The sequence below is a fragment of the Hyla sarda genome, chromosome 2 (assembly GCF_029499605.1).
Source record: "Hyla sarda isolate aHylSar1 chromosome 2, aHylSar1.hap1, whole genome shotgun sequence".
Taxonomy (NCBI): Eukaryota; Metazoa; Chordata; class Amphibia; order Anura; family Hylidae; genus Hyla; species Hyla sarda.
The window spans coordinates 379,154,264-380,307,696 of record NC_079190.1 but is presented as its reverse complement, the minus strand read 5'-3'; the positions used below and the strand labels follow the sequence as shown (position 1 = coordinate 380,307,696).

At 43.4% G+C, this 1,153,433-nt stretch overlaps 6 protein-coding genes across 15 annotated transcripts; 4 read left to right on the top strand and 2 right to left on the bottom strand.

Annotated features, from left to right (window-relative positions):
* Positions 1–87,414: 87,414 nt before the first annotated feature.
* Positions 87,415–257,043, top strand: MYL10 (myosin light chain 10). Of its 7 annotated transcripts, XM_056558494.1 has the most exons (9): positions 128,952–129,076; positions 156,042–156,130; positions 156,280–157,696; positions 196,988–197,077; positions 198,782–198,857; positions 224,765–224,869; positions 248,921–248,999; positions 251,072–251,120; positions 256,845–257,043. In XM_056558494.1, the coding sequence occupies exons 4-9, from the start codon at positions 197,042–197,044 to the stop codon at positions 256,947–256,949; spliced, it is 450 nt and encodes a 149-aa protein (XP_056414469.1). In that variant the 5' UTR covers positions 128,952–129,076; positions 156,042–156,130; positions 156,280–157,696; positions 196,988–197,041; the 3' UTR covers positions 256,950–257,043. The 7 variants fall into 7 exon arrangements, with proteins under 7 accessions (XP_056414471.1, XP_056414467.1, XP_056414469.1 ...); XM_056558496.1 differs by lacking the exons at positions 128,952–129,076; positions 156,280–157,696 and adding an exon at positions 87,415–87,426; XM_056558495.1 differs by lacking the exon at positions 156,280–157,696.
* Positions 116,093–121,232, top strand: LOC130356667 (uncharacterized). Of its 2 annotated transcripts, none has more exons than XM_056558490.1 (4): positions 116,093–119,314; positions 119,954–120,075; positions 120,354–120,443; positions 120,532–121,232. In XM_056558490.1, exon 1 carries the CDS (start codon positions 116,915–116,917, stop codon positions 118,430–118,432), a length of 1,518 nt encoding a protein of 505 aa, XP_056414465.1. In that variant the 5' UTR covers positions 116,093–116,914; the 3' UTR covers positions 118,433–119,314; positions 119,954–120,075; positions 120,354–120,443; positions 120,532–121,232. The 2 variants fall into 2 exon arrangements, with proteins under 2 accessions (XP_056414465.1, XP_056414466.1); XM_056558491.1 differs by having other exon boundaries at positions 120,332–120,443.
* A 151,807-nt stretch (positions 257,044–408,850) lies between the features above and the next one.
* Positions 408,851–441,088, top strand: ORAI2 (ORAI calcium release-activated calcium modulator 2). Of its 3 annotated transcripts, XM_056558488.1 has the most exons (4): positions 408,856–409,460; positions 413,631–413,725; positions 431,614–431,852; positions 436,756–441,088. In XM_056558488.1, exons 3-4 carry the CDS (start codon positions 431,628–431,630, stop codon positions 437,302–437,304), a joined length of 774 nt encoding a protein of 257 aa, XP_056414463.1. In that variant the 5' UTR covers positions 408,856–409,460; positions 413,631–413,725; positions 431,614–431,627; the 3' UTR covers positions 437,305–441,088. The 3 variants fall into 3 exon arrangements, with proteins under 3 accessions (XP_056414464.1, XP_056414463.1, XP_056414462.1); XM_056558487.1 differs by lacking the exon at positions 413,631–413,725 and having other exon boundaries at positions 408,860–409,460; XM_056558489.1 differs by lacking the exons at positions 413,631–413,725; positions 431,614–431,852 and having other exon boundaries at positions 408,851–409,460.
* Positions 441,089–451,260: 10,172 nt separating this feature from the next.
* Positions 451,261–489,411, bottom strand: LOC130356665 (3 beta-hydroxysteroid dehydrogenase type 7-like). The gene is made up of 6 exons (XM_056558486.1): positions 489,216–489,411; positions 483,287–483,442; positions 474,805–474,913; positions 470,232–470,331; positions 468,711–468,873; positions 451,261–452,975 (listed from the first exon to the last, which is right to left on the bottom strand). Exons 1-6 carry the CDS (start codon positions 489,361–489,363, stop codon positions 452,539–452,541), a joined length of 1,113 nt encoding a protein of 370 aa, XP_056414461.1. The 5' UTR covers positions 489,364–489,411; the 3' UTR covers positions 451,261–452,538.
* Positions 489,412–558,533: 69,122 nt separating this feature from the next.
* On the bottom strand, positions 558,534–1,068,475 carry COL26A1 (collagen type XXVI alpha 1 chain). Its single transcript, XM_056558485.1, has 15 exons — positions 1,068,191–1,068,475; positions 934,634–934,756; positions 917,017–917,120; positions 637,044–637,105; positions 596,075–596,225; positions 593,525–593,563; positions 591,056–591,163; positions 588,210–588,353; positions 587,588–587,680; positions 586,829–586,872; positions 581,875–581,937; positions 581,545–581,589; positions 567,048–567,092; positions 561,956–562,040; positions 558,534–559,222 (listed from the first exon to the last, which is right to left on the bottom strand). The coding sequence occupies exons 1-15, from the start codon at positions 1,068,349–1,068,351 to the stop codon at positions 559,068–559,070; spliced, it is 1,422 nt and encodes a 473-aa protein (XP_056414460.1). The 5' UTR covers positions 1,068,352–1,068,475; the 3' UTR covers positions 558,534–559,067.
* A 46,457-nt stretch (positions 1,068,476–1,114,932) lies between these two features.
* On the top strand, positions 1,114,933–1,152,872 carry IFT22 (intraflagellar transport 22). Its single transcript, XM_056558483.1, has 5 exons — positions 1,114,933–1,115,153; positions 1,121,851–1,121,933; positions 1,125,910–1,125,996; positions 1,140,814–1,141,016; positions 1,148,857–1,152,872. The coding sequence occupies exons 1-5, from the start codon at positions 1,115,115–1,115,117 to the stop codon at positions 1,149,003–1,149,005; spliced, it is 561 nt and encodes a 186-aa protein (XP_056414458.1). The 5' UTR covers positions 1,114,933–1,115,114; the 3' UTR covers positions 1,149,006–1,152,872.
* The last annotated feature ends 561 nt before the right edge of the window (positions 1,152,873–1,153,433 follow it).

The window sequence follows — 1,153,433 nt, the reverse complement described above, 5'->3', positions numbered from 1 at the left end:
TTTTTTCATTTACACATCCGACTTTAACGAAAAGTCATCAAACACCTGTGGGCAGCCTTGAGGGGTGTAGTTTCCACAATAGTATGCCATGTGGGGGTTTTCTGCTGTTTTGGCACCATAGGGGCTTCCTAAATGTGACATGCCCCCCAAAAACCATTTCCGAAAAACTCACTCTCCAAAATCCCATTGTTGCTTCTTTCCTTCTGAGCCATCTACTACGCCCACCGAACACTTGACATACACATATGAGGTATTTCCTTTCTCGAGAGAAATTGGGTTACAAATTTTGAGAGGATTTTTATACTTTTACCTTTTGTAAAAATTAAAAAACTGGGTCTACAAGAACATGTGAGTGTAAAAAAATGAAGATTTTGAATTTTCTCCTTTATTTTGCTGTTATTCCTGTGAAACACCTTAAGGCTTAACACACTTACTGAATGTCATTTTGAATACTTTGAGGGGTGCAGTTTTTTTTATAATTGGGTAATTTGTGGGGTATTTCTAATAGGAAGGCCCTTCATATCCACTTCAAACCTAAACTGGTCCATGAAAAATTCCGATTTTGAAAATTTTGTGAAAAACTGGAAAATTGCTGCTGTACTTTGAAGCCCTCTGATGTTGTTCCAAAACTAAAAACATGTCAACTTTATGATGCAAACATAAAGTAGACATATTGTATTTGTGAATCAAAATATAGTTTATTTGGAATGTCCATTTTCCTTACAAACAGAGAGCTTCAAAGTTAGAAAAATGCAAAATTTTAAATTTTTTCATAAAATTTTGGAATTTTTCACCTTGAAATTATGCAAGTATCGACAAAAAATTACCACTAACATAAAGTAGAATATGTCACGAAAAAACATTCTCGGAATCAGAATGAAAGGTAAAAGCATCCCAGAGTTATTAATGCTTAAAGGGAAAGTGGTCAGATGTGCAAAAAACGCTCTGGTCCTACAGTGAAAATTGGTCTGGTCCTTAAGGGGTTAAGGACTCTTTTTTTTTTTGCAATTGTAACCACTGTCTCTTTATGCATTAATAACTCTGGGATGCTTTTACCTTTTATTCTGATTTCGAGATAGTTTTTTCGTGACATATTCTACTTTGACATATTGGTAAATTTTCATTGTTACTTGTATCCTTTTTTTCATGAAAATTTAGCACTTTTCTAACTTTGAAACTCTCTGCAGGTAATAAGGGGTGCAGTGAGCATTTACACCCCACTGGCATTTGACAGATCTTTGCTGAGCAAATGAAAAATAAAATTTTTCATTTTCAGGAACCACTGTTCCAAAAATCTGTCAGACACCTGTGGGGTGTAAATGGTCACTGAACTCACTGAACCCCTTATTACATTCTGTGAGGGGTGCAGTTTCCAAAATGGGGTCACTGTTCTGGCACCATAGGGGCTTTGTAAATGCACATGGCCTTCAATTCCAGCCAAATCCTCTCTCCAAAAGCCCAATGGCGCTCCTTCTTTCCTGAGCATTGTAGTGCATCCGCAGAGCACTTTACATCCACATATGGGGTATTTCCATACTCAGAAGAAATGTGATTACAAACTTTAATGAAAATTCATCAAACACCTGTAGGGTGTTAAGGCTCACTATATCCCTTGTTACGTTCCGTGAGGGGTGTAGTTTCCAAAATGGGGTCACATGTGAGTATTTTTTATTTTTTTGCGTTTATGTCAGAACCGCTGTAACGATCAGCCACCCCTGTGCAAATCACCAATTTAGGCTTCAAATGTACATAGTGTACTCTCACTCCTGAGCCTTATTGTGCACCCGCAGAGCATTTTACGTCCACATATGGGGTATTTCTGTACTCAGGAGAAATTGCGTTACAAATTTTGGGGGCCTTTTTTCCTTTTACCTCTTGTGACAATGAAAGGTATGGGACAACATCAGCATTTTAGTGTAAAAAAAAAAATTGACACTAACATACTGGTGTAGACCCCAACTTTTCCATTTCATAAGGAGTAAAAGAATAAAAAGTCCCTCGAAATTTGTAACGCAATTTCTCCCGAGTATGGAAATACCCCATATGTGGCCCTTAACTGTTGCTTTGAAGTACGACAGGGCTCCAAAGTGAGAGAGCGCCATTCGCATTTGAGGGCTACATTAGGGATTTGCATAGGGGTGGACTCGGAAGCAAGCGTTACAATTGCCTCCTCCACCACAAATACCCTACAGCAGTGTTTGCAAAACAGGGGGCATCCAGCTGTTGCAAAACTCCCAGCATACCTGGACAGTCAATGGCTGTCCGGCAATGATTGCAGTTGTTGTTTTGCAACAGCTGGAGGCTCCTTTTTGGAATCACTGCCGTACGAGACGTTTTGAATGTAGGTAGTAGTACCCTGTACATTCACATGGGGCGGAGGTGCACAAACCTCTCCAGCTGTTGCAAAACTACAACTCTCAACATGGACTGACAGACCATGCATGCTGGGAGTTGTAGTTTTGCCACAGCTGGAGGCACACTGGTGAGGAAACACAGAGTTAGGTAACAGACAAACTCAGTGCTTCCCCACCAGTGTGTCTCCAGCTGTTACAAAACTACAACTCCCAGTATGCACGGTCTGGGAGTTGTAGTGCATGCTGGGAATTATAGTTTTGCAACAGCTGGAGGCCCACTGGTGGGGAAACACTGGTGAGGAAACACAGAGTTAGGTAACAGAACCTAACTCGGTGTTTCCCCACCAGTCTGCCTCCAGCTGTGGCAAAACTACAACTTCCAGCATACACTGATAGACAAAGGGCATGCTAAGAGTTGTAGTTATGCAACAGCTTGAGGCACGCAACTGCAACTCCCAGCATGCCGAGACAGCAGTTTGCTGTTTGGGCATGCTGGGATTTGTAGATTTGCAAGATCTGAAGAACCACAGTTTAGAGATTCAAAACTGTGGTCCTTCAGATCTCCAGGCCACTTACCTAGATCGATGCCGCTGCGCCGCCATTGCCATGACCACCACCGCCGCCGGATGACATCATTGCCGCCGCTGGATCTGGTGAGCAGCTCTGTTCCCCCGCTCTGCCCGGACACCCATGGGTAGGCAGAGCGGGGGGAACTGAACTTTAACCCCCCCCACCCCCTTCTGTGATTGGTCGGTCGCTTCTGACTGATCAATCGGAGGGATAGGAGGGGTGGCACCCCTTCCAGCTCTCTCCTATCTCTTCAGGGGGACAGCCCCGTTCCCCCTTATTTTCTGGGTCACCGGAGACCCTGCATGACCTGGAATCGCCGCAAATCACTGGTATGAATTCTCAGGACCCCCCGCCCGGCGAGCGGTGGCGACTGGAATTCCCACGGGCGTACAGGTACGCCCTGGATCCTTAAGGATCGGGGATTCAGGGTGTATGCATACGCCTTACGTCCCCAAGAGGTTAATGCACCCTGACAAATCCTAGAGATGAACAACACACATAAAGTGGCACAGTAATCAAAAGCAAATAAACAAATAAATAAGTAATGCTTTATGTTAGACTAATCCCTCAACTATAACACATACAATGGAGAAAGATTCACCAAAAATAGAGAAACAGCCACACATCCATGGCAGGAAGCTGCATAGGGCCCTATTCTTTCTGGCAGTCTCCTATTCTTTGACTGGGAGCACATGGTAAGTGAGCTTTGTGACCTGTCCATCCTGGTGCTGCGCTGTGTGGTGTCCATTGCTGCTGTGGCGCCGTGTCTGTGGGGAGGCATTGGGGCTGCTCTGCCAGTGGGCCGTTCCCCCTGTGAGCACTGGTGTTGCGGTGGTTGTGATCGCCGCTCAGTGGATCACCATTTTATGTTAGGGACCCGCTACTTACAGGTGGCCGTGAGTGACGTGGATAGCAGGCTTGCACTCCATATTCATAAAGTACACCGAGCTATTAGGTTAATAAATGTTGCTGAGAAGCATTAGATCATTGTGCTTGTTGTTGTGGATGTGCGAACATGTCTGTTTTTATTTCTCTAATTGAATTCACAATGGGGAAAGAGTTGACTAGTTTTTCTAATAATACTCTGGTCACTTTATCTGGTCACCTCATCCAGCCTTGGTGCTAGACGCATGTAAACTTAACTTTTTATAATATCCAGTGTTAAAATAGTGTGCATGGATTTCAGCTTCCGTATTTCATGTTCTAGATAAGAGCTGCCAAATTCTCCGCAAACCCCGTTGTATTCATCTCCCTGGTGCTTTGCGCTTTGCTGTAATGTGTCATTAAATATTTCAATTGTTGTTGCTTTCCAGACTTCTTGGCGGAAGTGGCCTCTGTCATCAATTACACTAATAAGGTCTGGGGTTACTCACTTCTGTTCCTGGCTGCTCATTTTCTGTCTGAGGCAATGAGCATGTTTATTGCAGATGTCAGAGTAAAAAAAAAATAGAAAATAAACTTTCCCATGCCTTCTGGAAAGAAAGCTAAAAAAGAAAAAAAAACAAAATGGAACCAGCAGATGTGCGGAATTTCATTCTTGCTGTCTAAATAAATATCTAACTTAATTGGATAAGAAATAGAAACAAAAATGTGCTTTTCCTTCATTACAGTTATTTCCACGGCTTCCAAAGGAATAGGTGTCTATAAAGGGAATGTGTCACTAGGTTTATGCTGATTACAATGATGTATCAATTATATCTTCTTCTGCAGCCATTCTCTATACACACGGGAGACTGAGCACCCTGCTGCGCCAATTCCCCTGCCCAGGGAATGTCATCTATTTGCCTATATTAATGGCTAGTGGACAGAGGGAACATGTCCTCTAGGGTGACCACATTTCCTAACTGCCATTCAGGGACACTTACTTTCACAAGTGCATTTCGTCAAACTTATACGCGAGACTGGCAAAAACGACGGCGTCGCGGAACATTTTTTCCTAAAACGCTATGTCGACAACTGGGTGTTGACGCTGAGAATGGCAACACCCGATGGTCAATCGTTTACAAAAAAAAAAAAAAAAGGAAAAAGCGGAGGAAATGCAAAATACAGAAAATATATTCCAGAATTATATGTGCTAAAAACAGCCGAAAGATAGGACAGGTCCCCTATGCTAAATACTGTTTCTCTAAATCAGTGCTTCCCAACCAGGGTGCCCCCAGCTTTTGCAAAACTACATCTCCCAGCATGCCCGGACAGCCTTCGGCTGTCCGGGCATGCTGGGAGATGTAGTTTTGCAACAGCTGGAGGCACCCTGGTTGGGAAACACTGCTCTAGATCATACATAAAACTGAATTCACAAGCCAATATCCATGGGCGGAGGAGAGACTTGTCCGTTTCCATCTCCCCATAGAGTCATAGTGACCTAGCCCCCTTACCTATGTGTAGTAAATAAACTTTTATAACAGAGTCCGGTTACCTTGTCATTTCTAACGCCACATTTACCGTGATGTTGGTGAGTGCTCGGTATTATTAAGGCACTGTCTGCAGTGTCACCTTTAGTACAGCCAGGAATGTCACAGTGACCACAGGACACAACCACCAGTGCAGCTTTGGGCTACAGGCGACTGCAGTGACTGGCCATCCCAGATGTTAAGTTGCAGTAAGCACCTGTTCACACAGACATGAGGGAGCAGTCCCATTAATATGCACTAATGACACATTACAAATGAATGCAGCTCTAGGATCACACAGGCCAGATGGGAGCTGCAGCCCCGCCACCCCGGCTCATCATACCCACCACACACTCTATATCACACGATCATGTCACTGTGTCTGTGCCAAGGCAGGGGATGAGTGCCATCTGACTGCCCCTCACACACTCACTGCGCAGGTTGCCGACCAGATCGGAGTGGCTGGCTGCCCCTGACTTCCAGGCCATGACTGCACAGAGATCCCAGTCCCAGGCACCAGTCTGTTGTACATGTTATTATGCCCATTTGCCTGATGAAGGGGATCCCATGCCTCGAAACGCGTTGCACCCTGGCTAAATAAATATATATTATTTACTTATCACCATCATATGACTGACTCTGTGGATCGCGCCGTGGGACCGGGTTTTCCTTCTACATATACATCCTGCACAGAGATCCCGACTCCGGCTGACGTCACCGTCGTCACGTGACTCGGCCGCACACACTGGACAGTACTATGCGATGCCGATCTGATTCGGCGATCGCATAGTATAAGGAAGTGTCACAGCACAACAGCGGTCGACTCGGCGGACGGTGGCTCACGGGCTCAGATCATTCCGGGACAGACTCTCCAAATGCGGGACTGTCCCGGGTGATCCGGGACGCGTGGTCACCCTAATGTCCTCATGAATATCATATAATATAAATGGAAGGACTACTTACCTGCGCTCATTTACTTGGTATCAATAAGGATATGAGAGTAAAGTCTGCATTACAAGATTTGTGGCACAACATGATAGGAGTTGTAGTTTTGCAACACTGGTTGGGAACCACTGACCTACAAGGTATATGGGTCATAGGCCTCCTAGGCTTTCAAACTGTGGACCTCCCACTGTTGCACTACTTTAACTTCTAGCATGCCTAGACAGCTGTTGGCTGTCTGGGCATGCTGGGAGTAATAGTTTTGCAACAGCGGGAGGTCCACAGTTTGAAGACATTGGGTATATATGCTCTTACTACAGCAGACAGGGAGAAGCACAGTCTGACGGCCAGAGTTCACTGCGCTTTCTCATTAGCAGTGTTACCCTGCAGAGGAGAGATAGCTAGCTGCAGACAGTGCATACCTATTTAGGCAGGTCACAAACGTGTCCAGTGTCCTCTCTCTCTACCTCCTCAGGGGAAGACCTCTGTCACGTGTTATCCAGTCCTCAACTCTGGTGTTAGCCCCGCCTTGACCACACCCCAATATTTGGAGTTCATGCTGCCCTAAGCCCTAATTTCATGCTCAGCATTTTTTCTGCATCCTCCTCCCCCCCAAAATGGGCAAAGGACGGGGTCCCATTCTTACACTGCAAGCCCCCCCCCCCCCCACACACACACACCTCAGAGACTGTGGGGGCCCCTGATAAGCCTTTGAGATGATTATGGCCCTGGTTATAAATATTGCAGGTCCCACCTATGAGATGTTCTCAAAACAGGAATTCTTAGACACTAGTCCACCTGGGGAGGGGATCAGCATCTGCCACATACTGGCATTTATAGAATGATATTTCCGAAAATAGCTGATGGAAGGAAGTCAGCAAAATCTGAATTAATCAATTAAGCAGCTGGTCCTGAAAAGTTGGTTCTGCCCTTCCCTGGAGACCATGCAGAGCATGTGTGGCCATCTTCTATTGAAGTGATACAGTAATATAAATGTAACACATTTAACACTCATTTTAGTGAAAAGTGACTACATATGTAATCTCACCTCATCATTAAAGGGGTATTCCAGGAAAAAAACTTTTATTTCTTATATCAACTGGCTCCAGAAAGTTAAACAGATTTGTAAATTATTTCTATTTAAAAATCTTAATCCTTTCAATAATTATCAGTTGTTCTTTTATGTCTGGCAACAGTGCTCTCTGCTGACATCTCTGCTTGTCTCGGGAGCTGCACAGAGTAGAAGAGGTTTGCTATGGGGATTTGCTTCTAAACTGGGCGATTCCTGAGACACGTGTAATCAGAGAACACTTAGATAGAAAAGAACAACTAAACTTCAGCAGCTCATAAGTACTGAAAGGATTAAGATTATTTAATAGAAGTAATTTACAAATCTGTTTAACTTTCTGGAGCCAGTTTTTAGTAGGCACATGTCTCATCCAGGGTAAGTTAGTGGGAGTGGGGCCTTGCATCTCTTTCCTTGGCCAGTCCAGATTTTCTCTGTTGACCAGATCAGCACAGGTGCTGAAAACAACTAGATACTAGGCTTTAAAACAAAGTGTAACCCAGTCTGAAAAATTAGTCCTGAGGTGTGCAGCCTTAAAAGGGAACATAGTTGGTGCTGGACAAGCAAGATTTTGTATTTCTTTGTAAATAGAGCTAAAGGCTCTATTTTGTTTTATGCTGGAACAACAGGCACATGGTACTTTTCATATATCTGTATGTGCTTCAACAATCTAGAAAGATGCTTTTATTCTCTGGTGCCGAGCGTCGGATAGGCATTCACAAGCCTCCGAAGTGCTGAGGGCTATAACGCCTCCTTACCACCTTTCTCATCCCTTGGCTTGTTTAACAGTCCGGGCTCAGCTTCAAGCTCAGAGCCACAAGAGAGACTTCCAGTTGAGTGGAAATCAAGCTTTGTGAAACTTACCTTAAAGGGGTACTCCCACCCTAGACATCTTATCCCCTAGCTAAAGGATAGGGGATAAGATGTCTGATCGCGGGGGTCCCGCCGCTGGGGACCCCCGTATTATTGCATGCGGCACCCACCCATAAGATGTCTAGGGTGGGAGTGCCCCTTTAAACAGCATCATTGTTATATCATTTATTTGCATCACAAATTATCTCAATGTAAACCCAGACTTATTCATACATTTCCATGTGGAGTAACATTACAATGCAGTGTTCTAAATAAAGATGCTTTAGAATTGTTATCTCATTGTTATTAAAATGATTTAATCTTGGATAGATGCCATAAGAGATTACAGATCCCCTATAAAAGGCCCCTTGCTTCTGCACCCATCTCCAGCCTCTATAGCAACACAAATAAATACAGACCACAGACTAAATCCCTAAATTAAAATCCCATGGTAGACGCCTTTATTAATGCAGATCTCAGAAAAAAAAAAAAATCATATTCTAGAACAGTGCTTGTATTGGGGAACAGTCTGCTAAAAGGACCCTAAGTCTCTGTGTAGCCCTAGAAAGCTGGGTTATACAATTTCTCTTGTTGAGAGGAGGTGTCCCTGCATAGAGGGATACTGTCATTGATGATGGGACCTTATCAAACTGTGTAGAGACACAAAAGATGAATGGTAACAGCCAATTGGCTAATTAGAGGAAACAAAATTGGAACAGCACAATACAGAGTTCTAAGAAGAGACTTGTCAGTCAGTTAATAGAAAGTACAATAAGTTGCTAAAACAAGATTTGTCATAAGAGATAATAGGACTGTATAATTACATTACACTCTTACATTACAGCTGACACTCAGACTGCACATGGCGGTGCTAGGAACACTCCAAAATGCGTCCTCTTCACAGACAACAATGCATTTCTGTGTGGAATCCGGAGAAAAAAGGAAACCTGTTCATTGTTTCTGCGAACACCAAAACGGTGATTTCCGCGGCAGTAACTTCTGCCATGTGCACAGTGCAGCAGAATCTCTTTAAATCCGTGGGACTCTGCTGCAATGGTATTTCTGAGTAGAATATTAACTTGGAAATCCAGTTGGAAATTCCACTATGCCTCACACAGTCCACACAAGCTAGATACTGTAACTACTGCCACCATGTGTTAAATACACACAATAAGTCTTAAACACACATATAGCAACAAACAAAAAGGCTACAAAATAAAGGGAAAAATAACAATACCCTAACAAATACAGTCCCTAAAGCGTTACTATCACTTTGCAAGGGCAACAGGATACATTTAAACTTTGTGGGCAATCTAGTAGCCTGAAACATGCCCCAAGACTCACATGATCAGACGGATTCCCAAAGCTCTCATGCCAGAGGCCTATACAAGTCTATGGAACCACCAGCATGAGAGTTCTGACGTGACATGAGAGGAAATGAGAGGAATACGGTGTCCATTTTAGGACAGCATCATCCGTAAGCCGTACCTCGATCATCCTTCAGATAAAACGGCGTCCCGCCTCCTCCCTCAGCCAAATCGTTGTCAGTTTTCAGCCGTACCTCCCTCATCCTTTAGCGAAAACTGAGTCCCGCCTCCTTCGAAACTGCGTCCCACCTCCTACGAAACTGCGTCCCGCCTCCTCCGTCAAGCATCAGGCCTCCTCCCTCCTCCGAAACTGCGTCCCGCCTCCTCCCTCCTCTGTCAGGCGTCAGGCAAAACCTTTGTCAACCTAAACTCTCTCATGCCTCAGATGAAAATGAAAGTGCTGAGTGAGCAGAGCAGAGCTTCGGAAGACCTGATTGGCTGCCAGCACAGATACTGTGATTGGTTGATGGGAGCATAGGTGTGTGCAGTCCCGCTCCGGTGTGTGCAGTCCCGCTCCATTGTCTAGACACACTTTTTTACAAACCCTAATCCTCTCATGTAACCAACTTTTCCTGATTCCTTAAAACAATCCTACACTCTCAGCTTTTCCCCTATTCCTGCAAAACCTACATTTATGTACTAAGCTTTTCCCGATTCCTACAAAATCTACAGTTATGTACTCAGCTTTTCCCGATTCCTGCAAAACCTCCAGTTATGTACTCAGCTGTAGGTTTTTCAGGAATCGGGAAAAGCTGAGTACATAACTGTAGGTTTAACAGGAATCGGTAAAAGCTGAGTACATAACTGTAGGTTTTGTAGGAATCGGGAAAAGCAGAGTACATAGCTGTAGGTTTTTCAGGAATCGGGAAAAGCTGAGTACATAGCTTTTCCCAATTCCTGAAAAGCCTACAGCTATGCACTCTGCTTTTCTGGATTCCTGAAAAACCTACAGTTCTGTACTCAGCTTTTCCCGATTCCTGCCAAACCTACAGTTATGTACTCAGCTTTTCCCGAATCCTGAAAAACCTACAGTTGTGTACTCAGCTTTTAACAATTCCTGATAAACCTACAACTGACTACATAACTGTAGGTTTTGCAGGAATAGGGGAAAAGCTGAGAGCATAGGTTTGTTTTGCAGGAATCGGGAAAAGCTGGGTACGTGAGAGGAGCGGGACTGCACACACCTACGCTCCCATCAACCAATCACAGTATCTTTGCTGGCAGCCAATCACACACTGTCTGTGCTAGCAGGTCTGCCGAAGCTCTGCTGTCTCAGCACTTTCATTTTCATCTGAGGTATGACAGACTTAAGGATGACAAAGGTTTTGCCTGATGCCTGACAGAGGAGGGAGGAGGTGGGACGCCGATTTGGCTGAAGGATGAGCGAGGTACAGCTTGACGGTTGATGCTGTCCTAAAATGGACACCGTACATGTCTGAGTTGTTTTATTCTTTTAAAGGGGTACTCCGGTGGAAACTTTTTTTTTTTTAAATCAACTGGTGCCAGAAAGTTAAACAGATTTGTAAATTACTTCTATTAAAAAATCTTAATCCTTCCAGAACTTATTAGCTGCTGAATACTACAGAGGAAATTCTTTCCTTTTGTAACACAGTGCTCTCTGCTGACATCACGAGCACAGTGCTCTCTGCTGACATCTCTGTCCATTTTAGGAACTGGCCAGAGCAGCATATGTTTGCTATGGGGATTTTCTCCTGCTCTGGACAGTTCTTAAAATGTCAGCAGAGAGCTCTGTGTTCCAAAAAGAAAATAATTCCCTCTGTAGTATTCAGCAGCTAATAAGTACTGGAAGGATTAAGATTTTTAATAGAAGTAATTTACAAATTTGTTTAACTTTCTGGCACCAGTTGATATATAAAAAAAATTAAGTTTTCATTTTTTGAAGCTATGCAAACTAGGCCTTGATGTCAAATGTCCAAGAGATAACCCATAAGCTTTTGGTCACATCTATAAACCATGTAATTTAAGATACTGGCCATGTCTAAAAGTTTTTGGTAATTGACCCCAACGCAAACCCAAAAATGGTTTCATTTCCCACTCAAAGTAAAAATTAAAAAGTAAAATTGCATCTGAAAAGTATTGTATTGTCTGCAGACTGTCTATATAAGCATTGCATATAGTCACTGTATGCTGGTCTTATCTGTACTTGTATATTAATAGAACATACTTGTCCCTGACTAAACAGTTACTGTACATCTGTCCGTAACCATTTAATTTCGGTATTTTTTTTGGTCCACTTTTATTTTAATTCTAATGATAGTGGATACTGCTATAATTCCTCTCTTAATAGATTTTGATCCTGGATCTACCCCTAAGTCTGATTTTTTAAGGGGATTGATTCTGTATAAGAAATTTTACAAAATCTGTATTTCACCCCTTAAAGGGGTACTCCAGCCCTAGACATCTTATCCCCTATCCAAAGGATAGGGGATAAGATGTCTGATCGCGGGGGTCCCACCTGTTACGGCTCCGGAACCGCAGGAGTGTCTGGGTCCCAACCACGGGAACGGAAGATTGTGACGTCCCGACTCCGCCCCCGTGTGACATCAAGCCCCGCCCTCTATGCAAGTGTATGGGAGGGGGCGTGACAGCCATTTTTGCATTGATTGGACTTTTTGATTGCTTTTTATTATTTTTTTATGATATAAAAAGTTACCAAAAATAAGCTATGTTGGACTTTGGAATTTTTTTGCGCGTACGCCATTGACCGTGCGGTTTAATTAATGATATATTTTTATAGTTCGGACATTTACGCAGCGGCGATACCCCATATGTTTATTTTAATTTTTAATTACACAGTTTTTGTTTTTTTTATATGAGAAAAGGGGGGGGGATTCAAACTTTTATTGGGGAAGGGGTTAAATGACCTTTGTTAACTTTTTTTTTTTTTTTGCAGTGCTATAGCTCCCATAGGGACCTATAACACTGCACACACTGATCTTTTACCCTGATCCCTGCAAAGCCATAGCATTGCATGGATCAGCAAGATAACTCGATTGCTCAAGCCTGTAGCTCAGGCTTGGAGCAATCAAACCCAGATCGGACGTGACGGAGGAAGGTAAGGGGGTCTCCGCTCGCGTCCTAGCTGATGGGGACATCGCAGTTTTATCGCGATGTCCCAATCAGCCCGACTGAGCTGCCGAGAAGCGTTTACTTTCACTTTCAGACTCGGCGGTAAACTTTGATCGCCGCGTCTGAAGGGTTAATAGCGCGCGGCACAACGATCGGTGGCGCACGCTATTAGCCCAGGGTCCCGGCTATGACTAGCAGCCAGGACCGACCCGGTGTGATGCGGGGTCACGGCGTGACCCCGTTTTAAACACCGGGACCAAGCTCAGGGCGTACAGGTACGCCCTGAGTCCTTAAGAGGTAAAAATGCCTCTAGCCAGGTCTTTCTTTGCATGGCTAAACTATAGAGGCAGTGAGTTAAAGGGGTACTCCAGTGGAAAGCAATTTTTTTTTTAAATCAACTGGTGCCAGAAAGTTAAAGAGTACCTGTCACCAAACTAAACTTTTAATATATTGTACTTTATGTAATTATAAGACACTTAGCTATTTACTTGCTGTTAAAATATGTTTATATATTTTTAATGTTTATATGTCTTTAATGTTTTTAATGTTCTTGTCCCTGCTGCAAGTCAAACAGTTAGTTTGGTCTCCTTCCAGCCTGGCAGGAGACCAAACTCAGAAAGTGCGTGCGGGGCATGGCGAGGCACAGCTCTCGCAGGCTTCAGTGACATTGCGGTGCCTGTTAGGGAACACCCACTTTCTGCTGCCAGGAGCTCACACAATGTGAGCAAGGGGAAAGATATGACACAGAGCTTTTTAAAGCTCGGAAATTTGTTTTTTCAAGGGCAGGAGGGGTGTAAGGAGTAGTAAGAGAATATAATCTGAGTTAGTTTAGAAAATATGGTTTGATGACAGGTACTCTTTAAACAGATTTGTAAATTTAAATCTTATTCCTTCCAGTACTTATCAGCTGCTGTATGCTGCACAGGAAGTTCTTTTCTTTTCCAATTTATTTTCTGTCTGACCACAGTGCTCTCTGATGACACCTCTGTCCATGTCAGGAACTGTCCAGAGCAGGATAGGTTTGCTATGGGGATTTGCTCCTAATCTGGACAGCTCTATGGTCAGACAGAAAATAAATTCAAAGATAAAATAACTTCCCCTGGAGCATACAGCAGCTGATAAGTACTGAAAGGATTAAGATTTTTAAATAGCAGTAATTAAAAAATCTGTTTAACTTTCTAGCACCAGTTGATTTAAAAAAAATATTTTCCACAGGAGTACCCCTTTAAACTAATTTGGGCTCAGTCTGGGAAACCCTTTAAGAGAGTCTCCTAGGACTGTATCCACCTTTTCCAGACATCCGGAGCACCTGAAATCTAAGCTAATTTATGCAGGGTAAAGTCAGCAACCGCCGAGCCGAGAAGTTCGTGACGAATCGAATCACTGTAACTTCGCTCATCTCTAGTGATAACAGTCGCCATAAAATAAGAACTCTGAACAAACTGCATAGTCATATACAGTAGCCTTCCATATATATATATATATATATATATATATATATATATGTTTAAAAACTGAAAATGTATACCGTATATACTCGAGTATAGGCCGAGTTTTTCAGCACGATTTTTCGTGCTGAAAACACCCCCCTCGGCTTATACTCGAGTGAACTCCCCCACCCGCAGTGGTCTTCAACCTGCGGACCTCCAGAGGTTTCAAAACTACAACTCACAGCAAGCCCGGGCAGCCATCGGCTGTCCGGGCTTGCTGGGAGTTGTAGTTTTGAAACCTCCGGAGGTCCGCAGGTTGGAGACCACTGCGGCCTTCAACAACATCCAGCCCCCTCTCACCCCCTTTAGTTCTGAGTACTCACCTCCGCTCGGCGCTGGTCCGGTCCTGCAGGACTGTCCGGTGAGGAGGTGGTCCGGTGGGATAGTAGTTCCGGGCTGCTATCTTCACCGGGGAGGCCTCTTCTAAGCGCTTCGGGCCCGGCCTCAGAATAGTCACGTTGCCGTGACAACGACGCAGAGGTGCGTTCATTGCGAACGTAATTCTGCGTCATTGCCAAGGCAACGGCTCTATTCCGGGCCGGAAGCGCGGAGAAGAGGCGCCCCCGGTGAAGATAGCAGCCCGGACCACCTCCCCACCGGACCACCTCCTCACCGGACCACCTCCTCACCGGACAGTCCTGCAGGACCGGACCAGCGCCGAGCGGAGGTGAGTACTCAGAACTAAAGGGGGTGAGAGGGGGGCTGGATGATGTTGAAGGCCACAGTGGTCTTCAACCTGCGGACCTCCGGAGGTTTCAAAACTACAACTCCCAGCAAGCCCGGACAGCCGATGGCTGCCCGGGCTTGCTGGGAGTTGTAGTTTTGAAACCTCTGGAGGTCCGCAGGTTGAAGACCACTGAGGGCGAATGATGAGAAGAGGATGATGAAGGGGGGGTGTGGGGATGATGAAGGGGGGGGGGGTGGGATGATAAGGGGATGATGAAGGGGGGATGTGTGGGATGATAAGGGGATGATGAAGGGGGGATGTGTGGGATGATAAGGGGATGATGAAGGGGGGATGTGTGGGATGATAAGGGGATGATGAAGGGGGGATGTGTGGGATGATAAGGGGATGATGAAGGGGGGATGTGTGGGATGATAAGGGGATGATGAAGGGGGGATGTGTGGGATGATAAGGGGATGATGAAGGGGGGATGTGTGGGATGATGACAAGGGGATGATGATGAGGATGTTAATGACGGGTCTGGATGATGACAGGGGGGGATGAGGTATTTCCCACCCTAGGCTTATACTCGAGTCAATAACTTTTCCTGGGATTTTGGGTTAAAATTAGGGGTCTCGGCTTATACTCGGGTCGGCTTATACTCGAGTATATACGGTATGTCTTATATATAGTGTAAAGCTATAGGTGCCCATATATTTTTCTAAATAGTATTGATTAACGTGATTTCTAAAACTTGGCAGGCATGGGTTAAAAAAAGCCGATGATGCAGATCAGAAATTGTTACTGGAGCTTCTACTTGGAATTGCTGTAATAGTTAAGCAAAATTAAGTAGGCCAGTAACCAAGTACACTGGGAAAAAGAGGCAGAAGGAAAACTCAACTCTGTATGTAAATAATTGATTTGTACAACAGGGGACTAAAAGTACTTTAGTTGTAGACAATAATTTGTTAGTTAAGTAAGCAAACTAAGCTAGAATTTCTTTTGATGCCCCTGCTATGACTTAAAGAGGAATCACTAATTATAGGTAACTATGACTTCTTACATATAGAATGTATACTGTACTCCTGTTAGTATTATAAGTTCTACTCCACAGTAGAGTAGTATATAGCATACTTGTTTTACATGGCTAAGACTCTAGCAGGAGTAGCTAAGATCTGCAAATGATCCCATTTTCAAGCACCTAGCTCCAATCTGTGGCATGTGGGAGGGGCTTTAATTGTATAGAAGTCAAATCAAAAGCATTTTTTCAGCCACATGAAACTTCAGAAATTGGATCAAGTCAGCAAAGTGCTGGTTATTGTCACTTGTCGCAAACTGTGAGGGACAAAATCCTTAAACTGAGACTGAGTGGTTTACCAAGGTGAGTAGGCTAAGGTGTCAGCACTTAATGTTCCCTGCCTCAATAGTTGCGAGACCAATGACAAGCTGGAATGATGACAAGAGGTACACAGAGGTAAACTTCCGATAGACAGATTAGAAGAATGGTGCATAGTGATCCACTCTGTACAGTGAGTTAAATTAGACAGTAATCCTAGGACATTGAGCAGTGTCTACTCAAACCATTAAAAGGTACTCCTACAACATTGGGCTTTAAGCCAGACATCCAGATGTAGGTGTTTCACTGACCTCATGCCACTGCTTGCAAATGCTATATTAATGTAGAGCAAGATTGCAGTAGAGGCTGGAATGGAGGTCGAAGCTCTTCAGTGAGTCCCACTTTTGTCTCAAATGAAATGATAGCTGGAGATAATCTGGTGACCACGTGGCCATAAAGAGGCCCACTGGACCCATTATGGTGGTGGCATATTTTACAGTAGCTAAAATCTTCTAGTCTCTAGTTATATAATAACAGCTCAGCATTACATTGATTTAGTTGTACAACCAGTGGTTTAGCCATTTTTACCTGGAGACATTTTTTAACACAACAATGACAAGCCACATTTTGCTCATGCTACTTTAAACAGCCTGTGTGGCCTAAAAGTTAGCATGGCCAACAGTTTCTCTGGACAGGGCTCCCATCGAGCCTATCTGGGACATCATTGGTTGGCAATTGCAAATGAAGTTTCTAGCAGTAGATCTTAATGATTTGCATGCCCAAGGGATTCAGCGTGGAAGAACATTCCTTCGACAATCATTAATAACCTCATCAATAGCATGCCAAGGCATATACAGTATCTCACTTAAGCGACTATACTCCTCACATTTTTGGAAATATTTTATTATATTTTTTCATGTGACAACACTGAAGAAATGACGTTCTGCTACAATGTATACAAAGAGTAGTGAGGGCACAGCCTGTATAACAGTATTTTATGTCGTGTCTCCTTAAAATAACAACACATAACCATTAATGTCTAAACCTTGGCAACAAAAGTGAATAAACATCTAAGTGAAAATGTCCAAACTGGGCCTAGTTAGCTATTTTTTCTTCCCCAGTGTCATGTGATTCATTAGTGTTACAAGATCTCAGGTGTGAATGGGGAGCAGGTGTCTTAAATTTGGCGTTCTCAGTCTGACACTCTTTAATGATGGTCAGTAGAAGTTCCACATGACATCTCATGGCAAATAACTCTCTGATGAGCTAAAAAAAAAAATTGTTGGTCTACAAAAAGATGGCCTAGGCTATAAAAAGATTGCCAAGACCTTAAAACTGAGCTGCAGCAAGGTAGACAAGACTGTAAAGCGGTTTACCAGGATTGGTTCCACTCAGAACAGGCATTGCCATGCCATGTTCAGTATAATATCCAGAGGCTGTCTTTGCTAAATGGACATACACTGCTCAAAAAAATAAAGGGTGCACTAAGATAACACATCCTAGATCTGAATGAATTAACTAATCGTATGAAATACTTTCGTCTTTACATAGTTGAATGTGCTGACAACAAAATCACACAAAAATTATCAATGGGAATCAAATTTATCAACCCATGAAGGTCTGGATATGGAGTCACACTCAAAATCAAAGTGGAAAACCACACTATAGGCTGATCCAACTTTGATGTAATGTCCTTAAAACAAGTCAAAATGAGGCTCAGTAGTGTGTGTGGCCTCCACGTGCCCGTATCACCTCCCTACAACGCCTGGGCATGCTCCTGATGATGTGGCGGATGGTCTCCTGAGGGATGTCCTCCCAGACCTGGACTAAAGCATCCGCCAACTCCTGGACAGTCTGTGGTGCAACGTGGTGTTGGTGGATGGAGCGAGACATGAGTTCCTAGATGTGCTCAATCAGATTCAGATCTGGGGAACGGGCGGGCCAGTCCATAGCATCAATGCCTTCCTCTGGCAGGAACTGCTGATACATTCCAGCCACATGAGGTCTAACATTGTCCTGCATTAGGAGGAACCCAGGGCCAACCACACCAGCATATGGTCTGACAATGGGTTGAGGATCTCATCTCAGTACCTAATGGCAGTCAGGCTACCTCTGGCAAGCACATTGAGGGCTTTGGGGCCCCCCAAAAGAAATGCCACCCCACACCATTACTGACCCACCACCAAACCGGTCATGCTGAAGGATGTTGAAGGCAGTAGAATGTTCTCCATGGTGTCTCCAGACTCAGTGACAAATTTGCCAATCTTTGTGTTCTCTGGCAAATGCCAAACGTCCTGCACGGTGTTGGGCTGTAAGAACGACCCCCCACCTGTTGATGTCAGACCCTCATACCACCCTCATGGAGTCTGTTTCTCACCGTTTGAGTGGACACATGCACATTTGTGGCCTGCTGGAGGTCATTTTGCAGGGCTCTGGCAGTGCTCCTCCTGCTCCTCCTTGCACAATGGTGGAGGTAATGGTCCTACTGCTGGGTTGTTGCCCTCCTACTGCCTCCTCCACCTCTCCTGATGTACTGGCCTGTTTCCTGGTAGCGCCTCCATGCTCTGGACACTACACTGACAGACACAGTAAACCTTCTTGCCACAGTTCGCATTGATGTGCTATCCTGGATGAGCTGCACTACCTGAGCCATTTGTGAGGGTTGTAGACTCCATCTTATGCTCCCACTAGAGTGAAAGCACCACCAGCATTCAAAAGGGACCAAAACATGAGCCAGGAAGCATAGGGACTGAGAAGTGGTCTGTGGTCACAACCTGCAGAACCACTCCTTTATTGGGGGTGTCTTGCTAATTGCCTATAATTTCCACCTGTTGTCTGTTCCATTTGCACAACAGCATGTGAAACTGATTATCAAACAGTGTTGCTTCCTGAGTGGACAGTGTGATTTCACAGAAGTGTGATTGACTTGGAGTTACAGTGTGTTGTTTAAGTGTTCCCTTAATTTTTTTGAGCAGTGTATAAGTGCTGTCAGCATTGTTACAGAGGTTGAAGGGGTGGGAGGTCAGCCTGCCAGTACTGAGACCATATGTCGCATACTGCATCAAATTGGTTTGCAGAAGGAAGCTTTTTCTAAATATGATACACAGAAAAGTCTACAAAGAGTTTATGGAAGACAAGCAGACTATGGATTACTGGAACTATGGTCTGATGAGACAAGGATGAACTTATTTGGTTAAGATGGTGTCAAGTGTGTGTGGTATCAACCAGGTGAGGAGTACAAAAACAAGTGTGTCTTGCCGACAGTCAAGCATAGTGGTGGGAGTGTCATGATCTGGGGCTGCATGAGTGCTGTGGGCACTGAGGAGCTACAGTTCATTGAGGGAACCATGAAGGCCATCATGTACTGTGACATACTGAAGCAGAGCATGATCCCCCCCTTCAGTTACTGGGCCATATTGAAGTATTTCAACACGATAATGACTCCAAAAACACAAAACACATCTCCAAGATGAACAGTATCTTACTAAATAAGCTGAGGGTAAATGTGATGGACTGGCCAAGCATGTCTCCAAACCAAAACCCTATTGAGCATCTGTGGGGCATCCACAAATGGAAGGTGGAGGAGTGCAAGGTCTCTAACATCCACCAGCTCTGTGATGTTGTCATGGAGGAATAGAAGAGGGCAACCTGATGAAAGCCATTGTGAACTCCACGCCCAAGAGACTTAAAGGAAAACTGTCAGATATTTTCTCCCGCACTATCCACAGGTACTGATGGATAGTGCGGGAGACGCTGATTCCTACGAGCCCTACCTTACCCGGATCCGCCCGGCTGTTCGCCCACAATTGTAGTTTTATTATATGTGTATGTCTTGCTGTAACTGGCACGAGCGGGGCTTCTGCAGGTTAACTGGCACTGACGTAAGCGCCGCTTATGAATTTTCATCCCCCCTCCCTCCAGTTCTCCCTCTCTTCGCCGCTCCTAACTGGAGGGAGGGGGGATGAATATTCATAAGCGGCGCTGACGTCAGTGCCAGTTAACCTGCAGAAGCCCCGCTCGTGCCAGTTACAGCAAGATATACACATAGAATAAAACTACAATTGCGGGCGAACGGTGGAAGCAGCAATCCTTTTTTAAGGGTTACCAATGACAATATAGAGAGACATTATTTTGTAACTGGAGCACTTTAGTGCTCCATTCACATAATAATGTCTCTCTATATTGTCATTGGTAACCCTTAAAAAAGGATTGCCAACATATACTGACATATGTACCTGATCATCATGACCTTTATTAGTTTGATGGTCCTTCATTGCATCTTTTCAAACTCCAGGGCATATTTTCTATGATCTGGTGCCTAGAACTAATCTGTATAATGAAGTAAGACCAAATATGACCCTGCCCCACAGGTCAATGCCTCCTTCAACCCCTTAAGGACCCAGCCCATTTTTACCTTAAAGGGGTACTCCGCTGCTCAGCTTGTTCCAAACACAGAGCAGAAGAGTACCCCTTTAACCCCTTAAGGACCCAGCCATTTTACACCTCAGGACCCGGCCATTTTTTGCACATCTGACCACTGTCACTTTAAACATTAATAACTCTGGAATGCTTTTAGTTATCATTCTGATTCCGAGATTGTTTTTTCGTGACATATTCTACTTTAACATAGTGGTAAAATTTTGTGGTATCTTGCATCCCTTCTTGGTGAAAAATCCCAAAATTTGATGAAAAATTTGAAAATTTTGCATTTTTCTAACTTTGAAGCTCTCTGCTTGTAAGGAAAATGGATATTCCAAATATTTTTTTTTAATTCACATATACAATATGTCTATTTTATGTTTGCATCATAAAATTTATGTGTTTTTACTTTTGGAAGACATCAGAGGGCTTCAAAGTTCAGCAGCAATTTTCCAATTTTTCACAAAATTTCCAAACTCACAATTTTTCATGGACCAGTTCAGGTTTGAAGTGGATTTGAAGGGTCTTCATATTAGAAATACCCCACAAATGACCCCATTATAAAAACTGCACCCCCCAAAGTATTCAAAATGACATTCAGTCCGCGTTTTAACCCTTTAGGTGTTTCACAGGAATAACAGCAAAGTGAAGGAGAAAATTCACAATCTCCATTTTTTACACTCGCATGTTCTTGTAGACCCAATTTTTTTATTTTTACAAGGGGAAAAAGGAGAAAATGTATACTTATATTTGTAGCCCAATTTCTCTCGAGTAAGCACATACCTCATATGTCTATGTAAAGTGTTCGGCGGGCGCAGTAGAGGGCTCAGAAGCGAAGAAGCGACAAGGGGATTTTGGAGCGTACGTTTTTTTGAAATGTTTTTTGGGGGGCATGTTGCATTTAGGAAGCCCTTATGGTGCCAGAACAGCAAAAATCCCCCACATGGCACACCATTTTGGAAACTAGACCCATTGAGGTACGTAACAAGGAATAAAGTGAGCCTTAATACCCCACAGGGGTTTCACGACTTTTGCATATGTAAAAAAAGAAAAATAAAATTTCACTAAAATGTGTGTTTCCCCCCAAATTTCACATTTTTGCAAGGGTTAATAGCAGAAAATACCCCCCAAACATTGTAACCCCATCTCTTCTGAGTATGAAGGTACCCCATAAATTGACCTGAGGTGTACTATGGGTGAACTACAATGCTCAGAAGAGAAGGAGTCATATTTGGCTTTTTGAGAGCAAATTTTGCTCGGGGGCATGTCGCATTTAGGAAGCCCCTATGGTGCCAGGACAGCAAAAAAACCCCACATGGCATACCATTTTGGAAACTAGACCCCTTGTGGAACGTAACAAGAAATAAAGTGAGCCTTAATACCCCACAGGGGTTTCACGACTTTTGCATACGTAAAAAAATAAATAAAAAAAATCACTAAAAGGTGTGTTTCCCTCCCAAATTTCACATTTTTGCAAGGGTTAATAGCAGAAAATACCCCCCAAAATTTGTAACCACATCTCTTCTGAGTATGGAGGTACCCCATAAGTTGACCTGAAGTGCACTACGGGTGAACTACAATGCTCAGAAGAGAAGGAGTCATATTTGGCTTTTTGAGAGCAAATTTTGCTCGGGGGGCATGTCGCATTTAGGAAGCCCATATGGTGCCAGGACAGCAAAATAACCCCCACATTTTGGAAACTAGACCCCTTGAGGAACGTAACAAGGCATAAAGTGAGCATTTACCCCCCACTGGTGTCTGTCATATCTTTGGAACAGTGGGCTGTACAACATTTTTAATTTGCACAGCCCACTCTTCCAAAGATCTGTCAGACACCTGTGGGGTGTAAATTCTCACTGCACCCCTCATTACATTCCGTGAGGGGTGTCGTTTCCGAAATGGGGTCACATGTGGGTTTTTTTTTTTGCGTTTGTCAAGACCGCTGTAACAATCAGTCACCCCTGTACAAATCACCTCAAATGTACATGGCGCACTCTCCCTTTTGGGCCTTGTTGTGCGCCCCCAGAGCACTTTACGCCCACATATGTGGTATCTCCGTACTCGGGAGAAATTGCGTTACAAATTTTGGGGGCTTTTTTGCCCTTTACCTCTTGTCAAAATGAAAAGTATAGGGCAACACCAGCATGTTAGTGTAAAAAGTTTATTTTTTTACACTAACATGCTGGTGTAGACCCCAACTTCACCTTTTCATAAGGGGCGAAAGGAGAAAAAGACCCCCAAGATTTGTTAGTCAATTTCTCCCGAGTACGGCGATACCCCATATGTGGCCCTAAACTGTTGCCTTGAAATACGACAGGGCTCCGAATTGAGAGCGCCATGTGCATTTGAGGCCTGAATTAGGGACTTGCATAGGGGTGGACATAGGGGTATTCTACGCCAGTGATTCCCAAACAGGGTGCCTCCAGCTGTTGCAAAACTCCCAGCATGCCTGGACAGTCAACGACTGTCCGGTAACACTGGGAGTTGTTGTTTTGCAACAGCTGGAGGCTCCATTTTGGAAAGAGTGGCATACCAGGCGTTTTTCATTTTTATTGGGGAGGGAGGGGGGCTGTGTAGGGGTATGTGTATATGTAGTGTTTTTTACTTTTTATTTTATTTTGTGTTAGTGTAGTGTAGTGTTTTTAGGGTACAGTCACACAGGCCGGGGATTACAGCGAGTTTCCCGCTGCGAGTTTGAGCTGCCGCGCAAAATTTGCTGCATTGCAAACTTGCAGCCCGATACTCACTGTAAGCCCCTGCCCATGTGAATGTACCCTGTACATTCACAGGGGGGGCCCTCCAGCTGTTGCAAAACTACTACTCCCAGCATGCCTGAGAATGTTTGGGAGTTGTGGTTTTGCAACAGCTGGAGGCACACGGGTTGGGAAACACTGAGTTAGGAAACAATGTTTCCCAACCAGTGTGCCTCCAGCTGTTGCAAAACCACAACTCCCAAACATTCTCAGGCATGCTGGGAGTAGTAGTTCGGCAACATCTTTAGAGCCAGATGTTGCCGAACTACAACTCCCAGCATGCTTGGCATTGTAGTTTTGCAACATCTGGAGGACTACAGTTTGCAGACCACTAATACAGTGGTTCCCAATCTGTGCCCTTCCAGATGTTGCAAAACTAGAACTCCCAGTATGCCAAAACTGTCCAGGCATGCTGGGAGTTGTAATTCTGCAACATCTGGAAGGGCACAGTGGTCCAAAAACTGTGAACCTCCAGATGTTGCAAAACTGCAACTCCCAGCATGCCCAGACGCCAAGGGCTGTCTGGGCATGCTGGAAGTTGTAGTTTACAGGGTCCTTTACGGCGACGTGCATTGCTGTAAAGGGCCCAACCGCGGCTGAAGATATACTCACCTGTCGCCGCCGCCGCCGTCTTCATCGTCTGGATCCGGGTCTTCAGGGACGAGGTAAGTACCAGGGCCGGTCCCCAGCACTCCCCCGTCCCCCGCCGCGTCCTCCGGTCTTCCTCCCGTCCTCTCCGGACTTCAAGGGGCCGGGCAGGACGGGAGGAAGTAATCGCCCCCCCCTCCTGCGACTGGTCGGTTAACTAACCGACGGATCGCAGGGAATAGGAGGAGGTAGCAGGCTTGCCACCTCGCTCCTATTCTTTAGCATGGTCCTGGCTGTCTGTGACAGCCGGGATCATGCGAAATTACCGGGCGGTCGGGTCCCAGAGACCCGATCAGCCCGGTATCGCCGCAGATCGCAAGGGCGATTTCCCTTGCGATTTGCGGCGATCGCCGACATGGTGGGCCTTCATGGCCCCCCTCGACGTTTGCCCTGGATGCCTGCTGAAGGATTTCAGCAGGCATCTGGTTCCGATCTCTTCCCGGCGAGCGGCAGAGACCGGAAAACGCCAGGACGTACGGGGACGTCCTGGGTCCTTAAAGCCCAGGGTGCGGGGACGTCCCCGTACGTCTTGGGTCCTTAAGAGGTTAAGGACCCGAGCATTTTTTGCACATCTGACCACTGTCACTTTAAGGCTAAGTTTCCACTTTTTTTTTTTCTGTCAGTTTTTGGAATACTGCCACTGCAGCTTTTGAGCCAAAGTCAAAAGTGGATCCATAATGGAGGAGAAGTATAAGTCCTTCCTTTATATGTCCTATTCCTTTTGAATACATTTCTGGCTTTGGCTCAAAAACTGCAGCGGCAGATCTCCAAAAACTGCCAGAGAAAAACCAAATGGAAGCTTAGCCTAAGCATTAATAACTCTGGGGTGCTTTTACTTTTCATTCTAATTCCGAGATTGCTTTTTCGTGATATATTCTACTTATGTTAGTGGTAAATTTTTTTCGATAATTGCATCATTTCTTCCAAATTCCAAAATCTGATGAAAAATTTGAAAATGTTGCATTTTTTAAACTTTGAAACTCTCTGCTTATAAGGAAAATGGATATCCCAAATAAATTATACATTGATTCACATATACAATATGCCTACTTTATGTTTGCATCATAAAGTTGACATGTTTTTACTTTTGGAAGACACCAGAGGGCTTCAAAGTTCAGCAGCAATTTTACAATTTTTCACAAAATGTTCAAACTCGAAATTTTTCAGGGACCAGTTCAGTTTTAAAGTGGATTTGAAGGGTCTTCATATTAGAAATGCCCCAGAAATGACCCCATTATAAAAACTGCACCCCTCAAAGTATTCAAAATGACATTCAGAAAGTGTGTTAACCCTTTAGGTGTTTTACAGGAATAGCAGCAAAGTGAAGGCGAAAATTCAAAATCTTCATTGAAGGGGTAAAATGAGAGAAATCTCCCTAAAATTTGTAAGCCAATTTCACTCGTGTAAGGAAATACCTCATATGTGTATGTGAAGTGTTCGGCGGGCGCAGTAGAGGGCTCAGAAGGGAAGGAGCGACAATGGGATTTAGGAGAGTGAGTTTTTCTGAAATGGTTTTTGGGGGCATGTCACATTTAGGAAGCCCCTATGGTGCCAGAACAGCAATAAAAATTAAAAAAAAAAAACACACGGCATACTATTTTGGAAACTACACTCCTCAATGAACATAACAAGGGGTACAGTGAGCCTTAACACCCCACAGGCGTTTAACGACTTTCCCTTAAAGTTGGATGTGTAAATGATAATTTTTTTCCCCCCAAATTTTACATTTTTACAAGGGGTAATAGGAGAAAATGCCGCCCAAAATTTGTAACCCCATCTCCTCCGAGTATGGAAATACCCCATTGCGCCATTGGGCTTTTGGAGAGAGAATTTGTGTGGAATGAAAGTCGGGGGCCAGAACAGTGGGGGGGGGGGGGGGGGGGGGGGGGCAAACCTCCAGCTGGTTGCAAAACACTGAGAGTTTGTTACTTAATGTAGTGTTTCGCAACCAGTGTGCCTCCCGCTGTTGCAAAACTACAACTCCCAGCATGTACGGTCTGTCAGTGCATGCTGGGAGTTGTAGTTTGCAGCAGCTGGGGGCACACTGGTTGCGAAACACTGAGTTAGGTAACAGACAATGTTTCCCAACCAGTATGCCTCCATTTGTTGCAAAACTACAACTCCCAGCATGCCCAGACAGCCAAAGGGCATGTTGGGAGTTGTAGTTATGCAAATACTGGAGAACAGTTTGGAGACCACTATATAGTGGTGTCCAAACTGTAGCCCTCCAGATGTTGCAAAACTTCAACTCCAAGCATGCCCAGACTGCCCAGGTATGCTGGGAGTTTTAGTTCGGCAACATCTTAAGGGCCAGATGTTGCTGAACTACAACTTCCAGCATGCCTGGACAGTCTCGGCATGCTTTTAATTGTAATTTTGCAACATCTGGAGGGCTACAGTTTGGACACCACTCTATAGTAGTCTCCAAACTGTAGTCCTCAAGATGTTGCAAAACTACAGCTCTTAGCATGCCAAAACTGTCCAGGCATGCTGGGAGTTGTAGTTCTACAGCATCTGAAAGGCCACATGTTACAGAACTACAACTACCAGCATGCATGGACTGTCTGGGCATGCTGAAAGTTGTAGTTTTGCAACATCTAGAAGGGCACAGTTTGGTGACCACTGCACAGTGGTCTCCAAACAGTGGCCCTCCAGATGTTGCATAGGCTGTCTGGGCATGCTTGGCGTTGTAGATTTGAAACACCTAGAATCAGCAGGGAATATCACTTTACGGCGATCTTCACTGCTGCATCTGACACTTGCCTGCGTCGGTCCCCTGCTGTCTGCGCCAGTCCCCGCTGCCTGCTGATGGTGATCAGGTAACTACCGCCGTTCCCTCCGCCACGTTGGCCCCCGCAGCCATCGCTGCCATCTTCCTCTGCCCGGACTTCCAGTGGAAATGAACTGTCACCCCCCGCACCTGTCCTGCGATTCGCCGGTCAGTCCTGGCCGGCCAATCGCAGGAGATAGGAGGAGGTCGCACCCCTGCCACCTCGCTCCTATCCTTCAGCTCTGACAGCTCTGATCATTCCTATTTTCCGGGCGATCGGGTACCAGAGACCCGTTCAGCCTGGAATCGCCACAAATCGCCGATCTACTGATCGGTGATTTGTGGCGATTGCCAACATGGGGGGGGGGGGCGGAGGGGGATAGGAATTAACGTAATGTAATGTAATTTTTAGTGAATTAAAACCCACAAAGAAAGATTTGGGCCACGACATGGGTTGCACAGCTAATAAAAGCTTTATCACTCTAAATGGATCGGGCTCCATCGAGGATACGGTAACTGAATGGGGTGACATTGCAAAATTTGAATCGGGTGCCACCAAATGTGGCAATTGTATACCAAAAAAACTAGAAAAAGTAGACACACTAAAGAACGGTGCACACCAAAAAATACCAAAAGTAGATATTGCTAAAAATCTTTATTAGAAATACCGTACATTGGCTAGACACACATTTAAAAACACTTAAAATGGTTCCACATGAACCTGAACCACAGACAGGGGGGCCCTTTAGAGCCCTCCCAGGGCCCCTGTCATTTTAATATATAAAAGAAAAACAGACTGAAATCGTAATATCTGCACAAAATTAATACATTTGCATATGAACAAAAAAGGGCTTTAGGGGGCGCCTGCCCGGTATTTGTATACATCTATGCTTTCTGATTTGGTCCTCCTTCTGTTAAAATGGGGGGGGGGGGGGGGGGGGGGATTGTACATACTGCTTCTTTGCTATGGATTAAATTTATTAAGTGACATCATGTATGGGATATTGTTATATTAAACTGATTCATTTGAAATTATGCACTTTTTTGTCCATATGCCTATTCTGTGTTTATATTATGATTTCAGTCAGTTTTTCTTTTTCATCTCAAGATGACAGGCACCCTGGGAAGGCTCTAATAGCCCCCTTGTCTGTGGTTCAGGTTCTTGTGGAACCATTTTAAGTGTTTTTAAATGTTTCTCTAAGGCTAAGTTTCTACTTGTTTTTTTTTTTTTTTAAACGCAAAGAAAAAACGCCAATTCTGCCGCATGGCGTTTTTTCAACCAAAAAATGCTGCAGACAGATGTTAGCTGTAAATCCATGAGAAATCACAAAATTATTTTTCCACTTTGCAATTTTCAGTTTTGCGTTTTTTTTTTTTTTTTTTATCCTTTTGGTGTTTTTTCACTCTTTTTTGGTGTTTTTCAGCTCCTTGGCGGTTTTGCTAAATCGCAGCATGTTGAGCCACTGGCATTTTTTTTCCTGAAATCATAGCGTTTTTCTCCCATAGAAGTCTATGGGAGTAAAAAAACGCCAAGAAAAACGCAATGTTGGTTTCAACTTTGGCGTTTTTTCAGGTGGTTTTTATTCTCTTTTGGACTTTAGCGATCCAAAAAAGTTTTTAATAAAATTTCGTAGGGAACCATTAAAAAATAAAAATTAAAAAGACACAGTAGTGATGGAAAAAATTGTATTTAACAAAATGTATCTTTTTTATAACAAAATTTTTATAAATTTTTAAACAGAGATCAATTTATGTGGGTGGGCAGGGAACTAAAAATATAGCTGACAATAAATAATAAAAATGTAGTGTGTGTGTGTTTTTGACTTTTTATTCTTTCTTTTTTAGCTGGTACTACTACTCCCAGCATGGAACACACACCTATTCATATTTACAACTCTCTGTGGGAAATAGGAATATATGTATATATACGTCAGTGTAAGGGATCATAGAAGAGCGGCCGCCTACATCTATACATTATACAGGAGGATCACAGCGGGTGTCAGAAGTGACATCCGCTGTGATTTTTCCTTAACTGCAGTTACTACAGCTCACAACATGGAGCAGAGTGTGCTCCATGTTAGGAGTAGTAGTTCCTGCAGTTAAGGAAAGATCACAGCGGGTATCACTCGTGACATCCGCTGTGATCCTCCTTTCTATTGCAGCGATGCGGAGCGACTCTATACAGCGCCCACATTTCTGCACTATACTCCGGCCAGTGATGTGAATAGAACATCACTCATTCATATTTCCCTCTGAGAGCTGTGATTGGCTGCAACCATCCGGCCAATACCCACTCTGGGCAGAAAATATGAATGAGTGATGTTCACATCACTGGCCGGAGTACAGAGCAGAGATGTGAGCGCTGTATAGAGTCGCTCCGCATCTCTGCTATATTATGGATAATCGCATCGGGCGATATGTCTATTAGTGCATGTCTATTTTTATTTAATTTTTTTTGGTACCCAACTAATTTTGGGTACCAATAAAAATGCCAAAGGGGCCAAAAATGCAATTTCCACACAAATGAAAAATGTCAGAAAAAAACGCCAGACGCACGAAATTGCACTGGTGTTTTTTCAGGCATTTTTTCTTGCGTTTTTTTTTCAAACCAAAAAACGTAGGACAAAAAAACAGAAACTTAGCCTCACCTATGTATTTCTAAGAAAAAAAAATTGTAATATCTACTTTTGGTATTTTTTGGTGTGCACCGTTCTTTAGTGAATCTACTTGATATTGGTGGCACCCAATTCAAATGATTTCAGCTGAGCACATTTCTTTTTCTGTGATTGCGACCACAAGACACAACAAATCCATTTCAGATCAATGGTTTGTAAAGGAGAAACACTGTTGCAGTCATTCTTTATTTTCATAATCTCTAATATCTGTTAGTCTGCTTATGATGAACTGTCTTTTTTTTGGCTGTATTGTGTAGTAAAAGGGATCTTAAAGGGGTATTCCAGGATTTTTTTTATTTGACTATGCCACAGGGGCTGTAAAGTTAGTATAATTCATAATATAGTGTCTGTACCTGTGTGTGACAGTTTTCTTCTGTGATTTTCACTCCAATATTTATTTTTAACAGCATACGAAATGACTGTTGTCTCAGATTTTTCCCAGCTTGCAATGTGGCCGAGACCTGACCTCACTAGTCAGCTGATGACAGGGAGCCTGTCTGCTTCAATGGGTGGAGGGATCGCTTGGTGGGAGAGAGATCAATATGCAACTAATGCAACAGCTGTAGGCACCCTGATTGAAAACCACAGGTCTTTGAATGGATGCAGCTCATTTATGTTTCAATGGATGGGGTGGCTGATGTGTGGGAGGGAGGAAAATGGAATTGTGGGATTTGTAGTAAAAAAAAAAAAGAAAGAAAAAAGAAAAGTCAAACAGGAAATACAAGTTCACAAAAAGCTAGCCACAGTGTTATGGTAATCTCACAACATAGCCATTAGAGATGAGCGAACTTACAGTAAATTCAATTTGTCACGAACTTCTCGGCTCGGCAGTTGATGACTTATCCTGCATAAATTAGTTCAGCTTTCAGGTGCTCCCGTGGGCTGGAAAAGGTGGATACAGTCCTAGGAGGCTCTTTCCTAGGACTGTATCCACCTTTTCCAGCCCACCGGAGCACCTGAAAGCTGAACTAATTTATGCAGGATAAGTCATCAACTACCGAGCCGAGAAGTTCATGACGAATCGAATTTACTGTAACTTCGCTCATCTCTAATAGCCATTTATGCTCAGATCCTTCCTAAGCATGTCCATTACTGTCTGCCAGGTATGTACTAAAATCACCTTATGGTGGATAACCCCTTTAAAGAGGCAAGAGTTTTGCAAATTAACTCAGAAATGGGTATGTGTGGGGATTTTGTGGATGTTCTTAGGCAAATTGGGGCAGGATAAAAATGCTAGGAAGTACAAATAGGACCTAAAGGGAGATTTGGAAAATGTGCCCAGCTGTCCAGACATGGGCTCTTTGACTTATTGTAGGCAGATATGGGGGTGTGGATACAGAAGGTCACATATTTCTTAGACTCTCCTAGTGCTCTACAGCTGAAGGTTGATGGGGGAGAAGTATCAAAACCTGTGCAGAGGAAAGAGGAGCAGTAGCCTATAGCAACCAATCAAATTGCTTAAATAAAATAAGAACTCTGATTTGTTGCTATGGGCAACTGGTCAACTTTTCTTCTGCATCGGTTCTCATAAATTTTCCCGATATTCTTCTGGACCACATACTGTTGGCCATCCTTAAAGTATGACTTGCCGTTCTACATTTTTATTATTTTTATTATTAATAAACCTTGTTCTCGTATTCTGTGTTTTTTAAGCAATACTTCTGATCTACCACTTCAAAAGTCTAACTTCATAGCAGAAAATTTCAATATATCCCATTGCTTTGTTTCTTTATTAGATGAAGGACTAGACAAATCCATTGTGTTTTACTGCATGAAACACAAACGCAGAGAACAAAGCTTGTAGATAATAATCTTGGCATGTGGTTCAAATGAGCCAAAAATGCAAGGATTCAGCTCTTTTTCCAAGCACAAAAGAAATCTATTGGAAAACACTTGTGTCATTCAAAACCTAAAAAAAAGAAGGAAAAGACCCAACTCAGTAAGGGAGGGCCTAGCAGTTCCATAGACCATTGCCAACTAGTGAGGTGCTGTTTGATTGCCCCTCTGTGCCAGCCTTCCCTGGTGGACACCTATCACAATCACAGTTAATTTAACTCATTTTTGGATTACACCTCTACTCGCTAAATCCCCAAATTTTTGACAGATGTGCGGCGCAACAATCAATAACAGCGTTCTGGAAGAGATTGGAACAGTGATCCATTCATGAAAGGAATATTGCACAGGAAAATAAAATTTTATTGGTTGAGTAACTAGACAACTTAAAAGGAAATAATAGCAATGGATTTTTACTGCCATGTGTGACTTTATTAAATTTATTTGAGTAAAAGCGTATAAGGAACAAGAATCTTGTGTGTACTTGGCTACATTTATTTGGCACAACGGAATATTATGAAATCAGCAGTCGCAATGAGCCATGAGCATGATAAAAGCTGCACTGTGATGTCTGGTCAAGATTAAAGGAACAGTACCCCAGGAATAATTTTAATAAGCTTTCAGCAAAAAGACGTCAACTAATTGAGAACATAATAAATGGCCTGGCTTTAGCTTATACTGCAGTGGAGTAAGGGAAATGTGCAGAGGTGTAACTTGAAGCTCCGGGGGCCCCTGATGCAAAATCTGTAACAGAGCCCCCAAATATGATGCACCATTTATAGTACTGGACTTGTGTGTGGCGGAGGGATCTTATGGGCCCCTTAGGCTTCAGGGCCAATTGCACATTTTTGGCAATCCTATTGCCATGTCATTTTCAGTCTCCATGTGAAATACTGAAAATAATGTCTTATGTGCAGGCAAGCTGGAACTCATGGAATACTCTACAAGACCCCTTCCCCAATCTAGTTCAGATTTTTCTGGTTGGATTTGCAATTCATTCAGTTCTCCAATATTCGGTGTATATTGGCCAATCCTAGATTGACCATTTTTAGGGAATATTTTAAGATGAAAGTAGCGATTTGCTGTGTTTTTCACAGCATTTTTTGGTGCTGCCGTCATACGTAACTTTAAAATCTATAGTGAAATATAAACCGTGCTACATTACAAAGCATTTTGACTTATGGCACTTAATAACTCTTTATTTATATAGCGCACACATATTCCACAGTGCTATACACTCAAATTGGTCCCTATCCCATTGGGGCTCACATAATTTTTTGTTTTGTTTTGATGTAACATTCAAGAGAGCAAAACTTTGTACAGGTGTTTTCCCCATAGGGAAGAGACAAATATTTTAATGTTCCAATATACAAAAACCCTTGTAAAGAGCACTATGAAGATCCCTTGAAACTCATGAAGTTTTAAACAAGATGTAAAAGCTTTATTGGACTTTCTTACAGAGCAATTTGAAGGGGTTGTCTGGGTAGGGAACATACCAAAGAACTGCCCACTCCTCTGTCACTGTCGGTTTCCCTAATGCTCGATCCTCTTCTATACTAGTTCCTCTAATGTTTTTTGCAGACAGAAAATCCCTACTCAGTGACTGAGAATTGACAGCAGAGAGATCAGCCACTGAACGGCATTTCCCATCCATGCAAAATGTCAGCGAAACTTGTATAGAGGAGGACCGTGGCAGAGACTGTGGGAGCAGGCCAGAAAAGTATACTGCTTTTTTATGTTCCTTGCAGTCCCAGCAACATAGAAACTTTCCTTGCCTAGTAAAACCCTTTAAACTGCTCTGCTAGAAAGTTCTATAAGGCTTTCTAAAGAGCAAGTTATAAATGTGAAAAGAGAGTTTTTTTTAAGGGGAAGGCATGGCAAGTCAGACATGGAACCCACTCACATACTATCCTTTCAGTTGTCATACAGAGCTGCTCTCTGTTCTGTTTCATAGCAGGGAGGATGTCTATATCCCCTAATAGGGCATATGGACACAGGTAGTTTTCATGAGACAACCCCATTACGGTATTTAAATGGGAGCAGAAAGGCAGAAACTCTAGATTTTAGAGTTTCTTAAAGGGGTACTTCGCCCTTAGACATCTTATCCCCTATCCAAAGTATAGGGGATAAGATGTCAGATCGCCTGCTGCTGGGGACCCCTGGGATCGCCGCTGCGGCATCGCGCTATCATTACTGCACAGAGCGAGTTCGCTCTGCGCGTAATGACGGGTGATACAGGGGACGGAGCAGCGCGACGTCATAGCTCCAGCCCTCATGACATCACGGTCCGCCCCCTTAATGCAAGTCTATGGCAGGGGGCGTGGCGACCACCACACCCCCTCCCATAGACTTGTATTGAGAGGGGCGGACCGTGACGTCACGAGGGGCAGAGCCGTGACATAACCATGCTCCGGCCCCTGTATTGCCCGTCATTACGCGCAGAGCAAACTCGCTCTGTGCAGTAATGATAGCGAGGTGCCACAGCGGCGATCCCAGGGGGTCCCCAGCAGCAGGACCACAGAGATAAGATGTCTAGGGGCGGAGTACCCCTTTAAAGAGAACCTGTCATCACTGTCAACCTGTTAAGACCACAATTTTTATTGATACTCCTAAAACAAGGCATAATAAACTGCAGTGAATGTCCGGGCAGTTTGCTCCACCAACTCCAGTAGGCAATCAGCTGTTGGACCCACCATTGGTGCAAATACTTTAAATGACTGACCGCTGTGACTTAACAACAAACGAGAATAACAAACCACATAAACATAGAAATATAATCCTATATTTCTAACAAAAGTAAGGGAGGGTGGGATAACTTTAGGGACAAAAAGGGATGAGTGGTGACAAGTGGATAGGGAAAAAGACAGCTACCATGGGCAAAGAGGGGAAAACCAGGGCTTAGCAGTCAGGATGCCTCCTGGAACACCCCGCTGTGGCCCTCCATGTTGTCTGAGCTATGAGCCATCAGGGCAGTCCCCGACAGCTTGTTTCTGCCTCACTCGCCTTGACTAAAGGATCTCCCTAAACCAAGACTGTTTGAGTGGAAAGAAGCTGCCCCACCGCTCCCTGCCTTAACTGGTTGACATACCGTGGGGGGAAGAAGGAGGCATGCAAGCTGTAACTTGATACCACCTCCTTGACACATGAGTGCTGAGCATGATCTAGAGCTGACAGGTTCCCGTTAAATGTTAATCCCCTTGCAACTTTCCCATTACTTCTCCTGCATTTCTTCCAAAGGATGCTCATAAAGTCAAATTAAAGGAAATGTTATCTGGCTCACAGAAATTAATTGATGTGCTTTAGAAGCAACCTCATTCATATATACACATATATATATATATATATATATATATGTATATATAAAGAGAATGTATTTTTTAGTCGCAGACATCAGGTATATCGAGTTCTCTGTCTGTTGCTGCAGATGACAGTAGTTGACAACTAATATGGCTATGGAGGCCAGAAGAAGCACCTTACCAGTGTGAAATGGCTGTCGCACGTCCATGCTTCCCCGCTCTGCTCCCTGCTTCATTTTTCTGTAATCCGTCATGTCAAGATGACCAATAAATGAATTTCCTTCAGATTTAGTGAGTGCTTTACTGTATTACTGTTCTCTTTCTTTTTTGGGTACTAATATGGCTGCCCCTGCAACCCTCAGGTAGATTGCCTCCAGTACAGTATGTCATAGATACGGTTGGAGTCACTGCATACATTTTTAACACAATTTTTTTTTTAGGAAGAGGAGAAAAATTAATATGTTAAGTAGGTCCCAATGATTAGCTATTAAGAGCTTAGTAGCAATTAGTATGTAGGTTAATATGTTATAATTCTTGGTTTTATTAGGAGAGAATGTGAAGAACACTACAGCTTGATTAGGTCTTGAAGGCAACGTTTTCCTGAGATTAAGCGGAAAACTCCGCTCCAGAAAGTAAAACTAATAAAGTTTTCTGATGTCTCCATATTGCTGCCAACAAGACTGGAAGTTCACATATAAATCTAATAAAATCATATGATGTGACCTAGCACCTGGAATTCGTTTTCCAGACTGTTCCGTATTTGTAACATAGTTAAAAGCTCTTGTTGGACAGTCTTTGACATTTCCCATTCATAATCAATAGACTTACACTGAGGTTTTTCTCCATTTAGTAGGATTCACTCTTATTGTTTTTAGTACACGTAGGTTAACACAGACGTATTTAAATTAGTTTTCCAGAAGTTTTTATTGATGGCCCACCCTCAGGATAAGCCATCTGCAATATGGAATATGAGATATAGTCGCTACTGAGTGAATGGAAGTGTTTCCCAACCAGTGTGCCTCCGGCTGTTGCAAAACTAGAATTCTGAGCATGCTGAGTGTTGTAGTTTTAAACTCCTTTAAATACCCTTTAGATTCCTGCTCTACAATTTAACAATTACATTGCATTATGATACAATTAATAAGTCTTAAAGGGGTTATCCAACATAAGGTGACTTTAGTAATTAAGTGTCATACAGTATTGGACATGCTTACCAAGGATCTGGGCTTGTGTTGGTGGTAAATGGTTGTGTCCTATGTCCCTATCACGCTGCTGGCTTGTTTTTGGGAACTAGCTGTTTCCTATTTCTGTGACCTCCCTCAGACTACAATCCTCAGAATCCTTTATTTAAGGTGGGAGATGACTTATTTCCCCTTCACACATGGGTCAACCCACCCATTGCAACACAGCACAAAATTACACATAAGCTGTGGATCTTTGCGATGATGAATGCACGCATACCTCCCAACCGTCCCAGATCCGGCAGGACATTCCCGCTTTTGGGGCGATGTCCTGCAGTCCTGTGACGGCCCCCACATATCCCGCATTTAACTGTAAATTCCTCTTATGAAGCATCTACAGTTAAACATTGGGGTGGGAAGTTTGACAGGGTGAAGAGCCATTGGCCCTAATATGGAGGACACTGCTGCTTAATATGGGGGACACTGCAGCCTACTATGGGGGACACTGCTGCCTAATATGAGGGACACTGCTGCCTAATTTTGGGGTACTGCTGCCTCCTATGGGGGACACTGCTGCCTTATATAGGGGCACTGCTTCCTTCTATGGGGGAACTGCCACCTACTATGGGGGTACGGACGCCTATTATGGGGGTACTCTTGCCTACTATGCGATAACTATGCAGTGGTGATAATGGTGGTTGTTTCAGTCACCTGGTATAACTGTATGTAATCACTTATAATGTCTGTAGTGTAATGATGGTGGTTGTTGTCAGTCACCTGATATAACTGTATGTAATCACTTATATGGTCTGTAGTGGTAATGATGGAAGTTGTTGTGAGTCTGTCAGTATAGGACACCCTCCTAAACTTTTCTGTGCAGAATACTGTACGTGTGAATAGATCCTAAAGAGGTATTCCAATTCTTCAGCTGCAGGCGTGGTTAGGGTGTAGTAAGGGGTGTGGCTGTGAGTGTGGTTAGGGGCGTGGCTTTTCCCTTATTGCTCTTAGCAACAGTTGGGAGGTATGTGCACGCACATGTGCGCCAGTAATGTCATTAGGGGGCTGACTTTACACATAACAGGCAAAGCAGCCAAGGCCCCTTTCAGCACCTGACTTGTGATGCTTTGTCTCGGGCTGTAGAATGCTAAAAAATTAACTTATGTGGAAAAGAAAGACAAATACATTTGATACCAGCCACCAAACACAGGTGAGGGAAGTATATTGGTAACTATACTTTTTTCTGCCCCTGCCTTACATTCAAAGATCCGAAAAATCACGGAATACCCCTTTAAGAGAGAAGTGGAATTTGTGTTGCATCAATTATTAGTGTAGAGAACAAGGTGAAGTTGGACTTATCTTTTTAAGATGGTGACAAACTGGAAAAGTACTTACTGGAGGTACTTAAGGAAGTTTTTGCCAATAGAATGCTAATTCACCTCCAGTATTCCTGCAGTATCATCTGTTTCATCCCAGCTCTCTGCATACATACATATTCCTGCAGCTGTGTTATGTGATCCCCAGTCTGACAACACAGAAGCTGAATCTATATCACATATGGTATTCTATAGTGAGAGTTAGTTGACAGTAATTTATATGCCACTGATCTATCACTTGCTGCACTACAGAGGACTCAGAGCAAGTGCAGTGATGAGATTTTGCCCCCACTTTTTCTGCACAACCATCATAGGAAACATAGGCTGCATTATGAAACAACATCAGATGGGAAATAGAAATCAAGATGGCAGACAACATATGCATGCCACATCAGCTAAAATCGGAACACACAGAATCATCCATATTGTTTTCTAAGAATAGACAATGCTGCACTATATATATATATATATATATATATATATATATATATATATATATATAAATAAACATTTCTCCACTTGGAAACATCACTCAACACGAGGTCCAGCTTTAAGTGCAAGCTACATGGTCTTTATTGAATCATGATATGCAATGAGACGTTTCGGCTAACAAGCCTTTTTCAAGCATGTTGAAGGCTTGTTAGCCGAAATGTTGCATTGTATATCATGATGCAATAAAGACCATGTAGCTTGCACTTAAAGCTGGACCTCGTGTTGGGTGCTGTTTCCAAGTGGAGAAATGTTTATGTGGATCCAGTTTGGCACACTGGGGGTTACATTGCACCACACCTGAGCCATCCTGTGCTGAAGTTTCCACAAGGACATATATATATATATATATATATATATATATGTATATAAAAATTTTGGGGAAACAAATGTCATTTCATGCCTCAAAACTGGAGAGCAGCAGACGTTATATTTAGGGCCAACCTAAGGAGTGATGATAACCTAGGTATGGGATTTTTTTGCCCCTCCCCAATCATAGTAAAAACAATTCCTTCATGTTCATAGACATTAAATTGAATTACAGGGTGACCACATTACTTCATTTAAACTCCTCCTCACTGGGGAGGTATGAGAGAGAGCACTGCAAGGGTATTGATGCCACTACCATGTGTCACATACAAGCGTCAGCAGTGGGGGACTAAAAAGAGGAGCTGGACCTGGAAGCAACATCCCACCCAGAGGAGCTAAACAAAGGATAGGGCATGTTGTAATCCAACATCATATCCTTCTTTCAGCTTCCACTTATTGTTGGGGGGAAGGTATAATGACCCCTCTACACAATATATACTTGGCTGATCTCACCGGAACTGTAGGTTCAGTTGACATTCAGCTAATGTGTATGGGTACCTTAAAATGTATATATTACTGAGCAATTATTTCAGGGTCTCCCCAATGAACAGCGTATGGAGCGAGTTTCCAATCTCCAACTAGAAAACCAAGTAAATTGGTCACATTTACACATATTTCATAGTGTCATACAAGGGGCCTTCAAGGGGACATGTAATGCAAGGGGACATGTCACTGACTTGCCAGTTATGACATCATTACCTCTATGATGTCACCACATGGTACTGGTGCCCTATTATTGATCCACTAGTTAATCTCCCTATATATGCACCCCAATGACATCATCCATGGTAATATCCCTATAGAGCTGACATCTCCCCTGACATCATTCCTATGGCATTTTGACCTGTTATGAAATTGTCACTAACATTACCCATTATGAAGTTACCATCCCTGTGACATCACCACATGCACTGGCACCCTATAAGAGATCTACCAGCCAATGCCCCTAATAAGCCCACCAATGAAATCATCAGTGATGATATTACCCAGACATTAAAAAGGAGTACTCTACTGCCCCAGTGTTCGGAACATTTTGTTCCGGAGGCTGGGTGCAGGCTGTGGGGGTCGTGACGTCACTGCCATGCCCCTCATGACATCATGCCAAGCCCCCTGAATATTCCGAACGCTGGGACAGTGGAGTACCCCTTTAAGCTCAATATGTGACTTTACCACACCAACCTATATCCCTGACAAACCCTGATTATGTTTTTAGCAGGGACATCACTAAGGCACGGTAACTCCTTTGATATCACACATGCGCCATCATCTGCTATGCATCCAGCATTGGCCATTCCTTAAGCCACCATAGCTGTTTTGAAGTGGTGAATGCAGGTGGTAAAACCTCTGTGGCTGTCTGTCAGCTCAAGCTATAAGGCTTACACACTTGTAATATGGTAACATTCTGGGAATCCCTTAGTGACTGCCAGTACATATTTTATGGCATTTACTGAGGGGCTTTATACAACTCAATGCAGTAAATATAGAAAAGGCTTTGGTGTTGGCACAAGTTCTGAGACCCCTCCAAGCAGCTGGTCAATGGGGATGCCTGCAGCTGGACTCCCCCCAATCTATCATTGATGATCGGGAGGGCAGGATCAGGACAATATTTTTATAGACGAGGACTCAAGTACAGTAATACCTCTAGCTACTGGTTAAATTTCTAGATATATATTACATTTTTTTATTCTTGTGATTATGTCCTTGGTGCTAGAACGTATGATAGTAAATGATTAATGTTGCTGTTGTTATAACTGAATTGAAGTACAGCACAAGTTTTACTTGACATGATGAAGGTCTTTGGTTTTAAGAGTTATTTTAGCAGCACTTGAGAATAAGTACACTAGAGAACAGATGTCTGAGATGGGAATCAAACTTAATTCTTCCACTTCATGTTGGAAGTGTCAGCAAAAGAGCTGGCAGGATTAGGTGTATCATTGTTATCTAACTGTTAATATTAATTGGGGCTGTGTCACAACTGTATAGCACGGCCTGAATCACTCACTATATTCATTTCCACATGCAGATTTAGGGTGTATTTATACGTAAAGTATCCTGCACATATTTAATATGCAGAATATGAAGTGGCATGTGTTCATGCTGTAGAGTTCAATGTAAACTAAATGACTGAACACAGCTTTAACCCCTTAAGGACGCAGGATTTTTCAGTTTTTGCCTTTTCGTTTTTACCTCCTTACCTTTTAAAAATCATAACCCTTTCAATTTTGCACCTAAAAATCCATATTATGGCTTATTGTTTGCGTCACCAATTCTACTTTGCAGTGACATTAGTCATTTTACCCAAAAATCCACGGCGAAACTGAAAATAAAAACATTGTACGACAAAATTGAAGAAAAAACGCCATTTTGTAACTTTTGGGGCTTTCGTTTCTACACAGTGTATATTTCGGTAAAAATGACACCTAATCATTATTCTGTAGGTCCATACGATTAAAATGATACCCTACTTATATAGGTTTGATTTTGTCGGACTTCTGGAAAAAATCATAACTACATGCAGGAAAATTTATACGTTTAAAAATGTCATCTTCTGACCCCTATAACTTTTTTTTCATTTTTTTTATCATTTTTGTTTTGATTGGACTTTTTGATCACTTTTTATTAATTTTTTAATGGTATAAAAAGTGACCAAAAATACGCATTTTTTTGCGCGTACGCCATTGACCGTGCGGTTTAATTAATGATATATTTTTATAGTTCAGACATTTACACATGCGGGGATACCACATATGTTTATTTTTATTCTTATTTACACTGTTTATTTTTTTTTTTTTATGGGAAAAGGGGGTGATTCAAACTTTTATTAGGGAAGGGGTTAAATGATCTTTATTAACACTTTATTTTTACTTTTTTTTTTGCAGTGTTATAGTCCCCATAGGGACCTATGACACTGCACACACTGATCTTTTACACAGACCACAGGCGTGTATTAACACGCCTGTGATCATTGTTATCGGCGCTTGACTGCTCCTGCCTGGATCTCAGGCACGGAGCAGTAATTCGCCGATCAGACACCGAGGAGGCAGGTAAGGGCCCTCCCGGTGTCCAGTAAGCTGTTCGGGACGCCGCGATTTCACCGCGGCTGTCCCGAACAGCCTGACTGAGCAGCCGGGATACTTTCACTTTAGACCCGGCGGTCAGCTTTGATCGCCGTGTCTGAAGGGTTAATACAGGGCATCACCGCGATCGGTGATGTCCTATATTAGCCGCAGGTCCCAGCCATTGATGGCCACCGGGACCGACCTGATATGATGTGGGGTCCTGCGTAACCCCGCGGCATATCGCGGGAGCCTGGTCAGGATGTAAATATACGTCCTTCATCGTTAAAGGGGTACTCCGGTGGAATTATTTTTTATTTTTTTTAAATCAACTGGCGCCAGAGAGTTAAACAGATTTGTAAATGACTTCTATTAAAAGATCTTTATCCTTCAAGTACTTTTTAGCAGCTGTATGCTACAAAGGAAATTATTTTCTTTTTGAATTTCTTTTTTGTCTTGTCCACAGTGCTCTCTGCTGACTCCTGATGCCCGTATCAGGAACAGTCCAGAGCAGGAGAATATCCTCATAGCAAACCTATGCTACTCTGGACAGTTCCTGACACGGACAGAGGTGTCAGCAGAGAGCACTTGGACAAGACAGAAAAACCTCAAAAAGCAAATAATTTCCTCTGTAGCATACAGCTGCTAATAAGTACTGGAAGGATAAAGATTTTTTAATAGAAGTAATTTACAAATCTGTTTAACTTTCTGGCACCAGTTAATAAAAAAAAAAAAAAAAAAAAAGTTTTCCACTGGAGTATTCCTTTAACCCCTTAAGGACAATGGACGTACTCCTACGCCCCCGTTTCCGAGTCCTTAAGGACCGAGGACGTAGGAGTACGTCCTGTCCTTTCCCGGCCCACCGCCACTAGCCGGAGGGGAGCCGGTGCCCGATGCCTGCTGAAATCGTCATTATGTCCCCCCATGTTGGCGATGGCCGCAGATCGCTGGACAATTCAGTCCAGCGATCTGCGGCGATTCCGGGTCAATCGGGTCTCCAGTGACCCGGTGACCCAGAATTACTGGCTGATCGGGGCCGTCTCTGACGGCCCCGAACAGCCAGAGCCTGCCGGGGTGAGGTGGAACTGGTGCCACCTCACGATCGCCCTGATTCGTCGGCCGGATTACCGGCCGACCAATCAGGGCGCCTGCTGCGGGTGTCACTCCCGCACCCGCTCCGCCCCTCTTCCGGAGGACGTGAGCGGGTGCAGGACGTGCACCCCTGGTGCTGGGGACCCCGATCCCCGGCGTTAATGTTGGGATCGGGGCCCCAGGAGCGACGACGGCGGCGGGACTGACCTGTGCGGCGATCAAGCAGCAGCAGGAGGTGAGTGACAGCCTCCTGCTGTTGCTTAGCAACAGCTCCCAGCATGCAAAAAGGGCATGCTGGGAGCTGTAGTTATGCAACAGGAGGAGGCAGACCACCACAACTCCCAGCATGCACTTATGGACATGCTGGGACTTATGGTTTTGCAACAGCTGGAGGCACATTCTTTCTATGGATAAGTGTACCTTCAGCTGTTGTGTAACTACAACTCCCAGCTTGCACAAACAGCTTAAGTGCATGCTGGGAGTTGTAGTGGTGCATCTGCTGGTTGCATAACTACAACTCCCAGCATGCCCGTTGGCTGTCGGTGACTGCTGAGAGTTGTAGTTTTGCAACAGCTGAAGGCACACTGAGTTAAGTAGCAAACCAGTGTGTCTCCAGCTGTTGCATAACTACAATCCCCCAGCATCCCCAGCCAAAGTAGTATGCCTCCCGCTGTTGCATAACTACAACACCCAGCATGCCCTTCCGCTGTCCGTACATGCTGGGGGTTGTAGCTTTTGCAATAGCTGAAGGCACACTGGTTGCAAAACACTGAGTTTGTTGCCAAACTCGGTGTTTCACAACCTGTGTGTCTCCAGCTGTTGCAAAACTACAACTCCCAGCATGCACTGATAGACCGTACATGCTGGGAGTTGTAGTTTTGCAACAGCTGGATGTTCCCCCCCCCCCCCAATGTGAATGTACAGGGTATACTCACATGGGCGGAGGATTACAGTAACTATCCGGCTGCAAGTTTGAGCTGCAGCAAATTTTCTGCTGCAGCTCAAGCTGCCAGCGAGAAACTACTGTGAACCCCCCGCCCATGTGACTGTACCCTAAAAACACTACACTACACTAACACAAAATAAAATAAAAAGTAAAAAAACACTACATATACACATACCCCTACAATAAAAATGAAAAACGTCTGGTACGCCACCGTTTCCAAAACGGAGCCTCCAGCTGTTGCAAAACTACAACTCCCAGCATGCACTTATAGACCCTACATGCTGGGAGTTGTAGTTTTGCAACAGCTGGATGTTCCCCCCCCAATGTGAACGTACAGGGTACACTCACATGGGCGGAGGATTACAGTAAGTATCCGGCTGCAAGTTTGAGCTGAGGCAAATTTTCTGCCGCTGCTCAAACTGCCAGCGAGAAACTACTGTGAACCCCCCGCCCGTGCGACTGTACCCTAAAAACACTACACTACACTAACACAAAATAAAATAAAAAGTAAAAAACACTACATATACACATACCCCTACACAGCCCCCCTCCCCTCCCCAATAAAAATGAAAAACGTCTGGTACGCCACTGTTTCCAAAACGAAGCCTCCAGCTGTTGCAAAACAACTACTCCCAGTATTACCAGACAGCCACTGACTGTCTAGGCATGCTGGGACTTTTACAACAGCTGGAGGCACCCTGTTTGAGGCACCCCTATGTCCACCCCTCTGCAAGTCCCTAATTCAGGCCTCAAATGCGCATGGCGCTCTCACTTTGGAGCCCTGGCGTATTTCAAGGCAACAGTTTAGGGTCACATATGGGGTATCGCCGTACTCGGGAGAAATTGTGTTACAAATTATGGGGGGTATTTTCTGCTATTACCCTTTTTAAAAATCTTAAATTTTTGGGTAACCAACATTTGAGGTAAAAATGTTTTTTTTGTTTTTTTTTACATATGCAAAAGTTGTGAATCACCTGTGGGGTATTAAGGTTCACATTACCCCTTGTTACGTTCCCCGAGGGGTCTAGTTTCCAAAATGGTATGCCATGTGTTTTTTTTTTTGCTGTCCTGGCACCATAGGGGCTTCCTAAATGCGGCATGCCCCCAGAGCAAAATTTGCTTTCAAAAAGCCAAATGTGACTCCTCCTCTTCTGACACCTGTAGTGCGCCAGCAGAGCACTTCTCACCCCCATATGGGGTGTTTTCTGAATCGGGAGAAATTGAGCTTCAAATTTTGGGGGGTATTTTCTGCTATTACCCTTTTAAAAAATGTAAAAATTTTGGGAAACCAAGCATTTTAGGTAAAAAAAAATGTTTTTTTTTTACATATGCAAAAGTCGTGAAACACCTGTGGGGTATTAAGGTTCACATTACCCCTTGTTACATTCCACGAGGGGTCTAGTTTCCAAAATGGTATGCCATGTGTTTTTTTTGCTGTTCTGGCACCATAGGGGCTTCCTAAATGCGGCATGCCCCCAGAGCAAAATTTGCTTTCAAAAAGCCAAATGTGACTCCTTCTCTTCTGAGACCTGTAGTGCGCCAGCAGAGCACTTCTCACCCCCATATGGGGTGTTTTCTGAATCGGGAGAAATTGGGCTTCAAATTTTGGGGGGTATTTTCTGCTATTACCCTTTTTAAAAATGTAAAAATTTTGGGAAACCAAGCATTTTAGGTAAAATTTTTTTTTTTTAACATATGCAAAAGTCGTGAAACACCTGTAGGGTATTAAGGTTCACTTTACCCCTTTTTACGTTCCCCGAGGGGTCTGGTTTCCAAAATGGTATGCCATGTGTTTTTTTTGCGGTTCTGGCACCATAGGGGCTTCCTAAAGGTGACATGCCTCCCAAAAACCATTTGACGCTCCTTCCCTTCTGAGCCCTCTACTGCGCCCGCCGAACAATTAACATAGACATATGAGGTATGTGCTTACTCGAGAGAAATTGGGTTTCAAATACAAGTAAAAATTTTCTCCTTTTTACCCCTTGCAAAAATTAAAAAATTGGGTCTACAAGAACATGCGAGTGTAAAAAATGAAGATTGTGAATTTTCTCCTTCACTTTTCTGCTATTCCTGTGAAACACCTAAAGGGTTAATACACTTATTGAATGTCATTTTGAATACTTTGGGGGGTGTAGTTTTTATAATGGGGTCATTTATGGGGTATTTTTAATATGAAGACCCTTCAAATCCACTTCAAACCTGAACTGGTCCATGAAAAATAGCGAGTTTGAAAATTTTGTGAAAAATTTCCAAATTGCTGCTGAACTTTGAAGCCCTCTGGTGTCTTCCAAAAGTAAAAACTCATAAATTTTATGATGCAAACATAAAGTAGACATATTGTATATGTGAACCCAAAAATGTTTTATTTTGAATATCCATTTTCCTTACAAGCAGAGAGCTTCAAAGTTAGAAAAATGCTAAATTTTCATTTTTTTCATCAAATTTGGGGATTTTTCACCAAGAAAGGATGCAAGTTACCATAAAATTTTACCACTAAGTTAAAGTAGAATATGTCATGAAAAAACAATCTCGGAATCAGAATGATAACTAAAAGCATTCCAGAGTTATTAATGTTTAAAGTGACAGTGTTTAGAATTGCAAAAAACGCTCTGGTCCTTAAAGGAGTACTCTAAACTAAATCTTTTTAACGCCATTAGCTCTGATTTACAAAGTTATATAATACTCCCAATTACCTCCATTGCCTTCTGTGTACGCATCGTTGTTTTACAGCGAATCCGGAAGTGCAGCCTCCCTCACAGCATTATGACTGTCGTTCATCAGTATGTGCGCGTCAGCGGCCATGTCTGCAACGAAACGTCATCGTTTCTCCGTTCCTCCCCTCTGTTAGCCCTCCCCAGACAGTGCGTCCATGTCACGCCCCAAGTTGAATATTCATAACGCTGTTCGCTTACTCAGCCGGCATTCGCTGGGCTGAGTAAACGCCTCTCTAACCTCCCTCCTATCATCCGGCGAGTCGCGCGCATGCGCATTCGCCAGCATACAAGGACCGGACATGTGATCTTATTCCACCAGTAATATAACAGATAGTTACGTCGCCGTAACTATCTGTTATATTCACAAAGCAACCTACGCCAATATGCAGTGCAATCTCAGCTTGATTGGAGGATGCGGGGGGGGGGGGAGGAGATGGCGTAGTGGCTCTGGGTGGTGGCTAGAGACAGGGGGAGGCAAATACGAGGCAGTGAAGAATAATATTAGGGGTGGGGAGAAAGACTGAGGGAGGGATTGTGACCGGAATCATATGCGCTAGGAATGATGGGTAACGTCAATTATGACGTCAGTTTCAGACGTACAGTACCCGGAAGTATGCAAAATTACCGGGGGCTGTAGCTGGAGAACCGCTGGACCGATCCTGGAGATCACCACCTCTATTTAAAGGTATTTACGAACCCTATTCTATGGTGATATTTATTTGCTCATCATAGTACTCCTTTAAGGTGTAAAATGGCCTGGTCCTTAAGGGGTTAACTCCTGCACATCAAATAACCTGCACAGGATACTGTAAGTGTGAATTCAAGCCTTAACCCCTTAAGGACCAGGTCAATTTTATTTTTGCATTTACATTTTTTTCCTTGCCTTCTAAAAATCATAACTCTTTTATATTTCCATCCACAGACCCATATGAGGGCTTGTTTTTTGCATCACCAATTTTACTTTGTAATGGCATCACTTATTTTACCATAAAATGTAAAGGCCTGGTCCTTAAGGTGAAAATGGGCTTGGTCTTTAAGGGGTTAAAATGATACCCATGTTATATGCTTTTCTATAACTGTACCGCTTTAAAAAAAATCTCAAACTATTTAAACAAAATTAGTATGTTTGAAATTGCCTTATTTCGACTACCTAAAACATTCTTATTTTTCCGTATACGGGGCGGTATGAGGGCAAATTTTTTGCGCCGTGATCTGTAGTTTTTATTGGTACAACTTTTGTTTAGGTTTTACTTTTTATAAATTTTTTATAAATTTTTTTGGGAATAAAATGTAATTTATAAATTTTTTTACGTATACGCCGTTCACCATACGGGATAATAAACAATATATTTTGATAGTTCAGACTTATACGCATGAGGCAAATATGTTTATTAATTATTTCTTTTTTTACTTTTTTGGTGGTAAAATGGGAAAAATGGATGATTTACATTTTTATTGGGGGAGGGGATTTTTCTAATTTTTTAACTTTTTTATAATTTTTTTTTACACTTTAATAGTCCACATTGGGGACTATTTATAGCAATCATTTCATTGCTTATACTGTTCAGTGCTATGCATAGGGCATAGCACTGATCAGTGTTATTGGCTATCTTCTCCTCTGGTCTGCTCGATCTCAGACCAGAGCAGAAGATCCCTGGAGACGGCCAGAGGAAGGTGAGGGGACCTCTGGCCACCATGCTGGCTAATTGGACCCTGCGACAGCGCTGCCGTGATCTGTATTGATAAGGGGTTGATGGCGGACATCCACGTGATCGTGGATGTCCGCCACTACTGATAGCAGCCAGGACCTGCCGCGCATAATGCGAGCACCGATCCGGTGCTCGTGGTCATGGCTCGTGGCGTTAACTACCACGGCACCATGACGTTAAGGGGTTAAAGGGGTTCTCTGGTGAAAAACATTTCTTTTTAAATCAACTGGTGCCAGAAAGTTAAACAAATTTATAAATTAATTTTATTCAAAAATCTTAATCTTTCCAGTACCTATCAGCTGCCGTATACTCCAGAGGAAGTTGGGTAGTTCTTTTCAGTCTGACCACAGTGCCCTCTGCTGACACCTCTTTCCATGTCAGGAACTGTCCAGAGTAGGAGCAAAACCCCATATCAAACCTCTCCTGCTCTGGACAGTTCCTGACATGGACAGAGGTGTCAGCAGAGAGCACTGTGGTCAGACTGAAAAGAACTACACAACTTCCTCTGGAGCATATAGCAGCTGATAAGTACTGGAAGGATTAAGATTTCTAAATGGAAGTCATTTACAAATCTGTTTAACTTTCTGGCACCTGTTGATTTAAAAAAAATTGTTTTCCATTCGAGTCACAGGATTGGTCTTGGACTCCCTGTTTTGGAGAAGTTGGAATAGATTAGTAGTCACAGATGCACACTGTCATAATCTATCGGGTTGACAAAGATAATTGTTATGCTGGAGATTTTAAAATTTACACTGCATGTCAGATTCCTCACAGCAAAAGATGGATGGGATTTGTAAAATTTCATATACGGTACTTCATTTTATAGTATTTAATCTACTGAGGATTTTATCTGCACAAATTCACAGTTAAAACCTGCATAAAGTTCTTTCTCTTCATACATACAATAACCCCTTAAGGAACCGTGTTTTTTCCGTTTTTGCCCTTTCGTTTTTTCCGCCTTACCTTTAAAAAAATCACAATTCTTTCAATTTTGGACCTAAAAATCCATATGATGGCTTATTGTTTGCACCACCAATTCTACTTTGTAATGACATCAGTCATTTTACCCAAAAATCTACGGCGAAATGGGAAAAAAATCATTGTGCGAAAAAATTGAAGAAAAAACGCCATTTTGTAAATTTGGGGGGCTTCCGTTTCTACACAGTAAATTTTTTGGTAAAAATGACACCTTCTCTATACTCTGTAGGTCCATATGATTAGAATGATACCCTGCTTATGTAGGTTTGATTTTGTCGTACTTCTGAAAAATAATCATAACTACATGCAGGAAAATGTATATGTTTAAAATTGTCATCTTCTGACCCCTATAACTTTTTTATTTTTCCACGTATGGGGCGGTATGAGGGCTCATTTTTTTTAAATGGAAAAAGGGGGTGATTCAAACTTTCATTAGGGAAGGGGTTAAATGATCTTTATTCACTTTTTTTCCGTTTTTTTGCAATGTTATAGCTCCTATAGGGACCAATAACACTGCACACACTGATCTTTTACATTGATCAATGGTTTCTCATAGGAAACCGTTGATAGATGATTCTGCCGCTTGACTGCTCATGCCTGGATCTCAGGCACTGAGCAGTCATTCGGCGATTGGACACCAGGAGGCAGGTAATAAGACCCTCCTCGTGTCCTGTAGCTGTTCGGGATGACGCAATTTCACCGCAGCGGTCTCGAACAGCCCCCTGAGCTAACCGGCATTAGTTCACTTTCAGTTTAGACGCGGCGATCAACTTTGAATGCCGCATCTAAAGGGTTAATAGCACTGATCGCGGTGCTGCGCGCTATTAGCCACGGGTCCCGGCCATTGTTAGGGACCAGGCCCGACCTGCTATGACATTGGGACAAGCGTGGCCCCGCGTTATAGAACGGGAGCAGACTCAGGGAGTACTGGTATGCCCTGGGTCCTTCAGAGTGGTGATTTTTGGTCTTTCACTGCTGTTATGAAGCTCCTAAGGAGCTCCCTCCATAGTTCACAGCTATTTCTCAGTTTAAGTGATAAGAGCCAAAAAGGGTCTGTTTGCTAGTAGTACAGACACAGTTACTTCCTCCCTTACTTGTCTGGCCAGTCACAGAAGAGCACAGAAATTACTCATTATTTCTATGCTATGACACATTTCTGGTTTAAGTGTAAACTAAACAGGCTATCTGTGCAATCTATTTTTCAAAGCAAAAGGGGAAGCCTGGGCTGAGTACCTGTAATCTATGAGTCTATTACTGTCCTCCAGAGGATTCACACTGTCCCTCAAAAGTAAATTAAGGCTTCTTTTTCACAGCAGAAGCACTTGAGTGCTTAGTTTAACCCCCTCATTGTTAAACAACTCGGGGCCAAGAGGTGTCATAGAAGTCATTTGTCGTAAATTAATTGATGCACAAATGTGTTAGGAATCACAACAGTGACTATCGTGAGAGAGTGACAGGAATGGTGGCCAGGGATTGGTATATTTCCCCAAGGTACCTGTCATATATAGCTACCAGGTTTTAGAAAACACATATCTCTACCAGGGAAAGCTGACCATAGCTGCGGAGGTTTTCAGGATTTTTAGGAAATGAAATGCAGCTTGATAGTGGGGCCCATCATTACCTTCTTGAGCAGTTCAGGTTTTCAGTGTTGCCATAGACAGCTGGGTGAAAGGTTTTAAATCAAGTTGTAACTCAGTCTGTAGGCTGAGGCTGTGAGAAACATGCACCTCTGATGGAAGAGTCCTAAGGCTTTAAGCCTCAAAGAGGACATTTTGACCAGTGTAAGGCTGGGTTCACATCACGTTTTGTCCCATACGGGACCGCATACGGCAGGGGAAGCTGAAAACTTGCGCTCCCTTATGCCTTCGTATGTGGTCCCGTATGTAATTCATTTCAATGAGCCGACCGGAGTGAAACACTGACTCCGGTTGGCAAATTTTTGCCCCGTATGCGGTTTTCCCACCGCACCTAAAATCATGGTCGAATACGATTTTAGGTCCGGTGGAAAACCGCATACGGGGCAAAAATGAGCCAACCAGAATCAGCGTTTCACTCCGGTCGACTCATTGAAATGAATTACACATGGGACCGCATACGAAGGCATACGGAAGTTTTCAGCTGCCCCTTGTATTTACTTTCATTAAAACAGAATATAATAAAAACGACACACTTCCTTTGTTTTATTTATTAATTTATAAATTTGTTATTTAGTTGCCTATATAAAGCTGAAATATTCCCTAGTGCTGTCATCACACACAACAGTCCCTAGGGCTCAGTCTTATTTCCTGATCTTATACATACACAATAGTTTCATAGAAAGCCAACAACCAGTATGTTTATGGAGTGTGGAAGAAAATCTCAATACCTGAAGGAAACCCACACAAGCACAGGACAACACACATACTCTGTGCAGTAGTACAACTTATCCCAATTCAAGTGAATGAGATTGAACAGAATGATAGGAGGTGCAAACTACAGTAGGGGCTAATATGGATCGGTTTAAAAATAAACACAGACCCTATTAACATATAAATGTGTTTTTGCAAACAACAGAAAATCCGGTATGTCTTGTTCAGGCTGTTTAGCTATAACTGACACCTCAATATAACCACAAACCCTGGGCTGGCTTTGTGTGTGGTGCACAGTTCAGAAATTCCTTGGAGTTCTTTTTAGGCCTTCTGGCCAAAAGCACAGCCTTTTTACTGAAAAGGACATCCCCACATATTGGTAGTGTTTTCTGGTTCACTGTTTATTCAGTCATTCACAATCTTGTCCCAACGTGTTTCCTCTTTTACATATCTGGTTCATCAGAGGAAATAATGCAGAATAGCAGGCTCACAGTAAGCAATGGCACCATCACTTACAGCTCCTGTTCATTATTCCTATTCCATGGATTACTGAAAAACTGATACTCTACTTTATGAATAATACAAAGTTTTTAGTAAAATATGTCAGGAGAGCTCAGGTGAAGATCCATGTAATGGTGCCGTTCTACCTGTCAATCAGCTTTTTCAATATCATACACTTGAGATTACATCTACTATCATATTGAGGAACTACTCAGCCTATATTAACATTATGTAAAGTATTGAAATATGGAATTGAATAATTATTGGGCATATATCTTTATTAGCAAAACTTAATAAATACAATAAAACATATATATATATATATATTTATAAAGTTCAGTTTCCCACTTCAATAAATCTGGGATAATTTTATATTTGAAAAGAACAAATTCCACTCCGGCCATCAACATTATTAGCGTCTGGATTGAAATAAAACTGGTATAACACCACAGGGTTTATACAACCACTAATAGTTGTAAATCAAATAATTTTAGAGTTCCCACATGCCAAGTATTTTAGAATGAAAAGAAAATGACTTGGCTGGGATTGAATTCCAGGTGCTTCTACATCTGAGAAAGCTGCACACTAAAACAGCAGGCAGCACGGCTCCAAACTTGATCCGTTCTAGAACCAGTGCCGTTTAATGTAAATAACCATTACTCTCTATTTAGTAGGCTTTACGCTGGATGTTGGGTAATTTAGTCTATGTTGCACAACACGGTTACACAATTGAATAGCTGCTAATCTTACAGTCTTTCCTGATTATATTTTACAGCAACGATCATGGGGAATTAGTGATTTCAGTAAGAACATTATTAGAAAATAACTAGAAAGGAAGAAACCAAAGAATTAAGTTTTAGTTGGAGAAGAGATTTATGACATGCTAAAGAAGAATACAAATAGTACAAGTGTTTGAGTACAACCAAAGGCTTTACGAAAGAACATTTTCTCAAGACTGGCATATTACATACAATAGTGGAGAGGATAATTGGCGGGATTTGCAGGGAGTTATTTAACCCCTTAAGGACTGAGCGTTTTTCAATTTTTTACACTTTCGTTTTTTCCTCTTAACCTTTTAAAAATCATATCCCTTTCAATTTTGCACCTACAAACCCATATGATGGTTTGTTTTTTTGTGTCACCAACTCTACTTTGTATTGACATCAGTCATTTTACCCAAAAAATCATAACTACATGCACGAAAATTGATATGTTTAAAAATGTCCTCTTCTGACCCCTATGACTTTTTTTTTATTTTTCCGCATACAGGGTTGCATGAGGGCTTATTTTTTGGGCCGTGAGTTTTTATGGGTACCATTTTTTTTTTTGATCGGACTTATTGATTGCTTTTTATTCATGCTATGAAAAATGACCAAAAATACGCTATTTTGGACTTTGGATTTATTTTTTTTATGTGCACACTATTGACCATGCAGTTTAATTACTGATATATTTTTATAGTTCGGACAATTACGCACGCGGCGATACCACATATGTTTATATTTATTTACATTTTTTTTAATGGGAAAAGGGGATGATTCAAACTTTCATTTGGGAAGGGGTTAAATCACATTTATTACCTTTTTTTACACTTTTTTTTTGCACTGTTATAGCCCCCATAGGGGACTATAACATGTAATAGTCTGATTGCAGACACTGATCAAATCTATGCCATAGCACAGCATTGATCAGTGTTATCGGCGCTCTACTGCTCCTGCCGGGATCTCAGGCATGGAGAAATTAATCTGTGATTGGAGAACGAGCAGGTGGTGCCGATCAGCCTGACTGAGCTGCTGGGAAGCTTTTACTTTCACTTTTGACACGGTGATCAACTTTGATCACCGCATCTAAAGAGTTAATGCCAGACATCTGCCTGAATGGCGATGTCCGGCATTAGCCATGGGTCCTGGCTGCTGATAGCTCCTGAGCTCGCTTCATAGCTGTGCCGCATCGCCAATTATAAACGATTCTGAGGCAAGGGGTTAACCCCTTAAGGACTCAGCGTTTTTCCGTTTTTGCATTTTCTTTTTTTCCTCATCACCTTCTAAAAATTATAACGCTTTCAATTTTGCACAGAAAATTCCATATGATGGCTTATTGTTTGCGCCACCAATTCTACTTTGCAGTGACATTAGTCATTTTATGAAAAAAATCTCTGACAAAACGGGAAAAAAAATTAATTGTGCAACAAAATTAAAGAAAAAAATGTAATTTTGTAACTTTTGGGTTCTTGGTTTCTACGCAGTGCATTTATCGTAAAAATGACACCTTATCTTTATTCTGTTGGTCCATACAGTTAAATGATACCCTACTTATATAGGTTTGATTTTGTCGTACTTCTGAAAAAAATCATCTACATGCAGGAAAATGTATACGTTTAAAATTGTCATCTTCTGACTCCTATAACTTTTTATTTTTCCACATATGGGCCGGTATGAGGGCTCATTTTTTGTGCCGTGTTCTGAAGTTTTTACCGGTACCATTTTTGCATTGATCGGACTTTTTGATCGCTTTTTATAAAAAAGTTTATGATAGAAAAAGTGAAGAAAAATACGCTATTTTTGATTTTGTAATTTTTTTGTACATACGCCATTGACCGTGCGGTTTAATTAACAATATATTTTTATAGTTCAGACATTTACGCAGGCGGTGATACCATATATGTTTATTTTTATTTACACAGTTATCTTTTTTATAGGAAAAGGGTGGTGATTCAAACTTTTATTAGGGAAGGGGTTAAATGACCTTTATAAAAAAAAAAATTCACTTTTTTTTGTGGTGTTATAGTTCCCATAGGGGGCTATAACACTGCACACACTGATCTTTAACCCTGATCCCTGCAAAGTAATAGCTTTGCATGGATCAGAAACATAGAAACATAGAATGTGTCGGCAGATAAGAACCATTAAGGACAAGCAGGGCTCTGTTTAGTGAGGTCAAGCAGGGCTCTGTGCAGTGAGGACAAGCAGGGCTCTGTACACTGAGGACAAACAGGGCTCTGTACACTGAGGACAAGCAGGGCTCTGTACAATGAGGACAAGCAGGGCTCTGTACACCGAAGACAAGCAGAGCTCTGTACACTGAGGACAAGCAGGGCTCTGTGCAGTGACGACAAGAAGGGCTCTGTACACTGAGGACAAGCAGGGCTCTGCACACTGAGGACAAGCAGGGCTCTGTACACTGAGGACAAGCAGGGCTCAGCACGCTGAGGACAAGCAGCGCTCTGTGCAGTGAGGACAGGCAAGGCTCTGTACGGAGAGAACAAGTAGGGCTCTGTACAGTGAGGACAAGCAGGGCTCTGTACAGTGAGGACAAGCAGGGCTCTGTACAGTGAGGACAAGCAGGGCTCTGTACAGTGAGGACAAGCAGGGCTCTATACAGTGAGGACAAGCAGGGCTCTGTACACTGAGGACAAGCAGGGCTCTGTACACTGAGGACAAGCAGGGCTCAGTACACTGAGGACAAGCATGGCTCTGTGCAGTGAGGACAAGCAGGTCTCTGTGCAGTGAGGACAAGCAGGGCTCTGTACGGAGAGAACAAGCAGGGCTCTGTACAGTGAGGACAAGCAGGGCTCTGTACAGTGAGGACAAGCAGGGCTCTATACACTGAGGACAAGCAGGGCTCTGTACACTGAGGACAAGCAGGGCTCTGTGCACTGAGGACAAGCAGGGCTCAGCACACTGAGGACAAGCAGGGCTCTGTACACAGAGGACAAGCAGGGCTCTGTACACTGAGGACAAGCAGGGCTTAGTTCACAGAGGACAAGCTGGACTCCGGAGGACAATTGCAGGACTCTGTGCATTGAGGCTCTGTGACATGCTCCCGGCTCACACAGCTTATAGAGACATCGTCCCGCTTATAGAGAGACATCGCTTATAGATCGTCCCATTGGTAACAGGGACTGATGCAATTTATGAAAATATTTATGAATATATAAAAATTTGACCAGTTGAAAATTTGACCATAGCAACCAATCGCTTCTTTTATTTTTCAGAGGCCTTTTTAAAAATAAAAGACTCAATCTGATTGGTTGCTATGGAGAACTGGGCAACTTTTCCTCTGCACACGTTTTGATAAATCTCCCCCCAAATATCTGTTCCGCAGATTGTTGGCAATTTATAAGCAACATAAAATAAATAATAAAAGTGGATTTTTATCCGTAAGTTCCATTGTTTGTCTCAGAGATAAACAGTGTATGAAATGTTGTGTAGCCTCTTGTCTTTCCATCATTGAATTAGCAAAAAAATATTTAAATAATATTGACAGGGATAATAGCCTCAGGCCAATATGTTTTCTAGTTGACATCTATTTGATGTCTATAGTCCAATGTTTTCCAAACAGCGTGTCACCAGCTGTTGCAAAACTACATTGATCAGTGTCTGCAATCAGACTATTGCATGTTATAGTCCCCTATGGGGGCTATAACAGTGGGGGGAAAAAAGTGTTTAAAAAAGTTAACCCCATAAGGCCCATTTTCACCAATTTTATTTTACATTTGTTTTTTCCTCCTCGCCTTCTAAAATTCATAACGCTTTTATATTTCCATTCTCAGACCCATATGAGGGCTTGTTTTTTGCGTGACCAGTTTTGCTTTGTATTGCTGACATTTATCATTGTCTTAAGACTGTTTTTTGTGTCTACAAGAGGCACAAAAAGGCGCAAGCAGGGTTTATTTGTGCCCTTTTTGCGCCTTTTTGTTTACACATTTCTGCTGATTTTGAGTTGCAATCCACTGATTTTGACTTGCGATCCACTGATTTTGGCAATACACATGATACAGAAGGGTTTTATGAACTGCGCCTTTTGTAAAAAGGCGCAAAAGAGGCGCAAAGCCACTGAAAAGTCTCTAAAACTACACCATCCCAGACCTGGCGTAGCTTTTTAGTGTATGTGAAGAGAGACATTTTAGAAAATATTTACCTGCACAAAATTTATCAAATGCTCTGGGAACATAAATTTGGTGATCCTATACATTATCAGCACACAAAAAAAGGTGGAAAAAAATGCTTCACTTACACCTACAATGATATATGTGGGCCTGGATGTTAAAAATTGCCCTATTTTGACCACCTCTAACTTTCTTATTTTACCATATTTGGGGATTTGTGAGGGCTAATTTTTTGCGCCATGATCTGTAGTTTGTTTTGGTACCAGATTTGCGTATATGTGTCTTTTTGATCGCTTTTTATTACATTTTTTTGCAGTTTGACGTGAAAAAAAAGCTGAAATTTTTGACTTTTTTTTACACTTACGCCATTCGCCGTAGGGATCATTAACATTGTATTTTTATAGTTCGGACATTTACGCACGCAACGATACCAAATATGTTAATATTTATGTTTTTTAACGCTTTTATGTATTAATATGGGGGAAAAGGGTCAGGGGATTTATTGGCGGAGGGGATTTTCCACATTTTCTTAACTTTTTATTTTTATTTTTTTTACATTTATTTTACAATTTTTTTAGTCCCCATAGGGGACTATTTATAGCAATCATTAGATTGCTAATACTGTTCAGTGCTATGCTTAGGGCATAGCAAAGATCAGTATTATCGGCGATCTTCTGCTCTGGTCTGCTGGAAGACAGATCAGTGCAGAAGACCGTAGGAGACGGACGGAGGCAGGTGAGGGGACCTCCGTCAGCCTTCTTGGCTGATCTGATCATCGCGGCAGTGCCGCGGATGATCAGATAAGCCATTATAAGCACAGCACTGCCGCAGATGCCGTGATCAGTATTGATCACGGCACCAGAGGGGCTAATGGCAGACATCAGCATGATCGCGGGTCCGCGGCTGCTGACAGCTGTCAAATCCCTCCGCGAATGAAGAGAGCGCATCTCCTGCGCTCGGATCACAGCCGTGCCGCAAATGTACGGCGCTGTGCGCTAAGAGGTGCTATGCAGCGCCGTACATTTACAGTGCATGTCCTTAAGGGGTTAATAAATGTGATTTAACCCCTTCCCAAATGAAAGTTTGAATCACCCCCCTTTTCCCATAAAAAGAAATGTAAATAAATATTAATATAAACATATGTGGTATCGCCGCGTGCGTAATTGTCCAAACTATAAAAATATATCAGTAATTAAACTGCATGGTCAATGGTGTACACATAAAAAAAATCCAAAGTCCAAAATAGCGTATTTTTGGTCATTTTTTATACCACGAATAAAAACCGATCAAAAAGTCCGATCAAAAAAAAAAATGGTACCCATAAAAACTTCAGATCACGGCCCCAAAAATTTGCCCTCATACATCCATGTATGCGGAAAAATAAAAAAGTTATAGGGGTCAGAAGATGACATTTTTAAACATATCAATTTTCGTGCATGTAGTTTTGATTTTTTCCACAAGTAAAACAAAATCAAACCTATATATGTAGGGTATCATTTTAATCGTATGGACCTACATTATAAACAAAATTTTTACAGAAAAGTGAACTGCATAGAAACGGAAGCCCCCAAAAGTTACAAAATGGCTTTTTTTTTTTAAGTTTGTCCCACAAATATTTCATTTTTGGTTTCGCTGTAGATTTTTTGGTAAAATGACTGATGTCAATACAAAGTAGAGTTGGTGGCGCAAAAAAACAAACCATCATATGGGTTTGTAGGTGCAGAGGAAGGAGAGGAAGAGTGCTCTATAAAAGGGGGTACAGGAGGAGAAAAGGGCTCTATATTAGGGGATACAGGAGGAGAGGAAGAGGGCTGTATATAAGGGAGTACAGGAGGAGAAGAGGGCTCTATATAAAGGGGTAAATAAGGAAAGGAAAAGGGCTCTATATATGGGGTACAGTAGGAAATTAAGAGGGTTCTATATAAGGGGGTACAAGAGAAGAGGGCTTCATATAAGTGGGTACAGGAGGAGAGGAGCGGTATGTAGGAGGGGACAGGAAGAGAAGATTGGTTTTTAGGGGGGAACAGGAGGAGTGGAGGGGTCTATAAGGGAGTACAGAAGGGGAGGAGGGTGTCTATAAGGAAGGCAGCAGAGCCTTAGGGAGCATCTCTGTCTGTCACTATTAAGTCCCTTTAGGTCCTGTTTCTGCTGGTTCCATTCTGCACCTTGCAGCAACCAGCTGGCTAGACACACAGTGGTGGGTACTCATGTGACACTTCCACCCATCAGGGTGTCATCTCATGTCATCTGTAATTAGTAAAGTAGATTTATGTAGATTTGATAGATTCTGAGGCTTTCCCTTTTTTTTTTTTTTTTTTTTTTTTTTTGCTGAAGGCGCAAAAGTCCACTAGAGGGTTTAAAAACAATGCAGAACTGTAAATCTGGATCTGCTGTAGTGACCCGCTCTATTACTTAGCACCAATGATACCTGTACCCAGGCAGCTGCCCAGTATTTTACATAATATTGTCCCATACACAAAATGTGCTGCCAACCAACACTACATTGTGATATCTCGTCAGTGAGGGCCTCATGTTCAAGTTCTGCCTAAGGCCTCACAAAGTCTAGAGCCGCTTCTGACTCCCAGCATGCCTGGACAGCCTTTTGGGAGTTGTAGTTGTGCAACAGATCGAGGCCTCCTGGTTGGGAAACATGTCAAAAGTTTTGATCAGTTTTGATAGCATAGCATTGATCAGTGTTATCGGTGCTCTGTTACTTCAGCCTGCTTGCATGAAGAAGCAGATCACAGTTCGTATAGCGAGGAGGCAGGTGAGCACCCTCCAGCTGTCTAGTTAGCTGATATGGACACCGCGTTTTTTCCATGATTGTCCCAATTAGCTCCGCTGAGCTGACGGCACATTTTACTTTCGTTTTTAGATGCCACAATTTGATTGCGGCGTTTAAAGGGTTAATGCTGGGCATTGGCCCAATCTGTGGTGCCCGGCATTAACCTTGGGTCCTGGCCATTTATAGCAGTCGGGACCCCCCGGGTATGACGCACGCTCAGCTCATGAGCACGCTTCAAACCCTGGTAACAGGACAAGGGTGTACAGGTACGCCCTCCGTCCTTAAGTACCGGGACAGGAGGGCGTACCGAACAGGTTAAAGGGGTACTCCGGTGAAAAAATTTTTTTTTTTAAAATCAACTAGTGCCAGAAAGTTAAACAGATTTGTAAATTACTTCTAGTAAAAACTCTTAATCTTTCCAGTACTTATCAGCTGCTGTATGCTCCACACTGCTACAGAGGAAGTTCCTTTCTTTTCGAATTTCTTTTCTGTCTGACAACAGTGCGCTCTGCTGACACCTCTGTCCATGTGAGGAACTGTCCAGAGCAGGAGAAAATCCCCATAGCAAACCTGTCCTGCTCTGGACAGTTCCTGACATGGACAGAGAAGTCAGCAGAGAGAACTGTGGTCAGACAGAAAAGAAATTCAAAAAGAAAGGAACTTCCTCTGTAGCATACAGCAGCTGATAAGTACTGGGATGATTAAGGTTTTTTAATAGAAGTAATTTACAAATCTGTTTAACTTTCTGGCACCAGTTGATTTAAAAAAAAAAATAGTTTTCCACCAGAGTACCCTTCAAACCTAGAGGGAGTATAAATAGAAAAAAAGAATAAGAATAAAAAAGTGAAATCCAAGTTTTACTGCCTATTTTCCCACAAATGTATCAGTCATCTCAGCAGATATGCACAGATATTACACTTTATTACATGGGGTAATTTAATCATCATGAAATTAAGATGTGGATTTTGATGCACATTTGCTACAAATGGCTTGCGCTATAAATGCCACATAATAAAAGTGATGTATTTGGTGAAAATTCTGGATCAAACCTATTTTTTAGGGACATTAGGTAATGAGGAGTGAGTGGAATGTATGGGATGACCACATACACATGTCTTGTATAGGACACAGTAATATAGGCAGCTTCAGTACAGAACTTTTACACCCTAGTAGTTCATTGGCTCTACGTTTCATCACATAACATGAGGATAGAAAAGAGAACAAGGGAGGCTAAAAAGTCTTCCTGATCTTCAATATGATAAACAATTCCTTCTCCTGATCCAGGAGAAGGAGAAATAACTAAGCTTTAACCCCTTAAGGACACATGACGTTCTCATACGTCTCCATTTCCGCGTCCTTAAGGACACATGACGTATGAGAACGTCATGTGTTTTACCGGCCCCCCGCAACCATCTGGAGCGGAGCCGGTCCCCGATGCCTGCTGAAATCGTTCAGCAGGCATCGGGGCATATCGCCCAGGGGAGTCATTATGACCCCCCATGTCGGCGATGGCCGCAGATCGCTGGACAATTCAGTCCAGCGATCTGCGGCGGATTCCGGGTCAATCGGGTCAGAGACGGCCCCGATCAGCCAGAGCCAGCAGGGGTGAGGTGGCACTGGTGCCACCTCACGATCGCCCTGATTCGTCGGCCGGATTACCGGCCGACCAATCAGGGCGCCTGCTGCGGGTGTCACTCCCGCAACCCGCTCCGCCCCTCTTCCGGAGGACGTGAGCGGGTGCGGGAAGACGACCCCCGGTGCTGGGGACCCCGATCCCCGGCGCCCCTGTTGGGATCGGGGCCCCAGGAGAAGCGGCGGCGGCGGAGACGACGAGGGACTGACCTGTACGGCGAGGATCGTTGGAGGTGAGTGACAGCCTCTTGCTGTTGCTTAGCAACAGCTCCCAGCATGCAAAAAGGGCATGCTGGGAGCTGTAGTTATGCAACAGCAGGAGGCAGACCACCACAACTCCCAGCATTCCCTTATGGGCATGCTGGGACTTATGGTTTTGCAACAGCTGGAGGCACATTCTTTCTATGGAAAAGTGTACCTTCAGCTGTTGTGTAACTACAACTCCCAGCTTGCACAATCAGCTAAAGTGCATGCTGGGAGTTGTAGTGGTGCATCTGGTGGTTGCATAACTACAACTCCCAGCATGCCCGTTGGCTGTCGGTGACTGCTGAGAGTTGTAGTTTTGCAACATATGAAGGCACACTGAGTTAAGTAGTAAACCAGTGTGTCTCCAGCTGTTGCATAACTACAATCCCCAGCATCCCCAGCCAAAGTAGTATGCCTCCAGCTGTTGCATAACTACAACACCCAGCATGCCCTTCCGCTGTCCGTACATGCTGGGGGTTGTAGCTTTTGCAACAGCTGAAGGCACACTGGTTGCAAAACACTGAGTTTGTTACCAAACTCGGTGTTTCACAACCAGTGTGCCTCCAGCTGTTGCAAAACTACAACTCCCAGCATGCACTGATAGACCGTACATGCTGGGAGTTGTAGTTTTGCAACAGCTGGATGTTCCCCCCCCCAATGTGAACGTACAGGGTACACTCACATGGGCGGAGGATTACAGTTAGTATCCGGCTGCAAGTTTGAGGTACGGCAAAATTTCTGCCGCAGCTCAAACTGCCAGCGAGAAACTACTGTGAACCCCCGCCCGTGTGACTGTACCCTAAAAACACTACACTACACTAACACACAATAAAGTAAAAAACACTACATATACACATACCCCTACACAGCCCCCCTCCCCTCCCCAATAAAAATGAAAAACGTCTGGTACGCCACTGTTTCCAAAACGGAGCCTCCAGCGGTTGCAAAACTACAACTCCCAGCATGCACTGATAGACCGTACATGCTGGGAGTTGTAGTTTTGCAACAGCTGGATGTCCCCCCCCCCCCCAATGTGAACGTACAGGGTACACTCACATGGGCGGAGGATTACAGTAAGTATCCGGCTGCAAGTTTGAGCTGCGTCAAATTTTCTGCCGTAGCTCAAACTGCCAGCGAGAAACTACTGTGAACCCCCCGCCCGTGCGACTGTACCCTAAAAACACTACACTACACTACACTAACACAAAATAAAATAAAAAGTAAAAAACACTACATATACACATACCCCTATACAACCCCCCTCCCCAATAAAAATGAAAAACGTCTGGTACGCCACTGTTTCCAAAACGGAGCCTCCAGCTGTTGCAAAACAACTACTCCCAGTATTGCCAGATAGCCGTTGACTGTCCAGGCATGCTGGGAGTTTTACAACAGCTGGAGGCACCCTGTTTGGGAATCACTGGCGTAGAATACCCCTATGTCCACCCCTATGCAAGTCCCTAATTTAGGCCTCAAATGCGCATGGCGCTCTCACTTTGGAGCCCTGTCGTATTTCAAGGCAACAGTTAAGGGCCACATATGGGGTATCGCCGTACTCGGGAGAAATTGGGCTTCAAATTTTGGGGGGTATTTTCTGCTATTACCCTTTTTAAAAAATGTAAAATTTTTGGGAAAACAAGCATTTTAGGTAAAAAAAATATATATTTTTTTACATATGCAAAAGTCGTGAAACACCTGTAGGGTATTAAGGTTCAAATTACCCCTTGTTACGTTCCCCGAGGGGTCTAGTTTCCAAAATGGTATGCCATGTGTTTTTTTTTTGCTGTCCTGGCACCATAGGGGCTTCCTAAATGCGGCATGCCCCCAGAGCAAAATTCGCTTTCAAAAAGCCAAATGTGACTCCTTCTCTTCTGAGACCTGTAGTGCGCCAGCAGAGCACTTTTCACACCCATATGGGGTGTTTTCTGAATCGGGAGAAATTGGGCTTCAAATTTTGGGGGGTATTTTCTGCTATTACCCTTTTTAAAATTGTAAAAATTTTGGGAAACCAAGCATTTTAGGTAAAAAAAATATATTTTTTTTTACATATGCAAAAGTCGTGAAACACCTGTAGGGTATTAAGGTTCACATTACCCCTTGTTACGTTCCCCGAGGGGTCTAGTTTCCAAAATGGTATGCCATGTGTTTTTTTTTTTGCTGTCCTGGCACCATAGGGGCTTCCTAAATGCGGCATGCCCCCAGAGCAAAATTCGCTTTCAAAAAGCCAAATGTGACTCCTTCTCTTCTGAGACCTGTAGTGCGCCAGCAGAGCACTTTTCACACCCATATGGGGTGTTTTCTGAATCGGGAGAAATTGGGCTTCAAATTTTGGGGGGTATTTTCTGCTATTACCCTTTTTAAAATTGTAAAAATTTTGGGAAACCAAGCATTTTAGGTAAAAAAAAAATTTTTTTTTTTACATATGCAAAAGTCGTGAAACACCTGTAGGGTATTAAGGTTCACATTACCCCTTGTTACGTTCCCCGAGGGGTCTAGTTTCCAAAATGGTATGCCATGTGGTTTTTTTTGCTGTTCTGGCACCATAGGGGCTTCCTAAATGCGGCATGCCCCCCAAAAACCATTTGTCGCTCCTTCCCTTCTGAGCCCTCTACTGCGCCCGCCGAACAATTAACATAGACATATGAGGTATGTGCTTACTCGAGAGAAATTGGGTTTCAAATACAAGTAAAACATTTTTCCTTTTTATCCCTTGCAAAAATTCAAAAATTGGGTCTACAAGAACATGCGAGTGTAAAAAATGAAGATTTTGAATTTTCTCCTTCACTTTGCTGCTATTCCTGTGAAACACCTAAAGGGTTAATACACTTACTGAATGTTTTTTTGAATACTTTAGGGGGTGTAGTTTTTATAATGGGGTCATTTATGGGGTATTTCTAATATGAAGACCCTTCAAATCCACTTCAAACCTGAAATGGTCCCTGAAAAATAGTGAGTTTGAAAATTTTGTGAAAAATTTCAAAATTGCTACTGAACTTTGAAGCCCTATGGTGTCTTCCAAAAGTAAAAACTCATAAATTTTATGATGCAAACATAAAGTAGACATATTGTATATGTGAACCCCAAAAAAATATATTTTGAATATCCATTTTCCTTACAAGCAGAGAGCTTCAAAGTTAGAAAAATGCAAAATTTTCATTTTTTTCATCAAATTTTGGGATTTTTCACCAAGAAAGGATGCAAGTTACCATAAAATTTTACCACTAAGTTAAAGTAGAATATGTCACGAAAAAACAATCTCGGAATCAGAATGATAACTAAAAGTATTCCAGAGTTATTAATGTTTAAAGTGACAGTGGTCAGAATTGCAAAAAACGCTCCGGTCCTTAAGGTATAAAATGGCCTGGTCCTTAAGGGGTTAAAAGACATCATGGATTTACTACACAAGAGGATACAAGAGCACTGGAAAGTTTCCTTGTCAGATGTTTGCTCTACAAATACTAGATCATACTTTTCAACATTTCCATTGCCAAAATCAGGACATTTAAGCCCCACCCAAGAATAGTGTTGAGCGGCATAGGCCATATTCGAATTCGAGAATATTTGCAAATATATGGACGAATATTCGTCATATATTCGCTAAATTCGCATATTCGTAATATTCTCGTTTTATTTTCGCATATGCTAAAATTCGCGTATGCGAAAATTAACATATGTGAAAATTAGCATATGCAAAAATGTGCATAAGCGAAAATTCGCATATGCAAAAATGTGCATAAGCGAAAATTCGCATATGCGAAAATTCGCACGCCTGTCTCACACAGTAGTATTAGAGCCTTCTTTACACCACACAAGCTGGAAGCAGAGAGGGATGATCACTGTGATGTGTACTGTGGAAAAAAAAAAAAAAAGACGAATATTCGTAATTATGAATATATAGTGCTATATTCGCGAATATTCGCGAATTCGTGAATATACGATATTCGCGAATAAAATTTGCATTGCGAATATTCGCGAGCAACACTACTCAAGAAACACTTATTTTTGGGCAGGGGCACACAATTTTTCAATCTGGTTCTCAGAATGGCTCTGCCAAAACTGGGTCTGTTGGGGTTTCCCATCTTGCAAAGGTATCTAGTACACATGGTATATGGGATGACTTTATAATAGTAAGGGTTGAACCACTATGGCTCTTTCAATCTTGAGAACTGGGACCCTAGTCTCCTGTAAGAATGGACTCCATCCATTCTTTTAAAGGAGTATTGTGGTGCCGTACAACTTATCCCCTATCCAAAGGATAGGGGATAAATGTTTGATCGTGAGGGGTCCGACCGATATATATATATATATATATATATACAGTGGTCCCTCAACATACGATGGTAATCCGTTCCAAATGAACCATCGTTTGTTGAAACCATCGTATGTTGAGGGATCCGTTCAATGTAAAGTATAGGACAGCGGTCTACAACCTGCGGACCTCCAGATGTTGCAAATCTACAACACCCAGCATGCCCGGACAGCCGTTGGCTGTCCGGGCATACTGGGAGTTGTAGTTTTGCAACATCTGGAGCTCCGCAGGTTGAAGACCACTAGTATTGGAGGTTATACTCACGTGTCCCCGCCGCTCCGGACCGTCACCGCTTGTCACCGCTGCTCTGGATGTCACCTTCCATCGCTGTCGCCGCGTCCCCGTGGTGTCCCCGACGCTCCGGCAAGGCCTCTGCTTCCCCGGCATCCTCGCTCTCACGTCGCCACCATCACGTCGCTACGCACGCCGCTCCTATTGGATGATGGCTCGGCGTGCACTGCGACGTGATGACGACGATGGAGAGCGCCGACGATGCAGGGGATCCCGAAGAGGACGCGCCGGAGCGCCGAGGACATGTAAGTGATCGTCGGCGTATCACATGGGGCACCGTAAACGGCTACCCGGTGGCAGCTGAAGCAGTCTGCGCTGCCGGATCGCCGTTTATGCGATGGCCCCGACATACAAAAGCATCGTATGTTGATGCTGCCTTCAAAATGCGATGGTCTCTGAGAGGCTATGGTATGTTGAAATGATCGTATGTCGAGGCCATCGTAGGTCGGGGGGGGGGGGGTCACTGTATGTGTGTATATATATATATATATATATATATATATATATATATATTCAACTACAGATATATAACTAGTGACTTCACTAGTTTTTGTGGTTAATTTACCAATTTCAGTTGATATTAACCATGTGTGAGTTGGAAGTTGGCCACAATTTTTGGATAAAAGATGAAACCTTGGCAATGGGTATATAGGACTTCATAGACACATGAACTGTTTATGTTCTTCTCACATGTTCCTTACATGGTTTTTATTGGCTTAAATCTGGCCTCTATCCTAAAATACACAATATCTTGTATAACTAAACAAGTAGTCAGATAATTGTTTGCTAGATATTAACTAATGTACAAATAGAAAGATGCTTACATCAATGTAAATAAGGCAAACAGCCAAAACATTTGTTGAGCATCGCTCATGTGAAAAATGATGAAGAACATCAAATTGCAGATTTTTTTTCATTAACCTGTTAAAATTAGAATAACATATTTTAACAAGCTTCGTTTTATTGCCCCAGTCATTGGCAAAAGATCAAACGTACAAGCAATGCAATAGTTTCCTGCCGAATGTTTGCGTCAGTAATCCTGATTTACAGCAACAACATTGCATCAGTGCGAATGACACAACCTCTTGTTAGATTGATCCCGGAAAACACAAGACCATTGTATGTATGTTGAAATTCATTAAAACGGTTGCATTTATTAAGTTCCTAACACATTCATGTCCAGTTTAGCTGTGAAGGTCATTGCACTGTTATGGGGTCGCCACCTAGTGTTCACAGTTTAAACTGTTGATATCCGTGGATCGACTTTTATATAAAATTTTCTGCCAAATCGAGCATCTCCAGATGTTGCAAAACTACAACTCCCATCATGCATGCTTAGACAGCCGATGGCTGTCCGGGCATGCTGGGAGTTGTAGTTTTTGCAAATAGGATATCAACAGGAACATGGGTCATCCAAAAGACTGTTAAAATTATTGCAAAGTACAGCTAGGGAATTGGTTTCATAATACATACATGCCATAAAAACAATAATCCTACTCTTTATAATACAGTCAAATTCATTGAATGGAACCTGAAAGATGCCAGAACATCTAATATTCTGGATTATTGGAAGGTTATAAATACATTTATAAGACTCATGTCTTATAAATGAGTGTAAAGATTTTTCTGGAAGATTGGACAAAATACACTTGCCTAGATAAAAAGATTTGCAGCTTTTTCTGTGTATTTTTTAACCCTTTTCTAGTTTTGCCTAAAAATAGTGATGAGATTTCTCAGAGAACTAAGTTCAGTTATTTCTGTGCCTATGTTCATAATATTATGTGATTCTATGGTGTCTGGTATTGTGCCAAGGGACTGGCACAAGGCGAATGTGGTACCAATCTTCAAAAAGGGCTCTAGGTCTTCTGCAGGTAATTATAGACCAGTAAGGTTAACGTGCATTGTGGGACTACAGGGGCTCATAAGTGACTATATACAGGAATACATAGGGGAATAGTATTATAAGTGATAGCCAGCATGGGTTTTATGAAGATGTGAGCAGAAGCCTTGATAGAGGGATGGCTGTGTATTTAGCGTTTTTTGCAAAAGCATCTGGCACTGTGTCTCATAGGTAAATTAAAGGGGTACTCCAGTGGAAAACATTTTTTTTTTTTAAATCAACTGCTACAGATTTGTAAATTACTTCTATTAAAAAATCTTTATCCTTGCAGTACTTTTTAGCAGCGGTATGCTACAAATAAATTCTTTTCTTTTTTAGTTTCTTTTTTGTCTTGTCCACGGTGCTCTCTGCTGACACCTGATGCCTATATCAGGAACTGTCCAGAGCAGGAGAAAATCCTCATGGCAAACCTATGCTGCTCTGAACAGTTCCTGACTAGTGATAAGCGGCATTGTCCATATTCGAATTTGCGATATTTCACGAATATATAGACGAATATTCGTCCTATATTCGCGAATTTTGTGTATTCGTTATATTCGCATATGAAAATATTCGCATATGCGAATATTGTCATATTCGTGTATTCGAGGAAGAAAACAGTGAGGGGGTGGGCAACTTTACTATTGGTTGCTAGGGATGTTGTTGATAACCTCTGACAAGTGTATTTGCATCATTCTAACTGGCCCACAAGTGAAAAGAAGGAATATGCGAATATTCACATACGCGAATATGCGCACATGCGAATATTCACATATGTGAATATGCAGAAAAAAGCTAATATATTCGCAATATTTGCGAATTTGCGAATTTGTGATATTCGTGATAAAAATTTGAAATGCGAATATTTGCGCTCAACACTATTCCTGACATGGACAGAGGTGTCAGCCAAGAGCACTGTGGACAAGACAAAAAAAAGAAATTCAAAAAGCAAAGAATTTCCTCTGTAGCATACAGCTGCTAATAAGTACTGGAAGGATAAAGATATTTTAATAGAAGTAATTTACAAATCTGTTTCTGGCACCAGTTCATTTAAAAAAAAAAAAGTTTTCCACTGGAGTACCCCTTTAAAGTTAGAAATTTTTATTTTAACTGGATTGAAAATTGGCTTAAGGGTCATACCCAGAGATTGGTGATCAATGATTTGTACTCTGATTGGTCCCCGGTTATTAGTGGTGTACCCCAAGGTTCAATACTGGGCCCGCTCTTGTTTAATTTATTTATTAATGATATAGAGGATGGTATTAACAGCTCTGTTTCTATCTTTGAAGACGACACCAAGCTTTGTAACACAATACGGTACAGAATATGGAAGATGTGCATAACTTACAAGCCGACTTGGACACCCTGAGTGACTGGGCATTCACTTAGCAAATGAGGTTCAATGTGGATAAATGTAAGGTTATACATCTGGGTACTAAAAACCTACATGCATTGTATGTTTTTGGTTCAAACCAGGAAAGTCACTGGTAGAGAAGGGTCTGGGTGTACTTGTAGATCATAGACTACAAAACAGCATCCAATGTCAGCAGAATATTGTCATGTATCAAAAGAGACATGGACTCGAGGGAAAGGGACATAATACTACCACTTTATAAAGCATTGGTACGGCCTCACCTGGAATATGTTGTTCTGTTTTGGGCACCAGTTCATAAAAGGGGCATTATGGAGCTGGAAAGGGTACATGCAACTAAACTAATAAGGGGCATGGAACATCTTAACTTAGGAAAGATTAAAAGAATTATATTTGTTTAGTATTCAGAAGAGACATTTAAGGGGGGATAAAATGGAGAAAAACAGTTCCCAGTAAAACCTCCTCCAAAGGCAAGGGGGCACTCTTGGTTTAGTCTCCAAGGGTGACAAGCCTTCTTTACCATAAGAACTGTGAATTTATGGAAAAGTCTGTCTCAGGAACTGGTCACAGCACGAACAGTTGAGGGCTTCAAAACAGGGTTAGATACATCATTAGAACAAAATAACATTAGCCCCTTAACGACCACAGACGTAAATGTACGTCCTGGTTTGGCGGGACTTCCCTCACCAGGACGTACATTTACGTCCTGTGTATGACCGCGATCATCAGAACGGTGCGTACATTTTAGCAGCCGGGGACCCGCCGGTAATGGTACCGTGCGGTACTTTGAATGCATGATCGGATCGCCCGCAGTGCTGCCGCGGCGATCCGATCATCCAGCATGGCGGCCGGAGGTCCCCTCACCTGGCTCTGGCCATCTCCCGGGGTCTTCTCTGGTCTGAGATCGAGCAGACCAGAGCAGAAGATCACCGATAATACTGATCAGTGCTGTGTCCTATACAAAGCACTGAACAGTATTAGCAATCAAAGGATTGCTATAGATAGTCCCCTATGGGAACATAAAAAGTGTAAGAAGTTGAAAATTAAAAAAAAAAAAGGAAAAAAAAAGTGAAAAATCCCCTCCCCCAATAAAATGAAAATTGTCTGTTTTTCCCATTTTACCCCCCAAAAGCGTAATTTTTTAAATAAACATATTTGGTATCGCCGCATGGGTAAATGTCCGTACTATATAAATATAACGTTAATTATCCGTATGGTGAATGGCGTAAATGTAAAAAATTTAAACATTCCAAAAATTCAGCTTTTTTTGTCACATTTTATAAAAAAAAAATTATAAAAAATTATCTCAAAGTTTTATATATGCAAATCGATAAAAAGTAAAGATGATGGCGCAAAAAATTAGCCCTCATACCGCCCTATATATGGAAAAATGAAAAAGTTATAGGTGGTCAAAATAGGGCGATTTTAGATTACTGATTTTGTACAAAAAGTTTTAGTTTTTTTTAAGCGGTACAAAAATATAAAAGTATCTAGCCATGGGTATCATTTTAATCATATTGACTCACAGAATAAAGAACATATGTCATTTTGTACCGTAAAGTGTATAGTGTGAAAACAAAACCCTTCCAAAATGCGCAAAATTGTGGTTTTCATTTAGATTTCCTCCCAAAAATTTTTTTGGGGGGTTTGCTGTACATTTTATGGTAAAATGAGAGGTTTCATTACTAAGTACAATTGGTCATGCAAAAAACAAGCCCTTATATGGGTCTGTAGATGGAAATATAAAGGAGTTATGGATTTTAGGCGAGGAGGAAAAAACGAAAACGCAAAAATAAAATTGTCCTGGTCCTTAAGGTGAAAATGGGCTTGGTCCTTAAGGGGTTAAGAATTCCAGGTTTTTTCATTTTTGCACTTCATCTACAGACCCATATGAGGGCTGTGTATTTGCACCACCAATTTTACTTTGTAATGAAATCAATAATTTTACAACAAAATTTAAGGCAGAACAAAACAAAAATTATTTGTAGGGCAAAATTGAAAAAACAAACAAATGCCATTTTTCTAAGTTTTGGGTGCTTCTGCTTCTACGCAGAGCACTTCTCAGTAAAAATGACACATTATCTTTATTCTGTAGGTCCATATGGTTACAACGATACCCAAATGATATAGGTTTTATTTTGTTTTACCTCTTTTAAAAAAGTATACCTTTTTATATGAATATTAGCATGTTTAAAATTATCCTTTACTGACCCTTATTATTTTTTATTTATTTGTATACAGGGATGAGGGCAAATTTTTTGCACCTTTATCTGTAGTATTTTATTGATACCATTTTTGTTTTGCTGGGACTTTTTGATAGCTTTTTATACATTTTTTTAAGTTTATAAAGTGACAAAAAATATGCAATTCTGGATTATAGTATTTTTTTTTACATATATGCAATTGTCCGTGCAGTTTAATTAATATTATTATGCCATAGCATAGCATTGATCAGTGTTTTCGGTGCTCCATTGCTGCAGCCTGCCATGGCTGACTTGAGCCTTGGAGCACTGATCATCAGTCAAGGAGGCAGGAAAGGTCCCCCCCTGCCCCGTCATCTCAGCTGATTGGGACACTGCAGTTTCACATTGGTGGTTCTGATCAGCACTGGTGAGCAGCTGGAATTGTTTTTTTTTTCTCAGACGCCGCAATCAACTTTGATTGTGGCGTCTAAAGGGTTAATGCCGGGCATCACCACCATCATGTCACATCACTAGCTCCTGAGCTCACATCACAGAAAGAGAGTCTCGTGCAGGGTGTAGATGTACGTCCTTAAGGGGTTAATGCATATGCAGAAATATAGAATCACGACCCTCCCCTTCATTCATCCATACCCCTACACTTCAACATGTTGGTTGAACTTGATGGACATATGTATGTCTTTTTTAAACCATACTAACTATGTAATTCTTCAAATTTTCATGCCAACTTGAAGTTGGCTTCAAAATCTACAGTATGCCTGAATTGTGGCAGATCTTGGTGAATTTTTTTTAGCATCTTAGCCACTACCTTTTCTGTGAAGTGTCTAAAACACATAATAAATGCGTGTTAGGTGGAAATGCACCAACGTTTGGCACATTTTAAGAGGAAAACAGATATGAGTAAATCTGCCCTAGTATTCACATAAATTCTGTTACTTTGTTTTAAAGAAGAGAAAGTTTTTTGGTAGGTTACTTCTTGTACTATCCTGGATAAATATAATATAATTATAAATATAATTTTACTTTCACTGAGATGTCTGGTGAAATTAATATTGTTCTAAAAGTGTTTAGTCTGTTTTCACATTAAAAAGCAATGGATACTCACTCATCCAATCCCCCAGTGTCTGCTTAGTGCTGGACACTCAGGATACACCCGCTCAGCCAATCAAAGGCTGCAGCAGTTAATCACCCCTAATTATTGTTTTTAATGCATCCTGACCTCTTTTTTTTTATTTTAAGGAAATCTGTCATCAGTGTCACCTGCACTAACCTGTCCGTACAGACAGGTAGTGCAGGTGACACTGTTGACAATGAACCTGGTTGACAATGAACTCTGGTTCTTCCACAATCTTCCGCCGTATCTTCTGTTCCAGGACCAACTTGGAGCATGGGCGGAGCTTATTGACTTCACCGCTGCTAGGAAACAACAGCGGTGATGTCACTAAGCTCCACCCATGCTCCAAGTCGGAACTTAAGATATGGCAGAAGATTGCAGGAGAACCAGAACAAGGAACAGGACCTGGTAAGTATCGTTGTCATCAGTGTCACTTGCATTATCTGTCTGTACTGACAGGTTAGTGCAGGTGACTCTGATGACAGATTTCCTTTAATCATTTTTAATTTGCTGGACAACCCCTTAAATCCCTTAAGGACCCTGTGAATATTGGCCTTGAGGACAAAGCCAATTTTAATTTGGCATTCACATTTTTTCTATTTGTACATTTTTTTTATAGAAAAAAAGGGGAATTTAAATAGATTTTGGGGGAGGGGCTTATTCATAATTTTTATTATACATTTTACATTTTTTAGGTCCCCAAAGGCAACTGTTAATAGCAATAACTCGATTGCTATTACTGTTCAGTGCCATGCATTGGCATAGCAATGATCAGTAATATCGGCAATCCACTTATACAGTCTGCCAGAAGGTAGACTATACATGTGGATGGCAGCAGAGCAGCATGGAGCAGGTAAGGGGACCTCCAGCCACTAATGTTGAGCGGCATAGGCCATATTCGAATTCGCAAATATTCGCGAATATATGGACAAATATTCGCCATATATTCGCTAAATTTGCATATTCGTAATATTTGCGTTTTTTCGCATATGCGTAAATTCGCATATGGGAAAATTCGTATATGCGAAAATTCGCATATGTGAAAATTTATGAACTTTATAGCAAGTATACCAGTGTAACTTGATAGAAGCAGCAGAAGGGAGGGAGCAACATCCGCGAATATTCGCATATGCGAATATTCGCCCGGTGGTCTCACACAGTGGTATTAGAGCCTTCTTTAGACCACACAAGCTGGAAGCAGAGAGGGATGATCACTGTGATGTGTACTGTGAAAAAAAAATGAATATTCGTAATTTCGAATATATAGTGCTATATTCGCGAATATTTGCGAATTCGCGAATATGCGATATTTGCGAATAAAATTCGAATTGCGAATATTCGCGAGCAACACTACCAGCCACCAATTATACTAATGAGAGCCTGCAATCACTTAGTATAGGAACTACATTAGATGCTGTGATCAATATTAACCTCCCTGGCGGTATGATTCTGTCTGGAAATGTGTACCAAAAGCGGTACAATTTTTTTTAACTGAATTTCACATCTCCCTCCGCCCATTTCACATCTCCCCCGTCACATTCCCCTCTCCCTTGTCACATCCCCCGTCACATTCTCCCCCATTCCCCCCCTTGTCACATTCTCCCCCTTCATGTTACATTCCCCTCCCCCTGTCACATCCCCCCCCTTGTCACATTCCCCCTTAATGTCACATTCCCCTCCCCCCCGTCACATCCCCCCTTCATGTCACATTCCCCTCCCCCCCTGTCACATCCCCCCCTGTCACATCCCCCCCCAGTCACATTCCCCCCCCCTTGTCACATTCCCCCTTGTCACATTCCCCCCTTGTCACATTCCCCCCTTTGTCACATTCTCCCCCCCCCCCCCTTGTCACCTTGTCCTGTAGCAAATACACTAGGTTTGCCGGCAGATTTCAAACCTAGTGTATTTGCTGCAGAACAAGCCCTTTCCCCTTCAGCCAATCACAGGCTTTACACCACTGCGGCCTGTGATTGGCTGAAAAGTGAAAGGTCCTAGAAGATGAATAGTGAAGAGAGGACACCCCGGACCGCACGGAGGGGAACGGCATCTGCAGGGACCGGGATTAGGTGAGCAAAAGGTTTTTTTATTTTACTACTTCTTCCTTTTACACTTAGCTCAGTATTTTTCTAGCAGGGGGCCTCTAGCTGTTGTGAAACTACTACTCCCAGCATGCCCGGACAGCCTTTGGCTGTTCGAGCATGCTGAGAGTTGTAGTTTTGCAACAGCTGGAGGCCCCCTGGTAGGGAAACACTGACTTTTAGTATTTTTCTTTACCTGCTCTGGCCGACCCCCGCAACGGGAGCCAACCAGAGCAGATAATCGCATGTTTTCCCGGGGGGCCGCATCGCTATATCGCATTGCTTTTGCGATATATCGTGCAGCCCGGCCGGGAACTCTGCAATTCTACCCCGAGCGTGACTCGGGGTTACCGATCCTGGCAGGGAAAATTAACCCCGAGTCACGCTCGGGATTACCGCGCAGGAGGTTAAGGGTTATCAGAGTGATGTCCTGACCTGCCTATTATAAAGCAAGCACAGCTCCTGTGCTAGCTTTTTAGATTGTACACGCCGCAGAGTGTAAATGCACCAGGCGGCGAGAGTGTCCTCAAGGGGTTAATGATAACAATAACAATTGTTAACAATTGTTAAATGAAAATAATAATAATTAGAGATGAGCGAATCGAATATGACGAATCTGAATTTGTTATTAATTTCATGAAAAATTCAATTTGCAACAAATGCAAATATCGCCGCGATTCTATCATGTAAATCGCTTCATTAAACTCCATTTGGTGAAGTCCAGGCTCCAGGGCATCTAAAACAGCAGATCCACATGTGAGAACATGGGGCAAGGAACCCTGGGAAGGCGGGAACAAGGGTAGGCGGGATGCAGCCTATTGGCAGCCAGTTACCCCTGTGATGTAATAGCTCTATATAATTGGCAGCCAAATCCCGGCTAGTTACTTCATCCTTTCACTGCAGAGAGATAGGACAGACAGCGCTGTGTGTTACACAGAAAAGCTTTATAAAGCAGCGTTTCACCTCCTAGTCACATCAGCGTTATGGTGGACAGAGAGCAGTGCATTTTTCACAGAAAATTATTTTTAATGCAGCAATTAACCTCCCAGTCACTTTCAACAGCATTGTATTACAGAGAGGGGCAGAGAGCTATGTGTTGCCTCATACATTTGAACAAGCTGGCTCAGCTGGAGAAACCTTAGCAGGAAGGAGGATAATGTTTTTAGTGCAACTCTTTCTTTGTTCTACAACAAATGGTCTGCTGGTTATGCTTGTCTAATGGCATACTGTAGCACATTTTTATGCCCTCATATGTACATACCACATACTTACAACTAAGTAGTGTACTATTTTGTACCTGTTAATCTGTCAAGGACCTAGATATGTGAAAGTCCATGCAAAAGTAATCACCGGCTTGTGTTTTACTCCAATACTTTTTTAAGCATACTGTAGTGCATTGTCCTCCCCTCATAAGTGCATACCACATGCCTACATCTAAGTAGTGTACTATTTTGTTCCTGTTAATCTGTCAAGGACCTAGATACTGTGCAAGGCCAGGCAAAAGCAATCACCGACTGGTGTTTTACTCAAATAATTTTTTAAGCGTACTGTAGTGCATTTTTCTGCGCTCATAAGTGCATACCACATGCCAACATCTAAGTGGTGTACTCTTTTGTACGTGTTAAACTCTCAAGGGCCTAGATACTGTGGAAGGACAGACAAAAGTACACGCCTGTTGCTGTTCTTGACAAATACTGTTTTAAGCGTAGTGAAGCGTATTGTACTCCCCTCATATATGCACTAAGTATGTCAGGCAGAGAAGTGCCAGGACGTGCACAGAGAAGTGGCAGAGGCCTAAATTAATCAGGCATAGACAGAGGTCGCAGCAGGCTAGGAGTCGCAGCGAGAGGCCTGATCTCCCGGTATCAGCTAGCTGTCGTGTCTCGACCAGCAACCCATCTGCCGTCATCGATTGGTTAACACGGTCATCCACTTCATCACAAGTGACATCTGATACCCCCAGTCAACAGTCAGTGGGTTCCTCAGACATAACTCTCAGTTGGCATGGCCCGGGAGCATTCCCTGTCCTCCCATTGCCTCTGTCCTATGCTGTTCCCTCCCCTAAAGAAGTATCTTATGCTGTGGGTTCAGCTCCACAATTCAGTGAGGACGATGTACTAGAGTAAGACAGTGAGCAGCTACTTCCCAGCCAAGAAGTGGAGGAGACATCCACCGCTTCCTCCGCTAAGTGGGCAAGTAGTGATAAGGAGGGAGACGTGGTAGGTGGTGTTGCCAGCATTCAGGGTCCTGAAGCCGTCACTGTTGAAGAACCTGAGGTGGAGACACTTGTTGATGATGATGAAGCCGATCGCAATTGGGAGCTGGGTGCAGAAGGGGTTTCATTATCATTAGGAGAAGAGGGTTGCAGGTTGCCTGTGAGGCAGCAGTTGAGCCAACAAGGTGGTAGCACGGTTGGCAGTCAGCATGGTGGCAGAAGTGGAAATTCTAGAGCCAAACGTTGCTGGGAGAGACCACCTGCTTCGGCCTAACTTTCAGGAGGTAGTGGAACAGGAGATGGCGGCAGTAGCAGGCAATTAGTGTGGACTGTTGGTGGGAAAATCAAGCATCTGGAGGAGGTTAACATAGCCACATGCAAGATGTGTCGGCAGAAGGTGAAGAGTGGCCAGGGTCCCAATGTTGGCACTACAGCCCTGCGTCAACATATGCTGCGCCACCATAAAGTGGCCTAGGGGAACTGTGGCTTCGATCTAGTGGTCCAGCCTGCTGCATCACCCAGTGGCACACCGCTCCCTCTTTCAGCCAGCCAAGGCTCCTCCACCTCAGCCGAAGGGAGCTGTGTGTCATACCCTCCTTCTATCGCTCCAGGTGCTCCGGCTCCTTCTACTTTTAGTCATTCATTCCGCCAGCAATCCATCGGTGAAGCCATGTCCAAGAGACAACAGTATGCGCCCACTCATCCAACGGCGTAGAAGCTGAATGTGATCCTGTCCAAGTTGCTGGTGCTGCAGTCCCTCCTTTTTCAAGTGGTGGACTCTGCACCTTTAAGAGTACCGATGGCTTGTGCCGAGCCGAGGTGGAGAGTCCAAAGCTGTCATTTCTTTGCGAAGAAGGCAGTACCAGCCCTGCACAATTTTGTGGAAGAGAAAGTGGGCCAGTCCTTGAGCCTGTCGATGTGTACAAAAGTGCATGGCAGCGCCGATGTCTGGAGCGGTAACTATCGTCAGGGACAATACATGTCCTTTACGGCCCACTGGGTGAATGTAGTTCCTGCACAGCCACAACACCAACTTGGACAGGTCATGCCGCTTCCTCCTCCACGCTCTAAGGCCGTTGGTCCTGTGACAGTGTGCGACTCCGCCTCCTCATCCTCCACCGTGTCCTCAGCCTCCACTGCACAGACAAGTCTCAGTGCCCCTTCAGCATACCATGTGTGCAGGGCACGGTGGTGTCAAGCTGTTCTTTACATGGGTTGCCTTGGCAGGGGAGGAACTGCTAAAAGTCATTCATAAAGAAATCAGAGCATGGTTTCCTCCACGAAAACTGGAAATGGGAACCATGGTTACTGACAACGGGAAGAATATCTTGTCTGCGCTGCGACAAGGAAGGCTGAACCATGCGCCCTGCATGGCACACGTGTTCAATCTGGTTGTCAAGCGGTTCATGAATTGTTCCCCTCATTTGCAAGACATCCAAACAATGAGAAGGGAACTTTGCATGCACTTCAGCCACTCGTACACCGCAAAGCACACCCTCCTTGATCTTCCACGTTAGAACGAATTCCCCAACATAGTCTGATATGCGACGTTGCTACACGTTGGAATTCCACCCTCCATATGTTGGACCGACTATACGAACAGAGAGAAGCCATCACCGCTTTCTTGATGATTCAAGCGGATAGGGGTACTCCCCTGAATAACTTCAGTGACACCTGCCGTTTGAGGAAGCCACATTAGTAGTTAGTCGCCAGGATTACAGGATGAACAATTTCATTCCACTGCTTCATTTCCTACAACACGTGTTGGAAACGATGGCAGGTCAGGGCACTGGAGACGTGGCGCCTACATACATGAGCCCTGTGGGGGCTGAACTGGAAGAGGAGGAGGAGGGGGACAGTCGAGCACAGTTTTGGTTTCGCGAAATGAGCGTTTTTTCTATTAATCTGACAGGAGAGGAGGAGCAGGAGCAGCCAGAGGAGCTAGGCAAGACAGAGGACCCAGACACACCGTGGCAGTATGCAGTGGAGATGGAGGCAGGGAGTCCCTCCGAGTCACTTGCACAAATGGCACAATGCATCCTCAGTTGCTTGCGTAGTGACCGCCAAATTGTAACCATTCGGCAGCAGGATGACTTCTGGCTCTCCACCTTATTGGACCCTTGCTACCGCCACAAAATGGGGGCCTTTTTTACACTCACTGAGAAGGAAGACAAACTGAAGTACTACAGAAACATCATATGTAGTCAGTTGGCCGATGCCTATCAGCGCCATTGTCCATACTCTCGCAGGTCTGACTTAGGGGGCCCTCTGCGCTCACCTTCCACTGCCATGGCTGCTGGGGAGGGGTGGGGTGGCAGGAGCAGTACTAACTCCATCAGCAGCAGCCTGAGTCTAGTCGCTGATGAGTACCTTTCTTGACCCGCATAGTTAAGCAATTCATCAGCAGCAGGTAGACCGGGAGCAGGACCTGAACCAGCAGGTGGTGGCATACCTTGACATGCCAACACACCTTGAAGATCCACTGGACTTCAGCCAAACTTGATTTGTGGCCCAACTAGCAGAGTTTGCCTTGGAAAAGCTATCCTGCCCAAACAGTAGTGTGCATTCAGAGCGGGTGTGTAGTGCGGCGGGGGCCATAGTCACCCCAAGGATAACTCATCTGTCCACGAAATATGTGAAGAGACTGACCTTGGTGAAAATGAATCAGGCATGGATCAGCCCGGATTTCCACCCATCAATGCCTGATGCATGAGAGTAGATTGACCATGGTGCCACACCAACACTTCACAAATATGTATAGTGCCAAACAGATTTAAGGCGCTGCTCCCCAGTTACAAACATTCCTCTGCATCAGACCTTTTTTCACCCACCTTCGTCACCAGGTACTGATAGTGCCACCCACCGCACCACTCTGTCACCGGGTCACTTTCAGGACTCCTGATACTGCTGCCACCTCCAGGCTGTGTCATTCTGCCACCATATGATCTCCTCATGCTTCCGCCACCTCCAGGCTGTGTCATTCAGCCCATATATGTTCTACTCATGCTGCCGCCAGCTCCAGGCTCTGCCATTCAGCCACTATGTGGTGTCCTCAGGCTTCTGCCACCTCCAAGCCATGTTATTCAGCCACTATGTGGTCTCCTCATGCTTCTGCCACCTCCAGCTTGTGTCATTCAGTCACTATGTGTTCTACTCATGCTGCCACCAACTCTAGGCTCTGCCATTCAGCCACTATATGGTCTCTTCATGCTTCTGCCACTTCTAGGCTGTGTCATTCAGCCACTACAATTGTCTCCTCATCTGCCACCAACTCCAGGCTGTGCCATTCAGATACTATATGTTCTACTCATGCTGCCGCCAACTCCAGGCTGTGTCATTCAGCCACTATGTGGTCTCCTCATCTGCCGCCATCTCCAGGCTGTGCCATTCAGCCACTATATGCTGCCGCCAACTCCAGGCTGAGCCATTCAGCCACTATATGTTCTCCTCATGCTGCCGCCACCTCCACGCTGTGTCATTCAGACACTATATGTTCTCCTCATGCTGCTGCCACCTCCACGCTGTGTCATCCAGCCACTATATGGTCTCCTCATGCTTCTGCCACCCCCAGGCTGTGCAATTCAGCAAGTATATGTTCTCCTCATGCTGCCGCAAACTCCAGGCTGTGTCATTAAGCCACTATATGGTCTCCCCATGCTTCTGCCACCTCCAGACTGTGTCATTCTGCCACTATATGTTCTCCTCATGCTGCAGCAAACTCCAGGCTGTGTCATTCAGCCACTATATGCTGCCGCCAACTTCAGGCTGTGCCATTCAGCCACTATATGTTCTCCTCATGCTGTCGCCACCTCCAAACTGTGTCATTCAACCACTATATGTTCTCCTCAAGCTGCCGCCACGTCCATGATGTCTTATTCAGCCATTATATGGTCTCCTCATTCTTCTGCCACCTCCAGGCAGTGTCATTCAGCCACTATATGTTATCCTTATGCTGCCGCAAACTCCAGGCTTTGTCATTAAGCCACTATGTGGTCTCCTCATGCTGAATCCACCTCCAGGCTCTGTCATTGTGCTGCCATCTGACATGTGACTCCTTGTTAGATTTGGTCTTTTGAAACCACATTATTTATTCAAAGTAAACACCGGGGCCTGGGACATTAAAACTTAGGAGTTTAATATTAAATTTCAATTTCAAAATCTTAAATTTCAATTTCACAATCTTAAATTTCAATTTCAAAAAATGTATGTAACCTTTTCAAGACTGAGGCCCTATGGTCGGCGACGTCATATATTAGCTGTGGAATTATCACAAGAATCCAATGAAACAATGTTGAAGCAATAACAATGAACCATAACTGATTAACCCCTTAAGGACCAGGCCCATTTTGGCCTTAGGGAAATTACCAATTTTATTTTTGCATTTCCGTTTTTTCCTCCTCGACTTCTAAAAATCATAACTCTTTTATATTTCCATCCACAGACCCATATGAGGGCTTGTTTTTTGCGACACCAATTGTACTTTGTATTTACATAACTTATTTTACCATAAAATGTATGGCGCAACCAAACAAATATTATTTATGTGGGAAAATTGAAAAGAAAACCGCAATTTAGCACATTTTGGAAGGTTTTGTTTTCACGCTGTCCACTTTACAGTAAAAATTTCATGTTTTCTTTATTCTGTAGGTCAATACGATTAAAATTATACCCATTTTATATGCTTATATAGAATTGTACCGCTTAAAAAAAATCACAAACCATTAAAAAAAAAAAAAAGTATGTTTGAAATTGCCCTATTTTGACCACCTACAACTTTCTAACTTTTCTATATATGGGGCGGTATGAGGGCTAATTTTTTGTGCCATGATCTGTAGTTTTTATCAGTACCACTTTTGCCTAGGTTTTACTTTTTATGAATTTTTACCAAATTTTTTTGGGAATAAAATTTTGGACTTAAAAAAAAAATTACGTTTACGCCGTTCATGATGTTTTACCTTTTTATTGGGGGAGGAGATTCTTCACATTTTTAACTTTTTTATTTTAAATTATTTTACTTATTTTTATTTTTTTTTACACTTTAATAGTCCCCATTGCTAATACTGTTCAGTGCTATACATAGGGTACCATATATTGTTCTGGGTGTGCATCCATTTTGGCATTTTAGCTTGGGCTTTTCTTTCTCACTATACATAGGGCACAGCACTGATCAGTGTTCTCGGCGATCTTCTGCTCTGGTCTGCTCGTTCTCAGACCAGAGCAGAAGACCCCGGGAGACAGCCGGAGACAGGTAAGGGGATCTCCAGCTGCCATGATGGATGATCGGATCTCCGCGGCAGCGCTGCGGGCCATCCGATCATCCATTTAAAGTACCGCACTGCCGCATATGCCGTGATCTGTATTGATCACGGCATCTGAGGGGTTAATGGTAGACATCCACGCGATCACGGATATCCGACATTACCGGCGGGTCCCTGGCTGCTGATAGCAGATGGGACCTGCCGTGCATGTCGTGAGCACCATTCTGTTGCTCACGGTCATGGCGCAGCGTAAATGTATGTCATGGTGCGTTCAGTACCACGGCACCATGACGTCCATTTACATCCATTGTTGTTAAGGGGTTAAATGAAACATTTGCAGTTCCAATGAGGTGGGGGGGGGGGTGGCTGGGGGCGCTGAGAGGCACAGGCCTTGTACCTGCTTTGGGGGTTGTCGATCCCTTTTCTGTTTTGTTGTTATGTAAAAATGTATAATTATAAATTAAAGTATTATTATTCTATTTATGTAGGACCTACAAATTGAAAAGGCTTCTCACGGTGTTATTTTTTTACTGGGGCAGGCATAATTTTGCCTGAATTTTCAATTGATTTCTGAGCATTTGTTGCTTTCTGGCCTTTTTTCACCATTTTTTGCAGCAGTTTTTGTGATACATTTATTGGGCTATAGAAAAAGCTATTATATAACCTAAAATGGCTGTATTTTCAGTCATTTACAACCAAACAAGCTTCAACTGTGTTATTTTTTTTTTTTTTTGCTGTAAATGGTTAAAACAGATGACACAATTTTATGGCTGTAAAATAAATGCATGTGTGAACAAATGGCTGGTTCACTGTTGAATTTAATAGAACTAAACAGTAAAGAAAAAACACACAAACATTTTTTTTTGCATATTTCGTCTTAAAGACCATAAGAATTTTGTCTTAAGGCCCAAGAAAACTAGGTGTAAACCTTTTGTACAAGTTTTGATAAAGACCACTCACTGTCAGTAGATGCATGTAGATGATGGGCTCACCTGGACCCACATAGACCATTTATTTGTATCTGTCCACAGATATGCATGTACATAGTTATTTATGCATGTATCATAGTTTTTAATCATGGTAATGGATGTAGAATAGGCCTATTCAATAGGTCTTAGCAGCATCCTGAACGTCAGACGCACCTTCGTGAGTACCGTAATAGGTTTAATATTCCAACACATTTGAACTGTGCACTGAAAAAATCTGAAACACATGAAATGGTAACACAATTCTGTGGGTCAGCAGGATTACAGTGATACCATTTACAATCCAAAAATATTATTACTTGTACATTCCCCAAAGAGATGTGCCAAAGTTGGTATCGGATAGTAATAACTTTTTATTGCTTTACTCCGATATCTATAAAAAAAAATTTATTTTTCTGTTGCTGAATCTGCCTGAGGGCTTTTATTTGCATGGCGAAGGGTATTACTCATTGTTCCTTTTTTTTTAGGGTGCATCAAATTTTATTGATCACTTTGTATTCCATTTTTGTTGGAAAGGTGAAGTGCCAAAACAAAAGCAGTTCTGGCATTGGTTGTATTTTTTCAATGTTTGCTCAGCAGTATAAATAAAATTATATTTCAATGTTTCAAACAGGCAATACCAATTATGTTCAGTTTTTTAAACATGATTTTATTTTAATTTTCTTTTTATTATACTTTTATTTATACATTTTTTATACCCAGCCCAGTCCTTTAGGTCCACCAACATTCAATTTTTTTAAGTTACTTCCTTGGAATTGAAATGGGAAAAATCCAAATACTGTTGGTGGACCTTAAGACTGGGTTAGAGACCTCTGCGCTAGAAGACTTAAAGGGGTACTCCGCTGCTCAGCATTTGGGACAGTTTGTTCCAAACGCTGAGCAGCGGAGTACCCCTTTAAATATGCTTCATTTATTGTATTATCTACAAAGAGATAGAAACTGAAGGGGCACTCACGCGTCTTCTTTCAAATTGACTTTATTTCGGAGGGCGTTACAGCAGCAGGACCGCCGGGCAGATCTTTAAGCCACGCAGGACCAGGTAAGGAGCATGTTGGTAATAGCTATTTCATGCTGCTCCCGGCGCTTCTTCCAGACCACACCTATTCAGTGACGTTGGTCAGGTAAAATACCTGCTGACCAGGTACGTCACTGAAGGGCGTTCACATCAAACGTATAAATATGATATACTATAAATGAATAATCCATTTTCCCTTCCCTTATCTGATGCTCGAAAACCAGGAAGGGACTTGGACAAAAGAGGCTGACCTACATGCTCTCCGTAAAATAGAGTCACTACTTGTATTGGAAATGTATGTTATATGTATATTGTTTGTAGTTTAATTCTGGCAGCAAAGGGTTAAAAACCCTATGTCTGATGTGAACGCCCTTCAGTGACGTACCTGGTCAGCAGGTATTTTACCAGACCAACGTCACTGAATAGGTGTGGTCTGGAAGAAGCGCCGGGAGCGGCGCAAAATAGCTATTACCAACATGCTCCTTACCTGGTCCTGTGTGGCTTAACGATCTGCCCAGCGGTCCAGCTACTGTAACGCCCTCCGAAATAAAGTCGATTTGAAAGAAGACGCGTGAGTACCCCTTCAGTTTCTATCTCTTTGTGGATACTGCTGCTATTTTGCCTCTGTTGAGGGAGAGCACCACAGGACACTTTCAAGACTAGCATTCCCAACCTACGCTGTTTATTTGCACACTGTGTATTGCCGAAGTACAATTCTTAGTTCACCTGTGCCGGCAGCTTTCTCTTTATGCAGTGATAGTTATTATATTATCTGCTTAAATACTTACTGATCTCATATTATATGCTGGCCCTGGTATCCCAATGATATCCTGTCTAATTGCTTAGTTACTGTAGTAAATATAATTAAGGGTATGGTCCCATGTAGCTCTTATACGGCATATTTCACGCTGCACAGTGGGAATATACGCTGCATAATCACTGATGAGCATACACATAGGGCTTCCCTGCCGCAGTCCTGTGTGTGCAGTGAGGTTTGGAGGTTGACCCCCATGTCACAGTCACGCCGGCGCACGGACCCGCCTCCAAGCCTCACTGAATTCACAGGACTCATCAGTGAATACGCAGCGTATTTCCCACTGTGCAGCTACCACAGTTTGCAAGTTTCCAATTTTTTCTGATTTGAGCTTCAATAACAATCCCATTTCAGTGAATTGAACAGGTTTTTTTTTAGTCCCCTAGATTTCTATAACATATCTGTGAATCTACCCCAAAGGAAGCCTTTCAGTGATAATCTTATAATATGGAATTGGTTTTTCAGCAGGTAGAGACTACTATTGAATACATACTGGAATCTTTCTGCCTGATCCTCATGATAAATACAGAACATAATACACAGGTTTATTAACAGTTGTGGGATGCTGGAAGATAGATTGAACCAAAAGAAAGAAAAAAAAATAAAGTTTATGTTCCTACTGTAGTCTGCAGACAGGGATCTACCGTGAAAGCTGTGCAAGGCTTGGATGTGCCTGTAGTCATGTGTGTTGTAATTGGCAGACTGGCATATGAGTCACTAACTAAATTAACTGAAGTTTCCTTTAGGGAAAAATGTAATCACTTAGCACATGGATACATTTCAGTAAATTAACCACTTCGGTGTTAAACAGACCTGTGAGTCCTAAGGGAGCTGTTATTTCAGAAGGCTCAAGACATGGCATATGGGACTTCTCATGTAAGGAGTTATGGTTTTACATACAATAAACTTTCTTATGACCACTCTCCTCATTCAGCACTGGTTAGTTAGTGATATTTGGCTTTCCTTTAAGACTAAAGGTCTATATACCCTATAGAGATAATCCAGAGATATGGTATGACTTTAGTAGACATTTACAGCTAACCATTCAAGTAACAGCTGAGCATCATTTTTTTCAAGAAAGATTTCTTCAATTTTTTTGATAGATTCCTTATCCTGGCATGAATAATTTGCTTGGCTTCTGCTGGTGCAAGTTAAAATAGGTTAATAAATACCCTGGAAAATTTACATTTTGCCAGTTTTTAGCATTCCAGTATTTTAGCAAGTGACATAGGGGTTTTAAAACAATCTTTCAAAGCTTGTAGTTGTTATATTTGGTAGTGCCTGATTAATCTCCTTAAAGGGGTACTCCACCCCTCGATATCTTATCCCCTATGCAAAGGATAGGGGATATGATATCTGATCACGGGGGTCCCACTGCTGGGGACCCCCGTGATCTCCGTGCTGCACCTGGCATTCATGTAAAGCATTGGGTGCAGTGCCTGATGCTCGTGATGTCACGGCCACGCCTGCTCGTGACATCACGGCCATGCCCCCTCAATGCAAGTCTAGACTTGCATTTAGGGAGCATGGTCATGACGTCACGAGTGGGGCGTGGCCGTGATGTCACTAGCCTCCGCCCTGCATCGCCAGTCATCCATTACGGAGTGAAGTTCGCTCTGTGCACCAGATGTCTGGAGATGTCTAGGGGGCGGAGTACCCCTTTAAGGGTATGTTCACACATACAGGATCCTGCACAGATTTGATGCGCAGTATTTGTAACTGCCGATTAGAAGCTGTGCTCAGTCATTTAGTTTACAGATTTCTGTGCATCCAATCCTGCGCATAATATCTGCGTACGTGTGAATGTACCCGTACGGTGAATTCACACGTGACAGTTATGTTGCCAAAATTTCTGTGTCATCTGAATGGGACTTACAGAAATCCATGTGTTTTCCACTTAAATAATTTCTGTCGCAGAAATTTCTGCAACAAATCCATTGCATGTGAATACCCCTTCGGTATGTTCACACAGTGTAAATAGAAGCCTGAAAAGAAACCCGGCTTCCAACTGATTTCAATGGGGAATGTTCAAAAACAGTGCTGAAAACTGCAGCACAAAACCAACTCCAAAGGAAGCTCTCTTCCCACCAACCAAATACTTCAATGGGGAATTGCAAAATCAGTGTTGAAAAAAGAAGCGATGGCAGGTGCCTGCTGACCAGGAAGAGGGAGGGGGCATCGCTCTCTTCTCTCCAATGAGTTTGTGCTCTGTCCCTCTGTCACTGCTACCACTCCAACAGGTAGCACCAGCAGACAATTCACTTTTTTATTCTTTACTTTATGCAAAATTACTTTGTATTATAGTATGGCAACATTTTTACATACTATAAAACCTCTGTACCTAATACCACTGATTAGATATGCCATTGCTGTTGTGGAATGGCTAGTACTACCACTACCCGTGCAGTCGACTTGCTACTAACAGTACCAGTCCACCACAAGTGCTGATACTACTACCGTGTTTCCCCGAAAATATACCCTACCCCGAAAATAGGCCCTAGCTGTATTATCGGGGTGGGCTGCAATATGAAAATAAGACCTAGGCCAGTGGTCTTCAACCTGCGGACCTCCAGATGTTGCAAAACTAAAACTCCCAGCATGCCCGGACAGCCAACGGCTGTGTGGGCATGCTGGGAGTTGTAGTTTTGCAACAGCTGCAGGTCCGCAGGTTGAAGACCACTGACCTAGACAATGCCCGGGCTGCAAATATTAAAAAACAAACTTAAACTTACCTTCGTCCTCCGTTCCCCCGTTGCTACGGAACCGGCCTCACTGTCCTTCGCTGTTATCGCTGCTTCCTGGTGTTGGGACGTCACAGATCCTTCAGCCTATCACCGGCCGCAGCGATGTCCCGCCTCTGCCGATGATAGGCTGAGCCCACTGTGATGTAAGAAGCCGGCCGGCTTCTTACATGACAGTCGGCTCAGCCTATCATCGGCCGAGGCGGGACATCACTGCGGCCGGTGATAGGCTGAAGGATCTGTGACGTCCCAACACCAGGAAGCAGCGATAACAGCGGAGGGACCATGAGGCCGGTTCCTTAGCAACGGGGGAATGGAGGACGAAGGTACGGTAAGTTAAAGTTTGTTTTGTAATACCCTATTTGCAGCCCGGGCACAGGAATAGATACAGCGCAGCGGCCGATCATTATTTGGGGGGTAGAGAAGCTGCGCTTGCGGGTGACAAATGATTATTACCCCGATGTGGGGTGCTGGGCTGATAAACCGGCGGGGGGGGGGGGGGGGGGGCAGGGACGTTGGTCTTCAAAGCGCCCCCCCCCCCCCCCCCCCCACAATGCATGTACAAAAAATAGTATGATTGAATTTGCGCAAAAAAAGTCACACAAGTTCCCTGTTTTCCTGGCTTTTTACCTAGAGTGTACCACAAACAAAAAAAACAAAAAAACTGGCCATCTAACAATGGCACAGATTTTGCCCTCACAGAACACACGAGGCACCGTTTTCTGTACACTGCTTTAGTTTAAAGTAGCAGAGTGGTCCTACTTCTATATGAAATGGCCACTGCAGTGGCCTTCATAGGATTTTTTGGTGCCTTTGACTACCCCCTATACATCCTGATTGTCTGAGTGCATTTGCAGAGCATTATTGGTTTCTCAGAGATTAGGTGACCCTTCCACCTTCTTGCAAGGCAACTGGCTAACCTGAGGTCTGTTACGTTGTGTGCTCCAGCTGCACACGCTGGCCGTGAGCGCATGGTGCCGTTACCTGCTGCTGCCGGCAGGGCTGGGACTAGCATCGCGGGATGCGCCCGCATGCGAGCCCCAGTCCATCACTCACCTGGTGCTTCTCCTGCCCCCGCCTCTCTTCTCCGGCGCGCGTGTCCCCGTCCCCTAGGAGCTTTAAGATTTAAAGGGCCAGTGTGCTCATTAATGTAATTCACCTGTGGCTCCACCCTCCTCACTTCCCTGCTGGATCTTTGTTGCCTTGAGCCTTAGAGAAAGCATTCCTGTTATTGCCTTGCTATGTATCTGATCCTTGGCTCCGTGACCTGACCTTGCTTCTTGCCGCCTGCCTACTGACCATTTGTTACGTTCCTGACTACGCTACTGTGCTGCCTGCCCTGATCTTCTCCTATCCTGACTACAAGCTGTCTTATCCCTCCTATGCCTCGCATCTCCTCAACCGCCTGGGTGGTCAAGCCGTGCTAGGGATAGCAACCTGGGTGCCGCCTGCCGCAGCAAGTCCATCCTGCCTTGTAGCGGGCTCTGGTGAAAACCAGTGGCACCTTAGCTCCCTGGTACGGTCTGAGTCATCTACCACACAGGTCCAGCAGATCTACTACCACCAGTGTTCCTGTCTATTGAACCGTCAATGTTACAGTAAGATCCGGCCATCTTCTCTCCGTTGTGGTACATCAGTCGCAGCAGTTGGCCCGACAGACGCAGCAACTTTTTCAACTTTCTGCTATGATGCAACAGCTTTTGCCCTTACAACAGCAGCAAATACCACAACCTGGCCCACACCCACCACCGGTTCCTGCAGTGTCTTCTGGCTCCCAGCTACATATGCCCTTACCTTCCAAGTATGATGGGGATTCCGAGTCATGCAGAGGCTTACACAGTGCTCCATGCACTTGGAGCTCATGTCTGAACAGTTTCCGACGGAACGTGCTAAGGTGGCCTTTGTCATTAGTCTACTGTCCGGAAAAGCCCTGGCCTGGGCTACACCACTTTGGGACCATGGTGATCCGGCATTCTCCAATTTGTCGGCCTTCTTGGCAGAGTTTCGCAGTGTCTTTGAGGAACCCGCACGTGCCTCTTCTGCTAAGATGGCTTTGCTGAATCTCTGTCAAGGGAATTCTTCCATTGGTGACAACGCGGTTCAATTCCATACTCTTGCCTCTGAACTTGCATGGAATGATGAGACCTTGTGTGCCACATTTAAAAAAGCACTGTCAAGCATGATTAAAGATGTCCTCGCAGCATGTGTTCCTCCATCTTCTTTGACTGAACTTATCCACTTGGCCACTCGCATTGATGAGCGTTTTGCTGAGAGACAGGAGGAACTGAGCTCAGAGAGGGAACCTGCCCCAACAAGGAGATATCCTCGTCTAGCACCCGTGTTTCAACATCCACCTCTTCTGTTTCTTGCGCCTCTTGCCGAAGAGGCTATGCAAGTGGATAATTCTCGTCTTAGGCAAGAGGAGAGGTCACGACGACGTAGTGAGAATTTGTGCTTGTATGGTGCTAGCCCAGAGCACCTCCTCAAGGACTGTACAGCTCACTCACAGCCTCCAGGAAACGCTCGCACCTAGGACACATGTGAGAGGTGTCTCTGGAATACTACTTCTCCACGCTTAACTATTTCTTTACAAGTCTTCGCTTCAGCCAAGTCTTCCTTCAGTGCTACAGCATTTTTGGATTCTGGATCAGCAGGTGACTTTATTGATGCTTCTTTGGTCCACAAGTATCATCTTCCCCTTAGTCGGCTTGCCAAGCCCTTGTTCATCTCCTTTATTAATGGACAAAATCTGGATTGTATGGTTCACTTCTGTACCGAATCTCATGTCATGAAAGTGGGAGTGTAGCAAAAAGAAAAGATTTAATTCTATGTTCTGCCACACTGTACTTCAGAGATTCTTCTTGGCCTTCCTTGGCTGCAACGCCATTCTCCACAACTGAATTGGAGAACTGGAGAGATTATTCGTAGGGGACAATCCTGCCAAAATCTTTGCCTCCAATCAGTTCAATCTAAAATTGTTTCTTGTCCTTCTCCTTTACCTGGCCTGCCACCACCTTACCAAGATTTCTTTGACTTTTCTGCAAGAAACAGGCTGAGTCTTTGCCTCCACATCGTCCTTATGACTGCCCTATTGATCTTCTGCCGGGTATCACTCCTCCTCGTGAAATGATATACCCTCTATCGGTTCCTGAGATCAAAGCCATGGCAGAGTATTTCCAGGAGAATCTCCAAAAGGGATTTATCCATAAGTCCTCTTTTCCTGCTGGAGCTGGTTTCTGTTGGAAAGAAGGATGGCTCACTCTGTCCATGCACTGACTACAGGAGACTTAACAAAATCACGGTCAAGAACCGTCACCCTCTACCTCTTATCTCTGAACTTTTTGACCGTCTACTTGGTGCCAAGGTCTTCTCCAAGTTGGACTTACGTGGAGCGTATAATCTCATTCTTATCCGCAAGGGAGATGAATGGAAAACGGCCTTCAATACTCGTAAGACATTTTGAGTATATCGTAATGCCTTTTGGTCTTTGCAATGCTCCAGCCGTTTCTCAAGAGTTTGTCAATGATATCTTCCATGATCTTCTCTACACCTGTGTTGTTGTATACCTAGATGACATCCTGATCTTCTCTTCCAACTTAGAGGAGCATCGTACTCATGTTCGTCTGGTTTTTCAGCAACTGCTGAAGAATCATCTCTACAGGAGGTCCTGTGCCGCCTGCCCTGACCTTCTGCTATCCTGACTACGAGCTGTCTTATCCCTCCTGTGCCCCGCATCTCCTCAGCTGCCTGTGTGGTCGAGCTGTGCCAGGTGTAGTGACCTGGGTGCCGCCTGCCACAGCAAGTCCATCCCGCTTTGCAGCGGGCTCTGGTGAAAACCAACAGCACCTTAGACTCTGCTCCCTGGTATGGTCCGAGTCATCTGCCACACAGGTCCAACGGATCCACATCCACCGGGGGTTCCTGTCTATTGAAACGTGAGTGTTACAAGGTCATGTGATACTTCCTTCTACTTGCAAGGTATTTTGGACTACCCTAATGCCATGTGATCCTCCTTCCTGCTCCTATTATGATATGGCACCGACACAACTTTACCAGGTTCAGCAGAAACAAACCGACCAATGTTCACCCTTGCGCCAAAGTGAAAATTTTTTATTTTTTTTAAAGTTTGGGCCTAAACAGGTTCACTGGTTTTGGATTGCTTAAAGGTGTATTTTTTTTAAATCAACTGGTGCCAGAAACTTATATAGATTTGTAAATTACTTCTAATAAAAAAATCTTAATCCTTCCAGTACTTATCAGCTGCTATATACTACTGAGGAAATTGAGTGGTTCTTTTCTGTCTGACCACAGTGCTCTCTGCTGACACCTCTGTCCATGTCAGGAACTGTCCAGATCAGGAGAGGTTTGCTATGGGGCTTTGCTCCTACTCTGGACAGTTCCTGATATGTACAGACATGGCAGCAGAGAGCACTGTGGTCAGACAGAAAAGTATACAAGTATAAGCAGCTGATAAGTACTGGAAGGCTTACAATTTAAAATATTAAACAGAACAAAAAAATGACCGTGACTAAGAACATTATTGTTCGAAGCGTGTCGGTGGACGTGGGTTTTAACTCACCAGAGCACATTATGTTTGTCTTTCTCCTTTTTGGATTTTACAGCATTATGGAATAAAAATTACAATTTTTTAACTATCATTTTCTGTGGAGCTGGAGCCCTTGAATTCCGTTTCTAAATTTACAAATCTGTTTAACTTATTCTGAAACCAGCTGATTTGAAAATAAATAAATAAATGTTTTCCACCAGAGTACTCCTTTAACTCAAAATTTGTCTTTCTCTAAAATCCTCCAGTTTTCATAGTTGAAATGGCATTGGGAAAGGTGTCTGTGATGTAGTTTCCTGAATCTTTCCCTGCCCAGCTTGGCTTAATTGACAAGTCTCTCCTGGGGACCTCACCTACCAGACACTTTACCCAGTGGCTCTTCTTGGTTTTAGAATATGTACCATAGTTGTTAGTAACAAGGGATTTCATAGTTTAATTTATAGTTTGAAAAATGATCAATAGAGATAAAATTCATACACGTGTGGGCAGGTTACCAAGTCACCACCTATATATGGTTTTTTTTATTATAATTTGTTTATGAAGGACCTGCAATCTGCTCAGCACATGGATTAGGAGCTCCTATTTGCTATGATTTAAGAACAAAGCTTCATGTCTATGAGAACCAGACTTAATCACAGTGACACTATGTACAACACACATTAAAAATACAGAGCTGAACTCAACAATGTCATTCTGAATCATTCAATTTCATTAAAATAACTCTTTAAAAGTTAGTGGCCTGAGGAGGAAAGATCATGTTACAGGAAGAAGGAATAGATTAGATTTCCTCAGAATGAGATTAAATGAAATAGAGAAAAAACAAAAAGGAACAAAAAATAATAATACGGGTAATGCTGTCAAAGTATATTGTGAAATACTGTATACATAGCACTCACAAGTGTCTGTTTATGAAATCTAAGTTGTACAGCTGGCTAAAAGACATTTAAGTAAATGTACATTGATATCATGATTGTCATCAGCAAAACATTTTGATCCTTACAAGAAAGATGAGAAATAAAAAAAAGATTTTTGGCTAGGACTCGCATGCCTAGAAGTAGTTTCTTCTTTGGACACATGTATGTATTAAAGATTTTTTTTTGTTGTTGTTGTTTACATGTAAGACTTGCTTTTCAAGGAACTTGATAACAGGGATCTCTGGAAAGAATTGCACCAAACAATTCAAAACAAGCTACAAAGTAATCTAAAGCTGCATAAAATTTTATTTCCCAGGCCGATTTGCCACGAAAATGCGGCCTTCAAATAAAATGCGCCCGAAGGCTGAAACGTTTGAGCTGTGTGAACACAGACTAAGGCACCGCTTAAAATTCCAACTCCACACTTCACTAAGGAGGATCAAGGAGCACTGCCCAAGATTTTATAAACTAGGATAGGTTTATTATAAAATATAAAAAAGTACAATGTGTTTCGAAGCCGGACAGGGTTTTTCCTCATGTACCTGGTACTCGAGAAAGAAGCCGGTCCGGCTTCGAAACGCATTGTACCTTTTTATATTTTATAATAAACCAAGCCTAGTTTATGAAGTCGTGGACAGCGCTCCTTTATCCTCCTTGGTGAAGTGTGGATGTAATGTCAGCACTCCGGCAAGACACACTGGCCGTGAGCGCTCTCCTGTCATGTCCCCGCTGCTGGCGGGGCTGGGATTCACATCGCGGGGTGTGCCCACATGCAAGTTCCAGCCCATCACTCACCTCCCTGGTCTTCTGTGTTCTCACCTATGGTTCGTGTGCTCTTGCCTCCTAGGGTGCGTGCGTAATGGAGATCTTACATTTAAAGGGCCAGTACATCCTTAATTAGTGAATTCACCTGCACCTTGTCTTATAAATATCTGCCCTCCCATCACTCTATGCCGGATCTTTGTTTGTCTTAGTGCCTGAGAGAAAGCTTATCTGTGTCTTGCCTTGCTGTGTTCCTGACCCCTTGTTCTGTGACCTGACCTAGCTCCTTTGCTGCCTGCCTATTGACCTCCTGCTACATTCCTGACTCTGCACCTGTGCTGCCTGCCCTGACCTACTGCTATCCAGACCACGAGTTGCTGTATCCCTCCTGTGCCTCGCATCACCTCAGCTACCTGTGTGGTTGAGTCAGGCCAGGGGTAGACTCCGCTCCCTGGCACGGCCCATGTCATCTGCCACACAGGTCCTGCCGTGCGTCCTTAAAGTGGAGTTGGAATTTTCATGTATCACTCCCCTGAAGCATGTTGGAGGAGGTAGCTGCAGCCTTTGTTTATGCCCCTGTATGTGTTGTGCCGGAATTAGCACAACCACTCCAGGTGAGTCGGTTCTTGGCTCACTGGTCATTTGCATCCCAGTTAGCCAAAGGAATTACACAAGGAAACGCCTCTTGGCTTTTTATTAAGGTACTACTTTGGTGTTTATCGGAGCCCATTGCAAGGTAGTTAGTAGAAAATCATTACAGAAAAACATGGAGCTAGGACATTTGGATACATTCACACATACAGGATCTACTGCAGTTATCAATTTAACTAAATGTTTCAATGCGGCATCAAAGATCCTGTACAAGTGAAAAGAGAATTGCAAGCACTTAACCTAAATAATTTCCCGATTTATACATGGAGCCTCAACCCTAGATTGAAGGCCAAGCCAGAGTCTTGATCATCTCAGCATCCTTAACTATTGATTGGTCATCTGGAGCGTAAGTAAGTAAGGAGAGGAGGTTTCTAGTAGCAATATTAACCCCTCAGCCTTTATTATCGACAGTCACATGTCTACTGTGCCTAATAGTAAACAAAGACTGAGATAGAAAATGAAGAAAATGCTCTCCTCCACGCAGCTATGAGTACATTGCCACTGTCATTTCAAGAAACATTGCATAAGTCAATAGCACAAGCTAATATAAGAAACCTTGTAATATAATTAATCTTCATTGCAGTTATCAGTCTTCTTTCCTGCTGCTTGCCTGTAAATTCATCATTCACTCTAAAAAAACCTTTGTGCTTCATGAGATAGTAGATGACTCAGCTTACTGAGGGATCAGTTTACATGCTGCCATACAAGTTGATGGAGAGGGAAGAGGAGAAGTGGGAGAGGAAGGGGGGAAGCCTGGAAAGAGATAGAGGCAGATAGAGAGCCTGCAGGAGATTATAGTGAGTATTAGATCTCACCCCAGTGCCGAATTCACAACTTACACTGCTCAGTACTGCAATATAATGTCCTCCATGCTGCTGCTTCTAAAGGTGTACTAAAGAAGAGAGCAGGATCCTCTTATATGTGGCTGCAGTGTAGTGGGGGCATCACAGCAACTAATCTCTACCCCAGTGTTTCCCAACCAGGGTACCTCCAGCTGTGGCAAAACTACAACTCCCAGCGTGCCCAGACAGCCTTTGGCTGTCTAGGCATTTTGGGAGTTGTAGTTTTGCAACAGTTGAAGGTTCCCAGGTTGGGAAACACTGCTTTACCCACTACCTCAGAGAAAAAAAAGGAGTTTGCAGATGGGAAAACTGGTGAAAATGTCATATATTATATACAAGTTACTACTTCTCATCTGCACATGACAGCTTATCCTGAAAAGTTATCCCATCAACACTGGGTGATGATTGGGGTGATGGAATGCAGTGGTTAAGTTGTAGTTCGTGAGTCCAGGGCACCGTTAACCTCCACTGTCCGAGGATGAGATAGCTTCTTCTAGACCAGACGAGGAGTAATGGATACACCGATGCAAGGTTACAGATAACTATCTTTACTGTTGCTGTAAGTAGTGGATCTTAAACAGTACAGTCTTTTGTGCAAAGGGATGGGCCGAGTGGAACCCGGGAAGCCTGTTGTCTTGCTGGGAGTTTTGTGCTGTCGAATGCAGCTTTAAGATCATTAGCAGCCCACGCTGACTTGAAAGATTTAACTTGATTGACTGACTGAAGAAGAGATTTTCCCCAAGAGCTTTGCTTACCACCAGACATTGACATTCACCTGTGCGTTAGGGTTTTCCTGAGATTTGTGTGGCTGTGGAATTTAGTAATTTTATTCTCCCTAGGCTTTTCCTCTGTACCTCAGCTTACTAGCTGGACCACACTCTCTCTCACTCAAGCACTGACTAGAACTGAATATCTCCTCCCCCCTATACTACATAAGGGCTAGGTTTAGGGGTCCCCCATTGGGGCATCAGGGTCACCTGGTCACTTTGCCACAATCCCTTAAAGATACAGTGCATAAACTAATACATAGCATAATAAAGAAACATATCAAAGTACAGCAGGTCAGACTATGGAGTAGTGGACCCAACACAAGGACAGAAGGGATGCCCAATGCAATCTTTAACCCACAGGATAGCCTTTGGTGCTGGGACACCACATAGGCTTTAAAGGGGTACTAATCGTTTTTGTTTTAAATATGCCAAGGCTGCCTGTTTAAACAATGACTACTCTGTAGTCTCCAGTATGGCGTCCTCTGGTTGAGTGTTAAAGCTCCACTTCCTAATACTGGGACCAGTACATCACATTGACACTCAGCCAATTACTGGCTACAGCAGTGTCCTTTCTCAGCTACTGATTTGCTGTGTGGCAGTGTGATGAATTGACCGTAGAACCAGTCTCGGCCATGCTCCATCTCCTGCTGCTGTAGCCAATACTTCACATTGCCGCTCAGGTAATCACTGGCTAATGGGGGACACTGCTGTGGCCAGCGATTGGCTGTGAGGCAATGCAATGTATTGACCCACAGCATTAGTGATTGAAGCGTGGCTGCCAAACCAGGGGTCGCCATACTGGAGAGGGAGGTAAGAAGACAGCCTTGTCATATATTAAAACAAAACCTTTTTGCTGGAGTACATCTTTAAGTTATACAATTCTGGCTGCCTGTAACCACTGCTAGGGGGAGCTAAAGAGATTAATGAATATGCTTTTCTACATTGAAGTCAATAATAAATTCATATGTAGTAAGTTCCTATGCATCCTGTGCAGGTAGCCAGAGCTTTATATTTAACTTCATAGCTTGGTGAAGAAAGGCAGGGCTAACCCTTATAAAAATATATTATGAAACCCTTGGCACAATATTTTGGCTTTAAAAATTGTCAAGTATTAAGAGTTAGATATTCAAAATGTACTGACTTGAAACAAAAAAAAAAGACTCCTGCTGAGCATTAAATGAGACTTTAATCTCTAGGCAGCACAGATCATCTTCCATCGACAGACATGAGAATGTCGGAGGTCAGCTAATAGTTATTAACACCTTCTTAGTCTATGTCTTTGGCGACATGACAATTAATAGAGCAACTGCGCTTGTTGAGCCAGGAACATAATATAAAACAAGGGCACTGAGATTGCTAAGGGATAACTTTTATATCCTCACCGTTCTAAATATATCTTTATATATTTATCAGGCTCCAGCAAAATGATCACATCCTATTTTAGCACTTACTTAAGGGGTACTCCGGCCCTAATATGTATGATCGCGGGGGTCCCGCCACTGGGGGTCATGCCCCCTCCCGTAGACTTGCATTGAGGGGGTGGAGCGTGATGTCACAAGGGGGGGGGGGCGAGTCGGTATGTCACGATACTCCGGCCCCGTGGTCATCCCACTACACACTCGGAGCCTCCAGTGCTGCGGAGAGCTCACAACGGTGGGTGGCAATGACAGATTGCGGGGGTCCCCAGCGACGAGACCCTCGTGATCATACATCTTATCAGATGTATTAGGGCCGAAGTACCCCTTTAATGTCTTTCTCTGACAGCTGCATGCTAACATTGTGAGAGCATAAAAGATGTCAGATACTGTATGTCTTGAATGGTGCATATTCTTGTTATAGATGTGTAAAAATTGGCTAATTGAGAATTATTGCGAATTAACAGGAATACATGTACTGTATTACATAGACACCAACAACACACTTAAAGGGGTACTCCAGTGGAAAACCTTTTTTTTTTTTTTTTTTTATCAGCTGGTGCCAGAAAGTTAAACAGATTTGTAAATTACTTCTACTAAAAAAATCTTAATCCTTCCAGTACTTATTAGCTGCTGAATACTACAGAAGAAATTATTTTCTTTTTGGAACACAGAGCTCTCTGCTGACATCATGACCACAGTGCTCTCTGCTGACATCTCTATCCATTTTAGGAACTGTCCAGAGTAGGAGAAAATCCCAATAGAAAACATATACTGCTCTGGACAGTTCCTAAAATGGACAGAGATGTCAGCAGAGAGCACTGTGGTCATGATGTCAGCAGAGAGCACTGTGTTCCAAAAAGAAAATCATTTCCTCTGTAGTATTCAGCAGCTAATAAGTACTGGAAGGATTAAGATTTTTTTTTATAGAAGTGATTTACAAATCTGTTTGAAAAAAAAGTACCCCTTTAAGGGTAAGTTCACACACTACGGTTTCATTCATTCTGACCTGATGTAGTGATAATCATGGAATCATGATCGTCAATAATCTGATATGACAAAAATAACATAATGGGGGAGATTTATCAAAACCTGTCCAGAGGAAAAGTTGCTGAGTTGCCCATAGCAACCTATAAGATTGTGGCTTTTATTTTTCAGAGGCCTTTTCATAAATGAAAGAAGCGATCTGATTGGTTGCTATGGGCAACTCAGCAACTTTTCCTCTGGACAGGTTTTGATAAATTACATGTATAAAGACGGGCACCACCGTATCGATAAAAGATGGGGTGCTATCAGTGGCTACAACAAGAACTGTATACCAAAGAAAAGAAAAGCTAGCCACTAATAATAGATGCACACCACAATAATAATGTAAAAAGTATATGTCTTTATTAAATCACACAACAAAAGCACAGACATTTAAAACCACTTAAAAACACAAAGAACATGGTGGAGGATTATAACCCAAATAAACACCTCCCCCCCTGGAGATACACAATAAGCATATGGTAAGGGGCCCTGGAGTAAACAGGAGTGGGAAAAGCCCACATGCATCAGTAAGAGTAATGCCATGACTCAAGTAAAAATCCCAAATATTACAGCTAATACTGTACCACCTATCAGATAGTATGCATGTATACCAGGGGCTACCTCACCAACCAAGGGGGGGGGGGGGGGGGGGGCGACACAGCAGCTCCAATCGTTCTGCTGTCCTGCAAGACAGCTTCCTCAGGACAGCAGAACGCGTGGAGCTGCTGTGTCTCCCCCCCCCCCCCCCCCCCCCCGCCTTGATTGGTGAGGTAGCCCCTGGTATACATGCATACTATTTGATAGGCGGTACAGTATTAGCTGGTGATGATAGCCATATTTGGGATTTTTTTTTATTGAGTGTTAACCCTTTAGGTGTTTCACAGGAATAGCAGCAAGGTGAAGGAGAAAATTCAAAATCACACTTGCATGTCCTTGTAGACCCAGTTTTTGAAATTTTACAAGGGGTAAAAGGAGAAAAAGCCCCCCAAAAGCCCCTCTCGAGTAAAGAAATACCTCATATGTGGCTATCAAGTGCTCTGCGTGTGCACTACAAGGCTCAGAAGGGAAGGAGCGAAAATGGGATTTTGGAGAGAGAGTTTTTCTGAAATGGTTTTTGGGGGCATGTCGCATTTAGAAAGCCCCAATGGTGCCAGAACAGCATAACCCCCCCCCCCCACATGGCATACTATTTTGGAAACTGCACCCCTCAAGGAACGTAACAATGTGTACAGTGAGCCTTAACACCCCAAAGGTGTTTCACGGCTTTTCGTTAAATTTGGATGTGTAAATGATTTTTTTTTTTACTAAAATGCTGGTTTTCCCCCAAATTTTACATTTTTACAAGGGGTAATAGGAGAAAATGCCCCCAAAATGTGTAACCCCATCTCTTCTGAGTATGGAAATACCCCATGTGTGGACGTCAAATGCACTGCGTGTGCACTACAATGCTCAGAAGAGGAGTCACATTTGGCTTTTGGAAAGCAAATCTTGCTGAAATGGTTTTTGAGGGGCATGTCACATTTAGGAAGCTCCTATTGTGCCAGAACAGCAAAAAAAAAAAATAAAAAAAAAAATGGCATACTATTTTGGAAATTACACCCCTCAAGGAATGTAACAAGGGGTACAGTGAGCCTAAACACCCCACAGGTGTTTGATAAATGTTCATTAAAATGGGATGTGAAAAGGAAAAATTTAATTTTTTACATTAAAATGCTGGGGTTACCCCAAATTTTTCATTTTCACAAGTAGTAATAGGAGAAAGTGTCCCCGTAAATTTGTAAATACATTTCTTTGGAGTAAGGACATACCTCATGTTAGGACGTAAACTGCTCTGTGGGTGCACACCAGGTCTCGGAAGAGCAGGAGCGCAGTCAGGGGCCTTGAGCATTTACATAGCTGCCTATGGAGCCAGAACAGCAGGACCCCCCCTCAAGGAGCATTACATGGGGTACACTAAGTTACTAAAGCGGGGTACGGTGGGCCATAAAATAATAAAATAGGTTATGTTCCCAGAATGATGACCCAGAGCATAGCCAAAACAAAAAAAAAAATATGCCTACCCCAAACCCTATGCTCTGAATCATCATTCTGGGAATGTGATGTGTGTGGCCGTCCCTAACCTGTTGCCTCAAATGCGCACCCCATTCAGGTGGAAATAGAGCGCTGCGCATTTTAGGCAACATAAAAAAGTCCCCAATGATAGTGACTCAGTGACCCATGACCCAGAGAAGAAAATACCCCCAGGTATTTTTTTTAATAAAAGTTTTTTGGCCAATTTAGTGGTTTATGGGGTTAAAATTTGGAATGTACTCTGGTCGCCAAAGATCAAGGTCTTTAGAACTGGAGGAATGTCCCTGTGTTGCCAGCGTACTGGGACAGTACAAAAGAGTTGTACATGACAACCTGTACCAAGTATAACAACCTTTTTGTACCATACCCGCGTTTTCCGCATGGCCATGTATGGCTTGAGGACTTGATCAGAAAGATCAACTCCCCCCATATACTGATTGTAGTCCAGAATACAATCAGGCTTGAGGACCGTTGTTGTGGTACCTCGCACAGGGACAGGTGAGCTGCCGTTACCATGAAATGTGGTCAGCATAAGGACATCCCTCTTATCCTTATACCTGACCAGCAACAGGTTTTCATGGGTAAGGGCACGGGACTCACCCTTGGGCATAGGTATCTGAACAAAATTTAGATTGAGGCCTCTCTGGTTCTTCTGCAGGGTCCCACAAGTGGACGTGGATCCGGCGGCAAGGGATGTGAACAGAGGGATGCTGGTATAAAAGTTGTCACGTGGTAACCCTTATCCAGCAATGAGTGCACAAGGTCCCAAACGAGTTTCCCAGAGTGGGAGGACATTCTGGGGGTTCAATATGGGAATCTTGTCCCTCATATACTCTAAAATTGCAAGTGTACCCAGAGGTACTCTCACAAAGTTTGTAGAGTTTCACACAATACCACGCCTACTTCGAGGGAATATACTGGCGGAAGATGAGTCTCCCCTTAATATTGATAAGAAACTCATCGACCGAGAGCTCTCTGAGGGGTACGTAGGCCTCCCTAAATTTGGCCCCAAAATGACCGATGACCGGCCTCACTTTGTAAAGCCGGTCATAGGCGGGGGGGGGGTTACATGCCGCATTATCAGCGTAATGCAAGCATTTCCGAATGACCTTGAACCATCCTCGTACCATGGCCATACTGTAGAGTGGGGTCTGGTAAGGGTGTCCCCGCTCCGGTACTGCCTGACATTTGTTTTTTTGACCAGGCCCATATGCGGCATGAGGCCCCAAAATGTCCTCATTTCGGCTGCATCAATAGCATACTATACATTGCGCCTAGCCAAAAATGAATCAGGCTGGTGGCCAATGAACTGTTGGGCATACAATTCGTTTGCTCCACCATTAGATTGACAAAGTTGTCACTGAAATAATAACTAAAATAGTCTATTTCAGTGTATCTGGCTGTGTCAATCCGGATTCCTGAGTCGCCAACAAACTCAGGAATCCGTGGCTGATAACCCTCTGGGGGTCTCCAGACAGGTTCACCGGAAGAGGACTCCGGTGCACTTGTCTGGGGGGTCGGACTCCTATTACGAGCGGTATGGACGCTCGTACTAGTGTCGGCCACTGGGTCACTATGTTGGGGGGGGGGGTGGCCTCGCCTGGCGGTGTATCCGCCACCGTACAGGGGGCTCATCTTCACTTCTAGATGATGAGGAGGACGAGGAAGAACACAGAAAAGTAGGATCTTCCTCGTCCTCACTGGCAGATTCGGTGTCGGAGGCAAGCAAAGTGTATGCCTCCTCTGCCGAATTGTTTCTATGGTGGTGGTGGTGGGGGGCTGTGTGGTGGGGGGGGGGGGGGAGGGTGTATGTGTGTGTGCGTGGGGGGGGGGGGGCGGGGAAGTGTGTAGTGTATGTGTTTGGTGTGACTTTGATATATAACGGAGTGTGGCGGACCCTTTTTTACTTTTTAACTCCTACCTGTCTCTTTACTATGAATCTCACCCTGCACTATACAGCAGCACTTCAGCCCTGTGGGGCACAGATCTCGGCAGAGGGGGGTGGGGGCCTGGCTCTTTCTCTCAGCTCTGCCTGCTGACTAAACGCGGTGGGTGAGCAGAGCTGTGAGAAGGTGACGTTAACCCCTTCTCTGCTGGCTGCAACTAATAGTCCGACCAATAGCAGCACCCCTGGGGAGGTGGCGGGATCGCCACCTCCCCCTGGCTACAGGAGGTGATTGACGGTGCATAGTACACACGTGACCCGTATGACCGGAATCGCCGCAGATCACCGGTGTGAATTCACCAGCGATATGCGGCAATCGCCAGCATGGGGGGGGGGGGGGGATCTCAGGACCCCCCTGGGCATTGTCAAGGGATGCCTGCGGAACAATTTCAGCAGGCATCCCGGTCCCCAGCTGGCGCGAGGCAGAGCCGAAATTCCCACAGGCGTACAGGTACGCCCTGTGTCCTTAAGGGGTTAAATGGTACCTATCATTAGTAATTAACTATTAGTTATAGATTAGCCTATTTGAATAACTTTTCTAATATTCTTCTTAATAAAATTTTGTAGCTTTATGTGTTACAAAGTTTTGTTAAAAACCAGGGGTCCTCCTTATGGTCCTGCCTGCAGATTTTCTCCTGCAGCAGCCTAGTAGAGACAAAAGTCAAGAAATGAAGGTGGTACCTCAGCACAGTATATAAAGTGTATAGAGTTCAGTCATGATGTCTTCAGTGCATAGTACTGAATATTGTGCAAAACATTTCTGCTATCTTTGCAAGTTTCTAGGCAGAGCTGACACAGAGTTCAGTGCACAGAGCTGAGGCTTGTGTATGCGGCCTTAGCCAATCACAGCCAATCTCACACTGAATTGCTCTCGGCTGTATGTAGCTGAGTGAGAGAGGAAGTTTTCCCCATCAGGGCTTCAGATATTGTCACGCCTGCTGGGTAGCACCCCTTTCCAGTCTGTGGAGCTGAATGAGAATGAGAAGAAGATACAGCACAATATCAAGATAGAAAACTGAATAATAATAAAAATAAAGGTAGGGGGTGGTTTATCATGATGGGACAGTGAACTGGGGGGATTAAAATGTATAAAGCTCATGGGGAGGGGGAGACTTTGATATTGAAGCCCAATCATTAGAGTAGGCTCTACATAATAGATCAGAATAGACTTCTGGCCCTCCCACCAATCAGTTGACTGTGCTTTAACTAAGTACAGTGCTATACAGTTGGTAGCAGCTGTGTCTAGTATTGTAGCTCAGTCGTATAGCTGCAGTATCAGACACACCCACTACATACAAGTATGATGCACTTTGCCTGGTAAACCATTAGGGCAGTGCTTCGCAACCAGGTTACCTCCAGCTGTTGCTAAACCACAAATCCAAGTATTCTTCGACAGCCAAAGGCATGCTGTGAGTTGAACTTTTGCAACAGCTGGAGGCACCCTGGTTAGGAAACAGTGCATTAGGAGTACTTAGGGTCTATTCACACGGCAGAATTCCACCCTGCGGAATTCCACCTCAAATTAAAGCTCATAGACTTCTATGGGATTCCGCACTCCCATTCACACTTCCGCAAGCGGAAATTCAGAAGTGTGAATGGGAGTGCGGAATCCCACTAGACTGAAGCTGATAAATAATGCTGATAAATAATGGCTGAACCTAACAAAAAGATTATTTGTTGAGTGAAATGTAACAGCAAACAACCATTTTAGCCGACCGATGACAGATGTTTTTGTCTGAAACAAAGTTAGTCCTTTGCCTAGATTTATAGGTAATGTATGGCGACTGGGGGGTGGGTCCAAAAGTAGGCCCGTTCTGTAGTATATAACAAAACATTTACTTACCTCCTGTGCTCCAGCAATGCCTCCGGTGTCCTGGTCCGGGCCCTGGAAGCAATCCTCTTCTTAATCAGTAGCCTGATGTGTCGGGCCCGGAAACACCCAGGTTCAGTAAATGACACTGCCGCTCAGCGAATCGATGGCCACAGAGATGTCTCGTCTCGCCAGTAATTTCCTGAGCGGCAGTGTGACACACTGGGCCCCGCTGCTTTTGGGGCACAACAGTCACACTACAGTTTAAAAAAAGGATCGCTGTGGGGAACCAAATCAGGACACTGTAGGCATTGCTGGAGCACAGAAGGTGAGTAAATATTTTTTTGTTATATACTACAGAACGGGCATACTTTTGAAAAAAATAAAAAACAGCCACTGGATAACATCTTTAACTTACTGGATGACATTAGCCACAGAAGGGCAGCAGAGTGAGCTCCCGGCTGTGGCTAGGTAACTCTGTGTGTCCCCTTGTAGCGGCGGATTTCTAAAGTGAGAAATCTGCCCCTACAAGCAGACACACAGAGCTACCTGGGCGCAGCTCTGTGACTGCTGTCGGCGCATCCGCAGTGTGAAAGACGCTGCAGATGCACCCCATGTGACTCTGCCCTAACACCGAGATCTGGTTCTTACCAGCAAAGAAGGAGAATTGAATGTGTCTAGTGTAGTGTTGAGCGGCATAGGCCATATTTGAATTTGCAATATTTCGCAAATATATGGATGAATATTCATCATATATTCGCTAAATTCGCATATTCGTAATATTCACGTTTTATTTTCGCATATGCGAAAATTAGCATATGCGAAAATAAGCATATACAAAAATTAGCATAAGCGTATAAGCATATGCGAAATTTAGCATGCCAGTCTCCCGTATATTTTTCGGTGTGAATTACTCTTCATTACTCCGTGTGAACGCACCCTCATGCTGACTACCTTCCTCCCTCATGCTGACTGCCCTCTTCCCTCATGCTGACTGCCCTCTTTCTTCATGCTGACTGCCCTCCTCTCTCATGCTGACTGCCCTTCTCTCATGCTGACTACCTTCCTCCCTCACGCTGACTGCCCTCTTCCCTCATGCTGACTGCCCTCCTCTCTCATTCTAACTGCCCTCCTCCCTCATGCTGACTGCCCTCCTCCCTCATGCTGACTGCCCTCCTCCCTCATGCTGACTGCCCTCCTCCCTCATGCTGACTGCCACTTCTCTCATGCTGACTGCCCTCCTCCCTCATGCTGACTGCCCTTTTCTCATGCTGACTACCTTCCTCCCTCATGCGGACTGCCCTTTTCCCTCATGCTGACTGCCCTCCTCCCTCATGCTGACTGCCTTCCCCTCTCATGCTGACTGCCCTCCACCCTCATGCTGACTGCCCTCCTCCCTCATGCTGACTGCCCTCCTCCCTCATGCTGACTGCCCTTCTCTCATGCTGACTGCCCTCCTCTCTCATGCTGACTGCCCTCCACCCTCATGCTGACTGCCCTCCTCCCTCATGCTGACTGCCCTTCTCTCATGCTGACTGCCCTCCTCCCTCATGCTGACTGCCCTCCTCCCTCATGCTGACTGCCCTTCTCTCATGCTGACTGCCCTCCTCCCTCATGCTGACTGCCCTTTTCTCATGCTGACTACCTTCCTCCCTCATGCGGACTGCCCTTTTCCCTCATGCTGACTGCCCTCCTCCCTCATGCTGACTGCCTTCCTCTCTCATGCTGACTGCCCTCCACCCTCATGCTGACTGCCCTCCTCCCTCATGCTGACTGCCCTCCTCCCTCATGCTGACTGCCCTTTTCTCATGCTGACTACCTTCCTCCCTCATGCGGACTGCCCTTTTCCCTCATGCTGACTGCCCTCCTCCCTCATGCTGACTGCCTTCCTCTCTCATGCTGACTGCCCTCCACCCTCATGCTGACTGCCCTCCTCCCTCATGCTGACTGCCCTCCTCCCTCATGCTGACTGCCCTTCTCTCATGCTGACTGCCCTCCTCTCTCATGCTGACTGCCCTCCACCCTCATGCTGACTGCCCTCCTCCCTCATGCTGACTGCCCTTCTCTCATGCTGACTACCTTCCTCCCTCATGCTGACTGCCCTCCTCCCTCATGCTGACTGCCCTTCTCTCATGCTGACTGCCCTCCTCCCTCATGCTGACTGCCCTCCTCCCTCATGCTGACTGCCCTTCTCTCATGCTGACTGCCCTTCTCTCATGCTGACTGCCCTCCTCCCTCATGCTGACTGCCCTCCTCCCTCATGCTGACTGCCCTCCTCCCTCATGCTGACTGCCCTTTTCCCTCATGCTGACTGCCCTCCTCCCTCATGCTGACTGCCCTCCTCTCTCATGCTGACTGCCCTCCACCCTCATGCTGACTGCCCCCCTCCCTCATGCTGACTGCCCTTCTCTCATGCTGACTACCTTCCTCCCTCATGCTGACTGCCCTCCTCCCTCATGCTGACTGCCCTTCTCTCATGCTGACTGCCCTCCTCCCTCATGCTGACTGCCCTTCTCTCATGCTGACTGCCCTCCTCCCTCATGCTGACTGCCCTCCTCCCTCATGCTGACTGCCCTCCTCCCTCATGCTGACTGCCCTTCTCTCATGCTGACTGCCCTCCTCCCTCATGCTGACTGCCCTTCTCTCATGCTGACTGCCCTCCTCCCTCATGCTGACTGCCCTCCTCCCTCATGCTGACTGCCCTTCTCTCATGCTGACTGCCCTCCTCCCTCATGCTGACTGCCTTTCTCTCATGCTGACTACCTTCCTCCCTCATGCTTACTGCCCTCCTCCCTCATGCTGACTGCCCTTCTCTCATGCTGACTGCCCTCCTCCCTCATGCTGACTGCCCTCCTCCCTCATGCTGACTGCCCTTCTCTCATGCTGACTGCCCTTCTCTCATGCTGACTGCCCTTCTCTCTCATGCTGACTGCCCTCCTCCCTCATGCTGACTGCCCTTCTGTCATGCTGACTGCCCTTCTCTCATGCTGACTGCCCTCCTCCCTCATGCTGACTTCCCTCCTCCCTCATGCTGACTGCCCTTCTCTCATGCTGACTGCCCTTCTCTCATACTGACTGCCCTCCTCCCTCATGCTGACTGCCCTTCTCTCATGCTGACTGCCCTCCTCCCTCATGCTGACTGCCCTTCTCTCATACTGACTGCCCTCCTCCCTCATGCTGACTGCCCTCCTCCCTTATGCTGACTGCCCTTCTCTCATGCTGACTGCCCTTCTCTCTCATGCTGACTACCTTCCTCCCTCATGCTGACTGCCCTCCTCCCTCATGCTGACTGCCCTTCTCTCATGCTGACTGCCCTCCTCCCTCATGCTGACTGCCCTCCTCCCTCATGCTGACTGCCCTTCTCTCATGCTGACTGCCCTTCTCTCATGCTGACTGCCCTCCTCCCTCATGCTGACTGCCCTCCTCCCTCATGCTGACTGCCCTCCTCCCTCATGCTGACTGCCCTTTTCCCTCATGCTGACTGCCCTCCTCCCTCATGCTGACTGCCCTCCTCTCTCATGCTGACTGCCCTCCACCCTCATGCTGACTGCCCCCCTCCCTCATGCTGACTGCCCTTCTCTCATGCTGACTACTTTCCTCCCTCATGCTGACTGCCCTCCTCCCTCATGCTGACTGCCCTTCTCTCATGCTGACTGCCCTCCTCCCTCATGCTGACTGCCCTTCTCTCATGCTGACTGCCCTCCTCCCTCATGCTGACTGCCCTCCTCCCTCATGCTGACTGCCCTCCTCCCTCATGCTGACTGCCCTTCTCTCATGCTGACTGCCCTCCTCCCTCATGCTGACTGCCCTTCTCTCATGCTGACTGCCCTCCTCCCTCATGCTGACTGCCCTCCTCCCTCATGCTGACTGCCCTTCTCTCATGCTGACTGCCCTCCTCCCTCATGCTGACTGCCTTTCTCTCATGCTGACTACCTTCCTCCCTCATGCTTACTGCCCTCCTCCCTCATGCTGACTGCCCTTCTCTCATGCTGACTGCCCTCCTCCCTCATGCTGACTGCCCTCCTCCCTCATGCTGACTGCCCTTCTCTCATGCTGACTGCCCTTCTCTCATGCTGACTGCCCTTCTCTCTCATGCTGACTGCCCTCCTCCCTCATGCTGACTGCCCTTCTGTCATGCTGACTGCCCTTCTCTCATGCTGACTGCCCTCCTCCCTCATGCTGACTTCCCTCCTCCCTCATGCTGACTGCCCTTCTCTCATGCTGACTGCCCTTCTCTCATACTGACTGCCCTCCTCCCTCATGCTGACTGCCCTTCTCTCATGCTGACTGCCCTCCTCCCTCATGCTGACTGCCCTTCTCTCATACTGACTGCCCTCCTCCCTCATGCTGACTGCCCTCCTCCCTTATGCTGACTGCCCTTCTCTCATGCTGACTGCCCTTCTCTCTCATGCTGACTGCCCTCCTCCCTCATGCCGACTGCCCTCCTCCCTCATGCTGACTGCCCTCCTCCCTCATGCTGACTGCCCTTCTCTCATGCTGACTGCCCTCCTCCCTCATGCTGACTGCCCTTCTCTCATACTGACTGCCCTCCTCCCTCATGCTGACTGCCCTCCTCCCTTATGCTGACTGCCCTTCTCTCATGCTGACTGCCCTTCTCTCTCATGCTGACTGCCCTCCTCCCTCATGCTGACTGCCCTCCTCCCTCATGCTGACTGCCCTTCTCTCATGCCGACTGCCCTTCTCTCATGCTGACTGCCCTCCTCCCTCATGCTGACTGCCCTCCTCTCTCATGCTGACTGCCCTTCTCTCTCATGCTGACTGCCCTTCTCTCATGCTGACTGCCCTTCTCTCATGCTGACTGCCCTTCTCCCTTATGCTGACTGCCCTTCTCTCATGCTGACTGCCCTTCTCCCTTATGCTGACTGCCCTTCTCTCATGCTGACTGCCCTCCTCCCTCATGCTGACTGCCCTTCTCTCATGCTGACTGCCCTTCTCTCATGCTGACTGCCCTCCTCCCTCATGCTGACTGCCCTTCTCTCATGCTGACTGCCCTCCTCTCTCATGCTGACTGCCCTTCTCTCATGCTGACTGCCCTCCTCCCTCATGCTGACTGCCCTTCTCTCATGCTGACTGCCCTTCTCTCATGCTGACTGCCTTCCTCCCTCATGCTGACTGCCCTCCTCCCTCATGCTGACTGCCCTTCTCTCTCATGCTGACTGCCCTCCTCCCTCATGCCGACTGCCCTTCTCTCATGCCGACTGCCCTTCTCTCATGCTGACTGCCCTCCTCCCTCATGCTGACTGCCCTTCTCTCTCATGCTGACTGCCCTCCTCTCTCATGCTGACTGCCCTCCTCTCTCATGCTGACTGCCCTCCTCTCTCATGCTGACTGCCCTTCTCTCATGCTGACTGCCCTCCTCTCTCATGCTGACTGCCCTTCTCTCTCATGCTGACTGCCCTCCTCTCTCATGCTGACTGCCCTCCTCCATCATGCTGACTGCCCTCCTCCCTCATGCTGACTGCCCTCCTCCCTCATGCTGACTGCCCTCCTCCCTCATGCTGACTGCCCTCCTCCCTCATGCTGACTGCCCTCCTCTCTCATGCTGACTGCCCTTCTCTCTCATGCTGACTGCCCTCCTCTCTCATGCTGACTGCCCTCCTCCCTCATGCTGACTGCCCTCCTCCCTCATGCTGACTGCCCTCCTCCCTCATGCTGACTGCCCTCCTCCCTCATGCTGACTGCCCTCCTCCCTCATGCTGACTGCCCTTCTCTCATGCTGACTGCCCTCCTCTCTCATGCTGACTGCCCTCCTCCCTCATGCTGACTGCCCTCCTCCCTCATGCTGACTGCCCTTCTCTCATGCTGACTGCCCTCCTCTCTCATGCTGACTGCCCTCCTCCATCATGCTGACTGCCCTCCTCCCTCATGCTGACTGCCCTCCTCCCTCATGCTGACTGCCCTCCTCTCTCATGCTGACTGCCCTTCTCTCATGCTGACTGCCCTCCTCCCTCATGCTGACTGCCCTCCTCCCTCATGCTGACTGCCCTCCTCTCTCATGCTGACTGCCCTCCTCTCATGCTGACTGCCCTTCTCTCATGCTGACTGCCCTCCTCCCTCATGCTGACTGCCCTTCTCTCATGCTGACTGCCCTCCTCTCTCATGCTGACTGCCCTCCTCTCTCATGCTGACTGCCCTTCTCTCTCATGCTGACTGCCCTCCTCTCTCATGCTGACTGCCCTCCTCCATCATGCTGACTGCCCTCCTCCCTCATGCTGACTGCCCTCCTCCCTCATGCTGACTGCCCTCCTCCCTCATGCTGACTGCCCTCCTCTCTCATGCTGACTGCCCTCCTCTCTCATGCTGACTGCCCTCCTCTCTCATGCTGACTGCCCTCCTCCCTCATGCTGACTGCCCTCCTCCCTCATGCTGACTGCCCTCCTCCCTCATGCTGACTGCCCTCCTCCCTCATGCTGACTGCCCTCCTCCCTCATGCTGACTGCCCTTCTCTCATGCTGACTGCCCTCCTCTCTCATGCTGACTGCCCTCCTCCCTCATGCTGACTGCCCTTCTCTCATGCTGACTGCCCTCCTCTCTCATGCTGACTGCCCTCCTCTCTCATGCTGACTGCCCTTCTCTCTCATGCTGACTGCCCTCCTCTCTCATGCTGACTGCCCTCCTCCCTCATGCTGACTGCCCTTCTCTCATGCTGACTGCCCTCCTCCCTCATGCTGACTGCCCTCCTCCCTCATGCTGACTGCCCTCCTCCCTCATGCTGACTGCCCTTCTCTCATGCTGACTACCTTCCTCCCTCATGCTGACTGCCCTTCTCTCATGCTGACTGCCCTCCTCCCTCATGCTGACTGCCCTCCTCCCTCATGCTGACTGCCCTCCTCCCTCATGCTGACTGCCCTCCTCCCTCATGCTGACTGCCCTTCTATCATGCTGACTGCCCTCCTCTCTCATGCTGACTGCCCTTCTCTCATGCTGACTGCCCTCCTCCCCAATGACTGGATCAGAGCAGTGATGTCGCCAGTATGCACCAGGGCTCCATCAACCACAGATGCCTAGTGGCAAATACAGCTCTGCACATGACACTAAGACAAAACATTACAAAAGTACAAGACATAAAACATGCAGAACATGTAGAAACACAAAGGATATAGTATAAATTTGTACAGTTGTACATTTGGCAGATGTCCCTTGGCTGCTCAGGCATATCTGAATCTGAGGAGCACTCAGTGAGCTGTTCTCTGTCCTGTACCTAGAGAAACACAAGATGGCTTCTATCAGCTACCAAATAACCAAAGAAACATGACAGCTACATTCTGCATCCAGTCACAGTAGGAAGATACAGTATGGCCAGGAGTATAAGTGACTGATAGAGATGAGCGAAGTTACAGTCATTCGATTTGTCACAAACTTCTCGGCAGTTGCTGACTTTATCCTGCATAAACGTGTTTAGCTTTCAGGTGCTCCGGTGGGCTGGAGACTCTAGGACTGTATCCACCTTTTCCAGCCCACCGGAGCACCTGAAAGCTGAACTCATTTATGCAGGCTAAAGTCAGCAACCGCCGAGCCGCAGGGTTTGTGATGAATCGAATGACTGTAGCTTCGCTCATCTCTAGTGACTGACATAGGAAAGCACAGAAAGCACACAATGATAGAAGAGGAGGAATTCGCAGTTGTAGTACGCCTCGGGGGGTGTAGGGTAGTTGGGGTGTTGCTGTAGTATATGAGGGGTTAATTTAACCCTTGTCACTCCTGATGCCAGGGTAAGGGTTAAAACTCTGAGGTAATGCTGGGCCTATCGCCACCCTTCCCAAGAGCGATAGGTGAGTGCAGAATAACGGATTGTCCACAATCAGTGCTTAGCTGAAAACTTGTAGAAACTTTGCTGAAGATTTTCTGTAACATGCAGCAGTAACAACAGCCCAGATAACATAGTCTATATACAGCTGAAGCAGCGATTGACAGGTGGTTGAGACCTTGTAAGTTCTCTTTAGTTCAGGAGGATTTTTGTAGCATAGATCCGCTGGATTTAGGGGTAGGTTTAGGTTCAGTGATCTTGCGGAGATAGCGGGGAATGAGAAGAACTCACAGTCTTTAGCGTAGGCCGAGGCCGCAAGGCTTAGGCCTAGTAATTGTCTTTGGAAGTTGCGGAGGTCCTACCTCATCCAGAGTCAGCAACCCAAGAGAGCGATTAATGGCTGCAGCTCCCTTATATCGGCAGGGGCTGAGCGGTTTGGATTGGTCCATACAGCTGTCACTCACCGTTACATTGCATTGTGGGTGAACACCTGACACAAGAACCACCAAAGGTCCTTTAGCAAACCATAGAGTTCTGTGAACCAAGTCACATGACCTGCAGGTCCTGCGACGCTAACAAGGTAGGCATTTAAATATACATATCTACATTCATATTTGGATGAATATTAGCTAACTGAGGAGTGACGAGGGGTTAACTAAAGAAGAGGACCCCCACTGTTCCTAGGGACTCTGACTTTGGGGACCCCACCACAAGGTACGGTACCGGGAGACCACACAGTACTACACCGTTCTGATTTCTGGCCATAGATTTACTGATATAAATATTTGCCACATTCCTATTAGGTGTCTGGAGAACTTTCCCTTCTTCATGAAGTTGCTCACAATTGGGCACTTTATGAGATTGCAAAGTATTTTTAGTAAAGTATTAACAAGTGTCGGGTCATTTCAAAGTCATTGTGGAGTTAATACAACATAAAGTGAACCACAGAGGAACATAACAAGTGTTTCTACTGGTCTGTAGGGCCAGTGCAAAGAATATGTGGGGTCCAGCTGCATCTTTACTGCCTCAATGGAAGTCAGTCATGTACCTAATGTCAATCAGCCATCATATATCCCAAATTCAGACAAACTATACATATGGAGAGTATTCTAGTATACTCAGATGAGAACCATTGTACAATAAAAATGATCACCTTTGTAAAAAACAAAAATAAAAAAACAAATATAATTTCGTATTTCCAGATCTACTGGAATTATTATTGACCGGTTGCATGGATTATTAAAGCGAAATCAGTCTGATGGATCATAGTGCACAATGTACAATATTTCTACATGCTATATGTGACTACAATGAAAGTGTATAAATGCTTTTAAAATGTCTGCAAAATGCGGCAACCTCATTGCTCACTACATTGATCAAATACAGGCGTAGGTTATTTTCTTATAGGAGTAATATGGACATATTTTCACTTCTGCATTATCATCGTACATCCCGGTCCAACTGCTTTTCGGATGATCCAAACAGACAGCTTATTAATCTGCCTGCCCTATCTATCTATCTATCTATCTATCTCTCTTATCTATCTATCTATCTATCTATCTCTCTTATCTATCTATCTATCTATCTATCTCTCTTATCTATCTATCTATCTTGTCTATCTATCTATCTCTCTCTTATCTTTCTCTTATCTATCTATCTATCTATCTATCTATCTCTCTTATCTATTTATCTATCTATCTTATCTATCTATCTCTCTTGTCTATCAATCTATCTATCTATCTTATCTATCTATCTATCTATCTATCTAGGGGCGCATAGACGTAACTTGTATAGACGTTACTTGTCTGGGGTAAGAGGAAATATGTTAATGTAACATCCTAAAAAATCAAGAACAACATATTTCATATGCAATATATTTATTGATTACAGTACAACACTGTAATCGTGTTGCAACTGGTGTGGGCCAGTATTTTTTAACAAGCACAAAAATTAGATAGTATACTTAGGATCGAGCAAGAGTAAGGCGTGACTAGTATGTCCCTATCTATTAGCCCTGCCTGGCGATACTGTAAGTCCCCTGTCCTAGTGACCTGGGCCTACACTGGAACCTCCTATTGGCCCTGGGCTATAGAGGGGATGCTGAAACAATACTGTGGTGTCGCCAAGATACAGTAGACCGAGGCTAATAGCCCGACAGATCCAATATACAGTATTTGATCTTAGATATCACGCTTAGGTGTTTAGAGGTGTAACATACATGTGGTAAAAATAATAATACAGTATCAGAACCCGAGGGGGGTAGCCAGGGGTATGTAGTAGTATTCACGTTTAAAACCCACAATTGTGTGTGTTGCATAGGTAGAGATATACCTATGCATTACATAGAGATTGCATTAATCCAACGCGTTTCGCTTATCCGTGTGAGTACAGATAGCTCCTCAGGGATTCTCGTGGAGAATACTTGCAGAAATAAGGTCATGGGAGACCGTACATATAGTAGCAATGCATCATCACATGTAGATTGAAGAAGCGTACATTAGATATACTTGTATGGTGATATGATGAGAGTGACACACTGATCTGGACAGCTGCGTATGAATATCAGTCTATAAAAGAAGATAGATTGGTGTTATAATGAACAGATAGGTAAATAGGGTAGGTGAAGGAGGAGGGCTAGCCGGAGGTGAGAAGTACCTTGGGTCCGGGTGCTTGGTGACTCCTCCTATTAGGATGTTGAAAAAGAATCTCCACTCTGATATAGATGAAATCGAGTAGGTGTAGATACTGGAGGGATATATAGAGAGATCTGTTGATTAATTATACAAATGTACTCTGTACTCACACGGATAAGCGAAACGCGTTGGATTAATGCAATCTCTATGTAATGCATAGGTATATCTCTACCTATGCAACACACACAATTGTGGGTTTTAAACGTGAATACTACTACATACCCCTGGCAACCCCCCTCGGGTTCTGATACTGTATTATTATTTTTACCACATGTATGTTACACCTCTAAACACCTAAGCGTGATATCTAAGATCAAATACTGTATATTGGATCTGTCGGGCTATTAGCCTCGGTCTACTGTATCTTGGCGACACCACAGTATTGTTTCAGCATCCCCTCTATAGCCCAGGGCCAATAGGAGGTTCCAGTGTAGGCCCAGGTCACTAGGACAGGGGACTTACAGTATCGCCAGGCAGGGCTAATAGATAGGGACATACTAGTCACGCCTTACTCTTGCTCGATCCTAAGTATACTATCTAATTTTTGTGCTTGTTAAAAAATACTGGCCCACACCAGTTGCAACACGATTACAGTGTTGTACTTTAATCAATAAATATATTGCATATGAAATATGTTGTTCTTGATTTTTTAGGATGTTACATTAACATATTTCCTCTTACCCCAGACAAGTAACGTCTATACAAGTTACGTCTATGCGCCCCTTTACAAACGTTTCTTCCCCATCCTGAAATGGCTGGATACCTTACCACATATCGGAATAAAGACTCCTGGATTAACGAAGCACGTGAGGTCTTCTCTGAAACCGAGGTGACGTTCTCCACACAACTGCCCTTATCACTGAAAAGCGCGTTCAGTGACCTCTATAAGCTACACAAAGAACAGGTTAAATCATGGTGGGAACTACAATCATTATCTAACTACACCAGAAACAGAATTGTACCAAAAGGATTACGTATTAACATACGTCCGGCCCTACGAATCAGAACAGGCTCCCTCCTAGAAAAGTGGGAAATTCTAGCAACCGAAAGCTCCCTACAGTTCATGCAATTACTTTTGGAAGAAGAAACCACTACACTCGCTGAAATTGAAAGGAAATTGGATGAACAAACAACGACAGTACTTAACTTTAAAGAACACCCGGACTTTACCAAGAAAGAACAGGAATTCCAACAAAACATCGAAAGATTCAAAACAATCATAAAAGAACGGAAACATAAACAATACCTAAGGGACCTTACTGAATTCAGAGAGAAAACCGCATATAGCCACTTGGACCAGAATACTAGGAACTCAGATACTGAACAATCTGCATCAGACATTGAGAGTTCAGACCGAGAAAATAGAGAAACAGGTCCACCCCAACGGGGCGGATGGAACCGAACAAGAGGACGGGGACGCGGCCAAAGAGGCAGGGGCAACTACAAACAAAGGGGGGCCCCCACGTCAACCGTACCCCGCTCTGGCAACATCAGAGTGGGCTTAGAAAACATGGGAAGAGGCCGAATGAGAGACGTACCCACGGCACAACCAACAAGGGAACTACATCCAATTACAATCCCAGGGACCTCCACCTCCACTACCCAGGCCGGCACCCCAGCACCTACCTCGTCTTTGCCAGCCTCTACTGCCTCCTCCAATTCACTTTTTTTAGATCCAGCATCTCAACCCCCATCATACGGACTGAGGGAGAGACTACAAGCACCTCGGAGGACGTGACCCCATCATTACTTACAGGTCAGTCACATACTATCATCAATCTCTCTAACTACATATTGAATCCAAATGAGTTGTCCATCATCAATAAGGGCCTCAATTTCGTTCCTACTACTCGTTTTGATAGATTTCTTTGGGTTAAGGATCTCAACCTCTTCTGTCGCAAATTGAAATGGCGGAAGTTCTTCCATGTAGCCGACATTAACACATGTCAGGCTCTAGGTATCGAACCCTCTGACTTAGAGAATGTTCGCACCCTAAACACCCTCTTGGGGGATCAAAACAGAGATAGATCTAGAGGTCCCTTCAGTGACCTTGGACTTCCCAGTACCAGATCTCCCCCCCTCAATGATGACACCAACATTGATATTTTCTATAAACTAGTTCTTAGAGACCTCGTGGATCTCGAAAGGACACATCAAACAAAATACCGTAACTACACTCACGGCGAAATGCAAGCTCTCCTTAACCTAGAGAAGAATCGCAACATAGTGATTAAACCCTCAGACAAAGGAGGTAACATTGTGATTTTACCCACTGAACAATACAAATCTATGTGTCTCTCGATCATTCAAGACGAGACAAACTATAGCAAACTAAGACGGGACCCCACAACCTTATTCCAAAGGGAACTACATAACTTGCTAACGGCAGCACTGCATGACCATGTCATAGATAAAAAGGAATTTGATTTCCTGTTTCCCAACACTCCTAAAATAGCGACGTTCTATGGACTTCCCAAAGTCCACAAAGGATTATCACCGCTAAAATGCAGACCCATAGTATCGGGAGTGGATAGTCTTTGCCAAAACATAGGCATCTATGTGGACAAAATGCTATGACATTTTGTCATGGCTCTACCCTCCTATACCAGGGATACCTCGGATCTGTTGGGGAAGATAGAAGGGATGCAGATAGAAGATTCGTGGTACTTAGCCTCCATTGATGTAGAGGCTCTCTATAGTTCCATCATTCACGAGATTGGACTTAAAGCGGTATCTTTCTACCTAGACACAAGGAGTAATCATCTGCTTACTCACAATAAGTTCATCCTGGATTTGCTACAGTTTATACTTACGCACAACTATTTTCTGTTTGACTCCGCCTACTATCACCAGCTCAGGGGTACGGCCATGGGGAGCCCCTGCGCCCCCAGTTATGCCAACCTTACCCTGGGCTGGTGGGAAGACACCATCGTATTCACAGATTCCACCACTCATTTTACCCAATACATCGTCTTTTGGACACGATACATTGACGATGTATTTATTATCTGGTCTGGGTCACAATCTCTATTTAAGGACTTCATCACTACACTCAACCACAATTCAATTGGCCTTTTCTTTACATCAGATATCCAGTTGACACAACTTCCATTTTTAGATGTTCTGATTTCTAAAAACGGCCAAGGGCAACTGGACACAACGCTTTACCGCAAACCGACGGCAGGAAACAATCTCCTAAGATGGCAGAGTTTCCACCCCTTTCCTCTGCGTAAAGGTATCCCAAAAGGTCAATTCTTGAGGGTACGCAGGAACTGCTCATCGGAAGACACCTTCCGAGAAGAAGCATCCAAACTTTATTCCAGGTTCCAGGAACGAGGCTACCCTAACAAACATCTGGACACAGCCCTTCGATCAGTTCAGTCGACTTCACGACAGGATTTACTTAACCCAAGAACAACATCAAAAAACGAAGATGGAGGATTTACACGAATAATAGCCACCTTTGATACAGCATCCCAGGAAATACGTAACATCATCCAGAAACACTGGGACATCCTGACAATGGATAGGGACCTCAAAGATGCGGTAAGCCCATACCCACTCATTTCTTTCAGGAGGGGCCGTAATGTGAGAGACAGACTTGTCTCCAGTCACTTCGCATCACAGAAACCACTCACTAACTGGCTCTCCCAACGAAAACCGGGCACTTTCAGATGCGGAAAGTGTAGAGCCTGTCAGTTTATAAAGGTGGACAACCAATATTTTGACAAAGAACTTCACCGGTCCTTTCGTAGCAGAACGTTTGCAAACTGCAAAACCACAGGGGTGGTGTATATTGCCACCTGTATATGTGGGCTTAGATACGTGGGTAAAACCACCCGGGAATTCAAATGCAGGATTTTGGAACACATTGGAGATGTGAACAACAATCGGGATAAACCTATTGCCAAACATGTCAACAACAAACACAATGGCAACCCAACAGTCCTCCAATTCCAAGCCTTGGAAATCATTTCACCCTCCCAAAGAAGAGGTAATCTTGACAAAATACTAACACAAAAAGAAACTCGCTGGATCTTCCTTTTGGATACAGTCCAACCACACGGTCTAAATGAAAATTTGAACTTCACCAGCTTCATATAATCTTATAATCATATTACTCCTAATCCTCGAAAGAATGTTCCTCTACCAGCCATTTCAATTAGCGACTATCCCTTTACTTCCTATTCTTCCTATCCCCCTTTCGGGTATTACTCCAATCTCTTTTGGTTTGGGCCTCCCATATTCGGACACACTCCCCCTTTTTCGTATAATACAACTGACAGTGCCAGGTCTACCATGCCCTTCTTATGAGAGACAACATCCCCTCCCCCTTCCCCCCCTCTCTACCTCTCCTAGTCTAACCGCTTCCCCTACAGCCTCACCCTACCCTCCGTTTTAATTAAAAAACTTATCTGCACCCACATACCTTAACAAGGTGCCTAGACACATACCTCTAAATACCCAATGTAAACCCCCATCGTGGGAATTGTGAGTGTGATTGTACAATTTCTAAATCTTCTACTATCAAATTGGCCACCCACCTATATCTCTATACTCTATCTCATACATCCATACGCTGATTAATCATTCATATCACTCCATTGACAATTTCCCCCGGCTTCTTATTCCACCATACTGACCATTATCTTAGCATTGTCTAATTATACACCAAACCCCCCCCCCCCACCCCCCAAGGCAGACATAGATACACATCCTCATACATGTTTATTTCAATCAAGCATCATACGGCCATCCCGCCTCCTTTCACACTTAAGCCACTGTACGCAGGCGCACAGACTATAATGACGTCACCCCTGTCCCGATCGGAGCGCTCGCTGTGCTATGCGCTCCACGCTGGAGCGCTGCACTTCCGGCGGGGCTGAATTTGCTTACTTCCGGTCCCGCGGCGTCTTAAACGGGCGCTGCCCGTGGATGCCGCACTGACGCACGGACAGCCTCACTACCCGAACGCTGAGGGACCAGGTAGGCACTCCAGAATATAGCCACACTTTATCATAGCCACAAACATATTGTGTGTATATGGGACTATGGAGCGGTGTCTCATGGATGGGCCAGCAACCCACCCTCGCCTGTACATTTATCTACACCTGTCTGCCTCTACCACCTACAACTACCGTATACCTCCACCCTTAGCCCCCCCCCCCCCCGTTCCCTTTCCCCCCTACCCCCCCCCCCCTCATTTGGTGACGCACCAAGGGACTACACAGTACACCAACAGTGTTGTTCCTGGCGTTAGGCTGTTTTTGGTTACCTGTAGGCACTCCAGAATATAGCCACACTTGATCATAGCCACAAACATATTGTGTGCATATGGGACTATGGAGCTGTATCTCATAGATGGGCCAGCAACCCACCCTCGCCTGTACATTTATCTACACCGGTCTGCCTCTACCACCTACAACTACCTTATACCTTCCACCCTTAGCCCCCCCCTCCCCCCTCCCCCCCCCCCGTTCCCGTTTCCCCCCCCCCCCCCACACACACTTGGTGACGCACTCAGGGACTACACAGTACACCAACAGTGTTGTTCCTGGCGTTAGGCTGTTTTTGGTTACCGGTCAGCACAACTGTTTTCTTCCTAACTCTCTGTTTTGCTACCAGAACCATCCTACTTCTCCTGGGCCTCCCCGCCAGCCCCGGAACCGTACCTTCTGGACTTCTCCCTACCTCTCCCCTTGGGACCCCCGCTACCGCAGTCTATCATGTGCCCTAGGGATCTCTAGGTAAGACCATTGTCACCTCTACTATACCAACACCCCAAAACCCCTCCCCCTCTCTCCCCCCCTGTCACCACCCCCCACCTCCCTCCCTCTCCTTCCCCTCCCTCCTTCTCCTCCCCCTTTCCCCCCTTTTTCCCCCCTTCCCCCCCCTCGCCTTTTCCCCCCCCTCCTCCCCCTTTCCTCCTCCCCCTTTCCCCCCCCCCCTTTTCCCCTTCCCCCCCCCCCTTCTCCACCCCCCATTTATATAATTAATCAACAGATCTCTCTATATATCCCTCCAGTATCTACACCTACTCGATTTCATCTATATCAGAGTGGAGATTCTTTTTCAACATCCTAATAGGAGGAGTCACCAAGCACCCGGACCCAAGGTACTTCTCACCTCCGGCTAGCCCTCCTCCTTCACCTACCCTATTTACCTATCTGTTCATTATAACACCAATCTATCTTCTTTTATAGACTGATATTCATACGCAGCTGTCCAGATCAGTGTGTCACTCTCATCATATCACCATACAAGTATATCTAATGTACGCTTCTTCAATCTACATGTGATGATGCATTGCTACTATATGTACGGTCTCCCATGACCTTATTTCTGCAAGTATTCTCCACGAGAATCCCTGAGGAGCTATCTGTACTCACACGGATAAGCGAAACGCGTTGGATTAATGCAATCTCTATGTAATGCATAGGTATATCTCTACCTATGCAACACACACAATTGTGGGTTTTAAACGTGAATACTACTACATACCCCTGGCTACCCCCCTCGGGTTCTGATACTGTATTATTATTTTTACCACATGTATGTTACACCTCTAAACACCTAAGCGTGATATCTAAGATCAAATACTGTATATTGGATCTGTCGGGCTATTAGCCTCGGTCTACTGTATCTTGGCGACACCACAGTATTGTTTCAGCATCCCCTCTATAGCCCAGGGCCAATAGGAGGTTCCAGTGTAGGCCCAGGTCACTAGGACAGGGGACTTACAGTATCGCCAGGCAGGGCTAATAGATAGGGACATACTAGTCACGCCTTACTCTTGCTCGATCCTAAGTATACTATCTAATTTTTGTGCTTGTTAAAAAATACTGGCCCACACCAGTTGCAACACGATTACAGTGTTGTACTTTAATCAATAAATATATTGCATATGAAATATGTTGTTCTTGATTTTTTATCTATCTATCTAAACAGAAAAGACCACAGCACACATAAAAATTCCATAAAGTGCAGGTGTTTATTGTGTCCTCACAACATAAAGTGCGACGTTTCTGAGGCCTCTCGCCTCCTTTCTCAAGGATTTCTTCATTTCTCTATCTATCTATGGTAGAAGCAGTGAACAGTGTCACTCACCCTTCCTCGGCGGCTTAAGGAAGTGCGCTAAGGCACAGGAAACGGTCGTTGCCGTTAGGTATAGCTCCCACAGTTCGGATGTGTGCTGTCCCAATATGAAGATTCCATTGATGGGTGATTGACACTTCTACATATTCACTTCTTTTATGTATTGACTTATGGATGCTCTCCATATATAGTAGTGAGCACCTCTGTAGAGTAACGTAGAGGTTCGGAGACAGGCCATATGTATATGGGCGTCAATGTGACAGACTTTAAAGGGGTACTCCGCTGCACAGTGTTTCGAGCAAACTGTTCCGAACGCTGGAGTCGGTGGCAGGAGCTTGTGACATCACACCCGCCCCGCCCCCTCAATGCAAGTCTAAGGTAGGGGGCGTGATGGCTGTCACGCCTCCTCCCATAGACTTGCATTGAGGGGACGGGGCGTGACATCATGTAGGGGCAAGGCTATGAAATCACGAGCTCCCAGCTCCAGCGTTCGGAACAGTTTGTTCCAAACGCTGAGCAGCAGAGTACCCCTTTAAGTAGCAATGCTAGACTCATATCTGGACTTTTAGACTCATTATCTGTCTGTATATCTGCCTGCCCATATGTTCGTCCATTCATCCATCTACCCACTGTATGCATGTATTCATCTATCTATTGCTATCTATTATACTATCTATCTATCTAATAGCAGAATTCAACAAAAAGGACCGCACTCCCAAGGGTGTCCACGGGTGCAAGCTGGTCGGGCCCAAGTCAAGAGCCCCCACAAACAGCCAGCAAAACAATACAGCAGCACTCCGGTTAAGATGAAAGCGTGTCAGGCTTTATTCATCAGATGCCATGACGTTTCAACCGTCTCTCACGGCTTGACAAAGACCGTGAGAGACGGTTGAAACGTTGTGACATCTGATGAATAAAGCCTGATACGCTTTCATCTTAACCGGAGTGCTGCTGTTTTGTTTTGCTATCTATCTATCTATCTATCTCTATCTATTATACTATCTATCTATCTATTATCCTTTATATCTATCGCTATCTATTATACTATCTATCTATCTATCTATCTATCACTATCTATTATCCTTTATATCTATCGCTATCTATTATACTATCTATCTATCACTATCTATTATACTTTATATCTAGCTAAAAGATAACTTTAGCAGCATTCTTTCAGGGGTGGAGCTTCTCCAAGGAGACTAAAAAGAATGGGTGCAGGCAAAAATATAAGGATAATGTTCACAAACAGTCCCCTTCAGATACAAAAAAAGATCTATCTGTACTTATTAAATGCAATATAATAAGATGAATGTATCTGACAACGGCTCATTGGAATCATGTGCTGTGTCCTACAGGAAGTAATATACGTTCATTGAAAAGATCACATGCTTCTCATTTTCTGACACATTTTAGTGTGCAAATGTTTTCGACACAAAAAAATCTTGCAAATCAGCAATACATGATCACAGCCGTTCTGCTCTGTTACTCTGCATTGCTGAGGGTCACCTAAGGTAAATGTGTTCTTGCACCAATATCAGTCACAGGAACCTATATTACTTTGGGTTGATCATTCACTCAAATGGGTTTGATGCATAAACATTCAAAGTACTAACATTTTGCATTACATGTTATACGTTGCTAGACTGGTAATTAAAAGTGTGCTATTTACCATCTCCCAGAAATCATCATTTGGGCTTGACATGTAACTCTTTATGTAGCTCGTATATGGTGTCCCAGTACAGGATGTTGTCCTATTGGCTAAATGTTGCCTCAAGCGCCTCTGGTGTCACTGTTCTGGACCCATTGCTCTAAGGTGTTCTTGTTCTGTTTTGATGTAATGTGTTTTTCTGCTATGTTATAATCAATTATGTTACTGTTCCCTTAAGGAAGTTATGTAGAGTGACCCAAATGACCCTGATGCCCCAATGTGAGCCCCCCAACTGTAACCTTTATATAGTGTAGGGAATAGGAGTTGTTTAGTCTAGCTTCAGTCTAGCACCAGCTAGTGATAGAAGGCCTTAGCACAAAAAGGAGTTCACAGCCTGCAGCCACGCTATTCTCAGGGAAAACCCCATCGCTCAGATGACGTTAAATCCTGGTGGTAAGTACAATGCTTTGGGGGGAAAAATCATCTTCACTCAGTCACTCAGTCAGTCAGTATAAAGTCTCTAATTCAGCATGGGCTGTCAGTTATTTCAAGTCTGCAGGCTCAGTAACTACAAGTCCCAGCAAGCGACAGGCTTCCCCGGCTCACTCTGCACTACCCCCTGTACAAATCTGTATTGCCTCAGAAAAGATAGTTTTCCATAACCTTGCATCAAGATCATTATTGTCCCCAGACTTGGCCCAGGAGAGCTATCTCAACCTCGGAATGTGAAGGTTAACTTTGCCCTACCATCACGAACTGTTTATTACATCATTCCCCCCGTGATCACCACATGTGGTCCACCTCCATCTGCGATGCATTATTCTCAGCATTGTGAAATAATTTCCATATTTAAACAATGTTATTACGTTTTTATAAGCTCATCAATTCCAATGACAATGGGCCAGGCTTACTAAGGCCAGTGTTTCCAAACCTGGGTGCCTCCAGCTGTTGCAAAACTATAACTCCTAGCATGCCGGGACAGCCGAAGGCTGCCCGAGCATGTTGGGGGTTGTAGTTTTGCAACAGCTGAAGGCATCTTGGTCGGGAAACACTGGCCACTACACTGTATAAAGGTTACAGTACTGTCTGAGGCTACTGGGATACTAACCAGTCCTGCAGCAGCATCAGGCTTGTCCATGAGTCCATGACCAATCACCTCTCATCACAAGGAAGGACACATCCCCATTAAAAATTGTACATGGTCAGGACTAGGTACTGAGTAACAATTTTTTTTGGTGGAATCTGACAGGTACTCTTTTATACTGTATGCCTCAATGTAAATCTGTTTAGACACTTTCTAAAACTTTCTAGAAAACAAGGCCTGGCTTTGCTAAGCCAGAAAACACAACGTGTGCCAGTGTTTTGGTGCGAAAAAAAAAAAACTGGTTTAAAGTATACCACCCAAAAGAATTTAGTTCTTCCAATTTTTGGTTCAATATGTGAAAGCTGTGTTATCCTAATGGAACTTTTAGTTCTCCCCCTTCTCTCTTTTCTATCTGTCTTCTGGGATATTTACAGTATCTAAAATGGAAGACTTAACTTTTAGACATGGCCTTGATAGTTATACAGTTTTTATAGGAATCTGTGTTTATGTATTTGTTTTTACTCTGTACTGTATCGCATATTATTTGCTTTAAGATATTGTATGTTATTTGCATGAATTTTTTTTTATAAAACTTCTTTTTAAAGGTGTTCAAAGGAGCCTGTCTGCTTCAATGGGTGGAGTAACCGCTTGGTGGGAAGGAGATCATTCTACAGTGGATTGTAGTTTTGCAACAGCTGGAGGCAGTCTGGTTGTCTATTGCATGGAAGGGAGCTCAGCTATGCTGCAATGGGTGGGTGATGTGTGGGAGGGAGAAAAGTGAACTCAAACTTACAAACAAGGAATCACGGGACTTGTAGTTGGAGGGAGGGAACTCCAACAGGAAATAGCCAGTTCACAAAAAGCCACAGCATTATGGTAATCTCACAACTTTGCCACTTAGCTCCAAGACAAGCATGGATCTGTTACACTTCGGGCTTCGGCCGCCATGCACCGGCCACAAGCGCATTGTTCCTCTCTCCCCGGCTATCGGTAAGACTGGGATTCGCATCGCAGGACGCGTCCGCATGCCAATCCCAGCCCGTCACTTACCACGCTCTTCTGTGTCTCAGCTATGGCGCGTGTGTCCCCATCCTCTAGAGCGTGCACATGCCAGAGCTCTAAAATATAAAGGCCCAGTGCGCCCATAATTATGTCCTACACCTGTCACCAGTCTATAAGTTCCTGCACCTCCCCTTCTTCCCTGACGGATCTTCAGTGCCCTTAGCCAGAGATTAAGCGTTCCCTACTGCCTGTTTGCCTTACCTGTGTATACAGACCTTCCCGCTACATTATTTGATTACGCACCTTTGCCACCTGCCTTGACCTTCTGCTAAGTTCGACTACGCTGCTGCTTCTTCCTTCGGTACCTGGCCTGCCCATCTACCTGTGTAGTCAAGCCGTGTCGGCGGTAGCGACCTTGGTGTCACCTGCCGCAGCAAGCCAATCTTATCTTGCAGTGGGCTCTGGTGAAGACTCCGCAAATAGGATCCTTTTTATGCAAAAACAGCACCACTCTTGTCTCTGATCAATGTTTGGTCTTGCAGCTCCACTCCCTTTTATTTAGGAAGATTTGGATTGTGGTTGCAATAATTAGTCATAGAATGGAAATTACAGTATTTATTGGGGTATACGATGCACTGGCCTATAACATGCACCATAATTTTTCAAAGGAAATTTGGGTAAAAAAAGTTTCTAATAAATCCTTCTTAAAATGACGGTGCGTGTAAGGGCAAGTATACCCCGATAAACTCTGACCCTGCAGAAGCCACTGTGGTTAAATGATTTAAAGCGGCTGCTTTAACCTCTTAAGGACGGCGGGCGTATCCATACACCCCCATTTTAAAGTCCTTAAGGACTGAGGGCATATCGATACGCCCATGGGAAATCATTCTGCAGGCATCCCGGCACATTGCCGAGTGGGGTCTTGAGACCCCCCATGTCGGCAATCGCAGGAAATGGCATGTCAATTCAGACATGCGATTTTCTGCTACTCCGGGCTGATCGGGTCTCTGGTGTCCCGATCCTCTGGAAAATAGGGATGATCGGAGCTGTCAGTGACAGCCCTGATCATCATAAGGGATAGGATCGAGGTTGCAGCAGTGCAACCTTCTCCTATCCCCTGCCATTAGTCAGCACTAAGTACTGACCAATGGCAGTTGCCATGGAAACCCCCCGCTCTGCCCACCCCTGGATGTCGGGCAGAACGGGGGGGAGAAGATGGCGGCCAGTACCTGTAAAGAAGAAGAAGGGAACGGCAATCATCGGTGGCATCAGCGGAGATCAGCGGCGCAGGTAGGGAGGCGACGGTGTGGAGCATCAAGGAAGGTGGCAGTAAAGCGATCTTTACTGCGGCCTCCCTAGTGTTTGCTAAACTGCAACTCCCAGCATGACCAGACAGCCAAAGGCTGTCTGGGCATGCTGGGAGTTGTAGTTTTGCAACATCTGGAGGGTCACACTTTGGAGACCACTATTACAGTGGTGCCCAAACGGTAGCCCTCCAGATGTTGCAAAACTACAACTCTCAGCATGCCTAGACTGCCCAGGCATGCTGGGAGTTGTAGTTCTGTAACATCTGTCCCTTCAGATTTTGCAATTTTCATGAAGATTTTGAAAATTTTTGCTATACTTTGAAGCCCTCTAATGTTTTAAAAAAGTAAAAATATGTCCATTTTATGATGCCAACATAAAGTGGACATATTGTTTTTGTGAATCAATATAAAATGTATTTTCAATATCCATTTTCCTTACAAGCAGAGAGCTTCAAAGTTAGAAAAATGCTAAATTTTCAAAATTTTCATGAAAGTTTGGGATGTTTCACCAAGAAAGGATGCAAGTAACGACGAAAATTTACCACTAAAATAAAGAAGAATGTGTCACGAAAAAACAATCTCAGAATCAGAATAATCGGTAAAAGCATCTTAGAGTTATTTATGCATAAAATGACAGTGGTCAGAATGGTAAAAAAAGGCTCAGTCCTTAAGGTGAAAAAGGGCTCAGTCCCTAAGGGGTTAAATCATGTAACTGCAGCAGCTTCAGTGGTACCAGAGTCCCACCGCTGCTGCCCAATTCCCTCCCCATCCCCGGCTTTCATATTTACCTGTCCTGGTGCACGCTCCTGCAGGTTCCCGCGGCGTCCAGTGCTATAGCTGTGCACTGCGCAATAACGAGTGACATCGCATTGAGGACGCACAAACATAATGGAAGAGGCAGAAGATCAATTACTGAAGCAAATAAACAAGGCAGCAAATCAGAATGAGGTGATAATAATGGGGGACTTTAAAGGGGTACTCCGGTGAAAACCTTTTTTCTTTTAAATCAACTGGTGGCAGAAAGTTAAACATATTTGTAAATTACTTCTATTAAAAAATCTTAATCCTTCCAGTACTTATTAGCTGCTGAATGCTACAGAGGAAATTCCTTTCTTTTTGGAACACTGATGACATCACGAGCACAGCGCTCACTGCTGACATCTCTGTCCATTTTAGCAACCATGCATAGCAGATGCATAGCAGATGTATGCTAAGGGCAGCATGGTGGCTCAGTGGTTAGGACAACTGCCTTGCAGTGCTGGGGACTTGGGTTCAAATCCCACTAAGGACAACAATAAATAAAGTGTTATTATTATAATAACGTCAGCAGAGAGAACTGTGCTCGTGATGCATTCCAAAAAGAAAAGAATTTCTTCTGTAGTATTCAGCAGCTAATAAGTACAGGAAGGATTAAGATTTTTTAATAGAAGTAATTTACAATTATGTTTAACTTTCTGCCACCAGTTGATTTAAAAGAAAAAAGGTTTTCACCGGAGTACCCCTTTAACTATCCTGATATAAACTGGGAGACAGACCTGTGAATCTCATAAAAACAAGTTTCTGACTATAGCTAAAGACAATTCTGTCCCAAATGGTGCAGGGCCCTACCAGAGGTGGTGCCCTACTAGAATTAATATTAACCAACAGACCTGATAGAGTAACTGATTAAAAAGCTACAGAGAAAAAGTTAAAATATGTAAAATACAGATAAAAGCCACAAACATAGAGACAGAAAGACTCATTGCCAAAGAGAGTAAAACTAACCCCAAAATGTTCTTTAACTATATAAATAGCAAAAAGATTAAAAAAGAAAGTGTAGGCCCTTTAAAAAATGATGAGGAAGAAATTATAGACGGGGATCAGGAAAAAGCAAATATACTAAGCAAATTCTTCTCCACTGTATTCACCGAGGAAAATTTTATGCCAGGTGAAATACAGCGAGATAAGGTAAACTCCCCAGTACAGGTCACCAGTCTAACCCAGGAAGAAGTGGGTTATATAGACTATAGGAGGGGCACAAGCTATACGAGGGAAATGGCTATATGAGGGGGAATATAGACTATAGGAGGGGCACCAGCTATGTGAGGGAAATGGCTATATGAAGGGAAACATGGGCTATATGAGGGGGATATAGAATATAAGAGGGGGACCAGCTATATGAGGGGAATTGCTATATGAAATTCATATAGCTCATGTCCCCCCCACATATAGCCCATGTCCCCCCTCATACAGCCCCCGTCCCCCTCATGCAGCCCATTCCCTTTATATAACTAATCCCTTCCATGTCATTATTAAGGATTTGAATATGAAATGGGGAGGAATAAACGTAATTCTCCCTCCTCATTTCATGTACCTGGCATGCACACTGTTACTTCCTCCCACGCGGCTCCCGCTGCACCATAGAGTGCTGGGAGGAAGAGACTTCCTGCCAGTGTTAAGCACTGCTGGGAGAAAGCTACAGCCAGGCGCACACTACGGAAGCTGGGCCAAGCCACCGCCGCAGGGCTGTTAAATGCTGTGCCGAGCCACCACCGCATGATGCCGGGCAGAGCCGCCACCGCGCGGTCATGGTCAGGCCGAGCCGCTGCATGAGCCGAGAGCCATCCAAGCAGGTAATCGCCAGATTTTGCTAAAGGCCAAATTGAAATATCACAATCCGCAATAATCGCACAAGGGCCTACAACTACATATGGGGGTACAGGGGGCCTACAGTTATATATGTGGGCACAGGGGGCCCACAAATACATATAGGGGCACAGGGCCTACAACTATAAATCGGGGCACAGAGGGCCTTCAACTATACATGGGGGCACAAGGGGCCTACAACTACATATGGGTTTACAGGGGGCCTCCAACTATATCTGGGGGCATAGGAGGCCTACAACTATATAGGGAGGCACAGGGGGCCTACAACTACATATGGAGGTACAGGGGGCCTACAACTATATATGGTAGCACAGAAGGGTCTACAGCTATATATACGGGGACAGAGGGGATCTATGGCTATTAATGGAGGCACAAAGGTTGCCTACAACTATATATGGGGACACAGACGGCCAACAACTAAAACTTGTGACACAGGGGCCTACAACTATATATGGGAGCACAGGGGGTTGTCTATAACTATATATGGGGGAACAAAGGGGGTTTACAGGAATATAAGGGGCTCAGAGGGGATTTACAGCAATACATCAGGGAAAAGAGGGCACCTACAACTATATTTGGGGGCACAGAGGGAGCCTACAACTATATGTGGGGGCACAGAGGGGTGTACAACTATATATGGGGGCACAGAATGGGCCTAAAACTATATATTGGGGCACAGAGGGGGACTACAACTATTTATAGGGACAAAAAGAGGGCATTATTCCTGTGTGAAGCAATACACATGTGAAGTTTGTAAAGAGGTGGGCAGAGTGCTGGAGAAAGGAGCATAAAATGTTTGTCTGGCTGCTCTGACATGTTATCAAAACCTGTGTAGAGGAAAGTGGTGCAGATGGCTTCTTTTACATTTTTAAAGGCATTCCTATAAAATAAAGAAGCTGGTTGGTTGCTATGGGCAACTGCTTCACTTTTCCTCGGCATCGGTTTTCATACATCTCCCCAATCAAGTTTTTATGCCAATTTTAGGGTGGTCTCACAGTAACCACTACAGACTATATAGGGGGAGATTTATCAAAGCCTGTGCAATGGAAAAGTTTCCCAGTTGCCCATAGCAACCAATCAGATTTCTTCTTTCATTTTTAACAAGGCCTCTGCAAAATGAAAGAAGCGATCTGATTGGTTGCTATGGGCAACTTTTCCTCTGCACAGGTTTTGATAAATCTCCCCCTATATTATCTTATATGAGAGTGCGACAACAGTCAAATACTTTGCAGCACAATTGGGGAGATTTATCAAAACCGGTGCATAGGAAGAGAGGTGCCGTTATCCATAGCAACCAGATTGCTTCTTTTATTTTTCAGAGGCCTGTTTAAAAATGAAAGATGCTATCTGAGTTGCTATGGGTAAGTGCGTCATCTTTTTCAGTGTTTTACTGCACTCTGCTATAATCTAATTAGAAATATATAATCAGAAAATAAAATTGAATTGAGGGGCGGGCCCCAGGAGTGGACTCGGGGGCAGGCCATCCGGAAGGCTTAGGCCTTGAGCTGTGTAAGGGGTTCTGAAATTTCTGATGGCATGCCTGACTATGGGATCCAGTAACCATTATGGTACCCTAAATTTTGGGGTATTTTTAAAGCTGTGGTTGGCACGTAATAACATACCAGTATGATATCTCATGTTATATCTAGCACAAGACAAAGCCAGCAACTAAGAATGCCCTAAAAATCCAGATTATAATAGTGTATCTAACAATATCTCTCACATTTTAGATTAGTCAATATACTGTATGAGGCAATAAAGGAAATCCATTTCACTGCAAAAAAATCTGAAACAGAAGGAACTGAGAAGGCTGGCAGCATTGCTGTGATCACAAGGGATACAGAAACTGGCGTAGGCATTTGTTTAATACAGAATGAAAATAAAATCCAGCTAAATTCACAAGTAAAACATTGAACAAGACCATAAACATGTATTTAAAGAGACACCTCTATGAGTCTGCAGGTTTATCCAGAAAAATGGGGGTCAATCTGCACAAGAAGAGCTGCAGTGTAAATCATGAGACTGACAGAAAAACAGCCATTTCAATACATCCTCACCATGCGCGCAAACTCTATGAAGGAAATGTATCAACTGGCCAGCACCTGCAAGATTGTGTGCAGTCTGTTTTTATTTTGCACTTTGACTTGCACTGAAATTATCATCCACTTTTGAGCTATAATTTTTTTGCTGTCTGTCCTGGCTGTGGCTTTTTTCTTGTTGAGCTCTTCTACAGGGGAGGTTAACAGATGCACTGGTTAGCGCTGTTTTTGAGGAATGTGTGTGAACTTTTTAGCCTTTCTTACACTATCCAGGTTCTTTCTATCAGTTGCGAAAATTGAAGAAGTGATGTGTATTAGGGATCGACCGATTATCGGTATGGCTGATATTATCGGCCGATAATCACGATATTGGGCATTATCGGTATCGGCAATTACCTTGCCGATAAGCCGATAATGCCCCGCCCCCACCGCGACCGCCCCCCGAGCCGCCGCACCGCGACCGCCCCCCCCCCCCCCCCCCGACCCGCCGCACCACGACCGCCCCCCCCCCCCCGACCCACTGCACCGCGACCGCCCCCCCCCCGACCCACCGCACCACGTCGCACCCCCCACCGTAGTCCTGGGCGGTATACCGGTATGGAATTTTGCCCATACCGCTATACTGGTCGGGCCCCTCCCCCACCCTCCGAGTCAACAAAAAAAATTAAACTTACCCACAATGGGGGTGGTCCGGGCCATCCATCCTTCCTGTAGTGTCCGGCGGCATTCCGGGTGGAGGGTGAACCAGTCCGGGCTGTCCTTCTTCTCCGGGTGTCATCTTCTCCACTCCGGGCAGGCCCCGGCCTAGTACGTTTCATAGACGCCGCTACGCCGTGACGTCAGGTGCGTCGCTGCGCACGGGCGTCACTGCGCAGCGACGTCTATGCTGCGTTTCTAGGCCAGAGCCTGCCCGGAGTGGGGAAAATGACCCCCGGAGAAGAAGGACTGCCCGGGTCGGTTCACCCTCCACCCGGAATGTCGCCGGACACTACAGGAGGGAGGATGGCCCGGACCACCCTGACAGGTAGGGGGAGAGAAGCGGGTGGTGGCGTCGGCAGCCTATGGCACCGCAAAAGCCACTGCAGTGCATTGATTTAAAGCGCCCGCTTTAAATCAATGATCTGCAGCGGTGTCGCGGGGGGATAAATAGCCGATAACTTATACCGGAATATCGGTATAAGTTATTGGCTATCGGCCCTAACCTCCACCGATTATCGGTATCGGCCCTAAAAAAACTATATCGGTCGATCCCTAATGTGTATTATCCATAAAACTGTACCTACTCCCCAAATTGTGCCTGCCATGTTTTCCGTGACCCCAAATATAGTACAACACAAACAAACATAACACAATTTACCCCCAAAATTGTAATGCTCCACAGATCATGACACACATAATAACAGTGCCATGTTTGCCTCAGAAAATCATTTCATAAGTATTACGACACATAGTGCCCCTAGAATAATTTGGGGCAGAAAATGTGCCCTATTAGACAACCTTATGCTCTATAGTAAACTTGTAAATCTTGTAAATCTGCACTCAATTACATTGCTTGTTCATTTGGCCGGGAGGACTATACAACCTATCACTGGATCATTCATTCTGCCCTCTGTTGCAATCTGTCATTTAAAAACACCTAACAAACAATAGAATCGAGTGAGTTATACAACAAAAGAACTGGAATACTAGAGGAATATGAGAGGAATATGGTCATGTCATTCTCATCGTTTAATGCAGGGGGTCCTAGTGCATTAGTTCGCAAGATCCATGCAGATTTTTTTGTGATAAGACCTGGTTGTGATCTATGGGAATTTGAACTGCCTCAAGACCCGCAGACAAAAGCACTGTCACGATGCCGGCTGGCAGGTAGTGGATCCTCTGTGTCAGAGAGGGATAGGCGAGGACCGCGCTAGTGGACCGGTTCTAAGTCACTACTGGTTTTCACCAGAGCCCGCCGCAAAGCGGGATGGTCTTGCTGCGGCGGTAGTGACCAGGTCGTATCCACTAGCAACGGCTCACCTCTCTGACTGCTGATGACAGGCGCGGTACAAGGGAGTAGACAGAAGCAAGGTCGGACGTAGCAGAAGGTCGGGGGCAGGCGGCAAGGTTCGTAGTCAGGGTGGATAGCAGAAGTACTGGTACACAGGCTTTAGACACACAAAACGCTTTCACTAGGCACAAGGGCAACAAGATCCGGCAAGGGAGTGCAAGGGAGGAGACCAGATATAGCCAGGGAACAGGTGGGAGCCAATTAAGCTAATTGGGCCAGGCACCAATCATTGGTGCACTGGCCCTTTAAGTCTCAGGGAGCTGGCGCGCGCGCGCCCTAGAGAGCGGAGCCGCGCGCGCCAGCACACGACAGCAGGGGACGGGAACGGGTAAGTGACCTGGGATGCGATTCGCGAGCGGGCGCGTCCCGCTGTGCGAATCGCATCCCCAACGGCCATGACAGAGCAGCGCTCCCGGTCAGCGGGACTGACCGGGGAGCTGCAGGGAGAAAGACGCCGTGAGCGCTCCGGGGAGGAGCGGGGACCCGGAGCGCTAGGCGTAACAGTACCCCCCCCCTTAGGTCTCCCCTTTTTTTTGTCCGGTGACTGCCTCCCCTGGGATGAGGACACCGGGAAGGAATGGATGGTTTCCTCAATGGCAGGCAGTACAGCAGGAGTAGGAATGGGGAGGGAGGGCAGAGGGTGAAGCTTGGCACGGGGCAGGGAGACACAAGGACGGGAGCCATGAAGGGACACAGAGGCTTGCCTGATGGGACTGGGAGGGGGGGAGAGGCATTTCCTGTGGCAGGCAGAGTCCTTAATGACCTTAGGGGGACCGGATACAGGAGGAACCACAGGGTCACGGCAGGGAGTACTGGGAACCGGTTTAAGGCAGTCCTTGGAACAAGAGGGACCCCAACTCTTGATCTCCCCAGTGGACCAGTCCAGGGTTGGGGAATGGTGTTGAAGCCAGGGTAGTCCAAGGAGAATTTCGGAAGTGCAATTGGGAAGGACCAAAAATACAATTTTCTCGTGATGAGGTCCGATGCACATTAGGAGGGGCTCCGTGCGGTAACGCACGGTGCAATCCAACCTGGCTCCGTTGACCGCGGAAATATGGAGTGGCTTGACAAGACGGGTCACCGGAATGCGGAACTTATTCACCAAGGACTCCCGAACAAAATTCCCAGAGGCACCAGAGTCCAGGCAGGCCACGGCTGAGAGGGAAGAGCTGGCTGAAGTAGAAATCCGGACAGGCACCGTGAGACGTGGAGAAGCCGACTTAGCATCAAGAGACGCCACACCCACGAGAGCTGGGTGCGAGCGTGCGTTTCCCAGACGTGGAGGACGGACAGGGCAATCCACCAAAAAGTGTTCGGTACTGGCACAGTACAGACAAAGATTCTCTTCCTTACGGCGATTCCTCTCTTCTAGGGTCAGGCGAGACCGATCCACTTGCATGGCTTCCTCGGCGGGAGGCCTAGGCGCAGATTGCAATGGAGACTGTGGGAGAGGAGTCCAGAGATCGAAGTCTTTTTCCTGGCGGAGCTCTTGATGCCTCTCAGAAAAACGCATGTCAATGCGAGTGGCTAGATGAATGAGTTCATGCAGGTTAGCAGGAGTTTCTCGTGCGGCCAGAACATCTTTAATGTTGCTGGATAGGCCTTTTTTAAAGGTCGCGCAGAGGGCCTCATTATTCCAGGATAGTTCAGAAGCAAGGGTACGGAATTGTATGGCGTACTCGCCAACGGAAGAATTACCCTGGACGAGGTTCAGCAGGGCAGTCTCAGCAGAAGAGGCTCGGGCAGGTTCCTCAAAGACACTTCGAATTTCCGAGAAGAAGGAGTGTACAGAGGCGGTGACGGGGTCATTGCGGTCCCAGAGCGGTGTGGCCCATGACAGGGCTTTTCCGGAGAGAAGGCTGACTACGAAAGCCACCTTAGACCTTTCAGTGGGAAACTGGTCCGACATCATCTCCAAGTGCAGGGAACATTGCGAAAGAAAGCCACGGCAAAACTTAGAGTCCCCATTAAATTTGTCCGGCAAGGACAGGCGGAGGCTAGGAGTGGCCACTCGCTGCGGAGGAGGTGCAGGAGCTGGCGGAGGAGATGATTGCTGATGAAGTTGCGACTGAAGTTGGTGCACAATGGTGGACACTTCCGACAGCTGGTGGGTTAGATGGGCGATCTGTCGGGCTTGCTGGGCGACCACCGTGGTGATATCAGAGGCAACTGGCAGGGGAACCTCAGCGGGATCCATGGCCGGATCTACAGTCACGATGCCGGCTGGCAGGTAGTGGATCCTCTGTGTCAGAGAGGGATAGGCGAGGACCACGCTAGTGGACCGGTTCTAAGTCACTACTGGTTTTCACCAGAGCCCGCCGCAAAGCGGGATGGTCTTGCTGCGGCGGTAGTGACCAGGTCGTATCCACTAGCAACGGCTCACCTCTCTGACTGCTGATGACAGGCGCGGTACAAGGGAGTAGACAGAAGCAAGGTCGGACGTAGCAGAAGGTCGGGGGCAGGCGGCAAGGTTCGTAGTCAGGGTGGATAGCAGAAGTACTGGTACACAGGCTTTAGACACACAAAACGCTTTCACTAGGCACAAGGGCAACAAGATCCGGCAAGGGAGTGCAAGGGAGGAGACCAGATATAGCCAGGGAACAGGTGGGAGCCAATTAAGCTAATTGGGCCAGGCACCAATCATTGGTGCACTGGCCCTTTAAGTCTCAGGGAGCTGGCGCGCGCGCGCCCTAGAGAGCGGAGCCGCGCGCGCCAGCACACGACAGCAGGGGACGGGAACGGGTAAGTGACCTGGGATGCGATTCGCGAGCGGGCGCGTCCCGCTGTGCGAATCGCATCCCCAACGGCCATGACAGAGCAGCGCTCCCGGTCAGCGGGACTGACCGGGGAGCTGCAGGGAGAAAGACGCCGTGAGCGCTCCGGGGAGGAGCGGGGACCCGGAGCGCTAGGCGTAACAAGCACCCTATTATTCCCTGCATGTTCTTTATTTACATGCTCTCAAAGACGAGGACAACCATGTCCCTCACCTATAGAGCACGTGTCCCTGGATCCTAACATATAGACAGCGGATTGTTTTTCCTATATAATACCGTCCGCAGGGACAGGTAAGCATTTATATAACATATTTGGTTTTACAAGTGATCATCTTACACATTCCATTTTGTGTCACCTATCCTACAAAATTTCATCACACTATTGTACCAGCACATGAAACAATGTCTACATTTGAAGTTACCTACAGGGAGCACTTTAGAATTATGAACTGGCGATATGTTAGTGTATTTTTGGATCAAAATGTACAAGCCCACTCGCCACGTTAAGGCCACCTGATAAGAGTGGGTCCCTAAACTAACACTGTCGCAGTGCTAGGCTGTGGCCATCATCACTGTGGAACAAAGCCCACAGGGGTAATGATCCAGTGGTCAGACAGCCACACTACTGCCTGACCAATTAACTGCCTGACCAATTAACCAGCTACATTATAAGACTTAATGTATTTGCACTTCCAATAGTGGACATGGACACACCCATGCCGAGCAACACACTCCCAATAGCCGAAAACCTGGCGGATCTGCTTATCTACAGGGCACCACCCTGCAGAAGCCCCAGCATAAAAACAGAAGACCGCTGTTTAAGCACTGACGAGTGCTGTCCTCCCACTCTGCGGCATAACGTTAGGGGCATCACTCATCAGCCCTGCTCCCTTTAGTGAGTAGTAGCGGCTGCAAGCATTCATGAGTGACGCCCCCGATGTCACGCTATAAGAGGGAGGACGTCACTCGTTAGTGCAGCACAGAGGACATCAAGCCAGCTGAGATGCTAAGCCCCTATACATGAGCCTGTTGGCCAGTTAAGAAGCACAACAGAGGGTCAGAGGGAGGAAGGAAGGAGAAAATTATGGCATAGGGGGCAATAAAGGGGGAGATGATTTGGCATAAAGGGAATAAAGTGGCACGGGGGTATCTGGGGGTGGTGAATGATGTGGCACAGGGGGGGATAAAGGGGGAATGAAATGAAACAGGAAGGGTCAAGGGGAAATCATGTGGCACAGGGGCTTCAAGGGGGGAGGAATGAAGTGACATTGAAGGGGTCAAGAGAGGGAATTAAATTACACAGGGGGATGAAATAGTACAACGGGGTTGATAAGGGATATTAAACAGCACTGGGAGATTCTACTGTAATATAGTTTTTTATCATGTTTTATAGGTACCGTATTTATCGGGGTATACCACGCACCGGCCTATAACACGCACCCTCATTTTACCAAGGATATTTGGGTAAAAAAAGTTTTTTACCCAAATATCCATGATAAAATGAGGGTGCGTGTGTGAGCGTGTATACCCCGATATACCCCCAGGAAAGGCAGGGGGAGAGAGGCCGTCGCTGCCCGCTTCTCTCCCCCTGCCTTTCCTGGGGTCTAGAGCGCTGCTGTCGGCCCTTTTCACCCCCTGGTTATCGGCGCCGCTGCCCGTTCTGTCCCCCTGACTATCGGTGCCGTCATGCGCCGCGCCGTTCAGCGCATAGCAATGACGCCGGGGACGCACGACGGAGGCCTGGAGCAGCGCGGACCGGACTCAGGTAATTATGCCACCGGGGATGGGGGGAGGCAACGGGGCAGCGGCGCCGGCAATGGGTGCCGCTGCCCCTTCTCTCCCCCTGGCTGTCGGCGCCGCTTCTCTCTCCCTGGCTATCGGCGCCGGCACCGATAGTCAGGGGGACAGAACGGGCAGCGGCACCGATAACCAGGGGGTGAAAAGGGCCGGTAGCAGCGCTCTAGACCCCAGGAAAGGCAGGGGGAGAGAAGCGGGCAGCGACGGCCTCTCTCCCCCTGCCTTTCCTGGGGGTGTATCGGCGTATAACACGCACACAGACTTTAGGCTAAAAATTTTAGCCTAAAAAGTGCGTGTTATACGCCGATAAATACGGTAATTACACTCTGGAGTGAGTACAGTACAGGATTTGGTCATTTAGAAAGATTTTTGAGCCTTTTTTCCCCAATAGCAGACACTTTTTTTCACTGTAAATGTCTGCTATTGGGAGATTCTAATGTACTCTAACAACCTGTTAGTTTTTGAAATTATGCTGAGAAGCAATTGGATCATAGTACAAGTTGCAAATGTGTGACCATGTCTGTTTCTCTGTTTTTGAGTTTCCAAAAATAATAAAGCCAATACCCACCTCCTACATCGGCAGTACTGGCTAGAGGCCTCTTCCAGCTTGTGGCCTAGTACAGACGGGGGTGTATGATGTCTTCACCTAGGCATCAATTACCTAAGCATGCATCAAAGACTCTCCTGTAGGCTACAGACCTAAAGTGCTCTATAAGGGTGAACTGTAGTGCAGGAGAATGGGTCTGGGTTTGGATACATTTTTGGAGAATAATAACATCGCTTGTTGTGTATACTAGATTTATAGGGACAGAAGGTTGATCCAGAGATTTATTCTGATGCCATATTTGGAGTCGGGAAGGAATTTTACCTCTAGTATGAGGGTTATTTGCCTTCCTCTGTAGAGACTCATTAGGGTTATAGGTTGAACTTGATGGACTCTGTTTTTTTTTCAACCTTATGATCTATGTTACTATATCCAGGGCACTGAGCAACAAGTCTGGGACATGGTAAACAGGGTGTTACTTGGCTAATTCTATGTTCATCTTTCCACTTCTGCAAGCAGGGAAGAGAAAACTAAAGTGCAAGCTTCTAAAAGGGAAGTAAAATAACCTCAATAGAAATCACAAATCACCCATACAATCTCTCATACTATGCAATTGAGGTAGATTAGGGCGCTTATATACAATCTATATATATATGCCTAAATACCTTGCTTGCCTCCCAGGCTGAATAGGGCTCAACAATGCTCCCCCTTTTAAATAAGACTGTCGGTAAGCACTTCAAAGTGATGCTTTTCAAGAGTAAATATTGTACTTCATGTCTACAAGTGAAATGTAAATTGACTAATAGCACCTAGTATTTTCCTCTGGGAGTGCGGTTTATTAAGGGAAAGCAGTGAAATGAGATCTCCGAGCCTGGGCAGTGCTCTAATGTGAGAATCAAATAATGATGTGGTATTTGGCCAGCTTTCAGTCTGCATTGTTATCAGAAGAATGAAAGACTATTTGCTTCTTAGTCCTTGACCCTGGCTGCTATGCCACCATTTGATCATGCCTAATCCAACTCCTAACATGGTCACATCACGCGTGATCACAGACTGGATGCTTGTAAAATCACTATCGTCTGATATCACTGTGGTTTATTTAACGCTTTCGCATTAGGGGAAATTCCAAACGGCTGGAGATAATCGTGTCCCAAATAGTTCACAAGATTTCACCCAAATAGCATCCAAAGAATTTTCAGGATTTATTAGTTCTTTGTGTGGAGTAAAATCCTGGCTGCTCATTGAACCCTCTGTATGGCTACTGTATAGCAGTGTTCTGTAATGCAGCAGAATTTCCAAATAACATCTGTCAGTATGAAGTAATAACAGGTTCCGCCGACTGATAAGTGCATCTATTTTTAGTTAGCGCTGGTTCCACTTAAATGATTGTTGTTGATGGCTATTATTGCAGAGCACTGACTTGTACAATGCACCAGTGGAATGCTGTGTACAGTAAAATACTGTATATGCTCCTCCACATAAATCAATCAACCACCATTAGATCACAAGCACAATATAAAATAACATACTTTCTGCCATGTATTTCTTATTTAAAAGTAAAATTAAAAAAATAAATTGAATATGAATCATGTGAACTTGTAAGATCACTCATAGGATTCTTATAGATCACCCATGTTGATTTGTGGATCAGACTTATCTTTCCAACTCATCCTACAGATACTCAATTGGATACTCAATTTAGATCTGAGGAATTTGAAGGCCAAGTCAACACCTTGAATTCTTTTGTTGTGTTCCTCAACCCATTCCTGATTTGTGCTTGGTGGCAGTGCACATTATCCTGCTGAAATAGTCCATTGCCTTCAGGGAACAAAGTGTAATAAAGTATAGGAGGGAACTTTGTCTGTAAAAATGTGAAGGTTTGTAGCGGTAATTTGTGTCAAAGTAACATCCACATGAATGCAAGTTTATTGAGTTCACCATGTGACCATTTGAATGCGTATTGAATGTATATATGTGTGCATAAAGTATGTATGTATGTTTTTCAGTATGTGTGTTTTGTGTCAGTCTGTGCAATGTATGTATATATATAGTAAATTTGAGTAGCCGTATTAGTCCAGTGATGCAGATGCAAATCAACAATGTTTGCAGTATCTTGTAATACCTTTGTAATACCTTGAGATGTAACCTGTGTCTTCTGCTTGTGAGCTTAGATTTGCTTTGGACTTGATAAAGGGAGGAATCCCGAAAGCTTGTCTCTACAAAATTCAGTTAGTCCAATAAAAAAAAGGTGTTAGAAGATACTGCAACATTTTTTGATATATATATATATATATATATATATATATATATATATATATATATATTTATACTCTCTCCAAAGGAAACAGCAACAATCGCCAGGTCCAGTATAATAGAAAACTGGTATTTATTGCATCAATATTGATGCAATAAATACCAGTTTGCTATTATACTGGACCTGGCGATTGTTGCTGTTTCCTTTGGAGAGAGTGTGAAGTGTACCCGTCCTTGGCGTTCGGGTGGATTACGGGCACATCCCCAGTGGTCATCCAGTGCTCGCTCCCTCTGTGTTTTTCCTTATATATATATATATATATATATATATATATATATATATATTGTAAGGATTCCTTGGGGATAGCTCCGGGATCGTCCTGGACACTGCCCCGGGACACTTTTCCACTCAATAAACCCGCAGCCAACGGTTATTCATGCAAGCCTGGCAGCCTTGCCAGCTTTATTTAGACAGGTTGCAGGTGAAAAACAAGCATAATGCAGGAACAAAATAAAATCCTAGACCATCTGGTCACTGACTACACATATCAGCATGCCCTGACTACAAACTGGTGAGCTACCCTCAGCCAGTTAAACATGTGTCTCCTGCAACCTGTTACTCACAGTTCACACCACTTCTTGGACCACTCGCAGCGCCTTCTGCGTGTTACCTAAACAGGGCCCGTGTGTCTCCCCCTCTAACAGCCAGCATACTGTTTCCACGGGAGAGCCCCAACTATTCTGTTTCCTCTCCTTTTAAACAGACTTCCCCTTCCTGATACCTCATTAATCAGGCCACAGGTGGATTCTCCAGAGTTAGCAAGGGAAATACACCCTTTACTTGCCAGACTGCCACATATCCCCCCCCCCCCCCCCTCTGCTCAGACCCCCGGGAAGGAGCACTTTTATTCAAAAGGCAGAGTCCAACTGCCTTTCCTTTTCCTTGGACAACTTTTGTCCCACAGTCTCTGAAGTTCTTGACTTTTTTCTTCCGGACTTTTACCAGCCACCACTTTTACCAAAGTCTCTCGGTCACACCTCTCCAGTACCAGGTTCTTCACCTTGGTGTGGGCAGGGTTCTTGAAATTAATGAGAGAGAGGACCGATGCTTCTAACCTTTGTCTTCTTCTGGCTTGCTGGACCTCTGCCTCTGCTTCAGAGAATCTTTCAGCCTCAGTGGCTTCATCAACCACTGTCTTGTTCTCTGTAGCTTCAGAGGACCTCTGACACGGGTCCATCTCAGTTTCAACTTTAGAGGACTTCCCACCTGGTTTCACCACTGTTTTGACTTCAGTGGATTTCTCACATGGTTTCACCTCATCCCTTCCAGCTTTCTCTTCAGGGGCACCAGCTTCCTCAGGTTTGGCTTCAGAGTCTTTGGCTCCTTCAGATTCTGTGTAGAATCAGCTTCTACTACTGTTTGGCTCTTCTCTGCAGCTTATTCAGGCTTACTCTTCTCTCACCTGTAGCTTCAGTTGTGCCATTCTCTTTACTCATAGCTTTTGAGCTTGACTCTGGTTTAGCTTCTGCTTCAGAGGATTTCTCTGCCTCAGCATTACCTTCAGAATTTTTGGTCTGCTCAGGTTCAGAGGATTTCCCACCTGACCCCTCCTTAGTCTCCACTTCAGAGGATTTCACACCAGGTTTCAGCTCAGTCCTAGCTTCAGAGGACTTCTTACAGGGCTTCACCTCAATCTTAGCATTAGAGGACTTTTTACCGGGCTTCAGAGAAAGCATCCCTGTATCCCGTAACTTCTGCCCCAGAAGCCTTTCTTGAGCCAATTCCACCATAGCTTGGTCTCTGCTCTCTTTTAGAACTTCCTGGTCCTCTTCCTTTTTCTCACATTTTCGCTGCTTACACTGGAGCTTAGCGGACTTCATCCTCTCAAGTCCCCTTCAAGTCCCTGACAGTATCTTCCGAAGACAGCAATTGTTTCCTCAACTGTTCATTGTCTGCCAGCACTGCCACCTGCTCGTAGAGTTGCGCTCCCAGCAAAACCAAGGCAGCTACGTGGGACCTTCTGCGTGTTTCGTTCTGCGCTTCCAGGCTCTCTTTTAAGATCTTCATGTCATCTTCCAGCTTTATATGTTTCAGCTGCTCACTCTTGAGCTTTGCAGAGATCATCATCTCACTGTCCAGCAACGGTTTCTTGGTCTTCTCTAACTCATTGATACATTTTTCACTTTCACCAATCTGTTCAGATAGATCTGAGATCTCCTGTTGCAAGTTCTTGTTTTCATGTTTCAGAGTCTCATCTTGTTCCAGGGCCTCCTCATACTGCTCACGGAGCAAGTCATTGTCATGACGAGCAGATTGAAGATCATGTGCAAGGGCATTCTTCGCCTTGACTACCTCCTCAAGTTATCTCTTAGCTTTAGAGACACTCTCCAGATTGCTGGCAAGAGCCTCAACTTCCATCTTCATTTCATTCTTCTCTTTTTCAATTTTTTCCATGGCTACCAGCCTAGCTTTGTGATCACTCCGCAGAGCCTGATATGCACCATGTAGAAGACTCACTTCTTCTTCCTGGAATGAAATCCGCCCTGCCAGACTCTCCACTTCACTCGCCTTGCTGGTCACAAGACCCTTGGAGCGGGACAGTTCATCCTGCAGAGCCACAAACTCACTTCTGTATTGCTCCATGACTTTTTCCAGCTGAAGCCTCGCTTCTTGCTCTTTCTTAAAGTCAGCAAGTGATTTGTCCTTCTCCTCTGTCAAGCGATATACCTCTTTTTCTTTCTGCATCAACTTCACAGAAACTATCTGCAGGGTTTCTTCTAGATTCTGCATCTGCTCCAGTTTTTTTCCAAGGCCAGCTCGTCTTTTCCGAGACCTTTTACTGACAGAGGTCTCCTCACTCTCGCTGTTAGACCTTGAGACATCCTGTGGTCCTCTGTCAGACACTCGACCCAGCTCTTCTCCATCTCTAGATGAAGTCTCCCCCTTTTTCAGGGTTGCGGCCACTTGTGTCTCATTATTATCATCAACAACAGGTGCCACTGACACCTGGCACTCTTCCTCTCCCACCACGTTGGCAACTCTGGAGACTCTTGCTAAACACTCCCGTCGGACCGGCAATCCCTTGACGGTAAGTTTGTTGCCCCTAGCAACAACTTCAATGGCTCTGGGCACCAGCGAATCCGGGTGATTCCCAAACAGTTCCTCTGAACTGTCTCTCGGCTCCTTGGCAGACTTTTCTTTTGTCTTGTCACAGTCTCTCCATGGCCTGGAAAAAACTACTAGGGCTCCTGGGTCTGAAACAATATGTGGTCCAGCGGTTCGACCTTCCTGGTTACAACCTCTTTCTAGTTCAGACACCACATGTTCTTCACTTAGGACTCTGTCTGTGACCGTAAGCGCAGCCCCCAGCTCCACCGATACTCTTTTCCGGAGTTTTGGTTTTTCCACAGCCATCTCTGTAGCTTATTTTCCAGTCACCTCTTTAACTTGACTCACGGAGTGTTCTTCAGCTACCCTAGTGGTCTGGCACACTCCCACGTGACATATACCTAGGGTCTGCTGACACTCCCCGTCCTCAGCCTCTGCGGAGTTACTGTCCCCTGCTATGTGGTGTAAATCAAGTGTTGTGAGCCCCAGCACTACTTCATACTCTAAGGTAGGCTCTATTGCAACCTTGTGACTTATGGTACCATAGGGAGTAGAAATACACACATTAACTGTTTTCTAACCCCAAATAGCTGCCTGTATAGACATTACAGCAGGGTCCGGCTTTCTGCAGCTGGTCTTTACCAGACTTATTACACATTTTGGATCTAACAAAACCATCATCTTTTTACCTTCTATTTCCAGCTCACACAGGTTTTCTTTTGTCCTGCGAGAGGTGGCAACAGTACTCTGTACATCAGAACACATTAACATAAGTGTTTCAAGAAAAACATTATCAGCCTGCATGGGTTCACAATATACAGCACCATTCACACAGTCCAGTAGAGACCCCCCCAGTCCTCACTGCTTCCGGAACCTTAGTGTGCGAATTCTCAGGTGCACTTTCAGCATCCCACAGCTGCCAGAAATATGGAAAGTCTCTGCCCAGTACAATTTCAACTGTAAGTTCCGCACATATCTCCATCATATGACTTACTGTCCCAAAACATGTATCAAAGGTAATTTGAAGAGTCTTACCGGGCTCCGGGCGGGACTTCACAAAGGGAATTATTTCTGGCATAATCCGAGATACAGTCTGGCAACAATCCAAGTCCACCCACAGTGGGATTCCGCCCACCAACAACTCACGGGACCTCGGCTTCATCCTGGCGACCACTGGTTGTGGCCCACGTTGGTTGCCCCCAGCAACGGCCTGCCGATGTCCTTTTTCCAGAAAAAAATCTTGATCCGTTGCCCCTAGCAACGCTCCTCCACAGACACCATCCTGTGCTTGAACTCCTCTGCTGGGCTCCTCCGACTTGCAATCTTGCAGGGGGTTGCTCCTAGCAACGGCTCCTCTCCAACTCGCCCGTTGGTTGCCCTTGGCAACAGGTTGCCCTTAGCAACGGCGTGCCCGCATCCTCCACCAAAATGTAAGGATTCCTCCTTGGGGATAGCTCTGGGATCGTCCTGGACACTGCCACGGGACACGTTTCCACTCAATAAACCCGCAGACAATGGTTATTCATGCAAGCCCGGCACCTTGCCAGCTTTATTTAGACAGGTTGCAGGTGAAAAACAAACATAATGCAGGAACAAAATAAAATCCTTGACCATCTGGTCACTGACTACACACATCAGCATGCCCTGGCTACGAACTGGTGAGCTACCCTCAGCTAGTTAAAAATGTGTCTCCTGCAACCTGTTACTCACAGTTCACACCACTTCTTGGACCACTCGCAGTGCCTTCTGCGTGTTACCGAAACAGGGCCCGTGTGTCTCCCCCTCTAACAGCCAGCATACTGTTTCCAAGGGAGAGCCCCAACTATTCTGTTTCCTCTCCTTTTTAACACACTTCCCCTTCCTGATACCTCATTAATCAGGCCACAGGTGGATTCTCCAGAGTTAGCAAGGGAAATACACCCTTTCCTTGCCACACTGCCACAATATAAATATATATATATATATATATATATATATATATATATATATATATATATATCTGTGTGTGTGTGTGTGTGTGTTTGTGTAAGCAATGTATGTGTTAGCAGCAACCTGCTAAGTATAGCCTGTCAGGCTCATATAATTTACTGTGAAGCGGACAGACCTGACACGGGTATAGGGGTTGTGCCCCTTGAGGGAGATGCATTGTGAAGAAGGGAGTCCATACATTACTTACAGCAATCTGAATACCCTTTTTTACTGGAACCCTTTAGGATGTCACAGCACAGGAATGAGCCTCTCTTGGAAAGACACAAATTGAGTGGGTGCCCAAGCTGCAGTGCCTTCCCGGGTCATCTGCTTCTGCTATCCTGAACAGCCTATCTTTCTTACCTACTAAGCACTACCAAATGTTGCCTATCCTGGTAACCCAGTTTGTAGCCTGATTTCATCCAGACATCTGCTGGCACCACAATTTCTGTGAAAATCCTTCTTTACTTAAAAAGCACTGCTATCCTGCACATGCTCAGCAATCTCACATGCTGTGATGCTAACTCCTCTACCAGTCATCCTACCACTTTCCTGACCATCGTGAACCAAAAACCCTTCCTGCCACTCTCAGAAGAGAAGGCTTACTAGCCAACACTGCATGCTGCCATCTCACCTGGTACCAACCTTACGTAGGTGTTTTGGGGAATCCCCCACCAACCTACAGTAGCACAAATACATTTAACATAAGAATATCGCAGCATTGAAAACATTACAGAACTTGTAACCCTTGAGAACTACTAAACCAGTAGGGCTCCTCCATACCTCAACAAACATGTGCGGTACTATATATGGTGTAGTATAGCAGTCAATTGGAACTGTAGACCTACATTTTTGGTGGTGGCGGAAGGGTATCTAGATCTTTGCCAATACCTGGTAAAAAGGATATTAATAAGGGTTTTTAATTTTTTTTTACTCACCAGTAAGGTTGAATATTATTCACACTGAAACATCATGTGCCCTGTTCATACTCATTGCAGACCTACAAATTATAAAGTATTTTGTGTATTTTAACTTGGTTAAAAAAGAAGAATAAGATGTATCATTATTTTTCAAGTATGTTCATTGTGTGTATTACAGTGTCTTAAAGTAAGTCATACTTACCATTTAAACAAACTTACTTTTCTGCAGAATAATATATTTAATGCGATTTTCGACACAATTTATGTAGAATTCCAGGTGCTGTTCACAGTATTCTAAGTAATCCATCTGCAGTGAATTACACACAATTGTATGTTATTTCCTATAAGAAAGTTTGTCAAATATATATGAATAACAAATGCCAGTTTAGTAAAACCACAGTGGTTAGCACTTTGAGTGAAGACTTAATAGGCGGAAATTGAAATAAGAAAATATTCTTAATGACAACAGTGCAGAACTGCCGCTGTTACATCAAAATGTGCATAATAGGACAACTGGGAAAGTGGCAGAGAATGGAAATTACAGTATTTTATATATCATTTAGTCTCATGAGGACTACAGGTACATAAACAGCAGAGTAGTGATTGTTAGAAAACTATGAGACTGAAATTGGAGAACTTCGGAGTTTGTGATAAAAAATACAATAGTTTAATGTTTTTTGTGTCGGGAAGAAATTTCAACGGGTAAATTACTAAGCATTTTCTTAACTCTTACTTTAGATTTTTTGAGGTAACATGATATCTCTGATATCTCAGAGTCAGCAATGTTAAGAACCAACAAAAACGTATGGAGTTGTGAACTGCCCTTTTACCTTCTGTTTTATTTGAGCGAATAAAAGTGTATGAGAAATGGCATGCTATGTTCAATGCACATAGTCCTTTCAGTCTAATATGCCAACTAGAGCCAGCATTACCTATGGCCACAGGAGGCCTGTACCCATAGGTGACCCTGGGGCAAGGATGTCTGTAAATTTGCTAGATATAGATTCATGTGTATAAATACTTTATTTAGGAAATGACAGTGCTGTGAGAATAAGAGGAGGACACCCAGAGAGGGGAGGAATGTCTTAGCTATTGCCCCTCAACTTCATGCACTTCATTGTTGATATGTTGCAATGCAAAAGACATCCCATGGAAAAAGAGGCACTGTTTGTTTGGAGAAGGGACATTTCTTTCCTAATCATGGACATTTATAATGTTACCTACTTGATGGGCAAAGTCTAAAGGTGCCCATGCACATTAGAATAAGGTTGACGGGGTGGGTCTTTCACTATACTGGTTCCTTCAGAGAGGATAACAGGAAATGTATATTTCTCTTCATTAAGATAGTGGATCCTTAAAGGGAACCGGTCATCAGATTTTACCATGTATAATACATGGCAATGAGGGCGGGGGACACTTTTAAACTATATATCCTTACCATCCCTGTGGGCAGAAACATCTCCCCGGGTGAGGAAGATTTTACCAAATATAAAGTGTTGCCACGCTTTATGTATGGTAAAATCTGATGACGGTTCTCTTTGAAAACGGACTTTGCCATCTCAAATAGCTATCCCCTATCCACAGGATTGTGGTCAGAGGACAAAAATATTATCTGCGGAACAAGACTGTGGTCTCAGAACAGAACATGGTCACACCTCAGGAGCTGGAACCAGGAACACAGAACCCAAAAACTGAAATGTTGGTTCTGCAGCAGGTTAGAGTCATAACCAGGATATACCAGGATCAACATCCAGTACAAGTCCAGTAAAACCCAGAGCAATGAAGATAGGGAAAGAGGCCTACAAGATTAGGTAGAAAGAGGCCAAGCAAGTTATAAGAACTTCTAAAGCTCAGGCAGAAGAAAAACTAGCTCAGTCTGTCAAAAAAGGGGATAAGACATTCTTCAGATATATAAATGAAAAAAAGAAAATTGAAACAAGAAATAACTAAATTAAAAACAAAGGAAGGAAGGTATGAAAAAGAGAATAAAAGGCTAGCACACTGCCTTAATGAATACTTCTGTTCAGTTTTTACAGAAGAAAAAGAAGGAAAAGGACCTCAATTAGGGAGGAAGACTAATGAATCATTTGATGCATGTGTCTTTACAGAGGAAGAGGTTCTATGTTTGCTGTCTTAAGTTAAGACAAATAAGTCACAGGGGCATGATGGAATACACCCAAAATTATTAAAAGAGCTTAAAGGTGTACTAGCAAAACCGTTAACAGATTTATTTAACCAATCACTGGTAACAGGAGTTGTCCCGGAAGATTGGAAATTAGCAAATGTCTTGCCCATTCACAAGAAAGGTAGTAGGGAGGAATCAAGCAACTGTAGGCCAGTTAGTCTGACATCAACAGTGGGGAAATTAATGGAAACCCTACTTAAGGATAGGATTGTGGAACATCTAAAATCCCATGAATTGCAAGATGAAAAACAACATGGGTTTACTTCAGGGAGATCATGTCAAACAAATCTTATTGATTTTTTTGATTGGGTGACTAAAATAATAGATGGCGGAGGAGACATTGCATATGTAGATTTTAGTAAGGCTTTTGACACTGTCCCACATAGAAGACATTATCAATAAACTGCAGTCATTGAGCTTGGACTCCCATATTGTTGAGTGGACTAGGCAGTGGCTGAGTGACAGACAACAGAGGGTTGTAGTCAATGGAGAATATTCAAAGCAAGCTCTTGTTACCAGTGGGGGACCTCAGGGATCTGTACTGGGAACAATTTTGTTTAATATCTTTATTAGTGATATTACAGAAGGTCTCATTGGTAAATTATTGGTCTTTTTGCTGATCACACAAAGATATGTAACAGGGTTGATGTTCCTGGAGGGATCCACCAAATGGAAAAGGATTTAGGCAAACTAGAAGAATGGTCAGAACTTTGGCAACTGAAATTTTACCCCTTAAGGATGGACCCATTTTTTACCTCAATGACCAGGCTCTTTTAAAAAAAATTTGACATGTGTCCCTTTAAATGGCAATAACTTTAGAGCGCTTTTTCTGAGTGGAGCAATTCTGATATCCTTTTTTCGTGAAATATTGTACTTTATATAAGTGGTGATTTTTTGTTGACACATGCAGAAATTTTTGTGAAAAGCTCCAAAATATTGTGAAAAACTGGCAAATTTCTGGCATTTAAATTTTTTTTTTATGGTGTATGCTGTGTATGCTGTTTATTCTGTGGGTCAGTACGATTATGGCGATACCCATTTTATATAGCTTTCTATTGCTACGCCGAGCGCTCCGGGTCCCTGCTCCTCCCCGGAGCGCTCGCGGCGTTCTCCTCTCTGCAGCGCCCCAGTCAGACCCGCTGACTGGGAGCGCTGCACTGACACTGCCGGCAGGGATGCGATCCGCATAGCGGGACGCGCCTGCTCGCGGTTCGCATCCAAATCTGCTCAACTGTCCCGTTCCCCGGCTGTCACGTCCTGGCGCGCGAGGCTCCGCACTCTAGGGCGCGCGCGCGCCAGCTCCCTAAGATTTAGGGGGCCAGTGCACCACTAATTGGTGCCTGGCCCAATCAGTGTAATTAGCTCCCACTTGCTCCACACCTATATAACCTCACTTCCCCTTCCCAGCATTGCCGGATCTTGTTGCCTTGTGCCAGTGAAAGCGTTTTGTGTATGTCCCAAGCCTGTGTTACAGACCTTCTGCTGTTGCCCCTGACTACGACCCTTGCTGCCTGCCCTGAACTTCTGCTTCGTCCGACCTTGCTCTTGCCTTGTCCTTCTGTACCACGCCAGTCTCAGCAGTCAGTGAGGTTGAGCCGCTACCGGTGGACACGACCTGGTTGCTACCGCCGCAGCAAGACCATCCCGCTTTGCGGCGGGCTCTGGTGAATACCAGTAGCAACTTAGAACCGGTCCACCGGTACGGTCCACGCCAATCCCTCACTGACACAGAGGATCCACCACCAGCCTGCCGAATCCTAACAGTAGATCCGGCCATGGATCCCGCTGAGGTGCCGCTGCCAAGTCTCGCTGACCTATCCACGGTGGTCGCCCAGCAATCCCAACAGATCGCCCAACACGGACAGCAGCTGTCGCAGTTGACCGCCATGCTACAGCAACTTCTGCCACAGCTACAGCAACCATCTCCTCCGCCAGCTCCTGCACCTCCTCCGCAGCGAGTGGCCGCTCCTAGCTTCCGCTTGTCCCTGCCAGACAAATTTGATGGGGACTCTAAACTCTGTCGTAGTTTCTTGTCTCAATGTTCCCTACACTTGGAGATGTTGTCGGACCAATTTCCTAGAGAACGGTCTAAGGTGGTCTAAGGTGGCTTTCGTAGTCAGTCTTCTGTCTGGAAAGGCCTTGTCATGGGCCACACCGGTCTGGGACCACAATGATCCTGCCACAGCCACTGTCCAGTCCTTCTTCGCTGAAGTCCGTAGTGTCTTCGAGGAGCCAGCCCGGGCCTCCTCTGCCGAGACCGCTTTGTTGAACCTAGTCCAAGGAAGTTCTTCCGTAGGCGAATACGCCATCCAGTTTCGTACCCTCGCCTCAGAGCTAGCCTGGAACAATGAGGCCCTCTGCGTGACCTTCAAAAAAGGTTAATCCAGCAACATCAAAGATGTACTGACCGCACGAGAAATTCCTGCTAACCTGTCTGAACTTATCCATTTGGCCACCCGCATCGACATGCGTTTTTCTGAAAGACACCAGGAGCTCCGCCAGGAAAAGGACCTTGATCTCTGGGCACCTCTCTCCCAGTATCCTTTGCAATCTACCCCTGTGCCTCCCACCAAGGAGGCTATGCAAGTGGATCGGTCTCGTCTGACCCATGAAAAGAGGTCTCGTCGCAGAGATAAAAACTTATGCCTGTACTGCGCTAGTACCGAACATTTCCTAGTGGACTGCCCTATTATCCTCCGCGTCTGGGAAACGCACGCACGCACACTGTTCACGTGGGAGTGGCGTCCCTTGGTGTGAATTCTGCTTCTCCACGTCTCACTGTGCCTGTGCGGATTTCTCCTTCTGCCAACTCCTCCTTCTCAGCTGTGGCCTTCTTGGACTCTGGTTCTGCAGGAAATTTTATTTTGGCCTCTTTTGTTAATAGGTTCAGCATCCTGGTAACCCGTCTCGTCAAGCCGCTCTACATTTCTTCTGTCAACGGAGAAAAATTGGACTGCACTGTGCATTACCGCACAGAACCCCTGCTTATGAGCATTGGACTGCATCATGAAAAAATAGAATTTTTTGTTCTGCACAACTGCACCTCTGAAGTCCTCCTCGGTCTGCCATGGCTCTGACGTCATTCTCCCACCCTTGACTGGACCACCGGGGAGATCAAAAATTGGGGTCCTTCTTGTCACAAACGATGCCTCACATCTGCTCCCATTTGTCTAACTCCTGAGGTTCCACCCTTACCAGTCCCTCCCAAGGATTACCAGGATTTTTCGGCAAAAAGCAAGCAGAGATCTTGCCTCCTCATAGCCCCCTTCCTGGTAATACTCTGCCCCGTGGCAAGCTTCACCCTCTGCCCCCCTCCCCATTCCCACTTCTTCTGGAGTTCCTACCCTAGATGAAGTAACCCAGGACTTCTCCGTTATCTGGAAGGAGACTCAAGAGTCACTCCCAATGGCCTCGTCTCGTATAAAGGGACAAGCAGATAAAAAGAGGGGGAGACCTAAGGGGGGGGGGGTACTGTTACGCCGAGCGCTCCGGGTCCCTGCTCCTCCCCGGAGCGCTCGCGGCGTTCTCCTCTCTGAAGCACCCCAGTCAGACCCGCTGACCGGAAGCGCTGCACTGACACTGCCGGCGGGAATGCGATCCGCATAGCGGGACGCGCCCGCTCGCGGTTCGCATCCCAATCTGCTCACCTGTCCCGTTCCCCGGCTGTCACGTCCTGGCGCATGCGGCTCCGCTCTCTAGGGCGCAGGCGCGCCAGCTCTCTAAGATTTAAGGGGCCGGTGCACCACTAATTGGTGCCTGGCCCAATCAGTGTAATTAGCTCCCACCTGCTCCACGCCTATATAACCTCACTTCCCCTTCCCAGCATTGCGGGATCTTGTTGCCTTGTGCCAGTGAAAGCGTTTTGTGTATGTCCCAAGCCTGTGTTACAGACCTTCTGCTGTTGCCCCTGACTACGACCCTTGCTGCCTGCCCTGACCTTCTGCTTCATTCGACCTTGCTCTTTCCTTGTCCTTCTGTACCACGCCAGTCTCAGCAGTCAGTGAGGATGAGCCGCTACCGGTGGACACGACCTGGTTGCTACCGCCGCAGCAAGACCATCCTGCTTTGTGGCGGGCTCTGGTGAATACCAGTAGCAACTTAGAACCGGTCCACCGGTACGGTACACGCCAATCCCTCACTGACACAGAGGATCCAACACCAGCCTGCCGAATCCTAACATCTATGTTCTTTTTCCTTTTCTGAACAAAATTATTTTTCTGCCATTCATTTTCCAACAGCCGTAACTTTTTTATTTTTCGTCCAACGCCATTAAGTAAGGGCTTATTTTTTGCGGGATGAGCTGTAATTTTCATTGGTATATTTTTTGCGATACGTGCTACCTTGTGATCTTTTTTATTGTGCTATTTGTACCAAAATTGGTTGAATTTTGCTTTTTTTATTTATAAATATATTTATTTATTTTTTACGGGGCTCAGCGTACGGGATAATTTACATTATAGTTTTGTAGTACATGTCATTACGGACGTGGCAATACCTATTATGTACATGATTTATGTTTTTGATCTTTTTTGGTGATAATACAGGGCTTTTATTGGGAAAGGGACATTTAAAAAAAAAATTTTACACTTCATACTTTTATTGAAGAACGGTTCTTATCTGCAGACACATTCTATGTTTCTATGGAGTTTGAACTAAGAACAGGAGCAGGCCAGCTCAGGACCAGGAGTAGAACTACAGGTACAAGACACAATATCAGAGGGTCTAGGCAGTAACATAGGATTAGCCTTCAGTCAGGACCAGGAGTAGTACCAGACATAGTATAGTATTCAAATGTTTAGGCAGGAACATAAACCAGGAGACATAACCAGGACATTACCGCAATTACAAAGTGCAGAATCTAATGGGCAAGATAGAAACAAAGAACCAGGATTAGTCAAAAGAATGGACCACTAGTAATACTGTACATCCCAGAAGGAGTACATAATGGGCAAGGCAGGAACCTGAAATAAGGAAAAAGTCCAGGAGACAAGAAACCAGGTGGCTTGAGGCAAGGGTCCACATGAACAAAAGCTGGATAGAACTGCTGGGTTTACATGGTTCGGCTTTAAGGAGCTCATACAAAACATAAGTAAACACTGTGTTGGATAGCAACTGACCTCATAACCAGAGAACAATAAAAGGGCTCCTCTTTTTTCTCCCGGACAGCTGGATCCAAGTGCACAACCCCATTACCTTCTTTCTCTGCCACTAAAGCCAGCGGTATACGAAGTTGCCTGAAGTCCCATAAACTTGAATTGCAATACACCTGCAAAGCAAATCTATAGAACTTCCAGCATTGTCATATACCACTCACTTTAGTGGTGGAGAAAAGAGTTTATGGAAGTTTGCCGTTGGAGGTGCCCTTTAACCTTTACTCACCTGTAGGTAAAGCAACAGGCAGAGAGCAACATATGACCATGGTCAAGCCCCTTGATGTTCTATGATGGTGCTTAAACATTTATCTTAGGAGGACCTTGTCTGCATAATTATGCTGCCGGGATCAAATGGCGTTGTCATTGGTACAAAGGAGTTATTCAGCAATGCAGTGCAGACACCAAGTGGATGCTGGAACGGGAGGTACAGTGCTTACATACCTGGCTCATTGCTGACTAGCTGCATCTCTGGATGACTCATGTGTGTGCACCCTGTTACACTGCATTGTTGAATAAAGTATCCGTGACACCGTTATCCTGGTGTGTGACGTCCTTCATTTCTTCTCAGTCTTCTACAGTGCTTACATTGCTGTTCATGAATCTAATAGTGTTATTCTGTAATGGTTGCCAAGGACTCATGGAACTTAGTCACAAGGTAATAGTAAAATTATTCTATTAATGGTATGTTCACACTAAGGAATTGAAGAGGAATTCCGCTCACTTATTCTGCTCCAGATCATCTAACAATGAAAGTAGTGTTGCTCGCGAATATTCGCAATTCGAATATTATTCGCGAATATCGCATATTCGCAAATTCGTGAATTTCGCGAATATAGCGCTATATATTCGTAATTACGAATATTCGTTTTTTTTCTTTTCTTCACAGTACACATCACAGTGATCATCCCTCTCTGCTTCCAGCTTGTGTGGTGTAAAGAAGGCTGTAATACTACTGTGTGAGACTGGCGCGCGAAAATTCGCACATGCGAAAATTAGCATATGCTACTTTTCGCATATGCGAACTTTCGCGTACGTAAAATTTTGTATATACTAATATTCACATGTTAATTTTCGCATACGCGAATTGTCGCATATGCGAAAATAAAACGAGAATATAACGAATATGCGAATATTCGCGAATATATGACGAATATTCGTCCATATATTCGCGAATATTCGCGAATTCGAATATGGCCTATGCCGCTCAACACTAAATGAAAGTTACATGACTTTACACTGCTCTGTTCACACTGAGGAATTTCTGGTAGCAGAATTCTGAAGCTGAATTCTGTTCCGCCTGAAGAAAGAACATGTTCATTTTTCAGCGGAATCCGCTTGTAAGGGCACGTTCGCATTGCTAAATTATGTGAGCAGAATTCTGCGAGTGTTATTCCGAGCAGTGAACATTACCATCAGTGTGAATGGGTCTTCCGCGAGACCCGTTCACACCGAGGAATTTCAGCGGCAGACAATTCCACAACTGAAATTGTTCCACACATAGAAGGAACATGTTCATTCTTTGGGCGGAAGTCCACGAGCACTGCATAGCCGTCAATGGTGATGGCGCAGTTCCGTGCGGTCCTACCGCCGAAGTATTTTCAGCTGCGCCCCCCAGAAGGAATCCCCGCTCACGGAATTCTGTGAGCAGAGATTCTGCTGTGTGAACGTACCCTAAAAGCATATTGACGTCAATGGGACTTTTTTTTTAATGAGGAAATCAGTTTCAAGCGGAATTCAAGCCAAATTCAAGTGGAAATGGCTGAACTTCCATCACAACATCATTTTCTGCTCCTGCTCCTCAATTCTGCTTGTAATTTCTGCTTCAATTCTGCTACAATTGCTCTTCAATATCGTGGCAAGCAGAAAATGATAGATTTCAACTTTTTACTGACTGAAAAGATTCCTCTTTAATTCCTCTATAATTCCTCAGTGTGAACATAACCTAATACTACTACTTATAAAAACAAATAGGCCAATAGCGTCTAAAATCTCACTGTTGTTATCTCAGGGAGGGAGTTGGATTATAAGTCTACACCAGCCTTCTTGAAAAGGACACCTCTGATGGGGACACTGGGAATTCATCAATAGGGCTTGTAAGCACAAGTGTTAACAATTTCCATTTCTTCTTATTTTTGGCAGGTAAATGAGGGTGAAATTTAACCTTGCAAAGAAGCCATTGAATTCTAGGGAGAGATGCTGATGCAACGTAAAAAAACCAAACAACCAAAGTAAGACATGACTTGATGGATTACATGGTCTAATTTCACTGTCGTTTCAATCATCTCATGTGAAAGGTTACGTCTGCACTGTATCAATGATCTCTCTGTGAGCCACAGTACACTCAATAAAGACAGTTTTTTTTTTTTTTTTACCTTAGGATTTATACTTATGTATAAAAGAAAAAAAGTTACCTACAGCCCATTCCATAACACCCCAGTGCTGATCTATAACCATACGCCAGTCATGCCAGGACAATTCTTGTAACAGCGATCAGCAAAAGGGCATAACTGCAATATCTTTCACGACTAGAGATGAATACATTTTTGAAAAATTTGATTCGGCCGATTCGTGGTGGTGGAGGTGGTGGCAGCATGAGGAGAACATATAGTGGCTGAATCACACAGACTTGAGTTGGCGGCAGCATGAGGAGATCATATAGAGGCTGAATGACACATCGTGGAGTTGGTGGCAGCATGAGGAGAACATATAGTGGCTAAATGACACAGCGTGAAGGTGGCGGCAGCATGAGAAGAACATAAAGCAGCTGAATGACACAGTCTGGAGTTGGTGGCAGCATGGGGAGAACATATCGTGGCTGAATGATACAGCATGGAGTTGTCAGCAGCATGAGGAGACCATATAGTGGCTTAATGACACAGCAAGGAGGTGGCGGCAGCATGAGGAGACCATATAGTGGTTGAAGCACACAGACTTGAGTTGGCGGCAGCATGAGGAGATCATATAGTGGCTGAATGACACATTGTGCAGGTGGCGGCAGCATGAGGAGAACATATAGTGGCTGAATGACACAGCGTGAAGGTGGCGGCAGCATGAGAAGAACATATAGCGGCTGAATGACACAGTCTGGAGTTGGCGGCAGCATGGGGAGAACATATCGTAGCTGAATGACACAGCCTGGAGTTGGCAGCAGCATGAGGAGACCATATAGTGGCTTAATGACACAGCAAGGAAGTGGCAGCAGCATAAGGAGACCATATAGTGGCTGAATGACATAGTAAGGAGGTGGCGACAGCATGAGGAGAACATATAGTGGCTGAATGACACAGTGTGGAGGAGGCGGCAGCATGAGGAGAACATATAGTGGCCGAATGAGACAGTGTGGAGTTGGCGGCAGATTGAGGAGACCATATAGTGGCCGAATGACACAGCATGGAGGTGGCAGCAGCATGAGGAGACCATATAGTGGCTGAATGACACAGCGGGGAGGTGGCGGCAGCATGAGATGACCATATAGTGGCTGAATGACACAGCGTGGAGGTGGAGGCAACATGAGGAGAACATATAGTGGTTGAATGACACAGCCTGGAGGTGGCAGCAGCATGAAGAGAACATATGGTGGCAGTATGAGACAGCTTGGAGCTGGCATCAGCATGAGGAGAAAATATGGTGGCAGAAAGAGACAGCCTGGAGGTCGCTGAAAGTGACCCGGTGACAGAGTGGTGCAGTGGGTGGCAATACCAATACCCAGTGATGAAGGTGGGTGAAAAAGGAGAACTTGGCATCAGATGTGTGGCATCAGGCGGGTGAGAGGATCAGAATAGTAGCTGAGGCAGGTAGGCAGAAGAAAACGGTCTCTTTTGTAAAAGTGTTAGTGTGCACAAGTAAGTGTTGATGATGTGTAACGTAAAACTTAACTTTTAATAATATTCTTAGGATAAAATATATGGCCCCAATTATTTTTTTTTTTAAATCAAACCAATACTTTGCCACCTACACCACCAAGTATTGATGTGATGCAAAGACCTCTAAAAGGTGGAATGGAACAACGTATGGTTCATTGTAACCGTTGGGGGTAAACACTTCCCCTGTAAGGCCCTACTCTAGCATTATTAATTCCCTTCTTGGCAAATGTTACTCTCCCTAAAAAGGGCGGCCCCACACAGGAACTTCTCCCTCTTTTCCCCTACAAACACTGCCATTTCCTAGGGTTTTTAGGTGGAAGTAGAGAAAGTTTACTGTGTGGGGCCACCCTTTTTAGGGTGAGTAACACTTGCGAAGAAGTGAATTAATAGGCCGAGAGTAGAATCTTACTGGGGAAGTTTTTACCCCCACCTGCTACATTGTTCCCTTCCACCTTTTCGAGGTAAGTGTTACTCGTCATAAAAAGGGCGGCCCCACACAGGAACAAATCCCTATTTCCACCTAAAAACCCTGGGAAATGGCAGTGTTTGTAGGTGGAAATAGAGAGAAGTTCCTGTGTGGGGCCGCACTTTTTAGGGCAAGTAACACTTGCAAAGAAGGGAATTAATAATGCAAGAGTAGGGCCTTACAGGGGAAGTTTTCACCCCCACCAGTTACAATTGACCATACGTTGTTCCCTTCCACCTTTTAGAGGTCTTTGCATCACATCAATTCTTGGTGGTGTAGGTGGCACATGTTTCATGTTTGCCCACCTTTCCTTTTGTTTGATTTCCAAAAATTTTTGAGTATGTATATTTTATCCTAAGAAGAGTTAAGTTTTAGCTAACGCATATCCTCAATACTTACTTGTGGTCTGATGGTGAGGGATGTCTGTAACTGGGGAGCAGCACCTTAAACATGTTTTGCCCTATCCATATTTGTGAAGTGTTGGTGTGGCACCATGGTAAATCTACTCTGATGCATCAGGAATTTGTGGGTGGAAATCCTGGCTGATCCATGCCTGATTCATCTTCACAAAGGTTAGTCTCTCCACATTTTTTGTAGACAGATGAGTTCTCATTGGGGTGACTATGGCCCCTGCCACACTAAACACCCGCTCTGATGGCAAACTACGGGCCGGGCAGGACAGCTTTTCCAGGGCAAACTCTGCTAGTTGTGGCCATAAATCAAGTTTTGCTGCCCAGAAGTCCAGCGGATCTTCAAGGTGTGTTGGCATGGTCATGTCAAGGTATGCCATCACCTGCTGGTTCAGGTCTTGCTCCAGGTCTACCTGCTGCTGAATAGTTGCTTTACTATGCGGGTGAAGAAAGCTACACATCAGCAACTGTAGACTCAGGCTTCTGCTGATGGAGCTGGTACTGCTCCTGCCTCCCCACCCCTCCCCAGCAGCCATGGCAGTGGAAGGGGAGCTCAGAGGGCCCTCCGAGTCAGACCTGTGAGAGGATGGACGATGGCGCAGATAGGCATCGGCCAACTGACTACATAGGATGTCTCTGTAGTATGTCAGTTTGTCCTCCCTCTCAGTGGGTGTAAAAAAGGCCCCCATTTTGTGATGGTAGCGAGGGTCCAATAAGGTGGAGTGGCAGAAGTCATCTCACTGACGAAAGGTGACAATTCAGCGGTCACTATGCAAGCAAGGGAGCATGCATTGTGCCATTTGTACAAGTGACTCGGAGGGACTACCTGCCTCTATCTCCACTGTATACTGCCATGGTGTGTCTGGATCCTCTGTCTCACCTTCCTCATAACCCTCTAGCTACTCTAGCTGCTCCTGCTCCTTCTCTCCTGTCAGCTGACTAGAAAAACCGCCCATCTCGCAAAACCTAAACCGTGCTCCACTGTTCCCTCCCTCCTCCTCCTCCAGTTCAGCCCCCACAGGGCTCATGTGGTTGTGAGAATTAGACGCCACGTCTCCAGTGCCCTGACCAGCAATTTCTTCCAACACATGTTGTAGTAGATGGAATGACGTTGTTCATCCAGTAATCCTGGCGACTGACTAATAATGTGGCTTCCTCAAAGGGCCTGAGCAAACGGCAGGTGTCACATGTGAGCTGCCACTGGTTGACATTGAAGTTACAATTCACTTGGATCATCAAGAAATCGGTGATGGCTTTTCTTTGTTCGTATAGTCGGTCCAACACATGGAGGGTGGAATTCCAACGTGTGGAAACGTCATAAACCAGACTTTGTTCGGGGATGCCGTTCTGACGCTACAGCTCAAAGAGATGGCTGAAGTGCATGCAAAGTGGCTGAAGTGCATGCAAAGTTTCCTTCCCATTGTTAGAATGTCTTGCAGATGGGGGGAACACTTCAGGAACCACTTGACAACCAGATTGAACACGTGTGCCATGCAGGGTGCATGTCTCAGGCTTCCCAGTCGCAGTTTTCGTGGCGTATGCCATGATTCGATTTCTTGATAAATTACTTTTAGCAGTTCCTCCCCTGTGTGGCTCCTTTCACCAAGGCAAACCATATGAAGAACAGTGTGACACCGCCGTGCCCTGCACACATGGTATTCTAGAGGGGCACGGAGACTTGTCCATGCAGTGGAGGCTGAGGACAGAGTGGAGGAGGAGGAGTTGCACACTGTCACAGAGACAACAGCCTGAGAACATGGAGGCAGAAGCGGTGTGACCTGTCCAAGCTGCTGTTGTTGTGGCTGTGCAGGAACCACATTCACCCAGTGGGCTGTAAAGGACATGTATTGTCCCTGACCGTAGTTACAGCGCCACACGTCGGCGCTACCATGCACTTTGGTACACACCGACAGGCTCAAGGACTGGCCCACCTTCTATTCCACAAAATTGTGCATGGCTGGTACTGCCTTCTTCGCAAAGAAATGACGGCTTGGCACTCTCCACCTCGGCTCGGCACAAGCCATCAGTTCTCTGAAAGGTGCAGAGTCCACCACTTGAAAAGGGAGGGACTGCAGCACCAGCAACTTGGACAGGAGCACATTCAGCTTCTGCGCTGTTGGATGAGTGGGCGCATACTGTTGTCTCTCGGACATGGCTTCGCTGATGGATTGCTGGCGGAATGACTGACTCGAAGTAGGAGGAGCAGGAGCAAATGGAGCGACAGAAGATGGGTATGACACAGAGCTCCCTTCGGCTGAGGTGGTGTAGCCTTGGGCTGGCTGAAAGAGGGAGCGGCGTGCCACTGAGTGATGCAGCAGGCTGGACCACCACATTGGAGCCACGGTTCTCCCAGGCCGCTTTATGGTGATGCTGCATATGTTGATGTAGGGCCGTGGTGCCAAAATTGGGACCCTGGCCACACTTCACCTTCTGCCGATACATCTTGCATGTGGCCAAGCTAACCTCCTCCAGATGCTTGATGAGAAACTGCCACACCACCGAGTAGCTGTTTTCCCACCAACAGCCCGGACTGATTGACTGCTACTGCCGCCGACTCCCCGAACCCCTGTTTCACTACCTCTCGGTAAGGTAGGCTGCAGCAAAGCAGGTGGTATACCCGGGGCAAGTTTAGCTCCAGACCTTCCACTTCTGCCACCATGCTGACTGCCAACCATGCTACCACCTTGCTGGCTCAGCTGCTGCCTCGCGGGCAACCTGCAACCCTCTTCTCCTGATGAAGCCCCTTCTGCACCCTGCTCCCAAATGTGATCGGCTTCATCATCATCATCGAGTTGTGTCTGCACGTCACTGATGCCCTCATCAGGTTACTCAACAATGTCTGCTTCAGTAGCCTGAATGCTCGCAACACCAACTCTCCTCATCCCTACTTGCCCGCCTAGTGTAGGAAGTGGTGGATGTCTCCTGAAATTCTTGGATGGGAAGTAGCTGCTGACTGTCCTCTAGATCATCCTCACTAAATAGTGGAGCTGAACCCACAGCATAAGATACTTCTGTGGGGGAGGGAACAGCATAGGACAGAGGCAATGGGAGGAAAGGGACTGCTCGCAGGCCATGCCAACTGAGGGTTGTGTCTGAGGAACAGACCAACTGTTTACTGGGGGTGTCAGATGTCACTTGTGATGAAGTGGATGACCATGTTAACCAACCGATGATGGCAGAAGAGTTGCTGGTCGAGACACGACCGCTAGCTGATACCGTATTACCGGGAGCTCAGGCCTTTTGCTGCGACTCCTTTTGCCACTCGCCCTTAGTCTGCTGTGACCACTGCCTGATGAATTAAGGCCTCTGCCACTCCTCGGTGCACGACCTGGCACTTATCTGCCTGACATACTTAGTGAGTATATGAGGGGAGCACAATATGCTCCACTACGCTTAAAAAAGTATTTGTGTACAACACCAGCCAGTGAGTACTTTTGCCTGGCCTTTTACAGTATCTAGGCTCTTGAGATTTTAACAGGAAAAAAATAGTACACCACTGAGATGTACGTATGTGGTATGCACTTATGAGGGAGTACAATGAGTTCCAGTACGCTTAAAGAATTATTTGTGTACAACACCAGCCAGTGAGTACTTTTGCCTGGCCTTTCACAGTATCTATGCCTTGAGACTTTAACAGGTACAAAATAGTACACCTCTTAGATGTATGTATGTGGTATGCACTTATGAGGGGAGAAAAATGTGCTCCAGTACACTTAAAAAAGTATTTGTGTACATGTACTACATCCAAAATTGCACTTTCTCTCTCAATCTCACTCCTTTCCCTATCAGTGCTTCTAGGCAGGATTTGCGCTTAAGTTGACTCTCTGCTGTTCTGTGCGACACACTGCTCTCTGTCCCTCTCTGTAATAGAACACTGTAGACAGTGACTGGGAGTTGAATCGCTGCAGTAAGAATGCTTTTCTGTGCAAAACATACTGCTCTCTGTCCCTCTCTCTGTGCAACAGAACGCTGACTTGACTAGGAGGTGAATCACTGCTGGAAAAAAGCTTTTCTGTGCAATACACAGCACTGTCTGTATCTATCTCTCTGCAGTGAAAGGCTGAAGTGACTGGCCGCAGTATGGCTGCCGATTATATAGGGCTGTGACATCACAGGGGGGGCTCGCGACTTCCCAAGATTCCTTGCCCCATGTCCTCACATGTGGACTCGCCATTTTAGATGCCTTGGAGCCTGGACCACACTAAATGGAGTTTAATGAATCAATTTGCAGGATAGAATCAAGGCGATATTCACATTTGTTGCAAGTCAAAATTTTCCTGAAATTCGTAGCGAATTCAGATTTGGCAGATTCAATTCACTCATCCCTACTTACGACCAAAGAACAAGAGATGCCTCTTTTCTTTTGGTTTGAAACAAATCATTTAGCTTATTTATATCATACATAGCACCATATTTTTTAGCTCAGTAATGAATGTATCAAGCAACTGACTGTTTATTCAATGCTAATAAAAATGATCAATATTGATTTATAGCCATATTGGGCTACATCTACAGCAGTTTTTCCCAACCAGGGAGGTTGGCTGTCCGGAAATGATGGGTGTTGTAGTTTTGCAACAGCGGGAGGCACCCTGGTCAAGAAACGTTGATGTACAGAGTCGTCTGCCACATGGATGGCAGTCACTGACTATGGATACTTTAGGTGCATATTAATTTATCATTTAAAGGGGTTATCAAGGATTACAGAATCATACCTGTCTTCTTTAAGAAACAGCACCACTTCTGTCCTCAGTTTGAGTGGGGTATTGCAGCTCAGTTCCATTAAAGTGATTGGAGCAGAAATGTAATACCACACACAACCTGAGGACAAAGGAGGGATTTGTAATTGCATTTAGAGCATTTTCTTTTGCTTACACCAGGTGTACAAAATTATGCACCTAAACATTTTTTGTGCAACTTTTGTGCAGGTCTGGTGCTAGGATTTTTGCTACCCTAGGCGAAAGTTAATTTTCCCGCCCATTGGCTAAAAAATGCATATTATTATAGTACGGGTGGGGTGGGGGTAGCGTGGTGGGATTTTTCTTGATGGGCAGATGCTTCGGATAGGTGGGTGCTTCGGACGCTGGCTAACTTTTTTGCAGCAGGCAGAGCGGCGCCCCCATCAAGAGGGCGCTCTAGGCGGCTGCCTATTTTGCCTAAAGGCAGAGACGGCCCTGCTTTTGTGAGTACGTAAAAAGTAGCAAACAGCCTTACCTAAGCCACTTTCAGTTTTCACTTTGCAGTGGTTGAGAATCTATAAAGTGCGAATGTCACATGTAGGCATAAAAAAGAAGCAAATCACTCCGAAATGTCGCAAGTCAAAGCCAGATCAGACAAAAATGGCTCACAAAAGGTCTCACAAAAAGTTACAACTGAGACTTTTTCATGCAGAGGAGAGGAGGAATCATCCAAAATGGTTTTCTGAAGTCATGTTTTTTTTTTGCTTATGTGCGCCAAATTTATCAACCCTCTTTGATAGTATGATAAATATGTTGCACATAAGCAAAACCGAAGCAAAAAAAAAAAAAAGACTTTAGAACTCCTAAGGCAACAATGATAAATGTCTCCCCTATGTGTTTCAAATCCTGGATAACTCCTTTAACACTAGCAAAATAACAATACGCAAGATATTATAATTCAACCAATGTGGAGCCAGCAACTAGCTCTTTTTCCATCAACGATAGTTCATTTTTAATGCAGTTGGATAAGCTACGGCCAGACACTGCATAATAGACATCTGCAAAAGGGGATCCATAAAACTGACTATAAACATAAGGGGGGAGATTTATCAAAACCTGCCCAGAGTAAAAGTTGCTGAGTTGCCCATAGCAACCAATCAGATCGCTTCTTTCATTTTTCAGAGGCCTTGTTAGAAATGAAAGAAGCGATCTGATTGGTTGCTATGGGCAACTAGGCAACTTTTACTCTGATAGGTTTTGATAAATCTCCCCCAAGGTATTTGTGACCAATACCATATAAAAATGGACACTTGAATAGCTCACGTATGCACGCCTATTTCAACAGACACCTTTGGCAATAGGTTATCTCCAACCAACACAGTCCTTAAGGCATTGTTTTTTTTTTTTGTTGTTGCCCCCATACACATTAAATATACATTTATCTCATGTGTATGGTCAGCTTTAGGCTTGCTGATTTGGGAGTGGTCCGCTTTCTCATTCAACACCAATGAAGCTAGTAGTAAACAGGGCACAGTAGAGAATATTGATCTCTGATTTGTGAGGTGTACGATGTCCACAAGGACAGCATTAAGATAACACAGCATATAATAAAATCATGTACAATAGAAGAATTGATCGACAGTCTGCATTATTTCCTCCCTGAATAAAAAAGAAAAATATAAAGATCAATGTCTGAAAAGACCCTAGCTGTCTGACTTCAGGCACACTTACATGACTTTATTCTGTTTTGACATGAACCTTAATTGTTATATTATCAATAAAAATGATAATTGTATTTAAAAATAATATTGTTCACAGTTCGGTATGAGTTACAGAGTACAGTGACATACAATTACTATGAGGTATAACATTACAATACAGTGGTACCTCGAGTTACAATGGCCTCAGGTTAGACAACTTTCAACATACACTGCTCTATCTTGGGTCATTGAACTTTGAAACCACATTCAACATACAATATCATAGACTTTCCTGATCTGTGACACTGTGAAAGATCCAGCCATACAGCAGGGGGATTTCAATGGGAAAACAGCTCTATTACTGAAGTGTAAGGATCCCTATACACTTTAATTAAAAGATGCCCAAGCCCTTTGACTGGTCATGGCGGATTTCTGCTGCTTAGCCCTTTTGTTTTAAGAGGGATAAGACAATGTCTGATCTCTCTGGCAGTGACTTACCCCTCCTCTCAAAGTAGAGAAAAATAGAAAAGAGGGCAGGGACTCACCCTATTCTCCTCCAATTTTTATTTCCAAACATCATAACATGGATAAAATTGTTCCAAAAGTAAGGTGCTTAGATGCAGATGCCCGGGGCTAACTAGCTCAGTGCTTTCTCAGACATGCTGCAATCAGATTACAGCTGTTTCACGTGATTATCATGCTTCTACAGATCTGAATACCTGCTGCACGTCAGCTCTGAAGTACCTGCCCTTCTCTGACATCGACAAACACGTAAGTATCCTATTTCTTACAATTCCCATATAATCAAGTTAAAGAGTACCTGTCATGATCTTGTTAAATTTTATAATCCTCACAGTTATTTTTATTATTTGTTAGTTTTCTACCTTGATATTGCTCTGTATTTTCTGCTCAGTCTTCAAAGATTGGGGAGGGGTGTTCCCCAACATCTGAAGACATACAGGGGAGAACTTCCTCCCTCACTCTGCTACACACAGCCCAGAGCAGTTCAGTGTGTGAGATGAGCTATGTGTGTGGGCACAGAACTCCAGACTGCATTTCCTGATATTGGACTTCTGCCAGGCCAGCAGGAGTCCAAAGTCTGTGCAAGAGATGGGAGGAACTATGCTCTGGACAAGTAGGGAGACACCTAGTGGCAGTTTTTTTTAAACACAAATAAAACATAGGAAACTTCATTTTTTTTTAAACAAAGCAAAAATCTTTATCTTTTTCTTTCCTATTGTGGATCTGATGCCTGCTGAAATCATTCAGCAGACATCCTATGACAATGCCTGGGGGGTCCTGAAACTAATCAGATCAGAAATTCAGGTCGTCGATTTGCGACGATTCTGGGCTGATCGGGTCTCTGGACAGCCATTTACTGTCCAGGCTTTTTGGGAGTTTTGCAACAGCTGGAGGCACCTTGTTTGGGGAAAACTGACTTACAGTATTTTTGGTGGAGGAGGCAAATGTAACGCTTGCATCCGGGTACACCCCTATTAAAATCCCTAATTTAGGACTCAAATGCGCATGGCGCTATCCCACTTCGGAGCCCTGTCGTATTTCAAGGCAACAGTTTAGGGCTACACATGGGGTATCTCCGTACTCAGGAGAAATTGCGCTACAAATTTTGGGTGGCTTTTTCTCCTTTTACCCCTTATGAAAAGGTAAAGTTGGAGTCAATACATGCTGGTGTTGCCCAATACTTTTCATTTTCATAAGAGGTAAAAGGAAAAAACTGCCCCAGACTTCTATTCCAACCAAATACTGTTTCCAAAATTCCATTGTCGCTCCTTCCCTTCTGAGCATTGTGGTGCACCCACAGAGCACTTTACATCCACATATTTCCTTACTCGAGAAAAATGGGGTTACAAATTTTGGGGGACATTTTCACCTATTACCCCTTGTAAAAATAAAAAATTTGGGGTAACATCAGCATTTTTGTAAAAAAAAAAATTTTCATTTTCACGTCCAACTTCAATGCAAAGTAGTCAAATACCTGTGGTGTGTTAAGGCTCACTGCACCCCTTGTTACGTTCCTTGAGGGGTGTAGTTTCCCAAATAGTGTGCCAGTGGGATGTTTTTTGCTGTTCTGGCACCATGGGGGCTTCCTAAATGAGATATGCCCCAAAAAACCATTTCAGTAAAATTTGTTTCCAAAAGCCCAATGATGCTCCTTCCCTTCTGAGCCCTCTAGTGCACCCGCAGAGCACTTTACATCCACATATGAGGTATTTCCTTACTCGGGAGAAATGGGGTTTTAAATTTTGGGGGACATTTTCACCTATTACCCCTTGTGAAAATGAAAAATTTGGGGTAACATCAGCAATCTAGTGAAAAAAATAAAAGTTTTATTTTCATGTCCAAATTTATTGAAAATTTGTCAAACACCTGTGGGGTATTAAGGCTCACTGTACCACTTGTTACGTTCCTTGAGGGGTGTAGTTTCCCAAAAAGTATGCTATGTCAGGTGTTTTTCACTGTTCTGGCAACATAGGGGCTTCCTAAATGCGACATGCCCTGCAAAAACCATTTCAGCAAAATTCGTTCTCCAAAATCCCATTGTCGCTCCTTCTCTTCTGAGCGCTCTAGTGCTCCCACAGAGCATTTTACATCCACATATGAAGTATTTCCTTACTCAAGAGGAATTGTTTTTTTTTCTCCTTTTTCCCCTTGTAAAAATAAATAAAAAATATGGGTCTAAAAGAACATGTTAGTGTAAAAAATGAAGATTTAGAATTTTTGCCTCCACTTTGCTGCTATTCCTGTGAAACACCTAAAGGGTTAACAGGTTAACATACTTTCTGAATGTCATTTTGAATACGTTGAGGGGTGCAGTTTTCATAATGGGGTCCATTATGGGTATTTCTTACATAAAGGCACTAAAATTCACTTAAAAACTGAACTGGTCCCTGAAAAATTCAGATTTTGAAAAACTTACTTGAAAAATTGGAAAATTGCTGCTGAACTTTGAAGCCCTCTGATCTCTTCAAAAAGTAAAAACATGTCAACATGTCAACATAAAGTAGACATATTGTAAATGTGAATCAATATATAATTTATTTTGTATGTCTATTTTCCTTACAAGTAGAGAGCTTTGAAGTTATAAAAATGCAAAATTTTCAAATTTTTCATGTAATTTTAGAATTTTTCCCCTTGCAGAACATTCATTTGTACAGGAAGATAGAGAGAGATAGCTGTAAATCTTTTGACAACTATTGAAGGTGTATGGGCACCTTCAGGGGGATGACCTCATAATTCTCTTTTGTAGAGCTATAACTAGAGATGAGCGAATCGAAGCTGACGAACCAGAATTTGTTACAAATTTCAGGAAATATTTGCTTCATTAAACTCCATTTACTGCGGTGCAGGCTCCAGGGCATCTAAAATGACAGATTCACATGTCAAGGGCCTACATACTGTGAAAGTCCAGGCAAAAGTTCTCACCGGCTGGGGTTGTACTCAGATACTTTTTTAAGTGTACTGTAGAGCATTTTCCTGCCCTCATCAGTGCATACCACATACCTATATCCAAGTAGTGTGCTATTTTGTACCTGTAAATCGGTCAAGGGCCTAGATACTGTGAAAGGCCAGCCAAAAGTGCACAGCCGCTGCTTTTCTAGACAAATACTGTTTTAAGCGTAGTGGAGCGTATTGTACTCCCCTCATATACGCACTAAGTATATTAGGCAGAAAAGTGCAAGGACGTGGCAGAGGCCTAAATCCTTCAGGCAGAGGTTGCACTTCATCACAAGTGACACCTGATACCCCCAGTCAACAGTTGGTGGGTTCCTCAGACACAACCCTCAGTTGGCATGGCCTAGGAGCAGACCCTGTCTTCCCATTGTCTTTGTCCTATGCTGTTCCCTCCCCTAAAGAAGTAGGTTCGATGAAGCATAAATGTCGATAACGCATAGGCATTCCTCACGAGCTCATGTATCATGAATCTGCTCAATCTATGATGGGAACAGTGATGGTGATCTGGATGATGGAAATAGATAGGACCGCTCCTGCATCCTGCTGTTTGCCCTGCGGGTTCATTATTAGGGTCACTATTATCTAGTTCAGTTCTTACAATGTCATTATATTATTATTATTATTATTATTAGTATATCGTATCTTATGTCATTATCTTATCTCAATGTCATTATATTATCATACTGTATCTTACAGTATCATTATATTATAATATATTACCAGCATGTTCATAATGTAGTTCCCTAATATTCTAATTAAAGTGAATTCAAATCCACTACTTTATTGTAATACATTTTACACCTTCCAATTAATAATAACCTGCAGTATATTCTGTAAATGTACTTTATAGAGAATGTATTATGTGAAATTGGCTCTATAAAACAAGTAATTGGTCAGTGGATTCATGTCCCGTTCAGATGTATTGCACTGTTTAAATAGATCTTATTTCATCTATGATGTGTGAGTGAGTTTTGGGCACTGGCCTGGCAATGTAAGTTAATACTGCACCCAGCAGATAGAATGATTGCGCTGTGTTCCCAGTTCATTTATATGTGGAAATGTGTCTCCTGCAACATGAACCATTAACAAATTGGTCCAAGGGCAACAGCTCTACAAACCTGATAAAAGGAACCTCTGCCCTAACCAGCCAGCAGGGACCCTTTTGCTTTCTCATTTCACCATAAAGGATGGAGTCATAGAACGCCATCCTGATCCAACATGTATATTTGCTGACCGATCAGGATAGGATATGTGAAAGAAAATGTTCTAGTTGGGTCAGAGAATGCTGACCTTAATAATCTGTGGACAAATGTGCAATCTTGTTGTTTGTTTAAAAATAAGCAGCAAATCCTAGAAGCACCAGGCTGCGTTCCATCTTCTTGTACAATGTTTGTATGCTTTATAAGTGGAAGACAGTATGTCTTGAAGAAATCTAATTTTTATCTATGCATTAAACGCACTGTTCAGCTATTTGTTACAAGAAACAATAAATATATTGATATGTTTGGGGCTATGACGTGTAGATAGTGAACAGAAAAATGGCAGAAAATAAAGCAAAAAATCACACATAAAAACACAGGGACTATTTACAGTGGCATGCTAGAAGATGCTTGCATGTTCACATTATATAACCATCTTCTAACGTGGCACATGGTAAGTATATGCCATTATGATTGGTGTAAGTCTGGCCATACCTAGAATGATGGACCGTGTTCCTTTGGCATGTCTCCAAAGCAGTTGTGCTCCTGGCTTAACTCAGTCGGCATGCAGTACAAGTAAACTACATGGCACACTTAATACCGGCATTACAGCAAAGCTCCTTTGTAGAATATTACTTCAAAAATGTAAGTGTACCTGTCGTCATCAAAAACTTTTTATATAATGTAGATAATACCATTATATGTATGTTTGTAATATACATTGGTTAAAAATTGTGTATATTTATGTCCCTACAGCTATTGTCTGTGTGTCTCTATGAGGAGTCCAAATACAGTGAGGGTGGACAAGCAGGGCTCTGTGCAGTAAGAAAAAGCAGGACAGTGTGCACTGAGGCTCCATAACATGCTCCTGGCTCATACATCAGGATGATTGACAAGCCAAAAGTCTGCACAGATCCCTGCTTGTCCTACCCTCACTTCCTGTTTTTGGACTCATCATAGAGACACACAGAAAATAGCTGTAGGGACAGCATTTTTTCACCCAAAAATACACACAATTTTTACAAATATTCATATAATGGCATTATCTACATTATGTAAAAAGTTTTTGTTGATGACAGTTTCATTTTAATAAAGAAAAGTAAAGAAAAGGTGAAAAGGCAGGGTTAGCACTAGATAGTGCTGAATTACTTGCTCCTATGGCCGGGTTGTATGTAACTTGTGGTGTTCCTGTGATGAGCGGTGCTGGTGTGGGTCTGCAGACCCACGCCAGCACCGCTCATCACAGGAACCCCACAAGTGCAATCTTGCATCTGATCCACCCTAGAACTGTATGTTTGGACCTGAAGAAGGCACTCTCTGTGTGCCGAAACGCGTAGTCCATTGTGTCAAATAAAATATTAATTGTCCTGTGCTGGCTCGAGTCTTTCCATCTGTGACCACGTTTTGCGCAGCGCCTCTAAGACCGTTTTTCTCCATTTTCCACATATTGTCAGTAGAACACTTTGGATAAATGTGTACTTATAGAGAACCTTCCTTGTCTCTTCCTCACCTCATCCTATGAATGGTTTGATCCTGGCCACTCCCAAAATCTCAAGCCATTGAACACTTGATAGTACTAGGACCTACTATAGAGGGCTCTACTGATACAACAGCGACAAGAATCATCCTTGTTCTGTATAAAGCAGATTTGCAAAAATTCCTTACAAAACTCCCATAAGTTCTCATATCATAAGCAGTATAAATCAATTCTTATTATGGACACAGATCTATTTGTCTTGTGTATATTAGGCATGTCCTAAACTGAAGGAAATATGAGAAGAGAAATCAGAACTACTTTCTGGAGCATTAAAAATTAAAAGCAAACATACAGGAACATTGAAGGATTAAGTGGGGATTATTCATGAAGTTGGCAGGCTCTGCCTTCACAACAATCTACTTTACTGTATCTCCTTATTGACAAAAGAAGACCACACAGATGGCTATTGTGAGTTCTTACATCTTGTAATTGATAGTTGAAGTAAAATAAAGTTGAAGATGTCAGGGTCAACGTATCTACCCCTCAATTATTTATTTAGCTTACATAGAAATAAAGATGATGAGAAAAATGTTTGACTCAAACTTATTAACTTAGACATTAAGACCATATTTTATGATCAAAGAAAGGAAAATACATTATAGCTGCACATACTGTATATGTAAGAAACAGTGGAAATTTAACCATTTAGTAATCATCTGATTTCTTCTCTAGCATCTATGTCACAATAATCTATGGCACTACAGATATTGTAAATTATCATCTATGTCAAACAGGGAAATTTTCAGGCTTTGCATGGTGGTATTAATTAGGCATTTGTTGGCAATAGTATTTGGGTTATGTATAGGGTTAAACCCTTTGGTAGGAGGTGAAGTGGTACTATTGTATTCATATTTTTAAATTGTGTTTTCATGCAGTTTTGTTCAAGGATAAATATGTCTTACATTAAATAGTAACTGGGCATATTGGTACCTATCTGTCACTGTTTTATTTTATAAGAGCCTATTATTTAAAGGGGTATTCTGGCCAAAGACATCTTATCCCTTATCATTTGGATAGGAGATAAGATGTCTGATCGCAAGGGGGCCGCCACTGGGACCCTCTGCGATTTTGGTGGAGCACCACATCATGCCACGCCCCCTCCATTCATGTCCATTGGAGGGAGCGTGATGATTGAGATTAAAAAGAGGAGTTTAAAAGATAATGATACTCATAATAAAAAATTATATTCTTGATTTGTACTTCTTATGGTGCAAAAACATTTTCTCCATTTAGTCACGCGTTTCCTTAGTTTTACATCTACAGTCTCTACAGTTTGCCTCTACAATTGCTGTGTGAGCTCTATTTTCTCTCTATAGTTAGTTAGTTAGTATGGTTGAAAAAAGACATACGTCCATCAAGTCCAACCAGGGAATAAACTTGTACACTGCCCACAGTATATGATTCTCCCCTGTAGATTGCATTTTGTGTGCTTGTGTCTCTGTCTCCTGCCAGTGTGAGCTGTCCTCCATGGTTTCGCTCCCCTTTGTCTACTCTTTGAGTTGGTGTGTAACACCCTCTCCTTGCTGCTGTCTCTAATACTTAGAAAGCAGACTGGCCATCTGATGGATTTATCTTGTCTTTATCTCAGTAGCAGTTTTGAATTCAGGAAACATTAACAATAAAAATTCAATGCATGATTACATACTATGGAGTGGTAACATTAGCCATTGACAATGAAAGTCACTTGTCTGGAACTTTCCTTCTCCACTTAATTTTAACACAGCAGTGCCCATTATAGTTGAATATAATTTACTAATATTTGGAAGTATGGGGTATATTTAGTGTTTTAACTGCTTGTGAAACAATAAAACAAAATTTTGGAAATAAGTGTAATAGTAACAGCTATCCTTGGACATATACCAACAATGAATAAACATTTTTCTTGCTGACAATACCAACATGATTGATTAGAACAAATTCTGCCCATGGCAAGTCATTATTCCTGTTATCACGGAGTGCAGACACGTAACATAAAACACCTGATATATTCACATTACTATACTGTAGATGTGCAAGGAAAACAGATGTTCATTTTCGACAATTTATTTGCCTTGACAATTTTCAGAGCCTATAGGCTTACTGTTGATCAATACTGAAAAATAAATCTGTAGTCTTACTGTAGTGTCAATTGTAAATGTGGATAGAAATTCGAAGAAGAATGTAATATTTATATTTAAACCAAGTTATTTTTTCATGAACAATTATATTCCATAGCAAAATATGCAAAAGTGCTTATTGGGATGATACCGGGACATGTACCATTATATGATGGCCATTTAAATGAACGGATTGACCATCTAATGTATGGATACGCCAAGTCCACTAGAAAGGGAGGCATTTTTACAGAAAACCTATCTGTTTTGGCACAGAAAGGAAGGACCCTAGCAGGGAACTGCCCTCTTATGTTAAAGGGGTATTCCAGGAATTATTTTTATTTGACTATTCTACAGGGGCTGTAAAGTTAGTGTAGTTCATAATATAGTGTCTGTATCTGTGTGTGATGGTTTTCTCACAATTTTTCTGTGAATTCCCCTCCAATATTTATTTTTACCAGCATACAAAATGATTGTTGTCTCAGATTTTTCCCAGCTTGCAATGCAGCCGAGACCTGACTCACTAGTCAGCTGATGACAGGGAGCCTGTCTGCTTAAATGGGTGGAGAGATCGCTTGGTGGGAGAGAGATCAATCTGCAACCAATGCAACAGCTAGAGTCACCCTGATTGAAAATCACAGGTCTTTTGAATGGATGCAGCTCATTTATGTTTCAATGGGTGGTGTGGCTGTTGTTTGGGAGGGAAATGGAATTATGGGATTTGAAAGCAAAAAAGAAAACTCAAACTGGAAATACCAGTTCACAAAAAGCTAGCCACAGTATTATGGTAATCTCACAACATAGCCATTTAGACCCAAGATAAGCACAGATCCTTCCTAAGCATGTCCATTACTTTCTGCCAGGTACGTACTAAAATCGCCTTATGGTGGATAACCCCTTTAACTCAATATGTCCTAATAGGCCCTCCAATTCTTGGAAATTTTGTGAAGAGTGTGACTATAATGGTGATCACAATTTTCTGTCTCACGTATGAAACCCTAAGCTAGTGACCAAATGTCAGGGTTTCCTGTGAGGAAATTTGGTCAGGGCTGTACGTCTTCATCTTGTCATTGCCTTCAAAGTTGCCACCCTAGTAACAGCTGACAATCTAGAAGAACATCTTAGAAAGCTTTGTACGGCTTAAACCTTAATGTGAAGATAAAGACTAAATTAAATTGAAGGTGACAATCTGTCCTATCAGGGATAGCTAGAGCATGGTAAGAGTCTCCTACCTACAAATCTACATGGATTAGCACTAAGGAAGTTCAGAGTATACCAAAAATAGAGTTTCAAATGAAATTGATCACGACACAGCATGAATAATAGAGATAAAGCCAAAAACCAATAGTTAGGACATGGAACAAGGATAACGTAGGAAAGGAATACGGGGCATAGTTCTAAAAATAAAAAATAAATTCTTGGAATATCCCTTTATTTATCCCTGTATTATTTTTTAATTATCAAAACTTTAATCAAGAACTAAAACAAATTGTCCTTCATAAATGGATTGGGACCATGAAAAATGCCCAATATTGTATACAATTTAGCAACAACAAACAACCCCAGTAATCATTACAAAGACTGAAGGTAACTTAATTTCAGTACTATTGTAATAGCAAACTGTAGGCATATGTTGTGCCTATATCACTGTTAGATGCAGCATACAATCTCATCACTCACTATATATTATCTAAGCACCATTTGTGTCTATGACATACTGTAAAAGCTTTAATCCACAGCTGCCATCCCCGAAAATGTTTACTGGTCCCGAAACATTCCAGAAGACAAGGGCTTCCCGCAACCAACTAATATTTCTCTGAAAAACAATGGCCCCTGGGACAGATGCCTTGGATGATTCTGAGATCCAGTTACTAAACTTTTCCATCCTTACATGTATTGTCTAAACTTGGAACAAACGTATTTAATCCAGAATGACACTATAAAAAGACAATCACTATGGATCTAGCTGGCTTGATAGTTGGCACTGAGGGGGGCAAAGGAGCAGCAGCAACATGGTAAGAACTACTAGTCACATCTTTACAGTATTTAACTCTCATATTATCTGCACAATGGCCGGCATTTATCATTGTAGGTGTAAGTGAAGCATTTTTCAACACTTTTTTTTGTGTGCTGGTAATGTGTAGGAGCACCACATTTATTTAATGGTCGCAGAGCATTTGATAAATTTTGTGCAGGTCACATTTTCTGAAATTTCTCTCTTCACATACACCAAAAAGCTAAGCTAAGTCTGGGCTGGTGTAGTTTTAGCGACTTTTTTGTGGCTTTATGCCTTTTTTGCGCCTTTTCACAAAAAGGCGCAGTTGACAAAACCCTTCCATATCATGTGTATTTCCAAAATCAGTGGATTGCAACTCAAAATCAGCAGAAATGTGTAAACCAAAAGGTGCAAAAAGGCACAAATAACCCCTGCTTGCGCCTTTTTTTGCACCTTTTCTAGACACAAAAAACTGTCTAAAGACAATGATAAATGTCAGCCATTGTGTTTGTTGCTGTTATATTTCTATTTGATGTGTAATATGTATGTTTGGTTCTATACTATGTTAATGAATGGTAAAATTATGTTTTAATATAGTATGTAATATAATAAAGTTAGCCTCTGCTCATATCTCTTACATGGTGGATATCCACTGTATATGCCAAGAAAATTGTCCATCCTATGCAGAATGACTTTTCAGTGGAAAAAAAGGTATATCAACCCCTTCTGCCCATATGTATGCCAAAAGGACACTATTTTGACCTATATCAGGTTCATATAAATTGAGGATACATACTGCAGGGTAATTTTTACCATAAATTACAGGTGTACACAGGCTAGTATTAAGGTTTCTGTCAAGCTTTTCAGTGTTTTTGGTGGCAAGAATAGTGCAGATTATGGCTCAAAATAACCAGACACCCAATGGCCCTATTAAAGTCATTCTGTATCCAACAGAAAATATTGGTGTGACTCTAGTACTGTATGAAGAGCCTAAGAGGTTAATTTCCCAGTGTATATGCTGAATATACATCATAGTATGAACAAATACTTAATTTGTTTGCAAGCCCAATCACATATTAAAAGTCTATAACGTTTTTAAAACCATAGATAGGGTTTCCTCTTCCTGCTGGTTGTGAGTGGGTAGTTGGATAAAGATGGAGGGGACACCTTGCTGGGTGGCTTCCCAGATCCCACCAATCCAAGGGTTTATTTGAATGTATAACTAATGTATGATACCTTATAAATATGTAAAAATGATGATGAAGATTTAATTGTTTGCTTTTTATTGTATTAAAGGGGTTCTCCGGTGCTTACACATCTTATCCCCTATCCAAAGGATAGGGGATAAGATGCCTGATCGCGGGAGTCCCGCGGCTATCACGCCCCCTCCCGTAGGCTTGCATTGAGGGGCGGAGCGTGACGTCACACGGGGGCGTGACGTCACACACCGCCGGCCCTGCGGTCGACCGTAATCAGTCTGATTATAAACGGGGTGCCGCGTGCATGATCACGGACGTCCCCAGCTGTGGGACTCCCGCGATCAGGCATCTTATCCCCTATCCTTTGGATAGGGGATAAGATGTGTAAGCACCGGAGTACCCCTTTTAAGGTTTCCATAATTTAGAATAAAAACAAAAAAAACACGGATAAGCCAATAAGCCAATAGCTGTCCAGACATGTTGAGAGTTGTAGTTTTGCACTATGCACAATTGAATGAAGATATATATTGATAACAATCACCAACCAGAGTTTAGCCCTAAGCCATTATTTTTAGATCTTTCGAGAGAATACTATTGTTTTGATAAATGAGCAACAACGTAATGTTAGTTAATTTTAACGTTTAATGTTTCTCTTAAAGCAGAATGTACATATTGTACAATCAAGGTACATATAGAGATTAATGATCATTGTAAAGCGGATACCTGGTTTAAAGAAATCCTTGTAATAGGTAATAGATAGTGGTCCTCCAGCAACCATTCATATCAATGTACACCCCTCCATACATTGCTCTATTCTTTGCAGTGGCACTGCAGAGAACTTAGGTTTTAGGAGATCTCACAATCAATTGCAGTTGATCCACTACAAGCCACATTCATCTCAATTTTGCTCTGGGGAACTCACAATTAACCCCTTAAGGACACATGACGTTCTCATACGTCTCCATTTCCGAGTCCTTAAGGACACATGACGTATGAGAACGTCATGTGTTTTACCGGCCCCCCGCAACCATCTGGAGCGGAGCCGGTCCCCGATGCCTGCTGAAATCGTTCAGCAGGCATCGGGGCATATCGCCCAGGGGGGTCATTATGACCCCCCATGTCGGCGATGGCCGCAGATCGCTGGACAATTCAGTCCAGCGATCTGCGGTGGATTCCGGGTCAATCGGGTCTCCAGTGACCCGGTGACCCGGAATTATTGGCTGATCGGGGCCGTCAGAGACGGCCCCGAACAGCCAGAGCCAGCAGGGGTGAGGTGGCACTGGTGCCACCTCACGATCGCCCTGATTCGTCGGCCGGATTACCGGCCGACCAATCAGGGCGCCTGCTGCGGGTGTCACTCCCGCAACCCGCTCCGCCCCTCTTCCGGAGGACGTGAGCGGGTGCGGGACGTGCACCCCGGGTGCTGGGGACCCCGATCCCCGGCGCCCCTGTTGGGATCGGGGCCCCAGGAGCAGCGGCGGCGGCGGAGATGACGAGGGACTGACCTGGTGCAGCGAGGATCGTTGGAGGTGAGTGACAGCCTCCTGCTGTTGCTTAGCAACAGCTCCCAGCATGCAAAAAGGGCATGCTGGGAGCTGTAGTTATGCAACAGCAGGAGGCAGACCACCACAACTCCCAGCATGCCCTTATGGGCATGCTGGGACTTGTAGTTTTGCAACAGCTGGAGGCACATTCTTTCTATGGAAAAGTGTACCTTCAGCTGTTGTGTTACTACAACTCCCAGCTTGCACAATCAGCTAAAGTGCATGCTGGGAGTTGTAGTGGTGCATCTGGTGGTTGCATAACTACAACTCCCAGCATGCCCGTTGGCTGTCGGTGACTGCTGAGAGTTGTAGTTTTGCAACAGCTGAAGGCACACTGAGTTAAGTAGCAAACCAGTGTGTCTCCAGCTGTTGCATAACTACAATCCCCAGCATCCCCAGCCAAAGTAGTATGCCTCCAGCTGTTGCATAACTACAACACCCAGCATGCCCTTCCGCTGTCCGTACATGCTGGGGGTTGTAGCTTTTGCAACAGCTGAAGGCACACTGGTTGCAAAACACTGAGTTTGTTACCAAACTCGGTGTTTCACAACCAGTGTGCCTCCAGCTGTTGCAAAACTACAACTCCCAGCATGCACTGATAGACCGTACATGCTGGGAGTTGTAGTTTTGCAACAGCTGGATGTTCCCCCCCCCAATGTGAACGTACAGGGTACACTCACATGGGCGGAGGATTACAGTAAGTATCCGGCTGCAAGTTTGAGCTGCGTCAAATTTTCTGCCGTAGCTCAAACTGCCAGCGAGAAACTACTGTGAACCCACGCCCGTGCGACTGTACCCTAAAAACACTACACTACACTAACACAAAATAAAATAAAAAGTAAAAAAACACTACATATACACATACCCCTACACAGCCCCCCTCCCCAATAAAAATGAAAAACGTCTGGTACGCCACTGTTTCCAAAACGGAGCCTCCAGCGGTTGCAAAACTACAACTCCCAGCATGCACTGATAGACCGTACATGCTGGGAGTTGTAGTTTTGCAACAGCTGGATTTACCCCCCCCCCCCCCCCCAATGTGAACGTACAGGGTACACTCACATGGGCGGAGGATTACAGTAAGTATCCGGCTGCAAGTTTGAGCTGCGTCAAATTTACACTTACTGAATGTTTTTTTGAATACTTTAGGGGGTGTAGTTTTTATAATGGGGTCTTTTATGGGGTATTTCTAATATGAAGACCCTTCAAATCCACTTCAAAACTGAACTGGTCCCTGAAAAATAGTGAGTTTGAAAATTTTGTGAAAAATTTCAAAATTGCTACTGAACTTTGAAGCCCTATGGTGTCTTCCAAAAGTAAAAACTCATAAATTTTATGATGCAAACATAAAGTAGACATATTGTATATGTGAACCCAAAAAAAATATATTTTGAATATCCATTTTCCTTACAGGCAGAGAGCTTCAAAGTTAGAAAAATGCTAAATTTTCATTTTTTTCATCAAATTTTGGGATTTTTCACCAAGAAAGGATGCAAGTTACCATAAAATTTTACCACTAAGTTAAAGTAGAATATGTCACGAAAAAACTATCTCGGAATCAGAGTGATAACTAAAAGCATTCCAGAGTTATTAATGTTTAAAGTGACAGTGGTCAGAATTGCAAAAAACGCTCCGGTCCTTAAGGTATAAAATGGCCTGGTCCTTAAGGGGTTAAAGGGGTTATCCAGGAATACAAAAACAAATCTACTTTCTTTCAAAAACAGCTCCACGTTTGTCTCCAGGTTAGGTGTGTTATTACAACTTAGCTCTATTCTCTTCAATGGAACTGAGCTGTAGAATCACACCCAACCTGGAGACAGACAGGGAGCTGTTTTTTGTTAGGAATTAGCTCTGTTTATCTATTCCTGGATAACCCCTTTAAAGTTTACTTGTCACTCACAAAAACTTTTTTATATGTGGTTAAAGGGATATTCCAGTAAAAAAAAAAATTATAATAATAATTCATATCAACTGGCTCCAGATAGTTAAACAGATTTGTAAATCACTTCTATTAAAAAAATCTTAACCCTTCCAGTACTTATCAGCTGCTGAAGTTGAGTTGTTCTTTTCTGTCTGACAACAGTGCTCTCTGCTGACACCTCTGTCTGTCTCAGGAACTGTCCAGAGCAGGAGAGGTTTTCTATGGGGATTTGCTCCTACTCTGGACAGTTCCTGAGACAGACAGAGGTGTCAGCAGAGAGCACTGTTGTCAGACAGAAAAGAAAAACTCAACTTCAGCAGCTGATAAGTACTGGAAGGATTAAGATTTTTTTTAATAGAAGAGATTTACAAATCTGTTTGATTTTCTGGAGCCAGTTGGTATGAATTTTTTTTTTTTAACTGGAATATCCCTTGTCAATCATCCTGCTGTGTAAGCCAGGGCCTCAGTGCACAGAGCCCTGCTTGTCCACAGCGCACAGAATGCTGCTTGTCCTCAATGTACAGAGCCCAGCTTGTCCTCAATACACAGAGCCATGCTTGTCCTCAGTGTACAGAGCCCTGCTTGTACTCAATGTACAGAGCCCTGCTTGTCCTCAGTGTACAGAGCCCTGCCTGTCCTCACTGCACAGACCCCTGCTTGTTCTCAGTGCACAGAGCCCTGCTTGTCCTCATTGTACAAAGCCCTGCTTGTCCTCAGTGTACAAAGCCCTGCTTGTTCCAGTGTACAGAGCCCTGCTTGTCCTCAGTGTACAGAACTCTGCTTGTCCTCAGTGTACAGAGCCCTGCTTGTCCTCAGTGTACAGAGCCCTGCTTGTCCTCAGTATACAGAGCTCTGCTTGTCCTCAGTATACAGAGCCCTTCTTGTCCTCAGTGTACAGAGCCCTGCTTGTCCTCAGTATACAGAGCCCAGCTTGTCCTCAGTGCACAGAGCCCTGCTTGTCCTCAGTGTACAGAGCCCTGCTTGTCCTCAGTGTACAGAGCCCTGCTTGTCCTCGCTGTACAGAGCCCTGCTTGTCATCAGTATACAGAGCCCTGCTTGTCCTCAGTGTACAGAGCCCTGCTTGTCCTCAGTGTACAGAGCCCAGCTTGTCCTCAGTGCACAGAGCCCTGCTTGTCCTCAGTGTACAGAGCCCTGCTTGTCCTCACTGTACAGAGCCCTGCTTGTTCCAGTGTACAGAGCCCTGCTTGTCCTCAGTGTACAGAACCCTGTTTGTCCTCAGTGTACAGAGCCCTGTTTTTCCTCAGTGTACAGAACCCTGCTTGTCCTCAGTGTACAGAGCCCTGCTTGTCCTCAGTATACAGAGCCCTACTTGTTCTCTCAGTGTACAGAACCCTGCTTGTCAGGCCACACTTCCTGTATTTTGTCTCTGCACAGACACACAGGCAAAAGCTTCAGAGAAAAGACTACATGTAATAGTATTATCTACATTACATAAGATGTTTTTAAAAATGACTCAAGAGCTGATTTAAGAAAGTTATATAAATTTGTTTATTCTGACAACAGTGAAGTATGTATAGGACTCAACAAAAAGGAATGGGCACAAGTGTGTGCATATATTTATAATTCAGAATAAGCTTAATAAAAAAAATAATATATATATATATATATATATATATATATATATATATATATATATCTCAACATAGTTGAGCAGATTCTTGAATTGATATGTGCAAATTCAAAAGTGGCACCAAAAGCTCATACAGTAGAGAACAACATATTTCCTTAGAAGTGCAGTATCTCAAAGTTTCAGCACCTGTTGAGGTCTAAAACAACAGTAAATTTCAGTATGAGGACTGCAAAATTATAACTGGTGACTAAAGCTAAGTCCAAAACTAACAAAACTCTCCACTGCAGTATACTGAACATTATATTCATAAATAATGCAATGATACATATATAAGTCCTAGTCACCCCTAACCTGATTGTATGTGTGTGTGGGATAACTAGCTGAATGTATTTATGTGTGTGTGTATGTGTGGGGGGGATGTGTCTCCCTTTATAATTGAATGTCGAGTAGCACGTATGTATGACTGCTTCGCTCCTTCTCTATGGGAGCTGTGAAGACAACCATATGCTGTATTCGACTTTCTCCGGCAGCTCCCATAGAGAATAAATGGAGTAGTTACCTGCCGCTCTATTATAACAGGAGACATGGGTCCCTGCTCTCAAGATTGAGAGTCATTCCCCCGCGATTAGATAGTTATCCCCCATCCTGTGTAATTTTGTAAGTTAGCAATTCCCACTGGATTGCATTGACATCCTCAAAAGGTTAATAATAATAATAGTAATAATGATAATAATAATTTCAGATAACATAATTTTTGTCCCTGCCAGTGTCATCTTTTTTATTTTATTTTTTACAATAATTCTGTTGAACCGCAATCCAATTTCAAAATTGTGTTACTGGCTTAGAACACATTCTCAGTCAGGCCTGGTTGCTGAGCTCTAGATAATGGCAGAGAGTCCAGCAAGCCCAACCTAATTTTTCTGTACCTAAAATTTACGGATATGGCCAAATGACATCGAAAAAGTTACCAGATCCTGCTTATATTCAGAACAGATGTCGCCCTTAGGGTATGTTCACACTACAGAGTGTGAACGTAATCTCCGCTTGCTGAAGTCAACAAGCGGAGATTCAGACAGGCAGCCGGCGGTGGTGGTAGGACCACGCAGCACTGCGCCGTCACCATTGACAGCTATGCAGTGCTCGCGGACTTCCGCGCAAAGAATGAACATGTTCTTTCTTTGCGCGGAACAATTTCAGCGGCGGAATTGTCCGCCACTGAAATTCTGCAGTGTGAAAGGGTCTCACGGAGACCCATTCACACTACTGTTAAGTTCAAGTGAACATACCCTTAGGCTGCATTCATATCACGTTTCTTACGGGGACCGGATCCGGCTGGGTGATGGGAAAACCGGGCGCTCCTGTATCCCAGCTGGAACCAGCTCATTTGAATGAGCTGACCGGAGTCAGATAGTGGTCGACTGATTTTTGCCGCGTATCTGGTTTTGTGACCAGACTAAAAACCGTGGTATACTATGGTTTTAAGTCAGGTCAAAATAACTGATAAGGGGCAAAAATAAGCCGACCAGTGTCACTATCTTACTCCGGTCAGCTCATTCAAATGAATGAGATAGGGTCCGAGTCCAACTGGGATACGGGAGCACCCAGTTTTCCCATCTCCCAGCCGAAGTAAGAAACATGATGTGAATGCAGCCTTAGTCAGGCAGTAGCATTCCATACAGGCAGCAGATCTGATAAATATTAGACTTGAGTTGCTTTTTCAGGTAATTGGGGGGGGGGGGGGGGAGGGGAGGTGGACACCTGGGCGGGAAGAGCCTGAATTTCCAATCCATTCATTTAGATATGTTACCTATAATTATGAGTAATGACTTAATCTTTCTCTGAGATGCCTCTATATGTTTAGCAGAATTATTTTTTATAGATCAGAAATGCTTCAAACTATATAAACTACACTGAATTTACTTATGTGTCAGCAGGTTTTATTGAACCCTCCAGCCTTAACCTAAGGTACATGGAGAAATGTCTGTGTAAATTCACACTATATAGCTTTTTGCTAATTATTACTATTATTTTATTTGTACTTAAAATGAATTACTGTCTAGTACAACCCTATTTCATAAGTTTATATACATGATGGACAATCACACACCATCACACTTGACCTAGTTCTTCTAACACAGGATGAAGATACTGTTTTATATTTCTCCAATTAGGTCCATAGAAATCTGGAAAAACAATGGATGGAAAAACATTAACGGCAGTTTTTGAAAAATATAATTCAAGTTAAGTACCCTATTAATGGGGAAACAACAAATTTGAAATTTGAAGATTATTAATATAACAAATCTGGCAGTAGAGTTTGCCATTTATGGCATGTTTAGTATTACCAATATAGAATAGGTCATCAATAGAAGATTAAGATTATTGGTTGCTGACACCTGGCACCCCATTGACAGAGCTGGAAGCAGATAGCATCAAACATTGTATGGTGGCTGTGCTGTGGTACAGATGCCTGCTACCTCTTGATAAAGCTACATAGTAGCGAAACATGTCAAGGGGAGCAAAGTGGGAAGTTTGTAATACAGTGCTTAGCCCAAGTTTACAAGGAGTGTTCAGGCAGTGAGCTGCAGGCACACACAGCATATTTACCATTACAGACCAGCAAATGAGGATTAAGTGTATCCTCCAGATAGAGATACAGTGGTGACTTATTGAGTTGTTCCACTGAAGCCTAGCAGTGAGTGCGGGTAACCGCTTTTCTTGTTGAGAATAACTTATTGTGACTTTGAGTTCTTTGGTTCCCAGCACCTCCGGACTCGCAGGCTTGGGACCCATATCTCCTGAGGTGACATATGAAAGAGCTGTTGCCCTGCAGCTATTGTTAGGATATCCACAATTGTGCCAATTTGTCTTTGATAGTTCGACAGTGGTGATTTGCAACAAAGGGCTAGAGCACCTTCTGCTTTTAAAGTGTGTAGTTACAATTACAATTAATAATGCTCATGGGAAGTTTTTAAAGGGTATATGGGAAAGAAAGGGTACTTTTGGATTGCCCAAAAGGGGGAACTATAGGATTTAGATTGGAGCAGGCCCTCCATATACTGGTTTTGACCGATAATTGAAGGGGTACTGTAGCTCAGCTCTCAATCACCACCCGCACTCACTCTGAGTGAGCATAACTTAATCAGTGCTGCGCCACCAGTGTCCTGTGCAAGTGAGTTCGGATGGTGGCTGGGATAAGTGGTGAATAGAAAAACTGTTGGACTGTCAAACAATGTTTTTCTACTCCTCCCAGTCATTGAGAGCAGCCTGGCATAGGAGTCGAGAGGAGGGGGAATATATTAATTTATTTTTGATAAAGGTACAACTCTCTGGAACAGCTCTACATACTGGAGGTAGCTCTTCATACTGGGGGCAATGCTCTACCTACTGGTTGGTAGCTCTACGCACTTTGGGGCAGCTTCACCTACTGGAAGACATATTTTTCTACTGTACACCTACTTGGGGGCAGTTCTACCTTTTGAGGGGAAGTTCTATCTACTGGGTAGCTCTACCTATTGAAGACAACTTTACCTACTCTGGGGCAGCTGTACTTACAAAGCAGGCAGCTCTAGTTACTCTATACTTACTGTAGGGCAACTCTATGTACTAGGGGGCAACTTGACTGTCACGATGCCGGCTGGCAGGTAGTGGATCCTCTGTGCCAGAGAGGGATTGGCGTGGACCGTGCTAGTGGATCGGTTCTAAGTCACTACTGGTTTTCACCAGAGCCCGCCGCAAAGCGGGATGGTCTTGCTGCGGCGGTAGTGACCAGGTCGTATCCACTAGCAACGGCTCAACCTCTCTGACTGCTGAAGATAGGCGCGGTACAAGGGAGTAGACAGAAGCAAGGTCGGACGTAGCAGAAGGTCGGGGCAGGCAGCAATGATCGTAGTCGGGGGCAACGGCAGGAGGTCTGGAACACAGGCTAGGAACACACAAGGAAACGCTTTCACTGGCACAATGGCAACAAGATCCGGCGAGGGAGTGAAGGGGAAGTGAGGTATAAATAGGGAGTGCACAGGTGAACACACTAATTGGAACCACTGCGCCAATCAGCGGCGCAGTGGCCCTTTAAATCGCAGAGACCCGGCGCGCGCGCGCCCTAGGGAGCGGGGCCGCGCGCGCCGGGACAGGACAGACGGAGAGCGAGTCAGGTACGGGAGCCGGAATGCGCATCGCGAGCGGGCGCTACCCGCATCGCGGATCGCATCCCGGCTGGAGACGGTATCGCAGCGCACCGGGTCAGTGGAGCTGCCCGGAGCGCTGCGGTAGCGAGAGAGAAGCGAGCGCTCCGGGGAGGAGCGGGGACCCGGAGCGCTCGGCGTAACATTGACCTACTGGGGTTGCTCTTTACTTCCAGAGGGGTAGTTGTATCTTCTGAAGGGCAACTCTATAGTTATTGTGGGGTAACATTTCTTAATAGGGGGCAACTCTGTAATTAATGTGGGGCAACTCTCTGCTCGCTGAAGGGCACCTATCTACCTACTGGGGGCACCTGGAAGAAAGGTTCATGGCGGTTTTGGCATCCACTGGATGTAACTGTAGTGTAATCACTATATCGCTCATGTATAGTGACATTTATTCAAGAGCAGTATTGAAGGTATTTTTCAGTCCCTAGGTAGTGGTAATATGTGGTCAGGATGTAGTGGTATTATTTTTCCTTTGCATGGTGCAATTATTTTGTTATATGGCCTCTGTATACAGGGTTATATTGAATTGCGGTATGGCGATTATATTTAGTCACTATGGCAGTAATATATAGTCAAGGTGGTAACAGAAAAGCATGAATTGGTCCTGAGCAGCACCTTAAGAGCAACACAATCCTGTTGTTAACTAGTTCACATTTTGACACATTTCTTTTAATCTACAGTCCACATACATCTAGTATCCAGCTTCTAAACTCTGTCCATCTGTTTGTGAGGTACACCCATTGAGAGCAAGAAGCAAAATGTTTACTGTTTGGATGAAAGCGCTGACCTAATCCGGCCTCCTTGATTGAAGTTAAATCTGATTTTGTTCCACAGGTCAGAATTAATTGGGTGATTTTGAGATTTTTCTTTATTTAAATAAATGTATTTTTTCTACCTCTCCGATGCTTGGAAATGGATAAAATGCTCAGAAATGAAATAAGTGTATTTGTCTTAGCATTAGAAGGATGTGGAAAAAGCTGATAATTGTTTTTATAATCCTCTAGAAATGTTCAAGTAGTAATTATGTCAAATGAACTCTGCTGGGAATTTGTTCTTTCTGATGTCTGAAGGGATTCTTCAATATTACAGAGATGTTGAAGGCATCGTAATATTTCAAATGGTTGGTAAATCTACTTTCAAAGGATTAGTCCACACAAAAGCGGCAGAGTGAAAATAATTACACGTTTAGCTCGAGCTGTTGGATACTGACAAACAGTAATGACGTGTGCAATGAGACCACACAAATTTACTGAGCGGAGGCTGTGTTGTTTTAAGTAGAACACTGGAATGTAACTGAGGGTGACATAAAAGTATTCTCTATTTTTATATTCCGTGAGCCCAGGGAGGGTTTATTGAGCTTGGCGACACTTTGGACTGAGCTGTGTATGCAGGAGGATTTTGGGGGCAGTGATTCATATGTCTGAAAATAGATGCTCTCCTGATAAACTGTCTGGAATGTACCACCTGAGCTGAGAAATCAACATGTCCTTGTAAAAATAATAGACATCACAGAAAAAAAGAAAGTTCAGGGCAGAATTTTCTAGGAAGTGTTCTTGAAGTCTCAGACAGTCTGCAGCCTAGGATGTGAGACATTTGTGAGCTGTGGGAGTCATTTGTCATTTTTTTTGTTCATTTTCATCACAAGGTTCACTTTCACCCTGGCAATTTCAGGAATATCTTGATAGTACAACATACTGTACGAGAGTTTTTATTAAACATTTCTTTATGTAAATTAGATTTATTCATATTTAGAAAAATAGGATAAATAACATAGGAAATTGTCAGGCTTCCTTTCTCCATTTGTCCCCCCCAAACCAGATTTAAACAAAATAGTCAATTTAGACAGACTGATTGCTAAGTACAGGATTTCTGACAACTACAGCCTTTTAACCCCTTAACGACCCCGGACCTAAATGCACGTCCTGGTTTGGCGGTACTCCACGCACCAGGACGTACATTTACGTCCTGTGTAAGACCGTGAGCATCAGAACGGTGCTCGCTTCATACACGGCAGGTTCCGGCTGCTAACAGCAGCCGGGACCCACTGGTATTGGCCGACATCCGCGATCGTACGGATGTCTGCCATTAACCCCTCAGATGCCGTGATCAATACAGCGGCAGTGCGGTACTTTGAATGGATGATCGGATCGCCCGCAGCGCTGCCGCGGCGATCCGATCATACAGCATGGCGGCCGGAGGTCCCCTCACCTGGCTCTGGCCGTCTTCCGCGGTCTTCTGCTCTGGTCTGAGATCGAGCACACGAGAGCAAATGATCACCTATAATACTGATCAGTGCTATGTCTTATACATAGCGCTGAACAGTATTAGCAATGAAAGGATTGCTATAGATAGTCCCCTATGGGGAAATAAAAAGTGTAAAAAAAAAGTTGAAAGATGTAAAAATAAAAAGTAAAAAAAAAGTTAAAAATCCCCTCCCCCAATAAAAATGAAAATTGTCCCCCCCAAAAAGCGTATTTTTTTTATCAACATATTTGGTATCGCCGCATGCGTAAATGTCCAAACTATCAAAATATAATGTTAATGATCCCATATGGTGAATGGCGTAAATGTAAAAAATAAAAAAATCCCAAAATGCTGCTTTTTTGTCACATTTTATTAAAAAAATGTATAAAAATTATCTAAAAGTTTTATAAATGCAAATGTGGTATCGAAAAAAAATACAGATGACGGCGCAAAAAATAAGTCCTCATACCACCCTATATATGGAAAAATCTAAAAGTTATAGGTGGTCAAAATAGGGTGATTTTATATTTCTGATTTTGTACAAAAAGTTTTAGATTTTTTTTAAGCAGTACAAAAATATAAAAGTATCTAGCCATGGGTTTCATTTTAATTGTATTGACCCACAGAATGAGGAACACATGTCATTTTTACCGTAAAGTGTATAGTATGAAAACAAAACCTTCCAAAATGTGCAAAATTGTGGCTTTCATTTAAATTTCCTCCCTAAAAAAAAAATTTGGGGGGTTTGTCGTACATTTTATGGTAAAATGAGAGGTTTCATTACAAAGTACAATTGGTCACACAAAAAAAAAGCCCTTATATGGGACTGTAGATGGAAATATAAAGGAGTTATGGATTTTAGAATGCGAGGAGGAAAAAACAAAAACACAAAAATAAAATTGGCCTGGTCCTTAAGGTTAAAATGGGCTTGGTCCTTAAGGGGTTAAATGTGGTTGTGAGGCAATTTATCCCTAGCAACAGGCACTTCAAATGACAGCTATTTAGTTTACATTTTAAGTGTACCCGTCGTTAACACAAACTTTTAATATAATGTAGATAATACCATTATATTTATACCGTATTTGTATTATACATGGGTTAAAAATGGGTACATTTTTGTCACTACAGCTATTGTCTGTGTGTCTCTGTGAAAAGTCCAAATACAGGAAGTGTGGGTGGACAAGCAGTGCTCTGTGAAGTGAGGACAAGCAGGGCTCTGTGCAGTGAGGACAAGCAGGGCTCTGTACACTGAGGACAAGCAGGACTCTGTGCATTGAGGACAAGTAGAGCTCTGTACACTGAGGACAAGCAGGGCTCTGTGCGCTGAGGACAAGCAGGGCTCTGTACACTGAGGACAAGCAGGGTTCTGTGCACTGAGGACAAGCAGGGCTCTGTACACTGAGGACAAGCAGGGCTCTGCACACTGAGGACAAGCATGGCTCTTTACACTAAGGACAAGCAGGGCTCTGTACACTGAGGACAAGCAGGGCTCACTGCACTGAGAACAAGCAGGGCCATGTACACTGAGGACAAGCAGGGCTCTGTGCACTGAGGACAAGTAGAGCTCTGTACACTGAGGACAAGCAGGGCTCTGTACACTGAGGACAAGCATGGCTCTGTACACTGAGGACAAGCATGGCTCTGTACACTAAGGACAAGCAGGGCTCACTGCACTGAGAAAAAGCAGGGCCGTGTACACTGAGGACAAGCAGGGCTCTGTACACTGAGGACAAGCAGGGCTCTGTAAACTGAGGACAAGATGATCTGTGACATGCTCTTGGCCAGGAGCCTGCACAGAGCCCTGTTTGTCCTGCCCTCACTTCCTGTATTTGTACTCCTTATAGAGACACACAGGCAATAGCTACAGGGACAGCATTTTCCCCACACAAAAATATATATATTTTTTTAAATCAATGTATATTACAAATATACATATAATAGCATTATCTACATTATATCAAATGTTTTTGCTAATGACAGGTACACTTTAAGTACTTTAGTTCAGGGCTAATTTTGCGATAAATGAGAAAAAATAAGAAGTAAAAGCTTGGCAGCATTAAACCATAGTTTTCGCTCTCTCTCTCTTACTGCCATATTAGTTAACGGTAAAATTGGTGCATGCATTTAGTTACTCTTATGATCTACCTGGGCATATGCCAAATGGATATCTTTTTGGCACATGTTTGGCTGGTTTTATGATGAGGAGCATTTTTATGGGAATCAGTGGTGGATGTATTACGTACGTCTATAATATATGTTTGGTAGACTTGTGCACTAGAAACATTTTAATTTAGTTTTTTCGTTTTGGAATTTTTTTTCGGTTTGGTAATATTTTCGGTTTTGATTTTTCGGATACATTCGGTATTCGGGTGTTCGGTTTGATTTTTCGGATACATTTGGTATTCGGGTACATTCGGTAAATCCTTTTATTTTTTTTGGGACTTTAGCGATCCTAAGAAAATTATGTAGATACCTTTTTTATTAAAATTTCATAGGGTACCATAACAAAATAATAATAAAAAAGATACAGTAGTGATGGAAAAAATTGTATCTAACGAAATGTATCTCTTTTATTATGAAATGTTTATTCATTTTTAAACAGGGATCAATTTATGTGAGCGGGTAAAGCACTAAAAATGTAGCTGACAATATTAAAAATCTAGTGTGTGCATGTTTTTCACTTTTTTTTTAAAACATTTTTTAGGTATGGAACACACTGTTGGAACACACTGTTCCATGATGGGAGTAGTAGTTACCTGTACTAATTGACAGATCGCCGGGGTCCCTTGCGATCCTCTTGTATAATGTATAGATGCGGTGGCAACTCTTCTATGGTCCCCTGCACTCACGTATATATACACATATTCATATTTCCCGCATATTCATTGGTTCCAGCCAATCACAGCTCTCTGTGAGAAATAGGAATATGTGTATATATACGGCCGTGCAGGGGACCATAGGAGGGCGGCTGCCACATCCATACATTATACAGGAGCATCACAGCGGGTGTCAGGAGTGATACCCGCAGTGATCTTTCCTTAACTACAAGTACCATTACTCCCAACATGGAGTACACTCTGCTCCATGCTGGGAGCTGTAGTACCTACATTAATAGACAGATCGCAGCGGGTGTCAGAAGTTACACTCGCTGCGATATGTCTATTAATGCAGGTACTACAGCTATCAGCATGGAGCAGAGTGTGCTCCATGTTGGGAGTATTAGTACCTGCAGTAAGGGACAGATCCCAGCGGATGTTACTCCTCCTGACACCCACTGCGATCCTCCTGATGTGAATGTTGGGATCAGCTGTTCTCAGGGCTACAGAGCCGGGAGAACAGCTGACGCTGAGCTGTAGGTATACATCGTATATCTACTGCCCAGCAAGAACTTACAGTGAGCCTGCAATGTGTATACAGTATACACATTGCTGGCTCCCTTAACCCCTTGCTGAGCTGGGCGCTATGCGCAAGCCCAGCAAGGAAAGAGTTAACTTACACTGCTGGACAGTGTAGGTTAACCCTTTGGGCGGTATACACTATATACAGCTATCTAAAGATAGCTGTATATAGTGTATGCAGAAGACGAAGTCCGCTTACTTCCCTCGAGTACCGGGCAGGTCTGTGTAGCTCCACCCCCTAGTGATGACGTCATTAGGGGGTGGAGCTGCAGAAGGGAACTAGGCTAGTTAATCTGAAGCTCTGTTCACATTGTCCGTTTTGTATAATGTGAACAGACCCTTCTGGCAGTGTCTATCCAGACAGGGAGACTCCAGCTGTTGCTAAACTACAACTCCAAGCATGCCCAGACAGTCAAAGCCCACGGGTTAGGGGGCGCAAATTACTTGCCTTGCCCCGGGTGCTGAGAACCCATGCTATGCCGCTGTATACAGCTATCTATAGATAGCTGTATATAGTGTATACCGCCCAAAGTGTTAACTTACACTGTCCAGCAGTGTAAGTTAACACTTTCTTTGCTGGGCTTGCGCATAGCGCCCAGCTCAGCAAGGGGTTAAGTGAGCCAGCAATGTGTATACTGTATACACATTGCAGGCTCACTGTAAGTTCTTGCTGGGCAGTAGATATACAATGTATACCTATGGCTCAGCATCAGCTGTTCTCCGGGCTCTGTAGCCCTGAGAACAGCTGATCCCGACATTCACATAAGGACGATCGCAGCGGGTGTCAGGAGGAGTGACATCCGCTGGGATCTGTCCCTTACTGCAGGTACTAATACTCCCAACATGGAGCACACTCTGCTCCATGCTGTGAGCTGTAGTACCTGCATTAATAGACATATCGCAGCGAGTGTAGCTTCTGACAACCGCTGCGATCTGTCTATTAATGCAGGTACTACAGCTCCCAGCATGGAGCAGAGTGTACTCCATGTTGGGAGTAGTAGTACTTGTAGTAAAGGAAAGATCACTGCGGGTATCACTACTGACACTCGCTGTGATGCTCCTGTATAATGTATGGATGCGGCAGCCGACCTCCTATGGTCCCCTGCTTGGCCGTATATATACACATATTCCTATTTCTCACAGAGAGCTGTGATTGGCTGGAACCATCTGGCCAATCACAGCTCTGCGGGAAATACGAATATGTGTATATATACGTGAGTGCAGGGGACCATAGAAGAGCTGTCGCTGCATCTATACTTTATGAAGAAAGTTGATCCAGCAATTCCACTAAAACATCGATTTATTGGTTATTCAGCAGCATAAAATATCCTGCATGGATAGACTTCTCCACACACCACCTGGCCAGTGATTCACAGCAAAATGGACGCTTTTTGAGCGCATGCGCGCTCTTGATTACCATGCGCGCTCTTGATCAAGAGCGCGCATGCGCTCAAAACGCGTCCATTTTGCTGTGAATCACTGGCCAGGTGGTGTGTGGTGAAGTCTATCCATGCGGGATTTTTTATGCTGCTGAATAACCAATAAATCGATGTTTTAGTGGAATTGCTGGATCAACTTTCTTCTTTTTGTGCTACGTGTATCAAGCCAGGCCAGGCTGAGGATCCGTGCAAGACCAGTGGGAGGTGAGCTGAAGATTACTATCTTTCCATCTATACATTATACAAGAGGATCGCAAGGGACCACGGCGATCTGTCAATTAGTACAGGTAACTACTACTCCCATCATGGAACAGTGTGTTCCATGCTGGGAGTAGTAGTACTACCTAAAAAATGTAAAAAAGAAAAGTGAAAAACACGCACACACTACATTTTTATTATTGTCGGCGACATTTTTAGTGCTTTACCCGCTCACATAAATTGATCTCTGTTTAAAAATTTATAAACATTTCATAATAAAAAAGATACATTTCCTTAGATACAATTTTTTCCATCACTACTGTATCTTTTTTATAATTTTTTTGTTATTAGAATGAATTCTTTACGTTCGTTTACGGATAACGAATGCATTCGTTATTTACCGCATGCATTCGGTAAATAACAAATGCATTAGTTATTTTGCTATTTGTATTATCGTGGCTATTCGGGAATGTTCAAAATATGTTTTCGTGCATTCGGATCGGTCCGAATGCCTGAAAACGGTAAAATTCGGTAAATTAGACATTCGTGCCGAACTGAATTGCACATGTCTAATGTTTGGCAGACTGTTTCAAACAGTCGTGTCATGTGGTGTGAACTGAACCTTCACATCATCTTATTTGGCTACCTTAACTTAAAAGGCTTATCTGGTGATAGAAATATTGGCTGGCATTTAACATTGTTGGTGTAAGTGAAGCATTTTTCTACACCTTTTTTTGTGTGCTGGTAATGTGTAGGGGCACCAAATTTATTAAATGTTCACAGAGCATTTGATAAATTTTGTGCAGGTCACATTTTCTGAAATTTCTCTCTTCACATACACCAAAAAGCTAAGCTAAGTCTGGGCTGGTGTAGTTTTAGAGACTTTTCAGTGGCTTTGCGCCTTTTTTACTTTTTGTGAAAAGGCGCAGTTCATAAAACCCTTCCATATCATGTGTATTGCCAAAATCAGTGGATTGCAACTCAAAATCAGCAGAAATGTGTAAACCAAAAGGTGCAAAAAAGGCGCAAATAAACCCTGCTTGAGCCTTTTTTTGCGCCTTTTGTAGACATAAAAACAGTCTAAAGACAATGATAAATGTCAGCCATTGTGTTTTAAGAGATCTGCAGGATCTTCTGACACAGAAATCTGACGGTGTCTAGGTCCCAGCTGATCAGCTCTTTCTGTGATTGGAAATGCCAATCACTGGAGAAGTGAGACCAGAATGTGCTGACCAGCGAGCACCTGGGCACTGTTGGTATGCAGTGATGGGAGATCATGCAGGTGAGTATCCCCTTATTTATTTTTTACGCCAGCCTGGCATCTTTAAAAAAAATATTTCACAGGACAGACCCTTTAAAATTTCTCTCTTAAGGGAATCTGTCAGTTTTTATCATGCTCAGAGCTGTAGACATGGGCAGATTATAATGTAGTAAAACAAATAATACCAGTCTTCTAGATGATAGTGTGTGCACAGTTATAAAATCATGTTTATCTTATAAGTTCAAGAAGTTGTAGAGCTGCATGTCTTCTCCCTCCCTGTGCTGTTTAGTTCATGTACAAGGCTCAGTGCTGGGAGCCAAACCCTGTGCATAAATTATGGAGAGCTGAGAGGGGTAGAGGAGGGAGGAGGCATGCATGCTGCAGCTTAGCATGGCCTTTGTGACTGATGTTGATAAATGTAACACATTTTACTAATATCCTGGATGCCTTGCAACTGGTTAAGTCTACCACAGAGAAGAATTTGAGGGTTATTTAGCAGAAAGGCAGAAAGTAAAATTTTGGCCTCATTTGACCAAACCACCTTCTTCCACATGTTTGCAGTTTCTCCCACATGGCTTGTGACAAACTTTAAACAAAATTTCTTGTGGCTTACTTTTTAACAATGGCTTTCTTCTTGCCATTCTTCCATAAATGCCAGATTTGTGAAGTACATGAAGAAAGTTGTCCTGTGTGCAGATTCTCCCACCTCAGCTGATGATATTTATAGGTCCTCCAGAGTTACCATAGGCCTCTTGATTGCTTCTCTGACTAATTTTCTCCTTGTTCAGCTTGTCAGTTTGGGTGTATGTGAGATGTTTAAAGCTTGAGATATTTTTTTAACCTAACCTGCTTTGTACCTCTCTACAACTTCATCCTTGAGCTCCTTGGTCTTCATGCTGCTGTTAGTTCAGTAATGCTCTCTAACAAACTCTAGCACCTTCAAAAAACAGGTGTGTTTGTACGGATATTAAATTGCAGATGGCAGACCTTATATACTAATTATGTGGGAAAGCTTGTGAAAGTAATTGGTTTCGCCAAACCTTTGTTAGTGGGTTTCACAGTTAAGGAGGTGAATACATATACACTCAAAACTTTTGGATTTTTTTTGCAAATACTTCTGAAATCCATGTAATATTCTCCCTGACTTTCAAACGATGGACTGTATTGTGTTGGCTATTACATAGAATCGCACTGAAATAAATTTGAATCTGTGGTTATACCATGACAAAATGTAGAAAAGTCCAGGTAAATGCTTAGGCAAGGCATTGTATCTTTATCTAAATATATAAATGGAGTCTAATAAAACCAATTTAACCCCCCCCCCCACACACACACACACACGCTCAGAATACAGGGTCTCCGCTTACCTTAAAGAATGTATAATAAACCTTTTAAACCGCCTCTCAATAAATAAGTCAAATAGAAATAAATTAATTTTCTATTTAACAGCAATATAAATAACAGTGGCTCCATATAACTCAAACCATATGTATGTCCCTTTAAGTATGTGATAAGAATTGATAATTTTAACATTGTATCCCTCACACTGAAGTTTCCATATATATTTTTTTACACATAAACATATGTCAAGCCAGAACTCCTCCCGTATACGCTGAGCAATTAAAAAGTAGAAGTCTCTAAGTCATTACATAGTTCAGCAGAACAATATCCTATAAAACTCAAACCACCCTCAATGATTTTCTCATTTAGAGATTAGGAGTACTATGGGGAGACTTTTAGGCTCTTGCTCGCATGAGAATGCGAGGTCACACCCAGATCTATCACTAGTTTATGTGTTATCTTAATTTATGTTGTTTAATAAGCATGTGTGATTTAGCAGTGTTAACCTGTGAATCAAATAATGTACAGCTCTCCTCCTGCAGTATTGGCTATGTAAGGCACCTCTACTTACACGTTACATACAATTCTAGAATCAGCCGCACTACCAAAATGAGTGGTGAACTTTGCACTGCCGCGTAATTGATTCATTATTAAGAAAAAAATGTTGTTGATACAAAGTATTAGTAGGGACAGCTGAAATCACAGATCGTGTGTGTTCTGCACAGGACTTGAAATACATGGAGGTGTCATTATCTGAGCGTTTAGCGGCAAAAGTACAAGGGTGTAATAGAGGTTGCCTTTGGAATTTTAATGGTTCATCTGTGAACTTGGAAAACTTGCCCTGAGTCTAGATTTGTGGGAATCTATCAAGTCCGTTTTTACTAGGAAAAAAGTTAAGGGATGGAACAGTCTAGAGTTATCCAGTTCAAAAGGCAAATTCTGTCCATGGAAGAAAATGCTGTTCTGGATCAAATTTCCAGCTTTCCTCGATTTTCTGGGCATTGCAGTAGAAAATGGGGTCGTAATGTCAACCAGGTAACTATTACTGGAGGGACCCATAATAACAGTTCAAGAACAGTTGCCTTCATGTGGTCTAGAAGAACATCTTTTCATGCTTTTCTCTAGATTATGATGTGTGAAAAAGGTGCGTAGTTACATTTCACATTGATGCCCTTGGTCTGTTACAAAAGGACACATAGAATAGAACAATTCGCCCAAAACATTGAAACTCAGATTTTGTAATGGAGCAATGTTGAAATGATGCCTGTACAGAATAGAGTATAGATAATTGTTTCATCACAGGATGCATAGCTTGTAATCCTCATGTATTTGTTTTTATTTTCAGTCTCCTAAGAAAGCAAAAAAGAAAGCTGAAGGAGGTGGTTCCAATGTCTTCTCCATGTTTGATCAAAGCCAGATCCAAGAATTTAAAGAGGTAACTATGAAGGCAATATTTTCTATACACTACTTATTTCTATCACTTGGAATATCACACTGGTTTAACATTGCATTATAACATGGAACATGGATCATTTTATATTGTAGCTATTGAATTATTATTATTATTATTATTGAGAGTATATATATTTCTGTAGATTGGACTAATGGGGAAAAGATACATCTACTTTGTTGACCATTGGCCAATATAGAAATCATAGGCTGTGGGAATATGTTCAAAAATCATTGCTTGGTGTTTTAAAATCCAACATGTGTCATCCTTATGGATTTCCATGAATTAACAGACACAGAAAGACACACACACACACACACACACACCATTTTCTTAGGAAGACAATCAATCTATCCAGTACAGTGGTCCAGTGGTCTCGAAATTTGGCCCCCAAATACCCTCTGGGCCACAGTTTGAGACTACTGATCTAGTATGTTTTTTTATTTTATGGAGAGTGGAAATAAGCGTTGGAAATAAATGTCTCTTTGACTAATGTGCTTTTCCAGGTGCATTCCCTGGAAAGAATGAGCATGTTCATTCCTTTTGGCGGAATCCGGATCAGCGTCAGATGTTCCACTACGGAACTTCCATAGTGGGCACTGAGCAGTACAGCCCCATAGAAATCAATGGGATTCTGCTGCAAGTGGATTCCACTCAGAATAAGCAGAATATGTCTAGTGGGCATGGGCCCTTACAAAGGGCAATATAGGCCTATTTGGCCAATAATTTCCCTGTGTAAGAGAGCCTTAAATACTAAATACTCAGTACGTAGATTATCAATAGATCTTCGTAGAGTCATTAGGATCTCCTGCCATTAAACTAGTATATATGGTCAGTTTAGTAGTTAAAACACTACAGTTACATCTTTTAAAAACATATTTGATGTGCCATTGGGCCCAGTCCAATAGAGAAACATTGGCATTGTATTATGCACTTAAAAGTATAAATTGAATACCAATCCCAAAAATGGTCATGTGAAAGAAGTCTAATGCTGAATTAAAAAATAAATAAATAAATAAATAAAAAATCCAAAACACAGATAAAACCCTATTTATTATGGGGTGTTTCACTACATTTTCTATGCGGTGGAATTTTGGCTCATTTTAGTACATGCTGGAAATACTCCAATATACAATTAGATACAGCCGGCATTAACTCTGGTGATGAAGGGGCCAGAATATTTAAAGCTGTAATGGCATGTTACACTAGAGAAAATTATTTCGTAGATTAAAGCAACAATTTTATAGTATGTAGCAAGATCAAATAAGGTTGTAATCTACAGATGCGGATGTGTTTCCGGATGGTGTGCATAAACCGTAGGGTTAATCAGAGAAATCATTTCTGATATGCATTTAGTGTTCTGTGTCATTACAGCTTGGGGTATTGTTGTCTATTCGACTCCAGTAGAGAGTTAATGCCGGCTGTACCTAATCGTATATTGGAACCCATCCAGCAGCATATTGTGCCTAGTATTAATTTAGTTCAAGGAACTTGGGGTAGGTTAATTGTATTTTAATTAAACCCCTTGTCAGGATTCATTAGCATACTAAACGTGCGTAATTCACACAGGCTTTGTTTGTTGCTTATTTTTAACTGAAAGTGAAATGTGTCACAGGCTGTAAGCGAGGATCAGAGAGGATGGGGGAAACTGCGGATCTTACTAATGCTGTGCTGTTTCCTTGTCACTAGGCCTTCACCATTATGGACCAGAACAGAGATGGCTTTATTGATAAAGAAGACCTGAGAGACACATTTGCTGCTCTGGGTAAAAGAAAAGTGATATCTAAATCAAATTCACATGCTCAAGTATGTAGGAAATGATTATACTTAAACTGAAGCTGCGTGAGTCAAAGGAGATATGTCAAAGTCAGTGAGCCAAAAGGGAAGTCTGCCAAACTGATTTAATGTGATCCTCTTGTTTGTGGGGTTAGAACCATTATGTGTTTAGTGAAGTGTAGTTTTACTTGTTACATTTTACTACAGTGTGATTGAATATTAGGTCTATTCTATCCATAATGGCAATATATATATATATATATATATATATATATATATATATATATATTTATCTTGTCTGGATCAACAACAGAATGAACATATAAGTATGTAGATAACAATGTTTCTCGCTGACCTATAAGCTTGACAAAAGCCTTGGTGAATTCCAAGTGGTTCTGTTTTTCCAAGCAAGATACAATTCCACTTCTAATTTAGAATGTTCATCTTAGAGGAGAGAATGGCAACTGCCTATTCTGTCTCAAATTGTGTGTATCTGCGATACAGGTCATTCCACAAAGGCATGCAGTGCTTAGAAATGCTAATAAACAGCAAAGTGATACATTTTATATTAAGCTTTGTTAAAGTAGTACCCTAGGGATCTTTTACATGCAGAAATTATTGACTGAACAGACTGTTTATTGCCCATTATAAAAGACCCTGGGATCAGACATGATTGAGTGATCTCTTATCTATTGGCTGCTCGCTGCGATCGTGGGGCCCTAAAATCTATCATTGGTTGGCTCATGTCTGCCTATACAAACAAGGGATGTGTGGTTGACAATGATTTAATAGACGGGCAAGCCATGTAAAAGGCTTTATAAACTAGTGCCAACTAGTGTTTCTTCAAGATCGATGTTGTATTGATGGTGGTAAACCCAAACCCTATTATACATTGGCATGAGTGCTGTAGATACCACTATCTATTAGCTCTTAAGGAGGTTAAGCAAAATTTACTCAAAGAGTTTAAGTTGCTGACTTTGCCGCCAATGTGCTCTTAATTTTTTTTAGTGGAGGAGTAGTGGCCCTCTCAACAAAGGGGCCAATATATTTGCAATGCTTAAAAGGTAAATGGGGTTTACCAGGTCTTAAAAATGTATGGACTGTTATAAGTATAATGGAATGCAGTATAATATACTATAAGTATAATGGACTGCAGGTCTGGATTTACTGTGTTATCGAACTCAATGGACCAGATGTTATTGGTGTGTGGCAGCAGGGGGTTAGGCAGAAAAGTGTAGACAGCAGGCTGGGTCATATACAGGAGAAAGATATAACACTATGTGAGAAAAAAATAGTGGTAAGGGAGGTGCTAAATAAAACTTAACATTTATTAATGTCCTGATAAAATATAAAATCACATGATAGTGATGAGTAGTTTGATCAGCTGGGTACAGTACCACCCATGCGACACTGTTTAATAGAAAGACACTGTTAATAACACAAGTTATCTCCTAGGTTTTCCCAGGAGAATAGAACCCCTATTGAATCCACTCTATTCCCAACGCGTTTCTGGCGCCCCTATTGGTGTAGCGCCTTCCTCAGGGGAATTTTAAAGGGGGTATTGCATGCCCATACACCATCTGCTTTGCAGCCAAACAGAATATTTAGTTGTATCTAGTTTGCTACATATGTGTTGGGCTAAAATATTTTACAAGATCCAGCCAGCGCCTTCAGAATTTCTGCTGTGTACTCAGCCCTGAAGTGCTGTACGATTAAGCTGATCTTCTCCTGGTTACATTCCGGGAGCGCAGCGTCCTGCAGTAGCAGAAATGCCGGCTTGTTTCATGTGATTTTATATTTTATCAGGACATTAATAAATGTTAAGTTTTATTTAGCACCTCCCTTACCACTATTTTTTTCTCACATAGTGTTATATCTTTGTTTATATTGCGGGGAGTACCACCTAGTGGGCCGGTACCAGGCATTATCACCAATTGGTACACAATATTTTTTTCATATACAGGAGAATCAGAATGGCATCCAGGGGTAGGCAATGATGTATTCCAATACTGACAAATGGTCAAGATAGGTGGCACAGGTTCATGTCAGCAATATGGGTTGGTAATAGGAAAGTTAGTACGGTACAGAAGGTCAGGCAGAATACAAATCTAAGTAACAGGCATGGGTCAGTAAACACAGGATATTAGTATCAGGTTATTACACCTTTGCAAATAGAGAGTAGGAACCAGCTAAACACAGGATGTTGGTCAGATTCCTCTTATATAGAAGATACCAAAATAGGAAAGGTGTGGAAAGACATGCATGCATTGGCCCTTTAAATAGCTTGTGCAGGAACATAGAGGTGAGTGATGGAGAACAGGGCACAGGACAGAGACTAATGGGGAAAGACAGCACATCAACGGGGACCAACCGCTGATGCCATAGTTAAAGCTGAAGGAAGAAAGCTGGTAGGCCATGGAATAGGACATGGATAGATAGTGATGAAACACATACTGGCCTTGCAATTATTAGATCCGCTGTATGAACTGGCTAATGCAGCCTCTTCAAAGTATACAAGTGCATTTACTAACAATTGCAATAATAATAATAGTGGTGTTGCAAAGTACAACAGCACTGACCTATCCATTTGGGGCCAGGAGTCGGACCCACGCTGATCTAATAGTGATGGTATATCCTCAGGATAGGCCACCAATTTCTGGAGCCTTTAATCCTCATGACAGATGTATATGGCTTCTTTTGGGAAAACAGGAATAGTTCCTGCAATACAGACCTGTAACTTTTATGTAAATATTCCCGATCACTATTTTCAGCCCTATCGGTTACTGAAAGGTAACTTCAGCTAAGCACATTTAACATTAACCTTTCAAGCTCTTTAAAAAGTAATGTACCATTAATGCTAAACAGACTATGAAAGAGTTATAGACAAAATTCCCTCCATCCCTAGCTTCACAATGTGTCAGTCTCTCTCCTATACATGAGCCTGTATAGTGACAACGGCTGTCATATATATTGAAAAGGAGCCGAGCTTAACTTCTAACTGTATTTCCATTCTTGGATAAATCCCATTAGATAGTTTAGTGTGAATTTCATGTAGATACGTGTACTGACTAAACAAAGGCCCTGGATTATACTTATTTTATGTCAGCATCTGACTGCAGACAGATTTACAAGCAGGCAAGTCTTAAATTCTAAGTAAATGATGAAATTTTAAGGCAGGCATCACACAATATCAAGAATAACACAGTAAGGACATTCAGTTGTATATGGTATTTACCCATCAATTGTTCTAAAATATGAAGCAAAAATAAATAAATTTTTTTTTTTTACTATTTTTCATTTCTGTTTTGCAGGTAGTTTTTATATTTCATTAAATATAACTTATGTAGTAAAAAAAAAACAGGAACTGTAAATCCTGGGGAACTGATGCCTGGGAAAAACTTGTCAGTCAACCGTAGGCTATGTTCACACAGGCAATGTCAGCATGGAAAACTTCTGTGCAGACATTGTCCCGAAAGGAGAGCACTGGTAGAACATGCTGGTGCTAGGATGGCTTGGAAAAGTGAGTGAAATGGCAATGTCTATTCCGACATATCTATTCTTTCTGCGGACTCCAGAAACATCTGCTGTGGAAATTCCGGCGTGTGCAAAGCGCAACAGAATACCATTGATATCTCCATGCGGAATTATAATGTGGAATTCCACACGAAAATTGTGTGAACATAACCTTATAGTCATGTTCAGTCTAAGATAGCTTTAAGAAACTTGCAAGCATTTTAACATTCTGTCAATTTATGTTCAAGTTTCGGGGCTCCTTAATTTACTTATATATATTATACGGAGGTCGATTATTTGATTTCCTAATCCAGAGCTCCAAATCCCTTGTATAGACATAGGTTTTTTAAAGGTTACATGCTGACAGCACCCACCATTAGGGGGAGTTTAGGCGCATACTGTGTTATTGTGAAGTTCACATAATAAGACTAAATATTTTCAGCATGTTGTCTTCTAAATATATGTCTATGCAAAGGATTTGGGGCTCTGCTTTAGGGACGCAAATCTCCAGAGCTTTTTTTTTTTTTTTTAAGCCATAAATTCAGAATCAAAATAATCAAAAAGCTGCAGTACATATAAAAAGATTCAACAGATAAGGCTGCCAGGACAAAACACCCATGGGGCCCAGGGCCAAATAAAGATACAGAAACATTTTTGTCGAAAAAAAATATTACAGTTGGCTACAGCTTCAATTTAAAAATAATTCTCAACTACCTAAAGCTTAAACTTTTAAAAGCTTAAGCTTGTAGCAAGTCATATAACTCCTCCTGATGCTTGATTTACAGTTTACACTGCTAAGTACTGCTTTCTAATGTCCTCCTTGCTTCTGCTGATTTTGACAGATGTTATAAAGATATAGAGGAGCAGAAAGACTGGTAAAAAAAAATCATATACCAATTATATAATGGCCAAAAATATTCCTACTTCTTCTCATGTATACACACACACACACAAGACATTCATCCCCTTTATTTTGCTAAAGGGGTATTCCAGGAATTTTTTTTTTATTTGACTATGCTACAGGGGCTGTAAAGTTAGTGTAGTTCATAATATAATGTCTGTACCTGTGTGTGACGTTTTTCTCACGATTCTGCTGTGATTTTCACCCCAATATTTATTTTTAACAGCATACAAAATGACTGTTGTCTCAGATTTTTCCCAGGTTGCAATTCAGCCAAGACCTGACTCACTAGTTAACTGATGACAGGGAGCCTGTCTGCTTCAATGGGTTGAGGGATCGCTTGGTGGGAGAGAGATCAATCTGAAACTAATGCAACAGCTGTAGGCACCCTGATTGAAAACCACAGGTCTTTTGAATGGATGCAGCTCATTTATGTTTCAATGGGTGGGGTGGCTGATATGTGGGAGGGAGGAAAATAGAATTATGGGATTTGTAGTCAAAAAAAGAAAAGTCAAACAGGCAATATCAAATACTGTTGTGCCTGTTTTACCTGTAGAAAAGTGTTTTAATATGTGTGTGTGTGTGTGTTTTTAGAACATTTTTTTTTTCTAAAATACTGGGAATACTAGTAATTTAATCTGATGGCATAACATTAGAGACATCAAAATATAAAACACCCAAATAAAGAAAGAATAAGAAGAGTAAAGGAAAGAACAAAGGAATGATGTAGTTGGGGATTATAGTTAGTATAGGTAGAATGACCTCACTACAAGGAATGTTACCACCAGAAAGTGTTATATATGAGTTGCATATTTATTTTGATAGATATCTATATTTCTTACATAAATATAACCTAGAAGGGGGAGATTACTATTTTCACATAACTGTGACAAAGTATACAGCTAAAAAATAAAGGGAACACTAAGATAACACATCCTAGATCTGAATGAATTAACTAATCGTATGAAATACTTTCGTCTTTACATAGTTGAATATGCTGACAACAAAATCACACAAAAATTATCAATGAAAATCAAATTTATCAACCCATGGAGGACTGGATATGGAGACACACTCAAAATCAAAGTGGAAAACCACACTACAGGCTCATCCAACTTTGATGTAATGTCCTTAAAACAAGTCAAAATGAGGCTCAGTAGTGTGTGCGGCCTCCACGTGCCCGTATGACCTCCCTACAATGCCTGGGCATGCTCCTGATGAGATGGTCTCCCGAGGGATGTCCTCCCAGACCTGGACCAAAGCATCCGCCAACTCCTGGACAGTCTGTGGTGCAACTTGGCATTGGTGGATGGAGCGAGACATGATGTCTCAGATGTGCTCAATCGGATTCAGGTCTGGGGAACGGGTGGGCCAGTCCATAGCATCAATGCCTTCCTCTTGCAGGAACTACTGACACACTCCAGCCACATGAGGTCTAGCATTGTCTTGCATTGGGAGAACCCAGGGCCAACTGCACCAGCATATGGTCTCACAAGGGGTCTGAGGATCTCATCTCGGTACCTAATGGCAGTCAGGCTACCTCTGGCAAGCACATGGAGGGCTGTGCGGCCCATGGAACCCCACACCATTACTGACCCACCGCCAAACCGGTCATGCTGGAGGACGTTGCAGGCAGCAGAACATTCTCCACGCTGTCTCCAGACTCTGTCACGTCTGTCACATGTGCTCAGTGTGAACCTGCTTTCATCTGTGAAGAGCACAGGGTGCCAGTGGCGAATTTGACAATCTTGGTGTTCTCTGGCAAATGCCAAACATCCTGCACGGTTTTGGGCAGTAAGCGCAACCCCCACCTGTGGACGTCGGGCCCTCATCCCACCCTCATGGAGTCTGTTTCTGACCGCTTGAATGGACACATGTGCATTTGAGGCCTATTCGAGGTAATTTTGTTGGGTTCTGGCAGTGCTCCTCCTTGCACAAAGGCGGAGGTAACGGTCCTGCTGCTGGGTTGTTGCCCTCCTATGGCCTCTGCTACGCCTCCTGATTTACTGGCCTGTCTCCTGGTAGCGCCTCCATGCTCTGGACACTACGCTGACAGACACAGCAAACCTTCTTGCAACAGTCCGCATTGATGTGCCATCCCGGATGAGCTGCACTACCTGAGCCACTTCTGTGGGTTGTAGACTCCATCTCATGCTACCACTAGAGTGAAAGCACTGCCAGCATTCAAAAGTGACCAAAACATCAGCCAGGCAGCATAGTAACTGAGAAGTGGTCTGTGGTCACCACCTGCAGAACCACTCCTTTATTGGAGGTGTCTTGCTAATTGCCTATAATTTCCACCTGTTGTCTGTTCCATTTGCAGAACAGCATGTGAAATTGATTGTCAATCAGTGTTGCTTCCTGAGTGGACAGTGTGATTTCACAGAAGAGTGATTGACTTGGAGTTACATTGTGTTGTTTGAGTGTTCCCTTTACTTTTTGAGCAGTGTAGTATATATGAATAGTTTTATTAATTTAGGAAGATATCTAAAATGTGCATCTATATAAGTTTTTTTTATATGGAGACAATTATTTCTTATAGAAATTAGAGACACTACTTCCGCATTGGAACTTTCAAAAGAGTATAGATGTACACAGACCAATAATAAGCCCAAAAAATGAAATAATAAACATACATATATATCATTGTGTATGAACTTTTAATAGCTTACACACATAAAATAAATATACGATAATTTAAACAATATTATATAAAACATCTTAGTCCATTGGGTGCATGTACGTAAGCAAACGTCTTATGGTAAAGATGCATCCATTTCTTTGTATAGATGTAACTGTTTATGGATCTGTTTTAGTGAGCCTCATATCTACAGCACAAGTCCCAGGGCAACAACTTTCAATAAATTCTAAATGTGCTCTCTCATTTTAGCTATTTTCAAAATCACAAAAATCCATAAAATCCCCATTGAAAGGTAAATTTTGAACGATGACATAGAATGCATCAATTTGGTGCAGACAATGCCAAATTTATCAAAACAGCTCATGATAAATTTGTTGGTTTTCTATTACTGTACTTTTTCCATAGCTGCACATTTACTCCAGTTATTATGCACTAAAACCATGCACCATAGCACATGTTGTTTGTAGATACTCCACTATTTTTTATTCTGAATCTCCATTCTCCTTTATGCGTTAAAATGTAAGAACAATTGTATCTCTTGATGATACAAATAGGGAAACGCCAAAAGATTTAATAATACAAACAATATGCAGGTAATATATTTGTCATTTCCGTTATTGTTCTTATGACTGCTCATATATAATGCATATATTTCCCAGGGACCCATATTCAGCTATAATCTGCATATCTAATTATACATTCATTAGTTTCCTTAATGTTAATATGCTTTATTATTTCCTTAAAAACATTGCATCCTTTGTAGACACAACATTATACTCAATCTTGTAACCGCACTCTTAAATCTGATCAGTTTATTAGTAGATTGAGATAAGCTTTATTTTTATTAATATTAATTGTTGTGTTCATGCACAGGACTGTATTTTGGACCCGTAACCCTCCATGGGCCTACACTGTACCTCTGAAGCACATGAAAGTTTTTTTTTTTACTGATTCTTTGACAATATGCAATAAAAAAAAAAAATCATGGTACGCTCCATAGCATGCTATATTATTCAGGTTTTCTGGCCTAGAAGCAATGTGTCTTGGTTAAGAATTTGAAGTATTACAAGTATAGTATGGCACTGCCTTCATGTCTATAATATGGATATGTGCTGAATCTGGGCAGCTGTACGGGGGCTATACACCGATCCCTTCAGAGAGTTTGACATTTCTAGGAGTTTTTGTTATTGTGTGACCAGAAGCAACATAATTCACTGCACTAACTGATATACCAGTCTACTATCTAATATTCACAGAAAATAAAACTAAAATATAACTTTTAATATGTTATCATTTACAATGAGGTAATAACCTCCAAAAATGTCACCAAGAAAAAACTATCGTATTTTTCGCCGTATAAGACGCACTTTTTCTTCCCCAAAACTGGGGGGGGGGGGGGAAAGTTGGTGCGTCTTATACGGCGAATACCTGCGGCCATCAATGGCCGGGACCCGCCGCTAATACAGGACATCACAGATCGCGGTGATGCCCTGTATTAGCCCTTCTGACGCGGCGATCAAAGCTGACCGCCGCTACTGAAGCGAAAATAACACTAACCCGGTAAAATCACGGCGTCCTGAACAGCTTACAGGCCACCGGGAGGGACCTTACCTGCCTCCTCGGTGTCTTCCCCTGCGCTCTCCTTTGACGTCATCACGTCGTCGCGCACGCCGTCATCCAATAGGAGCGGCGTGCGTAGCGGCGTGATGACGGCGATGGAGAGTGTGGATCCCGGGGAAGAAGAAGTCCGAGGCGTCGGGGACACCACAGGGACGGGGGCAGCGATGGAGCGACATCCAGGGCACCGGTGACGGGTCCGGAGCGGCGAGGACACGTGAGTATAACCTCCTATACCAGTGGTCTTCAACCTGCGGACCTCCAGATGTTGCAAAACTACAACTCCCAGCATGCTGGGAGTTGTAGTTTTTCAACATCTGGAGGTCCGCAGGTTGAAGACCACTGTTGGGTTCAGAATCTTTATTTTTTTAGATTTGGCACCTATAAATTGGGTGCGTCTTATACGCCGGTGCGTCCTATAGGGCGAAAAATACGGTAATAAAGATAATCCAAAATTACGATAGAATACCACAGATATGATATACCCGCAAACCATATAACACGGGTAGTGTACAATACGAAATCAAAGTAAAAAAGTATCAGTCCTGTTAACCCTATAAAGGTGACTCAGGAGGTGGTGCAGGAAGGGACAACTGGGAGGGTGTGAACAGAAAGTCTAATATACCCTATCCTATCCCTACTGTACGCCCTAGCAAGAAGCGGAAGTAACATCTTTAAAACTGGGCTGTGGATTTGAAGCCCAAGACTGTGCACCAGGTGCACAACTATAGAGGGTGCAAGGACAGAGCTGCACTTTGGCCTTGGTGCCTGAGGGGCCAATGCCCCTTTGCTACTTAAAAAATGATAAGTCTTATACTTTGAACTCTGTTTCAGATTTTGCACTGGGGCCCAAAAGCTACAATTTACGCCTCTGACATATTCTCTACATATACAGTGGCCCAGATTTCTCAATCTATCTCAAACAAAAACTGTCTGGTTTTGCACATAACAACTAATCACAGCTCAGTGTTCATTTTATCAGAAGTTAATTCTCTCTCTCTCTCTCTCTCTCTCTCGCTCTCTCTCTCTCTCTCTCTCTCTCTCTCTCTATATATATATATATATATATATATAAACTTATAGGGCACACATGTTACTTATATGTCAACAACAAACATAGAATAGGTAATTTAACCCTTACTCACCTCCATTTGCCAGGGTCAGGGTTTTTGTTTAAAGTCCCATACAAGTCTATGGGAAATATATGTTACTGCAGAACTTCCAAACGGCTGGAGATATTTCGATAATACTTGGTCACATGTTACTTATATGTCCACTTAAAATATAGGATAGTTAATTTAACCCTCAACAATCCCCATTTGTGAGGCTCGGGGGTTTTGTTTAAAGTCCCATGCAAATCAATGGGAAATGAATGTTCCCACATAACTTCCGTATGGCTGGAGATATTTCAATACCTGGTACACATATTACAGGGCAGGATATGAGGACGGGATGAGAGGTCGGGATAGGAGGTCGGAATAGGAGGTCAGGATAGGTGGTCGGGATAGGAGGACGGGATGGTCGGGATAGGAGGTCGGGATAGGCGGTCGAGATAGGAGGATGAGATAGGAGGACGGGATAGGAGGTTGGGATAGGAGGTCGAGATAGGAGGTCGAGATAGGAGGTCAGGATAGGAGGTCGTGATAGGAAGTCGAGATAGGAGATCGAAAAAGGAGGTCGAGATAGGAGGACAAGATAGGAGGACGGGATAGGAGGTCGGGATAGGAGGTCGAAATAGGAGGAGGGGATAGGAGGATGGGATAGGAGGACGGGATAGGACGACGGGATGGGAGGTCGGGATAGGAGGTTGAGATAGGAGATCGGGACAGGAGGTCAGGACAGGAGGTCAGGACAGGAAGTCGCGATAGGAGGTCAAGATAGGAGGTCAGGATAGGAGGTCGGGATAAGAGGTCAGGATAGGAGGTCGAGATAGAAGGACGGGATAGGAGGTCGGGATAGGAGGTCGAGATAGGAGGACGGGATAGGAGGTCGGGGTATGAGGATGGGATATGGGGTTGAGATATGACAACAATATATGAGGACAGGATATGAAGTCAAAAGCTTCTTCTGATGATTTTCCTAGACAACAAGGATTAGGAAAGAAAAAACGGGCAACAACAGGTACTCAGCTAGTCTATATATAGACAGGATAGGAGGCCGAGATAGGAGGTCAGGATAGAAGGTCGAGATAGATGGTCGAGATAGGAGGATGGGATAGGAGGTCGGGGTATGAGGACGGGATATGGGGTTGGGATATGACAACAATATATGAGGACGGGATATGAAGTCAAAAGCTTCCTCTGTTGATTTTAATCCACAGCAAGGATTAGGAAGGAAAAACCGGGCACCGCCGGGTACTCAGCTAGTAAGATATAAAAGCTGAGCTGTGATTGGTTGCTATGGGCAAAACAAGTCTGATTGATAAATCTAGGCTGGTGTGTCTTTGTTAACAGATTAAAGGCCTCACAAAATAATGGGCCTTGATGTCTATGACTACCAATCACCATTCAACTATCATTAGTCCTGATTGGTTCTTAAGAACACAGCCAGCACTATTACTAGGCCAAGTTCACACTTGTTTCATGGCCTACTTTTATTTTCCCTCTGCACAGGTTTTGATAAATCTCCCCCCATTTGATAATCTTCCCCACACCTTTTGATAAATGCCAGATAATGTGCGCACTTGTTAGCCAGCCCAGCATGGCTGCCTGCACCTGGTCCAGGCTGGAGTGGGCGTTGCGCAAAACTTTGGCACTTTTGCAACAGTCGCATAAAACAGTACATAAATATGTACCTCACACCAACAAAATACTCACTGGAATCACCTGTGAAGAAAAGTCATATATGCCGGCGAGAGTCGTATCAGAAATACGACGGACACTGTGTACTGTGACTTAGGAAAAATATAGGCCCCTCATCATGTCAGGCCACGCCCCCCTCAATGTAATTCTATTGGAGGGGGCGTGATGTCTGCCACACTCCCTACATAGACTTGCATTGAGGGAATGTGGTCTGAAGAGGGGGCGTGGCCAAACGCCATAGTGTGCACACTGCGTTGAGAACTAAATGTTCCTAGCGCTGGGCAGAAAAAAAACTGAATATGTTTAGACCAAACATAGTAACTATTAGACTATGTTCAGCCACTGTACTCAATGGATCCAGCATGGGTACACTCAGGTATTTGGTGTATACTGTGAATTTACAGTAATTTTATATTTGAACATATCTTTAGACAATTTTAATGAATTAAGCTCTATCAATGTTCACTTCTCCATAGGGACAGAACTGTGTCACACTTCAGGAGAGGGTATGATGTATATATTAGTCAACACTGATGGTATCTATGATAATAATTGTAGCAGCAATCAATACACCCCAGTGTTCTTTCAGTTATCATGTACTTCATTCACAGAGTACGGCTGCCAGCACTTAAAATGCCATTATGGTTGAAACTAGAGATGAGCAAATTTTTGAAAAATTTGTTTCGGACGATTCGCCGAATTTTCCGAAATAATTTGGTTCGGTCTGAATTTATTTGCGGTAAATTGATATAAAAAAAGGGCTATTTCTGGCCTATAGAGAGGCTCAATAGGGGTGTACAACACTTTGCTTTGTCTTAACATGCATAGGGAGTAAGCTGTGTTTGTGAAATAATACTGTTATTCAGTATGACATGCAGATTGCAGGCATCGTTATTAGAATCACTGCGGCAGCGCGTCTGGATGTGGCAGCAGGGAGACCATATGGCGTCAACATTGAAGAGAATAAATAGATTTTTTTAATGTAATTTTTATTTTATTTGAATTTATCAAAATTTTAGTACCCATTCTGGTGATTATCAAGCTGGCGGTTCGCCGAGAGGCGAGCTACCACCTGTTCCAGCTGGTGCCTCTCAGCGCCCCCGACCCCCCCCCCCCCCTCGCACTGTCTTACTCTTTGTGGAACTGCAAATGTTTCATTTAATCAGTTATGGTTCATTGTCATCGCTCCAACCTGTTTAACTGGATTCTTGTGGTAATTCCACAGCTACTAAATGACGTGGACGACCTTAGGGCCCCAGTCTTGAAAAGATTAAATAGATTTTTTTTTATTGAAATTTAAGATTTTGAAATTAAAATTAAAGATTTGGAACTCCCAAGTTTTAATGTCCCGAGCCCTGCGATTACTTTGCATAAATAGTTTGGTTACAAAGGACCAAATCTAACAAGGAGTCACTTGTCACATGGCGGCACAATGAAAGAGCCTGGAGGTGGCATCAGCATGGGAAACCATATAGTGGCTGAAGGGCACAGCCTGGAGGTGGCGGCAGCATGAGCAGAACATATAGTGGCTGAATGACACAGCCTGGAGTTGGCGGCAGCATGAGCAGAACATATAGTGGCTGAATGACACAGCGTGGAGGTGGCGGCAGCATGAGGAGACCATATAGTGGCCTAACGGCAAAGCCTGGAGTTGGCTGCAGCATGAGCAGAACATATAGTGGCTGAATGACACAGCCTGGAGTTGGCGGCAGCATGAAGAGACCATATAGTGGTTGAATGGCACAGCCTGGAGTTGGCAGCAGCATGAGTAGAATATATAGTGACTGAATGGCACGGCCTGAGTTAGAGGCAGATGAGGAGAACATATAGTGGCTGAATGGCACAGCCTGGAGTTGGCGACAGCATGAGTAGAACATGTAGTGACTGAATGACACAGCTTGGAGTTTGCGGCAGAATGAGGAGAACATATAGTGGCTGAATGACACAGCCTGTTGATGAAAGAAGCATGAGGAGAACATATAGTGGCTGAATGGCACAGCCTGGAGTTGGCGGCAGCATGAGTACAGCATATAATGGCCAAAAGACACAGCATGGAGTTGGCGGCAGCATTAGTAGAACATATAGTGGCTGAGTGACACAACCTGGAGTTGGCTGCAGCATAAGTAGAAAATATAGTGGCTGAATGACCGAGCGTGGAGGTGGCGGCAGCATGAGGAGACCATATAGTAGCTGAATGGCACAGCCTGGAGTTGGCGGCAGCATGAGGAGAACATATATTGGCTGAATAAAAGCCTGGAGGTGGCAGCAGCAGCATCAGGAGTCCTGAAAGTGACCCGGTGACAGAGTGGTGCGGTGAGTGGCAATACCAGTACCCAGTAACGAAGGTGGGTGAAAAAAGGTCTGATCCGGAGGAATGTTTGTAACTGGGGAGCAGAACCTTAAATCTGTTTGGCACTATCCATATTTGTGAAGTGTTGGTGTGGCACCATGGTCAATCTACTCTCATGCATCAGGCATTGGTGGGTGGAAATCCTGGCTGATCCATGCCTGATTAATCGTCACATAGGTCACATATTTTTTGTGGACAGACGAGTTCTCCTTGGGGTGACTATGGCCCCCGCTGCACTAAACACCCACTCTGATCGCACACTACTGGCCTGGCAGGACAGCTTTTCCAGGGCAAACTCTGCTAGTTGCGGCCACAAATCAAGTTTGGCTGCCTAGAAGTCCAGCGGATCTTCAAGGTGTGTTGACATGGGCATGTCAAGGCATGCCACCACCTGCTGGTTCAGGTCCTGCTCCAGATCTACCTGCTGCTGATGAGCTGCTTCACTATGCGGGTGAAGAAAGGTACTCATCAGCGACTGTAGACTCAGGCTGCTGCTGATGGAACTGGTACTGCTTCTGCCACCCCATCCCTCCCCAGCAGCCATGGCAGTGGAAGGTGAGCGCAAAGGGCCCCCCGAGTCAGACCTTCGAGAGGATGGACTATGGCGCCAATAGGCATCGGCCATGTGACTACGTAGGATGTCTCTGTAGTAGGTCAGCTTGTCCTCCACCTCAGTGGGTGTAAAAAAAGGCCCCCATTTTGTGGTGGTAGCGAGGGTCCAATAAGGTGGAGAGCCAGAAGTCCCAGTGCCGAATGGTGACAATTTGGTGGTCACTATGCAAGCAAGTGAATATGCATTGTGCCATTTGTGCAAGTGACTCGGAGGGACTCCCTGCCTCCATCTCCACTGTATACTGTATCTGGGTCCTCTGTCTCGCATTCCTCATAACCCTCTAGCTCCTCTGGCTGCTCCTGCTCCTCCTCTCCTGTAAGATGAATAGAAAAACCGCCCATTTCATGAAACCTAAACTGTGCTCCACTGTGCCCCTCCCCCTCCTCCTCCTGCTCTAGTTTAGCCCCCACAGGGCTCATGTGGCCGTGAGATGTAGGCGCCACGTCTCCATTGCCCTGACCAGCCACCGTTTCCAACACGTGTTGTAGGAAATGAAGCAGTGGAATTATGTTGTTCATCCCGTAATTCTGGCAACTGACTAATAATGTGGCTTCCTCAAAGGGCCTGAGCAAACGTCAGGTGTCATGTATGAGTTGCCACTGGTTGATGTTGAAGTTACACAGGAGAGTCCCCTTATCCGCTTGGATCATCAAGAAATCGGAAATGGCTTTTCTCTGTTCGTATAGTTGGTCCAACATATGGAGGGTGGAATTCCAACATTTGGCAACGTCGCAAACCAGACTATGTTGGAGGAAACCAATCTGATGCTGCAGCTCAAGGAGGGTGTGCTTTGCAGTGTACGAGTGGCTGAAGTGCATGCAAAGTTTCCTTCCCATTGTTAGGATGTCTTGCAAATGGGGGGAACACATCAGGAACTGCTTGACAACCAGAATGAACACGTGTGCCATGAACGGCGCATAGCTCAGCCTTCCTTGGTGCAGCACAGACAAGATGTTCTCCCGTTGTCAGTCACCATGGTTCCAATTTCCAGCTTTCGGGGAGTAAGCCATGCTCTGATTTCTTTATGAATGACTTTTAGCAGTTCATCCCCTGTGTGACTCTTTTTGCCAAGGCAAACCATGTGAAGAACAGTGTGACACTGCTGTGCCCTCCACACATGGTAGCTGTAGGGGACACTGAGACTTGTCCGTGCAGTGGAGGCTGAGGACACGGTGGAGGATGAGGAGGCGGAGTCGCACACTGTCACAGGACCAATGGCCTGAGAGCGTGGAGGAGGAAGCGTGACTTGTACAAGTTGGTGTTGTGGCTGTGCAGGAACGACATTCACCCAGTGGGCCGTAAAAGGACATGTTTAGTCCCTGACCATAGTTACAGCTCCAGACATCGGCACTGCCGTGCACTTTGGTACACACTGACAGGCTCAATGACTGGCCCACCTTCTCTTCCACAAAATAGTACAGATCTGGTGCTGCCTTCTCCACAAAGAAATGACAGCTTGGCACTTTCCATCTCGGATTGGCACAAGCCATCAGTTCTCTGAAAGGTGCAGAGTCCACCACTTGAAAGGGAGGGAATGCAGCACCAGCAACTTGGACAGGAGCACATTCAGCTGCTGCGCCATTGGATGAGTTGGGGCATACTGTTTTCTCTTGGACATGGCTTCGCCGATGGATTGCTGGTGGAATGACTGACTCAAAGTAGGAGGAGCAGGAGCATCTGGAGCGACAGAAGGAGGGTATGACACACAGCTCCTTTCGGCTGAGGTGTTGGAGCCTTGGCTGGCTGAAAGAGGAAGCTACCTCCTGGGAAGGTAGGCTGCCTCGAAGCAGGTGGTCTTCCCCGGGCACGTTTGGCTCTAGAATTTCCATTCCTGCCACCATGCTGACTGCCAACCATGCTGCCACCTTGCTGGCTCAGCTGCTGCCTCACGGGAAACCTGCAATTCTCTTCTCCTGATGATGATGAAGCCCCTTCTGCACCCGGCTCCCAATTGCGATCGGCTTCATCATCATCAACAGTGTCTGTACGTCACTGATGTCCTCCTCAGGTTCCTCAACAGTGTCTACTTCAGGATCCTGAACGCTGGCAACACCGCCTCCCACGTCACTCTCCTCATCACTACTTGCCCGCCTAGCGGAGGAAGCCGCAGATGTCTCCTCCACTTGTTGGCTAGGCAGTAGCTGCTGACTGTCCTTTATTAGATCTTCCTCACTGAATAGTGGAGCTGAACCCACAGCATAAGATACTTATTTAGGGGAGGTAACAGCATAGGACAGAGGCAATGGGAGGACAGGGACTGTTCCCCGGCCATGCCAACTGAGAAACCCACCAACTATTGACTGGGAGTATCAGATGTCACTTGTGATGAAGTGGATGACCGTGTTAACAAATTAATGATGGCAGATGGGTTGCTGGTCGAGATGCGACTGCTAGCTGATACCGGGAGATCAGGCCTCTCGCTGCGACTCCTGCTGTCACTTGCCCCTAGTCTGCTGCGACCTCTGCTTGCACCTGATGAATTTAGGCCTCTGCCACTCCTCTGTGCACATCCTGGCACTTCTTTGCCTGGCATACTTAGTGTGTATATGAGGGGAGTACAATACGCTTCACAATGCTTAAAACGGTATTTGTCTAGAACAGCAGCAGGTGTGTACTTTTGGCTGGCCTTTCACAGTATCTAGGCCCTTGACAGATTAAAATGTGCAAAATAGTACACCACTTATATGTAGGTATGTGGTATGCACTTATTAGGGCAGAAAAATGCGCTACAGTGCGCTTAAAAAAGTATTTGAGTACAACACCAGCCGGTGAGTACTTTTGCCTGGACTTTCATAGTATCTAGCACTTGACAGATTAACAGGTACAAAATAGTACACTACTTAGATGTAGGTATGTGGTATGCACATATGAGGGCAGAAAAATGCACTACAGTACGCATAAAGAAGTAGTGGAGTAAAACATCAGCCGGTGATTACTGTTACGTCATGTGCTCCGGCCGCACACGCCGGCCGTGAGCGCATGGTCCCATTACCTGCGGCTGCCTGTGGGGCTGGGACTCGCATCGCGGGACACGCCTGCATTCGAGCCCCAGTTTGTCACTCACCTGGTGCTTCTCCTGCCCCCACCTCTGCCTCTCTGCTCTGGTGTACGTTTCCCTGTCCCCTAGTGCTCGCGCGCCGGAGCTTTAAGATTTAATGGGCCAGTGCGCTCATTAGTGTAATTCACCTGTGGCTCATTGATAAAGTCTTCCACCCTCCTCACTTCCCTGCTGGATCTTTGTTGCCTTGTGCCTGAGAGAAAGCATTCCTGAGTATTGTCTTGCCGTGCATCTGATCTGTGACTCGACTTTGCTCCTCTGCAGCCTGCCTACTGACTTCCTGCTACGTCCTGACTATGCTACTCTGCCACCTGCCTTGACCTTCTGCTATCCTGACTATGAGCTGCCTTATCCCTCCTGTGCTTCCCATCTCCTGAGCTGCCTGTGTGGTCGAGCCGTGCTCGGGGTAGCGACCTGGGTGCCACCTGCCACATCAAGTCCATCCCGCTTTGCGGCGGGCTCTAGTGAAAACCAGTGGCACCTTTGACTCTGCTCCCTCGTACAGTCCGAGTCATCTGCCACACAGGTCCAGAAGATCCACATCCACCGGAGTTTCTGTCTTCTGAAACATGAGTGTTACAGTAAGTTCCGGCCATGGATCCCGCTAAGGTACCCCTGCCTGAAGTCGCAGATCTTCCCCCCCGTTGTGGTACGTCAGTCTCAGCAACTGGCACGACAGGCGCAGCAACTTACCCCATGGTCTGCTATGATACAACAGCTTTTGGCCTTGCAACAGCAGCAGCACCCGCAACCAGTCCCACTCCCTCCTCCAGCTCCTGCAGTGTCTTCTGGCTCCCAGCTACGTCTACCATTACCCTCTAAATAGGACGTTGATTCCAAGTTATGCAGAGGTTTCATTATACAGTTCTCCATGCATTTGGAGCTCATGTCTGAACTGTTTCTGACTGAACATGCTAAGGTGGCTTTTGTTATAAGCCTAATGTCCGGAAAAGGCCTGGCCTGAGCTACACCCTTTTTGGACCTCGGTGATCCAGTAGCTTCCAACTTGACGGCTTTTCTGGGAGAATTTCGCTGTGTCTTTGAGGAACCCGCACGTGCCTCTTCTGCTGAGACGGCTTTGCTGAACCTATGTCAAGGGAATTCTTCCGTTGGTGACTACGCGGTTCAGTTCCGCACTCTAGTCTCAGAACTAGCATGGAATGATGAGGCCTTGTGTGCCACATTAAAAAAAGGACTGTCTTACAGGATTAAAGATGCCCTGGCTGCAAGTGATCCTCCTTCTTCTCTGACTGAACTCATCCATCTGGCCACACGTATTGATGCGCGTTTTGCTGAGAAGCAGGAAGAACTGCGCTTAGAGACAGAATCTACTCGAACACAGAGATATCCTCGCCTGGCACCCGTGCTTCAACGTCCACCTCTACATTTTCCTATGCCTCCTGCCGAAGAGGCTATGCAAGTGGATCGTTACCGTCTTACGCAACAGGAGAGATCACGACAACGCAGTGAGCATTTGTGTTTGTATTGTGTGAATCCGAAAGAAGAAATTCACATCTGCACTCACCTGTGTACAACTTCACTTTATTTCGTCATCATAAAGAATATACAAGCCGGCCTGGTGAGATCGGGAAACAAGGAGCGCAACAGCCGAGGCTGTGCGGGTGGGCGGCGAACAGCTGGTTTCCCGGGTAAAACCGCTTCCTCCGGCCACGTGTTTGTATTGTGCTAGCCCAGAGCACTTCCTCCAAGACTGTTCTGTTCGTCCACAGTATCCGGGAAAACGATTGCACCTAGGGCATGTAGGAGAGGCGTCCCTGGGTGTGAATACTACTTCTCCTCGCTTGACCTTTTCTGTACAAGTCTTTGCTCCTGCCAAGTCTTCCTTTAGCGCTACAGCATTTTTGGATTCTGGATCTGCAGGTGACTTTATTGATGCTTCTTTTGTCCACAAATATCATCTTCCTGTTACTCTGCTTGCCAAGCCTTTATTCATCTCCTCCTGGACAAAATTTGGACTGTAATGTGCTATTCCGTACTGAGCCTCTCGTCATGCAAGTGGGTGTCTTGCATAAAGAAAAGATTGAATTCTATGTACTGCCTCACTGTACTTCTGAGCTTCTTCTTGGCCTTCCTTGGCTCCGATGTCACTCTCCGCAACTAGATTGGAGAAATAGAGAAATTATTCGCTGGGAACAGTTCTGTCAAAATCTTTGTCTCAGTCCAGTCCAGCCTAAAATTGTTTCTCGCCCCCCTCCTTTGCCTGGTCTGCCTCCACCTTACTAAGATTTCTCTGACATATTCTGCAAGAAACAGGCTGAGTCTCTGCTTCCACATCATCCTTATGACTGCCCTATAGATCATCTGCCTGGTACCACTCCTCCTCGTGGAAGGATATACCCTCTATCGGTTCCTGAGACCAAAGCTATGGCTGAGTATATTCAGGAGAATCTCCAAAATGGATTTATCCATAAGTCCTCTTCTCCTGCTGGAGCTGGTTTCTTGTTTGTAGGGAAGAAGGATGGCTCACTCCGTCCATGCACTGACTACAGGGGACCTAACAAAATCACGGTCAAGAACCGTTACCCACTACCTCTTATCTCAGAACCTTTTGACCTTCTATGTGGTACCAAGGTCTTCTCCAAGTTGGACTTACGTGGAGCGTATAACCTCATTCGTATCCGCAAGGGAGATGAATGGAAAACGGCCTTCAATACTTGTGACGGACATTTTGAGTATCTCGTAATGCCTTTTAGTCTCTGCAATGCTCCAGCCATTTTTCAACAGTTTGTCAATGATATCTTCTGTAATCTTCTCTACACCTGTGTTGTCTTATACCTAGATGACATCCTGATCTTTTCTTCCAACTTAGAGGAGCATCGTACTCATGTTTGTCTTGTTCTTCAGCGACTACGGAAGAATCATCTCTACACCAAAGTGGAGAAATGTCTGTTTGAGATGTCTAGTCTTCCGTTTCTTGGCTACATTGTCTCTAATCGGGGCCTGCAGATGGATCCAGATAAATTGTCTTCAGTGTTTGATTGGCCTCATCCTTCGGGCCTACGTGCTATTCAACGCTTTCTGGGATTCGCTAACTATTATCGTCAATTTATCCCACATTTGTCGTCCTTGGTTGCTCCAATTGTGTTTCTGACTGAACGAACCGTGCCAGGGGTGCCGCAGCAAGTCTATCTTAGTCTGCTTTGCGGTGGGCTCTGGTGCCAGCGGCACCTTAGACTCCGCCCCTGGTACGGTCCGAGTCATCTGCCACAGAGGTCCAGCAGATCCACATCCACCAGAGTTCCTGTCTTCTGAAACGTGAGTGTTACAATTACTTTTGCCTAGACTTTCACAGTCTCTAGGCCCTTGACAGATTAACAGGTACAAAATAGTACACTACTTAAATGTAGGTATGTGGTATGCACTTATGAGGGAAGCAAAATGCGCTACAGTACACTTAAGTATTTGTGCACAACACCAGCAGTACACAACAGTGCTGCAGCACACAGTCGCTGTCTACTAAACCCAAAATTGCACTCTCTCACAGACTATTAGGAATGGACTGCTGGGTATGTATAAAACCATCTACAGACCAGTATAACCAGCAGACTATTTTTTGTGGAACAAAGAGGGTAGCAAAATGCGCTACAGTATGCTTTAAAATGTCGCTGTGTACAACACCAGCAGTACACAACAGCAGTACACAACAGTACAGCAGCACACAGTGGCTGTGTACTAAAACCAAATTTGCACTCTCACAGACTTATGAGGGCAGAAAAATTCTCAACAGTACACTTAAAAAAGTATCTGAGTAAAAACACCCACCGGTGAGGGCAGAAAAATGCACTGTAGTATGCTTTAAAAACTTATTTTTGCACAACACCAGCAGTACACAACAGTACCGCAGAACACAGTGGCTGTGTACTAAACCCAAATTTGCACTCTCACAGACTATTAGGAATGGACTGCTAGGTGAGTATTATACCGTCTACAGACTAGTATAATCAGCAGACCATTTGTTGTGGAACAAAGAGGGCAGAAAAATGCACTACAGTGCGCTTAAAAAAGTATTGGAGTAAAACACCACCTGGTGATTATTTTTGCCTGGCCTTTCACCGTATCTAGGCCCTTGACAGATTAAAAGGTACAAAATAGTACACTACTTAGATGTAGGATGTGGTATGCACTTATGAGGGCCGAAAAATTAGCTACAGTACACTTAAAAAATGTATTGGAGTAAAACACCAGCCGGTGATTACTTTTGCCTGGCCTTTCACAGTATCAGATTAACAGGTACAAAATAATACACTACTTAGATGTAAGTATGTGGCATGCACTTATAAAGGCAGAAAAATGCACTACAATACGCTTAAAAAACATATTTTTGCACAACACCAGCAGTACACAACAGTGCTGCAGCACACAGTCGTTGTGTACTAAACCCAAAATTGCACTCTCTCAAAGACTATTAGGAATGGTTCAAAGGCAAGAAGTAGGAAAGGAATCGCACTAACCACATAGCGTGTCCCAGGGTAATCAGATGTTTATTCCATAAGAAATAATAGCAGCAAAATACAGGAACATTTCCATGGACTGCTGGGTATTATACCATCTACAGCCTGTCATACACTGCGCTCCGGCCACTAGTACCGGCCGCGAGCGCATGGTCCCTGAATCCCCTGCCGGCAGGGCTGGGATTCACATTGCGGGACGCGCCCACATGCGAGTCCCTGCCCGTCACTCACCATGCTCTGCTGCCGCATCTTCCTCTGTGTCTCAGCTCCGTCTCCTAGGGTGCGCCCCCGCTGGAGCTCTTAAATTTAAAGGGCCAGTACGCCCTTAATTAGTTGTTGCACCTGACACCACATTATAAGTACCTGCACCTCCCACACTTCCCTGTCGGATTCTCAGTGCCATTTGCCTGAGATTAAAGGGGTATTCCAGGTCAAAACTTTTTTTAATATATCAACTGGCTCCGGAAAGTTAAACAGATTTGTAAATTACTTCGATTAAAAAATATTAATGCTTCCAATAGTTATTAGCTTCTGAAGTTGAGTTGTTGTTTTCTGTCTAACTGCTCTCTGATGACTCACGTCCCGGGAGCTGTGCAGTTCCTATGGCGATATTCTCCCATCATGCACAGCTCCCGGGACGTGACATCATCATTCAGCAGTTAGACAGAAAACTTCAGAAGCTAATAACTATTGGAAGGATTAAGATTTTTTAATAGAAGTAATTTACAAATCTGTTTAACTTTCCGGAGCCAGTTGATATATATAAAAAAGGTTTTGCCTGGAATACCCCTTTAAGCGTTCCATACTGTCTGTTTGCCTTGCCCGTGTTCTGACCCTTCCGCTACGTTATTTGACTCCGCACCTTTGCTGCCTGCCTTGACCTTCTGCTAAGTCCAACTATGCCTCTGCCTCATCCTACTGTACTTTGCCTCGCCCAGCTACCTGTGCGGTCGAGTCGTATATGGGGTAGCGACCTGGGTGTCGCCTGCTGCAGCAAATCCATCCTGCCCTGCGGCAAGCTCTGAGACCAGCGGCACCTTAGACTCCGCTCCCCGATGCAGCCGTGTCATCAGCCACTTAGGTCAGTGGATCCACATCCAGCATCATTACACAGACCAGTATAACCAGCAGACCATTTGTTGTGGAACAAAGACACAGAGCTGCGCTGAGAAATTATTCCTCCAACCTCTGCTAAGGTTTCTCAATCTGAGCCAGCTTATTCAAATGTATGAGGCAACACACAGCTCTCTGTCCCTCTCTGTAATACAATGCTGTAAAAAGTGACTGGGAGGATAATGGCTGCAGTAAAAATACTTTTCAGTGAAAAACGCACTGCTCTCTGTCCACCAGAACGCTGATGTGACTAGGAGGTGAAACGCTGCTGGAAAAAAGCTTTTCTGTGTAACACACAAAGCATTGATAGTCCTATCTCTCTGCAGTAAAAGGAGGAAGTGACTAGCCGTAATATGGCTGCCGATTATATAGAGCTGTGACATCACAGGGGTAACTGGCTGCTGATAGTCTGCATCCTGCATATGATTCAGGGTCATCCCTCCTACCCTTGTTCCCGCCTTCCTGGAGCTCCTTTCCCCATGTCCTCACATGTGGATCCGCCATTTTAGATGCCCTGAAGCCTGGACCGCACTAAATGGAGTTTAATTAAGCGATTCGTGCGATAGAATTGCCACGATATTCACATTTGCAAATAAAAAATTTCAAGAAATTCGTAAAAGATTCGGAATCGTCAGATTTGATTTGCTCATCTCTAGTTGAAACTTCTCAAAGACATTTCAGAAGTTATAATCCATGGGTGTCCAGGTGCTGAAACCCCCACCGATCGCTTAAGGGCCTATTCACAAGTACAGTATCCTGTGCATATTTTATGTGCAGGATTTGAAGATGCAGATTTTATGCTGCAGACCTTAATGTAAATTAATTGGTTAAACACAATTCAGTGTTGGGTGGTTGGCGGTTGTGGGGTCGATGAGCACTTTACTGCCCTGCTCCTTGCTACACTCAACTTCCGGACTCACGGAGTGGAGTGCTCATCCCCCCTTGCAGGCTCTCACGTCGTGGAAGGGGGCAGGCTGGGAATTAAATATTGATGATGCAAGAGAGCTGGGCGAGAAGCGCACAGGAGCACAATGGCAACAATTTAAGTAATGGGTATAACTTAATAAATACTTTACCTAAATATGTAAGTAATCTCTCTATTTACATGCACTACAAACCAGTATATTGGGCTTAGTGTAGGTGAACTAGCTGTCAGATTAAATGTTACATTTTGTTAGAATTCTTTTTGTACTTTTAGACAGTCCACAAATATCTAAACATCTGCATACACCCTGTCAGAATGATTTGCAGGGGCAATCACAAGAGAAATTAAACTCCAAGACTGAGTGGGAGTTATAGACACCCCATTTGGGAAACACTGCTCCAGGGGCACTGTTTCAGGTTGGGAGTCATAGTTGTATTTACTGTATAAACTAATATTGTATTAATTGATTAGTATAGATTTACAATGTTCGACTATTGACCCTCCAAGTGTCCTAATTTTGATGGTAAGGTGGCATTTTTGATTACTTGACATATTACTTTAATTGATGTTGTATGGTACGCTATTGTTTTGCTCTTATCTAGTATATGTGTGATGTACATTTAGCAAATACACCAGAAGAGCTGTATGTATGTTGACTAAGTCATAGACAATAATCAGCCAAATTAATCCCAAAAGAGATATCTTTTGACATACATTTGGCATGTTTTCAACATTGTAGCAGTTTTTTTTTTTTTAAATAAGTTCAAGCACATACTTAATAGTGCTTTCCGATACAAGGAGATCTTACAAGAAAATTATTTTTTAAGTTGAGTGACAGATCATTGTATATGTTTAGGGCAGATATTTGGTGACAAACAGGCTTAAAGAAAATCGGACAGCTATTTCACCCACACTAAACCCAATATACTGGGGTATGGTGTGGGTGAATAGCTGTAAAAAGATGGGTACCTTATGTTTTTAGGTTAGGTATGTTCTAAATTCTGCCCATTACAATTGCATTGCCATTGCATTCCAGCACCCAATGGAGGCAGGGGAGCTGGGCAAGCCTTATCAATTTTTTGCCCCTGGTCCACCCCGGCCCGCCTGCAGGGAGTATGTACGAGTGATCTGCTCCTAGCTACACCCGGATCCCATGTCACAGAAAAGGGTGGGCCTTTGAATTAATATTGATGAGGCAGGGGAGCTGGGCAATCCGGCTCCCCGTGTCCATTGTGTGCTGGAGCACAATGGCAATGCAACTGTAACAGGAGGAATTTAGGACACACCTAACCTAAAAACATAAGTTACCCTTCTTTTTATAGCTATTAACCCAGTATATTGGGTTCAGTGCGGGTCAAATAGCTATCAGATTCTCTTTAAAGGGGTACTCCGGTGGAAAACTTTTTTTTTTTATCAACTGGTGCCAGAAAGTTAAACAGATTTGTAAATTACTTCTATTAAAAAATCTTAATCCTTCCAGTACTTATTAGCTGCTGAATACATCATGACCACAGTGTTCTCTGCTGACATCTCTGTCTATTTTAGGAACTGTCCAGAGCAGCACATGCTTTCTATGGGGATTTTCTCCTACTTTGGACAGTTCTTAAAATGGACAGATGTGTCAGCAAAGAGCAATGTGCTCATGATTCAGCAGAGAGCTCTGTGTTCAAAAAAGAAAATAATTTTCTCTGTAGTACTCAGCAGCTAATAAGTACTGGAAGGATTAAGATTTTTTTTAATAGACGTAATTTACAAATCTATTTAACTTTCTGACACCAGTTGATAAAAAATAAATTAAAAAGAAAGTTTTCCACCGGAGTACCCCTTTAAGTATGAATGTAGATATTATTAGCTGGATCTGTTTCTTACTTGTTATTTTTCTTTATATTCAGGTCGTATTAATGTAAAGGGTGAAGAACTTGAAGCCATGGTGAAGGAGGCACCAGGACCCATCAATTTTACCATCTTCCTTACAATGTTTGGTGAAAAACTTAAAGGTATGCTTATAAATGTACACAAGGCAATGCAAAGATTTAGGACATCTTATGGAAGTGCACCTACAGTAGGATTAATTCTATAAGTTACACTATTGATAAAATAACAGTAAATCTAAATCTTACCATTAGTTAGTAAGGGTTTGCCAAAATGAGTACAGAAACACATACATGATGCCCCTTATATAATAAACACAAGTAAAATGCTTGTATGAGCCAAACACATATGTAATATCGATATAAATGAAGCTAATAATAGAAGGTAATGTCCTTTACAGTGCACTACATTGTACATTGATTATTGATATACCTCAAATCAGATACCAAAGACTTCTGGGCATTAAACACAGCAATGTACATACAGCCTAACACTGCAGATAGTAGGTCATGGTCACAGCTCCCCTTCTCCCCTTCCCGTAGCAACTGCCCAGGTTATAAATGTCCAGAACATATTTCGAAATATGTGTGGTGCCAATAAGGAGGATGAGTTGAGTAGTCCAGGCCAGCTCAGGGTTGTGGTCTCTCTGGCAGAGTTTATGGTTGTGTCATATATGGCAGGGGGGTCATGCTAACCTGGTGGGTCCCCCTGTATGCCCAAGTTACTTTTGTTATGGTGTGTGTGGTGTTAGAATCTAGCACAATATAAGAAGTCCTTGACCTGTGTCTGGGGGGAGTAACTATGAAGGTGTGTGCAGCAGGAATACTGGAGACACAAATGTAACTTAAAAGAGGTTGAAGCTTTACTAAAGTCCTTCCTGTGCAGCCTCTTAATACATATACAGTATTCTATCTTGCAACCCTGTGTTTTAGACATTTATCACAGTTCCCCTTAAAGGGGTTATCCACCATAAAGGGATTTTAGTATGCACCTGCCAGACAGTAAAGGACATGCTTAGGAAGGATCTGCGCTTGTCTTGGGGCTAAATGGCTATGTTGTGAGATTACCATAATACTGTGGCTAGCTTTTTGTGAATTGGTATTTCCTGTTTGAGTTTGTTTCTTTGCCTACAAATCCCCTAATTCCATTTTCCTCCCTCTTACACATCAGCCACCCCACCCATTGAAACATAAATGAGCTGCATCCATTTAAAAGACCTGTGATTTTCAATCAGGGTGCCTACAGCTGTTGCATTAGTTGCAGATTGATCTCTCTCCCACCAAGCGATCCCTCCACCCATTGAAGCAGACAGGCTCCCTGTCATCAGCTGACTAGTGAGTCAGGCCGCATTGCAACCTGGGAAAAATCTGAGACAACAGTCATTTTGTATGCTGTTAAAAATAAATATTGGGGTGAAAATCACATAAGAATTGTGAGAAAACCATCACACACAGGTACAGACATTTTATTATGAACTACACTAACTTTACATCCCCTGTAGCATAGTCAAATAAAAGAAATTACTAGAATACCCTGTTAAGATGCTTTACAAATAGGTATAATGACTAAAAATCTCTAGATGTGCTTATAGCACTTTTGTGTTCATAGTGAATTAATAGCAGTCCAATAAGGTAATACTCCACTGTCGAGGGCCTATATAGGTTGGTACAACATACATATGTTGGTGCAAATACTTGAGAGTACTTAAGTGCGGCATGATTCCCAATGGCAGGGTATTTGCTAAAGTTAATTGTGACGTGATAGCTACACAGCACTAACTCTAACTGGAAGCCTACTGTGAGTTAAGTGTTTTCAGGAGAGTTCTTGCTCAGCTATTTCCCTCTTGTGACGAGATGATTCTCCTTCTTAGAGCCAAAAACAGGCTTTTAGAGATGAATGTCCTCCCAGTGTGGACTGGAGACAATCGTGGGTAAAAAACTTTGGAACACTGCAAGGTGCAAAGACACCGTGATCAGACTCAGATCTGACTCAGGTTAAATTCTAAAAATTAAAATTAAAGGACCAATGTTCCATGCATTCTTAAAAACATATTGCTCACCAGTAGTAACAGCAAAGAGTAAATTGTTAACCCTTACTCATCCATAATACCTCAGTAAATGCAGTGGTAGAAATATAATGCAGAAAATAGCAAGGCAGGCATATTTAATTTACAATACCGACACTTAGAGAGAATAATTCCTCAGCCAGAGGCATAACTTAAAGGGGTACTCCGCCCGTAGACATCTTATCCCCTATCCAAAGGATAGGGGATAAGATGTCAGATCACCGCGGTCCCGCTACTGGGGATCCCCGGGATCCCCGCTGCGACACCGCGCTATCATTACAGCGCAGAGCGAGTTTGCTCTGCACGTAATGATGAGCAAGTTATGGGCCGGAGCATCGTTACGTCTTGGCCCTGCCCCTCGTGATGTCACGGCCCGCCCCTTTCAATACAAGCCTATGGGAGGGGGCGTGGCGGTCGTCACGCCCCCTGCCATAGACTTGTATTAAGGGGACGGGCCGTGATGTCACAATGGGCGGAGCCATGATGTCACGCTGCTCCGTCCCCTGTATCGCCCGTCATTACGCACAGAACGAACTCGCTCTGTGCTGTAATGATAGTGCGCTGCCGCAGCGGGGATCCCGGGGCTCCCCAGCAGCGGGACCGCAGCGATCTGACATCTTATCCCCTATCCTTTGGATAGGGGATAAGATGTCTGGGGGCGGAGTACCCTTTTAAAGCTTCTAGGCCCAGGTGCAAAATCTGCAACAGGGCCCCATGTGCCAATTATAATACTGGTCTCTTAGGGGCAGATATGCATTGGGGCCCCGATGTGGCTGCTACCTCTGCAACCCGTATAGCTATGCCCCTGTCCTCAGCCATTCAATAATTTTGTACCTTAACAGCTGGGAGACTGGGAGGGTACATCACTAAATGCTGTTTAATGAACAGAAGAGTGGCTGGCTATAGATGGCTGCCTCATAATCATATACAAAAAAAATAGAAAATAAAAGGAAAAAAAATATGTAAATTTAAAACATAGCTTAATTGACTATACATCTGGCTGCACTGGACATCATGGGGTTTCCCAAAAGAAGACCTTGCTTGGGTCGTGGCTCAGTCAGTGTTGGTCAGTATGGCTGTGAAGTACAGACAGGTGTTTTGGTTCAATCCAGCTTTATTTGTCAATTCTGCATTAAATATAAGAAGCTTGTTATGTAATCTTCTTACACGATTTAACACAGATCATTAGCCGCCTCAGAATTGGCAGCAATTTCTTTAAAGCAGAAGGAAGCAATGTAATTTACAAAGGATAATACATCTAATTATAATATGCATATTGTTTAATGCTTCCTGAAGTCTATATGCTAATAAAACTGTTCATAGTAAACACTGCAAAAATAATAACGACAGCCATAATAGCGAATGCAGGGTCCTTGTACTATAAAGAACTATAAATGTCTGTCAACCATGGCTGCGGAATTATCACACGGTTATTGCTGGATATTTATGTCAGTGAGAGAGAAATATAATGAACAGCGCTCAGGAAGTTTTACTGATCGAAAGGGACACAAACTAGAAAATGTCCATTGGTGGACAATAGCATTTACCATAGTAGTGCACAAAATGAACACTGCACCAGAATCTCCCCTCTAGTGCCACATGCAACATATTTATTAACAGGTTGGGCCTGGTGTTGTCTTCTTAGGCTGGGTTCACATATGTGTGGCATCCGGCACAGTTTCCTTCCGGCATGCACCAGAGGGAAACTGATGCTGGAACTGATTCCATTCATTTGAATGGGAAAGTTCACAATCATCCAGCCTCTCAATTTTGACGCTGGATGGTTGGACGCACCGGAGGGCACCGGACAGGGGAATGCAGAAACAATGGACGCCTGATGCAATATAACTGATGACAAGTTGTCATCAGTTGTGGCATCAGTTGCGTTGAGAGTTCACCTATGCCGGATGCCAGACATATGTGAACCCAGCCATACTCCTTTAGAGAAATAAGAGAAATCTTTGACAAATATGTCATTCAGCACAACTCTTAGGTCCAGTCTATTTCCCCAACACATTTGTGTGTAGGACACTGTGCTAAGTTATAAATATGATATTTGGCCCAAGGGCCATATTTGCTACATTTATGGCAGAAAACTGCCATAATAGATTGATAGATTCTGTCTCAAAATATTTGCTTTCTTTTGCTATAAAACAGAGCCCCCACACTACTTCTGATCTTGAGTTATGTCTGATCAACATTTACTTTTTACCACTTGTCCACTGTCTTTTTACTATTTCATCTTTCCTGACAATGATCACAAAAACAATGTCTGAATAGTTGCCTCAAGCACAACAACCGCTTTCCTCCTTTACTAGGTTTGGAACACGACCATATCATCTCTGGCCAAGGTCATAATAGTGCCACAAAGATTACATTAAACAGGTTTAGGCCCCCCGGGGTACCATGCTAATGACCATCATTAGAACCGACCATTGCCCTTCACCCACCCTGTCATTTTTATCTTTATCTGTGAGTAGAACTGAGTAACTAATAACCAGATTAGAAGAACAAAGTAAATCTGTTAACAGGTCAGAAGGAGCAAAGCAAAGAGAAAACTTGATCAGCTAAAAAAAATATATAGTAAATAATATAGGGAAGGGATTCTGGGCCCTGGGATTTCTTAAAACATGTGAAGACATCACTGCAGCCTTTTCTAGTTCATTTGGTTAGACTTTAATAATGTTTCGGAGTTAGTTTGCAAGAGCAAAAGAGAAGAATTAGAAAGACTTAAAGGGGTAATCCAGATTTTAAAAAAAAGTAAATTCAGATGAAAGTTTTACAAATATATAAAGGCTTCAAATATTTATCGGCTGCTTTATGCCCCATGGAATTTCTGTAGTTCTTCAATCTGACCCAGTGATCTCTGGTGCAACCTCTGTCCATGTAATGAACTGTCTGGAGAAGGAAAAGTTTGCTATTCAGGTTTGTGCTTGTTCTGGGCAGTTCCTGACATGGAAAGAGGTATCAGCAGAGAGAAGTGTGGTCAGACTGGAGAGAACTACATGACTTCCTCTAGGGCATACAGCAGCTAATAAGTACTGGAAAGCTTTATTTATTTTTTATTTTTTTTAAGAACAGAAGTAAATTACAAATCTGTGTAAAATTTTGCCCCCATTTAATTTGAAAATATTTTTTCCTCTCTGAATATCCCTTGAAAACCAAATATCATATCAGATCCTCAGGTACTTCAATAGTTTATAACAGTACTATTTGTGTGGGGTTAACCCTATGCCTGACAGCCTGTACTTTTAGATCATGGTCATGTAAATAATATGGATAGCATCTGTTGTAATTCACAAAAGTTTCTCTCAGACCACAATGTAATTTGTAACAGGACCCAAAGGGTTTTTGCATTTTCCCATTCCTCTACTGCTTAGTAATATACTGTAAATGCCACACATAGTAAGTACGAGGCCACAATGCACTCCACATTCCTCATAGCTAGGGCCAAGCTGTGCTATAAACTGAGCCCTTTATGTCAATCATGCAGGGCAGGGAAGAAAGGAGGAGCCAGGAGGTGGGTGATGCTGCAGCAGCTTCAGGAAACATGTTTAAAACACTTAATTTTATAACTAATGGAAATGTTCCAGTGTCCTGGTACCACTTCTAAGTGTATAATTGTTGTGCAGCTGAGGAGTATCTGAAGTGCCTAAACCAGCTATTTTCTGTGTCACACTAGTGCCTCTGCATATGCATACAAGCTACTCAGTCCTGCCACATCAGATGAACTAGACTTGTAAAGATGCATGGGACATTGCTCACATGACTCTCCTCTGATCAGTTTCTATGTAGAAACTTCTAGAAGCTCTGAGGGAGGAGTTTCAAAAATCCAACCCTCTTTGCTCAGAGGGCTGGAACCAGTTAGTCTGTCAGAATAGAGCACTTACACAGCCAGTCTGTCTCCTGCTAGGTCTTGTGAGGTGAAGGAGGCTCAGGATGAGTGAATATTTCATTTCAGAAAAGGAATCAGATTCTTCGGCCAACAGTTAACTCTTTATAGGCTTTCAGCCAGAGTTAATTCTGCATGGCTTGTGCGTCATGTCTCAAAGAAAAACTGTCACCAAATCCCCCCCGCACTAACCAGAGGTACTGGCTGGTAGTGCGGGGGACGCTGATCAATATGATGCTTACCATGCCCGGTTTCGTCCAGCCGTTCGCCTGATATCTTCATTTTTCAAGATATGCAAATCGTCTTCTAACTGGCATGGGCGGGGTTACTGCCTTCATCTGGCACTGTGATGTCACCTCTGCTTGGCCCGCAGCACCACCCGGCTTATGCATATTCATGCCCTCCCTCCGTATCTGTCTCTCCTCCCCACTATGTATGTGACTCCACTGCACTGAGGCCGCTTCCGGGTGTACACAGGAAGCCGGCGCATGCGCAGTGGAGTCACGTACAGAGCAGGGAGGAGAGGGAGATACAGAGGGACGGCATGAATATGCATAAGCCGGGCAGTGCTGCGGGCCGAGCGGTGGTGATGTCACAATGCCAGATGAAGGCAGTAACCCCGCCCGTGCCAGTTAGAAGATGATTTGCATATCTTGAAAAATGAAGATATCAGGCGAACAGCTGGACGGATCCGGTCATGGTAGGCATCATATTGATCATCATCCCTAGCACTACCAGCCAGTACCTCTGGTTAGTGCAGGGGGGATTTGGTGACAGTTGTCCTTTAAGCATACGCTTTGCCATAGGGAATCATGGCGCACTTAACTGAAGTTTTTTTCCTGTAACTTCACCACAGTCATCAGTATATTTGCATTCAAAGCAACAAGGGATTTGTGACCAACTTCCAAGTATCCATCCTAAAACATTACATTTTATAACCCTGTGCCCTAAGGAATCTGGATTGTGGACAATGAATTTCAGAAAAGTTCACCTCTGTTTAGAAATTACCAATGTGTCTGGTTATTTTCTATTCTACCCATTATCACGCAGGTAAACCCCTCCTGACTCCTCACTCAAGTGTACCCCAGGGTCAGGGACTTTCTATCTTGTGCAGACAGCTATTTACAAAAATTTTTACAGAGGGACCAACAGGGCTAAGAGGGGATCAGGAGGACCAATTAAGATAAGGTGAGGAAAGCTTGAGCGACTGAAAACGAAAATGTTATGCAAGCAAACAGATGGACTTTATAAATTTGGTTCACAATTGTAGTATCATAGATATTAGGACTACTTCAAATGAGTGTGACAAAGGGGACTCCATGATCAACGCAAACAATGCAGGTAATAATGGGCATCCCAGCCTAGTGTCTTGTATGGTTTGGTGAGGGGTAGTAGAGCAAAGCGTGGGACAAAAAAGGAGCCAGTGATGTTAAATCAATGTTGAACACCAAAGAGATAAGTCCAGGAGACACTGTCAAATGCCTTCCTCAGCTCAAGGTCAAGAACCATCAAGGACCTTAGGGAGACATTCAACTAGTTCACAACTAGTATTTGGCTTGTTGCCCCGAGACAACTTGTTCAGTTTTGTGGGTTAATAGAAAATTAAGCTGAAAGCAGGCATCTTTAAGTGCCCTGTGCAAATAAAGAGAGGATGGCATGGATGGGCCAACGCCAACCTACAAATGGGCTTTAAGAACATGTTAAAAATGCAGTCAATCCTATTTACTACCCAAGGCAAGAGAAATAAGGTTCCCCTGTATGAAGGCCAATCATACCCACAAGGGATTAGAGGAGAGGGCAATGTTATATCTAAAGTAATAGATGAAATCATCAGTGATCTGCTGTTATACCCTTGAATTAGTAAGAAGCACCTCATTCATGCACCATCAAGCTGTTGTCCTAATCTGGCCCTCAAAACCATAAACAGCAACAACCATGTCGTGATCCGACCACCCATGGAGAATGTGACAGGCATACAGTAGGTTAGTTACTGTCAGGGAGTTTGTAAGTATCCAATCAATCCTAGTAAAATGCTGGTGGGAAGAAGAATAATAAGAGTACCCACATTGACATTTTTTTATGTAGTTAAAAATACATCTTACATATTGGCTTTGGTAGTAAGGTAAATTAAGGAGGAATCTTCAGGAGGAAACAGTAATTTCATAAATAGCCTAACTTCTCATTTTTATGTCTTTCTTACATTGAATGACAGTAGCTGCAGAGCTGTCTTAATATTAGAAGTTATCCCAAATGCTCCTATTTAAAAGTCTATTTACGTAATATTAACTGCTTGATGTTTTCTATTGAGTGCTAGAAAAATGCATTTGCAGCTTGTGGAGAAAATAACTTTGATACACTTGAAAAGGACCACTTTATTTACCAACTAATCAATAACGGATGAGTTATATGGGACATTGTTTCAGACAAAGCCTAGAGAAATAGTGAGAAACAAATGTAGAACACTGCACGAAATGGTGGGAACCCAGGCTTTGTGAAATGCCTCATGTTTGCCACCGGCAGTATGATTGACAATAGGGAACTGAGCGTAAAGAGATATTGATTGAAAAGGAAAGACGCTCAGTGATCCCTTGAAGGCAGATAGCACACAATCTTCAAACTACAATAATGCATCTTTCTGCCCTTAAGTATATTTCAGGAGATTTTTATTTCCTTTATCGACAGTCTGCTCAAGTGAAACTTAAGTGATGCACTTGGATATTGAACAAGTAAATCCCAAGGAAAATGCATTTGCTTTATTGACTCAGCATCATACAAAACAAAGAGCTGAATATATGTATAACAAATAATACGGCAGATAAAGTGATCTGTAGGGGAGTATCAATTTTTTTTTTACGGCAAAGTAGAGCAAAGAGGGCACATGGAGGATGAGAGATTTTGGACAATAAATTCAATACTTTAATATTAATTTTGCATGCCCTTCTTCCAATTTTCACACATTTCTTTCAGTTCTTATCTATGTCTAATCCTGCTAAAATTATTACTATAAAAAAAACTCATAGTCTGGCACCTGTCTGGTGGTTTTCTGATTGATTTACTGTACTTGACTAGGTTTAGGACCAGGTTAAATTAATATTTTGTGTGCAGGTCCTTATGAGGTGGCTATGGTGCATACTAGGGCTACACAATGACTTTCATAAGGAAACCTCCAAACCACTCAGGGACTCGTCCGGCGTAAATCAGGCGATGGCAATACCGCTAGTGAGGCAGTATAGGACCCAGGAACTTACGATCAATGTCAATTTATTTAAGAACAACGCGTTTCAATGCCAGAGCAGGCGTCTTCCTCAGATTCATATATGAACATGGATATGAACCTGAGGAAGATGCCTGCTCTGGCGTTGAAACGCATTGTTCTTAAATAAATTGACATTGACCGTAACTTACTGGGTCCTATACTGCCTCACTAGAGGTATTGCCATCTCCTGATTTGTGCCGGACGAGTCCCTGAGTGGTTTGGAGGTTTCCTTGTGTACTGTTGGACACCAGTTCCCTGGTGGATGGGATTGGCTGCATTTTGGATACATATTTTATACTCTCACCAGTGTTGTGCCTGCTTGACAGCACAACCATCTAGGTAAGCGCTTCCAATAATTACATTGCGGAACCTTACCATCTTTTCATTGCACTACGGAGCGCTCTTTTGTGTGTTTTTGTACAATGACTTTCATGGCTTGGCATCACAGATGTGATGTGGGAAAAAATTATATACAAAGCAGCTCTCACACCACTTTTTCTTAGTGGCTTTCCCTTAAAATCAGTGTTTTACTCTAACTAGGAGTCTTGGAAACCGACTGGGAATGGGTGCCAAGCCATATATCTCTCCAAAAGGAATGCATACCCATCTTCAGACAGCTGTTTCAGGGTTTTGCCCCTCATCAGTACAGAGCAGGGTGTTGGCTGGCTAGTGAGAGGCTTGTCGTCATGGTAACACATCTTTTCTCCCTAGTTTTTTTTAGAGCAAAGTGTTGGTTAAGTCATACAAAATTGCTTGCCTCTGCCATAAAAAGTCAAACATGCCTTCCACTGAAATAAAGGCAGCTGCAATGTTTGTATCAAAAGTTGCAGAAAAATAAACTTACACAAATTGTCTTAATCGCCCAGATTTAGCAATCTGATTTAAACCAAAACTCTCTATTTTGGCCCATAACAACCAATCACTGCTCAGCTTTCATTTTACCCGAGCTTGTTAAGATATGAAAGCTAAGCTGTGATTGGTTGTTATGGGCAACACCGGACAGGTTCGGTTTCAGACAGATTAATAAGCCTTGGCCAATATTTTTCGGTCACAAAGATAAAGTATAGGTTTGTTTTTAGGACTCAAAGAATACCAAAAAAGAAAAGTCGACACTGCTCCCTTAGGTCATGCACTGGGCAGAACATATTGCATCAGATGTGCCTGAAATGTTTCTGGCAAATCTAACAATGGAAGTAAATATTTGGTATTTGAGGATTATGGATTTAGCATAAGGTCATTGTTAATAGATACCATGTGGATTTATGGACTGTTAGACAGTGAAGTAAAGGTCACTTACTGCTCTTAGCATTGAACAGTAATTCTAAATATTCATGCATTAATTGATGGCAGATATTTGTCCAAAAGATTGCAGATGATCACAGCAAGAAACGTCAGAGGTCTGGTGTTCAAAAGCAGGTTTCAACTTTTATAAGCACCATTAGGTGCCTTTCTCAAGCACTTTGCCGAAACGTTGCATGTGTTTACCTAATGGTGCTAATAAAAGTTGAAGCCTGCTTTTGAACACCTGACCACTGACTATTGTCATCTGGAGTCTTTTGGATTGTTTTCCTGCTGTGGCATGCTGGTCGGTCACTTGCATAAACAAGGGGTGGTTGTGTCTTGACTCTTCTCTTAGACTTTGTATATTTGTCCATGTCATTTAAAAAAAAATTTGGACCAGTCACACAGGCATGTCAAAAGTTTTAATCAGTTGTGGGCTGGGTGTTTAGACCGCCACAGATTATTAGACTGAGCCATGAGAGTCGCATGGCTGAGTATTTCTCACACTGGTTCATTGGTCTTCTCATCACGCTATAGAAGTGCTCCATAGACTTACTATAGAAATTGTACAGATGGTGACACCAGCGAGCCAAGCCCCTGCCCTGGCTAGTTCTAGTTCTAGTGATCAATGGGGTCTGAACACCTAGATTAAAACTTTTGACATTTTTAAATAAAATAAAAAAATGTGTAAAAAGTTTTTTCAATTGACAATGAAACTTTGATGCTAGTTTCATGATTCAGTGATATAGACACAAGCAGTGTGTGGAGAGCTGCATAGTCAGAGCACTTTGCTACAAAACTGCAGTACCCCATGAAGTGTCTGTGGTTAAAAGGGCATCCACTGATAACAGTCCTTCTGTGCTTTTATTGCTGATTTCTGTTTGCTTTGTTGTAGCTGTATACAGATTTCAGAAATGTTTATCATCATTCCCTATTGGTATGCTAATTTTGGCACTGATCGTATATCTTATATTATATTTTTTATTTAGTTTTTTATCTACTGATTTCTCCCCATCACTATACTATAAATACGAAAAATACAAAACATGCAGTACTTATAAATCCACAGCCCGGCAATGGGTCCACCCTTTTCCTCTCTCTTGCAGCCAAACTTGAAGTGTCTATAGTTTATTTGAGTATTTCCAAAAGAACATAGTAGTAATGAAATAGTTGGTGTCAAAAAACAAAACAAAACAAACAGTGCCTATAATCTATCCAGATGAGGACCAGGGACAGTTCATGACAGATCATGCAAACCATACCAGACTGGATATCCTAGGGCCTACCAAAAGGAATAATCCTGAGGGTCCACCCTCCATTCATACAGAACCTCTATGTGTCTGTTCTTAATTGCAGTGTAATCTTTATTGTTTTTATGGCCCGCGGAGCACATATTATCAGTAGATCTCATAGGTTATTTGTAAATAGTTCCATAAGAAATAAGCCTTGAAAGAACCTGGGCCAACTCAAAGATCCTTTGGCACTCTGATGGATCTGTCCAAATCTGTATGCGAAACATTAAGTAGCTCTTTATATAGTAAATTATGCTGTAAAAAAACAGGGACAGGGATATGTTCAGTAGAAGTTTTTCCAATATTTTACTAGTTGCAATTTTCAATATATGAAGGACCCAGGAATGTCTGATGGTTGTGAAATGTTCCAGATGAAAGCTATATCAGATACTTTTACCTGTAGCCCTCAGCCAAACTGAGAGGTCGGTGATAAATCATTTAAAATCCTTTTGTCAATGTACAGCAGCCAAAAGAAATATCCTTGGGCTTAATTTTGAAACATAAAAGTCTTTTTAGGTAACATAACCTCCACCTCCTAAAAAAAAACAGCATCATAGCTTGAACTACAACCAACATATTTTATTAACTTTATGCAACGTTATATTAGTAAAAACAGGAATAAATTGGATCCAAATATGGGAACAGTATCTCTCATGTATGCTTTTAATTAAAGAGGACCTGTAACATCTTAACAAAAACTTACACCAACAAGATCCATGTGAATTCAGGTCCTTTTTTTTAATTTTTTTTATTATTATAAAAAAAATTCATTTCTATTCCCTAGCTATCTGTTTGACCCTTTTGTAATAATGAAGGCCTAGACAGTCAAGGGGGAGGTCATCCCTGCTCTCCCCGCAGAGAACTGAGCAGTGCTGACTGTCCCTAGGCCTTTGGTAGCATGCTAAGGCCAAAACTAATGGCATTCATATTTAGGGAATAAGCATCCATATCTATGAATTGCCTAATCCATAGAGCAGCAGCTCCAAATGGTCCATGATAACAGATGTTTTTTTAAACAGACAACAGGTCCTCTTTAAGCTTCTGAGTGCCATTGACACATGGCATGAAAACACCTTTTGAGGTGGCACACAGAGTTTAGATATGGCTGTAGGGACCATATTATGGACCTGTAATACAATACATAAAGGTGCACATACACCTACACACACCATACACATACACTTCGATAGGTTTGGCTGACTGTCAAAAAGTATATGGCGACCTCTTGACTCTGCAGACAGATGATGACAATGGTAAAAAGGGCTGTGCTAAAAATTCATGTGTATGGGTGGCCGGAGAGTCATAAGGTTTTTTTGGCCAACAATTATTGAAAGTGTACAGCCACCAGAACATTAGGTTGTCAGCTGATCACATACTGTCATGCAACCCTATAAATCATTACTTGTTGGCAGCCCATTTCCACATAATGTTTATGTGGCGTTCTGTTACGAAATTTGAGCCATGAAAAAGCTCATTTTATTGTGATGGGCACTCGTAAAGAGCCTAAGTATGCTATTGTACAGTTTTCCTTGGGTTAATAAGGAAATACAGTAAATAGTAGTAATCTGATCTTAATAAGGACCTCTTCGTTATAAAGACTTTTGCTGTATTTTGTATGCCATTATTTCTGTACACCTGGTGGGCAAAGGCATTTTTGATCTTTATGTATGTTCATGACTATAGCCTTATATTGTCCCCCCTCTGCTTTATTACTCTGAATTTTCAATTATCATTTTTATTTTATGAGCTTCAAATCAACAAGACCTGGCACCCACTGATAACACAATAGATGCATGCTGTGTTATGCGATATAACAAGTCATTTGAGAAAATTACTCTACCTGACTCGTCTACATGTTCTAAAATGGCAGAATAGCATGTCAACAATTCTACAAAAGAGAAGTCAAAATCTGACACCAATCAGAATAATTACTCCCAATGGTTATTGAAATTTCGTAACAACTCTACCCATAAATTACCAGGTAGCCAGTGCTAGAGAATAGGATTGCACGTTGCTCTGATAGACCCCTTCTATTCACCATTATTATTAAGAATTCATTTAAATTATGGGGCCGTGCCCTCTGTGACTAAGATGAAATGTTCTAAATCTGTATAATTTATAATGTTATTTGGATGTTTCAAAGATTTGCTAGGTTTCTAGAAATATATGAAATAAATGAAAAAGCCCACAAAAATGATAATAAAAAATAAAATAAAATAACATATATCTATAGCTAAGGCTGTAGCACTACTGATTGATTTTGACTATTGAATTAAAGACACAGTCCAAAGTAATACATAGAGCTGTCTGCAATCTTGTAAACTGCAGCAGTCACTGATTTGTTAGAATCAGTCAGTAGCGCCACAAAAAGATGCAGTGCAGCCCGAGCCTCAAGCCATGTTCACACACAGTAAACACAGTTAATAAATGGTTAACAATCAACAGGTTTTCTTACAATAAAGTGCTCCAATGTTGTCAAAGGGAAATCATCCATTAGCGTACAAATGAGGGAAAAAAATCTGATGTTATTTCAACAGCCATTAAATTCATTAGTATGTAAATGAAAATAAATGATTGTAAAACAGTAAAAAAGTTAGTCGAAAAATGTTACAGAAGTGGAAGATAATTGAAACACCACAATGTAACTCCAAGTCAATCACATTTCTGTGAAATCACACTGTCCACTCAGGAAGCAACACTTATTGACAATCAATTTCACATGCTGTTGTGCAAATGGAACAGACTACAGGTGGAAATTATAGGAAATTAGCAAGAAAACCCCAATAAAGGAGTGGTTCTGCAGGTGGTGACCAAAGACCACTTGTCAGTTCCTATGCTTTGGTCACTTTTGAATACTGCCGGTGCTTTCACTCTAGTGGTAGCATGAGATGGAGTCTGCAACTCACACAAGTGGCTCAGGTAGTGCAGCTCATCCAGGATGGCACATCAATGCAAGCTGTGGCAAGAAGGTTTGCTGTGTCCAGAGCATGGAGGCGCTATCAGGAGACAGGCCAGTGCATCCGGAGACATGGAGGAGGCTGTAGGAGGGCAACAACCCAGCAGCAGGACCGATAGCTCCACCTATGTGCATGGAAGAGCAGGAGGAGAACTGCCAGAGCCCTGCAAAATGACCTCCAGCAGGCCACAAATGTGCATGTGTCCACTCAAACGGTCAGAAACAGACTCCATGAGGGTGGTATGAGGGCCCGACGTCCACAGGTAGGGGTTATGCTTATAGCCCAACACTGTGCAGGACGTTTGGCATTTGCCAGAGAACACCAAGATTGGCAAATTTGCCACTGGCGCCCTGTGCTCTTCACAGATGAAAGCAGGTTCACACTGAGCAACAGAGTAACAGAGTCTGGAGATGCCATGGAGAATGTTCTGCTGCCTGCAACATCCTCCAGCATGACTGGTTTGGAGGTGGGTCAGTAATGGTGTGGGGTGGCATTTCTTTTGGGGGGGGCGCACATCCCTCCATGTGCTTGCCAGAGGCAGCCTGACTGCCATTAGGTACCGAGATGAGATCCTCAGACCCCTTGTGAGACCATATGCTGGTGCGGTTGGCGCTGGGTTCCTCCTAATGCAAGACAATGCTAGACCTCATGTGGCTGGAGTGTGACAGCAGTTCCTGCAAAAGGAAGACATTAATGCTATGGACTGGCCTTCCCATTCCCCAGACCTCAATCCGAGGTTAGTCAGCCAATTCCAACAGCCGGTGGTCAGTATCCACAGTTCCCTGTTTCTTCTAGTCCTTGGCAATATTCCATTTATTACTGGTATCAACTGTTACGCCGAGCGCTCCGGGTCCCTGCTCCTCCCCGGAGCGCTTGCGGCGTTCTTCAGCATGCAGCTCCCCGGTCAGACCCACTGACCGGGAGCGCTGTTCTGCTATCACCGGCGGGGATGCGATCCGTGTAGCGGGACGCGCCCGCCCGCAAGTCGCATCCCAATCTTCTCACCTGCCCCGTCCTCCTGCTGTCCTGTCCCGGCATGTGCGGCCCCGCTCTCTAGGGCGCGCGCGCCGGCTCTCTGAAATTTAAAGGGCCAGTGCACCATTAATTGGTGCCTGGCCCAATCAGTACCAATCACTTCCCACATTATAAAAACCCACTTCCCCTTCCTGTCCTTGCCGGATCTTGTTGCCTTGTGCCAGTGAAAGCGTTCCCGTGTGTCCATTGCCTGTGTATCCAGATCTTTGCCGTTGCCCTTGACTACGAACCGTTGCTGCCTGCCCGGACCTTCTGCTACGTCTGACCTTGCCTTTTGCCTAGTCCTTGTGTACTGCGCCTGACTCAGCAGTCAGTGAGGTTGAGTCGCTATTGGATGGAACGACCTGGGGGTTTCCTGCTTCAGCAAGTCCATCCCGCCTTGCGGCAGGCTCTGGTGAAAACCAGTAACCCCTTAGATTTCATTCCCCTGCTACGGCCCACGCCATCACCTCACTGACATAGAGGATCCACTACCTGTGTCATCCCTGCATATCACCCTGACATCAACATGGCAATAATGCTGGGAGAGTAACTCAAGGATACCCACATGTTTCCTACAATACACAGTCAACCAATCCTTATAATCAGTCATCTGCATTTGCAGTGCCAAATTCCTATAATACAAACCAGCCTTACTCTGAGTTCAATGGACAGATTCAAGCACAGATGTATTCAATTTCTTTGCCATACAATTATGCAGATCCATCCTCTTCTTCAAATCAGAATCCAGTGCCAAATCCATACTCTTATAGTTCTACTGGAAATACAGGCTGGCCATTGAGTTCTTGGCAATAAGGAAGAAAACACGATGAAAGATGAAACAGGATGAAAAGATGAAACAAGACAATGATCTCTGTATTCAATATCAGAATTTTTAATTGCAAAAAAATTGCGGTTGACTACTTGCAGTGGTACTATTTATGACAATGACATTTTTAGTTTGTTGGCAAATTTTTTAACTGTGCTAACTTTTTTGTATGTTTTTGCATTATATTATCTAAAGTTAACGTCTCGCCAGTATTTCATTTTTATAAGCAAAATACTTATTTTTATAAATAGCACTTGCTTAAAGTGTCTATAACCATTTTATATATTTATGAAAAAAGAAAAATATATAGAACCATCACCTCAAGACTAATACCAGATAAACTGATACATGATGAATAAAAATTAATAAACTGAAATAGAGAACCATGCTTCAAATTGATGATGATTTATTAAAATAAATACAATATAAAAATATATATATAAAAAGCCCTTGTGGGGAGGCAAGTAGTACATAAAATATAATGAACAATTATACCACTCTATAAGGATATCAGTAGACTCAGTAGACATATACATATGTCTACTGAGGAAAGAGTCATTTCATTTAGCACCCTGAAACGTGTCTAGAATTAAATACGCATCTATTTGGGACTTTATTCTACATTACCGCTAAAACCGACACCGACTTTTAATCCAGCCGCATGGTTCCATTTACCTTTATCGGCTCTTCCATCTCCACCAGCCCTATCACCTGGCTGATGTCAGACGCCGAGATTCCCCACGAGGCTGTATCATCCATGTCTCCTTCTGTTATGAGCGGCTTCCCACTTGGTCTGCGGCAGACAGACCAGCCACAGAAGTATATATCAGCATTTATCCTCCATCAGCTGTATTCTTCATATCTGTGAACGGCGGCTTTCCACTCGGTCTGTGGCAGGCAGACCAGCCACAGGAACACACACCAGCGCTCAATACAGCATACGGAGCCTCGGACATCAATGGAACTTGGACTACTCTGACACTTTGTATATCATCAGCTGGTAAATAGATATTTCTGATATGGTTACCCACATATGGAACATTGAATTTACATCCATTTACATGCATTATAATTGCGGACTGTGATAATGTCCGGACTAAAAGGTGCCGGATTAATGAATTTCCTGATATCCTTATAGAGCGGTATTATTGTTCATTATATTTTATTTACTACTTTCCTCCCCACAAGGGCCCTGTGTAACGAGGCTTTTTATATATATATATTTTTATATTGTGTTTATCTTAATAAATTTATTCTTTGTCATTATCATCAATTTGAAGCACGGTTCTCTATTTCAATTTATTAATTTTTATTCATCATGTATCAGTTTATCTGGTATTAGTCTTGAGGAGATGGTTCTATATCTTTTTCTTTTTTCATAAATTTATATTGTACTTATTTTGGTATAATAAGTGAGTGAGCTGCACATTGCTTTTTTCTTTTCTATTTTATATATTTGTTTGTTAGGAGTCACAATATATGATTGTGTTGTTTTGTAATTGTTATTTATATTTGAAAGATTTTGTGATTTAAATAATTATGTGTTTGCTGTCTTGTATTAGAAAACTGAATTGACACTTTTCAGCTCTTAAGTGAAAAATGAAGTCAGCACCCTTATCATCTGTTGAGCAGGGATTAAAAAATGAAATAGTTAGTTTAAAAAAACATGTCCTTTGAAAAAGTTTGGGGGGTTTGGTGTTCCACAACAAAGGGGAAAAAAATATACTTGTTTTCGCACAACACCAGCAGTACACAAAAGTGCTGCAGCACACAGTCGCTGTGTAATAAGCCCAAAACTGCACTCTCTCACAGACTATTAAAGTAGTACTCCGGTACACACTTTTTTCATTTTATCCCGTCCGGGCTGCAAAATAAAAGAAAACACACTTTATCTTACCTGCCAACGAGCCCCCGGAGCTCCGGTACAGGTGTTCGGTCCCCGGGCTGTATTCTTCTTACTTCCTGTTAGCCCGGCACGTCACACGGAGCTTCAGCTTATCACTGGCCGAGGCGGGACATCGCTGCGGCCAGTGATAGGCTGAAGCTCCGTGTAACGTGCCGGGCTAACAGGAAGTAAGAAGAATACAGACCGGGAACCGAACACCTGTACTGGAGTGCATCGGAGCTCCGGGGGCTCGTTGGCAGGTAAGATAAAGTGTGTTTTCTTTTATTTTGCAGCCCGGACGGGATACAATGAAAAAAGTGTGCACCGGACTACTCCTTTAAGAATGGACTGCTGGGTATGTATTATACCGTCTACAGTCTAGTATGACCAGCAGACCATTTGTTGTGGAACAAAGAAGGCAGAAAAAAGCACTACAATACGCTTAAAAAATTTATTGGAGTAAAACACCAGCCATTGATTACTTTTGCCTGGACTTTCACAGTATCTAGGCTCTTGACAGATTAACAGGTACAAATAGTACACTACTTAGATGTACGTATGTGGTATGCACTTATGAGGGCAGAAAAATTCGGTACAGTACGCTTACAAAAACGGATTTCAATAAAACACCAGCCAGTGATTACTCATGCCTGGAATTTCTCAGTATCTAGGCCCTTGACAGATTAACAGGTCCAATATATACAATATAGTACACTACTTAGATGTAGGTATGTGGTATGAACTTATGAGGGCAAAAAAATGCACTACAGTACACTTAATAAACGTATTGGAGTAAAACACCAGCCGGTGAGTACTTTTGCATGGAATTTTATAGTATCTAGGCCCTTGACAAATTAACAGGTACAAAGCAGTACACTACTTAGTTGTAGGTATGTGGTATGGACTTATGAGGGCAGAAAAATGCGCTACAGTACACTTAAAGTATCTGAGTAAAAACACCAGCCGGTGAGTACTTTTGCCTGGACTTTCACAGTATCTAGGCCCTTGACAGATTAACAGGTACAAAATAGTACACTACTTAGATGTAGGTATGTGGTATGCACTCATGAGGGCAGAAAAATGTGCCACAGTGCGCTTAACCTCTTCAGGACATAGGGCGTATGGATACGCCCTGCATCCCGAGTCCTTAAGGACCGAGGGCGTATCCATACGCCCGTGGGAATTCCGGCCCCCACCGCTAGCCGGTTGGGGACCGGAGCCGGATGCCTGCTGAAATCGTTCAGCAGGCATCCCGGCATATCGCCCAGGGGGGTCATTATGCCCCCCCATGTCGGCGATTGCCGCAGATCGCTGGACAATTCAGTCCAGCAATCTGCGGCGATTCCGGGTCAATCGGGTCTCCAGTGACCCGATGACCCGGAATTACTGGCTGATCGGGGCCGTCAGAGACGGCCCCGAACAGCCAGAGTCTGCAGGAGTGAGGTGGCACTGGTGCCACCTCACGATCGCCCTGATTCGTCGGCCGGATTACCGGCCGACCAATCAGGGCGCCTGCTGCGGGTGTCACTCCCGCAACCCGCTCCGCCCCTCTTCCGGAGGACGTGAGCGGGTGCGGGAAGACGACCCCCGGTGCTGGGGACCCCGATCCCCGGCGTCCCTGTTGGGATCGGAGCCCCAGGAGCGACGGCGGCGGCGAGGGACTGACCTGTGCGGCGGCATCGTGGAGCAGCAGTTGGAGGTGAGTGACAGCCTCCTGCTGTTGCTTAGCAACAGCTCCCAGCATGCAAAAAGGGCATGCTGGGAGCTGTAGTTATGCAACAGCAGGAGGCAGACCACCACAACTCCCAGCATTCCCTTATGGGCATGCTGGGACTTATGGTTTTGCAACAGCTGGAGGCACATTTTTTCTGTGGAAAAGTGTACCTTCAGCTGTTGTATAACTACAACTCCCAGCTTGCACAAACAGCTAAAGTGCATGCTGGGAGTTGTAGTGGTGCATCTGCTGGTTGCATAACTACAACTCCCAGCATGCCCGTTGGCTGTCGGTGACTGCTGAGAGTTGTAGTTTTGCAACAGCTGAAGGCACACTGGTTGTGAAACTCAGAGTTTTTTTTTACCTAACTCAGTGTTTCATGGCCGGTGTGCCTCCAGCTGTTGCAAACTACAACTCTCAGCAGTCACCGTCCACCATGCACCGTACATGCTGGGAGTTGTAGTTTTGCAACAGCTGGAGGCACACTGGTTGTGAAACACTGAGTTAGGTCACAAACTCAGTGATACATAACCAGTGTGCCTACAGTTGTTGCAAAACTACAACTCTCAGCAGTCACCGACAGCCAACGGGCATGCTGGGAGTTGTAGTTATGCAACAGCTGGATGTCCCCCCCCAATGTGAATGTACAGGGTACACTCACATGGGCGGAGGATTACAGTAAGTAGCTGGCTGCAAGTTTGAGCTGCCGCAAACTTTCTGCTGCAGCTCAAACTGCCAGCGAGAAACTACTGTGAACCCCCGCCCGTGCGACTGTACCCTAAAAACACTACACTACACTAACACAAAAAATTAAATAAAAAGTAAAAAACACTACATATACACATACCCCTACACAGCCCCCCTCCCCTCCCCAATAAAAATGAAAAACGTCTGGTACGCCACTGTTTCCAGAACGGAGCCTCCAGCTGTTGCAAAACAACTCCCAGTATTGTCGGACAGCCGTTGACTGTCCAGGCATGCTGGGAGTTTTGCAACAGCTGGAGGCACCCTGTTTGGGAATCACTGGCGTAGAATTCCCCTATGTCCACCCCTATGCAATCCCTAATTTAGGCCTCAAATGCGCATGGCGCTCTCACTTTGGAGCCCTGTCGTATTTCAAGGCAACAGTTTAGGGCCACATATGGGGTATCGCCGTACTCGGGAGAAATTGTGTTACAAATTTTGGGGGGTATTTTCTGCTTTTACCCTTTTTAAAAATGTAAAATTTTTGGGAAAACAAGCATTTTAGGTAAAAAAAAAAATTTTTTTTTTTACATATGAAAAAGTCATGAAACACCTGTGGGGTATAAAGGTTCACTTAACCCCTTGTTACGTTCCCCGAGGGGTCTAGTTTCCAAAATGATATGCCATGTGGTTTTTTTTTTTGCTGTCCTGGCACCATAGGGGCTTCCTAAATGCTGCATGCCCCCAGAGCAAAATTTGCTTTCAAAAAGCCAAATGTGACTCCTTCTCTTCCGAGACCTGTAGTGCGCCAGCAGAGCACTTCTCACCCCCATATGGGGCGTTTTCTGAATCAGAAGAAATTGGGCTTCAAACTTTTAGGGGTATTTTCTGCTATTACCCTTTTTAAAAATTAAAAATTTTTGGGAAAACAAGCATTTTAGGTAAAAAAAAATTTTTTTTTCACATTTGCAAAAGTTGTGAAACACCTGTGGGGTATAAAGGCTCACTTTATCCCATGTTACATTCCCCGAGGGGTCTAGTTTCCAAAATGGCATGCCATGTGGTTTTTTTTTGCTGTTCTGGCACCATAAGGGCTTCCTAAAGGTGACATGCCCCCCAAAAACCATTTCAGAAAAACGTACTCTCCAAAATCCCCTTGTCGCTCCTTCCCTTCTGAGCCCTCTACTGCGCCCGCCGAACACTTTACATAGACAAATGAGGTATGTGCTTACTAGAGAGAAATTGGGCTACAAATACAAGTAAAAATTTTGTCCTTTTACCCCTTGTAAAAATTCAAAAATTGGGTCTACAAGAACATGTAAGTGTAAAAAATGAAGATTGTGAATTTTCTCCTTCACTTTGCTGCTATTCGTGTGAAACACCTAAAGGGTTAAAACGCGGACTGAATGTCATTTTGAATACTTTGGGGGGTGTAGTTTTTATAATGGGGTCATTTATGGGGTATTTCTAATATGAAGACCCTTCAAATCCACTTCAAACCTGAACTGGTCCCTGAAAAATACTGAGTTTGAAAATTTTGTGAAAAATCGGAAAATTGCTGCTGAACTTTGAAGCCCTCTCGTGTCTTCCAAAAGTAAAAACTCATCAATTTTATGATGCAAACATAAAGTAGACATATTGTATATGTGAACCAAAAAAAAATGTATTCGTAATATCCATTTTCCTTACAAGCAGAGAGCTTCAAAGTTAGAAAATTGCAAAATTTTCAAATTTTTCATCAAATTTACGGATTTTTCACCAAGAAAGGAGGCAGGTATCGACAAAAATTTACCACTATGTTAAAGTAGAATATGTCATGAAAAAAAAAATCGAAATCAGAATGATAACTAAAAGCATTCCAGAGTTATTAATGTTTAAAGTGACAGTGGTCAGATGTGCAAAAAACGCTCCGGTCCTTAAGGCCAAAATGGGCTCCGTCCTGGAGGGGTTAATAAACATATTGGAGTAAAAAGCCAGCCGGTGATTACTTTTGGCTGTCCTTTCACAGTATGTAGTTCCTTGACAGATTAACAGGTACCAAATAGTACACTACTTAGATGTAGGAATGTGGTATGCACTTATGAGGGCAGAAAAATGCGCTACAGTATGCTTAATAAACATATTGGAGTAAAACACCAGCCAGTGATTACTTTTGGCTGTCCTTTCACAGTATGTAGACCCTTGACAGATTAACAGGTACAAATAGTACTCCACTTAGATGTAGGTATGTGGTTTGCACTTATGAGGGCAGAAAAATGCACTACAGTACGCTAAAAGAAAAAAAAAATTGCCACAGTACCAGCAGTACACAACAATGCTGGAGCACACAGTCACTGTGTACTAAACCCAAAATTGCAAAAACACTCTCTCTCAAATACTTTTAGGAATGGACTGGATATGGATTATATGTCTACAGACTAGTATAACCAGCAGACCAGTTATTGTGGAACAAAGACACAGATTTGTGAATCAGGTTTAGGCTAAGGGGGCATGAATCAGGCTTAAAGGATACGTCATTCACACTTCTTTTTGCAATAAAATTCCTTCCCATCTGACTATTAAGAGGAAAATCCCTACATCTCAGGAACAGGGGGGTGTAGCAAGAAAGTAAAAACATATTAATATAAAAAAAAATATTTTTTGGACTGATCACAGATTCTCTTTAGCAAACAACTATAAATGATGAAAACAGGCTTTTAAACTCAAAGTAATAGTTGTTTTTCACCTGACTGTGTTTGTGATTGTTAATATATATTTCAAATTTTCCTTTGATTTTAATGTATGACCAAGAGTAATATGAATATGACATATCTGCAATTAAGAATTATGGTCCGTTGTTACATTATACCTATATGGCTGAAGTTGACAGGTAACTGTCTCTATATTTGAGGGCCATTGGGTCTCTAACATTGGGCATCTTAAGAAAACATGACCCTTTACACATGAATCAAGGTCCAGCTAGGAAAATGTAATAATGATATTGCCCTCCAGTAACAAACAGAGCGGCTGGAAATATTGAGTGAGACATCAATGATGGCGCTGTCTAATAAGTTCATTTCACTCAGCGCCACTTGACAGCTTTTCCCCAGGCCTTGTCATTCTTTCAATAATTTAAAGTTTGCAAGGTGCTAAGTAGTTTGTGGTTTTGGACTCTTTAGGCTGGACCAAAACGGACAAGAGAGCATAATGGCAGAGATAACTCATTTCTCAAGACATCTGGGGAGAGTGATAGATATGAAACTGACTAGGTTCACATTAAAATGATGTGAACTGGAGACAGATGTTTTATGAATTATGTCTTTTTTAGGCACAGACCCAGAAGAAACCATCTTAAATGCTTTCAAGATTTTTGATCCTGATACTAAAGGTCATATAAAAGCAGATTAGTAAGTATGCAATGTTTACCACATGATTTGTGTTCAGTCATTGATTTTATTTTATACTAATTTTAAGTATTATATTATTATATTGTGTTTTTCCTTGATATCCTGAATTGAATAAATAGGGTGGAAATTACAGTGTTGACTATGCCAAAAAGATAACTATTAGGACTCAGATGGTTACAAGTCCGAGCCCAATGGGGGATCAAATGACCTGGACTAAGAGCAGCCTAAGGATCCATAATAGTGTTAGTTGCATCATTAAACCAGGGCTTGGCTGGGACTTGCAGGTGTAAGCAAGGCACTAAAATTTGGTTGCATTACGGACATCAGAATGAGCCCTGAAACTAAAATTGAATTCATATAATGTATATTACTGTGAAAAGTAACAATAATGAACTGGAAAGAATCAAACTATGACCGTGACATGAGCTAGGATCTACAACAACTAATGCAAATTTTCCCCCAAAGTAAAACATTAACCAGAAAGATATTGGTAAATCTATAAAGAGAAAAAAGGACCGTAGGACAGCGCCTCGTGTGTTATCTAGAGTATAGGGGTTTCCTAAAAAGGAGCTTTGCAGGTTCTATAAATCAGCTGCTCACATTGAGTGCACAGAATATAGGCCTATTACCCTTTTACTTTGGGAACATAATTAATGGAGCGGATTTGTTCTAGCCAGAAGGCTCAGGAACAGCTGCTGGTTGTCTTGTAGTAGAACTGTGGATAAGCGAAGAAACAGACCTTTTTGACCAAGCAATCGGAGTCCTCCCAAAATTTGCAGGAAACATGGAAGTAGGAAGACAACTAAACTTTTATTCTCACAATGCTCAACAGGGAAAACCCGGCACTGCTACTTTGCTATCCACTTATCCACTATGCTCTTATCTCTAAGACCTTCCCGGTGCTCACATGAGACAGTCCTATGCATATTCCATAATAGCCAATAAAAGAATGGAGCACTCACCAGGTCATTCGGTGTCAGCAAGCTTATTTATTTCATGTAAGCTTAACAGCATTCAGACATGTGTGGGAGAGCGGACGGAAACAGAGGGGTGGACGACGGTCCGTATCGCGCAATCAGCGCTTCGTTAGACCCCTCAAGGGGCCTGACGAAGCGCTGATTGCGCGATACGGACCGTCGCCCAATCCTCCCCCCCACCCGTCTGTTTCCGACCGCTCTCCCACACATACCTGAACGCCATTAAGCTTACATGAAATAAAGAAACTTGCTGACACCGAATGACCTGGTGAGTGCTGCATTCTTTTATTGCCTACTATGGAATATAAACTTTTATTCTATTCTCTAATGATGTGTTTCCAGGTCAGCAACCCTTCCTCAGATTAACATAGCTAGCCTAATCGGATGAAGAGTGCTGACCCCTAAACGCGGCATTGTTGTATAGAATAAATGTCTAGTTGTCTTCCTACTTCCATGCTTCCTGCTATTTTTTGGGGACTTTGAGTGCCTGGACAAGGAGGTCTTTTTCTTCATATCTATGATATTGGTAAGGAAACAGCTAAGTGGTCTCTGTAGACCATAGGAAACACTCAAAGAGTAAAATACATCATTATTTACCTTCAGCTGGTATGAACTTTCCTGGTTTGATTCACAGGTTGTAACCCTTGGAGTAGTCACACAAACTGGTATTTACTGAGATGGAGAACTGGAAAAAGAATTAGTAGCAAGTCTACAAACCTAGAGGTTAAGCCGGGAACATGAATGGGATATGACAGAACAAATCAAGTGTCGAATCATAGTAGGCCAGGAGTTGTATAACCTAGTAACACAGAGAAAACATAGTACAAAACAGAGTACCAAATACCCAAAACACTAGTTAACACTAGTGAAACAAGAGCAGAGGGGTGAACTAGTCCTTTCAATTTCTCAGCTGATAACTTTCTCATTACAATACTATTCTTTTCTCTTAGACAAAAAAAGGATTGGGCACCCACAGTATCAATGAAACACCTGTGATTTAAAGCCTATAAAGCTTCAATGTTTCGGGCTGTAGTGAAATGTCACAGCTTTTCAGATCTTCGGTAATATCTAATTTGTCTTCTTTTTATGTACTAGTATCAGAGAAATGCTCACAACTCAAGCGGATAGATTCAGCCAGGAAGAGGTAAGATCCTTCTCTTGATCTGCCATATTTTATTAATGGATTTATGGCTAGATATAGACTAGTTCTGCAGTCATGAAGCAAATATTGTGAAGCCATGCATATCGGATTCACATTCTGTATCAAACTTTTTATATGTAAAACACAACCTTAGAATATTAAGATGTCACCATACAAAACCACATGTTTTTTGGACTTTTACCTTACACAGAATTTATAAACTTTGACATGTAAGGGTCCAGTACTTCTTTTCACCAAGTAGAAAAATAACTGTTTCTAAGATCATTTACCATATTATTATTAAGCAACTGCTGTAAGGCCTTATTCACTGGAGTGTTAGCAGCTCTGTTAGGAGTTTCATTCACTGATTCCATTATAATGAATGATGGGACTTTAACTGAGAAAAAAATCCCGCCGGTCATGTCTTTTTCTCCACTAAAATCCTGCAATATAATAGACATTAAAGGGAGGGGTACTCTGGTGCTCAACATATTATCCCCTATCAAAAGGATAGGGGATAAGATGTTAGATTGCAGGAATCCAGAGGACAGAGTAACGATACTCTGTCCCCTGCACCGCCCGTCATCAGCCACAGAGCAATCATCGCTCTGTGCAGCTGAAAAACGGGGATGCTGCAGGAGAGATCGCGGGAGTACCCAGCGGCGGAATCCTCGCGATCTAACATCTTCTCTCCTATCCTTTTGATAGGGGATAAGATGTTTAGCTCCGGAGTAACCCCTCTAAACAGAAACCCTACAGACCCTGTTTTAAGTCAATGGGACCGTTGGTGTCCACTATGACACACTCCGTCTAGCTTCATTATCAGCATCTGTAATGGAACGCCTGAATGGAGCTCCGTTATCCTGATGTGAACATAGCCTGTGATATTAAAGGGATACTCCCGTGGATTTTTTTTTTTTTTTTTTAAATCAACTGGTGCCAGAAAGTTAAACAGATTTGTAAATTACTTCTATTAAAAAATCTTAATCCTTCCAGTACTTTTTAGGGCCTGAATACTACAGAGGAAATGGTTTTCTTTTTGGAACACAGAGCTCTCTGTTGACATCATGACCACAGTGTTCTCTGCTGACATCTCTGTCCATTTTAGGAACTGTCCAGAGCAGCATATGTTTTCTATGGGGATTTTCTCCTACTCTGGACAGTTCTTAAACTGGACAGAGATGTCAGCAAAGAGCACTGTGGTCATGATGTCAGCAGAAACTCTGTGTTCCAAAAAGAAAACCATTTCCTCTGTAGTGTTCAGCAGCTAATAAGTACTGGAAAGATTAAGATTGTTTAATAGAAGTTATTTACTAATCTGTTTAACTTTCTGGCACCAGTTGATTTAAAAAAATAAAAAAAAATACGTTTTCCACGGGAGTACCCCTTTAAAAGCAACAATGACATATTCAAAACATTCTAATAAAGTTTTTGTGTCTAAATCAGTGCCCACCATTAGAGGAGTTGTCTTTTTTTTAGAAAATAGCCTATGGAGGCATTCTGAGTTTATTAAAGGGGTTACGTCATTCATGCCTATTTGAATTTCTCCAGACAAAGAGCCACTAAAAAGAGCGTTACTCTCTTCTAACAAAACTTTGTTACATGGGAAACCCCCTTTAATGTATTCAAGAGGAGACAGAGTATTGGAATGAATGAATGCATTAATTGTGTATTTTGTTTTAACATTTGCATACTTCTTCTGATTGTTTTTGGCTTCTGAAGCTGACGGCTAAGTATACCGTAAATATTTACTTTGCACTACAGACACGATAGATTGCATGCCATATCTCATCCACAACGGAAGATCATGTTTTATTTTGACATTTTCCAAAATTGTATGTTTGTCTGGTAGTAGAATTTAATTGTCATTGGGTCTTGTATAGTGTTGCTTGCGAATATTCGCAATTCGAATTTTATTCGCAAATATCGCATATTCGCGAATTCGCGAATGTTGCGAATATAGCACTATATATTCATAATTACGAATATTCGTGCGCATATTCGCGAATATTGAGTCCTCCCTTATTTAATGGTATAGGGAACTGTGACTAGTGCATTAACTCTGTGATTTTTTGCCCGTTGAAAACATTAGGCCCATTGTGGTCTATGGGGATCTCACAGCACGTAAAACGGTAAGCTGAGCAGGACCATCTCATCAGCACAGTGGATGGGAGACCACCACGGGTTCGAGTCCCGGGGTGGGACAGAGTTTTACAGTGTTGTGGTTTAACTTTACTTTCCTGGAAAAGCTGCTGAGTTGCCCATAGCAACCAACCAGATTGCTTCCTCCATTTTTCAGAGGCCTTTTCAAACATGAAGGAAGCAATCTGATTGGTTGCTATGGCCAACTGCACAACTCTTCCTCTACACTGGTTTTGATGAATCTCCCCCATAGAGGGAGATTAATCAAAACCTGTCCAGAGGAAAAGTTTCTGAGTTGCCCATAGAAACCAATCAGATCGCTTCTTTCATTTTGCAGAGGCCTTGGGAAAAATGAAAGAAGCAATCTGATTGGTTGCTATAGGCAACTCAGCAGCGTTTCCAGGAAAGTAAAGTTAAACCACAACACTGTAAAACTCTGTCCCACCCCGGGACTCGAACCCGTGGTGGTCTCCCATCCACTGTGCTGCCAAGACGGTCCTGCTTATCTTACTGTTATACATGACAGGAGATCCCCATAGACCACAATGGGCTTATTGGTTTCAATGGGCGAAAAATCACAGAGTTAATGCACTAGTCACAGTTCCCTATACCATTAAAGAAGGGAGGGCTCAATATTCGCGAATATGCGAATATATTTTCGCATATGCGGAAAAAATGAATATAACGAATATGCAAATTTCGCGAATATATGACGAATATTCGTCCATATATTCGCGAAATATCGCAAATTTGAATATGGCCTATGCCGCTCATCACTAGTCTTGTATACATTTTTACCAATACCCTGAAATAAAGCTTAGTTTATGTATTCACAAGGACATTTAACCATCCAACAAGTTCCTCACATTTTGGTCAACAACCTCACAGAAGTATAGTATACAGTGGTCCCTCAACATACGATGGTAATCCGTTCCAAATGAACCATCGTTTGCTGAAACCATCGTATGTTGAGGGATCCGTGCAATGTAAAGTATAGGACAGTGGTCTACAACCTGCGGACCTCCAGATGTTGCAAAACTACAACACCCAGCATGCCCGGACAGCCAACGGCTGTCCGGGCATGCTGGGAGTTGTAGTTTTGCAACATCTGGAGGTCTGCAGGTTGAAGACCACTGGTATTGGAGGTTATACTCTCGTGTCCCCGCCGCTCTAGACCGTCACCGCTCGTCACGGCAGCCCTGGATGTTGCCTTCCATCGCTGTCGCTGCATCCCCAGGGTGTTCCCAACGCTCCGGCAAGGCCTCTGCTTCCCCAGCATCCTCGCTCTCACGTTGCCGCCATCACGTCACTACGCACGCCGCTCCTATTGGATGAGGGGATGGCGTGCACAGCGTCGTGATGATGACAATGGAGAGCGCAGACAATGCAGGGGATCTCGAAGAGGACGCGCCGGAGCCCCGAGGACAGGTAAGTGATCGTCAGCGAACCACACGGGGCACCGTAAACGGCTATCCAGTGGCAGCTGAAGCAGTCTGCGCTGCCGGAAAGCCGTTTATGCGATGGCCCGTCATACAAAAGCATTGTATGTTGATGCTGCCTTCAACATGCGATGGCCTCTGAGAGGTCATCGTATGTTGAAATGGTCGCATGTCGGGGCCATCGTAGGTCGGGGGGTCACTGTACATTGGATATAGAAAAACCTGTGTATCAAGAAGCTCTTGGGAACTAATCCGGTGATCTTTGGGTCCCTTTTTGGTCTGTATATTATTGTGTTATACTGTTCCAGACTGTGAGGAACTTAACACTGTCCATGTAGTAATCCATAAAGTCTACTATCATCTTAAGATCCTAGAGGCACAATGTGTGGGCATTATCAGTGTTAACATGACATATTGATCTATGAACATGGTTTGTGTGGCCTATATCCATTAACCATATAGAATAGTAATTGGTATGTAAAGAAAATGCTGGGCATTATTTTTTATCTTGCATAGAATATTAAAGAGTAAACTGCTGCCAAAATGATTTTGTCTCATGTTTTCTATAGTCCTCCTGTGAGACTTTACAATTGCCAGCAAGTTAAAGGGGTATTCCAGGCCAAAACTTTTTTTATCTATCAACTGGCTCCGGAAAGTTAAACAGATTTGTAAATTACTTCTATTAAAAAATCTTAATGCTTCCAATAGTTATTAGCTTCTGAAGTTGAGTTGCTGTTTTCTGTCTAACTGCTTTCTGATGACTCACATCCCGGGAGCTGTCCAGCTCCTATGGGGATATTCTCCCATCATGCACAGCTCCCGGGACGTGACATCATCATTGAGCAGTTAGACAGAAAACTTCAGAAGCTAATAACTATTGGAAGGATTAAGATTTTTTAATAGAAGTAATTTACAAATCTGTTTAACTTTCCGGAGCCAGTTGATATATATATATATAAAAAAGTTTTTGCCTGGAATACCCCTTTAAATGCCATTTGGTTGTCTGTAAAAACAGAAAAGGCAGACAAGCCAAAGCATATTGCTGTAATATTCCATAAATCCAGCATCTGATCGTCCAGAAAGTGTGTTCCAGCATGGCGGTGCAACTTTACAAGTTTAGAAGAAGAAATATATAATTAGGTTCTTACACTGCTTGCTTTATGTGGCTGAAGCCATGCCAACAAGCAGTGGATAGTGGGCAAGTTGGCCCTGGCCGCTCAGAGAGGATGGAGGTCGGCTATCTTGGAACCCCCCCCCATAACCAGTATGATGGTATCCAGGGCATTTGAGTGAGTGGTTCATTATTGGACCGATCTATCATTATTTTGGCAAACCATCTATGACTTATTACTTGCCATATCTTTTTACTGAGCCTGTGTTCTCCTGCTTTCTCTCCCCTGATGATCTCCTTTCATGTTTATATTATCTGTAAACAGGGGGGAAACGCGTCGGGACTGTTTTGGTATCTAGGTATTGATAATATACTAATACAAAGGACAACTTTTTTAAAATCCTTTACAGGCTGCATTGCAATTACATTTTTAAGGGGCAATATTTGGCTTGCTCTCTGTATAGCCCCTGGCTTTGGGGTTATTTTGTCCATGGCACCTTTTTGGGTGCTGCTTTTGTATATCTAGTTTGTGTATTTGTTTGAGGACACTTGTTTTATTATTACATACCAAATAAATGTTAAGTTTTAAATGAGCACATATTTCTAATTTCTGTGAACTTTGTCCCAATTTGGGGTCTGTTGGACTTACTACCCAAAGTACATGCTTTACCAATCCCTAGCTACGCCCAATACAAATATTTTATCAATATAAAAGTTTTTGGACTAGGTATATATATAAACAAATCTACTCCATATGTATTATCCATGATTTATTGCTTTGTATTCTTTGATAGAGATGCAGGACACTGATGATTAGAATTCTTCTAGCAGAGGAGACAGTAAACTTTGATTGTTTGGACAATAAAACTGGTGCCAAAGTGATACTTCTTTGAACAAGGGAACACAAACAATATTTGCGAACATCACACATGTGTCCCACATTGGATTATATTGCACAACAGTAATTGCAGAAATCACGAATACCAGATATTACTAAGATTTGACTAGTAACCTTACTTCACATTTATTTTCCAGATCAGCCAGATGTTTCACGCCTTTCCCCCAGATGTTGCTGGTAACCTGGATTACAAGAATCTATGTTATGTTATCACCCATGGTGAAGAGAAAGACCAGGAGTAACAAGGGAATCTATAACAGCGGGTCAACATTGCTGCTAGATTTATTGTGATGATCAAAGTGTCTCAATACATGTCTGAATAATAAAAAATATTCACTTCCAATGGTTGCTATGTCATTGTATGAATGCTCATGGTTTCTGCACATCTTACCATCTGCACGTCAGCTTCATATGAACAGTCAACGTAAAACACAATAGTTTTCTTACAAATAAAATGTATGTATTTTATGTAGAGCATACAAAAGAATTACATGGGTCCTTACTAGTGTTCTCCGCAGTCTACAGCTCTCCAGATGCCGAGTTATAGCTGTCTACATTTACTTTATTGCCACAGAAATACTGGATTAACAAGGTAAATAAAGGGTGTAGCCGAGTATATGCTGGGTCATTTTTGGCTCTCCCCCCATAAGGTAATTAGTTTTAACATTGACGCAGATTTAATCCACGCATTAAAATGACATCTATTGCTTACTGGTCAAGTACTCCTTAGGAATTCTGCTGCATTGTAAGGTGCTTAATAGAGGCTGCTTGTTGTTTTAACATCTATATTACTCCATAGGTACCATTGCCAGACATGGTTGGATTTTACATGATTTATTGCAATAAATATCATTAGTCAAGTAATTAAGAAATACAATTTATGATGCCTTTGCTGCCGTACACGCTATAAAACATAAAGGTTGCTGTGAGTAGCAGACTGGCCTAGACATGATATGGTAGATAGACCTTTTATACACGTCTGTGTGGGTTTTCTCTAGGTACCCCAATATTTCCTCAAATATGCTAGGTTATTGCATGTATATCTGACATACAGAAATTAGATAGTGAGCCCCATTGGGGACAGGGACACATGAATATAGACATGCATAGATTTGCTTTGGACTTGATAAAGGGAGGAATCCCGAAAGATTGTCTCTACAAAATGCTGTTAGTCCAATAAAAAAGGTGTTACAAGATACTGCAACATTTTATGATTTGCATCTGCATCACTGGACTAATATGGCTACTAAAATTTACGACATGCATAGACAATGTTAACCACACTTGTGTTCAACAGCAGAATGTAGAGCCGCTCCTCAGCATTAGGATATGTTCACACTGAGTAATTTGAGCGGAATTTCCTCTCGTGGAATTGCGCATTGGAAATTTGCGCTGTTAAAATTGGTGTAAATGTGTCTTCCAGGGATTCATTCAGACTGCGGAATTTCAGCAACAGAGAATTCCGCTGCTAAAAGAATTAACTGGTTCACTCTTTGTGTGGAATCCCACGAGCACTGCATTGCCATCAATGGTGATGGCGCAGGGCTGCACAGTATTACCACCAAAGGATTTCTGTGGCAGTCGCCAGGTGCAGTGTCCGCTCGCGGAATTCTGCAGGCAGATTCCGATCATATTACTCAATGTGAACATACCCTTAGGAGAAGAGAACTTTGACTGTAGGGTTTATAGGGGCTCTAGGTTATAAGTGAAAGGAAGGGCTGAATTGATCTATTCTCAGCACAATTACAAAAACTTATAGATAGTACTAGTTCGTATTCATGTTGATCAAACTGTACAAGCCAATTCACCATGTCACAGCCACCTGGTTTAAGTGGGTCCCTAACTTAAAATGGTGTGGTGCCAGGTGGCAACCACCACTGCGGTAACAATTCTGTAAGCAATACAGAAAATCTAAATTAGAAAGGGAAGTGCCTAAAACTGAATTTTATTGATATGCGTTAAAAAAAACATCCTATATAAACAAGTGTATTCCCAAGAGAAAAGGTGCTCTCAAAATAATATAAATAGTGCAAAAAAAAAATGGTTGCTTCTATAAACAATGGCCAATTGCTATAACGTATCAGTCATGCAAGAAGGTATTACTCAATCGTATGCCAGTATGGTATTCATGTAGTACCAAATACACTCAAGAAAAATCAGATACCAAGTACTCATGTAATGTCAAGTATACCCAAAAAATATAGATATCAAGTCCCAACGTACATTTCTGTCCCACAGTGCTGTTTAAAATATTCACAGTGGGCGTCCTCAGGGGATCAATATGACTATACCAAAAGGTATACATGGGTATATACATATACATAAGAATATCAAGATAAATGGAGTCCACAGCAAATGCTTTATAGAGTAAACTCAGGTATCCAAACAAATAGCCCATTATCTGCATATGAATTAATGCATGACTCAGACCAATGTTATGTCTGCCTATAGAACGCAAATGTAAAACATGTCCCCAGTTAACACTGTTGGGCGCAGTTCAGGAGCGTATCCACATACAGAGGGGGTGCTCACTAGCGCTCAGTGTGTGGGAGGATGGAATCATGTGTCGCCCGGATCGTATCGTTCCTAACAGACCTGCAGTGGAAGGTCAGCGAGTCTGTTCAGCGAGTGGCGCCACTAGCTGGGAACTACTATAAATTACTTGGTCGGCATATAACCCTATTCTATATGTAATCTTGTATAGCAATACAGAAAGCAACACTGCTCTGTCCTGTATTATATAGGCAGACCTCGCTGAGCTTCTTGTCTTATGTTTCCAGCTGGTACTTATTGCCAGGCCTTTTTTAGGAGGCCGTATTTCCAGGGCAACAGTTAGGCTATCATCCCCCTATCTACAATCAAAACACTCTTCACAGAATTCAGGCTGCTGCAGACAGTTTCTGTAAATTGCTGGTGGCATATTAGGCCCCTTTCATGCTGCCGTTGCGCCCTGTCAAGAACGGCCATTAACCCCTTAAGGACTCAGCCCATTTGTACCTTAAGGACTAAGACAATTTTATTTTTACGTTTTCGTTTTTTCTTCCTTGCCTTCAAAAAATCATAACTTTTTTATATTTTCATCCACAGACTAGTATGAGGGTTTGTTTTTTGTGCGACCAGTTTTCCGTTGTAATGCCATCACTCACTTTACCATAAAATGAATGGCGCAACAAAAAAAATACTATTTGTGTGGGGAAATTAAAAAGAAAACCGCAATTTTGCTAATTTTGGAAGGTTTTGTTTTCACGCTGTACAATTTACGGTAAAAATGACATGTTTTTTTTATTCTCTGGGTCAATACGATTAAAATGATACCCATGATTATACACTTTTCTATTACTGTTGCGCTTAAAAAAAATGGCAAACTTTTTAACCAAATTAGTTCGTTTAAAATCCCCCTATTTTGAAGACCTATAACTTTTTCTTTTTTCCGTATAAGTGGCGGTATTAGGGCTAATTTTTTGCGCCGTGATCTGTACTTTTTATTAATACCATATATGCTTATAGAAAACTTTTATTACATGTTTTATTAATTTTTTTTTGGAATAAAATGTTATAAAAAAGCAGCTAATTTGGCCTTTTTTTTTTTTTTTTTTACGTTCACGCCGTTCACCGTACAGGATAATTTACATTTTATTTTAATAGTTCGGATATTTACACACGCGGCGATACCAAATATGTATATAAAATAATTTTTTTACACTTTTTGGGGGTAAAATAGGGAAAATGGGACAATTTACGTTTTTATTGGGGGAGGGGGTTTTTCACATTTTTTTTACCCTCACTGCAATTTCTTTAAAACTTAACTTTTAATATTCACACTGAAAAATATAGAGCTGAAAGTGATTTAAAAACCCAGCATCACATGCACTCTACTATGATAACTATATAATCGTCCAGCCGGACTGATATTTAGACTGTACACAGCACACCTGCAGTATGCGCTGTTAGCAGTGCTGATGCCGTAAATTAAAATCAATCACATAGCCCCCCCGAACATGTTTCGTCACGGACTTCTTCAGAGGTTATGGCGCAATGGCTATGGGGCTATGTGATTGATTTTAATTTACGGCATCAGCACTGCTAACAGCGCATACTGCAGGTGTGCTGTGTACAGTCTAAATATCAGTCCGGCTGGACGATTATATAGTTATCATAGTAGAGTGCATGTGATGCTGGGTTTTAAATCACTTTCAGCTCTATATTTTTCAGTGTGAATATTAAAAGTTAAGTTTTAAAGAAATTGCAGTGAGAGCTAACAAGTGGACTTTATACCCAGTCCAAATGGGCTGAGTTGTGCTTAATTTAACTATTGTTATGTCCACCTCTCACTAGGGTCATTGATCCTTGGATCTATATATGTTATGATCAAAAACATATCCCCTATCCAAAGGATAGGGGATTAGTTTTAGATTGCTGGGGGTCCGAGTGCTGGGGCCCCCTGCGATCTCCTCTTTGGAGCCCCGGTGCGCTAGCACAGGAGCGCGTCGCGACCCCTGCCTGAAGCGGAGGTCGCCATGCCCCTTCCATATATCTCTATGGGAGAGCCGAAGATTGCCGAACGGCTCTCCCATAGAGCTATATGGAGGGGGCGTGGTGGCTTCCGCTTGGGGCGGGGGTCGTGATGCGCTCCTGTGCCTTTGGCTGTCCAGGCAAGCTGGGAGTTGTAGTTTTGCAACAGCTGGAGGCACACTGATTGGGAAACACTGAATTATATTAAAAGATTACTTATGATGCTATTTTCTCATTTAATGTGTTTAGTGGCCCCAAAAGTGATGTGGTGTCTGGCGTGTTGCAACGTTGTAGCAGGGTCTGGTGGTATTAACCCTGTGGGGTAAGGTGTTATTAACCCCTGATTTGTCGTGACGCCAGGATGTGGTTGTTTTCTGTTTAAGGCCCTGCCGACAACCAACCCAGAAACGGCAGGCAATAAAGGAATATCCACAGCAGGAGTTGTGCAAATAACTGGAACTTTTACTTAAACTTCTTACGGAACAGTCTTTACAGTTATGCAGTTACTTTAGAGGCAACCGGGATGCAGGATACCTCACAGGCTTGCTGGGTCTTGTAGTATTGAGATTTATGCAGGCCACTGTGCTACTAATTATATGCTTGAGTTGAATAGTAGTCACTAGAAATTGTAGATAGAGCTTGATAACTCACGTTTTTAGTGGCTGCAGGTTCCTTAGGCTTTGGCCTAGCTGAGATGAATTTAGTATATGCTGATTGTGCTTCTTTAGTGTCCAGGTCTCAAGAGAGAAGGGAGCAAATTTAGAGACTACAGACCCTTATATACTAGGGGGGCTGGACTAATCCCATTGGTGGCCAAGCCTGGAGGTCCTGTACCCAGGGAACTCTGGGTACATCACATGACAGTCTCACATGACCCAGGAAGGTCCTATACATTCTATACATTTGTACATCCTTTATATACACTGAACAATATACAGACATATTATGTGCATATTTATACAAAACAGTAACTGCTGAGCAAGGGGTGAAGCCCTGCAGGAAAGCCCTATGGACTGCAGGGCCTCTTCCTTAGGGGACTTAAGGCAGGAGCAGGAGAAGGTCCTGTACTGGGACACCACAGTGACATTTCAGAACTTACCATAACTTGAAGTGCAAATATTTTCTTTGTTTACATACACCCAGTTTTATATTTACATTGATATTTCTTTATTCCACAATGTTTAACAAAGATTCTATAAAATCTCAACAACATTTATGATCAAAAGTAAAAGATATGGGGGAGAGTTCTCAAAAATACATGTACTCCCATTGTCTGAAGTATTCTTGGCCTCTGTAAGTACTGTGCACTATACATATATTACTGTACATCTGTCGAGCAGTCTACAAATTATCTGTGCAAAAACCAAAACAGATATTGTACAGAAGGAAACCTATGCTTCTGGAGAGTTGAGATTTATTGTTTGTTATGGTCATTTCTCCAAAGGAAATAAATCTACCTAAAGCCCTGAAGAATTCTTCTGGAGGAGTAATATAATACAAATATGGGGATCTACAGATAGCAGGATGTAGCTTATGGCTCACCTATCAGTACATAAAACATCATACAAAACAAAAAAGCAGCCTGTCCCCCGGAAAAATCTCTTTAGTCGAGAACATCTTTCACAGGTATCTTCAAAGCAAAAAGTTTCCTCCACAGAGGGGGAGGCATGCTATTCATGCCCTTTTAACTGCGATTGTGCATATCTAGGAGAAGCTTTGGTTACAAAGGAATTAAAGCGTTCTCTAAAGTTGCCAGAAGAAGGTCCTTTACAGAATCTCGGTGTGAATAGCAAGTTTTATTTTCTTATTCGCTCTTTACTGTAGTGTTGAGCGGCATAGGCCATATTCGAATTCGCGAATATTCGCGAATATATGGACGAATATTCGTCATATATTCGCGAATATTCGCATATTCATTATATACTCGTTTTATTTTCGCACATGCGAAAATTAACATATGCGAAAATTTGCGTATACAAGATTAGCATATGCGAAAATGCGCATATGCGAATATTAGCATATGCTAATTTTCGCATATGCGAATTTTCGCACGCCAGTCTCACACAGTAGTATTACAGCCTTCTTTACACCACACAAGCTGGAAGCAGAGAGGGATGATCACTGTGATGTGTACTGTGAAAAAAAAAAAAAAGAAAAAAAACGAATATTCGGAATTACGAATATATAGCGCTATATTCGCGAAATTCGCGAATTCGCGAATATGCGATATTCGCGAATAATATTCGAATTGCGAATATTCGCGAGCAACACTACTTTACTGTTGTTGGCTAACATTAAAAAGGAAAAGGACATGTCCCAAAATGTTCTGTATTATGCTGAGGGGACAACACTGGGGTCTGTATTGTACTAAGGGAGTGATACTGGGTCTGTATTATACAGGGAGGGGTTATACTAGGGTGTGATTCTGGGGTCTGTATTATACAGGGAGGGGTTATACTGGGGTGTGATTCTGGGGTCTGTATTATACAGGGAGGGGTTATACTAGGGAGTGATAATGGGTCTGTATTATACAGGGAGGGGTTATACTGGGGTGTGAATCTGGGGTCTGTATTATACAGGGAGGGGTTATACTAGGGAGTGATAATGGGTCTGTATTATACAGGGAGGGGTTATACTGGGGTGTGAATCTGGGGTCTGTATTATACAGGGAGGGGTTATACTAGGGAGTGATAATGGGTCTGTATTATACAGGGAGGGGTTATACTGGGGTGTGAATCTGGGGTCTGTATTATACAGGGAGGGGTGATACTGGGGTGTGAATCTGGGGTCTGTATTATACAGGGAGGGTTTATATTAGGGTGTGATTCTGGGGTCTGTATTATACAGGGAAGGGTTATACTAGGGTGTGATTCTGGGGTCTGTATTATACAGGGAGGGGTTATACTTGGGTGTGATTCTGGGGGTCTGTATTATACAGGGAGGGGTTATACTGGGGTATGAATCTGGGGTCTGTATTATACAGGGAAGGGTTATACTAGGGTGTGATTCTGGGGTCTGTATTATACAGGGAGGGGTTATACTAGGGTGTGATTCTGGGGTCTGTATTATACAGGGAAGGGTTATACTAGGGTGTGATTCTGGGGTCTGTATTATACAGGGAGGGGTTATACTTGGGTGTGATTCTGGGGGTCTGTATTATACAGGGAGGGGTTATACTGGGGTATGAATCTGGGGTCTGTATTATACAGGGAAGGGTTATACTAGGGTATGATTCTGGGGTCTGTATTATACAGGGAGGGGTTATACTAGGGTGTGATTCTGGGGTCTGTATTATGCTGAGGGGACAACACTGGGGTCTGTATTGTACTAAGGGAGTGATACTGGGGTCTGCATTATACAGGGAGGGGTGATACTGGGGTGTGAATCTGGGGTCTGTATTATGCTGGTGGGTAATACTGTTATCTTTAGAAAAAAGTGCAATTGTGGTGGTTTAAAATTTGTGGCTTTTTAAAAAATTCATAGTTGATAAATTCATTACCACTGTATAAGAGTAACTTAACAGCTGGTCTATAGATACTTAAAAAAAAAAAGTGTAAACCCTGAAGTCACAAAAAATTGCCTGAGGTGCAGCACTGCGCCAAATGCATGACAAATATACACACAAAAACAGCTTGAAACGCAATGATATATGCCCCTAATGCCCTTAAGGGGTTATGCTACGTTTTGATACTGGGGTTGGTCTATTTTATGCAGAGGGTAATAGAGGGGTCTGGAGTCTGTATTATGCTGATGGGGGTGATACTGGGATCTGTATTATGCTGAGGGGTGATACTCGGATATGTGTTATGCTGAGGGGCGATACTGGGATCTGTATTATGCTGAGGGGTAATACTGGGATCTTTTATCTGTATTATGCTAATAGGTGTGATACTGGGGTATTGGGGCTTCACAGAAAAGCTAGGTGAGACATTCTCACCTAGCTTTTCTATGCACCTGAATGGCATGTGTGCTTATAGCTGTATCAATATGTGCACAAACACACTCCAGAACTCATAGGGGGAGATTTATTAAAGCCTGTATAGCGAAAGAGTGGTGCAACCAACATTTTTTTTTCAAAAGCCTTTTTAAAAATATAAGAAGTGATCTAATGAGGTCTGAGTTTTATATTATGCTGAGGTGGGGATACTGGGGTCTGTATTATGCTGAGGGGGAGATACTGTGGGTCTGTATTATGTTGAGGTGGTGATACTGGGGTCTGCAATAGGCTGAGTTGGTAATACTGGAGTCTGTATTATTCTGTGGGTGGTGATTCGGGGGTCTGTATTATTCTGAGGGTGATGATACTGAAGTGGAACTGTCCTTCAGGACCTAGTGAATATCTGTTCCCATCCAAATCAAGTATTATTTGATGCATGCATCGAAGTGAATAACACACTGACACGTTGTTCAGTAAAGAAATTCTTACTCGTGTTTATTACAGCATTTCACAGGTTTATATAGACTTCAGAATTAACATAAATTACCACCCACAATATTAATTAATTATTAGTGACTTGTATGTGTGTTAAAGATATGTGTACACAGTTTTGTCATGCACAAGTTTGACTTACTCCTAAGCAATTATTAACCTTGTTCTTCTCCCCAAATGTCCAAATGTCATTTTGACATTACTTTATCTCTTTATTATCTGCACACAGTTCAATCTTGATTGTCATGTTGCACTGGGTGGGAGAGGCTGATTTCTGTCTGGTCAGCTAATATTAAAGGAGCACTCTGGAGTAAAGTTATTTTATTGTATTGTAAAGACAGCAAGAAGTTATATAGGAAAATCAGTTACCTCCGTTGTCTCACTTGCATGCTATCTGGAAAGTCAATTACCTCAGTTGTCTCACTTGCACGCTATCGAATTTGCCGATATCCGGGAGTACAGCGCACATACCATCTGTAGGCCAATGATATCCCTGATAGTTACACTGGTGTAACTAACAGGGATATTCTACAAACTACTTAGTAACTTTTACAGCATAGCCTCAATTCAGAGCGCATGTGCTACTTTCATACAGTAAAACCATGCATTACAAACTAGTTATCTACCTGGGGATTTTTTTCTTATGTGATATATATATCTTTTCTAAACTCTCCAGTGGTTGCAAAACTTCAACTCCCAGCATGCACTGTATGGGCATGCTGGGAGTTTTAGTTATGATACAGTTGGAGGCAACATGGATGGGAAATGTATGTGTTTTTTTACATTATACCAGTGTTTCCCAACCAGGGTGCCTCCAGCTGTAGCAAAACTACAATTCCCAGCATGCCCGGACTGCCTTTGGCTGTCCAGGCATGCTGGAGGTTGTAGTTTTGCAACAGCTGGTGGCACCCTGATTGTGAAACAACTGCATTTTACACTTGAGGGGGGGGGTGGATTTTATTACCGAAGTGAAGCTGTGGAAGTATGTCCTGTGGTGAGGAGGAGGGAAGCATGGAGGGACAGGAAATCAGAGCAAGGCAGCATGGGGGATGACGATTTTAACGTCATCCTCCTCATCAACATAATCCGGAAGTGGCGAGAATTACGAGCTGTGGCTCCGGGAGAATGGCTGGACCGATTGAAGACAGAAGGACATGGACAGAGAGGTACAGCCGTGGGGAACATTTGAGGGGTATTAAATTCTGCATCAGAGTACTCCTTTAAGCAAAGAACTAAGCAGCTGTAAAAGAAGTCCTTTTATCAATTAAAATATATATGATTATATATATTAAATCCATTACAATACTGAGGTCTGTATTATGCTGGGGAGAATGATACTGGGGTTTGTATTGTGCTGAGGGGGTGATATTGACGGTTTGTATTATTCTGGTGGATTATTATGGGGTCTGTATTATGCAAGGGATAATACTGGAATCTGGGCAGTGGCAGCTTGCACCCATGTATACCTACCTCTCCCCTTCATGGCATTGTCAAAAAGGGGAAATGCTTGGATAACATTGAAATGATGCCCCCCCCCCCCCCTCCCCTTCTCTCTGTACCATGGTGTTTAAGACCCTGCAAAAAAGAAACATATTCACCTTTTTTAGGTTTCCTTGCAGTCACAGCATCTTCTCATTTGGGAAGCACACGTGCACAATGATGTCACTTAATTTGCGCCAAAGGGCCCTGAAGATAGAGATGCTCCTGACCTCCAGTATTATTCCTTATTCTTATCATTCATGTGCTGCTACACGGGTATTTACCAAATGTTTGTATCAGTGAGATATCTGCCTTTAAAACAGCAATCCTAACAACAGGTATATTTAAGGAAATACAAATGATCACTTCATTTGCACATTTAGGTTATGTTCTCACACAGTATCACAGGTTAATATTTAGTCGGTAATTTGATCAGAATTTTAAGACAAAAACAGAGAGGTGTCCTTTCCACTGGTTTTGGTAAACTCATCAAAATCAGGCCCAAAATGGTTCACTAAAGTGGGAACATAGCCTGATAATAGAAATAATTTAACCTAAACTATATCCCAGCAGACCCATGTAGTTGACCAGGAGAAAGTACAGAATTATTGAAGACTTCCAAGTGCAGAACACTCCTTTATAATAACCATATGCATGAATAGTAGAAAGACACCAACAGCTCACTCCTCCACAATTGTAGTCACCTGGGCTCGGGCTGGCCAGTAGTGTCTCTGGCCCAAACTGGATGCAAGTAGAAAAGAATGTCCAGTGCTGTGAATGTGATAAATCAGGAACTCTTTATTATAGGATCATATCAAAAGGACATACAAATAGGACAGAACGCTGACGCGTTTCAGATCATACAAGATCTTTAAACATGGCACATCAGACATTTTAAAATTACTTAAGTATATAGTATAAAAATCAGTCACATGCTAGTGACGTCATACCCCGTACCTTAAGAGACTGATTGACCATTGACTTTTAGGATGTCACTATTCCGTTGTGTAAGAGCGTAAGAGCAGTGAGACTATGGAACTATCTGCTAGAGGAAGCGGTCATGGTGAGCTCAATAAAAGAGTGGCCTGTTGCATTTCTGGAGAGTAATTACGTTACAGGTTATGGAGACTAGATCAAAACATTGATCCAGGGATTTATTCTGATTCCATTTTGGAGTTGGGAAGGAATTTTTCCCCCTGGTATGGAGCTATTGGCATCAGCCTCATGAGAGTTTGTTTGCCTTTCTCTGGATTAACACAGTAGGGACACAATAGGCATATAGGTTCAACTTGATGGACTTGATGGTCTTTTTGTAACCTTATGAACTATGTAACCAGAACCCACCAACCTAGCACCCTAAATGTCCACAGCAGTGATCTAATGACACTGTGGTCATCCCAGGGACCAGTGTCATTACAGATGACCTGGTATTTTCATGCGGCCCAAACCATGGGCATCATGCAACACCGATGAGCTCTCTTATTGATGATACAGTATATGATTTAATCTGAATGGCTTTTCATAGAAATCGTAGTTGTAACTTCTGCTGGGAATAGGGCTCTGAGTCATTGGGGCAGTTGGCTGGCCATAATTGATAGATCAAACTATATGCAAATGTGATGGCGCAGAACCCGTTCCCAGCTGAAGTTAAGTTACAACTATGATTTTTCTTAAATTGCACAGTCATTCAGATTGAATCATACATCATCGTGATAGGGGTGCGTGTCAGTGTTTTATACTCTTTATGGTTCAGGAAGCATAAAACTAGTGACAGGTTTCCTTTAATGACATGGTACCCTGTGATGGCCACTGGGCCTCTATCTGCTATAAAGCCTTAAAGGGGATGCATCATATTTGGCAGAGGCAATTCCTGCTTCTTGGTTCTGGCTGCCTGGTGGATTTTGGTACTAACACTTCACTTATAGTACTGACACCCCTTGTGACATCACCGCTTACAAAAGTAAACGGAAGGCAATGTGACTTATGGTACCCATTTGTTGCCAGAACTATGACAACACCACTCCTTTGACATAAACACATACTGTCGCAGAGCAGAACAATGACAGAGCCTGGAGGTGGCATCAGTATGAGGAGACCATATAGTGGCTGAATGACACAGAGAGTGGAGGTGGCGGCAGTGACGCCACTCTCCTCATCACTACTTGCCCGTCTAGCGGAGGAAGTGGCGGATGTCTCCTCCACTTCTTGGCTGGGCAGTAGCTGCTGACTGTCCTCTATTAGATTGTCCTCAGTGAATTGTGGAGCTGAACCCACAGCACAAGATACTTCTGTAGGAGAGGGAACAGCATAGGACAAAGGCAATAGGAGGACAGGGATTGCTCCCGGGCAATGCCAACTGAGGGTTGTGTCTGAGGAACCCACCAACTGTTGACTGGGGATGTCAGATGTCACTTGTGATTAAGTGGATGACCATGTTAACCAATCGATGATGGCAGATGGGTTGCAGGTCGAGACACGACTGTTAGCTGATACAGGGAGCTCAGGCCTCTCGCTGTGACTACTGCTGCCACTCTCCCCTAGTCTGCTGCGACCTCTACCTGCGCCTGATAAATTTAGGCCTCTGCCACTCCTCTGTGCACATCCTGGCACTTCTCTGCCTGACATACTTAGTGCGTATATGAGGGGAGTACAATACACTCCTGTAATGTCCGTTTATTTGTTTTTGTATTTTTCTGTTTGGGTGTGTATTCACACACTAGTTTGTTCAGAGCAGTTTGCTATTTTACCTGGATAGGGAATAGTTAATGCTCAGAGCGAATGAGAACTCAGGTGGAGTTATTTAGCCAGAGTTCTCCTGCATTTTGGGGTTGGTTAGAGTGCAATAGTACTATGTCTGTTTGTGCTATATTCTGATTATGTTTGAGCACTTACCTTGTATTTATCTTGTCTTTTTATCTGGGTTTTTAGCCATGGTTATTTTGCATGCTCCTTGTATTTTAGTCTGTGTTACATTAGTCGGTTTAAGGATTATGTTTGTTCGTTCTGTTCTGTCTGTGTTCACACTGTGTCTGAGTCTTGCTTGTTACCTGTGCCCTGTATGTTATATTCCTGTTCTGGAGTCTATTTAGACTCATCCGGTTCTAGTCTAGTGTTTCATGTATTATATATCTGTTTCCTACTGGGTCAGCATTTTGTCCACACGGTGGAGTGTGTCCACTGGCCAGTAGCCTATTTGGCTTTGTTATTAATGGATACTCCTATAGTGGAGTGGGGAGTCTAGTTTGTATGTTCTGTGTCCCAGTGTGAACAGTGTCCTATATTTATATCCTGTTTGGTTGATCTAATGTTTGTCCTTTGTACTTGTACCTGCTTGTGATAGTTCTTAGTAACTTACCTGTTCAGTTTAGTGTTTTGGCTCTCAGTTCTTCTGTTTATCCCCTTCATCTCCTGGATTCTGCTGTATACTCTTATTATGCCTAGTCTTGTTCATTTTATCATGTCTGCCATTTATCTGATATCCGATTTATGAACAGTTTGTTAATTCACTATATTCTGCCTTGTTGGTGTTTGTATTCTGTCTGGTCTATATGGTTGTCTAGTAGTTTTCTTATTCTGTTCTGGTCTATGATCGACTATGCATATTATGTGTTTTTACGCCACTGCACTTTAGCGCAGGAAGGGACCGGCGCCCAGTTCTTGATCCATCGTTTAGGATGGGTGGGCAAGTAAGCAGGGAGCGATGTTTTAGCGTCAGTTTAGGGCTCTCTCTTCCTGTCCCCCTGGTCGGTCCATGACATCTCCACTACCCTTAAAACAGTATTTGTGTACAACACCGGCCAGTGTGTACTTTTGGCTGGCCTTTCACAGTAACTAGGCCCTTAAGACTTTAACAGGAACAAAATGGTACACCACTTAGATGTACGTACGTGGTATGCACTCATAAGTGGAGTACAATGCGCTCCACTACGCTTAAAACAGTATTTGTCGACAACACCAGCAGGTGTGTACTTTTGGCTGGCCTTTCACAGTAACTAGGCCCTTAAAGGGGTACTCCGGTGGTTAATTTTTTTTGACTATATGGCATCTTTTTTGTAAGTTTTGTTTTTTTGCAATATACATGTGTTATATGTTTTGGCAGCATGTGTGTGTTTTGCTTACCTGTTTGTTGGGCAGGAAGTTATGTAGTTCAGAGGGTTTTCTTTTACTGTTGTCCACAGTTCTGAGTCTGTTGTGGACAAGATGTCACAGATTTTTTTTCTCTGTCTGCATGAGAAAAATAAGCCACGCCCCCTCATCTCATCCAGCTGAGTACACAGCTCCTCACCTCCCCTCCCCCTGCTCTGTATTTTAAGGACGCAGGTCTGCACAGGAGAAGGACCTCACAGAGAAGATAAGTGTTATCTGAAGGGGAGGATGACAAGGTGCATGGGCTGGGGATGTATGGACTGCAGGGGAATAAATCTCATACTGGGAATGATCTCTATATGTGAAGGGGGGGGGGGACTCCTGAATGCCACATGCTGGGAGTTGTAGTCCCTGTTGTCTGTGTATGCTAGTGTTTACAAAACAGTGTGCCCCCAGCTGTTGCAAAACTACAACTCCCAGCATGCCCTGACAGACTTTGGGCATGCTGGGAGTTGTAGATTTGCAACAGCTGGAGGCACACTGGTTGGGAAACACTGTTCTAGCCTATTTAGCATACACATCATGTTACACTAGTGTTTCCCAACTAGTGTACCTCCAGCTGTTGCAAAACTACAACTCCTAGCATGCCCAAAGGCTGTCAGGGCACGCTGGGAGTTGTAGTTTTGCAACACCTGGAGGCACCCTGGTTGGGAAACACTGGTGTAAGCCCTACAGAGGTGTGGTGAACTACAACCCCCAGGAGACTACAGAGGCAGCATGCTGGTGTTATACCACAGACTGAAGACTCCTGAATGACACATGCTGGGAGTTGTAGTCCCTTTTGTGTGTGTATGACAGTGTATCCCAAACAAGGCTGATTATATTAGTGTGCTGTGTATAAGGGGGCCGACCCGGGAAAATAGTAGGGTGGGTAAAGGGTGGAACAAACAAACAAAAAAAAGGAGCCGCCCCAAACCAGCAAGGCATGTGGCATGCTGGGATTTGTAGTTTTTAGCACAGCAAGAAACAGGAACTAGAAGCAAAGATAGGAAAACAAAGTGGGGGATAAAAAGACAACAAAGAACGGAAATAGAGTAGGCTAAACAACAAGAATAGAAATGAAACAAAACAAATAGGGTAAGTTAAAAACGGAAAAACACGTTGACCACCAGAGTACCCCTTTAAGACTTTCACAGGAACAAAATGGCACACCGCCTATGTACGCACAGGTTACACTTAATAGAGGTAAGAGGATACAGGGGAAGTGAATAAGCCTTAACTTTTAATTGTCTATTAAAATAAGTACACAATAAAGTGAATGTAATGTGGATACTGCCCAGTTCCGCCCTTCCACCAAAAAGATCAAAATAATGAATATGGACACACTGTTAAATCAGTAAGTTACCACACAACATAGTGTACTGTGGAGATACAAAGGCTATCCTAAACCGATATAGTCCCCAAATATTTCCCGACACGTTTCGGACACTAATAAACGTGACCTCCTCAGGGGCTTGGTGGGAGACAGTGTGAAAATGCTTCAGGACACAAAATTCTTCACTACACCGGCACCTGCGGCCGGGGCCGAAAACGTCACACTGCCGCTCAGCCTATCGCCGGCCGAGTCGGACTGCACTGCGGCTGGTGATTGGCTGATTCATCCGACCACCGGCAACCAGGAAGTGGATTGCGGCGGAGACTGGAGCCGGTTACCGGAGGCCCCGGGGGAGGTATGTACATCTTTATTTTTTTTACTGCGGGCACTATGGGGGACAATTTTTATGGTCTGGAGTTCTCCTTTAAGGACTGAGCCCTTTTCGCAATTCTGACCACCGTCGCTTTACAAATTAAAAACGCGAAAACGCTTTTACCGAATATTCTGATTCTGAGAATTTTTTTTCGTGACATATTCTACTTTATTTTGTTGGTAAATTTTCGGCGTTACTTGCATCCTTTTTTGGTAAAAAATCCCAAAATTTCATGAAAATTCTTAAAATTTTGCATTTTTCTAACTTTGAAGCTCTCTACTTGTAAGGAAAATGGATATTCACAATAAATTTTATTTTTATTCACAAATACAATTTGTCCACTTTATGTTGGGATCATAAAATGGACATATTTTTGCTTTTTGGAAAAATTAGAGGGCTTCAAAGTAGAGCAGCAATTTTCTAAAAATTAATGAAAATTGCTAAATCTGAAGGGACAGATGTTACAGAACTACAACTCACAGCATGCCTGGGCAATCCAGATGTTGCAAAATGTACATACCTTCCTCCGCTCCCCCGGGGCCTCCGGTAACCGGCTCCAATCTCCGCCGCAATCCACTTCCTGGTTGCCGGTGGTCGGATGAATCAGCCAATCACCAGCTGCAGAGCCTTTGGCTGTATGGGCATGCTGGGAGTTGCAATTTGGCCTTCCTAGTGGTTGCCACAGTGAAGATAGTTTTACTTTCACTTTCAATTACCAAACCCTCCTCCCACCCCACCGTTGCTTCACTACCTGATCCAGTATCCAGCAGTCTCCAGCAAAGATCCGGGGTCCCCAGGCATCTTCTCCTGCAGGTACCGGCCTCCATCTTCTTCCCACGATCCCCTCGACATCCAGGGGTGGGCAGAATGGGGGGTTGCCATGGCAACCCACTGTCCTGCTCTGCCATTGGTCAGAATCAGTTCTGACCAATGGCAGGGGTTAGGAGGAGATCGTAGCACTGCGACCTAACTCCTAGCCCTCAAGATGATCGGGGCTGTCCCTGACAGCTCCGATCATCGCTATTTTCCGGGTTTTTGGGTCACCAAAGACCCGATCAGCCCGGAATAGCAGAAAATCGCATATCTGAATTGACATGCGATTTTCTGCAATCGCCGACATGGGGGGGGTCTCAGGACCCCCCTGGGAGATGTGCCGGGGTGCCTGCTGAATGATTTCAGAAGGCATCCCGATCCAGTCCCCAACCGGCTAGCGGCGGGGACCGGAATTCCCACGAGCGTATCCATACGCCCTCAGTCCTTAAGGACTCGGGATGCAGGGCGTATGTATAGGCCCGGCGTCCTGAACAGGTTAATGGGGTACTCCTGTGCTCCAGCATTCTGAACATTTTGTTCAGAACGCTCAGAGCTGGAGGCCATGATCGTGACATCATGGCCACGCCCCCCTCCCATAGACATGAATGGAGGGGTGTTGCATGATGTCATGAGGGGTGTGGCCGTGATGTCATGACCACTTCTGCAGGAACTCAATGATTTTTTACAACACCGGGTGCTGCGGGAGATCGCGGGACCCCAGCAGTGGTACCCCCCGATGGGACATCTTATCCCCTATCCTTTGGATACCTGTATACCCTGAGCCCGCTTCCCTGCTGTGACACGGGCTATCAGCCACCAGGACCCATGCCTAATGCCGTACATCACCGATCGCAGTGATGCCCAGAATTAAGCCCTTAGACGTGCCGATCAAACTTCATCGCCGCATCTAACGTGAAAGTAAAACCGTTCCTGGCAGCTCAGTCGGGCTGTTCAAGACCGCCGCCGTGAAATTGGCTGGATCAGCAGAGAGCCGATAACACTGATCCATGCTATGGCCTAGCATTGAACAGCGTATGCAACCAGAATATTGCATGTAAACATCCACAATGGGGAATAAAAAACGGTGTAAAAAAAGCAAAAAAAAAAAAAAAAAAGTTAATAAATGTGATTTAAAAGGGTACTCCAGTGGAAAACTTTTTTTTCATGATTATCACTACATCAGGTCAGAATGAATGAAACTGTAGTTTGTGAACTTACCCTTAAAGGGGTACTTTTATTTTTTTTATTTTTTTTTTTAATCAACTGGTGCCAGAAAGTTAAACAGATTTGTAAATTACTTCTATTAAAAAAATGTTAATCCTTCCAGTACTTATTAGCTGCTGAATACTACAGAGGAAATTATTTTCTTTTTGGAACACAGAGCTCTCTGCTGACAATACGAGCACAGTGCTCTCTGCTGACATCTCTGTCCATTTTAAGAACTGTCAAGAGCAGCATATGTTTGCTATGGGGATTTTCTCCTACTCTGGACAGTTCTTAAAATGGACAGATATGTCAGCAGAGAGCACTGTGCTCGTGATGTCAGCAGAGAGCTTTGTGTTCCAAAAAGAAAAGAATTTCCTCTGTAGTATTCAGCAGCTAATAAATACTGGAAGGATTAAGATTTTTTAATAGAAGTAATTTACAAATCTGTTTAACTATCTGGCACCAGTTGAGTACCCTTTAACCCCTTCCCTAATAAAAGTTTGAATCACCCCCTTTTTCCCATAAAAAAAAAAATATGTAAACAAAAATAAACATAAACATATGTGGTATTGCCAAGTGCGTAATTGTCCGAACTATAAAAATATAATGTTAATTAAACCATACGATCAATGGCGTATACGTAAAAAAATTCCTAATTCCAAAAATAGAATCAATAAAGACTATAGACCACGGCGGAAAAAATGAGCCCTCATACATCCCCATATATGGAAAAATAAAAAGTTATAGAGGTCAGAGGAGGACATTTTTAAACATACAAATTTTGGTGCATGTAGTTGTATTTTTTTTATTAGTATAATAAAATAAAACCTATATAAATTAGGTATCCTTGTAACCATATGGACCTACAGAATAAAAATGTGTTACTTTTACTGAAAAGTGCACTGTGTAGAAACGGAAGCCGCTAAAAACTACAAAATGGCGGGTTTAAAAAAAAATTTTTTCCCATAAATATTTTCTTTTGGTTTCGTAATAGATTTTGTGGGGAAATTACTGATGTCATTACAAAGTCAAATTGGTAGCACATAAAACAAGCCCTCGTATGGGTTTGTAGGTGGAAAACTGAAAGCATTATTGTTTTTAGAGGGGGAGGGGGAAAAAACTAAAGTGCAAAAACAGAAAAACCCTGAGTCCTGAAAGGGTTAAAATATCAGGAGCACAAGCCACAAAGACACACAATATTTGCTAGACCCACACAATTCCACTATATTGTTCCTAAATAAAAACCACGATACATAGAGCAATATTCCCTCATACAGTAACATATAGTGGAAGATACCCGCTATACGCTGGCACCCTGCAGACCGAATGAGGCCGGGTTCACATATATCAGGCGTGCACTGGAGGGAAACTGATGCTTGAACTGATCCCGTTCATTTGAATGGGACAGTTCACAATCATTCAGCGTCTTCATTTTGACGCCGGATGGTTGGACACACCGGAGAGAGAGGTTTGGATTGCACCCCCTGAAATACACTACTGTGTGTGTGTGTATATCATAGGAAAGAAAAAAAATAATATATATATATATATATATATATATATATATATATATATATATATTTCCCAAACAGAGTGTATCCAGCTGTTGCAAAACTACAACTCTCAGCATGCTGGGATTTGTAGTATTCCAACAGCTGGAGGCACCCTGGTTGTGAAACATTGATATATACACACACATGCGTAAATCAGCGTTTCCCAATCAGGATGCCCCCAGCTGTTGCAAAACTACAAATCACTGCCAGCACTATGTGATTGAACTCTGCAGCGAGGCTCAATCCTGAATGCTGCTGACTGCAGGGCTACACTGCTTCCCCAGCTACAAACACTATAGCAGCCGCAGGGGCCCCTCTGGAGGACGGGGGCCCTGGGCAATTGGCCAGTTAGCCATGCTTTGATGCCGGCCCTGGTTCTTTTAGATTGTAAGCTCTTGCGAGCAGGGCCCTCCCTCCTCTTGTTTAAATTGATAATAAGTTTGTATTTCTATGTAAAGTGCCACAGAACATGTTGGAGTGCGCTGTATAAATAAAGATTAATATTATTAATATTTAGAGCTGCTGCCTGCAATGATTTCCACAATCAAGTTGGAGGACATAAGTTATTTAACAGTAAGTTAGAGGTTGTTTGGACAAAAGTAGAACACTTATAAGATAATGTTAATGAGTTTATGTGTTTCCTGGAGTTCTGCTTTAAGCTATAAATTATAATGATATATAAATAAGCTAAAATAAAAACAAGGAAGTGATAATATCAAGAAAAACACACAAGTTCTCTGAAGTAAACACTGTTAATGCCATCTTTTCTGGCACTTTTTATTCAGTCATATTATAACATCTTCGCTTCTTGAACAAACATCCCAGAATGGTTTTGATTTTTCAATTATACAAGGTCACCACATCAAGTAGAAATGTCTCCAGTTATATAGTTGCTGTGTAATAGCAATGATGCTTGAATGGAATGTCCATCTGAATCATTGAAGAAAAGAACAAAGACCAATAAAGTATAAACAGAAACCAAAACAATTGTCTTATAAGTGCTTCGATTTTTCCCTTGCATGATATGGATCTTTCCACGGCTGGTTTACAAAATCCAACCAGACTGTAAACTATACGGAATAGCAGAGGCTCCATTCTTCATCACTGTATACTTCCTTGTTATTCATCAATGTTCCCACATAGGAACTTCAAGTGTATTCTGCTTTTCACAATATTATACAATTTCAATTTATACAAAGAACTTTACAGATATGTTTATGTTTTTTAGACAATTTTGAGCCCCCCCCCCCTTCTCTCTCTGTCTCTCCCTCTCTCTCTCATGTAGTTTATTCATCCATGTAACATTTCCGCTGCCCACTTGCAGCCTTTCTCAAGCAGGTGCTTGGGATACACTATAAGTGGGTAACAGAAACGTTACATAATAAACATAAAGTGAATAAAGTATACTGTCTTTACTGAACTGGAGTTCTGTTGGACCTTTTATAAAATGAACTGCTTCTCCTTGATCCTGATATATATATATATATATATATATATATATATATATATATATATGTATATAAACTCACATACATACAGATAATGAACTAAATTAGTTTTCAAAATTCTGTTAGTTGCCCTTGAAAACAGACTGCCATGTAATAAATGGAAATAGAAGAGCCCTATGAGTGTTACAGATACCTTTGAAATGGAATAAAATCTATTTTTTTACGTACAGTAGTGGTTACCTTAAATAGGTACTGTTGTTTTAACAAACTTTGCATATATCAATAGCACAGGCAAATTTAAGAAACTAATATAATGATATTAGGCATCCTGCACAGATCTCTGCATATCAGCTGAGCAGGGCCGGATTAAAGTAGGGGCAGATGGAGCAGCAGCTCCAGGCCCCTGCGTTAAAATAGGCCCGGCGGCCTGCACAAACGGCCGCACAGACCGAGGGCTGCAACATGCTGGGACCGGTGCTGGCACGGTCCCTGCATGTGCATAACCGGACGCTTCACCTGCGGGCCCCATCGTTCCCCTTGCGACTGGGCCAGCAGGTGAAGGATCCATGACGCGAGCAGATCCGGGACACCTGTCCCGAATCTCCGAGAGACCGCAGCTTTTAACACTGAGTGCGCCTTTAAGACGCACACAGCGTTGAGCGTGCGCTCGGTGCGGCAGCTGACGTAACAGGAAGGAGCCGGCGGCTCCGTCCTGTCACTCCATCCCGGGCTTCCTGTGCGGCAGCGGCTCTGCGGAGGCTGTCAGCACAGGAGAGAAGAGGAGAGAACAGGAGCTGCGGGGAAACGAGACAGAGGTGAGTAGTTTTTTTTTGTTTTTTGCTGGGGGCATTATTATGTGAGGGGGCATTACTTATATGGGGGCAAAGTGACGGGGCATACTTATATGGGCACAAAGTAAGGGGGCATTACTTATATTAGGGCAAAGTAATAATAAGTAATGCCCCCCTAACTTTGCCCCCAATAAGTAATGCCCCCTCACATGCCTCCCATACATAATAATTCCCCTCACATGGCCCCCATATATAGTAATGCCCCCATATAAGTAATGCCCCCTCACATGACCTCCATATATGGGGGCATTACTATATGAGGGGGCATATGTGTGTGAGGGGGCATTAATGTGTGAGGGGGCATCAATGTGTGAGGGGGCATTAATATGTGAGGGGGCATTATTATGTGAGGGGGCATTATTGTATGTGGGAGCATTAATATGTGAGGGGGCGTTAATATGTGAGGGGGGCGTTAATATGTGAGGGGGGGCGTTAATATGTGAGGGGGGGGCGTTAATATGTGAGGGGGCATTAATATGTGAGGGGGTATTAATATACGAGGGGGCCATGTGAGGGGGCATTATTATGTGAGGGGGCCATGTAGGGGGGCATTAATATGTGAGGGGGCCATGTGAGTGGGGCATTAATATGTGAGGGGGCATTAATATGTGAGGGGGTATTAATATACGAGGGGGCCATGTGAGGGGGCATTATTATGTGAGGGGGCCATGTAGGGGGGCATTAATATGTGAGGGGGCCATGTGAGTGGGGCATTAATATGTGAGGGGGCATTATTATATGTGGGGGCCATGTGAGAGGGGCATTATTATATGTGGAGGACATGTGAGAGGGGCATTATTATATGTGGGGGACATGTGAGGGCGGCATTACTATGTGAGGGGGCCATGTGAGGGGGGCATTAATATGTGAGGGGGCATTATTATATGTGGGGGCCATGTGAGAGGGGCATTATTATATGTGGAGGACATGTGAGAGGGGCATTATTATATGTGGGGGACATGTGAGGGCGGCATTACTATGTGAGGGGGCCATGTGAGGGGGGCATTAATATGTGAGGGGGCATTATTATATGTGGGGGCCATGTGAGAGGGGCATTATTATATGTGGAGGACATGTGAGAGGGGCATTATTATATGTGGGGGACATGTGAGGGCGGCATTACTATGTGAGGGGGCCATGTGAGGGGGGCATTAATATGTGAGGGGGCATTATTATATGTGGGGGCCATGTGAGAGGGGCATTATTATATGTGGAGGACATGTGAGGGGGGCATTATTATATGTGGGGGACATGTGAGAGGGGCATTATTATATGTGGGGGACATGTGAGAGGGGCATTATTATATGTGGGGGACATGTGAGGAGGGCATTATTATATGTGGGGGAAATGTGAGGGGGGCATTACTATATGTGGGGGACTTGTGAGGGGGGCATTATTATATGTGGGGGACATGTGAGGGGGGCATTATTACATGTGGGGGACATGTGAGAGGGGCATTATTACATGTGGGGGACATGTGAGGGGGGCATTATTATATGTGGGGGACATGTGAGGGGGGCATTATTATATGTGGGGGACATGTGATGGGGCATTATTATATGTGGGGGACATGTGGGGGGGCATTATTATATGAGGGGGACATGTGAGGGGGGCATTATTATGTGTGGGGGGGCCTGTGAGGGGGGCATTATTATGTGTGGGAGCCATGTGAGGGGGGCATTACTATATATGGGGGGTCATGTTAGGGGGCATTACTATATATGGGGGCAATGTGAGGGGCATTACTATATGAGGGGGCATTACTATATATATATGGGGGGTCATGTGAGGGGGCATTACTATATGTGGGGGCAATGTGAGGGGCATTACTATATGAGGGGGCATTACTATATATATGGGGGGTCATGTGAGGGGGCATTACTATATATGGGGGCAATGTGAGGGGCATTACTATATGAGGGGGCATTACTATATATATGGGGGGTCACGTGAGGGGGCATTACTATATATGGGGGCAATGTGAGGGGCATTACTATATGAGGGGGCATTACTATATATATGGGGGGTCATGTGAGGGGGCATTACTATATATGGGGGCAATGTGAGGGGCATTACTATATGAGGTGGCATTACTATATATATGGGGGGTCATGTGAGGGGGCATTACTATATATGGGGGCAATGTGAGGGGCATTACTATATGAGGGGGCATTACTATATATATGGGGGGTCATGTGAGGGGGCATTACTATATATGGGGGCAATGTTAGGGGGCATTATAATCTATGGGGGTAATGTAAGGAGGCATTATTATATATGGGGCAATGTGAGGGGGCATTACTATATATGGGGGCATTACTATATATGGGGCAATGTGAGGGGGCAATATATTATATAGGGGCAATGAGAGGGGGCATTATAATGTATGAGGACAATTTTGGGGCCTAATACTATACAGGTCTAAGAAGGGACTACTATATGGGGCAGTGTAATACATATAGGAGGTTTGTATAGAGGTGAGGACTTTGCTGTAGCAAGAATCCTAAAATGTTTGTCTGGCAGATTCGGTGGAGACGAGTTGTGATTGGGAGAAATCTTCATGATTACCCAGGACAGATGGCGAAGAAAGATAAAAGTGAAGGACTCCGAACAGAGTAGACGCCCCTGTGAGTATAATAACTATAATAACCTATATGGTCTGCAGCCCCTGTGTACAGCTCAAATCTATTCCTGTGTAGGGTTATTGATCTTTTGTATACTGTACTGGTTTTTATTCAATAACAATATAACAGTGTTAGTCAGTGGTAATGGTAGTGGTCATGGTGCGGCAGATTTATATGTCCCTTGTATTGTGGTGTTATTAGTGATACTGGTCTGTGTATAGTGGCTGTTATTTCCATACAGTATGGTGGTATTGTTTAGTCAATGGTCATGGTGTGGTAGATTTATATGTCCCTTGTATTGTGGTGTTATTAGTGATACTGGTCTGTGTATAGGCCGCATCACATTTTCTATGTTCACGAGGCAGTGAGCGTCTGTATACAACCTGTCACGTTGCCATGATTACTTACCCATGTGGTGAGTGTTTTTTACCTAACCCCTTCTCCGCCATTGTTTTTAATTCTCTTGTAGATACGTATTTAATCATGATTATATTTTCACTATGATCGGTTTGGTGATATGTAAATGTAATAACACTAAACACATTGTATTTCATTGCACGCATATATCCATACAATGGTCCCTCAAGTTACAATATTAATAGGTTTCGGGACGACCATTGTATGTTGAGACCAGAACTCTATGGAAACCTGGTAATTGGTTCTGAAGCCCCAAAATGTCATCTGAAAATAGGAAAAAGTGAGGATTAAATAAAAATAAGTAGATAACTAATACAGATAAAGCAAATCCTTACACATAAATAAGGGTGGGTTCACACTACGTTTTCTCCCATACGGGAGCGCATACGGCAGGGGGGGAGCTAAAACCTTGCGCTCCCGTATGCCTTCGTCTGCGCTCCCGTGTGTCATTCATTTCAATGAGCCGGCCGGAGTGAAACGTTCGGTCCGGTCGGCTCATTTTTGGTCCGGGGGAAAAGCGCATACGGCGCAAAAATGAGCCGACCGGACCGAACGTTTCACTCCGGCCGGCTCATTGAAATGAATTACATACGGGAGCGCATACGAAGGCATACGGGAGCGCGAGGTTTTAGCTCCCCCCTGCCGTATGCGCTCCCGTATGGGAGAAAACGTAGTGTGAACCCAGCCTAAGAAAGATCTGCTGGGAGCTGTAATCACTGTCTATTTCAGTGTTTTCCAACCAGGGTGCCTCCAGCTGTTGCAAAACTACAACTCCCAGCATGCCTGGACAGCCAAAGGCTGTCCGGGCATGCTGGGAGTTGTAGTTTTGCAACAGCTGGAGACACCCTCGTTGGGAAACACTGGTCTATGTAGAGGACAGAAGCTTCTTCAGGGTCCTGTACAGTACACAGTGTCCTAAAAAAGTATCATGGGGCCGCCCTCACCTGATGTCCAAAGGAGCAGCTAACCCTGGTACAGGTAAAGGGTAGTAAAGAACATGTAATACCTCCCTGTACTGTAGGGGGCGCTACCAGACAGCCAGTCAGTGCATGCACTTCAGTAATACAGGGGTTTTACCAGTAAATGCCCATTTTGATTGGTCGGTTCTTCCGGCCATTGACATGTTTCACAGATCTAGACTGTCTGTACATTGTATGTTGAGTCTGGTTTCAAGTTACAATGGTCCAGAAAAGACCATTGTATGTTGAAACTATTGTATGTTGAGGCCATTGTAAGCTGAGGGATCACTGTATGTGTATTTTATTTTTTTACACTGGATCATTGTTTTTTTTTATTTATTTTTTAACCTTTTCACTTTGATTTGCTATAATTACCCTGTAATTAATTTTGTGTGTGTTCACACATAAATACCAGGACTCTGGTCACTTTTGTATGCTTGATAAAGACTGTGCAGACAGCCGAAACATTGCTTGCCACATATGAGGAAATAAACTACACTGCTTTTCACCTTATATTGGAGTGCTGTGGGATGCTTTCTATTTGTGTCGATTACTGCCGCCAGCGACCAGGGCTGTGATTGGGCCCGCTTGCACCCACATCACCTTGACGCTGTTCGAATGTGTTGCTCTACCTTGCTTCTACTTAGCTATCTGGCTATCTACCTAGTTAGCTAACAATCCAACTGGCAAGCTACTTACCTGGCTACCTACATATGTCATATGTTTGTCGTACGTGTCGCACATAATGTAAGTAAATGGAGTTGCACCGCAACCCACAAATGGCCGCAACCCAGCTGTTGGGTCACGGACACTTGTAGGCCCATCAAAATCCTCAGCACCAGGCCCATGATGCTCTTAATCTGGCCCTGCAGCTGAGTAGTCTGTAGGGGCACGTTGGCAGATGACAATAGTGCCCCTTTACTTAGGAGCCCTACTGATACTTTAAGACCTGTCCCCCCCCCCCTTTTACATCAGTGGAGTTGATGTCAGGGGCCTCTCTTCCCTTGGGTAGGCTCTCAGGGACCACCCATCCTGTCCTAATTTTGTTGCCCCTCCCTCTTCCAATATATGCTGGCCATCTGTGACGCGGCACCATATTCTCCCAGTGGGTCCCAGAAGTCATCCCACCCTTTTGTTATGTTTGTTGTTTAGAATGTTTTGTCTTTTGCAGTTCTTATGTTTACGGTTCATGTCACAGCAGGTAGTTATGGACCAAAGTTGCACAGGTGCCGGGTTCATGGTGCTCTTCCTTGCCGGAAAGGCAGTGCTTACCATGCAAACTTTGTCATCGGTTTAAGTGCCTGTTTATAAATAAAAGCTGTGGCCTACTCCACCAATTTACAGTTAAATGTGTCTGACTTTATTTGGGGTTCCTAGTTTGAGATTGGCTTACTAGGTCTCCTTAGTTTGGCTTGTAGCTGTGACATCCCATCACACTTTTTGAAAGCAGTCTGCCCCTGTACCTGCTCCCCCTCCCCTCCTGTTTACTCCGGACAGCACCATTGATGTGTAAAGGAGGAGCTTATGTTACAGCTGACTAGAATTTAAGATAACAGGAAACCTTACTGTTTTCTGACTAAAACTACTGTGACCAAGAAAGGCTTCTTTCTGCCTTAAAATCTATGCGTAATAATATGAGCTCCCCCCTTTATATACTAGTCTTTCCTCGAGAAGATAGGAAGGGAAGGGGGAGCTCTGATTGTAAAGCCAGACTATAAACTATGCACAATAGTAGAGGCTCCATTCATCATCATTGTATACACATAGGAACATCAAGTGTATTCTGATTTTTATAATATTATACAATTTAGATTCATACAGAAAGATGAAAAACTTTACAAATATTTTTATGTTTTTAATCCATTTTGAGCCCTTTTTTCTCTCTTTCTCTCTCTTTTCACTCTGTCTCTATATGTCAAAACAAGCACTCCAATTTTATTAAAACCATGTAGTTTATTCACCCATGTAACATTTCTGTTGCCCACTTGCAGCCTTTCTCAAGCAGGTGCTTCCATTATTTTGGGTTACGCTACTTCTCCTTGGTCTTGAGGTTAATATATTATTATAATGAATGATATAAGCCATCCTGCACAGATCTCTGCATATCAGCTGAGCTGTCTGGCTTGTAGCTGTGACATCCCATCACCTTTTATGAAAGCAGTCTGCCCCTGTCCCTGCTCCCCCCTCCCCTCCTGTTTGCTCAGGACAAGACCATTTAAGTGAAGAGGGGGAGGTAATATTACTGCTCATTAGAATTTAAGACAGCAGGAAACCTTTCTTAGATAAGACAGCAGTGAGCGTTTTCTTACAAAAACTACTGTGACCGAGATATATAGTTACATAGTTAGTATGGTTGAAAAAAGACATAAGTCGATCAAGTCCAACCAGGGAATTGAAGGGAAGGGTGTAAGGGGATAAGGGGAAGGGATGTAGTTTTATAATTCTGCATAAGCATTAATGTTATTTTGTTCCAGGAATGTATCAAACCCTGTTTTAAAGCTGTTAATTGTTCCTGCTGTGACCAGTTCCTCAGGTAGACCATTCCATAAATTCACAGTCCTTATGATAAAGAAGGCGTGTCGCCCCTTTAGACTAAACCTTTTCTTCTGCAGACGGAGGGAGCGCCCCCTCGTCCTTTGGGGGGGGGGGGGTTTAACCTGGAACAGTTTTTCTCCATATTTTTTGTATGGGCCATTAATATACTTATATACGTTTATCATATCCCCCCTTAAACGTCTCTTCTCAAGACTAAACAATTGTAACTCCTTTAATCGCTCTTCATAGCTAAGATGTTCCATGCCCCATATTAGTTTAGTAGTGCGTCTCTGCACCCTTTCCAGCTCCGTAGTGTCCCTTTTATGAACAGGCGACCAAAACTGAACAGCATATTCCAGGTAAGGCCGTACGAATGATTTATAAAGGGGGAGTATTATGTCCCTGTCCCTTGAGTCCATGCCTCTTTTTATACATGACAATATCCTGCCAGCTTTGGAAGCAGCAGCCTGACATTGCATGCTATTCTGTAGTCTGTGATCTACAAGTACACCCAGATCCTTCTCTACTAGTGACTCTGCCAGTTTAATCCCCCCTAAGACATACGACGCATGCATGTTCTTAGTACCCAGATGCATAACTTTACATTTATCCACATTGAACCTCATTTGCCAAGTGGATACCCAGACACTTAGTCTATCCAAGTCATCTTGTAACCTATACAAATCCTCTATGGACTGTACTGTGCTACAAAGCTTGGTGTCATCTGCAAAGATAGAAACAGAGCTGTTAATGCCATCCTCTATATCATTGATAAATAAATTAAACAACAGCGGGCCCAGTACTGAACCTTGGGGCACACCACTAATAACCGGGGACCAATCAGAGTACGAATCATTGACCACCACTCTCTGGGTACGATCCATGAGCCAGTGTTCAATCCAGTTACAAACTAAAGTTTCCAAACCCAAAGACCTTAACTTACCTGTCAGACGTCTATGAGGGACAGTATCAAACGCTTTGCAAAATCCAGAAACACTATATCCACAGCCATTCCTCTGTCAAGGCTTCTACTCACCTCTTCATAAAAGCAAATTCGATTGGTTTGACAACTTCTATCCTTAGTAAACCCATGCTGGTTATCACTTATAATACAATTATCCCCTATGTAGTCCTGTATGTAATCCCGTATAAGTCCTTCAAACAATTTACCCACAATGCACGTTAAACTTATTGGTCTATAATTGCCTAGTGAAGACCTAGAGCCCTTCTTGAAGATTGGCACCACATTCGCCTTGCGCCAGTCCCTTGGCACAATACCAGACACCAGAGAATCTCTAAATATCATGAACAAGGGTACAGATATTACTGAACTTACCTCTCTAAGAACTCTTGGGTGTAGTCCATCCGGTCCTGGAGATTTGCTTACATTTACTTTACTTAACTTACCTTGTACCATCTCTACATTAGGCCAGTTCAGTACATTACATGATGTGTTACAAGCACTGACCTGGCCAATGTCAGCTCCTCCTTCTTCCCTAGTATATACTGAACTAAAGAACCCATTCAGTAGCTCCGCCTTCTCTTGATCGCCCGTGACAACCTCCCCATTATCATTATTAAGGGGTCCTACATGCTCTGTCCTTGGTTTTTTTGTATTTATATATCTAAAAAAATATTTAGGATTAGCTTTGCTTTCTTTGGCCACCTGTCTCTCATTTTGAATTTTTGCTGTTTTTATTACATTTTTTACAGATTTTATTAAGCTCCTTGTACTGTTTAAATGTTATAGCTGACCCATCAGATTTGAATTTTTTGAAGGCAATTTTTTTGTTGTTTATTGCTCTTTTAACATCATTTGTCAGCCATGTAGGATTTAGTTTTAATCGTTTATATTTGTTGCCCTTTGGTATATATTTAGCTGTATAGTTATTTAGAGTTGATTTAAAGATGTCCCATTTACCTTCTGTATCAGTATTTGAGAACACCTCCCCCCAGTCTATGTCCTGTAGTGCAGCTCTCAGCCCAGGGAAATTTGCCTTTTTAAAGTTATATGTTTTTGCCTTCCCCGTCTGTCTTTGTTTTCTACATTTTAAGTCAAAAGTAACTATATTGTGGTCGCTATTACCAAGGTTTTCCCGCACAGTTACATTACCAACCAGCTCTGCGTTGTTGGAAATGATCAGATCCAACAAGGCATCACTTCTTGTTGGGTCCTCCACAAACTGGCCCATAAAATTATCCTGCAATAAATTTAGGAATTGTCGCCCCTTTGTAGTTTTAGCCAGCCCCCGGCCCCAATCTATATCTGGATAGTTAAAATCTCCCATTATTACCACTGTACCTGCCCGGGCGGCCCTCTCTATTTGTTTATGCAGCCAAACTTCTATCTTTTCAGTGATATTAGAGGGTCTGTAGATTACACCAAATACAATTTTTTTTGTAATTCTACCCACAGTGATTCCACCTCCTCAGAATCATCACACACTATGGCATCGTTCACACTGACTTTCATACCACTTCTAACATACAGAAAGACTCCACCACCTTTTCTGTTCGTTCTGTCCTTGCGAAACAATGTAAACCCCTGCAGATTAACAGCCCAGTCATGCGAGGAGTCCAGCCATGTCTCAGTGACCCCAACTATATCAATATGTTCCTCCAGTATCAAGGCCTCAAGCTCCCCCATTTTATTTGCTAGGCTTCTGGCATTTGTGAACATACACTTTACATTTACGTTAAGTTTTACACATATAGTCTCACTAATGGGATTTCTGAGTTATTGAGGTTAATGTTATTATTTGAGTTATAAGGGCTAATTGTACTATTTAAGTTATTGGGGCTAATGGGATTTTTTGAGTTATTGGGTCTAACGTTATAATTTAAGTTATTGAGGCTAATGGGATTTTTTTGCGTTATTGGGTCTAACGTTATTATTTAAGTTATTGAGGCTAATGGTATTTTTTGAGTTAATGGGGCTTATTGTAGTTATTGAGTTATTGGGGCTAATGGAATTTTTTGAATTATTGGGATTACAATTTTTCGGGCTACATTTATTTTTACGGCTGGTTTGTAACCCATGGATCTCCTTATCCACTGCTCTTAACCTCCCCCACAGGACTCCTCTCCACCCACCATTATGTCCTGACCCCTCTCTAACCTATCCATCCCACTGTCTGCTTTCTTTGCTTTATTATCCTCCCCCCACTCACCTAGTTTAAATACTCTGCCACCCCTTCCAGGATTCTCTCCCCCAGCACAGCGGACCCCCTTCCATTCAGGTGCAAATTATCCGCAGAATAGAGTGCCCATCTACCTCTTGATAACGCTGCTGAGGCAGTGAAACATGTCGAGGGGGGCCATGTTAAGCTTTTAACTTTGAGCTCCATTGTCCTATAATAGCGTTGAATGTAGGTGTTCTGCAGGCACCTCGTCTTCGCTTCAGTGTGTATTCAATTCATCAGACCGGATGGTCTATTTATATATATATATATATCTTAAGAAGTAGGACGACAAGGTGCTCTATATTTTAAAACACTACTAAGTGCGAACCTAATACAATAAAGATTGCACTTTTAATTTCACTTTTTTGATATATGGGAAAAAAGGGTTTTTTTTGGGCTGCCTTTTTGGTAGTCTATGAGTTAGTGGTCAAATTCCACCCTCCATATATTGGTCTCAACTAGATATGTTTCTCAGAATAGAGTTTGTACCCCAATGAAAAGTCAGCCCAGTGCTCTAAAAACCCAAACCCTTCCCCCTTACACCACGACTTAAGCCATAGGCTTCCTTCTGCCTTAAAATCTAATGAGCAGTAATAAAGCTCCCCACTTCATATTACTGGTCTGTCCCTGAGCAAACAGGAGGGGATGGGGAGCAGGGAGGGAGCTCTGAGTGTGACATGATGTCACACCTACAAGGGAGAGAGCACAGCTGATATTGGAAGATCTGAGCAGTAGGGCTAATAACATGATATTAGTGAATTGCTTTATTATACTTTTTGACAAGTACACAGGTTGTTTCTTCCACTGAACAACACTTTAAAGGCTTTTTCCCATTAAATTAATTTATCATCTGCAGCACTGGCCCTAGGCATTGTGCTGCCTGGGTCCAGGAGTGAAATGCTGCCCCCCCCCCCCCCTAAAAGAAAAAAAAAAGCATTAGGTAGGCAGCAGTTCCCCCACATTAGGTAGCATAGTTTCCCCACATTAGGTAGCAGTTTGTGTGCATTAGGTAGCAGTTTTCCCATATTAGGTAGCAGTTTTCCCACATTAGGTAGCAGTTTTCCCACATTAGGTAGCAGTTTCCCCACATTAGGTAGCATAGTTTTCCCACATTTGGTAGCAGTAGGGCCGGCCCTACCATGGGACATGGTGGACCATTTTCAGGTGCAGCACTTTGCTGCACCTTTTTTTTGCGCCACCTGGGTCCATGGTCGGGCAGCCCGAGATGCTTAATATCACAGCGGCCACACACAGTGAGCCTTTGGCCGGCCCGGCGCAAGTGTGACGTCCCTCCGCAGACCTGTGCAGGAGGACCTCAGTAATGTCCCTCGTCAGGCCCCTGCCAGAGAAAAGAAATGCTGCGTAGGCCAGGTGAGTGTGTCTCTGTGTGTGCCTGTGTGTGTGTCCGTGTGACGGGGGGGGGGGGGGGGGGGGGAACTATGCTACTTAATGTGGGGAAACTGCTACCTAATGTGGGAAAACTGTTACCTAATGTGGGGAAACTGCTACCTATTGTGAGGAGACTGCTACCCAATTTGGGGAATCTATGCTACCTAATGTGGGGAATCTATGCTACCTAATGTGGGAAATCTATGTTACCTTATGTGGGGAATCTATGCTACATAATGTGGGGAAACTATGCTACCTAATGTGGGGAAACTATGCAACCTAATGTGGGGGAACTGCTACCTACCTTATGTTTTTGTTTTCTTTTGGGGAGGGCCGCATTTTACTCTTGGACTCAGGCAGCATAATGTCTTGGGCCGGCCCTGGGTAGCATAGTCCCCCCAGAAACACAGACACGCACAGGCAGACACACACAGACAGACACACACACACACACACACAGAGACACACATGTGGCCTGCACAGTGCTTCTCCTTTCCGGCGGCAGCCTGACGAGTGACGTCACTGACGTCCTCCTGCGCGGGTCTGTGGAGGGACATCACTTGCTCGACGTCCCTCGTTAGACCCGGGCTGGCTGTCCGGCCTTAGGCTCACTGAGTTAAAGTGGCTGCTGTGCTATTAAGGAGGTAAGGCTGTGCCGGCGCTGCAGGCACTTTAGAACAATGAGCAGCGGCGGCGCAGTAGCATAGCCAGCGCAAAAAATAAAGGAGCAGCAAAGTTCCGCCCCTGAAAAAGTGCCGTCTTGGACCAATGGTCCCATGATCATCTGACAACAGGAGGTTACTGAGTATCCAATGTAAATGGAGCATCAGTCGAGTGCAATCTCAGTGGATTACATCATTGGTGGTGACTGAAAAGGCCTTAAATTCACTCCATTCACTGCTAACGGAGTGACCAAGATAGTTAAGTGCAATCTCAATGGATTAGGTCCCCCTAGTGGTGGCTACAAAATGTTGGAAAATGACTGTGAGCAAAGAAAATCGTTTAGCAATTGTGTTGCTATGATTAAAGCGATTGTTTCTGTCATTGTTTTCATATATTTCAATGGTTCACAATACTATAAATCAGTGGTCTCCAAACTCTGGACATCCAGGTGTTGCAAAATTACACCTCCCAGTATGCTGGGAGTTGTAGTTTTGCAACAGCTGGAGGTCCACAGGTTTGAGACCACTGCTATAAATTATTGCACCTTTATTGAAAGGTGAAAATATTAGTTTTAACTGCAGTTTAGACAAATGTATAAAGCCACAGTCAATGTAGCTGAGGTCTGCTGTGCTGTATGAAGGGTCTACAAAGTCTCCATTGAAATTTGTACCTTCTTCAAGAATTTTACAGTTGTGCAAATACTGATCACCCGATTACTAACTTTGAACAGAATGTATTTGTATTGTACACTGTCCATCATATTATATAGGGTTAGAGTACAAGTAGTGTTTAGTGAGGCATTAAACACAAATGTAAATAAACCCAGTCTCTTTTTTTGATGAGCGATTCCCTTTAAAACCAAAAACAGATGTAACGTTGTAAGGAAAAAAGCTTAGAGCAGTTGTAGGTTGACTGATGCTTTACTGTGCATATAACATTTGTGGCCAATATAGTTAATGGAATCAAAATATTATGACTAAATGGCAGCACATGTCAGCCAAAGCTAAACCTTGACCTCCTCTGACGAAAGCCAGACAGTTCTCCAAATATTTACTTGAGATATCCCAAATCCTAGAAGACGGCTCTAAACCCAATGTAGAAGATCAATACACCATATATCAATATGTGGCTAAAGAAGTCAATGTGTAATGAAGATTTACATTCTGGTGCACATAAGAGTGAAAATCTATTTCATAATTAGAAAAAAAATGTAAATTGCATTAAACAATTCAGCACATAGAGAATATACTTCTTTAGACTTATTTGTTAATGCTCCAATAAAAAAGTATAAACGTAAAGAGGTAGACTTAAAGGAAAGGAGTATCGTGTAGGGAGTAGAGGAGGAGAACATAGTCGTCAATTTGTAAGGTACTTCTCTCCCAGACAATGTCATACAGTTATTTACCAGTGGTCTGAACTTTGGGATTACCGAAGATTAAAATTTTACTTTTTTTGAGGATGACCTTTTTAAGTCTGTAAGGAAGATCAGTCTCAAGAAGTTTTTTGCTATTCACCCTAATGATAACCAGGGGTTCACTTCTTCATGCACGATAGGCCCACTGGGTTTCTGTCCTGTCAAATCATTTACGGAAGAAGAACAAAGATGTGTGTATTCCTTAGAAGAATTAGCTACAGGATTGGACATAGGTCAGGACTTCAAGATGGAAGGTAGCGGGAGTGCTGAGAGGTTTAGGGGGTGGGGGACTGTCCTCACCATTTTCCCAAATGGTCGTAAAGGAAGTGAAGGCCCTGATCTATCCCCAAGCAAACAAGAACCTGACCAGTAAAGACCAGGAGGCCATCCAATGAATGGCATCCAGGGAGGAGGTCACAGTATCAAGAGTTGTGGTATGGTCATCTGAGCAGTATGGGTCTGAAGCAAGACGCCAACTACAGGACACCAACGTCTATGAGAGGCTGAAAGGGGATACAATCCAGAAAATACTGCAGCAACTGTGGACTTTTTTGAGGATGAATGTGGAGAAAGGAGCAATAGATGCTAAAACGGCATCTGCCTGCTACCTATCTGCCCCTCCAAAACGGATTGGTATGCACTCCCAAAAGTCCATAAAGGGACGATCCCCCCTACTGGACACCCCATCGTGGCAGGAAGAGGTTCAGTTACTGAATATCTTTCCAGATTGGCAGACTAGGCACTAAGACCACTTTTGCCACATATGCCCTCCTACCTTTGTTAGGGATTTCCACTGACAACCTTCCTTCATGTTAGCTACTATAGATGTCGAGAGCCTGAACACCCGCAACCCCCATGATGCGGGTGTGCAGGCTGTACGTAACATCTTGACCTACACCGATAAAAATAATAAATTTATTGATTTCATATGTGATGCACTCCTCTTCATCCTTACACATAACACCTACAAGTTCCAGTCTGAATGGTTTGAGGAGAAAACCAGAACAGCTATGGGCAGTCCCATCTCTTGCTCTTATGCAAATCTGTTCCTTTTAGCGTTTGAGCAGGAATACATCTATTGTTCAACTAACCCATACGTGACTGAAATCAAGGCATTTATGAGGTACGTGGATGACGTTCTAGTAGTCTGGAAAGGTGACGAGACATCCTTTAATGACTTTGTAAAATATCTGAATGAGAGTAATTGTATGAACATGAGATTCACCAGCTCTTTTGGCTACGAACAGGTCGAGTTTCTCGACCTTTTCATTCTGGCAGAGGAAGATTGATCACCAAGGGTTACAGAAAGGTGATCTCTAAAAATTTCATTTTGCATTATAGTAGTTCACATTCCTCCCCAGTGAAAAACATGATTCCCTATAGCCAATATCTTAGGCTAAAAAGGCTGATAGTAACAACAAATCTGGTCGCTATATTTTTACTTTCAAGAACAGCCCCATGAACTCGGTGATCCGAGCTGCTATTCATAAGCACTGGCACTTGTTGCAACGCGACTCTGACTTGACAGAAATGGTCTCAGAGAGACCCATTATCTCTTATAGGAGGAATCAGTCTCTTGGAGAGCTACTTAATCAGGAAAATAATGAGTTCTTGAAGAGGAAGAATGAGCAATGGCTCACCAGTTTGGCTCCCATGAGCAACAAGAAATGTGGCTATTGTCCCCAATGCCTCTATAATGCCAATGCCGGGTTTGTCCAATTAGGTGGCTTTCTACACTCACTTAGAGAATAGATCACATGTCGCACCCCTTATGTTGTGTACTATCTTATGTGTGGTTGTTCCCGATATTACTTAGGGCAAACCACAAGACAACTTAGGATCAGGATTTGAGAGCACATCTATTCCATCAGGACGGGGGTCAGGGCTCCCCATCTAGCACAGCATATGAGAGAGGACCATAAGGGATGTACTAAAGGGATGGAGTTTGGAGGATTGGAGGTAATAAGACCTGATAATTTGGGCTGTAATAGGAATACCTTGTTACAACTTGCTGAGGCCCGGTGGATATTGCGATTGGATGCGCAGGGCCCGATTGGTCTGAATGATAACATTGATTTGTCTCCCTTTTTATGAGCTTTCCCTTCAGACATAGATAGATAAAATGTTAAGTATTCTGCAATTTTTTTTCTCTGGACTCACCTTATCCTTTTTTCCATTTTCTGTATTTTTTACATATCACCTGGGTGGATCACATGATAGGCATTGTGACCCTTGCACCATGTTAGACGCACAGCGCGATGACGTGGGTGAGGCCGGAAGAAGCATGTATACTCGAAACCACCGGCAGTCGCCTCTGGGAGCCCACGGACGTTCCAGGAGCCGGTCCACTGGTACCTTCCAGCTAGGAGCAGACAGTCCATTACTTTGCGGTGAGTGCAGAAGGTTATTTCTTGTTTGTTTGAATCTCTATGACATTTGCGCTTTTCATAATTTCTAGCACCACCGCAGGACATACACCTGATGTGCATCTACACTTGTCCTACTTCCAATCCACAAGTATATCCCACTCAACATAGGATGATCTGGTAGTGCCTCCCTTTGACCTTCTCTGTGACGTGTAAATATACTTCTTTAGACTTATTTGTTAATGCTCAAATAAAAAAGTATAAACTTAAAGGGGTACTCCACTCTATTGGGGGGAAAAAAGTGTTTAATCAACTGGTGCCAGAAAGTTAAACAGATTTGTAAATTACTTCTATTAAAAAAAATCTTAATCCTTCAGTAATTATCAGCTGCTGTATGCTCCAGAGAAAGTTCTTTTCTTTTTGATTTTCCTTTCTGTCTGACTACAGTGCTCTATGCTGACACCTCTGTCCATGTCAAGATTTGTCCAAAGCAGGATAGGTTTGCTATAGGGATTTGCAGCTACTCTTGACAGTTCCTAAAATGGACAGAGGTGTCAGCAGAGAGCACTGTGGTCAGACAGAAAGGAAATTCAAAAAGAAATACAACTTACTGTGGAAAAAACATAGTAATGTGGTGTCCCGGTACAGGACTTGGTCCTGTTCCTGTCTAAAGTCCCCTCAGCCAGAGTCCCTTCACTCTCATAGGGCTCTGCTGCAGGGCTTACCCCTGGTCGCCTCCTGTAAATTGTGTTCATATATATATTTAATGTTTAGGAAATATTATGTATAGGACTTTAGCAGGTCACATGCCTTTAATTATACTTGTACTATGGTTTAAGGACTTTACAGGGTCATATGATGTACCCAGAGTTCACTGGGTCAGGACCTACAGGTTTGCAGGCCAATGAGCTTAGTCCAGCCCCCTTAATATATAAGGGGCTGCTGCCATTAAATTCTCTCTCTTAGTTCCTGGACACTAAAGAAGCACAATCAAATCTCAGCAGTGTCAAAATCCAGCAAGGCCAAAGCCTAAGATCCAGAAGCCACAAAACGTGAGTTACCAAAGCTCAACCTATCTAATCCTGTGTGACTACTACCAGATAAACAATATAATTAGTAGCACAGTGGCTAGCATCAAAGCTCATTGCTCCAAAGTCCCAGCAAGATCTGTGAGGAACCTGTATCCCGGTTCACTCCTAAAGAGACTGTTATGTTTGAAGACTGTTGCATAAAATCCTCAAGTAAAGTTCTTCAGTTTATTCATAAAATCTGCTGTGGACATTCCGTTATGCTCCCTACCGTTTCTTGGACGGTTGGCAGTAGGACTATTAACACTGAGGAAATCGCGCCCTGGCGTCATGACATCTAAGGGTTAATACCAACAGACCCTACACTACTACTGCAACACCTTAGACACCATTACACCCCAGTCACCACAGTAACATAGTTCATAAGGTTGAAAAAAGACCAGAGTCCCTACTGAGTTGATCCAGAGGAAGGCAAAAAAACTCATCTTAGAGGTAAAAATTCCTTCCTGGCTCCAATATGGCAATCAGGATAAATCCCTGGATCAACATTCTGTCCCTATAAATCTAGTTTCCATAACCTGCAATGTTATTACTCTCCAAAAATGCATCCAGGCCCCTTTTAAACTCTTTTACCAAGTTCCCCATGACCACCTCCTCTGGGCAGCAGCTGATAAGTACTGGAAGGATTAAGATTTTTAAATAGCAGTAATTTACAAATCTGTATAACTTTTTGGCACCAGTTGATTTTAAATCCTGAGTGTTCAGACCTCTTCTGATCAGGAAAATGTGCCAGGAGAAGTCCTCGCTCAGCTCGTTCTCTCCTGGCTCCATGTGAGGTGATCGAGACAAAGTCATCATGTAAGTTTATGGGAGTGTCTTGATCACATGACACAGGCAGAGTGGGAAGCAGGAAGAGGAGCGTGCTGCAGCGAACATCTGAAACACTCAGACCACCGCTGATCAAAAATTTTGGCATGTTGCTAGGACACGTGTGAAGTTTTTTCTAATGACAGGTACACATTAAAGGGGTTCTCCACTGCTTTAACCTTCTTTGGCCAGTTAGTTAGTACTGTGGCTATATGTCATTAACGCTTTCTTTCCTGTTGCTAACGCTACTATATGTGTTTTGTTTTGTTTTTTACCTTTTTTAACATACCCGGAAGCTGGTTAATTCCTTAGTTTGCTGGCTTGCCTCGACCACTTTTTTTTTCTCCCGCTGCCATCTTGCCATCGATACGTCACCCTGCAGGGTGTTGTGTGGGCGGCCGGCCTGCCCCTCGCTCCATTCGTGCCCGCCTCCCACGCTAATGAATATTCTGCCGTCATAGCGCGCACCTCCTTACCTCCTTACTTTCAGCTTCTTCTAAGCTGAATGCTGATTGGACTGCTTGCAGCGAATCGGCTCCGGTGATTGGCGCATGCGCAGTTCGTCCTCGATCGTGAGGGTCATCTGCGCATGTGCTATTGTGATGTCAGCCTCGGGCCTGACGTGCTGGGGGATTGTTAACACTAACCTAGATCACAGCAAGCAGCCCAATCAGTATTTAGCTTAGAAGAAGCTGAAAGTAAGGAGGTGCGCACTTATGACGGCAGAATATTCATTAGCGTGGGAGACGGGCACGAACGGAGCGAGTGGCAGGCCGGCCTCCCTGCAGGGTGACGTATCGATGGCAAGATGGCGGCGGGAGAAAAAAAAAGTGGTCGAGGCAAGCCAGCAAACTAAGGAATTAACCAGCTTCCGGGTCTGTTAAAAAAGGTAAAAAAAATAAAACACATATAGTAGCGTTAGCAACAGGAAAGAAAGCTAAAGAAGGTTAAAGCAGTGGAGATCCCCTTTAAGTTTTTTTTAAAATAAACTCTTCGCAGGGCACGCTCCAGGAAGAAAACAAACGGTATGATGTCACTGATGGTGCCTTCGGTGCAACTGACCAGGTTTGTCACCTCCTCAAAAGGACGCATGAGCCTACAGGCATTGCGCATGAGCCTCCAGTAACGTGGCAAAAAAATTCCCAGCTCTGCAGATGATGTCCTAGCACCCCGCTCATACAAATATTCGTTGACGGCTTTTTCTTGTTGGAGCAGGCTGTCGAACATTAGGAGTGTTGAATTCCAACGTGTCGGGCTGTCGCAAATCAAGCGCCTCACTGGCATGTTGTTTCGCTGCTGGATATCTGACAAGTGCGCCATGGCCGTGTAGGAACGCCTGAAATGGCCACACACCTTCCTGGACTGCTTCAGGACATCCTGTAAGCCTGGGTACTTGAGCACAAAGCGTTGTACAATCAGATTACAGACATGTGCCATGTGGTAAAAGCTGGCGGGCTAGCAGTTCCGACAAGCCAGCTGTCAGACACCGGGCTAGGGGGTGACTTTGAGACATTGGCTTCTTGTGCTCAAACATCTCCTTGACAGACACCTGACTGTGGGCAGATGAGCAGGAACTGCTCAAGGCGAGAGACGGAGAGGCGGATGGTTGAGAGGGGGCAGGGAGGGCTACAGTGGTTGACCTGGCTGAAGATGTTGGACCAGGAGGAGGATGGCAGTTTTGACTTTGTGTGCTGCTTGTACTGACGTGTTGATACCATAGGCGTTTTTGATGTGACATCATGTGCCTTTGCAAAGCAGTTGTGCCTAGGTCAGTGTTGGACTTCTCACGACTCAGTTTCTTCTGGCACAGATTGCAAATTGCCTTGCTGTTGTCGGCATTCTGGTGGTGGCAACAGCATGCGTTGATTTGGCGTCCCGTCTGGCTGACCCCGGGTGCCGATGCATGCTGTCTGACTGTGCCACAGAATCTGTGGAATCTGTGGAAAGTCCAGAAAGCAGGGGTAGAGAACAGTGTCAAGGGGGATGCCAGGACTAAATGACACTAAAGGTGGGCTGGTATCACTCTAGAACTGTATCTTAAGGTGGGAACCAGAACCGGGCAACAATGACAAACTTAGAACAGGTGGACTTACAGACCCTTAAACCGTCAAACCTGGATTCCCAGAGCTCGAAGCAATGATCACAGCATAGCAGACAGGATGGGCAGGCCACTACACAGCCAGCAAGTGAGGAAAACAGTCTCCAGGAGGCAGCTGCAATCCTCAATGTGGCGGTGGCCCTTCTTTAACCAGAGTCTTATTCCCTTTGTTAGACTTGGTGCGGTACACAACTTTCCACTCATCTGCTTTCCGCAAAGTGGAGAAGGGGAAGTGGCTTCAAATCTGTTACCGGCATCCAGAACAGTACAGTGGTCCCTCAACATATGATGGTATTGTTCCAAATGAACCATCATTAGTTGAAACCATCGTATGTTGAGGGATCTGTGCAATGTTAAGTATAGGAAGTTATACTCACCTGTCCCCGCCGCTCTGGAATGTCACAGCTGCCCTGCATGTCACCCTCCATCGCTGTTGCCGCGTCGCCGGTGTGTCCCCGCCACTCCGGACCATCTCTGCTGCCTGGGATCGTCACTCTCCATCGCCGCCATTACGTCGCTGCGGTTGTATTGGATGACGGGACGGCGTGCGCGGCAACGTGATGACGACAAAGGAGAGCGACGGCGATGCAGGGGATCCTGAAGAGGATGGTCCGGAGCGCCGGGGACAGGTGATCACCGGACCACACGGGGCCCCTTAAACGGCTATCCGGCAGCAGCTGACGGATAGCCATTTATGCGATGGCCCCGACATACAAAAGCATCGTATGTTGATGCTGCCTTTAACATGCGATGGCCATCGTATTTTGAAATGATCTTATGTCGGGGCCATCGTAGGTCGGGGGATACTGTATCTCCATGGGGGCAATACCCAGCATAGACCAGATGCTCTCCAGGTCCGCCAGGGTTCTGACTGTAAGGCGGCGGTTATTATAGACATGGATAACCCAAACGGGAACAGCCAGGCATATTGGAGCTCCTTATCTCTCAGCTGTTCCAGTAGTGGGTGCAGAAGTCATCGCTTAGCTAGTGTAGAGGGTGCAATGTCCTGGTATAAAGAAACGTCTGCCTCCCCATAGATGATAGGCCTCTTTTCTCTCGCTGCCTGCAGTATGGCTGCCGCATCGACAAAGGAGGGGAGACTGCATATCACATCCCTTGGAGGCTCCAAGGGTTTTGGCTATGGTTTCAGTGCTCTATAGATCCTCTCAATCACAACTTTTTTCGCTTGCTCAGGACCCAGTAAGCCAGTGAAAATATCGTGAGCAATTTTTGGGAGCGCCTCATTGGCCCACGACTCAGGTATGCCCTTAAATCTTATGTTCTTTCGCCGGTCCGTTATGAGGGAGTACATGGTGTTGAGGTGAGCTTCCATAAGCCCAGTGCAATGAGATGTAGCAGCCGAGTGAGAAGAGAGTGCAGCGCAGGTCGCCTTTTGGGCCTCCGTCCTGTTGCTGATTACCTGTACTTCTGTCTTTATCTCGGCGAGCTCCGCCAGGACCAGCTTAACTGCTTGAGTAAGAGCCTTGTTCATGAAGGAGTTCAGAAAGTGCTGTGAGACCACTGCTGGGGAACATCCCTCAGTGTCCCTGTCAGGCTCACCTTCTTCTTGCGAGTCATGCTGAGAGAAAGCTTCCGGCGCCATCTTGGCCGGTCTGGCGGGAGATACGCCGCCCTTCTCCTTAAAGAATTTTCACATGTCTGCTTGGTTTTTGCCAGGTCTAGGCGATTCTCCAGGGTCACCAGGGGTACAGCATCCAATTTTGACCATCATTTGCGTGTAAGAAGGTGGTATGAGGTGATAGATCTCGAGCTAGATGGGAGAGCTGCAGGCTCACACGTCCATAACAGTCCGCGGCTAGGCTCCGCCCCTATTTTATAGTTTCAATGTCACGTTGGGCAGGAATAAGTGTGGCCCTGGGCTTGGCCAAAACCTCTGTCCTTGTTGTTGTGCTCACTTCCTTAATAGGATGACCCCAACCACATTGCCAGTCCATACTCTACTTACCTATCCTAACCTAACATGTTGAATTGGGGGGTAATAAAATAAAGGAAACACTTTTGCTTCTTTTGTTTTGTTTACACTTTTGGTTTTGGCCATAATACATGTGCCAAGCCTGTAAATGTTGTTGTCAGAGTGACAGAGTAAATTATCCACTGATATGCCCCACTTGACTTACATAAAACATAACCTTTAGTAGTATATTTAAAATGAGCAAAAATAAAAAAGGGTTAAAAGCTCAGCACCCTTCTGCTGTATGCACACAAAATTGGGCAGAAGATGGTGCAGATTGAAAACACTACACAGGGCCATCCTAACATGTTTAGTCACATCAGTGACGTCTTCAGAGGCTATGGGGCATGACCTGTAAATTTGGCTTATAGGAGTTATCCAGGATGAGAAAAACTAAGCAGTTTTTGTTTCTAGAAATTGCACCACTCTTATTCTCACAATCATCCAGCGTCTCAATTTTGAAGCCCGATGGTTGGACACCGGACAGAGGAACACAGCTTGCTGTTGTAAAGCACTTTTAACACATTTACGCAAAAAAACCTTACCCCAAGAAAAGCACTAAAGTTGCTGCCCACTTACTGTTGATAGGTGAACTCTGTCTCTAGTTATAAAGACACCAGGATGGAACACAGGAAGTGAGGGAGTTAGCTCTGCTAGTGTTAGGTTTAGGAGAGAGAGGCCAAATGTAAGCATTGTATCTGCAATCTGTGAGCCTATCTACCTTCTACAGAGAGCCCTCATTGTTCCAGAAAGGTAAATCAAGGCTCCCCTCTCATCTCTCATGTAAATACTTGTGTTCCTGCTATTGTATTTAGAAAGTGTTGCATCATGCATGTAGTCTCTGCCTTCCTCTCCCTTTAGTCTGTGGGCTTGTCATTATCAACTGCAGTAATTTAGTGCTTAGTGTAACCCCTTCCTTGCTGTGCCGCTGCTGTACAAGTATGCTTTAAGTTTGTAAAGTAGTCATGCCTTAATTCAGTCCTTATACTGTACATAATAGAATATAGCCAATGGTTTACCCTGGTAACAAGCGAATTATAGGTATCCCTCTAACAATCAAATGATGTTGTAGAGAAACCACTATATAACTTTCCATTTTTTTCTGCAGCACCACATTAGAATTAGATACTGTCCATTCCAATAAATGGCAATCAGTTCAAGCCAGCAGTCCTTGCCCTCTCCCAAAAAGTTATAAGAGAAGATGGTTTCATTGTCAACAAAATCTGTTTTCACTGTTTTTCCATCTTTTCCCTTTCTCCTTCTCAACTCACTCTAATATCATTTTGTATATTTGAATAGAATAAAATAAAATTCTGAACTGTTTTATTGATCACTTCTATAAGAAAGAATGGCTTAGTAATTGCAGGCATAGATCATAGCAGTGTAAATCAGTAATAGACTTCTTAATTAAAGTATGTATTTCTGCCTGTGACACATTAATTATCTATTTATGCAGAATGCATTCCAATGACATCAACAATTTCTCATATGATTAAATTTGCCTGAAACAGGACCTTAAAAGGCAGATAAAACACTTCTCACATATTTTCAATGTGTGCTCATTTTCAGTGCATCTAGTTTTATTTTTAAGCACAGAAAGCGCATTGTTATTAATGCATTCTTCTGATTCCAATGTAATCTTTGGGCCTAAGCTGAGATGTTGGACACCTGTCTCCATGGCAGACAGTCTTGATGTTAGGGATACTGTGTCCAGCTGTCATCACAGTATGTGTTCTCCAGCTTATAGTTATCTATACTGCAATGATGTCTTACTACTTGGCTGCATAAGATTATTCCTTTATATCTTAATTTTTCATCTATCTATTATGGAAAAAAATAAGTACCTACAGATAAAGGCCAAGGTAACTTATGTCCTTAGCTTTCAAAGCCTAAGACCTTAAAGAAGTACTCCGGTGATAATTAACTTATCTCCTATCCACAGGTTCCCCCGCGATCTCCAGGACAGGACCCCGGCACTCTCAGTGAGGAGCACGTGTCATCTACCGGTAGACGGCACGCACTCAATTTATTTCTATGGGAGTGCCGATGATGCCTGAGAGCTGTACTTGGGTCTTTTGGGTGCTCCCATAGAAATGAATGGAGCGTGTGCTGGCTGCAGCATGCACTTCTCACTGAGTGCTGGGTCCTGTCCCATTAATCGTGGGGGCCCTAACGGTTGGCCCACCCGGGATCAGCCACCTATCCATAGGGGATAAGTAAATTTTCAACAGAGATTTCCTTTAATACCATGTGCGCATCAACAGTGGCTGCCGCAGTACCAGTCACACCCAGACTCCCTCTGCCACTTTAGATGACACCAGTGACACATGGCAGGTTACATACCATGTTACAGATTTTGCACTGGGGTCCTGTAGCTTCAGGTTATACCTCCTTCATATAATACATAGAATTACTTGGCACTCCAATTCTGTAGAATGCGTAGACTTTATTAGTAACAAATTTAATACAGAAACTCAAAACCAAAGTGATCTCCATCTGATGGTCTGTAAGGTAAATACCAAAAGACAAAATGTAGCACATTGTTATGTACATACAATGAAGGGTATTTAAAGGGGTAAGTAAATTATCTTATATACCGAAGTCATAAGTTTATAGAATATCAATATTGTTTATACAAAGATAATGTAAGCACATCTAGACAAAAGACAAATACACAGACACATTTAAAAAGGAGATATTGCATGATGAGATCAACTGCATAATTTATAATACAGTATTACACCCTGTTCCAAATTATTATGCAAATTCTATTTAAATATCACAAAGATTAAATATTTTGATCACTGAAAACAATGTCATACACCTGTGATAATTAGATTGCCAGGTTAAGGAAAAACTACTAAAGGTAGGTGTTCCACATTATTATAGGGTTACTCCGGTGGAAAGCATTTTTTTTTTTTTTATCAACTGGTGCCAGAAAGTTAAACAGATTTGTAAATTACTTCTATTAAAAAAATATTTGTCTTTCCAGTACTTATTAGCAGCTACAGAGGAAATTCTTTTATTTTTGAATTTCTTTTTTGCATTGTCCACAGTGATTTCTGCTAAAATCTGATGCCTGTATCAGGAACTGTCCAGAACAGGAGAAAATCCCCATTGCAAACCTATGCTTCTCTGGACAGTTCCTGACATGTACAGAGGTGTCAGCAGAGAGCACTGTGGACAAGACAAAAAAGAAATTCAAAAAGCATACAATTCTGTAGAATACAGTTGCTAATAAGTACTGGAAGGATTAAGATTTTTAAATAGAAGTCATTTACAAATCTTTTTAACTTTCTGTCACCAGGTCATTTGAAAAAAAAGTTTTCCACCAGAGTACCTCTTTAACCCCTTAAGGACCAGGTCAATTTTCACTGTATGACCAGAGCGTTTTTTGCACATCTGACCACTTTCACTTTAATCATTAATCACTCTGGGATGCTTTTACCTTTCATTCTGATTCCGAGAATGTTTTTTCATTACATATTCTACTTTATGTTAGTGGTAAAATGTTGTCAATACTTTGATGAAAAAATAGAAAATGTTGCATTTTTCTAACTTTGAAGCTCTCTGCTTGTAAGGAAAATAGACATTCCAAATAAACTATATTTTGATTCACAAAAACAATATGTCTACTTAATGTTTGCATAATAAAATTGACATGTTTTTACTTTTGGAAGACACCAGAGGGCTTCAAAGTTCAGCAGCAATTTTCTAATTTTTCAGATTTTTTCATGGCATGGACCAGTTCAGGTTTGAAGTGGATTTGAAGGGCTTTCTTATTAGAAAACCCCCACAAAAGACCCCATTATAAAAATTGCACCCCTCAAAGTATTAAAAATGACATTCAGTAAGTGTTTTAACCCTTTAGGTGTTTTACAGGAATAGCAGCAGAGTGAAGGAGAAAATTAAAAATCTTCATTTTTTACACTCGCATGTTCTTGTAGACCCAGTTTCTGCATTTTTACAAGGGGTAAAAGGAGAAAGATCCTCTCACAATTTGTAACCCAATTTCTCTCGAGTAAGGAAATACCTCATATGTGTATGTCAAATGTTCAGCGGGCGCAGTAGAGGGCTCAGAAGGGAAGGAGCGACAATGGGATTTTGGAGAGTGAGTTTTTCTGAAATGGTTTTTGGGGGGACATGTCACAATTAGGAAGCCCCTTTGGTGCCAGAACAGCACAAAACCCCCACATGGCATACCATTTTGGAAATTGCACCCCTCAAGGCACGTAACAAGGGGTACAGTGAGCCTTAACACCCCATAGGTGTTTGACGACTTTTCGTTAAAGTCGGATGTGTAAATGAAAAACATTTTTTTTTCACTAAAGTGCAGTTTTTTCCTCAAATTTACCATTTTTATAAAGGTAATGGGAGAAAATGCCCCCCAAAATTTGTAACCCCATCTCTTCTGAATATGGAAATGCCCCATGTTAGGACATAAAATGCTCTGCAGGTGAACTACAATGCTCAGAAGAGGAGTCACAGTTGGCTTTTGGAAAGCAAATTCTGCTGAAATGGTTTGTGGGGGGCATGTCGCATTTAGGAAGCCCCTACTGTGCCTGAACAGCAAAAACAGAACACATGGCATACTATTTTGGAAACTACACCCCTCAAGGAACGTAACAAGGGGTACAGTGAGCCTTATCACCTCACAGGTATTTCACGACTTTTTGTTAAAGTTGGATGTGTAAATGAAAAAAACATTTTTCACTAAAATGCAGGTTTTTCCCCAAATTTTACATTTTTACAAGGGGTAATAGGAGAAAATTACCCTTAAAATTTGTAACACCATTTCTTCTGAGTATGGAAATACCCCATGTGTGGATGTCAAGTGCTCCACGGGCGAACTACAATGCTCAGAGGAGGAGGAGCGCCACTGAGCTTTTGGAAATAGAATTTGTTTGGAATGGAACTCAGGGGCCATGTGCGTTTACAAAGCCCCCCCGTGGTGCCAGAACAATGGACCCCCCCACATGTGACCCTATTATGGAAACTACACCCCTCACAGAATTTAATAAGGGGTGCAGTGTGCATTTACACCCCACTGGCATTTGACAGATCTTTGGAACAGTGGGCTGAGCAAATGAAAAATAAAATTTTAAATTTTCATGGACCACTGTTCCAAAAATCTGTCAGACACCTGTGGGGTGTAAATGCTCACTGCACCCCTTAATACGTTACATGATGGGTGTAGTTTCCAAAATGGGGTCACATGTGGGGGGGGTCCATTGTTCTGGCACTATGGGAGCTTTGTAAACACACATGGCCTTCAATTCCGGACAAATTTTCTCTTCAACAGCCAAATGGCGCTCCTTCTCTTCTGAGCATTGTAGTTCGCCCGCAGAGAAATTTACATCCACATATGTGGTATTTTCTTACTCAGAAGAGATGGGGTTACAAATTTTAGGGGGCTTTTTTCCTATTTTTCCTTGTGAAAATGAAAAATTTAGGGTAACACCAGCATTTTTTTTTTTCATTTTCCCATCCAACTTTAACGAAAATTCATCAAACACCTGTTAAGGCTTACTATACCCCTTGTTACATTCCATGAGGGGTGTAGTTTCCAAAATGTGGTCACATGTGGCTATTTATTCTTTTGCGTTTATGTCAGAACCGCTGTAAAATCAGCCACCTCTGTGCAAATCCCCAACTTAGGCCTCAAATGTACATAGTGTACTCTCACTCCTGAGCCTTGTTGTGTGCCCACAGAGCATTTTACGCCCACATATGGGGTATTATCGTACTCAGGACAAATTGCATTACAAATTTTGGGGTTCTTTTTTTCCTTTTAACTCTTGTGAAAATAAAAAGTATGGGGCAACACCAGCATGTTAGTGTAAATGTTTTAATTTTTTTACACTAACAGGCTGGTGTAGACCCCAACTTTTCCTTTTTAAAAGGGGTAAAAGGAGAAAAAGCCCCTCAAAAATTTGTATTGCAATTTCTTCTGAGTACGGAAATACTCCATATATGGCCCTAAACTGTTTCCTTGAAATACATGACACTGAAGTGAGAGAGCGCCATGCGCATTTGAGGACTAAATTAGGGATTGCATAGGGGTGGACATAGGGGCATTCTACGCCAGTGATTCCCAAACAGGGTGCCTCCAGCTGTTGCTAAACTCCCAGCATGCCTGGACAGTCAGTGGCTGTCTGGAAATGCCGGAAGTTGTTGCCATACAATACGTTTTTCATTTCTATTGGGGGGGGGGGCAGTGTAAGGGGGTGTATATGTTGTGTTTTACCCTTTATTATGGGGTAGTGTAGTGTAGTATTTTTAGGGTACATTCACACGGGCGGATGTTTACAGTCAATCTCCCGCTAGGAGTTTACGGTGCGGCGAACAATTTGCCGCAGCTCATACTTGAAGCAGGAAACTTACAATAAACTCGCCCGTGTGAATGTACCCTGATATTTTTATAGTTTGGACATTTACGCACACGGAAATACCACATATGTTTATATTAATTTTTTTTATGGGAAAAGGGTGATTTGGACTTTTATTAGGGAAAGGGTTAAATCACATTTATTAACTTTTTTTACACTTTTTTTTTTGCAGTGTTATAGCTCCCATAGGGATAACTACAAAGCCATAGCTTTGCATTGATCAGTGTTATCGGCGGTCAATTGCTCAAGCCTGCATCTCAGGCTTGGAGCAATCAATCCCCGACCGGATGCGCCGGAGGAAGGTGAGTGACCCTCCGCTTGCGTCCTAGCTGATTGGGATACCGCATTTTCACTGCGGTGGTCCCGATCAGCCCCACTGAGCAGCCGGAAAGCTTTTACTTTCGTTTTAGCATCTAAAGGGTTAACAGTTAACCCGTTCAGCATCTAAAGGGTTAATAGTGCATGGCACCGCGATCGCTGCCGCACGCTATTAGCCCCGGGTCCCGGCTTCAGTTACATGCCAGGACGACCTGATATGACATGGAGTCACTGCGTGACCCAGCCTTATATCGTGGGAGTCGGCCAAGGACGTAAATATATGTCCTTGGTCATTAAGGGGTTAAGCAGATCACCATTTTCAAGCAATATGGGGAAGAAAAATTATCTCTCTGCTGCCGAAAAGAGTGAAATAGTTCAATGTCTTGGACAAGGTATGAAAACATTAGAAATTTCATGATAACGTAAATGGGTATTCCAGGAATTTTTTTTATTGGACTATGCTACAGGGGCTGTAAAGTTAGTGTAGTTCATAATAGTGTTTGTACCTGTGTGTGATGGTTTTCTCACAATTCTTCTGTGATTTTCACCCCAATATTTATTTTTAAGAGCGTTCAAAATAACTGTTGTCTCAGATTTTTCCCAGCTTGCAATGCGGCCAAGACCTGACTCACAAGTCAGCTGATGACAGGGAACCTGTCTGCTTCAATGGGTGGAGCGATTGCTTGGTGGGAGAGAGATCAATCTGCAACTAATGCAACAGCTGTAGGCACCCTGATTGAAAACCACAGGTCTTTTGAATGGATGCAGCTCATTTAAGTTTCAATGGGTAGGGTGGCTGATGTGTGGGAGAGAGGAAAATGGAATTATGGGATTTGTAGGCAAAGAAGAAAACTCAAAAAGGAAATACCAGTTCAGAAAAAGCTAGCCACAGTATTATGGTAAACTCACAACATTTAGCCCCAAGACAAGCACAGATTCTTCCTAAGCATGTCCATTACTGCCTGCCAGGTACGTACTAAAATCACCTTATGGTGGATAATCCCTTTAAGCGTGATCATCGCCCTAAGAAATTTGTTGCTGATTCAGAGCACAGATGCGTTCATGCAGATGAAGGCACATTGGGGAAGATTTCTGCTAGATCAATGTATCGGATCAAGAGAGCAGCTGCTAACATATCATTACATAGCAGCAAACAAATACTTGAAGCTGCTGGTGCCTCTGGAGTCCCACAGACATCAAGGTGTAGACTCCACCAGAGTCTTGCAACTGTGCATGAACCTTCTATTCGGCCACAACTAACTAATGTTCACAAGCAGAAATGGCTGCATTGGGCAGAAAAATACATGAAGACTAATTTTCAAACGGTCCTGTTCACTGTTGAGTGCCGTTCAACCCTGGATGGTGGACGGACACCCCGTTTCAACAAGGCTGTGACATCAGCAAGGCGGTGGTCGAGTCATATTTTGGGCCGGAATCATGGGAAGAGAGCTTGTTGGCCCCTTAAGGGTCCCCGAAGGTGTAAAGATGACCTCTGCCAAGTATGTGGAGTTTCTGACAGACCACTTTCTTCCCTGGTACAGAAGGAAGAACTATGCTTTCCATAATAAAATCATCTTCATGCATGACAATGCACCATCTCATGCTGCAAAGAATACCTCTGCATCAATGGCTGCTATGGGGCTAAAAGGAGAAGAAGTCATGGTGTGGCCTCCATCCTCCACTGACCTCAATCCTATTGAGAACTTTTGGAGCATCCAAATAAGGGTGGGAGGCAGTTTACATCCAAACAGCAGCTCTGGGAGGCTATTCTGACATCTTGCAAACAAATTCAAGCAGAAACTGTCCAAAAACTCACAACTTCAATGGAAGTAAGACTTGTGAAGCTGTTATCAAATAATGTAACGTGACCTGTTAAAATGTTTTAAAATTTAAAATGTTGTTAAAAGTTTGATTGAAATAGCTTTTAATTTTGGTAAATATGCTGCAAACACAACAAATGACAATTTTCAGTTCTTTACAACCTAAATGGTTTTGAAACTTACTGGCCCTGATGTACCATAAGTGGAGTGTAGCTTTCTTTGTGGGTTTTAATTCCCTACAATTTTTTTTACAGTATTTATTTACTAAGCTTTCCCTACATTTAGCACTTTTCCCTACATTTTGCTTTTTTTTACACATGCTCTGATCTGTAGGGTTTTCTGCAGCTCAAATCCACCACATTTTCTGTGGAAAACTTAGTAAATATGTAGGGTTTTTGTGAAAATGTTGGGAACACACCCCTTTTCTGTGACAACACCCCCTTTTCCCAACATACACTCCTCCTTTTCAAGTTTTCTCAGGAAAATGGAGAGTTGGTCTGGTTTTTACAATTCTGGCCAGACAGAATTTCTGGCGTAATGCACCGGATTTTGGCGCACAACCCGACAAAATATGTCGGGTTTACAATAGTAAATCAGGGCCACCGTGCATAATAATTTGGAACAGTGCATTATAAGTTTTATATGTTTAAAAAATACTATTATCATTAAGAGGTTTGTTCAATAAAATTTGAATTGTACTCTTAATAGTTGATAACTTGAGAATTATGCTGACTGTTATTTACATCAATTATTTAGGTAAATGAGAAAAATATAATTTGGATAATAATTTGGAACAGGGTGTATACTGCATGAAGGAAAAACATCCCAATGTACTCCATCTACAAACCCAAATGCAGTATAATATCACATTAATCTAACCATGCCTAGACTCTGTACTGGTGTGAAGATTCCAAAGACAAAGGTATACTGCATGAATGGTTAGATGTTAACTGATACAGAAAATCCCAAATGTGCAGAGGTGTAGAGATATGATATAGTAGCAGCCTATTTCTGTGAAGAAAGGGCAGTAGGTACTGCCACCTGTTGTCGCTAGAGATTGCTAGATATCCAAGTGAGACAGGCGGGGCAAGGATTTCCGGTCTGGGAACCGGAAGTACGTCCTAGGCCAAGTGAAAGAGGAATAAAAATAAGTTTATGAAGCAAAAAATGTGAGCTGAAGTGTAGAAGAAGAAACAAGCAGAATAGTATTAAAGATTAGGAGGAGTAAAGAGAGCATTGAAGAACATAATCAGGAGAGAACGGACTATGGCCGCAGAACCAGAAGTACATACTGTGGGGTGCAGCAGTATATAGAGCCATTACAAAGTGGAATGAAATGTAGAGTGTTTCAGAGGGTAGGAAACATGGATGGATACCAATAAACCATGGGTAGGAACAACGGGGATGGATTTTAATGAAATAAAATATTTGAAATGGAGACACAAAATTGAGCACAAAATGATGAATGAGTAGAAACAGTAATATAAAAAATATAGCATGTGGACTATGTATAACATAGGAAAAAATATATTGTTGTCCCTATCAAGGACTGAGGTGCCTTCTAAAATATAACTTTTAATAATATAATTTAAAATATCGGTCCACCAACTATCAGAATTTGAAATCTTATCAAGAAATATTATTGACACAATTTGCGATTATTGAAAACAATGACGCGGAAAATATTGTACCAGTGGTTAGATACACATCACCATACTGTAATAGTATAGTCCTAAATGTGATGTTAACACTATCGTATATAGTAAAGAGAAATTCCCTTATCCCAATGCGTTTCCATGTAGGGATTAGGTCTATCACACTCATATATGTCACTGTATATATCCCATTAAATGGGCAAATTTTCAGCCAATGACACCCAGAGAATAACCACTAGGAAGCAACCAGCGTCCATAAACATCCAGCTCTACAATTAGCTTTCGTGTCCAGAGACCAGGCAGGACATTTCTCACCATCCCGGTCAATGCTGTCTACTGGATCGAGTATAGCAAGGGAGCCGGGCAATGAAGCTGTTCAAAACAGAGTATACATGAATCGCTGTAGTGGCAACGAGTACCGGGATATCTGCGGTGTCCGGGATATCTGCGTGTCAGGTGAACACGCCGGTGTTTAAAAAAAATGAATTAACAACTGGCACAAAAACGTGTGTAAAACCCCTTACAATTATTTGCATGGTGTATTGGCAAATGGCATAAACACCTGTAACAAACCTTGCCATCATTTTCGTTTTGTAATTGAGCAAAATGTCATCTCTTACATTTTCAATAAGAGTTGTATATCCTGTGGAGAAAAACAACCTTCAGCGAATCTGTTATTTTTCATTTTTTATCGGGTACTTTTCTTCTTAGTCAATAAGGAAAGTAGCACAACTTTTATGAGGGCCTCTCCTACCTGATTTTTATGAATCCAATATTAATTTTATACATGTAATGTTCTTTAGTAAGGAGTAAATGTTATTACACATGAAACAGTAGCGTTAGTTATCTGCAGACAGGAAATAAGAAATGACAGTTCACAGACATATCCATCACTAGGCTTTCTTTACTATATAATTGTTTTAATTAGTATTTATCTGTCTTAGTATTTGGCTGGTATATTTGAAGTCACAAAACCATTAATCCAGTTACTACATGTCTTCAATGAAAACTTATTAATGTGGAGATACATATTTGCAAACACCATTAAATGTCAAGTAACTAGGGTGGGAACTGCGATATTGTATTGTCCTAAACCAATCCATTATAAATGCTGAGAAAAAATATAGGAGAGGCTCTTATCAAACTAGTAACCTAAGACCCGAGCAACCCAAATGGCACCTGTACCCACGGTGTCGAAAAATGCAGATTAATGGTAAAGAAATTGAGGCTCAGGGTCGTGAATAATGGATTTAAACAATTTTTATTTGGATGTGTTAATATAATATGTGTGCCGTGACTCACAGGGCCCTTGTGGGTCGGTGGGAACACAAGATATAACAATAGTGCAGTACAATAGATAGTAAGGCAATAAAATTTGTTAAAAATAATTAAATTTTTAAAAGAATAATACATAAAAGTGACCACGCTTCTGTGGGTAATCCAGCCTAAATAGTTAAACAGTAATTGCTCAAGTCTTATATTCAGATGGATGGTGCAGCAGAGAATATGATTAAATGAAGTGCAGGGTATATCGGTTACTTGTGAGCATAAGCTGTGTTTAGGATAGTTAGTATCCGTTAGTAATAGTTGGTAACAATGTCTGCATATGCCTGCAGTAATAGATAATGTCTCGGCTCTCTGAGCGGGGAGCCTGCTGCTAGAGACTATGCTGTCTCAACATACACAGCGATATTGGCTTCAAAGTAGGTAACAAAAATAGTGAGCTTCAAAGTTGGTAACAATGTCAGCATAGGCTTGCAGTGATATATGATGTCTCGGCTCTTTGAGCGGAGAAACCGCTGCTAGAGACAGCCATCTCAACGTACGCAGCGATATTGGTGGGCTTCAAAGTTGGGGACTGCAGCACTTCAATTTAGAAATAAAGTCACATAAATGGTACCTTGTACGTGGATTGCAATAAAAGTCCCGGCTGTCTATAGAAGAATAACGCTGTCTCAGATTGTACAGCGGCAGTGGTGGCAATAGTGGGTCCCGTCTTTTAGAAGGCTGTGGCAGTTTTCACAAGTTCGGCCGGAGGGCAAGCAGCATCCTCGTGGCCGTGGCAATGCGCACAAATTATAAGTGCTTGGAGAGTGACGCAAATTCAATGACTCTGTATCCTAAGTAAAAGCTGGATGGTGTAGCACTTGGGGTTATAGCTGGACGCGTTTCACGTCCTCCATAGGACTTTTCCTCAGCAGCTTAACATATAATCCAAGGGTCATTTGGTGGGATATTTATATATATATAGCTCCTCCCTTTTTTCCACAAAAAAAATGGGATTTAGTGGAAAACGTGGTAAGAATCTCTCTGCTTAAAAATCAACTGTAATTATCAGTAATATGTTATTTGGTCAATAATATATTCATACTGGGTTAAAGAATAGATTACGCAATATAGCAGTTGTAATGTGTAGAAATGAAAACATAAGATAGACATAGAAATAAATAATAATGAATAAAAATAAAAGTAAAAATGAAAATAATGATAGAGATAACAGTATAAAAGAATAAATAAGACAAAAATAAAAATACGAAAAATTAAAAATAAAAATAGAAGAAAACATTTGTGAAATATCTGTAAAGGTGTCTGGAATACTCTATTATGGTCCTATCGAAAGTTATGCATATTTGAATGATTTGGGCAGTGGATTGGTTGTGTTGGAATGTGCTTAGAGGGGGACATGGTATGACAGGTATTTATTAAGTGAAATGAAGATCTATAAGGTAATGGTGTGTGGTGTGATTGTGATGTGGTATGTTTTGTGATTGAATGTATAATTAGGGATCTAATAGAATCATATGTGCACTGATAGATCTAGTGTTAATTAAAATTGAATCTAGTCGGGGGGAAGGAAGAGGGGGAAAAAGGAGGAGGTTTATTGTAATCCACGTACAAGCTACCATTTATGTGACTTTTTTTCTAAATTGAAGTGCTGCAGTCCCCAACTCTGAAGCCCCCCAGTATCGCTGCGTATGTTGAGACAGTCGAGCCTCTAGCAGCGGGCTCTCCGCTCAGAGAGCCGAGACATCATATATCACCAGGGCTGCCATCAGAAATTTTGGGGCCCCTTACACAGCTTGTAGTCAGCCCCCCCCCCCCCTTCCCTCACTGCGGCACACGATGGATTTTACCTTAGTATCGGGCTTAGAAACATAAAATAATATCGCTACTCCATATTTATTCTGCAGTGACTAAACAATACCACCATACTGTAAGGAAATAAAAGCCACTATACACAGACCAGTATTACTAATAACACCACAATACAAGGGACATATAATTCTGCCACACCATGACCACTACCATAACCACTGACTTACACTGCTATATTGGCCCTCATTTACTATTGCAAACTCGACATGTTTTGTCGGGTTGTGCGCCAGATTCTGTCGCATTGCGCCAGAAATTGTCTGCGCCAGATGTTGCGCCAGAATTGAAAAAACTCTGACTAACTCTCCCTTTTGCTAAGAATACCCGAAAAGGGGGCGTGGTCGCCAGGGAAAGGGGGCGTGGTCTCAGAAAATGGGCGTATTCCCGACATTTTGACAAAAACCCAACATATTTACTAAGGTTTCCACATAAAATGTGGTTGATTGGAGCAGAGGAAAACCCTACAGATCAGAGCATGTGTAAAAAAAAAGCAAAGTGTAGGGAAAGTGGGAAATGTAGGGAAACCTTAGTAAATACCGTGGAAAATAAATTGTAGGGAAATAAAACCCACAAAGAAACCTACACTCCACTCTTAGTAAATCAGGGCCATTGTTATTGAATAAAAACCACTACAAAAGATCAATGGGTGAGATTTATCAAAACCTGTATAGAGGAAGAGCGGTGCAGTTGCCCATAGCAACCAATCAAATAGCTTCTTTCATTTTTCACAGGTCTATTTAAAAATGGAAAAATCGATCTGATTGGTTGCTATGGGCAACTGCACCACTCCTCCTCTACACTAGTTTTGATAAATCTCCCCAATAACCCCTATATAGGAGTAGATTTGAGCTGTACACAGGTGCTGCAGGCGATATGAGTGATTATAGTTATATACAGGGTCCCGTCTTCTCTGATCTGAGTCGTTCACTTTTATCTTTCTTCGCCATCTGTCCTGGGTAATCATGAAGATTTCTCCTGATCACAACTCGCCTCCACCGAATCTGCCAGACAAACATTTTAGGATTCTCGCTACAGCAAAGTCCTCACCTCTATACAAACCCCCTATATGTATTACACTGCCCCATATAATAGACCCTTCTGTGCCCTGTATAGTATTAGGCCCCAACATTGTCCTCATACATTTTAATGCCCCCTCACATTGCCCCATATATAATAATGCCTTCTTACATTACCCCAATAAATTATAATGTCCCCTCACATGGCCCCACACATAATAATGCCCCCTCACATGGCTCCCACACATAATAATGCCCCCTCACATAGCCCCCATATATATTAATGCCCCCTCGCATGGCCCATATATATATTAATACCCCCTCACATGGCCCCTATATATATTAATGCCCCCTCACATGGCCCCTATATATAGTAATGCCCCCTCACATGGCCCCCATATATATATATTAATGCCCCCTCACATGGCCCCCATATATATATATATTAATGCCCCCTCACATGGCCCCCATATATATATATATATATATACATATATTAATGCCCCCTAACATGGTCCCCATATATATATATATATATGAATGCCCTCTCACATGGCCCCCATATATATTAATGCCCCCTCACATGGCCCCCATATATATATATATATATATATATATATATTAATGCTCCCTCACATGGCCCCCATATATATTTATGCCCCCTCACATGGCCCCCATATATATTAATGTCCCCTCACATGGCCCCCATATATATTAATACCCCCTCACATGGCCCCTATATATGTTAATGCCCCTCTCATGGCCCCTATATATATTAATGGCCCCTCACATGGCCCCTATATATGTTAATGCCACCTCACATGGCCCCCTATATATATTAATGCCCCCTCACATGGCCCATATATATATTGATGCCCCCCCCCCCACTCACACCACTCACCTCTGCCTCATTCCCCCGCAGCTCCTGTTCTCTCCTATTCTCTCTGTTTCCTGTGCTGACCGCCTCCGCAGAGCTGCTGCCGCACAGGAAGCCCGGGCTGAAGTGACAGGACGGAGCTGCCGACTCCTTCCTGTTACGTCAGCTGCCACAGCCGAGCACACGCTCAGCGCTGTGTGCGTCTTAAAGGCACACTCAGTGTTAATGGCTGCGGCCGCTCGGGGATTCGGGACAGGTGTCCCGGATCCACGGGCGCAGCCCCCCCTTCGCCTGCTGGCCCAGTCATAGGGGGCACAATTGGGCCCGCAGGTGAAGGGTCTGGTTATGCACATGCAGGGACCGTGCCAGCATCGGTCCCAGCATGTTGCAGCCCTAGGGCCCCGGGCCCTCCTGGGTGCCCAGGCCCCTCACTGGGGTACTGGCTGTACCCCCCTGATGGCGGCACTGTATATCACTGCAAACCTAAGCTGACATTGTTACCAACTTTGAAGCTCACTATTATTGTTACCTACTTTGAAGCCCATATCACTGCGTATGTTGAGACAGCATAGTCTCTAGCAGCAGGCTCCCCACTCAGAGAGCCAAGACATTATCTATTACTGCAGGCATATGCAGACATTGTTACCAACTATTACTAATGGATACTAACTATCCTAAACACAGCTTATGCTCACAAGTAACCGATATACCCTGCACTTCATTTAATCATATTCTCTGCTGCACCATCCATCTGAATATAAGACATGTGCAATTACTGTTTAACTATTTAGGCTGGATTACCCACAGACGTGTGGTCACTTTTATGTATTATTCTTTTAAAAGTTTAATTATTTTTAACAAATTTTATTGCCGTACTCTCTATTGTACTGCACTATTGTTATATCTTGTGTTCCCGCCGACCCACAAGGGCCCTGTGAGTCACGGCACACATATTATATTAATACATCCAAATAAAAATTATTTAAATCCATTATTAACAACCCTGAGCCTCAATTTCTTTACCATTATAAATGCTGGTTTGAAATCTTTTGCCATTTAGCTGCTTTTTCCACCCAAATCTGATCTCTAGTGGCCATAAAATACATGGAACTAGCATATACAAGATTAGTGGTTCTAAACCATTGGCTTCAAAGCGGCATTGGGAAAATTGATTTTTTTTCTCATTGAAGTGCTGCACTTTAAAGGGGTACTCCGGCCCCAAGCCATCACGCCCCCTCCCATAGACTTGCATTGAGGGGGCGGAGCGTGACGTCACGATGGAGCGTAGTCGTGACGTCACGATAATCCTTCCCCGTGGTCGGGAGGCAAAAGACTGTGAACCTCCAGCGCTTCCGGCAGTACTTACAGGTGGGTGCTGCATGCTAGATTGCGGGGGTCCCCAGCGGCGGGACCCGCACAATCAGACATCTTATTTTTGGATAGGGGATAAGATGTCTTGGGGCCAGAGTACCCCTTTAAAGTGCAGCACTTCAATGAGAAAAAAAAATCAATTTTCCCAATGCCGCAAATTCCACCTACAGATTTGCAGCGACAGTCGCTCATTTTGTTGTAGATTTGTGATCTATGTGGTAGATCATACTATAATACTGGCACTGTCCCCATTTCTATTTTATTAGAAGGCTCCTCCTGAAATAACAAGTTGTCCCTCTCCAAAGATCCTCTGTGAACCACAACCTTTTTTTTTAATAAAGCTGTTCCTACACACAAAGCCCAGGAATGACACCTGGGTCAGGTTCTCATGAAACAACTTGTACCTTTACTGAATACCTTTTGCAAAAAAATGAATAATCACTTCTATAAAACATGAAAAATTCAACTTAGGAGTCAGGAACAATGAGTAGGTCACCGTCCCTTTAAATATTACTTCTTTTGCAGATACTTTGCAGAGATAGGTCTTTAACCCCTTAAGGACTCCGTTTTCCGTTTTTGCACTTTCGTTTTTTCCTCCTTACATTTTAAAAATCATAACCCTTTCAATTTTCCACCTAAAAATCCATATTATGGCTTATTTTTTGCGTCGCCAATTCTACTTTGCAGTGACATTAGTCATTTTACCCAAAAATGCATGGCGAAACGGAAAAAAAAATCATTGTGCGACAAAATCGAAGAAAAAAAGCCATTTTGTAACTTTTGGGGGCTTCCGTTTCTACGCAGTGCATATTTCGGTAAAAATTACACCTTATCATTATTCTGTAGGTCCATACGGTTAAAATGATACCCTACTTATAAAGGTTTGATTTTGTCGCACTTCTGGAAAAAATCATAACTACATGCAGGAAAATTTATATGTTTAAATCTTCATTTTCTGACCCCTATAACTTTATTAATTTTCCACGTACAGGGCAGTATGAGGACTCATTTTTTGCGCTGTGATCTGAAGATTTTATTGGTATGATTTTTGTTTTGATCGGACTTTTTGATCACTTTTTATTCATTTTTTAATGGTATAAAAAGTGACCCAAATACGCTTTTTTGGACTTTGGAATTTTTTTGCGTGCACGCCATTGACCGTGCGGTTAAATTAATGATATATTTTTATAGTTCGGACATTTACGCATGCGGCGATACCACATATGTTTATTTTTATTTTTTTTACACTGTTATTTTTTTTATTGGAAAAGGGGGGTGATTCAAACTTTTATTAGGGAAGGGGTTAAATGACCTTTATTAACACTTTTTTTTTACATTTTTTTTTTTACATCACCTATTTGTGAAGAGGGACTAGTTTCCTCTTAACTGAACAACCCCTTTAAAGGGGTACTCCGGTGCTAAAACATCTTATCCCTGGCTGGGAGGCACCCATTCACAATTTAGGAGTGCTGCTTTCTTCCTTGATCTATCTATCTATCTATCTATCTATCTGTCTTATCCTATTTAATATCTATCATATATATATATATATATATATATATATATATATACACTGTATTCTGCTGTATGTGTATATTTGTTCAATTCAATATTGAAAAATATTGAGTTCATCCTCATTATTATTAATTACTATTATAGTCAGATGACTGTAATAGTAACAGTTTATAGCCTATAAGCCAATCGGATTAAACAATGACACATTTTGTTTGTGGAGCAGAACATCCAAACATTGTTAAATATTGGGTGTGACATGCGAGTAATTATACAATTAATGTAATGGTTTTCCTGTTTCTCCTCAGCAGTTCCTACAGAGATTTAAAAGTGTGAGCGTTGTGTAACAAGACTAGGGAACGCTAGGAAGGATTTATTATTATTGCCGCCAATGGCTGTTTCAATGCGTTCGTTTTTATGTCTATGTGTGTTTGATAGTCAACCAAATGCCTGAGGCTTATTCGTATCTGCCAAGATGGCAGAAGCCCAAATGTGATTACCCCAGCAGTTTTCTGGAAGATTTAGCACTGCATTTTAATAGCATCATACACTATAAATGTGTCTGGAAAAGAAATTGAACAGACATGCATGTCACTTAATACCCCACCCCCTCCCGTGATGTAAACTATCTCCAGTGAGGAGGAATGTACTGTTTGGAGTGAAAACCTAAAAACACTGTTACAAAAAAATCTATCCTTGATTGGTTGACTGTGCCTGGGAACAGCTTAGCCGCCCCCATTCTCATTACACTGTGTCACTTTATGGTTATCACTTGTAGGTGGAGCAGGCAAATCAGATATAGAACACTATGTTGTCAGCTTCTCCATATCTAATATCTTAATTTAATGTCTTCATTGCCATATAAATATTAAATGCAGTAAGTAGCATACATCTTTTTTTATTTAGTAAAATGAAAGACAACTGTATTAGTAGGACTGATCACACAAGCTACTGTCTGCAGTTTACTAGAACTTGTAAATCTGTGGTACATATACCGAAGAAGGGATCAATAAATCATCAATACTGTAAATATAGTTACATGGTTGTCCAGTCTGTCAAGCTGTTTAATCGGTTGTCTAGACTTTTGAAAAATAAGCATTAAATGGGCACTGTCCAATGCAAAAACTTTTTATATGTTGTACATCTTGGCAAAACATTATCTTTTCTAATATACTCTATAAGAAAATGTTTATTTTTATAGAAATCATGACTTACAAAAAAAAAAAAAAAACACTACTAGGGGTCCCCATACCATCCAGAGCATGGTTCTGTACATTTTTTCCCCAGCTAAAGCACAGTAATTGACAAAGTACAGGAAGTGAGGGTGGGACTAGCACTCTTCTGTGCTCACTCCTGTCTTATCAGACTCCTTTCTGAAAACAGAGAGGAGCAGGTTACCGAGCAACATGCATTGATTGGATGAAGAGACCCAGCACAGCAGACTCGGGGGGAAGATGAGTCACGCAAAGTGAGGACAGGCCCCTTCCAGAGCATAGGATGAAGAACCAAGTGAGGAACAGAAAGAAAGGTATTTGTGAGAGAAATATAGACACATAAACATTATATGTACATGGTGAGGATTAGGTGCAGAGTAGCATATAAAAGTTTTTTTGGTAGGATATGACAGGTACTGTAAGGGTCTATTCACATGTACAGTATCCTGTGCATATTTAATGCTGCAGATTTGAAGCGGTGTTCAATTATTTAGTTTACAAAAAATGCAGCTAAAATATGCAGCAGATCCTGTACGTGTGATCGTATCCTAAAGGGGTATTCTCATTTAGAAATGCTATGGCTCATCAGTAGAATATGCAACAACACTGTGATTTGTGGGGTCTGATCTCTGGGACCCCTACCAATTCTGAGTGACCTTTTTCCTTGTTCTATTGCCTATGTAATGATCTTTGTGGACAAAGAACACAATTTTTGGACTCAAACTGGCTTTTGTTGTAGGTGAACTTTCCATTAACTGGATTAACTCTGTTTGTAAGGCTTCGTCAAAACTTGAAGGCCTTGACCATTGCAGGAGGTCTCACTAGAGTAATTCTACACCTGTACACTCATTCAGCGTATGGATAAAATAAAGTAATAGCAAATTCTAAGTGAATTTGCAATCCAGAGGCTTGTAAGTCGCAAAATCAACCTGTCACAGACTATACTGTGTGATACCAGAGTTTTCCAGCTAAAAAACATATTTTTGAAATGTGTCAGGGTACCTTAAAGTGGTACTCCATGGAAGTATATATATATATATATATATATATATATATATATGTATATAAAGCTTCAAAGCCATCATACTACCTGAATATGTTCCCTGTAAACCATCTGGCCTGATGTGCATGGCTCTTGTGGCCCCTGATGTCTACTTTGGATGCTTGATATTCTTTTCCTTCCTTCCCTCCCCATTGCAGCTTTACTCTTCTTCAGCTCCCTCTCTGAGAGCAGCCCCAATCCTCCTACTCTGAGCAGCAGAGAGAAGTTCAGTGTGTGATTGGCCAAGGCCGCACACACCACCCAGCTCTCAGCACTAAGGAAGCATGACTCATCAATGCAGGAAAGAAACTACATGGTCTGTTTCTATCAGGAGAGTGGGTGCTGCTTTCAGAGAGGGACTTGGACAGTGACAGAGTAATGATGTAATTGCCTCACTTCCTGCATGTAAGTGACAACCAAAGAGGAGAAACTGCCCTATATAGCTAATAATTTATATTTAGACATATAAAATAGGTTTATGAGAGGGAAAGGATGGACTATGGTTTTAGCTCCCCGAAGTATCCTTTAACCCCTTAACGACCGCTCAGATGCTCGCGGTCATGTACAGGATGTAAATGCACGTCCTGGTGAGCGAAGTACCTATGCAGCAGGATGTACATTTACGTCCGTGGTCGTTAAGGGGTCATGCACTGCAGGTCCTGGCTGCTATCAGCAGGGATCCTATCATTCAAAATGGCGGACAGAGGTCCCCTCACCTGCCTCCATCTGTCTCCAGGGGTCTTCTGCTCTGGTCTGAGATCGAGCAGACCTGAGCAGAAGATTACTGATAACACTGATCAGTGCTATGCCCTATGAATAGCACTGAACAGTATTAGCAATGATTGCTATAAATAGTCCTCTATGTGGACAATTAAAATGTAAAAAAAAGTTTAACATTTTTAAAAAATCCCCTCCCCCAATAAAAATGTAAATCGTCCCTTTTTCCAATTTTACTCCTATAAGCATAAAAAAAATTTAATAAACATATTTGGTATTGTCACGTGTGTCAATATATAGCATATATTATCAAAATATAGCATTCAAGATCCCATACGTTGAATGGCGTAAACGTATTTAAAAAAAAGTCCAAAATTGCTGCTTTTTTTACACATCATATTCCAAAACAAAAAAAATATATAATAATAATAAAAATGTATTAAAAGTTTTATATAGGCAGATATGGTATCAATAAAAATAGTACAGGTAAAGAACACCGCAAAAAAAATGAGCCCTTATACTGATGCTTATACGGAAACTGATAAAGTTATAGATTGTCAAAATATAGGGATTTTAAACATACTAATTTGGATAATTACTTTAAATTATTATATTTTTTTTCATATTTATTTTTGAATTTTAATAACATAAGAATATAACATATACAGAGAACCAGATACCCCCACTAAAAAAAGGGAAGGTGAAATCCGACAATGAACATGAGAAATCAGTGAAACAATGCACCATATATGAACCTTCCACAGGCTGCATAAAATATATCAATGGGCAGAACAAACTCCCGCTAAGAGATTAACCAACACAACAACCACAAGGACAATCACACACACACACACAATCAAACATCCTAGGAGCTCACCTCACAACACCCTGCCCTCTTAGGATTGTGAGGCCCCCTGCAATGGAGGGTCCGTGGACACATCCAGCAACATCCATGGGACCCACACCTTATCGAACTTTTTGGGGCACCTACGGCTCACATACAAGGCATGATACAGGGGAACATATTTGTTCACTAGGGCCACCCACCTACAAAGAGGGGGAGAAGTCTAATCCATCCAAGCCATAACAAGGACCTTACGTGCACAGAAAAGAAGGAAACGAATTAGAAGACATCTATAAGAGCCTGATTCTAGACAGCTGGTCACCCCCAACAAACAGACTTCAGGTGACAAAACAAAGGGAAATTATAAGTGGTCTGACAAAAATTGTATCACCTCCCTCCAGAAAGGTACAACACAGGAGCAAGTCCATACCGCATGTAAGAAGGTGCCCCTATCTCTACCACACCTGAAACACACGTCAGACATAGAAACACCAATGTGGTGCAACCTAGCAGGGGTACTGTATAATACAAGCGTAGAATAAACCTGAATTAGATAAGCATATCACGAGCACTAACTACAGTGGGATAATACTGTAAGTCTGGTTCACCTCCTTCCACATCTCCTCAGGCAGGATAGGGATATCTACAACCCATTTTAGGTATGCTAGGGCAAACGGGTCAGGGCCTATGGATTGTTACAAGACATATGTCTGGGTTAAAGGCTTATTCCGGTAGGTGGTCCCCAGAAGAAACTCAAGATTAGAAAACATAGGGGTAACTTTCAGGGAGCCAAACATGGCTGAGACCGCATGTCTGGAGATACCGAAAGATATCGGAGTTCTCCAGACATCTGGAGATACCGAAAGTGGGCATCCCGAGGGACATCAAAACGGCTCCGCATTTCCGTCCTCCCCCAAAATATGCATAGCAAATTTAACTGAGAGCTCCAGAATCCAGCCACCTCCAACTCCCGAAGATGATCTAAATGTGGATTACCCCACAGGAGTGCTCGAGGAGAAACTGCCGGCTTAGGGAATCTTCCCCAGGCTTGGGGAGAACAACAATAAGAGCTTCCCTCATAGAATAAAGTAAGGCCATAGAGTCCAAGGCAGAGGCATAGAGGTTAAGCAGTGTATAGAGCAATTTCTCCTCATTCACCCTATAACAATAACCTACTAACTCAACCAAACCTGGTGTTTTTCCCGTGGGCAAGTCCTTAATAACCTGTGACACCTCCTCAGCCATCAAGGGGGTCTCAAGGGCTGAAGATTGAAGAGGAGTCAAGGGGGTTAGAGGCAGACCCTTCCGGAATGACATAATGGCTGTAGGTGCAACCTGAGAAGAGGAAGAATCTAAAGATTTATAAAAGGCATGGAAAATCCCATTAATAGTCTCCGAGTCAGAGCTAAGCTAACCATTACTAGTGCGAATGCAGGGTATAGAGGCCACAGGACAGCTGTCCCTGGACAGATAAGCCAATAATTTACCATTCTTGTCCCCAAACTCAAATAATACTGCCTCCCTATCTGCCAACTTCAAATGAACCCAACCTTTTTGCAAAATCAGAAGAGACCTCTGCGCTTTAGCCCATGCCCTTTCCACTTCAGGAGTAGGGTCTCAAACCAAGGCCGCCTCAAGCATCTCCTACCCACCACACCTGCCATAAATGCATCTAACTGGACTAGGACATCAGGTTGGGAAACGTTATGTGTCTAATAGTCACTATGGGCAGCTTTCAGCGTGGACGAAACCTCGTCCGCCTGAAGCCAACCCGGATGCATTCTCCATATCCGAGATTACTGACGGTGACCCAAGGACAAAGTAAAGGCAGAATGGTCTGAGATCCCCCTATTAGTTCTAAGACTTAGGGTAGTAGGCTGTAGCACTCAAGGTAACAGTGGATCCGCTGGACCGCTGTGTGATAGTTGACGGGGGTTGTGCCAGGGAGCAGAGTCTAAGGTGCCTCTGGTTTTCACCAGAGCCTGCCACAAAGCGGGATGCATTTGCTTTGGCAGGTGGCATCCAGGTCGCCACCCCTGGCACGACTCGGGGAAACAGCAATACGTGGTCTGGATAGCAGAAGGTCAGGGATGGTGGCACAGGTGCGAAGTCAGGAACGTAGCAGGAGGTCAAAGGCAGGCGGCATGGGAGCAAGGTCAGGTCACGGAACTGAGGGGTCAGGAACTGGCAAGACACTGAATAGCTTTCACTAGGGCACAATGGCAAACAAAGATCCGGCAGGGGTCAGTAGGAGGTGCAGGTACTTATAGAAAAGATGCAGGTGTATGACATAATTACAGACGCACTGGCTCTTTAAATCTGAGCGCTCTGGCGCGCACCCTTGGAGGCGGGGGCAAGCGTGTCTCCACTGCGAGAGGATGGAAGGGACAGCAGAGAGAGGAGGTGAGTGACGGGCTTGGATTCCCATGCAGGCACGTCTAAGGAGGGCAGAGAAGAAAAGCCATAACGGCCAGCATGTCTGGCTGGAGCGCTGGACGCAACATTAGTGTAGCTGACATCACTCATCACTGGCAGAAGATTAGCCATGGCGAAGGCAAGGTCAATAAGGGAGAAGTACTTGTGAACTGAAGAATAAAAGTATAAGACAGAGGCAGCAGGATATTTCCATCTCCACAGTTCGGTCAGGCCCAATGCCATACTCCAAAAATTTAGCCCGGAAGAACCAGATTCCACAGCACTGGTGCGATCAAGCCGATGATCTGGAACAACGTTGAAGTCTCCTATAAAAAGAACACAGTCAGTAGGGAAAGAAGTCAACTTGTCCGTGAGGGGATCCAAGAAGGAAACAGTAAAAGGAGGATGCACATGCAAAAAAACCAATGTAAAACAAAAGGAAGACAAAGAGCAGTGAAGGATAACATACCTGCCAAAGTGGTCACAGGAAACTTGTGAGATCACCAACGGTAGTAACTTAGACACTAAGGCAGAAACCCCTCTTGCCGAAGAGGAATAGGAGGAATGATACCCCCTCGCCACCCACGCCCTCTTGAGGGCCAATACCTTTTGACCTGTAAGATGGGTTTCTTGCAGACAAATGATATGCGGGGAATGACTTTTAAGAAAATCCAGTCATAGCACCCTCTTAAACTTAGAATTAAGGCCACAGACATTCCAGCTAAGTAATGTAAGGCACCCCATCATGAAACCAGTGGAACGAAGAAGCAGGGGTAAAAGCAGTAAGCACCGACTGCCACCCAAGGAGAGCTCCCAGGCACACCACACACATTCACACTACAGACAGTCAAAACAAAGAGGACAACAGAACACAGCAAAATCAGATATAAACAAGAAAACATTCCCCAAAGAAGAAAAAACTATTCCCTAACACCAGCTAACAAGTGCAGACCTAGACCCTAAACACTAATGAATTCGGGTGAGAGCTACTTAACAACCACCAATTCCCCTCCTCCCGCCACCCAACGAAATAACTACAGGCCAGTTACCCACCAACCCCTTGTTGTGGGGAAGTCCTAATGGAAGACATACCTCGGTCAACTACCCCTACTCCTAAATCATTAACAAACTAGAAGGGGAAACAGATAGTTTATCAGTAGAATGAGTCTGGTGGTTGAACAGCATGAGGGGCAGCCTCTGCCCACTGCAGGGCCTCAGCAGGAGAGGTAAAGAATTTCATAGAGTTGCCATCCACCACGCTGAGACGAGCCGATACAGCATGGCATATCGATAATCCTTGGAGCCAAGCCTCGTCCTAACTTCAGTAAATTGAGTGCACTGCTTTCTTAGTTCCACAGAAAAGTCTGGATAAAAAGATACTCTGCTGTCACCAAAGAGGATCTCCCCTTTAAGTCTCACAGCCAGCAGGATAGCGTCTGTGTCCTTAAAGTGCAGGATTTTAACGGAGAAGAAGGGGGAGAAAGTATCGGCCAGCAAAATCCCTGTGAGCTAGGATTCAAGGAATGCCACCGGGTCAGCGCCCTCTGCTTTTTCAGGGAGACCCATCAGCCTAACATTGTTGCGCCTGAGGTGATTTTCAAAGTCATCAGCTCTATTCACCACTCCCGTAAATTAATGCTGTAGCTCAGCAATCTGTTGCGGGACAGGGCGTAAGGTATTCTCCACTGCAGAAACCCTGTGCTTCACCTCCTCGGTGCGTTCTCTCAATTTCTGAGTCTTGTGGCGGAGAATGACAAATCCCTGCCAAAGTTCATCCACTTTGGAGATCATAGATGTGTGACACGAAGTAATAGTGGCCAATATTTCAGTAAACTTGTAGTCAATAGAAACCGCATCATACGTGACCCTTTCAGGAGACAACACAGGCTGCTGAGCAGGAAGATAATCATCCAGAGACACAGATGAGCCAGGGAGGAAACTGCCAGGGGAACCCACAGGCCTTGAGAAATGGCTGAGGGCCTTTGCAGCATTAGCCGCCACTATTGTAGAGAGGGGTGTTTGAGCATCCAAGAGCCTCTGAGACCACCTGCTTCCCTCAGAATGTCCATCCTCAGAGGAGAATTAATCCTCCAATGAAGGTCTAGCAGCCTCGGCCACAGTCTTCGAACATTTAGATCTGCCTATTGGGCCTCCCATAACTGCAGACAGAGGTACACGGAAGATAGCACAGAGACCCCAGCAGGCACACCAACAACTATAGGTCCCAGCAAGCCCAGCAGCAGAGAAGGGCCAAAAGCCTCCAGAAAAGGCTAGTCACAGGCATCTCCAGAAAAGATAGCACAAAGCCACAGCCAATGGTCCGTCCACTAGCAGTCCCAGCAATCCCAGTAGCTATGGAGATGGGAGAGGGGGGGCTTGTAGGATCCAGATGAGGCAGACTGAGAGGCAGGGAAAGTACTCACATAGGCCAGCAGGATAGGAGTCCAGTGGATTGGGCAGCAGGCAGCACCACACAGTTCAGCAAAGGAGGTCCAAAAACAGCTGGAGGTACTCTACACCTCTCATGGAAATGCAGGCAGCCTGGGGCCAGGATATCTCCTCCAGGGCACACAGCCACCTCTGTGCACACTGCACAGCAGCCCAGCAGAGCACACCAGCGGGAGTTGCCAGGGAGACCAGGAACTGGATGAAGCCCCGCCCACGAAGGCATAAGATAGAGGGGGCCTTAATAGCTGTCGGGACCACAGTAAACCAGCAAGGATGGACAGCCAGGGCACAGCACGAGATCCCCGGTACACTCCAGCGCTCACTCTCCTGAAAGCGATCTCCTCCTCTGAAGCTCTCTCACCGCGGCTGCCCGACACCGCCTGGGATTTTCCGTCTGCCGCCACAGCGCACAGACCCGGCCGACTGGCACCAACGTTCACCAGGAGTCTCTAGGGGGATTCCAGGATCACTCCCCACCTGCCACAGGGTAAAATTTCAGGGTAGTTTATCCAGGATTGTGGGAGCTTTGCTCAGACGCGGCTCAGCTCCCCATGCAGACTACGCCCCCTGAGATTTTCTTTAAAGCTGTACAATACTAGAAAAGTATGTAATCATGGGTATCATTTTAATCATATTGACCCACAGAATAAATAAAACATGTCATTTTTACCATAAATTGTACATTTTGAAAACAAAATCTTCCAAAATGAGCAAAATTTTGGTTTTCATTTAAATTTCCCCACAAATTTTTTTGGGGGGGGGGTTCGGCATACATTTTACGGTAAAATGAGAGGTGTCATTACAAAGTACAATGGGTCACGCAAAAAACAAGCCCTCATATAAAAGAGTTATGGATTTTAGAAGGAAAGAGAGAACAAACAAAAACATTCCAAAAACTCAAAGAACTGGAAGACTTTTGTAAGGAACAATGGGCAAAGATACCTCAAACAAGAATTGAAAGACTCTTTGCTGGCTACAAAAAGCGTTTACAAGCTGTGACATTTGCCAAAGGGGGCAGTACAAGATATCAACTCTGCAGGGTTCCCATACTTTTGCAGACACCATTTTCTTGTTTTCTGTTATTTTGAAAGTGTAAATGATGGAAATAAAATCTAACTTTTGTTGACATATTATAAGAATGTCTAATCTGTAATTTGATGCCTTTTGGAGATTTTTCCATCTTTCCTTGGCTTCTTCATGCACATTAATGCAAATTTTTACCTGGGGTGCCCAAACTTTTGCTCCCCACTATATATATATATATATATATATATATATATATATATATATATATATATTGGACAGGTTCTCACTATAATGACCATATTGAAAACAAGATTCCTTCCCAAGCTGAACTGTAATATTCAGGCATGACATAGACAGCAGATTGATTTCACTCAATGCTTTAGTTTACATGTGGTTCCCCCACAGATTGTTGCAGATCTTATGATCAGTATACTGGTGTCCACATCCGACAGTGCATTTTATGCCTTACTGACTTGTCTGCCTTCATTTAATAACTGGATCAAGACTAGTACATGTCACAGCAGGTAATGCTAGTTTACATGAAAACACTCTGCAGGAAGAATCTTTTTTAACTAGAGATCTAATAACTATAGAAATGGAAATAAATTCATAGTTCTCAGTTATACAATGAATAGCATTAGTATGTGAAAATAACTGCTATTGTCTGCTAATAATTACAACTGCATTAATTATCAGTGTACACTACACTCCTCTGGGCGAGAGGACATGCTGCATACCTTACAGGCACCTTCTGTACAATGCTTGGATGGATTCAATAAGGAAGAACTCTGCTTGATCCAGTTTGATACTGGACTTTTCATTTTCCTCAAAGAATTAACCAAGTCAGTGCACATCATGGGTTATTGTGCAGAGATTTGTGAGCTGACCTACAAGTTTCCTTAGTGAGACTAAAGTCTTTCCTTTTACATTTACTTTGCAATGGAATACAGTAGTGACTACACCTATTGTATCTTCTCCAGGAGAGCTGCTTTTTCCTTTTAAGCATTACTTAAAGTGGTTCTCCACCCCTGGATATCTTATACTCTATCCAAAGGATAGGGGTTAAGATGTCTGATCGTGGGGGGTCCAGCTGATGGGGCCTCCCGTGATCTCTGGACGGCACTCTGGCGTTCTGAACATTTTTGTTCAGAACACTGTGTTTGAGCGGCTGTGGTCATGACATCATGCAATGCCCCTCCATTCATGTCTATGGGAAGGTACATGATGGCTGTGGTCACGCCCCCTCCCATAGACATGAATGGAGGGGTGTGGTGTGACATCACATCCATGGTGGCCTGAACCCAGTGTCCTGAACAATCTTCAGAATGCCAGAGTGCCGCCCGGAGATCGCTGGGTTCCCAACGACCAGATCCCCCGCAATCAGACATCTTATCACCTATCATTTGCATAGAGGATAAGATGTCCTGGGGTGGAGTACTCGTTTAAAGGGAATATGTCATCAGAAAATTACCAACTGTTTAAATCAAGTTTTTATCGTAAACATATTTTTTTATTAAGCTTCTTTTTTACTTTCTATATTATAAAATAATCCTGAAATTTTTAAAGGGAAACTCTGGTACTTAACTTCTTATCCTCTATATACAGAATAGGGAATAAGTGTTTGATGGCGGGGAGTCTAACTCTTTGGACCCCCCACGATCTCTTGCCTGGCGCCCCGGTGTTCTGAAGTTTTTTGTTCAGAACACCCGCTCTTCTCTTGCATAGAGAGGCTGTGGTTGACACGCTCCCTCCATGCACTGTTTATAGGATAGCTGGAGATACATGACCACTGTATCTCCAAGAGATAGAGATGTATGGAGAGAGTGTGTCAACCACAGCTCCATGCTTGAAGTGATGGTCGCTTTGTACAGGAGATCTGTGGATAGGGGATAAGAAGTTAAGTACTGGAGATCCCTTTAAATCTGGCCATTGAGCCTTGTAAAAGCAGACAATTCCTGTTCTGCATAAAATTGTTTTACTTTATGTGTAAAACCTCCAATCGTTACACATGAAGTGTAACAATTAATTACCTGCAAAATTACTTTCGTGGTATATGTGATGCTCTGTCCATGTGGCTCTTTCTATACCGCCTTTTTGTCTAAATACGCGAACACTTCAGATATGTGAAGACTGGAGTAGGCGCACCTCGCCAATTTATACATATATGTGAAGAGCACAGAGCCAGTACAAACAAACTGAGGTTTGGAAAGGGTGGATGTTCCAGAGAGAGGCAGGGACCACCAGAATATGCTGCTACAATGTGAAGCTAAGTGGATAATTAAAACCAATGCCTAAGGTCCGATTGGTCTTCACAATTTAAGTTCTTTTTTAGAATGTTATTATTGATTTGTTGTGGTAGTAATGTAATGTTTTGGTATTAATTGTTTTAATGTGGTGTATTGTTAGTTTATATGTAGCTATGGTTATCTCCCTAGTTGTATTTAAACACGTACCTGAAGGTAGTGATGTATACCGTCGGCCCGAAGAAGTGGGTGGTGACACAGGTATCACTCCCGCTTTCTTTGTTCTTGTTTTTACTGCTGCACATTTTTTGTTATCTGCACTTTGAATAAAGAGAAAATATATTCTACAGATGGGTGAGTGCAATCGTTCCTTATTCTTGGGACTGTCACTTATATACATATCTATTTATTGATCTTTTTTTTAGACACAAACAGGTGAAAAAAGGATCTTGAACCTAATTTTGCGGCTATTAATCCCTAAACATCAATTGAATTCTCTCCTGACATTTAACGTACATGTACATTACAGTCCAACAAAGGAAATGTGGTAACAACCCATAAGGGGTTAATGACAAAATGTGTTGCATAACAAACAAACAAACTAAATTAAAGTAACAAATGGTTTGTCAAAAGTTTGACTACACTTTCAATGCAAGTTTTTGCACATAAAGGAATCACATTATTTAATGACCTGATTTTTATTTATTTAAAAATAATACATATAAATAAATTAATTAATTAATAAAAAGGCTGAATAAACCCTTACAGACAATAGGAATTTGCTACGTGATACGAAGCTTTAAAACCAAACAAGCAAATTGTATGGTCATTCATCCCTGACGCTTTCATTTTAAAATATGATAATTACGGCGAAGTTTAATGTGCCTCTAGACTACAGTATGTGCTCATATTTAGTGTTTAGCTCCGTGGACTCATAATGCCGGGTTTAGAAGTGTGTGCTGTAAGTGGATTTACACCATTGATTTTATTTTACTAAGGCCTTTTTGGCTTAGGTATGCCTAATCGCTTATAATTACACTGCCCTTTTAGATGGAAAATTTGATCTGTTCAGCATCTCGGAACCCTGGCGCCCATCTGCACCTGTGACTGTGAAAGACTGTTGAGCTGTGGAAATTCTGACTTGATAATAATGTCAATTATGCCCTGAAAAGGAAGTGTAAAATCATTTTAAAATATTCAAAATGCTGCATTTCAGATGCCATATTGCACAGAAACAAGATACCGAAACAGCTCTTATTTTGTTAGCTTTAAGCTCTGTTTATTTTTCCATTCGATCTGAATTTGTTTTTCCAAACCTGCAAAAGTATTGGTCTGCATATTTACATATTTTAATGTAAACTGGTATGATCTTACTCTTTCTCTGATAGCCTTGATATATGCTGATAGAAGAGCGACGCCCTGTGGTTACATTCTGAATATGTTTTGTAGATTTGCAAGCACGTTTCAAACTGGTCGTCTTTCTATAGTTTTTACCAAAACATTATATGAAAGAAAGGTGGTTTTGCCATTGCCGTATCTGTGTTACCAGTTTAAAGGGAAACTCTTTTCCTCTTCCTCATATGACTTGCTAAAAGTCTTGTATAGCTGCTACTTCAATACAATGGTTAAAAAAAATGCAGATCAAGGCTAATAAAATTGCACTTTTTATCTTCAGTGAAGATTTAAAGAGGTTGTTTCAACCTACTCAAGTGCTGCAGCCTGACATGCATCCTCACTACCCCTCCCCTCTTTGATTGACAGTTAGGGCTCGACTCTACACACTATACACAAGTGTTGACAGTTTGTTCCCGGGTCGAGATGTGACTGATTCCCTTTAAAAAATGTTTAATAAGATGTTATGGGGGAGTCCAACTGGGATGACACAACAAATGATTAAAGGGATTGCACTATTAGGACTCCTTCTATACATGTCTCTAAGAGTATGTACACAGGACAAATTTAAAAAAAAAAATATATATTTTAAATTTCCATGCTGTGTATTTTGTCATGGGTTTTAGATGTGGATATCCCCATTTATTGGTGCTAATCCATGTTCCGGTTATCCGAACTGAAACAACAGACAAGTTGAGATCCGCACCAAAATCTATGTGATATGCTGGTAAACTGCCGCTGTCGAAATTAAGCTGATTTTTTGGTGTGAAAAATTAGCAGAATTTCTGCAGTGTATAACATTACCCTTAGATTGCCACTTAACAATAATAAAGTAAATACTTAATCCAAATCACAGGACAAATACTCCCGGTGACAGCTTAGCTGTCTAATTGCTGCAACTGCAAATTTTGTTTAAGGGGTTTGTCTCATCTGGCTGATTACCTCTCTCTTTCTCTCTCTGCTGCTGTCTGCTCACACTTCCAGGATTGCTAGTGGACTGGCAAGGGTCAGAGGATGGTCATTTGCGTCTGTGCTTGACATTTTTCAAGCTAAAGCACTATGTCAGCAGCTGTCAGACATGAGATAAGCTCGAGCAGTAAGCTTCTGGCCACTGATTGGCATCACCACTTCTTCTAAAGCAGAGCTGGTGGACTAGAACCATGGCAACCAGTTTTCAACAAGAGGGGAAATTAGAAGAGATATCTACAGAACAAGGCAAGTTTGCTAAATGAAGCCAGTGGCAAACTTGTTTATGTTGCCATGCTCTATACATAGAGACATGATTAAAGAGATGGAAAACCAATTTAATGTATCAGCTGTAACAGCCCACCATGTGCATTTGACTGGCCTTTCTTATGTCTGTTGAGCCCTGCTGCTATTGCCTCTTCTATTGCCATGCCTACGAACGTTAATGAGTAAATATGTTGTTTTCTTTTGTTCTCATAGCTTAGGAACTTTGTCTAAGGACTCACATGGGCGTATTGCAGCTCCATACAGGTTCAAAGTAGTATTAACTTGTAATATTGAATCCACATTATTATATGTAGAGCCACTGTGCCTCTGCAGCCTACAGTTTCAAATGGTGGTATACAGAGGGTTTAGACTCATATGTGTTCTGTGTGCGGCATAGAGTTTTAGGGATTCTGTGTGTATGGAACCTAACAGTGAACAAAGGCTATATGGCTCAGTCAGCTCACCATCAACTTACAGGTGAAAGTCAAAAAATTAGAATATTGTGAAAAAGTTCATTTATTTCAGTAATGCAACTCGTCTGCGGAAGGAAGCATGAAATGATCCAATATCTCCTGGTAGACGGATGCGTTGACCCTGGACTTAATGAAGAACATTGACCAAGACCAGCAGATGACATGGCTCCCCATGTAAGCCATAATCATCACAATTATGACAAATCATGATTTGAACTATCTTGCTTTGCATGTAAGAGTCTCTCTCATATATTAGTTTTACCTTTTAAGTTGCATTAATGAAAGAAATGAACTTTTGCATGATATACACATTTTTCGAGTTTCATTTGTAATGCATGGACTTGACCCCAGTAGCAACAGGAGCCGGACGAGCACATAGGCATGTAATAAGACCAGCATTGCAGATCTTCGGCAAAAATATTTGCCATTTCTTTATTTCTTCAGAATAAAAAACAACTAGTATACAGCATGCAGCAAAGTCAAGATGTACGACATGTTTTGGGCTTAGGCCCTTACTCATAGCATCAGTGAAAAGGGGTTAACGGGGTTCTCCACTGCCCTGCCTCCTGGAGCTCCGCTCGCAGCGTCCGGAAGTTTATTACTCCGAACGCTGTGTGCGGGCTTCCGTGTTCGAGGCCGCCCCTCGTGACGTCACGCCCGCCCCCTCGTGATGTCATGCCCACCCCCTCAACGAAAGTCTATGGGAAGGGGGCACGACAGGGGTCGCGCCCCCTTCCCATAGACTTTCGTTGAGGGGACGGGCGTGACGTCACAAGGGGGTGGGCGTGACATCATGAGGGGGCAGGCGTCATGTCACGAGGGGGCGGCCTCGAACATGGAAGCCCGCACACAGCGTTCGGAGTAATAAACTTCTGGACGCTGCGAGTGGAGCTCAGGAAGGCAGGGCAGTGGAGAACCCCTTTAATCCCTGAAACATGTCAAACATCTTGACTGCTGCATACTGTATACTGCCTTATATTTAGAAATATAATGTAGAAAGTTGCATATACTGTATTTTACCGGGGATCTGCTGGGCTGGACTGGCAAAATGTATTAGAACTCTCAATTTCAGGACACATGGCTCATTATATGCCTGTTTTTCTTTATTGATATATAAATCTGTAGTCAATAAAAAAAAATCTATCACATTTCACCCTGGGAAGTTTGTGGTTAAGGCGCGGCATAGTGTTCTTCACCAACTTCTGAAGCCAGTAAATCTACTTATTAAACATGCAAGGATCTGTGGAAGATATACTCTGATCATAAAAATGAACTGATGTGTCCCAGATTTAGCAATGTCACCACTAACTCCAGGACTATAAGACAAACACGCCAGATTTAGAAGAAGTTCCTCCCATAATTATATACTATTGCTTTAATGCATCGGAAAAAGAAGGCAGACGTCATGGAGGATTTAAAGTATAGACTTTTAATAAGCACACTGTTTAAGGATGGAGACTGCGACTGTCAATAACAGGGTTATTGTATATAAAGCTTTCATTTGCGTAGCTGATTTAACTGTTTGCTTCCTGCAGACTGAAATAAGGAGACAGCAAAAAGAAACATAAAAAAAAATGCTGAATATATTGTAACAAATCTATGGTCAAACTTAATGGACGTATGTCTTTTTTCAACCAAACTAACTACGTAACTATGTAACTAACGATTATAGTTGAGTTTCAAATGCAGAATTAATATTAATTGGGAATTTTTAATGCCATAAGACTCAATTTTTGGGGGAATAATATTTAGCTATTTATTGGGGTAAGTTCACATTAAGGCTGGCATCACACACAGTATTTTGGTCAGTATTTTTAGCCAAAACAAGAAGGGAAACCAATGCAGAGAAAAAAAGATTTTGCACCTTTTTCTGTGTTTTACAGATTTGTAAATTACTTCTATTTAAACATCTTAATCCTTCCAGTACTTATCAGCTGCTGTATGTTCCAGGGGAAGTTCTTTTCTTTTGGAATTTCTTTTCTGTCTGACCACAGTGCTCTCTGCTGACACCTCTGTCCATGTCAGGAACTGTCCAGAGCAGGATAGGTTTGCTATGGGGATTTGCTCCTGCTCTGGACTGTGGTCAGACAGAAAGGAAATTCAAAAAGGAAAAAACTTACTGTGGAGCATACAGCATCTGATAAGTATTGGAAGGGTTCAGATTTTTAAATAGAAGTAATTTACAAATCTGTTTAACTTTCTGGCACCAGTTGATTAAAAAACACATTTTCCCAGCAGAGTACCTCTTTAATACCATACATATTTTGTGCTTAAACATGCTTTTGAGTGCCACAAAAAAAAAAACAGAATATGCTCGTTCCGCAATTCTCTCTCCGCTTACGTTGTGTTTACACTGCGCGGTTGATTGTCATGCAGGGCTCATCTCTGTGTAGTTCTGCTGCATGCGCGCTGTCTGTCAATCATCAACCTGATATAAGCAGAAAGAGGTGGTGGGGCCCCGAAGCGTAGCGAGCCCCACCTCTCTGACTGTTTGACTGACTTCAGGTTAGATGGTTGTCTTCCTGCATTCTTCCCTTTTAAACATGATCTGGACATGATCATAGCTACAGTGGAGGCAGTATAGAAATCAGCAATAAATAAAGTTTATGTAAATTTGTACCTTGCTATCACTAAACTTGGCCATAAGGAGGACATGGTGGACTCACTGGGCTCGGGCCAATCAGCAATTCCTGCAGCAATTTAGTCTCTGCTTCAAACTGTAAAATCTTGCCCCCTGACTGCATACTAGCCTTGGATCTGCCTTCTACCTCTCAGTCTACAATCCTTACTGCCTTTCATTTTTCCATAGGTGGGAGAAAATTCCAAGTTCCTAACCACATGATGCACTTTGTTAAATTTTTAATCAAGACAATAGTGAAAGAAAAACAGATTTGGGCAGCACTGGAAAAGAAGTAGGTAGGTGCTGGCTATGTTGGACTTGGTCCCAAATATAAAAAGTCCCAAAAATGTAAATTGAAAAAAGATAGCCGCACACAGGAACTTTGGTGAAAAAAATGTGAGGCCTTTATTCACCCAACATCAGAGGCGACGTGATGTCACCTCTGATGTTGGGTGAATAAAGGCCTCACATTTTTTTCACCAAAGTTCCTGTGTGCGGCTATCTTTTTTCAATTTACATTGAAATTATTTTTTTTCACTAAAATGTGTGTTTCCCCACAAATTTCTATTTTTTTCAAGGGTTAATAGCAGAAAACACCCCCCAAAATTTGTAACCACATCTCTTCTGAGTATGGAGGCACCCCATAAGTTGACCTGAAGTGCACTACGGGTGAACTACAATGCTCAGAAGAGAAGGAGTCATATTTGGCTTTTTGAGAGCAAATTTTGCTCGGGGGGCATGTCGCATTTAGGAAGCCCCTATGGTGCCAGAACAGCAAAAAAAAACACATGGCATACCATTTTGGAAACTAGACCCCTTGAGGAACGTAACAAGGAATAAAGCGAGCCTTATTACCCCACAGGGGTTTCACGACTTTTGCATATGTAAATGTGTGTTTCCCCCCAAATTTCACATTTTTGCAAGGGTTAATAGCATAAAAGACCCCCCAAAATTTGTAACCCCATCTCTTCTGAGTATGGAAATACCCCACGTGTGGACGTCAAGTGTTCTGCTGGTGCACTACAATGCTCAGAAGAGAAGGAGTGCCATTGAGCTTTTGGGAAAAAAATTGTTTGGAATGGAAGTCAGGGGCCATGTGCGTTTACAAAGCCCCCCGTGGTGCCAGAACAGTGGACCCCCCCCACATGTGACCCTATTTTGGAAACTACACCCCTCACAGAATTTAATAAGGGGTGCAGTGAGTATTTACACCCCACTGGCGTTTGACAGATCTTTGGAACATTGGGCTGTGCAAATGAAAAATAAAATTTTTCATTTTCAAGGACCACTGTTCCAAAAATCTGTCAGACAACTGTGGGGCGTAAATGCTCACTGTACCCCTTATTACATTACGTGAGGGGTGTAGTTTCCAAAATGGGGTCACATGTTGGTATTAATTTTTTTGCGTTTATGTCAGAACCGCTGTAAAATCAGCCACCCCTGTGCAAATCACCAATTTAGACCTCAAATGTACTTGGTGCGCTCTCACTCCTGAGCCTTGTTGTACGCCCACAGAGCATTTTATGCCCACATATGGGGTATTTCTGTACTCAGGAGAAATTGCGTTACAAATTTTGGGGGTCTTTTTTTCCTTTTAACGCTTGTGAAAATAAAAAGTAAAGGGCAACACCAGCATGTTAGTGCAAAATTATTATTTTTTTACACTAACAAGCTGGTGTAGCCCCAACTTTTCATTTTCATAAGGGGTAAAAGGAGAAAAAGCCCCCCAAAATTTGTAGTGCAATTTCTCCAGAGTACGGAGATACCCCATATGTGTCCCTAAACTGTTTCCTTGAAATACGACAGGGCTCCGAAGTGAGAGAGCGCCATGCGCATTTGAGGACTAAATTAGGGGTGGACATAGGGGTATTCTATTCCAGTGATTCCCAAACAGGGTGCCTCCAGCTGTTGCTAAATTCCCAGCATGCCTGGACAGTCAGTGGCTGTCCGGAAATGCTGGGAGTTGTTGTTTTGCAACAGCTGGAGGCTGCGTTTTGGAAGCACTGTCATACAATCCGTTTTTCATTTTTATTGGGGGACAGTGTAAGGGGGTGTATATGTAGTGTTTTACTCTTTATTATGTGTTAGTGTACTGTAGTGTTTTTAGGGTACATTCGCACTGGCGGGTTACGGGGAGTTTCTCACTAGAAGTTTGAGCTGCGGCGAAAGATTTGCCGCAGCCCAAACTTGAAGCAGGAAACTTACTGTAAGCCTGCCCGTGTGAATGTACCTTGTACGTTCACATGGGGGGGCAAACCTCCAGCTGTTTCAAAACTACAACTCCCAGCATGTACTGACAGACCGTGCATGCTGGGAGTTGTACTTTTGCAACAGCTGGAGGCACACTGGTTGGAAAACCTACAGTTAGGTTCTGTTACCTAACTAAGTATTTTCTAACCAGTGTGCCTCCAGCTGTTGCAAAACTACAACTCCCAGATGTAGTTATGCAATAGCTGGAGGTACGCAACTACAACTCCCAGCATGCCGAGGCGGCTGATTGCTGTTTGGACATGCTGGGATTTGCAGTTTTGCAGCATCTGGAGGGCTACAGTTTTAGAGAACACTGCAAAGTGATCTCCAAACTGTGGTCCTCCAGCTGTTGCAAAACTACAATTCCCAGAATGCCCTGACAGCAAACAGGTGTTTGAGCATGCTAGGAGTTGTAGTTTTGCAAGATCTGGAGGGCTACAGTTTAAGGACCACTATATAGTGGTCTCAAACTGTAGCCCTCCAGCTGTTGCAAAACTACATATTCCAGTATGCCCAAACAGCTGTCTGGGCATGCTGGGAGTTGTAGTTTTGCAACATCTGGAGGGCTATAGTTAGAGACCACTGTATAAGACCTCCGGGCAGATGTTGCGGCGTTACGGTCATGGAAGCCTTGGGCTTCCATGATCATGATGTCATGCCATGCCCCCTCCATTCATGTCTATGGGAGGGGGCATGATGGCTGTGTATTAGAGAATGGGGAGGGGTGATTAAGCAGGACATGGGAAGATACAGGAGAGAAGACAATCCAGCATCCCAATAGTAATTTGCTTTATGGTGGTTGATGGTGCAGATTGATGGTGCAGATTTATCCTTTCATTAACCCCTTAAGGACCAAGGACGTACCGGTATGTCCTTGGTCCTGCTCTCCTGATATAACGCGGGGTTACACAGTAACCCCGCGTCATATTACGGCGGGCCCGGCGTCATAGTGAAGCCGGGACCCGCCTCTAATAGCGCGCAGCGCCGATCGCGGCGCACCGCGCTATTAACCCTTTAGCCGCGCGCTCAGAGCTTTTCCGCGCGGCTAAAAGTGAAACCGAAAGTGGCCGGCTAGTTCAGTCGGGCTGTTCGGGATAGCCGCGGCTAATCGCGGCATCCCGAACAGCTGACAGGACAGCGGGAGGGCCCCTTCCTGCCTCCTCGCTGTCCGATCGCCGAATGACTGCTCAGTGCCTGAGATCCAGGCCTGAGCAGTCATGCGGCAGAATCGTTGATCACTGGTTTCTTATGAGAAACCAGTGATCAATGATGGAGATCAGTGTGTGCAGTGTTATAGGTCCCTATGGGACCTATAACACTGCAAAAAAAAAGTGAAAAAAAAAAGTGAATAAAGATCATTTAACTCCTCCCCTATTAAAAGTTTGAATCACCCCCCTTTTCCAATAAAAAAAAAACACAGTGTAAATAAAAAAAAAAAATATATGGTATCACCGCGTGTGGAAATGTCCGAATTATAAAAATATATCATTAATTAAACCGCTCGGTCAATGGCGTGCGCGCAAAAAAATTCCAAAGTCCAAAATAGTGCATTTTTGGTCACGTTTTATATCATTTAAAAATGAATAAAAAGCTATCAATAAGTCATATCAATGCAAAAATGGTACCGTTAAAAACTTCAGATCACGGCGCAAAAAATTAGCCCTCATACCGCCCCATACACGGAAAAATAAAAAAGTTATAGGGTTCAGAATATGACAATTTTAAACGTATTAATTTTCCTGCATGTAGTTATGATTTTTTCCAGAAGTCCGACAAAATCAAACCTATATAAGTAGGGTATCATTTTAATCGTATGGACCTACAGAAAAAAGATAAGGTGTCATTTTTACCGAAAAATGTACTACGTAGAAAAGGAAGCCCCCAAAAGTTACAAAACGGCATTTTTTTTTCAATTTTGTCGCACAATTATTTTTTTTTCTGTTTCACCGTAGATTTTTGGGCAAAATGATTAATGTCATTACAAAGTAGAATTGGTGGCGCAAAAAATAAGCCATCATATGGATTTTTAGGTGCAAAATTGAAAGAGTTATGATTTTTTAAAGGCAAGGAGCAAAAAACGAAAATGCAAAAACGGAAAAACCCCCGGTCCTTAAGGCGTTAAAGGGGTTATCCAGGAAAAAACTTTTTTTTATATATCAACTGGCTCCAGAAAGTTAAACAGATTTGTAAATTACTTCTATAAAAAATCTTAATCCTTTCAGTACTTATGAGCTTCTGAAGTTAAGCTTGTTCTTTTCTGTCTAAGTGCTCTCTGATGACACGTGTCTCGGGAACCGCCCAGTTTAGAAGAGGTTTACTATGGGGATTTGCTTTAAACTGGGCGGTTCCTGAGACACGTGTCATCAGAGAACACTTAGACAGAAAAGAACAACCTTAACTTCAGAAGCTCATAAGTACTGAAAGGATTAAGATTTTTTAATAGAAGTAATTTACAAATCTGTTTAACTTTCTGGAGCCAGTTGATATATAAAAAAAATTTTTTTCCTGGAATACCCCTTTAAGTTTCTGGCTGGTTTTAACAATGTAACATCCTATGTCACACTTCATGCATTGTATCATGTATCACTGGACCTCTCCACCTCCAGCCACATAGCAGTCTTTTGTCAAGGTGCTCTCTATGACACTGCCCTGGACTTATGAATGCAGAAGACAATAAGATCTATTTTAAGGCAGTATTTATCAAACAGTTCTGAAAAATAATGTAATGTTTGATAGCCTGTAAGGGATATCGTATGAAACAAGTACAGTAAATCTGTTTTAAAATAATGATTATCCCTGGATAGATTTCTTACTGACATCTAGTGGTACTGTTGCAAAGTGTTGCCAAAAAATTAAGCTGCAACTAAATATAATACCTAGATAACATGCCAAAGGATCACCATGTTAATGTCTGTCCAATCTATAATACTTCAAAAAGTCCTCTCAGTACAAGACTGATCCGGATGGTCAAATGAAGCCTGGTCTCGAATTTCAGTCTTTGGCTGCTTTCACACTATACATTCATCTGTTTTTAAAGATCCGTCATATGTTCCGTTATGAAAACCCTGATAATCAGCCGTTAAACGCCCTTTACAAAATCCTGTTATAGTCTATGGGATTTTTACATTATCCGTTTTAACCCGTCATAGCCCGTTATTAATAACAGACGTTATTTTGTGATGGGAGAAAGTAACGGGAGAAATAGTGCATGCACTATTTCTTCCGTTCTTTCTCCCGTCACAAAATAACGTTCATAACGGAACATAACGTACATAACGGAACATATAACAGATATTTAAAAATTGATGAATGTACAGTGTGAAAGGGGCCTTTACTGAATAATTGTGAGGATCACAAGGCAGTCATGTGTAGCTACAAATGGCACAGTCTGTGACCAAGTTAAAGGGGTACTCTACTGGAAAAAAAAATTATTTTACATCAACTGGTGCCAGAAAGTTAAACAGATTTGTAAATTACTTCAATTAAAAAAATCTTAATCCTTCCAGTACTTATCAAATGCTGTATGCTGCACAGGAAGTTCTTTTCTTTTTGAATTTCCTTTCTGTCTGACCACAGTGCTCTCTGCTGAAATATCTGTCCATGTCAGGAACAGTCTAGAGAAGGAGAGATTTGCTATGGGGATTTGCTCCTACTCTGGACAGTCCCTAAAGTGGACAGAGGTGTCATCAGAGAGCACTGTGGTCAGACAGAAAAGAAATTCAAAAAGAAAATAATTTCCTCTCTATTATACAGCTGATAAGTACTGGAAGGATTAAGATTTTTTAATAGAAGTAATTTACAAATCTGTTTAACTTTCTGGCACCAGTTGATTTAAAAAAAAAAAAAATAAATGTTTTCCAGCAGAGTACCCCTTCATTCCAAAATGAACATAATATTCCCTTCCAAAGTTTTTATTATTATTGGGTTTATTACTTCATACTCATCCCAAATATATTTTTTGTGAAGTTTTATAGACTTTATAGACTTCATAGACTTTAAATTCAAAACAAAATAAACTTCCATAAAATAGGTATACCAATGTTAAATCTAAATGTGTTTGAAAACAAAGAAAAACAACCATAATCCCGACTAAACTAAAAAAAATAATAATATTTTATAAATTGTTTTACATTTATATAGGGTATAGTAAACAAAAGTAACACATGAATTGCACATATCCAGCAGTTTATTACAAATATGCATATAATAGTATTATCTACATCATATCAAAAGTTTTTGCTAACGACATGCACACTTTAAACAGATTTGTAAATTACTTCTATTTAAAACTCTTAATTCTTCCAGTACTTATCAGCTGCTGTATGCTCCAAAGGAAGTTGTATAGTTCTTTTCAGTCTGACCACAGTGCTCTCTGCTGCCATCTCTATGTCAGGAACTGTATGAAGGTTTGTTATGGGGATTAGCACCTGCTCTGGACAGTTCCTGACATGGACAGAGGTTTAAGCAGAGAGCACTGTGGTCAGACTGGAAAGAACTACACAACTTCCTCTGTAATATACATCAGCTAAGGAGTACTGAAAGGCCAGTTGATTTGAAAACATTATGTCTCCCCTGGAGTACCTCGTTAACCCCTTAACGACGCAGGACGTATATTTACGTCCTGCGCCGGCTCCCGCGATATGAAGCGGGATCGCGCCGCGATCCCGCATCATATCGCGTCGGTCCCGGCGCTAATCAACGGCTGGGACCCGCGGCTAATACCACACATCGCCGATCGCGGCGATGTGCGGTATTAACCCTTTAGAAGCTTTGACCGCCGCTTCTAAAGTGAAAGTGAAAGTGACCCGGCTGCTCAGTCGGGCTGTTCGGGACCGCCGCGGTGAAATCGCGGCGTCCCGAACAGCTGATCGGACACCGGGAGGGCTCTTACCTGCCTCCCCGGTGTCCGATCGACGAATGACTGCACCGTGCCTGAGATCCAGGCAGGAGCAGTCAAGCGCCGATAATGCTGATCACAGGCGTGTTAATGCACGCCAGTGATCAGCATTAGAGATCAGTGTGTGCAGTGTTATAGGTCTCTATGGGACCTAAAACACTGCAAAAAAAATGTAAAAAAAAAGTGTTAATAAAGGTCATTTAACCCCTTCCCTAATAAAAGTTTGAATCACCCCCCTTTTCCCATAAAAAAAATAAAACAGTGTAAAAAAAATAAAAAATAAACATATGTGGTATTGCCGCGTGCGTAAATGTCCGAACTATAAAAATATATCATTAATTAAGCCGTACGGTCAATGGCGTACGCGCAAAAAAATTCCAAAGTCCAAAAAAGCGTATTTTGGTCACTTTTTATATCATTAAAAAATGAATAAAAAGTGATCAAAAAGTCCGATCAAAACAAAAATCATACTGATAAAAACTTCAGATCACGGCACAAAAAATGAGTCCTCATACCACCCCATACGTGGAAAAATAAAAAAGTTATAGGGGTCAGAAGATGACATTTTTAAACGTATACATTTTCCTGCATGTAGTTATGATTTTTTCCAGAAGTGCGACAAAATCAAACCTATATAAGTAGGGTATCATTTTAACCGTATGGACCTACAGAATAATGATAAGGTGTAATTTTTACCGAAATATGCACTGCGTAGAAACGAAAGCCCCCAAAAGTTACAAAATGGCGTTTTTTTTTCGATTTTGTCGCACAATGATTTTTTTTTCCGTTTCGCCGTGCATTTTTGGGTAAAATGACTAATGTCACTGCAAAGTAGAATTGGCGACGCAAAAAATAAGCCATAATATGGATTTTTAGGTGGAAAATTGAAAGGGTTATGATTTTTAAAAGGTAAGGAGGAAAAAACGAAAGTGCAAAAACGGAAAAACCCTGAGTCCTTAAGGGGTTAAAAGAGTAGTCCACTGGAAAACATTTTTTTTTAATCAACTGGTACCACAGGAAGTTCTTTTCTTTTTGAATTTCCTTTCTACCTGCCCACAGTGCTCTCTGCTGACACCTCTGTCCATTTCAGGAACTGTCCAGAGCAGGATAGGTTTTCTATGGGGATTTGCTCCTACTCTGGATAGTTCCTAAAATGGACAGAGGTCTCAGCAGAGAGCACTGTGGTCAGGCAGAAAGTAAATTCTAAAAGAAAAGAACTTCCTGTGGATCATAACAGCAGCTGATAAGTACTGGAAGGTAGAAGTAATTTGCAAATCTGTTTAACTTTCTGGCACCAGTTGATTTAAAAAAAAAATTATCTTTTCCAGTGGAGCACCCCTCAGACTGTTGACTTCAAAGGGGTTATCCAGGAAAAAAACTTTTTTATATTTATCAACTGGCTCCAGTAAGTTAAACAGATTTGTAAATTACTTCTATTAAAATATCTTAATCCTTTCAGTACTTTTTAGCTGCTAAAGTTGAGATTTTCTTTTCTGTCTAAGTGCTCTCTGATGACACGTGTCTCGGGAACTGTCCAAAGTAGAAGCAAATCCCCATAGCAATAGGACATATGAAGTAAGGACTTACACTTCTCCTCCCTTATGGATCTTATGGGTTCACTTCTGACTTTGGCTCAAAAACTGCAGTGGCAGTATTCCAAAAACTGCCAGAAAGAAAACCAAGTGGAAACTTAGCCTTAGCAGGATTTTTTAAAGTGTTATAATTCCAAAAATATAATAAATTCAGAGTAACTTCTTTTTTTTTTTTTTTTTTAAACAGACACGTACAAATTTTACCCCCATTGAACACTCCCTACTCTAGTTCTGCTGTGTTTCTTCTGTTCGGACATCCGAAAATGAACTGAAAATCGCCCATCAAGGGTTGAAGAAGGCTGTAATTGCGCAGCCGAAACGTTGCCTGTTTGCTGTGGAATAAAGCCAGCTTTTCTTCATCACTACCTGTGAGTGTGGTTGTGTTGTTCCTATTGCTGTATTGTATGAGGACCCGAGACTTGATCCTTCAGCCTGCATGCACACGAAGTCTACTTTATTTACTCCTATTAGAGTTCTGCTTCTCCTTTGCTTATTATTATTATATATATATATATATATATATATATATATATATATATATATATCTGCAGTGGGGCAAAAAAGTATTTAGTCAGCCACCAATTGTGTAAGTTATCCCACTTAAAAAGATGAGAGAGGCCTGTATACCTCAACTATGAGAGGCATAATGAGAAAAAAATCCATAAAATGACATTGATTTTTTTGTTATTTAAAAATTTGCATTACTTAATTATTTGAGAATTATGGTGGAAAATAAGTATTATGTCATTAACAAAAGTTCATATCAATACTTTGTTATATACCCTCTGTTGGCAATGACAGAGGCCACATTTTCTGTAAGTCTTCACAAGGTTTTCACACACTGTTGCTGGTATTTTGGCCCATTCCTCCATGCAGATCTCCTCTAGAGCAGTGATGTTTTGGGGCTTTCAACTCCCTCCAAAAGTTTTCTATAGGGTTGAGATCTGGAGACTGGCTAGACCACTCCAGGACCTTGAAATGCTTCTTCGTTGCCCGGGTGGTGTGTTTGGGATCATTGTCATGCTGAAAGACCCAACCACATTTCATCTTCAATGCCCTTGCTGATGGAAGGAGGTTTTCACTCAAAATCTATTGATACATGGCCCCATTCATTCTTTACTTTACACAAATCTGTCGTCCTGGTCCCTTAGCAGAAAAAGAGCCCAAAAGCATGATGTTTCTACCCCCACAGTAGGTATGATGTTCCTCGGATGCAACTCCTCCAAACACGGTGAGTTGAGTTTTTACCAAAAAGTTCAATTTTGGTTTAATCTGACCATATGACATTCTCCCAATGCTTTTCTGGATCATCAAAATGCTCTCTAGCAAACTTCAGAAGGGCCCGGACATGTACTGGCTCAAGCAGGGGGACACGTCTGACACTGTGTGAAATGAGTCCCTGGCAGCGTAGTGTGTTACTGATGGTAACCATTATTACTTTGGTCCCAGCTCTCTTCAGGTCATTCACTAGGTCCCCCCCCCCCCCCCGTGTGGTTCTGGGATTTTTGCTCACCGTTCTTGTGATCATTTTGACACCATGGGGTGAGATCTTGCATGTAGCCCCAGATCGATGGAGATTATTAGTGGTCTTGTATGTCTTCCATTTTCTAATAATTGCTCCCACAGTTGATTTCTTCACACTAAGCTTCTTGCCTATCGCAGATTCAGTCTTCCCAGCCTGGTGCAGGTCTACAATTTTGTTTCTGGTGTCCTTTGACAGCTCTTTTGTCTTGGCCATAGTGGAGTTTGGAGTGTGACTGTTTGAGGTTGTGGACAGGTGTCTTTTATACTGATAACAAGTTCAAACAGGTGCCATTAATACAGGTTTACAGGTTATGAGTGGAGGACAGAGGAGACTCTTAAAGAAGAAGTTACAGGTCTGTGAAAGACAGAAATCTTGCTTGTTTGTAGGTGACCAAATACTTATTTTCCACCATAATTTGCTAATAAATTCTTAAAAAATCAGACATAGTGATTTTATGTTTTTTGTTTTCTCATTATGTCTCTCATATTTGAGCTACACCTATGATGAAAATTACAGGCCTCTCATCTTTTTAAGTGGGAGAACTTGCACAATTGGGGGCTGACTAAATTATTTTTTGCCCCACTGTATGTATATATATATATATATATATATATATATATATATATATATACATACAGGGGATCTAAATGTGGTTTTCAATTGGGCCAAAAACCAGATGTGGGGCATAAATGTGCCGACTGGAGTCGATATCTGACTCCGGTCGGCACATTTAAATGAATGAGATTCAGTGCGGTTTTGAAATGTTCCCGCTGGATCGGGCAATCAGATCACTAAAACGTGGTATGAATGCACCCTTACAGGAGTGCGAGAGGACCAGGTGGATGAGTATAACATGAACTGGCCACTGTGTTCATTCCAGCAATCCACAATCAGAACACTCAGACCCTAAATGATTTAAATATTTGGCATGTCTTGATGACATGTCAACATTATTATTATTTACAGGTACACTATAGCTATTTTTATCTTTGGATGAGGGGCTCCCTTTAATTCCTAATTTTTATTTTTAATTTTTTTCAGCAAGTTTTCATATAAATTTATCAACTGCCATTGGCTATTTTACAACATCATGTGTATATTGCTTAAGAGGATGAATATAGATGTCTTGTACTTTAATTGACTCAAAATAACATTATAATGGCTCAGTGCAATAGGTCAGATTTCAACTCTAAAAGTTATATTATAGGCTGTACAAAAGTGCAAGACAGGTAAAAGAATAGATCTACAAAGTAACTCAACCTTTCATGTAAAATATAGTAGATCTATAAATAAACTATATCAATTACTGTTCCAAGGTGAATATGCACTTTAAATATGTGACCAGCAGATGGGGCTGGGGTCACATAATACAGGGCTGCAGTACAATTTGCTGCCACCTGCTGCATCTGTAGAGCATTCAGAAAGGTTTCAGACCCTTTTACTTTTTTCACATTTTGTTTTGTTGCTAAAATAAAAAATAATTAAATAAATAATTTTCCCCCATCATTCTGCACTTAACACCCCGTGACAAAGTGAAAACAACATTTTACATATCTTTGCTAATTTATATAAAAAGAAAAAATAAAATATTGCACTGACATAAATAAGTATTCAGACCCTTTATTCGGTACTTAGTAAACAAAAACCTTTGGCAGTGATTACATCCTCCATTTTTCTTTGGTATGATGTTACAAGGTTTGCGAACCTGGATTTGGGGATTTTCTGTCATTCTTCTGTGCAGATCCTCTGAAGTTCTGTCAGGCTGAATGGGGACCTTCGGTGATCAGCCATTCTAAGGTCTCTCAGTGATTTATCATTGGGTTCAAGTCAGGGCTCTGGGTGGGTCACTCAAAAACATTTAGAGTTGTCCTTAACCTGTTAAAGAAGAAGTGCGTTACAGGTATGCCCTTGCTTCCTGGTACTTAAAGGGGTTCTCCGGTGCTTACACATCTTTTCCCCTATCCAAAGGATAGGGCATAAGATGCCTGATGACAGCTATCATGCCCCCTCCCATAGGCTTGCATTGAGGGGCAGAGCGTGACGTCACACGGGGGCGGAGGCGTGACGTCACACGCCGCCGGCCCGGTGGTCGCCTGTAATCAGTCCCGGAGCAAACACACTCCAGGGACTAATTACAAACGGGGTGCCGCGTGCATGATCCCGGGGGTACCCAGCGGCAGGACTCCCGCGATCAGCCATCTTATCCCCTATCCTTTGGATAGGGGAAAAGATGTGTAATCACCGGAGAACCCCTTTAAAGGAGCAAGGGCATACCTGTACACCGAGTCCTTAAGTGGCTTTGAATCGAGCGCAGGAACTGTGCTCGCTTCAGAGTAGTGAGTGTAGGCTACTAACAGTAGCCTCACACTCACTGCTTATGCCGGGCAGCGGTGGGATCAATGTGGCGTCTAAAGTGAAAGTTTGCCAGTAGCTCAGTGGAGCTCATGGAACCCCTGCAATGAGATTGCGGGGGTTCCGTGAGCCAACATGGCGGAGAAGTGTCCCCTTACCTGCCTCCTGCCCCCTGATTGCCAATTCAATGATGTAGCCTGGCTTAGCTAATCTAATAATTGCATATAAAAGTCCCCTTTGGGGTCTTGAAAAGTGTAAAATAAAAAAAGTTTCTAAAATTATATAAAACCCCCTCCCCTAATTAAAAAAAATCAAATCCCCCTTATTTTTCCATTTTACAAAAAATAAATAAATAAATAAATTAACATGTTTGGTATCACTGTGTATGTAAATGTCCAAAAAATGTAAATATAATGTTTCTGATCCCGCACGGTATATGGCGTAAATGTAAAAAAAACATACCAAACATCAAAAATACTGATTTGAAACATTAATAAAAGCGATCAAAAAGTCCCATCAAAACAAAAATGGTACCAATAAAAACTACAGATCACAACACAAAAAATAAGCCCTCATACATCCCAGTATAAGGAAAAATAAAACATTTTAACCCCTTAAGGGCCGAGGGTTTTTCCGTTTTTGCATTTTCGTTTTTTCCTCCTTGCCTTTAAAAAATCATAACTCTTTCAATTTTGCACCTAAAAATCCATATGATGGCTTATTTTTTGCGCCACCAATTCTAGTTTTTTTTTTATATTTGAAGGTTTTTATTTTCAAACAATAAAACAAAATACAATAAAAGGAATATAGGCAATGAATCAAACATAGAAATAAAACAAACCAGTGGGTATAACCCGTGGACACAATGGTAATGAATTACCTCTGAGGTATACAAATGACTGCAAGTTCCACAAAATTAAAGGGTACCTCTCATCAAATAAACTTTTGATATATTTTAGATTAATGAATGTTGAATAACTTTCCAATAGCATGTTAATGAAAAATACGCTTCTTTCTATTCTATTTTTCCCGATCAGTCCTGTCAGCAAGCATTTCTGACTCATGCTGGAGTCCTAAACACTCAGAGCTGCCAGCCTGCTTTGTTCACAGCCAAACAGGCTGTGAACAAAGCAGGCTGGCAGCTCTGAGTGTTCTCCTTTGTGAACAAAGCAGACTGGCAGCTCGTAGTGTTTAGGACTCCAGCATGAGTCTGAAATGCTTGCTGCAAGGACTGGTAGGGAGACCCCTAGTGGTCATTTCTTCAAAGTGGAAAATTAAATAGAAAGAAGCATATTTTTTAATAACATGCAATTGTGAAGTTATTCTGCATACATTAATCTATAATATATCAAAAGTTTTTTTGATGAGAGGTACCCTTTAACTCAAAACTTTGCTAAGGCAGTTATGGAAACAGTTCAGCTAGTAACAAGCATTGCAGAATCTATTCAGCAAAGAGAATGGGAAAGTCTGTGCTCCACACAACAGGGAGATCCAGAACAATATTCAAAAATGACTCTTGCTTAGAAAAACAGGCGATTCCATCAATGAGGAAATGAGGAAATAAGAAGAAAGATAATCAAGCTATCAGGATAGACGAAAGGCAATGAGAGGTAAAACAGAAGAGCATAAGAACAATAAAGACTACAAACATACATGGGGAGACATCCAGAAACAAAAGGAATAGAGGGCACAAAAGACAGCCAGGGGAAGGAAGGGAAGAGGGTAGGGAACATGAGAGGGTCTGGGAGAGGAGGTCCAAACTCGAGCGGGCTACTGAGGGGCAGGGGGAGGGCCAAACAGATCCCTATATCCAGGGGAGGATTGAAATGTCATCCAATCAAACCAAGTTTTCGTGAAACGGTCATTCTCCGCAGGAGAAAGGGCCACTAGCTCCTCCATACCCCTGGTAAGCGCAATTTCAGTTAACCACTCCCCAACGGTGGGGGGATAAGGAGATTTCCACCTACGGGGAATGACCGTACGAGCCGCTTGAAGCATATAACCAAGGAGGGACTTCTGGACCGAGTTGGCCGACATAGGTAGATGAGAAAGTAGAACAGCGTCCGGTGAATGAGGGATGTCTACTTTTGTCACCTCCTGGGTCACTCTGAGTACCGTAGACCAGAAAGGTGTGAGACTAGGGCAAGACCACCATATGTGGATCATAGTGCCTACCGAGTCCCCACATCGCCAACAAGTGTCAGGGACCATTGGAAACCAATGCCGAAGTTGGGCTGGAGTACGGTACCAACAAGTGAGCACTTTATAATTCATCTCCTGGGCCTTACAAGCCACTACTGATTTATGACACAGCCTAAAGCACTTAGCTCACTGGGCTGGGGACAATGATATTCCCAGCTCCTGTTCCCACGCTGCACAGTAAGACGGGAGAGATGTGCTGTAGCGAGAAAGCAACAAGCGGTACAGAAAGCCTATCGTATGAGAGGGCACCGGGGGCAGTAGACACAGCTTCTCAAATGTGGTCAGTTCCCTATGCAGCTTCGATCGCCTTTTAGTAGCAGCATAAAAATGTTGAAGTTGCGCATATGTAAAGAGACAACTGCTTCTAGGGAATCCTTCCCGCAGAAGAGAAGCCATGGGCAGCAGGTAAGCATATGGTAGAAACGAGCAGGGGGTACCGTCGGGACCTGCAATAGACACCCGGGGGCTAGCCCAGGAGGAAAAGCAGGATTACCAGTGACAGGGATCATAGGACCAGCAGGGTCTACTAAGGAATCATTTAACTTCTGACCACACAAAACGGACAACGTCCGTTGGGAGGTGAAGGTCCACGAGGACAAGGAGGAGGGTGGCGGGGGCCACGTCCAAGGCAGTCCAGCCAACACACCAGAGTATAAGGCATGGGCCATTCGTACCCAGAGTTTTGATTCAGCATTGTGCAACAAATCTAACAGTCTAGCATGCATAGCTGCCAGATAGTATAAACGACAGTCCGGAAGGCCCAAGCCCCCCTCCTCCTTCGGGCGGAATAAGACCCTACGGCTAATCCGCGGTCTCCCCCCCTTCCACACAAATAATACAAACCTCCCGTGCATAGTACGCCAATAAGAAGCTGCCAAGGTTATGGGGATGGTTTGTAAAAGGTACAACAACTTAGGCAGAAGAGTCATTTTCAGGGCATTGACCCTCCCAAACCAAGAAAGAGTCTTGGTCTGCCATTTCTCCAGGTAGGACGTGAAATTGGAAAGGAGAGGGGCAAAATTACGTTGGTATAAGAGGGATAAGTCTGAGGGGGACACAATACCTAGATATTTAATTCCCTGAGAGGGCCAGGAGAAGGGAAAATTGGATTTAAGCACATCTACCATTGGGAGTGGGAGAGAAAAATTCAAAGCTTCAGATTTGGATACATTAATTTTAAAATTGGACCAAGCCCCGAATCCGGACACCACGGACATCAAGGAGGGGAGTGAAACATGGGGGTTAGTGATATAAACCAAAAGATCATCTGCAAATGCAGAGCACTTATAGTCTGCTTCCCCAATCCTAATCCCCGCAATGTCCGGATTCCTGCGAATAGCTGCCAGAAGGTGTTCCATAACAAGCACGTAAAGCAGGGGGGATAAGGGGCAACCCTGGCGGGTGCCGTTATGAACAAAGAAGGGGGGGGATAAAGAACCATTAATCCTTAATCTAGCGGAGGGGTTATGGTATAAGGACATAATTTTAGCCGTAAGGACCGGGCCCAACCCTACAACTCCCAGCACCTCCCTCAAGGATGACCACAAAATGCGATCAAACGCCTTTTTGGCGTCTAGGGATAGAATCATAAGGGGGAGTCGTCTGGTTTGGGCATGATGAATTATATCCAGGGTTTTTAACGTGTTATCGCGTGCTTCCCTTCCCGGAACAAAGCCCACCTGATCAGGATGAACAAGCTTGGGCAAATGGGCCCCTAGCCGGATTGCGATAAATTAAGAAAACAGCTTAAGGTCCACATTTAGCAGCGAAATGGGCCTATAGCTGGCACATGCTTGTGGGTCTTTGCCCGGTTTGGGAAGCACCGCAACATGAGCCATAGTAGACTGGGGAGGAAAGGGGCATTCCGGACCCACTGCATTAAAAGAAGCTATCATCAAGGAGGCTTGTTGTTCCCCAAATTTCTTATAGAAAGCCGCGGTGTAACCATCCGGGCCCGGACTCTTCCCCCCCAGTAGTGAGGAAATAACACCAAGGAGCTGCTCCGCCGTGAACGGGGCATCCAGCTCCCCAGAAACCTCAGCAGAAAGTCTGGGGAGGTCAGGTACGGGAAAAGAAGCAGGGTCAGGACGTGCAGTGGCAGGAAGATTATAATGGTCACTGTAATATTGACAAAATTCCGCGGCTATTTCTGGGGTGGTATGGACCTGCGTATCTGAACGCTGTTTGATACAGGGAATATGGGAAGACGCCATGCGTTCTCTGAGAGCTCTAGCAAGCATACGACCACTTTTATTGCCAAATTCATAGAATTTACTGCGGCATAAGTGTAAGCCCTGTTTGGAAGAGGCGTCCAAAAGACGTCTAGCTTCCTGGCGCGCCAACACCAATTCTCCTAAGACAGAGGATGAGAGGGCCCGTTTGTGAGCCAACTCAAGGTCTGCCACCTTCCCAAGAGCAAGCTTCAGAGCATGGGCTTTCTCCCTTTTTAACCTGGTGCCATGCTTAATAAATACCCCACGGATCACACATTTAACAGCTTCCCCACCAATTCTACTTTGTAATGACGTCAGTCATTTTGCCCAAAAATCTACGGCAAACGGAAAAGAAATCATTGTGAGACAAAATTGAAAAAAAAAACCGCTGTTTTGTAAATTTGGGGGCTTAGTAGATGGTAAAAATGACACCTTATCTTTATTCTGTAGATCCATACGATTAAAATGATACCCTACTTATATAAGTTTGATTTTGTCGCACTTCTGGAAAAAATCATAACTACATGCAGGAAAATTTATACGTTTAAAATTGTCATCTTCTGACCCCTATAACATTTTTATTTGCGCGTATGGGGCGGTATGAGGGCTCATTTTTTGCGCCGTGATCTGAAGTTTTTAACGGTATCTTTTTGCATTGATAGGACTTATTGATTTTTATTAATTTTTTCATGATATAAAAAGTGACCAAAAATGCACTATTTAGGACTTTGGAATTTTTTTGCGCGTACGCCATTGACCGTGCGGTTTAATTAATGATATATTTTTATAATTCGGACATTTCCACAAGCGGCGATACCATATATGTTTATATTTATTTTTATTTACACTGTGTTTTTTTTATGGGAAAAGGGGGGTGATTCAAACTTTTAATAGGGAAGGGGTTAAATGCACACACTGATCTTTTACATTGATCACTGGTTTCTCATAGGAAACCAGTGATCGATGATTCTGCCGCTTGACTGCCCATGCCTGGATCTCAGGCACTGAGCAGTCATTCGGCAATCGGACAGAGAGGAGGCAGGTAGGGACCCTCCTGCTGTCCTGTAAGCTGTTCGGGATGCCACGATTTCGCCGCGGCTATCCCGAACAGCCCACTGAGCTAACCGGCATACTTTCACTTTCACTTTAGACGCAGCGTGGCCCCGCGTTATAAATCGCGAGCGGACACATGACGTTCCATGGCGTTCCAGTACGTCATGTGTCCTTAAGGGGTTAAAGGGGTCAGAAAATGACAATTTTATGCATACCAAATTTGTTTAAAAAAAAAGTCTGCATTTTAAAAAAAAAGTACAATAATATTAAAATGATATAAATTGGGTATAGTTTTAATCGCATTGACCTACAGAATAAAGATAATGTATCATTTTTACCATAAAGTGCACTGCGTAAAAACCAAACACCCCAAAATTTGCAAAATTGCTGTTTTCTCATAAGATACCGCTTGCAAATAATATTTTTTCGGTTGCACCGTACATTTTATGATAAAAGAAAAGATGATGTTCCAAAGCACAATTGTTCGTGCCGCGCGCTATTAACCCTTCAGATGCAGCGATCAAAGATGATCGCCGCGTCGAAAATGAAAGTAAAAGCTTCCCGGCAGCTCAGTCGGGCTGATTGGACTATCGCGATAAAATCGCGATGTCCTGATCAGCTAGGACGCGAACGGAGGCCCCCTTACCTTGCACCGTCGCATCCGATCAGCATTTGATTGCTCCAAGCCTGAGCTACAGGCTCGAGCATTCAACCCCCTATTATGCTGATCCATGCAAAGCTATGGCTTTGCAGGGATAAGGGTAAAAGATCAGTGTGTGCAGTGTTATAGGTCACTATGGGAGTTATAACACTGCAAAAAAAAAAGTGAAAAATAAAAAAAGTTAACAAAGTTCATCTAACCCCTTACCTAATAAAAGTTTGAATCACCCCCCTTTTCCCATAAAAAAAAATAAAACTGTGTAAATAAAAATAAACATATGTGGTATCGCCGCGTGTGGAAATGTCCGAGCTATAAAAATATATTATTAACTAAACCGCATGGTCAATGGCGTACGCGCAAAAAAATTCCAAAGTCCAAATAGCGTATTTTTGGTCACTTTTTATAATCATAAAAAAATTTATGAAAAGCGATCAAAAAGTCTGATCAATGCAATGCATTGGTACCGATAAACTTTCCTGCATGTAGTTATGATTTTTTCCTGAAGTACGACAAAATAAAACCTATATAAGTAGGGTATCATTTTAATCGTACGGACCTACAGAATAAAGTCATTTGTGCCGAAAAATGCACTGCGCAGAAACAGAAGCCCCCAAAAGTTACAAAATGAAATTTTTTCTTCAATTTTGTTGCACAATGAATTTTTTTTTCTGTTTCTCTGTGTATTTTTTGGTAAAATGACTAATTTAACTGCATTGTAGAATTGGTGAGGCAAAAAATAAGCCATCATATGGAATTTTATGTGCAAAATTGAAAGCGCTATGATTTTTAGAAGGTGATGAGGAAAAAATGAAAATGCAAAAACGCTGAGTCCTTAAGGGGTTAAAAGGAGAGGAGGAAAAAGCAAAAATGCAAAAATGAAAATTGGCCAGGCCCTTAAGGCCAAAATGGGCTTGGCCTTAAGAGGTTAAGTCGCTCATGTATTGTCTTGGCTTTGTGCTTAGGGTCTATGGGGGAGATTTATCAAGACCTGTGCTGAGGAAAAACTGACCAGTTGTCCATAACAGCCAAGCAGATCACTTCTTTTATTTTTCAGAGGCCTTTTCAAAAATGAAAGAAGGAATCTGATTGGTTGCTATGGGCAACTGGTCAACTTTTCCTTTGCACATGTTTAGATGAATCTCCTTCATTAGGTGTAATTTACTAAGGCATGTGTGCACATAGGGGGAGATTTATCAAAACCTGTGTAGAGGAAAAGATAACCAGTTGCCTATAGCAACCAATCATATGCCTTCTTTCATTTCAGAGACCTTTTTAAAAATGCAAGAAGCAATCTGATGTCAACTTTTCCTCTGCACGAGTTTTAATAACTGTCCCCCATAGTCCATTAAGACTTCACATCGCATTTACTATGAGACTTTAAGCGCTGGATTTGTAAAAGTGCATCAAAAACTTGAAAAACTCATGCCACACCTGGCCTCATGCAACCCCTGGCTGCCAAATGTCTTCTTTAAAGTAAACAACCTGGAGCCCGATGAAGCGCTATACAGCATGAAACAATTGTCGCTCCTCCACTTGTCCGTCCACCTCCTGCCTCATGTCCGCACCCCTACACCCTGCTCCTTATCATGTAATGTGATGCCTTTGCTGGAATAAAACTATCCTTTCAAGACTTCAAATCTGGGTGAGTGCTCCATTATTTCATTCCTCCTTGTGGTATTTCCATGTTAAAAGAGTACTACACTTCATGGAATGTTAAAAACACTATGTGGGAACACAGCCTGCCTAAGGGTGCATTCACACCACGTTTTAATCCTACGGCTGTCAGATAGTGACTCCGGTTGGCTTATCTTCGCCCCGTATCTGGTCACAAAACAATGGCAATAATGAGCCGACCGGAGTCACTATCTGACTCTGTTTGGCTCATTCAAATAAATGAGAAGTTGCGCCTGTCCAGCGGGGATACGGGAGCACCCGGTTTTGAAATATCCCTGCCGGTTCTGGCAGCCGTAGGATTAAAAAGTGGTGTGGAAGCACCCTAACTGTAACCCAACCTTGCTCCTGGCTGTATTTTCTGCTGCAGTGCAGCCTCTAGTGACCATTACATGATCCCCTAGAGACTATAGTACAGATGAAATTACAGCCAGGAGTCTGTTGAGGTAAGAGTTAAGTCCTCAGAGCATACAGTAAGCAGCCATCTATGTAGATAGCTGCTTATTATATGGCCCCCAGCAGTAGCAATGCTGAGGTAAAGAGCACTCTGGATCAGGTTTTCATTTAGAATATCTCTGAACATCTTTCCCTCAACCATGACCAGTCTTTCTGTCCCAAGTGCTGAAAAACACAGCATGATGTTACCAGCACCATGTTTCACTGTAGGGATGGTAGTGGGCAGGTGATGAGCAGTGCCTGGTATTCTCCAGAAATGACGCTTAGAATTGAGGCTAAACACTTCAATCTTACTCCCCATGGTGATCTCCCCATGCGATCCTAACTTGAACGGCATCAGGGCAGATTCAGTCAATCTATTCAGTAAGGTTTGGCAGCCTTAGAAATCCTCTTCCTACGTCCCTGACTTGCATTACTACCTTTCATGTTAAAGACTGTCTTTTTATATGTTCTCCTACCAGATGCTCATTGCTGTTTTTTCTGACTGTTTAATGTGACCCATATTGTTCTTGGAATATTGCTTTTCCATTCTTGTGATTGATATTTTATTCCTCTGCATAGCTCCCCCTTTTTCTTTGCCTACCCCCTCCCCTTTCCTCATCTTCCCTACCTTATCTATATTGTTTTTCTTTATGCTGTTGTATTTGCATTTGGATTTCTGTATGCATGTATCTTCTGTATTCATTTGCTTTGACTTTTCAATAAATGTATCCTTTTGACACAAAAAAACCCTATAATTTTGGTTTCTTTAGACCAGGGAATTCTGTTTCTCCAAGTCTAAAAGTCCTTTAGGTGCTTTTTTGTAAACTTCGTGTGGGCTTTTATTATGTCTTTTACTGTGGAGAGGCTTCTTTTGGCCATTAAACCCAGATGGAATGCTGCTGTGATAGTTGACCTTTTGGAATTTTCTCCCATCTCCACGTAGAATCTACAGAGCTTAGTGACCATTGGGTTCTAAGTCACATTTCTTACCAAGGCCTTTCTTCCTTGACTACTTAGTTTGGTGGGATGGCCAGCTCTAGGAAGACTCCTGGTCAGAGGCATTGCTATAGGGGATGCAGAGGTAGTAGTCGCACGAGGCCATGGCGCCTAAGGGGGCCCAAAAGCACATCTGCCCCATAAGAGAACAGTATTATAATTGGCACATGGGGCCCTGTTGCAGATTTTGCATCAGAGCCCAGAAGTTACAAGTTACATCTCCTGGTTGCACCAAATTTTGGAGGTCACTATGCTCTTTGGAACTTTCAGTGAAGCAGACATTTTTTGTACCCTTTTCCAGATCTGTGCCTCCACATAGTCCTGTCTTTGAGCTCTACAGGCAGTTATTTACCTCTCATGTCTTGTTATTTGCTCTGACATGCATTGATAGCTGTGAGACATAGGCCTTATAGAGTTACATGGACAGAAAAAAAAGTTATGGCTCTTGAAAAGCAGGGTTTAAAAATAAAAAAAAATCATGGAAAAAGGTTACAAATTACTGTGTGTAAATTCAGCCATTCACACATTGGCCTAGATGCAGCAGTTTTACTGAAACAAAATCTGTCTGGTTTTGCCCTTCACAACCAATCACAGCTCAGCATTCATATTTTAATGAGCTCTGCTTTCAAATAGATTGATAAATCTGGGCCAATGCATTTTTTGGGTTCTTGAACACCCCTCTTACCAAGGCCCTTCTCTCCCAATTAATTAGTTTGGTAGAATGGCCGGCTCTAGGAAAAGTCCCGGTTGTTCCAAACTTTCTATTGATCTCAATAGTAAAATAGCTGTTAGTGCATTAGCACATTAAATTTACGCCCATAATTTATATGCTCTTTTTGCTTTTGGAAAAACATAATTTCTACATATATTTCTAACCATTAAAAACCATCAGTTTTTCAATTAAAAAACTGCTTAAAAATTATGATTTTTTTTGCAGCCATGATATTTGACAGGTTTTTTTTTACAGCTAAAATACTAGCCGTAAGCATAGTGTGAATATGGCCTTACATATTTATTAGGAGTTAGTCTGGATGATCATGTTGAGGAGTGGACTGCATAGCATAACTAAAACAGGTAGCTCTAATTATAAGCAAAAATATAAGAACATATGACAGACACTACTTAATATTAAACCATAGGTTTGCAGGATGCATACAAATATCCCACATAAAGCAGAAAAACATAAGTACGAAAACTTTCATAACCTGATACATCTTTTGTGTAAGCTTTTATATGGGTGGTCGATGTTCAGTATAAGACAAGCAATACGGTTTTATATGGTTTTCAAGTGCAAAAACTGATTCAAAACAGTATTGCAAAATTGTGATGTATGGCCTTGACACTTTATTATTGGTTTACTTTATAAATTAAAATATAAATATATTCGTTCATAAAGGTAAAATAGCCTTCTGTTCCAGCTATTTCTCAACTCAATGCAACACAAACATATTTAAACATTAAACAAATGTCCAACCAACTACTGGTTAACATCACCCATCCCTACAAAGCTAAAGTCATTCAGAAAGCAAGTGCTTGAGATTTGGCCCTGATAGAAATGCAAGCAGAGAACTAAAGAATGTAACCCACGAAAAACAACACTGAACACTGGCATTATCAACATCAATACGGATCTAGGAAGGAGGACATTGGATAGTCGTGTAAATAATGTTTGACTTCTCCCCAACTTCTGTTTTGTAGGTTGCCATTTTAACATTGGTTAACTTGTTGTGAAAATTATTAAATGTAATTTTACATTGTTTGTCTATGGCTGTGGCTCCTGTGTGGTTTAGAAACATGGCACTGGGGAATTCCCGCCTTGCGAGCCATGCTACTATTAGGAGGTAGCAGAGACTTGCAAAGGAAGCCCTGTAGATAAGAGTTGATTTGTGCATCTGTTAGCATGTGACTGTTGTGGTTGGGTCTCCTTGCTTGCACAAACAAGAAAGCTTCTGAGTAATGCTGAAGTGTGCACAATAGAGCCTAGGAGAACATATGATCTTCGATTGGCATGTGTGTGTGAAACCTGGAAAAACTCCTAGACATGTTGAACCCCAACTTGAAAGCTGATCTCTGTATAGAACTGGGTGAATATTTCTGAGTGGATTTATATCAGTGTTGCCCATTGTGGTGCCATGTATCTCTCTGTGACACCTGATAACAAAGATGCCAGTGTTCTAGTATTGTCTCGAAACTTCATACATGTTATGGCATTGATAAACTGGCCTAATTGTGTGCAAGCTAGATTAGTAAATAAACAGCACATGAAAAAGTGGTATAAGTTTTCTAGACTTTTGTCATGATCTGTGCATCCAGGCTCAGTAATATACAGTATGCACCCCCTTATAAATGCAACATGTTTTTTTCGTCATACAAGCAGCACAGTGGTTCAGTGGTTAGCAACTTGCAGCATCGGGGTCATATCTGACCAAGGACCGTTTGTACATTCTACCAGTGTTTTCAGGGTTTCATCTAGATATTCTGGTTTCACTCCAAAAACCATACTTATAGGATCAATTGTAATTTAAATTGTGAGCCCCAATGGGGACAGTAAGTGATGACACTGTACAGCACTCCGGATTATGTTGGTGCTTTATAATAAAAAAAATGGCTACAAGGCATGGCTAAACCAGTAAAAAAAAACAAAAAAAACAATGTACAAATGTTAAAGTCTTTTACACACATTCTCTGCAGACTCCTTTCGACAGATTTATGAGATTGTGTAAAGGTGAGAAAATGGAGTGGGGATATAGATGGTTGATTTTATAGTTCCTTTACAACACCATCCACACAGTTTCAAAAGTACCCAGCTATTTTGTGTGAGTCTTACTGAAATAACACTGTTGACTTTGTACTAAAAACAAAGTTCTGTTCAGTGTTACAGCTGTTTATGACTTTATACTGACATATTTTATTGGAAAATATATTATGTAAAAGACCTTTCTGAAAGTAAAGGAAATGAGGTGGTGAGACATTGATCTTAACTGTAAGGAATGTTTTTAATTTAGACATAACAGCCACCTGGAGAATTGTGGTTTTCGGTAATTTTACAGTTCTCATTCAGTAGTGCTTAGCTTTGACAGACTAACATTTTATGAGAAAACTAACTTTCAATACATACTACAAATATTATTCTTATAGCTTTGTGAACCAGACTATCACATATGTCATCTCTCTGAAGTTCATTGTGTAACGTTTATGAAAAATGTTTTTGGTTTTGAAGGGAAAATTTCCCAATTATTTCAATCACAATTCTTGAAATAGCAAATATTCAGTTATATCTGTTTCTAGAACAGTTGGTTGATAAACCAATATGGTTAACATTAACCCCTTCCCAACCCATGACATACATGTACGTCATGACCGGGAAGGTTTTCCCGACCTATGGCGTACATGTACGTCATGCAGATACTGGCCACTACTTGCAGCATCCCGCCGCACCCGGAAAGATGGTGGCTATCAAATCTGACTAGTCGATGGCAGCGTTTCTCAATGAAGATCCTGAGAGGAGCAGTGTGTGTGTCCCAGTCAGGGGGATTGGGACACACACATGGCTCTGCTAAGTGTCCCCAGTGTCCTGTACCCCTTCCCCGATGTCTCGTCCCCTTTCCCAATGTGTCCATTACCGGTCCCGAGCTCCCGCAGCTGTGCCCTCCTGCATGCTTCATTTCCAGGTGAAGCGAGTGCAGTAATTTTATTTTATTTTATTAAATGAGCTGTTTAGTTGTACAACAGCTCCCCCTAGTGTCCTAAACCTGCTACTGCATCTTGTGCTTGACAGGGCAGACACTAGGGGGGCTGTTGTACAGAAGTTAAAAAAAATATATATATATACGTATACATACATATATATACGTATATATATGGGAGGTAATTCACAAGGAGTTGACCGCAGCACACAGGAGTATTAAAGCAAAAAAAATGTGGTTTATTCCATGAACAAAGAGTGCGACGTTTCGGTGCTCTCACAGCACCATTCTCAAGCAAACCAGTAGTGAATGAATACATGCGCATATATATATATATATATATATATATATATATATATATCTAGCAATTCCAACAAATCACCGCACAAGTAGGTCTTGGCTCAGAAAAAGCTGGTGGTTTTATTCCCAAGTAAAATGCAAAGTTTCAGCAATAGCCTTTATCAATGCTTGATAAAGGCTATTGTCGAAACATTGCATTTTACTTGGGTCGAAACATTGCATTTTACTTGGGAATAAAACCACCAGCTTTTTCTGATCCAAGACCTACTTGTGCGGTGATTTGTTGGAATTGCTGTTCATTCATCCTGGGCTGGCAGCCTGGGCAACCACAATCATGTAGGGTGGTCCCCGGTGCGGTCTTACCATTCACATATATACACACACACAAAAAAAAGAGAAAAAACAGAGGGCACAGTCACTGAAAAGTGGACCTAAAAAAGCTGATGCAACAATTCCCAATAATGTTCAGTGGCCGTAGCTGAAAATACAATACTGACGGGGTGCACTCACCGTCCTTGTAGTCGGTTAGTTCATGGATCCTCCGTGCAGCAGGGAGACATTAGATGCGGGCGCTCAGAGGCTATATGGATGTATATATATACTCAGAATTCAAGTGGTCCCTAAACAAATGTGATTTTGAATTTTCGTAGAAAATTTTAAGAAACACTTATATAAATATAAGCCTTCTAATGTAAAAAAGTTAAAGAATGTTTAACAAATGATGCCAGCATAAAGTAGACATGTTATGGATGTGAATTAATAACCACATTTATTTGGCATGACTATTTCTCTTACAAGAAGCGAGTTTCAAACATAGAGAAATTTAAATTTTTCAAATTTTTCACAATATTTTAGAGTTTTTTCACAAAAATGTATCAACAAAATGTACCACTAATATAAAGTACAAAATGTCTCAAAAAACAATCTCTGAATCACTTTGCCAGGTAAAAGCAGATCAAAGTTATTACCACTTAAAGGGTAACTCTTATTAAAACAAATTTTTGCCATTGCACTCCTTATGGTAAATAAAAAATATTTCTAATATACTTTGTTTAAAAAAAACATCTTATACACAGACTTCGGACCGAAGCCCAAACACAGGAAGTGCCGGCTGGATGCCTGAGGGGGGTGTGTCTAGCCTCATCCAATCACAGCTCCTCTCACACTTAACTGCCATATGCTGTTGGTTGGACACACACCCCTTAGCACTTCAGGCTGCACTTCCTGTGTTTGGACTTCGGTCCAAAGTCTGGGAATGAGATGGGGGAAAATTTGCTCTTGAGCTTTTTTAAGCACAAATAAAACATAGAAAACTTCATTTTTTTAAACAAAGTATAATAGAAATATGTTTTATTTACCATTAAGGAATGCAATAGCAAATTTTTTTTTAATGAGAGTGCCCATTTAAAGAGACACATGTCAGATTTGAAAAAACGGACTGGGTCATAAAGGCCAAAACTAGTTGGGTCATGAAGGGGTTAAAGGTCCAAAAAAAGTTAGACTAGAACCGAGACACAGAACCGGCACAGCTGCTGTGTGTAGCAATTAAGTGCACTGTGTGCACTGACAACAGGGGCTTAGGCAGCTTTCACACCCATGTGTCCAACAATCCATGCGGTGCTCAATCCTCTCCAGATCAAGACATGTGAAATTAGAGAAAAGAAGAAATCAGGAGGCACTCACATTTAGATGGTGGATAACGGCTTCTTTATTGTGGATGCAACAGTCTGCTGACAGCGGCGTGGGACGCCAGAGCGGTGGATGCAACACTGTATAGTAAGTAAATTTACCATTCATAATGCTGTGGAAACCATGGGATAAGCCATGGGGGGGCTTTACATTTCCAACACAGAGAATTTTGGCAATGACATTTACATTTTGTATCCCTGCCTTCCACGAACCATAACTCTTTTATTCTTCTGTCGACATAGCAGTATAAGGATTTTTTTTTTGTGCTGGACAAGTTATATTTTTTAATGGTTTCATTTGTTGTTTCATAAAATATCTTAAAAAACTTTAGAATTGTGTGTAATTGAAGAATTTTAAAATAGACAGCAACATAAAGAAAAAAAAAACAGAGTAAAAAAAGACCATGTCATCAATGAAAATATTCAAACTGAGATATCATTTCACATAACGCAATTTAATATACACAACACAGTAGAATCTCCCAATAGCAGACTCATGAGGAATAAAAAAGTGTCTGCTATTGGGAGATGTTCCCTATTGGGAAAAAATCTTTCTAAATGACTAAATACTGTACTGTACTCATCAGAGGCATCGTTGGGGGGCCTAATGGGACCAATAGCCCGGGTCTCAGGCTGCCGCTGTCTTAAAGCAGCGGTGGCATTAGTGAAAAATGTATGCTTTAACAGGCCGGCTTGCCCGCCTCTACTGAGGATCCAGGATCCTCATCCCGCATCACCAGGTTGACAGCGCTGCTTTCTACTGTATGTGCGGCTCATGCACATACAGTAGAAAGCCTCCCCTTTGTGTAAACCGCATCTGCAGCCTACACAGAGAGGAGACGTGACCTCCGTCCCCATGCAGCACCTGTACTGTGGAGGATGGAAGACGGGGGCTTCTGCTGCACTCCGAAGGAGAAGATCGCTGTGTGGGACATCAGGTGAGCATAAGTTTTTTTACAACCTGGGAAGGGGTGAAAACTCTGCTGCCTATACCTACTGGGGAGGGGGGACTCTGCTGCCTACACCTACTGGCGAGGGGCAACTCTGCTGACTACACCTACTGAGGGGGGAACTCTGCTGCCTACAGCTACTGGGGGAGCTCTGCTGCCTACACCTACTGGGGGAGGGGGAAGCTCTACTGCCTACACCTACTGGGGGAGGGGGGGAAGTTCTGCTGCCTACACCTACTGGGAGGGGGGGAAACTCTGTTGCCTACCCCTAGTGGGTGGAGGAGGGTGGAAACACTCTACTGCCTACACCTACTGGGGGGGAGGGGGAAAACTCTGCTGCCTACACCTACTGTGGGGGGATCCTGCTGCCTACACCTACTGTGGGGGACCCTGCTACCTACAGCTACTGTGGGGGAACTCTGCTGCCTACACCTACTGTGGGGGACCCTGCTGCCTACACCTACTGTGGGGGACCCTGCTGCCTTCACCTACTATGGGAGGACCCTGTGGCCTACACCTACTGTGGGGAAGACCCTGCTGCCTACACCTACTGTGGGAGGGACCCTGCTGCCTACACCTACTTTGGGGGAACCCTGCTGCCTACACCTACTGTGAGGGGACCCTGCTGCCTACACCTACTGTGGGGGGGACCCTGCTGCCTACACATACTGTGGGGGAACTCTGCTGCCTACACCTACTGTGGAAGGGGCCCTGCTGCCTACACCTACTGTGGGGGGATTCTGCTGCTTACACCTACTGTGGGGGGACCCTGCTACCTACACCTACTGTGGGGAACTCTGCTGCCTACACCTATTGGGGGAACTCTGCTGCCGACACCTACTGTGGTTAAACACTGCTGCCTACATCCACTGTGGGGGACCCTGCTGCCTACACCTACTGTGGGGGGGACCCTGCTGCCTACACCTACTGTGAGGGGGACCCTGCTGCCTACACCTAAAGTGGGGGGGGACCCTGCTGCCTACAGCTACTGTGGGGGAACTCTGCGGCCTACACCTACTGTGGGGGACCCTGCTGCCTACATCTACTGTGGGGGGACCCTGCTGCCTACACTTACTGTGGGGGGATCCTGCTGCCTACACCTACTGTGGGGGGGGGGGCTGCTGCCTACAACTACGGTGGGGGGATCCTGCTGCTTACACCTACTGTGGGAGGACCCTGCTGCCTACACCTACTGTGGGGGAAACCTGCTGCCTACGCCTACTGTGGGGGGATTCTGCTGCTTACACCTACTGTGGGGGGGGACCCTGCTACCTACACCTACTGTGGGGAAACTCTGCTGCCAACACCTATTGGGGGAACTCTGCTGCCTACACTTACTGTGGGGAAATGCTGCTGCCTACACCCACTGTGGGGGAACTCTGCTGCCTATACCCACTGTCTTCCTAACTTTATACCTGGATGCCTAACTACTTACCTAAATACCTGGCTATCTAACTAGCTACATGCCTGGCTGTCTAACTACCTACCTACCTATCTTGCTACCTACCTACATACCTGGCTACCTAACTATGTACATACCTGGCCTTCATACGTGGCTGCCTAACTACCTAGCTAGCAACCTACCTACCTAGCTAGTTACCTATTGTTACGCCGAGCGCTCCGGGTCCCCGCTCCTCCCCGGAGCGCTCGCAACATCCTCGCATTTGCAGCGCCCCGGTCAGGCCTGCTGACCGGGTGCGCTGCAATATCTCTCTCAGCCGGGATGCGATTCGCGATGCGGGAGGCGCCCGCTCGCGATGCGCATCCCGGCTCCCGTACCTGACTCGCTCCCCGTCGGTCTTGTCCCGGCGCGCGCGGCCCCGCTCCTTAGGGCTCGCGCGCGCCGGGTCTCTGCAGTTTAAAGGGCCACTGCGCCACTGATTGGCGCAGCAGGCTTAATTAGTGTGTTCACCTGTGCACTCCCTATTTATACATCACTTCCCCTGCACTCCCTTGCCGGATTTTGTTGCCATTGTGCCAGTGAAAGCGTTCCCTTGTGTGTTCCTAGCCTGTGTTCCAGACCTCCTGCCGTTGCCCCTGACTACGATCCTTGCTGCCTGCCCTGACCTTCTGCTACGTCCGACCTTGCTCTTGTCTACTCCCTTGTACCGCGCCTATCTTCAGCAGTCAGAGAGGTTGAGCCGTTGCTGGTGGATACGACCTGGTTGCTACCGCCGCTGCAAGACCATCCCGCTTTGCGGCGGGCTCTGGTGAATACCAGTAGCAACTTAGAACCGGTCCACCAACACGGTCCACGCCAATCCCTCTCTGGCACAGAGGATCCACCTCCAGCCAGCCGAATCGTGACAGTAGATCCGGCCATGGATCCCGCTGAAGTCCCACTGCCAGTTGTCGCCGACCTCACCACGGTGGTCGCCCAGCAGTCGCAACAGATAGCGCAACAAGGCCACCAGCTGTCTCAACTGACCGTGATGCTACAGCAGCTATTACCACAACTCCAGCAACAATCTCCTTCGCCAGCTCCTGCACCTCCTCCGCAGCGAGTGGCCGCTTCCGGCCTACGATTATCCTTGCCGGATAAATTTGATGGGGACTCTAAGTTTTGCCGTGGCTTTCTTTCACAATGTTCCCTGCACTTGGAGATGATGTCGGACCAGTTTCCTACTGAAAGGTCTAAGGTGGCTTTGGTAGTCAGCCTTCTGTCTGGGAAAGCTCTGTCATGGGCCACACCGCTCTGGGACCGCAATGACCCTGTCACTGCCTCTGTACACTCCTTTTTCACGGAGATTCGAAGTGTCTTTGAGGAACCTGCCCGAGCCTCTTCTGCTGAGACTGCCCTGTTGAACCTGGTCCAGGGTAATTCTTCTGTTGGCGAGTACGCCATCCAATTCCGTACTCTTGCCTCCGAATTATCCTTGAATAATGAGGCCCTCTGCGTGACCTTTAAAAAAGGCCTATCCAGCAACATTAAAGATGTGCTGGCCGCACGAGAAATTCCTGCTAACCTGCATGAACTTATTCATCTGGCCACCCGCATTGACATGCGTTTTTCCGAAAGGCGTCAGGAGCTCCGCCAGGATATGGACTTTGTTCGCACGAGGCGGTTTCTCTCCCCGGCTCCTCTCTCCTCTGGTCCTCTGCAATCCGTTCCTGTGCCTCCCGCCGTGGAGGCTATGCAAGTTGACCGGTCTCGCTTGACACCTCAAGAGAGGACACGACGCCGCATGGAGAATCTGTGCCTGTACTGTGCCAGTACCGAACACTTCTTGAAGGATTGTCCTATCCGTCCTCCCCGCCTGGAAAGACGTACGCTGACTCCGCACAAGGGTGAGACAGTTTTTGATGTCAACTCTGCTTCTCCACGCCTTACTGTGCCTGTGCGGATATCTTCCTCTACCCTCTCCTTCTCTGCTATGGCCTTCCTGGATTCCGGATCTGCAGGAAATTTTATTTTGGCCTCTCTCATCAACAGGTTCAACATCCCAGTGACCAGTCTCGCCAGACCCCTCTACATCAATTCTGTTAACAATGAAAGATTGGACTGTACCGTGCGTTACCACACGGAACCTCTCCTAATGTGCATCGGACCTCATCACGAAAAAATTGAATTTTTGGTCCTCTCTAACTGCACTTCTGAAATTCTTCTTGGATTACAGTGGCTTCAACGCCATTCCCCAACCCTTGATTGGTCCACAGGAGAAATCAAGAACTGGGGTACTTCTTGTCTCAAGGACTGTCTTAAACCGGTTCCCAGTACTCCCTGCCATGACCCTGTGGTTCCCCCTGTATCCGGTCTTCCTAAGGCTTATATGGACTATGCTGACGTCTTTTGCAAGAAGCAAGCGGAGACTTTACCCCCTCACAGGCCTTATGACTGTCCTATTGACCTCCTCCCGGGTACTACTCCACCCCGGGGCAGAATCTATCCTCTGTCTGCCCCAGAGACTCTTGCCATGTCGGAGTACATCCAGGAAAATTTAAAAAAGGGGTTTATCCGCAAATCCTCCTCTCCTGCCGGAGCTGGATTTTTTTTTGTGTCCAAAAAAGATGGCTCCCTACGCCCTTACATTGACTACCGCGGACTTAATAAAATCACGGTAAAAAAACGCTACCCCTTACCTCTTATCTCGGAACTCTTTGATCGCCTACAAGGCGCCCACATCTTTACCAAACTTGACTTAAGGGGGGCTTATAATCTCATCCGCATCAGGGAGGGGGACGAATGGAAGACTGCATTTAACACCAGAGATGGACACTTTGAGTATCTGGTCATGCCCTTTGGCCTGTGCAACGCCCCTGCCGTCTTCCAAGACTTTGTTAATGAAATTTTTCGTGATCTCTTATATTCCTGTGTTGTGGTTTATCTGGACGATATTCTGATTTTTTCTGCCAACTTAGAAGAACACCGCCAGCATGTCCGCATGGTTCTTCAGAGACTTCGGGACAATCAACTTTATGCCAAAATGGAGAAATGTCTCTTTGAATGTCAATCTCTTCCTTTCCTAGGATACTTGGTCTCTGGCCAGGGACTACAAATGGACTCAGATAAACTCTCTGCCGTCTTAGATTGGCCACGCCCCTCCGGACTCCGTGCTATCCAACGTTTTTTGGGGTTTGCCAATTATTACAGACAATTTATTCCACACTTTTCCACTATTGTGGCTCCTATCGTGGCTTTAACCAAGAAAAATGCCAATCCCAAGTCCTGGTCTCCACAAGCGGAAGACGCATTTAAACATCTCAAGTCTGCCTTTTCTTCTGCTCCCGTGCTCTCCAGACCTGACCCATCTAAACCCTTCCTATTGGAGGTAGATGCCTCCTCAGTGGGAGCTGGAGCTGTCCTTCTACAAAAAAAATTCTTCCGGGCATGCTGTTACTTGTGGGTTTTTTTCTAGGACCTTCTCTCCAGCGGAGAGGAATTACTCCATCGGGGATCGAGAACTACTGGCCATTAAATTGGCGCTTGAGGAATGGAGGCATCTGCTGGAGGGATCAAAATTTCCAGTTATCATATACACTGATCACAAGAATCTCTCCTATCTCCAGTCTGCCCAACGACTGAACCCTCGCCAGGCCAGGTGGTCGTTGTTCTTTGCCCGTTTTAACTTTGAAATTAATTTTCGCCCTGCTGACAAGAACATTAGGGCCGATGCCCTCTCTCGTTCTTCTGATGCCTCTGAAGTAGAGGTCTCTCCGCAACACATCATTCCTCCGGACTGTCTGATCTCCACTTCTCCAGCCTCCATCAGGCAAACTCCTCCAGGGAAGACCTTCATTTCTCCACGCCAGCGTCTCGGGATTCTCAAATGGGGACACTCCTCCCACCTCGCAGGCCATGCGGGCATCAAAAAATCCTTGCAACTCATCTCTCGTTTTTATTGGTGGCCGACTCTGGAGACGGATGTTGTTGATTTTGTGCGGGCCTGTACTGTCTGTGCCCGGGATAAGACTCCTCGCCAGAAGCCTGCTGGCCTCCTTCATCCTCTGCCTGTCCCCGAACAGCCTTGGTCACAGATTGGTATGGACTTTATTACAGACTTGCCCTCATCCCGTGGCAACACAGTTGTTTGGGTGGTCGTTGATCGATTTTCCAAGATGGCACATTTTATTCCTCTTCCTGGTCTTCCTTCAGTGCCTCAGTTGGCAAAGCAATTTTTTGTACACATTTTTCGCCTTCACGGATTGCCCACGCATATCGTCTCGGATAGAGGCGTCCAATTCGTGTCTAAATTCTGGAGGGCCCTCTGTAAACAGCTCAAGATTAAATTAAACTTCTCTTCTTCTTATCATCCCCAATCCAATGGGCAAGTAGAAAGAATTAATCAGGTCCTGGGTGACTATTTACGGCATTTTGTTTCCTCCCGCCAGGATGACTGGGCAGATCTTCTACCATGGGCCGAATTCTCATACAACTTCAGAGTCTCCGAATCTTCTGCTAAGTCCCCATTTTTCGTGGTGTACGGCCGTCACCCTCTTCCCCCCTCCCTACTCCCTTGCCCTCTGGTTTGCCCGCTGTGGATGAAGTGACTCGTGATCTTTCCACCATATGGAAAGAGACCCAAAATTCTCTTTTACAGGCTTCATCCCGGATGAAAAGATTTGCCGATAAGAAAAGAAGAACTCCCCCCATTTTTGCTCCCGGAGACAAGGTATGGCTCTCCGCTAAATATGTCCGCTTTCGTGTCCCCAGTTACAAACTGGGACCACGCTATCTTGGTCCTTTCAAAGTCTTGTGCCAGATCAACCCTGTCTCTTACAAACTCCTTCTTCCTCCTTCTCTTCGTATTCCCAATGCCTTCCATGTCTCTCTCCTTAAACCACTCATCATTAACCGCTTCTCTCCCAAACTTGTTTCTCCCACTCCTGTATCCGGTTCTTCTGACGTCTTCTCCGTGAAGGAGATTCTGGCCTCCAAGACGGTCAGAGGAAAAACATTTTTTTGGGTGGATTGGGAAGGCTGTGGTCCAGAAGAGAGATCCTGGGAACCTGAGGACAACATCCTAGACAAAAGTCTTGTCCTCAGGTTCTCAGGCTCCAAGAAGAGGGGGAGACCCAAGGGGGGGGGTACTGTTACGCCGAGCGTTCCGGGTCCCCGCTCCTCCCCGGAGCGCTCGCAACATCCTCGCATTTGCAGCGCCCCGGTCAGACCTGCTGACCGGGTGCACTGCAATATCTCTCTCAGCCGGGATGCGATTCGCGATGCGGGAGGCGCCCGCTCACGATGCGCATCCCGGCTCCCGTACCTGACTCGCTCCCCGTCGGTCTTGTCCCGGCGCGCGCGGCCCCGCTCCTTAGGGCGCGCGCGCGCCGGGTCTCTGCAGTTTAAAGGGCCACTGCGCCACTGATTGGCGCAGCAGGCTTAATTAGTGTGTTCACCTGTGCACTCCCTATTTATACATCACTTCCCCTGCACTCCCTTGCCGGATCTTGTTGCCATTGTGCCAGTGAAAGCGTTCCCTTGTGTGTTCCTAGCCTGTGTTCCAGACCTCCTGCCGTTGCCCCTGACTACGATCCTTGCTGCCTGCCCTGACCTTCTGCTACGTCCGACCTTGCTCTTGTCTACTCCCTTGTACCGCGCCTATCTTCAGCAGTCAGAGAGGTTGAGCCGTTGCTGGTGGATACGACCTGGTTGCTACCGCCGCTGCAAGACCATCCCGCTTTGCGGCGGGCTCTGGTGAATACCAGTAGCAACTTAGAACCGGTCCACCAACACGGTCCACGCCAATACCTCTCTGGCACAGCTCTCCTAGCCATTATCAAGCTCAGTACATAGTGCACATACACACCTTAAATAGGGGTACTCAATCAGTACCAAATGTGTTAATTAAACAACAATCAAGTAAAAAATATTCCATAACAACGACCAAAAAACCTACAGTGTACAAGTCACACATCATATTAAATACAGTGTATCAAATATTGCAGTGTAAAGTGATCATTTACAAGTGATATAGTGTCACCACATAATAAAAGCAGGATCATGATTATATTATTAACCACATTCTAGTGCAAAGTTAAAAACAAATGCTTACAGTTGCTATGGGCGCTTCCACTCACCGGGACACACGTGTGTAAAGATCTTTGTAAACACAGTCAGTGCACTTGCGCGCCGATCGCGCCAAGCACGCGAATCAGCGTTCGCAGCCTGGAGTGATGTCATATCCCTAGGGGATGTACGTACATGCAGGGCGTGCTGGTGACTATGGCAACTCTGCTCAACTATAGTGCGCATGCCCAGAGTCTCACTGTTTGCATAGGAGCCATCTTTGTTAAGGGAACAATGCCCCTAAGTAAAAAAGAAATAATATTAAAAAAAAGAAAAAGAGAAAATGAAAATAATAATAAGAAAAGGTGTAATCTGCAGCCTCTTATGTGGTCCTCATGGCTAATGGGCGCTTACACCAAATGGGTCTTTTGTAGCAATTAACACATTGCATAGTAGGTGGATATAGGGGCAAGGATTCGGCACAAGTGTGTCAAAATCTGATCCCTGCTATCTGGGACCAATCCTGTGCGCCATCCTGAAACGGTTGCCCAGGGAGATCACCAAATAGAATGTCACCTATATTCCCTCAGGATAAATGTAGACACCGGTGTTTGACCACAGCTGCTTGCATAAATGAAATAAAAAACATAAATAAATGTAAATAAAAATAAAATAGAAATAAAAAGATAAAAATGTTAATAATAAAATTAAAAATAAATCAATATAATGTAAAGAATAAAAATAAATATATAAAAATAAAAAATATACAAAAAAAAAAACATAAAAATAAATTGTTGCCCTCATAGTCACCAGAGAATCACCAAAAGGTCACGCTCATGCATAAATCACCAAATCCCACATAATATGACCAGATGTAAAATGAAATTAATATTTTATTCATAAACATAAATATACAGGAAAACAAAAATCACAGTCTGGTGAGTGTAAAGAAATCCCCATAGAGTCACTGTAAGAAAGAAAGAGAACCAAAATTAATAATATATACATTTTCATCACAGAAATAATCATATTATACATATGTACTGATATACACGGTATGTTACCAAGTCACGCATCTGGGCTATTGTTACGCCGAGCGCTCCGGGTCCCTGCTCCTCCCCGGAGTGCTCGCGGCGTTCTCCTCTCTGCAGCGCTGCACTGACATTCACGATGGGGATGCGATTCGCATAGCGGGACGCGCCCGCTCGCGAATCGCATCCCAAGCCACTTACCCGTCCCGGTCCCCGGCTGTCATGTTCTGGCGCGCGCGGTTCCGCTCTCTAGGGCGCGCGCGCCAGCTCTCTAAGATTTAAAGGGCCAGTGCACCAGTGATTGATGACTGGCCCAATCAGTCTAATTAGCTTCCACCTGCTCCCTGTCCATATAACCTCACTTCCCCTTCACTTCCTTGCCGGATCTTGTTGCCTTGTGCCAGTGAAAGCGTTTAGTGTTGTCCAAAGCCTGTGTTTCCAGACCTTCTGCTATTGCTATTGACTACGAACCTTGCCGCCTGCCCCGACCTTCTGCTACGTCTGACCTTGCCTCTGCCTAGTCCTTCTGTCCCACGCCTTCTCAGCAGTCAGCGAGGTTGAGCCGTTGCCGGTGGATACGACCTGGTTGCTACCGCCGCAGCAAGACCATCCGCTTTGCGGCGGGCTCTGGTGAAAAGCAGTAGCAACCTAGAACCGGTCCACCGACACGGTCCACGCCAATCCCTCGCTGACACAGAGGATCCACATCCAGCTAGCCGAATCCTAACAGCTATATCCAAGCACCTCATCTACCCACCCCCTTAGATGACATGTTCATCCCTTTCGGCTTTAAAGAATTTAACTAAAAAATCCAATGTAAATCTTTTCTTTTTAGGATCCCCTGTCGGTCACCTCCCCGTCTCAAAGGGGGTACATGATCAATGATCATGTACTTGAGATCACTTTACACATGTCCAACATCAATTATGTGTTTAGGTACCGGTAAGTCTGTTTTACATTTCCGTATTTTGTACCTATGTTGATTTAGTCTGGTTTTCATATCTCATGTGGTCTCCCCAACGTACAGGAGACCACACGGGCACCACAAGACATAAATCACATAGCTAGTATTGCACATCAGATAATTGGGTAGGCAACATTGGTAGACGGATGTACAAAGCATTCACCTTTGTGCATATATTTACAATTCACACAAACCCTGCATTGGTAGCTCCCTTTCTTAATTGTTGTAATATACAGTTGTGTGTTACTTGTTCTAGTAGAAATGACTGCCTTCACCAGTTTGTCTCTTAAACTTGTAGTTCTCCTGTATGACATTAGAGGAGGAGAGACAAATTCAGGGATATTGCTATGTCCTCTCAATCGATGCCAATGTCTGCGTAAAATCTTCCCAATTTCTGGGGATAAATCGTTGTATGTGCTGACAAAGGCAATACGATTTTGTTTAGGCAATCCTTCTCCCTCATCTATTGTATTCACCTCCCTTTCTCTCTCTCAACCACTCTAAGTCTCTGTTTCTGGATCAAATGATCCGGGTATCCACGCTGTCTAAAATTTGTCACCATTTTATCAAGAGCCCTTTCCCTCTTTTCAGGTGTATATGTAATCCTCCCTGCCCTCAGCATTTGGCTGTAGGGCAGGGAGTTTACCTTGGGTCTCAGGTGACAGCTATCATACCTCAATGAGGTGTTTCTGTCCATCTCTTTTGTGTATAGGTCCGTTGTAAGCCTTCTATTCTCAACTGTCACCAGTACGTCCAAGAAATTCACTGAGTGTGCTGAGTGGGTTAATGTGAATTTGATACTGTCACCTCTACTGTTGAGGTATTCCTGAAATGATAATAACTCAGTTAAATTTACAATCCAAACCAAAAAGATATATCATCAATGTACCGCCACCATCCCAGTAATTTATTGGAATGGTGGGGTACATATACAAATCTTTCTTCAAAATCCGCCATAAAGATGTTAGCGTATGTTGGCGCTACGTTGCTCCCCATCGCGGTACCCCTTTTTTGCAGGTATATTTTATCATTAAAGATAAAATAATTATTCTGCAACACCAGGTGTAATAGATATATGTCACGATTCGGCTGGCTGGAGGTGGATCCTCTGTGCCAGAGAGGGATTGGCGTGGACCGTGTCGGTGGACCGGTTCTAAGTTGCTACTGGTTTTCACCAGAGCCCGCCGCAAAGCGGGATGGTCTTGCAGCGGCAGTAGCAACCAGGTCGTATCCACCGGCAACGGCTCAACCTCTCTGACTGCTGAGATGGCGTGGGACAGAAGGACTAGACAGAGGCAAGGTCAGACGTAGCAGAAGGTCGGGGCAGGCGGCAAGGTTCGTAGTCAAAGAGGATAGCAGGAGATCTGGAACACCGGCTTTGGACAACACTAAACGCTTTCACTGGCACAAGGCAACATGATCCGGCAAGGAAGTGCAGGGGAAGTGAGGTAATATAGCCAGGGAGAAGGTGGAAGCTAATTAGGCTGATTGGACCTGGCACCAATCATTGGTGCACTGGCCCTTTAAATCTCAGAGAGCTGGCGCGCGCGCGCGCCCTAGAGAGCGGAGCCACGCGTGCCAGAACATGACAGCCGGGGACCGGGACGGGTAAGTGACTTGGGATGCGATTCGCGAGCGGGCGCATCCCACTATGCAAATCGCATCCCCGCCGGCAATGTCAGTGCAGCGCTCCCGGTCAGCGGGTCTGACCGGGGCGCTGCAGAGAGAGAGACGCCGCGAGCGCTCCGGGGAGGAGCAGGGACCCGGAGCGCTCGGCGTAACAATATACAATGAAATCAATCTTCTCCCCTGTGAATTCTGCTTTTTGCAGACTCCTAGTGACAGCCTCCACACCTCCAAAATGCTGTATTGAGGTGTAGAGGCTTATCATATCGAAGGAGGCAATAATTGCCTCATCAGGTACACATATGGTAAAGATCTTATCCAAAAAATCCATAGTGTCACGTACATAGGATCTGGTGTTCACAGCGAGAGGTCTTAGAAATGTATCTAGAAAAATAGAAATTCTAGACTTAATTGAGTTAATCTGATAGCCAACCGCATCTTGCAGCTGTCTCTCAGCCTCTGCAATGTATTGGCGCTTGTCCATCACCATGACCCCGCCTATATCTGCCGATTTTATGATCCGGTTGTGGTCGTGAACAAGCGCCCTCAGTGCATCCATTTCCTGACGTGTCATATTAGGGTATTTTAACCCCAAACCTTTACAGTGTATCAATATCCCTTTTGACACATTCAGCGTACATATCAATAGAATGTATATCAATGTTAGGTGAAAAATCACTTACATTTTTTAGACCCAATTCCTGTATTTTCTTAGTCTTTCCACTGGAAATAGACAAAGGCATGTTAGAGGCAAAAACAACATTATTGGATAACCTATCAACAGATTTGGAAGAGAACCACACTTTGAGTCTCCATTTACGAATAAACTGTGCCGAATCAAGTTCAAGTTGGAACCAATCCAACGGGGCGCTCGGACAGAAGCTTAATCCCTTCTGCAAAAGTTTAAGTTGATCCATGGTGAGTTCTTTGGACGAAATGTTCACTACAATGTTGTTCATTTCCATTTGAGCGCTTTGTCCTGTGGGGTTCCTGTATTTTTCCTACTCCGTGTTTTTGTACCTGCGACCGTGTTTTCTACCACTCCTCCGACTGCATCTCCCTGTGGAGTACCTACCCCTAAAAAAGGCGACTGACTTGTATTTGTTTTGTTGTTCCTACCCCCACGTGAATAATAATTTTTTTAAGAAGATTCATTAGTGTCCTCCATGTCCTTTCTCCCTCTTCTATTTCTCTTATATAGAGTGACTGGAGAGGTCCAATTGTAAATCACGGTGCCATTTCCGTTTTTTTGTGCCCTCCAGGTCACTCCTTAATTTTGTCAAAAATTCTTTCTGTTTATTGAGAGTACTCTCATAATCCGTATTGGTTAAATTGTTTTTCATTATAGGATCAGACTCAGCTACCAGTGATTTAATTTTAACAATGTCTTGTTGCAAAAATTCCATTTGGAGAAGCATTTAATCCATGGCGTATTTATTTGAGATACCCTCAAATCTTATCCGGAATTCAGTATCACTGACATAGGCATTATCCTTGGGTTGTGATCGAAGTCCTCTTGGGATCCTCTGGACTTTGTAGTATTCAGCCAGCATAATGAGGTGCAATTGAAGATTTAATAATTTCTTGGTGGCAAATTCATAGTTACATTAGATGTCAATAATGGAGGGGGTGTGTAAAAATGCAGCGTCCTCAGACACACTCCCTAAGATACATGAAATGTCCACATCCGTATAAGTAAAGACACTCAAAGGGTTAATGTTAGTAGAAGAAGAAGACATACCGGTAGTCAAAATGTCCGAATCCATATTACACAATAATATAGTGCACACAGGATATAGAAAAATCCAGTGGTTTATTCCAAACAAAATGCGATTGTCAGTAGCAACTTTTCAGCTAGCTCGCATAGCCATTATCAAGCACAGTTCATAGTGCACATACACACCTTAAATAGGGGTACTCAATCGGTACCAAATGTCCCTGTCACTTATTTAGGAAGGGACTGTCTACGTGGTTACAGACCTGTCTGTCGTCTAGGGCAGGTACGTAAGTAGGCAGGGACAGGGACAGGAGAGGGACAGGCATGCACTATTTCTTCCATTCTTTCTCCCATCAAAAAATAACGTCCATTATTAATAACGGGTTATGGCGGGTTGAAACGGATAATGTAAAAATCCCATGGACTATAATGGGATTTTGTAATGGCCGTTTAACGTCCGTTTTTAATGGTTTTGTTAACGGATCATTATAACGGATCTTTAAAACAGATGAATTTATAGTGTGAAAGGAGCCTTACAGAAAACATTTGACCTTTGAACTTTTGTTATTAACCAAATACTTATTTTCCACCATAATTTGCAAATAAATTCTTTAAAAATCAGACAATGTGATTTTATGTTTTTTTTTTGGATGTCTCTCATAGTTGAGGTATACCTATAATGAAATATATAATGCACAATTGGTGGCTGACTAAATACTTTTTTGCCCCACTGTAATCTCGGAAGGTGGGAGCTGGAGTGCTTAGCAGTAAGAGACAGATCCCATTATGGAGATCGCGGGCATCCCAGTGGTATGATCCCCCTAGGATCAGACACTTATCCCATATCCTGTGCAGAAAGTAACCTAAACAACACATTCTAGCATTCTATTTATTCCTAAAAAAAAGTATTGAAAAAAAATTTTTTTTTCATTCTATAACACAGTATTTTCACATTTGGCTGTCATTGTAACCCACTAAGTAGTTAATCCTTTCCCTCCCCAGGGCGTATGGGTAGGGGGGAGAAGCTATTGAGCAGGATTGTGACGTCATCCCACTCCATTCCGCGTAGCCCCTGGCTGGAATCAACAGCCAGGGGCCACAGCTAATATTAACCCTTTAGATCCTGCGATTAAAATTGATCACGGGAACTTAAGCACTTAGGCTGAGCACAGTGCCTTGTAAGGAGCCCGGGTAGCAGGGAGAAGGCGAAACACTGACTACAGAGTGACGATCTATGCACACAGAAGATGGGAGAAGACCGGAGGGCCGAAGAGCTATAGTGGCGCAACGGAGGAATGGTGAAAGTTGAGTTAAAGGGGTTATCCACCATAAGGTGCTTTCAGTACGTACCTGGCAGGCAGTAATGGACATGCTAAGAAGGATCTGCACTTGTCTTGGGGCTAAATGGCTATGTTGTGAGATTACCATAACACTGTGGCTAGCTTTTTGTGCTTCTTGTATTTCCTGTTTGACTTTTCTTTTTTTGACTACAAATCCCACAATTCCATTTTCCTCCCTCCCAAACATCAGCCACCCCACCCATTGGAACATAAATGAGCTGCATCCATCAAAAGACCTGTGGTTTTCAATCAGGGTGCCTACAGCTGTTGCATTTCTTGCAGATTGATCCCTCTCCCACCAAGTGATCCCTCCACCCATTGAAGCAGACAGGCTCCCTTTCATCTGCTGACTAGTGAGTCAGGTCTTGGCCGCATTGCAACCTGGGAAAAATCTGAGACAACAGTCATTTTGTATGCTGTTAAAAATATATATGCGGGTGAAAATCACAGAAGAATTGTGAAAAAAACATCATACACAGGTACAGACAGTATATTATGAACTACACTTTACAGCCCCTGTAGCTTAGTCAAATTAAAAAAATTCCTGAAATACCCCTTTAATGTTTGTTTTTTTGCAGCTCTGGCACAATAGGATGAAACATTTTTTTACAACAGCACTCCTTTAAGGACCAGGCGATTTTTTGTTTTTTTTCCTCCTTCCCTTCTAAAAATCATAACGCTTTCAATTTTGCACCTACAGACCCATATAAGGGCTTGTTTTTTGCATCACCAATTGTAGTTTGCAATGACATCACTTCTTTTATAGCAAAATCTGCGATGAAACAAAAAAAAATTATTTGTGGGGTGAAATAAAAAAAATGCCATTTTGTAAATTTTGGGGGCTTCCATTTCTACGCAGTGCACTTATCAGTAAGAAAAAAAAAATTACCTTATCTTCATTCTGTAGGTCCCTATGGTTTCAAAGATACCCAATTTATGTAGGTTTTATTTTATTTTACTACTTTAAAAAATTATACCTATATGCACCAAAATTAGTAAGTTTAACCCCTTAACCCCTTAAGGACACATGACGTTCTCATACGTCTCCATTTCCGAGTCCTTAAGGACACATGACGTATGAGAACGTCATGTGTTTTACCGGCCCCCCGCAACCATCTGGAGCGGAGCCGGTCCCCGATGCCTGCTGAAATCGTTCAGCAGGCATCGGGGCATATCGCCCAGGGGGGTCATTATGACCCCCCCATGTCGGCGATGGCCGCAGATCGCTGGACAATTCAGTCCAGCGATCTGCGGCGGATTCCGGGTCAATCGGGTCTCCAGTGACCCGGTGACCTGGAATTATTGGCTGATCGGGGCCGTCAGAGACGGATTACCGGCCGACCAATCAGGGCGCCTGCTGCGGGTGTCACTCCCGCAACCCGCTCCGCCACTCTTCCGGAGGACGTGAGCGGGTGCGGGAAGACGATCCCCGGTGCTGGGGACCCCGATCCCCGGCGTCCCTGTTGGGATCGGGGCCCCAGGAGCAGCGGCGGCGGCGGAGACGACGAGGGACTGACCTGTGCGGCGAGGATCGTTGGAGGTGAGTGACAGCCTCCTGCTGTTGCTTAGCAACAGCTTCCAGCATGCAAAAAGGGCATGCTGGGAGCTGTAGTTATGCAACAGCAGGAGGCAGACCACCACAACTCCCAGCATGCCCTTATGGGCATGCTGGGACTTGTAGTTTTGCAACAGCTGGAGGCACATTCTTTCTATGGAAAAGTGTACCTTCAGCTGTTGTGTAACTACAACTCCCAGCTTGCACAATCAGCTAAAGTGCATGCTGGGAGTTGTAGTGGTGCATCTGGTGGTTGCATAACTACATCTCCCAGCATGCCCGTTGGCTGTCGGTGACTGCTGAGAGTTGTAGTTTTGCAACAGCTGAAGGCACACTGAGTTAAGTAGTAAACCAGTGTGTCTCCAGCTGTTGCATAACTACAATCCCCAGCATCCCCAGCCAAAGTAGTATGCCTCCAGCTGTTGCATAACTACAACACCCAGCATGCCCTTCCGCTGTCCGTACATGCTGGGGGTTGTAGCTTTTGCAACAGCTGAAGGCACACTGGTTGCAAAACACTGAGTTTGTTACCAAACTCGGTGTTTCACAACCAGTGTGCCTCCAGCTGTTGCAAAACTACAACTCCCAGCATGCACTGATAGACCGTACATGCTGGGAGTTGTAGTTTTGCAACAGCTGGATGTTCCCCCCCCCAATGTGAACGTACAGGGTACACTCACATGGGCGGAGGATTACAGTTAGTATCCGGCTGCAAGTTTGAGGTGCGGCAAAATTTCTGCCGCAGCTCAAACTGCCAGCGAGAAACTACTGTGAACCCCCCGCCCGTGTGACTGTACCCTAAAAACACTACACTACACTAACACACAATAAAATAAAAAGTAAAAAACACTACATATACACATACCCCTACACAGCCCCCCTCCCCTCCCCAATAAAAATGAAAAACGTCTGGTACGCCACTGTTTCCAAAACGGAGCCTCCAGCGGTTGCAAAACTACAACTCCCAGCATGCACTGATAGACCGTACATGCTGGGAGTTGTAGTTTTGCAACAGCTGGATGTTCCCCCCCCCCAATGTGAACGTACAGGGTACACTCACATGGGCGGAGGATTACAGTAAGTATCCGGCTGCAAGTTTGAGCTGCGTCAAATTTTCTGCCGTAGCTCAAACTGCCAGCGAGAAACTACTGTGAACCCCCGCCCGTGCGACTGTACCCTAAAAACACTACACTACACTAACACACAATAAAATAAAAAGTAATAAACACTACATATACACATACCCCTATACAACCCCCCTCCCCAATAAAAATGAAAAACGTCTGGTACGCCACTGTTTCCAAAACGGAGCCTCCAGCTGTTGCAAAACAACTACTCCCAGTATTGCCAGATAGCCGTTGACTGTCCAGGCATGCTGGGAGTTTTACAACAGCTGGAGGCACCCTGTTTGGGAATCACTGGCGTAGAATACCCCTATGTCCACCCCTATGCAAGTCCCTAATTTAGGCCTCAAATGCGCATGGCGCTCTCACTTTGGAGCCCTGTCGTATTTCAAGGCAACAGTTTAGGGCCACATATGGGGTATCGCCGTACTCGGGAGAAATTGGGCTTCAAATTTTGGGGGGTATTTTCTGCTATTATCCTTTTAAAAAATGTAAAATTTTTGGGAAAACAAGCATTTTAGGTAAAAAAAATATATATTTTTTTACATATGCAAAAGTCGTGAAACACCTGTAGGGTATTAAGGTTCAAATTACCCCTTGTTACGTTCCCCGAGGGGTCTAGTTTCCAAAATGGTATGCCATGTGTTTTTTTTTGCTGTCCTGGCACCATAGGGGCTTCCTAAATGCGGCATGCCCCCAGAGCAAAATTTGCTTTCAAAAAGCCAAATGTGACTCCTTCTCTTCTGAGACCTGTAGTGCGCCAGCAGAGCACTTTTCACACCCATATGGGGTGTTTTCTGAATCGGGAGAAATTGGGCTTCAAATTTTGGGGGGTATTTTCTGCTATTACCCTTTTTAAAATTGTAAACATTTTGGGAAACCAAGCATTTTAGGTAAAAAATGTTTTTATTTTTTTACATATGCAAAAGTCGTGAAACACCTGTAGGGTATTAAGGTTCACATTACCCCTTGTTACGTTCCCCGAGGGGTCTAGTTTCCAAAATGGTATGCCATGTGTTTTTTTTTTTTGCTGTTCTGGCACCATAGGGGCTTCCTAAATGCGGCATGCCCCCAGAGCAAAATTTGCTTTCAAAAAGCCAAATGTTACTCCTTCTCTTCTGAGACCTGTAGTGCGCCAGCAGAGCACTTTTCACCCCCATATGGGGTGTTTTCTGAATCGGGAGAAATTGGGCTTCAAATTTTGGGGGGTATTTTCCGCTATTACCCTTTTTAAAAATGTTAACATTCTGGGAAAACAAAGCATTTTAGGTAAAAAATATATTTTTTTTTTACATATGTAAAAGTCGTGAAACACCTGTAGGGCATTAAGGTTCATGTTACCACTTGTTACGTTCCCCGAGGGGTCTAGTTTCCAAAATGGTATGCCATGTGTTTTTTTTTTTGCTGTTCTGGCACTATAGGGGCTTCCTAAATGCGGCATGCCCCCAGAGCAAAATTTGCTTTCAAAAAGCCAAATGTGACTCCTTCTCTTCTGAGACCTGTAGTGCACCAGCAGAGCACTTTTCACCCCCATGCTAGGTGTTTTCTGTATCGGGAGAAATTGGGCTTCAAATTTTGGGGGGTATTTTCTGCTATTACCCTTTTTAAAAATGTTAAATTTTTGGGAAACCAAGCATTTTAGGTAAAAAAAATATATATTTTTTTTACATATGCAAAAGTCGTGAATCACCTGTAGGGTATTAAGGTTCACTTTACCCCTTGTTACGTTCCCTGAGGGGTCTAGTTTCCAAAATGGTATGCCATGTGTTTTTTTTTGCTGTCCTGACACCATAGGGGCTTCCTAAATGCGGCATGCCCCCCAAAAACCATTTGTCGCTCCTTCCCTTCTGAGCCCTCTACTGCGCCCGCCGAACAATTAACATAGACATATGAGGTATGTGCTTACTCGAGAGAAATTGGGTTTCAAATTCAAGTAAAAATTTTCTCCTTTTTATCCCTTGCAAAAATTCAAAAATTGGGTCTACAAGAACATGCGAGTGTAAAAAATGAAGATTTTGAATTTTCTCCTTCACTTTGCTGCTATTCCTGTGAAACACCTAAAGGGTTAATACACTTACTGAATGTTTTTTTGAATACTTTAGGGGGTGTAGTTTTTATAATGGGGTCTTTTATGGGGTATTTCTAATATGAAGACCCTTCAAATCCACTTCAAAACTGAACTGGTCCCTGAAAAATAGTGAGTTTGAAAATTTTGTGAAAAATTTCAAAATTGCTACTGAACTTTGAAGCCCTATGGTGTCTTCCAAAAGTAAAAACTCATAAATTTTATGATGCAACCATAAAGTAGATATATTGTATATGTGAACCCAAAAAAAATATATTTTGAATATCCATTTTCCTTACAAGCAGAGAGCTTCAAAGTTAGAAAAATGCAAAATTTTCATTTTTTTCATCAAATTTTGGGATTTTTCACCAAGAAAGGATGCAAGTTACCATAAAATTTTACCACTAAATTAAAGTAGAATATGTCACGAAAAAACAATCTCGGAATCAGAATGATAACTAAAAGTATTCCAGAGTTATTAATGTTTAAAGTGACAGTGGTCAGAATTGCAAAAAACGCTCCGGTCCTTAAGGTATAAAATGGCCTGGTCCTTAAGGGGTTAAAGACCAAGCCCATTTTCACCTTAGGGACCGGAGTGTTTTTTGTACATCTGACCACTGTCACTTTAAGCATTAATAATTCTGGGATGCTTTTACTTTTCAGTCTGATTCCGAGAATGTTTTTTCATGACATATTCTACTTTATGATAGTGGCAAATTTTTGTCGATACTTCAATTCTGTGTGAAAAATTCTAAAATTTTATGAAACAATTGAAAATTTTTCATTTTTCTAACTCTGAAGCTCTCAGCTTATAAGGAAAATTAATATTCCAAATACATTATATATTGATTCACATATACAATATGTCTACTTTATGTTTGCATCATAAAGTTGACATGTTTTTACTTTTGGAAGACATCAGAGGGCTTCAAAGTTCAGCAGCAATTTTCTAATTTTTCACGAAATTTTCAAAATCTGAGTTTTTCAGGAACCAGTTCAGGTTTGAAGTGGATTTGAAGAGCCTTCATATTAGAAATACCTCAATAATGACCACATTATAAAAACTGCATCCCTCAACGTATTCAATATGACATTCAGAAAGTTTGTTAACCCTTTAGGTGTTTCAAAGGAATAGCAGCAAAGTGAAGGAGAAAATTCAAAATCTTAATTTTTTTACACTTGCATGTACTTATAGACCCAGTTTTTTAATTTTTACAAGGGGTAATAGGAGAAAAAGCCCCACAATATTTGTAACCTAATTTCTTTCGAGTAAGGAAATACCTCATATGTGTATGTGAAGTGTTCGGGGAGCGCAGTAGAGGGCTCAGAAGGGAAGGAGCGACAATGGGATTTTGGAGAATGAATTATGCCTAAATGGTTTTGGGGGAGGGGGGGGGGGATGTCACATTTAGGAAGCGCCAATTGTGCCAGAACAGCAAAAAACAAAAAAAACAAAAAAAACACTTTTCGTTAAAGTCGGATGTGTAAATGTCAAAAGAAAATTTTTCACTAAAGTACAGTTTTTACCCAAATTTACCATTTTTACAAAGGGTAATGGGAGAAAATGCCCCCCAAAATTTGTAACCCCATCTCTTCTTCGGAAGGAAATTTAGGGTGTTAGGACGCAAAATGCTAATTTTGCTGAAAAGGTTTTTGGGGGGCATGTTGCATTTAGGAAGCTCCTATGGTGCCAGAACCGCAAAAAAAAAAAACAAAAAAAAAAACACATGCTATTTTGGAAACTACACCCCCCAATGAACATAACAATGGGTACAGTGAGCCTTAACACCCCAAAGGTGTTTGACGACTTTTTGTTTAGGTCGGATGAGTAAATGAAAAAAAAAAGTTTTTTCGCAAAATTTTACATTTTTACAAGGGGTAATAGGAGAAAATGCCCCCCAAAATTTGTAACCTCATTTCTTCTGAGTTTGGAAATACCCCATGTGTGGACGTAACGTGCACTGTGGGCGAACTACAATGCTCAGAAGAGAAGGAGCGTCATTGGGATTTTGGAGAGAGAAATAGTTTGGAATGGAAGTCAGATATGGTGCCAGAACAGTGGACCCCCCCACATGAGACCCCATTTTGGAAACTACACCCCTCACAGAATTTAATAAGGGGTGCAGTGAGCATTTACACCCCACTGGCGTTTGACAGATTTTTGGAACAGATTTTGGGCTGTGCAAATAAAAATTAAATTTTTCATTTTCACGGACCACTGTTACAAAAAACTGGCAGACACCTGTGGGGCATAAATGCTTACTGTACCCCTTATTACATTACATGAAGGTGTAGTTTCCAAAATGGGGTCACTATGGGCTCCATTGTTCTGGCACTATGGGACAGGGGTCAAGTCCTGGGGAAAAAAGTGTAGAAACTCACCCAAGATTTCCACTCAACACCTGGTCCTGCAGGACTCCTGCTAATGGGAACAGTGTGCCTGCAGTGGAAAAAGTGCAGGAACTTAGTTCCCATGCGTTCCTGCAGCACTTGAGCCCTGCTATGGGGGCTTTGTAAACACACATGGCCTTCAACTCCAGACAAACTTTCTGCCCAATGGCGCTCCTTCTCTTCTGAGCATTGTAATGCACCCGCTGAGCACTTTACATCTACATATGCGGTATGTTCTTACTCAGAAGAAATGGGGTTACAAATTTTGAGGGGCTTTCTTTCTATTTTCACTTGTGAAAATGAAAAATTTATGGTAACACCAGCATTTTAGTGAAAAAACAAATGTTTTCTTTATTTTCCCATCCAACTTTAATGAAAATTTGTCAAACACCTGTGGGGTGTTAAGGCTCACTATACCCCTTGTTACATTCCGTGAGGGGTGTAGTTTCCAAAATGGGGTAACATGTGGATATTTATTTTTTTGCATTTATGTCAGAACCACTGTCACGATGCCGGCTGGCAGGTAGTGGACCCTCTGTGCCAGAGAGGGATTGGCGTGGACCGTGCTAGTGGACCGGTTCTAAGCCACTACTGGTTTTCACCAGAGCCCGCCGCAAAGCGGGATGGTCTTGCTGCGGCGGTAGTGACCAGGTCGTATCCACTAGCAACGGCTCACCTCTCTGGCTGCTGAAGATAGGCGCGGTACAAGGGAGTAGGCAGAAGCAAGGTCGGACGTAGCAGAAGGTCGGGGCAGGCAGCAAGGATCGTAGTCAGGGGCAACGGCAGAAGGTCTGGAAACACTGGCAAGGGACACACAAGGAACGCTTTCACTGGCACTAAGGCAACAAGATCCGGCAAGGGAGTGCAAGGGAAGTGAGGTAATATAGGGAGTGCACAGGTGATAACTCTAATTGGAACCACTGCGCCAATCAGCGGCGCAGTGGCCCTTTAAATCGCAGAGACCCGGCGCGCGCGCGCCCTAGGGAGCGGGGCCGCGCGCGCCGGGACAGAACAGACGGGGAGCGAGTCAGGTAGGAGAGCCGGGGTGCGCATCGCGAGCGGGCGCTACCCGCATCGCGAATCGCATCCCGGCTAGCAGCAGGATCGCAGCGCCCCGGGTCAGAGGACGTGACCGGGGCGCTGCAGCGGAGGAGGTGAAGCGAGCGCTCCGGGGAGGAGCGGGAACCCGGAGCGCTCGGCGTAACAGTACCCCCCCCCTTGGGTCTCTCTCCATATAATGGAAAGGTCACGAGAAATTTCATCCACAGCGGGCAGACCAGAGGGCAAGGGGGTAGGGAGGGGGGGAAGAGGGTGACGGCCGTACACCACGAAAAATGGGGATTTGGAGGAAGATTCAGAGACCCTGAAGTTATACGAGAATTCGGCCCATGGAAGGAGATCTGCCCAGTCATCCTGGCGGGAGGAAACAAAATGTCGCAAATAATCACCCAGGATCTGGTTAATTCTTTCTACTTGTCCATTGGACTGGGGATGATATGCAGAGGAAAAATTTAATTTAATCTTGAGTTGTTTACAGAGAGCTCTCCAGAATTTAGACACGAATTGGACCCCTCTATCCGAGACAATCTGCGTAGGCAACCCGTGAAGACGAAAAATGTGTACAAAAAATTGTTTAGCCAACTGAGGCGCAGAAGGAAGACCAGGAAGAGGAATGAAATGTGCCATTTTGGAGAATCGATCAACGACCACCCAAATAACGGTGTTGCCACGGGAAGGGGGTAAATCAGTAATAAAATCCATACCAATCAGAGACCAAGGCTGTTCGGGGACAGGCAGAGGATGAAGAAAACCAGCGGGCTTCTGGCGAGGAGTCTTATCCCGGGCACAGATAGTGCAGGCTCGCACAAAGTCCCCAACATCCGTCTCCAGAGTTGGCCACCAATAGAAGCGGGAGATGAGTTGCACAGATTTCTTGATGCCCGCATGACCTGCGAGATGGGAGGAGTGACCCCATTTGAGGATTCCGAGGCGTTGGCGTGGAGAAACAAAGGTCTTTCCTGGAGGAGTCTGTCTGATGGAGGCAGGAGAAGTGGAGATCAGGCAGTCAGGTGGAATGATGTGTTGCGGAGGGAGATCAACTTCTGAGGCATCCGAGGAACGAGAGAGAGCATCGGCTCTAATGTTCTTATCGGCAGGACGAAAGTGAATCTCAAAATTAAATCGGGCAAAGAACAGAGACCACCGGGCCTGGCGAGGATTCAGCCGTTGGGCCGACTGGAGGTAGGAGAGGTTCTTGTGGTCGGTGTAGATAATAACAGGAAATCTTGATCCCTCCAGCAGATGCCTCCATTCCTCAAGTGCTAATTTAATGGCTAGAAGTTCTCGATCCCCGATGGAGTAGTTCCTCTCCGCTGGAGAGAAGGTCCTAGAGAAAAAACCACAAGTGACAGCATGCCCGGAAGGATTTTTTTGTAGAAGAACAGCTCCAGCTCCTACTGAGGAGGCATCAACCTCCAATAGGAAGGGTTTGGAAGGGTCAGGTCTGGAGAGCACGGGAGCCGAAGAAAAGGCAGACTTGAGTTGTTTAAAGGAGTCTTCTGCTTGAGGAGGCCAGGACTTGGGATCAGCATTTTTCTTGGTTAAAGCCACGATAGGAGCCACAATGGTAGAAAAATGTGGAATAAATTGCCTGTAATAATTGGCGAACCCCAAAAAGCGTTGGATAGCACGGAGTCCGGAGGGGCGTGGCCAATTTAAGACGGCAGAGAGTTTGTCTGGATCCATCTGTAGTCCCTGGCCAGAGACCAAATATCCTAGAAAAGGAAGAGATTGGCATTCAAACAGACATTTCTCAATTTTGGCATAGAGTTGGTTGTCACGAAGTCTCTGAAGAACCATACGGACATGCCGGCGGTGTTCCTCTAGATTGGCAGAAAAAATTAGGATATCGTCCAGATATACCACAACACAGGAGTATAATAGATCACGAAAAATTTCATTGACAAAGTCTTGGAAGACGGCAGGGGCATTGCACAGTCCAAAGGGCATGACCAGATACTCAAAGTGTCCATCTCTGGTGTTAAATGCCGTTTTCCACTCGTCCCCCTCTCTGATGCGGATGAGGTTATAGGCGCCTCTTAAGTCCAATTTAGTGAAGATGTGGGCACCTTGGAGGCGATCAAAGAGTTCAGAGATGAGGGGTAAGGGGTAGCGGTTCTTAACCGTGATTTTATTAAGACCGCGGTAGTCAATGCAAGGACGTAGGGAGCCATCTTTTTTGGAGACAAAGAAAAATCCGGCTCCGGCAGGAGAGGAGGATTTACGGATAAAGCCCCTTTTTAGATTCTCCTGGACGTATTCGGACATGGCAAGAGTCTCTGGGGCAGAGAGAGGATAAATTCTGCCCCGGGGTGGAGTAGTACCCGGGAGGAGGTCGATAGGGCAATCATAAGGCCTGTGAGGAGGTAGAGTCTCAGCTTGTTTTTTGCAGAAAACATCCGCGAAGTCCATATAGGCCTTGGGGAGACCGGTTACTGGAGGAACCACAGAGTTACGGCAAGGGTTACTGGGAACCGGTTTTAGACAGTTCTTGGAACAAGAGGACCCCCAACTCTTGATCTCCCCAGTGGACCAATCCAGGGTTGGGGAATGAAGTTGAAGCCAGGGAAGTCCAAGGAGAATCTCCGAGGTGCAATTGGGGAGGACCAAAAGTTCAATCCTCTCATGATGAGATCCGATGCTCATAAGAAGGGGCTCCGTGCGGAAACGTATGGTACAGTCCAATCTTTCATTATTTACACAATTGATGTAGAGGGGTCTGGCGAGACTGGTCACTGGGATGTTGAACCTGTTGACGAGAGAGGCCAAAATAAAATTTCCTGCAGAACCAGAGTCCAAGAAGGCCACTGTAGAGAAGGAGAAGGCAGAAGCAGACATCCGCACAGGCACAGTAAGACGTGGAGAAGCAGAGTAGACATCAAGGACTGTCTCACCCTTGTGCGGAGTCAGCGTACGTCTTTCCAGGCGGGGAGGACGGATAGGACAATCCCTCAGGAAGTGTTCGGTACTAGCACAGTACAGGCAGAGGTTCTCCATACGGCGTCGTGTCCTCTCTTGAGGTGTCAGGCGAGACCGGTCGACCTGCATAGCCTCCACGGCGGGAGGCACAGGAACAGATTGCAGGGGACCAGAGGAGAGAGGAGCCGAGGAGACGAAACGCCTCGTGCGAACAGAGTCCATATCTTGGCGGAGTTCCTGACGCCTTTCAGAAAAACGCATGTCAATGCGAGTGGCTAGGTGAATAAGTTCATGTAGATTAGCAGGAATTTCTCGTGCGGCCAGAACATCTTTAATGTTGCTGGATAGGCCTTTTTTGAAGGTCGCGCAGAGGGCCTCATTATTCCAGGACAATTCTGAAGCAAGTGTACGGAATTGTACGGCATACTCGCCAACGGAAGAATTACCCTGGACCAGGTTCAACAGGGCAGTCTCAGCAGAAGAGGCTCGGGCAGGTTCCTCAAAGACACTTCGGATTTCCGAGAAGAAGGAGTGTACTGAGGCAGTGACGGGGTCATTGCGGTCCCAGAGCGGTGTGGCCCATGACAGGGCTTTTCCGGACAGAAGACTGACTACGAAAGCCACCTTAGACCTTTCAGTGGGAAACAGGTCCGACATCATCTCCAGATGCAGGGAACATTGGGAAAGGAAGCCACGGCAAAACTTAGAGTCCCCATCAAACTTATCCGGCAAGGATAAGCGTATCCCAGGAGCGGCCACTCGCTGCGGAGGAGGTGCAGGAGCTGGCGGAGGAGATGACTGCTGAAGCTGTGGTAGCAACTGTTGTAGCATAACGGTCAGTTGAGACAGCTGTTGGCCTTGTTGCGCAATCTGTTGTGACTGCTGGGCGACCACCGTGGTGAGGTCAGCGACAACTGGCAGAGGAACTTCAGCGGGATCCATGGCCGGATCTACTGTCACGATGCCGGCTGGCAGGTAGTGGACCCTCTGTGCCAGAGAGGGATTGGCGTGGACCGTGCTAGTGGACCGGTTCTAAGCCACTACTGGTTTTCACCAGAGCCCGCCGCAAAGCGGGATGGTCTTGCTGCGGCGGTAGTGACCAGGTCGTATCCACTAGCAACGGCTCACCTCTCTGGCTGCTGAAGATAGGCGCGGTACAAGGGAGTAGGCAGAAGCAAGGTCGGACGTAGCAGAAGGTCGGGGCAGGCAGCAAGGATCGTAGTCAGGGGCAACGGCAGAAGGTCTGGAAACACTGGCAAGGGACACACAAGGAACGCTTTCACTGGCACTAAGGCAACAAGATCCGGCAAGGGAGTGCAAGGGAAGTGAGGTAATATAGGGAGTGCACAGGTGATAACTCTAATTGGAACCACTGCGCCAATCAGCGGCGCAGTGGCCCTTTAAATCGCAGAGACCCGGCGCGCGCGCGCCCTAGGGAGCGGGGCCGCGCGCGCCGGGACAGAACAGACGGGGAGCGAGTCAGGTAGGAGAGCCGGGGTGCGCATCGCGAGCGGGCGCTACCCGCATCGCGAATCGCATCCCGGCTAGCAGCAGGATCGCAGCGCCCCGGGTCAGAGGACGTGACCGGGGCGCTGCAGCGGAGGAGGTGAAGCGAGCGCTCCGGGGAGGAGCGGGAACCCGGAGCGCTCGGCGTAACAACCACTGTAAAATCAGCCACCCCTGTGCAAATCACTAATTTAGGCCTCAAATGTACATAGTGCGCTCTCACTCCTGAGCCTTGTTGTGCGTCTGCAGAGCATTTAATGCCCACATATGGGGTATTTCCCTACTCAGGAGAAATTGCGTTACGAATTTTGGGGGTCTTTTTTTCCTTTTACCTCTTGTGAAAATAAAAAGTATGGGGCAACACAAGCATGTTAGTGTAAAAATTGTTATATTTTTACACTAACAGGCTGGTGTAGAACCCAACTTTTCCTTTTCATAAGTGGTAAAAGGATAAAAAGCCCCCAAAATTTGTAGTGCAATTTCTCCCGAGTACAGAAATACCCCACATGTGGTCCTAAACTGTTTCCTTGAAATACGACAGGGCTCCAAAGTGAGAGAGCGCCATGCGCATCTGAGGACTAAATTAGGGATTGTATAGGGGTGGACATAGGGGTATTCTACGCCAGTGATTCCCAAACAGGGTGCCTTCAGCTGTTGCTAAACTCCCAGCATGCCTGAACAGTCAGTGGCTGTCCGGAAATGCTGGGAGTTGTTGTTTTGCAACACCTGGAGGCTCCATTTTGGAAACACTGCCGTATGATACGTTTTTCTTTTTTATTGGGGGGGACAGTGTAAGGGGGTGTATATGTAGTGTTTTACTCTTTATTATGTGTTAGTGTAGTGTAGTGTTTTTAGGGTACGTCCACACTGGCTGGGGGTTACGGTGAGTTTACCGCTAGGAGTTTGCGCTGCGGCGGAAAATTTGCCGCAGCTCAAACTTTAGGCAGGAAACTCACTGTAAACCCGCCTGTGTGAATGTACCCTGTACATTTACATTGGGGGCAGACCTCCAGCTGTGGCAAAACTAGAACTCCCAGCATGTACTGATCGCCGAAGGGCATGCTGGGAGATGTAGTTATGCAACAGCTAGAGGTACTCAACTACAACTCCCGGCATGCCGAGACAGCTGTTTGGGCATGCTGGGAGTTGTAGTTTTACAAGATCTGAAGGGCCACTGTTTAGAGACCGCTGCACAGTGATCTCCAAACTGTAGTCCTACAGCTGTTGCAATTCTACAAATTCCAGCATTCCCAAACAGCAAACAGCTGTTTGGGCATGCTGGAAGTTGTAGCTTTGCAACATCTGGAGGGCTACAGTTTAGAGACAACTGTATAGTGGTCTCAAACTGTAGCCCTCCAGATGTTGCTAGGCAACTCACCAGCTTCCGTAGTCTGCACCAGGGAGCCAGCCGCATGTCATCGACGCCTGCTGCCGCCCACTACCGCCGATGGTAAGTGACCTCGGGCGCCGGTCACCGACGGTTCCCCTGCTCTGCCGGACTACAGTGGGTGGGCAGAGCAGGGGAACCGAACCCCCACGCCTCTGATCTGCTATTGGTCGGTCGCTTCTGACCAACCAATAGCAGGGATAGGAGGGGTGGCACCCCTGCCACCTAACTCCTATCCCTTCAGGGGGACCGGGGGTATTTATCAATATCATGTAACTTTAAATTTAAAACATGGATATATAAAAAAGCGTAAAGTGAATTGGCTGTTGCTAACAGATATCGTCACCGCTCTGCGACTAAAGGGTTAACCCCCTAGCCAACCAGGTGCAATGATCAAGATGTGTTAAATTTATGAGGGAAGGAGAAGTGACGTAGGGACCTGTGGAAGCGGGTAAGCTGTCTTGTCTTTTCTCCTCCCGACGCCTGTGTTTGCCTCCACCCGGATTAAAGTCTTTTAATTGCATCTACACCAAGTGCCGCGAGTCCTTTCTACGTCTATTTGTATAAAAATATTATGTTAATTAAACCACATGGTCAATGGCGTATATGTAAAAAAAAAATGTATATAAATGTATAAAAAGCGATAAAACAGTCCCATCAAAACAAAAATGGTATCAATAAAAACTAAAGACCACGGTGCAAAAAATTAGCCCTCATACATCCCCATATACGAAAAAATAAAAAAGTTATAGGGGTGAGAATAGGACATTTTTAAACATACTAGTAGTTGTATTTTTTTAATTAGTATAAGAAAATAAAACCTATATAAATTGGGTATCCTTGTAACCATGTGGACCTACAGAATAAATATGTGTCCCTTTTAGCGAAAAGTGTACGGCATAGAAAGGGAAGCCGCTAAAAACGACAAAATGGTGGGTTTTTTTTCCATTTTTTTCCTACAAAAATTTTATTTGAGGTTTTATCATAGATTTTGTGGTGAAATTACTGATGTCATTACAAAGTATAATTGGTAGCGCATAAAACAAGCCCTTGTATGGGTTTGTAGGTGGAAAGCTGAAAGCATTACGGTATAACGGAATAACGCTAAGTCCTGAAAGGGTTAAATATCAGGAGCATAACCCACAAAGCGTATGGCCCCTATAGACACACAATATTTGCTAGACACACACAATACCACTATATTGTTCCTAAATAAAAACCACGATACATAGAGCAATATTCTCACATGGGGTACGTTCACACTACATTTAGTGGTAGATACCCGCTATATACTGGCACCCTGCCGACCGAATGAGGCCGGGTTCACATATATCAGGCGTGCACTGGAGGGAAACTGATGCTTGAACTGATCTCGTTCATTTGAATGGGACAGTTCACAACCATTCAGCGTTTTAATTTAGACGCCGGATGGTTGGATACACCGGAGAGAGAGAGGTTGGATTACACCCCCTGAAATACACTACTGTGTGTGTGTGTATAAATCATAGGAAAGAAAAATATATATTTCCCAACCAGAGTGAATCCAGCTGTTGTAAAACTACAACTCTCAGCATGCTGGGATTTGTAGTATTCCAACAGCTGGAGGCACCCTGGTTGTGAAACATTGATATATACACACACATGCGTAAATCAGTGTTTCCCAATCAGGATGCCCCCAGCTGTTGCAAAACTACAAATCCAAGCATGCCCTAACAGCCTATACAGCTGGAGGCACCCTGGTTGGGAAACACTGACAACGATATATATATATATATATATATATATATATATATATATATATATGCCTAGTGACAGATAGTGACAGATGCACCACTGTATATCACATATATTTTAAAAAAAACTATACATATACACATGCATACATACAACACATAGATACTTAATCACAGCCGACAGGCAGCTAAACTGTGGGACAGCAGCAGCAGTAAGAGGAGGAGGAGATGGGGGAAGGGGGGGGGGGGGTTAAAGGAACCTCTCACTGCCAGCTCAATCCTGGATGCTGCTGGCTTCAGGGCTACACTGCTTCCCCAGCTACAAGCACTATGGCAGCCGCAGGGGGCCCTCTGGAGGACGGGGGCCCTTTGTAATGCAATTGCCCAGTTTGCCATGCTCTAACTCCGGCCCTGCAATAGATAATTCATGGTGCTCCTTTCACCTCTGAGTGATTTTAAACCCTTAACGACAATTGACGTAAATGGACGTCATGGTGCCGTGGTACTTAATGCACCATGAGATACATTTACGCTCCACCATGACCGCGAGCACCGGACCGGTGTTCGCGTCATGTGCAGCAGGTCCGGCTGCTATGAACAGCCAGGGACCCGCCGGTAATGGCGGACATACGCGATCACGCAGATGTCCCCCATTAACCCCTCAGATGCCGTGATCAATACTGATCATGGCATCTGCGGCAGTGCGGTACTTTAAATGGCGCTGCCGCGGGGATCCGTTCATCCATAATGGTGGACGGAGGTCCTCTCACCTGCCTCTGTTCATCTCCAGGGGTCTTCTGCTCTGGTCTGAAATCGAGCAGACCAGAGCAGAAGATCACTGATAACACTGATCAGTGCTATGCCCTATGCATAGCACTGAACAGTACAGTGGTCCCTCAACATACGATGGTAATTCGTTCCAAACGAGCCATCGTTTGTCGAATCCATCGTATGTTGAGGGATTCGTGCAATGTAAAAAAGTAAAGTCATACTCACCTGTCCCCGCCGCTCCGGACCGGGTCCCTCCGGCCCCGATGGTGTCCCCGCCGCTCCCGATGGTGTCCCCGGGCCTCCGCTGGTCTCTCCTGGTCTTCTCCGGTCCTCTGCTGGGCTCTCCTGGTCTTCTCCCGTCCTCCGCTGTCTTCTCCGGACCTCCGCTGTCTTCCGCAAGGCCTTACTGGGCCTACGTAGCGACGTAATTACATCACTGCGTACGCCGTTCCTATTGGATGACGGGACGGCGTGCGCAGCAATGTATTGACATCACAGGAGAGGGCCGAGAAGACACCAGAGGACCAGCGCTGGACCCGAAGGGCACCCCGGAGTATCGTGGAGTGGTAAGTAATACTCACCGCACCACACGGGGAACATTAAGCTGCTATCCGGCGGCAGCTTAAGCATTTTGCGCTGCCGGATAGCACTTAATGCGATGGCCCTGACATAAAAAAGCATCGTATGTGGATGCTGACATCAACATGCGATGGCCTCTGAGAGGCCATCGTTTGTCGATTTGATCATATGTCCGGGCCATCGTATGTCGGGGGGTCACTGTATTAGCAATCAAATGATTGCTATAAATAGTCCCCTACGGGATTACTATTTACTATTAAAGTGTAAAAAATAAAAAGTAAAAAAATAAAAAGTAAAAAAATTTGAAAAATCCCCTCCCCCAATAAAAACGTAAATCATCAGTTTTTCCCATTTTACCACCCAAAAAGCGTTAAAAAAAATTAATAAACATATTTGGTATCGCAGCGTGCATAAAAGTCTGAACTATCAAAATATATTGTTAATTATCCCGTACGTTGAACGGCATAAACGTAAAAAATTTTCAAAGTCCAAAATTGCTGAATTTTTATTCCCAAATTTTTTTTTTTTATGTATAAAAATTTTAATCTAAGCAAAATTGGTACCGATAAAAACTGCAGATCACAATTCAAAAAATTAGCTCTCATACCGCCCCGTATACGGAAAAATGATAAAGTTATATGTGGTCAAATTAGGGCAATTTCAAACATACTAATTTTGTTAAAACAGTTTGAGATTTTTTTAAAGTGGTCCAATTATAGAAAAGCATATAAAATGGGTATCATTTTAATTGTATTGACCCACAGAATAAAGAAAACATGTCATTTTAACCATTAAGTGTACACCTTGAAAACAAAACCTTCCAAAATTTCCTAAATTGCGGTTTTCTTTTCAATTTTCTAACATAAATAATATTTTTTGGATTGCGCCATACATTTTATGGTAAAATAAGTGATGTAATTACAAAGTAAAATTGGTGACACAAAAAACAAGCCTTCATATGGGTCTGTGGATGAAAATATAAAAGAGTTATGATTTTTAGAAGGCGAGGAGGAAAAAATGAAAATGCAAAAATAAAATTGGCCTGGTCCGTAAAGGGGTACTCCGGTGCTTAGACATCTTATCCCCTATCCAAATGATAGCTGTCACGCCCCCTCCCGTAGGCTTGCATTGAGGGGCGGAGCGTGACGTCACACGCCGCCCGCCCTGTAGTCGCCGGTAATCAGTCCCGGAGCGGACTGATTTTTTAAGGCAAAAATGGGCTTGGTCCAGTGTACCTGTTGTCAATAAAAAAAAATGTATATAATGTAGATAATACCATTATATGTATATTTGTAATATACATTGGTTAAAGATTGTGTATATTTTTGGGTGAAAAATGCTGTCCCTAAAGCTATTGTGTCTCTATTAGGAGTCCAAAAACAGGAAGTGAGGGTAGGAGAAGCAGGGGTCTGTGCATACTCTAGACTTGTCAATTATCCTGATGTATGAGCCAGGAGAATGTTATGGAGCCTCAGTGTACAGAGCCCTGCTTGTCCTCAGTGTACATAGCCCTGCTTGTCCTCAGTGTAAAGCCCTGCTTGTCTTCAGTGTACAGAGCCCTGCTTGTCCTCAGTGTACAGAGCCCTGCTTGTTCTCAGTGTACAGAGCCCTGCTTGTCCTCAGTCCACAGAGCCCTGCTTGTCCTCAGTGTACAGAGCCCTGCTTGTCCTCAGTGTACAGAGCCCTGCTTGTCCTCAGTGCACAGAGCCCTGCTTGTCCTCAGTGTACAGAGCCCTGCTTGTCCTCAGTGTAGAGCCCTGCTTGTCTTCAGTGTACAGAGCCCTGCTTGTCCTCAGTGTACAGAGCCCTGCTTGTTCTCAGTGTACAGAGCCCTGCTTGTCCTCAGTCCACAGAGCCCTGCTTGTCCTCAGTGAACAGAGCCCTGCTTGTCCTCAGTGTACAGAGCCCTGCTTGTCCTCAGTGCACAGAGCCCTGCTTGTCCTCAGTGTACAGAGCCCTGCTTGTCCTCAGTGCATAGAGCCCTGTTTATCCTCAGTGCACAGAGCTCTACTTGTCCTCAGTGCACTGAACCCTGCTTGTCCTCTGTGCCCCGAGCCCTGCTTGTCCTCTGTGCCCAGAGCCCTGCTTGTCCTCGGTGTACAGAGCCCTGCTTGTCCTCAGTGTACAGAGCCCTGCTTGTCCTCAGTGGACAGAGCATTGCTTCTCCTCAGTGTACAGAGCCCTGCTTGTTCTCAGTGTACAGAGCCCTGCTTGTCTTTAGTGTACAGAGCCCTGCTTGTCTTTAGTGTACAGAGCCCTGCTTGTCCTCAGTGTACAGAGCCCTGCTTGTCCTCAGTGGAAAGAGCCCTGCTTGTCCTCAGTGTACAGAGCCCTGCTTGTCCTCAGTGTACAGAGCCCTGCTTGTCCTCAGTGTACAGAGCCCTGCGTTTCCTCAGTGTACACAGCCCTGCTTGTCCTCAGTATACAGAGCTCTGCTTGTCCCCAGTGCACAGAGCCCTGCTTGTCCTCAGTGTACAGAGCCCTGCTTGTCCTCAGTGTACAGAGCACTGCTTGTCCTCAGTGTACAGAGCCCTGCTTGTCCTCAGTGTACAGAGCCCTGCTTGTCCTCAGTGTACAGAGCCCTGCTTTTCCTCAGTGTACATAGCCCTGCTTGTCCTCAGTGTACAGAGCCCTGCGTTTCCTCAGTGTAGACAGCCCTGCTTGTCCTAAGTATACAGAGCTCTGCTTGTCCCCAGTGCACAGAGCCCTGCTTGTCCTCAGTGTACAGAGCCCTGCTTGTCCTCAGTGTACAGAGCCCTGCTTGTCCTCAGTGTACAGAGCCCTGCTTGTCCTCAGTGTACAGAGCCCTGCTTTTCCTCAGTGTACACAGCCCTGCTTGTCCTCAGTGTACAGAGCTCTGCTTGTCCTCAGTGCACAGAGCCCTGCTTGTCCTCAGTGTACAGAGCCCTGCTTGTCCTCAGTGTACAGATCCTGCTTGTCCTCATTGTACAGAGCCCTGCTTGTCTTCAGTGTACAAAGCCCTGCTTGTCCTCAGTGTACAGAGCCCTGCTTGTCCTCAGTCTACAGATCCCTGCTTGTCCTCAGTGTACAGAGCCCTGCTTGTCCTCAGTGTACAGAGCCCTGCATGTTTTCAGTGTACAGAGCCCTGCTTGTCCTGTGTACAGAGCCCTGCTTGTCCTCAGTATAAAGAGCCCTGCGTGTCCTCAGTGTACAGAGCCCCGCTTGTCCTCAGTGTACAGAGCCCTGCTTGTCCTCAGTGTACAGAGCCCTGCTTGTCCTCAGTGTACAGAGCCCTGTTTATCCTCAGCGCACAGAGCCCTGCTTGTCCTCAGTGTACAGAGTTCTGCTTGTCTTCAGTGCACAGAGCCCTGCTTGTCCTCAGTGTACAGAGCCCTGTTTATCCTCAGCGCACAGAGCCCTGCTTGTCCTCAGTGTACAGAGTTCTGTTTGTCCTCAGCGCACAGAGCCCTGCTTGTCCTCAGTGTACAGAGCCCTGCTTGTCCTCATTGTACAGAGCCCTGCTTGTACTCAGTGTACAAAGCCCTGCTTGTTCTCAGTGTACAGAGCCCTGCTTGTCCTCAGTCTACAGATCCCTGCTTGTCCTCAGTGTACAGATCCCTGCTTGTCCTCAGTGTACAGAGCCCTGCATGTTTTCAGTGTACAGAGCCCTGCTTGTCCTCAGTGCACAGAGCCCTGCTTGTCCTCAGTGCACAGAGCCCTGCTTGTCCTTAGTGTACAGAGCCCTGCGTTTCCTCAGTGTACAGAGCCCCGCTTGTCCTCAGTGTACAGAGCCCTGCTTGTCCTCAATGTACAGAGACCTGCTTGTCCTCAGTGTACAGAGTTCTGCTTGTCCTCAGTGCTTAGAGCCCTGCTTGTCCTCAGTGTACAGAGCCCTGCTTGGTCTCAGTGTACAGAGCCCTGCTTGTCCACAGTGTACAGAGCCCGGCTTGTCCTCAGTGCATAGAGCCCTGTTTATCCTCAGTGCACAGAGCCCTGCTTGTTCTCAGTGCACAGAGCCCTGCTTGTCCTCTGTGCCCAGAGCCCTACTTGTCCTCAGTGCTCTGAGCCCTGCTTGTCCTCTGTGCCCAGAGCCCTGCTTGTCCTCAGTGTACAGAGCCCTGCTTGTCCTTTGTGCCCAGAGCCCTACTTGTCCTCAGTGCACTGAGCTCTGCTTGTCCTCTGTGCCCAGAGCCCTGCTTGTCCTTAGTGTACAGAGCCCTGCTTGTCCTCATTGTACAGAGCCCTGCTTGTCTTCAGTGTACAGAGCCCTGCTTGTCCTCAGTGCACAGAGCCCTGCTTGTCCTCAATGTACAGAGCCCTGCGTGTCCTCAGTGTACAGAGCCCTGCTTGTCCTCAGTGTACAGAGCCCTGCTTGTCCTCAGTGTACAGAGCCCTGTTCATCCTCAGTGCTTAGAGCCCTGCTTGTCCTCAGTGCACAGAGCCCTGCTTGTCCTCAGTGCACAGAGCCCTGCTTGTCCTCAGTGTACAGAGCCCTGCGTTTCCTCAGTGTACAGAGCCCTGCTTGTCCTCAGTGTACAGAGCCCTGCTTGTCCTCAGTGTACAGAGTTCTGCTTGTCCTCAGTGCTTAGAGCCCTGCTTGTCCTCAGTGCACAGAGCCCTGCTTGGTCTCAGTGTACAGAGCCCTGCTTGTCCACAGTGTACAGAGCCCGGCTTGTCCTCAGTGCATAGAGCCCTGTTTATCCTCAGTGCACAGAGCCCTGCTTGTTCTCAGTGCACAGAGCCCTGCTTGTCCTCTGTGCCCAGAGCCCTACTTGTCCTCAGTGCTCTGAGCCCTGCTTGTCCTCTGTGCCCAGAGCCCTGCTTGTCCTCAGTGTACAGAGCCCTGCTTGTCCTCTGTGCCCAGAGCCCTACTTGTCCTCAGTGCACTGAGCTCTGCTTGTCCTCTGTGCCCAGAGCCCTGCTTGTCCTTAGTGTACAGAGCCCTGCTTGTCCTCATTGTACAGAGCCCTGCTTGTCTTCAGTGTACAGAGCCCTGCTTGTCCTCAGTGCACAGAGCCCTGCTTGTCCTCAATGTACAGAGCCCTGCGTGTCCTCAGTGTACAGAGCCCTGCTTGTCCTCAGTGTACAGAGCCCTGCTTGTCCTCAGTGTACAGAGCCCTGTTCATCCTCAGTGCTTAGAGCCCTGCTTGTCCTCAGTGTACAGAGCCCTGCTTGTCCTCAGTGCAGAGCCCTGTTTGTCCTCAGTGTACAGAGCCCTGCTTGTCCTCAGTGTACAGATCCCTGCTTGTCCTCAGTGTACAGATACCTGCTTGTCCTCAGAGTACAGAGCCCTGCATGTTTTCAGTGTACAGAGCCATGCTTGTCCTCAGTGCACAGAGCCCTGTTTATCCTCAGTGCACATAGCCCTGCTTGTCCTCAGTGTACTGAGCCCTGCTTGTCCTCCATGCACAGAGCCCTGCTTGTCCTCAGTGTACAGAGCCCTGCTTGTCCTCAGTGCATAGAGCCCTGTTTATCCTCAGTGCACAGAGCCCTGCTTGTCCTCAGTGTACAGAGTTCTGCTTGTCCTCAATGCTTAGAGCCCTACTTGTCCTCAGTGTACAAAACCCTGCTTGTCCTCAGTGTACAGAGCCCTGCTTGTCCTCAGCGTACAGAGCCCTGCTTGTTCTCAGTGTACACAGCCCTGCTTGTCCTCAGTGTACAAAACCCTGCTTGTCCTCAGTGTATAGAGCCCTGCTTGTCCTCAGTGTACAGAGCCCTGCTTGTCCTCAGTGTACAGAGCCCTGCTTTTCCTCAATGTACACAGCCCTGCTTGTCCTCAGTGTACAGAGCTCTGCTTGTCCTCAGTGCACAGAGCCCTGCTTGTCCTCAGTGTACAGAGCCCTGCTTGTCCACAGTGTACAGAGCCCTGCTTGTCCTCATTGTACAGAGCCCTGCTTGTCCTCAGTGTACAGAGCCCTGCTTGTCCTCAGTGTACAGAGCCCTGCTTGTCTTCAGTCTACAGATCCCTGCTTGTCCTCAGTGTACAGATCCCTGCTTGTCCTCAGTGTACAGAGCCCTGCATGTTTTCAGTGTACAGAGCCCTGCTTGTCCTCAGTGTACAGAGCCCTGCGTTTCCTCAGTGTACAGAGCCCTGCTTGTCCTCAGTGTACAGAGCCCTGCTTGTCCTCAGTGTACAGAGCCCCGCTTGTTCTCAGTGTACAGAGCCCTGTTTATCCTCGGCGCACAGAGCCCTGCTTGCCCTCAGTGTACAGAGTTTTGCTTGTCCTCAATGCTTAGAGCCCTGCTTTTCCTCAGTGTACAGAGCCCTGTTTGTCCTCAATGCACAGAACCCTGCTTGTCCTCAGTGCAGAGCCCTGTTTGTCCTCAGTGTAGAGAGCCCTGCTTGTCCTCTGTGCCCAGAGCCCTACTTGTCCTCAGTGCACTGAGCTCTGCTTGTCCTCCTTGTACAGAGCCCTGCTTGTCTTCAGTGTACAGAGCCCTGCTTGTCCTCAGTGTACAGAGCCCTGCTTGTCCTCCTTGTACAGAGCCCTGCTTGTCTTCAGTGTACAGAGCCCTGCTTGTCCTCAGTGTACAGAGCCCTGCTTGTCTTCAGTCTACAGATCCCCGCTTGTCCTCAGTGTACAGATCCCTGCTTGTCCTCAGTGTACAGAGCCCTGCATGTTTTCAGTGTACAGAGCCCTGCTTGTCCTCAGTGTACAGAGCCCTGCGTTTCCTCAGTGTACAGAGCCCTGCTTGTCCTCAGTGTACAGAACCCTGCTTGTCCTCAGTGTACAGAGCCCCGCTTGTCCTCAGTGTACAGAGCCCTGTTTATCCTCAGCGCACAGAGCCCTGCTTGCCCTCAGTGTACAGAGTTCTGCTTGTCCTCAATGCTTAGAGCCCTGCTTTTCCTCAGTGTACAGAGCCCTGCTTGTTCTCAGTGCACAGAGCCCTGTTTGTCCTCAATGCACAGAACCCTTCTTGTCCTCAGTGCAGAGCCCTGCTTGTCCTCAGTGTAGAGAGCCCTGCTTGTCCTCAGTGCACAGAGCCCTGTTTGTCCTCAATGCACAGAACCCTGCTTGTCATCAGTGCAGAGCCCTGCTTGTCCTCAGTGTACAGAGCCCTGCTTGTCTTCAGTGTACAGAGCCCTGCTTGTCCTCAGTGCACAGAGCCCTGCATGTCCTCAGTGTACAGAGCCCTGCTTGTCCTCAGTGTACAGAGCCCTGCTTGTCCTCAGTGTACAGAGCCCTGTTCATCCTCAGTGCTTAGAGCCCTGCTTGTCCTCAGTGTACAGAGCCCTGCTTGTCCTCAGTGCAGAGCCCTGTTTGTCCTCAGTGTACAGAGCCCTGCTTGTCCTCAGTGTACAGAGTCCTGCTTGTCCTCAGTCAACAGATCCCTGCTTGTCCTCAGTGTACAGATCCCTGCTTGTCCTCAGAGTACAGAGCCCTGCATGTTTTCAGTGTACAGAGCCCTGCTTGTCCTCAGTGCACAGAGCCCTGTTTATCCTCAGTGCACAGAGCCCTGCTTGTCCTCAGTGTACAGAGTTCTGCTTGTCCTCAGTGCTTAGAGCCCTGCTTGTCCTCAGTGTACAAAACCCTGCTTGTCCTAAGTGTACAGAGCCCTGCTTGTCCTCAGCGTACAGAGCCCTGCTTGTTCTCAGTGTACACAGCCCTGCTTGTCCTCAGTGTACAAAACCCTGCTTGTCCTCAGTGTAAAGAGCCCTGCTTGTCCTCAGTGTACAGAGCCCTGCTTGTCCTCAGTGTACAGAGCCCTGCTTTTCCTCAGTGTACACAGCCCTGCTTGTCCTCAGTGTACAGAGCCCTGCTTGTCCTCAGTGTACAGAGCCCTGCTTGTCCTCAGTGTACAGAGCCCCGCTTGTCCTCAGTGTACAGAGCCCTGTTTATCCTCAGCGCACAGAGCCCTGCTTGCCCTCAGTGTACAGAGTTCTGCTTGTCCTCAATGCTTAGAGCCCTGCTTGTCCTCAGTGTAGAGAGCCCTGCTTGTCCTCAGTGCACAGAGCCCTGTTTGTCCTCAATGCACAGAACCCTGCTTGTCCTCAGTGCAGAGCCCTGCTTGTCCTCAGTGTACAGAGCCCTGCTTGTCTTCAGTGTACAGAGCCCTGCTTGTCCTCAGTGCACAGAGCCCTGCATGTCCTCAGTGTACAGAGCCCTGCTTGTCCTCAGTGTACAGAGCCCTGCTTGTCCTCAGTGTACAGAGCCCTGTTCATCCTCAGTGCTTAGAGCCCTGCTTGTCCTCAGTGTACAGAGCCCTGCTTGTCCTCAGTGCAGAGCCGTTTGTCCTCAGTGTACAGAGCCCTGCTTGTCCTCAGTGTACAGAGTCCTGCTTGTCCTCAGTCAACAGATCCCTGCTTGTCCTCAGTGTACAGATCCCTGCTTGTCCTCAGAGTACAGAGCCCTGCATGTTTTCAGTGTACAGAGCCCTGCTTGTCCTCAGTGCACAGAGCCCTGTTTATCCTCAGTGCACAGAGCCCTGCTTGTCCTCAATGTACAGAGTTCTGCTTGTCCTCAGTGCTTAGAGCCCTGCTTGTCCTCAGTGTACAAAACCCTGCTTGTCCTAAGTGTACAGAGCCCTGCTTGTCCTCAGCGTACAGAGCCCTGCTTGTTCTCAGTGTACACAGCCCTGCTTGTCCTCAGTGTACAAAACCCTGCTTGTCCTCAGTGTAAAGAGCTCTGCTTGTCCTCAGTGTACAGAGCCCTGCTTGTCCTCAGTGTACAGAGCCCTGCTTTTCCTCAGTGTACACAGCCCTGCTTTTCCTCAGTGTACACAGCCCTGCTTGTCCTCAGTGTACAGAGCTCTGCTTGTCCTCAGTGCACAGAGCCCTGCTTGTCCTCAGTGTACAGAGCCCTGATTGTCCTCAGTGTACAGAGCCCTGCTTGTCCTCATTGTACAGAGCCCTGCTTGTCCTCAGTGTACAGAGCCCTGCTTGTCCTCAGTGTACAGAGCCCTGCTTGTCCTCAGTCTACAGATCCCTGCTTGTCCTCAGTGTACAGATCCCTGCATGTTTTCAGTGTACAGAGCCCTGCTTGTCCTCAGTGCACAGAGCCCTGCTTGTCCTCAGTGTACAGAGCCCTGCGTGTCCTCAGTGTACAGAGCCCTGCTTGTCCTCAGTGTACAGAGCCCTGCTTGTCCTCAGTGTACAGAGCCCCGCTTGTCCTCAGTGTACAGAGCCCTGCTTGTCTTCAGTGTACAGAGCCCTGCTTGTCCTCAGTGCATAGAGCCCTGTTTATTCTCAGTGCACAGAGCCCTGCTTGTCCTCAGTGCACAGAGCCCTGCATGTCCTCAGTGTACAGAGCCCTGCTTGTCCTCAGTGCCCAGAGCCCTACTTGTCCTCAATGCACAGAACCCTGCTTGTCATCAGTGCAGAGCCCTGCTTGTCCTCAGTGTACAGAGCCCTGCTTGTCTTCAGTGTACAGAGCCCTGCTTGTCCTCAGTGCACAGAGCCCTGCATGTCCTCAGTGTACAGAGCCCTGCTTGTCCTCAGTATACAGAGCCCTGCTTGTCCTCAGTGTACAGAGCCCTGTTCATCCTCAGTGCTTAGAGCCCTGCTTGTCCTCAGTGTACAGAGCCCTGCTTGTCCTCAGTGCAGAGCCCTGTTTGTCCTCAGTGTACAGAGCCCTGCTTGTCCTCAGTGTACAGAGTCCTGCTTGTCCTCAGTCAACAGATCCCTGCTTGTCCTCAGTGTACAGATCCCTGCTTGTCCTCAGAGTACAGAGCCCTGCATGTTTTCAGTGTACAGAGCCCTGCTTGTCCTCAGTGCACAGAGCCCTGTTTATCCTCAGTGCACAGAGCCCTGCTTGTCCTCAGTGTACAGAGTTCTGCTTGTCCTCAGTGCTTAGAGCCCTGCTTGTCCTCAGTGTACAAAACCCTGCTTGTCCTAAGTGTACAGAGCCCTGCTTGTCCTCAGCGTACAGAGCCCTGCTTGTTCTCAGTGTACACAGCCCTGCTTGTCCTCAGTGTACAAAACCCTGCTTGTCCTCAGTGTAAAGAGCCCTGCTTGTCCTCAGTGTACAGAGCCCTGCTTGTCCTCAGTGTACAGAGCCCTGCTTTTCCTCAGTGTACACAGCCCTGCTTGTCCTCAGTGTACAGAGCCCTGCTTGTCCTCAGTGTACAGAGCCCTGCTTGTCCTCAGTGTACAGAGCCCCGCTTGTCCTCAGTGTACAGAGCCCTGTTTATCCTCAGCGCACAGAGCCCTGCTTGCCCTCAGTGTACAGAGTTCTGCTTGTCCTCAATGCTTAGAGCCCTGCTTTTCCTCAGTGTACAGAGCCCTGCTTTTCCTCAGTGCACAGAGCCCTGTTTGTCCTCAATGCACAGAACCCTTCTTGTCCTCAGTGCAGAGCCCTGCTTGTCCTCAGTGTAGAGAGCCCTGCTTGTCCTCAGTGCACAGAGCCCTGTTTGTCCTCAATGCACAGAACCCTGCTTGTCCTCAGTGCAGAGCCCTGCTTGTCCTCAGTGTACAGAGCCCTGCTTGTCTTCAGTGTACAGAGCCCTGCTTGTCCTCAGTGCACAGAGCCCTGCATGTCCTCAGTGTACAGAGCCCTGCTTGTCCTCAGTGTACAGAGCCCTGCTTGTCCTCAGTGTACAGAGCCCTGTTCATCCTCAGTGCTTAGAGCCCTGCTTGTCCTCAGTGTACAGAGTCCTGCTTGTCCTCAGTGCAGAGCCCTGTTTGTCCTCAGTGTACAGAGCCCTGCTTGTCCTCAGTGTACAGAGTCCTGCTTGTCCTCAGTCAACAGATCCCTGCTTGTCCTCAGTGTACAGATCCCTGCTTGTCCTCAGAGTACAGAGCCCTGCATGTTTTCAGTGTACAGAGCCCTGCTTGTCCTCAGTGCACAGAGCCCTGTTTATCCTCAGTGCACAGAGCCCTGCTTGTCCTCAATGTACAGAGTTCTGCTTGTCCTCAGTGCTTAGAGCCCTGCTTGTCCTCAGTGTACAAAACCCTGCTTGTCCTAAGTGTACAGAGCCCTGCTTGTCCTCAGCGTACAGAGCCCTGCTTGTTCTCAGTGTACACAGCCCTGCTTGTCCTCAGTGTACAAAACCCTGCTTGTCCTCAGTGTAAAGAGCTCTGCTTGTCCTCAGTGTACAGAGCCCTGCTTGTCCTCAGTGTACAGAGCCCTGCTTTTCCTCAGTGTACACAGCCCTGCTTTTCCTCAGTGTACACAGCCCTGCTTGTCCTCAGTGTACAGAGCTCTGCTTGTCCTCAGTGCACAGAGCCCTGCTTGTCCTCAGTGTACAGAGCCCTGATTGTCCTCAGTGTACAGAGCCCTGCTTGTCCTCATTGTACAGAGCCCTGCTTGTCCTCAGTGTACAGAGCCCTGCTTGTCCTCAGTGTACAGAGCCCTGCTTGTCCTCAGTCTACAGATCCCTGCTTGTCCTCAGTGTACAGATCCCTGCATGTTTTCAGTGTACAGAGCCCTGCTTGTTCTCAGTGCACAGAGCCCTGCTTGTCCTCAGTGTACAGAGCCCTGCGTGTCCTCAGTGTACAGAGCCCTGCTTGTCCTCAGTGTACAGAGCCCTGCTTGTCCTCAGTGTACAGAGCCCCGCTTGTCCTCAGTGTACAGAGCCCTGCTTGTCTTCAGTGTACAGAGCCCTGCTTGTCCTCAGTGCATAGAGCCCTGTTTATTCTCAGTGCACAGAGCCCTGCTTGTCCTCAGTGCACAGAGCCCTGCATGTCCTCAGTGTACAGAGCCCTGCTTGTCCTCAGTGCCCAGAGCCCTACTTGTCCTCAGTGCACTGAACCCTGCTTGTCCTCTGTGCCCAGAGCCCTGCTTGTCCTCTGTGCCCAGAGCCCTGCTTGTCCTCGGTGTACAGAGCCCTGCTTGTCCTCAGTGCACAGAGCCCTGCTTGTCTTTAGTGTACAGAGCCCTGCTTGTCCTCAGTGTACAGAGCCCTGCTTGTCCTCAGTGTACATAGCCCTGCTTGCCTTTAGTGTACAGAGCCCTGCTTGTCTTTAGTGTACAGAGCCCTGCTTGTCCTCAGTGTACACAGCTCTGCTTGTCCTCAGTGTACAGAGCCCTGCTTGTCCTCAGTGTACAGAGCCCTGCTTGTCCTCAGTGCACAGAGCCCTGCTTGTCCTCAGTGTACAGAGCCCTGCTTGTCCTCAGTGCATAGAGCCCTGTTTATCCTCAGTGCACAGAGCCCTACTTGTCCTCAGTGCACTGAACCCTGCTTGTCCTCTGTGCCCAGAGCCCTGCTTGTCCTCTGTGCCCAGAGCCCTGCTTGTCCTCGGTGTACAGAGCCCTGCTTGTCCTCTGTGTACAGAGCCCTGCTTGTCCTCAGTGCACAGAGCCCTGCTTCTCCTCAGTGTACAGAGCCCTGCTTGTCCTCAGTGTACAGAGCCCTGCTTGTCCTCAGTGTACAGAGCCCTGCTTGTCTTTAGTGTACAGAGCCCTACTTGTCTTTAGTGTACAGAGCCCTGCTTGTCTTTAGTGTACAGAGCCCTGCTTGTCCTCAGTGTACAGAGCCCTGCTTATGTTTAGTGTACAGAGCCCTGCTTGTCTTTAGTGTACAGAGCCCTGCTTGTCTTTAGTGTACAGAACCCTGCTTGTCCTCAGTGTACAGAGCCCTGCTTGTCTTTAGTGTACAGAGCCCTGCTTGTCTTTAGTGTACAGAGCCCTGCTTGTCTTTAGTGTACAGAGCCCTGCTTGTCTTTAGTGTACAGAGCCCTGCTTGTCCTCAGTGTACAGAGCCCTGCTTGTCTTTAGTGTACAGAGCCCTGCTTGACTTTAGTGTACAGAGCCCTGCTTGTCTTTAGTGTACAGATCCCTGCTTGTCCTCAGTGTACACAGCTCTGCTTGTCCTCAGTGTACAGAGCCCTGCTTGTCCCCAGTGTACAGAGCCCTGCTTGTAAACCCACACTTCCTGTATTTGGACTCCTCATAGAGATATACAGACAATAGCTGTAGGGACAAAAATCTACACATTTGTTTAATCAATGTATATTACAAATATACATATTATCTACGTTATATATAAAGTTTTTGTTGACGACAGGTACACTTTCGTTAACTGTGACATTGTAACAAGTTTAAGTCACCCTCATAGTTGCAGCTCACTATTTGCTGCCTGTATTTTTTCCCCCAACTAAACCAGCATGTAAGTGGTTAAGGTGAAGCAAATACTGATGATGAAAGCCTTTCTTGTGTTCTATTCTCCTCCTGACACGGTATAGTGGCTGCATGCATGCAAACAGTATCTTATTACAACAGCCAAATAGCAGAGCAGGGAGGCCACCTCTATAATCCTCCCAGCCGGGCGCACAGGTACAACCTGTGCACATAATGGAGAGATATAGAAAAAACACAGTACACTGTGCATGCACCACGAGCTTCCGACGTGTCACTGATATATGATTCCTTCTTAGAATGTTCTTTTAACGCTTTCCTTTCCAGAGTGCACAGCTAAGAGGGAACACTGAGAAGAATATACAAACCCCGAACATGAAGTGGTCCCTGACTAATCAGAGCAGAGGACACAGCGAGGAAGACAGGACAGCGGCCAATCACGGTGCGGGATACAGGAGGGGCACAACACCCTGTACATCCAGCTGGAGGAGGAGATGTCTGTGTTACTGTCTGCTCACGTGATCTGCTGCATCAGTCCCGGCATGGCTGGCATGTAGTGATGCTGCTGCAGGGCCTGGACTGAGGAGAGAAAGGCTGCTGGGCATCTCTGGCATCACCCTGTCAGTGACTTACTGGCTGCACTGGGCTGATAAGTAATAGAAGTGTGACAGGTAAGTGCCTCTACGTCTTCTTATTCTTCTGTGCAGAGATTGTTATATTAGCTATATGAACAGGAAGCTATTATACCAAGTGTCAACGCTTTGTAGATAAAGAGTGTGTGGAAAGCCATATAGTAGTTGTCACCTTCTGCTAAAGTACTAATGTATTTCTATGTTTCTAAAACTATTTTTGTCTTTGTTTTTTGTTTTTTTCCTTCTCATTACCTTCAAATACAAATTAATGGTCTATTCACACGTACAGTATTCTGAGCAGATTTTCTGCGCAGGATTTTCTGCTGCAGATTTCAATGTAAACTGATCACAGCTTAAAATTCTGCGCATCAAATCTGCGCAGAATACTGTACGTGTGAATAGACCCTAAGGGAGGATTATACACATAAACACTATCTTCCTTATTTTATTTAATTCTGGTTTTACAAAAAAAAATAAAAAATAAGAACAAGGGTGCAAATGCTCAGCAGGGAACTGTGACTTATGGCGGTACATTGTACTATCTTGTAAGTCTAGTAGCTCAGCTGAGTTGGGAGTCAGTTGCCCATCTGATCGCTTATTTTATTTTTAAAAAGGCCTCTGAAAAATAAAAGAAGCAAACTTAATGGTCGCTATAGGCAACTGCACCACTCTTCCTCTCCACGCGTTATGATAAATCTCCCCCTTAGTCTTGATGGCTATTTAACTCCGCCCTTGAAAGCACTCCGCCCTTGAAAGCTCCGTCACACCAGGAGTGGGGAACTCTCCCTGAGTTAAATACTCATCCCGCTTAGTTGGTCTAAGGCCCCTCATCTCAGCCAAGCCAGATTACCCTGCTCTGTACTGACGAGGAGCAAGTACCCCGAAACAGCTGTCTGCAGATGGGTGCTCTTTCCTTCTGGAGAATGAGTTCTGGCTTGGCATTAATCCCGATTAGGTTTTTATATTCCGTAACTGGAGCTAAGCTTATACCAGGGAACATCGCCTGAAAAGGTGATGTAATGAGCTGATTTGCATATTCCCCTACCCAGAATGCCTGCGGAGTGCTTAGTGGCCCTTGAAAGCTCTGTCACACCAGGAGTGGTGAACTCTCCCTGAGTTAAATACTCATCCCGTATATATATATATATATATATATATATATATATATATTCACCCACATCAAACCCAATGCACTGGGTTATAGTTTGGGCTGGGCGGTATGGTCAAATATGTGTATCGCGGTATGTTTGTAACTGATGGCGGTTCCACAGTATATAAAATTAACTATTAGCCCAGCGCTGCACTGTCCCCATCGGGGTACTACTCACGTCACCCGCAAGCGCTGCCCTCCTCGTCCTCCTGTTTGTTGTGGCCGCCGGTGCTGACACTATACTGTGTGGTATCCCTATGCTGTATCCCTATGCCCGGGCTGCAAAAGGTAAACAAAATAAACAAACTAACGCATGTTCCGCCGTCGGCTTTACGCTGGGGACGGGAATGTCGGACAGCCATCAGCCTATCACCGGCCGGCTTCTTACGTGACAGTGGGCTCAACCTATCACCGGCCGAGGCGGAACATCGCTGCGGTCGGTGATAGGCTGACGGCTCTCCGACGTTCCATTCCCTGGGAAGCTGGTCCAGATCGACGGGGAAGGTGAGTTAAAGTTTATTTTGTTTACCTTTTGCAGCCCGGGCATAGGGATACAGTATAGAGCAGTGGTTTGCAATCTGCAGACCTCCAGATGTTGCAGAACTGCAACTCCCAGAATGCCGTTGGCTGTCCGGGCATGTTTGGAGTTGTAGTTTTGCAACATCTGGAGGTTGAACACCACTGGTATAGAGTGTCAGCGCCGGCAGCCGCAACAAACAGGTGGACCAGGAGGACAGCGCTTGCGGGTGACATATGTGAGTAGTAGCGCTGGGCTGATAATTATTTTGGGGGGGGGCAGAACAGCGCTCGCGGGTCACATATGATTAGTTCCCCGATGGGGACAGTGCTGCGCTGGGCTGATAATTCATTCCCGAGGGGGAGGGGCCAAACTGGTATTGCGGTAAAATACCGGGTTAAAATTCATATCGTGCAGCACAAAAATTTCCGTATTCGGTATGAGCCGGTATTTCGCCCAGTCCTAGTTATAGTGTGGGGGAACAGGAGACTAATGAGGGGTCACTGACTGCAGTGTGTACCTTTGTTCCGGAGATATGTCCCCCCGAAAATCCCCTTCTATCTTCCCTGAATTGTGCGCTGGAGGCGGGCCCACGAGTTCAGTTTGAATATTTATTGTCGCTGGTGAGGTGAGTGCTTGCGCTTACTGAGCGGTCACGTGACCAGCAACAATGAATATATCCAAACCGAAGGTACATATCTCTGGACCGAAGGTACGTATTGTAGTCAGTGACCCCTCATCGGTCTCCTGTTCACCCACACTGTATCCCAGTATATTGGTTTAGTGTGGGTGAACAGGATGACCATTTTCCTTTATAGTATAGTGCATTTATATATATATATATATATATATATTATGTTATTTATCTTATCTATATTAAGCTAGTGACTATGGGGGACATTTATCAATGGATGTATACTGTTTTTGGTGTGTATTAGATGCTAAATTTTGCGCAGTTGCTGCTCTTGTGCGTTCTTTTGGAATTGAGCATTTTTCTAAGCAGTGTATTATTTGGTGCACCGTGGAGCACTTTATGCAGTAGGCATGAAGTTATCACGTGCGGCAAATTTTATGTGCACACAACTTTTGCGTAAAGCCTACTTTTTTATTGTGCAAACCTATGCCAGCTAATAGGACAGGTACAAAAGTGTCAGATGTTAGAGCAGCTCACTGGTTTCTCTAATTGCGCAAATTCTGAGCAAATGTGCAAATACCAATACACCAAGCAAATAGGGGTAAAATCTTTACTACCTTACTCCAACATTGAGAAATGTCCCCCTATTTTCGGTCCACTTCCTGCACATATACCTGTATCTTCCTATTTTCCAGGACTTGAAGGGGTACTCGGTGAAAAACTATTTTTTTTTTATCAACTGGTGCCAGAAAGTTAAACAGATTTGTAAATTACTTCTATAAAAAAAAAATCTTAATCCTTCTAGTACTTATCAGCTGGAAGCAGGAAGTTCTTTTCTTTTTACATTTCTTTTCAGTCTGACCACAGTGCTTTCTGCTGATACCTCTGTCTGTCTCAGGAACTGTCCAGAGAAGGAGAGGTTTGCTATGGGGATTTGCTCCAACTCAAATCAATTTTTGACATGAACAGAGGTGTCAGCAGAGAGCACTGTGGTCAGACTGAAAATAAATTCCAAAAGAAAAGAACTTCCTGTGAAGAACATAGCAGCTGATAAGTACTGGAAGGGTTAAGATTTTGAAATATAAGTGAATAACAAATCTGTTTATCATTCTGGCACCAGTTGATGAAAAAAAAAAATGTTTTTCACCGGAGTACCCTTTTAAAAGCATGGTCTGCTGCACTTCTGAGTCCCAAAAACACACATATATGCTTGTAGGAAATAACGCTGATCTATTCAGAGGTTGACTAAATTTGGGCACTTAAAGTCAATGGCACCTGTGTCAGTGTCCACATGTGCGTAAGCATCCCCAATTATTTTTTCTAAACGTTAGAATTTTTTTTGATTATTGATTGGTTATTTAATTATAACAACAAACAAGCACAGTACATACGGTAATAGCATTCCATTTTTACAGAGCGAAATTGTAATGTAAATGAGTCCATAGATAGAGAATCAAAGCAGAGTTAGGAATAAGTTCCTGCTAGGACTGGGCAGTATACCGGTTCATACCAAATACCAAAATTTTTGTGCTGCACGATATGAATTTTTTCCATACCGCAATACCGGTTTGGCCCCTCCCCCTCGGGAATGAATTATCAGCCCAGCGCTGCGCTGTCCCCACATTGGGGAACTAATCGTATGTGACCCGCCAGAGCTGTTCTGTCCCCCCCAATTAATTATCAGCCCAGCGCTGCGCTGTCCCCATTGGGGTAAATACTCACATATCACCCGCAAGCACTGCCCTCCTGGCTTCTTACATGACAGTGGGCTCAGCCTATCACCGGCCGAGGCAGAACATCGCTGCGGCCGGTGATAGGCTGACGGCTCTCCGACGTACTGTTCCCTAGGAAGCAGGTCCGGACCGATGGGGAAGGCGAGTTAAAGTTTATTTTGTTTATCTTTTGCAGCCCGGGCATAGGGATACAGCGTACAGTATAGAGTGTCAGCGCCGGCGGCCCACAACAAACAGGAGGACAAGGAGGGCAGCGCTTGCGGGTGATATGTGAGTAGTACCCCGATGGGGACAGCGCAGCGCTGGGATGATAATTAATTTTGGGGGGGGGGGGGGATGCCGTTATATACTGTGGAACCGCCATAAGTTACCGTGATACACATATTTGGTCATACCGCCCAGTCCTAGTTCCTGCTGCAGTTCATATATATATACTGGAGTGTTTTCCAGTCTCCAGCTGTTGCAAAGCCACAACTCTCAGCATGATCGGACATGCTAGGAGTTGTAGTTTTGCAACAGCTGGAGACACATTGTGTAAAAATGACAAAAAAAAAAGCAAAAAACAAGAACAAAAAAAAAACAGAACAAAACAAAAATATACAGATTTGCAATTTAATTCTTTCTCTCTTTCTCTCTCTCTCTCTCTCTCTCTCTCTCTCTCTTTTTCTTTCTTTCTCTCTCTCTCTCTCTCTCTCTCTGTCCTCTCCTTTTAACAGCAGGGGCCTCTCTGTAAACAACAATTTCCTCCTAATATAAGCAATTCTCCACCTGCAGAGTCATGCTCATTTATTATGCTTTGTAAAATACCTTTTTGCAGTCCAAAAACTATAGTTTGTAGGGTATATGTAAAATGGGTATGGCCACACAAGCAATCCAGCGATCAAGCATGCATTTCTTTATTCCCATAAACCGGACCAAACAACTTACACATGGCTTGAAGGCAACATCTTCTCCTAAAGGGGTACTCTGGTGGAAAACTTTTTTTTTTTTAATGACCTGGTGCCGGAAAGTTAAACAGATTTGTAAATTACTTCTTAGTCCTTTTAGTACATTTTAGCAGCTGTATGCTACAGAGGAAATTCTTTACTTTTTGAATTTCTTTTTTATGTTATCTACAGTGCTCTCCGCTGACACCTCTGTCCGTGTCAGGAACTGTCCAGAGCAGCATAGGTTTGTTATGGAGATTTTCTCCTGCTCTGGACAGTTCCTGATATGGGCATCAGGTGTCAGCAGAGAGCACTGTGGATAACACAAAAACCCATGTCAGGTGTCAGGTGCCCAAAGTGGGGGCTGCCACACCCTCCTCTATATAGCTCTATGGGAGAGCCGAAGATTGACAAATGGCTCTCCCATAGAGCTATATGGAGGGGGTGTGGTGGCCCCCACTTCAGGCAGGGGTTGTGACACACCACTGTGAAGGAGAGCCGGGGCTCCAAACAGGAGATCGTGGGGGCCCCAGCGCTCTGACCATTATCCTTTATAAGTTTTCTTCCATGATACTTCTCCTTTAAAGAAAAATGGTCATCCTCTTCACCCACACTAAACCCAATACACTGAGATATAGGGGGAGATTTATCATTGCTTTTAGCGTTCATTTTTTTCAGTGTTTTGGCACACTCCAGGCGCAAGCAGCATATTTAGCGAGTTTAATGCGTCTTTTGATATAGACAGTTTCACTCTTTTTGCCTACCCGTAGAACTTTTTCTTTTTCACCATGCAGTAGTCACGTATTTACCATTTCAAAATGCAGTGGTCATGTATTTATCATTTGCAAAGCTACACGACCTACCAATAGGCGTAAGAATCACTTCTACCTTCCACAATTCAACCTTTAACCTATTGTGGACGACAGCGTCCCACTCCCCTTCTATGACACATGATCAAAAGCTGAGCGCGGGTCATAGCTGGGTGGTCCTGGTGGCTATCTGCCACCAGGACCCATCTCTAATGCCAGACATCACCGATCGCGGTGATGCCTGGCTTTAACCCCTTAGACACCACAATAAAATTTGATTGTAGCATCTAAAATGCAAGTAAAAATGTCACATCAGCTCTATGAAAGTAAGTAAAAACACCTAACCAGCTAAGTTCAGGACCCGGGAAAGTGTCTACTTCCCTCCCTCATAAGCGTCTAGAAAAAGTGTATGTGGTAGAGCTTTTCCCACCCACAGTAGAGCCACACAAAATTCATCATCCTGCTGCACCTTCTTGATAAATAAGATCCACGCTAGTCAAACCCACCACCAAAATAAATGTGGAAAATAGCTCTACCATAGATATTCTTTGATAAATCTGGGCCATAGTGTGGGTGAACAGGAGTCCGGTGAGGGGTCACTGACTACAATACGTACCTTAGGTCCAGATATGTGTCCTACCAAAGATCCACTTGTATCTTCTCTAATTACTCGCTGGAGGCGGGCCCGGTCGACTTGATTTGCATTTTCATTGTCTGTGACTCTACGTCCTAGTGATGTGGAGTTGCTGGTCACATGAGCGCATGTGCCAACTGAGCACTCAAGTGACCAGCGACAATGAATATGTAAAATGAGCCAACGGTGCCCACTTCCAGCACGCAATTCCGAGAAGATAGAAGCAGATCTTCAGTGGGACATATCTCTGGACCTAAGGTACATATATTAAAAACGTATTCCTTCAAGATATGTGACTTTGACTCGTCAAACCTTTTAAAAAATGAAAGAAGCAATCAAATTTGTTGAACTGCTCCACTGTTCATTTACACAAGGTTTGATAACTCTCCCCGAAAGTCTTATATAACTTGAACTGATGTGCAGATATATCCTGATTGAGATTCATATAAAAGTTACCCTCTCAATTATGACCTTTAATGTGTGCCTCTTAATACATGTGCCTTTCTGCCATCATTTTGCCCATAGTACTGTCCACAACAATGAGTCAGTGAGCTACTGTGGTGCTTAAGGCCACGTTCACACTGCAAAATTTATAAGCGGATACATTCTGCTTGGAAATTCTGTTGCAGCAGAGTCCTATTGTTTTCAATGGGATTCTGCTGCATCGTGCACATGGCGGAATTTCAGTGGTAGAAACATCTGCTGCGGAAGTCCTGATTCTGGCCTCCGCAGAAAGAATTGTCATGCCAATTCTTTCTGCGAAATCTGCTCCGAAATGCATACATTTTCAAGCAGTCCTAGCTGTTTGCGGAATGTCTGCCAGAAATTTTCTGGATGGACATTCTGCAAGAATTCTGCCATGGTAGCATGGCCTTACAGTATTGAGTGGCATTCAGATCCAATCAAAGTGCTTCTGCGCGTGACTCGGAGCTTGGGATACAACTTCTCGTGTCTGGCTGCTAGGTCACACACACAGGAGTCAGGCCATCGCAAAGAGCAGGGAGGGGTGGTAGGTGGAGAGATCCCAGTTCGGCAACGCTACATCATGCCACATGCACCCTCTCACAACTTATGACTGACATTATTGATAATAACATAATTGATGCATCCTGTTCATGCGACATGAAAGAGAGAGAGGGAGAACACTTGGGACGACTGACGTGGAAAAGGACTTAGGAGTCTTAGTTACCAGTAAATTTAGCTGTAGTGACCAGTGTCAGGCAGCTGCTGCCAAGGCAAATAAAATCATGGGCTGCATCAATAGGGGCATAGATGCCCACGACAAGGAAATAATTCTACCGCTGTATAAATCACTAATCAGACCACACATGGTATTCATACCGAATACCAACATTTTTGTGCTGCACGATATGAATTTCAACCCATACCGCAATACCGGTTTGGCCCCTCCCCCTCGGGACTGAATGAATTATCAGCCCAGCGCTGCACTGTCCTCACATCGGGGAACTAATCCTATGTGGCCCAAGAGCGCTGTTCTGCCCCCCAATTAATTATCAGCCCAGCGCAGTCCCCATCAGGGTAAATACTCACATGTCACCTGCAGGCACTGCCCTCTTCTTCCTCCTGTTTGTTGCGGCCACCGGCGCTGACACTCTATACCAGTGGTCTTCAACCTGCGGACCTCCAGATGTTGCAAAACTCCAACTCTCAGCATGCATGCTGGGAGTTGTAGTTTTGCAACATCTGGAGGTCCGCAGGTTGAAGACCAATGCTCTATACTGTGCAATATCCCTATGCCCGGGCTGCAAAAAATAAACAAAATAAACTTTAACTCACCTCCAGTTGGTCCGGTACCGGCCTCACCTGCTTCTTGGGGATGGGAACGTTGGACAGCCATCAGCCTATCACTGGCCGCAGCAATGTTCCCCCTCGGCCGGTGATAGGCTTAGCCCACTGTCATGTAAGAAGCCGACCAGAGCTCCTTACATGACAGTGGGCTCAGCCTATCACCGGCCGAGGCAGAACATCGCTGCGGCCGGTGATAGGCTGACGGCTGTCCGACGTTTGCATCCGACGTAGGAACATGCGTTAGTTTATTTTGTTTACCTTTTGCAGCCCGGGCTTAGGGATACTGCACAGTATAGAGGTCAGCGCTGGCGGCCCGTAACAAACAGGACGAGGAGGGCAGCGCTGGTGGGTGACATGTGAGTATTTACCCCGATGGGGGCAGTAATGGGCTGATAATTAATTTGGGGGGGGGGGGTGAGGGTAGGAGGAGGAAATGCCATTATATACCGTGGAACCGCCAAAAGTTACAAAAATACCGTGATACACACATTTGGTCACATTGCCCATCCCTAACATGGAATACTGTGTACAGTACTGGGCTCCAGTGTACAAGAAAGATATAGTGGAGCTGGACGGGCAACCAGGGTAATACTGGGAATGGGAGGACTACAGTACCCAGAAAGATTATCAGAATTAGGGTTAGTTAGTTTAGAAAAAAGAAGGCTTAGGGAAGACCTAATAACTATGTGTAAATCGGGACTGTACAGAGATCTCTCTCATGACCTATTTATACCCAGGACTGTATCAATAACAAGGGGGCATCCTCTACATCTAGAGAAAAGAAGGTTTCTACACCAGCACAGATGGGGGTTCTTTACTGTAAGAGCAGTGAGACTATGAAACCCTCTGTCTGAGGAGGTGGTCATGGTGAACTCGGTAAAAGAGTTCAAAAGGGATCTGGATGCATTTTTGGAGAGTAATAACATTACAGGTTATGTATACTAGATTTATAGGGACAGAAGGTTGATCCAGGGATTTATTCTGACTGCCTTATTGGAGTCGGGAAGGAATCTTTACCTCTAGTATGAGGGTTTTTTGGCCTTCCTCTTGATCAACTCAGTAGGGACTCATTAGGAAAATAGGTTGAACTTTATGGACTCTGGTCTTTTTTTCAACCTTATGAACTATGTTACTATGTATCTCTCCTAGGATTACAAAGTCCCCTGGACTTTCCCTGCTTTACCCCCTCTACTCCCCTAATTGAAAGCAACTATAGAGGAGGGACTAACTGGTTAAGGGGGGGGGGGGGGAGGGGGGGCTGCGCTCTAGCAGCCAAGAGGAATACCCAGTAGGCTCCAGTGCTTCATTTGGATATATTTTATAATGTTAAAAATTGCCTTGTTGCATTGCAGTGAGGGTACTGCAACGTCTACTTAGGTTAGTGAATGGGGTCACACTGCGACCCAAAAGTGCCTGCAATCCAACAATCGCAATAATTATATAGATCCACCCATCGCCATGTGACCCTAGTTTTATATTTTTCCTTTTTTTGGATCCACTCCTAATCTTTGTCCCTGAAAAACTGTATTAAAAAACTGTTAAAACAAACAAACATGTGTGGTTAAATGTACAATTGACGCCCCCTCCCATAGACTAGCATTAAGGGGCTGGGGCGTGACGTAATGAGGGGCGGGGCTAAGACGTCACAAGCTCCTGGAGCTGGCTCTAGCGTTTGGAACAGTTTGTTACAAACGCTGAGCAGCGGAGTACCCCTTTAACAGTCTCTATATTGGAATATTAGGATTATCTGATAAATCATCACACACACACACACAACATATAGATTACAGACACTTTTAGTACGTCTCCTTCGCCTGTTACTGTGATGTTTCTCTTGAAGTATCTCAGTGATGTAATTCATTCCTGATTTAGAGGGTGATGCCAGGAGTAATGCTGGCATCCCATACTGTCTGCCCTTTATCTCAAGGTATGACTAATAGATTGTACTATTATTGATCATACCTATCACATGACGAGAGCTGCGGTTGTGTTCTCATTTAAAAGTATTAAAAAAAACTAAAAGTTTCTGTGCGGTGCCAGGGTTCTGCTTCTGAAAACATTTTTTAGCCAAGCCTAACTATCTAAAGATAACAAAATGAAAAGGCCAGAAATGATCAGTGAGCTGGCATAAAGTGGGCCATCCACCACCGCTAATCTCCTGATCATAGACCGTGCTCTGATGTCTATCTGCTTTTATGTGATTTTAATGTTGTGGGATTGAAGGCTGTTTATGCATGTCATATAAACACAGTGTAGATCCAGTCCATCTGGGCGATCGCTTACTATGTCTGCGAAGGATCATTTATAAATAGCACAAAATAGTTTGTACAACTTATCAAAATGTTTTTCTTTTTTTTAACTCTTTGCTGACTGAACATCACTTTATGCCTTTTTGTTTGGACACATTGGGTTACAATAGGGTTCTGTGTACTCTTGTTATTTTTCTTTTGTGCACATTTTTCAGTATTTGCAGACTGAGAAAGCTTTTATGCTTTCATTCTACAGTCTCATTGATTTCAGTGTGAAAACAGACACACCGTATTTGTAAATAAAATGCCATATTTTCTGCATGGTGTTTTGGGGGGGGGGGGGGGGGGTTAAAAATTCTGCAGCCAGATGTTTTCTTGGAGTCAATCGGATAATGTGAAATGGTATATCCACATTGTGGTTTTTTGGGAAATTTTTTTCACCCTCTAGTGGCATTTTTAGCCTTAGAGACAGTTTTCCAACATTACAGAGTGATCTGGGTATCACATTTTTTTTTTAACAAAGTCCCTCCCACTTCTATAGGTGGATAAAAATACCAGAAAAAAATGCAGTATGTGCATGTATGTCAGCAGTTTTTGGTCTTGTTTCCCCCATTTCTTCTATTAAAATCCTTACGTCCTGACTTCTAATAAGAAAACTCAGGATAAAACACCAATTAAAAAACCCTATATTAATACATACTATTTTTGAGAGAAAAAAATGCCACAAAAATTTGTATCATGAAAAATGAGGGGGCAGTGTTTAGTGAGTTTTTTTTCAGGCCAAAAAAAAAATCAAAAGTCGTATTAAAGAGGTATTCTATTTTTTTTTTATTCTTTTTTATTTTAATAATACTGTGTAAAAATCTTTAAAAAGTAATAACGAATATGGTGGCAGATCTTGTTGCCACTTTTGCAAAAAATCATTACTGAATGATACTGAAATTTTTACTTTCTGGTCCCCTTCTGAACCCACGGAAATGCCTTCTCATGATCAACCCTGCATCCAATGGCTAGGGTAGCATGCTTTTCCAGTGTGTTGAAATAAAACCAGGAAATGGCAATCTGTTGAGACAGAGCATCGTTGAAATGGCAGTGTCAGGGCATCTGGTAATTTACTTAGTATGAGAATAAAAAATTAAATAAAAATGCTGGACAACCCTGTTAACTTGTCATGATGTCACGCACTAACAGATAATCAAAGTTATTTCTAGCACCAGTGTTTTTTCCAACTTGCAGAGTTATTCCCTATCCACAGGATATGATTTCAGGGGTTGTCTCATTGAGAACAGGAAGTAGAGTCTCCCGTTTAAATGGAAGTGTGTCGCTGTTCCATTCATTCTCTGTGTGAGCTGCCAAAGAAAGCCAACTACAGCATTTGGCTGCTTCTACGGCTCTCATAGTGAATAAATGGAGCACATAGGCGACCTGCCATTCCATTCTAAATGAAAACTTGGGTTCCTGTTTTCGAGATCACGGAGGAGCCCAACATTTGGACCCCCTTCCCCCTATACTGTGGCTAGGGGATAATTTTACTAGTTGTCAAAAAACTCTAAGATGTACCGTAAGTAGACGTACCAGTCACATTATGTCTTGTGGTTTTCCTGCTTAGTCATGGGAAAGATGAAATCTATCAGTTGTTTTGTGAGCCTCCGGCCACATCGGATCATAAGCAGTGCTAGTATACAGACTTTTCCCCACAACTATAGTCTATTACCAATTACAGCAGAGGTATTCCAATATTTGGGGTTGATGCACCAGCATCCTTTGTTGGATCTGGCCCTGGCTTTCTCATCTCTTCATTGCACATTTATTTCTTGATTATTAATAAGAGCAAGAAGACATAAATGCTTTCAGTAAAGAAGAAAATACACATCCACTGCTGCCAAATGCTTTGTGTTTGTGTATTGGCAGCTGAATACTAAAGGCGTTCATGCAAATGTGGTATGACTGCACTGAACATTTTCACTGTGTTTATTGTTATTTCTGTGTCCAGTAATATATTACTTCCTCTTTGGAAAAGCTTTCCAAAAACGACATATAAAACCATAATACAAACATAATTTGGCTGTTTGCATATGTGCAAAGCAAAAGTGTTCTCAAAATCCTTAAAACTACTATAGGTGTATGATATATATTCCACAGCGCGGGTACAAATATATAAATGAATGGTTAAAGGCTGTAGACACTTTTGCACTCATTTATTTTATTGTTGATTTATTTCCTGAATGCAAAATGAAGCAACTTTCTAAATAGTCTTTATTAAAAACTTAAGAATTGCTATCATTTAGCTGCTACTAAAAAATAGAGAAGATAAACTTGTTAGATGGATGGACTTTCTGCTATCTGGCACAGTTGAAAAGATTAAAGATCATTTTTTAAATTAAAATTGAAGATTTCAAATAAATGAGCCTAAAAAGTTTAATTTAATGTGCCAGCAGCATGAGGAGACCACATGGCAGCACAATAACACAGCCTGGAGGTGGCAGCAGCATGAGGAGACCATATAGTGGCAGAATGATCCAGCCTGGAGGTGGCAACAGCCTGACCAGTCCATAGAGCCTGACAATTGAAAAGATAAAAAATATTTTTTCTTTAATTTAAATTGAAGATTTCAAATAGATGAACCTAAAAAGTTTCATTTAATATGCCCGCAGCATGAGGAGACCACATGGCCACATTGTGTCTGGGTCCTCTGTCTCGTCTTCCTCATCACCCTGTAGCTACACAGCCTGCTCCTGCTCCTCCTTTCCTGTCAGATGACTATAAAAACCACCTATTTTGCAAAACCTTGCCTGTGCTCCACTGTGCCCCTACCCCTCCTCCTCCTCCAGTTCAGCCCCCACAGGGCTAATGTGGCCGTGAGATGTAGGCGCCACGTCTCCAGTGCCCTGACCAGACATTGCTTCAAACACGTGTTGTAGGAAATGAAGCAGTGGAATTACATCATTCATCCCGTAATCCTGGCTACCGACTAATAATGTGGCTTCCTCAAAGGGCCTGAGCAAACGGCAGGTGTCACATATGAGCTGCCACTGGTTGACATTGAAGTTACACAGGGGAGTCCCCCTATTCGCTTAGATCATCAAGAAATCGGTTATGGCTTTTCTCTGTTCGTATAGTCGGTACAACATATGGAGGGTGGAATTCTAACGTAGGGACATGTCGCAACGGGGGATGCTGTTCTGACGCTGCAGCTCAAGGAGGGTGTGCTTTGCGGTGTACAAGTGGCTGAAGTGAATGCAAAGTTTCCTTCCCATTGTTAGGATGTCTTGATGGGGTGAACACTTCAGGAACTGCTTGTCAACCAGATTGAACACGTGTATCATGCAGGGCGCAGGGCTCAGGCTTCCTTGACGCAGCGCAGACAAGATGTTCTTCCCATTGTCAGTCACCATGGTTCCCATTTCCAGTTTTCATGGAGTAATCCATGATTGGATTTCTTGATGAATGACTTTTAGCAGTTCCTCCCCTGTGTGACTTCATTTGCCAAGTCAAACCATGTGAAGAACAGCGTGACACCGCAGTGCCCTGCACACATGGAATGCTGGAAGGGCATTGAGACTTGTTCATGCAGTGGAGGCTGAGGACACAGTGGAGGATAAGGAGGCGGAGTCACACACTGCCCCAGGACCAACGGCCTGAGAGCATGGAGGCAGAAGTGGAGTGACCTGTCCAAGTTGCTGTTGTTGCTGTGCAGAAACCACATTAACCCAGTGGGCCGTAAAGGACATGTATTATCCCTGACCTTAGTTACAGCTCCACACATCGGCGCTGTCGTGCACTTTGGTACACATTGACAGGCTCAAGGACTGGCCCACCTTCTTTTCCACAAAATTCTGCGGGGCTGGTCCTCCCTTTTTCGCAAATAAATGACGGCTTGGTATTCTCCACCTTTGCTTGGCACAAGCCATCAGTTCTCTGAAAGTTACAGAGCCCACCACTTGAAAAGGGGGGGACTGCAGCACCAGCAACTTGGACAGGATGAGTGGGCGCATAATGCTATAAGTTGCAGCAGTGAAAAAGCTCGTACTTGAATCGTAAAATCAGGTTGGCAGTCCGCCGCGAGGCCAGCTACCGCACGTCCTAGCCCCTGCCTTTAACCCCCGCCCATGCTTATGAGTGTCCCGGGTGCCCGAAGCATTTACTTTGAAAAAATACTGTCAAACTACAAGATCAATATAATAAGTATATCATATGGCAGCACAATGACAGAGCCTAGAGGTGGCAGCAGCATGACGAGACCATAGGGCGGCACTATGATAGAGCCAGGATGTGGCAGCAGTATGAGGAGAACATATGGTGGCAGAATGACACAGCCTGGAGGTGGGTGGCAATACCAGTACCTGGTGACGAAGGTGGGTAAAAGAACAGGGGTGTGGAAATAAAAAATAAAAAAACTACTTGTGCAAGGGACTAAAATGGAGAACAATCAACTTGTCCCAATAGTATGTAAATTTGGGGGTTTTCTTTTTTTTTTTGCCTTTCACCTTGTGGTCAAACTTACACATTATTTTAATACTTTAGGTGGGCCTGATTACACCAGTATCAAATATTACATTCCTGACCCCTATAACATTTTTATTTTTCCGTATACCGGGCTGTATAAGGGCTATTTTTGGGCCGCAATCTGCTGTATGTATCGATACCATTTTGGTATTGATCGGATTTTTTTTTTAACAATTTTTACTTCATTTTTTTCTGGGATGTGATGTTATAAACATAAAAAACTCAATTCTGTGATTTTTTTTATTTTTTTTTTTACATTAACGCCATTGACCGCACGGAATATAAAATGTATTTTTTTTATAATTCGGATAATTATGCACCCGCCAATACCAAATGTTTATTTTCATTATGTTTAATTAGCGGCGGCCCCCCAGCCCGCTCCATACACCCTGAGCGCCGTTGTGAGGTGCAGACTTGCGTCCCTTGTACATGGTACAGAGGGGAACTAGAGCAGAGCTTAACCCCTTAACGACGCAGGACGTATATTTACGTCCTGCGCCGACTCCCGTGATACAACGCAGGGTCACGCGGTGTCGGGTCGGTCCTTGCGGCTATCAAATACCCGGACCTGCGGCTAATACCGGACATCACCGATCGCTGTGATGCCCGGTATTAACCCTTCAGATGCGGTGATCAAAGTTGATCGACAATTCTAAAGTGAAAGTAAAAGCGTTTCCGGCAGCTCAGTTGTGCTGATCGGGATAACCGAGGTGCCCTGATCAGCTGTACGGTAAAGAGGAGGGTCCCTATCTGCCTCCTCGTTGTCCGATCGCCAAATGACTGCTCAGTGCCTGAGATCCAGTCGAGTGCCAAAAACACTGATCAATGCTATGGCATAGCATTGATCGGTGCTGGCAATCAGTGTATTGCATGTTATAGTCCCCTATGGGGGCTATAACATCACAAAAAAAAAGTGAAAAAAATAAATAAAGATGATTTAACCCCTTCCCTAATAAAAGTTTGCATCACCCCCTTTTCCCATTGAAAAAAAAAAACTGTGTACATAAAAATAAATATAAACATATGTGGTATCGCCACGTGTGTAAATGTCCAAACTATAAAAATATATTGTTATTTAAACCGCATGGTCAATGTTGTACACGTAAAAAAATTCCAAAATAGCGTATTTTTGGTCACTTTATATACCGTAAACATTTTTATAAAAGAGGTCAAAAAGTCTGATCAAAACAAAAATTGGTACCGATAAAAACTTCAGATCACAGCGCAAAAAATGAGCCCTCATACATCCCCATATGCAGAAAAATTAAAAAGTTATAGGGGTCAGAAGAGGACATTTTTTAAACGTATTAATTTTCATGCATGTAGTTATGATTTTTACAAGAAGTACGACAAAATCAAGCCTATATAAGTAGGGTATCATTTTAATCATATGTCATTTTACCGAAAAATGCACTGCGTAGAAACGTAAGCCCCAAAAAGTTACAAAATGGCGTTTTGTTTTTTTTTTCTCAATTTTGTCGCACAATTTTTTTTTGTTTCGCCGGTGATTTTTGGGTAAAATGACTGATGTTATTACAAAGTAGAATTGGTGCGCAAAAAAAAAAAAAAAAGCCATCATATTGATCTGTAGGTGCAAAATTGAAAGGGTTATGATTTTTAAAAGGTAAGGAGGAAAAAAATGAAAGGGGTATTCTGGGATTTTTTTTTATTTGACTATGCTACAGGAGCTGCAAAGTTAGTGTAGTTCATAATATAGTGTCTGTACCTGTGTGTGACAGTTTTCTCCCACAATTCTTCTGTGATTTTCACCCTGATATTTATTTTTAACAGCATACAGCTTGCAATGCAGCCGTGACCTGACCTCACTAGTCAGCTGATGACAGGGAGCCTGTCTGCTTCAATGGGTGGAGCGATCGCTTGGTGGGAGAGGGATCAATCTGCATCTAATGCAACAGCTGTAGGCACCCTGATTGAAAACCACAGGTCTTTTGATGGATGCAGTCATTTATGTTTCAATGGGTGGGGTGGCTGATGTGTGGGAGGGAGGAAGATGGAATTGTGGGATTTGTCGTCAAAAAAAGAAAAGTCAAACAGGAAATAACAGTTCACAAAAAGCTAGCCACAGTGTTATGGTAATCTCACAACATAGCCATTTAGCCCCAAGACAAGCGCAGATCCTTCCTAAGCATGTCCATTACTATCTGCCAGGTACATACTAAAATCACTTTATGGTGGATAGCCCCTTTAAGGCTAAGGCTAGGTTTCCACACAGGTTTTCTTCTGAGGTTTTTTTTTGTTGTTCTTGTTCCTGAAATAATGAATAATGCCACAAAAACAACCACACCTTTTTGAGGAGTTTTTTTTTTTTTTTTTGCAGTTTTTGTGACTTTTCTTCTGGTGTTTTTACATCTGTGTGGAAATGCCATTTTCCTACCCTGTAGCCGTTTTTCACTACCTTTAGGGTACTACTCCATAGGTTGGATGCAGAGCACCCAGACCAAGGAGTGTGAGGAGGTAAGTAGTGCTGCATAACATCACTACTTACCTTAGTCAGCCATGCTGTATACAGCACTGCATAGTGCACCACTGTATACTGTACCAGAACATTATACTGACAAGAGTCCCTGCTCCTAGTGAAACTGAAATGAGAAAAAAAGAGAAGCAGAAAAATTAGGTCAGTATAGGGAGAGCGCTCATTAAGTGCATAAAGGGTCTGTTCACATTTTGCGTTTTTTAACATGTCTTTTAATAGCAGGGCGTCCGCTCCCGTGCTATAACGCGGAGTCACATGCTGACCCCACATCATAGCTGGTCGGTCCTAGCAATGGCCGGGACCTGTGGCTAATACCGGACATCATCGATCGTGGTGATGTCCGGTATTAACCCTTTAGATGAGGCAATCAAAGTTGATTCCACGTCTAAAATGTAAAAAAATACGTCCCGGCAGCTCAGTGGAGCTGATCGGGACCACCGCGGTAAAACCGTGGTGTCCCGATCACTTGAGAGGACACGAGGAGGGTCCCTACCTTCCTCTTCGTTGTCCGATCATCGATCTACTGCTCCATGCCTCAGATCCAGGCTGGAGCAGCAGAGCGCCGATAACACTGATCAATGCTATGCTATTGTATAGAAGATTGCATGTTATAGTCCCCTATGGGACTAAAAGTTAATAAATGTGATTTAACCCCTTCCCTAATAAAAGTCTGAATCACCCCCCTTTTCCCATTTAAAAAAAAATGTAAACAAAAACGTATGTGGTATCGCCGTGTGCTTAAATGTCTATAAAAATATCATGTTAATTAAATAATAATAATTTATTTATATAGTGCCTACAGATTCCGCAGCGCTTACAATTATGGGGTACAAACAAAGACAAGTATCAGACATAATATTACACAATAACTATTCAAACACGAGGTGCTAAACCGCACGGTGAGTGGCGTACTCGTAAAGAAATTCCAAAGTCCACAATTGAGTATTTTTGGTCACTTTGTATACCCTAAGAAAATTTATAAAAAGCGATCAAAATGTCCCATCAAAACAAAAATGGTACCAATAAAAACTTCAGATCATGACGCAAAAAATTTGCCCTCATACTGCCCTGCATGCGGAAAAATAAAAAAGTTATTGGGGTCAGAAAAGGACATTTTTAAACATACAAATTTTCATGCAAACAGTTATATTTTTGGGTTAAATGACTGATTACAAAGTACAATTGTTGGCGCAAACAACAAGCCATCATATGGGTCTGTAGGTGCAAAATTGAAAGGTTTATGATTTTTAACCTCTTAAGGACCCATGACGTACCGGTTTGTCATGAGTCTGCTCCCGATCTATAATGCGGGGCCGGGCCCGGCCTCTAACAACGTCCGGGACCCGTGGCTAATAGCGCGCAGCACTGATCACGGTGCCGTGCGCTATTAACCCTTTAGATGCGGTGTTCAAAGTTGAAAGTGAAAGTAAAACCATGCCGGTTAGCTCAGGGAGCTGTTCGGGATCGCCACGGCAAAATCACGACATCCCGTACAGCATACATGACAGCCGAAGGTCTCTACCTGCCTCCATGCTGTCCGATCACTGAATGACTGCTCAGTGCCTGAGATCCAGGCATGAGCATTCAAGCGGCAGAATCATCAATCAGTGGTTTCTTATGAGAAACCATTGATCAATGTAAAAGATCAGTGTGTACAGTGTTAGAGCCCCCTATGGGAGCTATAACATTGCAAAAAAAAAGTGAATAAAGATCATTCAACCCCTTCCCTAATAAAAGTTTGAATCACCCCTCTTTTCCCATAAAAAAAAACCTATGTAAATAAAAATAAACATATGTGGTATCGCCGTGTGCGGAAATGTCCGAATTATTAAAATATAATATAATTATTAAAACTACAACAATATTTGCTGCACTAGGTAGGCCTAATGACAGATAGTGACAAATGCACCACTGTATATCACATATATTTAAAAAAAAAAACTATACATATACACATGCATACAGACAACACATACATACTCAATCACACATATATCATACATGTGTATATACATACCTGCATTACACACACATATAGCACACTATACGCAAATACATGTGACAGATGAACTGTTTACATTTTACATCACACATGTACATCTACACATTCATGCCTCCTGGTGCCTGCCGACTATCTAACTCATTGTCGACCGACAGGCAGCTAAACTGTGTGACAGCAGCAGGAGGAGGAGTGTTAAAGGAGCCTCTCACTGCCAGCACTATGTGATTGAACTCTGCAGCGAGGCTCAATCCTGAATGCTGCTAGCTGCAGTGCTACACTGCTTCCCCAGCTACAAACACTATAGCAGCTGCAGGGGGCCCTCTGGAGGATGGGGGCACTGGGCAATTGCCCAGTTTGCCATGCTCTAACGCTGGCCCTGATCCTTACTATCTGTCGTTTATAATACTTTCTTACTGTTTTTCCTCATGTGACAGAGAAGCCCTCAAGCCCCTTTTGTCACTATGACCCACGTGCCTTTGCTATCTATTAGATGCTGCATTAAACTGACACTGCACTTTACTGTTCAACAAGGCAGATTCGATTTTTACTTTTGCTGCCAAAAATACATTTATTATTATTATTTTTTTTTTAAATAATAATAATAATTGTGTCTATTTTTCTTTTATCACACATTTCTTTTGGTGTGTGTATAGATCCACAATGTAGTTTATGTTGCTAGAATTGTCCTACGGTATCTGTGGGTCAGTGAATGCTGAGCTGCTTTACATTGATTCCTGCATAAGCAGCTTTGTTCCTGGAGCTGCTGACAGAGCCCTTTAAATTATGCATTGCCCTTAACTCATTGCGTTTTAGTGAGTGGGTGGGTTTGCTCATACTGGCCATGCGGGCACTTTATGCATGTGAGGAATTTGGCACATCCTTGTACTAAAGCTTTCACTGAGCTATTTAGCTAAGGAAGAAGTAAAATACATGTGGGACTGTGTTTATTATTCTGTCAGCCATTGTTATTGTTTCGCTCTCGGGTTACCCCATAATGTCCAATTACACCCAGTGTTTGTAAATGTATGACTAATTTACTATGTGTTAAGCATACAGTATAAAGGAACTAACACGTTAAAGTGTAGTCCTGGGTGTTATACTGAAGTGTAGTATAGAGTATCACTTATCAGGAAAATGGAATATTTTCAATGTAGTCTTTGCCTAAACACTGTAAGCACCTGGCGGTCTTTCCAATGCTGGTTCATACTTTGCATAAGTGGGAAGAGGCTCTTTTTACAATCTGCCTTTAGGAAGTGAATAAGAAAAAGCAGCACAGAAAACAACAAAGCAAAGAAGTTGAAGAGGCTGCACTCACCCCCATCATTTTCATGTGCTTTATTGTTCACTCCAGCAAGGGTACAATCAGCGGGTACAAGGCATAGGCAACATATGTTTTGCGCTTAGACCCGCATCATCTGGCTGCTATACACAACATGACCCTTCTGCATCTTATAAAGGCCTCTACTAACCAGTAAACCTGTGTACGGGGGTGTGACTCATGGTTCACTTAACTATGTTTGTGTGAAGCCTCCTCCGCTCTGCCCACTGCTACCTCCGTCCGCCGACTTCCTCCCCAAATTACATGACTCCAGGCCGGGGCACGTGACAACCCGTGACCAGGACCTGGCGTGTTACACGCCTACTCCTACATCACAGGTATGTCTGTGTCTCCTCCCTGGGGCACATGAGATCTGCGCCGGCCAGCTCCCACTCACACAGGGAAGATTCTCACGACACTCCTCGTATCTCAATACAAAAATACATTTTGAACATTATATTATTTTAAGGTATGTGGCAAATTAGTTCTGGCCCTCATAATAAGACTATATATAAAAAAAAATTTAAAAGCAGAAGACATCCATTATCATAAGAAACATGGAATAATAGCTAATACAACAAAAAAACACATCCCCCGTACACAGGTGTACTGGTTAGTAGGTGCATTATAAGACGCAGAGAGGTCATGTTGTGTATAACAGCCAGATGATGCGCGTCGAAGCGCGAAACATATGTTGTCTATGTACCCGCTGATTGTGCCCTTGCTGGAGTGAACAATAAAGCATGTGAAAATGATGGTGGTGAGTGCAGCCTCTTCAGCTTCTTTGCTTTGTTGGAATTAATGGACTGTACCTTTTTGAGGTTAGAGCACCTCCAAAACCAGTGCACCCACAGAGTAGCTGACCCCATTATACACCAGTGTGGGCTTTAATTGCGGATTCCACTACTGACAGCAGCAGTGCCAGTAACACAGAAAACATTAGGCATATTGGTGTAGATAAAAAGTTACAGAAATGTGCCTACTACCAGCAACATAGACTGTTTAGGGACTACCTTAAATAAAAGAAGCACCGGCCTACTACCAGCAACATAGACTGTTTAGGGACTACCTTAAATAAAAGAAGCACCTTCCATTGGGACTCCCTCTTGGCCAACACCCTCACCATTGATCTCATGCTGTATTGACATGATCTCCCCTCTGCTCCTCTTTACTTGGGCCTCAAAAAGCTGATCATCTACTCATCAGTTCCTTTCAGGACTCCTTGTTGCCCAAGACCAATGACATGGCCTACACTACACTAATGCCTCAATTCTACTTAATCCAGGCCTGTGATAAAGTATTATTCATTCTTGGTTGAACTTTGTATTTGGTGCATCTAGGTTGGGGTTACTGTACTATAACTATATTATACTATACTGTCACTACTAACTAATGTTCTGTTTATTTCTAGCATTTTCAGTAAGCATGAGTAGCGAACTCAATGTTCCAGTGGATCCCTCCACCCCAGCCGTCTCTGAGCGTAGCAACAAAGGTATGGACTACAGAGACTGGGTTAGGCGCAGCTACTTGGAACTGGTCACATCCAACCATCACTCAGTGCAGGCTTTATCCTGGAGGAAGTTATATCTCAGCAGAGCCAAGTTGAAAGCCTCTAGCAGGACCTCAGCTTTGCTTTCCGGATTTGCAATGGTAATTTTTTTTTTTCAGTTAGGCTTTTCTACAGTATTAGTTATAATGTAATGGGGTCTATTAAACAAAAATTTTACATATGTGTTAAAGGGGTACTCCGGCCCTATGACATCTTATCCCCAATCCAAAGGTTAAGGGATAAGATGTCTGATCGGTGGGGTCCCGCTGCTGGGGACCCCGCTATCTTGCATGCAGCACCCACCTCTGGGAGCTGCACGCAGTGCTGTAGCCTTGGAGTCTGCCATCACGCCCCCTCCCATAGACTTGTATTGCAGGGGCGGGGCCTGACATTACATTGGGGCGGAGTCGTGACATCACAATACTCCGGTTCCGTAGTTGTGACCTGGCAGACTTCGAGGCTGCAGCGTTGCGTGCAGCTCCCAGAGGTAGGTGCTTTATGCGAGATAGCTTGGATCTTCGGCGGCTGGAGCCCCGTGATCAGACATCTTATCCCCTATCCTTTGGATAGGGGATAAGATGTCTTAGGGCCGGAGTACACCTTTAAGGATTATAGAAACAAATGTGTTGACAGTACATGTGTATAGCAAAACTTTGTAATATATTTTGGAAGAAATAAAATATCCGCTTGCTCACCTTCTATCAGCATATTGTTTATCTTCCTATATGTATGCTTTTTTCTATGTTCAGAAACGTACTTAGCCCAAAAACACTTACCTGTAGTGACTCAGTAAATAAAATACATGGAGAAAGGGAGACAACTGTTTTCCTATTACTCTGTGTAAGGCACCTTTTTTTTTACCCTATGTTCAGCCTTAAAAAAAATGCAAATACTGCGTGTGAACAAAGCCTAAAACTATATGCTGAAAGAGGGGTGGAGGGATAACTAGAGGTGAGTCCAGCGTGCTATGCTTAGCTTGGACCATGATTCCATAACATATTAATTTTAGTAAAGAGGAATAGAGGGGACTGGTCATCATCCAACACAAAGTAGGGGTCGGACCTGTTAATTTTAAGGTTAATGGGATTAAATTTACCAGGCCACTACAAACTGGGAGCCAGAATGTTTTGTAAAATAAGAAAATAAATTTAACAGTGAAAATATTGGTGAAAGGAAACAAACACAAAAGGTGAACCAATCACTACATACAAATAAATTTAAGGGGTATTCTGGGATGTGACTGTGCAACAGGGGCTGTAAAGTTAGTATAGTCCATAATATAGTGTCTGTAACGGTCTCGCAATTCTTATGTGATCTTTGCAGCATACAAAATAGTGTTGTCTCAGATTTTCCCAGTTTGCAGTGCGGCCCGAGACATTACATCACTAGTCAGGTGTTAAAAGGGAGCCTGTCTTTACTTCAATGGGTTGAGCAACTGCTGGGTGGGGGTGGGGGCATAATTCTCCACAGGGCTGCAGTTATACTGCAGTGGTTGGAGTGACTGAGGGAGAAAACTGGACTCACACATACAAACAAGGGATCCTGGGACTTGTAGTTGGAGGGTAGGAACGCCAACAGGAAATAGCCATTACACAAAAAGAAAGCAAATGTTATGGTGGACTCACAACACAGCCATTTAGCCCCAAGACAAGCATGGATCCTTCCTAGGCATGTCCATTACAATCTGGCAGGTAAGTACTTAAGTCACCTTATGGTGGATGACCCCTTTAAAAAGGCAAAACGAAACATTATTTGAATGTTTGCCCTTATAAGCATACAAATTTATATTTTAAAGTTGTTTTGCTTCTGATAGTAAATACAAATTGTCATTTTATTTCTATAATAAATATGATCAGATAAATATGTCATCACTCTTTTCTTGAAGACCACAACATTAGCATTGTAGTCAGTAGGAAGAGCATTTTAACAGTCAGTAGAAATTTTGTACATTCTTTTGCCAACTGAAGATTTACAATATCTTTCAAAACCCCATCAATATATTTGCTGTTTTAGACACAGAAATAATTGTGGTTTTGAATCTTGGACTTGTATCAAAATCTGAAGACAATGTTTCATTTTCCTCACTAAATAAGGACAATTTTATTGTCTTGGAGAGTTGTCTTTGAAGCTTGACAGAGCATCACAGATTTTGAATAGAATGTTTGAGACTATCAATTTAACATTCTGACAACCTGCCAAAAAAAAAAGATTTTTATGTTACTAGGACAACACAATAATTTAAATGTATGAAATAAATTAATTCTAAAACAAATGAGTCACGGAAATCTCTAGTCGCGGTGTGATATTTGTCTAATTTCACCAGATGCTTAAACATTTTTAGGCATTGCTGATACATAAATACCAAAGGATTGAAAAAGGAATAGCTTTACGTGTTAGATAGAAGCCAAAGCTTTAACAAAACATTGTTTGGGAGAATAAAACAGAAGCATTAAATAATGTAAAGGTTGCTGCAATTGGCTTGATATGAAGTACAGTACAATGTCATTAAAATACAATTTTAATAGATTTGTGTTAACAGTAAACTAAAAATTAAAAAAAGGGAAACAATGAAAAAAATAAATGCACAAAGCATTAGAAAATAGAAATATAAAATTCTATAAAGTTAGTGTTTTATTGATCGAAAGCATGGGGGAAAGGGTATAGAGTGAAGGCTTGCATGGTTGGCACTTTGAAATAAATAAGTTGACTTAAGTATTTGGATTTGGGCACTCAGACTTCAAAAAGGTTAGCCATCACTGGCCTAGTAGCTGTCAATCAAAAGTGAGTAGGTGAATGCAAATAGACAAGTAGGTGAGTAGGTGTATGCAAATGAGCAAATAGGTGAGTAGGTGTATGCAAATTCAAACAGAAAAGTACTTCCTGTGGAGCATATAGCAAATGATAAGTAGTAGAAGGATTAAGATTTTTAAATAAAAGTAATTTACAAATCTCTTAATCCAAGGATAATGAAGAAAAACCGGCACTCACCAATCTTCTCTCTAAAATTCTTTCTTTATTGCAGAATACTCACAACATTTAAAACGTAGAGGGGAGAGAGGGATCGACGTGGGGGAGTATACAAACAGGCGACAGATTATGTTTCACTCGACTAGCGAGCTTCCTCATGGCCGGAGGAAGCTCGCTAGTCGAGTGAAACAGAATCTGTCGCCTGTTTGTGTACCCCCCTCACGTCGATCCCTCTCTCCCCTATACGTTTTAAATGTTGTGAGTATTCTGCAATAACGAAAGAATTTTAGAGAGAAGATTGGTGAGTGCCGGTTTTTCTTCATTATCCTTGGATTAAGTTTGGAATATTGCTGTTTAGAGCGAACCGGAGCACAACCATATCTCTACATTGTTCTCTTACATGACCCATTATATCCCTAGTCCCAACAAGTTTACCCCAGCAGTGCCGGACACTGTTGCTTTCTTATGTGTTTTAATTTACAAATCTGTTTAACTTTCTGGCACCAGTTGATTTGAAAAAAAAATGTTTTCCAGGGGAGTACCCCTTTAATAAGAAACACTATTTAGCGCTGGGTTTATATATTATTTTTTATGCTTTTATGTTTTGTTTTTTCTTTTTTAAATTTTTCTCCTAGCTTTGACTGCAAAAGCTGCATCAAAACAGTATGTGTGAAACCTTCCCCCTTATGTCTTTTTTGACAGTTAGGGGAAGATCACAATGGATTCATAGAAAATCAAAGTCTGTATACTAACCTTTATAAATTCTCATAAAATCTTTACCCTTAGCATTGTACATAACTGTTCTTATTCAATCTAGTTAATGTATTGGTATTGACAGTTAATGAAATTATTCTTTTGAAAATATTACCAGGATAATTAAACATGTTCATCTACATTATATGAAACATTTGTAAATTGGAAATGTTTATTCACTGTATTATTTGACAAACACAGCACATAACCACATTAGCTGGATGTGACTATGGAATTTCAATTTGTCATTTTTTATTTTGCAACCACAAGAAGCATTGTGTCGATGATCTATAAGCTTTTGTTGATCTGCTGGCATTAGATCAATATGACAAAGAATGTCCACCAATAAGGTAAATTTTGCAATTATATTTTCACTAAATGTGCAATATCCTCCATCAGCTCAGCAGACATCCATGGCGTGGGGTGCTCAGAGGCCGGGGGCATGGCATGGGTGCTCAGAGACATCCATGGTGTGGGGCGCTCAGAAGCCTCTGAGCGCCCCACGCCATGGATGTCTGCTGAGCTGATGGAGGATCCGGGAGAAGGAGCTGGATATTTGGTACCCATGCGGTGAGTGCAGGATTACTTTGTTTTCACTGATATTGCACATTTTGATTTTGGATATCATTTATCCTAGCACCGCCAAGGGACCTATTTACACCTATAAACCACTGATGGTATCCTTTACCGTTCTGGTTGACATGGTAGCAGTAGATACACCTCAGTAGTGCCACTTTAACTCTCTTGTCAGATATTTTTACTAAATCCTTGCAAAAAAATATGTTATGACTGTCATATGTAAACATACACCCTTTATGACCAATTCTTTATGGTGGAAATAACAAGATTTATAACTTTCCTACACCAAGAAAACTAATATAGAATAATAAACTTAACTCCCAAGGGTCGGCTTTGGAAATGTGTCCCAAAATATATATACAAAAGTGAACAAACAAAACAGATGGAACTTTTCTAAGTAAATATGTGGAGAAGAAAAACATTAAAGCCCAAACGTAATGTTATTTTTAGATAATGTGTTTTTATTGGAAGGAAAGGGGAGTTTTCATCTGGTTGTTTCAAGTTTTTCTAAATAAAATGCCAGTGTGCTGGTGGGAAAGGTCTTGGCATGCACAGAAAACTTGTCCAGCTGTTTAGGGAAAATGACAAGATGGCAGATTGCCAGAAGCCTTTCTGAGTATTAGGATTTCTCTGTGTTTTATCTTCTCTTCTTTTATTAGATCTACAACATTTTGAAATACATTTTACTATATTTATGTTTTCCAGGTGGCAATGGTTGAAGTCCAGCTTGAGATGAAATATGATTACCCCAAACCATTACTTATTGCATTTAGTGCCTGCACCACAATACTGGTGGCTGTCCACTTATTTGCACTTCTGATCAGTACCTGTATACTTCCCAATGTGGAGGCAGTGAGTAATATCCATAACTTGAACTCTGTCAACGAATCACCCCATGACCGTATGCATCCTTACATTGAACTGGCTTGGGGTTTCTCCACAGCTCTTGGGATCCTTTTGTTCCTTGCTGAGGTGGTTCTTCTGTGCTGGATAAAATTCTTACCAATAGACTCTCCACAAGTTCGCAATGAAAGTTCCTCAGCACAGAGGCAAAGTTCTGATGCAGGTTTTACTTCTGCCCTAGTGTCCACCATCATCATGGTACCCGTGGGGATTATCTTTGTCATATTCACAATTCACTTTTATCGCACACTGGTGAGGCACAAAACAGAGCGCCATCACAGGGAAATTGAAGAACTCCACAAGTTAAAGATCCAGCTTGATGGACATGACCGAGGTGTCAATGTGGTGTGAAGTACAATGGTCAATAGACTCAGGTCCACGAGTCTGTATTACTGAACCCTTTTCAGAGATTGGGCTGTATTTCAGTTCTCTGGTTTAAAATGGTGAAGCTTAAAGATTGAATTGTTCCAAGCTGCAGATTATTTCTGCACATTGAAGACTACAGGGTGTAAAAGGGACAAAGTCTAAAAGTGTCATTGTTTACAAATGGGCCTGAAGGCGCTTACTGAAAGAGGACCTGTGGTCACCCCAAACATATTGAGCTTTAAACACCATGTGATAGCTTAGGGTGCCCCAAATGTAGTGTTTTGGGTTTTGGTGCCTGTCTGATGATATTTATTACAATACTGTGAATGCAGACGGGGCTGAGGGGTGGGATTTACATGCAAGAGCCATGCTGTTACAGTAAGCAGGCATTTATGAGGTTTAAAGGGGTACTTTGCCCCTAGACATCTTCTCCCTTATCCAAAGGATAGGGGATAAGATGTCTGATCACGGGGGTCCCGCCACTGGGAACACCCATGATCTCTCCTGCAGCACCCCTGTCACCTGGTGCACGGAGCGAGCTTCTCTGCGTGCCTGATGACTGGTGATGCAGGGGCCGGAGGATCGTGACGTCATTACCCCACCTCCTGATGTCACGCCCCAGCCCCTCAATGCAAGTCTATGGGAGGGGGTGTGATGGGCACCGCACCCTTCCCATAGACTTGAATTAAGGGGGCGAGGCGTGATGTCACTATCCTCCGGCCCCTGCATCGCCAGTCATCAGGCACGGAGCTCGCTCACTTCGTTCACCAGATGACAGGGGTGCTGCAGGAGAGATCACAGGAGTTCCCAGGTGCTGGACCCCCACGATCAGACATCTTATCCCCTATCCTTTGGATAGGGGATAAGATGTCTGGGGCAGAGTACCCCTTTAAGTCTGTGGGATTTTTGAGATCCTATTAGGGTACTTCACTAGACACATTAAAGCACAGTATATTATACAGAAATGCTGGCCACATACCAAACAGGCCATCTCCGCTTGCCTGACAGCTCTGCACAGATGTTGATATACAAGGGTCTGGCTTCTTTAGCATCTCCAGCATCTGTGCAGAGCTGTCAGGCAGCAATCTATAGTGGGAATTGTTGCTTCTCTGTATAATATACTGTGCATTCATGTGTCTGGTGAAGATCACTTGCAGGATCTTGGAAATCCATCTGCCCTAAGCCTCATACACGTCCCTCAGTGTAAAACATGCCCCTGTATGTAAATAATGCTTCCTCTACCTCCTCTACCTAAACAGTATTGTAAATAGGTATCTGTCCCTCTGACAGGCACCAAAAACCAATTTGCAAACCTGTCAGTAAGTGTTTAGTTTCCCTGTAGCACCACCACAGGGGAAATGAAGCATTACACAGCACCCAATCAAATGAATGCTTCTGTATAATACAGGACTTACTTTCTATGTTGAGTTCCGATTGCCTTTTACATGAAGTTTGATGGATGCTTTATTTGTGAAGCAAAAAGATGTTTATTCTCTTTTGTTAGTAGGCAAAGATCATTAAGGTTGTATAAATATTTTGGAAGCTACTGTGCAATTCTATGTACCAAACCAGTACACACACCTTACTTGTATGGTAAGACCTGATCCCATGTGTACAATGCATTTGGAAAATCTTCAGAACCTTTAACTTTTTTCAGATTTTCTTATGTTAGAGCCTTGTTCTTAAAAAATTAAATAAATTCCCCCATCCTATACTCAATACCCCATAATAAGATTGTGAAAACAGAATTTTAGTAATTTTTTCAAGTGTATTAATTAGAAAAAACAAAAATTTTGCAATGGACATAACTATTTGGACCCTTTCTACACCTTGTTTGGAGTCACATTTGATAATGCATATCAGAACAAAAAACAACCCGTGAGGAATAAATAACTGACTATAGAGCTGAGTATTGTGAGGAGGCAAAATTCTGCTCAATTGAAAGTTCTCAAGAACACAGTGGCCTCCATTATTCCTAAATGGAGGAAGTTTGCAACACCCAGGACTCCTTCTAGAGCTGACGAGCCCACCAAACTAAATATCAAGGTAAAGGAGCCTTAGTAAGGTGAGCAAAAATGCAATGGTCACCCTGGCTGAGCAAAAAAATCCCCAAATCCAGGTGTAAAAACCTTGTGGCATCATCCCTAAGAAGACTGGATTCTGTAATCTCTGCCAAAGGTGCTTCAACTAAGTACTGAATAAAGGGTCTGAATACTTATGTCACTGCATTATTTTAGTTTTCCTTATCAATAAATTGGCAAAGATTTTTAACATACTGATTTTTATTTGTCATTATGCAGAATGATGAGGGGAAACTCGAATTTTTTTACTTTAGCACAAGGCCACAACATAACAAAATGTGATATACTTTCCAAAGGCATTGTACTGGTTAATCTTCAAGGGTATGGTCACACGTAACGGATTCGCAGCATATTTTACGCTGCAGATCCGCCGGTGACCTGACCCATTTTGTGCCTCCAGCTGTTGCCACTCCCATTCCCCTGCCTCACTCCACCCCAGGCCTGCTCGTAGCAGCGGATTGCCACACAGAGGGCCTGTGAGTCGGCGAGTGGACTCTGACATCACAGAGCAGCTGCAATGTCTGAGTACACTGCACATTACTTTGTAATGACATGTACACTGCACATGGCCTCAACGATTGCCACGATGTCTGAGTACACAGCACCGCGATGTCAGAGTGCACTTGCCGACTCGCAGGCCACCTGTGTGGCTGCCCGTAATGGCAGATTGCCGCTGCAGGCAGGCCAGGGGCAGAGCTAGGTGGGGGGAATGGGGTGGCAACCACTGGAGGACCAAAATGGGTTGGGTTTATATATATATAAATGTCAGATACCTGAGTTTGCAGTTGGTCTAATAAGCTTGGACAGGCTTAGACATATGAGGAATACCAGATAACTATTCAGTCATATATGAAAAATTATTTAGTTATCTTAAAGGAGCTATATGGGACAGATATAAAACTATATTGAGTAAAATACAGAATACTTATAGTGTAATATATAAGTTTGATTTTTGAAGTACATTATTATATTTGCATTACGTTATTTGTACTTTATACATATGTTCATTTACACAGTTAATACTGTAGGTAAGACATTTTACACAAGCAAAACTTAAACCATGTGAATCTTTGTGTCAACTATGAGTATGGTGCCTTTTAAAATACTAGTGAATGGAAATATTTATTTCGTTTATAGTAAAATTTCTGTAATCAAGCATTTATCTATATAAACTAATATCCATTCAAAGTATCTGAACTGCAGCGTCTGAGCACTTGAGGGAAAGGAGTTTAAGGTGGTTAACATTAAAGGGAACCTGTCATCTCTTATGCTGCCTGAAGCACGAGTTATCTGTATGGTCCCTGGTGGCTTCACCCTGCCCCCACTGACCTTAATTGATAAATTTCTTCCTGTTTGGGTATAGGAAAAGATCTATCAATCTAGGCTGGGAAAAGCTGCAGACTTAAGTCACTGAATTCTGCCCAGATCTAGGTTTAACCAGCATGAAAATGATGACAGGTTCCTTTTAAAAACTATGAACTCTTTTTTATTGTCTAAATCAATAGGGTGCTACTCAGAGAAAGGTAAGATAAGTCTCTCAGACAGACTTTCTGCTCTCTAAGTGCTACAGCAGGGCAGGGAAAGGCTGGGTTCACATCACGTTTTCAGCCATACGGGACCGCATACGGCTGGGGGGAGCTAAAACCTTGCGCTCCCATATCCCTGCCGTATGCCGCCCGTATATAATTCATTTCAATGAGCCAACCGGAGTGAAACGCTGACTCCGGTCGGCTCATTTTTGCCCCGTATGCAGTTTTCTGCCGGACCTAAAACCGTGGTCGACCATGGTTTTAGGTCCAGTGGGAAAACCGCATACGGGGCAAAAATGAGCCGACCGGAGTCAGCGTTTCACTTCGGTCAGCTCATTGAAATGAATTATATACGGGCGCATACGGCAGGGATACGGGCTATAGAGGCTCTGTCAAAAGTCCCATGTCATCACCATAGTAAAGGTTGACATGATCATCTACTGTGTTATATAACATTCATTAAATGTGAGTTACATTGTACTTTTACTAACACTTTGTATAGATAGATCAGCAGGTAACTTTGGTGGTGAGGAGTGATTTTGGATTTAGAAACCAGATATACCTGGTACAAAGTCCACAAAATGTGAAGTACATGATCCAGTGAGTAAGTGCATAATACAGTTTTGCAAACAGCTCTTATGTAGCTATATAAACACCAAGTGTTTGCTTGTAGCAAACTGCTGCTGTCACTATTCAAGCTGCCATCTATTCATAGTATCAGTCTGTTATTGGCTGCTTATTGCTAATTATAAAGTATGCCTTATACTGTTACTTTACTGGGACTGTTATATCTTATCCCCACACTGTTCATGGTACAGGAATGAAGATCTAGTATTAATAAATATTCATATTTATATAACGCCATATAACTTCACATAATATTAGCTTAATTGTTTGAATATTTGTTTTCATATTCTTTGTCCATGTAAAGTGGTTTAGCAGTTCAGGAAGCAGAAGGTACCAGAGAGATAGTGTATGATAAGATATGAACAGGACACTAAAATAAAGGGTTAAGTTGTTGAATTCTAAGACTAAGTTCACACGGTGGAATTTCCCCAATTCCGCAAAAATTCCATTCAGCAAAGCTTGCCGAACCGAATTGCGGAATCTTGCCAGAGTTGTGGTGACATTTCGGGGGAATTACAGCGGAATTTCTGTGCTCTTTGAACACAAAATTCCACAGATTTCCAAGCTCCATTATTGTAATAGGATTCTGTTGTGGAATTTTACAAAATATAAGACTTATCTGCCACAGAAATTCTGCTGTCTGAATGGGACTGCGGAATCCCATTTTAATCAATAAACAGTAAATTATAGTGGAATTTCTGTTGGAATTCTTCTGCAGATTTATGTACAGAAATTCTGGCATGTGAATATATCCTAAGGAGGAGGATGTGCAGCAAACAAAGGCCCATTTATAGGGGGTGCAGAAGTAGCAGTCACCCCCAGAGCCTAGTGCCTAGTCCCCTCTACCTCAAAAGCAGGATATTATATAAATGGCACATGGTAGGAAGGAGACCCTTTTATAGATTGTGCAGGGGGCCCAGGAGCTTCAAGTTATATCCAAACAATTATTATTTTTTTCTTTGACACCTTCATCCCCAGTTAAGAGGGAGTAGATCATAGAATGAGGCTGTCTGTTGGATGCTGTTGGACTTTGACATGCAATGGCTCCAACAGCGCAATTTTTTAAATAAATAAAAAAAAAAAAAAATCTGCAACAAAAATGGAGCAGAGCAATGGAAAAGGCATGACAGATATGAACCTATCCCTAGGCAGAGTGTGAGTGACCCCTGAGATGATATTTAAGTAACCAATCAGATCCTATATTTTTTGTTAGATATATTACCTATAAGATCCGAATTACATGTCTGACTATTCCTTTTTTTTACAATGCTAGGAAAAAAGGGTACCACACCATCTAAGACTCACATTATAGTACATAAATGTATGTGCATGAGGATAAGTATACATTTGAGTCAATATATATATATATATTTTTTTATTATTATTATTATTTTTACAGGAAACTCACACATTTAACTGCCATTTACAGTTTTGTTGCTGTTTATACCAACATACATACAGGGCCCATTTACACATACACGCTTTGATGTGGATGTGATGCTGCAGATCCAAATCCACCTCATTGTAGCAACTTTCATGAGACCATAGAAAAATGTCCAGTTGTGTTACTTATAGTAGTCCAGTTGTGTTACTTATAGTAGTCCAGTTGTGTTACTTATAGTAGTCCAGTTGTGTTACTTATAGTAGTCCAGTTGTGTTACTTATAGTAGTCCAGTTGTGTTACTTATAGATACATCAAATTACAAAATAAACATGCATAAGAGCTAATGCAGACAACAATACCAGTATTGCTCATACCAACCAATCTAGCAATTGCTTTTATTTTAGGAAATAGGAAGTGGAACCTCACTGTCTGCTATGGGACTCTGGGAAGGTTCTGAACCCCATCTTGTTTGCTAAATCATCTGCACCAGTGCTATTTGTAACTCATTCCATTCACTTGTAAATGTATAACTGATTCTTGGAATGTTCCTTAAAGGATAACTCCGGGATGTAAAAACGTATCCCCTATCCTTAGTGTTGGATCGCGGGGGGTCCTACCGCTGGGGGCTCCCCGCGATCTCCCGAACGGAGCCCTGACTCCCATTTTCAAGCACAGCACGAAGCTGCGGCTGACACACCCCCTGCATGCAGTTCTATGGCAGAGCCGGAGATTGCCGAAAGCAGGGCTCCGGCTCTGACACAGAAATTGAAGTACTAATGGTTACATAAAGATATTGAGGAACGGCTGCCTCCGAGTTCATTGAGGTCTTTTTGCAGGATGACTATTGCTATGTACAGCAATAGGATCTTCTGTAAACAGTGTGGTCTCCACCCCTCAATTTCACTTGTATATTTACATTCCATCAACTGATCTGTCTTCTTTGCATACTTTAGAAATGCAGGTGCACTGAAGCTGGTACTAACTGTACAGGTCATTTCTTTATTTCATAGCACACACCTGAGTAGTTTTGCAGAGTTGTTTATAGAGGGCACCCTAATCTACTGTGTAGATTTTAGGATCTGTTTAAATAAAATCAAGCAATTTGCCATGAAAAACAATCCTGCTCCGGCGAACTAAATTTGTGAAAAAAAGGTAGCTCTGTCCCCCATGGTAGCCAAAATTTATGAGAATCCATAAAGTATGATTTTTGCTATTGGCAGCAAGACACGTGGTTACAACCTTTATACCTTAAAAAGGGTTATGAGAACTAAGTCTGGTTTTAAACTGTAATTGTGGTTGCTTTTTAGTTTTTCCGTTATAGCCACAATACCCCGAGCTTCCATGGTTCTATTTAATTAGACCAAATGAACAGTTACATGTTTTTAATTTTAATATTTTGGCACAAATCACTAGAATTTGAATGTAAAATAAACAAATGTTTCTGTTACCAAAAAGGAAATCGCACATTTTTTAGCAAAAGGGATGTTATATGTATGTATATATATATATATATATATATATATATATATATATATATATACTTGTTTATTCATTGTGAAAAGAATTTGAAGATAGCATTTCATGCAGCTCCTTTGGGCTTTCTTGTACACTGATGCTTTAACAATGTACTTTAAACTTTGAAATTGTAAACATTTAAATGTTATTTGTATTTGTAAACACAGCAACAAAGAGTAGAGATGATAATTATGTATAAATAATATATTATTATAATATATATATATATATATATATATATATATATATATATATATATATATATATATTTTGTACTTATAGAAAATTATAAGGGGGAGAAAATTATTGAAGTGCTAGTTAAAACATAGCTTTTAATGTATAGATTAAAACACACTGATTAAACAAAGTGATGTATAGATAGTGACAGGGCAATAATGTCAGCCCTGTAACTAAAGAATAGACATAAACAAGGCTGTTAAAATTGCATGTGTAGAGATTGCCCCACAGATACAAAAGCCTAATTAGAAAGTATGCTGGTACTATAATAATTCAAATAGAACTACTAGCTCCGACCAACGCATTTCAGCACATTGTTACATGTGACCTCATCAGGGGCTGACAGGCATAAAGGATTACAGTCATTACATAAAGTGATTAACATCAGAGGTAGCTGATACAGTAGCGACCCCTGAGAAGAGTGTGCTTGATGTCATGCACTAGTGCTCTACACAGCATATAGACAACAGGACCCAAACACATCCTGCAAGAAAACACATAAAAAATGGTCCTCAGTATACATATAGTTGCCATCAAGGATAGGGTACCTGTAAAGCAAAGGAGATAGTTACTCACAGTTCTGGCGTCTATCTAGGATAAATCCTGATGATGTGTATGTAAACCCGGAGTGGCGGGGAGCCAAGCGTTCAAGCTGGCTGCTAGCACACATGTCAGAGGAGAGCGGCGTCTGACGACTTATCCGCTTGCGGATATCACATTTTGGAGTCGAAAAAAGGAGTCCATCTCCTAGAGAGGGGGATCTAGATAAGCTACTTTTACAGCGTGAAGCACGCTGGATTTTTAATCTAGAAACTGTCACACCTAAGGGATTGAACGAGCAACTTTGCTATGGGAGTTTTCTTTAGGGGTGTCCGCGAGGGTACCTATTTGGGGTGTTCTGTTAGGTAGCCAGGGGTGGCTGTAGTCAGCCAATGGCTGTAGTCAGCCATAGCTAGGGATTACTAGGGTATACCAGCTTAGGTTCCAGAGCGGGACCGCCCTTTTTAGGGCGGCCACCCCGCCTAGGCTTAGGGTATAGTATAGGGGTGTTTAGGTATATCTATAGGCTCGCTAGGCCCCTGTCTTCCCCCTCCCAATATTTTTATCTAGGGAATCCCCCCACCCTCCGGACACCCTGTATATGGTTATCACGTATGAATATCCATATTTCCCACTTAACTTAACCTCTCTCTCTGTGTTTTTTGGTCTCTGTTTCCTAGCCTGTGAACTCCCTCTTAAGGTTGGAATGGTATTATCCGTTCTGGATGTGCTATTCAATATGTTGCCCCATTACTATATACCATCTAATAGAGTATATACATATGTCTGGTTAGGCCTCCTCCTGCTCTAATCTGTTGTTCCAAGGTGTATTTTTGGGCTGCTGCTATATGAAGCCAAATTTGTTTATAGTCTATTTATTAGACATTGTAACTGGCTTACCTTCGGGTCAGAGGGGGTTAATTATGCCCGTGCTACCGCCCCGCGAGATCAGTAGGACGGATGACGCGTTCTCCAGCGTTCGGCGTTCGCATGGAGATGGCGTCATTAGCCGGGCCACGCCCACCTAGACTGGAAGCGGATAAGTCGCCAGATGCCGCTCTCCTCTGACATGTGTGCTAGCAGCCAGCTTGTAAACCCATGTGGGTTTACATGCACATCGTCAGGATTTATCCTAGATAGATGCCAGAACTGTGAGTAACTATCTCCTTTGCTTTACAGGTACCCTATCCTTGACGGCAACTATATGTATACTGAGGACCATTTTTTGTGTGTTTTCTTGCAGATTGCGTTTGGGTCCTGTTGTCTATATGCTGTGTAGAGCACTAGTGCATGACATCAAGCACGCTCTTCTCAGGGGTCGCTACTGTATCAGCTACCTCTGATGTTAATCACTTTATGTCATGACTGTAATCCTTTATGCCTGTCAGCCCCTGATGAGGTCACATGTAACAATGTGCTGAAACGCGTTGGGCGGAGCTAGTAGTTCTATTTGAATTATTATAGTAGACAATAAAAAACAGTTGGGGTGTTGGGGTGTTGGTGCTTGGTGTTCCTGGCCTTTGGGTATATGACAGGTAGTCTTTTTTTTAGGTATTTCCTATTTATGTCTGTTGTATTGCATTGCTGCTTCATATGTTACCTCAATGTATGTTAGATATTATATCTATTGTTACGATATTATAAACATGCAGCTACGCCAGCCTTATATTATGTATACTCTTGACTGAATACCTACATTACCCATACCAGGTCCACTGGCACCTATTGTCTCCTGCGTAAGGTCATCCTCTGCCTTTTTCTAACTTTTTAAAAACAGTTTTTTATTGTCTAATAAAGATTGTTATACTTTTTGAAATAATATTAGTATTGTGGGTCTCTTTGTTTTTGGCTATATATTGGTACCCCCGGGACCTACATACGGCACGTATTGTTCTGCCGTTTTTGTTGTTTGGCAAAATTATTATAGTACCAGCATACATTCTAATTAGGCTTTTGCATCTGTGGGGCAATCTCTACACATGCAATTTTAACAGCCTTGTTTGTGTCTATTCTTTAGTGACAGGGCTGACATTATTGCCCTGCCACTATCTATACATCACTTTGTTTAATAAGTGTGTTTTAATCTATACATTACAAGCTATGTTTTTACTAGCACTTCAATCATTTTCTCCCCCTTATAATTTTCTTTATGCTCTTTGGGAGTGGACACCAGTATTAGTCCACAATACTAGTATCTTTTGTACTTATCTATTAAGACTTGGTAAGTCAGTTTCAGGACATTTAAGCTGTAAGACACCTATCCTTCACCTCACGAGGAAAGACCCCAAAATGAACGAGAATATCACCAGAACACCCACTTTTGGGCAGGTTTGCAGGATTGTCTTGTATTGTCTAATAATGGACAAGCCCTTTAAAGACGCATTCCATAGTTATCAGGGTGGTATAGTAAAAAAAAAAAAAGTAATTTTCACCTGTCCTGATCCCCAAAGCTGCTGTTCTTACACCTACTGCTCACCTTCTTCCACGCTACTTTCTATTTTTTTTAAGAAGTTGGTATGTCCCTTTAACGGATTACAGATAAAGTACATCAGATGCCTTGTGCCTGGTTAACCAATAGAATATTATCTAAACTAAGCAAGGGCTGCATACAATATAATTCTGAGGCACATATTCAGATCTGTTATTTGATGCCATGAGGCAGTAAATTAGCATTAAGAAGAAAAAAAAAGAAAGAAAAAAAAAATATATATATATGTGTGTTTGTGTGTGTAAAATACATATTCCTTATTCATGATCTTGAGCCCAAGGTACACATGGAAGGAAAGCACTGAACCCCATCCCCTACAGTTCAGGAGTACCCTGCCAAATTATTTTTGTGGCTTGAAATGTCTTATTGTGTTTATTACATACTTCAGCCCATCATTACCCATTATTTCTGCTATGCTTGTGTGAGCTGGTGTAATGTGGGATATATATTGGATGTATGTGGGCATGTAGCTGTCATGATTATATACAATTGTTTACTTTCTTTTGCTCTATGTACATTTACAGTTTGGTGTATCATGTAGATTTATGGTGAATATAACCTGGCACTAACTGACCCTCTGCCGCAGGCCTGTGTAAAGGTATTGTCCAGGGTTTTGCTGTTGCCCAAATGTAAATGAATAAACACATACTTGCATTCCAGCCATCTCTCTTTCCATGTTCATTCTGACATGGACATAGAGCCCCCCTTCTCTGTGTCATGATGATGTGTTAGAAGGTGGCTGGTTGTCCATTAGCTAAGCCGACTCCCTGCTCTATCAGCCATACGAAGAATGAGATTGGAAGAGCTAAGAGACAGACAAACAATGTTGACAAATAATGTATCAGAAAGACCATTATCATCACCAATTTAGATCCAGAGATCTTGAGGTTAAAGGGGTACTCCAGGGGAGGGGTACTCAACTGGCTCCAGAAAGTTAAACAGGTTTGTAAATTACTTCTATTTAAAAATCTTAATCTTTCCAGTACTTATCGGGTGTTGTATACTCCACAGGAAGTTCTTTTCTTTTTGAATTCCCTTTCTGTCTGACCACAGTGCTCTCTGCTGACACCTCTGTCCTTGTCAGGAACTGTTCAGAGTAGGAGCAAATCCCCATAGCAGCACCAGTTGATTTGAAAAAAATATATACATATAGTATTCCACCGGAGTACCCCTTTACACATATAAAGGTGCACAAATCTTTGTTCAGCAACCCTGTTTTAGGAATACTGGGGGAAGCAACTCACAGAACCTTCAAATGCAGATCTCCAAACTACATGGCATGCTAGAAGTTTAGTAAACAAGGGTAACTAAGAAGTTTACATATTTCTTATTGTCTTTATACAGGCCTGCGCAAAATACGGCTCACGGTCCGCTTTCAACCTACCAAAGTTTTCTTGGCCCTAAACGTGATTATCTGGCGTTCTGTAATATCAAAGATAGTTCTAGTCTTGTCACAATAGATGATGTCACTGCTTGCCAGACGGGCATAGTTGATGTCAGCTATGTATTTGTCTGCCATCCTTTTCGTTTCTGCTTTTTCTTCTGACATCTGGCCACTGGAGATTTACATAACCCCTTACTTTGCTGGCACCCACTGAGTACCAGACATGTTTCTGAGAGAAATACCTTGGGTGACATATTGCAAGTCAGCTATTCTGTCCAGTCCATACTGCCCTGATAACTGCTATCTCCTATACTTGTTAACTTTGAAGAGAACTCACAGAGGAAATGCGTGAGTGCAGCCTCATATGTAGTGTAGTTGAAGTGAGTGCAGCCTCTCATGTAGTTTAGTTGAAGTGAGTGCAGCCTCACGTGTAGTTGAAGTTAGTGCAGCCTCTCATGTAGTGTAGTTGAAGTTAGTGCAGCCTCACATGTAGTGTAGTTGAAGTTAGTGCAGCCTCACATGTAGTGTAGCTGAAGTGAGTGCAGCCACATACACAGTGTAGTCCAAGAGAGTGTAGCCACACCGGGGGAAAGCCTCACTAAAAAAAAAACCCTGCGTGTGGCCCTGGGATATATAGCTGATTTTATAACAGGTTATCTGATTGAAACAATGCTCCCCGTCCAATGAAGCTAAGGTAGGGATTCCCCTTATCTCTGCCACTAATGGTCGTTAAGTAAGAATTTCAACTGCAAGACCTCCATTTAAAAATAGGGTTGTGTAAGCTGAATAACCATTTTTCTAAATTGGCATAAAGCATATTACATCAAAACCAAAGTAAATGTGTAGATACATTAAATTAAAAATATTCTGCCATTTAGCATGTGCTTACCTATGCGTCTCTATGGTTACATAGCAGGAATAGTTACATGAAGGACGCGTTTCGGCATATTGCCTTCCTCAGCTTGCTGCAGGGCAGCAAGCTGAGAAAGGCAATACGCCGAAACGAGTCATTCATGTAACTATTCCTGCTATGGATTAATAAAACTATGTGATTTAGCATCACCGGTGAGTGCTGGGCATCTATTCTATAAATTGGTTTGCTCCCACCTCGTGCACTACCGCCACACATGGAAGTGCCGACCTAACTACTACTAATCTCTATGGTTACAGACTACATATTTATATGTAGACTGATCCAACCAAAAAAAGAGGGCAGATTTAATGGGTTAGTGTCAGTTAAAAAAAAACATTTGACATTTCAAAAACATTGCTAGATTGAGAATGCAATGAGTTTTGGTCAGCCGTGTTCTTCTCCCATTCTAGCCATTGGTGGGCATCTGAACACCCAGACCCTGACTGATCAAAAATATGACAGTAGCTTTTCACTGCAGGATCAGACTATACAAAGTTAGTTTTGTTCTTTAACTCTAGAGACACATAGGTCTGTATATGAGTTGTATTCACAACATGGAAAGATAATATAAAGCAGGACTATTATCTAGGTCACTCGTGTTTTTTTATTTTATTTTAGATGCTTTGGAGCAATAAACGGTACCGGTCGTCATACATTTTAAGGTGTTTGAGTTAATGTGTTATGCTTTGTAAGAGTCACTAAACTGTTTTATTTTTATTAAGAAAATGTTTTGTTACATTGACCAAATGTGCATAAGGTACCATGCATGTTGTTTTGTATAGTCTTAATATATTCGCTTACAAAACCTTTAATGTAATTGTGAATTTGCACATTTTGTATATTTTTAAGCAAAATAGTGAATACACATAATTTGCATTATTTTTACTGGCTTGTTTTCACATGTTTTAAAGCTATATAAATCTATTGTTATGATATGAATATTCATTATCATAACAATATTGAATGATATGCCTGTTTCATGTTTTTTTTCCCCATGGTATATTTCCAGATAGACATACAGTAGGCTATTGGCAAAAAAAAATTCTAAATTGTTAATGTAATTTTTATTTAATTTTTTTTAAATGTTGACATGTTGGGTTCATGCTTTGTAGACATGCATAGTTTTGCGACACACAATTTTTTTTTACTAGCAAACATGGAGGTTAATGGGGAAGGGACCAACAATAAGGGTGCTCCACAGGTCCACAATAATAGGTTTAATTTATAATATCTTAAAGGAGATATGCATAAAAACTGATCCCCTATTCGCAGGAAGTGGCGGCCGACACGTCCCCTCCATACTGGAGAGGGTGCAGAGGAGGGCGACAAAGATAATTTATTGTATGGGAGGATTACAGGACCAAGATAGGTTATCAAACTTGATCAAAACCATAGCTGTAAAGATAGTTTGGTTCCCTTTTGCAACTATAACAGCATCTGATCTTCAACCAAGGCTTTACACAACATTTGGGGGCAAATGTGCCCATTCAGCCTAAAAACATCTGTCAAGTCTTGCTCATAATGTTGTGCTTTAACAGCATTGCTGCGTCCAGGTTAACCTTTTCTTTATTTTCTGTTAAAATATTTTTTTCATTTTTAAGAACATTAAATAATTTTAACAACATAGAGGTATAGCAAAATGATAAAGAAAATATAGTGGCACTCACATTTTTATTTAATAAAAATTACAAGCATAGAGGTAGGCAATGTTATTTCAGAGTATTATTTCACAGTTTGCAGAATGTCCATAGACGTGCGATATCAAGATTAAGTTGAATGACATGATCAACAATATTATTAACATTCCAAATGCCAGAACAAATTGTATGACAGTAGTTTTTGCCTAACAAAATGGCCTAAAAACTATGGCTATGTTCCCACTCATGGGCCATGGGCCTCATTTTGGTCAGCAGTTTTATCAAAACCAGAAACTGGCAGAGAAAATCTATAATGGAAAGTTTTGCACCTTCTATTTTGGGCCAACTTCTAGTTTTAGAAAAAATAATGACCTAAATGAGGCCTATCATATTGTTTGTGAACTCAGCCTTAGGCCATGTTCACACGGCGGAATTTCCGAGCAAAATTCTGCTGGAATATTCATCATTATTCATTCCACTGCAGCAGAGTCCCGTTGATTGAATGGGATTCTACTGCACATGGCGGAATTCCCAATTCTGGCGTCCACAGAAACATTGAGCCCGTTCAATATTTCTGCGGATTTCACTCGAGAATGCATTGCTGTCTATGGAGACAGCATATTTTTGAGTGGTCCTGATGCCGCTCTTATTTTCTAACATTCTGTACGTTTGAACATGTGAACATGGCCTTAGGGTGTATTCCCACATTCTTATATTTTGATGTCGTTTTTGAGACCAAGGTCAAAAATGGATAATATTTTTTTAAGGATAAATTTTAGTCTTTCCTTTATAAGTTTCCTCCATTTATCATTTATTGGCTTTAAAAACTGCATCAATAACCTGAACATGGGAACATACCCTATGAAAAGCTTTAGGAATCTAGTTTAACAATTGACATTTCTGTCCTCATTCCCTTGCTGTTGAGTTGCCTGTTTTAACCACTGACAAGTTCTTTGCTTGCTCTCCACCCAAGTAAATAGGGGCTTGTAGCCAAAGTCCCTGAAAGCTTTATCAGTATCATGGCTGTATGAAATAGTCATTAATTTCAATACAGGTAAAGTCATAAAGGGCTTTACATTCCAGACAGGCCTAACAATTACTTTTATCAAGCTGTAGATGAAAACTATTATCCACATCTTCCAGTAAGGAACGTGCTCCCCTATTTCGATATCAGGGTCCATTTCAGTGAATAAGTCATGGTGCAGCTTGACCCTGTGCTTGAAGGGAGTGTCATCATAAGTATAGTAGACTTGTCCACCAAGGCGGTCTGGATGGAGTTGCATCTGCTGTGCTGCGAGTACATGCATCCAAGCTATGTTACCTGGGAAAAAAGTAATATTTACAGTTATAAAGTATGACTATATACTGAAAACAATGGCCCTCTCTATTCTCATTTACATAACATTTTAAGTTACCATAATGGAATATTCACTCAATTGAATACCAGTTTGCACATGTTTTACACATTGTTCTTTCTTCTAGACCCATAACGTTATACTATTGAGCAATTTCCAGATCTGAAAGTCACAAATGCAAATTTGGTGCAACTTTCTAGCAACTTGGTTACAAGACAGCCTCATGTAATTGCGTGAACTACTAATAAAATAAGTTATAACATTTTTGCGCAAACTCTCTTTGTGCAAAAATCATGTGACTTTCTGACTCTCTGCTAGGAATAGTGATGTCGCGAACATAAAATTTCGCAAAAGTTCGTGAACCGGGCAAACCTCCATTGACTTCAATGGGCAGGCGAATTTTAAAACCCACAGGGACTCTTTCTAGCCACAATAGTGATTTAAAAGTTGTTTCAAGGGGACTAACACCTGGACTGTGGCGTGCCGGAGTGGGATCCATGGCAAAACTCCCATGGAAAATTACATAGTTGATGCAGAGTCTGGTTTTAATCCATAAAGGGCATAAATCACCTGTTATTCCTAAATGGTTTGGAATAATGTGCTTTAGCCCCCTTTAGGCAGCACATAGAGCCCCCCTTTAGGCATCACATAGTTAGATTTCCCCATATTAGGCAGCACATAGTTAGAGCCCCCCTTGAGGCAGCACATAGTGGGATTTGAACCCAAGGCCCCAGCGCTGCAAGGCAGAAGTGCTAACCTCTGAGCCACCATGCTATCCTTAGCATACATCCAATATCCACGGTTGCTAAAATGGACTAAGATGTCAGCAGAGAGTACCCGAAAAATTAGGCATGTACACATGCCTGAAAAATTTGGTATTGTTGCAGCCGCTTCTGTAGCAGCGGCCAGAAAAGTTGCAGCACCATAAAAAGTGCAGCAGCAGAGGCCAGAAAAATTAGGCATGTACACATGGATGAAAAATTGGGTATTGTCACAGCCGCAGCTTTAGCAGCAGCCAGAAAAAGTGCAGCAGCAGAGGCCAGAAAAATTAGGCATGTACACCTGGCTGGAAAATTTGGTATTGTCGCAGCTGTAGCAGTGGCCCAAAAAAATTACAGCACCATAACAAGTGCAGCAGCAGAGGCCAGAAAAATTAGGCATGTACACATGGATGAAAAATTGGGCATTGTCGCAGCCGCAGCTGTAGCAGCGGCCAGAAAAATTGCAGCACCATAACAAGTGCAGCAGCAGAGTCCCGAAAAATTAGGCATGTACACCTGGCTGGAAAATTCTGTTTGTTTCGCCAGGCAGAAAGTGCCCTAAAACATTGCGGCTTGAACCCTAGTTGGTGGTGGATAAGTCACGCAAGTCATCCGGCATTCAGAGTTCAAATACAACAGCGTGTGGACCATTTTTAGCCCAAGGCAGCTCATCTGATCAGGCCTTGTTCAATCAAATGTATCGCCCAGTGTCAGTCCCTTCGGGATCCATCCCTCATTCATCTTAAGAAAGGTGAGGTAATCCAGACTTTTTTAACCAAGGCGACTCCTCTTCTCAGTGACAATACCTCCTGCTGCACTGAAGGTCCTTTCTGACAGGACACTTGAAGTGGTACAGGCCAGAAGTTTGAGCGCAAATTGGGATAGCTCAGGCCACAGGTCAAGCCTGCACACCCAGTAGTCAAGGGGTTCATCGCTCCTCAGAGTGTCGATATCTGTGGTTAAGGCCAGGTAGTCTGCTACCTGTCGGTCAAGTCGTTCTCTGATGGTGGACCCCGAAGGGCTGTGGCGATGCATAGGACTTAAAAAGCTCTGCATGTCCTCCATCAACAGCATGTCTGTACAGCATCCTGTCCTCGCCGGCGTGTTCATGGGAGGAGGAGGAGGATTACTTTTACCTCTTCCCCTGTTAGATCCCTGTTGTGCTGTGACATGACCCTTACACGCTGTGTGCAGCATACTTCTTAATTTATTTTGGACCTGCTGAATCCTTTCCACCTTGCTGTAATACGGTAACATGTCAGGCACTTTATGTTTATACCGGGGGTCTAGTAGTGTGGACACCCAGTACAGGTCGTTCTCCTTCATCCTTTTTATACGAGGGTCCCTCAACAGGCACGACAGCATGAAAGACCCCATTTGCACAAGGACGGATGCCGAGCTACTCATGTCCCGTTCCTCGTCCTCAGTGATGTCAGGGAAGGTATAATCTTCTTTCCCCCAGCCACGTACAACATCATGGGAACCAGATAGGTGACAAGGAGCACCCTGGGATGCCTGCTGTGGTTGGTCTTCCTCCTCCTCTTCAAAGCCACATTCCTCCTCTGACTCCTCTTCCTCACAATCCTCTTCCAGCATTGCCGCAGGTCCAGCAAGCGATGCTGATAAGGCTGTTTCTGGTGGGGATGGTGTCCACAACTCTTCCTCTTCACGCTCATCTACTGCCTGATCCAGCACTCTTCGCAGGGCACGCTCCAGGAAGAAAAAAAAACGGTATGATGTCGCTGATGGTGTCTTCGGTGCGACTGACCAGGTTTGTCACCTCCTCAAAAGGACGCATGAGCCTACAGGAATTGCGCATGAGCCTCCAGTAACGTGGCAAAAAAAATTCCCAGCTCTGCAGATGATGTCCTAACACCCTGGTCATACAAATATTCGTTGACGGCTTTTTCTTGTTGGAGCAGGCGGTCGAACATTAGGAGTGTTGAATTCCAACGTGTCGGGCTGTCGCAAGCGCCTCACTGGCATGTTGTTTCGCCGCTGGATATCTGACAAGTGCGCCATGGCCGTGTAGGAACGCCTGAAATGGCCACACACCTTCCTGGACTGCTTCAGGACATCCTGTAAGCCTGGGTACTTGAGCACAAAGCGTTGTACAATCAGATTACACACATGTGCCATGCACGGCACGTGTCAACTTGCCCAACCTCAATGCCGCCAACAAATTTGTTCCGTTGTCACAAACCACCTTGCCTATCTCCAATTGGTGTGGAGTCAGCCACTGGTCCACCTGCGCGTTCAGGGAAGACAGGAGCACTGGTGCGGTGTGACTCTCCGCTTTGAGGCAAGTCAACCCCAAGATTGCGTGACACTGCCGTATCCGGGATGTGGAATAGCACCTGGGGAGCTGGGGGGGGGGTGCCGGTGATGTGGAGCAAGACGCAGCAGTGTAAGAGGACTCGGCCGAGGATGTTATGGAAGAGGATGGAGTAGGAGGAGTATAGGAGGTGGCAGCAGGCCTGCCTGCAAGTCGTGGCAGTGTCACCAACTCCTCTGCAGAGCCACACATTCCATGCTTGGCAGCCGTCACCAGGTTTACCCAATGTGTAGTGTAGGTGATATACCTGCCCTGACCATGCTTTGCAGCCCCTACACTGTGTGCCAGACATGCCATCATTGCCTTTTGTGCAAAAGAATTTTGGCCAGGTACCTTCCACTGCGGTGTCCCAATGGCTACAAATTTTTTGAAGGCCTCAGACTCCACCAGCTTGTATGGTAAAAACTGGCGGGCTAGCAGTTCCGACAAGCCAGCTGTCAGACGCTGGGCTAGGGGGTGACTTTGAGACATTGTCTTCTTGCGCTCAAACATCTCCATCTCCTGACTGTGGGCAGATGAGCAGGTACTGCTCAAGGCGAGAGATGGAGAGGCGGATGGTTGAGAGGGGGCAGGGAGGGCAGCAGTGGTTGACCTGGCTGAAGATGCTGGACCAGGAGGAGGATGGCGGCTTTGACTTTGTGTGCTGCTTGTACTGACGTGTTGATCCCATAGGCGTTTGTGATGTGACATCATGTGCCTTCGCAAAGCAGTTGTGCCTAGGTGGGTGTTGGACTTCCCACGACTCAGTTTCTTCTGGCACAGGTTGCAAATGGCCTCGCTGTTGTCAGAGGCAGACACACAAAAAAAATGCCACACTGCCGAGCTCTGTGATGACGGCATTCTGGTGGTGGCAACAGCATGCGTTGATTGGCGTCCTGTCTGGCTGACCCCGGGTGCCGATGCATGCTGTCTGACTGTGCCACTAGCTCCTTGCGACGACCTCCCCCTGCTTCCAACTCATCTCCTCCTCCTCTCTGTCTCCCCATCTGAACTTTCCCTCTCTTCTGCTCTTCTAGCGGGCACCCACATGGCATCCATGGACACATCGTCATCATCAACACCTTCACCGCTATCTGACACCTCAAGAAAGGAAGCAGCAGCGGGTACAACATCATCATCACACCGTACGTCCATGTGAGTAATGCTGCCTGACAGACATATCCCTGTTAACTACATCCTCTGGCAATAATGGTTGCGCATCACTCATATCTTCAAACTGATGTGTAAATAACTCCTCTCACGGATCAAGTAAAGCTGCTGCGGTGCTAGTGTTGGTGGTGGCGGCAGGCAGGCAAGTGGTATCATGAGAGGTGCCCGAAGCTAAGCTAGAGGAGGAGAAGGACGGTGCGTCAAGGTTCCGAGCGGAAGCTGTAGTAGATTGGGTGTCTTGTGATAGCCAGTCAACTAAGTCCTCAGAACTTTGGGGGTTCAGGGTACGTGGCCTCTGAACACTGGCCATTTTAGGGCCAAAGGGAATCCCAGCACCACGACGGCCCCTGCCAGGTGGCCTTCCTCTGCCTGTCATTTTTTTTTGTTAAATTTGCACAACTGTCATACCTAATGTGATTTGCACTAGGGTGACACAATTTGCCCTGCAGGCAAAAAAAAATGGCAACTGTGACGTGAACTGACAGTGACGACTGATTTTATTTAACAGACAAAATTTTTTTTTTTTTTTTTTTTAATTTGCACAACTGTCACACCTAATTTGATTTGCACTAGGGTGACACAATTTGCCCTGCAGGCAAAAAAAAAATGGCAGCTGTGACGTGAACTGACAGTGACGACTGATTTTATTTAAAAGCCAAATTTTTTTTTTTTAATTTGCACAACTGTCACACCTAATGTGATTTGCACTAGTGTGACAATGAGCAAAAAAGCTTGCCAGCGGAGTTCCCCTTTTAAGCAGTGGTCCCCAACCAGGGTACCTCCAGCTGTTGCAAAACACACGGACTGATATATTTCAGCCCTTTGAATACTGTAGTAGTTAGATGCTTGAAGGAACTTAAGTTTGATTCTGGAGTACCCCTTTTAACCAGCGGTTCCCTCCCAACCAGGACTGATATCTTTCAGCCCTAAAAAGGGCTTTTTTGGGTGCTGTCCTTAAAGCAGATGTTACACTAGTGCTTTAGAAGTAAACTGGACCCTGAATACACCACCTAGCAGCAACCTAGCTATTGCTTTCCCTATACAGCAGGAGCAGCTTCTCTGACCCTCCACTTCCTAAGCCTGCAGCATGCTGAATGAGGCTAAATTGGAAGCAAGAGGTAGGAGGGTCTGGAAGGGAGGGACTGCTGCTAATTAGCTGTAATGTGTCTGCTGACTCTGACTCACAGGGTCAAAGTTTGCTGCAATGTTAAAGTATAGGGGGCGGATCGAACTTCACATATGTTGGCCCGGCGATGCGAACATGCTAAATTCGCCGAGAACTGTTCACCGGCGAACAATTCGCAACATCTCTAGCTAGGAAATATAAACTGCAGTGGAAATCACATAAGGCAGCCTCACACACGCCTGGATTTATCAAGAGCATGAGCCTCTTGATAAATCCAGTGCAATCCTGCACTGGCGGGGGTTTACTTTAGACCAATGTATGAAAAGTCAGACTTGGTAAAAGTGCTGCAGTGTAATCTCTCTTTACCCCCTCCCTTTGACTCCTCAGCAGCAGTAGCAAAAGTAGCAGCTCAGTGCTTAATGTAACCCTTTCCTTGCTGTGATCCTGCTACTGTTTCTTTAAAGGGGTACTCGAGGAGGTAAGAAATAGGTTGAGCTAGCCAACTAACTCATCGAAGAAGGTGGGGCCCGCAGCGCTCCTAGGACAAGTGAGTTGCTGGGCCCCATACAGGAGATCATGGGCAGTCCCAGCAGTGGGAACCCCTACAATCAGACACATGCCCTATTTTGACATTCAGAAAGTGTGTTAACCCTTTAGGTGTTTCACAGGAATAGCAGCAAGGTAAAGGAGAAAATTCAAAATCTTCATTTTTTACACTCGCATGTTATTGTAGACCCAGTTTTTGAAAAAAAAAACATGGCATACTATTTTGGAAACTACACCCCTCAAGGAACGTAACAAGGGGTCCGCTGAGCCTTAACATCCCACAGGTGTTTGACGACTTTTCGTTAAATTCAGATGTGTAAATGACATTTTTTTTTCTCGCTAAAATGCTGGTTTTCCCCCATATTCTACATTTTTACAAGGGGTTATAGGAGAAAATGCCCCCCAAAATTTGTAACCCCAAATCTTCTGAGTATGGAAATACCCCATGTGTGGATGTCAAGTGCACTGCGGGCGAACTACAATGCTCAGAAGAGAAGAAGTCACATTTGGCTTTTGGAAAGCAAATTTTGCTGAAATGGTTTTTGGGGGGCATGTCGCATTTAGGAAGCCCCTATGGTGCCAGAACAGCAAAACAAAAAAACGGCATACTATTTTGGAAACGACACCCCTCAAGGAACATAACAAGGGGTACAGTGAGCCTTAACACCCCACAGGTGGTTGACAAATTTCCGCTACAGTTGGACGTGAAAATGAAAAATTTGATTTTTTTTCACTAAAATCCCCAAATTTTTCATTTTCACAAGGGGTAATTGGAAAAAAAGCCTCCCGAAATTTGTAACCCCATTTCTTCTGAGTATGGAAATACCACATATGTGGATGTAAAGTGCTCTGCGGGTGAACTACAATGCTCAGAAGAGAAGGAGCACCATTGAGCTTTTGGTGTGAGAATTTGGTTGGAATAGAAGTGGGAGGCCATGTGCGTTTACAAAGCCCCCCGTGGTGCCAGAACAGTGGACCCCCCCAAACGTGACCCCATTTTGGAAACTACACCCCTCACAGAATTTTATAAGGGTTGCAGTGAGTATTTACACCCGACTGGTGTTTGACAGATCTTTGGAACAGTGGGCTGTGCAAATGAAAAATTACATTTTTCATTTTCACAGACCACTGTTCAAAAAAATCTGTCAGACACCTGTGGGGTGTAAATTCTCACTGTACCCCTTATTACAATAAGCTTTGTAAACACACATGGCCTTCAATTTCGGACACATTCTCTCTCCAGAAGCACAATGGCGCTCCTTCTGAGCATTGTAGTGCACCTGCAGAGCACTTTACATCCACATTTGGGGTATGTTTTTACTCAAAAGAAATGGGGCTACAAATTTTGGGGAGCTTTTTTTCCCTATTCTCCCTTGTGAAAATGAAAAATGTAGGGTAACACCAGCATTTTAGTGAAATTTTTTTTTGTTTTTTCATTTTCACATCCAACTTTTACGAAAATTTGTCAAACACCTGTGGGGGTGTTAAGGCTCACTATACCCCTTGTTACATTCTATGAGGGGTGTCATTTCCAAAATGGGGTCACATCTGGGTATTTATTGTTTTGTGTTTATGTCAGAACCACTGTAAAATCAGCCACCCCTGTGCAAATCACCAATTTAGACCTCAAATGTACATGGTGCGCTCTCATTTCTAAGCCATGTTGTGCGCCCGCAGAGCACTTTACGCCCACATTTGGGGTAGTTCTGTAATCAGGAGAAATTGCTTTACAAATTTTGGGGGTCTTTTTTTCCTTTAACCACTTGTGAAAATTAAAAGTATGGGGCAACACCAGCATGTTAGTGTAAAAATAATTTTTTTTACACTAACATGCTGATGTAGACCCCAACTATACCTTTTCATAAGGGGTTAAAGGAGAAAAAGCCCCCCTAAATTTGTAACACAATTTCTCCCGAGTACGGACATACCCCATATGTGGCCCTAAACTGTTTCCTTGAAATACGACAGGGCTCCCAAGTGAGAGAGCGCCATGCGCATTTGAGGCCTAAATTGGGGATTTGAATCCGCCACAAAACTCCCAGCATGCCTTGACATTCAGTGGCCGTCCGGCAATACTGTGAGTTGCTGTTTTTCAACAGCCGGAGGCTGCGTTTTGGAAACAGTGCCGTACAAGACGTTTTTATTTTTTATTATTGGGGGGGGGGGGGGGGGGGAAGACTGTGTAGGGGTATGTGTATATGTAGTGTTTTACTTTTTATTTAGTGTAATGTAGTGTAGTGTTTTTTCTTGGGTACATTCACACGGTTGGGTTTACAGTGAGTTTCTCGTTGGGAGTTTGAGCTGCGGCAGAAAATTTGCCACATCTCAAACTTTCAGCAGAACTCGTTGTAAACCCGCCCGTGTTAATGTACCCTGTACATTCACATGGGGGGGTGCAAACCTCCAGCTGTTGCAAAACTACAACTCCCAGCATGCACTGACACACCATACATGCTGGGAGTTGTAGGTATGAAACAGCTGGAGGTGCATTGGTTGCGAAACACTGAGGCCCACATTTATCATTGTCTTTAGACTGTTTTTTGTGTCTAAAAAAGGGGCAAAAAAAAAGGCGCAAGCAGGGTTTTTTGCGCCTTTTTTTGCCCCTTTTTGTTTACACATTTCTGCTGATTTTGAGTTGCAATCCACTGATTTTGAGTTGCAATCCACTGATTTTGGCAATAGACATGATATGGAAGGGATTTATCATTGCGCCTTTTTGTAAAAAGGAGCAAAAAAAGGCGCTAAGCCACTGAAAAGTCTCTGAAACTACACCAGCTCAGACATGGTGTAGCTTTTTGGTGTATGTGTAGACAGAAATTTCTGAAAATGTGACCTGCACAAAATTTATCAAAGCTCTTTTACCTTTTAATAAATTTGGTGCTCCTACACATTACCAGCACACAAAAAAAAGTGTAAAAAAATGCTTCACTTGCACTGCAATGATAAATGTGGGCCTGAGAGTTTGTTACTTAACTCAGTGTTTCGCAACCAGTGTGCCTCCAGCTGTTGCAAAACTAGAACTCCGAGTATGTACAGTCTCTCAGTGCATGCTGGGAGATGTATTTTTGCAACAGCTGGCGGCACACTGGTTGCAAAACACTGAGTTAGGGAACAAACTCGGTTTCACAACCAATGTGTCTCCAGCTGTTGCAAAACTGCAACAATCAGCATGTATTGACAGTCGAAGGGCATGCTGAGAGTTGTAGTTTTGCAACAGCTGGATGCACACTGCTACAACTCCCAGAAAGTCCTTTGGTAGTCTGTGCTTGTTGGGAGTTGTAGTTATGCAACAGCTGGATGCACACTTTTTCATAGAAAAAATGTGCCTCCAGCTGTTGCATCACTACAACTCCATGCATGCACAGACTACCAAAGGGCATGCTGGGAGTTGTAGTTGGAACTCCAGCTGTGGCAAAACTATAACTCCCAGCATGCCTTTTGGCTGTGCAGGCTGCGAGTTGTTGCTTAGCAACAGCAGTAGGTGAACAGGCCTCACCTCCTGCTGTTTCCTGCCGCCGGGACCGCTGCTGCCGCCGATCCTGCTGCTGCTGTCGCCGCCACCGATCCCAAGGGGACCCCCGCCGGACCAGGGCAAGGTAGGAGACCCCCACCTGCGCCGATCGTTGCCAGCAGGGTCGTGATTGGTCGGTTGTTCCAACCGATCAATCACGTGATCGTGAGGCGGCACCTGTGCCACCTCACTCCTGCTGGGTAAGGGTGAATGGGGCTGTCTCGGACAGCCGCATTCACCCTTTTTTTCAAGGTCACCGGGTCACCAGAGACCCGATTGACCCGGAATAGCCGCAACTCGCTGGTCTGAATTGACCGTCGATTTGCGGTGATTGCCCACATGGGGGGGGGGTCTCAGGACCCCCGCAGGGGTTTGCACGGGGTGCCTGCTGATAGAAATCAGCAGTCACCCCAGTCCGGTCCCTGCCCGGCGAGCGGCGGGGACCGGAATTCTCACAGACATACCCATATGCCTTCAGTCCTTAAGGACTCGGGATGCAGGGCTTATGCCCTGCGACCTTAAGAGGTTAATAGAAAAATTATATATAACAATACCACAATACATTAGACATGACAAGAACAACCCCTATCCCATAAAAAACATATACCCCATAAAGCACTGGTGTCCCTAGCCACAATAATTCCACTTAATGATAATAGGCACATGTATGGAAATTCAGACCATAAAGATCAATAGGGATAATGAAGCATAATAAAAATTAGTGACAATGCAACACAGCTATCTCATAGCATTCATTACCTGTTCTGGGCATATTACCATTGGCCATATGGGGACCCCGTGCACCCTCAGCGGATGTCGTTTGGTGGGCAACCCCACTTCGTCAGGAGGTGTATTCACCAGGCTTACCTGACAATTTATGTGCCGCTCCCTCCTATCGGCGCACGGACCGATACCTGTAACTCCGACCTTGCAGCGTCATCAGGTATCAACGGTCATGTAATCATGACCACATCAGCCCTTAGTAGACATGTTGGGCTCAGACTTCTGCCTGAAATATCATTGTGTGCGCACCAGGATTGGACCAGGTACCAGAATAGTTTAGTGTATTGTTCCCCAGATGGTCAATGAGTGCGCAATTGCCGTGCATAATACACAATACAAAATAATGATAGGGTATAGTACCCCCAAGCATAGACATAGTCACCTGACGTGAATAATTTAATTATCTATATACATATCCCCAATATAACCAATTTATCAAAATACCCACTATTCATATGAAAATATATATATAATATATAAAAATACAATTACATATAAATTAGAACCCATATACCAAAAAAGTTATATATATTCCCAATTCATATCACCAAATTTTCTTCATATGCATACCTATGATGCCATATACCCCAATATACAGTATCCTATACATCTTCTACCATCCTGTTACCCCATATATCATTATATTATTTATATGATTCTGAGTAAATTCTATATCAATATATTATCCCAACATCAGATATTACGGAACCCATTTCTAGCACTATACTATCAGCCCAGCTCTGTTCCTGCCCTTTGGAATAGAAAGAATGAAAAATATCCATGCACCATGGAGAGGACTCTCAGGGGCATAATAACTGCTGTGAGAGCAAATCATTGTCACCACTCTGAAGGGTTAAAGGGGTACTCCGGTGAAAAATTTTTATTTTTTTTTTTTTTAAATCAACTGGTGCCAGAAAGTTAAACAGATTTGTAAATTACTTCTATTAAAAAATCTTAATCCTTCCTGTACTTATTAGCTGCTGAATACTACAGCGGAAATTATTTTCTTTTTGAAACACAGAGCTGTTTGCTGACATCATGAGCAGAGTGCTCTCTGCTGACATCTCTGTCCATTTTAGGAACTGTCCAGAACAGCATATGTTTGCTATGGGGATTTCCTTTTACTCTGGACAGTTCCTAAAATGGACAGAGATGTCAGCAGAGAGCACTGTGCTCATGATGTCAGCAGAGAGCTCTGTGTTTCAAACGGAAAATAATTTCCACTGTAGTATTCAGCAGCTAATAAGTACAGGAAGGATTAAGATTTTTTAATAGAAGTAATTTACATATCTGTTTAAATTTCTCGCACCAGTTAATAAAAAAAAAAAGAAGTTTTTCACCGTAGTACCCCTTTAATCTAACCCAAAACCCATGCAGGATTACCAAAATCCTTTGGAACGACAAGTACATCACTTTCATGCTGCCTGACTATGGAGTCATCAGGACAGTCCCTGGGGTCTTTTTCACACCCCATCAAACAGGATTGGTAGATCTCACCCTCTTTGGGTATAGGGAGGGATCAATCAAGGCTAGGAGGGCAGGCAGTAGGTCCAGGGTCCACCCTGTTGATTCATGGTTCGGGCTGCATGAAAGTGATGACAGGTTTCCTATAAAAGGTAATAATGTTCCATCTGCAATGAAACACACACTTCTTTATTTAGAAATCCAGTGTTTTTCAGTTGCTTGTGTTGTTTTTGGTTAAACATCACATTACTAAAATGGGGTTTCAGTGGGTATATAAACAGAGCACGTCGTGTGAAATATTCATAAGAAGAAGATCAAAGCTTCTACAATATTTTGTTTCCCAATTCTTTCACTAATAGCTGAAGAGGGATTGTAATGATAGAGACGAATTGTTATTATATTGTGGCTAACAGCGCCACCATGTGGACAAGCTAAGACTTTTCAGCCAATTTCATGGATTCATTTTCCGTTACTATTTTACCGTTTCCGCATTCAGACTTATGCTCAAAACCTGTCCAGAGGAAAAGCTGCCCAGTTGCCCAGAGCAACGAATCAGATTGCGTCTTCATTTGTAACCCCTTAAGGACTCGGCCTATATGGGCCTTAAGGACAATTTTATTTTTCAGTTTTCGTTTTTTCCTCCTCGCCTTCAAAAAATCATAACTCTTTTATATTTTCATCCACAGACTAGTATGAGGGCTTGTTTTTTGCACAACCAGTTGTCCGTTGTAATGCCATCACTCACTTTACCATAAAATGTATGGCGCAACCAAAAAAAAAATACTATTTGTGTGGGGAAATTAAAAAGAAAACCACAATTTTGCAAATTTTGGAAGGTTTCGTTTTCACGCCGTACAATGTACGGTAAAAATGACGTGTTCTTTATTCTTTGGGTCAATACGATTAAAATGATACCCATGATAAAATACTTTTCTATTACTGTTGTGCTTAAAAAAAATCGCAAACTTTTTAACCAAATTAGTACGTTTAAAATCCCCCTATTTTGAAGACCTATAACTTTTTCATTTTTTCGTATAAGTGGCGGTATGAGGGCTCATTTTTTGCCATTTAGTACCATATTTGCTTATATAAAACTTTTAATCAATGTTTTATAAATTTTTGGGGGAATAAAATGTTATATACAAAAGCAGATATTTTGGACTTTTTTTTTACGTTCACGCTGTTCAACGTACAGTATCACTAACATTTTATTTTAATAGTACAGATATTTACGCACGCGGCGATATCAAATATGTATATAAAATATTTTTTTAACAAATTTTGGGGCTGAAATAGGGAAAATGGGACAATTTACGTTTTTATTGGGGGAGGAGGTTTTTCAAATTTTTTGCACTTTTTGTTTTTACTTTTATTTTTACACTTTAATAGTCCCCATAGGGTACTATTTATAGCAATCACTCGATTGCTAATCCTGTTCAGTGCTATGTATAGGACATAGCACTGATCAGTGTTATCGGTCATCTTCTGCTCTGGTCTGCGGGAAGGCAGATCAGAGCAGGAGACGCCGGGAAGGCAGCGGAGCCAGGTGAAGGGACCTCCAGCTGCCGTGCTGGATGATCGGATCGCCGCGGCAGCGCTGCGGGCGATCCGATCATCCATTTTAGTGACTGCGATGCTGCAGATGCCATGATCTGTATTGATCATGGCATCAGAGGGGTTAATGGCAGACATCCGCGGGATCGCGGATGTCCGCCATTACCAGCGGGTCCCTGGCTGCGATCAGCAGCCGGAACCTGCCGCGCATGATCCGGGCATCGCTCCGATGCTCGCGGTTATGCTTAGGACGTAAATGTACGTCCTGGTGCGTTAAGTACCAGCTCACCAGGACCTACATTTATGTCCTGCATCGTTAAGGGGTTAACAAGGCCTCTACAAAATGAAAGAAGCTATTTGATTGGTTGCTATGGGCAACTGGGCATCTTTTCCTCTGCACAGGTTTTGATAAATCTCACCCATGAGTCTATATTTAGATTGTTGTTGCCATTCACTTTGATTAATTGATCCTGTAGAGCAGCCTCTGGCTGTCCGGGCATGCTGGGAGTTGTAGTTTTGCAACCCCTGGAGACACACTGTTTGGAAAACACTGTTGTAGAGATATACTTGTAACAGTTTAGCTATGTTCCGAGAATAGAGTTAGGCATTGTTCACACAGTGGAAAAAACACAGACGGACAGAACCGCTTGGAAATGCGCCGTCTCCATAAGCGGCCATTTCCGAGTGGATTCTGCCGAAAGAGTTAACATGTTTATTCTTTCAGAAGAGAGCGGAATCAGAATTTCCGCAGCAGCAAATATCTGCTGTGGAAATTACCCCATGTGCACAGTGCAGCAGAATCCCATTAAAAACAATGATGCCAATTTGTGTAATAGGGTCGGTAGGGCGATGGGCGCTCATATTGGGTAGGGGGTTAAGCTGTGTAATACACCCTTAAACTATAAGCTCTTAGCACCTTTATCTTTTATGAGCATCTTATAGATAACTTTACCCATGGCACCAAGAAAGAGTTGTTTGAAAAGAATGAAAGGTTTATGTGTGTGAATACAATCATGATAGGTAGAAGTGATTACAATAATAGAGCGATGGGATATATTTATTGGGGAAAATTGTACAGCTTAAAAGGGGTACTGCGGTGGAAAACAATTTTTTTTTTTCAAATCAACTGGTTCAAGAAAGTTAAACAGATTTGTAAATAACTTCTATTTAAAATTTGTAATCCTTCCAGTACTTATCAGCTGCTGTATGCTTCAGAGGAAGGTGCATTTCTTTCTGGAGTTCTTTTCAGTCTGACCACAGGGCTCTCTGCTGACACCTCTGTCCATGTCAGGAACTGTCCAAAGTACAAGCCAATCCCCATAGAAAAGCTCTCCTGCTCAGGACAGTTCCTAATATGGATAGAGGTGTCAGCAGAGAGCACTGTGATCAGACAGAAAAGAACTCCATAAAGAAAAACAACTTCCTCTGTAGTTTACAGCAGCTGATAAGTACTAGAAGGATTGAGATTTTTTTATAGAAGTAATTTCCAAATGTGTTTAACTTTCTGGCACCAGCTGATTTGAAAAAAATAGTTTTCCACCGGAGTACCCCTTTAAAGGAGGCTCTAGAACTCTGTAGGCCACCTCTAGCCTGGATATAAGATGATATACAGTTGGCAATGGAGGCATATAGGTTCTGTATGGTATCCCTTGGACATTCGCCCACAGATGTAGCAAATATGCCTGTAGATTCTGCACTTGCCTTAGTTGGCATTTCAGCTGTTTCCATAAATAATCAATTGGCACTAAACCTAGTGACCAGGCAGGCCAAGGAGATGTTGCAATCTGGCTGAGACAGCTGTTCGGGTGAGAATTATCCTGCTAAAAAATGCCAGTTGTAAGCCATAAGAGGTATCACGTGGCCGCAGGAAGTCCTGCACTTATCACTGATCTGTTAGTGTCCCTCATATCACTACTAGGGATGACCGATTGTCATATGTGATGGCTCCTCAGATCATCACACCAGCGTTCATGGACAGTATGTCACTGAACAGCAAAAGCAGCATTGAAGCCCTTTCCACAAAGGCGATCGCAGGGTTAAACGTCCATTAGAAAATCCCTAACGGACGTTAGAAAATCCCATAGTCTATGAGATTTTTCTAATAGCCGTTTTAACCTGTTATCGCCTGTCATTTATAACGGACGTTATTTTGGGACGGGCGATTGAACGGAAGAAATACTGCATGCACTATTTCTCCCGTTACTATTTTCCATCACAAAATAACGTCTGTTATAAATAACAGGCAATAACGGGTTAAAACGGCTATTAGAAAAATCCCATAGACTATAATGGGGTTTTCTAACGTCCGTTAGGGAATTTCTAATGGCTGTTTAACCCCGCGATCGCCCGCTATTTTATAACGGGCATTATATAACGGGTACTTTTCATAGTGTGAAAGCAGCCTAAGCTGTCCATAGTCAGAGGCCTATTGTGCCCAGTAATTTATCCAGTCCAGATTATGATGCATCTTACCAACATATGTTAAGCTGTGTTCATTCTCATCAGGTTCAATGTAGTTAAGGCGATTATATTTTGACTTTGCAGATTTGTACAGACTTAGCAAATTTGGTGTCTTGTCACCATAGACATTACTTGGTCGAATTACACATGTGATAAGTTTCTTTCCATTTTTGGTCTGCAATGAAAGATTAAAAAGTAACTGATTTACATGTTTACTTTTAACATGTATCTGTGTAACTTACAGGTATATACTTAAAGGAGAACTGTAGAGCAATATAACTTATCCCCTATCCCCACTGTAGTAGTCCTAACTCAATCAACAGGGGAGCAGCTATGGGTGGCGGGTCGTGTGTCTTGGAGGCTGCTTGCTGGTGTTGGGGAAACTGACAAGCCTTCTATGTCTTGGCCCAATTTTCTAGGAAGCCAATTATAATTCTACAGTTCTTTATTATATGGCACCAACATATTCTGCGGAGCCTACAGATGTAGCCATGGTTATCTTGAGTACAATATAACCCAACATAGCAATGTTTTGAAGAATATCCTAATAGAACAGGGATCAATAGAAGGCACTGGAACTTAGGCTTAACGCATTAGGATAACTTATCTCAACTTAAGGAGTACGGAACAATATCCTAACGTACCAGGGATCAAGATGATCTAGTCTACATCTTATTTAATTGTTTGTAAGTGTGGAAAGAAACTGAAAGAACCCAAAGTCAACACATGAAGAACATAGGAACTCCTTACAGATATTGAGGGAGATTTATCAAAACCAGTGCAGAGGAAAAGTTGACCAGTTGCACATAGAAACCAATCAGATCGATTCTTTTATTTTTTAAAAAGGCCTCTGAAAAATAAAAGAAAATGATTTGATTGGTTGCTATGGTCAACTGGACAATTTTTCCTCTGCACAAGTTTTGGTAAATCTCCATTGTCCTTAGAGAAATTTGATCCGAGAACCCCCATCCCACCCCCCTGTGCTAAGCACTGTGCTACTTACATTATCTGTATGTTTATGGCATGTGGGAGATAACTAGAGTTCTTAAAGGACACCCAAAAATACAGGGAAGACATACAGGCTAATATTTTTCGCACATGTATGGGGTTGTGTTGATAAAATGGGTATTAGCATTGTGTGTTAGTGTGGATGAGGCTGGACCAGCCAACAAGCCTATGGAGTACAGTATTGTGGACTCACTTTGGTATATATTGTACAGGAGATTTAATGATGCACATGTGTTAGGCACATGCTATTTTTTTATTGTAATTTTATGTTATTGTCATGTTTTATATATTCAAATACAAATAAGAAAGTTAAAGACATTTGCACATTGTCCTTGGCTAGCTTTGAATCTTCTACCCCAGTGCTTTAGTACAGCAGGGCTAAAACCTGGCCATGGCACTAGCCCAGGGAATCCAAAATCAAGATTTGTAAAGTTAATCTTAATGACAAACAAAATGCAAAAAATAAATAAATAAATGAATGAATACAAACAGACAAACATATATATTATATCTGTGTTGCATTACTTGTTGCCCATTAGCCAACCGGGTCAGTTTTTCAGCTTGTGCCTTGGTTCTTCCATATGAAAGTGAAGGTTCACCAGGGTATAAAGTGTCCTCTGTGACTCTTAAAATAAAACATGCATCTAGTTAGGGTTAAATAGTGGTCAGAAAAGTTTTAAAAGCAGAAAATATAAGTTGTGTTCAAATGTAGGAATACAAAATGATGCAACTTTATCATTTATAGAATGGCAATCAAATTAGTAGAAAGAGAAAATTGCACTCACCCGTATACATCCGATGATTGGTGAAACTTCAGCGAGTTAATTCATATCGGTGCGGTGGCAGGGAGTAGCGGTCGGCATAAAGCCGTTGGACGGCAGAGACGAGGCAGCGCTCCTTTCGCGGTCTTGCCTGCTTTCTCAAGAGGCTTGAGAAAGCGGGCAAGACCGTGAAAGGAGCACTGCCTCGTCTCTGCGATCCAACGGCTTTATGCCGATCACTACTCCCTGCCATCGCACCGATATGAATTAACTCGCTGAAGTTTCAACGATCATCGGACGTATACTGGTGAGTGCAATTCTCTCTTTCTACTAATTTGATTGCCTCGCATTCTCTGCTTATTGTGGATTTGCACCCCCAGAGTCCACATATTAGTTGGAACCCTGATGCCGTTTATGTATCTCTTTGCTCAGTTTGTTGCCCTAGTGTATTGTCCCGCCACAGTGCCAGCACTAGCTTTCTCATCCTAAGTATCATTTGTAGAATGACTCAATATTTAGTGACTCAAAGTTTAGTAGCATGCTAAAATAGGAAACTTCTATATCCTTGCATCTACAGAATTTTCTTTTAATAAAAACTATTAAAAGTCTACTATAGACCATCAGTGGAGTCCTCTACATTAGGCAACCGTGGGCCACACAATGATTTAGAGGAGACTCTCTTGAGGAAGGGCTGGGTGCAAAATGTTATGTGGTTTAATATAGAGGACTATGTGTCCAAATTAAATAAAAATTTCCTGATGTCAGAATACTGGAGAAATTTATCACATATTTTGAACTCCTTTTTCGCTATTGAAAAAGAGATCGAGCAGATCTCGAAACCCGTCTAGTCTTGACCCTTATTTACAACTAATACCATCGATACATACAAGATTGCTCACTATCTAATATACCAAAGTCCCAGCAATTCCTAACGGTTACTGCATCTTGGCGCAAGGAGCGCATGAGAAGGACGCCAACAGCTTCATCACTACACTTACCCTCAAACCGGCAGCAGATCTTTACCTCCTCAAGATCGCCAGTGCTGACGTCCCGTGGTTCCAGAAGCGACTAGGTGGCTGTGCTGGAAGCCACAGAGGTTAAGTGCGAGAGTGCCGAGGGACCTCATCTGGATTGATGAGATACACACCAACTGTCCTTTACAGTAACTGTGATACATAGGGGGAGATTTATTAAAATCTGTGCAGAGTAAAAGCTGACCAGTTGTCCACAGCAACCAATCAGATTGCTTCTTTCATTCTTCAGAGGCCTTTTAACCTGTTACGGATGCAGGGAGTATGGGTACACCCTTGTGCTTGAGTCCTACCTGCACGCCCTGGTCCCATTACCGGCATTTAAAACACGCTCACTGGCTGAGCGTGCGTTAAACCCTGCGGGTCCTGACTGTTATCAGCAGCCAGGAACCAGGGTTAATGCCAGACATCACCGATCGGGCCAATGTCCGGCATTAACCCTTTAGATGCTGCGATCAAGTTGATTGCTGCATCTAAAGTAAAAGTGAAAGCATTCTGGCAGCACAGTGGAGCTGATCGGGACCATCGCGATGAAATTGTGATTTCCCGATCCGCTGAGAGGATGGCGGTAGGGCCATTACCTGCCTCCTCGCTGTGCGATCGGTCCTTTGCTGCTCCAAGCCAGCCCTAGAGTCTGTAGCAGCAGAGCACCGATAACACTGATCAATGCTATGCTATGGCATAAGATTGCATGGTATAGCCACCTATGGGGGCAAAAAAAAAAAGTGTAAAAAAAAAAGTTAATAAATGTGAATAAGCCCCTCCTCTAATAAAAGTTTGAATCACCCCCCATTTCCCATTTTATTAATACAATAATGTAATAAAAATTTAAAATAATGATATGTGGTACCGCCGCATGTGTAACTTTAAATATAAGGTTAGCTAAACCCAATGGCATACACGTAAAAAAAAAATACCAAAGTCCAAAATTGTGCATTTTTGTTCACTTCATATACCATAAAAAAATTACTAAAAAGCGCAAAATGTCCCATTAAAACAAAAATGGCACCAATAAAAACTACAGACCGCAGTGCAAAAAATTATCCCTCATATAGCCCGATATGCGGAAAAATAAAAAAAGTTATATATTTAAACATACTAATTTTGGTGCATGTAGTTATAATTTTTTTAAGTAGTAAAATAAAATAAAGCCTACATAAATTGGGTATGTATGTAACCATATGGGCCTATAGAATAAAGATAAGGGGTCAATTTTACTGAAAAGTGCACTGTGTAGAAACGGAAGCCCTAAAAAGCTAGCAAAATGGCTTTTATTATTTTTTTTTCACCCCACAAAAGATTTTTATGTTTCACCACAGATTATGTTCTAAAATAAGTGATGTCATTACAAAGTACAATTGATGACGTAAAAAACAAGCCCTTATATGGGTTAGTAGGTGCCAAATTTAACACGTTATGAGTTCTTAAGGTGAAAACGGGCTCAGTCCTTAAGGTGTTGAAAATGAAAGAAGCAATCTGATTGGTTGCTATGGGCTACTGGTCAACCTTTACTCTGCACCGGTTTTGATAAATCTCCCCCACAGCATCACAGTGATAGAATTGGGTAGAGGAGACTCCATTTTGTTTTCTTAAAGACTCCATTTTATCATTCTTGTTTTTCTACATAACTCCTGAATTTTTGGACTTGAGACAATTGGTGTTTTATATTCAAGCCTACAGGACGTGGGATGCACTCTTATCTTTTCCTACACAGATATGTCCTTGAAACAATGGCTTATTAGATTTCAGCTTAGCTATGTATTTTTGTATTCAACTTTCTGCTGACTACGCAAATGATTTACGGTTTCCTGTCTTTCATACAATTTAAAGTTTACTGCGCATGCCCTATATACTTGTATAAGAAAGCTTATTTTAAGCAAAGAGTCAGTCTTAGTTACTGCACTCGACTTAGTTACAGCAGTTGTGTCTGTGTCTATTATTTGAGTAGCAGGAGGCGTTGGGGGACTGACTGGGAGACTGCAGCTCTGACAAGCCTTCAACGCACTAATTGGGAATCCACCGGTAAAAGAAGACTCGACCATTAGGTTCGAACCTAACAACAGCATAGAAGTACATCGGGGGTACATAGCTTCCCATACAGCAAAAGTGGTCTTCATAGAAGACAACAAGTACTATAGACTATTCCATATAACTTGATGTTATTATTATTGTGCAGCATCTGACCGAACTATCATAGATAGCAGTTGATCCATTATATATATTGCCACGGGCTGCATATACAAATATTATATGAGCGATCTGCCTAATCAGCATGTAACTCATGCTTTTTTTGCCATATATTTGTAACAGATCTGCATGAAAAAAAACTCTTACCCTTATGTATTAAGTCCAAGTCCTTATGCATCACAAGCTGTAAATACAGCCCTAAGTGTATGCAGTCCCAACCAGAGAATGAGAATAGGAAAATATAAAAATATTAGTTGTGTTCCCTCATTCTTTCTACCCCCAAGGAGCAGAAGAGCCTCTACAGATTCGAATTGTTTATATATCAAATTTTGTTATTTCTCCCTTTTATTTGAACCCTTTAATGAAGTGGCCTATTTTGAGCATCACCCCCCCCCCCTTTATCAGATTGAGAAAAATACTGATTAATCCGTGATTATTTTCATCTATGTATATGCCATGCATGTATTACTTATGCATATATGTTTTATTTTGATAAAAGAGAGGTTTTATTTTTCCTTTAGCTCCACTCACTTTGTATTGTCACCAGTTTGTGTGTTATAAAAACCCTATGTGACTTGTAGTACTTGTAGACGCAGGGGGAAGTGACCACTCTCCCTGAAACACTTTGTTTGTCTTTTATTGTTTTGAATGTTAAACAAGTCCTACCTTTATCAATCAAAAGTTAGCAGCGCCAGGAAACAAGCGTTTTGTTTATTTTCTATCCTCGCCATTTTAAGAAAATGAGGGCCACTATGTGCGTGCACTTCGGTGGTTTTAGACTTTATCCTGACTGCAATCTACACAACTATAGTACACTTTTAGACTATGTTCACACATCAGAATTTCTGCATGGAATTTAGCATAAATCTATAGCCAATGTACTGGAAATTGAATTCCTGCAGCAGAAATTCTGTTGTGTGAATAGGACAGCAGAATACCATTGAAGTGTGTGTGTGTGTGTGTGTGTATATATATATATATATATATATATATATATACGGAATTCATTCAGAATTTTCATGCAGAATTCCATGCAGAAATTCTGGCGTGTGAACATAGCCTTACTCTCTAGCCAGAGTATTGCTTACAAAATTCATTCCACAGACGTGATTTTCTTACCTCACCAGTGGATCATTATTTATATTTGGTCCTACTGCAGCTATTGAACTCGTGTAGACTAAGTAAGGCACATCCTTCACCAAACATGCATTTATTACATTTTCTGTCCCTGTGTATAATAAAAAAAAAAAAACATTATATGCATTTTCTCTCTTTAAATCACAGTATAGGTACTTTAATACTTTTGCACAGGCTCTCATAACAGTGAAGTTGACCCAACTGAGATTCTTCCTGCTGGCGCATCCAGATGGGTATCCCCTGACTTGTGATTGATCTGCCTAACCGGATAAGGACCAAGAGACAAGCAACGTCATGTTTTATTTGTGTGCCATTAGGCCATTGATATATTTCTCCTAAAAACTCCCTTTTGACTGTAGTGGACACCCTTTCAGCATGAAATAGGCATGGTGAAAACACTGTGTAGTCTCTCACTCTCAACTCCTCATACTCAACTCCAGTCAAGGGAATTGTATTTTATATGAAAAAGGAAGAGTTATCCAGCCCGGATGCTCTCAAACAGAAGGACTAGAGATGAGCGAATAGAATCGGACGAATCCAAATTCGTTACGAATTTCATGGAAAATTCGATTCATAACCAATCCGAATATCACTGCGATTCGATAAGACAAATCGCTTCATTAACTCCATTATGTGTGGGCCAGGGGAGCTAAAATGGCAGCTACATGTGTGAGGACATGGGGTAAGGAATTCTGGGAAGGTGGGTAGGAGGGATCACCCTGAATCACATGGTGGCATGCAGCCTATCAGCAGACAGCCAGCCCTGTGATGTCACAACCCTATATATTCGGCAGCCATTAGCTCAGAGAGCAGACTGTGTGTTACTGACAATACAGATCTTATTCTTCACGGCAGCGAATCCATTCACCTCAAGCCTGCATATCTGCAGACAGGCAGGGACAGTTCAGAGTAAAAGAGAGAGTACACTTATTTCTGGTGCAACCTTTTTGGGGCTTATTATCCATAAATAAGTGAAATATATACGCACCCAGCAGTTCTACAAGTATGTCGGGCAGAGAAGGGCCAAGCCGTACACAGAGGAGTGGCAGAGGCCTAAATTCATCAGGCGCAGGCAGAGGTCGCAGCAGACTAGGGCTCATGTCAGCAGGAGTCTTAGCAAGAGGCCTGAACTCCCGGTATCAGCTAGCAGTCGTGTCTTGACTAGTAACCCATCTGCCGTCATTGATAGGATAAAGTGGATGACCGAGTTAACCAAAGCGACTTCTGACAGTGAGCAGTCCCTGTCCTCCAACTGCCTCTGTCCTATGCTGTTTCCTCCTCCAGAGAAGTATTGTATGCTGTGGGCTCAGCTCCACTATACAGCGAGGACAGTCAACTAGAGGACAGTCAGCAGCTACTGCCCAGCCAATAAGTGGAGGAGACATCCGCTGCTTCCTCCGCTAGGGCAAGTAGTATTGAGGAGAGTGGGAGGTGGTGTTGCGAGCGTTCAGGCCTCTGAAACAGACACCGTTGAGGAACTTGAGGATAACATCAGTGACGTGCAGACACAACTCGATGATGATGATGAAGCCTATCTCACTTGGGAGCCGGGTGCAGAAGGAGCTTTATCATGATCAGGAGAAGAGGATGACAGGTTGAACAGGAGGCAGCAGCTGAGCCAGCAAGGTGGTAGCATGGTTTGGAGTCAGCATGGTGGCAGAAGTGGGAAGTCTGGATCCAAATGTGCCCAGTATAGACCACCTGCTTTGCGGCAGCCTACCTGCCCGGGAGGTAGTGGAGCAGGGGTTCCCAGAGTCGGCGGCAGTAGCAGTCAGTCAGTGTGGAATGTTGGGGGGAAAATCAGCTACTCGGCGGCATGGTAGTTTTTTTTTTATCAAGCACCCGGATGATGTTAACATGGTCACATGCAAGGTGTGTCGGCAGAAGGTGAAGCGTGGCCAGGGTCCCAATGTTGGCAACATGGCCCTGTATCAACATATGCAGCATCACCATCAAGCAGCCTGGGAGAACCGTAGCTCCGATGCAGTGGTCCAGCCTGTTGCAGCAACAGCTGCATCGCCCATTGGCATGCCGCTCCCTGTTTCAGCCAGCCAAGGCTCCACCACCTCAGCCTAAGGGAGCAGTCTGTCATTCCCATCTTCTGTTGGTCCAGATGCTCCTGCTCCTCCTACTTCTCGTCAGTTCTTCCAGCTGCAATCTGTCACTGAAGCGATGTCCAAGAGACAGCAATATGTGCCCACTCATCCAACGACGCAGAAGCTGAATGTGCTCCTGTCCAAGTTGCTGGTGCTGCAGTCCCTCCCTTTTCAAGTGGTGGACTCTGCACCTTTCAGAGAACTGATGGCTTGTGCCGAGCCAAGGTGGAGAGTCCCAAGCCATGATTTCTTTTTGAAAAAGGCAGTACCAGCCCTACAGAAGATGGGCTAGTCCTTGAGCCTGTCGGTTTGTACCAAAGTGCACGGCAGCGCTAACATGTGGAGCTGTAACTACGGTCAGGGACAATACATGTCCTTTACGGCCCACTGGGTGAATGTGGTTCCTGCACAGCCACACCAGCAACTTGGCCAGGTCACGCCACTTCCGCCTCCACGCTCTCACGACGTTGGTCCTGCAATAATGTCCGACTCACAGTGCCCCTCTAGCATACCAAGTGTGCAGGGCACTGCAGTGTCACACAGGGAGGACTTGCTCAAAGTGATTCGTCAAGAAATCAAATCATGGCTTACTCCACGAAAACTGGAAATGGGAACCATGGTGACCAACAACGGAAGAACATTTTGTCTGTACTGCATCAAGGAAGCCTGAGCCATGCGCCCTGCATGGCACACATGTTCAATCTGGTTGTCATGCATTTCCTAAAGTGTTCCACCCAATTGCAAGACATCCAAAAATGGCAAGGAAACTTTGCATGCACTTCAGACACTCGTACACTGCAAAGCACACCCTTCTTGAGCTGCAGCATCAGAACGGTATCCCCCAACATAGTCTGATATGCGACGTTTCCACACGTTGGAATTCCACCCTCCATATGTTGGTCCAACTTTACGAACAGAGAAAGGCCATCAACGATTTCTTGATGATCCAAGCGGATAGGGGGACTCCCTTGTGTAACTTCAATGTCAACCAGTGTCAGCTCATACATATGCCTGCATCATAAAGTTGACATGTTTTTACTTTTGGAAGACATCAGAGGGCTTCAAAGTTCAGCAGCAATTTTGACATTCTTTAAAAAAAATTCAAAATCAGAATTTTTCAGGGACCAGTTCAGTTTGAGGTGGATTTGAAGGGCCTTCATATAAGAAATACCCCATAAATTACCCCGTTATAAAAACTGTACCCCTCAATGTATTCAAAATGACATTCAGTAAGTATGTTAACCCTTTAGGTGTTTCACAGGAATAGCAGCAAAGTGAAGGAGAAAATTCAAATTCTTAATTTTTTACACTCGCATGTTCTTGTAGACCCAGTTTTTGAATTTTTTCGTAAAAAGAGAGAAATTCCCCTAAAATGTGTAACCCAATTTCTCTTGAGAAAGTAAATCTCTCACATGTGAACGTAAAGTGCTCTGTGGGTGCACTAGAGGGCTCAGAAGGGAAGGAGCGACAATGGGATTTTGGAGAGTTTTTCTGAAATGGTTTTTGGGGGGCATGTCACATTTAGGAAGCCCCTATGGTGCCAGAACAAAAGAAAAAAAAACACATGGCATACTATTTTGGAATCTACACCCCTCAAGGAACGTAACAAGGCGTACAGTGAGCCTTACCACCCCATAGGTGTTTGACGACTTTTCATTAAAGTTGGATGTCTACATGAATTTATTTTTCACTATAATGCATTTTTTCCCCCAAATTTACCATTTTTACAAGAGGTACTAGGAGAAAATGAACCCCAAAACTTGTAACCCCATTTCTTCTGAGTATGAAAATACCCCATGTGTGGATGTAATGTACTCTGCTGGCGCACAACAATGCTCAGAAGAGAAGGAGCGCCATTGGGCTTTTGAAAAGAAAATTTGTTTGGAATGGAAGTCTGGGGCCATGTGCGTTTACAAAGCCCCCCAAGGTGCCAGAACAGTGGACTCACATGTGACCCTATTTCGGAAACTAAACCCCTCACGGAATCTAATATGGGGTTCAGTGAGCATTTACACTCTACTGGGGTTTGGCAGACTTTTGGAACAGTGGGCTGGGCAAATGAAAAATGACATTTTTAATTTTCATGGACCACTGTTCCAAAAATCTGTCAGACACCTGTGGGGCGTAAATGCTCACTGTGGCCCTTATTACATTACATGAGGGGTGTAGTTTCCACAATAGGGTCACATGTGGGAGGGGTCCACTGTTCTGACACCATGGGGGCTTTGTAAACGCACATGGCCTTCAATTCCAAACACATTCTCTCTCCAAAAGCCCAATGGCGCTCCTTCTCTTCTGAGCCCTGTAGTTCGCCCGCAGAGCACTTTACATCCACATATGAGGTATTTATATACTCAGAAGAAATGGTATTACAAATTATGGGGGGCTTTTTTGCTATTACCCCTTGTGAAAATGAAAAAGTTAAGATAACACCAGCAATTTAGTAAAAAATGTCATTTTCACATCCAACTTTAACGAAAATTCTTCAAACACCTGTGGGGTGTAAAGGCTCACTTTACCCCTTGTTATGTTCCGTGAAGGGTGTAGTTTAAAAAATGGGGTCACATGTGGGTGTTTTTTTTTTCGTGTTTATGTCAGAAACCCCTGTAACGATCAGCCACCCCTGTTCAAATCAACTCAAATGTACATGGTGCGCTCTCACTCCTGAGCCATGTTGTGCACCCACAGAGCATTTAATGTCCACATTTGGGGTATTTCCGTACTCAGAAGAAATTGCATTACAAATTTTGGGGTCTCTTTTTCCTTTTAAAATGAAAAGTATGGGGCAACACCAGCATGTTAGTGTAAAAAATGTTTTTTTCACAATAACATGCTAGAGTAGACCCCAACTTTACCTTTTGATAAGGGGTAAAAGGAGAAAAAGCCCCCCAAAATTTGTAACGCAAATACGGAAATACCCCATATGTGGCCCTAAACTGTTTCCTTGAAATACTACAGGACTCCGAAGTGAGAGAGCGCCATGCGCATTTGAGGCCTAATTTAGGGATTTGCATGGGGGGGGGGGGGGGGACAGACATAGGGCGCCTCAAGCTGTGGCAAAACTCCCAGCATGCCTGGACAGTCAATGGCTGTCCGGCAATTCTGGGAGTTGTTGTTTTGCAACAGCTGGAGGCTCCGTTTTAGAAACAGTGCGGTACCAGATGTTTTTCATTTTTATTGGGGGGAGGGGACTGTGTAGGGGTATATGTAGTGTTTCTTACTTTTTATTTTGTGTAGTTGTAGTGTAGTGTTTTTAGGATACATTCACATGGGCGGGGGTTTACAGTGAGTTTCCCGCTGGGAGTTTAAGCTGCAGCGGAAAATTAGCTTCATCTCAAACTTGAAGAGAGAAACTCACTGTAAACCCCCGCCCGTGTGAATGTACCCTGTACATTCACATGGGGGGGCGGGGCAAACCTCCAGCTGTTGCAAAACTACAACTAACTTCTTTAAAAAAATCTTAATCCTTCCAGTACTTATTAGTTGCTGAATACTACATAGGAAATGGTTTTCTTTTTGGAACACAGAGCTCTCTGCTTACACCATGACCACAGTGCTCTCTGCTGGCATCTCTGTCCATTTTAACCCCTTAAGGACCGAGCCATTTTACACCTTAGGACCCGGCCATTTTTTGCACATCTGACCACTGTCACTTTAAACATTAATAACTCTGGAATGCTTTTAGTTATCATTCTGATTCCGAGATTGTTTTTTCGTGACATATTCTACTTTAACATAGTGGTAAAACTTTGTGGTAACTTGCATCCTTTCTTGGTGAAAAATCCCAAAATTTGATGAAAAATTTGAAAATTTAGCATTTTTCTAACTTTGAAGCTCTCTGCTTGTAAGGAAAATGGATATTCCAAATCATTTTTTTATTCACATATACAATATGCCTACTTTATGTTTTCATCATAAAATTGACGTGTTTTTACATTTGGAAGACACCAGAGGGCTTCAAAGTTCAGCAGCAATTTTCCAATTTTTCACAAAATTTCCAAACTCACAATTTTTCAAGTGGATTTGAAGGGTCTTCATCTTAGAAATACCCCATAAATGACCCCATTATAAAAACTGCACCCCCCAAAGTATTCAAAATGACATTCAGTCAGCGTTTTAACCCTTTAGGTGTATCACAGGAATAGCAGCAAAGTGAAGGAGAAAATTCACAATCTTCATTTTTTACATTCGCATGTTCTTGTAGACCCAATTTTTGAATTTTTACAAGGGGTAAAAGGAGAAAATGTATACTTATATTTGTAGCCCAATTTCTCTCGAGTAAGCACATACCTCATATGTCTATGTAAAGTGTTCGGCAGGCGCAGTAGAGGGCTCAGAAGCGAAGGAGCGACAAGGGGATTTTGGAGAGTACGTTTTTCTGAAATGGTTTTTGGGGGGGCATGTTGCATTTAGGAAGCCCCTATGGTGCCAGAACAGCAAACCCCCCCCCCCACATGGCATACCATTTGGGAAACTAGACCCCTTGAGGAACGTAACAAGGAATAAAGTGAGCCTTAATACCCCACAGGTGTTTCACGACTTTTGCATATGTAAAAAAAAAAAATCACTAAAATGTGTGTTTCCCCCCAAATTTCACATTTTTGCAAGGGTTAATAGCAGAAAATACCCCCCAAAATTTGTAGTTTTGAAAGTCCTAGAAGCAGCACTTTACAGCGATCTTCACTGCTGTCTCGGACGCCCCACTTGACTTCCGGTCCTCCCTGCTGCCTGCTCCACTTGCCGGTCTTGGTCCCCGCATGCTCCTGAGGTACCTGCCGCTGGTCCCCCTGCATCAAATATTTGTTGCTCCACTCAACTCCCATGGTATTGAAGGACTAGCAGAGCTCCCTTTAGTGGTGCACAATGGCCGTGTGAATGAGCCCTTATGGGCCGAACACATATTTAAGTCATTATTATTTTTAACCAGAATGACCAGTGCATATTAAATCATCAAAGGGATGTTCTCATCTGCCTTTTTAGATCAGAGCAGAGCCTCCTCTCTTCCTGCATTCAGTAGGGAGGATCCTTCCTCTTTGATTGACACTTTAGACACACAGGATTTGCTGTTTTTTTTTGCAAGCTACTAGCACTTTGCATGACTCACTGACATATTACAGCTTGCACACAAGCAGAAGAGCTTGTGTGTTAGTAATTATGTTTAAAGATAAGGTTCCTATCAGATAACGTCTGCAGTAGCCCGTCCACTGCTTCAGAGTAAGGAAAGGTGGTCTGTAGCCTAGACAACCAACAGTAAACAAGAGGCAGAGAGAAATAGCTGTAACATGGAAAGGAAGCAAGTTTGAAAATTAAATAAACAATTATATAAAAAACAACATGGATAAGCCCCCCTCCTCAATGTTTTGCCCCATATGCCTTTTAAATCAATCATAGGGGGAAAAAATCAATACTCTAACTACTACAGATGACTCCCATAGTGCACAGATCTTTTAAGGATGTTTAGGTGCTGGATCATCTACTATTTTGTTTATATGATATCCTTTTTAAACTTGGATTTCAAAGTACAGTTTCCTTTCCCCCTTGCTTCATGATCTAATACACAAGATGCAGTTTAGTTTGTCCATGTGAATCAGTCCCTGGATGGAATCAGAAGATTGCTAGTATTGGGCCTTTATTGTATCCTAGTAGTTACAAAACCTTACCTGCTCCCTTCCCTTGATAAAACAGCAGAAGCAAATATTATCTAATCTAATTTTATCCTGTGCCCCACACGTACTATTCTCTGTACCTGCCTGCCAGATAGTCATCAGAATGTTTAAAAGTCCTGGGCACTCTCTGTAGCCTGAAAGTGATGAAATCAGGAGATGTGTTCCCATAGGAATTCAGTGAAGAAGAAAAAAACAACCTTGCATAAGGGGGTCGGTTAGGGTTAATTAAACTCTAGCTTATCAAGGGAAGGGAGCAGACATGGCTTTTTTAACTACTAGGATACAATAAAGGCTCAATACGATGAATCTTCTGATTCCATCCAGGGACTGATTCCCATGGACAAACTAAACTGCTTCTAGTGTATTAGATTATGAAGCAAGGGGGGAAAGGAAACTCTCGCTTACTATACTTTTAGTTGACATATAAGTAATATGTGTACCAAGTTCCCTCCAAATCTCTCCAGCCATTTAGAAGTTATTGCTTGAACATACGTACATAGATATGTTAAGTTTTCTATATATATAGATTTGGTGTTTGGTTGTGTGTCACTAAGGTCATAGGGAACCTGCACAGTGGTATGTTGGTTCACAGCAGCCTATTGAAAACATGTTGCTACAAAGCAGCATGACATTGTGGCCACTTTGTTAGTGGAGACTGTATAGAGCAAAGTAGATGTCAAATGAACTGAATTTTCAACTTACCTCCAACATTTATAGCTTCTAGCTTCTTAAAAGGAAATACATCTAAATAGTCCACAAGGGCAGCAGTGTGAATCACGACATCAACACCTTCAACAGCTGACAAAATTTGGCTGAACTCCGTAATATCTCCTTTAACAAAAGTAACCGCAGTATATGCTAAAATTTCAATGAGATATAATGGAGAAGTCAGGGACACATTGCCTAACATAAACATCAATTACATTTCATGAACTGACTCATTAACTGTAATTACTTATTGCTGTAACTTCACTATAATTACCTATATGGACTTACTTCTTATGTTACATGGTCTGTAGTGGTAATGACAGCAGCTATGGTATAGTGGTTGTTACGCCTAGCGCTCCGGGTCCCCGCTCCTCCCCGGAGCGCTCACGGCGTCTCTCTCCCTGCAGCGCCCCGGTCAGTCCCGCTGACCGGGAGCGCTGCACTGACATGGCCGTCGGGGATGCGATTCGCACAGCGGGACGCGCCCGCTCGCGAATCGCATCCCAGGTCACTTACCCGTCCCGGGCCCCTCCTGTCATGTGCTGGCGCGCGCGTCTCTGCTCTCTAGGGCGCGCGCGCGCCAGCTCTCTGAGACTTAAAGGGCCAGTGCACCAATGATTGGTGCCTGCTGGCCCAATTAGCTTAATTGGCTTCCACCTGCTCCCTGGCTATATCTGATCACCTCCCCTGCACTCCCTTGCCGGATCTTGTTGCCTTGTGCCAGTGAAAGCGTTTAGTGTTGTCCAAAGCCTGTGTTACCTGAACTCCTGCTATCCATCTTGACTACGAACCTTGCCGCCTGCCCCGACCTTCTGCTACGTATGACCTTGCCTCTGCCTAGTCCTTCTGTCCCACGCCTTCTCAGCAGTCAGCGAGGTTGAGCCGTTGCTAGTGGATACGACCTGGTTGCTACTGCCGCAGCAAGACCATCCCGCTTTGCGGCGGGCTCTGGTGAACACCAGTAGCCTCTTAGAACCGGTCCACCAGCACGGTCTACGCCAATCCCTCGCTGACACAGAGGATCCACTACCTGTGAGCCGAATCGTGACAGTGGTATTATTTAGGCATATTTAGGGGCATCACTTATATGGCCTGTAGTGGTAATGATAGTGGTATTATTTAGGCATATAGGGGCATTACTGGATATAAATGCACAGGAATTACTTATATAGTCTATTGTGCTAATGAAAACTGTTGTTGTTAGTCTGTCACCTGAAAATAGGAGATCCTCCTAAACTCAGGTGACAGGCTGACAACACAATTAAAAAGCATCCCGATTCACAGGATAGTGATCAGTGGGGGTCCGACCACTGAGAGCCCCATTGATTACCAGAATTAATGTGAAATGTTCCCCAAAATGAAGGGATGGACCAGCACTGCACTCTTTTCTATGCAGGCACTGCTCCATGAACAATTAATGGAGTAGCGGTTGTGTTGCTGAACAGCAGTGTGAAAATATTGAATATGAAGGCAGGGTGTTAGGGTTAGGGGGTTGTGACTGAAGATGTGGTTAGGGGCATGGCTAAGGGTGAGGTTGGGGTGTAGCTTTAGGGTGCTCAACCTGATGCAGTAAGTTGTGCACACCTATGATGATCAAGTATAGTATATTCATATACTAAATGAACATGGAACTTCACAGGAAAAAGGTATGTATATAAAAAAAGGGATTTTTGAGTCCTCAGCGCACCACCTATTGCAAAAAAGCTGTATGATGGATGTCAGTTCTTTTCAGGCAATAGAACAACAACCAATAATTATTCTTCCATTTAATAAAGACTATAAAAAAGCAGAAGAAATTATCCACAAACATTGGCATCTAGTTCAGAGAGATAAAATCATTGGGAGGTTACTACCATTAAAACCCCAGATTGTATATACAAGGGCCCCAAATTTAGGGATTACCATAGCTCCTTCAATAAAAATAAAATAAAAAAAACGGTTATACAGAACAGATCACAGACATTGATGAGCACTAAAGGCTTTGTTCCAATTTTCATATATCAGGTGGCCAAAGAAAGATACTGGAGGTACATTGCACAAGCCTGCCAGCGTATACTTTACAATTAATTCAAGCCAGAGAACTTTAAGGATTACTATAGAGTGCGCACGCTACTCCACTTGGTCAGCTGACTGTCCACGTCACACGCCACAGGAGAGCTCGCTGGAGTGAGCCGTCACACACAGTGCGAATCCATCACCGCCTCCTGGCTAGAGTCCAGAAATACTGTTACCAGAACGACGTGAAGTTGTGAATGGCACTCTGTGCCCAAATCATTTACTTACAGGCATCCATCCACTTACTTGTGCCGGGAACACAGTGCCACAATATAGAAGGATGCCGTTACTTCCCTTGCAGGATTTATAGTTAACGCACTGCTAAAATCTGTCAGAATTTCGCTACATTTTCTTTCCTTACAGGACTGGCAGTACACAAATGATTATTTGATGCACAACCACTGAATGATACATTTATTTGCAGGACTTTATCTGTTCTACCATTGCAGGACTTTTATTTATTGCACTGTCTGCAGGACTCTATTGATTACAGGACTGATAGTCTATCAATTTACTAAACATTTGGTGCATTCTCAACCCAGGACAAACACTGTTTTATTTCAGGATAAATATTATTTTATTTCAGGACAAATTGTTCCATTTACTGCATAATACTGTGATAATAGCAATGTTACAGTGCATCACTGATATTCATTATTATGTACAATTTATGACCAAAATCGCTATTTTACATCAATCCACATATGTGTTAGTTACAACAAGATTCATTTAGGAGATATCTTTGTGTAGTTAAATTGGGGGATCAAGTGATACTTATATTTTATGACTAATTGAGTTGTTTTAACCCCTTAAGGACTCAGACAATTTTATTTTTACGTTTTTGTTTTTTCCTCCTCGCCTTCTAAAAATCATAACTCTCTTATGTTTTCATCCACAGACTAGTATGTGGGCTTTTTTTTTGCACGACCAGTTGTGCTTTGTAATGACATCACTCATTTTACCATAAAATGTATGGCGCAACCAAAAAAATACTATTTGTGTGGGGAAATTGATAAGAAAACCGCAATTTTGCAAATTTTGAAAGGTTTTGTTTTCATGCCGTACACTTAACAGTAAAATTGACCTGTTTTCTTTATTCTGTGGGTCAATGCGATTAAAATGATACCCATGATTACATACTTTTCTGTTATGATACTGCTTAAAAAAAATCTCAAACTTTTTAACCAAATTAGTGCGTTTAAAATCCCTCTATTTTGCTGACCTATAACTTTTTCATTTTTCCGTATAAGTGGCGGTATGAGGGCTAATTTTTTTGCGCCGTGATCTGTAATTTTTTTATACCACATTTGCATATATAAAACTTTTAATACATTTTTTATAAATTTTTTTTGGGAATAAAATGTTATAAAAAAAGCAGCAATTTTGGCCTTTTTTTTACGTTCACGCCATTCATCGTAAGGGATAATCGACATTATATTTTAATAGTTTGGATATTTACGCATGCGACGATACCAAATATGTTTATTTAAAAAAATGCAAAACTTTTTGGGGGTAAAATGAGGAAAAACTGACAATTAAAATTTTTATTGGGGGAGGGGATTTTTCACATTTTTTTTACTTCTATTTTTAACTTTTTTAACTTTTATTTTTACACTTTAATAGTTCCCATAGGGGACTATTTATAGCAATCATTTGATTGCTAATACTGTTCAGTGCTGTGCATAGGGCATAGCACTGATCCGTGTTATCAGTTATTTTCTGCTCTGGTCTGATCGATCTCAGACCTGAGCAGAAGATGCCAGTAGATGGACAGAGGCAGGTGAAGGGACCTCTGACCGCCATTACAGATGATTGGATCGCCCGCAGCTCCACATTAAGTGCCGCACTTCTGCAGATGCCGTGATCTGTATTGATCACGGCATCTGAGGGGTTAATGGCAGACATACACGCGATCGTGGATGTTGGCCATTACAGGTGGGTCCCTGGCTGCTATCAGCAGCTGGGACCTGCCACGCATGACCAGAGCATCGCTCGTGGTTATGTATAGGACGTAAATGTACATCCTGGTGCATTAAGTACCACCTCACCAGGACGTACATTTACGTCCTGCGTCGTTAAGGGGATAAATGTATACACAACCGTAGGGCCCTGGGGTTTGTGCATCTATTATTCTATATTATTATTGTACATTTTAGAATAAATTGTTCAGATATATGATATAAGATATTTGCAGGGGTCAAGTCCTGGAAAAAAAAGTGTGGGAACTCACCCAAGATTTCAAATACAACCCCCCCCCCCCCCCTCGCGACGTGATGTTCTGCCATCACGCCCCCTCCCATAGACTTGCATTAAGGGGACAGGTCGTGATATCACAAAGAACGATGCCGTGAAGTCATGATACTCCGGCCCCTGTATCGCCAATCATTACGCACAGAGCGAGTTTGCGAGTGATGACAGCGGGGTGCCACAGCTGAGATCAGACATCTTATTCCATATCCTTTGGATAGAGGATAAGATGTCTAGGGGAGGAGTACCCCTATAAGTACCAGGGCACCAAGATGTATATTTACATCCAATGGGGGGAGATTTATTAAAACCTGTGCAGAGGATAAGTTGACCAGTTGCCCATAGCAACCGATCAGATTGCTTCTTTATTTTTTTTAAAGGCCTCTGAAAATGAAAGCAGCGATCTGATTGGATGCTATGGGCAACTGCTCCACTTTTCCTCTGCACAGGACTTTATATATCTCCCCCAATGTTCTTAAGGGGTTATTATTCTGATAGTACACTATAACAAAAAAAGTCCTTATCATCATGATAACATAATGTAATATACTCCTCATGTAATCTCCTTACTACTGGGGTGACACACTGTAACAAACCTCCTCCTCATATAATTACCTTACTACTGGGGTGACACACTGCAACAAACCTCCTCCTCATATAATTAGCTACTACTGGGGTGACACACTGTAACAAATCTCTTTCAATGTAATTACCTTACTGGGGTGACATGTGACAGTCTCCTCCAGCTCAGCCCCGCCTCCTCCACAGCCTCACACAGGTCCTTCAGCCACGATCTCTCCTCTGCTCGTCAGCTAAGCTACGCCCCCAACATGTGATGGTGACATCATCACAGGTCCTATATCTCCAGCATCTAGCTGTCCGGGTCGGGGGAGGAGACGGAGGGAGGGTAAGAACAGAGAGGTCCTGCAGGACTAATGTAACAGGGACGGCATTCCTCCTGTGGAAAAAGCAAAGGAAAGCCGTTCCTGTGCGCTCCTGCAGGACTCGAGCCCTGGATATTTGTCTAAAGAATAATTTTTTCTGAAAAGAACTGACATTCATCATACAGCTATTTTGCAGTAGATGGTGTGCTGAGGACTGAAAAGTCCCTTTTTTATATACATTTATCCATTTTTCTCTCTTTGGGTGAGAGAGTTCGCATTTATCACTGTGAGCTGCATAATCATATTTTACGTAGGAAAATGGTATGTGACTGCCCCACGCAGTCCAGTTCACCGTGCCAAAACAGCCCGAGATGGAAGCTGTTTAACCAGCATTTAGCGGTGAGTGCAGAGCACCTTTGTTTCTTCTTGGTATACATATTGGTGATTGCTGTTCACTTTGCTCTAGCACCATCGCTGCTGGAGACTGTTTGGCTGCCTGTTCAGTTGCTGTATTGTCTTGCTAAGGGTTTACGTTTACGAGGTATTGGTGCCACAGTTTTTTTCTTTGGTTTCTATAGTTAATAATGCTCTGGCTTTTTCATCAGTCATTAGTTCTATTACAGACCCCAACTGTGTGGTATGAGAAAGACATTACTTTGTGCAGAGGCGTATTCATGCAATAAGAAGACATGCCATTTCTGTGTATATAAGCTTTAGTGATCATTTTTTGTATTTACCTGTGTCTAGATGTTTTATGGCTTCACTCTCATTGAGATCAAAAATTCGAACTTCCTTCACATAGTCTTCCTTAAGCAAGAGTTTTACAATCCATTCTCCAATAAAGCCACATCCACCGGTCACCAGGTACACCAGATCCTTCTCCATACCGAGGAGAAAAATAACCTATGAAATTCTATAAAATGACAGGTTTATCAGATTGTTTCTTTCATTTTTTAAAAGGTCTCTGTTAAATTAAAGAAGCGATCTGATTGGTTGCTATGGGCAACTCAGCAACTTTTCCTCTGGACAGGTTTTCATAAATCTCCACCAGAGTGTTTAAATGCCGTCATCTCCATAAAGCCAAACCCCTCCTTTCTCCATCAATTTCTGAGGCACTTGTTTACCTCCCTAATCTCCCGATGCCTCTCTTGATAATATTACCTTAGAGCAGTGATGGAGAACCTTTTTGAGCCCAAGTGCCCGAACCGTAATGCACGCCAACTTGTTTTTCCCTCAAAGTGCCAGCACAGCAATTAAATTAGAATACACATTAGGGTTGGCAGTATAGTTACCCCACATTAGGGTTGGCAGTATAGTTCCCCCACATTAGGTGCAGTATAGTTACCCCACATTAGGTTGGCAGGATAGTTCCCCACATTAGGTTGGCTGTATAGTTCCCCCACATTAGGTTGGCAGTATAGTTCCCCCACATTAGGTGCAGTATAGTTCCCCCACATTAGGTTGGCATTATAGTTCCCCCACAGTAGGGTTGGCAGTATAGTCCCCCCCACAAGGTTGGCAGTATAATTCCCCCCACAAGGTTGGCAGTACAATTCCCCCCACACCCACAAGGTTGGCAGTATAATTCCCCCACAAGGTTGGCAGTATAATTTCCCCCACAAAGTTGGCAGTATAATTCCCCCACAAGGTTGGCAGTATACTTCCCCCCACAAGGTTGGCAGTATAATTCCCCCCACAAGGTTGGCAGTATAATTCCCCCCACAAGGTTGGCAGTATAATTCCCCCCACAAGGTTGGCAGTAAAGTTCCCCCCACATTAGGCAGGCAGTGTTCCCCCACCTTAGGCAGGCAGTGTTCCCCAACCTTAGGCAGGCAGTGTTCCCCCACATTAGGCTGGCAGTATATTCCCCCACAGACATACAGCCTCCAGCCATATACAGTGTATGGCTGGAGGCTGTATGTCTTTGTCGGAACACCGAAGATGATGTCCCGCTGGTCACTTACCATGCGTGCGTTATCCTCGGTCCTCCCCTATGCTCTGCTCTGCTTTATGGGCGCACAAAAGGGACGTTAGTGACGTCCCTGTGTGCTCTACCTCCCGGCGGTCCCTGCGTTTTTAAAGCTAACGCGGGGCCGCAGAGAGGTAATTGGGACATCCTTGTGTCCCGAAATGACCTTTCGGGACACAGGGATGTCCGGAATGTGACGGGGCCTGTGGCCATGTACCCACAGAGGGGGCTCAGCGTGCCATAGGTTCGCCATCACTGCCATAGAGGTTGTTGCCTTAAAGGGATACAACATTTTATCCCCTATCCAAAAGGATAGGGGATAAGATGTCTGATAGGGACCCCCCTCAATCTCCCTGCAGCACCCACATTCTATGCGGGGCTGCATATCCAGTTTTGGAAACCTTCCCAGACTGGAGACTGGAGATGGCCTCCTACTAATCTGTTAACCTAATCTGCAAAGTGCCGAACTCAAGCATCAGGAACACAAAACATAGTTTTACCATTCTGGTCCTTGTTACAGATCGCCCTGTCTGTCCTCCTAATAATTAAGTCGCTCACTACCAGTACCTTTTTGGCCTGCCCTGTGCTCCTCTTTCCCCCCTTACTGGAGCAGACCCCCCCCCCCACCGGCTGTCAGAGTCTTGGCTTGCAGTGTCTCGCTGCATCAATGATAACTCTAAGCTGAGATCCCTCTCATCTGCCAACCGGGCACACTTGTTGGGGTGTGCCAGATCAGGACTAATCTCCCTTACACTTATCCCTATACACCGCCTTTTAACTATAACAAATCTACCTGCCTCTTTCCCCTGCCCCAGAGACTGCTCGCTTAGTAGTAGTAGGCTCCTCTCCATGTTATGCCTGCCTCTCAATGTTGCAAGTTGATCATTTAGATCCATGATCTGGGCTTCCAAAGGCATAACAAGCTCAAACAGCTGGTCAAGGAACACATGAATTTCACATGATGTACATTGGATCGCATTGGTAATCATGCAGAATATCTGGGATAACAGATCCTAAAACATAGTAGCAACAGGTGTAAATGATTATAAGTAACTCTTCTAAACTCCCAGAATGTAAAGTCTCAAGTCACACACTTAGAAATAGCGCACTTTAAAATGCACATCCAGGGCTCGCACACTCGCTGTCTTTTAATGTAGGGTCATCGGTAGGGTCAAAAATCCAGTAGGAGAAAATGACCAATTTTGAGGCAGTACAAATTATGATCATAAAATTGATGTGTGTTCAGTGCTTTTACTATTCAATGATACCCATAATACTATGTAGAATCATGGCTTAAATATAACAATACAATATACATGGAATACACATAAAAAAAAATAAAAAAAACATTTTTTTTTTAAAGAGACATTTTTAGCAGTGTAAAAATGGACAATACATGGTGGACCTGGAGAAACAGAGGATTGATGCTGTTTAGTTAAGAACCAAAGAAAGAAATACAAAAGCACATAGAAATGATAAGATATTTATGTTCAGCGTATACTCCTACCTGACACAAGCCACAGGCTGTTGGTCTGCTCCCTCTCTAGTATTGCCTTTACTTCCTGGTCTTCAGGTTGAAAATAATCTTGTGAAAGTTCATCAGCCCAAGAGTCACTGGTCTCTGTTGAATTATTAATCCAAGCTATAGAGAAATGTGTGGTATGTAAGTCTGTATACCCACCAGGGGCAGAAATATCGCCTGTGGAGCCAGTTCAGCTGCACAGGGGCCCAGCGTGTGAGGGAGCCCGCCATTTTCAGGGTCAGCCCTACCATGGGACCTGGTAGGACCATTGGTTGCAGGCAGCCCTTTTCAGAGGCGACACTTTGCTGCCCGCCTTTTTTTTGTGCCTAGTAGGTCCATGGTAGGGCTTGCCCTACCGCTGAGCCGCCGCTGCTCACTGTTCTAAAGCGGCCGTGGCGCATAATAGTGCAGTGGGCACTTTAGACAGTGAGTCTGCAGCCGGCCGACCCAGGTCTGACGAGGGATGTCGCGCAAGTGACGTACCTCCGCAGATTGGGGAAGGAGGACGTCAGTGATGTCACTCATTAGACCGCCGCCGGAGAGCAGGCCAAGTAAGTTGTTCTATCTGTGTGCCTGTGTGTGTCTGTCTGTGTGTGTATTGGGGGGCTATACTACCTAATGTGGGAAAACTGCGCTACCTAATGTGGGGAAACTATGTTACCTAATGTGGGAAAACTGCGCTACCTAATGTCAGGCCCAAGGCCTGATTATGGAATCATACCTGTGTTTTATTATTGCATCTGTGTATAAACTAAGACCTGGGGGGTGAGGGGTCTTTCAGACGGTGTATCCTGTGTCTTTTGTATATTGAAGTTTATTGGGGGGGGGGTCTGGCTGCGTGTTTACATCGTCTTTTGAAGTCCTGCATATAATCAACCAGATAAGAGGGCCAAGAAGAGAGATGCCCCCTGGTGGGACCAGAGGGGAGGGGGGAATGGAGTCCCTCCAAAAAGGAGATATATAATATGTAACAATGCTAGAGAGGGGAGTTAAGATCTGTGCCCCAAGCTGACAAGACCATCCTAAGAACAGCTGGAGACCCTCTCTCATGGACTGCTATAATATCAATGCTGTAAGAACTTCATTTTTACTTTTCTGAACTTGATTGCTAAACTCTTATATATATTCTTATACCTGTATGTCATTTGTTAATTTTTATGCATAGCACTGTGATACCTTTTATCAGATTAAATGTTTAATTAATCAGCTCTTGTCATTGATCTCTAAATATATGAGCTCACCTTTCTGAAGGCAGCTCGGGTGAAACACGTTTATCTAAGGGTTAATTTGGTGACTTGCTGGGACTAGTAGTGGATACCCAGAGGTCTGGCGGCTTTAACCCTTGCACCATCACACTCTCTCTAGCGTCTTGGCTGGACCGATAGGGTGTGATCGTGACAACTGGTGGCAGCGTCGGGATATATTTAGAGATTTTTAGTGCTTGCTGGATTTTACCTGTAAGGAAATCTTCGCACTAAAAAGAATTTGCATACATATTCTTGTGTGTAAATTTCAAAGACAGAGCTCAGTGCTGGTTTAACCCCTTAAGGACCAAGGACGTACCGGTACGTCCTTGGTCCTGCTCTTCTGATATAACGCGGGGTTACACAGTAACCCTGCGTCATAGTGAAGCCGGGACCCGCCTCTAATAGCGCGCAGCGCCGATCGCGGCGCCGTGCGCTATTAACCCTTTAGCCGCGCGCTCAAAGCTGAGCCGCGCGGCTAAAAGTGAAAGTGAAAGTTCCCGGCTAGCTCAGTCGGGCTGTTCGGGATAGCCGCGGCTAATCGCGGCATCCCGAACAGCTGACAGGACAGCGGGAGGGCCCCTACCTGCCTCCTCGCTGTCCGATCGCCGAATGACTGCTCAGTGCCTGAGATCCAGGCATGAGCAGTCATCCGGCAGATTCGTCGATCACTGGTTTCCTATGAGAAACCAGTGATCAACATAGAAGATCAGTGTGTGCAGTGTTATAGGTCCCTATGGGACCTATAACACTGCAAAAAAAAAGTGAAAAAAAAAAGTGAATAAAGATCATTTAACTCCTCCCCTATTAAAAGTTTGAATCACCCCCCTTTTCCAATAATAAAAAAAACACAGTGTAAATAAAAATAAAAATAAACATATGTGGTATCACCGCGTGCGGAAATGTCCGAATTATAAAAATATATCATTAATTAAACCGCTCGGTCAATGGCGTGCGCGCAAAAAAATTCCAAAGTCCAAAATAGTGCATTTTTGGTCACTTTTTATATCATTTAAAAATGAATAAAAAGTGATCAATAAGTCCTATCAATAAAAACTTCAGATCACCGCGCAAAAAATGAGCGCTCACACCGCCCCATACACGGAAAAATAAAAAAGTTATAGGGGTCAGAAGATGACAATTTTAAACGTATTAATTTTCCTGCATGTAGTTATGATTTTTTCCAGAAGTCCGACAAAATCAAACCTATATAAGTAGGGTATCATTTTAATCGTATGGACCTACAGAATACATATCAGGTGTCATTTTTACCGAAAAATGTACTACTTAGAAACGGAAGCCCCCAAAAGTTACAAAACAGCGTTTTTTTTTTTCAATTTTGTCGCACAATGATTTTTTTTCCCGCTTCACCATAGATTTTTGGGCAAAATGACTGACGTCATTACAAAGTAGAATTGGTGGCGCAAAAAATAAGCCATCATATGGATTTTTAGGTGTAAATTTGAAAGAGTTATGACTTTTTAAAGGCAAGGAGCAAAAAACGAAAATGCAAAAACGGAAAAACCTCCGGTCCTTAAGGGGTTAAAAGACATACAAAAAGAGTGCAAGACAGTTCTGTCCTCCCCATCTCTTGTTTTACCTCCTCTTTCTCATATCGGAAATATGGAGGCATATCGCAAGCAGTCCAAGCCTGCACTGGAGCTAATGTGCCAAGAAAAGGACATCCCTACTGCAGGAAAGAACAAGGAACAACTTATTGCTGATCTTGTGGAGTATGATGCCCGTGCAGAAGAGCTGAGTGACATGAGGCAAAGTCCTACAGCTGGAACAGCCATCCAAGGACTGATATCTCCTGGGGAATACAACATTACTCCCCATCAGGACAGTACTCCACATGAGGCCTTGGACTCTTATATGCGGACTGCCTTACAACACCTTGGGAATGTGGATGCTAATATGAAACTCCAACTGCTTCTCCAGTACCAAACTGCTGAGAGAGAGGCACGAACTGCTGAGAGAGAGGCCCGAGCTGCTGAGAGAGAGGCCCAGGCACGGGCTGCTGAGAGAGAGGCCAAGGCACGAGCCACAGAAAGAGAGGCGGCAGAAAGAGAGGCCCAGCGAAGGCATGAACTGGAGGTTCTGAGGCTGGGAGGGGATGCTTTATCCGCACGGAGTGATTTGCAGGATCAAGGAGACCACAAACCCCGCTTGGAACATTTCCCCATGTTGGAGAAAGATGGTGATCTGGATGTGTTCCTGAGGGGATTTGAAAAGGTTTGCCGGCAGTTCCATCTACCTAAGGAACAGTGGGGACGATATCTAACCCCATGGTTGCGAGGGAAAGCTCTGGATGTGTTTGCTTCGCTTCCCTCTGAGAGTGACCAGGACTATGAGGCAATAAAATCTGCCCTGCTAAAAAGTTTTAATCTGACTCCAGAGGCTTATCGGAAAAAGTTTCGGACTTTGCAACAAAGTGCCACAGAAAGCTGCACTCAGCATGCAGGTCAGCTAAGGACTGCATATAGGCTATGGACTGGGGGCCTACAAGTCACTACCTATGAGGCCCTGGAGGACTTGATGGTCCTGGATCAGTTTCTCCAAACACGGAGCTTTGAAGCCAGAGAGTGGATATTGGACCGCAAGCCCAAGACAGCAACGGAAGCAGCAGAACTTGGAGATGACTTCACCAACAACCGGGCACCGACTGCAAAGCGTGGATCTGCACAAGCCGGAGCAAGTGCCTGGAGGGGAGCCACACACCCACAGAGCACCACCAGCAGCACCAAGCCAGCCGGAAAGTTCTTGCCATCAGCACCAAGAGCAACAGGAGCCACCTTGGGTCAGGGGGACACCCGCCGATGTTACAGATGCAACAATATTGGGCACCTGAGTGCCACTTGCCCCAACAAAAAGAATTCTCCACCAGTAGCTGGAGGACACACAGCCGTTCTTCTGGTGTCCGGAGCGGTGGAGAAAAGAGCGGATAACCTGCAGAGTGTAACTGTGGGTGACCGGGTGACAGTGGGTTTGCGAGATTCTGGAGCCTCCTTTACCTTAGTGCGGCCTGAAGTGGTGGATACAGAGGACATCATCCCTGGAAGAACCATGGCTTTAAAAGGAATTGGAGGTGTGCGGCCTGCTGTGCCCATGGCCCGTGTGTACCTGGATTGGGGTACAGGCAAGGGTTTGCGGGAGGTGGGGGTCTCTGAGGACATCCCTGTTAATGTTCTGCTGGGGAATGATTTGGGTCGGATGCTCTGTCATTATGCTCCAGAGGACACTACCTGCACACCGGATGGGCTAGGAGAGAGCCCTGTTCATTCTGAGGTACTGTGCGAGACTTTGGGAGACACTGCGAAATGTGGTAACTGGGAGGGGGTGCAGGGGATTGATAATTGTTCACCTGTGACTGAACCAGTAATGTTTTCCAAAAGTGGAATGGGGTGTATTGTGACATGTGGTGACAATGCATTGCCAATGCCAAAACCTAGTGGAGATGGGCTAGGGGGAGGGGTTGGTGTGCCCCTGGTGACATTTAAGGATGAGGGATCAGCAGTGAGCTTTATGTCCCAATCCTGTGAGCCTAAGAAGGATGAGGGATCAGCAGTGAGCTTTATGTCCCAATCCTGCAAGCCTAGGAAGGATGAGGGATCAGCAGTGAGCTTTATGTCCCAATCCTGCGAGCCTAGGAAGGATGAGGGATCAGCAGTGAGCTTTATGTCCCAATTCTGTGAGCCTAGGAATGATGAGGGATCAGCAGTGAGCTTTATGTCCAAATGCTGTGAGCCTAAGAAGGATGAGGGATCAGCAGTGAGCTTTATGTCCCAATCCTGTAAGTCTAAGAAGGATGAGGGATCAGCAGTGAGCTTTATGTCCCAATCCTGTGAGCCTAAGAAGGATGAGGGATCAGAAGTGAGCTTTATGTCCCAATCCTGTGAACCTAAGAGGGATGAGGGATCAGCAGTGAGCGATATGTCCCAATCCTGTGAACCTAAGAGGGATGAGGGATCAGCAGTGAGTGATATGTCCCAATCCTGTGCGCCTAAGGAGGAGGAGGGAAATGAGCATTTCCGGGAAGCTCTGCGCAGTGACCCTTCCCTTGAAGGGCTGAGACAATGTGCTGAACATACAGGTGTTGACACAGATGGGCATCAGGTATATTGGGAAAATGATATCTTGTTCTGGGAGTCCCTTTCCAAAGGCATGCTAGGGGCCCAGGAGAGAGTAAGGCAGCTTAATCAGGTACTAGGCCCCTTCAGTGCCATCTTTGCCTGGGAATGCATCAAGAAGAGAAATAGAGTAGTAAAGGAGACAGATCTATCAGCCTGGAAAGGCAAGATCTCCCTGTCCCCATCTAAAGGGGGAGGTGTCAGGCCCAAGGCCTGATTATGGAATCATACCTGTGTTTTATTATTGCATCTGTGTATAAACTAAGACCTGGGGGGTGAGGGGTCATTCAGACGGTGTATCCTGTGTCTTTTGTATATTGAAGTTTATTGGGGGGGTCTGGCTGCGTGTTTACATCGTCTTTTGAAGTCCTGCATATAATCAACCAGATAAGAGGGCCAGGAAGAGAGATGCCCCCTGGTGGGACCAGAGGGGAGGGGGGAATGGAGTCCCTCCAAAAAGGAGATATATAATATGTAACAATGCTAGAGAGGGGAGTTAAGATCTGTGCCCCAAGCTGACAAGACCATCCTAAGAACAGCTGGAGACCCTCTCTCATGGACTGCTATAATATCAATGCTGTAAGAACTTCATTTTTACTTTTCTGAACTTGATTGCTAAACTCTTATATATATTCTTATACCTGTATGTCATTTGTTAATTTTTATGCATAGCACTGTGATACCTTTTATCAGATTAAATGTTTAATTAATCAGCTCTTGTCTTTGATCTCTAAATATATGAGCTCACCTTTCTGAAGGCAGCTCGGGTGAAACACGTTTATCTAAGGGTTAATTTGGTGACTTGCTGGGACTAGTAGTGGATACCCAGAGGTCTGGCGGCTTTAACCCTTGCACCATCACACTCTCTCTAGCGTCTTGGCTGGACCGATAGGGTGTGATCGTGACACCTAATGTGGGGAAACTATGTTACCTAATGTGGGGAAACTATGCTACCTAATGTGGGGAATCTATGCTACCTAATGTGCTGCTGGAAGTGCTCACTAATTTGCAAGAGAGGCGGTGGAGAGAAGCGCTACTTACCCCTCCAGCCTCCGCCTTCTCCCTGGTCTCCTCCAGACTTACTGCGTACAGTGCGCACTATGATCTGACGCTGTACGCAGTCAGGTCAAGTGACTGTGCAACATGGGCTGAGTCAGGTCATGTGACTGTGCACCACGGGCTGTTGGAGACCAGCAGGAAAGGCACTCACTTTGGGACACCCCGGCAGGCATGGAGAGCAGCGGAGCAGGAGAGGTAAGTTTTATTTATTTATGTTTAGTCTGATCTGAGGTTTGATGGGACTGTCTGTCACTGTCTCAGAGCATCGATATGGGGGGACCTTAATACATAATTAACAACTCAACTGATATTAGGGGGGGTCCTCTGAGCAACTAATATGGGTGGGGGCCCCCCTGAGCAAGTGACATATGGGGCACCCCCCTCCCCCCCTGAGCAAGTGACATATGGGGGTCCACCTGAGTAAGTGACATATCAAGTGGGGTCCTGAACAATTGATGTATAAGGGGAAGGGAGGGCGGTGGCCCAGGTACATTCTTTGCACAGGGGCCCTCTGCTGTCTGTGTCCGCCCCTGGTACCCACATAGGTTCATACTGTGTTTTTGCAGTCAGTCAGAGGTATTCATTGACGCCCTGCCGAAAATGAGATGTCAACACGTGCTGTAACTGTGGGCAGAAGGCTTAATTCATTTTAGTGCCCCAAACAGAGTCACCTACTCCCTTTGTTTATAGCATCTGCGCTATTGTTAGGAAACTCAAAAGTCTGCTGCATTGTCCACTTAAAATAATGCATGATATATAATAACTCCATTCAGACCAATGAAATGAATTGCTCCTGCTAGTCTCCATTTTTTGGGAGGGTGCCTATGGATACCTCTGATGGACTGCAAAAACTCAGTGTGAACCTAGCTTAAATCCCTTCACATATGACAAATAAAGGCTGTTGTAATATCATGTTTTTGCCAGCTGCTACTCATAAATGCATCTAAAAAAAAAGATGTGTTCTTCTAAGCTGCTCTTAGGCTAGGTCTACTCTGCGTTTGCCTCTCCTTAGACATGTCCATTGGCATTCCACAGAAAATAAATTCACCATTTGGGCCATATGCATTTTTTTCAGGGGACTCAAAAGCACAGCAGACTATGCTTTTGCGTCTGCTATATAAAAAAAAAACGCATATGGTCAAATGGTGACTCTGATCGGCCAATGATTTGAATGGCGCCCGCTACGCTGCATTACAGCATCAATGGTTGTGTGACAGAGCTTCTCTTTCATACAAATATGGGGCAGGCGCCCCCCCGCCCCTAAACCCCACAAGTTCTGTCACCTGTGGGCAACTTCCTCAGGAGTGTTGTGGAATACAATCAATTCAATATATATCCCTCATCTAGCCATTTAACAGTACCTTGGGACATAGAGGTGTGCGGGCTCATGATCCTCTATATTCCATACAAAGTGAAAAGCAAGATGGCTGCCACAATCACATGACAATCACAATACATTCCCTCCAGCAAGTGCTTCCAGGTCCTGGGAGGAGCCCATATTTTTACTATAGCTGCACACAGATCCGCAACATCCGGGTTATAGGCATGCGTCCACTCCCAGTCACATGGGGAGATTTATCAAGACCTGTGCAGAGCTGTTGCATAACTACATCTCCCAGCATGCCCTTCGGCAATCAGTACATGCTGGGAGTTGTAGTTTTGCAACAGCTGGAGGCACACTGGTTGGAAAATACTGAGTTAGGTAACAGAGCCTAACTGAAGGTTTTCCAACTAGTGTGCCTCCAGCTGTTGCAAAAGTACAACTCCCAGCAAGCACCGTTTGTCAGTGCATGCTGGGAGTTGTAGTTTTGAAACAGCTGGAGGTTTGCGCCCCCCCATGTGAGTGTACAGGGTACATTCACACTTGCGGGTTTACAGAGGGTTTCCTGCTTCAAGTTTGAGCTGCGGCAAATTTTCCACCGCAGCGCAAACTACTAGCGGGAAACTAACTGTAAACAGCCGCCAGTGCGAATGTACCCTAAAAACACTACACTAACACTTAATAAAGGGTAAAACACTACATATACACCCCCTTACACTGTCCCCCCCCTCAAAAAAAATGAAAACATATTGTACAGCATTGTTTCCAAAATGGAGAATCCAGCTGTTGCAAAACAACAACTCCCAACATTTCCGGACAAAGGGTGAAAAGAAGCCGGTACAGTGGAGGCGCTGCTTGAATGGTGAAATTACTGAGAAACTCAGGCGGTGCAGAATAACGATTTTTATTTATATAAATTGGGACAACGCGTTTCGGCATCCACTGATGCCTTCCTCAGGTCCACTAAACAATTCTAAAATAATAAAAGAAGGTATATCTGTATATCTCAAACTGATTATATACATACATCTTGATCAAAAAACACATGGACGGTGTTAGGTCTGGTATACAAGATATGTAAAATATAAAAAGAAACATATAAAAATAGTATAAAAAGAAAAACATTTTCTTGGGGACAGTGAATCTGTAATTTTCTATGCATGTCTAGGGAATCGCCAACAAGTACACACACAGAGAAGAACAGGGGGCGAAGGAAGTACAGATCAAGAAATAAGTGGTGGTTAGCCTGTATAGGCTAATCTAATTTATGGGAGGAGTCTGGAGGCGTATTTATACTCACTCCCAGGGGCAGGGGAAGATCCGACTGCTCCGGTTCCCTCTGGTTCCTGGACGACTCTGCATTTCCGGTCAGCTGATTCGCTTCTTCCGGCGGCGGTCAGGTAGGAGCGCAGTCTATCTGCGCCATGGTTTCCTTTTCTCACTCCCCTCACCCCGTAGGTGGCCGGCTGGGGCCGGGACTCTCAGCACCACCACGGACCTCGTTACTACACGGGGGAGGAGAGGATGTCAGAGCCGGCAGCTCGGTTAGCAGACGGGAGCGTCCCGCACAAAGTCTGTTGCTTGGCAACCACAAGCTCGGCCGCACGATACACAGGGCCCCACGTGGCACAATTTGGTTGTGTAACTCATTGAGGAGCATCTAGCAGGGTCACCCAGGGATCCAATTGTGTGTGTGTGGGGGGGGGGGGGGGGGAGGGGTTCAGTGAGGTTAGATGGTTACAGAGGCAGCATTATTGTCAGAGGGCATGCTGCCACTGCTTATCTTGGGGCACCCTCTTGTCATCCGGGGGATTTTCTGTAACTAGAGGGGTCATGGCAGCCAGTTATTTAAGAAGTATCCATATATTCACTATCATTTTGCTCTGGATCAGGTTGTAAGTTATATATATGGTTGCTGGTATGTACATTCTTCCCTCTCTTCCTCCTGCAGGTCCTTTTCTCCTCCCTTTACGTCTGGGGGTCATTATTCTTACCCACAATTCCATCCATTATGTATGTATTTGTTCAAGTATATGCTTCAGGTCATGTTTTCTTGAGGTTACGTTTGCTTTAATTTCTATGTTATATCAATTTGGTGTCCACTACCTTCATGTCATTTCAGCGGGAATTACGTAGTATTTATTACCCATTATCCTTTACGATACTACTTCATCTTGTCAGTTGAGTACGTATTTATTTTATTCAGGGGATTTTTGGTTCGGGTTCATTACGCTTTGTGATTTATGGTTTTCCTCAGACAGATTATCCTCTGGTTCCATCTCGCCACATTCCGTTCTGAATCAGGTATTTTCTGGGAGCTTATAGGATGATTGTGGTTCACCTCGTGTTGGGTTTAGTTCTTCAGGGTGATTTCTCATTTCCATATATCACCCCGGTGGTGTCAAATTCTTCTACCGTTTTCTGAGAGGTTGGTTTGCCGGGTCAAACCTCGATGCCTCATGTTATTTGGGTAGTATATACTAAGGCTAGTGGGTGGGACTAGGGGGAGGAGCCAGTAGAGGTGGGTTGCCCTCGTCAATCCTCGTGCCTCGTACTCTGGCTTAGCTAGTTCACTTGTCTTGTCTGGGCACCCTCTAGAGGCAGATTGCTTGTCAATCCTCGCGCCTCACGTTTGTCTCTTACGTCCTCTTTTGTAGACAGGTAGGCTTATGGGTGTTATTGTTTTTCAGGAGATGTCTGTGTGCTCAGAAACCATGGAAGGAACAGCTGTGCCTCCTTCACCAGCTAGATCTTCTTCGCAAGGGAGTGCCATGTCCCTCAGGACTTGGACAGTCCCTAAAATTATTGCGGAGCTTCGCCGCAAAGGGATCCCATTCCCAGCCACGGCTAGGAAGGCAGAACTTTACAGGATCCTGTGCTCACATAGCACCCCGGAGGCCGGTGAACAGTCAGATAGGGATACTGTGACTTTGGCTCAAATTCATACTATCCTTGGCACCTTAACCACTTCCATGCGTGATATGCAAAACAGAATGGCCAACCTCGAGGCAAGATCCAGCCCAGGCACTACCACGGTGATCGCAGGTTCATCAGGTTCTACCGGGCCTGGTGAGACCTCTCAGAGGGCAAGCACGTCAAGCATGGCAGTCTCAGTAGGGGCAGTCCCAGCCCCGGCCCCTGAGTCGCAAGCTGTATCCTCAGTCCCCGTGGTCCCAGCCTTAGTGACCCCCTCAAGCTACATGCCAGGTATGTTCTCTCCTTTAGTCAGCCTGAGCCCAGCACACTTTATTCCAGAAGCTATCAGGAGAGATATCTTGGAGGGAAGAGACGTAAATTTGGCATCTCTCCTGGTTGCTTCGCAGGATGTTCTCGACAACAAAACATTTGCCTGCGGGGAGGTTTCAGTCACAGTGAAAGCCAGGGACCCCAGGCTGAGCAGGAAGCTGAACATTCCAGAATTTGTTCTAGCCTTCGGGCTGTTCAGGGATGTTCTGTGCTCTGCTCATCCTGGCAGGAGAGACGAGCTAGATCAATATCTCCACAAGCTGGTCGACCTTGGTTATAAGTATGGTGGTTTTTCTTTTTATGATTATCACCGTTCTTTTTCTGCCAAGGCAGCGGCTACTCTTTCACAGTTCAAGCAGGGCACCAATTGGGCAATCTTAGACACTGAATTGTTTTGTAGACATTTTGCGGGGCTCAGGGCGCCGCTGTGCGGGGTATGCCAATCTTCTACCCACACCACCAATTGGTGTTCTGCTTCCACTGAGGGCGCATCCGCTTCCGAAGGAGCGGCAGTCAGGGGCCAATCAGGTCCTACGGTCGATAAATTGGGTAGGCCAGTTCACTATCTTGGGAACGCCCAGATATGCAATAATTTCAATCTTTCAGCCTGCCGCTTTAGTCAGTGTAGGCTCTTGCACATCTGCTCCATCTGCCATAGGGCCCATCCAAAAAGTCAGTGTCCTAAAAGATCCGGGGCGGACGCATGACTAAGCGGGGTTAATCACCAAGTGCTACGATCCTACTTAGGTGATCATCCGTCTCCGGGCTTTGTTGACTTTCTTTGCGAAGGGTTTCGGCATGGCTTCGACACGGGCATGATTTGTGTACCTCATGACACGTATGAGTGCAGGAACCTGCAGTCTGCAGAAAATCATCCAGTGATAGTGACAGAGCTTCTCAACCAAGAGGTTCTTAAAAAATTTGTGATCGGCCCTTTTGATAGAACGCCATTCAGTCAATGGAGGATTAATCCGATAGGAGTTGCGTGCGGAAAATTCTCAAATAAATACCGATTAATATATGACTTGTCGGCACCTCATTCTTGCAGCACACCTAGCGTCAATTCCCTCATACCATCGGAGGAAGTCACATTAAAGTACACATCAGTTGACGCCGCTATACAGAGAATTTTACAGTTAGGGACTGGCACATGGCTGTCTAAAGCCGACATTTCTGACGCTTTTAAGCTACTGCCAATACGACCTGACCTCTGGCCTTGGCACGGCGTTAAATGGAACGGTCTATATTACTTTGCGACTCGTTTGACCTTCGGGGCCAAAAGCAGCCCGTGGTTGTTCGACTCATTCGCCTCAGCCCTCGAATGGATCCTCATTAACCACTGGTCATGTGAGTACGTGTTGCATTATCTAGACGATTTTCTGCTATTGGAAGCCCCTGCCAGTGAGCCTAAGGATTTAAGAACTCTTCTTTCAGTGTTCCGGAACCTAAATGTTCCTGTGGCGGATAGGAAGGTTGAAGGGCCGTCAACCTCAATCACCTTTCTGGGCATCATCCTTGACACCATGAGGTTAGAGGCCAGACTGCCTCAAGACAAATTGGATAGAATTCGTTCAGTCCTTCATAGGTTCTCTCAGACCATGGTGACCAATCGTCAGCAGCTCCAGAGTCTGTTGGGAATGCTAAATTTCGCCGTAAGAATCATTCCCCAAGGGCGTGCATTCGTCTCCAGACTGCTGGCCCTGTTGCCATCTGCCCCTGATCCTGACTCTCCAGTCATGCTTGATCAAGCGGCCCGGGCAGACCTAATCATGTGGGACAATTATTTGGCAAATTGGAACGGGGTTGCCATGTTCGTTCCAAAGGCTGACAAATTCTCTCCAATTGTTACATCTGATGCCGCAGCTTCAGGTGGATATGCAGCCATTTTCAAGTCCCACTGGTTGTGGGAAGCTTGGCCTTCAGAAACCCTCCAATGGCCAGAGTTCTCTACCACCTCAGCCCTGCTGGAAATAATACCCATAGTTGCGGCAGCACTAACCTGGGGTCATCTCTGGCGAGGAAAAACAGTCGTTTTCTTCACGGACAATACAGCTACTAGGGATATCATCTGTAAGGGTAGATCCAAGCTACTCAGTATCATGTCTTTTCTGAGGAAACTGACTCACACCGCTTTAATGGATAATTTTCACATTGAATGTGTGCATATCGAGGGAAAAAAGAATCTAGCAGCTGATGCCTTATCACGCTTTGACTTCCAGGCGTTCCGACAACTCATGCCAGAAGCGGACCAGACGGCTACCACGCCACCTCCTTTCAACACTCTGACGCTGGATTGAATATTCTGCATGCAGGAGCAATTAATCTGATCAATCAGTCTCTCGCCAAGACCACGGCGAGATCTTACAGAACAGCCTGGAGGGCTTTCCTCAGTTTCCAGCAGTTACACCCTTCATCCTCACCTTTCAGCATACAGTATATCCTATCCTTCGTATACTTTTGCCACATTTCCAAAAAATTATCACATAATTCTATCCGTTTGTATTTGGCTGGGGTTCAGCATTTCCATTCACTTAGTCATCCCAGTTCTCCGTCCATTATCAGTTCTCATGCCATCAAAGCAGCCTTGAAGGGCATTCTGAAGTCTGAGAAGCCCAAACCTGCAGCTAGAGCACCACTGTCAGTAACTACCTTCCAGCAGATTAGCATGACTCTTGACAATAACCCATTTGGTCTGGGGGGAAGCCTTGTAATCAAGGCTGCAATGTATTTAAGCTTTTATGGGTTCCTCCGGCCAGGAGAATTTACACGAACCAATTATGGGTCAGATTTCCTCCTGATCAGACATCTGGTCCCCACCGACTCAGGATACCAGCTTATGTTAGACCACACCAAAACCCAACAGGTCACACAAGCCCGGGTAGAATATTTCCCCACCAACAATCCTTGGTGCCCGGTGAGAGTGCTACGTCTATTACTAGAGTCCCTCCGGGGACAATCACCCGAGTCGCCTTTACTCCCGTTTCCGATTCTGGCACTTACTACCAAAGACTTCGTCAAACACATTAGAATCTTGGTGTGCAGTACGGGTATCAACCCAGATACCATCACTGGTCATTCATTTAGGATAGGGGCGGCTTCATCGGCTTCCAGGCATGGTGTTCCTGCTCACATTATTAAAAGACTGGGGCGGTGGAACTCGCCTTGTTTCCAACTGTATGTCCCGAACCCACGAGCTGAAATTGCCGGAGCTTTCAATGTATTGGCTAACGTGTAAAATGCATTGTTACTTTCATTAAATTACTTTCCCTACAAGTTGGTGTTTTGCCCACTTCTTACTTCAGGCTTACCTATACGGCCGGATGGGCACACATCAGGCTTATGTTTGTTAGGGTAAGCCGCACACACTTCTTGGTAAGAATCCGACCATAAGTGGTGGTTAGCCTGTATAGGCTAATCTAATTTATGGGAGGAGTCTGGAGGCGTATTTATACTCACTCCCAGGGGCAGGGGAAGATCCGACTGCTCCGGTTCCCCCACCCTCCACTCCCTCTTTTTATTCAGTATACATAGATATTTTCTTAGGGGTAGCCCACTTCTTACTTCAGGCTTACCTATACGGCCGGATGGGCACACATCAGGCTTATGTTTGTTAGGGTAAGCCGCACACACTTCTTGGTAAGAATCCGACCATAAATAAATAGATACATCCATATAAATAGATTAGCGGTGTCCCAATGGCTGGTCTATGGGCTGACAAAATGAGTAGGTAGGTGTTTGAATGAAATGACATGCATAAAACATAGATGGTAAGCAGAGTTTTTCAATGTAATAAAAACAATTAAAAACATGGTCCCCCGTCATTAACACCCTCATCATCATCACCCTGTCATCATCCCCCCTTCATCATCACCGCCTGTCATCATCCCCTTGTCATCATCCCACACCCCCCCTTCATCATCCCCTTGTCATCATCCCGCCCCCCTTCATCATCCCCTTGTCATCATCCCCTCCCCCCCTTCATCATCCCCTTGTCATCATCCCCTCCCCCCTTCATCATCCCCTTGTCATCATCCCACACCCCCCTTCATCATCCCCTTGTCATCATCCCACCCCCCCTTCATCATCCCCTTGTCATCATCCCCTCCCCCTTCATCATCCCCTTGTCATAATCCCACCCCCCTTCATCATCCCCTTGTCATCATCCCACACCCCCCCTTCATCATCCCCTTGTCATCATCCCACACCCCCCCTTCATCATCCCCTTGTCATCATCCCACCCCCCCCTTCATCATCCCCTTGTCATCATCCCACACCCCCCTTCATCATCCCCTTGTCATCATCCCACACCCCCCCCATTCATCATCCCCTTGTCATCATCCCACACCCCCCCTTCATCATCCCCTTGTCATCATCCCACACCCCCCCCTTCATCATCCCCTTGTCATCATCCCACATCCGCCTTCATCATCATCACCACATCATCAGCCCCCCCCCCACCTTCATCATCACTGCTTGTCAATGTCTGATACAGTGGTCTTCAACCTGCGGACCTCCAGATGTTTCAAAACTACAACTCCCAGCAAGCCCGGGCAGCCATCGGCTGTCCGGGCTTGCTGGGAGCTGTAGTTTTGAAACCTCCGGAGGTCCGCAGGTTGAAGACCACTGCGGCCTTCGACATCATCCAGCCCCCCCACCCTCTCACCCCCTTTAGTTCTGTACTCACCTCCGCTCGGCGGGACGGTGCTCCGCTGGTCCGGTGCTGCAAGACTGTCCGGTGGGGAGGTCGTCCGGTGGGATAGTGGTTCCAGGCTGCCATTTTCACCTCTTCGGGCCCGAAAAAGAGGCGTTGCCTTGACGATGACGCAGAGGGACGTTGGTAATGAACGTGCCTCTGCGTCGTCGTCAAGGCAACGTGACTATTCCGGGTCCAGACCCGAAGCGCGGAGAAGAGGCCCCCCTGGGGGAAGATGGCAGCCCGGAACCACTATCCCACCGGACGACCTCCCCACTGGACAGTCCTGCAGCACCGGACCAGCGGAGCACCGTCCCGCCGAGCGGAGGTGAGTACAGAACTAAAGGGGGTGAGAGGGGGGGGGTCTGGATGATGTCGAAGGCCGCAGTGGTCTTCAACCTGCGGACCTCCAGAGGTTTCAAAACTACAACTCCCAGCAAGCCCGGACAGCCGATGGCTGCCCGGGCTTGCTGGGAGTTGTAGTTTTGAAACATCTGGAGGTCCGCAGGTTGAAGACCACTGAGGGCGGAGAGTTCACTCGAGTATAAGCCGAGGGGGGTGTTTTCAGCACGAAAAATCGTGCTGAAAAACTCGGCTTATACTCAAGTATATACGGTACACAAAATTTTTCATTTTCACAAGGGAAAATAGGTAAAAAGCGACCGTTTCGCTATATGTTTGCTTCCTCAGGGGGTGCCCCCTGAGGAAGCAAACATTTAGAGAAACGGTCGTTGGGGTGATATAGGTATGGTTTGGCACTCTTCTATTATGTAAAGCCCTGTTTCTTTGTTTCCAGGTCTACCATTATTTTGCATTCCTGTGGTACTTCACTATACTATACATACTAGTGTCACGATTCGGCTTACAGGTTGTGGATCCACTGTGTCAGCGAGGGATTGGCGTGGACCGTGCCAGTGGACCGGTTCTAAGTGGCTACTGGTGTTCACCAGAGCCCGCCGCAAAGCGGGATGGTCTTGCTGCGGCGGTAGCAACCAGGTCGTATCCACTAGCAACGGCTCAACCTCGCTGACTGCTGAGAAGGCGTGGGACAGAAGGACTAGGCAGAGGCAAGGTCAGACGTAGCAGAAGGTCGGGGCAGGCGGCAAGGTTCGTAGTCAAAATGGATAGCAGGAGATCAGGTAACACAGGCTTGGACAACACTAAACGCTTTCACTGGCACAAGGCAACAAGATCCGGCAAGGGAGTGCAGGGGAAGTGAGTAGATATAGCCAGGGAGCAGGTGGAAGCTAATTAAGCTAATTGGGCCAATCATTGGTGCACTGGCCCTTTAAGTCTCAGAGAGCTGGCGCGCGCGCGCCCTAGAGAGCGGAGCCGCGCGCACCAGCACATGACAGCCGGGGACCGGGACGGGTAAGTGACTTGGGATGCGATTCGCGAGCGGGCGCGTCCCGCTATGCGAATCGCATCCCCGCCGGCAATGTCAGTGCAGCGCTCCTGGTCAGCGGGTCTGACCGGGGCGCTGCAGGGAGAGAGACGCCGTGAGCGCTCCGGGGAGGAGCAGGGACCCGGAGCGCTCGACGTAACAACTAGCCTATTGTGTTTTATACACATTGACCTGTGATATAGTCCTTGCCTTTGTACTGAAGTTTTTGCCCTCCTACCTATATGTGTATGTATCTGGTGCTATTTCCTTTTTGTCTTTTTCCTGTGTAAATGTAATTTTATTGTATTTTTAACTTTTGTGATCATAATAAAGATATATTTTTTGCTAATATCTTTTCTTGTGGTGCATTTTTCTCGTTTGGCGTTTAACTATTTAGTTGCACCACTTACCTGCATAGGTTTGCAGGGTTCTTTATATCGGTGCATAAAATACATGCAAGTGTAAAAAATTAAGATTTTGAATTTTCTCCTTCACTTCGCTGCTATTCCTGTGAAACATGTAAAGGGTTAACAAACTTTCTGAATGTCATTTTGAATACTTTGAGGGGTGCAGTTTTATAATGGGGTCATTTATGGGATATTTCTAAAATGAAGGCCCTTCAAATCCACTTCAAAACTGAACTGGTCCCTGAAAAATTCCGATTTTGAAAATTTTGTGAAAAAATTGAAAATTGCTGCTGAACTTTGAAGCCCTCTGATGTCTTCCGAAAGTAAAAACATGTTAACTTTATTATGCAAACATAAAGTAGACATATTGTATATGTGAATCAATATATAATTTATTTAGAATGTCTAGAGCTTAAAAATTAGAAAAATGCTAAATTTTCAATTTTCAATTTTTAATTTTTGAGTTTTTCACCAATAAATGATAAAAGTATCGACAAGAATTTACCACTAACATAAAGGAGAATATGTCACGAAAAAACTGTCTCAGAATCATAATGAAAAGTAAAAGCATCCCAGAGTTATTAATGCTTAAAGTGACAGTGGTCAGAATTGCAAAAAATGCTCCCGTCCTTAGGGTTATAATGGGCTCCGTCCCCAAGGGGTTAAAAGGAAGTCAGACAGTGTAGTCTGGTCTCTCCCCAGAAAACAGCAAGGTGGCTATAGGGGGAGGCAGGGGTCCTGGTGAGGAACACACGGCCTGAGCTGTGAGTGGCCCCAAGTGTGGAGGAGACACACAGCAAGACGTTGCAAACGCTGTGTGTGAACAGTGAGTAGAAGGTTGGAGGAGGCATAAGTTTAACTGGCCAGGAAAAGCCCACCAGCTGATAGTCAGGGCACGCTGGATTGTTTAGTTAGTGACTAGACGGTGTAGGGTTTTGTTTGTCTGATGTTTTTATTTATCCTGAAACCTGTCTAATAAAGCTGGAGAGGGGCTGGAGTTGCATAAAGTACTGTTGTTTGCCTGCTGATTGAAGTGGGAACGTGTCCTGTAGCGGTGTCAAGGACGATCCCAGAGCTATCCCCAGGGAGAAATCCTTACAATTGGTGGAGGATGTGGGCAGGACGTTGCTAAGAGCAACCAATGGTCGAGTTGCAGTGAAGTTGTTGCCAGGAGCAACCAACTGTGCATGTTGCAAGTCTGACAAGCCCAGCTGTGGAGTACAAGAGCAGGACTGAGCCTGTGGTGAAAGCACTGCTAGGGGCAATGGATCGCATCAAGCGAGTGAGCGCTCTCTCAGCTAAGGAGACAGCAGTAAGCCGTGTTGTTTGTTTTGCAAAGATGGGTCGACGTCAAAATGCCGTTGCTAGGAGCAACAGACGTGGACAGCAACCGGTTGTCGCCAAGAAAGATGCTGGGTGAGCACCTTGATGAAATTGGCTGCAGTTCAGCAAGAGGTCGTCTTCACACACCTGATAATCCTCTGGTCAGAAGGCCAGAAAAGATGGATGTGAGGATCCGTGAGTTGATGGTGGGTGGCATCCCGCTGTACGTGAAACTAGAATGTCGTCAGGTTGTATCCAGAGTCATGCCGGACATAATACAATCTGTGAAGATTCAACCAGAATCTGGTAAGACTGTTCTAATTGACTTTGAAACCTGTTATGGGACAGTAAGCCATGTCATGGAGGTGTGTGCCGAGCTTGAGATAGAGATTATACTGGACAGAGACTTTCCATATTTTTGGCAGTTGTGGAATGGGGAGAGTGTGCCAGAGAAACTGCACACAAAAGGTTCCTGAGCTAATGATGGGTGGTGTGTCACAAATTGACTGTGTGAACTGTCCTGTAAATTTTGAACCTATGCAGTGTGATAATGTTTTTTGTCAAAGATTCATGCCTATGTGTTTTGAAGTAATGTGTACTGATGCCAACTCTGAAAGGACAAAAGAAAACCAGTGTGAGCTGGTAATAGGTGGTAAAAAGAAGATTGCTTTGCTAGAGCCTAGAGGTATAATAAGTCTGGTGAAGCCGGACCCTGTCATAGTGTCTATACAGGCAGTTATTTGGGGTTGTAAAACTGTTAATGTCTGTTTTTCTACTCCCTATGGTACTATGAGCCGCAAGGTTGCAATAGAGCCATCCTTGGAGTTTGATGTAGTACTGGGGATGGATTTTCCATTTTTTCAGCAGTTATGGGAAGACTGTCAGGTAACTAGAGCGGGTACACCTGATAGGCCCACAACACTTGACTTGCACCACACACTAGTTGAGAGTTACTCAACAGAGGCTGAGGATAGAAAGTTTCAGCAGTCACTAGATATATGTCAGATAGGGGTCTGCCAGACTGCTAGGGGAGCTGAAGAACAGACCGTGAGTCAAGTCCAAGAGGATCCAGAGACTCAAGTGACAAGTGTGCCTCTGACTGAAACAGAATCTTTAGCAAAACCAGAAACGAATCAGGTACAGGAACATGGGTTCTATCTGTCAGCTAAAGATGAGCCCAAGGTGGGGCTAGAATCGCACAGTCATCTGGAAGAGGTGACCGGAAAAGAAGCTACAGAGATGTCTGTGGATAATGCAGAAGTACTGAAGAGAGTACATGTGGAGCTGGGTGCTGCACTTACTGTCATAGACAGAGTCCTGAGTGAAGGACATGTGATGTCTGGACCAGAGATGTATCATGACCATGAAGGTCGAACCACTGGACCAGATGTTGTTGTTGCAGACCCAGGAGCTCTTGACGTTTCTGCGAGTGAGCGGCATGACGGTGGTAAACTGAAGGAGAAGTCTGCCAGAGAGCAGAGAAACAGTCCAGAGAGACTGTCCGAGGACTAGCCTGGGGCCCAAGGGGCCAAGATCCTTGCAAAGGGGATGACAACCCCTAAAGGAGGAGAAGAGATGGAACGAGTTGGCTTGAAGCAAGAGATAGGCCAAGGACAGGTGACTGTCAGAATCCTTGCAAAGGGGACGACAACCTTTAAAGGAGGAGAAGAGTTGGAACAAGTTGGCTTGAAAGAGCAGGAAGCAAAGCTTCAGCTTCAAAAACATTAGTTTGCGGCTCTGCAGGATGAACTGTCCTGCTCCCAGGATCTTGTGACCAGCAAGGAGAGTGAATTGGAGAGTCTGGCCAAGCATATCTCATTCAAGGATGAAGTGAATGTCCTGTGTGAGGCATATCTGTCTCTACAAAGTGATCACTAGGCTAGGTTGGTAGCCATGGAAGAGTTGGAGAAGGAGAAAGTAGTAATGGCTCATAAGGTACAGAGCCTGGAGGCACAGAACGAAATGCACCTTAAGTCTCACGCAGCTACCTTGGATTCACTGGAAACGCAGCTCTCTGAGCAAGAGGCTCAGCTAAAAGTCTATGAGCAGAAAGTGTCCAAGATGGTGCAGCTGAATAAAGACAATGAGCAGATGAGAGAACGACTGCTGTCCCTGGAGTATACTGTCAAAAACTTGTCAAAATAGCTGAAAAATGAAAAGAGGAACTCTGCTAAGCTCAAGAGTGAGCAGCAGAAACATTTTAAGCACTGGAGACTGAGATGCTTTCTCTAAAAGTGGAGAAGTCTGAGCAATGGACTCAAGAAACCCTATGAAAGGTCCTCTGAAGCTGCAGAGATATGGACATTGGATGGTGAAAATGCTGAGGCAGAGAAGTTCTCTGAGGCAGAAGCTAAACCAGAGATAACTGCAGAAGTTCTGGAAATGGGTGATACAGGCTTGGTTTGCCACCAACAAAGTTCGGGCAATGGCCGTACCGGTGACAGAAGACAAAGGCCTGGAGCATCTGCCTTGTCCGCAACTAGTGTCCAGAGCACTGCACAGACCAAAGTGAAGAATCTGGAGTTGGAAAGGTGTGACATGAATAGAGCCTTTTATAAAGAATTTGTCAAAGGTGACCAAAAATCTTGTGCTTGGTGGCTGATGAAAGTGCGAATGAAAGAAGGGTGTGCCATTGAAGTGGTGCATATAAAGTCTGCTGAAGAAGTAAGCCAAGTGCCTTAAAACCTGTTGGACGAAGTTTAGAGATGAGCGAACTTTAAAAAAAAAATTGATTCGATCCAAATTTATTTGCGGTGAATCTATATTAAAAACATCTATTTCTGGCCTACAGAGAGCCTCAATAGGCGTGTAGAACACTTTGCTTTGTTCTAACACGCATATGGAGTGTGCTGGAGTAGTGAAATAATTATGTTATTCAGAATGACATGCAGATTACAGGCATGGCTTTTAGAATCACTGCCGCAGATCGGCACATTGACAGAGCCTGGAGGTGGCATCAGTATGAGGAGACCATACAGTGGCTAAATGACACAGCGTGGAGGTGTTGGCAGCATGAGGAGACCATATAGTGGCTGAATGACACAGCTTGGATGTGGCTGAAGCATGAGGAGACTATATAGTGGCTGAATGACACAGCCTGGAACTGGCAGCAGCATGAGCAAACACTAGGGCTTCACAATCCCTAAGATTAAAAGATTAATTTTGAAATTTAAATTTATGGAAGCTAGTGCTACCATAAAAATTGTTTAGACCCAGGCCCAACAGCATCAGTAAACCATATATTGGCTGAATGACACAGCCTGGAGGGGGCTGAAGCATGAGTAGACCATATAGTGGCTGAATGACACAGCCATGAGTTGGCTGAAGCATGAGGAAATCAGATAGTGTCTGAATGGCACAGCCTGGAGTTGACTGAAGCATGAGGACACCATATAGTGTCTGAATGGCACAGCCTGGAGTTGGCAGCAGCATGAGTATACACTAGGGCCTCACAATCCCTAAGATTAAAAGATGTCACAGAGGTTGAAAAAAGGCTTGGATTCCTCGGCACGATCTGTGTGAATAAACTTGCATGAAGAAAGGTGCTTAAAATCAGAAAACATTGAAAAATCAGGAAAAAAAATTAACATTGAGAAAGGAGCCGTTCAAGCTCCGAAAGCGTCTGTTTTACTCTGGCATTAATGACTTTCTGATTTTCAGCACCTTGCTTCATGCAAATTTATTCACACGGATCACGCCGAGGAATCCCGGCCTTTTTTTAACATATCTCCGTTCGGCAGGAGTCGATCTGCTGCTGAAAATCCGGGCGGCTGCACCGTGACATCATTGAGGCTTTAATGGGTGGTTGTCTGACACACAACCCCACAAGGTGAGCAGTTTTGCTGTTATTCTATAAGTATCAACTGCTCCCACCACGTGATATTGTCCCATGAGAAGCTCTGCTGTCTCTTCTCAGATTTACCTGCATAAGATTAAAAGATTAATTTTGAAGTTTAAATTGAAGATTTATGGTAGCTAGTGCTACCATAATTTTTTTTAGGCCCAGGCCCAGCAGCACCAGTGAACCATATATTGGCTGAATGACACAGCCTGGAGTTGGCTGAAGCATGAGGAGACCATATAGTTTCTGAATAGCACAGCCTGAAGTTGGCAGCAGCATGAGTAGACACTAGGACTTCACAATCCCTAAGATTAAAAGATGAATTTTGACATTTAAATTGAAGACTTATGGTAGCTAGTGCTACCATAAAAAATGTTTTAGGCCCAGGCCCAGCAGCATCAGTAAACCATATATTGGCTGAATGACACAGCCTGGAGTTGACTGGCGCATGAGGAGACCATACAGTGTCTGAATGGCACAGCCTGGAGTTGGCAGCAGCATGAATAGACACTAGGGCTTCACAATCCCTAAGATTAAAAGATTAATTTTTAAATTTAAATTGAAGATTTATGGTAGCTAGTGCTACCATAAAAAAATGTTAGGCCCAGGTCAGGCAGCATCAGTAAACCATATATTGGCTGAATGACACAGCCTGGAGGTGGCTGAATCATGAGGAGACCCTATAGTGGCTGAATGGCATAGCCTAGAGGTGGCTGAAACATGAGGAGACTATATAGTAGCAGAAAGGCACAGCCTGGAGTTGGCAGAGGCATGAGGAGACCATTTAAATATAAGATTTAAATATAAGATTTAAAAAAATTGAAATTGAGGATTTTAAAATTAAAATTTTAACTCCGTAGTGTGGGTACAAAAGATCAAATTTAACAAGGAGTCACATGTCACATGGCGGCACAATGACAGAGCCTGGAGATGGCATCAGTATGAGGAGACCATATAGTGGCTGAATGACTGCCTGGAGTTTGTGACAGCATGGGGAGACCATATAGTGTCTGAATGGCACAGCCTGGAGTTGGCAGAAGCATGAGGAGACGGTATAGTGGCTAAATGACACAGCGTGGTGGTGTTGGCAGTATGAGGAGACCATATAGTTGCTGAATGACACAGCCTGGAGCTGGCAGCAGAATGAGTAGACACTAGTGCTTCACAATCTCTAAGATTAAAAGATGAATTTTGAAATTTAAATTGAAGATATATGGTAGCTAGTGCTACCATAAAATTGTTTAGGCCCAGGCCCAGCAGCATCAGTAAACCATTTATTGTCTGAATGACACAGCCTGGAGTTGACTGACGCATAAGGAGACCATATAGTGTCTAAATGGCACAGCCTGGAGTTGGCAGCAGCATGAGTAGACACTAGGGCTTCACAATCCCTAAGATTAAAAGATTAATTTTGAAATTTAAATTGAAGATTTATGGTAGCTAGTGCTACCATAAAAAATGTTTAGGCCCAGGCCCAGCAGTATCAGTAAACCATATATTGGCTGAATCACACAGCCTGGAAGTTGCTGAATCATGAAGAGACCCTATAGTGGCTGAATGGCACAGCCCGGAGTTGGCAGAAGCATGAGGAGACCATTGAAATGTAAGATTTTTAAATTGAAATTGAGGATTTTTAAATTGAAATTTTAACTCCCAAGTTTTACTGTCCCGGGCCCCGGCGTGTGGGTACAAAGAACCAAATTTAACAAGGAGTCACATGTCACATGGCAGCACAATGACAGAGCCTGGAGGTGACATCAGGATGAGGAGACCATATAGTGGCTGAATGGCATAGCCTGGTGGTAGCTGAAGCAGGAGGATACCATGTAGTGGCTGAATAAGACAGCCTGGAGGTGGCAGCAGCATCAGCAGTCCTGAAATTGACCCTAATGCAGAGGTATTTCTGAAACTGGGGACCAGCACCGTAATTATGTTTTGCAGTATAAATGGCAGCACAATGAGAGAGCCTGGAGGTGGTATCATAAGCATGAGGAAACCATAGAGCAGCATAATTATAGAGCCTGGAGGTGGCAGCATCAACATGAGGTGACCATATGGCGGCACAATGACAGTGCCTGGAGGTGATAGCATCAGCATGAGGAGACCATATGGTGGCACAATGACAGAGCGTGGAGGCGGTGGCATCAGCATGAGGTGACCCTAGAGCAGCACAATGAGAGAGCCTGGAGGTGGCAGCATCAGCATGAGGAGTCTATAGAGCAGCACAATTAGAGAGCTTGGAGGTGGCAGGATCAGCATGAGTAGACCATATGGCATCACAATGACAGAGCCTGGAGGTGTTAGCATCAGCATGAGGAGACCATATGGTGGCACAATGACATAGCGTGGAGGAGGGAGCATTAGCATGAGGAGACCATAGAGCAGCACAATGACAGAGCCTTGAGGTGGCAGCAGCAGCATGAGGGCCATGCCAAGTGAGGGTTGAGTCTGAGGAACCCATCGACTGTACTGGGGTGTCGGATGTCACATGGGATGAAGTGGATGGCCGAGTGAACCGATCAATCTAGGCTGCTGGGTTGCTGGTTGGGACACGACTGCTAGCGGACACCGGGAGCTTAGACCTTTTACTGCGACTCCGGCTGCCACACGTCCTTACTCTGCTGCGTCCCCTGCCTGCGCATGATTAATTTAGGCCTCTGCCACTCCACTGTGCACATCCTGGCACTACTCTGCCTGACATATTTAATGCGTATATCAGGGGAGTACAATACCATTCACTATGCTTTAAAACCGTATTTGTCTAGAACAGCAGCAGGTGTGTACTATTAGCTGTCCTTTCACAGTACATAGGCCCTTGACAGATTAACAGGTACAAAATAGTACACTACTTAGATGTAGGTATGTGGTATGCAATTATGAGGGCAGAAAAATGTGCTATAGTACATTTAAAAAAGTACCTGAGTACAAAACCAGCCGGTAAGTACTTTTGACTGGACTATCACAATATGTAGGCCCTTGACAGATTTACAGGTACAAAATAGTACACTACTTAGATGTATGTATGTGGTATGCACTTATGAGTGCAGAAAAATGCTCTACAGTACACTTAAAAAAGAATCTGAGTACAACACCAGCTGATGAGTACTTGTGTCTGGACTTTCACAGTATGTAGGCCCTTGACAGATTAACAGGTACAAAACAGTACACAACATAGATGTAGGTGTGTGGTATCAGGTATGCACTTATGATGGCAAAAATATGCGGCACAGTACGCTTAAAAAAAATTTTTTTGTAAAACACCAGCCAGTGATTACTTTTGCCTGGACTTTCACAGTATGTAGGCCCACGACAGATTAGCAGGTAAAAAAATAGTACACTACTTAGAGATGTAGGTATGTGGTATGCACTCATGAGGGCAGAAAAATGTGGTACAGTACGCTTAAAAAAAACATATTTTAGTAAATCACCAGCCGGTGATTACTTTTGCTAGACTTTCACAGTATCTAGGCCCTTGACAGATTAACAGGTTTAAAATAGTACACTACTTAGATGTACATATGTGGTATGCACTTATGAGGGCAGAAAAATCCGCTACAGTACAGTTAAAAAAGTATCCGAGTAAAAACACCAGCCGGTGAGTACTTTTGCCTGGACTTTCACAGTATCTAGGCCCTTGACAGATTAACAGGTACAAAATAGTACACTACTTAGATGTAGGTATGTGGTATGCACTTATGAGGGCAGAAAAATGCGCTACTGTACGCTTCAAAAATTATTTGAGTAAAACACCAGCCGGTGATTAATTTTGGCTTTCCTTTCACAATATGTAGGCACTTGACAGATTAACAGGCACAGTTCACATCCTAAACATACAAAGGACATTAACTCTCATATAATTGGACTGCGAAATAAAAAGCAGTAATAAACATCCACAGAAGTAATTGCATAATAGCGTGTCTAACGCATATAAGCAGTGGTGCAGTTGCATCCTTCAAAATTGATAATGGCTGCCTACCTAGCTTCTAACCTACCTGGATAAATTTAAAACTATCTGGCTACCTACCTAGATACATACCTACCCATGTGGCTACTTACCTACCTAACTGGCTACCTTTCTACCTACCAAGCTTACTGGCTATTTACCTAACTACCTACCTGGGTAGCAACCTAGCTAACTAACTTGATTCCTTGGTTATCTACCTAGCTACCTAACGATGTGACTTTGCCTACATGCTACCAACTACCAATCCACCTAGCTATCAACTGACCTAGCTAGCTAAAAACGAATCTACCTATTTTATAGTCACTGATTTGAATAGGGCCCTTTCATACGATAAAATATACCTTTTATTAAGTTCCGATAAAATATAGACTTACACTACAAAATAAACAGGCTGCCACCAGTCACCTATGGTTAAGCACGCATTTATAATTTTGCACTTAAGTATAAGTAGTCTCTCAGGATAAACTCCATATAAAGTACAAAAACAGTATATAAAAACACACAAGATATATACACAAAGAATGGAATGGTACAGGTTTATCTTCTATTCTGTTCTCACTATTGGTCAAAGCTGAGTTTTTTTTTGTTTGTTACATGACATAAATTCCTTTATGTATCAATATATTCTCATGTATGCCACTGTTCACATCTAAGCCTGTTTATTCACTATATCTGACTACAGTTATTCTGGGGTTGGTAATTAGCATTCACATGTAGCAGTTATTTATTCATGCCACTGTTCACACATATGTAAGTTTTTTTAGTCCATAGATATTCTATTGCAAACAATTACACTCTCCTTAGTCATTGTGGTTGGTCCGATATTCCAGTATTTATATTGTTCTTTTATGGTAACTAAGATGGTGATTGCTAACAGATCGGACTAACCACAGTAACTAAGGAGAGTGTAATTGTTTGCAATAGAATATCCACAAACTAAAAAACGTACATATGTGTGAACAGTGGCATGAATAAATAACTGTTACACGTGAATGCTAGTTACCAACCCCAGAATGAATGTAGTCAGATACAGTGAATAAACAGACTTACATGTGAACAGTGGCATAAATGAGAGCATATTGATACATAAAGGAATTTATGTCATGTAACGGAAAAAAAACTCACCTTTGACCGAGAACAGAAGATAAACCTGGACCAGACCTCCTGCTGGATTTTTTTTGTGTAGATATCTTTTGTGTTTTTATACAGTTTTTGCTCTTTATATGGAGTTTATGCTGAGAGACTACATATACTCAAGTACAATATGATAAATGTGTGCTAATCCATAGGTGACCAGTGGCGGCCTGTATATTTTTTAGTGTAAGTCGATATTTTATTGGAAAGTAATAAAAGGTATATTTTATCGGATAGAAGGTCCCCATTCAAATAAGTGTCTATATTATTAATGTACTGAGGGACCCATTATTTTAACCTGATAAATGTTAATACCTACCTACCAAGCTAACAACCTACCTACCTGGTTACCTACTTGCTGGCTATCTAACTACCTGGCTACCTAAGTAGCAAGCTGGCTGCCTGCCTACCTAGCTACTTACCTACTTGGCTTTCTACCTACCTGGCTATCTAGCAACCTGGATACCTACCTAGCTATCTATCTACCTAGCAAGCTAATTACCTGGATACCTACCTAGCTAGCTAACAACCTACCTAGCTAGTTGGCTACCTAGCTAGCTACCCATCTATCTTGCCAACAAACAACCTAGCTACCTACCTAGCTATCTATTTACCTACAATACAGGAATGTGTAGGATTCTATTGTGGCACTTGTAATCCGCTGCAGGCATCCTCCATTGTATGCATTTTTATGCTGGGGATCGCCCCTAGCAACGGACTACAAGGGCAGGATCTGCTCCCCCAGTATAAATGCACAACTGCATTTGGGGTTGAGCACCTCCAGACCACCTTTTTTGTTGTTTGTTTAAATTTTATACTTGGAGGTGTGTAAACTCCATATGTAATGCGCCTTGAATATCTTCCAGGCAGCATTAGGGTAGCACCTGTGAGGCCATGCACCTATATTAGCCAACTTAGGTGGGGCTTGCAGCCTGCCTCCCTCCTCCCATTGTTTGTGTTCTTAATCACAATGGAGGGTAACTGGGAGGACGCTGTGAGTTGACCGAATGCTGCCGTATTTGCCCACTGGCCCCTGTTTTGCTTATCACGCACAGGTAGGTTTAGCGTTAGGTCCCGTGCCATTTGAGAAACCTTGGCGTTGGTGTGCGGGCTCTGGTATGTCCTTCATATAAGGATATACTGGCGAATGTCTCAATTTTAACATCAGTGTTGAGGGATAGCCAATGTCATTGTATACATCTACCACAGTAGTGCACCCATATTCCTGTATTGTATTATTCTAATTGTTACACATCCACACCGTCTATCTGGTGTAGGATTCTATTGTGGCACTTGTAGTCCGCTGCAGGCATCCTCCATTGTATGCATTTTTATGCTGGGGATCGCCCCTAGCAACGGACTACAAGTGATGGATCTGCTCCCCCAGTATAAATGCACAACTGCATTTGGGGTTGAGCACCTCCAGCCATTTGAGACCACGTTTTTTGTTGACAGTAGTGCACCCATATTCCTGTATTGTATTATTCTAATTGTTACACATCCACACCGTCTATCTGGTGTAGGATTCTATTGTGACACTTGTAGTCCGCTGCAGGCGGGGGGATACACTATCCTTATTATGGGAGGGCAGTGCACTGGAAAAATGCAGAGTCTAACATGTTTTTACTGCAGATGCTAAAGAGATGGCTTTTGGCTGGAAGAAGTTGACATGTTGGTTTGATCCAGATGCAGAAGAAAAGGAAAGAGGACATCACTGATCAGAATTGACGTTACCTGTGAGTCCCTAGATGTAACTATAATCCCCTATATGGTATACAGATCCGGTGTACAGCTGGTATCTACCTTTATATGGTCCTGGATACAATCATTTATATTTTATACAGATCCTGCAACAAAGTCCAAGACCACAGCACCAATAATTATAAACTCCTGATATGTGCAAAAGAGCTGTAGTTCATTGGTTCACCAAAAACTTTTTTTGAGGAACCAATAAATGATAGCTCTTTTGCACATATCCGGAGTTTTGGTGCTGTGGTCTTGGACTTTGTTGCATGTTTGGTATTCGGATTTGCTATCTGGATGACTAAGGGACAATGGATTTATCCAGTGCTGTCTTCTACTGCTTTTCTGTATACAGATTCTGTGTACAGCTGGTATCTACCTCTTTATAGTCACTGTACAGGGAGATACAGGTCTGTATACAGTGGTTTTATTCAGTCATCTGTCACTGTGTGCATTAGTCATCTGTCACTGTGTGATGTAAAGTGTGTTCCTGATGAGGCAGTATTTTTTGGTCCTGGTATTGTTTATATTCTGGTATTGTTGGTCTGTTTATAGTGGTTTTTACTCAGTATGGTGGTATTATCCAGTATTTGTGTGCTGGTATAATTTGTTCCTTGTATACTGATATTATTGTTAATATGGGTCTCAGTATTCAGGATTTGGTCAGTAATAATATGGTGGTAATATGTAGGGTGATTTTATTCCTCCTTGTATACAGGTTTTAATGCTTAAAAGTGTCCACTTCTATAAGACTTTTACTTATGGGACTTATTTTTTGCTCCGTGGTCTGTAGTTTTTATCGGTATAATTTTTGTTTTGAATGGACTTTTTGATCACTTTTAATAAACTTTTTTTCTGGTAAATAAAATGACCAGAAATCAGCAATTCTGGACTTAGGTATTTTTTTTTTACATTTACACCATTCACCATGCAGCTTCATTAATGTCATATTTTAATAGTTCGGAAATTTCCACATTCGGCGATACCAAATATGTTTATTTTTGTTTACACTTTTATTAGGGGAGGGACATAATCACTGATGTGCTGCATTAGCAATAAATGCGTTCAGCTAGTAGGCGTACTTCATACACCCAGACTGCCACCATGGCATACATGTACACCTTGTTTCGTCAAGGTGTTAATGGTGTCTACACTAATCCCTCGTCCTGACCTCAAATACACAGCCTACCTCCCACAGTCCTGATGAATCCCTATCTCTTGAATTCACTGCTCCCTGAAGGTACCTGTGATGAGGAGCCTGTATTGTCACGCAAAATTAAGTGGTTCCACCCCTTTTGGTCCCTCCCCTTTTATGGCTCCACCTTTTGCAAAGCCACACCCAATTACAATGCTATCCCCTCAGATTTGTGGGGGTTCCTACGCCCCTGCCCAAGGCATCATTCATCAGTTATACAGTGATCCACAAATGTTAACTCTTTACACTCAGAATACCTCAGCAATGCAATAAACAGAATGCAATGCACAGCAATACTTTTGCAAACAAACTTTTAATACCGATAAAAATGTATGCAGTATTGCAGTATGCAAACAACAATTGCTGGGACACTACAAGGTGAGTATGTTTTGTTTTTTTTCAAAGGAGACTACTCAACCACTGTGGTTGTTGTACCTGCCTACTTGGGGGGAGAGGGAAATACCTACACTGCTATGATCGACATACCTGCCTGCTGAGAAGGGGGGTGGGGACTAGGTAACTACTGTGGAGGACATAATTGCATACAAGGGGGGGGGGGGTCATAATAATGGAGCTAGCTACTGTACCTACACACACCTGACTACTGGTGTTAATTAGTTATGTACTGTGGATGAAGAAAAGGGTAAGAGGTGGAATCCGATCAGAGAAGACATAACCTGTCAGGATGTCATTGTAATAATTTATATGGCATACAGATCCTGTGTAAAGCTGGCATCTCTCTCTTTATATGACCACTGTATACATAGTTACATAGTTAGTACGGTCGAAAAAAGAGGGAATACTTATCTGTGTACAGTGGTGTTATTCAATACAGTATAGTACATTAGTCAGTCATTGTGTGATAGTAATGCCTGTTCCAAGTGCTCCTGTATTATTTGAGCCCTGTATACTTGAAATAAAAAAGCACAAACGGATGCGCTCCGTAGTGTAACACCAAAGGTGAGTTGGTAACGCTAAGTGTGAATTGCGCTTACCACATACAACCAAGTACAACAATGGAACAGGGCGTATCATCAAAGGGTCTCTGCAGCTTCGTCCCGCTGAAATAAAATCACGATGAAAACAAGCAATCTCCAGGTAGCAGAGCGGGATCAATGGAAGCGCTGAGACCAGATAAGAAGTTAAAAGGATTTATTTCCCATAATGCAACGTGTTTCACGGTCACCCGCTTCCTCAGGCATGCCTGACCGTGACCGTGAAATGCGTTGCAATATGGGAAATAAATCCTTTTAGCTTCTTATCTGGTCTCAGCGCTTCCATTGATCCCGCTCTGCTACCTGGAGATTGCTTGTTTTCATCGTGCCTGTATACTTGAAAGCACCCTTCATTTAACTATTCAATAAAGTGAAAAGGCACACAAAATGTGGGGCTTTAGTTTTTCTTTAGCTCATTGTGCAGTAAAAAGGGTATTCCAGGATAAGAAACCTGTGTTTAAATGAAACTATCACCCACAAGACAGAACTTACTTATATATTGTTCACTAACTGTACTGCCTTGAAATACTCCTGATAGAAAGTTGTGTAGTCCTGTTATAGTCAGTATGTTGTCTCAGCAGATGCCTGAATCCTCAATCCCGAGAAAATGCATCATTCTCTGCTGTCTCATGAGAGTTGGCTGGATCTTATTTCTGAGCTCATTCCCCACCCCTAAGTGATGTCATCATCTCTTACCAGCTCCTACAACCTACATCACTACATATACAGGGGCGGACATATCGCTTGTGCAGCCGGTTCAGCTGCACAGGGGCCCAGCGTGGGAGGGGGCCCGCCCTCACACGCTGGGCCGGTCCTACCATCGGACCCAGTGCACAGGGCCGCCATCAGGGGGTAAACCCATACACTTGTATGGGGCCCGGAGCTTCAGGGAGGCCCGGACGTCCCTGTACTTTTTTTTTTCCGGCTAGTCAGTGAGTGACTGCGACTGTCACTCACTGACTCCTGGCTGGGTACCCGTCAGAACTATGACCGGGCCTCATAGTCTGGGGGGCCCGCAGGACTATGAGGCCCGCTCTTTCTAGGGCGCAGGCCCCTTAAGAAGTACGGCAGGGCCGGACAGGCCAGGGGCTGATGGGAGTCGACGTGCCCCGCGCAGGCACGCACGTCTACTCCAGTCACCTGACCTGTCCCGGCGCGATCTCCAGTCCAGCAGCCTCCCGACGGATCCTCCCCATGCAGTGACACTCTGACAGGAGCAGCAGCTGCACCGAACCCCGGCAGGGTGAGTGAACGGGGTGTGTGTGTGTGGGGGGGGGGGGGGGGGGGGTTGGATGGGGGCTATGTTGTTTGCAGACTACAATGGTGATGAGAAGTGCAGGGGAACTGGTGCTTGGGGTCTTATAGGGGTGATGAGAGGGGGGGGGTTATGGGGGTAATGAGAGGTGCAGGGGGTGTTATGGGGGGGATGAGAGGTGCAGGGGGGTGTTATGGGGGGATGAAAGGTGCATGGGGAGGTTATGGGGGTGATGAGAGGTGCAGGGGGTTATGGGGGTAATGAGAGGTGCAGGGGGTGTTATGGGGGTAATGAGAGGTGCAGGGGGGTGTTATGGGGGGGATGAGAGGTGCAGGGGGTGTTATGGGGGGATGAATGGTGCATGGGGAGGTTATGGGGGTGATGAGAGGTGCAGGGGGATTATGGGGGTGATGAGAGATGCAGGTTTAGTGGATACAGTGTATAGCAGTATTATATTTAGTGGGTACAGTGTGCAGCAGTATTGTATTCAGGTTACAGTGTCTGGCAATATTATATTTAGGGTACAGTGTGGGGCAGTATTTTATTTAGGGTATAGTGTGTGACAGTATTTTATTTAGGGTACTGTGTGGGACAGTATTATATTTAGTGGGTACAGTGAATAGCAGTATTATATTTAGTGGGTACAGTGTATGGCAGTATGCTATTCATGGTATAGTGTGTGGCAGTATTATATTCAGGGTACAGTGTGTGGCAGGATTATATTCAGGGTACAGTGTGTGGCAGTATTATATTTAGTGGGTACAGTGTATAGCAGTATTATATTCAGGGTACAGTGTGGGGCAGTATTTTATTTAGGTTACACTTTCTGGCAAGGTTATAATGATTACTGTCTTCATGCAGAGGATGAGGATCTGCTGACAAAGTGAGGAGCCAATGATGTCTGCATGTCAGACTTTGCAGAGAAGATGGAGCTGGGGGAAGACCTGGTCTCTGGACGAGATGAAGAAGAAAAGAAGACGTCACTCAGGTCACTGACATCATTGTGTGTTCTTATGACTGTCCCATCAGAGCTGTAGTCACTTGTAAGTTCTGCAGTGATGATGGGTAAAACTGTGTCCAATCTGTGTCTCTTCAGCTGTTACAAAACTACAACTCCCATTGCCTGAGGCTCTCCAGACATGATGGGAGTTTTAGCTTTCCAACAGCTGGAGAACCACTTCAACCGAGGTGATCGGTGGGGGTCTCAGGCCTTGAGTTGCGTAAGGGGCCCCGAAATTTCTGATGGCAGCCCTGCCAGTGCACATATGACAGGGAAACCAGTCTTGCCCAGTCACTAAACTGCTACTTACATCTGCCCATGGGGACTTCCTGGCTGAGGTGCGTGCAGTGAGTGACGTCATCGCAAGCACCTGGACGCTGACGTCCAGCGCAGAGCGTGCGATGATGTCACTTATAGCGCGCACCTCTGCCAGGAAGTCCCCATGGGCAGATGTAAGTAGTGCAGGCCAGGTAAGAGTGTGTGGGTGAGTGAGAGTGTGTGTGTGTGTTTGTTTGTTGGGGTTAAGCTACGCTACCTTATGTGGGGAATCTATGCTACCTAATGTGGGGAATATATGCTATGCTACCTAATGTGGGGAATCTATGCTACCTAATGTGGGGAATATATGCTATGCTACCTAATGTGGGGAATCTATGCTACCTAATGTGGGGAATATATGCTATGCTACCTAATGTGGGGAATCTTTGCTACACTACCTAATGTGGGGAATATGTGCTACGCTACCTAATGTGGGGAATCTATGCCATGCTACCTAATGTGGGGAATATATGCTATGCTACGCTACCTAATGTGGGGCTACGCTACCTAATGTAGGGAATCTATGCTACGCTACCTAATGTGGGGAATATATGCTGCGCTACCTAATGTGGGGAATATATGCTACGCTACCTAATGTGGGGAAATTATGCTACGTTACCTAATGTGGGGAAACTATGCAATGCTACCTAATGTGGGGAATATATGCTACCTAATGTGGGGAATCTATGCTACCTAATGTGGGGGAACTGCTGCCTATCTAATGCAGATTAATGTGAGTTGCAGTGCAATTTTATGGCATATTACTTTTTTTTGGGGGGGGGGGGGGGCCCAGGCACATTCTTTGCACAGGGGCCCTCTGTTGTCTGTGTCCGCCCCTGTACATATATATATATATATATATATATATATATATATATTCTAATTGTGGTACTCATAGACAAAAAGAGATGTGTCTACAGCATGCTGCCTTGTGCTGAACAATGCCACAGGTAGAGGAGCAGACAGGATATAAATACAGCAGCAAATGTAGACTGTCCTACTGTATTATGCAATGTTCTGCAGAAGCTCTGGGTATAGAACTGGCAGGAGTGGAGTAGGCAGAGTGGGAGTAAAACATGTTTATTCAAAACTATTTGCAAATGTGCTTCATTTGTCAGGGGTAAATTAGTTGCATGAGATTGGCATACCTTTTGAGCAGATACAGACATATCAGAGAAAGATATATTCAAGAGAGACAAAACAGGTATTTTGGTGTCAATAAAAACTTCTGCTCCCTCACTGCTCTTTTCTTTTTCTGAATGGTCGGAACAGGACTTGGCTATTTACTGTCCACAGTGGTTTCTTGTCTCATCCAGTGATTGGCTGAGAAGGCAGGCCTGCTCCAATTCTCCTACTCTCTCCTACTCTCATCTGGGAAGCAGGTTAAAAAAAAGATGGGCAGCGAGGGACCAGAAGGAGTTGAAACGAGAGGTGCAGGGGACTGGGGGTAGATAAGTATCATGTATTTTTTTCTACAGCCCAGCATTATATCAAGTTATTATGGACACCAGAATACCTTTTAAGCAGCATGGTTCTGTAGAACTCCTACCTTGACTATTTCCATCGAAGCAATTTAATCCTGAGCCTTGGATATGCATAGCCGCCTTTCCATTCTTTCTTCATTGGAAGCAGAGCCTACCAACAACAGAAAGTATGACAATAGGGGACCCTTGTTCTAAACATAAGAGAGAGTCCTAGTTTGTGTATTTGCCATGAATTTCTGAGATAGGAACCCCTTTAACCCCTTAAGGACCGGGCGTTTTTCGGTTTTTGCTTTTTCGTTTTTTCCTCCTTACCTTTAAAAAATCATAACTCTTAAAATTTTGCATCTAAAAATCTGCATTATGGCTTATTTTTTGCGCCACCAATTCTACTTTGTAATTATATCAGTCATTTTAACCAAAAATCTACGGCGAAATGGGAAAAAAATCATTGTGCGACAAAATTAAAAAATACAGCCATTTTGTAACTTTTGGGGGCTTCCGTTTCTACGTAGTACATTTTATGGTAAAAATGACACCTTATCTTTATTCTCTAGGTCCATACGGTTAAAATGATACCCTACTTATATAGGTTTGATTTTGTATTACTTCAGAAAAAAATCATAACTACTTTTTTATTTTTCCGTGTTTAGGGCGCTATGAGGGTAAATTTTTTTGCGCCGTGATCTGAAATTTTTGTTGCAACCATTTTTGCATTGATCTGACTTTTTGATCGCTTTTTATTCATCTTTTCATGATATAAAAAGTGACCAAAAATACGCTATTTTGGACTTTGGAATTTTTTTGCGCGTACGCCATTGACCTTGCGGTTTAATTAGCAGTATATTTTTTTAAATCGGACATTTCCGCACGCGGCGATACCACATATGTTTATTTTTGTTTTTATTTACACAGTTTTTTTTTTATTATTGGAAATGCCGGGTGATTCAAACTTTTATTAGGGGAAGGGATAATTCAAAGGGTTAATTATTTTTTTTACACTTTTCTTTTGCAATATTATAGCCCCCATAGGGGGCTATAACATTGCATTTAATGATCTTTAACAGTGTTCAATGCATCTCCATAGGGATGCATTGATCAGGGTTTTCGGCGATTGATTGCTCAAACCTGGATCTCAGGCTTGAAGCATTCAATCGGCGATCGGACTGCAGGAAGCAAGGTAAGAGACCTTCCTCCTGTAGTACAGCTGTTCGGGATGCCGCGATTTCACCGCGGCGATCCCGAACAGCTCCCTGAGCTAGCCGTCACTTTTTACTTTCACTTTTAGCCGCGTGGCTCAGCTTTGAGCACGCGGCTAAAAGGTTAATAGCGCTATTAGAGGCGGGTCCCGGCTTCATTATGACGTTGGGCCCGCCGTGATATGATGCGGGGTCACTTTGGGACCCTGCGTTATATCACAGGAGCGGGACCAAGGACGTACTCATACGTCCTTGGTCCTTAAGGGGTTAAAGGGGGTACTCCGGTGGAAAACTTTTTTTTTTTTTAAATAAACTGGTCCCAGAAAGTTAAACAGATTTGTAAATTACTTCTATTAAAAAAATCTTAATCCTTCCAGTATTTATTAGCTGCTGAATACTACAGAGGAAATTCTTTCCTTTTTGGAACACAGAGCTCTCTGCTGACATCACAAGCACAGTGCTCTCTTCTGACATCTCTGTCCACTCCTCACTACCCGCTCCTGCGTTTCTCACTGCCTGCAAATGGCTGTCCAGGCATACTGGGAGTGGTAGTTTTGCAACAGCTGGAGGCACAATGGTTGGGAAACACTGCTCTAGATGTTGCAAAACTACGACTCCCAGCATGCCTGAACAGCCTTTTGCTGTCCAGGTATGCTGGGAGTTGTAGTTTTGCAACAGCTGGAGGCACACTGGTAGGGAAACACTGGTGTGAAGGGAGCACACTGTTTGTAGAAGTGTTTCCCAACCAGAGTGCCTCCAGCTGTTGCAAAACTACAACTCCCAGCATGCACAGACAGAATTTTGCGGTCGGCGCATGATGGGAGTTGAAGTTTTGCAGTTGAAAAATGTTTTCATCAACCCCCCTCCCTCCTCCTCACCTCGGCTTCTGTGAAGTTCCACCTTGCATCTGTCTTCCCTGGTATCCTGCTTGGAGGCAATAAAACTATACAGCCGGTGCATTGCCGTAGAATGAGATTTGGCATAGAATGAGATGGTCCGCCTCCATCACATCCTATTGGATCACTCTTGTCACGTGACATATTTAAACGTCACGCATCGATGCGCACAGAAGTGTCAGTTTGGCTATCACACGGAGCTCTCATGACCTCTGTGGCCCGACAGAAGTTCACACATGTACGCAGCTCATACGGCTGGCTCATATACATTTACTGTTGATCCACAGCGCTATCGGGATCCCGATGCCCGATGGCGCTCTCATCAGTGTGTGTCCCCACGAGCGCCCCACGCTCAGGGAGCGTGGAACAGAAAGTAGAGCATCGGGCGCAGGTAAAGTAGTACTGCGCATGCGCAGCACTACGCGAATAACTTAACCTGCGCCCGATGCTCTACTTTCTGTTCCACGCTCCCTGAGCGTTAACTGGACGGGGAGTAGAGCTGCGGGGGACGGGGAGTAGAGCTGCGGGCGTGGGGCGCTCGCGGGGACACACACTGATGACAGCGCCATCGAGCATAGGGATCCCGATAGCGCTGTGGATCGCTCCCTGAGCGTTAACGGGGGACGGGGAGTAGAGCTGCGGGCGTGGGGCGCTCGCGGGGAGGCACGCTGATGACAGCGCCATCGGGATCCCGATAGCGCTGTGGATCAACAGTAAATGTATATGAGCCAGCCGTATGAGCTGCGTACATGTGTGAACTTCTGTCGGGCCACAGAGGCCATGAGAGCTCCGTGCAGCTTCAGCTATCACAGGGAGAGGAGATCCTCACCTTGTGATAGCCAAACTGACACTGCTGTGCGCATCGATGCGTGACGTTTAAATATGTCACGTGACAAGAGTGAGCCAATAGGATGTGATGGAGGTGGACCATCTCATTCTATGGCAAATCTCATTCTACGGCAATGCACCGGCGCCGGTTCACTAACACTGGCCGTGAAAGAGAGGCACATGCTGATGACGTCACAGCACTGTAGCTCCCACGACCAGTACAGTGTATGGGCGCCGGGCTGAAAGAATATTTATTGCCTGCAATTTAACAGAATACCGGCGGGGAAGACAGAACCTGAGGCGGTGAGAAGGATGGGGGAGGTGGGGGGGAGACGAGGAGGGAAGAGACAAATGGTGGGAGAGTGGTAACCGGGCTGTCAGTTACCCGTGGCTTAGCTGCGGGGAGCTGACAGCACGGTGACCACAGCTGAGGTAGAGTGCCTGCCAGGAGGTCCGGGAGCCGCTGCTTCCGGACTTCAATAACAAGGCGCTGCTCCCTCTCGTGACGGACACCTGCTCTGTTCTGCGCATGACATACATGCGCAGAACAGGGCATTTTAGTCCCTAATGTTCCCCTATGAGACGGGCTCCGATTGGACTTTCCTATGTCCAGGGACTGCCGTAGAGCAGCTGTGAAGGTGTCGTTAAGTGACGTCATTACAGCTACTCTAGTAATGGCAGCCCCCAGGAAAAACTTTATAAGTGAATAAAATTAAAAATACATTACATACACAATTAATACTCAAATAAACCTAAATAATATTACATGACAATTGTATTAATATATAAAAAAAAAAGTGACACAGTCCCTTTAAGAACTGTCCAGAGTAGGAGAAAATCCCCATAGCAAACATATGCTGCTCTGGACAGTTCCTAAAATGTACAGAGATGTCAGCAGAGAGCATTGTGCTCATGATGTCAGCAGAGAGCTCTGTGTTCCAAAAAGAAAAAAAATTTCCTCTGTAGTATTCAGCAGCTAATAAGTACTGGAAGGATTAAGATTTTTTTAATAGAAGTAATTTACAAATCTGTTTAACTTTCTGGCACCAGTTGATTTAATAAATAAAAAAATTCCACCAGAGTACCCCTTTAACCCCTTAAGGACCAGAGCGTTTTTTGCAATTCTGACCACTGTCACTTTAAACATTAATAACTCTGGAATGCTTTTAGTTATCATTCTGATTCCGAGATTGTTTTTTTGTGACATATTCTACTTTAACTTAGTGGTAAAATTTTATGGTAACTTGCATCCTTTCTTGGTGAAAAATCCCAAAATTTTATGAATAAAAAAGAAAATTTTGCATTTTTCTAACTTTGAAGCTCTCTGCTTGTAAGGAAAATGGATATTCCAAATAAAACATTTTTGGGTTCACATATACAATATGTCTACTTTATGTTTGCATCATAAAATTTATGTGTTTTTACTTTTGGAAGACACCAGAGGGCTTCAAAGTTCAGCAGCAATTTAGAAATTTTTCACAAAATTTTCAAACTCGCTATTTTTCATGGACCAGTTCAGGTTTGAAGTGGATTTGAAGGGTCTTCATATTAGAAATACCGCACAAAAGACCCCATTATAAAGACTACACCCCCCAAAGTATTCAAAATGACATTCAATAAGTGTATTAACCCTTTAGGTGTTTCACAGGAATAGCAGCAAAGTGAAGGAGAAAATTCACAATCTTCATTTTTTACACTCGCATGTTCTTGTAGACCCCAATTTTTGAATTTCTGCAATTGGTAGAAAGGATAAAATTTTTACTTGTATTTGAAACCCAATTTCTCTCGAGTAAGCACATACCTCATATGTCTATGTAAAGTGTTCGGCGGGCGCAGTAGAGGGCTAGAAGGGAAGGAGCAACAAATGGTTTTTGGGGGGCATGTCACCTTTAGGAAGCCCCTATGGTGCCAGAACAGCAAAAAAAAAACACATGGCATACCATTTTGGAAACTAGACCCCTCGGGGAACGTAACAAGGGGTAAAGTGAACCATAATACCCTACAGGTGTTTCACAACGTTTGCATATGTAAAAAAAAATTTTTTTTTACCTAAAATGCTTGGTTTCCCAATAATTTTTACATTTTTTAAAAGGGTAATAGCAGAAAATACCCCCCAAAATTTGAAGCCCAATTTCTCCCGATTCAGAAAACACCCCATATGGGGGTGAGAAGTGCTCTGCTGGCGCACTACAGGTCTCAGAAGAGGAGGAGTCACATTTGGCTTTTTGAAAGCAAATTTTGCTCTGGGGGCATGCCGCATTTAGGAAGCCCCTATGGTGCCAGGACAGCAAAAAAAAAAAACACATGGCATACCATTTTGGAAACTAGACCCCTCGGGGAACGTAACAAGGGGTAATGTGAACCTTAATACCCCACAGGTGATTCACAACTTTTGCATATGTAAAAAAAAAAAAAAATTTTTACCTAAAATGCTTGGTTTCCCAAAAATTTTACATTTTAAAAAGGGTAATAGCAGAAAATACCCCCCCAAAATTTGTAGCCCAATTTCTCCCGAGTACGGCGATACCCCATATGTGACCCTAAACTGTTGCCTTGAAATACGACAGGGCTCCAAAGTGAGAGCGCCATGCGCTTTTGAGGCCTACATTAGGGACTTGCATAGGGGTGGACATAGGGGTATTCTACGCCAGGGATTCCCAAACAGGGTGCCTCCAGCTGTTGTAAAACTCCCAGCATGCCTGGACAGTCAGTGGCTGTCTGGTAATACTGGGAGTAGTTGTTTTGCAACAGCTGGAGGCTCCGTTTTGGAAACAGTGGCGTACCAGACGTTTTTCATTTTTATTGGGGAGGGGGGCTGTGTAGGGGTATGTGTATATGTAGTGTTTTTTACTTTTTATTTTATTTTGTGTTAGTGTAGTGTTTTTAGGGTACAGTCGCATGGGCGGGGGGTTCACAGTAGTTTCTCGCTGGCAGTTTGAGCTGCAGCAGAAAATTTGCCGCAGCTCAAACTTGCAGCCGGATACTTACTGTAATCCTCCGCCCATGTGAGTGTACCCTGTACGTTCACATTGGGGGGGGGGGGGGGAGAAACATCCAGCTGTTGCAAAACTACAACTCCCAGCATGTACGGTCTATCAGTGCATGCTGGGAGTTGTAGTTTTGCAACAGCTGGAGGCACACTGGTTGTGAAACACCGAGTTTGGTAACAAACCAGTGTGCCTTCAGCTGTTGCAAAAGCTACAACCCCCAGCATGTACGGACAGCGGAAGGGCATGCTGGGTGTTGTAGTTATGCAACAGCGGGAGGCATACTACTTTGGCTGGGGATGCTGGGGATTGTAGTTATGCAACAGCTGGAGACACACTGGTTTGCTACTTAACTCAGTGTGCCTTCAGCTGTTGCAAAACTACAACTCTCAGCAGTCACCGACAGCCAACGGGCATGCTGGGAGTTGTAGTTATGCAACCACCAGATGCACCACTACAACTCCCAGCATGCACTTTAGCTGATTGTGCAAGCTGGGAGTTGTAGTTATACAACAGCTGAAGGTACACTTTTCCATAGAAAAATGTGCCTCCAGCTGTTGCAAAACCATAAGTCCCAGCATGCCCATAAGGGAATGCTGGGAGTTGTGGTGGTCTGCCTCCTCCTGTTGTATAACTACAGCTCCCAGCATGCCCTTTTTGCATGCTGGGAGCTGTTGCTAAGCAACAGCAGGAGGCTGTCACTCACCTCCTGCTGCTGCTGATCCACGCCGCGCAGGTCAGTCCCGCCGCCGGCGCTGTTGTCGCTCCTGGGGCCCCGATCCCAACATTAATGCCGGGGATCGGGGTCCCCAGCACCCGGGGTGCACGTCCCGCACCCGCTCACGTCCTCCGGAAGAGGGGCGGAGCGGGTGCGGGAGTGACACCCGCAGCAGGCGCCCTGATTGGTCGGCCGGGAGTCCGGCCAACGAATCAGGGTGATCGTGAGGTGGCACCAGTGCCACCTCACCCCTGCTGGCTCTGGCTGTTCGGGGCCGTCTCTGACCGCCCCGATCAGCCAGTAATTCCAGGTCATCGGGTCACTGGAGACCCGATTGACCCGGAATCGCCGCAGATCGCTGGACTGAATTGTCCAGCGATCTGCGCCCATCGCCGACATGAGGGGGCATAATAACCCCCCTGGGCGATATGCCGCGATGCCTGCTGAACGATTTCAGCAGGCATCGGGTACCGGCTCCCCTCCGGCTAGCGGCGGGGGGCCGGGAATGGACAGGACGTACTCCTACGTCCTCGGTCCTTAAGGACTCGGAAACGGGGGCGGAGGAGTACGTCCATTGTCCTTAAGGGGTTAAGGACCGGGGGGTTTTCCGTTTTTGCATTTTCGTTTTTTGCTCCTTGCCTTTAAAAAATCATAACTCTTTCAATTTTGCAGCTAAAAATCCATATGATGGCTTATTTTTTGAACCACCAATTCTACTTTGTAATGATGTCAGTCATTTTGCCCAAAAATTTACGGTGAAACGAAAAAAAAATTATTGTGCGACAAAATAAAAATAAAAAACGCTGTTTTGTAACTTTTGGGGGCTTCCGTTTCTACGTAGTAAATTTTTCGGTAACAATGACACCTTACCTTTATTCTGTAGGTCCATACGATTAAAATGATACCCTACTTATATAGGTTTGATTTTGTCGGACTTCTGGAAAAAATCATAACTACATGCAGGAAAATGAATACGTTTAAAATTGTCATCTTCTGACCCCTATAACTTTTCTATTTTTCCGTGTATGGGGCGGTATGAGGGCTCATTTTTTGCGCCGTGTACTGAAGTTTTTAACGGTACCATTTTTGCATTGATAGGACTTATTGATCTGACTTTGGAATTTTCTTTGCGCGCACGCCATTGACCCAGCAGTTTAATTAATGATATATTTTTATAATTCGGACATTTCCGCACGCGGTGATACCATATTTGTTTATTTTTATTTACACTGTGTTTTTTTTTTTTATTGGAAAAGGGGGGTGATTCAAACTTTTAATAGGGGAGGAGTTAAATGATCTTTATTCACTTTTTTTTTTCACTTTTTTTTTTTGCAGTGTTATAGCTCCCATAGGGACCTATAACACTGCACACACTGATCTTCATCATTGATCACTGGTTTCTCATAAGAAACCAGTGATCAACGATTCTGCCGCATGACTGCTCATGCCTGGATCTCAGGCACTGAGCAATCATTCGGTGATCGGACAGCGAGGAGGCAGGTAGGGGCCCTCCCGCTGTCCTGTAAGCTGTTCGGGATAGCCGCGGCAACTTTCACTTTCACTTTTAGCCGTGCGGCTCAGCTCTGAGCGCGCGGCTAAAGGGTTAATAGCGCGCGGCGCCGCGATCGGCACTGCGCACTATTAGAGGCGGTTCCCGGCTTCACTATGACGTCGGGCCCGCTGTGATATGACGCGGGGTTACTGTGTAACCCCGCATTATATCAGGAGAGCAGGACCAAGGACGTACCGGTACGTCCTTGGTCCTTAAGGGGTTAAGGACCAGGCAATTTTACACCTTAAGGACCAGAGCGTTTTTTGCAAATCTGACCACTGACACTTTAAACATTAATAACTCTGGAATGCTTTTACTTATCATTCTGATTCCGAGATTGTTTTTTCGTGACATATTTTACTTTAACATAGTGGTAAAATTTTATGGTAACTTGCATCCTTTCTTGGTGAAAAATCCCCAAATTTTATGAAAAAAATGAAAATTTTGCATTTTTCTAACTTTGAAGCTCTCTGCTTGTAAGGAAAATGGATATTCAAAATAAAAAAATTTTGGGTTCACATATACAATTTGTCCACTTTATGTTTGCATCATAACATTTATGAGTTTTTACTTTTGGAAGACACCAGAGGGCTTCAAAGTTCAGCAGCAATTTTGAAATTGTTACGCCGAGCGCTCCGGGTCCCCGCTCCTCCCCGGAGCGCTCACAGCGTTCTCCTATTCGCAGCGCCCCGGTCAGACCTGCCGACCGGTTGCGCTGCGATAATGTTCCCAGCCGGGATGCGATTCGCGATGCGCATTCCGACTCGCTTACCAGACCTGTTCCCCATCTGTGCTGTCCCGGCGCGCGCGGCCCGCTCCTTAGGGCGCGCGCGCGCCGGGTCTTTGCGATTTAAAGGGCCGATGCGTCACTGATTGGCGCATGAGGTTTTAATCAGAACCTTCACCTGTGCACTTCCCTACTTATACCTCATTTCCCCTGCACTCCCTTGCCGGATCTTGTTGCCATTGTGCCAGTGAAAGCGTTTCCTTGTGTGTTCCTAGCCTGTGTTCCAGACCTCCTGCCGTTGCCCCTGACTACGATCCTTGCTGCCTGCCCTGACCTTCTGCTACGTCCGACCTTGCTCTTGTCTACTCCCTTGTACCGCGCTTATCTCAGCAGTTAGAGAGGTTGAGCCGTTGCCGGTGGATACGACCTGGTTGCTACGGCCGCTGCAAGACCATCCCACTTTGCGGCGGGCTCTGGTGAATATCAGTAGCAACTTAGAACCGGTCCACCGACACGGTCCACGCCAATCCCTCTCTGGCACAGAGGATCCACCTCCAGCCAGCCTAATCGTGACAGTAAATCCGGCCATGGATCCCGCTGAGGTCCCGCTGCCAGTTGTCGCTGACCTCACCACGGTGGTGGCCCAGCAGTCGCAACAGATAGCGCAACAAGGCCACCAGCTGTCTCAACTGACCGTGATGATACAGCAGCTACTACCACAGCTTCAACAATCATCTCCTCCACCAGCTCCTGCACCTGCTCCGCAGCGAGTGGCCGCATCCAGCCTCCGTTTATCTTTGCCGGACAAATTTGATGGGGACTCTAAATTTTGCCGTGGTTTTCTTTCACAATGTTCCCTGCATTTGGAGATGATGTCGGACCAGTTTCCAACTGAAAGGTCAAAGGTGGCTTTCATAGTCAGCCTTCTGTCTGGGAAAGCCCTGTCATGGGCCACACAGCTCTGGGACCGCAATGATCCTGTCACTGCCTCTGTACACTTTTTCTTCACGGAGATTCAAAGTGTCTTCGAGGAACCTGCCCGAGCCTCTTCTGCCGAGACTGCCCTGCTGAACCTGGTCCAGGGTAATTCTTCTGTTGGCGAGTACGCCATCCAATTCCGTACTCTCATTGACATGCGTTTTTCCGAAAGGCGTCAGGAGCTCCGCCAGGATATGAACTTTTTTCGCACGAGGCGGTTTCTCTCGCCGGCTCCTCTCTCCTCTGGTCCACTGCAATCCGTTCCTGTGCCTTCCGCCGTGGAGGCTATGCAAGTTGACCGGTCTCGCTTGACATCTCAAGAGAGGACACGACGCCGCATGGAGAACCTTTGCCTGTACTGTGCCAGTACCGAACATTTCTTGAAGGATTGTCCTATCCGACCTCCACGTCAGGAAAGACGCACGCTGACTTCGCACAAAGGTGAGACAGCTCTTGATGTGAACTCTGCTTCTCCACGTCTTACTGTGCCTGTGCGGATTTCTTCTTCTACCTTCTCCTTCTCAGCTATGGCCTTATTGGATTCCGGATCTGCAGGAAATTTTATTTTGGCCTCCTTCATCAACAGGTTCAACATCCTGGTGACCAGTCTCGCCAGACCCCTCTACATCGCCTCTGTTAATAATGAAAGATTGGACTGTACTGTGCGTTACCGCACGGAACCCCTCTTAATGTGCATCGGACCCCATCACGAAAAAATTAAATTTCTGGTCCTTTCTAACTGCACTTCGGAAATTCTTCTTGGACTACCGTGGCTTCAACGCCATTCCCCAACCCTCGATTGGACCACCGGGGAAATCAAGAACTGGGGTACTTCTTGCCACAAGGACTGTCTTAAGCCTGCTCCCTGTACTGTCAATCAAGACCCTGTTCCTCCTCCGATATCTGGTCTCCCCAAGGCCTATCTGGATTATGCTGATGTTTTTTGCAAAAAACAAGCAGAGACTTTGCCTCCTCACAGGCCTTATGACTGTCCTATTGACCTCCTCCCTGGTACTACTCCACCCCGGGGCAGAATCTATCCTCTGTCTACTCGGGAAACACAAGCCATATCGGAGTACATCCAAGAGAATTTAAAAAAGGGGTTTATCCGCAAGTCTTCCTCCCCTGCCGAAGCTGGATTTTTTTTCGTTTCCAAAAAAGACGGCTCCTTACGCCCTTGCATTGATTACCGCGGACTTAATAAAATCACTGTAAAAAAACGCTATCCCCTACCTCTTATCTCGGAACTCTTTGATCGCCTACGAGGCGCCCACATCTTTACCAAGCTGGACTTAAGAGGTGCATATAATCTCATCCGCATCAGGGAGGGGGACGAGTGGAAGACCGCATTTAACACCAGAGATGGACACTTTGAATATCTGGTTATGCCTTTTGGGCTTTGCAACGCCCCTGCCGTCTTCCAAGACTTTGTAAATGAAATTTTTCGTGATCTTCTATATACCTGTGTTGTGGTTTACCTAGACGATATTTTGATTTTTTCTGCTAACCTAGAAGAACACCGCCAGCATGTCCGCATGGTTCTTCAGAGACTTCGGGACAATCAATTATATGCCAAAATGGAAAAATGTCTCTTTGAATGTCAATCTCTTCCCTTCCTAGGATACTTAGTCTCTGGCCAGGGACTACAAATGAACCCAGATAAACTATCAGCCGTATTGGATTGGCGACGCCCCTCCGGACTCCGTGCTATCCAACGTTTTTTGGGGTTTGCCAATTATTACAGACAATTTATTCCGCACTTTTCCACTATTGTGGCTCCTATCGTGGCCCTAACCAAGAAAAACGCCAACCCTAAGTCCTGGCCTCCTCAAGCGGAAGACGCATTCAATCATCTCAAGACTGCCTTTTCTTCTGCTCCCGTACTCTCCAGACCTGATCCATCTAAGCCCTTCTCGCTGGAGGTAGACGCCTCCTCGGTGGGAGCTGGAGCAGTACTCCTACAAAAAAATTCTTCCGGGCATGCTGTTACTTGTGGTTTCTTTTCTAGGACCTTCTCTCCGGCGGAGAAAAACTACTCCATTGGTGACCGAGAACTACTGGCCATAAAATTTTCGCTTGAGGAATGGAGGCACCTGCTGGAGGGATCCAAATATCCAGTTATTATATACACTGATCACAAGAATCTCTCTTATCTTCAGTCTGCCCAATGGCTGAACCCTCGCCAGGCTAGGTGGTCGTTGTTCTTTGCCCGTTTTAACTTTAAAATTCATTTTCGCCCTGCTGACAAGAACATTAGGACTGATGCCCTCTCTCGTTCATCGGATGCCTCTGAAGTGGAAGCTTCCCCGCAACACATTATTCCTCCGGACTGTCTGATCTCCACTTCTCCAGCTTCCATCAGACAAACTCCTCCAGGGAAGACCTTCGTCTCTCCACGCCAGCGCCTCAGGATTCTCAAGTGGGGACACTCCTCACACCTCGCAGGCCATGCTGGCATCAAAAAATCCATCCAGCTCATCTCTCGATTTTATTGGTGGCCTACCCTGGAAGCTGATGTTGTTGATTTCGTGCGGGCCTGTACAGTCTGTGCCCTGGACAAGACCCCTCGACAGAAGCCTGCTGGTCTCCTCCATCCTCTGCCTGTTCCTGAACGACCATGGTCTCAGATTGGTATGGACTTTATTACTGACTTACCTTTATACCATGGCAACACAGTTATTTAGGTGGTCGTTGATCGATTCTCCAAGATGGCACATTTTATCCCTCTTCCAAGTCTTCCTTCTGCGCCTCAGTTGGCAAAACAATTTTTTTATACACATTTTTCACCTTCACGGGCTGCCCATATCGTCTCGGATAGAGGCGTTCAATTTGTGTCCAAATTCTGGAGGGCCCTCTGTAATCAGCTCAAAATCAAATTAAACTTCTCGTCTTCTTATCATCCCCAATCCAATGGGCAAGTAAAAAGAATTAATCAGGTTCTGGGTGACTATTTGCGACATTTTGTTTCCTCCCGCCAGGATGACTGGGCAGATCTTCTACCATGGCCCGAATTCTCGTACAATTTCAGAGTCTCTGAATCTTCCGCTAAATACCCATTCTTCGTGGTGTACGGCCGTCACCCTCTTCCCCCCCCCTTCCCACTCCCATGCCCTCTGGTTTGCCCGCTGTTGATGAGGTGACTCGGGACTTCTCCACCATATGGAAAGAGACTCAAAATTCTCTCTTACAGGCCTCATCCCAGATGAAAAAACATGCCGATAGGAAAAGAAGAATTCCCCCCTTTTTTTCTCACAGAAACAAAGTATGGTTCTCCGCCAAATATGTCCGCTTTCGTGTGCCCAGTTATAAACTGGGACCACGTTATCTTGGTCCTTTCAAAATCAAATGCCAAATCAACCCTGTCTCTTACAAACTCCTTCTTCCTCCTTCTCTCCGTATTCCCAATGCTTTCCATGTCTCTCTCCTTAAACCACTCATCCTTAACCGCTTCTCTCCCAAAGTTGTTTCTCCCACTCCAGTTTCCGGGTCCTCTGACGTTTTTTCGGTGAAAGAAATTCTGGCATCCAAGACGGTCAGAGGTAAAAAAATTATTTGGGTTGATTGGGAGAATTGCGGCCCAGAGGAGAGGTCATGGGAACCTGAGGACAACATCCTGGACAAGAATCTTATCCTCAAATTCTCAGTTTCCAAAAAGAGGGGGAGACCCAAGGGGGGGGTACTGTTACGCCGAGCGCTCCGGGTCCCGGCTCCTTCGGAGCGCTCACAGCGTTCTCCTATTCGCAGCGCCCCGGTCATACCTGCCGACCGGGTGCGTTGCGATAATGTTCCCAGCCGGGATGCGATTCGCGATGCGGGACGCGCCCACTAGCGATGCGAATCCCGACTCGCTTACCAGACCCGTTCCCCGTCTGTGCTGTCCCGGCGCGCGCGGCCCCGCTCCTTAGGGCGCGCGCGCGCCGGGTCTTTGCGATTTAATGGGCCGGTGCGCCACTGATTGGCGCATGAGGTTTTAATCAGTACCTTCACCTGTGCACTTCCCTACTTATACCTCACTTCCCCTGCACTCCCTTGCCGGATCTTGTTGCCATTGTGCCAGTGAAAGCGTTTCCTTGTGTGTTCCTAGCCTGTGTTCCAGACCTCCTGCCGTTGCCCCTGACTACGATCCTTGCTGCCTGCCCTGACCTTCTGCTACGTCCGACCTTGCTCTTGTCTACTCCCTTGTACCGCGCTGGTTGCTACCGCCGCTGCAAGACCATCCCGCTTTGCGGCGGGCTCTGGTGAATACTAGTAGCAACTTAGAACCGGTCCACCGACACGGTCCACGCCAATCCCTCTCTGCCACAATGGATCCACCTCCAGCCAGCCGAATCGTGACAGAAATTTTTCACAAAATTTTCAAACTCACTATTTTTCAGGGACCAGTTCAGTTTTGAAGTGGATTTGAAGGGTCTTCATATTAGAAATACCCCACAAAAGACCCCATTATAAAAACTACACCGCCCAAAGTATTCAAAATGAAATTCAGTCAGCGTTTTAACCCTTTAGGTGTTTCACAGGAATAGCAGCAAAGTGAAGGAGAAAATTCACAATCTTCATTTTTTACACTCGCATGTTCTTGTAGACCCATTTTTTTAATTTTTGCAAGGGGTAAAAAGGAGAAAATTTTTACTTGTATTTGAAACCCAATTTTTCTCGAGTAAGCACATACCTCATATGTCTATGTAAAGTGTTCGACGGGCGCAGTAGAGGGCTCAGAAGGGAAGGAGCGACAAATGGTTTTTGGGGGGCATGTCACCTTTAGGAAGCCCCTATGGTGCCAGGACAGCAAAAAAAAAAAAAAAAAAAACACATGGCATACCATTTTGGAAACTAGACCCCCTCGGGGAATGTAACAAGGGGTAAAGTGAACCTTAATACCCCACAGGTGATTCACGACTTTTGGATATGTAAAAAAAAAAAAAATGTTTTTACCTAAAATGCTTGGTTTCCCAAAAATTTTACATGTTTAAAAAGGGTAATAGCAGAAAATACCCCCCCAAAATTTGAAGCCCAATTTCTCCTGATTCAGAAAACACCCCATATGGGGGTGAAAATTTCTCTGCTGGCGCACTACAGGTCTCAGAAGAGAAGGAGTCACATTTGGCTTTTTGAAAGCAAATTTTGCTCTGGGGGCATGCCGCATTTAGGAAGCCCCTATGGTGCCAGGTCAGCAAAAAAAAAAAACACATGGCATACCATTTTGGAAACTAGACCCCTCGGGGAACGTAACAAGGGGTAAAGTGAACCTTAATACCCTACAGGTGTTTCACGACTTTTGCATATGTAAAAAACATTTTTTTTTTTACCTAAAATGCTTGTTTTCCCAAAAATTTGACATTTTTAAAAAGGGTAATAGCAGAAAATACCCCCCAAAATTTGTAACACAATTTCTCCTGAGTACGGCGATACCCCATATGTGACCCTAAACTGTTGCCTTGAAATACGACAGGGATCCAAAGTGAGAGCGCCATGCGCATTTGAGGCCTAAATTAGGGACTTGCATAGGGGTGGACATACGCCAGGGGCGGGGGTTCACAGTAGTTTCTTGCTGGCAGTTTGAGCTGCGGCAGAAAATTTGCCGCAGCTCAAACTTGCAGCCAGATACTTACTGTAAACCTCCGCCCATATGAGTGTACCCTGTACGTTCACATTGGGGGAGGGGGGAGAAACATCCAGCTGTTACAAAACTACAACTCCCAGCATGTACGGTCTATCAGTGCATGCTGGGAGTTGTAGTTTTGCAACAGCTGGAGGCACACTGGTTGTGAAACACCGAGTTTGGTAACAAACTCAGTGTTTTGCAACCAGTGTGCCTTCAGCTTTTGGAAAAGCTACAACCCCCAGCGTGTACGGACAGCGGAAGGGCATGCTGGGTCTTGTAGTTATGCAACAGCCGGAGGCATACTACTTTGGCTGGGGATGCTGGGGATTGTAGTTATGCAACAGCTGGAGACACACTGGTTTGCTACTTAACTCAGTGTGCCTTCAGCTGTTGCAAAACTACAACTCTCAGCAGTCACCGACAGCCAACGGGCATGCTGGGAGTTGTAGTTATGCAACCAGCAGATGCACCACTACATCTCCAAGCATGCACTTTAGCTGATTGTGCAAGCTGGGAGTTGTAGTTATACAACAGCTGAAGGTACACTTTTCCATAGAAAAAATGTGCCTCCAGCTGTTGCAAAACTGCCCATAAGGGAATGCTGGGAGTTGTGGTGGTCCGCCTCCTGCTGTTGCATAACTACAGCTCCCAGCATGCCCTTTTTGCTAAGCAACAGCAGGAGGCTGTCACTCACCTCCAACTGCAGATCCACGCCGCCGCCACGCAGGTCAGTCCCTTGCCGCCGTCGTCGCTCCTGGGGCCCCGATCCCAACAGGGACGCTGGGGATCGGGGTCCCCAGCTCCCGGGGTCTTCTTCCTGCACCCGCTCACGTCCTCCGGAAGAGGGGCGGAGCGGGTTGCGATAGTGTCAGCCGCAGCAGGCGCCCTGATTGGTCGGCCGGGAAACTTGGCCGACGAATCAGGGCAATCGTGAGGTGGCACCAGTGCCACCTCACCCCTGCTGGCTATGGCTGTTCGAGGCCGTCTCCGACGGCCCAGATCAGCCAGTAATTCCAGGTCACCAGGTCACTGGAGACCCGATTGACCCGGAATCCGCCGCAGATCGGTGGACTGATTTGTCCAGCGATCTGCGGCCATCGCCGACATGGGGGACATAATGACCCCCCTGGGCGATATGCCGGGATGCCTGCTGAACGATTTCAGCAGGCATCCTTCACCGGCTCCGCTCCAGCTAGCGTCTGGGGCCGAAAATGCGCAGGGCGTATCCATACGCCCTGTGTCCTTAAGGACTTGGAAACGAGGGCGTATGGATACGCCCTGTGTCCTTAAGGGGTTAAGCACCAGATACCTGTGATTTCCTTATTGTTCAACTGAATTCATAGTTTAAACAACACAGACAAATGTTAATTTACAGTACATTTATTTTTCAGTGCATTATAAAAATAAAGACATAGGTCCATCATGTGTGTGGATTGCACTTAGGTGTCAAACCAAACTCATAAAAAACACAAATTAAACTCACCTCAGTGTTTATATATATAAACATTACTGAACTTCAAGCAATTGGAACAAACAAGATACAATGTTAAGAAGAAACGATAATGATGGTTACATTTACTCTGCACACTGGTTTCGTAAGAAGACAGCTCTTTAAATGGTAGTAAAAAGTCATCAGGAGATATAATTTACGGCAATCACTTTGCCCTGGAAATCATCATAGGGCCCCAGTGTAGAAATTCAACTATTGGATATAGTGTTCTTGTTTCATACAAATCAGCAATAAAACATACAAGAGAAAAACTACCATTATAACATACAAAAAAAAATCAAGCTCAATATAATGGCAAATACCATTGACATAAGCAATAATGTACACATATAGTAGGAGTCTGTGAAGAGCACGAACTACTGATTTAACCTATACTGGTAGATTGGTTGTACAAAATGGGAAAAGCATGACTGCTTCCTTCCAACAACAGTGCCCCACTTGTCGACAGATTGTGTGTGGTATTACAGCTCAGTCTCATTCTTTTGAACAGGGCTGAGAGGCAAAATTGAACACAACCCAAGGATAGATGTGGGGTTGTTGTTTGAAGAAAACAGACGTTTTCATAATTTTGTACGAGCCCTTTAGTTGAAAAGAGAATGAAAAAAGGTTAAAAAAAAATCATAGACTGTGCCTGAAAAATACAAAAAAATCCCTCAAAACTATTAAACTCAAAAGAGCAGAGACATATAAATAAGATGAATGCTAATGAATGAATAATCCGTTATCAAATATAGCACCGTAATATAATGTAGTATTTTCACAGAAAAGCAATTATATAAAACTAGTACAAAAATATGATTATTATTATTATTACACATTATTTGCCCAGATATCTCACAGAGCCCATATCACACATCAGTTACATAATGTTCTAGTGATGGGATTAAGGGGGTTGATTTGGTTAGAAAACCCGATTTTCAGACACAATATTAGGGCCTTTTTGAGTTATTTTAGGATAGTCAGGGGCCCCATCTATTAGAATAGAATATCACTGTAATAAATGGCTCAGTCTATGGAGGACTCATTTCCTGGAGGGGTTTTCCCATGATGTAAGTTATCCTTAGGATAGGGCATATCTATGTGATTCTGTGGTGTCTGACCACTGTGGACTCCTGCAATCTTGAGAACGGGCACCCAAGTCTCCTGGTAGAATGGAGTAGGGGAACACGCATGAGCTTCAATACTCTATTCATTCTATATGGGAACAGCAGAAATAAATGCTTTGCATGGATGCAGGAAACACACTGCATCCATACAGTGAGGAATTCACATCATGTTTTTTTGCTATATCTCAAAGTATGTTGGCAAAAAATGTTTTCTGCAATATTTTTGAGTCCTACACATAAAACAATAATACATTTGGGAAAGGATAGGTCATAGCAATTATGATGTCCAACAAAAGAAACAACTGATATATGGTGTCAAAAAGTATAATAAAACAACTTACTTACATAATGTTATTAGCCATAGCGCACAGATCCTCCATTATCAGTGCTGCTCTCTTCCTTGTAGTTGTGACATCATGTCACACTCTCTGAATGCATAGAGCTCTGTCCCAGCTCCTTTCTTCCCTCCTGTCTGCTCAGGACAAGACCATTGATGTGAAGAGGAGAGCTCCTGTTACTGCTATTAGATTTGAAGCTTCCTGCAGCCTTAAAATCTACTTAGCAGTAATACAAGCTCCCCTCTTTGCATCAGTGATCTTGTCCTGAGCAGAAAGGAGTGACGTGATGTCACTTCTACAAGGGAGACAGCCCATCTGATAATGAAAGATTTGTGAACTATGGCTAATAACATTATATTAGTAAGTTGCTTTATTATAATTTTTGACACCAAAGACAGGTTCTTTCTTTTGCCAGACTACCCCTTTAAAGTCAGTTCGCCCACCAAAAATGTGTTACGTTATATATATCAAGGCGTAGCCAAAAATGCGATGTGAATGCCGACAAATAGCACTTTCAATGGTTGTGCCATTACTTAGTCAATTAACTCTTGTTAAGAAACTGAAGAACCCATGAAAAGATTAAATGATAGAAAAAGAATAAATTGTGTAAGACAAGTAAGATTCTGCTTGAAACAGCACCACTTTTCATTATTGGGTGTCTCTGGTATAGCAGGTAAGCCCCATTAACTTGATTGTCGTTGAGCTGCGGTACCAAACACAACCCAAGGTAGACAAAAGTGGTGCTGTTTCTGAAAAACAGAAATTTTTGTCTAATTTGGCTTAACATTTTCAACTAAACAAAAACTTTATTGCTGGATCCAACTAGAACTTTTTCTACTCCTTATTAATACATGTACTATATTTTTTTAGTATGTCACATTACTAACTAGAAGCGGGAAAGGGGTAATTATGTACTATTCTATTTCTACACTTCTACTAAGGTAAAAAAAAAAAAAACTACCCCTCCCCCTCCCCCCTCTTACATCATCAAGAAACATTATGCAACCTTATTTTATAGGTAATAGTTTTGCATATGAAGCCAACAAGATTATATTGCACCTTATGTTTGAATAATAGACAGAACAATATATTTCATACCATGTATATCGATCAATTACCTGACACATGAAGCACAACCTTTTATAATACAGGCAGTAATAAGAGTAAGTGGGTCCACACCTGAGTCTTAGATTCCTGCCCAAGACCAATACTTAGCTACCGGTATGTGTCCTGCCCTTCTTTCTGATATGTCTTATAGAAGACTATGGAAACAACTGATGATTTACAAGAGGACTGTAAAACAGTGGTGGCCTTCAATAGTTTACTATAATTGCACATTATAAAAACTCACACATATTGCTTGAAAGGCCTAGCCACTTTAAAACTATGGATCTCACTGCCATGCAACCTTTGTGCTATATTTTTTGTATCACTTTATGTTATGTAATGTATGAAATAGTACAGAAAGTTTTACCTGAGCTCTATATTTTGTTACAAGTCCTTTTAGTACTCTTGGCAATTTAGAGCTACAGTATTTTTTTTAGAACAATTACCATGTAAGAATAAGCCTGTTACTATTGTAGAAAATGGGCTATTTATTCATTTACAACAATAGGCATCAGAAGGTCAAACATAAAGGGAACCTGTCATCTGGATTAAAGAGTACCTCTCATTAACTTGATACATTTTATAATCCTCCCAGGTCACAGTCACCATCATGATAAACCACCCCTGCCTATATTTTTTATTGTTTTTTTTTTAGTTTATTATCTTGATATTGCTCTCTGGTTCAGGTTCCCAGACTGGGAAGGGGCGTTACCCAGCAGGTGTGACATCATCTGAAGCCATACAGGGGAGAACTTCCTCCCTTACTCTGCAACCAAGAGCAAATGGCAGTTAAGGGGGAGATGAGCTATGATTGGATAAGGCTGGACACCCCCCCCCCCCCTCAGCACTCAAGACTGCATTTCCTGTTTTTGGACTTCTGCCAGGCCAGCAGGAGTCCAAAGTTTGTGCAAAAGATGGGGGGGGGGGGGGGGGAGAATGTGCTCTGGACAAGTAGGGAGACCCCTAGTGGCAGCTTTTTTAAACACAAATAAAACATAGAAAACTTAATTATTTTTAAACAAAGTATATTAGAAAGATTTTTTTATTTACCATAAGGAGTGCAATGGCAAGAATTAGTTTTAATGAGAGTGCCCATTTAAAGGAGTACTCTGGTGCAGAGTACTCCTGCTCCGTCCTGCCCGGGCTGCAAAAAAATGAAAATAAACCATCTCTCACCTTCCTGGGTTCCCGCGGAGCGGCACTACAGCTGATCGGTCCTCCGGTCCATCTTCTTCATATTTTCGTGTGTAACAAAGCGTCACATGGTGCTCAGCCTATCGCCAGCCGCCACGATGTTCTGCCTCGGCCCATAATAGGCTTCGTTACACACGGAAATATGAAGAAGATGGACCGGAGGACCGATCAGCTGTAGTGGCGCTTCGCGGGAACCCAGGAAGGTGAGAGATGGTTTATTTTCATTTTTTTGCAGCCCGGGCAGGACAGAGCAGGAGTACTCTGCACCAGAGTTCTCCTTTAAGTTTATACAACTATGGCCAGAGCATTGAAGATAAAATAATACAGTTTTCTTACCATCTCCTTGTAATGTGAAGTATTTATATACTACTGACCAGAAAATAGTCCTGGGGGCCGTGAGGTGGACGGAACTAGTCCCAGGTCTCTTTCAGTAATCGCGCTCAGCAATGCCATGAGTGACAGGCAGAGAGGCCTCTCAGTCCTCGCAGAATGTGACGTAGAGGCTTCTCTGCCTGTAAATCATGGATGATAAGCGTGATTACTGGCAGACAGGGACATAGCTATAGAGGTAGCCGAGGTAGCAGCCGCATCGGAGCCCTGGTGCATAAGGGGGCCCCAAAGCACATCTTCCCCATAAGAGACCAGTATTTTAATTGGCATATGGGGCCCTGTTGCAGATTTTGCATCGGGGCTCAGAAGTTACAAGCTACACCTCTGCTGGCAGGGAACTGAGACTACTTCCATCCAGTTCCAGACCACCGGGACTACCTGTTGGTCAGTAGTATACCCTGCTATCCAGATTATAACTGCTCTTTTAGGCACTTTACCACTCAATACATGCTACAAGGAGATGGGCGGAAATATTATGTATTATTTTTATTATTTTATATCTACTACACACTGGCCCCAGTTGTATAACCCTTATCTTGATGACAGATTCCCTTTAATATGATGTACACTGAAGAAAGGGAGCCCCATAGCAAATATCAAAGCTGGACTCCTATTATGGCATCTGATTTCACCCACAGAAAAGAAAGGTCTGGTGTTTATTTCCTTTTGCTTTTCAGGACCCATTGGTCAATATCTCCCTCCATTAATTTGATGACAATGCAGTTCCCTGAATAGAGGAGTGCTGTACAATTTCTCACCAATAGAAAGAAAGGAATGGGACCAAACAGTACAAGGGCCCTATAGTAGCCATCTGGTCTGCCACTATGGTACGTACATCTGCTGGGCTACTAGTTTGTTATGTACAAACAGGATCATTTGCATTATGGACTCTTTGTCAGTGGGCACACTTGTTTTAGGCATTCATCTTCACTGTAAAACTTTGTCTTTGCTTTATGTCTTTAAACACAAATCTTTAGCATCATCATTGTTATCTAAGGCAGCACGCAGCACTTCAGCCTATGGCTGTTTGGTGTCAGAGTAAGAAAAGCGTTGAACTGACAGGAAATGACCGTAGGCCGATATATTGCGTGATACCTTCACTACGTTCTTATTTATGCTCTCTGATTAGGAGTTAAAGACAAGATTTTATATTGCAGGTGACTGCTGTACTTTCTAGTTGCCGAATGATTCTACTGATGTATTGTATTTTGACTTGTTGTTACATATGGGTAAAACCAAAAGGTGTAATCATTCTACAGGCACTGAGTGCATTGCATAGTCAGTCCGAATCAAGTAATATGGTAAAACCCTAATAGCATTTCAAAGACAACTTAAGTTCAGATATTTTTAGCCATCCTAAAATATAGTTGTGGTAAAAGCAAAAGAAAAAAAAAAAAAGTATGTAAAGTAAACCTCCCCGAAGCTCCAAAATGTTAAATATCTGATCAAGAGCTTCAAAAAACCCTTTGTAGACAGATTTAAAATCTAACAAGCTGATAGTCTGCAGCCACATTTAGAGGAAGCAAAGGAGCATGTCAAATCCTGTTACTCTTTAACTTCTCTAGTGGTCAAGAAGCCAGCATGTTATATGTAACTGGGGTTATTCAAGATTAAAATACATTTAAAAAAAAAAACTGTTGTTTTCTTTCAAAAACAGCACCACACTTGTCCTCAGATTGTGTGTGTTATTACATTTCAGCTCCATTTACCTCAAATGAACCGACCAGCAATACCACACATAAACTGAAGATAAGAGTAGCGCTATTTCTGGAAGAGAGCAGCTATGTTTTTTTCTAATCTGGGATAAACCCTTTAAAGGAAATCTGTTGGCAGCTTTTTCAAAGTAAAGCTGCTGGCAGTATAATGGAGGTAATGTTATCCTCATTCTATACATTTGCATGATATGTGTGTCTGAATAATATGTTTTCTAATATTATACAGTCGTGGCCGTAAATGTTGGCACCCCTGAAAATTAAGTATTTCTCACAGAAAAGGATTGCAGTAACACATGTTTTGCTATACACATGTTTATTCCCTTTGTGTGTATTGGAACTAATCCAAAAAAGGGAGGAAAAAAAGCAAATAGGACATAATGTCACACCAAACTCCAAAAATGGGCTGGACAAAATTATTGGCACCCTTTCAAAATTGTGAAAAAATAAGATCGTTTCAAGCATGTGATGCACCTTTAAACTCACCTGGGGCAAGTGACAGGTGTGGGCAATATAAAAATCACACCTTAAAGCAGATAAAAAAAGGAGAGAAGTTCACTTACTCCTTGCATTGTCTGTCTGTGTGTGCCACACTAAGCATGGACAACAGAAAGAGGAGAAGAGAACTGTCTGAGGACTTGAGAACCAAAATTGTAGAAAAATATCAACAATCTCAAGGTTACAAGTCCATCTCCAGAGATCTAGATTTGCCTTTATCCACAGTGCGCAACATTATCAAGAGGTTTGCAACCCATGGCACTGTAGCTAATCTCCCTGGGCGTGGACGGAAGAGAAAAATGTATGAAAGGTGTCAACGCAGGATAGTCTTCATGGTGGATAAGCAGCCCCAAACAAGTTCCAAATATATTCAAGCTGTCTTGCAGGCTCAGGGAGCATCAGTGTCAGCGGGAACTATCCGTTGGCATTTAAATTAAATTAAACACTTTGGCAGGAGACCCAGGAGGACCCCACTGCTGACACAGAGACATAAAAAAGCAAGACTACATTTTGCCAAAATCAACTTGAGTAAACCGAAATCCTTCTGGGAAAATGTCTTGTGGACAGATGAGACCAAGATAGAGCTTTTTGGTAAAGCACATCATTCTACTGTTTACCGAAAATGGAATGAGGCCTACAAAGAAAAGAATACAGTACCTACAGTGAAATATGGTGGAGGTTCAATGATGTTTTGGGGTTGTTTTGCTGCCTCTGGCATTGGGTGCTTTTAATATGTGCAAGGCATCATGAAATCTGATGATTACCAATGGATTTTGGGTCGCACTGTACAGCCCAGTGTCAGAAAGCTGGGTTTCCGTCCAAGATCTTGGGTCTTCCAGCAGGACAATGACCCCAAACATACATCAAATAGCACCCAGAAAGGGATGGCAACTAAGCGCTGGAGAGTTATGAAGTGGCCAGCAATGAGTCCAGATCTAAATCCCATTGAACACCTGTGGAGAGAGCTTAAAATTGCTGTTGGGAAAAGGTGTCTTTCCAATAAGTGAGACCTGGAGCAGTTTGCAAAGGAAGAGTGGTCCAACATTCCTGCTGAGAGGTGTAAGAAGCTTATTGATGGTTATAGGAAGCAACCAATTTCAGTTATTTTTTCCAAAGGGTGTGTAACCAAATATTAAGTTAAGGGTACCAATAATTTTGTAAAGCCCATTTTTGGAGTTTGGTGTGACATTATGTTCAATTAGCTTTTTTTCCTCCCTTTTTTGGTTGAGTTCCAATACACACAAAGGGAATAAACATGTGTCTTAGAGATGAGCGAATTTTTGAAAAATTTTATTCGGACAATTCGACAAATTAAAAAAAAAATCGTTTTGATCCGAATAAATTCTCTTTTTTTAATAATGCGTTTAATAAAGTGTGTGTGTTTTTCCCTTTTTTTTCTCTATTTTTTTAAAACATTTTTAGGTAGTACTACTACTACCTGCATGGAACAGACTGTTCCATGATGGGAGTAGTAGTACCTGTGCTAATAGACAGATCGCCCTGGGTGGCACTCCTGACACCCGCTGCGATCGTCCTGTATAATATATAGCTGCGGGCGGCTTTCTCGCATCTAGATAGAACAATCGCATTGGGTGTCAGGAGTGATACCTGCTGTGATCTGTCCTTAACTGCAGGTACTACTGCTCCCAACATGGAGCACACTCTGATCCATGCTGGGAGCTGTAGTACCTGCATTAATAGACAGATCGTAGCAAGGGTCACTTCTAAAACACGCTGCGATCGTCCTGTATAATGTATAGCTGCGGGCGGCTTTCTCGAATCTAGATAGAACTATCGCATCGGATGTCAGGAGTGATACCTGCTGTGATCTGTCCTCAACTGCAGGTACTACTGCTCCCAACATGGAGCACACTCTGCTCCATTCTAGGAGCTGTAGTACCTGCATGAATAGACAGATCGCAGGGAGTGTCACTTCTGACACCCGATGCGATCGTATTGTATAATGTGTAGATGCGGGCGGACGGCCGCTCTTCTCTGGTCCCACTGTAGTATAAGTATATGCCGTATATACACCTACATATTTCCCACAGAGATCTGTGAGTGGCTGGAACCATCTGGCAAATCATAGCTCTCTGGGAAATATGAATAAATGATGTGAATTCTATTCACATCACTGGCCAGACAGAATATAGTGCAGAGATACGAGCGCAGGAGAAAGCCGCTCCATCTCTGCAATAGAAAGGACAATCACATAGGGTGTCAGGATAGATACCTGCTGTGATCTGTCTATTAGTACAGGTACTACAGCTCCCATCATGGAACAGTCTGTTCCATGCTGGGAGTAGTCGTACTACCTAAAAAAATTTAAAATTGAGGGGGAAAAAGTGAAACACACACACAGTTTATTAAACACAATATTAAAATACATTACTAATAAAAATAAAAATAAATTTATTATAAAAAATATATTATCTATACAATTAAAGGGGTACTCCTGTGGAATTTTTTATTTTTTTTTCAAACCAACTGGTGCCAGAAAGTTATACAGATTTGTAAATTACTTCTACTAAAAAATCTTAGTCCTTACAATAGTGATTAGCTTCTGAAGTTTTCTGTCTAACTGCTCAATGATGATGTCACGTCCCGGGAGCTGTGCATGATGGGAGAATATCCCCATAGGGACTGCACAGCTCCCGGGACGTGAGTCATCAGAGACCAGTTAGACAGAAAACAACAACTCAACTTCAGAAGCTAATAACTATTGGATTAATATTTTTTAATAGAAGTATTTTACAAATCTGTTTAACTTTCCGGAGCCAGTTGATATATATAAAAAAAAGTTTTGGCCTGGAATACCCCTTTAATCCTATCAATATATTTTATGGGCTGTATACTACAGAGGAAATGCTTTTCTTTTTGGATTTCTCTGATGTCATGACCACAGTGCTCTCTGCTGACCTCTGCTGTCCATTTTAGGAACTGTCCAGAGCAGCATATGTTTGCTATGGGGATTTTCTCCTGCTCTGGACAGTTCCAAGAATGGACAGCAGAGGTCAGCAGAGAGCACTGTGGTCGGGACATCAGAGAAATCCAAAAATAAAAGCATTTCTTCTGTAGTATTAAGCAGCTAATAAGTACTGGAAGGATTAATATTTTTTTAATAGAAGTAATTTACAAATCGGTTTAACTTTCTGGCACCAGTTGATTTAAAAAAAAGTTTTGCACGGGAGTACCCCTTTAAATGGCCCCTTTTTACATTTTTATTATTGTCGCCTACATTTTTAGGTCCCTGCCTGCCCACATAAATTGATCCCTGTTTAAAAATTAACATTAACATTTTTTTATTTGTCGTTCAATTTTCGGGAGTGGGCTCAATATTAAAAATGGGGCTAAAGCAGTAAAAAAATTATGATTTAAAACGAAAACTAAAAAAAAAAAATTATGAAATGCACTCCTCATTCAATGGTAATTTTTAAACAGGGATCAATTTATGTGGGCGGGCAGGGACCTAAAAAGGTAGCCGACAATAATAAAAATGTAGTGTGTGTGTTTTTAAAAATATTTTTTAGGTAGTACTACTACTCCCAGCATGTAACACACTGTTGCATTATGGGAGTAGTAGTACCTGTACTGATAGACAGATCGCCCCGGGTGTCACTCCTGACACCTGATGCGATCGTGCATAATATAGCAGAGATGCGAAGCAGCTCTATACAGCGCTCGCATCTCTGCACTATACTCTGGCCAGTGATGTGAATAGAAATTCACTTCACTCATTCATATTTTCCGCCCAGAGTGGGGATTGGCCGGATGGTGGCAGCCAATCACAGCTCTCAGTGGGAAATATGAATGAGAGAGTGGCCAGCCGGAGTACAAAGCAATGATGCGAGTGGAGGAGAAAGCGGCTCTGCATCTCAGGGATGAAGGATGATCACAGCGGGTGTCAGGAGTGACACCCACTGTGATGAGTCCTTAAATGCAGATACTACTGCTCCCAACATGGAGCACACTCTGCTCCACGCTGGGAGTTGTAGTACCTGCATTAATAGACAGATCGCAGCGAGTGTCACTCCTGACACCCGCTGTGATCCTCCTGTATGATGTACCATCTGGCCAATCAGAGCTCTCTGTGGGAAATATGAATAGGTTTATATATACGGCAATGCAGGGGACCATAGAAGAGTGGCTGGCCGCATCTATACATTATACAGGAGGATTGCAATGGGTGTCAGAAGTGACACGGTGATCTGTCAATTAATACAGGTACTACTACTCCCATCATGGAACAGTGTGCTCCATGCTGGGAGTAATAGTACTACCTAAAAAATTTAAAAAAATAAAGTGAAAAATACACACACTATTTTTTTATTTGGCTTCTTTCACACTATAGATTATTCATCCATTATGAAACATCCGTTTTCTGTATTGTATAATTAAAAAACGGATGTATAATAACAGATGAAATAACGGGTGCTAATGGCTGAATAATGTCCTTCAAAATAACGGGCATATTCAACCTTTAAGACCCGTTATTACATCCCTCATGTATGGCTGTTTTAACCCCTCTGCCTACAGACTCCCGCAGCTGGGACTACTACTACTTCCATCATGGAACAGACTTGTTTCCATGATGGGAGTAATAGTTCCCCGGCTGTGGGAGTCTGTCGGTGGCTGGGGAGTGTTTTTACTACTACCCCATCATGGAACAGACTCTGTTTCATGACGGGGGTTGTAGTACAGGGGCTGTGGGACTGATCGCACCGCCCGCTCCCCTGTTTAATAACTTCTGATCGCATCGTGTTTCAGAAGTGTGACCCAGTGCAATCAATCCCTCAGCCCCTGTACTACAACCCCCATCATAGAACAGAGTCTGTTCCATGATGGGGGTAGTAACACAAACACTAATATAGCCTCCCCAGCCACCAGCAGAATCCCACAGCCAGGGAACTACTACTCCCATCATGGAAAGAAGTCTGTTTCATGATGGGAGTAGTAGTAGCCCCGGCTGTGGGAGTCTGCCGACGGCTGATACCATCGGATGAAAAACTGATGCAAATGGAGGCGACTAAATGGCATCCCTTTGCTTCAGTTTGCATCCGTTATTAGAATGGTCTGTTTAGGAGGCAATAATGGAGAAAATATGAACTTTAGTGATCCAAAAAAGTGATGGAGATACCTTTTTTAAATAAAATTTCATGGGTACCAATAAAAAAAAATATTAAAAAAATTATTTAACGAAATGTATATTTATTATAACAAAATTTTAATACATTTTTAAACAGGGATCAATTCATGTGGGCAGGCAGGGCACTGAAAATGTAGCCGGCAATAATAAAAATGTTGTGTGTTTGTGTTTTTCACTTATTTTTTTTTATTTTTATGTAGTACTATATAATGGGAGTAGTAGTACCTGTACTAATTGACAGATCGCCCGTGTCACTTCTGACACCCGTTGTGATCCTCCTCTTCTATGGTCCCCTGCACCTATTCATATTTTCCACAGAGAGCTGTGATTGGCTAGATGGTTCCAGACAATCACAACTCTCTACGGGAAATATGAATAGGTATATATACGACATATACTTATACTACAGTGGGACCAGATAAGAGTGGCCGGCCACCCGCATTTATACATTATCCAGGACTATCGCATCCGGTGTCAGAAGTGACACTTGCTGCGATCTGTCTATTAATCCCTGCATGGAGCAGAGTGTGTTCCATGTTGGGAGCAGTAGTACCTGCAGCTGAGGACAGATCACAGCAAGTGTCACTCCTGACACCAGCTGCGATCGTCCTATCTATTGCAGAGATGCGAGCGCAGGAGAAAGTCGCTCACATCTATACATTATACAGGACGATCACAGCGGGTGTGGCTAATGAAGAAATTTGTTATTTAGAATTGAGACGAAGTTCGGATTCGGTCCGAATCAAATTTTTCATGAAATTCGGAACAAATTTGACAGATTTGATTCACTCATCTCTAATGTGTATAGCAAAACATGTTACTGCAATCCTTTTCTGTGAGAAATACTTCATTTTCTTGAAAATTTGGCAGGGGTGCCAACATTTACGGCCATGACTGTAATTTGTTTGCTGCTGTCTGTGCTGTGTTACTAAAGTTGCTGTCTGTGTTAATAAAGTACCTGGAGTCATTGGGGTGTTCAAAGTTAATGAGTCATCTGTCTGCATTCATCTCTCTCCCTGCTGCAGTCACGCCTGATGATTGACAGCCCTCCTGTGACATAATCAAGGAAGGATGGCTGTCAATCAAGAGGAAGGAGGCGTGCTTGTTGTTGGGGAGAGATGAATGCAGACAGACAGTCGTCTTGACTCAGAGCTGCTGTATAATAGTGTTGCTTGCGAATATTCGCAATGCAAATTTTATTTGCGAATATCGCATATTCGCAAATTTGCGAATATTCGCGAATATAGCACTATGTATTCGCAATCACGAATATTCTTTTTTTTTTCACAGTACACATCACAGTGATCATCCCTCTCTTTGCTTCCTGCTTTTTTTCGCATATGCGAATTTTCGTCTATGGTAATTATGCTAATTTTCGCTTATGCGAATTTTCACATATGCAAAAATATAACGCAAAATTACGAATTTAGCGAATATATGACGAATATTCGTCAATATATTTGTGAAATATCGCGAATTCGAAATGGCCTATGCCGCTCAACACTACTGTGTAACACCCCAATCACTCAAGGTATTTCATTTATGTACAACACAGGCAGCAAATAAACAATGTCTTAAACATATTACTCATACACATGTATAAAATGGGTATTAAATGGTGTATGTCACACTGCCAGTGGCATCACTGGCAGGTTATAGTTAAATCTATGTCTACACAGGTGATTTAGAGATCTCGACAGTCTACCTTTCTATTTAACTTAAATAGTGTGTGGACAAAGAAAATGTTTATTAAAGGGGTTATCCACCATAAGGTAATTTTAGTACGTACCTGGCAGACAGTAATGGACATGCTTAGGAAGGATCTGCGCTTGTCTTGGGGCTAAATGGCTATGTTGTGAGATTACCATAACACTGTGGCTAGCTTTTTGTGAACTGGTATTTCCTGTTTCAGTTTTCTTCTTTTGACTACAAATCCCATAATTCCATTTTGAAACATAAATGAGCTGCATCCATTCAAAAGACCTGTGGTTTTCAATCAGGGTGCCTACAGCTGTTGCATTAGTTGCAGATTGATCTCTCTCCCACCAAACAATCGCTCCACCCATTGAAGCAGACAGGCTCCCTGTCATCAGCTGACTAGTGAGTCAGGTCTCGGCCGCATTGCAACCTGGGAAAAATCTGAGACAACAGTCATTTTGTATGCTGTTAAAAATAAATATTGGGTTGAAAATCACAGAAAAATTGTGAGAAAACTGTCACACACAGGTACAGATACTATATTATGAACTACGCTATCTTTACATCCCCTGTATAATAGTCAAATAAAAAAAATCCTGGAATACCCCTTTAATAACACAGATTTCTTGAAACATATATATATATATATAATTAAAGTATTTTGTGGTTATGGTCCAAAATATTTATATATGCACATGAAAAGTTCCATAAATAATTTGTGACTATGCGATAATATCGATATTTCCAAGTTAATGTTGTCTTAAGTTAGAAAATCACTTTACCAGTGCACTGTTGAACTAATGGTTTCTGGAACTGTTCAGGGTCCATATTGTTTCAATTGTGATGACAAACCGGGCACATAAAATGAAGATATCTGAATTATAAGATAAGCTGTGATGAGACTTTGGGCTTTCAAAGTAATCTATACATTACAAAAACAAACAGTGGATGAATAGTGATACAATTGTGTGCAGGAAATATTGTCTCAACACATGAATTGCAATTGGAAATGGATTGATACTGTCATAAAGACTTGCAGTAAATGGAAGTATCTGGTTCTCATTCTGATTTCTTGCAGTGACATGCGCCATAACATTTGTAAAGCTCTCGCCATTCATCTTTCTGTAGTAAGTGGGCTGGAGATTCTGATTTCACAAGATAAAGAGGTCCATGTTATTATCAGTTCTGACTTGATTCACTGTCGTCCAGCAGTGATGAAAAGATATCCAACGTCTGATATCTCTGTTGCTGCTCACGTTTCTGTTTTATATTTTTGGAAGTAATAGAACCCAAAATGTCCTGGCCAGAACCTGGCTCCACAAATGAGAGCGTATCTGGGGAAAAAGGGGAATGTACATGTAAGAAAATATTGGATGCTTTTGAAAGGTTTAACTGCTTAAGCACCCCCTGCCTTAAAGCAAAATTGTCAGCCTGTTCACACACACTAAATCCAATACACTGGTTTATAGTGTGAGTGAACAGGATTCCATAGCGTGGTCACTTACCTAAATTGGTCCAGTAGGTCCTGAGATATCATTTTTGGAAGTTCCCTGGCTGTATTGAAGGAAATGCGCAGTGGAAGCCCTGCCCGGCTAGGCGATTCTATCTCCCTTTGCCATCTACTAGTCCCACCCCGCTATTTGGATATTCATAGTCTTCAACTCCATGTCCTAGTGACGTGGAGTCACCAGTCACATGAGTGCAGCGCTCTCTCTGCAGAACGAAGCGTCACATGGCGCTCAGCCTATTATGGGCCGAGGCAGAACATCGCGGCGGCCGGCGATAGGCTGAGCGCCAAGTAACGCTTCGTTCACACGGAAGTATGAAGAAAATGGACCGAAGGACCGATCAGCCGTAGTGGCGCTCCGCGGGAACCCAGGAAGGTGAGTGATGGTTTATTTTCATTTTTTGCAGCCCGGGCAGGACAGAGCAGGAGTACTCTGCACCAGAGTACTCCTTTAAACAGGGGGTATGGGAGTGACTAACTGGTAAAGGGGCTAAACTGTGCTGGGATTTAGCACTGAAGAATTCCCAGTGAGCATCAAAGCCTAGGTGGCTTTTTCTGTGTCTTTCTATGCCCAATGTAGTCTTAACAGTGACATTTATCACTATGCCAAGGCTGGTTACCCCATCAACTTACAGTGGAAGAGAAGGAATACAGCTCCCCATTGGCCTTTTCTGGCCATTGAGGGCAAAACCTTGAACTAGATACATAAATAACAAAAATAGATAAATACACAAAAAATAACCACATGCAAAAAAATAAAAAAAATAAAAGAATAGGTAAGGGGGAAAAAAAATAGTTTTTATGGCAATCGTTACCAAATAAATATATTTAAAAAAAAGGATTTTAGTAATAACATATTACTATGTTTTTATTAAGTATAAGCCTTAATAGTCTAAAAAACATTATGGGTACAGAATGAAAAAGGAAACTGCAAGAAAATATAAATATCAAAAAAGCTAGGATTCCATTTGTTTTTTTTTTCTGAGTTTTTTTCATTGAAAAAAACTTCAGAAAAAAAAAGCCAGAAAAAATGCCAGTGGAAATTGCATTTTTTGCCCCTTTGGCGTTTCTTTCAAAATTTGTTCGGTACCAAAAAAATTAAAAAAAATTAAAAAAAAGTAGCATGCAGTAGGGATGGGCAAAAATGTATTTAACAAAATATTAGTTTTTTTTATAACAAAACATTAATACATTTTTAATAAAGTGTGTGTTTCACTTTTTTTCTCAATTTTTTTTAAATTTTTATAGGTAGTACTACTATTCCCAGCATGGAACAGACTGTGATGGGAGTAGTAGTACCTGTACTAATAGACACATCGCCCCGGGTGTCACTCCTGACGCGATCGTCCATAATATAGCAGAGATGCAGAGCAGCTCTACACAGCGCTCACATCTCTGCACTATACTCCGGGCCAGACAGTGATGTGAATAGAAATTCACATTATGGAGCAAAGAGTGTCATTCCTGAAACCCGCTGTGATCCTCCTGTATAATGTATAGATGCGTCCGGCCGCTATTCTATGATCCCCTGCACTGACGTATATATACACCTATTCATATTTCCTGCAGAGAGTTGTGATTGGCTTGAACCATCTGGCCAATCACAGCTCTCTGTGGTAAATATAAATAGGTGTATATACAGCAGTGCAGGGGACCATAGCGGTCGGCTGCATCTATGAGGATCGCAATGGACCACGGGCGATCTGTCAATAAGTACAGGTACTACTACTTCCATCATGGATGCTGGGAGTAGTAGTACTAACTAAAAAAAATAAAAAATAAAGAAAAATAGTGAAAAACACACACACTACATTTTTAATTATTGTCAGTTACATTGTTAGTGCCCTGCCCTCACACATAAATTGATCCCTGTTTAAAAATGTATAACAATTTTGTTATAAAAAAGATACATTTAATTAAATATTTTAATTGTACCCTACAAAATTTTATTAAAAAAGGTATCTCCATCACTTTTTTGGATCGCTAAAGTCCAAAAAAGAATAAAAACCGCCTGCATAAGCGCCAAAGTTAACACCCACATGGCGCTTTTCTTGGCGTTTTTTTACTCCCATAGACTTCTACGGGAGAAAAATGCCACGATTTCAGGGGAAAAAACGCCATAGGCTCAACATGCTGCAACATGCTGCAACATGCTGCAATCCTTTAAAAAGGATTAAATAAAAACGCCAAACTGAAAAACGCAAAGTGGAAAAAGAAGTTAGCGATTTCTCATTGATTTACAGCTAACATCTGGCCACAGCGTCTTTTCGCTGGCGTTTTTCTTGGTGTCCACCCCCCTCCCCCCAAAAAAAACCAAGTGGAATTCCAGCCGAAAGGGTTATAGCTGTTAAACTGAAAACAGCTATTTTAAAAGCCCAAAATACCCTGGACCTAAACCACTAAAACAAACTCATAATAAAGTAATATTTGAAGAAAACTTCAGTTATAGGGCTATTAACACATTGTTATTGCCTTCTGTTGAAGGTATACATGTTACCTCTGAACAACAGTAACAAGGAAGTTAACATTTGGTTCTGATTTCTCAGTATGTTATACTCACCATGTATTCCTATCATGTGTTCCAAAATTAGCACTCTCTCTGCTAAAATTTTGAGGGCTTCTCTAAGCTGCTGCACAGCTTCTCCCTGTAACAAAAATCCCTCTATTACTATAATACATGGAGAGAAATTCAATCCAAAACAGCTGCTTCCATAGAGGGCTGGCCTTAAAGCTGTTGTCTTGGGACATTAAAGTTTTTACATATAGTTGGGGTTGAGGTAGCCAATTGGGACACCACGACAACCACTTATTTTTACAACAACCCCAGCCATACATATAAAAAACATTTGGGTTCCCAGACAACCACTTGCTCTGTTCACACTTGTACAACTTGTTTGCTCAGGGATTTTAATTGAAGAGGTACTCCATGGAAAACAAATGTTTTCATCTCAACTAGTACCAGAAAGGTATACAGATTTTTTAATTACTTCTTTATAAAAATCTTTATCCTTCCAGTACTGATCAGCTGCTGTATGTTCCAGAGGAAGTTGTGTAGTTCTTTCCAGTCTGACCACAGTGCTCTCTGCTGACATCTCTGTCTGTCTCAGGAACTGTCCAGAGCAAGAGAGGTTTGCTATGGCGATTTGCTCCTAATCTGGACAGTTCCTGACACAGACAGGTGTCAGCAGAGAGTAACTCCTATATTTACGTCCTGCGCCGGCTCCCGTGATATAACGCGGGTCACGCAGCGACCTCGCGTCATATCGGGTCGGTCCCTGCGGCCATCAATGGCCGGGACCCGCGGCTAATGCAGGACATCACTGATCGCGGTGATGCCCTGTATTAACCCTTCAGACGCGGTGATCAAAGTTGACCGCCGCGTCTGAAGTGAAACTGAAAGTATCCGAACAGCTTACAGGACACAAAAAGTGAAAAAAAGTGTTAAGATGATTTAAAGGGGTACTCCGGTGCTTAGACATCTTATCCCCCATCTCAAGGATAGGGGATAAGATGCCTGACCGCGGGAGTCCCGCCGCTGGGGACCCCCGTGATCTTGCACGCGGCACCCCGTTTGTAATCAGTCCCCGGAGCGTGTTTGCTCTGTGTCTGATTACAGGCGATCACAGGGCGGGCAGCGTGATAGCTGTCACGCCCCCTCCCATAGGCTTGCATTGAGGGGCGGAGCATGACGTAACGCGCCGCCCGCCCTGTGATCGCCCGTAATCAGACCCGGAGCGAACACTCTCCGGGGACTGATTACAAACGGGGTGCTGCGTGCAAGATCACGGGGGTCCCCAGCGGTGGGACTCCCGCGGTCAGGCATCTTATTCCCTATCCTTTGGATAGGGGATAAGATGTCTAAGCACCGGAGTACCCCTTTAACCCCTTCCCTAATAAAAGTTTGAATCACCCCCCTTTTCCCATAAAAAAAAACTGCGTAAATAAAAATAAACATATGTGGTATTGACGTGTGCATAAATGTCCAAACTATAAAAATATTTTGTTAATTAAACCGCACGGTCAATGGCGTACACATAAAAAAAATTTCCAAAGTACAAAATAGCATATTTTTGGTCACTTTTTATACCATTAAAAAATGAATAAAAAGCGATCAAAAAGTCTGATCAAAACTAAAATGGTACCGATAAATACTTCAGATCATGGCGCAAAAAATAAGCCCTGTACGTGGAAAAGTTAAAAAGTTATAGGGGTCTGAAGAGGACATTTTTAAACGTACAACTTTTCCTGCATGTAGTTATGATTTTTTCCAGAAGTGCGACAAAATCAAACCTATATAAGTAGGGTATCATTTTAACCGTATGGACCTACAGAATAAAGATAAGGTGTCATTTTTACCGAAATATGCACTGCGTAGAAACGGAAGCCCCCAAAAGTTACAAAATTGCGTTTTTTCTTCAATTTTGGCGCACAATTATTTTTTTCCATTTCACCGTGGATTTTTGGTTAAAATGATTAATGTCACTGTAAAGTAGAATTGGTGGCGTAAAAAAATAAGCCATCATATGGATTTTTAAGTGGAAAATTGAAAAGGTTATGATTTTTAAAAGGAAGGAGGAAAAAGCGAAAATGCAAAAACTGAATCCTTAAGGGGTTAAGTAGAAGTAATTCACAAATCTGTATAACTTTCTGGCACAAGTTGATTTGAAAAAAAAAAATGTTTCCACCAGAGTACCCCTTTAAGTGTTCTAGTACTTTTGACGAGGCTGGATAACTCCAAACACACCGGATGAGTTGCAGATTTTAAGATTCAAAATCTGCGGTTGTAGATCGGCATGCCAATAAAATGATTGCTTTGTAAAATCCACAACTGCGGATGTGCAATGGCAGATATTACAACTGAAGAGCCGCAATTTCAAATGCACCCTTAAAATCAATGAAATCTATCAGTATTTATTGCGATCTGTCAGAAGTGATGATACTAAGGTGAGTACAACCATAGCTATACAAAAACACACAAAAGAGTAGTGCAATGAAAAGATGGTAAGGTTCCGCAATGAAGTTATTGGAAGCGCTTACCTAGATGGTTGTGCTGTCAGGCAGGCACAAAACTGGTGAGAGTATAAATATATATCCAAACTGCAGCCAATCCCATCCACTAGGGAACTGGTGTCCAACAGTACACAAGAAAACCTCCAAACTACTCAGGGACTCGTCCGGCGCAAATCAGGAGATGGCAATACCGCTAGTGAGGCAGTACAGGACCCAGTAAAGTACGGTCAATGTCAATTTATTTAAGAACAACGCGTTTAAACGCCAGAGCAGGCGTCTTCCTCAGGTTCATATGCACAATGAATAAAATTACAAAAATATATAGAACAACCACCGTATCACAGTGTTAAACCAATAGAGTAATTGACTTGCGTCACGCCATGAAACCGCGGACTCCAAGGAGGGGACGGAAGTGATCCAAATGTCAGAGGGCGAGACGGAAGTCAGTGGAGATTACAACACATAGGTAAGTACATAAAAATATCATAAAAACATAAAAAACCCAGAGCGGCACAAATTGTATAGATATATGATTATATTGCCTATACCGTATTTTCAATGGTTTCATTCAAACCATCAGGATATAAACATTTTATTCTAGTGCATTCTAGTAAATACAACACGTATGTGGATTCACAATTGCAGTTTTCCTTAATCAAAAATGATTATTTTGTAATATTTGATTGAAAGGAACTGCAATTAACAAAGAATCATACTGGATTTATAAGCTAAAATGTTTATATCCTGATGTTTTGAATGAAACAATTGAAAATACGGTATAGGGAATATAATCATATATCTATACAATTTGTATGCTGCTATTGGTATATACATATGTGCCGCTCTGTGTTTTTTATGTTTTTTATGTTTTTATGATATTTTTATGTACTTACCTTTGTGTTGTAATCTCCACTGACTTCCGTCTCGCCCTCTGACATTTGGATCACTTCCGCCCCCTCCTTGGAGTCCGCGGTTTCATGGCGTGACATAAGTCAATTACTTTACTGTTTTAACACTGTGATACGGTGGTTGTTCTATATATTTTTGTAATCTTATTCATTCATTGTGCATATGAACCTGAGGAAGACGCCTGCTCTGGCGTTGAAACGTGTTGTTCTTAAATAAATTGACATTGACTGATCTTTACTGGGTCGTATACTGTCTCACCAGCGGTATTGCCATCTCCTGATTTGCGCCGGACGAGTCCCTGAGTGGTTTGGAGGTTTTCTTGTGTACAACCATAGCTAAACAGAGATGTCTGTGGGTTTTAAAGAGTTATCTTAAAGAAAGAATGTCACTAGATTGATAGATTGCGGTAATACTGTACATCAAATATATGCAATGTATTGCTATATCTAACATTGTAATCTTATAAAATGAAATAAAAGCTGTTGTAAAGCCGAGGAACTGTTAACATTAATACACATCCTGACAAGCAGCCAAATTGGGTTTATCTATAATTAAAACAGATGGAAATTTCCTGGCCAACATCCTTGAAAATATGTCCAAAGTATTTGTCCCAAAGGTAGGTTGTGAATTTTTCATATGATGCTCACATTCGATCACTAGGAGCCCCTTTTGGCAATCACAGGATGTATAATGTAATAACTTGTGCGATATCACCTGGCACTCCCATCTTTTTTAGCAATAAAACATACATTTTTAGCCAAAAATGTTTACTCAAATTTTCAAAAGCTGTATTTAGGGAGTAATAAAATTTGGAGTATCATGTTTTTCTTGTTTTTCTTTTTTCAAAGTGTTTTAAATGTGTTTCTAGTTTTTTATTTTTTATTAATGGCCTAACTACAGTACAGTCAGTCCATCAATATCTTACTGGTGGGGGCCTGACACCCAGCACTCCAGCCTATCCGCTTTTTGCCAAATCACAGTGCCCACATATACAAAGAACAAGCTCTAGAGGCAAACAGCTCTGTAAATTTCTGCAGCTCAGCTCCTATTGAAATAAATGTGTATCAGACCCCCACGATAAGATATTAATGGTCTATCCTGAGGATAGGCTGTCAATCAAGAAGCCAGATAAAGGAGGTAAAGCACAGGGCGGAACTGTGTGTATGGAGACAGTGTGGCAGTGTATGGAGGCCATATTGCTCCATAGCACAGGACCACACAACCAATGTGCTGTCAAAAACATTCTGTCAGGTGTTATACATATGGATATATTTTCGCCTAGAAGCAATTCACCTGGCATTTAAAAAAAAAAAAAAAAATCTTAAAATAGAAAAAAACATGTTTTTCTCTGTTAGTAAATATAGTATGGCTGTGTGTATGAGGCCTAAATATGTATGTACTGTATAGACAAGGAAAGGAATATATTTTTTTTTTTTGTAGTTGAAATGATCACCTCTTGCAATAGAGGTTTTTCTCAAGACTTTAATTTTCAATTCATTTAAGGGCATTCCGGTAGGATATTTGGCATACTCACCTGCCCTGCTCCCCTGAGGATGCAGTCCTATACCCTAAGTCTCCTTGCTTCTTATGATGTGGCAGGAAATAACTGCTCAGCCAGTCATTACTACCTTACTACTACTATGTATCCAGTAGTATATTTTAAACTGTAACACCCTTAATATTTAACACAGTACCAATTTTGAGTTATAAAGTAAAATATAAATATATCTTACGTCTTCTCCTTTATGTCCGTCTTCTCCTTTAAGTCCAGGTTCTCCCTGGTAATAGAAATATTAATTTCTGATAAATTCTTTTGACCAGTAAAATATGCAATTTCAGTACAACTGGAAAAATGGTAGGTAATTTACTATCACCAACAGTCCCCTCGGACATACACTGCCATCCAGTCCCCTCGGACATACACTAACATCCAGTCCCCTCAGACATACACTAACACCCAGTCCCCTCAGACATACACTACCATCCAGTCCCCTCGGACATACACTACCATCCCGTCCCCTCAAACAGGATCCAGTTCCGAACCAGTGAGATCCAGTCCTCCCGACATCTGATAAAGTAAAGGAAATTCTTGTCTTTAACTGTCCTTTGTCTGTCCTATTGGTTGTTTATATTGTTTCAAACTACTTTCTTGTTGTGTTGAAATTTTATTAAACTCAACACCCAACAACATCCCTGAGGAAGTTGCCGATGGGCAACGGAACGCGTGGGGTTCTAGGGGGGCACCTGTCTGGTCATTCCTCCATCAGTCGTCCCTTGTTCCTTCTCCCCCATGTTATCAGTGAATATTATACAGGTTGTATATGGGTTATATTGTTGGGAGGTAGAGCATGTATTGATGTGATATTGTTCTGACAATCATTGTGACGGGCTTGTATTATACTTTAATAGGCAGGTTCCCTGGGTGGGTTTCCCCTCTTTTAGGGGCTCCCCCTGTTTGTGCAGGTGGCGATTTTGGGCCTTTTAATTGATTTTATCTGTATTGCCTGCTTTTTGCATAAATTTATGTGGAATAAAGATAAGTCCTTTTGACACAACAGAGATTGTGGGTGTGCGCTATATTATGTATTTCTTTTTCTTGGTGTGAAGTTTTATTAAAGACGCTGCAGTCATAAGGGGCTGTAAGCTGAAGAGGGCATGGACCGTGAGCGGGCACAGACCTGACCCCTAACAGAGTACCGATACTGAAATGCTCGTATTAAATCTAGGTGTCTCAGTAGTCAAAGACAAGCACTTGTCACGATGCCGGCTGGCAGGTAGTGGATCCTCTGTGCCAGAGAGGGATTGGCGAGGACCGCGCTAGTGGACCGGTTCTAAGTCACTACTGGTTTTCACCAGAGCCCGCCGCAAAGCGGCATGGTCTTGCTGCGGCGGTAGTGACCAGGTCGTATCCACTAGCAACGGGTCACCTCTCTGACTGCTGATGATAGGCGAGGTACAAGGGAGTAGACAGAAGCAAGGTCGGACGTAGCAGAAGGTCGGGGGCAGGCGGCAAGGTTCGTAGTCAGGGTGGATAGCAGAAGTTATGGTACACAGGCTTTAGACACACAATACGCTTTCACTAGGCACAAGGGCAACAAGATCCGGCAAGGGAGTGCATGGGAGGAGGTCAGATATAGTCAGGGACCAGGTGGAAGCCAATTAAACTAATTGGGCCAGGCACCAATCATTGGTGCACTGGCCCTTAAGTCTCAGGGAGCTGGCGCGCGCGCGCCCTAGAGAGCGGAGCCGCGCGCGCCAGCACATGACAGCAGGGGACGGGAACGGGTAAGTGACCTGGGATGCGATTCGCGAGCGGGCGCGTCCCGCTGTGCGAATCGCATCCCCAACGGCCATGACAGTGCAGCGCTCCCGGTCAGCGGGACTGACCGGGGAGCTGCAGGGAGAAAGACGCCGTGAGCGCTCCGGGGAGGAGCGGGGACCCGGAGCGCTAGGCGTAACAGCACTGTTGTCGATCGTATACAATCCAGGTGGCACAGAGGCCAAAGAGGCACTTTGGGACGTTGCCTAATATAAATAGACACTACCTGCTGTCCAGGACAGATAAAAAAAAAAAAATTGTTAAAAGGTATACCGAACACCAGAGGAGTGTTGCCTGGTGTAAACCGCTGGAACAGCTGAGGGATCAGGAGTGATCGCGAGGCTGATTTCCTTTTTCTCTCAGGTCTGGTTTTGATATTAATTTTACTTTATCTATGACTAGCACTACTGTTGCTGGTGGATGGTTTAATTATTTTCTGTTTCGGCCACATGTTTGGGCATTGCTGATGGTCCTGTTGATTCTCTATCATTTCTGTCTCTGTAATTCTAAAACTGTTACTCTGGTGTCTTATAGATCACTGAGAAATTCACGGATCGTTGAAGATGTGGAATAATTGTGTAAATGTGCAAAGGAATATCATGTGTTTGCGTTTGTCGTTTGCATACCAGCAGCACCATGACGAAAAAAAAAATGGCCTTAGTGGATAAAGGAAATGAAAATACTGTTTTAGCTGAACATCCACTCAAGGAGGCAACCCCACCCTATGTGGAGGTGCAGCCTTCCCAAACCCAGGAGGCCTTTGTCACTCCCACTGTGTTTCGAGTCCATCCTGACAGAGTAGACCCTCCCACTGAAGAAAACCCAGTAACTTCTAGTTCTGTCACCACCACACCTCAAGGGAGTCAGAAACATCCTACCTGAGAGACAGTGTTCCACCACTCCCAATCTCTAGTGACTCTGAGTCTGAATTATCGGATGATGAGAGCAGGAACTCGGACTTAAGTCTCTGTACCCCTTGTATGAACCACACCATGATAGAAACAATGGCAGAGGGAATGTCAGGATCCGGACTGGTATTCGGGGAGGACACTGGTAGTGGAACCTCTGTGCCAGAGAGGCGATGGTGTGGGCCGTACTAGGGGAACGGAATCTAAGGGGTTACTGGTTTTCACCAGAGCCCGCCGCAAAGCGGGATGGACTTGCTGCAGCAGGTAACCCCAGGTCGTTCCACCCGGTAGCGACTCAACCCCTCTGGCGGCTGAGACTGGCGCGGGACACAAGGACAAGGCAAAGGAAAGGTCAGACGTAGCAGAAGGTCAGGGGAGGTGGCAACGGTTCGTAGTCAGGGGCAACAGCAAGAGTCTGGATACACAGCCAAAGGGCTCACAAAAATGCTTTCACTGGCGCAAAGGCAACAAGATCCGGCAAGGACAGGAAGGGGAAGTGGGTTTTTATAGGAATGGGAGTGATTACACTTGATTGGGCCAGGCACCAATTAGTGGTGCACTGGCCCTTTGAATTTCAGAGAGCCGGCACACGCGCGCCCTAGAGAGCGGGGCCGCGTGCGCTGGGACGGAACAGAAGGAGGATGGGGCAGGTGAGAGGATTGGGATGCGACCCGAGGGCGGGCGCGTCCCGCCACGCGGATCGCATCCCCCCGGGGATACTAGAGCAGCGCTCCCGGTCAGCGGGTCTGACCGAGGTGCTGCACACAGAAGAACGCTGCAAGCGCTCCGGGGAGGAACAGGGACCCGGAGCGCTCGGCGTAACAGTACCCCCCCTTAGGTCTCCCCTACTTTTGGAGCCCAGGAATCTGCGGACGAGCTCTTTGTCAAGAATGTTTGCCTCAGGTTCCCAGGACCTCTCTTCAGGACCACAATTCTCCCAATCAATTAAAAAAAATCTTTTACCTCGGACGACCTTGGAGGCGAGGATCTCTTTGACAGAGAAGACATCAGAGGAGCCAGAAACAGTAGCAGGAACAGTGACCTTGGGAGAATAACGGTTCAGTATGAGAGGTTTAAGAAGAGAAACATGGAAAGAGTTGGGAATACGAAGAGAAGGGGGAAGATGAAGTTGGTAGGAGACAGGATTGATTTGTTTTTTGATTTTAAAAGGTCCAAGAAAACGAGGACCTAGCTTGTAGCTAGGCACACGGAAACGAATGTACCTAGCTGAAAGCCACACTTTGTCACCAGGGGCAAAAACAGAGGAGGTCTTCTTTTTTTATCGGCATGTTTCTTCATGTGAGATGAGGCCAGCAAAAGAGAATTACGAGTCTCACTCCAGATGGCGGAAAAATCTTGAGTCAATTCATCCACAGCAGGAACTCCAGAGGAATAGGAAGGGGGGGGGGGGGGGGAATCGGGTGACGGCCGTACACCACAAAAAATGGGGGCTTGGAAGAAGACTCAGAATCTTTAAAATTGTATGAAAATTCGGCCCAGGGCAAAAGGTCCACCCAGTCATCTTGACGGGAGGAGACAAAATGACGCAAGTAGTCACCGAGTATTTGATTTACTCTTTCCACTTGACCGTTGGATTGAGGGTGGTTAGCAGAAGAGAAATTGTATTAGATTTTTAATTGACTACATAGCGCTGTCCAAAATTTGGAAACAAATTGCACGCCTCTGTCAGAGACGATGTGCGTGGGAAGCCCGCAGAGGCGAAAAATATGAAGAACAAATTGTTTCGCCAATTGAGGCGCAGTAGGCAGTCCTGGCAGAGGAACAAAATGAGCCATTTTAGAAAAACAATCAACGACCACCCAAATGACTCTATTGCCATGAGACGATGGAAGGTCAGTAATGAAGTTCATGGCTATATGGGACTATGGCTGTTCAGGCACAGGCAGAGGAAGAAGAAGACCTGCAGGTTTCTGGCGTGGGGTTTTGTCACGGGCACAAACAGTACAAGCTCGAACGAAATCAGTCACGTCCTTCTCCAGGGAAGACCACCAATATTGTCTGGAAATTAATTGCACAGACTTCTTGACACCAGTATGTCCGGCCAAATGAGAATAGAGACCCCATTTAAGGGTTTTGAGCCGAAGGCGTGGAGGTACGAAGGTCTTTCCAGGAGGAATTTGCACAAGGGTGGTAGGAGCAGAGGAGATAAGACACTCAGGAGGAATATTGTGCTGAGGAAGAGTTTCAGATTCGGAGACATCGGTGGAACGTGATAGAGCATCAGCCCTGACATTTTTGTAGGCAGGACGAAAATGTATTTCAAAATTGAAGCGGGCAAAAAACAACTACCATCTAGCTTGGCGTGGATTCAATCGCTGTGCAGATTGAAGATACTACAAGTTTTTATGGTCCGTATAGATGATGATGGAGTGAACGGATCCTTCCAAGAGATGTCTCCACTCCTCAAGTGCCAACTTGATGGCCAAGAGTTCTCGGTCGCCAATCGAGTAATTTTTCTCTGCAGGAGAAAAGGTTTTGGAGAAAAAAACGCAGGTGAGGGTCTTTCCCGATGTTTTTTTTTTTTTATTAAGATTGCACCAGCTCCGAGGATAAAGGGCTTCAATGGATCAGGCCTGGACAGTACAGGAGCAGAGGCAAAGGCAGCTTTGAGGTGGTTAAAGTCTTCCTCCGCCTGCGGTGGCCAGGATTTCGGATTAGCATTTTTCTTGGTTAATGCTACAATAGGAGCAACGATGGTGGAGAAGTGGGGAATAAATTGACGGTAATAATTTGCAAATCCAAGTAAGCGTTGGATAGCTTGTAGACCAGTGGGGCGTGGCCAATCTAAAACCGCAGATAGCTTGTCAGGGTCCATTTGAAGGCCCTGACGGGACACTATGGGTAGACTGCTGCGCTCAAAGAGACATTTTTCAATTTTGGCATAAAGATGGTTTTTGCGTAGACGCTGGAGCACTTGACGGACATGGAGGCGGTGTTCCTCGAGGTTGGAGGAAAAAATTAGGATATCATCAAGATAGACTACCACACAGGAATACAGCATGTACCGAAAAATCTCAATGACAAAGTCCTGAAAGACTGCAGGGGCGTTGCAAAGTTCAAAGGGCATAACAAGATACTCAAAGTGTCCATCTCTAGTATTGAACGCGGATTTCCATTCGTCACCTTCTCTAATACAGATGAGATTATAGGCACCCCTAAGATTGAGTTTGGTAAAGATTTTTGCTCCCCGCAGGCGATCAAGTAGTTCTGAGATGAGAGGCAAAGGATAACGGTTCTTTACAGTAATTTTGTTAAGACCGCGGTAATCAATGCAAGGCCGTAGGGACCCATCTTTTTTTAGCAACGAAAAAGAAGCCTGCTCCTGCAGGAGATGAAGATTTTCTGATGAAACCCTTTTTAAGGTTTTCTTGTATATATTCAGGCCTGCGTCTCTGGAGCGGATAGAGGGAAAATCCTGCCACGGGGTGGAGTAGTGCCAGGAAGCAAGTCAATGGGACAGTCAAACGGTCTGTGTGGTGGTAGGACCTCTGCTTGCTTTTTACAGAACACATCAGGGAAGCACTGGTAGGCCTTAGGTAAGCCTGGCAGAGGTGTAGTGATGGAAACTTGACAAATGGGTAGAGACTTCAGGCATTGCTTGTGACAGGAAGGACCCCAACTTTTAATGTCCCCAGAGGACCAATCTAGGGTAGGTGTGTGGCGCTGCAGCCACAGCAGGCCAAGTAAGATTTCCGAGGTACAGTTAGGAAGTACAAAAATTTCTATGTCCTCGTGATGGAGGACACCAACACCCATTCGCAAGGGTTGAGTGCGATAGCACACGGTACAGTCCAGATTTTGACCATTCACGAAGGAAATGTAGAATGGTTTGAGGAGACGTGTCACAGGGATGTTGAATTTATTGATCAATGAAGCTTCAATGAAATTTCCAGTTGAACCAGAGTCCTGGAAGACTTAGTGGGCAAGGAAATCTCTACTGGTATAGTCAGACGTGGAGAGGAAGAATTCACACCTAGAAACGCCTCTCCCACGTTCAGTAGGTGCGTGCGTTTCCCTGACGCGGAGAACAAAGAGGACAGTCCTTTAAGAAATGTTCAGAGCTCATACAGTACAGACACAAGTTCTCGTTCCTACGGCGAGTCCTCTCTTGTTGGGTCAGGCAAGACCGGTCCACTTGCATGGCCTCTTCGGCGGAAGGCACAGAAACAGGTTGCAATGGATGCTGAAAGGCCAAAGGCTGTCTGGGCATTCTGGGAGTTGTAGTTTTGCACCAATTGGTGGCTCCCTGTTTGGGTAGACATTGCATCATGGGTGCTCTCCCCAGCGGACAGCGCCAAAAATGTCATAACCAATTTTTTTTCTTCTCGTTTCAGATCAGTATATGCAGAGAATTACTGCGGATTCGATGGATTACGGCGGATTATTTTTTTTTTCTTTTAATAAAATGGTTAATGAGGGCTGTGGGGTAGTGTTTTTTTAAATAAAATAATTTTTCCAATGTGTTGTGTTTTTTTTTTATTGAATTTTCAGGCTTAGTAGTGGAATCTGGTCTTATTGACTGAATCCATTAATAAGCCGGGGCTTAGCGTTAGCCCCAAAAACAGCTAGCACTAACCCCCAATTATTACCACGGTACCCACCGCCACAGGGGTGCCGGGAAGAGCCGGTACTAACAGGCCCGGAGCGTCAAAAATGGCGCTCCTGGGCCTAGGCGGTAACAGGCTGGCGTTATTTAGGCTGGCGAGGGCCAGTAACAATTGTCCTCGCCCACTCTGATAACGTCAGGCTGTTGCTGTTTGGTTGGTATTGTGCTGAGAATGAAAATACGGGGAACCCTATGCGTTTTTTTTATTTATTTAAATAAAAAAAATAAAAAACGGGTTCCCCGTATTTTCATTCTCAGCACAACACCAACCAAACAGCAACAGCCTGACGTTACCAGGGTGGGCGAGGACCATTGTTACTGGCCCTCCCCAGCCTAAATAACGCCAGCCTGTTACCGCCTAGGCCCAGGAGCGCCATTTTTGATGCTCAGGGCCTGTTGGTACCGGCTTTTCCTGGCACCCCTGTGGCGGTGGGTATCGGGGTAATAATTGGGGGTAAGCGCTAGCTGTTTTTGGGGGCTAACGCTAAGCCCTGGCTTAGTAATGGATTCAGTCAATAAGACCGGCTTCCACTACTAAGCCTGAAAATTCAATAAAAAAAAACACAACACATTGGAAAAAGTATTTTATTTAAAAAGACACTCCCCCACAGCCCTAGTTGACCATTTTATTAAAAGAAAAAAAAATGAATCCGCCGTAATCCATCGAATCCGCAGTAATCCTCTGCATACACGGATCTGAAACTAGAAGAAAAAAACACAAAAAATTGGTTATGACATTTTTGGCATGTCCGCTGGGGAGAGCACCCATAATGCAATGTCTACCGAAACAGGGAGCCACCAATTGGTGCAAAACTACAACTCCCAGCATGCCCAGACAGCCTTTGGCTGTCTGGGCATGCTGGGAGTTGTAGTTTAGCAACAGCTGGAGTCTCCCTGTCTGGGTAGACACTGCCAGAAGGGTCTGTTCACATTATACAAAACGGACAATGTGAACAGAGCTTCACATTAACTAGCCTAGTTCCCTTCTGTAGCTCCGCCCCTAATGACGTCATCACTAGGGGCGGAGCTACACGGACCTGCCTGGTACTCGAGGGAAGTAAGCGGACTTCGTCTTCTGTATACACTATATACAGCTATCTATAGATAGCTGTATATAGTGTATACCGCCCAAAGGGTTAACCTACACTGTCCAGCAGTGTAAGTTAACTCTTTCCTTGCTGGGCTTGCGCATAGCGCACAGCTCAGCAAGGGGTTAAGTGAGCCAGCAATGTGTATACTGTATACACATTGCAGGCTCACTGTAAGTTCTTGCTGGGCAGTAGATATATGATGGATACCTGCGGCTCAGCATCAGCTGTTCTCCCGACTCTGTAGCCCTGAGAACAGCTGATCCCGACATTCACATAAAGGACGATCGCAGCAGGTGTCAGGAGGAGTGACATCTGCTGGGATCTGTCCCTTACTGCAGGTACTAATACTCCCAACATGGAGCACACTCTGCTCCATGCTGGGAGCTGTAGTACCTGCATTAATAGACATATCGCAGCAAGCGTAACTTCTGACACCTGCTGCGATCTGTCTATTAATGCAGGTACTACAGCTCCCAGCATGGAGCAGAGTGTACTCCATGTTGAGAGTAGTAGTACTTGTAGTAAAGGAAAGCTCACTGCGGCTATCGCTCCTGACGCCCGCTGTGATGCTCCTGTATAATGTATGGATGCGGCGGCCGCTCTCTTATGGTCCCCTGTACGGCCGTATATATATACACATATTATATATACACATATTCCTATTTCTCACAGAGAGCTGTGATTGGCTGGAACCATCTGGCCAATCACAGCTCTGCGGGAAATATGAATATGTGTATATATACACGTGAGTGCAGGGGACCATAGAAGAGCTGCCGCCGCATCTATACGTTATACAAGAGGATCGAAAGGGACCCCGGCGATCTGTCAATTAGTACAGGTAACTACTACTCCCATCATGGAACAGTGTGTTCCATGCTGGGAGTAGTAGTAGTACCTAAAAAATGTTTTTAAAAAAGTGAAAAACACGCACACAATACATTTTTAGTGCTTTACCCGCTCACATAAATTGATCCCTGTTTAAAAATTAATAAACATTTCATAATAAAAAAGATACATTTCGTTAGATACAATTTTTTCCATCACTACGGTATCTTTTTTATTATTATTTTTTTATGGTACCCTACGAAATTTTAATAAAAAAGGTAACTCCATAATTTTTCAGGATCGCTAAAGTCCAAAAAAGAATAAAAAGATTTACCGAATGTTCCCGAATACCGAATGTATCCGAAAATTCAAACCGAATACCAAATGTATCTGAAAAATCTAAATCGAAAATGTTTTTTCCAAAACGAAAAAAACGAAACGAAAAATTTTCTAGTGCACAAAGTCTAATAATGGTATACTGAAAAGCAAACTGAGAGATGCTATGGAAGAGACAGGAAAAAATTTGGATGTACTGTTTAACATTAGCTGTTCTGAGTATGCATATTACACCCACTAAATATGGATTAAGCCCTTTTGAGATGATGTATGGTAGACCATATTACATACCTTTGTTACCAAATGAGACACATATTGAGGAGGCAGATAGAACCTTAGCAGAATATGTCTAGACTGTTGGAGCAGAAACAAATTAACCAAGTCTGTTACAGAATGGCCCATAGAAGAAGAAAAAGTTTAAATTGTAGACTGGGTCCTCATGAAAGTGATCAAGAAGAAAAGATGACATTCACTGAAGTAGAAGGGACCCTACCAAGTCCTACTAACCACCCTAAAGCAATAAGGATAGCTGAGAGGAATCGCTGGATCCATCAGTCTCACTGTAAAAAGGTTCTGCAGGCAGAGAAGGATAAGAAGGCTGAGGGGACTCCAATAAGTCCAGCTACAAAGGGAGATTCTGCATAAGGCTGAAACTTTCTCAAACCGGTGAAGCCTCCAATACCCTACCCCTTGGAGGTCCTCAGCTGGATAGGATCATGGGAATAATACTTATTGTGGGTCTGGTGGGAACTCCAGGAATCCTAGGAGGGACATTCTCAAACCTTTATTATAGACACCATGATCAGACACAACTAACAGACTGAGTGGCTGTAGGTAGAACTCTCAATTTGACATTCCCGGAGGGAACCAGCAGTACAATACTAGTAGACCTGTGCCAGTTGATTGAGTGTGGGGATTTAAGACAGGCAAAAGCGATAATAAATAGTAATGTATGTGTATATGTGAGTATGTACATATGTGTGTGTGTATATATATATATATATATATATATATATATATATATGTATATGTTATGCTCTATTTGGGAAAGAATGTAACCTATGGCAATAAGCCTTGTCGACGACAGTGAACCCAGTTAGGGATATGACATGCAAGGGTTAACTGGCCCAAAACAAAGGTTATCTGTAGTAAGAGCCAGTAAATCCCAATGTACTGAGATTAGGAAATGTAACCTATTATTATTAATCACTCTAAAAGATGCCTAAAAGACAGATCAGATACATTATACAATATGAGAGTAGAAATTTAAGGAACAGATCCTATAGGAGGGTTTTTCTTAGAAGTCAGACCTAGAGGAAAGAAAGTACCTAAAAGTGATATCCTAGAAAAGGGAAGTGCCATATACCACATTTACTTGAAATATTAAGTAAAATTATAAGGTTCCCCAACCTCCCCATAGAGGATGCCATAGCCCTAGAGACAGGGTATCAAGATAAAAATGAGTGGCTAGAATGGCTAATCTATAAAGCCAAAACATTAAAAAGAGAAAATTGCCTAGTCTGTGCAGGTGTCAGGCCCCAATTAGCTACAGCACCCTTTCCTTTAATTGTATGAAGAAACTCTTCCAAAAAGAATAAAAAACCTAATACTAACACAACCTGTCATACATTAAGTTTATTGTTTCCTCAGGTCCAGAAATCTCAAGTACCCTCAGCGGTCACAGCATTCCCTGGCAATTTTACTCTCTTTGCACTCCCAGGGAATGAGAGCGGTACAAACCTGGGATCGTTGCCCGATGACTACTGTATGGAGAGGATTAACAAAATAGGGAAAGATGGTGTCTCAGTTGAGCATGATACCCAAAGGGCTGTTGTCTGGTGGTTATGCGGAGATAAAGATCTAAGATCCCAGTCAATGCCCGGGGGTATTGTGCTGTGGTTCAACTGGCTATGCTTATCCATATCCTGTCAGAATCACCCTGGAAAGGAGGCCACCCACGTAGCCGAAGGGACACCTCTGCTAAGGGGTCTTTTGATTCTCAGATGCACATTGACGAGATAGGGGTTGCACTTGGAGTGCCTAATGAGTTTAAAGCTAGAGATCAAGTGGCAGCAGGGTTTGAGTCTCTGTTCTTTTGGTGGAGTAGAGTAAACAAAAATGTTGACTGGATAAATTAATTACATTATATAGGTTTGTAAACTATACAAGGGATGCAGTCAAAGGCTTAGCAGAACAATTAGGCCCCACCTCATTGATGGCCTGGCAAAATAGGATGGCACTAGACATGATACTAGCAGAAAGAGGAGGGGTCTGCAAGATGTTTGGCAGTAGGTGTTGTACCTTTATTCCAAACAATACAGCCCCAGGAAGAATCGTGACCAGAGTAACAGAAGGAATGACTACATTATCAAATGAGCTGGCCGAGAACTCAGGAATGAGTGACCCATTCACTGACTGGCATGATGGATGGTTTGGAAGATGGACTGGATTGGTAACGTCAGCTCTTATCTCCATTGCAATTGTGTTAGCCATCTTGGTGACCTGTGGGTGTTGTTGCATTCCCTGCATCCGAGGACTATCTTAAAACTGATTGAGACTGCAATGACAAACTATTGTATCAAATTATTCCTCTGGAAGAAGATGTCTATGATGATGCCCCCTCTCTATGAAGTGAAATCCAAGAAACCAACTGAGAGAGGGACTGATGCTGAACAATGAGGGAGGGAATGTTGGTAAAATTATATTTTTATATCTATGTTCCCTGTATTCTTATATATATATATATATATATATATATATGTGCTTGAAAAAGGCCGCATGGGCGGCTGAAACGTAGTGATTGGAATGAAATAAACCACTTGTCACTACTTTCATGTGCTGCAGCAAATCTGTTCTTCTAGATATATAAATATATATATATATATATATATACAGTAACCCCCCGACATGCGATGGCCCCGACATATGATCAAATCGACATACGATGGCCTCTCAGAGGCCATCGCATGTCGATGTCAGCATCGACATACGATGCTTTTATATGTCGGGGCCATCGCATTAACTGCTATCCGACAGCGCAAAATGCTTAAGCTGCTGTCGGATAGCAGTTTAAGCATCCCGGACAGGTTCACTTACCTATCCCCGCTGCTCCGGGTCCACTTCGCAATCCACCGGCTTCTTCTGCATCTTTTCCGGGGTCCGGGCCTCGCTTTCCGTGCCGGCGCAGAAGCGTAATAATGTCACCAGAAAACGAGGCCCGGACCCTGCAGAAGATGTGGAAGAAGCCGGAGGACCCAGAAGAAGATGCCGGAGCAGCGGGACAGCATCGGGAGCCCCTGGGACAGCATCGGAAGCGGTGAGGACACGGTCCGGAGCAGCAGGGACAGGTGAGTACAGCTTCCTATACTTTACATTGCACGAATCCCTCAACATACGATGGATTCGACAAACGATGGGTCGTTTGGAACGAATTACCATCGTATGTTGAGGGACCACTGTATACATATATATATATATATATATATATATATATATATGTGTCTTCCTAGCCTCAGTTAACTTTCATCTTAGTTCTGGCCAGCGCTCAGTGATGCTTGAAACAATGCAACTGACCTCTGGGTAGTAGAATGATGAGATGTACCTACTTTTATTAGTTTTCAGTTTCTTTTTTCTTATTGCATAGTTATAAATCATAATATGGCGCTTGCTTCTTGTAACGTGCCCTGTTAAAATCGATACTAGCTAGTGGCCTTGAAGGTACTGGTGCTTGAATTTACTGGTTTGCTGAGCTGACAAAGTTGATGACCAATGAGCTGACAGGATTACCAATTTATCAGTTATGATATATTGTAACTGCTTACTTGCTTTGATAAAAGTTGTTGAATGCCTTAGCTTGGGGGATTCTTTACTTGACTTTCTCTATGTAAGGATCACCCATACATTGATGTATGCAATAAACCTATTGCCTTGACGATATCGGGAGTTGACTGATATCTGGAGAAGAGTTTTCCTGACAATATGCACACCGTATCTCATGCGGGCCTAATGGTCATCAAACATACATATGCTGTCAGAGTGCCTGCTAACATTACTAACCATACTAGGTCCAGTCACATGTACAATATATTTCCTTGCCTTTGGGCAGTAAATAACCAAACTCTTTAATAAAAATTACAGTTTGAAAAAAATAAAAATAAAAGAATGTCATCGGGGTAGTCCTTTATAAATCAAGCTAATCTTTAAGATATTCTTTAATATATGTACCAGTTGGATTACCCTTTCTTTCCCCTTTTCATGCATTATTCATTTTTGTCTGAGCCTTTATTTTTAATAATTATTCCTTATTACATTTTAAAAGTTAAACTGCAGGATAAGGTCGTCACCTATCAGATCCCCTCCTACTAGCTTTCAGATCCCTCCCAGCTTCTGGGATCTCTATTCCCTGAGGTTATGTTCACACATTGCATTTTATTTTATTTTATAATTTTGCTATGATTTTCCTAACATTTCAGAAAACAGGATAAATGCTGCAAAAAACATGTAAAAATGCATAAAAAAATGAATGTGTGAGCAAAGCCTAAAGACTTCATAGCTTCATAAAACACCTCAATTGTGATTATATGTCAAATCATGCAAAAACGCATCCAAACTGCACATAATGTACACTGATCCCCAACCTACTTGTAAGGTTAATGAGCTCATCTAGGTAAACTTCAGCACTAGCAGCCTAATTAAGTGACCAGGTGCAATGATCAAACACCCCACCCAATCCCTCAGAGGAGACAAAGGATTCGTGGGAAATGTATGCAGCATAAGCAATGAATTTTAGTGATCTATTCACATCTAACAGGGAGCAAAACTCATACCTGCCACATCCTCCAAAACAATCTTATCTATGAAAAGACTGACTGCCAACTGACATAGAGGGGGGCCCTCTCCCCCTCTATGTCAGTCGACAAGTTACTTTGTGTAATGCTCAATGGTCCCATGCTAGTGTTATGTTCTGTTACCTTTATCATATGTAAAGTGCCCTGGAACCAAGGGCACTATATGAATAAATAATAATAATAACTACTGTATATAAGCAAAAAAAATTCCCAAAGTTCTTCTTTAACGGATAGACGTTTTACAATGAACAAAATGTATAGAGCATTTTATACTTACAGGAGGACCTCTCAGTCCTTGCTCTCCTGGTAGACCTGGTTCCCCCTAAAAATGTGTGATATTGATTAGTGAAGGTGCAGAAAATAAAAAGAAATTCATAGATATAGAAGAACTAAAGTATCTAGCTGTATTAATAAATAATAAATTGGAATTCTAAACAAAGGAAAAAAAGGAATGAAAATAAAGTATAAGCTTTACCTTTATATTATAGATTATTATTAATTTAGCATAACAATCCCAGCTATATCAGAACATTATATATGCCAGTTATGTATTTATCCATCCTAGTTGGGTATTAAATATTACTGGGCACTCAAGTGATGCACTTACTTTGTCTCCTAGGTCACCTTTCTGACCCTTAACTCCTGGCTGACCAGTGTGTCCTGGTTTACCCTGAAACATAAAATTTAAAGAATTGAAGATCCAACAATAAACCCAACCAGTAAATAAACCCACCAACACTCCTGGACTATATCTAAGAACCTTCTTAGTTTATACAGGGTCAAGTTAGGTGTCACACATCAGCTATTCAACATAAATAGTTAAAAATTCTGGATCTCTAGTAACTAAACTCTTTCCCCTAGACCCAGGAATGCTAAACAGTCAACAATGGTCAATGTTCATTCCTACAAATCAGTAAAATATTGTATAGCTACCATGACTTTTTACATAAGATTGATCAACATACACTCTTCCCTTGATTCCCTAAGGTTAATGTTACGCCGAGCGCTCCGGGTCCCTGCTCCTCCCCAGAGCGCTCGCTGCGTTCCCCTCTCTGCAGCGCACCGGTCAGACCCACTGACCAGGAGCGCTGCACTGACACTGCCGGCGGGGATGCGATTCACATAGCGGGACGCGCCCGCTCGCGAATCGCATCCCAAGCTACTCACCTGTCCCGGTCCCCGGCTGTCACGTCCTGGCGCGCGCGGCAGCTCTCTAAGATTTAAAGGGCCAGTGCACCAATGATTGGTGCCTGGCCCAATCAGTCTAATTAGCTTCCACCTGTTCCACGTCCATATAACCTCACTTCCCCTTCCCTGCTTTGCCGTATCTTGTTGCCCTTGTGCCTAGAGAAAGCGTTTACTGTGTTTGCCATACCAGTGTTCCAGACCTCTTGCTATCACCATTGACTACGAACCTTGCTGCCTGCCTTGACCTTCTGCTACGTCTGACCTCGCCTCTGTCTAGTCCTTCTGTCCCACGCCTTCTCAGCAGTCAGTGAGGTTGAGCCGTTGCCGGTGGATACGACCTGGTTGCTACCGCCACAGCAAGACCATCCCGCTTTGCGGTGGGCTCTGGTGAATACAAGTAGCAACCTAGAACCGGTCCACTGACATGGTCCACGCCAATCCCTCGCTGACACAGAGGATCCACATCCAGCCTGCCGAATCGTAACAGTTAAGTTTCCACTTGTTTTTTTTTCTGGCTGTTTTTGGAATACTGCCAGTGCAGTTTTTGAGCCAAAGTCAGAAGTGGATCCATAAGGGAGGAGAATTATAAATCCTTGCTTTATATGTCCTACTCTTATTGAATACACTTCTGGTTTTGGCTCAAAAACTGCAGTGGCAGTTCTCCAAAAACTGCCAGAAAAAAAAAACAAGTGGAAACTTAGCCTCCCTAAAAATTCCTTAAATAGAAATTTAGTCTAGAGCAAGATAGTACCCATTAATTTCAGAAAACCTTCAAAAATTGCCCTCCAACAATAAAACTTTTGTCTTGGATGTCTTTACAAGTGTATGTTAGAAAATTACTAAACCAAAATGACTCCCATACAGGTTAGTTTCACAGAGACATGGACCCAGGAAGTGTCTGCAGTTGATGAGAGAGTGTACTTGCTTACAGACACGTCCCCCCTCCACACACATACACAGATACAATGGAGAGGAATGCAGGAGCCCTGAGCAGCACAACAGAGCTGTTATCTGGCCACAACTAGAGTCAACACAGATAAAAGTGACAGGAACATGATCCATATTACAGTGATAGCTGCACGGCCAGTAGTCATCCACAGTCATCATCTCCATCCAAGCTTAGGATAGCTTCACTGGTACATTCACACAATCATCCAGCATTATAATTTTATTAATCTGTGTTCCATGCTTCCTGCTGTTATTTCACAGTTTGTATTTACCAGCCAGGGGCCATGCTCGTTATTCAGATAGGATAGCAGAGGCAGCTCTCTAATTAGGTGATATAGGCTGCCGCCTAAGGCCTCGCCCTAAAGGGGGCCTCGCGGCCGCCTAAATTGTGTACTTAGAGCAGTGATTTTGGCGACATTTTTTTTTTTCAAATGTCCCGCCCCGGCCTGCGCGCATGGGGGAAGGGAAGCCTGCGTGCGCACTGCGCACACAGCGTCCTCCTGCGTCCCCTGCGTGACCCTCCCTCTCCCCCTTGCGGCGCAGTGAGCCGAAAATGGTGCCCAACGGCGGAGCGACTACATTTGCGCCGGACTGCCGTGGAACTGCAAGCTGCACGGGCCGGTGTAAGGTGAGATTTCCGAAGGTACCATACCCTTTCCACCACCCTGTTACCCCTTCTCAACCCTGTCCAAACCGCCCCACCGTCACCCAGGTCCACCCTCTGAACCCCCCCGTCACACATGTCCACCCCCCGTAATCCATGTCCGCCTTGTCTACCTCCCTGTCCATCCCTGTCACCCATGTCTACCCCCCCTATCACCCATGTCTAGCCCCCCTCAAACCCCCGCCAGTCCAGTGTGTTTCCCAACCATGGTGCCTCCAGCTGTTGCAAAACTACAACTCCCAGCATGCCTGGACAGCCTAAGTCTGTCCAGGCATGCTGGGAGTTGTAGTTTTGCAACAGCTGGAGGCACCCTGGTTGGGAAACACCGATCCAGTCCATACTCATCACACACCATGGTCAGTTAGGATGTCAGGTGTGTACACTGTCTGTAATAATGTTATAATAACATGTCCACCCCCCTGTAACCCCTGTCCACCCCCCTGTCACCCTGTTCACCCCCCCTGTCACCCCTGTTCACCCCCCCTGTCACCCCTGTTCACCCCCTGTCACTCCTGTTCACCCTCCTGTCACCCCTGTTCACCCTCTGTCACCCATGTCCACCCCCCCTGTCACCCATGTCCACCCCCCCCTGTCACCCATGTCCACCCCCCTGTCACCCCTGTTCACCCCCTGTCACCCCTGTTCACCCCCCTGTCACCCCTGTTCACCACCCTGTCACCCCTGTTCACCCTCTGTCACCCATGTCCTCCCCCCTGTCACCCATGTCCACTCCCCTGTCACCCATGTCCACCCCCTGCCATCCCTGTCACCCATGTTCACCCCCCTTTCACCCATGTTCACCCCCCTGTCACCCGTGTCCTCCCCCCGTCACCCATGTCCACTCCCCTGTCACCCATGTCCACCCCCTGTCACCCATGTTCACCCTCCTGTCATCCCTGTCACCCATGTCCTCCCCCCTGTCACCCATGTCCACTCTCCTGTCACCAATGTCCACCCCCTATCATCCCTGTCACCCATGTCTACCCCTCCTGTCACCCATGTTCACCCACCTGTCACCCATGTTCACCCCCCTGTCACCCGTGTCCTCCCCCCTGTCACCCATGTCCACTCCCCTGTCACCCATGTCCACCCCCTGTCACCCATGTTCACCCTCCTGTCATCCCTGTCACCCATGTCCTCCCCCCTGTCACCCATGTCCACCCCCCTGTCACCCCTGTTCACCCCCCTGTCACCCCTGTTCACCCCCCTGTAACCCCTGTCCACCCCCCTGTCACCCCTGTTCACCCTCCTGTCATCCCTGTCACCCATGTCCTCCCCCCTGTCACCCATGTCCACCCCCCTGTCACCCCTGTTCACCCCCTGTCACCCCTGTTCACACCGTCACCCCTGTTCACCCCCCTGTCACCCCTGTTCACCCCCCTGTCACCCATGTCCTCCCCCCTGTCACCCCTGTTCACCCCCCTGTCACCCCTGTTCACACCGTCACCCCTGTCCACCCCCTGTCACCCCTATGTACCCCCTGTCACCCCTGTTCACACCGTCACCTCTGTTCACACCGTCGCCCCTGTTCACCCCCCTGTCACCCCTGTTCACCCTCTGTCACCCATGTCCTCCCCCTGTCACCCATGTCCACCCCCCTGTCACCCATGTCCACCCCCCTGTCACCCCTGTTCACCCCCCTGTCACCCCTGTTCACACCGTCACCCCTGTTCACCACCCTGTCACCCCTGTTCACCCCCTGTCACCCCTGTTCACACTGTCACCCCTGTTCACCCCCCTGTCACCCATGTCCACCCCCTGTCACCCTTGTTCACCCCCTGTCACCCATGTTCACCCCCCTGTCACCCATGTCCTCCCCCCTGTCGCCCATGTCCACCCCCTGTCATCCCTGTCACCCATGTCTACCCCTCCTGTCACCCATGTTCACCCCCCTGTCCCCCATGTTCACCCCCCGTCACCCATGTCCTCCCCCCTGTCACCCATGTCCACTCCCCTGTCACCCATGTCCACCCCCTGTCACCCATGTTCACCCTCCTGTCATCCCTGTCACCCATGTCCTCCCCCCTGTCACCCATGTCCACCCCCCTGTCACCCATGTTCACCCCCCTATCACCCATGTTCACCCCCCTGTAACCCCTGTCCACCCCCCTGTCACCCCTGTTCACCCTCCTGTCATCCCTGTCACCCATGTCCTCCCCCCTGTCACCCATGTCCACCCCCCTGTCACCCCTGTTCACCCCCTGTCACCCCTGTTCACACCATATTCAGTTTTACCTCATGCCCTTGCGATAAAAGTTAAGGTTGGATATTGCCACTTTGTCGATGAAGTGCTGGGGAAGGTTTAACTGTCTGTCAGTGTATGCACCTTCACATACAGTATAAGGAGGACAGAACAAGTTGCATCTTTTTCTGGGTTTTGGAACCAATCTTATGTTTTGGCTAGAACTATTGAGCAAAATAATGAATAAAATATAGTACTGCAAATGAACCTAGCCAAAGCCTAAGGAAATGCAATCCCACTTCCACAGGTCTGTACAGTCAAAAGGAGGAAAACCTAATATTCTGATATATTCTATTGTACCTAGTAATATAGCAATGTGAGTGGTTGCATGTTTGGAGATAATTTATACTATCTAACCCAACAATCTCTGTACAAACTGTGTAAAACATTCGGACAGTGGATGTCCTTTCCAAACTAATCATAAAATTGTCCTTCAAGCTTTGATTGTGCATCTACATCCCACTTACATAGAAAGAAAATGCCATACTCCAGTACTGTTGTTTATTTTTGTTTTCTCACCTGTTGTCCTGGAACCCCCATTGGTCCAGCATGTCCTCTTGGCCCTGAAAGTCCAAATTAAGACCAATTGCACATTATATGTAAATGTAATATATATTCTATTGATTGACACTGAATTCGGCTTTCATTGTGGGCTAACCCAGCCTGAAGCATAAACAGGGCCTATAGAACACATGTGCAAGAACAGACCCCCTATATCCAATAGCTCATCATAGAGAACCCCTATGTATCTCTCTCGTAATCCAGCAGTAACTGTAAGCTAGCTTGTCAGTCTCTTACATGTAGTCTTTAATAGACAATAGAAGGTTGTTTTTAAGGTAGCAGTAGGCTACCTTGCCTACAGAGCCCTTATATAACCACACAGGTTGTACATATGGAATTTTCACTGATTAAATGTGTGATCATAACTACCACAAACACGACTTAAAATTTAATTTTATATATGTGATATCAAATTGCATTGTACTGTATTGTATAATATGGAATAAGGGTATAATATTTTTTATGACAATTTAAAAGTTTTATGACAGGTAATATTTATTTATATTAGTAGCAAATATAAAAATGCTAGACCAGTTACATGTCTTTCTAACCCGGCTATGGACTTTCTTAGAGGCTGTGTCTAAAAGTATGCATAGTCTATAATGATAATGAAGCTATGTAAAGCCAAACAACAGTTATTGATACGTCTGTATCTTTAATATTTACAACTGACAAACACAGAAATAATATGAACAAAGATTATTTTTATATATTTACCAGGAGGGCCTACAGGCCCTGGTGGGCCACGGGGTCCTGGAAGTCCAGTCATTATTGTATCGGTTATAGTGGATACCAAATGTGGCTCTCCATCTATGAGAAAAAATATGATCACAATTAAAACATGTAAGTCATAATTGTATACCTTAAAGAGGTTATCCAGGAAAAACTTTTTTTTATATATCAACTGGCTCCAGAAAGTTAAACAGATTTGTAAATTACTTCTATTAAAAAGGTTGTTCTTTTCTGTCTAAGTGTTCTCTGATGACATGTGTCTCGGGAACCGCCCAGTTTAGAAGCAAATCCCCATAGCAAACCTCTAAACTGGGCGGTTCCCGAGACACGTGTCATCAGAGAGCACTTAGACAGAAAAGAACAACCTTAACTTCAGAAGCTCATAAGTACTGAAAGGATTAAGATTTTTTTAATAGAAGTAATTTACAAATCTGTTTAACTTTCTGGAGCCAGTTGATATATAAAAAAATTTTTTTTCCTGGATAAGTATGAAAGCATGAAACATACAGTAAATAATATTTGATAGATAGATAGATAGATAAACAATAAGGTAGTAAAGTGCCACATTAAATATAGAGAGCTTCATAGTAAGAGAGCAAGTACTTACTTTCTTTCTCTGAATTAGGCTGTAAAGAGTACAATACATCCCCTCTTAAAGACATAGGAGCACCTGGTGGTCCAGGTGGCCCAGGAGGACCTGGTGGTCCTGGAATTCCAGTCTCTCCTTTTGGTCCTTGAGGTCCTATGGGCCCTACCAAAAAGTACAAAAAAATGTCAAATACAGTTTTTGCTTCTTTTACATTATTACTTTACTATTAAAGACATTTTTATGATATGCAACATATGGATAGCATATCTATTGCCAATAAACCTTAAAAGGAAAAAAAGTTCAAAATAAATAAATATATTTGGGTGATCTGTCCTGCTTTTCACCATGTTCACAATAGCTATTGCAAAACTATTCAAATCGATCAACAAACCAGAAAAGGCCTTTGATAAGCAGTGAAAATAGGGGATAAAACCTAAATTTGTTACAAAACTAAGGGTACAATGGAAAGTTTCTATGTACAGTATTATGATAATGTATTATGATTATGAGTAACAAGCTCATATTTCTTTAAAAAAAGAGACATGTTAAAAGTTTTGATCGGTCAAGGTCTGAGTGTTTAGATGGCGACCTAAAGCTAGAACTAGCTGGGAGAAGAACATGCTTAGGGTGGGTTCACACTACGTTTTCTCCCACACGGGAGCGCATACGGCAGGGGGGAGCTAAAACCTCGCGCTCCCGTATGCCACCGTATGCGCTCCCGTATGTCATTCATTTCAATGAGCCGGCCGGAGTGAAACATTCGGTCCGGTCGGCTCATTTTTGCGCCGTATGCGCTTTTACAACCGGACCTAAAACCGTGGTTGACCACGGTTTTAGGTCCGGTTGTAAAAGCGCATACGGCGCAAAAATGAGCCGACCGGACCGAACGTTTCACTTCGGCCGGCTCATTGAAATGAATGACATACGGGAGCGCATACGGTGACATACGGGAGCGCGAGGTTTTAGCTCCCCCCTGCCGTATGCGCTCCCGTATGGGAGAAAACGTAGTGTGAACCCAGCCTAAGCGAGACAGACAGCAGGTCTCAAACTGGCGGCCCTCTAGATGTTGCAAAACTTCAACTCCCAGCATGCCTGGAACGTGCACAGCTAACGGCTGTCGATAATGCTGGGAGTTTAAGTTTTGCAACATCTGAGGGCCACCAGTTTGAGACCCCTGGTCTATAGGATTGTCTCAGTCAGCTGCACGTTTCTCCCGACTCATTCTAACAATTGGTCGGGGTCTGAATACCCAGACCCCAATCGATCAAAAGTTTTGAAGTCTCTAGGACATGTCAAAAGTTTTTTGAAGTAACCAGTGCCCTTTAATATTGTTAAAGGGTCAAGATTTCCTTTGTGTCCTCACCACATGTTGCAGTTTTGGTGCATTTCAATATCTTTTTAGTGGCTTTGGATACAATAAATATGGGAGTTTGGCATATCATTAACCCCTACTAACTATCAGCTAACATGTGGCCATGGCTGTTTTTTTTTTTTAGCAGAATTCCCATTCTATCTATGGGGGCAGCGCGAGTATGTGCATTCCTAGCATCGATTCATTTCAGCGGGACATGCTGTTCACAGTATTTCTGGCAAGAATTTTTTAAGGAAATATTGTGGTGTCCCAGTACAGGAGTTGCACCCCTGTACCCTTGCTGCTATGTCAGGCAGCCTCCATACAGTGACCCCTGGACCCCCCTGCACCTTTAACCTTATGTATAGTCCTATGTGCCTGTCTTGTATAGTGTATTGCATATAAAATGTGTTATGCCTTTAAGACCTGTTGTCATGTGATTCTAACCCAGAAAGGTACCAGTGACCATGTGCCCTACAGGTTGACCTATGGGATGGGACCCCGCAGAGTCTCGCCATATAAACCCTGGGTGGAGCTAGCTCAGTCTCTCTTTCTGCTTAGCTGAGTTGCAGTAAGGTCAAGTCCTGTCAGAGTGTGTCTGGAGTTCAGAAGAGGCCTAAAGTCTACCACGCAGCCACGGATCCACAAGTCTACTACCCCCCAGGTCCAAGTCAAAACCTGGTAAGCTACAAACGGGGTATAGTCAGTCTATGTCAAGTCAGTCCAAGTCATTCTGTCTCAAGTCAGCGTGGCTCTGCAGAAAATTGTCCCAGTCCACCATAAGTCCCAGCAAGCCCTGTGGTCTCAAAAATCAATGGTCACCTCTGTGGGCCTAGCCAAGTTGTATAGACTGTTACATCTGTCTGACTCAGTAAAGTTGCCGTTGTTCCGTAACTTGGCGTCTGAGTCATTATTTGCCCCCATGCCTAGCCCAGGATCCAGCGGCCTACCTTCGGGTGGTGTAGCGCTTAAACTACGCTCTGGTGTCACGAACACAAGGGGTTAATGCCATCTGCCCCTAGGGTAAATCCATCTGCCCTCATCACACTCTCACCCCAATATTCTATAGTGTGAATATGCCATATAGTCACTTTATTTATTTTTTTCTTCTTACAGCTCTTTAAACTTACTGCCTGTATTATTTAGTTTCCTTCTTTTCATATAGCAGACAGGGAAGAAAAGAGGGCTGTGCAACAAGGGCCGCTCCCAAAGTTTAGTTAGAAACAAACTTCATAGTGCTCACACGACTGGTTTTTCTGGTGATCACATGTCCAGAAACACAGTCTGTTGTGTTAGTCATTACGAGAAAGATTGGAGGGGAAATATGTTCACACAAATGGCATTGCATTGATAAGTCCCTGTGGGCTAGTAAGGGAGTTTAAAGGATGTAAAAATTTACCCTTTCATAAGCATTAATTCCGAGTTCCTTTGCCTCTTTCCATATTACACCAAACTGCTATCCTAAGTAACAAATAAATATACTTCATGAATATTGATTGAGTATATTGGTTACCTGGTGGGCCAGCAGGGCCAGCTTGACCCACTTCGCCACGATCCCCTTTTGCCCCAGGTAAACCTACAGGTCCAGATGATCCAGGTAATCCTGGCATTCCAGGCAATCCTTTAAGAAATCCAGATGAAGAAAAACATTGATGACAAAATATGTTTATAATAAAAAATGGGTATTTAGATTAAACATTGCATTTAGACTAATGTAAAGCCTGGCATAAAATAAAAGCATGAAACCAATGAGTCTGCCCAGAGTTGTGCTTCAAGATAAAACGATAAACGTGCTAAAGCTGCTAAAATTGGAGACCAGTTACAGTGGGGCAAAAAAGTATTTAGTCAGCCACAAATTGTGCAAGTTCTCCCACTTAAAAAGAGGAGAGAGGCCTGTAATTTCCATCATAGGTATACTTCAACTATGAGAGACATAATGAGAGAAAAATAATCCATACAATCTCATTGTCTGATTTTTAAAGAATTTATTTGCAAATTATGGTGTAAAATAAGTATTTGGTCACCTACAAACAAGCAAGATTTCTGGCTCTCACAGACCTGTAACTTCTTCTTTAAGAGTCTCCTTTGTCCTTTACTTGTTACCTGTATTAATGGCACCTGTTTGAATGTGTTATCAGTATAAAAGACACATGTCCACAACCTCAAACAGTCACACTCCAAACTACACTATGGCCAAGACCAAAAAGCTGTGGAAGGACACCAGAAACAAAATTGTAGACCTGCACCAGGCTGGGAAGATTGAATCTGCAATAGGCAAGCAGCTTGGTGTGAAGAAATCTACTGTGGGAACAATTATTAGAAAATGAAAGACATACAAGCCCACTGATAATCTCCCTCGATCTGGGGCTCCACGCAAGATCTCACCCCGTGGTGTCAAAATGATCACAAGAACGGTGAGCAAAAATCCCAGAACTACACAGGGGAACCTAGTGAATGACCTGCAGAGAGCTGGGACCAAAGTAATAAAGGCTACCATCAGTAACATACTACGCCACCAGGGACTCAAATCATGCAGTACCAGACGTGTCCTCCTGCTTAAGCAAGTACATGTCTGGGCCCATCTGCAGGTTACTTGAGAGCATTTGCATGATCTCCAAAAGAGGATTTAGAGAATGTCATATGGTCAGATGAAACCAAAGTAGAACTTTTTGATAAAAACTCAACTTGTCATGTTTGGAGGAGAAAGAATGCTGAGTTGCATCAAAAGAACACCATACCTACTGTGAAGCATGGGGGTGGAAACATCATGCTTTGGGGCTGTTTTTCTGCCAAGGGACCAGGACGACTGATCTGTGAAAAGAATGAATGGGGCCATGTATCGTGAGATTTTGAGTGAAAACCTCCTTCCATCAAAAAGGGCATTGAAGATGAAACGTGGCTGGGTCTTTCAGCATGACAATGATCCCAAACACACCACCTGGGCAATGAAGGAGTGGCTTTGTAAGAAGCATTTCAAGGCCCTGGAATGGCCTAGCCAGTCTCCAGATCTCAACCCCATAGAAAACCTTTGGAGGGAGTTGAAAGTCCGTGTTGCCCAGCGACAGCCCCAAAACATCACAGCTCTAAAGGAGATCTGCATGGAGGAATAGGCCAAAATACCAGCAACAGTGTGTGAAAACCTTGTGAAGACTTACAGAAAACGTTTGACCTCTGTCATTGCCAACATAGGGTATATAACAAAGTATTGAGATTAACTTTTGTTATTGACCAAATACTTATTTTTCACCATAATTTGCAAATAAATTCTTTAAAAATCAGACAGATTTTATGGATTTTTTTTCTCATTATGTCTCTCATAGTTGAGGTATACCTATGATGAAAATTACAGGCCTCTATCATCTTTTTAAGTGGGTGAACTTGCACAATCGGTGGCTGATTAAATACTTTTTTGCCCCATTGTAAATGTAGTGTATAATATCCTTACGCAGTGGATCAAGGATATTGTATCTTAGAACAACGCCACCATATGTACAGCATAGTTCCAGTGGTAGCGTGATACCGCCAACATAAACAAATCTTAGGAAAGTGTGTAAAACCAATGATACAGAACCTTCCTAGAGTTTTCTTAATGATTCAAATAGTTAGATGACATCCTCATAATAGTAATGTATCATGCCACGTACTGGACAAATAATTTACAAGAAAATCCTTTTTTAACAAAGAGAAAAGGAAAAAAGTATTTACCTGCCTGTAAGGCCACAGAAAAACATTGATGATTGCTTTCAAAAACATCACCATGCCTGCCCTCAGGTTGTGTGTGGTATTGCAGTTCAGTTCCATTGAAGTGAATGAAGCCAAATTGTAATACCACATACAACCTGAAGACAGGTGTGGATTGTATTTGGAGGAAATTAGTGCTCATTTTCTATTCCTGGATAACTGCTTTTGTAAGTAAGGTTCTTAGGCGCTCGAGAGCCCAAAATAATAAAAGAAACTTAAAACTTAGCAATCATAACATTACCTCGTGTCTTTTTTTCATCATGTTTATCTCCTTTGGAACCTGTACAATTAATAAGCACACAATTAGTTTTAATGTAAATGTTAAAAAATAATTGCAAATGCATATATATATATATATATATATATATATATATATATATACTGTCATATGAGGACACAAAGTTATATATGTGGTACAGTTCTAGGGCTGTTCTTTGCTTTCTTCCAGATCAACTTACTTTCAGTTTGTACATTTTGTTACTGCAAAACACTGATGTAAAGAAATACCAGCCATAAGTTCTAACCACTTTTAATATTTGCTCGTAAGGGCAACAACCAACCAATTATTTAATGCAAGACATAAAGCTATATCTTGTATTTATGTATACTAGATTTTATGAGTGTTCAGCAGGTGAGTGGATATATCCATTGTGAAGTTTTAAACCCAAACACCAAGCTGTTTTAATTTTGGTGAATTTTTCTCCAAGGGCAAGAGAGTTCAGTATAGTAATTTTTTTTTTAGTACACAGACTGGGCACATATCTTAAAATAAAAAAGAACTTCTTGCTGGATACCCCTTTAAAGAGTCCATTTGACATGTCACAGAGATATTGTATGACCTCATGTCTCATCCTCATATCCTGTCCTTATTTCCCATCCTCATATCCTGTCCTTATGTCCCATCCTCATATCCTGTCCTCAGGTGGGACCGATTTGTGATGAAGATATTGTAAGCTGAAAATAGAAGGAGACGTGGCTTTGTGGGACTGGGCGTGATTTGCAAGCCAGACCGATGCACATAAAGGGTAGATAATAAAAGGGTGGGGCTTAAAATGTGGGCATGTCTTTGTGAGATGTGGTGTGGCTTGCAAGCCGGATTGACACATTCACCAGGAGATGCAGAGCGGAGCTTGTGGAGTAAGGTACTAGTAGTCCCATATCCTTGCATGGGAGTTGAAAGAAAAACCCATCTTTTACATAACGGTGCAGATAAGGGTTAATTTAACTATCATATCTTTTTATTTGACATATAAGTAATATGTGTACCAGGTATTATTGAAATATCTCCAGCCGTATGGAAGTTATGTGGGAACATACATTTTCCATTGATTTGCATGGGACTTTAAACAAAACCCTGACCCTCTCAAATGGGGGTAATTAAGAGTTAAATTAACTATCCTATATTTTAAGGGGACATATTAGTAACATGTAACCAAGTATTATCGAAATATCTCCAGCCATTAGGAAGTTATGCTGGAACATATGTTTCCCATAGACTTGTATGGGACTTTAAACAAAAACCTAGACCCTGGCAAACGGGGGTGAGTAAGGGTTAAATTACCTATCCTATGTTTGTTGTTGACAGTAACATGTGTGCCAAGTTTCATGTTAATATCTTTTAGCCGTTTGGACGTGATGCTGGAACATATACACACACACACACGTTGAGTTTTATATATATATATATATATATATATATATATACAGTGACCCCCCGACTTATGATGGCCCCGACATATGATCATTTCAACATATGATGGCCTCTCAGAGCCCATCGTATGTTGAATGCAGCATCGACATATGATGCTGCTGTGTGTCGGGGCCATCATACAAACAGCTATCTGACAGCGCTGACAACTTCAGCAACTGACAGTTGTTTAATGTGCCCCGTGTGCCCCGTTCTGCCTCCTGTTACTCACATGCTGTCCTGCTAACTCATACAGGCTTCCACTGTGAGCTCCGTGTAAGCCCCCCCCCCCCCCCCAGTGCAGCCATAGCCAATAGCCTGCAGCATCTTGCTGCAGGCATCCAATGAGCTGCTGGCTGCCCTCCCCTTCCTTTCCTATAGAGCTGTAGTCGGCAGGATCGTAATGGAGGACATTCTGTCCCCCCTGAAGGTATTTAAAGAACTGTACAGTACTGTATGCGATGTCACACATCACATACAATACATATACACACAATACACCCCATACATCAATGTTTCCCTATCAGTGTGCCTCCAGCTGTTGCAAAACTATAACTCCCAGCATGCCCAGACAGTCAATGGTTGTACATGCATGCTGGGAGTTGTAGTTGTGCAACAGCTGGAGGCACCCTGGTTTGTTAAACACTCCCCATACACTCTACATACAATGGTCATCCCAGAACCAATTAGCAGTTTCCCATAGAGATATGTATTCAACATACAATGGTTCCAAGGCCCCAGAACCAATTACCATTTTTACATAGACATATGTACTCGACATATGATGGTTTCAACATATGATGGTCCTCCCGGAACCAATTAATATCATATGTTGAGGGAACACTGTGTGTATATATATATATATATATATATATATATATATATATATATATATATATATATATATATATATTTGTTTTTATTAGGCTGGGATTCGTTCAGTATCAGAATTTCCATATTTTCTCCTTGTAAACTGATGTTATTTGGTTAACGCATGACTTTTCTTTTATAATCCCACATAAAATAATGTGCAGTGTACAGTATGAATAGAAGATAACAGAGGATGCTTCCGTCTGTTTTCTGTTATAACATTTTTGTTCCTACCTAGTGTAGACTTGACTGACTTCCTGAATATGCTTCCCGGGCTGAGCAGAGGAATGGCATCTGGCAAGTAGTCCTCATTCCACACTGCTGTGCTTCTGGTGATGGGCAGGTCATTTTCTGAGGATTTCTCTTCTGCTTGTAGTGTGACAATCTTGAAGACAAAAAAAAAAAAGTTTAGTTATATTCTAATTCTGATTCAAAAGATGTTATCAAATTTTGTCAAATGTACTTAGAATTATGATCAATAACAATTATTACAATTTTAAATGTAGTAATACAATTTCCAAAAATAGAGTTCTATTCCAATGTATATTCTTCCATACTGCAAGACCTTTACTACCAATTAGGTTTTCTACCACTTGCTCCGAATTCCACAAATTGTTGGAATGGGTCAGGTGGATGGGGCCAAGGGCAAAATTGTTAGTGCATGAGATTACTAGTAACATTTACCGTATTTTTCGCCCTATAGGACGCACCGGCGTATAAGACGCACCCAATTTTAAAGGTGCAAAATCTAGAAAAAAAAGATTCTGCACCCAACAGTGATCTTCAACCTGCGGACCTCTAGATGTTGCAAAACTACAACTCCCAGCATGCCCGGACAGCCAACGGCTGTCCGGGCATGCTGGGAGTTGTAGTTTTGCAACATCTGGAGGTCCGCAGGTTGAAGACCACTGGATAGGAGGTAATACTCACGTGTCCCCGCCGCTCCGGACCCGTCACCGCTGCCCTGGATGTCGCCCTCCATCTCTGTCACCGGGCCCCCGTGGTGTCCCCGATGCTCCGGACGTCTTCTTCCCCGGGATCCACGCTCTCCGTCGCCGTCATCACGTCGCTCCTATTGGATGACGGGGCGGCGTGCGTAACGACGTGATGACGTCGAAGGAGAGCGCCACCATGCAGGGGATCCCGGTACGGAGCAGACACCGAGGAGGCAGGTAAGGGCCCACCCGGTGTCCTGTAAGCTGTTCGGGACGCCGCGATTTCACCGCGGCGGTCCCGAACAGCCCAACTTTCGCTTCAGACACGACGGTCAGCTTTGATGGCCGCGTCTGAAGGGTTAATACAGGGCATCATCACGATCTATGATATCCTGTATTAGCCGCGGGTCCCGGCCGTTGATGGCTGCAGGGACCGACCCGATAGGTGTGTATTCGCTGTATAAGACGCACCAACTTTCCCCCCCCCAGTTTTGGGGAAGAAAAAGTGCGTCTTATACGGCGAAAAATACGGTATATGGTTTAGTCCACCAGGTACCCTTCTTGTCACATGGGATTGTATGTTCATGTAAATCTGTTTATAGTGTTTTATAATGTTAATAATGTTATTTACATATTTATTATACTATGTTAAATAAACGGGCCAAGCGGCCCATTTCACCAAAACAGGTGTCCTGTTTTTTGTGCTAAGGGAGGGTGAGGTTCTTCCTAGAGGGGTTTTAGAGATCTAAAAGGGGTGAAGGGGTGGGGGGGGGGGGGGTTGTACATATCTAATGTCCCTCCAGTCAAGCATATGGCGAATGGACCAGGAAGTCGTGATCAGAAGAGACCCAGTAAGCATCAGAAGGCTAGTACCAGGGGATTGGTGAGATGAGGAACCCTATATAAGTATATCATACAGTAGGTGCTAAGAAACATATAGGGACAATAGCAGTTAATGTAATGAGTTTACACAGTCTTATTGCTAGTAATTCATGAGATGACCATTTATTAATCTATGATTATCTTATAGATGCACTAACAATTCACGATTATTAATAAAAGTGATCTGGGGGCCTTGAGGGTCACCTGGAATCCATTTCCTTTGGACATGTATGCATGTCTAAGCTGAATGATGATCCCATCACTCTATTCTAAGATCAAGGCAAGATCAGGCTTTGTTAGTACGCTCAAGTTATAAGAACAATATGTGTCTGTTCCACCCGGTATGCATCAAAATTAAATGTTTAAGAGAGAGAAGCTCTGAAGAATGATAAGTGAAGACAATAAACTATCCCCTATGAGTCACAGTTATGTAATTCTAACATAAATCCTATTTATATTTAATTTCACTTTCATAAATGCCTCCCACCGTATGGCCATCTGCTTGTTAAACTCATCATGAAAAGCACATGGGGGCAATTTTAGAACATGGCAAATATAACAATGCTGGGTTGGGATTTTAACAACCAATCAAATATTAATGTAACTAGAATAATGGAAGCCAACTAGTGATTCATGGATGGCAGCATCCAACACATCTCTGTTCTTACTCAGTGCAATTTACCTGACAACACACTTGGCAGCCATGTCTGTTGAGGTCAGGCTCGGGCCTACTCCCAAAAGCCAGCCGTACACTTCTCTCCTGCGCTAAACTCAAATGACACTTTATCACTTTTTAAAAGAGACAACGGTGTGTTTTAAGAACTGGGTCTTTTCTCAAGACCATCCTCTATGATCCATAGTGGAGTACTGCATACGTGCCTGCTCCAGTGAACCCAGCCTGTCTATATATCCTGATGAAGAACCTAGTCCAAGGTCGAAACGCGTTGTTTGTATGAATAAATTCAATTGATATCTACACTCCAGTCTAATTGATGTGCCAGAAAACAGGAAAATATTTTTTTATTTCTCTGAACATTTATTGTACCAGACATGGAGACTCTCGAACCGGATCGTTCCTGTGTCTGCTCATTTGGACATACTCTCTCCATAAGCCACTGTAAGTGTTGAGCCCTCAGTGCAACACCATTCGGTAAGGGCAACTGTTATCATTTTATCCTGCCCTGCACATTTCTGATGGACTTCATTAGGGGCGCACCCGGGTCTCTTTCTTCTTTCTATTTACAGCCTGTCTATATATCACAGGTGTAAGTAAAACTCAGTGAATCTTTAGAATCACCTTGATTATTTTATTGCTAACTAATAAAATGTGGTCTGACTGTTATCTGTTAAGTCACAATTATAGACAAACACAAAGGGGGAGATTATGCTGCTCACACGGTCACCAAGGGGGCAGGCAGGGGTTTCCGGATTTACATGGAGGGAGCGTGCTAACAAGCAACTTTACGCACAATTTGTGAAAGCAAAAGTAGCAGAAATCTATGTTCATATCTTTTTCAGTCAGTACATTAGCTGAACATCCACAGTGGAAAACGAAAAAGTAAGTAAACCTCTATATTCATGGGGTGCTCCATTACTATCCTCAGGATAGGGAATACGTGTCTGATTGTGGGGGTCCAACCTCTGGAATCCCTAAGGATCTCCTGAATGGGGCTCTGTCTCTTTCTGTGTATACGTATACGTTTTTAACTTTTCACCACATTTTGAATAAAGTTTCACTTGTTTGATTGAAATTCTAAAAAAAAAAAATGTGCAAAGTCAAAAACCGTATGGTGAAAACCGGATGGAACCATATGCACACACGGTTCTGTATGGTTCCCATTGACTCCCATGTAAAAAAAAAAACGTATACGGTTTAATACAGTTTTTCACCCGGACCAAAAACCGTTTTGGGTACGGGAAAAAAAACTGAGAAAACCTTACAGGATGCAAAACGGACACAACCTGATGCATCTTTTGGCATACGGTTTTCAATGGAGAGTCAATGCATACGGTTTTCAACGCGGTTCCATACGGTTTTCCCATAGAAAACGTATACGGGAACTGTATTGCAAAAAATGTGGTGTGAATGAACCCTTAAAGCTTGGTTGCTCACAAACCTGTTCTTTTCAAGAAAGATTGATGTGAACCATGCCTCAATACAAACAACTTTCCTAACACCTCAGAAGACTTTTATAGCATGAAGTTGAAAGAGGAAAGAAAAGCTTTCCTAAAATCCTGATAGTTCAACAGATTGGGGTCTCATTAAAACTTGTAGTTTATGTTTTTTAGTTAATGTTTTAAACAGTGTTTGTTGACCCTGCAGTAAAGATAGTACCTGGGTATACATTATTACAGAGTGTCTACAAATGGAGGACATTCAGGACACTTGCTACTGCCCTAGTGGGTGTTATGTTGGAAGTTAGAAGCTAAAGGGGTACTCTGCTGGAAAACATTTATTTTTTAATCAACTGATGCCAGAAAGTTAAACAGATTTGTAAATTACTTCTATTTAAAAATCTTAACCTTTCCAGTACTTATCATCTGCTGTATGCTACACAGGAAGTTCTTTTCTTTTTGAATTTACTTTCTGCCTGACCACAGTGCTCTCTGCTGACACCTCTGTCTATGTCAGGAACTGTCCAGAGCAGGAACAAATTCCTATGGCAAACCTCTTCTGCTCTGGACAGTTCCTGACATGGACAGAGGTGTCAGCAGAGAGCACTGTGGTAAGACTGGAAAAGAAATTCAAAACAAAAAGAACTTCCTGTGGAGCATATAGCAGCTCATAAGTACTGAAAGAATTAACATTTTTAAATAGAAGTAATTTACAAATCTGGCATCAATTGATTAAAAAAAAAAATGTTTTCCAGCAGAGTACCCCTTTAAGAGCCAGAGAACATGTAAATGCATCTGCACTAGTCGGAAGAAGCACATTTCTGTGTGAAACGTACGTCGCTCTGTCATTGTAAGTTTGCACCTGCCTGCACACCCGCTATTTAATAAAGAAGCCAAGATTCACATTGGTGAGCTGCCACAGATTTTCTTTCTCCGTTTGCTGGCATCTGCACTAGTCATTTACATGAACACATGCTAAGGAAGCAGCCCTAGATTACTTAATCCAGTAAACCTGTTGTAATAGCACTAATTAAAGGGCGGTGACCGATATCCATTCTTCTGATTCCAAAGCATCTATAAGGCTAAGTCTCCACTTTTTTTTCTTCGCAAAACGCAAAGAAAAACGCCAATTCTGCCGCATGGCGTTTTTTTGGTCAAAAAACGCTGCGGCCAGATGTTAGCTGTAAGTCAATGAGAAATCGCAAATTTTGAATTCCACTTTGCGTTTTTTCACTTTGGCGTTTTTTTAATTCTTTTGGCGTTTTTTCACTTTTTCTGTGTTTTTTTCTGCTCTTTGCGTTTTGAAAAAAAGGCTGTAGTTCCCTCAAACCGGCGTTTTTTGTCAAAATCGTGGTGTTTTGCTCCAATAGAAGTCTATGGGAGTGAGAAAACGCCAAGAAAAACGCTATGTGGATTTTAACTTTGACGTTTTTGCAGGCGGTTTTTAATCTTTTTTGGACTTTAGCGATCCAAAAAAGTGATGTAGATACCTGTTTTTAATAAAATTTCGTAGGGTAACATAAAATTTTTTTTTTCAAAAATATACAGTAGTGAAGGAAAAAATTGTATCTAATGAAATGTATATTATTTAAAAAAAAACTCTTACTTTTTAAACAGGGATCAATTTATGTGTGCGGGGAAATTAAAATGTAGCCGACAATTATAAAAATGTATTGTGTGTGTTTTTCACTTTTTTGCTTTATTTTGTACACTTTTTTTAGTTAGTACTACTACTCCCAGCATGGAACACACTGTTCCATGATGGGAGTAGTACTACCTGTACAAATAGACAGATCGCCCGCTGCAATCTTTCTGTATAATATATAGATGCGGCGGCCGCTCTTCTATGGTCCCCTGCCCTGACGTATATTTACACTTATTCATATTTCCCACAGAGCTGTGATTGGCCAGATGGTTCCAGCCAATCACAGCTCTCTGTGAGAAATAGGAACATGTGTAAATATACGGCCGTGCAGGGGACCATAGGAGAGCGGCCGCTGCATCTATACATTATACAGGAGCATCACAGCGGGTGTCAGGAGTGATACCCACAGTGATCTTTCCATAACTGCAGGTACTACTACTCCCAACATAGAGCACACTCTGCCTCATGCTGGGAGCTGTAGTACCTGCATTAATAGACAGATCACAGGGGGTGTCAGAAGTTACACTTGCTGCGATCTGTCTATTAATACAGGTACTACAGCTCCCAGCATGGAGCAGAGTGTACTCCATGTTGGGAGTAGTAGTGCCTGCTTAAGGACACATCACAGTGGATGTCACTACTGACACCTGCTGTGATCGTCCTGTCTATAGCAGAGATGGAGCGGCTGTATACATCGCTCGCATCCCTGCTCTGCACTATACTCCGGGCCGGCCACTCATTCATTCATCTTTTCCTCAGAGCTGTGATTGGCTGAAACCATCCGGCCAATCACAGCTCTGGGTGGGAAATATGAATTTCTGTTGACATCAGTGGCCGGAGTATAGTGCAGAGAGGCGAGCGATGTATAGACCCCTCGCTTCTCTGCTATATTATGGACGATAAATGTCTATAGTACAGGCACTATCACCCCCAGCATGGAACAGTCTGTTCCATGCTGGGAGTAGTAGTACTACATAAAAATTTTTAAAAATTTGTAAAAAAAAAAAAAAAAAAGTGAAACACAAACTTTATTAAAAAATAATAAAAATTGGGTTATAAAATATATACATTGCGTTAACTAAAAAAATTTCCATCACTGCTGCATCCTTTTTTTTTTTTGGTACCCAAGAAATTTTGGGTACCAAAAAAAAAACGCAAAGGTGCAATTTCCACAAAAATGAAAAAAACGCTGGAAAAAACGCAAGAAAAAACGCATGATGACGTCACTTTTTCAGGCGTTTTTTTAATCCCTAAAAACGCAGTGCAAAAAACCAAGTGGAGACTTAGCCTAATACATTAGATTTGCACAAGGAGCTCAGAAAAGTTTTAGTGTGTTGTTTCACAGAATTAAGAGGTCTCATCCCTGCACTTTGTATATGGGAACAGCTTCACTGACAAAAGGGGTGGGGTCACAGAGGAACATTGGGTTATATGCTACTCTGCAACATGGCATCTACATTGAGAAATTCTCCCAACAGAACTCTCATCATTTCCCCTATTGGCTGCCACAGATGAACTAAGACACATTTGTTGGGAGGAATACTCTAGAACAGTGGTCTTAAACCTGCGGACCTCCAGATGTTGCAAAACTACAACTCCCAGCATGCCCGGACAGCCGTTGGCTGTCCGGGCATGCTGGGAGTTGTAGTTTTGCAACATCTGGAGGTCCGCAGGTTGGAGACCACTGCTCTAGAATTTCTCCTCGACATAATAAGTACCGTAATCGATGCAGAAATCCTGATCTATGGAATAGGCTATCATGACTAAAGTCCTGGGGTAAAACTCTTTAAAGCTGTGGTTTATTACTTTATTTTCTTTTTTGTTTCTAATACCACATTTCAAATTAAATTTTCAGAAGTGAAAACCTCTAAGCATGCGTTTAGGACAATGCCAAAGCGTATAATTATTCCCTTTCACTATAGTGCAATACTTCAAAGGATATTACATTACTTATATTCAAAGAGTGCATGCCAAAATAGTCAATCTACATTTCAGGGCCAAGCATAATGTAAAGCATGAGTAGCAGCTGTAGAGTCAGTACCTGTGGCGATTGCTGTGTTAGGGTACGTTCACACGCGTGGATTTACAACGTATTTTACGCTGCAGATCCACTGGTGAAGGCCCGCTCTATGCTGGCTTTACATGTGTCTGCTCGTAGCGGCAATACGCCGCTACCAGCAGGCACCCTGCGATGGGCGATGTCGCAGTATACTCGCACATCGCGGGAGCTCTCTGCCTAGCCTCCCTGCCTGATGAAGCTGGTTGTCCAGCGAAACGCGTTGCATGCCGGGTAAATAAACCATTTTACCTTTGAAGTCTTGTGCGCTGCTTTTATCCTGGGCTGTTCCTTGGAGGGATCCGTCTGAGTGCTTCACCTGTGTTGCCAGGAGCGGCTGACGATCTTCGCCCGTTGAGGGTTATTCCACGCTTTCACCATAGTTGTACTTGGTTGCAGTACAGCTATGAGCATTTTTGCTTTTTTTCCATCTCCTCTTTATAATACGTTATAGCACTCTCCTTGTCTATATTAGCTAGGAGCAGGGAGAGTGGCCGCGATGTGCGAGTACGCCGCGCACATCGCTGCACTGTGTCTGCTGGTAGCGGCGTCTTGCCGCTACCAGCAGGCACATGTAAAGCCAGCATAGAGCGGGGCCTTCACCAGCGGATCCGCAGCTAAATCGGCTGCGAAAATCCGCGCGTGTGAACGTACCCTTAGGATAGAAATAGTTTTGCCAACCTGTGAGCTTTATCTCTAGCATACACTTGTTGAAAGTTCTCCACTGCAGCGGCTTACATCTAGGAAACATTGGGGGAGATTTATCAAGACCTGTGCAGAGTAAAACTTGCCCAGTTGCCCATAGCAACCAATCAGCTTGCTTCTTTCATTTTTAGGGAGGCCTGTGGAAAATGAAAGAAGCAATCTGATTGGTTGCTATGGGCAAAGGGACAAGGTTACCTCTGCACAAGCATTGATAAATCTCCCCCATTATCTACAAGATGGACACAAACCTTTTCTATAGAAAGCAATTTTGGAAATTGAGGTTATGGCCAAGTTTGTATCTGTTTAGTGATACTTACCTTGCCACAGCGCTTCTGATCGCAGAACACTGATGTTTGGTTACCATCTCCAGAAGATGACATTAGTCCTGGCAAATTATTTTGAGGGGGGTTGTTCGGCTATGCATTTTCTGTGTTTGTGTTTTTTTTTGTAACTATTGTCCCTGTGCACATTCTGTTCTCTGACCACACCACTGCTATTTCTGCGCTATCATTCTAATACATGACTATTGTGGGGCTATGACCTGGATATTCAAAACCAAAATCCAAACCTCCAAAGGTTAAAGAAGTACTCTGCTGGAATTTTTTTTTTTTAAATCAACTGGTGCCAGAAAGTTAAACAGATTTGTAAATTACTTCTATATAAAAATCGTAATCCTCTCAGTACTTTTCAGCTGCTGTATGCTCCACAGGAAGTTCTTTTCTTTTAGAATTTATTTTCTGTCTGACCACAGTGCTCTCTGCTGACACCTCTGTCCATGTCAGGAACTGTCCAGAGTAGGAGCAAATTCCCATAGCAAACCTATCCTACTCCGGACAGTTCCTTACTGTGATCAAACAGAATGGAAATTCATAAAGAAAAGCACTTCCTCTGTAGTACACAGCAGCTGATAAGCACTGGAAGGATTAAAGGGGTATCCCGCTGGAAAAAAAAATTCAAATCAACTGGTGCCAGAAAGTTAAACATATTGTAAATTAATTCTATTTAAAAATCTTAATCCTTCCAGTGCTGATCAGCTCCTGTATACTACAGAGGAAGTTCTTTTCTTTTTGAATTTCCTTTCTGTCTGACCACAGTGCTCTCTGCTGACACCTCTGACCATTTTAGGAACTTTCTAGAGTAGGAGCAAATCCCCATAGCAAACCTCTCCTGCTCTGGACAGTTTCTGATATGGACAGAGGTGTCAGCAGAGAGCATTGTGGTCAGAGAGAAAAAAAAAAGAAGTTCCTGTGGAGCAGACAGCAGGTGATAAGTGCTAGAAGGATAAAGATTTTAAAATAGAAGTAATGAAGTAATGTACAAATCTGTTTAACTTTCTGGCACCAATTGATTTAAAAAAATGTTTTCAAGTGGGGTACCCCTTTAAGATTTTTTAAATGGAAGTAATTTGAAAATCTGTTTAACTTTCTGGCATCAGTTGAATAAAACAAATATTTTTCAGCGGTGTACCCCTTTAAGGGTGGAAACTAAAGGATTCCTTAGTCTCTGATACTCGTGTCAGACAGATTGCAGTCTTACAGAATCCATTCCAGTATGGGGCCGTATCACTTTATTGCATGTTTAGGCACTTAGAAACTCCATTTACTGTGTCTGCTCGACACAATTAATCATAGTTATGGACACATTTGGAATAGTTCCTTATTTAGCCACTTCCAAAGTAAACTTTATTTATAGTGCATGGTATTCTGATATGCATATTTCACAATGTAAGGTATTCAATAATTTTTTTTCAACTTTCCAAAATATGAAGTCAGATGTATTGCATACCAGTCAATAAAACTTACGGAAATGGATTCGAAAGCCAACACCACTTATCATCTATCCAGGTTAAAGAAAAAGGTCTGTTCTGGTGGTAAGAATTTTTCATCTAGTCTATTTGTCTATTTCCATATTCTTACATAAATAGCTATTGGTGCTGCCACATTGGTTATAGGGGAAGAAAAGCTATGTAGCTGTACATATGGTACCCTATGGAGCATGCTATACTTTGTTTTTCTTTTTCCGGATAGATTCTTGTGAGATCCATAATGAAAATACCCCTGTATGCCTCCTTACAATGTTTAAGGCATACAGGAGTACAGTAAGACCCTATACAGTGGGTCAAAAAAGCATTTAGTCAGACACCAATAGTGCAAGTTCTCCCACTTAAAAAGATGAGAGAGGCCTGTAATTTTCATCATAGGTATACCTCAACTATGAGAGACATAATGAAAATTATGGTGGAAAATTTGTATTTGGTCACCTACAAACAAGCAAGATTTCTGGCTCTCACAGACCTGTAACTTCTTCCTTAAGAGTCTCCTCTGTCCTCCACTCATAACCTGTATTAATGGCCCCTGTTTGAACTTGTTATGAGTATAAAAGACACCTGTCCTCAACCTCAAACAGTCACACTCCAAACTCGACTATGGCCAAGACCAAAGAGTTGTCAAAGGACACCAGAAACAAAATTGTAGACCTGCATCAGGCTGGGAAGACTGAATCTGCAATAGGCAAGCAGCTTCGTGTGAAGAAATCAACTGTGGGAGTAATTATTAGAAAATGGAAGACATACAAGACCACTGATAATCTCCCTCGATCTGGGGCTTCACGCAAGATCTCACCCCGTGGTGTCAAAATTATCACAAGTGACCAAGTGAATGACTTGCAGAGAGCTGGGACCAAAGTAACAAAGGCTACCATCAGTAATACACTACGCTGCCAGGGACTCAAATCATGCAGTACCAGACATGTCCCCCTGCTTAAGCCAGTACAAGTCTGGGCCTGTCTAAAGTTTGCTAGAGAGCATTTGGATGATCCAGAAGCATATTGGGAGAATGTCATATGGTTACATGAAACCAAAGTAGAACTTTTTGTTAAAAACTCGTTGTCACGATCCCGGCTGGTAGGAGGTGGATTCTCTGTGCCAGAGAGGGATTGGCGAGGACCGTGCTAGTGGACCGGTTCTAAGTCACTACTGGTTTTCACCAGAGCCCGCCGCAAAGCGGGATGGTCTTGCTGCGGCGTTAGTGACCAGGTCGTATCCACTAGCAACGGCTCAACCTCTCTGACTACTGAAGATAAGCGCGGTACAAGGGAGTAGACAAAGGCAAGGTCGGACATAGCAGAAGGTCGGGGCAGGCAGCAAGGATCGTAGTCAGGGGCAACGGCAGGAGGTCTGGAACACGGGCTAGGAACAAACAAGGGAACGCTTTCACTAGGCACAAGGGCAACAAGATCCGGCAAGGGAGTGCAGGGGAAGTGAGGTATAAGTAGGAAGTGCACAAGTGGAAACTAATCAAGGTAATTGGGAAGATTGGACCAGGCACCATCATTGGTGCACTGGCCCTTTAAATCGCAGAGACCCGGCGCGCGCGCGCCCTAGGGAGCGGGGCCGCGCGCGCCGGGACAGGACCGACGGAGAGCGAGTCAGGTACGGGAGCCGGGGTGCGCATCGCGAGCGGGCGCCACCCGCATAGCGAATCGCATCCCGGCTGGAGGCGGTACCGCAGCGCACCCGGTCAGTGGATCTGACCGGGGCGCTGCAGCAACGAGGATGAGGCGAGCGCTCCGGGGAGGAACGGGGACCCGGAGCGCTCGGCGTAACAGTACCCCCCCCCCTTGGGTCTCCCCCTCTTCTTGGGGCCAAAGAACCTGAGGACAAAAAACTCAATTTTTCCGTGATGAGGTCCGAGGCACATTAGGAGGGGTTCCGTGCGGTAACGCACGGCACAGTCCAATCTTTCATTGTTAACACAATTGATGTAGAGGGGTCTGGCGAGACTGGTCACAGGGACGTTGAACCTGTTGATAAGAGAGGCCAAAAAAAAATTTCCTGCAGATCCGGAATCCAAGAAGGCCATAGTAGAGAAGGAGAAGGTAGAGGCAGATATCCGCACAGGCACAGTAAGGCGTGGAGAAGCAGAGTTGACATCAAGAACTGTGTCACCTTTGTGCGGAGTCAGCGTACGTCTTTCCAGGCGGGGAGGACGGATAGGACAATCCTTCAGGAAGTGTTCGGTACCGGCATAGTACAGGAAAAGATTCTCCATGCGGCGTCGTGTCCTCTCTTGAGGTGTCAAGCGAGACCGGTCAACTTGCATAGCCTCCACGGTGGGAGGCACAGGAACGGTTTGCAGAGGACCAGAGGAGAGAGGAGCCGGGGAGAAAAAACGCCTCGTGCGAACAAAGTCCATATCCAGGCGGAGCTCCAGACGCCATCCGGAAAAACGCATGTCAATGCGAGTGGCAAGATGAATGAGTTCATGTAGGTTAGCAGGAGTTTCTCGTGCGGCCAGAACATCTTTAATGTTGCTGGATAGGCCTTTTTTAAAGGTCGCGCAGAGAGCCTCACTATTCCAGGACAACTCGGAAGCAAGAGCACGGAACTGAATGGCGTACTCGCCAACGGAAGAAACACCCTGGGCCAGGTTCAGCAGGGCAGTCTCGGCAGAAGAAGCTCGGGCAGGCTCCTCGAAGACACCACGGACCTCAGCGAAGAAGGACTGGACTGTGGCTGTGGCAGGATCATTGCGGTCCCAGAGTGGTGTGGCCCCAGACAAGGCCTTTCCAGAAAGGAGACCACGGCAGAGTCTAGAGTCCTCATCAAATTTGTCCGGCAGGGACAAGCAGGGGTTAGGAGCGGCCGGTTGCTGCGGAGGAGTTGCAGGAGCCGGCGGAGGAGATGGTTGTTGCAGCTGCTGTGTCGGTGACTGAAGTTGCTGTATCTGCGGCAGCAGCTGCTGTATCTGTGACTGAAGTTGCAGTGTCACGGTGGTCAAGTATGCCAGCTGGTGATTTCGTTGGGCAATCTGTCGGGCTTGCTGGGCGACCAGTCGGGCTTGCTGGGCGACCAGTGTGGGGAGGTCGGCGACAACTGGCAGAGGAACTTCAGCGGAATCCATGGCCGGATCTACTGTCACGATCCCGGCTGGTAGGAGGTGGATTCTCTGTGCCAGAGAGGGATTGGCGAGGACCGTGCTAGTGGACCGGTTCTAAGTCACTACTGGTTTTCACCAGAGCCCGCCGCAAAGCGGGATGGTCTTGCTGCGGCGGTAGTGACCAGGTCGTATCCACTAGCAACGGCTCAACCTCTCTGACTGCTGAAGATAAGCGCGGTACAAGGGAGTAGACAAAGGCAAGGTCGGACGTAGCAGAAGGTCGGGGCAGGCAGCAAGGATCGTAGTCAGGGGCAACGGCAGGAGGTCTGGAACACGGGCTAGGAACAAACAAGGGAACGCTTTCACTAGGCACAAGGGCAACAAGATCCGGCAAGGGAGTGCAGGGGAAGTGAGGTATAAGTAGGAAGTGCACAAGTGGAAACTAATCAAGGTAATTGGGAAGATTGGACCAGGCACCATCATTGGTGCACTGGCCCTTTAAATCGCAGAGACCCGGCGCGCGCGCGCCCTAGGGAGCGGGGCCGCGCGCGCCGGGACAGGACCGACGGAGAGCGAGTCAGGTACGGGAGCCGGGGTGCGCATCGCGAGCGGGCGCCACCCGCATAGCGAATCGCATCCCGGCTGGAGGCGGTACCGCAGCGCACCCGGTCAGTGGATCTGACCGGGGCGCTGCAGCAACGAGGATGAGGCGAGCGCTCCGGGGAGGAACGGGGACCCGGAGCGCTCGGCGTAACACTCGTCGTGTTTGGAGGAGAAAGAATGCTGAGTTGCATCCAAAGAACACCATACCAACTGTGAAGCATGGGGTAGAAACATCATGCTTTGGGGCTGTTTTTCTGCTAAGGGACAAGGACGACTGATCCGTGTAAAGGAATGAATGAATGGGGCCATATATTATGAGATTTTGAGTGAAAACCTCCTTCCATCAGCAAAGGCATTGAAGATGAAATGTGGCTGGGTCCTTCAGTATTACAATGATCCCAAACACACTGCCCGGGTAACGAATGAGTGGCTTCGTTAGAAGCATTTCAAGGTCCTGGAGTGGCCTAGCCAGTCTCCAGATCTCAACCTCATAGAAAACCTTTGAAGGGAGTTTAAAGTCCGTGTTGCCTAGCAACAGCCCCAAAACATCACTGCTCTAGAGGAGATCTGCATGGACGAATGGGCCGAAATACCAGCAACAGTGTGTGAAAACCTTGTGAAGACTCCCAGTTTATACTATCCGTTATTACTTCTGAGCTTGCTCAGAAGAGGTGAAATCAGCAGACTCCTACAGTGTTGTGGGACTACTACTACTCCCATGATGGAACAGACTTGTTTCTATGAGGGAGTAGTAGTTCCCCCAGCTGCAGGACTCTGTGGGTGGCTGGGGAGACTATATTAGTGCTTGTACTACTACCCCCATCATGGAACAGAGTCTGGGCTGAGGGATTGATCGCACCGGCTCTCACTTCTGAGACCCGATGTGATCAGAAGTTATAAAGCAGGGGAGCGGGCGGCATGATCCACAACCCTGCCATGTATCCTGTGTTTTTACTTTCATTTTGAAATCCGCCGCCTGAAGCCCTGAATGGCCAGTACTGAGGAGCCATTCAGGGCTCCCAGCTGGGTTTTTAAAATGATCATTGTGAGTGGCAGCAGGGGCCATATCTATATTAAAAGCGCTGTGGGGGGCAAGATATATAGCCCTGCAGGGGGGGCAGACATATAGCCCATATATCTAGCCCCCCAGCGCATTTATATGCCCCTCGCAGTGCATTAATAAAGATATGACCCCCGCCAGCGCATTTATAAATATATACCCCCCTAGATATGGGATATCTACTGCCCCTCCACTATCTATTATTTTGGTCACCCAGTCAAAAAAATCAATAAGATTTCTATGTTTCGATGTGCCCCCGCAGCGGATTTGTCATAATATGTCACCGCAGCGCTATATGTGAAAAGTATGTCTAGCAGCAGCGCATGATGCTGATACTATACTTTTCATACATAGCGCTTCGGTGACATATTATGACAAATGCGCTGCAGGGGGCACATTATACATACACTGCGGGGGGTATATATTTATAAATGCGCTGGAGGGGGTCATATCTTTATTAATGTGCTGTAGGGGACACATTATAAATGCGCTGGAGAGCTAGATATATAGGCTATATGTCTGGCCCCCCTGCAGCGCTATATATCTTGCCCCCCACAGCGCTTTTAATATAGATATGGCCCCCCGCTGCCCCTCACAATGCTAATCACCACTGGGAGCCCTGAAAGGCTCATCGGTACCGGCCATTCAGGGCTCCCGGCAGCAGATTTAAAAATTAAAAACAAAAGTAAGAACACAGGATACATCACAGAGTTGAAGATCATGCCACCCGCTCCCCTGCTTTATAACTCAGAAGTGAGACCCAGTGCGATCAATCCCTCAGCCCCTGTACTACAACCCCTATCATGGAACAGAGTCTGTTCCATGATGGGGGTAGTAGTACAAGCACTAATGTAGCCTCCCCAGTCGCCTGCAGACTCCTGCAGCCAGAAACTACTACCATCATGGAAACAAGTCTGTTCCATGATGGGAGTAGTAGTAGTCCTGGCTGAGGGAGTCTGTAGGTGGCTGACTTTTCATACTAACGGATGAAAAACTGGTGCAAAAGGATGCCACAGAATGTCATTTGTTTGCATCAGTTTGCATCCATTAGTAGTATGGTCGTTTAGGAGGCAGTGACGGAAGAAAAGCGGGACGGAAGTAAACGGCAGTGTGAACCCTAACTCTTTGTCAAATACCATATATAATAAAATAAATGTGAATTATTCAATCCCCTCATTTAACTGGTACTTGTGTTAATTTGCAATATTTTCCATGATGCTATCTGATGCTTTTAAGTGTAGAACTCACCCACTCATAGATTAACATGTGCTGGTGTGTCCCTGTGTAAATTGTGCTGGTTGTAAGGTTTTCCACTTATATCATTCAACAACGTTTGGCTGTTATCTGGCAATTGATAGGGTGTGTGATTTCTACTTTATGGTAGTGTGATGTAATAAAAATGCACAGATGTACAAAATTAGGAAACATATTGATGTACGTGTAAGCATTCATTGACTGGGGAGAGAAAACCTACATCAATCCACATATATTATTTTCATATAGAGCTCTTAGCATGCATGCATTCAGGGCCAGCTCTGCTTATAGGCAAAATAGGCAGCCGCCTAGAGCTCCCTCTTGATGGGGGCGTCATTATGCCCACCCAAGAAAGTTAGACAGCCATTATCACTTGACCAGCTCAGCCAGCTGCACCACCATAACCCCCCTGTGATGTGTGTCACCCCAGTAGTAAGGTAATTACATAAGGAGGAAGTTTGTTACAGTGTGTTACCCCTGTAGTGAGGTGATTACATGAGGAGGAGGTTTGTTATAGTGTGTCACCCCAGTATTGAGGTGATTACATGAGGATGAGTTTTGTTACAGTGTGTAATCCAGGCCCGTCGCTACAGGAGAGGCAAACCAAGCAATTGCTTGGGGCCCCTAGCTGGCACGGGTCCCGAGCAGAGCCGGTGCTTGTTCTGCCGGGCTGTCCTCCTGCCCTATCACGTTTCAGCAGCTCACCCTGATGGCCGGCCGGGCCAGCAGTGCGAGAACCTGGAGCGGAACGGGAGGCAGAGACTAAAGCCGCTCGGCCTCCGGCCAGTGGCGGATCCAGGGGTCAATTCCCCCCCCCCCCCCCGAGATTGTTGCCCCTCCTGTCCTATAGCATGGTGGAGCGGGAGCTGTCAGCTGTCCCGCTCCACCATTCCCTCACCTCTCTCCCAGGCTACTCCGTTCATGCATTGTGAGCCACGGGGATGCCATACACGGCAGGCAGGCGCAATTACGTCATCGGAGATCACGTCCCCCGCGGCTCACACTGCAAAAACGGAGCAGCATGTGGGAGAGGTGACAGCTGGAGAGAGCTGCTCGGGCACTATGGTACAGGGGAATTATTAAAACGGGGGGAGGGGGGGCATGCACAGAAAAGGGAAAATTATAAGTGAGGGGCACATAAAAGGGGAAATTATAAGTCAGGGGCACATGTCAGGGGGGCATTATATGTGAGGGGCACAGGACAGGGGGCATTATATGTGAGGGGCACAGGACAGAGGGCATTATTATTATGTGGGGGGAACAGGATTGGTTATAATTATTATATGTGAGAGCTCTGAAGCGTAATGCAGGCGCTTTCCACTTTTCTGGCTCTTGGCTGAGAGCAGTTCATGTATATAAGTGGATATGAGCTGGAAGTTTAAAATGTACTGTTTTCTGGAATCCATATTTTATTAATGGAAGTTTTATAACATAAACATTTCAGTTTCAGGGGGTGGGTTCTTGTAAGGGGTTTATACCCATAACTGGGGATAACAACATTAAAGGAGTACTCCGGGATATGAAAACGTATTCCCTATCCTAAAGATAGGGGATAGGTTCCAGATTTCGGGGGTCCGACCACTGGGGCCCCCTGCGATCTCCCGCATGGGGCCCCCGTCTCTTTGCTGAAATAGCGTGTTTCGACCACTGCGTGACGTGGCGGCCAACGCGCCCCCTCAATACATCTCTATGGCAGAGCCACAGATTGCTGAATGCAGTGCTCTGGCTCTCCCATAGAGATGTATTGAGGGGGCGTGTTGGCCAGCGTGTCATGCGGTGTTGTACACGCCCCCTTGACCGTGCGGGAGATCGCAAGGGGCCCCAACAGTCCTTAGGATATGGGATAAGTTTTCATGTCCCGGAGTACTCCTTTAAACACTGTTATACAGGCTGTGCACTCACTACTTTACATTGTAGCAGAGTGTCATTCCTTCAGTGTTGTAACATAAATAGATATAATAAAATATTTACAAAAATATGAGGAGTGGACTAGCTTATGTGAGATACTATACCTCTCCTTATTCTTATGTCAGTCCCCATTATAGTATGGGAAACACAGCTTTAGCATAGCTTTCCATACTATAAATGGTCCTGATCTAGCTCCATTATGAGGCATTTTTGGGATGTCTGAAGGAGAATTTCACTGCCCAACAATAAGTATAAAGTCAGAGAGCATCATAAAAAGTGACTCAATCTGCTCCGGGGCACATATTTATGTAAATGCTTAGTTTTTGGAGAATCAATGTATTGATTTCTGATTTTTGTCCAAAATGTGCTCCTGGGTCTGTTTAGCTGTTCTTATGAATTTTTAAGTGAATAAATATATTTGGACAAAAGAAGATAGATGTTGAGCAGTTTTGGAATGAAATCTGTGTTTTTAATCTAATCCTGACATGACGTGTGATTTCCCAGTGGAGATCTCTGTTCAGCTGTCTGCTGCAGTGGGAATGAGTTAGATAGTTCATTCCCCAGAGTCATGCAAATGCTAGTTGGTTGGTTCTATGTTATAAAAATGTCCAAAACACATTAGTTATTTGGAGGGAGTCTTAAAAAACGAAAGCCACAAAAAAAAAAAAAAAATTTATATGTTACTCAGTACCTAATCCTGGTCATGTACATGTAATTGTTATGTATCTATCACCCATGTTTCACTAAAAAATAGCATACAAACATTGCTCACTGTCTTTTCCATCTTCACAAAGTGAGGGGGCGTGTCTTTCTCTTACCTGCACTGTGATGACCCCTCCACCTCCCTTACTCTGCTGACTCACTGCAGGAGTGAGCCTGGCAGCCCTGCTCTGTAACCCTTTCCTCTCTGGTTTTATGATGTACACACACACACACACACACACACACAATGATTATTGAAGATTACCACCAAAGACAATATGGTGACTGTATAACTTACATTTTCCCAAATTATTACAAAGGTTTAGTGCTAAAAGTACAGTGTTTTTTATGCCTACATTTTATATATGTTTCTATGTTATTCATGTGTGTCGTCCTTTGGCAGTCCTGTAATGCTGGGACTTTTTTGCAGAAGTGTTGCCTCCAGCTGTGAGCCTACAGCTTTTGTAAAACAAAAACTCCAAGCATGCCCAGACATCGTTTGACTGTCCAGACATGCTTGGAGTTGTAGTTTTTCAACAGCTGGAGGCACATGATTGGTAAAACTCTTTGTTACAGCAGTGTTGCTGCAGGCTGTGTTGCTCCTGTAGCCTTGTCAGTCTGCCATCTTGTGTCCATGACCCTTGGACACCCTCATGCTGCTATGGGACTCATCAGTTTCCCAGGAGGTACGGGCAGGCCGGCATCCTCCTTGGAAATTTTGCACAGGTGAAATTTCACTTCCCTACTATGCTGCGCTGGGAAAATATTAATCTTGGTAATGTTTGCATGTGTAGAGAAAATTAAACAGAATATTGCATTCTGGCATTTGCTTGGGTTTTTTACCCTCTTATAAATTGTATATTTTGCACCAAGCATTGTAAACTTTACAGCTATAAATATCTACATCCTATGGTACACCTTCACACTACAGAATTTCCGAGTTATGGATTCCAATTGGAAATTCCAGTGCGGCAGTCTCCCATAGTTTACAATGAGATTCTGCTGCATTGGGCACACCACTGAATTTGCAAGGCAGAAAATTCCACTACAGAAAATTTGAATTCAGGATTCTACTAAAAGAATGTACATGTTAAGTCTTTTAGCAAAATCCACTTAGATATGCATTGTCGTCAAAGGTGACGGCTCATGTCCGAGTGGTCCTAGCGCCGACTAATGCATGAAATGTCCCCCTGGAAATTTTCTGAGCAGATATTTGTAGTGTATTGGTCAGTTCACATGGGAGCGCATCTGCAGCGTATTTGATGCGTGGATGCGCTGCACATACAGAGTTAAGTCAGAGTGAGCTCCCTGTTGCTGCTGCTGTAGCTCTGTGTGTCTGCTCGTGACTGCTGGCGGGAAATCCACAGTCACAAACGTTCCCTTAAAGGGGTACTCCGCCCCTAGACATCTTATCCCCTATCCAAAGGATAAGGGATAAGATATCAGATCACCGCAGTCCCGCTGCTGGGGAGTCCTGGGATCCCCGCTGCGGCACCCCGCTCTCATTACAGCACAGAGCGAGTTCGCTCTGTGTGTAATGACGGGCGATACGGGGGACGGAGCAGCGTGACATCATGGCTCCGTCCCTCGTGACATCACGGCCCGTCCCCTTTATGCAAGTCTATGGGAGGGGGCGTGACGACCGCCACGCCGCCTCCCATAGACTTGTATTGAAAGGGGCAGGCCGTGACGTCACGAGGGGCGGGGCCATGATGTAACGATGCTCCGGCCCCTGTACTGCCCGTCATTACGTGCAGAGCGAACTCGCTCTGTGCTGTAATGAGAGCGCGGTGCCGCAGCAGGGATCCCAGGGCTCCCCAGCAGCGGGACCGTGGCGATCTGACATCTAATCCCTTGGGATAGGGGATAAGATGTCTAGGGGCGGAGTACCCCTTTAATGAGTCTTTGGATCGGAATTATACACATAGGATATAGACATGTTGTCACTGTGGATGTGCAGAATTTGCTTCTATATTTTTTAGGCTAAAATGTTACCGGCAGATGTTTGCCCTGAAAGAAATGATAGCGTTTTGGTTTGGTTGGGTGTTTTTGGTATTTTTGTGGTCAATATTTTTTTCTTGATGTTTTTCTCTGTACATAGACTTCAATTGGCATTTCAATATACAATAAAAATCTTATCAAACATCTGTATAAAAAGACATTTTTAAAAACACACTCCTAAAAATGCCATCATTTTGTAGGCAATTTAATTTACAGGTTTTATTTTTTATGTGAAAAAGAGCCCCCCTACTGATTCGAACCTAAAAAGGATTTCTATGCTAGACAGTCCTTGTTCCTGTACAGTTGACGGACCTTTCTTAAAGGAGATATCTGGCAAAAATAAACTTTTCCCCTATACACAGAGTAAGGGATAAGTGGCTGATTGTGGCGGGTCCAAGCACTGGGACGGGACCCGGCACTCAGTGAGGAACACATGCTTCAGGAGACACACACTCCATACATTTTTATGGGAGCACCAAAAAGACTCAAGTACAGCACTGGGGAAATGAATGGATGACATGCCGTCTACCATGTCTAGATGACACGCACTCCTCTCTGTGCGTGTCATCTAGACATCTATAGATAGCTGTATATAGTGTATACAGAAGACGAGATCCCCTTACCTTCCTCGCTCCCTGTCCCTGCCGGGTCTGTGTAGCTCCGCCCCTTTGATGATGTCATTAGGGGGTGGAGCTACAGACGGGAGGCAGAATGGTAAGTATGAGGCTCTGTTCACATTGTACATTATGTATAATGTGAACAGACCCTTCTGGCAGTGTCTTCCCAGACAGGGAGACTCCGGCTGTTGCAAAACTACTACTCCCAGCTTGCCCAGACATTGAAAGGCTGTCTGGGCATGCTGGGAGTTATAGTTTTGCACCAATTTGAGGCTCCCTGTTTAGGAAGACATTGTATTATGGGCGCTCTCCCCAGCAGAGAGTGCCAAATATGTCCTAATCCATTTTTTGTGTTTCTTTTTTCTTCTCGTTTCAGATCTGTGTATGCAGAGGATTGCAGTGGATTTGGTGGATTATGGCGATGAAATAGATTTTTTTATTTTAATAAAATGGCTAGCAAGGGCTGTGGGGGAGTGTTTTTTAAAATAATTTTCCAATGTGTCGTATTTTTTTAAATTGAATTTTCAGGCTTAGTCTTAGTTTTATTGACAGAATCCATTACTAAGCCGGGGCTTAGCGTTAGCCCCAAAAACTGCTAGCACTAACCTCCAATTATTACCCGAGTACCCACCGCCACAGGGGTGCCAGGAAGAGCCAGTACCAACAGGCCCGGAGTGTTAAAAATGGCACTCCTGGGCCTAAGCAGTAACAGGCTGGCGTTATTTAGGCAGAGGAGGGCCAGTAACAATGGTGCTCGCCCACCCTAGTAATGTCAGGCTGTTGCTGCTTGGTTGGTATCTGGCTGAGAATAAAAATACGGGGAACTCTATGCAAGCAGCAACAGCCTAATGTTACCAGGGTGGGTGAGGACCATTATTATTGGCCCTCCCCAGCCTAAATAATGCCAACCTGTTACCGCCTAGGCCCAGGAGTGCCATTTTTGATGCTTCGAGCCTGTTGGTATTGGCTCTTCCCGGCACCCCTGTGGTGGTGGGTACTCAGGTAATAATTGGGGGTTAGCGCTAGCTGTTTTTGTTGCCAATGCTAAGCCCATGCTTAGTAATGGATTCCATCAATAAGACGGCTTCTACTATTAAGCCTGAAAATTCTATTTTAAAAAAACACTACATATTTGAAAAATTATTTTATTTTAAAAAACACTCCCCCACAGCCCTTGTAAACCCTTTTATTCAAAGAAAAAAATCCAGTTCATCCACAGTAGTCCTCCGAATCTGCCGTAATCCTCTGCATACACGAATCTGAAACGAGAAGAAAATAGAAACACAAAAAAAATGGGTGAAGACATTTTTGGAGCCTCCAATTGCTAGGGGGTTGTAGTTTAGCAACAGCTGGAGTCGCCCTGTCTGGGAAGACACTGGCAGAAGGGTCTGTTCACATTATACAAAATGTACAATGTGAACAGAGAGCCTCATACCTACCACTCTGCCTCCCGTCTGTAGCTCTGCCCCCTAATGACATCATCACTAGGGGGCAGGGCTACACGGACCTGGCAGGGACAGGGAGTGAGGAAGGTAAGGGGATCTCCTCTTCTGTACACAATATATACAGCTGTATATCGCCCAAAGTGTAAGAGTATGTTCACACTACAGATTTGTAGCTGAATCTCTGCTCGCAGAATTCAGTGAGCGGAGATTCAACCTGGCAGCCGATGGCGGCGTTAGGACAGCGCGTTTTTCTTTGCGCGGAACAATTTCATCGGCGCCAGGATAAGGGATAAGTTTCAGATCACAGGGGGGTCCGACCGCTGGTGCCCCCCGTGATCTCCTGTACGGGGCTCGACAGCCCGCGGGAAGGGGGCATGTTGACCACCGCACGAAGCGGCGGCTGACATGCCCCCTTAATACAACTCTATGGCAGAGCCGGAGCGCTGTCTCCTGCTCTGCCATAGTGCAGTATTGAGGGGACGTGTCGGCCGCCACTTCGTGCGGTGGTAAACATGCACTATCTGGCCAGCGAGGCGGGGGGCCCCGTACAGAGAGATCGCGGGGGGCCCCAGCGGTCAGACCCCCCGTGATCTGAAACTTATCCCCTAGGATAGGGGATACGTTTTTCACCACTGGACTACCCCTTTATAGCCTGTGCGCCTTTTTGATAAATTCAGTGCACAACAGCACAGAAAGGGACTTTGCAATAATGATAAATCTCCCCCAGGATGTCCTTCGATGGTCAGCATCATGGCTTGAGCATTAGTTTGGCATTCTGGCCAGTGCATTTGGGGAACAATGACAAATACTAATATTTGTTAGGAATGCCTTTAAAGAGGTAATCCCATCTCAAGATGTTATGATAACATGCTGATTGACGAGGTCCAACTGCCGAGACCCCGAAAAATCCCCCAAATTGTCCCTAAAACAAATGGTGCGCATCATGCATGTAGAGATGTCGCGAATTGTTCGCCGGCGAACAGTTTCCGGTGAACTTAGCATGTTCGCCTTCGCATCGCCGGGCGAACATATGTGAAGTTCGATTTGCCCCCTATACTTTAACATTGCGGTAAACTTTGACCCTGTGAGTCAGAGTCAGCAGACACATTACAGCCAATCAGCAGCAGTCCCTCCCTTCCAGACCCTCCTACCTCCTGCACGGACGCCATTTTACCTTCATTAAGCATGCTGCAGGCTTAGAAAGTGGAGGGAAAGAGAAGCTGCTCCTGCTGTAATAGGGAAAGCGATAGCTAGGTTGCTGCTAGGTGGTGTATTCAGGGTCCACTTTACTCCTAAAGCACTAGTCTAACATCTGCTTTAAGGACAGCACCCAAAAAAGCCCTTTTTAGGACTCAAATATCAGTCCGTGTGTCTTGCAACAGCTGGAGGCACCCTGGTTGGGAGGGGACCGCTGGTTAAAAGGGGTACTCCAGTGTAAAACTTAAGTTCCTTCAAGCACCTAACTACAGTCTTAAAAGGTCTATAAGTTCAGTCCGTGTGTCTTGCAACAGCTGGAGGCACCCTGGTTGGGAGGGAACTGCTGGTTAAAAGTGGTACTCTGGTGTAAAACTTAATTTCCTTCAAGCAACTAACTACAGTATTAAAAGGGCTATAAGTTCAGTCCGTGTGTCTTGCAACTGCTGGAGGCACCCTGCTTAAAAGGGGAACTCCGCTGGCAACCTTTTTTGCTCATTGTCACATCACATTTGGTGTGATAGTTGTTCAAATAAAAATAAAAAAAGCATTTTTTGGCTGTGAAATAAAACCAGTGCTGCCTAAAGGGGGGCTCTAACTATGTGCTGCCTAATATGGGGGAATCTATGTGCTGCCTAAAGGGGGGATCTAAATATGTGCTGCCTAAAGGGGGCTCTAACTATGTGCTGCCTAATATGGGGGAATCTATGTGCTGCCTAAAGGGGGGCTCTAACTATGTGCTGCCTAACATGGGGGAATCTATGTGCTGCCTAAAGGGGGGATCTAACTATGTGATGCCTAAAGGGGGGATCTAACTATGTGCTGCCTAAAGGGGGCTCTATGTGCTGCCTAAAGGGAGGCTCTACCTATGTGCTGCCCAAAGGGGGGCTCTAACTATGTGCTGCCTAATATGGGGGAATCTATGTGCTGCCTAAAGGGGGGATCTAACTATGTGATGCCTAAAGGGGGGCTCTATGTGCTGCCTAAAGGGGGCTAAAGCACGTTATTCCAAAGAATTTAGGAATAATAGGTGATTTATGCCCTTTATGGATTAAAACCAGAATCTGCATCAACTATGTAATTTTCCATGGGAGTTTTGCCATGGATCCCCCTCCAGCACGCCGCAGTCCAAGTATTAGTCCCCTTGAAACAACTTTTAAATCACTATTGTGGCCAGAAAGAGTCCCTGTGGGTTTTAAAATTCGCCTGCCCATTGAAGTCAATGGCGGTTCGCCCGGTTCGCCGGATCGCGAACATTTGCGGAAGTTCGCGTTCGCCTTTCGCGAACCAAAGATTTTATGTTCGCGACATCACTACATGCATGTGTAGCAAGCACTTCATTCATTCATTCTCAATAGGGCTGCTGAACATTTCTACATTTAGAAATGTTCAGTGGCACACTTGCAGTGTACATCATTAAGTCTGGGGAGACTCTGGGGGTACTACCTGCCTACTTGGGGGGGTCTAATCTGGGGGTACTACATGGGGGGCAGGGTTTAATTTGGGGTACTACCTGTCTACCGGGGGGAAGGGGGTTAATTTGGGTGTACTACCTGTCTACTGGGGGAAGGGGGTTAATCTGGGGGTACTACCTGCCTCTTGGGGGGGGGGGGGAATCTGAAGATACTACCTGTCTACCAGGGGGTGGGGTCTAATCGGGGGGTACTACCTGCCTACTTTTCGGGGGGAGAGGGTTAATTTGGGGGTACTACCTGTCTACTGGGGGGGGGTCTAATCTGGGGCTGCTTCCTGCCTTATTTGGGGGTACTACCAGCCTACTGAGGGGGGTAATCTGGGGGACTACCTGCCTACATACCTTTCAATAATACAATACAGGAATATGGGTGCACTACTGTGGTAGATGTATACAATGACATTGGCTATCCCTCAACACTGATGTTAAAATTGAGACATTCGCCAGTATATCCTTATATGAAGGACATACCAGAGCCCGCACACCAACGCCAAGGTTTCTCAAAATGGCGCGGGAGCTAGCGCTAATCCTACCTGTGCATAATAAGCAAAACAGGGGCCAGTGGGCAATTACGGCAGGATTCTATTGTGGCACTTGTAGTCCACTGCAGGCATCCTCCATTGTATGCATTCTTAGGCTGGGGATCGCCCCTAGCAACGGACTACAAGGGCAAGATCTGCTCCCCCAGTATAAATGCACAACAGCATTTGGGGTTGAGCACCTCCAGCCATTTGAGACCACATTTTTTGTTGTTTGTTTACATACCTTCCTACCTAACTACTGGGAGATGAGTCAAGGGGGGAGGAGAATGTGAAATGGGGGAGAATGTGACATGACATGGGGGGAGAATGTGGCATGAAATGGACATGTGACATAGGGGGAGAATGTGACTGGGGGATAGAAATAAAATGGGGGAAGTGTGAAATGGGCTGTGGACATGAAATGGGGAATAGATTTAAAATGGGGGGAGATTGGACATGAAATGGGAGGATTTCACGATTTGTTTATTATGTCGAAATCGCAATATTTAGGTCCATAATCTTAATTGCACAGTTTGCCCATATTGTGCAGCCCTACTAGCTATGTACCTGGCTACCTAACTACCTACATCAGTGTTTCCCAACCAGGGTACAAAACTAAGACTCCACAGCCAGAGGCCGTCTGGGCATGCAGGGAGCTGTAGTTTCGCAACAGCTAGAGGCACCATGGTTGGAGAAACGGTTACCTACTTACATACCTGGCTACCTGCCCTTTTACTGAGCGGGACACCAAGGGGGGCATTATTACAGGCCTATAGATGGGGACTGTAGTGTTAAGGAGAGCCCTAGAAAAATGCAGAGTCTAAGATTTTTGTTCTGCAGTTGAAGAGAGATCAAGTTTTGGCTGGAAAAAGACATCAATGCAGTCTGAGTACATGGGGACAAAAAGGAAAGAGGAAGATGCTGATCAGAAAAGACGTGACCTGTGAGTTCCTTCATGTAGCTGTTATCACTCATATGGTATATATCCTGCGTACAGCTGGTATGTACCTCAATATGGTCCTGTATATATAATCACTTATATGGTATACAAATCCAGTGCATAGGTGGTATCTAACTCAATATGGTGAATGTATGTGTGGATATTGGTCTTTTGTATAGTCGATTTTATTCAGTAACAATATAGCGGTATTAGTCAGTGGTAATGGTAGTGGTGGTTATGGTGTGGCAGTATTATTTGTCCCTTACTGGTAACACACGAAACTAGCACTGTGCACGCATTTTCATTTTGTTTGGAGATGCTGTCCATTTTATTTTATTTATTGTACTGCAGCAGTATGGTGGTAATATGTTTGGTGGTAATATTCCTCTTTGTTCAGTGGTATTATTGGTAATATTGGTCTCAGTATACAGGATTTGGTCAGTAACAGTATGATGGCAATATGTATGATGATAATATACCTCCTTCTATACTGGTAATATTGGTAAAATTGGTCTCAGTATACAGGATTTGCTCCGTAACAGTATGATGGTAATATGTATGGTGATAAAATTTCCTCCTTACATAACGGTGTTATTTGGTAACTGTCTAATTTTATACATCTATATATTTATATATATAATTTTTATTTTTCATTATGTACCCAATTATAACCAACTATGATTGACATGTGGTCCCTCCTCTTTTTGGCTCCACCTTCACATAGCCACACCCGTGACCGATGTGGGCTGCTTAATCTAAAATGCCCGGGCCTATTTTCTGTCCCAGTACGGCCCTGGACCCCATAATATATTTTTGAATTGTTTATATTAAATTGAATTATTATTAAATATATAAATATTATTGTTACAGTTTTTCTGTCCTAAACTTCCTCCGGGGAGCACCTAAAACAATACTAGGTATTAGTCTAAGTTATGCAAACCTTAAAGGGTACCTCTCATCAAATAAACTTTTGATATATTTTAGATTAATGAATGTTGAATAACTTTCCAATAGCATGTTAATGAAAAATACGCTTCTTTCTATTGTATTTTTCCCGATCAGTCCTGTCAGCAAGCATTTCTGACTCATGCTGGAGTCCTAAACACTCAGAGTTGCCAGCCTGCTTTGTTCACAGCCAAACAGGCTGTGAACAAAGCAGGCTGGCAGCTCTGAGTGTTCTCCTTTGTGAACAAAGCAGACTGGCAGCTCGTAGTGTTTAGGACTCCAGCATGAGTCTGAAATGCTTGCTGCCAGGACTGGTAGGGAGACCCCTAGTGGTCATTTCTTCAAAGTGGAGAATTAAATAGAAAGAAGCATATTTTTTAATAACATGCAATTGTGAAGTTATTCTGCATACATTAATCTATAATATATCAAAAGTTTTTTTGATGAGAGGTACCCTTTAAGAAAAAGCAATCCAGCACCCAAACAACAGTAAAACTTCAATAAGCTTTATTCCTTCTCAGGGTACATGGCAATAAAATCGCATGCAAGCAACATGTTTTGAGTATAGGCTTTTTAGCACATCTTCCTGTGATAAAGGGCTTACGCTCAAAATGTGTCACTTAGTTACCAAGCGTTGGCAGGGGGACCGGTTCTGCTATCTTCACTATGGGCATTAAAGGGGTACTCCACCCCTAGACATCTTATCCCCTATCCAAAGGATAGGGGATAAGATGTCTGATCGCGGGGGTCCCGCCGCTGGGAACCCACGTAATATAGCATACGGCACCCACCTGTTTCTTGCCTGGAAGCGCTGGAGGGTCTGGGTCCCGTCCACGGGAACGGAAGTTCATGTCGTCACGACTCCGTCCCGTGTGACATCACACCCCGTCCCCTCAATGCAAGTCTATGGGAGGAGGCGTGACGGCGGGACCCCCACGATCAGACATCTTATCCCCTATCCTTTGGATAGGGGATAAGATGTCTAGGGGTGGAGTACCCCTTTAAAGCATGGCATGACAGAGCCTGTCAACTAATATGTTGGTATATGTGTTGGAACATATGTGTTCTCTATTGATTAATTCAAATGAAAGTGTTTATAGATGAACAAGTACATCGGGTCAATTTATAAACCAACCGATCTTCACCTGTAGTGATAATAATATAATAAATTGGATATTTGTTTAGTATCCAATTTAAGGACTCATGCACATTGCATTGTTAGCGAATAAAACTAATATGACAGAACGTCTCTTTAAGAAGAATTCCTCTGTTATTCTAAAGCTTCTCTTATTAAAGAGGCTCTAGATTATTTTGTCACATTATTTTGTCACATCAATAAAGCAGCTATTTGTTATTTTTCATAACAGATTCTCTGGAAAGTAATGTATTTATATATTCTCTTAGTGATGTACTAAAATAGACAGCTGGAGCTAGATATCCTCATGGGGAATTTTAGCACACTATGAAAAAAGCTGTAGAAAATTAGATTTTGCAGTAGAGGGCGCCAATGAGTTATGTTATTCTGACTTCTCGCCTTTAATCTTGTACAGATACAAAGACCAAAAGAAGCATACACATAAAAAATCCAAAATAAACCACTTACGTAAAGGTAGTAGAAATTAGTTGGAAGTAAAAGTAATAGAAATGAAGTGGACTCTTATTCAGTTTGCAAACCATAGCTTATTGTACAACAGTGCCCAGAATTAGTCTCCTGCCAAAGCCTATGTTTTCTCCTTAATGCTTCTATTACTTGATAGTCTGTCAATTCCAGGGTCATGTGTCACCTTAACCCCTTAAGGACCACGGGTTTTTCCGTTTTTGCACTTCCGTTCTTTCCTCCTCACATTTTAAAAATCATAACCCTTTCAATTTTGCACCTAAAAATCCATATGATGGCTTATTTTTTGCGCAATCAATTCTACTTTGCAGTGACATCAGTCATTTTACCCAAAATTCTACGGCGAAACGGAAAAAAAATAATAATTGTGCAACTAAATTGAAGAAAAAAACGCAATTTTGGAATTTTTGGGGGCTTCCGTTTCTACGCAGTACATTTTTTGGTAAAAATTACATCTAGTCTTTATTCTGTAGGTCCATACTGTTAAAATGATACCCTACTTATATAGGTTTCATTTTGTTGTACTTCTGGAAAAAATCATAACTACATGCAGGAAAATTTATTAGGCTAAAATTGTCATGTTCTGACCCCTATAACTATTTTATTTTTCTGCATATGGGGCGGTATGAGGGCTCAATTTTTGCGCTGTGATCTGAAGTTTTTATTGGTGCCATTTTTGTATTGATCGGACTTTTTGATAGCTTTTTATTCATTTTTTCATGCTATAAAAAGTGACCAAAAATGCGCTATTTTGGACTTTTGAATTTTTTTGCGCATGCACCATCGACCCTGTGGTTTAATTAATCATATTTTTTTATAGTTCGGACATTTACGCATGCGGTGATACCACATATGTTTGTATTTATTTTTATTTACATGTATTTTTTTTAAATGGGAAAAGGGGGAGGGATTTGGACTTTTATTAGGGAAAGGGTTAAATCACATTTATTAACTTTTTTTTTTACACTTTTTTTTGCAATGTTATAGCCCCCATACATTGCATACACTGATTGCTAGCACTGTTCACTGCAAAGCCCTAGCTTCGCATTGATCAGTGTTATCGGCGGTCGATTGCTCAATCCTGAATCTCAGGCTTGGAGTAATCAATCGCCAATTGGACGCGCCGGAGGAAGGTAAGAGGACCTCCGCTTGCATCCTAGCTGATTGGGACACCGCATTTTCACTGCGGTGGTCCCAATCAGCCCCACTGAGCAGCCGGGGAGGTTTTACTTTAGTTTTAGACGCAGCGTTCAACTTTGAATGCCGCGTCTAAAGGGTTAATAGAGCTTGGCACCGCGATTGCTGCCGCGCGCTATTAGCCCAAGGTCCCGGCTTCAGTTACATGCTGGGACCCACCCTATATGACTCGCGGTCACCGCGTGACCGCACGTTATATAGCGGGAGACAGACACGGACTTAAATATACGTCTGTGGTCATTAAGGGGTTAAAGGGGTACTCCAGTGGAAAACTTTTTTTTTTTAATCAACTGGTGTCAGAAAGTTAAACAGATTTGGAAATTACTTCTATTAAAAAATCTTAATCCTTCCAGTACTTATTAGCTGCTGAATACTACATAGGAAATTATTTTCTTTTTGGAACACAAAGCTCTCTGCTGACATCATGAGCACAGTGCTCTCTGCTGACATCTCTGTCCATTTTAAGAGCTGTCCAGAGTGGTAGAAAATCCCTATAGCAAATATATTCTGCTCTGGACAGTCCCTAAATGGACAGAGATGTCAGCAGAGAGCACTGTGGTCATGATGTCAGCAGAGAGCTCTGTGTTCCAAAAAGAAAATAATTTCCTATGTAGTATTCAACAGCTAATAAGTACTGGAAGGATTAAAAAGCTGGTGTAGGGAGTTTTATAGGTCAAGCAATGCTCCCTATAAACAGCAATGCTGTTTTATTTTACTCACTGTAACCTAAAAATTATTAAAATAAAACTGACATAAAAACAAGGCCTTAAATAAGGCACAGATATTTGAAAAAGCAAACAAGACTCCTTATAGCTCCAAATCTCCATGTGCTAAAAAAAATCTTAAAATGTACCTGGTTAGGAAGGGGTTAACGAGCCCAGCATGGATGTTGCTAAAGGGGTATTCAGGGATTTTTTCTTTTTATTTGACTGTGCTACAGGGGCTGTATAGTTAGTTTAGTTCATAATTGTCACGATGCCGGCTGGCAGGAGGTGGATCCTCTGTGCCAGAGAGGGATTGGCGTGGACCGTGCTAGTGGACCGGTTCTAAGTCACTACTGGTTTTCACCAGAGCCCGCCGCAAAGCGGGATGGTCTTGCTGCGGCGGTAGTGACCAGGTCGTATCCACTAGCAACGGCTCAACCTCTCTGACTGCTGAAGATAGGCGCGGTACAAGGGAGTAGACAGAAGCAAGGTCGGACGTAGCAGAAGGTCGGAGCAGGCAGCAATAATCGTAGTCAGGGGCAACGGCAGGAGGTCTGGAACACAGGCTAGGAACACACAAGGAAACGCTTTCACTGGCACAATGGCAACAAGATCCGGCGAGGGAGTGCAGGGGAAGTGAGGTATACATAGGGAGTGCACAGGTGAACACACTGATTAGAACCACTGCGCCAATCAGCGGCGCAGTGGCCCTTTAAATCGCAGAGACCCGGCGCGCGCGCGCCCTAGGGAGCGGGGCCGCGCGCGCCGGGACAGGACCGACGGAGAGCGAGTCAGGTACGGGAGCCGGGGTGCGCATCGCGAGCGGGCGCCACCCGCATCGCGAATCGCATCCCGGCTGGAGGCGGTATCGCAGCGCACCCGGTCAGTGGATCTGACCGGGGCGCTGCGGGAGCGAGAGTGTAGCGAGCGCTCCGGGGAGGAGTGGGAACCCGGAGCGCTCGGCGTAACAGTACCCCCCCCCTTGGGTCTCCCCCTCTTCTTGGAGCCTGAGAACCTGAGGACCAGATTTTTATCTAGGATATTGTCCTCAGGTTCCCAGGATCTCTCTTCAGGACCACAGCCCTCCCAGTCAACCAGAAAGAAGGTTTTTCCTCTGACCTTTTTGGAGGCCAGTATCTCCTTTACGGGAAAGATGTCTGAAGAACCGGAGACAGGAGTGGGAGAGATAAGTTTAGGAGAGAAACGGTTGATGATGAGTGGTTTAAGAAGAGAAACGTGAAAGGCATTAGGAATACGAAGAGAAGGAGGGAGAAGAAGTTTATAAGAGACAGGATTAATCTGGCACAAAATTTTTAAAGGACCAAGATAGCGTGGTCCCAATTTGTAGCTGGGAACACGGAAGCGGACATATTTAGCGGAGAGCCATACCTTGTCTCCGGGAGAAAAAATGGGGGGAGCTCTTCTTTTCTTATCAGCAAACTTCTTCATGCGTGATGAAGCCTGTAAGAGAGAATTTTGGGTCTCTTTCCATATGGTGGAAAGATCACGAGATATTTCATCCACAGCGGGTACACCAGAGGGCAAGGGAGTAGGGAGGGGGGGAAGAGGGTGACGGCCGTACACCACGAAAAATGGGGATTTGGAAGAAGATTCAGAAACTCTGAAGTTATACGAGAATTCGGCCCATGGTAGAAGATCTGCCCAGTCATCCTGGCGGGAGGAAACAAAATGCCGTAAATAATCACCCAGGACCTGGTTAATTCTTTCTACTTGCCCATTGGATTGAGGATGATAAGCAGAAGAAAAGTTTAATTTAATCTTGAGTTGTTTACAGAGAGCCCTCCAGAATTTAGACACGAATTGGACGCCTCTATCCGAGACGATCTGCGTGGGCAACCCGTGAAGACGAAAAATGTGTACAAAAAATTGTTTTGCCAACTGAGGCGCAGAAGGAAGACCAGGAAGAGGGATGAAATGTGCCATCTTGGAGAATCGATCAACGACCACCCAAACAACAGTGTTGCCACGGGATGAGGGTAAGTCTGTAATAAAGTCCATACCAATCAGAGACCAAGGCTGTTCGGGAACAGGCAGAGGATGAAGAAGACCAGCGGGCTTCTGGCGAGGAGTCTTATCCCGGGCACAGACAGTGCAGGCTCGCACAAAATCCACAACATCCGTCTCCAGAGTCGGCCACCAATAGAAACGAGAGATGAGTTGCACGGATTTCTTGATGCCCGCATGACCTGCGAGATGGGAGGAGTGACCCCATTTGAGGATTCCGAGGCGTTGGCGTGGAGAGACGAAGGTCTTCCCTGGAGGAGTTTGCCTGATGGAGGCTGGAGAAGTGGAGATCAGGCAGTCAGGAGGAATGATGTGTTGCGGAGAGAGCTCTACTTCCGAGGCATCCGAGGAACGAGAGAGAGCATCGGCCCTAATGTTCTTATCGGCAGGCCGAAAGTGAATTTCAAAATTAAATCGGGCAAAGAACAGAGACCACCTGGCCTGGCGAGGATTCAGCCGTTGGGCAGACTGGAGATAGGAGAGGTTCTTGTGATCGGTGTAAATAATAACTGGAAATCTTGATCCCTCCAGCAGATGCCTCCATTCCTCAAGTGCTAATTTAATGGCTAGTAGCTCTCGATCCCCGATGGAGTAGTTCCTCTCCGCCGGAGAGAAGGTCTTAGAAAAAAACCCACAAGTAACAGCATGCCCGGAAGAATTTTTTTGTAGAAGGACGGCTCCAGCTCCTACTGAGGAGGCATCAACCTCCAATAGGAAGGGTTTAGATGGGTCAGGTCTGGAGAGCACGGGAGCCGAAGAAAAGGCAGACTTGAGCTGTTTAAAGGCGTCTTCCGCTTGAGGAGGCCATGACTTAGGATTGGCATTCTTTTTGGTTAAAGCCACGATAGGAGCCACAATGGTGGAAAAATGTGGAATAAATTGTCTGTAATAATTGGCGAACCCCAAAAAACGTTGGATAGCACGGAGTCCGGAGGGGCGTGGCCAATCCGGCTCCGGCAGGAGAGGAGGATTTGCGGATAAAGCCCTTTTTTAAATTTTCCTGGATGTACTCAGACATAGCAAGAGTCTCTGGGGCAGAGAGAGGATAAATTCTGCCCCGGGGTGGAGTAGTGCCCGGGAGGAGGTCAATAGGACAGTCATAAGGCCTGTGAGGAGGTAGAGTCTCAGCTTGTTTTTTGCAAAAAACATCCGCAAAGTCCATATAGGCCTTAGGGAGACCGGTTACAGGGGGAACCACAGGGTCACGGCAAGGAGTACTGGTGACCGGTATAAGGCAGTCCTTGAAACAAGAGGAATCCCAACTCTTGATCTCCCCTGTGGACCAATCCAGGGTTGGGGAATGGTGTTGAAGCCAGGGTAGTCCAAGGAGAATTTCGGAAGTGCAATTGGAGAGGACCAAAAACTCAATTTTTTCGTGGTGAGGTCCGATGCACATTAGGAGGGGTTCCGTGCGGTAACGCACGGCACAGTCCAATCTTTCATTGTTAACGCAATTGATGTAGAGAGGTCTGGCGAGACTGGTCACTGGGATGTTGAACCTGTTGATGAGAGAGGCCAAAATAAAGTTTCCTGCAGATCCGGAGTCCAAGAAGGCCTTAGTGGAGAAGGAGAAGGTAGAGGCAGATATCCGCACAGGCACAGTAAGACGTGGAGAAGCAGAGTTGACATCAAGGACTGTTTCACCTTTGTGCGGAGTCAGCGTACGTCTTTCCAGGCGGGGAGGACGGATAGGACAATCCTTCAGGAAGTGTTCGGTACCGGCACAGTACAGGCAGAGATTCTCCATGCGGCGTCGTGTCCTCTCTTGAGGTGTCAGGCGAGACCGGTCAACTTGCATAGCCTCCACGGCGGAAGGCACAGGAACGGATTGCAGAGGACCAGAGGAGAGAGGAGCCGGGGAGAAAAAACGCCTCGTGCGAACCAAGTCCATATCCTGGCGGAGCTCCTGACGCCTTTCGGAAAAACGCATGTCAATGCGAGTGGCTAGATGAATGAGTTCATGTAGGTTAGCAGGAATTTCTCGTGCGGCCAGAACATCTTTAATGTTGCTGGATAGGCCTTTTTTAAAGGTCGCGCAGAGGGCCTCATTATTCCAGGAAAGTTCTGAAGCAAGAGTACGGAATTGCACGGCGTACTCGCCAACGGAAGAATTACCCTGGACCAGGTTCAGCAGGGCAGTCTCAGCAGAAGAGGCTCAGGCAGGTTCCTCAAAGACACTTCGAATTTCCGAGAAGAAGGAGTGTACAGAGGCAGTGACGGGGTCATTGCGGTCCCAGAGCGGTGTGGCCCATGACAGAGCTTTTCCAGACAGAAGGCTGACTACGAAAGCCACCTTAGACCTTTCAGTAGGAAACTGGTCCGACATCATCTCCAAGTGCAGGGAACATTGAGAAAGAAAGCCACGGCAAAATTTAGAGTCCCCATCAAATTTATCCGGCAAGGATAGTCGTAGGCCTGAAGCGGCCACTCGCTGCGGAGGAGGTGCAGGAGCTGGCGGAGGAGATGATTGCTGAAGCTGTGGTAGTAGCTGCTGTAGCATCACGGTCAGTTGAGACAGCTGGTGGCCTTGTTGCGCTATCTGTTGTGACTGCTGGGCGACCACCATGGTGAGGTCGGCGACAACTGGCAGAGGGACTTCAGCGGGATCCATGGCCGGATCTACTGTCACGATGCCGGCTGGCAGGAGGTGGATCCTCTGTGCCAGAGAGGGATTGGCGTGGACCGTGCTAGTGGACCGGTTCTAAGTCACTACTGGTTTTCACCAGAGCCCGCCGCAAAGCGAGATGGTCTTGCTGCGGCGGTAGTGACCAGGTCGTATCCACTAGCAACGGCTCAACCTCTCTGACTGCTGAAGATAGGCGCGGTACAAGGGAGTAGACAGAAGCAAGGTCGGACGTAGCAGAAGGTCGGGGCAGGCAGCAAGAATCGTAGTCAGGGGCAACGGCAGGAGGTCTGGAACACAGGCTAGGAACACACAAGGAAACGCTTTCACTGGCACAATGGCAACAAGATCCGGCGAGGGAGTGCAGGGGAAGTTAGGTATACATAGGGAGTGCACAGGTGAACACACTGATTAGAACCACTGCGCCAATCAGCGGCGCAGTGGCCCTTTAAATCGCAGAGACCCGGCGCGCGCGCGCCCTAGGGAGCGGGGCCGCGCGCGCCGGGACAGGACCGACGGAGAGCGAGTCAGGTACGGGAGCCGGGGTGCGCATCGCGAGCGGGCGCCACCCGCATCGCGAATCGCATCCCGGCTGGAGGCGGTATCGCAGCGCACCCGGTCAGTGGATCTGACCGGGGCGCTGCGGGAGCGAGAGTGTAGCGAGCGCTCCGGGGAGGAGCGGGAACCCGGAGCGCTCGGCGTAACAATAATATAGTGTCTGTACCTTTTGTTTATGGTGGTCTCGCAATTCTTATGTGATGTTTGCCCCAATTTTAGTTTTTAGCAGCATACAAAATTAGAGTTGTCTCAGCTTTTGCTAGGTTGCAGTTTGACCCAACACATTACATCACTAGTAAGGGAACCTGTCTGAGTTTCAATGGGTGGAGCAACCGCTGGGTGGAAGTGAGATCATTCTCATAGTTTACAGCACAGTACAACATGGAAGGGTGCTCAAGTGTGCTGCAATGGTTGAGGTGGCTGATGTGTGGGAGAAAGAAAAGTCACCTCACACTTTCAGGTAAGGAATCCTGGCATTTGAAGAAAGCAGCAGCGTTATGGTGGACTCAGAACACTTTATTCCCAAGACAAGCATGGATCCTTTCTAAGCATGTCCATTACTGTCTGCCAGGTAAGTACTAAAATCACCTTATAGTGGGTAACCCCTTTAAGCTTTTAGATAGTGACCTCCCTTTTTTTTTTAGTTTGCGAGGAGTCACATAAAGGGTACTGATGTCTACAGACATGAATGGTGCAGGATACACTGCAAACTGTATTTTGTGGCTTTAACAGCCATTCCACTACTTCATCAGTTTTCCTTGACATGTCTTACCTAAACAAATCCTTAAAAAATTGACAAATATCACTTATTACAAGTGACATTTCTACCCTCAGATTCTAGTAAACTCAAATAACATTTATTTTTCATCAGCTTCACTGTGTGGGCATTCATAGACAAATGAAAACAGACTTAAATCAGTTTAAGTGTTTCCTTTGCTCTTGCCAAGTGTAGTAATTTGTGATTCAAGTCTAAAGTAGGACGGACTGATTAGAGTGGCCAATGTTAATAAAGGGAAATCCAAAACTTGCTATAAGTGACTGCTCGAGAAGAATGTGTCAAGCTAAATTAAACATGCAGAAGAAAAATACATATTTCCTAACACGTCGGTTAATGGGTCATGTAAAAATGGGAGGCTATGTAATGGTTCTTGGAGGAGGTGCGGGAGGTTCCAGTGCATTTTTGCAGCGCTAACATTTTAAGCAATCACACTGTAATAAATAAATAAATGAGCAAATCTATATATATATAAAACTCAACGTGTGTGTGTTTGTATGTATGTATGTATGTGTGTGTGTTTGTATGTGTATGTGTGTGCATGTTCCAGCATCACGTCCTAAACGGCTAAAGATATTAACATGAAACTTGGCACACATGTTACTTATTTGTCAACAACAAACATAGGATAGGTGATTTAACCCTTACTCACCCCCATTTGCCAGGGGCGGGGTTTATGTTTAAAGTCCCATACAACTCTATGGGAAATATATGTTACTGCATAACTTCCAAACGGTTGGAGATATTTCGATAATACTTGGTCACATGTTACTTATATGTCCACTTAAAATATAGGATAGTTAATTTAACCCTTAACCACCCCCATTTGTGAGGGTAGGGGTTTTTGTTTAAAGTCCCATGAAAATGAATGGGAAATGTATGTTCCCACATAACTTCTGTACGGCTGGAGATATTTCACAACATGGTGCACATATTATGGGTCGGGATATGAGGTAGGGATAGGAGGTTGAGTTAGAAGGTGGGGATATGAGGACGGGATTTGAGGACGGGATAGGAGGTCGAGATAGGCGGTTGGGATATGAGGACAGGATTAGAGGTCGAGATAGGAGAATGGGATAGCAGGATGGGATAAGAGGACGGGATAGGAGGTCGAGATAGGAGGTGGAGATAGGAGGACGGGATAGGAGGACTGGATAGGAGGCGGGGATATGAGGACGGGATAATAGGTCGAGATAGGAGGACGAGATAGGAGGTCGGGATAGAAGGTCGGGATATGAGGACGGGATAGGAGGTCGGGATATGAGGACGGGATAAGAGGACGAGATAGGAGGTCGAGATAGGAGGTGGAGATAGGAGGACGGGAAAGAAGGACGGGATAAGAGGTCGGGATAGGAGGTCGGGATAGGAGGTCGCGATATGAGGACGGGATAGGAGGTCGGGATAATAAGTCGAGATAGGAGGTTGAGATAGGAGGAGGGGATATGAGGATAGGATGGGAGGTTGGGATAGGAGGGTGGGATAGGAGGTCGAGTTAGGAGGTCAGGATATGAGGTCGAGATGGGAGGACAGGATAGGAGGTCTGGATAGGAGGTCGGGATAGGAGGTCAACATAGGAGGAGGGGATAGGAGGATGGGATGGGAGGTTGGGATAGGAGGGTGGAATAGGAGGTCGAGTTAGGAGGTCAGGATATGAGGTGGAGATAGGATGTCGGGATAGGAGGTCGGGATATGAGGACGGGATAGGAGGTCAAGATAGGAGGTCGAGATAGGAGGACGGGACAGGAGGTCGGGACCGGAGGTCGAGATAGGATGATTGGATAGGAGGACAGGATAGGAGGACGGGATAGGAGGACTGGATAGGAGGTCGGGATAGGAGGTCGGGGTATGGGGTTGGGATATGACAACAATATATGGGGATGGGATATGAAGTCAAAAGCTTCCTCCTCTGTTGATTTTCCTCCCCAACAAGGATGAGGAAGGAAAACCGGGCAACGCTGGGTACTCAGCTAGTAATGAAATAAATAAAGAAACATACTATTTATAATTAACACGTTGAGTTATTCCATTGTATTACATTACTTCATGTTCTCATACTGATTAACATCCTATACCAGTGTTTCCCAACCAGTGTGCCTCCAGCTGTTGCAAAACTATGACTTCTAGCATGCCCGGACAGCCAAAGGCTGGAAGTTATAATTTTGCAACAGCTGGAGGCACACTGGTTTGGAAACACTGTCCTATACTATAGTCTAGATTTTAATTCTCAACTTTTTACACTTACAGGGGTCCACCGGTTGAAATTTTAAATTTTTTTTCCAGAAAGTTAAACAGATTTGTAAATTACTTCTATTTAAAAAATGTTATCCTCCCAGTACTTATTAGCTGCTGTATGCTCCACAGGAAGTTCTTTTCTTTGTGAATTTTTTTTCTGTCTGATCTAATCTTTTCAGTTGTGAGGCCCTATGGTCTCCTCATGCTGCCTGGACATTACTTAAATTTTTTTTATGGTAATCTATTTAAAATCTTTAATTTAAATTTGAAAATATATCTTTAATTTTTTCAATTGTGAGGCCCTATGGTCTCATCTTGCTGCTGCCACCTCCAGGCTTGGTCATTTTGCTACTATATGGTCTCCTTATGCTCCTGCCCTCTCCAGGCTGTGTCATTTTGCCGTCATGTGGTCTCCTCTTGCTGTTGGCACATTACATAAAAATGTTAAATAATAAATAATATGAATTATTTGTAATAAATTAATTTAAATTTTACTTAATATTAAGTAATAATTTTAATAAAAATGCCCCTCCAGCATACCATGTGTACAGGGCACAGCGGTGTCACGCTGTTCTTCACAGGGTTTGCCTCGGTAAATGGAGTCACACAGGGGAGGAACTGCTAAAAGTCATTTATAGAGAAATTGGAGCATGGCTTTCTCCACGAAAACTGGAAATGGGAACCATGGTGACCGACAACAGTAAGAACATCTTGTCTGCGTTGCTTCAAGAAAGCCTGAGCATGGCACACATGTTCAATCTGGTTGTCAAGTGATTGCTGAAGTGTTAACCCATCTGTAAGACATCCTAACAATGGGAAGAAAACTTTGCATGCACTTCAGCCACTCGTACACCGCAAAGCACACCTCCTAGAGCTGCAGCGTCAGATTTACCTAATTGGGGTTTACCTAATTGGGGTTACCTACCTACTTGGGGAATCTACAAAATGTGGGGGATTATCTACCCAATGGGGGGAATTATCTACCTACTGTTGGCATGTACCTAATGGGGGATTATGTACCTACTGAGGGTATTTGCCTAATGGTGGGATTTATTCACCTACCGGGGGGGAACCAACCAATAAGGGAAACTTACCTAACTTGCTGGAGGCATCTACCTAAGGGGTGGAATTAACTACCTACTGGGAGCTATTCACCAACTGGACACTCACTTATCTGCTCCCACGAAAATCTGCCTACCTCCCAGATGCCTACTTACCTTCTTACTCATACTATACAGGGCACCAATGGAGACATTATCTGGGGCACTAAGGGTGAGAAACAGATGAGAAATGTACTGGACAATTGCTGAGCCTAAAATATTCGTCTGGCAAATTATGTAGAGTTGAGTCATGGTTGGAAGAAGTCTTTATGTCACCAAAGCCAGATAGAAAAGAAAGGGAAGAGAACAACTCTATAATACATCACCTGTGAGTCACGGTATGCAACTGCACTGTAATCACTTAAACACTCTGCAGGGTCTGTGTAGAGCTGGAATCCTCACTGGTCACTGTATGAGGGGTATTAGTCTGTGTATAGTGGTTTTTATTCAGTATCATGTTTATACTGAAGCTAAACAAATAAAAACAATTACCTTAGCTTCAAGGTTGCTTATCCTCTCTGCCATTGCCGCCAGTCTTGTACAATTCATGCATTCTGAAAGAAAGTATATAGCACAGATAAATAATCTTGTACCATATAGACAATGAATATCAAACTGAGAATAATAGATGAGAAGGTACTAGACACTGCCATATCAGAGAACATAACATAAGCAAAGAAAAAAGAAACCAACAGTAAGTTGTTGTAGCTTTGTTGCACTGCTACCAGTCACCAGAGAAATCGTTGTTTATAGATTGGAAAGAATATGGGATCTTTACATACTATATGGTCCATAAGACTGTTATTTTTAAACAATACTTTTAATTCTTATTTTCTAAGTTGCCTCGGTTCCCATAATCATATCATGGCAATGACTTATGCAGCCATTTCTTCACTAATGATCATGACATGGGTTATGACCACCCTCAAGACTTTCATAATATTTTCCTGAAGGTTTGATCATTTCCAGGAATAGTTAGTGATTTTGATTCTACAAATCAAAAAAACATATTACATGAATAAAAAAAAAAATGGCATGCCTTTCTTCTGCTTCTGATGGAAACGGTCTGCTCAATTTTTTTAATAAGCCCAACTTCCTGTCTAGTCAGGACACTCACGGAATTTAGCCAACTCAGTCTCCCTCCCACTATATATTTTTGGCTAGAACCCCTCCCACATAGTAGAAGGGGGATACGGTTGGCTGAATTCCTGGCTAGTGAGTATACAAGAACAGGATCTACACCAAAGAGGAAGTTGTGCTCATGAAGATAATAGAGGAGACAGTTTGCATCAAAAACATAATGAAAGCATGGAAGACGACAGAAGAATAGTAAAAAAAAAAAAAAGGATTTATTGTTATATGCATGTCTGGGTGGGATACTGGCTGGCCACATATTTCACAATTTTATTTTAAAGGGGTACTCCACTGGCTAGCGTTCGTAACATTTAGTTCCAAATGCTGTGTATGCTCTGGGGGGTCGGTAACGGCCCCTTGTGACATCAGGCCACGCCCCCTCAATGAAAGTCTACGGGAGGGGGCATGGCAGCCGTCATGCCCCCTCCCATTGACTTGCATTGAGGGAGCGTGGCCTGATGTCACAAGGGGGCATGGCTGACCCCCTGCAGCACGCACGCAGCGCTCAAAACTAAATGTTCTGAACGCTGGATGCTGGAGTACCCCTTTAATGCTTTTTATGGGTCACACTTCAAGGGAAGCCATCTCCAGCAGTTGCACTGTAGAGCAAGTTATATTTTTTCTGGAGGATTGCCGAAAAATTTCTTTTATTTCCATACAGAATTGCTTGGCTAATGATATTTCACACACCAAGCGGTGGTTTCCAGAAGCATCCAAACAACCCTCTCAGCCTTAAGCCATTTTAAATTTATTTTGCCAGATGCAGTTGACTTATATTGGTTCCAGGTGTCGCCATTGAGGTTCTAGTATTTTATATACCACAGCACTTAGTAAGTAGAGAAAATAAAACATTTTAAGTGCAACTAATAATTTTATTGCATCCGCTTTCAGCCTTTCAGCATGTCATCATCAAGTTTTCCTTTTTTTTTTATTTCCAAACAAGAAAATTGAAACAAAGGTATACTGTTAACCACAATACTGATCCAAATTAGAATCCGACTTTTCAGCCCACCTGGGCCTTGCTTCCAGTAGATTTTTTAGTGGTTCTGCTGGACCCAATATGCACTGCTCAAAAAAATAAAGGGAACACTAAGAGATCACATCCTAGATCTGAATGAATGAACTAATCGTATGAAATACTTTCATCTTTACATAGTTGAATGTGATGACAACAAAATCACAGAAAAATTATCAATGGAAATTAAATCTACCAACCCATGGAGGTCTGGATATGGAGTCACACTCAAAATCATAGTGGAAAACCACACTACAGGTTGATCCAACTTTGATGTAATGTCCTTAAAACAAGTCAAAATGAGGCTCAGTAGTGTGTGTGGCCTCCACGTGCCCGTATGACCTCCCTACAACACCTGGGCATACTCCTGATGAGGTGACGGATGGTCACCTGAGGGATGTCCTTCCAGATGTGGACTAAAGTATCCCCCAAATCCTGGACAGTCTGTGTGATGCAACGTGGTGGGTGGAGCGAGACATGATGTCCCAGATGTGCTCAATCAGATTCAGGTCTTGGGAACAGGCAGGCCAGTCCATAGCATCAATGCCTTCCTCTTGCTCGAACTGCTGACACACTCCAGCCACAGGAGGTCTAGCATTGTCTTGCATTAGGAGGAACCCAGGGCCAACCGCACCAGCATATGGTCTCACAAGGGGTCTGAGGATCTCATCTCGGTACCTAATGGCAGTCAGGCTACCTCTAGCAAGCACATGGAGGGCTGTGCGCCCCCCCCCCCCCAAAAAAAAAAGGCCACCTCACACCATTACTGACCCACCGCCAAACTGGTCATGCTGGAGGATGTTGCAGGCAGCAGAATGTTCTCCACGGCATCTCTAGTCTCTGTTATGTGTGCTCAATGTGAACCTGCTTTCATCTGTGAAGAGCACTGGGTGCCAGTGGCGAATTTGCCAATCTTGGTGTTCTCTGGCAAATGCCAAACATCCTGCATGGTTTTGGGCTGTAAGCACAACTCCCACCTGTCGACGTCGGGCCCTGATACCACCCACATGGAGTCTGACCGTTTGAGTGGACACTTGCACATTTATGGCCTGCTGGAGGTCATTTTGCAGGGCTCTGGCAGTGCTTCTCCTTCTCCTCCTTGCACAAAGGCAGAGGTTGAGGTCCTGCTGCAGGTTGTTGCACTCCGACGGCCTACTACACGTCTCCTGATGTACTGGCCTGTCTCCTGGTAGCGCCTCCATGCTCTGGACACTATGCTGACAGACAAAGCAAACCTTCTTGTCACAGCTCGCATTGATGTGCTATCCTGGATGAGCTGCACTACCTGAGTCACTTGTGTGGGTTGTGTCTCATGCTGCCATTAGAGTGAAAGCACCGCCAGCATTCAAAAGTGACCAAAACATCAGCCAGGAAGCATAGGAACTGAGAAGTGGTCTGTGGTCACCACCTACAGAACCACTTCTTTATTGGGGGTGTCTTGCTAATTGCCTATAATTTCCACCTGTTGTCTGTTCCATTTGCACAACAGCATGTGAAAATGATTGTCAATCAGTGTTGCTTCCTGAGTGGACAGTGTGATTTCACAGAAGTGTGATTGACTTGGAGTTACATTGTGTTGTTTAAGTGTTCCCTTTATTTTTTGAGCAGTGAATGTTTTTTGGTAGTGTCTAATCTTATCATACAGAACACCCATAAACTTGACCAGAGGGCTGTGTCTTTTTTTTTTTTTTTTTAGAAGGGTCCAGTATTGGTGACTGCAAGAAAAAGTGTTGCAGACTGGGTAAAGTCAATAAAAAAAAAAAAAAAAAATGAATGAATGAATGAATAGAAAAGTTAGTCCTCCTGTATCTTTATCAGTGGGTTTTCAGCCCACTTTCTCTGCCAGCAAGGGAGATTCATTAAAGTATTGTTAGTTGGAATAAAGAGGATTATCTTATTAATAATAAGAGACTTACTATAGGTATTATATTGCTCTATTAACTGAGTAAGCAATAACATCTGTCCTTGCACACAATACTGCCAATTACTTGTTGTGTTTTTAAGGGTCTGCCATAATTAAAATGAAATCAAGAAAGATTAAAAAAAACTAAACAAAAAAACAACAATACTCAACATCTGGAAGTTGTACACTAGATATATTTCTTACCACATGAAAAGATAACCTACAGTGTTTTAATATTGCACATGACGACTGGCTGAGAACATTTTTGACAGCAGTTATTTAATGTGTTTTTCTCATACAGTTAGATGAATGTTCCTCGACTTCTACAAAGCATGGGGAATTTGCTCCAGGATATTTAAACAGATGATCTAAAAAAAGATTCCAGTGATGGATTTTAGTGGCCACAAGTTAATTTACAATTAAAGGGAAATTAAACAAATGGTTATATATACAACTCATAGATAGTAGCTTTATACTCTGGTTAAAATAAATTATATAAAAATATTTATATCTGTATGATCTTGTATATGTGTGTGTGTATATATATATATATATATATATATATATATATATATATATATAGACAGAGAGAGAGAGAGAGAGAGAGTCTCAAAGCTGCTCATTCCCCTCTCCCCTTTCAAAAAGTATGTCATCCATGTTTTTGCCTTGCAAAGTGCAAACAAACATAACAATTGAAAGGATATTACAGAGTTTAGATGACAAAGAATATATTTTTGGGGCCCATAAAATATATACTTTTAAATCCATACCTACAGTAACTAAACCAGGTATTGTGCAGAACCATCCTGAAAACTAAAAATAATAAATAAGTAAATACCAGCGCTGTAAAAATAATACAAGTGATTTTATTGATAGATAAAAATGAAGTACCGTATATACTCGAGTATAAGCCGACCCGAGTATAAGCCGAGACCCATAATTTCAACCCAAAATCCCAGGAAAAGTTATTGACTCGAGTATAAGCCTAGGGTGGGAAATACATCATCCCCCCCTGTCATCATCCAGACCCGTCATTAACATCCTCATCATCCCCTTGTCATCATCCCACACATCCCCCCTTCATCATCCCTTTATCATCCCACACATCCCCCCTTCATCATCCCCTTATCATCCCACACATCCCCCCTTCATCATCCCCTTATCATCCCACACATCCCCCCTTCATCATCCCCTTATCATCCCACACATCCCCCCTTCATCATCCCCTTATCATCCCACACATCCCCCCTTCATCATCCCCTTATCATCCCACACATCCCCCCTTCATCATCCCCTTATCATCCCACACATCCCCCCTTCATCATCCCCTTATCATCCCACACATCCCCCCTTCATCATCCCCTTATCATCCCACACATCCCCCCTTCATCATCCCCTTATCATCCCACACATCCCCCCTTCATCATCCCCTTATCATCCCACACATCCCCCCATCATCCCACACATCCCCCCTTCATCATCCCCTTATCATCCCACACATCCCCCCTTCATCATCCCCTTATCATCCCGCACATCCCCCCTTCATCATCCCCTTTTCATCATTCGCCCTCAGTGGTCTTCAACCTGCGGACCTCCAGAGGTTTCAAAACTACAACTCCCAGCAAGCCCGGGCAGCCATCGGCTGTCCGGGCTTGCTGGGAGTTGTAGTTTTGAAACCTCCGGAGGTCCGCAGGTTGAAGACCACTGCGGCCTTCGACATCATCCAGCCCCCTCTCACCCCCCTTTAGTTCTGAGTACTCACCTCCGCTCGGCGCTGGTCCGGTCCTGCAGGACTGTCCGGTGAGGAGGTGGTCCGGGCTGCTATCTTCACCGGGGGCGCCTCTTCTCCGCGCTTCCGGCCCGGAATAGAGGCGTTGCCTTGACAACGACGCAGAAGTACGTTGGCAATGAACGCACCTCTGCGTCGTTGTCAAGGCAACGTGACTATTCTGAGGCCGGGCCCGAAGCGCTTAGAAGAGGCCTCCCCGGTGAAGATAGCAGCCCGGAACCACTATCCCACCGGACCACCTCCTCACCGGACAGCCCTGCAGCACCGGACCAGCGCCGAGCGGAGGTGAGTACTCAGAACTAAAGGGGGGTGAGAGGGGGCTGGATGATGTCGAAGGCCGCAGTGGTCTTCAACCTGCGGACCTCCGGAGGTTTCAAAACTACAACTCCCAGCAAGCCTGGACAGCCGATGGCTGGCCGGGCTTGCTGGGAGTTGTAGTTTTGAAACCTCTGGAGGTCCGCAGGTTGAAGACCACTGCGGGTGGGGGAGTTCATTCGAATATAAGCCGAGGGGGGTGTTTTCAGCACGAAAAATCGTGCTGAAAAACTCGGCTTATACTCGAGTATATACGGTATCTCTCAGTAGCCAATATTGCCGAAGATGTTTAAGAACTCAAAGGGATTCCAAAAGTTTAAAGGACGAGGCAACTATGATAAAAATGATGTAAAAAATGTATGAGGATATAGGCTAAAAATTGTAAGTATATGCAGATGATATCATACTGTACATTATATTTTATTCAGTGAAAAATCAATATAAGTTCTGCTAAAAAACCACGTACTGAACGTTGAACAAAAAGGGAAAGCGCTCCTGATGTGATAACATTACGATTACGGAATGGTGTATAAAGCAAAATTGCTCACCGAGAGGAGTTGTACTGCGACCAAGTATAACTATGGTGTAGGCATGAAATAGACCCTCAATGGGCGAAGCTCGGCAGCCGCTCCTGGCAACACAAGTGAAGCACTCAAGACGGATTCCTCCAAGGAACAGCACAGGATAGAGCCAGTGCACACAATTCCAGGTACAAACTGTTTATTTCCCGGCATGCAACCCGTTTTGCTGGATAACCAGCTTCATCAGGCATGATGAAGCTGGTTATCCAGGGAAACACGTTGCATGCCGGGAAATAAACAGTTTGTACCTGGAGTTGTGTGCGCCGGCTCTATCCTGTGCTGTTCCTTGTAGGGATCCGTCTTGAGTGACGTACTGAACGTGTCACAGATGTCCTGTTTGTCCGATGTTAATTAGCCGTACATAGGAAGTTTCATTGATATATATCCCGTCATTTTTTGATGACATGCAGTATACAATTGAAGTTCCGTTTTTTAATTAATATCTTTTTAAGGATACACACAGAGAGAATAAATGGGTTAAGGTTCCTATTGAAAGCAAAGGTCCTCTGTAGTATTGTGAAGTTCCAGTGAGCGTGCATTTAGGTTCCTATGGACGCTAGCGGCTCAGTGTGATGAGCTCGCCGCTCAGCTGATTATCACTGAAAAAGTGTGGCTCGCTATTATAGATAGGTTTAGTTAGGATTTAATAATCGATGTTGACTACTTAAAAAGGAACATAAAAGCAGGTGCGGTAATCGGCAGCTGCACCAGAGCTCCCGTGCTGTATTCACCGCTCTGCGCATTACTAGGGACGCTTGCGGCTCACTGTCCTTTTACATATTGAAAAGGGGTACCTTATCCTTGATCCTGGGTCACTGTTATTTATATAGATTGAGTCAAAGCAGTAATGCAGGTGCAATAATCTGCAGCTGCACTCGTGCTCCCTGAGAGAAGTCCCCGATCTGTGCATTGCAAGCGATGCTCGCGGCTCACTGTTCTTTTACATGTAGGTAAGGGGTACCTTAGGGGTACTGATCTTTTCCTCTCTGTTTGTGGAGTGGTCTGGGAGACAGCCCCGGCCTGTGGCATCTCTACCAGAACCCGTTCCTGCCACACTGTCACCATTCGGCTGGCTGGAGGTTGATCCTCTGTGCCAGAGAGGGATTGGCGTGGACCGTGTCGGTGGACCGGTTCTAAGTTGCTACTGGTTTTCACCAGAGCCCACCGCAAAGCGGGATGGTCTTGCAGCGGCGGTAGCAACCAGGTCGTATCCACCGGCAACGGCTCAACCTCTCTGACTGCTGAGATAAGCGCGGTACAAGGGAGTAGACAAGAGCAAGGTCGGACGTAGCAGAAGGTCAGGGCAGGCAGCAAGGATCGTAGTCAGGGGCAATGGCAGGAGGTCTGAAACACAGGCTAGGAACACACAAGGAAACGCTTTCACTGGCACAATGGCAACAAGATCCGGCAAGGAAGTGCAGGGGAAGTGAGGTATAAATAGGGAAGTGCACAGGTGAAGATACTGATTAAAACCCATGCGCCAATCAGTGGCGCACCGGCCCTTTAAATCGCAAAGACCCGGCGCGCGCGCGCGCCCTAGGGAGCGGGGCCGCGCGCGCCGGGACAGCACAAACGGGGAACGAGTCTGGTAAGCGGGTCGGGATGCGCATCGCGAGCGGGCGCGTCCCGCATCGCGAATCGCATCCCGGCTGGGGACATTATCGCAGCGCATCCAGTCAGCAGGTCTGACCGGGGCGCTGCGAACAGGAGAACGCTGCGAGCGCTCCGGGGAGGAGCGGGGACCCGGAGCGCTCGGCGTAACAGTACCCCCCCCTTGGGTCTCCCCCTCTTTTTAGAACCCGAGAATTTGTGGATAAGGTCCTTGTCAAGGATGTTGTCCTCGGGTTCCCATGACCTCTCCTCTGGGCCGCAATTCTCCCAATCTACAAGATTTTTTTTTTTACCTCTGACCGTCTTGGATGCCAGAATTTCTTTAACCGAGAAGATGTCAGAGGACCCGGAAACAGGAGTAGGAGCAACAACCTTGGGAGAGAAGCGGTTAAGGATGAGTGGTTTAAGGAGAGAGACATGAAAAGCATTAGGAATACGGAGAGAAAGAGGAAGAAGGAGTTTGTAGGAGACAGGGTTGATTTGGCATTTGATTTTAAAAGGACCAAGATAACGTGGTCCCAGTTTATAACTGGGGACACAAAGGCGGACATACTTGGCGGAGAGCCATACTTTGTCTCCGGGAGAAAAACAGGGGGAGTTCTTCTTTTTTTGTCGGCATGTTTCTTCATCCGGGATGAGGCCTGTAGGAGAGATTTTTGAGTCTCTTTCCAGATGGTGGAGAAGTCCCGAGTCACCTCATCAACAGCGGGCAAACCAGAAGGCATGGGAGTGGGAAGGGGGGGAAGAGGGTGACGGCCGTACACCACAAAAAATGGGGATTTAGCGGAAGACTCAGAGACTCTGAAATTTTATGAGAATTCGGCCCATGGTAGAAGATCGGCCCAGTCATCCTGGCGGGAGGAAACAAAATGTCGCAAATAGTCACCAAGAACCTGATTAATTCTTTCCACTTGCCCATTGGATTGGGGATGATAAGAAGACGAGAAGTTTAATCTGATTTTAAATTGATTACAGAGGGCCCTCCAGAATTTTGACACAAATTGAACACCTCTATCCGAGACGATATGCGTAGGAAGCCCGTGAAGGCGAAAAATGTGCACAAAAAATTGTTTCGCCAACTGAGGCGCAGAAGGAAGACCTGGAAGAGGGATAAAATGTGCCATCTTGGAGAACCGATCAACGACCACCCAAATAACTGTGTTGCCATGGGATAAAGGTAAGTCTGTAATAAAGTCCACACCAATCTGAAACCATGGTCGCTCAGGAACAGGCAGAGGATGGAGGAGACCGGCAGGCTTCTGGTGAGGGGTCTTGTCCCGGGCACAGACTGTACAAGCCCGAACAAAATCAGCAACATCAGCTTCCAGGGTAGGCCACCAATAAAAACGAGAGATGAGCTGGATGGATTTTTTGATGCCAGCATGGCCTGCGAGGTGTGAGGAGTGTCCCCACTAGAGAATTCTCAGGCGCTGGAGTGGAGAGACGAAGGTCTTCCCTGGAGGAGTTTGTCTGATGGAAGCTGGAGAAGTGGAGATCAGACAGTTCGGAGGAATAATGTGTTGCGGGGAAGCTTCCATTTCAGAGGCATCCGATGAACGAGAGAGAGCATCAGCCCTAATGTTCTTGTCAGCGGGGCGAAAATGAATTTCAAAGTTAAAACGGGCAAAGAACAAGGACCACCTAGCCTGGCGGGGGTTCAGCCGTTGGGCAGACTGAAGATAAGAGAGATTCTTGTGATCAGTGTATATAATAACTGGGTATTTGTATCCCTCCAGCAGGTGCCTCCATTCCTCAAGCGCCAGTTTTATGGCCAGTAGTTCTCGATCACCAATGGAGTAGTTTTTCTCCGCCGGAGAGAAGGTCCTAGAAAAGAAACCACAAGTAACACCACGTCCGGAAGAATTTCTCTGTAGGAGTACTGCTCCAGCTCCCACCGAGGAGGCGTCTACCTCCAGTGAGAAGGGTTTAGATGGATCAGGTCTGGAGAGTACGGGAGCAGAAGAAAAGGCAGTTTTGAGATGGTTGAAGGCCTCTTCTGCTTGAGGAGGCCAGGACTTAGGGTTGGCGTTTTTCTTGGTTAGGGCCGCAATTGGGGCCACAATAGTGGAAAATGTGGAATAAATTGTCTGTAATAATTGGCAAACCTCAAGAAACGTTGGATAGCACGGAGTCTGGAGGGGCGTGGCCAGTCCAATACGGCTGATAGTTTGTCCGGGTCCATTTGTAGTCCCTGGCCTGAGACAAAGTATCCTAGGAAGGGAAGAGATTGACATTCAAAGAGACATTTTTCCATTTTGGCATATAATTGATTGTCCTGAAGTCTCTGAAGAACCATGCGGACATGCCGGCGGTGTTCTTCAAGGTTAGAAAAAAAAATCAAAATATCGTCCAGGTAGACCACAACACAGGTATATAGAAGATCAAGAAAAATTTAATTTACAAAGTCTTGGAAGACGGCAGGGGCGTTGCAAAGCCCAAAAGGCATAACCAGATATTCAAAGTGTCCATCCCTGGTGTTAAACATGGTCTTCCACTCATCCCCTTCCCTGATGCGGATGAGATTATATGCACCTCTTAAGTCCAATTTGGTAAAGACGTTGGCGCCACGTAGGCGGTCAAAGTGTTCCGAGATAAGAGGTAGGGGATAGCGTTTTTTTATAGTGATTTTATTAAGGCCGCGGTAATCAATGCAAGGTCGTAAGGAGCCGTCATTTTTGGAGACGAAGAAAAATCCAGCTCCGGCAGAGGAGGAAGACTTGCGGATAAATCCCCTTTTTAAATTCTCTTGGATGTACTCCGACATGGCTTGTGTTTCTGGAGCGGACAGAGGATAGATTCTGCCCCGGGGTGGAGTAGTACCAGGGAGGAGGTCAATAGGGCAGTCATAAGGCCTGTGAGGAGGCAAAGTCTCTGCTTGTTTTTTGCAAAAAACATCAGCATAGTCCAGATAGGCCTTGGGGAGACCTGGTATCGGAGGAGCCATAGGGTTTTGACTGACAGTACTGGGAGCAGACATAAGACAGTTCTTGTGGCAAGTAGTACCCCAGTTCTTGATCTCCCCGGTGGTCCAATCGAGGGTTGGGGAATGGCGTTGAAGCCAAGGTAGTCCAAGAAAAATTTCCGAAGTGCAGTTAGAGAGGACCAGAAATTCAATTTTTTCGTGATGGGGTCCAATGCACATTAAGAGGGGTTCCATGCGGTAACGCACAGTACAGTCCAATCTTTCATCATTAACAGAGGCGATGTAGAGGGGTCTGGCGAGACTGGTCACTGGGATGTTGAACCTGTTAACGAAAGAGGCCAAAATAAAATTTCCTGCAGATCCGGAATCCAAGAAGGCCACAGCTGAGAAGGAGAAGTTAAAAGAAGAAATCCGCACAGGCACAGTAAGACGTGGAGAAGCAGAGTTCACACCTTGAGCTGTCTCACCTTTGTGCGGAGTCGGAGTGCGTCTTTCCTGACGTCGAGGTCGGATAGGACAGTCCTTCAAGAAATGTTTGGTACTGACACAGTACAGGCAAAGGTTCTCAATGCGGCGGCGTGTCCTCTCTTTGAGGTGTCAAACGAGACCGGTCAACTTGCATAGCCTCCACGGCGGAAGGCACAGGAACGGATTGCAGCGGACCAAAGGAGAGAGGAGCCGGGGAGAGAAACCGCCTCGTGCGAACAAAGTCCGTATCCTGGCGGAGCTCCTGACGCCTTTCGGAAAAACGCATGTCAATGCGGGTGGCCAGATGAATAAGTTCATGCAGGTTAGCAGGGATTTCTCGTGCGGCCAGCACATCTTTGATGTTACTGGATAGGCCTTTTTTGAAGGTCGAGCAGAGGGCCTCGTTATTCCAGGACAATTCGGAGGCGAGAGTACGGAATTGGATGGCGTACTCGCCAACAAAAGAATTACCCTGGACCAGATTCAGCAGGGCAGTCTCGGCAGAAGAGGCTCGGGCTGGTTCCTCGAAGACACTTCTAATCTCCGTGAAGAAAGAGTGTACAGAGGCAGTGACAGGATCATTGCGGTCCCAGAGTGGTGTGGCCCATGACAGGGCTTTCCCAGACAGAAGGCTGACCACGAAAGCCACCTTTGACCTTTCGGTCGGAAATTGGTCTGACATCATCTCCAAGTGCAGGGAACATTGTGAGAGAAAACCACGGCAAAATTTAGAGTCCCCATCAAACTTGTCCGGCAATGATAAACAGAGGCTGGATGCGGCCACTCGCTGCGGAGGAGGTGCAGGAGCTGGCGGAGAAGATGGTTGCTGAAGCTGTGGTAGAAGCTGCTGTAGCATCATGGTCAGTTGAGACAGCTGGTGGCCTTGTTGCGCTATCTGTTGCGACTGCTGGGCGACCACCGTGGTGAGGTCAGCGATAACTGGCAGAGGGACCTCAGCGGGATCCATGGCCGGATCTACTGTCACGATTCGGCTGGCTGGAGGTGGATCCTCTGTGCCAGAGAGGGATTGGCATGGACCGTGTCGGTGGACCGGTTCTAAGTTGCTACTGGTTTTCACCAGAGCCCACGTCAAAGCGGGATGGTCTTGCAGCGGCGGTAGCAACCAGGTCGTATCCACCGGCAACAGCTCAACCTCTCTGACTGCTGAGATAAGTGCGGTACAAGGGAGTAGACAAGAGCAAGGTCGGACGTAGCAGAAGGTCAGGGCAGGCAGCAAGGATTGTAGTCAGGGGCAATGGCAGGAGGTCTGGAACACAGGCTAGGAACACACAAGGAAATGCTTTCACTGGCACAATGGCAACAAGATCCGGCAAGGAAGTTCAGGGGAAGTGAGGTATAAATAGGGAAGTGCACAGGTGAAGATACTGATTAAAACCCATGTGCCAATCAGTGGTGCACCGGCCCTTTAAATCGCAAAGAAACGGCGCGCGCGCGCACCCTAGGGAGCGGGGCCGCGCGCGCCGGGACAGCACAAACGGGGAACGAGTCTGGTAAGCAGGTCGGGATGCGCATTGCGAGCGGGCGCGTCCCGCATCGCGAATCGCATCCCGGCTGGAGACATTATCGCAGCGCATCCGGTCAGCAGGTCTGACCGGGGCGCTGCGAACAGGAGAACGCTGCGAGTGCTCCGGGGAGGAGCGGGGACCCGGAGCGCTCGGCATAACACACACCATATAAATTAGGTAATCCGAGGTTCCCGCTGTTAATGAGTGCGAGTTTGGACCAAAAAGCTCTGACGCATTTTGAAAACTCTCTGTTTCCTTCGTCTGGGAGTGCCTTCAGTCCGTGATTACCCACTTTATATATTGGCAGCAACCTATCTATGGAGGTTTGGGAATAGCTATTTTCATTAGGATCTTTGTTATTTAATGATAAGGAAAAAAGGAAAGAAGGGGTTATGCTTTTTGGTCCAAATTCGCACCCATAGTTACATCACTAACAGCGCTAACCTCAGATTACCTAACTTATATCGTGCGGCAGGAACGGGTTCTGGTAGAGACGCCACCAGCCGGGGCTGTCTCTCAGACTGCTCCACAAACAGAGAGGAAAAGATTGTAAAACTGTATAGGACTAATGAGGACCCAGGTCCCAGGATAAGGTACCCCTTCCCTTACCTACATGTAAAAGAACAGTGAGCCGCGAGTGTCCCTAGCAACGCACAGAGCAGGGACTACTCTCAGGGAGCACGAGTACAGCTGCAGATTATGGCACCTGCAATTCTGTACCCTTCTCAAGCAGTCAGCACCTGTTTTTGACTCAATGGGGGAGATTTCTCAAAACCTGTCCAAAGGAAAACTTGCTGAGTTGCCCATAGCAAGCAATCAGATAGTTTCTTTCATTTTTGAAAAGGCCTCTGAAAAATAAAAGAAACAATCTGATTGGTTGCTATGGGCAACTCACCAACTTTTCCTCTGACAGGTTTTGATAAATCTCCCCCAATGTATTTAAATAACAGTCACTCAGGATCAAGGATAAGGTACCCCTTATTAGTGTTGCTCGCGAATATTCGCAATTCGAATTTTATTCGCGAATATCGCATATTCGCGAATTCGCGAATATTCGCAAATATAGCGCTATATATTCGTAATTACGAATATTCTTTTTTTCTATTTTTTTATTTTTTTTCACAGTACACATCACAGTGATCATCCCTCTCTGCTTCCAGCTTGTGTTGTGTAAAGAAGGCTCTAATACTACTGTGTGAGGCCGGTGTGCGAATTTTCGCATATGCGAAAATTAGCATATGCTAATTTTCGCATATGCGAATGTTCGCATATGCGCATTTTTGCACACGCGAATATTCACATATGCGAAAATACATCGAGAATATTACGAATATGCGAATGTTCGCGAATATGACGAATATTCGTCCATATATTCGCGAATATTCGCGAATTCGAATATGGCCTATGCCGCTCAACACTACCCCTTATTAATATGTAAAAGAACAGTGAGCCACAAGCATCCCTAGTAACGCTCAGAGCGGTGAATACAGCACGGGAGCACGGGAACATTAACTCATTTATTCTCTATGTGTGTATCCTTAAAAAGATATGAATTAAAAAACGGAATATCAATTGTAAACTGCATGTCATCAAAGAATAACGGGATATATATCAATGAAACTTCCTACGTAATGCTAGTTAACACAAAACAGACAAACAGGACATCTGTGACACATTCAGTACGTGGGTTTTTAACAGAACTTATATTCATTTTTCACTATATAAATTACTAACAATATTTTTTTAGGACCTGTGTTGCTGGAGTGGGGAGAGAAGGGTGGGCCCCCACTCCATCCAGGCAGTCCGGGATTTGGGCTGTCAGGTAATCACTCCTCAGGTGTGCTAGACTGATATTAGGCTGAGAAAGCAGACACAGCTCTCTCAGCCTGGGAACAGGTTATCTGCATGGAGCCTGTGAGAGCACTTCAAGTGGTATGGACTTTTCTATTTTGTTTGGTGCCCAGTTTTAGGCCGGCACTTGGTCAGTTAGTTTTCCTGCTGTTTAGTTAGAGCCGCCAGGCTTAGGATTTTGTTTGTTATATTTTATGTTCTGCACCTCAACCTGACAATAAAACTGGCTGAGGTCAGTTAAACGAATTCCCTGTTTTCTGGACTGTAATTTCTACTGTATGCCAGCTAAACTATGCCTGTCTACCCAGGAGACAACATCCCCTTTACCTAATCCCTTACAATATATATATATATATATATATATATATATATATATATATATATATATAATCTCCTGAAAACTGTCTGGTTTGGTCCATGGCGACCAATCCTAGCTCAGCTTTAATTTTATCAGAGGTCATTAAGATATGAAAAATGTGTTGGGCTTGGTTGCTATGGGCAACACCAGACAGTTTGGGTAAATTTGGAATGTCTATTTGTGTACAATTAGATTGTTCCTTAAAATGCCATCTTAAATTTTAAAGTCTCATATCAGAGTTACTAATGAGCAAACTTTAAAAAAAATTTGATTGGGAGAAACCTCAGCAAAAAGTTTGGTTCTAAAAAACTAGTTTGTAATAAATAAATACCAACCATACTTACTTCTCCAGCATCTTCTGCTCACAGAAGTATAAAGGTATCTTTCTACTTCTGGATGGGAAACCCCATAGCTGTCAGCAGTTGGCAGCAAGCCAAGGCTGAGAATGGCAGCCTTGATTTGCTGTGTAGTGCAAGGACAGGAGATTTCCTGGTTCAGACACAGTCGGTTGGCCCTAGAAATCTATTACGGTAAGTTAGGGATTTTATAAAGCATCCCAAGCCTACTGTATGTAAGCATTAAGCAGCTTCAGCTGAAGAAAACTGGTCAATGTTTACCTTTGCGCCAAAGTGAACATTTAATAAAGATCTGACCCTATGGGTTTGATTCAATATGGGAAATCAGTATAGAATTTTATTTCTTTATGGGCAGAAGAGCCGAGGCAAGTGCTCTCTATCACAAAAAGTGCAAACGTGTCACACAAAAAAAATGTGCACAAAGGATGCGGTCTATTGCTAAGCCCTTCTCCAACAGGAGAGAGGCCCCCCCCCCAACAAACCTACCCTTCACCTCCGGGCAAAAAGGCACCTGCAAGGATCCAGGTTCGTTGCCCCTTTTCGCCGAAGCTACTAAGGGATCACAAATGCACCTGGCTTCAACCTAGGCATTAACCAAGGAATCAGCCGAGGAGCCGTATACTGATGGCATCTTGACCGAACCCAAGATGCCCAGGGGTTGCAGGGAGGTGAGGAACCGAATAGCCACACCCCTCCCCTAGACCGCCAGTAGGGACACCCAGAAGGGCTACCGCATCCTAACAAAAACTGTGTACAAACAAAACACGCAAAATGGCACAGTGACATACAAAAATAATAAGTGAATGAGTGCAGATATACTGCCCGGTCATCTGGCCGGATCTATAAAAATGTCTCTGATCCTAGCCAGAAGGCTGGGATATCAAGGGTGAGTGGCAAAGGTGAAGAGTGAATGGTGCAGTGCGTTCACTCAGAGAGCTATAACACCAAGTGAGTTTTGGCACCTCAGGGTCACCACTCCAGGAGGCACAAAAGTACCTCGGCTCTACACCCCCCAACCTCATGGCGAGACCTGGAGGAAAAAGGTTGCATCAGGGCAGCCGTTGTGCTGGTTAAGACTTGTAATGACCGCAATACACATTAGAACACTGTAAGACAAAATAATTTATATCAACCAAATTTTCTTATAAGTTTTAGATGAAACTTTTAATTGCAACTGAGATTCACCACACATTTAACTATCTAAACAAAGTAGGTGTTTATTCCTGTCCTTATCTACCACTTTTTGATAGTGTGTCAGCACATGTAGTGAATTACATTAGTCCAATCAATTGTTTGAATAAAATTTTAACTAGATAATTTCTTATGTGTATGTAAATTTTAGTGTAAATTTGTGACGGTATTTACTGTTCTGCTTTGTTCTGTTTTACCTGTGCCTTTTCTAGCTGTTTGCTGCTTATTCTAACCTGTATTTAAACAACCGCACTACTGTATATCGATTTAGTTACCTTGCATCGGAAGCTAAAAGCTGACCTCAGGTGCTATTAAAAACTAATCCAGGGACACCCTCTGGGGATTCTCTGCCCTATGTCCATACCCCCATGAGGGATGTTTTATCCTGACAAAATGGGATACTGATGTATACTGGAGTATAATGGACTAGTGTCAAAAGGAGTAAGTTTATTAAGAACGTACATAAAAAAAAATGCAATACAAAATATGCAGGAAAGCTAAAGTAGCTAAATGGGTAAATGACCCAAGCATATCAGGAACATAACATAAAAAAACATATGTAACCAGGATGGAGGGGTAGGATAAGGAAGGGGAGAAAGGGTTATAGGAAGCTAGATCACAATAATCAAATACAGCATTGCGAAATGGCAAGTAGGTCAACATAAATCTCCAACACAAGGAAAAGGAGACAGTATTAACTTCAAAAGGACATATTAAAGATAATTAGAGAGAGAAGTAGTATGACATATCCATTGTATGGGAAGAGGCTATCCATGGGCCTCAAACCTTATCAAATAGCAGAACAGTATCATGATAGAATTCAAACGTTCAAACAACATAATGTTATTGATCCACGTAATGACCATATTAAAAGACTAAACAGGAGAATGCCACTTAGTGGCCACATGAATCTGTGCAGCCAAATATATAAACTGTAGCAAACAGATTTTTGGCATAGGGTATGCCAAGAAGGGGATTGGAGCTGTAGCTTGAAACAAAGAAAGCGCAAGAAGGAGAGAATGTAACGAGATAGTAGCAGAATAGAGTACATAGGATGAGATTGAGGCAATAGACCACATGAGAGACTGGAGAGTATACGTGGACAGTGAATAATTCTCCAACGAGAATTATTTTCTCCAAGGGGACATTACATAAAAGGAATTTAGCCAAGCAGGCTGCCTTAGAATAAAGGGCAAAATTAGGGACAGAACCCCCCTTCTTGTGATATTGCATATTACTCCTAGGAATCCTAGGACAAAGACCCTGCCAGATGAAACGAAAAAACTTCATTCTGTAATTTCCTAAGATCCACCATCGGAATTTGTACAGTCTGGTATAAATAAAGAAGCTTAGGGAGGACCATCATTTTCACAGAGTGAAGACGGCCCAACCACGAGATGTGAGGAAGATTCCATCTGGCAAGGTCCTCTCTAATGGACTTAAAGAGAGGAAGATAGTTGAGTTTGTAGAGTTCCGCTAAAGAAGAGGGAAGAGAGAGACCCAGGTATGGGAGGAAAGAAGAGGAAGGGCAGAGATGAAAGTTGCAAGAGTATGTGGTCACAAACTCGAGGAGAGATGTTACAGGATAAGATCTCCTATTTATTTTTATTAACTACCAAACCCAAGAAACGATCCAACAAAGAAAATAAATTTGGAAGGGAAACTAGGGGGTAAGTAATGGTAAGGAGCAGGTTGTCAGCAAATAAATGAACCTTATATTGGGAAGATCCTATGGGAGCCCCTAAAATATCAGGATGAGCGCGGATGAGACCCGCCAGGGGTTCCAAAACCAAAGAAAAAAGGGCTGGGGAAAGGGGACAACCCTGGCGAGTTCCACGGGAAATCAGTATAGGTTTGGGGGGTAAGGGAGGGCAATTTAAGATATGCTACTGGGTTCGATTAAAGCATACGCAGAGCCTCCACAAAAGGACGAGAAAATCCCATCGCAGACAGAACACCAAATAAGTAGGGCCATGACACAGTGTCAAAGGCCTTCTCAATATCAAGTCCTAATAAGGTAAGAGAAGTATTGGTCGCAGAGGCCCACTGAATCACATTTAGAACCTTGAGAATATTATCAGGTGCCTGTCTGCCTGGAATAAAGCCTACCCAGTCATTTTGTACGAGGCTAAGCAGCAGGATATTAAGACAGCAAGCAAGGATGGACGTAAAGAGAAGTCCATCCTTGCCATATTCGAATTTGTGATATTTCGTGAATATATGGACGAATATTCGTCCTATGTTCGCAAAATTCGCATATTCGCTATGTTCGTTCACTTTTTTTCCACGCAAAAATTGTAATGAAATTCGTATAGTGTGAATGCGCAATTATATCTTTCAACTAACTAACACTATACCCTACACTAGAACCTATCTGCTAAACTAACATACCCTATCTAACACTAACTATCAATTCAATATATAATTTGATTTGCTTTTAAAAAAAAAACAGCACAGCACAGACAGTGTTCAATCTCCTCTCACAACCACCTGAAACTGCAAAAAAAAATGCTGCTGGGAAGAATCTTATATAGTGGCGGGGTGAGAAACTTTCCTATTGGTTGCTAGGGATGTTGCTAACCTCTGACACCTGTATTTGCATCCTTCTCATTGGCCCACAAGCTAAAAGAGGGGAGGGATCAGTGTCCTCTTGAAGTGCCGATATTCGCATATTAGCATACACGAAATATTCACGCTCCACATCGACTCACACAGTAATTAATATTGGAGCCTTCTTTGGACCACAAGCAGGAAGCAAGGAAGGATGATCACTTTTTTTTTTTTTTACACAGTACACATCATTGTGATATGTACTTTGAAGAAAAAAAAAAGGGTATTCGTCATTACGAATATATAGCGCTATATTCGAAATATTCACGAAATCGCAAAGTGCCGATATTCACAGTTAAAATTAGCATTTTGAATATTCACGCTCAACACTAGTAAAGAGTTTGGTGTCTAAGTTGATAAGGGAAATGGGGCGGTAATTGGAGGGGAGAAGGGGGTCCTTATTAGGTTTGGGAATTACGACAATTGAGGCTTGTAGAAACCAGTACCTATTTTAAAGCCATTTCCTGCACATATAAGTTTATTTTAAGGAACTAAAAAGTTCAGCAGACCACGTATTTGAGTCCCGCAAAATAAACCAATACATGCAGGAAACAGCCCAAATGTAGTCTTTAGGTAACTATGGTCAGGTTATTAAAGTGAATGGGGCTGCTGCCAGTACATGCCGGTGCATGTTGACACATCATTTTGACAGGATGTGAACCCAACCTTAGTCAAATTGAAAAATGACAATGTGGGTCCTCGCTCTTGTCCAAAAGTGAAATTACCTTATAAATGTCATCACTTTAGAAGCCAGCGGGAATTGTCCCGTGGTTATTTCATATAGTAGTTTAAGTGGGAAGAGGAGTTCTAAGAGCATGTAAGACTATTACAGCTAAGAGATGTTTTAATATAACGGCTGTTAAATTTATTTCTTGTCCTCAGTCGGCCATGATTTCATCCTGAGAATGACAAAGTGTTCAACCGCACCCACACCTGCATATACAGAGCACTCCAAATGGTCCCCACTGGTGATTGGTTACTACTCACAGTGTGTATATACATGCAGCTACAAATCTCCGCTCGACTCTAGCTGGCTAGTAAAGCAAGAAGTACAACAGACTATTAAAATGCTACCTAATTATTCTAGAAGTGTAGGAACAAAACATTCCAAACTGTGTTATTCCAGATTTTCTGTCTGGCACACTATAAACACTTAAGACAGACTGCTAACGAGATATTCTCCAGTGGTGCAGTGAATGAGAGATGAGTATACCAGGATATATAATACGCCACCTGTCTTCATGCCAGTCTCTTACATGTGGATTTAGGAAAACTGCCATCAAGTGATTAAAATAAACTTTTTCTTTGATACAATGTTTCTCGCTTTTGGTTGCCAAGTACCAGGGAAACCCTTTAGAAAAAAAGTAAACGTTAAATCCTGCTTGTGCCACCAACAGACATGAACTCATATAGTTTATGTAGCACATGTTATAGTTTACACAACTAAACTCTAAGTAGATAATTGACTCTTTGTTTGCGCTACCGCTGCAATAAGAACATTAAATAGATGTAAGAAGGCGATGTAAACACAGATCAGGAGCCCACGATTTTCCACATCGACTAAAGTAACAGCTATATTAGTAAGTCGAAAGAGCACATAAGCTTACATACTTGGAATAGAGAATAACGAATCTCTTCATCTCATCTTGCTTCCAGGACATTACCTTCTTGAGTAAATCAAATATTCTGACAAATAACACAAAGACTACGGCTAACAGCTAATCCTTCCAGCCCTTTGTTTTAAAGCCATGATACAGAGGATGAACCGGTCACGTTTCATTGTACTATTTCATTCACTTTTTAATGTTCTTAAAATAAATCCTGAAAATGAATGTTTTGCACAGATTGATCCAGACATGTTTTAGCCCAAAGTAAATGTTTCCAGGTTAACTGACAAGTCTAATGTACATAATGTAACAGTAGAAACTTTCTTTGTTAATTCTATGACTGAACTGCCAAGGGTTGAAGATAAACACTGGTGTATATCAGTCTAGCCATGAAAAGGCATCTATCTTCTACCACCACCTTCTTAAAGGGGTACTCCAGTGGAAAACATTTTTTTGTTTAATCGTATTTGTAAATTGCTTCTATTAAAAAATCACCCCAAAAAAACAAAACTGTGATATATGTTGCTCAGTATCTCATCCCAGTCATGTACATGTACTTTTTATGTGTCTATGACCAATATTTCTCTCAGAATTAGCTTTATTTCTGAATTACCTTCATGTTGTCAACTAGAAGCAGGGGGGCGGATCCATTTCTTCTCCTCCTCCCCCTCCCTCACTCTCCTCAGTCACTGGTCTCCTGAGTGAGCATCTGTAACCCTTTCCTTTCTGGTTTTATGCTATACACACACACTGTGTGCTTACAGCTTTTGCAAAACTACAGCTCCCAGCATGCCCACATATCCTGTGAGTTGTAATTTTGCAACAGCTGGAGGCATACCATTGGTAAAACTCATATTTACAGCAGTGTTGCTGCAGGCTGTGTTTCTCCTACAACTCCCAGCATGCCCACACATAATTTGTCTGTGAAGGCATGTTGGAAGTTGTACTTTTGCAACATCTGGAGGCGTATGATTGTAGTCCCACTGTATTAGATACACACACACACATTGACTTCATTTAGTCATACACATGCACATTACCTAGACAACACAAATTTACACACATACATATATATCCACACACACATATATACATTCAGGGACACTTACAAAAAAAAAATCCTTCAGTCACCAGCTTCATTCATCCTCTGCTCACAGGCAGCAGTGTACTCCCCCCTCCCCTGATGATGAGTGGACACAGCCAGGCTGGTATGTATCCCAGGAGGCTGGGAGGCAGTTTTTTGACTGGCTTTTTCAGTATGAAATACTGACATTTTTTACTGAAAGCAATTGCATATCTGACAGTGCCCATTCAATCCTTCTAGTACTTATCAGCTATTGTATGAGCCACAGGAAGTTCCTTTCTTTTTGAATTTCCTTTCTGCCTGACCACAGTGCGCTCTGCTGACACCTCTGTCCATGTCAGGAACTGTTAAGAGCAGGATAGGTTTTCTACAGGGATTTGCTCCTACTCTGTACAGTTCCTAAAATTGACAGAGGTGTCAGCAGAGAGCACTGTGGTCAGACAGAAAGAAAATTCTAAAAGAAAAGAACTTCATACAGCAGCTGATGAGTAGTGGAATGATTAATATTTTTTAATAGAAGTAATTTACAAATCTGTTTAACTTTCTGGCACCAGTTTATTTAAACATTTTTTTTTACAGTGGAGTACCCCTTTAAGTCATGTAAATACCTATTTTGGCTATCCAGTAGACCCTGCACCTATTATTTTAAAACAGACCTAAAGGGGTTATCTGTGCCAGGAGCCTTTTTTAATATGTTGCTGGGGCTTCAGAGAACTACCGTCACACCCCCTCCCATAGACAGGAATGGAGGGGGCGTAGGGTGACTTCACATCCCCGTCTCTGGGGGCTGCACCGAGATCTCAGGGGTCCCCTGTATAAAGCCAGAATACCCTTTTAACACCAGATGGTCTGACAGTCCTCATGAGCATTAGATTGTCTATTAACCTGTGAAGGACTCAGGGCGTACGTGTACGCCCTGAGCCCAGTCCCGGTGTTTAAAATAGGGTCATGCCGTGACCCCGCATCACACCGGGTCATTCCCGGCTATAAAATCGCGATGTTCTGATCAGCTAGGACGCAAGTGGAGGTCGCCTTACCTGTCTCCGTGGCATCCGATCGAGGTTTGATTGCTCCAAGCCTGTGCTACAGGCTCGAGCAATTGAGCCCCTATCTCGCTGATCCATGCAAAGCTATGGCTTTGCAGGGATCAGCATAAGAGATCAGTGTGTGCAGTGCTATAGGTCCCTATGGGAGCTATATCACTGCAAAAAAAAAAAAGTGAAAAAAAAGTCAACAAAGGTCATTTAACCCCTTCCCTAATAAAAGTTTGAATCACCCCCCTTTTCCCATAAAAAAAAACTGTGTAAAAAAAATAAATAAACATATGTGGTATGGCCGCGTGCAGAAATGTCCGAACTATAAAAATATATTGTTAATTAAATCGCCCGGTCAATGGCGTACTCGCAAAAAAATTCCAAAGTCCAAAATAGCGTATTTTTGGTCACTTTTTATATTATAAAAAAAATGAATAAAAAGCGATCAAAAAGTCAGATCAATACAAAAATGGTACCGATAAAAACTTCAGAACACAAAAATAAAAAAGTTATAGGGGTTAGAAGTTGAGAATTTTTTACATATACATTTTCCTGCATGTAGTTATGATTTTTTCCAGAAGAACGACAGTATCCAACCTATATAAGTAGGGTATAATTTTAACTGTATGGACTTACAGAATAAAAATAAGGTGTTATTTGTACTGAAATATGCACTGCGTAGAAACGGAAGCCCCCAAAATTTACAAAATGACATTTTTTCTTCAATTTTGTCGCACAATTAATTTTTTTTCCATTTTGGCGTGGGTTTTTGGGTCCAATGACTAATGTCACTGCAAATTAGAATTAGTGGCGCAAAAAATGAGCCATCATATGGAATTTTATGTGCAAAATTGAAAGCGTTATGAATTTTAGAAGGTCATGAGGAAAAAATGAAAATGCACAAACTGAAAAACGCTGAGTCCTTAAGGGATTAAAAATCTATTAGATTTGACTTCCAGGAACAACAAAACGTGCCTATAGTTTTGGAAAAGTGTTTGGTTACAGAAACCTATTCAGTGTATATCTGCCACAAAGTCCTATTGCATGTTTATTCACCTATAGCTAAACCACCTTCACATCATTAACTTAAAAAAAAATCTTTCCAGAGTTTATAATAAGAGCTATTGTTCCAAATGTGCAGCGTTACAGGATAATACAAAATAGAGATGAGGTGCCAAGCTAGGACATTTTGTGACATGGAAGTGTGAACCATTACTTACACTCTTACAATCCAGCCTTTCAGCTCTCTACATCCACGGTATCCTAATTAAAATCTGCCAGTTTATCCATGGATGTGGTCATTCACTATAGCGGTCTGATCCATAAAATCCCAAATAAAATTCTGCATTACAAAATTGTTCCTTACCCAGCAGGCAGGACAAGCCTGTTACACATTACTGCATAAGTGGCCTCTGTGTACTTAAGTCCTGGCAAGTGCACCTCAAGGTGGGAATTAGAAAGGATTAACAATCAGTCCTCGGTGGAGAAAAACTCACCGCGAAAGGTAAGATTTTAATTAAAGAATGTAAAGCTTGGACTGTAAAAGTACTAGATACAGCATTACATAGCACCATACATTCTGACTGGACACAGCAGGAATATTCTTTATTATTCTGCATTTGCCTTTACCTCTATGTACACATATCTACAACTACTTTGTCGTTTCCAGAAACCTTTGAGCACTAAATCTTGCACTTGGTTAGGAATTTTTTGACTGTATTTGTTCAATATAATTACAAGCCAGGAGAGCCTACAAATATGTCCCTGTTGAATGAGGAGACCAGGTAATATCTTTGGCCCGGGGTAATTGGTAAAAACCATAAGCTTGCTCTTTGTAATGACTCTTTTCCTTCTATTACCTACTTACATGCCAGCACACACCTGGTCGTGCCAACATAAATCTAGTTAATCTCTTCATCATTTTCCAGCTCTAAAAGATTATGCCAAGAAATTACAGAACCAATGTAAGCTTACCATTTTTAAATTAAATTGTTTTCATCCCAAGTTCTTCAGAAATCAGTTGCACATTTTATTGGTATGTGCTTAACATTTTTTTTTTTTTTATCCATACCCCCGACCCGCAATTACAAACCTTTCTTGTAATGAAGAACCACGTGAAACTTTCCAGAATCAAAATTTGGGGAAGCGTGTTTTACGATTCTGTTGCTATGGCCACAGGTAATATAATATCTACATGTATTTTTCTAGTTCCAAGAAACACTCCTGGAGAGACTCTTCTGGCATCAACATCTACATGGCCTAGAGTCTAAAGAGAAGAGTGGTATTTTGATATTGCTATTATAAAATTAAAGTAGGGCACATGCAATGAGATTAGCCTCCTCAAATGATTATGCAATATACTTGCAGTTGCGCTGGCAGAAGAGTCTTTAGCCTTTACATCGTGAGATCATTACGTTGGTAGGGATCCTGTGTGCAGAACATCACAAATAGATGTACCTGAATCTGGAGGCCTAGACATGTAACACTTCAGTGACCAATACTGACCAGCACATCCCTGCCTCTATAGCATCTGTATTCATGACACAACGTCCAAGCCATACTTATGCTATGTAATGTCTCCCTTATTGAATGAGACAGCTCATATATCTGTCCACATAATGTGGCTCAAAAAAAAAAAAGTTTAGAAGTTTGTATGGGAATGCTAACCCTTATTAGAATAATGTTACTAAGGCTCATACCATAAAATCATTTCATTCACAGTGTTTATCCTTGACTGCAGTCAACTTAGGTTTGCGCATGAAGGTTGCATTTAGCAATGAATTTCATATTACAATCCAGGTCAACAGTCTGTTATAATGGCAATTTATGGCAGTAATAGGTTGTGCCTCCTGGATCCTACTACATATGAAAGGTAAAAGGGTCAATGCAGTCACTAAGCTGGCAAGTCACATCTGAGAAGGATGTGGTGGGATTCTTCCGGAAATGGGAAAGATGCCCTAGTGCACTAAGTATACTATAAAACTGGAATCTTTTTTAGGTTGTGCTGTACTTCTTCTTAGGTTAAAGCTTGACAGACCACATTAAATAAAGAGATTGTTTAATAAATTAGCTTTCTCCTAACCACCCTTTATAATTCCTTCCTCTCTACATTTGTGCCAACACTTTCAGTTTTAATCTTTTTTTTAAAACAACTAGCAGAGTACCCCACATTGCCTTGTTTTCCTACTTAAACCTTATGGGAGGTCCATATCCAATCCTCATATACCGATCTCATATCCCGGCTTCATATCCCATCCTCATATCCCGAACTCCTATTCCACTCTCATATCCCATCCTAATAGCCCAACCTCATATCCTGTCCTCATATCTTAACCTCATATCCTGTCCTGATATCCCATTCTTATATTCCAACATCATCCCATCCTCATATCAAATGGAGATTGTGAAGAACAGTGAGGCTTAGCTGTGGTTAAGAGATAGTAGTTGAAGGAACTGTGATGTGGGTGTATTGGACAAAAAATTGTGTTTTTGGTCTTGTGAAAAAAAAAAAAAAAAAAAAGACCAGAAATAAAAGGGTCATTGCTTGAGGGATAGGTGTGACTTGCAAGCTAGATAGACATACTCACAATCAGGAAATACAGAGCAGAACTTGTAGGGCACGCTACCGGACGTCCCATAGACTTGCATGGGACTTTAGACAAAAACCCTGATGTTGGCAATTGGGGGTGGGTTAGGGTAATTTTACTATCCTATATTTTGAGTTGAGATATGAGTAACATGTGTATCAAGTTTCATCCAAATATCTTCAGCAATTTTGAAGTGATGCTGGGACATACACACATATATACACATTAAGTGCATTAACCAAATGGAGGACTTGAGTGCTAGCAAAACCATTATTTTGCTATGTAGAAGAACACAGTCAGCTGCACTATTCAATAAAGAGACATATAGTTTAAAAAATATTAAGCGGTACACAGTTTGGTAACATTAGAGGCCATCGTGTCTATAAAGTAGCCTCTATCAGAGGTATGTATCAGTAGTTTCCATTGAAAATCCTCCTAACAAAAATCTTTGACCTCAACAATTTTTCATATAATTTTTTATAGTATTTTCTTATTTTACATATAAGAATATGTAAATTGCAGTTATGGTGATGAATGGGGCCTCCCAAACACAGGGACCCTCAGTTGTCTATGTCCACTCATGGTAGAGTAACTCTATACTCATTGCTGCAATTTTCCTTTCTTGTAGGAGTAGAATATCATGTATTTCAATCCGTAGATAATTATTTTTTGAGTAAAAATACACACACCTTTCTGGTATTCTTGATAAATTCCTCACGCCCAACTGTGACTTGTCAAAACATAAGCCTAACAAGTACTTTTACATTGTGACAGCACAAGATCAGAAAACATGCCTTCATTGACAGTAATGGTTTGTCAGACCTCTTCTTCTAGAAATTGCTCAATAATGCTCCTCTAGGCATGTGGTGAGTGATGTATTGCAGGCTGCTTGTCTACTAAAGGGTGGATACAAGCCACTCATGCCAACGTCAGCTTTACATTTCTATCTATTCACATGTAAGGAAAATCCATAGGAATTGGATATTAATATTTAAAACATTTTAAAAATAAAATGGATAATGTGTTTTGGTTGGCACAATAACAATATTTCCCAGATCAAAAATGCTTTTGACTTTCTATGAGTTTGCTATGCTTCAGTTGTTGTCTTAATAAAAGCCTTTGTTCTGACAATATACTTCATTCATCTTCTTGTTATAAAACTGTAATAACCAAAATAATGTCTATGTTTTTTAATAACTAGGCAAGACACCATAAAGCAACATTTTTATGAAAATTCTTACTGTTGCCTATAACATATGAAATTGAAGCAGTTGATGTCAGGAACATCATATTATACCCCGGTGTTTTCTATAAGTTAGGTATGGATATTGGATATTATGAATAAAACCGTATTTATCGGCGTATAACACGCACTTTTTAGGCTAAAATTTTTAGCCTAAAGTCTATGTGCGTGTTATACGCCGATACACCCCCAGGAAAGGCAGGGGGAGAGAGGCCGTCGCTGCCCGCTTCTCTCCCCCTGCCTTTCCTGGGGTCTAGAGCCCTGCTGCCGGCCCTTCCCCGGTGGCATAATTACCTGTTGCCGGGGTCGGGTCCGCGTTGCTTCAGGCCTCCGGCGTGCGTCCCCTGCGTCGTTGCTATGCGCTGCACGGCGCGGCGCATGACGTCAGTGCGCCGCGCCGTGCAGTGCATAGCAACGACGCAGGGGACGCACGCCGGAGGCCTGAAGCAGCGCGGACCCGACTCCGGAAACAGGTAATTATGCCACCGGGGATGGGGGGAGGCAACGGGGCAGCGGCGCCGGCAATGGGTGCCGCTGCCCCTTCTCTTCCCCTGGCTGTCGGCGCCGCTTCTCTCCCCCTGGCTATCGGTGCCGGTAATGGGGCGCCGGCACCGATAGTCAGGGGGACAGAATGGGCAGCGGCGCCGATAGCCAGGGGAAGAGAAGGGCCGGCAGCAGGGCTCTGGACCCCAGGAAAGGCAGGGGGAAAGAAGCCGGCAGCGACGGCCTCTCTTCTCCTGCCTTTCCTGGAGGTGTATCGGGGTATACACGTGCACACACGCACCCTCATTTTACCATGGATATTTGGGTAAAAAACTTTTTTTACCCAAATATCCATGGTAAAATGAGGGTGCGTGTTATAGGCCGGTGCGTGGTATACCCCGATAAATACGGTATGTTCCCACTCAGTGGCCAAGATTTATCAATCCTAAAACCAGAAACCCTAATTGTCTGTTTTTCCCACATCAACCAATCACAGCTTAAATGGTCACTCTCATTAAAACTAATTTTTGCTATTGCACTCCTTATGGTAAATAAGAAATATTTCTAATATACTTTCTTTAAAAAAATAAAAAAAAAGACGTTTTCTATGTTTTATTTGTGCTAAAAGCTAAAGAGCATATTTTCCCCCATCTCATACACAGACTTTGGACCGAAAGTGCAGCCTGGAGTGCTGGGGGGAGGGGGTGTCATGCCTCATCCAATCATAGCTCCTCTCACACTTAACTGCCATATGCTGTTGGTTGGACCCCCCCCCCCCCCCCCCTGTACAATGTTTTATGCCTCTATCACCTAAGTTTATGATAAAAAAATACCTCTTTTCATTAGCTCACAGTGTTAGAAATCCTTTCAGGAGAAGGGGGCATGTGGTGGGGGGGAGGTGATTGATGTGTCTGCTCATGCAGCCTTGTCCATGAGTCATCTCTTGTGCATGACTCATGGACAAGCCTAGTGCTGCTGCAGGACTTGTTAATGTCCCAATAGGTATGGGAACCCCTAGTGGTGGGATTTTCTGAAACCGTTTTCTTTATTAAATATTCTTTTTTTTTTTTTTTTAAACAACCATATTACAAAAGGTCTTTAACTTTCATCAGTAAAAACATATAAAATGTTTTAGAATCTGACAGTGCCGATTTAAAGTTGGATGATTCTACAGATTTAAGTTTATCCCTTTCTCCCTTTTAAAACAAACATGCACCTCATGTGCATCTCATATGGTGGTGTCTTTATGTATCACTGCAGGTGGGTTCTTGTCCAATATGTCCAACTATATATAAAGGATGTATATAAACATTACCATCAACCTTAAAGTCCTGATCTACTGTGTAGGAGCTTGTAAAACACACATGGAACCCATTTAACATAACGCTATTGAGATAACAGAATTTCTCTACGATGTCATGTCTGCATTCGCCTGTGTTCACACACAGCTATTGGATATGCTTGTGTGTAAACAGTTTTATGTTCCCTATGGAGTTCTATGTTCCTGTATGTTTCTGGTTTGTGATCGACCATTTATTAGTATGTGTTTTTAGACCCCTGCACTTTAGTTCAGGGAGGGACCGGCGCCCAGTTGCAGATCCACCATTTAGGGTGGATGGGAAAGTAGGCAGGGAGAGCAGTTTTAGGGTCAGTTTAGGGCTCACTCTCACTGTTCCCCGGGTCAGTCCCTGACAAACCATGAGTAAGTGTGAAATTGTGCTAAAAGTTAATTTTGTATTTATTTTTTTGTTTGTTTTACACTTTAATAGAGATACAGTATTCTACAAATCATTGAAGGTTCAATACAAACAGCACCTGCCATGAAGTCTAACATTATACATTTATTATCAGAAATATGTTCAAGGAAGCAAGATCTAAGGTCAACTCCTAACTGCTGAGAACCAAAGTCTAAACGTGCTCTTCTGCAAAGTACAATGCAATAATTTCATAGCCAATGTCAAAAACATGATGAAAGATTAGAAGTCAACAATATTAATAGATTCCATGGTCAGAGATGATCTAAATCTTTAAACCAGATGTAAACAAGGCAGTGTTAATAGGAAAGCTGTTTCTGATATCAATTATTCAAGTGATTGTAATGAAAGGCGAAAGACTTCAAATATTTCATTACAAAAAGCTAAATAACCCAGAATCATGAAGATTGAATCATAATTAGGTTCTATCATGAGCCATCAGTCCAAATATTTATTTCTAAAAAGAGACAAGGAAAAATTCTTGGCAATAGCTAATATTTCAATTGATTCTCAGAAGCGGGGTTATAAAATTTTAAGAAATAAAGGAAAACTTAGATTGTAAAATGATAAACAAATTGATAATAAAATAATAAAAAAAATTATATATATAAAAAAGTATAACAATGAAATATGCCGTATTTATCGGGGTATACCACGCACCGGCCTATAACACTCACCCTCATTTTACCAAGGATATTTGGGTAAAAAAGTTTCTCCATGGTAAAATGAGGGTGCGTGTGTGCGCGTGTATACCCCGATACACCCCCAGGAAAGGCAGGGGGAGAGAGGCTGTCGCTGCCCGCTTCTCTCCCCCTGCCTTTCCTGGGGTCTAGAGCCCTGATGCCGGCCCTTCTCTCCCCCTGGCTATCGGCGCCACTGCCCGTTCTGTCCCCCTGACTATCGGTGCCGGAGGCCCATTGCCGGCGCCGATAGCCAGGGGGAGAGAAGGGGCAGCGGCACAGATTGCCGGTGCCGCTGCCCCGTTGCCTCCCCCATCCCCGGTGGCATAATTACCTGTTGCCGCGGTCGGGTCCGTGCTGCTTCAGGCCTCCGGCGTGCGTCCTCTGCGTCGTTGCTATGCACTGGACGGCGCGGCGCATGACGTCATGCGCCGCGCCGTGCAGCGCGTAGCAACGACGCAGGGGACACACGCCGGAGGCCTAAAGCAGCGCGGACCCGACCCCGGCAACAGGTAATTATGCCACCGGGGATGGGGGGAGGCAATGGGGCAGCGGCCCCGGCAATGGGTGCCGCTGCCCCTTCTCTCCCCCTGGCTGTCGGCGCCGCTTCTCTCCCCCTGGCTATCAGTGCCGGCAATGGTGCGCCGGCACCGATAGTCAGGGGGACAGAACGGGCAGCGGCGCCGATAGCCAGGGGGAGAGAAGGGTCGGCAGCAGGGCTCTAGACCCCAGGAAAGGCAGGGGGAGAGAAGCCGGCAGCGATGGCCTCTCTCCCCCTGCCTTTCCTGGGGGTGTATCGGCGTATAACACGCACATAGACTTTAGGCTAAAAATTTTAGCCTAAAAAGTGCGTGTTATACGCCGATAAATACGGTAAATAAACAAATATTAAAACAATAAAGTGAAATAGATAAAAAGACATTGATATATCAACACATCATGTACTCATCAAATATTTAACTTGTGGATGCTAACAGTTTTTTTTATTTTTTATTCTAAGAACAATATAGTAACTTTTTTTTTATTTTTCAATTCAGATTAGACAAAATGACAATTTGCACTTTTAATAGCATTTATTAGGCCCCTTTCACACTGCCGTTGGTCCCCATCAAGAATGGCCGTTAAAGTCTCTTTTTTTTTTTTGTGACTTGGGACGGTTTATGACAGGGAACAATGGGCAACAACGGATCCCGACGGCTCCCATTTACTATTATGGGGGCTGTCGGGTGCCATTGTTTTTTGATGGGAATAGAGGGAGAAAAAGTCAGCGCAAGCAGTAATTTTTCTCCCGCTATTCTCCCGACTCCCCTGATGGCCGTCACACTGCCATGTCATAACAGCAGTGTGAAAGAAGCCTATAATGCAATTTATAATTGAACAATATGCAATTTTTTGGTGATTTACTGTTATTGCATTTGCACTTTAAATGTAAAAATGACACATTCACTTTTTACTGTGAATAAATAAAATTAAAGAAATACCGAATATATATAATTTGTGTTGTGATTTGTGTTGCTCATCCTATTCTGATCTCTATAATTAAATTTTTCTGTGTGGGAGTATATTTTTATAGGATGAGCTTTTTTTTATTGGTGGCAACTTATTGAGCACTTTTTAATCCATGTTTTTAGTTGGTAAGGTGATCAAAAAACATATTCACAGTTTATTATTTTTTTGTTTAGTTTCTCTAGAAGAATTGAATATATGACTGCTTCATTTGAACAGTATATTGCAATACTAGTAGACTGCAGTGTAGAGAGATTTAGCAGATCTCCTATTACTCCCTGGGAGTACTACTATTTAAGGCCCCTAACTGACATGACAGCCTAATGTCACCCCACAATTGTGTCATGGGGGAGGGGCGATGGTGCAATTAATTAAGGAGTGTAATTTCTAATGGCTAGCTATCAAGATTCTGTACTTATATGTTTAAACGGCTATTACTAAAGTCCTCTCCAATCCTAGGGAAATGCTGGGAGGGTGTTAGCTGTAATATACAATTGCCACTTGCTGCTTATGGAGCAATCTCAGCTCCTCAAAGTACACCATATTTCCGCAGTGCGCATCCACCATGTATGTACAGTGGATGTCCCTAGGGGGTAAATTTAATGTCTATCATTATTTAAAATTAGAAATAAAAAAAAAACCTTAATACTTTATTCAGGTCTAGGTCTATAATCATGTGCAGAGTAATTTAGTTATATATACTGTTTAGCCCTTTTTAAACATACAGAGAGTCATATTTCTGGAATAGTCTTGGGATTGAATGAGAAAATATTGTTATTGCGTTAAATGCATCAACAGTATGCAGTTAGCTCCCTCTAGTGATGCATAAAGGCAGTAAAAAATATAATGCTACAGGTTGGAAGCACATTGATTTGGAACTGTTGATCACTGACCACAATAAGGATACATTTGGAGCTTTATTAACACAGAATGTTGGGTAGCTTTAAAGGGGCAAGGACATTATACAGTATGGAAATCCATAGAAGCCTCCCCCAACAGCCTTTCTTGTTTAGGATCAATGTTTGTTGCTGTTTGAGAACTTAAACAACATAACCAAATTATATAAAAGTAGAAAGAGAATAAAACAAAAGTTCTCTATTTTTTTTAGTTGTATGAAACGGATCTGTCACAGTGTTGAAAGAAAGCGAAGTCAGCTGCAGCATCATATTCTGAATTTTAAAAAAATTTTATATTTTCATTTGAACCATATACTGTGTAATATGTAAAAAAAAATAAACACCAAGGAAAATAGTCTAAAGCTTTGAAGGTTTTTCCTTTTTCTATATTGTTTGTTTCCCATGTTTGTCAAACACAGGGCAATGCTATTGTCTGATGGATGCCATATGTCCAATGTCTAGTCCATATGTATGCTTGTCATTTTAAGGAAGCAGACCTCTCTGAAATGTATCACTTGTGGGTTCCTCTCAGAAGAACATACATCATCCTTTCCTTGACAGTCCCCTGACATCAGCAGATTGGTTGAAAGTTGAATTAGATTTTCCGTTTCCAGGACACGTTCATGTTAAATGACTTCTCTAAACTGTATTAGAGAATTAATGTAAATTCTTATTAATAACTTCAAATGAACTTTTAGGTTGCTCCTTGGTTAGCAGTGGTTTTAGACTTTAGGAACATTCTCAAATATACGCTTTTTACTAAGTCTCTTTCTAATGGTAGAATTGTGAACCCTGAGTTTAGCAGGATCCATAAATGTTTGTATTGGATCTTCTGGTACTTCCTTATCAAGTTTTCTCCGTATTGTGTGCAGTACCGGAGACCGCATCTCTAAGGATATACATATCTCTATATCTCTAAGGATATAGATACGTTGGAGAAAGTTCAGAAAAGAGCTACTAAACTAGTACATGAATTGCCTTAAAATGTATAGCTTGGAAGAAAGACAAAACAAAGGGGATATAATAAGTATCCAAATAGAAAAGCATTTTCCTACGGCACTACGGATAGGCAGGATCAACGGTCCCTGGTCTAGGAAAGTGATGTGATGACGGTGGTGCTCTGGTTAAGAAGAGCACAAAATAAATATAAGTGAAGAAAAGGAAAACCGGCCACTCACCATGTTCATCTTCTTCTTTTATTGCATAAAATACCCACATACAGTCATAAGGGAGAAGGAAGGAGCGGGGGGTACAAGCGGCAACAAGCTCCGTTTCGCACTAAGTGAAGTGCTTCTTCCGGCCATGGTGAGTGGCCGGTTTTCCTTTTCTTCACTTATAGATATAATAAGTATATTTACTCACCGAGAGAGTGGTGGATGCATAGAACAGCCTTCCTGTAGAAGTGGTAATCATTTCCCGATAGATTTATATCAATAGCTTTCATTCTACTTTCTTCAGGGTTTCATTTTATTTGTCACACGGAAATTTGGTAGCTATTTTTGATTTTGCTTTTATACTTCTAGTAGTGTTCTATTTAAAGGAGAAATGCGGCGCAAAACTTTTAACTTCCCCTGGGCCCGGGCTGCAAAAACTAAAAAAACAAGTTTTAACCCCTTAACGATGAGTGCCGTAAATGTATGTCCTGGTGCATTGGTTCTTAACACACCAGGACGAACATTTACGTCCTAAGCATAATCGCGAGCATCGGAGCGATGCCCGGATCATGCGCGGACAGATGTCTGCCATTAACCCCTCAGATGCCATGATCAATACAGATTAAATGGATGATTGGATCACCCACAGCGCTGCCGCGGCAATCCATTCATCCTGCACGGCAGCCGGAGGTCCTCTCACCTGGCTCCGCTGCCTTCCGGAAGTCTTCTGCTCTGATCTGCCTTCCCGCAGACCAGAGCAGAAGATCACCGATAATGCTGATCAGTGCTATGTCCTATACATAGCACTGAACAGGATTAGCAATCGAGTGATTGCTATAAATTGTCCCCTAAGTAAAAAAATTAAGTAAAAAAAAAAGTGAAAAAACCCCTCCCCCAATAAAAACGTCAATTGTCCCATTTTCCCTATTTCCCCCCCCAAAAAGTGTAAAAAAATATTTTATATACATATTTGGTATCACCGCGAGCGTAAATATCCCAACTATTAAAATAAAATGTTAATGATACCGTACTGTGAACGGTATGAACGTAAAAATAAAAAAAAGTCCAAAATAGATGCTTTTTTATAGCATTTTATTCCCAAAAAAATTTATAAAAAATTGATTAAAAGTTCTATATAAGCAAATATGTTATCAATAAAAAGTACAGATCACGGCGCAAAAAATTTGCCCCATACCGCCGCTTATACCGAAAAATGAAAAGGTTATAGGTCTTCAAAATAGGGGGATTTTAAACATACTAATTTAGTTAAAAAGTTAGCAATTTTTTGTCAGCGCAACTGTAATAGAAAAGTACATTATCATGGGTATCATTTTAATCGTATTGACTCAAAGAATAAAAAACACATGTCATTTTTACCGTAAATTGTACAGCGTGAAAACAAAACCTTCCAAAATTAGCAAAATTGCGGTTTTCTTTTTAATTTCACCACACAAATAGTATTTTTTTGGTTGTGCCATACATTTAATGGTAAAGTGAGTGATGGCATTACATCAGACAACTGGTTGCACAAAAAACAAGCCCTAATACTAGTCTGTGAATGAAAATATAAAAGAGTTATGATTTTTTGAAGGCGAGGAGGAAAAAACAAAAACGTAAAAATGTAATTGCGTCCTTAAGGCCCAAATGGGCTGCGTCCTTAAGGGATTAACTCACCTTCCTACGTTTCCCCCCGTTGCACCAGTATCAGCGTCCCCTTCCTCCGGCGCTGCTCGGTTCCCTGCTTCTTAGGCTCGGAATATCACACTGTGGTCAGCATATCGCCGGCCGCAACGATGTCCTGCCTCCTGCCTCGGCTCGTGATAGGCTGAGCACACTGTCATGTAAGGAGCCGGCCCGAGCGCAACGGGGGAATGTAGGAAGGTGAGTTAAAGTGTATTTTTTTTTCAGCCCATGCACAGGGAAAGTTTAAAGTTTTGCGCCGTATTTCTCCTTTAAGTGATCTGTAGATGTAACCGGACTGGTAGTAAATAAGTCGGACGTTCTAGTTAGACCAATGTATCCATTTTATTTGGTAAATTGGTGGAGTTAGGGTATGTTCCCACATTCAAGTTTTTAGATTCAGACTTGAATTCAACGCCAACACTGGATTAAAAAAGAGGAGACAGTTCAGTCTTTCCTTTCATACATTTATGATTTGTTTTTGACTTTGGCTTAAAAAAATGAAAAATAAATGACTGTAAGAATTTATGTATAAAATTTGACTTTGACATAGTTTTTGAAGCATAAACCAAGTGGATCATGATGGGATAGAAAGTATAAAAGCCAGACACAATTTCCACTGTATTTTTTATTTTTTTTTATTTCACTCCTGGTTTAATCCTTAAAAACTGCATCACAAGTTACCGTATATACTCGAGTATAAGCCGAGTTTTTCAGCACGATTTTTCGTGCTGAAAACACCCCCCTCGGCTTATACTCGAGTGAACTCTCCACCCGCAGTGGTCTTCAACCTGCGGATCACCAGAGGTTTCAAAACTACAACTCCCAGCAAGCCCGGGCAGCCATCGGCTGTCCGGGCTTGCTGGGAATTGTAGTTTTGAAACCTCCGGAGGTCCGCAGGTTGAAGACCACTGCGGCCTTCGACATCATCCAGCCCCCTCTTACCCCCCTTTAGTTCTGTACAGTACTCACCTCCGCTCGGCGCTGGTCCGGTGCTGCAGGACTGTCCGGAGAGGAGGTGGTCCGGTGGGATAGTGGTTCCGGGCTGCTATCTTCACCGGGGAGGCCTCTTCTAAGCGCTTCGGGCCCGGCCTCAGAATAGTCACGTTGCCTTGACAACGACGCAGAGGTACGTTCATTGCCAACGTACTTCTGCGTCATTGTCAAGGCAACGCCTCTATTCCGGAGAAGAGGCGCCCCCGGTGAAGATAGCAGCCCGGAACCACTATCCCACCGGACCACCTCCTCTCCGGACAGCCCTGCAGGACCGGACCAGCGCCGAGCGGAGGTGAGTACTGTACAGAACTAAAGGGGGGTGAGAGGGGGCTGGATGATGTCGAAGGCCGCAGTGGTCTTCAACCTGCGGACCTCCGGAGGTTTCAAAACTACAACTCCCAGCAAGCCCGGACAGCCGATGGCTGCCCGGGCTTGCTGGGAGTTGCAGTTTTGAAACCTCTGGAGGTCCGCAGGTTGAAGACCACTGAGAGCGGATGATGAGAAGAGGATGATGAAGGGGGGGGGTGTGGGATGATGAAGGGGGGGTGTGGGATGATGAAGGGGGGGGGGTGTGGGATGATGACAAGGGGATGATGAAGGGGGGTGGGGATGATGACAAGGGGATGATGAAGGGGGTGGGGATGATGACAAGGGGATGATGAAGGGGGATGTGTGGGATGATGACAAGGGGATGATGAAGGGGGGATGTGTGGGATGATGACAAGGGGATGATGACAGGTGATGATGATGAGGGTCTGGATGATGACAGGCGGTGATGATGATGAGGATGTTAATGACGGGTCTGGATGATGACAGGGGGGGATGATGTATTTCCCACCCTAGGGTTATACTCGAGTCAATAACTTTTCCTGGGATTTTGGGTTGAAATTAGGGGTCTCGGCTTATACTCGGGTCGGCTTATACTCGAGTATATACGGTAGGCTGCCTAAGCACCTGCAGGTTTTGCACAGTTTTGAAACCCCTCCTATTGTTTTAGATAACTTTTCAGGATAAGTAGTCATGTGTAGTGTTGCTCGCGAATATTCGCAATACGAATTTTATTCGCGAATATCGCATATTCGCGAATATTCGCGAATATAGCACTATATATTCGTAATTACGAATATTCGTTTTTTATTTATTTATTTTTTTTACAGTACACATAACAGTGATCATCCCTCTCTGCTTCCAGCTTGTGTGGTGTAAAGAAGGCTCTAATACTACTGTGTGAAACTGGTGTGCGAATTTTCGCATATGCGAAAATGTGCATATGCTAATTTTCGCATATGCGATTTTATGCTTGCGCTTATCTTTGCATATGCTAATTTTCGCATACGCGAACTTTTGCATATGCGAAAATAAAACACGAATATTCGCGAATATATGACGAATATTAGTCCATATATTCGCGAATATTCGCGAATTCGAATATGGCCTATGCCACTCAACACTAGTCATGTGTATTCATATAAGAGCCACACCTTTCTCATCCCTCCCCTGTTCATATACAATTGGCAGCATGTAACCTGATCTCAGTGAACAAATGCCTTATGAAAAGCGCCATAAATGATACATTTAGAAGGAGAGTAAGGGGAAACAGCCTGGAAAGTGGAGAAGGCATTTTTACTGATAAAATATTACAAAGTTTCCTATATTGTATTTGTTTATGCTATTGAATTTATTGATACATCAGTGACCATTTTAAAAGTTTTTAAAGCCAAAGCCAGCAAAAGATGCAAGAACTATGAAAAGTAATATCTAAGGAGAGTTATTATGCACATCATTGTATATCATCAGATTATATAATTTTAGATACCACTAACTAAGTTATCATTTGAGTTAATAAGACTCCCAAAAAAGTGTAACTGCAGGAACATCGAGCAAGGAGAGATGCAACTGCACACACACTGGGTGGTACAGTAACTGCTGCAATGTACAATGCCTGGCAAGTATTGTGCACAAGTCCCATTCTAATTATTAGTCCCTGTACAAGATATTCATTGGGCATCGTATGGTGCCTCCGCAGGAGATCTCAGATCTGGTGGAAAGTATCCTTGACTAAGTCTTGGTCCACATATACATTTTTTTTTCTAATAATTAAGACTAGATGAGATCTCCCTGTGATGTGAAGTCACTTTTTATGACATCTGGAAAATTGCACTATGGTACGTTCCTATGAACTTGTTACCCAGTGTACTAAAAGCCTGTACAGTTTTTAAGTTAAGGAATACAATACACTATCACCTCTGTCTATTTGTACAACAAAATAGCATACATATTAAAAATATGGTGGTATTTAAAGGGGTACTCCGGTGAAAACCTTTTTTCTTTTAAATCAACTGGTGCCAGAAAGTTAAACATATTTGTAAATTACTTCTATTAAAAAATCTTAATCCTTCCAGTACTTATTAGCTGCTGAATGCTACAGAGGAAATTCCTTTCTTTTTGGAACACTGATGACATCATGAGCACAGTGCTCTCTGCTGTCCATTTTAGCAACCATGCATAGCAGATGCATAGCAGATGCATAGCAGATGCATAGCAGATGTATGCTAAGGGCAGCATGGTGGCTCAGTGGTTAGCACTGCTGCCTTGCAGTGCTGAGGCCTTGGGTTCAAATCCCACTAAGGGCGACAATAAATAAAGCGTTATTATTATTATTATTATTATTATTATTATTAGTATTATTATAACGTCAGCAGAGAGAACTGTGCTCGTGATGCCATCAGAGAGCATTCCAAAAAGAAAATAATTTCCTCTGTAGTATTCAGCAGCTAATAAGTACAGGAAGGATTAAGATTTTTTAATAGAAGTAATTTACAAATCTGTTTAACTTTCTGGCACCAGTTGATTTAAAAGAAAAAAGGTTTTCACCGGAGTACCCCTTTAATGTACAGCCCTATTTTAGCCTATTACAGAAAACAATGCACTTAAAAAATGTCAGCAGTTTTTCCTATACCTGGCTGAAAATATATCTGTGAATAAATGAAGGCTGTATTCTTTTTTTTTTACTATGTGTAAATATACCCTTGGGCTTCCCACAAGCAAAATTGCATAAAATGTTTAAAATGCCTTGTAAAATGTAAAAACTCTTAAGCCAATGTTTCAGAAGAATAAAAAAAAAACACATCTAACTACAGTAGTGACACTATGTACATGTGACCTAAAGCGAGCATTTATTTTTAATATACAAAAATTTTCTGTTTCAATTTTTTGCAGTAAAATTCCATTCCAAGACTTTAGTATGTTGAAGTCCAAGTAAGGAGAAACTTTGCAGTCCCAAACATATCCAGCTATCTCTTTTCTCCTAGCTCATGTATCTACATGAACCGCCTTGTACTCGCTGGTTTTCGTTTATTATAACTAGTGGTTTTTATTCATGTAAAAAGCGCAAATATATATTCTCAATGTATTTTTTCTGGCATTATGTGCATCTAGTTGGCAGATTGTGATAAACATTAACATTAGTAACATTTGCTATATATGGAACATTCACTTACTCAGCCAAAATATATATTTAACAGGCACAATACATTTCAATGCACAATTACCAGATCATTTGCATAGTTTATAGCAGAAACAGAAACATTAAATTACTGTAACAAATTTAGATATTTGTTGTAACTACCAATCTATGCAGCTACGAAAGGCAGGAAAGACGACCAAAGTATTGTACAAGGGCCTTTCTGCCCCTCACTATTTAAGGCCCAGATTTAACCCCTTAAGGACGCAGCCCTTTTTCACCTTAAGGACTGAGCCCTTTTTCGCAATTATGACCACTGTCACTTTACGAATTAATAATGCGAAAACGCTTTTACCGTATATTCTGATTCTAAGATTGTTTTTTCATGACATATTCTACTTTATTTTGGTGGTAAATTTTCGGCGTTAATTGCATCCTTTTTTGGTGAAAAATCCCAAAATTTCATGAAAATTTTGAAAATTTTGCATTTTTCTAACTTTGAAGCTCTCTAATTTTAAGGAAAATGGATATTCCAAATACATTTTATTTTTTTACCACAAATACAATATGTCCACTTTATGTTGGCATCATAAAATGGACATACTTTTGCTTTTTGAAAAAATTAGAGGGCTTCAAAGTAGAGCAGCAATTTTCAAAAATGTCATGAAATTTGCTAAATCTGAAGGGACAGATGTTACAGAACTACAACTCCCAGCATGCCTGGGCAGTCGAGGCATGCTGAGAGTTGTAGTTTGGCAACATCTGGAGGGCTACTGTTTGGGCACCAGATGTTGCAAAACTACAACTTCCAGCATGCCCAGACAGTCTTTGGCTCTTTGGGCATGCTGGGAGTTGCAGTTTGGCCCCCTAGTGGTTGCCACAGTAAAGATTGATTTACTTTCACTTTCAATTCCCCCCTGTCGATTCCCTACCTGAGCAAAGATCCAGCAGGCTCCAGCGAAGATCCCAGGTCCCCAGGCATCTTCTACTGCAGGTACGGCCTCCATCTTCTTCCCAGAGCCCCTCGACATCCTGTCCTGCGCTGCCATTGGTTTAGAACTCCGTTCTGAGTAATGGCAGGGGATAGGAGGAGATCGCAGCTTTGCGACCTCACTCCTATCCTTAAGGCTGATCGGGGCTGTTGCTGACAGCTCCGATCAGCCCTATTTTACGGGTGATCGGGTCACCAGAGACCCGATCAGCCCGGAATTGGAGAAAATCGCATGCCTGAATTGACATGCGATTTTCTCCGATCGCCGACATGGGGGGGGGGTCTCAGGACCACCCTGGGCGATGTGCCAGGGTGCCTGCTGAATGATTTCAGCAGGCATCTGGCTCCGGTCCCCAACCGGCTAGCGGTGGGGATCGGATTTCCCACGGGCATATGGATACGCCCTCGGTCCTTAAGGACTCGGAATGCAGGGCGCATCCATATGCCCTGTGTCCTGAAGAGGTTAATCTGTAGGTCTTTTGGGTTGGTGTCCAGTATGGTGGAGGGGTATGCATTCCCTAGTGCTCAGAGCGGTAAGGTTAATTAATAACGTCTTAATTCCCTCGTGTCCAGTGTGGATGGAAAATTGTGTTTTAAAGGTGTTCTCAATGAAAAGTAAAATAAAAAATTCAAATAAAAAAACTAAATAAATAAAAAAATCTCATTATAAATAAATTCATAAAAACATGCTAATTTTGTCAAAGTGGTATTTGCCATAAGTCAAAATGTCCACCGACATGTACTGTACACAGCACATTTTGCCTTTAGAACACAGCCAATTTTAATTCTAGCCTCTTTGTTTTTTCCTCCTTGTCATAAGAGCCATACCCCTATCATTTTTTTTTGTCTACAAACTCCTATGAGGGCTTGCTTTTTGCGTGACCAATTGTACTTTGTAATGACAAACAGCGAAACAAAATTTCAGGAAGAAATTGAAATAAACCCCCACAGTTTGGCTACTTTTGGGGAGTTAAATTTTTCCTGTGGGTCAATACTAGTAAAACGATACTCTGTAACAGGGGTACTCAACTGCCAGACCGCGGTACAGATCTGGATCGCGACCACCAGTCATGCGGACCGCCCGCCGACTTTCCCCTAATTCCTTTGCATAGACAGGGCCGGTGTAATGAAGACTGGACTGGCCATCGGGCATACCATTTTTTCCCATGCTTCCCTCTTCGGCCGGTTCCCTGGCCCCAAGTAAAGTGAGCGGCTGCTACTTCGCAGAAGGAGATCCCGCCGGCGAGAGCTGCAGCTTCTACAAGGTGCAGTCACTGGGGCAGAGAGGTGGGGGTGGGCGTGTTTCGGCTGGGGATGAAATGTGTAGTTTAGGATGACAGAGGGGTTGGGGGCACTGTAGGAGTGTGGAGAATGACGGGGAAGAATAACGGGGGAGAGGGGGGAGGCTATAGGAGTGTGGAGGATGGGGGGGCTGTAGGAGTGTGGAGAATGACATTAGGGGGTATACTGAGGACTGTGGAGGATGATGGGGGGCGCTGTAGGAGTGTGGAGGATGGGGGGGCTGAGAAGTGTGGATGATGACAGAGGGTCTTGGAGAGAGGGGGTGGGTGGGGGTCAAAAAAGTGGAGGAGAAGGGGTCTGAGGGCAGAGGAGTGTGGAGAAGAGGGGTCTAATGGAGGACTTAGGGGTCTGGCTGGGCAGAGGGGTCTGGAGGAGGACTTAGGAAGCAGGACTAAGAGGACTAAGAGTCCTGCTGCTGGGGACTCCCGCAATCTCCTCTGCAGCCCCCTAGTCATCTGCAGCACGGAGCCGAAGTTTGCTCCATGCCAGATGACTCACAATACAGGGGCCAGCAGTTCCTGATGTCACAGCCCGCCCCCCCTAGAAGGTCCCACCTCCTAAATTTAATGCAAGTCTTATGCATGCCCCCTCCCATAGACTTGCATTAAAGAGGCCGGGCGGGGCGTGATATCACCAGGCACGGAGCAAACTTCATGCTGCAAATGACTAGGGGGCTGCATAGGCGATTCTTTCATCCAGTATTACATCCTTTTAACCCCGTAAAGGGATACTCTACCCCTAGACATCTTATCCCCTATCTAGCCTTAAAGGGGTACTCCGCCCCTAGGCATCTTATCCTCTATCCTAAGGATAGGGGATAAGATGTCAGATCGCCAGGGTCCCGCTGCTGGGGACCCCCAGGATCTCGTCTGCGGCACCCCGCTATCATTACAGCACAGAGCAGACTCGCTCCATGTGTAATGACCAGCGATACAGGGGCCGGAGCATTGTGACGTCAGGGCTCCGCCCCTTGTGACATCACAGCCCGCCCCCTTAATGCAAGTCTATGGGAGGGTGTGAAGGCCACCACGCCCCCTCCCATAGACTTGTATTGAGGGGCGGGCCGTTACGTCACAAGGGGGCGGAGCCGTGATGTAACGATGCTCCGGCCCCTGTATTGCCCGCCATTACGCACGGAGCGAGTCTGCTCTGTTGCTCTGTGCAGTTATGATAGCGGGGTGCTGTAGTCGAGATCCCGGGGGTCCCCAGCAGCAGGACCCCGGCGATCTGACATCTTATCCCCTTTCTTTTGGATAGGGGATAAGATGTCTAGGGGCGGAGTACCCCTTTAAGTCTTAAAGGGACACTAAATCTTATAATAGATGAGGATAAAAATAATAGCAAAAAATATCTGCAAGAACTATAATAAACAAATAACTCTGTTAAGAGACTTGGCTAAAGTGGAAAGGGTTTCCTTATAACTGTTTATTTATTTGGTTTATAAGAATGATATATATTTAATATATATTTAGAAAGATAGCTGTTGAATGAATAATTTACTCATTCAAAAGATGTCCCCTTCCTCACCAATCCTACAATCCTTGTTTATATTGGACTTGGACTTATATATGGCTTGTCAGGTTCTGTAGCTTTTTCCTGTTCCATCCCTCACTTCTACATATTAAATATAGGCGGTGTTGTCTAATGCACAATTTACACTTTAAACAGCTGCTTAAATCTACAGGAAAGTGTTGATTGGTTAAAGTGGGTGACTGACCCTGAAAAAGTCTCTTTCTGTGTGCTAGATCCCCAGTGCACTAAAGGGAAGTGCTCATTAGACCACAGCACCTATGCAGGGAACACAGTATTAAACAGGCAGAGCATTGTTTTGTCCCACCCCCCCCCCCCCCCTGCCCAAAAAACAAAAAAAAGGGGATGTGCCATCATTGACCTATTGTTTAACCCCTTAAGGGCCGAGCCATTTTTCATTTTTTCCTCTTCGCCTTCTAAAAATCATAACACTTTCAATTTTCCACCTACAGACCCATATGAGGGCTTGTTTTTTGTGACACCAATTTTACTTTGTAATGACATTAATCAATTCACCCCAAAAAATCTACAGCTGAACCAGAAAAAATATATGTGGTGCAAAATTGTAAAAAATAAAAAATAAAAAAAAAAGCCATTTTTTAACTTTTGGGGGCTTTCGATACGGCGCAGTGCACTTTTCGTAAAAATGTAAGCTTTTATTTATTATGTAGGTACATACGGTTACAGGGATACCTAATTTATATAGGCTTTATTTTATTTTACTACCTAATAAAAATTATAACTACATGCACCAAAATTAGTATGTTTTAAATTGTCAGCTTCTGACCCCTATATCATTTTTTGTGCCGTGATCTGAAGTTTTTATCGGTACCATTTTTGTTTTGATGGGACTTTTTGATATTTGATATTTTTGGATATACAAAGTGACCAAAAATATATATTTTGGACTTTGATATTTTTTTTTACTTAAATGACACTGACCGTGCGGTTTAATTAACATTACATTGTTATAGTTCAGACATCACGCAGTTATACCATATATATATATATTTTTTTATTATGCTAACATATTTTTTATGTGGGTTTGGGAAAAGGGGGGTGATTCAAACTTTCAATATGGAATTGGTTAATGTTTTTTTTTTTTTCACTTATATTCAACATTTTTTTTTTTACTACTTTAGTCCCCTTAGGGGACTTTTAGGGGGAATCATTTCCTCATAAATATCAATTTAGTTCCATAGAGCAACATTGATCTATGTGCACTGCGCACATGATAACTATCAATAACAGAGCCGCAGCTGCCGCGGCTACCTCTACAGTGTATCAAACCCCCCCCCCACACAAACACACCATCACGATCGGGACTGGTTTAAAGTCCCATTAGTTGCTGCTGCGATCTAAAGGGTTAATAGCCATCAGCGGCGATCGCCACATGTTGGCTATTAACGGCAGCCCCTACCTACAGGAATCAGCTGGGGGCCGGCTCAAATCAGGCTCGTCCTTAGACGGCAGCTGGTTGAATCAAGTTCTTGATAAACATATTTTTTTTTCAGTAATTTTGGTATTTTTTTAATTTAATTTTCCACATAACTATATATCTAGGCATGCTCTGTGATCTGCGCAGATGTGATTCTAAATATCTAAAATATCAGCTATTGTGAATTAAAGGGGTACTCTGGTGAAAACCTTTTTTCTTTTAAATCAACTGGTGGCAGTATTTGTAAATTACTTCTCTTAAAAAATCTTAATCCTTCCAATACTTATTAGCTGCTAAATGCTACAGAGGAAATTCCTTTCTTTTTGGAACACTGATGACATCACGAACACAGTGCTCTCTGCTGACATCTCTGTCCATTTTAGCAACCATGCATAGCAGATGCATGCTAAAGGCAGCATGGTGGCTCAGTGGTTAGCACTGCTGCCTTGCAGTGCTGGGGACTTGGGTTCAAATCCCACTAAGGGCAACAATAAATAAAGCGTTATTATTATTATAACGTCAGCAGAGAGAACTGTGCTCGTGATGTCATCAGAGAGCATTCCAAAAAGAAAAGAATTTTCTCTGTAGTATTCAGCAGCTAATAAGTACAGGAAGGATTAAGATTTTTTAATAGAAGTAATTTACAAATCTGTTTAACTTTCTGGCACCAGTAGATTTAAAAGAAAAAAGGTTTTCACCGGAGTACCCCTTTAACCCCTTAAGGACCCAGCCATTTTACACCTTAGGACCCGGCCATTTTTTGAACATCTGACCACTGTCACTTTAAACATTAATAACTCTGGGATGCTTTTACTTATCAATCTGATTCCGAGATTGTTTTTTCGTGACATATTCTACTTTAACATAGTGGTAAAAATTTTGTGGTAACTTGCATCCTTTCTTGGTGAAAAATCCCAAAATTTGATGAAAAATTTGAAAATTTAGCATTTTTCTAACTTTGAAGCTCTCTGCTTGTAAGGAAAATGGATATTCCAAATATTTATTTTATTTTATTCACATATACAATATGTCTACTTTATGTTTGCATCATAAAATTGACGTGTTTTTACTTTTGGAAGACACCAGAGGGCTTCAAAGTTCAGCAGCAATTTTCCAATTTTTCACAAAATTTTCAAACTCACTATTTTTCAGGGACCAGTTCAGGTTTGAAGTGGATTTGAAGGGTCTTCATATTAGAAATACCCCACAAATGACCCCATTATAAAAACCTCACCCCCCAAAGTATTCAAAATGACATTCAGTCAGCGTTTTAACCCTTTAGGTGTTTCACAGGAATAGCAGCAAAGTGAAAGATAAAATTCACAATCTTCATTTTTTACACTTGCATTTTCTTGTAGAACCAATTTTAGAATTTTTACAAGGGGTAAAAGGAGAAAATTTATACTTGTATTTGTAGCCCAATTTCTCTCGAGTAAGGACATACGTCATATGTCTATGTAAAGTGTTCGGCGGGCGCAGTAGAGGGCTCAGAAGCGAAGGAGCGACAAGGGGATTTTGGAGAGTACGTTTTTCAGAAATGGTTTTTGGGGGGCATGTTGCATTTAGGAAGCCCCTATGGTGCCAGAACAGCAAAAAAAAAACACATGCCATACCATTTTGGAAACTAGACCCCATGAGGAACGTAACAAGGAATTAAGTGAGCCTTAATACCCCACAGGTGTTTCACAACTTTTGCATATGTAAAAAAAAAAAAAAAAATTTCACTAAAATGTGTGTTTCCCCCCAAATTTCACATTTTTGCAAGGGTTAATAGCAGAAAATACCCCCCAAAATTTGTAACCCCATCTCTTCTGAGTATGGAGGTACCCCATAAGTTAGCATGAAGTGCACTACGGGCGAACTACAATGCTCAGAAGAGAAGGAGTCATATTTGGCTTTTTGAGAGCAAATTTTGCTCGGGGGCATGTCGCATTTAGGAAGCCCCTATGGTGCCAGGACAGCAAAAAAATACCCACATGGCATACCATTTTGGAAACTAGACCCGTTGAGGAACGTAACAAGGGGTACAGTGAGCATTTACCCCCCACTGGTGTCTGTCAGATCTTTGGAACAGTGGGCTGTACAAAATATTTTATTTGCACAGCCCATTGTTCCAAAGATCCGTCAGACACCTGTGGGGTGTAAATTCACACTGCACCCCTCATTACATTCCGTGAGGGGTGTAGTTTCCGAAATGGGGTCACATGTGTTTTTTTTTTCTTTTTTGCATTTGTCAAAACCGCTGTAACAATCAGCCACCCCTGTGCAAATCACCTCAAATGTACATGGCGCACTCTCCCTTCTGGGCCTTGTTGTGCGCCCCCAGAACACTTTACGCCCACATATGGGGTATCTCTGTAGTCGGGAGAAATTGCATTACAAATTTTGGGGGGCTTTTTTCCCCTTTACCTCTTGTCAAAATGAAAAGTATGGGGCAACACCAGCATGTTAGTGTAAAAAATTTTTTTTTTTACACCAATATGCTGGTGTAGACCCCAACTTCCCCTTTTCATAAGGGGTGAAAGGAGAAAAAGCCCCCCAAAATTTGTTAGGCAATTTCTGCCGAGTACGGAGATACCCCATATGTGACCCTAAACTGTTGCCTTGAAATACGACAGGGCTCCGAAGTGAGAGCGCCATGTGCATTTGAGGCCTGAATTAGGGATTTGCATTGGGGTGGACATAGGGGTATTCTACGCCAGTGATTCCCAAACAGGGTGCCTCCAGCTGTTGCAAAACTCCCAGCATGCCTGGACAGTAAACGGCTGTCCGGCAATACTGGGAGTTGTTGTTTTGCAACAGCTGGAGGCTCCATTTTGGAAACAGTGGCGTACCAGACATTTTCATTTTTATTGGGGAGGGGAGGGGGGCTGTGTAGGGGTATGTGTTTATGTAGTGTTTTTTACTTTTTATTTTATTTTGTGTTAGCGTAGTGTAGTGTTTTTAGGGTACAGTCACACGGGCGGGGGATTACAGCGAGTTTCTCGCTACGAGTTTGAGCTGCCGCGCAAAATTTGCTGCATCGCAAACTTGCAGCCTGATACTCACTGTAAGCCCCCTGCCCATGTGAATGTACCCTGTACATTCACAAGGGGGGGACCTCCAGCTGGTGCAAAACTACAACTCCCAGCATGCACAGTCTATCAGTGCATGCTGGCAGTTATAGTTTTGCAACAGCTGGAGGCACACAGGTTGGGAAACACTGAGTTAGGAAACAGACAATGTTTCCCAACCAGTGTGCCTCCAGTTGTTGCAAAACCACAACTCCCAGCATGCCCAGGCAGCCGAAGGGCATATTGGGAGTAGTGGTTACGTAAGAGCTGGAGGAGAACAGTTTGGGGACCACTGTGTAGTGGTGTCCAAGCTGCAGCCCTCCAGATGTTGCAAAACTACAACTCCCAGTATGCCAAAACTGTCCAGGCATGCTGGGAGTTGTAGTTCTGCAACATCTGAAGGGCCAGATGTTACAGCACTACAACTCCCAGCATGCCTGGACAGTAAGGGCATGCTGAGGACGTGTAGTTTTGCAACATCTGGAAGGGCACAGTGGTCTCCAAACTGTGGACCTCCAGATGTTGCAAAACTGCAACTCCCAGCATGCCCAGACGCCAAGGGCTGTCTGGGCATGCTGGGAGTTGTAGTTTACAGGGTCCCATTACAGCAATGCATGTTTCTTTACGGCGACGTGCATTGCTGTAAAGGGCCCGACCGCGGCTGAAGATCCACTCACCTGTCGCCGCCGCCGCCGTCTTCATCGCCGGGATCCGGGTCTTCAGGGACGAGGTAAGTACCGGGGCCGGTCCCCAGCACTCCCCCGTCCCCCGCCGCGTCCTCCGGTCTTCCTCCCGTCCTCTCCGGACTTTCAGGGGCCGGGCAGGACGGGAGGAAGTAACCGCCCTCCCCCCTGCGATTGGTCGGTTAACTAACCGACAGATCGCAGGGTATAGGAGGAGGTGGCAGGCTTGCCACCTCGCTCCTATACTTCAGCATGGTCCTGGCCTTCTGTGACAGCCGGGATCATGCGAAATTACCGGGCGGTCGGGTCCCAGAGACCCGATCAGCCCGGTATCGCCGCAGATCGCAAGGGCGATTTCCCTACATGGCCCCCCTTGGCGTTTGCCCTGGATGCCTGCTGAAGCATTTCAGCAGGCATCCGCTTCCGATCTCTGCCCGGGGCGCGGCAGAGACCGGAGAAACACCAGGACGTACTAGTACGTCCTGGGTCCTTAAAGCCCAGGGTGCCAGGACGTTCTAGTACGTCCTGGGTCCTTAAGGGGTTAAGTATCTATGTATTGATGTAACTTTTTGTGATGATAAGGAGGAGACTGTTGGAAAGTGATTTCCACAGGACAGGGAATGTTGGCTTCTTATTTATTCTAGTGGCTAGAATGAAAACTGCAGGATTATAATATAGTAAAAAAGGGAAATTAGGGGGGAAAATCACTAATACCTTTTTAAAAAATATGCTTAAAATAAAAACTTGCTTTAAAAAGTAGGCGATTTTCTGCTGACACATTCCCTTGAAAGTTGTTTTTTTTTAATCATATGTCTATCTTGCCACAACATTGGCCTGTGAAAGAATTCAAGACTTTAGGATCTGTAACTATCTATTCCTCAGAGGGATTGAAGAATTGCAGGGAGGTGAATGGGGTTACAGATTGGCCCAGAATCATCCGACATTTCAGTGAAAGCAAAACATCTCAGTGTGGGTTTGTTTGGCAGAGCGTCTCAGAATGACAAAACGAGAAGGAATTATACTACTGTATTTTCTTTGGAGATAAAGATGAGAACTTGTCACTCTGGCATTCTGAAATGAACATAACAGCTTTGTACATTGCTAAATGGAACTGGCAAACCTGCGGCACATGTGACACAGGCTAAAAGATTCTTTATTCACTGTTGAGGTCATTGTCTTTCTACATTTAAACAAAAGTCGCTCTATTTGTCAGATTTGTAACACACCGCACCAAGTATGCGTCCCAGAAGGATATTGGGTTTGGTTTGCTGGAAATTAGTAGGACATTTTTTTTTTCCTTTTTCCTTTTCTGTTTGTTTTACTGAAAAACTGAATAATCATAAAAATGTGTGTAGTGTAATAAAATCAATATAGTCATACTACAGGATAGATTCTATGATAGTATACGGTGCACCTTAAAGGGGTGCTCTGCTGGAAAACTTTTATTTTTATTTTTTAAATCAACAATCAAAATGACTTCTATTTAAAAATCTTAATCCTTCCAGTACTTAACAGCTGCTGTATACTACAGAGGAAGTTGTTTTCTTTTTGAATTTCCTTTCTGCATGACCAAGGGCTCTCTGCTGACACCTCTGTCCATTTTAGGAACTGTCCACAGTAGGAGTAAATCCCTATAGCAAACCTCTCCTGCTCTGGACAGTTCCTGATGTGGACAGAGGTGTCAGCAGAGAGCACTGTGGTCAGACAGAAAGGAAATTCAAAAAGAAAAGAACTTTCTCTTGAACTTACAGCAGCTGATAAGTACTGGGAGGATTAAGATTTTTAAATAGGATTAAGATTTTTAAATAGAAGTAATTTACAAATCTGTTTAACTTTCTGGCACCAGTTGATTTAAAAGAAAATGTTTTCCAGTGGAGTACCCCTTTAAATAGGCACTGTCACTTAGATAAACTTATGACATGTCCTAGAGTGTCTGAGTGTTCAGACCTCCACCGATCAAGTGAACGAGTCAGACTCTTCCGGCTCTTTGCCACATGATCAATGCAATTGATACACTCTCAATGCAAGACTATGAAGAATGTCTCGATTAGATGAGAGAACAACGAGAGGAGCATGCGGACATGCAGATTTCTACTGGTTCTTTCTCCTGATCATTGGAAGTCTGGACACTCAGACCCAGACCGATCAAGACTTTGACATGTCTCTAGGATAGGTACGCTTTAAGGTGGCACATGAAGTGCCTACAGCTCCATCAGTTAGAACTGTGTGCTGTTGGAAAGGTTCACTTGCCATGCGCTGCGGAATCTGTAGGCGCTATATAAATAAAATTATTATTATTATTATGTATAGGAGGTCTAAAGCTGTGAATATGAGAAACCTGAAAAGGCTGATGTTGACCATGTCCCACTGATGGTCAGCTCCTTTGCCAGCGCATAACAGAATGCCCATGAATGGTACACATCTCTTGCTATTGATTACATCTGTGCAAACCAATTCAAGTCCCACATCATGATCAGTCATTTAATTTATCACTTTAACTTACAGCATGGGTGTCCAAAATGACAGCTTTCACAGACCAATAAAACAAAAACAAAAAAAGTGGCAGGGCAGCACCTCATACGGTTATAATGTAGGGAGGACAATAACAAACAACCCCTAATTCTTAAGAAAGGGGTGCTCACCTGTTGTGGTTGTGTGAGACACAACCACTATAATCACATCCAATGTCAGGATGTGCATTCAGGACTTTTCCAACAGCACCAATACTGCATAGTTGGGTAATGAGACATAGAGAGAGAAAATGTAATATATATATATATATATATATATATATATATATATATATATATATATATATATATATATATATATATATATATTTGGTTTAAACAGCAACGCAGCACTCCAGAAATGTGAGAAAAAAGACAAGTGGATTTATTCAGCCCATGTCAGCAGCAACGTTTCAATTCATCAGTAGAATCTTTTTCAAGCAGGTACCCACTGCTTTTTGCTGAATTTCAAGTAGTGCTGCTGTGGTGTCCCGGGACTGTACGTGTACTGTACCTTGTGTTATAAGTCCCCAAAGTCAGAGTTCCTCCGTACTGATAGGATGCTCTTAGTTGGATAACTCTTAGTCACCTCTTCCTTCTTAAATTTTATGTATATATTTTATAAATTGTATAGTGTAAATGTTGCTTCCAGGACCTTAGGTCACATGATTGATGATTGTCTTGTTCTGCTGGGTTAAGGACCTTCCAGGTCAGGTGCTCATGTCACATGTTGTACCACAATGCTTTGTATTAGGACTGACAGGTCTGGGGGGACCAATAAGCTTGATGCCTGCCCCTTCAGATATAAGGGCGCTGTTATCCAACAGCTCTCTTGTCCCTCTCTTTCCCTTGGGATATGACAGCGAGCGGAGCTCTGTGCAAAGCTACAAGACAAATCTAGGCCTGAAGCCTGCTAACTTCAGCCGAATACAAAACCGTGAGTTCAATCTAACTCAATCCTAATCCTACGTGACTGCTGGACCTAAACAATTCCCCTAAATCCAGTGGAACAGCATAAAGCAATTACTTCAAGCTTATTCCCTTCAAGGTCCCAACCAAACATGTGAGGAGCCTAAAGTCTGGTCCTCTATAAAGACTGTTACTACGTTTAACCTGCATAAAATCTGCAGTAAAGTTATCTTCAGTTTACAAAAATTCCGGTTGTGGACAATCCTTTATTCCTCCCTATCGTTCCTGGGACGGGTGGCGGTAGGACATATATACAGAGAGGAACCCGCACCCTGGAGTCACGACAGTTAAGGGTTAATCCAACACCCTTTCATCACTGCACAGCTACACCCTACCTACCCTACAACCCCAAGCTACCACACTGCTATACGCAAATGTATATCATCCAAAGTGCTAAAGTACTAGGGTTCCAGTCACATTTATTTCAGTCCATAATTTTTGACCATTTTTAAGTCCAGGGTGAAGCAAATATGAAAGCTCCGAAACACTGTATATTTTATGGACTGAAATGAATGTGACTCTAGTACTTTAGCACTTTGGATGTTTTTATATCAAGATTTTTTCCTCACAGGTTTCACAAACCAACCATGAACAACAAATCATACATAAAATGGCTATGTAGAATCCCTAATTTACAGACAGCCTGAATGGAGAAATTAATTATATATACTTTTTATGCTTTTAAACTTTTAGAATGTATTATTTTTTCAGTGTTTTAGAAACTCACTTTACATAATAAGACATTGGACTCCAACAGGCCACTACTTTGTCACGGACCCTTATTGGAGTGATGCTGAAAAGTGTTACAGTCAATGTACAATTGTATAGGTAAAGCATTGTTATACAGTAAGAGCTAACAAACAGACCAAATAGGGATTTTGGGATCAAGGATAGATTGAAGGAGGGATGCATGATACATTTTCCTAGGCTGATATTATATGTACAGTTTGGTACGTTGTACAGTGCAGTGCATACTGTGGTTACGAGTAGGCCTTACCACAAGTATATGGCTGATCATATATGGCTAAGAATATGATAAATAAAATGTAATCTTGAATTAATCATCCAATATTATGACACAATGAAGTGATTCATTGAATCAGCACAAGATGACCCCATCTTACTGTGACATATGATTCACTTCCCATACATGAAATATGAGAGTCCAGTTAGAAGTCTTTGGTATAATGTAGTGTCTAGAATTCTTCTATTATGCAGACAATGTAAAGATTTAAGGTCACCCTTAATAATAACGATGCATATCGTAACAATGTACAAAGTTCAGAAAGTCTTTCTGGGACACAATAGAACTGTATGTTTTATAACAGGACCTTACTCTCAGATCACCTTGGACTAAAATAAAACACTGGATCACAAAGACATGAAGAATAATCTGATGGGTCACCAAGGACATGCATCACCCTTGTTACTAACATGACACTCTGTTACAATGTAAAGTAAAAACAAAGTAGAGACAGCGCTCTATGGTGTGATAACGTATGAGACACGTGCAGGTAAGTAAAGGCAATGCTTGCCAAATTCAGTTACTCTCCACCTAGTGTAAAAATGGAGATTGCATGAAAGTATGGGTGCCTGCAGCCGCTCCACGTCTGATCCATGTAACCAGCCATATGAATATTCCTCAAAACTGCAACGGGAGTGATAGGGCGCTGGACACACAACCAGGGGAAAAAGATTTGTTTATTCACCCATGATGCAACACATTTCACAGATAGACTGCTTCATCAGGCGCCTGATGAAGCAGTCTATCTGTGAAACGCGTTGCATCATGGGTGAATAAACAAATCCTTTTCCCCTGGTTGTGTGTCCAGCGCCCTTTCACTCCTGTAGCAGTTTTGGAGGAATATTTATATCGTTCATATTTATACCCATCATAATAACGCAACACACAGCTATTAATGTCCACACAATGGCAATGTATGATGGCCGTATGTCTTTTTTCGACCATACTAACTATATAACTATGCAACACGTGAGTACACCTCTAAGTGAAAACTGCAGAGAACTCTCTGAGGATCTGAAAAAAACTATTGTTGCTCTACAAAAAGATGGTCTAGGCTAAAAGAAGATTGCTAAGATCCCAAAACTGAGCTGCATCATGGAGGTAAAGGCCATACTGTGGTTTCACAGGACAGGTTCAACTCAAAACAGGTCCCACCAGGGTTGACCAAAAACAAAAAGAAGTTGCGTGCACATGCTCAGTGTCAGAAATAGGGGAAATAGATGTATGAGCGCTTCCAGATTTGCTGCTTGGTTGAAGGACTGGGGGGGGGGGGGGGTTCGCTTGCTAGTGCTCAGACCATACCATAATTTAACAGGAGGGAGGAATTTATTAAACTTAGAACAAGCATTGCCTATTAAAACCAACCCGATTCCAGGTTTGGCGAAAGGGGTAAGATGGTTGCTGCTCTGTTCTTTGCCATTGCATTGGTTTGGATAAATTTCCTCCAAACGGTTTAGTAAAGGCATAAAAAGCATACAAAAAATGCAAAGCGAACGTAGGAGATTTCTCTCTGTCCCCATGGTATTTCACTAAGCCAAGTGTGCAGATTTTACAGCAGCTTAGAGTATTGTGCTGAGAATACAGGTGATGGCTTTATAATCAGATATTCTTGCCATAAGTGCACTTGGATCGCTCTTACCAGATAAAATGGCGTGCAATGCTTTTAATGCATGCTTTTTCTGAAGGGCTCTTAGTGTTAACATCAGTCTATGATAATTCAGTGTAGACATTTCATGTTATATGACACAAACCTGAGATAGGAATCTGAGCCAAGAAACACAAACAGGAAACTACAAGTGAGTAAAATGTGACCTTTTTAAAAGAACGTATAGAATTTCAGCGCCAAAAACATTATTTTTTATCATGGCTCTTTTCCATAGCTCTAAAGTCGTTGCTCCCTTCTGTAGCAAAACATGGCTTTTGAAATGAAGAATGCTAAGCCTACTGAGTATACGAGGGTCTCAGAGCAGCCGTCACATGGTAGTTAAAGCAAAAGTAATTACTGAGCTGTCTAACATATGTGCATGTATGTGTTGTCTGCAAACATACTTATTTAATCTGATATATGCCAAAAGGGAATTTGTTGTAGATAATTAAATAGGAACTCTGTGAGGGTGCGGATTGGGCAAAATAATTCTTAGCCCTTCTACCACAGGATAAATACTCTAATTCATTATCCCTAGCAGCTTGGGTCAGACAGGGGCTTCTACTATATATAGAAATATTTGCTCTTTTGAGGGCACATTATTTGATTTATTGAATCAGCTCATTAGAGTACTAGGTTACATGTAGCCACATAAGTCTATGGAGAGGGTAGAAGGATAAGAAGTGAGCTGCACAGTGAGGCAAAAGCAGAGGCACACAGAGAAGGTTATTAAAGGGAACCTGTCATGAGATTTTACCATAAAAAAGGCATGGCAACGTTAAATATATAGTTTAATCTTCTTCCTTTCCATCCACGGGAGATGTTCCTGCCCCGAGGGATAGTGAGGATATGATATTAGAAAGTGTCCCCCGCTGGCCCCGTAAGTAGTCCTTTGGGTAGGGAGCAATACTTACCTATTTCCGTCTTCTCCAGCTGCAGTCACTCCCCTCAGTGTGATTCACAGACCTCATTATCGCTCTGCTCCCTATCACATGGAGCAAAGAGATGACGCGGGCTGGGCCCAGGCTGTCAGTAATGCTGAGGGGGGAGCAGACGGGACTAGGTGAGTAGAGTTCCCCACCAGGGGACTACTTTTGGGGTTGGTGGGGGACACTTTCTAACATCATATCCTCACCATCCCTGCAGGCAGGAATGTCTCCCAGGGATGGTGAGAAAGAAGATTTTACCATGTATAATGTGTTGCCATGAGTTATGCATAATAAAATCTCAAGACACATTCCCTTTAAAGAGGTATACCGGTGTTCTAGAATTATCAATATATGGCCAGGGCTTGTAAAAAAAAAAAAAATGTATATATACTTACCTACCCCTGGTCACCCCAGTTTTCACTGCAGCTCCTTCTGGTTGCCTGCTGTGCCACTCTCTTGCCTGCTTTCAAGGTGAGTGGTCAGAGTAGAATCACTGTCTCAGCAAGTGATTGACTGAGTGGACAGAACCTGATCTGACTCTCATCTCAAAACCAGACGGAAGAAAAGGGCAGCAGGGTCCAAAGGAGCCACAAGGGGAGTTACAATAGGATCTGTGAGGGACAAGGGGTAGGTAAGTATCACTTTTTTCTTTTTTTGTACAAGCCCCAAAAATATATCTATTATTTAAGAACACCAGAATATCTCTTTAAAGGGGTACTCCGGTCCTAGACATCTTATCCAAAGTATAGGGGATAAGATGTATGATCTGACCGCTGGGACCCCCATAATCTCTGGTGTTATGAACATTTATGTTCAGAACGCCGGCTGTGCTAGGCTTCAGGCAGCCGTGGTCGTCATGCTCCCTCCATGCATGTCTATGGGAGAGACGGAGACACAGCGTTCGCGTATCTTTGTAACTCCCATAGAGAAATAGGGAGGGGGCGTGTCAGCCAAGCTTTGGGTTGTGGTCGCCAGTAATCCAGCATGGAGTGGAGTTCGCTCCATGCATGCGGATTACTGTGGGGCATGGCAGGAGATTGATCCCTTATTCCCTATCCTGTGGATAGCGGATAAGATGCCTTAGAGCGGAGTACAACTGGAAAGCTCTAGTGAATGTTTTATCCCACCCATAGCTTATATTGCAGCTTATATTGCTCAGTACTGCTCTATATAATGACCTCATGCCACTTCTGAGGATTTGCTATAGAGATTTAGAGTAGGGTAGCAGGATCCACTTTTATGTGAGTGCCGTGTATAGGAGCCATCATAGAGGCCAAGTTATACTCACTAGCTCAGGGATAACTGAAAATGTGAAATTCAGCCTGCAAAGGAGAAAACTGATGAAACATTCCACATACAGGTTGTAAAATGGCAGAAAAGTGTTATTTCTCATGACTCCTTATCTTAAAAAATCCCAAAGTTTCCCTTAAAGGGGTACTCCAGTGGATTTTTTTTTTTTTTTAAATCAACTGGTGCCAAAAAAGTTAAACAGACTTGTAAATTACTATTTAAAAATTGTAACCCTCTTAAATCTTTTAGTACTTATCAGCTGCTGTATGCTACAGAAGAAGTTGTATAGTTCTTCTCAGTCTGACCACAGTGCTCTCTGCTGACACCTCTGTCCCTATCAGGAACTGTCCAGAGTAGGAGCAAATCCCCATAGGAAACCTCTCCTGCTCTGGACAGTATCTGACATGGACAGATATGTCAGCAGAGAGCACTGTGGTCAGACTTGGAAGAACTATACAACTTCCTCTGTGGCATAAAGCAGCTGATAAGTACTGGAAGGATTTAGATTTTAAAATAGAAGTATTTCTACTCTAGTTTAACTTTCTGACACCGGTTGATTAGAAAACATTTTTTTTTTCCACCAGAGTACCCCTTTAAGGGCAACATCAGTGAAGAAGGAATTGGCTAGCTTTTTCTCCCACAAAAGTTTCCAATACAAAATCATACAGCTAGCTGTTAGGAAAACTAGATGGAAAAAAAGCTTAGACATAGGATTTTTATCAACACTTTGTTGGCACAAATTATTTTATATCACATATCAGTTTATATTTGGTTTCCCAAAGCGATATAGTGAAATACATAAGGTGCAGACGTGCAAACATTAATGTACAGGGATGTCACCTAAATCTTCATAGTTTATAATACAACATTGTCTCCTATCAGCAACACAGAAAACATATCACCTGTGACTTTACAAGAGAATTCCACTAAGTAAAATACTTTATGGTGTTACAACTTTTTTTGGCTCAACTAATTTCTCCGTACTTGGAAAACTTAAGTGATGAATACTACACTTTTAAAGTGTATTATGCTGGAAGCCGAGTTTTATGACTGGGATTAACAACATGTCTTGGTGTTCAGGAATCTATAATGTTCAGGGTGTTTTAGTTGCGCATTATTTTAGTCCTTCGAACGAACTTGGAACATATACAGGTTCTACTAACCTATTTTCTTGTTGTGTGTTGCGTACTGATAATGGTTCAGCATCAGAGGCGCAACTTGTAGCTTCTGGGCCCTGTTGCAAAATCTGCAAAAGGGCCCCTATGGGCCAATTATAATACTAGTCTCTTATGGGGTAGATATGCTTTGGGGCCCCCTTAGGTATCAGGGCCCTGGTGTGACTGCTACCTCTGCACCCCCTATACCTATCCCCCTGTACAGGATATCACAGCTAACTCTCAATCATGTTCATATATAGAACTAGTATATGAGTTCGGGGTTGTGCACATGGTGGATCAGGTCCAGAAACAGTGTAAAGTCCCAGCACTCACCAAGAATATTCAGGAACAAGGAGCTTTATTGCATATCCTTGAAATCAAACAGGACGCGTTTTGGCCGTAGCCTTTCTCTACTGTTACAGCAGAGGAAGGCTACCACTGAAACGCATCTTGTTTGGTTTGAAAGATATGCAATAAAGCTTCTTGTTCCTGAATATACTTGGTGAGTGCTGGGACTTTATTTACACATTTGTAGAACTAAACTGAAAAACTGTTTTAGAGTTTTTCTAGCCAAAACATTGCTAGAATATCAGAAGGATCAGTTTGGTAACTGTTTTACTTACAGAAAGTTTAGCATTTTTGTAATATTCCATCACTGGAAAAATTGCTTCTTTAATTGGATAGAAAAATGTCAAGTTTAAAATGAATAGATATCAAATTTTAACTTCTGATTCACTGCTGTCTATTACTGCACTTTTGCAAACATTACCTCCAAAGCTGGATTGAAAATAACTTTTTGTTACAATAAAAAATATAAAATTATTATTTAAAAAATCCTCAAATGACCAATGCTCTAATTTCTGATTTATTAATATTTGTAAACAAAAGCACCACTAGACACAGTAAGACAATGGGGAAAATTATACTGGTGCATACTTCATGTTTACATCCTTCAAATTTATCATAAAGGTGTACGTTCTTCAATAATTATAATCATTTGCCACAAATAATAACAATTTGTCACAAATGTAGACTAAAAATACTTTTAGGTACAATGATAACGTACCACCTTTGTCCTTTCATTTACATCTCATGTGTTGAAAATAACATGTCCACTATATATATAACTCTATGCCCAAATACAATATGATAAAAAAAAAATGGCCCATCAATCTAATGAAATCAAACACTTTCTTAAATAGGAAAGGAGGAAAACACAATGAGGGACATAAATTAGCCCCTCTAGTTGTGCAAATCCTCTAAAGACACAAATCATTTTTGTGCAAAAATGGCTTATGCTTTTTTATTTCTGTGCAAAAATTTGCGACTTTTGAGGATATGTGCACCTTGCACCAATGGGGAGGGAGGGAGGCAGGAAGGGACCAAAACAGGGATTGGCTTTGCATGGAGGGGGCATGCAGGAGGAATAATGGCTACAAGGATAGATGGCTCCTAATCTACTGCCATGCAATATCTTCTGTAGCTATGCCCAACCCTGTAGTACTACTCAAAGTACTGGGTGTTCAACCAATAAGACATTAAAGCCCCATCAGCACCACAGAAACAGACACATTGGCCCTGATTTACTATTTTTAACCCAGCAGAGTGTAAAAAAAAATGTAAATACCCGACCAACTCTCCATTTAAAAAAAAACTAACGAAGAAGGGTTTGGCCACTCAAAAAGGGGGGGTGGCAACCAAAAAGGGGGCATGTCCCAGACATTTTCTAAATATTCTAACATATTTACTAAAGTTTCCACAGAAAATGTGGTGGATTTGAGCTCTGGAAAACCTCACAGCTCAGAGCAGTTGTAAAAAGAGTAAAATGTAGGGAATAGTGCAAAACATAGGTAAATATTAGTAAATACTGTGAAAAAATACTTGTAGGGAATTAAAACTCAAAAAGAAAACTACACTCCACTCTTAGTAAATCGGGGCCAGTGTGTCATAAACAAAATAAAACTTACCCATAAGATCTTGACTATTAAAGCCTCCCAAAGAGAGAAAAAAATTGTTAGGTTTATATTGTTAGCAGCCCAGAGGCTGGAAAAAGGTATATATGTAGGTGTATATATGTAGGTGTATAAATGCCAAGACACAAGATTTCCAAGTAGGACACTGACACCTTCACAGGTGCAACTGAAATGAGGAAATCTGTACCAGTCTCTTATAGCCCCCCACCTCGCCCCATATGTTTAATAGTACCCAAGGGACAAATATACCATGTAAGCTAAAGATTGGTTCAAACTGATTTATGAATAAATTAATTAATAAATAAATGTTTTATGTTGATACTAAATAGGCTAAAACTGGAAAAAAAAATCACTAATACAAAGATGTAATGTAAATTGCATGAGACAGTAATAATGAAAAGCAATATGTACATATGAGACTACAGCAGACTGTATAGTTTTACTGCTATTAACCTTTGGATAAAGCCTGCACTCCTATGATATTTCCCTAGACATCAGTCATGTAAGACAACAATATACATTTTTTATGAACTAATATTTTGCACAGCATATATTACAAAAATTTTGTGTAACCGGCCAAACATTGCATCCCGCAAAGATTCAGCTTTATCAGAATCATTATTGCAGCTGTAATGTCCATCTTTTTATTTCTGCATCATTATATCATCTCTTCTGTAGGTAATTTTACTGTACACTTGTATAATTTATAAAGCATTGCATATCAGGAACCAATACAACAATTTCTTTTAGATGATAATGGAGACACATTAACTGGAGTGGACTATGCTTTTTGTTTGTTTGTCTTTTGCATTTTGTAATAGATTTAGAGGGGGTTGTGCAGCAAGAAATAGAGTTTTAGAGGCAAAGCATTGTCCCTACCCGACCTGTTCTAAACAGAGCCACCCAACTGGGCAATGGTCCCTCAACTGGACTATATGCACAAAGCAATAAGAAAAATGATATCGGCCAGGTGAGCAACACATGGACAAAATAGTACAAAATCAGCAGATAAGGAGTTAACCAGGGACAAGCCAGGAAGTAGAAAAACCTAAATGGGAAAGTAGTACAAAATGAGAATTAGAAGCAGAGTCAGGACAAGCAAGGGTCAAACCTTGAGGGTAGTGCAGTACAAAATCAGCAAGCAAAGTCAGGTTAGGTCAGGTTAGGTCACAGTAAGCAGAAGGAACAGACGCATGAGTAAAGGGAAGTATCCACAGTCACAGAAATTGGACTGAGCATCTGGCCAGTTTAAATCTCCTTCTGCTGGGAAGTGTGAGCACCGACACCGCAGCTGATTGGCTGGCACTCACACCTCCTGAAAGGCTAGACTGGCAGTATCACTCAGGTTTCTGTGATCTTTTATGCTCTTCATCTGTTTCTGATGCAAACTGTCCACTCTGTTGTCTTCATTGCCCCACTCTCGGTCTGGTGTACATATTGTTATATGTTCCTGTTGGATACGCTGTAACTGGGAATTCAGCCAACTCTACCTCCCTCTCACTACACCTTGATTGTTACCTCCCACTAAACCCACAAGAGCCTCCGACATAGTGGAAGGAAGATATAGTTGGCTGAAAGAAAGGAAGACAACTGAGCAGGCACCTTGCATCAGAAGCAGAAGTCCTGCTGATATGGCTAATAGAGAGCCCCCCCCCCCACACACACACACATACACACATACAGACACTCTTCTTTATGCTTTTGCCCTAATAGAGCACATGTAAACATTTTGTCTTAATGAGAAAATCCCTTTAACTTCTAAAAAGAAACTGAAACTAGTGGTTTTTATTTTTTTAGACTTAAGAGGTTATTTTAGGTATGGGGCTGCTGTATGTCTTGGACAGTATAAAAGTTCAAACTGCTCAAATTAAAGGGCCATCATCTCACAGACGATCTTTGGAAGCCTCAAGGAAATGTCTGGACCTGTAAATAATTATAGCAAATAAAATCCCTTGGATAATACAGTTCTGTTAATAAAATAACAATTTGGAGACGAAAATCTCCATAGAGCAAGTGCTAAATATCCAACAGCTGTGTATGTCATTTATTTGGAAGGGAAGCAAACCAAGCTTTGAGTAAATATATAGATCCACCCATCTTCCCATCATCTTTTCATAAACTTACCCTATCCGTCGTCAGGGTTTTATGAGCTTCAATAATTTTTAAACAAACACTCGTAATAGCTTGGCTCAAAATGAATATGTTGCCTTTTTTTCTTTACCACTTACTTTGGTTTTAGGGATACAAGCTAACTGTAGTACTATCAGTAGACAACATGGCCAAACAAATACAAATATCGTACAGATGTCACCCCGATTCTGCGCCAATAATTCAAACCAAAACTCCTTGCACAGCTGTCTGCTCCTTGACACCCGATTTGCATTAACATTGAATGGAAATCTTATATATTGCCTATACTGCAGCTGCAAAGGTCAAAGGTAAAAGAAAAATAATAAAGACTTTGTGTTAGTACAAAAATGATGATCCAATTTTGTAATATGGGTGCTACATATGTTAAACCTTCAACCAGCCCTATGGCTGCTGTTAAAGGGGTACTCCGCCCCTAGACATCTTATCCCCTATCCAAAGGATAGGGGATAAGATGTCAGATCGCCAGGGTTCCCGCTACTGGGGACCCCGGGATCGCTGCTGCAGCACCCCGCTATCATTACTGCACAGAGCGAGATCGCTCTGCACATAATGACGGGCAATACAGGGGCCGGAGCATCATTACGTCACGGCTCCGCCCCTCGTGACGTCACGGCCCGCCCCGTCAATACAAGTCTATGGGAGGGGGCGTGATGATCGTCACGCCCCCTGCCATAGACCTGCATTAAGAAGACGGGGCGTGATGTCATGAGGGGCGGAGCCATGACGTCACGCTGCTCCAGCCCCTGTATCGCCCGTCATTACGCACAGAGTGAACTCGCTCTGTGCAGTAATGATGGCGGGGTGCCGCAGCGGCGATCCCCGGGGTCCCCAGCAGCGGGACCGCGGCGATCTAACATCTTATCCCCTATGCTTATCCCCTATCCTTTGGATAGGGGATGAGATGCCAGGGGCGGAGTACCCCTTTAAACCTCTAACTGAACCCCCATTATCCTCATTATAAGTCCATGTGCACCATTGAAGGGCATTTGGATCTATTAGAACGCAGATGTGAGCAGAACCTTATAGAATATTAACACACTAGATTATCATTGTCTGTATCTGAGGCCAAAACTAAGGTAACTAGTAGCATAGTATAACCTATAAGATTCCTTTGTAATATCTAGAGTGGCAGCATATACTTCCATTACAAGGCAGACTTGCCATTCAAAAATGTGACAACCCAGTGGAAACAACCTTGGTCGCTCAGAAACATGAAGATGACATAGTTGCATTCCTTTACATGTTATGGTCCCATTGCAATGAATTGGAAATTCTGACAAAAAAAAATCTTTAATTAAAAAAAACAAGGAACACAGCATCCTGTGAACATTACAAAGCACAGACCACATTAAAAGTTTTTCTGAAATGTCTCTGTTGATCTAGGAAGCTTCAGCAGGCTGGAGCAACAGAGCACCAATAACACTGATCAATGCTATGCTATGGCATAGCATTAAACAGTGCATGCAATCTACTGATTGCATGGTATGGCCCCCTATGGGGACAAAAAAATAAGCTAATAAAAGTGAATTGACCCCTTCCTAATAAAAGTTTGAATCACACCCCCCCTTCCAAATTTTTAAATAAAATAATGTGATTACAATTTCAAATAATCATATGTGGTAACGCCACGTGTGTAAATCTCCGAACTATTAGTAGTATACCATAAAATAAGTAGTAATAAAAATTAAGAATTTTTGGTTACTTCGTATACCATAAAAATTTTTATAAAAAGCAATCAAAAAGTCCCATCAAAATAAAAATGGTACAGTTAAAAAATATATATCATGGCACATAAATTGGGCCCTCATATAGCCTCGTAAAAATAAAAAAGTTATAGGGGTCAAGAGGACAATTTTAAACATACTTATTTGGTGCATGTAGTTTTTTTCAAAGTAGTAAAATAAAATAAAACCTACATACGGTAAATTGGGTATCCTTGTGACCGTATGGACCTACAGAATAAAGATCAGGTGCAGAAAAGGAAGTCCCAAAAATATACAAAATGTTTTTTTTTAAATTAATTTCACCCCACAAATATGTTTTTTTGTTTTGACATAGATTTTGTTATTAAATGATTAATGTCATTACAAAGTACTGTACAACTGGTGACACAAAAAACAAGCCCTTATATGGGTCTGTAGGTGCAAAATTGAAAGCGTTATGATTTTTAGAAGGGGAAGAGAAAAAAATCAAAAGTGCAAAAATGAAAATTGGCCTGGTCCTTAACCCCTCAAGGACCAGGCCAATTTTATTTTTGCGTTCTTGTTTTTTCCTTCTCGCCTTCCAAAATCCATAACTCTTTTATATTTCCATCTACAGACCCATGTGAGGGCTTGTTTTTTTGTGTGACCAACTGTCCTTTGTCATGACACCTCTCATTTTACCATAAAATGAACGACACACCTAAAAAAAAACTATTTTTTTAGTGAGGAAATTTAAATGAAAACCACAATCTTACAAATTTTGGGGGGTTTCGTTTTCACACCGTGCACATTATGGTCAAAAAAGACATGTTTTCTTTATTCTGTGGATCAATACGATTAAAATGATACCCATCTCAACGTATTATTATTCTATTATTGTACAGCTTTTAAAAAATATCAAACTTTTTTTTTACAATATCAGTATATTTAAAATCGCCCTTTTTTGACCACCTATAGCTTTTCCATTTTTCAGTATATGGGGCTGTATGAGGACTCATTTTTTGTGCCATGATCTGTACATTTGTGTATATATGACTTTTTGATTGCTTTTTATTAATTCTTTTGTCAATGTGATGTGACTAAAAAGCAGCAATTTAGTACTTTTTTTTTACGTTTACGCCGTTTACCATATGGGATCATTAACATTATATTTTGATAGATCGGACATTTACTCACACGGCGATACCAAATATGTTTAATTATTATAATTTTTTATGCTTTTTAGGGATGAAATGGGGAAAAAAGGTGATAAAATGGGGAAAAAAAATTATTCTATTTTTAACTTTTTATGTCCCCATAGAGGACTATTCATGGCAATCATTAGATTGCCAATACTGTTCAGTGCTATGCAAATGCATTATCGGTGATCTTCTGCTTTGGTCTGCTGGAAGGCAGTGGAGGGAACCTCTTTCCGCCATCTTAGCTGATCTGATCCCCGCAGCAGCACTGTGGATGATCAGATCAGCAATTACAAGTGCCGCACTGCCGCAGATACCGTGATCTGTATTGATCACGACATCTGAGGGGTTAATGGCGAACATCAGCACAATTGCTGATGTCCGCTATTACCGGTGGGTCCCTGTCGTGTATGACGCGAGCATCGCTCTGATGCTCGCGGTCATGCCCCGGATGGGAACATCACAGAGCCGTCAGCGTATCACCGGCCGCAGCGATGTCCCGCCTCGGCTGGTGATAGGCTGAGCGCTCTGTCATGTAAGGAGTTCGGGCCGGCTCCTTACATGACAGTGCGCTCAGCCTATCACCGGCCAAGGTGGGACATTGCTGAGGCCGGTGATACGCTGACGGCTCTGTGACATTCCCGTCCTCAGGAAGCAGCATGAGGATCGCAGAAGAGGACAGTGAGGCCGATACCGGAGCAATGGGGGAACGTAGGAAGGGGAGTCAAAGTTTATTTTGATTATTATTGCAGCCTGGGCACAGGAATAAGTACAATTAATCAGTACAGATGTCCTTTAATCATTTACAGTGCCGTGGCCCGCAACTCATTCATTTAAAGTGCCAGCGGCTCACAGGAGGACGGGGAGAGCAGCGCCTGCGGGTGACATATGATTAATTCCCCACAGGGGCAGGAGGGGGGGTTGGGAATACTGTTAAATACCTTGGAACCGCCATAATGTACAAAAATATTGTGATATGCATTTTTGGTCATACCGCCCAGCACTATTTGCTCCTACTCCCGACATGCAGGAGTCAGCCGAGAGCACTGTGGTCAGACAGAGAATAAAATTAAAAAAGAAAAGAACTTCCTCTGCAGCATACAGCAGTGGATACGTACTGGAAGGATTAATAATTTTTTAATCAAAGTAATTTGCAAATCTGTTTAACTTTCTGGCACCAGTTGATATGAAAAACATTTTTTTCCACCGTAATACCCCTTAAGGATCTATTCACACGTACAGTAATCTGCACAGATTTGATGCGCAAGATTTGTAACTGCAGATCAGAAGCTGTGCTCAGTCATTCAGTTTACATAGAAATCTACAGTAGAAAATCATGGGCATCAAATCTGCGCATCACATCTGTGAAGAATACTGTACATGTGAATAGACCATTAAGCTATGACTAATTTTTCTTCACAGGGTTGCAACAACACATCTGTCATCATGGTTGTTTTTAGAGATGAGCGAACTTACAGTAAATTCGATTCGTCACGAACTTCTCAGCTCGGCAGTTGATGACTTATCCTGCGTAAATTAGTTCAGCCTTCAGGTGCTCCTGTGGGCTGGAAAAGGTGGATACAGTCCTAGGAAAGAGTCTCCTAGGACTGTATCCACATTTTCCAGCCCATCGGAGCACCTGAAAGCTGAACTAATTTATGCAGGAAAAGGCATCAACTGCTGAGCCGAGAAGTTTGTGACGAATCAAATTTACTGTAAGTTCGCTCATCTCTAGTTGTTTTCTATAAAATTCCACTACACAGTCTACACAGTCACTGCACCTGCATTCAAAATGAATATACATGTAAGTCGTTGTGCCCTTGTAATTGGCGCACAGCAATGTACATGTAGATTGCAGCAGGTTTACAGTCTATGAAGAGAGCGCTGCCCTTGATTTGTAGACGGCGGGACCCGCCACTAATGGTGGACTTTAGCGACCATGCTGATGTCTACCATTAACCCTTTAGCCTCTGTGATCAATACTGATATCTAGATCTATTTTTCTCATGTCTTTGTCTTCAGACAAGTTTTATCCGCAAAGTTATCGCTTGTCTGGGCGCTAAAAATCATGGGATATGAAATATTATGTGACATTAGCCTGTTTCGGCCAGAATTTTAAAAGCTTTACAAATCTTAAACAATTTTGGTGTGGAAAAAAAAAAAGTGGCAAGGGTAGCGCGAAAAATGACATATTTTCAAAGGACAAAAAAAATATGTGATTGATATTGCTGCAACAGGATTTACCATAGTTTTTGAATAAGTTCCCCACTGTTTGGAAAGCACTGCTGTAACGGAAAACATGCTGTGTGCTATTTATAGGTAAAACCACAAGATGGCAGTGTTACAAAATTTTAACTAACACATTAGGACACTTTTAGATGTACTATAATCATGTTATGCTAAAAAGCGTTCTGTTATTATTGTTCCCGTTATAAATTTATTAGTGTATTTGTTCCCATTATATATTTATATGTGTATTTATATGTAATGTATATTTATATGTGTATTTATATGTACTGTAAATTTATATGTGTATTTATATGTACTGTATATTTATATGTGTATTTTTATATGTACTGTATATTTATATGTGTATTTATATGTACTGTATATTTATATGTGTATTTTTATATGTACTGTATATTTATATGTGTATTTATATGTACTGTATATTTATATGTGTATTTATATGTACCGTATATTTATATGTGTATTTATATGTACTGTATATTTATATGTGTATTTATATGTACTGTATATTTATGTGTGTATTTATATGTACCGTATATTTATATGTGTATTTATATGTACTGTATATTTATATGTGTATTTATATGTACTGTATATTTATATGTGTATTTTTTATATGTACTGTATATTTATATGTGTATTTATATGTACTGTATATTTATATGTGTATTTATATGTACTGTATATTTATGTGTGTATTTATATGTACCGTATATTTATATGTGTATTTATATGTACTGTATATTTATATGTGTATTTATATGTACCGTATATTTATATGTGTATTTTTTATATGTACTGTATATTTATATGTGTATTTATATGTACTGTATATTTATATGTGTATTTATATGCACTGTATATTTATATGTGTATTTTTTATATGTACTGTATATTTATATGTGTATTTATATGTACTGTATATTTATATGTGTATTTATATGTACTGTATATTTATATGTGTATTTTTTATATGTACTGTATATTTATATGTGTATTTATATGCACTGTATATTTATATGTGTATTTATATGTACTGTATATTTATATGTGTATTATCCCAGGAAAAGTTATTGACTCGAGTATAAGCCTAGGGTGGGAAATACATCATCCCCCCCTGTCATCATCCAGACCCGTCATTAACATCCTCATCATCATCCCCTTTTCATCATCCCACACATCCCCCCTTCATCATCCCTTTATCATCCCACACATCCCCCCTTCATCATCCCCTTGTCATCATCCCACACATCCCCCCTTCATCATCCCCTTATCATCCCACACATCCCCCCTTCATCATCCCACCCCCCCCTTCATCATCCTCTTGTCATCATCCCACACCCCCCCCCCCTTCATCATCCTCTTCTCATCATTCGCCCTCAGTGGTCTTCAACCTGCGGACCTCCAGAGGTTTCAAAACTACAACTCCCAGCAAGCCCGGGCAACCATCGGCTGTCCGGGCTTGCTGGGAGTTGTAGTTTTGAAACCTCCGGAGGTCCGCAGGTTGAAGACCACTGCGGCCTTCAACATCATCCAGCCCTCTCTCACCCCCTTTAGTTCTGAGTACTCACCTCCGCTCGGCGCTGGTCCGGTCCTGCAGGGCTGTCCGGAGAGGAGGTGGTCCGGTGGCATAGTGGTTCCGGGCTGCTATCTTCACCGGGGGCGCCTCTTCTCCGCGCTTCCGGCCCGGAATAGAGGCGTTGCCTTGACAATGACGCAGAAGTACGTTGGCAATGAACGCACCTCTGCGTCGTTGTCAAGGCAACGTGACTATTCTGAGGCCGGGCCCGAAGCGCTTAGAAGAGGCCTCCCCGGTGAAGATAGCAGCCCAGAACCACTATCCCACCGGACCACCTCCTCTCCGGACAGCCCTGCAGGACCGGACCAGCGCCGAGCGGAGGTGAGTAGTCAGAACTAAAGGGGGGTGAGAGGGGGCTGGATGATGTCGAAGGCCGAAGTGGTCTTCAACCTGCGGACCTCCGGAGGTTTCAAAACTACAACTCCCAGCAAGCCCGGACAGCCGATGGCTGCCCGGGCTTGCTGGGAGTTGTAGTTTTGAAACCTCTGGAGGTCCGCAGGTTGAAAACCACTGCGGGTGGGGGAGTTCACTCGAGTATAAGCCGAGGGGGTTTTTTTCAGCACGAAAAATCGTGCTGAAAAACTCGGCTTATACTCCAGTATATACGGTATATGTACCGTATATTTATATGTGTATTTATATGTACTGTATATTTATATGTGTATTTATATGTACCGTATATTTATATGTGTATTTTTTATATGTACTGTATATTTATATGTGTATTTATATGTACTGTAAATTTATATGTGTATTTATATGTACTGTATATTTATATGTGTATTTATATGTACCGTATATTTATATGTGTATTTATATGTACTGTATATTTATATGTGTATTTTTTATATGTACTGTATATTTATATGTGTATTTATATGTACTGTATATTTATGTTTATTTATATGTACTGTGAATTTATATGTGTATTTATATGTACTGTATATTTATATGTGTATTTTTTATATGTGTAATTATGTGTAGTTTGGCCACATTTGTGGATGAATTCAAGTGGTAATTCTTAGAGAGCTTCTATGGCAGTCAGTCCTACGTAATAAAATAACATTAACAAGTGGAATGTAGACAATAAAATCGGAAACTTTTAGCGTGGCATTGAGGGTCATTTCACTGCTATATTTCAAAAGCAGCAAACCGGCGAAAACCATTAAAAGTATTCATGCTCAACTGGGCTGGACTATTTCTGATAATTGATAACATCTGGGCCGCAGCGTACCCCCATTCAGAACCAAAACATCTTCAAGATCCTTTGAAAGCAAATATATTCCGTCTGCCTGCACAGAGCCTGCTCTGTTAGCTTTTGTCTCTTTATATATTGTGTTACTCCCACATTTTTTTTCACTTTTTCCCATAATCAGTTGCATCTCGGATTATGTTTACAGGAGCAGACATGTGGTGTTTTACTGAAAGCAGACTTATTGTACATACTTTCCTCCGTGGTTTCCCTCTTGCTTAGGACAAAAGAAGCCAAATGCACTAAAGCCTACACTTAGAAAAATACACTAGTGTCTTGTACTGTAAGTGTGTTTATTCTCCAATGAATGTAACCTAACAAGCGGATCTGCAACTCAACAAAGAGACTGAATAGGGGTTTTCACTTAGCAATAGTAAAGAAAAACCTTTTTATATTGTGTTCTAGTCTGTCACTTATCTGTGCTAGTAATAACAGTGACCAGCCAGAGCTTTATGGATGCAACACCACAAGTGCTGTACCATAGCGTTCAGCCATGGATATTAGGTCCATGGCTGGACACTATGGTACAGCACTGTGGTGTTGCATCCATACTAGTGTTGCTCGCGAATATTCGTAATGCAAATTTTATTCGCGAATATCGCATATTCGCAAATATTCGCGAATATAGCACTATATATTTGTAATTACGAATATTCGTTTTTTTTTTTTTTTTTATCACAGTACACATCACAGTGATCATCCCTCTCTGCTTCCAACTTGTGTGGTGTAAAGAAGGCTCTAATACTACTGTGTGTGACTGGCGTGCACATTTGCATATGCAAATTTTCGCATATGCGAATTTTCGCTTATGCTAATTTTTGTATATGCTAATTTTCGCATTCGAGAATTTTCGCATATGTGAAAACAAAACGCGAATATTACGAATATGCGAATTTTGCGAATATATGACAAATATTCGTCCATATATTCGCGAATATTCGCGAATTCGAATATGGCCTATGCTGCTCAACACTAATCCATACAGCTCGGGCTGGTCACTGTTATTACTGCCTGTCATGGTTCTGTGATGTCACCATTGTGGTCTCCTTTTTTGCTTATATATTGCATATATATTATGATATATTATTATTATATATTATTAGAGAATAAAGCAGAGTTCTTTGTGTGTGCATTTTGCTTACCTCTTTTTGCTAATGTGGCAGGAATGGGTAGGCTCCATCTTGCACAATGATGTGGATTCTGTGATACAGCCTACATTTCCCATGAATCCTCTGGCTTTGGCTGGGGAGTTTGATCACTCCAGCTGGCTGTTGGGGCTGGAGATCACCCAGGTGAACTCAATAGACTGATAAGTGGGTTGGAGTCAGTTTACACTGTACAGAATACTTGCAATTTTTACTGTATTTTTTACTCAAAGTGAGGTTTTTATATAGAAATATTTCAAGAAGGAGAAAGTGGTTTGATCTATAAACACAATTGAGATGTTTTCCGCCACAATCAGTTGTTGATGCAATATGCAATATGATGCAACACAGTTCCTAACGCAAATGTGAACATGGACAAAGATCATTTATTGTGTGTTTTCCAACAGACAATGACAAGTCTGAAAGATTAAAACCTAAACATGTATAAATGTATCTCCAAAATGCTACAGGAGAGGCTTTACTTTAGAAGTAACCATTTTAATAACTCTTAAATGAGATACGAAAAATAGATTTTTCCAGAACGTATCCGGCATTTGGTCCTTGATTTGATTTGTATCCAACTTCTTGATATTTAATGATCAATAACCTCTGTGCTTATGGAGCTAAAGTTATATGGTTATTGCCGTGCATGTGCTGTGTTTCCTATGGCCTCGTCAGTACTATAAAAGTCTTTGTATGCTATGAGCCGGCAGCCTCTCTGGTCATGGTGATTACCTTCTTAAAGGGTTTGGAAATAATCCAAAAAATACAGTTTTCCTTGTTATAAGATAACTCTCTCAAAGGGTAAGTCAATATGTCTGAGGTTTTCTATTGTAACTATTTCGGTTGTGGCAGAATGTAGACGTGGTGCAGGTTGTCCTTGTAATGGAACCACATAAAAGTTAGTGATAAATTTAGTAATTCAAGCTAAACAACTTACAGTTGTATTGTACCTGTGTGTGCTATGTTTAATAAGCTTCTGCAGAGCTCTAACTATGCAACACATACAATTGTGGGTCTGAAACGTGAATACTACTATATACCCCTGGATACCACCCTTGGGTTTTGATATTGTATTGTATTATATTTACCACATGTATGTCTATTCTTGAAAGAGTATCAGTGCGTTATACACAATATACTATATTGTACATTGGATCTCATGGGCTAATGGCCATGCTCGACCCCTACCCTTCAATTCCCTGGTTGAACTTGATGGACATATGTCTTTTTTCGACCGTACTAACTATGACACAGTATTATTGTTTGGCTGTCCCTTCTGTAGCCTAGGGTCACTAGGAGGTTCCAGTGTAGGCCCAGGTCATAAGGACAGGGGACCTGCAGTATCGCCAGACAGGACCAATAGTTAGGGATATACTAGTCATCCCTTGTTCATCTATGATCCAATTTATACCATCCTTCTTTGTCAATGTAAATACTACTGGCCCGCACCAGTCGTTACACGAATATAGGGTTTTACTTTAATAAATATATTGCATATGAAATGTGTTGTTCTTGATTTTTGTGATGTTGTCTTAACATATTTCCTCTTACCCCAGACGAGTTACGTCTACACAAGTTACGTCTATGCGCACATATTCTGTAAGAAGACATAGAAGATTCTGATGCTTGGATTTAAATATTGGGTGTGGTGGCGCACAGATGTGAAGAGGACCAGGTGGATATGTATATTGGGGTCTAGTCTGAGGTCTAAACTTTATTTTTGAAGTCTGGGATCTAGTATGTGGTCACAGAAATTTAGGTACAGTATCTGGTTTGAGATCTTAGAAACTGAGGCCTCTAGTCTGTGGTCTGATGAATTCTGGGATCTTGGGCCTTGTGTGGGGATTCTGGTTCATATATTAGTTTAGGGGGTGTGATTTGGGGTATGTATTTATTTGGGTCTAGTCATTATTTTGGTCTGGTTTAGGGTCTATTTTAGAGTCTATGGTCTGAGGTCTGTATTTATTTTGAGGTTTAGCTAAGGGGTGCATTTTGATCTTGAGTCTAAATTAAAATAAGGGTCTGTTTGCAGGCTGAAATTATTTGGGGGTCTGTTCTTGAGTCTTGGAAATTGATTCATTTTAAGGTCTGCCTGGTGTCTAAATACATTTGAGGGTTTGGTATGTATTTATTTTGAGCACTAGAGTCTAATGTTTGTATTTACCGTATTTAAAGGCGTATTCCAGGCAAAAATGTTTTTATATATATCAACTGGCTCCAGAAAGCTAAACAGATTTGTAAATTACTTCTATTAAAAAATCTTAATCCTTTCAGTACTTATGAGGTTCTGAAGTTAAGGTTGTTCTTTTCTGTCCTCTCTGATGACACGTGTCTCGGGAAACACCCAGTTTAGAAGAGGTTTGCTATGGGGATTTGCTTCTGAACTGGGCGTTTCCCGAGACAGGTGTCATCAGAGAGGACTTAGACAGAAAAGAACAACCTTAACTTCAGAAGCTCATATTTACTGAAAGGATTAAGATTTTTTAATAGAAGTAATTTACAAATCTGTTTAACTTTCTGGAGCCAGTTGATATATATAAAAACGTTTTTGCCTGGAATACCCCTTTAAGGGTCGCCTCTAAATAAGAGGGGTTGATCTGGGGATTGAATTGATTTTAAGGTCTTGGATTTGAAATAATTTTGAGGTCTGGTCTGAAGAATGGAACAACATTGGGGTCTGATCTGAGGTCTGTATTAATTTTATGGGTCTAATGTTCACATACGGGATCATGGGGTCTGGTCTGGGATCTGGACTGATTTTGGGTCTGGTCTGGGGTCTGAAATTATTTCTAAATTTCAGACCTTATTTCTTTGAGGCTCTGGAGCTGACTTATTCATTGGCCCTGAATTCTGGGGTCTGATCTTAAGAGTTAGTGTGTCAGGCTTGGGCACCGAGAAGGGACTGGGAATCTAGCAGGCATTGCCGTGCAGTGGCAGTGCTGACAACAGATAGCCTTTTAGTCATAATCCACTCCTTGTCTTCAACGTAGTCAATTACAACACAGTGGTGACAGTGTTTGCTCTTTGATAACAACCAAATGCACCATTATCCACCTAATCATCAATTTTATCTTGTTTTATGAAATATATTTATTAAAGGTGAAAGAACATATATGTCTTACTTCAGCCAAAGGTGAAAAGTCATTGCAAACAGTAGATTGACAGTAGAGCGAGAATGGTCAGAAGAATGTAACATTGGAACTAAGGTCATTCTCACGATTGTCAGTCCCTAATCCAAAATGTATTAACTATTGGCAAATCTGAGAGAAAGTGATTTTACTGAAGGATACTCACGACTGATCATAATATTTTAAGGAAAACTTTGTAAGGAACTCTCAACGACAGACGTGAAACCATTGTGGTACTGTCCAACACCTTAAGAAAGCCTTAGAAAGGAACATGTGCAACAAATCTGTATCTACTGCGTACACAACAACCCGTTTTATATACTATATCTAACATGTGTTTTCTTTTTTCTTTTAGAATTTCTGGCAGAACATTCTCATTCACCAACTACCAATATGTTTTATGTCCTGGAAGAAGCCTTCATACCCCTGATTGCTCGCTGAATTCTGTGGTTATGGACAAATGGTTATAGGCATACTCCTAAATCCTGAGTTGACAGAATTAATTTTTCTTATATATTTGGATGGGATAAACATTTATAATTAGAAATCTGTTTTCTTTCGAAAAATCCCCGTGAAGACATCAAAAAGGACTATTAGTGAAGGAGTAAGTTTGAGTAAAGTACCTGAAAAATGTATGATAGATAGAAAGAATATACAGTAGAAAGAAATGTAAGGGATTTTTACAAATTTTATTATGAATTCAGCTGATTTTGTGTTTTAATTATTTTGATGCACCACTGGCTTATCATGCATCAGATCTACAACAGCTCTGAACCAATTTGTGGTTTGAATGATAGTAAATTGGTCAGGTAAATAAAGGTCATCCAAGGTTAGTAGTCTCCACCTACCGTATTTTTCGCCCTATAGGATGCACCGGCATATAAGACGCACCCAAATTTAAAGGTTCAAAACCTAGAAAAAAAAGACCCAACAGTGATCTTCAACCTCCGGACCTCCAGATGTTGCAAAACTACCACTCCCAGCATGCCCGGACAGCCGTTGGCTGTCCGGGCATGCTGGGAGTAGTAGTTTTACAACATCTGGAGGTCCGCAGGTTGAAGACCACTGAATAGGAGGTAGCACTCACGTGTCCCCGCCGCTCTGGACCAGTCACCGCTGCCCTGGATGTCGCTCCATCGCTGTCGCCGCGTCCCCGGGGTGTCCCCGTCGCTCCGGACGTCTTCTTCACTGGGATCCACGCTCTCCGTCATCACGTCGCTACGCACGCCGCTCCTATTGGATGACATGATGACGTCGAAGGAGAGTGCCGCCATGCAGGGGATCCCGGCACGGAGCAGACACCGAGGAGGCAGGTAAGGTCCCTCCCAGTGTCCTGGGTAGTGTTGCTCGCGAATATTCGCAATGCAAATTTTATTCGAGAATATCACATATTCGCGAATATTCGCGAATATAGCACTATATATTCGTAATTACGAATATTCGTTTTTTTGTTTTTTTCACAGTACACATCACAGTGATCACCCCTCTCTGCTTCCAGCTTGTGTGGTGTAATGAAGGCTCTAATACTACAGTGTGAGACAGGCGTGCAAATTTTCTTTATTTTTGCTTATGCTAATTTTGGCATATGTTAATTTTCGCTTACGCAAATTTTTGCATATGCGAAAATAAAACAAGATTATTACGAATATGCAATATTCCCGAATTCGAATATGGCCTATGCCGCTCAACACTAGTCCTGGGGAAGAAGAAGTGCGTCTTATACGGCGAAAAAATATCGTAGTTTGTTAGAAAACAGATATAAATATGCAGTAGTAACTTTCACTAGTGTTTATAAACTCTTTATATATAAGCCTTTTTGGTAGCAGCATTACATTACCCAAAATTTGGACATTTAAATTATCTAATTTTGTACAATATGTTTACATAATAACAGTGTATTGTAAGTATTGTATTTCAAGGATATATGCCCATGCCATTGTTTCTCAGTACTCTGTACGTGCTAACAGATGGAACCCTTCTTATATGAAATAATAATATCTCAGGAATATGTTTAAGGGTCTTTTAATTTTACGTACGTACAGTTTATATCTTCAATGTTCATTGCCTATATTACATTGATCATCATCTGTAAAAGACCAATTTCCTTTTTTAAAATAACAGGATTCCTCCGGCCATGTTTTTCTTCAGTCTACTAGTTTGAGGCAATTATTATGTAACTGTCTTATAACCTGATCCACAGCAATGCATCAGGTTATCTTGATTACTGAACCCTGAATATTTTTGGGTGGAGTTCCATTAGCTAGCCCCCCTTTAAAAGATTTTTGGCTTTTCCATTTCTCTGTGGAGTTTAGTGTATGTTATGAGAGTCTGTCCAAGGGATTCTGGTATCGTGTTTTAAGTCCTTGTTCTATATTCTAGCTCCTTTTATATTTCTTGATTCCTGTTTCTGTTTTTTTTTTTTTTTGCCATCTTTGTTTGCATTTGGAAGTTACTGCTGTCTTTCTTGTTTTTATCTTTTTATTTTGTTCAATTCAGCTTGAAGCCTGCTTATTGTTTCTACTAAGGAGAGTTTATAGTCTAGGGTTGTCGTAGAGATATAGCAGGGTAAGTGACGTTTTGGCCCATTTTGGCCTTAAGGACCAGACCAATTTTATTTTTGCATTTTCGTTTTTTCCTCCTCGCCTTTTAAAAATCATAACTCTCTTATATTTCCATTCACAGACCTATATGAGGGCTTGTTTTTTTGTGTCACTAATTGTACTTTGTGATTACATCACTTATTTTACCATAAAATGTACGGCGCAACCAAACTAAATTATTTATGTGGGAAAATTGAAAAGAGAACCGCAATTTAGAAAATTTTGGAAGGTTTTGTTTTCACGCTGTACACTTTCCAGTAAAAATTACATGTTCTCTTTATTCTGTGGGTCAATACCATTAAGATGATATCCATGTTATATGCTTTTCTATAATTGTACCACTTAAAAAAAATCTCAAGCCATTTTAACAAAATTGGTATGTTTGAAATTGCCCTATTTTGACCACCTATAACTTTCTAATTTTTCCATATATGGGGCATTTTTTGCGCCATGAGCTGTAGTTTTTAACAGTACCACTTCTGCCTAGGTTTCACTTTTTATTTATTTTTTATAATTTTTTTTTTTGAATAAAATGTGCCAAAAAAGCATAAATTTGGGACATTTTTTTATTTTTTTACGTTTACGCCGTTCATCGTACGGGATAATTAACAATATATTTTAATAGTTCAGACTTTTACGCACGCGGCGATAGCAAATATGTGTATTAATTTTTTTTACGCTTTTTTGGGGGTAAAATGGGAAAAACGGGCATTTAACTTTTTTATTGGGGGAGGGGATTTTTCCAATTTTTTTACTTTTTTATTTTACATTTATTTATTTTTTACACTTTTTATGTCCCCATAGGGGACTATTCATTGCAATCAGTTGATTGCTAATACTGTTCAGTGCTATGTATAGGACATAGCACTGCTCAGTATTATCGGTCATCTTCTGCTCTGGTCTGCTCAATCTCAGACCAGAGCAGAAGACCCCGGGAGAGGGCTGGAGCCAGGTGAGGGGACCTCCGGCCGCCATGCTGGATGATTGGATCCCCACGGCAGCGCTGCGGGCGATCCGATCATCCATTCAAAGTACCACTTTGAATGATCACGGCATCTGAGGGGTTAATGGCGGACATCCACGCGATCGCGGATGTCCGCCATTACCGGCGGGTTCCTGGCTGCTGATAGCAGCAGGGACCTGCCGGGCATGACGAGAGCACCGCTCTAGTGCTCGTGATCATGGCGCGGCATAAATGTACGTCATGGTGCGCTAAGTACCACGTCACCATGACGTACATTTACGTCCATTGTTGTTAAGGGGTTAATGTTAGCTTAGCATGTAGGTAAAGATGTAGGGAAAGACTAGGGAGATTTAGATAGGACCAAACCTTGTATTTGTTTTTCTTTATCATCTTCTGTTTCATTTCTGACTTGCCATTTTAAAAGTCGATCTTCTCCAATTCCATTCATCTATTGGTGAGTTGGTAATCTCATTCTTGTTACCTTCCAGTGTTAAAGTGGTACTTCACCCCTAGATCTCATCCCCTATCCAAAGGATAGTCCTGCTGCTGGGGACCCCCCCAATCTCGGCTGCAGCTAACTTTGCTCTCTCCCGGATGACTGGCAATGCGGGGCTGAGGCTCGTGATGTCATGGTCATGCCCTGCTCGTGACATCAGGACCACACCCCCTCAATGCAAGTCTATGGGAGGCGGCGTGACGGCCATGATGCCCCCTCCCATAGACTTGCATTGAGGGGCGTGGGCATGAAGTCATGAGCGGGGCGTGACCGTGACGTCACAAGCCTCCGGGGCTGCACCCGATTCTCTAAATGAATGCCGGGGGCAGCGGTGAGATTGCTGGGGTTCCCAGCGACGGGAACCCCACGATCAGACATCTTATCCTTTGGATACAGGATAAGATGTCTAGGGGCGGAGTAGCCTTTTAATATGTAGTCATATTTTTTTTGTGACTGCCTGCTAGTAATTTTTTTTTGCCCTACAGTAAGTCCTTGGGACAGCTGCATGCTGGAACTCACAGATTAAGACTCAGAAAAGATGACATAGTTTAAGCCCTGTTCTGCTAGGTAGAAGGCAGCTAACATTGTTACAGCAACCTTGTGTATGTATGTATATATATATATATATATATATGTATACCAGATTGCCCATAGGTCTGGCACTGAGCCCCATCTCAGCCTATGAGACACTAGATTTGATGTTGGATGTAAAGGGTCCATCCAGTGCTCCCATTTGGGATGAATCTATCTGTCTATCTATCTATCCATGTCATTATTGGGGCTTTAAATTAATGGCACATTTTAAAGTGAAGGATTTCCATGTCTGTTTTTTATACTGTAAATGTTCATTCTTTGTACACTTCACCTGTGCATGGTGTATTGTTACCGATTGTGTTGGGAATGCTTGCATGCCATTTACATGCCACTTATCAAGACTTTACTTTGGCATCCAAAAAAGATGTTAATATAATTTTCCTGGCACAATAGAACTACTTTGTATCATGTCATCACCGCTTTTTAACATTGTAACATGAAAAGCATTTCAAAAAGTAGAATTTTAATATGTCTGAGAGAAACCATATGTGAAACTCCATAAGGCATTACATGAGTAAATTTCTAAAGAGCTACTTGGCTGGGTAGGTAATACAACAGTGACCACAATGTTTAATGAACAACTTGGGAAACGTACAGCAAAAAGCATAGAATGTAGAGAATAAAAAAAAACATACCATATATAGAAAAACATTGATAGTCAATGTCATTTAACTTCTGATTAGTAGCAAAATGTATTTATCATAAGATTACATATGTATTGTATTAAAGAATGTACCAATATGTCCTTTCAAAAAGTCCAGGTTTTCTCAGGGCAGCGTTTCCCGTCCATCAAAATGTAAGATACCTGTGGTCTGGAAATTTTGGGATGACTCCTTCATGACACCCAGATGTAATAACCCACACTGCCATAAGGAAATTGTCCCCTTGTTCTTCCCTGTGACGATCAGCAGAGGAAATATTTCTTTAGAGTAGGGTCTTCCCACTGCAGACAAAGTGCCTGCTCGTAGCAGATGCGTAGTGGGAAATCCGTCGCTAGGAGCAGACACACAGAGCTACCTTGCCAAAGCAGGGAGCTTGCCCTTGTGACTGCCATCCGCACATCCACAGCATGAAATACACTGCGGATGTGCTCAGTGTAACCCTGCCATTATACAAAAGATTATGGCTCTGGAAGAATGCCAGAAGAATACCTTAAGATTTAAGTATAACAGGAGCCCAACTAAAGATCAACATAGCAAGTGGCCACAAGTGTTCATGCATATTGCAGAGGTACAGCAGGTGCCACTTAATAAACTCAACCAAGCTGACAGGGCACCGGCTTTAAAACAGGACCGGCGTATTTAACCCAGGTCGTAGTTAATAATGTATGGTGCCTCCTTATAGCACTTTATCATGAAGATTTTTTGCTAGAGCGGGGAAATTTCCTAAACATGGTATGCAGGGAATTATTTTTTTCTGTTGGATTCTGTATACAATATATTACAATATGGCTTCAAACACATCAATGTATTACATAATATGGCTTTGTAAAACTCAGTTTAATAAGACCATGCGCAAAAGGCCTAAGCTTGACCTTTAAGGTGTTGTCTGCAGTTACAATCAAAAAGTGAGTAGTGCTGCTTTATAATTAAAAAAGAAAGCTTACTTACCTGACCCAATCACCAGCTGCTGCCTTTCTGACGACTCCCAGTCCATGCTGTTTTCTGCTGCTTCATCTGACATGTTAAACTTTTAGTAACCTGCCATTTCTTGCAAGATTGGCACATCAGAAGAAGCTCTAGCAGAGGACCAAGAACCATCAGAAGAGCAGTGAAGGGGGATTGGGGCAGATGAGTATGCCTGCTTTTTATTAATTTTTTTTCCTTCTTTATTAAACATCAGGACTCACTTATAAAATGAGCTGAAATACCCCTTTAATTATGAAACAGTTATGAAAGTGAGATATTTCAGCACTAGATTGTAGAAATGAATTTAGTCATTGAAAATCCTTTTCTTATGTTTCTGCTTCGCGATCACTCGCTCCATTAAAATGCACAAGATGGTATAAGCAGAAGCCATAAAAAGTACAAAAAATCATTTTTTCTTAGTGCTTCTTTTCCTCCACTTCAGAGGACTTGTTTGGAAATAAAGGCCGGCTGATAATGGATCAGATTGTTGTTAAAGAGTGCAAAGGATTGTCTCAGATATTGGGTTACATTTCCTTTGGAATAAGTTATGATCCGTATTTCTCAGATTGAAAATAATGTGATGCACATTCCCAGACATCTCTAGAGATCCGAACAAGTGTCCTACCCCCTAAAATAAAAATTACATCTGCCCAATTCCGAGCAGTTAATTTTATTATCCATGGCAAAATGGACTTTCATTTTACTTGATGTTCCTTTATTTGGCAGCTAAGTCAGAAAACAGAGCCAACGGCTGAAATTTCACATGTAAACCCTCTCCCAAGAAGAACCTGAGGGATCATGATGGAAACCAAGCTTGTAAGTGAAAAATTAAAGGTTTGCTACATGTCCTTGGTAAGAGAAATCTTGGTTTGTATTGACCTGATTTCTGCTACAAGAATAATATTCTCCAAGACAGAATTCCTTGCGGTTTCTCATCTATTAAGCAGATGGGACATGAAGCCAGAATTACTGCAATATTAAACACAACGTAGAGATATAATGATAGCAAATAATCTGGCTCTATCTTCTATGTGAACAAGGACCTGACAAACACTTACTTTAGTCAGTGTATCCTAATCTGCCCTTGTTTAAATGTCAGCAGGGAAAACAATAGTCTGGGAAAAACGAAATTGTAAATGATGTATCTTGGACTTGTATATTAGAGAATACTGCACACATCAAGATTGTTCGGAGCCGTTCTTCCACTTCACTGATATTCTAAGCATGAATGATAATCCCACATTCACTAAACATGCAATGTAAATCCTCAAGAGCTACATATATGATATATAGGAATAAAAATCTATTTACACACCAATTAATAGGGTCCCTCATGAATTCTGTACTAAAGTTGAAAGAACAGATCATACATTGTGCTTTATTTCCCAATCTCAGGAATTATGGGAGGTTGCATCAAGAGAAAGAACATATCTTAATTGTCTTAATATTTAGTTATAGCTTCAAGTCCACATTGGATAAAATTGTACATGAAAAAAAATCACTCAGAATGCTGGGAAATTAAATACAAGAGTATAAGTAAATTCTGTTTTCAACAGACAGCTATGAATCTTACAGGGGGTATTCCAGCAAAAAAAGTTAGATGCTGCTGGGCCTGCAAAAATAACAAACTAGTCACACTTATTTACCCTGGTGCCCCCTGCTCCCAATCTACACACTTCCCGCCCCCTGCTGGTCGCTGTTTCTGAAAATGTCTGGGTCGGGGAGTTGGAGCAGGACCTGCCTGCTCAGCCAATCACTTACCGCAGCCGTGTTCCACCTTGGCCAGTGATTGGCTGATCTGGCACGTACTGCTCCTCTATCTAGAAGCTTGTAGAAACAGTGATCAGTGGGGAACTGGTAGTGTGTGGAATGACAGCTGTGGGGGACCGGGGTAGGTAAGTATCACTTGTTTGTTGTTTCATTTTTTTCATGCCCAGCAACATATAAAGTTTTTTTTGCTGTAATACTCCTTGAAAGAATAACGTATTTAGAAAAAAAAGTTTCATGATGAGAATAACATACCAATAAATGCAAATCAAAAGATTGAAACCAACATTTTATTGATCTAATATGTAACTATGAATAAAAGGACAGCATGGTGCTGCTCCTTAATTCAGTGAGCTGATTTGTCCTAATTTGTCAACATAGATTTCCAGCAATTTTTTAAAGTGATTGAAGACTATAGTAGGCAGGAAGTAAAGGAGCCACTTTTCTCTAATAAGATATATTCCAAAATGTCATATGTTTGTTTGCACTGTTGATATATACAAACTATATTGAACATGCAGTGATTATCATTGTTTTTTGTTTTACATACTTAAAAAAAAAGAAAAAGCAAACATACAAGAATCCAAATACCACAAATATTATTTACTGCGCAGAGGTGTAACTGCAGCCTTTGCAGCCACAACAGGTTTTATAGAGCAAAGGGACCCTCTCAGGTTCAGGAACATGTGTAGGAGCACCAAATTTATTAAATGGGCGCAATATGATGGTGATTCTGTACAGTCGAGGGCCTGACAAATGCCTCAGGGTCTTCCAAAAACATTTGCCTAATATACAATGCCAGAATATTGGCCTAATAGGTTGTCTGTGTAATGCAGACAGGCAATGATGCGTGCAGTATTATACATTAAAGTCATTATCAAACTATCAATGGTATGAATGTAATAAATAAGAAACACAATATAAATGTGAAAGAAATCAAAAAGTTATGGGTCTCAGAATGTAATGACTAATAATAACTATTTTTTTTCCATAAAACAATATTTTATTGTGCAAAAGTACCAAGACCAAAACACTACGGTATTTATTTGGTATCTGCACTGTAAATAGCAAACGAAAAACAAACTAAAAACATTAGTAGGAATACTAGTTGTTTTATTTTTTGCACTCCCTTGCCGAAAAATAAATCAATGCTAATCAATGAACTGTCTGTACGCTAAGATGGTGCCATTACAAACAAGCCTTATACCGCTACATTGGCAGAAACATAAAAAAAACTTATGGATCTTGGAACTGGATGAAAGGTTAAAAGGAAAAATTTCCAAAATGGGCTGTTCTTAAGGAGTTAAAAAATATCTTAAAATGTAAGAACCAGTAAGAAAATGAATCCTATGTTATATATTCAAGGAAATAGACAAGGGTTGGGTTTCACATTGTGCAAATAACAAATCCAGCAGATATTAGCTATAGTAAAATTGGTAATCTTAAAATATTATTTAATGTAGGTTTTTGTGGCTAGAAATGGTGTTTCATTATTCAAGGTTAGGTATTTAATGTAGATATGAACCACCTGGCCCATGCCGTCTGCAAAGAAGACAAAGGGAGGTATGCAGGAACATTTCACAAACTCCTAGAGAGGCAACGTTGGGACAGAAGAAGGAAAACTCTATGTACAGGTGCTCGCGGTATTTCACTGGCCACTTACCATCTTTATTCTGCAACATGCCTGCCAGCCTACAGTATGTGTCTTACAATTCTCAATTACAATGCAATTCTTTCTTACGAAATGCCTGTTTTACAAGGCTGTCATAAAAAGCTTGAATTTGAAGAGCAACTAATATTTTTTCTCCTTTTATAGTATTAAAAAAATCTCCAAAAATAGAAAAAAAAACAAAATAAAGACATCTAAATGTTACAATAGAGTCATAAAAGTTATGGCTGAATCAGGCAAACCCTTTATAGAGTTACATGATCTCTTTAAAATTCCTGCTTCATCCAAAAAATTCTAACGCACTCAAAGGGGTATTGCCAAAACTGAATATTACAGCATGTCATAATATTTCATGAGATTGGTGGGGTCTGATATCTCTGGTAACCAGTGTTTTCTCGCGCACAGCAGCATTCCAGGTCAACGATAGTACAAGGAATTGCAACATAGTACCATTTAAGTGAAAAACTGCAAAGAAGCTCCTTACATTGTGCCTTTCATTCTCAGGATTGGCGGGGGGCAGACAGGTGGACCCCATTGATCAGTATGTGATGAGAAAATTACTTTAATGGGGTACTCTGGTGGAAAACAATTTTTTTAAACTCAACTGGTGCCAGAAAGTTAAACAAATTTGTAAATTTCTTCTACTTAAAAATCTTAATCCTTCCAGTACTTATCAGCTGCTGTATGCTTCAAATGAAGTTGTTTAGTTCTTTCCTGTCTGATCATAGGGCCTTCTGCTGCCAGTGTTAGGAACTGTCCAGAGGTTCTGCATAGCAACCCTCTCCTGCTCTGGACTGTTCCTGACATGGACAGAGGTATGAGCATAGAGCACTGTGGTAAGACAGAAAGGAACAACTCAACTTCCTGTGGAGCATACAGCAGCTGATGTACATCGGTTTGTCACATAGGGCATAAAGAAACAATTTATATGCCTCAGTCCACAATTTTCAATGAGGAATACCTTAATTATTTGCACTTTAGCTTTTTGGATATATACATATATATATATATTATAAATAAATATCTCAGTGTGTGTATGTATGTATGCATTACAAACAGCTAGAGATATTTAGCTATTTCAATGAAACTTGTTAAAACATGTTACTTATATGTCAACAAAAAATACAGTAGAGTTAAATTAACTCTCACCCACCCCCTTATGCAGGGTGTTTTTTTTTTTTTTTTTTAATCTTAAATCCAATCCAAGTCCATGGGACTTTTGTTACATCTCTTTATCGCATTACTCTTCAGCTGCAGAGATTGCCCGGGACTTTTAGACATACTGCTAACTGTCCATCAGACTGGTGCAGAGAAGACTTGGTGCAGAGGACAGGGTATGAGAGGGGATAAGAGGATGGAATATGAGGACAGGATATAAGGATAGGATATGAGGTTGGGATATGAGGATGACATGTGAGATGGAGATACGCGGATGGGATATGAGGACTGGATATGATGACAGGAGAATCATTGTTGCGTTTCCCCTTCCACAAGGCTTAGGTAGAAAGACTTGGCAATTCCGTGTACTCTGCTAGAAGTATAATAAAATTAACTATATCAATAGATTGTGTTAAAAAGGTTGTGATTGCTAAGAATAATGTTGATTCAAGAAGGCAGTTGACTGGCTCCCTGCTTACTGTTCCTTTGTCTTATCCTTTCTTGGTGGGATGAGTGAAGTGAAGAAGTGAAGAGACGAGAAACATTTGTTAGAAATAGAGCTGTGGCTTGGCTTACTTTTACCCAGTGGAAAGGTTTAGGGTATAATTCTTACCCTGGATCCAAATACCCTGGCCAAGGACATCCCAACCACCCCAGGCTACATCCCTGGAAGGACCATATACTTTTGTTAGGTTTAATGACAAACTAATCTCTATAGGGGGCAGTGCAGTCATAGTTATTTGCCAGGTACATGCAGAGAAAACTTTTTTTTTTTTACAGTTTAAAGGGATTGACTGGCTTTTTTTTTTTTTTCCATAAGCGGTCAGGCTGATATAAAAAATACGTACAATGGGTTTCTAGGTAGTTCTGACCTCTTCCTCAGGTTCCTGGCGCAAGGTTAGAATGACTTAGAAAAAACATGCTTTTTGTCCCCCGCCTGGCCCTTCTAAAACAAGAAAAAGTTAAAGACTTGTACAAAACAGCATTAGAAACAAAGCAAATGCTGTTTATCTATACACACACTATATCTAAAGAGTTTGAATGAGATCCTCTGTCATGACTGGAGTTGAATTATCATAATATATTTATTTTGAAAATCTCCAGATGTTCATTCTTGTAATCTTAGAGTTTTTAATATATATTTTCGCAGGAGTTTGCCAGCATTAGAATCATGGCTTTTAGATTATTGGAAAGATCCATCAAAGCAGCAGGGGGAAATTCAAGTCTCTGTTTTGTTTTTATCTTCTTCACAGAGACAATAAAGTGTATTTTTCTTTCCTGCCATAATCATAAAGTCTGCACTGCATGGAGGAACCAAAGGGGCCTTTTGATGTGGCACATGAAGTACAATTGATCATGCAGCCAGCTTACTGGAATGTAGCATTGGTTATCATGATCTTATGGGCGATCATGACAAGACGCTAGAATACTACATACTTTAGGCTGTGGGAACATTACAATGTCAATAGTGCTTCCTAAAGCCAAAGCCTACATCACTGATGGCATTTTCCATAAAGTGTCATAATGCACCACATTGGATTCATTTGCCCTTAGAACATTATCCCAAATGTGGGATGAACACTAATTCTACTCTAGATGGTTTGAGCCTCGCCACTTTTCATAAGACCCCATTTATGCCCAACCTCACTCTTATTATAGAGTCATGAACACTGACCTCATCTTGGGCTAGAGAGGTCTGCAGTTCTTATGATGTTCTTCTGGGATGTTCTGGAACTTCCTAGATGATTTATTATTTTGTCCTTAGAGTAATCTTGGCAGACCATACACTCCTGGGAGAGCAGATAATGACTCTCACTGTGGCCTGATTGAGTCCCAGAGCCATAGAAATGACTGTATAACACTTTCCAGACTGACATGTTTCAGTAACTTATTTCATAAGACCCAGTGTTTCCACAAACTCTACCATCTTACTTTATAAAATTCAATAAAAAAGTAAAGTTCAAATAAGTTCAGAACACGGCATAACAATCTTATTTTTGTGTATGTTATTCTATTTAGGCATCTTTGCCCACTGCTATATTATTGACCCATGTGGTATTGGCAGGGGCATTGCTAGGGTCCTAAACCACCGGGTCATTGGCCCTCCATGTTGCATTTTGCTCTCCAAACCCTTATTTAGGCCGGGACTAGCAGTAACACAAACACAAAAATGCATCTGTGATATGCTAGCATATTTTATATGATCCAGTATTTGTTAGGGCAGAACAAACCCAAAAAATTGTATCTTACATACAAATTGTGCCTTACATACAAATATAGTGTACCGTATTTTTCGCCGTATAAGACGCACTTTTTCTTCCCCAAAACTGGGGGTGAAAAGTTGATGCGTCTTATACGGCAAATACACATTAAAACCCTGTCCTATCGGGTCGGTCCCTGCGGCCATCAACGGCCGGGACCCGCGGCTAATACAGGACATCACCGATCGCGGTGATGCCCTGTATTAACCCTTCAGACGCGGCGATCAAAGCTGACCGCCACGTCTGAAGCGAAAGTGACACTAACCCGGCTGCTCAGTCGGGCTGTTCGGGACCCCCGCGGTGAAATTGCGGCGTCCTGAACAGCTTACAGGACACCAGGAGGGACCTTACCTGCCTCCTCGGTGTCTGCTCCGTGCCAGGATCCCCTGCATGGCTGGCACTCTCCTTCGTCATCATCACGTCATCGCGCACGCTGTCCCGTCATCTAATAGGAGCGGCGTGCGTATCGGCGTGCGTAGCGACATGATGGCGGCGACGGAGAGCGAGGATACCGGGCAGCAGAGACGTTCTGGAGCGACGGGGACATCCCGGGGAGGCATCCAGGACATCCAGGGCAGCGGTGACGAGTGGTGACGGGTCCGGAGCGGCGGGGACATGTGAGTATAACTTCCTCTACCAGTGGTCTTCAACCTGCGGACCTCCAGATGTTGCAAAACTACAACTCCCAGGTTGAAGATCACTGTCCTATACTTTACATTGTATTTGGTTCAGAATCTTTATTTTCTGGATTTTTATTCTTTAAAATTGGGTGCGTCTTGTATGCCGGAGCGTCTTATATGCCGAAAAATACGGTAATTCATTGTCAAACAAATCCACAGAAAATTTGCAGTTCGTACATGAAGGTGTTGTAAGTTTTACATTTTGCATTGCAAAGGGTGAAATTTACAGCAAGTTCAAAGGGAACACACATTCAGCACTACATGTGCAACTTACAGATTTTCTGTGGATTAGTTTGTGCCATAAAAATTACAACTCCTGTGACTCTGACCTGTTTTAGCCAATACAGTGGTCCCTCAACATACAATATTAATTGATCCCGGGAATAACATTGTATGTTGCAACCATTGTATGTTGAGTTCATAACTCTATAGAAAACTGGCATTTGGTTCTGGAGCCCATGAAATGTCAACCCAAAGTAAGAAAACATGAAGAATTAAGAAAAGCACAAAAATAGTACAAAAACAAAAAACAAAAACATTTTCTTTTATTATCCAGAGGGAGCAACTGTAAACTGGTTTACCACTTTCTAGAAGGTTGGGAGCTCTCCGAAGGTGTTCTGTGAAGTTCGGCAAAGAGAGACCCTGGACATGATGGGCGGTAAGGTAGCTGAGGGAACCATACTGACGCTCAGTGAGGCCTCTGATTAAGCCTGACAATAGGGTTTGTGATTAAAGTAACGCTTAACCCCTTAACGACGCAGGACGCATATTTACGTCCTGCGCTGGCTCCCGCGATATGAAGCGGGATCGTGCCGCGATCCCGCATCATATCGCGTCGGTCCCGGCGCTCATCAATAGCCGGGACCCGCGGCTAATACCACACATCGCCAATCGCGGCGATGTGCGGTATTAACCCTTTAGAAGCGGCGGTCAAAGCTGACCGCCGCTTCTAAAGTGAAAGTGAAAGTGACTCGGGCTGTTCGGGACCGCCGCGGTGAAATCGCGGCGTCCCGAACAGCTTGCAGGACATCGGGAGGGCCCTTATTTGCCTCCTCGGTGTCCGATCGGCGAATGACTGCTCTGTGCCTGAAATCCAGGCAGGAGCAGTCAAGCGCCGATAACACTGATCACAGGAGTGTTAATGCACGCCTGTGATCTGTGTAAAAGATCAGTGTGTGCAGTGTTATAGGTCCCTATGGGACCTATAACACTGCAAAAAAAAAAGTAAAAAAAAAGTGTTAATAAAGGTCATTTAACCCCTTCCCTAATAAAAGTTTGAATCACCCCCCTTTTCCCATAAAAAAATTAAACAGTGTAAAAAAAAAAACAAAAAAAAAAAACATATGTGGTATCGCCGCATGCGTAAATGTCCGAAATTTAAAAATATATTATTACGGTCAATGGCGTACGCGCAAAAAAATTCCAAAGTCAAAAAAAGCGCATTTTTGGTCACTTTTTATACCATTAAAAAATGAATAAAAAGTGATCAAAAAGTCCGATCAAAACAAAAATCATACCGATAAAAACTTCAGATCACGGGGCAAAAAAATTAGTCCCCACACCTTCCTGTATGTGGAAAAATAAAAAAGTTATAGGGGTCAGAAGATGACATTTTTAAACGTATAAATTTTCCTGCATGTAGTTATGATTTTTTCCAGAAGTGCGACAAAATCAAATCTATATAAGTAGGGTACCATTTTAACCGTATGGACCTACAGAATAATGATAAGGTGTAATTTTTACCGAAATATATGCACTGCGTAGAAACGGAAGCCCCCCAAAATTACAAAATGGCGTTTTTTTCTTCGATTTTGTCGCACAATGATTTCTTACCGTTTTGCCGTGAATTTTTGGGTAAAATGACTAATGTCACTGCAAATTAGAATTGGCGATGCAAAAAATAAGCCATAATATTGGATTTTTAGGTGAAAAATTGAAAGGGTTATGATTTTTAAAAGAAAAGGAGGAAAAAACAAAAGTGCAAAAACGGAAAAACCCTGAGTCCTTAAGGGGTTAAGGGGTTAAAGGAGTTATCCAGTAAAAAAAACTTTTTTTTATATATCAACTGGCTCCAGAAAGTTAAACAGATTTGTAAATTACTTCTATTAAAAAATCTTAATCCTTTCAGTACTTATGAGCTTCTAAAGTTAAGGTTGTTCTTTTCTGTCTAAGTGCTCTCTGATGACAAGTGTCTCGGCAACCGCCCAGTTTAGAAGAGGTTTGCTATTGGGATTTGCTTCTAAACTAGGCGGTTCCCGAGACACGTGTCATCAGAGAGCACTTAGACAGAAAAGAACAACCTTAACTTCATAAGCTCATAAGCACTGAAAGGATTAAAAAAAAATTAATAGAAGTAATTTACAAATCTGTTTAACTTTCTGGAGCCAGTTGATATATAAAAAAAAAGTTTTTTCCTGGATAACCCCTTTAACCTTTAGGGTCGGTGATGTCACTGTGATGTGGGAGGAGGTCTCTGCAGGTGATTGAATTAGTACCCTGCAGCACTATACAATCATTCTGCTCTTCTTCCTGCAGCTTACTGAGGGAGCAGGTCCAGATGGTAAAATTGTGCAGAAGCCACAGACGCGGTGCAGAGCAGGACAGAGGCACGGCGAGTAACTCATTCTTACTATGGCCCTCATTTACCTAAATTTTAGTCGCAACGTCTGTGCGACTAATTATTGGACCAAATCATGCGGAATGGAATTCAGTGACAGAATTCCACAGTGTTAACTGAGGAGCAGAATTTTCATGACATACTATAGGGTTTTCACTGCTGAATGATTTGGAGAGGAATAAGCGAGCAGAATTACTCTCCAAATCCTCAGTGTGAACATACCCTATGGGTATCTTACTAATGCCTCCCAAGAAGACCCCTTGTTCCAGCAGGGTGCAGGACAAAAGCCTGCAGATAGGAAGGGTACTAAACAGCTTGGGGGGGAGGGGGGATCAAGGAGATCATCCCATATTACAGATCTATTCTCTCCTTAAAGAATTGCTTATGAGAGTGAATGACAGAAGTACAGGATAAGTTTGCCTGGTTCTCTGGGCATGTGATGTAGAATGTGCCCCATCACTGTTGGTACTCTGTAGACTATCAGATGAACAGTTATTTATTTGTTCAATGTCTCCCCTCCTTCCTCACCAGTCCGTGGTGTCCTTATTTATACACATACACCTCATGTGCCTCAGCTTCTCCCCATTTGAGCATTTCTTAAAGGGGTATTCCAGGAAATTTTTTATTTGACTATCCTACAGGGGCTGTAAAGTTAGTGTAGTTCATAATATAGTGTCTGTACCTGTGTGAGACGGTTTTCTCACAATTCTTCTGTGATTTTCACCCCAATATTTATTTTCACCAGCATACGAAATAACTGTTGTCTCAGATTTTTCCCAGCTTGCAATGCAGCCGAGACCTGATTCACTAGTCAGCTGATGACAGGGAGCCTGTCTGCTTCAATGGGTGGAGAGAGCAATCTGCAACTAATACAAAAGCTGTAGGCACCCTGATTGAAAACCACAGGTCTTTTGAATGGATGCCGCTCATTTATGTTTCAATGGGTGGGGTGGCTGATGTGTGGGAGGGAGGAAAATGGAATTGTGGGATTTGTAGTCTAAAAAAGAAAAGTCAAACAGGAAATACGAGTGCACAAAAAGCTAGCCACAGTGTTATGGTAATCTCACAACATGGCCATTTAGCCCCAAGACAAGCGCAGATCCTTCCTAAGCATGTCCATTACTGTCTGCCAGGTACGTACTAAAATCACCTTATGGTGGATAACCCCTTTAATGCAATGCCAGCTTATCCGAAACATAGCTATATTATGTTTAAATGGCTCCCTTATGGTTCAATACACATCCTCTACCAATTCCCTTGCATTCCTGTGGCAATGCTTTCCTAGTGTCCTGCCACCTGGCCGGTATTGACTGTCTTCCCTGGCACACTTCTATTGTAAAGTACAATTGAGATGCATGGTTTTCAAGGATTTGTTTTAACAAGCATACTAGTTAGACCAATAAACTGTATCTGCCAAAATATAAGATGTGTTTGATGCCAGGTAATAAATCATAACTTCCTGGCACATGAAAGTAATTTATAATATTCAGAATGATGTCCCAGAAGCTGAGTAAATCAAGTATACATTAACAAGGGTGCATAATGCACTTGATTCAGCTGGTGCAAATAAAAGTTCCCATGTCACATTTCTATTACTGGCACTATGTCATGCTGTAACTCACTGAGGGAGGTTTGTGTCTTAAATGTAGAATAAACCTAATGCTTGGCAGGCATTGGTATTAAGCAAAACTTGGTGGATGCCAGAGCCCCCTCGGCTTGGAGGGGTATTGCTGAGGCTGTGGTTAAAGAAGTTTGTGTGAACTATAAATCAGAACTTATCCTTAAATGAATGTCAATCTAGGAAATCAGTATAATAGGGCCCTGTTTATAGGTGCAACATTGTGCCTAATGGTGGCCATAATACTCAAGCAAGACCACTGCCCCTACTTCCAGTGGAACAGTGAGGATCTTGGGGTCAAGCCCCAAAGACATATTGTAAGGTTAAGCCATCAAGAGAAATTCCAAGAAAACACCTTGTTGGGCAGTTCATGGTAAATTTTCTCTTCCAGAACTTGTTGGCAATTGATCTTTTAAAATAGGAATTTCGAATCTATGGATAAATCAAATTCTAGGAAAAGTTGGTAACTGTGTAAGTCAAGACTATGATAAATGTACAGGCTTCACTGATGTAAAGTGGTTGTCTCCTAAAGATAACCCCCGATAACCCCAAGCTGCCACAAAAAAGGGGAGCCACTACTATGAAATTAAAAGTATGTTGAGCTCTGGCAGTCCATCCATGTAATACCTGATAGACTATTCATTTCAATGGTGTTAAATACTACATTTTCCCTATAGTGGCTGCTGTAAGGTAAACGTTTCTCGAGCCGATGTTTCCTCCAGAGATAACAGCTGATCTAGCGCTTAAAGCGGTACTCCGCCCCTAGACATCCTATCCCCTATGCGAAGGATAGGGGATAAGATGTCTGATTGTAGGGGTCCCGCCACTGGGGACCCCCGCGATCTTGGCTGCGGCACCCCAGACATCAGGGGCAAGGAGCGAACTTCTCTCCATGCCGGATGACTGGCAATGCGGGGTGGAGGCTCATGACATCACGGTCACGCTCCACTCATGACGTCATGGCCATGCCCCCTAAATGCAAGTTTATGGGACGGGGCCCCCTATCATAGACTTGCATTGAGGGTGTGTGGCCATGATGTCACGAGCGGGCATGGCCGTGACGTCGGGAACCTCCAGCACTGCATCCGACGCTCTAAACAAATGTTGGGTGCAGCAGGCAGATTGCGGGGGTCCCCCGCAATCAGATATCCTATCCCCTTTCCTTTGGATAGGGGATAAGATGTCTAGGGGCGGAGTACCCGTTTAACTTTTGAGAAGGGATGGTCTTCATGAGACAATGCCTTTAAATAGAAATAATGTATGTGCAGTGTCATGTATACGATTCCTTAGCAGCTCTCTTTATGTACTGTATGTAGAGAAGAAGCAGTTCATAACAAGTCACATTCCATATACAGTTTATATGCCTTGGTCTGTTAACACTGAACCAAATGCCACCCACTTAGAACATATGACCAAATACTTCAACAAGTTTGGTGAAAGTAGAGACGACGTAGGAGCTTAGAGGAATGCTCAAATGCCAATGTTATTTGGAAACATTAAAGCTCATTTATAGGATTAAAATTCAATGTACTGAAGGAAAAGCCTGACAGTTCAACTTAACCCATGTAAATTGTTTATTTTAATGTAATTCTAGTTGCTCTGCTCAAAGCACATGAAAGTATTCTTGACCTTGAATTTTCTTAGGAACACAACAGGAAAGACAAAGGGCAGGAAATCTAAAATGATCCCAAAACAATTTATGTAGAACTTAAACATTTCTTTTTCTTTAGGATAGATCTCATGCATATACAAGACAATATAAGAAATAATCCTCAACCGAGGACAATTATGGACATTTATCAAGGGGTTTAGTCAGGTTTTCTTTACTATAATTGTCGCAAAATTGTCGCAACTGCGACTACACGCTTTTTCGTGCGACATTTTGACTGGAAAGCGAGAAAAGCAAGTTTTCCTAAAATTTACTATGTAGTAATAATTTTAAAATGGACTACGGGTAGTCAGGTATTTATTAACTGCGACAGTCGCAACTGCGCAAAAAAAAGTCGCAACAGCGTTAAAAATTGACTAAATTTACTCCAGCTCAAACATGGAGCAGAAAAAGCTACTACCAAAGTAAAAAAGGAAAAATTGCTTACGTGAAAGAAAATTATCAACAGCCTGAAAGCAGTTGATAAATAAGTCACACATAAGCAAAAAAAAAGTAAGGAAAAAATTACTAAAAAAAGGAATACATAAGCAAACATTGATAAATGTCCCTCATTGTGTGCATATAAAACACTAAAAAAGTACCCTGTAAATGATAAACCATTTAATGCTGCATTTCTATATTGGGACTGATAGGGGATACAATTCCCAATGTCTGATCTTCCCACCTGGTTTTGTCCCAACTATATCCTGTATTCGGAAATACTTCATGTCTTTGTCTTTGCTCACTACCCCAGCTGTTACAATGTGTAATCCACCCAGCACCGACTGTTTCTCCAGCTCTGTTTTACAGCTTAGTTTAGCCAATATGAGTCCTGTGTGAAGGTGCAAACGTCTTAGACAAAGTAAAACACTAAAATATGTTTTTACCCATTTATGTCTAATGCCTCATTTTATAACAATCATCTGGTGGAATGAATGTAAAATACTATGTTCTGGGTAGTGAATAGTGTGATGTGTTGTTTCTCCATTCAGTTAATCAAATTAACAAGTTCTATATATCTATATCCATGTGAGTGCTATAAAGGCCTATTCATGTTACAGAATATCTGTCTGGAGAAATTCCGGGTGGATGTTCCGTATGACGCAGCAGCACAAAAATCGGTACTAGGACCGCTCGGACATGCGCTGTCTCTATTGATGACAATGCATTTCCAAGCGGATTCTGCAGAAAGAATGGACACATTCCTAACATCTTGGTTGATATCCCAATAAAATCAGAGAGTTAAAGGCTAAGTCTAACTTGACAGCTTTTTTTTTTTTATATATATATATAAGAGTGGAATATCATCGCAAAGAGAAAGAAGAGGACTGCAAGGGGGCCCGGCGAGCTAAAAGTGACAACAGCAGGGAAAGGTAAGTATGCTGTATTTTCTTCATTTTTTTAAGAGCACAGGGAAGTATATGGAAAGCATTTTATTTGTCCAGAAAATCCCTTTAAGCAACTTTGCAAACAGTCTTCATCACAAACGTATCATTGTGTGTCTACAGCTCTTACGCAGATCTGTCTCCAATGTAATATAATTCGAACCTGTATAGTTTGATTCTGCAGTCGAATTACCATCTGTCCTTTAAAGTGTCCCTGTCTTAAAAACAAGTGTTGCTGTCACCCCTGCCGATCAACAGAAGAAGTAGGGAGAACTGTGTGCTTAAAGGGGTACTCTTCTGTAAATCAAAGTTAAACAGATTTGTAAATTACTTCTGTTTAAAAATCTTATCCCTTCCAGTACTTATCAGCTGCTGTATTGTTTCACAGGGAGTTCCTTTTCTTTTTGAATTTCCTTTCTAACCACAGTGCTCTCTGCTGACACCTCTGTGCATTTTAGGAACTGTCCAAAGTAGGAGCAAATCCCCATAGCAAACCTATCCTGCTCCAGACAGTTTCTAGAATGGACAGAGGTGTCAGCAGAGAGCACTGTGGTCAGACAGAAAAGAAATTCAAAAAGAAAAGAACTTCCTGGGGAGCATACAGCAGCTGATAAGTACTAGAAGAATTAAGATTTTTTAAATAGAAGTAATTTACAAATCTGTTTAACTCTCTGGCACCAGTTGATTAAAACATTATTTTTTTCCAGGAGAGTACCCCTTTAACCCCTTAACGACAGCGGGTGTATCCATAGGCCCCTGTTTTAAAGTCCTTAAGGACTGGGGGCGTATGGGTACGCCCGTGGGAATTTCGGTCCCCGCTGCTAGCCAGTCGGGGACTGGACCAGGATGCCTGCTGAAATCATTCAGCAGGCATCCCGGCACATCACCCAGGGGGGTCCTGAGACCCCCCCATGTCGGCGATTGCTGCAAATCGCTGGTCAATTCAGATCGGCGATCTGTGATGATTCTGGGTCATACGGGTCTCCGGTGACCCGGAAAATAAGGTGGATCGGGGATGTCCAAGACATCCCCAGTCCCCCTGAAGGGATAGAAGTTAGGTGGCAGGGGTGCCACCACTCCTATCCCTGCTATTAATCGGTCAGAAACGACCGACCAATAGCAGATCAGTGGGGGGGGGGGGTAAAGTTCAGTTCCCCCCTTCTGCCCACCCACAGTAGTCCGGAAAGTACCGATTGTGACTGCCGCTGGAGGTCCACATGCCATCGGCGGCAGCAGCGGGTGGCTATGACATGCGGCTGGTTCCCTGGTGCGGCATATTGCAGACTACGGAAGCCAGTGAGTTGCCTATAAACATCTGGAGGGCTACAGTTTGGAGACCACTATATGGTCTCTAAAATGTAGCCCTCCAGATGTTGCAAAACTACAACTCCCGGCATGCTCAAACAGCAAACTGCTGTCTAGCCATGCTGGGAGTTGAAGTTGTGTACCTCCAGCTGTTGTATAACTACATCTCCCAGCATGCCCTTCTGCAATATGTACATGCTGGGAGTTGTAGTTTTGCAACAGCTGGAGGGCCACAGTTTGGAGATCACTGTGCGGTGGTCTCTAAACTGTGGCCTTTCAGATCTTGCAAAACTACAATTCGCAGCATGCCCAAACAGAAAACTGCTGTCTAGCCATGCTGGGAGTTGTAGTTGCGTACCTCCAACTGGTTGGAAAATACTGAGTTAGGTAACAGAACCTGACTGAAGGTTTTCCAACCAGTGTGCCTCCAGCTGTTGCAAAAGTACAACTCCCAGCATGTATAATCTGTCAGAGTATGCTGGGAGTTGTAGTTTTGCAACAGCTGGAGGTTTGTACAGGGTACATTCACACAGGCGGGTTTACAATGAGTTTCCTGCTTCAATTTTAAGCTACGGCAAATTTTCCGCTGCAGCTCAAGCTCCTAGTGGGAAACTCACCGTAAACCCCCCATTCGCGCGAATGTACCCTAAAAACACCACACTACTCTAACAAAAAATAAAGGGTAAAACACTAAATATACATCCCCTTACACTGCCCCCCCCCCCCCCCCAATAAAAATGAAAAATGTATCGTATGGCAGTGTTTCCAAAATGGATCCTCCAGCTGTTGCAAAACAACAACTCCCAGCATTTCTGGACAGCCACTGACTGTCGAGGCATGCTGAGAGTTTAGCAACAGCTGGAGGCACCCTGTTTGGGAACCACTGGCGTAGAATACCACTATGTCCACCCCTATGCAACCACTAATTTAGTCTGCAAATGCGCATGGTGCTCTCTCACTTCGGAGCCCTGCGGTATTTCTAGAAAACAGTTTAGGGCCACATATGGGGTATTTCCGTACTCGGGAGCAATTGAGTTACAAATTTTGGGGGCTTTTTCTCCTTTTACTACTTATGAAAAGGAAAAGTTGGGGTCTATACCAGACTGTTAGTGTAAAAAGAAAAAAAATTACACTAACATGCTGGTGTTGCCCCATACTTTTTATTTTCACAAGAGGTAAAAGGAAAAAAAAGACTCTCAAAATTTGTAATACAATTTCTCCTGAGTACGGAAATACCCCATATGTGGGCATAAAATGCTCTACGGACGTACAACAAGGTGCATGTGCATTTGAGTCCTAAGTTGGTGATTTGCACAGGGGTGGCTGATTTTACAGCGGTTCTGACATAAACGCATTCCTCACGGAAACTACATTTCTCACGGAACATAACAAGGGATATAGTGAGCTTTAACATAAAATGCTGGTGCTACCCAAAATTTTTCATTTTCACAAGAAAAAAGTGAAAAAAAGACCCCAAAATTTGTAAGTAAGAACATACCCCATATGTGGATGTGAAGTGCTCTGTGGATGCACTACAATGCTCAGAAGAGAAGGAGCGCCATTGGTCAAAATTTCCTCCAAAATTTGTAACCCTATTTCTCTTGAGTAAGGAAATACCTCATATGTGGATGTAAAGTGCTCTGTGTGTGCGCTAGAGGGGTCAGAGGAAGGAGCAACATTGGGCTTTTGGGGAGCAAATTGTGTTGAAATGGTTGTTGGGGGGCATGTATCATTTAGGAAGCCCTCATGGTGCCAGAACAGCAAAAAAAAAAAAAAAAATCCCACATGGCAAACTATTTGGGAAACTACACCCCTCAAGGAACATAACAAGGGGTACAGTGAGCCTTAACAACCCACAGGTGTTTTACAAATTTTGACGTGAAAATGAAAAATTTTATTTTTTCACTAAAATGCTGGTGTTACCCCAATTTTTTTTATTCACAAGGGGTAATAGGAGAAAAAGCCCCCCAAATTTTTAACCCTATTTCTTCTGAGTATGGAAATACCCCATATGTGGATGTAAAGTGCTCTGCAGGCACACTACAAGGCTCAGACGAGAAGGAGCGCCATTGAGCTTTTTAGAGAGAAAATTTGGTTTGAATAGAAGGCGGGGGGCCATGTGTCTTTACAAAGCCCCCGTGCTGCCAGAAAAGAGGACCCCTCCACCACATGTGACCCCATTTTGTAAATGCAATAAGGGGTGTAGAGAACATTTACACCCCACTGGCATTTGACAGATCTTTGGGACAGTGGACTGTGCAAATGAAAAATTACATTTTTTATTTTCAAGGACCACTGTTCCAAAAATGTCAGACACCTGTGGGGTGTAAATGCTTACTGCTCCCCTTATTAAATTCTGTGAGGGATGTAGTTTCCAAAATGGGGTCACATGTGTGAGGGGGGTGCACTGTTCTGGCAGCATGGGGGCTTTGTAAACACACATGGCCTTCAATTCCAACCAAATTCTCTCTCCAAAAGCCCAATGGCGCTCCTTCTTGTCTGAGTCTTGTAGTGCACCCACAGAGCACTTTACATCCACATATGGGGTATTTCCATACTCAGAAGAAATGGTGTTACACATTTTGGGCGGCTTTTTCTCCTTTTTTCCCCTTGTGAAAACTAAAACTTTGGGGTTACCAAAGGGAAAAAAATCTAAGTTTTCATTTTCACGTCCAAATTAACAAAAATTTGTCTAACACCTGTGGGGTGTTAAGGCTCACTATACCCCTTGTTATGTTCCATGAGGGGTGTAGTTTCTGTAATGTGAGTGTTTTTTTTTTTTTTTTTTTGTGTATTTATGTCAGAACCGCTGTAATCAGCCACCCCTGAGCAAATCACCAATTTAGGCCTCAAATGTACATGGCACGCTCTCATGTCGGAGAACTGTTGTGCGCCTGCAGAGCACTTGACATCAACATATGGGGAATTTCCGTACTGAAATTGCATTACACATTTTGGGAGTCTTTTTTTCTTTTTACCTCTTGTGAAAATGAAAAGTATGGGGCAACACTAGCATGTTAGAGTAAAAAATAAAAAAAAATTTACACTAACATGCTGGCGTAGAACCTAACTTTACCTTTTCATAGAGGGTAAAAGGAGAAAAAGCCCCCCAAATTTTGTAGCGCAATTTCTCCCGAGTATGGAAATACCGCATATGTTACCCTAAACTGCTGCCTTGAAATACGACAGGGCTCCAAAGTGAGAGAGCGCCATGCTCATTTGAGGCCTGAATTAGGTAATTGCATATGGACGGACACAGCAGTGTTCCCCAAACAGGGTGCCTCCAGTTGTTGCAAAACTCCCAGCATGCTTGGACAGTCAATGGCTGTCCAGCAATACTGGGAGTTATTTTGCAACAGCTTGAGGCTCCATTTTGGAAACAGTGCCATATGAGGCGTTTTAAATTTTTTTGTATGGGGGGGGGGGCTGGTACAGTGTAAGGGGTGTATATGTAGTGTTTTACTTTTTACTTAGTGTAGTGTTTTTAGGGTACATTGACACGGCGGGGGTTCACAGCGAGTTTCCCACTGGGGTTTGAACTGTAGCAAATTTTCTGCTGCAGCTCAAACTCCCAGCGGGAAACTCGCTGTAAATCCCCGCCTGTGTGAATGTACCCTGTACATTCACATGGGAGGGGGGCAAACCTCCAGCTGTTGCAAAACTCCCAGCATGCATTGACAGACCGTGGATGCTGGGAGTTGTAGTAATGCAACAGCTGGAGGCACACACTGGTTGGGAAACACTGAGTTAGGTAACAGACTACCGCAGTGTTTCAGCACCAGTGTACATCCAGCTGTTGCAAAACTACAACTCCCAGCATGCACGGTCTGTCAATGCATACTGGGAGTTGTTGTTTTGCAACAGCTGGGGGCACACTGGTTGCGAAACACTGAGTTAGGTAACAAACCCTAACCCAATGTTTCGCAACCAGTGTGCCTTCAGCTGTTGCAACACTAAAACTCTCAGCATGCACTGACATCCGAAGAGGAAGCTGGGAGTTGTAGTTATGCAACAGCTGAAGGCACAACTACAACTCTCAGCATGACCTTTGGCAGTCTGTGCATGCTGGAAGTTATAGTTATGCAACAGCTGGATGCACATTTTTTCATAGAAAAAATGTGCCTCCAACTGTTGCATAACTGCTCCCAGCATGCACAGACAGCCAAAGAGCATGCTGGGAGTTGTATCTGTGCCTCCAGCTGTTGCATAACTACAACTCCCAGCATGCTTTTTGGCTCTGCATGCTGGGAGTTGTTGTTAAGCAACAGCAGGAAGCACACATGCCTCACCTCCTGCTGCTGCCGGATCCTGCCACCTCCGCTCCGCACTCCGCCGCCGCTGTTCCGGACCCCCGGAAAAGCAGTGATTCGCTGGCGAATCACGGCGATCGCCAACGAGGGGTAGTCTCAGGACCCCCCAGGGCGATATGTCGGGGTGGCTGCTGATAGATAACAGCAGCCATCCCGGTCCAATCACAGTGTTCGGAGATCCGGTGATCAAGGAACACAGCTCCGTAAATGTACGGCGCTGTGCTCTAAGTACCTCTTAGTAGCACCGTACATTTACGGCGCTCATCCTTAAGGGGTTAAGCACTTCACTACTTAGCTTAAAGCAATCTCTGCCCAGCTTCCCTGGAGGGCCACATTATAGGATATGGGGCCATTCAGAGAAGCTGAAGGAAGAACGCTGCATGTTAAGAAGTGATGCACTTAAGCAGGAGCTTCTCCCTGCTCAATCAGTGGAGGTCTCAGCAATGAGTCCCTGACCGGTCAAAAGTTTACATGCATTCTAGGGTACATGCTTACATACATTCTATCACCATAAACAGCTCTAGCACGTGTTGTTAAGAATTGTTAAGAATTGTCAAGGAGACAGGAGATGCGCACAAAAAGACAGCATATTGATTGTGCTCTGTGGCAAGATAATTTTATATCCAATGATCTTGTAGGCCACATTAGATACATCCGATTCTCTAAAATTCTTAGAAATTTTTAGTTACAATACATTACAAATATAATTTTGTTAACATTGGCTTACATATTAACCTATATTTTGGTGGCTAAAATACTACTCGAAGCAAAGATGCTGCCTTCAGAGCTGCAGGTGACAATTAACCTTACAGCGCACCGCTATGTTCCATTGATCCCCATGCCTATGAGTACTGTAGCACCTGTTGGGACTTTATTGTCATCGCACTACACCAATAATCATGTTACAGGCATTAAACGTGGAAAACCTAACCATATCTTAATCATAGTAGCCAACCCTAATATTTTATATTATTCTATTGTGATTATTTAACATCCTATGTAAAACAAAAGAATTACTACAACAACTACTGAATCTACAGTACGTGTAAAGCTGTGGAATTCTTTGCTCTGTTTGGCATATGGGCTTCATTAACATTATAGCAGAATGTTACATTTCAGCATCTCGTAAAAGCACATTACGGCTCTAGATAATGCATAAACCTGACTGGCTTTCTGACTCTCCAGGGTGAAATATTTGCAACAAGAACACAGGCACAAGCTATATTTCCTCTAGAACACACCTTAGTTTACGTCTTTCTTCACCTGGACTGTGGGAAGCTGCTGTGCATCTGATACCGCTGTTTTCAAAGGTGTCTATTTTACTGATTTTATTAAGCTTTGAAGGCACTTACTATATCATGTATGTGATTATGTGTTCAGACATTATATCTATTTTATACAGTATAACATGGACATAAATCTTTCTTTCTGAAATCTCTCTTTGGCTGGAATGACTGAATAAAATATTTGGGATTTTACAATGTATATTTTCTATTGTTCTTTTTTTTTTCTTTACATTCAGAGGCGACTGCTCTTAGGGTTTTTCACTAAAACCAGCTGACACAGTAGCCTGCTTTATTGGCTCATTTATACCTTGCTGACTCTTTCTCATCAGATATAAAAAGGGTTCCCTAGTCGCAAATCATTAAATTACTTTTTCACCTTTCTCTTATTTGTTACTTCTATTAAAGACTATTAGGGTAAATGTATACAACAGTCTAAGGGTATGTTCACACATACAGCTTTCATTTTATTAAGAGCATCAGAAATTGAAGCTGATCTGTGAGTGGTTGCTATGGGTAACAAAGACTTTTTTTTCTTATAAAGGGTTTCAAAAATGAACTCGACTCAACACACTGCATGGGTTAACCCTTAGCTGCCTTTGTCATCTGTAAATGCTTTCTGTTGCCTTAAGAACTTTTTCCAAAAGTTGTGGATGAAGTTTATTTGTTCAGTAAAGAAATCTGTTTTCATTGAACTCCTGGCATCTATGTTTTAGCTGCATAATATCAAGGGTATCCCCACTGCCATTAGCCAGAAACCGTACCAAAATGCGACCCAGGGGAATCTATTCACCAACACCTGTACAGTTTCCTTACCTCTGTGCTGGCCTTAGAAATCGATTGCCCTGCAAGACCCTTGAGCCTGATAAAATTCTTCTGTGCTCTCTCCTGTCCTATCAGACAGGAGAGAGTACAGAGGAGTCCTATCAGACAGGAGAGAGCACAGAAGAGTGCTATCGGACAGGAGAGAGCACAGAGGAGTACTATCAGACAGGAGAGACCACAGAGGAGTGCTATCGGACAGGAGAGACCACAGAGGAGTGCTATCGGACAGGAGAGAGCACAGAGGAGTCCTATCAGACAGGAGAGAGCACAGAGGAGTCCTATCAGACAGGAGAGAGCACAGAGGAGTACTATCAGACAGGAGAGAGCACAGAGGAGTACTATCAGACAGGAGAGACCACAGAGGAGTGCTATCGGACAGGAGAGAGCACAGAGGAGTCCTATCAGACAGGAGAGAGCACAGAGGAGTCCTATCAGACAGGAGAGAGCACAGAGGAGTGCTATCGGACAGGAGAGAGCACAGAGGAGTACTATCAGACAGGAGAGACCACAGAGGAGTGCTATCGGACAGGAGAGACCACAGAGGAGCGCTATCGGACAGGAGAGAGCACAGAGGAGTCCTATCAGACATGAGAGAGCACAGAGGAGTCCTATCAGACAGGAGAGAGCACAGAGGAGTACTATCAGACAGGAGAGAGCACAGAGGAGTACTATCAGACAGGAGAGACCACAGAGGAGTGCTATCGGACAGGAGAGAGCACAGAGGAGTCCTATCAGACAGGAGAGAGCACAGAGGAGTACTATCAGACAGAAGAGAGGACAGAGGAGTGCTATCAGACAGGAGAGAGCACATAGGAGTACTATCAGACAGGAGAGAGCACAGAGGAGTACTATCAGACAGAAGAGAGCACAGAGGAGTCCTATCAGACAGGAGAGAGCACAGAGGAATACTATCAGACAGGAGAGAGCACAGAGGAGTGCTATCAGACAGGAGAGAGCACAGAGGAATACTATCAGACAGGAGAGAGCACAGAGGAGTCCTATCAGACAGGAGAGAGCACAGAGGAGTGCTATCAGACAGGAGAGAACACAGAGGAGTGCTAGCCCACCCTCACTTACTGGACTTTGTCCATGCCTGTGCTTCAGCTTGGACAAAGCCATGATTTTATAAGCCATGATTTCTATAAAAAGGAAATACAATTTTCTTATGAAGAATATCGGAAAGTTAAATGTTTTGCCAAGATGTACAACGTATAAAAAGTTTTTGAATCTGACAGTGCCCATTTAAAAAGGTCCTGGGTGTCTTACAAATACATTAACTGTCATTATCTGCACATTTGGGTCTTTTTTTTATTTCCTGTGGCATCATGTACTAGCTATTGATCCTACTAGTTTTGGTGCCCAATATGCTAAAAAGGGCCATTGAGTGGTGACCAATAGTGTTGAGCGGCATAGGCCATATTCGAATTTGCGAATATTCGCGAATATATGGACGAATATTCGTCATATTCGCGAATATTCGCATATTCGTAATAGTCTCGTTTTATTTTCGCATATGCGAATATTCGGGCATGCGAAAATTAACGTATGCGAAAATTTGTATGTACAAAAATTAGCATATGCGAAAATTAGCATATGTAAATTTTCGCATATGCGAAGATTTGCACACCAGTCTCACACAGTAGTATTAGAGCCTTCTTACACCACATAAGCTGGAAGCAGAGAGGGATGATCACTGTGATGTGTACTGTGAAAAAAAAAACAAAAAAAAAAACGAATATTCGTAATTACGAATATATTGCGCTATATTCGCGAATATTCGCGAATTCGCGAATATGCGATATTCGCGAATAAAATTCGAATTGCGAATATTCGCGAGCAACACTAGTGACCAATGAGCCCTACCTGGCCCGGATCCGCCCGTCCGTTCGCCTGCAATTGTAGTTTTATTCTATGTGGAAATCTTGCTGTAACTGGCACGGGCGGGGCTTCTGCAGCTAACTGGCACTTACGTCAGTGCCGCTTATGAATATTCATCCCCCCTCCCTCCAGTTCTCCCTCTCTTCACCGCTCCTAACTGGAGGGAGGGGGGATGAATATTCATAAGCGGCGCTGATGTCAGTGTCAGTTAGCTGCAGAAGCCCCGCCCGAGCCAGTTACAGCAAAATTTACACATAGAATAAAACTACAATTGCGGGCAAACGGCCGGGCGGATCCGGGCAAGGTATCAGCGTCTCCCGCACTATCCATCAGTACCTGTGGATAGTGCAGGAGAAAATATCTGACAGTTTTCCTTTAAGGTGAAAATGGGCTTGGTCCTTAAGAGGTTAAAACACACACATCCTTTAGATATATTTGGGTTATCTACTGCTTGGTTAACAAAAAAAAGTTATATGATGGAATGAGAATGTTTTGATTCAATCAACTAAAAACTATTTCTCACAAAGCAACTACAAAACAAGTAGAGTACCCACAAATACACCCTATTCCTTAGATAACACAATAACTCAAACTATGGTGCTCCGAACCCTGTGCTGCCATGCTACTCAGTTCGGTTTAAATGTTAGTGCATTCTTTTCAGTAGAAACTTACTCTTATATTTCATCTTTAAGTATTATAGCATTCAATGTATTAAATCCAAACGTCAAGAAATCAGCATCTCGGAAGAATATAGAATATCGTAACGCTAATACTGGGAACAATAAAACATTTAAGGCAATGCTCTGGAGACTGCTTGTAATTGAAGAAGTTTAACAGTAAAGAAATTTCCTTCTCTAGACACAATATATTCAATTTAACATTGGCCAGCATCTTGAGTGCTACTTCCTCCTGAGATGACTGGTAGAGAACACCTGTTGTAGCCGAAGGTGCAGTCATCCTTTCCTGCTGATATAAACTAATAGAGCTTCTCGGACAATCGTTTGAAGACCCATGATCATCCAATATGTTTGAGCCCAATGTAAAAAAAAAAAAATTTGGGCAAACTTTCAAGCAGCTGTTCTTATTCAATAACGATTCTTTGGCTATTGAAGATTTGGGTTTATTAAAAAAAGAAAGTAGCATTAGGATCCTCTTATAAAAACACATTATCCTTCATAATTGTATGGGAACCAATAGACTCCAAACTGTTTATGATGTTATGTTGAGATCTAATATGCTTTGTTTTTATATTTCCTTTTGCACCGGATGAGTCATGAAATCCATATCATCTCCAATGGTTGGAGCGTTTTATAAAGAATAATGTGCAGGAAATAGAACCCAGTCCATGGCCTATGAACCTCTTTGTTGAGCAAAAAGACTCCACATCCTTTCAAACTGAAAATGTAAGTTTGCACAAAAAATGGAAACTCCTTCTGACTACAATTCTATTGTTATATAGATCTAGTACAGAATTACTATGTAACTCACATATGCAGTACCCAAACACAGTAATGTTAAATTAGGAACATATGCATATTATAACGCGGCTGTTTATATAAGATGTTTTAACTTGAAAAGCCTTCCTTGAGTAGGTGGAAATATTTACAGTTCTAATTTATCTTAATCCCCCAGGCACTATTGTTCTATGATGAAGAAAATTTCCAGCTTTGTAATACTCCGCAGTTGAGTAAACATTTGTGACCATCTCCCTAGAGCATCCGAGCAATGGGGAAATCAAAAATAGCAAGACAAAAGCTTCCTTCTCAATTCAGTTTTAACAAATATCTTAATAGTAATAAACCTAAAGTGACATCTTATTCTATATAAATCGTCATTAACCTATAAAAGATGGGTATCTATGGAGAGTTTTACCATAACACAGTGGCTAGTTTTTGTGAACTTGTATTTCCTATTTGACTTGTGTTTTTTTTTTACTACAAATCTCACAATGCCATTTTCCTCCCTCTCACACATCAGCCACCCCACCCATTGAAACAAAAGACCTGTGGTTTTCAATCAGGGTGTCTACAGCTGTTGCATTAGTTGCAGATTGATCCCTCCACCCATTGGAGCAGACAGGCTCCCTGTCATCAGCTGACTAGTGAGTCAGGTCTCGGCTGCGTTGCAAGCTGGGAAAAATCTGAGACAACAGTCATTTTGTATGCTGGTAAAAATAAATAGTGGGGTGAAAATCACAGAAGAATTGTGAGAAAACAGTCCACACACAGGTACAGACACTATATTATGAACTACACTAACTTTACAGCACCTGTAGCATAGTCAAATAAAAAAAAAATCCTGGAATACCCCTTTAATACCTCTGGGATGCTTTTACTTTTCATTCTGATTCCGAGATAGTTTTTTCATTACATAGTCTACTTTATGTTAGTGGTAAATGTTCGCCGATACTTTATTATTAATATTTCTACTAAAATTCCCAAATTTGATGAAATATTTAAAAATGTTGCATTTGTTTTTACTTTGAAACTCGCTTATAAGGAAAATGGACATCCCAAATAAATGATGTATTGATTCACATATACAATATGTCTACTTTATGTGTGTATCACAAAGTTGACATGTTTTTACTTTTGGAAGACATTAGAGGGCTTCAAAGTGCAGCAGCAATTTTCAAATTTTTCACAACATTTTCAAAATCAGAATTTTTCAGGGACCAGTTCAGTTTTGAAGTGGATTTGAAGGGCTTTCATATTAGAAATACCCCATAAATGACCCCATTATAAAAACTGTACCCCTCAAAGTATTCAAAATGACATTCAGTAAGTGTTTTAACTTAAAAAACAATCTTCATTTTTTACACCCAGTAGACCCAGTTTTTGAAATTTTAAAGGGGTAAAAGGAGAAAAATCACCCTAAAATTTGTAACCCAATTTCTATAGAGTAAGGAAATATCTCATATGTGTATGTCAAGTCCTCTGTTGGTTCACTAGAGGGCTCAGAAGGGAAGGAGCGACAATGTGATTTTGGAGGGCATGTCACATTTAGAAAGCCCCTATGGTGCCAGAACAGCAAAAAATGATGACTTTTCATTAAAATGTGTAAATAAATAAATAAAAAAATCACTAAAATGCATTTTTTTGCCCAAAATGTTACATTTTTACAAGGGGTAATAGGAGAAAATTCCCCACAAAATTTGTAACCCCATTTCTTCTGAGTATGGAAGCACCCCATGTGTGGATGTAAAGTGCTCTGTGGGTGAACTACAGTGCTCAGAAGAGAAGGAGCGCCATTGAGCTTTTGGAGAGAGAATTTGTTTGGAATAGAATTCAGGGTCCATGTGCGTTTACAAAGCCCCCTGTGGTGCAAGAACAGTGGACCCTCCATATCTGACCCCAATTTGGAAACTACAACCCTTACAGAATTTAATAAGGGGTGTAGTGAGCAATTACACCACACTGGCGTTTGACAGATCTTTGGAACGGTAGGCTGAGCAAATGAAAAATTACATATTTCATTTTCACGGACCACTGTTCCAAAAATCTGTCAGACAGCTGTGGGGAGTAAATGCTCACTGTACCCCTTATTAAATTCCGTGAGGGGTGTAGTTTCCAAAATGGGGTCACATGTGGGGGGGGGGGTACATTGTTCCGGAATTATGGGGGCTTTGTAAACACATGTGGCCTTCAATTATGGAATTATGGAATTATTTTCTCTCCAAAAGCCCAATGGCGCTCCCTCTCTTCTGAGCATTGTATTTCACCCGCAGTGTACTTTACATCCACATATGGGGTATGTTCTTACTCAGAAGAAATGGGGTTTAGTTAAAAAATATTTTTTTCATTTTCCCATTACAATTTAATTAAAATTTGTCAGACACCTGTGGGGTGTTAAGGCTCACTATACCCCTTATTACATTCCGTGAAGGGTGCCGTTTCCAAAATGGGGTCACATGTGGGTATTTATTTGTTTGCATTAATGTCAGAACCGCTGTAAAATCAGCCACCCCTGTGCAAATCACCAATTAAGGCCTCAAATGTACATAGTGCGCTCTCACTCCTGAGCCTTGTTGTGCGCCCACATATGGGATATTTCCATACTCAGGAGAAATTGCATTACAAGTTTTGGTTTTGTTTTTTTTCCCTTTTATCTCTTGTGAAACTAAAAAGTATGGGGCAACACCAGCATGTTAGTGTAAAATGTTTTATTTTTTTACAATAACAGGCTGGTGCAGACCCCAACTTTTCCTTTTCATAAGGGGTAAAAGGAGAAAAAGCCCCCCAAAATTTTTTAACGGAATTGCTCCCGAGTACGGAAATACCCCGTATGTAGCCCTAAACTGTTTCCTTGAAATACGACAGGGCTCAGAAGTGAGAGAGCGCCATGCGCATTTGAGGACTAAATTTGGGATTGCATAGGAGTGGACATAGGGGTATTTTACGCCAGGGATTCCCAAACAGGGTGCTTCCAGCTGTTGATAAACTCCCAGCATGCCTTGACAGTCAGTGGCTGTCTGGAAATGCTGGGAGTTGTTGTTTTGCAACAGCTGGAGACTCCGTTTTGGAAGCACTGCCGTGCAATACGTTTTTCATTTTTATGGGGGGGGGGACAGTGTAAGGGGGTGTATATGTAGTCTTTTACCCTTTATTATGTGTAGTGTAGTGTTTTTAGGGTACATTCACACAGGCGGGGGTTTATACTGAGTTTCCCGTGGGACAAAATTTGCCACAGCTCAAATTTGAAGCAGGAAACTTACTGTAAATCCGCCCGTGTGAATGTACCCTCCAGCTGTTGCAAAACTACAACTCCCAGCATGAACTGACAGACCGTACATGCTGGGAGTTGTAGTTTTGGAACAACTGCGGGCACACTGGTTGGAAAACCTTCAGTTAGGTTCTGTTACCTAACTCAGTATTTTCCAACCAGTGTGCTTCAAGCTGTTGCAAAACTACAACTCCCAGCATGTACTGATCGCCGAAGGGCATGCTGGGAGATTTAGTTGTGCAACAGCTGGAGGTACGCAACTACAACTCCCAGCATGCCGAGACAGCTGTTTGGATATGCTGGGAGTTGTAGTTTTGCAAGATTTAGAGGGCCACGGTTTAGAAACCACCGCACAGTGATCTCCAAACTGTGGCCCTCCAGATGCTGCAATACTACAAATTCCAGCATGCTCAGACAGCAAACTGCTGGGTGGGCATGCTGGGAGTTGTAGTTTTGCAAGATCTAGAGGGCCACAGTTTAGAGACCACTGCACAGTGATCTCCAAACTGTAGCCCTCCAGCTGTTGCAAAATTACAAATCCCAGCATGCCCAAACAGCAAACCGCTGTCTGGACATGCTGGGAGTTTTAGTTTTGCAACATCTGGAGGGCTAGAGACCACTGTATAGTGGTCTCCAAACTGTAGCCCTCCAGATGTTGCTAGGCAACTCACCGGCTTCCGTAGTCTGCACCAGGGAGCCAGCCGAACGTCATCGCCACCCGCTGCCATCGCTGCCGATCGCCCCTGCCTCCGCTGATGGTAAGTGACCTCAGGCGCCGGTCACAGGACAGTTCCCCCGTTCTGCCCAGACTACTGTGGGTGGGCAGAATGGGGGAACAAAACTTTGACCCCCCCCGATCTGCTATTGGTCAGTCGCTTCTGACCGACCAATAGCAGGGATAGGAGTGGTGGCACCCCTGCCACCTCACTCCTATCCCTTCAGGGGGATCCTGGGTGTCTTGGACAGCCCCGATCCCCCTTATTTTCGGGGCTGTCCAAGACACCCAGGATCCCTCTGAAGGGATACGAGTGAGGAAGCAGGGGTGCCACCACTCCTATCCCTGCTATTGGTTGGTCAATAGCAGGGATCCCCCTTATTTTCATATGACCCGGAATCGCCGCAGATCACCGGCCTGGGCATTGTCACGGGATGCCTGCTGAATGATTTCAGCAGGCATCCTGGTCCGGTCCACGCCCGATGCGTAGCAGGGGCCGAAATTCCCACGGGCGTACAGGTACGCCCTGAGTCCTTAAGTACCAGGGAGCGAGGGCATACCTGTATGCCATAGGTTTCCTAAGTGGTTAAAGAAAGCAGGAGAAAGCTCAAGCTAGATCGTCACAAAACTCATTATAGATCAATTTCCAAGGTAAAAACTCCAGGTCTGATCAGAACATATTGCATATGTCTCCCCACCATGCATAACATCCCACATTCCAAAGACGAAATTCAAAATCTGAATGCCTGTAGGAACAAGGATCAACGTAATAAAAAAATACTTTCTAGGCATAGACCACTAAGGGGTTCTTCACACAGCCATATTCGCTGTCTGTTGTCCCTATTCCTAGAAGTTGCTTTGGCAGGTGGCTCCCAGAGCAGGAAGTCTTGTCTGGCAAAGGTAAATAATTAATTTTTACACCTCCATTAAGTTGTCTTCTGTTACTTACAAATAATGTAGACATTCATTTATTTAACTTAATAAAATGGTGGAGATAGTTGATTTTCTGTTTTTACCTATTGGTATGAGTTCAAAAAGAAAATAATTCCTACAATCTCTTCTAATGACGGCTCTTGGTCAGCATTGTACATTGTCGAGGAACGAGAATGCTAATGCACAATGAAGAGCAAGCAATTATTCCAATTACCCTTCTACAGATCCACAGTACATACAGCATAACGTATATAATGGTTATTATCACACACACACACTGTCAAAATGTAATAACTATGGTATCAATTTACTCTAGCTTTTAATGTTTTCCTTAAAATGGGGTTCAAAGACAAAGGGAGTTACAAGAATGCACTCAGACAGAAAAGGGAGTAGTGAAATATAGGCCAGATTTTTTTTCCCACCGAACACCACTGGAATTATAAATGGGACAATTCATCTCGCTCTGTGTTATGTTATACAGTAAAGGTTTCAGCGTGGGTCAGACTCCAGCAGACACAAAGAGAATCAAATAGTGATGTATATGTGAACAGGCACAGCTAGGAACACGGTCAGGTTGGGTAAAGAAACCTTAAGGGATCTAGAGAGATCTGGGGAAATAATTAGAGGAAGTTGAGCTGAAGTTCATGATTATTATTAGCATATTGCGGCTGCACTATTACATGACAGGTAATATTCAGCAATTTTTTAAGATTAAGTATACCAAACAAAGGAAAATATAGCAGACTCCATCCACAGCTGTCATCCATATAGCGTTCCGGCTGACTGGCTGGTGTTCAATACATGGTTCATGTGATGCGCCAGCCCTAGGTCAAACTATGCACATCATCTCATCTAATTGTCCAATGTTTCCACCAATTTGCAACAACAAAACAGATGAAAATCTGCATTATATTCAGAAGCTCATACACCCATACAGTATCCATTTCTACCATTTAGACCACCAAACATTTTCTGCATGTTCTTTAGTCAAATATATGACTGTCATATTGATCTTGCAGGAAAGAACACTGAATTATATGATATTCTGCATCCTATCATGCAAACTGCACATATAAAAAGGAATATTTGTTACACTTTCAACATTCTGGTGCTTTACAGAGGACTTAAATGAGACTCTGGGTGACCTTTCAGTATGAGAGACCCCTTTCTCTTTGGTTTTACCATTGTAAGGTGGGTGGTGTTTGCTCTTAACCATTTTGTAGTTATACTTTTGTTTTGTCATTGATCTCTCCGGTGGAACACTGTGAACCAAGGCAGTCTCTTTCAGATATAAGGGGTGGGTGAGTGGGGGATATCCTGGTACATAGTGCTTTGGATCTCATTTTACTATGTGAACAGCTTTTTAATTTTGGTTTTGGTACCTTTTTATGTCATTTACTTATGTTTTTCTAATCCCTGCTTAAGGCTAAACATGTCTGTGATATTTGTTACTGCACGCTTTATGCCGACGTGTGCCATGTGACAATATATGTTCTTTCACATCTCCTGTCTAGACCGGTCCTTTTTGTACCATCTGCTCTGTCTGTATCTAGAGATGAGTGAATTTTTAAAAAATTTAATTTGGCCGATTTGCCAAATTTTCGCTATTAAAAATGGCTATTTCTGGCTTACAGAGAGCCTCAATAGGGGTGTAGAACACTTTGCCTTGCTGTAACACGCATAGAGTGTGTGCAGAATTAGTGAAATAATACTGTTATTCAGTATGACATGCAGATCAGATGCGTCGCTATTAGAATCACTGTCACAGAGCGGCACAATGACAGAGCCTGGAGGTTGCATCAGTAATGAGGAGAACAAATAGTGGCTGAATGACACAGCGTGAAGGTGGCGGCAGCATGAGGAGACCATATAGTGCCTTAATGACACAGTGTGGAGGTGGCGGCAGCATGAGAAACCAAATACTGGCTGAATGACACAGCTTGGAGTTGGCGGCAGCATGAGGAGACCATATAGTGGCTGAATGACACAGCCTGGAGTTTGGGGCAGCTGGTGGAGACCATATAGTGGCTGAATGACCCAGCGTGGAGGTGGCGGCAGCATGAGGACAACATATAGTGGCTGTATGACATAGCCTTGAGTTGGCGGCAGCATGAGGAGACCACATAGTGGCGGAATGACACTGCCTGGAGTTGTCGACAACATATAGTGGCTGAATGACTGAATGACACAGCCTGGAGTTTGCGGCAGCATAAGGATAACATATAATGGCTGAATGACACAGCCTGGAGTTGGCCGCAGCATGAGGAGACCATATTGTGGCTTAATGACACAGCCTGGAGTTAGCGGCAGCATAAGGAGACCATATAGTGGCTGAATGACACAGCCTGGAGGTGGCGGAATCATGAGGAGACCATATAGTGGCTGAATAACACAGCATGAAGATGGCATCAGCACGAGGAGAACATATGGTGGCAGAATGAGACAGCCTGCAGGTGGCAGCAGCATCAGGAGTCCTGAAAGTGAGTGGTGCGGTGGGTGGCATTACCAGTACCCGGTGATGAAGGTGGGTGGAAAAAAGGAGAACTTGGCATCAGATGTGTGGCATCAGGCAGGTGGCAGGATCAGAATAGTAGCTGAGGCAGGTAGGCAGAAGAAAATGGTCTCTTTTGTTAAAGTGTTAGTGTTCACAAGTAAGCATTGAGGATATGCATCACGTAAAACGTATCGTTTAATAATATGCTTACGCTAACATATATGGACCCCAAATTTTTTTTTAAATCAAACAAAAGGAAGGGTGTGCAAAAAACACCATGTGCCACCTACACCACCAAGTATTGATGGGATGCAAAGACCTCGAAAAGCTGGAAGGGAACAACGTATGGTCCATTGTAACCGGTGGGAGTAAAAACTTCCCTTGTAAGGCCCTAGTCTCCCGTTATAAATTCCCTTCTTGGCAAGTGTTACTCGCCCTAAAAAGGGCGGCCCCACACAGGAACCTCTCCCTATTTCCCCCTACAAACACTGCCATTTACCAGGGTTTTAAGGTGGAAATAGGGATTGGTTAATATGTGGGGCCGCCCTTTTTAAGACGAGTAACACTTTCCTCAAAAAGGTGGGAGGGATCAACTTATTGTCCACTGTAGCAGGTGGGTGTAAAAACGTCCCCTGTAAGGCCCTACTCTCGCCCTATGAATTCCCTTCTTTGCAACACAGGAAACTCTCTCTATTTCCACCTAAAAACCCTGGGAAATGGCAATGTTTATAGGGGGAAATAGGGAGAGGTTCCTGTGTTGGGCCGCCCTTTTTAGGGCGAGTAACACTTGCCAAGAAGGGAATTAATAATGCGAGAGTAGGGCCTTACAGGGGAAGTTTTTCCCCCACCGGTTACAATGGAACATACTTTGTTCTTTGCATCACATCAATATTTGGTGGTGTAGTTGGCACATGGTGTTTTTTGCACAACTTTCCTTTTGTTTGATTTAAAAAAAATTTGGGGCGCATATTTTATCCTAAGAACATTATTAAAAGTTAAGTTCTACATAATGCATATCCTCAATACTTACTTGTGGTCTGATGCGGAGGAATGCTTGGCACTATCCATATTTGTGAAGTGTTAGTGAGGCACCATGCCTGGCTGATCCATGCCTGATTCATCTTCACAAAGGTCAGTCTCTCCACATTTTTCGTGGACAGACGAGTTACTAATTCCCCCGCCGCACTAAACACCTGCTCTGATGGCACACTACTGGCCAGGCAGGACAGCTTTTCCAGGGCAAACTCTGCTAGTTGCAGCCACAAATCAAGTTTTGCTGCCCAGAAGTCCAGCGTATCCTCAAGGTGTGTTGGCATGGTCATGTATAGGTATGCCACCAGCTGCTGGTTCAGGTCCTGCTCCATGTCTACCTGCTGCTGATGAGTTGCTTCACTATGCGGGTGAAGAAAGGTACTCATCAGCGACTGTAGACTCAGGCTGCTACTGATGGAGCTGGTACTGCTCCTGTCACCCCACCCCTCCCCAGCAGCCATGGCAGTGGAAGGTGAGCGCAGAGGGCCCCCCGAGTCAGACTTGCGAGAGGATGGATGATGGTGCAGATAGGCATCGGCCAACTGACTGCGTAGGATGTCTCTGTGGTAGGTCAGTTTGTCCTCCCTCTCAGTGGGTGTGAAAAGGCCCCCAATTTGTGTTGGTAGCGAGGGTCCAATAAGGTGGAGAGCCAGAAGTCATCCCATTGCCGAACAGTGACAATTCAGCGGTCACTACGCAAGCAATTGAGCATGCATCATGCCATTTGTGCCAGTGACTCGGAGGGACTCCCTGCCTCCATCTCCACTGCATACTGCCACGGTGTGTCTGGGTCCTCTGTCTCACCTTCCTCATAACCCTCTAGCTCCTCTGTCTGCTCCTGCTCCTCCTCTCCTGTCAGATTACTAGAAAAACCACCCATTTTGCGAGACCTAAACTGTGCTCCACTGTGCCCCTCCTCCTCCTCCAGTTCAGCCCCACAGGGCTCAGGTGGCCGTGAGATGTAAGTGCCATGTCTCCAGTGCCCTGACCAGCCATTGTTTCCTACCTGCCTTCCCTGGATTCCTTGCTTCATGTCCTAACATGTGGATCCTCCATTTTCGATGCCCTGGAGCCTCGACAGCACTAAATGGAGTTCAATTTAGCGATTCGCCTTAGTTGTGAATTGAATTTTTCCTGAAATTCGTAACGAATTTGGATTCCTCAGATTCGATTTGCTCATCCCTATCTGTATCCATTGACATATCATGTATTTGCTTGTCAAAAAAAAATGAAAAATTATAAACCGGTGCCATCTAGTCCTGTGGATCAGCCACTACCCACACTGGGTCCAGTCTTGCGAAGCGACTTCGTACCCTCTAGAAACTAAGTCCAGCTTACACATTCAGGAGTGGGAGAAAGGGGAAAAACCTATAGGGTACAGATTACACTCCTTGGTTTGGCTTGAAGTGAAACTGGTTGGTAGTACATAGAAATCGCATACGAATTCTGTATCCTGAGTGCCCAGGCAAAATGCTAGAAGACGCTTCTGAATTAATAAAACCATATAGCTCGGCTAAGCTCCTCCAGGTATTCTGAGTTTTTGGCCAGAGTATTACTATAAACTGCAATGTTTTATGTAATGCTGCATATTGGTAGTTTTTCTTTTCATAATATTAATTGACCTTAAATTCTAACTGTTGAAATAAATGTAAATATATCATTGACATTAAACATAGCAAATCATTTTGAAAAATTACAATATTATTTTTAATGTTTTGTTAATTTCTCCTGAAGACTGCATTGTTAATTCTGTTGGACCATATTTAACAACATATTATAAGCATTGACTAGAAAAACAGGGAATTAAGACCCCGGATGAAGTCTGCAGCCAAGTCCTCTGAATTACGCTGAAGATGGAATACCGACAGAGAGAAAATTCTTAGAGAAATCCAATCTGCTTGAAAACTGAAACTCGTTTCATTTGAAAGTTACTCTGTGTAAAAAAGCTGTAAAATTGTCAAAAACTCCCCTTAGTACGTGTAGCTGAGAATGTTTTCTATTTTTTCCTCAGACACCTAAGAGGCTACATTAGGACAGTAGGACTTACAGTTTACACTATGGGTAGTGATTTATACTCATAATTACCCCCTCCAAACCAGGAAAGCCCACAAGATGGGCCCAGGCTAGAATAAAAATAACTTACAGGGGGTCACCAAATATCTGTCAGAGTTTAAAAGGGTTTCCCCACAATTAAATATATACTTAGATCAAGCAAAACAAGTTGTCAATTGAAATATATACTTAGATCAAGCAAAACAAGTTGTCAATTGAAATATATACTTAGATCAAGCAAAACAAGTTGTCAATTGGAAAAGTGTTAACCCCGGTTTTTCATTAATTTTTGTGTCTTCATTTTCTCCTCTTTGCCTTTTAGTAGCCATAAATATTTAAATATTTCCACCTACAGACCTATATGAGGCTTGTTTTTTACGGGATCAACTGTACTTTGTAATGACATTCCTCATTTTACCTCACAATTTAAGTCCAAGTTATTTAGCAACTTTTTTTTTTTTTATACGCAGTACACTGTATGGTTAAATTGACATGTTGGGGGACATTTACTAATCTAGTCTATTCTGGGTATGCTTATAGACCAGCGTATGTGGTAGTCTCCGGTCTATTGTGCTCCTAATTTATCAAAGGTCTCACAGCCCTTGATAAATTCTGTGCTCAGACTTCAGGGTCTACAGCTTAAACTGCATTTAGACCTGCTCCAACATGGTCTGACATTTCAGCGTATTTTGGGCAGATGCGACTTGTCGCACAAAAGTCGCACTTGATAAATTAAGCAACAATGCACTTTCCAATGCATTTCCGTCTAAAATAGACTTGCATGCATCATGTTCTAAAAATCCTCTACAGCAAAAGTCGCAGAAAAGTCGCACATATTTAGACTGCGATTTCCTGTGCGACAAATTTAGACAGGAAAAACCAGTCTAAATCCTTTGATAAATCTCCCCCGTTATCTTTATTCTGTAGGTCTATACGATTACATCAATACTCAATTTATATCGTTTTTTTTATTTTACTGCTTTTAAGAAATTATAACTTTTCGTAAGGCAATGAATATGCTTACAATTGTCCTGTTTTGACCCCTATAACACTTTTATTTTTCTTTATTTATATATATATATATATATATATATATATATATATATATATATATATATGGGTGAAGAGGAGAGACAGCACCGATCCAATCAGCATGTGCAGGTGATCACCCGGGAATGCCAACCCGGAAAGGCATACAGAAATTCAGAGTGGATACAGCACCAAATAGCTGAGGACTCAGGCTGGTAGATGGAGCAAGACTTTATTTGCCATCCATGTGCAACGTTTCGGCAATAAACTGCCATGCTTGAAAAAGGCAGTTTATTGCCGAAACGTTGCACATGGATGGCAAATAAAGTCTTGCTCCATCTACCAGCCTGAGTCCTCAGCTATTTGGTGCTGTATCCACTCTGAATTTCTCTCTCTCTCTCTCTATATATATATATATATATATATATATGGCTGTATGAGGGCTAATTTTTTGTACCTTGATCTGTCCTTTTAGCTGGTACCCTTTTTGTTCATATAGGACTTTTTGATGAAGTGTGCTCAGCTTGTGAGCATGCTTCACATACCTGGATTGTGACAAGTGCATACATGTACTCCTTGTTTCGATAAAGTGAAACTGAAAAGCTGTTCACATGCACTAAACCCAATATACTGGGTTATAGTGTGGGTGTATAGCATTAAAACGAGAAAGTACGTCAATACTTATTGAAGTATTGGCCATGTTATAGGTCTTTAATCTCCTGGTTGTATTGCACAGATCTGTACAATGGAGGCAGGAAGCCAGCTTGCTGTGTTCCCCTGCCTCCTCAATATTCCCTGCTCTGGCCACCCCCTTGTTCACTCTCACATCGCTATACAACTAGAAGACTAAAGACTTCTAACACTATCAATACTTTATTAATTCAAGTAAGTGACCCGGGGTTCTCCGGTGCTTACACATCTTATCCCCTATCCAAAGGGGCCGGCGGCGTGTGACCTCACACCTCCGCCCCCGTGGGACGTCACGCAGGGCCAGCGGCGTGTGACCTCACGCTTCCGCCCCCCCCGTGTGACGTCGCGCTCCGCCCCTCAATGCAAGCCTACGGGAGGGGGCGAGATAGCTATCACGCCCCCTCCCGTAGGCTTGCATTGAGGGGCGGAGCGTGACATCACACGGGGGCAGAGGCATGACGTCACACGCCGCCAGCCCTGCAGTCGCCCGTTATCAGACCCGGAGCGAACACGCTCCGGGGACTGATTACGAACGGGTGCCGCGTGCATGATCACAGGCGTTCCCAGCTGCGGGACTCCCGCGATCAGGCATCTTCCATTATGGGAGTAGTAGTACCTGTACTAATAGACAGATCACCCCGGGGTCTGACACCCGTTGCGATCCTCCTATATAATGTATAGATGCGGGCAGTTGGCGATCCTGCACTATGTTCTACGATGTAAAGTTCTTCACATCACAGATTCAGATTGGCCAAATGGTTCCAGCCAATCACAACTCTCTGTGGGAAATATAAATAATAGGTATATATATATATATATATATATATATATATATATATTATTCATACTTCCCACAGAGAGTTGTGATTGGCTGGAACCATTTGGCCAATCTGAGGTTTGTTTGTATATATATATATATATATATATATATATATATATATATGTGTGTGTATATATATATATATACATATATTTATACGGCAGTGCAGGGGACCAGAGAAGAGCGTCTGTGCCCCACATCTATACATTATACAGGACGATCGTAGTGGGTGTCAGGTGTGACACCCGCTGTGATCTGTCCTTTACTGCAGGTACTACTTCTCCCAACATGGAGCACACTCAGCTCCATGCTGGGAGCTGTAGTACCTGCATTAATAGACAGATCGTAGTGAGTGTCACTTCTGACACCTGTTGCGATCTGTCTATTAATGCAGGTACTACAGCTCCCAGCATGGAGCTGAGTGTGCTCCATGCTGGGAGCAGTAATACCTGCAGTTAAAGCGCAACTGTCACAGATTTTAACCCCCATAAACTTGCCCTAGGATGACAAAGTTGTTAAAATTACAGTTTAAGCATACCTTTTGCTGCTTTCTAGCAGGAACCACTGTGATACTGGGCATGTGTGACCACTGGACACTTTAGATGGACATTATAAGAGGCAATCAAATGAACATCAAGTACAACCAAGAACAACCAAGCATGTAACAGCAACATCGATACACAGGACAAAGGGAAACTGACAGGTTGTTAAAGGGGTTCTCCGGTGCTTACACATCTTATCCCCTATCCAAAGGTGTCAGACCCCGGGGCGATCGGTCTATTAGTACAGGTACTACTACTCCCATAATGGAACAGTCTGTTCCATACTTAGAGTAGTAGTACTACCTAAAAAATTTACATTATTAAAATACATCATTAATAAAAAGTTTTACAAAATGAATTCAAAAAAATATATTATTTTTACATTTAAATGGACCCTTTCTACATATTTATCATTGTCAGCTAAATTTGGAGGTCCCTGTATCCCACATAAATTTGCCCCTGTTTAAAAATTAATAAAAATTTTGTTATAGAAAATTAAAAATTTGTTAAACACTGTACATTTTTTTTTACTGCAAAAACTCAGTGGAATCTTAGCCTTAGAGTAATTACAAAATGGAGTGAATGAAGAAATTCGTTATTTTGAATCGATTGGAAATTCGGATTCGGTCAGTATCGAATTTTTCATGAAATTCGGAACGAATTCGGATTTGTCCGATTCGATTCACTCCTCTCTAGTTTTAAAGTTATGAGTTATTAGAATATATAGTGAGTAATGTGCATAGATATTTAATGGTGTTGCTATTTTATCTCAACATGCTTAATAATCTACCACACACTATAATGAATATGACAGGTGTAATAGATAGGTGTAGTGGAATAATAATATTTTGGGGGAGATTTTTTTTTCTTTGCCACTCAATACAAGATCTACAATAGAAATCTAATCATCTTATAAGTATATTCCATTGGAACATACCACATCACTGATAGCATCATGGCTTAGATCTAGACTATTCAGCCAGCTACAATTCTTTAAAGGAGATATTCAGTGGTAAAAAGAAAAACTTAGCCCCTATCCTAAGGATAGGGCATAAGTTTCAAATCGCGGGGGGGTCCGACTGCTGGGGCCCCCCGCAATCTCCTGTACGGGACCCCGACAGGCAGGAAGGGGGCGTGTTGACCACCGCACAAAGTGGCGGCTGACACGCCGTCTCAATACAACTCTATAGCAGAGCCGGAGCGCTGCCTTTGGCAATCTCTGGCTCGGCCATAGAGTTGTATAGAGGGGGCGTGTCGGCCTCCGCTTTGCGCAATGGTCAACATGTGCTATTTGGCCAGGGAGCTGGGGCCCGTACAGGAGATTGCGGGGGGCCCCAGCGGTCAGACCCCCCGCAATGTTAAACTCATCCCCTATCCTTAGGATAGGGGATACGTTTTTCACCACTTGACTACCCCTTTAAGTGGCGATATACTACAATCACCAACAAGGTACAAACATATAATAACACCACAGCGCTCAATAGAGATCACAGTCAAAAAAATGTAGATCCCAATCTGTGTATAATATCTAAAAACCAATACTTAACTGAATGACAGTAATGATAAAAGTTCATTGTCAAAACACAAGTAGACTATTTGGCCAATAAAGATAGATAGGGTATACACAAGCCACAAGTGAGAGAACCTGAGGTTATGTATTAACAGTAGCCTCTGCCATAAAAACACAACACAATATTCTTATAAGAAATGTGGAGAGATATTCATAAATATGGGCTTTAAAAGTTTCAGATACTGGTTTGAACTAGGAGGACAGCTGTTTTGCTCCAGTATACATTTAATTTGATGGAATTATTAAGAATGGTCTATACCGTAACATTGGCCCAGGAATGGAGTAATTGGAAAAGCTGTATGATGACGTCACCATGCAGTCAGTGGTCTAGTGATAGATGGAGGAGACAAAAAAATTCTTCTTCGACTGGTAACATCACATGCGGGAGCTCTTCACTTGATCTTTATTATACCAATTTGATCACCACAACTTTGCCATCTATTGTAAGTTTTCCTCAGGTGGCACATTATCATGACTTAGCAGCATTTGAGGAGAAAATCATTTTAACAGTAAAAACTGTAAAAACTGCTCAGTCACTGAGATACAATATATTAAGGGGTACTCCCCCCTAGACATCTTATCCCCTGGGATAGGGGAAAAGATGCCTGATTGCGGGGGTCCCACCAGTGGAAACCCCCGCGATCTCTGCTGCGTCACCGCAGTCATCAGGTCCACTGAGTGAACTTTGCTCCATGCCTGATGACTGGCGATGCGGGGCAGAGGCTAGTGACATCACGGTCATGCCCTGCTTGTGACGTCACGGCCATGCCCCCTCAATGCAAGTCTATGGGAGGGGGCGTGACACCGTCACGCCCTTTCCCATAGACTTGCATTGAGGGGGCGTGGCCGTGACATCACAAGTGGGGTGCGGCCGTGACTTCAAGAGCCTCCAGCACTCTGGTGCTGCACCTGATGCTCTAAACGAATGCCGGGTGCAGCAGGGAGATCACGGGGATAAGATGTCTAGTAGCAGAGTACCCCTTTAAAGACTTTTATCCATTAATGAGAAAAGAAAATTTGGCCAGAATACCAGTTTTGGTATCTTAATTTAGATGTCCCGCTTACACCCCAATACAAAAGAGCTGCAGAATAAAATCAAAGTATAAGAACCAACAACACATCAGCAGCCATGATCCACCAAACATGATTTTATCACAGTTTATGGAGAAGTGATCGATCTTGGTTTCCTATGGAAACACGTGAACTCCCCATGTGCACTCTTTGCATACAGATCTATGAGTAGGTAACATCATCAAAGTAAATTGTAGTTGTTAGAGACTTGTTTGTTGTGAATGTGTTCACTAAAAGTAAGCCATGTGTTTGCAATATGTTTTCGTAACTGAGATTCTAGGCCAAGAAGGGTTTTATTAAATGATGCATCTGCCTCTTGCTAATATCTTCTTTTTTCACAGGTTCCTACCAAGATTTATCATTTATTATCATGTGTTTGTTGAATAATGGATAATAGAAGAAAAATAATTGTTTATGTCCCCCTAGAGAGTGTATTGGTTAAAAAGAACGCATCTGCAGGTTTTATTTAGTGAATGTCTTATGTTAGTGCTAAAGTAAAATTATTCATGAAAATTTAAGATCCAAAGCTAAGTTTGTAAGGGCAGGTGCAGTGTCTTAGTCATAGTTTTATACAGTAAGTAACCTAGGAGAATAAATAAAAAATAAGGATTTCTTGAACTGCTTACTCAACTAATCTTGACATAATCACATTCCCAGTTGATGGACTTATGGTAACTCATGGAAAAAATGCCTTGCTTGCAAAATAATTTTTATCAAATACAATGGCAAAGACACTCAGAGAATAGCTAGTGAGGCTGGGTTCACATCACGTTTTTACCAATACGGGACCGCATGCGGCTGGGGGGAGCTAAAACTTTGCACTCCCATACCCCTGCCGTATGCTGCCCATATGTAATTTATTTCAATGAGCTGACCGGAGTGAAACGCTGACTCTGGTCGGCTCATTTTTGCCCCGTATGCGGTTTTCCCACCGCACCTAAAACCATGGTCGACCACGGTTTGAGGTGCGGTGGAAAACCGAATACGGGGCAAAAATGAGCTGAACGAAGTCAGTGTTTCACTCTGGTTGGCTCATTGAAATGAATTTCATACGGGCGGCATACGGCAGGGGGACGGGAGTGCCAGGTTTTAGCTCCACCCAGCCATATGTGGTCCCTTATTGGTAAAAACGTGATGTGAACCCAGCCTGACTGGTTCACTTTCCCGTATGTAACCTTTCCTATTTATAAAATATGGCTGAACCATTGTATCAATAAAAGCACTATATGCCTTCTGTCTCAACCCCATTCCTAGTAGTCTGTAAGCTCTCGCAAGAAGGGCCCTCACTCCTTCTGTTTGAATAGTTAGTTTTTAATATTGAAGTACAAAGAATACTGCAGCACTCCGGGGTAAAGGTGAAAAAACTGTGGAAGTGGTTTATTCCATCAGAGTGCAAAAAGGCAACATTTCGGCTGCAGGCATGCAGCCTTTTTCAAGCCCAAGCGGCTTGAAAAAGGCTGCATGCCTGCAGCGGAAGCATTGCCTTTTTGCACCCTGATGGAATAAACCACTTCCACAGTTTTTTCACCTTTACCCCGGAGTACTGCAGTATTCTTTGTACTTCTATACCATCTGGAGTCCTGCGACCTTGGGACTCCTGCTGAATTGCAACCAACCCTTCATGCAACCTGGTGTGCTGCTACCTTCTGTGTTTTCTAGTTTTTAATATTGTTATGCCTGATACTTGTCTTTATTTGCATCCCCAAAATTGTAAGGTGCTGCGGAATCTCTTGGCACTATATAAATAAAATTATTATTATTATGGCATATCTATAGGGGTTGCAGTTATATAATTCATAAACATTCCCTGGCATCTGCCATGTGTCCAATATGAAGATACCTATATAATACAATAAACATGGGTACTCGGACGGTGGGGGATTTTTTTTTATTTGAGCCCAGGAGCATCAAATTAGACCTCTGCTGAAGCAGCCATCTATCTACTATTATAAACATTAGCCTTAAATAAGTTAGAAATGTGGGCTGGATGTCCAAAAATTGTTCAGTCCCATCATTGGTGTCTTGTAGTTCTTGCCTCCCTATAACACAGTGCCTCTATTGGAATGCAGGATGGCCTATCTCTTCCGCCAGAGGTCAACCCAGTAACCCTTCCCCCCCCCAGCCACCATCACCACCCCAAACTGACACACTCACAAGAAATAATAATAAAACCACTTGGCAGATTTATGTTGAGTAGGATGAACAGTAGACTCTTAGAACTCTATGATTCACGTCCTCCAGTGTGGGACTTTTTCCCCTCAATGCAAGTCTATGGGAGGGGGCGTCACGGCCGTCGCGCTCCCTCCCATAGACTTGCATTGAGGGGCATGGCCGTGATGTCACAAGGGGCGTAGCCGACCCCCACAGCGAGAAAACAGCGTTCAGAACATTTACTTCCGAACGCTGGCCAGTGGAGTACCCCTTTAACGAGAAATGCATAGACACCTGCAGTCTCCCTTGGAAATAGTAGCTATTATTACCCAAATTACAGTGACATAAATAACATAGAGACAGAGGGTGATTTTATTATAATGGATAATGGAAATATGAATTATTTATACCATATAAATATTATGGTGTTATTATGTAAACAATTTCTACGATATCATACTGTAGCTTTCAGAGGCACTTTACATAGAGTATTAGATAACCATATAAAGAGTAGTTATATAGAGTATTGGTTATAATGGAGTCACTCCGTGGTGCCATTTACCCCTGGCTGCCCTGGTCTATTTTCAGATCACTCCTGCTGCCAGAATAATTTTTTTAATAGCAATATATCAGAGAACTGCAGAATTAGCAAATCCCTAATATTTTCTGTCAAGGACCTCCAAACCGGACGCACCCTTTAAATGACCAGTACATAATGTTATTATGTAAAATGCTTTTACACTGAATGCTGATTGAACATAACATGCAACGCAATGCAAAACACATTGGAAGCTTCTGCCCTTCATTATCCTTTGGCATCAGAAATGCAAAGTAAGGCAACAATTACACTTTACTACCGGGAATGTTTTGAATATTTTATCAGCCGCAACACAGATGGTCAAGTCTGTAAATGTCCAGATCTGATTTCTTTTTTTGAACGCCACTCCAGAAATGTATTTCTTTTGTTTTCATAATACAAATTGCTTGAGAAACAGGCAAAACAAAAGCATTAAAAATAAAGAATGGGTAACATCATAAGCCAGAGAAGTGTTGACATCAGCAATGCTTCAAGGCTAATTGACCTCATGGTTATGATGCAAATAAGTAAACATACCTCCCTCGTACTGGAGAACAATGTATTAAGTTAATATGTTTCTTATGATGATTTTTTAACTAAATATTTAGGGAAAACCTAAGAATTTTTGTCTGTCCAAAGAGGACATGACTAACTAAATATCACACAACTCTTGTCCCAGTCTTCATCCTTTATTATTTTGGTGACATCAACAATGGCTCTACATAGTTGGTTCCAGTCATACATTTAGATATTCCTGCAGCATGGGCACAGAAGTAAAGTGGTATTTCCAATTTTAAAAGCTATTCCCTATTCACAGGATAGGGTATAAATAACTGGTCAGTTGGGGTCCAATGTTTCGGCAATGTTTGAAAGACCTGAAAGAGAATTAATGGAGTGCTGGTCATGCATATGCAGTGCTCTCTATGCATTCAGGGAGCAATTTTCATCTGCTCTGGTGACTGGTGATTGTCCTAGAGATAGGAGATAACTAGAGATTGTCCTAGAGATAGGAGGATGTAAATACCCCTTTAAGTTATAGCATATGAGCGTGGATATCAGACTTTCACTATAAGTCAATATTAGCAAAAGACTTTTTGGGTGGAAGGCCTTAATTGATCTCTACATCCATAAGGTTGGCAACATTATTTTTCGAGAAGTACAAAGTCCCCTTCAAGTATTTTCTTCAATACTGTATTCCCATATCCCATCAAGTATTGTGATGGTTTATCTATTGCTTCTTGTCCCAGTACTCCTCTCCCAGCTGCTGTAGTCTCAGGTGGCCGTGCAGTTGAGGGGTATCACTAAATGACTGAATCTTTGCATCATAGATCTAACCAGTATAATCTTTCATATTTTCTGGTACACTGCTACACAGGCATACACTAAAGTACTAGGATATGCAAAGGCTAATACTTTCTCTGAACTTCTATCACTGGTGGATCACATGTAAAGGATGCATGGGGTTTTGGTCTCATGACCTTCCCTCAGACAAGCTGGAAGCTGCTTGAATTTATACGTCACAACTAGTAGTGTGCCCTTCGGTAGGGAATAATAAAACCAGTTAGTCAAGCTGTAAAGGCCTTCCCCAGTAGAGATTTTTGTGTACGGTGCAAATTGCACTGTCAACATTAAAGGCTAACAGCATATTTAGAAGGGTTACATCAGTATTACTCCTCATAAAGAAACTATAATATTTATTACTGTAACTTCAATGCACTTTGCGGTAAGAAGCATATGCTATATGATTGTGTACAGGCAAATTCCAGTAAAGGTAATTTCTGCTTTCAAGTTTATCAAGTTTATCACGTGTCTGGACTAGGTCAATTACTCATACCAACATGGCGACATCCAACACACTATACCAAAGTGTACTCTGGGTTCAATTACTTCCTACAACTGTGTAGACCCCTACAAGGGGACATGCAGAGTTAGTCAGCCACAAAGCCACATCTGTTATTGTCATGACTGACGGGGTGGACAGGGAGAGTGAGCCCTAAGCTGTCCCTAGAAACACTCTCCCTGCCTACTTGCCCATCCGCCCTAAACGGCGGATCGACAACCATAATGCCAGTCCCTTCCTGTGCTAAAGTGCATTGGGCATAAAGGTACACAAATAATACTGAACATAGTTGGTAATAGGTCAGACACATAACAGGAAGAATAACCAAACCTTCAGATAAACCAGACAGGATATAAATATACAAACAGGGCAGCATATAGCGCACTAACATACAGTTCAGAAACCAGAATCAAGATAAACTGCAGATATGAATAAATGAACAAGACTAGGAGGTGCAGGGGAAGAACAGATGAACTGAATGTAAAATGCTAAACCGGTCAGGAAACAGAACACAGTTCACACTGGAAACACTGGACTGAGCAAACAGGAATATTACAAAACCAAACTCCAAAACAAGGAGGAATACGGATCAAGATAACAAATAGGAATATAACAAAACCACACTCCAAACATGGAGGAATACAGGTCAGGATACCAAACAGGAATAATACAAAACCAAACTCCAAATCATGGAGGAATACGGATCAGGACTCTAAACAGGAATATTAAATACAGAACACGGGTACAAGCAAGACTCACAGTGTGAACACAGGCTAAGATAACAAAGTTAAAGCAGAACGGACATCCATAATCCTAAAAAACAACAGATGTACTAAAAACCAAGCAGACTAAAATCTTTCCATGGTTAAAACTAAGATATATAACAAGATAAATACAAGGTGCAAGATAAACCAGACATGGTCAGAATAGTACACTAATCACCAGTTCCGAGTTACAAGAGAGCTTGGGTTTTAAAGACACACCCGAGCTGCAATAGGGTGAGAGCATTAACCCTTCCAACCCTGGGAAGAATAGCACAGAAAGTGCTCAGGCATAAAAACTAGTGTCTGAACAAACCCCCAAGACAGAGAAATATAAAAACACAAAAACAGACATTAAAGTTACACAAGAGACTTTGTTCAAGGGACTATTACTCCCAGCTAACCTAAACCTTACCTGAGTCTTAACACTTGCCCAATAATTTTTACTTTGTGACGCTCAGTGATATCAATGTGTGATGTTAAAATGTTTATCCAACACCACAAATGATAACACATTCAAGCATAATACTAAGGAAATATACAATAGAGAAAGGATCAACACGGGATCAAAACAGGGTTTATGTGTTGTCTGTGAACATGCAGTCAGGTTTTCCCAGGAGCTATACACACAAAACAGTAGGACATTTTTCATTCAGACTATTTTCAAACATGCATAGGGGACACCAAATGCTTTAGTTGCACAATTACACAAAAGAAAAGGTGCTAATGCCATCAAAATGAATGTAAATGTGTCCAGAGGTTCTCAGACTTGCAGAAAAAATATACTCTGTACTGAGATAGCTCCAGGATTTGTGGTAGGGAATCATAGGGAGACCAGTAAATGTACAAGAACACACAAGCATTTAATTTCAGAAACTACAGCAAATTACCCCACACTGTAGGATAACTGGAACTGATGAGATACAGGATGGCTCGGACAATGTGCAAGTAATGAACAAAAAACAACAGACAACAAATAACAGCAAAGCAATGTTTAAGAAAAAGTAAACTAACAAAATCAGGACCAGAAAACTAAACAGACAAAAACTTTCCCAAACCCCAGAGACAACTCCAATACCAAACTGTTCAATGAAAACACTAAAGGGGAATAAACAAACAAACACTTAGCACACGTGATGGTAGGAGACAATCCCTAACAAAATCAATATGACCAGCCCTGAAAACAAGCAAATGACTGAGGAATCCCCTTAAATCAGATTCAGCAATATCCCTAAAGCAAAAGCAAAAACATATGCCAGAAAGTAAATTTAAAAAAATGCATGAGCAAAAGGGATTTCTGCTGTAATATCCGTTTTTGTGTTTTTGCATTTTTTTTATTTTAGGCACTGTTCAGACATTTTATGTATGAACTGTTTTCTGTGCTATTCTCTCTGGCTAGGGAATAGTTAATGCTATTAGCCAAAGGGAACTCGGGCAGGGCTATTTAATCCCAAGCTCTGCTGAACTCTGTGCTGGTTATTAGTTTTACTTTTGCTATGTTTGTCTGTCTGAGTTTTCACCATGGTTGTTTCCTGTTATGATACAGATTTTAGCGTGCTTGATTTTAGTACATCTGTCGGTTTTTAGTATTGTGTATGTCCATTCTGCTTTTACCTTTTTTTTATCTTAGTCTTTGTTAACACTGTTAGTCTTGTGCTTGTACCTGTGCTCAGTATTTAGTATTCCTGTTTAGAATCCTGACCTGTATTCCTCCATGTTTTGGAGTTTGGCTTTTGTGGAGTCTGTTCAGATGCATCCTGTTCTCAGTCTAGTGTTCCGAGTATAATATTTCTGTTTCCTTCTAGGCCAGTATCTTGATCACACGGTGGAGTGTGCCTGCTGGCTAGTAGTCTATTTTGCTTTGGTATTGATGTCCCTTCATGTTTGGAGTGGGCAGTCTATTTAGTTCTTCGTTCAGTGTCCAGTGTGAACAGTGTTCTATGTTTTCTGACCTGTTTTGTGTTTTACATTCAGTTCATCTGTTCATCCCCTGAATCTCCTGATTTTTGCTGTATACTTATTCCATATCTAGTCTTGTTCATTTATTCATATCTGCCGTTAATCTTGATTCTGGTTTCTGAACTGTATGTTAGTACGCCTGGTTTATCTGGTTGTTTGGTTGTTTTTCCCATTACGTTTCTGACCTGTCCAAGACTATGTACAGTATTATTTGTGTACCTTACACCCATTGCACTTTAGCGCTAGGGACCAGCTCCAAGTTGTCGATCCACCGTTTAGGGTGGATGGGCAAGTAGGCAGGGAGTGTTTCTGGGGACAGCTTAGGGCTCACTCTCCCTGTCCACCCCCGGTCATGACATCTGCCATGCAAAACATAAAGTAGTGATCATGGCACTTCTAGACAGAAATCAGGTAATTACTACAGTCAACCTCATCCCAGCCTGAAACGCCTGTTCATGGACAATGATATATTGCTAAATAACTAAATAGGTTATTTAGTAAATGATGGTTAAGGTCAATTATTGGATCAAGGTGAACTGGTGGGTGGGAGATTGGCTGTTGATAACAGAGAAATGTTTTAGGTATATTTCCTTTAAAAAGAACTCCCACCATTTCAATCTTCAAAAAGACTTTGCTTTATTCTTTTTCGTCACATGGAATTGCACATGTTCGAAATAAAATGGATGTAAGATTTAATTTGTTAGATATAGAGACTTTTTCTAAGAAATCTAATCATATTTATGGGAAACAGCATTGTTTTCCTTGATAAATCTATTGCAGTTTTGAAGCTGCAAGACTTTGATAAATGATCCTCTACATGAATGTAACGGTTGAACTTTGTGATTCTGAATCATTTGCGGTAATACACTGGGTGATGAGAGAATATACAGTGAATCAGGGTCTGGTGAGCAGGTACAGCACATGCGGCTTGACATAAGTCACAATAAGAGTTGTGTCATGCACGCTCCGTAATTGTTTGCAGACTCCACCCTGATGCAAATGGGTTCAACTTTAGGTTGCCTTTCTCTTCCTCAAAGTTTCAAAGCATTGGTAAGATTTCAAAAATAGCCGAGAAAAGTCTTCACTACCTGCATCTTCTTAGAGATTTTGTTATAACCAATATATGGCAAAATTGATGACAAAAAAATAAATAGAATTTGTCCCTGATAGTAAAGAAGTATATCTTTTATGCACTTAACCTCTTTTTTAATTAATTTTATTGGACTACTAAATGTTTACTATTCCCCATAAAATTATAGATAATGAGATAGAGACTTCATACATAATCCCGACACCCAACTACCTTGAATGACATACAGTACTAACTTTTCATAAGTTTGACTGACAAGGGAAATGAAAAACCAGGAACAGATTTTGGGTAGATTTCCTATCAAAATATAACAGTTGAAATGGATAGTCAAAGGTATACTGTAGTTGAGTGATGGCAGTATGGTCTTCAATGCTCCAAATTGCTATTTAGGAATAATGGAAAATATGGCTGTATTTTTTAGATGTTAATTGGGTAATAACATCAGCTCAGACAGCTTGAGAAAACAATTTTTAAAAGAATGATACCTAGTGCCTTTCCTACAACTTTTTTTTCTGGCTAAACGCCACATTATGTAATTATTATTCTTTAATTCACATTAAATGGGCACTGTCAAAAGTTTAGATCGGTCAGGGTCTGGGTGTTCAGAACAAATTGAGGGAAGTGAGTCTTTTAAATTATCTGCCACATGAAATTGTGATGACTCACTAAATAAGTTCAAGGGGGGGGGGCTGGATATTTTTCTGGACAAATATGTTATAGGTTATGGATACTAGATTTATAGGGACAAAACGTTGATCCAGGGACTTGTTCTGATGCCATACTGGAGTCAAGAAGAAAGTTTTCCTCTGTCATAGGGTAAATGTCTCATTTTTTTCCCTCCTCTGGATCAACACAGTAGGGTTATAGGTTGAACTTAAAGGGGTAGTCCAGTGGTGAAAAACTTATCCCCTATCCTAAGGATAGGGGATAAGTTTGAGATTGCGGGGGGTCCGACCGCTGGGGCCCCCTGCGATCTCTCTGTACGGGACCCCGGCTCTCCGCCGAGATAGCGGGTGTCGACACGCCCCCTCAATACATCTCAATGGCAGAGCCGGAGATTGCCGAAGGCAGCGCTACGGCTCTGCCATAGAGTTGTATTGAGGGGGCGTGTCGGCCGCCACCTCGTGCGGAGGTCAACACGCCCCCTTCCCGCGGGCTGTCGGGGCTCCGTACAGGAGATCGCAGGGGGCCCCAGAGGTCGGACCCCCCGCGATCTGCAACTTATCCCCTATCCTTAGGATAGGGTATAAGTTGCTCACCACTGAGTCACCACTGGACTACTCCTTTAATGTACTCTTTTTTTCAGCCTTATGAACTATGTAACTATGTGACAAAGAGGGACTCGTAAAGTATGTCCAGGTCACGCATTCTAGTGATTGGGAGGGTGGATCTTGACAAAATAAATTGCCATTACTCAGTGTTTTTTTTTCAGTCTGTCCCTTTTAACAAAATTGTAAAAGCCTGTTTAACCATGCTATTCTATTATAACCTTTAATGACTTACGGAGAAAGGCAGTAAAATAACTTCACATAGCAGCAATATTCTACTGAATTCCATGCATTCTGCCCTGAGACTATGATCCAATTTCAGCCTTCAGAGATAACATTATGGTGGTCTAATGGAAGGTGTGTTTTGACTAAGTATGTAGCCCCTGAGAGCCTTATGCATTATACGCAAGGAAAACACATACTGTGCTAACAGAGAACATTTCCTGAGCTTTCTGCCTGGCTTTCAATCACTTACAGTGTATAAAATGCCAAATTTCCCTCGTAATAAAATAGTTCTGAGGATTGGGCTTCCCAATGCACTAAGCTGAGCTGTAGCTCTGCTAAACATCCATCAACTTCATTGAATGAGGCAGCTACTTTTCGCTTCTCTCGTTGTTAATATGGGCGAGTTGTCTGAAGACAATTGCCATGCCATAAATTGTATATACTGCGACATGGTTCAGAATCAAGCAATTTAGAAGTGACAAATCGTGTCCTTCTATAGGACTTATGAACAAATTCTATTGGGAAATTATTCTATATTTCCAGTGTGGTTAAAGTAAAAAATTAAGATTTTCATGCTTGCTCTCTATCGAAAAAAATAATATGTATTTCTTTGAAGTAAACAATATGAAGAGAATTTATCCGACACAAGGGAATACCAATTACACTCTTACTATGGAAATATCTGCGCCTAGTTGGGACATTCAGATATATTTAATGTTGTTAGAATTGTAGTCTGGTTGGAGGCCCCCTAGATGGCTGTTATCCAGAATGTTTAATCTGATGCCTAGACACTTCACAGTCCAGTGAAACAGTGAAGCTCTTATTCCCATTACAACACAGAGACAGACTGTTCAGCACACCAACCCATAGGGGGGACAAACATTGTTCTCATAACTCTTTACTATTCTTAACATTGGTCAACTCAAGAATAAACATAAGGAAACTTTTAGCAAACATTTAAGACCTGAAATTGACTACAAACAGAAACATTGCATGTCATCGAACAGATGTGAGAAATTTTATGGAAAATCCCCTTTTTTTAGATGGATCTCCCAACAATTAGCAGATTACAGACTGTCCTACTGCTGGGACTGCAGCAAACAGCTGTATTGTTTGGGGAACCTGGCCGCAAATGCTCAATCCTCGTGTACGGCCACCACAAGAGCCTTATACCATGCTCATCGAAATCTTTAAATTTTCCAAGTAATGCATGTATAAAGCCAGGGGTCCACTCCCACTGTTGTCTTGCTCATTCTGACAGTGCTTCTGCTGAGCTACCTTCTCTATATGCAGCCTTGTCTCTGCTTCCTTCCACTGCCATATTCCTCCTTGTTCCTGTGTTCATTCACTTTCTAGGCCTGCCCATAGGGTGCACACTCACTCCTTTCCTACTCCTTCCCAGACATGGGAAAAATCCTAACTACATCAGCAGATAGAAGAGACAACTCCTCCTTGCCCACCTCACCTAAGTTGCAATTAGTATTCTAGTAAAAGTGTTTCTGTGGATGCATTTCCAATAGAGTGTCTGACCCCAGCTTGCTTCCTTAAATGGGCACTGTCAGATTGAAAAACGTTTTGCATGTTGTACATCTTGGCAAAACATTAACCTTTTTAACTCCTTGGGGACGGAGCCCATTATGACCCTAGGGACGGGGAGCACTTTTTTGCAATTCTGACCACTGTCACTTTAAGCATTAATAACTCTGGGATGCTTTAACTTTTCATTCTGATTCCAAGATTTTTTTTTTCATGACATATTCTACTTCATGTTAGTGGTAAATTTTTGTCGATACTTGCATCATTTCTTGGTGAAAAATTCCCAAATTTCATGAAAAATTAGAAAATTTAGCATTTTTTCTAACTTTGAAGCTCTCTGCTTGTAAGGAGAACAGACATTCCAAATAAATGATATATTGATTCACAAATAAAATATGTCTACTTTATGTTTGCATCATAAAGTTGACATGTTTTTACTTTTGGAAGACATCAGAGGGCTTCAAAGTATAGCAGCAATTTTCCAATTTTTCACAAAATTTTCAAAATCTGAATTTTTAAGGGACCAGTTCAGTTTTAAAGTGGATTTGAAGGGCCTTCATATTAGAAATACCCCATAAATGACCTCATTATAAAAACTGTACCCCTCAAAGTATTCAAAATGACATTCAGAAAGTTTGTTTACCCTTTAGGTGTTTCACAGGAATAGCAGCAAAGTAAAGGAGAAAATTCTAAATCTTCATTTTTTTACACACGCATGTTCTCGTACACCCAGTTTTGAATTTTTACAAGGGGTATTAGGAGAAAAAGCCCCCCAAAATTTGTAACCCAATTTCTCTCGAGTAAGGAAATACCTCATATGTGTATGTCAAGTGTTCGGTGGGCGCAGTAGAGGGCTCAGAAGGGAAGGAGCGACAGTCGGATTTTGGAGAGTGAATTTTGCTGAAATGGTTTTGGGGGGGCATGTAACAATTAGGAAGCCCCTATGGTGCCAGAACAGCAAAAAACTCCCACATGGCATACTATTTTGGAAACTACACCCCTCAAGGCACACAGGTGTTTGACGACTTTTCGTTAAAGTCGGATGTGTAAATGAAAAAAAAAATTTTCACTAAAGTGCAGTTTTTCCCCCCAAATTTTTCATTTTTACAAAGGGTAAAATGCCCCCCAAAATGTGTAGTGCAATTTCTCCCGAGTACAGAAATACCCCATATGTGGCCCTAAACTGTTGTCTTGAAATACGACAGGGCTCTGAAGTGAGAGAGCGCCATGCGCATTTGAGGCCTGAATAAGGAATTTGCAATAGGGGCGGACCCGGTTACCTACAGTAAAACCCTACAGCAGTGTTTCCCAAGCAGGGTGCCTCCAGCTGTTGCAAGACTCCCAGCCTGCCAGGACAGTCTATGGCTGTCCGGCAATACAGTAACCCCCCGACATGCGATGGCCCCGACATATAATAAAATCGACATACGATGGCCTCTCAGAGGCCATTGCATGTCGATGTCAGCATCGACATACGATGCTTTTATATTTCGGGGCCATCACATTAACTGCTATCCGACAGCGCAAAATTCTTAAGCTGCTGTCGGAAAGCAGTTTAAGCATCCCGGGCAGGTTCGCTTACCTATTCTCGCTGCTCCGGGTCAACTTCGCGATCCTCCGGCGTCTTCCGCATCTTCTCCAGGGTCCAGGCCTCGCTTTCCGGCGTCGTTATTACGTCACTACGCATGCCGCGCCGACGCAGCAGCGTAATAACGTCACCAGAAAGCAAGGCCCGGACCCTGCAGAAGATGTGGAAGAAGCCGGAGGATCGCGAAGAAGACACCGGAGCAGCGGGACAGCATCGGGAGCCCCTGGGACAGCATCGGGAGCGGTGAGGACACGGTGCGGAGCGGCGGGGACAGGTGAGTATAGCTTCCTATACTTTACATTGCACGGATCCCTCAACATACGATGGATTCGACAAACGATGGGTCGTTTGGAACGAATTACCATCGTATGTTGAGGGACCACTGTACTGGGAGTTGTGGTTTTGCAACAGCTGGAGGCTCTGTTTAGGAAACACTGCCGACGTTTTTCATTTTTATTGGGGGGGGACGTGTAAGGGGGTGTATATGTAGTGTTTTACTTTTTATTATTTGTTAGTGTAGTGTAGTGTTTTTAGGGTACATTCACACAGGCGGGGATTCACAGTAAATTTTCCGCTGGGAGTTTGAGCTGCGGCGGAAAATTTGCCGCAGCTCAAACTTGTGGAAGGAAACCCACTGTAAACCTCCGCCCGTGTGAATGTACCCTGTACATTCACATGGGGGGGGGGGACACCCCAATCCTTCAGCTGTGGCAAAATGACAACTCCCAGAATGCACTGACAGACCGTACATGCTGGGAGTTGTAGTTTTAAAACAGCTGTAGGCACACTGGTGGGGAACCACTGAGTTAGAAAACAGACTCTAGCTCAGTGATTCCAACCCATGTGCCTCCAGCTGTTGAAAATTACAACTCCCAGTGCATTCTGGGAGTTGTGGTTTTGCAACAGCTGGAGGCACATGGGTTGGAAACACTGAGTTAGGAAACAGACTCTAGCTCAGTGTTTCCCAACCAGTGTGCTTACAGCTGTTGCAAAACTACAATTCCCAGCATGGCCAGACAGTCAGGGATGCTGGGCGTGTAGTTCTGCAATATCTGGCCCTTCATATATTGCAGAACTACAACTCCCAGCATGCCTGGACGGTCTGGGCATGCTTGGTGTTGTAGTTATGCAACAACTGGGGAAAAACAGTTTGGAGACTGCTAAGTAGTGGTCTCCAAACTGTGGCCCTCTAGATGCTGGGAGTTGTAGTTCTGCAACATATGAAGGGCCAGATATTGCAGAACTACACGCCCAGCATCCCTGACTGTCTGGCCATGCTGGGAGTTGTAGTTTTGCAACATCTGGAGGGCTGCAGTTTGGAGACAACCTTATAGTGGTCTCCGAACTGTGCCACTTCAGATGCTACAAAACTACAATTCCCAGCATGCCCAGACAGTCAGTGCATGCTGAAAGTTGTAGTTTTGCAACATCTGGAGGACCACAGCTTAGAGACCACTATACAGTGGTCTCCAAACTGTGACCCCCCAGATGTTGCAAAACTACAACTCCCAGCATGCCCAGGCAGCCTTTGGCTGTGTGGGCATGCTGGGAGTTGTAGTTTTGCAGCTTTTAGAAGGCCACAGAGAAGATCACTGTCACGATGCCGGCTGGCAGGTAGTGGATCCTCTGTGCCAGAGAGGGATTGGCGTGGACCGTGCTAGAGGATCGGTTCTAAGTCACTACTGGTTTTCACCAGAGCCCGCCGCAAAGCGGGATGGTCTTGCTGCGGCGGTAGTGACCAGGTCGTATCCCCTAGCAACGGCTCAACCTCTCTGGCTGCTGAAGATAGGCGCGGTACAAGGGAGTAGACAGAAGCAAGGTCGGACGTAGCAGAAGGTCGGGGCAGGCAGCAAGGATCGTAGTCAGGGGCAACGGCAGGAGGTCTGGAACACAGGCTAGGAACACACAAGGAAACGCTTTCACTGGCACTAAGGCAACAAGATCCGGCGAGGGAGTGAAGGGGAAGTGAGGTGATATAGGGAAGTGCACAGGTGTAAACACTAATTGGAACCACTGCGCCAATCAGCGGCGCAGTGGCCCTTTAAATCGCAAAGACCCGGCGCGCGCGCGCCCTAGGGAGCGGGGCCGCGCGCGCCGGGACAGAACTGACGGAGAGCGAGTCAGGTACGGGAGCCGGGGTGCGCATCGCGAGCGGGCGCTACCCGCATCGCGAATCGCATCCCGGCCAGAGGCGGTATCGCAGCGCCCCGGGTCCGTGGAACCGACCGGAGCGCTGCAGTGAGAGGAGTGTAGCGAGCGCTCCGGGGAGGAGCGGGGACCCGGAGCGCTCGGCGTAACAGTACCCCCCCCCTTGGGTCTCCCCCTCTTCTTGGAGCCTGAGAACCTGAGGACCAGACTTTTGTCCAGGATATTGTCCTCAGGTTCCCAGGACCTCTCTTCTGGACCACAACCCTCCCAATCCACTAAAAAGAAGGTTTTCCCTCTGACCTTTTTGGATGCTAAAATCTCTTTGACGGAGAAGATGTCCGAGGAGCCGGAGACAGGAGTGGGGGGAACAGATTTGGGAGAGAAACGGTTAATGATAAGTGGTTTAAGAAGAGAAACATGAAAGGCATTAGGAATACGAAGAGAAGGAGGAAGAAGAAGTTTGTAAGAGACAGGATTAACCTGGCGCAAAATCTTGAAAGGACCAAGATAGCGTGGTCCCAACTTATAGCTAGGGACACGGAAGCGGACATATTTGGCGGAGAGCCATACCTTGTCTCCAGGGGAAAAGATGGGAGGAGCTCTTCTTTTCTTATCCGCGAATCTCTTCATGCGTGAAGAAGCCTGTAAGAGAGAATTTTGGGTCTCTCTCCATATGATGGAAAGATCACGAGAAATTTCATCCACAGCGGGCAGACCAGAGGGCAAGGGGGTAGGGAGGGGGGGAAGAGGGTGACGGCCGTACACCACGAAAAACGGGGATTTGGAGGAAGATTCAGAGATTCTGAAATTATACGAGAATTCGGCCCAAGGTAGAAGATCTGCCCAGTCATCCTGGCGGGAGGAAACAAAATGTCGTAAATAGTCACCCAAGATCTGGTTAATTCTTTCTACTTGTCCATTGGATTGAGGATGGTATGCAGAAGAAAAATTTAATTTAATCTTGAGTTGTTTACAGAGAGCCCTCCAGAATTTAGACACAAATTGGACGCCTCTATCCGAGACGATCTGCGTAGGCAACCCGTGAAGACGAAAAATGTGTACAAAAAATTGTTTAGCCAACTGAGGCGCTGAAGGAAGACCAGGAAGAGGGATGAAATGTGCCATTTTGGAGAATCGATCAACGACCACCCAAATAACAGTGTTGCCATGGGATGGGGGTAAGTCAGTAATAAAATCCATACCAATCAGAGACCAAGGTTGTTCGGGAACAGGCAGAGGAAGAAGAAAACCAGCGGGCTTCTGGCGAGGAGTCTTATCCCGGGCACAGATAGTGCAGGCTCGCACAAAGTCCACCACATCAGTCTCTAGAGTCGGCCACCAATAGAAGCGAGAGATGAGTTGCACAGATTTCTTGATGCCCGCATGACCTGCGAGATGGGAGGAGTGACCCCATTTGAGGATTCCGAGGCGTTGGCGTGGAGAAACAAAGGTCTTTCCTGGAGGAGTTTGCCTGATGGAGGCTGGAGAAGTGGAAATCAGGCAGTCAGGAGGAATGATGTGTTGAGGAGAGAGTTCAATTTCAGAAGCATCTGAGGAACGAGAGAGAGCATCGGCCCTAATGTTCTTATCAGCAGGCCGAAAGTGAATTTCAAAATTAAATCGGGCAAAGAACAGAGACCACCTGGCCTGACGAGGATTCAGCCGTTGGGCAGACTCGAGGTATGAGAGGTTCTTGTGATCGGTGTAAATAATAACTGGAAATCTTGATCCCTCCAGCAGATGCCTCCATTCCTCAAGTGCTAATTTAATGGCTAGAAGCTCTCGATCCCCGATGGAGTAGTTCCTCTCCGCCGGAGAGAAGGTCCTAGAAAAAAAACCACAAGTAACAGCATGCCCGGAAGAGTTTTTTTGTAGAAGGACAGCTCCAGCTCCCACTGAGGAGGCATCAACCTCCAATAGGAAGGGTTTAGATGGGTCAGGTCTGGAGAGCACGGGAGCCGAAGAGAAGGCAGACTTGAGTCGTTTAAAGGCGTCTTCCGCTTGAGGAGGCCAAGACTTGGGATCGGCATTTTTTTTGGTTAAAGCCACAATAGGAGCCACAATGGTAGAAAAATGTGGAATAAATTGCCTGTAATAATTGGCGAACCCCAAAAAGCGTTGGATGGCACGGAGTCCGGAGGGGCGTGGCCAATCTAAGACGGCAGAGAGTTTATCTGGATCCATTTGTAGTCCCTGGCCAGAGACCAAGTATCCTAGAAAAGGAAGAGATTGGCATTCAAACAGACATTTCTCAATTTTAGCATAGAGTTGATTGTCACGAAGTCTCTGAAGAACCATACGGACATGCTGGCGGTGTTCTTCTAGATTGGCCGAAAAAATTAGGATATCATCAAGATATACAACAACACAGGAGTATAACAGATCACGAAAAATTTCATTAACAAAGTCTTGGAAGACAGCAGGGGCGTTGCACAAGCCAAAGGGCATGACCAGATACTCAAAGTGTCCATCTCTGGTGTTAAATGCTGTTTTCCACTCATCCCCCTCTCTGATGCGGATGAGGTTATAGGCGCCTCTTAAGTCCAATTTAGTAAAGATGTGGGCACCTTGGAGGCGATCAAAGAGTTCAGAGATGAGGGGTAAGGGGTAGCGGTTCTTAACCGTGATTTTATTAAGTCCGCGATAGTCAATGCAAGGACGTAGAGAGCCATCTTTTTTGGACACAAAGAAAAATCCGGCTCCGGCAGGAGAGGAGGATTTACGGATAAAGCCCTTTTTTAGATTCTCCTGGACGTATTCAGACATGGCAAGAGTCTCTGGGGCAGAGAGAGGATAAATTCTGCCCCGGGGTGGAGTAGTGCCCGGGAGGAGGTCGATAGGACAATCATAAGGCCTGTGAGGAGGTAGAGTCTCCGCTTGTTTTTTGCAGAAAACATCCGCGAAGTCCATATAGGCCTTAGGGAGACCGGTTACTGGAGGAAGCACAGAGTTACGGCAAGGGTTACTGGGAACCGGTTTTAGACAGTCCTTGGAACAAGAGGGCCCCCAACTCTTGATCTCCCCAGTGGACCAATCCAGGGTTGGGGAATGAAGTTGAAGCCAGGGAAGTCCAAGGAGAATCTCCGAGGTGCAATTGGGGAGGACCAAAAGTTCAATCCTCTCGTGATGAGATCCGATGCTCATTAAAAGGGGCTCCGTGCGGAAACGTATGGAACAGTCCAATCTTTCATTGTTTATACAATTGATGTAAAGGGGTCTGGTGAGACTGGTCACTGGGATGTTGAACCTGTTGACGAGAGAGGCCAAAATAAAATTTCCTGCAGATCCAGAGTCCAAGAAGGCCACAGAAGAGAAGGAGAAGGCAGAGGCAGACATCCGCACAGGCACAGTAAGACGTGGAGAAGCAGAGTGGACATCAAGAATTGTCTCAGCTTTGTGCGGAGTCAGGGTACGTCTTTCCAGGCGGGGAGGGCGGATAGGACAATCCCTCAGGAAGTGTTCGGTACTAGCACAGTACAGGCAGAGGTTCTCCATGCGGCGTCGTGTCCTCTCTTGAGATGTCAGGCGAGACCGGTCGACCTGCATAGCCTCCACGGCGGGAGGCACAGGAACAGATTGCAGGGAACCAGAGGAGAGAGGAGCCGAGGAGAAGAAACGCCTCGTGCGAACAGAGTCCATATCTTGGCGGAGCTCCTGACGCCTTTCGGAAAAACGCATATCAATGCGAGTGGCTAGGTGAATAAGTTCATGAAGATTAGCAGGCATTTCTCGTGCGGCCAGAACATCTTTAATGTTGCTGGATAGGCCTTTTTTAAAGGTCGCGCAGAGGGCCTCATTGTTCCAGGATAATTCAGAAGCAAGAGTACGGAATTGTACGGCATACTCGCCAACGGAAGAATTACCCTGGACCAGGTTCAACAGGGCAGTCTCAGCAGAAGAGGCTCGGGCAGGTTCCTCAAAGACACTTCGAATTTCCGAGAAGAAGGAGTGTACAGAGGCAGTGACGGGGTCATTGCGGTCCCAGAGCGGTGTGGCCCAAGCCAGGGCTTTTCCAGACAGCAGGCTGACTACGAAAGCCACCTTAGACCTTTCAGTGGGGAACTGGTCCGACATCATCTCCAAGTGTAATGAACATTGGGAAAGGAAGCCACGGCAAAACTTAGAGTCCCCATCAAATTTATCCGGCAAGGATAGTCGTAGTCCAGAAGCGGCCACTCGCTGCGGAGGAGGTACAGGAGCTGGCGGAGGAGATGGTTGCTGGAGCTGTGGTAGTAACTGTTGTAGCATAACAGTCAGTTGAGACAGCTGTTGGCCTTGTTGCGCAATCTGTTGTGACTGCTGGGCGACCACCGTGGTGAGGTCAGCGACAACTGGCAGAGGAACTTCAGCGGGATCCATGGCCGGATCTACTGTCACGATGCCGGCTGGCAGGTAGTGGATCCTCTGTGCCAGAGAGGGATTGGCGTGGACCGTGCTAGAGGATCGGTTCTAAGTCACTACTGGTTTTCACCAGAGCCCGCCGCAAAGCGGGATGGTCTTGCTGCGGCGGTAGTGACCAGGTCGTATCCCCTAGCAACGGCTCAACCTCTCTGGCTGCTGAAGATAGGCGCGGTACAAGGGAGTAGACAGAAGCAAGGTCGGACGTAGCAGAAGGTCGGGGCAGGCAGCAAGGATCGTAGTCAGGGGCAACGGCAGGAGGTCTGGAACACAGGCTAGGAACACACAAGGAAACGCTTTCACTGGCACTAAGGCAACAAGATCCGGCGAGGGAGTGAAGGGGAAGTGAGGTGATATAGGGAAGTGCACAGGTGTAAACACTAATTGGAACCACTGCGCCAATCAGCGGCGCAGTGGCCCTTTAAATCGCAAAGACCCGGCGCGCGCGCGCCCTAGGGAGCGGGGCCGCGCGCGCCGGGACAGAACTGACGGAGAGCGAGTCAGGTACGGGAGCCGGGGTGCGCATCGCGAGCGGGCGCTACCCGCATCGCGAATCGCATCCCGGCCAGAGGCGGTATCGCAGCGCCCCGGGTCCGTGGAACCGACCGGAGCGCTGCAGTGAGAGGAGTGTAGCGAGCGCTCCGGGGAGGAGCGGGGACCCGGAGCGCTCGGCGTAACAATCACTTGCCACGATCTTCACTGCAGCCTTCTCCGCCGCACTTTCAGGCCGCTCCAACTGCCGTCGCCGCTGCCGCTGGTCCAGGATGCCTCCACCGGTCCGGGTAAGCCGGACCATGCTTCCCCCTCGCCAGACATATTCCCCCGCTCTGCACCGACTTCCGATCGGTGGGCAGAGCGGGGGAAAATGAACACAAACCCCCCGCCCCCCTCCTGCCATTGGTGGTCAGCCTGACTGATAGGAGGGATAGGAGGGGGTGGCAACACTGCCACCTCGCTCCTATGCTTTAAGATGGTCGGAGCTGTCTCTGACAGCTCCGATCATGCTTATTTTCCAGGAGATCGGGTCACCAGTGAATCTGAATTGACCAACGATTTGCCGTGATTGCTGACATGGGGGGTCTCAGGACCCCCCTAGGCATTGTCACGGGATGCCTGCTGATAGATATTAGCAGTCATCCCGGTCCGATTACCGCCCGGCGAGCGGTGGTGATCGGAAATGCGGAGGGCATATGGATACGCCCTCCGTCCTTAAGTGACGGGACGCGAGGGCGTATGCATACGCCCTCCATCCCCAAGGAGTTAATATACTTCCTAATAAAGTTTTATTTCCTTTTATAGAAATGATGGCTCATAAAAAATACCCCATGCCAGCCAGAACACAGTCCTGTCTGGCTGCAGCATCATCTTTCTCAAAGCTAAAGCACTGGAATTTCCAGTGAAGTAAAGGCAGGACAAGCACTCCTCTGTGCTCACTCCTGTCCTATCAGACTTAAGCAGAGAAGTGGGAGTTACAGAGCAGCCTGCAGTGATTGGATGAAGAGACGCAGCACTCAGGGAGGAAGAGGAGTCATGCAGAGTGAGGACAAGCTCCCTCCAAAGCACAGAATGACAAGCCAAGTGAGCAACATATGGAAGCATAGGTGCTAGATACATACAAATTATATGTACATGATCAGGATAAGGTACTGAGTAAATACGGTATATAACATTTTTGCAGGATATGACAGGTATGCTTTAACGCCATCCCTGTCTGCTGCCTAGCCACACCAGTTAGTTGGCAAAGCATATCCACACTGACTGATTGTTACAGCATGGGTATGCTATTTCCTCACGACCCAAGTGAAGTGGCTATTCACTCTGGCTTGCTGAATGAGGACCCCTTCTGTTAATTTAGAAATCCTCAATAGTGTATTTGAAGATGGCCCCTTTAAATTCAAACTAAATAGAATCTGAACTTAACTTCTAGCAATTCCCTTACATGTTAGTAAAGTAATACACTAAATCATAACCAGGTTGTATTTATTCCTCTTTGCGTAAAACGTATTTCATTGCCCTGAGTCTGCCTACTTCACAACTAGGGCTAGTTGGCATACCAGTGAAGCTTCTCCATCATTCTAACAGAGCTAGTCTATGTTATCTATCCTAAATTAAACTTATTCAGGTTCCAAACTTTTAAAGCACATAAATGAATCCCAGCATATAGACTGGGAAACACAATCATCCCTCTATACAGCATATGGATAACAATTTCCTACATCCCTAACCACATATTCCCTAGACAGCTTAACTCTCAGCTCTTCACAGCATAAATCTAAGTTAAATATGTCTGATCATGCAGAGCAAATGAGGATATAGTGAAGTATCCAAGTCATTTTAACAGAACTAATTCTTATCTTTTCCCTTAGTTGATCAAATAAACTAGAGAACAGGATGTGTACCTGGGGGAACAACTGGGCTATAAATACAGATACAGATGTTGCAGCTGCCAGGAAGTTATGGTCCAATTTCACTTTGCAGAGGCATGCCTTGTTATTTCAATCAAATAGAGGCAAAATTCTAGCAATAATCTTAAATTTCTACAGCTGTAGTTCTTGATAAGATTAGCTCTAATAATACGTTGCAGTAGGGTCTACCCCCACCTCTAACAACTCAGGCTACAGACAATAGTCTGGTTTGCAATGGGAGTTCTGACTTTTTCATACTTGAGGGCATTTTACAGTCATGATATTACAATGTTGATAATATCTAATATTGTCTGTAGAAGAGCTTAGCTACAGTTCAAAAGTTGTCACCATAACTCTTTCGGACCCCACCACAATGCTAGTGTCTGATCACACATTACCTAGCAAAGGGTGTCCATGGTCCAGGTTGACCAGTCCCCATCCTGTGACACCAGAGACAAGGGCTTCAACAGGGAAGGCTTCAGTGTCCTCGGTAAGGTACATTCTTAGCGAAAAGCTATACTTATCCTCTATCCACAGAAAAGGAGATAAATGTATTATTACTATGGGCTCCACCACTGCGACCCCCACAGCCACTAGAACCTTCAGTTCTTCTTATTGCACAATCTCCTTATTCCCTAAGAAATGAATGAAATGGCAATGTTCATGTGCGACCACCATTCCATTCAAACTCCACCTCACAGTGGTTACGCAGGGTGAAAGAACATGGTCTTGAGACCTACATTTTAGTGTTTGTTAAGAGTCCTTCCCCTTCAGTTATCCTACAGTTTTATTACTATGGATAGGTTATAGTTGTTGTGTTTTTTTATATAACCCCGTGTGTCCTGTTTCAACTTACAGACATAAATGCCAATGTAATCTTTTCACATGGATCTCAGGGCAGTTTTACAAACAGCATTTCTTGGGGGGCTGGGCTAGAACATTGGCAGAGATCATTAAAAGATGTCTAATAGAAAATCTGCGTTCCGTTGTCAGATTTATCACGGTATATCCTATTTCATGATATTTAAACTGTGCATTCCAAGTTCATACCAATTATTAATTATCCAAAAATTTGACACATTTTTGGCTCAAATAGGTCATGCCTCCTTTAGTTAAGCCATTTCTTGATAAGGTGAAAAAGTATCAAAATCATGTCTTAAATGTATAATATATGTGACACAAGTAATGTAAACCTGTTGTTTTGTGCAAATGACACCATCATTCTACCACAATTGCCATAGTAAGCCTGCCCCAATGTATTTAGGGCTGGTGACAAGAAACTGTTTCTAGTATGAAGATTTTTCTGCCCGACTTGTGCAACAGCAGAAATCATTCCTCTGCCCATGTACCAAAAGGATCCAAGCAGTGGGACTTGCTTACTGAGCATCTGTGAGCACCAGCATTGGACACTGGAGAGGGCATCAAATGATCAGCAGAGGGCACCATAACAAGATGTGATTGATATGTTTGTCAGCAGAGGTGTAACTTGTACATTATGTAAAATCTGTAATAGGGCCCCATGTCTACCATGTGCCTATAATCATACTGGTATCTTCTTAGGGCAGAGGGGCCTCCTCCAGGGCTCCGGTGTAAGGTTAAAGGCATAATACCGTGCTGACAACTTATCCCCTATCTAAAGGATAGGGGATAAGTTGCCTGATCGTGCCGGGTTCTGCCGCTGCGGACCCCCGTGATCTCACATGCAGCATCCCGCTCTCATCAGGCCCCAGAGCGAACATCGCTCCGGGTCTGATGACTGCCGATCACGGGGCCAGAGTATCATGATGTCACGGCTCCGCCCCCATGTGACATCACGCTCCGCCCCTCAATGTAAGTCTATGGCACGGGGCGAGACAGCTGTCTCACCCCTGCCATAGACTTGCATTGAGGGGCGGAGCGTGATGTCTCACGGGGGTGGAGCCATGACGTCACAATCCCCAACCCCGTCATCATCATCCGGGGCCTGATGAGAGCGGGGTGCTGCGTGCGAGATCGCGGGGGTCCCCAGCCGTGGGACCCCGCGCGATCAGGCAACTTATCCCCTATCCTTTAGATAGGGGATAAGTTGTCAGCATGGTAGTACCCCTTTAACCTTTGCACCCCTATCCTTATGGCCCTATTTTAAAGATTCAGTGAAACCTCTATGAGGCAACCAAAAAATGGGAGGGCGCTATGCAAAATGTAATGGGGATCTGAAAACCTGTCATGAAAAATGTAGTCTAGATAAGAGAGATAGGAGGGTGGTCTTCACAAAAAAGCAGTCTAGGTTTCACTGAAGCTACAGTTCACATTAAGACCACATTTACCCTGTGACAATAGTACAGCAAACAGTACTACTGCACAGAGGAAAGAAAACATGTCAGAAAGCACATCATACAGATGGTGGTATTTATTATACTATATAATACTTATTTAGGATAAGAGAGCTTAGAAATGAACTAGACCTTTAAATTATTTAAACCTATAGCCAACATACTCAAAGTGCTTTCCAAAGCATTCTGTCTACGTCTGTTCATATAATAGGGACTTGCTAATTTCTGCCAATGTAAATGAAACATTATGACCGATGGATTTAAATGGCTGTTTTTCCTGTGTAGTTTCAACGGAAACAGTATGTACCAAATGTCACCCTATCTTTCAAATGCATTTCCATATTCAATATTCCCTGGAATAGGGTGTCAGTAAGAAAAATCCTTACGTTGGAATTAGAATGAAAATACCTTTGGCATAAATGAATAAGCTGCGCTATATTCCTGTGCGGGCTGTCACAAATCACAACTGCATAAAATCATAAAAAACTGAGGAAAAAGACATCTGGTGTTGCTACTTGGAAACGTTTGTACGCAGTGTAAATGCAGGCATGTGAGGATATTCTGGCACTACATGAATGTGACAATAACATCAGTTGCTCTTCTAGCACCTAAAGATTGACTACAGTATTTGGTGGGAATAAAACAATGGCTCTCATTTATCAAAAAAGTCGGGTTGTTTTTTTTTGGGGGGGGCTTTTAACCTGACCATCTTTTTCCCTATCAATTTATTATTGTGTCGCACATTTTGTCGCAATCGGGTTTATTTGTCATTTCAGGTAGAAGAAACAGACATGGTCGCACATCTACAATCTTGTATAATGATCTGATTGCTTCTCAGCATAATATCAAAAACTAACAGGTAGTTAGTATACATTTTTGATCAAAAAGTACAAGCCCACTCGCCACGTCAAGGCCACCTATTTAGAGTGGGTCCCTAACGTCCCTAGCATAAAATGGCGTAGCACTGGGCGGCGACCACCACCACCGCGACACCAGTGCCCACGGGGGGAACAACCCACTGGCAGAGCGGCCCCAATGCCACTCAAACCAGTCTATGGGTCACACCTCCCCCCAGCCACGGCAGCAACGGACGCTGCACAGCACCACACCAGTGTGAACAAGGTGTTATGGCTCACTTACCAAGCTCTCCCAGTCAGACTAGGAGGCTGCTAGGAAAGAAATGGCCCTTGTGTAGCTAACTACTACTTATATAGGGTTGGGCTGAGGGGGTGGGGAAGAGTGCAGCACGTGTTCAAAAAAAAGGAGGATAGAAAACACAATGGGGGAGATTTATTAAAACCTGTCCAGAGGAAGAGATGCTGAGTTGCCCATAGCAACCAATCAGATTGCTTCTTTAATTTTTCAGAGACCTTTTCAAAAATGAAAGAAGTGATCTGATTGGTTGCTATGGGCAACTCAGCAACTTTTCCTCTGGACAGGTTTTGATAAATCTCCCCCAATGTGAATTCAGGTAGAAGAAACAGGCATGGTCGCACATCTACAATCTTGTATAATGATCTGATGGCTTCTCAGCATAATATCAAAAACGAACAGGTTGTTAGTATACATAGGTGGCCTTGACGTGGCGAGTGGGCTTTGTACTTTTTGATCAAAACGTATATACTAACAACCTGTTAGTTTTTGAAATTATGCTGAGAAGCAATTAGATCATTGTGCAAGATTGTAGATGTGCGACCATGTCTGTCTTCTACCTGAATTCACATTGGGTTTATTTGTCGCAGGAGGGTTTTTGTGTCGCAACTAGTAAACAATGAACAAGTGAACAATTGTGGAAAGAACTTTTGGAATTTTTAAAAGTAGATTCCGGTGTCTAGATGTGAGTGGAGGAGCACTGCTATATAAGCCAAAGACAGTATGCTAAATAATAATAGCTTGTGCAATACTCCATAACATTGCTAACAAGCACAACATCGAAACACCATCAGCAGATGACCTTCGGGAGGAGATTCAAGTTAATTTGGATGCAAACATCCCATCAGACAATGGCGGACAGCAAGTTCGTGAAGAAATTACAAATTTATTTTTAAAGTTTAGTCAATAATGGATAAGGAGTATTGACAATAGAGCAGGTATTGCAAAATTTCGTTTAATATTTAGTATCGGAAGGTTCCGAATTTATTAGTAAAATATATCTAAGTTGGCGAAATGCATTATTTAGTTAAAAAATAAAACAAAAAAGTGTTGGTTAACAGTAAAATGTCTTATTTATTTCAATTATTTATTTCAACTACAAAAATGATGAAGATTCCAAAATTAGGGAAATGGCAAACACTTTTTCCCACTGCTTGAAGCAGTGGGGAAAAAAAGGACACTGAAACCCTAAAATTCGGGTCGGGTTTCTTAATAAATCAGTGGGAAACCAGGGTTTTGGTCGGGAAGCGTCCTTTTTTAGGCTTTCAAAATCCCCAAGTTGGGTTCGTAGGAAAGATTTGTCGCAGTTTGTCGCACGATGTCTGCACCTCGTCGCAGACATCTTGTGCCAAAAAAAAACCCGACAAAAACTGTCGGGTTTCCAATGATAAATGAGGGCCAATGTGTTCGCTAGAAGGTAGACAAAAAGGGATGTAGTTTAGGCATTTTACATATGCCCCTTTAGTATATGGACAATATACTAATGATAAATGGAACCCCTAAAGCAGTGGTCTCCAACCTGCGGACCTCCAGATGTTGCAAAACTACAACTCCCAGCATGCCCGGACAGCCGTTGGCTGTCCGGGCATGCTTGGGAGTTGTAGTTTTGCAACATCTGGAGGTCCGCAGGTTGGAGACCACTGCCCTAAAGCCTAATAACAAAGATCTTTTTTTGACGGCTTTAAAACTGAGATCAAAACATCACCATCCACTGCTTTATGTGACTATGAAATGGTTACAGTGCAAATGAGAGTGACATGGTGCAGGAAAATGTCATTGGCAATGTTTCACTCCTTTTTCATGTTTTTTTGTTATTTGTAAATAAAGCTTAATTGTTGTATAGTTTCATAACATTCTGACATACTTTCTCTTTCAGTTTCTTACCATGCCCCATACTGATTCTTGGACAGATTTATTCAGAGGCTAAACATGTCCTCCTGACCTAGTTCTGCGCTCCCAGTTACGTGACTTGTAAGAAAGATCTGTGATAAATGAAGTGCGTCTTCACATAGTGGTTTTCATGCGCTTTACCCGTAGCTGCCACAAAACTCTGGCATTCCACAGTAAACTTCATGCATTTTTTTTACATTGTGTATGGGCGCCCTCAAAGTTTTTATTTTTTTATTAGGTTTTATGTTTATTAAAGCTAAAAAAAAAAAATTTTAATCAAACATTTTCATTTCTTGATGTCTCACTGACCTCTGAACTCCCTGGCTTTCCTTCCAGTCTGGCTCTCTGCAGGAGATGGGCTCCAATGTAAGTTTATGGAGCCCACTTTCTGCAATGAGTATGATTGGGTGGAAAGCTGGAGAGTTAAAGGGGTTATACAGGAAAAAAAACTTTTTTTTAAATATCAACTGGCTCCAGAAAGTTAAACAGATTTGTAAATTACTTCTATTAAAAAATCTTAATCCTTTCAGTACTTATGAGCTTCTGAAGTTGAGTTGTTGTTTTCTATCTAAGTGCTCTCTGATGACATGTGTCTCGGGAACTGCCCAGTTTAGAAGCAAATCCCCATAGCAAACCTCTTCTAAACTGGGCGGTTCCCGAGACACGTGTCATCAGAGAGCACTTGGACAGAAAAGAACGATTCAACTTCAGAAGCTCATAAGCACTGAAAGGATTAAGATTTTTTTTAATAGAAGCAATTTACAAATCTGTTTAACTTTCTGGAGCCAGTTGATATATATAAAAAAAGTTTTTTTTCCTGGATAACCCCTTTAAGTGTGATATCCCAGTATGGGATATGCATCTCATAGTCCTATCGGCTTGAGTCCCTGCACGTCCCCAGGGCTCATCTGCACTGTACCCCCATAGTCTATATAATTGTATATTATGTGTAAAGGACCTTTGATATGGTCACATGATAATGGTTGTCACATGTTAAAATCACATTTTTTGTTACCCAGAGAGCACCAGGTGACCATATGACCCGCAGCTGGCCTATGGGCTCCTTGCTCAGCCCCCCCTTTATAAGAGGGGGAGGTACTACAATTTCTCTCTTAGATCCTGAGGTCAAGTCCAGTCCAGACGTCTCAGAGCCTGTGTTCAGCACATCTGGAGGCCTCAAGCCTAAATTACAGCCACAAGTCAGTAAGTCAAGTTATCTCTGTCTGCTGTCACTATCTGTCCCTGTCCCTGTCTATTATAGTCAGTGTGGCTGTGTTAAAGTCTGTCAAAGTCACTGCAGGTCCCAGCAAGCTGCGAGGTCCCTTGTGTTACTGGTCATCTCTCTGGGATCCTGGCCTAGCTGTAAAGACTGTACAATCTGTCTACCTCAGTAAAGCTACCGTTAACCCTGACCTGGCCTTGCCCTGCTTAACTAGGACTAGCGGTGCTACAGTTCGGGTGGTTCTTGCTAAAACCACGCCCTGGCATCATAAACATTTAGGAGTTAACACCATCTGCCACTGGGCTACAACATCTTCCCCATACACCTCACATCGCACCCCCGTGGCTCACCACAAAAGCATTCAGCTTCTGGCTACATCTAGAGATTGGTGAGAGTTTCAGCACTGAGAGACCGACCAATCAAAACTTTTGACATATCTGTGTGACATGTGAAAAGTTTTCGTAAATTGCAGTAATTCTTCAATGACACAATAGAGTTTTTTGTAATACTTAGCAGCTTTGTTCACATCACATTGGCCATAGAGTGCCCTTTCTCTCTATAGTTTGCCATCTAGACCATATCTACTTCCAAGGAAGCACCAGTAATAACTGTCAATCTGCAGTATGTACATATGCATAGGGCATTTCTAAGGAAGATATTATAGTTCAATCAGTTATTAGCAGGAGTTGAAACCATTCCTGGTGGCTTCTTGTTGCTGTGTGTCACCCAGAGCCAGATGGCAACCGATCAGCTCTAGTTCTACAGCTGCTGCTTTATTATTAAAGGGGTACTCCGGTGGAAAATATTTTTATTTTAAATCTACTGGTGCCAGAAAGTTAAACAGATTTGTAAATTACTTCTATTTAAAAATCTCAATCCTTCCACTACTTATCAGCTGCTGTATACTACAGAGGAAGTTCTTTTCTTTTTGAATTTCTTTTCTGTATGACCACAGTGCTCTCTGCTGGCACATCTGTCCATGTCAGGTAATGACCAGAGCAGGATAGGTTTGCTATGGTGATTTGTTCCTGCTCTGGACAGTTCCTGACAAGGACAGATGTGTCAGTAGAGAGCACTGTGGTCAGACAGAAAAGAAATTCAAAAAGAAAAGAACTTCCTCTGTAGTATACAGCAGCTGATAAGTAGTGGAAGGATTAACATTTTTAAATATAAGTCATTTACAAATCTGTGTAAGTTCCTGGCCCCAGTTGATATTTTTCCCCCACTAGAGTACCCCTTTAGTGTTGGAATTCCAAGCCCATATGGACTGATACTCTATCTGAGGACTACAGCAGATTGTGGAGCACACCACCCTAACACGCAAAATATTAAGTGTGCTTAGGGTAGACAGGAAGCCTTGCTCTCATCCTACATGTCCAAACGATGTGTGCTTATCTAGCAATTAGACTTGCCAAGATACTAATGGAGAGATGGGGCAAGGAGATTTGGTCAGAGGATGTCACATGGGCAAGCTATTTAAGGTGCAGCTGGGTGGTTTAAAGGGGTACTCCACCCCTAGACATCTTATCCCCTATCGAAAGGATAGGGGATAAGATGTCAGATCGCGGGGGTCCCGCTGCTGGGGACCCCCGGGATCTCGGCTGCAGCACCCACCTGTTGCGGCTTCCGGCAGCGCTGGAGGCTCTCATCCTAACGCCTCACGACCACGGTGACGGGAGATGGTGACGTCACGCCCCCTCCCATAGACTTGCATTGAGGGGGCGGGGCGAGATGTCACATGGGGCGGAGTCATGACATCACGATCTCCCGTCACCGTGATCAGGAGCCGAAGCCTCCAGCGTTTCGGGAAGCCGCAACAGGTGGGTGCTGCAGCCGAGATCCCGGGGGTCCCCAGCAGCAGGACCTCCGCGATCTGACATCTTATCCCCTATACTTTGGATAGGGGATAAGATGTCTAGGGGTGGAATACCCCTTTAAGGCTGAAATGAAGAAGTTCCCTCACATGCAAGAAGGGCCAGCTGGAGTGTCTGCTGTAGACACTGGAGCCGAAGGAATACAGCCAAAAACATTGCCTTCTGTTTTCATTTGGGAAGCTAGGAAAACTGCCCTTCCCCCATGTTAAAAAGGGAGTACCACACAATATATTTTTATTTATGGATTTTGTAAGCAATAGTATATTCTACTTACATACTTAGTGTATAGCTGAAAACTGGGAGTGTCTTGTAAATACTTGAAAAAATACAAGGAGTCTTTTCGGCAGTAGCGTTATGACAATTTATATGACAGGTGTAGATCCTTTAGGTTGCATAGTTATTACATTTGTCATGACCCTACCGGATCAATACTCTGAGGAATGCACAAATGTACAAAAGCACATGTAAAGATAAATATACTAGGAATTAATGCCCAGGTCCAACAGGGACCTGGTCCAACAGGGTTGTAGCAGGTTACTCCATAGTAGTTGAATGGGAGGTGAACAGGAATTATGGGAGTCACTAATCTGCACACTGAGATTGATATAACATGCGGTAGAATTGTTGCTATCGTCTGGGCTGTATCCTTAGTAATATCATGTTTGGTTACAGTGTGGCACCTCTTTAAAGGGGTTCTCCGGTGCTTAGACATCTTATCCCCTATCCAAAGTATAGGGGATAAGATGCCTGATCGTGGGAGTCAAACCGCTGGGCCTCCCCCACGGATCTTACACGCTGCACCCCGTTTGTAATCAATCTCCAGAGAGTGTTCGCTCCGGGTCTGATTACCGACGACCACAAGGCCGGCGGCGTGTGACGTCATGCCTCCGCCCCCGTGTGATATCACGCTCCGCCCCTCAATGCAAGCCTACGGTTGACAACAACTTATCACAGGAAAATAACTCCAGAAAATAATTTAAAACGTAACACCTATAACATATGGTTTAAAACTGATACAAAAAAGTGTCCTTAAACACAAATGGGACATTTTTATACCATCAAATTGATCCGGAAAACCGGAGAAAAGAAAGGGGTTAAAGGGGTTCTCCGGTGCTAAGAGATCTTATCCCCTATCCAAAGGATAGGGAATAAGATGCCTTATTGCGGAAGTTCCGCCGCTGGGGACCCCCGGGATCTTGCACACGTCCCCCCCCCCAGTGATAACACGCCCCCCCCCTCCCGTAGGCTTGCATTGAGGAGCGGAGCGTGACATCACACAGGGGCGGAGGCGTGACGTCACACGCCGCTGGCCTTGTGGTCGTCGGTAATCACAACTCCAACTCCCAGCATGTCCTTGCTGTAAGGGCATGCTGGGAATTGTAGTCATGCGGCGCAGGCGGGTGCGAGATTTGCGAGTGGGTGACAAGCTTATCTGTCTCCCGCCCACACATTTCCACCAGCCCGCGCCTCACAACTACAACTCCCAGCATGCCTTTACAGTGAGAACATGCTGGGAGCTGTGGCCATGCGGCGCAGGCAGTGGAAGATAAGCGGGCTTCTCTGGCTGTTGCTAAACTTAAACTCCCATGATGGGAGTTGTAGTTTAGGAACAGGGTGCCTCCAGCTGTCGCTAAACTGGAGGCTCCCTGTTGCTATATTACAACTTCTGTCATAGGATGGGAGTTGTAGTTTAGCAACCGCTGGAGACACCATAACTGTATTAACATATTTTTTTCTTCTTCTTTTCTTCTTATTTCAGATCTGTGTATGCAGAGGACTTCTTCGGATTCGGTGGATTACGTCGATGACAAGCACTTTTTTTTTGTTTAATGTTAATAAAATGGTTAACGAGGGCTCGAGGGAGAGTGTTTTTTTAAATAACATTTTTTTAAACGTGTGGTGTTTTTTTGTTTTTTTCTTAACAGGATTAGTAATGGAAGCAGCCTAAATAATGCCAGCCTTTTACCCCTGAGGCCCAGGAGTGCCATTTTTGACTCTCTGGGCCTGTTGGTACCGACTCTTCCTGGCACCCCTATGGTGGTGGGTACCGGGGTAATAATTGTGGGTTAGCGCTAGCTGTTTTTTGGCTAACGCTAAGCCTGGCTTAGTAATGGATTCCTTCTATTAGACAGCTTCCAATACTAAGCCTGTCAAAAAACACTCCCCCTCAAGCCTTTGTAAACCATTACATTAATATTAAGCAAAAAAAAATGCTGGTTACCGAATCTGATGTAGTCCTTTGCATAAACAGATCTGAAATGAGAAAAAAAAAATACATACCAAAAATGAGTTAGTACATTTAGGGGTAAAAAGTGGTAAAAAAAATGAAATAAATACATATATATATATCACACATTTTTGTCACAAATGCGGTTTTAGAGCAGAAAATTCACAGATGAGAAGAGGTGGTGTTACAAAGTGGTGTTCTGAAGTCCTTTCTTGGTTTTTGCTTATGTATGCTAAAAAAGTGTTTTTGCTCATGTATGCCAAATTTATCAACCCCTATGTGATAGTATGATAAATGTGTCACACGGAAGGAACACTTACACCATGGAAAACAGTTTACGTAAGTCGTGTACGTAAGCACAGCTTGATGAATTCCCCCCTAAGACTTTCTTATATGCCTTTGCTTTAAGCACAGAAATTAGCATGAGGGAGGGGAACCGCAGCATTCTTGGTCTCTGATGAAACCAGGAGGTGGATTTTAGCCTTTTGCCACCCTTGCTATGACAACCAAAATCCATATAGTGTATATTGTGACTATTCCAGGGGATGGTAGGTTGTTCCTCACTAAGATAAAAGCTAGCTTCTGTTTCTAATCTCCAAGACAAAATTGAAAACTAATAAAGTTGCAGAATACATAAAATAAGATTAGTTCATGTAATTGAGTTTCATTTCTGTTTCCCACAATGCTGCCAAATGAGCATCTTATGTTCCATCACCAATCTATGAATGGCGGTGACATCATGCTCGATACTATAGAGACCAATAGATGGGCTGTTGTTGTATCCCTTGGTAAATGTTAAAACACTTTATTATATGAAGATTAAACATGTGTCTCTTTGAAGATTAAGAGAAGTTTTTCTGGTACTTTGTCACTGCCCTCATAAGTTCCATTATCTAATGATAATATTTCCTGGGAGGAACATAATATTCTTTATAATCATTCTAATCTGCAGTGAAAATCCCTGTGTAAAAACAAAGGTACAAATTGACTATTTTATCATTGGACATGCTGGTATCACAACCAGATACCCTCCCAGTGTGCTTGTTTGGGTGGGTAGTAATGGGCACTGCCAGATCTAAAAACTTTTTACATGTTACTGATGAATAGTAAAGGCCAGGCGAGGTAAATGCTGTGTTCAGTCAGGTTCTTTTTCCAAAGGAAGTTCTTCCTGCCTCTTGGCAAAACGCACATCAATTCGAGTGGCTAAATGGATAAGTTTGCTCAGGTTCGTCGGAGAATCTCGTGGAGCGAGAGCATCCTTGATTCTAGAGGAAAGTCCTTTTTTAAAGGTAGCGCACAAGGCCTCGTCGTTCCAAGCAAGTTCAGAGGCAAGAGTGCGGCACTGAACAGCGTAGTCGCCAACGGAAGAGTTCCCTTGGCAGAGGTTCAGAATAGCCGTCTCGACAGAGGATTCTTCAAATCCATTGCGTAATTCTGCAAAGAAGGCTGACAGGTTCAAGGAGACCGGATCTCTATGATCCCAGAGAGGAGTAGCCCAGGCCAAAGATTTTTCAGACAGTAGACTGACCACAAATGCCACTTTAGCACGATCTGTCAGGAACAGATCCGCCATGAGTACTAGATAGATAGAACACTGTGTCACAAAGCCTCTACACAGCTTGGGATCTCCATCATACTTTGAAGTCAAGGACAAACAAAGCTTGGTCCCGGGAGAAGCTGCAGACACAGGAGGGGGCTCAGGAACGGGTGGCTGATGCTGTTGCTGTTGTTGCTACTGAGCGGAAAGAAGCTGTTGCATCATGGCTGAGAGTTGATTCAGTTGTTGCACCTGACGGGCTGACTGCTGTGACTGCTGAGCATCGATGGTGGAAAGAAACGAGACATCTGGCAAAGGCACCCCAGTGGGATCCATGGCCGGATCTTACTGTTAGAGTCACGGCAGGTGGTGGATCCTCTGGGCCTGTGTGGATGATGACGTGAGCCATGCCAGGGAGCAGAATCTAAGGTGCTGCTGTTTTCACCAGAGCCCACCGCAAAGTGGGATGGTCATGCTGCGGCAGGTGGTACCCAGGTCGCTACCCCTGGCATACTCGTTCACACAGGTTGCTGGGATGTGGCGTGGCACAAATGGAAACTGGCAAGTCAAGGTCAAGGTAGCAGTAGGTCTGGGCAGGTGGCACAGGTGAAGGGTCAGGCAACGGTAACGATCAGGAACACAGATATCAGGAACACAGTATACTTTCACTAGGGCACAAGGCAACAAAGATCCGGCCGGGATGCAAGGGAGGAGCAAGTACTTAAAGGCAGGGTGCAGGTGTAGACACTAAATTAAATGAGTACTGGACCTTTAAATGTAAAAGCTTCGGCGCGTGCACACGCTAGGAGGGCATGCATGCCGGGGTTGCGAGGACAGGAAGACAAGGGAGGTGAGTGACAGGCTCGGATTTGCATGCGGGTGCATCCCGTGATGCGAATCCCAGTCCCGCCGTCAGGAGGGACATGACAAGAGAGCGCTCACGGTAAGCATGTCTGGCCGGAGCACAGATGTTACAGTCAACCTTCACACAGTAACTATCTGCAATACAGCTTATATTGTAATATACCTTTTGTTTTTCAGGCACATACACTATAGGGTCAAAATTCATAGGAAGTTAGTTAACCTTTCAGTATATTTAAGGAAAATTGAAGACCCAGAGGAAATCTATGCAAACCAATGGGAAAACATAAAAACTCCTTGCAATCATGTCCTTGGTTAGGTTCAAAAGGCAACAGTGGTAACTACAAAGGCTAGGTACAGAAATGTTTAGCGATTTAGAGCCATCCTACATGGCATTCCTAGATGCAAAAAGATGGATCAGTTGCATCTGGTGTACCATCTGGTCCCTAATAGGTAAAATGGGCCAAGGCATTAGTCCTCTAGATCAACTGACAGAGTATCCCTCCCCAGTGTTTTTGTTGGATCAAGAAATGTTGCATTCAATGTTTTTGATCAAATGCAACCTCGCTGGATAGTAGGCATAACATGTTGGATGTTAGATAACCTGGCCTAAGCTTAAACTTTAGTTTATCTGAATAAGTAATGGCCAGCTTATGTAGACAGAAGAGTGCAGAGAGGTACGGTAAGCACAGGCACATAGTTTAAGAAACTAGTAGCATCTGTGGCAAGGACTCTGAGGGTATCTCCAAGGCAGGCATTTATATGAGTGTATGTGACAGGCACTGATAGGACACCTGAGGGTTTGGCACAAATGAAGCATCAAGGTCTATGTACTGATGGGACATCTGATGATGAGACATTGATGCATGCTTCTGTTTATCTATGTATTAGTCAAGGAATCCTATGGCCAAATGGGACTCCAGCTGCTAGGTTACACTGTCAGTAAATATATGCTTCACAATGGAGATATCTACTTGTAGCTAAGATTCTGCAAAATGCCAATTATAATATATTTTATAAGCAATACAACCTTCCAATTTTGTCATTGCCATGTGCCAATTTGGCTTCAAAAAAGGCTAAAGAAATGAATGCCAAATGTGGTGCATTCCAAACACAGCCATTTCCTGTTAACTGTGGCATAATGCCAAATGGTGAAACATGACTTAGTTTCGGATTGTATGGCGTCCAAATTGCATATGGGACATCAAGAGTACTCACATTTCATTTTCACCACTTCATGTGAGGAAGAAATAGTAAATAACCCAAGAGGGGAAGCCTTTTCTTCAGAACACGATTGCTGTACGACTCTCACCAGAGGATCCTGGTCTGTGTTCCCAATTAACTCTCAGATTTCTCTTTTTGGCCACCAGTTTTCCTCTCCACACCTGCTCTGGGTCTTCTTAGCAACAGAAGAAAAATGTCTATATATCACGCCTTATACTTCTACAGACTATGCCTTTATACAGTGAGGTTTATTAGAAGACTATTTTCTTGGTTTTATCAGCAATTTATACATTTCTCTGGTGTTCTTCCAGAGGTGTATAGAACTACAGCTGAATAATAAACAGTAACTATCATTTTAACATGGTGCGTGGCTCCAACCTTTGGCAATGCAAGTCTATGGAACTCCAGCAATACCACTCCCTTTAGCTGAGAGGAGCAGAAGTCAAAGGATAGGGAGCTTGAAGCTACATGCCATTTTAAAATTATATCAACCCTGTTATTTCGTAGGATTTTTAAAAACCTGCCTGGATTTGTTAGAGTAACCCTTCAGATTTGTTAGATTAACTCTTCAGGGTGGTAACAACGTAATTGCTTGGCTCTCACAGCTGTTATTCAGTCCCTGAGAGCCCCCTCTGTGATGCACCGCTATTTCCCAGTGTCTACATTTCAGATGGTGGTACTGTAGTGTCCCAGTACAGCTCTTTCAGCCACCATCCTAAGAAAGTTGTCAGGTGGCTGAGAGTTAAAGGTTAGTGCTGTGCATAAAATGTGTATGAGGTACTGGAGAGTTTTACAGATTTATGTTTATCTATTGCACTTAATTTAATGCATTTTGCGAGGACTTAAGTGTCAAGTGTTAACAGTTCTTGCATATACTGTTGAATAGTGCTTTGGTCACCTGATGCTCCAGTTCAACTATCCCAGGAGAGGGGGAGGACCTAATCTTGTTAGAACTAGTCTGACTTTGGGCTTAGCCAGTGCCACATGTGTATCTCAAAGCTTCACTATTGCTAGATATACCTACACCTAGGCCACATGTCTCAAAGGGGTTTTCCCACCAAGCAAAGTTGGTCGAATGGTTGGTAAAATAAGTGTATCACACTTGTGTATCACATACATATATATGTTGTATTTTTTTTTTTTTATATAAAATGACTCACATCCCTGTACTGTTCTTCTCCCCCCATGGATCTGATCACTTCCTGGTTTCTTCTCCAAACTGTGACCCTGCTATTGCCTGGCAACAAAGCACATACACAGTAGAGACTTAGGGTGTATTCACATCACGTTTCAGAGATCCGGCTGCCAGATCTGGCTGGTAGATTTCAAAACCGGCCGCTGTTGTATCCCAGCCGGACTGATGCTGAATGTCATTCATTTAAAGGCGCCGACCTGAGTGAGATAGTGACTCCGGTCGGCCGATTTTGCCCCATATCCAGTTTTGTGGCCGGACTGAAATCCGCGGCATACCACGGTTTCCAGCGTCCGGTTTTGAAATTTCCCAGTCAGATCTGGCAGCCATATCTCTGAAACATGGTGTGAATGTAACCTAACAAGCAATATGCAGTTGAACGGAGCATGCGTAACCAAGACAGTCAAAACCAAGGGCAACAGGGCAAAACAGAAAAGATATAAGGGGGATTAATTAGTGTTAATATCACTCAGACAGTAAATTTTTATAAATATTTGTGAATTGAAAATATGTTTAATTCCCCATAAGGCATCAGTTAAGACCTATTTATCTTTATGGTAAAACCCCTTTAGGGTATGTTCACACGTGCAGGACCCTGTGCAGATTTGATGTGCTGAATTTGTAACTGCCGATTAGAAGCTGTGCTCAGTCATTAAGTTTACATTGAAATCTGCAGCAGCAAATCCTGTGCATCAAATCCTGCGCATCAAATCTGTGTTCGTGTGAACGTACCACTAATCTGCAACAAAGGATCAGTATAATTAGATTTTTTTTTTATGTAAACCTTTGCATAATTTGGTTTTAGGAGTCTAGTGGGCGGTCCTACAGAGTCTTTTCCAACAAATATACAGTGGTCCCTCAACATACGATGGTAATTGATTCCAGGCGGACCATCATATGTTGAAACCATTGTATGTTGAGGGAACACTGAGACTATACACACAGACAGATGCACAATGATACTCACATGTTGTCCCCGCCGCTCCGGCCCATCAGTTCGCCGCTCCGGCCGTCAGTTCGCCGGTCCTCTGCTGCGGTATCACAACGTCGCTGCTGCCCTGTGTCGTTGCCGCTCACGCCGCCCCTATTGGACGATGGGGCAACATGAGTGGCGACGTGATGACGGAGAGCGACGGCGCAAGGCAGTAACAGCAGAGGAGTGGCAAACTGATGGGCAGGAGCAGTGAGAACATGTAAGTATCATTGAGCAGGGTACATGGGGCCCATTAAATGTCTATCCGGCGGAAGCTGAAGCAGTCAGCGCTGCCGGATAGCAGTTTCTGCGATGGCCCTGACACACAGAAGCATCGTATGTTGATGCTGCCTTCAACATACAATGGCCTCTGAGAGACCATCGTATGTTGAAACGATCGTATGCTGGGGCCATTGTGTGTGGGGGGACCACTGTGTGTGTATATATATATATATATATATATATACTGTATATATATATATATATATATATATATATATATACAGTCATGGCCGTAAATGTTGGCACTCCTAAATTTTTCAAGAAAATGAAGTATTTCTCACAGAAAATGATTGCAGTAACACATGGTTTGCTATGCACATGTTTATTCCCTTTGTGTGTATTGGAACTAAACCAAAAAAGGTGGGGAAAAAAGCAAATTGGACATAATGTCACACCAAACTCCAAAAATGGGCTGGACAAAATTATTGGCACCCTTAACTTAATATTTGGTTGCACACCCTTTGGAAAAAATAACTGAAATCAGTCGCTTCCTATAACCATCAATAAGCTTCTTACTCTTCTCAGCCAGAATGTTGGACCACTCTTCCTTTGAAAACTGCTTCAGGTCTCTCTTATTATTGGAAGGGCGCCTTTTCCCAACAGCAATTTTAAGATCTCTCCACAGGTATTCATTGGGATTTAGATCTGGACTCATTGCTGCCACTTCAGAACTCTCCAGCACTTTGTTGACATCCATTTCTGGGTTCTTTTTGAGGTATGTATGGGGTCATTGTCCTACTGGAATCTTGGATGCAAACACAGCTTTCTGACATTGCGCTGTACAGTGCGTGCCAAAATCCATTGGTAATCCTCAGATTTCATGTTGCCTGGCACACATTCAAGGCACCCAGTGCCAGAGGCAGCAAAACATCCCCAAAACATCATTGAACCTCCACCATATTTTACTGTAGGTACTATGTTCTTTTCTTTGCTGGCCTCATTCCATTTTCGGTAAACAGTAGAATGATGTGCTTTACCAAAAAGCTCTATCTTGGTCTCATCTGTCCACTAGAAGGGTTTTGACTTACTCAAGTTCATTTCGGCAAACTGAAGTCTTGCTTTTTATGTCTCTGTGTCAGCAGTGGGGTCCTCCTGGGTCTCCTGCCATAGCGTTTTATTTAATTTAAATGTTGACAGATAGTTTGCGCTGACACTGATGCTCCATGAGCCTGTAGGACAGCTTGAATATCTTTGGAACTTGTTTGGGGCTGCTTATCCACCATCCAGACTATCCTGTGTTGACACCTTTCATAAATTTTTCTCTTCCATCCACACACAGGGAGATTAGTTACAGTGCCATGGGTTGCACATTTCTTGATAATGTTGCGCACTGTGGACAAAGGCAAATCTAAATCTCTGGAGATGGACTTGTAACCTTGAGATTGTTGATATTTTTCCAAAATTCTGGTTCTCAAGTCCTCAGACAGTTCTCTTCTCCTCTTTCTGTTGTCCATGCTTAGTGTGGCACACACAGACACACAATTAACTTCTCTTCTTTTTATCTGCTTTCAGGTATGATTTTTCTATTGCCCACAGCTGTGACTGACCCAAGGTGAGTTTAAAGGAGCATCACATGCTTGAAACAATCAAATTTTTTCACAATTTTAAAAGGGTGCCAATAATTTTGTCCAGACCACTTTTTGGAGTTTGGTGTGACATTATGTCCAATTTTCTTTTTTTCCTCCCTTTTTTGGTTTAGTTTCAATGCACATAAAGTGAATAAACATGCATAAAGCAAAACATGTGTTACTGCAATCCTTTTCTGTGAGAAATACTTCATTTTCTAGAAAAATTTCAGGGGTGCCAACATTTACAGCCATTACTGTATATATGTTACAGTTAAAACTAGTTTTTAGTTAAAACTGGTTTTCCCTAGTGAAAATTAGTTTTGATTAATTGCCTTTGTAAAAACTAGTATTGACTGCTTTTCCCCAGTAAAAACTAGTTTTAAGTGAATGCTTTTGTGTAAACAAGTATTGACTGCTTTTCCCCAGTGAAAACTAGTTTTGACTGAGTGTCTTTGTGAAAACTAGAATCGACTGCTATTATTGACTGATTTTCCCTAGTAAAAACTAGTTTTGACGGAACGCCTTGTGAAAACTAGAATTAACAGTTTTTTTCTAGCTAGGCGACATAATAAGCACAACCAATAAGAATCATTCTCAAGCACCACGTGTGAGCTAGATGAACTTTGAACTCTGCGAAAACAGTTTCAACTGAGTAATTTTGTTAAAACTACTTTTCTCTACATTAAACCAGTTTCAATTCACATTCAGTTTTTGATCAATAGTAAGTTCTAGTTTGTACAAAGTTGCTTAGTAAGTATTCTAGTTTGTAAGAAGGCGTTTAGTAAAAACTGGAGTTTTAACAAAGGCATTCAGTAACTGGTTTTAACTAGGAAACAAACTGTCAATTCTAGTTTTCTCAAAGGCATTCAGTCAAAACTAGTTTTCACTGTGGAAGAGCAGTCAATTCTAGCAGTCAATTCTAGTTTTCACAAAGACGTACAGTCAAAACTAGTTTTCACTTGGGAAAAGCAGTCAATTTTAGTTTTCACAAAGGCATTCAGTGAAAACTAGTTTTCACTGGGGAAAAGCAGTCAATACTAGTTTTTACGAAGGCATTTAGTCAAAACTAGTTTTCACTAGTTAACATGATAGGTTACCTTTAGAATTAGGATTGTAGTCTTCTAAGGACTAAAAGTAAAAAAGATACACCCACCAATTCTTATTTTTTCACTGTAACTGAAGAAGAAAGAGAACATTACATACTAATGATGAATTGTAACACACTGTGAAAAAGGATGTGTCTGGAAGAAAACCGACAAGATATTTGTTATGTTGCTACCAGTTTTACACATACTAAATGTCTGCTATGTTAAAAATAAAATGTCAAGATAAAAAAATTATACAGATGGTCAGAAATCTACAGGATTAATAAAATAGGCCTCAAGTCCAAAATCACATGAAATACATACTGGAATTGATTACATCTTGATATGTTGGGAGGAAATGTGTCCTGTAATAAAATAAAAGACTTCCTGGAGCCCTTTGTGTGCTCAGATAGGAGACAAATGATACAAGAAAAAAACATTAGACAATCGACAGCCTTAATAAATGATGTGTTGGCATTTCTCTTCTACGAGAATGTGGATTAGCAACAGATGTATTACACGAATGTCTATTTGTACACTAATCTAAAACAACTGGTTTGCAGTTGCAGACAGGGATTGTGTAAATGTGAATCCATCCCCAATTCTAATTATCAAGTTCTGCCAATTCCCAACACGACAGTATAACCTGGAAAAAAGAGGAGCTTGGAGACTGTGTAAAACTGAAATACATGTATTAAAATACAGATAGAGCATATTTAAGTGGTGCAATTTGGGAGAACAATGGATGCGCCAGGTCTCTCTGCAATAGGAGGCCTGCTTGTTCCATCATTATTTCTAAATGGGTTAATAGTGGATTGTGTGACTAATGTGCTTGATGCTCAGTCGTGTCGATTGTCTCACTCAAATGCTTTCCATCTGTGTTTTCTATCAAGCTTTGCCATTTGTTGTAGTAGAAAAACTTGTCTTGGCTAAATATTGGTTATTATACCCCTCCTGTGGTCTATGAAGAACTTTTAATGATATTTTTATGATTTACCCAACAATGGTATCTGAAGGCTATAAAATTATATATAAATATCTCCTAAGATCCCCATACACTTTAATAAAAGTTGGCTAAATATATCAAGTGTATGGCGGCATCCAGATTCTCCCCTGACAGATGACGTCAGGGTAAAGAAGAACTGGGCATGTTCGATTTTAACTACCCTTTTGTTCTCTTTTGTTTGGAAGTAGCTTTACCTCCTCTCTTCACAGAGCATAAACGTTCGGCCGTGTTGGACATTTATGTGTACGGGGGAGATCGGAAGAGATAGTGATCAGCCCAATGAATGTTCAGACAACAGCTATTGGAGGTGTATGGAGACCTTAAGGGATCATGCACATCTGCCCAAAGTATGTACAGCAGTGTACATAGTTTTCACAGCTTCTTTGGTATGGAGCCATATAGACTATTGCATTCCTGTACAAGCTCCATCAGACTCTGGGTATATGCAGTCCAATGCAACAATTATTTTTTGCATGAAATTGTATGCATATGGAGATGACATATATGCAGCCCTTTGAAAGCCAGAAAGTTAAAAAGATTCGTAAATGACTTCTATAAAAAATCTTAAACTTTCCAGTACTTTTTAGGGGCTATATACTACAGAAGAAATGCTTTTCTTTTTGGATTTCTCTGATGTCACGACCACAGTGCTCTCTGCTGACCTCTGCTGTCCATTTTTGGAACTGTCCAGAGCAGGAGAAAATGCCCATAGCAAACATATGCTGCTCTGGACAGTCCCTAAAATGGACAGAGGCATCAGCAGAGAGCACTGAGGTCGTGACATCAGAGAAATCCAAAAAGAAAAGCAATTTCTCTGCAGTATACAGCGCATAAAATGTATTGGAAGGATTATGATTTTTTAATAGAAGTAATTTACAAATCTGTTTAACTTTCTGGCGCCAGTTGATTTAAAAAAAAAAAAGTTTTCCACAGGAGTACCCCTTTAAGTGTTTGAGTATTTACATGGTACATCTTTTTTTAAGATGTATTGAGGGAGGCATACTGGCAGAATGTTTATAGAAACATGTAATGTAATGGAGAATATGGAGCTTGCAACTGGTCAGAATCCTATTAAAGCAGAAGAATATTTTTTAAGTTATAAATTTCTGCACCTATATTATGGACTTCAATCCATGGCCAAAGGGGGTCTGAGCACCCAAAGTAACTGCATCATAGAGACCTATAAATCTGTAAATTCATGTGATCAAAGTCACAATATCACTTTGATTGTGTTAAACTGGCCTAAGGATCACATACTGTAAGTTTATACTCATGAAAGTTCTATTTTTGCAATGCGGCGTTAATAAAACAAGGAATAGATTTTTTACTCTAAATGGGCCAAATGTGCCTGTGTTTTTGAAACTTTACCCTTTTGAGAGAGGAATGGAACTATGTGTCAAAAAATGGGGGAACATTTTTAGTTTAAAGCAAGCAAACTACTAAGTGGTCTAAACGTATACAACACTGTCTTAAGATGCACCACATTTGGCAAACACCTTGTGCCACTGTGATAAATATGGATTAATTTACACTATGTAGTCTAAGCATTATACATTATTAGGAAATCTGCCTCAAAATGCATATTAATCAAATTCATTAAATTCCCTTTATAATCAGGAGACCTTTGTTTTTTAGAGTAGATTGTGGTTACTCAAACTAAAAAAAAAAGTCTAAATCAGTCAATGCAGACAGAACTATAAATATTATCTCGGAAACAGACAGATAATTAGGATGATATATCAGGGTCGCACACAGCTGTTTCCGTCTTATTACATTGTATCGGTGATGACTTCATACGACTAGTACTGCTCAACCAAATGTTCTTATAAACCTCTGTAGAATCATCCTTAATAATGAGGGGCGTAACAATGAGCCAAAATGACCATTCACTCAAAACTGTTGACTGTAGATAGTACTAGATGCATCTGCACAATGAGCACATGGTTGGACTACTCCAGAAGTATCATTATTGATTATACAATTATGCTTATTTCCTATGTGCAGATATGTTCTGAATGTGCTTCCAGATTCAGCATTTAACATTTAAGGTAATCCCTAAATACAGTAAAACTCTGGTAATTATGCTAAGCCATTGCCTGTACTCTAATTTAGGAGCTCAAAATGTTCCTACCAGTTCTTTGTTTCATATGATTTACACTAGATTTCCTGTTTTACTATAACTTATTAGACCATCCAAAAAAACAAAACAAAACCCAGAAGATTCCCTTGGCAAATCAGCTATGGGAAATTGAACCTGCAGCAATAATTTTAGCAATGATTATTTTAGGCTTCTGTCAAGGCTTTATGGAAAAGTATACAGTCTAATTCTTTTCTACATGCAGAAGGTTGATAAGCCAAGTTGATATGGATACAGTGATTCCTCAAGTAACGATATTAATAGCATCCGGGATGATCACTGTACAATTTAAAATTGTAAAGTTCTCTTTTTTTTTGTTCCATTTGGAGGGGCCTGGACAAAGAGTATTTTCTGTGAACATGTTATTAATGCTTAAATGGGCACTGTCAGATACAAAAACTTTTTATGTGTTGTACATCTTTGCACAACATAAACCTTTCTAATATACTACATGAGAACATTGTAATTCCTTTTTATAAAAAGCATGGCTTATAAAATCATGGCTTTGTCCAAGCTGAAGCACAGGCATGGACAAAGTCCAGTAAGTGAGGGTGGGCTTGCACTCCTCTGTGCTCTCTCCTGTCTGATAGTACTCCTCTGTGCTCTCTCCTGCCTGAGAGTACTCCTCTGTGCTCTTGCCTGTCTGATAGTACTCCTCTGTGCTCTCTCCTGTCTGATAGTACTCCTCTGTCCTCTCTCCTGTCTGATAGTACTCCTCTGTGCTCTCTCCTGTCTGATAGTACTCCTCTGTGCTCTCGCCTGTCTGATAGGACTCCTCTGTGCTCTCTCCTGTCTGATAGCACTCCTCTGTGCTCTCTCCTGTCTGATAGTACTCCTCTGTGCTCTCTCCTGTCTGATAGTACTCCTCTGTGCTCCCTCCTGTCTGATAATACTCCTCTGTGCTCTCTCCTATCTGACATGACTCATCTGTGCTCTCTCTCCTGTCTGATAATAATACTCTGTGCTCTCTCTTGTCTGATAGTACTCATCTGTGCTCTCTCCTGTCTGATAATAATACTCTGTGCTCTCTCCTGTCTGATAGTACTCATCTGTGCTCTCTCCTGTCTGATAGGACTCCTCTGTGCTCTCTCCTGTCTGATAGTACTCCTCGATTCTCTCTCTCCTGTCTGATAGGACTCCTCTGTGCTCTCTCCTGTCTGATAGCACTCCTCTGTGCTCTCTCCTGTCTGATAGGACTCCCCTGTGTTCTCTCCTGTCTGACAGGACTCCTCTGTGCTCTCTCCTGCTTGATAGGACTCCTCTGTGCTCTCTCCTGTCCTATCAGACAGGAGAGAGCACAAAGGAGTGCTAGCCCACCCTCACTTACTTTGTCCATGCTTGTGCTTCAACTTGGACAAAGCCATCATTTTATAATGTAGGGTGGAGATAAACACAGGAAGGTGGAAGCTGGGATTGCTCTGTCAAGGAGAGGAAGGTAGGTCCAGAGTTGTAGTAACAATAGCTATTTTATTCAAGATACATGAGCACACACACCTAATGAAAAACACGGATGGGTTTTGAAACGCGTTGCGTGCTCATGTATCTTGAATAAAATAGTTATTGTTACTTCAACTCTGGACCTACCTTCCTCAACAGCGCGATCCTAGCTTCCACCTTCCTGTGTTTATCTCCACCCTCCATTGTCTTCACATCTGTAGCCAGTGTGGGAGGCCCCAGCAGTCGACATCATCTTCATACATTCTCTGAGGGTTGTGCCTCTCCAGCACAACACAGTCAGGTGAGCGAGTTTCTTAAGAGATCTTCACCTATTGTTTTGCCACCATTGATTCCATACAGGGTGCTTTGTTTTTTATGATTTTATAAGCCATTGTTTGTATAAAAATGAAATAACATTTTCTTATGAAGTATATTAGAAAGGTTAATGTTTTCACAAATATACAACATATAAAAAGTTTTTGAATCTGACAGTGCCCATTTAAGGGGTTATCCAGATTTTATAAATGTATCCCCTATCCAGGTGTCAAACAGTAGAAATTTCAACCTCTGAGACCCTCTGCGACCTCAAAGGGCACCCTGCAACCCTGAAAGCTGTGGCCCCCATTTTACGAGACGTGTTCGTCACGGCAGTGTTGGCTTCTCAGCCAATCACCAGTTGTCAGTGGTTGGCTGAGCAGGTTGGCACTGCTGAGATAAGTACCTCTCGGAAGATGTGGGCTAGATCGCTCAAGCATGAGAGTTGGTTCCCATTCTGGAGATTGCAAGGGATCCCAGAGGTCGGATCCCCTGCTATTATACACTTGCCCCTATCCTAGCATTTTCAAAACCCCTAAAATGTCAACTCAAAATAAGAAAAAGTAATGCCAAATGGAAAATAAGCAGATGACTTAAGCAGAGCAATATTAAAGATTTAGTTATATATTATTTTGTAGCAAGGCGCAACTAGGCAGCCAATCAGAGCATGTCCTTCAGTAATATAGGGTTTTCATCAGTAAATCATTTATCAGTAAATCATTCAACCAATCAGACATGCTCAAAGTTACGTCAAATTAAGGTGCCCATCTACTTTCAAAAACTGTTGGACGACATTTATTCCTCCTGACCTTCCTATGTGGATGAATGTATAGCACAGCTAAATGTTCCTGTGTTGTCTATGAGAAGGAGAGGGGTAAGCCACAGCCAGACTACGCCACTTCAACCTTTTCACAACTGTAAGTTAGAGAGGAAAAAAATCCAACACGCCCAGCCCTTTTCTCCACTGACATCATTTGTTGGTGGAGAGTTGTAAGTGCCAGGTTTGGCCAACTTTAACCCCTTAAGGACCAGGCCATTTTACACCTTAGGACCCGGCCATTTTTTGAACATCTGACCACTGTCACTTTAAACATTAATAACTCTGGGATGCTTTTAGTTATCATTCTGATTCTGAGATAGTTTTTTCGTGACATATTCTACTTTATTTTGGTGGTAAATTTTCGGCGTTACTTGCATCCTTTTTTGGTGAAAAATCCCGAAATTTCATGAAAATTTTGAAAATTTAGCATTTTTCTAACTTTGAAGCTCTTAACTTGTAAGGAAAATTTATATTCCCAATAAATGTTATTTTTATTCACAAATACAATATGTCCACTTTATGTTGACATCATAAAATGGACATATTTTTGCTTTTTGAAAAAACTTAGAGGGCTTCAAAGTAGAGCAGAAATTTTCAAAAATGTCATAAAAATTGCTAAATCTGAAGGGACAGATGTTACAGAACTACAACTCCCAGCATGCCTGGACAGTCTAGGCATGCTGAGAGTTGTAGTTTGGCAACATCTGGAGGGCTACCGTTTGGGCACCACTGTAACAGTGGTCTCCAAACTGTGACCCTCCAGATGTTGCAAAACTACAACTCCCAGCATGCCCAGACAGCCTTTGGCTGTCTGGGCATGCTGGGAGTTGCAGTTTGGCCTTCCTAGTGGTTGCCACAGTAAAGATCACTATACTTTCACTTTCAATTCCTCCCCCCCACCGTCGCTTCCCTACCTGAGCAAGGATCCAGCAGTCTCAAGCGACGATCAGCTGTTCCCAGGCATCTTCAGGTAAGGTACCTGGCCTCCATCTTCTTCCCACGATCCCCTCGACATCCAGGGTTGGACAGTTCTGACTAATGGCAGGGGATAGGAGGAGATCGCAGCATTGCGACTTCACTCCTACCCAGCAAGATGATCAGGGCTGTCACTGACAGCTCCGATCATCACAATTTTCCGGGTGATCGGGTCACCAGAGACCCGATCAGCCCGGAATAGGAGAAAATCGCATGTCTGAATTGACATACGATTTTCTGCGATCGACGACATGGGGGGGTCCCGGGACCCCCCTCGGCATTTGCACGGCATGCCTGTTGAAGGATTTCAGCATGCATGCCTTTCCGATCTCCACCCGATGAGCGGCAGAGACCGGAAATGCCCTGACGTACTCATACGTCATGGGTACTTAAAGCCCAGGGTGCGGAGATGTACGCATACGTCATGGGTCCTTAAGGGGTTAATATAAAGTGTATGGCTCAGGAAGCAAAAACTACAGAATGTAGAACATATTGTAGCCAAAGCCATTTTACCTTGGGCCACTGTATCTGTAATCATAGTTAAATATTAAACAAATTATATAAATGTACAGTGATCCCTCAAATTACAATGGCCTCAACATATAATAGTTTCAACAAATGATCTTTTCTGGACCATTGTAACTTGAAACCAGACTCAACATACAATACAGACAGTCCAGATCTGTGAAACGTGTCAATGGCTGGAAGAATTGACCAATCAGATTGGGCATTCACTGGTAAAACCCTTGTATTACTGAAGTGCATGCACTGACTGACTGGATGTTCTGTACTACGCTTTACCTGTGCCAGGGATAGCTGCTCCTTTGGACACCAAGTAAGGGTTTTTAAGGACATTGCGTGTACTGTACAGGACCCTGAAGAAGCTCCTGTCCTCTCCATAGACAGTGATTTACAGTTTAAAGCAGCTCTTTTTTACATGTATATGTAAGGAATTGCTTTATCTGTATTAGTTATCTACTTATTTTTCTTTAATCCTCACTTTTTCCTATTTTTGGATGACATTTTGGTGGCTTCAGAACCAATTAACCCATACAGGACCCAGAGCGTATGGATTCTGTACCTGGGTCTTAAGTACCTGTACGCCCGTGGGAATTTCAGTCCCCGCCGCGCGACTGGTAGGGATCGGACCGGAGTGACTCCTGATATTGATCAGCAGGCACCCCGCGCAAATGCCCAGGGGGGTCATCAGACCCCCCATGTCGGCAATCGGCGCAAATCGCAAGTGAATTCATACTTGCAATTTGCGCTGATTCCGGGTCATACGGGTCTATGGTGACCCGGTGACCCAGAATATAAGGGGGATCGCGGTTGTCCATGACACCTACGATCCTGTCAGAAGCGACGACCAATAGCAGATCAGGGGCGGCGGGGTTAACTTTCACCTTCCCCGTTCTGCCCATTCACAATAGGAGGGGCAGAACGCGGAACTGAAGGGGACCAGGCGCCGAAGATCCACTTACCCATCGGTGGAGGCTGCGGGACGCGATCGGCTGCGGTGATCGGCGGGGGTAGCATGTCGTGCGGCAGAAGAGGACAGCTCCCTGGATCCGACCGAAGACGGTAAGTTGAGCCTGAGACTGTAGCCCTCCAGATGTTGCAAAACTACAATTCCCAGCATGCCCAGACAGCTGTTTGGGCATGCTGGGATTTGAAGTTTTGCAACAGCTGGAGGTCTACAGTTTAGAGACCACTGCACAGTGATCTCCATACTGCCCTCTAGACCTTGCAAAACTACAACTCCTAGCATGCCCACACAGCAGTTTGCTGTCTGTGCATGCTGGGATTTGTAGTTTTGCAACATCTGGAGGTCCACAGTTTGGAGATGACAGTGCAGTGGTCTCTAACTGTAGCCCTCCAGATGTTGCAAAACTTAAAATCTCAGCATGCTCAAACAGCTGTCTCGGCATGCTGGGAGTTGTAGTTGCGTAGCTCCAGCTGTTGCATAACTACATCTCCCAGCCTCAGTACATGCTGGGAGTTGTAGTTTTGCAACAGCTATAGGCACACTGGTTGGAAAATACTGAGTTAGGTTGTAGTTTTGAAACAGCTGGAGGTTTGCCCCCCCCCCCCCCATGTGAACGTACAGGGTACATTCACACGGGCAGGGTTACAGTAAGTTTCTTGCTTTAAGTATGAGCTGCGGCAAATTTTTTGCTGCTGCGCAAATTTCTTGCGGAAAGCTCACTGTAAACCTCTGCCAGTGTGATCGTACCCTAAAAACACTACACTACACTAACACATAGTAAAGGGTAAAACACTACATATATACCCCCTTACACTGACCCCCCCAATAAAAATGAAAAACTTATTGCACGGCAGTGTTTCCAAAACGGAGCCTCCAGCTGTTGCAAAACAACAACTCCCAGCATTTCCGTACAGCCACTGACTGTCTAGGCATGCTGGGAGTTTAGCAACCGCCGGAGACACTTTGTTTGTGAATCACTGGCATAGAATACCCCTATGTCCACCCCTATGCAATCCCTAATTTAGTCCTCAAATGCGCATGGCGCTCTCTCACTTCGGAGCCCTGTCGTATTTCAAGGAAACAGTTTAGGGCCACATATGGAGTTTTTCTGTACTCGGGAGAAATTGCACTACAAATTTTGGGGGGCTTTTTCTCCTTTTACCCCTTATGAAAAGGAAAAGTTGGGGGCTACACCAGCCTGTTAGTGTAAAAAAATAAAACATTTTACACTGACATGCTGGTGTTGCCCCATACTTTTTATTTTCACAAGTGTTAAAAGGAAAAAAAGACCACCACAATTTGTAACGCAATTTCTCCTGAGTATGGAAATACACGATATGTGGGCGTAAAATGTTCTGCGGACGCACAACAAGGCTCAGGAGTGAGAGCGCACTATGTACATTTGAAGCCTTAAATTGGTAATTTGAACAGGGGTGACTGATTTTACAGCGGTTCTGCCATAAACGCAAAAAAATAAATACCCACATGTGACCCCATTTTGGAAACTACACCCCTCATGGAACGTAACAAGGGTGTTTATTGAAAATTCTTCAAAGTTGGATGGAAAAATGAAAAAAAAAATGTTTTTTCACTAAAATGCTGGTGTTACCCAAAATTTTTCATTTTCACAAGGAAAAATAGGAAAAAAAGCCCCCCAAAATATGTAACCCCATTTCTTCTGAGTAAGAACATACCCCATATGTGGATGTAAAGTGCTCTGCTGGCGCACTACAATGCTCAGAAGAGAAGGAGCACCATTGGGATTTTGAAGAGAAAATTTGTCCAAAATTGAAGGCCACGTGTGTTTACAAAGCCCCCATAGAGCCAGAACATGAGAGCCCATTTTGGAAACTATACCCCTCATGTAATGTAATAAGGGGTACAGTGAGCATTTACGCCCCACAGGTGTCTTACAGTTTTTTGGAACAGTGGTCCGTGAAAATGAAAAATGTAATTTTTCATTTGCACAGCCCACTGTTCCAAAGATCTGTCAAATGCCAGTGGGGTGTAAATACTCACTGCACCCCTTATTAAATTCTGTGAGGGGTGTAGTTTTCAAAATGGGGTCACATGTGGAGGGGGTTCCACTGTTTTGGCACCACGGGGGGCTTTGTAAATGCACATGGCCCCCGACTTCTATTCCAACCACATTCTGTCTCCAAAAGCTCAATGGCGCTCTTCCTCTTCTGAGCATTGTAGTGCACCAGCAGAGCACTTGACATCCACACATTCTGTATTTCCATACTCAGAAGAAATGGGGTTACAAATTTTGGGGGTCATTTTCTCCTATTACACCTTGTAAAAATTTAGGGGAAAACTAGAATTTTAGTGAAATTTTTTTTTTTCATTTACACATCCGACTTTAACAAAAAGTCGTCAAACACCTGTGAGGTGTTAAGGCTCACTGTACCCCTTGTTGCATTTAGTGTTGCTCGCAAATATTCGCAATTCGAATTTTATTCGCGAATTCGCGAATATTCGCGAATTCGCGAATATTCGCGAATATAGCGCTATATATTCGTAATTACGAATATTCGTTTTTTTTTTTTTCACAGTACACATCACAGTGATCATCCCTCTCTGCTTCCAGCTTATGTGGTGTAAGAAGGCTCTAATACTACTGTGTGAGACCGGTGTGCGAATGTTCGCATATGCGAAATTTTGAATACGCAAAGTTTCGCATATGCGAATTTTCGTTTATACTAATTTTCGCACATATGAATATTCGCATATGCGAAAATAAAACGGGGATATTACGAATATGCGAATATTCGCGAATATGACGAATATTCGTCCATATATTCGCGAATATTCGCGAATTCGAATATGGCCTATGCCGCTCAACACTAGTTGCATTCCTTGACTGGTGTAGTTTCCAAAATAGTATGCCATGTGGGGGTGTTTTTGCTGTTCTGGCAGCATAGGGGCTTCGTAAATGTGACATGCCCTACAAAAACTATTTCAGCAAAATTCGCTTTTCAAAAGCCAAATGTGACTCCTTCTCTTCTGAGCATTGTAGTGCGCCAGCAGAGCACTTGACGTTCACACATGGGTTATTTCCATACTCAGAAGAGATGGGGTTACAAATTTTGGCGGGCATTTTGTCCTATTATCCCTTGTAAAAATTTAAAATTTGGGGGAAAACTAGCATTTTTGTGAAAAAAAAAAGAAAGAAATAATTTACACATCCAACTTTAACAAAAAGTCGTGAAACACCTGTGGGGTGTTAAGGCTCACTGGACCCCTTGTTACGTGCCTTGAGGGGTGTAGTTTCCAAAATAGCATGCCATGTGGGGTTTTCTGCTGTTCTGGCACTATAGGGGCTTCCTAAATGCGACATGCCCCACAAAAACCATTTCAGAAAAACTCACTCTCCAAAACCCCACTGTCACTCCTTCCCTTCTGAGCCCTCTACTGCGCCTGCCGAACTTCTGACATACACATATGAGGTATTTCCTTACTCCAGAGAAATTGAGTTACACATTTTAGGAAGATTTCTCTCCTTTTACCCCTTGTAATAATTCAAAAACTGGGTGTACAAGAACATGCCAGTGTAAAAAATGTAGATTTTGAATTTTCTCCATCAATTTGCTGCTATTCCTGTGAAACACCTAAAGGGTTAACAAACCTTTTGAATGTCATTTTGAATACTTTGAGCAGAGAGACTTATAAGCAGAGAGCTTCAAAGTAAAAAAAAATGCTCAATTTTCAATTTTTCATCAAATTTTGGAATTTTTCACCAAGAAACGATGCAAGCATTGATAAAATTTTACCACTAACATAAAGTAGAATATGTCACGAAAAAACAATCTTGGAATAAGAATGAAAGGTAAAAGCATTCCAGAGTTATTAATGCTTAAAGTGAAAGTGGTCAGATGTTCAAAAAATGGCCGTGTTCTACAGTGAAAATTGGCTGGGTCCTTAACCCCTTAAGGACCAAGGACGTACCGGTACGTCCTATGTCCTGCTCTTCTGATATAATGCGGGGTTACACAGTAACCCCGCGTCATATCACGGCGGGCCCGGCATCATAGTGAAGCCGGGACCCGCCTCTAATAGCGCGCAGCGCCGATCGCGGCACCGCGCGCTATTAACCCTTTAGCCGCGCACTCAGAGCTTAAAGTGGCTAAAAGTGAAAGTGAAAGTTCCCGGCTAGCTCAGTTGGGCTGTTCGGGATAGCGGCGGCTAATCGCGGCATCCCGAACAGCTGACAGGACAGCGGGAGGGCCCCTTCCTGCCTCCTCGCTGTCCGATCGCCGAATGACTGCTCATTGCCTGAGATCCAGGCATGAGCAGTCATGCGGCAGAATCGTTGATCACTGGTTTCTTATGAGATCAGCATAGAAGATCAGTGTGTGCAGTGTTATAGGTCCCTATAGTACCTATGACACTGCAAAAAAAAAGTGAAGAAAAAAAGTGAATAAAGATCATTTAACTCCTCCCCTATTAAAAGTTTGAATCACCTCCCTTTTCCAATAAAAAAAAAAAACACAGTGTAAATAAAAATAAAAATAAACATATATGGTATCGCCGCGTGCGGAAATGTCCAAATTAGAAAAATATATCATTAATTAAACCGCTCGGTCAATGGCGTGCGCGCAAAAAAATTCCAAAGTCCAAAATAGTGCATTTTTGGTCACTTTTTATATAATTTAAAAATGAATAAAAAGCGATCAATAAGTTCTATGCAAAAATGGTACCGTTAAAAACTTCAGATCACGGCGCAAAAAATGAGCCCTCATACCGCCCCATACACGGAAAAATAAAAAAGTTATAGGGGTCAGAAGATGACAATTTTAAACGTATTAATTTTCCTTCATGTAGTTATGATTTTTTCCAGAAGTCCGACAAAATCAAACCTATATAAGTAGGGTATCATTTTAATCGTATGGACCTACAGAATAAATATCAGGTGTCATTTTTACCTAAAAATGTACTACGTAGAAACGGAAGCCCCCAAAAGTTACAAAACAGCGTTTTTTTTCAATTTTGTCGCACAATGATTTTTTTTCCCGTTTCACCATAGATTTTTGGGCAAAATGACTGATTTCATTACAAAGTAGAATTGGTGGCGCAAAAAATAAGCCATCATATGGATTTTTAGGTGCAAAATTGAAAGAGTTATGATTTTTTAAAGGCAAGAAGCAAAAAACGAAAATGCAAAAACGGAAAAACCCCCGGTCCTTAAGGGGTTAAGGGGTTAACAGGTTTCCATAGAGATATGGTCTGAACATACAATGGTTTCAACATACAATTCATATTGTAACTTGAGGGACCATTGTATTAGAGTCACTTGTGATAAATATAGTTGATTAGAGATTATTTAGAAATTAACAACCCTGTCTATATAAGGTCTGATAATGCATATCAGAGCGCAAAACCAAGAACAGAAAAGAACTGCATGTAGAGCTCATGCAGGATTATGGGGAGGCACAGATCTGGAAAAAGATTCAAAAACATTTGTCTGCATTTAAAGTTTTCAAGAGCACAGTGGCCTCCATAATTCTTGAATGGAAGACATTTGAACCAACCAGGACATTTCTTTGAACTGACCCATCCAATAAAGTGCCTTTGTAAGAGAGGTGACCAAGAACACAATGGTTACTCTGGCTGAGCTCCATAGATTATGTCTGCAGACGGGAGAATCTTTCAGAAGGTCACCCATCACTGCAGCACTCCACCAATCTAGGCTTCATGGCATAGTATCCAGAAAGAAGCCTTTTCTCAGTAAAATACACAAAAAGATAAAAATAAAATAAAATAAATAAAAAAAAAACACTTAAACAACTCTCAGACTGTGAGAGAAACTCTGGTCTGATAAAATCAAGATTGAACTTTTTGGTCTCATTTCTAAGTGTTATGTCTAGAAGAAACCAGGCACTGCTCCTCGCCTGCCCAATATGACCCCTACGGTGAAGCATTGTGGTGGCAGCATGATGCTGTGGAGTTGTTTTTCAGCAGCTGGGACAAGGAGACTAGTTATAGTTTAGGGGAAGCTGAATGGAGCAATGTACAGAGATATTCTGAAAGCATTACTGTAATGCCGCTCCAGTAGCCGGTTATTTGTAAACTTTTTAGGCAATCTTGTAGCTCAAGGCTTGCCCTGAGATTCACATGATGTATTGCCAGATGACCCATGCAAGTCTAAGGGATTCATGTTGGAGCGTGCTAAGTCTGTATAATTGAGGATGTACCCCTTACTGAATGTAATGGCGACACTTAATGGGGTTATCCTATCCAGCCCCACTATGCGCCGATTGATATGCCGAATGCAATGCAAATGTAAATACACAATGGGGGAGATTTATCAAAACCAGTGCAGAGGAATATTTGCCCAGTTGCCTATATCAACCAATCAGATCGCTTCTTTCATTTTGCAGAGGCCTTGTTAGAAATGAAAGAAGCGATCTGATTGGTTGCCATGGGCAACTGGACAAATATTCCTCTGCACAGGTTTTGATAAATCTCCCTACTAAACACCCTGTAGAAGCTCTTTTTGTAGACCAATGAAGACATTCCTGCACGCCATTGATTGAACTCCCAAACCCCCTTCAAAAAGCTCTTTTGTCTCTGATGGGGTATATTTTGTTGTTGTCCAAAATTGCATTGTACATAATGTAGCTGCTCATAAACTTTGTTTTAAAGGCAGAGTGAGCACTATACAGTATGTCATTCATCTATGGTTAATAAGGAAAGAGTTTACTGCAAGAGTGATCTGGCATAGCCAAGTGATGTGACACCACTCATCGCTATATAACAGTCAGGTTCTGACATCAGATTTTGATAATTATACAAATTCTTTTTACAGACGTGTCAATGAAGTTCATCCATCGACATGTAATGTACAGGAACACATTCCAGACTTTTCCTGCTTTAAAAATAACGCACTCCTCCCAACAGATATATGTCAAAGTATTCGTGAGATGGAAGAATGACAGTATATTAAGCATTTAATGCACTAAGCCAACGTACAAATTGAATGAGACATTTTTTTCTTTTCTCAATAATATTCTGCCAAGTCGTAGCTTAATGAGTTGGAAAAGGACGTGAACATCATCAATCAAGAACTTCACCACAAATACAATGAAACACACATGCTGCATGTATTGAAACACTTCAATGGGGAAACAGCCATTTGCCAATACTCTAAGAACAGCTTGTAAAAGACACATTTAGTCAGATGCAAGCAATGAAGAGGTAATGAAATGTAATATGTGTTTTCTATACCTACCAGTGATAACTATTATGTCATCTGAAAGCCATGCTGGAGAATACAATAGCTTTTTGAAAGGGATGTCCTTGAGATGGCTGATGTAAAGCGCAATATAGATTCTTCTGTGAGAACCATATGGAGATTCTAATTATTTAGCATTTTATCATTGCTCAACCCAATTTATCACACCATTTTTTAGCTTAAAGAGGTTTAAAGAATTAGAAAAACATGAGTTTTCTTCCAGAAACAGTGTCACATCTGTCCACGGGTCGTAGGAGGTATTGCAGCTTCGCCCTGTTTATTTCACTGAAGCTGAGTTGCAATACCAGACCAAACCCCTGGACAGGTGTGGCAGTGTTTGGCTGGGTTAACACAGGCAAAATGTGTGTGACATGTCTGCGCAGAAAACAAGTGCCGACATTCCGCACATTTGTCTAACTGGCAGGCGTTAGGACCGCTTGGAAACGCTCTGTCTCATAGACGGCATAGCATTTCCGGGTGGAATCCGCCAAAAGAATAGACATGTCTATCTTTACTGCAGACGCCAGCGGCAGAATTTCTGTGGGAGAAACATCTGGTGCAGAAATTCTGCCATGTAAACAATGCAGCAGAATCCTATTGAAAACAATGGGGCTCTGCTGCAGCAGAATGTCCATGTTTAAAATTCATGCAGAATTCTGCACTGTCATTCTGCCGTGTGAACATAACCTTACTGGAAGTGGTCTGCTTTTCTAATCCTGTACAACCCATTTAAATTCACAATTCTGGTAAATTTACACAGATCAGTTGACACAACTTTGCGTATTTTTTAACCTAATTATTTATGAATATTATAATCTAAATATTATGTTTATAGTATCAAAATAAACAGATAACTGCACAGCACAGATTTATTGCCATGGATTCTTTTCTCACTGATGTATCTAATGTAATCCAGAAATTGGTGTAAATTATAGTTGAAATCTACACCGGCTTTCAAATTTGTTGGCTCTTACTCCAGCACAGTTTTCAGTAAGGCAGTGTATGAAATGCCAATCTTAATAAACCCCCCCCCCCCCTATAGTGTCTGCAGCTGTTTCTGAGAGGTCAGATTCAAGAAGTCAGTGTGGATTTCCTATCATAGGACACACACATACTAGCACATATAGCAGGCACACATGGGTCAGTTATAATTGAAATAATTTATCAATAAGTCGATCATCAATAAACCAGTATACACTTTCAACAGTTGTTCACCAACTTATTCACATGAATGTATGAGCTCATAATTGTTTAGTTCAGATCAAGTTCTCAATAAAGAAAGGGGTCAGAAGTCACTGCCAGACACCTTTGGCGACTTATCTCTTCGAGAACAAACAGGTCAGGCAGTTGAAATTCAACATGCCTGATCCCTCTCTCTCCCAACATCATCTTTCAAGCTAGAGTCAGGAGGCCCACGTTCACATTATATGGGTTATTCACGCATTATTTAAAATAAAGAAAAACTGACCTAGCCCCAGTCCCTTACTGGTCCCTGGCAGTTTCCGTTTACCTTTAACAGGTCTTAGAATTTAGTCGGCACCCCAAGCAGCCTCTACTAGCAGAACTCTGATCTCACTGATTAACACTATGCAATTAAATACTATTGTTCAGCATTAGCAATCACATTTTTGCTGATAAAAGTCATCTATGGGAACTTAAAAATAAAGGAGTAGTCTTATGCAAAAAAAAATATGTATCCCCCTATCTGCAGGATAGGTAACCAATTTTCAGAGGGAACCTAATTTGACAGAAATATGAAAGCTGTTTTGAATAGATCATTTAAGTATTCAAAAAGATTAGGTACAGTGTTTTTATATAGGAATATACAAGGCTACATCACAGAATATAAATGATGTGTTGTACTTAGAAGTACTCTTTAATGGGAAAGAAACCTAAGCTGATGTAACAACAGATTAGCCGGCATAAGTGGACAACAGAGGATAACCTGCTGATGTGTTGCTGTTGCCCAGAATAATGATAGGAATTACAGATGTTGCATGAGGTTATTTTTCCTTTCCATATTTTAGGTTTGGTGTTTCTATGCCGAGTCCTAAATACTGGTACTGTATTTCCTCTAGTTATATCTAGATTGCACAATGGTCTATAATAAGAAAGTCTTTGGTAGTTATAGCAGTTCCTTTAAGCTACTGGTTATAGAAAATTTTTACTTTTATATACATTTTTTGGTTTATTTTGTTTCTTGAATTGTTCAAGATCTCTGTTTCCTGGGAATTAAAAAAAATATATATATTCTTCTTTATTTACATTAACAGATAGAAACCCATTTACTTATTTATTTATTTATTTTAAGAGCCAAGGTACATGCTCTCAAGTCACCTAAGTGAAAGTGTTCACGCAGAAAAACGTGCACGAGGATGCGGTCCATCGCAAGCCCTTCTCCGAAAGGAGAGAGGCCCCCCCCCCAATAAATCAAACCCTTCACCTCTGGGACAAAAGGCACCTGCAAGGCTCCAGGTACAATGTCCCCTTTCGCTGAAGCTACTCAGGGACCGAAACTGCTCCTGGCAAATAACCGGACAAAAACCAAATTGTTGCCGAGGAGCCAGTAAAACCGGCTTGGTACCCCTGCCAAAGCAAGGGTGCCCGGTGCATGGCAGGGTGGTGAGGAACCTAATGGCCACACACACCTCCCCTATTCTGACCAATCCTAGTGTACAAACAGAACACAAAACGTGGACACAGTGACAAAATTAAATAAATAAATAAATAAATAAGTGTATGTGCGCAGTGTAATGCAAACCGGACATCCAGCCGGATCTATAAAAATTCCTCGAAGGCTGGGATACTAAGGGTGATTGAATATGTTCGGGCGGAGATTCCGCAGTGTGAACATACTTTAAGTGAATAAATAAAATAATAAATATTAATGGTGAATTGGACAGTTATTCTCTCAGAATCGCATGAGTTTCCAGATTTTGTGTTGTATGTAGAAGCTAATTTCCAGAATATCAATCAATATACATGATGAGTTTACACCTGTAACATCTCATTATAATAGATTTATATTTCTCTTTTTAGGAAACAGTATGAACGCTCAAAGCCAAAGACACGGGTCCATTTTTTATCAATCTTTAAAACAAGTAACATTCTACCTGAATCTCATGTCTAGACATGACATCACTTTTAGGTATGCCTTATATTTTGTGGTACAGTAAGTTTACAATATCCAGAAATCATAATTGCCAACATGAAAAATAGAAAGTCGTCCAAAACAGCTGCTTTTAGTAATCATTCTAGTCTGCTTGTGTCTGTCATCTGAACAGTATCCATCAAGTTCAAGCTAATGTAAAATAAATCTGTTTACTCAAAGTTACCACTAATAGATCAGGAATGTTAAATACACCCTATCCTTGTTCCTAATCGGATTCTTTTTTCTGTTTTGTTTTGTATTTTTTATGTAATTTTTTTTGTACATTATTATGAATGATTGCTTGAGCTAATTTTAACAGCATTTAGAGGTATGCTTTACAGAAAGGACATAAGTAGCAATAGACAGGAGGCCTTAGCAACAATAGACAGAAGTTGTTTAATTTACATGAATTGGAAACTTTACTGAGAACTCTGTGACCTTTTCTGAGGTCATTCTACAGGGAGGGGAATGCTGATCGGTGATCAACAGCTATTGTGTGTACCTCTGCTATCTATATACTGGTGTCACCTTTCACTGTACTACTGTGTGTGATGATAAGAAGGGCACTGCTGGGAAGTACAGTAATCTGTATAAAACAGGAAGTCTCAGCTTACTTTTAGGCCATGTAGCTGGAATGGGAACTGCAAGATTTTAGGATTATTTTATAATATAGATAGTAAAATGGAAAATTTAACACCTTAATGACTTTTAGTTTTTCACCAACAGTCCTATATAAGGGCTTGTTGTATGCAATATCAATTTTACTTTGCAATGACATCAGTCATTTCACCACAAAATCTAAGGCGAAATAAAATAAAAAAACAGTTTAATGGGAGATCAGCTGTGATTGGCTGAGGCCGCAACCTGCACTGAACTCTACAGTGTGTCAGCTCTGCCCAACAGCTGCAAAGGGAGCAGAAATATTCAGCACAGTATCTAGCACAACATTCAGCACTTTGCAATAAAGTGATCATGACTCTTCAGTCTAGCTGAGTTCAAAGGGTAAGGCAGATTAAATATTCTGCTCTATACACTCTATACACTGTGCTGAGCTAAGTCCCACCTGCATTTCCTGACTTTTGTCTTTTGTCCCAGGCTGCTACATGAGACAATCTGCAAGCAGAACTGCAGGCAAGACCAGAAGGAGGACCCCAGGGGGCCAAACTTTTAGAGGTTAATTTAACACCTAATGCTTTAAAATGTTATTAAAATTTTACTTATATATTATTTTAATATATTAGAAAAGTTAGAAAAGTAATTCAAATAGGCTGATCTATAACATATTCATTTTTATTTCTAATAACAGGTAACCCTTTTCTAATAACCCTTTAAAAGAGAAGTATCATATAAGAAAACGTATCACCTATCCGAAGGATAGGGGATAAGTTTTAGATCACGAGGGGTCCAAGGGCTGTGGCCCCCCGCAATCTCCTATTTGGAGCCCCGGCTCTCCTTCACAGTGGGGTGTGACGACCCCGCCTGAAGCAGGGGCCACCACGCCCACTCCATTTAGCTCTATGGGAGAGCCATTTGGCAATCTTCAGCTCTCCCATAGAGCTATATAAATGGGAGGTAGTGGCCCCCGCTTCAGGCGGAGGTAGTGACGCACCACTGTGAAGGAGAGCCGGGGCTTCAGTCAGGAGATTGCAGAGGGCCCCAGCGCTCTGACCCCCAATCTAACGCTTATCCCATAACCTTTGATTAGGGGATAAGTTTTCTTACATGATACTTCTTCGCTCCTGATTCGAGCCTGGGCCATACCAGGCAATCCTCAGCTTATTTCAGTAGCTAGAGGCCCTGTTTATAGCCGACAAGCAGCAAGAGTGGTTTTTAACCATTTAGGTGCCACTATCAAGGTTGACAGCAGCATCTAAATGACAATTATAGCCGTTGTTGGTGGTGCAGTGGTGTGGATCGCCATAAACCAGAAATACCAAGATTTCATAGGTAAAAAGACTAAACATGCTGCAATTTTGAAAAACTGCAAGAGAATTCAAAAAGTGGGTAGGGCATTTTTATAAATCCCTACTTACTTACAGCTAACATCTGGCTGCAGCGTTTTTTCACCAAAAAAAAAAGAAATACACAGTGCGGCTGTTTGGGAGTTTTTGCAAATAAAAAAAACAAGTAGAAACTTATCCTAAAGGTGTTCCCAGGAATAGGAAAGTGTTTTCCGATCAGTGTGCCTCCATCTGTTGCAAAACTACAACTCCCAGCATGCCTGGACATCCCCTTTATTTTCCTGTAGCCCTGACAGCTCGTCAGCAGTCTGGGCATGATGGGAGTTGTTGTTTTGCAATAGATGAAGAGTCGCAATAGATGAAGAGTCACAATAGATGGAGTCGTTAGAGTAAAACTGCTGCAGATGCCTGCCTTCCTTCAGAGGTACTGGCTGAGTCAGTATATTTTGACATATAACACAGGACTACTACAGTACATGCTTTTTTTGGATGAAACTTCATCTAACCCCAGATAACAAATATAAACAGAACCGTGACAGAACGTCAAATAAGAATACGACTAAAATAATACAAGTAAGCAAAAAACTGAGTGTGAAAAATCCAATTGTGGCATTTAAAGTACCCAGGACTAAATTTAGGAAATAAGTATAACAGCTTAAATTTCCCTACAAGGGCAATCTTGTTCACATCATTGTTTGCCCTTCTATATCACTGGATGTTGACTTATATGTGCGCGTACTGACATTGACATTACTTCCCCAAACTCCTTAAACTAACCACTACATTAAGGTCATTTTTCACTGGTTTACATTTACGTAATTTATGCTTTAAAGCGAACCTGTCATTTGCAAAACACTTTTTATATATTGTAGATAACAAAATATTATGTATATTTGTAATACACATTGGTTAAAAAAATATGTATATTTTGGGGTAAAAAATGCTGTCTTGTCCCTGCAGCTATTACCTGTGTGTCTCTGTGCTGAGACAAAAGACAAGCAGGGCTCTGTGCACTGAGGACAAGCAGGGTTCTCTACACCAAGGACAAGCAGGGCTCTGTGCACTGAGGACAAGCAGGGCTCTGTACACTGAGGACAAGCAGGGCTCTGTACACTGAGGACAAGCAGGGCTCTGTACACTGAGGACAGGCAGGGTTCTGTACAGTGAGGACAAGCAGGGCTCTGTGCACTGAGGACAAGCAGGGCTCTGTACACCGAGGACAAGCAGGGTTCTGTACACCAAGGACAAACAGGGCTCTGTGCACTGAGGACAAGCAGGGCTCTGTACACTGAGGACAAGCAGGGCTCTGTACACTGAGGACAAGCAGGGCTCTGTACACCGAGGACAAGCAGGGCTCTGTGCACCAAGGACAAGCAGGGCTCTGTACACTGAGGACAAGCAGGGTTCTGTATCTGAGGACAAGCAGGGCTATGTACACTGAGGACAAGCAGTGCTCTGTACATTGAGGACAAGCAGGGCTATGTACGCTGAGGACAAGCAGGGCTCTGTACACCGAGGACAAGCAGGGCTCTGTGCACCGAGGACAAGCAGGGCTCTGTACACTCAGGACAAGCAGGGCTCTGTACACTGAGGACAAGCAGGGCTCTGCACACTGAGGACAAGCAGGGCTCTGTACACTGAGGGCAAGCAGGGCTCTGTACACCAAGGACTATTTTTATGTTATGTGCTTTGGCTCATTCATTTTTATTATTATGCGCTTCTAGGGTATGTGGTTAAACAAAACACCAAGAGAACGGAGTCATTTAAATAGAATTAAAACATGATTGCTTTTATTAGTTACATAAAAACATAGAAATGGGGGAAGGAAAAACTAACTGCGGGAGGTTAGACAAAAAGGGGCGACACTACCTGCTCATGTGCATAGACAATATAGTTCAATAAAGGTGCATGGTGCATTAGATAAAGTGCATACATGAAAGGGTCGGGAAAAGACCTCTATAAAGTGCACATAGCTAAAAATACAGACATGCATACCACTCGTAAGAGGTGATTGATAATACCAGCAGCAGAGCAGGAGCGACGCCACCCCTACGATCGTTTCGGCGAACCTTCGTCCTGGGAAGGACCCACCCCCAGGACGAAGGTTCGCCGAAATGATCGTAGGGGTGGCGTCGCTCCTGCTCTGCTGCTGGTATTATCAATCACCTCTTACGAGTGGTATGCATGTCTGTATTTTTAGCTATGTGCACTTTATAGAGGTCTTTTCCCGACCCTTTGATGTATGCACTTTATCTAATGCACCATGCACCTTTATTGAACTATATTGTCTATGCACATGAGCAGGTAGTGTCGCCCCTTTTTGTCTAACCTCCCGCAGTTAGTTTTTCCTTCCCCCATTTCTATGTTTTTATGTAACTAATAAAAGCAATCATGTTTTAATTCTATTTAAATGACTCCGTTCTCTTGGTGTTTGGTTTATCAATTTTTGGAGGCCGAATATGAAGCCCCTTTGTACCGGGGATGTTCTTTAGACATAGTGTATGTCTCATTGATACATTTATACCCCGATACTTTGTTGCTATTTTATTATTTTTAGGGTATGTGGTTAGCAGATGCACTGGTTGATGTGCTGAATTTCTCACTTGCGCAAAATGATTTTTTAACAAATGTTTCTGCAAATGTAGTGATCAGCTAGCTATAATTTGTGTGAGCCAGGGGCTTTCTGTCATTTGCCCACATGTATGAAGTGACATGAGCAGCTTTAAATTTTGCACAACTGGGAAAATCACACACTTGCGCAGCAGGATTTGCATTGCGCAAAAATCTCCACTACTGATACATTTCCCCCAGTGTGTTTTTGAGTATAAATGCCACATTTTTGGTTATACAGAAACTTATCAAAATCTGTCCAGAGGTAAAGTCGCTTGGTTGTCCATAGCAACCAATCAGATCACTTCTTTCATTTTTAAAAGGTCAAAAGTCTCTGAAAAACGAAAGAAGCGATCTGATTGGTTGCGAGGGGAAACTCGGCAACCTTTCCTCTGGACAGTTCTTGATAAATCTCCCCCCATATGTTTGTAACAGGATATTCCTTTTTTTTTTTTTTGCTGCTAAATAAACAATTACCTACTATAAAGTAATATAATGACCTAATATATGAAATACAGTATAATGTAATGAAATATAATACAATATAAAAAGTGTGTATTATTTATTTGTATTTATTGTAATGATTCCAATAATGTAAATATCAGAGACGTACCTTCATCTACATCTGTAATATATTTATCTCAGGTGCTGTGTAATAACAACTTGTACAGTGGTCCCTCAAGTTACAATATATTAATTGGTTCTGGGACGACCATTGTATGTTGAAACCATTGTATGTTGAGACCAGAACTCTATGGAAACCTGGTAATTGGTTCTAAAGGCATCAAAATATCTCCAAAAATAGGAAAAAGTGAGAATTGAAGAAAAATAAGTAGATAACTAATATAGATAAAGCAAATCCTTATATATAAAAGTAAGAAAGATCTGCTGGGAGCTGTAATCACTGTCTATGTCAGTGTTTCCCATGCAGGGAGCCTCCAGCTGTTGCAAAACTACAACTCCCAGCATGCCCGGACAGCCAAAGGCTGTCCGGGCATGCTGGGAGTTGTAGTTTTGCAAAAGCTGGGGCCACCCTGCTTGGGAAACACTAGTCTATGTAGAGGACAGGAGCTTCTTCAGGGTCCTGTACAGTACACACAATGTAAAAGTAATGGAGTCGCCTTCACCTGGTGTCCAAAGGAGCAGGTAACCCTGGGACAGGTAAAGTGTACAGAACATGTAATACCTCCCTGTACTGTAGGAGGCGCTACCAGACACCAGTCAGTGCATACCCTTCAGTAATACAGGGGTTTTACAAGTGAATGCCCATTTTGATTGGTCGGTTCTTCCAGCCATTGACACGTTTCACAAATCTGGACTGTCTGTGGCATTGTATGTTGAGTCTGGTTTCAACTTACGATGGTCCAGAAAAGACCATTGTATGTTGAAACTATTGTATGTTGAGGCTATTGTAAGTTGAGGGATCACTGCACTGCGGTCCGAGGTAATATAACGGCATTTGTGATATGCGGCAGCAGAGATACACAGCAATTGTTAGTAACGGTTCGGTGCAGCTGAATTTACTTTTCCTACGTTTTCTTAGCTTATATGTGGAATACATTTTGGGTAGAAAGGTCGACTCACTTCAACGTGGTTCACAGGGTAAAATGAGTACAAGGGTTGATGCAAACTTTTATTTTTTATTTTTTGTGAGTCCTTAGGGGACCTATGTTATCTGCATTTTATCACATTGTCTCTTTCACTTAAATATTTCTCTTTATTTTGTACAGTTTGAAAGATCTCAGCAGCAGATTTTAGAATGAATGTCTACATCAGATTAACTGCAGTAATACACTATACAGTAATGGTAAGCTCGGTTATCTTCCACCTCCTCGCCAAATCACCTCTGGGAAAAATGACAGCATGAAAAATAATACAAATAGCAATATCATTATTGTCAACATTAAAAATAATTTCTTGGTACATTTTCTCACGATAAGCATATAACACTATAACACTATTACATTTATTATAAATTAGTCAAGGATCTATGGATAATGCACTCTACAACTGTGTTTATGTGAGTATATATATATATATATATATATATATATATATATATATATATTATTGAAAATTACTCTGCTAAAAAATAATGTAATTTATCTTCTGGTGTGCTGCAGTCAATTTTTTCTTTTTGCAGATTTGGGAACCCTGGTCTGAGGCTCTTTAGCTGCTTGCACCCTAACTTACCCTAACTTACCTTCTTATATATACTCTATACATCTACTTGTGACAACATTTGGTATGTATGTTTTACACTGGTATATGTTTTCTTAAGGAACCAAAAACACAGTGGGTAGAAAAGCAGCTGCAGAAAATGCGCAGCAAACTATGTCACATGTGACCCTACCACAAAGCAATAAAAAACACTGTCCAAACAACCACCATTCTTTAAAGAGTACCTATCGTCAACTAAACTTCTCATAATCCACCTCCCCATCTGTTCCTGACTCTAACTATCTCTTATTCGCTATTATTATTTTTAGTTTAAACCCCCTGTAAATACCTTATTTCTTGTATCATTGGTAGCTCAGGTTTGAGCTGTGGACGAGCGCAGGAAGTGGGTGTGGCCCGGCAGGCGCAACGTCATCAGAAGCCTGGCGTGGCCAGCTTCCGCCCTCCCGGGAGCGCGCATACAGGCTGAGTAAAGTGCAGGGACGGCAGCCTCTGACTCTCCTCCGCTCTGTCTGGCTATACACATGCCATACAGAAGAGGAGGAACGTTGGAGTAAAGAGCTGCCGTGCCCTGCAGGGATGCGCGCACAGCGGCAAGTCTGATTGACAGGCGGGGAGCTGCACTTTAGTATGCTATTTCGGACTCAGCCGCTAGGCCGGCGGGAGTCCGAAATCACTAAAACAGGAACTCCTAGGGAGACCCCTAGTGGCCAAAAGTTCAAACATAAAAAACACATTAAATAATTTTTTTTTTTTTTAAATAGAATCCAATTAGTAAATTAATCTATATGTATTAAACTATAAAATATAAAAAAATTTTTTTGATGAGGTACTCTAAAAGAATCTTCAGATCCAGATCACATGTGCATCACATCGTACCACAAATTGCAGTTATCAATATCCTCATATCGTATGTATATTGGCCTATACTTATTAGGGTACTCATAGAATCAAGTGTATTAGGCCCCATTCACATCAAGTTTTTGCTGTCCACTGTGCGTATATTTCAAAATACTATCCAAAAGTTCTTCAAATATCTTCTGATGGTAATCCAGTGCATACCAAGGGATCTATGATGCAGTGATTTCAGATCATTAAGCTCATGGTCAGATCAGGATAGGAGGAATTTGAGTGATCACCAGTCAGTGTGGTTTAATATAAGAACAGTGAAGGAGTCACACCACACAAAAACAAAAGTTTTAGATTTTAGAAACAGACTTTTCAAAAATGAGATTAGTCATAAATGAGTCCCTATCAGACTGGAATGGATTACATGGAGTCCAGGAGAAATTTGACTACTTAAAAGACGCATTATTGAAGGCAACAGAAAACCGCATTAGACTTGTTAGTAAAAGCAGGAAAAGGAAGAGACCACTGTGGTACTCAGCAGAAGTGGCCAAAATCACAATAAAAAGCTAAAAACTAGCATTTAGTAATTATAAAACAACCCAGAGCAATGAAGATAGAGAAATCTACAAGACTAGGCAGAAAGAGGCCAAGCAAGTTATAAGAACTTCTAAAGCGCAGGCAGAAGAAAAACTAGCTCAGTCTGTGGAAAAAGGGGATAAGACATTCTTCAGATATATAAATGAAAAAAGGAAATTAAAACAAGTTATAACTAAATTAAAAACAAAGGAAGGAAGCTATGTAGAAGAGAATAAGGGGCTAGCCGACTGCCTTAATGAATACTTCTTTTCAGTTTTTACAGAAGAAAAAGAAGGAAAAGAACCTCCATTAGGGAGGAAGACTAATGAATCGTTTGATGCGTGTGTCTTAATAGAGGAAGAGGTTCTACGTTTGCTATCTAAAGTGAAGACAAATAAGTCACAGGGGCCTGATGGGATATACCCAAAATTATTAAAAGAGCTTAGTGGTGAGTTAGCAAAACCGTTAACAGATTTATTTAACCAATCACTGGTAACATGAGTCGTCCCGGAAGATTGGAAATTAGCAGATGTCGTGCCCATTCACAAGAAAGGTAGTAGGGAGGAATCAAGCAACTATAGGCCAGTTAGTCTGACAGCAATAGTGGGGAAATTAATGGAAACCCTACTAAAGGATAGGATTGTGGAACATCTAAAATCCCATGGATTGCAAGATGAAAAGCAACATGGGTTTACTTCCGGGAGATCATGTCAAACAAATCTTATTGATTTTTTTTGACTGGGTGACTAAAATAAAAGATGGCGGAGGGGCAGTAGACATCCCATATCTAGATTTTAGTAAGGCTTTTGACACTGTCCCACATAGAAGACTTATCAATAAACTACAGTCATTGAGCTTGGACTCCCATATGGGTGGATTAGACATTGGCTGAGAGACAGACAACAGAGGGTTGTAGTCAATGGAGAATATTCAGAGCAAGGTCTTGTTACCAGTGGGGACCTCAAGGATCTGTACTGGGACCAATATTGTTTAATATCTTAATTAATGATATTACAGAAGGTCTCGATGGTAAGGTATGTCTTTTTGCTGATGACAAAGATATGTAACAGGGTTGATGTTCCTGGAGGGATACCCCAAATGGAAAAGGATTTAGGAAAACTAGAAGAATGGTCAGAACTCTGGCAACTGAAATTTAATGTGGATAAGTGCAAGATAATGCACCTGGGGCGTAAAAACCCTTGGGCAGAATATAGAATATTTGACACAGTCCTGACCTCACTATCTGAGGAAAGGGATTTAGGAGTAATTATTTCAGAAGACTTAAAGGTAGGAAGACAATGTTATAGAGCAGCAGGAAACGCTAGCAGAATGCTTGGATGTATAGGGAGACGTATAAGCAGTAGAAAGAGAGTGAAAGAAAGTGCTCATGCCGCTGTATAGTACACTGCTGAGACCTCACTTGTATTGTGCACAGTACTGGAGGCTGTATCTCCAGAAGGATATATATACTCTAGAGAGAGTTCAGAGAAGAGCTACTAAACTAGTACATGGATTGCAGGATAAAACTTACCAGGAAAGGTTAAAGGACATTAACATGAATAGCTTGGAAGAAAGAAGAGACAGAGGGGATATGATAGAGACTTTTAAATACATAAAGGGAATCAACACGGTAAAGGAGGAGAGCATATTTAAAAGAAGAAAAACTACCACAAGAGGAAATAGTTTTAAATTAGAGGGGCAAAGGTTTAAAAGTAATATCAGGAAGTATTACTTTACTGAGAGAGTAGTGGATGCATGGAATAGCCTTCCTGCAGAAGTGGTCGCTGCAAATACAGTGAAGGAGTTTAAACATGCATGGGATAAGCATAAGCCTATCCTTCATATAAGATAGGGCCAGGGACTACTGACAGGATTCAGATTATTGGGCAGACTAGATGGGCCGAATGTTTCTTATCTGCCGACACATTCTATGTTTCTATGTTTCTGTATGTGTGTCCAAGAGCTATAGTCCAGTGTAGACCCCAACTTCTTACACCAATAATTTGCAAAGGCAAACAAAATAAATATGTAAATGGTGGATTAGGCTCTCAAGTTGAGAGCGTTTTCCACCATTTAAAAATAAGTTCATGTTTACGGAAGAATTGGAGAGATAGCTGTTGGCCAACAACTATTGAAGGTCTATAGGTTCTTCTCAGTCTGACCACAGTGCTCTCTTCTGACACGTCTGTCCATGTCAGGAACTGTCCAGAGCAGAAGCAAATCCCAACATAAAACATCTCCTGCTCTGGACTGTTCCTTACATGGACAGAGGTGTCAGCAGAGAACACTGTGGTCAGACTGGAAATAACTATAAAACTTACTGTGTAGTATCCAGCAGCTGATAAGTACTGGAAGAGTTAAGATTTTTAAATAGAAGTCATTTACAGATCTGTTTAACTTTCTGGCACCAATTGATTTGAAACAATTTGTTTTCCACCTTAATACATACTATCAAACCAATATATATATATATATATATATATATATATATATATATATATTACTTAATTACATAATTATTTCATTTAATTACAGCTCGATAATTCAATATTAATCTTAGTGTCTCCATAAGAGTGTTTTTCTCCCTGAATACTCACAAGTTTTATGGATAAAATAAAGTAATGTAGTGTAGAAGTAAGGACATTATTATGAGAGTTATTGCGGTGGGTTACAGGACTTTGAAGAACTCTGCACTCTCTTATTAAATAATTCAGTCTAGTAACACATCATCTATAACACACTCCGCAACATATTGCAGTTGCTATTGGCATGCATGGAAATTGCTGCCAATACACAAGGGAGGGCGGTGAATCCTCTACTGGCACTTGATAAATCCCAGCCAAAACCTTTTGGATTCCCTCACCCCGATGCTCATGGCCAAATGTAGCACTTTTTTTAATAATTACAATAATCACAGTGACTTCGGAGTATTCTCATAAAAAAAAAAAATAAGACAGCCCATATTCTGTCACCCCATAAATTATCAAGTGAAAGACATGTCTCTGTATTTATGGATCCCTGCCACTAACATCAAGATCATGACTGAAATGGGGCCAGAAAAATGTTTCATCTCCAATCGCATAAAATATGAGCATTAAAAATCTTAAAACACTTTGGGGCAGTACCAACTACCCTGCCATTCACTTGGCATTATTATGAAAGTAACATGTATATTGAAGGGAAAAGTTATAGATGTGATATAATAGAGAGGACATGGAGCGATAATGGTGCGTACAGCAATGGTGGGAAAATTGTGGAAGGCCCTAATGTACGCAGAAGACAGGGCTGCCAAGCCTATTTTCCCATCATTTTTCTGACGTTCTACTCCTGTTTTGTTATTTTAACACTATAAGAACTTTACATTATAAGAAATACTACTGACAGTTTATAGGACAAAAAGTCAGTGAAACGCAAGCATCAGTTATGATGGTCTCCTTTTAAGGGTAGGGTCACGCGTTAAGGATCCGCAGCATATTTTACAATGTGGATCCGCTGGTGACCCGACCCATTTTGTGCCTCCAGTTGTTGCCGCCCCCCGTTCCCCCGCATCAGTCCGCCCCTGGCCTGCCTGCAGCGGCAATCTGCCGCTACGAGCGACCACATAGGGGCCAGCGAGTCGCCGAGTCCATTCAGACATCGCGAAGCAGCCGTGATGTCTGAGTACACTGCTCATGCGCAATGCACTCAAACATTGCGGCTGCTCCGTGATGTCAGAGTGCACTCGCCGACTTGCATGCCCCCTGTGTGGCTGCTTTAGTGGCGGATTGCCGCTGCGAGCAGGCCAGGGGCAGAGCAAGGTGGGGAAATGGGGGGTGGCAACCGCTGGAGGCAAAAAATGGGTCAGGTCACCGGTGGATCCGCAGCGCATTTTACTAAGGGTAGGTTCACATGTACAGGATCTGCTGCATATTTTGTGCAGCTGATTTAATACCCATTAACTCAATGGGTAGCAAAATCAGCTGCACAAAATCTGCTGCTAATATATGCAGTATATCTGTATGTGTGAACGTACCCTAAGGGTGTATTCACACATACAGTATCCTGCACAGATTTAATGCCAAGGATTTGAAGCTGTATTCAGTCATTTAGTTTACATTGAAATTGGCAGCATAAAATTTGCAGCTTCAAATCCTGTGCATCAAATATGCACAAGATACTGTACCTGTGATTACACCCTAAGGGTAGGGTCACACACAGCGCTTCTGTAGCGTATTTGACGTTGCAGATGAGCTGCGTGCAGTCACAGCAAGCGGACACACAGAGCTACTGCCGTTGCTCTGTGGGAGCATTCTGCCGTTGCTCTGTGACTGCTGGCAGCTCATCCACAGCATTAAATATGTTGTGGATTCGCTGTGAGTGACCCTACCCTAAGGGCGTATTTACACTTAAAGTATCCTGCGCATATTTGTTGGGCAGGATTTGAAATTGCATATTTGAAGCTGTGTTCGGTTAATTATTTTACATTGTAATATTAGCTTAAAATCTGCAGCTTAAAATCCTGCACATTACACATGCGCAGGATATATGTGTAAATACACCCTAAGGGTCAGTTCATACCTCCTTTGTTTGCTGCAGACTTGGTGTAGATTTGCTTCAGCAGACTTTACTACCTATTGACTTCTTTGTCAACAGATGCTTGGAATTATAATAGTGTTCCACAAAGACGGTCATATCAGTATGATTGCATGTAAGTGAAACTCGGGGCCACAATGTCATTTAAAATATAAAGGAAAGGCTCACTGCCCTATGTTTCCCAGTAGTCTGAGCCAACCACATGAGTCCACATACAAAATAAAGAATACAAAAATGTTTGTGCTTAAAAGTCAATTGGACTTATGGACTCAAATGCATTAAAATTATAATAAAACAAGTACATTTATTAATATTGCACATATAGTTGCGATCCATTTAGAATGTTTATAAATACAAAAAAAAGCACATCATTTGATTAAAACATGATGCAGTGAACATTCAAATAACCACTTTTCTAAATGAGATATGATATAATGTTTTGTTGTCAAATATCGAGCATTGGCTTTGCGGCACATTTGATTCGTCATTACGCTAACATTTTTATTAATGCTGATATTTGATAACAAAACATTCTATCATATCTCATTTGGAAAAGTGGTTATATGAATGTTTACTTGTAAATGTGATATGGTTTTAGTAATGCGTTATTGCATTATATGTATTATTAATAAACATTCTGAATGGGTCACAAGGGCCCTGTCACCTATCAGTTAAAGAACTATATGTGCAATATTAATAAATATATTTTTTTCCTTACATTTTTAACATATCCATATGTCCAATTGACCTTTACACATTATCATGTTGGTGTTCTTTGCAATGTCATTTACTATACAAAGAAAATTCATTTGCCCCTTCTGTCCACCAAATGCAAAGAATTGCAGGTGCATTAAATAGGTCTTTAACAATACAGTAGCATGGTATTTTCCCCGCACACACAGTACAGAAGAATCCCATTGAAATCAATGGGACTCAGTTGCAGTGGAAATGTCTGTGCAGAGTATTTTTGCAGAATTCTGCATGTACATCCCGCAGTGTGAACATGGCCTAAAGATCACTCTGTGCCCTGAAGCTCTTGGCTAAAATCTCACCGGCAAAGGCTTCCTGCTCATTCCACTCTGTCCATAATAGTCTCTTAGTATTACAGAGAATGTGAATTGCACCAAAATTAGCAACTTTTTGAGGCCAGAAAACTAGAATAAATGGTTCAGTAGAGTTCCTTTTTTGTCTACGTGAAATCAGGATAAAAAGTGGGGACAATCCGAATGGCGCCTTTCGGTCACTCTGCAGGACACTCTGACCAAGGTCAGCGTGTCCTGCAGAGTGACTGGAAGGCGCCATTCGGATTGTTCCCACTTTTAATCCTGATTTCATTTTATCTACCGGACTGAGAAGTCACAGGAATAGGACGCCGAGGCTGCCACCTGCTACCGGCTCAGCGAGTGTACATGCGATTGAAGGTGTTGCACTCTTAGCGCAACATCACACGGTAAGGTGCAATTTATCCGTTCACCTTACTGTAACATCTCACAGTACTTCACTAGGAGCGCACCTCTTTTTTTCCATTTATCTTTTTTGTCTACGTGTCACAAAACTAGATCATAGATTTGCAAATGTGGAAAATGGAAATATAGGAGGAAGAACTGGCATGGTTTCATGTGTCCACAATATATCTAACTCCGATTTAGTAAGACACTTGCTCCTCTTGGCCAGAGCCTGGAGCAAGGTTCTATAAACTCTTGTATCTCTTGTATTTGTAAAGATGTCATAGTATAAAAACAGAAAGAGTGTTAACCTTGGCTCCTTATCTTACTGTCAAACAATTCCACAAGTTTTAACTTAATATACTAATCAAAAGAAGTCTACATAAACTGATTATGTCCAGAATGAACACTGACTTAACAGCGAACACTTAATATAAAAAAATGTTAAAAGGAGAAAAAGACTGTCTTAACTTAAAAAAATTGGGCAATGATAATAAAGCTCATCACAGCCAATACTTACCCTTCATTAGAATACATATTCTTCATCTGTGGTGAACGGCTGTACCAAAAGGTAAACCTCAGGTAAGTAATAGATTAACAAAAAAATGCCGCTCCTCTTAATTGAATAGCATGAAAGTGGTCCTCTAGCATTAATTTGCTATGCTCTGAATGCATATGACAGGTAACAGGGAATTTCTATGATTTTTAATATATTTTTTGTGCACCCCTTGTCTTATTAATAATAAATAAACTACTACTAATAATAATATAAAGAAATTAAAGTCAGAAAGTTTTATCTTACAGGTTTGCTGGAGAACATAAGTGCCTTCTTCCAGAAACAGCGCCGCTCTTGTCCTCAGTTTGAGTTTGGTATTGCAGCTCAGTTCTATTTAAGTGAACAGAGCTGAGTAGTAATACCACATACAACCTGAGGACAGGAGTGGTGCTGTTTGTGGAAGAAAGGAGCTATGTTTTTCTAATGTTGGATAACCCCTTTAAAGGGGTATTCCGGGCAAAAACATTTTATCCCCTATCCAAAGAATAGGGGATAAAATGTTTGATGGTGGGGGGGGCGCTGCTGGGACCCCCCGCAATCTCATTGCAGCGCCCGCATTCTATGCAGGGACTGCGTCTCTAGTTTCGGAAACCTCCGGGTTTCCGGGACTGGGGACGTGACGTCACGCCACGTCCCCTCCTCACTTTAAGGAGTAGTCCATACCCTAAAGAACACGTCTTCCCAGCTCCATAGTTACTTTCCTCACTGCTGAGAAGTTTACATTATAAATAAGAGGACACATTACACACCAGGCAGTTGCTTCAGTTTAAGTGCATATATTTATTACCTTAGGGTACGTTCTCACGAGCGGATCCCCAGCGGGTATTACGCTGCAGATCTACCGCTGAAGGACCTCTGTATGCTGCCTTTACAGGTGTATGCAATGTGCGAGTTGCCGTGCATATGCGCAGTATACTCGCACATAGCGGCAGCTCTCGGCCTAGCTCATAGAGCAGGGGGAGTGGGCGCAATGTGTGCGAATACACCGCGCATGCGCAGCGACTCGTACATCGCTTCAGTGTGTCTGCTTGTAACGGCTTATTGTCACTCCGAGCAGGCACCTGTAAAGGCAGCATACAGTCCTTCAGCAGCGGATCCGCAGAATAATACGCGCTGGGGATCCGCTCGTGTGAATGTACCCTATTGTGGTACCACAACTAATTACCATGGGAGTTTTTGCCACGAATGGCCAAAATTCGTGTAAAAATTCCACGTTACTGCTATTATGCTAATTATGTACATTTGGGAATGCAGCCTTAGTAACCAAGGAAACTTAGGCCATACTGCTCAACTATTTTTTTCCTCATCACAATCTAATAGCTATAAAAAAAAATTCCATCCAAATAGTCACATAAGGGCATGTTTTTTGCGGAACAAGTTGTACTTTTAAATAGAAACACATTGGGGTTCATATGAGGTATTGATAAAATCGTATGAATTATTTGGGGGGGGGTAATAAAAAAATATGGATTTTGTCTTTTCTTTTTTGTGTTTTAAATTTATGCCATTTACGATGCACTAAAAATAAAATATAAAAATAAAAAAGGGTTGCCGCATTCCAAACCCTATAACTTTTTTATTTGTTTATTCATAGGGCTGGTTGGGTGCTTGAGATAAAATCTTGTAGTTTGTACTAAATTTTATTTTACAGCGTTCTCCATATGGGATAAATAATATTTTTGTAGGTCAGGTCATTACAGACTTGGCGATACCAATCATACATAGGTTTTTAAATATTTTATACTTATTATGCTATTATACTAAAATGAATTTTATGTGGGGAATTTAGGCATTTTTATTTTAGTGAGTTTTTTTTCTCTTTTACATTATTTTATTGATCTACGGTATATAGACATGCAGCTGGCACAGCTTATCCATGGCAGGTGTTGACCCCAGCTGCCATGCAGACCGTTCTACACCCAACAATCTCATCTCAGGGCTGCAGATCAAGTAGAAGACCCACTACATGCAGCGATTATGTTTTGATTGCGCCATGTAACAGGTTAAACTATCTTGAACTGAGGTTTCTCCACTCCTGGCAATCGGTGCGGGGTCCCGGCTGTCATTCTAGCAGCTGAGCTCTGGCAATCCTGGCACAGTAGACCCATAACTAAAGATCAGGTTGCCACTATATAAGGATGGCAAGTAAGTGACATTTTATATACCGTATTTATCGGGGTATACCACGCACCGTCCTATAACACGCACCCTCATTTTACCAAGGATATTTGGGTAAAAAAAGTTTTTTACCCAAATATCCATGGTAAAATGAGGGTGTGTGTGTGCGCGTGTATACCCCGATACACCCCCAGGAAAGGCAGGGGGAGAGAGGCCGTCGCTGCCCGCTTCTCTCCCCCTGCCTTCCCTGGGGTCTAGAGCCCTGCTGCCGGCCCTTCTCTCCCCCTGGCTATCGGCGCCACTGCCCGTTCTTTCCCCCTGACTATCGGTGCCGGCGCCCCATTGCCGGCGCCGATAGCCAGGGGGAGAGAAGTGGCGCCGACAGCCAGGGGGAGAGAAGGGGCAGCGGCACCCATTGCCGGCGCCGCTGCCCCGTTGCCTCCCCCCATCCCCGGTGGCATAATTACCTGGGTCGGGTCCGCGCTGCTGCAGGCCTCCGGCGTGCGTCCCCGGCGTCGTTGCTATGCACTGCACGGCGCGGCGCATGACGGCAGCGGTGCCGATAGCCAGGGGGAGAGAAGGGCCGGCAGCAGGGCTCTAGACCCCAGGGAAGGCAGGGGGAGATAAGCGGGCAGCGACGGCCTCTCTCCCCCTGCCTTTCCTGGGGGTGTATCGGCGTATAACACGCACATAGACTTTAGGCTAAAAATTTTAGCCTAAAAAGTGCGCGTTATACGCCGATAAATACGGTATATTTTTGATAAAATTTTATCCTATATTTGAAGCACGATCCAGCTATTTATTTTTATTATTATTCATCCATGTATCAGGTAACTGGTACTAGTCTTGAGGGGTTGGTTACTGTTTGAAAATATTGTTTAAATTTCCAGCACCTGGTGTAGGTGCACAACCTCCTTACCTCGGCTGTTAATTGTGAGCTGCACAATCATTTTTGTTTAATTTTTATTATAATTTACAAATCTGTTTACATTTCTGGCACCAGTTGATAAAAAAAAAAAAAGTTTTCCACCGGAGTACCCCTTTAAAGCAACAATGGAGTAAGACAAATGCAGATGCACAGAACTACCGGTGGAAGATAAAGCAGTTAACACTGATTCAGTCGGTGCGGGTGAATAAAGTCTCGAACTGGTCAACGGTTATGCTGAGAGCTTCCCCACCTGGAAAGTAAATGATGGACAGGGTCCATTAGTAGTCGTTAATCTAGCACTTTGGATTTCTTCTAGGTGGTGAGCCGCAACGTGAAGAGGCAGACCCATCTCCTTCAGGGATCATTCCCCATTCTTGTAGCACAGATAGTCCCTCTTCAGCAGTAAGCAGAGTGTGGATTCTGCCTTGTCGGTTTATCTTGGCCGGGAAGCCCCAGCAGTATGGGACTCCCAGGTTGCGGAGTATTTCCGTCATTGGACCAAAGGTACGCCTAGCTTGTAATGTGTTAGCAGAGAGGTCCGTGTACATCTTGATATCCTCATACGGCTCAGATAATAGAGGGTGCATGCGAGAATTTTGCAGCAGCTGGTCTTATGCCTGGAAAAACATAAACCTAGCCGGGCCATCTCTTTGTAGGTCCTCCGGGAGTGAGCATGGCTTGGGCACTCTGTGCGCTCTATCGACACTGTATTCATAGTCCTCTAGGTCAGAGAGTAATTGTTTAGTGTGCTGTTCTACAAATCGAACTAGCTGGGAGCCAGTGATATCCTCTGGAATGCCCCGGAACTTCACATTGTTCCGCCTATTGCGGTCCCCAGAGTCCACCATCTTAGTGTGGATTGAGTCCACCATCTTAGTGTGGATTGAGTCCACCTTTCCATCTAAGGCATTGTGTGCCTCTTGCAGATCATTATGGGCTTTAGCAAAATATATCAGCTTCATCTCAGTATGGGTAATTTTCTGCTCTAATAAAGATGTGGAGGAGTGCAGCGGTTTTAGGAGTCTGGTGAAGTCTCCCTGCAGGGAGCTTCATAGTATAAGCAGCATGTCTTTGATCATAGTGTCCGAGACTGTTTTGTCCGAGGTCTGGTAGGAAGTGAATAGGTCAGTATCTGGGCCAGGTATAGAGTTGTCAGGGTCATCAGCTACACCATGTGGGGCAGCCAGACAGGGCTTCTGTTTAAGTGGACTGACTTGAGGCGAGTCTTGCAACATGTCTGCTGACAAATTTCTGGTACTGCTGCATACCGAGGGTGTCTCCGTATCTCCTCCGTCTCCTGCCACCATGTCGGGACTGGGCTCCGCTGTCTGCTTCTGTAGTGTGGGAGAACTCCAATGTGGCGGTATATGGAGAGAGTCTTATGGATCCGTATGGAGGGCAAAGCCTGGTAGGGACTCACTCTACTCTCTGGTCGGGTCTCCTCTCCATGTTGCTTAGCTTTGTTCCTGCCCGCAGGAGTCTGATTTGCGCGTGCAGCGGTGCCATCTTGGAGGGACTTGCGGGCCGAGTCTCTGGAGCGAAAAAGTAAGCTAACTGCTGGGAACCCCCGTTTTTAAAGTTTCTTTTCCTGTCGAAGGTCGCCATGGGGGTTGATACAGCTTAGGGTACAGCTGAGAGTCGCTGGCAGGTAGCTAGACGGTCTTTACCCAGTGTTAAAGCAGAAGCTCTGTCTTCAAGCAGCCATTCAGCCCGGCGACCAAACCACGCCCCCCTATTTATTATTATTTTTTTATATTTTCAATATAAACGAAATATGTATAACAATACAAGGATAACAACCTCAGTGCTAAGTCCATGCAGTATTATGGAAATAAATATGGGGGGTACATACAAATAAACCTATATCTGTTACTGGCCTGTGTATAAGTCTTTATTGGAAGCCCCGGTTCATGAGAATGAGGTCTACGTGCATAATAAATTATTATTTAATTGTTGAGAACTGTATTGATGGGATAAGTATGTCGGGGTCATTTATTTCTGTGAGTAGAGAAATTATACTACAAGAGGGGAGTTATTTAAAATACTAACAGATGTTAACATTTTCCTTAAAACAATACATCAATCACTAACTCGAAGCGATACAGGTTTTCTAACAGTTCCTGTGTCCTAGTTGAACGTATATTGAGCTATGAATACAGTCCTTATTTATGACAATTAATGTTTTTATTTACCTTTAAAATGATATTTTTATTAATTCTTATAACTCTCTCCATCTATTTATCTGCCCACTGTTCTTCATAAGCCTGACAATCTAGTAGTAAGTGTGTTGCAGCTACATTTGCATGTTTTTCAAAAACTGTTCAAGTGCGCCACCTACCTTATGACTGTGTATTGCCACTACTAGACCTTTTGTGCTGTTAAATAAGACTATGTGCAGACAACATTTTTGGTCCTTAATTCATAGCTCAAAAATATCAATTCGTAAAGCAAAAGCTTTTGGAAGTTTTTAGAGAGCTAAAGTACAGCTGTTTTATTAGGACATAAGTCCAGCAAAAGCTATAGCCTAGAAAATGTATTTTTTTTTCATATGTGGGAACTAAGGGCTATTTAAAAGGATGTTTAAAAGTCCCGGGCAATCTCTGCAGCCCGAGAGTTTTATTTTTTTCTTCTTCATTAAAATGTTGTTATTGTTATCGGTGTTTTCTGAATTATTCAAAAATAGAATTGTAAGACAATGACAAATAAAGTTATACCCACCAGTGTAATCCATGCAGCTTTGGCCACTGACATTCCAGTCCTTCCTGCCGGGCTTATTTTTTGTGTTTAACGATGATACGCCTGTGCACCTATCACTGTTGGATCACCATACCCGTGCCTGTGTGAACATCACCACTGCAGCCAATCTTTGGCCTTAGCAGTCTATGGCACAGGAACAATGAGGCAAGTGATTGGCTACTGCCATGAGAACAAAACCCAGCGGGGAGGACCAAAGGCACTGCAAGCGGTAGGAAATTAAACTCATCACATTTCCTAGCAGTGAACAATGTTTTTATAATTAAAAAAAAAATGCTCTTATATGCTCTTAAAACAAAATGTAATTAAAATCCTGTTGGTAAGAAATTATTTCCCATACACTCTTATTAACTGCCAGCCTACTTGCATAGTGTAAAAAATTCAAGCGTCTGTTGAAAAAGAGTACATACGTGCGGCTGCCAATCTGCACAGTGTGAACATATATGGTGCCTCATGGCACTTCAGGAAGTTTACTCAGGGGATTTATCCTCACTAGCTTTTCATGGTGTGGAATTAGTACACAGACCTTGGCGAGGGGGAGATAACCTCAAATTACTACAGAATAGAGAGGTCTCTTGGATTCATGTATTACAAGTAATACAACCTTTGAGATGGAACTATAGAATTGATATAATTCTTCATTACTGACTGTAGTTTCTTGGTATTTTGTTATCTATTTAACCATCATACTGTATGTTTTCCCCTTTTTCCTATAGTTTTTCTTACCATGTAGTTCAGGTAATATGTTCACACTTTTTGTTTTACTATGGATGTGCTGGATTGATCTGATTGTGGTGACTTAGGGGTTAACTAATGGATTTTTTTTCCTGGCCTCTCCTCTATAACTTCAAGATCTCCATGTAAACCTGTATGTTACCTGTGTATGTGTGCATAGACGAAGAGTCACAACCCGAAACGCGTCCACGCTATTTTTTTCTCCTATATGCTGCTATTTTAGACTCCTTTCACACTACCGTTTTTGTCTGGTAGGTGACGTCCGTTAGGAAGATAGCGGGAGAAAAATTTGTGCATGACACGTCTTTTTCTCCCGCTATCTTCGGCCACAATAATGGGAGTTCTAACGGACGTTAGAGGAATCCCATTCAAGTGAATGGGATCCTCTTTGCCTGTTATAACTGCCTTTATGCTTCGTTACAATAACGGACGTTAGGCGGTCAAAGTAGATAAAAAAAAAGAGCCATTAACATCCTTTTGTAACGGAGCAACAGTTATAGTGTGAAAGAAGCCTTACTTGGCTGTACCACTTGCCTGCGGTTTTAATTTGGTTTAATAAAGTACGACATTGTTTACCACTGGCTGACCACTCTTGTTTGCTATTCGTTCTGGAGTTTCCAGCCGTGTTGGGGATTGTGTGAGCAGGCTTCCTAATTGCCTTCTAAAAAACCTCGTAAACCCCTTAAGGACCAGGCCATTTTTCATTTTTGCACTTTCGTTTTTTCCTCCTCACCTTCTAAAAATGATAACATTTCAATTTTCCATCTACAAACCCATATAAGCGCTTGTTTTTTGTGCCACCAATTTAACTTAGTAATGACATCAATCATTTTACCCCAAAATCTCTGGCGAAACCAGAAAAAAATATTTGTGGGGAAGCATTTTTAAAAACCTGCCATTTTTTATATTTTGGGGGCTTCCAAATCTACACAGTGCATTTAATAAAAATGACACCTTATCTTTATTCTGTAGGTCCATACCGTTACAAGGATACCTAATTTATATAGGTTTAATTTAATGTTACTATCTTAAAAAAATTATAACTACATGCACCAAAATTTGTACGTTTAAAATTGTCCTCTTCTGACCCCTTTAACTTTTTAATTTTTCCGTGTACGGGGATGTGTGAGGGCTCATTTTTTGTTATGATGGGACTATTTGATCGCTTTCTATAAAAGTTTTTAGGGTATACAAAGTGACCCAAAATTTTGGACTTTTGCATTTTTTTATGTAAACGCAATTGACTGTGCAGTTTGGTTAACATTTTTCTGTTTTTATATTTTGGACATTTGCGCATGTGGCGATACCACATCTGTTTATTTTTATTATGTTTACATATTTTGTATATAGAATTTGGGAAAGGGGGGGGGGTGATTCAAACTTAATATGGAAGGGGTTAATGGGTGTTTTTTTTTTACTTTTATTAAACTTTTTTTTTACACGAATCATTAGATTCCTCATACAGATCAATGTAGTTCCATAGAAATCCATTGATCTGTGTGCTCTGCGCCAGGGACTGGTTAAACCCTTAACGACGCAGGACGTATATTTACGTCCTGCGCCGGCTCCCGCGATATGAAGCGGGATCGCGCCGCGATCCTGCATCATATCGCGTCGGTCCCGGCGCTCATCAGCGGCCGGGACCCACGGCTAATACCACACATCGCCGATCGCGGCAATGTGCAGTATTAACCCTTTAGAAGCGGCGGTCAAAGCTGACCGCCGCTTCTAAAGTGAAACTGAAAGTGACCCGGCTGCTCAGTCGGGCTGTTCGAGACCGCCGCGGTGAAATCGCGGCGTCCCGAACAGCTGACCGGACACCGGGAGGGCCCTTACTTGCCTCCTCGGTGTCCGATCGACGAATGACTGCTCCGTGCCTGAGATCCAGGCAGTAGCAGTCAAGCGCCGATAATGCTGATCACAGACGTGTTAATACACGCCAGTGATCAGCATAGGAGATCAGTGTGTGCAGTGTTATAGGTCCCTATGGGACCTATAACACTGCAAAAAAAATGTAAAAAAAAAAGTGTTAATAAAGGTCATTTAACCCCTTCCCTAATAAAAGTTTGAATCACCCCCCTTTTCCCATAAAAAAAATAAAACAGTGTAAAATAAATAAAAAATAAACATATGTGGTATCACCGCGTGCGTAAATGTCCGAACTATAAAAAAATATCATTAATTAAACCGCACGGTCAATGGCGTACGCGAAAAAAATTCCAAAGTCCAAAAAAGCGTATTTTGGTCACTTTTTATACCGTTAAAAAAATGAATAAAAAGTGATCAAAAAGTTCGATCAAAACAAAAATCATACAGATAAAAACTTCAGATTACGGCGCAAAAAATGAGTCCTCATACCGCCCTGTACGTGGAAAAATAAAAAAGTTATAGGGGTCAGAAGATGACATTTTTAAACGTATAAATTTTCCTGCATGTAGTTATGATTTTTTCCAGAAGTGCGACAAAATCAAACCTATATAAGTAGGGTATCATTTTAATCGTATGGACCTACAGAATAATGATAAGGTGTAATTTTTACCGAAATATGCACTGCGTAGAAACGGAAGCCCCCAAAAGTTACAAAATGGCGTTTTTTTTTTCGATTTTGTCGCACAATGATTTTTTTTTCCGTTTCGCCGTGCATTTTTGGGTAAAATGACTAATGTCACTGCAAAGTAGAATTGGCGACGCAAAAAATAAGCCATAATATGGATTTTTAGGTGAAAAATTGAATGGGTCATGATTTTTAAAAGGTAAGTGCAAAAACGGAAAAACCCTTAAGGGGTTAAAGTTCCCTGTAGACGTTGCTGTCAGTTTTCACAGGGGTGATCTAAAGGGTTAATAGCCGGCTATTAAAGACAGCCCCCAGCTACAGTAATCAGCTGTGGGTAGGCCGGTATGGCGCGGGCTCGAGTCAGAAGCCTGCGCCATACACTGGTTGCTGTCTCGGGACGAGCTAACTCGTCCTTAGACGGCAACCAGTTAAATAACATAATCACAATATTTTATTGAGGAATCTAGCATAGAACATAAACAACTGAATAGCTCAGAATACCCTCTTACTCTGTTGGGGTACACCATTGCAAAACATCTTATCCCCCATCCACAGTATAGGGGATAAGTGTTTGATTGTGGTGGTGGGGGTCCGATCTCTGGGATCCCACATGATCTCCCGCCCGGCACCCTGTCTCTCTCCATGCAAGGAGCGATCTTCTAAAAAAGGAATAAAAAACTTGCCAAATTTACTGCTTTATGTTTTATGGGTCTGTGATTAAAAAAAATTAAGAGTTATGGCTCTAAAAAGGCAAAAGGAAAAAATGAACATATAAAAATAGGCTATCATGCCCTTCCCATAGGCTTGCATTGAGGGAGGTGGAGCGTGACGTCACATGGGGCGGAGCCTTGACGTCACAACTCACAACGCTGCGGCCCGTGATCGACATTAATCAGACCTGGAGCGAACACGCTTCGGTGACTGATTTTAACGGGGTGCGGCGTGCAAGATCACGGAGTACCCCTTTAATAAGATAGTATGCAGTAAGCTCTTCAGCATCTCCTAGTGGTAGCTGTAGGCAGCCAGAATGATATCATGTAACTATGTTAATGTAAGGGATTTGAAGCTCAGTATAAAAAAAATGAAGCCCCAACATTTTTTTCAAAAGTCTTCTGCTCCCCCTGGGTACTCTACTTTTCTCTCAATATTGATTAAGTCATGACCAGAATTATCCCAATATGTAGATGACATGAAAGAGTGGTGCAAAGAGAAGATGAGAGCTCAATTCAGTCAAAAATTGTTTAACAAAATCTTTATTTTACAGTACTACACATTGTGACTCGTAAGTGTAAGAGTAAGTATTCTTGTCATTTGTAGATACTTATGGTGCCATTTGGTAAAAAAGTAGCAATAAATATGAAGCCCTATTCCTATGTTTTCTAGTTATAATGTCAAATTATGTGTACTGGACACTGATACCATGCTGTCCCTATAAGATTTTATTTGTTTATGTATGTATTTATGTATTTATTGGTTAAAAAAGTAAATAGAAATTATATATAAGACAAACTAACTGAAACTTATTGCCAATAGCTATATACAAAAAGAAGGAAGAAGTTGCTTTAGTTGGGCTTATTGGCATAATAAATGTTTACTAATGGATGTAATAAATGTTTGCCAATAAATTATTGGGACTTGATACATGTGATATTGTGGCTCTGACAAGTACTGTTACCGCTAAGAGTATCCAGAGAAGTTCAATATCATTACTACTTACTACCGACTGAGACACCATGGTGCAGAAGAGAAGTAATAGCCCACTCAGCCAAGCCCTGCTTAAGACAGGACCCCATCGAGGCCGGTGATTGGCTGAGAGGGCTGTCACTTCCGTACAGCAAGAGTGCATCTCCAAGAATGGAGGCTGGTGTATGCTGTGGAAAAGTGGCAGAGCTGAAATTAAGAGGTAAGAACCTGGCCCCGTACAGGAGATGCTGGAGGGTCCAATAAGTTGGACCCTCCACGGTCAGACACCTCTACAATTTTATTAAAGAGGTACTCTGCCCCTAGACATTTTATCCCCTATCCAAAGGATAGGGGATAAGATGTCTGATCACTGGGGGTCCCACTGGGGACCCCCACAATCTTGGCTGCAGCACCCCAGACATCCGGTGCATGGATCAAACTTCGCTCCATGCTGGATGACTGGCGATGCGGGCCAGAGGCTTGTGACGTCACGCCCCGCTTGTGATGTCACGACCATGCCCCCTCAATGCAAGTCTATGGGAGGGGGCATGACAGTCGCCACGCCCCCACCCATAGACTTGCATTGAGGCGGCATGGCCATGACGTCTTGAATCTCCGGCGCTGCACCCGCCACTCTAAGTGAACGCCGGGTGCAGCAAGGAGATCGCGAGGGTCTTTTGGATAGGGGATAAAATGTCTAGAGGCGGAGTACCCCTTTAAGTAAGTACCCCTATAAGATATTGGAAACTCCTTTAAGCCAAATTAACCTATCAAGTTGTTTTTTAGATGTAGGAGGGTGCATCCAGGCATGAGTACAACCTACTCTAGGCAGATTAACCCAATTAACAACAGATTAACAAAACCCAAGACCAAGTGCACTGAGCTTTGTATTGATAACTATAAGAAATCACAACTTCTATGTTAGTCTTTTGTTATACTATTAAATTGCTGTTTTATGCCCATATTGATAATTAAATATGCAATAATAAAAAGTATTATATTATCATGATTATCATTACGCATCTCATTTCCATTCAGCATGCAAGCAATAAAAGTTTGGATTTTCCAGATATTACTCAGAGCTCTAGAGGCGAATTAACAGAATGCTTTGACAGCCCATAAAACAACATTTCCAGCACAAACCTGATCTACATCCTACATATAGATTGAGATGTAAATGTTGTGTAATGTTCCTACTACAGGGATGCAGCCTCACATTTCCTTCTGGCACGCTCCAACGTTATAATAACTTACAATCACTTATTTCTTTGCCGGTTGTGTAAACAGATATGTTGTTACTAAGGACTTCAATTGTCTAAGTGATAAACATGTTGCAATGGAATTTCTCTGGATCTTTGTCCAAATGGATACATAGGCATACAGTCTAATCGCTGTAGACGTGCCGCAGTGAGTAGATCTTGTCACAGGTTATAGGGCATTGTAAGGATATTGTCTATGTTCTGACTATGGCCACATTTTCCCTATAGTAGATAAGGATGTAATCGAAAGGTCATGAAGACAGCTCTGATCTAGACATAGAAATGCCCTGGCATCTACTTTGTTATTGAAGTTGTAACAGAAAATAACACATAATTACTTTTATGATAGTGATAAGTAAGATTTCCTTCAGTCCTGGCCTACAACTGATTGAAGAAGATCAAAGCGAACTATGGGATTCTTTATAAGAAGATGAAAACATACGGATTCTGTTTCCTTACATGGAAAATGGAAATTTTTTAACCTGATTTACCCCATCACAACTGACATAAATGCTCGGATCTGTTATGTTATGGAAATGGATCAGCAATGTTATTAACCGTTTCTTCTTAACTCGTGTTGGAAACCGACTGCAGTAAATGTTTGTGGGTGTAAATAAATGGATCCCAGCCTTTACCGAAATGCATATGGAAGTCACATGAGCTGATCAAAGACTGGAACACCCAGGGAAGACTTTAAATGGGCACTGCCAGATTCAAAAACTTTTTATATGTTGTACATCTTGGCAAAATATTAACCTTTCTAATATACTTTGTAAGAAAATGTTATCTCCTTTTTAAAGAAATCATGGCTTATAAAATCATGGCTTAGATTTAAAAAACACTCCTATTGGCTCCCTACCATCCAGAACAAAAAGCTGTCTAGCTGCCTCATTATCTTTGTCCAAACTAAAGCATAGGCAGGGACCAGTAAATGAGGGTGGGCTAGCATTCCTCCGTGCTCACTCCTGTTCTATCATACTGCAGCATGAAAATCAAAAGAGGGGATACAGAGCAGCCTGCAACCATGGATGAAGAGACCCAGCACAGAACAGCGGACTTAGGGAGAAAAATGAGTCATGCAGAGGAAGGACACACTCCATCCAAAGCTCAGAATGACAAACAGAAGTGAACAACAGATAGAAGGTATTTGTGAGATAAATATAAGTGCTAGACACACCGAAATTATATGTACATGATCAGGATAAGGTACTGAGTAACAAATAACTTTTTTTGTGGGATATGACAGGTATGCTTTAAAGAAAATATCCATCTTTTTGCAATCTGTTTTAGGTCTATTGTTCTGTGTTCATTAAATTGGTTTTCTGGTAACAAAATAAAATTCAAAATGAAAGAACAGAGGTAAAAAAAAAAAAAAATGTACCCCTAAATTTACCTTTATTGCAGTTCTGGTGTCCCCCAGAAGAAGTGCTATGATGACACCATATGTTTAATGAGGCCAGTGACTAGCTGCTGCTTCATGAGCATTATGTATGCACCTCCAGCTGGGGGCATTGTGTAGTGGTGCTGGAATGGTGGTGACTTTTAGGGTACGTTCCCACACGGCGTATTTTGCTGCGTATTTGCTGCGTATTTGGTGCTGCGTATTTTCCTACCCATTGACTTCAACAGAGAAAATAAAATACGCAGCAGCAAATACGCAGCAAATACGCCGTGTGGGATTGTACCCTTAGGGTAAGTAAAAGGTTTTGGAGTTTTTTTTACACCTGTTCCTGATTCCTGAAAACCAGTAAATCCCTATATAAGTTTTACTGATATAAAATTTAAAACCCGTGCATATACAGTACATAGGGTTAGAATCGCTGCCTGCAGTCACCACTAGACGGCATTCTGTGCTATTATTTAATTGAGTAAGCTTCTAGCTCCTCCTAAACGCTAGAATTGATGCCTTAAGGTCTTGCACAGGGTTTCTCTGCCACTGGGTAAGCTACCATAATAACACAAGATTAGGTCAGGTATGCTACTGTGACATTACAACTGTTAAACAGGTTCCCATGACATCACAACCGCATTTGTGTCAGGTGAGTAGTTGTGACACAAGTGAGTTTCAGTTAGGTATGCTATTGTGATGTCATACCGGGGTTTCTAATAGGTTTGCTTATTTCCTAGCATAAGTAAATATTTACAATTACAATATTTGCTTTACACACAAAGGAAGGATTACTAAATTATCTCTGACTACATGATCTCTGACTACAAGGTCTCTGACTACAAGTTCTATGACTACATGATCTCTGACTACAAGGTCTCTGACTACATGATCTCTGACTACAAGGTCTCTGACTACATGATCTCTGACAACATGATCTCTGACTAAAAGGTCTCTGACTACATGATCTACGACTACATGATCTCTGACTACAACGTCTCTGACTACATGATCTACGACTACATGATCTCTGACTACAAGGTCTCTGACCACATGATCTCTGACTACAAGGTCTCTGACTACATGATCTCTGACTACATGATCTCTGACTACAAGGTCTCTGACTACATCATCTCGGACTACAAGGTCCCTAACTACAAGGACTCTCACTACAAGGTCTCTGACTACATGATCTCTGACTACAAGGTCTCTGACTACAAGGTCTCTAACTACAAGGACTCTAACTACAAGGTGTCTGACTACATCATCTCTGACTACAAGGTCTCTGACTTCCTGCTCTCTGTTGTAACTTATGTCCCACATCATTGCTTTCTACTAAACATGCTCAGTGCAATCAAGTTCATTTGTTATTCATAAAAGACAATATAAAATTTTTTAGATGTCAGATATTTAGTCCATGTCAATTTTGGATATCCTTCTTTTACTAGGCAGGTGTCCTGGGAACAAGCTGATCCCACTGATTTGAATTCTTGTTGTCTTCTGTGAAAAAAAGTAAAACAGTGTTTTCAAAACAGTGCGCCTCCAGCTGTTGCAAAACTACAACTCCCAGCCTTCGGCTGTCTGGGCATGCTGGAAGTTGTAGTTTTGCAACAGCTTAAGGCACATTGTTTGGAAAACACAGCAGCGTAATTACATTACAGCTTTTTAATGAGTGTCTGTGAGTCCCTCACTGTTTGGACCATTCCTTCACGTCCTAACAGGCCATATGAAAATGCAGGGCCAAATACAAGTGCTTTTTTTATTTCTAAATGTGCTGAGTCCAAAACAGAGTTGGTTAAATGTCCAAATTATATGGACTTTGCTAACATAATAAAAATCTGACTTCCTGCAGATGCCACTAAGGGGAGCTCACTGCATAGAAATTTTCACAAGTCTTTTAATAATGGAATAATCTGCAGTGTTGGCAAAAAAAAAAAAAAAACATTTCAGTCTTAAATAGTCTCTTAGGTTTGTTTCCAGAACTGCTGAGAGGTGGATTTCTAGGAACCAGGAAACTGCCCTTAAAGCCTGTCTATACTGCTGAATTTTGCCAGGAATGTCTCCGGGCGGTGATTCAGCCTGCCGCGAGCACACCAAAAAAATCCATCGTCGGTAGAACCATGTGACCATGTCACCTTTGACGGCAATGCAGTCTGGGTGTAATTTTTCCAAAAGAATGAACATGTTCATTCCTTTGGCTGATCTGGAATCCTGAATTTTCCTGGTGGAGTGAACGGTGCAGCAGAGTCCTATATAAAACAGGCGGAAATTGAGCAGTATGGATAAGCTCTTAAAAGGGATGGTCCAAAATGAAAACTCTTTGATGATATACTCAATATACAAAGTGGCCCTCTGACGACACCTTTTGGAAGTAGCTTTCCCTTCAAGTCCGAATTATTTAGGAAGCAATAGAACATGACTGGGGGTTTAATTAGCTATGCCAGAAACTCCCCAGAAGGGAAAGTCATACATCTGTAAACAGCTGTTTTTTAGGAGTTGTTGCTCCTTCCTTCTCAGTACAGAATCAGGTTTGGCTTATGTTAATCCCTAGTCACGTTCTAAGGCTTCATAAAGAAGTCGGACACTGACTATAAGGAAAAGCTAACTTTGTCTATCCTTCTTCCCAGTATTCCCAGTGATGCATGAACATGACCTATAAGCTTCCACACATCTTTATGACGCTCTCCTCAAGGGGAAACATTACTCCTTTGGTTCCATAAAAAATTAGACATTTTGGAGCATTAAAACACTGTTAGCTCAACTCAATCCATTGCTACCTAAATCTGGAGAAATAAATGAATGAAACCCCATACGTGCACTGTAGATGTGTCTAGACATGTACTGAATAACAACATGAAAAAACACACACACCCAACCCCTTTATGCCAATCTGTTTTTGCTTTGGATGTAAAATATTCAGACATCCTATAGGATAAAGAAAAATTCAAGAGAAATATCAGGGAAAGTCCTTTAAAGTACGGGGAAGGAAGCATATCAGTCTCCTTAAGTGACTTTCCACAAAGAATGAAATACCATAAGCCTATTGTATTATATCAAACTAGAGGAATTATTAAATGGCTGGGCTGATCAGATTACAACATAAATTTTAAAGGATCTTTCACCATGTCAGCAAAATCAGTGAGATTTTCCCTTTAATGAAAACCAGGCTACCTCCACAGTGTTGTCATTGACGACCAACAGGAATTACCATGCATCATCTCTAGAACCCGACCATTTATTACTACATGTCAGGAAAAGCCTGCGGTTTCCATGGTTAAAACACTGTCATGATCAAACTTATGTTAAACACCTTGGCTGCTGCTTTATCGGAGAATTATCACGTTCTAACCTATTATGTCATATCATTAGGAATGTGCTTTCTCCAAAACATTCTTACCCTTCGCGGCTACATTATGTACATTGTTTACTACTTCTCCAAGGATAAAACCCAGTTTTCTTCTACATAATCATGTAGTCTGCAGTTTTCCTCATAGATTTTATGATTATAATAATTCAAAATGATTACTCTATAGCACATATAATGCACATATATTACAGGCTGTTAGAAATAACAAAGATCATCCTGCTTTTTCCCCTTCTCCTGTTCTATTAGCTTATTTGGGTTAGCTGCTATACAACCTCTTCCCAGATGATCGATAGAATGGATCAGGTGATCTTGGAGCTCAGCTCAGGCCCCATTCAGAGAAGGAGTTTATGATTGGTTACATTTTCTTGAACTATCCCTAAATGTTGCAGTATAGTGCGGATTATAGCGCATGCTTTCTGTGTTGTAACCCATTTATTGTTCTTGCCCATACAGTACACTACTACCTCGGTGCTTTAACATGTAAATTCCATTTATTGTGCCCCTCCTCCTTCTAATGATATCAATGTCTGAGGTCCTGCAGCTCCTGGCGATGTATTGCAGGACCAAAACAATGTAGCAATTTGTGAAGATTTGCCAACATACTGCTTGGTACAGTTTTCTTCTGACCACCTAAAAGTTAAAGCAAGATCTGGAAGACCAAGAAAAATATCAGACAGAACAGCTTGCAGGATTTAAAAAATAAGCGTTTAAACTTTGCAAATGAACATATAGACAAGCCTGATGCATTTTGGAAACAAGCTCTGTGGACCAATGAGGTTAAAATTTAACTTTTTGGCCGGAATGAGCAAAGGTACGTTTGGAGAAGAAGGGGAACAGAATTTAATGAAAAGAACCTCTGTCCAACTGTTAAGCATTGGGGTGGATCAATCATGCTTTGGGGTTGTATTGCAGCCAGTGGCACAGGGAACATCTCGTGAGTAGAAGGAAAAATGGATTCAATAAAATTTCAACAAATTTTGGATGCTAACTTGATGCCATCTGTGAAAAAGCTGAAGTTAAAGAGAGGAGGGCTTCTACAAATGGATAATGATCCTAAACACACCTCGAAATCCATGGGGGATTACATCAAGAGGCGTAAACTGAAGGTTTTGCCATGGCCTTCACAACATAATTGAAAATCTGTGGATAGACCTTAAAAGAGGAGCGCGTGACAGACAGCCCATAAATCTCAAAGAACTGGAAGACTTTTGTAAAGAAGAATGGGCAAACATACCTCAAACAAGAATTGAAAGACTCTTGGCTGGCTACAAAAAGCGTTTACAAGCTGTGATACTTGCCAAATGGGGCAGTACATATTAACTCTGCAGGGTACCCAAACTTTTGCAGACGCCATTTTTTAGTTTTCTGTTATTTTGAAAGTGTAAATGATGGAAATAAAATTTAACTTTTGTTGACATGTTATAACAATGTCTAATCTGTAATTTGATGCCTTTTGTAGATTTTTTTCCATCTTTCCTTCGCTGTATCTCGACCTCCTATATCGACCTCCTATCCCGTCCTCCTATCCCGTCCTCCTATCCTGACCTCCTATCCCGTCCTCCTATCTCGACCTCCTATTCCGTCCTCCTATCCCATCCTCCTATCCCGCCCTCCTATCTCGACCTCCTATCTCGTCCTCCTATCCCGACCTCCTATCTTGACCTCCTATCTCGACCTCCTATCTCGACCTCTTATCTCGACCTCCTATCTCGACCTCCTATCCCGTCCTCCTATCCCGTCCTCCTAGCCCGTCCTCCTATCTCGACCTCCTATCCCGCCCTCATATCCCGACCTCCTATTCCGACCTCCTATCCCATCCTCCTATCTTGACCTCCTATCTCAACCTCTTATCCCGTCCTCATAGCCTGACCGCCTAACTCGACCTCCTATCTTGACCTCCTATTTCGACCTCCTATCCCGACCTGCTATCCCGACCATCCGCTCCTCCTATCTTGACCTCTTATCTCGACCTCCCATCCCGTCCTCATATCCCGACCTGTAATATGTGTACCAAGTATTGAAATATCTCCAGCCGTACAGAAGTTATGTGAGAACATACATTTCCCATTGATTTGCATGGGACAAAAACCCCAACCCTCACAAATGGGGGTAGTTAAGGGTTAAATTAACTATCTTATATTTTAAGTGGACATAAAAGTAGCATGTGACCAAGTATTATCGAAATATCTCCAGCCGTTTGGAAGTTATGCAGTAACATATATTTCCCATAGACTTGTATGGGACTTTAAAAAAAAAACCCGACCCTGGCAAATGGGGGTGAGTAAGGGTTAAATCACATATCCTATGTTTGTTGTTGACATATAAGTAACATGTGTGTCAAGTTTCATGTTAATATCTTTAGCCGTTTGGAAGTTTTTGTGGAACATACACAGATCCATACACAAACATTGAGTTTTATGTATATATAAACTAGCTGAGTACCCGGCGTTGCCCGGTTTTTCCTTCCTAATCCTTTTTGGGGAGGAAAATAAACAAAGGAGGAAGCTTTTGACTTCATATCCCATCCTCATATATTGTTGTCATATCCCAACCCCATATCCCATCCTCATATCCAGACCTCCTATCCCATCATCATATGTTGTTGTCATATCCCAACCCCATATCCTGTCCTCATATCCAGACCTCCTATCCCTTCATCATATCCCAACCTCTTTTCCCATCCTCACATCTCGTCCTCATATCCCGACATCCTATCCCCTCCTCCTATCCAGTCCTCCTATCCCGACCTCCTATCCAGTCCTCCTATCCCGACCTCCTATCCCATCCTCCTATCCCGACCTCCTATCCCGACCTCCTATCCCATCCTCCTATCCCGTCCTCCTATCCCGTCCTCCTATCTTGTCCTCCTATCTCGACCTCCTATCTCAACCTCCTATCCCGTCCTCCTATCCCATCCTCCTATCTTGACCTCCTATCTCAATCCCCTATCCCATCCTCCTATCTCCACCTCTTATCCTGACCTCCTATCTCAACCGCCTATCCCATCCTCCTATCCCGTCCTCCTATCCCGACCTCCTATCCTGACCTCCTATCTCGACCTCTTATCTCGACCTCTTATCCCGTCCTCCTATCTCGTCCTCCTATTTTGACCTCCTATTTCGACCTCCTATCTTGACCTCTTATCCCATCCTCCTATCTCGACCTCCTATCCTGACATCCTATCCCGACATCCTATCTCGACCTCCTATCCCGTCCTCCTATCTCGACCTCCTATCCCGTCCTCCTATCCCGACCTCCAATCCCGTTCCTCCTATCTCAACCCCCTATCCCATCCTCCTATCTCCACCTCTTATCCCGACCTCCTATCCCGACCTCTTATCCCGTCTGTCACGATTCGGCTGGCAGGAGGTGGATCCTCTGTGCCAGAGAGGGATTGGCGTGGACCGTGCTAGTGGACCGGTTCTAAGTTACTACTGGTATTCACCAGAGCCCGCCGCAAAGCGGGATGGTCTTGCAGCGGCGGTAGTAACCAGGTCGTATCCACTAGCAACGGCTCAACCTCTCTGACTGCTGAAGATAGGCGCGGTACAAGGGAGTAGACAAGAGCAAGGTCGGACGTAGCAGAAGGTCGGGGCAGGCAGCAAGGATCGTAGTCAGGGGCAACGGCAGGAGGTCTGGAACACAGGCTAGGAACACACAAGGAAACGCTTTCACTGGCACAATGGCAACAAGATCCGGCGAGGGAGTGCAAGGGAAGTGAGGTATACATAGGGAGTGCACAGGTGAACACACTATTTAGACCAACTGCGCCAATCAGCGGCGCAGTGGCCCTTTAAATCGCAGAGACCCGGCGCGCGCGCCCTAGGGAGCGGGGCCGCGCGCGCCGGGACAGGACCGACGGAGAGCGAGTCAGGTACGGGAGCCGGGGTGCGCATCGCAAGCGGGCGCCACCCGCATCGCGAATCGCATCCCGGCTGAGGGCGGTATCGCAGCGCACCCGGTCAGTAGATCTGACCGGGGCGCTGCAGTAGCGAGGATGTTGCGAGCGCTCCGGGGAGGAGCGGGGACCCGGAGCGCTTGGCGTAACAGTACCCCCCCCCTTGGGTCTCCCCCTCTTCTTGGAGTGTGAGAACCTGAGGACCAGACTTTTGTCTAGGATGTTGTCCTCAGGTTCCCAGGATCTCTCTTCAGGACCACAGCCCTCCCAATCAACCCAAAAAAATGTTTTCCCTCTGACCGTCTTGGAGGCCAGTATCTCCTTCACGGAGAAGATGTCAGAAGTACCGGAAACAGGAGTGGGAGAAACAAGTTTGGGAGAGAAACGGTTGATGATGAGTGGTTTAAGGAGAGAGACATGAAAGGCATTGGGAATACGAAGAGAAGAAGGAAGGAGAAGTTTGTAAGAGACAGGATTAATTTGGTACAAGACTTTGAAAGGACCAAGATAGCGTGGTCCCAGTTTGTAACTGGGGACACGAAAGCGGACATATTTAGCGGAGAGCCATACCTTGTCTCCGGGAGCAAAAATGGGGGGAGCTCTTCTTTTCTTATCGGCAAACTTTTTCATGCGAGATGAAGCCTGTAAAAGAGAATTTTGGGTCTCTTTCCATATGGTGGAAAGATCACGAGTCACTTTATCCACAGCGGGCAAACCAGAGGGCAAGGTAATAGGGAAGAGGGTGACGGCCGTACACCATGAAAAATGGGGATTTAGCAGAAGATTCAGAGACTCTGAAGTTGTACGAGAATTCGGCCCATGGTAGAAGATCTGCCCAGTCATCCTGGCGGGAGGAAACAAAATGCCGTAAATAGTCACCCAGGACCTGGTTAATTCTTTCTACTTGCCCATTGGATTGAGGATGATAAGCAGAAGAGAAGTTTAATTTAATCTTGAGTTGTTTACAGAGAGCCCTCCAGAATTTTGACACGAATTGGACGCCTCTATCCGAGACGATCTGCGTGGGCAAACCGTGAAGACGAAAAATGTGTACAAAAAATTGTTTTGCCAACTGAGGCGCTGAAGGAAGACCAGGAAGAGGAATAAAATGTGCCATCTTGGAAAATCGATCAACGACCACCCAAACAACAGTGTTGCCACGGGATGGGGGTAGGTCTGTAATAAAGTCCATACCAATCAGAGACCAAGGCTGTTCGGGGACAGGCAGAGGATGAAGGAGACCAGCAGGCTTCTGGCGAGGAGTCTTATCCTGGGCACAGACAGTACAGGCCCGCACAAAATCAACAACATCCGTCTCCAGAGTCGGCCACCAATAGAAACGAGAGATGAGTTGCAAGGACTTTTTGATGCCCGCATGGCCTGCGAGGTGGGAGGAGTGACCCCATTTGAGAATCCCGAGACGTTGGCGTGGAGAAACGAAGGTCTTCCCTGGAGGAGTTTGCCTGATGGAGGCTGGAGAAGTGGAGATCAGACAGTCAGGAGGAATGATGTGTTGCGGAGAGACCTCTACTTCCGAGGCATCCGAGGAACGAGAGAGAGCATCGGCCCTAATGTTGTTGTCGGCAGGGCGAAAATGAATTTCAAAGTTAAAACGGGCAAAGAACAACGACCACCTGGCCTGGCGAGGATTCAGCCGTTGGGCAGACTGGAGATAGGAGAGATTCTTGTGATCGGTGTAAATGATAACTGGAAATTTTGATCCCTCCAGCAGATGCCTCCATTTCCCAAGTGCCAATTTAATGGCCAGTAGTTCTCGATCCCCGATGGAGTAGTTCCTCTCCGCCGGAGAGAAGGTCCTAGAAAAAAAACCACAAGTAACAGCATGCCCGGAAGAATTTTTTTGTAGAAGGACCGCTCCAGCTCCCACTGAGGAGGCATCAACCTCCAATAGGAAGGGTTTAGATGGGTCAGGTCTGGAGAGCACGGGAGCAGAAGAAAAAGCAGACTTGAGCCGTTTAAATGCGTCTTCCGCTTGGGGAGACCAGGACTTAGGATTGGCATTCTTCTTGGTTAAAGCCACGATAGGAGCCACAATAGTGGAAAAATGTGGAATAAATTGTCTGTAATAATTGGCGAACCCCAAAAAACGTTGGATAGCACGGAGTCCGGAGGGGCGTGGCCAATCTAAGACGGCAGAGAGTTTATCTGGGTCCATTTGTAGTCCCTGGCCAGAGACCAAGTATCCTAGGAAAGGAAGAGATTGACATTCAAACAGACATTTCTCCATTTTGGCATAAAGTTGATTGTCTCGAAGTCTCTGAAGAACCATGCGGACATGCTGGCGATGTTATTCTAAGTTGGCAGAAAAAATCAGAATATCGTCCAGATACACAACAACACAGGAATATAAGAGATCACGAAAAATTTCATTAACAAAGTCTTGGAAGACGGCAGGGGCGTTGCACAGGCCAAAGGGCATGACCAGATACTCAAAGTGTCCATCTCTGGTGTTAAATGCAGTTTTCCATTCGTCCCCCTCCCTGATGCGGATGAGATTATAAGCACCTCTTAAGTCCAGTTTGGTAAAGATGTGGGCACCTTGAAGGCGATCAAAGAGTTCTGAGATAAGAGGTAGGGGGTAGCGGTTCTTTACCGTGATTTTATTAAGTCCGCGGTAATCAATGCAAGGACGTAGGGAGCCATCTTTTTTGGACACAAAGAAAAATCCAGCTCCGGCAGGAGAGGAGGATTTGCGGATAAACCCCTTTTTTAAATTTTCCTGGATGTATTCAGACATAGCAAGAGTCTCTGGGGCGGACAGAGGATAAATTCTGCCCCGGGGTGGAGTAGTGCCCGGGAGGAGGTCAATAGGACAGTCATAAGGCCTGTGAGGAGGTAAAGTCTCAGCTTGCTTTTTGCAAAATACGTCAGCATAGTCCATATAAGCCTTAGGGAGACCGGTTACAGGGGGAACCACAGGGTCACAGCAGGGAGTACTGGAAACCGGTTTAAGACAGTCCTTGAAACAAGAAGTACCCCAGCTCTTGATCTCTCCTGTGGACCAATCAAGGGTTGGGGAATGGCGTTGAAGCCACGGTAGTCCAAGGAGAATTTCGGAAGTGCAATTGGAGAGGACCAAAAACTCAATTTTTTCGTGATGAGGTCCGATGCACATTAGGAGGGGCTCCGTGCGGTAACGCACGGTACAGTCCAATCTTTCATTGTTAACACAATTGATGTAGAGGGGTCTGGCGAGACTGGTCACCGGGATGTTGAACCTGTTGATGAGAGAGGCCAAAATAAAATTTCCTGCAGATCCGGAATCCAAGAAGGCCATAGTAGAGAAGGAGAAGGTAGAGGCAGATATCCGCACTGGCACAGTAAGGCGTGGAGAAGCAGAGTTGACATCAAGAACTGTCTCACCTTTGTGCGGAGTCAGCGTACGTCTTTCCAGGCGGGGAGGACGGATAGGACAATCCTTCAGGAAGTGTTCGGTACCGGCACAGTACAGGCAAAGATTCTCCATGCGGCGTCGTGTCCTCTCTTGAGGTGTCAAGCGAGACCGGTCAACTTGCATAGCCTCCACGGCGGGAGGCACAGGAACGGATTGCAGAGGACCAGAGGAGAGAGGAGCCGGGGAGAAAAAACGCCTCGTGCGAACAAAGTCCATATCCTGGCGGAGCTCCTGACGCCTTTCGGAAAAACGCATGTCAATGCGAGTGGCTAGATGAATGAGTTCATGCAGATTAGCAGGAATTTCTCGTGCGGCCAGAACATCTTTAATGTTGCTGGATAGGCCTTTTTTAAAGGTTGCGCAGAGGGCCTCATTATTCCAGGATAATTCGGAAGCAAGAGTACGGAATTGGATGGCGTACTCGCCAACGGAAGAATTACCCTGGACCAGGTTCAGCAGGGCAGTCTCAGCAGAAGAGGCTCGGGCAGGTTCCTCAAAGACACTTCGAATTTCCGAGAAGAAGGAGTGTACAGAGGCAGTGACGGGGTCATTGCGGTCCCAGAGCGGTGTGGCCCATGACAGAGCTTTTCCAGACAGAAGGCTGACTACGAAAGCCACCTTAGACCTTTCAGTAGGAAACTGGTCCGACATCATCTCCAAGTGCAGGGAACATTGTGAAAGAAAACCACGGCAAAACTTAGAGTCCCCATCAAATTTATCCGGCAAGGAAAGTCGTAGGCCGGAAGCGGCCACTCGCTGCGGAGGAGGTGCAGGAGCTGGCGGAGGAGATGATTGCTGAAGCTGTGGTAGTAGCTGCTGTAGCATCACGGTCAGTTGAGACAGCTGGTGGCCTTGTTGCGCTATCTGTTGCGACTGCTGGGCGACCACCGTGGTGAGGTCGGCGACAACTGGCAGTGGAACTTCAGCGGGATCCATGGCCGGATCTACTGTCACGATTCGGCTGGCAGGAGGTGGATCCTCTGTGCCAGAGAGGGATTGGCGTGGACCGTGCTAGTGGACCGGTTCTAAGTTACTACTGGTATTCACCAGAGCCCGCCGCAAAGCGGGATGGTCTTGCAGCGGCGGTAGTAACCAGGTCGTATCCACTAGCAACGGCTCAACCTCTCTGACTGCTGAAGATAGGCGCGGTACAAGGGAGTAGATAAGAGCAAGGTCGGACGTAGCAGAAGGTCGGGGCAGGCAGCAAGGATCGTAGTCAGGGGCAACGGCAGGAGGTCTGGAACACAGGCTAGGAACACACAAGGAAACGCTTTCACTGGCACAATGGCAACAAGATCCGGCGAGGGAGTGCAGGGGAAGTGAGGTATACATAGGGAGTGCACAGGTGAACACACTAATTAGACCAACTGCGCCAATCAGCGGCGCAGTGGCCCTTTAAATCGCAGAGACCCGGCGCGCGCGCGCCCTAGGGAGCGGGGCCGCGCGCGCCGGGACAGGACCGACGGAGAGCGAGTCAGGTACGGGAGCCGGGGTGCGCATCGCAATCGGGCGCCACCCGCATCGCGAATCGCATCCCGGCTGGGGGCGGTATCGCAGCGCACCCGGTCAGTAGATCTGACCGGGACGCTGCAGTAGCGAGGATGTTGCGAGCGCTCCGGGGAGGAGCGGGGACCCGGAGCGCTCGGCGTAACACCGTCCTCCTATCCCTTCCTCCTATCTCCACCTCATATCCCGTCCTTATATCCCAACCTCCTAACTCTACCTCCTATCCCGACCATCCCGTCCTCCTATCTTGACCTCCTATCTCGACCACCCATCCCGTCCTCATATCCCGACCTGTAATATGTGTACCAGGTATTGAAATATCTCCAGCTGTACTGAAGTTATGTGAGAACATACATTTCCCATTGATTTGCATGGGACTTTAAACAAAACCCCCGACCCTCAAAAATGGGGGTAGTTAAGGGTTAAATTAACTATCCTATATTTTAAGTGGACATATAAGTAACATGGGACCAAGTATTATCGAAATATCTCCAGCCATTTGGAAGTTATGCAGTAACATATATTTCCCATAGACTGGTATAGGACTTTAAACATAAACCCCGTCCCTGGCAAATGGGGGTGAGTAAGGGTTTAATCACCTATCCTATGTTTGTTGTTGACACATAAGTAACATGTGTGCCAAGTTTCATGTTAATAGCCATTTGGAAGTTTTTGTGGAACATACACACATACATACATACACACGTTGAGTTTTATATATATAGATAACTAGCTGAGTACCCGGCGTTGCCCGTTTTTTCCTTCCTAATCCTTGTTGGGGAGGAAAATAAACAAAGGAGAAAGCTTTTGACTTCATATCCCATCCTCATATATTGTTGTCATATCCCGACCACCTATCCCGTCCTCCTATCCCATCCTCCTATCCCGTCCTTCTAGCCCGTCCTCCTATCCCTTCCTACTATGCCGTCCTCCTATCCCGTCCTCATATCTCGACCTCCTTTCCCGTCCTCCTTTCCCGTCCTCCTATCTCGACCTCCTTTCCCGTCCTCCTATCTCGACCTCCTTTCCCATCCTCCTATCTCGACCTCCTTTCCCGTTCTCCTTTCCCGTCCTCCTATCCCGTCCTCCTATCCTGTCCTCCTATCCCGTCCTCCTATCCCGTCCTCCTTTCCCCTCCTTCTTTCCCGTCCTCCTTTCCCGTCCTCATATCTCAACCTCCTTTCCCATCCTCCTCTCCCGTCTTCCTTTCCCCTCCTCCTTTCCCGTCCTCCTTTCCCGTCCTCATATCTCAACCTCCTTTCCCATCCTCCTATCCCGTCCTCCTATCCCGTCCATCTATCCCGTCCTCCTATCCCGTCCTCCTTTCCCGTCCTCCTATCCCGTCCTCCTATCCCATCCTCCTTTCCCCTCCTCCTTTCCCGTCCTCCTTTCCCGTCCTCATATCTCAACCTCCTTTCCCATCCTCCTATCCCGTCCTCCTATCCAGTCCATCTATTCCATCCTCTTATCCTCCTATCCCGACCTCCTATCCCGTCCTCCTATCCCGTCCTCCTATCACGACCTCCTATCCCGTCCTCCTATCTCGACCTCCTATCCCGTCCTCCTATCACGACCTCCTATCGCATCCTCCTTTCCCGGTCCTCCTATCCCGGCCTCCTATCCCGGTCCTCCTATCCCAGTCCTCCTATCACGACCTCCTATCCCGACCTCCTATCCCGTCCTCCCATTCCAACCTCCTATCCCGACCTCCTATGTCGACCTCCTATCCCGACCTGTAATATGTGTACCAGTTATTGAAATATCTCAAGCCGTTTGGAAGTTATGCAGTAACATATATTTCCCATTGACTTGTATGGGACTTTAAACATTAACCCCGCCTCTGGCAAATGGGGGAGAGTAAGGGTTGAATCACCTATCCTATGTTTGTTGTTGACATATAAGTAACATGTGTGCCAAGTTTCATGGTAATATCTTTAGCCGTTTGGACGTGATGCTGGAACATACACACATACATACATACACACACACACACACACACACACACACACACACACACACACACGTTGAGTTTTATATATATAGATAAAGCACTACAATCCTGGGGGCCCCACCATCTAATGTGTCTTCATTTCTTCCAGGAGCAGTTCCATGCTGGACAGAAACAGATCAAGTCTTCTAAATTTTCAAGCTACACCCCTGTCTTGTTCCATTTCTTTTTTTTATTTATTAAAAATTATTTTATTGCCAATCAAACGTCATCAAACATGTACTGTATATGATGTGCTGTGACACAACACAGGCTGGAATAAGCACTGCGTCAGAAATTAATACAATTACCATACATAGCACGACGGTACAACATACAGCGCAGATGTCCATAAACTATAAATCATACCACAAGCTACACTAACATTTCTGCACACATTATGGAACAAAGTCAAACAATAAAGTGTTACAGGTGATACAGTCATATGGCAGGGGGGTTGGGAAAGAAGGGGGTAGTGAGGGGAGATCACAGGTTGGAAGCTTTATTGAGAGACAAAATACAAGATGGGGAGGTAAAAAAAATTATATGGCATCACCATTCCCCAAAAGAGACAGTAGCCAAAGGCAATTTTGCATCGGTCATGTGTCTTAACAGGCCCTTGTTGAAGTACGTGTCTGTTGCAAAATGACCATTGCTTATTGTCTCCTGTCTCTAACCTGAAGTGTTGGGAAAAGATCCTTTATACTAGATTATGGCTAGGTATAAGGAAATAAAGAAGAAGGATATGAAAATGCTGTAAGCAAAGAGACTGTGCTGTTGAGGTTATTTTGACTTATTGTCACATGCTAAGCATTTTACCAAACTACTACAAATGATAAGAAATAACCTCCTTCAACCTATACCGATGCCAGTGTAAGGCTCCTTTCACACTATACTGTTACTCCGATTTAAAGACAGTTACATTGTCTCATTTAGAAAACCCTTAAAAACGTCCGTTAAAAAATCCCATTCAAGTCAATGGGATTTTTTTATTATCTGTTCTCACCCTTTATAGCCCGTTATGACTAACAAACTTTATTTGTGACAGGAGAAAAAACGTCACATGCACCAATTTTTCTCCTGTCACAAATAACGTCTGTTAGTCATAACGGGCTATAACGGGTGAGAATGGATAAACAAAAAAGTTCAGCTATCATTCTTTTTTATCATGTTACAGAAGTAAGCTGAGTCAGTAAATGAATGTGGACAAGGACACACGGCAGAGTTTATTGTCTAACTGCATTACATACAGTTAGTTAGCATCTAGTTAGCAATCCTGGGTGGTTACGAGAGATTTTCCCAGATCTTATAAGTTTTTTTCCTGGAGTATTGCTCTAGACATATGAGTTCATTTAATGTTCCATAGAAGTTTTTGCAGTTTAAAGCAACCAAAATTCATTATAGTGTCGCTACAGTTATTCTGACCCTGCACATCATGAGTCATGTCTTTTTCCAATCAGGATAAAATTGGCCCTATAGAAAAGGACTTTCTAAGGGGAAAAGGTCAAAATGTCTCTAAGACACAAATAATTATCTGTGATGCCTGATTTACACCTTGACATCTGATGACATGCATTTTGTATGTGAAAAATGTCTTTGTAGTCTTAGTATACATGTGGAGCATACATGCATGCCTTCCAAACATCTCAGACTTAAAGAGAGGCCTGAGTTCAAGTGTAATATGTTGATATAATGTCTCAAACTACTCACCACATCCACCATCAAAGGGCCAGGTGATGAGTACTCCGTCATATTTATCGTGCAGACTTTCTCGAGAAGGGCTTCTATACACAAGGTTTTGTTTAGGTAGGGCATCCTCCTTATCAGATTGACTGTTATCATTTCTTCTTCATCCTCAGAAGATATTGTTCACCATCCTAAAGAATTCTAATGGTCTAACACTTCCTGAATTTATGGACTGCTTCAAATGAATCGAAGGAGATTTATGCCTCTTGAACATTACATTTGAAAGATCAAGCCTCCCATTCATCTTGTTTTATGAAAAGGAGTGCCAGATCTTGAGAAAAAGGAGAACGGAAACACGTCCTTATGGTATCACTTCCTGCTATTCTGTGTGAAGTTCCCAACCTTCTGTCAAATACAAATGGCTACAACTACAGAAGAACAGATCTCCAAAATGTGACATGCAAGGTGCATTGTTCAAGGTCTCAGCACCCAGTGATAAGTTTGACTTCGAACTAAAAAACAAAACTGGGTAGGAAATCTTTAAAGGAGTACTCCGCCCCTAGTCATCTTATCCCCTATCCAAAGAATAGGGGATAAGATGTCTGATCGCGGGGATCCCGCCGCTGGGGACCCCCGTGATCTTGGCTGCGGCACCTCAGACATCGGGTGCACGGACCGCACTTCTCTCCATGCCGGATGACTGGCGATACAGGGTGGAGGCTTGTTAATTCATGGTCACGCCCTGCTCGTGACGTCACAGCCATGCCCCCTCAATGCAAGTTTATGGGAGGGGGCGTGATGGCCGTCACGCCCCCTCCCATAGTGTGGCACTGAGGGGGAGCGGCTGTGATGTCACGAGTGGGGCACGGCCGTGATGTCACGAGCTTCAAGCACTGAACCCGATGCTCTAAATGAACACCGGGTGCAGGGCGAAGATCGTGGGGGTCCCCAGTGGCGGGACCCCCGCGATCAGACACATTATCCCCTATCCTTTGGATAGGGGATAAGATGTCTAGGGGCGGAGTACCCCTTTAAAAATGTGTTAGGGCAAAGGAGAAGACCAGTTTAAATGGGCCAGATTATACATCAAAGAGGGACTGGGAGGTAATAGTAAGCAAGTAGGCATGCCAGGCTGTGACACTTGAGCAACCTGGCCCAACCTCCATGACACTTGGCTAAGAAATAAAAATACATTTTAATAGGTTTGGCGACCACAATCTTGTCTTCAGTTAACAGATTACCAGTAAAGAGTGAGTTGTGTTTACAGCTGGTACTGCCTAAGGCACTTAGGCCTTATTTACAGCTTATTTTCTTTCTATGTTCTTGGTAGACATCAGCTTACTGTCAAAATGTATGGTGATGTAAACAGCAGCGAGCCTATTGATTTCTGAAAATCAGAAATGAATGGGGCCTAAGACGACATACACCCATACTTAACAGTGAAATACTCATTTAATTATTATATATTTATTATAATACTGTAAAAAAATTAAAGAACCATGTAGTGTCCTTTCTGTCAATCCGCACCACACTGCCAGCACCATTCATAGAGCAAAACCAAGCGGAGACGATAAGAACTGAACAGGCACAGAGATCAGCTGAGCACTGATACCCATTCCTTTTAGGATCAGGAGGGTCTCAGCACCTGGACAGATCACAAGAATAAATAATGAATAATTATGGATAAGGATTAATTGTATTCAGCATAGTACTTAGTGTAAGACATATACATGATTAAAGGGCAACAGTAAATGTATTAAACCTATAAGTAGTGTTTATATTTGCATTGTTTTTATTTTATTTTATATATTCTCACTAATAAGGATGTTAAAGTAACTGTTTACTTGAGGCATATAAAACTACTTTAAAGGGGTACTCCTTAAAAAAACATCTTATCTTCTATTTTGAAGGACCGCTGTATGCTGTTCAGAGTGCCTGCTCGGAGTGGCAATCTGCCATTACAAGCAGAGTTGCTGTGCGCATGCGCAGTATACTTGCACATCGTGGCAGCTCTCAGCGTACCTCATAGAGTAGGGGGAGCGGCCGCGATGTGTGCCAGTGCACCGTGCATGCGCAGCAACTCGCACACTGCTTCAGTGTGTCTGCTTGTAGTGGCGCATTGCTGCTCTGAGCAGGCACCTGTGAAGGCAGCATACAGCGTAATACGCGATGGGGATCTGCTCGTGTGAACATTCCCTTAAAGTGAATTGAAAGTGAGGTTAAAAGGGTACTACGGCCCTAAGACATCTTATGCCCTATTTAAAGGATAGGGGATAAGATGTCTGATCACGGGGTCCTGCTGCTGGGGACCCCCGTAATCTCTCATGCAGCCCCCACATTTGTGAGCTGCACACCAGCGCTGGAGGCTCCAAGACTTGGCGTGACGTGATGTTACACAGGGGTGTCGTGAGGCTTCAGACTCGGAGCCTACAGCACTGGCGTGCAGCTCGCACAGGTGGGCACTGCATGAGAGATTGGGGGGTCCCCAGCAGCGGGACCCCGCAATCAGACATCTTATCCCCTATCCTTAGGACAGGGGGATAAGATGTCTTAGGGCCAGAGTACCCCTTTAAATACCCTGCTCATTTTAGATTCAGCATTATATACTAATAATATATACTAATCTATCTGAAACATGCTGGGGGTTGTAGTTTTGCAACAGTTGGAGTCTATTCCCTGTTTGGGAAACACTGCTCTACAGTTTGCTGTATTTTCAACCTACTCTATCCTTCATACATGATTCTCTTCAGCAGACTGTCGTGTATCTGTTCTCCCATATGTGTGAGCTGTCCTTCAGGGTTTCTTTCCCCACTGTCTTCTATATGAGCTGCTCTACACCACGTCCCCTTCACGGTTATCTCTAACACTGAGAGGGTAGGAAATCCCTTAGGCTCTGACAGACTTATCTAACCTTTGTCTGATTAACATTAACAGTTACATGGTAGGAAAAGTTTGATGAAGACTATTTAAAAAGTTCTTTCATTTCACATTCAGTAATTAAATCAGCATCAAGAAAAAGTACTATATTGTACCATGCTTCCACAATGTTTAAGCATGGTATATGTAAGTAATTGAATGTGTATATGGTGTATGTGCTTAGTGATACTGTACATGAATAATAAAAAATAAAAAATAATAATATCTGACAAAACTCAAAGTTATAGATTTCTATTAATTGCTTCATTAGATTCCAGTTTGTGTGTTACTTTTCTGAGTGTATAGCATGTATTCATATCTACATTACCTCTTTTTACCAGTTTCTTTAATTCCATCTTTCTGGGGTTAATTTAATTGTGAATTACTCTGTGTGGTTACTATAAACCCTTTTAAAAGGATGAAGGAAACCACAGCATGTATTTTGGAACCCCTTGAAGACATCACATCGCGTGTTCTTAGTACCATACTGATGGATTCATAGTACTGCAAATACCCCAGCTATCGAGTGATGCAATCCCAATTCAGATTCTGCACTTCACTAATGGTGCTGTATTATAGCCGAGGTCAGAGATCATTTCACAAGTTATCTCTATATGAAACTAAAGGTATAACTTCACGTCTGGGCCCTATCTCAAAATCTGTAACAGGGCCTCCCTCCTACCATACGCCATTTATAATGCTCTCATCTTCTTATGTGGCCAAGGAGCATATCTGTGACAAATATAGCAGGTGCACCCTCAACAGCTGACCACCTCATCTGGAAACATGTCGAAATCATGATCACATTGAGGCCAGCTGCTGTGAGGAAAATGAAAGGCAATGTTTTTCTTTGGAACCCAATACCTTCCCCGATTGATGACAAAATGCACCAAATGACAACTAAACATATGTTACGGCCACATGTACTGGCACCAAAGGTCTAGTAATCCTAAACTCTGCATCTCCAAGTTCAATGATGCTGTATTATTACAAAACCGAAATAGAAAGCATCCTCAACATTTCTTTATGTAAAGTAAAAGGTATCACTTAAAGTGTACCTGTCATTAACAAAAACTTTTTACATAATGTAGATAACACTATTATATGTATATTAGTAATACACATATACAAATGTGTATATTTTTGGGTGAAAAAATGCTGTCCCTGCAGCTATTTCCTGTATGTCTCTGTGAGGAATCCAAATACAGGTGGGCAGGACAAGCAGGGCTCTGTGCAGGCTCCTGGCTTGTCAATCCTCCTGCTGTGTGAGTCTGGGTGTGTCATGGAACCTCAGCGCACAGAGCCATGCTTGTCCTCAGTGTACAGAGCCCTGTGTGGTGGCCCAGTACGGGAGGTTTTTACCCTGTACTCTTGCTGTCCTGTCAGGCGGCTTCCCTACAGTGTCCCCTGGGCTCCCTTGCATCTGTCCCCCCATGTAAATACTGTATGTTTCTAATGTATTATACCATGCAATGTGTTCAGAAAGTGTTGTCACTTTAAGGCTGTTTACTTGTCATGTGATTGTTACCCAGGAGGTACCAGTGACCAGAGGATCCCAGGGGTGACCTGTGGGCTCCCTGCTAGTCTCCCCATATAAGCCCTGGGTGGAGCTAGCTCTCTCTCTTTCCTTACAAGTCTTTGCTGAGGTCAAGTCGAGTCCTAGAGAGTGTCCAGAGCCATGGGAGGCCTCAAGTCCAGTCTGCAGCCACAAGCAGCTACAAGTAAGCCACAGTCTCAGTATTGTCATCAGTCAAGTCAAGTCAGTAACAGTAACCATTTGTGGGTAGAATTACAAAAGGAGGGAAATACTGAAAAAATAATATTTGGGGTAATCTACAGACCCCCTAATATCACTGAAGAGATAGAAGTTCGGCTTCATAAACAAATAGAGAGGGCCGCCCGGGCAGGTACAGTGGTAATAATGGGAGATTTTAACTATCCAGATATAGATTGGGGTCCGGGGTTGGCTAAAACTACAAAGGGGCGACAATTCCTAAATTTATTGCAGGATAATTTTATGGGCCAGTTTGTGGAGGACCCAACAAGAAGTGATGCCTTGTTGGATCTGATCATTTCCAACAACGCAGAGCTGGTTGGTAATGTAACTGTGCGGGAAAACCTTGGTAATAGCGACCACAATATAGTTACTTTTGACTTAAAATGTAGAAAACAAAGACAGGCGGGGAAGGCAAAAACATATAACTTTAAAAAGGCAAACTTCCCTGGGCTGAGGGCTGCACTACAGGACATAGACTGGGGGGAGGTGTTGTCAAATACTGATACAGAAGGTAAATGGGACATCTTTAACCCCTTAAGGACGCAGGACGTAAATGTACGTCCTGGTGAGGTGGTACTTAACGCACCAGGACGTACATTTACGTCCTATGCATAACCGCGGGCATCGGAGCGATGCCGTGTCATGCGCGGCTGATCCCGGCTGCTGATCGCAGCCAGGGACCCGCCGGCAATGGCCGACGCCCGCGATCTCGCGGGCTTCCGCCATTAACCCCTCAGGTGCCGGGATCAATACAGATCCCGGCATCTGCGGCAGTTCGCGATTAAAATGAACGATCGGATCGCCCGCAGCGCTGCTGCGGGGATCCGATCATTCATAACGCCGCACGGAGGTCCCCTCTCCTTCCTCCGTGCGGCTCCCGGCGTCTCCTGCTCTGGTCTGTGATCGAGCAGACCAGAGCAGGAGATGACCGATAATACTGATCTGTTCTATGTCCTATACATAGAACAGATCAGTATTAGCAATCATGGTATTGCTATGAATAGTCCCCTATGGGGACTATTCAAGTGTAAAAAAAAATGTAAAAAAATGTAAAAGTAAAAGTAAAAAAAAAGTGAAAAATCCCCTCCCCCAATAAAAAAAGTAAAACGTCCGTTTTTCCTATTTTACCCCCAAAAAGCGTAAATTTTTTTTTTATAGACATATTTGGTATCGCCGCGTGCGGAAATGTCCGAACTATTAAAATAAAATGTTAATGATCCCGTACGGTGAACGGCGTGAACGAAAAAAAAAAAAAGTCCAAAATTCCTACTTTTGTAATGCATTTTATTAAAAAAAAAATTATAAAAAATGAATTAAAAGTTTTTCATATGCAAATGTGGTATCAAAAAAAAGTACAGATCATGGCGCAAAAAATGAGCCCCCATACCGCCGCTTATACGGAAAAATAAAAAAGTTAGAGGTCATCAAAATAAAGGGATTATAAACGTACTAATTTGGTTAAAAAGTTTGTGATTTTTTTTTAAGCGCAACAATAATAGAAAAGTATGTAATAATGGGTTTCATTTTAATCGTATTGACCCTCAGAATAAAGACCACACGTCATTTTTACCATAAATTGTACGGCGTGAAAACGAAACCTTTCAAAATTAGCAAAATTGCGTTTTTCGTTTTAATTTCCCCACCAAAATAGTGTTTGGTTGCGCCATACATTTTATGATATAATGAGTGATGTCTTTACAAAGGACAACTGGTCGCGCAAAAAACAAGCCCTCATACTAGTCTGTGGATGAAAATATAAAAGAGTTATGATTTTTAGAAGGCGAGGAGGAAAAAATGAAAACTTAAAAATTTAATTGTCTGAGTCCTTAAGGCCAAAATGGGCTGAGTGCTTAAGGGGTTAAATCAACTCTAAATAACTATACATCTAAATATATACCAAAGGGGAACAAATATAAACGATTAAAACTAAATCCTACATGGCTGACACATGATGTTAAAAGAGCAATAAACAAAAAAAAAATAGCCTTCAAAAAATACAAATCTGATGGGTCAGCGATAACATTTAAACAGTACAAAGAGCTTAATAAAATCTGTAAAAATGTAATAAAAACAGCAAAAATTCAAAACGAGAGACAGGTGGCCAAAGAAAGCAAAACTAATCCTAAATATTTTTTTAGATATATAAATGCAAAAAAACCAAGGACAGAGCATGTAGGACCCCTTAATAATGATAATGGGGAGGTTGTCACAGGCGATCAAGAGAAAGCGGAGCTACTGAATGGGTTCTTTAGTTCTGTATACACTATGGAAAAAGGAGCTGACATTGGCCAGGTCAGTGCTGGTAACACATCATGTAATGTACTGAACTGGCTTAATGTAGAGATGGTACAAGGTAAGTTAAGTGATATAAATGTAAGCAAATCCCCAGGGCCGGATGGACTACACCCAAGAGTTCTTAGAGAGGTAAGTTCAGTAATATCTGTACCCTTGTTCATGATATTTAGAGATTCTCTGGTGTCTGGTATTGTGCCAAGGGACTGGCGCAAGGCGAATGTGGTGCCAATCTTCAAAAAGGGCTCTAGGTCTTCCCCAGGAAACTATAGACCGGTAAGTTTAACGTGCATTGTGGGTAAATTGTTTGAAGGACTTATAAGGGATTACATACAGGAATACATAGGGGATAATAGTATTATAAGTGATAACCAGCATGGGTTTACTAAGGATAGAAGTTGTCAAACCAATCTAATTTGCTTTTATGAAGAGGTGAGTAGAAACCTTGACAGAGGAATGGCTGTGGATATAATGTTTCTGGATTTTGCTAAAGCGTTTGATACTGTCCCTCATAGACGTCTGACAGGTAAGTTAAGGTCTTTGGGTTTGGAAATTTTAGTTTGTAACTGGATTGAACACTGGCTCATGGATCGTACCCAGAGAGTGGTGGTCAATGATTCGTACTCTGATTGGTCCCCGGTTATTAGTGGTGTACCCCAAGGTTCAGTACTGGGCCCGCTGTTCTATGGTCTATAGAGGATGTGCATAAGTTACAAGATGACTTGGATAGACTAAGTGTCTGGGCATCCACTTGGCAAATGAGGTTCAATGTGGATAAATGTAAAGTTATGCATCTGGGTACTAATAACCTGCATGCATCGTATGTCTTAGGGGGGATTAAACTGGCAGAGTCACTGGTAGAGAAGGATCTGGGTGTACTTGTAGATCACAGACTACAGAATAGCATGCAATGTCAGGCTGCTGCTTCCAAAGCCGGCAGGATATTGTCATGTATCAAAAGAGGCATGGACTCAAGGGACAGGGACATAATACTCCCCCTTTATAAAGCATTGGTACGGCCTCACCTGGAATATGCTGTTCAGTTTTGGGCACCTGTCCATAAAAGGGACACTGCGGAGTTGGAAAGGGTGCAGAGACGCGCGACTAAACTAATATGGGGCATGGAACATCTTAGCTATGAGGAGCGATTAAAGGAGTTACAATTGTTTAGTCTTGAGAAGAGACGTTTAAGGGGGGATATAATAAACGTATGTAAGTATATTAATGGCCCATACAAAAAATATGGAGAAAAACTGTTCCAGGTTAAACCCCCCCAAAGGACGAGGGGGCACTCCCTCCGTCTGGAGAAGAAAAAATTTAGTCTCAAGGGGCGACACGCCTTCTTTACCGTGAGGACTGTGAATTTATGGAACGGACTACCTCAGGAACTGGTCACAGCAGGAACAATTAACAGCTTTAAAACAGGATTAGATACATTCATGGAACAAAATAACATTAATGCTTATGAAGAAATATAAAATCCCATCCCTTCCCCAATATCGCGCCACACCCCTACCCCTTAATTCCCTGGTTGAACTTGATGGACATATGTCTTTTTTCGACCGTACTAACTATGTAACTATGTAACCCTTGTACTACAAGTCCCAGCAAGCCCTTAAGGTCTCTGAGTAACTGGTCACCTCCGTGGGCCTGGCTGAACTGTATAGACTTTTCCACCTGTCTAACCTCAGTAAAGCTACCGTTGTCCATAACCTGGCATCGGGGTAATTAATGCCCCCGTGCCTAGCCCAGGATCCAGCGATATACCTTCGGGTGGTATTGATGACAAACCATGCCCTGGCATCACAAATACAAGGGGTTAAAGCCATCTGCCCCTGTGGTAATTCCATCTGCCCTGCATCACACCCCTCTACCACACCTGCTTGTCCTCACTGCACAGAGCCTTGCTTGTCGTCAGTACACAGAGCCCTGCTGTTCCTTGGTGTACAGAGCCCTGCTTGTTCTCAGTTCATAGAGCCCTGGTTGTCCTCACTGCACAGAGCCCTGCTTGTCCTCAGTACACAGAGCACTGCTTGTCCTCAGTGCACAGAGCCCTGCTTGTCCTCACTGCACAGAGCCCTGCTTGTCCTCAGTGTACAAAGCCCTGCTTGTTCTCAGTGTACAGAGCCCTGATTGTCCTCACTGCACAGAGCCCTGATTGTCCTCACTGCACAGAGCCCTGCTTGTCCTCACTGCACAGAGCCCTGCTTGTCCTCAGTGTACAGAGCCCTTCTTGTCCTCAGTGTACAGAGCCCTGCTTGTCCTCAGTGCACAGAGCCCTGCTTGTCCTCATTCACAGAGCCCTGCTTGTCCTCACTGCACAAAGCCCTGCTTGTTCTCAGTGTAAAGAGACATGTTTGTCCTCAATGTAAAGAGCCCTGCTTGTCCTCAGTGTACAGAGCCCTGCTTGTCCTCAGTGTACAGAGCCCTGCTTGTCCTCAGTGCACAGAGCCCTGCTTGTCCTCAGTGTACAGAGCCCTGCTTGTCCTCAGTGCACAGAGACCTGCTTGTCCTCAGTACACAGAGCCCTGCTTGTCCTCAGTGCACAGATACCTGCTTGTCCTCACTGCACAGAGCCCTGCTTGTCCTCACTGCACAAAGCCCTGCTTGTCCTCAGTGTAAAGAGACCTGTTTGTCCTCAATGTAAAGAGCCCTGCTCGTTCTCAGTGTACAGAGCCCTGCTTGTCCTCAGTGCACAGAGCCCTGCTTGTCCTCAGTGAACAGAGCCCTGCTTATCCTCAGTGCACAGGGCCCTGCTTGTCCTTAGTGTACAGAGCCCTGCTTGTCCTCAGTGTACAGAGCCCTGCTTGTCCTCAGTGCACAGAGCCCTGCTTGTCCTCAGTGTGCAGATCCCTGCTTGTCCTCAGTGTAAAGAGACCTGTTTGTCCTCAATTTAAAGAGCCCTGCTCGTTCTCAGTGTACAGAGCCCTGCTTGTCCTCAGTGTACAGAGCCCTGCTTGTCCTCAGCGAACAGAGCCCTGCTTGTCCTCAGTGCACAGGGCCCTGCTTGTCCTCAGTGTACAGAGCCCTGCTTGTCCTCAGTGTACAGAGCCCTGCTTGTCCTCAGTGCACAGAGACCTGCTTGTCCTCAGTGTACAGAGCCCTGCTTGCCTTCACTGCACAGAGCCCTGATTGTCCTCACTGCACAGAGCCATGCTTGTCCTCAGTGTACAGAGCCCTGCTTGTCCTCAGTGTACAGAGCCCTACTTGTCCTCAGTGCACAGAGCCCTGCTTGTCCTCAGTGTACAGAGCCCTTCTTGTCCTCAGTGTACAGAGCCCTGCTTGTCATCAGTGTACAGAACCCTGCTTGTCCTCAGTGTACAGAGCTCTGCTTGTCCTCAATGCAAAGAACCCTATTTTTAACCAATGTATATTACAAATATACATATAATGTTATTATCTACATTACATAAAAGGTTTGTGCTAATGACAAGCACATTTTAAAGCCTCAAAACAAAATTGGAAACACTTTACACCCTCATCTAATGTGCCATTTATAACCCTTGAGAGCTTTCAATTCCCTTCAAGTAGCAGAGCCTAGGTGTGACTAATACCACTACACCCTCTATAGCTCTGCACATGAATGAAACAATGCTTATGTATGAAGCATATACCCATTTAGTTACCAGCAGTGTGTTAAAGGTAATCTGTCAACAGCATCACCTGCACTATCCTGCTGGTACAGGCTCATAGTGCTGGTGATGCTTATAATAACCCGTGCCTTCATTGCTCCACTGTGCCCCAAAATATTAACTGTAAAGGAGGCAAGTGTCTTCTAGGTTGATGCCCTCTTGATGTTTGCAACTAGCTCTCATGTACCGACGTCTCACAGTGACTATGGCGCATGTGCTGCTTTCGTATGTAGCTTCAAAGCCACGATTGTCTTTGCGGTGCATGTGTGATTGCCACTGCTAGCCTACAGTACGTGGGATCTCTCTACTCTCTTAAGTGATCTTACAAGGGGAGGATCATGAAGAGGATGTTAAGTTGGAATTTACGAGCTGGACGTCATAGGGCACGGGGGGGGGCACTGGGGGCTAGGAGACGCCATGAGTGCACCAAGCTTTCTCATTTGCATATTTACATTTATGGGCACAGCTAAGCAACTTAGGCATTGATTACAAAATTATAAAGTCCATCAGCATCACCAGCACCATAAGTCTGTATCAGTAGGTCGGAGCAGGTGATAGGCTCCCTTTAAGCCTACATATTTCATGGGTAGCTAACCATGGCATTTTGTCCCTTTTACATGGGCTGATTATCAGGTGAATAATTGTCTTCTGTACAAGAGCCAGCATTCAGCACACAAAAAGGAAAGCACTTGTTTGTTGGCTGATCGCAACTTTTGTGCAGACATTGCCCTATGTAAACAAATGTGCGCCCGACAATGATGACGAGAGGCGCTGCACAATTCATTGAGCGCGTGAACGTTCAGCAATCGAGCACCTTTGACTAAGATCAGTGTTTGTTTGCTGCAGCCGTCAGCCTGTCAAAAAGGGCCCTCAGAAAGATAGTTTTCTTCCCTTTGGGGAAGAGTTCATTTCCACCCTTCTTCCCATGGAGCTTTGTAAAGTACTTCCTAGGAGTTACTGTATTTAATATGGATAAAACAAAATATATTTTTATCTTAATCAAACATGATTGTAGGATATCAACTTTGTTATATGGATTGTACCATCCCCAACATGTCCTTTTGGATCCAAGCACCATGGAAACAACTATTGCGTGAGACATCTACATTACGAGCATGGAACCAAGGAGGGGAGAGCTGGCGTTTTTTTCTTTTGTATGTGCTGGTTCATAACTTTAATATGGGAATTTTCTAGGCTATTATAATATGCCTGGCATGAAGTCATCTTATCTCTACACTTGTTAATATGGTTGTATCATCACCAGCATTGTCAGGTTCCTTTCTGCCCATTCCTTGCTGATGAAGAAGAAACAAATTGCATAAAGGGGGAAAAGATTACGCAACCATTGAAGGAACTTGCTGTTTACCACAAGGCATTCTGCGTGCCTACACATTGCCAGGAAAATGTCATGTTTTTGTTTGTTTCTATCCTGAACACATAAGGAGCAGGTAAAAGTCGTGATATATTTTACAATTACCCCTATCCAAAAGATAAAGAATAATTAGCTGATCAATAGGGGTCAAACAACTGAGGCCCCTGGGATCTCAAGAATGAGGACCCTAATCTCCCATTAGAATGGAGAGGTTGGTCACACATGCATGTCAATGCTCCATGTCCTATCTATGAGAGCTGCAGGAAACAGCAGAACAATGTATTTGGATGTTTCCGTGGCCCCCATTGCTTCATTCTAATGGGAGACTAGTGTTGAGCATGAATATTCGAAATCAGATTTTTTACCGTGAATATCAGCATTTTGCGATTTAGAGATTTTGAATATAGCGCTATATATTCGTAATGACGAATATTTTTTTTTCTTCACAGTACACATCACAATCATGATGTGTACTGTGTAAAAAAAGTGATCATCCATCCCTGCTTCCAGCTTGTGGTCCAAAGAAGGCTCCAATACTATTTACGGTGTGGAGCATGAACATTTTGTATATGCAAATATACAAATATTTGCGAATATCGGCACTTAGCAACATACCTAGCAAACAATAGGAAATTTGCCCACCCCTTCACTATATAATCGCGCATGCGCACTATATGAATTTCATTACAATTTTTGCACGGAAAAAAAAGTGAACGAACATAGCGAATATGCAAATTTTGTGAACATAAAACAAATATTTGTCCATATATTCACGAAATGTCGCAAATTCGAATATGGCCGTTCATCACTATGGGAGACTGGGGTCCCTGCTTTTAAAATTGCGGCCAGAATGGGGCTCAAGCGGCCACGCAACAGTAAAATTAGGTTTTGTCCCTATAAAACAATAACGTTTTATAGGTTTTCTAGTAAATATAGATTGACATACAGGGAGAAATCTTTTCTGCTCTGTATAGTAATGCCTATTAGTCACCACAAACAACCTAAACAACATAGTAGTGACTGAAGGGAAGTTATTTGAGGCCGAAATTTATACATCTACTGGCTCCCATAAAACTATAAAACGAAAGGCATCCGTTTTCCGTTACTTCTTGCTACATGAGATTGTACATACATGATTCATTTTTCCTCTCAGTGCTGGTAACACTTAATGCTATGTTCAAGGGAAGTGCCCCTAAGTCCATATAATAGAGCCTTATGGGATCAATAAAAGATTAGGCTAGACAGAATGAAACTCGTAATGTTATATAAATATTGTGCAGCGATCGGGCTGAAATTTGAAAGACATGGGAATGGACTGCTGTGGTGATTGAATCGCTTGATAAAAGTGTGAATTCTTGCTAATAAAAGCAATTCAATGAAAAGCAAATATAATATAAGTTAGAGTACCCTTGTGGGTTCAGACTGAAATAAATTACATTTATAAATAAATCCCGGCCTAACTAGAAAGTGTGTAGTAAATTACCTGACAAGGCTTTGGCCAGTGCACAACATGATAAATAGCAGTATGTCATTTCATTTGACTTTCCCTTAATCTGCTTTTTATTTTAATAAATTACATAGCAACATAGTAGTACACAAGCCATACACACAAGCCATAGACACAACTGAAACATAATGATGCCAAGTGTTGATATCAACAAGGCCGTAAAATACAAATGTCCCCTCTTTCTAATGAATTATAGCGTTGAATGTCGTGATTGGCCATTCAGCTAAATACTTCCATTTCTGTGTGGTCAATGGCTCTTTTACAATTAAGAATTACTGTACAATGAATTAACTGTCGGTTGTATAGTAATTGGCTATTTTTATTGTTTCTACGAAAATATTAATAAAAAAGCTAGGGGAAGTGATTAAACAACAGAAATAGACAAATATAAAGATGTACAGATTAGTCATACCCAGTTTTTTAACGGGAAACTGATGGATCAACCCCATCTTGCAATATGCAAATGAACTCTTAGCTGCAGTTGAGGCGGATTTAAGACTATCCATATTACCTGTTCTCTGGGTTCCATCCAGCCACTCCAGCTTATTAAGGAGAAAGAAGATGAATATTGATGTTGAGTATGCGGTGGGAACAGGGCCTAGGGAACGGTGTCAGAGATGCAGATAGTCTTCATATCTGGTTCTAGTTCATTTGCATAGAGCAAGATTGTGTTATATCTCGCGAACGCAAAACACCAATAACTCCAGGGCAATAGCCCAAAGCCACTAACACACCTAATAATCTTCCCCTAAAATGTATTGTTTATTATAACAAATAAAAGAAAAATCCCCAAAATGATGTGTTGACAAAACTAATACTGAGACACACTTTATAGTCCAAAAATGGATGCAACAATGGGATTGGACACCCTGACAGGTATTTTGTATTAGTGGTATTGCACAGTTAAAATGAAGCTGTCATGTGGTCATATCTCGAAATGGCTGAACAGATTAGGGTATGGAGTAAATAGTTTTACTCAGGATCACGCACACTTACCACCTGTATATTCACATTAATGGAGTAGATCTGTCTGTCAGTTTTCTTTTAAGAGAGAAAAAAATATAACCGTGAGATACTTTATTCCGCAAAAATAGGTTTGGTCTAAGTATATATGGCATTCTCTTAGAAATAGCGCCAAACCTATCCATATGTTGTGTCCGGAATTGCAGCTTAGCTTCAATGAAGTGTGATTACTGGAGCAGGGCACCATAGAATTATAATGGAGCCCATACAGACGGACTAAGCAACAAGCAAGGAAGTGCTCGGTGGAGGTCTCAGCACTAAAACCCTGACTGATCAGAACTTTTTGACATGTCTGACATGTCAAAGGTTTTATAAAATGACAGTAGCTCTTTAATGATATTGTGTGCTAAGTCCCCAAAGTCAGAGTTCCTATGTACCGGTAGGATCCTCCTGGTAGGATAACCCCTTTTCACCTCTTCCTTCTTTAATTTTATTATGTTTGATGTGTCTAAATTGTATATATTTTATCATCTGCATAGTACTTCCAGGACCTTAGGTCACATGATCATTAAGTCTAAGGTTAAGTTAAGCTTAAGGACCTTCCAGGGCACGTGATGTGGTCACATGATGTACCATAATGCTTTGTGAAAGGACTGACAGCTGGTGGGAACCAATAAGCTCTAAGCCTGCACCTCTCCATATAGGGGCGCTGTAACAAATCTCGCTCTCTTTTTCCCCTGGGATATGACAGCGAGCGGAGCTTAGCACAAATCTAAAGACAGAACTAGGCCTGAAGCCTATCATTGCTGCAAGTTACTAAACGTGAGGTTACCAAATCTAAATCCCGTTAATCCTGCGTGACTGCTGGACCTAACTAATTCCCCTAAATCCAGCAGGAACAGTGTAATTCCAGACTCAGAGCTTATATACTACAAGGTCCCAACAAACTGTGAAGAATTTACAGATTACTCTTCTGTATAGACTGTTTGCCGTTATCAACCTGCACAACAGCTGCAGTAAAGTCATTTCCAGTTTACTAAACCTCCGGTTGTGGACAATCCTTTATTCCTCCCTATCGTTCCTGGGACGGGTGGTGGTAGGATATAGATATATATATATATATATATATATATATATATATACAGAGGAAGAACCCGCACCCTGGCGTCACGACAGTTAAGGGTGAATCCAACACCCTTTCATCACTGCACAGCTACACCACCTACACCCTACGCGCCAAAGCTACCACAATACAATGAAATTGACACAAACTTAGATATTTATAACCAATTTAGACTTGAATTTTGAGCTGGATAAAATAAATTCTGATATCAGAAAAAGTTGACACTCAAAGGAAATGTGTGACCAATATTATAACTCTGTGTGCCTTTAAATCTATGCAATATTTTTTGCAATGCAGTCAATGCAGTGTCTCATGCCTTATAACAGAGATTTTCTGCCCCAGAAGCAATGCTTTACGCGAGAATATAGTGCATTACAAACGCACCACACGACACATACAAACAGGCTATGACATTGCTGTGAGCATAAACCCAATGTATTCTGAGCTTATATGTATCAAATATCTAATCTCTTAAAGTAAGATTTCCTGATATAAAATACAAAAGAAACAAATGATCATCTATTATTTAAAATCCTTGAACTTCTCATATTCCACTCAAAGACCTTCTAGGAGGAAAAGAGAACATGCATACACATGACACATCAAAGATCTGTATGATGTATATTATATTTAGGGCACCAGGCCTAGGTCACCTAACCTTTCGGCAAGTTCAACATCCCTTGTATAATGTAAGGAACATGCAGCCTAATACAGCACTTCAAGAAAATTCCTCCATACAGAAGAGTTAAATTCCTTTGTTAGTACTTAATGAAAACAGTGTGCAGCCAGGGGCTCCGAGTAGATACCCAGCAGCTGGTGGTGGTTAAGGAGTTACTTTTCTCAAGCTAAATCTATTAGGAAGGGTCAAGATGTTTGACGACGCACAGAGTTTAACAATTGTTCCTTTTTCCAAGCATCTGTAGGGTCATTGTGGAGAGTCAAATAATTTCCAGTATCCGAAAAATCTGGAAGCAAGATTTTACAGAGCTACAAAATGAACAGGTACGACTCGCCATTCACTCCATTACTCAAACATTCAGCGGGATGAAAATTGTGTATTGTCTGCATATGTTTGTATAAACTCCAAATATATTACTAACATACTGTTACACTGCACTCATCAAACTGTACCATCCGATAGTAAGCGGGAGACACCAGCACATCTCTGGCCTTGATTATAACAAATTAAAAATAAATCCAGTGAGATTAAAAGCTAAATGTGTGGGAGAAGCCACTGTATATTCCCCAGCAACTGACTACTGCGGACAACATAGATTCACTGTAAGCAACCATATGCACTATAAACCTACAAAGAATTAAAGGGATACTCCCATGGAAAACTTTTTTTTATTTTTTTTTTATCAACTGGTGCCAGAAAGTTAAACAGATTTGTAAATTACTTCTATTAAAAAATCATAATCCTTCCAGTACTTATTAGCTGCTGAATACTACAGAGGAAATGGTTTTCTTTTTGGAACACAGAGCTCTTTGCTGACATCATGACCAAAGTGCTCTCTGCTGACATCTCTGTCAATTTTAAGAACTGTCCAGAGTAGGAGAAAATCCCCATAGCAAACATATGGATAGTTCCTAAAATGGACAGAGGTGTCAGCAGAGAGCACTGTGGTCATGATGTCAGCAGAGAGCTCTGTGTTATAAAAAGAAAACCATTTCCTCTGTAGTATACAGACCCTAAATATTACTGGAAAGATTAAGATTTTTTAATAGAAGTCATTTACAAATCTGTTTAACTTTCTGGCACCAGTTGATTTATATAAAAAAAAAAAATTCCACGGGAATACCCCTTTAACCCCTTAAGGACCAAGCACGTATGAGTACGTCCCTGCACCCTGGGTCTTAAGGACCAGGCACGTACATATGTCTGTGGGAATTTCGGTCCCCGCCGCGCACCGGGCGGGGACCGGACCGGGGTGACTGCTGATATCTATCAGCAGGCCCCCCGCGCAAATGCCCAGGGGTGGTCAATAGACCCCCCATGTCAGCGATCGGCGCAAATCGCAAGTGAATTCACACTTGCGATTTGCGCGATTCCGGGTCATTACGGGTTTATGGTGACCCGGAATACAAGGGGGACACCCACAATCCCCCTGAAGAGATAGGAGTGAGGTGGCAGGGGTGCCACCCCTCCTATCCCTGCTATTGGTGGTCTAGACGCTACCACCAATAACAGATCGGGGGCGGGGGGGTTAACTTTCATTTTCCCCGTCCTGCCCTCACACAATAGGCAGGGCAGAATGGGGAATCGACAGAGGACCGGCGCCGGAATCCACTTACCAAACTGTGGAGGCTGCGGGCGACGATCGGTGTCGGAGATCGGCGGGCGGCGATGTCGTGCAGCAGGCTCCCTGGATCCGACGGAAGCCGGTAAGTTGCCTAGCAACATCTGGAGGGCTGCAGTCCAAGACCACTATATAGTGGTCTCTATACTGTAGCACTCCAGATGTTGCAAAACTACATCTCCCAGCATGCCCAGACAGCTGTTTGGGCATGCTGGGAGTTGTAGTTTTGCAACAGCTGGAGGGCTACAGTTTGAGACCACTATATGGTAGTCTCTGAACTATAGCTCTCAAGATCTTGCAAAACTACAACTCCTAGCATGCCCACACAACTGTTTGCTGTCAGGGCATGCTGGGATTTGTAGTTTTGCAGCATCTGGAGGGCCACAGTTTGCAGTGGTTACTATACTGTAGCTCTCCAGATGTTGCAAAACTGCAAATCCCAGCATGCACAGACAGCAAACATCTGTCTCAGCATGCTGGGAGTTGTAGTTGCGATCCCTCCAGCTGTTGCATAACTACATCTCCCAGCATGCCCTTTGGTGATCAGTACATGCTGGGAGTTGTAGTTTTGCAACAGCTGGAGGCACACTGGTTGGAAAATATTGAGTTAGATAACAGAACCTAACTGAAGGTTTTCCAACCAGTGTGCCTCCAGCTGTTGCAAAAGTACAACTCCCAGCCTGCATTGTCTGTCAGTACATGCTGGGAGTTGTAGTTTTGAAACAGCTGGAGGTTTGCCCCCCCCCCCCCCATGTGAACGTAAAGGGTACATTCACATGGGCAGGCTTACAGTAAGTTTTTAGGCTTCAAGTATGAGCTGCGGCAAATTTTTTGCCGCAGCGCAAACTCCTAGCAGGGAACTCACTGTAAACTGCTGCCAGTGTGAATGTACCCTAAAAACACTACACTACACTAACACAAAATAAAGGGTAAAACACTACAAATACACCCCTTACACTGTCCCCCCAATAAAAATTGAAAACGTATTGTACGGCAGTTTTTCCAAAACGGAGGCTTCAGCTGTTGCAAAACAACAACTCCCAGCATTTCTGGACAGCCACTGACTGTCCAGGCATGCTGGGAGTTTAGCAACAGCTGGAGGCATCCTGTTTGGGAATCACTGGCTTAGAATACCCCTATGTCCACCCCTATGCAATCCCTAATTTAGTCCTCAAATGCGCATGGCGCTCTCTCACTTCGGAGCCCTGTCGTATTTCAAGGAAACAGTTTAGGGCCACATATGGGGTATCTCCGTACTGGGGAGAAATTACACTACAAATTTTGGGGGGCTTTTTCTCCTTTTATCCCTTATGAAAAGGAAAATAATTTTTTTACACTAACATGCTGGTGTTGCCCCATACTTTTTATTTTTACAAGAGGTAAAAAAAAGACCCCCAAAATTTGTAACGCAATTTCTCCTGTGTACGGAAATACCCCATATGTGGGCGCAAAATGCTCTGCGGGCGCACAACAAGGCTCAGGAGTGAGAGCGCACTATGTATATTTGAAGCCTAAATTGGTGATTTGCACAGGGGTGGCTAATTTTACAGCGGTTCTGACATAAACGCAAAAAAATAAATACCGACATGTGACCCCATTTTGGAAACTACACCCCTCATGGAATGTAACAAGAGGTATAGTGAGCCTTAACACCCCACAGGTGTTTGACAAATTTTCGTTAAAGTTGGCTGGGAAAATGAAAAACTAATTTTTTTTTTCACTAAAATGCTGGTGTTACCCAAAATTTTTCATTTTCACAAGGGAAAATAGGAAAAAAAGCCCCCCAAAATTTGTAACCCCATTTCTTCTAAGTAAGAAAATACCCCAAATGTGGATGTAAAGTGCTCGGCGGGCAAACTACAATGCTCAGAAGAGAGGGAGCGCCATTGGGATTTTGAAGAGAAAATATGTCCGGAATTGAAGGCCACGTGTGTTTACAAAGCCCCCATAGTGCCAGAACAATGAACCCCCCAACATGTGACCCCATTTTGGAAAATACACCCCTCACGTAATGTAATAAGGGGAACAGTGAGCATTTACACCCCACAGGTGTCTGACCGATTTTTGGAACAGTGGTCCGTGAAAATGAAAAATTTTATTTTTCATTTGCTCAGCCCGCTGTTCCAAAGATCTGTCAAATGCCAGTGGGGTGTAAATACTCACTGCACCCCTTATTAAATTCTGTGAGGGGTCTAGTTTCCAAAATGGTATGCCATGTGTTTTTTTTTTTTGCTGTTCTGGCACCATAGGGGCTTCCTAAATGCGACATGCCCCCCGAGCAAAATTTGCTCTCAAAAAGCCAAATATGACTCCTTCTCTTCTGAGCATTGTAGTTCGCCCGTAGTGCACTTCAGGTCAACTTATGGGGTACCTCCATACTCAGAAGAGATGGGGTTACAAATTTTGGGGGGGTATTTTCTGCAATTAACCCTTGCAAAAATGTGAAATTTGGGGGGAAACACACATTTTAGTGAAAATATATATTTTTTTTTTACATATGCAAAAGTCGTGAAACACCTGTGGGGTATTAAGGCTCACTTAATTCCTTGTTCCTCAAGGGGTCTAGTTTCCAAAATGGTATGCCATGTGTTTTATTTTTTTTTGCTGTTCTGGCACCATAGGGGCTTCCTGAAAAATTGCTGCTGAACTTTGAAGCCCTCTGGTGTCTTCCAAAAGTTAAAACACGTCAATTTTATGATGCAAACATAAAGTAGACATATTGTATATGTGAATTAAAAAAAATTATTATGACTATCCATTTTCCTTACAAGCAGAGAGCTTCAAAGTTAGAAAAATGCAAAATTTTAAATTTTTTCATCACATTTTGGGATTTTTCACCAAGAAAGGATGCCAGAAAGTTACCACAAAAATTTACCACCATGTTAAAGTAGAATATGTCACGAAAAAACTATCTCGGAATCAGAATGATAACTAAAAGCATTCCAGAGTTATTAATGTTTAAAGTGACTGTGGTCTGATGTGCAAAAAACGCTCTGGTCCTAAGGTGTAAAATGGCCTGGTCCTTAAGGGGTTAATGTTGTGACATAAATTATGCAATGGAAATAAATCTTTATTGAACATGAATGATAAAAACAGAATATAAAAAATACCTTTAAAATAGCGGCCTAAAAAATGGACATTCTAAGATACCAAGGTTGTATGTATATTATATGTACTCCACACTTGGTAGCCAAGCACATCCATTATCATTTGCTGCCATTTTTCTATATGCTGTTTTTATCATTTATGTTCAATAAAAATTTATTTCTATTGTAAAGTTTCTGCTGCAACATCAATTTTATGTAGGTTTTTGGAGTCTTTGATATTCATATATTATAGCGCAAGATGGAGTGTGGGAGGAAACTAGAGTACCCAGAGGAAACCCATGCAAACACAGGAAGAACATACAAACTCTTTGCAGATGTTGTGGGTGGGATTTGGTGGGATTTGAACCTAGGACCCCAGTGCTGCAAGGAAACAGTGCTAACCCTGCTGTGACATAATAATACTAAAATCAAGAACAAATATGGGACACTAAACCACAAACTTTTGTTCACCAAGAAGAAGGCTTAACTGACAGGGATGAAAATAATGACATTATTGTTATGATTCGGCTAGCTGGATGTGGATCCTCTGTGTCAGCGAGGGATTGGCGTGGACCGTGTCGGTGGACCGGTTCTAGGGTTGCTACTGGTATTCACCAGAGCCCGCCGCAAAGCGGGATGGTCTTGCTGCGGCGGTAGCAACCAGGTCGTATCCACCGGCAATGGCTCAACCTCGCTGACTGCTGAGAAGGCGTGGGACAGAAGGACTAGGCAGAGGCAAGGTCAAACGTAGCAGAAGGTCGGGGCAGGCGGCAAGGTTCGTAGTCAATGGATATAGCAAGAGGTCAGGAACACAGTAATGGCAAACACAATAAACGCTTTCTCCAGGCACAAAGGCAACAAGATCCGGCAAGGAAGGGAAGGGGAAGTGAGGTTATATGGACAGGGAGTAGGTGGAAGCTAATTGAACTGATTGGGCCAGGCACCAATCATTGGTGCACTGGCCCTTTAAATCATAGAGAGCTGGCGCGCGCGCCCTAAGGAGCGGAGCCGCGCGCGCCAGGACGTGACAGCCGGGGACTGGGACAGGTGAGTGACTTGGGATGCGATTCGCAAGCGGGCGCGTCCCGCTATGCGAATCGCATCCCCGCCGGCAATGTCAGTGCAGCGCTCCCGGTCAGCGGGTCTGACCGGGGCGCTGCAGAGAGAGAAACGCTGCGAGTGCTCCGGGGAGGAGCAGGGACCCGGAGCGCTCGGCGTAACAGTACCCCCCCCCTTAGGTCTCCCCCTTTTTTTGTCCGACAACTGCTTTACCTGGGACGAGGACACCGGGAAAGAATGGAGGGTTTCCTCAACGGCAGGCAGTACAGCAGGAGTGGGAATGGGGAGGGAGGGCAGAGGGTGAAACTTGGCACGGGGCAGGGTGACACCAGGACGGGGGCCATGGGGAGGCACTGAGGCTTGCCTGACGGGACTGGGAGGGGGGGAGAGGCATTTCTTGTGGCAAGCAGAGTCCCAGTTCTTGATCTCCCCGGTGGTCCAGTCAAGGGTGGGAGAATGAAGCTGGAGCCATGGCAGACCGAGGAGGACCTCAGAGGTGCAGTTGGGAAGGACGAAAAATTCAATCCTTTCGTGGTGGGGTCCAATGCACATTAAGAGGGGTTTTGTGCGGTAACGCACGGTGCAATCCAATCTAACTCCGTTGACCGCGGAAATGTAGAGCGGCTTGACGAGACGGGTCACCGGGATGCAGAACTTATTCACCAAAGACTCCAAAATGAAATTCCCAGAGGCACCAGAGTCCAAGCAGGCCACGGCTGAGAGGGAGGAATTGGCTGAAGGAGCGCTCGGCGTAACAATTATGATAAAGAAACCCATAAAGCAAACTATTTATGTTCTGCCCAAGGGCAGAACTACCATGGTAGCAAGAATATCAGTTGCTATAGGGCCCACAGTGGTAGGCGGGTGAATAACTAGCAGTCTATGGGAAATAGGGGCCATAAACAGCTGTCCATGTGAGAGAGTAGGTCATAAGTGACAGTCTATGTGATAGGATGTCTTTTAGTCTGATCTGGGGCCTAAAATCATTTTGAGATCAGGTCATGGGCCTATTATTTTGTATGTTAGCCCCTGCTGTGATCTTTATCTCCACCCTCAGGCACTATTAGTTCTGTAAGTAATGTATTGGGGCACATGGGGCAGCAGCAGGCACAGCATTGGTGGGGACAGTAGGATGGCAGTGTAAAGAATGAGAGTTTTGTAGCTAGAGAGGGTAGGGAATTGAGAATTCAAAGATGTGTTAGTATAGCCTGCTGTCAGCCGAAGCCATAATAAATGTCTGGGTCTGATGAAGATAAAAAGGAAAGAGTATGTCTACAGAAAAGACGTCACATGTCCCTGTATGTTATAGTTCTGACTGCATCTTAGCAGTCTAACATGGGAGATGGCGGACCTATGCAAATATTTGCCAAGGGGCTCAGCCTTTTCTTGTTACACTCCTTATTCTGCCCAAGGTTCCCAAAAATAGACAGACAATTAACACCCAATGCCAAATTATCTCTGGAGCAATCAGACCCACACATAGGGTTGTTCAATATAGTGATAAAAAAAGGGTTTATCAAATACCCTATTTTGTTCTTGAAACTACAAATGTTTTTCTTATGTGAACAACGTGTTTATTCAAAATAACTTCTTGTCAGATTAGATGTAAAATAGCTGAAAGATGTCTAAAAGCTTTAGCTCCTCTTTTTGCATTTGAATAGATCAGAGTATGCAAATTAAAACACATTTATTACTGACAAGCCTGAATTTGTATTAACTCGTAATTGTTTATCATGTGATGGCATATATTGTCTCTAAGGTACCCTGATGGGGTCATCTTTTGCCCCATTGAATGCATGCCTTGATCTGGGGTTCTGAAAAAAGGGTGGCTCTTTATCATTATGAACTATTCCAAATATATGTCTCGTTATGTAAACTACATCAATGAAGTGTACTCATGAATATTTACAATACAGTAGGATTCCTATTCAAGCATATAAAAAACAAATAATAGACAACAAGTTTTTTTCAGCACCCAAGGTAATTCAACCATGGGTTACCTGTTGGTTAGTTTCTGCATCTACACAAACTTTTCTTCCAATTGAGGTAATTCAAACATGAATGTATAGATTTTCAGCAAAATCCTACTTTAAGCAAATGGAATACACCAGCAAAATTAGAAAACAAGGTTACAATAACCTACTAGGTTCACACGGCTGTTGTGCTCCAATCCACGTATGGTCTTTTTTTTTTTTTTTGCGGACAATGGAGCATAAATGGGTCAGAGCACAACTGACACCAGCTGGTCCCGACGAATCCCCATTGACTTGAATGGTGTCTGTCGAGTGTTACAAACGATTGGTATTCACACCCTTACCCAAACATTCAGCAGAAAGAAAATCCTGTATTGTCTGCACATGTTTGTGTAAACTCAATATATATTACTACTTGATATACTATAACAGTGTTCGGTATTTTAAGGGAGTTGAGCGGAGAAAAAAAGATTGGATAATTTTTTCTCAGCTCAAATCCCGTCCTTCCGATGGACTGAGCAAAGGCGCCCTCTTTACCAGAGCAAAACAGCCGTGTGAACGAGGCCATACACACTGACAGAGAAAAGTTGTTTTCTAAAGAAAATAAATAAGCCTAGCTAACCCCATTATCAAAACAGGGTTGGTTAATCAGCTGTTTTAGCTTTTAATGATAAATTGCAACATTTAAGTCAGTGCAAGAGGTTGGGGAAATGGATGGTAACACCCCTAGGAGAGCACCAAAAGGAGCACTAGACAAAGCAACCTGTGATCTTTGCACAATCTTTTGGTCAAGTCTCAATATTGTAGAAATGGTAAACTGTCTTTCTTATCCTATAAGAGTGGTAATTGTTCACTGTGTAAATACGTAAAAAATAATGTGTTTTTCAACTCTACCGGTACATGCACATTTTTGGTACACACTAATTTTAGCTATTCTTCAGTGGTTGTTTATTTGATCATCTGCCCATTCAACAACGTGTATTTTGGCAAGACTATTTGGGAAGCCCAGTCATCAGGTGGTGAGCACATTTGTGTGAACATAGATGAAAGAAGCCCTTTTGCAATGCATGGCAAAGAAATTTAGTAAACAATCACCTGAAGCTTCATCCATTTTGGCTATATACCAATTACCTAAACATAACAGAGGGGGCCACAACAACTGCCAGTAACTCCAAAAGGAAAGTATGTGGATTTATACATTAAAGATACATACCCAGTGGGTTGAAATGATTATTAGAAGTTCAATCTGTTTCTTTAGATGTGGCATGAATCCCGGTACTCACATGATTGACTAACAATGGACCTTCTAGCTCTCAGGACCCACATCAGACCTATTTTCTTTGTGCATTTTTATTTTTAGGTGTCATTTTTTACCTTTTTTTTTAGAAACACACTTGTTTTTCCTATACTTTTTCCTTGACTTTTGTTTATATACTTTTTGTTGTCATCTTGTGACATTAATCTTAGGATATGTTAGGTTTAGAGCAAGTTAAGGAAAAACAACCGTATCCAATAATATGTGTATAAAATGAATTGTATTCAATAGAATTGATCTGGCCAGATCATCATCCATTGTTGGAAGTTGTCCAAACAATGTAGAAAAGCAAAGAACACCAATAGCTGGTGCACAGCCAGTTAAAGTAGCCAAAATATAAATGTATATTACATCAAAATAGTACATATGACACAGATTTAAAAAAAAAAAACAAAAAAAAAACACTTAAAAGGCTTAATGTTAAGCCGACTGCAAATCAGAGGAGGCAAGACGTTTACCCTCAAAGAACGCATGCAAGGAATGAATATATTAAACACAGCCATATTTTGACTACTATAATTGGGTGTGCACCAGTTTTGGTGTTTGCTTTTCTAAATTGTTAAAGGGGTACTCCGGTGAAAACCTTTTTTCTTTTAAATCAACTGGTGGCAGAAAGTTAACCATATTTGTAAATTACTTCTATTAAAAAATCTTATTACTTAATTTACTTAACTTATTACTTACTACTTATTAGCTGCTGAATACTACAGAGGAAATTATTTTCTTTTTGGAATACTCTCTGATGACATCACGAGCACAGTTCTCTCTGCTGACGTTATAATAATAATAATGCTTTATTTATTGTTGTCCTTAGTGGGATTTGAACCCAAGTCCCCAGCACTGCAAGGCAGCAGTGCTAACCACTGAGCCACCATGCTGCCCTTAGCATACATCTGCTATGCATGGTTGCTAAAATGGACAGAGATGTCAGCAGAGAGCACTGTGCTTGTGATGCAGCTAATAAGTACTGGAAGGATTAAGATTTTTTAATAGAAGTAATTTACAAATATGTTTAACTTTCTGCCACCAGTTGATTTAAAAGAAAAAAGGTTTCCACCGGAGTACCCCTTTAAGATTTCCTGTGTTGGGGAACATTTGGATGCACCCCATATACATTTTTCTCCTATTAGCTATTATAAGTTCAGACTAGATGTGGTTCTGCCATCAATTTTCCATGTTCCTGAAACATTAATGAAATATCATATCATATAAATATCATATACCAGTATAGTCCCATAAAATTATTTTATGGTCTAAGTCCCATAAAATAAACCTGGCTTGAGACGTAATTTCCAACGGTGGACCTTATATGATACCTCATTGATACTTTACAGAACACCTTTTTGACAGTGTCGAACATTTATCTACACATTTATTAAATACCAATGCTACAATGTTGTGTTTCAGTCTTTGTGTGTGGTCTACACAGAATGTGGAAGACTCGCAAAAGCCGATCGTCTGGAGAAGTTTCATAGTTTCATTAGTGTTAAAGAAACATGGCTTTTAGGACATCTACAGAATATATCTCACTATTTATAGCTTGTTGTAAATGTCAGACTGAAAAAAACACATCCCTGGAGAGTAATATAGCATAAATACCTCTAATTATTCACCCAATTGACTGTAAAAATGCATGGGTGGCAAAGGAGTGCATGCTATAAGGTGGGTTCCTGCATCTGCTGTGGTTGAATAGAGAAGGGGTAAGCCTTTTCACAGACAGCATCACATATTTAAGAGAGAGTGAACAGATTAGAGGGTCATACAACCCATTTTCAGAAGGGAGTAGTTGAGTGGTGGAAAACAGGCTCTTCTATCAATAGGGGAAGTGCTGTACTGGCATTAACCAGCCCAGGAGGCTTTATTTAGATTTAACGCTTGTCCAATCCACTTTTATAGTTGACTACATGGTCCATAGCCCCAGATCTGGCTCAGGGTCAATCGCTAATGGATATAAGTAGGCTTGTGATAAATTATCATGGAGTACCATATATAGTCTAAGCAGTGCCATATGTGAATTATGTACTTTAGCAACAATATACCCAATAACTATACAAATAATATACCTCAAAATCTTATAGTTGCAGTTCCCACAAAGTCAATTTAGTTTAGATGGACATTATCCAGCTATTTTACTGTGTACATAGTGTGACATCTATAGATGGATACTTGATTATTTTGACATATACAATGCAATTGCAAAATCTTCTGACCCTTATACTAGTTTTACATTTTATGCTTCGGCCTAGCAGTTAAATTCATAAAAATTCAAGTCTTCTCCGATCAATCTGTAATCCATACCCCTTAATAACAATGTAAAAACGGAATTAGCAAATGTATTAAAAGTATTAAAACCCTTTGCTATTACACTTGTAATTTAGCTCTGGCTCCTCCTTTTTGCCTTAAACATCTTGGAGATGTTTCAACATCTTGATCATAGGCGGTTGGGAATTTAAGTCAATTGATGATGTTTTGTAAAGGCACATAGCTGTCTGTATAAAGTTGTAGCTGACAATGTATATCGTAGCAAAAAGCCATGAGGGGATTATCTGTACAACTCCCAAGAGCAGAGTGGAAGAGATTTGGAACAACTCTACCTAACTGAAAAAGGAGTAGTGACCAAAAGACCAGTGGTCACCCTGACTGAGCTCCAAAGATCCTGTTTGCAGATGGGAAAAACTTCCAGAAAGTCAACCATCACTGCAGCACTCCCCGAAACTGGGCTTTATGGCAGAGTGGCCAAAAAGACAAATGAAAGCCTACACGGAGTGTAGAAAAAAAGCATCTAAACTTTCAGCACAGACTTTCAGACTGTGAGAAAGAAGATTCTCTGGTCTGATGAAACCAAGATTGAACTTTTTAGCCTCAATTCTATGCATCCTATCTGGAAGAAACCAGATTCTGCTCATGATCTGTCCTATACCATCCCTAAAGTAAAGTATGATGGAGGCAGAATTATACTGTGCTGGTGTTTTTCAGTGGCTGGGACAAGAAGACTGGTCAGGATCTAGGTAAAGCTAAATGGAGCAAAGTACAGAGATATTCTTTATGAAAACATGACCCAGAGTGCTCTGGACATAAGACTGGGCAGAAGATTCCCCTTCTAAAGGAGCAATGACCCTAAGCACACAGCCAAGGCAGCACAGGAGCGGCCCAGGGACAGCTCTGTAAATGTCGTTGAGTTGGCCAGCCACAGCCCTGATATGAACCCAGTCATACATCTATGGAGAGACCTGAAAATTGGTTCTTTTTTATTTATTTTTTATGTTACTTTCGGAGGCACTCTATCACTCAAGTGCAAGAAAAAGTGCAAAAAAACTTGCACCAGGATGCTGTCCATTGCAAGCCCTTCTCCAAAAGGAGAGAGGCCCCCAAACACACCAACTCTTTCACTCTGGGCCAGAAGGCAAGGGTCCTTTTTGCCGAAGCTACTAAAGGACCGCAAGTGCTCCTGGCATCAACCTAGGCGTTAACCAAGGTGTCAGACAAGGAGCCGTATACTGACGGTATGTCAGTATACGGCTCCTTGGCTGACACCTAGCCATGATAGCCGGGGTTGCAGGGAGGTGAGGAACCAGAAGGCCACACAAACCTCCCCTAGACCGCCAGGAGGGACACCCAGAAGGGCAACCGTACCCTGACCATCCTAATGAACGTAGACACAACAAATGCGGCACAGTGAAAAATGAGACATTCAAATCGATAAGTGGATGATGCAGTGAGTTATTACCCGATCATCCGGTCGGATCTATAAACATTTTACTGATTCTAGCGAGAAGGCTGGTGATACCAAGGGTGAGTGCCAAGGTGAAGAGTAAATGCTGCAGTGCTTCAACTCAGTGGGTCCCATTCACCTGGTGAGTTTTGATCCCCATCCAACCTGACAGAGATTGTAAGGATCAACAGAGAAGAATGGCAGAAAATCCCCAAATCCAGGTGCACAAAGCTTGTGGCATTAAAGAAGACTAGAGGCTGCAATCACTGCCAAAGGTGCTTCAACTAAGTAGTCACTTAAGGGTCTGATTACTTATGTTACATCACCTGTTTTTACCCAATGACCAAGCTTAATTTTTCAAATCTGGCCTGTGTCTCTTTAAGTCGTAAACCTCTGACATGTTTTTGCTTAGTGACAAGATTCTGAGTTTGTTTTTTCATGACACATTGTGCTTTATATAAGTGGTAAATCTTTGTTGATTCATGCAGCATTTTTTGCGAAAAACATGAAAATATTTTTTATGGCATTCACTGTATGGTAAAAATGATGTTATTTTTATTCTGTGGGTCAGTACGATTATGGCAATACCCGATTTATATAGCTTTTTTTATGTTCTTTTTCCTTTTCTCAACACATTCCTTTTTTCCCCTTCATTGTGTTGTCATGTTCTGACAGCCATAACTTTTTTAGTATTCGTTCAACCGTGTTGTTTTAGGGCTTATTTTTCGGGACAAGATAAACTTTTCAATGGTACCATTTTTGCAATTCATGCTACCTTTTGATCTTTTTTATTCCAAGTTTTGGACCAAAATTTGCCTTTTTTGCAGTTTTTTTTATGGCGTACACCGTGCAGGATAATTAACATTATCGTTTTATTGTACAAGTCATTAAGGACACAGCAATACCTATTGTAGGTATAGGTTTGGGCGTTTTTTTTTTCTGGGGGGGGGGGGGGGGTAATATAGGGTTTTATTGGGACAGGAGCATTTATTTTATTTTATTTACACTTTAGTAATTTATTTAAAAACCTTTAATTTTTTTACTTTTAACTGCAGCACAGTATAACTGTAAGTATACACTGACATACAGCCTGTGCGCCCCAGCCTAAGACTGGACCTCACAGGCTGCCATACTAGGCAGACAGGAGGCCATCAGCTGGCCTCCTGCCATGGCAACCAACCAGATCCCGCAATCGCATCCTTCCCCTGTCAACCTCATAGATTCTATGATCAGGACTGATCACAGCATCTATGGAGTTAATGCTGCCGAAACCGGCGTGATCCCAGACTTGACAGCTGTGGTGGGACCCCAGCTGTGATTGACAGTTAGGTCCCGCTGGCGATCTCCTTCAGCGCATCACATTGAGCAGGACATCGCCAGGACGAATGCATATGTCCAGTTGCACTAACATGTTAGCAACTTGGACATATGCAAACGTCCTAGGGCAGGAAGGGGTTAAACATTTAGAACAAGGTCGCAACATAATAAAATGTGAAAAAAAATATAAGGGTCTGAAAAGTTTCTGAGGGCACTGTATAGTAACATAGTTTGTAAGGCATGAAAAAGACACAATGCATGTAGTTCAGACAATTAACCCACAATGTTAATCTTGAGGAATGCAAAAGCTCCATGAGGTAGAAACCAATTTCCTTATTTTTAGGGGGAAAAAATCCTTCTCGAATCAAAATCTCGCAATCAATAGAAATCCCTGGATCAACAACACATCTCCAGTAATCAAGCATCGATAACCTGTAATATTATTACACTCCAGAAATGCATCTAGACCCTTTTTGAACTATTCAGTGAGTTCGCCATGACCACTTCCGCTAGCAGGGAGTTCCATAAAGTTTAATGCTCTTACAATAAAGAACCCCCATCTGTGTTGTTGTAAAAAGCTTCTTTTCTTTAGATGTACAGGGTGACCTCTTGTTGAAGATAGAGTCCTGGGTAAAAACAGATCATGGGAGAGATCTCTGCATTGACCAGGACTTTTGGAAATAATTAGAGATGAGCGAACTTTTCAAAAATTCGATTTGGCCGATTCGCCGAATTTTCCGAAAAAGTTTGTTTCGATCCGAATTTGTTCGCGGCAAATTGATATTAAAAAAGGCTATTTCTAGCCTACATACAGCCTCTATAGGGGTATAGAACACTTTGCTGTGTCCTAAAACGCATATGGAGTGTGCTGGGGTAGTGAAATAATATTGTTATTCAGAATAGAATGCAGATTACCAGCATCGCACAGAATGGCACAGCGTGGAGGTGTTGGCAGCATGAGGACACCATATAGTGGCAGAATGACACAGCGTGGAGGTGTTTGCAGCATGAGGACACCATATAGTGGCTGAATGGCACAGCGTGGAGGTGTTGGCAGCATGAGGACACCATATAGTGGCTGAATGGCACAGCGTGGAGGTGTTGGCAGCATGAGGACACCATATAGTGGCTGAATGGCACAGCGTGGAGGTGCAAGCAAGCAACTCAGCATGCATCATGCCATTTGTGACAGTGACTCGCTGGGACTACCTGCCTCCCTCTCCACTGCATACTGCCACGGTGTGTCTGGGTCCTCTATCTTGCCTCCCTAGTAATAACCCTCCAGCTCCTCTGGCTGCTCCTGCTCCTCCTCTCCTATCCAATGACTAGAAATGACCGGCCATCTCATCCACTGTAAACTGTGCTCCGCTCTGCCCCTCATCATCCTCTTCCTCCTCCTCCAGTTCATCCCCCACAGGACTCATGTAGCCTTCTGATGTAGGCGCAACGTCTCCATTGCCGTGACCAGCCATGTTTTCAATCATTTTTTGGAGTAAATGTAGGAGTGGAATTACGTCATTCATGGCATAATTCGAGCGACTAACAAAAAATGTGGCTTCCTCAAAGGGCCTCAGCAAACGGCAGGTGTCACGTATGAGCTGCCACTCGTTCACATTGAAGTTACACAGGGGAGTACTCCTATCTGCTTGGATCATCAAAAAATCGGTGATGGCTTTTCTTTTTTCGTATAGTCTGTCCAACATATGGAGGGTGGAATTCCAACGTGTGGCAACGTCACAAATGAGACTATGTTGTGGGATACCGTTCTGACGCTGCAGCTCAAGCAAAGTGTGCTTGGCGGTGTACGAGTGGCTGAAGTGCATGCACAGTTTCCTTGCCATTGTCAAGATGTTTTGCAAATGGGGTGAAGACTTGATGAACTTCTTGACAACCAGATTCAACACGTGTGCCATGCAGGGCGAATGGTTCACACTTCCTTGTCGCAGCGCGGCCACGATGTTCTTCCCATTGTCGGTCACCATGGTTCCCATTTCCAGATTTCGTGGAGTAATCCATACTCGGATTCCTTCACAAATTAACTTTAGCAGTTCCTCCCCTGTGTGACTCCGTTCGCCAAGGCAATCCATGTGAAGGACGCCTTGACACCGCTGTGCCCTACACACATGGTACGATGAAGGGCCACCGAGATTTGGACGTGTAGTGGAGGCTGAGGACACGGGGGAGGAGGAGGAGGCGCACACTGTAAAAGGACCAACTGCCTGGGAGCGAGAGCATGGAGGAGGAAGCGGTGTGACCTGTCCAAGTTGCTGTTGTGACTGTGCAGGAACAACATTTACCTAGTGGGCCATAAAAGACATGTATTGTCCCTGACCGTAGTTACAGCTCCACACGTCGGCGCTGCCGTGCACTTTTGAACACACCGGCAGGCTCAAGGACTGGCCCACCTTCTCTTGTACAAACTTATGCAGGGCTGGTACTGCCTTCTTCGCAAAGAAATGACGGCTTGGGACTCTCCACCTGGGCTCGGCACAAGCCATCAATTCCCTGAAAGCTGCAGAGTCCACCAGTTGGAAAGGGAGGGACTGCAACACCAGCAACTTGGACAGGAACACATTTAACTTCTGCGCCGTTGGATGAGTGGGCGCATACTGTTGTCTCTTGGACATGGCTTCGCCTATCGATTGTTGCCATAATGGCTGACTAAAAGCGGAAGAAGCAGGAGTGCCAGAAGGCTGGTTTGACACAATGCTCCCTTCGGCTGAGATGGTGGAGCCTTGGCTGGATGACGGAGGGAGCGGATGGCCACTGGGTGATGCGGCAGGCTGGACCACTACATCGGAGCCATGGTAATCCCAGGCCGCTTTATGGTGGCGAATCATGTGTTGACGCAGGGCCGTGGTGCCGAGATTGGGACCCTTGCCACGCTTCACTTGTGGCTACGCTAAGGTGCTCCAGATTTTTTATGAAGAACAACCACACTGCAGAGTAGCTGATTTTCCCACCCGCAGTCCGTACTATTTGACTGCTATTGGCGCCATCTCCAGTAACCCCTGTTCCACTACCTCTCAGAATGGTAGCTTGCCGCAAAGCAGGTGATCTCCCCCTGGCACGTTTGGCTCCTGAATTTCCACTACTGCCACCACCATGCTGATTGCCAACCGTGCTACCGCCTTGCTGCCTCATAGACAAAGAGCAAATCTCTTCTCCTGATGATGATGAAGCCCTGGCTTCTGCACCCGGCTCCCAATTGCGATCGGCTTCATCATCATCAAAAGATGTGTGCACGTCACTGATGTCCTCCTCGTGTTCCACAACAGTGTCTGCTTCAGGACCCTGAACAATTGCAACACCGCCTCCCACGTCACTCTCCGCATCACTACTTGGCCGCCTTGCGGAGCAAGCGACGCATGTCTCCTCACATTCTTGGCTGCCCATTAGCTGCTGACTGTCCTCTATTACATCGTCCTCACTAAATAGTGGAGCTGATCCCAAAGCATGAGATACTTCTTTGGGAGAGGGAACAGCATAGGACAAAGGCAATGGGATTACGGGGACTGCTCCCGGGCCATGCCAACTCAGGGTTGTGTCTATGGAACCCACCGTCTCTTGACTGGGGTTGTCAGATGTCGCTTGTGATGATGGGGATGAGTGTGCAAACCAATTGACGAGGAGAGATGGGTCGACGACACGACCGCTGGGTGTTAACGGGAGCTCAGGCCTATTGCTGCGACTCCTGCTGCCACTCGCCCCAAGTCTGCTGCCAACTCTGCCTGACATATGTAGGCCTCTGCCCCTTCTCTGTGCACGTCCTGGCACTTCCCTCCCTGACATACTTAGTGCGTTTATGAGGGTATTACAATACGCCACACTACTCTTTAAACAGTATTTGTCTAGAACAGCAGCAGACGATTACTTACGACTGTCCTTTTAAAGTATATAGGCCCTAGACAGAATAACAGTTACTAAATAGTACACTCCTTTGTTGTATGTATGCCCTTTGCAATGATGAGCGCACTGGTATGCGTATTTCTACGCAGAAAAAACGCTTCTTTTTTTTTAATACACCAGCAGGTGTATACTAATGTGTGGAATAGCACTGAATTTAGCACAGAGACAGAATAACAGGTGAAAAATGATAAAAAGGCACTAAAGTCCACACTAATATGACTTCTTTCTGAACAGCAGCAGGACCCAACTGGGCAGCACCACAGAATTTTTTTTTTTTTACAGGGATTAAACCCTAAATTGCACTCTGTTACACAATTGTGAGAATCAGGTTTGTGGAGCAACAGAAAAAACTAAATTGGGCTGAAAACAGAGGAGATTAGATGCTCCATACAGGTAAAACAGCTGTGAGATCTATGACGCAGGTGACTGCTATGCAGCACCTCTATACCTGCTATATGGAGTAAGGAGAATATGAGGTTTTGCTAGAATCGTTCTCGGTCAGAACTGCAGCAACACTGTGCCCTGTGTCTTTCCCTAATGCTGATGTCACCGCTGCATATATGCTGTATAACGCCGTTGTATGCGATCAGAACACAGACGTGCAGTCACTTCCTTTCCCTATATTGTGCATAGAAGAAATGACCAGAGGGAAGATGGCCGCCGATTATATAGGGCTGTGACATCACAGGGGTCAGTGAACACTGATAGGCTGCATCTGACATGTGATTCAGGGTCAGCCCGCCTACCTTGATTCCCGCGCCAGCTTCCCACCCTCCCATGGTGCCTTGCCCCATGTACTGACATGTGGAGCCGCCATCTTAGGTCTAAAACAGCCTAGAACGCAGGAAAATTGAGTTTAATAAAGCGATTCGTGCGATCGAATCGTGGCGAAGTTCGTATTCGATCAGAATCAAATTTTTCCTGAAATTCGTAACGAATTCGGGTTCGTCAGATTCGATTCGCCCATCTCTAGAAATAATACATCTGTAGCCCAGTATATTATATAGATATTCAGAGATTAAAATACATATTTAAGGTGCTAAAAAGAAAAATGCAATAATCTTACTAATATAATACAATAAATATTAGAACTGTTGGTACTCAGGGGAAATATGAGAATACATTATTTTAATAAAAAAGAAGTTACCAGAGGTGTCAGGACAAGTATAGTAGAAACTCAGAGATTTAAATACGCTTGGAGTTGGAACAAGGTCATTAAATCAACTCCATGGGACATTTTTATTTTTGCATTTTAGTTTTTTCTTCCTCGGATATAGCTTGTCCTGCCTGTTTCTTTCAAGAGTTTGCAATTTTGGCGCATAGCTAGGCAAAAGTGGCACAGAATTGTAAGTACTTGACACAAAAAATCAAAAAAGTGGCGCAATTTTTTTTCAACCACATATTTAATTATCGTAAAAGAAAAAGGTGCAGAAAATACATCAATCTTTAAATATGCCTGCCACTGTATGTTCCATATACCTGAAATTCTGATTAACCTCTTGAGGACGCAGGGCGTACCTGTATGCCCTGCGCCCAGTCCTGGTCTATAAGACGGGGTCACGCCGTGACTCCGAGTCATAGCGGGTCATTCCCGGGGGCTAATGAAAGCCGGGCCCTGGGCTAATAGCATGCAGCACTGATCATTGTGCCGTGCGCTATTAACCCTTTAGACGCAGCGTTCAAAGTTGATCGCCACGTCTATAGTAACAAAAATTTACTCTCGGCAGCTCAGTTGGGCTGATCGGGACCATCGCGGTGAAATCGCCATGTCCCGATCAGCTAGAAAGTGAGCTGCCTCTGGCTCGTCCGATCGGCAATTGATTGCTCCAAGCCCGAAATCCAGGCATGAGCAATCGACCACCTATAACACTGATCAGTGTGTGCAGTGTTATAGCCACTAGAGGGGGCTATAACACTGCAAAAAAAATTGTGGAAATTTTTTTTTATAAAGATCATTTAACCCCTTACTAAATGTAAGAATCATCCCCTTTTCCCATAAAAAAAAATAAAAAAAACTGTGAAAATAAAAATAAACATATGTGGTATCGCCAAGTCCGGAAATGTCCGAACTATAAAAAATATATTCTTAATTAAACCACACGGTCAATGGCGTACATGCAAAGAAAAGTCCAAAATAGTGTTTTTTTGGTCACTTTTTATATCATGAAAAAATGAATAAAAAGCGATCAAAAAGTCCAATCAATACAAAAAATGGTACTGCTAAAAACTTCAGATCACCGTGCAAAAAATTTGCCCTCATACCGCTCCGTATGCGGAAAAATAAAAAAGTTATAGGGTTCAGAAGATGACAATTTTAAACGTATTCATTTTCATGCATGTAGTTATGTTTTTTCCAGAAGTAAGACTAAATTGTACCTATATAAGTAGGGTATCATTTTAATCACATGGACTTGCAAAATTTATAAAAGGTGTCATTTTTACCAAAAAATGCACTGCGTTTCACCGTGGATTTTTGGGTAAAATGACTGATGTCACTGCAAAGTAGAATTGGTGGTCCAAAACATAAGCCATCATATGGAATTTTAGGTGCAAAATTGAAAGGGTTATGATTTTTAAAAGGTAAGGAGGAAAAAACAAAAGTGTAAAAACTGAAATATCCTGAGTCCTTAAGGGGTTAAGAGCCATATACAGTAGATTTCTCTTGATCAAGATATATGTATCGAAATATCTATATATCTAACCTTATAAATACAATTTCCTAAACAAGAAGTGAACCCCACCCTTCATCCACTCCATCATTGTCAGCTCCAGGACATCATTAATAATATATCTATCCATATTTATAAAATTCCAGAAACATATTTATAAAATTCCAGAATTCAAGAAACAGATGTATGTGTTTATAGGACACACCCAGTGTCATGTAGTAAAAAATAATAATAATAATTTTGACATGTGACAGAAATATGTTAAAAGTTTTGATCGCTAGGGTCTGAGTGATCAAACCCCCACCATTCTCTAAAACAAGTCGGGAGAAGCATGCGGTTATGAGATTAACTCCTTCTGACTGAACCAATGAAGCTCCAATAGAGATATTCTTAAATTCAATGAAAATATTGTGCACACCGAGGTCCTTTATAGTGAGGGCTACAGGCAGACAGCATTTCCCCTCATGTCTATGCAGGACATTTAGAGTTCTATTTCACAAAAAAGCTCAAATAGATTTAATAAAACATTATGTAAATTATTGGCACATGGTCTTGCGAATAGGGCATGTGAATGAAAAGAAAAAAAACTCAAAAGTTTGAATAATTCTCCATTAAAAGATTATCCCAAGATAAAAATTATCTGTTTGTTGGGGTTTGACTACTGGGACCCACACCAATGACAAGAAAAGTGGTCTATTGACCTTGACTTAAAGGGGTACTCCCCTGGAAAACATTTTGTTTTTAAATCAACTGGTGTTAAAGTTAAAAAGATTTGTAAATTACTTCTATAAAAAAAATCTTAATCCTTACAGTACTTATCAGCTGCAGTATGTTCCAGAGGAAGTTCTTTTCTTTTTGAATTTCCTTTCTGTCTGACCACAGTGCTCTCTGCTGACACCTCTGTCCATTTTCGGAACTGTCCAGAGCAGGATAGGTTTGCTATGGGGATTTGCTCCTGCTCTGGACAGTTCCTAAAATGGACAGAGATGTCAGCAGAGAGCACTGTGGTCAGACAGGAAAGAAATTGAAAAAAGAAAAGAACTTCCTCTGAAACATACAGCAGCTGATAAGTACTGGAAGGATTAAGATTTTTAAATAGAAGTAATTTATAAATCTGTAGAACTTTCTGGCACCAGTTCATTTAAAACAAATATTTTCCGGTGGAGTACCCCTTTACAAATCTTAATCCTTCCAGTACTTATCAGCTGCTATATGCTCCATAGGAAGTTCCTTTCTTTTTGAATTTCCTTTCTGTGTGACCACAGTGCTCTCTGTTGACACCTCTGTCCATTTTAGGAACTGTCCGGAGCAGGATGGGTTTGTATGGGGATTTGCACCTACTCTGGACAGTTCCTAAAATGGACAGAGGTGTCAGCAGAGAGCACTGTGGTAAGACAGAAAGGAAATTAAAAAAGAAAAGAACTTCCTCTGGATCATACAGCAGGTGGCAAGTACTGGAAGGGTTACGATTTAAAAAAAATGTAATTTACAAATCTGTTTTTCTGGCAGCAGTTGATTTAAAAAAAAATGTTTTACAGTGGAGTACCCCTTTAAAAGTGAGTGGAGCGGAAGAGTGCACGTTCAACTGCGAACATTGCCGAAAGTCTTATTGAGGGTGAATTAAGTTGAGTGGTGGTCAAACATTCCTGATCCTGCTCCATTTAGTCAGGGGACAGTTGACCTACATTTTCATGATTGGTGAGGTTCCCAGTGGTTGGATCCTGACTGATCAGCTTGTTATCCCCTATCCTGAGGATAAACAATAACTTTTAGGCTATGTTATTGCACTGGCTTTTTTTAGCCTCATTTTGAGCCGTAGAAGGATGACATTTTTTTTTTTTTTTTTGCTTTTGATCTGCTTTTTTTTAGACATTTACAGCTCAAAATTAGTCTAAAATAGTCTGTGAACATAGCCTTAAAGGGGTATTCCAGGCAAAACCTTTTTTTTATATATCAACTGGCTCCGGAAAGTTAAACAGATTTGTAAATTACTTCTATTAAAAAACCTTAATCCTTCCAATAGTTATTAGCTTCTGAAGTTTTCTGTCTAACTTCTCAATGATGATGTCATTTTCCGGGAGCTGTGCATGATGGGAGAATATCCCTTGCATGATGGGAAAATATCCCCATAGGAGCTGGACAGCTCCCGGGACGTGAGTCATCAGAAAGCAGTTAGACAGAAAACAGCAACTCAACTTCTGAAGCTAATAACTATTGGAAGGATTAAGATTTTTTAATAGAAGTAATATACAAATCTGTTTAACTTTCCGGAGCCAGTTGATATATATATATATATATATATATATATATATATATATATATATATAAAAAGTTTTTGCCTGGAATACCCCTTTAATCCTGGGATAACCCCTTTAGCTGGGTAATACAGGCAAACCCCAAAAGCTAGGGTCAATAGGGTTAATATTTTCCAATTCATGCTAAGATCACAAGATTCTTGTGGTTTTTTGATTTTGTACTGTGATTTTACAACTTTTTACAACACTTTAAAGTTTTTTCCCAGTAGTATAAAAGGCCTAAATCACCATTGTGACCGACCATGGCAAAACTGTAGATCATTGTTCACCTGGAAAATGTGAACTGCAGATTTTATTTTACTGTTATATTTGAGAATTCCAGTAAAAAGTAATGATCCAAAGAAATGTTTAGTTTTTCCATTTTATGAGATGTGTAACATTTTCTGGGAAAGTGAGAAGGTTTTGCTACTTTGAACCAGATGATATGAGTTACATAGAAATTCAGTAAGTGCCATACAGGATATACCTGTAAATGCATATTATAAAAGTACTGTAGCATCACCCGTAGAGTGCTATATTTATATATACTCAATAGAATAAAGTGGATGATAAAACAAATCCATGTGTGATACAATGTAAGGCAGTAATACAGACTGCAAAGTGCTTTCTTAACTGTCACAGCCGACTAACATACTTAAAGGGGTACTCCGCCCCTAGACATCTTATCCCCTATCCAAAGGACAGGGGATAAGATGTCAGATCGCGGGGGTCCCGCTGCTGGGGACCCCCGGGATCTCGGCTGCAGCACCCACCTCCACGGCTTCCGGCAACGCTGGAGGCTTTGGATCCCGACCACGCGAGCGAAAGAGCGTGATGTCACGACTCTGCCCCCGTTTGATGTCACGCCCCGCCCCTCAATGCAAGTCTATGGGAGGGGGCGTGACGACCGTCACGCCCCCTCCCATAGGCTTGCATTGAGGAGGCGGAGCGTGATGTTACACGGGGGCGGAGCCGTGACGTCACAACGCTCCGGCCCCGTGATCGACAGTAATCAGATCCGGAAAGAACACGCTTCGGGGACTGATTTTAACGGGGTGCGACGTGCAATTTCACAGGGGTCCCCAGCAGCAGGACCCCTGCGATCGGGCATCTTATACCCTATCCTTTGGATAGGGGATAAGATGTCTAAGCGCCGGAGTACCCCTTTAACATACATCATCACCTGAGTCGATCTGAATTAAACCTCTTTTGTCCTATGGTGGCCAACAAGTGCTACTGTTACCTCTGTATGAGATAGGTGATTGTTGCACTTTAAAATAATTTCCAAGGCATTTTTCTGTTTTGCTGGTTCATCTGAGCTGTAGTACTTTTGGAATACTAAATTGTTTCTGTGTTCTTTGCTTTATAGAATTGTGGTGTCCCAGCAACAATAGCTGTCCTGTGGCTTTGGACTGTTCCGGTCAGCTTGGCAGCACACGATGTTGGGCCCTTCAAAGACTTGCTGTTATATTGATTTTGTTCACACTCTTTTGCCAAATAATATGTTTTTCTAAATTAATTATATTGTTGTTATATGTATATAAGTTATTCTGTGTTACTGAACCCTTTGAGGGGTACTCCCCTGGAAAACATTTGTTATTAAATCAACTGTTGCCAGAAAGTTAAACAGATTTAGAAATTACTTCTATTTAAAAATCTTAATCCTTTCAGTACTTATCAGCTGCTATATGCTCCACAGCAAGTTCCTTTCTTTTTGAATTTTCTTTCTGTCTGACCACAGTGCTCTCTGCTGACACCTCTGTCCATTTTAGAAACTGACTGGAGCAGGATAGGTTTACTATGGGGATTTGCTCCTACTCCGGACACTTCCTAAAATGGACAGAGGTGTCAGCAGAGAGCACTGTGGTCAGACAGAAAGGAAATTCAAAAAGAAAAGAACCTCCTCTGGAACATACAGCAGCTGATAAGTACTGGAAGGCTTAAGATTTTTAAATAGAAGTAATTTACAAATCTGTTTAACTTTCTGCCAACAGCTGATAAAAAAACAAATGTTTTCCAGTGGATTATCTCTTAAAGAGTGAGGAGTGAACCAACCCCATGTGACCCTGCCTGCCAATGAGAACCCATAAAGTCTCCCCTATATAGTGTAGTAGGGGGGGGGAGAGTTGCCCCAATCTAAGTCTAAGCTGTGTGTCCACAGTCGTGTGGCTCCTTAGCAACAGTGTGGTTCAGGTGTGCTGTGTTGAGAAGCCTCAAGGGAAGGCCCAGATCAAATTTATTCAAGCTGGTCATTCTGTAAGGATTACTCCTGGAAGTTCATTCCCCAGCAGAGAAGGTTTCAGTTCCTTGACAGAACCCTACCTACCAGGATTCATCTACCCATCTCCCAAATCAGTGTTAATCTGCTTGGTGCAAGCATCACAAGTCCAAGCAAGGCAACAGGGCTCCCGAGGGGTTATGCTGCACTCTCTTAAAACCTGCTGTATGTGTAATACCCTCTGCAACCAGCTCAGTAAAGACAGTTATGCATAACCTGACATCAATGTGTTCATTTACTCCCCGTGTCTTGACCAGGAGAAGCTGTCTCCAACCTCGGACCATATATAGGATAACGGTGCCCTGGCGTCACAAAGTGATAAAGTATTTCTCCTAACACCCCTGTCGCACCACAGAATAATGCTGTTCAACAATAGAAAATACAATTATGAGCCATATAGAACTAATTGTTGATAAAAGTTTATATAATAACAGGATTACAAAAAACAAAAAACAAACCCTTAAATGGGCACTGTCAGATACAAAAACTTTTTATATGTTGTACATCTTGGCAAAACATTACCTTTCTAATATACTGTACTTAATAATAAAATGTTATTTCCTTTTTATAGAAATTATGGCTGTGTCTAAGCTGAAGCACAAGCATGAACAAAGTCCTCTCTGTTCCCTCCTGTCTGATAGTACTCCTCTGTGCTCTCTCCTGTATGATAAAACTCCTTGTGCTCTCTCCTGTCTGATAGGACTCCCCTGTGCTCTCTCCTGTCTGATAGTACTCCTCTGTGCTCTCTCCTGTCTGATAGTACTCCTCTTTGCTCTCTTCTGTCTGATAGGACTCCTCTGTGCTCTCTCCTGTCTGCTAGTACTCCTCAGTGCTCTCTCCTGTCTGATATCACTCCTCTGTGCTCACTCCTGTCTGATAGCACTCCTCGGTGGTCTCTCCTGTCTGATAGGACTCCTCTGTGCTCACTCCTGTCTGATATGACTCCTTTGTGCTCTCTCCTGTCTGATAGTACTCCTCTGTGCTCTCCTGTCTGATAATACTCCTATGTGCTCTCTCCTGTCTGATAGGACTCCTCTGTGCTCTCTCCTGTCTTATAGTACTCCTCTGTGCTCTCTCCTGTCTGATAGTACTCCTCTGTGCTCTCTCCTGTCTGATAGTACTCCTCTGTGCTCTCTCCTGTATGATAAAACTCCTTGTGCTCTCTCCTGTCTGATAGTACTCCTCTGTGCTCTCTCCTGTCTGATAGTACTCCTCTGTGCTCTCTTCTGTCTGATAGGACTCCTTTGTGCTCTCTCCTGTCTGATAGTACTCCTCAGTGCTCTCTCCTGTCTGATATCACTCCTCTGTGCTCACTCCTGTCTGATAGCACTCCTCGGTGGTCTCTCCTGTCTGATAGGACTCCTCTGTGCTCACTCCTGTCTGATAGCACTCCTCGGTGGTCTTTCCTGTCTGATAGTACTCCTCTGTGCTCCCCTGTCTGATAATACTCCTATGTGCTCTCTCCTGTCTGATAGGACTCCTCTGTGCTCTCTCCTGTCTGATAGTACTCCTCTGTGCTCTCTCTTGTCTGATAGCATTCCTCTGTGCTCTCTCCTGTATGATAAAACTCCTTGTGCTCTCTCCTGTCTGGTAGTACTCCTCTGTGCTCTCTCCTGTCTGATAGTACTCCTCTGTGCTCTCTTCTGTCTGATAGGACTCCTCTGTGCTCTCTCCTGTCTGATAGTACTTCTCAGTGCTCTCTCCTGTCTGATATCACTCCTCTGTGCTCTCCTGTCTGATAATACTCCTATGTGCTCTCTCCTGTCTGATAGGACTCCTCTGTGCTCTCTCCTGTCTGATAGTACTCCTCTGTGCTCTCTCTTGTCTGATAGCATTCCTCTGTGCTCTCTCCTGTATGATAAAACTCCTTGTGCTCTCTCCTGTCTGGTAGTACTCCTCTGTGCTCTCTCCTGTCTGATAGCACTCCTCTGTGGTCTCTCCTGTCTGATAGGACTCATCTGTGCTCACTCCTGCCTGATAGGACTCCTTTGTGCTCTCTTCTGTCTGATAGTACTCCTCTGTGCTCTCCTGTCTGATAATACTCCTATGTGCTCTCTCCTGTCTGATAGGACTCCTCTGTGCTCTTTCCTGTCTCATAGTACTCCTCTGTGCTCTCTCCTGTCTGATAGTACTCCTCTGTGCTCTCTCCTGTCTGATAGTACTCCTCTGCGCTCTCTCTTGTCTGATAGCACTCCTCTGTGTTCTCTCCTGTCTGATAGTACTCCTCTGCGCTCTCTCTTGTCTGATAGTACTCCTCTGCGCTCTCTCTTGTCTGATAGCACTCCTCTGTGTTCTTTCCTGTCTGATAGTACTCCTCTGTGCTCTCTCCTGTCTGATAGTACTCCTCTGTGCTCTCTACTGTCTGATAGTACTCCTCTGTGCTCTCTACTGTCTGATAGCACTTCTCCGTGCTCACTCCTCTCTGATAGCATTCCTCTGTGCTCTCTCCTGTCTGATAGTAGTCCTGTGTGCTCTCTCCTGTCTGATAGTACTCCTCTGTGCTCTCTCCTGTCTGATAGTACTCCTCTGTGCGCTCTCTTGTCTGATAGGACTCCTCTGTATTCTCTTCTGTCTGATAGTACTCCTCTGTGCTCTCTCCTGTCTGATAGCAATCCTCTGTGCTCTCTCCTGTCTGATAGCACTCCTCTGTGCTCTCTCCTGTCTGATAGCACTCCTCTGTGCTCTCTCCTGTCTGATAGGACTCCTCTGTGTTCTCTTCTGTCTGATAGTACTCCTCTGTGCTCTCTCCTGTCTGATAGTACTCCTCTGTGCTCTCTCCTGTCTGATAGCACTCCTCTGTGCTCTCTCCTGTCTGATAGCACTCCTCTGTGCTCTCTCCTGTCTGATAGGACTCCTCTGTGTTCTCTTCTGTCTGATGGTACTCCTCTGTGCTCTCTTCTCTCTGATAGCAATCTTCTGTGCTCTCTCCTGTCTGATAGCACTCCTCTGTGCTCTCTCCTGTCTGATAGCACTGCTCTGTGCTCTCTCCTGTCTGATAGCACTCCTCTGTTCTCTCTCCTGTCTGATAGCACTCCTCTGTGCTCTCTCCTGTCTGATAGGACAGGAGAGAGCACAGAGGAGTACTATCAGACAGAGCCTTTGACATATTCCCCACACATGTCAAAAGTTTTGAATGTACCTGGTCTCATTCCTGAGACCCACTGCGATCACTAGTTATCAGTCCAGGAAGCAAGCAGCAGCTACCATACACTTATCCCTGCTCATTCTCCTGATTGGAGGGGGTCTAAGCACTGAGACCCTGATTGACAAAAACTTTTGACATCTCTGTTTTTTTTTTTTTTTTTGTGACAGGTACACTTTACCATTCACTGCGTCAAAGCACTAGGCCAGGCACATGTTTGCTGCATTTATTAAAAATACAAACAGGGTTGTGGCTCCTCTCACAGCCACTGTACATATTTGCTGGGGCGGATGCAAGAGTGCCTTGCCCAGCAAATGTAGTGAGCATCAATGCGCACAGTACTGTATGCATCACTGACGAAAATGCATAAGCTAGGCTGGGTATAATAGCATGTACACTTGTCTGTATCACACTGATGCACTGCAGTACCATGAAGTCATGCCACAACATCTACATCTGTCTGACCCACTAAAGAGCCATGAAACATAGCTAGGGATTTTAGCCAAACCAGAGACTCTTCCTAAAAGAAAGAAAACCCATCTGTAGACCGCAGTTTTAGGCTTCTTATTAGTTAAGAGCAGGGTATTGGCTGGCTGGGTGAAAGGTCTTTGATCTAAATAAAGAAAACTGAAAATAATATTTTATTATATTTGTGCAACCAAAAATTATAAAATCTAATGCAATTTTTCCAGCATAAGACAAGGCCCGAGAGGCAAACATGGAAACAGGTAGCTGGTCATTAAAAGGAATCTGGCATCACTTTCATGCTGCCTAAAACAAGTCATCTGGGTGGTCCCTGGCAGCTTTTTTTCCCACCCTACCACCCTTGATAGATCTTTCCTTGTTTGGGAATAAGGAGAAATTTATCAATGAAGGCCATTCGGGCAGGAACGAGGCACTGGGATCACCCTCATGACTTGTAGTTTAGGCAGTATGAAAGTGATGATAGGTTGTATTGAGGCCCAAGCAGGCCTGGTCATTAATGGGTTAATGATGAGTTGAATAAGTGCTTTAGTCTTGCTGTTACATCGATGTTAAAACAACTGTTCTATTAGTCACTGCATATATTTTTAGGCTTTAAACCGAAAACAGGACAGGGTCTATCCACCTAGTGAAAGCGTTAACATAAGGCATATTGGTCTCTAAAAGGCTGTTAGTGTTTTGGACAATTGTACGAGTATATTTCACTCATTTGTATCATTAGGTATTGGCTGGAAAATACACACTACTATATAAATCATGTATTGCCTCTTTGAGGATTCAAGCAATAAATTAAAATGCGTTTGCTTTGGCAAATGTTTGTGCATTCTACATTTTACTTTAAACCACATTTTCCTCTTCCTAACAATACAAATAAGAGTAAAATAGGACAAATCATTGTTTCTTATCTTTGTTCCTTACTATATGCACATTATTAATACATATTATTACTTATAGGTAAATGGTCCTAGGATGGTTCTAAATGGTGGAAATATGTTAAGAGATAGTCAGAAAATCCAGAGATAGCATCATTTTTACTGCTTATTATTTTATTAGCAATCTGAGATACATAGATGTGTCACAACGTCAGAATTTATAGCCATGCTCTACCTCGGAGACCATATGCTGCAACACAATAATGCCTGGAATTCTGGGACAGGAGTCTGCATCATTTGTAGGGCTGCATGTGTGCCAAAATTACAAACTTGCGTGCGACTATTGACATATAAAAAGCATACATAAAATCACACATTGCAACACCGTAATTTATACATACCCCCCTCTGTCTGTTCTATTTGCTGCTAAGAGCTGCAGACATTGGTGGATTGCTGTTAGTGTATGAAAGTAAACTGTGTCTGTCCCGGGGCTGATGGTGGTTGCCAAAATTGCCTTTTTATTTCTCAGTCAAATGCCAAGGAAGCAAAGCAGCTGCTCAAGCGCCAGAGCCTGGCACACCATCTTGCTTGCCCTTATGTCCCAGCCCCATCTTGATTGACATACAGAAGAGCCCTGTACATCAGTCATAATAGGGCCTGGTTGTGAGGCAAAGCATGAAGATGTGCCAGGCCATGGCACGTAAGCAGCTCAACCCTGCCTCCTTGACACTAGACTGAGAAATAAAAAACTTTTATAACTTCAGCAACCAATGCCATTAGCTTAAGTAAAGGTACAGTTTGCTTTTATACCCTAATAACTATCCAACAAATAGTGCATCCTTGTTTATCTTTCAATAATCATTTATCATTGTTCTACTTATTCAACATTTTTGCTCATGCCCAATGTTTTCGCAAATATTTTGTGACTTTTCCCCACTCTGTGCTACACTTGGCAAGTGGGTGGAGTTTAGCACAGAGGTGGTGGTGTGGCCACCAGCAACTCAAATTTACAAAAATTTATGTCTGCTAGCAGTAGTAAATTTTAGTTGAAATCTATGCAAGCTCTGAGCTGGCATATTTGTTCTGAGGTGCCGCATGGGCATCCTCGGAAGCTTCGGAATTATTTAACAGCATGCTCCTCTTGATTCACTTCCATGGGTTTACTTAAAGGGGTACTCCGGTGGAAACTTTTTTTTTTTTTTTTTTAAATCAACTGTTAAACAGATTTATAAATTACTTCTATTAAAAAATCTTAATCCTTCCAGTACTTATTAGCTGCTGAATACTACAGAGAAAATAATTTTATTTTTGAAACACAGAGCTCTCTGCTGACATCATGACCACAGTGCTCTCTGCTGACATCTCTGTTCAGAGTAAGAGAAAATCCCCATAGCAAACATATGCTGCTCTGGACAGTTCCTAAACTGGACAGAGGTGTCAGCAGAGAGCACTGTGTTCCAAAATGAAAAGAATTTCCTCTGTAGTATTCAGCAGCTAATAAGTACTGGAAGGATTAAGATTTTTTTAGAAGTAATTTACAAATCTGCTTAACTTTCTGGCACCAGTTGATTTAAAAAAAATATATAAAAGTTTTCCACCGGAGTACCCTTTTCAGAAATCGAGGTAGGTAAGTATCATTATAATCAGTGTCACCCGCACTAAAGATTGTACCAACAGGATAGTGCGGGTTACGCTGATGACGGTTTCCCTTTAAGACTGGTTTGTGAAAAGCCAGTATTAGTAAATAACCCCCATAGTGGGAATTACTGACAATTTTTCATGAAGATATGTGCGCAGAAAACTCACAGCAGACTAGAGTACTTTGCACATGAATAACAAATCTAAACAAAGGTGGAATTTACAGCATATTTCACGTTTCACACTGCGAAAGGGACTTGTAGAAGGGATCCGAAAAAACTCCTAGCAATATGGCATCATTTCTTGAAAGAGAAATAACCCTTGTCCATTCATGTCATTGGACAGTGACAACGCATGTGTGGTCACCTCTCCACAGAGAATAGGAACATTGATAGCAGGCAGCAGCTGGGGGTTTGACAGACATTACATAAAAGTCATCACAGATCCCATTAATGTACAATGGTTTTGAAAAGCTTTTCTAGCGTATATACACTTTCTGAAAAGCATGTAAATTCAGTTTCTTATATGCAAACTTGCAGGTGTTTAACTTGTACTTACAGAAGGCTTGCATTTATAATGTTCCCTTAAACCATGAAATAAAGTGCCTACATTATCTCCTAGGAAAAGTCATTGGCAGCCCTGTGGGGTTCTGTACAGTCATGTAATTATCTTCTAAGTCATTCAGCTAGTTTCAGTGACATAATAATAATGTCCATCATGGAAAGTCTTTCTCATTTAGCCTGAAACAACCGTTCTCCACGGGCCAAGTGCAAACAGAACCCCACTTTATTATGCTCACACCCACACGTTTTACCATGTTTCTTTCTGTATAACTTGCAAGTGCTAATATTAAACATGGTTATACGGCTGCCTATTGTATGGTGCATTTGGCAGCAAAAGCCAAATTAACATGCCCAGAGGGAAATTTCTTATTCTTCAGGATCTCATAATCATCAAGCAGAACTGGCATCTTCCTTAACCCTAGAAGGCTAATACTTAATAGAATTCTCTTACCCTTATGTCAACTTTATGTCTTTCTCATACAGAAACCATTAAGAAAACTGTTTTATGCTGATGTGATGCACATATTATCACCATATAGTAACAAAATATAAAAAAGACCCTACACAGACCAATATCCCTGCATACAGGCATACAGTAGTAAATACCAGCCCTACACAGTTCCCAAAGAATAAGTGATTACAGTGCAGTAACATTCATTGACTCACAGGTAACGTCTTCTCTGATAGTGGTAGGTGTCTTTTGCATTTACATCCAGCTCAGAACACCAGGAATATTTCCTCAAGCGACAACTTATCTCTAAAAAATTTGCCAGATAAACATCTTAGGCTCCTCACATTTCTACCACCCTCCTTACTTTTCCCCATTAATAGTGCCTCTAAACAGCAATAATTCCCTTTTGGTGTACCACGCAGTAAACTGGGTAAGTAGGTTGGGAGTGAGGGGTGGGTAGTTCTTCTCAGTAAGTAGATAGGTCGGGCCAATAATTAGGCAGGAACTACTCTGTATTTAATTTCCCCTATTAGGTGTGTGCCACCAGTAGAGAAATTCCTCAGTATATTGGCCCCCAGAAGGCAGTTAGATAGTAGGAAGTTTTCCGCTCTAAATATGACCAAGAAGGAAGTTTCACCCTATAGATATTCCCCCATTAGGTCTTTTCTTTTTATAGATATGCACATAGTATATAGTTTTACCCCATACATATGCCCCCAGTAGGTGGTTTACCCCTACATATAGGCCCGTAGGTAGGCTCCCCCTGTAGATATGACTCAGTAGGTAGATCTTCCCTTAAGATATGTCCCCATAGGTCGTATTCAACTTGAGGTCTGGAAAGTCTTATACTTTGGAACGCAAATGTGTAGGATGTGTGACATCATCCTATTCTTATGCATCTTAATGAGATGCTCCCAGACCACTTGTGACTAAAGACATAAAGCGGTCTCCAGCCTAGGGCGTGCTTACAGTCATAATTGGCGCTTGCGCAAGTAACCCACAATACAACTCTATGGGCATCCTGATGATACCCATACAGTTAATTGGGCTAGAGAGGGTGGATAAGACCTCAAAACCGCTCCTCTGCTCACGTCCCCGATGCGATTCAAATAAACTTGGAAGAAGTTTCAGTTTCTTGGCATTTGAATAGACGGTAAGTAGATTTTTTGCAGAGTTTTATATTTTAACAAGCTATTCTAAAACCATAACCATTAATTTTCACCATTAGTGATAAGCAGAAATGTTCTAAGCTTTTTAGAATTTAGGAATGATAGAATTTTTGTATATATATATATATATATATATATATATATATATATATATATGTATGAGACTGTATGGTAGCACATGGCACCCCTACATAGCCATAGACACTTAGAGGGAGATTCATCAAAACCTGTCCAGAGGAAAATTTGCTGAGTTGCCCATAGCAGCCAATCAGATTGCTTCTTTAATTTTTCAAAGGCCTTTTCGAAAATTAAAGAAGCAATCTGATTGGTTGCTATGGGCAACTCAGCAACATTTTCTCTGGACAGGTTTTGATAAATCTCCCCCTTAGTGTGTGCTCTTTTGGGGCTCTGTCATATTACGGAGAAGTTTTTCCAAAATGGCTACTGCTATATAATCCATGTAAAAACTTAACAATTATCCTTGAATGCACTAACATTGTTCCCATAAGGATAGATTTATACAAAGGAACCCATATGTAACATATATCAAGTCAATAAATATACAGCATTTGTGGTACATAAAATATGTACAAAAGAAGGAAACAAAAATATAAGAAACCTCAAATATGGTGCAATGCATTCCTTTTGTCTCTTTCTCCGTAGGAGGAATGTATCATTGTCTGTGTAAATCAAGTTATTTTAAGTTTTCCTGTGTACTTCCCCCACATTTATCCAAGAGGTGAATGTTCTAATAGCAAATTATCTAAGAAGTTAGCAACTTTTTAAGTGTGGTCTGGGCTGTCAAGAAATTACAAATTTTGCAAAAAAAAGCTAACTATGCCACATTTCATATTAGCTATTTTCTTGTATTCTTCAGTGAAAGTGGCCAACAACACTTCCCCAGACAATGTGCATGGGACCCTGCAGCCAATGATTGCAGCCAGTGATTGGCTGCAGGAATGTTATCGAGCACTTTCACTAGGGACTATGGGACTGCAGCAACGCAGGAGATCTTAAAGCAAGTTTTTAAGGTATGAAGTGAAGGGATGGCTATATAAGGCTTTTGACCCTTAATCCATACATATCTTTCATTACTTAATAGACCCCTCTAGTGTCAACATCAGATAAAAAAAAATAAAAAAATGCACTGGAGGTTCCCCTCCAATGCTAGAGCCTAGCAAAGTTCGGCCCCTTCACCAGTTAGTCACTCCCCTCTGTGCGCTGGTTGCTTCCACTTTTCCCCTTATTGACAGCTGCCAAGCTGTATTGTAATCCATACCTCTCCCCTGTAATCTAGAAGCCCAGGGGAATGCCCAGAGGGCTCCAAAGCCTAATTTGCTAATCTTTTTAAACTCTGATATCTCGGCGCTGGAGGGGTTAACTAACTAATGAGATGGGTGTGCAGATTTTAGGGTAAAAAGCCCTATACAGCCATGGTGTTACTTTATACCCTAAAAACCTGCTGACAGGTCCACTTTAAAGTAAATCTGTCATCAGTGTCACCTCCACTAACCTGTTGGTACAGACAGGTAGTGCAGGGGACACTGATAACAACAGTACTTACCTTGTCCCATTCTGTGCTGTCATTCTCCAGTAATCCTCTTCGGTATAATAAGCTCTGGGCCTGGCTTGGAGCATGGGGGCGGAGCTTAGTGATGTCACCGCTGCTGTTTGCTAGCAGCGGGACCCAGCAGAGAACAGCAGTGGTGATGTCACTAAGCTCCACCCATGCTCCAAGCCGGGCCCGGAGCTGAAGATACCGAAGAGGATTACCGGAGAACGACAGCACAGAACGGGACAAGGTAATTACCGTTGTTAGCGGTGTCATCTGCACTACCGGTCTGCACAGACAGGTTAGTGCAGGTGACACTGATGGCAGATTTCCTTTAAGCAAACAGGGGTTTGAGTATGGCTTTTTAAATTTCTTTCCCAATCCTTGCCCTTTGGCAATTTATTTGCCCAGCCCAGACAACCCCTTTAGGTTTAGCTGGTTAGCAGTGCACCTAACCTACAGTAAATGCAGCGAGACAATAAATTTGTCCTTGATTGCAATTGTCCCCTTGACCACAATTGTTATAGCTAATATACTGTACTACTATCATACATCCTTGAGAGAGAGAGAGAGAGGATAGAAATAAGTGACATTACAAGCACCTAATGTCACAAAGTTATGGCCAACTTAGGACTCTGTCACCTAGTAGAAGACAGTAAGGACCTCCATTCCTCCGGTAACTAAACTAAACAGAGCTTAATATGTGTAGCGATAAGGTTTTTTTTTTTGCCAGCGTTAGATGTTAAATGAAGTGATGTCAAGTATCTATATCTGGGGTTTCTAGAGTAATAAAAATCCATAAAAACATCTATTTATGCTTCCTCTCAAAGACAGTCATCTGGACCTTCCAACATACGGCAACACTGAAATAGTTTCATCTCACTGTCCCGTTTGTATAAGATTTTTTAATTCTTTATTGTTATTATCATAAATCTTACTCCTTCCCATTAATCATTGACAGAAACAAAGACTTTCTTGGAATTTACCATTAAAAACATGATGTCATGTTAACCTAACATGATGATGCAGAAAATTTTACATTTTTTTTAAATTCATTATAAAATTTTCCTGTCAAAGTATATGATAATATATTCAAATATTATATTTCTTTTGTTTTTATATCCATCCACTTACCTTCCTCACAGTTACTTCCTGTGAAACCTGGGCAGCACCTCCACTCCAATGCTGTGGCTGTACGATATGATGTTTTATATATAGGTCTCAGCACAGTCCTATAACTAATAAAAAACACAATTAGACTAATTTACATTAAAATACCAGTGGGGTGCTTACCCAAACCAGTAGATAAAATCCCCAAATAATTCTGGATTTCACAACTTGTGAAATCATGTGTATGATTTACATGCATAGGATTCTGAATAATGGAGAACTATATGGCACATTCTGATTTTTGAACCTTATATTATAAATCACCAAAATCCATATTTTTCATAAATAAATATTTTTATAATCCAAAAAGCATCTGAAAATGTCACACTTTTTTTTATTTCTGGATGTTTTTTCAGCCATAAAATGCAACCATTGTTTTGGGACATATGTGCAGCCACTTTTTTGGCCAAAACATTACAATTACAGGCAAAATACATGCCAAACTACAGCTGTACTTAAGCAGCATAAACATAAACAGCAAAAAAATTACAAAATTAAAAAAGGACCTGACACTTAAAGGGGTATTCCAGGAAAAATGCAATTTTTTTTAATATCAACTGGCTCCAGAAAGTTAAACAGATTTGTAAATTACTTCTATTAAAAAAAATCTTCATCCTTCCAATAATTATCAGCTGCTGAAGTTGAGTTGTTCTTTTCTGTCTGGCAACAGTGCTCTCTGCTGACACCTCTGCTTGTCTCAGGAACTGCACAGAGTAGAAGAGGTTTGCTATGGGGATTTGCTTCTAAACTGGGCAGTTGTCCGAGACACATGTCATCAGAGAGCACTTAGACAGAAAAGAACAACTCAACTTCAGCAGCTCACAAGTACTGAAAGGATTACGATTTTTTTTATAGAATTTACAAATCTGTTTAACTTTCTGGAGCCAGTTGATATATATATATATATATATATATATATATATATATATATATAAAGTTTTTTCCTGGATAACCCCTTTAATTTTACAGCTGTAACTACATCTGTAAAAAGTGTACAGTTTGTGTAGGAACTAAGGGATCTTTTACCATTGTGTTCTATTTATGTCCCAAAAAACTGCCCAAAATACTGTGTGTGCACATAGCCTGTAGGTTATGTATGATATTCTGTTATGTATGATATAACTAAAATACTATGGGGGAAGTTTACTAAAGACCAGCCTTTTTGGCAGTCTAAAGCATAACTATGCTAATGTAAGATACCCCCAAAAAACTAAAGGCCTTGCCCACCCACTGATTATTGACAGTTTTTCCCTATGCACTGTACAAAATCTGTAAGTCATTACTGAGTGAGTGGTCCGTTGGGTAGAGCTAGCGGCCCTTCTCCTGCAGTGCTGGGTATGTGCTGCATACTTCAGCATGTAAGCTAACTAAATTGCACTATGTATCAGAATAAGGTACAGACCTCCAGAAATAGCATGTCTATCACTATGTTATGCCTTTATTAGTGAGGGCAGTATTATCGAAGGAACAGACCCCCTTTAAGATTCACTGATGTCTTAACACAGTATTATTGTCTGTGTGCCACAACCTACATCAGCTAGGGGCTGCTAGTTTTCTGCTATAGTTCATGCCAGTGTTCTGACAAGAATTGTAGTAAATGTGTAAGGAACTCTATGTCCAATCCTGTGGTAAGTGCCTGACAGTGATCTATCCCTGAATCAAGTTATCTATTCAACAACATGATAGAAGATCAAGTACATTGGTGTGGTGGCCCAGTATGGGAGGTATTACCCCGTGCTCCTGCTGTCCTGTCAGGTAGCCTCCTGTCCCCAAGGCCCCCCGCACTTGTTTCCCCATTGTAAATATGTTTTACCATGTAAAGTGTTATAAAATGTAATGTTGTTTTAAGAGTTATACCATGTGATATGTCATGTGATTTTTACCCATGAGGTACCAGTGACCAGGTGATCCCAAAAGTGACCTATGTGCTCCCTGCTAGTCTCCCCCATATTAGCCCTGGGTGGAGCTAGCTTCTTTCAATCTGAGCTCTGCTCTTCTGCTAAGCTGAGGTCCAGTGCAGTCCTGCCTAGTGTGTGTGTCCAGAGTGTGTGAATAGCCCAGGATCCAGCGGTATACCTTCAGGTGGTTATAGGCTAAACCACGCCCTGGTGTCACGAATACAAGTGGTTAATGCCATTTGCCCCTAGGGTAACAACATCTGCCCTGCCTTATGCCACAAGTCCTCTCCCCCCTAGTCTGAACTGTGTCCAATATTGTCTGCAAAAACTGCATGCCGATGCGATTTCAGTCTGCGCCAAAATGTGTGGGACTCTGCAAGTGAAAAGTGTTTTACTCGTGGCACTTGTGAAACAGAGGGGGAGGTGAAGAAAAGACTGTTATTTGCCATCATGGATTGTAGCGAGTCGGTACCTGAAAGGGTTAATTGGGTCCGGTGTTTCCCACGCTCGCGAGCGGTCTCAGCTCCGCCATGTCTGTCCCCAGCAGTGACGCCTCTCCAGCACAGTGAGGAGGAACCAAAGAGCCACCCTGTGTTGCACAGGGGAAGACTTTGCCGACCGGACCAAAACAGGAAGTTCCCTGGGCGCAGCTATATTGGAGGTTCCGGCGGCAACGTCCGGCTCCGCTGTCTTCTATCCAGCACCCGCTGCAGTGCAGACTCTGAAAACGCCAACGATTACCAGTATCAAGTCTCTGGTGCCGGTAACTATCATCATTAAAGGGGTATTCCAGGAAAAAACTTTTTTTTATATATCAACTGGCTCAAGAAAATGAAACAGATTTGTAAATTACTTCTATTAAGAAATCTTAAAGAGGTACTCTGGCGCTAAGACATCTTATCTCCTATCCAAAGGATAGGGGATAAGATGCCTGATCGCGGGGGTCCCGCCGCTGGGGACCCCCGTGATCTTTCACACAGCACCCCTTTACCATCAGCCCCCGGAGCATGTTCGCTCCGGGTCTGATGACTGCCGATCACAGGGCCGGAGTATTGTGACGTCACGGCTGGATAGGGGATAAGATGTCTTAGCGCAGGAGTACCCCTTTAATCCTTCCAATAATTATCAGTTGCTGAAGTTGAGTTGTTCTTTTCTGTCTGGCAACAGTGCTCTCTGCTGACATCTCTTCTTGTCTCGGGAACTGCACAGAGTAGAAGAGGTTTGCTATGTGGATTTGCTTTTACTCTGAATAGTTCCCGAGGCAAGTGTAATCAGAGAGCACTTAGACAGAAAAGAACAACTCTACTTCAGCAGCTCATAAGTACTGAAAGGATTAAGATTTGTTAATAGAAGTAATTTACAAATCTGTTTAACTTTCTGGAACCAGTTGATATATAAAAAAAGTTTTTTCCTGGATAACCCCTTTAACCCACTAGTGTTCGCAAGTCTGGTCGCAAGACAAATTACTACCGGGTACCTGAAAAATAGAGAGGGGGCATTCATAATAGTACTCCCACTAGCCGAGTCTAAGCTGCTGCAGCACTTCAGCTATTATCTTAAAGGGGAAAGCACCTTATTCTTCTTAAAGCGACAGCGTACTTAAAATTTATTCAAGAAGATGTCAGAACCCAGATCTCCAGATCAACCAGGTGACAGTGCCCCTCCATCTCCAGCAGCGGGATCATCACCTGCCCCAGCGGCCAGAATGTATCCAGTCCTGCCTGCAGTCCACATCAACAACCCTGGTGTTCCAGCGTCTGCACCGGTATTCATGGGGAACCCTGTCCTCCCTACCTACAATGGAGACCAGTTCCCCCTAAGGGATTTCAAAGTAAGGACCCAGAGTTTGTTTGTCTTTTACTCTTTCCCTCCTAATCAACAGGGGCAATTGCTCACAGGACAACTACACAACTACAGGGACCAGCGTTAGAGGAAGTCCGCACCTGACCAGCCTCCAAGAAGGCAACTGTAAAGCAGATCTTTGAAGGGCTGTACAAGGTATTTGAGTCCTATTCTCCATCAGAGGTACGTCTCCAGCTGTATGAAAGACGACAGAAGCCAGGTGAGACCTTGAGAGCATCTGCCATAGCCCTACAGAATGACCTAGAGACTGTTCAAAAATTAGATGGTATAACTCCTGAGAAAGGCAACAAGGTGTTAATGGACATTTATTGATGGAGCTCATAATAAGTGGGACAAAGCCCAGCTGCGAATGTTAGCGGTCCAAAACCCCAACTTGTTATACCCCACTTTCAAGAAACTGGATATGCAAGTGAGTGAGTCCGGGACGGAGTTAAAGGAAGCTTGTCTACCTGACCATGAGCCATTAGGGGCGGTAGCCAAACCTATACCACCACCATCACCAGCCCCCACCCCAGTGTAAGATTTACAGAGGGTTAGGCAGGACATTGAACAACTTAATAAGGCGGTAAAGGAGCTTGCCGCCCGGTCCGCTCCACCTGACCGTGAACCCCTCTACCCAGAAAACCTGCCCCTGCTCCTCGCAATTTCAACCCCATGCCTAATAGACCCTCAGGGACTCAAAGACCCTTTTGTACCTATTGTAATAAACTAGGACATTGGAAAATGCAGTGTTGGCACTTAAATGGATTTCCCCTGAGGTTGTGGACCGTCCCTCAGGAAAACAGTCATCAGGTCCAATCCCCGAACGACCTCAGTCAGGACTCTGACTTTATGTAAAAATTATTGTAGAAGGTGTACTGTTGGAGGTGTTGTTGGATACAGGGTCACAAGTGTCTACAATACCTAAAAAAAAATTCTATCAGCATTGGGATGCTAGTTTATTGTGTAAACCGGAGGATGTTAACTTCAGAGTAGTTGCGGGTAATGGGCAACCAGTCCCCAGACATGGATATTAGGAGCCAACCATTCAGTTGGGAGAGCATGTACTTAGCGGGCAGGGAGTTATTGTAACTAACGTGACAGATAAGGGGCCTGCTGAATTTATACTGGGGATGAACATTATGAAAAACTGTTTTGTTGAAATAGTAGATGCCTTGCATGCCTCTCTTCCCCATATGTCCCCTTCAGGCCAGCGTGCTGCGCAGCACCACTTGAAAGTTCTACAAGCGGAGTGGAAGTTTGCCAACCAGCAAGGTGAAATCTGCAAAGTTTGAGTACAAGACATCCAGTCGGTGACCTTGCAACCCAGCACAGAAACTATCATCTGGTGTCGTGCACATCCCGGAGTCAAGAATAGAGACTATCCAGCCCTGCTGGAGCCTCTGCAACTAGAAGACCACCCTCTTGTCTGAGCTGCGAGAAGTCTTGTCACCGTTACCAACGGGAGAGTTCCAGTCCGGTTAGTCAACCTGTTTGATGCTGCTACTGTGTTACCCAAATAAACCCCAGTAGCCCAGTTGTATCTCATAGAGTCAAAGGACATCTTAACAGAACGTATGGTGGCCCGACAGCGTGTAGCCCAAGTGGCTGAAGGATCCAGTACGAGTTCTCCCGAGCCCTGGTGGGTACAACTCCAAGTTGGAGACGACACTACCCCAAGGGACCAAGTCATCAATGTCACCAAAAGGTACCATGAAGCTTTTAGCAAACACCCCACAGATTTTGGGCATACATCCTTGATCCAACACCGAATCCTCACAAGCGACAGCCCACCTATCAAGGAAAGACACCACCCAGTCACGCCAGGCATGTATCAGACTGTCAAGAAGATGCTTGCTGACATGAAAGAGGCAGATGTCATCCAAGAAAGTCAGAGTCCCTGGGAGGCGCCACTTGTCCTGGTCAAGATAAAAGATGGAACCATCCGCTACCGATTCGATTACAGGAAACTGAGCAATGTCACACATAAGGATGCTTATCCTGCCAAGGATCGAGGTGTCCTATTATACCTGGATGATGTCATTGTGTATTCCAAGTCCTACCAGGAACACCTCAGTCATCTGTCAGATGTCTTCCAAGTCCTGATCAAGCATGGGCTGAAGATCAAGCTGTCAAAGTGTCACTTGCTCAAACCTCAGGTACACTACCTGGGTCATGTTGTCAACGCAGAGGGAGTCCAGCCCAATCCTGAAAAGGTGGAAGTCGTCAAGAACTGGCCTACCCTGCGCACAGTGAAAAATGTCAGGAGCTTCCTGGGTTTTGCCGGCTACTACCGCTGTTTCATTCCCCACTTCCCCCAGATTGCAGAACCCCTCACAGCTCTATTATGAGGTACGGCAAAGGAGAACTACACTGGGAAACTACCTGTTGAATGGACCGAAGAGCAAGAGACAGCATTCCGAGCTCTTAAACATCTTCTGACAGAACCACCCATCCTGGCGTGCCCAGACTACAGTCAGCCATTCTGGCTATATACTGATGCCAGTTTCGAAGGTCTGAGAGCTTTCCTGTCCCAAGTCCAAGAAGGGCAAGAGTGAGTAGTTGCCTATGCCAGTTGTAACCTGTGAGGAGCAGAGAAGAACAATGCAAACTACAGCTCATTCAAGTTAGAACTTCTTGCCCGGGTATCGGCCATGACTGAAAAGTTTAAAGACTACTTGGCTTCCATGCCATATACTGTCTACACGGATAATAACCCCTTGGCCCACCTGAAAACTGCCAAGTTGGGTGCCATCGAACAATGTTGGGCTTCAAAATTAGCCAATTACAGTTTCACCATCAAGTACAGAAGCGGTAAGTCGAATGTCAATGCTGATATACTGTCTCGCCGGCGAAGAACCACCTGTCGAAGACGTGTGGGAGGACGTGGAGATGCCCCCATTTTATCAACGGTTCATGAACCAGAATGTTGTGACCGCCCTGATGGATGGTGAACCCAGGTCCAAAAAGGTTAAAGAAGACCTGTACACCTGGAAGACTCTTCAAGATGAAAGTCGAGTCATGGGGGATCTGTTGGACTGCCTTCTGATGAAAAAGGTACCAACCCGTTTACGCCGGTCCCAGTGTGATTATGAGCTGAAACGTCTGTGGCGACAGAGGAAGCGACTGTTTGTGCACAAAGGGCTGTTGTGTCGAAATTCTTTGGATCCGGTTTCTGATGATTGACTTCATCAGATTCTGGTTCCCTGAAGAGGAACTGTCAGGCAAAGATTCTATTGGATCCGAATGCGGAGTGACATTGAGAAATGGTGCAGTGAATGTGCTGTGCTGTAGTGCTACCAAGAACGTGTGCAAGGACGCAGGAGCACCCCTCCATTCCCTCTAGAGTGAAAGGCCTAACCAGTTGGTCACACTAGACCATGTCAAGTTGTCTCCTACCCAGTCCGGGAACACTACTGCTCTCACCATGGTGTATCACTACTCTAAATGGGTTGTCGTTGTCCCCGTCAAAGATCTTACAGCCAAGACAGCGGCCCAGATGTTGTACTCCAATTGGGTGCAAACCCTTGGGTGTCCGGAGTCTGTCCTAACAGACTGGGGAACGGCCTTCGACGCCCAACACTTCCAAGAGCTGTGTCAATTCCATGCCTGCAAGAAACTACTGCTTATCACCCCCAGGGGAACGGGCTCTGTGAGCGCATCAATCAAGTCTTTATCCACATGTTGCGAGCAGCCTCTGTGTCAAGACAAGAAGAGTGGCCCAGACTGCTGCGCGAACTATTGGATATCTACAATATCACAGTCCACTGTTCTATGGGGTACACCCCTTTCTACTTGATGATGGGGCGCCACGGACAGCTGCCTAAAGACCGAACATTTGGTCTTCAAGCCCCGTTCAACAACTCTCCGCAAGCCTCCCTGGAGTGGGTCTCTGAACACCACAGAAGAATCCTAGAGGCCAAAGAAATTGTCAGCAAGAAGATGGGCAAGGCCCAGCAGAGACAACAGGAGGATTATATCCGTCATGCTTTGGCCAAACCACTTCAGTTGGGCGATAAAGTCTGGCTGTGGAAGTTTCCAAGGACCCACAAGTTAGACTCTATTTGGGAGACAGAACCGTACATGGTAACGGCCATACCCTATCTGGGCTCTGATGTATACAAAGCCCTGAACCAATACCCGCTCTTGAATTCGTTGAGGAAAAGTTAGCTGCAGCTTCAGAGGCTCCCGAAGACACAAGAGTTCCAGATTCACCCGAAGTGGTGTTGCATAGGTCCCAGCAGTCGACAGAAGGACAAATTCCTGCCAGGTACAAAGATGAACTCATAATGTAAAGTTATGTGCCACACATAGTCATTTCACATATGGTAAAAGTAGTCCACAAATATGCAAATAGTTAAGATAGGACTGTAACATTATTTGTTGTCCCAGTCCACAAGTTCTAAATATATACAGTTATGTGTCTAATGTTTCCTCTCCTTTCCACGTGTACAGGGTACTCTACTGGCCAGAGGGTTCACCTGAAATCTCGATAATGCACGTAGAGTGACAGAATTGATAAATGTAAATAATTGATAAATGTAAAGGTATGGTGTAACAACATATATTAAGTTCTGGGGAGAAGAGTTGAGAACCGAGGGGCCCCAGCAGCCAAGGCATTGGGTAGATAGCCTCCGGCAGCCCAATCCATAAATCTTTGTATATTGATGTGTATATTGTTGTATATTGTTGTCTTGAGTGTCTTCAGAAAAAAGTCAAATTAACCCCATATGTTTAAAGAGCCTGTATGGACATTCACCATGCCACATGGACTCATCCTTTTCTCGTTTCATAATCCAGACCTGAGAAGGACATTGTGCATAAATGCCCCAGGAACTGTTACTAAGCCTCAGTGGCCACTTCAGTCCTCTGCCCTCCAGGACTGGGCGTCGAGAACGACTTTAATTAAGAGACTTTACCAACTGTCTACCTTCAGTAAAGCTACCGTTGTCCTTAACTTGGCGTCAGAGTCTTTATTGCCCCAGTGCCTAGCCCAGGATCCAGCGGTATACCTTAGGGTGGTTATAAGCTAAACCACGCCCTGGCATCACGAATACAAGGGGTTAATGCCATCTGCCCCTAGGTTAACAACATCTGCCCTGCACCACCACCACTTTAGATTGCTGTAACTTGCACATACCAAGATTGAGCTGATCAGTCACTTGTGAATCATAGGAAGCCATCTACATATCAAAGTCCAAAAATGTTACAACACGCCATAAAGTAACCATGTATCACCACTAACTATTTACTGTATGCGCAGTGCTGATGAGATGACTACTCGGCTAGATTTATATTCCTTTGTTGTGTCCACAATTAGTGCTTCACTCTCCGGCATATGGCCCTGATCAGATTGTTTCGCAACGGACATAATAAAAACAATAAGGCTGGTGACGGGAAACATCTGAAAACATGGGCTTGATAGCAAGAGCCACATCTGTTTGCAAGAAAATATTCTGTTATCAAATTGATGGTCTCCTGGCAAAAGACTGAGTCATCAGTGGCTTGGCAGACAGAAGTGTGAGCGAGTTCTAGAACAGGATGGCAACAATTAAAAATCCTCAGAATTTGCACAGTTTTTTAGATCAAGGTCAATGTGATTTCTTTGTTGATAGCATGTAAATATAGCTTTTAACCAGTTCTATGCATTTAATCACATCTGTGGTGGCCCAGTACCTCGTACTCTTGCTGCCCTGTCAGGCAGCCTCCCTACAGTGTCCCCTGGGCCTCCCTACAGTGTCCCCTGGGCCTCCCTTGCATCTGTCCCCCATGTAAATATGTTTCTAATGTATTATGCCATGTAATGTGTTCAGAAAACGTTGTTGCTTTAAGACTGTTTACCATTAGTGAGGAGCGGCATAGGCCATATTCGAATTCACGATATTTCGCGAATATATGGACGAATATTCGTCATATATTCGTGAATTTCGAATATTCGTTATAATCGAGTTGATTTTTAAACATTGCGAATTTTTGGCAATTGCGAAAATTATTACGAAAATAACTGATTGCGAAAATTACATCGCTCGTGCGCATGTGCGCTATTACATCATGCGATAACAGAGATCGTTTCCTGGATGCTTGCCAGTGAGATCGTGATCGCGAATAAGCTAAGTGAAGCGAAGATGGTGGGAAGTAATTTCAGCGAAAGTGAGGAGAGAGTTCTGATTTGTGTAAGTATTTTCACCACTGTTAGTTAATTATATTTAACTGCATTTTAGACTAGATTAAAAGTTATGAATCATAACTTTTAATCTACTCATGATATAAGATCACGCAGTGTTTCCCAAATGTGCTTTGAAAAAAGCAGTTGGGGCTTTTGCTTTGAAAAAAGCTATTGGGTCTAAGGTAGTACTATGAAGCACAAAGCTCAAAGCTCAAAGGACGCTGGGAAAATAACAGAAGTACTCCACTCTCAAAACCACCATGTGAATCTGCAAGCAAATACTGCTGGGAGTGATCTTATATAATTGTCGTGCCAGCAAGTTTCTATTGGTTGCTAGGAAGGTTGCTAACCTCTGACAACTGTGGTTGCAGAACTATCATTGGCTCAGAGGCATAAGGGCGTGGAAAATATTCGCGAATATTCACAATGCGCATATTTGCAATACGAATATTCGCATGCACAAACTAATCACCTTAGATTCTCCCCCCATGGTCTCTAATCATACCAGCAATGCAATTATCCGTCGATGGAGATCACTATAATGTGATCTGTGTTTAAACAAGTTTGGGGGAAAAACGAATATTCGTAATCGCGAATATTATTCGCGATATTCTAAATATTCGCGAATATGCTTTATTCGCTACGAATATTCGCATTGCGAATATTCGTCAGCAACACTATTTACCATGTGACTTGTCATGTGATTGTTACCCAGGAGATACCAGTGACCAGGTGATCCCAGGGGTGACCAATGGGCTCCCTGTTAGTCTTCCTAATATAAGCCCTGGGTGGAGCTAGCTCTCTCTCTTTCCTTACAAGTCTTTGCTGAGGTCAAGTCAAGTCCTAGAGAGTGTCCAGAGTCATGGGAGGACTCAAGTCCAGTCTGCAGCCACAAGCAGCTACAAGTAGCCACAGTCTCAGTACTGTCAGTCATCAGTCAAGTCAAGTGGCCTGCATTAAATTGACCCCCATCTATTACTAGTTCCAGCAAGCCTTTATGGTCTCTGAGTCTCTGGTCACCTCCGTGGGCCTGGCTGAACTGTATAGACTTTTTCACCTGTCTAACCTCAGTAAAGCTACCGTTATCCGTAACTTGGCGTCGGAGTCATTATTGCCCCCGCGCCTAGCCCAGGATCAAGCAGTATACCTTTGGGTGGTATTGAGGATGAACCACGCCCTGGCGTCACGAATACAAGGGGTTAATGCCATCTGCCCCTAGGGTAATTCCATCTGCCCTTTGCATCACAACCCATACCACACAATCATTTTATTTTTAAAAAATTAAATGGATTTGCTTTATACATGTATAGCAGCATTATGGACACATAAGCTGTGCTATGTTTGTTATATATTCTTACTAGGAGCCTTTTAAAGAAGAACAAATCTATTAAACCTTCTGGCGATTTGTTTCTTTTTGAAGATTTGTTCAACAGTCCAAGAGCTGTGATTGCAGTCAGGTACAAAACTCAGGCTAAGTTTCTATTAGTTTTTTATATTTTTTTAAACGCCAAGAAAAACGCCAATTCTGTCACATGGCGTTTTTTCGGCCCAAAAACTCAGCGGCCAGATGTTAGCTGTAAATCAATGAAAAATCGCTAAATTTGTTTTTCAGTTTGCCATTTTTTAAATCCTTTTGCCATTTTTTCACTCTTTTTTAGCTCTTTGCCGGTTTTGCAAAGTCCCAGCATGTTGAGCCAATGGCGTTTTTCTCCCATGGAAGTCTAGGGGAGTGAAAAAACACCAAGAAAAACGACATGCAGGTTTTAACTTTGGCATTTGCAGGTGGTTTTTATTCTATTTTGGACTTTAGCGATCCAAAAAAGTGATGGAGATGCCTTTTTTAATAAAATTTCGTAGGGTACCATAAAAAAAAATGCAGTAATGAAGGAAAAAATTGTAAATTTATAACAAAATGTTTATTAATTTTTAAAACAGGTAAATTTATGTGTGCAGGCAGGGCACAAAAAATGTAGTGTGTGTGTGCTTTTCACCTTTTTTTTATTTTTTTTTATTTTTTTTTTAGCTAGTACTACTACTCCCAGCGTGGAACACACTGTTCCATGATGGGAGTAGTAGTGCCTGTACTAATTGACAGATCACCCGGGTACGTTGCGATTGTCCTGTATAATGTATAGATGCGGCCGTCCGCTGCCCTGCCGTATATATACACCTATTCATATTTCCTGCAGAAAGCTGTGATTGGTCAGATGGTTCCAGCTAATCACAACTCTCTTTGGGAAATATGAATAGGTGTATATATATACGGCAGTGCCGGGGACCATAGATGAGTGGCCGTCTGCCCGCATCTATACATTATACAGGAGGATCACAGCGGGTGTCAGGAGTGACATCCTATGTGATCTTTCCTTAACTGTAGGTACTACTACTCCAAACATGGAGCACACTCTGCTCCATGCTGGGAGCTGTAGTACCTGCATTAATAGACAGATCACAACAGGTGTCAGAAGTTACACTCGCTGTGATCTGTCTATTAATGCAGATACTACAGCTCCCAGCATGGAGCAGAGTGTGCTCCATGTTGAGAGTAGTAGTACCTGCCGTTAAGGACAGATCACAGTGGGTATCACTTCTGACACCCGATGCGATTGTCCGATCTATTGCAGAGATGCGGAGCGGCTCTATACAGCACTCGCATCTCTGCACTACACTCCGGCCAGTGATATGAATAGAACATCACTCATTCATATTTTCCTCTGAGAGCGGTGATTGGCTGCAACCAACTGGCCAATCCCCACTCTGGGTGGAAAATATGAATGTTCTATTCACATCACTGGCCGGAGTATAGTGCAGAGATGCGAGCGCTGTATAGAGCCGCTCTGCATCTCTGCAATATTATGGACGATTACATCGGGTGTCACGACTGACACCCGGGGCGATATGTCTATTAGTACAGGTACTACTACTCCCAACATGGAACAGTCTGTTCCATGCTGGGAGTAGTAGTACTACCTAAAAAATGTTTTAAAACAATTTAGAAAAAAAAAGTGAAACACACACACTTTATTAAACATTTATTAAAATTTTGTTGTAAAAAATATAAATTTCGTAAAATATTTTTTTTTCCATCACTACTGCATCTTTTATTTTTTTTTATTTTTTTTTTGGCACCCAACAAATTTTGGGTACCAATAAAAAAAAAAGGCCAAAGGGGCCAAATAATGCAATTTCCACTCAAGTGCCAAAAACACCAGAAAAAATGCAAGAAAAAAACGCCAAACACAGGAAAATGCTGTGGCGTTTTTTCTGGCACTTTCTTGGGCCACAAAAAAAAACCAAGTAGAAAGTTAGCCTCAGAGGTCTCCTAGGACTGTATTCATGTCCTAGGAGTGTCAAACTTGACTTTTCCATTTAGTCATGGCACTTTGACAGCTGAACAAATCTTACAAAATGAAACAAATCGTTGTTAGATTCGGATTCTGGTGGATATACTGTAGATTTGTTCACCTCTAGAGACTACATTTTGTAGATTTCCCTTTGGTCTCCTTTACATACTTTTTATTGCTTGTAAAATAACTTTATAAAATCATAAATTTGTTGGCTTTTTTTTTCTAGTGTTTTTCAAATACTATGTAGAAGCCTATGAACATAACATAGTGCTCTATTGTGAAAATAATGCACCAACCTGGAAAAAAAAAAACACCAAAATACCAACATATCTGGTCACAAAAAAACTTTTCTCAGAAAAACACTATGTAAAGCCTTCCTTAGCCTTCTTCAGATTAGATTTTTTTAGAACAATTAAAATTAATTAAATCCTGTGCATGTTTAAGCCCGTCACCACGTCATCATCTGTCTAACAACAGCAGTTGAAGCTACCAATAATATTTGCTCCGTGATATGGTAATTGGGTCCAGGTGAATGCTATGGGATACATATAAGGTACATGGCCAAGAAAACATTAACAACAGAAGATGATACTTGACATATACACATAGACAGGATCCATCAACCTATCACCTAGGAAATATCTATTCTTAAAATCAGTAATAGATCCTTAAATTGTAATTCCACCTATGAGAGAGGCATCCCCTGCCAGATAATGAAAATGCTTCCTTATTATCTCCCCAAAAGACATGCATGACAATGCAAGGAAATGCTATAAGCCATGAAGGCAATGAGCTTTAATGGAGAAATTAATTTAAAGGGGTATTCCAGGAATTTTTTATTTATTTGACTATGCTACAGTGCCTGTAAAGTTAGTTTAGTTCATAATATAGTGTCTGTACCTGTGTGTGGGGGTTCTCTCACAATTCTTATGTGATTTTCACCCCAATATTTATTTTTACCAGCATACAAAATGACTGTTGTCTGATTTTTCTCAGGTTGCAATGCGGCTGAGACCTGACTCACTAGTCAGCTGATGACAGGGAGTCTGTCTGCTTCAATGGGTGGAGGGATCAATCTGCAACTAATGCAACACCTGTATGCACCCTGATTGAAAAACACAGGTCTTTTGAATGGATGCAGCTCATTTATGCTTCAATGGGTGAGGTGGCTGATGTGTGTGAGGGAGGAAAATGGAATTGTGGGATTTGTAGTCAAAAAAAGAAAAGTCAAATAGGAAATACCAGTTCACAAAAAGCTAGCCACAGTGTTATGGTAATCTCACAACATAGCCATTTAGCCCCAAGACAAGCGCAGATCCTTCCTAAGCATGTCCATTACTGTCTGCCACGTACCTACTAAAATCACCTTGTGGTGGATAACCCCTTCAACTTATATAATTCTTCAATGCACATTCATTCCAACCATAATTTAATGCTATGAAAACCCTTCTCTACTTAGAGTAATATTCTCACCTTACTGTACCAAGTTGTTAAAGGAGTTTTCCAGGTTTTTAATATTGACCTTCTTAGAATAGGCTACCATTGTCAGATTGTTGAGAGTCTACCCCTGGTACCCCTAGCTGGTCAACAGCTTGAAGGGGCTATCACGCTTGGGAAAGAACAGCAGCCTTATCATTGTTTAGCAGAAAAAAACATATATTTGTAAGAAGCTGTGCCTGGTACTAAAACTTAGTCCCCTTTAATTGAACGGGTCTGAGCTATTTGCAGTACTAGGCAAAGTTTCAGTAGTGGCATAAGCTTAGGCCCTATTACATTAGACACTTATCGGCCGAACAAGAAGATATTGCCCTGTGTAATAGGGCCAGCTTGTTCGCTTGCTGATGGCTTCATTTTATGTTGCTAAAAAATCTGTAATCATGTTGCAATGAAAGCAGTCGGCCGAGAACCATGTCTCCCACCAGACTGTGTGATTAATGGCAAACTTTGGGACATCCTAAGAGGTGAGTTTGTTAAAGGGGTATTCCAGGAAAAAAAACTTATATATATATATATATATATATATATATATATATATATATATATATATAACTTTGGGACATCCTAAGAGGTGAGTTTGTTAAAGGGGTATTCCAGGAAAAAAAACGTATATATATGTATATATCAACTGGCTCCAGAAAGTTAAACAGATTTGTAAATTACTTCTATTAAAAAATCTTAATCCTTTCAATAATTATCAGCTGCTGAGGTTGAGTTGTTGTTTTCTGTCTGGCAACAGTGCTCTCTGCTGACATCTCTGCTTGTTTCAGGAACTGAACGAGTAAAAGAGGTTTGCTATGGGGATTTGCTTCTAAAATGGGCGGTTCTCTAGACACATGTCATCAGAGAGCACTTAGACAGAAAAGAACAACTCAACTTCATCGGCTCATAAGTACTGAAAGGATTACGATTTTTTAATAGAAGTAATATACAAATCTATTTAACTTTCTGGAGCCAGTTGATATATATATATATATATATATATATATATATAAAGTTTTTTCCTGGATAACCCCTTTAACTATATATAGAAAAGGACCGCCCCCCGCCCCGCATACCCCGTTCCCTCATTACACTTGCAGTTACTGCAGAGTCCAGCAGCGGTCGTGCAGGGACAGCGGCGGCAACGAGGCGGCGGCGATGTGTGGGAGGAGTGGCCTCCCAGCCAGTGGCCGGGGAGCCAATGCGCTCGCTCCCACCTGTCTGGTTGACAGGCAGGGAGCGAGTGCAGCCTAACTGAAAAAGGACTGATTGCCACTCCAAAATCAGTCCTTTTTCAGTGGCCGGTTTTTAAATGTAAATTAAACCTTTTTAATGAAAAAAAAATAATAATAAAAGTATATTAGAGATATGTTGTAGTACATAAGTACTACAACATATCAAAAAATAAAGTTGGTGACAGTGCCCATTTAAAGGTGAAAAACTATTTTTTTAGATCAACTGGTGCCAGAAAGTTAACAGATTCATAAATTTCTTCTATTAAAAAGTCTTAACCCTTCCAGTACTTCTCAGCTGCTGTATGCTCCAGAGGAAGTTCTTTACTTTTGAATTTATTTTCTGTCTGACCACAGTGCTCTCTGCTGACACCTCTTTCCGTGTCAGGAACTTTCCAGAGCAGGATAGGTTTGCTATGGGGATTTTCTCCTGCTCTGAGACAAATAGAGGTGCCAGCAGAGAGCACTGTTGTCCGACAGAAAAGAAATTGAAAAAGAAAAGAACTTCCTGTGGAGCATACAGCAGCAGTTCTGGAAGGGGTAAGATTTTTAAATAGAAGTCATTTACAAATCTGTTTAACGTTCTGGCACCAGTTGATTTAAAAACAATTGTTTTACACAGTTCCCCTTTAAGGGTTGATCTAATTTTAAAATGGTATGTAGCTTCAAGCGCCCTCTTGGGGCCTGGCTTAATTTAGTTGAGATAGGAAGAAGTTAGAATTTAGTTAGAAGATAGGAACTATTGGATAGCAAAATTTCAACAAAAAGAGCTAATAAAATGCAAATGATATGGCAGAGTTGGTCTATTTAAGCAATGATGGGGTTGTTTTTGTGTTGTTTTCCTCACCTTTGGGCAGACAAGGGTTTGGTTAGGGGGATATAAGTGTCATAATTATGTTGTATGAAATAATTTTTCTTTTGTATGCTGTAATGTTGAAAATTTTAAATAAAACTTTAAGAAAAAAAAAAGAGCAGGATAGGTTTGCTACGGGGATTTTCTCCTGCTCTTGATAGTTCCTAAGACAGACAGAGGTGTCAGCAGAGAGCACTGTGGTCAGACAGAAAAGAAATTTAAAAAGAAAAGAACTTCCTCTGGAGCATACAGCAGCTGATAAGTACTGGAAGTTTTTTTAATGGAAGCAATTTACAAATCTGTTTATCTTTCTGGCACCAGTTGATTTAAAAAAAAAAAAAAAAAAACGTTTTTCACCAGAGTACCCCTTTAAATGACTCACTACTGAGTCAAAAAGTTGATGTTGTTACAATGTTTGGTGAATGAAGCCTTGGGGCTTTTTATTAGTAATATTTTAGTGGATACTGGGGGTCATAGCCTGACACTATGCAGGGATACAGAGGTACAAATATACTATATACTGTGCTGCAAATTTTCTTCTGGACTGTAGGGTTTGACCATAAATCAGTTTCCTTACCAATAAAAAATGAATGGGACCAACCAGGGAAGACCCCCTCTCTCCAAGGGCCCCATAACAGCTGCATGGTCTGCCACTATGGTTTGTATGCCTTTGCCTTCATGGCTTTTACAGCTAATGGGTGAGGCACTATGCTAAGACCTTTTGTGCACGTAACAACTATAAACATCTTTATGCATATTTTTACCTCACAAGATTTGTGCAGGGTCCCGGCCATCTGCAACTCTGGTACACTCTCTGAACCACGGCATCTGATCCATTCTGAACTTGACAGGTAACTGTTTTTGTCACTGTGAACTGACACCAGTTCCTATAAAAGAGAAGGAATTCACAAAGATTATTATTTTTATAACTTTAGAAAAACGATCTTTGATTTATCATTGTTTTTAATTCAATGTGACCATTCTCATCTTTAGTGGAAACATAGAATTTCCTCAATAATCAGTATAACAATATCTATCTATCTAAAGTTAACAACAAACAAGTAGAGCAGCACTCATGATATCAAAGTGAGCGGATGCAAGCAGTCACACCAGCTGGGTCACAGGCAATGTCAAAATATGTAGAAAGTAAAACCGCAGCACTCCAGTATCTATCTATCTTAAAACAAACAAGGATAAGTTAGTCAGCACTACTTATCCCAAACTACTATATGGACCTGGCATACAGGTGCACGCTGCTAGGGTAAATATACAGCAACAGAAGAATGCAGCAGCACACTGCTAGCACAAAGATACAGATAAAACATGAAATGCTATACAGCTATAGTGCAAAAAAATTAAAAAATTTAAAAGTGAGGTACTTAGCTCACAATTTGGCGGCCAAATAGCTTGCACCATCCCACCATGGTAAGGTGACCTCATCGGTCCAAGCTATTTGGTCACCAAATTGTGAGCTAAGTACCTCCCTTTTTCATTTTTTACATTTTTTGCACTATAGCTGTATAGCATTTCATGTTTTATCTGTATCTTTGTGCTAGCAGTGTGCTGCTGTGTTCTCCTGTTGCTATCTATCTGTCTTTCTATCTGTCTGTCTGTCTGTCACCAGTGATGTAACTTGTAGTTTCTTGGGCCTGATGCAAAATCTGCAACAGGGCCCCATGTGCCATTTATAATACTGGTCTGTTATGGGGTAGATGAGTTACACCCCTGCAGCATGCATACTCAGATTCTCAAGATGATGTACAGAAAAACAGGCTAGGGTTGTAGGAATTATGGGTGCCACAAATAAAACCATCATTTTATTTATAGCATCATCACATCTACAGTTTTTCCTAACACTGAATTGATTTTCTTGATGTGGCACCCAGATATTTAATGATTATTCTTGTTTGTTGTACAACAGAATGTTATATAGAAATTTGTTGCGTAAAAACACTGTCTGGTCTGGTCTTATATTTAACAAAAAAAAATCCAAAATTGCTGCTTTTTTTTATAACATTTTATTCCAAAAAAATTGATAAAAATTTATTAAAAGTTTTATATAAGCAAATATGGTATCAATAAAAAGTACAGATCACGGCGCAAAAAATGAGCCCTCATACCACCGCTTATATGGAAAAATGAAAAAGTTATAGGTCTTCAAAATAGGGGGATTTTAAACGTACTAATTTGGTTATTAGTAATAGAAAAGTATGTTATCATGGGTATCATTTTAATTGTATTGACCCAAAGAATAAAGAACACATGTAATTTTTACCGTAAATTGTACGGCCTGAAAACAAAACCTTCCAAAATTTGCAAAATTACGGTTTTCTTTTTAAGTTCCCCAAACAAATAGTATTTTTTTGGGTTGCACCATACATTTTATGGTAAAATGAGTGATGGCATTACAACGGACAACTGGTCGCGCAAAAAACAATCCCTCATACTAGTCTGTGGATGAAAATATAAGTCGAGGAAGAAAAGAGTCCTTAAGGGGTTAATTAAGTAAGATCTATTTATTCATTTTGTTGTCTCATTGGTGTTCTGTACTGCAAGCATTTTTATTCATATCCCACAAAGCACTCCTAAATAAACAGAGACCCTTCTGCATACTATTTCCACTCAGAGTTTTTATATTCACTATGGTTCCTTATCTGTCATCAGTTCAAGCATGTAAATAAAGCTATGAATAAATCACCGACACTAACAAAATGGGCAAAGAAACTACAGTGACCCCCCGACCTACGATGGCCCCGACATATGATGAAATCGACATACGATGGCCTCTCAGAGGCCATCGCATGTCGATGTCAGCATCGACATACAATGCTTTTTTATGTCGGGGCCATTGCATTAAGTGCTATCCAGCAGCGCCAAATGCTTAAGCTGCTGCCGGATAGCAGCTTAATGTTCCCCATGTGGTGCGGTAAGTATTACTTACCCCTCCACGATGCTCCGGGGTGCCCTCCGGGTCCAGTGCTGGTCTTCCGGTGTCTTCTCGGCCCTTTCCGATGACGTCAATACTCTGCTGCGCACGTCATCCAATAGGAATGGCGTACGCAGCGGCGTAATGACGTCGCTACGCAGGCCCAGTAAGGCCTTGCGGAAGACAGCAGAGGACCGGAGAAGACAGCAGAGGACCGGAGAAGACAGCGGAGGACCGGAGAAGACAGCGGAGAGCCCAGTGGAGGCCCAGGGACACCATGTCGAGCGTCGGGGACAGGTGAGTACAGCTTCCTATACTTTACATTGCACGAATCCCTCAACATACGATGGATTCGACAAATGATGGCTCGTTTGGAACGAATTACCATCATATGTTGAGGGACTACTGTACTTGGAGCAGAACGTGATAAGAAGGGAATTGCCCTTAAAATGGATTTACCACCATAAACACTTAGGGGGAGATTCCTCAAAACTTGTGATGTGAAAAAAAATCTACCAGTTGCCCTTAGCAACCAATCAGATTGCTTCATTCTTTTATGAAAAGACCTCTGAAAAATGAAAGAAGCAAGCTGATTTGTTGCTATGGGCAACTGGTCAACTTTTCCTCAGCACAGGTCTTGCTTAATCTCCTCCTTATTCACTAAAGGAAAAATGTCTGCTTGTATGGAATCCAACAGCTCTGATCTCCCACCCTCTTGAAAATGAACCTTCATAAGGGGCAATGAATGGAACAACAGTCTGCAGACTTAGAGCGTACCCGTCAGATCCCACCAAAAAAAGAAAAGAAGAATGAATATATTACTCAGTACCTAATCCTGAACATGTACATCTCATTTTTATGCCTTTATCACCTATATGTATGATAAAAAGCCCTCTTTTCATTAGCCAATAGTATTAGAAATCCTCTCAGGGGAAGGGGCGTGTCCCTCCCTTGTTGTGGTGGGAGGTGATTGGTGTGTCTGCTCATGTAGCCTTGTCCATGAGTCATCTCTTGTCCATGACTTATGGCCAAGCTTATGCTGCTGCAAGACTGGTTAGTGTCCCAGTAGGTATGGGGACCCCTAGTGGTGGGATTTTCAGGGGCTGTTTTCTTTATGAAATATATATATAAAAAAAAAAATTTAAACAACCATATTAGGGTGTATTCACACCACATTTTTGCAATACATTTCCCGTATACGTTTTCAATGTGAAAACCGTATGGAACCGTATTGAAAACCGTATGCATTGATTCTCCATTGAAAACCGTATGCCAAGAGATCCATCAGGTTGTGTCCGTTTGCATCCTGTACGGTTTTGTCAGGTTTTTTTTTTCCGTACCCAAAATCGTAGTCTACCACGGTTTTTGGTCCGGGTGAAAAACTGTATTAAACCGTATGCATTTTTTTTTAACATGGGAGTCCATGGGAACTGTACAGAACTGTATGTGCATACGGTTCCATCCGGTTTTCCCCATATGTTTTTTGACTTTGCACAGTTTTTTTTTCTTGGAATTTCAATCAAACAAATGAAACTTCAAAATGGCGTGAAAAGTAAAAAACGTATTCGTTTTTTTCTTTAAAAATGGATGCAACCGGACATCATTTTTCAAACCGTATACGGTTTTTAACTGTATACGGGTTGAAATTTGTACACACGTTTTCATACAGTTAAGGCTGGGTTCACACCACGTTTCATTAAATACGGTTCCTGTATACGGCTGGGAGGAGGGGGCGGGGCTTAATCGCAGCACCCGCACTCAGCCTTATTCGGCAACCGTGTTTGCCTGCGGTTGGGAAACCGCATACGGCAGAAAACGAAGCCGACCGGAGGCTGCGGTTCACTCCGGTCGGCTCATAGACATGCATTAAATACGGTTCCCGAATATGGCTGAGTGCGGGCGCCGCGATTAAGCCCCGCCCCCTCCTCCCAGCCGTATACGGGAATCGTATTTGACAAAACATGGTGTGAACCCAGCCTTAGTCAGGTTTTGAGGAATCCGTTTTTCAGCAAAAACCTGATATAGGAACTGTATGGCAAAACGTGGTGTGAATGCAGCCTAACAAAAGGTCTTTAATTATCATAAGTAACAGCATATTAAAAGTTTTTGGATCTAATAGTGCCCATTTCATTGTTTCATTCATTGTCTATGGGAGTGCCAAAGATAGCCAAGCACTGTACTTTGCCAACTTTAGCACTACTATAGGCAATGTTTAGAGCTGCGAATGAATCTCTGCCCTCTGCCATTCAGTCTTGTTCAAGAGTCCTGTTCTTGAAATTGCAGGGGTCAAACACTTATCCTGTATCCTGTAGATACTGCATCTGTTTCTATGGATGTGATGTTTCTGGCAAACTATGACACATTACTGAATGCCAAAGTCTTTATTGTAAAAAAAAGTTTTAACAGACCTGCAAATAAAATTTGATGAGCTAGATAAGGAAACCATCAGAAGGCATATTGGACCATTGCCACAACTATCCATGAGCTATAAATACAGGGGGGGGGGCATTTATATGGATACACCTTAATAAAATGGGAATGGTTGGTGATATTAACTTCCTGTTTGTGGCACATTAGTATATGTGAGGGGGGAAACTTTTCAGGATGGGTGGTGACCATGAAGTCGGCCATTTTGTATCCAACTTTTATTTTTTCAATAGGGTGAGGGTCATGTGACACATCAAACTTATTGGGAATTTCACAAGAAAAACAATGATGTGCTTGGTTTTAACGTAACTTTATTCTTTCATGAGTTATTTACAAGTTTCTGACCACTTATAAAATGTGTTCAATGTGCTGCCCATTGTGTTGGATTGTCAATGCAACCCTCTTCTCCCACTCTTCACACACTGATAGCAACACCGCAGGAGAAATGCTAGCACAGGCTTCAAGTATCCGTAGTTTCAGGTGCTGCAGAATGGCCAAAACAAAAATTGAAACGGTCAGCTGACTTCAAAATGGCCGCCATGGTCACCACCCATCTTGAAAAGTTCCCCCCCTCACATATACTAATGTGCCAAAAACAGGAAGTTAATGTCACCAACCATTCCCATTTTATTAAGGTGTATCCATATAAATGGCCCACCCTGTATATATATATATATATATATATATATATATATATATATAAATTGGTTACTTATTTAACCCCTTAAGGACTCAGGGTTTTTCAGTTTTTGCACTTTTGTTTTTTCCTCCTTACCTTTTAAAAATCCTAACCCTTTCAATTTTCCACCTACAAATCCATATTATGGCTTATTTTTTGCGTCGCCAATTCTACTTTGCAGTGACATTAGTCATTTTACCCAAAAATGCACGGCGAAACGGAAAAAAAAATCATTGTGCGACAAAATCTAAGAAAAAACACCATTTTGTAACTTTTGGGTGCTTCCGTTTCTACGCAGTGCATATTTCTTTCAAAATTACACCTTATCTTGATTCTGTAGGTCCATACGGTTAAAATGATACCCTACTTATATAGGTTTGATTTTGTCGAACTTCTGGAAAAAATCATAACTACATGCAGGAAAATTTATACGTTTAAAAATTTCATCTTCTGACCCCTATACATTTTTTATTTTTCCACATACAGGGTGGTATGAGGACTCACTTTTTGCGCCGTGATCTGAAGTTTTTATCGGTATGATTTTTGTTTTGATCGGACTTTTTTATCACTTTTTATTCATTTTTAATGGTATAAAAAGTGAACAAAAATGCGCTTTTTTTGACTTTGGAATTTTTTGCGCGTACGCCATTGACCGTGCGGTTTAATTAATGATATATTTTTAAAGTTCGGACATTTACGCACGTGGCGATACCACATATGTTTATTTTATTTTTTTTTTACACTGTTTTATTTTTTGTATGGGAAAAGGGGGGTGATTCAAACTTTTATTAGGGAAGGGGTTAAATGACCTTTATTAACACTTTTTTTTTACTTTTTTTTTTTTTATTAACACGCCTGTGATCAGTGTTATCAGCGCTTGACTGCTCCTGCCTGGATCTCAGGCACGGAGCAGTCATTCGCCAATCGGACACCGAGGAGGCAGGTAAGGGCCCTCCCAGTGTCCTGCAAGCTGTTCGGGACGCTGCAATTTCACCGCAGTGGTCCCGAACAGCCCGACTGAGCAGCCGGGTCACTTTCACTTTCACTTTAGAAGCGGCGGTCATAGCGATCGGCGATGTGTGGTATTAGCCGCGGGTCCCGGCCGTTGATGAGCACCGGGACCGACGCGATATGATGCGGGATCACGGCACGACCCCGCTTCATATCGCGGGAGCCGGCGCAGGACGTAAATATACGTCCTGCGTCGTTAAGGGGTAAAATCATTGACCATATCCCATTAGAATATAACATTCCAGTTGATATTCCATTTCTAGGTTCACTTCTACTAACAATGCTAGCTGTACAAAAATATTTTGAAGATCACACAATTTTCTTTGCAGGGTACCAATTTCCAATGAACGCTTGTGGATAAATGTGTCCTATCCTACAACAGATCCGGCACTGCGTGATTAGTCCCAAAACACACTAGATTTATTGGCTAGACGCAGCACTCGATCTGCACCTATAGTCTGCTCAGGCGGTGCTCAGCCTTGTAAGATATACACAGCAAAACGACAAATGACAGAATAAAGATGGCACTCACCATATGGCTTTAATCTTCAGCTTTGGTGCCCAGGACAAACAAAGCAGGGCGGTAACCCAGAAAGCGGTGGTGTTCTGAACAGTTTTTTCAAGCATTATGATGCACTTCTTGCCAACGGCAAGAGGAAGTGTGTTATAGTGTTGAGCGGCATAGGCCATATTCGAATTCGCGATATTTCGCGAATATATGAACGAATATTCATCATATATTCGCTAAATTCGCATATTCGTAATATTCGCGGTTTATTTTCGCATATGCAAAAATTCACTTATGCGAAAATTAGCATATGCAAATGTTTTCCATATGCGAAAATTCGCACGCCAGTCTCACACAGTAGTATTAGAGCCTTCTTTACACCATACAAGCTGGAAGCAGAGAGGAGTGATCAGTGTGATGTGTACTGTGAAAAAAAAAAAAAGAAAGAAAAAAACGAATATTCGTAATTACGAATATATAGTGCTATATTCGCGAATATTTGCGAATTCGCGAATATGCAATATTCGCGAATAAAATTTGCATTGCGAATATCCGTGACCAACACTAGTGTGTTATTATGCCCAAAATGGCTGTTCCGAATGGTGAGTGCTGTATGGTGAGTGCCATCTTTACTCTATGATTCATCGTCTGTCTCTTTATGTCATTACTCTTTTAGTCTCCTTTTAATTGCTTAAAAACATTGCAAGTTTTTATTTAATTGTATGATACATACAGGCAACTGCAGTAGATATTGTTACAGCACTATCTACCAAAACAATAGGATTTATAATATTAAATAAAATATGAGCCTGTTGCCTACTACTATGCAGTGATATACAATGTACTACAATAAGTATTCTCACATACCATATCCACTACATAGTTAGATTTATGTTACATGGGAGGGTTAGAATTAAGCACGAGTAGCATGAATCCACTAAACCTTCCTGCAAGGAGGCAACAGTTCAGGCTGATGGCAGTGGTGTAATGGTATGGGGAATGTTTTCTTGGCCTACCTTTCATGCCTGTGGATGGATGTTTGAACAATAGGACTTATCTAAGTATTGTAGTTGATCAAGTTTATCCCATCAAAGCAGCTGTTTATAACATACTGTGACGGACACATTTAGCAGAACAATATACCATGCCACAAGATTTGTATAGTCATGGATTGGTTCCAAGAACATGACAGGGAGTTTTCCTAGCTTTTCTGTTATTCACAGTCCCCAGATCCCAGTCTTATCAATCATAACTGGGACAAGGTAGAACAGATTGTTCAGAGCATGTCAGTAACTGCAGTCGTCATATTTGTCAAGTGCAAGAAGTTATCCTGTTCACATGCTGTAGGCCAATATTCCTGCATAACATCTTGTGGGATCTATGCCACAAAGAATTGCTGCATCCCATAAAGGAGGTCCAACATCTAACCTGCTGTTACGCCGAGCGCTCCGGGTTCCCGCTCCTCCCCGGAGCGCTCGCTTCACCTCCTCCGCTGCAGCGCCCCGGTCACGTCCTCTGACCCGGGGCGCTGCGATCCTGCTGCTAGCCGGGATGCGATTCGCGATGCGGGTAGCGCCCGCTCGCGATGCGCACCCCGGCTCTCCTACCTGACTCGCTCCCCGTCTGTTCTGTCCCGGCGCGCGCGGCCCCGCTCCCTAGGGCGCGCGCGCGCCGGGTCTCTGCGATTTAAAGGGCCACTGCGCCGCTGATTGGCGCAGTGGTTCCAATTAGAGTTATCACCTGTGCACTCCCTATATTACCTCACTTCCCTTGCACTCCCTTGCCGGATCTTGTTGCCTTAGTGCCAGTGAAAGCGTTCCTTGTGTGTCCCTTGCCAGTGTTTCCAGACCTTCTGCCGTTGCCCCTGACTACGATCCTTGCTGCCTGCCCCGACCTTCTGCTACGTCCGACCTTGCTTCTGCCTACTCCCTTGTACCGCGCCTATCTTCAGCAGCCAGAGAGGTGAGCCGTTGCTAGTGGATACGACCTGGTCACTACCGCCGCAGCAAGACCATCCCGCTTTGCGGCGGGCTCTGGTGAAAACCAGTAGTGGCTTAGAACCGGTCCACTAGCACGGTCCACGCCAATCCCTCTCTGGCACAGAGGGTCCACTACCTGCCAGCCGGCATCGTGACAGTAGATCCGGCCATGGATCCCGCTGAAGTTCCTCTGCCAGTTGTCGCTGACCTCACCACGGTGGTCGCCCAGCAGTCACAACAGATTGCGCAACAAGGCCAACAGCTGTCTCAACTGACCGTTATGCTACAACAGTTGCTACCACAGCTTCAGCAGTCATCTCCTCCGCCAGCTCCTGCACCTCCTCCGCAGCGAGTGGCCGCTCCTGGGATACGCTTATCCTTGCCGGATAAGTTTGATGGGGACTCTAAGTTTTGCCGTGGCTTCCTTTCCCAATGTTCCCTGCATCTGGAGATGATGTCGGACCTGTTTCCCACTGAAAGGTCTAAGGTGGCGTTCGTAGTCAGTCTTCTGTCCGGAAAAGCCCTGTCATGGGCCACACCGCTCTGGGACCGCAATGACCCCGTCACTGCCTCAGTACACTCCTTCTTCTCGGAAATCCGAAGTGTCTTTGAGGAACCTGCCCGAGCCTCTTCTGCTGAGACTGCCCTGTTGAACCTGGTCCAGGGTAATTCTTCCGTTGGCGAGTATGCCGTACAATTCCGTACACTTGCTTCAGAATTGTCCTGGAATAATGAGGCCCTCTGCGCGACCTTCAAAAAAGGCCTATCCAGCAACATTAAAGATGTTCTGGCCGCACGAGAAATTCCTGCTAATCTACATGAACTTATTCACCTAGCCACTCGCATTGACATGCGTTTTTCTGAAAGGCGTCAGGAACTCCGCCAAGATATGGACTCTGTTCGCACGAGGCGTTTCGTCTCCTCGGCTCCTCTCTCCTCTGGTCCCCTGCAATCTGTTCCTGTGCCTCCCGCCGTGGAGGCTATGCAGGTCGACCGGTCTCGCCTGACACCTCAAGAGAGGACACGACGCCGTATGGAGAACCTCTGCCTGTACTGTGCTAGTACCGAACACTTCCTGAGGGATTGTCCTATCCGTCCTCCCCGCCTGGAAAGACGTACGCTGACTCCGCACAAAGGTGAGACAGTCCTTGATGTCTACTCTGCTTCTCCACGTCTTACTGTGCCTGTGCGGATGTCTGCTTCTGCCTTCTCCTTCTCTACAGTGGCCTTCTTGGACTCTGGTTCTGCAGGAAATTTTATTTTGGCCTCTCTCGTCAACAGGTTCAACATCCCAGTGACCAGTCTCGCCAGACCCCTCTACATCAATTGTGTAAATAATGAAAGATTGGACTGTACCATACGTTTCCGCACGGAGCCTCTTCTTATGAGCATCGGATCTCATCATGAGAGGATTGAACTTTTGGTCCTTCCCAATTGCACCTCGGAGATTCTCCTTGGACTTCCCTGGCTTCAACTTCATTCCCCAACCCTGGATTGGTCCACTGGGGAGATCAAGAGTTGGGGGTCCTCTTGTTCCAAGAACTGTCTAAAACCGGTTCCCAGTAACCCTTGCCGTAACTCTGTGGTTCCTCCAGTAACCGGTCTCCCCAAGGCCTATATGGACTTCGCGGATGTTTTCTGCAAAAAACAAGCTGAGACTCTACCTCCTCACAGGCCTTATGATTGCCCTATCGACCTCCTCCCGGGTACTACTCCACCCCGGGGCAGAATTTATCCTCTCTCTGCCCCAGAGACTCTTGCCATGTCCGAATACGTCCAGGAGAATCTAAAAAGGGGCTTTATCCGTAAATCCTCCTCTCCTGCCGGAGCCGGATTTTTCTTTGTCTCCAAAAAAGATGGCTCCCTACGTCCTTGCATTGACTACCGCGGTCTTAATAAAATCACGGTTAAGAACCGCTACCCCTTACCCCTCATCTCTGAACTCTTTGATCGCCTCCAAGGTGCCCACATCTTCACTAAATTGGACTTAAGAGGCGCCTATAACCTCATCCGCATCAGAGAGGGGGATGAGTGGAAAACGGCATTTAACACCAGAGATGGACACTTTGAGTATCTGGTCATGCCCTTTGGACTGTGCAATGCCCCTGCCGTCTTCCAAGACTTTGTCAATGAAATTTTTCGTGATCTATTATACTCCTGTGTTGTGGTATATCTGGACGATATCCTAATTTTTTCTGCCAATCTAGAGGAACACCGCCGGCATGTCCGTATGGTTCTTCAGAGACTTCGTGACAACCAACTCTATGCCAAAATTGAGAAATGTCTGTTTGAATGCCAATCTCTTCCTTTTCTAGGATATTTGGTCTCTGGCCAGGGACTACAGATGGATCCAGACAAACTCTCTGCCGTCTTAAATTGGCCACGCCCCTCCGGACTCCGTGCTATCCAACGCTTTTTGGGGTTCGCCAATTATTACAGGCAATTTATTCCACATTTTTCTACCATTGTGGCTCCTATCGTGGCTTTAACCAAGAAAAATGCTGATCCCAAGTCCTGGCCTCCTCAAGCAGAAGACTCCTTTAAACAACTCAAGTCTGCCTTTTCTTCGGCTCCCGTGCTCTCCAGACCTGACCCTTCCAAACCCTTCCTATTGGAGGTTGATGCCTCCTCAGTAGGAGCTGGAGCTGTTCTTCTACAAAAAAATCCTTCCGGGCATGCTGTCACTTGTGGTTTTTTCTCTAGGACCTTCTCTCCAGCGGAGAGGAACTACTCCATCGGGGATCGAGAACTTCTAGCCATTAAATTAGCACTTGAGGAATGGAGGCATCTGCTGGAGGGATCAAGATTTCCTGTTATTATCTACACCGACCACAAGAACCTCTCCTACCTCCAGTCGGCCCAACGGCTGAATCCTCGCCAGGCCCGGTGGTCTCTGTTCTTTGCCCGATTTAATTTTGAGATCCACTTTCGTCCTGCCGATAAGAACATTAGAGCCGATGCTCTCTCTCGTTCCTCGGATGCCTCAGAAGTTGATCTCCCTCCGCAACACATCATTCCACCTGACTGCCTGATCTCCACTTCTCCTGCCTCCATCAGACAGACTCCTCCAGGAAAGACCTTTGTTTCTCCACGCCAACGCCTCGGAATCCTCAAATGGGGTCACTCCTCCCATCTCGCAGGTCATGCGGGCATCAAGAAATCTGTGCAACTCATCTCCCGCTTCTATTGGTGGCCAACTCTGGAGACGGATGTTGGGGACTTTGTGCGAGCCTGCACTATCTGTGCCCGGGATAAGACTCCTCGCCAGAAGCCCGCTGGTTTTCTTCATCCTCTGCCTGTCCCCGAACAGCCTTGGTCTCTGATTGGTATGGATTTTATTACTGATTTACCCCCTTCCCGTGGCAACACCGTTATTTGGGTGGTCGTTGATCGATTCTCCAAAATGGCACATTTCATTCCTCTTCCTGGTCTTCCTTCTGCGCCTCAGTTGGCTAAACAATTTTTTGTACACATTTTTCGTCTTCACGGGTTGCCTACGCAGATTGTCTCGGATAGAGGGGTCCAATTCGTGTCTAAATTCTGGAGAGCTCTCTGTAAACAACTCAAGATTAAATTAAATTTTTCCTCTGCATATCATCCCCAGTCCAATGGACAAGTAGAAAGAATTAACCAGATCCTGGGTGATTATTTGCGACATTTTGTTTCCTCTCGCCAGGATGACTGGGCAGATCTCCTTCCATGGGCCGAATTCTCGTATAACTTCAGGGTCTCTGAATCTTCCTCCAAATCCCCATTTTTCGTGGTGTACGGCCGTCACCCTCTTCCCCCCCTCCCTACCCCCTTGCCCTCTGGTCTGCCCGCTGTGGATGAAATTTCTCGTGACCTTTCCATTATATGGAGAGAGACCCAAAATTCTCTCTTACAGGCTTCTTCACGCATGAAGAGGTTCGCGGATAAGAAAAGAAGAGCTCCCCCCGTTTTTTCCCCTGGAGACAAGGTATGGCTCTCCGCTAAATATGTCCGCTTCCGTGTCCCTAGCTACAAGTTGGGACCACGCTATCTTGGTCCTTTCAAAATTCTGTGTCAAATTAATCCTGTCTCTTATAAACTTCTTCTTCCTCCTTCTCTTCGTATCCCTAATGCCTTTCACGTCTCTCTTCTCAAACCACTCATCCTCAACCGTTTTTCTCCCAAATCTGTTCCTCCCACTCCTGTTTCCGGCTCCTCGGACGTCTTCTCGGTCAAGGAGATTTTGGCTGCCAAAAAGGTCAGAGGAAAAAATTTTTTTTTAGTAGATTGGGAGGGTTGTGGTCCTGAAGAGAGATCCTGGGAACCTGAGGACAACATCCTTGACAAAAGTCTGCTCCTCAGGTTCTCAGGCTCCAAGAAGAGGGGGAGACCCAAGGGGGGGGGTACTGTTACGCCGAGCGCTCCGGGTTCCCGCTCCTCCCCGGAGCGCTCGCTTCACCTCCTCCGCTGCAGCGCCCCGGTCACGTCCTCTGACCCGGGGCGCTGCGATCCTGCTGCTAGCCGGGATGCGATTCGCGATGCGGGTAGCGCCCGCTCGCGATGCGCACCCCGGCTCTCCTACCTGACTCGCTCCCCGTCTGTTCTGTCCCGGCGCGCGCGGCCCCGCTCCCTAGGGCGCGCGCGCGCCGGGTCTCTGCGATTTAAAGGGCCACTGCGCCGCTGATTGGCGCAGTGGTTCCAATTAGAGTTATCACCTGTGCACTCCCTATATTACCTCACTTCCCTTGCACTCCCTTGCCGGATCTTGTTGCCTTAGTGCCAGTGAAAGCGTTCCTTGTGTGTCCCTTGCCAGTGTTTCCAGACCTTCTGCCGTTGCCCCTGACTACGATCCTTGCTGCCTGCCCCGACCTTCTGCTACGTCCGACCTTGCTTCTGCCTACTCCCTTGTACCGCGCCTATCTTCAGCAGCCAGAGAGGTGAGCCGTTGCTAGTGGATACGACCTGGTCACTACCGCCGCAGCAAGACCATCCCGCTTTGCGGCGGGCTCTGGTGAAAACCAGTAGTGGCTTAGAACCGGTCCACTAGCACGGTCCACGCCAATCCCTCTCTGGCACAGAGGGTCCACTACCTGCCAGCCGGCATCGTGACACCTGCTACTCGAATAAATATTAATTTAAGTCTATACATATACAGTACATCAACATACATCTATATAAAATGGTATAACTGTAGACATATAAAATAAAAAACCTATGGGACACAAAATATATGCCCATACGTACAATACTATTACTGCATAAAGACTAACTTTATAAACATTCAAGAGAGGAAACGGTGTTCAGCCCAGCTGCTTGTTTAGAATCAGTAGACACAGACAGAGTGACGCATTTCGGTCGGAGATAGTTGGTCGTGCCATATGTTTCCAAAGAATTAAAGAGTACCTGTCATGATCTTGATACATTTTATTATCCTCCCAGTTGATATTGTTCTGTGGTTTCTGCTCAGTCTCAGTTAGCTCCAAAGACTGGGAAGGGGCATTTCACAGCAGGTGTGACAGCATCTGAAGCCATACAGGGGAGAACTTCCTCCCTCACTCTGCTACACACAGCCCAGAGCAGTTCAGTATGAGATGGGCTGTGATTGGATGAGATTTCACACACACCCTCAGCTCTCTGAACTCTACTGTACACTCTATACACTGTGCAGGTCCCGCTGACTTTTGTCTCTTCCAGGCTGCTAAGGGAGACAAACTGCAATCAGGACTGAAGGGGGACTTCTTGTGGCCAAACTTTTAGAGGTTAATTTGATACATAAAGTTACAAAATTTTATTAAAGGAAAACTGTCAGCCAGTTCACCCACACTAAACCCAATACACTGGGTTATACACGGTTCAATCACATTTTTAGGTTTTCTTGTCACTGAGTTGTCGTCCGCTAAAGTTCCGTAATTTTGGCCTTCATTTGCGCTCTGAAGCTGGGTCCCCTGCCGGCAGCCTTGCTTTGGGTTCCGGAGGGAGGGGCCTTACCCCGCCCCTCTAGTTCGCATATTCATTTTCCCCCTGAGCACAGCGCTCTGTCTGCAGAGCGCATGCTCTGAAGATTTTACCGAGCTCTCGCGTCCTGATGACGCGAGAGTTGTGCGTCGGGAGAGCACTCTGCACAGTGTAACTGTGCATGTGCCAGTCCTTCACTACACCCAGAAGTTGAGAGGAGCGAAACTTCAGAAAGAGGTATTTCCGGGTGTAGCAACGGACCGGCGCATGCTCAGTTAAACTTTTTAGAGCACTCTCCCGACGCACAGCACGACAACTCGGCGGCAAGAAAACCTAAAAGCAAGTGACCCATGTATGGACTCCTGTTCACCCACACTATAACCCAGTGTATTGGGTTTAGTTTGGGTGAACTGGCTGACAGTTTTCCTTTAAGGAGTATATTATAAAGGTAATTCAAATAGGCTTATCTATAGTATATACATTTTTTATTACTAATGGTACCAATTAAAGTAAAACACAAAACATATATAAAATGTATTCAAGCCAACATGATCTACAATGCAAAAATTTGCATTTTCAAATGTGTATAATGCTATACAATATTATGCAAAACAATAACGCTTTTGTTTTTTAACATTAAGTATGTCATTTCAATTAAATCGTTACATGTTGCCAGGAGACAGAACAGCTACTATTGAAATAATTAAAGTATCGGTCTCAGAAATCTATTTGTTCTAATACCAAAGGAGCCCTTGAGAGATGGTGATTAAAATTTTTCCTTACTTTGTTCAATAGTCTTTTAGGAAAAGGCTTGATGTTTCTTCAAATGGAATGCTTCATCTCCCATGAATCCACAGTTCATACTATGTTTAGTTTCCTCACTATTTGGTAAGTTTAGCTGATCGAAAAAAAAATTTTGTTCTTGTACTCCAGCACTGGATATATGGCCATTTTTCACAGCATTGACTTTTAGGAATCTGTAGCTCACTTTAACCAGGGCCATGACAGTTATATAAAATATTTCTTGTAATTGGAATAATAGGAATCAGAGTTTGGTATCTGACTAATCCTAATGTTTGTCACAGTTTAGAAGATTGTCACTGCTTCTTGAATTCTTCAGCCACAGTTTTCTACTCCTGCAGATTCTTTGATAACTGTTGAAACTTCTAAACATATAGCTTACATTTACTACTACTTCCAATAGCAAAAGATTGAGCGTGGCAACTCAGCTATATTCTATCCAAAAGCTAAATCTTTAATTCATTAGTCAAGCGTAAAAAATCTAAAACAAAAACATAGCAGAGAAGAGACACTACAAGAGAAGCTAGGGAACCATTGGTTCTAACTAGTGTTGAGCGGCATAGGCCATATTCGAATTCGCGAATATTCGCGAATATATGGACGAATATTCGTCATATATTCGCGAATATTCGCATATTCGTTATATGCTCGTTTTATTTTCGCGTATGCGAAAATACGCGCATGCGAAAATTAGCATATGTGGAAATTCGCATATGCGAAAATTAGCATATGCGAATTTTCGTATATGCGAATTTTCGCACGCCAGTCTCACACAGTAGTATTACAGCCTTCTTTACACCACACAAGCTGGAAGCAGAGAGGGGTGATCACTGTGATGTGTACTGTGAAGAAAAAAAACAACAAAAAAAAACGAATATTCGTAATTACGAATATATAGCGCTATATTCGCGAAATTCGCGAATTCGCGAATATGCGATATTCGCGAATAATATTCGAATTGCGAATATTCGCGAGCAACACTAGTTCTAACAGCCGTTTTGTGCCCATCGGTGCACTTCGTTGGACCACCTTTGGGAGGTGCATTATCTCCCTAATAGCGCTAGAAGGAAGAGCTATGTCTTGATATGGAATATCATGTGCCAATTTTATGATGAAAAATATTGGCATAGAGCATTGTGAGCAATAGAAATGTTGGTCCATTTTTCTCAGCAAAAAAAAATTAAGCCCAGTTACACGGGATGGAGACCGTCTGTGAACAGCCATAGATTCTCAATTGGATTCAGGTCTTGGATTTGATGGGGCCAGTTGAGGACATTATCATGCTTCAATCTAAACCATTCCATTGTAGCACTGGCTGTATGTTTATGGTCATTGGGGGGAACTTATCATTGGTTTTACCATGGTTTTGTGGGGGTAAATGTGTCACACAGTTTGTCTCATATGCTGTTTAGAGACTTTTTATTGTGACTATTGCTTTAGAGAGATCACAATACAAAGTGGATAACTAAAGTAAGAAATGTGAATTCATGGAGTAAAAAGACATTCACCTATTCCACTTTTCATGAATACCCCCATCGTCCTGCTGAAATATGAACCTATGTCCCAGTCTCAAGTGTTTTGAGACTGAATCAGATTTTCTTCAAGGATTGCCCTATATTTGGCTCCATCCTTCTTTATATCAATTCTGACCCATTTCCCTGTACCTGCTGAAGAGAAGCATCCCCACAGCATGATGCTACCACAGCCATGTATCACTGGGGGGATGGTATGCTGAAGGTGATGGGAAGGGCCGTCTTTAATTTTGATTAATTGTAGCACAGCGCACCCTAGCCACACCTCTTTGACACTCAATACACCCCTAAAAAATGTTATTTTTGTTTAGCAAAATAAAGGAACAGACAACATCTATGAAGATATGCAAAGTATCCGTACATGACATATTTTTTGGCTATGCTAGCAATTTCATATGCATAAGGCTTCTTCCACACTGCCGTTAGGACACAGTAGTTTGGCAGCTGTCGGGGGAGCCTGGGGGAATAGCGGTAGAAAAATTACTGCTTGCGCCGTCATTTTCTCCTGCTAGTCCCATTACAAAATAACGGTGCCCGACGGACCCCATTCCGACGGACCCCATTATAGTAAATAGGATCCATCGGGACCCGTTATTTCCCGTTGTGCGCCATCCTAAAAAAGTCCCTTAAGGGCTGAGGAACAAAGAGCCTAACGGCCGTTTATGTGTGGCGCACAACAGTAGTAGGAAACTAACGTACAACAGATGCACTTTAAACAACTTTAATTTTTAGGTATGAACCTCGCCTATCTATAGTGCCCAAATGATAATGCCATTTCTTTGTGGGACTAACAGGCAATATCTTCTCTCATTAGAGTTGTCCTCTTTTAATTTTTCATCTAGCTTGGACTGTTGTGACAATTCCTTCCAGACGTGTATCGTTTCTGCAGAATTGGTAGGGAAACATTTTAGGCGCATCAATTACCCAGCACCGCATAAAATAGCACAGCTATAAGAAGATATGTGTCACGATGCCGGCTGGCAGGTAGTGGATCCTCTGTGCCAGAGAGGGATTGGCGTGGACCGTGCTAGTGGACCGGTTCTAAGCCACTACTGGTTTTCACCAGAGCCCGCCGCAAAGCGGGATGGTCTTGCTGCGGCGGTAGTGACCAGGTCGTATCCACTAGCAACGGCTCACCTCTCTGGCTGCTGAAGATAGGCGCGGTACAAGGGAGTAGGCAGAAGCAAGGTCGGACGTAGCAGAAGGTCGGGGCAGGCAGCAAGGATCGTAGTCAGGGGCAACGGCAGAAGGTCTGGAACACAGGCTAGGAACACACAAGGAACGCTTTCACTGGCACAATGGCAACAAGATCCGGCAAGGGAGTGCAGGGGAAGTGAGGTGATATAGGGAAGTGCACAGGTGAACACACTAATTGGAACCACTGCGCCAATCAGCGGCGCAGTGGCCCTTTAAATCGCAGAGACCCGGCGCGCGCGCGCCCTAGGGAGCGGGGCCGCGCGCGCCGGGACAGGACAGACGGGGAGCGAGTCAGGTACGGGAGCCGGGGTGCGCATCGCGAGCGGGCGCTACCCGCATCGCGAATCGCATCCCGGCTGGCAGCGGAATCGCAGCGCCCCGGGTCAGAGGATGTGACCGGAGCGCTGCAGCGGGGAGAGTGAAGCGAGCGCTCCGGGGAGGAGCGGGGACCCGGAGCGCTCGGCGTAACAGTACCCCCCCCCTTGGGTCTCCCCCTCTTCTTAGAGCCTGAGAACCTGAGGAGCAGACTTTTGTCTAGGATGTTGTCCTCAGGTTCCCAGGATCTCTCTTCAGGACCACAACCCTCCCAGTCCACTAAAAAAAAAGTTTTCCCTCTGACCTTTTTGGAAGCTAAGATTTCTTTGACAGAGAAGATGTCCGAGGAGCCGGAAACAGGAGTGGGAGGAACAGATTTGGGAGAAAAACGGTTGAGGATGAGTGGTTTGAGAAGAGAGACGTGAAAGGCATTAGGGATACGAAGAGAAGGAGGAAGAAGAAGTTTATAAGAGACAGGATTGATTTGACACAAAATTTTGAAAGGACCAAGATAGCGTGGTCCCAACTTGTAGCTAGGGACACGGAAGCGGACATATTTAGCGGAGAGCCATACCTTGTCTCCAGGGGAAAAAACGGGAGGAGCTCTTCTTTTCTTATCCGCGAACCTCTTCATGCGTGAAGAAGCCTGTAAGAGAGAATTTTGGGTCTCTCTCCATATAATGGAAAGGTCACGAGAAATTTCATCCACAGCGGGCAGACCAGAGGGCAAGGGGGTAGGGAGGGGAGGAAGAGGGTGACGGCCGTACACCACGAAAAATGGGGATTTGGAGGAAGATTCAGAGACCCTGAAGTTATACGAGAATTCGGCCCATGGAAGGAGATCTGCCCAGTCATCCTGGCGGGAGGAAACAAAATGTCGCAAATAATCACCCAAGATCTGGTTAATTCTTTCTACTTGTCCATTGGACTGGGGATGATATGCAGAAGAAAAATTTAATTTAATCTTGAGTTGTTTACAGAGAGCCCTCCAGAATTTAGACACGAATTGGACACCTCTATCCGAGACAATCTGCGTAGGCAACCCGTGAAGACGAAAAATGTGTACAAAAAATTGTTTAGCCAACTGAGGCGCAGAAGGAAGACCAGGAAGAGGGATGAAATGTGCCATTTTGGAGAATCGATCAACGACCACCCAAATAACAGTGTTGCCACGGGAAGGGGGTAAATCAGTAATAAAATCCATACCAATCAGAGACCAAGGCTGTTCGGGGACAGGCAGAGGATGAAGAAAACCAGCGGGCTTCTGGCGAGGAGTCTTATCCCGGGCACAGATAGTGCAGGCTCGCACAAAGTCCACAACATCCGTCTCCAGAGTCGGCCACCAATAGAAGCGGGAGATGAGTTGCACAGATTTCTTGATGCCCGCATGACCTGCGAGATGGGAGGAGTGACCCCATTTGAGGATTCCGAGGCGTTGGCGTGGAGAAACAAAGGTCTTTCCTGGAGGAGTCTGCCTGATGGAGGCAGGAGAAGTGGAGATCAGGCAGTCAGGTGGAATGATGTGTTGCGGAGAGAGTTCAACTTCTGAGGCATCCGAGGAACGAGAGAGAGCATCGGCCCTAACGTTCTTATCGGCAGGACGAAAGTGAATCTCAAAATTAAATCGGGCAAAGAACAGAGACCACCGGGCCTGGCGAGGATTCAGCCGTTGGGCAGACTGGAGGTAGGAGAGGTTCTTGTGGTCGGTGTAGATAATAACAGGAAAACTTGATCCCTCCAGCAGATGCCTCCATTCCTCAAGTGCTAATTTAATGGCTAGAAGCTCTCGATCCCCGATGGAGTAGTTCCTCTCCGCTGGAGAGAAGGTCCTAGAGAAAAAACCACAAGTGACAGCATGCCCGGAAGAATTTTTTTGTAGAAGAACAGCTCCAGCTCCCACTGAGGAGGCATCAACCTCCAATAGGAAGGGTTTGGAAGGGTCAGGTCTGGAGAGCACGGGAGCCGAAGAAAAGGCAGACTTGAGTCGTTTAAAGGCGTCTTCTGCTTGAGGAGGCCAGGACTTGGGATCAGCATTTTTTTTGGTTAAAGCCACGATAGGAGCCACAATGGTAGAAAAATGTGGAATAAATTGCCTGTAATAATTGGCGAACCCCAAAAAGCGTTGGATAGCACGGAGTCCGGAGGGGCGTGGCCAATCTAAGACGGCAGAGAGTTTGTCTGGATCCATCTGTAGTCCCTGGCCAGAGACCAAATATCCTAGAAAAGGAAGAGATTGGCATTCAAACAGACATTTCTCAATTTTGGCATAGAGTTGATTGTCACGAAGTCTCTGAAGAACCATACGGACATGCTGGCGGTGTTCTTCCAGATTGGCAGAAAAAATTAGGATATCGTCCAGATATACAACAACACAGGAGTACAACAGATCACGAAAAATTTCATTGACAAAGTCTTGGAAGACGGCAGGGGCGTTGCACAGGCCAAAGGGCATGACCAGATACTCAAAGTGTCCATCTCTGGTGTTAAATGCCGTTTTCCTCTCATCCCCCTCTCTGATGCGGATGAGGTTATAGGCGCCTCTTAAGTCCAATTTAGTAAAGATGTGGGCACCTTGGAGGCGATCAAAGAGTTCAGAGATGAGGGGTAAGGGGTAGCGGTTCTTAACCGTGATTTTATTAAGACCGCGGTAGTCAATGCAAGGACGTAGGGAGCCATCTTTTTTGGACACAAAGAAAAATCCGGCTCCGGCAGGAGAGGAGGATTTACGGATAAAGCCCTTTTTTAGATTCTCCTGGACGTATTCAGACATGGCAAGAGTCTCTGGGGCAGAGAGAGGATAAATTCTGCCCCGGGGTGGAGTAGTGCCCGGGAGGAGGTCGATAGGACAATCATAAGGCCTGTGAGGAGGTAGAGTCTCAGCTTGTTTTTTGCAGAAAACATCCGCGAAGTCCATATAGGCCTTAGGGAGACCGGTTACTGGAGGAACCACAGAGTTACGGCAAGGGTTACTGGGAACCGGTTTTAGACAGTTCTTGGAACAAGAGGACCCCCAACTCTTGATCTCCCCAGTGGACCAATCCAGGGTTGGGGAATGAAGTTGAAGCCAGGGAAGTCCAAGGAGAATTTCCGAGGTGCAATTGGGGAGGACCAAAAGTTCAATCCTCTCGTGATGAGATCCGATGCTCATAAGAAGGGGCTCCGTGCGGAAACGTATGGTACAGTCCAATCTTTCATTATTTACACAATTGATGTAGAGGGGTCTGGCGAGACTGGTCACTGGGATGTTGAACCTGTTGACGAGAGAGGCCAAAATAAAATTTCCTGCAGATCCAGAGTCCAAGAAGGCCACAGCAGGGAAGGAGAAGGCAGAGGCAGACATCCGCACAGGCACTGTAAGACGTGGAGAAGCAGAGTAGACATCAAGGACTGTCTCACCTTTGTGCGGAGTCAGCGTACGTCTTTCCAGGCGGGGAGGACGGATAGGACAATCCCTCAGGAAGTGTTCGGTACTAGCACAGTACAGGCAGAGGTTCTCCATACGGCGTCGTGTCCTCTCTTGAGGTGTCAGGCGAGACCGGTCGACCTGCATAGCCTCCACGGCGGAAGGCACAGGAACAGATTGCAGGGGACCAGAGGAGAGAGGAGCCGAGGAGAAGAAACGCCTCGTGCGAACAGAGTCCATATCTTGGCGGAGTTCCTGACGCCTTTCGGAAAAACGCATGTCAATGCGAGTGGCTAGGTGAATAAGTTCATGTAGATTAGCAGGAATTTCTCGTGCGGCCAGAACATCTTTAATGTTGCTGGATAGGCCTTTTTTGAAGGTCGCGCAGAGGGCCTCATTATTCCAGGACAATTCTGAAGCAAGAGTACGGAATTGTACGGCATACTCGCCAACGGAAGAATTACCCTGGACCAGGTTCAACAGGGCAGTCTCAGCAGAAGAGGCTCGGGCAGGTTCCTCAAAGACACTTCGGATTTCCGAGAAGAAGGAGTGTACAGAGGCAGTGACGGGGTCATTGCGGTCCCAGAGCGGTGTGGCCCATGACAGGGCTTTTCCGGACAGAAGGCTGACTACGAAAGCCACCTTAGACCTTTCAGTGGGAAACAGGTCCGACATCATCTCCAGATGCAGGGAACATTGGGAAAGAAAGCCACGGCAAAACTTAGAGTCCCCATCAAATTTATCCGGCAAGGATAGGCGTAGCCCAGGAGCGGCCACTCGCTGCGGAGGAGGTGCAGGAGCTGGCGGAGGAGATGACTGCTGAAGCTGTGGTAGTAACTGTTGTAGCATAACGGTCAGTTGAGACAGCTGTTGGCCTTGTTGCGCTATCTGTTGTGACTGCTGGGCGACCACCGTGGTGAGGTCAGCGACAACTGGCAGAGGAACTTCAGCGGGATCCATGGCCGGATCTACTGTCACGATGCCGGCTGGCAGGTAGTGGATCCTCTGTGCCAGAGAGGGATTGGCGTGGACCGTGCTAGTGGACCGGTTCTAAGCCACTACTGGTTTTCACCAGAGCCCGCCGCAAAGCGGGATGGTCTTGCTGCGGCGGTAGTGACCAGGTCGTATCCACTAGCAACGGCTCACCTCTCTGGCTGCTGAAGATAGGCGCGGTACAAGGGAGTAGGCAGAAGCAAGGTCGGACGTAGCAGAAGGTCGGGGCAGGCAGCAAGGATCGTAGTCAGGGGCAACGGCAGAAGGTCTGGAACACAGGCTAGGAACACACAAGGAACGCTTTCACTGGCACAATGGCAACAAGATCCGGCAAGGGAGTGCAGGGGAAGTGAGGTGATATAGGGAAGTGCACAGGTGAACACACTAATTGGAACCACTGCGCCAATCAGCGGCGCAGTGGCCCTTTAAATCGCAGAGACCCGGCGCGCGCGCGCCCTAGGGAGCGGGGCCGCGCGCGCCGGGACAGGACAGACGGGGAGCGAGTCAGGTACGGGAGCCGGGGTGCGCATCGCGAGCGGGCGCTACCCGCATCGCGAATCGCATCCCGGCTGGCAGCGGAATCGTAGCGCCCCGGGTCAGAGGATGTGACCGGAGCGCTGCAGCGGGGAGAGTGAAGCGAGCGCTCCGGGGAGGAGCGGGGACCCGGAGCGCTCGGCGTAACAATATGTCATTCAGAAACAAGGAAAAGCTCTTCACATCTAGCTTTTTCATGCTCCTGAATGGCATATCTGTATAATAGCTGAGCTGATATAAGCAGATATGCCATTGAGGAGTATGAAAAAGCTAGAAATTGTCACCAAGCTTTTCTGTGTTCCTGAATTGCATATCTGCTTATAGGCACATCTGTATTATAGCAGATCTATTATGAGCAGATATGCCATTCAGGAGCATGGAAAAGCCAGGTGAAAAATTGGCACCAAGCTTTTTCATGCTCCTAAATGCCATTGCTGCTTATAAGCCTTTCATTTTTGGGGTTTTGTTTTTTCCACTTCGCCTTCTAATAGACATAACTCTTATTTTTCCACCTACAGACTCATATAAGGGCTTGTTTGTTGCGTCACCAATTGTACTTTGCAATGACATCACTGATTTTACCATGAAATTTACAGTGAAACACACAAAAAATATTAGTGGGACAAAATTGAAAAAAAAAATGCAATTTTGAGGGGCTTTCTACACAGTGCACTTTTCGCAACCAGTGACACATTGGGAGAGATTTATCAAAACCTGTGTTGAAGAAGAGAGGTGCAGTTGCCTATAGCAACCAATCAGGTCACTTCTTTTATTTTTCAGAGGCCTTTTTAAAAAATAAAGAAGCAATCTGATTGGTTGCTATGGGCAACTGCACCACTCATCCTCCACACATTTTTTGATCAATCTCTCCCATTAGCTTTATTCTGTAGGTCCATACGTTTACTACAACAATACCCAAATTGGGCCATTGGCCATGCGGATTACTCAACATTATGTTTTAATATTTTGAACATTTGTTTTTTTTTGTTCACATTTTTTTTTATTTAAAACATGATTAGGGGGATGATTCAAATTTTTATTAGGGAAGGGGTTAATTAAATTGTATTACTTTTTTTTATTAACACTTTTTTGTGGGAAGGGTTAGGCACATTTGTCTATAACTTATAGGCAAATGTGTCTATAATAGCTGAGCTGTTATAAGAAGATATGCCATTCAGGAGCATGAAAAAGCTAGGTGAGAATTATCACCTAGTTTATTCCGTGCTCCTGAATGCCATTGCTGCTTAAAGCCTAGAAGGATAACTTACTATAAATTATAGGCAAATCTGTCTATAATAGATTAACTAATATAAGCAGAAACGACACTAAGGAGCACAGAGAAGCTGCGTGACAATTTCTCACCTAGAATTTCACTTATCATAGCTCAGCTATTATAGATAGATTTACCTACAACTTTTAATCAAATCTGTCTATAACAGCTGAGCTATGATAAGCAGATATGCCATTCAGTAGCATGAAAACACAAGGTGAGAATTTGTCCCCTAGCTTTTCTGTGCTCCTGAATGGCATATCTGCTTATCATAGATCAGCTATTATGGATAGATTTACCTATAACTTTTAATCAAATTTGTCTATAATAGCTGAGCTATGATAAGCATATATGCCATTCAGTAGCATGAAAACACAAGGTGAGAAATTGTCACCTAGTTTTCCTGGGCTCCTGAATGGCATAACTGCTTATCATAGCTCAGCTATTATAGACAGATTTGACTAAAAGTTATAGATACATCTGTCTATAATAGCTGAGCTATGATAAGCAGATATGCCATTAAGGAGTCCAGAAAAGCTAATTGACAATTTCTCACCTAGCTTTTCCATGCTCCTGAATGGCATATCCTCGTACCCAAAGAAAGAGCTTTATTCGTCATTCAGTCATCATTACAAGTCATACAATAAATTACAATCACACAAAGCATGACAGTACAATATAATATACAGCCCAGGTTCCCTAAGCTATACACCGTACCACATGCTACACTAACACTCTGCTCCATCACTCAATATCGAAGAAACAAAGTCGAAAAGCAACAACATATTACAGTGTGTGATCAGGGAGGGGCATGGGAACAATGGGGTAGGGCAGATCACAGGGTCAAATCGAATGAGGAAATCGAATGAGGAGGTAGGGGAAGCAGATCCTCTTCTTCATCGAAGTCCAAGATGGAATAGTCTCTAAGCCGGCTGTGGACCAGCTTGCGGCAGTCCTGGACGGACATGTCCTCCCTGTTGTAGATGAGGCAATTCCTGGCTAGCCATATAGCGTCCTTAAAACAGTTCATAAGGCCTCCTGGATGGCCTCCACGTCGTGAACCCCAGGAAAAAGTCCATAAAGCACCGAATGGTACAATAGGTAGTTCCTGGGTACCGAGTCTCTAAGTTCAGGTTCCAGGGCATTCAATAGGCCCTGCGCAAAGAGGCACTGACAAAAGACGTGCATAGATGTTTCCTCCACATAGAGGCACCTGGGGCAGTACCTGGTTTTGCACAGGCCACGGACATGCATGATTGACCTCAGAGATAGTCCCCCCTGAATGGCCATCCACGACAAGTCCTTGTGTCTATTGATTGGCCTTGCAGAGGCTATATTGTCCCAAACAATCTCTGCCGTGGCCTTAGGGAGCCCTGGAACTGGCTCCAGCAAGTCCTTAGCTTTGATGAGCTTGTAAACAGTCTTAGGCTTCCACAAGTTGAGCCCCCCCAGTTGGTGTTCACCTATGAACCGAACAACATCCCCATAGTACCAGGGAGTGTGCCAGTTGTAAGGGATGGAGTTATCCCACTTGTCCCAGCCGATCCTCTTCCAGTGGGGCAGGAGAAACAGGTGGGACATGGACCTGCCCGCGGAGCCTTTCTTTTCGACCAAAGTCCTCTGCACGCTGACACATGCAAAAGAAGCCTGCAGCAGAGTGGGGATATCGGGGACTCCCTTATCACCCTTGCTGGGCTCCTTGTACATAACAGTCCATTTAACTCTGTCCATTTTGCCCCAGATGAAGCGAAACACAGTCCTCGTACCCAAAGAAACAGGCACCACCAGTCTTGAGGTATAAAAATCAATCTCCCTTTATTGAGAAAGAGGGAAGGGGCAGTAACAACAATACAGGTGACAGTAAGTCTGGAAGATAATCCTATAAAGTTATCCCTATGTAGTGCCTTGGGCAGAAGGTGGACCATGTGCAGAAGGTGGAATTTGTGCAAAATGTGGACCATATGCAGAAGGTGGAATGTGTGCAGAATGTGGACCGTGTGCAGAAGGTGGACCGTGTGCAGAATTAGTGCCTAGTGTAGAAGGTGGACCGTGTGCAGAAAGTGGAATGTGTGCAGAATTAGTGCCTAGTGCAGAAGGTGGACCATGTGCAGAATTAGTGCCTAGTGCAGAAGGTGGACCGTGTGCAGAATTAGTGCCTAGTGCAGAAGGTGGACCATGTGCAGAAAGTGGACCGTGAGCAGAAAGTGGACTGTGTGCAGAATTAGTGCCTAGTGCAGAAGGTGGACCATGTGCAGAAAGTGGACCGTGTGCAGAATTAGTGCCTAATGCAGAAGGTGGACCGTGTGCAGAATTAGTGCCTAGTGCAGAAGGTGGACCGTGTGGAGAATTAGTGCCTAATGCAGAAGGTGGACCGTGTGCAGAATTTGTGCATGGTGCAGAAGGTGGACCGTGTGCAGAATTAGTGCCTAGTGCAGAAGGTGGACCATGTGCAGAATTAGTGCCTAATGCAGAAGGTGGACAGTGTGCAGAATTAGTGCCTAATGCAGAAGGTGGACCGTGTGCAGAATTTGTGCATGGTGCAGAAGGTGGACCGTGTGCAGAATTAGTGCCTAGTGCAGAAGGTGGACCGTGTGCAGAATTAGTGCCTAGTGCAGAAGGTGGACCATGTGCAGAATTAGTGCCTAGTGCAGAAGGTGGACCATGTGCAGAAAGTGGACCGTGAGCAGAAAGTGGACCGTGTGCAGAATTAGTGCCTAGTGCAGAAGGTGGACCGTGTGCAGAAAGTGGACCGTGTGCAGAATTAGTGCCTAATGCAGAAGGTGGACCGTGTGCAGAATTAGTGCCTAGTGCAGAAGGTGGACCGTGTGGAGAATTAGTGCCTAATGCAGAAGGTGGACCGTGTGCAGAATTAGTGCCTAGTGCAGAAGGTGGACCGTGTGCATAATTAGTGCCTAATGCAGAAGGTGGACCGTGTGCAGAATTAGTGCCTAATGCAGAAGGTGGACCGTGTGCAGAATTTGTGCATGGTGCAGAAGGTGGACCGTGTGCAGAATTAGTGCCTAGTGCAGAAGGTGGACCATGTGCAGAATTAGTGCCTAGTGCAGATGGTGAACCGTGTGCAGAAAGTGGACCGTGTGCAGAAAGTGGACCGTGTGCAGAAGGTGGACCGTGTGCAGAATTAGTGCCTTGTGCGGAAGGTGGACCGTGTGCAGAAAGTGGGTCGTGTGCAGAAAGTGGACCATGTGCAGAAAGTGGACTGTGTGCAGAATTAGTGACTAGTGCAGAAGGTGGACCGTGTGCAGAATTAGTGCCTAGTGCAGAAGGTGGACCGTGTGCAGAATTAGTGCCTAGTGCAGAAGGTGGAATGTGTGCAGAATTAGTGCCTAGTGCAGAAGGTGGACCATGTGCAGAAAGTGGACCGTGTGCAGAAAGTGGACCGTGTGCAGAAAGTGGATTGTTTGCTGAATTAGTGCCAATTGCAAAAGGTGGACCGTGTGCAGAATTAGTGCCTAGTGCAGAAGGTGGACCGTGTGCAGAATTAGTGCCTAGTGCAGACAGTGGACCATGTGCAGAATTAGTGCCTAGTGCAGTAGGTGGACCGTGTGCAGAATTAGTGCCTAGTGCAGAAGGTGGACCGTGTGCAGCATTAGTGCCTAGTGCAGATGGTGGACCGTGTGCAGAAAGTGGACCGTGTGCAGAAAGTGGACAGTGTGCAGAATTAGTGCCTATTGCGGCAGGTGGACCATCTGCAGAATTGGTGCCTAGTGCAGAAGGTGGACCGTGTGCAGAATTAGTGCCTAGTGCAGAAGGTGGACCGTGTGCATAATTAGTGCCTAGTGCAGAAGGTGGACCGTGTGCAGAATTAGTGCCTAGTGCAGAAGCTGGACCGTGTGCAGAATTTGTGCATGGTGCAGAAGGTGGACCGTGTGCAGAATTAGTGCCTAGTGCAGAAGGTGGACCGTGTGCAGAATTAGTGCCTAGTGCAGAAGGTGGACCATGTGCAGAATTAGTGCCTAGTGCAGATGGTGAACCGTGTGCAGAAAGTGGACCGTGTGCAGAAAGTGGACAGTGTGCAGAATTAGTGCCTATTGCAGAAGGTGGACCATGTGCAGATTTAGTAACTAGTGCAGAAGGTGGACTGTGTGCAGAATAAGTGCCTAGTGCAGAAGGTGGACCGTGTGCATAATTAGTGCCTAATGCAGAAGGTGGACCATGTGCAGAATTAGTGCCTAATGCAGAAGGTGGACCGTGTGCAGAATTAGTGCCTAGTGCAGAAGGTGGACCGTGTTCAGAAAGTGGACCGAGTGCAGAAAGTGGACCATATGCAGAAGGTGGACCGTGTGCAGAATTAGTGCCTTGTGCAGAAGGTGGACCGTGTGCAGAAAGTGGGCCGTGTGCAGAAAGTGGACCGTGTGCAGAAAGTGGACTGTGTGCAGGATTAGTGCCTAGTGCAGAAGGTGGACCGTGTGCAGAATTAGTGCCTAGTGCAGAAGGTGGACCGTGTGCAGAATTAGTGCCTAGTGCAGAAGGTGGAATGTGTGCAGAATTAGTGCCTAGTGCAGAAGGGGGACCATGTGCAGAAAGTGGACCGTGTGCAGAAAATAGATTGTTTGCTGAATTAGTGCCAATTGCAAAAGGTGGACCGTGTGCAGAATTAGCGCCTAGTGCAGAAGGTGGACCGTGTGCAGAATTAGTGCCTAGTGCAGACAGTGGACCATGTGCAGAATTAGTGCCTAGTGCAGTAGGTGGACCGTGTGCAGAATTAGTGCTTATTGCAGAAGGTGGACCGTGTGCAGCATTAGTGCCTAGTGCAGATGGTGGACCGTGTGCAGAAAGTGGACAGTGTGCAGAATTAGTGCCTATTGTGGCAGGTGAACCGTGTGCAGAATTAGTGCCTAGTGCAGAAGGTGGACCGTGTGCAGAATTAGTGCCTAGTGCAGAAGGTGGACCGTGTGCAGAATTAGTGCCTAGTGCAGAAGCTGGACCGTGTGCAGAATTTGTGCCTAGTGCAGAAGGTGGACCATGTGCAGAATTAGTGCCTAGTGCAGAAGGTGGACCATGTGCAGAATTAGTGCCTAGTGCAGATGGTGGACCGTGTGCAGAATTAGTGCCTAGTGCAGAAGCTGGACCGTGTGCAGAATTTGTGCCTAGTGCAGAAGGTGGACCATGTGCAGAATTAGTGCCTAGTGCAGAAGGTGGACCGTGTGCAGAATTAGTGCCTAGTGCAGAAGGTGGACCGTGTGCATAATTAGTGCCTAGTGCAGAAGGTGGACCGTGTGCATAATTAGTGCCTAGTGCAGAAGGTGGACCGTGTGCAGAATTAGTGCCTAGTGCAGAAGCTGGACCGTGTGCAGAATTTGTGCCTAGTGCAGAAGGTGGACCGTGTGCAGAATTAGTGCCTAGTGGAGAAGGTGGACCGTGTGCAGCATTAGTGCCTAGTGCAGATGGTGAACCGTGTGCAGAAAGTGGACCGTGTGCAGAAAGTGGACAGTGTGAAGAATTAGTGCCTATTGCAGAAGGTGGACCATGTGCAGATTTAGTAACTAGTGCAGAAGGTGGACTGTGTGCAAAATTAGTGCCTAGTGCAGAAGGTGGACCATCTGCAGAATAAGTGCCTAGTGCAGAAGGTGGACCGTGTGCAGAATTAGGGCCTAGTGCAGAAGGTGAACCGTGTACAGAAAGTGGACCGTGTGCAGAAAGTGGACCGTGTGCAGAAGGTGGACTGTGTGCAGAATTAGTGCCTATTGCAGAAGGTGGACCGTGTGCAGAATTAGTGCCTAGTGCAGAAGGTGGACCATGTGCAGAATTAGTGCCTAGTGCAGAAGCTGGACTGTGTGCAGAATTAGTACCTTGTGCAGAATGTGTCATGAAAACAGCAAATAAAGGTATTTTAATCAGATATCCAACAAGGAGCTTTAGGTCACTGGACAACATTAACATAGGGGCACAAACTGTGGAAATAGTGATGTCCTTAAGTCCATCAAAGTCCTGGTCTTTCTCGTGCTTGCCCCTGAAGCTAGTCCGAGTTTTGCTCAGTCACTCTTGCATAGTCCATAGTCACTCTGGGAGCCCTGGCAACAATAGCGAAGGGGTAGGGTGACTCTAGGAACCATCACAGTCCCCATATAACCCCTTTTATGCATAGTCTCGCCCTATGTATAATCAATTATATGTTAACATTGTTGGGGATATTTATCATAACCTGGCCAGAGGAAACGTTGCTGAGATGCCCAAAGCAAACAATCAGATCGCTTCTTTCATTTTTGAAAAGGCCTCTGAAAAATGAAAGAAGCAATCTGATTGGTTGCTTTGGGCAACTCAGTAACTTTTCCTCTGGACAGGTTTTGATAAATCTCCATATATATATATATCTATATATATATATATATATATATATATATATATATATATATATATCATGTAATCTTATGCACCTTTATGTTTTATATTCCTCTTTATGTTTCCTCTTCACCTTCTGACAGTTCTCCCATTACAACAGCCCTTTGTTAAATACATATTGATACAATTTGCATACTTATACTGGTCTTAAACTTGAATCTGTTGTGACCCTTTTGCTTCCTAAACATCTGTAATGCATACTAGATTTAGATCCTGCAAATGCTATATATAAGTAGTGTTGAGCGGCATAGGCCATATTCGAATTCGCGAATATTCGCGAATATATGGACGAATATTCGTCTTATATTCGCGAATATTCGCATATTCGTTATATTCTCGTTTTATTTTCGCATATGCGAATATTCACGTATGCGAAAATTAACATATGTGAATATTAGCATATGCACGATTAACATGCGTGAAAATTCGCATATGCGAACATTAGCATATGCGAATCTTCGCATATGCGAATTTTAGCACGCCAGTCTCACACAGTAGTATTACAGCCTTCTTTACACCACACAAGCTGGAAGCAGAGAGGGGTGATCACTGTGATGTGTACTGTGAAAAAAAAAAAAAAAACAAAAAAAAAAAAAACGAATATTCGTAATTACGAATATATAGCGCTATATTCGCGAAATTCGCGAATTCGCGAATATGCGATATTCGCGAATAATATTCGAATTGCGAATATTCGCGAGCAACACTATATATAAGATCTTGATCTCCTTCACTTTTACTTGCACCCCTGCATTAGTCACAGAACAGAGGCAGAATGGAGTAAATCAGATATGGAAATAAGAAGATTAGGGCAAACCACCAAATCTGTGGGTTTTTATAATCCTCTATATATTAATATGTATGGATATATTAATATATTAATTTTCATACAGGTGTATTTTATAGTTAAATGGGCACTGTCAGATCCAACAACTTTTTAAATTTTGTTACTCATGAAAATTAAAGACCTTTTGTAACTTGCTTCTTAAATTTTTTTCTTCTTATTTTTAATAAAGAAAATGACTCCTAAAAGAAATCCCACCACCAGGGGTCCCCATACTTACTGAGACACTCAACAGTCCTGCAGTAGCATCAGGCTTGTCCATGAGTCATGGTAAGAGATGACTCATGGACAAGTCTACATGAGCAGACCCACCAATCACCTCCCACCACAACAAGGAGGGACTCGCCCCCTTCCCCTGAGAGGATTTCTAACACTGTGAGCTAATGAAAAGAAGAATTTTTATAACAATTATAGTTGATAGAGGCGTAAAAATTAGATGTACAGTCATGGCCGTAAATGTTGGCACCCTGAAATTTTTCAAGAAAATTAAGTATTTCTCACAGAAAAGGATTGTAATAACACATGTTTTGCTATACACATGTTTATTCCCTTTGTGTGAATTGGAACTAGTGTTGAGCGGCATAGGCCATATTCGAATTCGCGAATATTCGCGAATAAATGGACGAATATTCATCATATAATCGCGAATATTCGCATATCCGTAATATTCTCGTTTTATTTTCGCATATGCGAAAATTCGGGTGTGCGAAAATTAGCATATAAAAAAATTAGCATATGCGCATTTTCGCATGTGCGAAAATTTGCACACCGGTCTCAAACAGTAGTATTAGAGCCTTCTTTACACCACACAAGCTGGAAGCAGAGAGAGATGATCACTGTGATGTGTACTGTGAAAAAAAAACAACAAAAAAACGAATATTCGTAATTACGAATATATAGTGCTATAATCGCGAATATTCACGAATATGCGATATTCGCGAATAAAATTCGCATTGCAAATATTCGCGAGCAACACTAATTGGAACTAAACCAAAAAAGGGTGGAAAAAAACAAATTGGACATAATGTCACAACAAACTCCAAAAATGGGCTCCAAGATTACTGGCACCCTTAACTTAATATTTGGCTGAACACCCTTTAGAAAAAATAACTGAAATCAGTTGCTTCCTATAACCATCAATAAGCTTCTTACACCTCTCAGCCGGAATGTTGGACCTCTCTTCCTTTGCAAACTGCACCAGGTCTCTCTCTCTTATTGGAAGTGCGCCTTTTCCCAACAGTAATTTTAAGATCTCTCTACAGATGTTCAATGGGATTTAGATCTGGACTCTTTGCTGGCCACTCCAGAACTCTCCAGCGCTTTGTTGCCATCCATTTCTGGGTGCTTTTTGGTGTCATTGTCCTGCTGGAAGATCCAAGATCTCGGGCACAAACCCAGCTTTCTGACATTGGGCTGTACAGTGAGACCCAAAATCCTTTGGTAATCCTCAGAGTTCATGATGCCTTGCACACATTCGAGGCACCCAGTGCCAGAGGCAGCAAAATGTTTTACATTTTGGCAAAATGTAGTCTTGCTTTTAAATGTCTCTGTGTCAGCAGTGGGGTCCTCCTGGGTCTCCTGCCATAGCGTTTAATTTCATTTAAATGTCAACGGATAGTTCGCGCTAACACTGAGGCTCCTGCAGGACAGCTTCAATATCTTTGGAACTTGTTTGGGGCTGCTTATCCAACATCCGGACTATCCTGTGTTGACACCTTTCATCAATTTTTCTCTTCCGTCCATGCCCAGGGAGATTAGCTACAGTGCCATGGGTTGCAAACTTCTTCATAATGTTGCGCACTGTGGACAAAGGCAAATCTAGATCTCTGGAGATGGACTTTTAACCTTGCGGGTGTTGATATTTTTCCACAATTTTGGTTCTCAAGTCCTCAGACAGTTCCCTTCTCCTCTTTCTGTTGTCCATGCTTAGTGTGGCTCGCACAGACACACAATGCAAAGACTAAATGAACTTCTCTCCTTTTATCTGCTTTCAGGTGTGATTTTTATATTGCCCACACCTGTTACTTGCCCCAGGTGACTTTAAAGGAGCCTCACAAGCTTGAAACAATCTTATTTTTCCACAATTTTGAAAGGGTGCCAATCATTTTGTCCAGCCCATTTTTGGAGTTTGGTATAACATTATGTCCAATTTGCCTTTTTTTTCCTCCTTTTTTGGTTTAGTTCCAATACACACAAAGGGAATAAACATGTGTATAGCAAAACGTGTTACTGCAATCCTTTTCTGGGAGAAATACTTCATTTTCTTGAAAAATATTCAGGGCATTTACGGCCATGACTGTACATGGTCAGGATTAGGTACGGAGTAACATATTCATTTTTTTGTGGGATCTGACAAGTACAATTTAGGCTCCTTTCACACTATAAATTCATCCATTTTAAAGATCCGTTACAATGATCCATAAAAAAAACATTAAAAACATACGTTAAATGGCCATTACAAAATCCCAATATAGTCTATGGGATTTTTACATTATCAGTTTTTACCCGTCATAGCCCGTTATTAATTACGTTGTTTTGTGATGGGAGAAAGAACGGAAGAAATAGTGCATGCATATAGGGCTATGACGGGTAAAAACCGATAATGTAAAAATCTCATAGACTATAATGAGATTTTGTAATGGCCCTTTAATGTCCGTTTTTAATAGTTTTGTTAACGGAGCATTATAACAGATCTTTAAAACTGACAATTCTATAGTGTGAAAGCAGCCTTAAAAAAAAATATGTAAAGACAAGGTGCACTGTACATATAGCAGCAATGTGTCCAAAATTCCTAGAATATATAGGTAATTACACTGGTCAGTTCCTTCTAGTGCAGTGTTTCCCAACTAGGGGGCCTATAGCTGTTGCAAAACTACAACGCCCAGCATGCCTGGACAACCTTTGGCTGTCCGGGCCTGCTGGGAGTTGTAGTTTTGCAACAGCTGGAGGCGCAATAGCTGGGAAACACTCTTCTAGTGAAATGTAATTATTTAGGCTATGCACAGCTGCAGCTGCATTACTGTGTTACCTCCTTTTTACAAGACTTACTGTATGGGAAGAACTGAAAACTGCAGCTTGTTTTACTTCTGTGTGGTCACATACCTAGGGTGCACACCGACTGCTGGGACCCCCCCATGATTTCCAGAACGGGGCCCGAACTCTCAGAGAGAGTGCATGCGACTGCACATGCTCCATATATGTCTTTGGGTGTGCCAGAGATGTCCGAGTGCTGTACTCGAGTATCTTTGGTGAAAGTACCTTAGATAAAAGTTTTCACCCTTTTAAGGTCCCCCCCCCCCCTTCCCTTCATAAACATTAGGAACATTTTCCAGCTCGGTCACAAAACCAGATACAGGGCAAAAATGAGCCGACGAGAGTCACTATCTGACTCCAGTCAGCACATTCAAATGAATGAGATTCGGCGCCGGTCCAGCTGAAATTTTCCAACCGGATCAGGCAGCGGGATCTCGCAAACATGGAGTGAATGCTAGAGTTGCTCACGAATATTCGCAATTTGAATATTAGTCGCGAATATCGCATATTCATGAATTCGCGAATATTGCGAATTTCGCGATTAAAATTCGCTATTACGAACATTCGTCTTTTTTTCAAACTGTTTTAAAAACTGAGCACATTGTAGGGATCTCCTTCGACTGATAAATGCAATGATTGTATCATTTTATTAAAGACCCAGGGATGAGACTGTGAGGCGAAAGGTTTATGCATGCGAATATTCACAATGCGAATATTCGTGGAAATTCCGCCCTACTTATGCCTGTGAGCCAATGAGAGTTCTGCAAGCACAGTTGTCAGAGCTTAACAACGTCCCTAGGAACATCCCTCGCATGATGTTATAGCGCGCATGCAGACGAGTGAAATTTCGCTATTAATTTCGCATTCGCAATAGCGAAATTTCGCAATTCAAAAAAACTTCACGAATATAACGAATATTCGAATTTCACGAATATGGAACGAATATTCGTCCTCATATTCGCGAAATATCGCAAATTAGAAATAAGACTGTCACACATGTGAATATCCTGGGATTAACACCTTCTCACGTGTCGCCAGAACAAATGTTTGGAGATGGCATCCATCTGCCCATACGCCACATTTTAGAAGGGAAACAAATTCACCCTTTAATTGCTGAGCCTCTACTTTCTTGGCTCCGCTCCTGCAGCACCTAACCCAGGGAATGTAGACAAATCGTGTCCCACCACAGGGAATAATAAAAGCTTCTCTCTCACTGGGACGGCATTTCTAAGGACTAAACCTTTTTAGCTGTGTAAACAACTGTACCAAATTATCTTTTTGTTTTCACAAGGATAATGGATTGTATGTTGTAGTCGGTTGAGCTCAGCATTTAGGGCACCAAACAGTAGGACTGTTTTGATAGACAGACGGATTTCCCCGCGTTTTTGAATGAGTCCTACTTAACTGGGGCTATCAGTTTCCATGTTATAGAGCGGAGGAATTTCGGAGACTCAGAGGTCACTAAATTCTAGTGGGAAAAGAGGCCGATCTGACTCCAGTAAATTAAACCGTGCCCCCAATTATATAAATAGCCTTCTCAGTTTTTCTTCTAGGTAGTGCTCGCTTATTATTATTTATGGTGAAATAGTATAGCCTATATATAGTGTTGTGCATTTGGACGGATATCATAATTTTACTTGGTATTGAAATACTGCTATTCCACACCTTTCCGTTATATGTGGTGAGACATAGAACAATTTTGGATTCTACTGTATTTGCAAATAATTTCACTCTGTAGAAATGGTAAAAAAAAAAATATATAAATTCAAAGCAAAATGTTATGTTCAGCATTAAAGAGGTATTCCGAGCAAAAGCATTTTATCCCCTATCCAAAGGATAGGGGATAAGATGTCTGATCGTGGGGGGCCCACCACTGAGACCCCCCTACATTCTACAATCTATGCGGGTGCTGAATCTCCAGTTTCTTAAACCGCAGGGTTTACGGGACTGGGGATGTGATGTCACGCCACGCCCCCTCCATTCATGTCTATGTATAGGGTCACATGTGGGGAGTCCATTGTTCTGGCACCATGGGGGCTTTGTAAACGCACAGGGCCCCTGATTTCCATTCCAAACAAATTCTCTCTCCAAAAGCCCAATGGCGCTCCTTCTCTTCTGAGCATTGTAGTTCGACCGCAGAGCACTTTACGTCCACATATGGGGTATTTCCACACTCAGAAGAAATGGGGTTAAACATTTTGGGAGGCTTTTTCTTCTATTACCCCTTGTGAAAATGAAAAATTTGGGGTAACACCAGCATTTTAGTGAAAAAAATCAAATTTTTCATTTTCACGTCCAACTTTTTAAAATTTCAGCAAAATTTGCTTTCAAAAAGCCAAATGTGGCTCCTTCTCTTCTGAGCATTGTAGTGCGCCCGCAGTGCACTTGATGTCCACACATGGGATATTTCCATACTCAGAAGAGATGGGGTTACAAATTTTGGGGGCCACTTTCTCCCATTACCTCTTGTAAATATGGTAAATTTGGGGAAAAAAGTGCATTTTAGTGAAAAAGAAAATTTCATTTATACATCTGACTTTACCAAAAAGTCGTCAGACACCTGTGGGGTGTTAAGGCTCACTGTACACCTTGTTACGTTCCTTGAGGGCTGTAGTTTCCAAAATAGTATGCCATGTGGGCTTTTTTTTTTCTTTTATGGCACCATAGGGGCTTCCTAAATGCGACATGCCCCCCAAATAACATTTCAGCAAAATTCACTCTTCAAAATCCCATTGTTGCTCCTTCGCTTCTGAGCCCTCTACTGCGCCCACAGAGAACTTTATGTTGACATATGAGGTATTTCCATACTTGAGAGAAATTGGGTTACAAATTTTGGGGGGCTTTTTCTCCTTTTACCCCTTGTAAAAATTCAAAAACTGGGTCTACAAGAACATGTTAGTGTAAAAAATTGAGTTTTGAATTTTCTCCTTCACTTTGCTGCTATTCCTGTGAAACACCTAAAGGGTTACAAACTTTCTGAATGTCATTTTGAATACTTTGAGGGGTGCAGTTTTTATAATAGGGTCATTTGTGGGGTATTTCTAATATGAAGGCCCCTCAAATCCACTTCAAAACTGAACTGGTCCCTGAAAAATTCCAATTTTGAAAATTGTGTGGAAAATTGCTGCTATACTTTGAAGCCCTCTGGTGTCTTCCAAAAGTAAAAACATGTCAACTTTATGATGCAAACATAAAGTAGACATATTGTATATGTGAATCAATATATCATTTTTTTGGTATGTCTATTTACCTTACAAGCAGAGAGCTTCAAAGTTAGAAAAATGCTACATTTTCAAATTTTTCATGAAATTTGGGAATTTTTCACCAAGAAGTATTTACCACCATGAAATTTACCACTATGTAAAAGTAGAATATGTCACAAAAAAACAATCCCTGAATCAAATTAATAAATGAAAGCATCCCAGAGTTATTAATGCTTAAAGTGACAGTGGTCAGATGTGCAAAAAATGCTCTGGTACTTAAGGTGAAAATGGGCTTGGTCCCTAAGGGGTTAAAGCAGTGAAAAGGTCATGGGCATCTAAGGCTCAGAGATGTGGAGAGGGAAAACTGTCTGATCTGATCCCACAGAGGAGTTACTGTACCGCAAATTGCTGAAAACAGTAATGTTGGCTATGACAGAAAAAATTCCAGAACACACAGTGCAATATGGTGCTGCACTTCTGCAGATCAATCAGGGTGCCCGTGCTATCTCATGTTCACCATCAAATGCTCCAACATTTAGCATGTGGGCAATGAAACTGGGTTTTGGAGGAAGGTGGCCTGATCTGACAAATCAGATTTTCTTTCACAAAATATCAACAGTTGGGTGCGTGTGCCTTGCCTACCTGAAGAAGAAACGGCACTAGGATGGGTTAAGGAAGTTAGGGTAGATGGCAGAGGCTTGTATTGCAGACCAAGTATACCTTTCATGGCACTCATATTGCAATATCTGCCCTACAATCCCCATGGGACCTGTGGTTAGGTGTTGTATATTGATTTCAACTAACATATACACAACACTGCATGATCTTGCAAGAAGAGTTAGAGCTTAATTAGTTCAGCCTCTCTTCAGCAGGAAGTTTGTGTTCAGTGCAGGGCAGCATGGAGTTCGCCAGGCTGGCTTAGCTGTCTGTTAAGGCAGGCAGCAGCCTTTCTTCACACAGGGAGAGATGCAAGAAAAGAGCTACCTACACAACAGTCTTTATCCATGGGAAGGGTTGTGAATAAGGAGTGGATTGGAAGAGCTTGGAGAAAGGAATGTATAAGATCAGTGCCTCCATTCTTGATAATCCTGCCAAACTGCAGGAAAGCTTGTTTCAAGTTACATCTGTGTCTGTCTCCCTTGCTACACATAATCATCACAGGCACCTCAAAATACCATCAGGACACATAAACAGAAAGTGCCCTAGAGAAAGTAAAGATACCATCATCCTCATCTTCAGTGGAATCCCTCCTGTTACAAAGTAGTGTGAGTCCCTATGGAAGTCCTCTGCCCACTGTGACCATTGAAATTCTATTGTGACTGATGTGAGGCCTAACAGAATGTAGCAAGCAAAGCTCTGTGCCCCAACCTTTGAATCTACAGAGAGTCTTAAAAGAGTATTTCAGTTTCAGCAAATGGAAGACATGACATGATGTCAGCATTACACTAGCTCAATGGTTTCTGTTAATAAAAGAGCAATGCCAGCTATGCCAGATCCATTTACAAAGGAATCCCAACAAATTCTAACTCATTGATGGAATAAGGTTTCCATCAATGTTCTGGTATCTTTGACATGGTGAATAGCACTGTAGACTGACCTTTTCTTGCTGTCAATAATGCTGGAACCCCTGAGAGAAATGGAAAAACACAGCTGTGAACAGAGCCGTACCGTATGGAGCCAGCGTAAATTACATGGGGCAATATTTGCTGTCATCACTACCACTTTTATGTTTGGTTGCACCATTTGTTATTGTTAGCAATTATAGCACATGATTCCAGTCATCTTAGAAAAATATTTATAGACTATAATAATAATAATAATAATAATATAAATAAAGAATTTTATGTATTATTACATTTAGCAGACGTTTTCCTTTCCTATTTAATGTGGCTCATCATCACTTTATGTACAGTATTTCAATGTGGAATCCAAGCTTAATTCAGTTTGGTGTCTCAGCTGTATATATATACATATATATATATATATATATATATATATATATATATATACACACACACACACACACACACATTTATTACAGATCATCATTTCGTATGTCAAAATTGATACTCAATAATATCCTTTAGCTCCTGGGTATATTCACGATGAACCAATTCTCAGTTCTACTTTACACGTTTGGACTGGTAGAAATAAAGAGAAACAGAGAGTAAATCCAATCTTTGATGGAAAAAGACAACATATAACCTCCCCAGGGCACACATGAAAGTCATATACAGATCACATTAGAAGCTGTAGATATCTGCACAGTTTCCAGTAGGAGTGCCCGTAGCAATGCTTAAAGGAAAACTGTCACATGTTTTGTCCCGCACTATCCACAGGTACCTGTGGATAGTGCGGGAGACGCTGAACAATTTGAGTCCTACCTTGCCCGGATCCGCTGCGCCGTTTGCCCGTTACAGGTCTTTTTCTGTGTATTAAAATTAGCACTTAACTGGCAAAGGCGGGGTTACTGCCTTCAACTGCCACTGTGTTGTAACCGCCGCCCTGCCTGCAGCACCGCCCGGCTAATGAATATTCATATATTGCCTTACTATGTTGTCTCATATCGGCCGAGTCTCAAACTGCCTACACCCTTACTTCAGCGCTGCTCCGGAAGAATGAAGCAGCGCTGAAGACCGCTTCCGGGTGTAGTGAGAAATCCCGCACATGCGCAGTAGTGTCCGGGACTTGGCCGATATGAGACAACATAGTAAGGCAATTTGTGAATATTCATTAGCCGGTCGGTGCTGCGGGCAGGGCGGCGGTTACAACTCAGTGGCAGTTGAAGGCAGTAACCCCGCCTTTGCCAGTTAAGTGCTAATTTTAATACACAGAAAAAGACCTGTAACGGGCAAACGGCGCAGCGGATCCGGGCAAGGTAGGACTCAAATTGTTCAGCATCTCCCGCACTATCCACAGGAACCTCTGACAGTTTTCCTTTAACTCCAGGATAACTGTGTTCTTTACTAGTGAAGTAAAGTTAGCAATATTATTCAGCATTTTTATTTAGCTGTGAAGATTCATATACAGTTTAATGGGAACAGATAAGGCATAACTTGCAATTTGTTGATCTTAAATGGGTTATCTGAATATATATATATATATATATATATATATATATATATATATATAGCTAAGGGCGCTTTGAAAATAAAATAGTGATACTCACCTCCATTCGTCACCTTTTCTTAATTGTTCCTCTGTCGAGTTGTCCCTATAGGAACTCTTAGGCCACTGATTGGCTGAGCAACACCGTTCTTGTGGGGACAACATCTCAAAGGAACAAGGAAGAATCTGTGTCGAATGGGGACCAAGAGCTATCCAAATGACAGCAGCAGCACACACATAGCAGGCCTGGAAGTCTGTAGAGGCAATGGAAACACACTGTAATCCAGAAATTCGGTCACTGGGCTTCCAATGGGGCAACAGAGCCCCACATTTTCCCTACACGTCCCATTTATAATCTGACCATGATATGTAATGGGTTAATTTAGGATCAGGACCACCTTATCCTGACTGTGCCAAAAAAAGTGTATTGGTTGAAATAAGGCCCATTATTGACCGCCATGAAAAGGCATATTGCCAGTCAGTCAGCTGGCATTAGATCTGTCCAGAGGATGGATGTGAATTTGGAGGAGGAGCAAAGCATCCTAGTTATAGGGGAGGGCAGATCACACATCATGTAGATTAGACGGTAAGCACACAGCGCAGTTTACAGGAGCAGCAAGGTTAATCACATAGGCTGTATTCAAGAGAAAAAAAGAAAACTGAAGGAGGATGGAGGATCACACAGTGCTCAGCATTAAAGGGGTTATCCACCATAAGGTGATTTTAGTACTTACCTGCCAGACAGTAATGGACATGCTTAGGAAGGATCCGTGCTTGTCTTGGGGTGAAATGGCTATATTGTGATTCCACTATAATGCTGCTAATTTCTTTTTGTTAAATGGCTATATCCAGTTGAAGTTCCCCCCCTCCAACTACAGGTCTCATAATTCCTTGTTTGTAAGTGTAAGGTCACTTTTTTCCCCTCCCACACATCAGCCACCCTACCCATTGAACCACAGGTGTGCTGACTTCCATGCTCTGCTGTAATCAACAGACCAGTGTTTTCTGACCAGGGTGCCTCCAGCTGTTGCAAAACTACAATTCACTGCAAAATGATCTCCTTCCCACCCAGTGGTCACTCCACTTATTGAAGCAGACAGGCTCCTTTGAACACCTGACTAGTTATGTAATGTCTAGGGCCACACTGCAACCTGGGAAAACCTGAGACGACACTCATTTTGTATGCTGTTAAAAGTAAACATTTGGGCAAAGATCACATAAGAATTGTGAGATCACCATCACACATAGGCACAGACACTATATTATGAACTACACTAACATTACAGCCCCTGTAGCATAGTCAAATAGAAAAAAATTACTGGAATACCAATTTAACCCCTTAAGGACCCAGGCTTTTTCCGTTTTTTCATTTTCAATTTTTCCTCCTTAACTTTAAAAAATCATAACTCTTAAAAATTTTCACCTAAAATTATATATAATGGCTTAATTTTTGCGTCACTAATTCTACTTTGTAATGACATTAGTCATTTTACCCAAAAATCTACGGTGAAACGGGAAAAAAAAATCAATGTGCGACAAAATTGATGAAAAAACACTATTTTGTAAGTTTTGGGGGCTTCTATTTTTACGCAGTACATTTTTTGTCAAAAATGATACCTTATCTTTATTCTGTAGGTCCATACGGTTAAAATGATACCCTACTTGTATAGGTTTGAATTTGTATCACTTCCGAAAAAAATCATGAATACATGCAGGAAAATTTATACGTTTAAAATGGTCATCTTTTGACCCCTATAACTTTTTTATTTTTCTGTGTTCAGGGCGCTTTGAGGACTCATTTTTTGCGCCGTCATCTGAAGTTTTTAGCGGTACCATTTTTGTTCTGATCAGACTTTTTGATCACTTTTTATTCACTTTTTTGTGGTATAAAAAGTGATCAAAAATGCGCTATTTTGGACTTTGGAATTTTTTTGCGCATACGCCATTGAACGAGCGGTTTAAAAAGCGGTATATTTTTATAAATCGGACATTTCCGCACGCGGCAATACCACATATGTTTATTTTTATTATTATTTACATAATGTTTTTTTTATTTTTGGAAATGCCGGGTGATTTAAACTTTTATTAGGGGAAGGGATAATTGAAAGGGTTAATGATTTTTTTACACTTTTCTTATGCAATATTATAGCTCCTATAGGGGGCTATAACATTGCATGTACTGATCTTTTACACTGATTGATCCATCTCCATAGGAATGGATCAATCAGTGTTTTCGGCGATTGAATGCTCAAGCCTGGATCTCAGGCTTGAAGCATTCATTCGGCGATCGGACAGCACAGGAGAAGGTAAGAAGACCTCCTCCTGTGCTACAGCTGTTCGGGATGCCGCGATTATACCGCGGCGATCCCGAACAGCTCCCTGAGCTAGCCGGGCACTTTTACTTTCGTTTTTAGCCGCGCGGCTCAGCTTTGAGCGCGCGGCTAAAGGGTTAATAGCGTGCGGCACAGCGATCAGTGCCGCGCGCTATTAGAGGCGCGTCCCGGCTTCACTATGACGCCGGGCCCGCCGCGATATGATGCGGGGTCACCGTGTGACCCCGCGTTATATCGCAGGACCGGGACCCATGACGTATGCATACGTCATGGGTCCTTAAGAGGTTAATGTTCATCAGCATAAGGCTAGGTCGCGTTTTTTGGAAACCTGCCACTGCAGTGTTTGAGCCAAAGCCACAAGTGTATTTAAAAGAAATGAGAAATATAAAGGAATGACTTGTACTTCTCCTTTATACTGGATCCACTTCTGACTTTGGCTCAAAAACTGCAGTGGCAGAAATCCAAAAAACACACAAAAAAAGTCTGAAGATAGGGGCAAGTTGCAGACTATATATTAGGGAGTCTGAAAATGAATCAAGGAATGAAAACTGTGGCTTCAACCTTAGTGTAAGCAAGTATGTATATACTGTATAAATACACTTTGTTAAGCCAAAACTATGCTTCCACCGGCAGATGGAATCATCTACCAATATTTAGGTTTAACTAATTCAATTTTGCCTAACCTGTTAACAGAACATTTTTCACTGATATATTTATAAGTGGGGTAAATGTTATCCTTCCCAGTTACGTACAAGATTGTTACATACTTCTTCTTAATGGATCCACTTTTGGGTTTGGCTCAAAAACTGGTGGATACCTTCAAAAAACTGCCACATGGAAATGCAGCCTAAGTATAATACACAAGCTGCCCAGTCACAGAGCAACAGTCTTGTCTAAAGAAGCGCTGGAGGGTCCTGGTCCCAACCACCAGAACGGAAGTCTGTGACGTCACGACTCCGCCCCCGTGTGACGTCACGCCCCATCCCCTCATTGCAAGTCTATGGGAGGGGGCGTGACGGCCGTCACGCCCCCTCCCATAGACTTGCATTGAGGGGATGGGGCGTGACATCAAACAGGGGCGGAGTCGTGACTTCAAGTACTTCCGTTCCGGTGGTCGGGACCCAGACCCTCCAGCGCTTCCGGAGCAGAAACAGGTGGGTGCCGCATGCTATATTGCGGGGGTCCCCAGCGGCGGGACCCCCGCGATCAGACATCTTATCCCCTATCCTTTGGATAGAGGATAAGATGTCTAGGGGTGGAGTACCCCTTTAAGCATGATGTTTATTTAAGACAAAACGTTTCGAAAGAATAACTTTTTTTTCATCAGGTCCATGAACAGAGGCCTAAGATTGGCTACTGGTAGATAACCAAGTGACCCATGAAGAAAGAAAGAGACTGTTGGATCATAGATCAAGACTGAGGCCTGTAAAGAAACCGTGTAATAAGTGGATGCTTTTCTTTCTATTAAAGCATATTTATGCTATGCTTCTATGTTTTCTTGCAATGCAACATGGACTTAGAAGATCTAGATGACGTATTGTACACCACAGGCGTGGAGTTCAAATCAGACTAGTTCATGTAAACGCTCAACAAATGGGTTTCTTTGCACATTACTCAGTCTGGAGCTGTCAAAACGTGACCATTTAATGTGTCAAGAATATGTAAAAGGGAAGCAAAGTGAAAATAATGGCTAATGTGCTCATTTAAAGCATTGTCACTCAGCAAACTATTTGCAGTAGCTTTCATAATAAGACATGACAAATGGAATTTAACTGTGGAATTCTGAAGTTTACACTTGTCAACAGTCAATGAGATTTTTAATGCTTTTGCGGTGGCCCAGTACGGGATGGTGTTTCCCGGTACTCTCCTGCCCTGTCAGGCAGTGTCCCTCAGTTACCCCAGGGCCCCCCTGCAGTTGTTTTCCCCCATGTAAATATGTTATGCATTTTATTGTGTGTTGTGACTTTAATAAATGTACCATGTGATTGTTACCCAGGAGGTACTGGTGACCAGCTGACCCCAAAGGTGACCTATGGGCTCCCTGCTAGTCTCCCCGATATAAACCCTGGGTGGAGCTAGTTTCTTTCTCTTGTTCCTCAGGTCCAGTGCAGTCAAGTCGTCTTAGTGTGTGTGTCTAGAACATTGGAGGCCTTAAGTCAAGTCCTTCAGCTACAAGTCAAATCCTGCAGCCACAAGTCAAGTGCAAAGTAAGCTAAAGTCACAGTCCTGTCAGTCAAGCCTTCTGTCTATCCAGCGTGGCCTGCACTAAATTCTCCTGTCTACTACAAGTCCCAGCAAAACTGTCTATCCTTAGTAAAGCTATCCTTGTCCGTAACTTGGCATTGGTGTCTTCATTGCCCCCGTGCCTAGCCCAGGATCCAGCGGTATACCGTCGGGTGGTTAAGGCTAAACCACGCCCTGGCATCATGAACACAAGGGGTTAATACCATCTGCCCCTAGGGTAACAACATCTGCCCTGCACCACACACCCCGCCATTACCACACTGTGATTTCTGATATTCACCAGTGGTTCACACATACAAACTTACAATGAACAACACAGACTGTGTAAAGTCTTGAGATATTCTATAGCACTCCTGCAAAGGTCTGAAGTATTCAAGTCTTAAAGGAGAGGTATCATGCATAAAAACGTATCCCCTATCCACAGGATAGGGGATACATTTCAGACCGCAAAGGAGTCTGACTGCTGGGATCCCCCGCGATTTCCTGTACGGGCCCCCTACTCTCTCTGGGAACGAAGCGTGTAGACCCCCCCGCAAGAAGTGGCGGCTGACATGCCCCCTCCATATAGCTCTCCCATAGACATATATGGAGGGAGTGTGTTGGCCGGTGCATGGGTCGGTACACCGCATTCCGGGGGAGAGCAGGGGGCTTATGCAGGAGATTACATGGATCCCAGCGGTCTGACCCCCGCAATCTAAAACCCTCTGGACAGGGTGATATGTGTTTATGCATAATATATCTCTTTTAAAGGAATAATCTTATTGCAGTAAATGCATCCCAGATTACATATTTTGCCCCCAACATAATTTCATCAGCTATAATGTCTTATTAATAGTTAAACAAGTGTTTTCCATTCAGTGTGTTCCAAGCTGGGAATTGTAGTTTTGCAACAGCTGGAGACACACTGTTTGGATAACATTAAGTAGGCAGTGTTCACACGGTGGTATGTCCGTACGGAATTCTACATGAATATTTCACAAGGAAATTCTGCAGCATCACAGTCTTATTGATTTCGATGGGATTCTGCTGCTCTGTTCACACGGCAGAATTTCCACGGCAGCAACATGTGCTGTGAAAAGAATGTTCACAAAGTCTGCAAAAACATTCAACCTGATCAATGTTTTTGAGGATTCCGGTTTGCTTCTACAAAGCAGTGCCTTTCTGAGCGGTCCTAGCACCGGCATGTTCTGTCGTGTGACAGCCGTCATGCCCCCTCCCATGGACTTGCATTGAGGGGGAGGGGTATGACATCATGAGGGGGCAGGGTTATGATGTCACAAGCTCCTGGCGCCGGCTCCAGCGTTCGGAACAGTTTGTTCCAAATGTTGAGCAGTGGAGTAGCCCTTTAAAGGGGTTCTTTGGTGGAAAAGGTGGAGCCAGCACTGAGTAAAAAGATACTTCTTTATTGCAATCCAAGTTAAATTAGTAAATGACTTCTATTTAAAAATCTTAACCCTTCCAGTACTTATTAGCTACTGAATACTGCAGAGGAAGTTCTTTTATTTTTTAATTTCTTTTCTGTCTGACAACAGTGCTCTCTGCTGACACCTCTGTCCATGTCAGGAACTGTTCAGAGCATGATAGGTTTGCTCTGGACAGTTCCTGACATGGACAGAGCAGTCAGCAGAGAGCACTGTGGTTCTCAACAATTCATGTAGACAGATTAGCCCGGCACTGCCAGTGTATAAAGGTGTATTCTTTAGCCTTAAATGACAGGTTCTACTAGTGAAGAATGATGTGGTGCTCAGACCAAATGTAGTGCAGGTATACAATTCAGGATGGGGACACCGGTGTCCTGTACGTACACAAATTTGTTTCTTGCAATTTTTACATTTACACTACTCAAAATCCATATACACAATATATAAAATTTTATTCTAGATTTGTCGATGACATATTGATAGTATGGTCTGGAGATGAGTACCAATTCAAGGAATTTGGGAACTATTTAAATTTAAGCAACAATGTGAATATGTCATTTACTAGTCATTTTGGAGGAAAATCCATAGAATTTTTAGATGTACGTTTACAAATAGAAAATGACCAAATTATTAGTGAAGGCTACAGAAAAACAGTAGCCAAAAATACGTTGCTTCATTTTCAGAGTTCACATCCTTACGCAGTGAAAAAAGGTATCCCGTATGGACAACTTACAAGATTAAAAAGAATCAATCATAGAGAAGAGACATACAGTAGATTAGCCATATAGATGCCAAAAGAACGCTCTTTTTGCATATGTTAAAGAGGTTTTCAATCGCTGATCAACTGCGCACTTATAAGCTGTTCATTGTACAATCATGGTGCTGAGTTACTGCTTCTGAATTCCCATTTACTTCAATGGGAGCAGAGTAGAAGTAACCTGGCACTGCCAGTACACAATAAACGGTGCAAGGCTTTTGGCTGTGTAGTGTGGGATGCCACGGCTCTCCTGAACAGACAACCAATGAGGGTGCCGGATGATGACACCCCGGTGATCATTGATTGATGGCCAGCCCAGAAAACACCTTTAGGGTGCATTCCCACGTGGCATATTTTGCTGCGTATTTTCCTACCCATTGACTTCAACGGGAAAATAAAATATGCAGCAGCAAATACGCAGCAAAATACGACACGTGGGAATGCACCCTTAAGCCATAAAGCATAGCATTCATTGTCTTCAGTTCACAGCATCATTTTTTTTTTCTTTTAAATGTTTTTTTATTTCATGAAATCAAAAAATAAAAGGGATACAAGATAGGGAAAAAATGGGAAAGGGGAGGGGGAGCATATCTCGTATATACAATTTATTTTAATAAGAATGCTTAGTTATCATAAGTATCATTTTGTGTTATAATGTACAACATGCTCATAGCAAAACCAAACCATGTGATGATCACATGGTGTTTTTTCAACAAATATGTAAACCAGAAATAATAATCTGAATTTTGGACGAGTAGGTCATCTCATTGTGGGCTCAGAACATAACATTATAGTAACATAATGCCGAGATGTAAAACAAACAGAGTAAGGGGCTCACAAGAATGTATGATGACTTCATTTTCTATAAAAGGCTACGCTATGCATACATCCTTGTCATCTGACCTCTGTAGGTCAGAAATTGGTCTAAAATTACAGTTATGTGAACATTATATCATTTATGAATGGTTTGCAGTTTTGTGTAGATTTGACATTCTTACACTAACATTTTACCCTTGGATGACCTTGTCAGCCCAGTCTGATGAAATCTTTTGATGTAACACAGAGGCTTCCTACTGCTACAAAAGAAAGCGCAGGAACAGTCACAGTTCTAGATGCATAGATGATTACTATGTGCAATACTAGCAGAACAAATCTCTATATGAACACTGTCAAAAATGCCATCTTGTCAATAGAAAATGCTTTAAAATAGAATTTAGAGGTTCTATAACATAGCTATGGGTACCTCAAAATTTACATAGCAGACAGAGCATTTTTTAATGGATTCCTTGCATCAATGGCATATTATGCAGACCTTCTCTACTAGAAGCTTTGCATGTGCTGGGTCTATAACATGGACCTGTGTGCTGTAAAGGCTTAGTGTACACATCATTAAACTAATATGTCATCAGAGAGTTTAGTTTTAGTCAATAGGATCAGTACAGCTATGATTAGGGAAAGTGCAAAGTACTTTGTCAAGTAGGCACATTTGCATCTTCTAAGTGCACCCCCTTTTTAAGTACCAGTAAGTGTAAAAAACAGACTCTCCAAATGTTACTTAAGGTTCGCTTGCATGTGTTTTTCCCCTTCGTGTTTAAATTGTAAATAACTTCACTGCATAGTTTATGTAATTGCTAAAAGCTTACTTAATTTACCAAACATTACTGCTTAACCCAGAAAAAAAGCCCTAAATTCTTGACCACTAGGTGTCTCACTTCCCTGCAATCTGCTGCCCACTGCCTATTTTTAGGCTCAGTCACTCTCTAGCAACAGAGAGACCAAGACAGAACACAGGAAGTTGCAGGAAGGGGCTTAACTAGAGCAATGTACAAGAGAAAGAGAGAGACCATGGATTGTTTACCTGCAATGTGTGAGCAAGCCTGCCTCTTCCAGAGAATTCACACTGTGTATGAAAAGTAAATCAAGGCTTCTCTCTCATATCTGACCACTCATCAAGTTCCTAACAGTGGTTCCCTATATAAATACCATTGTTGCTATTACAGTATGTACACAGTGCTGTCTCCTGAATGTAATTTCCCCCTTTACCCTCGCTTTATTTTATGGGCTCAGCAGCAGTTAAATGCTTACTATAACCCCTTCATTTCTGTGCTGATGCTTCTTTCTGCTCACATAGCACCTTGCAAACACAACAGCAACTTCCTTTCTCCCTCCAAATTCCATCTACAGTAGAATACTCTAAATCATCCTGCAGCTCAATGTCAGCCTGTTAAGTCCAGTGTACTTTCATAAGCACTATGGAATGGCATACCACCATACCATGCTGTAATGAATGAATCCATACAAATCTCAGCCATTTTGCTATACCAAAAAAAGGTTATCTGACCTGGTATACATGATAAAAAAAGAAGTAAAAAAAAGGTCTCTTTCTGTGTTTCTATGTTAATAATTGGAGGAAACAGTGTTGGAATGATGTTTGTTGGCCACACCAGAGGAGATGACCCTGAAGATTCCCCTTATACAAAACATATTTCATTGGTCATGCACACTGACACAAAGCCGGTATGGTGGTGCATAGAGCTTCCTTTAGTGTAATGTTGTAAAGCCTACACACATTGCATTACAGGTGCAATGTCCCAATACAGCATATTTTGTGGGATGAAGCATCACCTTACCATGTTGTACTGTATGTATGATGCACTGTAAAACTGTGAAATTCCACTTTTCAAATGTTACCAGGTAATGGTAGATCGTAAACATAGAGCAAAACCTATTTACTCACATGAATTTACATTACTATGTGATAATATACAATTTCTGCTCTCTGCTGCCACCTCTGGTAGGACAGTATTGTTGTTAGTTAAAAAAAATTATGGTTCTATATGTTGCTCACTAGGCCATGCTTTATATGTCCTTTTTATGTGTCTAGCTTCTGTATTTATAGCACAAATCTCTCTCTTCTGCTGCTTACTTATTCTGACATTCACTGCTTAGGAAGGGCGTGTCCGTGGCAAGCAAGGACTTCCCTCACTCACCATGAATTCCCTTCCTCCCTGAGTCTGCTGTGCTGGGTGTCTTCATTCAGTCACTGTAAGCTGCTTTGTAACCCTCTCATGTCTGTTTTCAAACAGGAGTTTGATTGACAGAACAGGAGTGGACACAGAAGAGTGCTAGTCCCGCCCTCACTTCCTGGACTCTGTCCCTGTCTGTGCTTCGGCTGGGAAAAAGATGACACTGTAGCTGGACTGGATTATATTTTGGATGGTATGGGGATTCCTAGTGGTGTTTTTTTTATGCCATGATTTCTATAAAAAGGAAATTAAGGGTGTACTCCACCCTAGAATCTTATTCAAAGGATAAGGGATAAGATGTCTGATTGCGTCTGTATTGTGATGTCACGGCTCCGCCCCCCATGTGATTTCACGCTCTGCCCCCTCAATGCAAGCCTATGGGAGGGGGCGTGACGGCTGCCACACCCCCTCCCATAGCCTTGCATTAAGTCTTGCATTGATGACTCACGGCCCCTGTATCGTGAGTCATCACGCACGGAGTAAACTTAGCTCCGTGCAGTGATGACTTGGGGGCTGCAGGAGAAAATGCGGGGGGCCCCAGCAGCGGGACCCCCACGATCAGACATCTTATCCCCATAAAATGTCTTGGGCAGAGTACCCCTTAAATTTTCTTATGAAGTATATTAGAAAGGTAAATGTTTTGCCAAGATGTATAACATGTCAAATGTTTTTGAATATGACAGTGCCAATCTAACCTTCTAATCTTGTCCGGTATTGTCCAGAAATCACCAGAACTTTCCAGTAAATAGGTGGAGTTACCATATACAATATCCCTATATATATATATATATATATATATATATATATATAGCTTTCCTGGGCCACATAGTCTTTCACGTCGGGATAGAGTGCAGCCCTGAACTTGCCCACTCCTTCTGTCCCTGCCTACTTGCGTACCCGCCCTAAGCAGGGGGTCCACAACCATGGTGCCAGTCTCTTCCTTAATAAGTGATGGGCAGTCACTGGTCAAAGAAATAAACTACAAAAACTGACAAAGGTCAGGAACAGCTGGAGGCACACAAAACTAACAGAAAATAACCTAAACACACACGAATATGAAGTCAACGAGCTGAGTCAAAGCCAGGAGGGAACGGAGTACAATAACAGAGAGCCAAAGAGTAGTCAAAAGCCAAGCCAAAAAGTATCAGAACCAGATAGACAATAATAATACAGAGGTAGCTAGTTAGGTTGCAAGAACTTTCACAGGCGAAGCATGAATGGGAAAAGCTTCCTTATATGTCCCTGTGCAGCTAGCAGGAGGAATCACACAGCAAACTAAATCCCACGCAGAAGCACAGAGGCATAGTCCCAGCTACCAAGACAAACAAAACTCTCAGGGGAGTCAAACACGGACGAGTCATTGCTAGTGGGTCTTAGAGTCTGCAAGAGTTTCTGCTACTGCTAAATAAAAAAGTTGAAATTAGAGCAAGCTGCCAAAGCTTACAAAGATCACATGGACCCCTCCAAGCCGAGACGCAGAGGACTGCAAAATCCTATGTACAGTCTTTTCCCTGATTTATTTTGTGCTTCTTACATCTTCTGTACTTTTCTTATTTGAGAAACTTAGCAGCCCCTTTATGTTGTCTGTTTCTTGGGCGCTTACGGTGGCATGGTTAACAGATGCACTGGTTGGCACACATGTACCACTTGTGCAAACATTATTTTTGTGCAGATTATGTAGTAAGACCAAAAGAGCACTTTAAGGTACCACCCATAAACTCAAAGGTGAATGCAGTATATGCCATGGCAGTACGGCTCCCTTAGAAGCTAGTGGTCATCTACTCGGGTGCTGACACCGTGTGGATCCAGTGTAAGACAATAAAGAAGTTCTGAGAAGTTCTTGCTGTGGCTTGTTTATTCGTTCAGATGAACAATCGGGAGTAAGGCAGTGCGGGGAGGCTGGTGGAAGAGACGTGGGGGTATGGAGTGACGGGCCGTTCTCGCGCCGAAGTGCTTCGACAGGCTTAGGTGTCACCTGAGCCTGACGAAGCGCTTTGGCGTGAGAACAGCCCGTCGCTCCATTCCCCCCCATCTCTTCCACCAGCCTCCCCGCACTGCCTTACTCCCGATTGTTCGTCTGAACGAATAAAGAAGCCACAGCAAGAACTTCTCAGTGAGTGCTTCCTTTTTTTTGTTCTTATGCTTGTTTATTATTTTTGTGCAAATGTACTCAAGTGACCAGCTATCGTAGCTCGTGACTCTTTCATGCACTATCCTGGGGCTTCCTGTCATTTGCGCAAATTTATGAAGTGACGTGCGCAACATAAAACATTTTGTGCAGCAACTAGAAAAACCACACACTTGCGTAGCAGGTTTGTAAAAATCTAATGATAAATCCCCCCTCCGTGTGTTTGGAGATAAGCTATGCCTTCTATGAAATCAAAAGCATACAGAGGTATAGTAGGGGTCTCATGCCTGTCTATGAAAGCCCTATTACAACTCCATACAAAAGGAATCTGTAATACATCTGTGTGCATGAGTCTTAAATGTCACATGGCAATATGCGTTCAGTTTAAAGCTATCATGAAAATAATACCCCATAAGAAAAGGATTAGTGTGGTAACTCTGCAGAATACTATAGTAGAGAACTTAGGAATTGTTTAATTCCCATTGGAAAACCATGATAATAAATATAGTATTGGCTGCTTGAAAGGATTAGACAAGAAAAACTGGAATTAGTTTAATTATGTCATTTCGCCTCTTCACTTAGAAAGAAAATATGTTTTGCATAAGGAATAAAACAAAACACAGATGTGATTCCACATTAGAGTGTCCAGATCTGTCTGTTCATTGCGCTGGCAAAAAAAACGAAAAATACACCATCCATTTCAACAGCTGTCATTCTGCAGTGTCTGTGTTCCTTTGTGACCATACCGAGGTCGTATGAAGAGTTTTTGGTACTGCTGTGCACATTTAGGTAGTAAATGGGCTATTAATAAATCCACAATGGCATGTTGACAGCATTTCTGCTTTGAGGCTGTAGGGTGTCTCCATAGAATGCCAGCACAGCTGTGCCCCAGATCTAAACAGGCGACAGGTAAAAAGCTTCTTTTCAGCAATTGCTGTTTACTTTGGAAGCTATATATTTGCTTTCTTGTCATCTGTCTCAGAAGATATCTCTGTGTGCACACTGGGGGCATTCACAAGCCTGCATTTGTTTCATTGTCATAGGAATCCTAGCAGAGACAGTTCCCGTATAGACCTAGATATCTATATAAAATAGAACACAGTATTGCCACGTATGTACAGTGGTCCCTCAAGTTACAATATTAATCGGCTCCAGGACGACCATTGTATGTTGAAACCATTGTATGTTGAGACCAGAACTCTATGGAAACCTGGTAATTGGTTCTGAAGCCCCAAAATGTCATCTCTAAATAGGGAAAAGTGAGGATTAAAGAAAATAAGTAGATAACTAATACAGATAAAGCAAGTCCTTACATATAAAAGTAAGAAAGATCTGCTGGGAGCTGTAAATCATTGTCTATTTCAGTGTTTTCCAACCAGGGTGCCTCCAGCTGTTGCAAAACTGCAACTCCCAGCATGCCCGGACAGCCTTTGGCTGTCCGGGCATGCTGGGAGTTGTAGTTTTGCAACTGCTGGAGGCGCCCTCGTTGGGAAAGACTGGTCGATGTAGTGGACAGGAGCTTCTTCAGGGTCCTGTACAGTCCACGCAATGTCCTAAAAAAGGAAAATGGAGCCGTCCTTACTTGGTGTCCAAAGGAGCAGATAACCGTGGCATGGGTTGAAGGGGTACTCCGGTGAAAACCTTTTTTCTTTTAAATCAACTGGCTCCGGAAAGTTAAACAGATTTGTAAATTACTTCTATTAAAAAAATCTTAATCCTTCCAGAACTTATTAGCTGCTGAATACTACAGAGGAAATTCTTTTCTTTTTGGAATGCTCTCTGATGATATCAAGAGCACAGTGCTCTCTGCTGACATTATTATAATAATAAGTCTTTATTTATTGTTGTTCTTAGTGGGACTTGAACCCAAGGCCCCAGCACTGCAAGGCAGCAGTGCTAACCACTAAGCCACCATGCTGCCCTTAGCATATATCTGCTATGCACGGTTGCTAAGATGGACAGAAATGTCAGCAGAGAGCACTGGGCTCGTGATGTCATCAGTGTTCCAAAAAGAAAGGAATTTCCTCTGTAGCATTCAGCAGCTAATAAGTACTGGAAGGATTAAGATTTTTTTTAATAGAAGTAATTTACAAATATGTTTAACTTTCTGGCACCAGTTGATTTAAAAAAAAAAAAAAAAAAAGGTTTTCACCGGAGTACCCCTTTAACCCCTTAAGGACTCAGATTTTTTCCGTTTTTGCACTTTCGTTTTTTCCTCCTTACCTTTTAAAAATCATAACCCTTTCAATTTTCCACCTAAAAATCCATATTATGGCTTATTTTTTGCGTCGCCAATTCTACTTTGCAGTGACATTAGTCATTTTACCCAAAAATGCACGGCGAAACAGAAAAAAAAATCATTGTGCGACAAAATCGGAAAAAAAACGCCATTTTGGAAATTTTGGGGGCTTCCGTTTCTACGCAGTGCATATTTCGGTATAAATGACACCTTATCATTATTCTGTAGGTCCATACGGTTAAAATGATACCCTATTTATATAGGTTTGATTTTGTTGCACTTCTGGAAAAAATCATAACTACATGCAGGAAAATTTATACGTTTAAAAATGTCATCTTCTGACCCCTATAACTTTTTATTTTTCCACGTACAGGGTGATGTGAGGACTCATTTTTTGCGCCGTGATCTGAAGTTTTTATCGGTATGATTTTTGTTTTGATCGGACTTTTGATCACTTTTTATTCATTTTTTTTAATGGTGTAAAAAGTGACCAAAATACGCTTTTTGGACTTTGGAATTTTTTTGCGCGTACGCCATTGACCGTGAGGTTTAATTAATGATATATTTTTATAGTTTGGACATTTACGCACGCGGCGATACCACATATGTTTATTTTTATTTTTTTTACACTGTTTTATTTTTTTTATGGGAAAAGGGGGGTGATTCAAACTTTTATTAGGGAAGGGGTTAAATGACCTTTATTAACACTTTTTTTTAAACATTTTTTTTGCAGTGTTATAGGTCCCATAGGGACCTATAACACTGCACACACTGATCTCCTATGCTGATCACTGGCGTGTATTAACACGCCTGTGATCAGCATTATCGGCGCTTGACTGCTCCTGCCTGGATCTCAGGCACGGAGCAGTCATTCGTCGATCGGACACCGAGGAGGCAGGTAAGAGCCCTCCCGGTGTCCGGTCAGCTGTTTCGGACGCTGCGATTTCAACGCGGCGGTCCCGAACAGCCAGACTGAGCAGCCGGGTCACTTTCAGTTTCACTTTAGAAGCGGCGGTCAGCTTTGACCGCCGCTTCTAAAGGGTTAATACCGCACATCGCTGCGATCGGCGATGTGTGGTATTAGCCGCGGGTCCCGGCCGTTGATGAGCGCCGGGACCGACGCGATATGATGCAGGATCGCGGCGCGATGTAAATATACGTCCTGCGTCGTTAAGGGGTTAAAAGTAGTATTGGACATATAGTACCTCCCTTTACTGTAGGGGGCGCTACCAGACAGCCAGTGAGTGCATGCACTTCAGTAATACAGGTGTTTTAAAAGTGAATTCCCATTCTGATTGGTCGGTTCTTTCAGCCACTGACATGTTTTGCACATTCCATAGCATTGTATGTTGAGTCTGGTTTCAAGTTACAATGGTCAAAAAAAGACCATTGTATGTTGAAAATATTGTATGTTGAGGCCATTGTAAGTTGAGGGATCACTCTCTATGACTGCTACATGTCACTGTCCTGAACCATATGCTGTATAAACATATCCCTTTACAACCCTATCAGACAAAAGAAAGTCCCTTCAGAACATGTTAGGAGAAATTGACACTTATTAAGATTCATTTATCATTTACTGTGGCATAAGAACAAAAGCGAATCTATGTAAGCTGTAGGAGAAATAAGGTCACATAAAGGAAACTTGTATTGAATGACTTCCGCTGCAATATAAATACCTCTATCAGTTGCCTAAACTTGTATATATTGTCTTCTAGCATAAATTGGAGCGTACAGATGATACTCATAATGAATGGAAAACATTGACCTCCATGTACAATCTTTACTTCTAAAGCTACGTTTGTTAACAATGTAATAAATGCTGTATGTATATTTATGGTCTTCCTATGTTCCACATCTGCAGATGTCATGGACAGTCAGTCATTCCCCCATAGAGAAAGAAGAACCATTTTGTTACTGTGTTTGGTATCTCAATTATATATCAAGCAGTCATAACATTGAAGGGGTACTCTGCCCCTAGACATCTTATCCCCTATCCAAAGGATAGGGGATACGATGTCTGATTATGGGGGACCAACCGCTGGGGACCCCCACAATCTCCCTGCTGTACCCTGCATTCGCTTAGAGCGCCCTGCTCATGGCGTCACGGCCTCGCCCCCTCAATGCAAGTCTATGGGAGTCACGCCCCTTCCCATAGACTTGCATTGAGGGGGCTAGGCCATGACGTCATGAGGGGGTGTGACCATGATGTCACAAGCCTCGGCCCCACATCGTCAGTCATCCGGCATGGAGCAAAGTTCGCTTCGCACACCAGGTGTCTGGGGTGTCGCAGCCGAGATTACGGGCGTCCCCAGCGACAGGACCCCCGCTATCAGACATCTTATAAGATGTCTAGCGGCATAGTACCCCTTTAAAAAATCCTCCCTAGTATTGTATAGATCCTCCTTATATCACAAAAACAGCTCTGACCTATGAAATGGATGGACCTTCCAAGACGTCAAAAGGTGTCTTGTGATACCAAGACTTTAGCAGCAGATCCCTTAGGTCCTGTAAATTGTGAGGTGTGGCCTCCCTGGATCTGAATAGCTTTTTTGACACATCTCTCAGAGGATTGATCATACTGAGATCTGGGGAATTTAGAAGCCAAATCAACACCATGAACTCATTGACATGTTCTTAAACCTTTCCTGAGAATTGTATTGCAGTGTAGCAGAGGCCACTGACATTAGGAAATTCCATTGCTATGAAGGGGTGTACTTAATTTGCAACAGTGGTTAGGTAGATGCTATGTGTCAAAGTATCATCCACATTAATGTCAGAATTCAAGGTTTCCCAGCAGAACATTGTCCAGAGCCTCACATTGCCTCCACTGGCTATGCAGCCTTGTAACTAGCAAGCTGAAATGCACTTTGTATTCTATCAAAGTCCAGAGAAGAACAAAGAAACGTCAGCACTGCTCACATGTGGAACTATCGCTCTGTGTGTGCTGCGGCATACACCTTTGCCCGTAATGAGCTCACTGATGCATACGTGGTGCTCAGTCATAAAGAGTACAACTTGAATCCAATGCTTGATAGAATTAGACGGCACTCATGATCACAATGCAATCCATTTATTTCATTTTTCAGGTCTTCAGATACAGGTAATGGCCAACGTGCCGTTTCACACTATGACGTGCTTCCTCATGAAGAAGCGCATCATACCGTGACACGGGCCATTGGCCATTACCTGTATCTGAAGACCTGAAAAATGAAATAAATGGATTGCATTGTGATCATGAGTGCCGTCTAATTCTATCAAACATTGGACCGTTTATTGTGTCTTAAATCATTAGCCAACATACATTTTTTCAGAAAATTGTACTACAATAGCTCTTCTGTGGAATTGGACCAGATAGCCTAGATTTTGGTGCCAATATCCTGAGTTCACCAGTTGTATTTTACTTGGACCACTTTTAGTAGGTGTTAACCAGTGCATACCAGGTGAAAACCAACAAGACCTGCTGTTTTAGAGATTCCCAGCCATCTGGCCATCACAATTTGGCCTTTTTCAAAAAGTCACTTTTAGAGCCTACATTTGCACATTTTTATACTTCCAGCGTGTTATCTTGCAATAGATGGGTAACTTAAAGGGGTACTCCACCCCTAGACATCTTATCCCCTATCCAAAGGATAGAGGATAAGATGTCTGATCGCAGGGGTCCCGCCGCAGGGGACCCCCACAATCTCAGCTGCGGGACTCCAGGCATCGGATGCACGGAGTGAACCTCGCTCTGTGTCGGAAGAATGGCGGTGTGGGGCGGAGGCTGGTGACTTCATGGTCATGCCCCGCTCATGACGTCATGGTCACGCCTCCTCAATGCAAGTCTAGGGCATGATGTGTTTTTGTTTACATACTACCATATAGCAAGAAATCATGCCATAAAAGTGATACAGCTGGTACCAAGATAACACTTTACATTTGTCTCTATGCACTTGTATTTTCACTGTATTGTATTATTGGTGTCACGATGCCGGCTGGCAGGTAGTGGATCCTCTGTGCCAGAGAGGGATTGGCGTGGACCGTGCTAGTGGACCGGTTCTAAGTCACTACTGGTTTTCACCAGAGCCCGCCGCAAAGCGGGATGGTCTTGCTGCGGCGGTAGTGACCAGGTCGTATCCACTAGCAACGGCTACCTCTCAGGCTGCTGAAGATAGGCGCGGTACAAGGGAGTAGACAGAAGCAAGGTCGGACGTAGCAGAAGGTCGGGGCAGGCAGCAAGGATCGTAGTCAGGGGCAACGGCAGGAGGTCTGGAACACAGGCTAGGAACACACAGGAAACGCTTTCACTGGCACAATGGCAACAAGATCCGGCAAGGAAGTGCAGGGGAAGCGAGGTGATATAGGGAAGTGCACAGGTGAAGACACTAATTGGAATCACTGCGCCAATCAGCGGCGCAGTGGCCCTTTAAATCGCAAAGACCCGGCGCGCGCGCGCCCTAGGGAGCGGGGCCGCGCGCGCCGGGACAGGACCGAGGGAGAGCGAGTCAGGTACGGGAGCCGGGGTGCGCATCGCGAGCGGGCGCTACCCGCATCGCGAATCGCATCCCGGCTGGAAGCGGAATCGCAGCGCCCCGGGTCAGTGGATCTGACCGGAGCGCTGCAGCGGGGAGAGTGTAGCGAGCGCTCCGGGGAGGAGCGGGGACCCGGAGCGCTCGGCGTAACAATTGGGCTGTCACCTTAGCAAGATCCTGACTTTCAAAGGAGCTTGTCCTGCCATGATACAAGGTACATCAGTAGGTGCTAAGCGTAAGCTCAACATCTACTCCAATAGTGAAAAGAAATACAAATTTAGAAGATTTCCATAAAGCAGCATCCTATAGTCATTGGTTAAGAAACCTGTTAAAAAGCTCCATATATTGCAACTAAATATTTTTCTTAAGCGGCTGTTTCCTACAAAATTATAAATAAATAAAAAATATATAGAATTTTGCACATGTCATTTTGTTGGGGCCCGTCCAGTTAATGGCACATTCAATTTATTCTATCAGCAAGTTAAAATCTACGTTTTCCATTAAGTCGTCATGATTTAAACCTCGCTCTGTTAGCCAGAAATGAGAGCAGAAAGAAAGCAGAAATAAATATATTATTCTTTAAAGTTTCCTTTACCATAAACTGAGCAGTTGTAAAACTGTTGACAGTATTCTCACTTTCCCACCCAAAGTCAGGTTTGCGCAGGATAGAGAAACATTGTAGCCAAGTAAGTGAATGAGACTCCAGATAGAGAAGTGGGGTGCTATTTACATTCCTAGGTGATGAGGAGTACTGGGCAGTATCTTACACTCATACATTTTATTGGAAGGTTAACATTTAATTTAATGGAGGTGTTCATAGAGTGGCAAGCTATGAGTCATTAACGTTTCTATTTCGTACTTGTGACTCTGAGGTGGCCTTCTGATACTTGTGCATTCAAAATGGTGACACACATGCAGATCTTTAGGTACATACATACAATGAATCCTGTCTTTTGTTCACATTCATCCTGTTTCTCTTAGGCTGGGTTCCCATTACGTTTCCCCCCATACGGGAGCGCATACGGCAGGGGAGAGCTAAAACCTTGCGCTCCCGTATGCCTTTCTATGCGCTCCCATATGTAATTCATTTCAATGAGCCGACTGCAGTGAAACGTCCGGCTCATTTTTGCCCCGTATGTGATTTTTCCCTGCACCTAAAACCGTGGTCGACCACGGTTTTAGGTCCGGTTGTAAAAGCGCATGAGGGGCAAAAATGAGCCCACCGGACCGAACGTTTCACTCCGGCCGGCTCATTGAAATGAATTACATACGGGAGCGCATAGAAAGGCATACGGGAGCGCAAGTTTTTAGCTCTCCCCTGCCATATGCGCTCCCGTATGGGGGAAAACTAGCTATCACGCCCCCTCCCGTAGGCTTGCATTGAGGGGTGGAGCGTGACGTCACATGGGGGCAAAGGCGTGACGTCACACGCCGCCGGCCCTGTGGTCGACCGTAATCAGACCCGGAGCGAACACGCTCTGGAGACTGATTACAAACGGGGTGCCGCGTGCATGATCCAAGGCGTCCCCAGCTGCGGGACTCCCGCTATCAGGCATCTTATCCCCTATCCTTTGGATAGGGGATAAGATGTGTAAGCACCGGAGTACCCCTTTAACACTGCCGTTGTGCCCCATCGGAAAAGAGCCGTTAGGCATTTTTTATGTGCTTTTATTGTCCATTATCTGGACGGGCAACAACAGACAGATCCCATTTACTATTATGGAGTCCGTCGGACGCTGTTCTTTTTTGATGGGAGTAGCGGGAGATAAAGACGTTGCATGATGGATTTTTTCTCCCGCTATTCTCCCCGTGTTCTCTGACATCCGTTGCACTGCCATGTCACAATGGCAGTGTGAAAGAAGCCTTAAAGCCACTAGTCTATAGTCACATGATCAGTTTGCCGAGGGACATAATAGGGGGCATAACTATGGGGGTGCAAGGTTTAGAGTCGCACCTAGGGCCTAAGGGGGATCAGCCACTGCTAAGAGAATTCCAGTGTTTCCAGTAATATTCAAGCCCTGTGACATTATCCCTGTTCTCTGGCATCACTATATACTGTACATTATTATATGGTGACATCATTGTATGCAATTTCTATTTCCTGTGACTTCACAATTTATATCATCCATGTACTGTGACATCATTGTGTTTCTCTTTTGTGACATTACTGTGACTTTTATTCCAGTGCTGCTACTTCACATTGGTCATTTCCCACATGCTGGGACATCACATGTGTATTTTGTCTGAACAGAGATATCACTGTGTTTGTTATTGCTATTCTGAATATTTGTTGTGTGTGTTACCCCAATATGATGACACTATGTGTATTACGCATGTTTGTTACATCCCTATTAGGCCTGGGTTCTGTTTGCAGCAGTCTCCTCTGGAATCGGAACTTAAAGGGTACTCTGGTGGAAAACTTTTTTTTTTTAATCAACTTTTTTGTGCCAGAAAGTTAAACAGATTTGTAAATTAAACAACCAAAGAAAACATAAGTGCACTCACCGCAAAGTAGAGACTGTCGGGTCTAGAAGTCCGATAAGGGGATACCGGGTCATGGCATAGGCGCTGGTAAAGTGTGGCGCTCGGAGGCTACGCCGGCAGTTTCGCACATGAGTGCGTGCTTCTTCCGGCCTCTTGAGGCCGGAAGAAGCACGCACTCACGGGCGAAACTGCCGGCGTAGCCTACGAGCGCCACACTTTACCAGCGCCTATGCCGTGACCCGGTATCTCGTTACCGGACTTCTAGACCCGACAGTCTCTACTTTGCGGTGAGTGCACTTATGTTTTCTTTGGTTGTTTGGTTTGATTCTTTACATTTGTGTACGTGCACCCCGCAGGAAACTTTGATAGGAGGTCACCGAGGACCTTGCTGCTCACATCATTAGGTTATATAGCTCTTTTAGTGCTCTCCCCATTTTCTTATCTGGGTTGTTGCAAGATTTGTAAACTACTTCTATAAAAAAAATCTTAATCCTTCCAGTACTTATTAGCTGCTGAATACTACAGAGGAAATTCTTTTCTTTTTGGAACACAGAGCTCTCTGCTGACATCATGACCACAGTGCTCTCTGCTGACATCTCTGTCCATTTTAAGAACTGTCCAGAGTAGGAGAAAATCCCCATAGCAAACATATGTTGCTCTGGACAGTTCCTAAAATGGACAGAGATGTCAGCAGAGAGCACTGTGCTTGTGATGTCAGCAGAGAGCTCTGAGTTCCAAAAAGAAAATAATTTCCACTGTAGTGTTCAGCAGCTAATAAGTACTGGAAGGATTAAGATTTTTTACTAGAAGTAATTTACCAATCTGTTTAACTTTCTGGCACCAGTTGATTTTAAAAAAAAAAGTTTTTCACCGCAGTACCCCTTTAATGTCTTCATGGACGTTAAAGGCTGTCTCATTCACTACAGTGTAAACTTCTCCCAGAGTAGATTAAACCAGACTGAATCAAATTCCTCATTAGAAGTTTGGCTACGGAGCTTCTGATGTGTGAACTAAGCAGCAGAATCTCATTGAAACCAATGGAGGTTGCTGCAAGCAGATTCCTCTTAAGGGTATGTTCACACTGAGGAATTGGAGAGGAATTTCCATGAGTAATTCTGCTCACTTTTTCCTCTCCAATTCATTCAGCAGTGAAAATCCCCATAGAGTTGTACAGAATTTCTGCCCCTCAGTTCACACTGAGGAATTTCCTCAAGCAGAATTCTGATGAGGAAGTCTGTTCCGCTTGAAGAAAGAACATGTTCTTTCAGGCGGAATCAGCGTCGTTCTCCCATAGAGATCAATGTTATATATATTTTTTTGAGTCAGAAGCATTACCAATGGCTGTCCAGGCATGCTGGGAGTTGTAGTTTTGCAACATCTGGAGGTCCGCAGGTTGAAGACCACTATTGGGTTCAAAATCTTTAATTTTTTAGATTTTGCACCTAAAAATAGGGTGCGTCTTATATGCCGGTGCGTCCTATAGGGCGAAAAATACGGTATATGCGTCTATTTAAAAAGGTGCACATTTTTGCACAGCTCCACTTCACTCAATCGGTGGCGTACAAACCATGGGTCAAAAGAGTGCATTGAAAAAACTTAGCAAATCAAAAAATCGAAAATTTGCTTTGAAAAATCTGCAAATGTGGGATGCATTTTGTGCACCTGACACTGGCATAAGGGAGAAAGTGCAAGCTTTAAAGGGAACCTGTCATCCATTCTATACTACCCCAAACCATGAGCATAAAACTCCTGCAGGCAGCAAGATTCCAGGACACTATTAATTACTTTAAGATGGGCATTTCAGAGTAATCATAGTTAAAAGTGCTGGGTAACTAGCCCTCAGGGCAGGTGCCGGCAGTTTCTCTCCACCCAACTGGCTTGAGTGACTTGTCTCTACATAGCAGTGTGTTGACCCCCGGACGAAGGTGATCGGACCAATTCAAATGTAGGGGTGGTGGCATCCCGGGACTCGCTTTACTCCGTTTGCATTGTGGTCAGTATTGTGTCTGTATAGGTATGGTTCCTTTGCTGTTACCTTGTTATGTAATATATTTATTCTCGGTGCAGTTTGCTTATCTCCAGTGGGTATTTTATGGGGGTTTCCCCTAGCAACCATTACCTTATATAACATAAGTTAGAGGATTTCCCCTAGTAATTAGCACTTAATCTAAATATTGTATTATTAATTGTCCTCCTTCTCCACTTTGCTATTTATGTCTTACACGATTATGTTATTTATTCTACATCTTGCCGCCTTTTTCTGCCGATTTTATACCTTTTTTTTTAAATGCTTTTATTGTATGTCCCTTTACCATAATAAAATTCATCTATTTTTTCTCTAAATTTGTGTGAGTAGCTCTGTTTGTTGTGAGTAATTTTGAGTATTGGGAGTCTACATTTAGGCTATCATACAAATTTTTGGGGGCACGTTTTGTTATTGTGATAGGGAAAATCAGGTATGGTACTCCTTCTATATTGTTATATGGGACATGTTATCCCCTTGTATGTGTATTATCCATGTTTGTTGGTTCTAATCTATAGCAGTGTCTTGGAAGAGATGCATCAATACCAGTTGGGCAAGGAGCAGCTGCCGTGATCTGCCCCAAGATTTAGTTACTCTGGTCTCAGCAGCTGCTCCCCACCAATCCTATACACTGCTATATACACTGCTCAATAAAAACAAAACAAAAAAAATAAAGGAAACACTTAAACAACACAATGTAACTCCAAGTCAATCACTCTTCTGTGAAATCACACTGTCCACTCAGGAAGCAACACTGATTGACAATCAATTTCACATGCTGTTGTGCAAATGAAACAGACAACAGGTGGAAATTATAGGCAATTAGCAAGACACCTCCAATAAAGGAGTGGTTCTGCAGGTGATAACCACAGACCATTTTTCAGTTCCTATGCTTCCTGGCAGATGTTTTGGTCACTTTTGAATGCTGGCGCTGCTTTCACTCTAGTGGTAGCATGAGACGGAGTCTACAACCCACAGAAGTGGCTCAGGTAATGCAGCCCATCCAGGATGGCACATCAATGCGAGCTGTGCAAGAAGGTTTGCTGTGTCTGTCAGCATAGTGTCCAGAGCATGGAGGCGCTACCAAGAGACAGGCCAGTACATCAGGAGACGTGGAGGAGGCCGTAGAAGGGCAACAACCCAGCAGCAGGACCGCTACCTCTGCCTTTGTGCAAGGAGGAGTAGGAGGAGCACTGCCAGAGCCCTGCAAAAGGACCTCCAGCAGGCCACAAATATGCATGTGTCCACTCAAACGGTCAGAAACAGACTCTATGAGGGTGGTATCTGGGCCCGATGTCCACAGGTGGGGGTTGTGCATACAGTCCAACACCGTGCAGGACATTTGGCATTTGCCAGAGAACACCAAGATTGGCAAATTCGTTACTGGCACCCTGTGCTCTTCACAGATAAAAGCAGGTTCACACTGAGCACATGTGACAGATGTGACAGAGTCTGGAGACGCCGTGGGGAACGTTCTGCTGTCTGCAACATCCTTCAGCATGACCAGTTTGGTGGTGGGTCAGTAATGGTGTGGGGTGGCATTTCTTTGGGGGGCCACATAGCCCTCCATGTACTTACCAGAGGTAGCCTGACTGCCATTAGGTACCGAGATGTGATCTCAGACCCCTTGTGAGACCATATGCTGGTGCAGTTGGCCCTGGGTTCCTCGTAATTCAAGACAATGCTAGACCTCATGTGGCTGGAGTGTGTCAGCAGTTCCTGCAAGAGGAAGGCATTGATGCTATGGACTGGCCTTCCCGTTCCCCAGACCTGAATCTGATTGAGCAAATCTGGAACATCATGTCTCGCTGCATCCGCCAACGCCAGTTGGCGGATGCTTTATTCGAGGTCTGGGAGGAGATCCCTCAGGAGACCGCCACCTCATCAGGAGCATGCCCAGGTATTGTAAGGAAGTCATACGGGCACGTGGAGGCCAAACACACTACTGAGCCTCATTTTGACTTGTTTTAAGGACATTACTGTAAAGTTGGATCAGACTGTAGTGTGGTTTTCCACTTTGATTTTGACTCCATATCCAGACCTCCATGGGTTGATAAATTTGATTTCCATTGATAATTTGTGTGTGATTTTGTTGTCAGCACATTCAACTATGTAAAGACGAAAGTATTTCATATGATTAGTTCATTCATTCAGATCTATGATGTGTTAGTTTAGTGTTTCCTTTATTTTTTTGAGCAGTGTACAAACACCTCACAATATAATCACCAGCTGACCATTACCAGTGAAAGAGGTGCCTAAAAATTACCTTTTATTTCCATTCTTAAAATTAATAAAAGCAACATATATGTGAATATTGTGCTTGTATTATGTCAGAAAGTACGAAAATGAGGAAAAGAGAGCTGTTAAGATATATCAAGGGAGTGCTGTATTGCTGAGACATAAGCACCTCCCCTTCTTTTATTTGAGTATGATAATTACAACTCAAATAATAGGAATTACTCCCTTAGTCATCCATTACTGGTGACTAGTTCACCCAACGCGTTTCTGTCGCCTATTTAAACGACGTCATCAGGGGAGTTTAACAGAACATCAAGAGTTACTTAAAAATAGTGTATATGCCAGAGTCCAATGACCCATCAGACAGTCAGAGATTATTTATAATTCTTCTCCACTACTGCCAAATATGTTCTCAACACAGGGGATATAATAAACCAAATGGGTATGCCCCTTTAAGAATTGAAGTCCTCAGCCAGCGGGGGTTTAACTTATAACCCTCCAGCTGGTATCCACAGTGCGCTGGGCTGGAAGTCAGCCGGTCTCTTCGCCACTGCGAGAGTGCGCGCTGCCGACATATTTTATATGAAGACTCAGAACTGGATACTAGCTGGAGGGTTATAAGTTAAACCCCCGCTGGCTGAGGACTTCAATTCTTAAAGGGGCATACCCATTTGGTTTATTATATCCCGTATTGAGAGCATATGTGGCATTAGTGGAGAAGAATTATAAATAATCTCTGACTGTCTGATGGGTCATTGGACTCTGGCATATACACTATTTTTAAGTAACTCTTGATGTTCTGTTAAACTCCCCTGATGACGTTGTTTAAATAGGCGACAGAAACGCGTTGGGTGAACTAGTCACCAGTAATGGATGACTAAGGGAGTAATTCCTATTATTTGAGTTGTAATTATCATACTCAAATAAAAGAAGGGGAGGTGCTTATGTCTCAGCAATACAGCACTCCCTTGATATATCTTAACAGCTCTCTTTTCCTCATTTTCGTACTTTCTGACATAATACAAGCACAATATTCACATATATGTTGCTTTTATTAATTTTAAGAATGGAAATAAAAGGTAATTTTTAGGCACCTCTTTCACTGGTAATGGTCAGCTGGTGATTATATTGTTTTGTTGCAAAGAGGATTTATGAATATTTCGGTCGTGTACAGGACCATACCTGTTGTGTACAATAGGATTACAAACACCTCACTCAAGCCAGCTGGGTAAGGAAAAGCAGCCGGGACCTGCCCTGAGGACTAGTTAGCCGGGTTCTGGCAGTACTTTTAAATGATGATTACTCTAACACACCCAAACGTCTCAGAGTAAGGGTATGTTAACACTGGCGGATTACCCGTGAGTTTCCTGCTGTGGGTCTAAGCTGTGGTAGGTTTTCTTTGGCAGATTTTACACAAAGGAAATTCTGCTGCAGAATTTCTGCTGGGAAACTTGCAGGTAATCCGCCCATGTGAATCTTCCCCTAATTTAGAGTGTGCCGATGTTACCTTTAAAAAAGGTGTGGAAAAAGTCGCAAATGTTATGTTACTTTATGAAAAGTCATACATATTTTGTGCAACTCTACTCAAAGGATGGTGTAAAAATCCACAAGACGAAAAAAAAAATGGCATAAGGCAGAAACTGCAAACTTGAAAAGTTGAAAAAAGTTGCAAATAATAAATCCCCCCCCCCCCCCCCATGTGTGAACCCAGCCTTGACGTTAGGCCTCTGGTGGGAATAATGGCATTGGGAAATACCCAGATGTGTCCAGTCTGCAAAACAGAAAATAACTAACTAACCACATATTAATAGGCATATGGATGTATCAGCAAAAAATGTCTTCATAAAAATCATTACCTTTTCATTGCAATTTATCAATGCATCCTATTACACTTGTCAATGTGATTTCACATATCATAGCCTAAAATGACAGATTTCACGGGGAATTAACCACTGGGGAAAATAGAAAGAGACAAATGATCTTTGAGCTGCACGTCCTATCCTGTCTGTGCAATATAAAAGAAAAATTTGCTGGAAAGCTTAAAACGTGTGTCTATCAAATCGCAGGCTACACATCAAATAATATTACTAATGGGTTGTAAATGGTTTATAACTTGTGCTTCAAGCCACACTTTAACTTTGAACTTTAGTTATTTAGGGTATGCAAGTTGCCTCCTTACCTTATGCTTTTAAAAGTTACTGAGTAGTATAGTACAGGGCAGTGGTCTTCAACCTGCAGACCGCCAGATGTTGCAAAACTACAACTCCCAGCATGCCCGGACAGCCAACGGCTGTCCGGGCATGCTGGGAGTTGTAGTTTTGCAACATCTGGCGGTCCGCAGGTTGAAGACCACTGGTATAGGGGCTGTCTGGGTAACAAGAACACATGTTCAAATAACATTAGGTAACGGTTGAGTAAACAGAAAGAGGTCACCTGTCCTGGATCCTCTATTAGGCTGGGTTCACCTCACGTTTTTGCCATACTGTTTTAAATCCGTTTTTCTAAAGAAAACCGTATGGCAAAAAAACGGATGGAACAGTATGGGAAAAAGTAAACCGTATGCGTTTTTAAACAGTATACTGTTTTTAAAAGTGCATACAGTTCCGTCAGTTTTTATAGAAAAAAAAAACATACGTTTTTGAAAATGTTGTCCATTTTTAATGGGAGGGGTCTTGGGTGGGGACTTTAGGATTCAAATGCGCATGTGCAAAGTAAAAACGCATAAGTTTGTCCCGTATGGAACCGTATACAATGTATAAAAAAACGTATGCGGTTACAGTACGGTTTTTAAACCGGAGTGAAAACCGTGGTTGACCACGATTTTGTCTCCGGTTTAAAAACCGTACTGCAACCGCATGCATTTTTTTTTTAACATGGACGTCAATGGGAAACGCACATGTATACGGTTCCATATGGGAAAAACGTATACGTTTTTACTTTGCACATGCGCATTTGAATCCTAAAGTCCCCACCCAAGACCCCTCCCATTAAAAATTGACAACATTTTCAAAAACTTATGTTTTTTTTTTCTATAAAAACGGACAGAACTGTATGCACTTTTAAAAACAGTATACTGTTTAAAAACGCATACGGTTTACTTTTTCCATACTGTTCCATCCGTTTTTTTGCCATACGGTTTTCTTTAGAAAAACGGATTGAAAACAGTATGGCAAAAACGTGATGTGAACCCAGCCTTAGCCAGAGAAGAGAATGGCTACAATGAGTATCTCACATTTACAGTATTTCAATGGGCAACATGTAATGCTTAATCTCCCCTGCGGTGGCGCTGTAAGTGTAACCATTGCCACATACTTATTTTTTTTGCTATGGTTTTATATTGTGCATGTGAAAATTGCCAGTACCAAAGGAAACCACTTGTTAAATGAAACTAAAGTGCATTAATCCATGAATAAATGGAACGAGTGAATTGCCTGGGGGAGTTCAGCTAGGCTATCGTAGGTGGGCAGATAGCAGGGTGGAAGGGATTCAATGAAGTTAGGCTAAGTTTCCACTTGTTTTTTTTTCTGGCCGCAAAAAAAAGAAAAAACACAAGAAAAAACATGTTTTTTTCTGGCGTTTTTGGTGGAATTGTATTTTTGGCCCCTTTGGCTTTTTTTTCAAAATTTGTTGGGGACCAAAAAAAAAGGATGCAGTAGGGATGGAAAAAATAGTATTTAATGAAATTAATATTTTTTTATAACAAATTTTTTATTAATTTTTAAACAGGGACCAATTTATGTTGGCGAGCAGGGACCTAAAAATGTAGAAAGGGGCCATTTAATTGTAAAAATAATGTATTTTTTATAATTCATTTTGTTAAACTTTTTATTAGTAATGTATTGTAATAATGTGTTTAATAAAGCTTGTGTGTGCTTTTAACTTTTTTCACTTTTTTACTTTATTTTTTAAATTTTTTAGGTAGTACTACTACTCCCATCATGGAACAGACTGTTCCATGCTGGGAGTAGTGGTGCCTGTACTAGCAGACAGATCACCCCTGGTGTCACTTCTGACACCTGCTGTGATCCTCCTATATAATCTATAGAAGTGGGCAATACGGCCGCTTCTCCGCTCCCCTGCACTGTACTGTGCTGTGAAATTCTCTTAACATCACAGATTCAGACACCCACTGTGATCTGTCTATTAATGCAGGTACTACAGCTTCCAGCATGGAGCAGAGTGTGCTTCATGCTGGGAGCAGTAGGACCTGCAGTTAAGGACAGATCACAGTGGGTGTCACTCTTGACACCTGCTGCGATTGTCCAGTATAAGCTGTATATATAGCACTATACTGTATACATACAGGAGACATGGCAAATACATATTGGAGACATGGTGGATACATATAGGAGACATTGCTATAGGCTATACAAGCGGCAGGCCGCTCTTCTCTGGTCCCCTGCACTGTAGTCTGTGATGTGAAGTAGTCTTTATCTCACAGATTTATATATGCCTCTGAGAGTTGTGATTGGCTGGAACCATCTGGCAAATAACAGCTCTCTGCGGGAAATATGAATTTGTGATGTGAAGATAACTTTACATCATAGAATACAGTGCAGGGGAGGAGAGAAGCGGCTGTGCCGCATGCTTCTATATCGCAACGGGTGTCACCAGGGGCAATCTGTCTGTTAGTACAGGTACTACCAAAAAAATTGAAAAAAATAAAGAAAAAAAGTGAAAAAAGTAAAAAAAAAAAAACACACACACTTTATTAAACACATTATTAAAATACATTACTAATAAAAAGTTTAACAAAATTAATTATAAAAAATATATAATTTTTATAAATAAATGGCCCCTTTCTACATTTTTATTACTGTCAGCTTCATTTTTAGGTCCCTTGCACACCAACATAAATTGGTCCTTGTTTAAAAATTAATTTAAAAAAAAATACATTTCTTTAAATACAACTTTTCCCATCCCTACGGTATCTTTTTTTTTTTTTTTTAATGGTACCCTACAAAATTTTATTAAAAAGGTATCTCTATCCCTTTTTTCGATCGCTAAAGTCCAAAAAAGAAAAAAAAACTGCAAAAATGCCAAATTTAAATGGCGTTTTTCACTCCCATAGATTTAAAAACGCACAATTTCACCCAAAAAAAAACAGCATAGGCTCAACATGCTGCGATTTTGAAAAACTGCCAAGGAGCTTAAAAACATCAAAAGGATAAAAAAAAAAATAAATACCAAACTGAAAAACAAGTCATTTTGCATTTTCTTATTGACTTGCAGCTAACATCTGGCCACAGCATGGAAACTTAGCCTAATACTATCCATCCACTCACTGCAGCAAAGCCACGCTCCCTAGAGACCATGTGACATACTGTCTGTGGCCACAGGGTATGCTGGGAAAGGTCAGAGACAACAGTTAAATAAAAAGACTTGCACAAGAGTACCCCTGAGTGTGGGTGCCATGCATGGAGGTAATAAAAGCATATTATACATTATTATAAGGCCTCCTTCACATACAGTGATCCCTCAACTTACAATAGCCTCAACATACAATAGTTTCAACATACAATGATCTTTTCTGGACCATTGTAACTTGAAACCAGACTCAACATACAATGTACAGACAGTCCAGATCTGTGAAATGTGTCACAACTGGAGGAACTGACCAATCAGAATGGGCATTTTACTGGTAAATCACCTCTATTACTGAAGTACAAGCACTGAATGGCTGTCTGGTAGCACCCCCTACAGTACAGGGAGGAACTACAAGTTCTGTACTACTCCTTACCTGTGCCAGGGTTAGCTGCTCCGTTGGACAACAAGTAAGGGCGGTTCCATTCGGGACACTGTGTGTACTGTATAGGACCCTGAAGAATCTCCTGTTCTCTACATAAACCATTGTTTCCCAACCAGGGTGTCTCCAGCTGTTGCAAAACTACAACTCCCAGCATGCCCGGACAGCCAACGGCTGTCCGGGCATGCTGGGAGTTGTAGTTTTGCAACAGCTGGAGGCACCCTTGTTGGGAAACTACTGACATAGACCGTGATTACAGCTCCCAGCAGATCTTTATTACTTTTATATGTAAGGATTTGCTTTATCTATATTAGTTATCTACTTATTTATCTTTAATCTTCACTTTTTCCTATTTTTGGATGACATTTTGGTGGCTTCAGAACCAATTACCAGGTTTCCATAGAGTTATGGTCTCAACATACAATGGTTTCCACATACGATGGTCGTCCTGGAACCGATTAATATTGTAACTTGAGGGACCACTGTATGTCTGTTGTCTTGTGGCCTTTCCCTCCAGCGCTGTAGAAAAGCACCAGACGCATATTGATTGTAGAACTGATCACATTCATTTGGTGTCTCAAGTTGGATGACGGACAGTGGAACATACTGCGTGGGAGCTGGACAAGGCAACGCATCTTGCTGTGTTAGGCTGGGTTCACACTACGTTTTTGCCATACTGTTTTCAATCCGTTTTTCTAAAGAAAACCGTATGGCAAAAAAACAGATGGAACAGTATGGAAAAAAGTAAACCATATGCGTTTTTAAACAGTGTACTGTTTTTAAAAGTGCATGCAGTTCCGTCAGTTTTTATAAAAAAAAAAACCCAAACGTTTTTGAAAATGTTGTCCATTTTTAATGGTAGGGGTCTTGGGTGGGGACTTTAGGATTCAAATGTGCATGTGCAAAGTAAAAACGTATAAGTTTTTCCCGTATGGAACCGTATACATGTGCGTTTCCCATTGACGTCAATGTTAAAAAAAACGGATGCGGTTGCAGTACGGTTTTTAAACCGGAGTCAAAACTGTGGTTGACCACGATTTTGTCTCCGGTTTAAAAACCGTACTGCAACCGCATACGTTTTTTTAACATGGACGTCAATGGGCAACAAACATTTATACGGTTCCATACGGGAAAAACGTATACGTTTTTACTTTGCACATGCGCATTTGAATCCTAAAGTCCCCACCCAAGACCCCTCCCATTAAAAATTGACAAAATTTTCAAAAACTTATGTTTTTTTTTTTTTTTATAAAAACTGACGGAACTGCATGCACTTTTAAAAACAGTATACTGTTTAACCCCTTAAGGACCAGGCCATTTTACACCTTAAGGACCGGAGCGTTTTTTGCAATTCTGACCACTGTCACTTTAAACATTAATAACTCTGGAATGCTTTTAGTTATCATTCTGATTCCGAGATTGTTTTTTCGTGACATATTCTACTTTAACTTAGTAGTAAAATTTTATGGTAACTTGCATCCTTTCTTGGTGAAAAATCCCAAAATTTGATGAACAAAATGAAAATTTTGAATTTTTCTAACTTTGAAGCTCTCTGCTTGTAAGGAAAATGGATATTCAAAATAAAACATTTTTGGGTTCACATATACAATATGTCTACTTTATGTTTGCATCATAAAATTTATGAGTTTTTACTTTTGGAAGACACCAGAGGGCTTCAAAGTTCAGCAGCAATTTGGAAATTTTTCACAAAATTTTCAAACTCGCTATTTTTCATGGACCAGTTCAGGTTTGAAGTGGATTTGAAGGGTCTTCATATTAGAAATACCCCATAAATGACCCCATTATAAAAACTACACCCCCCAAAGTATTCAAAATGACATTCAATAAGTGTATTAACCCTTTAGGTGTTTCACAGGAATAGCAGAAAAGTGAAGGAGAAAATTCACAATTTTCATTTTTTACACTCGCATGTTCTTGTAGACCCAATTTTTGAATTTTTGCAAGGGGTAAAAAGGAGAAAATTTTTACTTGTATTTGAAACCCAATTTCTCTCGAGTAAGCACATACCTCATATGTCTATGTTAATTGTTTGGCGGGCGCAGTAGAGGGCTCAGAAGGGAAGGAGCGTCAAATGGTTTTTGGGGGGCATGTCACCTTTAGGAAGCCCCTATGGTTCCAGGACAGCAAAAAAAAAACCACATGGCATACCATTTTGGAAAATAGACCCCTCAGGGAACGTAACAAGGGGTAAAGTGAACCTTAATACCCCACAGGTGATTCACGACTTTTGCATATGTAAAAAAAAAAAATAATGTTTTACCTAAAATGCTTGGTTTCCCAAAAATGTTACATTTTTAAAAAGGATAATAGCAGAAAATACCCCCCAAAATTTGAAGCCCAATTTCTCCCGATTCAGAAAACACCCCATATGGGTGTGAAAAGTGCTCTGCTGGCGCACTACAGGTCTCAGAAGAGAAGGAGTCACATTTGGCTTTTTGAAAGCAAATTTTGCTCTGGGGGCATGCCGCATTTAGGAAGCCCCTATGGTGCCAGAACCGCAAAAAAAAAACCACATGGCATACCATTTTGGAAACCAGACCCCTCGGGGAACGTAAAAAGGGGTAAAGTGAACCTTAATACCCTACAGGTGTTTCACGACTTTTGCATATGTAAAAAAAAAAAAAAAAATTTACCTAAAATGCTTGTTTTCCCAAAATTTTTACATTTTTAAAAAGGGTAATAGCAGAAAATACCCCCCAAAATTTGAAGCCCAATTTCTCCCGATTCAGAAAACACCCCATATGGGGGTGAGAAGTGCTCTGCTGGCGCACTACAGGTCTCAGAAGAGAAGGAGTCACATTTGGCTTTTTGAAAGCAAATTTTGCTCTGGGGGCATGTCGCATTTAGGAAGCCCCTATGGTGCCAGAACCGCAAAAAAAAAACACATGGCATACCATTTTGGAAACCAGACCCCTCGGGGAACGTAAAAAGGGGTAAAGTGAACCTTAATACCCTACAGGTGTTTCACGACTTTTGCATATGTTAAAAAAAAAAATTTTTTACCTAAAATGCTTGGTTTCCCAAAATGTTTAAATTTTTAAAAAGGGTAATAGCAGAAAATACCCCCCAAAATTTGAAGCCCAATTTCTCCCGATTCAGAAAACACCCCATATGGGGGTGAGAAGTGCTCTGCTGGCGCACTACAGGTCTCAGAAGAGAAGGAGTCACATTTGGCTTTTTGAAAGCAAATTTTGCTCTGGGGGCATGCCGCATTTAGGAAGCCCCTATGGTGCCAGGACAGCAAAAAAAAAACACATGGCATACCATTTTGGAAACTAGACCCCTCGGGGAACGTAACAAGGGGTAATGTGAACCTTAATACCCCACAGGTGATTCACAACTTTTGCATATGTAAAAAAAAATAAAAATTTTTACCTAAAATGTTGGTTTCCCCAAAATTTTTGATTTTTAAAAAGGGTAATAGCAGAAAATACCCCCCATAATTTGTAACACAATTTCTCCCGAGTACGGCGATACCCCATATGTGACCCTAAACTGTTGCCTTGAAATACGACAGGGCTCCAAAGTGAGAGCGCCATGCGCATTTGAGGCCTAAATTAGGGATTGCATAGGGGTGGACATAGGGGTATTCTACGCCAGTGATTCCCAAATAGGGTGCCTCCAGCTGTTGTAAAAGTCCCAGCATGCCTGGACAGTCAGTGGCTATCTGGTAATACTGGGAGTAGTTGTTTTGCAACAGCTGGAGGCTCCGTTTTGGAAACAGTGGCGTACCAGACGTTTTTCATTTTTATTGGGGAGGGGAGGGGGGCTGTGTAGGGGTATGTGTATATGTAGTGTTTTTTACTTTTTATTTTATTGTGTGTTAGTGTAGTGTAGTGTTTTTAGGGTACAGTCGCACAGGCTGGGGGGTTCACAGTAGTTTCTCGCTGGCAGCTTGAGCTGCAGCAGAAAATTTGCTGCAGCTCAAACTTGCAGCCGGATACTTACTGAAATCCTCCGCCCATGTGAGTGTACCCTGTACATTTACATTGGGGGGGGGGGGACATCCAGCTGTTGCAAAACTACAACTCCCAGCATGTACGGTCTATCAGTGCATGCTGGGAGTTGTAGTTTTGCAACAGCTGGAGACACACGGGTTGTGAAACACCGAGTTTGACAACAAACTCAGTGTTTTGCAACCAGTGTGCCTTCAGCTGTTGCAAAACCTACAACCCCCAGCATGTACGGACAGCGGAAGGGCATGCTGGGTGTTGTAGTTGTGCAACAGCCGGAGGCATACTACTTTGGCTGGGGATGCTGGGGATTGTAGTTATGCAACAGCTGGAGACACACTGGTTTGCTACTTAACTCAGTGTGACTTCAGCTGTTGCAAAACTACAACTCTCAGCAGTCACCGACAGCCAACGGGCATGCTGGGAGTTGTAGTTATGCAACCAGCAGATGCACCACTACAACTCCCAGCATGCCCTTAAGCTGTTTGTGCAAGCTGGGAGTTGTAGTTACACAACAGCTGAAGGTACACTTTTCCATAGAAAGAATGTGCCTCCAGCTGTTGCAAAACCATAAGTCCCAGCATGCCCATAAGTGCATGCTGGGAGTTGTGGTGGTCTGCCTCCTCCTGTTGCATAACTACAGCTCCCAGCATGCCCTTTTTGCATGCTGGGAGCTGTTGCTAAGCAACAGCAGGAGGCTGTCACTCACCTCCTGCTGCTGCTTGATCGCCGCACAGGTCAGTCCCGCCGCCGCCGCCGCCGTCGCTCCTGGGGCCCCGATCCCAATATTAACGCCGGGGATCGGGGTCCCCAGCACCAGGGGTGCACGTCCCGCACCTGCTCACGTCCTCCGGAAGAGGGGCGGAGCGGGTGCGGGAGTGACACCCGCAGCAGGCGCCCTGATTCGTCGGCCGGTAATCCGGCCGACGAATCAGGGCGATCGTGAGGTGGCACCAGCCACCTCACCCCTGCAGGCTCTGGCTGTCCGATCAGCCAGTAATTCCGGGTCACCGGGTCACTGGAGACCCAATTGACCCGGAATCGCCGCAGATCGCTGGACTGAATTGTCCAGCGATCTGCGGCCATCGCCGACATGCGGGAACGATTTCAGCAGGCATCGGGCACCGGCTCCCCTTCGGCTAGCGGCGGGGGGCCGGGAATGGACAGGACGTACTCCTACGTCCTCGGTCCTTAAGGACTCGGAAACGGGGCCGTAGAAGTACGTCCATTGTCCTTAAGGGGTTAAAAACGCATACGGTTTACTTTTTTCCCATACTGTTCCATCTGTTTTTTTGCCATAAGGTTTTCTTTAGAAAAACGTATTGAAAACAGTATGGCAAAAATGTAGTGTGAACCCAGCCTTACCCTGTCCAGTATGCATAATGAATGAACACTGGATCTAAACAAAATAATAACAGTTTATGCACTTTTGCCATTAGTTGTGGCATCAGTTGCAGTGAGTTTATGTTGGGTTCACAGAGCCGGACGCAAGACATATGTAAGCCCAGCCTTACTTGCCATTCTTGGCTGAAGAAAAAAATGAATAAATCGAATACAGATTAAAAAATTTCCCTAGGTTGATGTCTGTACTTCAGGAAATAGACTGAGAGCATTTGCTGTCAAATAACCATATAAATGTTACATAGAGAGCTTTACATCTACTTTGAGAGAGAATACAGAACATTTTCATCCAAGAAATAACATGTATAAATAACTAAAGTTCAACTCCACTTAGCTTACAGCTACTGTTAGGGTATATTCACATATACACTGAAGATTTTATGCTATATGCTATGTAAATCATCATAAATAGAAAAGTTGAACAAGACATAAAATCTGCAGCGTAAAATCCGTGGCATAAAATCTATAGCATATACAGTACCTGGTATATATAAGCTTCAAGGGAAACTGTCATCAGTGTCACCAGCACTAACCTGTTGGTATAGGCATATAGTATAGGTGACACTGATGATAACCATACTTACCTAACCCAGATCCGTGGTCCTGTTCGTCCGTTATCTTCTCTGTTCAGGCAGCAGGATTGGTGCATAGTGGTGCTGTTGTCACCACTGCACCTCCTTAGCCCCGCCCCACTGTGAGCAAGCTTGGGAGAGCAGAAGCGGTGACATCAGCATGCTCATCCCGTACACCAAGCTTGCATCCCGAACGAGAAAGATACCAGACCAATGGGACCACGGATCAGGGACACTGTTCTACAACTTTTCAATTTTTTATTTTATTTCAGAAATGAAATGTGCCATTTCTTAATGAATTTCACATGCTGAATTCAAACATAATAATGAAATTTGTTAGTTGGCTCTAGTGTTCATGCCACGGACATTTTACCTTTTTCATATGGTAGGTATGGTAGGTACTCGCCTCTTACTTGTTGGATTTTACCTTTTTCAACTACAGGAAATAGGCAAATAATGTGCCAAAACTTAATACGTATATAAACCTGTCGATTTTTTATTAAAATTAAGTGAATTATATTCGCAACAGTGAATGCATGAAATAAACTATTGTATATGTTTATCAAGTAAAACTAAACTTTAAGGGGTACTCCAGTGAAAACCTTTTTTCTTTTAAATCAACTGGTGGCAGAAAGTTAAACATATTTGTAAATTACTTCTATTAAAAAATCTTAATCCGTCCTGTACTTATTAGCTGCTGAATACTACAGAGGAAATTCTTTTCTTTTTGGAATGCTCTCTGATGACATCATGAGCACAGTTCTCTCTGCTGACGTTATTATAATAATAATGCTTTATTTATTGTTGTCCTTAGTGGGATTTGAACCCAAGTCCCCAGCACTGCTAACTACTGAGCCACCATGCTGCCCTTAGCATACATCAGCTATGCATGGTTGCTAAAATGGACAGAGATGTCAGCAGAGAGCACTGTGTTCGTGATGTCATCAGTGTTCCAAAAAGAAAGGAATTTCTTCTGTAGCATTCAGCAGCTAATAAGTACTGGAAGGATTAAGATTTTTTAATAGCAGTAATTTACAAATATGTTTAACTTTCTGCCACCAGTTGATTTAAAAGAAAAAAGGTTTTCAACGGAGTACCTCTTTAAGGACTGAGCCTTTTTTCACCTTAAGGACACAGCCCTTTTTTGCAATTCTAACCACTGTCACTTTAAGCATTAATAACTCTGGAATGCTTTTACCGATTAATCTGACTCCGAGATTGTTTTTTCGTGACATATTCTACTTTATGATAGTGGTAAATTTTCATCGTTACTTGCAATCCCCAAATTTCATGAAAATGTTGACTATTTTGCATTTTTCTAACTTTGAAACTCTCTGCTTGTAAGGAAAATGGACATTACAAATAAATTATATATTGATTCACATATAAAATATGTCTACTTTATATTTGCATCGTAAAGTTGACATGTTTTTACTTTTGGAAGACATCAGACGGCTTCAAAGTTCAGCAGCAATTTTCCAATTTTCTACAAAATTTTCTAAATCGGAATTTTTCAGGGACCAGTTCAGTTTTAAAGTGGATTTGAGGGGTCGTCTTATTAGATATAGCCCATAAATGACCTTATTATAAAAACTGCACCCCCCAAAGTATTCAAAGTGACATTCAGAAAGTGTGTAAAATCTTTAGGTGTTTCACAGGAATAGCAGCAAGGTAAAGGAGAAAATTCTACATTTTCATTTTTTACACTCGCATGTTCTTGTAGACCCAGTTTTACAAGGGGTAAAAGAAGAAAAAGCCCCCCAAAATGTGTAACCCAATTTCTCTCGAGTAAGGAAATACCTCATATGTGGATGTCAAGTGCTCTGTGGGTGCACTACAAGGCTCAGAAGGGAAGGAGCGACAATGGGATTTTGGAGAGTGAGTTTTTCTGAAATGGTTTTTGGGGGGCATGTCACCTTTAGGAAGCCCCTATGGTGCCAGAACAGCAGAAAACCCCCCACATGGCATACCATTTTGGAAACAAAACCCCCCAAGAAACATAACAAGGGTCCGCTGAGCCTTAAAACCCCACAGGTGTTTGACAACTTTTCGTTAAAGTCGGATGTGTAAATGATTTTTTTTTTTCACTAAAATGATGGTTTTCCCCCAAATTTTACATTTTTACAAGGGGTTATAGGAGAAAATACCCCCCAAAATGTGTAACCCCATCTCTTCTGACACTACAATGCTCAGAAGAGAAGAAGTCACATTTGGCTTTTGGAAAGCAAATTTAGCTGAAATTGTTTTTGGTAGGCATGTCGCATTTAGGAAGTCTCTATGGTGCCAGAACAGCAAAAAAAACACATGGCATACTATTTTGGAAACTACACCCCTCAAGGAACGTAAAAAGGCATACAGTAAGCATTAACACCCCACAGGTGTTTGACAAAGTTGGATGTGAAAATGAAAATTTAGATTTCTTTTCACTAGAATGCTGATGTTACCCCAAAATTTTCATTTTCACAAGGGGTAATTGAACAAAAAGCCTCCCAAATTTTGTAACCCCATTTCTTCTGAGTATGGAAACACCCCATGTGTGGATGTAAAATGCTCTGCGGGCAAATTACAATGCTCAGAAGAGGAGGCGCACCATTGAGCGTTTGGTGAAAGAATTTGGTTGGAATAGAAGTGGGAGGCCATGTGTGTTTACAAAGCCCCCATGGTGCCAGAACAGTGGACCCCCCCCCCACATGTGACCCCATTTTGGAAACTACACCCCTCACAGAATTTAATAAGGGGTGCAGTGAACATTTACACCCCACTGGTGTTTGACAGATCTTTGGAACAGCGGGCTGTGCAAATGAAAAATTAAATTTTTCATTTTCACGGACCACTGTTCCAAAAATCTGCCAGACACCTGTGGGGCGTAAATGCTCAATGCACCCCTTAATGCATTACATGAGGGGTGTAGTTTCCAAAATAGGGTCACATGTGGGGGGGTCCACTGTTCTTGCACTATGGGGGCTTTGTAAACACACATGGCCTTCAATTTCAGACACCTTCTCTTGCCAAAATCCCAATGGCGCTCCTTCTCTTCTGAGCATTGTAGTGCGCCAGCAGAGCACTTTACATCCACATATGGTATATGTTCTTACTCAGAAGAAATGGGGTTACAAATTTTGGGGGGGCTTTTTTCCTATTCTCCCTTGTGAAAATGAAAATCAAAACTGACCGCCGCGTCTGAAGCGAAAGTGAAACTAACCCGGCTGCTCAGTTGGGCTGTTCGGGACCTCCGCGGTGAAATCCCGGCATCCAAAACAGCTTACAGGTCACCGGGAGGGACCTTACCTGCCTCCTCGGTGTCCGATCGGCAAATGACTGCTCCGTACCCGATCCCCTGCATGGCCGGCGCTCTCCTTTATCGTCATCACGTCGTCGCGCACGCCGTCCCGTCATCGAATAGGAGCGTCGTGCGGAGCGACGTGATGGCTGCGACGGAGAGCGAGGATCCCGGGCAGCAGAGACATTCCGGAGCGACGGGGACACCCCGGGGACACGGCGACAGCGATGGAGGGCGACATCCGGGGGAACGGTGACGAGCGGTGACAGGTCCGGTGCGGCGGGGAGTATTACCTCCTATACCAGTGGTCTTCAACCTGTGGCTATCCGGGCATGCTGGGAGTTGTAGTTTTGCAACATCTGGAGGTCCGCAGGTTGAAGATCACTGTCCTATACTTTACATTGTATTTGGTTTTGTCTAGATTTTCCTCCTATAAAATTGGGTGCGTCTCTTATATGAAGGAGAGTCCTATATGGCGAAAAATAAGGTATATCATTGAAACTAAAGCCAATATACATTTTTTGATGTTATTTTTGTTTTTAGCACCCCCAAAATTATGTAAGAACAGCTGTTTTCGCAACTTTTTACCTGTAGAACAGTGGGATAGGTAAGTATCATTATCATCAGTGTCACCTGCACCTGCACTTAATGTGGGTGACACTGATGACAGATTCCCTTTAAAAACCAATAAATAACAGAAAAGGAGGTTTAAAACATACAATTCAAATTTAAAACATGCAAATCAGAGCAGTTTAAGGGGTATTCCAGGAAAAAAAAAACTTTTTTTATATATATCAACTGGCTCCAGAAAGTTAAACAGATTTGCAAATTACTTCTATTAAAAAAAATCTTAATCCTTTCAGTACTTATGAGCTTCTGAAGTTAAGTTTGTTCTTTTCTGTCTAAGTGCTCTCTGATGACACGTGTCTCGGGAACCGCCCAGTTTAGAAGAGGTTTTCTATGGGGATTTGCTTCTAAACTGGGCGTTTCCCGAGACACGTGTCATCAGAGAGCACTTAGAAAAAAACAACTCAACTTCATTAGCTCATATGTACTGAAAGAATTAAGATTTTTAAATAGAAGTAATTTACCAATCTGTTTAACTTTCTGGAGCCAGTTGATATATATAAAAAAAAAAGTTTTTTCCTGGATAACCCCTTTAATAACATTTGTTAAAATGTAATACAATGGAACAAAATGCTAAATCAAAAACAAATCCCAAAAACGTCTTACGGGAAAAATTAGGGAAAGCCTACAGAGGATGCTGGAAAGTCAAAGCCTTTTCCAAAAAAACAATTTTTGCAACCCTGCACAGTGCTTACCAAGTGGGTGGCCTTAGCATAGCCTCTGACAGATTGATACCCCCTGGCCTCTTGGACTCGGGGCAAATGCTTCTCTAGCTACACTAAAGACTGAAAGAATAAGGGTAAAAAGATATACATCATATTTGTATGGTAGGAGTTGTACGGTGCAAAACTGGTAATACTGATATAATAAACATGACTTCTCTGCTCTGCCTGCTGTAGACTTTAGACTGGTACATTGCTTCGTATAGGTAAACACCTGCCTGTCAAATCTCTCAATGAATAATTCTGAATCAACATGTCTGCTCACGCTGATGTCTTTACGGGCTTCCTCGAGTATGTGATCCAACTTGTTTCACAGATGTTTCTATTATGAAGACTGAGCTTCTTCTTCACAAAGAGTTTATCTTGATAGTTTTCACTGCCATTGACAACGATTTCCTGTTGGATACATTCCACTAATATGCTCCATGAGCCACAAAAGGCAGAATGATCAAAGTGCGCACTCACCTCCACTGATGTCCTCCTATCTAGCGTTCTTTGTTTTAAGTAAAAAGAAGCTAAATTATTGAATGGTGAAAGATGCTTAGTGTATATCTGGCACATTCTTTATTTGATTCGAGACAGGAGAACCTCTTTCATAATGGACGAACCGTGTGAATGATGTTGTGGGAGGATTTAAACAGAGACAGCTCCAGACATTTATTTGCCTTCAACGGAATGGAGGAGAAACAAGCGTCATCTGTTTTTATCTTTATGGATAATAAGACAAAAAAAATCTAGTGTTTCTACTTAATTAATCTATTCATCAGCATTCGGAAATAAAATAAGAAAAATGACACAGCAAGGAATCATTAAAAAAGAATTGGAAAATAGATTCCGGAAATGTATTTATACATTTATATCATAAAAATAAATGTGACAGTTGCAGGTATCATAAGGTCGAAAAAAAAGTGTCCATCAAGTTCAACCTACTGTGTTGATCCAGAGGAAGGCAAAAAACACTAATGGAAGAAGATACCATTTGCCCTATACTAGGGGAGAGAATCCATTCAGTTTTCAAATCAGATGGCATTTAGAATAAATCCCTGGATCACCGTCCTGTCTCCATAAATCTATTAACCATAAATTGTAATAATATATGTTTTTAAGAAAGACATCTAGACCCCTCTTGAACTTGTTCAGTGAATCAACCATCACAACATCATGTGGCAGAGAGTCCTATAGTCTCACTGCTCTTACAGTAAAGAATCTCTGTCTATGATGATGGTGATGCCTTTTTTCCTCTAGACGTAGAGGATGCCCCCTTGTCATAGCTACCGGCCTAGGAATAAAAAGATCATGACAAGGATGTCCGTATTGTCCACTCATATATTTGTACATCAAATCGCCCCTAAGACGTCTATTTCTCCAAACTAAATAACCCCAAGCTTGATAACCTGTCTTGGTCCTGTAATCCTCCCATACCATCAATTATCTTTGCCGCCCTCCTCTGCACCCACTCCAGTTTAGCCATGTCTTTCTTATATACAGGTGCCCAAAATTTTCAAAATGTAACCTTTCAATTAAAATCAATGTGCCTGGTTGCAGCCAATAGGTGAGAGCTCTTTGTCGACATTAGTGGGTGCCCCAGTTGTACCTCCAGTGGTATCACTTTAGGGTATATTTACAGAACTATTTTTTACTTGTTTTTTGTTGTGGTTTTAACATAATCTAGAATCATGGAAAAATTTAGAGACGGGCAAGTGAAAAATGTTTTATGTATATATACACCCTTAAATGGCTGATTGCTAATAAACCAATATTAGGGCTAGGTTTACATATAGGGAAATTTATCAGGAAGGGTGACACATTGAAGAATTACAGTAGTGTCCCAAAAACTGTTTGTTTGGTTTCGGGTGGGGAGTGGGGGGTTATTCTTTAAAGGGGATGTCCCATCAGAACAATTCCATCTCTAAGTAAGGGCCTACTGGCAATCAGATGTGGGCAGGTCCGGCTCTGCCTATAGGCAAACTAGTCAGCAGCCTAGAGCACCCTCTTGATGGGGGGCATCGCTCTGCCTGCCACAAGAAGCTTAAACAACCAGCACCCAAACCACTCGCACAGCCAGCAGCATGAGGAGGAGGTTTGTTACAGTGTGTCACCCCAGTAGTATGCTAATTACATGAAGAGGGGGAAGCCCAGTAGTAAGGTGGGGCGTGTCAAAGGGTGGGCCAATGGGCGGAGTCAAGGGGGCTGCAAAATTAGCTTTTGACTAGGGTGACAAAAAATACTTGCACCAGCCCTGGCTGTGGGTCTTGCAGCTCGGAAAGAAATTGGCCATGGCCATTTCTTCTGCAGTGGCTACTGCGATAGAAATTTGCCACTGGCATTACATTACATTACACTGGCATTTGGCAATTAATGGGTGATCATTAGAGATGATAAATTTTGCTACGAATTAAAAAAAAATCGGATTTGTTTGAATTCAAATTTGGGGTTTTGTTTTTAGGATCCTTGTTCTATTGTGTAAACTCAATAGCATTCGCTAGGTGAATGTGTTAAGCCTCCCAGGGCACTTATAACATTCACTGGGCCTTGTGCTATGCTCCCAGCCCAGTGATTATAATGGAGCAGGTTATATATATATATATATATATATATATATATATAGATTGTAAGCCTCGCCACTCAGTGTAGAGGAGCAAGGACTCCTGTTAGAAATCCGCAATCCAAGTTGCAGTGAATCTAGGGGGTTGCTCATCTCTGGTGGCTATCTATTAATAAATCAATGTGTTAAATGCTCCAGAGCAATAGCCACCCATTTTCCAGACTCTCTGTTCTAATGTCATAAGGTGGTCTTGATGAGAAGATCCCACCCTATGACATCTATATATTTTGACAGAGGTTATCCTAATGGAACAAGCTCTTTAAAGAAAACCAAACCACATGTCAAATTAAATAAAATTGGAATTCAGGAAAAAATGCCACGGAAGGTCTACATCTAAGGTATGCTGTGATAGAAAAATGCACCTTGTACTTAAAGTACCTAAATAATGGTGATAATATTAAAAGGGGAAAAATAAAAAAACTATGCGTAATGGAAAGTTATATTTTATCATTAACTCACAGCTCACATCTGGCCACTCTGTTTTTAACATCTCCAAAACACGCTAAAAGAAGCATCCTTAAGAGTGTAAACCTGGCTAGAAGGAAAAAAAACATCTGCACTTACAGTATGTCACGTAAACTATAACGCTGTAAAAGATTTTCTTAATCTATCTTTATATACTCCAACAATAAATCGTATAAAGCATTGCTTTTTTTGTCTTTTTCAAAAAAACTATTTCATTACGTTTTCGCAAAGGTTTTACAAACATGAACCAAGATGCAACACAAAGCATCACAATGAAGTAGGGTTATAAAAGAAGAAAAAAAGAAACAGAAGCGTTCTATGGGCCGTTAATCTAAGAGTTGCTGTATATACAAAGGCAAACCAATTTGTCCTGCTCACCTGTTCCCACAACACCATAGTAGTCATTGACACAACAACTGATGTGTCCGCAGAGCCCTGGGAGCCAGCCACAACATTCAGATGAGCTCCGGGGGTGTGTGTGTGGGGACAATTAAGGAGAAACGCTTGTATGCAGGTGCTCCCGGAGACTGTAATTATTAACTGTGGGACACAGACTTTAAAATAAAAAAGGTTTATTCAAAGTTAAACGGACAACACGTTTCGAGTTACAAACTCTTCCTCAGGTCCATGGACCCGACGAAGAGTTTGTAACTCGAAACACGTTGTTCATTTAAAGTTCAGTTTAAAGTTCAAAAGAAGGGGAGAAGAGTAGATGAGAATAAGATAGGGTAGGAAAAAAAAGGAAAGGAGTGTATTGGGGTTGTCTGGAATGAACAGCCCTTTATCATATGTCCATTGACATGGGGCACACCTTCAGATTTCATAAGACTACACTATTTTTAGCACCAAAACAAACAAAAAAATGTAAAAAAAATTTAAATGAAAAATCCCATTGAAATCATTTAGTCCACTTTTTTATTTGCTCGGAAATTTTTCTTATTTGCTATGAAAACGAATTTGAACTATTAAAGCGGTATTCTCAGTTGTAAATTGTACATCTAAACATGTTATCAGCCTTGTGGAAAACATAAGCAGTGGCTGAGGTGGGACATTACTGGGATTGGTGATTGGCTGAGAGGGCATAACATGCACTGACACGCTGTGCAACAGGCCTGGCTCTGGGACAATGGAGGGACGGGGGGAGTGAGGAAAGTAAGTATATTTTTATGTTTTTCATCAGGCTGAGCACACTTTCACACAAAATACCTGTCACGATGCCGGCTGGCAGGTAGTGGACCCTCTGTGCCAGAGAGGGATTGGCGTGGACCGTGCTAGTGGACCGGTTCTAAGCCACTACTGGTTTTCACCAGAGCCCGCCGCAAAGCGGGATGGTCTTGCTGCGGCGGTAGTGACCAGGTCGTATCCACTAGCAACGGCTCACCTCTCTGGCTGCTGAAGATAGGCGCGGTACAAGGGAGTAGGCAGAAGCAAGGTCGGACGTAGCAGAAGGTCGGGGCAGGCAGCAAGGATCGTAGTCAGGGGCAACGGCAGAAGGTCTGGAAACACAGGCAAGGAACACACAAGGAACGCTTTCACTGGCACTAAGGCAACAAGATCCGGCAAGGAAGTGCAAGGGAGGAGACTAGATATAGCCAGGAAACAGATGGGAACCAATTAAGCTAATTGGGCCAGGCACCAATCATTGGTGCACTGGCCCTTTAAGTCTCAGGGAGCTGGCGCGCGCGCGCCCTAGAGAGCGGAGCCGCGCGCGCCAGCACATGACCGCAGGAGACGGGAACGGGTAAGTGACCTGGGATGCGATTCGCGAGCGGGCGCGTCCCGCTGTGCGAATCGCATCCCCAACGGCCATGACAGGGCAGCGCTCCCGGTCAGCGCTGACCGGGGAGCTGCAGGGAGAAAGGCGCCGTGAGCGCTCCGGGGAGGAGCGGGGACCCGGAGCGCTAGGCGTAACAGTACCCCCCCCCTTAGGTCTCCCCTTCTCTTTATCGGGTAACTGCCTCCCCTGGGATGAGGACACCGGGAAAGGAAGGAGGGATTCCTCAACGGCAGGCAGAACCGCAGGAGTAGGAATGGGGAGAGAGGGCAGAGGGCGAGACCTGGCACGGGGCAGTGTGACACCAGGACGAGGGCCATGAGGGGACACAGAAGCTTGCCTGGGAGGGGCATTTCCTGTGGCAGGCAGAGTCCTTAATGACCTTAGGGGGACCGGATACAGGAGGAACCACAGAGTTACGGCAAGGGTTACTGGGAACCGGTTTTAGACAGTTCTTGGCACAAGAGGACCCCCAACTCTTGATCTCCCCAGTGGACCAATCCAGGGTTGGGGAATGAAGTTGAAGCCAGGGAAGTCCAAGGAGAATTTCCGAGGTGCAATTGGGGAGGACCAAAAGTTCAATCCTCTCGTGATGAGATCCGATGCTCATAAGAAGGGGCTCCGTGCGGAAACGTATGGTACAGTCCAACCTGGCTCCGTTGACCGCGGAGATGCGGAGTGGCTTGACAAGACGGGTCACCGGAATATGGAATTTATTCACAAAGGACTCCCGAATAAAATTCCCAGAAGCTCCAGAGTCCAGACAGGCCACGGCTGAGAGGAGAGAGCTGGCTGAAGTGGAAATCCGAACAGGTACCGTGAGACGTGGAGAAGCCGACTTGGCATCAAGAGACGCCACACCCACGAGAGCTGAGTGTGAGCGTGCGTTTCCCAGACGTGGAGGACGGATTGGGCAATCCACCAGAAAATGTTCAGTACTGGCACAGTACAAACAAAGATTCTCTTCCTTACGGCGATTCCTCTCTTCCAGGGTCAGGCGAGACCGATCCACTTGCATGGCCTCCTCGGCGGGAGGCCTAGGCGCAGATTGCAGTGGAGACTGTGGGAGAGGTGGCCAGAGATCTAAGTCTTTTTCCTGGCGGAGCTCTTGATGCCTCTCAGAAAAACGCATGTCAATGCGAGTGGCTAGATGAATGAGTTCATGCAGGCTAGCAGGAGTCTCTCGTGCGGCCAGAACATCTTTAATGTTGCTGGATAGGCCTTTTTTAAAGGTCGCGCAGAGAGCCTCATTATTCCAGGAAAGTTCAGAAGCAAGAGTACGGAATTGTATGGCGTACTCGCCAACGGAGGAATTACCCTGGACCAGGTTCAGCAGGGCAGTCTCAGCAGAAGAGGCTCGGGCAGGTTCCTCAAAGACACTTCGAATTTCCGAGAAGAAGGAGTGTACAGAGGCAGTGACGGGGTCATCACGGTCCCAGAGCGGTGTGGCCCATGACAGGGCTTTTCCAGACAGAAGGCTGACTACGAAAGCCACCTTAGACCTTTCAGTAGGAAACTGATCCGACATCATCTCCAGATGCAGGGAACATTGGGAAAGAAAGCCACGGCAAAACTTAGAGTCCCCATTAAATTTGTCCGGCAAAGACAGGCGGAGGCTAGGAGTGGCCACTCGCTGCGGAAGAGGTGCAGGAGCTGGCGGAGGAGATGGTTGCTGCTGCTGTAGCTGAGACTGAATCTGCTGTAGCTGCGACTGGAGTTGCTGAGTCATGGTGGTCAAGTACGACAGCTGGTGATCTTGTTGGGCAATCTGTCGGGCTTGCTGGGCGACCAGTGTGGGGAGGTCGGCGACAACAGGCAGAGGAACTTCAGCGGGATCCATGGCCGGATCTACTGTCACGATGCCGGCTGGCAGGTAGTGGACCCTCTGTGCCAGAGAGGGATTGGCGTGGACCGTGCTAGTGGACCGGTTCTAAGCCACTACTGGTTTTCACCAGAGCCCGCCGCAAAGCGGGATGGTCTTGCTGCGGCGGTAGTGACCAGGTCGTATCCACTAGCAACGGCTCACCTCTCTGGCTGCTGAAGATAGGCGCGGTACAAGGGAGTAGGCAGAAGCAAGGTCGGACGTAGCAGAAGGTCGGGGCAGGCAGCAAGGATCGTAGTCAGGGGCAACGGCAGAAGGTCTGGAAACACAGGCAAGGAACACACAAGGAACGCTTTCACTGGCACTAAGGCAACAAGATCCGGCAAGGAAGTGCAAGGGAGGAGACTAGATATAGCCAGGAAACAGATGGGAACCAATTAAGCTAATTGGGCCAGGCACCAATCATTGGTGCACTGGCCCTTTAAGTCTCAGGGAGCTGGCGCGCGCGCGCCCTAGAGAGCGGAGCCGCGCGCGCCAGCACATGACCGCAGGAGACGGGAACGGGTAAGTGACCTGGGATGCGATTCGCGAGCGGGCGCGTCCCGCTGTGCGAATCGCATCCCCAACGGCCATGACAGGGCAGCGCTCCCGGTCAGCGGGACTGACCGGGGAGCTGCAGGGAGAAAGACGCCGTGAGCGCTCCGGGGAGGAGCGGGGACCCGGAGCGCTAGGCGTAACAATACCCCTATAAGGTTACAAAAGGCATTAATTTCAATGGGCAAAGTTTGGGCTTGGCTATCTTAGGAAGTCCCATAGAGAGTAAATGGAGTAGCAGACTGATGCTACACTCACTCCATGCAAAAGCGATCCTCGGGGGATCCCAGAGGTTTGACCCCAACAGATCAACTGTAGAAAATTATAATTTTATATCTTTGGATAACCCCTGTGAGCAATATGGCAGCTCAGGAATATGGCACTATCAATTCTTATCAATTCTCACTGATGTAGGATGGATGCTGCATGGCAGGGGGAAGGTATACCAGGATGTTCTTGGGTTGGTGTACTGGCCGATCCAACAGCTTCCCTAATGAGACCTGCTTTCTCTAGGTCTGGTCTGTAGAGCCAAGGTACTTTTGTGCCTCAGGTGCGAAAACTCACTAGGGGTGGACCTTACTGAGTGGCAGCACTGCACCATACTCTTAACTAGGGATGAGCGAAGTTACAGTGAATCGATTTGTCACGAACTTCTCGGCTCGGCAGTTGCTGACTTTAGCCTGCATAAATTAGTTCAGCTTTCAGGTGCTCCAGTGGGCTGGGAAAGGTGGATACAGTCCTAGGAGAGAGTCTCCTAGGACTGTATCCACCTTTTCCAGCCCACCAGAGCACCTGAAAGCTGAAATAATTTATGCAGGCTAAAGTCAGCAACCACCGAGCCGAGAAGTTTGTGACGAATCGAATCACTGTAACTTCGCTCATCTCTACTCTTAACCTTTGGCACTCCCCCTTGGTATCCTGGACTGCTGGATAGGATCAGGGAAATTTTCATAGATCCGGGCAGTAACTCACTGCAACATTCTTCCAACAACGTAGAAAATAGAACCGGGCAACTCACCATCTGCGTTTTCACGGCTTCTTTATTCACGAACACATACGGGGTATATACAGTGCAGGACACGGGTGGACGACAAGGTAGAGGGGATGTAGTCCGGGGGCTACTGTGCCATTTTGCAGTGTATGCTTCAACTGGCCCAGGTGAAGCATACACTGCGAAACGGCACCGTAGCCCGCGGACTACATACCCTCTACCTTGTCGTCCATTTGTGTCCTGCACTGTATATACCTTGTATGTGTTCATGAATAAAGAAGCGGTGAAAAAGCAGATGGTGAGTTGCCCGGTTCTATTTTCTACGCTGTTGGAAGTTTTTGCATTGGACTATTCATTATACAGAGAGCACCACCTGGCGTGGAACAGCTAACAGAGGTACCAACACGCTGATGCTGTATAAGAAGGCAGCAGTGCCGAGTGTCTATTAATCTCTAAAGGAGCTTCACTGCAACATTCATTTTTATTTTGCCAGTCTTCTTAGGCTAAGTAGTTTTTTTGGGGGGAAAAAACGCCAAAAAAAAACGCCAATTCTGCCGCATGGTGTTTTTTCGGCCAAAAAAACGCTGCGGACAGATGTTAGCTGTAAATCAATGAGAAATTGCAAAAATTCTTTTTCCACTTTGCGTTTTTCAGTTTGGCGTTTTCTTAATCCTTTTGGCGTTTTTTCACTCTTTTTTAGCTCCTTGGAGGTTTTCCAAAAAATGACATGTGGGTTTTAACTTTGGCGTTTTTGCAGGCAGTTTTTATTCTTTTTTGGACTTTAGCGATCCAAAAAAGTGATGGAGATACCTTTTTTAATAAAATTTTGTAGGGTACCATTAAAAAAAATAAATTTAATAGATATAGTAGCGATGGAAAAAAATTGTATCTAACGAAATGTATCTTTTTCATAACAACATTTTTATAAATTTTTAAAACACGGATCAATTTATGTGGGCGGGCGGGGACCTAAAATTTTAGCCAACAATAATAAAAATGTAGTGTGTGTGTTTTTCACCTTTTTTTCTTTATTTTTTAATTTTTTTTAGGTAGTACTACTTCTGTTCCATGATGGGAGTAGTAGTACCTGTACTAATTGACAGATCACCTGAGTCTGTTGCAATCCTTCTGTATAATTTATAGATGCCGTATATATACACCTATTCATATTTCCCGCAGAGAGCTGTGATTGGCCAGATGGTTTCAGCCAATCACAACACTCTGTGGGAAATATGAATAGGTGTATATATACGGCAGTGCAGGGGACCATAGAAGAGCGGCCGCCTGCATCTATACATTATACAGGAGGATCACAGCAGGTGTCAGGAGTGACATCCGCTGTGATCGGTCCTTAACTGCAGGTACTACAACTCCCAACATGGAGCACACTCTGCATCATGCTGGGAGTTGTAGTACCTGCATTAATAGACAGATCGCAACAGTTGTCAGAAGATACACTTGCTGCGATCTGTCTATTAATGCAGGTCCTACAGCTCCCAGCATGGAGCAGAGTGTGCTCCATGTTGGGAGTGGTAGTACCTGCAGTTAAGGACAGATCACAACGGGTATCACTCCTGACATCCGCTGTGATCGTCCTTTCTATTGCAGAGATGTGGAGTGGCTCTATACAGCGCTCGCATCCCTGCTCTGCACTATACTCCAGCCAGTGATGTAAATAGAACATCACTCATTCATATTTTCCGCTGAGAGCTGTGATTGGCTGCAACCATCCGGCCACTCCCCACTCTGGGCGGAAAATATGAATGAGTGATGTTCTATTCACGTCACTGGCCGTCCGCATCTCTGCAATATTATGGACGATTGCATCTGGTGTCACGACTGACACCCGGAGCGATATGTCAATTAGTACAGGTACTACTACTCCCATCATGGAACTCTCTGTTCCTTGCTGGGAGTAGTAGTACTACCTAAAAATGTTTTAAAAAATTTAGAAAAAAAAGTGAAACACACACACTTTATTCAAAATTTATTAAAATTTCATTATAAAAAATATAAATTTCGTTAACAAATTGGGTTACCAAAAAAAACGCCAAAGGGGCCAAAAATGTAATTTCCACTCAAATGTAAAAAAACACCAGAAAAGAATGCAAGAAAAAAACGCCAAACATAAGAAAATGCTGTGATGTATTTTCTGGCGTTTTTTTCTTGCGTTTTTTGGGCCACAAAAAAAAAAACAAGTAGAAACTTAGCCTTACTGTACCACGTTTTGTGTTTATATGTTCAGTTGGATTTGTCAAGGTTCGGTAGCCCTTCTGGTCTAGGGGAGGTATGTGTGGCCTTCTGGTTCCACACCTCCTTGTAACCCTAGGCATCTCTGCTTTGGCAGAGATGCCATCAGTATACGGCTCATTGGCTGATACCTTGGTTAACGTCTAGGTGGATGCTGGGAGCACTTGTTGTCCCTTAGTAGCTACGGCAAATGGGGACAACGAACCTGGACCCTGGACTTCAGCTCAGAACAATAGTACACTGAATTGCATAGAGCCATTCCACCAATGTCATTAGTTTTGTGTGAGTCCTTGTGTGTGCTTTTTGTTAAGCAAGACTTTTTTTTAATCTATTACAGTGGTCCCTCAAGTTACAATATTAATTGGTTCCAGGACGATCATTGTATGTTGAAACCATTGTATGTTGAGACCAGAACTCTATGGAAACCTGGTAATTGTTTCTAAAGGCACCAAAATGTAATCCAAAAATAGGAAAAGTGAGAATTAAAGAAAAATAAGTAGATAACTAATATAGATAAAGCAAATCCTTATATATAAAAGTAATAAAGATCTGCTGGGAGCTGTAATCACTGTCTATGTCAGTGTTTCCCAAGCAGGGAGCCTCCAGCTGTTGCACAACTACAACTCCCAGCATGCCCGGACAGCCAAAGGCTGTCCGGGCATGCTGGGAGTTGTAGTTTTGCAACAGCGGGGGCCACCCTGCTTGGGAAACACTGGTCTATGTAGAGGACAGGAGCTTCTTCAGGGTCCTGTAAGTAAAAAAAAGTAATGGAGTCACCCTCACCTGGTGTCCAAAGGAGCAGCTAACCCTGGTACAGGTAAAGTGTACAGAACATGTAATACCTCCCTGTTCTATAGGGGGTGCAACCAGACACCAGTCAGTGCATACACTTCAGTAATACAGGGGTTTTACCAGTGAATGGCCATTGTGATTGGTCGGTTCTTCCAGCCATTGACATGTTTCGCAGATCTGGACTGTCTGTACATTGTATGTTGAGTCTGGTTTCAACTTACGATGGTCCATAAAAGACCATTGTATGTTGAAACTATTGTATGTTGAGGCCATTGTAAGTTGAGGGATCACTGTATATGAATTAGGCAGAGATTAGGTCTGACTTCAGAAACCATTCATGCAGAAGACCAGATAATACGAATGGTTTTCCAAACTTTTTCCCACAATTACAAATAATTTTGACTGTGATACTCAGTAATGGTCTTCTTCCACCACATGCAGAGGCATTTGGCAATCTACTGATAACAAGGACTTTAAAGGAATGATACATCATTCTACTCAATAATGTCAAGGGATCTTCAAACATACATGTAAACTTCAGGGACTATGTAAATACACAACAGCTGTGTGCTCTTATTCAAAGGATTTTCAGAAACTACAACTGCAAACAGAGACGTAACATGAAAATGCTGGGCCCCAATGTAAAGACTGTACCAGAACCCCCAACTCTAAGGCCATGTTCACACATCTCAATTCCGCCAGAGATTCCGCAGCAGCAGAGTCCTATTGTATTTAATGGGATTCTGCTGCGCTGTACACACAGTGGAATTGTCATCTAGCACAGAAATTACAATTTCTGTGTCTGCAGAAAGAATGAACCTGTCCATTCTTGCTGCAGAATCCGCATGGAATGCATTGCCGTCTATGACGTGCATTCCTGTGCGGGCCTAGCATAACATGCCGGAGCCCCCAGTCTGCGGAATGTCCGCATGGACGATTTTCCGTGCGGGCATTCCAGATGTGTGAACATAGCCTAAGGCTTCCTTCATACATTTCATGGCATTTTCTTGGTGCAGGGTTTGTATTTTTTCCCACCAAAATAGTATATATTAATACATGCTTTTTTGCAGCATTTTTCCAGTTGTGTTTTTTTTTATTTAATTTTTTTTATTACAAGTCATGTAATTACAAGTCAAAATGGAAGAAAAAACATCTGACCATGTCTTTCTGAGGCTTTCTGAAGTTTCTACTTTTTTAGGCCAAAAAACGCTGCGGCCAGATGTTAGCTGTAAATCAATTAGAAATCACTAAATTCTTATTCCACTTGGCGTTTTTCGCTTTGGCGTATTTTTTTATCCTTTTTGCGTTTTTTCACTCTTTTTTGCACTGTAGGTATAGCGTTAATATTTCTTTATTGACTTCCAGCAAACACCTGGATGCAGCGCTTTACTGAAAAAAAATGTTTTTGCCATTTTTCCAGCATTTTTAAAGAAAAACTCTATTGCCCACATTTACCAATCTGTCTGAGACTAGCATGTGTCCTAATGATGTGAGAGCCTATGTGACCGGTCTGACAAGGTTTGTATATTCAGAGGTGGCTGGGCATATGGCATCAGAGAGGACAGAGGCAGGGGAGCTCAGAGAGCTGACTGGAGGCTCTAAGTCTACAAAGGGACCATGGATCGGAGTGAGTAATAAATCATTTAACTCACGCACTATAAGGCTGCATTCACATGACGGTTAGTCACTACGGTTTCCGTGTCCGGCTGGGACATTTTTAAACCGGGCACTCCTGTATCCCTGCTGGACCCGCACAGCTTCTCATTCACTTTAATGAGCTGACTGGAGTCAGACATCGACTCCTGTCGGCTCATTTTTGCTCCGTATCCGGTTTTGTGATTGAACTTAAACCATGGTATACTTTGAAATTTCCGGCCGGATGTCCGGGCAGTATATCTACGCACATTCACTTATTTATTTCTCTTTGTCACTGTGTCACTTTTAATGTTTTGTGTGTTCACAGGATTGTTAGGATGCGGTAGTCCTTCTGGGTGTCCCTCCTAGCAGTCTAGGGGAGGTGTGTGTGGCCATCAGGCTCCGCACCTCCCTGCAAAAACCCCGGGTATTCCTACATGGGCAGGGTACTGACCGTTAACGGCTCTGCAGGCAGATTCCTTGGCTAACACCAAGTGTGTGGTCCCTTAGTAGCTTCGGGGAAAAGGGACATCAAACCTGGAACCTCGCAGGCACCTTTTGGTCCGGAGGTGAAGGGTATGGATTGTTGGGTGCCTCTCTCCTGTAGGAGAAGGGTTTCCGATAGACCTCATCCTTTGTGCATGTTTTTTTTCGTGTAACACGTTTGCACTGTTTCTTGCACTATGGGTTATTCGAGAGCACATTCCTCGGCTCTTAGAAAACATACTTTGAAATTTCCCAGGTGAACCCGGCAGCCGTAGTGATTAACCGTGATGTAAATGCAGCCTTACTCTGCATATTGGTGTATTGGCTAACCTGCTGTCAGTTTCCTTTTGACATTGTGATAGAACTTGGATAATGTCACAAGAATAATAACACGATAGCAACAGTGCACATGCATAATAAAGATAGTGATGTCACAGCATGCCGGTAATTACATAACGCACACAGTGTTGAGCACGAACATTCGTAATGCAAATTTTTATCGCAAATATCAGCACTTAGAATATAGTGCTATATATTCGTAATGACGAATATTATTTTTTTTTTGCGTTTTTTGTGCAAATTTTTATGCAAATTTTCCATGCAAAAAAAGTGAATGAACATAGTGAATATGCGAATTTCGCAAACATAGGACAAATAATTATCAATATATTTGTGAAATATCGCAAATTCGAATAGGAACCCTGCCGCTCATTAGTAATGAACCAGAGATGTCACAGTGCAGGAATTGTAAATACAACATCATAGAGCATGATGATGCAGTCAGTGATGTCACAGGACAGGAACAATAAACAATGATGTCACAGTATAGAGAAAAAAACATGTAGCCTAGAATCCTTTGATCTAGAGCTCAGGAGCAACTGCAGCCTATGCATCTTCAACATAATCTGATGTGATTATAACTTGTGTACATTGCTGCAGTTACTTAAATAACAGTAGGAAAATGTGTTCTAACTTTTGGATGTAGTTCTAAAATGCAAATACAGGAATGAAGGAAGGAATAAAAGAAATTCATGTTTTTCAAGAATATATATATATATATATATATATATATGTATATATATATATATATATATATATATATATATATATATATATATGTATAGTCATGGCCGTAAATGTTGGCACCCTGAAATTTTTCAAGAAAAATAATTTTTTCTCACAGAAAAGGATTGCAGTAACACATGTTTTGCTATACACATGTTTATTCCCTTTGTGTGTATTGGAACTAAACCAAAAAAGGGAGAAAAAAATAAGCGAATTGGACATAATGTCACACCAAACTCCAAAAATGGGCTGGACAAAATTATTGGCACCCTTTCAAAAATGTGGAAAAATAAGATTGTTTCAAGCATGTGATGTTCCTTTAACCCCTTAAGGACTCAGGGTTTTTCCGTTTTTGCACTTTCGTTTTTTCCTCCTTACCTTTTAAAAATCATAACCCTTTCAATTTTCCACCTACAAATCCATATTATGGCTTATTTTTTGCGTCGCCAATTCTACTTTGCAGTGACATTAGTCATTTTACCCAAAAAATGCACGTCGAAACGTAAAAAAAAATCATTGTGCGACAAAATCGAAGAAAAAACGCCATTTTGTAACTTTTGGGGCTTCCGTTTCTACGCAGTGCATATTTCGGTGAAAATTACACCTTATCATTATTCTGTAGGTCCATACGGTTAAAATGATACCCTACTTACATAGGTTTGATTTTGTCGCACTTCTGGAAAAAATCATAACTACATGCAGGAAAATTTATACGTTTAAAAATGTCATTTTCTGACCCCTATAACTTTTTATTTTTCCACATACAGGGCAGTATGAGGACTCATTTTTTGCGCCGTGATCTGAAGTTTTTATCGGTATGATTTTTGTTTTGATCGGACTTTTTGATCACTTTTTATTCATTTTTTAATGGTATAAAAAGTGACCAAAATGCGCTTTTTTGGACTTTGGAATTTTTTGCGCGTACGCCATTGGCCGTGCAGTTTAATTAATGATATATTTTTATAGTTCGGACATTTACGCACGCGGCGATACCACATATGTTTATTTTTATTTTTTTTACACTGTTTTATTTTTTTTATGGGAAAAGGGGGGTGATTCAAACTTTTATTAGGGAAGGGGTTAAATGACCTTTATTAACACTTATTTTTGACATTTTTTTTGCAGTGTTATAGGTCTCATAGGGACCTATAACACTGCACACACTGATCTTTTACACAGATCACAGGCGTGTATTAACACGCCTGTGATTAGTGTTATCGGCGCTTGACTGCTCCTGCCTGGATCTCAGGCACGGAGCAGTCATTCGCCGATCGGACACCGAGGAGGCAGGTAAGGGCCCTCCCGGTGTCCGGTCAGCTGTTCGGGATGCCGAGATTTCACCGCGGCGGTCCCGAACAGCCCGACTGAGCAGCTGGGTCACTTTCACTTTCGCTTTAGAAGCAGCGGTCAAAGCTTTGACCGCCGCTTCTAAAGGGTTAATACCACGCATCGCCGCGATCGGCGATGTGTGGTATTAGCCGCGGGTCCTGGCCGTTGATGAGCGCCGGGACCGACGCGATATGATGCGGGATCGCGGCGCGATCCGCTTCATATCGCGGGAGCCGGCGCAGGACGTAAATATACGTCCTGCGTCGTTAAGAGGTTAAACTCATCTGGGGCTAGGAACAGGTGTGGGCAATATAAAAATCACAACTGAAAGCAGATAAAAAGGAGAGAAGTTCACTTAGTCTTTGCATTGTGTGTCTGTGTGTGCCACACTAAGCATGGACAACAGAAAGAGGGTAAGAGAACTGTCTGAGGACTTGAGAACCAAAATTATGGAAAGATATAAACAATCTCAAGGTTACAAGTCCATGTCTAGAGATCTAGATTTGCCTTTGTCCACAGTGCGCAACATTATCAAGAAGTTTGCAACCCATGGCACTGTAGCTAATCTCCCTGGGTGTGGATGGAAGAGAAAAATTGATGAAATGTGTCAATGCAGGATAGTCCGGATGGTGGATAAGCAGCCCCAAACAAGTTCCAAAGATATTCAAGCTGTCCTGCAGGCTCAGGGAGCATCAGCGTGAACTATTCGTCGACATTTAAATGAAATGAAATGCTATTGTTACGCCGAGCGCTCCGGGTCCCTGCTCCTCCCCGGAGCGCTCGCAACATCCCCGCTACTGCAGCGCCCCGGTCAGATCTACTGACCGGGTGCGCTGCGATACCGCCCCCAGCCGGGATGCGATTCACGATGCGGGTGGCGCCCGCTCGCGATGCGCACCCCGGCTCCCGTACCTGACTCGCTCTCCGTCGGTCCTGTCCCGGCGCGCGCGGCCCCGCTCCCTAGGGCGCGCGCGCGCCGGGTCTCTGCGATTTAAAGGGCCACTGCGCCACTGATTGGCGCAGTTGGTCTAATTAGTGTGTTCACCTGTGCACTCCCTATGTATACCTCACTTCCCCTGCACTCCCTCGCCGGATCTTGATGCCATCGTGCCAGTGAAAGCGTTTCCCAGTGTGTTCCTAGCTTGTGTTCCAGACCTCCTGCCGTTGCCCCTGACTACGATCCTTGCTGCCTGCCCCGACCTTCTGCTACGTCCGACCTTGCTCTTGTCTACTCCCTTGTACCGCGCCTATCTTCAGCAGTCAGAGAGGTTGAGCCGTTGCTAGTGGATACGACCTGGTTGCTACCGCCGCTGCAAGACCATCCCGCTTTGCGGCGGGCTCTGGTGAAAACCAGTAGCAGCTTAGAACCGGTCCACTAGCACGGTCCACGTAAAATCCCTCTCTGGCACAGATGATCCACCTCCTGCCAGCCGAACCGTGACAGTAGATCCGGCCATGGATCCCGCTGAAGTTCCACTGCCAGTTGTCGCCGACCTCACCACTGTGGTCGCCCAGCAGTCGCAACAGATAGCGCAACAAGGCCACCAGCTGTCTCAACTGACCGTGATGCTACAGCAGCTACTACCACAGCTTCAGCAATCATCTCCTCCGCCAGCTCCTGCACCTCCTCCGCAGCGAGTGGCCGCTTCCGGCCTACGACTTTCCTTGCCGGATAAATTTGATGGGGACTCTAACTTTTGCTGTGGCTTTCTTTCACAATGTTCCCTGCACTTGGAGATGATGTCGGACCAGTTTCCTACTGAAAGGTCTAAGGTGGCTTTCGTAGTCAGCCTTCTGTCTGGGAAAGCTCTGTCATGGGCCACACCGCTCTGGGACCGCAATGACCCCGTCACTGCCTCTGTACACTCCTTCTTCTCGGAAATTCGAAGTGTCTTTGAGGAACCTGCCCGAGCCTCTTCTGCTGAGACTGCCCTGCTGAACCTGGTCCAGGGTAATTCTTCCGTTGGCGAGTACGCCATCCAATTCCGTACTCTTGCTTCCGAATTATCCTGGAATAATGAGGCCCTCTGCGCGACCTTTAAAAAAGGCCTATCCAGCAACATTAAAGATGTTCTGGCCGCACGAGAAATTTCTGCTAACCTGCATGAACTCATTCATCTTGCCACTCGCATTGACATGCGTTTTTCCGAAAGGCGTCAGGAGCTCCGCCAGGATATGGACTTTGTTCGCACGAGGCGTTTTTTCTCCCCGGCTCCTCTCTCCTCTGGTCCTCTGCAATCCGTTCCTGTGCCTCCCGCCGTGGAGGCTATGCAAGTTGACCGGTCTCGCTTGACACCTCAAGAGAGGACACGACGCCGCATGGAGAATCTTTGCCTGTACTGTGCCGGTACCGAACACTTCCTGAAGGATTGTCCTATCCGTCCTCCCCGCCTGGAAAGACGTACGCTGACTCCGCACAAAGGTGAGACAGTTCTTGATGTCAACTCTGCTTCTCCACGCCTTACTGTGCCTGTGCGGATATCTGCCTCTACCTTCTCCTTCTCTACTAAGGCCTTCTTGGATTCCGGATCTGCAGGAAATTTTATTTTGGCCTCTCTCATCAACAGGTTCAACATCCCAGTGACCAGTCTCGCCAGACCCCTCTACATCAATTGTGTTAACAATGAAAGATTGGACTGTGCCATGCGTTACCGCACGGAACCCCTCCTAATGTGCATCGGACCTCATCACGAAAAAATTGAGTTTTTGGTCCTCTCCAATTGCACTTCCGAAATTCTCCTTGGACTACCGTGGCTTCAACGCCATTCCCCAACCCTTGATTGGTCCACAGGAGAGATCAAGAGCTGGGGTACTTCTTGTTTCAAGGACTGTCTTAAACCGGTTCCCAGTACTCCCTGCCGTGACCCTGTGGTTCCCCCTGTAACCGGTCTCCCTAAGGCTTATATGGACTATGCTGACGTATTTTGCAAAAAGCAAGCTGAGACTTTACCCCCTCACAGGCCTTTTGACTGTCCTATTGACCTCCTCCCGGGCACTACTCCACCCCGGGGCAGAATTTATCCTCTGTCCGCCCCAGAGACTCTTGCTATGTCTGAATACATCCAGGAAAATTTAAAAAAGGGGTTTATCCGCAAATCCTCCTCTCCTGCCGGAGCTGGATTTTTCTTTGTGTCCAAAAAAGAAGGCTCCCTACGTCCTTGCATTGATTACCGCGGACTTAATAAAATCACGGTAAAGAACCGCTACCCCCTACCTCTTATCTCTGAACTCTTTGATCGCCTTCAAGGTGCCCACATCTTTACCAAACTGGACTTAAGAGGTGCATATAATCTCATCCGCATCAGGGAGGGGGACGAATGGAAAACTGCATTTAACACCAGAGATGGACACTTTGAGTATCTGGTCATGCCCTTTGGCCTGTGCAACGCCCCTGCCGTCTTCCAAGACTTTGTTAATGAAATTTTTCGTGATCTCTTATATTCCTGTGTTGTTGTGTATCTGGACGATATTCTGATTTTTTCTGCCAACTTAGAAGAACATCGCCAGCATGTCCGCATGGTTCTTCAGAGACTTCGAGACAATCAACTTTATGCCAAAATGGAGAAATGTCTGTTTGAATGTCAATCTCTTCCTTTCCTAGGATACTTGGTCTCTGGCCAGGGACTACAAATGGACCCAGATAAACTCTCTGCCGTCTTAGATTGGCCACGCCCCTCCGGACTCCGTGCTATCCAACGTTTTTTGGGGTTCGCCAATTATTACAGACAATTCATTCCACATTTTCCCACTATTGTGGCTCCTATTGTGGCTTTAACCAAGAAGAATGCCAATCCTAAGTCCTGGTCTCCCCAAGCGGAAGACGCATTTAAACGGCTCAAGTCTGCCTTTTCTTCTGCTCCCGTGCTCTCCAGACCTGACCCATCTAAACCCTTCCTATTGGAGGTTGATGCCTCCTCAGTGGGAGCTGGAGCGGTCCTTCTACAAAAAAATTCTTCCGGGCATGCTGTTACTTGTGGTTTTTTTTCTAGGACCTTCTCTTCGGCGGAGAGGAACTACTCCATCGGGGATCGAGAACTACTGGCCATTAAATTGGCACTTGAGGAATGGAGGCATCTGCTGGAGGGATCAAAATTTCCAGTTATCATTTACACCGACCACAAGAATCTCTCCTATCTCCAGTCTGCCCAACGGCTGAATCCTCGCCAGGCCAGGTGGTCTTTGTTCTTTGCCCGTTTTAACTTTGAAATTCATTTTCGCCCTGCCGACAAGAACATTAGGGCCGATGCTCTCTCTCGTTCCTCGGATGCTTCGGAAGTAGAGGTCTCTCCGCAACACATCATTCCTCCTGACTGTCTGATCTCCACTTCTCCAGCCTCCATCAGGCAAACTCCTCCAGGGAAGACCTTCGTTTCTCCACGCCAACGTCTCGGGATTCTCAAATGGGGTCACTCCTCCCACCTCGCTGGCCATGCGGGCATCAAAAAGTCTTTGCAACTCATCTCTCGCTTCTATTGGTGGCCGACTCTGGAGACGGATGTTGTTGATTTTGTGCGGGCCTGTACTGTCTGTGCCCGGGATAAGACTCCTCGCCAGAAGCCTGCTGGTCTCCTTCATCCTCTGCCTGTCCCCGAACAGCCTTGGTCTCTGATTGGTATGGACTTTATTACAGACTTACCCCCATCCCGTGGCAACACTGTTGTTTGGGTGGTCGTTGATCGATTTTCCAAGATGGCACATTTTATTCCTCTTCCTGGTCTTCCTTCAGCGCCTCAGTTGGCAAAACAATTTTTTGTACACATTTTTCGTCTTCACGGTTTGCCCACGCAGATCGTCTCGGATAGAGGCGTCCAATTCGTGTCAAAATTCTGGAGGGCTCTCTGTAAACAACTCAAGATTAAATTAAACTTCTCTTCTGCTTATCATCCTCAATCCAATGGTCAAGTAGAAAGAATTAACCAGGTCCTGGGTGACTATTTACGGCATTTTGTTTCCTCCCGCCAGGATGACTGGGCAGATCTTCTACCATGGGCCGAATTCTCGTACAACTTCAGAGTCTCTGAATCTTCTTCTAAATCCCCATTTTTCGTGGTGTACGGCCGTCACCCTCTTCCCCCCCTCCCTACTCCCTTGCCCTCTGGTTTGCCCGCTGTGGATGAAGTGACTCGTGATCTTTCCACCATATGGAAAGAGACCCAAAATTCTCTTTTACAGGCTTCATCTCGCATGAAAAAGTTTGCCGATAAGAAAAGAAGAGCTTCCCCCATTTTTGCTCCCGGAGACAAGGTATGGCTCTCCGCTAAATATGTCCGCTTCCGTGTCCCCAGTTACAAACTGGGACCACGCTATCTGGGTCCTTTCAAAATCTTGTGCCAAATTAATCCTGTCTCTTACAAACTTCTTCTTCCTCCTTCTCTTCGTATTCCCAATGCCTTTCATGTCTCTCTCCTTAAACCACTCATCATCAACCGTTTCTCTCCCAAACTTGTTTCTCCCACTCCTGTTTCCGGTTCTTCTGACATCTTCTCCGTGAAGGAGATACTGGCCTCCAAGACGGTCAGAGGAAAAAAAATTTTTGGGGTTGATTGGGAGGGCTGTGGTCCTGAAGAGAGATCCTGGGAACCTGAGGACAACATCCTAGACAAAAGTCTGGTCCTCAGGTTCTCAGGCTCCAAGAAGAGGGGGAGACCCAAGGGGGGGGGTACTGTTACGCCGAGCGCTCCGGGTCCCCGCTCCTCCCCGGAGCGCTCGCAACATCCCCGCTACTGCAGCGCCCCGGTCAGATCTACTGACCGGGTGCGCTGCGATACCGCCCCCAGCCGGGATGCGATTCACGATGCGGGTGGCGCCCGCTCGCGATGCGCATCCCGGCTCCCGTACCTGACTCGCTCTCCGTCGGTCCTGTCCCGGCGCGCGCGGCCCCGCTCCCTAGGGCGCGCGCGCGCCGGGTCTCTGCGATTTAAAGGGCCACTGCGCCACTGATTGGCGCAGTTGGTCTAATTAGTGTGTTCACCTGTGCACTCCCTATGTATACCTCACTTCCCCTGCACTCCCTCGCCGGATCTTGTTGCCATCGTGCCAGTGAAAGCGTTTCCCAGTGTGTTCCTAGCTTGTGTTCCAGACCTCCTGCCGTTGCCCCTGACTACGATCCTTGCTGCCTGCCCCGACCTTCTGCTACGTCCGACCTTGCTCTTGTCTACTCCCTTGTACCGCGCCTATCTTCAGCAGTCAGAGAGGTTGAGCCGTTGCTAGTGGATACGACCTGGTTGCTATCGCCGCTGCAAGACCATCCCGCTTTGCGGCGGGCTCTGGTGAAAACCAGTAGCAGCTTAGAACCGGTCCACTAGCACGGTCCACGCCAATCCCTCTCTGGCACAGAGGATCCACCTCCTGCCAGCCGAACCGTGACAGCTATGGCAGGAGATCCAGGAGGATCCCACTGCTGACACAGAGACATAAAAAAGCAAGATTACATTTTGCCAAAATGAACTTGAGTAAGCCAAAATTCTTCTGAGAAAACGTCTTGTTGACAGATGAGACCAAGATAGAGCTTTTTGGTAAAGCACATTGTTACGCCGAGCGCTCCGGGTCCCCGCTCCTCCCCGGAGCGCTCGCTACACTCTCCCCACTGCAGCGCTCCGGTCAGACCCACTGACCCGGGGCGCTGCGATTCCGCTTCCAGCCGGGATGCGATTCGCGATGCGGGTAGCGCCCGCTCGCGATGCGCACCCCGGCTCCCGTACCTGACTCGCTCTCCCTCGGTCCTGTCCCGGCGCGCGCGGCCCCGCTCCCTAGGGCGCGCGCGCGCCGGGTCTTTGCGATTTAAAGGGCCACTGCGCCGCTGATTGGCGCAGTGATCCCAATTAGTGTGTTCACCTGTGCACTTCCCTATATCACCTCACTTCCCCTGCACTCCCTTGCCGGATCTTGTTGCCATCGTGCCAGTGAAAGCGTTTCTTTGTGTGTTCCTAGCCTGTGTTCCAGACCTCCTGCCGTTGCCCCTGACTACGATCCTTGCTGCCTGCCCCGACCTTCTGCTACGTCCGACCTTGCTTCTGTCTACTCCCTTGTACCGCGCCTATCTTCAGCAGCCAGAGAGGTGAGCCGTTGCTAGTGGATACGACCTGGTCACTACCGCCGCAGCAAGACCATCCCGCTTTGCGGCGGGCTCTGGTGAAAACCAGTAGTGACTTAGAACCGATCCACTAGCACGGTCCACGCCAATCCCTCTCTGGCACAGAGGATCCACTACCTGCCAGCCGGCATCGTGACACACATCATTCTACTGCTTACCGAAAACGGAACGACACCTACAAAGAAAAGGACACAGTACCTACAGTGAAATATGGTGGAGGTTCAATGATGTTTTGGGGTTGTTTTGCTGCCTCTGGCCCTGGTAGCCTTGAATGTGTGCAAGGCATCATGAAATCTGAGGATTACCAATGGATTTTGGTTCGCACTGTACAGCCCAGTGTCAGAAAGCTGGGTTTGCGTCCGAGATCTTGGGTCTCCCAGCAGGACAATGACCCCAAACATACACCAGAAATGGATATCAACAAAGCGCTGGAGAGTTCTGAAGTGGCAGCAATGAGTCCAGATCTAAATCCCATTGAACACCTGTGGAGAGATCTTAAAATTACTGTTGGGAAAAGGCGCCCTTCCAATAAGAGAGACCTGGAGCAGTTTGCAAAGGAAGAGTGGTCCAATACACACAAAGGGAATAAACATGTGTATAGCAAAACATGTGTTACTGTAATCCTTTTCTTTGAGAAATACTTAATTTTCTTGAAAAATTTCACGGGTGCCAACATATATATATATATATGGGCTCCATATTACCGTGAAAGCAGAATATTGCTATACTGACTTCCAGATGTCTAGAAGGTGTCAGACAAGACAAGGACAGAACTACACTCAGCAGTATAGCCCTGTGCAGCTGCCAGACACCAAACAAATGTCATTCTGGCTGCTTTTCCCAGATACAGCTTGTGGGCACTTATTCCTACACAGGATCTACAGTGACCAAAATACATTAACAGCAACATGAGATACAAAACTATGGCAAGATGGTAATACTGAAGCAGAAAAAACATGCCACATGGAAATTTTTGTTTTCTAAATGTAAACTTCTAAATACTGTTAATAAAATATTTAAGAAATAGGCCAAGGTCACACCTGGCAAGAACATGGCAGTACCTAAGTTGCTCAAGAAGGTGTCCTGAGGACTCATGCACACGAAAATGCCTAAAGCTTGGGCCCTGTACAAACAGCACATGGTGTCGCTACAGGTCCGTATTATGGAACCTGAAAGCAGTACCTGAACAGATGGTAATGCCCATTAGTTGCTGTAGTCAGCCATAGACGCAAGATTATGTGGTAGCGGGGTGTGATGAGGGCAGATGTTGTTACTCTAAGGGCAGATGGCATTAACCCCTTGTATTCATGATGCCAAGGCGTGGTTTAGCCTATAACCACCTGAAGGTATACCGCTGGATCCTGGGCTTGGCAATAAAGACTCTGACGCCAAGTTACGGACAACGGTAGCTTTACTGAGGGTAGACAGTTGGTAAAGTCTAAACAGTTCAGCCAGGGCCCAAGGAGGCCTGACCAGTAAAGCAGAGACCTTAACCCCTTAACAACCCGGTTTTTCCGTTTTTGCACTTTTTTTTTCCTTCTTACCTTTCACCTAAAAATCCACATGATTGCTTATTATTTTCACCACCAATTCTACTTTGTAATGACATCAGTCATTTTACCCAAAATTCTACAGCGAAACGGAAAAAAAATAATAATTGTGCAACAAAACTGAAGAAAAAACACAATTTTGTAACTTTTGGGGGCTTCCGTCTATACGATTAAAATGATACCCTACTTATATAGGTTTGTTTTTCTCATACTTCTGGAAAAAATCATAACTACAATCATAACTATCATAAAATCGTAACTACTTTTTTCACTTTTTTTCTTTGCAATGTTATAGCTCCCATAGGGGCTATAACACTGCACACACTGATCTTTTACAGTGATCAATGGCTTCTTACAGGAAACCATTGATCAATGATTCTGCCGCTTGACTGCTCATGCCTGGATCTCAGGCACGGAGCAGTCATTCGGCAATCCGATATGCAGGAGGAAGGTAGAAGATCCTCCACCTGTCCACCAATTGTTCGGGACGCCGCAATTTCGGCTGCCTGACAGGACATCAAGGGGACAGGGCAACATCTCCCATACTGGGCCACCGCAATTAAATCTGTGAAACAGCAGGTGACTTTTTTTTCTCAGGGGAAGACTTTATTGGGGCTAGGCCTGAGTCTTGAGAACTTATTACCTCTGCATTGCCTGCTTCTCCTGTAGGAACAACATTGCAGAGCTAAAGGGGTACTCCGGTGGAAAAAAACATTTTTCAGATTCAACTGGTGCCAGAAAGTTAAACATGTGTAAATAACTTCTATTTTTTAAAATCTTAACCCTTCCAGTACTTATCAGCTGCTGTATGTTCCAGAGAAAGTTGTGTAGTTCATTCCAGTCTGACCACAGTGCTCTCTGCTGACACCTGTGTATGTGTCAGGAACTGTCCGAAGCAGGAGAGGTTTCCTATGGGGATTTGCTCATGCTCTGGACAGTTCCTGACACAGACAGAGGAGGTGTCAGCAGAGAGCATTGTTGTCAGACTGGAAAGAACTACACAACTTCCTCTGGAGCATACAGCAGCTGATAAGAACTGAATGGCTTAATATTTTTAAATAGAAGTAATTTAATTCTGGCACTAGTTGATTTTTCCACCGGAGTTCCCCCCTACACACACACTTTTAATTTAGTTAAATAAAAATAAAATATTCTCCAAGCATAAAATAACATTGGACTTTCAAACACTCCTAATCATAAATCAAACCCAAATTGTAACAGCTGGAACCGATGTTATGCTAGAGAGAGAGCAGAGATGAAGATCCATAATATGCAGTGGGGGAAGTTACTATTGTTTGCGGAGTGTCCGACATGCTGACCGCATTGTGTGGGTATTTTTTTTTGTGGTATTAACTATTTTGGCGCACGACGGTTAGTAGATATCTGTCCAGATGAAAAATTCACTGTCATTTACTCTTTAACAACAGTAAGGCTGCATTCACACCACGTTTTGTACATACGGGTGCCGGATCCGGCGGGGGGAGGGGAAAACCGGGCACTCCCGTACCCCAGCCGGATCAGCCGTGACTCCATTTACTTTAATGAGCCGACCGGAGTCAAACGGTGACTCCGGTCGGCTCAGTTTTGACCCGTATGCGGTTTCCTGACCGGACCTAAAACCGTACTATACTACGGTTTTAGGTCCGGTCCAAAACCAGATACGGGTCAAAACTGAGCTGACCGGAGTCACCGTTTGACTCCGGTCGGCTCATTAAAGTAAATGGAGTCACGGCTGATCCGGCTGGGGTACAGTAGCGCCCGGTTTGCCCCTCCCCCCACCGGATCCGGCAGCCGCATGTAAAAAACGTGGTGTGAATGCAGCCTAAGGCGTATACGTTTTCAATGTGAAAACCGCATTGAACTGTATTGAAAACCGTATGCATTTACTCTCCATTGAAAACCGTATGCCAAAAGATGCATCCGGTTGCTTCCGTTTTGCATCCTGTAAGGTTTTGTCTGGTTTTTTTTTCCCGTACCCAAAACTGTAGCCTACCACGGTTTTTGGTCCGGGTGAAAAACTGCGTTAAACCGTATAAGTTTTTTTTTAACATGGGAGTCAACGGGAACTGTACAGAACCTTATGTGCATACGGTTCCATCTGGTTTGCACCATACAGTTTTTGACTTTGCACAGTTTTTTTTTCTTGGAATTTCAATCAAACAAGTGAAACTTTATTCACTTTACATTTTTTTCTTTAAAAACGGATGCAACCGGACATCATGTTTTCAAACCATATACAGTTTTTAACTGTATACGGGTTAAAATTTGTACACACATTTTGATATAGTTTAGTCAGGTTTTGAGGAATCTGTTTTTCATCAAAAACCTGATACGAGAATTGTATTACTAAAACGTGGTGTGAATGCAGCCTATCTCCATTTAGGGGGAGATTTATCAAAACCTGTCCAGAAAAAAAAGTTGCCCAGTTGCCCATAGCAACCAATCTGAATGCCTCTTTCATTTTTAACCAGGCCTCTGAAAAATGAAAGAAGTGATCTGATTGGTTGCTATGGAACATCTTAGCTAAGAGGAGCGATTAAAGGAGTTACAATTGCTTAGTCTTGAGAAGAGACGTTTAAGGGGGGATATGATAAACGTATATAAGTATATTAATGGCCCATACAAAAAATATGGAGAAAAACTCTTCCAGGTTAAACCCCCCCCCCTCCCCCCCAAAGGACGAGGGGGCACTCCCTCCGTCTGGAGAAGAAAAAGTTTAGTCTCAAGGGGTGACATGCCTTCTTTACCATAAGAACTGTGAACTTATGGAACAGTCTACCTCAGGAACTGGTCACAGCAGGAAAAATTAACTGCTTTAAAACAGGGTTAGATACATTCCTGGAACAAAATAACATTAATGCTTATGAAGAAATATAAAATCCCATCCCTTCCCCAATATCGCGCCACACCCCTACCCTTCAATTCCATGGTTGAACTTGATGGACATATGTCTTTTTTCGACCGTACTAACTATGTAACTATGTAACTTGGCAACTTTTCCTCTGGACAGGTTTTGATAAATCTCCCCCATAGTGCCCATTCTGTTCGCCGAGCCTTTGCTGCCAAGCACACCAGGGACCCTCCATGACACAACATGATGGGTGCCCATCTCTGACTGCTGGGCAGAAGCATTTTTTTTATTTTTTATTTACATTGTCCTATACCAGTGTTTCCCAAGCAGTGTACCTCCAGCTATTGCAAAACTACAACTCCCAGCATGCCCGGACAGCCAAAGGCTGTCCGGGCATGCTGGGATTTGTAGTTTTGCAACATCAGGATGTACACTTGTTGGGAAACACTGCTCTATAAAATAGTTAAAAAAATAATTTTGTTTCAAGGTAGGTGTACCATTCACGTGGCTCTCAATGAAGAGAAACATAAGGAGTGGGTAAATACGAATGCAAAAAAGTAGCAAATAATGTGGAAAAAGGATCAGAATTATCTGCGTCGTGCATGTTTGTAGCAGAATTCTTTCTATAGACTAAACATGCGTTCTCGTGAGCATTGTGTTTACTCTTTTATTTTGGATGAGGATCACTAGAGACAGCTGATAAATGCAACTCGAAGAAAGAAGGAGGAAACGCAGTCCTACAAAACATCTTACAGACCAAACAGTTGTCATCAAAAGGAAAAACACAAGGCTAAATTTAACCATTTGTATATTAACTGGCGGAAAGGGCGGCAGAGCTAAGTGACTTTATCAAAAATATTTTGTTTGTAAAATAAAAGAAAAACTTTTTTTTATTAACTTCACAAATGCAGTGGAATTTTCTAATTTAGTTGTAAGTACCTAATTTATTTGGGAGTATTGCTCACAATCCCTTTAATCCTTCAATCCCTTCAGTGTAACGGGGAAAAAAAACTTTGGATAGGGGATACGTTTTTGATCGCGGGGCAGTCAACAGCTGGGGGGGGGGGGGGGGTCTTTACGCGATCTCCTGTAGCCGGCTACTGACCCATCCTCCTGCCCCTTTCAACGGAGATTGGCTTCAGTGGTGGTCCACTTAGCAAATCACCCTCTGCGATCAGAAACGTATTCCCCTACCCTGTGCATAGGGGATATGTTTTATTTTCCCCAGAGTACCCCTTTAATTACAAGGGTGTTTAATTCAGATATAACCTCCTCCTATACCTTATTAGGACATGCTTACCCCAGCTAAAAAGGTACTCCAGTGAAAAACAATTTTTTTTTTTTTAAATCAACTGGTGCCAGAAAGTTAAACAGATTTGTAAATTACTTCTATTAAAAAATCTTAATCCTTCCAGTACTTATCAGCTGCTGTATGATCCACAGGAATTTCTTTTCTTTCTAAATATCTTTTCTGTCTGACCACAGTGCTCTCGGCTGACATCTCTGTCTGTCTCAGGAACTGTAAAGAGCAGGATATGTTTGCTATTGGGATTTACTTCTGCTCTGGACAGTTCCTAAAATGGACAGAGGTGTCAGCAGAGAGCACTGTGGTCAGACAGAAATTTAAAAAGAAATGAACTTCCTCTGTAGTATACTGGAAGTACTGGAAGATTAAGTAATTTACAAATCAGTTTAACTTTCTGGCACCAGTTGATTTAAAAAAATAGTTTTTCACCTGAGTACCCCTTTAAAGGACATCTACAGCCGAAAACACTTTGATCCAGAGGGGTTCGGACACTGGGACCCCCCCCCCCACAATCTCCTGCACGGGGCCATGGCTCTGCCGCGGCTTTCCAGTGCAGGAGGCGTGCCAGTCGCAGCATGATGCGGTGGCTGACACACCTCCTCCATGTAAGTAACTCTATGGGAGAGGCGGGGAGGCAGGGTTTGTGCCTCCCTGCCTTTCTCATAGAACTGTAGGGGGAAGGGGCGGGGAGGGGACGTAACTGTTCCAGTGGTCGGACCCCCGCGATCAAACACTTGTCCCCTATCTTGTTGATAGGGGATAAGTGTTTTCCGCTGCAGTTGTCCTTTAAGACTCCACGAGTCCATGTAGTATAGGCTCCCCCGGTAGTATTAGGACCCCATGTAGTATTAGGCATCCGTGTAGTTTTAGGTCTCCCTGTAGTATTTCTTCCCCCTGTAGTGTAAGGGCCCTCCTGAAAATAAACACCAGAAAAAAACTTAAAGGGGTATTCCAGGCAAAAACTTTTTTTTGTATATCAACTGGCTCCGGAAAGTTAAACAGATTTGTAAATTACTTCTATAAAAAAATCTTAATCCTTCCAATAGTTATTAGCTTCTGAAGTTTTCTGTCTAACTGCTCAATGATGATGTCACGTCCCGGGAGCTGTGCATGATGGGAGAATATCCCTTGCATGATGGGAAAATATCTCCATAGGAGCTGGACAGCTCCCGGGACGTGAGTCATCAGAAAGCAGTTAGACAGAAAACAATAACTCAACTTCAGAAGCTAATAACTATTGGAAGGATTAAGATTTTTTAATAGAAGTAATTTACAAATCTGTTTAACTTTCCAGAGCCAGTTGATATACAAAAAAAGGTTTTTGCCTGGAATACCCCTTTAAGCCCATCCAGATATTACATGAAAGCCAATTAATAGAATAACCAGCACCCAGTACTAGATTTTTCCAGCAGAAGGTGCTATAGGTGGTTCCAGGGGTCAGCAGAAGTGGGAATGTGGCACTGGTCTAAAATACAGACCATAACTCAGATTCCGTACAAGTCATAATGTGGAGTGATTTAAGATTTATTAAGGGAGGGGATGATTTACATTTTTTTAGGGGAGGGGCTTTTATGTAATAAAAAAAAACCTAGTATTATTTTAGATTTTTTTTAGTCCCTATAGGTGACTACCATATGCAATCATTGCATTGCATTCAGTGTTATGCTATTGCATGAGGTCTACAGATACAACCTAGCTTTACCAGGATGTATCATAGGAGCGACAATTGTTTCAGGTGCCATGATTGGCATTAGCGGCGAGTGCCGGTCACTAACTGCCTATGACACTTCCATTACCATGTTTCTCAAATTATCTTAAAGATCCTCAAGAATTTGAAGGAATTTGCAACAAATATGCCGATTTCAGGCAGGATTTTCCCACTTGTTTTGGGAGGTGGAGGGGGGTGCAGAACAAATGGCATTGATTCTATGACCTCTATTTGCAGCTATCTTATGGCAGCCATTTTAACAGCGCAATAACACAAAGGTTTCATGAAATTCCTTTTGGCTCCATAAAATTGTGCAGCGTTCATCTAAAAACATGGTTAATCTTTGCTTAAGATAAACAGTAGATGACCAAATCCCAAAGTATTGGGAAAGCGTGAGTTACGGCTTTATGATCATGCTGAGACTTCATCAATCTATAGTAAGGCTCTATCATATATCACAACGAGCAGATTCCATTGCTATCACTATGGAGGTCCTTCGTGTTAGACTTGGGTGGTTTCCAGAGCAGGAAAGATAAAACAATAGCTTTCTTTTGTTATATTCCACTGTAGGAATAACACTGAAAGCAGAGAGGAGGTTAAAGGATGACATGGCATGTGGTCTACATTACTGCCTGCAGACATATTTTTTCAAGCTTTTACTTTTGAGAAGTTCTTATTTGGCGTTTTCCCATCCTTAAAGAATTTCAGAAACTATCTATATGTTAAACATTGATTTATATAATAATTATAGATTGAAGACTTCCAGACATACAAAACGTAATTAGAAACAACAGAATAAAAGGAGAAAGCCCAGCAATATAATAGAAGAGAAGGTAGGGAGGAAAGTGTTTCTCCGGAATTCTTTACCATTGTCACAAGCACTTTTATGAAAAATCCCATTGACTTTTATTTTATTTTTCTGTTAAAAGGGGTTGTCTTTATGAGATATGTACTATTTATGGCATGCGGATGTCATAGGGGGTGTTCACCACTTGGGATCTCCTATATGAGCCACAGTGAAGAGAAGCTCATATGACTACTGTTCTGGAAGACTGAAGCTGTCCATGTATTACCGTATTTTTCACCCTATAGGACGCACCCTATTTTTAGGTGCAAAATCTAAAAAAATTTAAGATTTTGAACCCAATAGTGGTCTTCAACCTGCGGACCTCCAGATGTTGCAAAACTACAACTCTCTGCTGCCGGGCAGGTATCCTCGCTCTCCGTCGCCGTCATCGCGTCGTTACGCACGCCGACGCACGTATGCGACGACGTGATGACGAGGAAGGAGAGCGCCGGCCATACAGGGGATCCCTGAACAGAGAAGACACCGAGGAGGCAGGTAAGGTCCCTCCCGGTGTCCTGTAAGCACTAACCCAGCTATTCAGTCGGGCTGTTCGGGACCGCCGCAGTGAAATCGCGGCGGTCCCGAACAGCCCGACTGAACAGCCGGGTTAGTGTCACTTTCCCTTCAGATGCGGCGGTCAGCTTTGATCGCCACGTCTGAAGGGTTAATACAGGGCATCACCGCGATCGGTGATGTCCTGTATTAGCCGCGGGTCCCGGCCGTTGATGGCCGCAGGGACCGCCGCGATAGGGTTGTATTCGCCGTATAAGACGCACCGGCTTTTTCCCCCCAGTTTTTGGGAAGAAAAAGTGCGTCTTATACGGCGAAAAATATGGTACATCTAAATGACCACCATGTATTTTCACTAAATTTTACCAGCATCTTGCTGTAGACTTGTTTATGATAAGAAAAAGAAAACCTTTTAACTCCTTGACGACACATGGAATACTTGAACGCCCTTGCCGCCTGGCACTGAAGTGCCTATGAAGTGTCATAGGCAGTGAGTGACTGTTATTATGAGAAGCCGACACTCATCGCTAATGCCGATCATGGCATCTAAGAGAATTGTCACTACTATGATACAGCCTGGTAAAGCTAGGTTGTATCTGTAGAGTGCCAATTTAATCAAATAGCATAACGCCTCCTGTATGGAGAAACTAGTGGTATGCATTGCTCTGGGGTGGTTTTGGCCCATTCTTCCACACAGTCTTTAAATCTTGAAGGTTCTGTGGGCCTCTTCTATGAATCATGATCTTCAGTTCTTTCAATAAATTTTCAGATCAGGTGTTTGACTGAGCCATACTAACTAATGATCTTTAAAACCATTTGAGAGTTTCCTTGGCTGTGTTTGGGATCATTGCCTTGCTGAAATGTCCGCCCTTGTTTCATTTTCATCATCCTGGTAGATGGCAGCAAATTTTTGTCAAGAATGTCTCTGTAAATTTGCCTATTCATCAAGGATTAATCTGATCTGCACATTTATTTCTGTTCTGGAGCAAAAAAGAACCCACATAATACCAAATGTTTCAGATAAATGATGTTTTCAAGGATACATAAAAACAATGGGGGAAATTTATCAAAACCTGTCCAAAGGAAAAGTTGCTGAGTTGCCCATAGCAACCAATCAGATTGCTTCATTCATTATTTAAAAGGCCTCTGAAAAATGAAAGAAGCGATCTGATTGGTTGCTATTGGCAACTCAGCAACTTTTTCACTGGACAGGTTTTGATAAATCTCCCCCAATATTCCTATGTCACTGCACCTCTTTTTTAAATGACATACAGTATTTAATTATGTGACTGTCCATGTGACATTGCATCACTTTGTACCAACTGGACACCGCTGAGGGACTTCATGTTATCACATCCAGCGTGTGCAAACAGGACAGGGAATAGGGGATCAGAGCTGCAGGAACACGGCATAATCTTGAAGGTAATTAGTGCTGGTCGCGAATATTCACAATGCGAATTTTAATCGCGAATATAGCACTATATATTCACAATTGCGAATATTCGATTTTTTTTTTCACAGTACACATCACAGTGATCATCCCTCTCTGCTTTCAGCTTGTGTGGTGTAAAGAAGTCTCTAATACTACTGTGTGAGACTGGCGTACGAATTTTCGCACATGCGAAAATTTGCATACACTAGTTTTCGCATATGCGAATTTCCGCTTATGCTAATTTTCGCATATGAGAATTTTCGTATATGCATATTTTCGCATATGCAAAAATAAACGCGAATATTACAAATATGCGAATTTAGCGAATATATGACGAATATTCGTCCATATATTCACGAAATATCGCGAATTCGAATATGGCCTATGCCGCTCAACGCTAAAGGTAATTATGTATTTCTTGAAATCCCTTTTAACTGCAAGGATCAAGTACATGACTCTAATTCAGACAACCAAGATCTTGCACTCACACTACATGACTAGACAGTGATCCTCCTCCATGTGTAAGAACCCAAAGGGTTAATCTGCACTGAGGTCTTTTGTTATTCTTGTTACTGTGGAAACGCCCTGTTCTCTGGATGGTCGGCTGACCTCGTTGGCTTTTCAGCTGCTTAGCTCCCTATTTAAACCCTCAGTATTCATCCAGGCGTTGCCTGCGAAAGTGCTCATACTCCTAGCTAGCGTTTGCATTGTATCTTGTATTTTGTGGCATATTTGACCCATTGGCTCTGCTCTCTGACTCTTCTCCTGTTTCTGCGATTTGGCTTTCCTGTAATCTCTACTGACCCGGCTTGTGGACTGTGACCTATTGTTTATGTTTGTTTAGTTATTATTACTGTTAGTGTGTGTCTTTCCTTTCAATATCCTGACCTCCATCTGTATTATAATTTATTTTGTTGACGTTTGACTCCCTTATTCAGACAGGGACTGTCACCGTGGTTGTGGACCCGTCACCTAAGGCGGGTATGCAAGTAGGCAGGCAAGTGGGAGCAGGTGAGTTTAGGGCTTCACTCTTTCCTGCCCAAACGTGACACCATCTACTGAAATAAACCCAGGCAATCACTTGCAACAACCTTTAACTAAGCTCTCCTGTATCTCAATTTATAAGTAGGTGAGATCACAGGGATAACATGTCATCACACTACAGAGGGATTGGAAATTTAACTACGGTATAAAGTTGCCTGTTTTTCTATATTAAAATAAATCTGTCAGCTCTTGAGCTTAGAAGGAAAACATGATTTAATAACTTTGCATACTGCATCAGCAAGAGACAGGTATTATTTTTTTTTTTTTGTCTCCTTATCAGCTATCTGCCCATGTCTGCATGTGATCATGATATAGAGCTGACAGATTCCCTTTAAAGGGTACCTCTTGTTTAGTTGTGGTGGCAGGATACAACTCACAGCAACACTGTAGTCCACTGCTAAAGCGAACGGTATACGGAATTGCAAATGGATTATATTGGACTTCTGGTAAATATGTATTCCGATTGTATTTGGAAGGGGTCTGTGGAGTTGCCATGAGTTTAAACTTGTATCCTTCCTCCACAATGAAATGAGAGATACCCTTTAATTCCATAGAATTCTAGTGTTCATGTGTTATCAGTATGAACAGCAGGGTAAAATAACATATTAGTGGACGACAGAGCTTGTTGGAATGTACACTGGTGTAAATTAACCCTCATCTTTAAGTTAGTAATGTATTACATCATTACAGATAGAAGCAACCATATATTATGTTGCATATGTTTTCATTGTACAATGACAAACATAAAATGTAAGTTCTTTTCCATTAACATATGCCATCTACATGTGAAGCCGGTTTGATATCTTATAAACTGCATGTATTGGTAATAGCATTAGCTGAAAAAAGTGAACTGGCAATGTGAAATGAGTCCCTGCCTAATGTTCTCTGACATAGACCAATTTGTGAGCAAAGCATTTAGATTCAGTGACTAAATAATAAGGTCACCGCTGTTAGCGCAACTGCCATTCTCATATAGAAGTGTTATATTTCTGTATGACAAATGCTTCCCATAGCACTCCTTGTAAATGACATAAACAATACGTATGTATATACTTACAGATGTGCAGGTCTGTTCACTTGTCATATAAGATTTATGTGCTGCTGTTGTGCGGACTGAACGCATTGACAATGAAACACAGAGCAGAGAATGCTAATTCGGTTCACATAGTTCATTATAACTTCTTCATTCTGGGGTTTTAGTCAAAATTCCCTCCCTCTCAGACAAAACTGTGTACTGTAACATGTGTGCTGTAGATCAAGCACTCTCACGCTTTGACACTTGTAACCCCACGGGTAATAAACACTTATTAACATAGTACTTCAATTACTGCGAATAGCGGTTTGTAAAGAAAAGAAAGGTAGATGGAAAAGGGACATTATAACGCTGTTTTCATCCTGTGTTCCTGGTACATTTTTGGAATTCATGCCAAGAAAATTCACATGAAGTATAAAACGGCCATGTTCATAGCACATATTGGACCTAATGTGTGTGCCAATAGAATAACATTGGCATTGGTTCAGACAGTATGTGTCAACTTTACGGAATGGGAAAGGATGGTTGACTTGGCATTAAATAAACGGGGATCCCACATTAAAAATACACAATACACTTTTTTTTTTTTATAAAGGGGCATCCTCTACTAGAGGAAAGAAGGTTTCGCCATCATTACAGACCGGGATTCTTTACTGTGAGAGCAGTAAGACTATGGAACTCTCTATGTTGTGATGACTCAATAAAAAAAAGTTCAAGTTTTTTGTGAAAAATATAACATTACAAGTTATAGATACTTGATTTCTGGCGACAGGACGTTGATCCAGGGATTTATTCTGATTGCCATATCTGGAGTCTGGAAGGAATTTTTCCCCCTGGTAGAGAACAAAGGGCATTTGACTCAAGGGTTTTTGCCTTCTTTTGGATCAACACAGTAGGGATATAGGTTGAACATAGGTTAAAGGAACGGACTCTTGTCTTTTTCAACCTTTTCAACTATGTAACTATGTACAACAAGAGTCAAGTTGTACAAAGTTGTATATGTTGGGGTAATAAATTTGGCACAGACAATGCAAGATCTTCCCAGTGCATATGTCATCGCTAACCCTTTCAGCAATAATCACTACAATTTATATTCCTTATCTGAACTAGTTTCTAGTGAAAGGCCCCCTGTCAACAATAGAGAATCTTGGCTTCCTTCATATATATATATATATATATATATATATATATATATATAGTGCGTGAAAAAGGGAATTTAAACATCCTAAGATGATGTAATATATATTTGGGTGCAGAAGTATTTGGTCAGTGACACAATTGACACAACACTTCACAATAGATTTTAAACTAAGTCATCGTTATGTGACTGATATGTAGATTTTCATCTATATTCCAAGCATTTAACAAAAATATTGCATGGTTTAGGACATTTTTAACACTGTCACTACATTATCACAGGCTCCAATGAAATCGGACAACCATATGAAATGATTCATATAAGGATTATTTTAATATTATGAATGGAAATACTTTTCAAGCAATGAATACTTAAAGTCTGGAACACATAGACATCACCAAATGCTTAGTTTCCTCCCATGAGATGCTTTGCCAGACCTTTACTGTAGTTTCCTTCAGTTGATACTGTTTATTGGGCTTTGTGCTTTAAGTTTTCTTTTCAGTAGGTAAGAAGCTCACACTGGTTCAGTTAACATGACTGACCAAGCCATTGAAGGATATCCCATTTTTTGCCTTATAGGGAACCTGTGATCAGTTGCAGGCTAGGTTTCCACACAGGTTTTTTCTGGTGTTTTTGTTGAATACTGTTACTACAGGTTTTGAGCTAAATTTCAAAGTGGATCCAGCAGAAAGGAGAAGTCTTTTCTTTATTTTTCCCATTCCTTTCGAATATACTTCTTGCTTTGGCTCAAAAATGGCAGTGGCAGGTCTCCAAAAAAATGCCAGAAAAATACCTGTCTGGAAACCTAGCCTCATGATATTGAAACAAGGGCAGCATTAAAAAAGGCAATGTCTTCCTTATTTCAACAAAATGTGATTCACTCAAACTGCAGTGTTTCAGAGGAATCATAGTTCCAACACTGTCCAAGAACAGGACTCCTATCTAAATGAATGAGCAAGAAGTAGGTCAGTGACATAAGTCTTCTGTTCCCTTAGGCTATGTTCACACAGTGTTTTCTCAGGCATATTTAATTTGTAAAAATGCATCCACAGAATGTCTGTGAACCCAATATATAAAATAATACAGGTGCATAAATAAGTGGCATGTATTTTACATATTGTGTGCACAGACAAACCCTTTTCAATAGACTGCTTCTTTCATATGTTTGGCCGACAAACTCTCTTTTCTTTTTTAATTTCAGCAATCCAATAGCTGTGTGTGAACACAGACTAGGACAGACATGACAGGCGCAAGCAGTATATTTTCTCCCACTACTCTCCCCAGCAGCCCCGATGGCCGTCAAACTACCGCGTGACAACGATAGTGTGAAAGAGGCCTATCATAGAGCACATTAATAGTAATAATGCGGACGTGATTTTGTGGACACATTTTTTTTTACAAATGAAATACACCTGAAAAAACACTGTGGGGGTCATATTCAAAACTCTTCAAGTCAAAAATTTTGTGTTATCAGATATTCAAAGTGTTTTACATGAGAATGATCCAAGGTTTACACTAGTCACACCAGTGAGGTTATGTATATTTCATGTTTTACATGATATTTTCAGAGGGGTAAGAAATAAATCATTATAATTATAAAATAATTATCATAAAAATTTTTTTTATTTCTTTTCGTTATATATATATATATATATATATATATATCCAAAGGTAGGCAGCACTTCCACTGTAGCGATGGGGTCCTGGGGTGCAAGCTGAAAACCACAGTCCCAATCGCAGACTCCGTAGATAATCCAGAAGCAAAAAATGCCAGCAGCACACATGTCAATAAAGTGCAAAAAGTGGGATTTTATTGACCCATATCAAGTGCGACGTTTCGACGGCATCCCCACATCTTTTTCAAGCAATCTGAGAGAAGGTAGAGCAGTATCTGCTGGCTCAGCCAATCACTGGTCAAGACAGGATTGGCGGTGCAGGAAGGTCCTGCTTCAAGCATTTGATGAAAAGAAGTGTTGTGATTTGTAGTTTTTATTACTACCATTTAGGTGTGGTACTTGATAACTTTTTATTACATTTTCTTCTAAGATGGCATGTGACCAAAAATCTGCAATTTTTTTTTATATTTAGGCCATGTACCATACTGAATCAAGAATGCAATAATACACACAATGACCAACTATTTTTTCTTTGTTAAACATTTTTTATTTACAAAATGCAAAAAGGGGGTGATTTGAAGTTTTATAAAAAAAAAAATATATATATATATAACATTTTTCTTTATTATTTTAGCTCTTCCCCACCAAAGGGCTTTTACAAGTTATCATTCAAATGCTCAAGTAGAACGATGAAATGCATATGCCATAGGCAGACCATATCAGCACAACAGTAACACCAGGCACAGAGATATAGCAGAGACCTTGGGACAGCATGACAGCTGAGCGGCATCATGCAATTATATTGTGGTTTGTCGGTCAGGCCACTAGACCACCAGGGATGTGGCCCAAAAATGTTTAAATGCTGCAATTGTGATCTTTAATCTCAGTCATTAATGGCAGGTGTCAGCTGTAGAGAGCAGCCAGCACCAGCCAGGTATAAAGCAGGCTTGGCCCTTGATTCTACTTCATACTCACCAGATGCCCAGCCGTCATACATGTACAGCCGTTGGGTCAAAACGGGTTAAATATCGATAACTTACTGCTAAGGTTAGGTTCACATGGAGCAGTAGCGTGCCAAACACTGTACTGCAAAACTGTATACATTTCACCACAAATTGCTTGAGTTTTGCAATGCAGAATTTACAAACAATTTACACGTATGTGTGAGCTCACATTATCTGTAATATTGTAGCTGCCACAAGAATTACTCTTAACCCCTTAAAGGGATACTCCGGTGAAAACCTTTTTTCTTTTAAATCAACTGGTGGCAGAAAGTTAAACATATTTGTAAATTACTTCTATTAAAAAATCTTAATCCTTCCAGTACTTATTAGCTGCTGAATGCTACAGAGGAAATTCCTTTCTTTTTGGAACACTGATGACATCACGACCACAGTGCTCTCTACTGACATCTCTGTCCATTTTAGCAACCATGCATAGCAGATGTATGCTAAGGGCAGCATGGTGGCTCAGTGGTTAGCACTGCTGCCTTGCAGTGCTGGGGACTTGGGTTCCAATCCCACTAAGGACAACAATAAATAAATGACATTCAGAAAGTTTGTTAACCCTTTAGGTGTTTCACAGGAACAGCAGCAAAGTGAAGGAGAAAATTCAAAATCTCAATTTTTTACACTAATGTTCTTGAAGACCCAGTTTTAGAAATTTTACAAGGCATAAAAGGGAGAAAAAGCCCCCAAAAATGTGTAACCCAATTTCTCTTGAGTGAGGAAATACCTCATATGTGAACGTTAAGTGCTCTGTGGGTGCACTAGAGGGCTTAGAAGGGAAGGAAAGACAATGGGATTTTGGAGAGTGAGTTTTTCTGAAAGGATTTTGGGGGGGCATGTCACATTTAGGAAGCTCCCATGGTGCCAGCAAAAAAAAAAAAACAACAACAACGTGGCATACTATTTTGAAAAGTACACCCCCTAAGGAATGTAACAAGAGGTACAGTGAACCTTAACACCCCACAGGAGTTTGACGACTTTTCGTTAAAGTTGGATGTGTAAATTAATTAATTTTTTTCACGAAATGCAGTTTTTTCCCCCCCAATTTTACATTTTTACAAGGGGTAATAGGAGAAAATGCCCTCCAAAATGTGTAACCCCATCTCTTCTGAGTATGGAAATACCCCATATGTGGATGTAAAGTGCTCTGCGGGAGAACTACAATACTCACATTTGGATTTTGGAAAGCGAATTTTGCTGAAATGGTTTTTGGGGGGCATGCCACAATTAGGAAGCCCCTATGGTGCCAGAACAGCAAAGAAAAACCCACATGGCATACTATTTTGGAACTTGCACCCCTCAAGGAATGTAACAAGGGGGTACAGTGAGCCTTAACACCCACAGGTGTTTGACAAATTTCCGCTAAAGTTGGACGTGAAAATGAAAAATTAGATTTTTTTCACTAAAATGCTGGTGTTACCCCAAATTTTTCATTTTCACAAGGGATAATAGGAGAAAAAGCCTCCCAAAATGTGTAACCCCATTTCTTCTGAGTATGGAAATACCCCATAAGTGGATGTAAAGTGCTCTGCAGGCAAACTGCAATACTCAGAAGAGAAGGAGCGCCATTGAGCTTTTGGAGAGAGAATGTGTCAGATATTGAATGCCATGTGTGTCTACAAAGCCCCCATAGTGCAAAAACAGTGGACCCCTCCCCACATGTGACCACCTTTTGGCAACTACACCCCTCACAGAATTTAATAAGGAGTGCAGTGAGCATTTACACCCCACTGGTGTTTGACAGATCTTTGGGCTGTGCAAATTAAATGGTAATTTTACTTTTTCACAGACCACTGTTCCAAAAATCTGTCAGACACCTGTCAGGCCCTACTAAATAGCGGTGACTACCTTGGCCAGTGACTGGCTGAATTGACAGTTCATGTGGGGTAGATGTATCACAGAATCCAGTGATAAGCAGCAGGGACAGCAGTAGTGGGGGGATCAGCAAAGAAGAGTATGACCTTTTTTTTATATTTATGTCACCCTAAACCATTTGTAAAATAGAAAAAGAGAAAAACAGGCACAGCACACCAACATCAAAACCTCATCCCAACTGTGAAGTATGGGGGTGGGGGCATCATGGTTTGGGGCTGCTTTGCTGCATCAGGGCCTGGACAGATTGCTATCATCGAAGGAAAAATGAATTCCCAAGTGTATCAAGACATTTTGTAGGAGAACTTAAGGCCATCTGTCCACCAGCTAAAGCTCAACAGAAGATGGGTGTTGCAACAGGACAAAGACCCAAAGCATAGAAGTAAATCAACAACAGAATGGCTTAAACAGAAGAAAATACGCCTTCTGGATTGGCCCAGTCAGAGTCCTGACCTCAACCCGATTGAGATGCTGTGACATGACCTCAATAAAAGCGATTCACACCAGACATCCCAAGAAAATTGCTGAACTGAAACTGTTCTGTAAAGAGGAATGGTCAAGAATGACTCCTGACCGTTGTGCACGTCTGATCTGCAACTACAGGAAACATTTGGTTGAAGTTATTGCTGCCAAAGTAGGTTCAACCAGTTATTAAATCCAAGGGTTCACATACTTTTTCCACCTGCACGGTGAATGTTTACATGGTGTGTTCAATAAAAACATGGTAACATTTAATGATTTGTGTATTAGTTTAAGCAGACTGTGATTGTCTATTGTTGTAACTTAGATGAAGATCAGATCACATTTTATGACCAATTTCTGCAGAAATCCATACAATTCCAAAGGGTTCACATACTTTTTCTTGCAACTGTATTTTTTGAGGGATTTCCCTTAAAGCAAAATAATTAATTAATATAAATACTAATAATTCATTTTATGATATTTACTGTCTTGTACCTTAGGTTTAAGGATGATACTTCATTGAAGAATAGTATTTAAGCATACCCATTCTGATTTTCCTGGTAACCCTCATCACACTTTACCCTTCATCTATGACCTAATCTTACATATATCCTATGCTAATCCTAAACATTTAATATACTGTTGTCAGACCCTACTCTGAGCTGAACTACCAACTCAAAGGGGTTATCCCACAAGTAAAAGTTTTCCTCAATCAGTAGGATAGGGGATAAGTAGGTAGTCAGTGGGGGTCTAACCACTGGCAACACCACTGATCACAAAAACTGAAGTAAAATATGCCCTGGAATGAATTGAGCACATCTCAATGCTCTTAAACCCCAGAGAGAATGAATGGCTGCACTCTGGCTGTACTCCTTTTTTCCAGGGCCCTTTTCACCTTAGTTTTTGTGATAGGTGGAACTCCCACTAATTTTCTAGTTAGGAACTATCCTCTGGATAGAGAATACATTTTTACTGAGGAATAGTGTTGCTCGCGAATATTCGCAATACGAATTTTATTCACGAATATTGCATATTCGCGAATTCGCGAATATTCGCGAATATAGCGCTATATATTCATAATTACGAATATTCGTGTTTTTTTTTCATTTTTTTTTCACAGTACACATCACAGTGATCATCCCTCTCTGCTTCCAGCTTGTGTGGTGTAAAGAAGGCTCTAATACTACTGTGTGAGACTGGTGTGCAAATTTTCGCATATGCGAAAATTAGCATATGCACATTTTCGCATATGCAAATTTTTGCTTATGTTAATTTTGTATATGCTAATTTTCGCATATATTATTTTCGCATGTGCGAATCTTCGCATATGCGAAAATAAAACGAGAATGTTACGAATATGCGAATATTCGCGAATATATGACGAATATTCGTCCATATATTCGCGAATATTTGCGAATTTGAATATGGCCTAACACTACTGAGGAATAACCCCTTTACATACTAACCCTAATTGACCAAACTTACCTATACTAACTTTTGGCTCAAAGGATACTAGTTTGCAGGTTACCACACATACTCTTAAAGGGGTACTCTAGCCCTAGATATCTTATCCCCTATCCAAGAATAGGGGATAAGATGTCTGATTGCGGGGGTCCTGCCGCTGGGGATCCCCACGATCTCTCCTGTAGCCCCTAGTCATCTGCAACACGGAGCCGAAGTTTGCTCCGTGCCTGATGACTCACGATAGAGGGGTCGGCAGATGACAAGTGGCTGCAGGAGGGACCCCTACGATCAGACATCTTATCCCCTATCCTTGGATAGGGGATAAGATGTCTTCGGGTGGAGTACCCTTTAAGCCATGGTTTTTAGAAGCCTTGTCTTCTATGAAATCTATCATTTAACAAAATCCACAAATATAGTCATACATGAGGTCTGCTGTTGAATGGGTTGTATGAGCAAATCCCACCTGTGGTCTACGCAATTATTTTCGCACTCCACTCACAGATGACTGGAGGGCAACACATATAGCATTTTACATAAGATGGAAACCTGGCATAAAAGGCTCCCAGAAACCACTTGAAAGAGAACACCTATGTGTAAGACACAAAACAAATATTTAGATACCCTGCAAATATATCGAAGTTATAAAAATAAGAAAGCACAAAAGTCCACCTTTTTCATTAAGGTCCTACTGTGTTACAGTTTTCTTTTCTGGTCTGACTTGTACAGAACAGCTTTCCATTTGACAGTCCTAGATATGTCCCAGACATCACCATAAAAGTGACATCATTTCCTTTAGGTTACCCGTCCCTTAGAAAATCTATAAGGTCTAAACAATTCAAGTATTTACCTCTCCCCATACACCTAGAGCAGTCCCTTCTGGCCTGACCAATATTTTTAAACTGGTAATGACATTGGTATTGTGATCTCACCGACATCCAACAACTTACACTTCAGAGACTAAATGTCGTCATAAATTACACCAGTCAGCTATAACATAAGAACATGTGTGCTGTGTTTGGTCCCTTGATGGTTCCAGCAGTTGCTATTTTTCTATCTACACTTCCACATTTACTTTTATCTGCCCATACCATATTGCTTTTTGTAGTTCTTGGTGCACTCAACAAACCTGTGTGGGGAGTGAGTTTAGCCATGTGTACCTAGGCACTGATAAATGTGACATGGCCACTTCATAGCTCCAGTGTTTTTAAAGGAAAAGACCAGACTTTGAATACAATATTGTTTTGGATTTTTAATAAATATGTTTATTCAATTTGTTAAATTTATTTAGAATTGAGTCAAAATGGTATACTTAATTGAAGAATACCCCCCCCCCCCATGAACTTGATTCATAATCCCTTAGCCTCATATTCAAGGTCTCTAGGATTGTCAACCACCAGTAAGGATGGAGATATGGTAATAGGCCTTAAAGGGGTACTCCACTGCCCCAGTGTCTGGAGCATTTAGTTCCGAATGCTGGGTACAGGCTGCGGGAGTCGTGACGTCACACCACGCCCCCTCAATGCAAGTCTATGGGAGGGGGCGTGACAGACGTCATGCCCCCTCCCATAGACTTGCATTGAGGGGGTGTGACATCACAAGGGGCATGGCCGTGACATCACGACCCCCGCACCCAATGTTCTGGATTAAACGTTTCGGACGCTGGGGCAGTGGAGTACCCCTTTAAAGAGGCTAGTGCTGGCAAGCTGACCTGTATGGTGGGGCTGATGCACCTCATTATCATGCAGAGATGTAGGGGCTTGGCAAGATGGAAAAAGTCAAGGCTCTTGGCACCAAGGGTATAGTACAAGTCGTAAGCCCTCAGAGAGAGACAGAATTTACACATCTGCCTGCTTATTAGTAGGCCTGGGCTTGAACCTAGGAGATCTGACTTGTTCTTCTGCAGGGACTGAAGCCTAGGAAAGTGCTTGTGTACTGAAATGTACTGAGAGATGCAGCACTGACTCATGTTGAACTGAACAAGGGGGTCCCTGTGCTAAAGGGGCAATGCCTCTTACCCCAAGCTGTCACATGCTTTGAGGATGCCTAGACACAATGGAATGGTAAAAAACCCACTTAGTCAAGTGAGTTTGTGCCAGCATGCTATCAAGGCAGAAATAACTAGAAGAAGGCACAAAACTGTGTTGTCAAACATGGACCGGAGTTCTATTGGAATAGCAAGTATATTTGTAATTCACCTTCTTTTATGAAATTCACCAGATTTTTTATGTCCCCTCTTTTAACATCTGTAAGTATTCCTTCCTTTAAAGGGATACTCCGCCCCTAGACATCTTATCCCCTATTCAATAGGGGATAAGATGTCTGATCGCGGGGGTCCTGCTGCTGGGGACCCCCGCGATCTCTCCTGCAGCTCTCCGGAGCTAGGTTTGCTCATGGCTGATGACTCCCATTACAGGGACCAGCGGTTCGTGACATCATGGATCCGCCCCCTGATGACGTCACCCCTACCCCTTTAATGCAAGTCTATAGGAGGGGGTGTGACTGTTGCCACGCCCCCTCCCATAGACTTGCATTAAGGGGGCGGGCGTGACGTCACGAGGGGCAGAGCCATGATATCATGAACCTGTCATCAGCAACAGAGCAACCTTACTCGGCAACTCAAGGGGCTGCAGGAGAGATCACGGGGGTCCCCAGCAGTGGGATCCCCGTGATCAGACATCTTATCTCCTATCCTTAGATAGGGGATAAGATGTCTTGGGGTGGAGTACACCTTTAAGGTTACGTTCAGATAGCAGAAAATTTCCATAAAAAATGGGCGGATATTCCACATATTTGCATGTTCTGCCAGCATTAGGATCGCTCGGAAATGAGCCATCTCCATAGATGGCACTGCCAAAATTCCCACTACAGAAATTCCTCTATGTGTACAGCGCAGCAGAATCTCATTGAGAACAATGGAAAACAACGGAATTTCGGGGCTGAATTTTTCACCCGGAAATGTCATTGTGTGAACATGGCCGCAAGAGAACTTGTGAGCAACACATCAAATTTTAAGATTTAACTGTCCTTTAATACGTTGATCAAACACATTTTTGCCATTTCTTTATATGCCCTCCCATTCCCAATATATGTGGGCTCATTTTTTACATGACAATTCAGGGAATCAGTCAGATGGGCGTGAACTTAATTTTAATAATGGGAGTGACCTCAAGTGATGGGGCCAGGATTATGCAGTCAAGGGGTGTGAATGTTTTACATTGAGGGGTGTGTATGACTTATACGCACCCACTGACTGTATAATGCCAGACATCACCTAATATTCACTCCAGTTATTTAAATTAAGTTCACACCCTTCAGACCGATTCCATGAATTGTCAGACAAAATATAAAACCCCATATCTCAGGAACGGAGGGGCGTATCAAGAAACTGTAAAAAGGTGCATGATCAGGGTGACCTAAGCTCTTTAATGATAGTGCAATTTATTTTATTTTTTTTTGTGGTTGGTCACATGTCCTCTTTTAAACTGCAGAGTTTGAGTTTGTAGATAAATATTTTTTACATTTTAAGATGACTTCATAATGTTTTCCCTCAAAGAGGACCTGTAGTCTCTCGAAACATCTACAATTGCCGGCTGAGACAGGGTCCCCTTTAAGCTGGTGATTGGCTGAACAAGCTGTCACTCCTGCTGTACTCCAAAGGGGGAGGCAGGAGTACTCAGGAGTATGGTAAGTATAGCTGGGAGAGACAGACTCAATACATGAGATTGCAGGGGTCCCAGCAGTCGAATCCCCTGCGATCAGACACTTACCCATTTCCTAAGATGTACTGAAAACTAGAGGCACGTCCTACCGTGCATGTCCAACCGTTAAATCTTTGGTTTATGGACTTGGAAATCCCACATACTGTAAATCTGTGCTAGAAAAATGTGCCATATTATCAGATTTTCTAGATTATTGGATGCTGGGTTAAAGGAACTTTATTTAGTTTATCTAAACACAATTTCAATTAAAAAAAAGTATGCTGTAATGTGAAATATATATTAAGCAAATACAGATATTTCTCTAAAAAAATGCAAGACAACTTGAATCAAGGGTTACCTAAATTAATAGCAATAATTTACTTTGTTCCACTAAGAATTTAAAAAAAGTTTCTAAAACTGCTAAATATGTTCAAACACATCAACAATGTCACAGACCCCACAAAATTAAGAACAGGTCATGTGACCTAAATATTAGGTAGAAAGTGAACATGCTCTGCATCCCGCAGCAACACTCCCCTCTAGAGGCCAGTGGGTGAGCCATTGTGAAGCAGACGTTGACCGCTGCTTTCTCACTTCAGTAGTTTTGGGACAGTGAAGTTCATGTGGGTTCACACTGCACGTTTGCTTAGGAATAGCGATTACTGGTAAAACTTTGGTTCAGCAGGGCAACTGCATCACTGAATAGTACAGGCAACCTATAAAATCTGGTAACTGCATTAAACATCACATGTTTACGTATATATGTTTCTTTCTGTAAATATTGACATGTTGGATCTCATATACAAAAACCATGACAAGATGTGGAGCGATTGCCCATTGTAGCCAACAGGTTTTATTTTATAAATCCATTAGGAAAATAACCTTATCCAGATCTGGTTTCTGTCATAATTAGTGTCTATACATGCAATTGCATTATTACATATATGACTTCTATCAGTATTAGTGTATTAGATAGATAGATCATTTACAATATTGCCTAATAGATCTTCATATAGCCTCTTTAATGTACCTTAATCTGACTTGGGTAACATGCATACACGTGTATACACGTGCAACTCTTCCATGTGGATGAGATACATTGTGAGCTGAGAGTAATGTAGGCACTAAAGGTCATGGAGCCCTTGCCAAATACCATAGGTATGGTACGCTTCATGTGGATGAGATACACTGTGGGCTGAGTGTAACCTGGGCACTAAAGGCCATGGAGCCCGTGCCAACTACCATAGCTATATCACACTTCATGAGGATGAGATACACTGAGGGCTGAGAGTAATGTAGGCACTAAAGGTCACAGAGTCCTTGCCAACTACCATAGGTATGGTACGCTTCATGTGGATGAGATACACTGTGGACTGAGAGTAATCTAGGCACTAAAGGTCATGGAGCCCTTGCCAACTACCATAGCTATGATACACTTTATGTGGATGAGATACACTGTGGGCTGAGCGTAATCTAGGCACTAAAGGTCATGGAGCTCTTACCAACTACCATAGCTATGATACACTTTATGTGGATGAGATACACTGTGGGCTGAGTGTAACCTGGGCACTAAAGGTCACAGAGTCCTTGCCAACTACCATAGCTATGATACACTTCATGAGGATGAGATACACTGTGGACTGAGAGTAATCTAGGCACTAAAGGTCATGGAGCTCTTACCAACTACCATAGCTATGATACACTTCATGAGGATGAGATACACTGTGGACTGAGAGTAATCTAGGCACTAAAGGTCATGGAGCCCTTGCCAACTACCATAGCTATGATACACTTTATGTGGATGAGATACACTGTGGGCTGAGTGTAACCTGGGCACTAAAGTTCATGGAGCCCTTGCCAACTACCATAGCTATGATACACTTCATGAGGATGAGATACACTGTGGACTGAGAGTAATCTAGGCACTAAAGGTCATGGAGCCCTTGCCAACTACCATAGCTATGATACACTTTATGTGGATGAGATACACTGTGGGCTGAGTGTAACCTGGGCACTAAAGTTCATGGAGCCCTTGCCAACTACCATAGCTATGATACACTTCATGAGGATGAGATACACTGTGGGCTGAGTGTAACCTGGGCACTAAAGGTCATGGAGCCCTTGCCAACTACCATAGCTATGATACACTTTATGTGGATGAGATACACTGATTGCTTAGAGTAATCTGGGCATTAAAGGTCATGGAGCCCTTGCCAACTACCATAGCTATGAAAAATTTCATGTGGATGAATAAAAAAACATTTAAGACATGTTTATTATGTGCATTTAATCTTTAACCCCTTAAGGACATTTTTTCCTCCTCACCTTCTAAAAATCATAATTTTTTCCTATTCTTATCAATAGACAAGTATGGGGCTTGCTTTTTGCGCAACCAGTTTTCCTTTGTAATGACATCACTCATTTTACCATAAAACGTATGGCACAACCAAAAAAATACTATTTATGTGGGGAAATTAAAAAGAAAACAGCGATTTTGCTGATTTAGGAAGGTTTCGTTTTCACACTGTACAATTTACTGTAAAAATGACATTTTTTCTTTATTCAGTGGGTCAATACGATTAAAATGATACCCATGATTATATACTTTTCTATTATTGTACCGCTTTAAAAAAATCTCAAACTTTTTAACCAAATTAGTACATTTAAAATCCCTCTATTTTGACAACTTATAACTTTTTCATTTTTCCGTATAAGCGTGGTATGAGGGCGCATTTTTTGTGCCGTGATCTTTACTTATTATTGGTACGACATTTGCGTATATAAAAAAATTTGTAAATTTTTTATAAATTTTTTATTTTTGGGAATATGTGACAAAAAAGCAGCGTTTTTTGTTTTTTTTTTACAATTACGCCGTTCACCGTACGGGATCATTCACATTATATTTTGATAATTCAGACATTTACGCACGCAGCGATACCAAATAGATTTTTTTTTTTTTTTTACACTTTTTGGGGGGTAAAATGGGAAAAAGGGACAATATACATTTTTATTGGGGGAGGGGATTTTTCAAATTTTTTCTTTTATTTTTTACATTTTTTTTACACTTTTCATGTCCCCATGGGGGACTATTTATTTCAATCACTTTACTGCAGATACTGAACAGTGCTATGCATAGGGAATAGCCCTGATCAGTATTATCGGTTATCTTCTGCTCTGGGCTGCTCGATCTCAGACCAGAGCAGAAGATCAGAGAAAGGCGACGGAGGCAGGTGAGACAGCACTGCGGGCGATCTGATCATCCATTTTAGTGACCGCACTACATCTGTATTGATCACGGAATCTGAGGGGTTAATGGCACACATCAGAGCGATCGTTGGGGGGGTGGGTGCTCGCAGTCATGTACAGGACGTAAATGTACGTCCGGTGCATTAAATACCAACGCACCAGGTACATTTACGTCCTGCATCATTAAGGGGTTAAGGAGCACTCTAAATGACCAAAGAGCTATGGGGTTCCTCTGCCCAAAAGCCCTCAGGTAGTGACCTAACCAATAGTCAATTTTCCCCTTACAGCAGGGTTTCCCAACCAGGGTGCCTCCAGCTGTTGCAAAATCATAACTCCCAGCATGCCCTGACAGCCTTTAGCTGTCTGGGCATGATGGAAGTTGTAGTTTTACAACAGCTGGAGGCACCCTTGTTGGGAAACCTTCCATACAGGATAATTCAATTATTATAGATATACCCTTCATTCATTGATAAGAATAAAAACTGCCCCTTCTGCAGCCATGACCACCGACATCTACATGTCTTTAGGTCTGATACAGCAGCATTTATCCAAGCAGAGACCCCCTTTAATTATTCAATTTTTTTTTATTATTAATATAAAATAATATTTGTTTGCACAAAAAATAAAACATCTTTTAATATTTAGCCTCTATCCAACACAGCATGTAACAAGTAGAGAAAGGATGCTGTAGTTTATCGTGTCCTATCGACGATCATAATTCTAAATGAAAAATTTCTCATTGTACATTATAGTACTGTAAATTCATGTAAATGACAAAATATCTTCAAGAAGTGTTCCTAGCAAGCACAGTCTGTAAAAGTTTATGGCGCGGTATGTATTTATGTTTTATCGCACTTACCTGCGGTTGGAGTAACTGGCACTTGCAGATGCGGCGTTTTGATCAGGATAGTTGTGCTGCATTGTGGATGCTGGGAACTGATACAAGAACCCAGTTCCACAGGTAAATCCCAATAAACTGGAAGACCAGAGCAGTACAAGAAGAGGATATCTCATTTTCATCAATGGGGAAATAATTCCAATATGAGAACGCAATGAACAGATCCGGTGCCAAGGAGGCTCTCTATGACAGGGGCTCTAAAGCTCTGCAGAAATGAACTAAGGACACAGGAACTGGTTGCTCAAGGCATTCTCAGAACTCAAGTCCTTTAAATTTGGTAACGCTTTCTCCAGTCATTGAAAAGGGGGCTGTGACATTTTAACGCTGCACAGAACATAGCACCACCTAGTGGTCATTTTGCAAAATGTTCTCTTCTAACAAAGGTCTCCGAAATGAATATCAAGTAGTGACTATGGGGAGGAATTCATCATTGTGGGTGTAGGTGAAGCATTTTTGTACACCTCTATTTTGTGTCCTGGTAATGTGTAGGTGCACTAAATTTATTAAAGGGGTATTCCAGGAAAAAAACTTTTTTATTTTATATCAACTGGCTCAAGAAAGTTAAACAGATTTGTAAATTACTTCTATTTAAAAAATCTTAATCCTTTCAATAATTATCAGCTGCTGAAGTTGAGTTGATGTTTTCTGCCTGGCAAGAGTGTCTCGGGAACTGCACAGAGTGGAATAGGTTTGCTATGGGGATTTGCTTCTAAACTGGGTGGTTCCTGAGACACGTGTCATCAGAGAGCACTTAGACAGAAAAGAACAACTCAACTTCATCAGCTCATAAGTACTGAAAGGATTAAGATTTTTTTAATAGAAGTAATTTACAAATCTGTTTAACTTTCTGGAGCCAGTTGATATATAGAAAAAAAAGTTGTTTCCTGGATAAACCCTTTAAATGGTCGCAGGGCAGTTAATAAAATTTGTGCAGGTACATGTTTCCTGAAAATTCTCTAGTTTATTTGTTGCGCCAAAATGTGTGACTTTTCTACACAAACACCAAGGGTTATTTATTGCATTTAGATATGCTTTGTATATTTGGCGCAGTTTAGGTGCAGTGTGGGGGGTTGTGACTTCTTTGCAACTTCTCAAATAGACATTCTTCACAACATTTACTTGCAGTTCACCATTTGTCCTTTTCCCTATGCAGTGGTCATGTACAAGTGAGACTCTAAAAATGTTAATATCGTGCAAAAGTTCATTGTATTTGATGCAACTTAAAAGGAAAGGAAGCATGAAGTGCTCCAAAATCTCCTGGTAGACGGATGCGTTGACTCTGACCTCAATGAAGCACAGTGGCCCAACACCAGCAGATGACATGGCTCCCCAAATCATATAATATTTATATTGGGGATTGGGGGTTTCATGGGCTGTAACCATAATCATCACAATTATGACAAATCACGGCTTGAACTATCTTGCTTTGCATGTAATGAGTCTGTCATATATTAGTTTCCCCTTTTAAGTTGCATTACTGAAATAAATGAACTTAGCGCAATATTCAAATTTTTCGAGTTTCACCTGTATTTACCAACTGCAACTTTTGTGAGAAATCACAATTTTTTGTGCAAACGCTTCCAAAAAGCAAAGATAGAACCGGCACTGCTAGCTCTGCGTACTAAGAGATGTCAATTATTCTGTGCGGATGATATTCACGTAGCGAGATATGGTGGTGCTCTAGCTTAACCAGCAGATGAAAGCATTATTCAATAGGAATATGAAACGCTGGCAACTCACCGATTCTTCTCAAATCTTCTTTATTGATGTAAATACTCACATACAAGTAACTATCGGGGGGACACATACCGGGGGGGTACAAAAGGCGAAAGCAGCAGACGATGTTTTGCACGGGTTACGTGCTTCGTCTGGCCTTCACTCCTTGACAAAGCCGCTCCCGGCGAAACATGTCGGAGTTGTGGAGGTGGACTGGGGTGAGTGTTGTTCTACTGTATACCGAGCCTGCCCTTTATTGTTCTTTCATTATTGCTGCTATTTTCTGTCTCACTTGCTGCTATAGTTTATTCAGACAGCATTTTCTACTGTCTGCCCACATGCACATATCTCTAGCTGCTATTCTTTGCACATAGTCTCGCTATAATTTGCACACCCTATTGCACCTTATACCTAATCCATCTGGCTTGCTCATTTCATAAACTTTTTTGCGATATTTTGCACACTAGTGTTTGCACCTTATACCTATCCCCTGTGCAGCCAGCTCCCTTTCTCCTATGTTACATTATTATATGCACATTCACAGTTTTTTTACCAGTGTGCTGTGATTTATAATTTTTTATAAATGTTTTTTATACTCATTTTTTTATATTCTTTCCACCAATTGGATTTCACGCTCTTGTGCCGTTGGTTTTTTACATTGCTCTGATCACACCTTGCCCCCACACCCCCTTTTCCCTGGTGCGTTCAATTGGTTTTATGTGCATATTAAATTACTCTATCTTGCACCCCTTTGTAGTACTGCATCTTCTCTGTATTATCTATATCTATTTTTCCGGAATACAGGCTCCCTCACCCCAGTATCCACCTTTTAATATGTGCAATAAATAAACTTAATGATTTTTTAACCATTATGTAATATTTTTATGAATTGATTCTGTGTCATTATATATATATATATATATATATATATATATATATATATTTTTTTTTTTTTACATTATTTATCTGAATAAAATCAATTTTATACGTGAATACGTTTGCCAGAGTCCCATGTGGTTTCCCACACCTGTAGGTTGTAATTTACAAATCTGTTTAACTTTCTGGCACCAGTTGATTTAAAACATTTTTTCCAGTGGAGTACCCCTTTAAAGGGGTACTCCGCTGCTAGGCATCTTTGGATAGGGGATAAGATGTCTGATCGTGGGTGTCCTGCTGCTGGGGCACCCCGGGATCTCCCACAGCACCCGACATTCTAAATAAATGCCGGGTTCCTGCGGCAGTGGTCGTGAGGTCACGGCCACGCCCCCTCGTTATGTCATGCCACATCTTCTCCATTCATGTCCATGGGAGAGGGCATATCAGTCTACACACACCCTCCCATAGACATGAATGGAGGGGGCGTGGTGTGACATAATGAGAGGGTGTGGCCATGACATCATGATCACAGCCTCTGGCTCCGAGCGTTCAGAATGTTCAGAACACTGGAGCACCGGAGTACCCCTTTAAGGGGTTGGCCCACTAGATGCATTTACTGATCACATGTACACTAGATAAACAAGTATTGGGACAACCACACATTACACCTAACAGAGCTTTTAGGACATCCTATTCTAAATCCATAGACATTAATAAGAGTTGTTCCCCCTTTGCAGTTATAACAGCAAAGAGTGTGTCTGAGCCATTTTTGCTCATTCATCTAGAAGAACATTTGTGAGGTCAGACAGGGATTGCAATCTCCATTCTTGCTCATCCTGAAGGTGTTGGACTGGGCTGAGGTAAGGGCTCTGTGCAGGCCAAACTTTGAAACCCAAAACCTGTCATCTGGTAGTAGTCTCCTGAAATTCTCCAAACCAAGACTGAACCATCAGACTGAGATAGAACCATCACTCCACAGAACATACTGTATGTCCACTGCTTGTCCATTGGTGGCGTACTTTACACTACACCATCCAACCCAACCTGTTATTGGGCTTGGTAATGTAAGGCTTGAACACAGCTACTTGGCCATGGAAACCCATGCTATTAAGTTCCCAACACAGTTTTTGTGCTATTTTATTTTTATTTATTTTTTGCCAGATGAGATTTAGAACTTTGGATCAGTTATTGAGTCAACAGGGCTACGTTGCTGTAGTTCCTAAATTCTTTCACTGTTCAGATGTATACATACAAGCCAGCACTCCTCAAATTTAAGTCTGCACTCACCTCTTCCAAACAGGACTATGTAACTAATGTAATATCTTTTCAGTCTCAGACCAGACAACTATTTAACACCTTTGACTCCATTCTCCGTTCCCCTCTGCCACACTCTAATCTCGACTGAGACCTTTGCCACCTACTTCTAACACAAGACCAGCAACATCATGGAAAACTTTATCCTGAAATACATATAACAAGTTTTTGGATCTGACAGTGCCCATTTAAAGTGTCTGCCGCCCAAACAAAGAAGTTAATGGGCGAATGGGACACGGAAGTTTATTATCTGCTTCTCAAACAACTGCCTCCAAGATTTAACCCCTTAAGGACATAGCGTTTTTCCACTTTCGTTTTTTCCTCCTTGCCTTTTAAAAATCATAACTTGCCTTTCAATTTTGCACCTAAAAATCGATATGATGGCTTATTTTTTGCTCCACCAATTCTACTTTGCAATGACATCAGTCATTTTACCCAAAAATGTACGGCAAAACAGAAAAAAAAATAATTGTGTGACAAAGTGGAAGAAAAAACGCCATTTTGTAAATTTTGGGGACTTCTGTTTCTACGCAGTACAAAAAATTAAATAGTATAAAAATGACACCTCATCTTTATTCTGTAGGTCCATTTGATTAAAATGATACCCTACATATATAGGTTTGGTTTTTTATTACTTCGGAAAAAAATCATAACTACATGCAGGAAAATTTACACGTTTAAAATTGTCCACTTCTGACCCCTACAACTTTTTTATTGTTCCATGTACGGGCCGGTATGAGGGCTAATTTTTTGCACCATGATCTGAAGTTTTTATTGGTATCATTTTTGTTTTGATCGGACTTTTTGATCGCTTTTTTATTCATTTTTTTATGTTATAAAAAGTGACCAAAAATACGCTAATTTGGACTTTGTAATTTTTTCGTGCATACACCATTGACCATGCAGTTTAATTAACAATATATTTTTATAGTTTGGAGATTTAAGCGCGGAATTTGCGCAGAATTTGGGCGGAATGGTGGTTGTCGTCCAGCAAAAAAAACAAAACAGTTTCCTCCTATATTTCCGCACATAATTTTGCGCAGATTCCGCACATAAAAAAAAAACGGAAATTCTGTGGCGGAATTTTTAAGCTAAAATTCCTCGCCAATTCATCAGTGTGAACGGGGCCTTACAGTATGTTATGCAATCACCAGTCAATACAGTAACTTTGAATGGAAGGTCACATGATTAGTAGAGAATGGATGATGTCTAGAGATGGGCACATTTTTTTAAAAATTCGATTTGGCCGATTAGCCAAATTTTCCCAAAAAATATGGTTTGTTCTGAATATATTTGCGGGGAATCGCTATTAAAAACATCTTTTTCGGGGCAACAGAGAGTCTCTGCCGTAACACGCATAGGGAGTGTGCTGTGGTAGTGAAATAATACTGTTATTCAGTATGACATGCAGATTACAGGAGTCACTATTAGAATCAATGCCTCAAAGTGGCACAATGACAGAGTCTGGATGTGGCAGCAGGGTAGGGAGACCATATGGCGTCACAATTGAAGAGATTAAAGAGATTTTTTTAAAGTAATACACCCCAGTACAGTTGCAATAGAAAAAATCGTACTCTCTCTCTCTGAACTGTCCCTGCCTGTACTATGGTTGCTTGCAGTCTTTGAATGGGGAGTGCTTCCTGAGATGATCTCAATTGGCATACTATGAAACAACTTCTAAATTCTCCCTGCCCTGTGAAAATTAAGAATTTCTCACAGAAAAGGATTGCAGTAACACATGTTTTGTAATACACATGTTTATTCCCTCTGTGTGTATTGGAATTAAACCAAAAAAGGGTGGAAAAAAAGCAAATTGGACTTAATGTCACCCCAGACTCCAAAAATGGGCTGGACAAAATTATTGGCACCCTTAACTTAATATTTGGCTGCACACACTTTGGAAAAAATAACTGAAATCAGTCGCTTCCTATAACCATCAATAAGCTTCTTACACCTCTCAGCCGGAATATTGGACCACTCTTCCTTTGCAAACTGCTTCAGGTCTCTCTTATTGGATGAGCGCATTTTCCTAACAACAATTTTAAGATCTCTCCCCAGGTGTTCAATGGGATTTAGATCTGGACTCATTGCTGGCCACTTCAGAACTCTCCAGCGCTTTGTTGCCATCCATTTCTGGGTTCTTTTTGACGTATGTTTGGGGTCATTGTCCTGCTGGAAGACCCAAGATCTCGGACGCAAACCCAACTTTCTGACACTGGGCTGTACAGTGCGACCCAAAATCCATTGGTAATCCTCAGATTTCATGATACCTTGCACACATTCAAGGCACCCAGTGCCAGAGGCAGCAAAACAACCCCAAAACATCATTGAACCTCCACCATATTTCACTGTAGGTACTGTGTTCTTTTCTTTGTAGGCCTCATTCCGTTTTCGGTAAATAGTAGAATGATGTGCTTTACCAAAAAGCTCTATCTTGGTCTCATCTGTCCACAAGACATTTTCCCAGAAGGATTTTTGCTTACTCAAGTTCATTTTGGCAAAATGTATCCTTTTTTTTTATGTCTCTGTGTCAGCAGTGGGGTCCTCTTAAGGTCTCCTGCCATAGCGTTTCATTTCATATAAATGTGGACGGATAGTTTGTGCTGAAACTGATGCTCCCTGAGCCTGCAGGACAGCTTGAATATCTTTGGAACTTGTTTGGGGCTGCTTATCCACCATCCAGACTATCCTGCGTTGACACCTTTCATAAATTTTTATCTTCTGTCCACAACCAGGTAGATTAGCTACAGTGCCATGGGTTGCAAACTTCTTGATTATGTTGCACACTGTGGGCAAAGGCAAATCTAGATCTCTGGAGATGGACTTGTAACCTTGAGATTGTTGATATTTTTCCACAATTTTGGTTCTCAAGTCCTCAGACAGTTCTCTTTCTGTTGTCCATGCTTAGTGTGGCACACACAGACACACAATGCAAAGACTTAGTGAACTTCTCTCCTTTTTATCTGCTTTCAGGAGTGATTTTATACTGCCCACACCTGTTACTTGCCCTAGGTGAGTTTAAAGGAGCAACACATGCTTGAAACAATCTTATTTTTCCACAATTTTTAAAGGGTGCCAATAATTTTTTCCAGCCCAGTATTGGAGTTTGGTGTGACATTATGTCAAATTTTCTTTTTTTCCTCCATTTTTTTTTGTTTAGTTCCAATACACACAAAGGGAATAAACATGTGTATAGCAAAACACGTGTTACTGCAATCCTTTTCTGTGAGAAATACTTAATTTTCTTGTAAAAATTCAGGGGTGCCAACATTTACGGCCATGACTGTATAGGGCTGTGACATCACAGGGCTGGCTGGCTGCTGATTGGCTGCAAACTGCCATGTGATTCAGGGTGATCCCTCCTTCCCAGACTTCCTTGTCCCATGTCCTCACACGTGTAGCCGCCATTTTAGCCCCCCGGCCTGCACAAAATTATTTGGATTCGTTCAGAATCAAATTTTTCATGAAATTCGGAATGAATTTGACTTCGTCAACTTCGATTCACCCATCTCTAATGATGTCCTTAGCTACAATATATATGATGGAACATGGCTACAATGTATATAGCATTGCTTCATATAGTACTGCTTTCAAGTTCCACCTTCTGAAACATAAGCACATGTATTTGTTACACGGTAATGCAGAAATGCTGGGTCTGTGTCCAATTTGAGATATCACTTGTATGCCAATTATGGGTAAGACCAGAGGGAACATCAGTACAGTCTGTTCTATAAGTATATCAAACAGTCTCCATCTGAATTCTTGTAAGACAGCTGTGCTCTTGACGTAACTCTCTGATATTGTTTTGTGATTAACAATGATTGATATAGATAAATAGAAGACAGTGACAGAGAATAGAAGGAAAATCGTTTTAAGGCAGAACTGGTCCAATAGTGTATTAACCAGGACAATGTTTGTATGGAATGTTAATATTCTCCCTGTGTTTTTCCAAAGGATAAAGCTTCCTTTCACACTCCAGGTTAGGCTCAGTTCACATTGCCACTCAGAGAGTCTGTGGGGGCTCCCATCATTCCTGAACCTTTGACCATAAGAATGACATTGTCTAAAGTGCTTTATTTAGTAAATATATAACAAAAGATATGGAAGTAGCGTAAACAAAAAACTAATGGCTGCTTATGAAATAGCTTCAGCTTCATGTAAATGCACTTAATGTAATATATGGGCAAAAGTACTTTCTATTATAAATTGTAGGAGTATTAACCCCTTAAGGACCAAGGACGTACAGGTACGTCCTTGGTCCTGCTCCCGTGATATAACGCGGGGTTACACGGTAACCCCGCATCATATCACGGCGGGCCCAGCGTCATAGTGAAGCCGAGACCTGCCGCTAATAGCGCGCAGCGCCGATCGCGGCGCCGCGCGCTATTAACCCTTTAGCCGCGCGCTCAGAGCTGAGCCGCACGGCTAAAAGTGAAAGTAAACGCTGCCAGTTAACTCAGTGGGCTGTTCGGGATAGCCGCGGCGAAATCGCGGCATCCCGAACAGCTTACAGGACAGCGGAAGGGCCCCTACCTGCCTCCTCGCTGTCCGATCGCCGAATGGCTGCTCAGTGCCTGAGATCCAGGCATGAGCAGTCAAGCGGCAGAATCATCGATCACTGGTTTCCTATGAGAAACCAGTGATCAATGATAAAGATCAGTGTGTGCAGTGTTATAGGTCCCTATGGGAGCTATAACACTGCAAAAAAAAAGTGAATGAATATCATTTAACCCCTCCCCTATTCAAAGTTTGAATCACCCCCCTTTTCCCCATAAAAAAAACACTGTGTAAATAAAAATAAAAATAAACATATATGGTATCACCGCGTGCGGAAATGTCCGAATTATAAAAATATGGCGTACGCGCAAAAAAATTCCAAAGTCCAAAATAGTGCATTTTTGGTCACTTTTTATATAATTTAAAAATTAATAAGTCCTATCAATGCAAAAATGGTACCGTTAAAAACTTCAGATCACGGCGCAAAAAATTAGCCCTCATACCGCCCCATACACGGAAAAATAAAAAAAAGTTATAGGGGTAAAAATTACACCTTATCTTTATTCTGTAGGTCCATACGATTAAAATGATACCCTACTTATATAGGTTTGATTTTGTCGTACTTCTGGAAAAAATCATAACTACATGCAGGAAAATTAATACGTTTAAAATTTTCATCTTCTGACCCCTATAACTTTTTTTTATTTTTCCGTGTATGGGGCGGTATGAGGGCTCATTTTTTGCGCCGTGATCTGAAGTTTTTAACGTTTTTCCGTTTTTGCATTTTCGCTTTTTGCACCTTGCCTTTAAAAAATCATAACTCTTTCAATTTTGCACCCAAAAATGTACTACGTAGAAACGCAAGCCCCCAAAAGTTACAAAACAGCGGGGTTTTTTTTCAATTTTGTCGCACAATGATTTTTTTTCCGTTTCACCATAGATTTTTGGGCAAAATGACTGATGTCATTACAAAGTAGAATTGGTGGCGCAAAAAATAAGCAATCATATGGATTTTTAGGTGCAAAATTGAAAGAGTTATGATTTTTTAAAGGCAAGGTGCAAAAAGCGAAAATGCAAAAACGGAAAAAACCCCGGTCCTTAAGGGGTTAAAGGGAATATAAACATTAATGGTCACCAGCGTTACTGACAATACAGATCAGCACAGGGGAAATCCATTGACCTCAAGCCCGTATGACTGCAGGCAAGCAGGCAGGCAGGGAGAATTTAGAAGTTGTTTCATAGTCTGCCAATTGAGATCATCTCAGGAAGCACTCCCCATTCAAAGACTGCAAGCAACCATAATGCAGGCATTGACAGTTCAGGGAAACAAAGTACGCTTTTTTTTTAAATTGCAACCGTACTGTGGTGTATTACTTTAATATTTTTAAACATTGTTGTTACCTCCAGCTCTTATAAACTTAACGACTTTCATCTTTTAAACTATGGACTAAGCAAGCTTAACAAAGCTTAGGTGTCATCACTATGTTTCAAGAAAATTATTTTTAGTTGTGCATGAAAATATCAACGGTCTAGACGATACCCTGGTTGGTATATTAGAATGAATGAGTGATTGTCAGTTCTAGTGCCATTGTTTCATTCGTTGTATATGTAAATTTAGCATAGGGACAAATGCAGAGTCCTTACTGTTTTTATTTTTCCTCAAAAATATAAAAAAGCCAAACTTATTTTGCTAAAAAAAAAAAAAAAAAAAAAAGTATGTTTAAAATTCTCCTCCCTCTGACCTCCCATGACTTTCTTATTTTTCCATATATGGGGCTTTAAGAGGGGCTTTTTTCTGTAATTTTTATCAGTACCACTTTTGTGTACATGTAACTTTTTAGTCCCTTTTTATTGAAATTTCACTGGGATGTGATGTGACCATAATTATGCAATTTTGAACTTTGGTATTTTTTCTGTTTGCGCCCTTCATTGTACGGGATCATTAACATTATATTTTAATAGTTCAGACATTTTGGCAGGTGGCAATACCAAATATGTTAATTTATAAAAAAAACAAAAAAAAAAAACAGTTTTTACAAGTACTATGGGAAAAAGGGGTGATTTCATTCTTATTGGGGAGGGGCCTATTCACTTTCTTAAAAAGTTTTTCTTACTTTTATTTTCATTTTTAAGTCCACCCGGGGGACTATTATTAGCAATCTATTAATTGTGATAACTGCTCAGTGCTATGCATAGGCATAGCACTGATCAGTGTTATATGCGATCCATTTGTACAGTCTGCCAGAAGATCCTGAAAGAACGACATGGAGGCATCTTGACTTATCGGACCACCGCAATCATGCTGCTGGTGGTCCAATGAGTCCCCCCAAGCCCCGCAGATAATTTAGATGCTGTGATCCATATTGATCACAGCATCTTCTACAGCCCAAAGAGACCTTCGAGAACTGACCTCATCCAAGGCTGGAGGTGCTTCATTGTTTTGTATCTAAAAATGATTTATATTTGCCAACTAAAACTGTAGCACTTTCCCTTAGGCATCTGCAACATTTTTAGTACATATGGATTGTTACGTTATGCGCTCCGGCCGCACACGTTGGCCGTGGGCGCTTGGTCCGTTACCTGCTGCTGCCGGCGGGGCTGGGACTCGCAGGGCAGGACGCACAAGCATGCGAGCCCCAGTCCTCACCTGGTGCTTCTCCTGTCCCCGCCTCTGCCTCTCTGTCTGCACGTGTGTCCCTGTCCCCTAGGCCGGAGCTTTAAGATTTAAAAGGCCAGTGCGCTCATTAGTATAATTCACCTGTAGCTCATTGAGAAATTCCTCCACCCTCCTCACTTCCCTGCCGGATCTTTGTTGCTGAGTATTGTCTTGCCGTGTATCTGATCATTTGCTCTGTGACTTGACCTTGCTCCTCTGCCGCCTGCCTACTGACTTCCTGCTACATCCTGACTATGCTACTGTGCCGCCTGCCTTGACCTTCTGCTATCCTGACTATGAGCTGCCTTATCCCTCCTGTGCTTCACATCTCCTCCTCAGCCATCTGTGTGGTCGAGCCGTGCCAGGGGTAGCGACCTGGGTGCCTACTGCTGCAGGAAGTCTATCCCACTTTGCGGCGGGCTCTGGTGAAAACCAGCGGCACCTTAGACTCCGCTCCCTGGTACGGTCCGAGTCACATGCCACACAGGTCCAGCGGATCCACACCCACCGGTGTTTCTGTCTTCTGAAACGTGAGTGTTACAGTAAGATCCGGACATGGATTCCACTGAGGTACGCCTGACTGAAGTTGCGGATCTTCCCTCTGTTGTGGTAAGTCAGTCTCAGCAACTGGCACGACAGGCGCAGCAACTTACCCAACTGTCTGCTATGATACAACAGCTTTTGGCCTTGCAACAGCAGCAGCACCTGCAACCTGTCCCACTCTCTCCTCCAGCTCCTGCAGTGTCTTCTGGCTCCCAGCTACATCTACCATTACCCTCTAAACATGACGGTGATTCCAAGTTATGCAGAGGTTTCGTTACACAGTGCTCCATGCATTTGGAGCTCATGTCTGAACTGTTTCCAACGGAACGTGCTAAGGTGGCCTTTGTTATTAGCCTAAGGTCTGGAAAAGCCCTGACCTGGGCTACACCCCTCTGCAGGGGCAGACACAGACAGCAGAGGGCCCCTGTGCAAAGAATGTGCCTGCCCCCCCCATATGTCTATTGTTCAGGAACCCCCCCCCCCCCCCATTGCTATTAACCCCCCCGCTCTCATTACCCGCCTGCTTCCATTAACCCCCTGCTCCTTGCATTCCCCTCATCCTGCCCCTCCTTCCATTCACCCTCCACTTCTATTACCCCCCCTCATGCTTCCATTCCCCCCCTCACTGCTTCCATTGACCCCCCTGCTCTTTCTTCCATTCACCCCTCCTGCCCCTGCTTCCATTCACCCCCCTTGCTTCCATTCACCCCCCACTTCCATTACTTCCATTACCCCCTGCTCCTTCCATTCTCCCCATCCTGCCCCTCCTTCCATTTACCCCCATGCTTCCACTACCCCCTGGACCCATTAACCCCTCCTGCTCCTTCCATTCACCCCATCCTTCCCCTCCTTCCTTACCCCCCTGCGCTTCCATTCCCCCCACTGCGCTTCCCTTAACCCCCTGCTTCTTTCATTCACCCCATCCTGCCCCTCATTCCATTACCCTCCCTGCTTCCATTAACCCCCCCTGCTTCCATTAACCCCCCTCCCCCGCTTCCATTAACCCCCTGCTTCCAGTAACCCCCTCCCCCTGCTTCCATTAACCCCCTCCCCATGCTTCCATTACACATACACCCCCACTTCCCTTAACCCCCCTGCTTCCATTAACCCCCCCCCCCCCCCCTGCTCGTTCCATTCACCCCATCCTGGCCCTCTTTCCATTCTCTCCCCCTGCGCTTCCATTACACACACACACACACCCATTTCCATTAACCCCCCCCCTGCTTTCATTACAATCCCCCCCCCCCTGCTTCCATTAACACCCTGCTCCTATAATTTAGGTAGATAGATAGATATGAGAGATAGATAGATAGATAGATATGGGATAGATAGATAGATAGATATGGGATAGATAAATAGATAGATATGAGCTAGATAGATAGATATGTGATAGCCCTTGGGGGTGTAGTGTAGTTGGGTTGTTGCTTCAGAATATAAGGGGTTAATTTAACTCCTGTCACTCGTGATGCCAGGGTGAGGGTTAATACGCTGAGGTAAATCTCCGGCCTATCGCCACCCTGCCCAGGAACGATAGGCGCGTGCTTAAATGAATGAAGGTCCACAATGGAGATGAACTTGAACTTGCATAAACTTTACTGAAGTACTTGCGGTACATCCAATTAACAGCCACAGTCTTAGTAATACAGTCTCTATATAGCACGGCAGTGATTGACAGATGCTGAGGACCATTTACTTATCCAAAGAGTTATTAGATTTAGGATTTTTGCAGAGATCCGTCCGGATTTCGGGGAATATTTAGGTCCGGTGATCTTGCTCAGGTAATAGGGATTGAAGTAACTCACAGTTTTTCAGAGATGATCGTTGCCACAAGGCTTAGGCCTGGTTACTACTGATGACAGCTGCGCAGATCCGTCCTCATCAGAAGCCCACGAGGAAAGAGAGAGAGATTAATGGCCGCCGCTCCCTTATATGGGCAGGACCGTTTTGGATTGGTCCGTGCCAGCTGTCACTCACCGTTACAAGGCATGGTGGGTGAACACGTCACAGGGACCTCCAAAGGTCCTTAAGCAAAACCATAGAGTTCCTGATCACGTGACCCGCAGGTCCTGCTATGCTCCGTACAGGTAAATAACCAAATATATACAGTTTCTATACGTATAGCTACATAAATATAAACTAGAATTACTATACATTTACTGACTAAGTGAGAGGTGACAAGGGGAAGACTAGACAAGAGGGACCCCTTGGTCCTAGGGACTCTGGCTATCGGGACATCTATACAGGTAACGTATAGGATACGGTACTGGGACACCCCAGATAAATAGGACATAGATCAGTGTTTTCCAACCAAGGTGTCTAAAGCTGTTGCAAAACTACAACTCTCAGCATGTCTGGACTGTAGTTTTGCAACAGCTGGAGGCACCATGGTAGGGAAACACTGATCTATGCCCAGTCTACCTATCTATCTATCTATCTATATATTACAGTGTTTACCAACCAGTGTGTCTCCAGCTGTTGCAAAACTACAACTCCCAGCATGTCTGGACTGTAGTTTTGCAACAGCTGGAAGCATCATGGTAGGGAAACACTGATCTATGCCCAGTCTACCTATCTATCTATATATCACAGTGTTTACCAACCAGTGTGTCTCCAGCTGTTGCAAAACTACAACTCCCAGCATGCCTGGAGAGCCAAAGGCTGTCCTGGCATGTTGGGAGTTGTAGTCTTGCAACATGTAGGCACTTTTGTTGAGAAACACTGCAAACTTGCAAAGCCCTAACCTGCTCATCTTTATAAAGTTACCTGCTGTTCACACAGCCCACGGCCCTCAACTCACCAGGGATGCAGTGTAATCCGAGACAGGGGCCACATGATGCCGGGGATGAAGAGGAGCTGAGGCATGTGTTCCTCATGAAGTTATCGGGGGATGAAGCACGGCCTGATGCAGGGACAGGTCAGAGGGCTTGGAGCTGACTTACTGCCTGTGCGGAGCACGTCTACTCCCACCAGACCCTCTGCTCTTAAAGCAACAGTTACACTAACGGGGGGGGGGGGCGGCCTCCCTCTCAAGGCCCAGGCCCATCGTACAGATACCACTATAGCTATGCCACTGGCGGTGGGCCCCCTTACTTGCTGGGCCCTTGTGCAGTTGAATCTGCTGCACATATGGTTTGTCCGCCCCTGCCCCTTTGGGACCACGGTGATCCGGTAGCTTCCAACTTGACGGCTTTTCTGGCAGAATTTTGCTGTGTCTTTGAGATACGTGCCTCTTCTGCTGAGACGGCTTCGCTGAACCTACGTCAAGGGAATTCTTACGTTGGTGAATACGCGGTTCAATTCCACACTCTTGCCTCAGAACTAGCATGGAATGATGAGGCCTTGTGTGCCACATTCAAAAAAGGACTGTCTAGCAGGATTAAAGATGCCCTTGCTGCACGTGATCCTCCTTCTTTTCTGACTGAACTTATCCACCTGGCCATACGTATTGATGTGCGTTTTGCTGAGAAGCAGGAAGAACTGCGCTTAGAGAGGGAATCTGCTCAAACACGGAGATATCCTCGCCTGGCACCCGTGTTTCAACGTCCACCTCTACAGTTTTCTGCACCTCTTGCTGAAGAGGTTATGCAAGTGGATCGTTCCCGTCTTACGCAACAAGAGAGATCACGACGAAGCAGTGAGAATTTGTGTTTGCATTGTGCTAGCCCGGAGAACTTCCTCAAAGACTGTTCTGTTCGTCCACAGTATCCGGGAAAATGTTCACACCTAGGGAACGTAGGGGAGGCGTCCCTAGGTGTTAATACCACCTCTCCTCGCTTGACCATTTCTGTACAAGTCTTCTCTTCTGCCAAGTTTTCCTTTAGCGCTACAGCATTTTTGGATTCTGGATCTGCAGGTGACTTTATTGATGCTTCTTTCGTCCACAAATATCATCTTGCTGTTACTCGGCTTGCCAAGCCTTTGTTCATCTCCTCTGTTAATGGTCAAAAATTGGACTGTAAGGTGCTATTCTGTACTGAGCCTCTCGTCATGCAAGTGGGTGTCTTGCATAAAGAAAAGATTGAATTCTATGTACTGCCACACTTTACTTCAGAGCTTCTTCTTGGCCTTCCTTGGCTCTGACGTAACGCTCCGCAAGTAGATAGGAGAACAGGAGAAATTATTCGCTGGGGACAGTTCTGTCAAAATCTTTGTCTCACTCCAGTCCAGCCTAAAATAGTTTCTCATCCTCTTCCTTTGCCTGGTCTGCCTCCACCCTACCAAGATTTCTCTGACGTGTTCTGCAAGAAACAGGATGAGTGTATTGTCTTTACGACTGCCCTATAGATCTTCTGCCTGGTACCACTCCTCCTCGTGGAAGGATATACCCTCTATCGGCTCCTGAGACCAAAGCTATGGATGAGTATATCCAGGAGAAGCACCAAAAGGGAATTATCTGTAAGTCCTCTTCTCCTGCTGGAGCTGGTTTCTTCTTTGTAGGGAAGAAGGATGGCTCACTCCGTCCATGCATTGACTACAGAGGACTTAACAAAATCAAGGTCAAGAACCATTACCCACTACCTCTTATCTCAGAACTTTTGACCATCTACGTGGTGCCAAGGTCTTCTCCAAGTTGGACTTACGTGGAGCATATAACCTCATTTGTATCCGCAAGGAAGATGAATGGAAAACGGCCTTCAATACTCGTGATGGACATTTTGAGTATCTCGTAATACCTTTTGGTCTTTGCAATGCTCCAGCCATTTTTCAAGAGTTTGTCAATGATATCTTCTGTGATGTTCTCTACACCTGTGTTGTCATATATCTAGAAGACATCCTATATCTAGAAGACATCGTACTCATGTTCGTCTGGTTCTTCAGCGACAATGGAAGAATCATCTCTACGCCAAACTGGAGAAATGTCTGTTCGAGAAGTCTAGTTTTCCTTTTCTTGCCTACATTGTCTCTCATCGGGGTCTGCAGATGGATCCAGATAAATTGTCTGCAGTGTTGGATTGGCCTCGTCCTTTGGGCCTACGTGCCTTCAGGCTATCCAACGCTTTCTGGGATTCGCTAACTATTATCGTTCATTTATCCCACATTTTTTGTCCTTGGTTGCTCCAATTGTGGCTCTCACTGAGTCTTGGCCTCAAGAGTCTGAAGAGGCCTTCTCCCGTTTCAAGTCTGCATTTGCCTCTGCTCCCATGCTTACAAGAACTGATCTGGAGAAGCCCTTTGCTTTGGAGGTTGATGCTTCATCTATTGGAGCGGGTGCAGTTCTTACTCAGAAAAACGCCAAGGGCAAGACTGTAACTTATGGGTTCTTCTCCAAGACATTCTCTCCTGCTGAGAGGAATTACTTCATTGGAGATCGTGAACTCCTCACTATCAAGCTAGCTTTGGAGGAATAGCGACATTTATTGGAAGGTTCTTCTCATCCGGTCAGCATCTACTCCGACCATAAGAATCTTCTATACCTTCAGTCTGCTCAGCGTTTGAACCCCCATCAGGCAAGGTAGTCACTGTTCTTTTCTAGGTTCAACTTCTTCATCCACTTCCGCCCAGCACACAAGATCATCAGAGCAGATGCTTTCTCCAGGTCCTCTGACGTCATTGGTTTGTAATCCACGCCTAGGCATATTATTCCTCCTGACCGTTTGATTCCTGCTGCTCCTGCCAAAATTCAGCAAGTTCCTCCGGGAAAATCCTTTGTGCCCACCAAATTGAGACGCAAGGTACTGAAATGGGGTCATTCTTCATTGACAGCAGGACATCCTGGAATACACAAGACTCTACTTCTAATCTCCCGGCATTACTGGTGGCCCCATTTTGAACGCGAGGTTTCTGATTTTGTTCGTTCCTGTGAAACTTGTGCCCATGACAAAACCCCTCGACAGGGAGCTGCAGGACTCTTACAGCCTTTACCCATTTCGGAGACTCCCTGGTCCCATATTGCCATAGATTTCATCACCGATTTGCCACCATCTCATAATAACATTGTCATTTGTGTCATTGTAGATCGGTTTTCCAAGATGGCTCATTTCATTCCTCTACCAGGTCTTCCTTCTTCTCTACAACTGGCAAAGTACTTCTTGCTGCATGTCTTTCGTTTACATGGTCTTCCTCAGCATATAGTTTCAGATCGTGGTGTGCAGTTTGTCTCTAAGTTCTGGCGAGCCCTTTGTAACCATCTGGACATTAAGTTGGACTTCTCCTCGGCCTACCACCCTCAGTCCAACGGTCAGGTGGAGAGGGTTAATCAAATCCTTGAGACTTATCTTTGGCATTTTGTCTCAGCTTGCCAAGACGATTAGGTCGACCTTCTCCCCTGGGCTGAATTCTATTATAATCATAAGGATTCAGAGTCCACGAGGTCGTCTCTCTTTTTTGTTGTCTACGGACTCCATCTCTGTTCTCCTATTCCTCTACCAGTTTCCTCTGGAGTGCCTGCAGTTGATGAGCTGGTCCATGGTTTCTCCACCATCTGGCAACAGACCAGACAGTCTTTATCCCAGGCTTCTTCACGTTGAAGGCACAAGTTGATAAAAGTAGAAGACCTCCTCCGTCCTTCTCTCCTGGTGACATGGTGTGGCTTTCATCCAAATACATCCGCTTCAAGATTCCCAGTTACAAGCTTGCTCCTTGCTACCTTGGTCCCTTCCAGATTCTACAAAAAATCAACCCTGTCTCCTACAAACTGTGTCTACCTGCAATGTTACATATTCCCAATTCCTTCCACGTCTCTCTCCTCAAGCCTCTTGTCATAAACCGGTCTTCTCAGAAGAATCTTGTCCCCACACCTGTCTCTGGCTCTTCTGACATCTACAAGGTTAAAGAGATTCTTGCTACAAAAACCGTGAGTAAACAATTTTTTTGGGTCGACTGGGAGGGTTACAGTCCTAAGGAGAGATCTTGGGAGCCCAATGAGAATATCCTGGACCGTGACCTTCTCAGGAGTTTTCTGACTCATAAAAGGAGGGGGAGACCAAAGGGGGGGTACTGTTATGTTATGCACTCCGGCCGCACACGCTGGCCATGGGCGCATGGTCCCGTTACCTGCTGCTGCTGGTGGGGATGGGACTCGCATCACGGGACGCGTCCGCATGCGAGCCCCAGTCCGTCACCCTCCTGGTGCTTCTCCTGCCCCCGCCTCGGCCTCTCTGCTCCAGCGCGCATGTTCCTGATTATTGTCTTGCCATGTATCTGATCCTTTGTTCTGTCACTTGACCTTGCTCCTCTGCCGCCTACCTACTGACCTCCTGCTATGTCCTGACTACGCTACTGTGCTGCCTGTCTTGACCTTCTGCTATCCTGGCTACGAGCTGCCTTATCCCTCCTGTGCTTCACACCTCCTCAGTCATCTGTGTGGTCGAGCCGTGCCAGGGGTAGCGACCTGGGTGCCTACTGCTGCAGGAAGTCCATCCCGCTTTGCGGCAGGCTCTGGTGAAAACCAGCGGCACCTTAGACTCCGCTCCCTGGTATGGTCCGAGTAACCTGCCACACAGGTTCAACAGATCCACATCCACCGGTGTTCCTGTCTTCTGAAACGTGAGTGTTACATGGATATTTGAGTAATTGCATGCAATAATTTAATGTTAGACTGGATATGGAAATGGTTCAACATTAGTCTACCTCATTGTAAAACAACTACAATAAAATATTATTTCAAACAATTAAGATTTATTTTTGAATGTCTTTATCATATGCATATTTAAAATTTTAGAAAATGTCACTGCCCATGTTTCCCATACCTATAAAGACACTGCACTGCAATGAATTTAAGCCACACCCACTGCTCTTGACCTCTTTACAGATATAGCTAACTTTGAGGTTTCTCTACATTTGTAGAGTAAAATAAACAAACTTACATCAACTAAATTTAACAAGTTAAATATAAAACAAAAACAAACAAGAGTACACCCTTCCTTAAACGGCTGCGTCATTTTCATACCGCAGCTGAAGACAGGGACATTCGAGGAAGGAAGTGATCTTTTGGCAGACAAAACTTACATACTTATTTAAATTTGTCATTGTTGAAGTGGTCAAATGTAAAATGTTAAATTCAATTGTCATACAATAAAGACTGCAATGCTATACATGTTCCCTTCAAGCAACACAGAGCAAAAAGATGCCCTCTGAGACAGATCCTCACACTAAAGGGGAATGTTGAGTGTGGTGTATATGACTATTCCAAATAGGACATATGGATAGAGGTTAACAATTTCATTAAAAGTATTTACACAAAAGTGACACTCACATTGCATGCCTTAAAAAACCATAAACAATACATACACATGTTACGCCTAGCGCTCCGGGTCCCCGCTCCTCCCCGGAGCGCTCACGGCGCCTTTCTCCCTGCAGCTCCCCGGTCAGCGCTGACCGGGAGCGCTGCCCTGTCATGGCCGTTGGGGATGCGATTCGCACAGCGGGACGCGCCCGCTCGCGAATCGCATCCCAGGTCACTTACCCGTTCCCGTCCCCTGCTGTCATGTGCTGGCGCGCGCGGCTCCGCTCTCTAGGGCGCGCGCGCGCCAGCTCCCTGAGACTTAAAGGGCCAGTGCACCAATGATTGGTGCCTGGCCCAATTAGCTTAATTGGTTCCCACCTGTTCCCTGGCTATATCTAGTCTCCTCCCTTGCACTCCCTCGCCGGATCTTGTTGCCCTAGAGCCTAGTGAAAGCGTTTTTGTGTGTTTATACCCTGTGTACCAGAACTTTGCTATCTCCCCTGACTACGAACCTTGCCGCCTGCCCCCGACCTTCTGCTACGTCCGACTTTGCTTCTGCCTACTCCCTTGTACCTCGTCTATCTTCAGCAGCCAGAGAGGTGAGCCGTTGCTAGTGGATACGACCTGGTCACTACCGCCGCAGCAAGACCATCCCGCTTTGCGGCGGGCTCTGGTGAAAACCTGTAGTGTCTTAGAACCGGTCCACTAGCACGGTCCTCGCTATCCCTCTCTGGCACAGAGGATCCACCTCCTGCCAGCCGGCATCGTGACAGTAGATCCGGCCATGGATCCCGCTGAGGTTCCCCTGCCAGTTGTCTCTGATATCGCCCGACAGATCGCCCATCTAACCCACCAGCTGTCGGAAGTGTCCACCATTGTGCGCCAACATTCGCAACTTCTTCAGCAATCATCTCCTTCGCCAGCTCCTGCACCTCCTCCGCTGCGAGTGGCCACTCCTAGCCTCCACCTGTCCTTGCCGGACAAATTTAATGGGGACTCTAAGTTTTGCCGTGGCTTTCTTTCGCAATGTTCATTGCACCTGGAGATGATGTCGGACCTGTTTCCCACTGAAAGGTCTAAGGTGGCTTTCGTAGTCAGCCTTCTGTCTGGAAAAGCTCTGTCTTGGGCCACACCGCTCTGGGACCGCAATGACCCCGTCACTGCCTCCGTACACTCCTTCTTCTCGGAAATCCGAAGTGTCTTTGAGGAACCTGCCCGAGCCTCTTCTGCTGAGACTGCCCTGTTGAACCTGGTCCAGGGTAATTCTTCCGTTGGCGAGTATGCCGTACAGTTCCGTACCCTTGCTTCAGAATTATCCTGGAATAATGAGGCACTCTGCGCGACCTTCAAAAAAGGCCTATCCAGTCGCATCAAGGATGTGCTGGCCGCACGAGAGATTCCTGCCAATCTGCAAGAACTCATCCATCTAGCTACCCGCATTGACATGCGTTTTTCTGAGCGACACCAAGAGCTCCGCCAGGAAAAAGACTTAGATCTCTGGGCACCTCTCCCACAGTATCCGTTGCAATCTACGCCTGGGCCTCCCGCCGAGGAGGCCATGCAAGTGGATAAGTCTCGCCTGACCCAGGAAGAGAGGAATCGCCGTAAGGAAGAGAATCTTTGTCTGTACTGTGCCAGTACCGAGCATTTCTTGGTGGATTGCCCTATCCGTCCTCCACGCCTGGGAAACGCACGCACGCACCCAGCTCACGTGGGTGTGGCGTCTCTTGGTTCCAAGTCTGCTCCTCCACGTCTCACGGTACCCGTGCGGATTTCTGCTTCAGCCAGCTCTTCTCTCTCAGCCGTGGCCTGCCTGGACTCTGGAGCTTCTGGAAATTTTATTCGAGAGTCCCTAGTGAATAAATTTCGCATTCCGGTGACCCGTCTTGTCAAGCCACTCCACGTTTCCGCGGTCAACGGAGCCAAGTTGGATTGCACCATACGTTTCCGCACGGAGCCCCTTCTTATGAGCATCGGATCTCATCATGAGAGGATTGAACTTTTGGTCCTCCCCAATTGCACCTCGGAAATTCTCCTTGGACTTCCCTGGCTTCAACTTCATTCCCCTACCCTGGATTGGTCCACTGGGGAGATCAGGAGTTGGGGGTCCTCTTGTTCCAAGAACTGTCTAAAACCGGTTCCCAGTACTCCCTGCCGTGACCCTGTGGTTCCTCCTGTTTCCGGTCCCCCTAAGGTCATTAAGGACTCTGCCTGCCACAGGAAATGCCCCTCCCCCCCTCCCAGTCCCGTCAGGCAAGCCTCTGTGCCACCCCATGGCCCCCGTCCTGGTGTCACACTGCCCCGTGCCAGGTCTCGCCCTCTGCCCTCTCTCCCCATTCCTACTCCTGCGGTTCTGCCTGCCGTTGAGGAATCCCTCCTTCCTTTCCCGGTGTCCTCATCCCAGGGGAGGCAGTTACCCGATAAAGAGAAGGGGAGACCTAAGGGGGGGGGTACTGTTACGCCTAGCGCTCCGGGTCCCCGCTCCTCCCCGGAGCGCTCACGGCGCCTTTCTCCCTGCAGCTCCCCGGTCAGCGCTGACCGGGAGCGCTGCCCTGTCATGGCCGTTGGGGATGCGATTCGCACAGCGGGACGCGCCCGCTCGCGAATCGCATCCCAGGTCACTTACCCGTTCCCGTCCCCTGCTGTCATGTGCTGGCGCGCGCGGCTCCGCTCTCTAGGGCGCGCGCGCGCCAGCTCCCTGAGACTTAAAGGGCCAGTGCACCAATGATTGGTGCCTGGCCCAATTAGCTTAATTGGTTCCCACCTGTTCCCTGGCTATATCTAGTCTCCTCCCTTGCACTCCCTCGCCGGATCTTGTTGCCCTAGAGCCTAGTGAAAGCGTTTTTGTGTGTTTATACCCTGTGTACCAGAACTTTGCTATCTCCCCTGACTACGAACCTTGCCGCCTGCCCCCGACCTTCTGCTACGTCCGACTTTGCTTCTGCCTACTCCCTTGTACCTCGTCTATCTTCAGCAGCCAGAGAGGTGAGCCGTTGCTAGTGGATACGACCTGGTCACTACCGCCGCAGCAAGACCATCCCGCTTTGCGGCGGGCTCTGGTGAAAACCTGTAGTGTCTTAGAACCGGTCCACTAGCACGGTCCTCGCTATCCCTCTCTGGCACAGAGGATCCACCTCCTGCCAGCCGGCATCGTGACAACACAAAAATGATCAGCAATTTAGCACTTAGTCTTCTTCTCATCTTATTTTCTCTCATCTTGCAAAGTAAAGGGGTTATCCAAAAATAAAAATGTATAACTAGCAGATTAGTGGGTCAGACCAATCAGACCACAGAGACTCCTACAAATTATGTAAATGGAGGTAAATTTTCGCTCTAGTGAATGGAGAGGCATCATGCCTGCTTGCCTACTGCTCCATTCACTCTTTATTGGACTTCCTTACATAATCAAGTTCAGCACTAGGCAATGTTTGGAGGTCCCATATAGAATAGCATGTGTGCTGCTGCTCTATTCACTCGGGCAGAGCCAGACCGGGAAAATTCCCTGCATACCGTTTGCCCTATGCTGACCTGCTGCCCACACCTAATGTTAGGCCACCCACAGGACTGGCATTGGGGAAGGGGACAACCAAGGCCCCCATCCCCAAGAAGGCCCCGTGTTAGGAGTACAGCTGGTCCGTGTCCGCTGCCCATCTGCAGTGAAAGAAAGCAGATGGGCTGGTACACAGTAGTGGTGGAGGTAGAGGCTAAAGCTGATCCTCACATTCACTAGCACTGAAATTAGGTGCCGACATCCTGCCTCCAAGTTTTAACTCTCAAGCTTCTGGACAGAGCCCTCTCCCCTATTAGAAGTAAAAAAAAAACAATTGTCATGTTAAGCTTAAACAAAATTTTAAATTATTGTCATTGGCTTAAATAGTAATCCTGCAAAATGTTTGAGATTTCTATGCCCCAAATGAACTAGCATTAACTTAGGAACTCTTCTAAATTTAATTTGTGCAAATAATAAATACAGTTTCACTGCAAAATTGGTGTACGGTGCACCAAACAGTAGACGACTTTGAAAGATGTTCTACCAAAAAAATTGTGCAAAAAATGCATTTGCTCAAAATTTGCAGGGACATTTAGAACATTGAAGTGGTGTAAAGCCAATGACAAATGTCCCCCACTGATATTACCGGTAATTACAGCCATGTAAAAGTGGCCTTGAACTCCGAAGACCTGGATATCACCTTTACCTCAAGTTCCCCTAAAAAAAACCTCAATGAATTATCATTTTCCTGTGTGAACTGACTAGCAGTGCACTAGAGAGGAAGCTGGGTAGGAAAAATGCTCCCACAGACTATTTTTTTAAATAGCAAAGAATCTCACTGTAAAATAAAGGCTGTCAATTTACTAAGTAATCTACAGTATAGATTTTTTTACACTTCTTCAAAGTTTATGAGGAACATTTTTAAAAACTGTAACAGACAATTTAGCATAATTCTAAGTTGAAAAAGACAAACACAAAAACCATATTATTAAATCATCTGACCACCATTTTTTTTTACATAATTCTCTGTGTTTTGTATTCATTCCTGTACTTGGCTTAACACAAAACCCTCCTTCATAATCTACATGTGGGAATTTAGCATTAGGCATTTAAGTAAGGGACAGGACAGTGAAGAAGACAAGAAAAAAGCAAGAGAAAAGGAACTTAGATCCAGGCTCAACATCCAGGCTCTATTTAGTTTGATGTGTCCATCACAAGGATTTTGTCTTTGACAACAATAGTTGCTTAATAAAAATATCAATTTTTAAAAGTTCCATAGAAAAATTTGAATTCTCAGGGAAAAGAAGCCTAACGGGCCAAAAAGGGTAAAGCCCACCCAGCCACACACCAAGAAGGATAAAGTTGGAACTTCAACCTCGAAAGCCAACAAGAACAAAGAAAATATACAAAGTTATGCTTTAACTTTCCTAACCACGTCAAAATATAAAGCAAAAACAAAGACCTCAACCGAAAATATGAAAAGAACATAAACATTCCCTTTGATATTGTGAAATATGATGAGCAAATTGTATAAGGATTGTATGTTAAATATAGGAGGAAGCTGCATAAAATAACAAGTTTAAGATGAACATCAAAAAGATTTCTTGAGCCCTTCAGATATTTACACAAAGCTAGATCCTATAATCTACTTATAATGTACAATATGTTTCATGTGTATTCGTTTGCATTCTCTCCCAAAAGAGAGATATGTCAGTCCTAATGTGAAGACTATGTAAAAGGTCTGGAAAGAGCAACGATTTTATTCTAATACAATGTGGCATTGTAAGTTGGCATTGGTAGAGACCTTGCTTAGCTTTATGAACTCATCAGAAAGGATTAAGGATGTCTAGGTGCATTACAGAACAAACACTATCACTATTATAAGATTATTTTAATAACAGTATTGCAAAAGAAACAAAACTGAACCTATGAATAGTGAACTTTCGGAAGATGGACAGCAACTTTATTATCAAGGCTTAGGGGATCTACTAAGATAGGTTCAAAACTGCTAATGGGCAGTAATGCATAATATAATATCAGTAGATGGCTTTGATCCCACTTGTAGTAGTTTCACCAACAAACTAAAGGTATGAAATTTCAAAGTTGTTGCAATGGCACATCAACCATGGTAGATGAATCTGACATGAACCTGTCATCTGATTTCACTTCAATGTCATAAAGCACATTTTGCACTGTTGATGGCAGACAAGTATGAATAGTGATGATTATACGACACATATGTTTTAATACCAACATTTATGAATCTTTAACATACTTGAATCTGTTGCAACTTGACCTGGAACTAGGTTTACAACAAGACCTTCTTTTTGGTCAATTATATGCTGTTTAGTTAGAGTAACACAGGGAATACAGAATACAATAGTCTTTGTGAGCAACATAACATATACCTAGCATCAGCCTGTAAGAACATAAAACAAAAAAATAATGCACATAAGCAAACAGACCCCTATCAGAGCCAAAAACGAGTAATATCATATCTAAGACAATTAGAATATATAACAAATGGCAACAAAAGAGACACAAAAAACGAAAAGGGCAAAAGGGTAAGGAAAAGAAGAAGTAAGCCTCGCTCACTTGCCAGTAGAAAGACAACCATGTAGCCAAGTCCCCATACTCGCGGAAGGTAGACCAACACATCCATGTAGCAATAAAGTTAAGTGTCTCAATGTGGGCGGCAAGATCCTCCATACACTTAATGTGATGAAGGGTATCTAAAAATGTGTTTGTTTCTTGGAATGATTATCCGGGCAGCATTTTGTAGGCCATGTAGGAAAAGTGGGCCAATCATAGAGAGGGCTGTACCGCCAGTGAACCAACCTTGTTATACAATGCAAAAACCTTCATCCAGAAAGGACGTATGCACAGGACAGACCACTAAGTGCACAAGGTCTTCTTAAAATACATGTTATTACCATGTTTACTTCCATTACAGATCTATCTAATATTTTTTTTTTTTTGTTACCAATAGTGGCCAAATATGTATATGTTGAAGTATAGTAGGCCATCAATATTAGACTGGCGGGGTTCCGATACAACCCTACTCTGCCGAACAGCTGTTGAAGGGGCTTCATGTGAGCGTCTCAGTCTCTTCAATGTTTGCCTGCATTTGTCCTTGTATCACCATACTATTTGTAGAGGTAATACAGAGAGCTGCAGCGTTGTCCTTTTCAAGTAAACGGAGTAACATTGCAGTTCCTTGCACTGCTGCTACAAATAGTATGATAATACAAGGAGGAGAACTGGTAAACATTTAATGGGCAGTGTCAGATTCAAAAACTTTTTATATATTGTACTATTGTACTTCTTGGCTAAACATTAACTTCTTTAATGCTCTCCTCTGTTCTCCCTCCTGTCTGATAGTACTCCTCTGTGCTCTGTCCTGTCTGATAGTACTCCTCTGTGCTCTCTCCTGTTTGATAGTACTCCTCTGTGCTCTATCCTGTTTGATAGTACTCCTCTGTGCTCTCTTCTGTCTGATAGTACTCCTCTGTGCGCTCTCCTGTCTGATAGTACTCCTCTGTGCTCTCTCCTGTCTGATAGTACTCCTCTGTGCTCTCTCCTATCTGATAGCACTCCTCTGTGCTCTTTCCTGTCTGATAGTACTCCTCTGTGCTCTCTCCTGTCTGATAGTACTCCTCTATGCTCTCTCCTGTCTGATAGAACTCCTCTGTGCTCTCTCCTGTCTGATAGTACTCCTCTGTTCTCTCTCCTGTCTGATAGGACTCCTCTGTGCTCTGTCCTGTCTGATAGTACTCCTTTGTGCTCTCTCCTGTCTGATAGTACTCCTCTGTGCTCTCTCCTGTCTGATAGTACTCCTCTTTGCTCTCTCCTGTCTGATAAGACTCCTCTGTGCTCTGTCCTGTCTGATAGTACTTCTCTATGCTCTTTCCTGTCTGATAGGACTCCTTTGTGCTCTCTCCTGTCTTATAGGACTCCTTGGTGCTCTCTACTGTCTGATAGGACTCCTCTGTGCCCTCTCCTGTCTGATAGGACTCCTCTGTGCTCTCTCCTGTCTGATAGTACTCCTCTGTGCTCTCTCCTGTCTGATAGTACTCCTCTGTGATCTATCCTGTCTGATAGTACTCCTCTGTGCTCTCTCCTGTCTGATAATACTCATCTGTGCTCTCTCCTGTCTGATAGGACTTCTCTGTGCTCTCTCCTGTCTGATAGTACTCCTCTGTACTCTCTCCTGTCTGATAGTACTCCTCTGTGCTCTATCCTGTCTGATAGTACTCCTCTGTGCTCTCTCCTGTCTGATAGTACTCCTCTGTGCTCTCTCTTGTCTTACAGTACTCCTCTGTGCTCTCTCTTGTCTTATAGTACTCCTCTGTGCTCTCTCTTGTCTTATAGTACTCCTCTGTGCTCTCTCCTGTCTGATAGTACTCCTCTGTGCTCTATCCTGTCTGATAGTACTCCTCTGTGCTCTCCCCTGTCTGATAGTACTCCTCTGTGCTCTCTCCTGTCTGATAATACTCATCTGTGCTCTCTCCTGTCTGATAGGACTCCTCTGTGCTCTCTCCTGTCTGATAGTACTCCTCTGTACTCTCTCCTGTCTGATAGTACTCCTCTGTGCTCTCCCCTGTCTGATAGTACTCCTCTCCTTTCTTATGAAGTATATTAAATAAGTTAATGTTTTGCCAAGATTTACAACATATAAATAGCTTTTGTATCTGACAGTGCCCATTTAAAGAGCCCCACTACCCCATCAAAATGCTAATTGGCAATGAAATTAGGAGGCAGAGCCCAGCCAACCTAATATTGGTAGCCCATCTGATTAGATTAGATTGTAAATTTAAGTAAAATGTTACATATATATATATATATATATATATATATATATATATATAGACCTGTACTGAGTTTATAATCTCAGGGACAAAGAAGTGCAGCACTAATATCCACCTGCACCTCTGTCCATACATACTCAAAATATCCACCCTTGACGAGAGCCCCCAACTGGTCGACAGTCCCTTCCTAACTAAGTGCACAAGAATAGACAGTCAGCATCCTGAGTAAGAACCAAACAAGGCTGTTAGTGACAGGAGCAGGGTCAAAACTAGAGTCAATAGCCAGAGCCAAGGGCAGAGCTTGGAGATAACATCAAGGATTAGTCAAAAACAATATCTGAGTCAAAAGCCAGAACGAGGAGGAAACATCGATACCAGATACCAAGAAAAGAGCCAGGCATAAGAAAACCATAGATCCTATAAGCAGAAGAAAACCATGTGTGAAGGACAAGTAGTATCAATCACAGATGTTTGTTTATAATTATCTTATTTATCAAAAGCAAGAAAAGTGGCTTTAGGATTGAAAAATTACAGTTAGATAACAAATTGTTCAGTTGTTGTCATTTAAAAGGAAACTTGTCACCAGTTACCCTATATAACTGGTGGCAACATGTTATATAGGGTAAAAAAAAAAAAAAAAAAGGCTTCTCACCATTTCCGGATGTCTTGCCTGTCTGCGATAGTGTAGAAAACAAGTTTTAAAAGTGTCCCACACAGTATACATATTAGGTCCAAGTATGTCATATGCGTACTCAGCACCCCAAAGAAGTCACCACACCCTATTCAGGATCTAATCACGGCAACTCAGATGTGATTCACAATACAACATCACCACTCTGCTCCCTGAAGTCCCACACTAGCCCAGAAGCCACCTCATGCCTTGGCATATCGATGCTTTTAGGCATTCACAGGATTTCAGTGACTAGGGTGGTAACATCAGCCATGCCCGGGCTATTAATAATGCCTGAGTAAGTGATTAGTTCCTAAATAGGTGTGAATACAGCCCTAATTAGCATACCGCATAGAACACTTAAAACTTGTTTCCTACACTGTCGCAAAAAGGCATGAGGACATCCGGAAATGATAATAAATATAGATGAGCAAGCCAAGCCCTGCAAACCTGGATTCGACCCGAATTTCGGCGTGGCCACGGCTTACCGGACTTTTCAACATTTCCCGGTTTGCCACACAGGAAATATGGAAAATCATTAACATGAGAGATAAGGAACACATGGCATGTTGACGCTAAGAGCAAGCAAGAAGCACATGGTTTCTGTCCATGGAGAGGCATGGGGCGGGTCCCTTTCTTCTCCTCACTATGATGACTCCCTCCCTCACTCTGCTCTGAATCACAGAGGGCCCTGGACCTGCCTGCAGCCCTGTCAATCACTCATGGTGTCCATGACATGTTTATGACCACTGGACACTGCAGGACTGGTATGTGTCCCAGGAGGCAGGGGGACCCCAAGTGGACAGTTTTTTGGCTGGCTTTTTCAGTATGAAATACGGAAAATTTTCAGATCATTGCTGAAAAAAGAAGAATGGAGGAGCGGACACACCTTCCCACACAGCAGCTGAACAATTGCAACAATCAGTAAGTAAATACACTTACTTCACCGAGGGGAGCGAATATCAGTAGCGTTCCCCTTGTGCTGGCAAGCTTTCTGTCCCACTCTCGTTCCTCCAGCTGTTTTCTTGGAGTTATACCTTTTTTATTTTCTCTTGTTTAACTCTTTCTTTCTTTGGAGAAAGTATTAGCGAGGGCTTTGCTTGTTAAATATAATTCACATTTATTGCACATAACATAAGGAAAAATAAAAAAAATACGTATAAAAAGTTTCATAAAAATACATATAAAAAGGAACTTTTTATGTGTATTTTTTAAATTTTTGTATTTTTCCTTATGTTATGTGCAATAAATGTGAATTATATTTAACAACCAAAGCCCTCGCTAATACTTTCTCCAAAGAAAGAGTAAAACAAGAGAAAAGAGAAGAGAAAGGTATAACTCCAAGAAAACAGCTGGAGGAACGAGTGTGGGACAGAAAGTTTGCCGGCAAGAGGGGAGCGCTACTGACATTCGCTCCCCTCGGTGAAGTAAGTGTATTTACTTACTGATTGTTGCGATTGTTCAGCTGCTGTGTGGGAAGGTGTGTCCGCTCCTTCATTTTCCTTTTTTCAGCAATGTTCTATTTCAGGTGAAAAGGATTCATCAGAGAAGAGCCCAGAGGATATTAAAATTCCCCATTCATAGACACGTCTTGTGAATCTAGTGAGTGGTCGTCCATGGCAACTCACAAAGTGCAAGTCCTTGGATTTTGTTTCTTGTACACATAATCCCTACATATGGAAGTGATCTGTTAGCTGCTCCCAAAGTTTTTTCACTTCGAATTTGTGTAAAAAATTTTCAGATGAAAACAATAAAAAACATATTGTTTTTGCATGCTTTTTTATCAAAAGTTATTGTATCTGACAGTGCCCATTTAATCTGTGGGCTGATCTCAGGGACTTGTTGTCCCTTCCGGCAGAAACCTCACTGTGCACTACAAATCCCTGCAAACCTTTTTAAAGACACATACAAATATCTGTACAACTACTGAGCAAAGTTGTGGGCCATTCTCAGGGACCTCCTGTGCTGTCCCTTCCTGCAGAAGCCTTATCTTGCACTACATATCCCAGAAAGCCTTTTTCAAGGCACATAGAAATATCTGTCCAACTGAGGAAAGCTGTGGGCTGGCCTGTATAATAGCAATATGTATTTAAATCGCTGAGAACACAGCATAGCCATCTAAACTTTGACGTGGTATAAGCGCACACACAGTATATCTACCAGTTGTAAGCTAACAGCGCAATAAGAAGTGTCCACTCATAACGCGCATTAGCCATGTAAAGCGCTGGAACGTATATAGTCTTGGTTTTATAAAACACCTGTTATATTTACGTGTTTGTAATTTATATTTAGGTGTTTGTGCAATAAAAAGAATCTACTTATAGCGTGCATTAGCCTTGTGAAACGCGTGCACTTCTATATTCTTGGTTTAATAAAGCACACGTTATATTTACCTGTTTGTAAGCCAGCAACGCAATAAAAAGAGTCTACTCATAATGTACAATGTGCATAATGCTTGCATGACTGTATTCTTGGATTATACATTATATTTATAGTCTGGTGAAGAAACGTTGGGTGCTGGAGGCCTGTGATTACCAGCCACTAGGCAAGTTACTACTACTACTATATGTAACCTTTGCAATGTCAGTCTCATGCCTGGATCACTATTTTGCCTAATGCAGCATTAAGTGATCTATGTACTGTGCTATTACACTTTGCACAGCCGTACACATTAGCTGTAGAAGTTTAAATGTACATCCATTTATACCTGGGCACATTTATGCTGAACATTGCCTAGACCTCCTTGTTCTCCTTTCCCTATTGGTTATCCCTTCAGATATGTATGCCCATTACATTGGACAACTATATTTTAATTTCTCTGTCTTTTAATGCTTTTAAATGTCTGTGTTTTTCATATATGTCAATAAACTTTGATTCCATTGATCTATATACGCTTGTCCTTGTCTCATTAAAACGTCTTCACTTGTCAAAACCTGTTGGTACTCCCGAAAAGGAATCATTTTTAAAATGCTTGAAAAAAGCCACTGTGTTTTCCAATACCTCTGTGTGCATTTTAACACTGGCAGGCATCTACCGACAACCAGGGATACTTTATGCAGCTTTATTTAGGTATTAATAAGCTTACCATGGGTTACTTCAAGCCAGAATAACTGAGCCTTAAAACCACTTTAAAACTATTTGAATATACTCCTGGCAGTGTTATACAGGGCTTTAGAGCTCTTATGCAGTGTTATAAATGTGTTTAGGGGCTTCTTTCATTGCGGTTAGCGGCAAACTAGTTCGATCAGCAACTAACATTTCGTGAAAGTTTGGTGAGTCAAGCGAGTTTAACTCTTTAAAGTTTGCACATTTCTAGTGATAAACATTATTTTACTCTGTATAACGTGTTGCCGCCAGTTATACAGAGTAAGACTTGGTGACACATTCCCTTTATAATTTAGTTGTGAGTGCACAAAAGGTTGACTGGCAGATTCAATGTAACAACGTATTATGTTGCCCATACATGTCAGATGAAATCCATTGAAAATGTAAACACTGCAACTGTAACATTTCAGCCGCACTTATAGTATCATATACTCTATATTTCACTCCTAACGTGTTCTCTCATTTGGACATCATGCATCCTATCTATTGGGTTCCCAATAGAGTTTAGTCTATTGCTGATTAAAACAGAAGCTAAAACATCCCCACTGTTTTGCCGCACACAGCAGTTTTGTCAAGGATGGAGGTGTACAGGAATCCCGGACGCCATCTGATGATTATATCAACTCTGTTTATGACATCATTGGGGTGGGTGTATGGGTTAAAACCAATAAGTTTTCTCTATTTACTTATGAGGGTGGGGGAAAGTCTCCTTCCACGGAATAGTCGGAATCGCCACAAATAATAATGTGATCAGAGGTGTAGCTTGTAGCTTCTGGGCCCTGATGCAAAATCTGCAACAGGGCCCCATATGCCAACTAAAATACAGTTCTCTTATGGGGCAGATGTGTTTTGGGACCCCCTTAGGCACCAGGGCCCCGATGCGACTGCTACCTCTGCTACCTCTACAGCTATGCCCCTGTGTGGGATGTCACAAACAGAGCTGATATAATCCTCAGCTGGTGTCCGGGGATCCCAGTAGCGCCTACATCCTTCATAAAGAAATTTCGAGGAGGTCCTAGCTTCTGTTTTAACCTGTTGGGGACCACGGGCGTATGGGTATGCCCTTGCATCCTGGTACTTAAGGACCAAGGCGTACCTGTATGCCCATGGGAATTTCGAACCCCGCCGCTAGCCGGACGGGGATCAGACCGGGATGCCTGCTGAAATCATGCAACCCGTGCAAACGCCTGGGAGGGGGGGGGGTCCTGTGACCCCCCCCCCCCATGTTCAGATCAATGATTTGTGGCGATTCAGGGCTGATTGGGTCTCTGATGACCCGATAGCCTGGAAAATAGGGATGATCAGAGACAGCCCTGATCATCCTTGAGGATAGGAGTGAGGTGGTAAGGGTGCCACCTCCTTCTATCCCCTGCGATTGGCCAGTCAGAACTGACCGGCGAATAGCAGGGCAGGGGTGAAAGTTCATTTCCTCTGCTCTGCCCGCCCCTGAATGTCGGGCCAGAGCGGGGGGGGGGGGGGGAAGATGGTGGCGATGGTACGGCGGGGACCGGCGGCAGTTACTTCCGTCACGGGGACCAGGGACCAGGACCGGCAGCTGACAGGAGGCAGGCGGCAGGCAAGTGGCAGTGGTGTCAGATGCAGCTGTGAAGATCGCCGTAAAGTGATCTTCACAGCTGTATCTAGGAGTTTCAAAACTACAACTCCCAGCATGCCCAGACAGCCTTTGGCTGTCTGGGCATGACGGGTGTTGTAGTTTGGCAACATCGGGAGGGCCACAGTTGGGAGACCACTGTTCTTCCAGATGTTGCAAAACTACAACTCTCAGCATGCCCAGACAGTCCAGGCATGCTGGGAGTTGTAGTTCTGTAACATCTGGCCCTTCAGATGTTGCAGAACTACAACTCCCAGCATGCCTGGACAGTCTCGGCATGATGGGAATTGAAGTTTTGCAACATCTGAAAGGGCACTGTTTGGAGACCACTATACAATGGTGCCCAAACTGTTGCGCTCCAGATGTCAATTCAAAGCATGCCGAGACTGTCCAGGCATGCTGGGAGTTGTAGTTCGGCAACATCTGGCCCTTCAGATGTTGCCGAACTACAACTCCCAGCATGCCTGGGAAGTCTGGGCATGCTTGGAGTTGAAGTTTTGCAACATCTGCAGGGCTACAGTTTTGAGACCACTACCCAGTGGTCTCAAAACTGTTCTCCTCCAGTTGTTGCATAAGTGCTACTCCCAACATGCCCTTCAGCTGTCTGGGCATGTTGGGAGTTGTAGTATTGCAACAATTGGAGGCACACTGGTTGGGAAACATTATCTGTTTCCTAACTCAGTGTTTCCCAACCCATGTGCCTCCCGCTGTTGCAAAACTACAACTCCCAGCATGCATGGTCTGTCAGTGCATGCTGGGAGTTATAGTTTTGCAACAGCAGGAGACACACGGGTTGGGAAACACTGAGTTAGGAAACAGATAATGTTTCCAAACCAGTGTGCCTCCAGTTGTTGCAATATTACAACTCCCAACATTCCTAGACAGCCGAAGGGCATGTTTGGAGTTGTACTTATGCAACAACTGGGGGAGAACAGTTTGAGACCAATGTAAACCCCCGCCCATGTGAATGTACCCTTAAAACACTACACTAAACTACACTAACCCTAAATAAAGAGTAAAACACTACATATACACTACACCCTTATACTGTCGCCCCGCCACCCCAATAAAAATTAAAAATGTCTTGTACATTAGTTATTCCAAAACGGAGCCTCCAGCTGTTGACTGTCCAGGCATGTTGGGAGTTTTGCAACAGCTGGAAGCACCCTGTTGCATCCGCTTGCATCCGAGTCCACCCCTATGAAAATCCCAAATTTAGGCCTCAAATACGCATGGCGCTCTCTCACTTCAGAGCCCTGTGGTATTTCAAGGCAACAGTTTGGGGCCACATATGGGGTATTTCCGTACTCCGGAGAAATTTCACTACAAATTTTTGGTGGCTTTTTCTCCTTTTACCCCTTATGAAAAGGTATATTTGGGGTCTACACCAGCATGTTTATGTAAAAAGTTTTTCTTTTTACACTAACATGCTGGTGTTGCCCCATACTTTTAATTTCATAAGCGGTAAATGGAAAAAAAGACCCCCAAAATTTGTAACACAATTTCTCCCAAGTACAGAAATATCCCATATGTGGACGTAAAATGCTCTGCGGGTGCAAAATAAGGCTCAGGAGTGAGAGCACACCATGTACATTTGAGGCCTAAATTGGTGATTTGCACAGGGGTGGCTGCTGGTTACAGCGGTTCTGACATAAACACCAAAAAATAAATACCCACATGTGACCCCATTTTGGAAACTAGACCCCTCACGGAACATAATTATGGGCATAGTGAGCCTTAGCACCCCACAGGTGACTGACAGATTTTTAGAACAGTGATCCGTGAAAATGAAGAATGTAATTTTTCATTTGGACAAACCCACTGTTACAAAGATTACATTTTTCATTTTCACGTCCAACTTCAATGCAAAGTCATCAAACACCTGTGGGGTGTTAAGACTCACTGTACTCCTTGTTACGTTCCACGAGGGATGTAGTTCCCCAACTAGTTGCCATGTGGGGTGTTTTTTGCTGTTCTGGCACCATCGGGGTTTCCTAAATGAGGCTTTCCCCTGCAAAAACCCTTTCAGCAAAATTCGCTTTCCAAAAGCCCAATGTCTCTCCTTCTCTTCTGAGCCCCCTACCTTCCTACGAGCCCCCGTTGGTCCGGCACAGGCCTCACGGTCTGGCAGTGCTGACGTCATTCCACTTCCTGGGGACGGGGACGCTGTAGAGACGTTGGCGTATCACCGGCCGTGGCGATGTCCTGCCCCGGTCTGTGATAGGCTGAGCCCACTGTCATGTAAGAAGCTCTGGCCGGCTTCTTACATGACAGTGGGCTCAGCCTATCATCGGCCGGGGCAGGACATCACTAGGGCCGGTGATACGCTGATGGCTCTGCGGCGTCCCCGTTCCCAGGAAGTGGAATGACGTCAGCACTGCCGGACCGTGAGGCCTGTGCCGGACCAACGGGGGCTCGTAGGAAGGTATGTATGAGTTTTTTTTGTTTATTTTTGAGGCCCGGGCACGGGCATATATAAATGTTTACCACTGCAGTTGTCCTTTAAGTCATAATCGTTCTCCAACTGCCACACACTGTGCCCCTGGTATAATACTGACACACTGTGTCCCTGGTATAATACTGACACACTGTGCCCCTGGTATAATACTACTACATGCTGTGTACCTAAATATAATTCTGTCAAACACCATGCCCCTGATATAATACCTCCATACACCCTGTTTCTGAGTATAATGCTGCCATTTAAGCTTGCCCCCCCATATGAACTGTGCCATGATGCCTCCCCCCCATATAAACTATCCCACTGTCTGCCCCCCATGTGAACTCTCCAGCTGTTGCAAAACTACAACTCCCATCATGCAGACAGAAGAGCATAATGGGACCTGTAGTTGTGAAACAACTGTAGAGTTAAAGGTTGGGAAATACCTGTAATACACTTACTTCCAGGGCTAAACTGGGAGCAAAAATAGGCCCAGGGATATTAGACTATGCAGCCCTATTTTTTTACAGTGGAGGTCGCAGCAGTCAGACACCCATTAAAATAAAATGATGCCCTCAAATCATTGGTTACTTTGTTAGTAGAGCCTCATCTTCTGTATAAAGACAATAATCATTATAACCCTGTCAGACATCATGACCACTAAAAATAATACTGCCAGACACGGTTTCTTCTGTTTGTCAGAATCCCAACCCTGTACTCCCCCCAGACCCATTTTCCCCTCTTCCTGAAGACCCCTAAGGGCTTCTCCATTTAGTTGGCAGAATGTCCGCTTGCTGCAGGCGCCACCGAAGCCTTTGGCGATAGGACTGCACGGATGTGTGCCATCTCTATAGATGACAATGCAGTCTGGTGCAATTCCACCTGCTAAATGGACGTCCTCCTGAAGAACGAACATGTTCATTCTTTGGGCGTACATCCATTCTGCTGGGGGAATTCCACTGTGGCGATTCTACAGTATGCACAGAGCAGCAGAAAACATTTGGACTATGCTGCAAGCAGATTTCCACCAGAGGAATGTCCTCAATGTGGATGGGCCCCCTAAGTTCTCCTGCAGTCTTCTCTGCCCCCAAGAACCCTGCATTATTTATCTTTACACTTTATCCTTCTGCTTTAACACTCCCGGTCTGCATCATTCATCTCCCCCCAAGAACCCTGCATCATTCATCTTTACACTCCCCCCCAAGACAAGACCCCTGCAACATTCATCTCCCCCCCAAGACCCCTGAATCATTCATCTCCCCTCCAAGACCAGGCCCCTGTTTCATTAATCCCCCCCAAGACCAGACCCCTGCATCATTCATTCCCCCCAAAGACCAGACCCCTGCATCATTCATTCTCCCCAAGACCAGACCCCTGCATCATTCATTCCCTCGCCCAAGACCAGACACCTGCGTCATTCATCTCCACCCAAGGCCAGACCACTGCATCATTTATTCATCCCCATCCCATGACCCCTGCAGCATTAATCCCCCCACCCCCACCCCAAGACCCCTGCACCATTCATCTCCCCCCCACCCCAAGACCCCTGCAGCTTTATTTTCTCCCCCCCAAGATGCCTGCAGCATTCATCTCACCCCCCCACCCCAAGACCCCTGCATTATTCATCTCCCAACCCCCCACCCTAAGACCTCTGCAGCATTCGTCTCTCCCCCACCACCATTCATCTTCCACTCCCCCGCCATTCATCTCCCCCAAACCCCAAGACCCCTGCAGCATTCATCTCCCCCCTAAACACCTGCAGCATTCATCTACCACCCCCCACCCCAAGACCCCTGCAGCATTCATCTCCCACCCCCCCCCCTCCCCAAGACTGCTACAGCATTCATCTCCCCCACTCCAAGACCCCAGCAGCATTCATCTCCCCCCCAAGACGCCTGCAGCATTCCTCTACCACCCGCCCACCATTCATCTTCCACCCCCCACCATTCATCTTCACCCCCTACCCCAAGACCCCTGCAGCATTCATCTCCCCCCCACCCCAAGACTTCTACAGCCTTCATCTCCCCACTCCACCCCTGCAGCATTCATCTCCCCCCACCCCAAGACCCCAGCAGCATTGATCTCCCACCCCCCCATTCATCTTCCACCCCCCACCATTCATCTTCACCCCCTACCCCAAGACCCCTGCAGCATTCATTTCCCTCTTCCACCCCAAGATCCCTGCAGCATTCACCTCCCTCCCCAAGACCCCTGCAGCATTCATCTCCCACCCCCACCCCAAGACACATGCAGCATTCAACTCCCAGCCCCCCACCCCAAGACATCTGCAGCATTCATCTCCCACCCCCCCCCACCATTCATCTCCCCCCACCCCAAGACCCCTGCAGCATTCATCTCCCACCTCAAGACCTCTGCAGCGTTCATCTCCCACCCCCCACCATACATCTCCCCCATCCCAAGACCCCTGCAGCATTCATCTGCCACTCCCCCCGCAGCATTCGTCTCCCCCGCCCCAAGACCCCTGCAGCATTCATCTCCCACCCCCCATCCCAAGACCCCTGCAGCATTCATCTCCTACCCCCCACCCAAAGACCTCTGCACCATTGATCTCCCCCCCCCCCACCATTCACCTCGCCCCCACCCCAAGACCGCTGCAGCATTCATCTACCCCCCCACCCATGCAGCATTCATCTCCCCCCACCCCAAGACCCCTGCAGAATTCATCACCTCCACCCCAAGACCACTGCAACATTCATCTCCCCCCCCAAGACCCCTGCAGCATTCATCTCCCCCCCCCCAAGACCCCTGCAGCATTAATCTCCCACCACCCCAGGACCCCTGCAGCATTCATCTCCCACCCTAAGACCCCTGCAGGATTCCTCTCCCACCTCACCCCCACCGCAGATGGCCCGGCCCGCATAATTACCTGTCCTAACACTGCTTATCTGGGCCAGGTCCCACGCTGCTTCACTGCTCTGTCCTCTTCTAGTTAGGCCTGGCCAGAGCTGCCTGCATCATAGGAAAAGCGCTGGCCGGGCAGGGAGCAAAGCGTTCAGCTATTCATTTGTATTCGTGCCTTAAAGACACCGATGCATATGAATGTCGGGACATCGGATGCCTCTTCCAGCCGGTTCTCGGAACCAGCCGGAGGTCCGGGTGAATGGTGGCCGCAGTCCGGATCTTGACCGCGGTCCGCCAGTTGAGTACCACTGGACTATAGCATTAGGGCTAGGGGTTGAACATTAGGTTTGGGTTAGGGGTTGGGTTTAGGGCTAGGGTTAGGGAAATACCTAACCCTATGCACTGCCCCCCAAATAAGTGCATTTAGCACAAGGTGGGTAAGAGTAGAACTTTAAAGGACAAGTATCACGCAAAAAAAAACTTATCTCCAATCTGAAGGATAGGGGATAAGTTTTAGTTCGCAGGGGGTTTGAGCCCTGGGGCCTCCCTGTGATCTCCTGTTTAGAGCCTCAGCTCTCCTTCACAGCGGCACGTCACGACCCCCGCTCGAAGCGGGGGCGGCCACACCCCCTCCATATAGCTCTATTAGAGAGTAGTTCTGCAATCTTCGTCTCTCCCATAGAGCTATATAGAGGGGGTGTGGCGGCCTCCACTTCAGGTGGGGACAGTGAAGGAGGGCTGTAAACAGAAGATCGCGGGGGCCCCCAGCTCTCGGACCCCCTGCGATCTAAAACTTTTCCCCTATCCTGCCTGGAGTGCTGTCATTTTTGATGAGCAAAGTGAGGATGAGGGTGTGCGCACACACATGCATAGTGACTCTTATGTTGGAGAAACAGGTGAACGAACATTTGGTCAACAGATATAGAACATGTACGGGCACCTTAGCCTCATCGCTGCATTAGACTACCGGTTATCTATAGAATAAGAAACACAATGGACAATGACAAAGCTGTCTGTTCCCTATTGACTTTATACTCATTACAATGTAATTATAAAATGTTCTTATAACTCAACTACGATAGTGAAGTTGAAGCAATGAAAACAGAAACATGATACAGGTATACACTATATTGACTTATATTCTCTGCATGGGGTATTAGCACATTTATGGCTTCACTTCAAACTCCAGACTTCCAGATCTCAGCTTCTTACCACATCGTATAATGTTAGTAATTTACAACACTGAGTCACGTCAAGTGCTTCTGATGTTTATTTTCCCCTTCTGATATCTTGTCAGGTTCAATGATATCGCAGACACCAATGATAAAAGCCAGCATTTTTACATTAACATACCATTTTGTGGTACAACTCTACAAAATATCAAATGGATTTGTGCCTCACAGGTTGACAACTTTGATGACATTTAATGAAACATATATGGAAGGATGCGGTGGTAGAAGACATAAGAATACCAAGGAAGCACCGTCACAAGTTCCTTGTGTTTGAAGCCACAGACACAGCTACATTAAACAGTGAGATGTAAGGGATAGTGAGTTACGTTGTGTAGGATGGAATAATTAGAATCATATGTGGGTGGTGCGCTCAGAGCCCCTAGATGGCGCACGCCATATGTTCAACATGAGTCAGGTGATAAATATGTCCTAAAGGTACTGATAAATCTGAAACTATCGAGCCATAAATCAACAGGCTGTGTTTCATGGAAATGCTTGACAGTAAGATGGTAATACCGCTTTTTTAAGGCCTCGGTACATAAAAAGGGCAGAACAATAAAGTTATAAGTAGATAATATTTACCATACAATGTTAAATAGGATTATAAACATCACATTCCTTCACTAAGAGCCCCCGTGGGATCAGTGAGGAAAATGCTTTATTCAGCAGAATGCCTAGATAGAAATTGTTTCCATAAGTAAAGCTGTAGATGTGGGTTTTAAGTGTTTGTGACCTGTAACGCTGAGAAGCGTTAGCTAAAGGAAGATCTGTTTATATGTTTTCCATTTGATTTCCTATGTCCGATGTGCTGTGTACAATAGTATACCACAATAGACTGCGCTGAATTTTATTTGTGTAGCTATAAAGGTAACCTTAACTTGAGAATGGACATTTCACAGAAAGAATATTTAACTTTATTATTTTTAAATAGTACCGTATATACTCGAGTATAAGCTGAGTTTTTCAGCACAATTTTTCGTGCTGAAAACGCCCCCCTTGGCTTATACTCGAGTGAACTCTTCGCCTGTCAATCCCTTCATCAGTGGTCTTCAACATGCGGACCTCCAGTTGTTGCAAAACTACAACTCCCAGCATGCCCAGACAGCCATCGGCTGTCCGGGCATGCTGGGTGTTGTAGTTTCAAAACCTCTGGAGGTCCGCAGGTTGAAGACCACTGCGGCCTTCATCATCATCCAGCCCCCCCTCCCTTTTTGTTTTGTACTCACCTCCCCTCGGCGCGAAGTTAGGGTGAGCTGGTCCAGGCCATCTATGCTGCAGGGACCGTCCGGTGGGGAGGAGTAGTCGTTGCGGGCTGTCCATTTTCACCGGGGGGGCCTCTTCTCTGCGCTTCGGGCCCACACTAGTGATGTTGCCTTGAAGACAACGCACAGGGACGTTCATGTGCAACATCCCTGTGCGTCGTCGTCAAGGCAACGTCACAAGTCCGGGGTCGGGCCCGAAGCGCGGAGAAGAGGCCCCCCCCCCGGTGAAAATGGACAGCCTGCAACGACTAATCCTCCCCACCAGACGGTCCCTGCAGCATAGATGGCCTGGACCAGCTCACCCTAACTTCCCGCCGAGGGGAGGTGAGTACAAAACAAAAGGGGGGAGGGGGCTGGATGATGACAAAGGCCGCAGTGGTCTTCAACCTACGGACCTCCAGAGGCTTCAAAGCTACAACACCCAGCACAGCCGATGGCTGCCCGGGCATGCTGGGAGTTGTAGTTTTGCAACATCTGGAGGTCCGCAGGTTGAAGACCACTGATGAAGGGATTGAAAGGCGGTGATGATGAAGGGGGGGGGGGGATGATGACGGGGGTCTGAATGATTACATGGGGGGATGATGTATTTCCCACCCCAGGCTTATAGTCGAGTCAATAACTTTTCCTGGGTTTTTGGGGTAAAATTCGGGGCCTCGGCTTATATTCGGGTCGGTTTATACTCGAGTATATACGGTATGTGACAAAACATGATCATTCCCGCCTTGTGATTGGTAGCGGTCTGATCACTGGACGACTGGGTTGCCATTTCAGAAATTAGTGGATAACTCCTCTAGAATTTCTTAAAGGGGCACTGTCAGATTTCATAACTTTTTTGTATGTTGTTACTGATGAAAATGAAAACCTTTTGTAATAAGGTTGTTTAAAAGTTTTTAATATTTAATAAATAAAAAACCGTCCCTGAAAATCCCACCACTAGAGGTCCCCATACATACTGGGACCTGCAGCAGCAGCTGGTCCATGAGTCATGGACAAGAAATGACGCATGGACAAGGCTGCATGAGCAGACTAATCACCTCCCACCACCAAAAGGGAGGTACACGCCCTCTTTCCCTCAGAGGATTTCTAACACTGTCAGATAATGAAAAGTGGTATTTATATAATAAATATAGGTGATAGAGGCAGTAAAATTAGATGTACATTAGTCAGGATTAGGTACTGAGTAACATATTACTTCTTTTTTTTGTGGGATCTGACAGGTACGCTATCACTTTAATGCAGCTCATAGCACAATAGTAATCTGTGTAAATGGGAGACTCTCCTGTGTTATATCATTCAGGAATTTTAGGGAGTTATGGAAGGGGGGGGGGGTTAGGGCTATTGGATACCTCGACCTTTAAGAACTGCTTGCTGGAAAATCCTTGCGGAGGTGAGTTAGGGGTCATAAGTTTAAGGGGAAGGGGCTCAGGGGAGTACTTTAGGGCCATCATTTCATCCCTTGTAGTTGTTGAGGAGGTTTGTTAGCAGGTAAAAAGGGTCCTTGGAGGTACTAATTTTCAGGGTAATTCGGAGTACGGTGAGGTAATGAAGGAGTGGTGTTGCCAGCTGTTTAAGCTACAGCTGGAATAGGCCTCCTGGTGGTGGTTCGGGGTCCCAGGACAGTGGAAAACATTTTTTTTAAATCAACTGCTGCCAAAAAGTAAAACAGATTTGTGAATTACTTCTATATACAAATCTTAAATCCTTTCAGTACTTCAGCTGCAGTATACAGTATATCTAGGGATCTCAGCATTAAGACCCTGATAGATGACAAATAAATCAATGCCCCATTAGCACTACAATGGCCCTACAATGGGTACCCCTGGGTCCATTGGACCCAGGTGGCACCTTCACAGAGGAGGCAAATTGCTGCCCTAAAAAGATTTTTAACCCCTTCCCGACCCATGATGTACCGGTACGTCATGGGTCGGGGGAGGGGAATATTGCGTGGGTCTACTGGCTGCAGTCTGTCATTTAAATGGTTAAATGTCATGATCAATAGCAATCACGGCACTTAAACATTAAATGCCGGTAATCCCTGGGGTCATCTGCAGCTCCGCTATGTAATTGCTGTCTGCAGATGAGTTGCTGGAGAAGAATGAGGACTTATCTGTCCTTCCCGATGCTCTGTGGATCGGTGATTGCTTATGGCTGCCTTAGGCAGCCCTTAGCAATCGAGCACCGAAAACATAGATTAATGTAATGCAATAGCATTACATTGATCTATGCAAGCCATCTACTGTAATGTGTAAAAAAGAAAAAAAAAAAAAGCAGAAGAATGTTTTTAAAAAATATTTAAAAAATCCACCCCACCCCCCCCTTCCCCCTAATAAAAGTTTAAATCACTTCCATTTTCCCATTCTTCAAATAAAACACTCTTGGACCCAGGCAGCACAATGTCTTGGGCCAGCCCTGATTATGATTAAAAGTCAGGTGATTTAAAACGTGTCTATCCTAGCGTTTTCCTGATGTGTGCTCTGTTGTTTTTACACTTGGATGTTTTGCTATTATTTGATGTCTTATTTGGATATTTAATAAAAAAAAAGAACTATTACATGGTGTCGGACACCCTTAATTTGTTTTTGGAGCCTAAAATGTTTGTTTTGTAGGTTCCGTGGAGATGAGTAGTGGCTGGAAGAAATTATCATGGCGGTCTGGGCTGGATGGAGAAGAAAAGGGAATGTGAACGACTCCTGAAATGTAAAATTTACACAATCTCTTTCATGAATTGTATAGACCTATCAGAAATTTAGTGTGCCCCGTTGCGTTGGGGATCGAGGCTCACATGGCTAGGACATATGTGGAGTAGTGCGATCCACAAGGAGGGAAAAACATATTTGTGTTTTGAATAAGGGTCAAGTGACTATAGTTGGCCATTCACGTTATAGTCTAGTTTTAAAGGAAATCTGTTATCAGTATCACCCACATTAACCTGTCATACAGGCTTGTAGTGCGGGTGATACTGATCAAAATTGTTCTTACGGCGTCCGGAACTGCCACTTCGTTATTGTTTGTTTTCAGGGTATGCAAATTAGGTCTTTGGGGCATGGGCGGAGCTTGAACCCGAGCTCCGGGCACTCTGACGTAATCTTTGGCCGGGCAGGCGCTCCGCCCTGCTCATCCATCTGCATAACCCCCTCCCTGATCGTGCGGCCGTGCTACTGAGCGGCACATGTGCCGTACGGTCGCACGGCCGCACATGCAGGGACGGGGTTATGCATATGGATAAGCAGGGTGGAGCGCGCACCCGGCCAAAGATTACGTCCAAGCTCCGCCCATGGCCCAAGGTCCTTATTTGCATACCGCTAAAACGAGGAATAACAGCGGAACGGCATGGCAGTTCCGGACGCTGTAAGTATAATTTTGATCAGTATCACCAGCACTACAAGCCAGTATGACAGGTTTATGTGGGTGATACTGATGACAGGTTTGCTTTAAATAAAAAAGAGCAAGCTGAGTATTAGAGAAAAAGTGCTCAGTTTTTGAACGACAGGTCATGTGACTGCAGGGAACCAATACTATAGCTGTAGTATAAGGAGCAAAACACAGTCCTGCTATTAGGATTGGTACCCTGCAGTCACGTGACCTGTGGTTCAAAAACACAAGTTTTGATAAATTTCCCTCATCGACTATGAAAGTGTGTGTGTGTGGGGGGGAGGGGGGGGGTGTTGTTGGGTTGGGGATTTATCAAGCACATTTTAAACTTCTCTTCTCTTTGTGTAAAGGCGCAAATTTGTCACATTAATGGTTTTGCTATTTTCAAACTTGCTTACTTGAACAATTTTGCCCTTTGACTTTTTCAGTGGTTGTGAATGTATCATGTGTGACACAAACCAATACCAGCAATCTTTTAACTTACAAAACTTGCTCACAACAACTTTAAATAACTAAAAATCCCAATAAAAATGTGCACCTGCGCCAAATTTATCACACCACGTGTCATTTAGGAACGCCAACACGTAATTAGAGCCTGGTAAGTTAGTTTTGAAAACTTTCCAAGGCACAAAAATAGGCTAAGATGTTAAAAGTTGAGTCAGATCATGTCTTTTATTTAAAGTTGTCAACTTTCTTACAAAAAATACTGCTATGCTAATTTGTATAATTAATTATAAATGCGTGAAATCACAGGAAGTGATATAAGAGATACAATACATATGTGGGGGGAAACTTTGTCCTCCTCTGACCCCTTTAACTTTTTTTAATTCTCTGTACGAGGGTTCATTTTTTGCGCTGTGATCTGTAGTTTTACACAGTACTATTTTTGTTTTGATGGGACTTTTTGATCGCTTTTTATCACATTTGGCGTTGCAGTTAGTTACTAACTACAGCTCCCAACATGACTTGATACACCCTATGGCTCTGCAGCTGACCAAAACTACCTGTACCATGATATGGCTTAATAAATCTCCACAGATTGGTGAATGCTGGGTACTATCCTTATTACTATTTACCTGACTCTACCTCGTGCAGTACCGCGAATTTCACGTAAGTGCCGACATACGTCCTACACAAAACTAGCATGTTGCACTTTATGGGTATGTACACACTACGGATTATGAACCGAATCTCCGCTCGCAGAATTCAACGGATTCTGGTGGCCGCCGCCGCAATACTTTTGCGGTAGGACTGTGCGGCACTGCGCTGTCACCATTGATGGCTATACAATGTTCGCGGACTTCCGCGCAAAGAATTAACATGTTCTTTCTTTGCGCGGAACAATTTCAGCGGCGGACAATTCCGCAGTGTGGACGGGTCTAACGGGAACTGATGTTTATGTTCACAGCACGTAATTCCGTTGAACGGAATTCCGCGGGAATTACGTAGTATGAACATACCCTATAGTAGTATAGTATAGGTTATAGTGCAACATGCCAGGAGTTGTAGTTTTGGGTCAACTACAGAGTCATAGGGTGAGTCAAGGAAGGCTGGGAGTTGTTGTATTGCAACAGCTGGAGGCACCCTGGTTGGCAAACACTGCAAGCGATTACTGCTTTATAGAAAATTGTCTGTCAGCGCACGATGGGAGTAGTTTAACTATATCTTTATTACCAAATGTCATGATATTATTCACACATGACGAAAACCCCTCACAATGTAATGTCATAATATAATTATAACATATGTAATATAATGTACTACATGCGTTATCCTTTGTTATGAATAGTTTTCTAGTGTTATTTTGGTACTATAAGAAACGTCTCATACTGTTTATTCCACTCACAAGAGACTGCAACTGCTCCCATGACATCCTGTAGAAAGGTTTGTGAAATTATGTAAAAATACATTTAAAAAAAAAACTGTCCTCCAGTATAGGCTGCTGACTCCATTATGTTGAAGCCAACCAATCCTGTTGGGGGTGTGGCCTTCCTAGGCGGGGATGGCAGCAGGAAGGCCTGAGATACATTTTCAGTGGTACACAGCCACCACGTGACTACACGGCAGCGCTCGAACTCGAATGTGCGAGCGAGAATGACAGAACATATTTACACTGTCTCCTTGGAAACGCCTATCAGCGCGCATTAGGGGTCGTTATGGAAACAAGGGACGCGGCTTGCGTAGTATAGGCCGCCGCAGCAGCAGTGATCAGTGCAGAACGCGTTATATATGATTTAGATGCTGTAATAACCGCGGGGGCAGGAAAATGCTGAAGGCGAAGGTGCTGATCGTCGGGCCCAGTGAGGTAAGGACATGGCTGTGAGGCGGCTGTCTTCCCTTATCTGCTGTAGTGAGATGATGCAGGAATAACCATTCTCTAATGTTCATAGCTCTAGAGCAGTGTTTCCCATCCAGGGTGCCTACAGCTGTTGCAAAACTGCAACTCCCAGCATGCCCGGACAGCCAACGGCTGTCCGGGTGTGCTGGGAGTTGTAGTTTTGCAACAGCTGGAGGCACCCTGGTTGGGAAACGCTGCTCTAGAGGACTTCAGATGCCTCAGAGCAGTGTTTCCCAACATGTGGTTCTGTAGGCGTTACAAAACTACAACTCCCAGCATGCCCTGACAGGGCTTCAGATGCCCCAGAGCATTGTTTCCCCAACATGTGGTTCTGCAGGCGTTACAAAACTACAACTCCCAGCATGCCCTGATAGGGCTTCAGATGCCTCAGAGCAGTGTTTCCCAACATGTGGTTCTGCAGGCGTTACTAAACTACAACTCCCAGCATGCCCTGACAGGGCTTCAGATGCCTCAGAGCATTGTTTCCCAAACATGTGGTTCTTCATGTGTTGCAAAACTACGACTCCCAGCGTGATGGGAGTTGTAGTTTTGTAACAGGTTGGTGAACACTGCCTCAGAAGCACATATAGAGACAGCATACAGTGATGTTATAGCACCTTCAGTGCCCCCCATAACAGCGCCAGCCTTGGGCCTCCAGAATAATGATAACCACTTTGCCTCCAGTGTCAGCCTTGATGATCCTAGTGATACCCAAATCAACCACAATGTACACCCCCCCCCCCCCTGTAAGCGACAGAAGACCTATGCCATCTTTATTTATTACTGAGGTGACAGTATAGTGACCAGTGCCCGGCGGCCTCTACCATGTGAGATCATGGGCCCCATAACAAAGATCAGATTGGGCCTCCTACTATGATGTCTGATCTGAAAAGGTCTTTGTTTTCCATGACCCCCTATCCCTATAATAGCTGCCATTGTAGATCCCTATGGAAAAGAGCCCTGTGCAGTTTCTTACACGTAGCAATAAGAATAGGATCAACCAGGGCTGGACCCCCTTTCCTGAGAGCCTTGTTCACACGGCGGATCCAGCTGCATTGTACATGTAGCAGAATTTCCGCACTAGAAACATCTGGAGCAGAAATGTTTAATTCCGGCCTCCGCAGAAAAAATTGACTTGAATTGAATCCGCTCAGGAGCGCGTTACTGTCTATGGAAACAGCGCATATCTGAGCAGTCACAGCATTAGCATATTCTGCCTGCGCCCGCTGTCTGTTGAATGTCCACCGGAAATTTTCTGACCGGACATACCACAAACATTTAGCAAATATTATCTATTGGGTCTGTACGTAGACAGTGAGAACAGAGATTCATTCTCCTATAATAACACTTCTGGAAATGAAAGCTGAGCTCTGATTGGTTGCAAAGGGCAAATAAGACAATTTTTGTCTCTGTTTTTATTTACACCATAGTACTTTACTGAGAAAAATACCATGTGTGAATAAGGCCTAACATGGATGGATCTAATATGTGTAGCGGAAAGAAGGTTCCAGCCTGAAAGGAGAGATCACGACGATGCAGTGAGAATATGTGCTTGCATTGTGCTAGCCCGGAGCACTTCCTCAAAGACTGTTCTGTTCGTCCACAGTATCCGGGAAAACGTTAGCACCTAGGGTACGTAGGAGAGGCGTCCCTAGGTGTGAATACTACTTCTCCTCGCTTGACCATTTCTGTACAAGTCTTCTCTTCTGCCAAGTCTTCCTTCAGCACTACAGCATTTTTAGATTCTGGATCTGCAGGTGACTTTGTTGGTCCACAAATATCATCTTCCTGTTACTTGGCTTGCCAAGCCTTTGTTCGTCTCCTCTGTTAATGGACCAAATTTGGACTGTAAGGTGCTATTCCGTACTGAGCCTCTTGTCATACAAGTGGGTGTCTTGCATAAAGAAAAGATAGAATTCTATGTACTGTCTCACTGTACTTCTGAGCTTCTTCTTGGCCTTCCTTGGCTCCAACGTCACTCTGCGCAACTAGATTGGCGAACTGGATAAATTATTTGCTGGGGACAGTTCTGTCAAAATCTTTGTCTCAGTCCAGTCCAGCCTAAAGTTGTTTCTCCTCCCCCTCCTTTGCCTAGTCTGCCTCCACCCTACCAAAATTTCTCTGACATATTCTGCAAGAAACAGGCTGAGTCTCTGCCTCCACATCCTTATGACTGCCCTATAGATCATCTGCCTGGTACCACTCCTCCTCGTGGAAGGATATACCCTCTATCGGTTACTGAGACCAAAGGTATGGCTGAGTATATTCAGGAGAATCTCCAAAAGGGATTTATCCATAAGTCCTCTTCTCCTACTGGAGCTGGTTTCATCTTTGTAGGGAAGAAGGATGGCTCACTCCGTCCATGTATTGACTACAGGGGACTTAACAAAATCACAGTCAAGAACCGTTACCCACTACCTCTTATCTCAGAACTTTTTGACCATCTTCGTGGTGCCAAGGTCTTCTCCAAGTTGGACTTACGTGGAGCGAATAACCTCATTCATATCCGCAAGGGAGATGAATGGAAAACGGCCTTCAATACTCATGATTGACATTTTGAGTATCTCGTAATGCCTTTTGGTCTCTGCAATGCTTCAGCGGTTTTTCAAGAGTTTGTCAATGATATCTTCCATGATCTTCTCTACACCTGTGTTGTCGTATACCTAGATGACATCCTGATCTTTTCTTCCAACTCAGAGGAGCATCGTACTCATGTTCGTCTGGTTCTTCAGCGACTACGGAAGAATCATCTCTACGCCAAACTGGAGAAATGTCTGTTCGAGAAGTCTAGTCTTCCGTTTCTTGGCTGCATTGTCTCTCATCTGGGCCTGCAGATGGATCCAGATAAATTGTCTGCAGTGTTGGATTGGCCTTGTTCTTTGGGCCTACGTGCTATTGAACGCTTTCTGGGATTCGCTATCTATTATCGTCAATTTATCCCACATTTTTCGTCCTTGGTTGCTCCAATTGTGGCTCCCACTAAGAAGGCTTCTAATTAGGGATCGACCGATTATCGGTATGGCCGATATTATCGGCTTATAATCACGATTTTGTGCATTATCGGTATCGGCAATTACCTTGCCGATAATGCCGCACCGCCCGCACCGCGAACCGGGGATGGGGGAGGCAATGGGGCCGGTGCGGGGGGTCGGTCGTGGTGCCGCGGGACGGGAGGGCGGTCGCGGCACGGCGGGGGGAGCGGTGGTGGTGATAGGTCTCAGGACCCCCGTACAGGCAGGGGGAGAGAAGCAGGTGGCGACTGCGGCCTATGGCACCGCAAAAGCCACTGCAGTGCATTGATTTAAAGCGCCCGCTTTAAATCAATTATCTGCAGCGGTGTCGCGGGGGAATAAATAGCCGCTAACTTATACCGGAATATCGATATAAGTTATTGGCTATCTGCCCTAACCTCCACCGATTATCGGTATCGGCCCTAAAAAACCGATATCGGTCGATCCCTACTTCTAATCCTAAGTCTTTTGCCTCAAGAGGCTGAAGAGGCCTTCTCCCGTTTAAAGTCTGCGTTTGCCTCTGCCTCTGCTCCCGAGCTTACAAGACCTGATCCGGAGAGGCCCTTTGCTTTGGAGGTTGATGCCTCATCTATTGGAGCGGGTGCCGTTCTTACTCAGAAAAACGCCAAGGGCAAGACTGTTACTTGTGGGTTCTTCTCAAAGACATTCTCTCCTGCTGAGAGGAATTATTCCAATACCTTCAGTCTGCTCAGCGTTTGAACCCCTGCCAGGTAAGGTGGTCACTGTTCTTTTCTAGGTTCAACTTCTTCATCCACTTCCATCCAGCAGACAAGAACATCAGAGCAGATGCTCTCACCAGGTCCTCTGACCTCATTGGTTTGGACTCCACGGCTAGGCATATTATTCCTCCTGACTGTTTGATTCCTGCCTCTCCTGCTGAAATTCAGCAAGTTCCTCCGGGAAAATCCTTTGTGCCCGCCAGATTGAGACGCAAGGTATTAAAATGGGGTCATTCTTTCTTGACAGCAGGACATCCTGGACTACGCAAGACTCTACTTCTAATCTCCCGGCATTACTGGTGGCCCCATCTTGAACGTGATGTTTCTGATTTTGTTCGTTCCTGTGAAACTTGTGCCTGTGACAAAACCCCTCGACAGAGACCTGCAGGACTCTTACAGCCTTTACCCATTCCGGAGACTCCCTGGTCACATATTGTCATGGATTTCATCACCGATTTGCCACCATCTCATAATAACACCGTCATTTGGGTCTTTGTAGATTGGTTTTCCAAGATGGCTCATTTCATTCCTCTACCACGTATTCCTTCTGCTCCACAGCTGGCAAAGTGCTTCTTGCTGCATATCTTTCGCTTACATGGTCTTCCTCAGCATATCGTTTCGGATCATGGTGTACAGTTTGTCTCTAAGTTCTGGCGAGCCCTTTGTAACCGTCTGGACATCAGGCTGGACTTCTCCTCGGCCTACCACCCTCAGTCCAACGGTCAGGTGGAGAGGGTTAATCAAATCCTTGAGACTTATCTTTGGCATTTTGTTTCAGCTCGTCAAGACTATTGGGTCGACCTTCTCCCCTGGGATGAATTTTCTTATAATCATAAGGATTCCGGGTCCACGAGGTCGTCTCCCTTTTTTGTTGTCTATGGACTCCATCTCCGTTCTCCTCTTCCTCTCCCAGTTTCCTCCGGATGCCTGCTGTTGATGAGCTGGTCCGTGACTTCTCCACAATCTGGCAACAGACCCGACAATTGTTATCCCCGGCTTCTTTACGTATGAAGGTGCAAGCTGATAAAAGTAAAAGACCTCCTCCGTCCTTCTCTCCTGGTGACATGGTGTGGCTTTCATCCAAATACATGTGCTTCAAGATCCCGTTACAAGCTTGGTCCTCGCTACCTTGGTCCCTTCCAGATTCTACAAAAAAACAACCCTGTCTCCTACAAACTCTGTCTACCTGCTACGTTACGTATTCCCAACTCCTTCCACGTCTCTCTCCTCAAGCCTCTTGTCATAAACCGGTTTTCTCAGAAGAATCTTGTCCCCACACCTGTCTCCGGCTCTTCTGACATCTTCAAGGTTAAAGAGATTCTTGCTACAAAAACCGTGAGGTAAACTATTTTTTGGGGTCGAGGGGGAGGGTTACGCTCCTGAGGAGAGATCTTGGGAGCCTGAGAAGAATATCCTGGACCATGACCTTCTCAGGAGTGCTCTGACTCATAAAAGGAGGGGGAGACCAAAGGGGGGGGGGTGGGGTACTGTTACGTTATGCACTCCGGCCGCACACGCTGGCCATGAGCGCATGGTCCCATTACCTTCTGCTGCCGGCGGGGCTGGGACTCTCATCACGGGACACGCCCGCATTCAAGCCCCAGTCCGTCACTCACCTGGTGCTTCTCCTGCCCCCGCCTCTGCCTCTCTGCTCCGGCACGTGTGTCCCCTAGCGCGCGCACTCGCCAGAGCTTTAAGATTTAAAGGGCCAGTGTGCTCATTAGTGTAATTCACCTGTGGCTCATTGATAAATTCCTCCACCCTTCTCACTTCCCTGCTGGATCTTTGTTGCCTTGTGCCTGAGAGAAAGCATTCCTGAGAGTTGCCTTGCCGTGTGTCTGATCCTTTGCTCTCTAACTTGACATTGCTCCTCTGCCGCCTGGCTATTGACCTCCTGCTACGTCCTGACTATGCTACTGTGCCGCCTACCTTGATCTTCTGCTATCCTGACTACGAGCTGCCTTATCCCTCCTGTGCCTCGCATCTCCTCAGCCGCCTGTGTGGTCGAGCCGTGCTAGGGGTGCCGCCTGCAGCAACAAGTCCATCCCGCTTTGCGGCGGGCTCTGGTGAAAACCAGCGGCACCTTAGACTCCGCTCCCTGGTACAGTCTGAGTCATCTGCCACACAGGTCCAGCGGATCCACATCCACCGGAATTCCTGTCTTCTGAAACGTGAGGGTTACAATATGCCAAATGATGCATTTGGTTGCATCCGTTTTGCGTTTCGTCTGTTTCTTTTCCCGTACCCAAAATCATAGCCTACCACGGTTTTTAGTCCCGGTGAAAAACCGTATTGAAACCATATACGTTTTTTTTAAACATGAGAGTCAATGGGAACTGCAGAGAACCGTATGTGCGTACAGTTCCATCCGGTTTGCACCATACAGTTTTTGACTTTGCGCAGTTTTTTCTTGGAATTTCAAACAAGTGAAACTTTATTCATAATGGAGTGAAAAGTTAAAAATTTATACTTTTTTTTTCTTTTTGGTTTTCTTTAACCGTATACAGGTTAAAATTTGTACACATGTTTTGATACAGTTTAGTACGGTTTTGAGGAATCAGTTTTTCATCAAAAACATGATACGGGAACTGTATTGCAAAAACGTGGTGTGAATGCACCCTAACTCTGATGCTGGACACTGTTGGCTCACGCCACATACAAAGCTCCTATGCTGATTCTTATTGACTGGCCTGTATCATAACAGGGAATCTCGCACTCCATCTCCAACACTGAACACATCAGTTGGAGCTTTTAAGAAAAAAAAAGTCAAAATAAAAACCTGATTCCTTAAGAATAGTTATGTTTAATGTCATGTTACAAAGGGATGTAATAGTTATGAGGGAATCCCTTTTGCATGGATTTTATAATGTTTATGTATGTATTTATTTGTTTATTTTTGTTTTATTTTTTCAGTCTGGAAAGACTACTTTGGCAAACTTTTTAGCTGATGCCACAGAAAATATTGGTGGAGAATACAGTCCAACTCAAGGTGTAAGGTAATGTACCAGTCCGGTTTAAGCAAATTTCTTTATGTTGCCACACAAGCCTTTTGGCCAGTGAGCCAAGAAACTTTTGACGTGTCAAACCATTAAACCATTTCCTCAGTCTTGCTCTGAGTATTCAGACCCCCCACCTATCGCTAAAAAAAAACCAAGGAGAAGCACTCAGCTATGTGCTTCTCTCTGTCTTGGTGCAGGAGACGGTTTCTATTGTAAGTCTATGAAGCCCATCTCCTGCAGCAAAATGGGCAGAAGTGTACTTAGCTGAGTGCTTCTCCTGGCTTGTTCCAGGGATAGAGCCCGACTGATCAAATCTTTTGGACAAAACATGACTCGTGGACAAGGCTGCATGAGCTGACACACCAATCACCTCCCACCACCACAAGGAGGAACACGCACCTTTCCCTTCACAGGATTTCTAACACTGTGAGCAGGGGCATTGTTGGTTCTCCAAAAGACCTAGGGCTAGAGCCCACAGCCCCTGCACACCCCCTCACCACACCCTCTGTCACACACTTTAACACACCCGCTAACATGCCCCTAACCACACCCAAACACGCTCACACTACTGTACACTGCACGTACACTACCAACACTTTAAATTTTGGGAAATCCTCCAAGATCAATAACATTATCAGCCTGTCACCTGAGCTTAGGAGGACCTACTATACTGACAGACTGACAACAACCAACGTTATTACCACCATAGACCACATACCATATATATATATATATATATATATATATATATACACCAAGCCAGCTTTAGTATAGTATATACACTCCCCCAGCTGTCACTACAATAGTATTATGGGGATGATATTAGTAGACTACTCCCATTATGCTATACTAGAGCAATATGTGTCAGTCATACTATTACTACTATCCTCTCGTTCATGCTTTACCAGCGCTATATGTATCAGTCATACTACTACTAGTAGTACAACTGATACATAAAGCACTGGTATAGCAAGATGTGAGTGATAGTAGTAATAATATGGCTGTCACATTGTACCTGTTGTGACTGGTGAGTGAGCACACTGCTGATGCCTGTGGGTGTGGCATGCTCTGCTCTTCTAAGTGGGTGCCACACAGGGAGAGGAAGGGACTTATCAGGCAGGGACTGGGAACAAACATAGGCATTTTAGAATAAGCATATATTATTTTGGTGGGGGTCCGACTGCAGAGACCGCAACTGATCACATTAGTTCAAGTGGCTCTCCAGCTGTTGTAAAGCTAGAATTCGCATCATGCCTGGAGAGCCTCAAGCATTATTGGAGTTGTAATTTGTAACAGCGGAGAGCCACAGATTGGAGTACATTGTCACCCATCATCACTGCAGAACGTACAAGTGACTGCAGATGTGATGGGACAGTAAGGAGAATACACAATGGTGTCAGTGACCTGAGGGGTGTCTTCTCTGTTGTCTTTTCTTCTTTATCTGGTCCAGGCACCAGGACTTCTTCCAGCTCCATCTTCTCTGCAGAGTCTGACACCTGGACCTCATTGGTTCCCAGCATTGATGGCAGATCATCATCCTCTGAATGAAAACAATAATAATTATAACCCTGCCAGGAACTGTGCCACCTGCCAGACACTGTACCCATATTAATAATAATACTGCCACACACTGTTTCTTCTTAGTTCGGATGAATCCCACCCCTCCACTGTCCTCCTCCTTCAGACCGCTCTATCCACCTCCTCCTCCAGACCCCTCTGTCCTTGTCCTGCAGCCTCCTCTGTCCCCACCTCCTCCAGACTCCTCTGTCCGCTACCTCCAGACTCCTCTGTCCGTCTCATCCAGACCCCTTAGTCTTTCTCCAGGTTTCTCTTTCCTCCTTCAGATTCCTTTGTCCTCCTCCTCCAGATTCCTCTGTCCTCCTCCAGGCTCCTCTGTCAAACATCCCTCAGGCTACGTACCCCCACCCCCTGTATACATGAATGTATGCATGATAGATGTGTGTACACTAGGTGTGGGGATATGTATGCATGATAGATGTGTATATGACTGGTGTATGTATGACAGACGGTCATACACAAATACATACATACACACACACACACACCTATCATACATATATCATAAGTACACATATCATACATACATTTATCCTACATACATGCATGCACACATCTAACCTGCATGCATCTATCATTCATACATACATCTATTATGCATACAAACATATATCATACACACAACTTCTTATTATACATCTATTATACATACATCCATTCATCACACATACATACATCCACGCATGCATACATCTATTATACATAAATCTATCATACATGCATACATTTATTATACATACATGACACATCTATCATGCGACCCCCCCCCCCCCTCCCTGAGCAGCTGTGGCAATAATTATAAAATAAAAAACTGAGACTCTAGGCTATTGTCCTGACACCCGTTCACACCGTTAGCACAACCCCCCCCCCCCCAGCAACGCCCCTTACTGTGAGTTAATGAAAAGAGGGATTTTTTATTAATAAATATAGGTGATAAAGGCATACAAATAGATAAACATAGTCAGGATTAGGTACTGAGTAACATAATAATTTTTTTGTTTGTTTTGTGGGATCTGACAGGTATGCTTTAACAAGAGATACAGTAAATGTTCATATTAGGGATCGACCGATTATCGGTTTGGCCGATATTATCGGCCGATAATCACGATTTTGGGCATTATCGGTATCGGCAATTACCGCCCACCCGCCGCACCGCGTCGCACCCCCCACCGCCCCGGCCCCATTGCCTCCCCCATCCCCGGTTTTATAATTACCTGTTCCCGAGGTCCACACTACTTCTGGCTCCTGCTGCGTCCTGCGTTACGCTGTGCGCAATGATGAGTGACGCGACGCAACGTCACTGTCAGTGCGCACTGTGACAGCTCAGTGGGACGCCACCGGAGCCAGATGTAGAGTGGACCCCCGGGAACAGGTAATTATAAAACCGCGGATGGGGGAGGCAAAGGGGCCGGGGCGGTGCGGTGGGGGGTGCGACGTGGGGTGGTAGGGGGCGGTCGCGGGGGCGGTGATAGGACTCAGGACCCCCGGGCAGGCAGGGGGAGAGAAGCGGGCGGCGGCGGCGGTCTATGGCACCGCAAAAGCCGCTGCAGTTCATTGATTTAAAGCGCCCGCTTTAAATCAATGATCTGCAGCGGTGTCGCAGGGGGATAAATAGCCGATAACTTATACCGATATTCCGGTATAAGTTATCGGTTATCGGCCCTAACCTCCACCGATTATCAGTATCGGCCCTAAAAAAACTATATCGGTCGATCCCTAGTTCATATAGTGTCATTCAATAGACTATCTGCCCATATCAGGAATGGGCCTTAAATAAGTTTCCCTGTGATGCGATGAAAGGGGGATCATCCCCTTAATTCCTCCATTTTGAATGCTATGATCAGTGTTGATTGATTCTCTCAAAGGGTTAGGGCAGGCATGCTCATCATAATACGACAACTAGCTGCTTTCTCGTCATCAGCCCTGAAAGGCAAAATACGTTTTCATTCCGTCCTCTGATCTCTATGGATGATAAGTCTCTGTATAATTTGTCTCATATTTTTTTTTTTTTTCTCATAAGCTGAACTGATGCTTTATTTCAGAAATACATTATTTTTTTAAATAAATATGGATCACTGTAGATGTTGTATGCTCCAATGTATAACAATGGATGTCTACTTTCCTGTCTGTTTTATTGTCAGAGTTTTATAGCCTGCATATGCTTAGCATTCTCCCAGGGAACATAGCAGGGCTTAGCCATTTATAATATATACTTGTATGTTATACAGACACATTGTTATAGTATTTCACAGATGTGCAGTTTAATAAACCTCCAATGTAAACTCAACTGACTGTAAGATAATGGACTTTTTACTAGCAGAGTGGAATCTAAGTGTTGTTTCTTGCTAAATATTTCCACTACATATGTACAGATTGTTTTTCTTCTTTTATACAGGATACTAGAGTTTGAATGCCCAAATGTAAATGGAAACAAAGGACCTGGATGTGAAGTTGAACTTTTTGACTGCGGAGGGCATCACAAGTAATGTGTCTTACTATTGCTTTATGGACAGAAATGTGTCATTGGGAATCGCACAACAAATCTAAAATGGGTGGGAAATTCTCAAGCCCACCCTGGCATTTCCCAGTAATGGGTTCTTAGCCCTCTATATTCTGCAGAGAACTCTTATCCCTTGTACTCCTGCATTTACATCAGTATCATTGATTTCAGCTCACATATTGATCTTATGCCTAGTTACATTTTGGGGTAGATTTTTCCTATGCAGTCTAAAAGAGGTTAATTCCATTGTAGTTATTCTATTTAATATGACAAAGTAAAAATATGTTGTTTTACACACCCATTTAATGTCAAGCACAATAGGGTTCTTAAGGTATAATTCTCTTCACTAAGTTTTTCCTTTTTTTTTTTGTTTGTTTCTACCCTTTGTCAATGGTTACGCCCTCCACAACAGTTCAGTAGCAGTGGCCATGCTTGTGGTGTTTTGGTTTGTTTTGTTTGTTTTTTTAAAACTTTTAAAAGTACACCAATATAAGAAGTATGTGAACAGTGGAAATTAATGAGTACCTGTCACAAAACTAAACTTTTAATATAACAGCCCATGAAGAAAAAAGTAAGATCGCACTCATCCAGGAATCATAAAAGTTCCTCTTTATTAGAAAACTTCTTTAAAACATTCCGGTGCTCAGGTAGAGAGATGCGGTTAGTGTCCGCTGACTGACCGGCTGAGGCGAGGCAACGTTCCTTTCGCGGTTCTGCCCACTTTCTCAAGCCTGCTGGACGTCACCTGTAAGCGCCTATTTACCTGGTGCGGCTGGTGACGGTCAGAAGAACAGGTGAGGATGGGGAAGAAAAAAAGAGGAAAGGGAAGGAAAAAGGGAGGCGGGGAAAGAACTGGAAAGAAAGGCAGGGAGGGAAAGGGGAAGGAGGAGGGGTAAGGGAAAATGTGGGATGGAAAAAGAGGATGAAATAGGAAACAAGGGAATGAAGATATTGTGCAATAAAAATAGTAAAGAGTCTGCAATATCATACACCAAGAAAAGCATTAAGTTTGTTCCTTTAGTTTAGGCTTAAATTTTCTAATACATTGGTGCGTGCTATCCATGTAGCTTCACATCTTCAAAGGGCATTAACTCTGTCTTTTCCACTGTTTATACGTTCCAGGCCAATGAATCTTAGGGCATTACTATTCCCTTTAAGCACAGATCTTATGTGGTCTATCATTCTGCACCAGTAAATTTTTTATAGTTTTACTCCGTCTAAACGCAATGATTGATTTATTTTTAGCTTCTGGTCCTATTTCTGCATCTTCGTCTACAATGTCCCAATATTTATATACTGTTTTTCTGATCTGATCGGCCATTGGACTATAGTTGAAGGAAAACACAAAGTCCAGTGGTGAAAAACTTATCCCCTATCCTAAGGATAGGGGATAAGTTTGAGATCGCGGGGGTCCGACCGCTGGGGCCCCCTGCGATCTCTCTGTACGGGGCCCCGGCTCTCCGGCCAGATAGCGGGTGTCGACCCCCGCACGAAGCGGCGGCCGACACGCCCCCTCAATACATCTCTATGGCAGAGCCGGAGATTGCCGAAGGCAGCGCTTCGGCTCTGCCATAGAGTTGTATTGAGGGGGCGTGTCGGCCGCCGCTTCGTGCGGAGGTCGACACGCCCCCTTCCCGTGGGCTGTCGGGGCCCCGTACAGGAGATCGCAGGGGGCCCCAGCGGTCGGACCCCCCGCGATCTGCAACTTATCCCCTATCCTTAGGATAGGGGATAAGTTGTTCACCACTGGGTCACCACTGGACTACTCCTTTAAGTAATTCTTTAGCTTTCTTCAAATACTGCTTCACTGCTGTTTATCTTACTCAACCGTAATAGCTGGCCTTATGGTATAGCTTTTTTCACGTGGCTCGGATGGTAGCTCCCATAGTTGTAAAAAAAAATTCTTCTGCATTCTCTCTACCTGCAGCAGGGAAGTGGAAACAATAGCCCTGAGGGCAGGTAGAGAGAATGCGGAAGAATTTCTTGCTCAATGCAATACAAAAGAGGATCTGCAACATATCAGCAAAAGGACACTGGAACATAAAATTCAGCAATTGGCGGAAAAAGAAGTCCACTTTTTCTGGACTGTTAAATGATTAGACTCATACAACCAATGTAGAAGAGTACCAAGAGGACTTAGAAACTATAAAGAAGCATCACAGTTCCAAGAAGATGCCACATTCCAGGCAGAATGGGAACAAATCCAACTTAAAAGTTCATTTGAATTACTACACCTGGTGCTTAGACGTAATAAAGTGGAGTACGAGAAGACTAGGGTACAACTATGTAAACCAAAACTTGAACTCAAAAAAACGCATGACTGACTGACAATACCAACAGTTCACACAGAAATTAAATTAAAAAAACGTATCCCTGTGCAAGTGGATATAAAAGAAAGAAAGATAAATTCATAGATTGGCAGGATTTTGATAACCATAAAATCTTTAATTTGGAATAAAGAAAAGAGAAGAGCACAAAGAAGAAGACAAAATAAACCTTTGAAACAAAAAAAAATTAGGAATACTGGACTACAGATACCGAGTTAAGTTCAGCTGGGGAAGTAACCCCTACTAACGATAACACTGGCCCTACCAACCCATCTCAGACCCCTTTAGGCAGAGGACATGCAGAGGGAGAAACAAAATTAGGAAACACACGTTACAATGCGAGACGAAAACAAGTGACATGGAACAAACAGACACAATAAGCAACTTTTCTGTGATTAATCTAACTGAAGAAACAGTGAAGTGAAGACTGCATCAGCCTTTTGTCTAAAGGACTGAACTTTTGCATCCCTGAAAGCTTTAATCCCATACAGTTTGAAATGGACTTTTATAAAGGGATTAGGAAAATAAATCTGAAAATATTATTCCGCACAAAAAATCCTACAATAGCTATTGCTTCCCACGAAGGAGAAATTCCCACAACTATTGGTCCTCTCGGTTGCTTCGTAGGATCTTCTTTTTCCACCGAAGAGGTAAAAGTTTTTACCATGTTAGCAAACCTCAAAAAGACATTTCACCTTGAAAATAATTTATTAGGATCTTTTACCACAGAGGAGAGTCTGAAACTCAGAGATTTTACCGGAGGAGTAAAGTCCACCTTTGCACCCCCAGTGTTAGCAGGCAGCAGTTTGGACATGTTTAACAAATTGGTACAGAAGGATATTAAATCCCTCATTTACCCCCAAGCCTCTAACAATGTTTCCAAAAAAGAAATGATAGCTATGAAATGGTTAAAATCAAGGAAAGATCTTGTGATTTTAAAAATCGGATAAAGGCAGCAACGTAGTAGTAATGGCAGCTAAATTTTATGTAAAAGAAGCAGAGCGACAACTCAAAGATACCAGAATATATCTGCCACTGCAACATGATCCCACCTCCAAAATAAAAAACAAACACTAGTTTTCTCAGAAATTGCGTTACATCAGGAATGCTTTCAAAAAGCCACACTGAAAAACTGCTCCCTCCTCATCCTAAAACCCTGCAGTGGTATTTCCTACCAAAAACTCACAAATCCCTATGCTCTCCAACAGGTAGGCCAATTGTTGCCGGTATAGGAAGCGTCACAGAGCCACTATCCCAGTACTTAGACTGGTTGCTCCGCCCCCCCCTGGACGATTTTCTGTCTTATTTGAAAGACACTAATTCATTTCTTCAACTAATTGAAAGCCATACCTTAGATATTGATACTGCTTTTGCTACAGTTGATGTGGAGAGTCTTTATACTCGCATACCCCAGGCAGCAGGGATTGGAGCAGTAAGGAGATTTCTGACCATTGCGGGAAAAATGGAGGAATATGTAAATTTTGTCTGTGGGGCTTTGGATTTAGCGTTAAATGGGCACTGTCCTTTAGTGTTGCTCGCGAATATTCGCAATTCGAATATTATTCGCGAATATCGCATATTCGCGAATTTCGCGAATATAGCGCTATATATTCGTAATTACGAATATTCGTTTTTTTTTTCACAGTATACATCACAGTGATCACCCCTCTCTGCTTCCAGCTTGTGTGGTGAAAAGAAGTCTGTAATACTACTGTGTGAGACTGGCGTGCGAACATTCGCATATGCGAAAATTAGCATATGCAAATTTTCGCATATGCTAATTTTAGTGTATGCTAATTTTGTATATGCTAATTTTCACATATGTTAATTTTCGCATACGCGAATATTCGCATATGCGAAAATAAAACGAGGGTATAACGAATATGCGAATATTCGTCCATATATTCGCGAATATTCGCGATTTCGAATATGGCCTATGCCGCTCAACACTACTGTCCTTTACAAAAACTTTTGATATGTTGTAAAGCGTGCAAAACCAATAGGTTTTGAAATTGCTTTTATTCGAAAATTTTCAGTATTTCATACTGAAAAACCCAGTCAAACAACTGCCCCCCCCCCGCCTATTTGGACACATACTTGTCCTGCTGTGTCCATGCATCATCACCTATGTCATGGACACACTTCCTTGATTGACAGCTGTGAAAAATCCTCCCACTGTCAGCTTGTGTCCCGCTCCTGTCAGTGAGGACAAGCTGGGAGTTGTAGTATAGCTAATGTTAGGGGAGATGTGACCAGACAGCATACTGAGGGAGGGGGTGGAGACCTGCACAGTGAGGCCACACCCCCTCCCTTTGAGAGGAATTCAGACTAGTGATCTAAATTTAAAAATGTAATAAAAAACTAAATAAAGGTGCTAGACGCATAATTAGATGTACATGGTCAGGATTAGATACTGAGTGATATATAAAAAAAAATGTTTTTTTTTTTTTTGTTGGATCTGACGGGTATGCTTTAACCCCTTAAGGACGCAGGACGTAAATGTACGTCCTGGTGAGGTGGTACTTAACGCACCAGGACGTACATTTACGTCCTGTGCATAACCGCGGGCATCGGAGCGATGCCCGTGTCATGCGCGGCTGATCACGGCTGCTGATCGCAGCCAGGGACCCGCCGGCAATGGCCGACGCCCGCGATCTCGCGGGCGTCCGCCATTAACCCCTCAGGTGTCGGGATCAATACAGATCCCGGCATCTGCGGCAGTTCGCAATTTAAATGAACGATCGGATCGCCCGCAGCGCTGCTGCGGGGATCCGATCATTCAGAACGCCGGACGGAGGTCCCCTCTCCTTCCTCCGTCCGGCTCCCGGCGTCTCCTGCTCTGGTCTGTGATCGAGCAGACCAGAGCAGGAGATGACCGATAATACTGATCTGTCCTATACATAGAACAGATCAGTATTAGCAATCATGGTATTGCTATGAATAGTCCCCTATGGGGACTATTCAAGTGTAAAAAAAAATGTTAAAAAATGTAAATGTAAAAGTAAAAAAAAAGTGAAAAATCCCCTCCCCCAATAAAAAAGTAAAACGTCCGTTTTTTCCTATTTTACCCCCAAAAAGCGTAAAAAACATTTTTTATAGACATATTTGGTATCGCCGCGTGCGTAAATGTCCGAACTATTAAAATAAAATGTTAATGATCCCGTACGGTGAACGGCGTGAACGAAAAAAAAAAAGGCCTACTTTTTTAATACATTTTATAAAAAAAAAATTATAAAAAATGTATTAAAAGTTTTTTATATGCAAATGTGGTATCAAAAAAAAGTACAGATCATGGCGCAAAAAATGAGCCCCCATACCGCCACTTATACGGAAAAATAAAAAAGTTAGAGGTCATCAAAATAAAGGGATTATAAACGTACTAATTTGATTAAAAAGTTTGTGATTTTTTTTAAGCGCAACAATAATATAAAAATATATAATAATGGGTATCATTTTAATCGTATTGACCCTCAGAATAAAGAACACATGTCATTTTTACCATAAATTGTACGGCGTGAAAACAAAACCTTCCAAAATTTGCAAAATTGCGTTTTTCGTTTTAATTTCCCCACAAAAATAGTGTTTTTTGGTTGCGCCATACATTTTATGATATAATGAGTGATGTCATTACAAAGGACAACTGGTCGCGCAAAAAACAAGCCCTCATACTAGTCTGTGGATGAAAATATAAAAGAGTTATGATTTTTAGAAGGCGAGGAGGAAAAAATGAAAACGTAAAAATTAAATTGTCTGAGTCCTTAAGGCCAAAATGGGCTGAGTCCTTAAGGGGTTAAGCAATAACTGCTTCAAATTTGGAAATGACTGGTACATTCAGTGCTCAGGGACCGCTATGGGCACACCTGTAGCATGCAGTTTTTTTGCCCGTGGTCAAACAAGATATGATATATAATGCTAAGAACCCTTCTTCTAAATATATCTCCACGTACGCTAGAATTCTGCAATTTTATGACCTATCTCAAAAATGAGAATAAAGTCAATGTGTCATTTACCTCATTTACCTCGATGTGGAATTAGTCAAGGAAGAAAACGGAATCATGACTAAAAGTTATAAAAAAACGACAGCATCGAATGTGTTTTTACACTGGGAGCTACCATCCGAGCAACGTGAAAAAAGCTATATTATACGGCCAGCTATTACGGTTGCATAAGATAAACAGTAATGAAGCAGTAATTGAAGAAAAAGCTAAAGAATTACTTAACTAACTGTCTCTCAGAGGTTATATTGCAAAGTTGTTAACAGACAGTCTAAAAAGAGTTCGGAAGAAAAAAAGGTATGACCTATTAAAAAAAGACCACAAACATAGAAAGAAAACAGATCGCTTCGTGTTTTCCTTCAACTATTGTCCAAAATCAGATCAGAAATACAGTATATAAATATCGGGTCATTATAGATGAAGATGCAGAAATAGGACCAGAAGCTAAAAATAAAAATCATTGCATTTAGACGCAGTAAAACTATTAGAAATGTACTGGTCAGTAGTGCTTTTGTTCCAGAAAAAGTAACTGAATTGGCTGACCGGATTTCAACCAATAGAAAACTTTCCTTGCGGTAATTGTCTGTATTGTTCCCAAACTTTAAAAACTACTTTTTTTTAAACTAGGAGGATACGAAGTGCATATTATGCAATTTAATTTATCTGCTGCTGATCAAAACACGTTGTCTATTGTGATTGGGGACGTAATTACGTTGGATCTACAATTAGATGTTTGTTCACAAGGTTTCGTGAGCATATACGCTCGATTACCACAGAAGTCGGAAAAAGCAGAATGATAGAACACATAAGATCTTTGCATAAAGGGAATAGTAATGCCCTAAGATTCATTGGCCTGGAACGTATAAACAGTGGAAAAGACAGAGTTAATGCCCTTCGAAGATGCGAAGCTACATGGAAAGCACGCACCAATATATTAGGAAATTTAGGTCTAAACGAAAGGAAGAACTTAATGCTTTTCTTTGTGTATGATATTGCAGACTCTTAACTATTTTTATTGCACAATCCTTCCCTTGTTTCCTTTTTCATCCTCTTTTTTTCCATCCCACATTTTCCCTTACCCCTCCTCCCTTTCCCTCCCTGGCTTTCTTTCCAGTTCTTTCCCCGCCTCCCTTTTTCCTTCCCTTTCCCCCATTTTTTTCCCTCCCCATCCTCACCTGTTCTTCTGACCATTACGTCACCAGCCGCACCAGGTAAATAGATGCTTACAGGTGACGTCCAGCAGACTTGAGAAAGCGGGCAGAACTGCGAAAGGAACGTTGCCTCGCCTCAGCCAGTTGGACTGTTATTTTCCCGGTTGTACAATTTGATACGCACCCCCAGATGGTCACTTGCATACACTACTTGCATTTTTTCTAACCCCATATTATATAGCAATGGTGCTTGCCTAGCTTCTTTCAGCCTAGTGTTTAAAATTTGAATATATTGCTCCTTATGTAATTATAAGACACTTTGCAATTTTCTTGCTGTAAAAATTCTCAATCTTTATATGTTTTTAATGTGATTGAAAAAACAGCCACTAGGTGGCTCTGTTCAGTTCTCTGCCGCAATTCAAACAGTTAGCTCTCCTCCCGGCCTGGCAGGAGACCAAACTCAAGAAGTGTGTGCGGGGCATGGCGAGGCACAGCTCTCGCAGGCTTCAGTGACATCGTGCCTGCTGGGGAACACCCACTTTCTCCTGCTGGGAGCTCACACAATGTGAGCAAGGGGAAAGGTATGATACATAGGTTTCTCTCCCATTCAGCACAATGCTGTAGCTTTTTTTGGGAAGGAATATCTACTCATGATGTGTCCAAACCTCCTCCTCTAACACCTCAGATAAGAAAACTTCAGGAGAGTAGTCTATGGGAGTTGCTTGCACTGTTCTTTCTTATTCTTTTATTGTAAAGATGGTCTGTATCTTAGAGGCACATGTGCTAAAGCATGCACCGAACCTTCCTGTTCAACCACCTCTATGCAACTGTATTGAAGTCTATATGAACTCTCTGGGGCATGTGCCAAAGCTTCAGCGCTGTTATGTGACCGTGTGTTTGCTCCATCAGGAGTATGTACCGTATTTTGCACCCTATAGGACGCACCGGCATATAAGACGCACCCAATTTTAAAGGTGCGAAATCTAGGAAAAAAAGATTCTGAACCCAACAGTGATCTTCAACCTGCGGATCTCCAGATGTTGCAAAACTACAACTCCCAGCATGCCCGGACAGCCAACGGCTGTCCGGGCATGCTGGGTGTTGTAGTTTTGCAACATCTGGAGGTCCGCAGGTTGAAGACCACTGGATAGGAGGTAGTATTCGCGTGTCCCCGCCGCTCCGGACCCGTCACCGCTGCCCTGGATGTTGCTCCATTGCTGTCGCCGCGTCCCCGTGGTGTCCCCGACGCCCCGGGCGTCTTCTTCCCTGGGATCCACGCTCTCCGTCACCGTCATCACGTCGTCGTCATCACGTCGCTACGCTAGCCGCTCCTATTGGATGACGGAACGGCGTGCGCGATGACATGATGACGTAGAAGGAAAGCGCCGGCCATGAAAGGGATCCCCGCACGGAGCAGACACCGAGGAGGCAGGTAAGGTCCCTCCCAGTGTCCTGTAAGCTGTTCGGGATGCCGCGATTTCACCGCGGCGGTCCCGAACAGCCCGACTGAGCAGCCGGGTTAGTGTCACTTTCGCTTAAGATGCGGCGGTCAGCCTTGATCGCCACGTCTGAAGGGTTAATACAGGGCATCACCGTGATCGGTGATGTCCTGTATTAGCCGCGGGTCCCGGCCGTTGATGGCCGCAGGGACCGCCGAGATAGGGCTATGTATTGGCCGTATAAGACGCACCAACTCCCCCCCCCCCCAGTTTTGGGGAAGAAAAAGTGCGTCTTAAACGGCGAAAAATACGGTAAGTTCAAGTAGTGAAGTCATGGTGGCGCTATTTGAATGACGGAGAGGGTGTCCTATTTATAGATCCTTCAGCTGCCAGAAGTATGGAGCAGAGGAAAGACCAGCCAAACAGAAAAGCTGGTAGAAAAAAATGATTTTAGTACAAAAAAATATATATATATATACAGTTTGACATGGGAATAAGCCTTTAATGTTCTAAAGCTCATCATCCAGATGTTATCTGGGAAGGAATGGGGGAATGAATCTTTAGAATGTTTTCATGTGTTTTTAGCCATCTTTTTCATCTTTTATAGAGCATTTGTGTAATCACAACATGCTTTGATATTTTACCCAGATGAGTTCAATAGAAAAAAAAAACACTACATGCAGTAAAAATAAAAACTTTTCACAACTGCAACAAAAAAATAGGAAAAAGAAATAAAAATGTTTCATTCCAGTTTTGTTTTTGTGTAATAGTAGTACTTTCCTTAACTGCACCACTAATGGCCAAGTCCAGCTATGTGTGAAAGCCTTACCCAGCAATATATTAACCCCTTAATAACTCAATCCATTTTCACCTTAAAGGGGTACTCCCGTGGAAAACTTTATTTTTATTTATTTTTTTTTTTAAATCGACTGGTGCCAGAAAGTTAAACAGATTTATAAATTACTTCTATTTAAAAATCTTAATCCTTCCAGTGCTTATTAGCTGCTGAATACTATGGTTTTCTTTTTGGAACACAGAGCTCTTTGCGGACATCATGACCACAGTGCTCTCTGCTGACATCTCTGTCCTTTTTAAGAACTGTCCAGAGTAGGAGAAAATCCCCATAGCAAACATATGCTGCTCTGGACAGTTCCTAAAATGGTTGAGATGTCAGCAGAGAGCACTGTGCTCGTGATGTCAGCAGAGAACACTGTGTTCCAAAAAGAAAAGCATTTCTTCTGTAGTACTCAGACCCTAAAAAGTACTGTAAAGATTAAGATTTTTTTTACTAGAAGTAATTTACAAATCTCTTTAACTTTCTGGCACCGGTTAATTTAAGAATAAATGTTTTCCACGGGAGTACCCCTTTTAAGCGTTTTTTGCCCTTTTTTCCTCCTCCCTTTCTAAAAATCATAACACCTTCAATTTTGCACCTACAGACCCATATAAGGGCTTATTGTTTTGCGTCACCACTTGTACTTTGTAATGCATAATCTGTGGCGAAACAGAAAAAATTATATTTGTGGAATGAAATTTAAAAAAAATTAACACCATTTTGCAACTTTACGTAAAAATGACACCTTATCTTTATTCTGTAGGTCCATACGATTACATTGATATCCAATGTATATAGGTTTTATTTAACTACTTAAAAAAACCTAAATACATTCTCCAAAATTAGTATGTTTAAAATTGTCATCTTCTGATCCCTATAACTTTTTTATTTTTCCGCATACGGGGCTATATGATAGCTCATTTTTGTTTTGATGAGACTTTTTGATTGCTTTTTATTAATATTTTTATGGTATATGAAGTGTCCAATAATGCACAATTTTGGATTGTGGCAATTTTTTACATGTACGTCATCAACCATGCACATATGATTATTTTTATTTTTTATTACATTATTATTAAAAAAATGGGAAAAGGGGGGGGGGGTGATTTAAACTTTTAATAGGGAAGGGGTTAGGTAACTTTTTATTAACTTTTTTTTTTTTTACACACCCAGTAAGCTGATCAGGACGTCACGATAGTCCCGATCAGCTCCGCTGAGCTGCCGGGATACTTTTGGTTTCGTTTAAGGGTTAATGCAGGGCATCAGCCCGATTGGTCGTGCCCTACATTAACCCTGGGTCCTGGCTGCTGATAGCAGTCGGAATCCACAGAGTTTAAAGTGTTCTCCGGTCGTGAGAATGGTTTAAACCCCGTTAATGGGATCAGGGCGTACAGGTACGCCCTGAGTCCTCAAGGATTTGGGAACAGGGGCGTACCTGTACTCCCTGCATCCCCAAAATACCACCTGGCGCTATATAGAGTCTGTTTGCTGCCTGATTATTTGATATGTTAGGATTACTTAATTGGGTATTATAATTTGGGACACTTATAGCATATCCAAGGATATGCCATAAATGCCCCATAAATAGAAGAATTCCAGCTCATTCATAGATCTAATAGCCTCGTGTATGAGTAAGGCCAGCACCTGGCCGAAATCCGTCACATCCTGTCCTGTACCTTTGACCCATGTAACTTCGTGTGAATAAAGACGGCTATTAGATCTATGAATGAGCTGGAATTCTTCTATTTTTGTGCATTCAAGCTGGGAATAGTCGCTTCCCTTCCGTGCTTGAACCTGTGGGCTTCGGGGTGAGCTGATCTACATATTCATTCTTCTAAATGCTGCATAGATGCAGGTGTGACCCACACCTATTTCTAGACAAAGGCTCCTTGGCACCTCTGGTCCATTTGCAGACGCCAGAGAAGGTTGGGAAACTGGCAAAGCTTTTGTTGGCTTCCCAACCACCTCAGGCCACCACAAACGAGCAAGAGGGGGAGCAGAAAACCCTTGTTCTAGAAATAGATGTGGGATGTACAGCTATGGAACATTTATTACATATCCTGTGGATATGCTATAAATGTCCCAAATTAAATACCCTTTTAAATGTGGCTTTAGCACTGCTTCAGTAGTTGAATTCCAACAGACCCGATCCTTTTCTCGCCTAACATCATAGAAAGAGTCATGAGGTCCCCATATGCTTCAGACCAGCTCCTGCGCCCGTGTCACAGCCGTGCCGTAAATGTACTATGCTGTGTTCGCTAAGTGATGCTGTGCAGCGCCGTACATTTGCGGTGAATGTCCTTAAGGGGTTAATGTCATGTTCTAAACAACTCTAACAGGACTAGCCAACAGTCTAAAGCAGTGTTTCCCAACCAGGGTGTCTCCAGCTGTGGCACAACTACATCTCCCAGCATGCCTGGACAGTCTGATGGCTGACGGAGGTCCCCTCACCTGCCTCTGTCCGTCTTCTGCACTGATCTGCCTTCCAGCAGACCAGAGCAGAAGATCGCTGATAATACTGATCAGTGCTATGCCCTAAGCATAGCACTGAACAGTATTAGCAATTAATGATTGCTATAAATAGTCCCCTATGGGGACAAAAAAAAGTGTAAAATAAATGTAAAAAAAAAAAGGGTAAAAAAAAAAAAATGTGAAAAAGCCCCACCCCCAATAAAGTTTTAAATCACCCCTTTTCCTTTTCCTCATATTAATACAAAAAGAGTAAAAAAGATAAATAATAAACATATTTGGTATTGTTGCGTACGTAAATGTCCGAACTATAAAAATATATTGTTAATGATCCCCTACAGCAAACGGCGTAAACGTAAAAAAAATTAAAAAGTCAAAAATGTCTGCTTTTCTTGTCACATCAAACTGTCACATATACGCAAATGTGGTACTAAAACAAACTACAGATCATGGTGCAAAAAATTAGCCCTCACACATCCCTGAATACAGAAAAATAAGAAAGTTAGAGGTGGTCAAAATAGGGCAATTTAAAACATACTGATATGGTAAAAAATAGTTTGAGATTTTTTAAAAGCAATACAATAATAGAAATATATGTAACCATGGGCATCATTTTAATCGTATTGACCCAGAGAATAAAGAAAACATGTAACTTTTACTGCAAAGTGTACAGAGCGAAAAGGAACCCCCCCCCCCCCCCCAAATTAGCAAAATTATGATTTTTGTTTAAATTTCCTTACACAAAAAATGTTTTGGGTTTACCATACATTTTAGGGTAGTACAACTGGTCACGCAAAAAACAAGCCCTAATATGGGTCTGGGAATGGAAATATAAAAGAGTTATGAATTTTAGAAGGTGAGGAGGAAAAAACTAAAACGCAAAAATAAAATTGGCTGCATCCTTAAAGGGGTACTCCTTTTTTTTTTTTTTTTTTTTTTTCAATCAACTGGAGCCAGAAAGTTAAACAGATTTGTAAATTGCTTCTATTAAAAATATTAATCCTTCCAGTACTTATTAGCTGCTGAATACTACAGAGGAAATTCTTTTCTTTTTGGAACACAGAGCTCTCTGCTGACATCTCTGTCCATTTTAAGAACTGTCCATAGTAGGAGAAAATCCCCATAGCAAACATATGCTTCTCTGGACAGTTCCTAAAATTAACAGAGATGTCAGCAGAAAACACTGTGGTTATGATGTCAGCAGAGAGCGCTTTGTTCCAAAAAGAAAACCATTTCCTCTGCAGTATACAGACCCTAAAGAGTACTGGAAAGATTAAGATTTTTTTAATAGAAGTAATTTACAAATCTGTTAAACTTTCTGGCAACAGTTGATATAAAAAAAAAAAAAAAAAAAAGTTTTCCACGGGAGTACCCCTTTTAAGGTGAAAGTGGGTGAAAGACGTTTTTATCTGGACCACTTTTCATAGGCCCTACAAGGGTACAAGTTTGGGACCCTTGTGTATGAGCCTAGCACTGAGATCTGCTACCAAAAGCATCTATGATTCTGATGGTCCCATATTAATTTAAATGGGTGCCATGCTATACAGCATTTACCACTACTATGGACTGACAATACCAACTGGGGCTTAAAGAATCCAGCTCTTCTGGGATCACCATAGTATCTTTATTCTTAGATGAGGTAGTCTAGTTGGCACAACTCCTTTAAAAGAGTACAGTGACCCCCCCGACCTACGATGGCCCCGACATACGATCATTTCAACATACGATGCTTTTGTATGTCGGGGCCATCGCATAAACTGCTATCTGGCAGCGCAGACTGCTTCAGCTGCCAACAAATAGCCGTTTACGGTGCCCCGTGTGGTCCACTGACTATCACTCACCTGTCCTCAGGGCTCCGGAGTGTCCTCTTCAGGATCCCCTGCATCGCCGTCACTCTCCATCGACGTCATCACCTCGCTGCGCATGCCGTCCCGTTATCCAATAGGAGCGGCGTGCGTAGTGACGTGATGGCGGCGATGGAGAGCGAGGATCCGGGGGAAGCAGAGGCCTTGCCGGGGACGCGGTGACAGCGATGGAAGGTGACATCCAGGGCAGCGGTGACGGTCCGGAGCGGCGGGGACACATGAGTATAACCTCCAATACCAGTGGTCTACAACCTGCGGACCTCCAGATGTTGCAAAACTACAACTCCCAGCATGCCCGGACAGCCGTTGGCTGTCCGGGCATGCTGGGTGTTGTAGTTTTGCAACATCTGGAGGTCCGCAGGTTGTAGACCACTGTCCTATACTTTACATTGCACGGATCCCTCAACATACCATGGTTTCAACAAACGATGGTCCATTTGGAACGGATTACCATCGTATACTGAAGGACCACTGTACAGTGAAAATAAGTGATTGCAATGTGTATTATATGTAAGCCCCATAAAACTGTGCTGATACTGTGGCGGTTACCAGAGATGGCACCATTTTTTACTAAATAGTTTTACTGTAATTTAATCTGGTGATGCTCACAGATTGGGTACTCTCCAGGGTTCATTCATTTGTGAGTTCTTGCATATTGCAGAGTGTTGTTTGTTGATAAGATTTACCATTCTTACCATTTTGTCTCTTCTTTTCCTAGGTTTGAGAGTTGCTGGCCTGCTTTAATGAAAGATTCCCACGGGATCATTATTGTATTTAATTCAGATATTCCCAGTCACCTGAAAGAGATCGAAATGTGGCACAATAACTTTATCCAGCAACAACGATTACAGGACAAGCAGTGTCTCTTAATAGCACATCTCAAGCCTGGATCAGGGGATCAAGCTGAAAAACTAGATCTTTGTAAGTTTACTATTAAAACGTTAGCTTAACCCCTTAACCACCACGGACGTATATTTATGTCCTGTTGCCGCTCCCAATCTCAGAAGCTGAGTGCACTTCGTATCTGCGAGGTCCCGGTTGCTATCAGCAACCAGGACCCGCGGCTAATACCGGACATCGCCAATCGGGCTGATATACGGTATTAGCCCTTTAGACGCCGCGATCAAAGTTGATCGCGGCATCTAAAACGGGAGAATACACTGCCGGTTAGCTCAGCGTAGCTGTTCGGGATTGTTGAAATCGCTGCATCCTGAACAGCTGACAGGACAGCGGGAGGTGTTTTACCTTGCTCCCGGCTGTCTGATCGGTGTTTGATTGCTCCAAGCCTGAAATCCAGGCTTGAGCAATCAAGCACAGAAAACACTGATCAATGCACTCCTATGGCAATGCATTGAACAGTGTAAGGGTGGGTTCACACTACGTTTTCTCCCATACGGGAGCGCATACGGCAGGGGGGAGCTAAAACCTCGCGTTCCCGTATGCCACCGTATGCGCTCCCGTATGTCATTCATTTCAATGAGCCGGCCGGAGTGAAACGTTCGGTCCGGTTGGCTCATTTTTGCGCCGTATGCGCTTTTACAACCGGACCTAAAACTGTGGTCAACCACGGTTTTAGGTCCGGTTGTAAAAGCGCATACGGCGCAAAAATGAGCCGACCGGACCGAACGTTTCACTCCGGCCGGCTCATTGAATGAATGACATACGGGAGCGCATACGATGACATACGGGAGCGCGAGGTTTTAGCTCCCCCCTGCCGTATGCGCTCCCGTATGGGAGAAAACGTAATGTGAACCCAGCCTAAGAGATCAGTTCATGCAGTTTTATAGCCACTAGAGGGAGCTATAACACTGCAAAAAAAAAAGTTTAAAAAAAAAAGTTAATGTGATTGAACCCCTTTCCACCCCCCTTTTCCCATAAAAAAGTGTGTAAATAAAAACAAACATGTGGTATCGCCGCGTACGTAAATGTACGTAAAATATATAATTAATTAAACCACACGGTCAATGGTGTACGCGCAAATAAATTCCATAGTCCAAAATAGCGTATTTTTGGTAATTTTTTTTATACAATAAAAAAATTTATAAAAAGCGATCAAAAAGTCAGATCAAAACAAAAATGGAACCGATAAAAACTTCAGATCATGGTGCAAAAATGTAGCCCTCATACCGGCCGGTACATGGGAAAAATAAAAAAGTAATAGGAGTCAGACAATTTTAAACGTATACATTTTCGTGCATGTAGTTATGATTTTTTCCAGAAGTAAGACAAAATCAAACCTATATAAGCAGGGTACCATTTTAATCGTATGGACCTACAGAATAAAGCGAAGGTGTCATTTTTACCAAAAAATGTACTGTGTAGAAACGAAAGACCCCAAATTTACAAAATGGCGTTCTTTTTTTTCAATTTTGTCGCACAATAATTTTTATTTATTTTCTTTTTGTTTTGCCGTGGATTTTTGGTTAAAATGACTGATGTCATTAAAAAATAGAATTGCTGGCGCAAAAAAAAAAGACATCATATGGATTTTTAGGTGCAAAATTTAAAGGGTTATGATTTTTAAAATGTAAGAAATGAAAGTGCAAAAACTGAAAAACGATTGGTCCTTAAGGGGTTAAACATTGTCCTGTAATGCTGACAGTGTATACAGTATTATTTTACACCTTGAGGGTACAGAAACAAGAGTTAGATACCGATGGCCCATCCATAGATTAGGCTATTGATATCGGATCAATGGGGTCCAACTACTGACATCCCAAAATCACGCCCCTCCCATAGGCTTGCATTGAGGGGGGCGGAGCGTGATGTCACACGGGGCAGAGCCTTGACGTCACATCGCTCCGGCCCTGTGAACGACAGTAATCAGAACCAGAGTGAACACGCTCCGGGGACTGATTTTAAACGGTGTGCGCCGTGCAAGATCACGGGGGTCCCCAGCGGCGGGACCCCTGCGATCAGGCATCTTATCCCCTATCCTTTGGATAGGGGATAAGATGTCTAAGCGCCAGAGTACCCCTTTAAGGGTCTATTCACACGGGCGGAATTTCTACTTGCGGAATTTCGCCTCAAAAAAGCCTAAAAGACTTCTATGGGATTCTACACTTCTGAATTTCGGCACGAATTCCTCACCAATCCCACACAAAATCCGCACAAGCCAGAAACCACCGAAGGAAGCGGAATTGGTGCAGAAATTCCGCCTATGTGAATAGACCCTAAGGGTATGTTCACACATACATAATCCGCTACAGATTTTCTGCAGAACAAAATCCACTTGTGGATTTGCTACAGACCCATGGAAGTCCATGGATAGCAAAATAATCCGCTTGCGGATTTTTCTGCTGCAGAAAATCTACTGTGAATTATGTATGTGTGAATGTAACCCTTAGGTAGACCCAGACGATTTTATGCTGTGTGCAACTATTTATTTATAAAATCTGCAGCGCATATACATTGCATGTGAGCATACAATAACTAGGGTGGGATTAGGTAAATGAAGAAAGATCAGACAAGTAAAACAGGTTTATGTGATCAGTTTTTAGACATTTTGGCAATGTTCACATGGTTGAATTTCCAAACGGAAGTCCACAGTAATTATCAGCTTGGAAATTCTGCTGCAGCAGATTCCCATTAATTTCAATGGGATTTTGCTGCACTGCTTAGCTGACAGAATTTCCTGATACTGGCTTCTGCAGAAAGAAAATACCTGTCTATTCTCTTTGCAGATTCCACTTGGAAATGCATTGCCATCTATGGCGCATTTCCAAGTGGTCCTAGCACCCACTGGAACATTCAAATGTTTTCCAGGTGGACATTCCGCACGGAATGAACCATGTGAACATAGCCTTAAGTACATTTTCACTCTGTATTATGCATTATCCATTGGAGTATTGTTTTGTAAGATGTCTCATCTCATGCAGGAAAAGAAAAGCCTAATATACATCAATAGGAATAGCATTTTGTATTAACTTAAGAATTACAAACAGCAAATTCTGTGTTTAGTGCTATAATGCCAAAGTTTATAAATGGCGCATTAACAGAATTAGAACGGCTCAGCTGTGCTGCCCTTTTCTAACATTAGATGGCAGTATAACATTAGAATGTTCATGGGCCAGGCTGTCGGGATCTACAGGTTACGTACCATGGGTACAATTCTATTTGTAATTCTATGATCTCTATTTATATATTGTAAACAAACTGTGTAATGTGTATTGAGTGATTATTATGACTATAGTGATTACTCTTAAGGGGCTTTCACCTGATTTAATAATTCAGAATGGAATGTGACCCCCTACAGTGTCCTAAAGAAACAGAGGACAGGAATGATAGTGATGACTATCTTTTCCTTGAGGTAATAGAAACCCACAGGTGATCTTATAACATATATAGTGTCAGGGGACAGGAAAACTGAAAAATGTTGCTTCACTGTATGAATGTGCTTAACACCAGTTTAACCCCATAGTGCAAAATGCCGTACATATACGACGCAGTCTTCGATCCGTAAAGAGCTCCTGTCATAAACTAAGTTAACAAACATTCCCTCCTATATTGTTGCCTAACTACATCTAACACCCCCATCTCCCCATAGAGAATATAGAGATGCAGAAAAAGATTTTTTTTTGTAACAAAAAATAGATTTTATAGTTTAAATATAAAAGACCATAAAAAGGTATATACATTAGGTATCATCGTAATCATACTGACCTGCTGAATAAAATTAATATGGGGAATACCGTAAAACAATAAATAAAAAAGTAATTTTGTTTACATTGAAATCTGCAGCAAAAAATCCTGCACATTACATATATATGCGCAGTGATACTGTACGTGTGAATAGACCCTTAATGTCATTCTAATTGCTTTGAGGGGTGCAGTTTTTAAAATGGAGTGATTTCATGTGGGTTTCTAACATATAGGCCCCTGAAATTTTCTTGAAAATTTGGAAAACTTCTGCTTAAAGGTGTGCTCCACTTTAAGCAGCGTTCGGAAAATTTTAGGGCAGTGGAGCGTTCCGAACGCTGGGGCAGTGGAGTAACCCTATAACTAATAAACCTGATTTAAAGGGAAACTGACAAACTCACCCACACTAAACCCAATATACTGGGTTATGGTGCGGGTGAACAACATTAAAACGAGGGGTCACTTACTTTAGTTGGCCCTATAGTGGCAAAGTTCTGTCCGTTTGATCCCCTATTGCTGTTGCGCTTCTCTGCGCAATGGATACATGGCCTGCCCTCTCAATATTCCCCGCTCTGCCCGCCCCTGTAATGAATATAATAATTTCTTTACTCTCACGTTACCAGGACGTGCAAGTTACAGGAAGAAAGAAACGGTCTTGTAGGTGCTTCTCGAGGGGGTTGGCACAGAACTTTATGCTTACAGGATCCCTACCAGCACCCTCCCATTTAACCATCTCCGAGGAGTGCATTGTATAATTGGACCTGAGGAAGGCACTGTATGTGTGCTGAAATGCGTCATCCATATTGTCATTAATAAAATATCCATTGTCCTGTGCTGACCTGACTCCTTCATTTTGTGCCAACCCCTCGAGCAGCTCCTCCAAGATCATTTTTTCTTCCTGTAACTTGCATATCCATGTTTGTCTCCCTACGGGAGTCCAGTAGCGGTCCGAGTGCAGCAGTCATAACCTACACTTACCTCGCATCTACCTAATCATATTCCTGAGTTCAACGACTCCTAGGAGCCGTGGACCAGAGTGCTATTGCCTCACAGGTTAATATATCACTTAGTTGTGGTGGAGGGTTCACAACAAGGTTATATACACTACAAGGGAGCGCCCCCTGTTTTCTTTTTCTCTCTCCCGATATGTTCTAGTTACTAGGATGTGACATTCTGCTGGCATGTTAACGATTGGCTCTCTTTTTTTTTTTTTTCTTAACTTTACTTCATGGTTTGCATCAGTGGTCTCCAAACTGTGGGCCTTTAGATGTTATCAAACTACAACTCCCAACATTTGGAGGTCCACCGTTTGTAGACCACTGGTTTTGATCATGCACTTAATGTACAGGAAAGTCTTGAGGTTAATTGTTAACTGTCATTATGAAAAAATCTTTTATATTTTATAGTACTACTGATAAGATGACTTTTTTAAATATACATTTATTTAAAAAAAACTGAAAAACAAAACAAAATAAAAAATGGAAATAGCCACCACTAGGGGTCATCTATTTTATGCACACAGACTCTGTATTTTGCAGCATACTGGGTACCGGCCGTAAAGTGTGGTGAAATCATTATAGGAGATCACCATTGCACCACTACAGCCTTCAGCTGTTCCTAAACTACAACTACCATGATGAGAGTTGTAGTTTTACAACAGCTGGGGGTACAGTCTTTGTAAAACTCTGTTTTAGAGCTGTGTATTCTCCAGCTCTTGCAAAACTACACAGGATGTTGGGCATGCATGCTGGGAGTTGTAGTTTTGCAACATCTAAAGGCGACAAACACTGCTCTAACACAGTGCTTTACAAACACTGCAGCTCCAGCTGTTGAAATGCAAAACTACAACCCTCAGCATGCTTAAACAGCCTAAGCTTTCTCTGACTCCTGAATGACAAAGAAGCTGATCAGACATTCAGGAGTCTTTGAAAGCTGAATGACACACATAGTGACAGCTATGTTGATTAGGATCCAGCTTTATTAGGAACAGATAGACAATGTATGAATAAAAACTACTGTGCAGGGATTCGCAGACTGCCAGGCTGCTCCCAGACTCAGAGCAGATGAGTCATCCTCAGTGAGGGAGGGAGATGGACACGCCCCCTCCACTGAGAAGAAAAAGCTATTGAGCAACAGATAAAGGGATCTATAGGTCCTAGACACATACTAATTATATGTACATGATTATCATGAGGATTAGGTACTGAGTAACCTATCCCTTTTTTTTTGTTATTGCACTTTGACAAGTACGCTTTAAATTAGGGATGTCCCGATACCGATGCTAGTATCGGTATCGGGGCCGATACTCTGCATATGCATGGTATCGGGTACTCGTTTAATGTCCCCGATACAATGCCCGATACCTGGTGCTGTGCGGCGCTGTCCCGTTCTCCGCTGTCCCGTTCTCCCGATCGCAATCATTGCGTCCTATGGAAGAGCATGCGACACACACGTCACTCCTCCTCCCCTGCGCCCAGCGTAACGCTACGGAGGAAGCAGAGTGACGTGTATGTCACATGCTCCTCTGTAGGATGCAATGATGCTATCAGGAGAACGGGACAGCGGAGCGACAACACCCGAGGACAGCCGCAGGTGAGTGCGCTGTATATAAGGGGGGAGGGGGGGGCTGCTGTCTATAAGGGGGGCTGCTGTCTGTAAGGGGGAAGAGCTGCTGTCTATAAAGGGGGGGAGCTGCTGTCTATAAAGGGGGAGCTGCTGTCTATAAAGGGGGGGAGCTGCTGTCTATAAGGGGGGCTGCTGTCTATAAGGGGGAGGGGCTGCTGTCTATAAGGGGAAGGGCTGCTGTCTATAAAGGGGGGAGCTGGGAGCTGCTGTCTATAAGGGGGGCTGCTGTCTATAAAGGGGGAGCTGCTGTCTATAAGGGGAAGGTCTGCTGTCTATAAGGGGGAGCTGCTGTCTATAAGGGGGGGCTGCTGTCTATAAAGGGGGTTGCTGTCTATAAAGGGGGAGCTGCTGTCTAAAAGGGGGGGCTGCTTATAAAGGGGGGAAGCTGCTATCTATAAGGGGGGCTGCTGTCTATAAAGGGGGGGCTGCTATCTATAAAGGGGGGCTGCTTATAAAGGGGGGAAGCTGCAATCTATAAGGGGGGCTGCTGTCTATAAAGGGGGGCTGCTGTCTATATAAGGGGGGCTGCTGTCTATATAAGGGGGGGCAGCTGTCTATAGGGGGGGCTGCTGTCTATAAGGGGGGGCTGCTGTCTATAAGGAGGAGGCTGCTGTCTATAAGGGGGAGGCTGCTGTCTATAAGGGGGGGTGGCCTGCTCCCTACAAGGGGCTTGCCTGCTCCCTACAAGGGGGGTGACTGCTCCCTGTCTACAAGGAGGGGGCCCACTGTCTACAAGGAGTGGGGGGCCCTGCTGTCTACAAGGGGGGTGCTGTCTACAAGGGGGGGGGGCTGTTGTCTACAAGGGGGACACGGGGAGCGCTGTCTACAGGGGGGACAAGAGGGGGTGCTGTCTACAAGGGGAGGCCCTGTCTACAAGGGGGGGCTGCAGTCTACAGGGGTCTGCTACTAATGTCTGCAACTATCTATACTACCTACAAGGGGATACTACCTACTATTAAAGGCAATCTTACAGCAGAGTCACCTGCACTAACTTCAATTTATAGGTAGATAGTGCAGGTGACCCGGTTTCTACCACTGCTCATGATGTGAATGTCAGCCCAATCGCTCTGGAGACATCGGTCTCGCCGCCAATGCAAATTCCCTGTTCTGTCCAATGGAGAAGAGAGAAATCTTGGCTCATAATACAGCAGCCGCCACCATTGTACACAACAAGGACCCACATATCATATGGTAAACAGCACCAGAAACCAGGTCACCCTGCTGTCAGATTCCCTTTAAAATAAAAGTACTCGTACTAGAATTAAAGTATCGGTACTCGTACTTGTTCTTAAAAAAAATGGTATCGGGACATCCCTACTTTAAATCATATGGGTTCAGTCATCATAATATATGCGATATGATCCTGTCCTTTAATTGTCTTGCTATTGAATAGATTTGTACATTTAGTCTGTAATATCTTTTGAGCATTTAAACCCTTTATTATTTATCTATCGCAAGTACAGGGAGGTTCTCATCTTATTTCTGTTTTTCTTTACAGCCCCAGCATTATCCAAATTAACATTAGTACATTCCAACCTAGAAGAAGATCCTGAGGACCTAAGGATGGAATTTGTAAAATATCTCAGAGGTGTCATCAGTTTATTGTCAGAGAGCAGAGACCGGGAAGAGATGTCTATTATCACATAATCTTACAACGCAAGAAGCTGATGTCTTTTACTGACGCACTTCCTTATTTAGACCCAGACTTACACAAGAAAAAGACAGGCTGCTCCATTAAGAGCTATGGGCACCTCTGAAGCCATTTTCTTGTTGCGTTGCTTGTATTTTTAGCAATAAATCTGATTTGCTACTACTTTTCATTAAGAATTGTCTGACTTTTGGGGCCTGCAGTGTGCATGCCTATACATTACAGTACTAACTGCTCTGTGCTCATTACATCAGACAGGTTTCGCATGGCTCAGCCTAAACCGGTCTATGACAACTCCTAAAAAATAATCTAAGCTGATATCTCAAAAATCAGACTAAGGAAATAAAATAAATGTAAATAAACTAGGATTTAAAGGGGTGCTCTGCCCCTAGACATCTTACGATGTCTGATTGTGGGAGTCCCACCGCTGGTTCTCCCTGCTGCACCTGGCATTCAATCAGAGCATCGTGTGCCGCACCGAAGGCTCGTGACATCATGGCTGCGCCCCGCTCGTGATGTCATGGCCACGCCCCCTCAATGCAAGTCTATTGGAGGCGTCATGAAGGCGGTCACGCCCCCTCCCATAGACTTGCATTGAGGAGGCATGGCTTTGATGTCACAAGCGGGGTGTGACATGACGTCACAAGCCTCTGCCCCGGAAGTTTGCTCCGTGCACCGGATGTCTGGGGTGCCGCAGCCAAGATCACAGGGGTCTCCAAGCGGAGGGACCCCCGCAATCAGACATCTTATCCCCTATCCTTTGGATAGGGGATAAGATGTCTTGGGGCGGAGTACCCCTTTAAGCTTAAATTAGTGAAGAGCTGAAAGAGGGCCAATGGATCAAGCCATCAAATAGCTAGCTATCTGGAGTAATAAGCACATTGTAACATACTCTCATTGCCCCCTTTATTAGGGACACCTGTTTAATTGCTTATTAACTTAAATAGCTAATCCGACAATCACATGGCAGCAACTTAATGCATTAAGGCATGTAGATGTGGTCAAGACAACTTACTGAAGTTCAAACTGAGCATTAGAATGGGAAAGAAAGGGAATTTACTTGACTTTGAACGTGTCATGGTTATTGGAGATTGGGCATACAGTAACACAGATAACCGCTCCTTACAACCAAGGTATGCAGAATACCATCTCTCAACACATTGTGAAATGGCACAAGGGGGTAATAAAATTGCATAGGGGGGTTCTATCTCTAAAAGCTGTGACAAAATGTTTGCGGGAGTAGGTGGGCTTGGACAAACACGAAGCAGGCAGAAGTAAACACTCACACACACACCTTGGGGGAGCAGGCATTTATGGTCAGAAATCCAGCGGGAGCAGGATTAAGAAAACATTACTGCGCAGGGATCTAATGATAGGTTCTATTTAAAGTACATGTACTGCAATTTAAAAAAAAAGTGGGTTCAAAGGTGTATTTATTCTTTAGCCATAGTAACAATATTCACTGTTATTACTAAGATGCTATAGCGATGATGTTGTTTAACCATTTATAACCGCATATTTATGTCTGGTCCTTTGACTAATATAAAAAAATTAAATAAATTGTGCATAAAAAGTTACTGTTAATATATGAAATGGGACACTCCTTTCTATTGTCTATATTAATGAGATTTTCCACTGTCCCTATAATCATTGCCATATTACTATAGCTATATACAGTCATGGCCGTAAATGTTGGCACACCTGAAATTTTTCAAGAAAATGAAGTATTTCTCACAGAAAAGGATTGCAGTAGCACATGTTTGACTATACACAGGTTTATTCCCTTTGTGTGTATTGGAACTAACCCAAAAAAGGGAGGAAAAAAAACTAATTGGACATAATGTCACACCAAACTCCAAAAATGGGCTGGACAAAATTATTGGCACCCTTAACTTAATATTTGATTGCACCCCACACCCCTCCCCCATAAATAACTGAAATCAGTCACTTCCTATAACCATCAATAAGCTTCTTACACCTCTCAGCCGGAATATTGGACCACTCTTCCTTTGCAAACTGCTCCATTGTTGTGTATGTTGGTACACAACTTCTATCGGAAGTTATAAGAAGTGATTTACCCTCCTCCTCCCCGGTATCCTTGTTGCAAGCGATACTCCACAAGGAGCGCCTTTGTTTCTTTCTTATTGGAAGGGTGCCTTTTCCCAACAGCAATTTTAAGATCTCTCCACAGGTGTTCAATGGAAATTAGATCTGGACTCATTGCTGAGCACTTCAGAACTCTCCAGCGCTTTGTTACCATCCATTTCTGGGTGTTTTTTTATGTATGTTTGGGGTCATTGTCCTGCAGGAAGACCCAAGATCTCAGACTCAAACCCAGCTTTCTGACACTGGGCTGTACAGTGCGACACAAAAGCCATTGGTAATCCTCAGTTTTCATGATGCCTTGCACACATTCAAAGCACTTAGTGCCAGAGGCAGCAAGACAACCCCAAAACATTGATCCCCCACCATATTTCACTGTAGGTACTGTGTTCTTTTCTTTATAGGCATCATTCCGTTTTCGGTTAACAGTAGAATGATGTGCTTTTCCAAAAACTCTTGGTCTCATCTGTCCACAAGATGTTTTCCCAGTAGGATTTTGGCTTACTCGAGTTCATTTTGGAAAAATGTAGTCTTGCTTTTTTATGTCTCTGTGTCAGCAGTGGGGTCCTCCTGGGTCTCCTGCCATAACGTTTCATTTAATTTAAATGTCAATGGATAGTTCGTGCTGACACTGATGCTCCCTGAGCCTTCAGGACAGCTTGAATATCTTTGGAACTTGTTTGGGGCTGCTTATCCACCATTCGGACTATCCTGCGTTGTCACCTTTCATCAATTTTTCTTTTCCGTCCCGCCCAGGGAGATTAGCTACAGTGCCATGGGTTACAAACTTCTTAATAATGTTGCGCACTGTGGACAAAAGGAAATCTAGATCTCTGGAAATGGACTTGTAACCTTGAGATTGTTGATATTTTTCCACAATTTTGGTTCTCAAGTCCTCAGACCGTTCTCGTCTCCTCTTTCTGTTGTCCTTGCTTAGTGTGGCACACACAGACACACAATGCAAAGACTATGTGAACTTCTCTCCTTTTGTATCTGCTTTCAGGTGTGATATTTATGTTGCCCACATCTGTTACTTGCCCCAGGTGAGTTTAAAGGAGCATCACATGCTTGAAACAATGTTATTTTTCCACAATTTTGAAAGGGTGCCAATAATTATGTCCAGCCCATTTTTGGAGTTTGGTGTGACAACATGTCCAATTTGCTTTTTTTCCTCCCTTTTTTGGTTTAGTTCCAATTCACACAAAGGGAATAAACATGTGCATAGCAAAAGATGTGTTACTGCAATCCTTTTCTGTGAGAAATACTTAAAGGGGTACTCCGGTGCTTACACATCTTATCCCCTATCCAAAGGATAGGGGATAAGATGCCTGATCGTGGGAGTCACGCCCCCTCCCGTAGGCTTGCATTGAGGGGAGGAGCATGACGTCACACGGGAGCGGAGGCGTGATGTCACACAGCGCTGGCCCTGCGGTCGAGCATAATCAGAACACGCTCCGGGGACTGATTACTAACGGGGTGCCTCGTGCATGATCATGGGCGTCCCCAGCTGCGGGACTTCCGCAATCAGGCATCTTATCCCCTATCCTTTGGATAGGGGGATAAGATGTGTAAGCACCGGAGTACCCCTTTAATTTTCTAAAATTTTTTTTAGGGGTGCCAACATTTGCGGCCATAACTGGAATAATTGTGTACCCATACGTGTCATATACTTTAAATTTGACATTGTTCTGTAATCTTATCAAGAACCTTTCTGGTTCATCCACTTTGAAAAAAATAAATATATACAGTATTTGTATTGCTAAGATTTTGTGTTATTTAAAATATGTACTGGCAGGGGTGGACTGACGGCCGGTCTGTTCTGACATGGTCCGAGGGCCTGGCCGGGCAAAGGGCCCACCACCGCCACTGGGGATCTGGGACACTTGTCCCAGATCCCCAGACAGGCAGCGCTGCTAAGCCTCCTCTCTGTGTAAGCCGTATCTGCGGCCTACACAGAGAGGAGATGAAACCCCCGGCAGCATGCAGTGCAGGCGTCGGTGACATCACTCATCAGCGCCTGCACTGTGGAGGCTGAAGAACGCATCAGGCGGTGGAGCTGAGGAGATCACTGCTTTGCTTTTTAACTTTTTTTTTTTTTATTTCAACTTGGAGGGGAGGGCACCCACACATTCCTGGCTGTGCCCACATACCTGGGAGGGGAGGGGACCCCCACATACCTAACTACCCCCACATACCTGGTTGGCTAACCTGTCCCACATACCAGGCTGGATAACCTGGCCCACATATCTGGCTGGATAACCTGGCTCACATACCTGTCTACCTTCATATCTGGCCACCTTCATATATGGCCTACATACCTGTGC

Coding starts and splice junctions, on each gene's coding strand:
- COL26A1 (XM_056558485.1), bottom strand. CDS start 1,068,351: ATGAAAATGAGATATCCTCTTCTTGTACTGCTCTGGTCTTCCAGTTTA. Junction 581,590..581,874: donor AAGGTGACCTAGGAGACAAA/GTAAGTGCATCA, acceptor ACACATTTTTAG/GGGGAACCAGGTCTACCAGG. Junction 562,041..567,047: donor ACGGACATAAAGGAGAAGAC/GTAAGATATATT, acceptor TTTTTGTTACAG/GGAGAAGCTGTGCAGCAGCT.
- LOC130356667 (XM_056558490.1), top strand. CDS start 116,915: ATGGCTCTACCCTCCTATACCAGGGATACCTCGGATCTGTTGGGGAAG.
- LOC130356665 (XM_056558486.1), bottom strand. CDS start 489,363: ATGGAGAAGGATCTGGTGTACCTGGTGACCGGTGGATGTGGCTTTATT. Junction 474,914..483,286: donor AGAAGCTATAAATGTTGGAG/GTAAGTTGAAAA, acceptor TATTATACACAG/GGACAGAAAATGTAATAAAT. Junction 452,976..468,710: donor ACACAGCTTAACATATGTTG/GTAAGATGCATC, acceptor CTTTTTTCCCAG/GTAACATAGCTTGGATGCAT.
- IFT22 (XM_056558483.1), top strand. CDS start 1,115,115: ATGCTGAAGGCGAAGGTGCTGATCGTCGGGCCCAGTGAG. Junction 1,121,934..1,125,909: donor AGTCCAACTCAAGGTGTAAG/GTAATGTACCAG, acceptor TCTTTTATACAG/GATACTAGAGTTTGAATGCC. Junction 1,125,997..1,140,813: donor GACTGCGGAGGGCATCACAA/GTAATGTGTCTT, acceptor TTCTTTTCCTAG/GTTTGAGAGTTGCTGGCCTG.
- MYL10 (XM_056558492.1), top strand. CDS start 129,032: ATGGTCAGGCCGAGCCGCTGCATGAGCCGAGAGCCATCCAAGCAG. Junction 129,077..196,987: donor GCCGAGAGCCATCCAAGCAG/GTAATCGCCAGA, acceptor TTTTATTTTCAG/TCTCCTAAGAAAGCAAAAAA. Junction 251,121..256,844: donor ATAGATTCAGCCAGGAAGAG/GTAAGATCCTTC, acceptor TTTATTTTCCAG/ATCAGCCAGATGTTTCACGC.
- ORAI2 (XM_056558488.1), top strand. CDS start 431,628: ATGAGTAGCGAACTCAATGTTCCAGTGGATCCCTCCACCCCAGCCGTC. Junction 431,853..436,755: donor TGCTTTCCGGATTTGCAATG/GTAATTTTTTTT, acceptor TATGTTTTCCAG/GTGGCAATGGTTGAAGTCCA.